We start from the raw sequence: 1,092,886 nt of genomic DNA on the forward strand, positions 1-1,092,886 counted from the left end.
TTAGCACAAACTATGTAAAGTTTTGTTTACGCAATCAAAACCCCATTTTTTCAAATACATGTCTCACACTCCAGATTGTTTTGCATGTCACACAATCCCCCTCTGTCTCCTCCCGCAGCCCACCCCCTCTCACTATTCTTTATGCTGGTCACTTAAGAGGGTTGTCTGAGCACATATAATATTAAAACATGAAGTGAAATGAATAAACTTCATTATTTATTTGCAGTTTAAAGTCAGCTGTGTTGCAAAGCTGTAAAATGTTGTTCTTTGACCTCCATCTTCTAACTTCCTACTACCGACCATTTAAAGCACAAAATACAGAGATTTCCTGTCTGTGCTTTGAAGGAAATGTAGCTAGACACTGTTGCCATGCAGTACGCAGGACTCAGCCAGCAGATCTCAGCAGCTATGAACAATGATGTCATGGGAGGCATGGCCACTAGTCCTCAGCAAGACTTACAAGGAAGAAGGTGGAGCAGTACCAAAACAGGCGGTGCAGACTCCATAAAAAAGAATAGTAAAATTATAAATCAGAGACTTTGGCCAGAAGGGATGGTGCTCAGTCTTCCCTCTAAATTACATTCACATGAATGAATAGATTATATAATGAGTTGCACTGAGAATATTGAACCTATATTGTGCTAGTGCCAGCATCTGTAAGGCTAGGTTCACATTGCGGTAATGGGTTAACACTAACGGACTGCGTTACATGGCGAAATTATCGCAATTAACGCTGTGCAACAGGTCCGTTAACGCACCCATTGACAGCAATGTGATTTGTCCCTGTAGCGCATCGCTAGCGCATGCCATTTTTGGCATGCGCTAGCGATGTGCCGTTCTTTTGTGATGGACCTCGGACACTGCTTGCAGCGTCCGAGGTGCGTCCGAGGTCCGTCCCTCGCTAGCGCAGATCGGGGATCTGTGCTAGCGGGGACGGCAAACGCGACCCAAAATAAACATTGCATTAGCGCAATCCGCTAGCGCTATGCGCTTAACGGATTGCCCTAACGCAATGTGAACCTAGCCTAAGAGGAGGAGCAGTGCTCAAGAAGACGTCATGGCAAGTTGATTGAATTTGATAAAAAGTGTTTGTTTGCATATGTTATTTATATATAAATGTTTTATTTTATCCTTATCGCTGGTTTCTACCTCATCCCAAACCTCACTACAGTCTTCATCCCAAACCTAACCCATCTCTTCAACCTATCACTAACTGGTGTTTTCCCCTTAAGCTTTAAACATGCCTCCATCATACCTGTCCTCAAAAAGCCCTCTCTTGACCCATCCTCTGTATCTAGCTATCGCCCTATATCACTTCTCCCTTATGCCTCCAAACTACTGGAACAACACGTTTACCTTGAACTGTCCTCCCATCTCTCTTCTTGCTCCCTCTTTGACCGCTTACAATCTGGCTTCCGGTCACACCATTCCATTCAAACTGCCCTAACTAATGTCACCAATGACCTCTTAACCGCCAAGACCAAGCAACACTACTCTGTCCTCCTCGACCTGTCAGCTGCCTTTGACACAGTGGACCATTCCCTATTATTACAGACCCTCTCACAGACTTGGCCCTATCCTGGATTTCATCATACCTAACAGACCGGACATTCAGCGTCTCCCACTCACACACCACCTCCTCACCTCACCCCCTATCTGTCAGAGTCCCACAAGGTTCAGTCCTTGGGCCCCTGCTCTTCTCCAGTTACACCATTGGCCTGGGACAGCTCATAGAATCTCATGGCTTTCAGTATCACCTCTATGCTGATGACACACAGATCTACATCTCTGGACCAGATATCACCTCCCTACTAACCAGAATCCCTCAATGTCTGTCCACTATTTCATCCTTCTTCTCTGCTAGATTTCTGAAACTTAACATGGACAAAACAGAATTCATCATCTTTCCCCCATCTCACGCGACCCCCCCAACGAACCTATCCATTGCAGTAAATGGCTGCCCACTCTTCCCAGTCCCACAAGCTCACTGCCTCGGGGTAATCCTTGACACTGATCTCTCCTTCAAACCACATATCCAAGCCCTTCCCACTTCCTGCCGACTTCAACTCAAAAATATTTCACGAATCCGTTCATTCCTCAACCAAGAATCTGCAAAAACCCTAGTCCATGCCCTCATCATCTCTCGCCTTGACTACTGCAACCTCCTGCTCTGTGGCCTCCCCTCTAACACTCTCGCACCCCTCCAATCTATTCTAAACTCTGCTGCCCGACTAATCCACCTGTCCCCCGCTATTCCCCGGCCTCTCCCCTCTGTCAATCCCTTCACTGGCTCCCCATTGCCCAGAGACTCCAGTACAAAACCCTAACCATGACGTAAAAAGCCATCCACAACCTGTCTCCTCCATACATCTGTGACCTCGTCTCCTGGTACTTACCTACACGCAACCTCCGATCCTCACAAGATCTCCTTCTCTACTCCCTTCTTATCTCCTCTTCCCACAATCGTATACAAGATTTCTCTTGCGTATCACCCCTACTCTAGAACCCTCTACCACAACACATCACTCTCACCTACCATCGTAAACCTTCAAAAAGAACCTGAAGACCCACCTCTTCCGACAAGCCTACAACCTGCAGTAACCACCAATCGACCAAACCGCTGCATGACCAGCTCTATCCTCACCTACTGTATTCTCACCCATCCCTTGTAGATTGTGAGCCTTCGCGGGCAGGGTCCTCACTCCTCCTGTACCAGTTATGACTTGTATTGTTTAAGATTATTGTACTTGTTTTTATTATGTATACCCCTCCTCACATGTAAAGCGCCATGGAATAAATGGTGCTATAACAATAAATAATAATAATAATATTTGGTTTCCTGAAGGTTTATGCCCAAGCCAACCTCAGGGATTGGGCAGGGTTGTTCAATAGGGGAACCAGTGGAAGGATGTAGGGATACAATTAGCACACTCTGGATAAGATACAGGTAAATGGTTTGGGAATAGCTGATATACTGGGAGGGCTTATAGCAAGCAAAAAGGGGAAGCACTTCCTAGATAGTATTCTCAGACCGTGTTAGTGCATGGTTCAAGTTCATGTACATGCTGCGATGGACCAAAACAGTACTGAGCTTCCAAAGAGTAGGAGGGTGCACTGGGAGGCTAGTGCAGATCCCTGGACAGGCTGGGGCCATTAGCCCAGAATAGCTTGCGGAGTAGGCATTCTCTCCTAAGAGGAAGCGGCCAGTCGGGGAAAAGCGAGAGAGAACAGTGACGGGCCTAATGAAAGCCATCATCTTTGATGATCTGCCGAATCTGTGAACCATCAAGCACCAACCTTTATTTTTTCAAATGACTGGCTAGGAAATGTAAAAAAAAAGGTATCTGTAAAAGTTTCCTTCAGCTGGCAAAGTTTTAAGAATTGCTTCATGAGACCTACAGTGGGTATGGAAAGTATTCAGACCCCTTTAAATATTTCACTCTGTTTCATTGCAGCCATTTGTTAAATTCAAAAAAGTTCATTTTATTCTTATTAATGTACACTCTGCACCCCATCTTAACTGAAAAAAGAACAGAAATGTAAACATTTGTGCAAATTTATTCAAAAAGAAAAACTGAAATATCATATTGTCATAAGCAGGGCCAGACTGGCCATCTGGCAAATGCCAGCAAGGCATGTCTGGTCATGGACTGCCTTGTCTGCTACCTTGTTAACAGAATTGGTGTTCTCAAGATACCCATACTGTTAAAAGTTGTGATGGATCACAAAGTTGCTTACTCCGTCACTTACCCCAGCAGGCCACGGGTATCATTAGAAATATTGGTCTTGTAGCAAATCTTTCCGTCATCCAGGGTAATATTAGTGATATATCCCATCTGGTTCTTTGTGGAGGGGGACAACATGGGCTTGTGTGATTTCAAATGCCAGGGCTGAATTTCAGCCCCAGTCCATACATGGTCATAAGTATTCAGAGCCTTTGCTCAGTATTGAGTAGAAGCAAACGTTTGAGCTAGCACAGCCATGAGTCTTCTTGGGAATGATGCAACAAGTTTTTCACACCTGGATTTGGAGATCATCTGCCATTCTTCCTTGCAGATCCTCTCCAGTTCCGTCAGGTTGGATCGTGAACATTGGTGGACAGCCATTTTCAGTTCTCTCCAGAGATGCTCAATTGGGTTTAGGTAAGGGCTCTGGCTGGGCCAGTCAAGAATGGTCACAGAGTTGTTCTGAAGCCACTCCTTTGTTATTTTAGCTGTGTGCTTAGGGTCATTGTCTTGTTGGAAGGTGAATCTTCGTCCAAGTCTGAGGTCCAGTGCACTCTGGAAGAGGATTTTATCCAAGATATCTCTGTACTTGGCCGCATTCATGTTTCCTTCAATGGAAACCAGTTGTCCTGTCCCTGCAGCTGAAAAACACCCCTATAGCATGATGCTGCCACCACGTTTCACTGTTGGGATTGTATTGGGCAGGTCATGAACAGTGCCTGGTATTCTCCACACATACCACTTAGACCTTTTTGGTGATAATTCTATCTTTGTCTCATCAGACCAGGGAATCTTATTTCTCAGTCTGGGAGTCCTTCATGTGTTTTTTTTAGCAAAGTCTATGCAGGCTTTCATATATCTTGCACTGAGGAGATCATCTCCCTACTGCATCTCTGGAGATCAACCACAGTGATCTTGGGGTTCTTCTTCACCTCTCTCACCAAGGCTCTTCTCCCACGGTTGCTCAGTTTGGCTGGACGGCCAGGTCTAAGAAGACTTCTCGTGGTCCCAAACTTCTTTCATTTAAGGATTATGGAGGCCATTGTGCTCTTAGGAACCTTTAGTACTGCAGAAATTATTTTAGAACCTTGGCCAGATCTGTGTCTTACCACAATTCTGTCTCTGAGCACCTTGTCCAGTTCCTTTGACCTCATAATTCTCATTTGGTCTGACATGCACTGTGAGCTGTGAGGTCTTATATAGACAGGTGTGTGCCATTTTAAATCAAGTCCTATCAGTGTAATTAAGCACAGCTGGACTCCAATGAAGGAGCAGAACCATCTCAAGGAGGATCATAAACAAAAGGAGAGCATGTGACTTAAAAATGAGTGTCTGAGCAAAAAGTCGGAATACTTATGACTATGTGATAATTCAGTTTTTCTTTAATAAATATGTAAAAATTTCTACATTTCTGTTTTTTTTTAAGTCAAGATGTGGTGCAGAGTGTATATTAATGAGAAAAATACATAAGCTACTTACCAGCATCGGTGTTTTTCAGGAGCCCATGACAGCACCACGAGAGAGGGGATCCGCCCTTCAGGGACAGGAAACCTACAGACATAAAAGGGAGGCACCTTTCTCCCGCATCAGTTGGTTTACAGAGCATGAGAGAACCTCCCTGGTTAGTAGCACATAATCAATTTAAAATATGATACAATTCACCATGTGAATAAACTTAGCACTTAGAAGGAAAAGAAAGTGTTGACCCATACGAGAAAATAGATTTGGTAATATAAGGGTACTGTCATGGGCTCCTGAAAAACGCTACCGGTAAGTAGCTTACGTATTTATTCAGTCGCCATGACAGCACCACAAGAGACATTCAGAGAAGTAAAAGAGACTAGGGAGTGACAACTGCATCAAGCACCCTTCTCCCAAACGTGAGATCGGAGAAGCTACCCAGATCTAGTCTATAGTGTTTAAGGAAAGTAAATGGAGAAGACCATGTGGCCGCCTTACAAATGTCTTCAATCGACACCTCTGATCTCTCTGCCCAGGAAGTAGCCATGGCTTGAGTGGAATGAGCTTTTATACCTTCCGGGATCTGTACGCCACCTGCTGAATAAGCTAAAGAAATTGCCTCCCTGATCCATGTAGCTAATGTGTTTTTGGACACTCTAAGCCCCTTTCTAACTCCCTGAAATGATACAAATAGGGAATTATCTTTCTTCTAGTAGTTACTAGAACTAGTAGCTGAAATATATGTAAGAAGACACCTTTTTACGTCTAGAGAATGGAATTTTCGTTCTTTCTCATTGGTGGGATTAGGAGAGAATGAAGGTAGAAAAACTTCCTGCAGTCTATGAAATTTTGAAGCTACTTTTGGAAGGTAAAGGGGATCAGGTCTCAAAATAATTCTATCTTCTCTAAACTGCATGTATGGAGGCTGTCTAGACAGGGCTTGTAGATCGCTAACCCTTCTTGCGGATGTGAGCGCGACTAAAAGGGCCATTTAAAAGACAGGATTTTAATTGGGAGAGCATCAATAGGTTCAAATGGTGCCTTCATCAGAGTGGAAAGCACAAAATTTAAGTCCCATGGCACCAATTTTTGCTTAATGACTGGTCTGGACCTAGTTGCAGCCTTGAAGAACCTAGTTATCCAGTGATTACCGGCTAACTTACTATTGTACAGCGCTCTCAGAGCCGAAACCTGAACTCTGAGAGTGCTTGTGGCAAAACCCATTTCTAATCCCTTCTGTAGGAATTCCAAAATTTTTTTAATACAGATTTTTGGGTCAATATGTGATCCTGAGACTTCTAAGAACTTTTTCTAAATTCTGACATAAATGTTTGTTTTAGATACCTTTCTACTCTTTAGTAATGTGTTTACTAGGTCTCGAGAAAACCCCTTCGCCCTTAGTAATGACCTCTCAAATTCCACACCGCTAGATGTAAATTGGTGACTCATGGATGGAGAATTGGGCCCTGGGAGAGGAGATCTGGTATTTCTGGGGGAATCGAAGGCTGGGAAATGGACATCTTCCTCAGCCATGGAAACCATGATCTCCTGGGCCAGAACGGGGCTACCATGATTACCCGGGCTCTGTCTTCCCGTATCTTCCTCAGAACTATCGGAATTAAGTTTAGAGGGGAAAAGGTACAAGTGCCATGAAATTAGGAGAGCGTCCAACGCATATGGGTTTTCTCTGGAGTTTAAGGAACAGAATCGATGTAGCTTCCCGTTTTCCTTGTTTACAAAAAGGTCTATGTCTGGGCACCCCCATAACTGTACAATCTGGTTGAAGATGGTTTGATTCAATGTCCAATCTCCCTGTTTGTTGCGGCTTAAGTAGTCGGCTACGACATTGAGCTTTCCTTTCATGTGAAGAGCCGTAAGAGACAGTAGATGATTTTCGGCCATCTGAAAAATACGATCCGCAACATGCATTAATGAATCTGACCGAGTACCTCCTTGATGGTTAATATAGGCTACGGTCACCTGGTTGTCTGAGAAAAATCTGACATGCCTACCCTGTAGGGGTATAAGGAAATTATTTAAAGCGCTTTCCACCGCTAATAATTCTTTTAAGTTGGATGATGAATTCTGCTCAGATTGACACGATAGTCCCTGGACCCAACTATTTTGCATGTGCGCTTACCATTCCCTGGGACTAGCATCTGTAGTTACTATTCGAGACACATCGTTTGTCCAGGGAACACCCCTACGTAAATTTGGTAAGTGCGTCCACCAATGTAAAGATTGTATAGATTCAGTGGATAGTGAAAATATACTGTCAAGATGTCCCGACAAGTGACGGGTGTTACGTAATACGTCCCACTGTAGTGTTCTGGTGTGATATTGAGCCCAGAGAACCGCCGGGATACATGATGTGAGTGATCCTAACAGTGACATTGCTCTTCTTACAGAGACTAATGGGTTTTTAATCACTTTAGTTACCAGCTGTTGGATCCTATTCACTTTTGCATCTGGAAGACGACATTCCTGTCTTCTAGAATCTATACCAAGACCTAAAAACTCCTGTACTTTAGAGCGTTGTAAACGGGATTTTTTAAGATTAATGATCCACCCCAATTTCTGCAATACTGATGTCACCTTTCCTAATTGGTCAGTGCAGTGTGATTCCAAATGTCCCACAATTAATACGTCATCTAAGTAGGGAATTATTTAGATGTTCTGTTCGTGAAGGTGCGCCATTACTTCTACCATTATTTTAGTGAATACACGGGGTGCCAGCGCGACTCCAAAGGGAAGTGCTCGGTATTGGAAGTGCTCTATTGTGCCATTAATTGAAACTGCCACTATAAGAAATTGTTGGTGGTCTGCGTGTATTGGGACATGATAATAGGCGTCTTTCAAATCTAAGACAACCATGAAGCAATTGGCAAACATGAGTTTTATTGCCATCTTTACAGACTCCATTTTGAAGGAAGGAACCAGCAGAAATTTATTTAGGCCCTTTAAATTAATGATGGTACGGTAGGATCCATCAGGTTTTTTAACCAGAAAGAGGGGGGAATAAAACCCCTTACCTCTCTGTACTGTGGGCACTTTAAACAGCTCTCCTTTTTGCTGAAGTTCCTGGACTTCTGACTCCAATGCCAATTGTTCTGCAGAAGAAGAACGGATGGGTGTTAAACAAAATTTGTCTTGAGGAATCCTTTGGAACTCGAACTTCAGACCAGTTGCAATAATACTGAGGACCCACGGGCTATTGGAAATTTTCAACCAGGCAGGGTAGAAGGCTGAAAGTCTGCCCCCCACCTGGTCCAGCAGTCATTGAGGCTTTTTATAGTCCCGAGAGGTGTTAAACATATACACTCTACCTCTTTTCCTGTTACTGTCATATCTGGATCATTCTATATTTGATCTTTTGCGGTTGAACCATCCTCTATTGTATTCCCATCTGTATGAGGGTCTTCCTAGGAAGAGGAATCGTTTTTTATTATCGCCAGCTTTTTCTAAAAGTTCATCGAGTACCAGCCCAAACAAGTGCACTCCCCCACAGGGAATGCCACATAATTTTGATCTGGCCCGCAAATGTCCTGGCCAACACTTTATCCATAAAGCTCTGTGGGCCGCATTAGAAAGGGCTGAAGATCTAGCCGCCAATTTTACAGGATCTGCCGAAAGAAAAGGTGCTGCCTGTTGAATTATAGGAAGGGAGGATAAAATCTCATTTCTAGGGACTTTGTTTTTAAGTTGATCTTCCAGGCGGTCAAGCCACACCATTAGCGACCATGCTGTACAAGTGGCCGCAATTGCTGGTCTCAGAGATCCTGCCTCCGTTTCCCAAGCACCCTTAAGAAAAATGTCAGCCTTTCTGTCTAATGGGTCTTTTAGATTGCCTAAATCTTCAAATGGTTGTGAGGTCTTTTTACACGCTTTGGCTACTATCCCATGAGGATGATGCTTCTTCCTCGAATGGATACCTCCTCTTAAACGCTGGTGGGAGCGATCCTTTCCTCTCAGGTTTCTTCCACTCCCTTGTGATTAAAGTGTTTATTTTATCAATCACCGGGAAAGATCTACGGGATTTTTTATCTAACCCCTTAAACATTATATCCTGCATGGACCACTCTGACTGGGGCTCCTCAATCCCCATTGTATTATTTACCGCTTTGACCAGCCGATTAATTCTATCTAGTGGTAAACAGGAGTGACCCGACTCAGCATCCATGGATGAAGAGGAAGATGGAGAGGAATCTGTACCTAATTCACCCAAGTCTGAACCAAAATCCGAAACTGGGGATCTAATTTTTTTCCCCTTTTTAAAATCTGTCTTTTGGGATATGGACTTAATAGAACCCCTGATTTCTTGTCTAACCATATCCCTTAAGGTAGATGTAAGGTCAGGGGCCTCCTCCTCTATTAAGCGTTGTATGCAAGGTTTGCACAACCTTTTCTCATAGTCCCTGTTTGGCCTTGGCAGAACATTTTCTCCCCTAATAAGGAGAGAGGGAACATAAATAGGGACAGAGGATCACTAAGTGAACTTTCACGTAGATCACTTACCCAGATGCGTAGTGCACGGTACCGTAGCTAGTGGGGGGTACTTTCTAGCCATTGATGATTTATGGCCTGAGGACTTGCTCGACTTCTGAACTGCACTGCGGTGCTTCTTGCTCCAGTGACTCCATTTGAAAATGGGTCAGAGACACCCAGCAACTGCCATATCCTTCTTAAATATGCCAACGGTACCGCCCCCGGATGGGGCTCAGCAGGATCTCTGCATGACCTGCCCAACACTACCTGAAGATTGGCCTCCCCCTCCCAATGACGTGCCCCCGGCTGTCAACAGGGTCCCCCCAGGTACAGTTCGCATGTAATGTGGTCCTTTTTTTTTTTTTTTTTTAGACTCTTTATACATTCAGGAGGCCATAATGGCACAATGTAAATAGAATACGTAGATTAGGACTGCCCCATTATGAGAATGCCGTGAAGTGGCGGGGTAGCTCAAAGAATTGATTAATTGTTTGCTAAATGTCTCACATTTGAAATACAGTTAGAATTTATGTGCAATTGCGCTTCAGTTATTGCGTTCTGACCATAAGCAGTGCTGGCTTCTTCCCTTTTTTGCTTTGCATTGGTATGTGGCTGACCACCACTGTTGCCGCGTACGCTGGGTTATGTGCGCCATTCTTTCTGTGTTCACTGTGATTGATAGGCTGCTGTGCACACACACAGCAGCCCTGCCCTGCCTCAGGCTCCAGTTAATTGTGCACCTGTGTCTCAGCCTGTCTCACCCTTCATCTTTGGTGCGGGTTTGGCAGTGTGGAAGCCAGATCTGAAATGTCCGCACTGGACCTGATCGGCCTTTACCTGTGCTTGCCTTTCCTGGCACCAAGGGAGTGATTCTGAAAATGCTCCAGGTACAGTTCGCATGTAACGTGGTCCTTTTTTTTTTTTTTTTTAGACTCTTTATACATTCAGGAGGCCATAATGGCACAACGTAAATAGAACACGTAGATTAGGACTGCCCCATTATGAGAATGCCGTGAAGTGGCGGGGTAGCTCAAAGAATTGATCAATTGTTTGCTAAATGTCTCATATTTGAAATACAGTTAGAATTTATGTGCAATTGCGCTTCAGTTATTGCGTTCTGACCATAAGCAGTGCTGGCTTCTTCCCTTTATTTTCTCTCTGCTGCCACCTGACACAAGGCAGTCCCCCTGCTGGACTGGACAGTCCGAGGTAGGGGACCTCCGCTACCTGAATCGGACCGCCAGTACTGGGTAGTCTTTTCTTTGACCTTCTTCATAAGGTCTGTCTGAAGAGGTTCGCCTGTCAGGGACAGGAAACCAACTGATGCGGGAGAGAGGTGCCGCCCTTTTATGTCTGTAGGTTTCCTGTCCCTGAAGGGCGGATCCCCTCTCTCGTGGTGCTGTCATGGCAACTGAATAAAAATGAACTTTATTGAATTTACCAAATGGCTGCAATGAAACAGAGTAAAACATTTAAAGTGGTCTGAATACTTTCCATACCCACTGTATGTAGTTATTTGAACGTACACCAATACCAGAATGTTTGTACAGTTATTATGTATGTAAATCAAAGTAAAGTGCTAGTGCATAGTCACATCCTGTAATTTTAAATACACATAATTACAAGAGCACTTGCAGAGCTATGTCCTCCTATATATACAGCTGCTTCTCACAAAATTAGACTATAATCAAAAAGTTAATTTAAGTTCTTTAATACAAAAATTAGAATAAATTAGAATAATTAACAAGAAAAAACACCTGCAAAGGCTTTCTAAGCATTTAGAAAGGTCCCTTAATTTGTTTCAGTAGGCTCCACAATCATGGGGAAGCCTGTTGACTTGACATGCGCAGTCATTGACACACTCCAATAAGAGGTTAAGTCACAAAAGGTCATTGCTAAAGAAGCTGGCTGTTCACACAGTGCTGGATCCAAGCATATTAATGGAAAGTTTAGTGGAAGGAAAAAGTGTGGTAGATAAAGGTGCACAAGAAACGGGGATAACCGCAGCCTTGAAAGGATTATTAAGAAAAGGCCATTCAAAAATTTAGGGGAGATTCACAGGGAGTGGACTGCTGCTGGAATCATTGCTTCAAGAGCCACCACACACAGACGTATCCAGGACATGGGCTACAAGTGTTACATTCCTTGTGTCAAGTCACTTATGATCAATAGACAACGCCAGCAGCATCTTACCTCGGCCGCAGGGAAAAAGAACTGTCGCTAAGTGTTCCAAGGTGTTGTTTTCGAACTGTCCACAGCCCCACCGCTGTCTCTTGGCAAAACTCCACTTCTCACAAATCACACATTAACAGTTCCCATCACCAGATTAAACACATAGCCAGCAGCTTTTGTTTTGGCCAAAAGGTTTTTTTTAATCTGAGACAACAAGGTAGACTCTTTTGGCCGGGCCCTACTCTACTCTAACCTATTAAACATTTGTTAAAATATGCAATACAATTTAGGTGTATTTTTATTTATTTTTCAATTTTTCAAATGACCAATAATACCACATACAAGGGACAAATACCACCACACCATGACCAGACACCATATTATCACCACATAGTAACATATAATACTATCTACAAGGAACAAATACCGCCACACCATGTGCAGACCACATATTACCACCACAGTGACTGAACAATATCACATACAAGGGACAAATACCACCGCAGCATGTCCAGACCACATATTACCATCACATGGTGACCAACTACATACAAGGAACAAATACCAACACAACATGAACAGACCACATATTACCACCACACAGTGACCGAATAATAGCACATAGAAGGAACAAATACCGATACACCATGGCCGGACAACATATTACCACCACATTGTGACTGAATAGTACAATACTGATCATTAATTTAAAAAAAAATACTATCACCATAAGTGCCATTATACACAGGAGATCTGTACTTAGTATGCAGTGTGTGTACAGGTAATACAGTGGTCACCGATGCCATTATACACAGGAGCTCTTTATATAGTGTCAGTGTACAGGTAATACAGGGATCACCAGTGACATTATACTCAGGAGCTCTGCATATAGGGTACAGTGTACATGTAATACATCGATCACTAGTGACATTATACACAGGAGCTCTGTATATAGTGTATAGTGTACAGATAATATAGTGATCACCAGTGACATTATACACAGGAGCTCTGTATACAGTATACAGTGCATGGTGTCAGTGTACAGGTAACATACTCACCAGTGACATCTCTAGCTAAAGTCCTTCATCTTTGCGTTTCTTTTTAATCCAGCGCAGACCGCTATCACTTCTTTCTGCATAAAATAACACAGTTATCTAGAGCACCGCTTCCGGAGCACATTCCCCATTTTTTCCCTTTCTTCTACACTACACATCTGACTACAAACGTTCACCCACCATTAATATATAATTGGTTATTATGCAACCCACCATTCCAAATATAAATTATAATCCACCACTGTGTCCCCACTATCTGTATATAGCCACTTTCCTCATTTAATATATAAATTAATTTGCACCTGTATTCTTTCTCCCAATTTATTACCAGTCACTTTATCCTCAACGACCCCCACTATTTACCTCCCGCTCTAACCCTTACCCCAATTCATTAGTTACATGCCCCTTCTGCCTCAATTCATTGCCATGTCTTCTCTCTCTCCCACCCTCTATTCATTATCAATTGCTCTTCCCCACCCTCACAAGTCATTATTTGCTCTTCCCGCCTTCAATACACCATTTGCTCTTCCCACCCCCACCTTCAATTATTGTCCAGGTCCCTCACACTCACTTCATGTGCAGTCCCCATCACCGCCACTTCATTATTTAGTCCCCTATCATCATTTAGTCCCCTATCCCCCCGTCACTTCATCTGCAGTCCCCCATACTTCATCATTTGCAGCCCCCATCGTTTCATCATGTGTAGAACCCCCTCAATTGCAGCCCCCATCATTTCATCATGTGTAGAACCCCCTCAAACACACTTCATCATCTGCAGTCCCTATCACTCCCACATCATTTCCTGTCCCCATCGTCCCCACATCATCATTTGCAGTCCCCATCACCCCCACATCATTTGCAGTCCCCATCACCCCCACATCATCATTTGCAGTCCCCCCACATCATTTGCAGTCCACATCACCCCCACATCATTTGCAGTCCCCATCACCCCCACATCATCATTTGCAGTCCCCCCACATCATTTGCAGCCCACATCACCCCCACATCATCATTTGCAGTCCCCATCACCCCCACATCATCATTTGCAGTCCCCCACATCATTTGCAGTCCACATCACCCCCACATCATTTGCAGTCCCCATCACCCCATCATTTGCAGTCCCCATCACCCCCACATCATTCGCAGTTCCCATCACCCCCACATCATCATTTGCAGTCCCCTATCCCCCCCTTCACTTCATCTGCAGTCCCCCTTATTTCATCATTTGCAGCCCCAATCATTTCATGTGCAGTACCCCCTCAAATACACTATCATTTGCAGCCCCCTATTATTTCATCATGTGAAGTACTCCCTAAAACAAACTCCATCATCTGCAGTCTCACTCCCCCTCACCTCACCTATTTAAAAAAACAAAAATGTTTTTTATACTTACCTCAGTCGTTCCCGGGGCGTCTAGTGTTTCCAGCAGTGAAGCAGCAGCTAGAATGTATGGGCTGCTGAGAGGACCTGACAGGAGCCCATACATTCTAGCACATTCACTAGTGAGACGGCTAGAATGTATGGGCTGTAGTCAGGACCTGCAGGGAGCCCAAACAATCTAGCTACAGCCGAGCAGGAGCTGCGCAGCCGACCAGGTGAGACGGCCGTGCACAGCTCCAAGAAGGCTCCCGGGCCCCAGCGCCGACGTGTGCGCCGCAGTGCACAGTATTTTAGTGCATGATGGGGCCCGATCAGTAGAAGCACAACAGTGGGGACCTAGATCTGCGGGCCCCTCTGTGTACTGCTGCTGACCGGGCCCCATACAGCAGTAATGGCTGTAATGCCCTGATGGCGGCCCTGATCACTGTGCTTGATTGGCCAGCAAACTTGCCTGACCTTAACTCCATAGAGAATCTATAGGTTATTGTCAGGAGGATGATGCGAAACACCAGACCCAACAATGCAGATGAGCTGCAGGCTGCTATCAAAGCAACCTGGGCTTCCATAATACCTCAGCAGTGCCACAGTCTGATCGCTTCATGCCACACCGCATTGATGCAGTAATTGATGCAAAAAGAGGCCAGACCAAGTATTGAGTGCATTTACTGAACATACATTTCAGTAGGCCAACATTTTGAATTTTGAAATAATTTTTCAAGCTGGTGTTATAACGTATTCTAATTTACTGAGATAAACACTTTTGGGTTTTCATTGGCTGTAAGCCATAATTATCAACATTAATAGAAATAAACACTTGAAATAGATCACTGTGTAATGTAATGTGCATGGCTGAATCTATCATATAACATCATTGTGGTGAAAGTACATAATCACACATGTATATGCAGACATCAAACGTATTCAATACTAATCAAGTATATTTATTGATAGTGAAAACAATTTGCTATCATGTGGGTATAAATGTACAAAACTGAATAGAAGTAACACTATATTACTTACAAATACAGACTCTTTCTCCTCAGCAAATTCCACCCCGACATGCGTTTTGGCGTTTGTCAATGTGTGCTGGGGGGATTCATAAGTCTGCAGTCACACAAAGTTATCATTATCATTTTCGACTGGAAAACCCCTTTAAGCTCTAACTTTGTTATTTCAGATGATCTCTCTGTATCATTACATTATAACAATAATAAACAACACTTCTATATACAATAGTTTGTATTTATGCATTGTGTTTTTAATGGACAAAGCCTACTGTAAGAACAAAAGATAAGGCATATTGACATGAAGCTTGATCCCTCTTTTGTCTGATATCTCCCGTTTGGGTAGAGTCATCATACCAACATTCTCATTAGATAGTTGTCCAGTCTTGTTGACTTTTCCCTAATGAATAAGAGCATATTTGAAAGTTCTTAATCTTCTATTCTACCTTATCCTTATGATTTAAAAATAGAAACCACAGTAGTTTGACAATAAATGGCTTCACCCAACCACTAACCATGAGTGGAGAAAACGTTTTGGTGTCATCATTCATATTCTCTGAAAAAAGGCCAAGAAAGCAAAAATTCTGCCGTGGTATGTAAATTTTGAGCACAACAGTATGTATACACAAAAAAGCAGAGACATTACATAATAAGTAGACATTTAAAAAAAAAAAGCTGAGCTCAGGGAATAAATCATTCAATAGCTTAGATAAGTGATGTGAAGGTGTTATTGTCCCAATACCCATGCAAGATCAAAAAGCTGATGCCCTCACTGTCTGGAGAATCAGCTCCAGAAACAGTGAGGCCATCAGGTTTCAGACAATATGCTAATGACGCTTGGCTGAAACTCGAGCGTGAGCTGAGTTGACAGTGCACTGTGCTCCAATCCTCTCGCTTGGGAAAATTGCAGCACAGTTGCGGAGGAGACAGAGATAATAATTTCTCCATCTACTCCATTGTCGGCATCTGCAGTAATCGCACTGCACTCATAGACTTGAGTGCAATCCGATTCTTGGATGCAATCGTGCTGCTATTGTTTTCTCATGCCGAATTGGCATGAGAAAATAATCTCAGATTTGAGCTGCCCTGTTGTGAATTCTGCTCTTGGGTTCCCTTCAGTGGTTGTTGGTGGGAATGCGGCTGTCTCTGACTCGCAGTCCTGGCCAGGTGTATCGGATAATTACAATTCTGACTGGGATATTTACAGTAGGTGTGCAGGATCCTTTAGCCCTTGCCAGTTGTCAATGTTTCTTTGAAAGTGTTGGATCTCTGCCTGGCCTCTCCTGCTTATCTGCCAGTTCAGCAAAGATAAGTGTCTGTTTCTTTTCCTGTGGCACACATGCAGTGTGTTTATTTTCAGTACTGTTCGTTTTTCTTTTGTCCAGATTAGACTGTGTCTGTGTTTTCTCAGTCTGGTTGGTTTCACTGGAGTTGCAGATATACGCTCCTACATCTTTAGTTAGATGTAGGAAGTTTTTTGTATATTTTGCTGTGGATTTTTTGATGGGTTTTTATACTGACCGCACAGAACTCTGTCCTATTCTGTCCTATCTAGCTAGAGTGGCCTCCTGTGCTAAATCCTGTTTTTTCTGCCTGTGTATGTTTTTTCCTCTCCGACTCACCGCCAATATTTGTGGGGGGCTGTCTATCCTTTGGGGATTTTCTCTGAGGCAAGATAGTATTCCGATTTCCATCTTTAGGGGTATTTAGTCCTCCGGCTGTGACGAGGTGTCTAGGTGTGTTAGGTACACTCCACGGCTACTTCTAGTTGCGGTGTTAAGTTCAGGGTTGCGGTCAGTATAGTGGCCACTTTCTCCAGTGAAAGTTCTCATGCAGCTCCAAGGTCACCGGATCATAACACTGCCCCATAGTATAAGACTGGTCCATGTTATATCTTCTGAGCGGGCCTGTCACGGGGTCCTTCTCCAGTACCACACAATCAACAGGAGCCAGCGAAGAGTGAACAATCCCAAGCCCTTTATTTAGGCAAAAATACGAAAGGTCCATATATGATCCACCACACAAAGGATAAAATAGTCCAGAACACGAATGCAGTTCAGTAACAGGATAAAAGTCCAACAATCCAGCAGACAGAGGATAGCATAGTCCATATACTCTTCTTTCTCTCTGAAATGCTGTGAACACATCCTCATTCCACACAGGACTGATCTGTGTCTCACCTCCCTGATATTTAAAAGTCCCCCTCTTCATTTACAAGTCAGAAGGGGGAAGGTCTCAGAGGCTCATTGTTTTAATAAGCTAGGTCAAAATGTCATTAGCATACAGTACTGTAGGGGCTGATATCAGATGGCAGCAACAGCCACTCATCAATTAGCAAATAAGTCCTTCTACAAGAGAACACCATGAAAATAAGCAAAATAGAAATATACACAAAAATGATACCCACATAGCATATCACACCATCACAGGGCCCAACAGTCAATATCATTTAACTTATCGGAGCCGTAAATTTTATACATTTCCATTGACATAATGATAAAAGGCTCCTGTTTTGAAGACAAAGATTTATGTCTGTATGACGTCTTTCACTTAACCATATAATGTAATAAAAAATGTAGAAAAATATTCTATGTGGAGTGAAATAGCGGAAAAAAGGTGTTCAATGTACTGTATTGATAACTTGGCACCATCATTTTGCAAGTCAGTATGATTACAGTAGATACACACTTACATTTTTTTTTAATTATTCTACTGATTTGAAAAAAAACCCCCTCAAACCTTACCATGAAAACTTAGTTTGTGTCGCCATTTTCTGAGATTTGTAACTTTGTTACCTTTCGGTTGATGGAAGTGTATTAGGATTTCTTTTTGGTGTGGCATCTAGTGGTTTTAGTGGCACCCGCTTCACGTACATAACACTACTTTATTTCATTTCATTAAATATTTCAGGGGAAGTGCAATGACCAAAAATTGAAATTGAAATTTGAAAAAAAAATTTTTTACTGCATTAACTGCATGTGATAATTTTATATTTTGATTAATCAAATCAGATTTATTATATACTAACCTAAATCCAAAAAAGTTTCGATGCTGAGTAAAATGTAATTGATTTAATTTCTTATAGTCATATTTTGTTCACAACAGAACATAGAACACAGATCAGAAGGTGAAAGCTAGACATTTTCTACATTTCATTTGAAAACAATATTAAATAATAATTCATTTAGAAATTGATGACACTAGAACATCTCAAAAATCGTTAGGACAGGGATAACAAAATAATAGAAAAGTAAGGCCGCTGTCACACATCAAGTTTTTGCCATCAGGCTGAATCCGGCGAATTTTGAAAAAAAACGGATCCGGCGAATGATGCGGCCGGATCCGTTTTTTTCTCATAGACTTGTATTAGCGCCGGATGGCCTTATGTTTTGTCCGGAGAAAACTGTTTGTCCGGTGTCTGGAAAAAAAACGTACAAAGTTACGTTTTTTGTCTGCGGCGAAAAACCGGACTTCTGGCTTTTACTAGAATGGAAGCCTATGGGCACCGGATCCGTCAAATGATGGATTCCGGCGCCGGGTTCCATTTTTTTTTTTAACTGAGGATGCTCCAATGCAATTGACCAGCCCCCAATTAGGAAAGGTGTATATAAAGCCTGTTAATAGGGCTTCACTTATCCATTTACCAGCCAGCAAGACACAGACCTGCCACCAGAGCTGAACCTGCCACCAGAGATGAACCCTGCCCCAGGCCAGCCAACCACAGCCTGCCAGCAGCCAGTCACAGCCTGCCAGCATATAGCCGTAGCCAGCAATGCCTTCTTCTGGGTGCCCTCCCCTGTGTCGTCAGTGCTGTGAGGTAAATAATTTTTTTTTTTGGTGATGTTCACCTTTAATATATTAATATATAATTTTTGTATAACAGGAAGCTGCAGCATCAGAGGTGCTTCCAGACGGAGACGGACGGAGTGGAGAAAATACCCGAAGCTGGCTCGCAATTGGTAAGTTTCTTACATGCATCGCAGAACCACATCATCACAGACTTCACAGTACACACAACACAAAAACAGATCATTACAGACATCACAGTACACACAACACGAAAACAGATCATTACAGACATCACAGTACACACAACACATAAGCCTACATCCAAGCACATAACGCTTTTTTTTTTTTTTTTTTTTTAGTCTTCTGATTCTGCGACTCAATCTAAAGGTCCTCAAAGCGTCTCTCAGGGTTGTTGGTGTGAGCATCAGGGCAGTCTTTATCGATTAAGTACCTTTTTTTTCTTTTTTCCACTTTATGTTGTTGTTTTGAGTCTAATGTCTTTGTTTTTTGTCTTTTTTAACAGGCTTCAGAGCGTGCTCCTGACTCGGATGGTGAGGAGGCTGGGCTAGACATCGACCTCCTCATTGATCTAATCCGAGAGCGGGAGCCGCTGTGGAATATGGGGGACCGCCGCCATGCAGATCTTGGTGTTACCCGTTGGCTCTGGGAGGAAGTATGCCAACAACTTGTGGACCACTGGGAGGACCTTGATGTTTGGGCCCAGAATCAAGCGCGTAAGTATTCACAGTTCAGTTATGTTTCTGGATTAATGTGTTGTATACTAATCAATTTGTGCTTTCAATTTACAGGCGAAAGAATTGTCAAGAGGTGGTGGTCAATCAGGGATCGCTTCAAGAAGGAGTTCAACAAAGAGATGCAGGCCCCGAGTGGATCAGTTGGACACAGGAGCAAATACAAATATGCTAGAGCCCTGTCGTTTCTCTGGTCGACGATGGTGAGCAGAAGCTAAATATTACCCACCCCATTTAATAAAAAATGTTTACATGTCTAACACTTTTTTGGGGGTTTCAGCCAGGGCCAAGCAATATTAATTACCTTTTTTTTTTTTCTTTTTTCCACAGCACCGTCTGCAGCACTCGGGAGCCTGCAGAGTTGAACCCTTCTGGAGTGATTCCTCAGGAGCAGGGGTGAACCTAGCCTCTCTGCTGCCTGAGGCGAACAGGAAAAATGGCGTGGGAAGGAGGGAGGGAGGAGGGGGGCGGGCACTTGACCCCAGAGTTTTATTAAAAAAAAAAAAACCTAGCAGCCCAAATCCAGTTACCGTATATACTCGAGTATAAGCCACCCCCCTAATTTTGCCACAAAAAACTGGGAAAACTTAATGACTCGAGTATAAGCCTAGCGTGGAAAATGCAGAAGCTACCAGTAAAATTCAAAAGTAAAAATAGATACCAATAAAAGTAAAATTAATTGAGACATCAGTAGGTTAAGTGTTTTTGAATATCCATATTGAATCAGAAGCCTCATATAATGCTCCATACAGTTTATGATGGGCTCCATAAGATGCTCCATATTAAAATATGCCCCATATAATCCTGCATAAAGGGTAATAAGGGCCCCATAAGATGCTCCATAGAGATATTTGCCCTTTATAGTGCTGCACAAGCGTTATGGCCCCATAAGATGCTCCATACAGCCACTTGCCCTATATAGTGCTGCACAAGTGTTATGGCCCCATAAGATGATCCATACAGTCACTGCCCCATATAGTGCTGCACAAACGTTATGGCCCCATAAGATGCTCCGTATATAGTCACTTGCCCCATATAGTGCTGCACAAGTGTTATGGCCCAATAAGATGCTCCGCACAGCCACTTGCCCCATATAGTGCTGCACAAGTGTTATGGCCCCATAAGATGCTCCGCACAGCCACTTGCCCCTTATAGTGCTGCACAAGTGTTATGGCCCCATAAGATGCTCTGCACAGCCACTTGCCCCTTATAGTGCTGCACAAACGTTATGGCCCCATAAGATGCTCCGTATATAGTCACTTGCCCCATATAGTGCTGCACAAGTGTTACGGCCCAATAAGATGCTCCGCACAGCCACTTGCCCCATATAGTGCTGCACAAGTGTTATGGCCCAATAAGATGCTCCGCACAGCCACTTGCCCCTTATAGTGCTGCACAAGTGTTATGGCCCCATAAGATGCTCCGCACAGCCACTTGCCCCTTATAGTGCTGCACAAGTGTTATGGCCCCATAAGATGCTCCACACAGCAACTTGCCCCTTATAGTGCTGCACAAGTGTTATGGCCCCATAAGATGCTCCGCACAGCCACTTGCCCCTTATAGTGCTGCACAAGTGTTATGGCCCCATAAGATGCTCCGTACAGCCACTTGCCCCTTATAGTGCTGCACAAGTGTTATGGCCCCATAAGATGCTCCGTATAGCCACTTGCCCATTATAGTGCTGCACAAGTGTTATGGCCCCATAAGATTATCCATACAGTCACTGCCCCATATAATGCTGCACAAGAGTTATGGCCCCATAAGATGCTCCGTACAGCCACTTTCCCCATACAGTGCTGCACAAGAGTTATGGCCCCATAAGATGCTCCGTATATAGTCACTTGCCCCATATAGTGCTGCACAAGTGTTATGGCCCTATAAGATGCTCCGCACAGCCACCTGCCCCTTATAGTGCTGCACAAGTGTTATGGCCCCATAAGATGCTCCGCACAGCCACTTGCCCCTTATAGTGCTGCACAAGTGTTATGGCCCCATAAGATGCTCCGCACAGCCACTTGCCCCTTATAGTGCTGCACAAGTGTTATGGCCCCATAAGATGCTCCGCACAGCCACTTGCCCCTTATAGTGCTGCACAAGTGTTATGGCCCCATAAGATGCTCCGCACAGCCACTTGCCCCTTATAGTGCTGCACAAGTGTTATGGCCCCATAAGATGCTCCATACAGTCACTTGCCCCATATAGTGCTGCACAAGTGTTATGGCCCCATAAGATGCTCCATACAGTCACTTGCCCCATATAGTGCTGCACAAGTGTTATGGCCCCATAAGATGCTCCGTATAGTCACTTGCCCCATATAGTGCTGCACAAGTGTTATGGCCCCATAAGATGCTCCGTACAGCCACTTGCCCCATATAGTGCTGCACAAGTGTTATGGCCCCATAAGATGCTCCGTATAGTCACTTGCCCCATATAGTGCTGCACAAGTGTTATGGCCCCATAAGATGCTCCGTACAGCCACTTGCCCCATATAGTGCTGCACAAGTGTTATGGCCCCATAAGATGCTCCGTATAGTCACTTGCCCCATATAGTGCTGCACAAGTGTTATGGCCCCATAAGATGCTCTGTACAGCCACTTGCCCCATATAATGCTGCACAAGTGTTATGGCCCCATAAGATGCTCCGTACAGCCACTTGCCCCATATGCTTTTGCTGCGATAAAAATAAATAAATCACATACTCACCTTTCTTCGCTCAGGACCCCGGCACTGGCAATATTTACCTGCTCCTCATGCGGCTCCGTCTTCGGCACTGACGTTCAGCAGAGGGCGCGCACTGACTACATCACCGCACCCTCTGACCTGAGCGTCACTGCCAGAGGACGCTGAAGATGGAGCCGCACTGGAACGAAGAGAGGTAAATATTGCGCAACGCTGAGCTCCCCCTCCCCATATACTTACCTGCTCCTGGCGCTGCGTCCCTGCTTCTTCCACCGCTGCATCTTCCTGTATTGAGCGGTGACAGTTACCGGTCATTACAGAAATGAATATGCGGCTCCACCTCTATGGGAGGTGGAGCCACATATTCATTTCTGTAATGAGAGGTACCATGTGACCGCTCAGTGCAGTAAGAATCTGCAGCGCTGGAAGAAGCAGGGACGTGCAGGGACCGCACCGGGAGTAGGTGAGTATAATTACACACACCCCCGCCACCCCTCCCCTGCCGACCCCTGCGTATGACTCGAGTATAAGCCGAGAGGGGGACTTTCAGCCCCCAAAAAATGGGCTGAAAATCTCGGCTTATACTCGAGTATATACAGTTACTACAGAATCTGCCGCCCCCTCTCTTCTGCCGCCTGAGCCAAAGAGCTCAAATCGCCTAATGGTAGCAGCATCACTGCTCAGGAGTCCATCACCGTGGGACACTTCGACAGACCCAACTCATCTACACCTTTCCAGCCTTCCCTCACATCTGGTCCCTCTGTCCCATCCACCAGCACTGAAGCATCATGGCAGACTTCGTTACATGAAGCTGCTGGTTAGGATATAGCTTTTCCTTTACCCCACCCCTCTGACACTGCTGCCACCTCTAGAACACCTGTGGGTTCTAGGCGGCAGCGCCAGAGGGATCAGGAAAGGCCTATGCGCCAGAGTTCTTGCATCTGAATGCAGCGTTCCAGAACTGTCTGAAACTGTTGTCTGAGCAAATGACTGCAGGATTTAATTTGCTCAACGACAGCATTCTTGAGTTGCACACACATCTGGATAGGATGCATTCAGACGCAAGTAAATTGACAAATCACTCCTTTTTCCAGGCAGTACTCGAGCGCATAGACAAGCTATCTCCTGACCAGCAGATGCATGTAATGCAAGCCTGCCAGTTTGCCCTAGCGCATATTACCTCCCAAGCCCCTCCACCCACCCCGGTAGTTTCTCTCGCACAGGCCCCCCTCCAGCCACTGGCCCTCCTCCCCCTCCTATACAATACCAGCATCATGCCCCATACCAGCTTCATGCCCCGTACCAGCATCCTGCCCAGTACCAGTTCCCAACCACATCATCTGCGCCTCCATTCCCTGCCCAACCTCTACTCCTTACCCACTACCACCAGTCTTCTTCCACACCCATTATGCCCCAAACACAACCCTCTTCTCCATCCACAACCTCTTCTGCTTCCCAATCCCTCCACTCCACCCCTCAAACCTTCCAAATTCCCAACAATACTCCCAGTTTTATGTCCACACAGTCTTTCTTTCTCCACCCCTTCACCTTCTGTTTTTCCTCCTGATCTGTCACCACCACAATCCTCTCTCCACACTCCCACTGTCGAAGTGTCCCAATCTGACAGACCCTCCAGTATCATCTCCATCCCACACTATGTAAATTTATAAAAATTTTGTAAAACATTTGTAAATAAAACAATTTTTTGGTTTAAAAATTTTGTTATTCATTTATTAAATTATAATGTTAAATACTTTGGTTAAAACAAGGTACAATACTTTGGGTAAAACAGGTACAATACTTTGGATAAAACCCAACCAGGTACAATATTTTGGGTAAAACCCAACCAGGTACGATACTTTGGGTACAACAGGTACAATACTTTTGGTAAAACAGGTACGATACTTTGTATAAAACCAAACCAGGTACGATACTTTGGGTACAACATGGAAAAAAGTTTGGGTAAAACCCAACCAGGTCCAATACTTTGGGTAACAAGGGTCAAGACTAATTTTTCAAACTATCTCATTCTGCCAGTGTACTCTTCCTTGAGGTGAAATAAAGTATTCAGCAAATTTCTCCCTCATTCTGGAAACTGACACAGAACTTCTATAAATAATGTTCTGATAATCATGCAAGGTGGTTTCTTCAAAGTGGTCATCAATGGAAATCTGTTCCTTGCATGTAACAAAATTGTGCAGGACCACACAAGCTTTCCCCACCTTGTCAACAGTGTCAGTCTTCAGGTTGATAGCGGTCAACAGAACTCGCCATTTGGCTCTTAGAATCCCAAAAGAGCACTCCACCATTCTTCGTGCTCATGTTAGGTGGTAATTAAAAACTCTCTTAGATGGCGTCAATCCACTACTTGAGTATGGCTTCAGCAGGTGTTCCGAGAGTTGGAACACTTCATCTCCAACACATACAAATGGCATTGGTGGCCCCGAGGTTTCAGGCAGTGGTCTTGGTGGTGGAAATTGGAAGGTGTTTCCATAGAGATGACGCCCCATTGCAGACACTTTAAAAACTTGCGAATCATTGCAGCGGCCATAGACCCCAATATCGATAGCTATAAATTTGTATTCTGCGTCTGCGATGGCCGTGAGCACAATGGAGAAATATTTTTTGTAATTCAAATATTCAGATCCAGATGCAGCAGGTTTGACGATGCGGATATGTGTCCCGTCCCCTGCACCCAAGCAATTGGGAAACTGACAAATGTTGGATTTTTTCGGCTACTTCCAGCCAACTCTTCGCCATGTAAAGGGTCCCACAATGCATGGCAGGAATGCTTCACAATTCCCAATATGGTGGAAATTCCAAGTCTAAACTGAAAATGTAGTGATGAAAGGGATTCTCCAGTTGCAAGGAATCTGTGAAAAAAGCAAGGCAAAAATTAGTACGAAACACCAGCAATAACATTACAGTTACAAATGTGCTTTAACAGTAGGAGATACAATAAAAATGGCTTACCTAAGAGTCACCATCAGACGCTCTGCCGGTGAAACTGAGAAGTGGCAATATGTATCACTTCTTGCAATGAGGTGTCCAATTCGTTCCACCAACAAGTCGAAGAGCTCCACTTTCATCCGCACGTAGCTGAAAAACTTCTTGGGGTTTCCTTGTAACTCCATGTATAAAGTAGAATAAACCCCACGCGTCATTCTCTGTGCTGTGATTGGGTGGATCCAAAAATGCCATCAGCGCAGACGCATGATGCGCTGTCTCTCTCACTCCTCCTCCAGAACAAATGCTTTCAAACGATTCGCCTCAAAAGTAAAATCCACAGAAATCTTCAGAATGTTTGCCATCACGCATTCCATCTGAGCCACTTGCTCTACAACCTGTCAAAGATGGGCTGTAGGAACACTGTATATATAGGTTCTCAGTAGCCAATCACATTTGGGAGCCCCATGGGCGTTTTTTAAAACCAGATCCGTCGTAAAACGGATTAAAAAACTGGACAAAACGGGTGAAAACTGATGTGATGGATCCGTCGCATCAGTTTTGCACTATTTACGCTGGATCCATCGCTCCGCCGGATTAAGCCTGACAGCAAAAACCTGATGCGTGAAAGCAGCCTTAGTTGAAAATTGACCTGCAGATGTTTTTAATTTGTACCACCAAGTCACATGACTGTATAAAAATAAAATGTTAGAAGGCAGAGTCTCTTAGGAGCAAAAATGTTCAGAGGTTGATCAATCTGTGAACAATTTCAGAAAAATGCTCCTCAATGTAAAATTGCAAAGACTGACTATCTCACTATCTATAGTACATGTCTATATCTATAATATAAGGCTGGGAGCGTCACTTTGTCCGAAGCCTTTATAGACTGCGCAAGCGCCGGCGCAGTCTGGACCCCACAGAGTGACGCAGCCCAGGAGATCGCGGTATGTGTAAGCACTTAACGCACACCGCGATCTCCAACGGAGAAGCAGGGACGTGGCAGGAGGGTGAGTATAAGCTATATTCACCTGGCCCTGATCCAGCGCTGCGCATCGCTCCATCTTTCGGGTCCTCTGCCTGTGATGTTCACAGTTCAGAGGGCGCGATGACGCGCTTAATGCGCGCCGCCCTCTGACTGAACAGTCACAGCCAGAGGACCTGGAACACGGAGCGGCATGCAGCGCTGAATCAGGGCCAGGTGACTATAGCAAGTGTCGGGGGCCTGAGCTAGCGGCGACTCCGGCACCTGACCCCCACAGCGCGCCGGTGTCCCCGCCTGCTCAGGCGCCCAGCGACGATAGGTGAGTATGTTATTTTTTTTATATATATATTGCAGCAGTATACGGGGCATATACTATGGAGCATCTTATGGGGGCCATCAACATTTATGGAGCAGTGTACGGGGCATATACTATGGGGCATATTATAGGGGCCATAAACCTTTATGGAGCAGTGTACGGGGCATATACTATGGAGCATCTTATGGGGGCCATAAACCTTTATGGAGCAGTGTACAGGGCATATACTATGGAGCATCTTATGGGGGCCATAAACCTTTATGGAGCAGCATACGGGGCATATACTATGGAGCATCTCATGGGGACCATAAACCTTTATGGAGCAGCATACGGGGCATATATTATGGAGCATCTAATGGGGGCCATCAACCATAATGCGGCAGCATACGGGGCATATAGTATGGAGCATCTTATGGGGGCCATCAACCATAATGGAGCAGCATATGAGGCATATACTATGGAGCATCTTATGGGGGCCATCAACCATAATGCAGCAGCATACGGGGCATATACTAAAGAGCATCTTTTGGGGGCCATCAACCATAATGGAGCAGCATATGAGGCATATACTATGGAGCATCTTATGGGGGCCATCAACCATAATGGAGCAGCATACGGGGCATATTCTATGGAGCATCTTATGGGAGCCATCAACCATAATGGAGCAGCGTATGGGGCATATGGATGGGAGCAACAAATTACAGAACAGTGGCACAGGATGGGAGCAGCACGACAGAACGGGGGCGCTGGATGGGAGCAGCACATGACAGAATAGGGCAGCACATGACAGAACAGGGGTGCAGGATGGAAGCAGCACATGACAGAACGGGCGTGCAGGATGGGAGCAGCACATGTCAGAATGGAGGCGCAGGATGGATGCAGCACATGTCAGAATGGGGGCGCAGGATGGGAGCAGCACATGTCAGAATGGGGGCGCAGGATGGGAGCAGCACATGACAGAATGATGGCGCAGGATGGGTGCAGCACATGACAGGATGGGGGCGCAGGATGGAGCAGCACATGACAGGATGGGGGCGCAGGATGGAGCAGCTCATGACAGGATGGGGACGCAGGATGGAGCAGCACATGACAGGATGGGGACGCAGGATGGAGCAGCACATACCAGGATGGAGACCATATACCAATATAAATGCTCGCCACCCGGGCGTAGAACGGGTTCAATAGCTAATATATATATATACATAAATACAGATATAGAATGAAAAGAGTTGGAACAGCATCTGATATTACCTCAAGTGTCATGCAAAGCTTTCCCAACCAGTAGTCACATAGTTTCCAGTAGAAGCGCCACTGCAGCGCAAAAAGGCTTATTCTTATTATTGTTTCTAATAATAAGAATAAAAAAAGGAAAACAGCACAATGCCCTAATGTGCTGAGGATCGTATCGATGTTTACATATCACCAAAGGACAAGCTAAGTAGTCCTATATGATACATCTGTTTACGCCTGATGAACCTCATGTTTAGAGGGGAAACGCAGCGAGTTTCTTTTTCTTGATCCAAGAAGTATAATTTCTCCTTGTGGAGTAACATGTTAAGCATGTCGAGGTGAGGAGATTTATAGTCGCAATGCTCCTCTGGGAAATATGCAAATTGTCTCTTCAGAGAGGAAGAGGACTAGTAGCAATTCTAACAGTCAATGTCGACCCTTTAACAAGACTTGTCACATGACTTAGGATAAAAGCCAAACCAGAATCTCAATTTGGGGCAGTACCCCAAAACACAGTGTCTGCAAATTGAGATTCTGGTTTGGCTTTTATCCTAAGTCATGTGACAAGGCTTGTGAAAGGGTCGATATTGACTGTTAGGATTGCTACTTCCAATAGGTGGCACTAGAATTTTAGTCCTCTTCCTCTCTGAAGAGACAATTTGCATTTTTCTTTTTTGGACATACTTGCTGGCTGTTGAGTTTTTTTTTAGGATATACCTATTGGCTGTTCAACAAATAATTCTAAACAAGGGTTATTTTTTATGTCTATATCCTCCTTTTTGAACTGATGAATTTATGTTTATAATGGCTCTAATTAGGGGATAAGGGTCTGAGAAACATTGCATAGATCCACCTGGGGGGTTCTCTCTGATGTATCATGAGCTGTGTATGAATGGACACGTGGGGGACATGTGTAGCTTTATTTTTTCAGAAACTCCAGCGACATCGCATCTATTTTCAACATTGAAGCACTATAGCACCTTATATTATAAAAGTCCTTTGACAATTGACTGACTAGGGACATATTGGGGACAGACGTCGAAGAGCAGGGGTGTTATGACCTGGTGGTTAGGAGCACCCGGAACGACCTGATGGTTAAACTCACACAGGACAAGCTCTGGGAAGTGGGAGCTCTGCCGACCGCAACCCCTAATCCTATCACACAACTAGAAATAGCCGTGGAGCGTACCTAACACGACCTAGACGCCTCTTCACAGCCTAAGAGCTAACTAGCCCTAAAGATAGAAAGTAAAGCCTACCTTGCCTCAGAGAAATTCCCCAAAGGAAAAGGCAGCCCCCCACATACAGTGGGGCAAAAAAGTATTTAGTCAGTCAGCAATAGTGCAAGTTCCACCACTTAAAAAGATGAGAGGCGTCTGTAATTTACATCATAGGTAGACCTCAACTGTGGGAGACAAACTGAGAAAAAAAAATCCAGAAAATCACATTGTCTGTTTTTTTTATCATTTTATTTGCATATTATGGTGGAAAATAAGTATTTGGTCAGAAACAAAATTTCATCTCAATACTTTGTAATATATCCTTTGTTGGCAATGACAGAGGTCAAACGTTTTCTGTAAGTCTTCACAAGGTTGCCACACACTGTTGTTGGTATGTTGGCCCATTCCTCCATGCAGATCTCCTCTAGAGCAGTGATGTTTTTGGCTTTTCGCTTGGCAACACGGACTTTCAACTCCCTCCAAAGGTTTTCTATAGGGTTGAGATCTGAAGACTGGCTAGGCCACTCCAGGACCTTGAAATGCTTCTTACGAAGCCACTCCTTCGTTGCCCTGGCGGTGTGCTTTGGATCATTGTCATGTTAAAAGACCCAGCCACGTTTCATCTTCAATGCCCTTGCTGATGGAAGGAGGTTTGCACTCAAAATCTCACGATACATGGCCCCATTCATTCTTTCATGTACCCGGATCAGTTGTCCTGGCCCCTTTGCAGAGAAACAGCCCCAAAGCATGATGTTTCCACCACCATGCTTTACAGTAGGTATGGTGTTTGATGGATGCAACTCAGTATTCTTTTTCCTCCAAACACGACAAGTTGTGTTTCTACCAAACAGTTCCAGTTTGGTTTCATCAGACCATAGGACATTCTCCCAAAACTCCTCTGGATCATCCAAATGCTCTCTAGCAAACTTCAGACGGGCCCGGACATGTACTGGCTTAAGCAGTGGGACACGTCTGGCACTGCAGGATCTGAGTCCATGGTGGCGTAGTGTGTTACTTATGGTAGGCCTTGTTACATTGGTCCCAGCTCTCTGCAGTTCATTCACTAGGTCCCCCCGCGTGGTTCTGGGATTTTTGCTCACCGTTCTTGTGATCATTCTGACCCCACGGGGTGGGATTTTGCGTGGAGCCCCAGATCGAGGGAGATTATCAGTGGTCTTGTATGTCTTCCATTTTCTAATTATTGCTCCCACTGTTGATTTCTTCACTCCAAGCTGGTTGGCTATTGCAGATTCAGTCTTCCCAGCCTGGTGCAGGGCTACAATTTTGTTTCTGGTGTCCTTTGACAGCTCTTTGGTCTTCACCATAGTGGAGTTTGGAGTCAGACTGTTTGAGGGTGTGCACAGGTGTCTTTTTATACTGATAACAAGTTTAAACAGGTGCCATTACTACAGGTAATGAGTGGAGGAAAGAGGAGACTCTTAAAGAAGAAGTTACAGGTCTGTGAGAGCCAGAAATCGTGATTGTTTGTTTCTGACCAAATACTTATTTTCCACCATAATATGCAAAAAAAATGATAAAAAAACAGACAACGTGATTTTCTGGATTTTTTTTTCAGTTTGACTCCCATAGTTGAGGTCTACCTATGATGTAAATTACAGACGCCTCTCATCTTTTTAAGTGGTGGAACTTGCACTATTGCTGACTGACTAAATACTTTTTTGCCCCACTGTATATTGACTGTGAGATAAGATGAAAGTCACAAACACAGAAATGAAACAGGTTTTAGCAAAGGGAGGCCAGACTTACTAAACAGACTGAGGATAGGAAAGGTATCTTTGCGGTCAGCACAAAACCCTACAAAAAGACCACGCAGAGTGTGCAAAAAGACCTCCGCACCGACTCATGGTGCGGAGGTGCCACTCTGCATCCCAGAGCTTCCAGCTAGCAGGGCAAGATCATGATAGCCAGCTGGACAAGGAAACAATGAACAAATAAATAACTAGCAGGGACTTAGCTTCTGCTGGAGTAGACAGGTCACCAGAAAGATCCAAGAGCGAACTGAACCAGTACAAGAACATTGACAGCTGGCATGGAGTAACGATCTGAGTGGAGTTAAATAGAACAGCCAGCCAACGAATAAACTACGTCACCTGTGGAAGGAACCTCAGAAGCAGCAGCTCCACTCACAGCCACCAGAGGGAGTCCATGGACAGAACTCGCCGAAGTACCATCCATGACCACAGGAGGGAGTTCGATAACAGAATTCACAACACAGGGGCGCCAGTTTCGTCAACTTCACTATTAGGGTGCCAACCTTTGCTGACAGGGAGGGTCAAAGCAGGGATAGCCTACCTGTTTGCAAGAGACAAGACTATCTATACTATTGGATACACCATATGTATGCAACTGATTTTCCTACCCCATCCCACAGGGTTGTATAGGGGTGGAAGAGACAGTCGACGGTGAGCGGCTCGCCATTTGCCCAGGTGTAGGGTGCCAATCTCCGCTGGTAGATAGGGTGCATATAGTGCAGTGTAGGGCCAGGCACCTCCTTGGCCTTTTCTATTGAATGTCTTTTACATTTGGTGATGGTTTTGGTTCTTTGCACCATTAAGACTTTTGAGAAATGCTTGTACAACATGTCCTGGCTTCAACTTTAACCATTTAACCCTCGGAGGTATTTTTTGCTTTTTTGTGTTTTTATTTTTTTTTGGTCAAAATGACCATGTGAGGGCTTGCTTTTTTGAGGGACAAGTTGTACTTTTGAATAACACCATTGGTTTTACCATATTGTGTACTGGAAAATGGGACAAATATTCCAAGTGCGGTGAAATTGCAAAAAAGTGCAATTCCACAATTGTTTTTTTGTTTTGCTTTTTTACTAGGTTCACTAAATGCTAAATCTAAACTGGCCAATATGATTCTCCAGGCCATTACGAGTTAATAGACACCAAATACCGTATATACTTGAGTATAAGCCGAGATTTTCAGCCCAAATTTTTGGGCTGAAAGTGCCCCTCTCGGCTTATACTCGAGTCAATGTGGGTGGCAGGGTCGGCGGGTGAGGGGGTGAGGGCGCTGAGGTATACTTACCTAGTCCCAGCGATCCTCGCGCTGTCCCTGCCTTCCTCCCCGTCTTCTGTGCTGCAGCTTCTTCCTCTCTTCAGCGGTCACGTGGGACCGCTCATTAGAGATATGAATAAGCGGCTCCACCTCCCATAGGGGCGGAGCCGCCTATTCATTCCTCTAATCGGCGGTGCCGGTGACCGCTGACAGGAAGAGCTGCGGCACCGAAGACCAGGCAGAGGGACAGCGCGAGGATCGCCAGGACTAGGTGAGTATGTCATATTCACCTGTCCTCGTTCCAGCCGCCGGGCGTCGCTCTATCTTCCCGGCCGGCGCCTCCATCTTCCCGACGTCTGCGCTCTGACTGTTCAGGCAGAGGGCGCGATGACGCATATAGTGTGCGCGGCGCCCTCTGCCTGATCAGTCAGAGCAGAGACGCCGGGAAGATGGAGGCGCCGGAACGAGACGCCGGGAGCTGCAATCAAGGGAGGTGAGTATGTGTTTTTTTTTTTTTATTGCAGCAGCGGCGGCGGCAGAGATTTCTATGGGGCACAATGAACGGTGCAGGGAGCAGAGCTGTGTATATATGTGGGACATGCAGGGAGCAGAGCTGTGTATATATGTGGGACATGCAGGGAGCAGAGCTGTGTATATATGTGGGACATGCAGGCGGCAGAGCTGTGTATATATGTGGGACATGCAGGGAGCAGAGCTGTGTATATATGTGGGACATGCAGGGAGCAGAGCTGTGTATATATGAGGGACATGCAGGCGGCAGAGCTGTGTATATATGTGAGACATGCAGGCGGCAGAGCTGTGTATATATGTGGGACATGCAGGGAGCATATGGCACCGTATATGGCACAGCAATGGGGCACAATGAACGGTGCAGAGCACCGTATATGGGCACAGCAATGGGGCACAATGAACGGTGCAGAGCACTATATGGGGCACAGCTATGGGGAAATAATGAACGGTGCAGAGCACTATATGGCACAGCTATGGGGAAATAATGATCTATTTTTATTTTTGAAATTCACCGGTAAATGCTGCATTTCCACCCTAGGCTTATACTCGAGTCAATAAGTTTTCCCAGTTTTTTGTGGCAAAATTAGGGGGGTCGGCTTATACTCGGGTCGGCTTATACTCGAGTATATACGGTAGGTTCTTTTTAATCTAATTGGTGAAAAAAGTTCCAAAGTTTGTTTAAAAAAAAAGCGCCATTTTCTCATACTCGTAGCGTCTCCGAGGGTTAAATATGTGTTTTGTATCAATAGAAAACTATTGTTATTAATTTCATTGGGCATTTAACTTCTTCTTCATAGGGTTTTCCTAGCATTTGGAAGTACCCCCTGGACCTGCTTGGTCATCTTTTTGCTTATCTGGTCAATAGAATAGGTACAGTAGGCGAATTCTTCCAATTATCGGTAATACAGTAAAGGAAACCGTTTAAGCTGTGTTTACACTATGCATTTACGATGCTGTGATCTTTTCCCTTGCTTCCGTCTAGACAGTATTTTCTAAGCACTATAAGCACCTTTTGATACTGGTTGAGCTTTGTATGGTTATAGGCTTTGGTCCCTAGTTTTGTGGTAGTATCTCTGTGTGTGTTTTCCCCTCATTTTTATGTTTTTATATATGTGTTTTGTATAAAGAACAATTATTATTAATTTCATTGGGCGTTTAACTTCCCTTCTTCATAAGGTTTACTCTATTGACCAGTGTAAAAATTTGAAATATTTCAACATTGTTTCTGTGTATGTCAAAAAACAAATTTAAATTGATAACTGTTCTTTTGCTTGATTTATTCCTAAAGTTATATAGTAAAGAGAAGGAGAGACACATTTTAATTAAATCACATGACATCCAAAGTAGTGGCATCAGAGGAAACATAAGAAATGTGTTACAAGGGCATATATTTATTTTGTTTTTCTTGATGTCCTAGTCACTTAATTATTCAAGTGATACATGTTGTGCTATGGAACATAATCTCTTGTTCCATACTGAAGCCTTTAATTGTACAGCAGCTGTTCATATTCCACTCCAAATCATCCTGAAGTATACTGCATTGAAAACTAGTCAAATTGCCAGGTCAAATTGTTGGCAAGCAATTTTGTTTTCTTTTTTTTTTTTTTACTAACATTTCAGGGCATTTCTTAGTGTATATTAAACTTTCTACATTCATATTTGTGGTCATAACATGCCATTGCCATGTTGACACATATACATTTCAGAACGTCAATCTCTGTGTACTGATTGTTTAGATTCTGAACCTTCTGTAGTGATGGTTGTTTGCATACAGTCACTCACTTATAACAATGATATTTTGATCTGGCTGCAAAACAACAAAGTGTTTCATAACTGTCTTATTTTCACAATATGTTCTTTACTCCTGATTACCATGAAACAATAATAAAACGTGACAATATAACCCATGACTTAAGCTGGATTGGCATTCATGCTGTGAGTTCTAGTTTTGTCCAATACAGCATAGGAACAGAAAACCAAAAATGGGGATCCCCAGATTTGCAAAATAACAGACACTAACAGAACCCAACAGACCATCTTATAAGTCCGTGTAGTCGGTCGGTTACTATTATGATGTCTGTCATTTTAATAGAAATGCTGCATGCTATGCTCTTCTTCTTACTAGATATGGAGGAGTGTGCAATGGAAAGTCAGAACTGGACCTCTAATACAGGTGTGAACACAGCCTTACTTACCGATCACTTTCCCATTGTCTTTAAACATTTATGGATGACAGGTGTGGATTATAAAGAAGGCAATGTGGTCTATATAATTTGGGACCTGGTGTCAAATTCTCAATGTAGAATTTTTTTGCCATTAGTGATGCACACTGTAGGCTGCTCGCTATAAAAAATAGCAGCCTAGCTGCAGGAAGCCGTTCCCAGCTTCCTTCATGAGTCAAGCAGCAGAATGACGTAATCATGCAGCCTCCATCGTTTAGCAGGTTCCTGCGCAGGGGAGGAAGGAAGCAGTAGCGTGGGGGATTCACTGGAGAGATAAGTTACTCCATTTTCTTTTATTAACACAATGAGGAAGAACATGATGTGGTGATGTGGGTGGGAGAGGACACAGGACAGGGACTTGTAATTAAATGGGAGGAGAGTGCATACTGGAAAGAAACTACTAATAAATTGTGGGGAGACAGTGGTTAATTTATATATTTATTTGACAGTGGAAAAGTGGCCAATTATAGTTCAAAGAAGGCACAGTGCTGGTTAATCAATTCATATTTTGAATGGGTCGTTGCACAGTGGCTAATGGTATATTAATGGCATGGTACATATTTCTATTCAGGGACGCAGTTCAGGGGTGAGGTTATTAGCTTCAGTGATATAAACTTGGAAGTTTTGCTCCAGCATCTTATGTACTGAGAGTGGTTAATTAGCCATGACAGGCCCAGGTCTATTATAAACAGCTGAAGAGTTGGGAAGAACAGCTGAAGAGTTGGGCGGAACAGCTGAAGAGCTGGGCGGAATAGCTGAAGAATTGGACGGAACAGCTGAAGAGTTGGGCGGAACAGCTGAAGAGTTGGGCGGAACAGCTGAAGAGTTGGGTGGAACAGCTGAAGAGTTGGGCAAAACAGCTGAAGACTTGGGCGGAACAGCTGAACAGCTGGGCAGGACATCTGTTTACCATATCTCCACCCTAGGGAAGGATCCAGGAGGTAAAAAGTGACGCCTTTTCCCATATCTTATATATCACTGTCCCCTATTACAAAGCATGCTGTGACGGGTGTGTCAAAGGCTGCAGACGCACAGCATCTGGCTACAGAATGTCTCTGCGGTTGGCTTTGCAGACCCCTTCCTAGTCCTTCTGATCCAGTGGCAACATTCCCCCAGCTCTAAATGACACACCTGGACTGGGTGCTTACAGACTTCCTGTCTGATTCTGGGAATCCCAGATGATATTTCCATTTTCCCCTATTGAGATTTGGAGCTATAGCAGTCGGCTATCTTCCTCTTTGGTGCTGCTGGAAGATGTCTGTGTTACATCTCTGAGTCTACTCAAGTTAAGTGTTCCCCTTGCTTGTCTATCCCAGCTGTCTTTAGTTGTAATGAGGCTTGACTAGTAATTACCCTGTCTTCCTCTAAGCAGGACTTATTGCCTCAGGCAGGGATTACGTTCCTGCTCAGCGATAGGTGCCTGCTAGGCGATAGGTTCAGAATCTATATAGGGATTTTTAGGGCAGACAGGGTGACTTTAGATCTAACTAGGGTCTCCCCCTTCCCTTCGTGTTGCACTTAGTCTTTCCCACACTGTGCCACTCTCTTGCTATGTACAGCATTGTACCATTATTACATAGTGTCCTCCATGTTTATGAATAGCGCTGTCCATAAGGGAAAAATAATTGCCACACTCCTCTGCCAAATGTGCATCAAAGCACCATTGTGTTCATCATGTGACCTATTGGCTTTTGACAACCTGGTGCAGGATATTATGGTCAAACGTCTGCCAATTGGTCTCATCTGTCCAATGGACATTGTTCTAGAAGTCTTGTGGTTTGTTTAGATGCAACTTTACAAACTTTAGCCGTGTTGCCATGTTCTTTTAGAAAAGAGACTTTCTCCTGGCAACCCTGTCAAACAAGCTATACATGTTGAGTCTTTTCCTAATCTAACGGTCATGAAATTGAACATTTAACTTGCTGAAGCCATAATAGTTTGAGTTGCCGTTCTTGTTTCTTCTCTCTAAGTATGGCACGGTTTAACCTTGGGATGAATTAGCTAATATGTCCATACCTAGGAAGATTGTCAACTGTCTTGAATACTTTTTGTCACGATATGGTATGAAATATCATATAAGTTTAGTTGCTCTTCAGCTCATGAGGTGGGCTAAACCCCCCCTTCACTAGCTGACTCTCCTTGTTTCTCTCTGGGCTATGGACTGTATGCTAGAAGGGGGTTTTATTGCCCTGGGATCGTAAATTCCAGGCTCGGACGAAAGTCCCTCACCCCTCCCACCTTCACTAGTTAGAACTGGAAAAGTGGCTCCAAAAATTCATGAAAGATCCTTTGTTTGGTTTTTGTACGATATTATGCACCATGTTTACGTTAGGAACATGAAAATATATATTCGTATTCCCACTCGGTGTATCTACACATCCCTTGAAACTCAGGCTTCTAACTCCATCTGGTAAAGAAGTAGGGATTTCTCTGTAAATATGTATCCCAGATAGGACATATTTGATCTCATTAGAATGCCCACGTTAATCTGAGATGAATGATGAGTTTTTTAGGACTCTGACATGTTTTGTAGTGAAGTTATAGAAATTAGAGAGAATAGTTTAACCCCTTTACCCCCAAGGGTGGTTTGCACGTTAATGACCGGGCCAATTTTTACAATTCTGACCACTGTCCCTTTATGAGGTTATAACTCTGGAACGCTTCAATGGATCCTGGTGATTCTGACATTGTTTTCTCGTGACATATTGTACTTCATGACAATGGTAAAAATTATTTGATAGTACCTGCGTTTATTTGTGAAAAAAATGGAAATTTGGCGAAAATTATGAAAATTTCGCAATTTTCCAACTTTGAATTTTTATGCAATTAAATCACAGAGATATGTCACACAAAATACTTAATAAATAACATTTCCCACATGTCTACTTTACATCAGCACAATTTTGGAAACAAAATTTTTTTTTGTTAGGGAGTTATAAGGGTTAAAAGTTGACCAGCAATTTCTCATTTCTACAACACCATTTTATTTTAGGGACCACATCTCATTTGAAGTCATTTTGAGGGGTCTATATGATAGAAAATACCCAAGTGTGACACCATTCTAAAAACTACACCCCTCAAGGTGCTCAAAACCATATTCAAGAAGTTTATTAACCCTTCTGGTGCTTCACAGGAATTTTTTGAATGTTTAAATAAAAATGAACATTTAACTTTTTTTCACAAAAAATTTAATTCAGCTCCAATTTGTTTTATTTTACCAAGGGTAACAGGAGAAAATGGACCCCAAACATTGTTGTACAATTTGTCCTGAGTATGCCAATACCCCACATGTGGGGGTAAACCACTGTTTGGGCGCATGGCAGAGCTCGGAAGCGAAGGAGTGCCATTTGACTTTCAATGCAAAATTGACTGGAATTGAGATGGGACGCCATGTTTCGTTTGGAGAGCCCCTGATGTGGCTAAACATTGAAACCCCCCACAAGTGACACCATTTTGGAAAGTAGACCCCCTAAGGAACTTATCTAGAGGTGTGGTGAGCACTTTGACCCACCAAGTGCTTCACAGAAGTTTATAATGTAGAACCGTAAAAATAAAAAATCATATTTTTTCACAAAAATTATTTTTTCGCCCCCAATTTTTTATTTTCCCAAGGGTAAGAGAAGAAATTGGACCCCAAAAGTTGTTGTACAATTTGTCCTGAGTACGCTGATACCCCATATGTGGGGGTAAACCACTGTTTGGGTGGATGGGAGAGCTCGGAAGGGAAGGAGCGCCGTTTGACTTTTCAAAGCAAAATTGACAGGAATTGAGATGGGACGCCATGTTGCGTTTGAAGAGCCACTGATGTGCCTAAACATTGAAACCCCCCACAAATGACACCATTTTGGAAAGTAGACCCCCTAAGGAACTTATCTAGAGGTGTGGTGAGGACTTTGACCCACCAAGTGCTTCACAGAAGTTTATAATGCAGAGCCGTAAAAATAAAACAAAATTTTTTTCCCACAAAAATTATTTTTTTAGCCCCCAGTTTTGTATTTTCCTGAGGGTAACAGGAGAAATTGGACCCCAAAATTTGTTGCCCAATTTGTCCTGAGTGCGATGATACACCATATGTGGGGGGAACCACTGTTTGGGCACATGGGAGGGCTCAGAAGGGAAGGAGCTCCATTTGGAATGAGGACTTAGATGGAATGGTCTGCAGGTGTCACATTGCATTTGCAGAGCCCCTAATGTACCTAAACAGTAGAAACCTCCCACAAGTGACACCATTTTGGAAACTAGACCCCCTAAGGAACTCATCTAGATGTGTTGTGATAGCTTTGAACCCCCAAGTGTTTCACTACAGTTTGTAACGCAGAGCCGTGAAAATTAAAAAAAAAAATCTTTCCCCCCAAAATTATTTTTTAGCCCCCAGTTTTGTATTTTCCCGAGGGTAAGAGGAGAAATTCGACCCCAAAAGTTGTTGTCCAATTTGTCCTGAGTACGCTGATACCCCGTATGTTGGGGGAAACCACCGTTTGAGCGCATGGCAGAGCTCGGAAGGGAAGGAGCGCCATTTGGAATGCAGACTTAGATGGAATGGTCTGCAGACGTCACATTGCGTTTGCAGAACCCCTAATGTACCTAAACAGTAGAAACCCCCCACAAGTGACCCCATATTGGAAACTAGACCCCCCAGGGAACTAATCTAGATGTGTTGTGAGAACTTTGAACCCCCAAGTGTTTCACTACAGTTTATAACGCAGAGCCGTGAAAATAAAAAATCTTTTTTTTTCCCACAAAAAATATGTTTTAGCCCCGAGTTTTGTATTTTCCCAAGGGTAACAGGAGAAATTGGACCCCAAAAGTTGTTGTCCTATTTGTCCTGAGTACGCTGATACCCCATATGTTGGGGTAAACCCCTGTTTGGGCACACAGGAGAGCTCGGAAGGGAAGAAGCACTGTTTTACTTTTTCAACGCAGAATTGGCTGGAATTGAGATCGGACGCCATGTCGCGTTTGGAGAGCCCCTGATGTGCCTAAACAGTGGAAACCCCCCAATTATAACTGAAACCCTAATCCAAACACATCCCTAACCCTAATCCCAACAGTAACCCTAACCACACCTCTAACCCTGACACACCCCTAACCCTAATCCCAACCCTATTCCCAACCGTAAATGTAATCTAAACCCTAACTGTAACTTTAGCCCCAACCCAAACTGTAGCCCTAGCCCTAACCCTAGCCCTAACCCTAGCCCTAACCCTAGCCCTAACCCTAGCCCTAACCCTAACCCTAGCCCTAGCCCTAACCCTAGCCCTAACCCTAGCCCTAACCCTAAACCTAACCCTAGCCCTAACCCTAGCCCTAACCCTAGCCCTAACTCTAACCCTAGCCCTAATGGGAAAATGGAAATAAATACATTTTTTAAATTTTTCCCTAACTAAGGGGGTGATGAAGGGGGGTTTGATTTACTTTTATAGCGGGTTTTTTAGCGGATTTTTATGATTGGCAGCCGTCACACACTGAAAGACGCTTTTTATTGCAAAAAATATTTTTTGCGTTACCACATTTTGAGAGCTATAATTTTTCTATATTTTGGTCCACAGAGTCATGTGAGGTCTTGTTTTTTGCAGGACGAGTTGATGTTTTTATTGGTAACATTTTCGGGCACGTGACATTTTTTGATCGCTTTTTATTCCGATTTTTGTGAGGCAGAATGACCAAAAACCAGCTATTCATGAATTTCTTTTGGGGGAGGTGTTTATACCGTTCCGCGTTTGGTAAAATTGATGAAGCAGTTTTATTCTTCGGGTCAGTACGATTACAGCGATACCTCATTTATATCATTTTTTTATGTTTTGGCGCTTTTATACCATAAAAACTATTTTATAGAAAAAATAATTATTTTTGCATCACTTTATTCTCAGGACTATAACTTTTTTATTTTTTTGCTGATGATGCTGTATGGCGGCTCGTTTTTTGCGGAACAAGATGACGCTTTCAGCGGTACGATGGTTAGTTATATCTGTCTTTTTGATCGCGTGTTATTCCACTTTTTGTTCGGCGGTATGATAATAAAGCGTTGTTTTTTGCCTCGTTTTTTTTTTTTTTCTTACGGTGTTTACTGAAGGGGTTAACTAGTGGGCCAGTTTTATAGGTCGGGCCGTTACGGACGCGGCGATACTAAATATGTGTACTTTTATTGTTTTTTTTTTTTTATTTAGATAAAGAAATGTATTTATGGGAATAATATTTTTTTTTTTTTTTCATTATTTTGGAATATTTTTTTTAATTTTTTTTACACATTTGAAATTTTTTTTTTTTACTTTTTTACTTTGTCCCAGGGGGGGACATCACAGATCAGTGATCTGACAGTTTGCACAGCACTCTGTCAGATCACTGATCTGATAGGAGTGCAGGCTGCTTCACAGTGCCTGCTCTGAGCAGGCTCTGTGAAGCCACCTCCCTCCCTGCAGGACCCGGATCCGCGGCCATCTTGGATCCGGGGCTGGAGGGAGCAGGGAGGGAGGTGAGACCCTCGCAGCAACGCGATCACATCGCGTTGCTGCGGGGGGCTCAGGGAAGCCCGCAGGGAGCCCCCTCCCTGCGCGGTGCTTCCCTGTACCGCCGGCACATCGCGATCATCTTTGATCGCGGTGTGCCGGGGGTTAATGTGCCGGGGGTGGTCCGTGACCGCTCCTGGCACATAGTGCCGGATGTCAGCTGCGATAAACAGCTGACACCCGGCCGCGATCGGCGGCGCTCCCCCCGTGAGCGCTGCCGATCGCATATGACGTACTATTGCGTCCTTGGGAAGTAAAGCCCACCCCACATGGACGCAATAGTACGTCTAATGGCAGAAAGGGGTTAAAGTTTAGGCAGAATGTAGAGAGAGGAGGGTCTGGATAAGCCAGCCTTTCTGTGATGTCACAGCCTTAATGTTTTTAGTGTCTGGCAGGCTCTGAGGAGTCTCTTTCTGCTTGATTTCTTGTCATCTCCTGGAAGAGCCCTGCTCACGTCCAAATGAGCTGGGACGTATGGGAAAAACTCCACTAGCCTGGTTGCCTGTCATGCTTTGAACATGTAAGTGTTGCTTTTTCTCATTTATTCCCTTTATGTTATAATTACCCTTGTACATATTTGCAATTGTCTCATTTGTAACATCTTTATAAAATATTTTTGATAAAACACTGCCTAATTTTTTCAATAGGATATACTATTATATGTTAGTTCATTCTCCTGTTCTAAACCGTACCCCAAGTCTCTTGAAGAGAATTACGCTACTGTGTTGGGTTAGCTTCGGACCCGTTTAATCGAAGCTGGTGGCAGCATACGTTTTTTACCGGGTAGTTGGGTGGCGTTATAGCGACTGCGGCATTGATAATTATTGATCCTGCCTAAGTGGGAGTTATCGCATCGCTTCAGCGTGCCCAATAGCCAGTACATAGCAGGCAGCCTTTCTGGCGACTAATTACCTAGGGTGCAGTACCTAATCTGACCTGAGAGTAGAGGGGCGCCAGAGAGCTGCAAGTGTTAAGTGGAACTGTAAGCGGGATATACATAAATCCCTGCAGTTCGTGGTATATAGAAAAGCAGTGGGATACCTAAAATAAGCCCCTGCTGTAAACTAAGAGGTCAATAGCCTTGTGTGTGTTTTCTCATCACATTGTTAGCAGTGCAGGGACAACTAAGATAAGCCCCCCTGCACATGTGATAGTTGTCTGTTGGCCTAAAGTCACCCCGAATCGTGACCAATTGGTGACAGCGGTCAGGGGAATCGTGACACTTTTCACATGTGAATAATCTTTCTTAATGAAGATTGATAGACTCCAAATTGTTTGGAAATGGCCTTATAACTAGTGATGAGCGAATATTCTCGTTACTCGAGATTTCTCAAGCACGCTCGAGTATTTTTCAGTGCTCGGAGATTTAGTTTTTCTTGCTGCAGCTGAATGATTTACATCTGTTAGCCAGCATAAGTACATGTGGGGGTTGCCTGGCTGGTAGGGAATCCCCATATGTACTTATGCTGGCTAACAGATGTAAATCATCCCTACTTATAACCCTTCCCAGAATGTTGGGCAGCATCATTTGCTTCTCTAAAATAAATGTCGATGTCTTTACTTTTTGGTATTGTGTTAACACATGTCCAAATGTTCCAGACCAGTGAACTGACAAAACTTATGCTTATAAGGAGGTTGTCATATCTGCTGTTGGACAATGAATCAAGGATATTTGTTTAGCAGCATCTGGTTGCTACTTACCTTCTTACTACCTATGTAACTAGTAATCTTATGATTTGTCATGTACTGTTGTTCATGAGGTTGTATTTACCTAATTTTAACCCCTTTCTGCCAGCTGATGGAATAGTACATCAGCTGGCAGTATCCCCCGCTTTGAGGTGGGCTCCGACATGTGCCCGCAATGGGCGTGAGTAGAATCGCAGTCCGCCCGCGCCCATTAACTAGTCAAACGCCGCTAGTTTGACAGCAGCTATGCTGTAATTCAGCTATATAGAGATGATCTGTGCATCCCCTCTATGTAGCAGAGGCGATTGAGTAGTGGATGCTTCTAGCCTCCCATGAAGGCTATTGAAGCATGACAAAATAAAAAAAAAATTTGTTTAAAAATATTAAAAAATATAAAAGTTCAAATCACCCCCCTTTCCCCCAATCAAAATAAAACAAAAAAATCAAACCTACACATATTTAGTATCGCCGAGCTCAGATCCGCCCGATCTTTCAATAAAAAAAGGATTTACCTGATCGCTAAATGGCATAGCGAGAAAAAAATCTAAACGCCAAAATTATGTTTTTTTGGTCGCCGTGCCATTGCATTAAAATGCAATAACGAGCGATCAAAAGAATTTATCTGCACAAAAGTGGTATAATTAAAAACGTCAGCTTAGCACGCAAAAAATAAGCTCTCACCCGACCCCAGATCACAAAAAATGGAGAGGCTACTGGTATCGAAATTGTGCAATTTTTTTTTTTTAGCAAACTTTTGAATTTTTTTTTACCACTTCGATAAAAGAGAACCTAGACATGTTTGGTGTCTATGAACTTGTAATGACCTGGAGAATCATAATAACAAGTCAGTTTTAGCATTTAGTGAACCAAACAAAAAAACAAGTGTGGGATTGCACTTTTTTTGCAATTTCATCGCACTTGGAATTTTTTTCCCCTTTTCTCTTACACGACATGGTAAAACCAATGTTAATGTTCAAAAGTACAACTCGTCCAGCAAAAAATAAGCCCTCACATGGCCATCTTGATGGAAAAATAAAAAAGTTATGGCTCTGGAAAAAGGGGAGAGAAAAACAAAAACAAAAAAAGCTCCGGGGGTTAAGACCCAAAAATATTTTTTACATCATGATACATAAAACTAATTCTACTGTACTTAGTTTGATTCATGATGGTATGTTCCCACAACTATAAATAAAATTCCACAGCAAGTTCCCAACTCGGAGAGCAACACATTTGAATATTTGCTGCAGATTTACTGTAGATTGTACCCTCTGTATTGCATTGTTCAATATATGCTGCATATTTTCTTTGCAATATGTGGTTGGGAATTTTGATACGCAAAAAAGCAATTGTGTCTATGCACCTCTGTAATCATACCTTTAGGCAGGGTTCATTCATGTGTATTTAACCCCTTTCTGACCTCGGACGGGATAGTACGTCCGAGGTCAGAAGCCCCGCTTTGATGCGGGTTCCGGCAGTGAGCCCGCATCAAACCGGGACATGTCAGCTGTTTTGAACAGCTGACATGTGCCCGTAATAGGTGCGGGCAGAATCGCATTCTGCCCGCACCTATTAACTAGTTAAATGCCGCTGTCAAACGCAGACAGCGGCATTTAACTACCGCTTCCGGCCGGGCGGCCGGAAATGATGGCATCGCTGACCCCCGTCACATGATCGGAGGTCAGCGATGCTTCAGTATTGTAACCATAGAGGTCCTTGAGACCTCTATGGTTACTGATTGCCGGTAGCTGTGAGCGCCACCCTGTGGTCGGCGCTCACAGCACACCTGATTTTCTGCTACATAGCAGCGAACAGCAGATCGCTGCTATGTAGCAGAGGCGATTGTGCTGTGCCTGCTTCTAGCCTCCCATGGAGGCTATTGAAGCATGGCAAAAGTAAAAAAAAAAAAGTTAAAAAAAATGTGAAAAAAATAAAAAAAATATAAAAGTTTAAATCACCCCCCTTTCGCCCCAATCAAAATAAATCAATAATAAAAAATCAAATCTACACATATTTGGTATCGCCACGTTCAGAATCGCCCGATCTATCAAATAAAAAAAAGCATTAACCTGATCGCTAAACAGCGTAGTGAGAAAAAAATTTGAAAAGCCAGAATTACTTTTTTTGGTCGCCACGATCAAAAGAACGTATCTGCACCAAAATGCTATCATTAAAAACGTCATCTCAGCATGCAAAAAAAAAGCCCTCAACCGACCCCAGATCATGAAAAATGGAGACGCTAAGAGTATCGGAAAATTGAATAATTTTTTTTTTTTTTAGCAAAGTTTGGAATTTTTTTTCACCACTTAGGTAAAAAATAACCTAGTCATGTTTGGTGTCTATGAACTCGTACTGACCTGGAGAATCAAAATGTCAGGTCAGTTTTAGCATTTAGTGAACCTAGCAAAAAAGCCAAACAAAAGACAAGTGTGGGACTGCACTTTTTTTGCAATTTCACCCCACTTGGAATTTTTTTCCTGTTTTTTAGTACACGACATGCTAAAACCAATGATGTCGTTCAAAAGTACAACTCATCCCGCAAAAAATAAGCCCTCATATGGCCAAATTGACGGTAAAATAAAAAAGTTATGGCTCTGAGAAGGAGGGGAGTGAAAAATGAACACGGAAAAACGAAAAATCCCAAGGTCATGAAGGGGTTAATCGTTTATGTGTGGCTAGCAATGCCAAGGCCGAACGCAGGGCTCTTGACCAGAAAGCATGGCTTTATATACATTCATGGCTGAAAGTGTTGGCACCCTTGATGTCGTTTCAAAAAAATGAAGTATTTCTCCCACAAAATTATTTCAATTACATGTTCTGTTATACAAATGTTTATTTCCTTTGTGTGTATTGGGACAACACAAAAAAAAATGAAAAAAAGGGAAATTGAACATAACGGTCACATAAAATCGTAAAAATGGGCCAGATGCTTTCGGCCTCGACTATATATCTATGATACCTCTGAGTTCAGGTCAGAAGACCTATGGTCAGTCTAGCGATTGCAGGTCATATTTTGACAGTGAAATAGGACAATCTAAACCTGTCCTAAAAGTAATCATGGAAGTTAAGAATTAACACATCATTAAATTATTAAGAATTTTCCATATATGAGCATAAAAGAGGACCTGTGTGCTTGTGACGGGGCAGAGCAAGAAGGGACAACAGGCCGAGGGATGATTCAACAGATTTATTATCAAGAACGCTGGAACAACACATGCAAGTAGATCTACAGAGTCCACAATTAGTCCAATGGAACAGGTTCGGGGGCACCTCCCGATAATCCTTGTGCCAGCTAACAAAGCAATAGTCCACAATTAGTCCAAGGGATCCCAAAACAATCTCACAAACGACAAGATATGTCCTCCGCTCAAGTCTCGCCCCGTTCGCTTCCGCAGTCACAGATGGACATGGGGTCTTGCCTCAGCTAAGAATCCCCACTCCTTCTCCTTCAAGGATCAACTCACATCTGATCTCAAAATAAGAATGGATTGTCTGAGCTCCTGGGATCCGCCCATGAAGGGGGTAGGGGTTACACCTTCTATTCAATGGTTGGGTCCACCAGAAGATTCTAGACTGGTGGGCTCCAGGCAGTCTATGTAATATGTACATTTGACTAGCCACCTGCTGTGAGGAAAAATGGCTATTCCTCCACTAGTGATGTTGACAAAGCTTAATTACATTAGAGCTTAGGGCTGCAAGTATTGGGGGAAGGAGACATTGTTACAGGTGAACTCCCAGCCAAGAAAATACATAAATTACAGCTAATAGAAACCAGAGAACAGTTACATACATCAAATGGCATATTATTCAAATACAGGACAGGGCAAAAGTACATATCATGACAATCCCTTCCCCTCCCAATTTGTGTACGTACCAGGGACCTCTACAGGTCGCTGGTTAAGTACACACAGGCAGAGCGTAACTTACATGTGGCTTCATGCAGCCACAAATTGGCATCTTAGCTCTCCCACATCATTGCCCAGGAGAACATCTGCAGGCACACCACCCATCACCCCAACCACACATCGCCTGACCCCAAAACCAAAGTTCAGATCCACAGTGGCTGTGGGAATAGTCCTCCATTGTCCACCAGCCAGTTCAATGACAATCCCAGGTCCTCGATGGATTGCCTCAGGCCGAACCACTCGGGGATCAGCCAGTGTGAGGAAAACCCCTGAGTCACAAAATCCAATAAGTCTCTGTCCATCCAGCACGACCTCCTGTAAGTGCTTACCTCGATGAGCAGAAGTCTTCATAGCTGCGGGTCGCACACCATAAACTCCTAGTGGTGCAACATGGGTGGGTGAGGCACTAGGCCAGTCCTCACGTAGTGGTGACACGTCATCCTCCATGGCACTTGGGTGTACATAATTAATAATACGACTGGGTACAGGATCAATCCTCATTTGAACAGCTGGGCAGGAGGCTTGCAGATGCCCCGGCTGTCCACATCGATAGCATCTCTGCTGGGTCTCACTCCATCCAAGGCGTCCTCTTGGGCGAGGGGTAAGGGAACCTGGAGGCCGGCTTCCACCTGAAGGTGCTGTAGGGGTTTGAGGACGACTTCTCCATGAGCTGGCTGGGCATGAGGCCTGCAGATGCCCCAGATGCCCACAACCATAACACCTGCGCTCTGCTATTTCCTCTCCTCGTCGTATTCCAGAAAACGCAGTAGAAGCAACTGGAGGCACATTTACACGGGTATCAGCATGAGGTGGTGGCTTAGAGGAACGGGGAACAATGGGGACAGAAGAACAGGGGACAACCGGTGTTGTGGAGCTGGTAGGCCTCTCTCCATCCTCCAACAGAACTCTCCACTGAGGCTTGATGGTGAGAGCCTCATCAGCTAGAGCTGCAGCTTCCTCCACAGTGGCTGGTCTCCTCTCACGCACCCATTCCTGGATCTCAGCAGGGCACTTGAAGTAAAACTGATCTTTTAGGATAACCTGGAGGAAGGTCTCCCAGGTTAAGGCCTCATCTGCCTCCAGCCAGCGATGACATATTTGTTTGAGTCTGTGGGCATACATCTTGAAAGACACTTCCTCATCACAGGCTAAAGTACGGAACTGAGTCCTGTAAATGTCTGGGGTAACAGCATAATGTTCTAGAATAGTCCGTTTAATCTCCGCATACTCACAGTTCCCCTGAGGGTCCATAGCTCTATAGGCTGCGGCAGCTCCACCCTCTAAGAGCCCCACCAGATGTCGGACTCGGTCCCTTTCCGGGACTTCCATTAATCGACACTGATGCTCAAAGTCCTGGAAGAAGCCCTCAATGTCGCCTGCAGCCTCATTAAACGGCTTGAAGTCTTTGCGGGACACTCTGGGGAGTTCCCTCATGGTGGGTGCTGGGGTTAGAGTCTGTCTGGAGCTTCTAGCTGCTTCCAAAGCGATCTGCCTCTCCAGCAATGCCATCTCCTGAGCTCTGTCCTCGGCTCTGTGAATGGCCTCCCTCTCCTCGGCTCTGTGAATGGCATCCCTCTCCTCGGCTCTGTGAATGGCCTCCCTCTCCCTCTCCTGAGCTCGGTGAATGGCCTCTTTCTTATAGTCTATGGTGGCCTCTTCTCCCAGCAATGCCAACTCCTCCTCGTACCACACAACCCACTGACTTTTTTGGGTATTTACCTCCGGATGCAGTCTTTCCTCCATTTGCTGTGAGGGTCCTTCCTCAGCGTCATCTTGCAGGCAAACTCCTTCCAAAGCCTCAATAAGCTGCTCCTTGGAGAGTCCCTTAAAACGGACTCCTACTTCACGGGCCTTTGATTGTAGGCTCCCCAAAGTCCAGTTCTTGTACTCTGCGGTGTTGGTTCCCGATGTTGGGCCATTGTCCTCCATTCCTTCTGCTCTGATCCCACTGCTTGCCACCAGTTTGTGACGGGGTGTACGGCAGAGCAAGAAGGGACAACAGGCCGAGGGATGATTCAACAGATTTATTATCAAGAACGCTGGAACAACACATGCAGGTAGATCTACAGAGTCCACAATTAGTCCAATGGAACAGGTTCGGGGGCACCTCCCGATAATCCTTTGCCAGCTAACAAAGCAATAGTCCACAATTAGTCCAAGGGATCCCAAAACAATCTCACAAACGACGAGATATGTCCTCAGCTCAAGTCTCGCCCCGTTCGCTTCCACAGTCACAGATGGACATGGGGTCTTGCCTCAGCTAAGAATCCCCACTCCTTCTCCTTCAAGGATCAACTCACATCTGATCTCAAAATAAGAATGGATTGTCTGAGCTCCTGGGATCCGCCCATGAAGGGGGTAGGGGTTACACCTTCTATTCAATGGTTGGGTTCACCAGAAGATTCTAGACTGGTGGGCTCCAGGCAGTCTATGTAATATGTACATTTGACTAGCCACCTGCTGTGAGGAAGAATGGCTATTCCTCCACTAGTGATGTTGACAAAGCTTAATTACATTAGAGCTTAGGGCTGCAAGTATTGGGGGAAGGAGACATTGTTACAGGTGAACTCCCAGCCAAGAAAATACATAAATTACAGCTAATAGAAACCAGAGAACAGTTACATAAATCAAATGGCATATTATTCAAATACAGGACAGGGCAAAAGTACATATCATGACAGTGCTCTCCTGACGTATTTGATTAAGAAAATACTTATATTTCCAATTTAAAAATAATAAAGACATATTTTTAGAACTCTTCACTATGCTGTCCCTTTGCTGATCCTCCTGGAAATGTATGAATGAACTGATAACGTATTGCACTTGTCCCTATACAATCTGACACTCTAATAATTACTGTAAGAAAACAGGCAAATAACAAAAAGGAATGGTACCACTGAGATTTTAATTTATACATACATCTCCAGGTGGAATAACAGGGACACAGCATAATCCAAAATTCAATGAGTAGATGCTTTAGACTTGAAATCATGGAAAATGCAAATACTTAGCAAAACAGATGTCACAGAATGGATGGTAGCATAATATTATGGCAGAACAATATGGATGGTCGCATAATATTAGCACTATGACTGGCATGGTTGTGTAGAATGACACAATGGCAAAATGAGGCATAAAGTTAAATATGAGCCAAGCATCCATGTTGATGATGTACTGTATATCACTATGTGCAAGTACTGTATATGTTACATATTCAAGAAGATGCAATCAATGACAAAATAGACAATTTCTCTACATATTCAACAGAACAATATGCATTTATTTCTTCATAAATACCAAATATTCACTTCTGATCAGATTTAGCAGATTAATATACTGTAATCATTAGGGCATTCATCCCCTGGCCTCTCCTTGCCCCTAAGGGTGGTAATTTGAATACTGGTGTGTATGTATATACATATGACAGATCAGATTTACATATAGCGATTCCTTATGTATTCTCTATATGTGAACATGTCATCTTTCCCGAGAGGCTGCATGATGCCTCGTCCTGCTTGGATATGAGCATGAAAGATATCCACTGACTTCCTGTCGACCTTGGGTGGCGTCACTTCATATATGTTATCCTGGGAGAATGAAGAGATGCAGCTCCTGCAAAAACACAATGGAGTACACAGGTTCAGGATGAGAAAGTACACGAACATTTCTAGATACTTCTTTCTACAATGCTTTATATGATAGGTTACTCCAACTCTACGACCAGCATGGATAATTAAACATGTAATGAAATATGATAGTTGTCTGTGTTCCGCATGTCTACATTTTGACAGTCACTGCAGTGATAATTAATGACATTCCTGCTGAATGCTGTGGAGAGATTTTCATAGAAGCCAAGTAGCAACAAATGATACATATAGCAAAGAATGCTCACACCGTCCGGGAAGAAGCGCTTGATAGTGTGAAACGGTCTTCGCCTTTTCCCTCTGTAGCTTCTGTCCGGTAATTACCGTGATAAAGGACAGTTTTAGCCATGAGGTGAGCGGCACAGATTATTCTGTGACAAAGCTGACTCAGTCAGTGGAAGAAGCATGTATACCCAACTCCTATATACTTCAAATCTGCTTTAAGTAGGAGTGCCGACTCATTTCTTTTACTTTAAAATTATACCACATTTTATATGACTTATAATTGACATTTCTGGCATAGACAGTGTTAATATTTTAGGCAGGTAAACTGAATGATGGCCAAGAAACCCAAAAGGAAGCATTCACTTCTTAAACTGTCTAAAGATAAATATAATTGTGTCATTTGCTTGAACTACAAGTGCATCAGTAATCTGCACTTCTGCCTAACTTAGGCTAGTTTCACATTTGCGGTTAAGTCCGCAGCTTATGGTCCGCAACCGCATACAAAAACGCATGCAAACGTCTGAAAACGCAGCGTTTTTTATCTGCATCAGCTTACACATGATGGTAAAAAAACGCAGCGTTTGCATGTGTTTTTACATGTGCTTGCGCTTTTTATGCACATGCCTTTAATATTTCCAGGAGGGCGTGTCTTTAATGGGTATGTCTAAATCAGTTCCTGGACATGCGCAGTCCGAAGTACGTAGGCGCATCAAACTCATGCGTACGCAAAGACATGTGTACGCATGCGTTCCCATAGACAGTAACGCGTTTTTTTGCCGCATTCCTTGCGCCAACAACCGCATACGTTTCTAGGTGGCAAATTGACGCCTCTAAAATTACTACATGTAGCGTTTACTGCGCCAAACCGCAGACGACGAAACGACGCATGCGTCGTCAAACGCTGCAAAACGCAACCAATCGCAGAGACCTGCGTCCCTAATTTTAAACATAGGAATACGCATGCGGAAAACTGCGGCACAAACACTGCGGACACAACCGCAAATGTGAAACAAGCCTTAAAGGGCTGTTACCGTCTTGTACTTTTGCGGTATATCCATAATGAAGCATGTTCACAAGATCGATTGCAACCAAACATGCATAAAGGCTTTTACACCAGGAAACTGCCGTAGATGGCAGCATTTTTTGTACAACTCTCAAAAATGTTGTAACTTGGCATTTTCATTACATTTTCAAACAGCTCTGACAAAGTGAACAGAGCTGGAGCGGGCTGATCCCGCTTGTAAAGTTCATGATGAGTGGCCACAAACCTTACTCTATCCACTGACAGAGAGAAAGATTTGTGGCAAAGAGGACAAGGAGGCACACACCGATTCACACCTTGCCTGATTTGCTTAAAATCATGCGCCTCTCAAAGTTAATCTATCAGCAGGTGTTTTTCTATGTAATCTGAGGACAGCATGATGTTGGGGCTGAGATACAGATGTGTCACTTATTAGGCTGTGTGCTGTTATTTCCGTAAACTGAATGTTTTGTCACCAGGAGATTATCACTGCCCAAACTAGATCCCTTTTGCCAAGTGGTCCAACCATGCCCCCTCCTCTGATGAGCAGCTTACTGTAAATAGACAATGGACACAGAAAACTATGGTGTGGGCATGAGTAGCTTTCAGAGCTCTGCTACATGCTATATCTTAAAAATCTGGTTGTGTCACAACTGCTGCACCCAGTAAACTAAGTGATACAGCAGTGGAATTGGTGTCTCTCTTCCTACATTATGCTGCTCTCAGGTACCAAAAACCTTGTGACAATGTCACTTTAATCCCTTCCTGACCTGTGACGCCATGTAGATGTCATGAAAGTCGGTGCCAATCCGACCTGTGACACCTATGTGGCGTCATGGCAGGATCGTGTTCCTGCAGATCGGGTGAAAGGGTTTACTGAAATTTCACCCGACCTGCAGGGACAGGGGGGAGTGGTATTTGAGCCCAGGGGGGGTGGCTTCGCCCTCCCGTGGCAACGATCGCTCTGATTGGCTGCTGAAAGTGAAACAGACAATCAGAGCAATCGTAATATTTCACCAATGAAAATTGGTGATATATTACAATCCAGCCATGCTGCAATATCATCGGCCACGGCTGGAGACTCTGATCTGCCCCCGCATCAACTGATGGTGGCGATCTGCAGCCACCAGTGTTCCCTATCCTCCCTTATGTCCTCCACTGCAATCGTCTCCCCTCCGTCCTGTCTGGTCCCCCCCGCTGTCCGATTCCACCCCCCCGGTGTCCTTCCGGCTTCTAGTATGGGCGCCGCCATCTTCCAAAATGGCAGGGACATTTGCAGTGCGCCCGCTAAATCTGCCGGCCGGCAGATTCGTTCATTCATTTTGATCACTGTGATATGATCTATCACAGTGATCAAAATAAAAAAAATAGTAAATAAACCCCCCTTTATCATCCCCATAGGTAGGGAACATAATAAAATATATTTATTTTTATCTTTCCACTAGGGTTAGGGTTAGAATTAGGGTTGCAATTAGGGTTAGGTTTAGAATTAGGGTTAAGGTTACAATTAGGGTTAGGGTTGCAATTAGGGTTACAGTTAGAATTAAGGTTAGAATTAGGCTATGTGCACACGGTGCGGATTTGGCCGCTGCGGATTTGTAGCAGTTTTCCCATCACGTTTACAGTACCATGTAAATCTGTGGAAAACCAAATCCGCTGTGCCCATGGTGCGGAAAATACCGCTCGGAAGCATGTCAATTCTTTGTGCAGATTCCGCAGCGTTTTACACCTGTTCCTGTATAGGAATCCGCTGTTGAAATTTGTACAAAAAACACTGGAAATCCGCTGTAAATCCGCAGGTAAAACACATTGTGTTTTACCTGCAGATTTTTCAAAAACGGTGCGGAAAAATCCGCACACAGATCCGCAACGTGGGCACATAGCCTTAGAGTTAGAATTAGACTTAGGGTTGGAATAAGGGTTAGGCGTGTGTTGGGGTTAGGGGTAGGCTTGTGGTTAAGGTTATGGTTGGGATTAGGGGTGTGTTGGGGTTAGGGTTGTAGTTAGGGTTGTGATTAGGATTAGGGGTGTGTTGGGGTTAGGGTTGTGATTAGGGTCATGGTTAGAGTTGGGATTAGGGTTAGGGATGTGTTGGGGTTAGTGTTGGAAATAGAATTGAGGGGTTTCCACTGTTTAGGCACATCAGGGGGTCTCTAAACGAGACATGGCGCCACTATTGATTCCAGCAAATTTTGCGTTCAAAAAGTCAAATGGTGCTCCCTCCCTTCCGAACCCCGACGTGTGCCCAAACAGTGGTTTATCCCCACATATGGGGTACCAGCATATTCAGGACAAACTGGACAACAACTTTTGGGTTCAAATTTCTCTTCTCATCCTTGTGAAAAAAATCATTTTTGAGGAAAGAAAAATGAATTTTTATTTTCACGACTGCGTTATAAACTTCTGTGAAACATTTGGGGGTTCAAAGTGCTCACCACACATATACATAAGTTCCTTTAGGGGTCTAGTTTCCAAAATGGGGTCACTTGTGGGGGGTTTCTACTGTTTAGGCACATCATTGGCTCTGCAAACACAATGTGATGCCCGCAGACCATTCCATCAAAGTCGGCATTTCAAAACGTCATTGCTTCCCTTCCAAGCCCTGACGTGTGCCCAAATAGTCGTTTACCTCCACATATGGGGTATCAGCGTACTCGGGACAAACTGGACAACAACTTTTGGGGTCGAATTTCTCCTGTTACCCTTGTGAAAATAAAAAATTGCGGGCTAAAAAATAATTTTTGAGGAAAGAAAGATGATTTTTTTTTTTCACGGCTTTGCATTATAAACTTCTGTGAAGCACTTGGGGGTTCAAAGTGCTCACCTCACATCTAGATAAGTTCCTTGGGGTCACTTGTGGGGGAGCTCCAATGTTTAGGCACACAGCGGCTCTCCAAACCCGACATGGTGTCTGTTATGAACAGGTAATTCAGAACCACAATGGACCTTGAAGTTCAGAGCACACAAAGTGACCTGACAATTACCAAAAACATAGGACGAGCTCTGAGACGTGGGAACTCTGCTGACCGCAATCCCTAATCCTATCCAACCACACTAGAGGTAGCCGTGGAGCGCTCCTGACCAGTCCTATGCGCCTCGAGCACAGCCTGAGAAACTAGCTAGCCCTAAAAAAGAAAAATAAGCCTACCTTGCCTCAGAGAAATACCCCAAAGGAAAAGGCAGCGCCCCACATATAATGACTGTGAGTTGAGATGAAAATACAAACGCAGAGATGAAATAGATTTAGCAAAGTGAGGCCCAACTTACTGAACAGACCGAAGATAGGAAAGATAGCTTTGCGGTCAACACAAAACCCTACAAACAACCACGCAGAGAGGGCAAAAAGACCCTCCGCACCGACTAACGGTACGGAGGTGCTCCCTCTGCGTCCCAGAGCTTCCAGCAAGCAAGAAAAACCAATATAGCAAGCTGGACAGAAAAAATAGCAAACAAAAATAACACAAGCAAAACTTAGCTTATGCAGGATAGACAGGCCACAGGAACGATCCAGGAGAAAGCAAGACCAACACTAGAACATTGACTGGAGGCCAGGATCAAAGCACTAGGTGGAGTTAAATAGAGCAGCACCTAACGACTTAACCTCATCACCTGAGGAAGGAAACTCAGAAGCCGCAGTACCACTCTCATCCACCAAAGGAAGCTCATAGACAGAACCAGCCGAAGTACCACTCACGACCACAGGAGGGAGCTTGGCCACAGAATTCACAACAGTACCCCCCCTTGAGGAGGGGTCACCGAACCCTCACCAGAGCCCCCAGGCCGACCAGGATGAGCCACATGAAAGGCACGAACAAGATCGGCCGCATGGACATCAGAGGCAAAGACCCAGGAATTATCTTCCTGACCATAACCTTTCCACTTAACCAGATACTGGAGTTTCCGTCTCGAAACACGAGAATCCAAAATCTTCTCCACTATATACTCCAACTCCCCTTCAACCAAAACCGGAGCAGGAGGATCAACAGATGGAACCACAGGTGCCACGTATCTCCGCAACAATGACCTATGGAACACGTTATGGATGGAAAAAGAAGCTGGAAGAGTCAAACGAAAAGACACTGGATTAAGAACCTCAGAAATCCTATACGGACCAATGAAACGAGGCTTAAACTTAGGAGAGGTAACCTTCATAGGAATATAACGAGATGACCACCAAACCAAATCCCCAACACGAAGTCGGGGACCCACACAGTGCCTGCGGTTAGCGAAACGTTGAGCCTTCTCCTGGGATAAAGTCAAATTGTCCACTACATGAGTCTAAATCTGCTGCAACCTATCCACCACAGTATCCACACCAGGACAGTCCGAAGACTCAACCTGCCCTGAAGAGAAACAAGGGTGGAACCCAGAATTGCAGAAAAACGGCGAAACCAAAGTAGCCGAGCTGGCCCGATTATTAAGGGCGAACTCAGCCAAAGGCAAAAAGGACACCCAATCATCCTGATCAGCAGAAACAAAACATCTCAGATATGTTTCCAAGGTCTGAATGGTTCGTTCAGTCTGGCCATTTGTCTGAGGATGGAAAGCCGAGGAAAAAGACAAATCAATGCCCATCCTAGCACAAAAGGCTCGCCAAAACCTCGAAACAAACTGGGAACCTCTGTCAGAAACGATGTTCTCTGGAATGCCATGTAAACGAACCACATGCTGGAAAAACAATGGCACCAAATCAGAGGAGGAAGGCAATTTAGACAAGGGCACCAAATGGACCATCTTAGAGAAGCGATCACAAACCACCCAAATGACCGACATTCTTTGAGAGACGGGGAGATCTGAAATAAAATCCATAGAGATATGTGTCCAAGGCCTCTTCGGGACCGGCAAGGGCAAAAGCAACCCACTGGCACGAGAATAGCAGGGCTTAGCCCGAGCACAAATCCCACAGGACTGCACAAAAGAACACACATCCCGCGACAGAGATGGCCACCAAAAGGATCTAGCCACCAAATCTCTGGTACCAAAGATTCCAGGATGACCAGCCAACACCGAACAATGAACCTCAGAGATAACTTTATTCGTCCACCTATCAGGGACAAACAGTTTCTCCGCTGGGCAACGGTCAGGTCTATTAGCCTGAAATTTTTGCAGCACCCGCCGCAAATCAGGGGAGATGGCAGACAAAATTACCCCCTCTTTGAGAATACCCGCCGGCTCAGGCAAACCCGGAGAATCGGGCACAAAACTCCTAGACAGGGCATCCACCTTCACATTTTTAGAGCCCGGAAGGTACGAAACCACAAAGTCAAAACGGGAGAAAAACAGCGACCAACGAGCCTGTCTAGGATTCAACCATTTGGCAGACTCGAGATAAGTCAAGTTCTTGTGATCAGTCAAGACCACCACGCGATGCTTAGCTCCTTCAAGCCAATGACGCCACTCCTCGAATGCCCACTTCATGGCTAGCAACTTTCGATTGCCAACATCATAATTTCGCTCAGCAGGCGAAAATTTCCTGGAAAAGAAGGCGCATGGTTTCATCACCGAGCAATCAGAACTTCTCTGCGACAAAACAGCCCCTGCTCCAATTTCAGAAGCATCAACCTCGACCTGGAACGGAAGCGAAACATCTGGTTGGCACAACACAGGGGCAGAAGAAAAACGACGCTTCAACTCCTGAAAAGCTTCCACAGCAGCAGAAGACCAATTGACCACATCAGCACCCTTCTTGGTTAAATCAGTCAACGGTTTAGCAATACTAGAAAAATTATTGATGAAGCGACGATAAAAATTAGCAAAGCTCAGGAACTTCTGCAGACTCTTCAGAGATGTTGGCTGAGTCCAATCATAAATGGCCTGAACTTTAAAAGGGTCCATCTCGATAGTAGAAGGAGAAAAAATGAACCCCAAAAATGAAACCTTCTGAACACCAAAGAGACACTTTGACCCCTTCACAAACAAAGAATTAGCACGCAGGACCTGGAACACCATTCTGACCTGCTTCACATGAGACTCCCAATCATCCGAGAAGACCAAAATATCATCCAAGTATACAATCAGGAATTTATCCAGGTACTCTCGGAAGATGTCATGCATAAAGGACTGAAACACTGATGGAGCATTAGAAAGCCCGAATGGCATAACCAGGTACTCAAAATGGCCTTCGGGCGTATTAAATGCTGTTTTCCATTCATCGCCCCGTTTAATACGCACAAGATTATATGCACCACGAAGATCTATCTTGGTGAACCAACTAGCCCCCTTAATCCGAGCAAACAAATCAGACAGCAGCGGCAAGGGGTACTGAAATTTGACCGTAATTTTATTTAGAAGGCGGTAATCAATACAAGGTCTCAGCGAACCATCCTTCTTGGCCACAAAAAAAGAACCCTGCTCCCAATGGCGACGATGACGGGCGAATATGACCCTTCTCCAAAGACTCCTTCACGTAACTCCGCATAGCGGCGTGCTCAGGTACAGATAAATTAAACAGTCGACCCTTAGGAAACTTACTACCAGGAATCAAATCGATAGCACAATCACAATCCCTATGCGGAGGTAGGGCATTGGACTTGGGCTCATCGAATACATCCCGGTAATCAGACAAGAACTCTGGGACCTCAGAAGGGGTGGATGATGAGATAGACAGAAATGGAACATCACCATGTACCCACTGACAACCCCAGCTGGACACAGACATTGATTTCCAATCTAATACTGGGTTATGGACTTGTAGCCATGGCAACCCCAACACGACCATATCATGCAGATTATGCAACACCAGAAAGCGAATATCCTCCTGGTGCGCAGGAGCCATGCACATGGTCAGCTGGGTCCAATACTGAGGCTTATTCTTGGCCAAAGGCGTAGCATCAATTCCTCTCAATGGAATAGGACACTGCAAGGGCTCCAAGACAAACCCACAGCGCCTAGCATACTCCAAGTCCATCAAATTCAGGGCAGCGCCTGAATCCACAAATGCCATGACAGAATAGGAAGACAAAGAGCAGATCAAAGTAACGGACAACAGAAATTTCGACTGTACCGTACCAATGGTGGCAGACCTAGCGAACCGCTTAGTGCGCTTAGGACAATCGGAGATAGCATGAGTGGAATCACCAAAGTAGAAACACAGCCCATTCTGACGTCTGTGTTCTTGCCTTTCAGCTCTGGTCAAAGTCCTATCGCACTGCATAGGCTCAGGTTTATGCTCAGATAATACCGCCAAATGGTGCACAGATTTACGCTCACGCAAGCGTCGACCGATCTGAATGGCCAAAGACATAGACTCATTCAGACCAGCAGGCATAGGAAATCCCACCATGACATCCTTAAGGGCTTCAGAGAGACCCTTTCTGAAAATAGCTGCCAGCGCACATTCATTCCATTGAGTGAGCACGGACCACTTTCTAAACTTCTGACAATAAATCTCTATCTCATCCTGACCCTGACACAGAGCCAGCAAATTTTTCTCTGCCTGATCCACTGAATTAGGTTCATCGTACAGCAATCCGAGCGCCAGAAAAAACGCATCAATATTACATAATGCAGGATCTCCTGGCGCAAGGGAAAATGCCCAGTCTTAAGGGTCGCGACGTAATAAAGAAATAATGATCTTAACTTGTTGAACTGGGTCACCAGAGGAGCGGGGTTTCAAAGCCAGAAATAGTTTACAATTATTTTTAAAATTCAAAAACTTAACTCTATCTCCAGAAAATAACTCAGGAATAGGAATTTTAGGTTCTAACATAGGATTCTGAACCACTAAATCTTGAATATTCTGTACATTTATAGCGAGATTATCCATCAAAGAGAACAGACCCTGAATGTCCATGTCCACACCTGTGTTCTGAACCACCTTGATGTAAAGGGGAAAAGAAAGACAGAACACAGTGCAAAGAAAAAAAAATGGTCTCAGAACTTCTCTTTTCCCTCTATTGAGAAGCATTAGTACTTTGGGCCTCCAGTACTGTTATGAACAGGTAATTCAGAACCACAATGGACCTTGAAGTTCAGAGCACAAAAAGTGACCTGACAATTACCAAAAACATAGGACGAGCTCTGAGACGTGGGAACTCTGCTGACCGCAATCCCTAATCCTATCCAACCACACTAGAGGTAGCCGTGGAGCGCTCCTGACCAGTCCTATGCGCCTCGAGCACAGCCTGAGAAACTAGCTAGCCCTAAAAAAGAAAAATAAGCCTACCTTGCCTCAGAGAAATACCCCAAAGGAAAAGGCAGCCCCCCACATATAATGACTGTGAGTTGAGATGAAAATACAAACGCAGAGATGAAATAGATTTAGCAAAGTGAGGCCCAACTTACTGAACAGACCGAAGATAGGAAAGATAGCTTTGCGGTCAACACAAAACCCTACAAACAACCACGCAGAGGGGGCAAAAAGACCCTCCGCACCGACTAACGGTACGGAGGTGCTCCCTCTGCGTCCCAGAGCTTCCAGCAAGCAAGAAAAACCAATATAGCAAGCTGGACAGAAAAAATAGCAAACAAAAATAACACAAGCAAAACTTAGCTTATGCAGGATAGACAGGCCACAGGAACGATCCAGGAGAAAGCAAGACCAACACTAGAACATTGACTGGAGGCCAGGATCAAAGCACTAGGTGGAGTTAAATAGAGCAGCACCTAACGACTTAACCTCATCACCTGAGGAAGGAAACTCAGAAGCCGCAGTACCACTCTCATCCACCAAAGGAAGCTCATAGACAGAACCAGCCGAAGTACCACTCACGACCACAGGAGGGAGCTTGGCCACAGAATTCACAACAGGTGTCCACTATTGATTGGAGCTAATTTTCCATTCAAAAAGTCAAATGGCGCTCCTTCCCTTCCGAGCCCAGCCGTGCACCCAAACAGTGGTTTACCCCCACATATGAGGTATCAGTGTACTCAGGAGACATTGCCCAACAAATTTTATGATCCATTTTATCCTGTTACCCATGTGAAAATGAAAAAATTGAGGCTAAAAGAAAATTTGTGTGAAAAAAAGTACTTTTTCATTTTTATGGATCAATTTGTAAAGCACCTGGGGGTTTAAAGTGCTCACTATGCATCTAGATAAGTTCCTTGGGGGGTCTAGTTTCCAAAATGGGGTCACTCGTGGGGGAGTTCCAATCTTTAGGCACACAGGTGCTCTCCAAACGCGACATGGTGTCCGCTAAAGATTGGAGCCAACTTTTCATTCAAAAAGTCAAATGGCGCTCCTTCCCTTCCGAGCCCTGTCGTGCGCCCAAACAGTGGTTCCCCCCACATATGGGGTATCAACGTACTCAGGACAAATTGGACAACAAGTTTCGGGGTCCAGTTTCTCCTTTTACCCTTGGTAAAATAAAAAAATTGTTGCTAATAGATCATTTTTGTGACTGAAAAGTTAAATGTTCATTTTTTCCTTCCATGTTGCTTCTGCTGCTGTGAAACACCTGAAGGGTTAATAAACTTCTTGAATGTGGTTTTGGGCACCTTGAGAGGTGCAGTTTTTTAGAATGGTATCATTTTTGGGTATTTTCAGCGATATAGACCCCTCAAACTGATTTTGTAAATTTTGCTGGTCAAATTTTAAGCCTTATAACTTCTTAGAAAAATAAAATTTTGTTTCCAAAATTGTGCTGATGTAAAGTAGACATGTGGGAAATGTTATTTATTAACTATTTTGTGTCACATAACTCTCTAGTTTAACAGAATAAAAATTAAAAATTTGAAAATTGCAAAATTTCTGTTTTTTTCACAAATAAACGCAAAAATTATTGACCTAAATTTACCACTAACACGAAGCCCGAAAAAACAATCTCAGAATCGCTACGATCTGTTGAAGCGTTCCTGAGTTATTACCTCATAAAGGGACACTGGTCAGAATTGAAAAAAATGGCCAGGTCATTAAGGTCAAAATAGGCTGGGTCATGAAGGGGTTAATAAATTAGACCCTTGCACGCCACCCTGCTTACTCATCAAGATCGGCATGACAAACACTGGTCTCAGGGTTTATTCTGTGGTTATGCCATAAATATAGAAGATGAGAATAAACATTCTGCCAGTATCCTGCTATATATTAAGTGAACTCAGATTCTAAACCCGCATCATACATTCCCGAGCGCCTTTCAACCTAGATAAATTGCAGATGGTACCAATGGGTTGCAAAAAGTATTTTTATTATCAGAGATTATGTCAAGTTTATGTTAAGTTAAACTTTTTTTTTAAATAAAGAAAATGTTATGCGTCTCAACTGCTTTTCTCACAAAACATTCCATAAAATATTAATAAAAGCAGGTGAAAACAAAATACAGGTGCTGAATTATTAAAATGTACAAGATATAAACCAGTATAAACTGAACAGGAAGATGATATGTATGGAAATGTGGCAGCTTTCTGATATTTTAGTATACTTTAGTATATTAATATCTGAACATTTAGATAGGATGGAGTTTCTGATAAATACCAGTACAAAAGTTTAATCAGCAACCCTCATTTATTCACTACAGCTCTGAAATCACAATCCAAGTCCATTTGGCTGAAAATAAGGAACTCCTCTTTAATATTCATATATAGTATTAATGGTACTGCTCTTTCTAAAATGTAATTTCCGTTGTAATGGCAGGAAGCTTTCATTTACCGTAATATCAGGTGGCCTAATAGCAAAGCTAAGTGACTAAAAGTATAATTTCATACACTGGTGAAAGGAAATTACATAATCCTGTTCAAATTGTGCTTAACACAAAAGAGCATATTGTTTTGTTGTTCCCTTACTTTTACATACATGCTGTACTATATATACAAAATAAAAATGGAGCTTTAGCGATTGCAGATAAAATATAATCTACCAAATAGAAGAGCAAACTTAGACAATAGCTTTCTTCACAATCATTTCCTCCTAAAGTGATTTCAACCATTTCCTGTTCCTACCTTAGCGCAAGTGTATTGAAACACACACACAAACCCTAAAAAGACCATATAAAAGGCACCAAATGTCAACATAGGTCAGACAGTTGCAGTTTTACTTAGTCTTGAATTGAAGTCTATGGGTGGAAAATGCCACAACAGCAAATCTCGTACCATCGCAAAAAAAATACTGTAAATTAAAGAACACACAATCCTAAAGCATGCTGTGTTTTTCAAAAACACAGGGGTCAGAAATGGCAATGCCCAGTCCACATTAAACCTTTTTTGCAGACCCAATCACCAATACTGGAGAAAATCTAGTCTCAATCCCTGCCAGCTCAACCACTGCTTACCACACAAGCCATTGCCCTATATCTTGGTTCTCTACGACCATAATCAACCTAACCAGGATTATTTTCATAATATGATTTACAAACTGGAAATGAAGCACCATCACAGGTTTGATGAGATGTGTACATCAATTAAGCAATGATCGGCAAATAGAACACCTGAAAAACAGAGATTAGGTTTTGAATCTTAGTCCAACTGCATGAGCTGGGTATGGTGACAGACTCTGGTATTGAGTTCTAACAACTTTCTGGCAACTTCCCAGGTTTCATTACAGAAATCGTGGGTCAGTTTACATTTTTTGGTCCTTAACAACTTAAAGGCAATCATTCCTTTCCCACAAACATATATAGGAATCTGTTCAGCTTCTTCACCTCAATAACATACGGTTTGAACATTTTCATTGTAACAGATTTCCGTTAAAGGGTAATTCTCACGTTCATGGTCAGCAGGCAGGAACTATCTGTTGTGAAGGAGTGACAATTCACCTAGCAGCCAGAAAGCTGGTGAGTGATACGTCTCTGAAGAGAAAAACCCTTCAATGACACTCTACTGGTACAAATCTACAACTTCAACAACAATGTGGACCCATATATACAGACCCCCTTTCAATTTTGTATGCCTACAAATGTTACACTTCTAGCGTTGAATTCAGTCAGCATCATAATTTAAGTGAACATGTGCTCCAAAAACACAGGTTTATTTTTAACAATATATTGCCTTGGAATTTCTCCCAAGATCATCAACTAGACAGGTCTCAGGACTTTGAAACTTATTAAAACATCCAATAAGTTTAAAGCAAACCTGTGAGCAGGATTTTGCCAGGTAAACTACAGACACTATCATGTTGATGCCGTTATACTGATTAAAATGATGCCTCCTGTGAAAAAAATTTGTCTTGTGGTTCTTGTGCAATTAGTGTTAGACGTTTTCAGTTAATGATATGCTCGTGCTCAGGGGTGGGACTGTAGGCAGAGTCTTATCTTTCTGTTCTAAACCAGAGAAACCAAGGAGGCCGCCCCAGGGCCATCATTAGATGAAAACCGCTAACACTGATTACACAAGAACCACAAGCCGGATTTCTTCACAGCAGGTATCATTTTAACCAATGTAACAGTGCTAACCTGACAATGCCTGTAATTTACTTAGCCAAATCCTGCCGACGGGTTCAATTTAAATTCCGAAATACACATTAGAGAGCTGTTTGATGAAAGATTGCTCACCCAACAGCTATTTATCCTGTTTTTGTGTCCTCTATGAGGGAGCCACTGCCAGAATATCTGATGACAGCTTATTTTCCTCCTGAACAAAAGGATCAGCCATTGAAATTTAACCAGTTTGATCCCTCTGTCCCCATGCACATTAGATAGTTGGTCATTCTCTCTAAAAATGGCAGGTTAGACTGATTTATCTAAAGTGTATGAGGTCCTTAAGTTGTAAGGTAAAACCCTTCAGGCTCAACATGTACAGTGGCATGTAAAAGTTTTGGCACCCTTTGTTTAAAATTACTGTTATTGTGAACAGTTAAGGAAGTTGAAGATAAAATTATCAAAAGGCTTAAGGTTAAAGATGACATATTTCCTTAGAATCTTAAGCAAAAAAAAACCCTATATTTAAATTTTTTCATTTTAAAAATTACAAAAAGCAAAATTGGCTGATGCAAAAGTTTTGGCACCCTTGGAGATTTGTGTGCTTAAATAACGTTGACTAAGGGTTATAGAGCTCAATTATCCTCTTAGGGTTATGGCTTGTTCACTGTCACCTCTAGGAAAGGCCAGGTGATGCAAATTTCCCAGCTTTGTAAAAATTTAGCCTCCTCTAACCTTGTGCCAAAAAACTTCTAAGCTGCTGTGTAGCACTCTGGAAATGAAAATTGTGGAGGCCCACAAAGCAGGAGAAGGCTATAAAAAGATAGCAAAGCATTTTTAAGTGGCCCTTTCCTTAGTTTGAAATGTAATTAAGAAATGGCAGTTAACAGGAACAGTGGAGGTCAAAATAAAGACTGGAAAACAAAGCAAAATTTTAGCGTGAGCTGCTCATAGGATTGCTAGAGAGGCAAATCAGAACCCTCGCTTGATTGTAAAAAACCCTGCAGAAATATTTAGCAGACTCTGAAGTTATGGTACATTGTTCTACTGTTCAGAGCCATCTGCACAAATATGGCCTTCATGGAAGAGTCATCAAAAGAAAACCTTTCCTGTGTCCTCATCATAAAATTCAGTGTCAAAATTCACAATAAACTACCTCAAAAGGTGCAAGCTGAAGGTTTTACAATGGCACAGTCCCCTGATCTGAAGATCAATGAAAATCTGTTACAATGTAACAGTCCGTTGATCGGATCATTATTGAAAACATGCAGCTACACATCAAAATAGCAGTGCATGCAAGACAACTCAGGACTCTCACAGCACTAGAAACATTTTCCAAGGATCCAAACATGGGTAAATCAATAGCTTTAACTTGTAAAGTGCATGGCCTTATAATAGAAAGCCTTGAAGATACTCATTGCATTGCACTGCTGAAGCAAAAGGAGTCTAAAGGAGTGCAAGGAAGAAAAAAGTCCAGCCCAAATACCGTAGGTTGATATACTCATTTTAATAAAATGAATTAACATTTATTTGTTTTAAAAAATACTTTCCACAATGGATCCTCTTTTCCCTAAACAATGTTATAGTCAGGGCTGTGGTGTTACTGTATTGCTATTTAGAGGAAATTCTTGCCTCAAAAAGTTATTTAAGACTGTGTCTCAAATCTTTAACTTTAAGCCTTTTAGATGTAATTTCTTCTTAAACTTCCTTAACAGGGATGATTGCATAGCTTTGTATAAAAGCTTATCCGCATAGCTATAGCGCTTCCCGAATAGCTGCTTCGATAACCAGGATCGCCCCGGCTGATCAGCTGTTCGGCTCCGTAGCTGTATGTGTCACGGCTGTGTGACAGTCACAACACATGCATGGAGGGCCTGTTTGTTGGCTCTCCATGCATTTGTTATCCCTATTGCTTAACTGTTTACAATAACAGTAATTTTGACCAGGGGTGCCCAAACTTTTACATGCTACCGTATGTCTCCTGTTTACACAGTCTTGGGCGAAAGTGTTGGCACCCTTGAAATTGTTCCAGAAAATGATGCATTTCTCCCAGAAAATTATTGCACTTATGCATGATTTGTTACACACGTTTATTTCATTTGTGTGTATTGGAATAACATACAAAAAAAGAAAAAATTGCAAATTTTTCACAAAACCCCAAGAATGGGAGAGACAAAATTGTTGGCACCCTCAAATTACTACAGTATTTGATTGCACACCCATTGGAATAAATAACTGGACCAGTCTTCTGTTGGAAACTGCTTCAGGTCCCTCATATGTGAAAGATGCCTTTTCCCATTAGCAATTTTAATATCTTTACACTGGTGTTCAAGGGGATTTAGATCCGGACACATAGCTTGCCACTTCAGAATTCTACAGTGCTTTGTTTCCATCCATTTCAGTGCTTCTTGAAGTATGTTTGCGGTCATTGTCCATCTGGAAGACCCATGACCTAGGAACGCAAACCCAGTTTTGACACTGGGTACTACATTGTAACCCAAAATCCTTTGATAATATTTAGATTTCATGATACCTTGCACACACTCAAAGCACTCAGTGCCAAAGACATCAAAATAACTCCAAAACATATTTGAGTCTCCATCATATTTGACTGTAGGTACTGTTTTTTTGTAGGCCTCATTCTGTTTTTGGTAAACAGTGGAATGATGTGCTTTACCAAAAATCTCCGTCTCATCTGTCTGCAAGACGCTTTCCTCAAAGGATTTTGGCTTACTCGTATACATTTTGGCAAACTGCTGGCTAGATTTTTTATATCTATGTGTCAGCAGTGGGGTCCCCCTGGTTTTCTGCCATAGCATTTCATTTCATTCAAATGCGGAAAACAAGAAAAGGCAGTATGTACACAATGATCAAGATCACCCACACATGATACGCACAAAAAAATAATGAATAAATGTATTAATGAAAAACACAAGACAGAACAACATAATGTTAAAAACTATTAAAAAAAGCCACAAAATGGCCATGCAAAAAACACTAAATGTCCGTATAGGGACCAATAACTAACCTCCAATGTGCTAGCTATGGTAAGCCTTATGTTATTATATTACAAAAATGTATAAGAGTGATACAATTGCCAACTGATGACCTTAATCCGTTATACAGAGGGTACGGAAAGTATTCAAACCCCTTTAAATTTTTCAATTTTTTTCATTCCAGCCATTTGTTAAATTCAAAAAAGTTCATCTTTTTCTCATTAATGTACACTTTGCACCCCATCTTGACTAAAAAAAGAGAAATATAGAATTTTTTTCAAATTTATGAAAAAATAAAAACTGAAATATCACATAGTCATAAGTATTCAGACCCTTTGCTAGAAGTACCCTTTTGAGCTAGTACAGCGGAGTCTTCTTGGGAATGATGCAACAAGTTTTCACACCTGGATTTGGGGATGATCCGTCATTCTTCCTTGCAGATCCTCTCCAGTTCCTTCAGATTGGATGGTGAACGTTGGTGGACAGCCATTTTCAGGTCTCTACAGAGATGCTCAATTGGGTTTAAGCCAGGGCTCTTGCTGGGCCAGTCAAGAATGGCCACAGAGTTGTTCTGAAGCCACTCCTTTGTTATTTTAGCCGTGTGCTTAGGGTCATTGTCTTGTTGGAAGGTGAACCTTCGGCCAAGTCTGAGGTCCAGAGCACTCTGGAAGAGGTTTTCATCCAGGATATCTCTGTACTTGGCCGCATTTATGTTTCCTTCAATGGCAACCAGTCATCCTGTCCCTGCAACTGAAAAACACCCCTACAGCATGATGCTGCCAACTCCATGTTTCACTGTTTAGATTGTATTGTGCAGGTGATGAGCAGTGCCTGGTATTCTCCGCACATACTGCTTAGAATTATCACCAAAAAGGTCTATCTTCGTCTCATCATACCAGATAATCTTATTTCTCATAGTCTGGGAGTCCTTCATGTGTTTTTTTAGCAAACTTTACATGGGCTTTCATGTCTTGCACTGAGGCTTCCGTCGGACCACTCTGCCATATTGGCCCGACTTGTGGAGGGCTGTGTTGTGAATTCTGTGGTCAAGCTCCCTCCTGTGGTCATGAGTGGTACTTCGGCTGGTTCTGTCCTTGAGCTTCCTTTGGTGGATGTGAGTGGGGCTGCGGCTTCTGAGTTTCCTTCCTCAGGTGACGAGGTTAAGTCGTTAGGTGCTGCTCTATTTAACTCCACCTAGTTCTTTGTTCCTGGCCTCCAGTCAATGTTCCAGTATTGGTCTTGCTCTCTCCTGGATCGCTCTTGTGGCCTGTCTGCCCTGCATAAGCTAAGTTCTGCTTGTGTTACTTTTGTTTGCTATTTTTTCTGTCCAGCTTGCTATATTGGTTTTCTTGCTTGCTGGAAGCTCTGGGACGCAGAGGAAGCACCTCCGTACTGTTAGTCGGTGCGGAGGGTCTTTTTGCGCCCTCTGCGTGGTTGTTTGTAGGTTTTTGTGCTGACCGCAAAGCTATCTTTCCTATCCTCGATCTATTCAGTAAGTCGGGCCTCACTTTGCTAAAACCTATTTCATCTCTGTGTTTGTATTTTCATCTTTACTCACAGTCATTATATGTGGGGGGCTGCCTTTTCCTTTGGGGAATTTCTCTGAGGCAAGGTAGGCTTATTTTTCTATCTTCAGGGATAGCTAGTTTCTCAGGCTGTGCCCGAGGCGCCTAGGTCTGGTCAGGAGCGCTCCACGGCTACCTCTAGTGTGGTGTGATAGGATTAGGGATTGCGGTCAGCAGAGTTCCCACGTCTCAGAGCTTGTCCTATGTTATTAGTAACTATCAGGTCACTTGTGTGCTCTTAACCACCAGGTCCATTGTGTTTCTGAATCACCAGTTCATAACAGGGCTGCAGTGATAGTTGACTTTGTGGAACTTTCTCCCATCTCCCCACCGCATCTCTGGATCTCAGCCCCAGTGATCTTGGGGTTCTTCTTTACCTCTCTCACCAAGGCTCATCTCCCATGATTGCTCAGTTTGGCTTGACAGACAGGTCTAGGAAGACTTCTGGCTTTCCCAAACTTCTTCCATTTAAGGATTATGGAGGCCACTGTGCTCTTATGAACCTTGAGTACTGCAAAAATTCTGTCCTTGGCAGTTCCTTTGACCTCATGATTCTCATTTGTTCTGACATGCACTGTGAGTTGTGAGGTCTTATATAGACAGGTGTGTGCCTTTCCAAATCAAGTCCTATCAGTTTAATTAAACACAGCTGGACTCCAATGAAGGGGTAGAACCATCTCAAGGAGGATCACAAGGAAATGGAAAGCATGTGACTTAAATATGAGTACAGTAAATAAGCTCAGCCGTATGATGCAACAACATTTCAAACAGAAAGAAAGATCTCTCACTTACAGTTAGGTCCATATATATTTGGACAGAGACAACATTTTTCTAATTTTGGTTCTAGACATTACCACAATGAATTTTAAACAAAACAATTCAGATGCAGTTGAAATTCAGACTTTCAGCTTTCATTTGAGGGTATCCACATTAAAATTGGATGAAGGGTTTAGGAGTTTCAGCTCCCTAACATGTGCCACCATGTTTTTAAAGGGACCAAAAGTAATTGGACAATTGACTCCAAGGCTATTTCATGGACAGGTGTGGGCAATCCCTTCGTTATATCATTCTCAATTAAGCAGATAAAAGGCCTCGAGTTGATTTGAGGTGTGGTGCTTGCATTTGGAAGGTTTTGCTGTGAAGTAAACATGCAGTCAGAGGAGCTCTCCATGCAGGTGAAACAAGCCATCCTTAAGCTGCTAAAAAAGAAAAAAACCATCCGAGAAATTGCTACAATATTAGGAGTGGCAAAATCTACAATTTGGTACATCATGAGAAAGAAAGAAAGCAAATGCAAAAAGGCCTGGGCGCCCACGGAAGATAACAGTGGTGGATGATCGCAGAATAATCTCCATGGTGAAGAGAAATCCCTTCAGAACAGCCAGTCAAGTGAACAACACTTTCCAGGAGGTAGGCATATCAATATGCAAATCTACCATAAAGAGAAGACTGCATAAAAGTAAATACAGAGGGTTCACTGCACGGTGCAAGCCACTCATAAGTATCAAGAATAAAAAGGCTAGACTGGACTATGCTAAAAAAGCATCTAAAAAAGCCAGCACAGTTCTGGAAGAACATTCTTTGGACAGATGAAACCAAGATCAACCTCTACCAGAATGATGGAAAGAGAAAAGTATGGCGAAGGCGTGGTACAGCTCATGATCCAAAGCATACCACATCATCTGTAAAACACGGCGGAGGCAGTGTGATGGCTTGGGCATGCATGGCTGCCAGTGGCACTGGGTCACTAGTGTTTATTGATGATGTGACACAGGACAGAATCAGCCAAATGAATTCAGAGACATACTATGTGCTCAGATCCAGCCAAATGCAGCAAAACTGATTGTCCATCTGTAGTATGAAATGACGACCAATGACCCAAAACATAAGCCTTAGCAACCCAGGAGTTTATTAAAGCAAAGAAGTGGAATATTCTTGAATGGCCAAGTCAGTCACCTGATCTAAACCCAATTGAGCATGCATTTCACTTGTTAAAGACTAAACTTCAGACAGAAAGGCCCACAAACAAACAGCAACTGAAAACCACCGCAGTGAAGGCCTGGCAGAGCATGAAAAAGGAGGAAACGCAGCGTCTGGTGATGTCCATGAGTTCAAGACTTCAGGCAGTCATTGCCAACAAAGGGTTTTCAACCAAGTACTAAAAATAAACATTTCATTTAAAATTATTGAATCTGCCCAATTACTTTTGGTCCCTTTAAAAACAGGGTGGCACATGTTAAGGAGCTGAAACTCCTAAACTCTTCATCCAATTATTATGTGGATACCCTCAAATGAAAGCTGAAAGTCTGAACTTCAACTGCATCTGAATTATTTTGTTTAAAAATCATTGTGGTAATGTCGATAACCAAAATTAGAAAAATGTTGTCTCTGTCCAAATATATATGGACCTAACTGTATCTCTGTGATTTAAGGGCATACAAATTCAAAGTTGGAAAATTGCAAAATTTTCTAAATTTTCGCCAAATTTTCATTTTTTCACAAATAAACGCACGTTATATCGAATAAATTTTACCACTACCATGAAGTAAAATATATCACGAGAAAACAATGTCAGAATCGCCAAGATCCGTTGAAGCGTTCCAGAGTTATAACCTCATAAAGGGACAGTGGTCAGAATTGTAAAAATTGGTCCGGTCATTAACGTGCAAACCACCCTCGGGGCTTAAGGGGTTAATGTTTGCAAATGCACACAGGAACAAACAATTAAAATTTTGGAAACATGTCCTGTGTTCTGATGAAACTAAAATTGAACTTTTTGGGCATAATGACCATCGTTGCATTTGGTGGAAAAAGGGAGAAGCTTGGAAGCCTGAGAACACCATCCCAACTCTGAAACAGGGGTGGCAGCAGTAAGTAAATGTTTGACTTTGCAGTAAGTAATAGAAATGCCTTAAAACATTTTCTTTCTCTCAGTATTCTGGCATTTGGCATATAATAATTATGGTAATCCTAAATGCCCGAAAACCGGAAAGGTTTATTCTGATTTCATGTCAAATATTGAGAAAAAATATGCATATCTGTCTCATTATATAGTGTATGTAAACTTCTGGTTTCAACTGTATATGCTTTTATAGATGTTGTGTGTGTCATTGTGTGTTACTGATGGGATATTTGTCATTTTAAATTAACCAGTGAAAGTTAAGTTTTAGATCAGCATTATATGCTGTATACTCTTGGTTCTGGTAATAGATTATTGTGCTGCTATTGGTTCTGATCCTGCACACATGTAACAATCCATAACTTGTAAGATTACTTGATATATGGCTATGTTAACCCCTTAGTGACGGAGCCAAATTTGTGAAATCTGACCAGTGTCACTTTATGTGGTAATAACTCTGCAATGCTTCAACAAATCCCAGTGATTTTGAGATTGTTTTTTCATGACACATTATACTTTATGATAATGGTAAATTTAGGTCAATATGTTTTGTGTTTATTTATAAAAAAATATCAAAAATTTGAGAAAAATGTTATAAAATTAGCAATTTTCAAAATTTGAATGATTATCCCTTTAATCCAGATGGTCATACCACAGCAATCCATTAATAAATAACATTTACCACATGTTTGCTTTACATCGGCATCATTTGTAAAATGTTATTTTATTTTTTTAGCATTTTAGGAGGTTTAAAAATGTAGCAGCAATTTTTCATTTTTTCAAGGAAATTTACTAAATTTATTTTTTTAGGGACTTATCCATGTTTGAAGTGACTTTAGGGGTCTCATATATTGGGAAACCCCCAAACGTGATACCATTTTAAAAACAGCCCCCTCTGACACATCAAAAACTGCTGTCAGGTAGTTTATTAACCCTTCAGGTGCTTTACAGGAATTAATGCAAAGTGGTATGACAGAAATGAAAATGTGTATTTTTACCACCTAAATGCATCTAACTTCTGAACAGGTTACAACAGCCGGCAGATTGTAAGGCCGCTATTTGGTCATGAATTGCCACCGCAAACATCAGGACCACAAAATCATGATCTGAGGGCACCAATTGGGATAAAGAGGAAGCCCCCACACTCTGTTAACCATTTATAATGATGTAGTCACTATTGACAGCAGCATCTAAGGGGTTGAACAGATTTGGACGGTGCAAACACTGATCGTGGCTGATGCAGAAAGTTGTCAGCTATAGTGCACAACCGACAGATGCTGGATTGTCACCTGTATGGGGAGGCTATTCTCTTATATGTAAGGTCAGTTAAAAGGCGTATTGGCGGTCATTAAGGGGTTAACAAAATGTTGTGCCATCTAACAAAGTTTATGGGTTACTATGTTAGGTGCATTAAATGGATTGTCTAAGTTTGTGATGAGTCTGCAGTCATTCTACGTGACTGCAGACTTCAGAATTCTCACAGCGCACACTGCAAGCTGTCAGCATTCTCTGTTGCCGGTAGTGACAGTGGGAGGTTACGAAACCGCAAGTATAACATGCGTGGCCTCAGTCAACGAAAATTAACAGACCTAGGTCAAACACATCCAGTTGGAATGTGGCCAGAAGTATACAAATTGCATACTTGTGTTCACATGACAATCCACTATTGCCAATGGTAATGGAGAAAAATAAAAGGGTGCAGTGCAAGTTCTGTGAAAATTCAGAAGCCTCGGGTCACATAGAGTGACTGTAGACTTTTGTTAAACCTGGACAAACCGTATAATTATAAAATGATGCCCTGTAGGCAACCAATCCTAATAGTGTGTAATATACTCACTATCGAGATTCAGCACTGTTGCAGGTTCCATCAGTCATCACATGGCCACTTCACTCAGGATTTTCTCAGCTTCTCTCAGTTTTTCAGTGAACATTGAGAGAATTAGGAAGAGCAGCTCGTCAGCACGTGACTTTAACCCCTTTACCCCCAAGGGTGGTTTGCACGTTAATGACCGAGCCAATTTTTACAATTCTGACCACTGTCCCCTTATGAGGTTATAACTCTGGAACGCTTCAACGGATCCCAGTGATTCTGACACTGTTTTCTCGTGACATATTGTACTTTATGATAGTGGTAAAATTTCTTTGATATTACCTGCGTTTATTTGTGAAAAAAAATGGAAATTTGGCAAAAATTTTGAAAATTTCGCAATTTTCCAACTTTGAATTTTTATGCAATTAAATCACAGAGATATGTCACACAAAATACTTAATAAGTAACATTTCCCACATGTCTACTTTACATCAGCACAATTTTGAAACCAAAATTTTTTTTGTTAGGGAGTTATAAGGGTTAAAAGTTGACCAGCAATTTCTGATTTTTACAACACCATTTTTTTTAGGGACCACATCTCATTTGAAGTCATTTTGAGGGGTCTATATGATAGAAAATACCCAAGTGTGACACCATTCTAAAAACTGCACCCCTCAAGGTGCTCAAAACCATATTCAAGAAGTTTATTAACCCTTCTGGTGCTTTACAGGAATTTTTGGAATGTTTAAATAAAAATGAACATTTAACTTTTTTTCACAAAAAATTTACTTCAGCTCCAATTTGTTTTATTTTACCAAGGGTAACAGGAGAAAATGGACAACAAAAGTTGTTGTACAATTTGTCCTGAATACACAGATACCCCATATGTGGGGGTAAACGACTGTTTGGGTGCATGACAGAGCTCGGAAGCGAAGGAGCGCCATTTGACTTTTCAATGCAAAATTCACTGGAATCGAGATGGGACACCATGTTGCGTTTGGAGAGCCCCTGATGTGCCTAAACATTGAAACCCCCCACAAGTCACACCATTTTGGAAAGTAGACCCCCTAAGGAACTTATCTAGAGGTGTCGTGAGCACTTCGACCCACAAAGTGCTTCACAGAAGTTTATAATGCAGAACCATAAAAAGTAAAAAATCATATTTTTTCACAAAAATTATCTTTTCGCCCCAATTTTTCATTTTCCCAAGAGTAAGAGAAGAAATTGGACCCCAAAAGTTGTTGTACAATTTGTCCTGAGTACGCTGATACCCCATATGTGGGGGTAAACTACTGTTTTGGTGCATGGGAGAGCTCGGAAGGGAAGGAGCGCCGTTTGACTTTTAAATGCAAAATTGACAGGAATTGAGATGGGACGTCATGTTGCGTTTGGAGAGCCACTGATGTGCCTAAACAGTGGAAACCCCCCAAATTATAACTGAAACCCTAATCCAAACACACCCCTAACCCTAATCCCAACAGTAACCCTAACCACACCTCTAACCCTGACACACCCCTAACCCTAATCCCAACCGTAAATGTAATCTAAACCCTAACCCTAACTTTAGCCCTAACCCTAACTTTAGCCACAACCCTAACTGTAGCCTTAAACCTAGCCCCAACCCTAACCCTAGCCCTAACCCTAGCCCAAACCCTAGCCCTAACCCTAGCCCTAACCCTAATGGGAAAATGGAAATAAATACATTTTTTTAATTTTTCCCTAACTAAGGGGGTGATGAAGGGGGGTTTGATTTACTTTTATAGCGGGTTTTTTAGCGGATTTTTATGATTGGCAGCTGTCACACACTGAAAGACGCTTTTTATTGCAAAAAATATTTTTTGCGTTACCACATTTTGAAAGCTATAATTTTTCCATATTTTGGTCCACAGAGTCATGTGAGGTCTTGTTTTTTGCGGGACGAGTTGACGTTTTTATTGGTAACATTTTCGGGCACGTGACATTTTTTGATCGCTTTTTATTCCGATTTTTGTGAGGCAGAATGACCAAAAACCAGCGTTTATACTGTTCCGCGTTTGGTAAAATTGATAAAGCAGTTTTATTCTTCAGGTCAGTACGATTACAGCGATACCTCAGTTATATCATTTTTTTATGTTTTGGCGCTTTTATACGATAAAAACTATTTTATAGAAAAAATAATTATTTTTGCATCGCTTTAATCTCAGCACTATAACTTTTTTATTTCTTTGCTGATGATGCTGTATGGTGGCTCGTTTTTTGCGGGACAAGATGACGTTTTCAGCGTTACCATGGTTATTTATATCTGTCTTTTTGATCACGTGTTATTCCACTTTTTGTTCAGCGGTATGATAATAAAACGTCGTTTTTTGCCTAGTTTTTTTTTTCCTTACGGTGTTTACTAAAGGGGTTAACTAGTGGGGCAGTTTTATAGGTTGGGTCGTTACGGACGCGGCGATACTAAATATGTGTACTTTTATTGTTTTTTTACTGAGCTAAAGAAATATATTTATGGAAATAATATTTTTTTTCCATTATTTAGGAATTTTTTTTATTTATTTTTTAACACATTTGGAAAATTTTTTTTTAAACTTTTTTACTTTGTCCCAAGGGGGAAGGGGGGCATCGCAGATCATTGATCTGACAGTTTGCACAGCACTCTGTCAGATCAACGATCTGACTTGCAGTGCTGCACCTCCCTCCCTGCAGGACCCGGATGCCGCGGCCATCTTGGATCCGGGCCTGGAGCAGGGAGGGAGGTAAGGAGACCTTTGCTGCAACGCGATCACATCGCGATGCTGCGGGGGTCTCAGGGAAGCCCGCAGGGAGCCCCCTCCCTGCGCGATGCTTCCCTGTACCGCCGGCACACCGCGATCATGTTTGATCGTGGTGTGCCTGGGGTTAATGTGCCGAGGGCAGTCCGGGAACGCTCCTGGCACATAGTGCCGGATGTCAGCTGGGAAAGGCAGCTGACACCCGGCCGCGCTCCCCCCGTGAGCGCGGCCAATCGCGTATGACGTACTATCCCGTCGGTGGGCATACGGGCCCACCCCACCTCGACGGGATAGTACATCATATGTCAGAAATGGGTTAATTGTGCAAATCGCATATGTGCATAGGATGGGGGAGGGGTGGCGACAAACTTAATTCTTGCCCCGGGTGTCAGAAAACCTAGATACAGCTCTGGATATATGCAAGTATATTTTTATACATATTCATCATTTGTATCAGGTGTCATTGGAGATGATATAAGGCAGATTACAGTTCTATTATGAATTTTTCTTGATAGTCTTATAGCCATTGGACTTTAAGTGTTTTTAATTGTTGCTGTCGCTTGTACTTCAATAAACTTGCTATATATAGATGATCCCTTTTAATTAGCATATTTATTTCCTTGTTTTTTTTTAATCATTTATGATATTCCTTAGGCTGATCTCGGTATAGGATGGTGCCCTTTCTGCTTTTTTGCTTCTCATGAATACCTAAGCTACTGAAATTCCCTGCAAATGAGGTAAGCAACATAGCAAACCAGAAGAACTATACTAGATCTCTAATTGGAGGTATTTGCTGATATTATTATTACACCTTCTACATATTGGGATAGGATCTTAAAGATGAGAATACCCCTTTAAACTTGCTTAAAAAATATAGACTGTTTTTCTCTGTCATTTTAGCCCATAAACTAAATAGAAACAAACCACCTACAAATCTTGAAAGGGAACTTATCAGGAGGTTTAGTGTAAGTAAACAAAATAAACTCTAGAAGATAATAGAAAAACAACTTCATGTATATTTGCCCCAAAATAATGCTCCAAAGCAGAGAAATCCTGGTTAGGTGATTTACCCAAATAAGCCTTGAAGGGCATTGTGGGTGTGCCAATATGTGGATAGTGTATCAACTCACCTCAGTGTTCCCTTAATAGCTCTAACCAGCTCCTGTACATGACATGAGTACCCTGAGCAGCGCTAGGTAACCTGGTAAGATGGATATAACCCTTTAAAAAGAATCTGTAAGGGCATTTGGTGTGATGAAACAAAATACACAGCCATGTACATTCTAATGGCGCATTTCAAATCCTGTGGATATGTAATACTGTATATACTCGAGTATAAGGCAAATTTTTCAGCACATTTTTGTGCTGCAAAAGCCACCTTCGGCTTATACTCAAGTGAGGGTCCCAAAAGGACATGGGGGAGTGGCAGAACAGCGGAATATCGCAGTGAATATTAATTTCTTTTTAATAGTGGGCACAGTAGTCACAGCCACCAGCTTCCTGCAACGGTCAGGTGATCACGTGTGCCCCCTACTTAAGGGAATGAATATCCACTGCCCTCCATGCCCATGGGAGTGGAGGGCAGTGAATATTTATTCCCTTTAGTAGCATGCACACCTGATCGTCCCACCGCTACAGCTGCTGGATTCGGAACAAAATGCTGCGAGGGAGCGCAGGGACTGTAAGTAGTATGTTTTATTTTTTTTTAATGTTTTTCTGCTGGGGGCAATGCATACCAGGGTAGGGAAGAGGAGCCATGCATACCATGATAGGGATGAGGAGCTGTGCATACCAATATAGGGAGCCATGCATACCAGGATAGGAATGAGGAGCCATCCAGACCAGGAAAGGTATGAAGAGCCATGGATACAAGAATAAGGATGAGGAGCCATGCATACCAGGATAGGGATGAGGAACCATCCACACCAGGATAGGGATGAGGAGCTGTGAATACCAGGATAAGGGATTAGGAGTAGTGATGAGCGAGTATACTCATTGCTCAGGTTTTCCCGAGCATGCTCGGGTGGTCTCCGAGTATTTCTAACTGTTTAGAGATTTAGTTTTTGCTGATACAGCTGCATGATTTGCAGCTACTAGCCAGCCTGAGTACATGTGGGGGTTGCCTGGTTGCTAGGGAATCCCCACATGTATTGAAGCTGTCCACAGCTGTAAATCATGCAGCCATGACAACAAAAACTAAATCTCCGAGGACTCACAAATACTCGGAGACCAGCTGAACGTGCTCGGGAAAACCCGAGCAACGAGTACATTCACTCATCACTAATGAAGAGCCATCCATACCAGGATAGGGATGAAGAGCCATGCATACAAGAATAAGGATGAGGAGCCATGCAGACCAGGATAAGGATGACGAGCCATATATACAAGCACAGAGATGAGGAACCCTCAGAGTAGTTCAGAGTGCAGACCAGGATAGGGATGAGGGGGCCATGCATACCAGGATAGGGATGAGGGGGCCGCATACAAAGGTGGGGATGAGGGGGCCATGCATACCAGAATGGGGATGAGGGGATAATGCATACCAGGCTTATACTCAAGTCAATACGTTTTCCCAGTTATATACAATAACTTGCCAAGATGGGAATAATCCCGTAATACACAGCTAAGCCACTATTAAATATGAAGTAATCATGAATTATGAGTGCAACACACACTATAGTAGCAAAGCCATATAATAATAATCTAGCTACATACATAGTAGATGCTAAGAATTTATTCATTTCAGATAAACCAATATGACTCATTTACATAACCTCAAAGCTCATATTTAACTTTGCAAAAATAAACAGCAAGCTGTCAAGGCCATATCAGACATCCTTTGTATCATGCTTCAATATTTCATTTCCTCGTTACCAGGTCATGATTGTTTGTCTGTTTCTAATTTGAAGTAGGTGGCCCTGAGGCAAATTAACCAGAGCACAGTCACTTTTTGCGAGGATTAAGGTCAGAAGGCTCAGGTGACCTGGCCCATTACATTCTTAGCAGAGTTAAATTATCAATTTATTGTTTATTATTGTTACGTCTGGGCATGAGAAATGTTGATCAAACACAAGAATTTAATATTTTAATACATCTCATTTGGGTGTTGCAGGAGGTTAACAACGTTTTTGTGCATATCTGAAAAAGACAAATACTGCTAGGACGGAAGCCAGACAGTGTACACAGTGATTACGATGGCTTCAAGTGAATGGCTCCATTGGGGTTACTGTCGGAATACAGTTTTTCAGAGATTATGACAGAATCTTAGACATAGTGATCGTCAGAGAACATTGTATTCATGTGAATGTAGTCTTAAATTTGCATGTAAAAGTTTGGGCACCCATTGGTGACAATTACTGTTATTGTAAACAGTAAGCAAGTTCAAAATGAAATGATCTTTAAAAGGCCTAAAGTTAAAGATGACACATTTACTTTGTATTTTAGGCACACATAAAATGTAATTTTTTACACTTTAAAAATGGCAAAAAGGAAAATGGTCTGATGCAAATGTTTGGGCACCCTTGGAGATTTGTGTGCACAGATAACTTTGACCAAATTTTCAGACCTTAATTAGCCTGTTAGACTTATGGCTTGTTCACTATCATCATTAGGAAAGGCTAGGTGATGAAAATTTTCCAGCTTTATAAAAACCCAGCCTCTTCTAAGCAGCTGCTTGGCTCTTGAAAAATGGTGGAGGCACACAAGGCAGGAGAAGGCTATAAGAAGATAGCAAAGCGTTTTCAAGTTGTCCTTTCCTCAGTTTGAAATATAATTAAGAAGCAGCAGTTAACATAAACATTAGGAGGTCAAGATAAGGTTTGGCAGACCAAGCAAAATTTCAATGAGAGCTGCTCATAGGATTCCTAGAAAGGCAAATTAGAGCCCAATGCTTGATTGCAAAACACCTTCAGAAAGATTTAGTAGACTCTGGAGTTGTGATACATTGTAATACACTTGCACAAACATGGCCTTTATGGAAGAGTTATCAGAAGAATTGGTATGGTAATTAAATACTTTTCCTATGCAGGGATGGCATTTCTTACTTAATGATTGCTGTGGCATTATGGTCAGTAATTTAAGTGAACAAACATCAGCAGCACTGTGTGTAATTGTTTGCCATGAACAGCCACATATATGATGTGTGCTCTAAGTGTTTACAGCAGATATATATTTGTTTGATATACAATTTTTATATCTCCCTTTCTCTACACCAGTTGTTATGCTTTTAGTAATAAAGTACAATTGATTCAATATTTTTGGACTAGTTTATCATCATTTTCCCTTGTTTGTACATGAATAGCTAAACAGAGCATGACATGAAGACCCCCCCATAGACTGCCCTGGGGCACGAGCATATCATTAACTCAAAACTGAAAATAAAGATTAAACAACCACAAAACGGATTCCATCAACCCAGGTATCATTGTAATCAGTATAACGGTGCCGACCTGACACTGTGTGTAGGATACTGTGCACAATCCTGCTGACAGATTCATTTTAAGAAAAACAAAATTAAGACTGGAGTAGAATGGATTGGCTATTCTAAGTATATTTTTACTGAAACACTGTAGCATTTTAAAGTAAAACATACAGGGCCGCAATAGTACAGCCAGAGGGACTCATGTTACATGTGGTTCAAGATGAAAGGAAAAAATAACAGGTTCTGCACTTTGAAAAAGTGTTTTGTGATTTGCTAACATATGTGCATGGTGAATAATTTCTGAGCAATATTAATTCAGGAGTTAATCTTACTTTCAAAGGATAGCCTAGATAGCCAATTAAGGAAAATGTATTAATATGAAGACCGAGTATTAGTTAGTCTGGGGCAACTAACGCCCCATTGACTAGTCAAAGCCCTCATTACAATAGCAAACGAGGACAATATAAATGATTTTTGTAGACCTCAGATAAATGTTATACAGGGCTGGTTAGGCAAAGAATGTACTCATAAATGAGTGCTGCTGGATTGGAGGGCATGGGGAACCTGACAGGTTCCCTTTAACTATTGACAACCTCCATGCTGGAGGAAGACTGTGCTAAAATATCTATGCATATCTTATTTTAGTAGGCTCGATGATGGGTATTATAATTAAAATGATGAAAACTGCTCTATATACAGGAGCAAAAACTTTTCAGCTTGCATCTTAGAGGGATCTGCTGGCTTTTTTGGTGGTCAAAAAAGTGTTCTATTAATTTGCAGCACAATGATTCAAGATAACTATATAACGTGCAGGAAGCAGACAAAACTCGCACTCTGACTGGAGAAGCTAATTTAACAGCTCAATCGCTGCTGACATAGATGGAGTGAGGAGATACAGTGCACTGCGAAAGTATTCGGCTACCTGGAACTTTGCAACCTTTTCCCACATATCATGCTTCAAATATATATAAGAAACAACAACAAGTGGAACACAATTGTGAAGTTCAATGAAATGTATTGGTTATTTTAAACTTTTGTGGAAATTCAAAAACTGAAAAGTGGGGTGTGCAATATTATTCGGCCCCTTTACTTTCAGTGCAGCAAACTCACTCCAGAAGTTCATTGTGGATCTCTGAATGATCCAATGTTGTCCTAAATGCCTAATGATGATAAATATAATCCACCTGTGTGTAATCAAGTCTTCGTATACATGCACCTGCTCTGTGATAGTCTCAGGGTTCTGTTTGAAGCACAGAGAGCATCATGAAGACCAAGGAACACCACAGGCAGGTCCGTGATACTGTTGTGGAGAAGTTTAAAGCCAGATTTGGATACAAAATGATTTCCAAAACTTTAAGGGTATGTGCACACGTTAAGGTTTTTTTGCGATAAAAACACTATAAAAACGCATTAAAAACGCATATGTATCCTATCATTTAGAATGCATTCTGCAATTTTTGTGCACATGATGCGTTTTTTTTCCGTGAAAAAAACGCATCGCGGTAAAAAAAGCAGCATGTTCATTAATTTTGTGGATTTTTCAAGTTTTTCCCGCTATTCTATGCATTGGGAAAAAACGCAAAAAAAAGTGCAAAAAAATGCATTAAAAAACGCAAGAAAAAAAACAAAAAAAAACGCATGCGGATTTCTGGCAGAAATGTCCAGTTTTTGTCAGGAAATTTCTGCAAGAAATCCTGACGTGTGCACATACCCTAAACATCCCAAGGAGCACTGTGCAAGCGATCATATTGAAATGGAAGGAGTATCATACCACTGCAAATCTACCAAGACTTGACCGTCCCTCTAAACTTTCATCTCAAACAAAGAGAAGACTGATCAGAGATGCGGCCAAGAGGCTCATGATCACTCTGGATGAACTGCAGAGATCTACAGCTGAGGTGGGAACGGTCTGTCCATAGGAAAACAATCAGTCGTACACTGCACAAATCTGGCCTTTATGGAAGAGTGGCAAGAAGAAAGCCATATATCAAAGATATCCATAAAAAGTGTGGTTTACAGTTTGCAACAAGCCACCTGGGAGACACACCAAACATGTGGAAGAAGGTGCTCTGGTCAGATGAAACCAAAATTGAACTTTTTGACAACAATGCCAAACGATATGTTTGGCGTAAAGACAACACAGCTCATCACCCTGAACACACCATCCCCACTATCAAACATGGTGGTGGCAGCATCATTGTTTGGGCCTGCTTTTCTTCAGCAGGGACAGAGAACATGGTTAAAATTGATGGGAGGATGGATGGAGCCAAATACAGAACCATTCTGGAAGAAATCCTGTTGGAGTCTGCAAAAGACCTGAGCCTGGGACGGAGATTTGTCTTCCAACAAGACAATGATCCCAAACATAAAGTAAAATCTACAATGGAATGGTTCACAAATAAACGTATCCAGGTGTTAGAATGGCCAAGTCAAAGTCCAGACCTCAATCCAATCGAGAATCTGTGGAAAGACCTGAAAACTGCTGTTCACAAACGATCTCCATCAAACCTCACTGAGCTCGAGCGGTTTGCCAAGGAAGAATGGGCAATGATTGTTTACTTAGAACATCTCAGAGCTGCAGCAGAATATTCAATGTGTCTTCATTCAGGGTTTTGTTTTTAATTCCTTTAAAAAAAAACAAACAACTCTCTGATGCTGTAATAGATTACTTAGATGGTTTATGGGCGGAGCTTATGTTGCCAGATGGATTGGGCTCTTTCATCTATTGCTTATTTTTATTATGCCTATTTATTAGTTGATTATACATGCACGGAATTTAAGAGATGATATAGTGAATTAATGCTGCTGGCAGTCTCTTCAATTCTTTGCCTTTTTGATATTGTTTGCAGGGCCTTGAAGAAATAATCATGTGGGACTATATTGTGCTGCACATCTGGTGTTTGATGTACTGGTGAGAGCACATTGGGATACCCCTGTGGATCCACAGATATCCGCAACACATATGTGAGTCTATAATATTATGGAGGATAATTAATATTGGGTTAGTATGGGGTCTCTATGTGGAGTTGGGGTCTCCCACTGTGCTCTGGCCATCTGCTGCGATACTGTATTTAAGAAAATGGTATCTCTACTGGAATGATGCCAAGTGTAATATTGTGATATATTTTGCAATATTATGGCAAGGCACTGGGGTTTATTCCATTAATTCGCTCATAGTGGCTTTTGATCACTTTATAGTAGAATGTGAAGGTTTATATGCATAAATGTTGTTATTTTTTGACATTATATTATAGCTATTAAGTATGCTATTAACCATTGTTCGCCCGTATATTGATGCAACTTTGTGTTGCGCTGGGCGCCTTATGTGTGCGGCGAGATATAGCACTTTACTTAACATGTATGCAGTTTTGTTTCTATGTTTCGGTGAAACCCAGGGATGACTTGCGTTGTTGAGATATGCGCAGTAATAATGGGGATGGAATACAATTGGATTGGTTGGATGATCGATGCTATGGATGCCGTGAATTGCGCAACGATGCTATGGAGAGAGTGCACACTTGATTGGATAAGGATCCCTAACCATACTTACAGCTGCGACGAAGCACCGCTCATCATGACCTATGGGATACGGACGCCGGAGCATGCGCAGTACGGGACTTACAGTGATTGGCCCTAGGCATTTGGAGGTGTGGCCTTGCGACACCGAAGAGCTAGCATCCCCATAACAACAGAAATGCCGCACTGTGATTGGTGGAGGGATTGTTTACATCAGGAATGGACGTTGAAGAGTTTTGGCATGTAATAGCATAGATTTTAGGTAGATGAGCGATCAGCGGATGCGTTTTGTGTCACCTAAAGGTACTTTTTCAGCCCATAATCATGTGAAGTATTTTTTAGATCTGATATGTGTTTTTTCTTTTCATAATTGATTGTATATGTTTTTGTATGTATTGATTGGATGTTGTTAATGAGTGGGTGGTGTTTATACTATTTAAGTGGGATTAAGGCAATTTTGTACTGTGCTTGATAAAGATCTTTGGGATCGAAACGTCGCCACAGAAGGCAGAATAAAATGTGATTAATTTCACCAATGTGTGTGGCGCTGTCTATTACAATTTTGGATACTATTCTGGTCCATCTTCCTACACCCTCCCTCCTCTGTGTGATTTGGTTCTAGTAACACTACCCTAGTGGTCCTGTTTCAGCTGTCTAAGTCATGAATAGCACATGCACAGTGCAAACGTTAAAGGGAACCTGTCACCCCCAAAATCGCACATGAGCTAAGCCCACCAGCATCAGGGGCTTATCTACAGCATTCTGGAATGCTGTAGATAAGCCCCAATGTATCCTGAAAGATGAGAAAAAGAGGTTAGATTATACTCACCCAGGGGCGGTCCCGCTGCGGTCCGGTTTGATGGGTGTCGCGGTCCGGTCCGGGGCCTCCCATCTTCTTACGATGACGTCTGTTGTGAATTCTGTGGCAGAGCTCCCTCCTGTGGTCACGAGTGGTACTGCGGCTTCTGAGTTTCCTTCCTCAGGTGATGTGGTGAAGTCGTTAGGTGCTGCTCTATTTAACTCCACCTAGTGCTTTGCTCCTGGCCTCCAGTCAATGTTCTAGTATTGGTCTTGCTTCCTCCTGGATCGTTCCTGTGGCCGTCTGCTCTGCATAAGCTAAGTTTTGCTTGTGTTATTTTTGTTTTGCTATTTTTTCTGTCCAGCTTGCTTAATTGGTTTTTCTTGCTTGCTGGAAGCTCTGGGACGCAGAGGGAGCACCTCCGTACCGTTAGTCGGTGCGGAGGGTCTTTTTGCCCCTCTGCGTGGTTGTTTGTAGGGTTTTGTGTTGACCGCAAAGTTATCTTTCCTATCTTCGGTCTGTTCAGTAAGTTGGGCCTCACTTTGCTAAATCTATTTCATCTCTGCGTTTGTATTTTCATCTCTACTCACAGTCATTATATGTGGGGGGCTGCCTTTTCCTTTGGGGTATTTCTCTGAGGCAAGGTAGGCTTATTTTTCTATCTTAGGCCTAGCTAGTTTCTCAGGCTGTGCCGAGTTGCATAGGGAGCGTTAGGCGCAATCCACGGCTGCCTCTAGTGTGGTTGGATAGGATTAGGGATTGCGGTCAGCAGAGTTCCCACGTCTCAGAGCTTGTCCTATGTCTTTTGGTTATTGTCAGGTCACTTTGTGTGCTCTGAACTTCAAGGTCCATTGTGGTTCTGAATTACCTAATCATAACAGACGTCTTCTTTGTCTTCACGCTGCGGCTCCGGCACAGGCGTACTTTATCTGCCTTGTTGAGGGCAGAGCAAAGTACTGCAATGTGCAGGCGCCGGGAAAGGTCAGAGAGGCCCAGCGCCTGCGCACTGCAGTACTTTGCTCTGCCCTCAACAGGGCAGACAAGTACGCCTGCGCCGGAGCCACAGCGTGAAGACAAGAAGAGGACGTCATCGTAAGAAGATAGGAGGCCCATCGGATCGGACCGCCCACCCAGGAGAGTATAATTTAACCTCTTTTTCTCATCTTTCAGGATACATCGGGGGCTTATCGACAGCATTACAGAATGATGTAGATAAGCCTTGAACTTAATCACAAACTTTTTTTTTCTACTGGACACTATGGATGGCAGAAAATAATAGCCTTTTCTAACAGACTGTTCATAAATTTACGAACAACTGGCAACGGTAACCAGTTTTTGTCAATATAATTTATTGCATTGATCAAATGCTGGGAAACACAATTTTTTATCATTTGGAACATTGTAAGGTATAATATTCAAAACCTACTGTATAACAGGAAGCTTGGTCAAATGTTTTGCCATAAACCTATATAGCAAATTATTTTTTGCTTTAGGCTATGAAGAAAGAAATGAGTCACCAAGTACTCAGATTGTCAACAGCAATTACGAAACCTTCATTTTAGTCTGTGAATATTACCTAGGAAAAACTCTATTTTAATCTGGATTCAAAGAATGCTTCAAAAAGCAAATCATGATTGAGCGGCTGAAAAAGTGTTCTCCAGAATATTTACAGGAAATAATCTCCAATTTTTCCCACAAATTTCATAGTTGTTTGTGGAGATGTATATATTTGTGGCCAGAAATATATAAACACTTTATTTTTTATAACACTTAAAAGGATTATCCAGGATTTGTATACGTTCTTAACCCCATATAAAAAGAGGCAGATAGTTGTCAATTACCTGACTGTTTTGCCCAACAAGGACAGTTCTCCTGCTTTCACTGATGTCATGTCGGCAGAGCAGTGTCAAGAAGTACAGCTCTGTTGAGAAGAGGTGAAATGAAGCAGGAGAGGAACTGCCGGCAGAGATGGTCTCCGTTCAGAACAGTTTGCAGTAACTTGCCTATTCTTAGCATGTGTACCTACCAGTTGAGGTATTCTTTTTTAATATCATTTTTATTTGTTTTTTTTTTTAAATAAGATATAACAAAGAATACAAGAATAAATTATACTTTTTAACAATATACAACAAGGATACTACAGCATTACCAGTTATCAAATAGTCATCATATTCATATTCCGTTTATCAAAAGTAGAAAATGAGTAAATAATAACAAGTATTGTAAACCAATTAAAACAATCATACCTTCCATAAAATGTTGTACCTCTTGCATTATGGCATCCCATAACTAGAGCAGTGTATATCTATACAGAGTTTTACAGAATATTTCCACCAATCTGACCAAATTAACCCCTTCATGACATGCGCCGTAATGTACTGCTCATGTCGTGTCTCTCCCTTTGATGCGGGCTCCGGCGCTGAGCTCACATCTTTTTTTTGAACAGCTGATATGTGCCACTTACAGCCGCATTTAATGTGATTGCGCCAGAAGCACATCACTAATCCCGCCAATTGGCATCCGTGTCACATGACAGCAGGTCGCCGATGGGTTGGCATGACAACCCGGGATCTGCAACAGACCCCAGTGGTTGTCATTGCCGAAATGCTATGAGCGCTGCCCAGCGGTGACATTCAGGAGGGAGGCAGAGGGACGGGAGCACCCTCTGCCCTCAGATCGGCATTCCTGTGACATCATCACGGGGCCCGATCGTTGCCATGGTGACCCGGGGTCATCATGGCAACCCCCGGGTCATCAAGCTACAGAAAACTTCTAAGACCATGCTCACAGCATGGTGTCAGAAGCTTTCAGTATAGGTATAATACAGTGCAACGCTAGTGCATTGCACTGCATTATACCTTCAAAGTGAAAAAAGTGAAAGTCCCATAAAGGAACTAGGTAAAAAAAAAAAAAAAATATATATATATATATATATATATATATATATAGATATAGATATATATAATATAAAAAAATTACAAAATAATAATAAAAATCCGCATTTTTAAGTAAAAAAAAAAGTTAAACAAACAAAATAGTACACACTTGGTATCGCCAAGTCCAGGTACATTCGATCTATAAAAGGGTGACACTAGTTAACCCGTTCAGTTAACACCGTAAAAACCCCCCAAAAAAGTAGCAAACTATGCTTTACCATCATACAGCTTGGAAAAAGTGGAATAAAACGTGATCAAAAAGACAAATGTAAATACAAAATAATATCACTGAAAACACCATCTTGTCCCTCAAAAAACAAGCCACCACATAGCTCCATCAGCGGAAAAATAAAAAGTTACAGCACTCAGAATAAAGCAATGAAAAAAAATAATTATTTTTTCTATAAAAGTTTTTATTGTGTAAAAGCGCCAAAACATAAAAAATATGAATGTGGCATTGCTGTTATCGTACTGACCTGAAGAATATTAATTTTAGCACAGGCAGAATGGAGAAAAAACAACAACAAAAAATCCTGAATTGCTGGTTTTTGTTCATTCTGCCTCCACAAAAATCAGAATAGAAAGCAATCAAAAAATGTCATGTGCCCGAAAATGGAACCAATAAAAACGTCTTGCAAAAAAAAAAAGCATATTTTAGTGTGTGACAGTAACCAAACATAAAACAATGGATATAAAACTTCAAAATAAAATAAAAATAAGAAATATTTAGTATCGCCGCGTTCAGAATTGCCCGATCTATCAATAAAAAAAAGATTAACTTGATCGCTAAACGATGTAGTGAGAAAAAAATTGAAAAGCCAGATTTACATTTTTTGGTCGCCGTGACATTGTATTAAAATGCAATAATGGGCGATCAAAAGATCGTAGCTGCACAAAATTGGTATAATTAAAAACATTAGCTTGGCACGATAAAAATAAGCTCTCACCCAACCCAAGAGCACGAAAAATGGAGATGCTACGGGTTTCGGAATATTCTCCTTTTTTTTTTTAGCAAACTTTGGAATTTTTTTGCACCACTTAGATAAAAGAGAACATAGACATGCTTGGTGTCTATGAACTAGTAATGACCTGGAGAATCATAATGGCAGGTCAGTTTTAGCATTTAGTGAACCTAGCAAAAAAGCCAAACAAAAAAAGTGCCAGTTTGATTAATATAATTTTTTGCCAACAAAAGTATATGTCTAAATAAAATGGAAACGGACATATTATCCACCGTATCATGCTACAGCGTAGGCGCTGTCACCTGCCTGATGAATGTGTATTTTCTTTTTAACCCCTTAGTGACAGAGCCAATTTGGTACTTAATGACCGAGCCAATTTTTACAATTCTGACCACTGTCACTTTATGAGGTTATAACTCTGGAACGCTTCAACGGATCCCGCTGATTCTGAGTTTGTTTTTTCGTTACATAGTGTACTTCATGTTAGTGGTAACATTTCTTCGATATTACTTGCGATTATTTATTAAAAAAACGGAAATATGGCAAAAATTTTAAATTTTTTTTGCTATTTTCAACTTTGTATTTTTATGCCCTTAAATCAGAGAGATATGTCACGAAAAATAGTTAATAAATAACATTTCCCACATGTCTACTTTACATCAGCACAATTTTGGAAACAAAATTTTTTTTTGTTAGGGAGTTATAAGGGTTAAAAGTTGACCAGCAATTTCTCATTTTTACAACACCATTTTTTTTAGGGACCACATCACATTTGAAGTCATTTTGAGGGGTCTATATGATAGAAAATAACGAAGTGTGACACCATTCTAAAAAGTGCACTCCTCGAGGTTCTCAAAACCACATTCAAGAAGTTTATTAACCCTTTACGTGCTTCACAGGAACTGAAACAATGTGGAAGGAAAAAATGAACATTTAACTTTTTTTTGCAAACATCTTAATTCAGAACCATTTTTTTTATTTTCACATGTGTAAAAACAGAAATGTAACCATAAATTTTGTTATGCAATTTCTCCTGAATACGCCAATACCCCATATGTGGGGTAAACCACTTTTTGGGCGCACCACAGAACTTGGAAGTGAAGGAGCGCCGTTTGACTTTTTCAATGCAGAATTGGCTGGAATTGAGATCGGACGCCATGTCACGTTTAGAGAGCTCCTGATGTGCCTAAACAGTGGAAACCCCCCACAAGTGACACCATTTTGGAAACTAGACCCCTTAAGGAACTTATCTAGATGTATGGTGAGCACTTTGAACCTCCATGTGCTTCACAGACGTTTATAAGGTAGAGCCGTGAAAGAAAAAAAAAAAAATCGCATTTTTTCTACAAAAATGATCTTTTTGCCCCCAAATTTTTATTTTCACAAGGGTAACAGGAGAAATTAGACCACAAAAGTTGTTGTGCGATTTCTCCTGAGTACGTCGATACACAATATGTGGGGGTAAACCACTGTTTGGGCGCACCACAGAGCTTGGAAGAGAAGGAGTGCCGTTTTACTTTTTCAATGTAGAATTGTCTGGAATTGAGATCGGACGCCATGTCGCGTTTGGAGAGCCCCTGATGTGCCTAAACAGTAGAAATCCCCCACAAGTGACCCCATTTTGGAAACTAGACCCCCCATGGAACTTATCTAGATGTGTGGTGAGAACTTTGAATGCCCAAGTGCTTCACAGAAGTTTATAATGCAGAGTCGTGAAAAAAAAAAAAAAAAAAATTTTTCCACAAAAAAGATAGTTTAGCCCCCAAGTTTTTATTTTCACAAGGGTAACAAGAGAAATTGGACCCCAAAAGTTGTTGTCCAATTTGTCCTGAGTATGCTGGTACGGCAGAGCTCGGAAGGAAGGAGCGCCGTTTTGGAATGCAGACTTTGATAGAATGGTCTGTGGGCGTTATGTTGCATTTGCAGAGCCCCTGATGTACCTAACCAGTAGAAACCCTCCACAAGCTACCCCATTTTGGAAACTAGACCCCCCAAGGAACTTATCTAGATGTGTGGTGAGAACTTTGAATGCCCAAGTGCTTCACAGAAGTTTAGAATGCAGAGTCGTGAAAATAAAAAAATTTTTTTTTCCACAAAAAAGATTTTGTAGCCCCCAAGTTTTTATTTTCACAAGGGTAACAGGAGAAATTGGACCCCAGAAGTTGTTGTCCAATTTATCCCGAGTACGCTGATGCCCCGTATGTGGGGGTAACCCACTGTTTGGGCGCACGGCAGAGCTCAGAAGGGAGGGAGCACCATTTGACTTTTTGAGCGCAAAATTGGCTGTCGTGTTTGGAGACCCCCTGATGTACCTAAACAGTGGAAACCCCCCAATTCTAGCTCCAACCCTAACCCCAACCTGATCCATAATCCTAATCACTAACCCTAACGATAATCACAACCCTTACCCCAAAACAACCCTAATGTCAATCCTAACCATAACCCTAATCAAAACCCTAAATCCAACATACCCCTAATCCTAATCTCAACCCTAACCTCAAACCTAACCCTAATCCCAATAAACCCCTAATTACAACCCTAACCTTAACCCTAATCCCAAACCTAACCCTAATCCCAACCCTAACCCTAATACCAACCCTAATCCAAACCCTAACCCTAATCCCAACTCTACCCCTAACTTTAGCCCCAACCCTAAGGCTAGTTTCACACTTGCGTTGTTTGGCATCCGTCGCAATCCATCATTTTGGACAAGAAATGGATCCTGCAAATGTGCCCGCAGGATGCGTTTTTTGCCCATAGACTTGTATTGCCGACGGATCGTGACGGATGGCCACACGTCGCGTCCGTCGTGCACTGGATCAGTTGTGTTTTGGCGGACCGTCAGCACAAAAAAAGTTCAATGTAACTTTTTTTGTACGTCGCATCCGCCATTTCTGACCGCGCATGCGTGGCCGTAACTCCGCCCCCTCTTCCCCAGGACATAGATTGGGCAGCGGATGCATTGAAAAACTACATCCGCTGCCCACGTTGTGCACAATTTTCACAACGTGCATCGGTATGTCGAGCCGACGCATTGCGACGGCCCCGTACCGACGTAAGCGTGAAAGAAGCCTAACCCTAAATTTAGCGCCAACCCTAACCCTAAATTTAGCCCCAACCCTAACCCTAAATTTAGCCCCAACCCTAAATTTAGCCCTAACCCTAGCCCTAACCCTAGCCCTAGCCCTAACCCTAATTTTAGCCCCAACTGCTGTTCTCCTGCCGGCCGGCAAATGGAGACAGATGGCGGGCGCACTGCGCATGCGCCCGCCATTTTCTTTTCCCCAGAAAACGCCGGCGGCCAGGAGGAGTAGCAGGAGGACCCAGGGACACCGGTGAGTATGATAGGGTCCCCGAATCCCCCTATTTCTCTGTCCTCTGATGTGCGATCACATGAGAGGACAGAGAATTACACTTTGCTTTTTTTTTTTTTTTTTGCGGTCGCCGGTAATTACCGGCGATCGCAAAACAGGGGTCGGTAAAACCGACCCCGATCATGCTCTTTGGGGTCTCGGCTACCCCCGGCAGCCGACACCCCAAAGATTCTCCCGGGGCCGGCCGGCGGGCGCACTGCGCATGCGCCCGCCATTTTGAAGATGGCGGCGCCCACCGGGAGCCACGAAGAGCACCGGGGGAGACAGGTGAGTATCGGGGGGCTATCTGGGACCCCTTTTCTCTGTCCTCTGATGTGCGATCACATCGGAGGACAGAGAAATTAAAAAGAAATCGCGTTTTTTTTTTTTTGCGATCGCCGGTAAATGATTAATTACCGGCGATCGCAAATGCGGGGTCGGTAAAACCCCCCCCGAATCATGTTCTCTAGAGTATCGGCTACCCCCGGCAGCCGAGACCCCGGAGAAAATCTGACTCTGAGGGGCGCTATTTACTTTTTCCACAGCGCCGTTAATTAACGGCGCTGTGGTCTAAGTACCCTTAGCGGCCACCATTAAAAGGCGTATCGGCGGTCGCTAAGGGGTTAAACCATAATCTATGAAGTATGTAAAATAAGAGGCAGGTCACCCAGGGATCAGTGACCTGTCATAAGCCATACAGATGAATATGTAGCGCCACATAAAGACCCCCACAGGCCACTCAGAAGCACAAGCACATCATTAACTGAAAACTGTAAATAAAGATTAAACAACAACCACAAGATGGATTTCATCAACCAAGGTATCATTGTAATCAGTATTACGGCGCCGACCTGACACTGTCTGTAGGTAACTGTGCACAATCCTGCTGACAGGTTCAATTTTAAGCCCATCACCTCCATCAGGGTAATCCACCAATCCTGACAATATCGACAGATTTTCCTGCACTGATTGTCAATATACCTAGGGATGGATGAGCAGTAGGGTGTATACTGCCAAGATTTTATGTATGTTAGAGACAGCAGCTTTCCGTTTAACAAAGCATACTTTTGCAGAGCAATAAGTAAAGGAAGAACAGTTTCAGGTTAATATCAATTATACTGGCCTATTATTGGAAGCTGACATATGTGGTGCTACTTCTTACCAATTTGTTAATAAAGGTATTTCATTTACATATATCTTCTCGTCCCATATTACTCTGACCACAGATTCCGTTCTTCTTTTTCTCAGTTTTCACTACCTTTCCGAATAGTCGAGCATTCATCTACTAAGCAGATTTATACCACTTATTTTATAAAATAATAGATATATTGATCTATGTAATTCAGTTTATATCAATTGCTGTGTACAGTATTTCCCTATTGGAAGCTGACATAGTAGAGTCCTTCCTGGCCTTATGTTTTACTTTAATATATGCATTGTTATTCATTTCAGGTACTTAAGCTCCCCCAAGATATTTAATATATAGCACGACTTCTAAATGTTGGTTAATCGTTTTTTTTTCTAAATTTTTGAAATTTTTCTGAAAACCTGTCAGAACCTAGAGCTTTAGTACATTTAGTTTCTCTTATCGCCAACTGAGACGCTTCCAAGATCTCATTCAGTGTGAGATATGGAGAGTGCTGACAGCTCTGTGAGATAAGATCTGAAAGTGTTTGTAATGATACATAACTCACTCTGCTGTATCTAGATGTTAGCTGCAGAGATCAATAAGAGGAAGATATATTCTTTTTTCAATGAGAAGAAGGTATGATCTTTTCCCCCCCTGTATGCTGCAGCCTTCTTATGATTGGTCAACCTCTTGTAGTGGAAGAAGTACACGCCCCAAGAAACCAATCTCTGGTGACGACCAGTTGAATTACAGCATAAATTTGAAAAAATTTTACAAGCCAATATCTCCGCGATGGAGAGGAGAAGATAAAAAATAAAAAACTTTGTATTACTGAACTCTGCAGGCACTGTGGCATGATGAGGCCAGCTTAGCATGCCTAAAATAGTAAAATATCCTCTTTAAAGAGTAACCATCATTTTAATTTCTTTCAGAAATCAATAGCACTCATGAAAAGAAGAAACTTTGTAATATGTTATTTGAGAAATCTGTTTATTTCTCCTCCTGAAATGTTTTTTTCCTACAGTGTTATAAATTTAGAGATAGGAGAGGACACTTAGGCTATGTTCACACATTGCGGTTTTTACCGCGGAACCGCGGCAATTTTGCAGCTGCGGGTCCGCAGCAGTTTCCATAGCGTTTACAGTAACATGTAAACCCTATGGAATCACAGGTGATTGATAAATTCACCTTGATCAAAGACCTTTTTCTTTTTTGTAGAAAAATTATTCTACAAGTTTTACACAACCAATCAGGCCCTGCACCAACCTCCGATCAGATTGAACAAAGAGTTCTTCAGGACCTTCTGGATTTGCTACAAGATGAGGAGTCCGCTAGAGGTAGGCCACGATTTCCATATAGGAATAGATCAATGGTATGCCCCCCTCTGTCTACAGTGCCTGCAGTAAAGATCTTCTTTGATATGGTCAAACAGGACATTGAGGCATTGTCCAGTCGGCCTCATATTGGTGTCAATCTTACCAACCAAGAGCGTAAGGCGCTTTATGGCCTGCGAGATAATCAGGACTTTGTGATTAGAGAGGCGGATAAGGGGGGTAACATCATTTTATGGCCCCACCAGATGTATGTGGAGGAGGCTCGTAGACAGCTGGAGAATGTGCGCTTTTATCGTAGGCTGCCTTCGGATCAGACAGGGGTCTATTCCAGTAAACTGAGAGTACTGTTGGATAGAACTTTTGAACTAGGTATCATTAATGTGCATGAGCGGAACTTTATTTGGGTGGAACATTCTATCACGCCGACTTTTTATATGCTACAAAAAGTTCATAAATGCACTAGTAAGCCTCCTGGTCGCCCAATAGTCTCCAGTATTGGGAGTTTATGTGAAAAGGCATGTTCTTACATAGATTTCTTTCTACAGCCTTTGGTTACCACACTCCCTTCATATATCAGGGATTCCTCTCACTTCATCAGTATGCACAAAGGGGTTCGGCTGAATCCTGGGGACCTCCTGGTCACTTGCGACGTTGAGTCGTTATACTCTAATATTAATCATGATGACGGCATGCAAGCGGTTCTATTCTTTTTGGACCTACAGTTAAACTCCGATAGATTACATGATTCTTTTATTATTGATTTACTTGATTTTGCGTTAAGGCACAATTTTTTCTTATTTGACAGGGTATATTATTTACAGACATCGGGTGTGGCGATGGGGGCGCGATGTGCCCCCTCGTTCGCAAATCTTTTTTTAGGGTGGTGGGAGGCTACTATTGTTTTTGCTTCTGATTACTTTAGGAATAGGGTGCGACAGTGGTCACGTTTCATTGATGACGTTTTTTTCATTTGGTCAGGTTCATCTTAGGAACTGTGTCAGTTTATGGACCTTCTCAACAATAATTCTATCAATGTTTTTTTGACTTATCAATTCTCTTCTATTTCAGTCAATTTTCTGGATTTGGAGATAGGGTTTCAGGACGGCACACTCTCAACATGCCTTTACCGTAAGCCCACAGCAGCTAATGGACTTTTGGATTATCGGAGTTTTCACCCCAGGCACACGAAGGATGGAGTGCCGACTGGCCAATTCCTTAGAGCCAGGCGTAATTGCACTCGGGACGTGGATTTTAGGAGAGAGGCTCAGGATCTTACGAGCAGGTTTAAAACCAGGAATTATCCCAAGAAATGCATTTCTCGTGCATTCCAGAGGGCTAATCAACAGTCGCAGGATTCTCTATTGGTTGCGAGGGAAAGGAAATCGGATGGCCTTGTACGTTTTATTACGGGCTATCATACCCATTGGTCTGAGGTGAGTAGGATTCTCAATAATCATTGGAGAATTTTGACCTCTGACACGCAAACATCTCAAATCATTAGTACTCGGCCACTAATCACGGCCAGGAGGGCACCAAATTTTAAGGACATACTCACGCAGAGTCACTATAGAAGGCCAACACAGAGATTGAATCGCGGGGTAATCATGAGGGGGTCTTTTCCATGCGGTGACTGCAGCATTTGCCAGTTTATGCATCCTACGCGTGATGTTTTTTGTGACCCTGTTGATCACACACAGCATAAATTGAGGGCCTACATAAACTGCAAAACGACCAATGTTGTCTATGCCTTGATTTGTCCATGTCCTTGCATCTATGTAGGCCAGACCTCGCAAGAACTACGACGCAGGATTCAAAGTCATCTCTCTACCATCAACACGGCAGCAGTAGACAAACGGAAGGGCAAGACGCTCAGCACGGTTGCCTCTCACTTTCTTCTGCAACATGGGGGCAGCTGCGCTAACATCAAGATAATTGGCTTGGAACATATCAGGAGCTCGGGCAGAGGTGGTTCTCTACATAAAAGACTGTTACAAACTGAGTCACGATGGATTTATTCCCTCCATTCCACAGCACCTCAGGGGATCAATGAGGACCTGCTATTTACGGGTTTCCTGGGTTAAACTGTCCTCTTTGTGGGGTATGCTTTGGTATCTTTGTATATTGGAGATGCTTTCTATTTCCATCTAGGGGTCTGGATACTGGACTATATATCACTGGATGATAGATTATTGGGTCCATGCGTTTATGATTCAGTGGGTTCTCCACTGATATTAGTGGACATGATTAGAGCTGACAAGATATTCATCGTATCAGTCCCGACTCTGAGACAGCCAGCCCTATTTTATTTTATTTTATGTTTTGTATTTGTCAGTTATTGTGTTTTATTACTGTTTGTCAATATTCCATGTTTTTTGAGTTTTTGTTCAATATCTCAGGGTTGGTGTGTTTTTTTTTTTTTTTTTTTTTTTTTTGGGGGGGTTTTTTGGTCCGTTGCTCTATCTGGGTGATATAACATCTATATGTCCCTCCACTATGACCCTAATAGCCCTGTGCCCTTGTTCTGGCTTTGCCTTCCCTGAAGAGGTTAATGCGGACCGCTGGCTCTCTTGCCGGGGTGTGCGCATTCTCCTCTTTGGTTCTGATGCGGACCGCTGGCTTTCCTGCCGGCGCGTGCGCATTTGATCCTTGTGGGCAGAGACGTCTGCCCACTTTGTATATGCTGGGTCCATTGCGCAGCTGCGTTCTGCTCTGATTTCCGGTCTTCTGGCTTCCGGTCCGCGGCGGTGCACACGCCGGCGTCTGGGGACAATTGCTGTCGATTATAAAAGGAGTGCACTTATGGAGGTAAGCATTTCCCCTGACGAAGCGGCTTTTTTCTGCCGCGATACGCGTTGGGCTCAGCTGCCTCCCGGGCCTGTGACACTGCTTGGTTGCCATTTTAACCCTCTCTATTGCAGGTGACTATTGGGTGCCTGGGTTATACTCTGTCTTGTCTGGGATATTTTTCCCTATGGTATTGCTCTGGGCTTTGGCCTCTATACAGAGGTGACCGGGGTGGCTTCATCTTTATTATGTCTTGATCTTGAATATGTGCCCACTTCCTGGTCAAATAGGGTTATGAAGGACCATTAATGTATTATGTCTATTAGACTTTGATGTTCCTTATCTGTGGATGTACCCTTGCCCAGTAGCAGATTTTTGATTCTGTGCATTGTATCCCGATATATGTTTATTGTATATAATAATTCTCTACCATTTTGGCGCTATTTCTGCAGTATTTGCAGTATTGTCCAGGCCTTATATGTGGGTGGAGGTAGCTGTTATTTGTACTGATTTTAATTGTTTTTAATTATGCTTCCAATAAAGTTGTTCCTTTTTGATATGTAGTATTGGTGGTGTGCGAATATGTTCTAGTGGCTTCTTTTTTCTTTTTGCTTTAATACTATTTCAGCCACTTTGGTTCGCACCCCCATTTTGTTTATATTAGTATGTGGCATTAGAGTGCGCCAGCTTTTTTCTTGTTTCATGTTGTAGATTTTGAACATCTCTTTGATGTTCTTTCTTGCTTGGCAGCACCGGGTTTATTAGGACCAATTGTCTATATTAATTCCTTATTCTCATATATTTTGTTTTGTGCAGTGTTGGGCCAGACGGTGTCTGGCGTGTGCATCATGGACTGGGACACCAGAGAGGCCGCATGGAGGGCTTCGGCTTCCACGGCCTTCATGGATAATATACAGAGTGGCCCTGATTCGGACTTTATACGGGTTTCCTCTAAACTTATGGCGGCCCAGAAGCAGGGGATTAAATTATTATGGAACATCAGATGCTTGGAGGAATATCTCAAACTAAAATTGGTGCCCAGGGGCTTGAGGATTCCTATCTTCCCTGCCTGGGAGCCATCTGATAGCTTTCGGGCTACCTGGGAAGGAGGGCTTTTGCAGTGCTCGCAGATTTTGATCAATTTATTGGTGTCACATGATAGGGACCTGTTGGGTCAGGTGAAAATGGAGATCAAGAGTTTGGAAGGTGATCTCAGTAAGTTTGATGAAGTGTCGCAAATCCAGCCTTTTAAGGTTAAAATCAAAGAAGTTCTGGACAAATATGACCGAGAAATCATGGACAAAAAGAGGTCCAAATTCTTGAGAGACAAATCGGACTTTGACCAGAATAGGGCTTATAAGTGGAAACATCAGGGGAATCAAAGACGGGGTCATGTAACCAAAGCCCATGTCGGTGAGCCAGCGGCTCATGGCTCAACTTTTGAAAGACAATCGTCTAGTGATTTTTTATCCTCCACGGAAAGCGAGCCAGAAGGAGGGTCAGGACCAGGCGTGGTCGGAGGAGATACAAATCTCTTCACCCGGATCACCAGGAATGGAGGCTACAGGCCGGTTTATCACAACCAACGGAAGAAGAATCGCAAGTAACTTCTGAGACCACCGATGACGCCCGTGAGTATGATAACTCTACAGTAAATGATCCTTTACAAATTATAAATCTGTCTGAACATCAGCTAAGCCCTATTGAAATATCAGTACTTAGGAGAGGCTTGACTTTTTCACCATCACAGGTGATTGATAAATTCACCTTGATCAAAGACCTTTTTCTTTTTTGTAGAAAAATTATTCTACAAGTTTTACACAACCAATCAGGCCCTGCACCAACCTCCGATCAGATTGAACAAAGAGTTCTTCAGGACCTTCTGGATTTGCTACAAGATGAGGAGTCCGCTAGAGGTAGGCCACGATTTCCATATAGGAATAGATCAATGGTATGCCCCCCTCTGTCTACAGTGCCTGCAGTAAAGATCTTCTTTGATATGGTCAAACAGGACATTGAGGCATTGTCCAGTCGGCCTCATATTGGTGTCAATCTTACCAACCAAGAGCGTAAGGCGCTTTATGGCCTGCGAGATAATCAGGACTTTGTGATTAGAGAGGCGGATAAGGGGGGTAACATCATTTTATGGCCCCACCAGATGTATGTGGAGGAGGCTCGTAGACAGCTGGAGAATGTGCGCTTTTATCGTAGGCTGCCTTCGGATCCGACAGGGGTCTATTCCAGTAAACTGAGAGTACTGTTGGATAGAACTTTTGAACTAGGTATCATTAATGTGCATGAGCGGAACTTTATTTGGGTGGAACATTCTATCACGCCGACTTTTTATATGCTACAAAAAGTTCATAAATGCACTAGTAAGCCTCCTGGTCGCCCAATAGTCTCCAGTATTGGGAGTTTATGTGAAAAGGCATGTTCTTACATAGATTTCTTTCTACAGCCTTTGGTTACCACACTCCCTTCATATATCAGGGATTCCTCTCACTTCATCAGTATGCACAAAGGGGTTCGGCTGAATCCTGGGGACCTCCTGGTCACTTGCGACGTTGAGTCGTTATACTCTAATATTAATCATGATGACGGCATGCAAGCGGTTCTATTCTTTTTGGACCTACAGTTAAACTCCGATAGATTACATGATTCTTTTATTATTGATTTACTTGATTTTGCGTTAAGGCACAATTTTTTCTTATTTGACAGGGTATATTATTTACAGACATCGGGTGTGGCGATGGGGGCGCGATGTGCCCCCTCGTTCGCAAATCTTTTTTTAGGGTGGTGGGAGGCTACTATTGTTTTTGCTTCTGATTACTTTAGGAATAGGGTGCGACAGTGGTCACGTTTCATTGATGACGTTTTTTTCATTTGGTCAGGTTCATCTGAGGAACTGTGTCAGTTTATGGACCTTCTCAACAATAATTCTATCAATGTTTTTTTGACTTATCAATTCTCTTCTATTTCAGTCAATTTTCTGGATTTGGAGATAGGGTTTCAGGACGGCACACTCTCAACATGCCTTTACCGTAAGCCCACAGCAGCTAATGGACTTTTGGATTATCGGAGTTTTCACCCCAGGCACACGAAGGATGGAGTGCCGACTGGCCAATTCCTTAGAGCCAGGCGTAATTGCACTCGGGACGTGGATTTTAGGAGAGAGGCTCAGGATCTTACGAGCAGGTTTAAAACCAGGAATTATCCCAAGAAATGCATTTCTCGTGCATTCCAGAGGGCTAATCAACAGTCGCAGGATTCTCTATTGGTTGCGAGGGAAAGGAAATCGGATGGCCTTGTACGTTTTATTACGGGCTATCATACCCATTGGTCTGAGGTGAGTAGGATTCTCAATAATCATTGGAGAATTTTGACCTCTGACACGCAAACATCTCAAATCATTAGTACTCGGCCACTAATCACGGCCAGGAGGGCACCAAATTTTAAGGACATACTCACGCAGAGTCACTATAGAAGGCCAACACAGAGATTGAATCGCGGGGTAATCATGAGGGGGTCTTTTCCATGCGGTGACTGCAGCATTTGCCAGTTTATGCATCCTACGCGTGATGTTTTTTGTGACCCTGTTGATCACACACAGCATAAATTGAGGGCCTACATAAACTGCAAAACGACCAATGTTGTCTATGCCTTGATTTGTCCATGTCCTTGCATCTATGTAGGCCAGACCTCGCAAGAACTACGACGCAGGATTCAAAGTCATCTCTCTACCATCAACACGGCAGCAGTAGACAAACGGAAGGGCAAGACGCTCAGCACGGTTGCCTCTCACTTTCTTCTGCAACATGGGGGCAGCTGCGCTAACATCAAGATAATTGGCTTGGAACATATCAGGAGCTCGGGCAGAGGTGGTTCTCTACATAAAAGACTGTTACAAACTGAGTCACGATGGATTTATTCCCTCCATTCCACAGCACCTCAGGGGATCAATGAGGACCTGCTATTTACGGGTTTCCTGGGTTAAACTGTCCTCTTTGTGGGGTATGCTTTGGTATCTTTGTATATTGGAGATGCTTTCTATTTCCATCTAGGGGTCTGGATACTGGACTATATATCACTGGATGATAGATTATTGGGTCCATGCGTTTATGATTCAGTGGGTTCTCCACTGATATTAGTGGACATGATTAGAGCTGACAAGATATTCATCGTATCAGTCCCGACTCTGAGACAGCCAGCCCTATTTTATTTTATTTTATGTTTTGTATTTGTCAGTTATTGTGTTTTATTACTGTTTGTCAATATTCCATGTTTTTTGAGTTTTTGTTCAATATCTCAGGGTTGGTGTGTTTTTTTTTTTTTTTTTTTTTTTTTTGGGGGGGTTTTTTGGTCCGTTGCTCTATCTGGGTGATATAACATCTATATGTCCCTCCACTATGACCCTAATAGCCCTGTGCCCTTGTTCTGGCTTTGCCTTCCCTGAAGAGGTTAATGCGGACCGCTGGCTCTCTTGCCGGGGTGTGCGCATTCTCCTCTTTGGTTCTGATGCGGACCGCTGGCTTTCCTGCCGGCGCGTGCGCATTTGATCCTTGTGGGCAGAGACGTCTGCCCACTTTGTATATGCTGGGTCCATTGCGCAGCTGCGTTCTGCTCTGATTTCCGGTCTTCTGGCTTCCGGTCCGCGGCGGTGCACACGCCGGCGTCTGGGGACAATTGCTGTCGATTATAAAAGGAGTGCACTTATGGAGGTAAGCATTTCCCCTGACGAAGCGGCTTTTTTCTGCCGCGATACGCGTTGGGCTCAGCTGCCTCCCGGGCCTGTGACACTGCTTGGTTGCCATTTTAACCCTCTCTATTGCAGGTGACTATTGGGTGCCTGGGTTATACTCTGTCTTGTCTGGGATATTTTTCCCTATGGTATTGCTCTGGGCTTTGGCCTCTATACAGAGGTGACCGGGGTGGCTTCATCTTTATTATGTCTTGATCTTGAATATGTGCCCACTTCCTGGTCAAATAGGGTTATGAAGGACCATTAATGTATTATGTCTATTAGACTTTGATGTTCCTTATCTGTGGATGTACCCTTGCCCAGTAGCAGATTTTTGATTCTGTGCATTGTATCCCGATATATGTTTATTGTATATAATAATTCTCTACCATTTTGGCGCTATTTCTGCAGTATTTGCAGTATTGTCCAGGCCTTATATGTGGGTGGAGGTAGCTGTTATTTGTACTGATTTTAATTGTTTTTAATTATGCTTCCAATAAAGTTGTTCCTTTTTGATATGTAGTATTGGTGGTGTGCGAATATGTTCTAGTGGCTTCTTTTTTCTTTTTGCTTTAATACTATTTCAGCCACTTTGGTTCGCACCCCCATTTTGTTTATATTAGTATGTGGCATTAGAGTGCGCCAGCTTTTTTCTTGTTTCAAGATATGGAGAGTGCTGACAGCTCTGTGAGATAAGATCTGAAAGTGTTTGTAATGATACATAACTCACTCTGCTGTATCTAGATGTTAGCTGCAGAGATCAATAAGAGGAAGATATATTCTTTTTTCAATGAGAAGAAGGTATGATCTTTTCCCCCCCTGTATGCTGCAGCCTTCTTATGATTGGTCAACCTCTTGTAGTGGAAGAAGTACACGCCCCAAGAAACCAATCTCTGGTGACGACCAGTTGAATTACAGCATAAATTTGAAAAAATTTTACAAGCCAATATCTCCGCGATGGAGAGGAGAAGATAAAAAATAAAAAACTTTGTATTACTGAACTCTGCAGGCACTGTGGCATGATGAGGCCAGCTTAGCATGCCTAAAATAGTAAAATATCCTCTTTAAAGAGTAACCATCATTTTAATTTCTTTCAGAAATCAATAGCACTCATGAAAAGAAGAAACTTTGTAATATGTTATTTGAGAAATCTGTTTATTTCTCCTCCTGAAATGTTTTTTTCCAACAGTGTTATAAATTTAGAGATAGGAGAGGACACTTAGGCTATGTTCACACATTGCGGTTTTTACCGCGGAACCGCGGCAAATTTGCAGCTGCGGGTCCGCAGCAGTTTCCATAGCGTTTACAGTAACATGTAAACCCTATGGAAACTGCAAACCGCTGTGCACATGCTGCGGGAAAAAACACACGGGAACGCAGCGGTTTACAACCCGCAGCATGTCACTTCTTTGTGCAGAATCGCAGCGATTTTGCACCCATAGAAATGCATTGATCCGCTTACTTCCCGCATGGGGCTGTGCCCACCATGCGGGAAGTAAGCGGATAATGTGCGGGTGGTACCCGGGGTGGAGGAGAGGAGACTCTCCTCCAGGCCCTGGGAACCATATTTGAGTAAAAAAAAAGAATTAAAATAAAAAATAATGATATACTCACCTCTGAAGTCTCAGCGCTGCACGCGGCCGTCCGGTCTCAGGTTTGCTATGTGACCAGGACTTGCGGTGACGTCGCGGTCACATAACCGTGACGTCACGAAGGTCCTGGTCGCACAGCATCTTTGGAACCGGACCGCCGCCTGCAGCGCCGAGGAGATCGGGACGTCAGAGGGTGAGTATAACATTATTTTATTATTTTTAACATTACTATTGATGCTGCATATTGCTGCATATGCAGCATCAATAGTAGGGGTAAAATCCCGCAGCGGAACCCGCAGGACAAACCGCGATAAATCTGCAGGGATAACCGCAGCAGGTTTGCCCTGCAGATTTATCAAATCCGCTGCGGGAGAGCCCGCAGGGACAGGACGCTATGTATGAACATAGCCTTAGTGCTCATATAGTTCTTTGGAGAGCTTTAACAGTTATTTCAGCACAATAGAATTTTACAAGCACCAACTGTCAACTTCTAGCTCAGCAATTTGAAAAACTGTCGTCACCGAATACAGATTTTACCTGTAAATTTAAATACAAGTGGAAAAAGAAGTAGAGAATATAAACTACAAAATTGTTTATTTTCATCAGTATCACAGATTTACAAAATTAAACTTATAAGTCTGTGTGCACACGTTGCATATTTTTCGCTTTTTTCTTGTTTTTTTTTGCTATAAAAATGCATAAAAAACACATACATTATGCATCCCATCATTTAGAATGCATTCCGCAATTTTTGTGCACATGATGCGTTTTTTTCTGCAAAAAAAAAACCGCATCATGTTCATTAATTTTGCGGGTTTTTTGCGTTTTTCCCGCTATTTAATGCATTGGGAAGCTCCGAAAGAAAACGAGCAAAAAACGCGGAAAAATATGCATGCGGATTTCTTGCAGAAAATGTCCGGTTTTGCTCAGGAAATTTCTGCAAGAAATCCTGAACGTGTGCACATAGCCTCAAAGTTACTCTTTAAAGCCTTCCTTTTTGGTGGTTTCTTCAGGGATAGTTAGCTACCAGGTAGGTAAACTGATGTGCGAAAGTCCCAAGTGAAAAAGGATCTAAGGGTAACTTCATCCATGCCAATATCCTGCCGGCAGTAGGGTACATCTACAAATTTAGCTCCCAACTTCAGGTCGCAATGTAGGTTGCTACTTCAAAACTTCCCTGATTTGGCCAAGAGTGTTCTTAAAATGTTATTGATTGCCTGCTTAGGACAATTATGACCATGGCTTATTTGTGTTCTTCTGAGAAAAAGGATTTAGGTGGATAGATGCGGCATGCAGGAGTTCTGTTTGGAAATGACACTCGCAGTGCCGACGAATAGTAACATAGTAACATAGTAAAATAGTTAATAAGGCCGAAAAAAGACATTTGTCCATCCAGTTCAGCCTATATTCCATCATAATAAATCCCCAGATCTACGTCCTTCTACAGAACCTAATTGTATGATACAATATTGTTCTGCTCCAGGAAGACATCCAGGCCTCTCTTGAACCCCTCGACTGAGTTCGCCATCACCACCTCCTCAGGCAAGCAATTCCAGATTCCCACTGCCCTAACAGTAAAGAATCCTCTTCTATGTTGGTAGAAAAACCTTCTCTCCTCCAGACGCAAAGAATGCCCCCTTGTGCCCGTCACCTTCCTTGGTATAAACAGATCCTCAGCGAGATATTTGTATTGTCCCCTTATATACTTATACATGGTTATTAGATCGCCCCTCAGTCGTCTTTTTTCTAGACTAAATAATCCTAATTTCGCTAATCTATCTGGGTATTGTAGTTCTCCCATCCCCTTTATTAATTTTGTTGCTCTCCTTTGTACTCTCTCTAGTTCCATTATGTCCTTCCTGAGCACCGGTGCCCAAAACTGGACACAGTACTCCATGTGCGGTCTAACTAGGGATTTGTACAGAGGCAGTATAATGCTCTCATCATGTGTATCCAGACCTCTTTTAATGCACCCCATGATCCTGTTTGCCTTGGCAGCTGCTGCCTGGCACTGGCTGCTCCAGGTAAGTTTATCATTAACTAGGATCCCCAAGTCCTTCTCCCTGTCAGATTTACCCAGTGGTTTCCCATTCAGTGTGTAATGGTGACATTGATTCCTTCTTCCCATGTGTATAACCTTACATTTATCATTGTTAAACCTCATCTGCCATCTTCCAGCCCAAGTTTCCAACTTATTCAGATCCATCTGTAGCAGAATACTATCTTCTCTTGTATTAACTGCTTTACATAGTTTTGTATCATCTGCAAATATCGATATTTTACTGTGTAAACCTTCTACCAGATCATTAATGAATATGTTGAAGAGAACAGGTCCCAATACAGACCCCTGCGGTACCCCACTGGTCACAGCGAATACTCACAGTTTTCTTGCTTTAAGACTTTTCCCTTCCTTCTTTTGCAAAAGCAACATTACATATGTAGCAGCCTAATGATCATGCTGGTGAATGGCAGCAATAAAAGAGTTTTGCATCAAATAATAAATGCATAGTAAATATTTCTGTTGTCTTTTAGATTTTGTCTTGACATCGACAAAATCTTCTATAATTCCATATATAACGGACATTGTTTATCATAGAAAATAGAAGCAGATATCACTTAGAGACCTTTTATTGCTTTATTTTCTAAGTCACCTGTTTAATAACTCCCTGGAAGGTGCCCTGAAGTAAGAGGTATAACTACGGTATGTTAAGCACATTTAGTAACCAGTGAAAGTTCTTAGAAGTTGCTAAAGAAATAAAGAATGTGGATCAAATGGAAAGATGCCCCTAAAAATGGTGCAACATTTTAAGACATCGTTTTGCTTCAGTGACAAAAGCAACAGATTGTACAATATGATCAAGGGTGCATACAACTTTATACATACAATCTTAATTATGTTTAGTACATGTAGATAAAATAGAATCCATTGCTGCTTTACTGGAAAGAATGCTGCTCATGTATTGAGATGTGAAAAATCAGATCAAAGAAAAAAAGGGGTTTGGTACCGTGTTAGCCATTTAATAATAATCTCAGTGTGAAAAGCAAGATAATCTTGTAGATAACTATAAATCAGATCAAATCATGGCACAGGGATGTCACGCTGTGATGTCTTCAGTAAGGAAGGGGGGCCTCAAAATCTTTTGGAACTCTAACTTTCTCTGTCCTGGGGGGACTCTTGAAGGTAGAGAGGCCCAAGTCTCCAACCTTACTAACCCTGATGTGTACCCTCTCTCACCTCAGAAGTTATAGGGCATAAAAGGTAAACAAGAAACAAAGACAAAACAAGGATATCAGAAAACCTCTATCATTCAAAAGCACTAACCAACAATAGGGAACAGGGTTAGGGCATGAAGGAATAAACTAAATGGGAACAGGGACCAGGATATAAACACACACGTACTACAGCAAACCACAAATCAGAGAATGGAGAGTGTTGTTCACTTGGTTGGCTGTTGTGAATGGTTTCTCTTCACCATGGAGATTATTCTGCGATCATCCACCACTGTTGTCTTCCGTGGGCGCCCAGGACTTTTGGCATTGATGAGTTCACCAGTGCTTTCTTTCTCAGGATGTACCAAACTGTAGATGTTGCCACTCCTAATATTGTAGCAATTTCTCGGATGGGTTTTTTTCAGTTTTCGCAGCTTAAGGATGGCTTGATTCACCTGCATGGAGAGCTCCTTTGACCGCATGTTTACTTCACAGAAAAACCTCCCAAATGCAAGCACCACACCTCAAATCAACTCCAGGCCTTTTATCTGCTTAATTGAGAATGACACAACGAAGGGATTGCCCACACCTGTCCATGAAATAGCCTTGGAGTCAATTATCCAATTACTTTTGGTCCCTTTAAAAACAGAGTGGCACATGTTAAGGAGCTGAAACTCCTAAACCCTTCAACCAATTTTAATGTGGATACCCTCAAATTAAAGCTGAAAGTCTGAACTTCAACTGCATCTAAATTGTTTTGTTTAAAATTCATTGTGGTAATGTCTATAACCAAAATTAGAAAAATGTCTCTGTCCAAATATATATGGACTTAACTGTACATTGATAAAAAAATATTTGGTAGTCGATGATAACAGACAGGATGGGTCAATTGGCTTTGTGCATAATTTAATTTCTATGCGCACCTAAAGAAAAAAATATATATACTGTGGTCTTTTACTTACAAATTTCTGACTAGATAAATCTACTTTATGTATGTAAATACACACTTATTTACATGCAGTAGAATGACAATAAGATTTTTTTCAAAAAAAGTCATATTACATGGGCACTTATATGGAGTCTTCAGAAAACAGACTAAGCTACCAATGAAAACCACCAGGGGGAGATGTAAAGACTCATTTTAACCCCTTCCCGACCTTTGACGCACCGTATGCGTCATGAAAGCCCGTGCCAATCCGACCTGTGACGCAGCATATGCGTCATGGCCGGATTGGGCTCCTGCAGGTCGGGTGAAAGGGTTAACTGTAATTTCACCCGGCCTGCAGGGACAGGGGGAGTTGTACTTTAGCCCAGGGGGGCTTCACCCCCCCCGTGGCTACGATCGCTCTGATTGGCTGTTGAAAGTGACGTTTCACTTTCACTTTCAATCAGAGCGATAGTAATATTTCACCAATGAAAATTGGTGAAATATTACAATCCAGCCATGGCCGATGCTGCAATAGCATCAACCATGGCTGGAGATCGTGATATGACCCTCCCACCACCAACGATCGCTTCCCCTCCGGTCCTCCGTCCTGTCATATAGTGTCCCCCGCTCCCCTCGTCTCCTGTCCGCTCCCCCCGCTGTTCGATCACCCCCTCATACTTACTGACCTGGGTCCCTCCCGGTGTCCGTCCGTGTGTTCGATGAGCGCCGCCATCCTCCAAAATGGTGGGCGCATGCGCAGTGCGCCTGCCGAATCTGCCGGTCGACACATTTTGATCGCTGTGATAAGTTCTATCACAACGATCAAAATAAAAAAAAATAAATAAATAACCCCCCCCCCCCTTTATCACCCCCATGGATAGGGACAATAATAAAAGAATTTTTTTTTTCTTTGCCCCACTAGGGTTAGGGTTAGTTCACACTGCGTCTAAGCAGTCCATTAGACGGACTACATTACACCGCGGCATAAACGCGGTGTAACGTAGTCCGTTACGGCCGCCATTGACAGCAATGTCGGACGCATCACTAGCGCACGCCCACAATGGGCGTGCGCTAGGGATGTGATGTCATTGAGTGACGGACCCGGAGACGCTGGCTGCAGCGTTTCCGGGTCCGTCACTGCTAGCGCAGATAGAGCTAGCAGACGCTCTATCTGTGCTAGCGCGATGCAAACGTCGGCACTTGCGCTAGCAGCAGCCCGTTAGCGTATGTGCTGAACGGGTTGCTGCTAGCGCAGTGTGAACCTGGCCTCAGGGTTAGGGTTACGGCTAGAATTAGGGTTAGAACTAGGGTTAGGGTTAGAATTAGGCTATGTGCACACGGTGCGGATTTGGCTGCAGATCTGCAGCGGATTTGGCTGCGGATTCGTAGCAGTTTTCCATCAGGTTTACAGTACCATGTAAACCTATGGAAAACCAAATCTCCTGTGCCCATGGTGCGGAAAATACCGCGCGGAAACGCTGTGTTGTATTTTCCGCAGCATGTCAATTCTTTGTGTGGATTCCGCAGCGTTTTACACCTGTTCCTCAATAGGAATCCACAGGTGAAATCCGCACAAAAAACACTGGAAATCCTTGGTAAATCCGCAGGTAAAAGGCACTGCATTTTACCTGTGGATTTTTCAAAAATGGTGCGGAAAAATCTCACACGAATCCGCAACGTGGGCACATAGCCTTAGGGTTAGGGTTGGAATTAGGGCTAGGGTTGGAAATAGCGTTAAGATTAGTCTGGGGTTATGGTTAGGGGTGTGTTGTGGTTAGGGTTGGGATTAGGGTTAGGATTAGGGTTAGGATTAGGGTTGGGATTAGGGTTAGGGGTGTGTGGGGGTTAGGGTTGTGGCTAGGGTTAGGGTTCTGATTAGGGTTATGGCTAGAGTTGGGATTAGGGTTAGGGGTGTGTTGGGGTTAGTGTTGGAGTTAGAATTGAGGGGTTTCCACTGTTACGGCACATCAGGGGTCTCCAAACGCAACATGGCGCCACCATTGATTCCAGTCAATCTTGCATTCAAAAAGTCAAATGGTGCTCCCTCCCTTCCGAGCCCCGACGTGCGCCCAAACAGTGGTTTACCCCCACATATGGGGTACCAGCATACTCAGGACAAACTGGACAACAATTATTGGGGTTCAATTTATCCTGTTACCCTTGTGAAAATTAAAAAATGGCTTGCTAAAACATAATTTTTGAGGAAAGAAAAATTATTTTTTATTTTCACGGCTCTGCGTTGTAAATATCTGTGAAGCACTTGGGGGTTCAAAGTTAAGTGCTCACCACATAGCTAGATAAGTTCCTTGGGGGTCTACCTTCCAAAATATGGTCACTTGTGGGGGGTTTCTACTGTTTAGGCACATCAGGAGCTCTGCAAACGCAACGTGACGCCGCAGACCATTCCATCAAGTCTGCATTTCAAAAGTCACTACTTCCCTTCTGAGCCCCGACATGTGACCAAACAGTGGTTTACCCCCACATATGGGGTATCAGTGTACTCAGGACAAACTCGGCAACAATTATTGTGGTCCAATTTCTCCTGTTACCCTTGTGAAAATAAAAAATTGCTTGCTAAAACATCATTTTTGAGGAAAGAAACATGATTTTTTATTTTCACGGCTCTGCGTTGTAAACTTCTGTGAAGCACTTGGGGGTTCAAAGTGCTCACCACATATCTAGATAAGTTCCTTGGGGGGTCTAGTTTCCAAAGTGGGGTCATTTGTGGGGGGTTTCTACTGTTTAGGCACATCAGGGGCTCTGCAAACGCAACGTGACGCCGCAGACCATTCCATCAAAGTCTGCATTTCAAAAGTCACTACTTCCCTTCTAAACCCCGACGTGCGCCCCCCCACATATGGGGTATCAGCGTACTCAGGACAAACTGGACAACAACTTTTCGGGTCCAATTTCTCCTGTTACTCTTGTGAAAATAAAAAATTGTGGGCTACAAAATAATTTTTGAGGAAAGAAAAATGATTTTTTATTTTCACTGCTCTGCGTTATAAACTTCTGTGAAGCACTTGAGGGTTTAAAGTGGTCACCGCACATCTAGATTAGTTCCTTGGGAGGTCTAGATTCCAAAATGCGGTCACATGTGGGGAAGCTCCAATGTTTAGGCAAACAGGGGCTCTCCAAACGCGACATGGTGTCAGCTAACGATTGGAGCTAATTTTTCATTCAAAAACTCGACGCTCCTTCCATTCTGAGCCCTGCCGTGTGCCCAAACAGTGGTTTACCCCCACATGTGAGGTATCAGTGTACTCAGGAGAAATTGCCCAATACATTTTAGGATCCATTTTATCCTGTTGCCAATGTGAAAATGAACAAATTGAGGCTAATAGAAATTTTTTGTGAAAAAAAAGTACTTTTTCATTTTTACGGATCAATTCGTGAAGCACCTGGGGGTTCAAAGTGCTAACTATGCATCTAGATAAGTTCCTTGGGGGGTCTAGTTTCCAAAATGCGGTTACATGTGGGGAAGCTCCAATGTTTAGGCACACAGGGGCTCTCCAAACGCGACATGGTGTCCGCTAATGATTGGAGCTAATTTTTCATTCAAAAGTCAAATGGCGCTCCTTCCCTTCCGAGCCTTGCCGTGTGCACAAACAGTGGTTTGTGACCACATATGAGGTATCGGTGTACTCAGGAGAAATTGCCCAACACATTTTAGGATCCATTTTATCCTGTTACCCATGTGAAAATGAAAAAATTGAGGCTAAAAGAAATTTTTTGTGAAAAAAAAGTACTTTTTCATTTTTACGGATCAATTTGTGAAGCACCTGGGGGTTCAACGTGCTCACTATGCATCTAGATAAGCTCCTTGGGGGGTCTAGTTTCCAAAATGGGGTCACTTGTGGGGGAGCTCCAATGTACAGGCACACAGGGGCTCTCCAAATGCGACATGGTGTCCGCTAAAGATTGGAGCCAACTTTTCATTGAAAAAGTCAAATGGCGCTCCTTCCCTTCCGCGCCCTGTCGTGCGCCCAAACAGTGGTTCCCCCCCACATATGGGGTATCGGTGTACTCAGGACAAATTGTACAATAACTTTTGGTGTCCAGTTTCTCTTTCTACCCTTGGGAAAATAAAAAAAATGTTGCTAAAACATCATTTTTGTGACTAAAAAGTTAAAAGTTCATTTTTTCCTTCCATGTTGCTTCTGCTGCTGTGAAGCACCTGAAGGGTTAATAAACTTCTTGAATGTGATTTTGAGCACCTTGAGGAGTGCAGTTTTTAGAATGGTGTCACTTTTGGGTGTTTTTAGCCCTATAGACCCCTCAAACTGACTTCAAACGTGAGGTGGTCCCTAAAAAAAATGGTTTTGTAAATTTTGCTGTAAAAATGAGAAATTGCTGGTCAAATTTTAACCCTTATAACTTCCTAGCAAAAAAAATTTGGTTCCAAAAGTGTGCTAATGGAAAGTAGACATGTGGGTAATGTTATTTATTAACTATTTTGTGTCACATAATTCTCTAGTTTAACAGAATAAAAATTCAAAATTTGAAAATTGCAAAATTTTCTAAATTTTAGCCAAATTTCCATTTTTTCACAAATAAACGCAAAAATTATCGACCTAAATTTACCACTAACATGAAGCCCAATATGTCACGAAAAAACAATCTCAGGACCGCTAGGATTCGTAGAAGCGTTCCTGAGTTATTACCTCATAAAGGGACACTGGTCAGAATTACAAAAAACGGCCAGGTCTTTAAGGTCAAAATAGGCTGGGTCATGAAGGGGTTAAATGAGATTTGAGTGTTGTATAGGGAAACACTCCTATAATCATAACCCATATAATGAGACAAACTGCTTCTAAACAAACCCCAAAGAAACAAAAAAACATTTTCTTTATGGCTAAAATAAATAATCTTTATTGATGCAAAGTATATAAAAAATATACATGTACATAAAAATATGCAAAAAGCTCCACGTGATCCATGATCCCTTTACTTCCCACAACCTTTCCTTCCTGACCCTCACTGAGACCTGGCTGACGCCCCCTGACACGGCCTCCCCTGCTGCACTGAGTTACAGAGGACTCTAATTTACCTACACTCCTCGCTCTGGCAACAGACATGGTGGAGGAGTGGGTTTCCATCTTTCTAAAAACTGCTCCTTCAACCCTACTCAACCCTCACCTTCCCTTATACTCCCTGCTTTCGAAGTTCACTTTGTCCATATCTACTCTCCCTCTAATCTCCAAATGGCTGTCATATAACAACCACCGGGCTCAGCCACTGCCTTCATTGACCAATTCTCCACCTGGCGTCTTCACTTTCTCTCTGCTGACAACCCCACCATCAAAATGGGTGACTTTAATATCCCTTCTGACACCCGCCAGCCAGCAGCTTCCAAGTTCCTGGCCCTTACTTCATCCTTTGGACTTACTCAGTGGTCCTCCACAGACACCCACACAGACGGACATACACTAGACCTCATCTTCACCCGCCTCTGTTCCCTATCTAATCTCACAACCTCTCCCTTCCCCCTATCTGACCACCACCTACTCACCTTCTCATCCTTGTCCTCCTCACCCGCCCCCCCATGTCTAGCTACTACCACATCCTCGCAGAAACCTCGCACACCTAGACATTCACAGACTCTCCGACTCTATTCTACCCCTGTCCTCCATAACTTCACTCCTTGACACGGACAGTGCCACCGCTTTCGATAACTTAACCCTCACATCAGCCATAGACTCGGTCGCCCCTCTCATGCATGGCAAAGTGCGACAAATCAATAGACAACCCTGGCACAACAATCTCACCCAAAAACTTTGACAAGCATCCAGGGTCGCCGAGCGGCTTTGGAAGAAAACACGCCTGCCAGATGACTTCACTGCTTTCAAACAAGCTACAATTGCCTTTAAATGAGCCCTCACCTCTGCTAAACCAACCTATTTCACAAACCTTGTATCTTCATTATCCTACAACCCAAAACTGTTCAGCACATTCAACTCTCTCCTCCGCCCACCACTCCCACCTCCCCTCATCTCTTCCGAGGACATTGCCACCTACTTCAATAACAAGATCGACCAAACAAGGCAAACCTTTACTGTTCCACCACCCCAACCACTCTATTTACCAGACCTCTGCCAATCCCTATTAATCTCCCTCTCTAACATCACTGAAGGAGAGCTTACTCACTTCCTTTACAAATCATACTTCACTACCTCTGCACTTGACCCCATCCCTTCCCACCTGCTCCCCAAACTCACTAACATGCTCATTCCAACTCTAACCCATCTCTTCAACCATATCCTATCTTCTGGTACCTTCCCCTCTGCCTGCAAACATGCCACCATCACGCCCATCTTCAAAAAACTAACCTTGACCCAACTGCTATGCCCAGCTATCGCCTCATATCACTGCTCCCGTTTGCTTCAAAACTCCTTGACAGCATGTCCATGATCAACTTTCCTCCCACCTGTCATTTAACTCTCTCCTTGACAACCTCCAATCTGGCTTCCGCCCCCACCACTCCACTAAAACTGCCCTGACCAAAATCACTAATGAATTACTCACAGCCAAAGCTAACAGACAGTTCTCCATCCTCCTCCTTCTCGACCTGCCCTCTGCCTTCAACACAGTCGACCACTGCCTACTGCTACAGATTCTTTCTTCCCTTGGCATCAAAGACCTTGCCCTGTCCTGGATTGCCTTATACCTTTCCGACCACACATTTAGCGCTTCACATTCCCACACTACCTCCTCATCCCGCCCTCTCTCTGTTCGAGTCCCTCAAGGCTCTGTCCTGGGGCCCCTACCTTTTTCCATCTATATCCTTGGCCTAGGACAACTTAAAGTCCCATGGCTTCCAGTACAACCTGTATGCGGATGACACTCAGATCTACTTCTCTGGCCCAGATGTCACCTCTCTGCTGTCCAGAATCCCGGAGTATCTATCAGCCATATCCTCCTCCTTCACCTCTCGCTTCCTAAAACTCAATGTAGACAAATCCAAACTCATCATTTTTCCCCCATCTCACGTATCCCTCGTACCTGATCTAACTATTATGGTAAACAGCATCACGCTCTCTCCCGCACCTGAAGTCCGCTACCTCGGGGTAACTCTCGACTCTGCACTGTCCTTCAAACCGGAAGTCCAAACTCTTGCCACCTCCTGTTGCCTCTAACTCAAAAATATTGCCAGAATCCATTCCTTCCTCAGCCCTCAATCTACTAAAACTCTTGTGCATGTCTTCAGCATCTCCTGCCTCGATTACTGCACCACCCTCCTCTGTGGCCTCCCCGCTAATTCTCTTGCAACACTCCAGTCTGTCGTCAACTCTGCTGCCTGGCTAATCCACCTCTCACCTCTTCCTCTGTTTCTCCCGTCTGCAAATCCCTCCACTGGCTCCCAATTCCCCAACAAATCCAGTTCAAACTACTAACACTGATCTACAAAGCCATCAACAACCTGTCCCCTCCCTATATCTCTGAACTAATCTCCCAATATCTTTCCTCACGTAATCTTCATTCCTCCCAACACCTCCTACTCTCCTCCACACTAGTAATGAGAGTTACTCGAGATTTTGCGAGCTCGGAGATTTAGTTTTCATCGCGGCAGCTGAATGATTTACATCTGTTAGCCAGCTTGATTACATGTGGGGATTCCCTAGCAACCAGGCAACCCCCACATGTACTTAAGCCGGCTAGCAGCTGTAAATCATGCAGCTGCGTCAACAAAAACTAAATCTCCGAGCACTTACAACTACTCGGAGACCTCCAGAGCATGCTCGGGAAATCTCAAACAACGAGTATACTCGCTCATCACTACTCCACACATATTCATTCCTCACACAACCGCCTCCAAGATTTCTTCCGAATATCCCCCATCCTCTGGAATTCCATGCCTCAACACGTCCGATTATCCACCACCCTCAGATAATTCAAACGGAACCTGAAAACCCATCTCTTCAGGAAATCCTACAGCCTGCAATAACCATTCTGCCGTCTCACCACCACCCAAGTTGCCGCCTCACCACCACCCGAGCTGCTGCACCCCTGACCTTCTGTCACTTCCCCATTATCCCGTAGAATTTAAGTCTGCAATGCACAGGGTCCTCTCCCCTCTTTACCAGTCTGTTGTTGTAAATTTGTTTACTGTAAACGATATCTATAACTCTGTACGGAACCCCTTTCTCATGTACAGCACCATGGAATGGTGCTTTAAAAATAAATAATATCTAAAAACTGGACAATATAGAGGAGGTAAATAATGGGTATGCCTGGAAAATTGTGTGATAAAATCCCAATACATCATTACATAAGTGTGCGCTGCTACTTAATACTATATCTAGTAATACTCCAGGGTTGATCAAAACAATATATACAATATATCTTATGAAGATAGTATATAATGAAAAACAGGAAGAAACTCTTAAAAAGACAGTCTGATAAGTATGGCACAAATACAACTAATAATTAAGGCCAATCATATATGTCTCTAAAATACCTAGAGCAATCTCTACACATGCAAAGGTGCCAATCATCAAAACATATTGTAAAAATATTAACCATCAAAACCCCACAATATTCAGACATTCACATATGTATGAATACAGCAGCATTACCTTTGGGAAATGGATCCAGGAATCAACCACATCCGACGCACCTTTTGCAATGAAATGCTTCATCCAGGAGTGCATTTCACTGCGAAATGCACATTGTGGTGGGTTCCTGGACCCATTTCCCAAAGGTAATGCTGCTGTATTCATACATATGTGAATGTCTCAATATTGTGGGGTTTTGATGGTTAATATTTTTAGAATATGTCTTGATGATTGGCACCTTTGCATGTGTAGAGACTGCTCTAGGTATTTTAGAGACATATATGAGTGGCCTTAATTATTAGTTGTATTTGTGCCATACTTCTCAGACTATGTCTGTTTAAGAGTTTCCTCCTTTTTTCATTATATACTATCATCAATAAATACATATATTTTTTTTTTGATCAAGCCCTGAGTTTTATTATACTGTATATACATATATTATTCAATTGCAGCACAACATAAATGGAATTTTATTATACTATTTTCCAGGCATAAACAACTTTTACCTCATCTGTACTGTCCTGTTTTTATATATATTTTATGTACATGTATTCTTTTTAGGCCATGTTCACACTATGCGGTTTTTACTGCGGAACCGCGGCGATTTTGCCGCTGCGGGTCCGCAGCTGTTTTCCATGCAGGGTACAGTACAATGTTACCCTATGGAAAACAGAAACCGCAGTGCACATGATGCGGAAAAACCCCAAAAAAACCGCGCTGAATTGCTGCGGAAAGAAAGTAGGACCATGTCACTTCTTTGTGCAGAATCGCAGCGATTCTGCACCCATAGAAATGCATTGATCCGCTTACTTCCCGCATGGGGCTGTGCCCACCATGCGGGAAGTAATGCGGATAATGTGCGGGTTATACCCGGGGTGGAGGAGAGGAGACTCTCCTCCAGGCCCCGGGAACCATATTTGTATTAAAAAAAAAGAATTAAAATAAAAAATCATGATATACTCACCTCTGAAGTCTCAGCGCTGCACGTGGCCGTCCGGTCTCAGGTTTGCTATGCGACCAGGACCTTCGGTGACGTCACGGTCACATGACCGTGACGTCACCGAAGGTCCTGGTCGCACAGCATTTTTGGAACCGGACCGCCGCCTGCAGCGCCGAGGAGATCGGGACGTCAGAGGGTGAGTATAACATTATTTTATTATTTTTAACATTACTATTGATGCTGCATATTGCTGCATATGCAGCATCAATAGTAGGGGTAAAATCCCGCAGCGGAACCCGCAGGACAAACCGCGATAAATCTGCAGGGATAACCGCAGCGGGTTTGCCCTGCAGATTTATCAAATCCGCTGCGGGAGAACCCGCAGGATAAAAAGGAACGTGTGAATGTGGCCTTAATATACTCTGTATCAATAAAAAAGATTTATTTTAGCCATGAAGAAAAGTTTTTGATTTCTTTGGGGTTTGTTGTATAGGAAAATATACAAAGGTTTTTAAAATTACACATTATATTCCAAGGGAAAAATTGTATCTCCCAGGGAAAATAATTAAATAAAATGCCATATAAATATTATATAAGTAAATAAATAAATCATAAAAGCATTTGCTTATGTTTAAGCACTTGTTCAGTTGACCAATAGCGTTATTTATTTAAGAATGGAAATCTGTCTCCAGGTTTTTTCTACCCCATCTGAGAGCAGCATGATGTAGGGGCAGAGACCCTGGTTCCAGTGATGTATCACTTACTTAGTTGCTGGTGTATTTTTAATAAATTTACTCTTTTATCTGCTGCAGACCTATCAGTTCCCTAAATGCTGGGCTTACTATAATCCTGCCTACACCATTGACTGACTGTTGTGTACACTGTGCATAGGCAGAAAGCTGTCAATCAGTGGTGAGGGTCAAGGTTATACAGGGCTCATGAGTATGGAGGACTACATGGCAGCATGTTTTCTAGACCTTTAGTGATAATCTCCTGCTGATAAAACAGTAATTTTATCAAAACTGCAACAAGCAACTCAGTAAATTAAACATTGCTGAATCAGGGTCTCTACCTCTACATTATGTTGCTCTGAGTTTAGGTGGCAAAAATTACCTGGTGACAGATTTCCTTATACTGGATAGCAGTGTTTCTTTCAATTTACAATGAACTAAGAGATTAATCATGAAAATAACTTAAAAGAACAGAATTTCAGTACAGCAAATGTTAATGTTCATATCAAATTCAATCCAAAAAAAGAAATCTTATTCTAACTGTGCAGTAGTCAAGCTCTCCAGTTAGCCTATTCATACAATAAAGCGTAACATTTAACAGCGTGTACATAGTCACATGAATACTGTACTAAAAGCGGTTGTGCTCTTTTTTCTTTATCAGGGACATATAATATAATGAAGAGCCCACATAGCAACAAGCAAAATGTAGTGCTCCTCATTTCTCTACAAGTAGCAACCATTGCCATTTTTATTTGCTCACTACCTCGAGCAAAGAGAAGGACAGCATTACCAAACAACGATCATTGCTGGTTCGCTGTAGAGCGGGTTTCACCCTGCACATTAAAACTGGAGAATGAGTAACTGTGCTAGTCCCCATCTACATTCTGGCAAAAGTATGGGGGCACAGCTCATAAATTCGTTACCATTGACACAAGTATATAAAATCAAGCACCTAGCCATACCATTTAAGGGTCATTCTAAACAGCTCAAATTTGAGCATGGTATTGTAATACTATGGCATTGTTGTAATAAGTCAGTTCATGAAATTTCCTGCATCCTTTACATTTCACGATCAACTAAATAGTATCATTGGTAAGTGGAAGTTTTTAGGGACCAAAGCAACTCAGTCAAGAAGTGGCAGACCACATAAACTTACAGAGAGAAACTAGAAACTGGAACTAGATGCTAATTGCAAACTGGAACCAAAGCTCAGGCAAGGAGAGGAGGGAAGAGCTGCCTAATATATCCCCTGCTAGCAGAGGATAGGCCAGGGAAGCTAATCTCTGCAGAAAATTCCTGCAGAAACAGGCAGCGCCTCCTTATAGCCAAGTGAAGACAGCAGAAAATGCTGCCGTGCTGGGTGTGCTGTAAGAAGCAGTCTCAGCAAGATGGCCCGACATGAGGAGAAGCAGAGCGGTAACCACAGTGAGGACGACGTGCGAGTTTCGGCTTGACAATGCTTAATTGTCAAAAATGAACAAAACCAATCTCTTGAGCGAAAAAAAAAACATCCCTTGATGAAAGTTTCCATTCTCTCCGTAGCTGAGTTCAGGTAGTGTTGAAATAATAGGAGTTATCCACTACTTGGATACTGATGACTTTGCTTAGTATAAGTCATCGATATCAGATTGGTGGGGTCAATGCTCCCTCACAGATGATCTGCTATAATGCTGGGAGAAAGTCAGTGGAAAAAGATCCATGGAGTAAAAGAGACAACTCTGTACACTGTGTAGTCGATTCTGTTGAGATCTGTAGCTCAGATCTGGTTCAACTGATCTGGTGCTAATGACATATCCTAAAAATAGTTCATCAGTATCAAATTAATGGACCACCCTTTTACTTAAGGGAGGATGAAACTCTTAAACAATCGTGTGCATGCAGCCTCAACCTATACATACATATAGCTATATGGTGCAATCATTACATAATATACAGTAGCTACTACGCATTGGACATGAATATTGGATTGAAGATGATCAAAGAAGAGCAATACCGTATATCAATATTTCAGGGCGTCTCCTTTAGCATTAATCAGACCTAGGCACAAAAAAGTAGAACAGAAGTGTATTGCACAACAGTGCATTTTAACATTGATCTTTTGTAAGTAATGACTTGTGCTGTTGGGTCTTCCATACACACAGCTATATAACGTAGCAATAACTACATTTTCTTAGAACTTTTCCATTTAGATCACTTTGCTGCTCAAAAACCTTTAAATGTCAAGTGGTCTGTGAGTTAGAGCAACCTTTATTTTCTATGTTTCCAACATACTTCACTTTGGAGTAGTAAAAAAGTGCCTGGATTTCTCAAAATATTTTTGAAATGGGTAATGAAATAGAAAGGTTGAGAAGTATTAGGATGGCAGTCACTAATAAAATCCCATTATTTCAGTATTACAATGTTGCTGGTTCTTATTCTTCTTTTATTTATTGATGTGTGCTCTGCAGTGTTATGTTCATTTAGGGGTTAAAGATGCCATGTATAATTACTTTTCAGGTCCAGGCTTCGATATTACCTCTTCCTTTAGTGCTCAGTCACTCCTTTCCATACATAAATAGGCTATATCATCTTATTTTTGTTCTATTATGCACTACTACATGCTCAGTCCATACAAGTGACTCTGTGCAGAGCTCATATCAATAAATAAAACAAGAATAAGAACTAGCAGCATTGACCCGCAATAATGAAATAATGGGATTTAATTAGTGACTGCCATTCTAACACACAAAAATGTATTTCAAACAAATTTGTGGATGGCATGGTCTCAGGGCTTTTTCGATCACTGAATTCAAATCTCAAAAACCTGTGATAATTAGTTTGCCAAGTGAGCACAATTAAAAAAAAGGTACTTAAAAAAGGATATTCCACATTATCAAGCAAACCACAGGTTTCAAACAATATGCGAAAGAAAAAGTTTCTCTTTGCTGCCGAAGAGCGTCAAATAGTGCAATGCCTTAGACAAGGTATGAAAATTTTAAATATTTCACAAAAACTAAAGCGTGATCATTGTACTGTGGAGAGATTTGTCGCTGATACAGCTCACAGACGTGTATGTGCAGATAAAGGCATAATGAGGAAGATTTTTGTCAGATAAAGTCATTGGATTAGGAGAGAAGCAGCTAACATACCAGCAGCCAACTGGTAATTTAAGTTGCTAGTGCCTCTGGAATCCCGTGAACCTCAAGGTGTGGGAACCTCCAGAAGCTTGCAGTTGTGCATGTGAGGCACTTTACCAGTTAAAGGGAACCTGTCACCAGTTTTGTGAAATAGCAGCAAAAAATATTGCAAAAAGAAGAAAAAATGTTCCAGCTTCTGGTTAAAATTTTCAAAGTAATCTTTATTCCCTCAAAAAAAACAAATACAAAATATGCTGGACAGGAACAAGAGCAAGCGACGTGTTTTCGAACATGGTTGTTCTTTATCAAGCTTACTTAAAAATGACCAAATACCAGTCTTAAATACATAGGTGCAATTAAACAACACACATATATACATACATACACTGCTCAAAAAATAAAGGGAACACTAAAATCCCACATCCTAGATATCACTGAATGAAATATTCCAGTTGTAAATCTTTATTCATTACACAGTGGAATGTGTTGAGAACAATAAAACCTAAAAATTATCAACGTAAATCACAACTAATATCCCACGGAGGTCTGGATTTGGAATGATGCTCAAAATCAAAGTGGAAAATGAAGTTACAGGCTCATCCAACTTCAGTGGAAATGCCTCAAGACAAGGAAATGATGCTCAGTAGTGTGTGTGGCCTCCACGTGCCTGTATGACCTCCCTATAATGCCTGGGCATGCTCCTGATGAGGCGGTGGATGGTCTCCTGAGGGATCTTCTCCCAGACCTTGACTAATGCATCCGCCAGCTCCTGGACAGTCTGTGGTGCAATGTTATGTTGGTGGTTGGTGCGAGACATGATGTCCCAGATGTGTTCAATCGGATTCAGGTCAGGGCAACTGTTGACACATTCCAGCCACATGAGGTCTGGCATTGTCCTGCATTAGAAGGAACCCAGGGCCAACCGCAACAGCATATGGTCTCACAAAGGGGTCTCATCTTGGTACCTAATGGCAGTCAGGCTACCTCTGGCATGCACATGTAGGGCTGTGAGGCCCTCCATAGAAATGCCACCCCACACCATTACTGAACCACTGCAAAAGCAGTCATGCTGAAGGATGTTGCAGGCAGCAGATCGCTCTCCACGGCATCTCCAGACTCAGTCATGTCTGTCACATGTGCTCAGTGTGAACCTGCTTTCATCTGTGAAGGGCACCAGTGGCGAATTTGCCAATCCTGGTGTTCTGTGGCAAATGCCAAGCGTCATGCACGGTGTTGGGCTGTGAGCACAACCCCAATCTGTGGACGTTGGGTGCTCAGACCATCCTCATGGAGTCAGTTTCTAACCGTTTGTGCAGACACATGCACATTTGTGGCCTGCTGGAGGTCATTTTGCAGGGCTCTAGCAGTGCTCCTCCTGTTCCTCCTTGCACAAAGGCTGAGGTAGCGGTCCTGCTGCTGGGTTGTTGCCCTCCAAAGGCCCCCTCCACGTCTTCTGGTGTACTGGCCTGTCTTCTGGTAGCGCCTCTACGCTGACAGACAAAGCAAACCACCTTGCCACAGCTCCATTGATGTGCCATCCTGGATGAGCTGCACTACCTGGGCAACTTCTATGGGTTGTAGATTCCGTCTCATGCTACCACGAGTGTGAAAGCACAACTAACATTCAAAAGTGACCAAAACATCAGCCAGAAAGCATTGGTACTAAGATGTAATCTGTGGTCCCCTCCTGCAGAACGACTCCTTTATTGAGTGTGCCTTGATAGTTGCCAATAATTTCCATCTGTTGTCTATTCCATTTGCACAACAGCATGTGAAATTGATTGTCAAACTGTTGCTTCTTAAGTGGACAGTTTGATTTCACAGAAGTTTGATTTACTTGGAGTTATATTCTGTTGTTTAAGTGTTCCCTTTATTTTTTTGAGCAGTATATATATATATATATATATATATATATATATACACATACTAGATGGTGGCCCGATTCTAACGCATCTGGTATTCTAGAATATGCATGTCCACGTAGTTTATTGCACAGCCCACGTAGTATATTGGCCAGCCACGTAGTATATTGCCCAGCCACATAGTATATTGCCAAGCTACGTAGTATATTGCCCAGTCATGTAGTATATTACCCAGTCACGTAGTATATTGCCCAGTCCCCTAGTATATTGCCCAGTGACGTAGTATATTGCCCAGCTACGTAGTATATTGCCCAGTGACGTAGTATATTGCCCAGCCACATAGTATATTGCCCAGCCACGTAGTATATTGCCCAGTCATGTAGCATATTGCCCAGTCCCGTAGTATATTGCCCAGTGACGTAGTATACTGCCCAGCCACGTAGTATATTGCACAGCGAGGTAGTACACAGCCCAGAGCCATGTAGTATACAGCACAGACATGTAGTATACTGCCCAGTTACGTAATATATTGGCCAGTCACATAGTATATTGCCCAGCTACGTAGTATATTGCCCAGCCACGTATGTAACAGGTTAAAAAATAAAAAATAAACATATACTCACCTTCCGAGGGCCCCTTGTAGTGCTGTCGCCTGTGTGCGGTGCATGCGGTAGCTTCCGGTCCCAGGGTTGGTATGAACGCAGGACCTGTGATGATGTCGCGGTCACATGACCGTGACGTCATGGAAGGTCCTTCTCGCATAGCATCTTTGGAACCGGAACTTGCCGAGGACAGCACGCATGTCGGAGGGTGAGAATAACCTTTTTTTTTATTATTATTATTTTTAACATTAGATCGTTTTACTATTGATGCTGCATACGCAGCATCAATAGTAAAAAGTTGGTCACACAGGGTTAATAGCTGCGTAACCGGAGTGCATTATACCGATCTCCAGTAACGCTGGCATTAACCCTGTGTGAGGACTGACTGGATGACTGGAGAGGAGTATGGAGCGAGCACTGACTGCGGGGAGGAAAGAGCGGCCATATTGCCGCCGGACTGTGGCCGTCGCTGATTGGTCGTGGCAATGGTCGTGGGCATTTTGCCACGACCAATCAGCGACTTGGATTCCATGACAGACAGAGACCGCGACCAATGAATATCCGTGACAGACAGACAGAAGGACAGACGGAAGTGACCCTTAGACAATTATATAGTAGATATTGTGATGCAGTGACCCCTGTAACAGGTAGGAAGCGCTGCATGGTCTCCCCAGTATGCATGAAGAGGTATACTGAGGCCATGAGAGTGCTTGGCAGTGGCATGCATGGCTGTGGTCATAAGACAAAGTCCGGCATTGTGATGAATGGACGATATGTGTGTCGCAGAGGAGAAGACTCTGCGCTGCCAGCCTGAAGTGATGTGGTGTTCTGGGACCTACAGTCCCACAAGTATGTTCCATGTTGTGTAATAGTTATGGGAGGCTGGCTGGGCTCATTATGTGAGATGGGCGAGACAAACTAGCCACACACACCCACACTAGTGGTTAAGGATATATAATGTGACCAGGGTGTGGGTCACATGGTCCTGTGTATGTTCCTGTGTGGTTCCTGTGTTGGAAGTAGGCTTCCTGAAAAGCACATGCTGGTGTTGGGAGGTCCTGGGAGTAGGACCGGATCCCTGAGCAGCACTCCGTGAAACTGTGGACCTGGATAATCTGTGTTGGGGAAGCTATCGACCTTCGGTGGGTCTGGACTAATTAATGTGTGCCGCCCAGGCAAGTTGGTGATCCCCGTGGGCAGCTTTCCCAGAGGACTGACAAGGAGTCAGCAGGTGGAGCAGGAGCTCCCGTAAGGTACCTCCATAGACTGTTGGTCCTTATTGTTTCTATGAACTGTGTGGTAACCCATGGCAACTGGTCAAAAGAGGACCAGCGTGTTTAGTTGCTGCAACCATAATGTCGTATGTTGGTGTCTGTTGTGCTCCAAGGACATTAGTGAACTGTATGGCGTCCGGTCAACCACGGTAACTGAACACAGAGGTTTGGCGTGTTTAGTAACCGTGTTTTAACAGTCATGTACTATGATGTAAGAGTGTTTTTTCGTTTGTTCATCTTTCTATGGTTTATGGAGAGAATAAACCAAACAGACTACTTTAAGTGAAAAACCGTGCCCGTGTGCATAAATCCTGTGCCAAGCGAGTGTCCCCCAATACACTCAGTAAGAGCAATCTTACAATATACATATATACATATACCGTATATACTTGAGTATAAGCCGAGATTTTCAGCCCAAATTTTTGGGCTGAAAGTGCCCCTCTCGGCTTATACTCGAGTCACGGTGGTCGACAGGGTCGGCGGGTGAGGGGGAGAGGGCGCTGAGGCATACTTACCTGCTTCCGGGGCTCCTGGCGCTGTCCCACGGTCTCCGGGTGCCGAAGCTCTTCTCCTGTTTAGCGGTCACGTGGGACCGCTTATTAGAGAAATGAATATAGACTCCACTCCCATAGGAGTGGAGCCGCATATTCATTTCTCTAATGAGCGGTAACGGTGACCGCTGATAGAGGAAGAGGCTGCGGCACCCGGAGACCAGCTGTCCGGGAGAAGGAGCGGGACGCCGGGAGCAGGTAAGTATTTCATATTCACCTGTCCACGTTCCACACGCTGGGCGCTGCTCCATCTTCCCGGCGTCTCTCTGCACTGACTGTGCAGGTCAGAGGGCGCGATGACGCATACAGTGTGCGCGCCGCCCTCTGCCTGATCAGTCAGTGCGGAGAGACGCCGGGACGGGACGCTGAGGAGCTGCAAGCAAGAGAGGTGAGCATGTCAATTTTTTTTTTATTGCAGCAGCAGCAGCAATGGCACAGCTTTTTATGGTACATCTATGGGGCAATAATGAACGGTGCAGAGGACTATATGGCACAGCTATGGGGCAATAATGAACGGTGCAGAGCACTATATGGCACAGCTATGGGGCAATAATGTACAGTCCAGAGCACTATATGGCACAGCTATGGGGCAATAATGAACGGTGCAGAGCACTATATGGAACAGCTTTCTATGGTACATCTATGGGGCAACAATGAACGGTGCAGAGCACTATGTGGCACAGCTATGGGGCAATAATGAACGGTGCAGAGCACTATATGGCACAGCTTTCTATGGTACATCTATGGGGCAATAATGAATGATGCAGAGCACTATATGGCACACCTATGGGGCCATAATGAACGGTATGGAGCATCTATTTCTATTTTTGAAATTCACCGGTAGCTGCTGTATTTTCCACCCTAGGCTTATACTCGAGTCAATAATTGTTCCCAGTTTTTTGTGGCAAAATTAGGGGGGTCGGCTTATACTCGGGTCGGCTTATACTCTGTTATGATCTGGTGGCCTTGGAGCAGCATGAGACGTACTCTGGAGAAGGTGGCACCTGTACTGACCGCAAACCCTGAACTTAGCAGCGCAACTAGAAGTAGCCGTGGGGGTACCTAACGCTCCCTAGACCCCTCGACACAGCCTAAGAATTAACTACCCCTAAAGACAGAAACAGGAAACCTATCTTGCCTCAGAGAAAATCCCCAAAGGATAGACAGCCCCCCACAAATATTGACTGTGAGAGGAGAGGGAAATAACATACGCAGACATGAAATCAGGATTTAGCATAGGAGGCCATACTAGCTAAAAAGAAAGGATAGAACAGAATACTATGCGGTCAGTATTAAAACACTAGAAAATATCCACCACAGAAAATACAAAACACCACATCTGACTAAAGACATGGAGGGTATATCTGCATCTCCAGAGACACTGCTAGGCTGCAAAAAATCCTTCACAACCAAGCTGGACAAGACAAAACATGAAAAATGCACAGAACTATAAGGTCCACAGCAGGTGGACAGCAAAAACAAAGCCAGGACTTATCTTTGAAGAAAAGCACAGCGAACAGGAGAGACCAGAAGGGATGTGAATCCTCCAAAAACAATGGACAACTGGCACTGACTAAAGGAACAAGCAAGGCTATATAGCCCAGCCCAAATTGCAACAAATGGATACACCTGATAAATGCTGCGATCCAACTACCGCAGCACTACCACTCAACCACCGGAGGGAGCCCAAGAGCAGAATTCACAACAGTACCCCCCCCTTAAGGAGGGGTCACCGAGCCCTCACCAGAGCCCCCAGGCCGATCAGAACGAGCCAAATGAAAGGCATGAACCAAATCGTCAGTATGAACATCGGAGGCAACAACCCAAGAATTATCCTCCTGGCCATAACCCTTCCATTTGACCAGATACCGAAGCTTCCGCTTCGAAAAACGAGAATCCAAAACCTTCTCAACCACATACTCCAACTCCCCATCAATCAACACCGGGGCCGGAGGATCAACAGAGGGAACAACGGGCACCACATTGTTGTGAATTCCGCTCTTGGGCTCCCTCCGGTGGTTGTAAGTGGCACTTTTGTGAGTTCTGCTCTTGGGCTCCCTCTTGTGGTTTCTAGTGGTATGGCTGCTCCTTGGAGTTAGCTGTCATCAGCTGCCTCCACTTATCGTCTCTTCTGCTCGGCTATTTAAGTCTGGTTCTATCTTCAGCCAGTGCCACTTGTAAATGGTTCCTGGTTGGATTCACATCTCTTTGGAGTTCCCTGTTATCCTGACCAGTTCAGCTAAGCTAAGTTTTTGCTTGCCCTATTCTGTCCATAGATTGTGGACTTATCCATTCTGTGCTTTCTATGTTTGTCCAGCTTATCAGTGTGAATTAATTCTGTCTTGCTGGAAGCTCTGGGAGGCAGATTTGCCCTCCACACCTTTAGTCAGGTGTGGAGATTTTTTGTAAACTCTGCGTGGATTTTTGTAGTGTTTTATACTGACCGCACAGTATTCCATCCTTTCCTATCTATTTAGTTAGACTGGCCTCCTGTGCTCATCCTGGTTCCATTATGTGTATGTCTTTTCCCTCTCCACCCACAGTCATTATTTGTGGGGGGCTAATCTATCCTTTAGGGATTTTCTCTGAGGCAAGATAGCTTACCTGCTTCTATCTTTAGGGGTAGTTAGCTCTTAGGCTGTGATGAGATGCCTAGGGAGAGTTAGGAGCATTCCACGGCTATTTCTAGTGTTGTGTTGAGCTTAGGGACTGCGGTCAGTACAGTTACCACTTCCTTCAGAGCTCGTTCCATGTTGCTCCTAGACCACCATATCATAACAGTACAAGTGGCCAAAAATGAATTAAATGCATCTCAAAAGAAGGAAAAGAAAGTTCTGAACCATTTTTTTTCTGTGCTCTAGTTTGTCTTTTTTTTTCTTTTCCTCTTGATATCTGGGTGGTTCAGGATATATGCTTTGGCATGGATGTTCAGGGTTTGTTTTCTCGTGTGGATCAACTTGCTGCAAGAGTACAGAGTATCCAGGACTATGTTGTCCAGACTCCGGCTTTAGAGACCAGAATTCCTACTCCTGATTTGTTTTTTGGGGAGAGATCCAAGTTTTTGAACTTTAAAAATAACTGCAAATTGTTTTTTGCTTTGAAACCCCGTTCTTCTGGTGATCCCATTCAGCAGGTGAAAATCATCATATCCTTGCTGCGTGGTGACCCTCAAGACTGGGCTTTTTCTCTTGAAACAGGGGATCCGGCATTATTGAATGTAGATGCATTTTTTCAAGCGCTCGGATTATTGTATGACAAACCTAACTCTGTGGATCATGCGGAAAAAACCCTGTTGGCCTTGTGTCAAGGTCAGGAAGCGGCAGAGTTATACTGCCAGAAATTTAGAAAATGTTCTGTGCTCACTAAATGGAATGAAGAGGCTCTGGCTGCTATTTTCAGAAAAGGTCTTTCTGAAACCCTTAAAGATGTTATGGTGGGCTTTCCTACGCCTGCCGGGTTGAGCGAATCTATGTCTCTAGCCATTCAGATTGATCGGCGTCTGCGCGAGCGCAAAACTGTGCACCATATGGCAGTATCCTCTGAGCAAAGTCCTGAACCTATGCAATGTGATAGGATTTTGACTAGAATAGAACGGCAGGAATTCAGACATCAGAAAAGGCTGTGTTTTTACTGTGGTGATTCTGCTCATGTTATTTCTGATTGCCCTAAGCGTAATAAGACAGTCGCTAGGTCTGTTACCATTAGTACTATACAGCCTACATTTCTTTTATCTGTGACCCTGATTTGCTCATTGTCGTCCTTTTCTGTCATGGTATTTGTGGATTCAGGCGCTGCCCTGAACTTAATGGACTTAGAATTCGCCAGGCACTGTGGTTTTTCCTTGCAGCCTTTGCAGAGCCCTATTCCTTTGAGGGGCATTGATGCTACACCCTTGGCCAAGGATAAACCTCAGTACTGGACATAGATGACTATGTACATGGCTCCTGCACATCAGGAAGATTGCCGTTTTCTGGTGTTGCATAACCTGCATGATGTTGTTGTACTGGGATTTCCATAGTTACAGGAACATAATCCGATGCTGGATTGGAAAACTATGTCGGTGACTAGTTGGGGTTGTCGAGGAGTACATAGTGACGTTCCTTTGATGTCAATTTCCTCTTCCCCCTCTTCTGAGGTCCCTCAGTTTTTGTCGGATTTCCAGGATGTATTTGATGAGCCCAAGTCCAGTTCCCTTCCTCCGCACAGGGACTGTGATTGTGCTATTAACTTGATTCCTGGTTGTAAGTTCCCTAAGGGCCGACTTTTCAATCTGTCTGTGCCAGAGCATGCCGCCATGCAGAGCTATGTTAATGAATCTTTGGAGAAAGGGCATATTCGGCCCTCTTCGTCACCATTGGGAGCGGGTTTCTTTTTTGTTGCTAAGAAGGATGGCTCCTTGAGACCCTGTATTGATTTCTTAATAAGATCACGGTCAAATTCCAATACCCCTTGCCTTTGCTTACTGATTTGTTTGCTCAGATTAAGGGGGCTAGTTGGTTTACTAAGATTGACCTCCGAGGGGCATATAATCTTGTTCGTATTAAACAGGGTGACGAATGGAAAACTGCATTTAATATGCCCGAAGGCCATTTTGAATACCTTGCGATGCCATTTGGGCTCTCTAATGCTCCATCTGTGTTCCAGTCTTTCATGCATGATATTTTCCGCAATTATCTTGATAAATTCATGGTCGTATATTTGGATATTTTGATTTTTTCCAATGATTGGGAGTCTCATGTGAAGCAGGTCGGGATGGTGTTCCAGATCCTTCGTGATAATGCTTTATTTGTGAAGGGGTCTAAGTGCCTACTCGGAGTTCAGAAGGTCTCTTTTTTGGGTTTTATTTTTTCTCCCTCGTCTATAGAAATGGATCCTGTTAAGGTCCAAGCTATTCATGACTGGATCCAACCCACATCTGTGAAGGGTCTTCAAACATTTTTGGGGTTTGCTAATTTCTATCGCCGTTTCATTGCCAACTTTTCCAGTGTGGTTAAGCCCCTTAATGATTTGACGAAGAAAGGCGCTGATGTGACGAATTGGTCCTCTGAGGCTGTTGAGGCCTTCCAGGAGCTTAAACGCCGATTTACTTCTTCCCCTGTGTTGCGTCAACCGGATGTTTCTCTTCCTTTTCAGGTTGAGGTCGACGCTTCTGAGATTGGGGCAGGGGCCGTTTTGTCTCAGAGGGAGTCTGATGGTTCTTTGATGAAACCGTGTGCTTTTTTTCCAGAAAGTTTTCGCCTGCGGAACGCAATTATGATGTCGGCAATCGGGAGTTGTTGGCTATGAAGTGGGCGTTTGAGGAGTGGCGACATTGGCTTGAGGGAGCTAAACACCGTGTTGTGATCCTGACCGATCATAAGAATCTGATTTACCTCAAGTCGGCCAAGTGGCTGAATCCTAGACAGGCTCGATGGTCCCTGTTTTTCTCCCGTTTTGATTTTGTGGTCTCGTATCTTCCGGGATCTAAGAATGTTAAGGCTGATGCCCTCTCTAGGAGTTTTTCGCCTGATTCTCCTGGAGTCCTTGAGCCAGTTGGCATTCTTAAGGAGGGGGTGATTCTTTCTGCTATCTCCCGTGATTTGCGGCGGGTGCTTCAGGAATTTCAGGCTGATAGGCCTGACCGCTGTCCAGTGGGGAAGCTGTTTGTTCCTGATAGATGGACAAGTAAGGTAATTTTTGAGGTTCATTGTTCAGTGTTGGCTGGGCATCCTGGGATTTTTGGTACCAGAGATTTGGTTGCTAGGTCCTTTTGGTGGCCTTCCTTGTCGCACGATGTGCGTGCTTTTGTGCAGTCCTGTGGGACCTGCGCCCGGGCCAAGCCTTGCTGTTCCCACGCTAGTGGGTTGCTTTTGCCTTTGCCGGTCCCTGAGAGGCCCTGGACGCATATTTCCAAGGTTTTTATTTCGGATCTTCCTGTTTCCCAGAAGATGTCTGTTATCTGGGTTGTTTGTGACCGGTTCTCTAAAATGGTCCATCTGGTACCTTTGCCTAAGTTGCCTTCCTCCTCAGATCTGGTTCCTTTATTTTTTCAGCATGTGGTTCGTTTGCATGGCATTCCAGAGAATATTGTGTCTGACAGAGGTTCTCAGTTTGTCTCTAGATGTTGGGGGGCCTTTTGTGCTAGGATGGGCATTGATTTGTCTTTTTCTTCGGCGTTTCATCCTCAGACTAATGGCCAAACTGAGCGAACTAATCAGACCTTGGAGACCTATTTGAGATGCTTTGTGTCTGCTGATCAGGATGATTGGGTGTCTTTCTTGCCATTGGCCAAGTTTGCCCTTAATAATCGGGCTAGTTCGGCTACTTTGGTTTCACCTTTCTTTTGTAATTTTGGTTTTCATCCTCGTTTTTCTTCTGGGCAGGTTGAGCCTTCTGATTGTCCTGGTGTTGATTCTGTGGTGGACAGGCTGCAGCAGATTTGGACTCATGTGGTGGACAATTTGACATTGTCCCAGGAAAGGGCTCAACGTTTTGCCAACCGCCGTCGGTGTGTTGGTCCCCGGCTTCGTGTGGGGATTTGGTTTGGTTGTCTTCTCGTCATGTTCCTATGAAGGTTTCTTCTCCTAAGTTTAAGCCTCGGTTTATTGGTCCTTATAAAATTTCTGAAATTATTAATCCGGTGTCTTTTCGTTTGGCTCTTCCTGCCTCTTTTGCCATTCATAATGTTTTCCATAGATCTTTCTGGCGGAGATATGTGGTGCCCGTTCTTCCCTCTGTTGACCCTCCTGCCCCGGTGTTGGTTGAGGGAGAGTTGGAATATGAGGTTGAGAAGATTTTGGATTCTCGTTTTTCGAGGCGGAGGCTTCAGTATCTTGTCAAGTGGAAGGGTTATGGCCAGGAGGATAATTCTTGGATTGTTGCCTCCGATGTCCATGCCACCGATTTGGTTTGTGCTTTTCACTTGGCTCATCCTGATCGGCCTGGGGGCTCTGGTGAGGGTTCGGTAACCCCTCCTCAAGGGGGGGGTACTGTTGTGAATTCCGCTCTTGGGCTCCCTCCGGTGGTTGTAAGTGGCACTTTTGTGAGTTCTGCTCTTGGGCTCCCTCTTGTGGTTTCTAGTGGTATAGCTGCTCCTTGGAGTTAGCTGTCATCAGCTGCCTCCACTTATCGTCTCTTCTGCTCGGATATTTAAGTCTGGTTCTATCTTCAGCCAGTGCCACTTGTAAATGGTTCCTGGTTGGATTCACATCTCTTTGGAGTTCCCTGTTATCCTGACCAGTTCAGCTAAGCTAAGTTTTTGCTTGCCCTATTCTGTCCATAGATTGTGGACTTATCCATTCTGTGCTTTCTATGTTTGTCCAGCTTATCAGTGTGAATTAATTCTGTCTTGCTGGAAGCTCTGGGAGGCAGATTTGCCCTCCACACCTTTAGTCAGGTGTGGAGATTTTTTGTAAACTCTGCGTGGATTTTTGTAGTGTTTTATACTGACCGCACAGTATTCCATCCTGTCCTATCTATTTAGTTAGACTGGCCTCCTGTGCTCATCCTGGTTTCATTCTGTGTATGTCTTTTCCCTCTCCACTCACAGTCATTATTTGTGGGGGGCTAATCTATCCTTTGAGGATTTTCTCTGAGGCAAGATAGCTTTCCTGCTTCTATCTTTAGGGGTAGTTAGCTCTTAGGCTGTGATGAGATGCCTAGGGAGAGTTAGGAGCATTCCACGGCTATTTCTAGTGTTGTGTTGAGCTTAGGGTCTGCGGTCAGTACAGTTACCACTTCCTTCAGAGCTCGTTCCATGTTGCTCCTAGACCACCGTATCATAACACCACATACTTCCGCAACAAAGATCTATGGAACACATTATGGATGGAAAAAGAGGCTGGAAGGGCCAAACGAAAAGACACTGGATTGATAATCTCAGAAATCCTATAGGGACCAATAAACCGAGGCTTGAACTTAGGGGAAGAAACCTTCATAGGAACATGACGGGAAGACAACCAGACCAAATCCCCAACCCGAAGCCGGGAACCAACACACCGACGACGGTTAGCAAAACGCTGAGCCTCCTCCTGAGACAACACCAAATTGTCTACCACATGAGCCCAAATCTGCTGCAACCTGTCAACCACAGAATCCACACCAGGACAGTCAGAAGGCTCAACCTGCCCTGAAGAAAAACGAGGATGAAAACTAAAATTACAAACAAAAGGCGAAACCAAGGTAGCAGAACTAGCCCGATTATTAAGGGCAAACTTGGCCAATGGCAAGAAAGCCACCCAATCATCCTGATCAGCGGACACAAAGCATCTCAAATAAGTTTCCAAAGTCTGATTAGTTCGCTCGGTCTGGCCATTTGTCTGAGGATGAAATGCGGAAGAAAAAGACAAATCAATGCCCAGCCTAGGACAAAAGGCCCGCCAAAACCTAGAAACAAACTGGGAACCTCTATCGGACACAATATTCTCCTGCATGCCATGCAAACGAACCACATGCTGAAAAAACAACGGAACCAAATCAGAAGAGGAAGGCAATTTAGGCAAAGATACCAAATGAACCATCTTAGAAAACCGGTCACAAACCACCCAGATAACCGACATCCTCTGGGAAACCGGAAGATCTGAAATAAAATCCATAGAAATATGCGTCCAAGGTCTCTCAGGGACCGGCAAAGGCAGAAGCAACCCACTAGCGCGGGAACAGCAAGGCTTAGCCCGCGCGCAAATCCCACAGGACTGCACAAAAGAACGCACATCCCACAACAAAGGCGGCCACCAAAAGGACCTACCAACCAAATCTCTGGTACCAAAAATCCCAGGATGGCCAGCCAACACAGAACAATGAACCTCAGAAATCACTTTACTAGTCCATCTATCAGGAACAAACAGTTACCCCACTGGACAGCGGTCAGGTTTATCAGCCTGAAATTCCTGAAGAACCCGTCGTAAATCAGGGGAGATGGCAGAAAGAACCACCCCTTCCTTCAGAATGCCGACCGGCTCAAGAACCCCAGGGGAATCAGGAAAAAAACTCCTAGAGAGGGCATCCGCCTTAACATTCTTAGTACCAGGAATGTACGAGACCACAAAATCAAAACGGGAGAAAAAGAGGGACCATCGAGCCTGTCTAGGATTCAGCCGTTTGGCAGACTCGAGGTAAATCAAATTCTTATGATCGGTAAGGACCACAATACGGTGCTTGGCCCCCTCAAGCCAATGTCGCCACTCCTCAAATGCCCACTTCATAGCCAACAACTCCCGATTGCCGACATCATAATTGCGTTCCGCAGGCGAAAACTTCCGAGAAAAGAAGGCACACGGTTTCATCAAGGAACCATCAGAATTCCTCTGAGACAAAACGGCCCCTGCCCCAATCTCAGACGCGTCAACCTCAACCTGAAATGGAAGAGAAACATCCGGCTGACGCAACACAGGGGCAGAAGTAAATCGGCGTTTAAGCTCCTGAAAGGCAGAAACAGCCGCAGAGGACCAATTCGTCACATCAGCACGTTTCTTCGTCGAATCGGTCAGAGGTTTAACCACACTGGAGAAGTTGGCAATGAAACGACGATAAAAATTAGCAAAGCCCAAGAATTTCTGAAGGCTCTTCACAAATGTGGGCTGAATCCAATCATGAATGGCCTGAACCTTAACCGGATCCATTTCTATAGATGCGGGAGAAAAAATGAAGCCCAAAAAAAGAAACCTTCTGCACTCCAAAGAGGCACTTTGACCCCTTCACAAATAAAGCATTATTACGGAGGATCTGAAATACCATCCTGACCTGTTTCACATGAGACTCCCAATCATCGGAAAAAATCAAAAGATCATCCAAATAAACAACCATGAATTTATCAAGATAACTCCGAAAGATATCATGCATGAAGGATTGGAACACAGATGGGGCATTAGAGAGTCCGAATGGCATCACAAGGTATTCAAAATGGCCTTCGGGCGTGTTAAATGCAGTTTTCCATTCGTCACCCTGCTTAATACGAATAAGATTATATGCCCCTCGAAGGTCAATCTTAGTAAACCAGCTAGCCCCCTTAATCCTAGCAAACAAATCAGTAAGCAAAGGCAAAGGGTATTGAAATTTGACCGTGATCTTATTCAAGAGGCGATAATCAATACAGGGTCTCAAGGAGCCATCCTTCTTGGCAACAAAAAAAAAACCTGCTCCCAATGGTGAAGAAGATGGCCGAATATGCCCCTTCTCCAAAGACTCCTTAATATAGCTCCGCATGGCGGCATGTTCTGGCACAGACAGGTTGAAAAGTCGGCCCTTAGGGAACTTACAACCTGGAATCAAGTCAATAGCACAATCACAGTCCCTATGCGGTGGAAGGGAATTGGATTTGGGCTCATCGAAAACATCCTGGAAGTCTTACAAAAACTCAGGAGGGGGGGAAGAGGAAATTGACATCAAAGGAACGTGACCATGAACTCCCTGACAACCCCAACTAGTCACAGACATAGATCTCCAATCTAACACCGGATTATGTACCTGTAACCATGGAAAACCCAGCACAATATCATCATGCAAATTATGCAACACCAGAAAACGACAATCTTCCTGATGGGCTGGCGCCATGCGCATGGTCAGCTGTGTCCAAAACTGAGGTTTATTTTTCGCCAACGGTGTAGCAAAAATGCCCCTTAAAGGAATAGGGCTCTGCAAAGGCTGCAAGGGGAAACCACAACGTCTGGCAAATTCTAAGTCCATTAAGTTCAGAGCGGCGCCTGAATTCACAAATGCCATGACAAAAAATGAAGATAATGAGCAGATCAAGGTCACAGATAACAGAAATTTAGGTTGTACAGTACTGATAGTAACAGAACTAGCGATTCTCTTTGTACGCTTAGGGCAATCAGAAATAATATGAGCAGAATCGCCGCAGTAAAAACACAACCTATTCTGACGCCTGAATCTTTGACGTTCAGCTTTAGACAAAATCCTATCACACTGCATAGGCTCAGGGCTCTGCTCAGAGGACAACGCCATAGTGTGCACAACTCTACGCTCGCGCAAGTGCCGATCAATGAATGGCCAGAGACATAGAATCACTCAGACCAGCAGGCGTGGGGAACCCCACCATAACATCTTTAACGGATTCAGAAAGACCCTTTCTGAAAATTGCCGCCAAGGCATCCTCATTCCATTTAGTCAGTACAGACCATTTTCTAAATTTCTGGCAATACGATTCTGCCGCTTCTTGACCTTGACACAGGTCCAGCAAGATTTTCTCAGCTTGATCCACAGAATTAGGCTAATCATACAATAACCCCAATGCTTGAAAGAAAGAATCAACATTAAGCAAAGCAGGATTGCCAGTTTCCAGGGAAAATGCCCAATCCTGTGGGTCACCACGCAGCAGGGATATGATGATTTTAACCTGCTGAATGGGATCACCAGAAGACGGGGGTCTCAATGCAAAAAACAGTTTACAGTTATTTTTGAAACTCAAAAATTTGGATCTGTCACCAAAGAATAAATCAGGAGTGGGAATCCTAGGTTCTAAGGCAGGAGTCTGAACAATATAATCTGAAATACCCTGTACCCTAGCAGCAAGCTGATCCACACGAGAAATTAACTCCTGAACACTCATGTTATTACTAGGTTCCGCAGCCACCCAGAGATTAAGAGGGAGGAACAGGCTAAGGAAAAAAAAATGGCTCAAAACCTTTCCTCCCTTCTTTTGAGATGCAATTAACTCATTGTTGGCCAGTTGTACTGTTATGATCTGGTGGACTTGGAGCAGCATGAGACGTACTCTGGAGAAGGTGGCACCTGTACTGACCGCGAACCCTGAACTTAGCAGCGCAACTAGAAATAGCCGTGGGGGGTACCTAACGCTCCCTAGACCCCTCGACACAGCCTAAGAATTAACTACCCCTAAAGACAGAAACAGGAAACCTATCTTGCCTCAGAGAAAATCCCCAAAGGATAGACAGCCCTCCACAAATATTGACTGTGAGAGGAGAGGGAAATAACATACGCAGACATGAAATCAGGATTTAGCATAGGAGGCCATACTAGATAAAAAGAAAGGATAGAACAGAATACTATGCAGTCAGTATTAAAACACTAGAAAATATCCACCACAGAAAATACATAACACCAAATCTGACTAAAGACATGGAGGGTATATCTGCATCTCCAGAGACACAGCTAGGCTGCAAAAAATCCTTCACAACCAAGCTGGACAAGACAAAACATGAAAAATGCACAGAACTATAAGGTCCACAGCAGGTGGACAGCAAAAACAAAGCCAGGACTTATCTTTGAAGAAAAGCACAGCGAACAGGAGAGACCAGAAGGGATGTGAATCCTCCAAAAACAATGGACAACTGGCACTGACTAAAGGAACAAGCAAGGCTATATAGCCCAGCCCAAATTGCAAAAAATAGATACACCTGATAAATGCTGCGATCCAACTACTGCAGCACTACCACTCATAACCACCGGAGGGAGGCCAAGAGCAGAATTCACAACAATACTCGAGTATATACGGTATATATATATATACATATATATATATATATAAAAAAATTTGCCCAAAAAAGATTGCCTTGCGCATGCGTGTACTACGGAGGACAGAGAATGAACTTCAATCCAATATTGCGGCCAGCATGCAGCCAGCGGGTAAGGAAAGGGTGAATCAAACACGTGATAACTCCGCCCATATGACCGAAAACCGGTCCCGCCAAATTCAGGTGACAGGTGTCACGATGGTATTGGGTAGACTACAGCTGATTACCCGGGCCCCTGCGATATCCCTCAAACTAGGGAAAACCCTGTCTGTCCCTCTCCCAGAATTTACACTGATGATGTGCTTGTCTGGGCCGCCAGGCCTGACCCTGACTCCTGTTTCAGCCCTATGCTGAAACCTCCACCCGCCACCCAGTGATAAGCCCACAAACCAACCTACACAGAAAGCACAGACAGGGAAAACTAAAAACGCACCACGCCGCAGACACACAGGAAAACACTATAATGTGCACAGGGCAAAACAAATACAAATATAGAAAGGAGAAATATGACAAAGGATAATACACCACCAGATACGATACTTCTACTCCTAGACCACCACTCCAGACCGAGATCACCAGGCATAAGACAAGCTATAATCGGCGACGCCCAAAGTCCAGAATGACTATTTAAAGGCCACGGACATGACCCAGCCTCCAACCAGATTACCAGCTAGATTAACCCTGGATAACATGGATAAAATCTAGCTGGCGCCACTGAGCGTATAGTGGACAAATGTGGAATTACCGCTGTCTGTCGGACGCCCTAGTGTGAATAGCGTCCGACATGACAGTACCCCACCTTCTACGAGGGACCCCAGGGCCCTCACGACTTATAGGACCCGGCTTGTCTGGATGGCGGCGGTGAAATATACTGACCAGCCGGTCCGCATGTATGGCCGAAGCTGGTACCCAAGACCTCTCCTCCGGCCCATAACCACGCCAATGTGTACCAGGTACTGTAACGTGCGGCGCACTATACGAGAGTCAACCACCTTGGAGACTTCAAGCTCCAAATTGCCATCCACCAAGACTGGAGGTGGCATCGGCGCCGCATCCACGGAACCCACCACCTACTTTAAAAGAGATCTGTGAAACACGTTGTGTATTTTATATACAGTAGGAAGCTCCAATCGGTAGGCTACCGGGTTAATGATGGCGGCGACCCTAAATGGACCAATAAACCTTGGACCCAATTTCAGGGATGGTACTTTGAGTTTTATGTGTTTTGTGGACAACCACACCCAATCACACACACTCAGGTCCGTACCTTGCACATGTCTACTGTCAGCCACTCGTTTGTACCTAGCACCCACGCTCAGCAAGCGCTGTTTCACTCTCCTCCAAACGGATGACAGTTGTGCTCCTAGCTGGTCCTCCTCAGGAACGCCAGCAGAGCAACCCTGACGCAGAGTACAAAATTGAGGATAGTACCCGCAAACACAAAAGAACGGGGACTCCCCAGACGATTCCTGGCAGTGATTATTAATGGCAAACTCAGCCAAAGGAAGGAACGTCGACCACTCCTCCTGGTTGTCAGAAACAAAGCAATGTAAGTACTGCTCCAAATTCTGGTTCATTCGCTCGGTCTGACCATTTGACTGAGGATGAAACGCCGAAGAATGCGACAACTTGATCCCCAGCCGTGAGCAAAATGCTTTCCAAAACTTCGCCACAAACTGAGTAACCCTATCAGACACTATGTCAGACGGGACCCCGTGAAGTCTGACCACCTCCTGCACAAAAACCTGAGCCAGAGTCTTCACGTTAGGCAAGGAAGGCAAGGACACAAAGTGCGACATCTTTGAGAACCGATCAACAACCACCAAGATGACAGTGTTCCCAGCTGAGGAAGGTAGGTCTGTAATAAAATCCATGGGGATCTCCGTCCATGGCCTACTGGGTACCCCTAGAGGATGTAATGAGCCAGCAGGACGGGAGCGAGGCGTCTTAGCCCTAGCACACGTGATACATGCTCATACGTACGAGACCACGTCCTGTCAGATTTTGGGCCACCAAAACCGACGCGACACCAACTCCAAGGTACCCCTAACCCCTGGATGGCCAGCCAGAAAAGCATCATGATGCTCACCCAACACCTTTATGCGAAGATGGAGCGGTACAAATAATTTGTTAACGGGAAGCTCTGGTGGTACTTTTTGCTGAGCCTCGGCAATCTCAGCCTCAACCTCTGTCGTGAGAGCCGAGACCACTACACCCTTTTGGAGGATGGGTACCAGATCTTCCCGAGGTTCTCCCCCTGGAAAACACCTGGATAAAGCATCTGCCTTACTGTTCTTAGACCCCGGACGGTACGTGACAAAAAAGTTGAATTGCATGAAAAACAATGCCCAGCGAGCCTACCTGGGGGACAGACACTTGGCTGACTCTAAATAAAGCAGATTTTTATGGTCGGTGATAACTGTAACCTGGTGGACCGACCCCTCCAAAATGTGTTGCCATTCCTCAAAAGCCAACTTGATAGCCAACAAATCCCTGTTGCCGATATCGTAGTTACGTTCGGCGGACGACAGCTTCTTGGAAAAGTAGGCGCATGGATGCAACTCGCCCAAGGATGAGCCTTATGACAGCACCGCCCCCACTCCAACCTCAGATGCATCGACTTCCACGGTAAATAGTTTTGATACATCCGGTTGCACCAGAATGGGGGCTGAAGCAAAACTGTTCTTCAGAAATTCGAATGCGCGCACAGCAGCCTCAGGCCAGGCGGAGAAATTGGTACCCTTTTTCGTCATGTCAGTAAGCAGTTTAGCAATGGTAGAAAAATCTTTGATAAATTTTCTATAATAATTAGAAAATCCAAGGAACCGCTGGAGTGCTTTTAGGTTATCAGGCCATTCCCAATGCAGCACCGCTTGCACCTTAGCGGCGTCCATTTTAAACCCTGAAGCAGACACAATATAACCCAAGAAAGGCAACTCCTGAACCGAAAAAACACATTTTTCAAGTTTTGCATAGAGCTTATTTTCTCTGACTAGCTGTAACACCTGCCTCACATGCTCCAAAATGAGTATCACGGTCACATGAATAAATGAGAATGTCATCTAGGTACACAATAACGAATTTCCCCAGTACATGCGAGAACACATCATTTATGAAATGTTGGAATACAGCAGGCGCGTTTGTCAACCCAAATAGCATCACCACATTTTCAAAATAACCCTCAGGAGTATTAAAAGCCATCTTCCACTCATCACCTTGACGGACTCTTATGAGGTTGTACACCCCCCTGAGGTCAAGCTTGGAAAACCACTTAGCACCAGCCACCTGGTTGAACAAATCAGGTATCAGCGGCATAGGGTATGGATCACGAACCGTAATCTGGTTTAACTCTCTAAAATCCAGACACGGGCGTAGTCCGCCATCTTTCTTCTTAACGAAGAAGAACCCTGCTGCCACTGGCGAGGACGAAGGCCTGATGTGCCCTTTGCTCAGACTCTCTGCAATGTAGTCCTTTAGGGCTTGCCTCTCAGGACCAGAGCTGTTAAACATCCTAGCTTTCGGCAATTTGGCCCCTGGTTTAAACCTAATAGTACAGTCATAGGGTCGATGTGGTGGCAATTCTGAGCAACCCTTCTCAGAGAACACATCTGCGAAATCCAGCAGTGACTCAGGAATGCTAGGAGTCACAGCGGACACACATGTGGCCAGGCAATTCTCCTGGCAAAATCTGCTCCACTGAATTATATTTTGAGTTTTCCAGTCAATCACCGGGTTGTGCATAGACAACCATGGAAAACCCAGAACCATTTGTGCAGGAAGATTACTGAGCACCCAACATGTAACTTGCTCAGAATGTAGGACCCCAATGTGGAGTTTAACCTCAGCCACAAACTCAGTAATCTCTCCCTGTGGGAGTGGAGTAGCATTGATGGTGACCACCCGGATAGGATGAGGTAGTTTATCGACCGTGAACCCGGCCATGCGCGCAAACTCCTCATCAATGAGATTAGTGGCCGACCCACTATCCACAAAAACAGTGATTGGCAGCTCTCTGCCAGTGACCGTAACTCTGGCATGGAGCATACATTGAGAGACCCCCATGGAGGATATGCATAAGCTTAGATTGGCCTCCTCCACACCCTCTGAGCTTAGAAGTTTTCCACCGTTGCGCTTTTCTTAGAAAACAGAGGACAAGCATTTACATAATGCCATTTTTTACCACAGCAAAAACAGGCTTCCTGCTTCCTGAGTGAGGAGGCTGGATGATGTGATACCCCTGCGATTTGCATAGGCTCCGTGGGCTCACCTGCAGCAACCACACGTGCACCTACGCCCCCCCATAGGTGGCGTCTCTTGCGCCCCCTGACGCAAACGGCGATCAATGCAGACAACAAGACTCATGGCAGACTCTAGAGAAGCAGGAGTCTCATACATAAGGAGGGCTTGTTTAACCCTTCTCGAAACCCCATGTACAAATTGACTCCGCAGAGCAGGGTCATTCCATTGTGTGTCCACCGCCCAGCGGCAAAATTCAGAACAGTAATCCTCCGCCATTCGCTCCCCCTGGCGGAGAGCGCGTATTTTAGACTCTGCTAGAGCCAGTCTGTCAGGATCATCATATATGAGTCCAAGAGCAGAAAAAAAAACTCCACTGAGTTAAATGCAGCTGAATCAGATGGTAATGAAAATGCCCATGCTTGGGGGTCTCCGTTCAGTAATGACAATACCAGGCCCACACGCTGAGCCTCATTACCTGAGGAAACCGGGCGCATACGAAAATATAATTTGCAAGCGTCACGAAAAACAACAAATTTACTGCGTTCCCAAGCAAACCTCTCAGGTAAAGGGATCTTTGGCTTTGCAACTCTACCTGCAGTTTCAGCTTGCACATTAGATACTACAAGACCTTGTTGCTGAACTGCCCCCTTCAACTCAGTGACCTGTAAGGACAGCGCCTCCAACTGGCAGGTTATGGAAGTCATGGGATCCATGGCATCCAAAATTTATTTAGGCCGATTATAATGTCACGGGGGTATTGGGTAGACTACAGCTGATTACCCGGGCCCCTGCGATATCCCTCAAACTAGGGAAAACCCTGTCTGTCCCTCTCCCAGAATTTACACTGATGGTGTGCTTGTCTGGGCCGCCAGGCCTGACCCTGACTCCTGTTTCAGCCCTATGCTGAAACCTCCACCCGCACCCAGTGATAAGCCCACAAACCAACCTACACAGGAAGCACAGACAGGGAAAACTAAAAATGCACCACGCCGCAGACACACAGGAAAACACTATAATGTGCACAGGTCAAAACAAATACAAATATAGGAAGGAGAAATATGACAAAGGATAATGCACCACCAGATACGATACTTCAACTCCTAGACCACCACTCCAGACCGAGATCACCAGGCACAAGACACAAGCTATAATCGGCGACGCCCAAAGTCCAGAATGACTATTTAAAGGCCACAGACGTGACCCAGCCTCCAACCAGATTACCAGCTAGATTAACCCTGGATAACCTGGATAAAATCAAGCCGACGCCACTGAGCGTATAGTGGAGCGTATAGTGGACAAATTACCGCTGTCTGTCGGATGCCCTAGTGTGAATAGCGTCCGACATGACAACAGGTTCCCTTTAAGACTGGTGTTTAGTCATTTTTAAGTAAGCTTGAAAAAAGCTTGATAAATAACAACCATGTTTGAAACGCGCTTGTTCCTGTCCACTTTATTTTTATAATTGTTTTTTGATGGAATAAAGATTACTCTGAAAATTTTACCAGAATCTGGAACATTTTTTTCTCCTTTCTGCAATTGCTACACGAGTGGTCGGCTCGTGGTTCCATGCACTCTGGACGCCTATAAACTTCAATGGTGAGCTGGCACTATCCTTTCTGATTTCTGCAGCTAAAAATATCACCTTATTCAATATCTGCTATGCATTCCCTAAATCCTTATAGAACCCCCTGACTCTCCTTGTGTACTCCCGAAAACCTTTTTTAATTTCCCCATTCTGTATGGTAATCTTTTCAGTCCGGTCCAATGGGCGTGGTTTCGAGCCTCTGCATCCCTCCTCACCAGCTTCTTCTTGTCATCCTCCTGACATGGATAACGATCTGAATCGCCATGCGGCATATCGCGCCTTCTCAGAAACATCGCAATTTGCACCTGCGCAGTATGTTTTGCCCAACTGTGGGCAAAGCCGAAAAACAAACGTGTGCAAGTGCTGGTAAATGTAGTTCCGGTACATGTGCCGGCGCATGACACTTCTGTTTTTTGGATTTGCCCACAGTTGGGCAAAGCATACTGGACCCTTGGCGTGGGTTACGAGCTTGCGTATTTTGGCCAAAATATCAACCAATACCTCACTATTTTTTAATATTTTTTGCACTATATTATTCGAGGTGCAGCCAATCCCAAACACGTTCGGTCTCGCATGAGGGTTGTTCGCACTGGGATGCATTGAGAGTGTACTGGCCAGCCCGCCTAATCGAAAAGTAGGGGCGTGACTAATAGGCTGTGAACCAGACACTATGCAGTACCATTGTGTGAACAACGCCCTATGTGGGCCTTTATTGTGCAATTGCATACTGGGCAGTCACCCCCTCCAGGAGTGGGTATGTGGAGAGTGGCTGTTGATCTGGTATTTTGCACCTGTGTTGCTAACATCTTGCTTTATGGGCTGGCTGCACCCTGCAGTGCATTTGTTCTAAGATCTGGGCAGGTAAGTGTTGCTGCCTTTTTTTTTTCTTTCTGCTGTTGAAAATTGAATTTTTGTAGACTTTGAGTCTCTAGTGGCTTTGCTATTTAGCAAAGCATTCTGTGCAGGTGTGAAACGCAATATTTCTGAACATGCACGAAATGTCACACAGCAATGTGGATGATGCATGAGGCGTCATCCACGAAGTAGGACAACGAGCAACAGCCGATAAACTATATCTACTGCATTTCTCTGATCCATCCAGTCATTGATTCCATCATAGAAGGAAATTAGATTAGACTGGCATGAATTGTCTTAGGAGTCGGTCCATTTTATACTGACTCCACCAAAATGGACAGCGACTTGGTGAATCCGACTCCATAGCACTGCTTAGAAGGGATTTTTTTTAACATGTCAGATGCACTAGCAAAACAAGCAGTAGAACTTAAAATGTATTCTATTTTTCGGATTTTCCTATGATGAAAATTATGACAGGTCCTCTATAAAGTTTACAAAGCAAATTATGAGCAAACTTTCTTCATCTAGTCATAAACCCTGTGTTTCTACCTGTTCTCTTTGAACTATAAATGTAATAAACTCAAAATTGTTATCCAGAAGCTGGTGTTATTTCCAAAGCACTTGCAGCTCAATTTAAAAGTTGTTAGGCAAGTGATTACACACTTTCTTGTAGAAGTGGCTTCTTTCCATTGTGAGTTCAATGAATTATAATACAAGTTATCAACTCAAAAGTCTCATTGCATTATTTATGTAAGAAACTAAATGTAAAATGGTGATTTAAAACATTAGACAAAATAACCTTCAGCTGGCATTATGTTGCTCATCCATGTCACAAAAAGACAGCCCAAGTGGCAGGGGCTGACTGGAACTTTTCAGCCTGGGGGGCAATCACAAGGCAGTGGCCCTCAAATTGCAGTGGCCCTCCTTTTCACTGCTTATCTCTGGCCATTGCATGAAAGCAGCAGAGATAACAGGCTTTATAAACAGGCTGGTACGTAGATATAGAAACATTAAGGAGCTTGCTGCATAGCTATGGGAGCAGAACCAAGCTTACTCAAGAGATATGGGGGCAGAATCAAGCTTACTCCAGAGATATGGGAGCAGAACCAAGCTTACTTCAAAGATATGGGAGCAGAACCGAGCTTACTCCAGAGATATGGGAGCATAACAGAGCTTACTCAGGAGATATGGGAGCAGAACAGAGCTTACTACAGAGATATGGGAGCAGAACAGAGCTAACTCCGGAGATATGGGAGCAGAACAGAGCTTACTCCAGAGATATGGGAGCAGAACCAAGCTTACTACAGAGATATGGGAGCAGAACAGAGCTTACTCCGGAGATATGGGAGCAGAACAGAGCTAACTCCGGAGATATGGGAGCAGAACAGAGCTTACTCCAGAGATATGGGAGCAGAACCAAACTTACTACAGAGATATGGGAGCAGAACCAACCTTACTACAGAGATAAGGGAGCAGAATCAAGCTTACTACAGAGATATGGGAGCAAAACAGAGCTTACTACAGAGATATGGATCAGAACGGAGAATACTCCAGAGATATGGGAGCAGAACGGAGCTTGCTACAGAGATGTGGGAGCAGAACCCGATAAGTAAAAAGATATGGGAGCAAAACAGAGCTTACTACAGAGATATGGATCAGAACGGAGAATACTCCAGAGATATGGGAACAGAACCGAGCTTACTACAGAGATAAGGGAGCAGAACTGAGCTTACTACAGAGAAAAGGGAGCAGAACAGAGCTTACTACAGAGATAAGGGAGCAGAACTGAGCTTACACCAGAAATATGGGAGCAGAACAGAGCTTACCACAGAGATATGAGTGCAGAATTGAGCTTACTATAGAGATATGGGATATATACAGTATATATAGTGCGACAGCCCCAGTTCCCACCATAAATATAGTGCGATGGCGCCAGCTGCCCATATATATAGTATGATGGCCCCAGTTCTCCCCACATATCTATTATGATGGACCAGTTCTCCCCATATATATATATATATATATATATATATATATACACAGTATGACAGTCCCAGTTATCCCCATATACATAGCATATACATTCACAACATTTTCCCTTTCTTCTACACTACACATCTGAATACAGAGGTGCACCCAAATCAATATATCATTGGTTATTATGCAACCCACCATTCCAAATAATAATTATAATACACCACTGTGCACCCACTAACTATAAATAGCCACTTTCCCCATCTAATATATAAAGCTGAATGTGTGTGTGTGTGTATGTGTGTATGTCCGGGATTGGCATCTGCACCGTCGCAGCTACAGCCACAAAATTTTGCAGTCACACGTCTGGACTCTGAGAGCGTCATAGGCTACGTTGTGAGGTGAAATTTTAACCCCGCGCTTTCCAATTCACCAAACAATTTTGCCCCTATCTACATAATGGGGAAAAAAGTGAAAGGAAAAGTGTTGGAGGCGTCGCAGCTACAGCCACAAAATTTTGCACAGTCACACGTCTGGACCCTGAGATCGTCATAGGCTATGTTGTGAGGTGAGATTTTAACTCTGCGCTTTCCAATTCACCAAACTATTTTTCCCCTATCTACATAATGGGGAAAAGTGAAAGGAAAAGTGTTGGAGGCAAATTGACAGCTGCCAGATGTGAACAAGGGGGACTTAAAGAATGAGAGCGATGGCGCAAAAGAGTATATACCATACAGTTGCTAAGGTGGGGCCCCGACATGAGATACTCACCACACATGGGGATATGAACACACACACAAAATGCGCCACACACTACCATGTGCTTGAACACATATACCACCCTCAGCACACATTTCACCACACATACACCAACCTCGCCACATAAAAGTCGAAACACAAAAGTCGCCGCTCCAAACTCGCCACGCGCAGAACTCGCCACATGCAAAAACTAGGCTCACGCAAAACTCGCCACAAGTGCAAAACTCACCTCATGGAAAACTCGCCACACGCAAAACTTGCACACGCGGAAAAATTGCCACATGCACAAAATTTGCAACACATGCAAAAGTTGCCTCACACAAAACTTGCACATACTCAAAAGGCACCAGACATAAAACTCGCCACGCGCAAAACTCGCCATGCGCAAAACTTGCTGCACACAACTTGCTACACTAACCTGTCACATGCAACTCGACACACAAAAAGTTGCTACACGCATGTTGCCACACAAAACTCATCTCACAAAAGTCGCTACATGCATGTCGCCACACACAACTCAACACACACAACTTGACAAACGAAACTCGCCCTAAAACATACACAAGTCTGGTATTAGCCTTCAAAAATAAAAATCTGATTAATAAGCAGACAAACTACAAGAGCAACAAATGTACCATATAGGAAATATAGCAGCTGTCAGTTACATGACCTGTCTATTATGTGTATGTGTGAGCTAATATATACTGCCAGGGGGAGGGCTTCCTGTTGGCTGGGAATTTATCAGGCTACCAATTTATCTTACAAATAACGTGTTAACGAGGTCTAATACAGGAGATCACACAGGTATATACTATATACAGGGGAGATGACACACAGATATATACTATATACAGGAGAGATGACACACAGGTATATACTATATAGAGGAGGAGATGACATACAGGTATATACTATATACAGGAGGAGATGACACACAGATATATACTATATACAGGGGAGATGACACACGTATATACTATATACAGGAGGAGATGACATGCAGGTATATACTATATATAGAAGGAGATGACATACAGGTATATACTATATATAGGAGGAGATGACATGCAGGTATATACTATATATAGGAGGAGATGACATACAGGTATATACTATATATAGGAGGAGATGACATACAGGTATATACTATATACAGGGGAGATGACACACAGGAGGTATATACTATATACAGGGGAGATGACATACAGGTATATACTATATACAGGAGATGACATACAGGTGTATACTATATATAAGGGAGATGACAAACATGTACTGTATATACTGAGGTGAAAATGAGAGGTGTGAGGTGAAAATGAAAAGGTGTGAGTGCAAAATGAGAGGAGTGAGGGAAAATAGTGTAGTGATCGGAAAATGACAGATGTGAGGTCGAAATGACAAGTGTTAGGGGGGAATGAGAGGAGTGAGGGAGAAAATGAGAGGTGTGAGGGAGAAAATGAGAGATGTGATTGGGAAAATGAGAGGCGTGATGGGAAAATAAGAGAAGTGACGTGCTGTAACTAACCACAGATATTTACTATGCCCAGGCAACGCCGGGCTCTTCAGCTAGTCTAATATATAAAGCTTAATGTGTGTGTGTGTATGTATGTGTGTGTGTATGCCCGGGATTGGCATCTGCACGGTCGCAAAATTTTGCACAGTCACACGTCTGGACCCCGAGAGCGTCATAGGCTATGTTGTGAGGCGAAATTTTAACCTTGCGCGTTCCAATTCACCAAACAATTTTGCCCCTATCTACATAATGGGGAAAAAGTGAAAGGAAAAGTGTTGGAGGCACATTGACAGCTGTCAGATGTGAACAAGGGGGACTTAAAGAATGAGAGCGATGGCGCCAAAGAGTACATACCGTACAGTTGCTAAGGTGGGCCCCCGACATGGGATACTCACCACACACGTGGATATGAACACACACACAAAATGCGCCACACACTACCACGTGCTTGAACACATATACCACCCTCAGCACACATTTCACCACACATACATCAACCTCACCACATAAAAGTCGAAACACGAAAGTCACCGCTCAAAACTCGCCATGCGCAAAAGTCGCCACACGTGCAAAACTCACCTTATGGAAAACTCACCACACGCAAAACTTGCACACGCGGAAAAATTGCCACATGCACAAAAGTTGCAACACATGCAAAAGTTGCCTCACACAATACTTGCACATACTCAAAACGCACCACACATAAAACTCGCCACGTGCAAAACTTGCTGCACACAACTTGCTACACTAACCTGTCACATGCAGCTCGACACACAAAAAGTTGCTACCCGCATGTCGCCACACAAAACTCATCTCACAAAAGTCGCTACATGCATGTCGCCACACGCAACTCAACACACACAACTTGACACATGAAACTCGCCCTAAAACACACACAAGTCTGGTAATATCCTTCAAAAATAAAAATCTGATTAATAAGCAGATAAACTACAAGAGCAACAAATGTACCATATAGGAAATACGGCAGCTGTCAGTCACATGACCTGTCTATTATGTGTATGTGTGAGCTAATATATACTGCCAATACTGCTAATAAATGCTGTTGGCTGGGGATTTATCAGGCTGCCAATTTAGCTTTTAAATACTGAGGTAAAAATACTGACCAAATAAAGTGTGAACGAGGTCTAATATAGGAGGAGATGACATACAGGTACATAATATATACAGGGGAGATGACACACAGGTATATACTATATAAAGGAGCAGATGACAAACAGGTGTATACTATATACAGGAGAAGATGACTTACAGGTATATATTATATACAGGAGGAGATGACATACAGGTATATACTATATATAGGTGGAGATTACATACAGGTATATACTATATACAGGAGGAGATGACACATGTATATAATATATACAGGAGGAGATGACATACAGGTATCTACTATATCATTGTCTAAGGGTCACTTCCATCTTTCTGTCCTTCTGTCTGTCACGGATATTCATTGGTCGCGGCCTCTGTCTGTCATGGAATCCAAGTCGCTGATTGGTCTCGCCAGCTGCCTGTCATAGCTGCCATGACCAATCAGCGACGGCCACAGTCCGATTAGTCCCTCCTTACTCCCCTGCAGTCGGCACCTGCTCCATACTCCCCGCAGTCACCGCTCACACAGGGTTAATGCCAGCGGTAACGGACCGCGTTATGCCGCGGGTAACTCACTCCGTTACCGTCGCTATTAACCCTGTGTGACCCAGTTTTTACTATTGATGCTGCCTATGCAGCGTCAATAGTAAAAAGATCTAACGTTAAAAATAATAAAAAAAATAAAAAATCATCATATGCTCACCCTCCGGTGCTAAAGATGGTATGCGACAAGGACCTTCCATGACATCACGGTCATGTGACCGTGACGTCATCACAGGTCCTGCGCGAGAAGGACCTTCCATAACGTCACGGCCATGTGACCGCGACGTCATCACAGGTCCTGCGTGCCTACGTGAGAAGGACCTGCCATGACGTCACGGTCATGTGACCGCGACGTCATCGCACTCTGGGACCGGAAGCTGGCGACACAACTACAAGGGGTCCTCGGATCGGAAGGTGAGTATATGTTTATTTTTTATTTCTTAACCTGTGACATACGTGGCTGGGCAATATACTACGTGGCTCTGTGCTGTATACTACGTCGCTGTGCAATATACTACGTGGCTCTGTGCTGTATACTACGTCACTGGGCAATATACTACGTAACTGGGCAATATACTACGTAACTGGGCAATATACTATGTGACTGGGCAATATGCTCTGTGCTGTATACTACGTTGCTGGGCAATATACTACGTGACTGGGCAATATACTACATAGCTGGGCAATATACTACGTGACTGGGCAATATACTACGTCGCTGGGCAATATACTACGTGACTGGGCAATATACTAAGTGACTGGGCAATATACTACGTGGCTGGGCAATATACTACGTGGCTGGGCAATATACTACGTGGCTGGGCAATATACTACATGGCTGGGCAATATACTACGTGGCTGGGCAATATACTACATGGTTGGGCAATATACTACGTGGGCTGGGCAATATACTACGTGGACATGCATATTCTAGAATACCAGATGCGTTAGAATCGGGCCACCATCTAGTATACTATATAAAAGAGGAGATGACATACAGCAGGTATATACTATATGCAGGGGAGATAACATACAGGTACATACTATAACAGGGGATGACATACAGGTATATACTATATATAGGAGGAGATGACATACAGGTATATACTAAATATAGAAGAGTTGACATACAGGAATATACTATATACAGGAGGAGATGACATACAGCAGGCATATACTATATACAGGAGAAGATGACATACAGCAGGTATATACTATATACAGAAGGTGATGACATACAGGTATATACTATATACAGGAGATGACATACAGGTGTATACTATATATAAGGGAGATGACAAACATGTATATACTGAGGGGAAAATGAAAGGTGTGAGGTGAAAATGAGAGGTGTGAGGTGAAAATGAGAGGTGTGAGGTGAAATAAAAAGGTGTGAGTGCAAAATGAGAGGAGTGAGGGAAAATAGTGGAGTGATCGGAAAATGACAGATGTGAGGTTGAAATGACAAGTGTTAGGGGGGAATGAGAGGAGTGAGGGGGGAATGAGAGGAATGAGGGGGGAATGAGAAGAATGAGGGGGAAAATAAGAGTGTGGGGAAAATGAGAGATGTGAGGGGGAAAATGAGAGGCATGATGGGAAAATAAGAGAAGTGAGGTGCTTTAACTAACCACAGATATTTATTATGCCCAGGCAACACCGAGCTCTTCAGCTAGTTTAATATATAAATTAAATCGCACCTGTACTCTTTCCCTCAATTCATTACCAGTCACTTCATCCTCAATACCCCCCACTATGTACCTCCCGCTCTATCCCTAACCCCGATTCATCATATTGTGACAAAACACTCTGGGATCGCCTTTGCTGGGGTCAAAGGTCACGTGGTTTGTGCATTGAATCTGAGGCGTACAGCAGGTTTCTGAGCAGGCTGACCTCAGGTCAGATTTATTAACGTGAAAGCAACACAAAAAACAAAACATAAAAATAAATCCTAGCCTGTCCGGCACTAACTAAACAAATACGTTGCTATCTCAACAACTGGGGGGGCTTCTCCCACCCAGCTAACATCACACAGATCTTGAGCAGAGCTCTTCACTCACGTTTGTCTCACACAGGCAGGCAATCTGTGTGCCCCAGGCAGACACTGGAAACACCCAGCTGGTCATCTTTTATTCCTGCAACCATTAACCCATTAGCACCCTGAAGATACTGAGTGGCCTAATTCACACAGGACAAACACCTGGGCGAGATATATCTGCCTCCAACTACCACACCAGCATGAATCTTACAATATTTACATGCCCCTCCCGCCCCAATGCATTGTCATGTCTTTCTCTCCCACCTTCTGTTCATTATCAACTGCTCTACCCCACATTCAATACATCTTTTACTTCCCCACCTTCAAAATTCATTATTTGTTCTCCCCCTAGATCATCATTTGCCTTCCTCAGCCCCCACCTTCAATTCATCATTTGCTCTCCCCACCCCCACCTTCAATTAAATTGCTGTGCCCCATCACTCACACTGAATTCATAATTTGCAGTCCCCCGTCTTCTCCCCCACTTCATCATTTCCAGTCCCCACACTTTAATTTGAAGTCCCCTTACTTCATCCATTGCAGTCCCCTATCACCCCTCACTTCATCTGCAGTGCTTCATTTGCAGCCCCTTCATTTCATCATGTGCAGTCCCCCTTACCCCCCACTTTCTTGTGCAGCCCCAATCCCCTTCATCATGTGCAGTCCCCCTTACCCTCAGTCATCATGTGCAGTGCCCCTTACCCCCACTTCATGTGCAGTCCCCCTTACCCCCACTTCATGTGCAGTCCCCCTTACCCCCACTTCATGTGCAGTCCCCCTTACCCCCACTTCATGTGCAGTCCCCCTTACCCCTCACTTCATCATGTGCAGCCCCACTCCCTCCAATTCATCATGTGCAATCCCCCTTACTCCCCCCACTTCATCATGTGCAGTCCCCCTTACCCACTTCATGTGCAGCCCCACTCCCCCTTCATCATGTGCAGTCCCCTTTACCCCACACTTCATGCGCAGCCCCACTCCATCATGTATAGCTCCCCACTCCCCCATTTCATCATGTGCAGCCCCACTCCCCGGCAGTTCATCATGTGCAGCCCCATTCCCCACACTTCATCATGTGTAGCCCCACTTACCCCCCACCCCATCATGTGCAGTCTCCTTTATCCCCCAAACCAAACTCCATCATGTGCAGTCCCCCATACAACCCCCCACTTTATCATTTGCAGTTACCCTCACCCGTTGAATTCATTTTTATAAAGAAAACAAAAAAGTTTTTCCATATTTACCTCACAGTCGCTCCCCAGCAGCACCTCTCTGCTTCCAGACTCCGGTACTTGTTGGCGCGTGCGCGATGATGTCATTGTGCACACCCGACACCTGACCCTGAAGGACTCTCTGTACATGGAGGGAGCAGGAGCTGCGCAACTGTCTAGATGGCCAGGCACAGCTCCTGGCCCCGGCTTGATAGGACTGTGATGCAGGCAGCTGTGTCTGCTGCCGGCCGCGTCACAGACTGTACAGCGGACACGGCAGAACACATTATGCTGTGCGGCTGGCCCTGTACAGCTGCTGGGGGAGCGGCCCGGGGGGCATTTGCCTCTCTGCCACATGGCCCAGCCCACCCCTGCCAAGTGGACTACAAAGGAAGCCCTTTGTTTAGACCTCCCTGTCCTGTTATTGGCTCATTTAAGTATGTCCTGAGTGGCATACCTTGTAGAGAATCTGGAAAGCTAGCACTCAATCAATATAGTTCACGGTGCCAGTGAACGGGACACTAAATCCCACAAGTCATAAAGTCAAAGTAATCACTGCACTCGTATAGTTTCAAGTTGCATATATCAAAAGTTTATTTGGCTTGGGTCAGTAGATAAATGCTTGGCGAATTTAACGTTTCGGCCAGCCCGTGGCCTTGCTCACAAAATCGCCTAATGGAAATCTGTTGTTTAAAGTAAGGCTACCGTATGGCTGATGAGTCAGATAGGAGGACCCAAATGTGTAACCAAACTGATGTGGTATAAACGCTTGCCCGTGCACTACAGCTGTAATTCCAGCCGGAGGGTAAACAATTGCTGTCGTATATATACACTCAGGAGTACAGATCAGGCTGTGTAGATCATGTGCCTTCTGGACTATCCCAGGAAAAGCCGGGGAAGATAGTGCTGTCTCACATATGGAATCAGGGGCACAGATCAGGTGGTATAATCCCTGTATGGTTTGGTATGTCCTAGATGAAGTCAATGGTAATATCAATCTGTTCTCCTCGTTCCTGTGTGCAGAGCAAGCGTTGGTGGCCAGGTGGAGGGTGCCGACACAGACCTGTGTCAAGGCAGTGGGTAGGCCTTGACACAGGTCTGTGTCGGCACCCTCCACCTGGCCACCAACGCTTGCTCTGCACACAGGAACGAGGAGAACAGATTGATGTTACCATTGACTTCATCTGGGACATACCAAACCATACAGGGATTATACCACCTGATCTGTGCCCCTGATTCCATATGTGAGACAGCACTATCTTCCCCGGCTTTTCCTGGGATAGTCCAGAAGGCACATGATCTACACAGCCTGATCTGTACTCCTGAGTGTATATATACGACAGCAATTGTTTACCCTCCGGCTGGAATTACAGCTGTAGTGCACGGGCAAGCGTTTATACCACATCAGTTTGGTTACACATTTGGGTCCTCCTATCTGACTCATCAGCCATACGGTATCCTTACTTTAAACAACAGATTTCCATTAGGCGATTTTGTGAGCAAGGCCATGGGCTGGCCAAAACGTTAAATTCGCCAAGCATTTATCTACTGACCCAAGCCAAATAAACTTTTGATATATGCAACTTGAAACTATACGAGTGCAGTGATTACTTTGACTTTATGACTGAGTGGCATACCAACCTGAGTGATGGTCGTATGTACTGATAAAACATATGGACAATGGTTGTATTTAGAGATAACCCTCTTTAAACTGAAAACTGTACTCACAACCCAGAAAATTCAGACCCCAAAAATGTATTACCAAGCTCTGTAAAAACCAGTCAGCATATATGGAATTATTTCATCAGGTATAAAAACAATTATTGATTAACTTACAATGCTAATGGAGTGACATTTCCTCCTTTTTCATATGTACAATTAGGATAATTGGGTAGCTGTTATGACCTGGTGGTTAGGAGCACCAGGAATGACCTGATAGTTAAACCTCAAACAGGACAAGCTCTGGGATGTGGGAGCTCTGCTGACCGCAATCCCTAATCTTATCACACACACTAGAAATAGCCGTGGAGCGCTCCTGACGCTTCCTAGGCGCCTCGTCACAGCCTAAGAACTAGCTAGCCCTAGAGAAAGAAAGTAAAGCCTACCTTGCCTCAGAGAAATTCCCCAAAGGAAAAGGCAGCCCCCCACATATATTAACTGTGAGTTAAGATGAAAGTCACAAACACAGAAATGAAACAGGTTTTAGCACAGGGAGGCCAGACTAACTAAATAGACAGAGGATAGGAAAGGTATCTTTGCAGTCAGCACAAAAACTACAAAAGACCACGCAGAGTGTGCAAAAAGACCCCCGCACCGACTCACGGTGCGGAGGCGCCACCCTGCATCCCAGAGCTTCCAGCTAGCAAGACAAAATAATGAAAGCAAGCTGGACTAGAAAACCATGAACAGAAAATAACAAACGGGGACTTAGCTTCTTGCAGGAAGAGACAGGTCTCAGAAAGATCCAAGAGCGAACTGAAGCAATGCAGAAACATTGACAGCTGGCATGGAGTAACGATCTAAGTGGAGTTAAATAGAGCAGCAAACCAAAGGATAAACCCCGTCACCTGTGTAAGGAACCTCAGAAGCAGCAGCTCCACTCACAGCCACCAGAGGGAGCCCACGGACAGAACTCACCGAAGTACCATTCACGACCACAGGAGGGAGCTCGACAACAGAATTCACAACAGGTAGCGTTATAGTTATAATAATATACACTGTGTGCAGAATTATTAGGCAAGTTGCATTTTGACCACATGATACTTTTTATACATGTTGTCCTACTCCAAGCTGTTCAGGTTTGAGAACCAACTACCAATTAAGTAAATCAGGTGATCTGCATCTCTGTAATGAGGAGGGGTGTTTTCTAATGACATCAAAACCCTATATAAGGTGTGCTTAATTAGGCAACTTCCTTTCCTTTGGCAAAATGGGTCAGAAGAGAGAATTGACGGGCTCTCAAAAATGTCCAAAATTGTGAGAAGTCTTGCACAAGGATGCAGCAGTCTTGAAATTGCCTACCTTTTGAAGTATGATCACCGAACAATCAAGCGGTTCATGGCAAATAGCCAACAGGGTCGCAAGAAGCATGTTGGGCAAAAAAGGCGCAAAATAACTGCCCATAAATTGAGGAAAATCAAGCGTGAAGCTGCCAAGATGCCATTTGCCACCAGTTTTGCCATATTTTATAGCTGCAACGTTACTGGAGTAGCAAAAAGCACAAGATGTGCGATACTTAGGGACATGGCCAAGGTAAGGAAGGCTGAAAAACGACCACCTTTGAACAAGAAACATAATATAAAACGTCAAGACTGGGCCAAGAAATATCTTAAGACTGACTTTTTCAAAGGTTTTATGGACTGATGAAATGAGAGTGACTCTTGATGGGCCAGATGGATGGGCCAGAGGCTGGATCAGTAAAGGGCAGAGAGCTCCACTCCGACGCCAGCAAGGTGCAGGTGGGATACTGGTATGGGCTGGTATCATCAAAGATGAACTTGTGGGGCCTTTCCGGTTTGAGGATGGAGTGAAGCTCAACTCCCAGACATACTGCCAGTTTCTGGAAGACAACTTGTTCAAGCAGTGGTACAGGGATAAGTCGGTATCGTTCAAGAAAAACATGATTTTCATGCAGGACAATGCTCCATCACATGCCTCCAACTACTCCACAGCGTGGCTGGCCAGTAAAGGTCTCAAAGAAGAAAAAATAATGACATGGCCCCCTTGTTCACCTGATCTGAACCCCATAGAGAACCTGTGGTCCCTCATAAAATGTGAGATCTACAGGGAGTGAAAACAGTACACCTCTCGGAACAGTGTCTGGGAGGCTGTGGTGGCTGCTGCACGCAATGTTGATCGTAAACAGATCAAGCAACTGACAATCTATGGATGGAGGGCTGTTGAGTGTCATAAAGAAAGGTGGCTATATTGGTCACTAATTTTGGGGGGTTTTGTTTTTGCATGTCAGAAATATTTTTTTCTAAATTTTGTGCAGATATTGGTTTAGCTGGTGAAAATAAATAATTGAGATAGGATTATATTTGGTTTTTATTAAGTTGCCTTATAATTTTGCACAGTAATAGTTACCTGCACAAACAGATATCCTCCTAAGATAGCCAAATCTAAAAAAAAACCACTCCAACTTCAAAAAATATTAAGCTTTGATATTTATGAGTCTTTTCGGTTGATTGAGAACATATTCAACATGTACATAGGCTTACATGTAAGAGTTTTGTCTGGATGGGAGCATATGTTGGAGTAAAATCTTCACATAAAGCTTAGCATTGATAGGGTCACTTAAGATGAATACGCTGCCCATGACAGGCACTAATACAACACCATACCATCAGAGATGCAAGCTTTTGAACTTTCGCTGAATCTTTTTTTATTATATACTGTAAATGGTGGTTACTAAAGTCTTTGCAATTTTACATTGAGGAACTTTTTTTTTTGCATTTTTCCACAATTTTTAGATGCAGTTGTTTACAGATTGATGAATCTCTGACCATATTTGCTTCTGAGAAACTCGGCCTCCCTAATATGATGTTTTTAAAGTAATTATTGGGGCTTAGTTGAAAATCGGCCCTTCAGCTGTTTTTCGTTAGAACCACTTACTTTTCCAGCCTTTTGTCAACCCTGTCACAACTTTTTTGAGAGGTGTTACTGCAGCTCATTTCTAAATGAGTTATTTCTTTCACATTAAGATTGAAACAAGTCTAACTTTCAGTTAGCTGTATTAGCTCTATGTTCTGTAATGAATAAAATGTGGCTTTAAGAGATCTCACTCTTTTGGAATTGAGTTTGTATACGACATAGAACAGTGGTGATCAACACAAGCAGAGAAAGTTATAGTGCTGTATACATAAAATGTTGGTGCATTCAATATTAACTTTCTACCAGTTATCAACAGAGGGACAGTCCTAAAAGTAGCAATATTTTATCTTAGTAATAGTGATTTGGAAACTGTTAAACACAAACCTTGGAACGTGGAACATTCTATGGGTAGAAGGAATAATGGATTCAATTAAAATTCAACAAATTCTTGATGCAAACATAACACCATCTGTAAAAAAGCTGAAGTTGACAAGAGGATGGCTTCTACAAATGGATTAAAATCTGTGGCATGACCTCAAAATAGCAGTGCATGCAAGATGAACCATGAATCTCACAGAACTGGAAGAATTTTCCCAGGAATAATGAATGAAAATCCCTCAAACAAGAATTGAAAGACTCTTGGCTGGCAATAAAAAGTGTTTACAAGCTGTGATACTTTCAGAAGGAGGTGCTACTAGGTACTAACCATGAAGGGTGGTCAGTTTCATTTCTGTAATTTTTAAATGTAAAAGATGAAAAAAAAAAATAAAAAAATAAATAAATATATATATATATTTGTTGTGTGGCTAAAATATAAAGGAAATGTGTCATCTTTAACTTTATGCCTTTTAGAGATCACATCATCTTCAACTTGCTTAACTTTACACAACAACAGTAATTTAGACCAGGGGTGCCCAAACTTTAACATGCCATTGTATATATATATATATATACACATAACCTAACAACTGTGCCAATGAAAATGCAACTTGCATAGCCAAACAAGCCTACATATAGCCAAATCAAAGATTATGGCTGTTGGAATGTGAAAAAGTTAAAAAGAACGGCTTGGAGCTACATTTATTGTCTATGGGACTGTGGGACAAAGTGAAGTGTGGTATTTGGCTATTTCCAGCAGTCCCAAAGATAATGAATGGAGAAGAGGTTGATCATGGGCACCTCTGCATCATTCAAAACAAGGCTGTAAAGAATCTGATTCTCCTCATCCAGAGCCAATTAACGAGAAAGCTGGAAGATGGCAAGCAGTTGGTCCCCCAGTGATATGTTATCCCTATCCTATGGAAACTGGGAATAACACTAAGATCCCAAATAAAAGGGTTAATATTATCCCGAATTCTAATCTTTAAATGGCAAGTCACCAAGTCACCTAGGTACCTTATAGATCCTTAGAATGGCAAGCAACAAATAAAGGTTGTATGTTACTGGGTCACATAGGAAAAGTTGCCCAAGCTGTGTGCCCATCTTTTACATCACTTCATGCTCTGCAGCCGCTGCCTGAGACTGCACTGCAGTGAATTCTTTCCCTGCCCACTCATAAATGCACTTTACAAATAAAACTGGCAATTTAGAGAACGCTTTGTTCTCCCTTCAATTGGTTTCATTTCAATTTCTAGTCCAACCACAAACGAAATCAACTAAAAGAATGTAATCATTTTCTGCATTATCCATACGTTACATTTAGGAGAGCAAGCAGAACAGTAGGGCTGGGTGGTGGCGCTTTATTCTATAGCTATAGAGTACTGAATGTTTTAACAAAGAAGTTTTTTTTTTTTTTTACAAATTAAAGTTAACGAGTTTTAAAGAGGTAAACAACAAACAACATAGAATTTCACGTATCTAATTATCTTGACAACAGTGGAATTTTTTAATAAAAAATTTAAAATACTACCAAGTGATTAAAAACAGACAAGTAGGAAGGATATGAAAGGGGAAGGAAGGGGCAGGGTAAGGGACAAAGAAGAAAGAGAGGGAGAGATGGGAAGAACTCTAATTACAGTGGCATATAAAAGTTTGTGCACCCCTTGTCAAAATGACTGTTATAGTGAGCAGTTAATCAAGTTGAACATGAAATGATCTCTAAAAGGCCTAAAGTTAAAGATGTCACATTTCCTTTGTATTTTAGGCAAAAAATATATATTTTCATCTTTTACATTTTAAAAATTACAAAATGGAAAATGGGTCAATGCAAAAGTTTGGGCACCCAGTATAGTTGGTACCTATTACCACCTCCTTGTAACAGTATTAGCGCTTGTAAATAATTTTTGTAGCCAGTCAAGAGTCTTTCAATTCTTTGAGGGATTTTCATCCGTTCTTCCTTGGAAAATTCTTCCAGATCTTTGACATTTTTGGGTTGTATTGCATTCACGGCTATTTGAGGTCTAGCCACAGATTTTCAAAAATCGCCATCGCATATAAATTTCTGGCCCTGTTCAATCATTATCACGCCCCCTGGAAGAAGGCAAAGCATCGAAACGTGCATCAGGGACCCGGTCACACACCTATGCTTGAGTAATTATCTTTTCAAATAACCTTATCTACCTCCATCTGCACCTGTACTTTATTTATCTGCTCGGTACTTATATGGAATAGGAGCTGTATCTTATCCTTCGGCTTGCTGGTGCTATTTACCATTTATTGACCTATATTAATATACTGGCACATCTAAGCGGATTTATCCTTCTCATTGTCCTTTGTGCTGAATGTATTTTTGGAGGTTTTATTGTGATTCATTACATCTCAAGCATACTATTTGTGCTGTGTCCTGAATTGTTTCAGTTGGTCAATTTATACTGTATATTTTTAGTAATTTTGCTATCTAATAAACTTTTGGATTTTATCTTTATTTATGGTCTTGTCTGCACAATTCTTTTGTATATGATCCAGATTTTTAATAATGTTCAGATTAGATCAGAAAGTTCATACACAGCGGTGCAGTAAGTGAGTTCACTGGAGTTCAGCTATGAACTCCAGTGAACTTTCTCACTGTGGGAGCCCAGCAATGAAAGTGACAGGTGTGATTATGGCTGGCAGGGAGAGTGACCTCTCTCCAAATCATCCGAATTGTCATGGGACAGTATGGATCGACCACTTCAGACAGGTGAGGAATGTGGTTGTTTATTATGTTTTGTTTTTTTTTTTTTACAGGGGACGTGGGCATTGGTGGATTAGGTGTAAAGTGAGTATTTTTTATGTTAATTATTTTCATTTTATAAGGTGACATGAGCGTCAATGGAATTAGCGTAAGGCTAGGTTCACATTGCGTTATGGTGGTACGTTTAACGGACTACGTTACACCGCGGCATAACGCAGTGTAACGTAGTCCGTTAACGCCGCTATAGACTGCAATGTCGGGCGTGCGCTAGCGATGTGCCGTCATTGAGTGACGGACCCTGAGACGCCGGCTGCAGCATTTCCGGGTCCGTCACCACTAGCGCAGATAGAGCTAGCAGATGCTCTATCTGCGCTAGCGCGATGTAACGCCGGCACTTGCGCTAGCAGCAGCCCGTTAGCATATGTGCTGAATTGGCTGCTGCTAACGCAGTGTGAACCTAGCCTTAGGCAAGTATAACTGTTTGTTAAAATAAATTTGTAAAACAGGACCTTGGTCCATGCAATCTTTCTAAAGACAGCTGGGCCAGCGGACAAGTGCACCCACTGACTACAAGGGGGATGAGTGGAAAACAGTATTTAATACGCCTGAGGGACACGATGAGAACCTGGTGATGACATTTTGGTTGACAAAAGCACCCGCCATTTTTCAGCACTTTGTAAATGAGAGCTTTAGCTACCTGGTAGGCAAATTTGTGGTTATCTATCTGGATGATATATTAATTTATTCACCTGACCTTGAGTCACATCAGGTACATGATAGGCAGGTCTTGCATATACTCAGAAACAAATTATTTGTCAAACAAGAATAATGTTTGTTCTCGGTTGAGGAGATCCCTTTCCAAGGATGTGTATTGTTATCAACTGGCTTTTTCATGGATCCGGCGAAAATCCGGGTGGTATTGGATTGGGATCATCCTGAAGATTTGAAGGTATTATAATGCTTTTTAGGTTTTGCCAACTACTACCGTAAGATCATCAGAAACTTTTCGGCAGTAGCTAAACCTCTGCTGCATATGATTAGGAAGGGGACGTACTTTTCCAAGTGGTCCAGTCTGGCAGGAAGGCATTCAATACTTTGAAGAGGTGTTTTTCATCTGCGCTGAAACTCATATAGCCTGACGTCTCTCAGCCTTTTATCGTCGAGGTTGATGCATCTGAGGTGGGAGTGTGGGCTGTGTTGTGGCAGGGTGCGTCTCCAGGTAAATGGCGTCCATGTCGAAATTTTTCGAAAAAACTGTAGGCTGCAGAGAAAAATTATGACATCGGTAACAGGGAACTCTTGGCAATCAATTGGGCTTTTGAAGAGTGGTGTAATTTTTTTGAGGGAGCAGTTCATCCAGTTATGGTGATCATGGATCATAAGAATCTGGTATATTTGGAATCGACAAAACGTCCAACACCTCGACAGGCAAGATGGGCATTGTTCTTTACCAGGTTTACTTTTTTGTTACATATAGGCCGGGGAACAAAAACATTAAGGCAGATGACTTATATCATTGTTTTCCTTGGGGAGGAAATAATTGTGAACCGGTGCCTATTCTACAAAAAGGGGTGGTTATAGCATCTATATGCTCTGATCTTGAAAGAGAGGTTTTTGATGCTCAGGGGATGCCAATGCTGCCTGTCCATTATGTAAACTATTTGTTCCTGTTAATCTTCCTCTAAGAGTCCTTAGTGAACATTACAATTCTGTCTTGGCCAGACATCCTGGTAATAAAGCCACCACTGATCTTGTAACTTGGCTTTTTTGGTGGCCAGGGGGTCATCAGGATGTCTGGGAGTATGTAGCCATCTGCCATGTCTGTGAGCATTCTAAGAGCTCCGATACTCGTCCATCAGGGGGCTCTCACACAATTGGAGATTCCCAGTAGACCTTGGACTCACTTGTCGGTTGATTTTATTGCGGATCTCCCCTTGTTGGCAGGGAATATGGTAACTTTGGTAGTCATGGACAAATTCAGTAAGATGTCTCATTTTATTGCATTACAAGCTTTACTGAACGCCAAATCCTTGGTGCAAATTTTCAACAGGGAAATTGTAAAATTACATGGGATCCCAACCTATCTTGTTTCTGACCAGGAGGTAGAGTTTGCTTCCAAGTTTTGGAGGGCACTTTGCACCCATCTTGGGAGCCATCTGTCATTTTCTTCTGCATTTCACCCACAGGCTAATGGGCAGACAAAGGGTTAACCAGAATCTGGAGACTTATCTTAGGTGTTTTATGTCTGAGAATCAGGAGGATTGGGTTATCTACTTACCATTAGCCGAATTCGCAGTAAATAATCATTGTCATGAATCTAATGGTAAGTCCCCATTTTTTGGAGGCGCATGGGTTCATTCTCAGTTCAGCTCATTTAATCATTCTTCTGGATTAACTGAAGAGGAACGGTTTTCATCATCCATTACGTCTGTCAGGCAGGGGGTTACTAATAATTTGAGGAAGATGGGATCCAAATATAAGAGTGTGGCTGATAAGAGACGTTTGCTGGGTCCAGACCTGTGTGCTGGTGACTTGGTGTAGTTGTCCTCTAGAAACATTAAGCATTAAGTTGAAGGTTCCATCTTGGAAACTGGGTCCCAGGTTTATCGGGCCTTAACCCTGCTGTTCTGTTGGTCAAAAATGACCGACTTTGAACTTCAATATTCTTTAAAATATTCAAGATGCGGCTCTGAAACCCGTGGCCGACCGACCCATCCTCATTTAAGTCAATCAGCCACAAGTTTCAGAACCGCATCTTGAACACCCCAAAAAATACCAAAGTTCAAAACAGGTCTCCCCAGACCGAACAGAACAGCAGGGTTAAAAGATCGTAGCCATCATCAATCCTGTAGCAACCAGCCTTGCTTTGCCGCCTACTTTGAGAATCTATAATGTATTTAATCTATCTCACCTCAAAAAATACATTGCATCTTCGGTACCATCACCACTACCACCATCTCCTGTCATTGCCGATGGAAACTAAGAATTTTAGATAGCGAAAATCATGGATTCTCGCTTGGTTAGTGTTATGCCGTTCTGTTTCTGGTTTTCGGCATGACAATGCATATGTTTGCTTTAACCCTTTACTCTTTTCCCCCTAATTTGAGCTGGGATACTGTTGGCTGTTACCTGGATGGAGCCTTCTCAGTTCCCTGCTCTGCTGCGCAGCCGTACATGGTGGTTAGGTCTTATCTGCTGTAGGACCATCCACATGTGCGGTCCCTGGTTGCTGCAGTGAAGCTGTCCACGGGTTGTGAGGTCATTTGCAGCTGGTGCATGACTTTCCACGTGGATCAGTGCATGCAGTTTCAGTCAGGCGCCCTGAGCCTCAGATACTGCACTGATGGTGCTGTAATGGTTTCTGTTTGTGCTCAGGGCGTGCACGGCCACACCTCCCCTGCTTCTATCAGGGTTAGGGTGTGTACTTGAAATGCAGTCCCCAGCCAATTGCTGAGGGGCAGCTCCTATATAAAGTTCCCCTGCCCTATGGGTGGGGTCTGAGCTACTCACAAAGCTCCTGAACTTTGCTATGTGTGTTTGTGTTCTTGCACCTCTTCTGTCTATATTTTGGTACCAAAGTTCTTGCCTTGATTCCTATTTTGTCCTGTTCTGGTGCCTGTCCTGGAGGCGGTATATCCAGGCCCGAATCCTTGATCCTGTACCTGTCCTGTACCTGAACCTGTTTGAACTGTGTCTGCCGTGATTATGTTCCTGGAATCCCTCTGCATCTGGAGCCTCACTCCCAGTGACTTTGAGTCTCTTGAAACCGGTGTTTCTGCTGAGCATCTACTACTCTGTGCTCTGACTACCATGTGGTGTTAACCCTGTCTGGCTCACATCCAGTACAGTGGTGCTTGCACCATCATGCTTGAGTTCCTTCCTAGGTCCAATGCCCGGAGCCTGACGTGTTGTGAATTCTGTGGCTGAATTCACTCCTGTGGTCACAAGTGGTACTGCAGCGTCTGAGCTTCCTCCCTCAGGTGTTCTGGTGAGCTCGTTAACTGCTTCATTACTTAACTCCGCCTGATGCTGCTATCCTTGCTCCTTGTCAATGTTTCAGTGTTGGATCTGAGCTTCTCCTGATTGTTCCTGTGACCTGCTGCTCTGTATAGCTAAGTGCTTTTTGCTTTTTTGTTGCTTTTTTTCTGTCCAGCTTGTCTTTTGTTTTGCTGGAAGCTCTGAGACGCAAAGGGTGTACCGCCGTGCCGTTAGTTCGGCACGGTGGGTTTTTTTTGCCCCCTTTGCGTGGTTTTGCTTTAGGGTTTTTTGTAGACTGCAAAGTTCGCTTTACTATCCTCGCTCTGTCCTAGAATATCGGGCCCCACTTTGCTGAATCTATTTCATCCCTACGTTTTGTCTTTTCATCTTACTCACAGTCATTATATGTGGGGGGCTGCCTTTTCCTTTGGGGAATTTCTCTGGGGCAAGTCAGGCCTATTTTTCTATCTTCAGGCTAGCTAGTTTCTTAGGCTGTGCCGAGTTGCCTAGGTAGTTGTTAGGCGCAATCCACAGCCGCTTTTAGTTGTGTTTAGGATAGGATCAGGTGTGCAGTCTACAGAGTTTCCACGTCTCAGAGCTCGTTCTTGTATTTTTGGGTATTTGTCAGATCACTGTGTGCGCTCTGATCGCTAAGCACACTGTGTTTCTGGATTGCCTTCATAACACCTGTCATTAGCAAACATAACACTGACGACCGCAGTATGGAACCTGATGACCGCTGCCTGGAGCTTGAAGCCTGATGACTGGCGGCGCCTGTAGGTTGTGTCGGATGTCTGGAACTGAACGACTCCTGTCTGATGTCTGCCGGTGACCCTGGGTCCAGATGTCCTGTCTGTACCCTGATGTCCTGCCTGTGTCCTGATGACCTCATGGACCCTGATGTCCTTATGTTCTCGTGTGTCCTGATGTTTTACCTGCAATCTGATGACCTCATGTTCCCTGATGTCCTGAAGTCCTTCCTGTGATGTATGTCCTGATGTAACCTGATTACCTGGGTTGCCACGTTAGTGTCCCAGCTGATGACCTGGGCTGCCACCTCAGTGTCCCAGATGTCTATCCAGTATTTCTGTGTTCTGATGCCCTGCCTGTGTCCTGATGTCCTGGGGTCTTTCCTGAGTCCCGATGTCCTGTCTGTATCCTGACGTCCTGTTTGTACCCTGATGTCCTGGCTAGGTGTGAATCGGTGATCTGTTGGTGCCTTGGGGTCCACTGGGTGATACCCTTCTGGAGGTGTGGAATCAGGAGCCAGACTGTTATGATCCGGTGACCTTGGAGCTGCATGAGAACTTTCACTGGAGAAAGTGGCCACTATACTGACCGCAAACCTGAACTTAACACCGCAACTAGAAGTAGCCTTGGAGTGTACCTAACACATCTAGACACCTCGTCACAGCCGGAGGACAAAATTCCCCTAAAGATGGAAATCGGAATACTATCTTGCCTCAGAGAAAATCCCCAAAGGATAGACAGCCCCCCACAAATATTGGCGGTGAGTCGGAGAGGAAAAAACATACACAGGCAGAAAAAAACAGGATTTAGCACAGGAGGCCACTCTAGCTAGATAGGACAGGATAGGACAGAGTTCTGTGCGGTCAGTATTAAAACCCTTCAAAAAATCCACAGCAGAATATACAAAAAACTTCCTACATCTAACTAAAGATGTAGGAGCGTATATCTGCAACTCCAGTGAATCCTACAAACAGAGCAGGAATAAACTGAAACAAGCAAACAACAGTGTGCCACAGATACAAAAACAAAACACTTATCTTTGCTGAAATTGGCAGCTAAGCAGGTGAGGCCAGGCTGAGATCCAATACTTCCAAAGAAACATTGACAACTGGCAAGGGCTAATGAATCCTGCACACTTAAATATCCCAGTCAGAACAGCAATTAGCAGATACACCTGGCCAGGACTGTGACTCAGAGACAACTGCATTCCCACCTACCACCACTGGAGGGAACCCAAGAGCAGAATTCACAACAGTACCCCCCCTTTGAGGAGGGGTCACCGAACCCTCACCAGGACCTCAAGGACGATCAGGATGAGCCAGATGAAAGGCACGTACCAAATCAGCAGCATGAACATCAGAGGCAAAAACCCAAGAATTATCCTCCTGGCCATAACCCTTCCATTTGACAAGGTACTGAAGCTTCCGCCTCGAAAAACGGGAATTCAAAATCTTCTCAACAACATATTCCAACTCCCCATCAACCAACACAGGGGCCGGAGGATCAACAGAGGGAACAACGGGCTCCACATATTTCCGCAACAAAGATCTATGGAAGACATTATGGATAGCAAAAGAGGCCGGAAGCGCCAGTCGAAAAGACACCGGATTAATAATCTCAGAAATCCTATACGGACCAATAAACCGAGGCTTAAACTTAGGAGAAGAAACCTTCATAGCAACATGACGGGAAGACAATCAGACCAGATCCCCAACCCGAAGCCGGGAAACAAAACACCGACGACGGTTAGCAAAACGCTGAGCCTCCTCCTGAGACAACACCAAATTGTCTACCACATGAGCCCAAATCTGCTGCAACCTGTCAACCACAGAATCCACACCAGGACAGTCAGAAGGCTCAACCTGCCCAAAAGAAAAATGAGGATGAAAACCAAAATTACAAAAGAAAGGCGAAACCAAAGTAGCCGAACTAGCCCGATTATTAAGGGCAAACTCGGCCAATGGCAAAAAAGCCACCCAATCATCCTGATCAGCAGACACAAAGCATCTCAAATAAGTCTCCAAAGTCTGATTAGTTCGCTCGGTCTGGCCATTTGTCTGAGGATGAAATGCAGAAGAAAAAGACAAATCAATGCCCAGCTTGGCACAAAAGGCCCGCCAAAACCTAGAAACAAACTGGGAACCTCTGTCGGACACAATATTCTCCGGAATACCATGCAAACGGACCACATGCTGAAAAAACAACGGAACCAAATCAGAAGAAGAAGGCAATTTAGGCAAAGGCACCAAATGAACCATCTTAGAGAATCGGTCACAAACAACCCAGATAACCGACATCCTCTGGGAAACCGGAAGATCGGAAATAAAATCCATAGAAATATGCGTCCAGGGCCTCTCAGGGACCGGCAATGGCAAAAGCATCCCCCTAGCACTGGAGCAACAAGGCTTGGCCCACGCACAAGTCCCACAGGACTGCACAAAAGAACGCACATCACGCGACAATGAAGGCCACCAAAAGGACCTACCAACCAAATCTCTGGTACCAAAAATGCCAGGATGACCAGCCAACACGGAACAGTGAACCTCAGAAATCACTCTACTAGTCCATCTGTCAGGAACAAACAGTCTCCCCACAGGACAGCGGTCAGGTTTGTCAGCCTGAAATTCCTGAAGAATCCGTCGTAAATCAGGGGAAATGGCAGAAAGGTCCACCCCCTCTTTCAGAATACCGACCGGCTCTAAGACCTCAGGAGAATCAGGCAAAAAACTCCTAGAGAGGGCATCAGCCTTAATATTCTTAGAACCCAGAAGGTACGAGACCACGAAATCAAAACGAGAAAAAAACAAGGGCCATCGAGCCTGTCTAGGATTCAACCGTTTGGCAGACTCGAGGTAAATCAAATTCTTATAATCGGTCAAGACCATAATACGGTGCTTAGCTCCCTCAAGCCAATGTCGCCACTCCTCAAACGCCCACTTCATAGCCAACAACTCCCGATTGCCGACATCATAATTGCGTTCAGCAGGCGAAAACTTACGGGAAAAGAAGGCACACGGTTTCATTAAGGAACCAACAGGATCCCTCTGAGACAAAACAGCCCCTGCCCCAATCTCAGAAGCGTCAACCTCAACCTGAAACGGAAGAGAAACATCCGGTTGACGAAACACTGGAGCAGAAGTAAAACGACGTTTAAGTTCCTGAAGGGCAGAGACAGCCGCAGGGGACCAATTCGCCACATCAGCGCCCTTCTTCGTCAAATCAGTCAAGGGTTTAACCACGCTGGAAAAATTAGCAATGAAACGGCGATAAAAATTAGCAAAACCCAAAAATTTCTGAAGGCTCTTCACGGATGTGGGCTGAATCCAATCATGAATGGCCTGAACCTTAACCGGATCCATCTCTATAGACGAGGGAGAAAAAAATAAAGCCCAAAAAGGAAACCTTCTGTACCCCAAAAAGACACTAAGACCCTTTCACAAACATGGCATTGTCACGAAGGATCTGAAATACCATCCTGACCTGCTGCACATGAGACTCCCAATCATCGGAAAAAATCAAAATATCGTCCAAATATACAATCAAGAATTTATCAAGATAATCCCGGAAGATATCATGCATGAAGGACTGAAAAACAGATGGAGCATTAGAGAGTCCGAATGGCATCACAAGGTATTCAAAATGGCCTTCGGGCGTATTAAACGCAGTTTTCCATTCATCACCCTGTTTAATACAAACAAGATTATAAGCCCCCCGAAGGTCAATCTTAGTAAACCAACTAGTTCCCTTAATCCTAGCAAACAAATCGGAAAGCATAGGTAAAGGATATTGAAACTTGACCGTGATCTTATTCAAGAGGCGATAATCAATATAGGGTCTTAAAGAACCATCTTTTTTAGCAACATAAAAGAACCCCGCACCCAACGGTGAAGAAGATGGCCGAATATGCCCTTTCTCCAAAGACTCCTGATATAGAAGGGTTAATAGTTTGCCTTTAGCTACCTTGCCTTTAAGTGCCTTTTGCCTTTAAGTGTTAGAATTACTAGAATCTGTTGACTCAGTAGTCTGACGGTCTCCTCTTCAAGGAGACTGTACTTCTTATCATGTATGTTCTCAAGAGTCAGTACAACATATTCTGGGTTATGGTAAATAAAGTATGACCCTGGGTGATGGTGGGGGCTACATGAGTTACATTGAAATGCATTATGTGTAAATGGTATAAAATATTGCTTCTTGCTCTATTACTTCAGATAAAAGTGACTTGCTCACAGGATATGTGTGAGGCGTCTTTTTGTCTCCAAGCGCGCTTGTAAAATGACAGGCGTAACTCCACAATTTGGCCCTCACTGGTGATCTGTCAGCTGACATTTGGGTCAGAATGAAAAACAGCTACGACACTCCTTAATATAGCTCCGCATGGCGGCACGTTCAGGTACAGACAGGTTGAAAAGTCGGCCTTTAGGAAACTTACAGCCTGGAATCAAGTCAATAGCACAATCACAATCCCTGTGTGGTGGAAGGAAACTGGACTTGGGCTCATCGAATACATCCTGAAAATCAGACAAAAACTCCGGAATTTCAGAAGAGGAAGAAGGGGCGATAGACATCAGAGGAACATCATTATGAACCCCCTGACAACCCCAACTAGTCACAGACATGGACTTCCAATCCAAAACAGGATTATGTACCTGTAACCAGGGAAAACCCAGCACGATAGCATCATGCAAATTATGCAACACCAGAAATCGACAATCTTCCTGATGGGCTGGCGCCATGCGCATGGTCACTTGTGTTCAAAACAGGGGCTTATTTTTAGCCAAGGGTGTAGCATCAATGCCCCTTAAAGGAATAGGGTTCTGCAAAGGCTGCAAGGGAAAACCACAACGCCTAGCAAAGTCAAAGTCTATTAAGTTCAAGGCAGCGCCTGAATCCACAAACGCCATGACAGAAAATGATGACAATGAACAGATCAAGGACACAGATAACAGAAATTTAGGTTGCACAGTACTGATGGTAAATGAACTGGCGATCCTCTTGGTCCGCTTAGAGCAGACAGAAATGAAATGGAAAGCGTCGCCACAATAATAACACAACCTATTGAGACGTCTGAAACCTTGTCGTTCCATTCTAGACAGAATTCTATCACATTGCATAGGCTCAGAAATTTGCTCTGAGGATAACGCCACAGCGCGCACAGTTCTGCGCTCCCGCAGGCGTCGGTCAATCTGAATGGCAAGAGACATAGAATCACTCAGACCGGAAGGTGTGGGAAACCCCACCATAACATCTTTAACGGATTCAGAAAGCCCCCTTCTGAAAATTGCCGCCAAAGCATCATTATTCCATTTAGTCAACACAGACCATTTTCTGAATTTCTGACAATACAATTCTGCCGTCTCTTGACCCTGAGACAGGGCCAACAAGGTCTTCTCAGCTTGATCCACCGAATTAGGTTCATCATACAGTAATCCTAACGCCTGAAATAAGGAGTCTACATTAAGCAAAGCAGGATCCCCAGATTCCATGGAAAATGCCTAATCCTGTGGATCACCACGCAGCAGGGAAATGATGATTTTAACTTGTTGAATGGAATCACCGGAGGATCAAGGTTTCAATGCAAAAAAACAGTTTGCAGTTGTTTTTAAAACTCAAAAATTTGGACCTGTCACCAAAAAACAAATCAGGAGTAGGTATCTTCGGTTCTAAAGCAGGAGTCTGAACAATGTAATCAGAAATACCCTGTATCCTAGCAGCAAGCTGGTCTATACGAGAAGCTAATTCCTGAACATTCATGCTAGCACAAGGCTCTTCAGCCACCCAGAGATAAAGAGGGAGGTGAAGACAAAACAGACTGAAGAAAAAAAAATGGCTGAAGACCTTTCCTCCCTTCTTCTGAGATGCAATTAACTCATTGTGGGCCAGTTGTACTGTTATGACCCGGTGACCATGGAGCTGCATGAGAACTTTCACTGGAGCAAGTGGCCACTATACTGACCGCAAACCTTAACTTAACACCGCAACTAGAAGTAGCCGTGGAGTGTACCTAACACACCTAGACACCTCGTCACAGCGGGAGGACTAAATTCCCCTAAAGATGGAAATCGGAATACTATCTTGCCTCAGAGAAAATCCCCAAAGGATAGACAGCCCCCCACAAATATTGGCGGTGAGTCGGAGAGGAAAAAACATACACAGGCAGAAAAAAACAGGATTTAGCACAGGAGGCCACTCTAGTATAGGACAGGATAGGACAGAGTTCTGTGCGGTCAGTATTAAAACCCTTCAAAAAATCCACAGCAGAATATACAAGAAACTTCCTACATCTAACTAAAGATGTAGGAGCGTATATCTGCAACTCCAGTGAATCCTAAAAACAGAGCAGGAATAAACTGAAACAAGCAAACAACAGTGTGTCACAGATACAAAAACAAAACACTTATATTTGCTGAAATTGGCAGCTAAGCAGGTGAGGCCAGGCTGAGATCCAATACTTCCAAAGAAACATTGACAACTGGCAAGGGCTAATGAATCCTGCACACTTAAATATCCCAGTCAGAACAGCAATTAGCAGATACACCCGGCCAGGACTGTGACTCAGAGACAACTGCATTCCCACCTACCACCACTGGAGGGAACCCAAGAGCAGAATTCACAACACCTGACATCGTCATGTTTTGTTTATGTACTGTGTGACTTTACTTTAGTAAACTTTACTTTCTCAATACCTGAAGTTGTGCGGTGTAATCAAGTCCTACGTGTCTCTTTCTCTGTCCACATGCTCAGCTGCCACAGAATCCCGGTCTCTGCCCTCCCCTAGTTCGGGTAGGCCTGGGTCCCCCTCTGCGGTTTAAAGGGTCCGTATTTCATCCTCGGGGGATGCACGCCCCACGCCTTCTGAGGTTGATCGACTTGGGGGCGTCTATGGGCTGGGCCGCATCTGCGGCTGCAGCTGACCATGACAGTTAGTCAGTCACTTCAGTATCTGGTACATTGGAGGGGTACAGCCTGAGGAAAGGATGAGGTACCAGCATCTGATGTCCATGCAGCCAGACTGATCTGGTCTTTTCATGTAGGACACCCCGATAAACCCGGTCTTGAGATTCCAGAGGTCCTTCGAAGAAGAGGGGGTTCTGTAATGGGGTTACCACAACAGAGAGGAGCCAAAAGACTGCAGCGTCTGATTGCTCCTACTCCTGGGCAGAAAAGAAGCACTTCACCTTCTTTTTAAATGGTGTTAATTTCTATTTGCAGAACGGGGTTTAATCAGCCATGTTGGGAGCTTTGGGAGTCTCAACTCTCAGCTGAGCTCGGTTAGCCACTCCTATCCCCTTTATAATCTGGGTCCTGACTGAAACATATAATCATAGCTAGCTTATGCTACACGGCTTGGAGGAGATGTATTTGGTGGTTATATGAGGAGTTTGGAGGAGTTATCTGTGACTGTTGCGTGGGTTTGTAAGTGTGATAATTCCCTTCCCTCCACTTATTCCGGTTTTTCCCCATCCTCCACTCCTTGGTGCATTCCTCTGCTATATGTGAGTGAATATTTGTATGCCTGGTACTTTCAGTTACCCTTGCTTGTGTTGCCTTAATCGTCGAGCTGGTATACTGTGGTGCACGGCAGCTCCTCTCTTCCCTGGGTGGGGGAAGAGAACCGACAGAAGGCTGATTCAGGAGATAAGGCAAGGGTGGTTATTCCCGGGGAATAGGGCAAGCTAGGGCGCCCCTAGTGTTAGGAACATGGAAGGAGTCCCTGGTCCAGGGTCACCCGACAGCTGTGATGTGACATTAAGTTAGGGAAAGACAGGGTGGTATGGAGCGCCATTTAATTTTTCACCCCGAGGAAGCTAAAATCAGACATGCATGAGACATCTGCACACTGGAGTGGCCAGTCACAGAGGAAATATCTTCCTCTGATGCCTAGCATCACATGTTGTGATAACTTAACTCCTCCCACAGTTTCTGCTCTCTGGCGTGCTTCATCTATAAGCCAAATCACTCCGAAGATAAACCTTCAGCTTCATCTCCTGCACTATGAAACATTGCGAGGATGGGTTAGGTGCCTGCGTGCGGACATCTTCCCTGAAGAGAGCAGACACTTTCCCAGCCTCCTCACATCATAAATGCAGATCTGCTGAGGGTACAAGTTAGTTCCTATGGCATGACTGTGGTGTGGGGACCAGCTCCTTTTACATGTTGGCACTATCTAAATTTACTACAGTCATGGCCAAAAGTTTTGAGAATAACACCAAAATTATATTTTCACATGATCTGCTGCCCTCTAGTTTTTATTAGTGTTTGTCTGATGTTTATATCACATACAGAAATATAATTGCAATCATATTATGAGTACCAATAGGTTATATTGACAGAATGAGTTAATGCAGCAAGTCAATATTTGCAGTGTTGACACTTCTTCTTCAAGACCTCTGTAATTCTCCCTGGCATGCTCTCAATCAACTTCTGGACCAAATCCTGACTGATAGCAGTCCATTCTTGCATAATCAATGCTTGCATTTTGCCAGAATTTGTTGGTTTTTGTTTGTCCACCCGTCTCTTGATGATTGACCACAAGTTCTCAATGGGATTAAGATCTGGGGAGTTTCCAGGCCATGGACCCAAAATCTCTATGTTTTGTTCCATGAGCCATTTAGTTATCACCTTTGCTTTATGGCAAGGTGCTCCATCATGCTGGAAAAGGCATTGTTGGGCGCCAAACTGCTCTTGGACGGTTGGGAGAAGTTGCTCTTGGAGGACATTCTGGTACCATTCTTTATTCATGGCTGTGTTTTTAGGCAAGGCTGTGAGTGAGCCGATTCCCTTGGCTGAGAAGCAACTCCACACATGAATGGTTTCAGGATGCTTTACAGTTGGCATGAGACAAGACTGGTGGGAGTGCTCATCTCTTCTCCTCCGAATAAGCTGTTTTCCAGATGTCCCAAACAATCGAAAAGGGGATTCATCAGAGAAAATGACTTTGCCCCAGTCCTCAGCAGTCCACTCCCTGTACCTTTTGCAGAATATCAGTCGGTCCCTGATGTTTTTTCTGGAGAGAAGTGGCTTCTTTGCTGCCCTCCTTGAAACCAGGCCTTGCTCAAAGAGTCTGCGCCTCACAGTGCGTGCAGAAGCACTCACACCAGCCTGCTGCCATTCCTGAGCAAGCTCGGCACTGCTGGTAGTCCGATCCCGCAGCTGAAACAGTTTTAAGATACGGTCCTGGCGCTTGCTGGTCTTTCTTGGGCGCCCTGGAGCCTTTTTTGACAACAATGGAAGCTCTCTCCTTGAAGTTCTTGATGATGCGAGATTGTTGACTGAGGTACAATCTTTGTAGCTGCGATACTCTTCCCTGTTAGGCCATTTTTGTGCAGTGCAATGATGGCTGCATGTGTTTCTTTAGAGATAACCATGGTTAACTGAAGAGAAACAATGATACCAAGCACCAGCCTCCTTTTAAAGTGTCCAGTGATGTCATTCTTACTTAATCATGACTGATTGATCGCCAGCCCTGTCCTCATCAACACCCACACCTGTGTTAATGGATCAATCACTAAAACGATGTTAGCTGCTCCTTTTAAGGCAGGACTGCAATGATGTTGAAATGTGTTTTGGGGGTTAAAGTTCATTTTCTGGGCAAATACTGACTTTGCAAGTACAGTAATTGCTGTTACGCTGATCACTCTGACATTCAGGAGTATATGCAAATTGCCATTAGAAAAAATGAAGCAGTAGACTTTGGAAAAATTAATATTTGTCTCATTCTCAAAAATTTTGTCCATGACTGTACACAGTAATAAATCTCCCCTACTTACAGTGACATGATGTGGCGGAGAAACATTTGACTTTACACTGCAGACTGCTATGTAGCTTCAGAGTAGATACATAGATACACTGCATGGCAAAATCAGAAGGAATAACATGCATAATAAAGAATAAACAAATTGATGCAATTAAAGTGTTAATGCCAAAATAGGAAATTATCTCTTATCCAAAGAATAGGGAATAACTTGCTGATTACTGAGGGTCTGACTGTTGGAACCCCAGGCAATACCAAAAACAAAGCTCTGCAGCAACCCCCCCTCCATTCATTTTCTATAGCAGGTGTGGGCAATTAATTTTCCCAAGGGGCCACGAGAGACCGTGACTATTGTGGAGAGCCAAACCAATAGGCTGAAATTAATTCTGTTCAATATTAATATTAACATATGAATTATAATTATTTTATATTAATATAAATTGTATCATGTAATATTGAACAGAATTAAGTATGCCGTCATCCCCGTATATGCCATATGAGCCCCAACACATCCTCCCTGTATAATGCATGAGCCCACACACAGCCACTATATACAGTATGAACCCCCACATAGCCGCTTATATACAGTATGAGCCGCCACATTGCTTTCTATATACAGTATGAGCCCACACATATATACATGCACACATTCCATGCACATATGAGAAACCTAAATAAAGTACAAACGCGTCTCGTTCCCGTTTCCCTTACTTTGCTTAGGTCTCTGATGCACTTACTGTCTGCACAGCAGACATGATGTAATGACATTATCACTTCTACTGTCTCAGCAGCACACACTGATTGCCAGAAGAAGCCTCCACCTTCCACCAATGTATTCCTTCTGTCTGCATCCTGATGGGCAAGGGTATGGGCATGGCATGGGCATTTGTTCTATATTATGTACATGTATATACTGCTCATGACTATAATGATAAATGTGAATTGCATGAAAATGGTACTGCACGAAATCCGTCTCCAGGAATCAAAATCAAACATTAGTTGCCACGTGTACCGCTTGTAAAAAATGTGGAAAAGAGCTGCGTCCCACTGCCCTGATGCACTTTTCTACCAGCTTCTTCTGGGGAGGGGGTGTTAGTATAATTAAGCCTGCAACTGCAATAATACAGGTATATATTTATTCGCTGTCTCAATATCAGAATCTGTGACCCTCATTTTCAGCACTTTTTTTTCTGATTTGTAACTGTTTTTAATTTAATTATTTAATAAAAATGTAGTGTTATTGTAATTTAGGTTTAACTTCTTTTTTAGACCTGGTTAGTTTATGGTTATATTCTATCTTTATTAAAATGTTCATCCCCAGAGTGGGTTTATACCATAGATTTAAGGATTTTCTTTTGTGAGAAATACCCCAGGAAGTGCCGATGGTCAGAGCTTTAATCGTACTCCTGTCTGAAAGTAAAAATTGAATGCGGGGAGTAGGCCTTTTACATGTTCCCTGAGCCAGCTGCCAGTTTAACAACCAGCTCAGAGACCGGCCGAATCTCATTCCCAGGGGACAGCAAAATGCTGACCTAATGCATGAGGTGACCTGAGAGCACCTTCCTACCCTCCTGCTGACTGAGGCCAAGGAAGGGGCAAATGCCCCACCTGCTATCCCCCTCAAGTTCCATCCTTGCATCACCCTATTAGGATGACAACGTCCAGATCTCAAGTTATTTATATGTTTCCTGGAGACATAAAAAAAACTTTTGTCTGCTTAAAAATCTTAAAAACAACTTACATCTAGTGTGTGTAATAATTCCTTCCCGAGAATGTTGACAAAAGGTACAGCAAAATACCACAAGGCTAATTTTGTTGATTTCCTAATAAATCTAAGTTTTAACTTGACAATATGGTTGGCAGAAACATTTATGTTTGCATACCAAATTAATAAAACTCCAAAGTCTGTTTAAAAGGGTTGCCTACTTTTTAAAAACATTTCCTAAAAGGCCATAAATTGTTTGTTGTGCCACTTTTGTAAATGTCAACATACTCTCTACCGCAGAAACAGACTGGAAGTCCGTGAGCTAAAGACATTCAGTGCCTGAAAGCACATATACAATAGAATTATTGTCCGTATCTGCGCATTCACTGAGCACATTCCGGTATTCATGAATGTTCAGAAAAGGTTGCAGGCTGATAAAGCAGTAGCAGTCACCCGCTTTTAGCATGAGACCATCATGCATCCTATGATTGTAAAGATCACAAGCCATCAGCGTCTACACAGCCCATACAAAGGCAACTTAAAGCCTCCTACTGAGCAGCAGGGATAAAGTATGACGACATTTGCATCACACATAGTTTAGAACCTTTAAGAAATATAGTGGCCAACTGTAAAGGGAACTACTTATGGCGGAAAACACTATTTATCTGCAGTTATTAGGTTAGTCTGCAGGTATATGCCGTTACAATGCTGTCTGTCCACCTTACTTAAAGTATGGCTATTAGGAGAAAATTAACATTTCCTCCCAAAAGTCGCCAGATTTCATCCATAGGGTTGGTCATGCAGCGATTACAGTCACCTTTCATTGAGCAGCGGCAGTACGCATGCCCATGTACTTTGTATGGCCACTCGTAGTACACAGATGCTCTGCAAAGTGAGTCATCAATCAAAATGCGAAGCCATGCTTAGAGCTGCCGAAAACTGTGTCCAGGGCGTTGACTGTAGCAGCCTCATGCAAGCCACTATGAATGAAAGCCAGCGGCTCCCGGGAGGAGATAAGTTCATTTTCTCCTGGTAGCTGCACTTTAAGTAGAATCGGACAGGCAGCATTGTAACACTATTTACCTTCAGATTAACCCTTTATCTGCAGATAAACAGGGTTTTATCAAGTCACAGGTTACCTTTAATGCAACATTGTTCTCAGCATATGTTTGCTCAAAGTATAAAGAGTCTTATGTAAAGTCAATAAATAGTCTATAAAAATTATGTTGACTTTAAAGCTGGCAATTTCCGTAAAGAAAAAGAAATTGCGTAATAAGAACAAATAGTGTTATCCCAGTTCGGTATTCCCAACTGCTTTTAAGTTACCGGTATATAACAGACAAGAATGTCTCTGACCAGAGCTCACCTCAAGCCAAATTGAAAACAGGAGATAGAGCAGGTTAAATAAACTTACTGTAGCAGTGACGTAACATGACAGCAGGACACGCCAAATTAATTGCCTCTATAGTACAGTGCATTTAATTCTCATCAGATAGAGCACTCATTAATGCTCACAGTAATATAATCAAAGAACATAGGAATATAGAATATGATGGGCAAAACGTACAAATTGCAAACAAAATGATGCAACCCCTAATGCAAATACGGTTTGTTGCAAACTGCAGAAAGTTTGGAAATTTTGCTCATAAATCTATCAGATAAGAACAAATCAAACAGCTCAACTCAACTCTCATAACAAGTGGTTTCTCCAAATTCAAAGTAAATGCCATTTGTATTTGACTACTGCAATCTCAGAATAAAGGTGAATTCAGACATCCATATATTAGAATCCAATTATACACAAAATCCCAACAACATGACAACGGTCTGGGAGAAGGCACCCAAAAAATAATGGGCCCCCAGACAAGTTAGATCCGCTCCACAAATATCATATAACATATCATCCCCTTGAGAAAGCGGCGTGCAGCGCCGCGAAATGCGCGTCGGGGGTCGCTCTCTGGCTGCGCCCTTCCCTCCTCATCCCTCCTGCGGTAAGCCCACTGGTTGTCCTTACTAATTTGCCCTCATTATTTACTGGGTGCACTTGCTAACCCCTACGTTAGGGATGGACGTTTTTATGGCACATAGTGCATCCCTGTGTACATGGGCTCTGTTATTGAGTATCTCTGTAAGGCATACATCATACCCTGCCTTTTTGGCTACCATGCATGGTCAGTGAGGGGTGGCTGGGGGAGGTGGTTTCCCCTTCATGTGTTTACTGGTAATGTCCTTACTCTGACCTATTACTGTTTATTAACTTTTAATGTTTTGTACCAATAAATAATATCATTTATATCTATTCTATGTTTTGCTCCTTGTTCTCCAGGTGTTATATGATATCAGAATCCAAGTACGTATCAGGACGCAGGACCCCTGAACCAAACTCAATAGCTTCATTGACGTACAGTTCTGGTCCATATTCGGAGTATGATATGAGAATGTCTGAATTCAGTCTTAATCAGCCAAATCAATAGAACTATTTCTTTGAGAACATGTTTGCAACTGAGCTGTTGTCTCAAGCATTGCTTCAAGAGGTTCCTTTGTTGCATTAGATGTGTTTGAGATAAAAAAAATTCAAATACAGTACAGACCAAAAGTTTGGACACACCTACTCATTTAAAGATTTTTCTGTATTTTCATGACTATTGAAAATTGTACATTCACACTGATGGCATCAAAACTATGAATTAACACATGTGGATATATGTATATACTTAAAAAAAGTGTGAAACAACTGAAATTATGTCTTATATTCTAGGTTCTTCAAAGTAGCCACCTTTTGCTTTGATGACTGCTTTGCACACTCTTGGCATTCTCTTGATGAGGTTCAAGAGGTGGTCACCGGGAATGGTTTTCACTTCACAGGTGTGCCCTGTCAGGTTTAATAAGTGGGATTGGGAACATCAGTTGTGTTGTGCAGACGTCTGGTGGATACACAGCCGATAGTCCTACTGAATAGGCTGTTAGAATTTGTATTATGGCAAGAAAAAAGCAGTTAAGTAAAGAAAAAAGAGTGGCCATCATTACTTTAAGAAATGAAGGTCAGTCAGTCTGAAAAATTGGGAAAACTTTGAAAGTGTCCCCAAGTGCAGTGGCAAAAACTATCAAGCGCTACAAAGAAACTGGCTCACATGAGGACCGCTCCAGGAAAGGAAGACCAAGAGTCATCTCTGCTTCTGAGAATAAGTTTATGCGAGTCACCAGCTTCAGAAATTGCAGGTTAACAGCAGCTCAGATTAGAGACCAGGTCAATGCCATACAGAGTTCTAGCAGCAGACACATCAACAACTGTTAAGAGGAGACTTTGTGCAGCAGGCCTTCATGGTAAATTAGCTGCTAGGAAACCACTACTAAGGTCAGGCAACATGCAGAAGAGACTTGTTTGGGCTAAAGAACACAAGGAATGGACATTAGACCAGTGGAAATCTGGGCTTTGGTCTGAGGAGTCGAAATTTGAGATCTTTGGTTCCAACCATTGTGTCTTTGTGCGACGCAGAAAAGGTGAACGGATGGACTCTACATGCCTGGTTCCCACCGTGAAGCATGGAGGAGGAGGTGTGATGGTGTGGGGGTGCTTTGCTGGTGACACTGTTGGGGATTTATTCAAAATTGAAGGCATACTGAACCAGCATGGCTACCACAGCATCTTGAGACATGCTATTCCATCCGGTTTGCGTTTAGTTGGACCATAATTTATTTTTCAACAGGACAATGACCCCAAACACACCTCCAGGCTGTGTAAGGGCTATTTGATCAAGAAGGAGAGTGATGGGGTGCTACGCCAGATGACCTGGCCTCCACAGTCACCAGACCTGAACCCAATCGAGATGGTTTGGCGTGAGCTGGACAGCAGAGTGAAGGCAAAAGGGCCAACAAGTGCTAAGCATCTCTGGGAACTCCTTCAAGATTGTTGGAAGACCATTCCCAGTGACTACCTCTTGAAGCTCATCAAGCGAATGCCAAGAGTGTGCAAAGCAGTCATCAAAGCAAAAGGTGGCTACTTTGAAGAACCTAGAATATAAGACATAATTTCAGTTGTTTCACACTTTTTTGTTAAGTATATAATTCCACATGTGTTAATTCATAGTTTTGATGCCATCAGTGTGAATGTACAATTTTCATAGTCATGAAAATAAAGAAAAATCTTTAAATGAGGTGTGTCCAAACTTTTGGTATGTTGGTATGTACTGTACGTGGACTGGCAAGAGAGTTTCATGGCTGACATATGATTACATATGTTTACAAGTTAAGAGAGTGGTCCATAAAGTAAAAAATGAAATAATTGCCTTGCAAAAACAAGGAAAAGATTTAATGGCTGAAGACACTAACGTTTCAGTTGGCACGGTAGGGTGCATACTAAACACTGAAGATCTCCTTGCTAAAAGTCAAAGACATACACCTCTGCAGACAGAAAAGCACAAGAAAAGTCAGCTCTGATATGCTCAAAACCACAAATAATCCACAGAAATGTGGGTATATTGTTGATCGATTAAACAATACTTGAACATTTTGGACCTATGGATCAGAATGAAGCATAAGCTTCAAAAACACATTGCCCACAGTGAAGCATGGGGGTGGCTCAGTGATACTTTAGGGCTGCTTTGCTTCCTCTAACACTGGGTACCTACAGTGTGTGGAGCACAAGATGGACTCAATCAAGTATCAGAAAACCCAGGAGAAAACATTATGCTTTTTGTGAAAAAGCAGAAGCATCATTGGATGTTCCAACACAGTAATGATCCCAAACATACATTAAATGTGTTGTCCGGTCTAGAATGACAAGTCTGCAGTCATTCTGTATGACTGCAGACTTGTGAATTCTCTCAGAATATGCACTGTGCATTGTGAGCACTCTCCGGTGTTTGCTTCAGGAATGGCGGTAAAGTAAGTATTATGCATACTCCCAGCAAGAACCCATTTGATGGGCAGGGCTTGACTCAATATACTTGACAGAAATTGCCACTAGACAGTGTGCAACTTTCCTCAATACAAGTATATTGAGCGAGTCCACGCTCACTAGATGGGATCTTTCTGAGAGTATGCATATTGCATACTTGACTGCCGTTCCCGACACAGACACCGGAATTTCTTGCAGTACACAGTGCATATGATGGGAGGATTCACAACAAAGTCCACCAAAGCTTGGTTTAGCAGTTTTTACAATGCTCATAAAAGGAAGTAGTGAGAGCCACTCATGTCTGGCCCCGTCATTCACAGAGACACAAGACATGCATAGGTCCCAAATGTGAGACGAACATTTAACAGACATTTATATGTCATAAAAAACTGGGATAGAAATATCCCTTTAATGGGGTTTCCTGGTGTGAAGGAATATACAGTTAGGTCCATATATATTTGGACAGAGACAACATTTTTCTAATTTTGGTTATAGACATTACCACAATGAGTTTTAAACAAAACAATTCAGATGCAGTTGAAGTTCAGGCTTTCAGCTTTCATTTGAGGGTATCCACATTAAAATTGGATGAAGGGTTTAGGAGTTTCAGATCCTTAATATGTGCCACCCTGTTTTTAAAGGGACCAAAAGTTATTGGACAGATTCAATAATTTTAAATAAAATGTTCATTTTTAGTACTTGGGTTGAAAACCCTTTGTTGGCAATGACTGCCTGAAGTATTGAACTCATTGACATCACCAGACGCTGTGTTTCATCCTTTTTGATGCTCAGGCCTTCACTGCAGTGGTTTTCAGTTGCTGTTTGTTCGTGGGCCTTTCTGTCTGAAGTTTAGTCTTTAACAAGTGAAATGCATGCTCAATTGGGTTGGGATCAGGTGACTGACTTGGCCATTCAAGAATATTCCACTTCTTTGCTTTAATAAACTCCTGGGTTGCTTTGGCTTTATGTTTTGGCTCATTGTCCATCTGTAGTATGAAACGATGACCAATCAGTTTGGCTGCATTTGGCTGGATCTGAGCACACAGTATGGCTCTGAATACCTCAGAATTCATTCGGCTGCTTCTGTCCTGTGTCACATCATCAATAAACACAAGTGACCCAGTGCCACTGGCAGCCATGCATGCCCAAGCCATCACACTGCCTCCGCCGTGTTTTACAGATGATGTGGTATGCTTTGGATCATGAGCTGTACCATGCCTTCGCCATACTTTTCTCTTTCCATCATTCTGGTAGAGGTTGATGTTGGTTTCATCTGTCCAAAGAATGTTCTTCCAGAACTATGCTGGCTTTTTTAGATGTTTTTTAGCAAAGTCCAGTCTAGCCTTTTTATTCTTGATGCTTATGAGTGGCTTGCACCGTGCAGTGAACCCTCTGTATTTACTTTCATGCAGTCTTCTCTTTATGGTAGATTTGGATATTGATACGCCGACCTCCTGGAGAGTGTTATTCACTTGTTTGGCTGTTGTGAAGGGGTTTCTCTTCACCATGGAGATTATTCTGCGATCATCCACCACTGTTGTCTTCCGTGGGCGCCCAGGTCTTTTTGCATTGATGAGTTCACCAGTGCTTTCTTTCTTTCTCAGGAAGAACCAAACTGTAGATTTTGCCACTCCTAAAATTGCAGCAATTTCTCGGATGGGTTTTTTTCTGTTTTCGCAGCTTAAGGATGGCTTGTTTCACCTGCATGGGGAGCTCCTTTGACCACATGTTTACTTCACAGCAAAACCTTCCAAATGCAAGCACCACACCTCAAATCAACTCCAGGCCTTTTATCTGCTTAATTGAGAATGACATAACGAAGGGATTGCCTACACCTGTCCATGAAATAGCCTTGGAGTCAATTGTCCAATTACTTTTGGTCCCTTTAAAAACAGGGTGGCACATGTTAAGGAGCTGAAACTCCTAAACCCTTCATCCAATTTTAATGTGGATACCCTCAAATGAAAGCTGAAAGTCTGAACTTCAACTGCATCTGAATTGTTTTGTTTAAAATTCATTTTGGTAATGTCTATAACCAAAATAAGAAAAAATGTTGTCTCTGTCCAAATATATATGGACCTAACTGTATAATCTGAAGGGGAAAAAAAGTATAACAGCAGTAGAGTTATACTTAGTTGACAAAAGGGCAAACTGGATTTACCAGTATTGCAAGCATAATGTGGCTTTTAGTGGCGATGTCAAACATGGCACCTCAGCTCCTGGACCCTGAGCTTCAAAGGAGTTAGTAGATGGTCTGTATCCAAGCAGAATATTTCCCATTTAATGTAAAGAGAGGAGTGGGGAAGACATAGGATATTTAAAATGTGAGATGATTGCCCCTAAATTAGCCTGGTGTGAAGGAAATATATAATTAGTAGGGGAAAAGTATAACCGCAGTAGAGTTACATTTAGTTGACAAAAAGCAAGCTGGATTTACTAGTATTGCAAGCACAAAGGGGCTCTCCCTGGAGGTGTCAAACATGGCACATCATCTCCTAGACCAAGATCTTCAAAAAGGTTAGAGGAGGTTTGTAACTAAGCCAAATATTTCCCATTTACTGTATGGAGAGGCGTAGGGGAGACACAGGATATTTAAAATGTGAAGTGCATTCCTCTAAATTAGCCCATCATCCAATCACAAACAGCAACTTTTAAATAGTTCTATCCACGCTGTCCGAGAACCAGAGTCCAGGGCCAAGCATATAGAAGATTGGTTGCACAAAAGAAAGTTGTTCACATGTGGGGGTGGTTGGTTGTGATTCACAATTCATTTCTCTTTACCCTCAAGGAAACAGAATATAACTGCAGACGAAAACATTTAGGTTTTTGTTATTTCTCCCCTTTTATTTTATAACAGTTTTGCATATTTGTGTGTCATTTTATTTTTACCTTTTTATATCTTTATTGTAAGCACTGTATATTTTTATATTAAAATTTAAAGTCTTTAATAAGTTTGATCCTTGTATGATCTAAAGAATCCATAGTCTCTCAAGAGAGTGGGCGACCTTTTTTTGATTGTCTCACAGCAAAATTTTGGACTCATCACCCCGTGTGTTTGAAGAGTGGTGGCAGCGTGTTACGCAAATGGGATGTGTGGACTGTGTTGGGTGTGAAATATGCTCACTTTATAGCGTAGAACAGAGGTTAAGTGTTGGATTCAGCAACAAGACAAAGCATTTTTCAGATTATAAGACGCACTTTTTTACCCCTAAATTTGGGAGGAAAATGGGGTTACATCTTATAATCCAAAAGGCACCTTACCGGAGGGGCAGCTGCTGTGGAGCAGGGTAACAGGAGGCTGGGTCGCTGCTGCAGGAGGCTGGCGGCGGCAGGAGTGGGGCGATGGTGGGGACCTCAAGCTGGGAGGAGCTGGCATCCCTGCACTGCCAAGCTGCGGTCCCTGGGCTCTCCTTTCTCATTGATTTCCCTTGGGTGGGCTTTGGGAAAATGGACGCCGGAGGTGGCATATGCGCAGATTGAGATCCCGGGAGATGAGGTGTCTCGTCTCCCGAGATCTCAATCAGCGTATGCGCCATCTCTGGGGGGAATATTCACAAAGTCCACCACAGGGAAATCAATGGGAAGGGGCTCAGCACCATCATCTAATTACAGCACAGGGACAGCAGCCTCACAGCACCAGGAAATCCCCTCCTCCCAGCCTGGGACCCACAGCATCCTCCTACTCCTCCTATGCAGCATCAATAGTAAAAACATATAATGTTAAAAAAAATCATTATATACTCACCTTTCGACGGCCCCCAGATCCAGCCCAGGCCTTTCCCGCTCCTCGCGCACTGCTCTGGTCCTCAGAATGCATTGCTGCAATGACCGGAGAAGACGTAGCGGTCTCACGAGACCGCTACATCATCACGTGTTATTGCCGCTTGGGACTGGAGCGGCGCGCAAGGAGCAGGAAAGGCCTGGGCTGGATCCGGGGGCTGTTGGAGGGTGAGTATATAACTATTTTTTATTCTAATTCTTTATTTTAACAGGGATATCTTGCCCACATTGCAATATACTGCGTGGGCTGTGTTATATACTACGTGGGCAGTGTTATATAATAATAATAATATTTATTTTTTATATAGCGCTAACATATTCCGCAGCGCTTTACAGACATTATCATCATATACTGCGCGGGCTGTGTTATATACTACATCAGCTGTGCAATATAATACGTGGCTGTGCTATATACTACGTGGGCTGTGTAATATACTACGTGGCTATGTAATATACTGCGTGGGCTGTGCTATATACTGTGTGGGCTGTGTTATATACTGCGTCGGCTCTGCAATATACTATCTGGCTGTGCAATATACTACGTGGCTGTGCTATATACTACGTGGCTGTGCAATATACTACGTGGCTGTGCTATATACTAAATGGGCTGTGCTATATACTATGTGGACTGTGCAATATACTACATGGCTGTGCTATATACTACGTGGCTGTGCAATATACTAAGTGGCTGTGATATATACTACGTTGGACTACGTGGGCTGTGCAATATACTACGTGGGCTGTATAATATATTACATGGCTGTAATATACTGCCTGGGCTGTGCTATATACTACGTGGCTGTGCAATATACTACGTAGCTGTGCAATATACTATGTGGGCTGTGCAATACACTATGTGGGCTGTGCAATATACAATGTGGGCTGTGCTACATACTACTTGGCTGTGCAATATATTACATGGGCTGTGCAATATACTACATGGCTGTGCAATATACTACGTGGGCTGTGCAATATACTACGTGGGCTGTGCTACATACTACGTGGCTGTGCAATATACTACGTGGCTGTGCAATATACAACGTGGGCTGTGCGATATACTACGTGGGCTGTGCTACATACTACGTGGCTGTGCAATATACTACGTGGCTGTGCTATATACTACTTGGCTGTGCAATATATAACGTGGGCTGTGCAATATACTACGTGGGCTGTGCCACATACTACGTGGGCTGTGCTACATACTACATGGCTGTGCAATATACTATGTGGGCTGTGCAATATACTACGTGGCTGTGCAATATACTACGTGGCTGTGCAATATACTACGTGGCTGTGCAATATACTACGTGGGCTGTGCTACATACTACGTGGCTGTGCAATATACTACGTGGGCTGTTATATACACTATGTGGCTGTGTTATACACTACATGGGCTGTGTTATATACTGCATGAGCTTCTATATACTACGTGGCTGTGCAATATATTACGTGGCCGGCCGTGAACAATCAGCGACAGGCGCACTCCAGCCGCGAATTGGCACGGGATTTGAATCACGCTTCGCTAATTGGTCGTGCCCGGCCAGCCGAATTCTGTGTATTCATTGTATTATTCTAAAATCTTCATAAATAAACTACATATATACTCTAGAATACCCGATGCGTCTATCTATATAATCGTCTAAGGGGTACTCCCGTCTGTCTGTCTGTCACGCAAATCCCGCGTCGCTGATTGGTCGCAGCCGGCATGCTGTGACCAATCAGTGACAGGCTTAGTCCGGCCGCGAACTGGCCCCTCCCTACTCTCTTCCAGTCAGTGCCCCCTCCCTACTCCCCCTCCAGTCAGCGCCAGTGTGTCGCTCCATCCCGGATCAACTTTTTACTATTGATGCTGCCTTTGCAGCATCAATAGTAAAAAGATATAATGTTAAAAATAATAAAAAGAAATTAAAAATTGTGCTATTCTCACCTTCCGACATCCACCGATGCTGCTGCCAGCTTCCGTTTCCAGAGATGCATTGCGAAATTACCCAGATGACTTAGCGGTCTTTCGCAATGCATCACTGGGAACGGAAGCTGGTGGCCGCATCGCGCGCGTCGGGACAGCTTCGGTGGACGACGGAGGGTGAGAATATAACTTTTTATTTTAGTTCTTTTTTTAACAGGGATATGGTGCCCACACTGCTATATACTGCGTGGGCTGTGTTATATACTGCGTGGGCTGGGTTACATACTGCGTGGGCTGTGTTATATACTGCGTTGGCTGTGTTATATACTGCGTGGGCTGTGTTATATATTGTGTGGGCTGTGTTATATATTACGTGGGCTGTGCTATATATTATGTGGGTTGTGTTATATACTGCCTGGCTGCTATAAACTACGTGGGCAGTGTTATATACTGCGTGGCTTATGTTATATACTATGTGGGCTGTGTTATATACTATGTGGGCTGTGCTATATATTATGTGGCCTGTGTTATATACTGCCTGGCTGCTATATACTACGTGGCTGTGCTATATACTACGTGGCTATGCTATATACTACGTGGCTGTGCTATATACTACATGGCTGTCTGTTTTATATACTACGTGGCTGTGTTATATACTATAGGCTGTGCTAAACGCAACGTGCGTACATACATACATACATATTCTAGAACACCCGATGCGTGTTATATACGTGGGCTGTGCTATATATTATGTTGGCTGTGTTACATACTGCCTGGCTGCTATATACTACGTGGCCAGTGCTATATACTGCGTGGGCTGTGTTATATACTACGTGGCCTGCATTATATACTACGTGGCCTGTGTTATATAGTGCGTGGGCTGTGCTATATGTTATGTGGGCTGTGCTATATACTACGTGGATGCTATATACTATGTGGCTGCTATATATTCCGTGGATGTGATATACACTACGTGGCTGTCTGTGTTACGTGGGCTGTGCTATATAGTATGTGGCTGCTATATACTATGTGGCTGCTATATACTACATGGCTGCACTATATAATATGTGGCTGTGCTATATACATTATGTGGCTGTGGTATATACTACATGGCTATCTGTGTTATATACTACGTGACTGTTATATACTACGTGGCTGTGCTAAGCGCGACGTACATACATAATACATATTCTAGAATACCCGATGTGTTAGAATCGGGCCACCATCTAGTCCTAACATAAGAGATTTACATATGGCCATTAAAGGAGATAAAAGTCACCATACAAAACAAAGAAAATATGCCTGTGGAGAAAAAAATCCTGAATGTAAAAATAAAAATGGTCAATTCTCACAATTTCTAATCCTGTTAGGAAGAGCAGAATTGTGTTAAAATACATTAAAAGAACCTATAAAAGCCACAAAACTAGATCCATCTTCTGAGACACAAATAGAGGAAAAGAACACAACCAAATCAAACAAAAGAAAAGGTACTAGCGACAAAGAGGAAAATGGCAACCCAATTACAGATGATTCTGACTCCTTTTCGGATGACTATACACCCAATACTAGCCCTGAGAAACAGAGTCAAAAAGGATTACACATCTCCTGCGGTAGTCTCGTTTTCTCCAGTCAATCTGGACGAACACAGACTCCAACAAACAAATTACAGAAGGTTTTTTGGCGGGGCTATTTAAATCCTTTAACTAATCAATGAGGATGGGGTTTGAGATGCAAACAAAAGCTCTCCAAGAGTCATGTAGTGGCTTCAATCAAAGATTCTATAAAATCAAAAATAAAATCAACCTGTTGGAAAAGGATACCATCAATCTTTCTAAACAAAATTCAAATCTTCAAGCAGAAGTCTTACCGACCTGGAGGACCGCAATAGGATAAAAAAAAATTAAAATAAGAGGTATACCGGTATTAGTTCTCCAAGATGATCTTTCAGGATACACAAAAAACCTCTTCAAAAAATAATTCTCAACCTATCAGAGTTAGAATTAAACATAGACCGGATCCATCGCCTTCCTCGTCCCCATGGAATCCCACAAGATAAACCAAGAGACACTATTCTCAGAGTCCATTTTTTGAGACAAAAGAGAGGGTCCTAAGATGCATCAGGGAAAAAGTATCCTTCCCAGAACCAATTAAAAATATAAAAAAATGTCAGATTTTTGAAAGGCTACCATGGATGCACGCAGGTCCTTCAAAGAGGTAACTACAAAATTGAGAGAGCTCAGGGTCCCATACAGATGGAGCTTTCCTACAGAACTCCTGGTATGGCACAATAACAAAAACTTCGGGTGCGGCTCAGTCATCAGCGTCCTCTGGCTGTGACGCCCAGGTCAGAGGGCGCGATGACGTTGTCAGTGCGCGCCCTCTGCTGAACGTCAGTGTTGAGGACGGAGCCGCACCCGAACGAGGAGCAGGTAAAAGTGCCGGGGTCCTGAGCGACGGAGAGGTAAGTATATAATTTTTTTATCGCAGCCACAGCATATGGGGCAAGTGACTGTATGGAGCATCTGTATGGGGCCATAACCATTGTGCAACATTATATGGGGCAGTGTCTGTATGGAGCATCTGTATGGGGTCATAACGATTGTGCAGCATTATATGGGGCAGTGTCTGTATGGAGCATCTGTATGGGGTCATAACGATTGTGCAGCACTATAAGGGGCAGTGTCTGTATGGAGCATCTGTATGGGGCCATAACATTTGTGCAGTACTATAAGGGGCAGTGACTGTATGGAGCATCTGTATGGGGCCATAACGATTGTGCAGCACTATAAGGGGCAGTGTCTGTATGGAGCATCTGTATGGGGTCATAACGATTGTGCAGCACTATAAGGGGCAGTGTCTGTATGGAGCATCTGTATGGGGCCATATCGATTGTGCAGCACTATAAGGGGCAGTGTCTGTATGGAGCATCTGTATGGGGCCATAACATTTGTGCAGTACTATAAGGGGCAGTGACTGTATGGAGCATCTGTATGGGGCCATAACGATTGTGCAGCACTATAAGGGGCAGTGTCTGTATGGAGCATCTGTATGGGGCCATAACCATTGTGCAGCATTATAAGGGGCAGTGTCTGTATGGAGCATCTGTATGGGGCCATATCGATTGTGCAGCACTATAAGGGGCAGTGTCTGTATGGAGCATCTGTATGGGGCCATAACGTTTTTGCAGTACTATAAGGGGCAGTGTCTGTATGGAGCATCTTATGGGGCCATAACGATTGTGCAGCACTATAAGGGGCAGTGTCTGTATGGAGCATCTTATGGGGCCCTTATTACCCTTTATGCAAGATTATATGGGGCATATTTTAATATGGAGCATTTAATGGGGCCCATCAAACTTTATGGAGCATTATATGGGGCTCCTGATTCAATATGGATATTCAAAAACACTTAACCTACTGATGTCTCAATTAATTCTACTTTTATTGGTATCTATTTTTACTTGACATTTACCGGTAGCTGCTGCATTTCCCACCCTAGGCTTATACTCGAGTCATTAAGTTTTGCCAGTTTTTTGTGGCAAAATTAGGGGGGTCAGCTTATACTCGGGTATATACGGGTATATCATTTTTGAATAAACTACAAAAAAAATAAATCGAGTCCAATCCGGAAACCTAGTAATGTTAGGTGATTTCAACACGGTGCCTGACAGTACCATAGACTCCTCCTCTTCTGCTCGTGGCAGGGCACCAATGTTGAAAAATTGGTTAGTTCAAAATGAACTATACGATACTTTCGTTATTTAAACACTACATCTCGCGAATATTCCCATTATTCAGAGGTACACAAATCGTCTTCCCGCATCGACTTGATCCTTATGAATCTATTTACTATAATCAAATTTAAAAAGATTGAATTCCTGAAAAAAGCAGTTTCTGATCATAAACCGGTGTTAGCAGAGTTTGCTTTGGGCCCTTCTTTTGAACACACTCGCTTATGGAAAAACAACATAACCTTATTCAAAATCCCAGAATATAAATTGGAAGTAGAGAATCACATAAACAATTATTTCAAAGAAAACACATCTGAGGGAATAGGCGCATTCATACAATGGAACGCACATAAAACAGGATTTTTGGTTGCTTACCGTAAAATCTGTTTCTTGGAGCCTCCATTGGGGGACACAGGAACCATGGGGTGTATGCTGCTGCCACTAGGAGGCTGACACTATGCAAATAAAAAAGTTAGCTCCTCCTCTGCAGTGTACACCCCACCGACTGGCATTATACTCTTCAGTTAGTGAGAAAGCAGTAGGAGATAATGAACAAGGTTGAAAACCATAATCACAAACTTGAGAACTGTAAACATGAGAACAGTCATAGAACATATAACAGAAACATTGGGAGGGAGCTGTGTCCCCCAATGGAGGCTCCAAGAAACAGATTTTACGGTAAGCAACCAAAAATCCTGTTTTCTTTATCGCCTCTCATTGGGGGACACAGGAACCATGGGACGTCCCAAAGCAGTCCCTAGGGCGGGAAAACAGACTTCCATCAGGTCATAGGACTCGCCACTGCCGCCTGCAAGATCCTTCTGCCTAGGCTGGCGTCCGCCGAAGCGTAGGTATGGACCTTGTAAAATTTGGCGAACGAGTGGATGGAAGATCAAGTTGCCGCTTTGCAAAGCTGCAGGGCGAAAGCCCTGTGGTGCACCGCTCAGGAGGTGCCGACTGCCCAGGTAGGATGAGCCTTGATCCCAGGAGGGAGCGCTCTGTTCTTGACCCGGTAAGCCTCCAGAATTGCCGTCCTGATTCAGCGAGCAACAGACGCCTTAGAAGCCTGTTGGCCTCTGCGCGTGCCATCAGGAATGACGAAAAAGGAATTCGTCTTCCGGAAAGTGAACGTTCTATCCCGGTAGATCCTCACTGCCCTGACGAGGTCCGGCCTGTTCAACAATCACTCCAGGGGATGAGCCGGAGCTGGACAAAAGGAAGGAAGAACGATGTCCTCGTTGAGGTGGAAACCACCTTAGGAAGGAAGGAAGGCAGAGGCCTGAGGACCGCCTTGTCCTGGTGAATGTCCAAGTACGGAGGTCGGCAGGACAGGGCCGCCAACTCGGAAAAGCGGCAGATAAAGGTGATGGCCACAAGAAAGGCCACCCTCAAAGATAGAACTGACAGGGGCATTTCCTTGAGAGGCTCAAAGGGAAACCATGAGAACGTCCAGTACTAGGTTTAAATCCCATGAATCCACGGGGGCCCTGAACGAAGGGACAGCGTGAGCTACTCTTTGCAGGAAGGTCTTAACCTGTGGCCGAGAAGCTAAAGGATCGCGAGACCTGGAGACGAACTGCGGAACCTTCCTGTTCATTCGAGATGCCGAGAGATCCACGTCCGGAGTCCCCCATTGAAGACAAATCTGATGGAAGACCTCCGGATGCAAGGACCATTCCCCTGCCGCGAGGCCCTCGCGGCTGAGGAAGTCGGCGGCCCAATTGTCCACGGGGATATGAACCGAGGATATCACCGGAGCCGTTGTCTCTGCCCAAAGTAGGATCTTGGGTACCTCGGCAAGGGTCAAGGAGCTCCGAGACCCCCCTGATGGTTGACATATGCCACAGCCGTGGCGTTGTCAGTCTGGATCCGGATTGGCAGGCCCCTGAGAATCCTTTCCCAGTGGCGCAGGGACAAAGGTGGCCCAAATCTCGAGGACATTGATCGGCAGAGACGACTCCTGCGCCGACCAACGGCCCTGAACCGTGAGGTGGCGAAAAACCGCACCCCAGCTGAGGAGGCTGGCATCCGTCGTCACCACGTACCAGTGAACTGGAAAGAATGACCTGCCCTGGGAGATGAGAGGTGACATCAGCCACCAGTTGAGAGACCGTTTGACCCGAAAAGAGACGGATCGGACAAACTAGAGAGAAGACAGACCTGTCCCACTGAGACAGAATGGCTTGCTGAAGGGGTCGCGAATGAAATTGGGTGAAGGAATTACTTCCAATGTTGCTACCATCCTTTCCAGAACCTACATAGCTGATCGGAGGGAGGTAGGCCGAGGACCCTGGAGCAAGCATATGACCCGAAAAAGAGGATCTCTTGTCTTTGGGAAGGAAGACTTTGGTCTGACAAGTGTCGAAGAGCATGCCCAGAAAGATGATGCACTGAGAAGGGAAAAAAGGCAGGACTTCTTCCGGTTGACCAGCCACTCGAAACGGCTAGGGTGTCGAGAACGACGGACAGACCTTCGTGAGCCTGAGGAAAGGACGGAGCCTTGATGAGGATGTCGTCGAGGTATGGAAATAGGACCAGGCCTCTGAATCTCAAGATGGCCAACAGCGCCGCCATGATCTTCGTGAATACCCTTGGAGCGGTTGTGAGACCGAACGGCAGGGCGACGAATTGAAAATATTTCAGGAGCACCGCAAAGCGCAGGAATCGGTGATGTCCGGGGAATATCGGGACATGGAGGTAGGCGTCCTGAATATCTATGGAACACAGAAATTCTTGAGCCTCCATGGAAGCGATTACTGAACGAAGGGATTCCATCCCGAAGTGTCTCAGACGAACTCTCCTGTTCAGTAATTTGAGGTCCAGAATGGGGCGAACCTTGCCGTCTTTTTTCGGTACCACAAAAAGGTTCGAGTAGAAACCTGTGAGCCGTTCTTTTCCTGGGGCGGGAACGATTACCCCGGCTTTGAGAAGAGAAGCGATGGCTGCGAAGAACCCCGGAACTAGATCGGGATCTCTGGGAGGTCGGGATTCGAAGAAACGATCCAGGGGTCGGGAAAACGAACTCTATCTTGTATCCCGAGGATACAACTTCCCTGACCCATGCGTCCTTCTACTGCGGAGAAGCAGACGTCCCTGAAGAAGAGAAGACGGCCACCCAACCTGGGAGGTGGGTTGGGGTCTTGTCAGAGTCATGCTGAGGTGGATCTTCCAGTCCTGGCCTGGAGGATTTACCCGGAGAGTAGCGAGGATGCCAGAACGGAGTGGGCCTAAAGGGCACCGCTTTCTTCTCTTGACGTGCCTGTGGTCTCTGGTGCTGCTGAGAAAAGGAGGTTGGTGCCGTGAGGCGACGAAAAAGGCCGAAAGGACCGAAATTGCCGTCTAGGAGGAGGGCGACAAGGATTAGCCTGGGGGAGAGGAGAACTTGTACCCCCGTTGGCGTCCTTAATGATTTGGTCTGGCTTGGAACCAGAGAGACGTGAGCCCTGAAAGGGGAGACTGGTAAGGGACTTTATGGAAGATAAGTCTGCCTGCCAGGCCTTGAGCCAAACGGTCCGGCGGATGGTAACGGCATTGCTGGATGCCTGAGCAGCACAAGACGCGGCATCCAGAGAGGCGGAAACCAGGTATTCACTCGCGTGGGAAATCTGGTTGGCAAGCTCCGCCAGCTGCACGGGAGGCGCTCTGTCCAGGATATCTCGACGGAGTTCTTTGGCCCATTTGGAAAGGGATTTCGAAATCCAGGAGGAAGCGAAAGCTGGGCATAGAGCAGCAGCAGCCGCTTCAAAGGCTGACTTCGCAAAGGATTCTATAACTATCATTAGAGTCCTTCAGAGATGCTCCGCCGGACAGCGGAAACACCATGTTGGTGGAGAGCCTGGAAACGGGGATCCACCGAGGGGGAGACCGTCCAATTGGCGGTAAGTTCTGGAGAAAAAACTTGGAAGGTGGTTTAGTCCGTCTAAACGAAACCGCCTGATCTGCGGGTTCCGTAGAGGGATCCATAATGCCACAGGTTTGGTTTATAGCTCCAAAGAGATTCTGGACCATATCCCTCATGGTGGCGATTTGGTTAGAATCCAGCTCCGAAATGTCCTCAGAGGGCGCATCAGATAACGCCTCGCCTGATTGAGGGGAGGAGGATCGGGAGGACGCCGACCGCAGAGGAGGACCGTGTGGCGAGATGGAGCGAGAAGAGGACTCAGACCGACGTTCCTGTTGGACATTTGCGGCTTATCAAGGAGGGCACGGGCAGAGGCTCCTGCGACCCGCTGGCCACTGTGGGGGGCTGCAGAGGTAATCGGTCCGGCACGGATACCAGAATTTGAGACACCCGTGTTAGATTGGCCACCGATTGAGACAGAGAAAACACAGCCTGGGATGGGGGTATCACTCTCGCGCGAACCGGCCCGAGAATCCTGGGCGGTGGGAACAATCGGGTTGCTGCAGGCCTGACAGAGCGGAGAGGCAGAAGAGGATGAAGTAGGAGGACAAGAGCGGCCCCATTTAGAGTTAGACATTTTAGAGAGGTCCGAGAAGAAAATGCCAGAGGGTTAGGGGACAGAGGGGAGTGTCAGTCTGCAATTGCAGAGCTACTCACGGCAGACGGATTGCGGAGGGAAGCTGTCCGGCTTGATGTATGGACCTCTGGCAAGAAGTGATCCCTTAGGCAGGAGGGTGGTATGGTCTCCTGGCGCAATTTGTACCGCTCTGCGGCTGTCTTGAATCCTGTGTGGAGGAGAGTGCTCGGGAGTCCCAAGATGGCGCCGGTGGGCATCATGGGAAAAGAGGTGGTGCCTCAGTGCAATTGTCGGGCGGGAGAAAAACCCGCCCGATGAAAGAGGGAAGGGGGCGGAGTCCACCACCGGAAGTAGGCCCGGGCAGAAGCCGGGGCCTAAATTAGTAATAGGAGACCGGCGGAGAAGGGCCGCGGCGTAGGCACAGTGCGCCGCATGGAGGAAGCGATGCGGCAGGTGAGCGACCGCAAACAGCGGCCGCATGCACAAGTGGTGTGGCGACCTGGCAGGCCGCCACGCTGAGGGAGAAGGAACGGCCGCTTACAGAGGCCGGAGCTGCAGTGGTGGAAAGATGCGGCGGCTGCAAAGCCCCCGCATAGATGAAAAAGAATGGCCGCTGTAGGAGCAGGGAAAAGGCAGAGGGCCGAAGCGATGTGGCGGCTGGCTTACAGCGCCGGAGCAGGGGAGCCGCAGGGGCCCGAAGCGATGTGGCAAGGCCACGCTTTTAAGGACGCAGTGACAGATAGGAAGCGGCGCGGTAGTCCGAAAAGGCAGCCGCACCGGAACATGAGAGAGGGCGGCCACAGCCGAATAGGCGCGGCGGCTGGGAGAAGCGACCCACATAATGAACCCCTTAACAGGCACCCCCTTTTCAAGGATCCAGGGAAGCCGCAGAAAAAAATAATAAATAAAAAATACTCACCTTAGACATCCCACGCCGGTACTAACCTGGAAAAAATGAGACGTCCAGGGAGCTGATGGACGTCCTCGTCTCCGCAACCGACAGGCTCTGGTGGGCGAGTGGGTGGGGGACGGAGCCAGGACCGAACTTCTGAGCACGCTTGTGTGCTAGGATCTTGGTCCTGGAGAGGGATCTATGAGGATACGGGGTGGCAGTACACGCCGTACTCATAGTCCGTATTGTGGGACTACAGGTGTGACTGCTCACCCTGTATCCCTTCCGGAAAACCTGAAAAGAAACGACGCACATTGAGGTAGATAAGGGTCTAATGAAAGACCCGTGTCCACCTCCTACTGACACTAAGCTAAACTGAAGAGTATAATGCCAGTCGGTGGGGTGTACACTGCAGAGGAGGAGCTAACTTTTTTATTTGCATAGTGTCAGCCTCCTAGTGGCAGCAGCATACACCCCATGGTTCCTGTGTCCCCCAATGAGAGGTGATAAAGAAAGCAGTTCTTAGAGGTGGCCTCAATCCAAATATCATTAAGATATAATAAAAAGAATAGGGAAAAACATTACAGTATTGCAAGACCAAATTACCAGAAAGGAAGAACAAAAAAATAATTTAACCACCCCCCTCACCTTCTATCCAGGCAGAGATTATGAAGCTTAGACAAGATCTAAAATCAGAAATTACCCAAGCATATGAAAAGATCATTAAAAACTCAAAATTTAAGATTTACTCATCCGTAAATAAACCGACTAAATACATGATGGCAAAATTAAAAAAGGAGAGAGTAAACAGAAGAATAGACAAAGCTACATCCCTTTCGGGGCAGACCAAGTTCCATCCAAGGGATATAGTAAATTCCTTTGGAGAATTTTTCAATAACCTCTACAACTTGAAAGATGACCCCTCGACTCCTACAGTCCATCTAGATTCTATTAACTCCTTTTTGTCAGACATTAATCTTCCATTGATAGACAAAGTAGACCTGAAATATATTAATAATCCATTCTCTGAGAAAGAAATTGTAGATACAATCAACAGGTTGAAGGTGCAAAAAGCACCAGGGCCAGATGGGTTTTCTAATGAGTATTTCAAATCTTTTTTCAAACTTGTAGCGCCGCATCTATCTTCTGTTTTCAACCTAGCATCTTCTGGAAGCGCTTTCCCCAAAGAGATGATAGAAGCGGTAATTATTATGATCCCTAAAGGGGGGGGGGGGGGGGGGGAGAACTAGAGAAGATACATAACTACATGCCTATATCACTTATCAATAATTACATCAAAATTTACTTAAAAATCCTTGCAGACCGCTTAGCGAGAATCCTCCCTAACTTATTGTCAGATGACCAAATCGGCTTTACTTAGGGACGGCAGGCATCTGATGGGAAAAGAAGGGTGGTGAACTTGATCAATATAACTAAAACTTCTAATCTTAAAGCAACCTTTTTGGTGCTCGACTCCGAAAAGGCTTTTGACAGACTGAATTGGTCTTACCTAAAAGCGACGCTTAGCAAATTTGGCTTTGATCATAAATTTATGTCCTCGGTTTTGGCGCTAGAATCCTGGCAAACAACTTTCTGTCAGATCCATTCTGTATATCTAATGGAACAAGACAGGGGTGCCCCTTGTCACCCTTGTTATTTGCTCTCGCCATAGAGCCTTTGGCCAAAAGGATTTGGACAAATAAAGAGATACAAGGAATTAATTTACCATCTCGTAACTTTAAGTTAGGAGTGTTCAATGACGACATTTTCCTTACACTACTCAACCCCATTGGTTCAATCAATACTCACATCTGAATTAGAACTATTCTCTAAAGCATCACATTTTAAAATTACAAAAAATCCAAATTTCTAACATTTAACATGAATGAAGCGGAAATTGAGGATTTAAGGAAACATACTGAGTTCACTTGGGAGGGTGAAGGAATTACCTATTTGGGGATTGTTGTAAGAAATTAAATCCAAACCACTGTTAAAGCTAATTTAACTAATATTCTTAAAACTGTCTCCAAGGACATATCATATTTCAAACAATCAGATCTCTCACTGTTTGGAAGAACAATGACCATTATATCCTTCATCCCACTTAAAGTCCTCTATATTTTTACATCTCTCCCTGTAACCTTTCCGAATAAATTCATCCAAAAGTAACAAAAATATTTAGAATTGAGAGTCCTCAGTGGTTGATACCTTTTAATGGCTAACTGAAAAGATGGTAACAAATTGCAAGCTTTCGAGACTACACAGGTCTCTTCATCAGGCAAAGACTAAAACAAATTCTGAAGAATCACATATTTATGCACAACATAGTATAGGAAAAAAAAAAAAAAACTTTTGTACCTTTTTGTATGGAATGGTAGAAAGGCTAGGGTGTCATCAGATATACTCTATAAACACAAATGTAATGGAGGCGCACTGTTGCCTTATGTATATGCTTACTTTCTGGCCTCGTTGGTCAAACACAGCTGGCACTGTTTAGCAATAACAAAACTCAGCCAGCTTGGTTCTGCCTTGAAGGGGATGTTAGCCTTACTGATTCGGTTCAGGAATTCTTCTTCAGCTTCCAATTCCAGAAATCATCAAAATAGCCATCACACCCTGTCTTTCAAGCCATATTCTCTCAACCCCAGCTTACCCCTGTGCTATTTATGACCTTGTTTACTCAATGCTTGATTGTATGCATCTGGTCCACCCTTAATTCTCTGACCAAGACGAGCAGAGACCACTCCTCTCTGCTTCACACCTGAATGCACTTAGTTGTACATATATTGCATAGCACAAGTCTGCAATGACTTTAGTCTGCTGTGTGATTCCTATAAGTGTGTCCTAGAAGTGTGAAGATTAATTTAGAATTAAAACCAGAATTGAACCAGGAGGGAACTGAAGGTAACTGTATAGTCACTGTAAACAATGTTTGTTTGTTTTCACTTTCACCCCTACAATTCTTCACTTTCTGCAAACTCCCCTAATCTCTACTCCTAGTAAAGAACTGTTCATCTGCTCTTCAATCCTCCCCATCCATCTCACCTCCTCCTCAGAACTGTTCCTTAACATACAATCCTCTGTCTCCAAGCACAGACAGCCACCTCATGCCCTCTCCTGCTCCCACCTGCTAACACTTTCTCTGCTCCTTCTCACTGCTGGTGATATCTCTCCAAATCCTGGTCCTCCTCACCACATCGCCACAGTCACTTCTACCTCCCATCCACGCTCCATCACAAATTTCCATAACCTCTCTAACCTTATACCCATTCGCCCAGCCCCCACTTCCCCAGTCCCACTAACAGGAGCTCTGTGGAATGCTTGTTCTGTCTGCAACAAGCTTTCCTACATGCACGATCTTTGCTACTACCAAACTTTCCTTCCTCGCCATCACTGAAACCTGGCTCATCCCTTCTGACACAGCCTCTCCTGCTGCACTTTCCTATGGTGGTGTCCACCTTTCTCACACACCCCGCCCCAGCAGCAAGCATGGCGGAGGAGTTGGTTTTCTCCTGTCAGGTACCTGCTCCTTCACCCCAATCCCACTGCCACCCTCTGTTACGCTCCCTTCCTTTGAGGTGCACTCTGTGCGCATCTATGCCCCCACTAACCTCCAACTGGCTGTCATTCGCCGCCTCCCAGGGCCAGCCACCACCTTCTTTGACCACTTCACCACATGGCTACTTCATTTCCTTTCTGCGGACATCCCCACTATCATCATGGGCGACTTCAACATACCCATTGACACTTCCCTCACAGCTGCCACTAAACTTCTATCTCTCACTTCCTCCTTCGGCCTCACTCAATGGTCTTCTGCAGCCACTCACAAAGATGGTCACACACTTGACCTCATCTTCACCCACCTCTGCTCCCTATCTAACCTCTCTAACTCACCTCTTCCTCTTTCTAACCACAATCTACTCACATTCTTTTCCCTCTCCACTCTTTGTCTACAATCCCCACCCCACAAACTTGCACACCCTCGCAGAAATCTTAAACACCTTGATCTACATTCACTCTCTGAATCCCTCCTCCCTCTCACAGACATAAGTTCCCTACACAATGCGGATGACGCTGCCGCTCTATATAGCACCGCAATAGCTGCAGCTTTGGAATCTCTTGCCCCTCTCACACATACCAAAGCTCGCAAAATCAACAGACAGCCCTGGCACACCAGCCTGACCAAAGAACTGAGGCAAGCTTCCAGGACTGCAGAGCGGAGATGGAAAAGATCCCACTCCAACGAGCACTTCATCGCATTCAAATAGTCCCTCACTACGTTCAAGACCACACTCGCCACAGCTAAACAAACCTACTTCTCATCTATCATATCCTCCCTGTCTCACAACCCTAAACAGTTATTCAACACCTTCAACTCTCTCCTCCATCCCCCAGCACCTCCTCCCTCCCCACTCATCTCAGCTGAAGACTTTGCCTCATTTTTCAAGCAGAAGATTGAGAACATCAGAGACAGTTTTAGTCGACAACCCCCAGAGCCCTTCCTCCCAACTACCCAGCCCTCCACCTCCAAAACCAACTTTTCCACTATTACAGAAGATCGACTCTCCACTCTACTCTCAAGATCGCATCTCGCCACCTGTGCACTTGACCCGATCCCTTCCCATTTCATCCAAAATCTCGCCACAGTCTTCATCCCAACTCTAACCTATCTCTTCAACCTATCACTAACAACTGGTGTTTTCCCCTCAAGTTTTAAACATGCCTCAATCACACCTATCTTCAAAAAGCCCTCTCTTGACCCATCCTCTGTATCTAGCTATCGTCCTATATCACTTCTCCCCTATGCCTCAAAACTACTGGAACAACACGTCCATCTTGAACTGTCCTCCCATCTATCTTCCTGCTCCCTTTTCGACTGCTTACAATCAGGCTTCTGGTTACACCACTCCACTGAAACTGCCCTAACTAAGGTCACCAATGACCTATTAATCGCCAAGAGCAAGCGACACTACTCTATCCTCCTCCTCCTGGACCTGTCCTCTGCCTTTGACACAGTGGACCATTCCCTATTACTACAGACCCTGTCATCCCTTGGCATCACAGACTTGGCCCTATCCTGGATCTCGTCATACCTAACTGACCGAACATTCAGCGTCTCCCATTCACACACCACCTCCTTACCTCGCCCCCTATCTGTCGGAGTCCCGCAAGGTTCAGTTCTATGGCCCCTGCTCTTCTCCATTTACACTTTTGGCCTGGGACAGCTCATAGAATCTCACGGTTTTCAGTATCATCTCTATGCTCATGACACACAGATCAACATCTCTGGACCAGATATCACCACCCTACTAACCAGAATCCCTCAATGTCTATCCACTATTTCATCCTTCTTCTCCGCTAGATTTCTAAAACGTAACATGGACAAAACAGAATTCATTGTCTTTCCCCCATCTCACGCGACCCCCCCAACGAACCTATCCATTACAGTAAACGGCTTCCCACTCTCCCCAGTCCCACAAGCTCGCTGTCTCCTTGACACTGATCTCTCCTTCAAATCGCATATCCAAGCCTTTTCCACTTCCTGTTGCCTTCAACTCAAAAATATTTCACGGATCCCTACATTCCTAAACGAAGAATCAGCAAAAACCCTAGTCCATCCTAGTCCATCATCTCCCGCCTCGACTACTGTAACCTCCTGCTCTGTGGCCTCCCCTCTAACACTCTTGCACCCCTCCAATCTATTCTAAACTCTGCTGCCCGACTAATCCACCTGTCCCCCCGCTATTCCCTGGCCTCTCCCCTCTGTCAATCCCTTCACTGGCTCCCCATTACCCAGAGACTCCAGTACAAAAGCCTAACCATGACATACAAAGCCATCCACAACCTGTCTCCTCCATACATCTGTGACCTCGTCTCCCGGTACTTTCCTGCACGCAACCTCTGATCCTCACAAGATCTCCTGCTCTACTCCCCTCTTATCTCCTCTTCCCACAATCGCATACGAGATTTCTCTCGCGCATCACCCCTACTCTGGAACTCTCTACCACAACATATCAGACTCTCACCCATCATCGAAACCTTCAAAAAGAACCTGAAGACCTACCTCTTCCGGCAAGCCTACAACCTGCAGTAACCACCGATCGACCAAACCACTGCACGACCAGCTCTATCCTCACCTACTGTATCCTCACCCATCCCTTGTAGATTGTGAGCCCTCGCAGGCAGGGTCCTCTCTCCTCCTGTACCAGTTGTGACTTGTATTGTTCAAGATTATTGTACCTGTTTTTATTATGTATACCCCTCCTCACATGTAAAGCGTCATGGAATAAATGGCGCTATAATAATAAATAATAATAATAATAATAATATTCTGTTCCTAGAAAACACTGCTTAAGCCAAACAAAAATATAATCAAAACAGAACAGATTATGAAATTCCCCCTTCACCTACTCGCCCGAATATTTAAGCTTCCTATGCCTGAAATTTGGAGTAAATCAGGAATAAAAAAAAGTTGGGAACATTTATAATGGAACTAATTTTCTCACATTCAGTGAAATCAAATCTAAATTCAATCTTCCTTCATCTGAATTAATCGTCTTTATTATGCCAAGAGACACCATACAAAAACTTTTATTAGGAAAAACTTTGAATTTTGAAATATTCTTTTCACTACTGTGCAGCCCAAATAATAAAAATATATGGAGTTTAAGAAACTTGTACAACTATCTTACCAAAAATAATATTAACTCCGAAAATTTATATATGAAAAGGTGGGAGGCTGACCTGGGTAAAGAATTTGAAGCTGAGAAATGGGACAGCGCTATAAACCAATACCCATGAATCAAATATTTATATGGCTTTGCATGAGTCCTTTTAAAAAATTATGACCAGATGGTACCTAACCCCTATTCAACTATCTCACATGAATCAAGAATATTCCTCCCTATGTTGGAGGGAATGTGGTCAACCGGGTAGCATATACCACCTTTTCTGGGGATGCCAAAATATAAAAAAAACTCTGGAGTCAGGCCTCAAATCATGCAGCACGGTGGCGCAGTGGTTAGCACGGCAGCCTTGCAGCGCTGGAGTCCTGGGTTCGAACCCCACCCAGGACAACATCTGCAAAGAGTTTGTATGTTCTCTCCGTGTTTGCGTGGGTTTCCTCCGGGCACTCCGGTTTCCTCCCACATTCGAAAGACATACTGATAAGGAATTTAGATTGTGAGCCCCATCAGGGACAGTGATGATAATGTGTGCAAAATGTAAAGCGCTGCGGAATATGTTAGCGCTATATATAAAAATAAAGATTATTATTATATTGCTTCTATTGCTGAAAATTTTGAAATTACACCGCAAAGGGCGCTGTTATCCCTTGACTTGGAACAATATGACCCTTCGGTGAGATTTGTCATTACACATGTCTTCTTAGTGGTCAAGAATGCAATAGCATATTGTTGGAAAAAATCTAATCCCCCCAATTTTTCAGACATCCTTGATCAGATGCATCTACATTGTAATTTGGAATTGAGATTTGCACTAAATAATAACGTCTTCAAATACTTAAAAAAATGGAAGATATGGATTAAAAAATTCTGCAATATATAATTATCAGTTCTATATCTTGATGGGGTTTATGGTTTAACAGTGCCATCAATATCTCTTTCCACAGAATTAAAATACCTGTACTTGGAAAATTTATAATAAATTTAATAAATTTAAATACAGTTAGAATTGATTGTTAAAATTGTGAATTGTGAGTTCTCTAATTTTGAATAACCTTTCCTGTTTCATACCTAACCCTTTCCTCCCTCCCCTACTTTACCTTCCCACTCCAGTTGTAATACAAAATTCAATCAAAACATTTAAAAAACAAAAAAAAACATGAAAAAAGTGTGCAACATTTGATAAAAAAAACAAACAAAAAACAATCTGCTGCCATTGTCGCCTCCACTAACATGGTATTGTGCTGCAATCTTAAAATGCTTTGATTTTAACCCCTTCAGCCTGAAGCCTGTTTTCACCTTCCTGACCATGCCAATTTTTACAATTCTGACCACTGTCATATTATGAGGTCATACCTCTGGAACACTTCAAAAGTGACATGATTCTAAAAACTGCACCCTTCAAGGTACTCAAAACCACATTCAAGAAGTTTATTAACCCTTCAGATGCTTTATATGAATTTTTAAAATGTGGAAGGAAAAATTATACATTTACTTTTCTTTCACAAAAAATTTCTTTAGACCTATTTTTTTTTCTTACTTTGGCAAGGTTAACAGAAGAAAATGGACCATACAATTTGCTGCGCAATTTCTCCTGAGCATGCCGATACCCCAACATGTGTGAGAAATTTACTGTTTGGGCACAAAGCAGGGCTCGGAAGGAAACGAGCGCCATTTGACTTTTTGAATGTAAAATTTGCTGGAATAATTAACCCCTTCCCGACCTTTGACGGTGTGTATGCGTCATGAAAATCTGTGCCATTCCGACCTGTGACGCAGCATATGCGTCATGGCCGGATTGGGCTCCTGCAGGCCGGGTGAAAGGGTTAACTGTAATTTCACACGGCCTGCAGGGACAGGGGGAGTTGTACTTTAGCCCAGGGAGGGCTCAATCAGAGCGATAGTAATATAGTAATAGTAAATATAGTAATAGAAATATTACAATCCAGCCATGGCCGATGCTGCAATAGCATCAGCCATGGCTGGAGATCGTGATCTGACTCCCCCACCGCCACCGATCTCCTCCCCTCCAGTCTCCTGACTGCCCCACCCCCCCCCCCCCCCCGCTGTCCGCTCCCCCCGCTGTCCGATCACCCCCCCTCATACTTACCGACCTGGGTCCCTCCCGGTGTCCGTCCATGTGTTCAATGGGCGCCGCCATCTTCCAAAATGGCGGGCGCATACGCAATGCGCCCGCCGAATCTGCCGACCGGCAGATTCGTTACAGGTACATTTTGGTCGCTGTGATAGGTTCTATCACAGCGATCAAAATAAAAATAATAATAAATAACCCCCGCCTTTATCACCCCCATGGAGAGGGACAATAATAAAATAAAGATTTTTTTTTTCTTTGCCCCACTAGGGTTAGGGTTGGTTCACACTGCATCTAAGCAGTCCGTTAGACGGATTACACTACACCGCAGCATAAACGCGGTGTAACGTAGTCCGTTACGGCGGCCATTGACAGCAATGTCGGACGCATCACTAGCACACGCCCACAATGGGCGTGCGCTAGGGATGTGCCGTCATTGAGTGACGGACCCGGAGACGCGGGCTGCAGCGTCCGTCACTGCTAGCGCAGATAGAGCTAGCAGATGCTCTATCTGCGCTGGCGCAATGCAAACGTCGGAACTTGCTCTAGCAGCAGCCCGTTAGCGTATGTGCTGAACGGGCTGCTGCTAGCGCAGTGTGAACCTGGCCTTAGGGTTACGGCTAGAATTAGGGTTAGAACTAGGGTTAGGGTTAGGGTTAGAATTAGGCTATGTGCACAAGGTGCGGATTTGGCTGCAGATCTGCAGCAGATTTGGCTGCAGATCCGCAGCGGATTGGCCGCTGCGTATTCGTAGCAGTTTTCCATCAGGTTTACAGTACCATGTAAACCTATGGAAAACCAAATCCGCTGTGCCCATGGTGCGGAAAATACCGCGCGGAAACGCTGTGCTGTATTTTCCGCAGCATGTCAATTCTTTGTGCGGATTCCGCAGCGTTTTACACCTGTTCCTCAATAGGAATCCACAGGTGAAATCCGCACAAAAAACACTGGAAATCAGCGGTAAATCCACAGGTAAAATGCAGTGCCTTTTATCTGCGGATTTTTCAAAAATGGTGCGGAAAAAACTCACACGAATCTGTGGGCACATAGCCTTAGGGTTAGGGTTGGAATTAGGGCTAGGGTTGGAAATAGGGTTAAGATTAGGCTGTGATTACGGTTATGGTTTAGGGGTGTGTTGTGGTTAGGATTGGGATTAGGGTTAGGATTAGGGTTCGGGTTGGGATTAGGGTTAGGGGTGTGTTGGGGTTAGGGTTGTGGTTAGGGGTGTGTTGGGGTTAGGGTTGTGATTAGGGTTATGACTAGAGTTGGGATTAGGGGTGTGTTGGGGTTAGTGTTGGAGTTAGAATTGAGGGGTTTCCACTGTTACGGCACATCAGGGGTTTCCAAACGCAACATGGGGCCACCATTGATTCCAGTCAATCTTGCATTCAGAAAGTCAAATGGTGCTCCCAAACAGTGGTTTACCCCCACATATGGGGCACCAGCATACTCAGGACAAACTGGGCAACAATTATTGGGGTCCAATTTCTCCTGTTACCCTTGTGAAAATAAAAAATTGCTTGCTAAAACATAATTTTTGAGGAAAGAAAAATGATTTTTTTATTTTCACGGCTCTGCGTTGTAAACTTCTGTGAAGCACTTGGGGGTTCAAAGTGCCCACCACATATCTAGATAAGTTCCTTGGGGGGTCTAGTTTCCAAAGTGGGGTCACTTGTGGGGGGTTTCTACTGTTTAGGCACATCAGGGGCTCTGCAAACGCAACGTGACGCCCGCAGACCATTCCATCAAAGTCTGCATTTCAAAAGTCACTACTTCCCTTCCGAGCCCCGACATGTGCCCAAACAGTGGTTTACCCCCACACATAGGGTATCAGTGTACTCAGGACAAACTTGGCAACAACTGTTGGGGTCCAATTTCTCCTGTTACATTTGTGAAAATAAAAAATTGCTTGCTAAAACATCATTTTTGAGGAAAGAAAAATGATTTTTTATTTTCACGGCTCTGCGTTGTAAATTTCTGTGAAGCACTTGGGGGTTCAAAGTGCTCACCACATATCTAGATAAGTTCCTTGGGGGGGTCTAGTTTCCAAAGTGGGGTCATTTGTGGGGGATTTCTACTGTTTAGGCACATCAGGGGTTCTGCAAATGCAACGTGACGCCCGCAGACCTTCCACCAAAGTCTGCATTTCAAAAGTCACTACTTCCCTTCTGAGCCCCGACGTTTGCCCAAACAGTGGTTTCCCCCCACATATGGGGTATCAGCGTACTCAGGACAAACTGGACAACAACTTTTCGGGTCCAATTTCTCCTGTTACTCTTGTGAAAATAAAAAATTATGGGCTACAAAATAATTTTTGAGGAAAGAAAAATGATTTTTTATTTTCACGGCTCTGCGTTATAAACTTCTGTGAAGCACTTGAGGGTTTAAAGTGGTCACCACACATCTAGATTAGTTCCTTGGAAGGTCTAGTTTCCAAAATGGGGTCACATGTGGGGAAGCTCCAATGTTTATGCAAACAGGGGCTCTCCAAACGCGACATGGTGTCAGCTAACGATTGGAGCTAATTTTTAATTCAAAAAGTCAAATGGCGCTCCTTCCATTCTGAGCCCTGCCGTGTACCCAAACAGTGGTTTACCCCCACATGTGAGGTATCGTTGTACTCAGGAGAAATTGCCCAATACATTTTAGGATCCATTTTATCCTGTTGCCCATGTGGAAATGAACAAATTGAGGCTAAAAGAAATTTTTTGTGAAAAAAAAGTATTTTTTCATTTTTACGGATCAATTTGTGAAGCACCTGGGGGTTCAAAGTGCTCAATATGCATCTAGATAAGTTCCTTGGGGGGTCTAGTTTCCAAAATGGGGTCACATGTGGGGGAGCTCCAATTTTTAGGCACACAGGGACTCTCCAAACGCAACATGGTGTCCGCTAACGATTGGAGCTAATTTTTCATTCAAAAAGTCAAATGGCGCTCCTTCCCTTCCGAGCCCTGCCGTGTGCCCAAACAGTGGTTCCCCCCCCACATATGGGGTATCGGTGTACTCAGGACAAATTGTACAATAACTTTTGGTGTCCAGTTTCTCTTTTTACCCTTGGGAAAATAAAAAAATTGTTGCTAAAACATCATTTTTGTGACTAAAAAGTTAAATGTTCATTTTTTCCTTCCATGTTGCTTCTGCTGCTGTGAAGCACCTGAAGGGTTAATAAACTTCTTGAATGTGGTTTTGAGCACCTTGAGGGGTGCAGTTTTTAGAATGGTGTCACTTTTGGGTGTTTTCAGCCATATAGACCCTTCAAACTGACTTCAAATGTGAGGTGGTCCCTAAAAAAATTGGTTTTGTAAATTTTGCTGTAAAAATGAGAAATCGCTGGTCAAATTTTAACCTTTATAACTTCCTAGCAAAAAAACTGGTTCCAAAACTGTGCTGATGTAAAGTAGACATGTGGTAATGTTATTTATTAACTATTTTGTGCCACATATCTCTCTCGTTTAACAGAATAAAAATTCAAAATTTGAAAATTGCTAAATTTTCAAAATTTTAGCCAAATTTCCATTTTTTTCACAAATAAAGGCAAAAATTATCGACCTAAATTTACCACTAACATGAAGCCCAATATGTCACGAAAAAACAATCTCAGAATCGCTAGGATTCCTTGAAGCGTTCCTGAGTTATTACCTCATAAAGGGACACTGGTCAGAATTACAAAAAACGGCCAGGTCTTTAAGGTCAAAATAGGCTGGGTCATGAAGGGGTTAACGGACGCCATGTCATGTTTGGAGAGCCCCTGATGTGCCTTATCTGTGGAAACCCCCAACAAGCGACGCCATTTTGGAAACTAGACCCCATAGGGAACTTGTCTAGATGTGTATTGAGCACCTTGAACCCACAGGTGCTTCACAAAAGTTAATAAAAATTCACTTTATTCCCCAAATAAATCTATTTAAGGTCCATATTTTTCATTTTTATAAGGTTAGCAGGAGGAATTGCTACAGCAATTTGTTGTGCAATTTCTCCTGAGTACGCTGATACCCCATATGAGGGGGAATACTACTGTTTGGGCGCACAGCAGAGCTTGGAAAGGAAGGAGCGCCATTTGACTTTTTGAATGCAAAATTTGATGGAATAATTATCGGACGCCGTGTCGCGTTTGGAGAGCCTCTGATGTGCCTAAACAGTGGAAACCCGCCGAAAATGACACAATTTTGGAGACTAGACCCATTTGGGACCTTATCTAGTTATGTATTGAGCACCTTGAACCCCAAGTGCGTCACAGAAGTTTATTATTATTATATTTTATATAGCACCATTAATTCCATGGTGCTGTACATGAGAAAGGGGTTACATACAGGGTTATAGATATCGTTTACAGTAAACAGGTTTACAGTGACGGACTGGTACAGAGGGGAGAGGACCCTGTCCTTGCAGACTTACAGTCTATGGGAGTTTATAACGTTAAACCGTGAAAATAAAAATAAAAAATCAAATTTTTCCCACAAAAATCTTTTTTACCTACAAATTTTTCACATGGGTAAAAGGAGAAAATGGAAGTGAAGTAGCTGTCACGGGGAGCCTAGGTAGGCAAAGCTAATAACCCGGGCCCCTGCGATATCCCTCAGACTAGGGAAACCCTGTCTGTCCCTCTCCCATAGATTACACTGATGGTGTGCTTGTCTGGGCCGCCAGGCCTGACCCTAACTCCTGTTTCAGTACTAATCTGAAACCTCCACCCTCCACCCAGTGATAATTCCTCACACCAACCCCTACAGAAAGCACAGACAGGGAAAACCAAAAACGAACCACGCCACAAACACACTCAGGAAAACACTATAATGTGCACAGGGCAAAACAAAACACAAATAGGAAGGAGAAATATGACAAAGGATCATACACCACCAGATATGATATTTCCACTCCAAGACCACTACTCCGAACCGAGATCACCAGGTACAAGACACAAGCTATAATCAGCGACGCCCAAAGTTCAGAACAACTATTTAAAGGCCGTGGGCGTGACTCAGCCTCCAATCCAAGTACCAGCTAGATTAACCCCGGACAACCTAGATAAAATCTAGCCGGCGCCACTGAGCGCATAGTGGATGAATGAAGAATTACAGCTGTGTGAATAGCGTCCGACATAACAGTAGCGCCATATTACAGATCATATTTTGCTGCACTTGATTGAGGGTGCCATGTTACATTGGCAGAGCCCCTGAAGTGCCGGAACAGGAGAACCCCACATAAGTGAACCAACTTTACCAATTAAACCTCTCAATGAACTCATCTAGAGCGCCGCGATTATATTGATACCAAAGGAGTGTCACAGACTTTATACCATTTGACAGTGAAGAAAAACTAATTTACATTTTTACCACCAAGATTGTGTGTTAGCCCCAAGTTTTACATTTTCATACTGGGAAATGGGTAAAAATGGCACCAAAATATGTCCCACAATTTCTGATGAATGTAGAAATACCCCATATGTGGCTGCACAGTACTACTTTGCCATACAGAGTAACTTGGGAGGAACGGAGTGCAGATTTCCTAGACTAGTTTGCGGATTCCATATAAACAGCCCCTAAGTGCTAGAAAAGCAGAACCCCCCCCCTAAAGTGACCCCATTTTGGAAATTATAACCCTTTGGGAATTTATCTACAGATGTAGTGATAATTTGGACTCCATGGGTGTTTTCCAGAAACAGCCAGCAGTGGATGTTGCTGAGTGAAAATTGCTGTTGTAGTGACAATTGCATTATGCCCAGCTCATGCTTCTGGAGACACGCACCTGTAAATTAGGGAGGCTCCCATAGCTACAGAAATGCCAAACATGTGATTTAGGCACACTGGGGCTCAGAAGGGAGTGGGGCATTTGGATTGGGGCGCGGAGAATTTGTTGAATTTCTTTTGGAGAGCGAGTCATTTTGCTTTTCCAGAGCCCTTGTGCTACCAGTAATGTGGAAGCCCCCTATATTTCCGTTACCAGATGACAGACATGAGTGAAGACTTGCTTTTTTTGTGAATTGAGTTAAAGCTTTTATTGAGAACATTTAACGTTTGGGATCACATTTATCCGGCGCTCTACGCTGAGCACTTACTTTGGGGTTTCCATCTAAATCTCTGAGTGACGTGATTCAGATGAAACCCCCGAGGGATCCATTCCCTATAATGAGGCAGCAGAGTTACTCTGGACTCTGCTCAGCGGTGTCCTTTTCAGAAGTGCACTAAACTGTGGCCGATGGCACTTTTATGCAATCCTAAAAAGAAGGACATCGCCGGATCAAGGGTCCAATGGCATCATTATAGGGAATTTTCCGCGTGGTGTTCTGTCTGAATCACGTTTTTCAGAGATTTACACGAAAACCCCAGTGTAAGCGCTCAACACAGAACAGCATAAATATACGCCAAGCCTTACTGCGATCTTTGGGAAGCAGAATGAAAAAATTAACAGCATGTGAAGAATTGGTTTCATTTATTTTTACGCCGTTCCTTGTGCGGTATAAGGGATTAGGTGACTTTATTTTTCAGGCTGGTACAATTACAGCGATACCAGATTTATATTGGGTTTTTATGTTTGGCTGCTGTCAAACAGTAAAATACACTTTTTATTGTGAAAACTAGTTTTTGCATCACCATATTATGAGAGCTCTAATTGAGGGCTTGTTTTTTGCGGGATTAGCTGACGTTTTTATTGGTATCATTTTCGGGCACATGATATTTTTCATGTCATTTCTTCACTTTCTATTCAGCTTTTTGGGAGACAGCTAGCACCGATAGCGGGCATTGCTTTGGGGTGTCAGATCACACACAGAGCTGACACCTGCACAAGATCACAGCGGTGCACAGCGTGAGGCCGTGCCGTACATATACTACTGTTTGCGGGAAAGCAGCTCCCGCAGAGCAGTATATGTACGGCGCATGCTGGGAAGGGGTTAAAGAAAACTATCAAATATTTTTAGTTGACACCATTAACTTACTCCAGTTAAATTTATTTTTTTTAACTCTTAACTCATGAGCAGCATAATGGCTAAGAGGTCTTATGGCATTGAGACAATCTCTGTACATTATACAGAGAATGTTAGCACTATATAAACAAAATGAAGAAATACCTATACATGTGTCAATCAGTGAGATACATGACCAAATAGTTAAACTAGGTGAAGTCTGTTCGACTTCTATCTTTATAATGTAAGAGTGCATACAGGAGAATAAAAGAAAAAATAAATAAATCTGAAATCTTTGTTACCATGGCAGCTACATTCCTGGGCGACAACTTCTTCCACTGCATGTTTGTTGTTCCTGACATAGACAAGTTAATGACTTATTATGCAAATGCCAACTTAATCACCTCTTTTAAAATTATTTTACCTTTCATGAAAAGATTTACATGCTTTTATGCTATAGAGCAGGGTAGGGAACCTTTTTCCTGTAGTGGACCATTTGGATATTTATACCATCATTCGCGGGCTGCAAAAAATGATCAATTTTAACTTTATTCTGCTATATATGGTCAAACAATTAATTAACCCCTACTGTGATGGCTGAAGCCAGGGCCGGACTGGCCATCTGGCAATTCTGACAAATGCCAGAAGGGCCTGTCTGGTCATGGGCTGCCTTGTCTGCTACGTTGTTAACAGAATCGGTGTTCTCAAGACACCCACACTGTTAAGAGTTGTGAAGGAACCATCAAGCCCAATCTATACATCTAAGAATTTACTGATTCGGTGTAGATCCTAATCAGGATCTGCGGTTTCATACTGAAGAGCACTGTATGTTGTGCTTTAGCCTACACCAGGTTAGGAGAGCACTGATGCCCATATCTCATTAATATCTTGAAGAAGGGCATCTTAATTATTATTATTTATTTATATAGCACCATTAATTCCATGGTGCTGTACATGAGAAGGGGTTACATACAGAGTTATAGATATCGTTTACAGTAAACAAATTTACAATGACAGACTGGAACAAAGGTGAGAGGACACTGTCCTTGCGGACTTATATTCTATGGGATAATTGGGAAGAGACAGAAGGTTGGGGGTGCAGTAGCTCTGGTGGTGGTGAGGCAGGAGCTCGGGTGGTGGTGAGGCAGCAGAATGGTTATTGCAAGCTGTAGGCTTTCCTGAAGAGATGTGTTTTTAGGTTCTGTCTGAAGGATCTGAGGGTGGTGGATAATCAGACGTGTTGAGGCGTGGAATTCCAGAGGATGGGGGATATTCATGAGAAATCTTGGAGGCGGTTGTGTGAGTAACGAATAAGTGTGGAGGAGAGTAGGAGGTCTTGGGAGGATTGAAGATTACGTGAGGGAAGATATTGGGAGATTAGTTCAGAAATATAGGGAGGGGACAGGTTGTGGATGGCTTTGTAGATCAGTGTTAGTAGTTTGAACTGGATTCGTTGGGGAATTGGGAGCCAGTGGAGGTATTTGAAGAGGGGTGAAACAGGGGAGTAGCAAGGAGAGAGGTGGATTAGCCGGGCAGCAGAGTTGAGGACAGACTGGAGTGGTGCAAGAGAGTTAGCGGGGAGGCCACAGAGGAGGGTGTTGCAGTAATCGAGGTGGGAGATGATGAAGGCATGCACAAGAGTTTTAGTAGATTGAGGGCTGAGGAAGGGACGGATTCTGACAATATTTTTGAGCTGAGGCGACAGGAGGTGGCAACTGTTTGGACGTGCGGTTTGAAGGACAGGGCAGAGTTGAGAGTTACTCCGAGGCAGCGGATTTCATGTGCGGGAGAGAGCGTGATGCCATTTACCATAATAGATAGATCAGGTAGGGAAGACACGTGAGATGGAGGAAAGATGATTAGTTCAGTTTTGTCTACATTGGGTTTTAGGAAACGAGAGGTGAAGAAGGAGAATATGGCTGATAGACACTCCAGGATTCTGGACAGCAGAGAGGTGACATCTGGGGCCAGAGAGGTAGATCTGAGTGTCGTTCGCGTACAGGTGGTACTGGAAGCCATGGGACTTTATGAGTTGTCCTAGGCCAAGGGTATAGCTGGAAAAAAGTAGGGGTCCCAGGACAGAGACTTAAGGGACTCCAACAGAGAGGGCGGGATGAGGAGGTAGTGTGGGAGTGGGAAATGCCAAATGTGCGGTCGGAAAGGTACGAGGCAATCCAGGACAGGGCAAAGTCTTTGATGCCAAGGGAAGAAAAAATCTGTAGCAGTAGGCAGTGGTTGACTGTGTCGAAGGCAGAGGACAGGTCGAGGAGGAGGAGAATAGAGAACTGTCTGTTAGCTTTGGCTATGAGTAACTCATTAGTAATTTTGGTCAGGGCAGTTTCGGTGGAGTGGTGTGGGCAGAAGCCAGATTGGAGGTGGTCAAGGAGTTAGATGAGAGGTGGGAGGAAAGTTGACCATGGACATGCTGCTTAAGGAGTTTTGAAGCAAACAGGTGCAGTGATATGGGGCGATAGCTGGGCATAGCAGTTGGGTCAAGGTTTGTTTTTTTTGAGGATGGGTGTGATGGTGGCATGTTTGAAGGCAGAGGGGAAGGCACCAGAAGATAGCGATAGGTTGAAGAGATAGGTTAGGGTGGGAATAAGCATGTTGTTGAGGTTGGGGAGCAGGTGGAAAACCATGGGGTACAGGGCACAGGTGGTGAGGTGTGATTCAGAAAGGAGGCAAGTTCTCCTTCAGTGATGTTGGAGAGGGAGGTTATTAGGGATGGGCAGAGGTCTGGTATATGGAGTGGTTGGGGTGGTGGAACAATAAAGGTTTGCTTTGTTTGGTCGATCTTATTTTTGAAGTAGGTGGCAAAGTCCTTGGAAGAGATGAGGGGAGTTGGAGGTGGCAATGGTGGCCGGAGGAGAGAGTTAAAGGTGCTGAACAGTTTTTTTGGGTTGTAGGATAATGGTCTGTGAAATAGGTCTGTTTAGCAGAGGTGAGGGCTAATTAGAAGTCAAGTGTAGCTTGTTTGAAAGCAGAGAAGTCTTCTGGCAAGCGTATTTTCTTCAAACGCCGCTCCATGACCCTGGATGCTTGTTGAAGTTTTTTGGTGAGATTGTTGTGCCTGGGTTGCCTATTGATTCGTCGCACTTTGCCATGCATGAGGGGCGACTGAGTCTATGGCTGATGTGAGGGTGGTGTTATAGAAAGCAGTGGTGTTGTCCATGTCGTGGAGTGAAGATATGGAGGACACAGGTAGAAGAGAGTCTGAGAATTTCTAGGTGTGTAAGGTTTTTGCGAGGATGTGCTAGTGGCTGGACAAGGGGGGTGGGTGAGGAGGACAAGGATGAGAAGGTGAGTAGATGGTGGTCAGATAGGGGGAAGGGAGAGGTTGTGAGATTAGATAGGGAACAGAGGCCAGTGAAGTTGAGGTCTAGTGTATATCCGTGTGTGTAGGTGTCTTGGAGGACCACTGAGTAAGTCCAAAGGATGAGGTAAGGGACAGGACTTTGGAAGCTGCTGGCTGGCAGGTGTCAGTATGGATATTAAAGTCACCCATGATCATGGTGGGGATGTCAGCAGAGAGAAAGTGAAGAATCCAGGTGGAGAATTGGTCAATGAAGGTAGTGGCTGAGCCCGGTGGTCGGTATATGATAGCCATCTCGAGATTAGAGGGATAGTAGATACAGACTGAGTTTATTAGTCACTAGATGGTGGCCCAATTCTAACGCATCGGGTATTCTAGAATATATATGTTGTTTATTTATGAAGATTTTAGAATAATACAATGAATACACAGAATGTGGCTGGCCGGGCGTGACCAATTAGCGAAGCGTGGTTCAAATCCCGTGTGGTTATATACCACAGCCACGTGGTATATAACACAGCTCACATAGTATATAACAGCCCACATAGAATATAACACAGCAACGTAGTATATAGCACAGCCCACGCAGTATATAACACAGCCCACGTAGTGTACAACACAGCCCACGCAGTACACTGCACAGCCACATAGTATGTAGCACAGCCCACGTAGTATATTGCACAGCCCACGTAGTATATTAAATAACAGCTTATATGGTATTTCGGCATGGTATATTAATGATTTTAATAATCAATACCGATATAAGACAGGACTATTTGACCTATCATCATTGTTATAGGGCAAACACTGAAAAGATGATACTAGGTCGGAAATGGTATAAAAAAATATATAACTTTATTATTAAGAACATCAAACACAGGTGAACAGAGTGACCTGTGTTATGTAGAGTGCTATTTTTGATTTGATTTTTTTAATATTTTTTAGTTTCGTTTAATATGTGATATTGATCTTGGCGGTGTCAGCGCGACCATTGAATCCATCTTGCATGCAATGTCATTATTTGTAAATTTCCACTTGGATCGCCATCATGACAAAGAAGGGACACTAATTTGATCTTCCATGAGGCCTAAGGACTATTATTAGTTTTCAATATGAATTTATGATTTGCATAATTGTAGTAACGCTTCTGTTTAAAAATATAGACATTTTGTGTTAGGAGTATGTCCTAGTGGACTTACAACGTTGTGATTTAGAAATCTTATATGTGTTATGTTATATAACCCTGCCTATTTATTCTTGATGTGTAAATTTTGAGTTATGTGTGGGCCTATTTTCCCCTCCCTTGTCCTTTTCTTCCCTAAACCTTTTTTCTTCCCCCCCTTCCTCCCCTACACCTCTCCCCCCTTTTTTTTCCCCTTGCTTTCCCTTCCCTCTTCCCTTCTTGTCTTTTCTGCGGCGGTCCATATTTTGCAATAACTGATGGCATACTATGTATTTTTTAGGTATTAATATATTTATGATTCTAATACATAGTATTGATTTTGTATCACATTATATGCCAGTTATTCTTGTTCCGCTGTGTACTGTTATGGTAGTTCTTGTACGGTCCCGTATATGCTATAGTGATCATTATACTATGTGAAGATGTATGCTGGTTCTATCCACACTTATATTACAATATTTTGGTCATGATAAGGTATTGTAACATTGATTGTGGTACATATCCATTTGTGTTGGATTGCCTCTGTTATTGTCAGTCTCTGGTGGAGTTTGTTGTGTTTGTTCTTGCCCCGCTGTGCCTGCGGACTTCCTTACCTGGTCGGGTGGTTTGCGATCACGTGGGGCCCCCGTGATCTCCCTCCTTCTGCCGCACGTGTTGGTGAGGTTCTCCGGCGTGGAGGTAGCTATGACAACGCACATACAACTTCCGGGGGTCGTATGCAAGACACTTCCGGGGTCAATCATATTTAATTCACCGCGTCTCACATTTTCAATTTACCCTGACGAAGGTTGTTCACCGAAACGCACGTTGAGGAGGAGGCTCATTCCCAGGATCCAGTGACTATATTTTGACAGGTAAATGATTGTTGTATTCTACTATACTTTATTGCAGGTTTGTGGGTGATTGTTTCAGTAATCATCCACAGGGGCGCTGCCTGTCATGCATTATTGCAGTGAATAGTTCAGTTTCCCATATACCTTTTTACTTCAATAGACCTAGATTGGGTTATTATTGATTGATTATAGAAAGAACAATAGAGATGTCTGCAAATTGGAGATGTGGGATCTGTTATTATTATGAATTTTAGGTTGCACTTGATTCCCTGGGCATGTGCCTCCTGCACAGCATTCTTTTAGACACAGCTCTTTTTGTCACTCTGTTCACCTTTGTTTGATGTTCTCAATAATAAAGTTATATATTTTTTATACCATTTCTGACCTAGTATCATCTTTTCAGTGTTTGCCCACGTAGTATATTGCACAGCCCACGTAGTATATTGCACAGCCACATAGTATATTGCACAGCCACATAGCATATTGCACAGCCACATAGTATATTGCACAGCCCACGTAGTATATTGCACAGCCCACGTAGTATATAGCACAGCCACGTAGTATATAGCACAGCTACGTAGTATATTGCACAGCCCACGCAGTATAATACACAGCAACATAGTATATTACACAGCCCACGTAGTATATAACAGCACACGCATTATATAACACAGCCCACCTAGTGTATAACACAGCCCACGTAGTGTATAACACAGCCACGTAGTATATAACACAGCCCACGCAGTATATTGCACAGCCACGTAGTATGTAGCACCGCCCACGTAGTAAATTGCATAGCCCACGTAGTATATTGCACAACCCACGTAATATATTGCACAGCCCACATAGTATATTGCACAGCCCACGTAATATATTGCACAGCTACGTAGTATATTGAATAGCCACAAGGTATATTGCGTGCAGCAACATACTATATTGCACAGCCCACGTAGTATATTGCACAGCCACATAGTATATATGACAGCCTCATAGTATATTGCACAGGCACGTAGTATAGTGCACAGCCACGTAGTATATAGTACAGCCACATAGTATATTGCACAGCCCACATAGTATATAACACAGCCACGTAGTATATTACACAGCCCACATAGTATATAGCACAACGACGTAGTATATAACACAGCCACGTAGTCCCACATAGTATATAGCACAGCCACGCAGTATACTGCACAACCACGTAGTATATTGCACAGCCACGTAGTATAATGCACAGTCCACATAGTATATTGCACAGTTCACATTGTGTATAGCACAGCCACATAGTATACTGCACAGCCGACGCAGTATATAACACAGCCCATGCAGTATATAGCACAGCCCATGCAGTATATTACAGCCACGTAATATATTACAAAGCCCACGTAGTATATTGCACAGCCGATGCAGTATATAGCACAGCGACGTAGTATATAACACAGCCCACGTAGTCCCACGTAGTATATAGCACAGCCAAGTAGTATATTGCACAGCCAGGAAGTATATTGCAGAGCCACGTAGTATATTGCACAGTCCACGTAGTATATAGCACAGTCCACGTAGTATATAGCATAGCCACGTAGTATATTGCAGAGCCAACGCAGTATATTACAGAGGCAACACAGTATATTACACAGCCCACGTAGTATATTGCACAGCCGATGTAGTATATAGCACAGCGGCGTAGTATATAACACAGCCCACGTAGTCCCACATAGTATATAGCACAGCCAAGTAGTATATTGCACAGCCAGGAAGTATATTGCACAGCCACATAGTATATTGCACAGTCCATGTAGTATATAGCACAGTCCATGTAGTATGTAGCACAGCCACGTAGTAAATTGCAGAGCCGACGCAGTATATTACAGAGGCGACACAGTATATTGCAGAGCCAACGCAGTATATAGCACAGCCCACGCAGTATATTACACAGCCACATAGTATATTACACAGCCCACGTAGTATATAGCACAGCTAAGTATTATAATGCACAGCTGATGTCGTATATTGCACAGCCCATGTACAGTTAGGTCCATATATATTTGGACAGAGACAACATTTTTCTAATTTTGGTTATAGACATTACCACAAAGAATTTAAAACAAAACAATTCAGATGCAGTTGAAGTTCAGACTTTCAGCTTTCATTTGAGGGTATCCACATTAAAATTGGATGAAGGTTTTAGGAGTTTCAGCTCCTTAACATGTGCCATCCTGTTTTTAAAGGGACCAAAAGTAATTGGACAATTGACTCCAAGGCCATTTTATGGACAGGTGTGGGCAATCCCTTCGTTATGTCATTCTCAATTAAGAAGATAAAAGGCCTTTAGTTAATTTGAGGTGTGGTGCTTGCATTTGGAAGGTTTTGCTGTGAAGTAAACATGCGGTCAACGGAGCTCTCCAAGCAGGTGAAACAAGCCATCCTTGAGCTGCGAAAACAGAATAAAACCATCCGAGAAATTGCTGCATTATTAGGAGTGGCAAAATCTACAGTTTGGTACATCCTGAGAAAGAAAGAAAGCACTGGTGAACTCATCAATGCAAAAAGACATGGGCGCCCACGGAAGACAACAGTGGTGGATGATCGCAGAATAATCTCCATGGTGAAGAGAAACCCCTTCACAACAGCCAACCAATGAACAACACTCTCCAGGAGGTAGGCATATCAATATCCAAATCTACTATAAAGAGAAGACTGCATGAAAGTAAATACAGAGGGTTCACTGCACGGTGCAAGCCACTCATAAGCATCAAGAATAAAAAGGCTAGACTGGACTTTGCTAAAAAACATCTAAAAAAGCCAGCACAGTTCTGGAAGAACATTCTTTGGACAGATGAAACCAAGATCAACCTCTACCAGAATGATAGAAAGATAAAAGTATGGCAAAGGCGTGGTACAGCTCATGATCCAAAGCATACCACATCATCTGTAAAACACGGCGGAGGAAGTGTGATGGCTTGGGCATGCATGGCTGCCAGTGGCACTGGGTCACTAGTGTTTATTGATGATGTGACACAGGACAGAAGCAGCCGAATGAATTCTGAGGTATTCAGAGCCATACTGTGTGCTCAGATCCAGCCAAATGCAGCAAAACTGATTGGTCGTTGTTTCATGCTACAGATGGACAATGACCCAAAACATAAAGCCAAAGCAACCCAGGAGTTTATTAAAGCAAAGAAGTGGAATATTCTTGAATGACCAAGTCAGTCACCTGATCTCAACCCAATTGAGCATGCATTTCACTTGTTAAAGACTAGAATTCAGACAGAAAGGCCCACAAACAAACAGCAACTGAAAGCCACCACAGTGAATGCCTGGCAGAGCTTCAAAAAGGAGGAAACACAGCGTCTGGTGATGTCCATGAGTTCAAGACTTCAGGCAGTCATTGCCAACAAAGGGTTTTCAACCAAGTACAAAAACTGAACATTTTATTTAAAACTATTGAATCTGTCCAATTACTTTTGTTCCCTTCAAAAACAGGGTGGCACATGTTAAGGAGCTGAAACTCCTAAACCCTTCATCAAATTTTAATGTGGATACCCTTAAATGAAAGCTGAAAGTCTGAACTTCAACTGCATCTGAATTGTTTTGTTTAAAATTCATTGTGGTAATGTCTATTACCAAAATTAGAAAAATGTTGTGTCTGTCCAAATATATATGGACCTAACTGTAGTATATTGCACAGCCCACGTAGTATATTGCACAGCCACGTAGTATATTGCACAGTCCACATAGTATATTGCACAGTCCACGTAGTAAATAGCACAGCCACGTAGTATATATTGCACAGCCACGTAGTATATTGCACAGCCCACGTAGTATATAGCAAAGCCCATGCAGTATATAACTCTGCCCACGTGGTATATAACACAGCCCACGCAGTATATAGCAATGTGGGCACCATATCCCTGTTAAAAAAAAATAATTAAAATAAAAAATAGTTATATACTCACCCTCCAACGGCCCCCGGATCCAGCCCAGGCCTTTCCCACTCCTCGCGCGCCGCTGCGGTCCCAAGCGGCATTAACACGTGATGATGTAGCGGTCTCGCGAGAACACTACATCATCTCCGGTCATTGCCGCAATGCATTCTGGGGACCGGAGCGGCGTGCGAGGAGCGGGAAAGGCCTGGGCTGGATCCAGGGCCATCAGAAGGTGAGTATATAATGATTTTTTTATTTTTTTAAATTATTTTTAACATTATATGTTTTTACTAATGATGCATCATCAATAGTAAAAAGTTGGTCACACAGAGGGTTAAGGCAGCGTTAACGGACTGCCTTACACGCGTTATGCCATGGTGTAAGGCAGTCCGGTTAACGCTATGTGGACGCTGACTGGGGGGGAGAAGGGAGGGGGCACTGACTGCAGCGGAGGAAGGAGGGGCCAATTCGCGGCCGAACTGTGCCCGTCGCTGATTGGTCGCGGCATAGGGCCGCGACCAATCAGCGACGCAGGATTTCCATGACAGACAGACGGAAGTGACCCTCAGACAATTATATAGTAGATATTAGTTATTAGTCACATGGAAAGCACCAACTAAAATACAGTGTGTTTCTGTCAAAAATTTGTCACTATTTAATGTCTAACGACAAAAGATAATAATTTCATTATAGCAATAGATCATCTTATATACAGCACGGTACAGACAGATATCATCATAATCTTAACGTTCATTGAAAACAATACATAAATAATTAGTGTGGCAGCTCCGTCTAAGACACAGTGGATAGCTGCCAAAAATATACATGGGCCAAAACATGAATGTCAGAACATGAAAAAAAGAGGAGAAACATCTATACAGTATTGCTATAATCAAATTATATAAAAAGGCACAATACCTTATCGTTTATTGCAATCTATCAGATTGTTTTACTTCAGGGCTGAAACTGCAGACCTAAAAAAAGGATGTCACTCTAATATTGTGGTTGATCAGGCACTTTTGTGTGTTTTAGTAATAGTATAAAAGAAAAATATTTGATATAAAATTGGTCATTAAAAGTTACATTTTTAAATGTAACCTTTCTTTACTCCAATTGGATTAGTCAGTGAAAAATTTAAAATTCACCTTATTTTGGAGAAATTACAGACATCAGTTCCCTGTGAAATTATTTCATATTTACCATTGTCTACTATGAAATTCACTGTTTACTATTGACTGCACTTTATTATACAATTATGTTAATGTCCTTTGAATCATTATTTGTAATACTTGATCATACTATTTTATTGTTATGGACGTATATACCCTTTTTCTTTTATGATAATATCCTTGCAGTATACCTGTGCTGTTTGTTATGACTATTTTCATACTGCTACCCTGACAGTCACATTGCAGACTTCTATGTCTGTTCCCATTTCCACTTTTTATACTATCTAATTTTAAAAATTATCAATAAACATTATATATTTTACTCTTGGGCATAGTGCTTCATTATCTTTGTAGTTTTTTTCATATTTTTTCTGAAGTGCCCTATTACCTTCACAGCCTATTTTTTTGGAATTTATGTTTCTATAGAAGTTGTGACTGTCACAACCCCACTTGGTTATCAGATAAGACCCTAGTTGCGCCTTTTTGTCTCTCCAGTTTTACCATTTGATTTACAGTACTTGCTTATATAGCGCCATCAATTCCACAGAGCTTTGCAAATGTTATCATCACTGTCCCCATTGGGGCTCACAATATACATTCCCTATCTGTATGTCTTTGAAGTGTGGGAGGATCCCGGAGAACCCAGAGGAAACCCACGCAAACACGGAGAGAACATACAAACTCCTTTCAGATGTCTTTAGTGGGATTTGAACCCAGGACCCCAACGCACTCCATTTAATTCCCGTGTGAGGGTATGTGCACACGTTGCAGATTCTCTGCGGATCCGCAGAGCTTTTTGCAGTGCAGAAACGCTGTAGATCCGCTATTAATTTACAGTACAATGTAAATCAATGAGAAAAAAAAATGCTGTGCACACTTTGCGGAAAATCCGCTGCGGAAACGTTGCGGTTTAAAAGAAGTAGCATGCCACTTGTTTTTTGTGAATCTGCAGCGTTTTTGTATCCGTTCCATTATAGAAAACCGCGGGGGTAAAAAACGCAGCAAATCCGCAAAAAAACACAGGAAAAACGCACAAAAACCGCTGCGGAACCGCACAAAAAACACGACAAATCCGCAGGTGCGTTTTCTGCCAGGAGAGGCAGAATCCGCACCAGAAATTCCTAAGGCTAATCCGCAATGTGTGCACATAGCCTAAATATGATTCACATTTATGTTACATCTTCATGAAGATGTTAATGAGATAGTGAATTGTACAGACCTAAACATACATGCTTAACTACATATGTGCAAATTGCCTCTTCTGAGAAAAAGAGGACTTTAAGTCCTCTTTTTCTCAGAAGAGGCAATTTGCATATTATATTTCCCAGAGGAGCATTGCACGGCGAATAAGCCTCCTTACCTTGACAAGCCAGAGATGGTATGTCACTCTCCATAAGGAGAGACGATACCCCTTAGACCCCTAACTATATATGTGACACTCTACAGTCATGGCCAAAAGTATTGGCACCTTTGAAATTGTTCCAGAAAATGAAGTATTTTTCAAAGAAAATTAATGCAATTACACATGTTTATTTCCTTTGTGTGTATTAGACCAACACAAAACAAAATGAGGAAAAAAGACAGATTGGGCATAATTTCACGCAAATCCCCAAAAATGGCTGGACAAAATTGTTGGCACCATCAACTTAATATTTTGCTGCACAACCTTTAGAATAAATTACTGCAATCAATCGCTTCCTACAACCATTAACAAGCTACTTAACACCTTTCAACCGTAATTTTGACCCCTCTTCTTTTACAAACTGATCAACAGGAGAGTCTGTATTCCATTTCCCAGAATACAGATTTTTACAGTGAATTGAGAATTTTGAGAATGAAAGCTCCTATTTTCATGTGTACTATTGATTTATGAAAGAAAAAATGATGGTTACACTTTCAGACTTCTTAGCTTTTTTGCTTAATAAAAAACAGAGCAAGGGGGCGCTCCTAGGATTACGCCTGATGGTCAAGAGGAACGTACACCTGATGAAGGCGGCATTCAGCCACCGAAACGCGTTGTGTGTTCAGCATTTTAATAAAGGATTGTACATTTTATAACCTTCTGTCCTTATCCATATGCCCAGCGCTACGCCTGACCGCACATTCTTTCCTTCATAGCTTTTAACTTGACATGATGTAATTGAAAACACAGTCAGCTGCAATACCATACTATTACTTATGTAAGCAGAATGAACTTCATGATATAAGGATGGAAACTAAGGATACAAACAGCAAAAAATAGTACATACAGTTTCACGATTGTGTCCATGGTCCATTGATTGGCTTTTAGGTGTCTTTTCTCTTGCTTGTGTTGGCACAGTCCCAAATGTACAAACCTAATGCAAAAATGAAATGTAAATTATATTATAATTAGTGCATATAATTATATTATTTTAAAAATAAAAAATTGGTCCTTTTTTGAGACACGCGATGAGGGTTTAATAATTACATTTTTTTTGCAACTGATGCTGTTTTTCATACGTGAAAAGTCATATAAAATAAAATATATTGAATTATCTCACAAACAGTAGTTGACACTTCCTGCAGCTCACTTGCCAATCTGCAGCTATTTTAGCACTCGCTGGTCTTCCTTCCTGCATATTATAATAGTCTATGGCATTTCTCTAATAGTGGCTCTAAAGGGAATTCTTCTGATGAATCACCTTTTTCTGATGCATTTTATCAGATGATTGTAGCACCACACACAGGGCCGGCTCCAGGTTTTTGAGGGCCCTGGGCGAAAGAGTCTCAATGGGCCCCCCTTTAACACATACCATGATTCATGATCGCATATAAACACAGCCATGTAGTATATAACACAGCCCACGTAGTATATAGCACAGCCCACGTAGCATATAACACAGCCACGTAGTATATAACACAGCCACGTAGTATATAGCACAGCCCACGTAGCATATAACAGCCCATATAGCATATAGTACAGCCACATAGTATATAACACGGCCCACATAGTATATAGCACAGCCACATAGTATATAACACAGCCCACGTAGTATATAGCACAGCCCACGTAGCATATAACAGCCCATATAGTATATAGCACAGCCACATAGTATATAACACGGCCCACGTAGTTTATAGAACAGCCATGTAGATTATAGCACAGCCCACGTAGCATATAACAGCCCACATAGTATATAACAGGGCCTACGTAGTATATAGCACAGCCATGTAGTGAATAGCACAGCCATGTAGTATATACAGCACAGCTCCCCCTCCCCCCAAGAATGGCCCCATAGTCCAGTACTCACTGTTAGTTACAGAAAAAAAAACACTCCTCACTTCTCAACGTTCCCGCGCCGCGCTGCTCCCTCCCTGCTCCGGTCTCGGCGGCTGCCACTGCACTGCCTTACACACAGCGAGTGCGCGATGATGTCATCGCGCACCCGCTGCGGCAGTGTCAGAGGCAGAGTGGGGAATGATGGGAGAGGGAGCGCAGACGCCGGTAAAGTTCAGAGCATCGGCGGGGGAGTTCGCGCTTGCAACAGGCGGCCCCCCTGCCTCACAGGGGCCCCATAGCAGCTGCGTGATGTGCCGCTAGCTGAGAGCCCCTGGGGGAGCGGGGGCCCTACGCACTGGCAGCAGACTGCCCCTAACGCCGGCCCTGAAAGGGCCCCCCTGTCTCGCCAGGGCCCTGGCACTTTCCCGGGTACGCCGGGTGCTGACGCCGGCCCTGACCACACACTATAGAATATCAATGTCAAGGCAGGTGATAAAAGCCTTGGACATCAAGCACTTATCAATAAAGTTAATCTCTGGTCATTTATTTCCCTTACATGCTGTGGACATGCCACTGCCTCCTGCTTAACTTGCTTGAATCATTTATCTTCAGTCAAGCAGGAGGAGGCAGCACTGGGTGTAGAACAGAGCTGGGGTGACAGAGGCGTCAGATCTTCAGTTTTAATTGCATATCAGTTAAATTGCCGATTTCTCAGTAATGGAGGAATGGACTGACTATGTAAAGGTATTGTTGGACTTGTCTTTGAAACACCTACATGTGCATTTAAATAATTTGCTCAGTGAAATCCTGCTGACAGACTCCCTTTCAAATGACAAAATTGCAGCAGTTCCCTAAACAAAGCCTGGAACTGGAGCAGTAAATGTTTTAACCCTTCACGACACAGCACTTTTTCATTTTTGCATTTGTTTTTCGCTCCCTTTCATCCCAGAGCCATAACTTTTTTATTTTTCCATAAACATGGCAATATCAGGCCTTGATTTTTGCAGGATGAGTTGTACTTTTGAACAAAACCTTTGGTTTTACCATATTGTGTACTCAAAAATGGGAAAAAAATCCAAGTGCAGTGAAATTTCAAAAAAAGTGCAATTCCACAACTGTTTTTTGGATTTTTTTTACCATGTTGACCAAATGCTAAAACTGACCTGCCATTATGATTCTCCAGGTCATTACAAGTTTGTAGACACCAAACATGTATTGGTTGTTTTTTTTATTTAAATAAGGGAATAAAATCCAAAGTTTGTTAAAATAGAAAAAAACATTGCGTCATTTTCCGAAACACATAGTGTCTCCATTTTTCGTGATCTGCGGCTGGGTGAAGGCTTATTTTTTGCATGCTGAGCTGATGGTGCTCATAGCATTTCGGCAATGACAACCACAGGAGTCTTCAGCTGTACAAAACCCATTGTAAAGAACATCATGTATTCTCATGGCGCATGCGCTTTTATGTACGTAGGAGAACCCGGACGCGTGCGCAGAGGGGACAACTGATGTAGGTGTTCCCTAACAGCATCTTATTATGGCACGCAGGCGCAATACTATCGCGGCTCTCGCTTCCTAGACGACCACCGCGATTTCGCACTGGGAATGGATACTTGCCAGTGTAACTTCCGGCGTATCAGTGTATGTGCCGAGGATGCACGTGGCTCCTATGGAGTAATCTCCCACAGCTGTTTGGATTCATCAAATCTTTGTTTCTTGTATATATAGGTATGCGTACACAAGACAAGCATACTTATTGCCCCTGGTGACAACAGGCATTGGGCTGACAGGAGCCGGTCACTGCCTCTGCATCACCATACATTATGTTTGGTTCCATGGGTATAGTTCGAGCTTTCAGCAGCTCATGGTGATACTTTTGTTATTTGTGCGACTGACCAAAAACACTTAGAGCTTGGCAAGCTCGGTGTTTTAATCTGTGGAGATATACATAGGATAAGGATCTGGTTCTGTGAGCATCTCTGTAGCCTTGGTAGCCAATGACAAATTGTTATATTGTCTATTTAGTAGGCTAGGACATATGGAGTTGATGGTTACAATTTGTTTATTATTTTTCTTTGTATTTGGTGCCAATCATTATGTCCTTTGTCTACTTGATGAATGAGATCTAACATAGTTCCCAAACCCACTCTGAACCACAATATTGCTTGTAATGATCACTTTTACGAACCCCTATGTAATACTTCAGAGGTTTGATATTCTGCAGTATTACTGTTATATAAACTACTTACAGGTGTTTGTTGGTACACTGTAGCTCCTGCGCGTTAACAGGCATATAATATGCCATTTTTTAAATGGTTTTAATTTTGATATGTGGTGTTAAGTGTACTAATAAAAATTTGTTATTTATGGAGATCCCTGCTTTGTATGTATGTCTCTCTGTTCTTGGTTTATAAATGATCATCATGTAGTACATATATATTTCTGTCTGATCTATGTTTGACCCATCTTGTGGAATCACTAAAACACCAAACTAGTAACCAGAACTGTAACCCTACTTGTCAATCAATATGCAAGGAATGTAATGGAAAGGAGCAAAATGCCATTAGGCTGTTAAAAATGCAAGGGCATGGTTCTATTTTCTGTTCAACCCACCTGCCTAATTTAGGAGCCAACAATTACATACAGTATATTTAAGAGCAAGGTTCACACAAACTAGTTAAATATATAATTCTGGGATATTCTTTAAGTTTATGGAAAAAAGTTATTTTTTTCCCAAGAGAACAACAAAGCTGCCCTAAATGCAGTAACAAAAATAACTGTTGAATAATAGCTACATTTCCTACACACAGCTTAATGCCCCCAGTAGTCATCGTAATCCCTCCCTATCTTATCTACTAATCATACTAGTCTCAGCAGTCTACACAATAGTCACAGAAAGGACACTTCCATGGTAGTCACCACAGTGCCTTTCCACAGTAGTTCTACAGCCCCCTTCTGCACACAACAGTTACACAGAATGCATTAGTCCAAGGAATCCCCATACCCTACAGTAGTCATCAGCAGCATTCCACTTACAATTACTCTCTCTTCCAAGAGTCAGAGAAGCTGGATTGGTAGGGTACAGAACAGTCCTAGCTTAGTACCAAAGATGGTGCACCTTACAGAGTTTCACCCTTCCGCTGACTCACCGGGATAGTATCAGATGTTACTTCAGATCTTCCAGGGCCAATTGCCCCATCTGTGCCCCGCAAAACAGAGAGGAGGTACCAACAAGCGTAAGACGAGGACTGTCCATTCAGGTACAAGGGCCAGTTGACCAAAGGGTCACAACCTGGCTTCATCTTCCAGGGCCTACTACCCCACCTTTCACAATTACACAGACAGACTGTAACAACAAGTGTAAGAAGATGACAGTCCATTCAGGTACAAGAGTCAGTTGACAGGAGAGTCACAACCTGGCTTCATATTACAGGGCCGACTTCCCCACTTGTGGCAAGCTCACAGAGAGAATGTAACGACAAGCTTAGGAAGATGGCAGTCCATATAGGTACAAGGCCAGTTGAGAGAGTCACAAACTGGCTTCTCCGAACATCTCCATGGAGCCAGGCAATGGGTCTCAATACTGGCTTTCTCCAAACATATCCATAGGTTCCAGGTGACCGGCAAGTCCCAATCTGGTTTTCACAAATGTATCCATGGTTCGGCGATAGTCAATGGAGCAGATCTGAATTCTTCCAGCCAGGGCCAAGGTCCCCTAAGCTGATATCTTGTAGAATGATAAATCTGTGTCCCTTGAGATGGAGCCATGATGTCTTGGCTGCTGTCTTAGCTGCTGTCCTGTCTCTGGTCCTTTGGATGTTTGGATGTCTTAGCTGAATCGCTGTGCCTTTTACAGGTAATGCCGATAAGGTTTACACAAGCAAACTTCTGTTTTCTTGATCAACCAGAAACGCATAAATTCAAAAGTCAACATATAGATAACAGTCTAGTCTTTCTGGCTTGCTAAAAATAGATGTCTGGTTAATTAAGATATAATGCTGTGTCTCCACAAATACATGCTAAATCATCAGTGTAGATATTCATATATTTCACCTTTTGCAATGTATGGGTTAAAATCTGTGGCAAAGCTAAGACAATCCCACTAGTAACTCATGCAGATTGATTTTGCTCAATTTAGATCCAGTATGAGCAAAGCCCAACAATAGTGCCTTCCTCTGTCCACTAAATTAGTAATAGTCTCTTCTCTCAAAAGCAGTAGTCACAGAAGTCCACTCCATTTCATTAGTAGTCACAGCAGTCTACCACAGGAGAACCAAGATGGCAATTACTGCTAAAGTAATCTGTCAATTCTCCGCAATTGAGAGCTATGGCATAATTTACCGGGAAGCATGGTGGCGCAGTGGTTAGCACAGCAGCCTCGCAGCGCTGGAGTCTTGGGTTCAAGCCCCACTAAGGACAACATCTGCAAAGAGTTTGTATGTTCTCTCCGTGTTTGCGTGGGTTTCCTCCGGGTACTCCGGTTTCCTCCCACATTCCAAAGACATACTGATAGGGAATATAGATTGTGAGCCCCAACAGGGACAGCGATGATAATGTGTGCAAAACTGTAAAGCGCTGCGTAATATGTTAGCGCTATATAAAAATAAAGATTATTATTATTATTAATTTAAATGGTTACATTGCAGTGATTGGAGCTAGCTCTAGTCTCTACAGTTGCTGTCTGTGTAACACAGCCAGAACCTTTCCTGGTATGAAGCAAGCTCAGCCACCGATATGATGAAGACCAAATAAAGAAGTAATTCCCCAAACTATCCAGTGCAAGAAGAATGTTCACATACATACACTCGCATACACAGACGGGAGAACAATGCCCACCTACCGCAGTCAGGGCACCTACACGATATTTTCTCGACTATGTGATTGTGACAATTGAAGCAATAAAGTGAACATGCTGCCAATTTGGGTGAGAACTGTGAACATTTTCTTGCACCGGATTATAGTGAAACATCTTTATACACAGTACCACCAGAAGCATATGTGCAGTAGCAAGGTAGATTTAGGCCATATAATTGTGAGTAATGACAATCATAATTCTCTTGTGGTGAATCTCTACCTATAATATGTATTGTATCTAAAATTCACACAAAAACTACCTTAGAGAGAGATTACAGTAAATCTTTACCTTGTATAAATCTGAAGATCAGTCTCAGAAGGTGCATCTGATAAATTAATCCCATATGTATCTTTTGCTGACTGAGAAGTTGTCTAAAAAACAAAAATAAAAGTCAGAGTTGGTTAGACTGATGAGTAAATATAAGTAACAACTGTCAATCAATAATCATTTTGCATCCACCTACGTGATGTGCAAAATAGTACAGGTACTGTGATAGCTGGGGAAATGTGAGGGTAAATACTTCTGTATCATAATAGATTGACACCTTTATTGGATAGCCAGAGAAATTGTAATTGAGAGCTTTCACAGAGGGGTATCCGCTGCGTCCAAAGCGCTGCCAATACGCCCCGTGGACACATACCCTTAGGCTGGTTTCAGATTTGCGTTTTAATCTGCAGCGTTTTAAACGCATCTGCAAGTGGTGGAAAAAAACGCATGTAAACGCGTACAAACGATGGGATGGGATCTCTATATGATGGGATCTCTATATATAGACCCTAGGGCTACTGAAATTTTAACAGTTTGCTACTGTATCCTGTGTCATGATGGATCTTCGCATGGAGAGCTTTTATTTCAACCTGGATTTCAGCTTCAAGCTGTTTCTTGCCTGTGCTTTTGCTTGGGAGCAAGACCGAAATCGCGAAAGATGGAGAAGGAGACAACATAGGCGTTTTTGGAGGCACCCCATTATTGAACTACGTGAGAGCCGTGGAGCCTATCACACACTCTATGCCGAGCTGAATGCCAACCCGGAGAAATTCCATGAGTACACGCGAATGTAGCAAGAATCGTTCCGGGATATGCTTTCTCATGTCCAAGGAGCCATACGGCGACAGGACACCCAGCTCCGTAGAGCGATTCCACCCGAGGAACGTCTGCTGGTGACATTAAGGTACATTCAATATCTAAACCAATGACAGTCCAAATTTAGGTGTTTCTGACATGTATTTTTTGTGTATTTTCCTTTTTTTTTTGGGTAACCACACCATAAAAAGAATAGATTGTAATTTTTTTTTTGTTTGTGTTTTTCTTCCACATTTCTGGCCACAGGAGAGAGTTTATCATCCCTCCACTTCCAATACCGGCTTGGAATATCCACCCTGTCCGGAATAGTTGTGGACACCTGTCGGGCATTGTGGAATGTACTCCGGGATGAGTTTATACCCCTACCCACCGTGGACATGTGGCGTGAAATTGCAGAAAAATCCTGGAATGTGTGTGATTTCCCCAACTATTTAGGAGCGGTGGATGGAAAGCACATCCGCATTATCAAACCTGCCAGAACCGGATCGGAGTTTTTTAACTATAAGAAATATTTTTCTGTAGTGCTCATGGCAATCGCTGATGCGGACTGTCGCTTCATCGCCGTGGACATTGGAGCTTTTGGCCGTGGCAACGATTCCCAGACTTTCAAAAACTCGGATATGGGCCGGCGTGTGTATGGCAACAATTTCAATTTTCCCCCGCCACAGCCTTTCCCCAACACTCAAGGTCCACCAATGCCATTTGTTATGGTTTGGGATAGGGTCTTCCAGATGTGTGAGAATCTACTGAAGCCCTATTCCAGTCGGGACTTGAACCACACTAGAAGGATCTTTAACTACAGACTGACCAGGGCCCGAAGAACAGTAGAGTGTACCTTTGGCATTCTGGTCGCTAAATGGCGCATTATTGCATCAGCCATAAATCTAAAAGTGGAAACAGTTGACGAGGTGGTCAAAGCCTGTGTGGTTCTCCACAATTACATAATGACTAAGGAGCGACCCAACATTGAACTGGATGAACCAGTTGCACACCCACTGCCTGATTTCCAGCATCACCCGCTGCGGTCAACTGCAGCCGTTGGTCTCATGCGGGACCAATTTGCTGCCATTTTTGATTCAGATATTGGCCGGGTGTCATGGCAGGACAATGTAGTGTAAATGTCCTGTTGTAACTTTATCTTTTCCCGTAACTTTCTAGAATGAAAATAATATTTCATATTAATAAACTTTAGTGTTGGTTGTGTTGACCGTGTCTCCCATCTTTTTCCTCTCCAAACCAAGGTTGCCCAAAAACGGGCAGTATTTGATCTGTATTTAATATCATTTTTTGTAATCCAAAACCAGGAGTGGGTGATACAGGCAGAGGTGCTAGTTATTATGTTAATATCATAATTGACCTCTAATTGTTCCACTCCTTGTTTTGGTTTACAAATACTGATATAAAACACTGGCCACATACTGCTAGTAATGGCAGCCATGTTGCTTTATTGGTAAGCTTGTTGACGTCATTGCGTCATTATTCTTTTCTCATGTATCCATTGTACACAAAATGTAGAGACAATCACTGTCACGCTATCTATACTCATCAAGTCAGGTGTCAGAAATAAAGAATTCATGATAAACATATACAGGCTCATGAATTCACTATTTCTGACACCTGGGCAGGTGAGCATAGATATGTAGCGTGTGACAACCATTGTCCCCTCAATTTGTGTGTAATCGATTATGTATAAAGAAGAGAAAATGGTGGTTATACAAGGCAGTTATCTACTCAACAGGTCAGGTGTCATAACTCATGAGTTTTTGGACACCTGACCTGTTCAGTAGAGGACTGCACTGTATTTCCACCATTTTAATTTCTTCATACTGCCACACTAGGCATAGACAAAAAGAAATTATGGAAATGCATGTTATATTTTTGGGCCCACCTCATATCTGTATACTAAAGACACACATATAGCTGCAGTTTTCAGAAGTGAAGGACAGCATCCAATCCAGGTGAAGAAATAAACACTTTATTGTGCCATAGGTGCAACGTTTCAACCCCAAAGGGGTTTTGGGGTTGAAACGTTGCACCTATGGCACAATAAAGTGTTTATTTCTTCACCTGGATTGGATGCTGTCCTTCACTTCTGAAAACTTTGGTATGTACTCCTCCACTTGGATCCTGTGGAGCTAGGACGAGCAACCATTTTATACTACAGAGTGCTGTCTGCCGCCATTTTGCTGTTTGGACACATATAGCTGCAGTCTTATATTTTTAACTACTGGAGATAAGTTGTGACCCAAAAAATAAGTGTGTGGCAAAGTTTCTTGGCACACGGTGTGTGTTGCCGGCGGCGATAGACACAATAAACCAAACATAATTGTGGCAAATCAAACTTGTTTTATTTTGTTAACAAAGTCAAAAACTTATTTTTTTTTACCGCGCCGGCTTGGAGTAGAGTGATGTAAATGGGGCGTGTGAAGAACTGAGGCCTGGCTAACCGTGGACGACGCAGAGGTGGCAGGAGAAGGGGCAATGAAACTAGAAGGGTCTGGAAGTTCGGGGATGGGGCTTGACACATGAGAGGCTTGAGACACACTGGAAGGGTGAGACAAAACTGACAATACAGACACATCGGTAGGTTAAGGGGGATGAATACTAAGAGTTTTTTGTTTCGTTTTTTTCTGACTTTTTTTGGGGTTTGCCTGGTAGGGGGACGTCTTGGTGGGCTCATATGCCGTAGCGTGGTGGCGGGTGACCCATCAGGGTCCGGCTGCACTGTCTCACAGTCTATAGGGCTTGTCGAGCAAACAGCCATGCCAGGGTCCTGCTGCATCGTGGTGGGGCCGGTCTGTAAAGGCATGCCAGGGTCCTGCTGCATTGTGGTGGGGGCGGTCCTGAAAGCCATGCCAGGGTACTGCTGCATTGTGGTGGGGGCGGTCCTGAAAGCCATGCCAGGGTCCTGCAGCATCGTGGTGGGGCCGGTCCTAAAAGCCACGCCAGGGTCCTGCTGCATCGTGGTGTCAGTGGAGGAGGTCCAAGCCGGAGCAGCGGTTGTCACGGTGGTGGCGGTGGGATGTCCAACTGCACTCGTCATGGTGTTGGCGCTGTAGTTTAGTCCGCCTGTGGAAGGAATTAAGGTGGCCGTGCAGTGGTATGCAGCAGAGGTCGGCATTGAGGTTAATCGTGACAGTGACGGCACAGTTGGATATGCCGCCACTGTCTGCTGGAAATACCGAGTCTGCTGCATAGCCTGCACGTAAGCAGCATTGCAGGCCTGCATCACACTGAGCTGGAGATCAGGGGTAAGGTGTTCCGACATGCCCTGCTCAATTTGGTTAAAAAAATGATGAGCTGGCCTCTGGAGGTCGGCTTTCACTTGATCAAGGCTTTTGGTGACCTCCTGGATACGGGCATTCAAGAGGTTATGAGAAACATCCATTCGGTCACCAAAAGCCTTGATTGCTTCGTGTAAAACCGAGCTCAAGTGCAAAAACTCGGGCATGAGTGACCTGTCCGAAGCCCTCTGTCGCTGCCGGGATGAGCCCCAAAAAAATGGGGCAGTGGAAGAGGACTGCGAAAGGGGAAGACCTGATGGGCCAGCTCCCTGGTCTCCAGTTAGTGTGGAAGGCCCACCTGCTGCAGCGCTGCTGGATGGCTGGGACGGGTCCGTGGCTGTCGGATGAAGGACCGCTCCAGAACCTGGGCCGAGAGTCGTGCTGTGTGTGCTGTGAAAAAAGGAAACAGAAAATTAATACCAAAAAATAACCAGACGCTAAATCCTGTGGAATTTTAAAATACAGATTATGTCAATACAATACAACCGAAAGCATGTGACAAAAACTTACGTTGTCTGGACAAGGACTGGTCTTAAAAATGACAGAACCCGATGATACTTGTTCCTGAACCACTGGCAGCACGACTCTCTTGGCGCACGTCCTTGTTGAAGCGGTCCTTCATCGAACGCCAACGTGTTTTTACTTTGTCCACTGTTAAAATAAAACACATTATGGTCAGGAAATGGACTTTTTGCCGTGCACAGACAACTGTGTGTGATGAGAGAAACTCCAGAGAGTTTCTTTCATCACACACAGTCAAGAGAGCACGGCCAAGGTCTCTGCTGCTTCACACTGCAGTGCAATACTTACCAAATGCACTACGGACCCGTGGCGGGGCGTTGTCCCAGCCATCCCACATCGCTTGGGCCACCTCATTCCATAAACGGCGGAGCGTGGTGTTCATCGAATGCAGTGGATCCCGGCTGTCCCACAACGGAACTCGCTCCTGGACCAGTGTGATTAGGAGGTCGTTGTCGATAAGGTCATCGTCCCGTTGTGAAACCTAAAAATTAAAGAAAGTCATTAAAGTTTGCTCAATTACATAAGGAAAAGAAAGAGAACAGATGATGAGAAATGGCATGAATACGAAAGTCAACATACAAAAGGATTCCAGAAGAAAAAATTAAAGAAATACGAGTGGTAAAAAAGGAAGATTCAAGAATATTACAATGAGGACAGTCAGCCTTGTATACGTACCGCTGCCGTCTTCCCACCAGAGCTTGACTCCGCTGCTCCTGCCCGGTCTGTGCCTCAGTAGAAGTGCTCTAAAAAAAAGGAAAAATCAAATTGTCACATGTGTCGATGTGACAGTGAATACTTACCAATCTGAAGAGGCAAATACTCACCTCACTGACATGCTCCACTTCCGGCTGACGTGGCTCAAACTCCTCACCAGATGAAGACTCCGAAGAAGACATTCTGATGCATGTAGAAATAAATAAATGGAAGAAATCAGGACATGTAGAGCCAAAAAATAGAAAATAAAGGCATTGGCTAGGATATACTCACATTGATCAGGGTCTTGTCCTCCAAAATGCGACCTGCCAGTGTCTTGTCTTCTTGAGACTCTGGTGAGAAGTGTCCTGAAACTGTCCCCAACCTCCCTTTTATCACCTTGATGGTAGGGGGTGGCTTATCAGTGTCTAGACATGGTTATCTCAATTGAAACGCATGCGTTCAAAAACGCAACCAAACGCATGTGCGTAAAAACGCATGCGTTTCCATAGACAGCAATGTATTTTTTGGACGCAAATCAAATGCAAATGAACGCATGCGTTTCCATGCGCCAAATAGACGCCTCTGAAAATTACTACATGTTGCATTTCCACGGCAGGACGCATGCATCGTAAAAACGCATGCGTCGTCAAACACGGCCAAACGCGTATAAAAAAAAACGCATGCGTTTTTAGTGTTAAACATAGGAAAACATGACGCATGCGTTTATATGCAGTACAAACGCAGCGTTCCTAAACGCAAGTGTGAAACCAGCCTTAGACACTCTGGAATATTATGCGGTCATAAAAAAAGTACTTAATGTGCAAAGGTAGTAGGCCTCCTACAAGAGCCCAGTTATAAAGATAAGGGAAAGAAGCTGAAAAGAAAATCCAAAGTAACCTTGAATACCTATGCTTGTCAATTAGAGAAGACTTGCATGTGGTTCTCTATGTACTTTGTTCTAGAAATAAATGAAGGACTAATATATTTTTTGAATATGTCAAAAAAATATGTTACGGCTTGGCAGCATTTCTTAATATATACCTCAGAAGTAGGCTCAAATACATGGAACTGTATGGGTCACTGTATAGAAAAGTGCTACTCCAGACATAAAGGCTCAATTTATTATTGCCTTTAAACCTGTTTTTTTGTCTAATTTTGTGTTTTATGCCTTATTTTATTTTTGTTTGCACCCAATTCATTTTTGTAGTTTGCACCATTTTTTAAGTCTATTTTATATGTTGTCTGTTTTTTTTTTTGCCCTCCAACTTGTGGGCTGAGATTAGTGATTTCAGATGTTTCCACCTGGTTCATCAATTGGCACTTTGTAAAAAGTTGCAAAATTTGGAGTAACTACACTTCAGTCCCCCTCTGGTGTATTTTCATGCATTTTTTTCAAAAGTCTCATTTTTGAGGCAAAAACGTGGGTTTTTATTCAAAAAGTCGTAAAAATGGTGGTGGTGACCACTGCAACTGGGCCCAGGGAGTGGGGCCAGCTGACGCCAGCAAATACTTCAGCTGGATGTGCATGCTTGGACAACTCTGTGCACTGCAATACACGCTGCCCGCCAATCAGAGGCTAGCAGCAGACGTTGGTGTGCATGTGACCGGGGGTGCAGGGAAGTGACATCATTCAATCCCGTCGCTTGCCTGCTGAAGTCAGATGCCGGCATCAGAAGAGAACACATCGCGGCGGGAGAGCGAATGGGAGTTTTTTTCTTTTTTGGATGACTATGGGCTGTGCATTATACTACATGGATGAATATGGGGTGTGCATACTACATGGATAACTATGGGCTGTGCATTATACTACATGGATGACTATGGGCTGTGCATTATACTATATGTAGGACTATGGAATGCATTATAATATATGGAGACCTATGGGGTGATTATACCATATGAAGAACTATGGGGGCGCATTATACTATATATACGGTTTTAGACAAAGTGGGGCCCTAGGCAAAAATTTAAAGTGGGGGCCCCAAATGATAACATTGCACTGTGGCCCCCATATATAGGGGCCTTATATCGGCCAACGGGTCTGCCACTATTAGCTGTACGCAGGGGCGTTGCTAGGGTCAGAAAAGATTGGGGGCCCAAGACAAAGAGGTGCCCCCAACCCCCTCTTAATTTTTTTTTAAACTCTTCAGAGAAAACAGTGCTAACTCTCTGAGACCAGATAATGTAGTAGATGTCACCTACAGTCCTATGTAACACAACAGATAGACATAGCGTTTCAGACTAAGACTATGTTCATATGCAGCATTTTTTTCAGTAGCCAAAACCTTTTCTATTAGCAGTAAAAATGTCGCGTTCAAAACACCTGTTTTTCAGCATGTTTTGTGGTGTTCTTCACACTTTTTTCAGCTTTTTTTTGGAGTGAGGATGTTTGTTTTGTCTACAGTATGTTTAAGGCCACGTTCACACATTGAGTGTTTGGTCAGTATTTCACATCAGCATATGTAAGCCAAAACCAGGAGGGTGAGAACTACAGAAGTGGTGACGTGTTTCTCAGGCTATGTGAACACGTTGCGGATTTTGCCCGGGGTTTCTGCAGCAGTTTTCCATGCGTTTACAGTACCATGTAAACGTCTGAAAAACAAAATCCGCAGTACACATGCTGCGGAAAATACAGCGCGGAAACGCTGCGTTGTATTTTCTGCAGCATGTCAATCCTTTGAGCGGATTCCGCAGCGTTTTACACCTGCTCCATAATAGGAATCCGCAGGTGTAAAAACGCTGTTGCAAAACGGCACAAAAACCGAGTTAATTCCACGATAAATCTGCGGTAAATCTGCAGGTAAAGCTGAGGGGATTTAAAAAGTGCTACATTTCTGAAATCCAGTCAGAAAACAAACAAGCGCCTGCAGGAGATTTCGGAAATCTCCTATGTTTTGCTGGCACTTTATAAAGCAGCTTTTCGCCATGTTCATATGCAGAAGTTTTGCAGCTTTTTCTTCTGCAAATAAGAAGTTTACAGCACAAGCAAAAACTGAGATTTTCAGAAATCTCCTGCACACCCTTTTATTTCCCCTGACTGAATTTCACAACTGCAGCCTTTTTTAAATCTGCAGCGTGTCACTTTCAGCAATTTTTTTCACCCGTAGAAAGCAATGAAAAAGTTTAAAACATGCTGCAAATGTTGCAATGTTGTTTTTTGCTGCGTTTTTTGTGAATAACACTAACTTTATTAAACATGTACTGTAGACAAAATGCATACTGTAAAAAACAAACAGCAAAAGCTCTAAGGGTGTGTGCCAGCAATCAGTAAACGCTGCGGGTCGGCTGCTGTGTACTTGTGCAGCGTCCAACCCGCAGCGGCCACATGTTACAGTATAGTGGATGGGATTTCAAGAAATTCCATCTCTACTATGCGTGCACTGACACCCGCACCTCATCCGCAGAGACGGACATGCGGCGTGTCTGTCCAGACCCCAGCATGCCAATTTATATGGCGTAGACGCGAGTCTCCGCAAGAGAAATCTCACGCGTGCAATGTATAGGACGCGGTGATTCCGCACAGATCAATGAACACACGCGGAATCACCTGTGTTCAAAAGATGGCAGCACTTTGGACACCGCACATGTCCGCTGCGTCCAAGGTGCTGCCATTTCCGGATCCTCTGCACATACCCTAAAAAATGGGTATTTTGAAAGCAGTGTTTGTACTGCCAAGAGAGTAGGCTTTGGCTGCAAAAAAAAAAGCACCCAAAACGCTGATTCCTATGCACACCTGTACTATATGTGTATGGTTTACCCTTATTATTTCACATGGGAATTCATTTATTTCTATATAATAAATACCCTGATTCAGCAGACATATTTCCTGCCTTGTGTCATCCAGACTGTAGTGACAGCAGGTCTCACTTTCAGATTACAAGCAAAGACTGTGGTCAGAGCCAATGGCTGCTGTATGTGACTGTGAAACCTGATCCTACAGCAAACAGCACAGAGCTCTGGGAGCACATGAGTAAATCACAGCACTGAGGGGGTCTCAAGGGTAGTTTGGAAGAGACGCCACTGCTGTACACCCTCTGGGCACTTCATACAGGGGCTGCAGAGGTAGGGGGCCCCCTTTCTAGGTGGGGGCCCCAGGCGTCTGCCTGGTCTGCCTGTGCCAAACACCAGCCCTGATACTATGGAGAGTGCATTATGCTTCTGCTATGGGGCTCAATGACTTCTATGCAAGCCTTTAGTGAGTATTCTGTGGTAGATCGGCTCACGCAGCTGCTCATAGAGGTTGACACAGGAACAGTGTTTCTTTAAATTTTCCACTGGTTTATTTAGGTACAGCATAAACCAGGGTAGGGTTTGCAACATAAACACGGAATTTCTGGCCTAGCGGGAAATAAAACAAAAACAATTGGCACAATCCGTGTTGCTGCAGGGATCCACCCGCTCAGGAAACAAACATAGGGGAAAAAAAGTCCAAATTTCCTTTATCACACACAGCTTTGGAGTTAATATTTCTAGGCATACCCAACACTGGAAGACTCAGAAGGCTGACTATTTACCTCCTAAACCACACCTCAGGATCGAGATATAGTGAATAGTCTCCCACCCACTCTACAGATGTTCACTAAACCTAGCTCTTAACATGGTCGATTAACATCTCTCGGCACTTAGCGTCCTGGAGCATTTTTCTAGGTTTATATCACTGGAGATAACAACCTGAGTGATACATATCTCCCTTCCAGTACTTTGCCAGTGACTTTGTAACAATACATTAAAAACAGAGCAAAAACAGGGGCATGACATGCTCACCAGGGCCACTGGGTACTCGGAAACGGGTCGGACAGTTCTTTGGGGAAGTCACGGGGCCGTGACCCGACTCCGTTCCCTGACTGTGCCGTAAAATGGGGAATATGTATATGGGATTTAACGTGACGCCACCTGTGGTGTTCAGCAATGGATGGCCGATGCTGCTAAAGGAGGCGGATAGTGACGCAGCTGGGATGGTTCTGCTCTCCACATGTGGAGCGGGGCCCCAGGGCTACCGATTCCGTTTATGTCAGGCTTTGTGTACCTTGTGGTGCAGGACTCAGGGTGCAAAAGATCACTGAATGACACAAGAGATGTAGTTTTCTTTTCCTTTACTTGATGGTTGATAGTACAGACCGGGGTACTGGTAACAGATCGTAATGGAGAGCCGGGCAGTCTGGAAGCAATTTTTGGATACACCTGGCCAGGTACGTCACAGAGTCCTTCCTTCTGCACTGTCTTCCCTTTTTCCTTGCTGCTCACCCACCTGCTGCTGTCACTCTCTGTTTTTGAAAAACTAACTGCTGCCCAAGTGGCAGGCAGCTCGAGCCTATCACAGGTGCCACTCATTTGTGTCGGCTCCAGGCTCTGGTATGCTGCTGTGTCACCGGGTATTAGATTGGGCCTGGATACCTTCAGTCCTCTGACCTCCGGATTTAACTGCCAGGACTTCAGTACCCACGCAACCACAGACTCCGGTATCCAGTTCTTAGCGCTCAGCTCTGGGGCGAGTTTAATCACAGCTCCACTCCCCCGGTTCTGCTCTACTTCTCTCTTACTGACACCTGGTAAGGGGACCCCTCCTTGCTTCCAGGCATGACAATACTCCCTGTGAGGGAGGCAAGGCCACTGTGGCAACCGGACTTCTGGGGTGCCACATTCCCCCCTAGTAAAATTCAGTACTCCCGGACTGAAGAAACAAATAATAAACAAATTAACAAGTGAACAATCATAACTATTAACAAGATTTCAAAAATAAAAATTACAAAAACCAAAGCTCAGAAATAGTCCTGGTGATGATTAGTTCATGCGTCATTGTCCATTGCTCATTCCTGAGCCAGGTTGTTAACTATATACAAGTATTGTCCTGGTCAAAACAAGTCCAGTGACCCAATCGTCCACTAAATCAAGTAATAGGATTGATCAAGAGTTCTTACAAAGTCTCTGTAGGCTCATATGCTTGACAGTTACGTACTTAAATTACATATTTACATACAGTTAGGTCCCTATATATTTGAACAGAGACAACATTTTTCTCATTTTGGTTATAGACATTACCACAATGAATTTTAAACAAAACAATTCAGATGTAGTTGAAGTTCAGACTTTCAGCTTTCATTTGAGGGTAACCATATTAAAATTGGATGAATGGTTTAGGAGTTTCAGCTCCTTAACATGTGCCACCCTGTTTTTAAATTGACCAAAAGTAATTGGACAATTGACTCCAAGGCTATATCATGGACAGGTGTGGGCAATCCCTTCGTTATGTCATTCTCAATTAAGCTGATAAAAGGCCTGGAGTTGATTTGAGGTGTGGTGCTTGCATTTGGAAGGTTTTGATGTGAAGTAAACATGCGGTCAAAGGAGCTCTCCATGCAGGTGAAACAAACCATCCTTAAGCTGCGAAAACAGAAAAAACCCATCTGAGAAATTGCTACAATATTAGGAGTGGCAAAATCTACAGTTTGGTACATCCTGAGAAAGAAAGAAAGCACTGGTGAACTCATCAATGCAAAAAGACCTGGGCGCCCACGGAAGACAACAGTGGTGGATGATCGCAGAATAATCTCCATGGTGAAGAGAAACCCCTTCACAACAGCCAACCAAGTGAACAACATTCTCCAGGAGGTCGGCATATCAATATCCAAATCTACCATAAAGAGAAGACTGCATGAAAGTAAATACAGAGGGTTCACTGCACGGTGCAAGCCACTCATAAGCATCAAGAATAAAAAGGCTAAAAAAACAGACAGATGAAACCAAGATCAACCTCTACCAGAATGATGGAAAGAGAAAAAAATGGCGAGGGCGTGGTACAGCTCATGATCCAAAGCATACCACATCATCTGTAAAACCCGGCGGAGGCAGTGTGATGGCTTGGGTATGCATGGCTGCCAGTGGCACTGGGTCACTAGTGTTTATTGATGAAGTGACACAGGACAAAAGCAGCCGAATGAAGTTTGAGGTATTCAGAGACATATTTTGTGCTCACATCCAGCCAAATGCAGCAAAACTGATTGGTCGTCGTTTCATACTACAGTTGGACAATGACCCAAAACATAAAGCCAAAGCAACCCAGGAGTTTATTAAAGCAAAGAAGTGGAATATTCTTGAATGGCCAAGTCACCTGATCTCAGCCCAATTGAGCATTAATTTCACTTGTTAAAGACTAAACTTCAGACAGAAAGGCCCACAAACAAACAGCAACTGAAACCACTGCAGTGAAGGCCTGGCAGAACATCACAAAGGAGAAAACATAGCGTCTCGTGATGTCCATGAGTTCAAGACTTCAGGCAGTCATTGCCAACAAAGGGTTTTCAACCAAGTACTAAAAATGAACATTTTATTTAAAATTATTGAATCTGTCCAATTACTATTGGTCCCTTTAAAAAGAGGGTGGCACATGTTAAGGAGCTGAAACTCCTAAACCTTTCATCCAATTTTAATGTGGATACCCTCAAATGAAAGCTGAAAGTCTGAACTTCAACTGCATCTGAATTGTTGTGTTTAAAATTCATTGTGGTAATGTCTATAACCAAAATTAGAAAAATGTTGTCTCTGTCCAAATATATATGGACCTAACTGTATCTTATTTACACAATCTACTTACATGCGGAACCTTACGGGGATTTGACCTAGGGTACTACGGGTAGACCTTCGCAGCACTGGTACTGGTGTAGTGGGCTCTCTATTGGCTGCACTACGGGTGATTCTACGTAGCACGGGTATACCTGATGTTCTACGACCACTGATGCTCACTGTGGGCATGACAGATTCGTCGCTGGCAGGGGGTGGGTTCTCTTGCTCCGCTGCTGGTGTGGCATCTGCTGCTTTAGCCCGCTTCAGGCTGGTCTTGAGTCGCAACTCTTTCTGGGACTGCTAACTGTGGAAATGTCAAAACGGGCATGACTTGGAGGGAACTTGGAGGGAACTCGCCAAGTACTGTGCTGATCTTTTCCTCCAACTCTTCCATTGGCTGAGGAATGTCTTGGTCTTCAATCCTTTCCTTTAGTTGGTCAGGGCATTGTTTTAGATGATCCCCTGACACTGCCGCTGAGATTTCTCCTCCATCTTTACTGATGAGGCACACCTCACCACTGTTCGTCTAGTTGGGAACTCGTATCTTTCTTTTGAATACCTGTTCTCCAGGTGACAAGGGAACTGCAGGAGCATGCTGATTATAATTTCTTTCCTGCCTTTGTCTTGCCTGGGACAAACTTTTCTCTACATATATAAGTCTACCAAATCCGGTAACTTCTCTGGCCACAGGCTACGCTCTTTCAGGGGCAGAGTATTCAACAGGTTAATTACCACCTGGTTCATTTTCTAGCATAACCCATTGGTCTGGGGATGATACGGCGTGGTTCTTATTTTATTGTACCGGACAGGCTACAGAACTCCTGGAACACTTCTGCTTCAAAAGCTGGGCCTTGGTCAGTAAGCACTCGTTTAGGGTAACTGTGCAGGAGACAAAAGTGTTGTTGAAATGCTTTGGCTGCCGTCTTCGCCATCTGATCCTTCACTGGCACTACTTCCAGGAACCGGGAGTAGTGGTCTACTATGGTGAGGGTGCAGACATAGCCTGACCAGCTTGGTGCCAGCTTCACATGGTCCAAGGTTACTAGATCAAGCAGTTTGGTGACTATGGGCTGTAGGGGAGCCCTGTGGCTATCACGGTCTTTCGGTCTCAGGTTACATGGACCACATTCTTGACACCATTTCACGATTGCTTTCCTCATGCCAACCCAGTAGAATCGCTCCCATAGCAGGACTTCCAACTTCTTCCACCTGAAGTGTGTATTCCGCTTCAGGAGTACCACCTGCCAGACCAGTTTGTGGGTTCGGGAGTTGACGCTTCTCTGACACAGCTTCCCCTAATAGATGAACAGCTTCCCTGACGAAGCAACGTGTGAAACGCGCGTTGGAGTGTGGAGCAGCAGCAGCACCACATGGGAAATGAATCCCGGTTAGTATATGGATGTGTTCATTTTGTTCTAGTCATTCTCCTATTAGGGATTACTATAGGTAATTTATTTATGTGCACTTTATAATATATTTGGGGCTATATGTACCCTGCTATTCATGCACATTATATTATACTACTTGGATTTGATATATATTGATAGGCACTTTATTAATTTATTAGGAGATTGATAATATGAAATGTATGCTTCCCTATTTATAATAGTTGGATCTGTATAGCATTATATGCTATTTTGGCAATTTGTTCGAATTACGGGTGGTGCTCTGTTCCCCTTATTTTTTAGATTTGTCATATGTGTTTTTAATCATTTTTGTGTGTTAAATTGGATTGGTGTCTTCAATAAATGTATTTATATTTTGAATATACTTGTTTCCGTGATTATTTTTGGTGTTATATATATTTTTATTTTTCAAGTGGTTTTTCTTTGGTATAGCATGCCATTAACAGCTGGAACATTCCCGGTGCATTGCAGAGCCCGAATGGCATGCAGTTGAAATCTCAGAGGCCCACTGGTGTCATAAATGATGTCTTATCTCTGTCTGCTTCTGCCATGGGACCTGCCAATACCCACTTGTGAGATCTAAAGTGGAGAAATAGTTAGCGGATCTCAGTGCAACTAATGATTCCTCAATTCGTTGTAACGGGTAGGCATCTTTATGTGTAATGCGGTTAATCTGCCTGTAGTCAACACACATCATCATTGTACCATCTTTCTTTCTAATGAGAACTAACGGAGCTGCCCAGGGGCTACAACTGTCTCTGATTACCAGCCTCCATCTTCTGTAACATACCCTTGGCACATTGATAGTGAGCTGGGGGTGCAGGCCAGTACTTCTCTTTAATGGGCAGATGATCTTCGGTGGGGATATAGTGTTGGACCCCTTTTTTCCTGCCCAAAGTCGAGAGGGTGTTTGCTAAAGACCGGCTCATATTCTCGAACCACCCGGTAAACCCCATGCTTTTGGTGCAAAGGGGTGGAGTCAGTACCTATGTGTAGCTTCTGACACCAATCTTCCAGCTGCCCCTCAGAACCATTGTCCTCCGCCTGGTCGGACAGAAGCAAGGTTTCCACGGCCTTTATTGCATTATTACTGACAGTGAACAGCTTAGCAAGGGTGGCATACCGGGGTAAATAGACCTTTTTCTCCCCACAATTCAGGATGCGTATCGGTACCCTCTCCTTACAGACATAGACTACCCCTTTGGCTGTCAGGATGGTGGGTCTACTATCAGAGTACACGGGTTCTACCACAGCCTGGTAATCTTGACCCCTGAGGCCTATTGCTGCCTGACACCAAATCAACATTTCACTCCTAGGGGGTATTGCAATGGGGAATGGATCACTCACTCTGACACTGCCGACTTCTCCACCAGACAGCTTTACCTGTTGTCTCTGCATCAAGGCTCCGATTTCCTTTTGCAGGACATGCTGCTGACTGGAATTGGCGGTCTCGCCTACCTGTTGCAACAAAACAATAATTTCTCCAAGAAAACTCTATATTATATTGGTGCCTAGAGTAATCATAGGATGGCATTCTTGTTTGTCAATATCAACTATAATCAAACCTTGCGACTGCAATTCTACTCGGCCAACCATGATGGTCACCTCCTTATACTTATACCCCACCTGAGGCAAGGGCTGGCAAATATGTTAAAGTGTTGATATGGGCTGCGAGTAATGTCTGAATCAGCCCAATACCATTTAAAAAAATATATGTTATTGTTGTCACCTGGGAGTCGGTTGTGTCTAATAAAACGTTCATTGGGATGCCATCAAGCACGACGGGCAGGACCGGCCATCCTCCCACGTACTTGTCTCGCCAGCTCTGTGGGCCCAGTCATCTTACTCCTGGGGGTTGACCCTCTGACCCAGGGGTTGCTTGCTTAAATTACAGAATCTTGCGATGTGCCCCGCCTTGTTGCAGCGGCGACAGATGGTTCATGCATCCTGGTCGTAGCGGTCATTGTCTCTCCCTCTGGTCGGTGGGATTCTCCTCTGCCATTGTCACGGGATGTCATCTGGACTGGAGGCCAGCTGGATCTTCTCCTTTGGGGACACTTGCATGGACTGCACAGTTTTGGTTAGTGCAGCCACACTTTTGGTCAGCTCCTGGACCTGGAGCTGTAGGCCTGCAGAGGAGTCATTAACTAGGGTCTGCGCATCGTTCGTCACGGATGTCGGGGAAAAGGACGCCGCCTCCTGGTGGTATGTGATGGCTGGGCGCTGGAGCGCTGGAGGGGTGCAGTGCCACTTGGGGTTGGTTCTTGCAGCACCCGGATGGCCTGGTCTTTAAATCATTTGAAGTCCAGATTAGGGTTTTGCAGGGCCATAATGCGCAGCTGCATCTGGTGAGCGGTAGACAGGAGCCCTTCAGTAAACTGCTCGGTTAGCAATCTGACCTCGTCTCGCACACTGTTGGGGTCTACCTGTTTAATGGTCTGCAGTGCCTCTTGCAGGTTTAGGGCATAGTCCTGTACACTGTCAAGCGCCCGTTTTTTGCACACACAGAATTTCAATTTAATCTCCGCTGCTGTGCAGGTGTCAAAAGTATCCTTCAGCCGGGCCAGGATTTGCCTAACAGTTCTTTTGTCGGTGTCCGGCCAGGACTTCACCTCCCTCTGGGCCACACAGGTTAGCTGGCCAATAAGGATGCTGACTTTTTGGCTCTCTGACAGGGGATATACATCGAATAAACTATGCAGTCTCTCAGGGTGTGCGACTCCCCTGAGTACTGAGGTAGCCAGGCCACCCCTGGGATATATGGCATGGATAAAAGCATTACGGTGGCTGTGGCCGCGCCCGCCACTGGTTCCTCTCTTAGATTGGGCATCTCCTTCCCTCCTAGTGAACATCTGGGTATCGTCACCGTAAGCGGTTGCTCCACAGGCAGGATGGATTGAGCTCCCAGGGGTTACCAAGTCGAGGCCTCCTGCTTTCTGCACGCTGTGTAGCATAGTAATCGTGGCTATTATACAGTTCAATAAAGTCTATGGCACACAGTACCCGGTAATACCAGACTACGAAATCCTGTTCGTGACGCCAAAAATGACACGACCACCAGGGCCATGGGGTACTCAGAACCGGATCAGACAGATCTTTGGGGAAGTCACGGTGCCATGACCCGACTCCGTGGCCCTTGCTGTGCCGAAAAATGGGGAATATGTATATGGGATTTAACCCCTTAATGACCCAGCCTATTTTGACCATTTTTTGCAATTCTGACCAGTGTCCCTTTATATTTTAATAACTCAAGAGCGCTTCAACAGATCCTAGGGGTTCTGAGACTGTTTTTCATGACATATTGAGCTTCATGTTAGTGGTAAACTTAAGTCGATCATTTTTGCATTTATTTGTGAAAAAAAAAACGGAAATTTTGCAATTTTCAAATTTTTTATTTTTATTCTGTTAACCCCTTAGCGACCGCCGATACGCCTTTTAATGGCGGCCGCTAAGGGTACTTAAACCACAGCGCCGTTAATTAACGGCGCTATGGAAAAAGTAAATAGCGCCCCCCAGAGGCCGATTTTCTCCGGGGTCTCGGCTGCCGGGGTAGCCGAGACCCCAGAGAACATGATTCGGGGGTTTTTTAACCCACCCCGCATTTGCGATCGCCGGTAATTAACCTTTTACCGGCGATCGCAAAAAAACAAAACAAAACAAAAAAAAAACGCAATCTCTTTTTAATTTCTCTGTCCTCCGATGTGATCGCACATCGGAGGACAGAGAAAAGGGGTCCCAGGTAGCCCCCCAATACTCACCTAGCTCCCCCGATGCTCCTCGTGTCTCCCGGTGGGCGCCGCCATCTTCAAAATGGCGGGCGCATGCGCAGTGCGCCCGCCGGCCGGCACCGGGAGAATCTTTGGGGTCTCGGCTGCCGGGGGTAGCCGAGACCCCAAAGAGCATGATCGGGGTCGGTTTTACCGACCCCTGTTTTGCGATCGCCGGTAATTAACTGTTTACCGGCGACCGCAAAAAAAAAAAAAAAAGTAAAGTGTAATTCTCTGTCCTCTGATGTGATCGCACATCAGAGGACAGAGAAATAGGGGGATTCGGGGACCCTACAATACTCACCTGTGTTCCTGGATCCTCTTGCTGCTCCTCCTGGCCGCCGCCAGAAGAAAATGGCGGGCGCATGCCCAGTGCGCCCGCCATCTGTCTCCATCTGCCGGCCGGCAGGAGAACAGCAGTTGGGGCTAAAATTAGGGTTAGGGGTAGGGTTAGGGGTAGGGTTAAGGGTAGGGTTAGGGGTAGGGTTAGGTTAGGGTTAGGGGTAGAGTTAGGGGTAGGGTTAGGGGTAGGGTTAGGTCTAGGGTTAGGGCTAGGGTTGGGGCTAAATTTAGGGTTAGGGTTGGGGATAAATTTAGGGTTAGGGTTGGGGCTAAATTTAGGGTTAGGCTTCTTTCACACTTACGTCGGTACGGGGCCGTCGCAATGCGTCGGCCCGACATACCGACGCACGTTGTGAAAATTGTGCACAACGTGGGCAGCAGCTGTAGTTTTTCAACGCATCCGCTGCCCAATCTATGTCCTGGGGAGGAGGGGGCGGAGTTACGGCCACGCATGCGCGGTCAGAAATGGCGGATGCGACGTACAAAAAAACGTTTCATTGAACGTTTTTTTGTGCCGACGCTCCGCCAAAACACAACTGATCCAGTGCACGATGGACGCGACGTGTGGCCATCCGTCACGATCCGTCGGCAATACAAGTCTATGGGCAAAAAACACATCCTGCGGGCACATTTGCAGGATCCGTTTCTTGTCCAAAACGACGGATTGCGACGGAATGCCAAACGACGCAAGTGTGAAAGTAGCCTTAGGGCTAGGGTTAGGGTTGGGGCTAAAGTTAGGGCTAGGGTTGGGGCTAAAGTTAGGGTTAGAGCTGGGATTAGGGTTAGGGTTTGGATTAGGGTTGGTATTAGGGTTAGGGTTGGCATTAGGGTTACGCTTGGGATTAGGGTTAGGTTTGGGATTAGGGTTAAGGTTAGGGTTGTGATTAGGGGTGTATTGGGATTAGGGTTAGGCTTGAGGTTAGGGTTGAGATTAGGATTAGGGGTGTGTTGGAATTAGGGTTTTGATTCGGGTTATGGTTAGGGTTGACATTAGGGTTGTTTTGGGGTAAGGGTTGTGATTATGGTTAGGGTTAGTGATTAGGATTATGGATCAGGTTGGGATTAGGGTTAGGGGTGTGTTGGGGTTAGGGTTGGAGCTAGAATTGGGGGGTTTCCACTGTTTAGGTACATCAGGGGGTCTCCAAACACGACAGCCAATTTTGCGCTCAAAAAGTCAAATGGTGCTCCCTCCCTTCTGAGCTCTGCCGTGCGCCCAAACAGTGGGTTACCCCCACATATGGGGCATCAGCGTACTCGGGATAAATTGGACAACAACTTCTGGGGTCCAATTTCTCTTGTTACCCTTGTGAAAATAAAAACTTGGGGGCTACAATATCTTTTTTGTGGAAAAAAAATATTTTTTATTTTCACGACTCTGCATTCTAAACTTCTGTGAAGCACTTGGGCATTCAAAGTTCTCACCACACATCTAGATAAGTTCCTTGGGGGGTCTAGTTTCCAAAATGGGGTCACTTGTGGGGGGTTACTACAGTTTAGGTATATCAGGGGCTCTGCAATCGCAACATAATGCCCACAGACCATTCTATCAAAGTCTGCATTCCAAAAAGGCGCTCCTTCCCTTCCAAGCTCTGCCGTGCGCCCAAACAGTGGTTTACCCCCACATATGGCGCATCAGCGTACTCGGGATAAATTGGACAACAACTATTGCCGCCCAATTTCTCCTGTTACCCTTGTGAAAATAAAAACTTGGGGGCTACAAAATCTTTTTTGTGGAAAAAAAAAATATTTTTTATTTTCACGACTCTGCATTCTAAACTTCTGTGAAGCACTTGGGCATTCAAAGTTCTCACCACACATCTAGATAAGTTCCTTGGGGGGTCTAGTTTCCAAAATGGGGTCACTTGTGGAGGGTTTCTACTGGTTAGGTACATCAGGGGCTCTGCAAACGCAACATAATACCCGGAGACCATTCTATCAAAGTCTGCATTCCAAAACGGCGCTCCTTCCTTCCGAGCTCTGCCGTGTGCCCAAACAGTGGTTTACCCCCACATATGGGGTACCAGCATACTCAGGACAAATTGGACAACAACTTTTGGGGTCCAATTTCTCTTGTTACCCTTGTGAAAATAAAAACTTGGGGGCTAAAAAATCTTTTTTTGTGGAAAAAAAAAATATTTTTTATTTTCACGGCTCTGCATTATAAACTTCTGTGAAGCACTTGGGCATTCAAGGTTCTCACCACACATCTAGATAAGTTCCATGGGGGGTCTAGTTTTCAAAATGGTGTCACTTGTGGGGGGTTTCCACTGTTTAGGCACATCAGGGGCTCTCCAAACGCGACATGGCGTCCAATCTCAATTCCAGCCAATTCTACATTGAAAAAGTAAAACGGCATTCCTTCTCTTCCAAGCTCTGCGGTGCGCCCTACCAGTGGTTTACCCCCACATATTGGGTATCAGCGTACTGAGGAGAAATTGCACAACAACTTTTGTGGTCTAATTTCTCCTGTTACCCTTGTGAAAATAAAAATTTGTGGGCAAAAAGATCATTTTTGTAGAAAAAATGCGATTTTTTTTTCACGGCTCTACATTATAAACTTCTGTGAAGCACATGGGGGTTCAAAGTGCTCACCACACATCTAGATATGTTCCTTAAGGGGTCTAGTTTCCAAAATGGGGTCACTTGTGGGGGGTTTCCACTGTTTAGGCACATCAGAGGCTCTCCAAACGCGACATGGCGTCCAATCTCAATTCCAGCCAATTCTACATTGAAAAAGTAAAACGGCGCTCCTTCACTTCCAAGCTCTGCGGTGCGCCCAAACAGTGGTTTACCCTCACATATGGGGTATCGACGTATTCAGGAGAAATCGCACAACAACTTTTGTGGTCTAATTTCTCCTGTTACCCTTGTGAAAATAAGAATTTGTGGGCGAAAAGATCATTTTTGTGTAAACAAAAGCGATTTTTTATTTTCACGGCTCTACGTTATAAACTTCTGTGAAGCACTTGGGGGTTCAAAGTGGATAAAATGGATCTTAAAATGTGTTGGGCAATTTCTCCTGAGTACACCGAAACCTCACATGTGGGGGTAAACCACTGTTTGGGCACACGGCAAGGCTTTGACTTTTTGAATGAAAAATTAGCTCCAATTGTAAGCGGTCACCATGTCACATTTGGAGAGCCCCTGTTTTGCCTAAACATTTGAACTCCCCCACAAGTGACACCATTTTGGAACCTAGACCATCCAAGGAACTCATCTAGAGTGATAAGCACTTTCAACCCCCAAGTGCTTCACAGACGTTTATAACGCACAGCCGTGAAAATAAAAAAATCATTTTTCTTTCCTCAAAAATTAATTTTTAGCCCATAATTTTTTACTTTTACAAGGGTAACAGGAGAAATTGGACCCCAATAGTTGTTGTCTAGTTTGTCCTGAGTACGCTGATACCCCATATGTGGGGGTAAGCCACTGTTTGGGTGCATGGCAGAGCTCGGAAGGGAAGTAGTGACATTTTGAAATGCAGACTTTGATGGAATGGTCTGCGGGCGTCACGTTGCGTTTGCAGAGCCCCTGATGTATTTAAACAGTAGAAACCCCGCACAAGTGACCCCATTTTGGAAACTAGACCACCCAAGGAACTTATCTCGATGTGTGGTGAGCACTTTGAACCCCCAAGTGCTTCACAAAAGTTTATAACACAGAGCCGTGAAAATAAAAAATCTTTTTTTTTCCTCAAAAATGATTTTTTTTAGCCCGCAATTTTTTATTCTCACAAGGATAACAGGAGAAACTGAATCCCAATAGTTGTTGTCCAGTTTGTTCTGAGTACGCTGATACCCCATAAGTGGGGGTAAACCACTGTTTGGTCACACGTCGGGGCTCGGAAAGAAAGTAGTGACGTTTTGAAATGCAGACTTTGATGGAATGGTCTGCGGGCGTCACGTTGCATTTGCAGAGTCCCTGATGTACCTAAACAGTAGAAACCCCCCACTAGTGACCCCATTTTGGAAACTAGACCCCCCAAGGAACTTATCTAGATGTGTGGTGAGCATTTTGAACCCCCAAGTGCTTCACAGAAGTTTATAACGCACAGCCGTGAAAATAAAAAAATCATTTTTTCCTCGCAAAAATAATTTTTTAGCCCCCATTTTTTTATTTTTCCAAGGGTAACAGGAGAAATTAGACCCCCAACTTGTTGCACAATTTTTCCTGAATACGCTTATGCCCCATATGTTTGAGTAAACCACTGTTTGGGCGCACGTCGGGGCTCAGAAGGGAGGGAGAACTATTTGACTTTTTTAATGCAAGATTGGCTGGAATGAATGGTGGCACCATGTTGTGACTGGAGACCCCCTGATGTGCCTAAACAGTGGAAACCCCTCAATTCTAACTCCAACACTAACCCCAACACACCCTTACCCTAATCCCAACTCTAACCATAACCGTAATCACAACCCTAACCCCAATACACCCCTAACCATAACCCTAACCTCAACACACCCCTAACCCCAACCCTAACCACAACCCTAACCCCAACAACCAACCCTAATCCCAACCCTAACCATGACCCTAACCACAAGCCTAACCCTAACCTCAACACACCCCTAACCCTAATCTTAACCCTAATTCCAACCCTAACCCTAATTCCAACTCTAACTTTAGTTCCAGCCCTAAACCTAAAGATATGTGCCCACGTTGCGGATTCGTGTGTGGATTTTTCTGCACCGTTTTTGAACAATCTGCAGGTAAAATGCACTGCTTTTTACTTGCGGATTTACAGCGGATTTCCAGTGTTTTTTGTGCGGATTTCACATGCGGATTCCTATTGAGGAACAGGTGTAAAAAGCTGCAGATTCCACACAAATTAGAAACACAGCACACCCTAGAATATACACAAACTTCAATATATATCATATACCAATATTGTAGATAATAAACAGACAAACAGGGTGCGCTGTGAAGACCAACAGTGGGAACCACTGCAAAGAGAAGACTAAAACCAAAGCAATATGGAACAAAGGACCACCAGATAGTATATAGGCTCGAGAATAATTAAAATATGCCTTTATTTATAAAAATGGCAATGATTACATAAATAAAAATATACAAAAGTGCGCAAGAGCAGGATTAGATAAGATAATAGATATGATTATTCCCAGCAAAAAAAACAAATACCATAATAAAAGGATTTTTGTTTCAGCTGTGTAAAAAATATATTAATGACAGCAACATAATTTACAAAGATAAAGTGCTAGAGTGCATCAATAACCAAACCAATTATAGTTGGATATATATAAAAAATTAAACACAAGCTGGATAAATAAAGTGCCAAAGTGGAATGACCTAAATTGAGGTCAGACAATGTGCAACACACACAAAAAATTTGAGGATATTTGCAAAGAAATAGGTATAAGACAGCACAGCAATGTATATACCATATACCTGGGGGTAAGCCAAGTCCCGTGCCTGCGCACACCCGACGCACGTTTCGGAAAACTTTCCTTCATCAGGGGGTGGCTATTGCGGGTTCTAGAGGGATTTACATAGTGTGTATATTCCAAGCGCTGTGGCCCGGGTGTAACCGGCGCATGGGCAGTCGGGAGGTCCACATAATAATAGCGCCACAAACTTATACCTGGTTTTTATATATAAACATTTTTTTGGCACTTTTGATATGCACAGCTGAAACAAAAATCCTTTTGTTTATGGTATTCGGGATTTTTTTTGCTGGGAATAATCATATCTATTATCTTATCTAATCCTGCTCTTGCGCACTTTTGTATATTTTTATGTAATCATTGCCACTTTTATAAATAAAGGCATATTTTAATTATTCTCGATCCTATATACTATCTGGTCGTCCTTTGTTCCGTATTGCTTTGGTTTTAGGATTCCACACAAAGAATTGACATGCTGCAGAAAATACAACACAGCGTTTCAACGTGGTATTTTCCGCACCATGGGCACAGCGGATTTGATTTCCATAGGTTTACATGGTACTGTATATGTGATGGAAAACTGCTTCGAATCCACAGCGGCCAATCTGCTGCGGATCCGCAGCCAAATCCGCACCGTGTGCACATATCCTAATTCTAACCCTAACTGCAACCCTAACCCTAATTCTAACCCTAATTGCAATCCTAACCCTAGCCCTGACCCTAGTTCTAACCCTAACCCTAGTGGAAAAATAAATATATTTTATTTATTTCATTATTTTCCCTATCTATGTGGGTGATAAAGGGGGGCTTTATTTACTATTTTTTTATTTTGATCACAATGATATAACCTATCACAGTGATCAACATGTACCTGGAATGAATCTGCCGGCCAGCAGTTTCGGCGATCGCACTGCGTATGTGCCCACCATTTTGGTAGATGGCGGCGCCCATAGCTGAAGACTGACGGACACCGGGAGGGACACCGGGACTTGGTAAGTATGGGGGGTGGGATCGGACAGCGGGGGGGGGGGGGGGGGGAGGGGAGGCCGGGGCAGGCAAAGGGGAGAGGAGGGCAACGGAGCACGGAACGGAGGGGAGGAAAGACTGACAGTGGCGGTAGATTGCCGCTGTCAGTCGGTGGAGGGGGCAGATCGCAGTCTCCAGCCATGGCCAATGATATTACAGCATCAACCATGGCTGGATTGTAATATTTCATCAAGTTTCATAGGTGAAATATTATAAATTGCTCTGATTGGCTGTTTCACTTTCAACAGCCAATCAGAGCGATCGTAGCCACGTGGGGGCAAAGCCACCCCCCCGGGCGGAAGTACTGCTCCGCCTGTCCCTGCAAGTCAGGTGAAATTGGAGTTAACCCTTTCACCCGATCTGCAGGGATGCGATCCCTCCAAGACGCCACACAGGCGCCACAGGTCGGATTGGCACCGACTTTCATGACGCCTACGTGGCGTCACAGGTCAGGAAGGGGTTAATGTGATGCCAACTGTGGTGTTCGGCAACGGATGGCCAATGCTGCCAAAGGAGATCGCTGGGGCTGATGGTGACGCAGCTGGGAAGGTTCTGCTCCCCACAGGTGGCGGGGCCCCAGAGCTACCGGTTCCGTTTATGTCAGGCTTTGTGTACCTTGTAGTGCAGGACTCAGGGCACAAGAGAAAACTGATTGACACAAGGGCTGCAGTATTCTTTTCCGTGATGGTTGATAGTACAGATCGACGTACTGGAAACAGATTGTAATCGTGACTCGGTCAGTCTGGAAGCAATTTTTGGATACACCTGGCCAGGTAGGTACAAAAGCCTTCCTTCTGCGCTGTCCTCCCTTTTCCTTGCTGCCTAACAGCTCACCCTCCTGCTGCAAACTGTCTCTATCTGTTTTTAAAAACTAACAATTGCACACATGGCAGGCAGCTCGAGCCTATCACAGGTGCTGCTCATTTGTGTTGGCTCCAGGCGCTGATATGCTGCTGTGCCGCAGGGTATTAGTTTCAGCCAGGAGACCTGCAGTCCCTTGCCCTCCGGATTTAGCTGCCAGGACTTCAGTATCCACGCAACCACGGACTCCTGTATCCGGTTCCTAGCGCTCAGCTCTGGGGCGAGTTTAATCACAACTCCACTCCCCAGGTTCTACTCTACTTCTCTCTTACTGACACCTGGTAAGGGGACTCCTCCTTGCCTCCAGGCATGACATTACTCCATGTGAGGGAGGCAATGCCACTGTGGCAACTGGACTCCTGGGGTGCCACACACATACCAGGATAGGGAATATATTTATATATAACCAAAATGGCAGCAAAAGCATCAGGAGCTTTCATCAGGCATAACAGATGTAGTTTCAGGTACGGCTCACTATGTACTACTGAGCAATGACTGAAGAAGCACAGGCCCACCACTATGACTTAAAGTCTAAAGCTGCCGGGAGGAATAAATTTAACAATCTACTGACAGCACGGTTCTTAGTACATGTGCAGGGCAGCTTCAGAATACTATTAACATGCCAATTAATCCCATATCTGCAGGTTCCTTTAAAATATAGCCCTTTTCAGTCCAATAAAATCTTATTTTTACTTTTCAAACTAACTCCTTCCTGAAATGTAATAATGTAGCATGACAGTATTTTATGCTGCTTCTGACTGAGGCAGCCTAAAAATGTTGACCGTTTCTGCTTAGCGATGAGAAAAAGCACTGCACTCCCCATTTATTGTTAAATCTCATATTTTTAATCATTTTTCCTTATAGCATAAAAAATATACCATACTTATCTTGAGACTGAAATTAAAGGTAAACCTATTATTTAAAGCATTCAAGAACTGTTCTTGTTATATAGCACCAAAACTGTCAAGCAGTGAAAGACTGTAATGAAAAGTCTCTCGCTAAAAATATAATCCTCTGTTGAGATCACTATAAGAAATACCATTTGTTTGAGACTACTACTAATATATTCAACTTGTTGAAACTGCTGTGCTTTTTGTATAGAAATACAATATCAAGTTTATTTTGAGAATTACACAAAATTCTAAAACAGCAGGACATTTTTAGCCCACTGAACAGTTGCAGGCTTCAAACAAATGAGTTTGCATTGTAGGCCAAATAAATGTATTATTAACCATAATATAAAATTAGACATGTTAGCAGAGCTCTGATTTTTCTCCTAAAAGTTTTGATTCTAAAGACTAAGGCATTATCACGCTTACTTGTGATCAAAACACTAGTGATCAGAAATTTCCAGTGACGACTTTTGTACTGCCCAAAAGAAAGATCCCAACTTTAAAAAACACTCAAGAGAAGAAAAAGATTAAAGGGAATCTGTTACCAAGTTTTTGGTATTTAATCTAAGAGCAGCATAATATAGAGCACAAGAGCCTAATTCCTACTACGAATCACTTATTAGGCTGTGTGCTGTGGTTTTCATATAATCAGCAGGAAATTAACAGTATAGGACTACATATAGAAAGGCGAGATAAAGGAAACTAAGAAAATTGGTTTTATCAGCAATACTAGTTTGTGATGTTTTTAGTGAAACAGTTCTGGTCCTTATGTTTTAGGCCAGTCTCACACGTCCAGACAATTCCGGTACCGGAAAAATCGGTACCGGAATTATCCGTGTCCGTGTGACCGTGCGTTTATGTGACACATCAGTGTGGCACACGTGCGGCATCCGTGTGCCGACTGAGGACCACACGGAGCGTGCAGGAGACAGCGCTAGAAATAAGCGCTGTCCCCTGCATCTGGTGCTGAAGCCGCCATTCATATCTTCTCTCCAGCAGCGTCCTCTACGCGCCGCACCTTCTCCTGTATGAGCGGTCACGTGGGGCCGCCCATAACAGTGATGAATATGCGGCTCCACCCCTATGGGAGGTGGAGCCGCATATTCATGACTGTAATCGGCGGCCCAACGTGACCGCTCATACAGGAGAAGGTGCGGCGCGTAGAGGACGCTGCGAAGGAGCCGGGTGAGTATTTTAATAACAGCGGGCGGGCGCACAGGGGGTGGGAGGGGGGTGGGGACAGGGATCTTTATTTTAAACACGAGAAAATTAAAAAAAAGGATTTATCATATCTTCTCTACAGCAAATGCTGCTGGAGAGAAGATATGAATGGTGGCTTCAGCACCACGTGGCGGGGACAGCGCTTACTGTAGCGCTGTCTTCTGCACGGCACACGGACAACGTCCGTGTACGGTACGTGTTTTACATGGACCCATTGACTTTAATGGGTCCGTGTAATCCGTGCGCTCCCACGAACACTGACATGTCTCCGTGTTTTTCACACGGACACACGGTCCGTGAAAACACGCTGACATGTGCAGAGACACATTGATTTCAATGTGTCTACGTGAGTCAGTGTCTCCGGTACGTGAGGAAACTGTCACCTCACGTACCGGAGCCACTGACGTGTGAAACCGGCCTTACGAGGAGTGGAAGGTAGGTTGTTAGTGGGACCTGTTGCTTCCTCTCTGTGGCATTGGTTTTGGCTAAGTCCTCAATAAGCTTCATGTGAAACTTTCAGGCTCATTAATGGACCAGATGACATCTGGATTTAGTGCATACAGGGTCAGAGACAATGAAGCTACGTATGGCTGGTGTTTTGAACCCACTGAAAGCTGTATCAGAGACTTGTGTATAGATGAGAAAACTTGATGATGTTTAGTTACAGATCGGAAGGTGTTAGTTGCCCCCCACCCATGGTTACCTTCTGTGATTAGGGGCTATATTGGTATGCAAGGTTAAACCTGTGTGTTTGATCACTATTATATGCTCTGTAATACTACCTTAGTTTGGTAATAATAATAATAATTTTTATTTATATAGCGCCAACATATTCCGCAGCGCTTTACAAATTCTAGAGGGGACTTGTACAGACAATAGACATTACAGCATAACAGAAATCACAGTTCAAAATAGATACCAAGAGGAGTGAGGGCCCTGCTCGCAAGCTTACAAACTATGGGGAAAAGGGGAGACACGAGAGGTGGATGGTAACAATTGCTTTAGTTATTCGGACCAGCTATAGTGTAAGGCTCAGGTGTTCATGTAAAGCTGCATGAACCAGTTACCTGCCTAAGTATGTAACAGTACAGACACAGAGGGCTAATACTGCATAAAGTGTATGAGAACATGATGCGAGGAACCTTTTTTTTTTTTTTTTTTTTATTATAAATAGGCCACACAGGGATCGTTAGGTTAATGCGTTGAGGCGGTAGGCCAGTCTGAACAAATGAGTTTTTAGGGCACGCTTAAAACTGTGGGGATTGGGGATTAATCGTATTAACCTAGGTAGTGCATTCCAAAGAATCGGCGCAGCACGTGTAAAGTCTTGGAGACGGGAGTGGGAGGTTCTGATTATTGAGGATGCTAACCTGAGGTTATTAGCGGAGCGGAAGGCACGGGTAGGGTGGTAGACTGATACCAGGGAGGAGATGTAGGGTGGTGCTGAGCCATGGAGTGCTTTGTGGATGAGGGTAGTAGTTTTGTACTGGATTCTGGAGTGGATGGGTAGCCAGTGTAATGACTGGCACAGGGTAGAGGCATCGGTGTAACGGTTGGTGAGGAATATGATCCTGGCTGCAGCATTCAGGACAGATTGGAGAGGGGAGAGTTTTGCAAGAGGGAGGCCGATTAGTAGAGAGTTACAATAGTCCAGACGAGAATGAATAAGTGAAACAGTCAGTTTTTGCAGAGTCGAAAGTAAGAAAAGGGCGAATTCTAGAAATGTTTTTGAGATGCAGGTAAGAAGAGAGAGCCAGTGATCGGATGTAGGGGGTGAATGAAAGGTCAGAATCAAGGATGACCCCAAGGCAGCGGGCATGTTGCTTTGGAGTAATGGTGGAACCGCATACGGAGATGGCAATGTCAGGCAAAGGTAGGTTAGTAGAGGGAGAGAATACGAGGAGTTCAGTTTTTGACAGGTTTAGTTTCAGATAGAGGGAGGACATGATGTTAGAGACAGCGGTAAGACAATCACTGGTGTTTTCTAAAAAGGTCGGTGTGATATCAGGAGAAGAAGTGTATAATTGGGTGTCGTCAGCATAGAGATGGTACTGGAAACCAAATCTACTGATTGTTTGTCCAATAGGGGCAGTATACAACTTTTTGTGAGGTACTAAATATTATAATATTGCTATTATTATTATTAGTGATGAGCGAGTATACTCGTTGCTCGGGTGGTCTCCGAGTATTTGTAACTGCTCGGAGATTTAGTTTTTGTTGACACAGCTGCATGATTTACGGCTGCTAGCCAGCCTAAGTACATGTGGGGGTTGCCTGGTTGCTAGGGAATCCCCACATGTATTCAAGCTCTCTATCAGCTGTAAATCATGCAGCTACGGCAACGAAATCTAAATCTACAAATACTCGGAGACCACCCGAGCAACGAGTATACTCGCTCATCACTAATTATTATTATATACTAGTATATGACTATATACTATTAGTCTTTATATCTATAAAGAAGTACCTAGTCTAGCCATTCTATTATTCAGAGTGCCATCTGTAATAACAATATGCCTCTATCTAACCACACTGTGATTTTTAATGGTTATTAAGGGGCCTTTTTATGGGGTTTTTGTCTGTTTGTATCAATAAAGACTGAATTTAATGTGAGACAATTTTGGTATATACTACTTATTGTTCTACTTGGTGGTAATGGTCAGGATATGACTTATTTGTGGTTCCCCTAAAATTTACTAGTATCTTGATATATATTCAAATGGGTCTATATCTCCTACTAGCTGAAGAGCCCGGCGTTGCCTGGGCATAGTAAATATCTGTGGTTAGTTATAGCACCTCACTTCTCTTATTTTCCCATCACGCCTCTCATTTTCCCCCTCACATCTCTCATTTTCCCCCTCACTCCTCTCATTTTCCCTCTCACACCTCTCATTTTCCCCCTCACTCCTCTCATTCCCCCCTAAGGCTAGGTTCACATTGCGTTAGTGAAATTCGTTTAGCGCATACACTAACGGAATGCGCTAACGCAATGTAAAAAAAGGGATTGCGTTTAGCGATCCCGCTAGCGCAGATGCCTGATTTGCGCTAGCGAGAAATGGACCTCGAACGCTGCAAGCAGCGTTTGAGGTCCGTCAGAAAATATTGGGACATCGCTAACGCATGCCAAAAATGGCATACGTTAGCGATGCGTTTGATACATTGCGGTCAATGGGTGCGCTAACGGATCCGTTACATAGCGTTAATTGCGCCATGTAACGGATTCCGTCAGCGGACACCCACTAACGCAATGTGAACCCAGCCCTTACACTTGTCATTTCGACCTCACATCTGTCATTTTCCGATCACTCCACTATTTTCCCTCCTCTCATTTTGCACTCACACCTTTTCATTTTCACCTTACACCTCTCATTTTCCCCTCAGTATATACATGTTTGTCATCTCCCTTATATATAGTATACACCTGTATGTCATCTCCTGTATATAGTATATACCTGTATGTCATCTCCCCTGTAAATAGTATATACCTGTATGTCATCTCCTCCTGTATATAATATATAGCTGTATGTCATCTCCTCCTGTATATAGTATATACGTGTATGTCATCTCCCCTGTATATAGTATATACCTGTATGTCATCTCCTCCTGTATATAATATATAGCTGTATATCATCTCCCCTGTATATAGTATATACCTGTATGCCATCTCCTCCTGGCTGTCAATTTGCCTCCAACACTTTTCCTTTCACTTTTTTCCCATTATGTAGACAGGGGCAAAATTGTTTGGTGAATTGGAACGCGCGGGGTTAAAATTTAACCTCACAACATAGCCTATGACGCTCTCGGGGTCCAGACGTGTGACTGTGCAAAATTTTGTGGCTGTAGCTGCGACTGTGCAGATGCCAATCCCGGACATACACACACATTCAGCATTATATATTAGATTTTCTGTACTATTACCAAATATACAGTAGCAGCTCTGTAAGTGATACATCGCTAGAATCAAGGTCTCTGGCCTTACAATGGGAAGAGACGCTTCCCAATCACTATATTTCCCCTATGTAAAATAACCACAGCAATGTGAGCAACTGGTCTTCCGGAGCTCGCTTGACATGGTTATGTCATGCAAGCCTTGCAACTAATTAGCTGTCACTTTATTCTCAAAACTGACATTAGAAGGAAGTCAGAGCAGCAGCAGTTCTCACTTCTCCCAGGTATCAGTTTAACTCAAAGGAAAGGAGAACAAAACGGCTTCTGATTGGCTAGAGGGTTAATTTGACATATCAATGTCATGTGACCTCCGGGAGACCAGGCAACAACATATTTGGAATGTGTCGGCGCCATTGGCTAGTATACGCTGTTATTATTTTACATGGAGGAAATGGTAGAGATTGCAAAGAGGTCACTGGTGGACAACTCCTTTACAGTGGGTATGGAAAGTATTCAGACTCCTTTAAATTTTTCGCTCCTTGTTTCATTGCAGCCATTTGGTAAATTCAAAAAAGTTATTTTTTTTTCTCATTAATGTACACTCTGCACCCCATCTTGACCGAAAAAAAAACAGAAATGTAGAAATGTTTGCATATTTATTAAAAAAAAAAACTGAAATATCACATGGTCATAAGTATTCAGACCCTTTGCTCAGACACTCATTTTTAAGTCACATGCTGTCCATTTCCTTGTGATCCTCCTTGAGATGGTTGTACTCCTTCATTGGAGTCCAGCTGTGTTTAATTAAACTGATAGGACTTGATTTGGAAAGGCCCACACCTGTCTATATAAGACCTCACAGCTCACAGTGCATGTCAAACCTAATGAGAATCATGAGATCAAAGGAACTGGCTAAGGAACTAAGGGACAGAATTGTGGCAAGGCACAGATCTGGCCAAGGTTACAACAGAATTTCTGCAGTACTCATGGTTCCTAAGAGCACAGTGGCCTCCATAATCCTTAAATGGAAGAAGTTTGGGACCACTAGAAGTCTTCCTAGACCTGGCCGTCCAGCCAAACTGAGCAATCGTGGGAGAGGAGCCTTGGTGAGAGAGGTAAAGAAGAACCCCAAGATCACTGTGGCTGAGCTCCAGAGATGCAGTAGGGAGATAGGAGAAAGTTCCACAAAGTCAACTATCACTGCAGCCCTCCACCAGTTAAGGTACCGTCACACTAGACGATATCGCTAGCGATCCGTGACGTTGCAGCGTTCTCGCTAGCGATATCGTCCAGTGTGACAGGCAGCAGCGATCAGGCCCCTGCTGTGCTGTCGCTGGTCGGGGAAGAAAGTCCAGAACTTTATTTCGTCGCTGGACTCCCCGCAGACATCGCTGAATCGGCGTGTGTGACACCGATCCAGCGATGTCTTCACTGGTAACCAGGGTAAACATCGGGTAACTAAGCGCAGGGCCGCGCTTAGTAACCCGATGTTTACCCTGGTTACCATCCTAAAAGTAAAAAAAACAAACACTACATACTTACCTACCGCTGTCTGTCCTCCAGCGCTGTGCTCTGCTCTCCTCCTGTACTGGCTGTGAGCGTCGGTCAGCCGGAAAGCAGAGCGGTGACGTCACCGCTCTGCTTTCCGGCCGCTGTGCTCACACAGACAGTACAGGAGGAGTGCAGAGCACAGCGCTGGAGGACAGACGGCTGTAGGTAAGTATGTTCTGTTTGTTTTTTTTACTTTTAGGATGGTAACCAGGGTAAACATCGGGTTACTAAGCGCAGCCCTGCGCTTAGTTACCCGATGTTTACCCTGGTTACCGGCATCGTTGGTCGCTGGAGAGCGGTCTGTGTGACAGCTCTCCAGCGACCAAACAGCGACGCTGCAGCGATCCGGATCGTTGTCGGTATCGCTGCAGCGTCGCTAAGTGTGACGGTACCTTTAGGCCTTTATGGCAGAGTGACGGAAGCCTCTCCTCAGTGCAAGACGTATGAAAGACCGCACAGAGTTTGCTACAAAAAACACATGAAGGACTCCCAGACTATGAGAAATAAGATTCTCTGGTCTGATGAGACAAAGATAGACCTTTTTGCTGATAATTGGAAGCCGTATGTGTAGAGAAAATGAGACACTGCTCATCACCTGCCCAATACAATCCCAACAGTGAAACATGGCGGTGGCAGCATCATGCTATGGGGGTGTTTTTCAGCTGCAGGGACAGGATGACTGATTGTCATTGAAAGAACATAAATGCGGCCAAGTACAGAGATATCCTGGATGAAACCCTCTTCCAGAGTGCTCTGGACCTCAGGGCCGGCCGAAGGTTCACCTTCCAACAAGACAATGACCCTAAGCACACAGCTAAAATAACAAAGGATCAGAACAACTCTGTGACCATTCTTGACTGGCCCTGACCTAAACCCAATTGAGCATCTCTGGAGAGACCTGAAAATGGCTGTCCACCAATGTTCACCATCCAACCTAACATAGTAACATAGTTAGTAAGGCCGAAAAAAGGCATTTGTCCATCCAGTTCAGCCTATATTGCATCATAATAAATCCCCAGATCTACGTCCTTCTACAGAACCTAATAATTGTATGATACAATGTTGTTCTGCTCCAGGAAGACATCCAGGCCTCTCTTGAACCCCTCGACTGAGTTCGCCATCACCACCTCCTCAGGCAAGCAATTCCAGATTCTCACTGCCCTAACAGTAAAGAATCCTCTTCTGTGTTGGTGGAAAAACCTTCTCTCCTCCAGACGCAAAGAATGCCCCCTTGTGCCCGTCACCTTCCTTGGTATAAACAGATCCTCAGTGAGATATTTGTATTGTCCCCTTATATACTTATACATGGTTATTAGATCGCCCCTCAGTCGTCTTTTTTCTAGACTAAATAATCCTAATTTCGCTAATCTATCTGGGTATTGTAGATCTCCCATCCCCTTTATTAATTTTGTTGCCCTCCTTTGTACTCTCTCTAGTTCCATTATATCTTTCCTGAGCACCGGTGCCCAAAACTGGACACAGTACTCCATGTGCGGTCTAACTAGGGATTTGTACAGAGGCAGTATAATGCTCTCATCATGTGTATCCAGACCTCTTTTAATGCACCCCATGATCCTGTTTGCCTTGGCAGCTGCTGCCTGGCACTGGCTGCTCCAGGTAAGTTTATCATTAACTAGGATCCCCAAGTCCTTCTCCCTGTCAGATTTACCGAGTGGTTTCCCGTTCAGTGTGTAATGGTGATATTGATTCCTTCTTCCCATGTGTATAACCTTACATTTATCATTGTTAAACCTCATCTGCCACCTTTCAGCCCAAGTTTCCAACTTATCCAGATCCATCTGTAGCAGAATACTATCTTCTCTTGTATTAACTGCTAACCTGACGGAACTGGAGAGGATCTGCAAGGAAGAACGGCAGAGGATCCCCAAATCCAAGTGTGAAAAACTTGTTGCATCATTCCCAAGAAGACTCATGGCTGTACTAGCTCAAAAGGGTGCTTCTACTCAATACTGAGCAAAGGGTCTGAATACTTATGACCATGTGATATTTCAGTTTTTCTTTTTTATTAAATTTGCTAACATTTCTACATTTCTGCTTTTTTTCAGTCAAGATGGGATGCAGAGTGTACATTAATGAGAAAAAAATTAACTTTTTTGAATTTACCAAATGGCTGCAATGAAAGAGTGAAAAATGTAAAGGAATATGAATACTTTCCATACCCAGTGTACTTCTTAGAGAGGTCTGAAAAAAAGGTAGATACAAATATGTAGAACAGAGAAACCTAAAACAAATTTTAACCTATTTATAACTTAATAAGTTAGTACTCTAATGCATTTTTGCGATTAGAAGGGATACCATTAGAAATCAGGAACCTTGCACAAAAAGGGTTAACATGTAAAAACATCCATACCACCACAACTTTACCTAATAAACAATGTTTTCATAACATCTCATATCCAAATGATGAAAAACAACAATGCTTCACAATGATAGTGCATTATTAAAGGGAAGGAGCCATGATTTTAATTTTTGTATTAATGATTATTGAATATATAATCAATTATTTTTAATACAAAATTAAATTAGCTACTTTAATAGTTTTTTATTTATTAACTTTTACTTTTGCCACTGGGGCTTCCATTTTCATTAGTGGGGGCGTAGGTGTCTGGTCACGACACTTGCACACCTCACTTATGGCAGCCATGGGCATAAGAGACTGCAGACGCTTCTCCTGCATCTTAGCTGTGACCTGGGCATGCCCCCCTGGGCTGTCCATGTCACAGCTGTGGGAGGAAATCAGGCCATTTTGTTGTAGCCCGCAGCGTATGCTGTGGGCTTTGTTTTCCCCTGTCATGGCACACAGTGCTCAGTACGTGCGATGACAGGAGTTGCCGGTGAGAAGATGCCAGCAAGCGGTGATCGCAGCCTGTAATTAGTATTACAGTACAGGCTGCAATCACTGCTCACTGCCGACCTGTTCAGAGCACAGTAGGGAGAGGAGGGAAGGCAAGTACAACTTTTTTTTTCCTATGCATTGCATAGATAGAGGGCCATGTATGCCAGGCTAGCTGGGGGGACATGTATGCCAGGCTGGCAGACGGGGGTGAAGGCCATGTATGCCAGGCTGGCTGAGGAGGGAGGCCATGTATGCCAGGTTGGCTGAGGAGGGAGGCCATGTATGCCAGGTTGGCTGGGGAGAAGGTAGGCCATGTATCTCAGGCTGGCTGGGAAGGAGCCATGTATGTAGGACTGGCTGAGGGGGAAGCCATGTACAGTGGGGCAAAAAAGTATTTAGTCAGTCAGCAATAGTGCAAGTTCCACCACTTAAAAAGATGAGAGGCGTCTGTAATTTACATCATAGGTAGACCTCAACTATGGGAGACAAACTGAGAAAAAAAAATCCAGAAAATCACATTGTCTGTTTTTTAACATTTTATTTGCATATTATGGTGGAAAATAAGTATTTGGTCAGAAACAAACAATCAAGATTTCTGGCTCTCACAGACCTGTAACTTCTTCTTTAAGAGTCTCCTCTTTCCTCCACTCATTACCTGTAGTAATGGCACCTGTTTAAACTTGTTATCAGTATAAAAAGACACCTGTGCACACCCTCAAACAGTCTGACTCCAAACTCCACTATGGTGAAGACCAAAGAGCTGTCAAAGGACACCAGAAACAAAATTGTAGCCCTGCACCAGGCTGGGAAGACTGAATCTGCAATAGCCAACCAGCTTGGAGTGAAGAAATCAACAGTGGGAGCAATAATTAGAAAATGGAAGACATACAAGACCACTGATAATCTCCCTCGATCTGGGGCTCCACGCAAAATCCCACCCCGTGGGGTCAGAATGATCACAAGAACGGTGAGCAAAAATCCCAGAACCACGCAGGGGGACCTATTGAATGAACTGCAGAGAGCTGGGACCAATGTAACAAGGCCTACAATAAGTAACACACTACGCCACCATGGACTCAGATCCTGCAGTGCCAGACGTGTCCCACTGCTTAAGCCAGTACATGTCCGGGCCCGTCTGAAGTTTGCTAGAGAGCATTTGGATGATCCAGAGGAGTTTTGGGAGAATGTCCTATGGTCTGATGAAACCAAACTGGAACTGTTTGGTAGAAACACAACTTGTCGTGTTTGGAGGAAAAAGAATACTGAGTTGCATCCATCAAACACCATACCTAATGTAAAGCATGGTGGTGGAAACATCATGCTTTGGGGCTGTTTCTCTGCAAAGGGGCCAGGACGACTGATCCGGTTACATGAAAGTATGAATGGGGCCATGTATCGTGAGATTTTGAGTGCAAACCTCCTTCCATCAGCAAGGGCATTGAAGATGAAACGTGGCTGGGTCTTTCAACATGACAATGATCCAAAGCACACCGCCAGGGCAATGAAGGAGTGGCTTCATAAGAAGCATTTCAAGGTCCTGGAGTGGCCTAGCCAGTCTCCAGATCTCAACCCTATAGAAAACCTTTGGAGGGAGTTGAAAGTCCGTGTTGCCAAGCGAAAAGCCAAAAACATCACTGCTCTAGAGGAGATCTGCATGGAGGAATGGGCCAACATACCAACAACAGTGTGTGGCAACCTTGTGAAGACTTACAGAAAACGTTTGACCTCTGTCATTGCCAACAAAGGATATATTACAAAGTATGGAGATGAAATTTTGTTTCTGACCAAATACTTATTTTCCACCATAATATGCAAATAAAATGTTAAAAAAACAGACAATGTGATTTTCTGGATTTTTTTTTCTCAGTTTGTCTCCCATAGTTGAGGTCTACCTATGATGTAAATTACAGACGCCTCTCATCTTTTTAAGTGGTGGAACTTGCACTATTGCTGACTGACTAAATACTTTTTTGCCCCACTGTATGTAGGACTGGCTGAGGGGGAAGCCATGTAGCCCAGGCTGGCTGGGAGGGGCATGTATGCCAGGCTAGAGGGGTCATTAAACTTTATTTTCTTTATAGATTTTCCTCTGTTTGTGAGCGTGCATGTGTATTTTCCTGTGTGAGCGTGCATGTATATTTTCCTGTGTGTGAGCATGCATGTATGTGAGCGTGCATGTGTGTTTTCCTGTGTGAGCATGCATGTGTATTTTCCTGTGTGTGAGCCTGCATGTGTGTGAGCGTATATGTATTTTCCTGTGTATGAGCGTGCATGTGTGTGAGCATGCGTGTGTGAGCGCGCATGTGTATTTTCCGGTGTGTGAGCATGCATGTGTATTTTCCTGTGTGTGAGCGGGTATGTGTGTGAGGTTATGTGTATTTTCCCGTGTGTGAGCGTTCATGTGTATGAGCGTGCGTGTTTGTGAGAGTGCATGTGTGCATGTGTGTGAGTGTACGTGAGCATGCATGTGTGAGGATGCATGTGTATTTTCATGTGTGTGAGCATGCATGTGTATTTTCATGTGTGTGAGCGTGCATGTGTATTTTCGTGTGTGAGCGTGCATGTGTATTTTCCTGTGTGAGTGTGCATGTGAACATGCATTTGTGTGGACGTGCATGTGTTTTCCTTAGTGAGCGTGCATGTGAGTGTTCATGTTTTTTTCATGTGTGTGAACGTGCATGTGTGTCAGCGTATGTGTATTTTCTTGTGTGTGAGCATGCGTGTGTGTGAGCATGCATGTGTGTGAGCATGCGTGTGTGTGAGCATGCGTGTGTGTGAGCATGCGTGTGTGAGCATGCGTGTGTGAGCGTGCATGTGTGAGAGTGCATGTGTATTTTCATGTGTGTGAGCATGCAGGTGTGTGTATTTTCCGGTGTGTGAGCGTGCATGTGTATTTTCCTATATGAACATGCATGTGTGCGGGCGTGAATGTATGTCAGCGTGTGCGTGTGAGCGTACTTGTGTATGGGGTAGCACGGTGGCTCAGTGGTTAGAACTGTAGCCTTGCAGCACTGTAGTCCTGGGTTCAAATCACACCTAGGACAACATCTGCAAAGAGTTTGTATGTTCTCTCCGTGTTTGCGTGGGTTTCCTCTGGGTTCTAAGGTTTCCTCCCACACTCCAAAGACATACGGATAGGGTATTTAGATTGTGAGCCCCATCGGGTACAGTAATGATAATGTGTGCAAACTGTAAAGCGCTGCAGAATATGTTGGCGCTGTGTAAATAAAAAGATTATTATTATTTTCCTGTGTGTGAGCATGCATGTGTATTTTCTTGTGTGTGAGCATACATATGTATTTTTGTGTGTGTAAGGCTACGTTCACATTAGCGTTGCGTTGGGCGCAGCCGCGGCGACGCATGCGTCATGTGCCCCTTTATTTAACATGGGGGCGCATGGACATGCGTTGTCTTGCATTTTGTGATGCATGCGGCATTTTTGGCGCAAGCGTCAGGGCGCAGAGGACGCAGCAAGTTGCATTTTTTTGCGTCCAAAAACAAGCCAAAAATGGACGCATGCGTCACAAAACAATGCGTTTTTGCATGCGTGTTGCGTTGCGTCGCCGACGCAACACACAACAACGCAAATGTGAACGTAGCCTAAGCGCGCATGTGCATTTTCTTGTGTGAGCGTTCATGTGTGAACGAGATTGTGAGCGTGCATATTTTCCTGTGTGTGGGTGTGCATGCCTCCATGTGTGTGAGCATATATGTGTATTTTCCTGTGTGTGAGCATGAGTGTGTGAGCGTGCATGTGTATTTTCCTATGTGTGAGCGTGCATGTGTATTTTCCTGTGTGTGAGCATGCATGTGTATTTTCCTGTGAGTGTGCATGTGTATTTTCATGTGTGTGAGTGTGCATGTGTGTGAGGGTGCATGTGTGTGGGTGTGCATGTGTATTTCCCTGTGTGAACATGCATGTGTATTTTCCGGTGTGTGAGCATGCATGTGTATTTTCCTGTGTGTGGGCGTGCATGCATGCGTGTAAGTGCGCATGTGTGTGAGCATGCATGTGTGAGCGTGTGTGTGTGAGCAAGCGTGCGTGAGTCTGCATGTGTATTTTCCTGTGTGTAAGCACGTGTGTGTGTGAGCGTGCATGTGTATTTTCCTGTGTGTGAGCGTGCATGTGTATGAGTGTGTGTGTGTATTTTCCTGTGTGTGAGAATGCATGTGTATTTTCCTGTGTGAGCACGTGTGTGTGAGCATGCATGTGTATTTTTCTGTGTTTGAGCGTACATGTGTATGAGCGTGCATGTGTATTTTCGTGTGTGTGAACGTGCATGTGTATTTTCGTGTGTGTGAACGTGCATGTGTATTTTCGTGTGTGTGAACGTGCATGTGTATTTTCCTGTGTGTGAGCACGTGTGTGTGTGTGTGTAAGCATGCATGTGTATTTTCCTGTGTGTGAGCACGGGTGTGTGTGTGTGTGTGTGTGTGTGTGTGAGTGTGTGTGAGTGAGTGTGTGAGCGTGCATATGTATTTTCCGGTGTTTGAGCGTACATGTATATGAGCGTGCCTGTGTATTTTCCTGTGTGTGAGCGTGCATGTGTATCTTCCTGTGTGTGAGCACGTGTGTGTGTGAGCGTGCATGTGTATTTTCCTGTGTGTGAGCATGCATGTGTGCGAGCATGCGCATTTTCCTATGTGTGAGCGTGCATGTATATTCCCCCAGTTTATGATACAGAGAGCAGCACCAACTTACAAAATCGTTGCTGCCTGCCTTCCTCGGTGACTGTCTACTTGTCAGTATAACTTTGCAGTCACAAACAAAATGGCTCCGCACTGTTTTCGTAAATCTCATCCGCTCTTCTCCCTTAGGCTTCTTTCACAATCTGCACAGGATCTGTCAAAATGTTAAAATGACGGATCCCGTGCAGATTGTAAAAAACGGCTGCACTGGGCCCGTTTTTCTGACAGACCTGTCGAGACTATGTGCACCTGTTCCGCTGCGAAAACGCATACACAACAAAACCCAGGTTAAAAATAATTAAAAAAAAAATAAAAAAATCGCAATATTCTTACTTTCCGGCGTCCCGCGCAGCGTTACCGATGCTCGCAATGCTTCCAGCAGCTCCCGTTCCGAGTAATGCCTTGCGTGCAATGACCTCTGATGACGTAGTGGTCTCGCGAGACTGAGACGTCATCGGGTCATTTTGCAATGCATTACTGGGAACGGGAGCTGCCAGCAGCATGGCGAGCTTCGTTAACGCTGCGCGGGACGCCGGAAGGTGAGATTATTGCTATTTTTTTTATTTTTAATTTTTAACATTACAGTATATCTTGTTACTATTGATGCTGCATAGGCAGCATCAATAGTAAAAAAGAACGAGTGAGCGAGAGAGAATTTCCCTGACTGGAAATTCTTACAGGCATGCTCAGTTTCAAAAGATGGTATCCGTTGCTGGATTCCTGCTTTTGACAGTCAGTGACGGATCCTGCTCCCATAGGCTTCCATTATAGCCAACGACGGGCAGTGCAGGATCCGTCACTGAGCGCTGTTCCGACGTGCAGTAAAAACGTTCCTCTAAACGTTTTTTCTGCCCAACGGACAGCGATTTTCCGACGGATCCAGTGTACGACGGACGAAACAGAAGGCCATCCGTCGCTAATACAAGTCTATGGGGAAAAAAAACAGGATCCAGCAGAAAAATTTGCTGCATCCTGTTTTTTCCAAAATCAACGGATTTCAACGGGAGCTAAAAGCCGGAAGCATGAAAGAGGCCTTAGCAAACACCCAGAAGGGGAGGAGAGGAGTGACATCACACACGTAGCAGATTCAGCCAATATTTACTGCAGTGCAGTAATGTAAGCTTGTTGTACACTAGCTTTTTGTGTCAAATTTCAGTAGCTGCTCCCCCTAGTGTTTAAAAGTTGAAACACCAAACCTTTTTAAATTATTTTTTGTATTTTTCTAAACTATAAACAAATGATATTTTTTAAGAAAATTTAAACATTAATTCTTTACATTTTTTCAATTGCTGAATACATTTTTTTTTTTAGGGAACCTTCACTTTAATATACATCACTGAAGGTCCCAATGTTTTTTGCATACAACATTTTTAGGCAACATTCCTCTATTGAACAATTTATTGAATGCATACAATAAGGACACTGGCATCATTGCTAAAGTTAGCTTGTTCCATCATAATTTCCAAGTTACCTCTGCTGTCTTGGAGTTGTCACCGACATCTGTAATTTTTACAGGTGTAGATCGCTGAGACACAGCTCCTTCATCCTCTTTATCTGTTCCGGAGTCATCATCAGAACTGCTAGACACGGCCTCCTCACTTGGTGGTGGAGGTGCACTAGCTGCAGTTTTCCGCTGTAATACCGCTTCTTCCCGGTTTGCGTTGCTACTGCAAAATAAGAAGCAAATGGAACGGAATTGTCTGGTGCTCATTTGTCAAAATTTAAAGGGAACCTGTCACCTGAATTTGGCGGGACTGGTTTTGGGTCATATGGGCAGAGTTTTCGGGTGTTTGATTCACCCTTTCCTTACCCGCTTAGTGCATGCTGGCTACAATATTGGATTGAATTTCATTCTCTGTCCTCCATAGTACACGCCTGCACAAGGCAAGATTGCTTTGTGCAGGCATGTACTACGGAGGACAGAGAATGAACTTCAATCCAATATTGCAGCCAGCATGCAGCCAGCAGGTAAGGAAAGGGTGAATCAAACACCCGAAAACTCCGCCCATATGACCCAAAACCAGTCCCGCCTAATTCAGGTGACAGAGTCCCTTTAAATGCAATATATCGTTTACTAAAAAGTTATGTATTTATTTAGTATGGGTGCGAGTAAATTTTACAAATAAGATTTTAGGGAATTATTGATGGCATAACTCCATAATGTATAATCGTGGCCAAACATTTCGACACTCAAACATTTTATTTTTCACATTGTTTGCTGCTTCAGTGTTTTTAGACTTTTTAATCACGTTTCTATGGTTACTGAAGTACAATTACAAGCATCTTATAAAATTATAAAACTTTTATTGATGCATACATCAAATTTATGAAAGCCTCAGTATTTACAGTGTTGATCCTTATTTTTCAAAACTTCTGCCATTTGCTTCCGGGCAAAATCCTGACAGATAACAGCCCATTCTTGCTGGAGTTTATCACAGTTTATCTCTTCTAGTTTGTCCATCCGCTTTTTGAGGATTGATCACAGATTTTCAATGTCATCTATACTGGCATGTACAGTGGGGAAAATAAGTATTTGATACACTGCCAATTTTGTAAGTTTTCCAACCTACATAGAATGGAGAGATCTGTAATTTTTATCGTAGGTACACTTAAACTGTGAGAGACAGAATCTTAAAAAAATCACATTGTATGATTTTTACATAATTTGAATTTTATTGCATGAAATATGTATTTGATACAATATAAAAACAGAACTTAATATTTGCTACAGAATTGTTTGCAATTACAGAGGTCAGAAGTTTCCTGTAGTTCTTGACAAGTTTGCACACACTGCAGAAGAGAGTTTGGCCCACCCCACGATACAGATCTCCTCCAGATTTTGGGGCTGCCGTTGGGCAACATTGAGTTTCAGCTCCCTTCAAAGATTTTCTATTGGGTTCAGGTCTGGAGACTGGCTAGGCCACTACAGGACCTTGAAATGCTTCTTACATAGCCACTCCATAGTTGCCCTCTGGCTGTGTGTTTTGGGTCACTGTCATGCTGGAAGACCCAGCAACGGCCCATCATCAATGCTCTTACAGAGTGAAGGAAGTTGGCCAAAATTTTTCGATACACGATCTCATCCATCCTCCCTTTAATACAGTGCTATTGTCCTGTCCACTTTGCATAAAAGCAACCCAAATCTATGATGTTTCCACACCATGCTTCATGTTGGGACAGTGTTCTTGGGGTTGTACTCATCCTTCTTATTCCTCCAAACACAACGAGTGGAGTTGATGCCAAAAATTTCTAACCAAATGACCTCCCATGTCTCCTGTGGATCATCCAGATTGTTATTGGTGAACTTCAAACAGACCTGGACATGAGCTGGCGTGAGCAGGGGGACATTGTATGCCCTGCAGGATTTTAATCCATAACGGCGGCGTAGTGTGTTACTGAAAGTTAAGTTTGAGACTGTGGTCCCAGGTCTCTTGAGGTCATTGATCAGGTCCTCCTGTGTAGTTCTGGATTGATTCCTGATCACTTTACCTTTCTGACGTCAAAGCGAGCGCCGTGGGAAAATTTCCCACAGCGCTTGCACTGATGTCAGAAAAGTGAAGTGAGTTCATTGGCTGTGAGCTCGCAGGACATGTCTAACGGCACCGTGAGCAGGAGAACTTTCTCACAGTCGCAGTGCCCTCAAACAGGGAATAATAGTTCACAGAGAGACACTGAGCACACGGTGCTCAGTGCCTTGCTGGATGACAGGCTGTATGGTCGCATCATGCAACCTGCCATCTAGATGTAGCAGAGCTGGACCTGTCGTGGGACAAATAGATTAGCAGCATCTCTGCGGAAAGGTGAGGAATATAGTTGCTTGTTTCTGTTTTAACTCTTCTGCAGATGACGAGGGCATCAGGGGAATGGGCGAGGTTGTAAGTATGGTTTAATTAAGATATATTAAAGGAGTCTATGTCATTCTTACAATTAAAGGACTTTTTTCTGGGTGTCTGTGTTTTCATACAATGTAATTATTGGGTTTGTAAAGGGGCAGTCTTATTGACGCCTCTCCATTACTAACTTCAGGGCTTGATGTCACCAGACAATACTAAGGTGACATCAATCCCCCAGCTATCACCCCACTTGCCAATTCTACAGGGCAAGTGCGAAGAGCGACGATAAGTGCCAGAATTGGTGCATCTTAGAGATGGGCCTTTTCTGAAGCTCCTGAGAGCTGATGTTTTTAGCCTGGGGGGGCCAGTATCCATGACACCTTCCTAGGCTATTAAAGTCAGCCGGCAGCTGCATAGCCTTTGCTGGTTACTAATTATAGGGGGACCCCATGTCATTTTCTGGGGGGTCTCCCATTTCATTAGCCAGTAAAGGCTAATTTTAAAGCTGTGAGCTGATATTAATAGCCTGGGTAGCTCCATGGGTATTACCCCCTTCCCAGGCTATAAAAACCTTGGCCCCCAGCCTTCGGCTTTCCCTCTGCTGGTTACAAAAAATGCATGGGAGCCCACGCCATTTTTTTCAGAAAAAAAATATTTTATTAATTAAATACATGTACAGTAAGCTGCACATGTGTGGGTTGTAGAGTCCTTCTCATGCTACCACGAGTGTGAAAGCACAACCAACATTCAAAAGTGACCAAAACATCAGCCAGAAAGCATTGATACTAAGATGTGGTCTATGTTTCCCACCTGCAGAACCACTCCTTTATTGAGTGTGTATTGATAATTGCCAATAATTTCCATCTGTTGTCTATTCCATTTGCACAACAGCATGTTGAATTGATTGTCAAACAGTACTGCTTCCTAAGTGGACAGTTTGATTTCACAGAAGATTGATTTACTTGGAGTTAAATTCTGTTTAAGGGTTCCCTTTATTTTTGGAGCAGTGTATATACATACCTACATATAGGGTTTGTCATTTATATGGATACACCTAATTAAAATGGGAATGGTTGGTGATATTTAACTTCCTGTTTGTGGCATTTTAGTATAGTGTGTTCAAAGTGCTGCTCATGTAGGAATGCTCAGACCTGACACCCAAGATGGTGCACCACCACAATATGGGTGTCAGATCTGAGCATTCCTACATGAACAGTTTCCTGCAAAGTGGATTGGTCATTGTGGGCCAGTTGAATGGCCACCAAGGTCTCCCGATCTGACCCCCTTAGACTTTTATCTTTGGGGTCATCTGAAGGCAATTGTCTATGCTGTGAAGACACGAGATGTGCAGCATCTGAAACAATGGATACTGGAAGCCTGTGCTAGCATTTCCTCTGCGGTGTTGCTATCAGTGTGTGAAGAGTGGGAGAAGATGGTTGCACTGACTATCAAACAAAATGGGAAGCATTTTGAGCACACTTTATAAGTGGTCATAAACTTGTAAATAACTCATGATTAAATAAAGTTACGTTAAAACCAAGCACACCATTGTTTTTTTGTGTGAAATTCTCAATAAGTTTGATGTGTCCCATGTCCCTCTTACCATTGAAAAAAATAAAGTTGGATCCAAAATGGCCAACTTCAAAATGGCTGCCATGGTCACACCCATCTTGAAAAGTTTTCCCCCTCCTATATACTAATATGCCACAAACAGGAAGTTGATATTGCCAACCACTCCCATTTTATTTAGGTGTATCAATATAAATGGCCCACCCTGTATGTATGTATGTGTATATATATATATATATATATATATATATATATATATATATATATATATATATATATATACACACACATATATATACACTGCTCAGAGAAATAAAGGGAACACTTAAACAACAGAATATAACTTGTTATAATCTGGTGATTAGGGAGCGACATGCGTCTAGCTCTGAGCAGGTGGCAACTATACTGACCGCAGTCCCTAAGCTCAACACAACACTAGAAGTAGCCGTGGAATGCTCCTAACTCGGCCTAGGCATCTCGTCATAGCCTAAGAGCTAATTACCCCTAAAGATAGAAGCAGGAAAACTATCTTGCCTCAGAGAAAATCCCCAAAGGATAGATTAGCCCCCCACAAATAATGACTGTGAGAGGAGAAGGAAATGACATACGTAGTATGAAACAAGATTTAGCACAGGAGGCCACTTCTACCTAAATAGAAATAGTACAGAACATAACGCTGGGCGGTCAGTAAAAAAAAAACTAGAAAAAGTCCACCGCAGAGAAATGCAAAAATCTCCACACCTGACTAAAGGTGTGGAGGGCAAACTCTGCTGCCCAGAGCTTCCAGCTTAGCTGAATAGATCCATACTGAAAAGCTGGACAAATGAACAAAACAAAGAAAGTGCTGAACAACAAGTCCACAACAAGAGAACCGCAAAAGGACAAGCAAGGACTTAGCTTAGATGAACTGGTCAGAGTGTCAAGAAAGTCCAAAGAGCAATGACTCCAGGCAGGAACAATTGACAACTGGCATTGAATGAGGGATAAGGCCAGACTAATATAGCCGAGCCAGAAAGACGATCAGTGAAAACAGCTGCTGAAGCTAAATCCAAGAAGCAGCCAAACCACTCAAAACCACAGGAGGGAGCCAAAGAGCAGAACTCACAAAAATGCTACTTACAACCACCGGAGGGAGCCCAAGAGCGGAATTCACAACAATAACTCCAAGTTAATCAAACTTCTGTGAAATCAAACTGTCCACTTAGGAAGCAACACTGTTTGACAGTCAATTTCACATGCTGTTGTGCAAATGGAATATAGACAACAGATGGAAATTATTTGCAATTATCAGGACACGCTCAATAAAGGAGTGTTTCTGCAGGTGGGGACCACAAACCACATCTCAGTACCAATGCTTTCTGGCTGATGTTTTGGTCACTTTTGAATGTTGGTTGTGCTTTCACACTCGTGGTAGCATGAGACGGAATCTACAACTCACACAAGTGGCTCAGGTAGTGCAGCTCATCCAAGATGGCACATCAATGCGAGCTGTGGCAAGAAGGCTTGCTGTGTCTGTCAGCGTAGTGTCCAGAGGCTGGAGATGCTACCTGGAAACATACCAGTACACCAGGAGAAGTGGAGGGGGCCATATGTTATGATCTGGTGGCCTAGGAGCAGCATGAGAAGGACTCTGGAGAAGGTGGTCCCTGTACTGACCGCAAACCCTGAACCTAGCAGCGCAACTAGAAGTAGCCGTGGGGGGTACCTAACACTCCCTAGACCCCTCGGCACAGCCTAAGATCTAACTACCCCTAAAGACAGAAACAGGAAACCTATCTTGCCTCAGAGAAAATTCCCAAAGGATAGATAGCCCCCCACAAATATTGACTGAGAGAGGAGAGGGAAATAACATACGCAGATATGAAATCAGATTTTAGCATAGGAGGCCATACTAGCTAAAAAGAAAGAATAGAACAGAGTACTATGCGGTCAGTATAAAAACACTAGAAAATATCCACCGCAGAAAATACGGATCACCACATCTGACTAAAGACATGGGGGTTATATCTGCATCTCCAGAGAAATAGCTAGGCTGCAAAAAATCCTTCACAGACTAAGCTGGACAAGACAAAAACATGAAAATGCACAGAACTATAAGGTCCACAGCAGGTGGACAGCAAAAACAAAGCCAGGACTTATCTTTGTAGAAAAGCACAGCAAACTGGAGAGACCAGCAGGGAAGTGAATCCTTCAAGAACAATGGACAACTGGCACTGACTAAAGGATCCTGCAAAGCTATATACCCCAGTCAGTTTTGCAATTAGTAGATACACCTGTCCACTCCTGCAGTCCAGGCACAACTGCATTACCCTCTACAACCACCGGAGGGAGCCCAAAAGCTGAATTCACAACAGCCATAGGAGAGCAACAACCCAGCAGCAGGAACGCTACCTCAGCCTTTGTGCAAGGAGGAGCACTGCCAGAGCCCTGCAAAATGACCTCCAGAAGGCCACAAATGTGCATGTGTCTGCACAAACGGTTAGAAACCGACTCCATGAGGATGGTCTGAGTGACAGACGTCCACAGATGGGGGTTGTGCTCACAGCCCAACACCTTTCAGGATGCTTGGCCAAAGAACACCAGGCTTGGCAAATTCACCACTGGTGCTCTGTGATCTTGACAGATGAAAACAGGTTCACACTGAACACATGTGACAGATGTGACAGTCTGCAGACGCCATGGAGAACGATCTGCTGCCTGCAACATCCTTCAGCATGACCGCTTTGACAGTGGGTCAGTAATGGTGTAGGGTGGCATTTCTTTGGAGGGCAGCACAGCCCTCCATGTGCTCACCAGAATTAGACTGACTGCCATTAGGTACCGAGATGAGATCCTCAGACCCCTTGTGAGACCATATGCTGGTGCGGTTGGCCTTGGGTTCCTCCTAATGCAGGACAATGCCAGACCTCATGTGGCTGGAGTGTGTCAGCAGTTCCAGCAAGATGAAGGCATTGAAGCTATGGACTGTCCCGCCCGTTCCCCAGACCTGAATCCGATTGAACACATCTGGGTCATCATGTCTCGCACCATCCACCAACATCATGTTGCACCACAGACTGTCCAGGAGTTGGCGGATGCTTTACTCCAGGCCTGGGAAGAGATCCCTTAAGAGACCATCCTCCGCCTCATCAGGGGCATGCCCAGGCGTTGTAGGGAGGTCATACAGGCACGTGGAGGCCACACACACTACTGGGCATCATTTCCTTGTCTTGAGGCATTTCTTCTGAAGTTGGATCAGCCTTTAAATACTTCTCCCCTAAAACTGATGGAAACATTGAATGGAAGTGCTTGTCTCTTATTAATCTAGTTTAGCATATATTCCCTGATTTATCAAAGTGTTTTTGCCAGAATTCTGGTGTAAAAATTTTTTGAAATGTCCCATTTAAAAAAAACAAAAAAACTCGAAGTTGCACAATTTTATTTTTAGTTTTTAACCCCTTTACCCCCAAGGGTGGTTTGCACGTTAATGACCGGGCCAATTTTTACAATTCTGACCACTGTCCCTTTATGAGGTTATAACTCTGGAACGCTTCAATGGATCCTGGTGATTCTGACATTGTTTTCTCGTGACATATTGTACTTCATGACAATGGTAAAAATTATTTGATAGTACCTGCGTTTATTTGTGAAAAAAACGGAAATTTGGCGAAAATTATGAAAATTTCGCAATTTTCCAACTTTGAATTTTTATGCAATTAAATCACAGAGATATGTCACACAAAATACTTAATAAATAACATTTCCCACATGTCTACTTTACATCAGCACAATTTTGGAAACAAAATTTTTTTTTGTTAGGGAGTTATAAGGGTTAAAAGTTGACCAGCAATTTCTCATTTCTACAACACCATTTTATTTTAGGGACCACATCTCATTTGAAGTAATTTTGAGGGGTCTATATGATAGAAAATACCCAAGTGTGACACCATTCTAAAAACTACACCCCTCAAGGTGCTCAAAACCATATTCAAGAAGTTTATTAACCCTTCTGGTGCTTCACAGGAATTTTTTGAATGTTTAAATAAAAATGAACATTTAACTTTTTTTCACAAAAAATTTAATTCAGCTCCAATTTGTTTTATTTTACCAAGGGTAACAGGAGAAAATGGACCCCAAACATTGTTGTACAATTTGTCCTGAGTATGCCAATACCCCACATGTGGGGGTAAACCACTGTTTGGGCGCATGGCAGAGCTCGGAAACGAAGGAGTGCCATTTGACTTTCAATGCAAAATTGACTGGAATTGAGATGGGACGCCATGTTTCGTTTGGAGAGCCCCTGATGTGGCTAAACATTGAAACCCCCCACAAGTGACACCATTTTGGAAAGTAGACCCCCTAAGGAACTTATCTAGAGGTGTGGTGAGCACTTTGACCCAACAAGTGCTTCACAGAAGTTTATAATGTAGAACCGTAAAAATAAAAAATCATATTTTTTCACAAAAATTATCTTTTCGCCCCCAATTTTTTATTTTCCCAAGGGTAAGAGAAGAAATTGGACCCCAAAAGTTGTTGTACAATTTGTCCTGAGTACGCTGATAGCCCATATGTGGGGGTAAACCACTGTTTGGGCGGATGGGAGAGCTCGGAAGGGAAGGAGCGCCGTTTGACTTTTCAATGCAAAATTGACAGGAATTGAGATGGGACCTCATGTTGCGTTTGAAGAGCCACTGATGTGCCTAAACATTGAAACCCCCCACAAGTGACACCATTTTGGAAAGTAGACCCCCTAAGGAACTTATCTAGAGGTGTGGTGAGCACTTTGACCCACCAAGTGCTTCACAGAAGTTTATAATGTAGAACCGTAAAAATAAAAAATCATATTTTTTCACAAAAATTATCTTTTTGCCCCCAATTTTTTATTTTCCCAAGGGTAAGAGAAGAAATTGGACCCCAAAAGTTGTTGTACAATTTGTCCTGAGTACGCTGATACCCCATATGTGGGGGTAAACCACTGTTTGGGTGGATGGGAGAGCTCGGAAGGGAAGGAGCGCCGTTTGACTTTTCAAAGCAAAATTGACAGGAATTGAGATGGGACGCCATGTTGCGTTTGAAGAGCCACTGATGTGCCTAAACATTGAAACCCCCCACAAATGACACCATTTTGGAAAGTAGACCCCCTAAGGAACTTATCTAGAGGTGTGGTGAGCACTTTGACCCACCAAGTGCTTCACAGAAGTTTATAATGCAGAGCCGTAAAAATAAAACAAAATTTTTTTCCCACAAAAATTATTTTTTTAGCCCCCAGTTTTGTATTTTCCTGAGGGTAACAGGAGAAATTGGACCCCAAAATTTGTTGCCCAATTTGTCCTGAGTGCGATGATACACCATATGTGGGGGGAACCACTGTTTGGGCACATGGGAGGGCTCAGAAGGGAAGGAGTGCCATTTGAATGCAGACTTAGATGGAATGGTCTGCAGGTGTCACATTGCGTTTGCAGAGCCCCTAATGTACCTAAACAGTAGAAACCCCCCACAAGTGACACCATTTTGGAAAGTAGACCCCCTTAGGAACTTATCTAGATGTGTGCTGAGCGCTTTGACCCACCAAGGGCTTCACAGAAGTTTATAATGGAGAGCCGTAAAAATAAAACAAAAATTTTTTCCCACAAAAATTATTTTTTAGCCCCCAGTTTTGTATTTTCCCGAGGGTAACAGGAGAAATTCGACCCCACAATTTGTTGTCCAATTTGTCCTGAGTGCGCTGATACCCCATATGTGGGGGGGAACCACTGTTTGGGCGCATGGGAGGGCTCGGAAGGGAAGGAGCTCCATTTGGAATGAGGACTTAGATGGAATGGTCTGCAGGTGTCACATTGCATTTGCAGAGCCCCTAATGTACCTAAACAGTAGAAACCTCCCACAAGTGACACCATTTTGGAAACTAGACCCCCTAAGGAACTCATCTAGATGTGTTGTGATAGCTTTGAACCCCCAAGTGTTTCACTACAGTTTGTAACGCAGAGCCGTGAAAATTAAAAAAAAAAATCTTTCCCCCCAAAATTATTTTTTAGCCCCCAGTTTTGTATTTTCCCGAGGGTAAGAGGAGAAATTCGACCCCAAAAGTTGTTGTCCAATTTGTCCTGAGTACGCTGATACCCCGTATGTTGGGGGAAACCACCGTTTGAGCGCATGGCAGAGCTCGGAAGGGAAGGAGCGCCATTTGGAATGCAGACTTAGATGGAATGGTCTGCAGACGTCACATTGCATTTGCAGAACCCCTAATGTACCTAAACAGTAGAAACCCCCCACAAGTGACCCCATATTGGAAACTAGACCCCCCAGGGAACTAATCTAGATGTGTTGTGAGAACTTTGAACCCCCAAGTGTTTCACTACAGTTTATAACGCAGAGCCGTGAAAATAAAAAATCTTTTTTTTTCCCACAAAAAATATGTTTTAGCCCCGAGTTTTGTATTTTCCCAAGGGTAACAGGAGAAATTGGACCCCAAAAGTTGTTGTCCTATTTGTCCTGAGTACGCTGATACCCCATATGTTGGGGTAAACCCCTGTTTGGGCACACGGGAGAGCTCGGAAGGGAAGAAGCACTGTTTTACTTTTTCAACGCAGAATTGGCTGGAATTGAGATCGGACGCCATGTCGCGTTTGGAGAGCCCCTGATGTGCCTAAACAGTGGAAACCCCCCAATTATAACTGAAACCCTAATCCAAACACATCCCTAACCCTAATCCCAACAGTAACCCTAACCACACCTCTAACCCTGACACACCCCTAACCCTAATCCCAACCCTATTCCCAACCGTAAATGTAATCTAAACCCTAACTGTAACTTTAGCCCCAACCCAAACTGTAGCCCTAGCCCTAACCCTAGCCCTAGCCCTAACCCTAGCCCTAACCCTAGCCCTAACCCTAGCCCTAACCCTAGCCCTAACCCTAACCCTAGCCCTAGCCCTAACCCTAGCCCTAACCCTAGCCCTAACCCTAACCCTAGCCCTAACTCTAACCCTAGCCCTAATGGGAAAATGGAAATAAATACATTTTTTAAATTTTTCCCTAACTAAGGGGGTGATGAAGGGGGGTTTGATTTACTTTTATAGCGGGTTTTTTAGCGGATTTTTATGATTGGCAGCCGTCACACACTGAAAGACGCTTTTTATTGCAAAAAATATTTTTTGCGTTACCACATTTTGAGAGCTATAATTTTTCTATATTTTGGTCCACAGAGTCATGTGAGGTCTTGTTTTTTGCGGGACGAGTTGATGTTTTTATTGGTAACATTTTCGGGCACGTGACATTTTTTAATCGCTTTTTATTCCGATTTTTGTGAGGCAGAATGACCAAAAACCAGCTATTCATGAATTTCTTTTGGGGGAGGCGTTTATACCGTTCCGCGTTTGGTAAAATTGATGAAGCAGTTTTATTCTTCGGGTCAGTACGATTACAGCGATACCTCATTTATATCATTTTTTTATGTTTTGGCGCTTTTATACGATAAAAACTATTTTATAGAAAAAATAATTATTTTTGCATCACTTTATTCTCAGGACTATAACTTTTTTATTTTTTTGCTGATGATGCTGTATGGCGGCTCGTTTTTTGCGGGACAAGATGACGCTTTCAGCGGTACCATGGTTAGTTATATCTGTCTTTTTGATCGCGTGTTATTCCACTTTTTGTTCGGCGGTATGATAATAAAGCGTTGTTTTTTGCCTCGTTTTTTTTTTTTTTTTCTTACGGTGTTTACTGAAGGGGTTAACTAGTGGGCCAGTTTTATAGGTCGGGCCGTTACGGACGCGGCGATACTAAATATGTGTACTTTTATTGTTTTTTTTTTTTATTTAGATAAAGAAATGTATTTATGGGAATAATATTTTTTTTTTTTTTTCATTATTTTGGAATATTTTTTTTTATTTTTTTTACACATTTGAAATTTTTTTTTTTAACTTTTTTACTTTGTCCCAGGGGGGGACATCACAGATCAGTGATCTGACAGTTTGCACAGCACTCTGTCAGATCACTGAATCTGATAGGAGTGCAGGCTGCTTCACAGTGCCTGCTCTGAGCAGGCTCTGTGAAGCCACCTCCCTCCCTGCAGGACCCGGATCCGCGGCCATCTTGGATCCGGGGCTGGAGGGAGCAGGGAGGGAGGTGAGACCCTCGCAGCAACGCGATCACATCGCGTTGCTGCGGGGGGCTCAGGGAAGCCCGCAGGGAGCCCCCTCCCTGCGCGGTGCTTCCCTGTACCGCCGGCACATCGCGATCATCTTTGATCGCGGTGTGCCGGGGGTTAATGTGCCGGGGGCGGTCCGTGACCGCTCCTGGCACATAGTGCCGGATGTCAGCTGCGATAAACAGCTGACACCCGGCCGCGATCGGCGGCGCTCCCCCCGTGAGCGCTGCCGATCGCATATGACGTACTATTGCGTCCTTGGGAAGTAAAGCCCACCCCACATGGACGCAATAGTACGTCTAATGGCAGAAAGGGGTTAACTTTTAGCAGTTTTAACCAATTTTTATGAGACTGGGCACACCTGGGTCAGCAAAACCAACTAATTCATGATAATATATGCCACTAAATTGTAAAAAATTATACTAGAGAATAAATACTTATATATAATATAAATATAAATAATTACACTGTACAGTCCCTAAGTAGCAGACAAGATGGGAGTTGGAAGCCACCCCCCCAAAAAATTCCATAATTATGGCATATACACTGCAGCATCTATTCTTTGAGATCCAAGTAGTAACAATGGCAATTTGCTGGACTACAGAGTAGAGGACAAGATGGGAGTTGGAAGCCATCCCAGAAAAAAATCCCCAAAGTCTGTATAATGGCATACATACTGCAGCGTCTATTCTTTGGCATGAATATACTGTTACAATTATCACTTGGAATAAAAGATCCTTGAACCACAATCGGTTTGGAGAAAATGAGAGGAGTCTAAGAACTTTCCCTATTACCTGACGACCAGAATTTTTCAATCGGATTCTCATGTCAGTTGAACCTAAAGCAATCAATGACTGGCAGCTGCATGCTGCCAAGACTGTCCAGAGAAGAGACAGTGGCAAAGTCAGGGGAAAAAGCCAAGGATTGTCATCAGGTTGTAACAAGAAAACAAAACAGATCAAAACGAAACGAGACAAAACAGATTTAGGGGTCAAGATCAAGACCGAGAGTGTACTACAAGTAGCTGCCCACTACACAAACTGGCGTAGGCAGAATACATAGAAGATCGGGTCAGATACAGAGACAACATCGGGGAAAACCAAAAGCAAACTAACTCAGGAGGATGCCACAATCTATACAGTCTGATATATTCGTGTTCAGTGAGGTCTTTCGTTTTAAAGCAACCACATGCAGACGGCAGGATTGTTGCTATGGAGACTGAATGCGGGTGAGTACAAGGAGCAGGGGAAGAGGAAAGAAAAGACACGTGAGATGATGCACACGTGTACTGCAAATATAAAAATAAGCACATAGCACACAATTCAGTTAAGTGTCTGGCTATCTACCACATAACAAGAGAAATGCAGCAGTTGATTGTTTGCCGATGAGAGGTTTAACATTTATTCAGAGGTTCTTTAACTTTCATAGGAATTGCTAATAAATGTCGTATCCAATCCAAGAACAACAGGCATATGTTATTACACATGCTATTATACCTGGATTTTCACTGCCTCTCACTTCCTACACAAGAAAACATTGGCCTTGCTTATACAGTCATGGTCCAAAGTGTTGGCAGCCTTGAAATTGTTCCAGATAATGAAGTATTTCTCTGAGACATTAATGTAATTACACACTTTTTTATACAGATGTTTATTTAATTTGTGTGTTTTGTAACAACATAAAACAGAGGGAAAAAGCAAATTGGACAAAATTTTACATAAAATCACCAAAATGGATCAGACAAAATTGTTGGCACCTTTCCAAAATTGTGGATAAACAACATTGTTTCAAGCATGTGATGCTCGTTCAAACACCTGTGGCAAGTAACAGGTGTGGGCAAAATGTAAATCACACCTGAAACCAGAAAAAAAGGGTAAAAGTTGTCTCAATCTTTGCATTGTGTGTCTGTGTGTGCCTCAGTACAGACGGAGAACAAAAATAGAAGAGAATTGTCTGAGAACACCAACATTGTTGAACAATATCAACAATCTCAAGGTTACAAGTCCATCTCCAGAGATATTGGTGTTCCTTTATCCACTGTTCACAACATAATCAAATAATTTACTATCCATGGCACTGTAGCTAATCTTTCTAGATGTGGATGTAAGAGAAAAAATGATGAAAAGCTGCCATGGAAGATAGTCCGAATGGTGGATAAGTAGCCCTAATCAAGTTCCAAAGAAACTGAAGATGTTCTGCAGACTCAGAGTGCATCAGTGTCAGCGTAAACCATCTGTCTACATTTGATTGAAATTAAACGCCATGTCAGGAAACCCAGGAGGACCCCACTGCTGACACAGAGACATAAAAAAGCAAGACTGCAGTTTGTCAAAACGCATGCAAGTAACCTAAAATCCTTCTGAGAAGGCGTCTTGTGGACAGATGAGACCAAAATAGAGCTGTTTTGGTAAAGCACATAATTTTGCTGTTTATCAAAAATGGAATGAGGCCTACTAAGAAAAGAACACAGTCAAATATAGTGGAGGTTCAAAGATGTTTTGGGGTTGATTTGCTGCCTCTGGCAGTGGATGCCTTGACTGTGTGCAAGGCATCATGAAATCTGAAGATTACCAAAGGAATTTGGGTCGCAATGTAGGCCCAGTGTCAAAAACCTGGGTTTGCGTCCTAAGTCATGTGTCTTCCAGCACGACAATGATCCCAAACATACTTCAAGAAGCATGCAGAAATTTATAGAAACAAAGCGCTGGAGGTCTGAAGTGGTCAGCAATGAATCTGGATCTAAATCCCACTGCATACCTGTGGAGAGATCTTAAAATTGAATTGCTATTGGAAAAAGGTACCCTCCAAATATTTGAGACCTGGAGCCGTTTGCAAAATAAGAATGGTCCACAATTCCAGTTGAGAGGAGTAAGAAGCTTGTTGATGGTCATAGGAAGCAATTGATTGATTGCAGTTATTTATTCCAAAGAGTTTGCAACTAAATATTAAGTTGAGGGTGCCAACAATTTTTTCCGGCCCATTTTTGGGGGGATTTTGTGTGAAATAATGTCCAATTTTCTTTTTTTCTCTGTTTTTTTTGTGTTTTTCCAATACACACAAAGGAAATAAACTTGTGTATGTCAAAAGATGTGTAATTGCAATAATGTTCTGGGAGAAATATGGTACCCCAGTTTCTGGAACAATTTGAAGGGTGCCAACACTTTCAGCCGTGGCTATATTTATAAATTTGGGTTTTAGTAGGAGAAAGAATATTATAAATTAAATGCACACAGAATAAATGTTTTATGATATGACTGAGGGATTTGAGGACAAATTAAGGAAAAAAGTAGAAAAATGGATATTTTAAAACACAATACTTTAACCCCTTCCTGACATGTGCCGAACTAGTACTGCTCTGCAGGAATTAAGTTCCCGCAAACAGCAGTACTAGTACAGCGCACCGATCGTGCGGCCTCATGCTCAGCGGCGCAGCGATCGGGTGTGGGTGTCAGCTGTGACAGCTGACACCCCGCAGCAACGCCCATGATCGGTGCCAGGACCGATCGCAGGCATTTAACCCCTCTGATGCTGCTGTCAGTAATGACAGGTGCATAGAGGAGCATCCCCCGCCCTGCACACTTTCATCAGAACAACGCGATGAAATCACGTTGTCTTGATGGTCTCTATGGAGACCCCAGGCCCCAAGATGGCGGCGGGGTCCTTCCGGGTCCTGCAGATAAGGTGGCTTCCCAGTGCCTGCAGACAGCAGATCAGCGATCTGACACAATACAGTGATGTGCCATCGTGGGAAAATGTAAAAAAAAAAATTTTTTAAATCCCCAAAGAAAAAATAAAAATATTTTTCCAATAAATATATTTATGTATATATAAAAAAAACCAATAAAAGTACACATATTTAGTATCGCTATATCTGTAATGGCCCGCTCTATAAAACTGTCCCACTAGTTAATCCCTTCAGTCAAAACCTTTAACAAAAAAAACTAGGCAAAAAACAATGCTTCACCATCATAACGCTGAACAAAAAATGCAATAAAACGCAATCAAAAAGACGGATGTAAATAAAAATGGTACCGATGAAAACATCATCTTGTCTTGCAAAAAAGAAGCTGCCATACAGCTCCATCAGCAGAAAAATAAAAAAAATTATAGTTCTCAGAATAAAGCTATGCACAAATAATTATTTTTTCTATAAAATAGTGTTTATTTTGTAAAAGCGCAAAAACATAAAAAAAAATATAAATGAGGTATCGCTGCAATCGTACTAACCTGAAGAATAACGCTGCCTTATCAATGTTACTACATGCAGGATGGTATAAAAAAACAAAAACAAAAAGCAATTCTTAAATGATTCAGGTACTGCCAGAGCATCTCCAGGATACAGGTGCCACTGATGCAGCTTTAGGATACAGGTGCCACCGATGTGGCTTCAGTGCAGGTTCATCCTGAGCACATATGACAGACCTGACAGAGTCTGGAGACGCCGTGGAAAACGTTCTGCTTCCTGCAACATCCTCCAACATGACTGGTTTGGCAGTAGGTCAGTAATGGTGTGAGGAGAAGTGATGAGCGAGAACCGCATTATTCGTAATCGCTATACTCGTAACAAGTACTTTGTAAAAATTGCGTATTTGTTCCGAATAGCGAGTACAATGCAAGTCAAAGGGAAATGCGAGTAATTTTCTGCTGGACCCTACAAAGGGGTCTGGGGGCCTGAGGAAAAGGCTAAAATGGATGGGAAAGTGATGAAACAGAATGGGAAGAGCCTGGAGAATATGCCTGCATGCATTTCTGACTCACATATGGTTTCTAGGAATAAGTTTGTCGCAGTATTATGCCACTTTTACAGATACACAAGAACAAATGCCAAACTTAGATTTCTATTGAATATGTATCCCCTATCTCCGTCACAATGAGGGACAACCTGTCACAAGGGACTCCAATGACAAATATTAGTTTGGTAGGACCACTCTACATTCAAGATTTGTCCACTGCACAATGTGCATAGGGTTTGTAAAAATTAGTCCTATGGGTTGAGTCATGGTTGACGCAGGAAGCCACCATCCCAAGGGACTCCAATCACAAATAGTTATTAGGCTGGAGTAGGAATACTGTCCTGGTTTGTCCACTGCACAATGTGCATAGGGTTTGTGAAAATTAGCCCTATGGTCTGAGTCATGGTTGACGAAGTAAGGAAACGGGTTTTTATGAGAAGGGGTTGACGTTAACAGCAGTAGCATGAATCAGCATTTTAAGTGCATTTAGGTTGGCTTGCTGTCTTCTGGAGAGATTTGCAAACTGTGGAGATATCCAGTCCTTGTTAATCATAGTTAGTCTGCATTTTCCATGGAGAGGAAAGTGCGCCTATCAGTGATGATTGACCAAGCTGAACTTAAAACACGCTCAGACATTACACTTGTAGCCGGGCAGGCCAGTACCTCCAAGGCGTATAAGGAGATGTCAGGCCAAGTGTTCAGCTTGGACACCCAATAATTAAAGGGAACTGAAGCATCAGAAAGGATGCATGTATGGTCACTTAGGTAACCCTTGACCATGTTCTGCAACTTCTCCCTCCTTTGAATTGTTACAGGCACAGATCGTTCTTGCTGCTGTGCTGGTTTATTGAAAATCGCCCAATTTGTACACATTTTCCCACCTCTGTTGGATCTGATGTTCGTGTCTCTCCCCCATTATCCCTTGGTGTTGAAAACAGCTGCTACCTCTGCCACCAGCATTGTCTGAGAGTGATGTTTTCAGCAACTGATCTACAGGGTGGGCCATTTATATGGATACATCTAAATAAAATGGGAATGGTTGGTGATACTTATGACCATGTGATATTTCGTTTTTTCTGTTTTAATTTGCAAAAATGTCTACATTTCTGGTGGGGGGGGGTTCAGTCAAGATGGGGTGTAGAGAGTGCATTAATGTGAAAAAAATGACCTTTTTTGAATTTACCAAATGGCTGCAATGAAACAAAGAGTGAAAAATGTAAAGGGGTCTGAATACTTTCAGCTGCTGTGTGGAATTGTTTTTCTGAAAGTCCTTCAGGGAAAAACATTGTAGTCTGTAGCATCTGCCATACCAAGTTGAGCAGAGGCCAGGTCAAAGGCAACCTGAGCACCACCAGAATGCAAAATCACAAGGCAGCCAAGCACCCCAGTAGGTGGGCGGAACACCATGGTACCAAATCTGTTTATGTGGGTCAAACCACTGCCATGTCGCCTGGGCTATCTCCTTCAGAAAGTGCTATTCAGGAAGGAGGCGATCATACCTCCTGCCCACAAGCTGTGGTTGCTCACACACAAAAAACACCAAGAAACTGTTCATGAAGGAATGCTCAGACACTCATATTTAAGTCAAATGCTATCCATTTCCTTGTGAGCCTCCTTGAGATGGTTCTACTCCTTCATTGGAGTTCAGCTGTGTTTTATTAAACTGATAGGACTTGATTTGGAAAGGCACACACCTGTCTATATAAGACTTCACAGCTCACAGTGCATGTCAGACCAAATGAGAATCATGAGGCCAAAGGAACTGGCCTAGGAGCTCAGAGACAGAATTGTGGCAAGGCACAGATCTGGCCAAGGTTACAAAAGAATTTCTGCAATACCCAAGGTTTCTAAGTGCACAGTGGCCTCCATAATCCTTAAGTAGGACCACCAGAAGTCTTCCTAGACCTGGCCATCCAGCCAAACTGAGCAATCGTGGGAAAAGAGCCTTGGTAAGGGAGGTTATGAAGAACCCCAAGATCACTGTGGCTGAGCTACTGAGATGCAGTAGAGAGATGTGAGAAAGTTCCAAAAAGTCAACTATCACTGCAGTCCTCCACCAGTCGGGCCTTTATGGCAGAGTGGCCCAACGACCTGGTCGTTGCAGTATGACACTCTACCACTAAGGGGAGTGATGGTACGTCTGATGGCACTGAAGGAATTCTCCAGACCAGGTATCACCAGCACACATTACACTTCACACTCCGGCCACTAGGGGGAGCAAAAGGCTTTATTTATTGGGCCCCTCCTCACACTGGTAAAACTAGGGGTTGGATAGAAAGTTAGTCAGAAGCTGACTGGGTTGGATTCAGGCAACATCCTGTGGCAGGGGGTGTTGCAGGGAGAAGGCACAGGGGGGTCCCTGTCAGGCGTGGGAACCTGGCAGGTGCCTAGCGAACAGAATGTTACGGAACCGCGCCTGCACTACCTTGCGGCGGTATCCTAAGAAAGAGACAAGAAGCGAAGCATATTGTGGAACACTGTAAACGAGATCAAGCAAAAAGGAGTACCAGTAGGAGTTGTGCCGTGAGACCGAGGCAACATCCTACTGAGGCGCGTAGCCAGTGGCCGGAACACCGCGGGAGTAACTGACTTTAGGCCTTACTTCAAACTCCGCAGGACAGTTAATTATAGGTTGGCTGTCTACCTTAAATTTCCTAAGAAGACATAGGGGGCAACAGTGGGAGAGGGGCGTCTCTAGGGTCCCGGAAGACCTCCAGGCCTTCCCGTCATACGGGTGCGTCCTAGCCAAAACATACTGGGGGATGAGAAACTAGCAACATCTGGAACTAAAGAGAGAGAGAGCTGTAGAGAACGAATGAACGAGAACAGCAGTTGTGAGGACTATTCCGAATGCTCAGCAGGGTAGGACTACAACACACAGGCGCTAGTGGTGGGCAACGATTTCCATCTGCGAGGGAAACTCTGGAAGTGCCCATCAGGCCGGCCTGTCTCTGATAGCCCTGTTAAACGTGCTCTGGATTGAGGATCCTGAAGTCTTCAGTAAAGAGGTAAAGAGACTGCAACCTTGTGTCCTCGTTATTGACTGCACCTCACACCATCACCATCCACCTTACTGGGAAGCCCTGAGGACATACTTCACCTGTGGGAAGGTATACCATCTATCTGCCATTCCATCACCCCAGCGGACCCCACAGCAGCGTCGGTCACCCTGACCGAACACCACAGGTGGCGTCACGAACCCCCGACAGACTGCATCACCTTTATTGGACGCCCCTTAGCAGGGTCGCGGACCGGGTCTAGCCACCGTGACAGCCTCAGAACCGAACCAGAGAGGCCCGTACCGAGAACGCGTGGCCCTGTGTCTGGGGGCGATCCACAAGACATATGAAAGCCCGCATAGAGTATGCTAAAAAAAAAACACAGGAAGGACGCCTAGACTATGAGAAATAAGATTCTCTGGTCTGATAAGACAAAGATAGAACTTTTTGGTGATTATTCTAAGCGGTATATGTGGAAAAAATCAGGCACTGCTCATCACCTGCCCAATACAATACCAACAATGAAACATGGTGGTGGAAGCATCATGCTATGGGGGTCTTTTCCAGCGGCAGGGACAGAACAAAGGAGTGGCTTCAGAACAACTCTGTGACCATTCTTGACTGGCCCAGCCAGAGCCCTGACCTAAACCCAACTGAGCCTCTCTGGATAGACCTGAAAATGGCTGTCCACCAACGTTCACCATCCAACCTGATGGAACAGGAGAGGATCTACAAGGAAGAATGGCAGAGGATCCCCAAATCCAGGTGTGGAAAACTTGTTGCGTCATTCCCAAGAAGACTCATGGCTGTACTAGGTCAAAGGGGTGCTTCTACTCAATACTGAGCAAAGGGTCTGAATACTTATTACCATGTGATATTAAAATATTTCTTTTCTAATACATTTGCCAAAATTAATACATTTCTGTTTTTTTCAGTCAAGATGGGGTACAGAGTGTACATTAGTGAGAAAAAAAATGAACTTTTGAATTTACCAAATGGCTGCAATGAAACAAGGAGTGAAAATTTTAAAGGGGTCAGAATACTTTCCGTACCCACGGTAGTAATAAGTCAACCGGTAAATCTAATTCTAAAGAAAATAAAGCAAACTCAAGTATTGATCTTTATTTTTCACTTGTTTTTGACCAACCATGTTGACATACAGTTGAATAGTGCAACTGGTATTCAAATAATACGCTTAGAGGAGCTAAATTAACAGACTTTAATATGTCAGGTCATATTGACCCGAACAGTACAAGCGTATAGTCAATATGAATAGAACAGCAGGTTTAAACCACTCGAGTGTTGCTTTAGCAATATATTTTGGGTCATTGTCTTGTTGGAAAGTGAACATCCGTCCAAGTCTCAAATGACTGACAAACAAGTTTTGCTCAAGAATATCCCTGTATTTCACACAAAACATTTTCCCCTGCACTCAGACCATTTTCCCTGTCCCTGCTGCTGTAAAACATCCCCACATCAGCTGCTGCCACCACGATATTTCAATGTGTGGATGGTGCTCTTGGGGTGATGAGTTGTGTGGGTTTGGCGCCAAACATAGCATTTACCTTGGTGGCCAAAAGTTCAATTTTGGTCTCATCTGACCACAGCACCTTCCGCCACACATTTGGGGAGTGTCCCACATGTCTTTTGGCAAACTCAAAACAAAACTTACAATTACTAGAAATAAGTAAAGGCTTTTTCTGCCCACTCTTCAATAAAGGTCACCTCCATGGAGTGTTATGCTTATTGTGACTGTATGGACAGTTACTCCAGTCTCTCCTTGGGAACTCTGCAGCTCCTTCAGGGTTACTTTAGTCTCTGTGCTGCCTCTCTGATTAACCCCTTCAAGACCTTGCCCTTTTTTGGTTTTGCGTTTTTGTTTTTCTCTCGCCTCCTTCCCAGAGTCATAACGTTTTTATTTTTCCGTCAATATGGCCATGTGGGGGCTTATTTTTTTGCAGGACAAGTAGTACTTTTGAACTATACCATTGGTTTTACCATGTTGTGCACCAGAAACCAGGAAAAAGATTCCAAGTGTGGTGAAATTGCAAAAAAAAGTGCAATCCCATACTTGTTTTTTGTTTGGCTTTTTTTCAAGGGTCACTAAACGCTAAAACTTTTCAAAAACCTGACCTGCACATCCAAACATAGACTGAGTGTGAACAGGTGCTGAACCCAGAGTCGCCAACTCGTATATAGTTAAATAAATAGGGCAGCACACTGCAGCGCCAAAACATGTAAACTTGAAAAAACGAAATTTGAACTGCATTACTGCACTAGAAATATGAAAAATGAGAGCTTTTAGCGCACAAAAATGGCCAATTTTATGTGTACCTCGTAGCCACGTTAAGGCATCTCTCTTATACGAGGTCCTAAGTTTGACCTACCTCACTGAGAATAAACGTCTCCATCTGAATGGGTACATGCAAAAACCTCTTCTTGGACTCAAATTCTCTCTCTATGTGGAGGGGTATTGGACCTACTATAATTAAAACACCTGAAGCTAGGAGGCGGGGAGTGCACGATCAGAAGGCTAGAGAATACATTTCAAAAACCTGACCTGCACATCCAAACATAGACTGAGTGTGAACAGGTGCTGAACCCAGAGTCGCCAACTCGTATATAGTTAAATAAATAGGGCAGCACACTGCAGCGCCAAAACATGTAAACTTGAAAAAACGAAATTTGAACTGCATTACTGCACTAGAAATATGAAAAATGAGAGCTTTTAGCGCACAAAAATGGCCAATTTTATGTGTACCTCGTAGCCACGTTAAGGCATCTCTCTTATACGAGGTCCTAAGTTTGACCTACCTCACTGAGAATAAACGTCTCCATCTGAATGGGTACATGCAAAAACCTCTTCTTAGACTCAAATTCTCTCTCTATGTGGAGGGGTATTGGACCTACTATAATTAAAACACCTGAAGCTAGGAGGCGGGGAGTGCACGATCAGAAGGCTAGAGAATACATTTCAAAAACCTGACCTGCACATCCAAACATAGACTGAGTGTGAACAGGTGCTGAACCCAGAGTCGCCAACTCGTATATAGTTAAATAAATAGGGCAGCACACTGCAGCGCCAAAACATGTAAACTTGAAAAAACGAAATTTGAACTGCATTACTGCACTAGAAATATGAAAAATGAGAGCTTTTAGCGCACAAAAATGGCCAATTTTATGTGTACCTCGTAGCCACGTTAAGGCATCTCTCTTATACGAGGTCCTAAGTTTGACCTACCTCACTGAGAATAAACGTGCAGGTCAGGTTTTTGAAATGTATTCTCTAGCCTTCTGATCGTGCACTCCCCGCCTCCTAGCTTCAGGTGTTTTAATTATAGTAGGTCCAATACCCCTCCACATAGAGAGAGAATTTGAGTCCAAGAAGAGGTTTTTGCATGTACCCATTCAGATGGAGACGTTTATTCTCAGTGAGGTAGGTCAAACTTAGGACCTCGTATAAGAGAGATGCCTTAACGTGGCTACGAGGTACACATAAAATTGGCCATTTTTGTGCGCTAAAAGCTCTCATTTTTCATATTTCTAGTGCAGTAATGCAGTTCAAATTTCGTTTTTTCAAGTTTACATGTTTTGGCGCTGCAGTGTGCTGCCCTATTTATTTAACTATATACGAGTTGGCGACTCTGGGTTCAGCACCTGTTCACACTCAGTCTATGTTTGGATGTGCAGGTCAGGTTTTTGAAATGTATTCTCTAGCCTTCTGATCGTGCACTCCCCGCCTCCTAGCTTCAGGTGTTTTAATTATAGTAGGTCCAATACCCCTCCACATAGAGAGAGAATTTGAGTCCAAGAAGAGGTTTTTGCATGTACCCATTCAGATGGAGACGTTTATTCTCAGTGAGGTAGGTCAAACTTAGGACCTCGTATAAGAGAGATGCCTTAACGTGGCTACGAGGTACACATAAAATTGGCCATTTTTGTGCGCTAAAAGCTCTCATTTTTCATATTTCTAGTGCAGTAATGCAGTTCAAATTTCGTTTTTTCAAGTTTACATGTTTTGGCGCTGCAGTGTGCTGCCCTATTTACTTAACTATATACGAGTTGGCGACTCTGGGTTCAGCACCTGTTCACACTCAGTCTATGTTTGGATGTGCAGGTCAGGTTTTTGAAATGTATTCTCTAGCCTTCTGATCGTGCACTCCCCGCCTCCTAGCTTCAGGTGTTTTAATTATAGTAGGTCCAATACCCCTCCACATAGAGAGAGAATTTGAGTCCAAGAAGAGGTTTTTGCATGTACCCATTCAGATGGAGACGTTTATTCTCAGTGAGGTAGGTCAAACTTAGGACCTCGTATAAGAGAGATGCCTTAACGTGGCTACGAGGTACACATAAAATTGGCCATTTTTGTGCGCTAAAAGCTCTCATTTTTCATATTTCTAGTGCAGTAATGCAGTTCAAATTTCGTTTTTTCAAGTTTACATGTTTTGGCGCTGCAGTGTGCTGCCCTATTTATTTAACTATATACGAGTTGGCGACTCTGGGTTCAGCACCTGTTCACACTCAGTCTATGTTTGGATGTGCAGGTCAGGTTTTTGAAATGTATTCTCTAGCCTTCTGATCGTGCACTCCCCGCCTCCTAGCTTCAGGTGTTTTAATTATAGTAGGTCCAATACCCCTCCACATAGAGAGAGAATTTGAGTCCAAGAAGAGGTTTTTGCATGTACCCATTCAGATGGAGACGTTTATTCTCAGTGAGGTAGGTCAAACTTAGGACCTCGTATAAGAGAGATGCCTTAACGTGGCTACGAGGTACACATAAAATTGGCCATTTTTGTGCGCTAAAAGCTCTCATTTTTCATATTTCTAGTGCAGTAATGCAGTTCAAATTTCGTTTTTTCAAGTTTACATGTTTTGGCGCTGCAGTGTGCTGCCCTATTTATTTAACTATATACGAGTTGGCGACTCTGGGTTCAGCACCTGTTCACACTCAGTCTATGTTTGGATGTGCAGGTCAGGTTTTTGAAATGTATTCTCTAGCCTTCTGATCGTGCACTCCCCGCCTCCTAGCTTCAGGTGTTTTAATTATAGTAGGTCCAATACCCCTCCACATAGAGAGAGAATTTGAGTCCAAGAAGAGGTTTTTGCATGTACCCATTCAGATGGAGACGTTTATTCTCAGTGAGGTAGGTCAAACTTAGGACCTCGTATAAGAGAGATGCCTTAACGTGGCTACGAGGTACACATAAAATTGGCCATTTTTGTGCGCTAAAAGCTCTCATTTTTCATATTTCTAGTGCAGTAATGCAGTTCAAATTTCGTTTTTTCAAGTTTACATGTTTTGGCGCTGCAGTGTGCTGCCCTATTTATTTAACTATATACGAGTTGGCGACTCTGGGTTCAGCACCTGTTCACACTCAGTCTATGTTTGGATGTGCAGGTCAGGTTTTTGAAATGTATTCTCTAGCCTTCTGATCGTGCACTCCCCGCCTCCTAGCTTCAGGTGTTTTAATTATAGTAGGTCCAATACCCCTCCACATAGAGAGAGAATTTGAGTCCAAGAAGAGGTTTTTGCATGTACCCATTCAGATGGAGACGTTTATTCTCAGTGAGGTAGGTCAAACTTAGGACCTCGTATAAGAGAGATGCCTTAACGTGGCTACGAGGTACACATAAAATTGGCCATTTTTGTGCGCTAAAAGCTCTCATTTTTCATATTTCTAGTGCAGTAATGCAGTTCAAATTTCGTTTTTTCAAGTTTACATGTTTTGGCGCTGCAGTGTGCTGCCCTATTTATTTAACTAAACGCTAAAACTGACCTGCTATTTTGATTCTCCAGGTCATTGCGAGTTCATAGACACCAAACATTTCTAGGTTATTGTTTATCTAAGTGGTAAAAAAAATTCCAAACTTTGTTAAAAATTGCGCAATTTTCCGATACCCGTAGTGTCTTCATTTTTATTGATCTGGGGTCAGGTGAGGGCTTATTTTTTGCGTGCCGAGCTGATGTTTTTAACGATATCATTTTGGTGCAGATACATTCTTTTGATCGCCCATTATTACATTTTAATGCAATGTCATGGCGACAAAAAAACGTACTTCTGGCGTCTCAAATTTTTTTCTCGCTATGCCGATTAGCGATCAGGTTAATCCTTTTTTTTATTGATAGATCAGGCGATTCTGAACGCGGTGATACCAAATATGTGTAGGTTTGATTTTTTCTTTATTGTTTTATTTTGAATGGGGCAAAAGGGGGGTGATTTAAACTTTTATATTTTTTTTATTTTTCATATTTTTTAAAACATTTTTCTTTTATACTTTTGCTATGCTTCAATAGCCTCCATGGGAGGCTAGAAGCTGGCACAACTCAATCGGCTCTGCTACAAAGGAGCGATCATCAGATCGCTCCTATGTACTAGATTTACTGCATTGCTATGAGCGCCGACCACAGGGTGGCACTCATAGCAATCCAGCATCAACAACCATAGAGGTCTCAAGGAGACCTCAGGTTTTCATGCCAACGCATCGCTGACCCTGGATCATATGATGGGGATCGGCGATGCGCTCATTTCTGGCCTGATGGCCGGAAGCGGTAGTTACAGTAAATGCCGCTGTCAGCATTTGACAGCGACATTTAACTAGTTAATAGCGGCGGGTGAATCGCGATTTCACTCGCCACTATTGCGGGCACATGTCAGCTGTTCAAAACAGCTGACATGTCCAGGGCTTTGATGCAGGCTCACCCCCGAAGCCCGCATCAAAGCAGGGGATCTGACCTCTGCTGTACTAGTACGGCGGAGGTCGTGAAGGGGTTAATGCTAAAATTTCCTGGACTGAGAATTTTAGTGGGAGACCCGCTCTTGGTAGGTTTGTTATGGTACCATGTTCTTTCCATTTGATGATAATGGATTTGATGGTGCTACAAGGGATCATCAGAGATTCAGATATTTTTTTTTTTTTTATAACCCAACCCTGACTTGTACTTCTTGACAACTTTGTCCCTGACTTGTTTGGAAATCTCCTTGGTTTTCATGGTGCTATTTGGTAATTGGTGACTCTTGCTTAATGGTGTTGAAGCCTCTGTGGCCTTTCAGAAATGAGGTGCACAGTATATACTGACAGACCATGTGACACTTAGATTACACACAGGGGGACTTCCTTTCAAGCATGTGATTTATGAAGATAATTGCTTGCAACAGAAATTTTGAGGAGTTTTATCAGAAAAGCGGTGAATACATATGCGCATGACAATTTTTAATTATTTAATCCCATAATTGTAATTTACGTCTATATTTTCTCACTTCGCTTCGCCAACTTAGACTATTTAGTGCTGATGTATCACACACAAATCAGGTTACAAAAATATTTAAACACGGCTTGTAATACAACAAAATACGGCAGGTAAAAAGCCAAGGGGGGGTTAATATTTTGGCAAGCCATTGTAGATGAAACTTGCTGCTTACAACCCAGACTCCGCTTCTGAGGCTAATCTGTCTACAACATTTCTGTATGGCAAAGAGAAAGTAGTAAATAAAAGGAAAATCCAATAAGAATAATCATAATCTACTGATAAGTCCTATTTACATGTAATCTTGGACAACCACTGATTTCCAGAATTAACGGGCTCAATATTGCTTAAACTCCTTTGTCATTCCCTCAGAGATTTCTGTTACTGAAAAACCTGATCTTGTATCAGTAAGAATAGTCTTTCTTACTTATATTATTGGTGTTGTACATCAAAACATGATACACAAGAAGCCATTTAACTCCTTCACGACCAGCAGATACTCCTTTTAATGGCGGCAGTTAAGGGTACTTAAACCACAGCGCTGCTTTTTAACGGCGCTGAGGTTTAAATGTATAGCGACCCCCCAGTGTCGGAATCTCTCTGGGGTTTCGGCTGCCGGAGCTAGCTGAGACCCAAAAGAACATGATTCGGGTCGGTTTTTACTTACCCCGATGTTGCAATCGCTGTTATTAACGATATAACGGCAATCACAAAAAAAGTCTGATTTTTCATTTAATTTTTCTCTCCTCTGATGTGATCACACATCAGAGGAGAGAGAAATAGGGTCCCACAACCACCTCCCCGTTACCTGTGGTGTCCCTGCTTGCTCCTGTGAAGTCCCCCGGCTGCCGGCATCTTCTTCCGGGAGAAAATGGTGGGCGTATGTGCAGTGCACCAGCCAAGATCTGCCGGCCGGCACCAATAGGAAATTTTTCCTATTGGTTAATTTTGAACACTGTGAAAGACTATCACAGTGATCAAAATAAAAAAAATTGACACCCCCCCCCTTTATCACTCCCTTAGTTAGGGAAAATAATAATAATAATAATAATAATAATAATAATAATAATAATAATAAAATAATAATAATAATAATAATAAAATTAAAAAAAATAATTTATTTCCATCTTTCCATTAGGGTTAGAGTTGAGCTAAAGTGCCTTGGGCTAAAGTTAGGGTTAGGGCTAGTGTTATGGCTAGGGCTAGGGTTAGGATTTGGTTTAGGGCTAGGGGTGTGTTAGGGTTAGGGTTGTGGTTAGGCTTGTGGTTAGGGTTGGGATTAAGGGTGTGCTGGGGTTAGGTTTGTGGTTAGGGTTATGGTTAGGGTTGGCATTAGGGTTAGGGGTGATTTGGGGTTAGGGCTGGAGTTAGAATCAATATAAAAAAAGAATTAACCCGATTGCTAAACGGAGTAACGAAAAAAAAAGTTGCAATAATATTCACCCTCCTTGGCTTTTCACCTACTTTGTTAAATAACAACCCTTGTTTAAATATTTTTGTAATCGAATGTGTGCCAGCATTAAATAGTCTTAGTTGGTGAAGTAAAGTGAGAAAAATATAGGCAAAAATTCAATTTATGGGAAAAATAAATAAATATTGTCATGTGCATATGTATTGTAAGTAAAAATTGTACCGCTGAAAACATCATCTTACCCAGCAAAAAAAAAAAGCTGTCATACAGCTCTATCATCAGAAAAATAAAAAAGTTATAGCTGTTAGAATAAAGAGATGCAAAAATAATTATTTTTTCTACAAAATGGTTCTTATTGTGTAAAAGCACCAAAACATAGAAAAATATAAATTGGGTATCGCTGTAATCGTATTGACCCAAAGAATAAAGCTGCCTTACCAATTTTACCGCACGCATAATGGTATAAAAAACAAAATCAAAAAGCAATTCCTGAATTCCTAGTTTTTGTTCATTCTGTCTCCCGAAAATAAGAATAGAAAGTGATTAAACAAATTAATTTCCCGGAAAATAGTACCAATAAAAATGTCAGCTCGTCCCGTGAAAAAACAAGCCATAATATGACTCTGTCGGCTGAAATATGGAAAAATTATAGCTTTCTAAATATGGTGAAGCAAAAACTAAATTTCGCAATAAAAAGTGTTTTTAGTGTGTGACAGCAGCCAAACCTAGAAACCCGATTTAAATCTGGTACCGCTGTAATTGCACTGACCCAAAGAATAAAGTTGCCTAATCACTTATACCACATGAGGAATCGCATAAAAATAGAATTAGACTTACCGGTAATTTGGTTTCTAGGAACCTTCCACGACAGCATAGGTTGTCTCCACACCCTAATCGGGGACAGGAAGCACAAGAGGTTAAAAGCCCCTCCCACCTCCTACTTTCCAGTGACTTATAACGAACACCATAGCACTGGTTACCTTTAAAGAGACTCTGTCACTTGAATTTGGCGGGACTGGTTTTGGGTCATATGGGCGGAGTTTTCGGGTGTTTGATTCACCCTTTCCTTACCCGCTGGCTGCATGTTGGCTGCAATATTGGATTAAAGTTCATTCTCTGTCCTCCATAGTACACACCTGCGCAAAGCAATCTTGCCTTGTGCAGGCGTGTACTATGGAGGACAGAGAATGAACTTCAATCCAATATTGCAGCCAGCATGCAGCCAGCGGGAAAGGAAAGGGTGAATCAAACACCCGAAAACTCCACCCATATGACCTAAAACCAGTCCCGCCAAATTCAGGTGACAGGTTCCCTTTAAGCTCCTCAGAATACTCCAAAGAACACAGGGAGGGAATTAATGCTGTCGTGGAAGGTTCCTAGAAACCGAATTACCAGTAAGTCTAATTCTATTTTCTCTAGTCACCTTCCACGACAGCATAGGGGGAATACCAACTAATACAGCACTAGGGGGGACTACGGCCTGGAGTACTTTCTGGCCAAAGACTAGATACCTATTGGACAATAAGTCCAATCTGTAGTGTTTGTGAAGGTATGCAGTGAAGACCATGTTGCAGCTCTGCAGATCTGCTCGGTGGAAGCGCCTGCTCTTTCTGCCCAGGAGACTGATGTGGATCTTGTAGAGTGTGCCCTGACACCGGTTCGGGGTGTCATGTCCTGGGCTAGGTACATTTCGGATAAGGCTTTTTTGATCCAACTTGAGATGGTGCTTTTGACACCTTTTTCCCTTTATTCCAACCTGATGGATATACAAACAAGTTCTGGTCAATTCTCCAATGACTGATTTGTTCTAGGTACTGTAGAATAGGATGGTATGTCGAACATCGAGGGTATGGAATTCTTCCTCTTTTGGATTGCCTGGATACTGGCAGAAGGAGGGAAGGACGATCTCTTGAGACCGGTGAAAATCGGACACAACCTTAGGGAGGAAGGATGGATCAAGATGAAGGACTACAGAGTCATCACTTACGATTAAATAAGGCTCTCTTACTGACAGAGCCTGTAATTCTCCTACACAACTAGCTGTTGTGATGGCGACAAGAAAGGCAGCTTTATATGCCAGAAATTGAAGAGTGCAGGAAGACAGAGGTTCAAACAGAGATCGTGTAAGCCCCTTGAGGACTATATTTAGGTCACAAGGAGGAATAACAGCCTGCCTTCTGGGATGCGATCTGAGGGCTGAAGATATGAATCTCTTAATCCAACGGTGGTTGGCCAAACCCTGATCAAACATAGAGCTTAGGGCGGAAACCTGAACTTTCAGAGTACTAGGTTTAAGGCCAAGGTCTAGCCCTTTTTGGAAGAAGTCCAATACTTGTGGAATATTTGGATGGAATGGATCAGGTAGATTCGGGAGACAGAAGGATGAAAACTTCTTCCATACCTTATTATAGATAGCATTCGTAATTGGCTTCCTAGATCTCTGTAGAGTAGCAATTACCGTTCCTGAAAGCCCTCTAGCTCTCAGTACCTGGGTCTCAGTAACCATGCGGCTAGAATCAATTTTTGAGGTTCTGGATGAAGAAGGGGTCCTTAATCGAGAAGGTTGGGCTCCTCCAGTAGGTGAACTGGGCCGTTTATATGCAGCTCTACAATGAGATTGAACCAATTTCACTTGGGCCATACTGGAGCCACCAGGATGGTTGGGACCCGATCCTCCCGAATCTTCCGAAGTCTTTGCCAACATCAGGATTGGTGGAAAGGCGTAGGCCAACCGAAATCTCCATTTCTAAGCAAAGGCATCCACTGCCCTGGCGTTGTCCCTGGGATTCAAGGAGAAAAGGCCTCAACCTGAGTGTTTTGACCTGAAGCAAGTAAGTTGGTTTCGGGTAGACCCCACCTGTTTACCAACATCCTGAACACCCTCCTGTTCAGGCTCCATTCCCCTGGTTGTATGTCCTGAAGGCTCAGGAAATCCACCTGACAATCGGAGGATACCTTTAGATGAACCGCTGTCAGGGACAGAAGGTGTTTCTCGGCCCAGCAAAATATTCGACCTGAAATGCCCTTTAAGCTGTTGAACCTTGAGCTCCCCTGATGTTTGAGGTGGGTTACTGTAGTCATGTTGTCCGAATAAATTCTGACATGACATCCGGCACTAGGTTGCTTGCGGCCAGGAGAGACTCCTCCACTGCTTTCAGTTCCCTGAAGTTTGAGGATTTGATGCTTTTTCTCTGATCCCAGAGACCCTGAAAAGGAGCTTGAGACACTATGGCGCCCCAGCCTCGTTTGCTGGCATCGGATGTCACAGTAACTAGGGGGGGATTGTAACCAATTTATCCCTCTGCAAAGGTTTCTGGGGATCAAACACAATGCTGGAGAGGCTCTTACATGTCCTGGAGTGTGTACTCTCTTGTTCCGATAACTGGGACTCCCATTCCACATTTTGTGGATGTGCACTTGGAGAACACTGGAGTGAGCCTGTGCCGAAAACACAGACTGAATGCAGGCTGTCATGGAGCCTAGTACGGACATGGCTTCCCGAACAGTAGGGGATCTTTGTTTTCTGAAATCTGTGACCTTGGTCATTATAGTCAGGTGATGATCTTCAGGAAGAAACAACATCTGCTTCCAAGAATCTAACAGAACCCCCAGAAACTTCCTTATTTTGAGGGGTGAAGCTGGGATTTTTTCAGGTTGGGCAGCCACCCCAGTAATTGCAGAATGTCGAAAATTTTTGACACATGGTTCCTGAGAATCTGAGCAGAGGAACCTACAACTATCAAATTGTCCAGATAAGGACGATTGCTTCCGGATATAAGAAACTGCCTCTGCCATTATTTTGGAAAAAACTCTCGCTCGGTGCCGAAGAGATACCAAAGGGGAGCACGTTGAACTGGAAGTGCTTCACCTGCTGATTTTGCAGTACCGCAAACCTCAGGTAATTCCTGTGTTGTGGATGGACTGGAATATGGAAGTAAGCATCCTTGAGATCTATGGTCGCCATGAAGAAGTGTGGGCCTATCAGGGGAATGGCTGACTTTATTGATTCCATCTTGAATCCGTGATAAAGGATGTGCTGATTGAGATATTTTTAGGTTTATAATTATGCACGCCTCCCCTGAAGGTTTCGTTACTAATAAAAGATGGGAATAGCGGACTGTTCCCCATTGTTCCGGAGGTACTGAGGAGATAGCGCTTGACCTTGGAAGATCCTGAAGGCCTGACATTAGAATTAGTTGGGCTCCTGGAGATGGAAGGGAGATGATCCTCAGACCCCGAGGAGGAGAGGACTCTATCAGCAGGCCCTCCTTGATGATATTGAGGACCCACTGGGAGTTGGAAATGGCCCGCCAATGGGGAAAAAATCTTGCAAGCCTCCCCCGACAGGGTCAGAGTCATTGCCTATCCTGCTGGGGCTGTTACTGAAGAAACAGGATGTTTTACTTTTCCCCTTTGCATAACTCCATCTTCAAGTTTTACCCTTTCCCCTTGTCTGGGGGGTCTGGGACTGTGGGGCATGAAAAAAAAAGCTTTTTAGGAGGTTTTCGCTCTGGAAGGGCTTTTTTCTTGTCTGTGGCCTTTTCTAAGATTTCATCCAGAGCAGGGCCAAAAACGTATTCATCCTTAAAGGGGATTGAGCACAATTTAACTTTTGAGGCGACATCCCCGCTCCACATTTTGAGCCAGAGGGCTCTTCTGGCTGAGTTCGATTGAACTAAGGACCAGGAGGCAATCCTGATTGATTCCATAGATTAATCGGCCAGAAAGCCTGAAGCTCTTTGGAGAATAGGAAGGGAATACAGTAGCTCAGCCCTTGAGGTACCCTGGGATATAAGATGTTCCAATTCGTCAAGCCATCTGTAAAGAGCTCTGGCTACACAAGTGGAGGCTATATTAGATCTTAACGCAGTGGTGGACGTCTCCCAGGATTTCTTCAGCAGACTCTCTATTTTTCTATCCATAGGATCCTTCAATTGTGAAGAATCAGTGCGTTTTTTTAGCCACTCTAGCCACCTAAATGTCCACCTTAGGAATCTCCCAAGCAGGGGAATTATCATCCAGGGGAAATCTATGTTTCAACTCTGAGGGGGTGGAAAGGCGTTCCCATTCCTGCGCTATCAGGTCCAGAATGTTCTTAGGAACTGGAAAGCACCTACATTTTCCTGCTTTCAAGCCCCCAAACATTTCATCCTGAATGGACTGTGGGACTGACTCCTCCTCCAACCCCATAGTAGCACGCACAGCGCTCACCAACTCTTCTACATATTCTGAAGAGAAAAAGTATTTCCTAGCCTCCGAAACTCTGGGGGACAAAGATTCTTCCCATTTTTCAGAGGATGAAGGATAAACGTGCTCGGAGTCAGAGTCCACTGTCTCAATCTTCCGTTTTTTAGATGCAGATGGCCCTGGAAGGAATATTGGTGGTGGAGGAGGGGTAAAGGCAGCTAAGGAGGACTGCACCTACTGCTTGACCAGTGTACGGATCTCCTCGATGAGAGAGGGATGTTCCGCACTGACTACTTTGTCTGTGCATGCCTGACAGAGCTTCTTTTCCCATAACAAAGGAAGCTTCTTATTGCAGATAGCACATTTTAGAGCCTTTTTGGCAGGGGTACTATAGGCATACTTGTCTCCCTATAAAAAGAGGGAGAGTAGTGTAAGTAGAGGGACCTTAAACTAACAAGCCCTCAGCCTAGGCCCCGTCCAAAATATCTGACATAGAGGACCAGGGGCAGCGATGGGTTCTGCAGACGCAGGGCGGAATCACCATGCATACTGGGTATCAGTCTTACCTGGAAGGTGTCTTCGGGCAGATTTAAATAGTTGTAAACCCTGCCCCCAGGGCGTTTGACATTTCCCCTTCCTTCCCCCGAGTTCAGGAGCAGGCTTCGGTGAACCTTCACGTGCTCAGCACGCCTTTCAGCAGTCCGGAGACCTGGAAGTGCATGCGTTCCACCGTGGAACGCAAGGCCCGGAATTGAAGCGCCTCTCATAACTACGTCACTTCTGGGATGCCAAACAGCGTGCAAAGGGGGAAGAAAGACTGGAGAGCTTCGGGAGGCCTCCGGTTGGGGATCACCGGCCGGCTTTACCCCCATGTGGGGGTGCAGGTGGGACAGGAAAGGACCCGAGGCCGGTTGGTGACAGGAGCAGAACGGAGGAGGAGGGTCAAACCCACGACCACCACTGCCTGGTTTGCAATTCTAAGGTACGCTGCAGTTACCGACCCCTACAGCATATGATAACCTCTCCATGCCCCATGGGGGACAGGAAAGACACTGGAGAGTAGGAGGTGGGAGGGGCTTTTAACCTCTTGTGCTTCCTGTCCCCCATTAGGGTGTGGAGACAACCTCCTATGATGTCGTGGAAGGTGTCTAGAGAAAAATAAATCAATGCAATTCTTCACATGCTGTTGTTTTTTTCATTCTGCCTCCCAAAGATTGCAGTAAAGCTTGGCGTATATTTATCTTGCTCTCTGAGCCGAGCGCTTACAGCGGGGGTTTCTGTGTGAATCTCTGAAATACATGAATCAGAAAAAATCCCCAGCTGAAAATTCCCTATAAAGAGGCAGATGGAGGCACTGTGAGCGCCACAGGACCTGTGATCCGGTGGTGTCTGTCTTTTTAAGATTGCATAAAAGTGCCGTCGGCCACAGTTTTGTGCACTTCTGAAAAGGACACCGCTGAACAGAGGCCAAAATTAAAATGTAAAACATGTGGCTAACACACAATCTTAGTGGTAAAAATGTAAATTAATTTATCTTCACTGCTCAATGGTATAAAAGTCTGTGACACACCTGTGGCGTCCATAGAGTATAATCACTGCACTGCTGTGTTGGCACCTCAAGAGCTCTGCCAATGAAACGTGGCACCCTCAAACAAATGCAGCAAAATCTGCACTGTAAAATGGCGTTTCTTCTCTTCTGAGCTTTGCACTGTGCCTCTAAAGTAGTTTTCCACAACATATGGGCTATGGGTGAACGCAGGAGAAATTGTCTATTTTCTCCTGTAACCCTTGTGAAAATACAAATTTTGGAGCAAAAGATTTTTGCAGGAAATACGTAATTTTCCTGTTTTCATGGCTTAACGTTATAGACTTCTGTGAAGCACCTGTGGGTTCAAGGTGATCAATACACATCTAGATAAGTTCCCTAAGGTGTTTAGTTTCTACAATGGTGTCACTTGAGGGGGGTTTCCACTGTTTACGCACATAAGGCTCTTCAAACGCGACATGTCATTCACTAATTATTCCAGTAAATTTTACATTCAAAAAATCAAATGAGGGCAAAGGGGTTAAACAAGAGGCACCACTAGTCAAGCAACACCATGAAGACCAATGAAATGTCCAAACAAGTCAAGGACAAAGTTTTTGATACGTACAAGCCATGGTATGGTTTTAGAAATATATCTCAATATCTGATGATCCCCTGAAACACCATCAAATCCATTATCATCAAATGGAAAGACTATGGTACCACAACAAACCAGCTAAGCCACAGTCGCCCACCAAAATTCTCAGCCCAGGCATTGAGGGAGTTAATCAGAAAAACAGCACAGAGGCCAAAAGTAACCCTGAATGAGCTGCAGAGTTCCCAATCAGAGACTGACATATCTGTCCTTACGACCACAATAAGCTTACATTACATAGCGGCGGCCTTTATGGAAGAATGGGTAGAAAAAAGCCACTACTTACACAAAAATTGTATGGCTCGTTTTGAGTTTGCCAAAAGACATGTGGGAGACTCCCCACCAAAATTATTTTTTTTGGCAACCAAAGTAAGCACTATGTCTGGCGCCAAACAAACATAGTTCATCACCTCAAGAACACAATTCCCACAGTGAAACATGGTGGTGGCTGCATAATGCTGTGGGGTTGTTTTTCAGCAGCAGGGAAAGGTAAAATGGTCCAAGTCGAGGGGAAGATCAATGGTGCTAAACACAGGGATATTCCTGAGCAAAAACCTGTTTCAGTCTGTCAGTGATTTGAGACTGGGATGGAGGTTCACCTTCCAAGAAGACAATGACCTAAAGCATACTGCTAAAGCAACACTTCAGTGGTTTAAGGGAAAATGTGTAAATGTTTTGGAGTGGCCTATTCAAAGCCCAAACCTTAATCCAACTGAGAATATGTGGTCAGACTTGAAGACTGCTGTTCACCAGAGGAAATAAATTAACTTGAAGGAGCTGGAGCAATTTTGCCTTAAGAAATGAGCAAAAATCATAGTGGCAAGATAAGGAAAGCTTATAGAGGCTTTATAAAAGCGACTTGCAGCAGTAATTTCCGCAAATGGAGGCACTACAAAGTACTGACTTTAGGGGGATGAATAGTTATGCACGCCAAAGTTTTCAGTTAATTTGTCCTATTTGTTGTTTGCTTCACAATAAAATGAAAAACAAATTTTCACAGTTGTTGGCACGTTCTGCACATGAACTGATGAAAAGCTTTAAAACAAACCTGTGAAATTCCAAGTTGTGAGGTAGCAAAGCACAAAAAGAGCCAAAGGGCGTGAAAACTTTCACAAGTTACTATAGATGGCTTAGCAGGGTTGATGCAACTGAAAGAATACCTTTCATTAAAATGACATGTTAGAAGAATAAAACAGTAAATTATGGATAATTGTGCACATGTGCCTAAGATCAGGTAATTATTTCAGTAGTAATTGCCAATACAAGAACATAGATTAGGGAAGAAAATGTTGGTCAACCCCTATCCCCAATATACCGTACTATTTTTTCAAGCCATAAAATAAATGTATTACATGTATAATCCACTTCTCTGAATAAGCCAGCTTCAATGAGCCTGAGTGTTTTACGAGCATTGTACAATTTCAACCGGAACTTGCTCTCTTGAAAAATAAGATGTCCTCAAGTTCCCTCTACACCAACCAACTCTTGGCTTTATATTGTAAAATGCAGGCAGGAATGGCACGATCGCTGGTATCAATATATTTGTGCTGCACTATTAATGCTTATAATGATTTCAAGTGTCTTAGGAAACCATTTAGCTGCAGGCTGAACATGTCCTAACTTGCTAAAGTTTCTAAAAACTCCTTCTATTAACTAATTTGTCAAATCAGCGGCTGAGCGCTGTCTTTACTTCTTTCCAGCTATTTGGACAGTGACATTCTCTTTTCGCAATATGCTACCCATGGTCAATCACTGATCTAGAAAACTATTTTCTAATAGTTAAATTAATCTTTTATAGGTTATTTAAAAAAAACAGCTGACCTGAAATGACTGCAAAGTAAATGTGATAATGTAATGTTGTTATGAAGAGCTTAGTCAAGCAAAGTAATGCATTTTTTTCCATTTTTATGGTTTACAAGAAAAGGCTATAGCGAAACAGAATGTACGGTACCTAAATGCAGTCTAGACTGCCAGGTACCAATGGTACAGAATTTGCAATCATTCTGGAAAAAAATTGCAGCAGATTCAGACACTGTGTATTTATTATTATTAAATGTATTTCATTCACCTGAAAAAAAAAGGGTTTTCTGGGATTTTTACAAAATAAGAATAAGAACTAGTATAAAATAAAATAAAAAATATTACGGTACATTTCAGTTAAAACCTATCTGGTACCGACATGCTAGTGGTCCCTGGCATTTTTGCAATGATGACGTCCTATTAGTCACATGATTGCTGTGCCTATTAATGGCTGTACATGCAGAGGTGAGCTTTCCATGTACAGCAGTTAACTTCTGAGGCTAGTGAATGGCTTATGAATGGCTGCAGCAGTCATGTGAATGATGGATGAGATGTCTTCTCTGCGATACTGGTGGAGATCTCTGGAGAAGCCAAGGAACAAATAGAACACCTCAGCTAAGTTGCATAAAGTAAAGACATGACTGTAATGGAGATGTAATACTGATTAAACTGATCGCTTTGGTGAAGAAAGCTGCTTTTTGGTTCTTCGTTATTGCACACAGCGTGGAAAACATCATAGGAAGTCCGTGAAAACACAAGCAAATCCGCAAACATTTTTACATGTTTTTTTGCTGCGGATTTGACTGACTCAATTTAAGTCAATGGTTGAAAAACACTAAAAATCTGCACAAAGAATTGACATGCTGCAGAAAAAAATGCACTGAAAATACTCAAAGGAAAATTACTGATCATGTGCACAGCACTTCAGGATTTTCATTGAATTAGCTGGCATAAGAGTTTATGGCCCAATTCTGTTTGGAAAAAAACGCACCGTGTGCACACAGCCTTTTAGAGCTTGTCCCACAAAAATAATGTAATCTCTCCTATCCATAAGATAATGTGTGATCACTTATTAGGCTCAAACTGCTGGCAGCCCCACTGATTAAAAAACAAACAGGGGTTCCAAAGCCCTGTGTAAACGAAGTGCTAGTGAGCATGTACACTGCACCATTCATTATCTACTCATTTCTGGCACGAAACTGGAGACAGGCTGCCGTTATTTGTTACCCTATGACTTTAAAGATTATTGCTTAGTGTAATGGTCAACTATAAAAAGAAGCTGTGCAGTAATATGTCCAAGTCACTGTACAGACTTTTCTTTTAAATGGTGCATATTTGATGCTACATGAATATTAGAAAATTACATTAAAATATCTTCATTGAATGCTATCACAGTATAGAAATGAATAATTAGAGTAACTAAATATTGGGGATCACCGCTAAGCTCTAATGTGTAAATTAAAAACTAAATTTTATTAAATACGTCTGAAATACAACAATATGTGAAAAAGCACCAACACCAATAAACTAAAATACCGAGACACCCAGGGAAGGGTGCCTGACCCTATATAACCTCTCTCACCCTGCCTGACAGCGGAGGTTGGCACCCTAAAAACCTGCGCCTTGGCGCCCCCACTCGTCGGCGGCTCTCCCTTTCTGCCCTGTTACACCCAAAACTTTGGCAGGGGAGTGAGAAAAGGCACTAAAGGGTGCAAAAGGATAGTATGAGGAAAAGTAAATATGTACTGCTTGTCTTCAAATGATAGAGTTGGTTTTAAGGTACCTTCACACAAAACGATATTGTTAACGATATCGTTGCTATTTGTGACGTAGCAACGATATCGTTAATGAAATCGCTATGTGTGACAGCGACCAACGATCAGGCCCCTGCTGGGAGATCGTTGGTCGCTGAATAAAGTCCAGACGTCACCGCTCTGCTTTCCGGCTCACAGACAGTACAGGAGGAGTGCAGAGAAGCAGAGCGCAGCGCTGGAGGACAGACAGTGGTAGGTAAGTATCTAGTGTTTTTTTTTTTTTACTTTTAGCATGGTAACCAGAGTAAACATCGGGTTACTAAGCGCGGCCCTGCGCTTAGTTACCCGATGTTTACCCTGGTTACCGGCATCGTTGGTCGCTGGAGAGCGGTCTGTGTGACAGCTCTCCAGCGACCAAACAGCGACGCTGCAGCGATCCGGATTGTTGTCGGTATCGCTGCAGCGTCGCTTAATGTGAAGGGGCCTTTAGACTGGAACTAATGTCATAACTAATACTCTAGCTAACTTTAGAATACTGCTGCTAGCACACACTACTACTGCTTCCAAAATGAACAACGGTAGGCTTCTTATATAGATAAACAATATCTGATAAAGGCTATTACTGATGGTACAAGCAGATATTAAAACACTACTGTCTTATTACATATATATCTATGGATAGAGGAAACAGAATGGAAGATAGATAGATCATATATACTCTTAATCTTCTTAATGATACATAGTCCACAAAATACAACCAAAGATGGAAAAAAAAAAAAATGGGGGTAGACTAGACCAGATGTATTTTGTCACAAATGTTATATGTCTAGAAACCTTTTACAGAAAAAGAAAAGTTCTAACCATACCATAGCAGTAATTAGTTGCTGTGTATTATGTCCATACACAGCAAATTGGTCAGACCAAGCACCACATACTAATCCCCATAATGCAGCAAAACTCCGGTATAAATGCACACAGAGTGCCACGATACAAAGGACATCTCAAATAATGCGATCGACTGCATGCCACAGTGGTGTGACACAGAACACACTCTGCCACAATAATGTGACATAGAACACACTCAACGCGTTTCCCCTCTGCTGAGGTTCATCAGGAGTACGAAGATAAATCAGTGCCAAAGATACATGACATGTTTGAATAAGTTAAGCCTGGTGATACTTAGCTTTCGCAGTCATATTGGAACCGGCTTGGTGGCCAGAACATAAGAGTCAATCCTCCCTTAATGATGATGCCTGGTGTTGTATACCCACCCTCCTTTCTTATATACTAAACCTAAATAGCTTATTACCTGCACCTGTTAATGACAGCGTACGTGTAATGTCCCCCCTTAGGCATCGCGATTCAGATCCACCGCGCATGACCGGAAGTCTCAGCCTCACCAAAAACAAAGTAGTGATGAAAGCGAAACTAAAGCAACTGCGCATGTCCAGGAGCCCAAAAATAAAGTACCCCCGGTTCAGATGGTGCACAAATGTAGTTCCGAGGGTGGACGCATCGGCGTCCGATAAAACCCTCCACTAGACAATAAACCAACGGAGATGCGCAGGTGCAAAACCGACCTATGTGCAGCCAGGGTTGGGAGCGCCTGAAAACATACGCCCCCGGAAAAATGTACACACCACAATGGGTCCGGGAGGAAGAGTGCTATATGGCAACGGGGCAGCACGGTGGCGCAGTGGTTAGCACAGCAGCCTTGCAGCGCTGGGGTCCTGGGTTCTAATCCCACCCAGGACAACATCTGCAAAGAGTTTGTATGTTCTCTCCGTGTTTGCGTGGGTTTCCTCCGGGCACTCCGGTTTCCTCCCACATTCCAAAGACATACTGATAGGAATTCTAGATTGTGAGCCCAATCAGGGACAGTGATGATAATGTGTGCAAAACTGTAAAGCGCTGCGGAATATGTTAGCGCTATATAAAAATAAAGATTATTTATTTATTAATGACGCGCATGCTCAGTTAGAACCCCCTGTTATAATATAAATAGTGTCCTGCTGTTAAGATACACCAAGGATATAATAGGGTAACATATAGGTAGAAGATGAGGTTGTTACCTTAAAAGATGACCAAAGAAGTACAACTATAATACTATATATATTGACCAAATGCAACGGAGGGAAGGGGGTATTAACGAAAAGAAGATGTAATAGGATACTCTAGTGCCCACAAGATGCATGGGCACTAAAAAACAAAATGAAAAATCCAATAATGGGATAAAGTACATAATGTCACACTAGCCTATCATGGCCGATAGAAGTGACCAGGTTTTGATAATTTTGCAGGCCAAAGAAGGATACTGTGTTAATGCATATAAAAGGACACTTATATAAGAAAATATTAGAGGAAGCAACCAAACTGTAATTGTTCATTTAACCCATCCGGAGATATGGATTTTAACCTATATATCCACTTCTGTTCCTTCTGTAGGATGGTTTTGTTCCAATCTCCTCCCCTTATGGATGGAGTAATCACCTCGATGACACTGAAAGTAAAGGAGTCCAGGTTTCCCCCATGCACTTCTCTGATGTGTCTTGACACAGGGGTATCTCTCTCATGTCGGATATCCCCGACATGATCCCCGATCCTCCTCCTCAACTCTCTCTTAGTTTTGCCCACATAATTAAGGGGACATGAACATTTAAAAAGGTACACAACACCTGATGTCCTACAACTGGCGAAATGTCTATTCTGATAGACCCTGCCAGTAGAGGCACTGCTGAATTGTCTGCCGACACACACAAATTTACAAAAGGAGCATTTACCACATCTGAAAGTGCCCAATTCTCGTTTTTCCAACCATGTACTCTTTTTAGGTATGGATGTGTACACACTATGGACCAACTGGTCACCAATGGACCTGCCCCTTCTGAAGGTGATGGCTGGAGTATCAGGTAGAAAATCACAAATCTCACTGTCGGCCTTTAAGATATCCCAGTATTTATGGATAATATCCCTTATCTCAGAGGAACATTTATCATAATTGCCTATTATTCGTACAATATCATCCTGACATTTCTCTTTTGGTACAAGGAGACTAGACCTAGTACGTGTTTCTGCCTCCTTGAAGGCTACCTGTAGAACCCTTTTAGGGTATTCCCTTTCCAGGAATCTATCCCTCAGATCTCTTGCCTGGGTATGAAAAGTAGAGGGGTTCGAGCAATTGCGTTTGACTCGAAAGTATTGTCCCTTGGGGATCCCACTACGTAAATTCAATGGGTGATGACTCCTCTAGTCTAAAAGACTGTTAGTAGAGGTAGGTTTTCTATAAATCTTGGTGTCAAGACTACCATCAATATTTTTCTCGATGTTAATGTCCAAAAAATTAATTGATTTAAAATCAATTTCTGAAGTGAACCTAAGACCAATGTTGTTATTATTAAGTTCACATATGAATCTGTCAAAAGACAACGAATCACCTTTCCAAAAAATCAGGACGTCATCAATATATCGTCCCCAGAAAATAATCTGGGGACGCCACCAAGCCGATCTATCATCCCCAAAGACCACGGTGTCCTCCCACCAGCCCAGGAGCAAGTTTGCATTGGTAGGCGCACACGGGCTCCCCATAGCAGTGCCCCTGAGCTGGTGGTAAAAGACACCGTCAAAGAGAAAATAGTTGTGAGTCAGGACGAAATGAAGTAATTCAAGAATAAATTTGTTATGATGGCAAAAATGTGTTCCTCTTGATCTTAAAAAATACTCCGTAGCCTGCAGACCGGCATCATGGGGTATACTGCTGTACAATGCCTCAACATCGATGGAGGCTAGCCAGACATCATCATCCAATACGATGTCCTCAATCTTGACCAATAGATCAGACGAGTCCCTGATGTACGATGGCAGTGCAGTGACAAAATTTCTGAGCACCTTATCTATGTACACCCCACAGTTCTGAGATATAGAGTCATTACCAGAGACTATAGGGCGTCCCTTTAGTGGAGAAGTGCCCTTATGCACTTTTGGAAGTGCGTAGAATACAGGTATAGTGGGATATCTAATTGACATAAAATCTTTTTAATTTTTAGAGATAATCCTTAGGTCAAAGGCCGACACGAGAATGGTTTCTAGCTCCATACCAAAACCCTCCGTAGGATCTCTACGGAGAATACCATAAGTAGATCTATCAGAGAGGATTCTATTACACATAGTCTTATAGCCGTCATGATCCATCAAAACTATGTTGCCGCCCTCGTCAGAAGCCTTAAATATAAGTTCTTTATTAGAAGCCAAGTTGTTTAGAGCATTTCTTTCACCATACGATAGGTTGGATGGACCAAAATGTCTAGAATCACTCAATTTCTTCAAATCAGCAGTGACTAATTTTGTGAAAATATCCACACTATTGGTATCTGACAGGGGGGGCATCCTAGTACTCTTGGGTTTTAACTCAGTGAATGGACCCAAACCAGGTGGTCTCTGACCTTCTCCCAAAAAGCCTGCCAATGTTCTGACATCTGACAGATCCTCAGGATCTATGCCCAAGGATGTACATTGGGCTTGATCACTAAGTTTGAAAAATCTCTTCCATTTCAGTTTTCTTGAAAAAAGGTTAATATCCTTTATCCAAGTGAACTCGTCAAACTTGTTGGTAGGTACAAATGAGAGACCCTTCATAAGGACAGATTTATCACAATCAGTTAGAGAGTATGATGACAGATTAATAATTGTGATTCATTTCTTAGAACCGTCGATAATTGTCCTGTCGTTCCCTCAGGTGATATGGGCCTCCCAAGTTTCTCCTTTCTAAAAAACGATCCGATGAGGAGGGTGGAACAGAGGAGGAGGCAGTATTTGGAGAGTAATAATTTGGACCGCCCTTCCTTGGGCCATGTTTCTTTTTGCTTGGTCTCTCCCATCTTTCTATCCTATGTTTAGCTATTCCAGTCTCTAGATTGGTATCCTGTCCACTCCTCTCCGCATCAGATGTATCTACATTGTTGTGTATCAGGGTTGGTTGACAAATGCAAGAAGACTTTGTTGTTTTTAAAATCCAGACTATCTCTATTAAATTTTTTATATTTTCTTGCCTTAATATCAGCCTGGAAACGCTCTATGTTTGTTTGTAATGTAGACTCCTTCCTGTTAAAGTCTGGGTCGTTCCTATATATACTGATATTCTCAATAAGTTCAGTTAATTTCTTGCCTGTGCGTTCCAAAGTAACCCTTTCCTCTGTCAAAAGAATTGTCATAAATCTAATTGAACTATCAATCAGTTCTTTACGCCAAGCTTGTAATAGTTCAGGGGTCCTACTCCTAACAGCTGGTGCTATGTTAATACGTAGCCCTCTAGGAACTATATTATTCTTAATATAACTCTCTAAGGATTGAACCTCCCATCAGGATTTTATGTTGTCTTTATAGCACCTAGTGAGTTCATAAAATAAATCCCCCAAGTCTGGTGATCTAGAGGAATCACTGGTGGTAGACCGGTCATTGAAAGCATCCCTAGCATCCAACACCCATGTATCCCTGTTAATTGGTCCTGCAAGGAAACCTGCCATATATAATGACTAACTCAAAAGCTATCACAGTATAGAAATGAATAATTAGAGTAACTAAATATTGGGGATCACCGCTAAGCTCTAATGTGTAAATTAAAAACTAAATCTTCATTGAATGCTGTACTTTAAAAGCAAAACTTTTATTTAGACTGAAATTTCAGGCAAATTTTCATCATTAAGAATGTAAAACCTATTAATATAAATTCACATATCAAGATCAATAATTATTTTACTTTGATCACCCAAATGCAAGTTGCTAAGGAGCTCTGTACATTGTATGTCTATTAGACTACAGGCAACAGAAACCAACAAATTACTTGGAAGAAGTGAAGCAACTGCAAAAACAACTCCCTCCTCCGAAAATCAACTTATATCCTTGTCTGAACCTGCTCTGACAACCTCTGTCTATGTTACTGGGTGGTGCTTCAATTACAAGGTGGATGGTGCTGCACAGGCACAGTTCAGTCAAGCATATGGATAGGGATTGCATTTGTGATGCCACCAGGCCAGGTAGTGTGCATGTTTCTGTAGTGCAATTACCGTAATCAGTATGTGTAATTAGCTCCCTGCTGTGCCTTTCAGGGCCACATCCCTTTTTCAACTCCCAACAGTTTGCTGGAGGTTGCCAGGTGAAAGTATTTACTGACCCTGGTCTGGTTACCGAATACCTTAATTCTCCATCTAGCTTTACTTGATCCCTGTTGCTGGCCACAGAGAGTCTTAACACTATGCTTGTCTGACAATTCTGCCTTTATCTCCACTCTTCTGACTCCAAAATTTGCTACCTCTTTCCTGACTTTGTCCTGTGTCTGCCCTCCCTGGTTTTGACCTTGCTTGTCAACTCTCGGTTGCCAGCTGATGCCACCAATTGATAACCACTCTGTAAATGTAACCTAGAAATGTCACCTAGGAAGGACTCTGTTTTAAGTCCAGATACTGGTACGGGGTTAAAGGTTGAAGGCCAATTTTGCACTGCTAAGCAGAGTGGCATGAGAAAAGTCTTTCCATGGAAGTGCTATTTATTTATTATTTTAAAAGCTTTATTTTGTAACACAATAAAAACATTAACAGAAATTATGAGAATCATACAAATGGTGTAATAAGTATGGTCAATGTTCATTGCAGACATGTCAATAAGTAGGTGGGAGAGTATTAAAACAATTCAGGACCTGAGCATAGTAAGATTTCAATAAGAAACTTCTGTCCCAATCATATCGATCCCATGCCGTTCCTCCCCACTGCTTTGATATGTCCTTCAGCAATACTTTATGCAAGACCATGATAGAATTAAATATACAGCTCTTTCGGTAAACCAATTGAGCAGTATCTGCTAGTGATATCCACCTTCCCCATACCAAATTAAATTTATAAACACATCTATTATTTTTATAGAGGACTTTATGTGTCAGCCCTATTAAGAGCTTCCAGGCGGTCATGTATAGTTTACTCTAACAATATAAAAGGCCCCCAAAATAATAGATCGCCTCCAAGACGTGGTGGAATAAAAGCAAGGTTTGGTCCAGATGGATTAGATCCTTGCAGAATGAAAGCAGCAACATGAAGAAGGGGAAGACAGAGCTTAATAAACCTGAGGGCGACTGTGAATACCTTGTGGGCTAAGTAATGTCACATCTGTTTTTCAAAATTTTATTAGTGACTTATTCAGAGCTGTAAGTGATCAAAATGTAGTGGTCTATCCCGATGACATCTTGGTTTATTCACCAGATTATGAGTCACACATACGGCATGTACGTACTGTACTTCAAAGATCGAGAGAGACTTATTTATTTGCTAAGCTTGAAAACTATGTTTTCCTGGTTGATGAGGTTAACTTCCTGGGATATATCTTTGTCCGCTAAAGATTTCTGAATGAATCATTTAAAGGTCCAAGCTATTAAGGATTGGCTGCATTACCAGTGACTAAGAAATTCACAACCCTGTACTCTGTGCCAAGTTACCATTCTCTTCTCCTCGCAGTTGACAATCTTCTAAGTATCGTAAATTACAGGCTACTCCAAGTTAGAAACTACATCCTGCTAATCAGTATACTTTGTTATAAAAAAAAATGTGCTCAGAAGAAACTAAATTCAAAATACATAAACTTGTTTTTATTATAAAAAACAAAGATTGTTCGAAGTCTTCTTGGTATCGAAGAAAATCACCGATCCTACTAGCTTAAATTCTAAGTAGCCAAGTCAATTTTCTAAGTAATAATCTAGAACGCTATAATTACATAAAGGAAAAATAACCATAGCCTTAACTTCTATGTGAACGCTAAAAACTAATTATGAATATGCAAACAAGGATTCAGGAAATAGTGCTTACTGTAATAAAAATTCACAATGTTGATCTGCAGAATCAAACTGCCTTGCAAGTGACAAAGCAAGCCAAAGAAGCTTGGATTAAAGCAAAGCAACATAAAATGATGAGTCGTGTGAAATATACTAAGCCTTGATGTAGGACATCTACTGTACTGCTGAACAATGTAATCACTTTCTTGGGAATACAATAGTATGCTTTGATTAGCAAAATATAATACATAAAAAACAAAAAATTAGCCATGAGACAGATTAAAAAAACAAAAAAAAAATCACACTTTCTAACCTACCCAATATTTACCGTTTTATACTCGAGTATAAGCCGAGATTTTCAGCCCACTTTTTTGGGCTGAAAGTCCCCCTCTCGGCTTATACTCGAGTCATGCCCAGGGGTCGGCAGGGGAGGGGTAGTGGGGGCTGTCTAATTATACTCAACGACTCCTGGCGCGGTCCCTGCAGGTCCCTGGCGCCCCAGCTTCTTCCTGTACTGAGAGGTCACATGGTACCGCTCATTACAGTAATGAATATGCGGCTCCACCTCCTTTAGAGGTGGAGCCGCATATTCATTACTGTAATGAGCGGGACCGGTGACCGCTCAGTACAGGATGAAGTTGCAGTGTCGGGGAAGCAGGGACTGCACAGTGCCAGGAGCAAGGGAGTATAACGGGGAGGGGAGCGCTGCGCGATAATCACCTGCTCCCCGTTCTGGGCACCGCTCTGTCTTCAGCAGTGACGCTCAGGTCAGAGGGCGCGGTGACGTGATTAGTGCGCGCCCTCTGCCTGAACGTCAGTGCCGGTGACGCTGAAGACGGAGTGGCGCCGGAACAAGGAGCAGGTGACTATTGAAAGTGCAGGGGGCCTGAGTGTTATGATTAGGCAACTCAGTACCATAGTGAACATAGAGGTCAGAGCACATACAGTGATCTGACAATAATCCAAAAACATAGAACGAGCTCTGAGACGTGGGAACTCTGTTGACCGCAATCCCTAATCCTATCCAACAACACTAGAGGCAGCCGTGGATTGCGCCTAACGCTACCTATGCAACTCGGCACAGCCTGAGAAACTAGCTAGCCTGAAGATAGAAAATAAGCCTACCTTGCCTCAGAGAAATACCCCAAAGGAAAAGGCAGCCCCCCACATATAATGACTGTGAGTAAGATGAAAAGACAAACGTAGAGATGAAATAGATTTAGCAAAGTGAGGCCCGACTTACTGAACAGAGCGAGGATAGGAAAGGTAACTTTGCGGTTAACACAAAACCCTAAAAACCACGCTAAGGGGGCAAAAAAGACCCTCCGTACCGAACTAACGGCACGGAGGTACACCCTCTGCGTCCCAGAGCTTCCAGCAAACAAATAGATAAGCTGGACAGAAGAAAAGCAAACAAAATAGCAAAGGAAAACTTAGCTATGCAGAGCAGCAGGCCACAGGAACGATCCAGGAGGAAACAGGTCCAATACTGGAACATTGACAGGAAGCCAGGATCAAAGCACTAGGTGGAGTTAAGTAGAGCAGCACCTAACGACCTCACCACATCACCTGAGGGAGGAAACTCAGAAGCCGCAGTACCACTTCTCTCCACCAACGGAAGCTTACAGAGAGAATCAGCCGAAGTACCACTTGTGACCACAGGAGGGAGCTCTGCCACAGAATTCACAACAGTACCCCCCCCCTTGAGGAGGGGTCACCGAACCCTCACCAGAGCCCCCAGGCCGACCAGGATGAGCCACATGAAAGGCACGAACAAGATCGGGAGCATGGGCATCAGAGGCAAAGACCCAGGAATTATCTTCCTGAGCATAACCCTTCCACTTTACCAGATACTGGAGTTTCCGTCTTGAAACACGAGAATCCAAAATCTTCTCCACGATATACTCCAACTCCCCCTTCACCAAAACCGGGGCAGGAGGGTCAACAGAAGGAACCATAGGTGCCACGTATCTCCGCAACAATGACCTATGGAATACGTTATGTATGGAAAAAGAATCTGGAAGGGTCAGACGAAAAGACACAGGATTAAGAACCTCAGAAATCCTATACGGACCAATGAAACGAGGTTTAAACTTAGGAGAGGAAACCTTCATAGGAATATGACGAGAAGATAACCAAACCAGATCCCCAACACGAAGTCGGGGACCCACACAGCGTCTGCGATTAGCAAAACGTTGAGCCTTCTCCTGGGACAAGGTCAAATTGTCCACTACCTGAGTCCAAATCTGCTGCAACCTGTCCACCACAGTATCCACACCAGGACAGTCCGAAGACTCAACCTGTCCTGACGAGAAACGAGGATGGAACCCAGAGTTGCAGAAAAATGGTGAAACCAAGGTAGCCGAGCTAGTCCGATTATTAAGGGCGAACTCAGCCAAAGGCAAAAAGGACACCTAGTCATCCTGATCAGCAGAAACAAAACATCTCAGATATGTTTCCGAGGTCTGATTGGTTCGTTCGGTCTGACCATTAGTCTGAGGATGGAAAGCCGAGGAGAAAGACAAGTCAATGCCCATCCTACCACAAAAAGCTCGCCAAAACCTCGAAACAAACTGGGAACCTCTGTCAGAAACTATATTCTCTGGAATGCCATGTAAACGAACCACATGCTGGAAGAACAATGGCACCAAATCAGAGGAGGAAGGCAATTTAGACAAGGGTACCAAATGGACCATCTTAGAAAAGCGATCACAGACCACCCAAATGACTGACATCTTTTGAGAAACAGGAAGATCTGAAATAAAATCCATAGAGATATGTGTCCAAGGCCTCTTCGGGACTGGCAAGGGCAAAAGCAACCCACTGGCACGAAAACAGCAGGGCTTAGCCCGAGCACAAATCCCACAGGACTGCACAAAAGTACGCACATCCCGCGACAGAGATGGCTACCAAAAGGATCTAGCCACTAACTCTCTGGTACCAAAGATTCCAGGATGACCAGCCAAGACCGAACAATGAACCTCAGAGATAACTTTATTTGTCCACCTATCAGGGACAAACAGTTTCTCCGCTGGACAACGATCAGGTTTATTAGCCTGAAATTTTTGCAGCACTCGCCGCAAATCAGGGGAGATGGCAGACACAATTACTCCCTCTTTGAGGATACCCGCCGGCTCAGATACACCCGGAGAGTCGGGCACAAAACTCCTAGACAGAGCATCCGCCTTCACATTTTTAGAGCCCGGAAGGTATGAAATCACAAAGTCAAAACGGGCAAAAAACAATGACCAACGAGCCTGTCTAGGATTCAAACGCTTGGCAGACTCGAGATAAGTCAAGTTCTTATGATCAGTCAAGACCACCACGCGATGCTTAGCTCCTTCAAGCCAATGACGCCACTCCTCGAATGCCCACTTCATGGCCAGCAACTCTCGGTTGCCCACATCATAATTTCGCTCAGCAGGCGAAAACTTCCTGGAAAAGAAGGCGCACGGTTTCATCACTGAGCAATCAGAACCTCTCTGCGACAAAACAGCCCCTGCACCAATCTCAGAAGCATCAACCTTCGACCTGGAACGGAAGCGAAACATCTGGTTGACACAACACAGGGGCAGAAGAAAAACGACGCTTCAACTCTTGAAAAGCTTCCACAGCAGCAGAAGACCAATTGACCACATCAGCACCCTTCTTGGTCAAATCGGTCAATGGTTTAGCAATACTAGAAAAATTGCAGATGAAGCGACGATAAAAATTAGCAAAGCCCAGGAACTTTTGCAGACTTTTCAGAGATGTCGGCTGAGTCCAATCATGGATGGCTTGGACCTTAACAGGATCCATCTCGATAGTAGAAGGGGAAAAGATGAACCCCAAAAATGAAACCTTCTGCACACCAAAGAGACACTTTGATCCCTTCACAAACAAAGAATTAGCACGCAGGACCTGAAAAACCATTCTGACCTGCTTCACATGAGACTCCCAATCATCCGAGAAGATCAAAATGTCATCCAAGTACACAATCAGGAATTTATCCAGGTACTCTCGGAAGATGTCATGCATAAAGGACTGAAACACTGATGGAGCATTGGCAAGTCCGAATGGCATTACTAGATACTCAAAATGACACTCGGGCGTATTAAATGCAGTTTTCCATTCACCGCCTCGCTTAATTCGCACAAGATTATACGCACCACGAAGATCTATCTTGGTGAACCAACTAGCCCCCTTAATCCGAGCAAACAAATCAGATAACAACGGCAAGGGGTACTGAAATTTAACCGTGATCTTATTTAGAAGGCGGTAATCTATACAAGGTCTCAGCGAACCATCCTTCTTGGCTACAAAAAAGAACCCTGCTCCTAATGGCGACGATGACTGGCGAATATGCCCCTTCTCCAGGGACTCCTTCACATAACTACCCATAGCGGCGTGCTCAGGCACAGACAAATTAAACAATCGGCCTTTTGGGAACTTACTACCAGGAATCAAATTGATAGCACAATCACAATCCCTATGCGGAGGTAGGGCATCGGACTTGGGCTCATCAAATACATCCCGGTAATCAGACAAGAACTCTGGAACCTCAGAAGGGGTGGATGACGAAATTGACAGAAATGGAACATCACCATGTACCCCCTGACAACCCCAGCTGGACACCGACATGGATTTCCAATCTAATACTGGATTATGGACTTGTAGCCATGGCAACCCCAACACAACCACATCATGCAGATTATGGAACACCAGAAAGCGAATATCCTCCTGATGTGCAGGAGCCATGCACATGGTCAGCTGGGTCCAGTACTGAGGCTTATTCTTGGCCAAAGGTGTAGCATCAATTCCTCTCAATGGAATAGGACACTGCAAGGGCTCCAAGAAAAACCCACAATGCTTAGCATACTCCAAGTCCATCAAATTCAGGGCAGCACCTGAATCCACAAATGCCATGACAGAATACGATGACAAAGAGCAGATCAAGGTAACGGACAGAAGAAATTTTGACTGTACTGTACCAATGGTGGCAAACCTAGCGAACCGCTTAGTGCGCTTAGGACAATCAGAGATAGCATGAGTGGAATCACCACAGTAGAAACACAGCCCATTCAGACGTCTGTGTTCTTGCCGTTCAACTCTGGTCAAAGTCCTATCGCACTGCATAGGCTCAGGTTTAAGCTCAGGTAATACCGCCAAATGGTGCACAGATTTACGCTCACGCAAGCGTCGACCAATCTGAATGGCCAAAGACATAGACTCATTCAAACCAGCAGGCATAGGAAATCCCACCATGACATCCTTAAGGGCTTCAGAGAGACCCTTTCTGAACATAGCTGCCAGCGCAGATTCATTCCATTGAGTGAGCACGGACCACTTTCTAAATTTCTGACAATATAACTCTATCTCATCCTGACCCTGACAAAGAGCAAGCAAATTTTTTTCTGCCTGATCCACAGAATTAGGCTCATCGTACAGCAATCCGAGCGCCAGGAAAAACGCATCGATATTACTTAATGCAGGATCTCCTGGCGCAAGAGAAAATGCCCAGTCCTGAGGGTCGCCACGCAAAAAAGAAATAATGATCAAAACCTGTTGAACTGGATCACCAGAGGAGCGAGGTTTCAAGGCCAGTAATAGTTTACAATTATTTTTGAAACTCAGAAACTGAGTTCTATCACCAAAAAACAAATCAGGAATAGGAATTCTTGGTTCTAACATAGATTTCTGATCAATAGCGTCTTGAATCTTTTGTACTCTTGCCGAGAGCTGATCCACACATGAAGACAGACTTCTAATGTCCATTGCTACACCTGTGTCCTGAACCACCCAAATGTCTAGGGGAAAATAAAGACAAAACACAGTGCAGAGAAAAAAAAATGGTCTCAGAACTTCTTATTTCCCTCTATTGAGAATCATTAGTACTTTGGCTTCCTGTACTGTTATGATTAGGCAACTCAGTACCACAGTGAACATAGAGGTCAGAGCACATACAGTGATCTGACAATAATCCAAAAACATAGAACGAGCTCTGAGACGTGGGAACTCTGTTGACCGCAATCCCTAATCCTATCCAACAACACTAGAGGCAGCCGTGGATTGCGCCTAACGCTACCTATGCAACTCGGCACAGCCTGAGAAACTAGCTAGCCTGAAGATAGAAAATAAGCCTACCTTGCCTCAGAGAAATACCCCAAAGGAAAAGGCAGCCCCCCACATATAATGACTGAGTAAGATGAAAAGACAAAGGTAGAGATGAAATAGATTTAGCAAAGTGAGGCCCGACTTACTGAACAGAGCGAGGATAGGAAAGGTAACTTTGCGGTTAACACAAAACCCTAAAAACCACGCAAAGGGGGCAAAAAAGACCCTCCGTACCGAACTAACGGCACGGAGGTACACCCTCTGCGTCCCAGAGCTTCCAGCAAACAAATAGATAAGCTGGACAGAAGAAAAGCAAACAAAATAGCAAAGGAAAACTTAGCTATGCAGAGCAGCAGGCCACAGGAACGATCCAGGAGGAAACAGGTCCAATACTGGAACATTGACAGGAAGCCAGGATCAAAGCACTAGGTGGAGTTAAGTAGAGCAGCACCTAACGACCTCACCACATCACCTGAGGGAGGAAACTCAGAAGCCGCAGTACCACTTCCCTCCACCAACGGAAGCTTACAGAGAGAATCAGCCGAAGTACCACTTGTGACCACAGGAGGGAGCTCTGCCACAGAATTCACAACACCTGAGCGACAGAGAGGTGAGTATGTGATTTTTATTTTTATTGCAGCAACAGCAAATGGGGCAAGTGTCTGTATGGAGCATCTATGGGGCCATAACGTTTGTGCAGCACTATATGGGGCCATAACGTTTGTGCAGCACTATATGGGGCCATAACGTTTGTGCAGCACTATATGGGGCCATAACGTTTGTGCAGCACTATATGGGGCCATAACGTTTGTGCAGCACTATATGGGGCAAGTATTTGTGTGGAGCATCTATGGGGCCATAACGTTTGTGCAGCAGTATATGGGGCAAGTGTTTGTATGGAGCATCTATGGGGCCATAACCTTTGTGCAGCACTATATGGGGCCATAACGTTTGTGCAGCACTATATGGGGCCATAACGTTTGTGCAGCATCATATGGGGCAAGTGTTTGTATGGGGCATCAAACAGGGCCATAATCAAGGTTTGTGCAGCACTATATGGGGCAAATATCTTTATGGAGCATCTTATGGGGCCATAATCAGCATTTGTGCAGCATTATATTGGACAAATGTGTCTATGGAGCATCTTATGGGGCCCATCATAACCTTTATGGAGCATTATATGGGGCTTCTGATTCAATATAGATATTCAAAAACAGTTAACCTACTGATGTCTCAATTAATTTTACTTTTATTGGTATCTATTTTTACTTTTGACATTTACCGGTAGCTGCTGCATTTCCCACCCTAGGCTTATACTCGAGTCATTAAGTTTTCCCAGTTTTTTGTGGCAAAATTAGGGGGGTGGGCTTATACTCAGGTCGGCTTATACTCGAGTATATACAGTAACTTCTTTAAAAAATGATGATAGTCCAACAACGCAGAGTCACAGCTTGAGTCTATAACTGTACTGTTGTGAGCTAGCAATTACATTTAAATGTTACTAAAAGTTAGAACAGCTTCACGCAGTAGTAAAACGTGGACCGTTCTCTCATCAGAAGACCCGCCTCAAGTGCCAGGCTTCTCAACCTGAGCCAACTAGTTTATCAGAGCATGAACCAAAAACAGCTAAACCTTGTTATCGCATAAACCGGTGACTATACAGTGGGTACGGAAAGTATTCATACCCCTTTAAATTTTTCACTCTTTGTTTCATTGCAGCCATTTGGTAAATTTAAAAAAAGTTAATTTTTTTTCTCATTAATGTACACTCTGCACCCCATCTTGACTGACAAAAAAACAAATGTAGAAATTTTAGCAAATTTATTAAAAAAGAAAAACTGAAATATCACACGGTCATAAGTATTCAGACCCTTTGCTTAGTATTAAGTAGAAGCACTCATTTGAGCTAGTACAGCCATGAGTCTTCTTGGGAATGATGCAACAAGTTTTTAACACCTGAAAACACGAAATTTGAACTGCATTACTGCACTAGAAATATGAAAAATGAGAGCTTTTAGCGCATAAAAATGGCCATATTTATGTGTACCTCGTAGCCACTTAACACCGCCACTGCAGCTAGGCGCAGGAGCTCCGCTATACATGCAGACAACATCAGACGCTTAAAAACCTCTGGGCAACTACCCATTAATAACACATGAACAGTGTTGCAATATTAGCCATTTCAGGGCACTGCAGGAAAATCTATCCCTTACTCTGCACTCTACCCCTGACTTTGGAATAAGCGATAAAGTGATTAAGGCTACTTTCACACTTCAGTTGTTTGGCGTCAGTCTGCTCCGACATAGTGAGCGATCGACGGATTCGTCACAATTGTTGAGAAAATGGTTCTAACGGATCTGGTTTTTTGACGGATCCGTTACTTGGGGGTTGGCTGGGAAAAGTATCTACTTTTTGGAGAATGCGCAATTGAAAAATTGGATTGGGGCGACGGATCCGCCAAATGACGGTCGCGACGGATCCGTCGCCCATAGGCGGCCATTTTATGGAATGGCGGACGTGACGGATCCGTCGCGAACCGCCATTTCAACGCAGACAAAAAACGTTATAATGTCTGTCAATGTCTAGATGACGTCCGCCAAATCTCGACGGATCCGTCACATGGCGGATGGAACGGACGACCATCCGCCACAATCCGTCGCTAATGTATGTCTATGGGAAAATAGCGGATCCGCCAAAAAAAAAATGGCGGATCCGCTATTTGAGAAAAATGGCGGTTTCAGACTGACGCCAAAAGACTGAAGTGTGAAAGAGGCCTAAGGCTCTGGTAGAGCCAAAACGTCTGTTTATATTCTACTTTATATTCTTGTCTTGCTCCCAATTTATTCTATGTAATAAATATTTGATTTTTTATTAGCATTATATCACCATGAGTGTGCGGTGAAGTTATATTTATTATTACTGGGACTATTTGGTCCATTACACCAGGACCTCACTATCTTGACCGAGTGCATGCTAACCTTACCTCTTTCATATGTCTTGCACTGAGGAGAGGCTTTCATCGGGCCACTCTGCCATAAAGGCCCAACTGGTGGAGGGCTGCAGTGATAGTTGACTTTGTGGAACTTTCTCCCTACTGCATGTATGGAGCTCAGCCAGTGTTCTTGGGGTTCTTCTTTACCTCTCTCACCAAAGCTCTTCTCCCATGATTGCTCAGTTTGGCTGGACGGACAAGTCTAGGAAGAATTCTGGTGGTTACTAAGCGCGGCGCTGCACTTAGTAACCCGATGTTTACCCTGGTTACCCGGGGACTTCGGGATCGTTGGTCGCTGGAGAGCTGTCTGTGTGACAGCTCTCCAGCGACCAAACAGCGACGCTGCAGCGATCCGGATCGTTGTCGGTATCGCTGCAGCGTCGCTTAATGTGAAGGGGCCTTTACACATGTGCCTTTCCAAATCAAGTCCTATCTGTTTAATTAAACACAGCTGGACTCCAAAGAAGGAGTAGAACCATCATAAGGAGGATCACAAGAAAATGGACAGCATGTGACAAATATGAATGTCTGAGCAAAGGGTCTGAATACTTATGACCATGTAATATTTCGGTTTTTCTTTTTTATTAAATTTGCAAAAAATTGGTGCATCTGGGGGCGTGGCCTGGGACTGCTGTGGAGTGGACGTGCGGTCCTTGAGCTCCTGTGGAACTCTTTACAAAATCTACTAACATCGCTTCTCACAGCAATCCTACCACCAAGTTTCAGGTGGAATTGCATCCAGTGCCTCATGTGGGTCACTGAGAGGCCTAAATCGCCCTATTTAAGAGTATAAATCTCAAAATACAGCCCTTCCTGAGTTGGGGCCTGCAGAGCGCATGGAAGTAAGCGTCCTGCCTTAGGAACTCAGGCCTACATCCCCGGGTGCTTTTACAATCAACACAGGCACTGAAGATCTCCACAAGCGACCTATTTTGAGGACTATTGGCTTTGGTAGCCTAAACCTAAGAAGCGCTCAAGAAGTCTGCCACAGCGGTTTACAGCGCCGGGAGCTCCTTCTGCAAGCAGCGGCGGCGCCGAAGTCGCCATTTTGAGCGGCGCTGCTGCCCGACTCAGCTACAGCACAGGTTGGAGAAGGAGCTGAGAAACAATGCGCATTAAGCCTCACACGTTCCAGCGGTAAGTAAATCCCCCACCGCTGACTGAAGCTTCCTCCCCACACCAGATCAGCTGCTACCTAGACCGCGGCCAGGGACTCCTTCCCTGCACACCGTCGCACGCAGCTGCCGGGACTCTAGACGGGACGAGCATGCTCTGGGATGGCTCCTGCAATCAGGCCACCTGATCCCTGTTTTGGGCGGCTATTAAAAGTGCTCGCATGTACTACGGAGGACAGAGAATGAACTTCAATCCAATATTGCAGCCAGCATGCAGTCAGCAGGTAAGGAAAGGGTGAATCAAACACCCGAAAACCCCGCCCCTATGGCTGAAGATTGTTCCCTCCAAATTCAGGTGACAGAGTCCCTTTAAATCTTTAGTAGCCGATAAAGAGGGTCGTTACTTGATAGTTACAGGCTCCATTTCGGACGAACTGGTAACTATTGTCTCATACTATGCCCCTAACACCCATCAAACCGCCTTTTTCTCCCAATTATGTGAATTAATCACCGAGCATGCCCAAGGAACCACGGTACTCTGCGGTGACTCACTGTATACTCAAACCCCATTTGGATAGGTCAACTATTGCACAATCCCTTACTATTCCATCGCCACCTCCGTCGGCGGACTCGTCCTCCCTTAATAAACTCCCTTCCCAATACCATTGGGTGGACCTATGGAGGGACTTGCACCCTTCAAATAGAGATTACACGTATTTTTCCCCACGACATTTAGTCCACACTAGAATAGATCACATTTTTTTTTGCCCACCCATCCTTCATTCCTAACATCTCTAATATCTCCATCCTTTCCACCCCATGGTCTGATCACTCCCCAATCTTACTTATATGTTCCACGCTGCATCCTAAACCTCACTCATACAATTGGACCTTGAACGACTCTCTGCTCTCCTACCCCGACATCACTCTAAAATTAAAGGGTCACCTCAAAGAGTATTTTTCTTTAAATCTTCAATCAGCTTCTTCTCCAATTTACTTGTGGGAATCTCATAAGGCAGTGTTGAGAGGCCTCTGTATTCAAGTGGCCTCCCACAGGAAAAAAGAGAGATGTGCAAAGGTGGCTGAATTGGAGGATAGGGTATCAGTGCTTGAGACTCACTTGAAGAATTTGCCTTCCCCTGATATATACAAAGACCTCACTCACGCTCGAACTGAACTCACGCTTGACCTCTATCTGAAAATGCTGACCAAGCCATACGCTGGTCCCAACAATGGTTTTATGCCCTGAATAATAAAAACAATTCTAATTTAGCACGACGGTTAAAATGCCTACCCCAACCCCGCCCCCCAGTAAGATTACGTACTTCTTCAGGAATCACGTCCAACCCACTAAAGATTACTCAATTGTTTCAATAGAAATTAAAACAATCATATAGCGCCACTTCAGCTGTTGACTCAAAGGAGCTAGAAGCTTTTTTAGACTCCGTCCCACTCCCAACTCTCGGTCCAAGTTTGATTGAATCGCTGAACCAACCTATTTCCTCTAACGACAGAGTTAGCTATCCAACAATTGAAAGTCAATAAAAAGCCTTACCCGGACGGTTTTACAGCCTTATATTACAAAAAATATGCCCCACTCCTGATACCTCATCTTACCAATTACTTTAACTCCTTGAGAGACGGTAATAAACCTGGAGATGCATCATTGATAGCAGCTGTGTCTATGATACCAAAGCCTAATTCTGATCAGATAGCATGGTCCAATTATAGACCAATATCCCTAACCAACATACACCTTAAAATATTAGCCAAGATTCTATCTCAACGCCTAAACTCGGGTCTGGGAGCCTTAATACATAGAGACCAGGTGGGTTTCGTTCCCAAAAGACAAGCATCAGATAATATAAGAAGGGTCGCTCACCTGATGCACCATTGCAGACAGCGTAATATACCAAGTATGTTATCGTCGCTTGACATAAAAAAAGCCTTTGACTCTATTTCTTGGTCTTATGTGTTTGCGGTCTTGCGGAAATGGGGTTTCCCTACTTATTTTCTCACATTGATTCAGGCCCTCTATAGTTCCCCTTCAGCATATGTACGATACAACGGCTTATCCTCCTCACGCTTCCCTATTCATAGAAGCACTCGCCAAGGCTGTCCCTTATCACCCATATTATTTCTTTTAGCTTTTGAGCCTTTGGCGATACACCTTCGACTCAATCCATCCATCCAGGGAGTTACCATAGCATCAGTTCCCCATAAACTTTTCTTGTTGCTGACGATATGCTGCTCCTCCTAACATCTCCTCGGTCATCCCTCCCAGCCCTGCTTCAAACTCTTAATAACTTTGAACACATTTCAGGTTTACAAATTAATCCTTCTAAATCCTATGCTATGAATATTACTCTCCCTACCTCTACTATCACATTACTAAAACAAGATTTCCCGTTTCAGTGGACCTCCAACCATTTGGACTACTTAGGAGTGAAACTTACTTCAGAGTACAGTTCATTATACGCAGCTAATTATCCTCATATGCTCCGTTAAATTCGATTAATACTCCAGTCATGGGGCAAACTTCATATTTCCTGGCTCGGCAGAGTGCGCGCATTAAAGATGACTATACTCCCTAAACTAATTTACGTATTTCGGGTCCTGCCAGTCTTGGTCCCCACACAATAATTTAACCCTGCTGTTCTGTACGGTCTGGGGAGACCTATTTTGAACTTTGGTATTTTTTGGGGTGTTCAAGATGCGGTTCTGAAACTTGTGGTTGATTGACTTAAATGAGGATGGGTCGGTCGGCCACGGGTTTCAGAGCCGCATCTTGAATATTTTAAAGAATATTGAAGTTCAAAGTCGGTCATTTTTGACCAACAGAACAGCAGGGTTAAAATAGCCCAGCAAGCGATTACTTCCTTTGTTTGGAAGGGCTGTCTCCCTAGGGTTAATAGAGCGACTCTTTACCGCCATTGTCTAAAATATTGGTCTCAATATTATCAAGCAGCCCAACTTGGTCCACTGACTTTATACCATGCTTATTCTGAATCCCCCCTGTGGCTAGCTGTAGAGGCTTCGGAACTCCACTCGAGTACCCTCGATACAATACTCTGGACTCTCCCAACGCACCGTAGAGAAATCACCAACCCTATCATGGTTCATTCTCTTAGAATCTGGGACTCATTAAAATACTCCTCACACTTCATATCACCATTTCTACCCTTGGCCCCCCTGTGGAGTAATACCCAGTTCCCCCTGGGCGTGGATTCTCTTAGGGACTTCCGACTATGGGTGGCAGCGGGAATAACGAGAGTTCATCATCTCTTCAACGTGGATGGGATTATCCCATTCTCTGATTTGAGCGAAAATCACCATCTCCCACCGAGAGAAATATTTCGATACTTGCAACTTAAAAATGTTGTTCAATCTTTACTAAGAAACTTTGCCCCCCCCCCTTACTCCTTCACCCCCTTTGAACAAAGATGCCGCCAAAACCCATATGCTCCAGGTATCATATCTCTTCTCTATTCACACATTAACTCACTAACCCACAGGCGGTGCCTGGGCTACACCTCTCGCTGGGAGTCTGATATTGGTTCAGCCCTGACGGACTCGGAATGGACCCAGATTTGGTCTTCCTCCACTGGGAGTGTGCTAAACACCCTCATGTTGGAAACTAATTACAAAGTGCTAACTAGATGGTACCTGACCCCAGCCAGGGTAGCAAAGGCAGTCGCTAACTATTCCCCAAACTGTTTTCGAGGATGTAACTCTATAGGAGATATGCTTCATATCTGGTGGCTATGCCCAACAGTTCGAAGGTTTTGGACCAGGGTATACTTCTTGATTCTCTCAATAACGAATATCAATCTTAGGAAAAACCCCTGGGAAGCTCTACTAAATAAGCGTATCCCCAACATTTCTAGATATTCCCGAGCCCTTATCGCATTTATATTTTTAGCAGCTAAACAAACTATAGCCTCGGCTTGGAAAAAAACAAACTTGGACCTATCGGGAGTTAAATCTCGTCTATCATGGTACATGGTAAACGAAAAACTATCAGCTCTACTCACCGACAAAGTAGGTAAATTTGAACTTATTTGGCTCCCTTGGGCAGACTATGCAAGCCATATCCCCTTCGCTATACCGGTATCTCAATTATCTAACCTTAGTCCTCAGGCTTCTGATTAAACTACCCAACTGGGAATGGATTTATTATAATCTCTTCTCGGGTGTCCCCTCCTTTCCCCCTCCCCTAACCCTCGTCCCCCATTTTGATTTTGATTTTGTTGCTGTGTTTGTCTTTTGTTTTGAGTCATGTGAAGTTTATTGCTAGTTTATCGGAACATAAATGAAGGACAGTTACCCCTTCTTTATGGTGCAATGTACAATATGATAATATCAATGTTCCTTCTTTTCCTGTACCATATTTGCAAACTTCAATAAAAATTTATTGTTAAAAAAAAAATTTGCAAAAAATTCTACATTCCTGTTTTTTCAGTCTAGATAGGGTGCAAAGAATACATTAATGTGAAAAAAAAACTTTTTGAATTTACCAAATGGCTGCAATGAAACAAAGAGTGGGAAATTTAAAGGGGTCTGAATACTTTCCGTACCCACTGTATGTGCTACAGAGGAGCACTGGATTTTATAAGAGACATTTGATAATGGTGTTATGGTTAAATAAAACGTCATGGACAAACTATCTAAATGATATCTAAAACCATTGGTAGAAAGATTGCCTAATTTGCCAGGGGCATAACAGATGTCCTCAGTAAAAATGATGGTATCTCACTGGACACTACTAATGTCAAGTCATTGTAGACTTCATAGGACAGCTTGGAGGCTCTTAGCTTCTACATGACATTGAGCAACTGAAATTTCAGTTTGCATTTTTGTTTTTTGCTCTCCTTCTTCCCAGAGTCATAACTTTTTTATTTTTCCATAAACATAAGGATGAATGACCTCGGGGAGATTAAAACATCCAACACCCCAGAGACACCATCACATGTTTCTCAACGCAGTGATCCAGAACACTGCTCCCATCCCTTATGGTAAATATGCAAATGCATGTAGAAAAGTCGCGGAGAAACCATCACGTGTTTCTCAACGCAAGCAATAAATAGCCAGGTCTTTCACCAAAAGAACAACCACGGGAAGGGCAGCATCCAAAAAGGAAAACCACCTATGCCAAAACATGGTATCCATCCACAGACAGCTGTTTCGGGGTATTTGCTCATCTTCAGTGTGGAGTAGGAAACTGGCTATTAGGAGCAGTGCCTAGTGAAAGGACTATAAACATAAGGATGAATGACCTCGGGGAGATCAAAACATCCAACACCGTGGAGACACCATCATGTGTTTCTTAACGCAGTGATCCAGAACACTGCTCCCAACCCTTATGGGAAATATGCAAATGCATGCAGAAAAGCCACGAAACAGCTGTGGATGGATACCGTGTTTTGGCATAGGTGGTTTTCCTTTTTGGATGCTGCCCTTCCCGTGGTTGTTCTTACCCGGTGAAAGACCTGGCTATTTATTGCTTGCGTTGAGAAACACGTGATGGTGTCTCCGTGGCTTTTCTACATGCATTTGCATATTTCCATTAAGGGATGGGAGCAGTGTTCTGGATCACTGCGTTGAGAAACACGTGATGGTGTCTCCGCGGTGTTGAATGTTTTGATCTCCCCGAGGTCATTCATCCTTATGTTTATAGTCCTTTCACTAGGCACTGCTCCTAATAGCCAGTTTCCTACTCCACATTAATGAGGGGCAAATACCCAGAAACAGCTGTCTGTGGATGGATACCATGTTTTGGCATAGGTGGTTTTCCTTTCTGGATGCTGCCCTTCCCGTGGTTGTTCCTTCCCAGTGAAAGACCTGGCTATTTATTGCTTGCGTTGAGAAACACGTGGTGGTGTCTCCGCGGCTTTTCTACATGCATTTGCATATTTCCCATAAGGGATGGGAGCAGAGTTCTGGATCACTGCGTTGAGAAACACGTGATGGTGTCTCCGCGGTATTGGATGTTTTGATCTCCCTGAGGTCATTCATCCTTATGTTTATAGTCCTTTCACTTTTTTCGCTACGCAGTTTAGCAACCAGGTTAATCCTTTGTTTTTATTGATAGATTGGGCGATTCTGAACGCGGCGATACCAAATACGTGTAGGTTTAATTTTTTTTATTGTTTTCTTTTCAATGGGGCGAAAGGGGGTGATTTAAACTTTTATATTTTTTTTATTTTTTTCATACTTATAAAAAAAAAAATTTTTTATTTTTTTTCATTTTGGCACACTTCAATAGCCTCCATGGGAGGCTAGAAGCTGCCACAACTCAATCGCTTCTGGTACATAGAGGTGATGCTCAAATCATCTCTATGTAGCAGAATTGCAGCATTGATATGTGCGCCGACCCTTCTGAGCCGTGCCTTGTGCCCAAACAGTAATTTTCCAGCACATATTGGGAATCGGTGTACTCAGGAGAAAATGTACAACAAATTGGAAGTTCTATTTTCTCCTGTTACCTTTGTGAAAATGAAAAATTTAGAGCAAAACCTACAATTTGCAGGAAAACTGTGTTTTTTCATTTTCACAGTTCAACATTATAAAATTCTGTGAAGCACCTGGAGGTTCAGGATGCTCACCACACCTCTTGGTAAGTTCCTTGGGTGATGTAGTTTGCAAAATATGGTCACTTGTGGAGTTTTTTTTTTATTTTTTTAACTGTTTAGGATTATCAGGGGCTCGGCAAATGCGACATGGCTTCGCTGTCAATTCCAGCCAATTTTGCGCCCCAAAAGTCAAATGGTGCTCCTTCCCTTCTGAGCCCTGCCATGTGACCAAAAACAGTTTTCCAACACATGTGGGTTATCTATGTACTCAGGAGAAATTCATGTTACCCTTGTGAAAATACAAAATTTGGGGCTACATCAACATTTTGTGGGGAAAAAGTAAAATTTTAATTTTTCCTTCCACATTTCTTTAATTCATGTGAAGCCCCTAAAGGGTTAATAAAGTTATTAAATGTGGTTTTGAGTACATTGAGGGGTGCTGTTTTTAAAATGGTGTCATGCTTGGGTATTTTCTGTCATAAGCGGTTCTTAAAGTCACTTCAAATGTGATGTCATCCCTAAAAAAAATGGCTTTGTAAATATTGTTGGAAAACTGAGAAATTTCTGATCAGCTTTTAATCTTTTTAGCTTCCTAGAATTAACACAGCTCAACAGTATGCAGCAAACCCGTATAATAAAGATGGCGGTAAATATTGATGAGACAACCAATCACAACCTACCAATTCATGGAGGGGGTGACTGCTTAGCATTAAAACTGCACATAAAAAAGGCTTATATAGGGTTCTGGTCACACATTTAGTGTAGGGATTCACAAGTATGAGGATCCTTGATGCAGCCAATATGTCATATATTATATATATTTTTTGAACATTATTTATATTTAGGTGTCACGCACAGTGTGGGAAGATTAAGTGCAGCACGAAGGAATGAGAGGAAGGAAGCCCAAATGCTAGGGAATAGGGGGTGGAGACCCTAGGCAGATCTAACAGTACCCTGCTTCCCCCACCGTCCCCTATATTGGTTCTATGCCAATCACCGAGCAGGAAACCTAAGCCCTCTATTTCCCTAGAGCTAGGTCCTGAATAGGGAAGAGGGGGAATGAGCACTGGTCAGTCCCCACTGTACACTAAAGACAAGAAGGGAGACAAACAAGGGTGGAGAAACTTAACTTGAGCAGACTCCAGAGACACAACATCAAACGTCCTCCAAGAGCACCAGAGAGGAAGTAAGCCAACTGCTTTAGCTCCAAACTTTCACAAGAGAAAATGTTAATATCAGCGGCAGCTCCCTGAAGCAGACTGAGAGTCTATAAACACCCAGGTCCAGGTGTGTCAATTAGAGCTGGAGGGAGGTTGCCACTGGGTCCAAAAGTCAAAAGAATTAAGAAGGCGTCTGCAATGCCAAACAGAGACCTTCTGCAGCCAGATGCAGAGTGACTGTTTGTTGCATCTGACAAACCCGTGACATCAGGGAACAGCAAAGACCATCAGTGTTGACCTTGTAAACTAGGATGTCTGTCCTCATGAGTTGCACTTAGATGGTACTGGGCAACCCACTTAACCTAAGGCCGGTGTCACACTTGCAAGTCCATGCGAGAAACATGGGCGAGTCTCTCGCATCAATTCCTGGCACTGCCGCCAGCACACGGGACCAGAGTGTGTGGCTGCAAGTATTTCTATGCAGCTGAATGCTCCAGTCTGAAACGCCGGCGGCAGTGCCAGGAATTGATGTAGGAGACTCGCGCAAGTTTCTCCATTGCACTCGCAAGTATGACACCGGCCTAATAGTATGGGCATCAGTAATAGGCTGTAAGCCAGACACTGTGCACTAACTGTGTATGACCAGCGCCCTATACAAGCTTTTTTTATGAGCAATTTTAAGTAATCAACTCCTCCATGAATTGGTAGGTTGTCTAATCAGAATTTTGCACCTGTGTTTCCATCATCTTTATTATATGTATTTGCTGCATTAGCGCTGTGAACTGGGCAGGTAAATACTGTTGCCCCTTTTTCCTGTGTAACTTCTTGAATTTTGGGGGGATTTTAATTTCTCTGTGTGGCTTTACTGTAAACCTTCTAACTTACTAATGAAAATAATATGTTTAAAAAAAATGATGCTGATGTAAAATACACATGTGATAAATATAATTTATTACCTGTAGCTATTTTGTGTAACATAACTATCTGATTTAAGGGCATAAGAATTAAAAGTTTGAAAATTCCAAAATTTTCTAACTTTTCACCCAAAATTTCGATACTTTCACAAATAAAACCAAGAAATATTGGCCTAATTGTACAATGTGTTGCAAAAAACAATCTCACAATCACTGTGATACATTCAAGTAGTCAAGAGTTTATAACCTCTGTGGTAGATTGGCTTACTTGGTGGCACAGAGGTAGACACAGGAATGCTGTCTCTTTAAATCTTCCACTGGTTTATTAAAGATACTGCATAAGCCAGTGAATAGTTGGCAAAATAAACACGGCCTTTCTGGCAAAATGGGAAAACAAAACATAACAAATGGCACAGTCCTTTACTTAGCACAAAAAAACAGCTCTGGAGCTCTCATCTCCAGGCACACCCAACCTTGAATGAGAAGGCTGTGTATTTACCTTCTGGACTCCACCCTGGGGTGGAGATATTGTGAACAGCCTCCCACACACTCTTCACTGTTTACTAAGCCTAGCCGTTAACATGGCCGATTAAGCCCTCTCAGCACTTAGTGCAATAGGTGCATGGGTGGCGCTATTAGGGACTTATAATGAAGTGGGGTGTGTGGGAGGATGCTATCAGGCGCTTGTAATGAATTGGTGGAACTTATGCCCCACCCCCCCAATTCATTATAAGTCCTCATCCTATATTCTTTATAAGTCTCAGATGGAATCCTCCCCCACCACTCAATTCATCATAAGTATTTCTACAGTATCCTCTTCCATTCCCCAATTGATAAGTCTCTTATAGCATCCTCTCCCATCCCCCAATTCAATATGATTTCCTGATAACGTCTTCCTCCACCCTTGAATTCACTATAAGCTCTAATAGTGTCCTGCCCCACCCCTCAATTTATTATAATGCAAAAAAAGGACTTAGAATGAATTGGGGAAGTGTCACAGTGACAATTTATATTTATTGGTTGACGGAAATAATACTTAATGAGGGGCACAGAGTTGGCTTATCAAATTATATTTGAATGGTGCATGGCTAATTGTATATTAATGGTGTGTTACATATTTGTATTTAGGGATGTATTGTGGATTTTGTATTCAGGAGGCAAATGTATTTTTACGAGAAGTTCCAGGTTCTCAATGGGCGAGTTGGATCCTCGAAGCTCAAGGTCCAGATGGCACATGGTCCTAGAGTGTTGGTGCAGCAGGTTGGTGAGTAGAGGGACTGGAAACTGTAGGTAGAGGACATCAGGAAACCACAGGCAAGCAGGTGGAGTGCAGGAAACCACAGGCAGGTGGAGGATGTCAGGAGACCGCGAGCAAGCAGGTGGAGTGCAGGAAATCCTAGGCAGATGGAGCATATCAGGAAACCACAGGCAAGCAGGTGGAGAGCAGGAAACCGCAGTCAGGCGGAGGATACCGCATGCAGGTAGCAGATAACACTCTGGAGTTTAACAGGAAAATTGGCAACCAAGGAAGTTGTACAGAGCCAGGAAGATAATCTAAAAACTGCAGGCAGGTATTTATTCTCTACACAGTATGACTTTAGAAAGATGATGGGAGTAATACAACTTTCCTTAAGCTACATTTACACATTTGGCTGAAATGTCCACGAGCTGACTGACCTCTTTTTTTATTTGACAGCACATAGACCCCTTGAGTTTCACAGAACCATTTACCCATCTGTGAAAATCACAGATCAAAGACTGAGAGCATATCCTTTTCGGCTCTGATTTTGAGGATCAGAATAGGAAACACTAAATGGGTCTGTGTTCTGTATGAAAAAAAAAAATAAATCAGACAGCACATGGATACTCCACATGGACATGTGAATGTAGACTTATTATGTACAGCACCATCCCTTAGTATAGTGTACTCACTTATTACAGTATGTTTTGTGCTGTCCCTTATTATATAGCATACTCTCGTTTAGTATTGCGCCGTTTTTAATTATAGTTTCTGCTTATTATGTATTCACTGTCCTAATTTTAATAATAATAATAATAATTTCATAACTTTTATTTCTATAGTACCAACTTATTCTGAAGCACGTTACAATAGCATCCCCACTTGTTATGTACAGCACCATCCCTTATTACATAGAATCCTCTCCAGCTATGCATGGCGTCATCTCTCATTGTATAGCGTTCTTTCTCGTTCTGTATAGTACCATCCCATATATAGTATCATTTCTTGTTATATATATCATGGTCTGTTAAATAGCGTATTCTTTTGTGTTTTCGTGTTATAAATAGTGCCCCCTCTTCATTAAACATACGGTGCTATACATAATGAGAGAAAACTATGTAATAAACATACACACACAGTATATATATCTGTAGCTTTGTCACAATACAAGGAGACACTTTGTGCACAGGTTCCGCAAGCTGCCAGTGTCCGGCCTGGATCTGGGGCTATGATACCTAGATAAATACTCATTTCAGTTGCTAAAATATAAAAAAAAGCACACAAATCTCTAATAATATGAATGGTAAAAGGGCCCTATGGTTAATAAGTTACATCAATATTATATATATATATATATATATATATATATAATGAATATATAAGAAAATAGAGGGCACTCGCCGATCATCCAGTGCAGGAATCTTTATTCAAACATCGTGCTGTACATCTTCACGACCGGGGGTGCTGTACAGAGAGTGCGGCAAAGCGGGACGACGGCCGTTTCACGCCTGGCTGGCGCTTCAACGCGTCAGTGAAGGTGCCATCAGAGACGCCGGGAGAAATAGGGAAAGGTGAGACAAAAAGCTCCTCCCCCCCACTCACTTCCCCCCGTCGTCCACTGATTACTCCCCACTGCGTGACGAGACTCTAACACACAGTGATAAATATTTAAAAGACATTTAAAAAACATTTTAAAAAACACCAAATCTATGACAGAAGATCAGGGCTATTAAGGAAAAAATGACATTAACATATACATCATCAAACTAACACATACATCATCAAACTAACAATGTGCTGTAATCTGACTAAAATTAGAGTCTAGACGATTATACAGGTGCATGAGATATATTTATTGCACCTCACGGAGGAAGACGGCTAGCAATCTCAAGAGGCCACTAAAGAAAAATGGACATATCCACCCTGTCGTTAAAGCCTAAAGGGCCCATCGCGTCTGTCCGCATAATCCATCTTGCCTCTTTCCTTAGCAATATGTTATGCAAATCACCCCCTCTACCAGGGAGGGTGACTTTTTCTATGCCTGCGAATGTCAACACGCTAGGGTCCCCGCTATGCGTCTCGTGAACATGGTTGATTAAACGCGGTACTCCTTTACCCGTGGCGATTGTATTGCAATGCTCCCGAAAACGCATATATAAACATCGTATGGTTTTGCCGATGTAAAACCGTCCACAAGGACAAAATATTACGTAAACAACGTACTTCGTTTTGCAAGTAATAAGCATGTTTACAACATGTTTAATAGGACCAATACTTAAGCTTCGTCCCGTAGCATGATGTTTACAACAAGGGCAATGTCCACAACGAAAATTACCCTTGGGCGCACTGGAACTCAACCAGTTATTCCTATCGCTGGATAATATGTTACGTACCAAAACGTCCCTCAGATTAGTGCTACGTTTATTGGATATAAGTGGGCCTCTTTTAACTATATCTACGAGATCTCTATCCTTCTCGAGAATGTGCCAATTTCTTCTTATGGCATTCCGTATGACACCATCAACCGGGCTGAACTGAAAACAAAAATTGAATCGTTTTCCTATTGGACTGTTAGTTATCACCTTATTAGTGCTTAACTTTTTTCTGGCCTCATCCAGCAATTTTGTGGGATAACCCCTTCTTTCGAATCTCTGGCATAGTTCACTAGATTGAAGGTCTACGCCTTCTTGAGTACTGTTTGTTCTACCTACGCGCAGAAGTTGGCTGTATGGCAACGACCGTTTAACGTGAGAGGGATGATAGCTTTTATAATGGAGTACGGAATTAGTAGCCACTGGTTTCCGGTAAAGTGTTGTACTTAAAACTCCTTTTTTTATTTCCACGGTCACGTCTAAGAAATTGAGGCATGTCCCCCCATATTCTGATGTAAATGACATGTTCATCGTGTTGTTATTAAGATATTCAACAAAAGAGGAAAACGTCGCCTCATCTCCATCCCAAACGAAGAACATGTCGTCCACGTACCTATAATACTGTTTGATATGCTTGGAATACATGTTTTGATTAGCATAGATGTATTGCTCCTCGAAGAGGCCCAAGAACAAATTAGCGAAAGTGCATGCTGCACTTTAATGTCTTTTTAATGTCTTTTAAATATTTATCACTGTGTGTTAGAGTCTCGTCACGCAGTGGGGAGTAATCAGTGGACGACGGGGGGAAGTGAGTGGGGGGGAGGAGCTTTTTGTCTCACCTTTCCCTATTTCTCCCGGCGTCTCTGATGGCACCTTCACTGACCCGTTGAAGCGCCAGCCAGGCGTGAAACGGCCGTCGTCCCGCTTTGCCGCACTCTGTACAGCACCCCCGGTCGTGAAGATGTACAGCACGATGTTTGAATAAAGATTCCTGCACTGGATGATCGGCGAGTGCGCTCTATTTTCTTATATATTCATTATTTCATATGGACTTTTCTCCAGCGGAGCTACGCACCCAAGATCAGATATCCTGGCTTCACACAGGTGAGCGGTTCCCACTTTGTTCTTCCTGGCAGTGGTGCTGTCTGGCTGTTCCTTTTGTATTGGCTATATATATATATATATATATATATATATATATATACAGTGGGGCAAAAAAGTATTTAGTCAGTCAGCAATAGTGCAAGTTCCACCACTTAAAAAGATGAGAGGCGTCTGTAATTTACATCATAGGTAGACCTCAACTATGGGAGACAAACTGAGAAAAAAAAATCCAGAAAATCACATTGTCTGTTTTTTTAACATTTTATTTGCATATTATGGTGGAAAATAAGTATTTGGTCAGAAACAAAATTTCATCTCAATACTTTGTAATATATCCTTTGTTGGCAATGACAGAGGTCAAACGTTTTCTGTAAGTCTTCACAAGGTTGCCACACACTGTTGTTGGTATGTTGGCCCATTCCTCCATGCAGATCTCCTCTAGAGCAGTGATGTTTTTGGCTTTTCGCTTGGCAACACGGACTTTCAACTCCCTCCAAAGGTTTTCTATAGGGTTGAGATCTGGAGACTGGCTAGGCCACTCCAGGACCTTGAAATGCTTCTTACGAAGCCACTCCTTCGTTGCCCTGGCGGTGTGCTTTGGATCATTGTCATGTTGAAAGACCCAGCCACGTTTCATCTTCAATGCCCTTGCTGATGGAAGGAGGTTTGCATTCAAAATCTCACGATACATGGCCCCATTCATTCTTTCATGTACCCGGATCAGTCGTCCTGGCCCCTTTGCAGAGAAACAGCCCCAAAGCATGATGTTTCCACCACCATGCTTTACAGTAGGTATGGTGTTTGATAGATGCAACTCAGTATTCTTTTTCCTCCAAATACGACAAGTTGTGTTTCTACCAAACAGTTCCAGTTTGGTTTCATCAGACCATAGGACATTCTCCCAAAACTCCTCTGGATCATCCAAATGCTCTCTAGCAAACTTCAGACGGGCCCGGACATGTACTGGCTTAAGCAGTGGGACACGTCTGGCACTGCAGGATCCGAGTCCATGGTGGTGTAGTGTGTTACTTATGGTAGGCCTTGTTACATTGGTCCCAGCTCTCTGCAGTTCATTCACTAGGTCCCCCCGCGTGGTTCTGGGGTTTTTGCTCACCGTTCTTGTGATCATTCTGACCCCACAGGGTGGGATTTTGCGTGGAGCCCCAGATCGAGGGAGATTATCAGTGGTCTTGTATGTCTTCCATTTTCTAATTATTGCTCCCACTGTTGATTTCTTCACTCCAAGCTGGTTGGCTATTGCAGATTCAGTCTTCCCAGCCTGGTGCAGGGCTACAATTTTGTTTCTGGTGTCCTTTGACAGCTCTTTGGTCTTCACCATAGTGGAGTTTGGAGTCAGACTGTTTGAGGGTGTGCACAGGTGTCTTTTTATACTGATAACAAGTTTAAACAGGTGCCATTACTACAGGTAATGAGTGGAAGAAAGAGGAGACTCTTAAAGAAGAAGTTACAGGTCTGTGAGAGCCAGAAATCTTGATTGTTTGTTTCTGACCAAATACTTATTTTCCACCATAATATGCAAAAAAAATGATAAAAAAACAGACAATGTGATTTTCTGGATTTTTTTTTCTCAGTTTGTCTCCCATAGTTGAGGTCTACCTATGATGTAAATTACAGACGCCTCTCATCTTTTTAACCCCTTCCCGACCCATGACGCCACGTAGGCGTCATGAAAGTCGGTGCCATTCCGACCCATGACGCCTATGCGGCGTCATGGAAAGATCGCGTCCCTGCAGGCCGGGTGAAAGGGTTAACTCCCATTTCACCCGATCTGCAGGGACAGGGGGAGTGGTAGTTTAGCCCAGGGGGGGTGGCTTCACCCCCTCGTGGCTACGATCGCTCTGATTGGCTGTTGAAAGTGAAACTGCCAATCAGAGCGATTTGTAATATTTCACCCATTATAACGGGTGAAATATTACAATCCAGCCATGGCCGATGCTGAAATATCATCGGCCATGGCTGGAAATACTAGTGTGCCCCCACCCCACCCCACCGATCGCCCCCCCAGCCCTCCGATCTGGCCGGTACACTGCTCCGGCTCCCCTCCGCCCTGTGCTCCGCTCCCCCCCGTGCTTGTGTCCGCTCCCCCCGTGCTCCAATCACCCCCCCCGTGCTCCAATCACCCCCCCTGCACTCCGATCCACCCCCCCCCCGTGCTCCGTTCCACCCCCCCGTGCTCCATTCCAGCCCCCCCGTGCTCCGTTCCACGCCCCCCGCGCTCCGTTCCACCCCTCCCGCGCTCCGATTCCCCCCCCCGTGCTCCGATCCCCCCCCCGTGGTCCCCCCCCACCCTATCATACTTACCGATCCAGCCGTGGTCCCGTCCGTCTTCTCCCGGGCGCCGCCATCTTCCAAAATGGCGGGCGCATGCGCAGTGCGCCCGCCGAATCTGCCGGCCGGCAGATTCGTTCCAAAGTGCATTTTGATCACTGAGATATAATCTATCTCAGTGATCAAAATAAAAAAAATAATAAATGACCCCCCCCCCCCCCTTTGTCACCCCCATAGGTAGGGACAATAAAAAAATAAAGAATTTTTTTTTTTTCCACTAATGTTAGAATAGGGTTAGGGTTAGGGGTAGGGTTAGGGTTAGGGGTAGGGTTAGGGGTAGGGGTAGGGTTAGGGTTAAGGTTAGGGCTAGGGGTAGGGGTAGGGGTAGGGTTAGGGTTAGGGTTAGGGGTAGGGTTAGGGCTAGGGTTAGGGTTAGGAATGTGCACATGTATTCTGGTCCTCTGCGGATTTTTCCGCTGCGGATTTGATAAATCCGCAGTGCTAAACCGCTGCGGATTTATGGCGGATTTACCGCGCTTTTTTCTGCGCATTTCACTGCGGTTTTACAATTGCGATTTTCTATTGGAGCAGTTGTAAAACCGCTGCGGAATCCGCACAAAGAAGTGACATGCTGCGGAATGTAAACCGCTGCGTTTCCGTGCAGTTTTTCCGCAGCATGTGTACAGCGATTTTTGTTTCCCATAGGTTTACATTGAACTGTACACTCATGGGAAACTGCTGCGGATCCGCAGCGTGTGCACATACCTTTAGAATTAGGCTATGTGCACACGGTGCGGATTGGCCGCTGCGGATTCGCAGCAGTGTTCCATCAGGTTTACAGTACCATGTAAACATATGGAAACCAAATCCGCTGTGCCCATGGTGCGGAAAATACCGCGCGGGAACGCTGCGTTGTATTTTCCGCAGCATGTCAATTCTTTGTGCGGATTCCGCAGCGTTTTACACCTGTTCCTCAATAGGAATCCGCAGGTGAAATCCGCACAAAAAACACTGGAAATCCGCGGAAAATCCGCAGGTAAAACGCAGTGCCTTTTACCCGCGGATTTTTCAAAAATGGTGCGAAAATATCTCACACGAATCCGCAACGTGGGCACATAGCCTTAGGGTTAGGGTTGGAATTAGGGTTGTGGTTATGGTTAGGGGTGTGTTGGGGTTAGGGTTGTGGTTAGGGGTGTGTTGGGGTTACGGGTGTGTTGGGGTTACGGGTGTGTTGCAGTTAGGGTTGTGTTTAGGGTTATGGCTACAGTTGGGATTAGGGTTAGGGGTGTGTTGGGGTTAGTGTTGGAGGTAGAATTGAGGGGTTTCCACTGTTTAGGCACATCAGGGGTCTCCAAACGCAACATGGCGCCACCATTGATTCCAGCCAATCTCGTATTCAAAAAGTCAAATGGTGCTCCCTCACTTCCGAGCCCTGACGTGTGCCCAAACAGTGGTTTACCCCCACATATGGGGTACCAGCATACTCAGGACAAACTGCGCAACAATTACTGGGGTCCAATTTCTCCTGTTACCCTTGTGAATCTAAAAAAATGCTTGCTAAAACATAATTTTTGAGGAAAGAAAAATGATTTTTTATTTTCACGGCTCTGCGTTGTAAACGTCTGTGAAGCACTTGGGGGTTCAAAGTGCTCACCACATATCTAGATAAGTTCCTTGGGGGGTCTAGTTTCTAAAATGGGGTCACTTGTGGGGGGTCTCAACTGTTTAGGCACACCAGGGGCTCTGCAAACGCAACGTGACACCCGCAGACCATTCCATCAAAGTCTGCATTTCAAAAGCCACTACTTCCCTTCTGAGCCCCGACGTGTGCCCAAACAGTGGTTTACCCCCACATATGGGGTATCAGCGTACTCAGGAGAAACTGGACAACAACTTTTGGGGTCCAATTTCTCCTGTAACCCTTGGGAAAATAAAAAATTCTGGGCTAAATAATTATTTTTGAGGAAAGAAAACGTATTAATTATTTTCACGGCTCTGCATTATAAACTTCTATGAAGCACTTGGGGGTTCAAAGTGCTCACCACACATCTAGATAAGTTCCTTTCAGGGTCTAGTTTCCAAAATGGGGTCACTTGTGGGGGGTTTCTACTGTTTAGGCACATCAGGGGCTCTGCAAACGCAACGTGACGCCCGCAGAGCATTCCATCAAAGTCTGCATTTCAAAACGTCACTACTTCAATTCCAAGCCCCGGCATGTGCCCAAACAGTAGTTTACCCCCACATATGGGGTATCACCGTACTCAGGAGAAACTGGACAACAACTTTTGGGGTCAAATTTCTCCTGTTACCCTTGGGAAAATTAAAAAATTCTGGGCTAAATAATTATTTTTGAGGAAAGAAAACGTATTTATTATTTTCACGGCTCTGCATTATAAACTTCTATGAAGCACTTGGGGGTTCAAAGTGCTCACCACACATCTAGATAAGTTCCTTTGGGGGTCTAGTTTCCAAAATGGGGTCACTTGTGGGGGGTTTCTACTGTTAAGCCACATCAGGGGCTCTGCAAACGCAACGTGATGCCCACAGAGCATTCCATCAAAGTCTGCATTTCAAAACGTCACTACTTCACTTCCGAGCCCCGGCATGTGCCCAAACAGTGATTTACCCCCACATATGGGGTATCAGCGTACTCAGGAGAAACTGGACAACAACTTTTGGGGTCAAATTTCTCCTATTACCCTTGGGAAAATAAAAAATTGCAGGCTAAAAGATCATTTTTGAGAAAATATTTTTTTTTTTTATTTTCATGGCTCTGCGTTATAAACTTCTGTGAAGCACTTGGGGGTTCAAAGTCCTCACCACACATCTAGATTAGTTCCTTTGGGGGTCTAGTTTCCAAAATGGTGTCATTTCTGGGGAATCTCCAATGTTTAAGCACACAGGGGCTCTCCAAACGTGACATGGTGTCCGCTAATGATTGGAGCTAATTTTCCATTTAAAAAGCCAAATGGCGTGCCATCCCTTCCGAGCCCTGCCGTGCGCCCAAACAGTGGTTTACCCCCACATATGGGGTATCAGCGTACTCAGGACAAACTGGACAACAATATTTGGGGTCCAATTTCTCCCATTATCCTTGGCAAAATAGGAAATTCCAGGCTAAAAAATCATTTTTGAGGAAAGAAAAATTATTTTTTATTTTCATGGCTCTGCGTTATAAACTTCTGTGAAGCACCTGGGGGTTTAAAGTGCTCAATATGCATCTAGATAAGTTCCTTGGGGGGTCTAGTTTCCAAAATGGGGTCACTTGTGGGGGAGCTCCAATGTTTAGGCACACAGGGGGCTCTCCAAACGCGACATGGTGTCCGCTAACAATTGGAGCTAATTTTCCATTCAAAAAGTCAAATGGCGCGCCTTCCCTTCCGAGCCCTGCCGTGTGCCCAAACAGTGGTTTACCCCCACATATGAGGTATCGGCGTACTCGGGAGAAATTGCCCAACAAATTTTATGATCCATTTTATCCTACTGCCCATGTGAAAATGAAAAAATTGAGGCGAAAATAATTTTTTTGTGAAAAAAAAAGTACTTTTTCATTTTTACAGATCAATTTGTGAAGCACCTGAGGGTTTAAAGTGCTCACTAGGCATCTAAATAAGTTCCTTGGGGGGTCTAGTTTCCAAAATGGGGTCACTTGTGGGGGAGCGCCAATGTTTAGGCACACAGGAGCTATCCAAACGCGACATGGTGTCCGCTAACGATGGAAATAATTTTTCATTCAAAAAGTCAAATGGCGCTCCTTCCCTTCCGAGCCTTACCATGTGCCCAAACAGTGGTTTACCCCCACATGTGAGGTATTGGTGTACTCAGGAGAAATTGCCCAACACATTTTACGATCCATTTTATCCTGTTGCCCATGTGAAAGTGAAAAAATTGAGGCTAAAAGAATTTTTTTGTGAAAAAAAAGTACTTTTTCATTTTTACGGATCAATTTGTGAAGCACCTGGGGGTTCAAAGTGCTCACTATGCATCTAGATAAGTTCCTTGGGGCGTCTAGTTTCCAAAATGGGGTCACTTGTGGGGGAGCTCCAATTTTTAGGCACACGGGGGCTCTCCAAACGTGACATGGTGTCCGCTAAAGAGTGGAGCCAATTTTTGATTCAAAAAGTCAAATGGCGCTCCTTCCCTTCCAAGCCCTGCCGTGCGCCCAAACAGTGGTTTACCCCCACATATGAGGTATCAGCGTACTCAGGACAAATTGGACAACAACTTTCGTGGTTCAGTTTCTCCTTTTACCATTGGGAAAATAAAAAAATTGTTGCTAAAAGATAATTTTTGTGACTAAAAAGTTAAATGTTCATTTTTTCCTTCCATGTTGCTTCTGCTGCTGTGAAGCACCTGAAGGGTTAATAAACTTCTTGAATGTGGTTTTGAGTACCTTGAGGGGTGCAGTTTTTAGAATGGTGTCACTTTTGGGTATTTTCAGCCATATAGACCCCTCAAACTGACTTCAAATGTGAGGTGGTCCCTAAAAAAAATGGTTTTGTAAATTTCGTTGTAAAAATGACAAATCGCTGGTCAAATTTTAACCCTTATAACTTCCTAACAAAAAAAAATTTTGTTTCCAAAATTGTGCTGATGTAAAGTAAACATGTGGGAAATGTTATTTATTAACTATTTTGTGTCACATATCTCTCTGGTTTAACAGAATAAAAATTCAAAATGTGAAAATTGCGAAATTTTCAAAATTTTCGCCAAATTTCCGTGTTTATCACAAATAAATGCAGAATTTATTGACCTAAATTTACCACTAACATGAAGCCCAATATGTCACGAAAAAACAATCTCAGAACCGCTAGGATCCGTTGAAGCGTTCCTGAGTTATTACCTCATAAAGGGACACTGGTCAGAATTGCAAAAAACGGCAAGGTCTTTAAGGTCAAAATAGGCTGGGTCTTGAAGGGGTTAAGTGGTGGAACTTGCACTATTGCTGACTGACTAAATACTTTTTTGCCCCACTGTATATATATATATATGCTAAAAAGCAAAGAACACTGTGGTAGAGATACATAAAGGAGTGTGGGTAAAAGGAAAGGTGGAGGTTTTCTTGAGGTCAGTGGCCCACAGTATGGTGTTGTGTGGGTGGTGTTTCTCTCTCAAGTTAATCATCAATATGGCAATGATACAGTTCTAGTTTATCTGAATATCACATTTGAAAACAAGCTGTGTAATGTCAGATGTCTGTCATTTTATGCACAGAATATTGGTTTGCTTTAATTAAAACTGTGAATAAAATTCTGAACCCAAACTGAACTAAGGGGATACTAATATAAAAAAAAACACTGCACAATGTCTTAGCTGAGGTATAGTATGAGTAGCAAAGATAATAAGGAAACAATTTAGATAATTATCTTAAAGATATATAATTATCTAAAAGACGGCCCTGCCTGAAGGGTAAGTGCCTTTGATCGCTTATTTATAGTTTACATTATACCACTTGTACATTTTTGCCTATAATTAAATATTTTATTCATATCCAACCTAATTCCACAGTTGTAAAGGTCAGTGATTCATAGGGTCACCCATTGCCTAGAGAACAGCTTCATGTCCCCAACATACTTCTCAGACAAGAACTTTTGATTGTAGATTGAAGTAGACAAACAGCCTGGTTTACTCTTGGGGTATGTTCACACAGGGCCTTTTTGTAGCTTTTTTTATGCTAATTTTCAGCTGCTTTTTAAAGGGCCAGCAAAATCTATGAGATTTCAGAAATCTCACACACAGGAGGGGGTGCTGTCATGTGGGGGTCTGTGGGGAAGGAGGGGGTGCTGTCACGTGGGGGTCTGTGGGGAAGGAGGGGGTGCTGTCACACACATGGGGGGGTCTGTGGAGAAGGAGGGGGTGCTGTCACACACATGGGGGGGTCTGTGAGGAAGGAGGGGGTGCTGTCACACACATGGGGGGTCTGAAGGAGGACATAAGCCAGAGCGCCATGCAAGATGGGAGCGGGGGGGGTGGAGAGATAAGCCATGCATACAGGGGGGGATAAGATCCATGCATTCAGGGGGGGGGGAATACGAGCCATGCATTCGGGGGGGAATATGAGCCAAGCATAGAGGGGGAAATATGAGCCATGCATTCGGGGGGGGGGGGTTGGGAATATGAGCCATGCATTCGGAGGTGGGGGGAATATGAGCCATGCATTCGGGGAGGGGGAATATGAGCCATGCATACAGCAGGGGGATATGAGACATGCATACAGGAGGGGGGTCATTATACAGTATTAAACATCATGTGGGATCATTATACAGTATGGAGAACTGTGTGTGGCCATTATACAGTATTGAGCATCATGTGTGGCCATTATACAGTATTGAGCATCATGTGTGGCCATTATACAGTATTGAGCATCATGTGGGGCCATTATACAGTATTGTGCATCATGTGTGGCCGTTATACAGTATGGAGCATCATGTGTGGCCAATGGACATTATACAGTATGGAGCATCATGTGTGGCCGTTATACAGTATGGAGCATCATGTGTGGCCGTTATACAGTATGGAGCATCATTTGTGGCCATTATACAGTATTGAGCATCATGTGTGGCTATTATGTGTGGCCATATTTTTTTTTGTTTATAATTATTGGATATAAAACAGTGTGATCAGCAGTGCTAAATGGCTGTGGTTGGGACGTGGATATGGGTTGTGACTAGTTGTGAAATGGGTGTGGTCAGAGGCGTGGCCTAAAATTTGCCACGGCGCACTATGCGCGCCGCAAACTTTATACCTCCTTCCCTTCTTCAAAAGTTGGGAGGTATGGTACCACATTTGCCAGATCACGGCAAGTGCCGCAAATCCCATAGGGAATGAATGAGGCCGAATGCAGTGTTGCTGTAAGTGATCCGGTACGCAGCAGATGCAGAAAAACTGCCGGATTTACTGCAAAAGGCGACTTTCACATCAGCGATTCTTGCCAAAGTCTATGCCGATAGTGTCATACTCACCAAAGGGGGAGGCAGCACTAAAAGTGCCTAGGGCAGCAGAAACTCTAAATACGGCCCTTGGGGGCTACATTATATTCTGTGGGGGAACTGCATTATACTCAGAGTACTACATTATATTATGGGGGGCTACATCATACCATATGAGGGGTTACAGTATACTCTATGGGGGGCTGCATTATATTCTGTTGTGGGGCTGCATTATTCTCTCGGGACTACATTATATTATGGGGGCTACATCATACTATATGAGGGAGCTACAGTATAGTCTATGGGGGGCTGCATTATATTCTGTGGTGGAACTGCATTCTCTCAGGGGACTACATTATATTCTGTGGTGGGTTGCACTATACTATATGAGGGGGGCTGCGTTATACCCTATGGGGGTGCTACATTATATTCTATGGTGGGGACGGTGTCATACCTGAAGGGGTTGCATTATATTTTGTGGGGTGCTGCATTATATTCTATGAGAGGGGACCGCATTATATTTTATGAGGGGGCTACATTATATTCTGTGAGGGGGCTACCCCAACCCTTGGTACATTATTAAGACGTGAACTACCTTATATTATACCCTGATATTAGCGCTTTTTACCGCACAATTGGTGGTCTTGTATCTATTTCTATGTAGCTACATAGTGGGCCCCAAGAATGATTTCCTCTGGTGGGCCCAAGGTGCTCCAGTCCGACACTGCTCACACACATATTTTTTTTTGTCATCAGGATTTTGTGCTTTGCAGCGTTTTTTGGACATACAGCATGTCACTTCTTTCAGCGTTTTTGCAGCGTTTATACCCATTGACTTGAATGGATGATGACAAAACACTACAAATACGCAGGTTAACTTTTCCTGCAGCGTATTTGCTGTAGAAAAGTCATGGACAGCCGGATGTGACCTCACACTCGACTCTTCTATCTCTAGATGGCAGGCTGCATGGTGCGTCCATACAGCCTGTCATCCAGCAGAGCGGACCCGAACCCCATTCACTTGAATGGGGGACCCGACAATACAGTGTTTGACATGTGGTCATATGCATGACAGCGCGGCAAACACCGCTTCTGATCGGCGGTGAAACCATCCCCGCCGGTCAGAGAGTCGCGGTTCCCACACTGTCAAAAGACAATGGGAGCGCTCAGCTGTGATCGGAGGTATACAGTTTACCACCGGTCACTGTTGTCAGCTGAATTTCACGGCGGTGTACTCGCCTCTGCACCGTGGCAGCAGCAGCTCATTCACCAGTGGTTCTCAGCCTGGACGGTCGCATCTTGACACCATCCAGGTTGAAAAAGAATTATTCCCCGGACATGGATTACAATGTGGGTGTAGGGGTAACGTTTCTCCTTATGGAGAGTGGCATAACATCTCTGGCTTGTCAAGGTAAGGAGGCTTATTCGCCGTGCAATGCTCCTCTGGGAAATATAATATGCAAATTGCCTCTTCTGAGAAAAAGAGGACTTAAACTCTATAGCACCACCTGTTGGAAGTAGCGATCCTACAAGTCACAATCAACCCTTTAACGAGTCGTGCAATATGACTTAGGATAAAAGCCAAATCAGTACCTCAATTTGCAGACACGGTGTTTCGAGCTGTTGGCCCTCGTCAGTGCGAAGCATGAGAACTAATAATAGGTGAGAGGCTCTGGACTGGGATCTAAGGGGTAACGTTTCTCCTTATGGAGAGTGACATACCATCTCTGTCTTGTCAAGGTAAGGAAGAGAGAGGCTAAATGCCAGAATTAGCGGTGTTAGAGATGCGCCTTTTCTGGGACGGCTGAGAGCTGATGTTTTTAGCCTGGGGGGAGCAGTATCTATGGCCCCTTCCTGGGCTGTTAACCCCTTAACCCAGGAGATTTTTTTAGCTTTGCGGTTTAGTTTTTAGATTTTTACAAACTGACCTGCCAGTATGATTCTCCACATCATTACTACTCCAAAGACACCAAACATGTCTTGGTTCTTTTTTCATCTAAGTTGTAAAAATTTTTTCCAAACTGTTTAAAAAAAAAAAGCGCCATTTTCTGATACCCATAGCATCTTCATTTTTCTAATCTCGGGTTGGGTGAAAGCTTATTTTTTGCGTGACGAGCTGACGTTTCTAATGATAAAATTTTGGTACAAATACGATCTTTTGATCGCCCGTTACTGCATTTTAATGCAATGTCGCAGGAACCAAAAAAACGTAATTCTGGCGTTTTTACTTTTTCTCGCTACACCATTTAGCGATCAGGTTAATCCTTTTTTTTATTGATAGATTGGGCAATTCTGAACTTGGCGATACCAAATATGTGCATGTTTGACTTTTATTGTTTTATTTTGAACCTAGGGTCACCAACTCGTATACAGTCAAATAACAGTAGGTTCCCATTCAGATGAAGACGTTTATTCTCAGTAAGGAAAGGAATGTCTAGGTCCTGGTATACGAGAAATGCCTTAATGTGGCTACCACGTACACATGAATTGGCCAATTTATGCGCTAATCGCTCCCATTTTTTCATATTTCTAATGCAGTAATGCAGTTCAATTTTCATGTTTGCATGTTTTAGCGCCGCAGTGTGCTGCCTTATTTATTTGACTGTATACGGAAAGGGGTTAATATCAGACAGCAGCCGTCTGCCTAGCCTTTTCTGGTTATTAATTATAGGAGGACCCTACGTCATTTTTTTAGGATCCCCTATTTAATAACCAGTAAAGGCTAATTATACAGCTGTGAGCTGATATTCATAGCCTTGGAAGCTCCATTGGTATTATACCCTTCCCAGGCTATAAACATCTGCCCCCAGCCATCGGCTTTCTCTCTGCTAGTTAAGAAAATTGTGCGGGAGCCCAAGCCATTTTTTCCCAAAAAATAATCTTTTATTAATTAATTACATGTACAGTAAGCTGCACACACACTGTACTAATTGTATTTGTCACAGACATCTGTACATCTTACATATTCTACATGTATTTACTGTATGTAATCCATCTCTTCTATCCTGTCGGCTCCTGCTGTGATTTTACTCTACCGCGGATGCTGAATTGCTGGCTTTTCTTCTATGTAATATAAATACATATATACAGTGCAGACCAAAAGTTTGGACACACCTTCTCATTTAAAGATTTTTCTGTTTTTTTATGACTATGAAAATTGTACATTCACACTGAAGGCATCACAACTATGAATTAACACATGTGGAAATATATACTTCAAAAAAGTGTGAAACAACTCAAAGTAGCCACCTTTTGCTTTGATGAGTGCTTTGCACACTCTTGGCATTCTCTTGATGAGCTTCAAGAGGTAGTAACCGGGAATGGTTTTCAATTCACAGGTGTGCCTTGTCAGGTTTAATAAGTGGGATTTCTTGCCTTATAAATGGGGTTGGGACCATCAGTTGTGTTGTGCAGAAGTCTGGTGGATACACAGCTGATAGTCCTACTGAATAGACTGTTAGAATTTGTATTATGGTAAGAAAAAAGCAGCTAAGTAAAGAAAAACGAGTGGCCATCATTACTTTAAGAAATGAAGGTCAGTCAGTCCGAAAAATTGGGAAAACTTTTTTGGGCTAAAGAACACAAGGAATGGACATTAGACCAGAGGAAATCTATGCTTTGGTCTGATGAGTGCAAATTTGAGATCTTTGGTTTCAATCACCGTGTCTTTGTGCGACGCAGAAAAGGTGAACGGATGGACTCTACATGCCTGGTTCCCACCGTGGAGGTGTGATGGTGTGGGTGTGCTTTGCTGGTGACACTGTTGGGGATTTATTCAAAATTGAAGGCATACTGAACCAGCATGGCTACCACAGCATCTTGCAGCGGCATGCTATTCCATCCGGTTTGCGTTTAGTTGGACCATCATTTATTTTTCAACAGGACAATGACCCCAAACACACCTCCAGGCTGTGAAAGGGCTATTTGACCAAGAAGAGTGATGGGGTGCTACGCCAGATGACCTGGCCTCCACAGTCACCAGACCTGAACCCAATCGAGATGGTTTGGGGTGAGCTGGACAGCAGAGTGAAGGCAAAAGGGCCAACAAGTGCTAAGCATCTCTGGGAACTCCTTCAAGATTGTTGGAAGACCATTTCCGGTGACTACCTCTTGAAGCTCATCAAGAGAATGCCAAGAGTGTGCAAAGCAGTCATTAAAGCAAAAGGTGGCTATTTTGAAGAACCTAGAATATAAGACATATTTTCAGTTGTTTCACACTTTTTTGTTACGTATATAATTCCACATGTGTTAATTCATAGTTTTGATGCCTTCAGTGTGAATGTACAATTTTCATAGTGATGAAAATACAGAGAAATCTTTAAATGAGGTGTGTCCAAACTTTTGGTCTGTACTGTATACATAAGAAAAGTAATCAATATAAGATTGAAGAAGGTCTGAAACCTGGCACCCCAACTATCAGCTGACATCACCTCCAGTGGGGAGTCAGATGGAATATGTAGAGAGAAGAACAGCACAGCTTTGTCCACTGGCCTTTGCTGGGTACTGCAGATCAGCTGCAAATGTAGAGAATAGGAGCTGATCTGCAGTACCTGGCAATGTGCCATTACACAGAGTAGGGGACATGTATATCCAAACAATGTTTACAAAGGGACACCAACAGAAGCGACGGTTGGGTGTGTCAGGTATCAGGCCCTGACCAATCTGATACTGATGACCTAGTCTTAGTAAAGGTCATCAATATAAAAATAATGAACAAACTCTTAACACATGAAAGGTTATTTTTAAGTCCTATATGTACGCAATAGTATGATCGTCAGTCTTACCCCGAAACAGATTTTCCAGTTTCATCTGGTTTTCGCACTGTAAATGGGCTTGGATCAATGCCAACATTTTTTGGCATGAAGTCTCTGAAAAGTAAAGTGATACATATCAATACATGCTGAATGGTTAATGATTTCATCAGTACCTTTTAATGGTTATATTACAACCTAAAGGCAATGTAACTTACCTTGCAGAATTTGTCATAGACAGACAAAAAGTGTCATCAAAACTGCTCAGTTCATAAGGTCGAAAGAACTCTGTGTATATATTGACCTCCTCATTATTCCTGTTATGCTTCTTTATTGTCATTTTCTTCAAGTTTTCACCACTCATTACTGTTAACAAAAGCATTTGGTTGGAAACAAGGTCATATTACAGTATCAACAATAAAAAACAAAATCCTTTAAAATACAGGCTTTATTTATGGTCTCTGTACTGTGTGTATGGAGAAATACTAACTATGTGCTGATATTACCACAGCCCTTTTTTACATTTATATCTGAAAAATGTCCAGTAACAACATAATTCATAGCCATGTCCAGATATAATGTTCATAGACATTTCATAGTTGAGTCTAACTAATAATATCCAAGTTTCTCAAACGCCACTAATCCAATTCGCAAAGAATGAAAACTATTTGATTCTTTCCATTATGTATTTAGTTTTCACTGACAGGGACTTAAAGGGGTATTTCTGTTACACCCCAGGCTCCTGGTCATCACTGTGGCATTGCTTTCCCCTTGGGGAGAGTGATGTCTCACTTGGAAGCGATGAAGGATATCTTTCACCAGGTAATCACTACATACAACACGTTCACACTCCAGGCCAGAAGGGAGAGCTCTATACCCGGATTTAGGGTGAACTCCCCTTGATACATATTCTGGTTTTGGAGGGAAAGTAGTTAGTTCGTCCCAGACAGCAGACTGTCAGGGGACCAGAGGAGAGCGGACGGGCAGTCATTGCCGGAAAGTCTGAAGGGGCTGTGTAGTCCAAGGTACTGCAGCTCCTGGAGGAAGATGGAAACAGAAAGAAAGAACAGATTGTAGAAAGAGTGAAGGAGGGATAAAGTGCAGGAGAACAACACCAGTGGAGCAGACCTGAGTAGTGACTACCTCACTGGCTAGTGCAGATTCCTGTAGCCGGAAGACCGTGGCCGTGCTGAAGTCTAAAGTGGCATAGCTGGAACTGGCAGGACAGCTGGATTGTACATCACCTGTCCGCATTGATACCCAGGAGACACAGTGATATCTATAGGGCCTGGGTCATGATAGAGACCCTGTAAAAAGGCCCAGTTCACCTGTCATACGGGTTGTATCCTAACCTTTATGGGGGGCAGAGAGGAACTGTGAGGACCTTATTGGAAGCCTTAGGCAGTAAGGCACTACAACACCAAAGCACTTGGAGGAAGGCTTTGATGTCGACCTGGTAAAGGAGACTCCGGATTCGCTTCCAAGCCGGCAGGACCCTGCCTGTACCTGTTGTCTGGTGCCCTGGACTGCGGTTGCCTGAAGCCAACAGTAAACCTGGTAAAGAGATTGCAAACCATCTAGCTGCCATACCATCACCCCCAGAGGACCCCTTTAAGCAGCGTCGGTCCCTACTGACCGAATACCACAGGTGGGGTCACGAACTTTATTAATAAAACCCCTAAAAGACTTTTCCCTTTAATTGGGCACCCAGGGCCACGGACCGGGTTGCAGCCATTGTGACAGCCCCTTTAAGAGCGACCGGACCTGATACCGAGTACCCCACTGCCCAGGCGGGCTACTCATTTCCTTCTCCAAGATCCTATGTAGTAGGTGTCATAATTTTAGTATAGTTTTTTTGCAGGACCTTAGACATCAATGGTTACGACCAATAGCAATTAACTGTTACTTCATCAGTGGAAGTAACCTTGGATACCTAAAGTCCTGCAATGCCTGCACATGAGGAAAGACATAGCGAATCAGAAAAACTATAGTACATTTCTAATTGGAGGTATTTGCTAACATTATTATTATTACACCTACTACTGTACATATTTGAGTTTCTTGGAAGTCTCAGTAGTTCCTTAATGATCTAGATGGGCAGATGCTGCAGCCAATCATTGACCGTAGTGCTGACAATGTGCTCCTGGTGAAAGACTGCAGTGGTCATATGCCCATATGGAAGAAATAGGAAATACAGATAACAGCTGTACATCTTAATGACCTATAGCTATACATAAAGTTTGGGCTGTACCTCACACTGCAGCTCAATCCTATAGAAATGAAGGTGACTAAATTTTAGTACCAGCAGTGAAGGTGTCTACCCATGCATCTTCACTGCTGTACAAGATAGAGGAGATGCCTTTGGATCAGATAGGGTGCCAGAAATCAAATCTCAAAAGTGTAAAGTCAGTTTAAAGCCGCTGTGCAACAAAGGATAAAAATGGTGCACATCTTATCAAATGTAGAACTCCAATGTGGGGTTTTGTTTTTTCAACAATAAAAAGAACTTTATAAGGGGTAATTAGTTCTGTTCTGAAATGTAATGATGACAGACTAGATTAGAACAACTGGCAGGGGGTGTGTGATCCACCCAATATCAGCAACCAGAAACAACTTTAATATGTGTAAAAAGCTCAAGAATGTCTGATGTGGCAGTTTTACCTTTAGTTGGAAAACTAAAGGACAACAAGACACATATTTTATAAGACGATATCTTACCTTCATCAAAGGGTAATGGTAAGTGCTCTAAGATGCCGGATGTCCACCAGAATGTGTAACTGAAACAGAGTTACAAATCATGTCAATATGTATTATTTAATGCTTCTTTCTACAGCTAGATTCTACTCATAAAAGAGGTTTTCCATTTAACATTTTTATACCTACTGTTTAGGTTTGCCAAAGAGAAAAATAGTAAAATCTAGTTACTCACTCTCCGCCACTGTCCCATAGCTTTGTTGACCACTGAGCTAAGTGAGTTGGGTTCAGCATACTTGCTTTCAAAACAACAAAAAACGCAATTGAAACTACAGTGAGCCTGTGTATAAAATATATGTCATAACACCAATATGAACATAGACTAATTTCACCATTATACTGCAGAAGGTCATCTGTCTATATTATGTGGTATATGTGACGTGTCAGGATTACATGTCAGGGTAAGGATGCGGTAAAAGGTATCAACCACTGAGGACTCTCAATTCTAAATATTTTTTTATGTCAGGGTAAGGACACTTATAGGCCAAGCAATGCAATGCTCCTCTGCCCAGCATTAAATGGCCTATACGTCTGCTTACCCTTGCATGTCAATCTCCACAAGGAGATTCACTACCCCTTAGACATCAGTCAGAGACCTCTCATACAGCCAAATCCGATATCATGCTTTACACTGTAGAGGGGTAACACCCCAAAGCACATCACGTCGAGGCTGTCCTGACCGCATTTTCGGAGCAGGATGTCTCAAGGTGTTTTCAGCTTTTTCATAGACCACATAACCAAAAACTTTATAGAAAAATAATTTTCCTATAACTGGGAAAAACATCACATCCCATATTTAGGAACTAGAATTACCAATTCTTTACGTAAGGTACTGGATGAAAATCTGAATCTCCTACAAACACAGACTGAAAAAAATATTCAGAATTTTGATAAAATAAATACCTCATGGCTTGGTAAGATTGTCTTATATAAAATGATAATCCTACCAAAACTTTACTATATCTTTAGAACTGTTCCAATTCAGATTCAAGATACCGTATATGGATTAGGCACTTCCATAAGCAAATGTCAAAATGTATTTGGAATAAAAAAAATCACCAAGAGTAGCCAAATCATTACTATATAAGAACAAATGAAGTGCAGGCATCAGTCTCCCAAATCTGCAGTCCTACTCCGAGGCTAATATTCTACTGCAGAGCAGAAAATGGCTTATAGATGAAGCCAAAACCAGCTGGGCAGAAATGGAAAAGTCTTACAATGGAAATTCTCCCTTAGACGCTCTTATTGTCGTGAATTTAGTAGACCAATCCCTCCCTTTACCAGATAATATATAATAAAATCTACAATCATGACCTTGAGGAAATTATGTAACATTTCTTACAACAGCCAAATTAGTTACAGATTAGAAAAACTATATTTATATTCCGCCCTGCCCCTCCAGACTTCCCTATAGATAAATGGAGAAAGAATGGTATAACAAATTGTTCGGCCTTATTTACCGGACCTAAAAAAGATTCAATCATACATTTTCTATCCTTGACTCTATCGTACTACCTTTCAAAAGAGGAAATATGTAACTTTTTAGAATTAAGGAAATATATTAAGGGGAAATTCTTTCTCCCCATATTTTTCTTCCAAAAGTTATCATATCTCTTCTAGAAAATCCCTTAATAAATACTATTTGGAACACTAAAAATCTGTCTACAATCTTTAATAGTGATGTAATTATTGAAAAATCAAAATACATGGTTAAGTGGGAAGAAGGTATGAGTATATGTTTTTCACCCGAGTCATGGAAAGAAGCAAATGAAATAACATACAATTCAAATGTAAATGCTAATATTCATGGGAATTATTTTAAAATCTTATCTCGTTGGTTCTATACACCTGTCAGATTAAAGAAGATTTCTGAGGATGGATCAGACGTATGCTGGAGGAACTGTACTCAAAAAGCTAACATATTACATATTTTCTGGTCACGTCCTAAAATAATTGACCTGTGGAAAGAAGTAACTAATTTATTGAGCAATAATAACTCTGTAGTTGAATTGTCTCCTCAACTGGTTTTGTTCTTGCTTGATTCAATCGACTTCCCCCCCAAAATTAAAAATCCATCTATTTGCTGTAACAAAAATACTTATAGCATCTAAGTGGAAATCAATATATGTTCCCTCCATTTCAGAAATAATGAAGATAATGTCTACCCATAATTATTTTGAACATTCTTTCACTCTAAGAAATAATACTTTTAAAAAAATACTGTTCCACATGGTCATCTTGGATCTAAGTCGGAATGCCCCTTTTATGTGAAAAGCCTTATTATATGCCTGGAAGTTCAAGTGCAATTACATATTTAGCTAAGCAAATTGAAATTTTTTTTTATTATAAATATTGGTTCAATAAGGATTATCTACCTTTTTTAACTTTTCCTTCTATATTCTTTTCCTCTTGCATTAAACTTTTTTTTTCTCTGTTGATACCATATTTTTCTGACCACAAGACGCACTTTTTTCCCTCCAAATTTAGGAGGAAAGTGTGGGTGCGTCTTATGGTCCGGATGTAACATGTGGGGAGGGGGCAGCGGCGAGTGGGATCGCACTGGGTTCCCACTCGCAGGAGGCAGAAAAATGTCCTCGCCGCCTGGCTGCAGGAATCAGTGCTGGTCTCCCTGATTAAAAGATTAAACCACATGGTCCCGATGATTAAAGTTCAGTGAACATTCATTAGCCGCTTCCCCGCCCACCTGTCAGCTGAGCAGGGATCAGCAAATGAATAGCTCTTCACTGAAGAAGTGGACACAAATGATTTCCCCAGCGCTGGATTTCTGCAGCAGCTGGGGAGATCTGTATGTCCAATGGATGAGGGGGCAGCATAAGGGGCCGAAAGAGAGAGCTGCATACCTGACAGCACAGCTTCTGCCTGCCCGGGCTGTACTAGATGCTGAGTGTATAAGGACCTGTGTGATGTCAGGAAGTGGGCGGGCTGGAGCATCACATGACATCTTCTTGATGTCATCACAGGTCCTTGTGACGCCAATCTGCAAGCTTCCTCTTATGACCTGTACTGTGGAGAGGCAACAAGAGGGAGGGCTCTGTGCAGTCATGGGATGCTCCAGCTTTTTACCTCACCACAGCGTGGCTGGCTGGCAACCACAAATAAAAGGTTAGTCACTACAACACACAATAAAGCACTCTGCCACTCCTGTGGTGAACTATAACTCCCAGCATGCCATAAGATCTGCAGGACATCCTGGGTGTTATAGTTCTCCCATGGTTTCTTAAAGCAGCACTCCAGTGTTATTTTTCAGTGCTGGAGTGGTGCTTTAAATAGAAGCCATGTGCCCTCATTCTTATACTCACCCTCCAGTGTCTTCATATAGAACTTTACAGACACCACACTGGTCCCGCAGCAAAATCTTCTACTCGCAGCTTCCAACATAATAACATACTATTATATATAATAACATCACATATAATAGTATGTTATTAAATATTTTACCACTTTTTTTGCTTCAAATATTTCTTTCCCTATTTTCCACCTCTAAAACCTGGGTGCGTCTTATAGTCCGGTGCATCTTATAGTCCGAAAAATACGGTATTTCTTTGGATATATCTTCTTACTTGTTTAATTGATCAAGTTTTAGATCACACTGTTATGTTTTATTACTCACCTTATTGACTATAACTATAATCCCATTCCCAAAAATTGTTAAAAAATCCCCAAATAAAAATATTGTTGAAGATGTGGGTTATTATTTGAGAAGGCATTTGGTGGAGTAATCTGTGACGATTGCTAGGTTTTTGGTGTGTACTAATTCACCTTCTACTACTATGGTTTTACCCCATCCTCCATTCCCCAGTATATACCTCTGTTTTTTTGCGTGTGTATATTTGTATGACTGTTTTTTCTTTATCCCTGCTTGTATTTCCTTGTTTGTCTGGTTGGTGTATTATGGTTCACTACTTCTCCCCTCTTCCCTGGGTGGTGGAAGGGTACAGACTGATGGTGCATTCAGGAGCTAAGGCAAGGTACGTGGTGTATTCAACATCAGAAGTAATCCGAGGAACAAGGCAAGCTAGTGCGTCTCTAGTGTTAGGGATCCCCTTATCCCGGGACACCTGACAACAGAGTTGTGACATCCCTCACCTGAAATGTGCAGTAAACATAGGATGCATCTCTTCTAGTTGTCCCTATTTGGGAAAAAAATAAAATAATGGATCATATTCATGTGTTCTGTTAAGTGTACACTGCAAGGGAGATGTGAAAGCGACCTGAGAGGCCTACAAGAGAAAATGTTTCAGATCTAACTTATCCTATATTAAAAATCCTCCTCTTCGGAGGAGAAGGAGTTATCCTCAAGATTTAAGTCAATACTAAGGCTGCATTTGTGGCTGACCCCTCTGACCCAAATAAACATAGCCTGGTAGACATTACCAACAACTTTTAAAAGACAAAGGAGGCTGACATCTATACTTTACCAGACAATCCTTTTTTGAACTTAATCAGATTGGGCATCTGCTAGCCCGAATAGTTAACCGTAATACCACCTCTCCTCCGATCCTTGGAAAGAGTGCTGATGTCCTAGAGACTCCAATTACTGAAGAAGAGATAATGGAGGAGGCCAGAAGTATGATGAGAGGAAAGTCTCGGGTCCAAATGGTCTCCCTCTGGAAGTCTACTTAAGATATTTAGACCAACTTGAACCTCATTTTCTTAAAATATATAATTCTTCCTTGGAGTAAGGCTTTCTACCTGAATCTTTAATAATGCCAATATCGTGGTAATACTAAAACCAGATAAACCTACCGAAGATTGTGCATCATATAAATCCATATCTTTTTGAAAGTTCAGATTATAAAATAATGACCAAAATTCCAGTGAATAGACTAAATAAAGTAATTCACAGGTAATTGCACAGTTGGGCTTTAAAGTACAGGAAGATTGGGCCTTAGCACCTCTGGAGGCTGCTACGGCATTTGATTTGGTTGAGTGGGCCTACCTTGAGAAGGCCCTCTGACAATTTGACTTTGGACCAGACTTCAGCAGATGAATTGCAGTGCTGTATTGATCTCCAGAAGCCAAGGTCCTGATTAATGGTTTTATGTCCTTGTTGCTACCCTTGGGGAGAGGAACCAAACAAACAGAGGTGCCCCCTTTTGTTTGCCGTTGTCATGGAACCTCTAGCTATCAAGATATGTCAGACTACAGGGTATCAAGTGTATCAAGGGATTAGTATGGGTTCCCATGCTGACCGCTTGGCATTATATGACGATGATTTTATCCTGTTTTTGGACAGAAAAAGAGTTAAACGGCCTTTGGTAATGGATTTTAATGATGAATTTGGCGGGTTCTCGGGTCTTAAAAAAAATAATCAGAAATCCATGTTGTTACTTCTAAACACTATGGGATGGAAAGTAGGGCATGAATTCTGCAGCCTACGAATAGTATCCAACTTTAGTTATCTAGGTATACACATAGTAAGAAATCATACGCAGGGTTGAGATAGGTGCTGCACTCCCAGACTTCTTTTCATACTACTTAGCTGACCTACTTCACTTTTCACAACACTGGATAGCAGATAATTAGTTCCTTAATTCTGAATACCACCTTGCTAGCTGTTTGAGTCTTCCAAGTCTATGGGGGTCTTAGAGACACTAGAACAATATTCACGGTCCTTCTTGCCAAGCAGGCATTGACTTCCCAATAATAAGTTAGTCCAAATGTGTATAGTCCTTCAATGCTACTTGACACCTAACAGGTTATATAAAATGGGTAGATCTAAGAGCAGATTGCCATAGATGTGGGGGAAGGAGTGACAGATTTTATACACCTGATGTTGCATTGACATCCTATTGCAGTCTTTTGAAAAGAGGTAATCATCATCGAGATCATACAATCCCCCGTACCACTCTTCTCTAAGGAGTGTTTATTAGAAATCCTTGATGATCGGACCTGGCCTCACTACCCTCACACTTTTTTCAGAAAACATGTTTTTGGTTCGTGAGGTTATCGACATGACATGGATGGATAGAGGACCACTGTGGATTTCACACTGGGCCAATGTGGTAAAAAGAATAGCTTCCTATGAGAGGGTGGTAAATAAAAAAACTTCATAAGAAATGGTAGCCTTAGGCCTCTTTCCCATTTCCGTCTTTCTTTTTCCGTCACAATCCGTCGATTTGTGAAAAAAGCGGATCCAGCAAATGGTGCTGCTGGATCTGTTTTTTTTCCAATAGACTTGTATTAGCAACGGATTGTGACGGACGGCCACACGTTTCATCCGTCATGCACTGGATCTGTCATAAAATTGCTGTCCGTAGGGCGGAGACAACGCATAGAGGAACGTTTTTTCTGTACGTCGGGAAATCGATCAGCGACGGATGAGGATGTGAAAAGCAGGAATCTAGCGACGGATGCCGTCTTTTCAAATTGAGCATGCGCAGAAGAATTTCCCGTCAGGGAAATTCTCTCTCGCTCTCTCTTTACTATTGATGCTGCCTATGCAGCATCAATAGTGAAAAGATATAATGTTAAAAATAATAAAAAATCATAATATTCTTACCTTCCGACATCCACCGCAGCCTTCCCGCGGCCCCCCGATGCTCGCGATTCTGTTGGCGGCTCCGGTTCCCAGTGATGCATAGCGAAATGACCCGATGACGTAGCAGTCTCGTCATCAAATAGGTTGAGGTAAAAGTTTGGGCACCCTGCATGGGTAGTACCTAGCAGCAGCCCCTTTTGAAAGTATCACAGCTAGTAAATGCTTTTTGTAGCCAGACAAGAGTCTTTCAGTTCTTGCTTAAGGGATTTTAATCCATTCTTTCTTAGAAAAATTCTTCCAGTTTTGTGAGATCCATGGGTCGTCTTGTATGCACTGCTATTTTGAGGTCAAGCAACAGGTGTTCACCGATGTTCAGATTAGGGAACTGTGAGGGCCATTGTTAAATCTTCATCTTGCGCATTTTGAGGTACTCTTGTGTGCATTTTGATGTGTGTTTACAATCATTACCCATTTGTAGTAGCCGATCTCTTCAACTTCAACTTTTTTACAGATGGTGTTATTTTTGCACCAAGAATTTGTTGAAATTTCATTGAATCCATTCTTCCCTCTACCCGTGAAATGTTCCCCATGCCATTGGCTGCAAACCAACCCCAAGCATGATTGATCCACTAGCATGCTTAATGGTTGGCGAGATGCTGTTTTCCTGAAATTCTATGCCCTTTTTTTGACACACATTTTTGATCATTGAGGCCAAAGAGTTCTATTTTAATCTGATCGATCCACAGGACTTTGTCTACAAAATGCACTAAGCTTGTTTAGATGTTCTTTTGCATACTTATGAGGCTGAATTTTATGGTGAGTAGTATGCAGGAGAGGTTTTCTCTTCTGATGACTCCTCAATGAAGGCCATATCTGTGCAGGTGTCTCTGAACAGTAGAACAATGTACCTGAAATCCAGACTCTACTAAATCTTTCAGAAGATATTTTGCAGTTAAGCAGGGGTTCAAATTTGCCTCCCTAGCAATCTTACCAGTAACTCTCACTGCTATCTAAAGAACATATCCTATTGTAATGAATACATATTAATCAGGTTAGCAAAGTAAAATATCATTACCTATAATAACCCTAGAGAGAGAAACTTATTACAATATTTGTGTTTTAAACTGTCGGATGCAAAGTGTAATGATTCCAGATTATTTCGAACCAGTCAACTTGACTTCATATTTAATTGCTTCCTGCAGAGGAGGTTGAGAAGACCTTGATTCTAATACGTATCCTCTGGAGAAATCCTATTCCATGAAACGTCTACTGTGTGTGTCAAGTAATAAATCATTGCCATTTAATGCAATTTCTATTGTTGCATGGATTAAACATAGCCAATCTGTTCTGTTCATGTTTGCAAACAGGATGTGTGTGATTAGTTAAAAATATATTTTGACAAATTATCTTAACCTAATTTATTTATCTATCCTTTTCTCTTAAAACCTGTTATAATAAAATAAAATAAATCCAATGCTCTCCAACATATTCTATTTAAGAGGTATGCTAGCAAATACATTCAATATTTTTGTCCCAAAAATGGTTTCAAAATATATAGCTTTACTATTTAGGCTAAAAATAAACGTGAAGTTGCTGCTGCTCTGGCACCAGATCTGCGCTGTTCAATCATTGACAGACTGCAGTGGTGACATGACTACAGAACATGAACACTGCAGAAAACAACTCGGCTCAGTAGAGATGATAAGATAGTTGAAAAGAGACTGCGGAGCCTAGTGACTAGCTGCTAGTGGTTTCATGCACTGTACAGTACTTGTGATGGCACTATTGCAGCCTGACAACAAAGTATTGGGTAGTAGCTTGCACTGTGTAATCTTAATCTTCTTAGTGAAAAAAACCCCAAACTTTCTTTTAAAACTTTCTTTTAAAAGTGTCACATGGTTGGTCTGTCATTATATACACAGCTTTTCTGAAAAGCCACAGAGGCTGCAACACTATTAAGCAACAATCTTAGATGTTGATAAGTACAGGTCAGGGTTGGGTTATAAAAAAATATCCCAATCTCTGATGATCTCCCGAAGAACTATCAAATGGAACATGGTATCACAACAAAACTCTCAGCCCGATCAAGGAGCGCATAAACAGAGAGAAAGCACCAAAGGTAACCCTCAAGGACCTGCAGAGTTCCCAAGTAGAGACTGTAGTATCAGTTCACACGGCTACAATAAGCCACACACTCCATATTGGTCACTCTTATGGAAGAGTGGGCAAAAAAAATCCTTGACTTACATAAAAAAAATTGTAAGGCTCATTTGGAGTTTTCTAAAAGACATGTGGGAGACTCCTCTAATGTATGCAAGAAGGTGCTGTGGTCAGATGAGACTAAAATTGAAATTTTTGGCCACTAAGTTTAACACTATGTCTAGCACCAAACCAACATAATTTATCACCCCAAGAACACCATCCCCACAGTAAAACATGGTGGTGGCAGCATCATGCTGTGGAGATGTTTGTCAGCAGTAGAGACAGGGAAAATGGTCCGAATTGAGGGGAAGATGGATCTTGCTAAACACAGGTATACTCTTGAATGAAACCTCTTTCAGGCTGGTTTCACATTTGCGGTTGTGTCCGCAGCATTTCTGACGCATACATCCGCATGCGTCTTGATTTCCTATCTTTAATATTGTAGACGCAGGTGCATGTGGGACAAAATGCACTTTTGAACAACACCATTGATTTTACCATATAGTGTACTGGAAAACTGAAAAAATTCCAAGTACGGTGAAATTGCAAAAAAAAAGTCCAATTCCACAATTTGGTGTTATCGCGTTCACTATATGGTAAAACTAATTTCAAATTTCAAAAAAATGACAGGCACATCCAAACATAGACTAAGTGTGAACAGTTGCTGAACCTAGAGTCACCAACTCATATACAATCAAATAAATAAGGCAGCACACTGTAGCATCAAAACGTGCAAACATGAAATATGAAAACTGAATTGCATTACTGCACTAGAAATATGCTAAACTTTCTCAATTGTTCATATTTCTTTGATTGTATATGAGCAGGTGACTCTAGGTTCCTCACCTGTTCACACTTAGTCTATGTTTGGATGTCACGGTCAGTTTTTTGAAATTTGTATTCATTAGCCTTCTGACTGAGGTAACCACAGGTATTTTTAAAGGGAACCTGTCATGTGAATTTGGCGGGACCCGTTTTTGGTCATGTGGGCGGAGTTTTCAGGTGTTTGATTCACCCTTTCCTTACCCGCTGGCTGCATGCTGGCCGCAATATTGGATTGAAGTTCATTCTCTGTCCTCTCTAGAACACGCCTGCGCAAGGCAAGATTAGAGCCCGTGCGACCTGAAGAGCCACCACGACTTCTGGTCTGAGGCACAGTTGGGGTTGAGGATGCAGTTGTTGATGTGCTTCCAGTACTCAGTCTCTGTCCAGGAAGGCGCACCGTTACCTTGTCGTCAGACTCGTCACTAGCATCCTTGTTATGAACTGGTGATTCAGAAACACAATGGACCTGGTGGTTAACAGCACACAAAGTGACCTGATAGATACTAATAACATAGGACGAGCTCTGAGACGTGGGAACTCTGCTGACCGCAATCCCTAATCCTATCACACCACACTAGAAGTAGCCGTGGAGCGCTCCTGACCAGACCGAGGCGCCTCGAGCACAGCCTGAGAAACTAGCTAGCCCTGAAGATAGAAAAATAAGCCTACCTTGCCTCAGAGAAATTCCCCAAAGGAAAAGGCAGCCCCCCACATATAATGACTGTGAGTAAAGATGAAAATACAAACACAGAGATGAAATAGGTTTTAGCAAAGTGAGGCCCGACTTACTGAATAGACCGAGGATAGTAAAGATAGCTTTGCGGTCAGCACAAAAACCTACAAACAACCACGCAGAGGGCGCAAAAAGACCCTCCGCACCGACTAACGGCACGGAGGTGCTCCCTCTGCGTCCCAGAGCTTCCAGCAAGCAAGAAAAACCAATATAGCAAGCTGGACAGAAAAAATAGCAAACAAAAGTAACACAAGCAGAACTTAGCTTATGCAGGGCAGACAGGCCACAAGACGATCCAGGAGAGAGCAAGACCAATACTGGAACATTGACTGGAAGCAAGGCACAAAGAACTAGGTGGAGTTAAATAGAGCAGCACCTAACGACTTAACCTCGTCACCTGAGGAAGGAAACTCAGAAGCCGCAGCCCCACTCACATCCACCAGAGGAAGCTCATAGACAGAACCAGCCGAAGTACCACTCATGACCACAGAATTCACAACAGTACCCCCCCTTGAGGAGGGGTCACCGAACCCTCACCAGAGCCCCCAGGCCGACCAGGATGAGCCAAATGAAAGGCACGAACCAGATCGGCAGCATGAACATCAGAGGCAAAGACCCAGGAATTATCTTCCTGACAATAACCCTTCCACTTAACCAGGTACTGGAGTTTCCGTCTCGAAATACGAGAATCCAAAATCTTCTCCACTATATACTCCAACTCCCCCTCAACCAAAACCGGGGCAGGAGGATCAACGGATGGAAGCACAGGTGCCACGTATCTCCGCAACAATGACCTATGGAATACATTATGGATGGAAAAAGAAGCTGGAAGGGTCAAACGAAAAGACACAGGATTAAGAAACTCAGAAATCCTATACGGACCAATGAAACGAGGCTTAAACTTAGGAGAGGAAACTTTCATAGGAATATAACGAGACGACAACCAAACCAAATCCCCAACACGAAGTCGGGGACCCAAAGAGCGCCTACGGTTAGCGAAACATTGAGCCTTCTCCTGGGACAATGTCAAATTGTCCACTACATGAGTCCAAATCTGCTGCAACCTATCCACCACAGTATCCACACCAGGACAGTCCGAAGACTCAACCTGCCCTGAAGAGAAACGAGGATGGAAACCAGAATTGCAGAAAAACGGCAAAACCAAAGTAGCCGAGCTGGCCCGATTATTAAGGGCGAACTCAGCCAAAGGCAAAAAGGACACCCAATCATCCTGATCAGCAGAAACAAAACATCTCAGATATGTTTCCAAGGTCTGATTGGTTCGTTCAGTTTGGCCATTTGTCTGAGGATGGAAAGCCGAGGAAAAAGACAAATCAATGCCCATCCTAGCACAAAAGGCTCGCCAAAACCTCGAAACAAACTGGGAACCTCTGTCAGAAACGATGTTCTCCGGAATGCCATGTAAACGAACCACATGCTGGAAAAATAATGGCACCAAATCAGAGGAGGAAGGCAATTTAGACAAGGGTGCCAAATGGACCATCTTAGAGAAGCGATCACAAACCACCCAAATGACCGACATTTTTTGAGAGACGGTGAGATCCGAAATAAAATCCATAGAGATATGTGTCCAGGGCCCCTTCGGGGCAGGCAAGGGCAAAAGCAACCCACTGGCACGAGAACAGCAGGGCTTAGCCCGAGCACAAATCCCACAGGACTGCACAAACGAACGCACATCCCGCGACAGAGACGGCCACCAAAAGGATCTAGCCACCAAATCTCTGATACCAAAGATTCCAGGATGACCAGCCAACACTGAACAATGAACCTCAGAGATAACTCTACTCGTCCATTTATCAGGGACAAACAGTTTCTCCGCTGGGCAACGGTCAGGTCTATTAGACTGAAATTTTTGCAGCACCCGCCGCAAATCAGGGGAGATGGCAGACAAAATTACCCCCTCTTTGAGAATACCCTCCGGCTCAGGCAAACCCGGAGAGTCGGGCACAAAACTCCTAGACAGAGCATCCGCCTTCACATTCTTAGAGCCCGGAAGGTACGAAACCACAAAGTCAAAACGGGAGAAAAACAGCGACCAACGAGCCTGTCTAGGATTCAACCGTTTGGCAGACTCGAGATAAGTCAAGTTCTTGTGATCAGTCAAGACCACCACGCGATGCTTAGCTCCTTCAAGCCAATGACGCCACTCCTCGAATGCCCACTTCATGGCCAACAACTCTCGATTGCCAACATCATAATTACGCTCAGCAGGCGAAAACTTCCTGGAAAAGAAGGCACATGGTTTCATCACCGAGCCATCAGAACTTTTTGCGACAAAACAGCCCCTGCTCCAATCTCAGAAGCATCAACCTCTACCTGGAACGGGAGCGAAACATCTGGCTGGCATAACACAGGGGCAGAAGAAAAACGACGCTTCAACTCCTGAAAAGCTTCTACAGCAACAGAAGACCAATTGACCACATCAGCACCCTTCTTGGTTAAATCAGTCAACGGCTTAGCAATACTAGAAAAATTATTGATGAAGCGACGATAAAAATTAGCAAAGCCCAGGAACTTTTGCAGACTCTTCAGAGTTGTCGGCTGAGTCCAATCATAAATGGCCTGAACTTTAACAGGGTCCATCTCGATAGTAGAAGGGGAAAAAATGAAACCCAAAAATGAAACCTTCTGAACACCAAAAAGACACTTTGATCCCTTCACAAACAAAGAATTCGCACGCAGGACCTAGAACACCATTCTAACCTGCTTCACGTGAGACTCCCAATCATCCGAGAAGACCAAAATATCATCCAAGTATACAATCATGAACCTATCCAGGTACTCTCGGAAGATGTCATGCATAAAGGACTGAAACACAGATGGAGCATTAGAAAACCCGAATGGCATAACCAGGTACTCAAAATGGCCCTCGGGCGTATTAAATGCTGTTTTCCATTCATCGCCCTGTTTAATACGCACAAGATTATACGCACCACGAAGATCTATCTTGGTGAACCAACTAGCCCCCTTAATCCGAGCAAACAAATCAGACAGCAGCGGCAAGGGGTACTGAAATTTGACTGTGATTTTATTTAGAAGGCGGTAATCAATACAAGGTCTCAACGAACCATCCTTCTTGGCCACAAAAAAAAACCCTGCTCCCAATGGCGACGACGACGGGCGAATATGACCCTTCTCCAAGGATTCCTTTACGTAACTCCGCATAGCGGCGTGCTCAGGTACAGACAAATTAAACAGTCGACCCTTAGGGAACTTACTACCAGGAATCAAATCGATAGCACAATCGCAATCCCTATGCGGAGGTAGGGCACTGGACTTGGGCTCATCAAATACATCCCGGTAATCCGACAAGAACTCTGGGACCTCAGAAGGGGTGGATGATGAAATAGACAGCAATGGAACATCACCATCTACCCCCTGACAACCCCAGCTGGACACAGACATAGATTTCCAATCCAATACTGGGTTATGGACTTGTAGCCATGGCAACCCCAACACGACCACATCATGCAGATTATGCAACACCAAAAAGCGAATATCCTCCTGATGCGCAGGAGCCATGCACATGGTCAGTTGGGTCCAGTACTGAGGCTTATTCTTGGCCAAAGGCGTAGCATCAATTCCTCTCAATGGAATAGGATACTGCAAGGGCTCCAAGAAAAACCCACAGCGCCTAGCAAAGTCCAAGTCCACCAAATTCAGGGCAGCGCCTGAATCCACAAATGCCATGACAGAATAGGATGACAAAGAGCACATCAAAGTAACGGACAAAAGAAATTTTGACTGTACCGTACCAATGGTGGCAGACCTAGCGAACCGCTTAGTGCGCTTAGGACAATCGGAGATAGCATGAGTGGAATCACCACAATAAAAACACAGCCCATTCCGTCGTCTGTGTTCTTGCCGTTCAGCTCTGGTCAAAGTCCTATCACATTGCATGGGCTCAGGTTTATGCTCAGATAATACCGCCAAATGGTGCACATTTTTACGCTCACGTAAGCGTCGATCGATCTGAATGGCCAAAGACATAGACTCATTCAGACTAGCAGGCATAGGAAATCCCACCATGACATCCTTAAGGGCTTCAGAGAGACCCTTTCTGAAAATTGCTGCCAGCGCACATTCATTCCACTGAGTGAGCACAGACCACTTCCTAAACTTCTGAAAATATATCTCTACCTCATCCTGACCCTGACACAGAGCCAGCAAATTTTTCTCTGCCTGATCCACTGAATTAGGTTCATCAAAAAGCAATCCGAGCGCCAGAAAAAACGCATCAATATCGCATAATGCAGGATCTCCTGGCGCAAGAGAAAATGCCCAGTCTTGAGGGTCGCCACGCAATAAAGAAATAAGGATCTTAACTTGTTGAACTAGGTCACCAGAGGAGCGGGGTTTCAAAGCCAGAAACAGTTTACAATTATTTTTGAAATTCAGAAACTTAGCTCTATCTCCAGAAAATAAGTCAGGAATAGGAATTCTAGGTTCTAACATAGATTTCTGAACCACAGTGTCTTGAATATTTTGTACTCTTGCAGCGAGATGATCCACACAAGAAAACAGACCTTTAATGTCCATCACTACACCTGTGTCCTGAACCACCCAAATGTCTAGGGGAAAAGAAAGACAAAACACAGTGCAGAGAAAAAAAAATGGTCTCAGAACTTCTCTTTTCCCTCTATTGAGAAGCATTAGTACTTTGGGCCTCCAGTACTGTTATGAACTGGTGATTCAGAAACACAATGGACCTGGTGGTTAACAGCCCGTGCGACCTGAAGAGCCACCACGACTTCTGGTCTGAGGCACAGTTGGGGTTGAGGATGCAGTTGTTGATGTGCTTCCAGTACTCAGTCTCTGTCCAGGAAGGCGCACCGTTACCTTGTCGTCAGACTCGTCACTAGCATCCTTGTTATGAACTGGTGATTCAGAAACACAATGGACCTGGTGGTTAACAGCACACAAAGTGACCTGATAGATACTAATAACATAGGACGAGCTCTGAGACGTGGGAACTCTGCTGACCGCAATCCCTAATCCTATCACACCACACTAGAGGTAGCCGTGGAGCGCTCCTGACCAGACCTAGGCGCCTCGGGCACAGCCTGAGAAACTAGCTAGCCCTGAAGATAGAAAAATAAGCCTACCTTGCCTCAGAGAAATTCCCCAAAGGAAAAGGCAGCCCCCCACATATAATGACTGTGAGTAAAGATGAAAATACAAACACAGAGATGAAATAGGTTTTAGCAAAGTGAGGCCCGACTTACTGAATAGACCGAGGATAGTAAAGATAGCTTTGCGGTCAGCACAAAAACCTACAAACAACCACGCAGAGGGCGCAAAAAGACCCTCCGTACCGACTAACGGCACGGAGGTGCTCCCTATGCGTCCCAGAGCTTCCAGCAAGCAAGAAAAACCAATATAGCAAGCTGGACAGAAAAAATAGCAAACAAAAGTAACACAAGCAGAACTTAGCTTATGCATGGCAGACATGCCACAAGACGATCCAGGAGAGAGCAAGACCAATACTGGAACATTGACTGGAGGCAAGGAACAAAGAACTAGGTGGAGTTAAATAGAGCAGCACCTAACGACTTAACCTCGTCACCTGAGGAAGGAAACTCAGAAGCCGCAGCCCCACTCACATCCACCAGAGGAAGCTCATAGACAGAACCAGCCGAAGTACCACTCATGACCACAGGAGGGAGCTTGACCACAGAATTCACAACACATCCTCCTCCACCTCCTCTGCTGACCTCATGGACTGACGGACTGGGGGTTGACAGTAAGTGGGGTGTACAACCTCGTCATCATCATCCTGTGTGTTCTCACACCCATCGTCCTCAGAGCTAACCTCTTCCTTCTCACACCCATCGTCCTCAGAGCTAACCTCTTCCTGCCCCGACCGAAAAGTCAAGTTTTCGTTCCAATCAGGTATCTCAGTCTCATCATCATCTTCCTCATTGTCTCCACTACCAGGAGTTACAGTTTGGGAACGAGGGTCGACATTATGCTCAGAACCTTCTTCATCTGGGCCTGGATCCGACTCACAAAGATTCTGGGCATCAGTGCAGATCATTTCCTCGTCTGGATTCACAGAAGCTCTGGAGCAGACCTCTGGGTCCCAGGCTATAGTATGCGTAAACAGCTCTACAGACTCAACCATGTGTGTTACCCCATGCTCAGATGGGCAGCTGGAGACTTGGGAGCTGTGAGGAAGCAAGTGCGATTTGGGTGACAACTCTGAGGACTGGAGTAGTTGTGATGTTGAAGTTGACATCGAGGAGAGACCAATTGAACGAGCACTTGATATCCGTTCAAGCACCTGCTGTTTTTGTGCCTCATCTGGAATTTTTGGCGATGCTTGTAGCGATGATCGTAAGAAAGGGATCATATCAGATTGTGCACAGGCGGGCTACTCTGCTGACGTGCAGACACTGCTCCTAGGCCCTAAACTAATAACTGGATTAGATGCAGTGAAAATAGAGATACACAGGCGGTATAGTTTGTTTCACAGGCGGGCTACGCTGCTGATGTGCAGCCACTGCTCCTAGGCCCAAAAGTAATAACTGGATTAGATGCAGTGAAAATAGAGATACACAGGCGGTATAGTTTGTTTCACAGGCGGGCTACTCTGCTGACGTGCAGACACTGTTCCTAGGCCCAAAACTAATAACTGGATTAGATGCAGTGAAAATAGAGATACACAGGCGGTATAGTTTGTTTCATAGGCGGGCTACTCTGCTGACGAGCAGACACTGCTCCTAGGCCCTAAGCTATTAGCTGGATTAGATGCAGTGAAAATAGAGATACACAGGCGGTATAGTTTGTTTCACAGGCGGGCTACTCTGCTGACGTGCAGACACTGTTCCTAGGCCCTAAACTAATAACTGGATTAGATGCAGTGAAAATAGAGATACACAGGCGGTATAGTTTGTTTCACAGGCGGGCTACTCAGATGACTATCAGGCAATGCTACTAGCCCAAAAGGATTGGCTGAGCTAGATTACACCAAATGCTGTGACAAACACTTGCACAGCACTGGCACAGACCTGCCTGGCAATCAGTGCAATGAACGGCTGTAACCTACCCTGAAAAGGGCTGATATTACAACTAGTCCCGACTCCCTAAACCTATCTGACAATTCGCTCCAAAAAAACACTCTTTGTCTGTATAGCGGCCACAGCAGCAGCGGTGCCGTCTAACACTAAGCTGAAGCAGTGAGGAAATGGTGGCGACGAGGCAAATGGCTGTTTCTTATAGGGCAAGGACATGTGACATACACAGCCAATAACACATGTCCTTGCTTGTGTGCATCACATGCACATTGCTGTGTGTGTGCGCACTGCTGATAGGCTGAGAGATTGCACCGCCCCACTGTAAATGCGGGAAAGAAAAAAAAATGGAGATCGGCGTTATTTCAGCACAGATCTATCCCCCGCCCCCCCCCCACCCACTATACACAGAAACAGTCTATTAACAATGATAAAGAGTTTTAATGTGCAAATCAAGCGAGGCTTTTGCTGAACGAACAGTTATCGAACAGAAACTCGAACAGCCCAATTTTAAGCAAATTGTTCGGGTTCGTCGAACGACTCGAACACCGCCCAAAACAGCTCGAATTTGAGATTGGCGAACAGTTCGACTCGAACATCGCTCATCTCTAATTGTCAGGTCCTGGTAAACGAGAAATGCCTTATCGTGGCTACCAGGTACACATAAATTGGCCAATTTATGCAATACACTTTCTCAATTTATCATATTTCTAGTGCAGTAATGTAATTCAATTTTCATATTTTATGTTTGCAAGTTTTGGTGCTACAGTATGCTGACTTATTTATTTCATTGTATATGGTAAAACTGACCCTTTTATTGCAAATATAGCAGCAACTAAAAAACATAATTCTGGCGTTTTGATTTTTTCCTCGTTACGCCATTTACCGATAGGATTAGTTCTTGTTATATTTTGATACTTTGGGCGTTTCTGAACACGTCAATACAAAATGTTTATATATTTTTTTATGGATTATTTTGAATGAGGGTGATTTTAACTATTTTTTAAAATGTTTGAAATATTTTTTTTAAACTTTTTTTTATACTTTTTACTTGCTTCAATAGCCTCCATGACTAGAAGCTGTGTTTATCTGATCGCCTGTGCTACACATAGCAGGACTTCTGCCTTGCTATGTGTAGCAGAAATGCTGATCCACTGGGCGGCGCTCATAGCAGAGCAGCAATAACAACCACAGGGTCTCCTCCAGTCCCCAGGTTGTTAGGACAAATCATCAGCACCCCGTAATCATGTAATAGGGGCACCAATGGATGGTTCTTATGACACACATCCAGCTTGGCCATATTAAATGCCGGTGTGGTAGATTGACAGCAGCAATTAACATGTTAACAGCTGTTAGGGACACGACAGCTGATCAGCTATCTTGTACCTGAAAATATGCGTGCTCAGCATCTAACAGAGGGCGGTGACTTATGACGACCTATACGTCATAGGTCGTAAAAGCGTTAAAAACTACACCCCTCAAAGTGCTCAAAACCAAATTCAATAAGTTTATTACCCTTTAGGTGGTTTACAGGAATTAAAGCAATGTGGAAGGAAAAAAATGAATATTTTATTTTTTCCCACAAAAATATTGATTAGCCCAAAATGTTGCATTTTCACAAGGGTAACAGAAGAAAATGGACCATACAATTTGTTGTGCAATTTCTCCGGAGTACAACAATACCCCATATGTGGTGGAAAACTACTGTTTGGGTGCACGGCAGGGCTCGTAAGGGAAGGAGCGCCATTTGACTTTTGAATGAAAAATTAGCTCCAATCGTTAGCGGACACCATGTCGCATTTGGAGAGCCCCTGTGTGCCTAAACATTGGAGCTCCCCCACAAGTGACCTCTTTTTGGAAACTAGACCTGCCAAGGAACTAATCTAGATGTGCGATGAGCACTTTGTACCCCCAAGTGCTTAACAGAAGTTTATAACGCAGAGCCGTGAATTTTTCTTTCCTCAAAAATTATGTTTTAGCCCGCAATTTTTTATTTTCACAAGAGTAACAGGAGAAATTGGACCCCAAAAGTTGTTGAGTACGCTGATACCCCATATGTGGGGGGGGGGAATCACTGCTTGGGCACACGTCAGGGCTCGGAAGGGAAGTAGTGAAGTTTTGAAATGCAGATTTTGATGGAATGGTCTGCGGGCGTCACACTGCGTTTGCAGAGCCCTTGATGTGCCTAAACAGTAGAAACCCCCCACAAGTGACCCCATTTTGTAAACTATACCCCCCAAGGAACTTATCTAGATGTGTGGTGAGCACTTTGAACCCCCAAGTGCTTCACAGAAATTTATAACGCAGAGCCGTGAAAATAAAATAATCATTTTTTTTCCACAAAAATAAGCAGCCCCCATTTTTTTACTTTCCCAAGGGTAACAGGAGAAATTAGAACCCCAAAACTTGTTGTGCAATTTTTCCTTAGTACGTTTGTGCCCCATATGTTTGGGTAAACCACTGTTTGGGCGCACGTCGGGGCTCGGAAGGGAGGGAGCACTATTTGAATTTTTGAATGCAAGATTGGCTGGCATCAATGGTGGCGCCATGTCGCGTTTGGAGACCCCTGATGTGCCTAAACAGTGGGAAACCCTCAATTCTAACTCCAACACTAACCCCAACACACCCCTACCCTAATCCCAACTCTAACCATAACCGTAATCACAACCCTAACCCCAATACACCCCTAACCACAACCCTAACCCCAACACACCCCTAACTCTAATCCCAACCCTAACCACAACCCTAACCCCAACACACAACCAACCCTAATACCAACCCTAACCATAACCCTAACCACAAGCCTAACCCCTAACCCTAATCTTAACCCTAATTCCAACCCTAACCCTAATTCCAACCCTAACTCTAATTCCAACCCTAAGGCTATGTGCCCACGTTGCGGATTTGTGTGAGGATTTTTCACACAATTTTAATAAGTAACATTTCCCACATGTCTACTTTACATCAGCACAATTTTGGAACCAATTTTTTTTTCTTAGGGAGTTATAAGGGTTAAAAGTTGACCAGCAATTTCTCATTTTTACAATACCATTTTTTTTTAGAGACCACATCTCATTTGAAATCATTTTGAGGGGTCTATATGATAGAAAATAACCAAGTGTGACACCATTCTAAAAACTGCACCCCTCAAGGTACTCAAAACCACATTCAAGAATATTTTTAACCCTTCAGGTATTTCACAGGAATTTTTGGAAGGTTTAAATAAAAATGAACATTTAACTTTTTTTTCACACAAAACTTATTTCAGCTCCAATTTGATTTATTTTACGAAGGGTAAAAGGAGAAAACGGACCACAAAAGTTGTTGTACAATTTGTCCTGAGTATGCCTATACCCCATATGTGGGGGTAAACCACTTTTTGGGCGCATGGCAGAGCTCAGAAGGGAAGGGGCGCTATTTGACTTTTAATGCAAAATTGACTGGAATTGAGATGGGACGCTATGTTGCGTTTGGAGAGCCCCTAATGTGCCTAAACATTGAATTCCCCCACAAGTGACACCATTTTGGAAAGTAGATCCCCTAAGTAACTTATCTAGATGTGTGGTGAGCACTTTGACCCACCAAGTGCTTCACAGAAGTTTATAATGCAGAGCCGTAAAAATAAAAATTATTTTTTCACAAAAATAATCTTTTCGCCCTCAGTTTTGTATTTTCCCAAGGGTAACAGGAGAAATTGGACCCCAAAAGTTTTTGTCCAATTTGTCCTGAGTACGCTGTTACTCCATATGTGGGGGGAACTACCGTTTGGGCGCATGGCAGAGCTCGGAATAGAAGGAGCGCCATTTGGAATGCAGACTTAGATGGATTGGTCTGCAGGCGTCAGATTGCATTTGCAGAGCCCCTAATGCACCTAAACAGTAGAAACCGTCCACAAGTGACCCCATATTGGAAACTAGACCCCCCAAGGAACTTATCTAGATGTGTTGTGAGAACATTGAACCCACAAGTGTTGCACTACAGTTTATAACGCAGAGCCATGAAAATAAAAAATCATTTTTTCCCACAAAAATGTATTTTTTTAGCCCCCCCCCCAAATTTTTATTTTCCCAAGGGTAACAAGAGAAATTGGACCCCAAAAGTTGTTGTCCAATTTGTCCTGAGTACGCTGATACCCCATATGTTGGGGTAAACCCCTGTTTAGGCGCACAGGAGAGCTCAGAGGGGGCACTGTTTTACTTTTTCAACGCTGAATTGGCTGGAATTGAGATGGGACGCCATGTTGCGTTTGGAGAGCCCCTGATGTGCCTAAACAGTGGAATCCCCCAATTCTAACTGAAACCCGAACCCTAGCCCCAACCCTAGCCTTAACCCTACCTCTAACCCTAGCCCTAATGCTACCCCTAACCATAACCCTAGCCCTAATCCTAACCCTAGCCCCAACCCTAACCCTAACCCCAACCCTAATGGGAAAATGGAAATAAATACATTTTTTTAATTTTATTATTTTTCCCTAACTAAGGGTGTGATGAACAGGGGTTTGATTTACTATTTATAGCGGGGGTTTTAGCGGATTTTTATGATTGGCAGCCGTCACAGACTAAAAGACACTTTTTATTGCAAAAAATAGTTTTTGCGTCTCCACATTTTGAGAGCTATAATTTTTCCATATTTTGGTCCACAGAGTCATGTTAGGTCTTGTTTTTTGCGGGACGAGTTGACGTTTTTATTGGTAACATTTTCGGGCACGTGACTTTTTTAATCGCTTTTTATTCCGATTTTTGTGAGGCAGAATGACCAAAAACCAGCTATTCATGAATTTCTTTTTGTGGGACGTTTATACCATTCCACGCTTGGTAAAATTGATAAAGCAGTTTTATTCTTCGGGCCATTTTTTATGTTTTGGCGCTTTTATATGATAAAAACTACTTTAAATAAAAAATAATTATTTTTGCATCGCTTTATTCTGAGGACTAACTTTTTTAATTTTTCAGTGATGATGCTCTATTGCGGCTCATTTTTTTGCGGGACAAGATGACTTTTTCAGCGGTACCATGGTTATTTATATCTGTCTTTTTGATGGCGTGTTATTCCACTTTTTGTTCAGCGGTATGATAATAAAGCGTTGTTTTTTGCCTTTTTTTGTTTTTTTAACCGCGTTCACTGAAGGGGTTAACTAGCGGGACAGTTTTATGGGTGGGGTCGCTACGAATGCGGCGATATTAAATATGTGTACTTTTATTTTTATTTTTTATTATTTAGATAAAGAAATGTATTTATGTGAACAATATATATATTTTTTTCTTTATTTAGGATTTTTTTATTTTTTTATTTTTTTTACACATGTGAAAATTTTTTTTTTTACTTTAAAACATTGCCCCAGGGGGGCATCAAGTTATAGTGACAGATCGCTGATTTGACACTTTGCACAGCACTGTGTCAGATCAGCGATCTGACAAGCAGTGCTCCAGGCTTACCAGCGCCTGCTCTGAGCAGGCGCTGGTAAGCCACCTCCATGCAGGACTTGGATGTAGCCCCACGGCCATTTTGGATCCAGGGCGAAGGAGGTAGGAGACCCTCGGAACAACGCGATCACATCGCGCTGCTCAGAGGGTCTCAGGGAAGCACGCAGGGAGCCCCCTCCCTGCGAAATGCTTCCCTATGCTGCCGGAACACTGCGATCATTGCAATTATGTTTGATCGCAGTGTGCCGGGGGTTAATATGCCACGGGCGGTCTGTGACCACTCCTAGCACAGTGCCGGATGTCAGCTGCAATTGTCAGCTGACAACCGGCCGCTATCGGCCGCACTCCCCCCGTGAGCGCGGCCGATCACATTTGACGTACTATCCCATCACTGGGAATTAAGTCCCAGGTCACCTTGATGGGATAGTACGTCATATGGGACTAAGGGGTTAAAGTCGGCGGTCTTCCTCCTCTTTTAATCCAAAATTTGAGGATAACATGATCCCTGTCTCCTAAATTCCCAGTCACCTTTACTTCCTGAACCACTTCCTCTCTGTTGATAAAAATTAAGTTTAAAATGGCGGATACTCTTGTTGTCTCTTGTACTTTTTGAAAGATAAAGTTGCCAGCAAGAGAAGATAAGAATTTTCTGGACCAATCACTTTTGCTTGAGACAGATTGCCAACAAATATCTGAATACTTAAAATCTCCCATGATCCCTATGTCGTATTTTTTTGAGAACAAAGACATTTGATATAAAAAGAGTTCATCCATATCTTAAGTCTGTCCAGGTGGCCTATAGTAAACACCTACAAAAGTGTCATTTCTGTTCTTCTCTCCATGTATTATTATCCAAACAGTTTCTACAGAGCTAACATTCTCTGAAGCTTGGATCTCTATGGAGACATGCGCTTTCTGAACATACACTACAACACCTCTTCCCCTCTTGTTAAGCTTGTTATTTTTTTAATAAATAAGCTGTAGTCTTCAATGTTTCTATTCCAATCATGTGTATCATCCCACCAAGCTTCAGTGATGCCTAGAACATAATTTCTCTCTTCCTGTGTTTAGCAGCTCCAATTCTCCTTGTTTGTTTCCCGTCTGTGCATTTGTATAGACGCATTTTAGTTTGTAGTTTGTTTCTCTTGCTCCTCTATTATAATTTTATCATTTAGAATTTGTTGTCTTTGTTCTTTATTTCTACATGTAATAGCAGGGTTCTCAACAGAATTCATTAGCTGCATACTTTTTCCTGGCAATATATTTCCCATCCCATATTGCTCTAGTTTAAAGCTCTCCTGAGCAGTGTAGCAATATGTGGCCTGTGGTCGGCGTTTATAGGAGATCTGCAATGACAAGCATGGAGGTCTTCTGCAGACCCCAACAGTCATGAAAACACATCTACTCCCCGTGATCAGGCGATAGGTGCACCAATGGGAGTGTCATGTAACTCACTTTTGCTGGGCTCAAGTTAAATGCTGCTGTCAGAGATTGACAGTGTCATTTAATATGTTAACAGCAGCTGGTGGATCACAAGTCCTCCAGCGGCTTTTAAAGTGCCGAAGCATGCATCAAATACACAGACACGATATATGACGTACCTATGAGTCATAGGTTGTGAAGGGGTTAATTCCATTACGATTTTTTTTTTCATTCTTAGACTTTTTTTTCCTATTTATTAAATATTGTAATAATAAGGTTGTTTAATATTGGGTCACACTAGTCACTTTACATACGTCACATCCGATATGCTGATAAGGTTCTCCTATTTGATTATCTATATATGATTTTGATTTTATTTTGTCCAAAAATGCAGGTCACATTCGGTTGCCGCACTGGGCATTGGCATGTGGAGAGTGCTCAGAATTGATGCCCGTCACCACTTATTTCCTTCACTGTATCTTATGGAACCTTCAGTAGTTCAGAAATTGTTCTGTAACCAATGCCATTAGCATGTTTTTCAACAGTAACTTTGCGAAGGTCTTAAGACAGCTCACTGGTTTTACCCATCATGAGATATTTCTTATGTAGCACCTTGGTAATGAGACACCTTTTTATAGGCCATTAGTGGAACCAGCTGATATTATTTTTCACTTAGTGGCAGAATTGCTTTCTAATTACTTATAAATGTTTTTTTTTGCACCTCTCTTTCTTCATTTATTCAACACTTTTTCTCTGTCTCATTTCTCATTATTACACATAACTTAACTTATGGACATTTATGGTTTGATTTCTTTGCCTGTGTCGATTGGTAGGGTTGTTCCCGACAGTTGGTGAGCATTTCATGCAAATAGCACCTTAAGGCGAAGTTCACACTAGGCGTTTTTGCAGCTTTCCCCCCATTGTTTTATGCAAATTTTCTGCTGCATTTTACAGTACCAACAGAGTCTATGATATCTCAGAAATCTCATACCCGCACCTTGGGGTTTTTTTTCTAATCAGGATTTTGTGCTTTGCATGCATTTTTGCATAATGGAGCATTTCATTCTTTCAGCGTTTATCACCGATTGAAATGAATGGGTGGTGAAAAAAGACACCAAAAACGCAGGTATCAGGTTTTGCTGCGTTTTTTGTGCCAAACCCTGATTCTATTTCAACGCTAAACTTTACCAGCATACATAAGTGACATATATAGCATTACAAAACTGCAGGACAGAAAGCACAAAAAAAAGGCAAGGAAAACATGCTTTTTTTCGGACTCTTCTTTCCTGCCAAGAGGTCAGGATTTGCTGCAGAAAAAAACACTGAAAAAAACACCTAGTGTGAACTTACCCTTAGAAATATATTTACTCAGAAAATTGGTGAAGTGTTCAATACTTATTTCATCAGCTGTAAATATTCGATCACTTGAGGTTTGACACCTACATCCCCTTTAGCTATCAGCTGTTTATTGCGCTGGTAGAGCCCCAATGCAAAAACACTGCTCTGTACACTGTGTTGTAGTCATTCTCAGGCACTGCAGCTCCTCTCCTACTCAATTCAATAGGAGCTTTGCTGCAGCTCCGGAGAACGGCATAATGTGTACAAACCCATGACATTCTAGTTCCGCATACTGTTTACATCCAGATGTTGCTGCAAACAACAGATAGTGAGGTGGCTGGGTGTAAGAACACAACCAATCTAATCTGACCTATATAAGGATAGGCCACCAATATCTAGCCCCTTTAAACTGATGACAGAGCACAATCTGTATTTACTGTCAAGGAGAGATCGGATTCATCATTTACCTTCTTTTGGAATGAAGAAGCTTCATGGTATTTTTATGATGCAAGTAAAAGTCAGTGGGCAGCTCCCATAGATGAGTTTTGCCTTCCAGTGGTTTAAAAACACCCAGGAAAAGATTGATTGAATCTTGTCTGTCTGCATCTGAGAGAGAAGAGAACACATATCATTGTTTCATTAGTTACATTGCTAAAACCTACCTTGTAACATAACGTGTGGTTGTCTAGGAGCTACCGTATCAACAACTCTTAATGTCCCCTAAATTTCTCATCCATTTATATTTTATATGATCACAACAAAGCTGTTCTTAAAAATAAGAAGTAAATCAGGTGCAAACATTAGTTCATTAACCTGAAGCATGGAAACAGGAGTTACCATATTTTTCTGACCATAAGACGCACTTTTTTCCCTCCAAATTTGAGAGGAAAGTGTGGGTGCGTCTTATGGTAGGGATGTAACGTGGGGAGGGGGCAGCAGCGAGTGGGATTGCACTGAGAGGCAGGAGGCAGAAAAATGTCCCTGCTGGGCTTCAGGAATCAGCTGGGGAAACCACATGGTCCTGATCATTAAAGTGCAGTGAATATTCATTAGCCGCTTTCCCGCCCACCTGTCAGCTGAGCTGTGAGTCTGGAACAGCAAATGAATACTCCTTCACAGGGACACACATGGTCTCTCTAGCTGGATTCCTGCAACAGCTGGGGAGATCTGTGTGTCTGGTGGAGGAGGAGGCAGCAGCAGGGGCCAAAGGAGACAAGATGGCTGCATACCTGCCTGCCGGGGCTGTACTGGATGCTGAGTGCTCCAGCACAAGGACCTGTGTGATGTCAGGAGTGGGCAGGCTGGAGCATCACATGGCAGCCCAGAGCCCTCCCTCTTCTGATATCACAGGTCCTGCAGACACCATACTACAATCTGCAAGCTTACTCCTGTGCTGTGGAGAGGCAGCAAGAGGGAGCGCTCTGTGGTGTCATGGGATGGGATGCTCCAGCATTTTACCTCACCACAGTGTGGCTGGCTGCCACAATTAAAAGGTTAGTCACTACAACACACAATAAAGCACTCTGCCACTTCTGTGGTGAACTATAACTCCCAGCATACCATAGGTTCTGCAGGACATGCTGGGAGTTATAGTTCTCCCAAATGGATCTCAAAGCAGCACTCCAGTGTTATTTTTCAGTGCTGGAAATATAAGCCCTGTGCCCCCATTCTTATACTCACCCTCCAGTATCTTCATACAGTACTTTACAGACACCACACTGGTCCCGCAACACCATCTTCTACCCGCAGCTTCCAACATAATAACATACTATTATATATAACAACACCACATATAATAGTATGTTTATGTTATTAACCCCTTTACCCCCAAGGGTGGTTTGCACGTTAATGACCAGGCCAATTTTTACAATTCTGACCACTGTCCCTTTATGAGGTTATAACTCCGAAACGCTTCAACGGATCCTGGTGATTCTGACATTGTTTTCTCGTGACATATTGTACTTCATGATAGTGGTAAAATTTCTTTGATAGTACCTGCGTTTATTTGTGAAAAAAACGGAAATTTGGCGAAAATTTTGAAAATTTCGCAATTTTCAAACTTTGAATTTTTATGCAATTAAATCACAGAGATATGTCACACAAAATACTTAATAAGTAACATTTCCCACATGTCTCCTTTACATCAGCATAATTTTGGAACCAATTTTTTTTTTTGTTAGGGAGTTATAAGGGTTAAAAGTTGACCAGCAATTTCTCATTTTTACAACACCATTTTTTTTTAGGGACCACGTCTCATTTGAAGTCATTTTGAGGGGTCTATATGATAGAAAATGCCCAAGTGTGACACCATTCTAAAAACTGCACCCCTCAAGGTGCTCAAAACCACATTCAAGAAGTTTATTAACCCTTCAGGTGTTTAATAGGAATTTTTGGAATGTTTAAATAAAAATGAACATTTAACTTTTTTACACAAAAAATTTACTTCAGCTCCAATTTGTTTTATTTTACCAAGGGTAACAGGAGAAATTGGACCCAAAAAGTTGTTGTCCAATTTGTCCTGAGTACGCTGATACCCCATATGTGGCAGTAAACCACTGTTTGGGCGCATGGGAGAGCTCGGAAGGGAAGGAGCGCTATTTGACTTTTCAATGCAAAATTTACAGGAATTGAGATGGGACGCCATGTTGCGTTTGGAGAGCCACTGATGTGCCTAAACATTGAAACCCCCCACAAGTGACACCATTTTGGAAAGTAGACCCCCTAAGGAACTTATCTGGATGTGTGGTGAGCACTTTGACCCACCAAGTGCTTCACAGAAGTTTATAATGCAGAACCGTAAAAATAAAAAATCATATTTTTTCACAAAAATTATATTTTTGCCCCCAATTTTTTATTTTTCCAAGGGTAAGAGAAGAAATTGGACCTCAAAAGTTGTTGTCCAATTTGTCCTGAGTACGCTGATACCCCATATGTGGCAGTAAACCACTGTTTGGGCGCATGGGAGAGCTCGGAAGGGAAGGAGCGCAGTTTGACTTTTCAATGCAAAATTGACAGAAATTGAGATGGGACGCCATGTTGCGTTTGGAGAGCCACTGATGTGCCTAAACATTGAAACCCCCCACAAGTGACACCATTTTGGAAAGTAGACCCCCTAAGGAACTTATCTAGAGGTGTGGTGAGCACTTTGACCCACCAAGTGCTTCACAGAAGTTTATAATGCAAAACCGTAAAAATAAAAAATCATATTTTTTCACAAAAATTATATTTTTGCCCCCAATTTTTTATTTTTCCAAGGGTAAGAGAAGAAATTGGACCTCAAAAGTTGTTGTCCAATTTGTCCCGAGTACGCTGATACCCCATATGTGGCAGTAAACCACTGTTTGGGCGCATGGGAGAGCTCGGAAGGGAAGGAGCGCCGTTTGACTTTTCAATGCAAAATTGACAGGAATTGAGATGGGACGCCATGTTGCGTTTGGAGAGCCACTGATGTGCCTAAACATTGAAACCCCCCACAAGTGACACCATTTTGGAAAGTAGACCCCCTAAGGAACTTATCTAGAGGTGTGGTGAGCACTTTGACCCACCAAGTGCTTCACAGAAGTTTATAATGCAGAACCGTAAAAATAAAAAATCATATTTTTTCACAAAAATTATATTTTTTCCCCCAATTTTTTATTTTTCCAAGGGTAAGAGAAGAAATTGGACCTCAAAAGTTGTTGTCCAATTTGTCCCGAGTACGCTGATACCCCATATGTGGCAGTAAACCACTGTTTGGGCGCATGGGAGAGCTCGGAAGGGAAGGAGCGCCGTTTGACTTTTCAATGCAAAATTGACAGGAATTGAGATGGGACGCCATGTTGCGTTTGGAGAGCCACTGATGTGCCTAAACATTGAAACCCCCCACAAGTGACACCATTTTGGAAAGTAGACCCCCTAAGGAACTTATCTGGATGTGTGGTGAGCACTTTGACCCACCAAGGGCTTCACAGAAGTTTATAATGCAGAGCCATAAAAATAAAACAAAATTTTTTTCCCACAAAAATTATTTTTTAGCCCCCAGTTTTGTATTTTCCCTAGGGTAACAGGAGAAATTGGACCCCAAAAGTTGTTGTCCAATTTGTCCTGAGTACGCTGATACCCCATATGTGGGGGGGAACCACCGTTTGGGCGCATGGGAGGGTTCGGAATAGAAGGAGCGCCATTTGGAATGCAGACTTAGATGGAATGGTCTGCAGGCGTCACATTGCGTTTGCAGAGCCCCTAATGTACCTAAACAGTAGAAACCCCCCACAAGTGACACCATTTTGGAAAGTAGACCCCCTAAGGAACTCATCTTGATGTGTTGTGAGAGCTTTGAACCCCCAAGTATTTCACTACAGTTTATAACGCAGAGCCATGCAAATAAAAAATATTATTTTTTCCACAAAAATTATATTTTAGCCCCCAGTTTTGTATTTTTCCAAGGTTAGCAGGAGAAATTGGACCCTAAATGTTGTTGTCCAATTTGTCCTGAGTACGCTGATACCCGATATGTGGGGGGGAACCACCGTTTGGGCGCATGGGAGGGCTCGGAAGGGAAGGAGCATCATTTGGAATGCAGACTTAGATGGATTGGTCTGCAGGCGTCACATTGCGTTTGCAGAGCCCCTAATGTACCTAAACAGTAGAAACCCCCCACAAGTGACCCCATATTGGAAACTAGACCCCTCAATGAACTTATCTAGATGTTTTGTGAGAACTTTGAACCCCCAAGTGTTTCACTACAGTTTATAACGCAGAGCCGTGAAAATAAAAAATCTTTTTGTTTTCCCACAAAAATTATTTTTTAGCCCCCAGTTTTGTATTTTCCCAAGGGTAACAGGAGAAATTGGTCCACAAAAGTTGTTGTCCAATTTGTCCTGAGTACGCTGATACCCCATATGTTGGGGTAAACCCCTGTTTGGGCACACAGGAGAGCTCGGAAGGGAAGGAGCACTGTTTTACTTTTTCAACGCAGAATTGGCTGGAATTGAGATCGGACGCCATGTCGTGTTTGGAGAGCCCCTGATGTGCCAAAACAGTGGAAACCCCCCAATTATAACTGAAACCCTAATCTAAACACACCCCTAACCCTAATTCCAACGGTAACCCTAACCACACCTCTAACCCTGACACACCCCTAACCCTAATCCCAACCCTATTCCCAACTGTAAATGTAATCTAAACCCTAACCCTAACTTTAGCCCCAACCCTAACTGTAGCCCCAACCCTAACCCTAACCCTAGCCCTAACCCTAGCCCTAACCCTAGCCCTAACCCTAGCCCTAACCCTAACCCTAACCCTAGCCCTAACCCTAGCCCTAGCCCTAACCCTAACCCTAGCCCTAACCCTAGCCCTAACCCTAGCCCTAACCCTAACCCTAGCCCTAGCCCTAACCCTAGCCCTAACCCTAGCCCTAACCCTAGCCCTAACCCTAGCCCTAATGGGAAAATGGAAATAAATACATTTTTTTTTATTTTTCCCTAACTAAGGGGGTGATGAAGGGGGGTTTGATTTACTTTTATAGCGAGTTTTTTAGCGGATTTTTATGATTGGCAGCCGTCACACACTGAAAGACCCTTTTTATTGCAAAAAATATTTTTTGCAATACCACATTTTGAGAGCTATAATTTTTCCATATTTTGGTCCACAGAGTCATGTGAGGTCTTGTTTTTTGCGGGACGAGTTGACGTTTTTATTGAAAACATTTTTGGGCACGTGACATTTTTTATCGCTTTTTATTCCGATTTTTGTGAGGAAGAATGACCAAAAGCCAGCTATTCATGAATTTCTATTGGGGGAGGCGTTTATACCGTTCCGCGTTTGGTAAAATTGATAAATCAGTTTTATTCTTCGGGTCAGTACGATTACCGCGATACCTCATTTATATCATTTTTTTATGGTTTGGTGCTTTTATACGATAAAAACTATTTTACAGAAAAAATAATTATTTTTGCATCGCTTTATTCTCAGGACTATAACTTTTTTTATTTTTTTGCTGATGATGCTGTATGGCGGCTCTTTTTTTGCGGGACAATATGACGCTTTCAGCGGTATCATGGTTATTTATATCTGTCCTTTTGATCGCGTGTTATTCCACTTTTTGTTCGGCGGTATGATAATAAAGCGTTGTTTTTTGCCTCGTTTTTTTTTTTTTTCTTACGGTGTTTACTGAAGGGGTTAACTAGTGGGACAGTTTTATAGGTCGGGTCGTTACGGACGCGGCGATACTAAATATGTGTACTTTTATTGGTTTTTTTTTTTATTTAGATGAAGAAATGTATTTATGGGAATAATATATTTTTTTTTTTTTTCATTATTTTGGAATATTTTTTTTTATTTTTTTTACACATTTGGAAAAATTTTTTTTTACTTTTTTACTTTGTCCCAGGGGGGGACATCACAGATCAGTGATTTGACAGTTTGCACAGCACTCTGTCAGATCACTGATCTGACATGCAGCGCTGCAGCCTTCACAGTGCCTGCTCTAAGCAGGCTCTGTGAAGCCACCTCCCTCCCTGCAGGACCCGGATCCGCGGCCATCTTGGATCCGGGGCTCGAGCAGGGAGGGAGGTGAGGAGACCCTCGCAGCAACGCGATCACATCGCGTTGCTGCGGGGGGCTCAGGGAAGCCCGCAGGGAACCCCCTCCCTGCGCGGTGCTTCCCTGCACCGCCGGCACATCGCGATCATCTTTGATCGCGGTGTGCCAGGGGTTAATGTGCCGGGGGCGGTCCATGACCGCTCCTGGCACATAGTGCCGGATGTCAGCTGCGATAAGCAGCTGACACCCGGCCGCGATCGGCCGCGCTCCCCCCGTGAGCGCGGCCGATCGGCTATGACGTACTATCCCGTCCAGGGTCAGATAAGCCCAGGGCACCTCGACGGGATAGTACGTCTAAGGTCACAGAGGGGTTAAATATTTTACCACCTTTTTTGCTTCAAATATTTTTTTCCCTATTTTCCACCTCTAAAACCTGGGTGCGTTTTATAATCCGGTGTGTCTTATAGTCCGAAAAATAAGGGTACCTAATTAAAGGGAACCTGTCACCCCCAAAATCAAAGGTGAGCTAAGCCCACCAGCATCAGGGGCTTATCTACAGCATTCTGGAATGCTGTAGATAAGCCGCCGATGTATCCTGAAAGTTGAGAAAAAGGTTATATTATACTCACCCAGGGGTGGTCCCGCTGCGGTCCGGTCTGATGGGCGTTGCGGTCCGGTGCCTCCCATCTTCTTACGATGACGTCCTCTTCTTGTCTTCACGCTGCGGTCCTGGTGCATGTGTACTTTGTCTGCTCTGTTGAGTGCAGAGCAAAGTACTGCAGTGCGCAGGAGCCGGGAAAGGTCAGAGAGGCCGGCGCACTGCAGTACTTTACACTGCCCTCAACAGGGCAGACAAAGTACGCTTGCGCCGAAGCCGCAGCGTGAAGACAAGAAGAGGACGTCATCGTAAGAAGATGGGAGGCGCTGGACCGGACCGCGACGCCCATCAGATCGGCGGACTACCAGCTCAGGTGAGTATAATCTAACCTCTTTTTCTCATCTTTCAGGTTACATCGGGGGCTTATCTACAGCATTACAGAATGCTGTAGATAAGCCCCTGATGCCAGTGGCCTTAGCTCACCTTTGATGTTGCGCCATTGCGGAAGTTCCAGCAGAGCGCAGCATACAGTTAGGGCCAGAAATATTTGGACAGTGACACAAGTTTTGTTATTTTAGCTGTTTACAAAAACATGTTCAGAAATACAATTATATATATAATATGGGCTGAAAGTGCACACTCCCAGCTGCAATATGATAGTTTCCACATCCAAATCGGAGAAAGGGTTTAGGAATCATAGCTCTGTAATGCATAGCGTCCTCTTTTTCAAGGGACCAAAAGTAATTGGACAATGGACTCTAAGGGCTGCAATTAACTCTGAAGGCGTCTCCCTCGTTAACCTGTAATCAATGAAGTAGTTAAAAGGTCAGGGGTGGATTCCAGGTGTGTGGTTTTGCATTTGGAAGCTGTTGCTGTGAGCAGACAACATGCGGTCAAAGGAACTCTCAATTGAGGTGAAGCAGAACATCCTGAGGCTGAAAAAAAAGAAAAAATCCATCAGAGAGATAGCAGACATGCTTGGAGTAGCAAAATCAACAGTTGGGTACATTCTGAGAAAAAAGGAATTGACTGGTGAGCTTGGGAACTCAAAAAGGCCTGGGCGTCCACGGATGACAACAGTGGTGGATGATCGCCGCATACTTAATTTGGTGAAGAAGAACCTGTTCACAACATCAACTGAAGTCCAGAACACTCTCAGTGAAGTAGGTGTATCTGTCTCTAAGTCAACAGTAAAGAGAAGACTCCATGACAGTAAATACAAAGGGTTCACATCTAGATGCAAACCATTCATCAATAACAAAAATAGACAGGCCAGAGTTAAATTTGCAGAAAAACACCTCAAGAAGCCAGCTCAGTTCTGGAAAAGTATTCTATGGACAGATGAGACAAAGATCAACCTGTACCAGAATGATGGGAAGAAAAAAGTTTGGAGAAGAAAGGGAACGGCACATGATCCAAGGCACACCACATCCTCTGTAAAACATGGTGGAGGCAACGTGATGGCATGGGCATGCATGGCTTTCAATGGCACTGGGTCACTTGTGTTTATTGATGACATAAGAGCAGACAAGAGTAGCCGGATGAATTCTGAAGTGTACCGGGATATACTTTCAGCCCAGAGTCAGCCAAATGCTGCAAAGTTGATTGGACGGCGCTTCATAGTTCAGATGGACAATGACCCCAAGCATACATCCAAAGCTACCCAGGAGTTCATGAGTGCCAAAAAGTGGAACATTCTGCAATGGCCAAGTCAATCTCCAGATCTAAACCCAATTGAGCATGCATTTCACTTGCTCAAATCCAGACTTAAGACGGAAAGACCCACAAACAAGCAAGACCTGAAGGCTGCGGCTGTAAAGGCCTGGCAAAGCATTAAGAAGGAGGAAACCCAGCGTTTGGTGATGTCCATGGGTTCCAGACTTAAGGCAGTGATTGCCTCCAAAGGATTTGCAACAAAATATTGAAAATAAAAATATTTTGTTTGGGTTATGTTTATTTGTCCAATTACTTTTGACCTCCTAAAATGTGGAGTGTTTGTAAAGAAATGTGTACAATTCCTACATTTTCTATCAGATATTTTTGTACAACCCTTCAAATTAAACGTTACAATCTGCACTTGAATTCTGTTGTAGAGGTTTCATTTCAAATCCAATGTGGTGGCATGCAGAGCCCAACTCGCGAAAATTGTGTCACTGTCCAAATATTTCTGGCCCTAACTGTATATACAGTGCCGCTAGTTACGGTCACAGCGCAGTAAACGAGTTAAGGTTGCTGCTGGCTCTGACAGCTGGCCATTCCTGAATATCGCCCCAGGGGGCTGTACTGCCCCACCATGTCAATGATCGCTGTGAATGGTTGATCAATTCTGACCAGCCAATCACAGCAATTTGACTGTAAAGTTGTCAAAAAAACAAAGTCTAAGATAGCACCAATCACAGCAGTCACAATGGGTGGGGTGATCATGACGTCACCTCTCTTAATTAACCGCTATTATTTTGCAAAAAAAAAATAAAAAATTTAGTAAATTTTCAGCTAGTGCATTAGGGAGAGTACACCGCAGTGTTAGTGATGTCTGTCTTTCGTTGCCAAAAAAAGAATAGTGCCAAGTACTTTTACAGGGAAGGCATTAGTGTAGTGAACTGTTTTGTAATTTTTTTATATAAACTTTTTTTGTACATCTACTGATTTTTCTTCTCATTTTTTTCTACGTATTTTACAAAGTGTAAAAATATATATTTTTTTTAAATCCCTAAATAAAGAAAAATAAATATTTTTCCAATAAATACATTTATGTAAATTAAAAAAACAATAAAAGTACACATTTGAAATTGCCACATCCATAACGACCAGCTCTATAAAACTGTCCCACTGGTTAACCCCTTCAGTGAACACCGTATAAAAAAAAAAAAAAAAAAAAGGCAAAAAAACAATGTTTTATCATCATATCGCTGAACAAAAAGTGCAATAAAACGCAATCAAAAAGACAGATGTAAATAAAAATTATACTATTGAAAACATCATCTTGTCCCGCAAAAAGTAAGCCGCATTACAGCTCCATCCGCGAGAAAATAAAAAATTTATAGCTCTCAGAATAAAGAGATGCAAAAGTAATTATTTTTTCTATAAAATAGTTTTTACTGTGTAAAACATAAAAAATATAAATGAGGTATCGCTCTAATCATATTGACCAGAACAATAAAGCGGGCTTACCAATGGCGGAACAGTATAAATAAAAGCCCAAAAAGCAATTCCTGAATTGCTGGTTTTTGTTCACTCTGTCTCCCAAAAATAGAATAGAAAGCGATCAAAAAATGTCATATGTCCAAAAATAGTACCAACAAAAATGTCAAAACAAGCCCTCACATGACTCTGTGGGCCAAAATGTAGAAAAATTATAGCTTTTAAAATGTGGTGATGCAAAAAGTAGTTTTTGCAATAAAAAGCGTCTTTTAGTGTGAGACAGCAGCCAAACATAAAAACCCGATATAAATCTGGTATCGCTGTAATCGCACTGACCTGAAGAATAAAGTCACCTAATCACTTATACCACACAAATAACAGCATAAAAAATAAATAAAACCAATTCTTCACCTGTTGTTGATTTTTTCACTCTGCCTCCAAAGATCGTAGAAAGCCTTGGTGCACATTTATCCTGTGCTTTATGCTGAGTACTAACATCGGGGTTTCCATGTAAATCTCTGAAATATGTGAATCAGACGGAACCCCTTGCAGAAAATTTCCTATAATGAGGCACAGTGGACCCTGTTGAAAAAGCTAACGCGAAACGCACGTCCAGGGGGCGCCAAGTGAGGTGGGGTTACTCTTCCCTGATGATTGCAAATGGGTAAGTATGGATCTTTGAAATTGTGAGATGTTATATATGTGGCCACACATGATTAATATACTCTGACTCACGCTACAGAGGATCTATAGGACCTCTTATAGATTGGTATTGGTCCATGCTTATGGCTGAAGGATGTATTGTAAGGCCCCCTCCCTAACTTGGCTACCGTCATGTCTCCTCCTTGCTACCTTCTGATATCTACATAGTGCATACAGCACTTACATGCAGATTTGTGATATTTTTTGTATTGATGTAATTAATAAAAAGTTATGTATTTTTATATTTAATTATGTTGTTGTGGACGTTTTTACTCTGCTTTTTTGCGCTAATTCAGCAGAAATTGTCTGACAAATTCTGGTGCTATTTTTACCCATTTCCCAGTGTGAAAATGTAAAACTTGGGGCCAACACACAATCTTGGTGGTAAAAATGTAAATAATTTTTTCTTCACTGCCCAATGGTATGTCTGTGACACACCTGTGGTGTCAATATAATCATTGCACCCCAGATGAATTCATTGAGAAGTTTAATTGGTAAAATGAGGTCACTTATGGGGGGGTTCTGCTGTTCTGGCACCTCAGGGGCTCTGCCAATGTAACGTGACACCCTCAAACAAGTGCAGCAAAATCTGCACTGTAATATGGCGCTACTTCCCTTCTGAGCTTTGCACTGTGCCTCAAAAGTCGTTTTTTTCTACCACATCAGCATATTCCACATGTGTTGTAATGGAATGCTCAGGAGAAATTGCACAACAAAATGTATGGTCCATTTACTCCTGTTGCCAGGGGCGGATTATAAGAGGGTCAATCTGGGCGGTAGCCCAGGGCCCAGTGGTGTGGGGGGGCCCTGGGCTACCGCACAGATTGCCCGCCGGCCGCCGCCATCATCAGGGCATTATGCGTATCATATGACAGCACAGTGAGTCAGTGACACAGTGGCACCCCCGGCCGTGACCCACCAGCCGCCTGCCCGCCCGCCCGCGTTCCCTCCTCCTCCTGAGTCCTGATTTATGTGCCGGGCCCGTGCGGCCGGCCGCCGTGCCCCTGCATGCCGTCACTCTCACTGCCATGCCGTGCCGGGGAGCCCCCCCGGACCCGGTGGGCAGAGAGAGGGGGCCCGCATCGGGCCCCGTCTCATCTGCTCACCGGGCCCCTAGCGGCGCTGCCTGCGGCGGTTTCCTATTGCCGTGCGGGCGCCCGGCCCGCACGGCAATAGTTAACAACAGCCGTCGGCCACAGGCGCAGCGCAGCACACACGTCGCCGGCGTCTGACGTCATTGTCAGTCGCTGGCGAGTGCGCGCTGCTGGAGGGAGCTCACCGCCTGGATCGCTGGTAAGGTGAGGACTGGAGATTTTTATTTTTTTTTTTATAACCTGGAGCTATAATTATAACGGTGGAGGCGGAGCGGAGGAGTCGGACACTGGGGATGGGGGGGCCAGGGGCAGACTGCTGGGAGCAGGAGGACACAGACTGGGGCAGTCTGATTTCTGGACACACTGGGTCTGGGGGGGCAATGATGCTGGAGGAGGACACAGTCGGGACTGGGGGCCTCAAATGATTGCATTTGCTATTGCTGGACACACTGGGGGGCAATGCAGGAGACACTGGGGGGGGAATGCAGGAGACACTGGGGGGGGCAATGCAGGAGACACTGGGGGGGCATGCAGGAGACACTGGGGGGCAATGCAGGAGACACTGGGGGGGAATGCAGGAGACACTGGGGGGGGCAATGCAGGAGACACTGGGGGGGAATGCAGGAGACACTGGGGGGCAATGCAGGAGACACTGGGGGGGGCATGCAGGAGACACTGGGGGGGGCAATGCAGGAGACACTGGGGGGGCAATGCAGGAGACACTGGGGGGGAATGCAGGAGACACTGGGGGGGCAATGCAGGAGTCACTGGGGGGGGCAATGCTGGAGGACAGTTTGCATTTGCTGGAGACACTGGGGGGGCAATGCAGGAGACACTGGGGGGGAATGCAGGAGACACTGGGGGGGCAATGCTGGAGGACAGTTTGCATTTGCTGGAGACACTGGGGGGGCAATGCAGGAGACACTGGGGGGGGAATGCAGGAGAAACTGGGGGGGCAATGCAGGAGAAACTGGGGGGGCAATGCAGGAGACACTGGGGGGGCAATGCAGGAGACGCTGGGGGGGAAATGCAGGAGACACTGGGGGGAATGCAGGAGACACTGGGGGGAAATGCTCGAGGACACAGTCTGGGGACTGGCTGGGCAGATGATTGCTGGACACACTGGGGCAATGATGCTGGAGGAGGACACAGTCGGGACTGGGGGCCTCAAATGATTGCATTTGCTATTGCTGGACACACTGGGGGGCAATGCAGGAGACACTGGGGGGGCAATTCAGGAGACACTGGGGGGGCATGCAGGAGACACTGGGGGGCAATGCAGGAGACACTGGGGGGGAATGCAGGAGACACTGGGGGGGCAATGCAGGAGTCACTGGGGGGGGCAATGCTGGAGGACAGTTTGCATTTGCTGGAGACACTGGGGGGGCAATGCAGGAGACACTGGGGGGGAATGCAGGAGACACTGGGGGGACAATGCAAGAGAAACTGGGGGGGCAATGCAGGAGACACTGGGGGGGGCAATGCAGGAGACACTGGGGGGGCAATGCAGGAGACACTGGGGGGCAATGCAGGAGACACTGGGGGGGCAATGCAGGAGACACTGGGGGGGCAATGCAGGAGACACTGCGGGGGCAATGCAGGAGACACTGGGGGGGAAACGCTCGAGGACACAGTCTGGGGACTGGCTGGGCAGATGATTGCTGGACACACTGGGGCAATGATGCTGGAGGAGGACACAGTCGGGACTGGAGGCCTCAAATGATTGCATTTGCTATTGCTGGACACACTGGGGGGCAATGCAGGAGACACTGGGGGGGCAATGCAGGAGACACTGGGGGGGCATGCAGGAGACACTGGGGGGCAATGCAGGATACACTGGGGGGGAATGCAGGAGACACTGGGGGGGCAATGCAGGAGACACTGGGGGGGAATGCAGGAGACACTGGGGGGCAATGCAGGAGACACTGGGGGGAATGCAGGAGACACTGGGGGGGGCAATGCAGGAGACACTGGGGGGAATGCAGGAGACACTGGGGGGCAATGCAGGAGACACTGGGGGGGCATGCAGGAGACACTGGGGGGGGCAATGCAGGAGACACTGGGGGGGCAATGCAGGAGACACTGGGGGGGAATGCAGGAGACACTGGGGGGGCAATGCAGGAGTCACTGGGGGGGGCAATGCTGGAGGACAGTTTGCATTTGCTGGAGACAGTGGGGGGGCAATGCAGGAGACACTGGGGGGGAATGCAGGAGACACTGGGGGGACAATGCAGGAGACACGGGGGGGCAATGCAGGAGACACTGGGGGGGCAATGCAGGAGACACTGGGGGGGCAATGCAGGAGACACTGGGGGGGCAATGCAGGAGACACTGGGGGGGCAATGCAGGAGACACTGGGGGGGAATGCAGGAGACACTGCGGGGGCAATGCAGGAGACACTGGGGGGGCAATGCAGGAGACACTGGGGGGGCAATGCAGGAGACACTGGGGGGGCAATGCAGGAGACACTGGGGGGGCAATGCAGGAGACACTGGCGGGGCAATGCAAGAGACACTGGCGGGGCAATGCAGGAGACACTGGGGGGGCAATGCAGGAGTCACTGGGGGGCAATGCTGGAGGACAGTTTGCATTTGCTGGAGACACTGGGGGGGCAATGCAGGAGACACTGGGGGGGAATGCAGGAGACACTGGGGGGACAATGCAGGAGACACTGGGGGGGCAATGCAGGAGACACTGGGGGGGAAATGCAGGAGACACTGGGGGGGAATGCAGGAGACACTGGGGGGGAAATGCTCGAGGACACAGTCTAGGGACTGGCTGGGCAGATGATTGCTGGACACACTGGGGCAATGATGCTGGAGGAGGACACAGTTGGGACTGGGGGCCTCAAATGATTGCATTTGCTATTGCTGGACACACTGGGGGGCAATGCAGGAGACACTGGGGGGGCAATGCAGGAGACACTGGGGGGGAATTCAGGAGACACTGGGGGGGCAATGCAGGAGACACTGGCGGGGCAATGCAGGAGACACTGGCGGGGCAATGCGGGGGGCAATGCAGGAGACACTGGGGGGGCAATGCGGGGGGCAATGCAGGAGACACTGGGGGGGCAATGCTGGAGGACACAGTTTGCATTTGCTGGACACACTGGGGCAATGCAGGAGACACTGGGGGGGCAATGCAGGAGACACTGGGGCAATGCTGGAGGACACAGTCTGGGGCAGATGATTGCTGGACACACTGCAATGCAGGAGACACTGGGGGGGCAATGCAGGAGACACTGGGGGGGAATGCAGGAGACACTGGGGGGGCAATGCAGGAGTCACTGGGGGGGGCAATGCTGTAGGACAGTTTGCATTTGCTGGAGACACTGGGGGGGCAATGCAGGAGACACTGGGGGGGAATGCAGGAGACACTGGGGGGACAATGCAGGAGACACTGGGGGGGCAATGCAGGAGACACTGGTGGGGCAATGCAGGAGACACTGGGGGGGCAATGCGGAGACACTGGGGGGGCAATGCAGGAGACACTGGGGGGGCAATGCAGGATACACTGGGCGGGAATGCAGGAGACACTGGGGGGGAATGCAGGAGACACTGGGGGGGAATGCAGGAGACACTGGGGGGGCAACGCAGGAGACACTGGGGGGGCAATGCAGGAGACACTGGGGGGGAATGCAGGAGACACTGGGGGGGCAATGCAGGAGACACTGGGGGGGCAATGCAGGAGACACTGGCGGGGCAATGCAAGAGACACTGGCGGGGCAATGCAGGAGACACTGGGGGGGCAATGCAGGAGTCACTGGGGGGGCAATGCTGGAGGACAGTTTGCATTTGCTGGAGACACTGGGGGGCAATGCAGGAGACACTGGGGGAGAATGCAGGAGACACTGGGGGGACAATGCAGGAGACACTGGGGGGGCAATGCAGGAGACACTGGGGGGCAATGCAGGAGACACTGGGGGGGGAATGCAGGAGACACTGGGGGGGAAATGCTCGAGGACACAGTCTGGGGACTGGCTGGGCAGATGATTGCTGGACACACTGGGGCAATGATGCTGGAGGAGGACACAGTCGGGACTGGGGGCCTCGAATGATTGCATTTGCTATTGCTGGACACACTGGGGGGCAATGCAGGAGACACTGGGGGGGAATGCAGGAGACACTGGGGGGGAATGCAGGAGACACTGGGGGGGAATGCAGGAGACACTGGGGGGGCAATGCAGGAGACACTGGCGGGGCAATGCAGGAGACACTGGCGGGGCAATGCGGGGGGCAATGCAGGAGACACTGGGGGGGCAATGCGGGGGGCAATGCAGGAGACACTGGGGGGGCAATGCTGGAGGACACAGTTTGCATTTGTTGGACACACTGGGGTAATGCAGGAGACACTGGGGGGGCAATGCAGGAGACACTGGGGCAATGCTGGAGGACACAGTCTGGGGCAGATGATTGCTGGACACACTGCAATGCAAGAGACACTGGGGCAATGCTGGAGGACACAGTTTGGGGCAGATAATTGCTGGAGACACTGACTGGGGCAATGCTGGAGGACACAGTCTGGGGCAGATGATTGCTGGAGACACTGGCTGGGGCAATGCTGGAGGACACAGTCTGGGGCAGATGATTGCTGGAGACAATGACTGGGGCAATGCTGGAGGACACAGTCTGGGGCAGATGATTGCTGGACACACTGGGGCAGACTGCTGGACATACTGGGGCATATTGCTGGACAGGACACACTGGGGACAATGCTGGACATACTGGGGCAGATTGCTGGATACACTGTGTGGAGGTAATATGCTGGACACACTGGGGGTAATATGCTGGCCACACTGGGGCAGATTGTTGAACACACTGTCATGGGACAGGATGGAGACAGATGGGGCAGGATGTGGAGATCATATGGTGTAGAATGGATACTCAAGAGGGCAGGATGCGCGCACATATTGCAGGAGCCAGGAATGAGATACACGGGGCCAGGGTGGGGAATATTATTTCCGTAGGGGCTAATTAAGGGATATTATTACTGCAGTGATGTATTTATTTTATTTTTTGAGTATACTGTTTTAAATGGGGGGCGGTCCTGTTACTGTGCAGAGTGACACTATATCGCCTTTTTTTCTTCGAGTTGTAATGTAGAAGTTGTGAAAAATTAAGTAATGTGTTCTACAAGCGGAGCTCGAGATAACTGTGTTATTTCCTGCAGAAACGAGTCCTGGCTGGAAGAAATGATGGCGGTCTGTGCTGGATGAAAGATGAAGGACTTCACCTAGAGACGTCACTGGTGAGTCAGTGTTACCTATACACTGACACTATACACTGTATACTATATACAGAGGTCCTGTGTATAATGTCACCAGTGATCACTGTATTACCTATACATTATATACAGAGCTCCTGTGTATAATACCACCAGTGATCTCTGTATTACCTCTACACAGACACTGCATACTAAGTACAGATCTCCTGTGAATACTGGCACTTATGGTGATAGTATTGTGTTTTTTTTATTACTGATCAGTATTGTAGTATTCAGTCACTATTTGGTGGTAATATGTGGTCTGGAAATGTTGTGGTATTTGTCCCTTGTATGTGCTATTTGGTCACCAAGCGGTGGTAATATGTGGTCTTGACATGGTGCGGTGGTATTTGTTCCTTGTACAGTTAGGGCCAGAAATATTTGGACAGTGACACAAGTTTTGTTATTTTAGCTGTTTACAAAAACATGTTCAGAAATACAATTATATATATAATATGGGCTGAAAGTGCACACTCCCAGCTGCAATATGATAGTTTCCACATCCAAATCGGAGAAAGGGTTTAGGAATCATAGCTCTGTAATGCATAGCGTCCTCTTTTTCAAGGGACCAAAAGTAATTGGACAATGGGCTCTAAGGGCTGCAATTAACTCTGAAGGCGTCTCCCTCGTTAACCTGTAATCAATGAAGTAGTTAAAAGGTCAGGGGTGGATTCCAGGTGTGTGGTTTTGCATTTGGAAGCTGTTGCTGTGAGCAGACAACATGCGGTCAAAGGAACTCTCAATTGAGGTGAAGCAGAACATCCTGAGGCTGAAAAAAAAGAAAAAATCCATCAGAGAGATAGCAGACATGCTTGGAGTAGCAAAATCAACAGTTGGGTACATTCTGAGGAAAAAGGAATTGACTGGTGAGCTTGGGAACTCAAAAAGGTCTGGGCGTCCACGGATGACAACAGTGGTGGATGATCGCCGCATACTTAATTTGGTGAAGAAGAACCCGTTCACAACATCAACTGAAGTCCAGAACACTCTCAGTGAAGTAGGTGTATCTGTCTCTAAGTCAACAGTAAAGAGAAGACTCCATGACAGTAAATACAAAGGGTTCACATCTAGATGCAAACCATTCATCAATACCAAAAATAGACAGGCCAGAGTTAAATTTGCAGAAAAACACCTCAAGAAGCCAGCTCAGTTCTGGAAAAGTATTCTATGGACAGATGAGACAAAGATCAACCTGTACCAGAATGATGGGAAGAAAAAAGTTTGGAGAAGAAAGGGAACGGCACATGATCCAAGGCACACCACATCCTCTGTAAAACATGGTGGAGGCAACGTGATGGCATGGGCATGCATGGCTTTCAATGGCACTGGGTCACTTGTGTTTATTGATGACATAAGAGCAGACAAGAGTAGCCGGATGAATTCTGAAGTGTACCGGGATATACTTTCAGCCCAGATTCAGCCAAATGCTGCAAAGTTGATTGGACGGCACTTCATAGTACAGATGGACAATGACCCCAAGCATACAGCCAAAGCTACCCAGGAGTTCATGAGTGCCAAAAAGTGGAAAATTCTGCAATGGCCAAGTCAATCTCCAGATCTAAACCCAATTGAGCATGTATTTCACTTGCTCAAATCCAGACTTAAGATGGAAATACCCACAAACAAGCAAGACCTGAAGGCTGCGGCTGTAAAGGCCTGGCAAAGCATTAAGAAGGAGGAAACCCAGCGTTTGGTGATGTCCATGGGTTCCAAACTTAAGGCAGTGATTGCCTCCAAAGGATTTGCAACAAAATATTGAAAATAAAAATATTTTGTTTGGGTTATGTTTATTTGTCCAATTACTTTTGACTTCCTAAAATGTGGAGTGTTTGTAAAGAAATGTGTACAGTTCCTACATTTTCTATCAGATATTTTTGTTCAACCCTTCAAATTAAACGTTACAATCTGCACTTGAATTCTGTTGTAGAGGTTTCATTTCAAATCCAATGTGGTGGCATGCAGAGCCCAACTCGCGAAAATTGTGTCACTGTCCAAATATTTCTGGCCCTAACTGTATGTGATATTATTCGATCACTGTGGTTGTAATTTGTGGTCTGGTCATGGTACGGTGGTATTTGTTCCTTGTATGTGATATTATTGGTCAAAATATACCTAAATTGTATTGCAGATTTTAACAAATATTTAATAGGTTACAGTAGAGTAGGGCCCGGCCATTTTTCTGGAATAATCTGGTTCGGGTATATCATGACCCCTGTCACATGACCCCCGTCACATGACCCCCGTCACATGACCAGGGGGGCCCACAGTGTCTGAACAGCCCGGGGCCCTGGCTACCCTTAATCCACCCCTGCCTGTTGCCAATGCGAAAGTAAAAACTTTAGGACTAAAGAAAACTTTTTGTGAAAGAAAAGTAAATGTTTATTTTTTCCTTCCACATTCCAAAAATTCATCTAAAGCACCTGAAGGGTTAATAAACTTCTTGAATGTGGTTTTGAGCACCTTGAGGGGTGCAGTTTTTACAATGGTGTCAATTTTAGGTATTTTCTGTTATATAGACCACTCAAAGTCACTTCAAATTTGAGGAGGTCCCTAAAAAACTGGTTTTACACATTTTGTTGTAAAAATGAGAAATTACTAGTCAAATTTTAACCCTTATAACTTCCTAACAAAAAGAATTATGTTTCCAAAATGTGCCGATGTATAGTAGACATGTAGGAAATATTATTAACTATTGTCTGACATAACTCTCTGATTTAAGGCCACAAAAAATTAAAAGTTTGAAAACTGGTAATTTTTGGCAAATTTCCGTTATTTTCATAAATAAACGCAAGTCATACGGAGGAAATTTTACCACTACCATGAAGTACAATATGTCATGAAAAAAATCTTACAATCACTGGGATCCGTTGTAGCGTTTCAGAGTTATTACCACATAAAGTGACAGTGGTCAGAATTGTAAAATTTGGCTTGAACAGAGTTAGAGTTGCTAATGGAGAAAAAAATGTGGCGCTATCTAGGCGTAATAAGATATAATCAATTGAGAAGGTGAGTATCTATAGGAAATTGCTCACTTGATGCAGTTGTGCAAACAGAGGCACAACTCCCACTTGAAGTATGGATGTATTTGCATGAGACTGCTGCCGACCTCAAGAGGAAGGATTGGACCCTGAAACATGAGTATCTCACAAAGTAGATGCCAGACAGGAAGACTATTGAATGATGCTGTCTTTGCCACCGAGAGAAATCAAGGTGCAGAAATTTCAGGTGTATCTGAAGAAGGCTGCAAACAGCCAAAATGTGTTGTGTATATAGTTTTGTATTTGTCTTTTATCAGTTTGAATAACATTTTACATACAAGCAACCTGAAATTTCGGCATCTTGATTTCTCTCGGTGGCAAAGACAGTGCCATTCCCTGGTCCTCCTGTCTGGCAAAATGTGGCTTGGTCATTAAGGTAAAAATTGGCTTGGTCACTTGGGGTTAATATGTATTGCATTATTATGGCTGGCTATGTGAAGGTGGTTTAAGCCAAAACATGTGATATGCAACTGCTGACCCCGGGTGAATTGTCACTATGTGGTCTTATGATCTTCCTTACCCCCCTCTGTTTCATGCACCTTTTTTTAAATGGTTGTGTCTATTTATACCTGCTGTGAAGCATTGACTAGTGTTATTTGTGAGGGTCGCTATGTGTCCCCCAAGATGAGCTCAGAAGCATATTAGATCCCCTGGAGTGCCTTGTGGTCACAGCAGGATGTCTGTGGGTCACAAGACAGAATAAAAGTAAGTATGAACCTGGTCTGATTATATGAAAACCCGGTATGGGCTTTTATTTTTTAAACGGAGTAGAGGAAGGTAGTGAGGCCAGTCCCTTTCCCCCGGGCCGGATCTTGCAAGTGGCCCATGCAGGGCCGGCGTCAGCACCCGGCGCACCCAGGCAAGTGTCGGGGCCCTGGCGAGATAGGGGGGCCCATTCACGGTATGGTACACTGAGGCTCCAGGGGGCCCTTGCAGGCAGGGCCGGCGTTAGTGGCAGGCAGCTGCCTAGGGCCCCCGCTGCCCCAGGGGCCTTCAGCTAGTGGCACATCACGCAGCCGCTTTTGGGCCCCTGTGAGGCAGGGGGGCTTGCCTGCCACCAGCGCCGACTCCGCCACATTGAACTATACCGGCGTCTGCTGGTACAGTTCAAAGCAATGATGGAGGAGAGAACGTCAGCTGATGCTCCCTCTCCCATCATTCTCCGCTCTGCCTCTGACACTGCGGTTGCACGATGACGTCATCGCGCACCCACTGTGTGCCAGGCAGTGTGGCTGCTGAGACAGGAACAGGGAGCAGCGCAGGCACGAGGAGAGGTGAGGAGTGTGTTTTTTTTTTTATTTTACTATAACAGTGACTACTGGACTGTGGGGCCATTCTCGGGGCTGGATATGCGGGCTGCGCTACATGCTACGTGGGCTGTGTTCTACTACGTGGTTTGTGTTATATACTATGGGGCTGTGCTATTTACTACGTGGTTGTGCTATATACTACGTGTTGGGCTTTAGGTAGCTCATATTTGCTCTAGAGCCACAGCGAGCATTTTCAGATGGAACCTTACTACCATCATACTCACTAAGTGAGGGTTGTTGTACTATTAAACTGCAAGCACATATAGCACTAATAGAACCTTTTAGACATCTCAGGGATCATTAGTTGCACTGTTAGCACTTTCTTGTCCATAAATAATAAGTTGTTCAGTTAGTGCCCAACAAAATACGCTGTGTTACTGTCAAAAATTGCTCCTTTAAATTGTTAGGATAGTGCACATAAAATACAACGTGTTGCTGTCAAAATTCCCCTGTTGTTTAGGTAGGAGCATACATATTATAGCACTTACCATGGCTCAATAAGACACAGAGAGCAATTTTTTTTTTTTAATGTACTTAGGAATTAGTATTTTTTTTATTTGAAATACTAAAAGTTATGTTTTAACTCTTTCACTCAAATTGGATTAGTCAGTGAACTAGATTCCAATTGTGAAATTATTACTTTAACAAGCACGCTTGGAAAGCTATTTGATGCTGAAATGTTGAAAACATCTTGGCTGCTACCCCAGAATATCTTGTAGACAGTTGGATGTTGATTAGAAAAATCAATGCGGGATATTTTCACCTTGTCATATTGAGCACTATCTACATCAGCATGACGTTGTCATAGAGAGAATTACAGAGCAAATATAGCAGCAAACACACTTAAGCCTTTTTTTTCTTTTAAAAAAGTCTACCATTGGGTATTAAAGAGAAAACACTATTTACTTTCAGATACAGGGGAAACTGGGTATAGCACGCTAATAAATAGAATTTTTATTTACCATAAAATCAATTTTTCGTATTATTAATGGGGGAGCACAGAACCATGGGATAGTCTGCTGCCACATCTAATATATAATTGCCTAGAATACTACTTCCTGCAATTTGTGCCAACTTCCTGTCCGGAGCTAATGTCCGGAGCTAATGTCCGGAGCTAATGTCCGGAGCTAATGTGCGGAGATAATGTCCGGAGATAATGTCCGGAGATAAGTGACGTCAACAGTGTCCAGTGTCTGATTGGTTGCCGCCTGCTGCGAGCGACCAATCAGAAACGTGCCGTACTGTGACACACTCCGCCCGCCATTTTGGTGTGATTTTTGAATTTTTACCTCACAGCAAGTTTCTACTGCGTGGAGGCGGGCCCAGTGACGTTGCTCTTCAAGCTCCTGCCGAATTTCGTCAAAAAAATGATAATACCATTTACCAAAACTATATATATTTAGTTGTGAAGTGGTTCAGTGACATTTTCACACCAATTTTGAACTTTTGTTTGGTGTTTTCTCCATATACTGCCTATTATTCACTGACTGTTATACTGAGAGACTGCCGTTTATTAACCTCTTCTTTGCCACATTGGGTATATTGCTCTATTATTTGCCACATAAGGACATTGTCCATTATTGCCCAGCAATTTCTTAAATAACAAGAATTGTCAAGAGCTGGTGAGTGCAGCCATTTTTTGTTCTTTCTTACTATTATTTATTAATTGTATTATTCTTACATTTGAATAAATAAAGTATATATGGATTCTAGACTCCCGATTCTTTAGAATCGGGCTGCCATCTAGTTATATATAATTCGCTCTTCCCCAGCAGACTATGCCTTAACTGCTGGAGCGGGCTTCCTATTTTTTTGTGAGAAAGCGGTAGGAGGGGAAAAAAAAAGAATTAAAGTGGTATTCCCATCTCCAAGAATTAATCATAATATGTAGTAGATGTAATAATATTAGCAAATTCCTTCCAATTAGAAATGTAGAATAGTTCTTCTAATTCTCTATGTTGCTTACCCCATATGTAGATCATTGAAGTTGCTTAGGTATCCCTGGTTACGACCACTCATATAGTTACAGTTCGTTATTTGTCTGTTACTAGTCATAACCGTGGATACCCAAGCTCCTGCATTGCCCTAAATTGGGTAAGCGACATAGTGAATTAGAAAAGCTATACTACATTTCTAATTGGTGGTATTTGTTAATATTATAATTATTACACCTACTGTTGGGAAAGGATCCTGTAGATGGGAATACAGCTTTAAGACAAGAAGAAACATGACTGTATGCCCGACTGGCAAATCAAAGCAGGGAGGTATGTCCTCTATAAAGACTACAAGAAAAAAGTTTTATAGTAAGCAAAAAATCTATTTTTCTCGCTCATCTTACTGGGGACACAGAACCGTGGGACATCATAAAGCCGTCACTACAGTAGGATAGTATTAAATCTCATACTGTTACTATCTGGTCTTCTTCCATAAATTAAGCGGAAGTCTGGGGTTCTGCCATATGCAGTATTTTTCTACAGAGTCTTGCATCTGTTGAGGCAAAAGTGTGCACCCTGTAAAACAGGGGTGGGGAATCTCAGGCCCCAGGGCCATTTACGGCCCTTGATGACCTTTTATCAGGTCCCCAAGCAGACTCTCACGAACCGCATTATTGGGCAAGGAGCTGTATTTTGACTGCCACAAGCTCAATAATTTCTTCTTGCTCTGTTAGCACACACACGCAGTGTTCACTGCTGAACATTGAAGGGTATGCAATGAAAGATTACATCCTGAAACCAGTGCCAGAGTCAGGATGTACTTTGTGGAAGGAGATCGAACGGCCCCCGAAGGATGGTATAAATATCCAAATGGCCCTTTGCAGAAAAAAGATTCCCCATCCCTGCTGTAAAAATAGAGAAAGTATGCACCGATGACCAAGTAACTACTTTACAGAGCTACAAAGCCGATACCTGATGACAAACTGCCTGCGTAGAGTACACTCTAAACCTAAATGGGGCCTCCCTAGCCTAAGCCTCATATGCCTGGATAATATCATAGTTGATCCAGTGTGGAACAGTTGCTTTAGAATCAGCCTGACTCTTACGAGGGCCACGTGGTATAACAAACAAGGAATCAAAATGCCTATATGAGGGCGGAGCCAGAGGCAGGAACCCGAAACACAGACAATGCCGTTGATAGACTGCAAGCCTGACCGCATTCATAGGCCGAGAGGAACACAGCCATCGATTGCAAAATGGCCAGGCACTCCCACGTCCATGCCACATGCCAGAACCGCACCCCCGCTAGCTACCACCATCCAGGCGCCACCATTGCGATGGCCAACTCCCACCCTCTGTCAGACTAACCCTGGCCTACTAAGGCTGGGTGACCGGCTGGACGAGTAGGACTGCCAGCAAGAGCACCTGCCTCCTGCATAGCTCTTGGTAATCATCACACTAGGACCAAACAGGAGGGATGGAGGGAAGGATGGAGGAATGTAGGGACAGAAGGAGGGAAGAAGGGAGAAAAGGAAGGAAGGAGAAAAGGAAAGAAGGAGGGAGGGAGGGAGGATGGAAGAAAGGAGGGAGGGAGGATGGAAGAAAGGAGGGAGGGAGGCAAGAAAGTTAGGAAGGAAGGAGGAAGGCAAGGAAAGAGGGAAGGAAGGAGGGAGGGAGCAAAGGAAGGATGAAGGGAGGAAAGGAAGCAGGGAAGGGGAGGGTGGGAAGGAGGGAGTGTTGGTGATATGGAGGACATGTGGATGGGATAGGTGGGAAGGAGGGAGGGTAGGTTGGAATAAGAGAGAGAGGGAGGGAAGGAGGGAGGGAAGGAGGGGGAGAGGGAAGGAGGGAGGGGGAGAGGGAAGGAGGGAGGGGAAGAGAGGAGGGAGGGGAAGAGAGGAGGGAGAGAGAGGGAAGGATGGAGAGAGAGGGAAGGATGGATGGAGAGAGAGAGGGAAGGATGGATGGAGATAGGGAAGGAGGGAGAGAGGGAAGGGGGAAGGGAGAGAGGGAAGGAGGGATGAAGGAGGGATGGAAGGAGGGATTGGAAGGAGGGAGGGGAAACGGGCTTTTGACAGGAAAATATTTACATGTCCTGAAGCTCCGGATCCCCTTATCTTCTGCTCTATGCATGCAGCTATGTGGGGCAGCGGGAGGGAGAGAGGGAATGAGGGAGGTAGCGAAGGAAGGAGGGAGGGAGGGAGGAAAGAAGGAAGGGGAGGGAGGGAAGAAGGATGGGAAGGAGGAAGGGGATGAGGGAAGGAGGAAGGGGATGGAGGGAAGGAGGAAAGGAAGGAGAAAGGAAGGAGGGAAATGGGCTTTCTACAGGAAAATATTTACCTGTCCTGAAGCACCGGATCCCCTTATATTCTGCTCTATGCATGCAGCTATGTGGGGCAGCGTCAATAGCTAGTTGGCTTACAGACCTCCGCCCCAGTACCTGCACAAACTGTCAAGGTACTTGGACCAGCCAAGCCGATGCAAGATGATATGGATTGAGCAATTACAGCCTGTACTCTCCATTGCTACATGGATGAAAAAGAGTGCACAATTACACTGTTACCCGAGACATCCATTTGAAAAACAAAGTGGTTAGGGCTTAACCTAAGACAGGTCTTAGACAGACTTTGCCTCTTGACACTACACTAAACTGAGGAAGCCTGTTCCAGCATGAGAGGTATAGTCTGCCAATTTAATTTAATTGTAATAATAGTGTCAGCTTCTAGGTGACAATTCTCATTGTTCTGTGTCTCCCAATAAGACAAACGAGAAATTGTTAAGCAGCCATCAAAGCACAAGAATGATCGCACACCAGACTAAAGAATTAGATACATGAAACAAATAATACAGAAGATATTCTCCACAATATTTTGTAACAAACTGCAGTCAAGAAGTGTTATCTGTTCAACAATAGATCTTTTTTGTCACTTTTTCAGAGGCTGGGATCAGACAGGTGTATTTTTGGTCTGTATGCTGTCCTTGTACACAGAGGACCATACATGGAGAAAATACTAATGTTTGTGCAACTGTATTGAAATGTTTTTCTACATGGAAAAAACTGAAACGTACTATTCTCATCCATAAAATGAATGAAATGGCATTCAGCTCAAGGCCAGTGCATGTAGCTTCACACAAGACCCATTCATGAAAACAAATTGCGAATTTGACTAATCTAACAATTTAAATATACAACAGAGCCAGTCTATAAGGTTACAATTAAAAGAGTGATGGTCAGAGTCCTGCATTTCAGCCACAGAAACTTGTACAGTGGGGAAAAAAGTATTTATTCAGCTACCAATTGTGCAAATTCTCCCACTTAAAAAGATGAGAGAGGCCTGTAATTGACATCATAGGTAGACGACAACTATGAGAGTCAAAATGAGAAAACAAATCCAGAAAATCACCTTGTCTGTTTTGACAAGAATGAGCAACTGAACAACTGGTGGCTGACAAAATACTTTTTTCCCACTGAAACTTTGTTTGAGATGCTATGTCTCTTGATGGTCTCTCTCATTAGGGCCTTCTTTGCACAGTTGTTTGTTTCTGATAAATGCAACAGACAGCTCCTGCCAACAATTCAGTTGCTTCTCATTAGCTGAGCAACTTTTCCACTTCCGAGCTGCTCTGTCGATTGGGTGTGACTGCCAATGTCATGCTGATTGACAGCTAGCTTCCTGGAGCAGGGAGCCAGGTGTCAATAAGAATGACTTCAGTAGACATGCACAGTCAACAAAGCAGAAGCCATTGCTTTATCCACATGACATCAGCAAAAGCAACAGAAACGTAGGTAGGAGTGGTCTATGACTGCTCTGAGCCGGCACATATTGGAGGAAGGCAGAATAGGAAGGTAGATAGCAACTATCTGCCCGGTTAATTCTTAAACCCAAAGTAAAAAAATAAAATAGTCCTGGATAGCCAATTTAAGTAATTCATTTTTCAATTGGTGTTTAACGGTGGTAGTGATTTTCCGATCACTTCATAAAGAATTGATTTCACAGACATTAAATCTGTCAGAGAATCTGTTTCTGGTTGAATTGAACCATGACCTAAACAGATCTGAAATTTATAATATGCTGCTCTGGTTAAATGAGTTGGTCACTTTCTCTTGTTCATACAGCCTTTCTCACAAACTGGCCATCACTTTTGTCCATAAAATGACTGCTGGTGAAGGAGCAGATGACTAAACATCTCAGTCGACCTCCTCCATTTGTAAAACACCTTACATGACTTCCGGTTCTGGCGCTGCTATGTGAGCATGAGGGTAATGGAGTTCCCGGCTACCGGTACAACCAGCAACAAAGTGAGATAGGAGATGCACAGATGGAGTGCATCGGAGTGAAAAGACAGGGGAGCACAGCAGAAACTGCATGGTGCCAATGTATGGAGAGGTAACTGCTTAGGAGTGTGGGGAAGAGCAATAACTCCTTGAGTATCCGTGACAGCACGTCGCCACTGTCACCAGCAAAGACCGGGCCAGGAAAACCAGCAACAGTCGGTCAGTTAAACCTGACATGTAGTAAGACGATTGACTATAAACAACTGGCTAGTGAAGTATCGGCATACATGATTCTAGTGCTAAGGACGTGCTGACGGCAACAGTGCAATCATCACTTGATAAGCTCACAGGCCGCTAAACTCAGGGCAGTGTATATCAGACACGGAAGACACTGTAATAGCAATGGAGGGACAAATCGCTGAGCTGACCAAAACATTATAAATGATGCTGGACAAAACAGAGGATTTGGAAAAGTATTCCAGAAGGAACAAACAACTTAAGGCTGGTAAGCTTATCAGAATCAGTTGTGGTTGCGCCACTTGAAAGGGTTGTGTGATTTAGATCTACTAGAAGCATTGGGTCTGAAAGGTAGATGCAACATGGAAAGGGCACACAGGGTGCATCCAATAATGGAAAATCCATCAACTCAGAAATCACAGGAGGAAAATTTAACCATAACTATGACCAAAGCAAGCCAAGTGATTATAAACTACCTAGATTACAATGACAAAGAGAATCCCCTTCGAGAGTTTAGAGGAAGACGACAAACTTTGCTGTTATATGGACTCAAAATATTTCTGTTTGGGGATTACGCAATGGAAGTGACAAGTAAAAGACAAGCCTTTAGCAGGGTTTGCACAACCCTATACCATAACAATATTACATTCCAACTGGAAACAAGATGGAACTTTTACAATATTCAGAGATCCTGTGGATGCTGAGGAAGTGTTTATTCCGGATGCAACATCTGTTTCAAAGGCTAAAATGGACCCAACATCATATAGAAGTGAAAGACAGTCTTTAATAAGGCAAGATTATCGGTAGACAACCACTGTAAACCAATATCTGGAACAAAGAACACCGACTCCAAGACAGAAAAAGCATGGAAAGGGAAAAGGCTGTATATGATAACATTTTGCACCTTCTTTTCTACTCTTTTTTCACCTCTTCTCCTTTATAACTTAAGCTTCATCACTCATACACTTTCTCTTACCTCACTAACTAACCTCGCTATGGATAAACTGGTTTTCTATATAAACAAACAGAAACTACATAGAAATAAAAGTGGATTGCAGTTAGGAAGTATAATTAAAGCAATAGAAAACTTAAATATTGAGACGATGGGGAATAGGAATAGTAGTACACAGAATAAATGGAAGTCAAGACATATGGTATAAGTTGTGAATATGGTTGGATACATGGTTCTTTTCACTTATTGTTTTGTGCAATGGTTAGATGTTTATTGATAAGAAGAACTTTTAAGTTGCTCAACTATAAGGCTATGTGCGCACACTGAGTATGTGCTTGCTGAAATTTCTGTAAGGTTTCTGTATATGCTGGCAGCAAAAAACGTACGTTTTGCCACATTTTTGCCGCAATTTTGCATGCGTTTTGTACAGCAATAAAAGCTTTTATTGAGGTAAAGATATTTAAAAAAAATGTTTTGTGATGTAATTTCCTGGTTCAACACCTTTTTCAGCACCTTTTAGATTTATGGCTGATGCAAGAATGCGCCATTTAGAGACAAGAATGCCAAAGGAACACTCTACTGTTCTTCGGGCCCTGGTCAGTCTGTAGTTAAAGATCCTTCTAGTGTGGTTCAAGTCCTGACTAGAATAGGGCTTCAGTAGGTTTTCACACATCTGAAAGGCCTCATCCCCAACCATAACAAATGGCATTGGTGGACCTTGAGTGTTGGGGAGAGGTTGTGGCAGGGAAAAATTGAAATTTTTGCCATACACACGGCGGCCCATATCCGAGTTCTTGAAAGTCTGGGAATCGTTGCCACGGCCAAAAGCTCCAATGTCCACGGCGATAAAGCGACAGTTTGCATCAGCTATTGCAATGAGCACAACAGAAAAATATTTTTTATAGTTGAAATACTCCGATCCTGTTCTGGCAGGTTTGATAATGCGGATGTGCTTTCCATCCACCGCTCCCAAACGGTTTAGGAAATCACACACACTCCAGAATTTTTCCGCAATTTCAAGCCACATGTGCAAGGTGGGTAGAGGTATAAACTCATCCCAGAGTACATTCCATAAAGCCCGGCAGGTGTCCGCAACTATTCCGGACAGGGTGGATATTCCAAGCCGGTATTGGAAGTGGAGGGATGATAAACTCTCTCCGGTTGCCAGAAATCGGTAAGAAAAAAAAACCGAAAGAAAAACAAACTCAAAAAAAATTACAAACTATTCTATTTATGGTGTGGTTATGCTAAAGAAAGAAAGGAAAATACCCAAAACAAACATGTCAGAAAACACTAAATTTGGACTGTCATTGGTTTAGATTTGGAACGTACCTTAATGTAACCAGCAGACGTTCCTATGGTGGAATCGCTCTACAGAGCTGGGTGTCCTGTCTCCGTATGGTTCCTTGGACACGAGCAAGCAAATCCTGGAACAAGTCTTGCGACATCCTTGCATGTTCATGGAATTTCTCCGGGTTGGCATTAAGCTCGCCATACAGCGTGTGATAGGCTCCACGTCTCTCACATAGTTCGATAATGGGGTGTCTCCAAAAACGCCTACGTTGTATCCTTCTCCATCTTTCACGATTTCTGTCTTGCTCCCAAGCAAAAGCACAGGCAAGAAACAGCTTGATGCTTAAATCCAGGTTGAAATAAAAGCTCTCCATGCGAAGATCCATCATGACACAGGATACAGGAGCAAAATCTGAATATTACAGCTGTTCAGGGGTCTATATAAAGAAATCCCATAATACACGCCCTTAGTAGTCCCATTGCCGTTGTCTGGTTATCGAGTTTTTTCTCTTGTGAAATTTCTCATCATGTGCACCAAAAACGCAAACGCAGGAAAAAACGCATATAAACGCGTACAAACGCGGCGTTTTTTAAACCGCATGCGTTCCCGCATGAGTCTAAAAAACGCCGCGTTTGTATGTGTTTATATGCGTTTTTTCCACCACTTGCGGATGCGGATTAAACGCTGCAGATTTAAACGCAAATGTGAAACTAGCCTTATCCAGTCCTGTTGAGCCGAACTCCAATTTTTTTCTATTTTGCTTGATGTGATGCCAGAGCGAGGCAAACGTCTGAGCCCCAGGTGGATGAGCTTAGAGCAACTGGGTGAGCTGGAATCAAGTTTCTATACTTCATGTTTATAGTTGTTAAGATGATTTGTAACTGTTAAAATTATGTGTAATTTTTGTTTTGTAAAAATGTGCATTTATTCTCTTTTCTGTAAAAATTGAAAGCTACTCAATAATGAGGAAAAAAAAACACCTTACACAGGAAAGCTGCTTTTCTACTTAACCCCTTCCCGACCTTTGACGCCACGTAGGCATCATGAAAGTCGGTGCCAATCCGACCCATGACGCCTATGTGGCGTCATGGAAAGATCGCGTCCCTGCAGATCGGGTGAAAGGGTTAACTCCCATTTCACCCGATCTGCAGGGACAGGGGGAGTGGTAGTTTAGCCCAGGGGGGGTGGCTTCACCCCCTCGTGGCTACGATCACTCTGATTGGCTGTTGAAAGTGAAACTGCCAATCAGAGCGATTTGTAATATTTCACCTATTATAACTGGTGAAATATTACAATCCAGCCATGGCCGATGCTGCAATATCATCGGCCATGGCTGGAAACACTAATGTGCCCCCACCCCACCGATCGCCCCCCATCCTTCCGATCTGTCCGGTACACTGCCCCGCTCCCCTCCGTCCTGTGCTATGCTCCCCCCCTGCTCTTGTCCGCTCCCCCCGTGCTTCAATCACCCCCCCGTGCTCCAATCACCCCCCCTGCACTCCGATCCACCCCCCTCCGTGCTCCGTTCCACCCCCCCGTGCTCCGTTCCACCCCCCCGTGCTCTGTTCCACCCCCCCCCGTGCTCCATTCCACCCCTCCCGCACTCCGATTTACCCCCCCATGCTCCGATCCCCCCCCCCGTGCTCTCCCCCACCCAATCATACTTACCGATCCTGCCGGGGTCCGTCCGTCTTCTCCCCGGGCGCCGCCATCTTCCAAAATGGCGGGCGCATGCGCAGTGCGCTCGCCGAATCTGCCGGCCGGCAGATTCGTTCCAAAGTGCATTTTGATCACTGAGATATAATCTATCTCAGTGATCAAAATAAAAAAAATAATAAATGACCCCCCCCTTTGTCACCCCCATAGGTAGGGACAATAAAAAAATAAAGAATTTTTTTTTTCCACTAATGTTAGAATAGGGTTAGGGTTAGGGTTAGGGGTAGGGTTAGGGCTAGGGTTAGGGGTAGGGTTAGGGGTAGGGTTAGGGGTAGGGTTAGGGCTAGGGGTAGGGTTAGGGGTAGGGTTAGGGGTAGGGTTAGGGCTAGGGGTAGGGTTAGGGGTAGGGGTAGGGTTAGGGGTAGGGTTAGGGGTAGGGTTTCGGTATGTGCACACGTATTCTGGTCCTCTGCGGATTTTTCCGCTGCGGATTTCATAAATCCGCAGTGCTAAACTGCTGCGGATTTATGGCGGATTTACCGCGTTTTTTCTGCGCATTTCACTGCGGTTATACAACTGCGATTTTCTATTTGAGCAGTTGTAAAACCGCTGCGGAATCCGCACAAAGAAGTGACATGCTGCGGAATGTAAACCACTGCGTTTCCGTGCAGTTTTTCCGCAGCATGTGTACAGCGATTTTTGTTTCCCATATGTTTACATTGAACTGTAAACTCATGGGAAACTGCTGCGGATCCGCAGCGTTTTCCGCAGCGTGTGGACATACCTTTAGAATTAGGCCATGTGCACACGGTGCGGATTTGGCTGCGGATCCGCAGTGGATTGGCCGCTGCGGATTCGCAGCAGTGTTCCATCAGGTGTACAGTACCATGTAAACATATGGAAACCAAATCCGCTGTGCCCATGGTGCGGAAAATACCGCGCGGAAACGCTGTGTTGTATTTTCCGCAGCATGTCAATTCTTTGTGCGGATTCCGCAGCGTTTTACACCTGTTCCTCAATAGGAATCCGCAGGTGAAATCCGCACAAAAAACACTGGAAATCCGCAGAAAATCCGCAGGTAAAACGCAGTGCCTTTTACCCGCGGATTTTTCAAAAATGATGCTGAAAAATCTCACACGAATCCGCAACGTGGGCACATAGCCTTAGGGTTAGGGTTGGAATTAGGGTTGTGGTTAGGGTTGTGATTAGGGTTATGGCTACAGTTGGGATTAGGGTTAGGGGTGTGGGGGGGTTAGTGTTGGAGGAAGAATTGAGGGGTTACCACTGTTTAGGCACATCAGGGGTCTCCAAACGCAACATGGCGCCACCATTGATTACAGCCAATCTCGTATACAAAAAGTCAAATGGTGCTCCCTCAATTCCGAGCCCTGACGTGTGCCCAAACAGTGGTTTACCCCCACATATGGGGTACCAGCATACTCAGGATAAACTGCGCAACAATTACTGGGGTCCAATTTCTCCTGTTACCCTTGTGAAAATAAAAAAATGCTTGCTAAAACATCATTTTTGAGGAAAGAAAAATGATTTATTATTTTCACTGCTCTACGTTGTAAACGTTTGTGAAGCACTTGGGGGTTCAAAGTGCTCACCACATATCTAGATAAGTTCCTTGGGGGGTCTAGTTTCTAAAATGGGGTCACTTGTGGGGGGTTTCTACTGTTTAGGCACACCAGGGGCTCTGCAAACGCAACGTGACGTCCGCAGACCATTCCATCAAAGTCTGCATTTCAAAAGTCACTTCCCTTCTGAGCCCCGACGTGTGCCCAATCAGTGGTTTACCCCCACACATGAGGTATCAGCGTACTCAGGAGAAACTGGACAACAACTTTTGGGGTCCAATTTCTCCTGTAACCCTTGGGAAAATAAAAAATTCTGGGCTAAATAATTATTTTTGAGGAAAGAAAACGTATTTATTATTTTCACGGCTCTGCATTATATACTTCTATGAAGCACTTGGGGGTTCAAAGTGCTCACCACACATCTAGATAAGTTCCTTTCGGGGTCTAGTTTCCAAAATGGGGTCACTTGTGGGGGGTTTCTACTGTTAAGCCACATCAGGGGCTCTGCAAACGCAACGTGACGCCCACAGAGCATTCCATCAAAGTCTGCATTTCAAAACGTCACTACTTCACTTCCGAGCCCCGGCATGTGCCCAAACAGTGGTTTACCCCCACATATGGGGTATCAGCGTACTCAGGAGAAACTGGACAACAACTTTTGGGGTCAAATTTCTCCTGATACCCTTGGGAAAATAAAAAATTGCAGGCTAAAAGATCATTTTTGAGAAAATAATTTTTTATTTTTATTTTCATGGCTCTGCGTTATAAACTTCTGTGAAGCACTTGGGGGTTCAAAGTCCTCACCACACATCTAGATTAGTTCCTTTGGTGGACTAGTTTCCAAAATGGGGTCATTTCTGGGGGATCTCCAATGTTTAGGCACACAGGGGCTCTCCAAACGTGACATGGTGTCCGCTAATGATTGGAGCTAATTTTCCATTTAAAAAGCCAAATGGTGTGCCTTCCCTTCCGAGCCCTGCCGTGCGCCCAAACAGTGGTTTACCCCCACATATGGGGTATCAGCGTACTCAGGACAAAGTGGACAACAACATTTGGGGTCCAATTTCTCCTATTACCCTTGGCAAAATAGGAAATTCCAGGCTAAAAAATCATTTTTGAGGAAAGAAAAATTATTTTTTATTTTCATGGCTCTGCGTTATAAACTTCTGTGAAGCACCTGGGGGTTTAAAGTGCTCAATATGCATCTAGATAAGTTCCTTGGGGGGTCTAGTTTCCAAAATGGGGTCACTTGTGGGAGAGCTCCAATGTTTAGGCACACAGGGGCTCTCCAAACGCGACATGGTGTCCGCTAACAATTGGAGCTAATTTTCCATTCAAAAAGTCAAATGGCGCGCCTTCCCTTCCGAGCCCTGCCGAGTGCCCAAACAGTGGTTTACCCCCACATATGAGGTATCGGCGTACTCGGGAGAAATTGCCCAACAAATTTTATGATCCATTTTATCCTATTGCCCATGTAATAATGAAAAAATTGAGGCGAAAAAAATTTTTTTGTGAAAAAAAAGTACTTTTTCATTTTTACAGATCAATTTGTGAAGCACCTGAGGGTTTAAAGTGCTCACTAGGCATCTAAATAAGTTCCTTGGGGGGTCTAGTTTCGAAAATGGGGTCACTTGTGGGGGAGCGCCAATGTTTAGGCACACAGGAGCTTTCCAAACGCGACATGGTGTCCGCTAACGATGGAGATAATTTTTCATTCAAAAAGTCAAATGGCGCTCCTTCCCTTCCGAGCCTTACCATGTGCCCAAACAGTGGTTTACCCCCACATATGAGGTATCAGTGTACTCAGGAGAAATTGCCCAACAAATTTTAGGATCCATTTTATCCTGTTGCCCATGTGAAAATGAAAAAATTGAGGCTAAAAGAATTTTTTTGTGAAAAAAAAAAGTACTTTTTCATTTTTACGGATCAATTTGTGAAGCACCTGGGGGTGGAAAGTGCTCACTATGCATCTAGATAAGTTCCCTGGGGGGTCTAGTTTCCAAAATGGGGTCACTTGTGGGGGAGCTCCAATTTTTAGGCACACGGGGGCTCTCCAAACGTGACATGGTGTCCGCTAAAGAGTGGAGCCAATTTTTGATTCAAAAAGTCAAATGGCGCTCCTTCCCTTCCAAGCCCTGCCGTGCGCCCAAACAGTGGTTTACCCCCACATATGAGGTATCAGCGTACTCAGGACAAATTGGACAACAACTTACGTGGTTCAGTTTCTCCTTTTACTATTGGGAAAATAAAAAAATTGTTGCTAAAAGATAATTTTTGTGACTAAAAAGTTAAATGTTCATTTTTTTCTTCCATTTTGCTTCTGCTGCGGTGAAGCACCTGAAGGGTTAATAAACTTCTGGAATGTGGTTTTGAGTACCTTGAGGGGTGCAGTTTTTAGAATGGTGTCACTTTTTGGTATTTTCAGCCATATAGACCCCTCAAACTGACTTCAAATGTGAGGTGGTCCCTAAAAAAATGGTTTTGTAAATTTCGTTGAAAAAATGAGAAATCGCTGGTCAAATTTTAACCCTTATAACTTCCTAGCAAAAAAAAATTTTGTTTCCAAAATTGTGCTGATGTAAAGTAAACATGTGGGAAATGTTATTTATTAACTATTTTGTGTCACATAACTCTCTGGTTTAACAGAATAAAAATTCAAAATGTCAAAATTGCGAAATTTTCAAAATTTTCGCCAAATTTCCGTTTTTATCACAAATAAACGCATAATTTATTGACCTAAATTTACCACTAACATGAAGCCCAATATGTCATGAAAAAACAATCTCAGAACCGCTAGGATCCGTTGAAGCGTTCCTGAGTTATTACCTCATAAAGGGACACTGGTCAGAATTGCAAAAAACGGCAAGGTCTTTAAGGTCAAAATAGGCTGGGTCATAAAGGGGTTAAGGAGGTTGATGGGCTGATCTGGTCACATGCCCCTCTATCACTTGGCATGGTATGGTCAGAAATGCCAGTTTGTAAGGAAAGCTGCAATATTAAACGAAAGTGATCAACCCCTTTAACCCCTTAGTGAAAGAGCCAATTTGCAGCTTAATGAAAAGGCCAATTTTTACAATTCTGACCACTGTCAGTTTATGAGGTTACAACTCTGGAACGCTTTAACGGATCCCTCTGATTCTGAGTTTGTTTTTTCGTGACATATTGTACTTCATGTTAGTGGTAACATTTCTTCGATATTACTTCAGTTTATTTATGAAAAAAATGGAAATATGGTGAAAATTTTTAAAATTTTGCCATTTTCAACCTTTGAATTTTTATACTCTTAAATCAGAGAGAATTGTCACACAAAATAGTTAAAAAATAATATTTCCCACATGTCTACTTTACATGAGCACAATTTTGGAAACAACATTTTTTTGTTAGGAAGTTATACGGGTTAAAAGTTGACCTGCAATTTCTCATTTTTACAACAAAATTTACAAAACCATTTTTTTTAGGGACCATCTCACATTTAAAGTCAGTTTGAGGGGTGTACATGACAGAAAATACCCAAACTTGACACCATTCTAAAAACTATACCCCTCAAGGTGCTCAAAACCACATTCAAGAAGTTTATTAACGCTTTATGTGTTTCACAGAAACTAAAGCAATGTGGAAGGAAAAAATTAACATTTAAATTTTTTTTTTTTTTAAAACAAACATTTTACTTCCGAACCAATTTTTTTTATTTTCACAATTGTGCAATTTCTCCTGAATACGCTGATACCCCATATGTGGGGGTAAACCACTGCTTGGGTGCACGACAGAGCTTGGAAGGGAAGGAGCGCCGTTTGACTTTTTCAATGCAGAATTGGCTGGAATTGAGATCGGACGCCATGTCGCGTTTGGAGAGCCCCTGATGTGCCTAAACAGTGGAAACCCCCCACAAGTGACACCATTTTAGAAACTAGACCCCTTAAGGAACTTATCTAGATGTGTGGTGAGCACTTCGAACCCCCAAGTGCTTCACAGATGTTTATAAAGTAGAGCCGTGAAAATAAAAAATCATATTTTTTCCATGAAAATGATCTTTTCACCACCAGTTCTTATTTTCACAAGGGTAACAGGAGAAAGTGGACCACAAAAGTTGTTGTGCAATTTGTCCTGAGTACGCCGATACCCCCATATGTGGGGGTAAACCACTATTTGGGAGCACGGCAGAGCTTGGAAAAGAAGGAGAGCCGTTTGACTTTTTCAATGCAGAATTGGCTGGAATTGAGATCGGATGCCATGTCGCGTCTGGAGAGCCCCTGATATGCCTAAACAGTGGAAATCCCCCCCCCCCCCCCAAGTGACACCATTTTGGAAACTAGACCCCTTAAGGAACTTATCTAGATGTGTAGTGAGCACTTTGAACCCCCAACTGCTTCACACAAGTTTATGATGCAGAGCCGTGAAAATAAAAACTATTTTTTCCCTCAAAATTATTTTTTAGCCCGCAATTTTTTATTTCACAGGGGTAACAGGAGAAATTGCACCCCAAAAGTTGTTGTACAGTTTATCCTAAGGACTCTGATACTCCATATGTGGGGGGGACCACTGCTTGGGCACACATCAGGGTTCAGAAGGGAAGTAGTGATGTTATAAAATGCAGACTGATGGAATGGTCTGCCGGCACCATGTTACGTTTGCAGAGCCCTGGATGTACCTAAACAGTAAAAAAAAAAAAACACAAACATTTTCTATGTTATAGGTTATTTGAAGAACTCCATGAGGATCATGGTGACACTCATGTTGCGTTTGCAGATGTGCCTAAATAGTAGAAACCCCCACAAGTGACCTCATTTTGGAAATTAGACCCCCAGGAAACTTATCTAGATGTGTGGTGAGCACTTTCATGCCCAAGTGCTTCACAGAAGTTTATACTGCAGAGTCGTGAAAATAAAAAATCATTTTTTTTTCCACAAAAAAGATTTTTCAGCTCCCAATTTTTTTATTTTCCCAAGGGTAGCAGGAGAAATTGGACCCCAAATGATGTTGATGAATTTGTCCTGAGTATGCGGATGCCCCATACGTGGGAGAAAACTACTGTTTGGGCACAAGTCGGGGCTCGGAAGAGAAGTAGTGATGTTTTGGAATGCAGACTTTGATGGAATGGTCTGCGGGCGTCATGTTGTGTTTGCAGAGCCCTTGATGTGCATAAACAGTAGAAACCCCCCATAAGTGACCGAATTTTGGAAACTAGATCCCCCAAGGAGCTTATCTAGATGTGTGGTGAGCAATTTGAATGCCCAAGTGCTTCACAGAAGTTTATGACGCAGAGCTGTGAAAAAAAAAAATCATTTTTTTCCCACAAAAATGATTTTTTAGCCCCCAATATTTTTAATTTCCCAAAGGTCGGAGAAATTAGACCCCAAAAGTTGTTGTTGAATTTGTCCTGAGTACGTTTTTGCCTCGTATGTGGGGGTAAACCACTGTTTGGGCGCACGGCAGAGCTCAGAAGGGAGAGAGCATCATTTGACTTTTTGAAAGCAAAACTGGCTGGAATCAATGGTGGAGCCATGTCGCGTTTGGAGACCCCCTGATGACAGTGGAAACCCCCCCAATTCTAACTCCAACCCTAACCACAACACACCCCTAACCCTAATTCCAACCCTATCCATAATCCTAATCCCAACCGCAACACCCCTAACCCTAATTCCAACCCTAACCATATCCCCATTCACAACCCTAACCCCAACACACCCCTAACCCTAATCCCAACCCTAACCATAATCCTAATCAAAACCATAACCCTAACACTCTCCTAACCCTAATCCAAACCCTAACCATAACCCTAACCACAAACCTAACCCTATTACCAATACACCCCTAACCTTAACCCAACGCTAACCATAACCCTAACCCAAATCCCAAACCTAACCCTATTCCCGACCCTAATCTCAACCCTAACCCAAACCCTAATCCCAATCCTAACCCTAACCCTAACTTTAGTCCAACTCACTTTAGCCCAACTGTAACCCTAATTGGAAAATAGAAATAGATATATTTTCTTTATTTTATTATTTTTTCCTAACTAAGGGGGTGATAAAAGAAGGGTTTATTTACAATTTTTTTTATTTTGGTCAACTGTGATAGGGCCTATCACAGTGACCTAAATGAACCAATAGGAAAAATGTTCCTATTGTTGTCGGGTGCCGGCCGACAGATCTCGGTGGACGCACTGCACATGCGCCCGCCATTTTCTTCCCGGAGAAAGATGGCAGCCCCCATGGGGGGGGGAGGAGGGCCAAGGAGCTCCGGGAGACACTGGTAAGTATCGGGGACCTTATTTCTCTCTCCTCTGATGTGCGATCACATCAGAGAGAGAAATTAAATGGAACATCGGACTTTTTTTTCTTTTTGTGTCTGCCGTTACACAGTTAGTAACGGCGATCGCAAAACATGGCTCGGTATAAAAAGACCCGAATCATGTTCTTTGGGGTCTCGGCTACCCCTGGCATCCAAGACCCCGAGATCTGCAGGCTGGCAGATTTGGCGGGTGCACTGCACATGCGCCAGCCATTTTCATCCCGGGAGAAAATGGCGGCGCCCATGGGGGGATCACGAGGAGCACTGGGAGGTACCAGGAGGGATCGGAAACCCTATTTCTCTGTCTTATGATGTTCAATCACATCGGCGGACAGAGAAATTAAATGGCAAATCGCGCTTTTTTTTCCGGTCGCCGGTATATGGTTAATACCAGCTATCACAACCCGGGGGTCGGTAAAAAACGACCCGAATCATGTTCTCTGGGGTCTCGACTATACATTATACACCCCGAAGAAAATCTGACTCTGGGGGGCGCTATACACTTTAATTAACGGCGATATGGTTTAAGTACCCTTAATTACCGCCGTTAAAAGGCGTATCGGCGGTCGTTAAGGGTACAACATGTTCCTGTGCCAAGTGACACAAATATACGCAATAGTTTTTCTAATATAACAAAATAAGGAAAAGTACAATCTTATGCTACTAGGTATGAAAACGTTTTATATGCTTATTGCAACACCGTCTATGAGGTCAAAAATCAGTCCATACAATAAAGGTGCATGTGCTTACCTGAAAATGCATTACTATAGTATCTGGAAAGGGTCTGCATGATATCCTTGGAATGTTGAGTCCATGGTGCTATTTTTCTGTAGGTTTTGACCCTATGGACAAGTTGAGAACCACCGTACTGTAGAGACAGAGTGTCACCATGATCTTCATAGAGTTCTTCAAATAACCTATAACATAGAAAATCAAGCATAATTTTATAATTTTCATATCTCAGATTTAATACATACATATAAACAGAGTATACATACACATATATAGATATATATACACTATATATATATATATATATATATATATATATATATATATATATATATATATTATATAGATAGATAGACACACACAAAGCCACACTGCTCAAGCATTTTTCCTCAAAGTCAGCAAATTTGGGTCACAGTTCGGAAAATAATTGTATTTCTACTTATGCTTTTGATATGACTTTGGCTAGGAGATGGTGATGCATGATGAGCGGTGGGGGGGCATGGTTTATGAGGGGAAGGGGTGTGTATAGGTCAGAGAAACGGCAAACTATAACTTTAAAAAAAAATAACTTAATGTGTGCACATTCGGGAAGCCAATCAGGGAGCAGAAACCATCCACAACAGAATGACACAAGGGCTTCTGTTATTGGCTGCCCAAGTCACATGACTCTCTCCATATATAAAGTGAAAATGTTATTTTGCTGGAGAAATGTTTTCAGTGTAACAGAGCAGAGAGGCTGCTCCTGCAAGTTAACTTGGCATATAGTTAAACAGGATCCTGTCCTATGTAAAATTGACCTTCCAGCATCTAACTAGTTTGTGCCAATAGTGTTGTGCAGGCAGGAGTCCACATTACCTACTCAAAATCATTTGGAGTAAAACTGTGTTGTAAGCAGGACTCAGGAGGCCCCATTTGCTAATCAAAATCATTACGGCTAATAGTGTTCTGCAGTCCGTGGTCCACATTTCTTACTCAAAAACTTTTGGCCTAATACTGTGCTGCACTGCAGGGGCATTACAACTCACTGACTGGTGGCTGTGACCACTGACCCTGGTGGCTGTGGGCGCAAGCGGGTAAGGGGCTGCTCCACAAGTCTTGGAATCTCCAAAGCTTGCGGGACAAACCTCTGTATTTAACACTTCTTCTAGGGCCTCCACCTGTTCATTCAACCTTTGCCTTAATGAAACGCGATTCAGCAGTACAGAGAGAATCTCCTAAAATGTAAAAAAAGTTTCTTGAGCTCACCCTTGGAAAGGACTTCATGAGTTCCACGAGCGGAGCACGGCATCTGGTCTCTGCCAGACGTGGAGGCAAAGTGCAAAAGTAGAAGCAAAGATCTGACTCCAGCGTGGTTAGGCATGTGACTTTGGTCTAGGACTTTGTGTGTATCTTAATACTGAGTAATGAAATGTAATGTTCTGTGCCATGATTACAGGAATTCATTTGTATCATGACTAGCAAGAGAACTTGACAGCTTGCCCAGGTCTTCCAGACCGCCACCAAGTATTTATTGCTGTGTGAATACCCTCCATAACATGTCCTTTTCATTAGCTACAGCATTACCACTCATTGCAATAAGCTATTTTATAACTTTGTTGGTGATATGCTAATTTGTGGGTTGGAATAAGGAAGAGGCATAACAATAACCGAACGTGCCTAATTGGCCTGTCATAACAATGCCATATTTTTTCATCTTAATTCAAAAGAAGGTTTATTCATTGTACCTGCTGGAGCCGTATCCTTGCTTCCACTTTTGCACAGAGAGAATCCCCCCACTTCTGTACTGCGCAGCCAGGGCTCACTGCAGTCAGATGTGAACGCTGCACTCCATGCAAGATCCCACCTGGTTCAGGTAATACCCCTTTCCATCCCTATCATACTTTATACATCTGCACATGCTCCCATGCTGCTATTACTATAATAAGTAAAGGTTAATTTGATATTATTGTGATATTGCATTCATGTATCTTGCATCAGTGCCCCCCTCCAGAGATTCTTCTTGACTGCTGTCATTGTCTGCAAAGGGTGCATTGTGCAAACACATGCAGGTAATACCTTATTAGCAACTTACCACGGAACTGCTCTCTGCTGCTTCTCAGTGTGGGATTGCAACCCTCTGAGTCCCATAGTGGATTAATGTTAAAGCAGTCAGCGACTGTTTGTGTACCCTTGTCCTTTTACATTTGGGTCTGCACTGGTCTCTATCACGTCTGGGTGATGGTCATTTTTTATCCTCATCATTCAACATCTATCATGTAATTACTCCTAACAGGTTCTGATCTCATATGTGTCTTGTTTATATTATAATAAAGCTGTACCTTTTAGTAGTGGACTGTCTCTCCTCCTTTTTTCTCATTTCCACTGAAGTTGGATCAGCCTGTAATTTGATTTTCCACTTTGATTTTTAGTATCATTCCAAATCCAGACCTCCATGGGATATTCATTTTGATTTACATTGATCATTGTTATGTTTCATCGTTTTCAATGTATTCCATTATGTATTGAATAAAGTTTTGCAACTGGAATATTTCATTCATGGATATATAGGACTAGCTATTGAACCCGTTCTACGCCCGGGTGGCGAGCATTTATATTGGTATATGGTCTCCATCCTGGTATGTGCTGCTCCATCCTGCGCCCCCATCCTGTCATGTGCTGCTCCCATCCTGCGCCCCCGTTCTGTCATGTGCTGCTCCCATCCTGCGCCTCCATTCTGTCATTTGCTGCTCCCATCCTGTCATTTGCTGCTCCCATCCTGCGCCCGTTCTGTCATTTGCTGCTCCCATCCTGCGTCCCCATTCTGTCATTTGCTGCTGCCATCCTGCGCCCGTTCTGTCATGTGCTGCTGCCATCCTGCGCCCGTTCTGTCATGTGCTGCTGCCATCCTGTCATTTGCTGCTCCCATCCTGCGCCCGTTCTGTCATGTGCTGCTGCCATCCTGCGCCCGTTCTGTCATGTGCTGCTGCCATCCTGCGCCCGTTCTGTCATGTGCTGCTGCCATCCTGCGCCCGTTCTGTCATGTGCTGCTGCCATCCTGTCATTTGCAGCTCCCATCCTGCGCCCGTTCTGTCATTTGCTGCTCCCATCCTGCGTCCCCGTTCTGTCATGTGCTGCTGCCATCCTGCGCCCGTTCTGTCATGTGCTGCTGCCATCCTGCGCCCGTTCTGTCATGTGCTGCTGCCATCCTGCGCCCGTTCTGTCATGTGCTGCTGCCATCCTGCGCCCGTTCTGTCATGTGCTGCTGCCATCCTGCGCCTGTTCTGTCATGTGCTGCTGCCATCCTGCGCCCGTTCTGTCATGTGCTGCTGCCATCCTGCGCCCGTTCTGTCATGTGCTGCTCCCATCCTGCGCCCGTTCTGTCATGTGCTGCTGCCATCCTGCGCCCGTTCTGTCATGTGCTGCTGCCATCCTGCGCCCGTTCTGTCATGTGCTGCTGCCATCCTGCGCCCGTTCTGTCATGTGCTGCTGCCATCCTGCGCCCGTTCTGTCATGTGCTGCTGCCATCCTGCGCCCGTTCTGTCATGTGCTGCTGCCATCCTGCGCCCGTTCTGTCATGTGCTGCGGCCATCCTGTGCCCGTTCTGTCATGTGCTGCGGCCATCCTGCGCCCGTTCTGTCATGTGCTGCTCCCATCCTGCGCCACCATTGTATTATATGCCCCCGCTCCAGTGTGTATGCCCCCGAATGCTGCTGCCATATAAAAAAAAAATAAAATACCATACTCACCTATCGTCCGGCTCCACTGCAGGTATGTCTTCAAGAAAATGGCGCCGGAAAGCGGGGACTGCGCAGGCGCCGATTCCGGCAGCAGGAATCGGCGCCTGCGCAGTCCGCGCTTTCCGGCGCCATTTTCTTGAAGACACACCTGCAGTGGAGCCGGAGTGTGTCTTCAAGAAAATGGCGCCGGAAAGCGCGGACTGCGCAGGTGCCGATTCCGGCAGCAGGAATCGGCGCCTGCGCAGTCCGCGCCCTCCGGAGCCGGGAGCAGAGGAGCCGGGAGACGGAGCTGCAAGCAGCGCTGGAACCGGGAAAAGTGAGTATACTTACCCTCCCTCCTGGCGGTCCCTGACTCTCCGGTGGAGATCGCGGTATGCGTTCAGTGCTTACGCATACCGCGATCTCCCGGGAGCGTCGCTCTGTGAGGCCCAGACTGCGCCGGCGCTTGCGCTTGCGCAGTCTATAGAGGCTTCGGACAGAGTGACGCTCCCAGCGTTATATTATAGATGTGATATTTTAGTGTTCCCTTTATTTTTTTGAGCAGTATATATACATATATGTGAACACACATACATATTTATATTATGGCTGCCTGAGTTTATATATGCTACAGAGGAGTCATACCTTGGTTAATGGGATGACTGGCATAGGGAAAACAATGCCCCCTCAACTAGTCACCCACAAATTAGCATATCACCAGCAAAGTTATATAATAGCTTATTGCAATGAACGGTAATGCTGTAGCGAATGAAAAGGACATGTTATGAACAGTATTCACACATCAATAAATACATGGGGGTTGTCTGAAAGACCTGGGCAAGCTGTCAGCTGTCAAGTTCTCTTTAAGATTGCTAGTCATGGTACAAATTAATTCCTGTAATCGTGGCACAGAACATTACATTTCATTACTCAGAATTAAGATACACATAAAGTCCTAGACCAAAGTCACATGTTCCGTATTGCCTTTTGATACACTCTTTTCATCACTATCCTATCTTACTAATGATTTGCAGTTATATCGATACTTCTGGTGTGCTGCTAAATGAAAGCGGTTGGTGGAAAAAGACAAAACTACAGGGAGTCCTGACAGTCATATGAATAAGCACACGCAGCGGCTGCTTCTTCTATCGTGTTACTAAATCATATGGAGGCTGCAATGTGCTTAGGACATGTGACTGTGCTAACAAGTTTACTTTTAACAGAAGTATCTAAAAGTATAGTAAAATTGATATATTGTATAACCAGACCTACTGTACTCATCAGACTAGATGATCAAATTAATGAATTGCATGGTATAACGTATTTTAGGAAGTGTCAGAAGGACAAATGACCATATGCGTTTAACATGAATAAGCATTATATATAAAGAATAAATCCACATAATAACTGAAAATAAAATGCAGTCTTTCACCTTTCACTGCCCCTAAGTTACCGTACATTTGTTATCACAGTTTAATGCTGTTGCTTACAATGTAAAGAAAAAAGTTATGTCACAGATACAGCTTACATTAAAAAAAACCATAGCATAATAATGATTTTACAGGAACATGAGTAAAGGAGTCCTAAAATCTTTTAAGTAGCAGGTAAATTATTAATCGATTTGTGAATTGAGCAGATTAGTTCACTGTGATGTGTCAAAATGCAGATCATACACAAAGAACACATCACGGAATTACAAACGGTGGCAATTCTGTCCGAAAGAGAAAAGGAAAGCAGGATTACATATATTTAATGAAAATAGTTGAAATTAAGATTCTATATCAAGAGGAAATTGCTTATCTTTGCATATCAAATGTATTCCAGATAAAACCTGAGAAAAATTAGTTACATACAAAAATAAAAATAAACATAGCGTACCTAACTGCATCCGTATCAAACTGTAAATTAGGTTTATCAATCAGTCCTAGGGAATACAGCTGGTAGGCCAAAGCACATTTTCCCACCATGAATTGTGCAGTATTGGTCCGGTCTAAGCAGTCAACACAGTTTGTTCTAAGAACTCCTGTCTGAGAAAAGAGGAAGAAAAAACACACATTTAGTCTGAGATATAATTATTATTATTTATTATTATAGCGACATTTATTCCATGGCGCTTTACATGTGAAAAAGGGAATAATATTATTTTTTTTATTCAAATAAATTTTTATTAAGAATAACAAGGCAATTAACATGTTACATTTACATTTTCAATATAGAGTATTTCCCCCCCTCCCCCTTCAAACAGCCCCCTTCGATCCCAAAGCCCCCCACCCCCACCCCACAAAGCAGCTTATCTTGTTAATTACTACCATCATTAAAACAATAGAGTATCTAATCCCTCAACCATTCGTATAAGCCACACTTCACATTACTATCCCATAGCAATCCATGGAGACCACATTTTATTGAACGTTTCAGTTTTCCCTTTCTTCTTATAAATCCCTTTTTCTAGTGTCAGGCCCTGTTTCACGTACTGGAGGAATTCTCCTCTTGACGGCGGCTCTTCCCTAATCCAGTTTCTAGCTATCACCTTCCTAGCCATATACAACAATCTGGCTATAGCTATCTTTAGGTGTTTATCCACTCCAATCTCATCCACGCATCCCAACAAACAGACAACTGGATCCCTTGGCACCGTGCATCCATACGCACCTTCCATACGACTCAAAACTACCACCCAGAAGGCAGCCAACCTCGGACATGTCCACATCATATGGAAAATGTCTGCATCCGTAGACTTACACCTCGGACATTCAGAGTCATTACGCAATCCTGCCTTATATAGCACCATCGGAGACCTATAAACTCTGTGTATCACATAGAGCTGTGACAGTCTATACGGTTCACTCAGCGACAGTCTTGGGATCCATTCCAACATCGACTCCCAAGTCTCGTTATCTATTGGGCCCAAATCCCTTTCCCATTTAGCTCTTGCCATTATTGGAAACCCCAATAGAAAAGTGTGCAACAGATCCCTGTACAGAGTGGATATGACTCCTCCAGTCGTCCCATCATTACACACATACTCCAGTACTATATCCCTTTGAATCCTAATACCTCCGTTCCTACTCTGAGCTCCAAAGGCATGCCTCATCCGCAAATATTGATACTCCCCTGCAGACCCAAGACCAAATTCCGCCTGCAATTGGGAAAATGATTTCAGTTCACCTTGTTCAATTATTTGATACACATACTGAATCCCTTTGCCCAACCACTCTATCAGTACGCCCAATGCCTCAAATTCTTTCAGATTGTTATTATGCCATAGCGGCGAGTATCTAGTCAAGTCCGTGATCCCACGTATGTGCCTCAATCTACTCCACAGCTTGCGTATCAACAGCAAAGTCGGATATAGGTTCCCCAAACTCTCCAAGGATCCATCCTCCAAACATTGCACCACTGGCCTTCTTTTTGTCACCACCTCCATCAACCGCTGTACTGCCCCAGATGACCCCCCATGCGCCCAGCCCCTTAAATGCTGACTCTGGGCTGCAAGAAAGTACAACTCAGGGTTAGGCAATGCCAGACCCCCATCATCCTTGGGTCGCTGAAGTGTCTCCAGTTTGATACGCGGATGCTGCCTCCCCCAAATCAGATTCCTAAACAGAGAGTTGATCTGTCTAAATTTCCCACGTGGTATCCAAACCGGCGCATTGTGAAGAATATACAATATTTCCGGCATCAGAATCATTTTGATAAGATTCACCCTGCCTACCGCAGACAAATGTAGCTTAAGCCATGCATCCGCTTTTGCCTTGAGGGCACCCAAGATTGGAGTCAGATTCTCATGTATATAGTCAGTGACCGGCATAGATACCCATATTCCCAGGTACTTAAATTTACTCGTCACCTCCAGTCGCCCGTCCTCCAATGGCTCCCCATCCACATCGTCCACCTTAAACAAGATAGACTTACTCCAATTTATCCTAAGTCCCGACACTGATCCGAATCGTTCAATAATCCCAATGGCTCCCTCCAAGGATGCAACCGGGTCAGCCAGAAACAACAAAATATCATCCGCATACAACGCCACCCTTTCTTCAATCACCCCATATTTAAACCCCGTCATCTCATCAGACTGTCGAAGTGTAGCGGCCAGTGGTTCCACCGCCAGAGCAAGCAAAAGGGGGGAAAGCGGACACCCCTGTCTCGTCCCTCTAGCCAATTGTATGGTCCATGACAACTCCCCGTTTACCCTAACCCTGGCCATCGGCATCGAGTACATTAATTGAATCCATGATATGAACTGCGGTCCAAACCCCATTCTTCGCAACACCTGCCAGAGATACCCCCACTCCACACTATCGAACGCCTTGTGAGCGTCTAAAGATGCAATAACTCTCTGGCCACAGTTATCGGCTTTGAGTTGCAAGTTCATATACAGCCTTCGTAGATTAATCGCAGTTGACCTATCAGGCATAAAGCCAGACTGGTCTGAGTGTATCAGGCCAGAAATAACACTTGTCAACCTCATCGCCAACACCTTAGCCAGGAGTTTAATGTCGATAGTAAGCAAAGAAATTGGCCGATATGAATCCGGCTGTGTCGGGTCTTTCCCCTCCTTTGGAATCACCACTATTGTGGCCTCCCGCATAGATGCCAGTAGCCTTCCACCATTCGTAGCCTCTTCCAAGATCGCCTTCAATTTAGGGATCAACACTTCCCCCAAGCTTTTATAAATTTCGGCAGGAAATCCGTCTACGCCAGGCGCCTTCCCATTAACCATCGACTGCAATGCCCGTCCCAGTTCCTCCTCCGTAATGGGAGCCTCCAAATCCTCCCTAGCTGTGTCACTCAGCCTCGGGAGCTCCAACTCCTCAAGGAACGCCACCATGTCCTCCATTGACCCATCTACCCGAGAGGAGTATAAGTCTGCGTAAAAATCTGCGGGAATAATATTCTTGAAGAAAACTAGTCACTGACTGATACAAGAGGAGAAAGGACCCTGTCCGCGAGGGCTCACAGTTTACAAGAAATGGGTGAGGATACAGTAGGTGAGGATAGAGCTGGTCGTGCAGCAGTATGGTGGAATAAATACTGCAGATTGTAGTCTTGTCGGAAGAGGTGGATCTTCAGGTGCCTTTTGAAGATTTCCACGGTAGAATAGAGTCTGATATGTTGAGGTAGAGAGCTCAGGTAGAGCTCTGTTATGTTGACGTAGAGGGATGCACAAGAGATAAGAGAAAAGCAGAGTAGGAGATTTTGTGAGGATCAGAGGGTGCGTGCAGGTAAATGGTGGGAGACTAGGTCACAGATGTATGAACAAGACAGGTTGTGGATGGCTTTCTATGCCTTGGTTATGGTTTTGAACTGGAGTCTCTGGGCAATGTGGAGTCAGTGAAGGGATTGACATAGAGGAAAGGTCGAGGTATTAGTGGGGGGGAAGAACTCGGGCAGCACAGTTTAGAATAGAATAGAGGGGTGCAATAATTTTAGAAGGGAGGTCACAGAGCAGGAGGTTGCAGTAGTCAATGCGGGAGATGATGAGGGGATGCACTGGTGTTTTTGCAGATTCTTGATTAAGGATTGTGCGTATTCGGGAAATATCTTTGAGTTGGAGACACTAGTTAGTCAAAAAGGCTTGGATATGTGATTTGAAGGAGAGATCAGGGTGAAGGATTACCCTGAGGCAGCGAGCTTGATAGTCAGCAGTCATTAACTTTGATGGATAGGTCTGTTTGAGGGGATTGAGAGAGATGGGGGAAAGATGACCGATTCTGTTTTGTCTATGTTAAGTTTAAGAAATCTAGCAGCTAGGAAGGATGAGATAGCAGACAGACATAGTAGGATTCTGGTTAGTATGGAGGTGATACCGGGTTCAGAGAGGTAGATCTGTGTGCCCTCAGCATAGAGATGATATTGAAAGCAGTGGAACTCTATGAGCTGTACAAGGCTGTAGGTGTAGATGGAGAAGAGCAGGGGTCCTAGAACTGAACCTTGGGGGCACCGACAGATAGGGGGCAAGATGAGTAGGTGGAGTGTGAGTGGGAGAAGCTGAATGTCCGGTCTGTTAGGTATGAAGAGAAGACGGACAGTGCCAGGTCTGTGTTGCCACGAGATGAGAGAATCTGTATTAAGATTGAATGGTCCACTGTGTTGAAGGCAGAGGAGGTCCAGGGGGAGGACAAAAAACTATTGCTTGGACTTGGCGATTAGTAGGTCATTGGTGACTTTAGTCAGAGCAGTTTCAGTAGAATGCTGCAGTTGGAAACCAGATTGTAAGCAGTCAAGAGGGATCAGGAGTAAGGCTAAGTGCACACGCTGCAGAATTACTGCGGAAATTTCCGTGGCAATTCTGCAACTCATGCTACGGGTATACCGCATGCGGAATTGGCATGCGTATTCCCGCTAAAAGCTAGCGTTTTCTAAGTGATCTGTAGCATCACTTGGAAAACTGATTGACAGTTTGGTCACACTTGTCAAACATATTGTTTGACAAGTGTGACCAACTTTTTACTATTGATGCTGACTATGCAGCATCAATAGTAAAAAGATATAATGTTAAAAATAATAATAATAAAACAATCGTGATATTCTCACCTTCCCGCGGCCCCGGCAGCCTTCCCACTCCTCGCGATGCTCCCGTTCCCAGTAATGCCTCGCGGCAATAACCCCAGATGACGTAGCGGTCTCACGAGACCACTACGATATCACAGGCATTACGGGGAAAGGGAGCATTGCGAGGAGCGAGAAGGCTACTGAGGCCGCCGGAAGGTGAGAATATCATTTTTTTTTAAACAATTATATGTATCCCAGGGCCTGGAGGAGCGTCTCCTCTCCTCCACCCTGGGTACCAACCGTACATGATCCGCTTACTCCCCGCATGGTGGGCATAGATCTATGCAGGAAGTAAAACGCATCAGACCTTCATCAGTTACAGTGTAAGAGTGATTCAATTTCACTGAAAGCGTCAGTGGTACTCAGTAGGATCACTAGATTAGGAGTTTTTTAAGGTGAGATATGGCGGTGTTAGAGGCTGATGGCAGACATAGCGCTGCGTGTGGCAGTGGCGTGTTGTGAATTCCGTTCTTGGGCTCCCTCCGGTGGTTGTAAATGGCACTTTTGTAAATTCTGCCCTTGGGCTCCCTCTGGTGGTTTTGAGTGGAACTGCTGCTCCTTGGGTTTATCTTTAGCAGCTGCTTTCACTAATTGTCTCTCCTGGCTCTGCTATTTAACCTGGCTCTAGTCTTCAGCCTATGCCACTTGTCAATGTTTTCTGGCTGGATTCACATCTCTGCTTGGATTCTCCTGGTTTCCTGACCAGTTCTGCTAAGATAAGTTCTGGCTTTGCTCATTTCAGTCCACATGCTGTGGACTTATTGTTCTGTGCATTCTATTTTTGTCCAGCTTGTCATTATGGATTTTTTCTGTTAGCTGGAAGCTCTGGGAAGCAGATTTACCCTCCACACCTTTAGTCAGGTGTGGAGATTTTGTAAACTCTGTGTGGATTGTTTTGTAGTTTTTATACTGACCGCACAGTACCCTTTCCTGTCCTATCTATCAAGCTAGACTGGCCTCCTATGCTAAAATCTGATTTCATCTCTGCGTATGTTATTTTCCCCTCCTCTCACCGTCAATATTTGTGGGGGGCTATCTTTCCTTTGGGGATTTTCTCTGAGGCAAGATAGGTTTCCTGTTTCCATCTTTAGGGGTAGTTAGATCTTAGGCTGTGCCGAGGGGTCTAGGGAGCGTCAGGTACCCCCCACGGCTATTTCTAGTTGCGCTGCTAGGTTCAGGGTCTGCGGTCAGTACAGATACCACCTCCTTCAGAGCTTGTCTCATGTTGTTCCTAAACCACCAGATCATAACAGTACAAGTGGCCAAAAATGAATTAAATGTATCTCAAAAGAAGGAAAATAAAGTTCTGAACCATTTTTTTTTCTGTGCTCTGGTTTGCCTCTTTTTTCCTCTTGATATCTGGGTGGTGCAGGATATATGCTCTGGCATGGATGTTCAGGGTTTGTTTTCTCGTGTGGATCAACTGGCTGCAAGAGTACAGAGTATCCAGGACTATGTTGTCCAGACTCCGGCTTTGGAGCCCAGAATTCCTACTCCGGATTTGTTCTTTGGGGACAGATCCAAGTTTTTGAACTTTAAAAATAACTGCAAATTGTTTTTTGCTTTGAAACCCCGTTCTTCAGGTGATCCCATTCAGCAGGTGAAAATCATCATATCCTTGCTGCGTGGTGATCCGCAAGACTGGGCTTTACCTCTTGAAACAGGGGATCCGGCATTATTGAAAGTAGACGCATTTTTTCAAGCGCTCGGATTATTATATGACGAACCTAACTCTGTAGAGCATGCTGAGAAAACACTGTTGGCCCTGTGTCAAGGTCAGGAAGCGGCAGAGTTATACTGCCAGAAATTTAGAAAATGGTCTGTGCTCACTAAATGGAATGAAGAGGCTCTGGCTGCTATTTTCAGAAAAGGTCTTTCTGAAACCCTTAAAGATGTTATGGTGGGCTTTCCTACGCCTGCCGGTTTGAACGAATCTATGTCTCTAGCCATTCAGATTGATCGGCGTCTGCGCGAGCGCAAAGCTGTGCACCATATGGCAGTATCCTCTGAGCATAGTCCTGAACCTATGCAATGTGATAGGATTTTGACTAGAATAGAACGGCAGGAATTCAGATGTCAGAATAGGCTGTGTTTTTACTGTGGTGATTCGGCTCATGTTATTTCTGATTGCCCTAAGCGTAATAAGACAGTCGCTAGGTCTGTTACCATTAGTACTATGCAGCCTAAATTTCTCTTATCTGTGACCCTGATTTGCTCATTGTCGTCCTTTTCTGTCATGGCATTTGTGGATTCAGGCGCTGCCCTGAACTTAATGGACTTAGAATTCGCCAGGCGCTGTGGTTTTTCCTTGCAGCCTTTGCAGAGCCCTATTCCTTTGAGGGGCATTGATGCTACAACCTTGGCCAAGGATAAACCTCAGTACTGGACACAGATGATGATGTACATGGCTCCTGCAATCAGGAAGATTGCCGTTTTCTGGTGTTGCATAACCTGCATGATGTTGTTGTGCTGGGATTTCCATGGTTACAGGAACATAATCCGGTGCTGGATTGGAAAACTATGTCTGTGACTAGTTGGGGTTGTCAAGGGGTACATAGTGACGTTCCTTTGATGTCAATTTCCTCTTCCCCCTCTTCTGAGGTCCCTGAGTTTTTGTCGGATTTCCAGGATGTATTTGATGAGCCCAAGTCCAGTTCCCTTCCTCCACATAGGGACTGTGATTGTGCTATTAACTTGATTCCTGGTTGTAAGTTCCCTAAGGGCCAACTTTTCAATCGGTCTGTGCCAGAGCATGCCGCCATGCGGAGCTATGTTAAGGAATCTTTGGAGAAAGGGCATATTCGGCCCTCTTCGTCACCATTGTGAGCGGGTTTCTTTTTTGTTGCTAAGAAAGATGGCTCCTTGAGACACTGTATTGATTATCCTCTTCTTAATAAGATCACGGTCAAATTCCAATACCCCTTGCCTTTGCTTACTGATTTGTTTGCTCAGATTAAGGGGGCTAGTTGGTTTACTAAGATTGACCTCCGAGGGGCATATAATTTTGTTCGTATTAAACAGGGTGACGAATGGGAAAACTGCATTTAATACGCCCGAAGGCCATTTTGAATACCTTGTGATGCCATTTGGGCTCTCTAATGCTCCATCTGTGTTCCAGTCTTTCATGCATGATATTTTCCGCAATTATCTTGATAAATTCATGGTCGTATATTTGGATATTTTGATTTTTTCCAATGATTGGGAGTCTCATGTGAAGCAGGTCAGGATGGTGTTCCAGATCCTTCGTGATAATGCTTTATTTGTGAAGGGGTCCAAGTGCCTATTCGGAGTTCAGAAGGTCTCTTTTTTGGGTTTTGTTTTTTCTCCCTCATCTATAGAAATGGATCCTGTTAAGGTCCAAGCTATTCATTACTGGATCCAACCCACATCTGTGAAGGGTCTTCAAAAATTTTTGGGCTTTGCTAATTTCTATCGCCGTTTCATTGCCAACTTTTCCAGTGTGGTTAAGCCCCTTACTGATTTGACGAAGAAAGGCGCTGATGTGACGAATTGGTCCTCTGAGGCTGTTGAGGCCTTTCAGGAGCTTAAACGCCGATTTACTTCTGCCCCTGTGTTGCGTCAACCGGATGTTTCTCTTCCTTTTCAGGTTGAGGTTGACGCTTCTGAGATTGGGGCAAGGGCCGTCTTGTCTCAGAGGGAGTCTGATGGTTCTTTGATGAAACCGTGTGCTTTTTTTTCCAGAAAGTTTTCACCTGCAGAACACAATTATGATGTCGGCAATCGGGAGTTTTTGGCTATGAAGTGGGCGTTTGAGGAGTGGCGACATTGGCTTGAGGGAGCTAAACACCGTGTTGTGGTCCTGACCGATCATAAGAATCTGATTTACCTCGAGTCGGCCAAGCGGCTGAATCCTAGACAGGCTCGATGGTCCCTGTTTTTCTCCCGTTTTGATTTTGTGGTCTCGTATCTTCCGGGATCTAAGAATGTTAAGGCTGATGCCCTCTCTAGGAGTTTTTCGCCTGATTCTCCTGGAGTCCTTGAGCCGGTTGGCATTCTTAAGGAGGGGGTGATTCTTTCTGCTATCTCCCCTGATTTGCGGCGGGTGCTTCAGGAATTTCAGGCTGATAGGCCTGACAGCTGTCCAGTGGGGAAGCTGTTTATTCCTGATAGATGGACAAGTAAGGTAATTTCTGAGGTTCATTGTTCAGTGTTGGCTGGTTATCCTGGGATTTTTGGTACCAGAGATTTGGTTGCTAGGTCCTTTTGGTGGCCTTCCTTGTCTCGTGATGTGCGTGCTTTTGTGCAGTCCTGTGGGACTTGCGCCCGGGCCAAGCCTTGCTGTTCCCGCGCTAGTGGGTTGCTTTTGCCTTTGCCGGTCCCTGAGAGGCCCTGGACGCATATTTCCATGGATTTTATTTCGGATCTTCCTGTTTCCCAGAAGATGTCTGTTATCTGGGTTGTTTGTGACTGGTTCTCTAAAATGGTCCATTTGGTACCTTTGCCTAAGTTGCCTTCCTCCTCAGATCTGGTTCCATTGTTTTTTCAGCATGCGGTTCGTTTGCATGGCATTCCGGAGAATATTGTGTCTGACAGAGGTTCTCAGATTGTCTCTAGATTTTGGCGGGCCTTTTGTGCTAGGATGGGCATTGATTTGTCTTTTTCTTCGGCGTTTCATCCTCAGACTAATGGCCAAACTGAGCGAACTAATCAGACCTTGGAGACCCATTTGAGATGCTTTGTGTCTGCTGATCAGGATGATTGGGTGTCTTTCTTGCCTTTGGCCGAGTTTGCCCTTAATAATCGGGCTAGTTCGGCTACTTTTGGTTTCGCCTTTCTTTTGTAATTTTGGTTTTCATCCTGGTTTTTCTTCGGGGCAGGTTGAGCCTTCTGATTGTCCTGGTGTTGATTCTGTGGTGGACAGGCTGCAGCAGATTTGGACTCATGTGGTGGAAAATTTGACGTTGTCTCAGGAAAGGGCTCAACGTTTTGCTAACCGGCGTCGGCGTGTTGGTCCCCGGCTTCGTGTGGGGGATTCGGTTTGGTTGTCTTCTCGTCATGTTCCTATGAAGGTTTCTTCTCCTAAGTTTAAGCCTCGGTTTATTGGTCCTTATAAAATTTCTGAAATTATTAATACGGTCTCTTTTCGTTTGGCTCTTCCAGCCTCTTTTGCCATTCATAATGTTTTCCATAGATCTTTGTTGCGGAGATATGTGGTGCCCGTTGTTCCCTCGGTTAACCCTCCTGCCCCAGTGTTGGTTGAGGGAGAGTTGGAATAAGAGGTTGAGAAGATTTTGGATTCTTGTTTTTCGAGGCGGAGGCTCCAGTATCTTGTCAAGTGGAAGGGTTATGGCCAGGAGGATAATTCTTGGGTTGTTGCCTCCAATGTCCATGCTACCGATTTGGTTCGTGCTTTTCACTTGGCTCGTCCTGATTGGACTGGGGGCTCTGGTGAGGGTTCGGTGATCCCTCCTCAAGGGGGAGGTACTGTTGTGAATTCCGTTCTTGGGCTCCCTCCGGTGGTTGTAAATGGCACTTTTGTGAATTCTGCCCTTGGGCTCCCTCTGGTGGTTTTGAGTGGAACTGCTGCTCCTTGGGTTTAGCTTTAGCAGCTGCTTTCACTAATCGTCTCTCCTGGCTCTGCTATTTAGGGGTAGTTAGATCTTAGGCTGTGCCGAGGGGTCTAGGGAGCGTCAGGTACCCCCCACAGCTATTTCTAGTTGCGCTGCTAGGTTCAGGGTCTGCGGTCAATACAGATACCACCTCCTTCAGAGCTTGTCTCATGTTGTTCCTAAACCACCAGATCATAACAGTGGCGCTGATGAACGTGGTGTCCACCACTAGTCTGATGATCGGACTAGCGGTGGACACCGCGTTAGTCAGCGCCACCACCACACGCAGCGCTATGTCTGCCATCAGCCTCTAACACCGCCATATCTCACCTTAAAAAACTCCTAATCTAGTGATCCTACTGAGTACCACTGACGCTTTCAGTGAAATTGAATCACTCTGACACTGTAACTGATAAAGGTCTGAAGCGTTTTACTACAGTAAATCACATTAAAAATCATGTTTGATCACTTAAGTTGAGTGCTGGGTTTACTTAATATAAAAATTTTTACTTTAGACCCCAAATTTTTTTATATTCTCAAGAGTAATAGGAAAAAATGGACCTCACAATTTGTTGCGGAATTTTTTCCTGAGCATGCAGATACCCCATAAGTGGGGGAAAACTACTGCTTGGGCACACGGCAGGGCTCGGAAGGGAAAGAGCGCCATTTGACTTTTTTTTTTAATCACAGTTTTTATTAACCACTTCCCAACCTGTGACACAGCGTATGCGTCATGAAAGTCGGTGCCAATCCAACCTGTGACGCATATGCTGTGTCACAGAATGATCACGTCCCTGCAGATCGGGTGAAAGGGTTAACTCCAATTTCACCCGATCTGCAGGGACAGTGGGAGTGGTACTTCAACCCAGGGGGGTTGATTCCCCCCCCCCCCCCCTCCCCATGGCTACAATTGCTCTGTTGAAAGTGAAACAGCCAATCAGAGCAATTTGTAATATTTCACCTATGAAAAGTGATGAAATATTACAATCCAGCCATGGCCGATGCTGCAATATCATCGGCCATGGCTGGAAGCCCTGATCTGCCCCCGCCACCGATCTCCTCCCCACTCCTCCGTTCTGTCCCGTACTGTGGTCCGCTCCCCCGTCCTCCTGTCCACTCCCCCCATGCTCCGATCCACTCCCTCATACTTACCGAGCCTCCCGGTGTCCGTCCGTCTTCTCCATGGGCGCTGCCATCTTCCAAAATGGCAGACGCCGGTGAAGATCAAAGCGGCGGTGGGAGAGTTGGCATTTGCGACAGGCGGCCCACCTGCCTCACAGGGGCCCCATAGCAGCTGCGTGATGTGCCGCTAGCTGAGGGCCCCTGGGGGAGCGGGGGCCCTAGGAACTGGCAGCTGCCTGCCCCAAACGCCGGCCCTGAATGGGCCCCCGTCTCGCCAGGGCCCCGACACTTGCCCAGGTACGCCGGGTGCTGATACCGGTCCTGCTCAGGAGCAATTGCCCAACACATTTTAGGATCCATTTTATACTGTTGCCCATGTGAAAATGAAAAAATTGAGGATAAAAGAAATTTTTTGTGAAGAAAAAAAGTACTTTTTAATTTTTACGGATCAATTTGTGAAGCACCTGGGGGTTCAAAGTGCTCACTATGCATCTAGATAAGCTCCTTGGGGGGTCTAGTTTCCAAAATGGGGTCACTTGTGGGGGAGCTCCAATGTTAAATGCTAAAAATTTTTGCCAAATTTCCATTTTTTCACAAATAAACGCAAAAATTATCGACCTAAATTTACCACTAACATGAAGCCCAATATGTCACGAAAAAACAATCTCAGAACCGCTAGGATCCGTTAAAGCGTTCCTGAGTTATTACCTCATAAAGGGACATTGGGCAGAAATGCAAAAAACGGCCAGGTCATTAACCCCTTCAGGACCTTGGGATTTTTCGTTTTTCCGTGTTCGTTTTTCACTCCCCTCCTTCCCAGAGCCATAACTTTTTTATTTTTCCGTCAATTTGGCCATGTGAGGGCTTATTTTTTGCGGGACGAGTTGTACTTTTGAATGACATCATTGGTTTTAGCATGTCGTGTACTAGAAAACGGGAAAAAAATTCCAAGTGCGGTGAAATTGCAAAAAAAGTGCAATCCCACACTTGTTTTTTGTTTGGCTTTTTTGCTAGGTTCACTAAATGCTAAAACTGACCTGCCATTATGATTCTCCAGGTCAGAACGAGTTCATAGACACCTAACATGACTAGGTTATTTTTTATCTAAGTGGTGAAAAAAAATTCCAAACTTTGCTAAAAAAAAAAAAAAAAAATTGCGCCATTTTCCGATACTCGTAGCGTCTCCATTTTTCATGATCTGGGGTCGGTTGAGGGCTTATTTTTTGCGTGCCAAGATGACGTTTTTAATGATAGCATTTTGGTGCAGATATGTTCTTTTGATCGCCCGTTACTGCATTTTAATGCAATGTTGCGGCGACCTAAAAAACGTAATTCTGGCGTTTCGAATTTTTTTCTCGCTACGCCATTTAGCGATCAGGTTAATGCTTTTTTTTAATTGATAGATCGGGCGATTCTGAGTGCGGCGATACCAAATATGTGTAGATTTGATTTTTTTTTTTTATTGATTTATTTTGATTGGGGCGAAAGGGGGGTGATTTAAACTTTTATATATTTTTTTATTTTTTTCACATTTTTTTTAACTTTTTTTTTTTTTACTTTTGCCATGCTTCAATAGCCTCCATGGGAGGCTAGAAGCAGGCACAACTCGATCGCCTCTGCTACATAGCAGCGATCTGCTGATCGCTGCTATGTAGCAGAAATGGAGGTGTGCTGTGAGCGCCGACCACAGGGTAGCGCTCATAGCCACCGGTGATCAGTAACCATAGAGGTCTCTAGGACCTCTATGGTTACCATCCTTACGCATCGCCGACCCCCGATCATGTGACGGGGGTTGGCGATGATGTCATTTCCGGCCTCCCGGCCGTAAGCGGTGATTAAATGCCGCTGTCTGCGTTTGACAACGGCATTTAACTAGTTAATAGGTGCGGGCAGATCGCGATTCTGCTCGCGCCTATTACGGGCACATTTCAAAAACCTGACCTGCACATCCAAACATAGACTGAGTATGAACAGGTGCTGAACCCAGAGTCGCCAACTCGTATATAGTTAAGTAAATAGGGCAGCACACTGCAGCGCCAAAACATGCAAACTTGAAAACACGAAATTTGAACTGCATTACTGCACTAGAAATATGAAAAATGAGAGCTTTTAGCGCATAACAATGGCCATATTTATGTGTACCTCGTAGCCACTTTACGGCATCTCTCTTATACGAGGTCCTACGCTTGACCTACCTCGCTGAGAATAAACGTCTCCATCTGAATGGGTACATGTGAAACCTCTTCTTGGACTCAAATTCTCTCTCTCTGTGGAGGGGTATTGGACCTACTATAATTAAAACACCTGTGGCTAGGAGGCGGGGAGTGCACGATCAGAAGGCTAAAGAATACATTTCAAAAACCTGACCTGCACATCCAAACATAGACTGAGTATGAACAGGTGCTGAACCCAGAGTCGCCAACTCGTATATAGTTAAGTAAATAGGGCAGCACACTGCAGCGCCAAAACATGCAAACTTGAAAACACGAAATTTGAACTGCATTACTGCACTAGAAATATGAAAAATGAGAGCCATCTGAATGGGTACATGTAAAGCCTCCTAGCCACAGGTGTTTTAATTATAGTAGGTCCAATACCCCTCCACAGAGAGAGAGAATTTGAGTCCAAGAAGAGGTTTCACATGTACCCATTCAGATGGAGACGTTTATTCTCAGCGAGGTAGGTCAAGCGTAGGACCTCGTATAAGAGAGATGCCGTAAAGTGGCTACGAGGTACACATAAATATGGCCATTTTTATGCGCTAAAAGCTCTCATTTTTCATATTTCTAGTGCAGTAATGCAGTTCAAATTTCGTGTTTTCAAGTTTGCATGTTTTGGCGCTGCAGTGTGCTGCCCTATTTACTTAACTATTACGGGCACATGTCAGCTGTTCAAAACAGCTGACATGTCCCGGCTTCGATGCGGGCTCACCGCAGAGCCCTGCATCAAAGCAGGGGAGCTGTGTTGTGAATTCTGTGGCTGAATTCACTCCTGTGGTCACAAGTGGTACTGCAGCTTCTGAGCTTCCTCCCTCAGGTGTTCTGGTGAGCTCGTTGGCTGCTTTGTTATTTAACTCCGCCTGATTCTGTCTTCCTTGCTCCTTGTCAATGTTCCAGTGTTGGATCTGAGCTTCTGGATCTTTCCTGTGGCCTGCTGCTCTGCTTAGATAAGTGCTTCTTTGCTTTTGTTGCTACTTTTTCTGTCCAGCTTGTCATTTCGTTTTGCTGGAAGCTCTGAGACGCAAAGGGTGTACCGCCGTGCCGTTAGTTCGGCACGGTGGGTCTTTTTGCCCCCTTTGCGTGGTTTTTTGCTTTAGGGTTTTTTGTAGACTGCAAAGTTCTCTTTGCTATCCTCGCTCTATCTAGAATATCGGGCCTCACTTTGCTGAATCTATTTCATACCTACGTTTGTCTTTTCCTCTTGCTAACAGTCATTATATGTGGGGGGCTGCCTTTTCCTTTGGGGTATTTCTCTGAGGTAAGCCAGGCTTGTATTTCTATCTTCAGGCTAGTCAGTTCCTCAGGCTGTGCCGAGTTGCATAGGTAGTGTCAGGCGCAATCCACAGCTGCCTTTAGTTGTGTTTAGGATAGGTTCAGGTATTGCGGTCTACAGAGATTCCACGTCTCAGAGCTCGTTCTATTGTTTTTGGGTTATTGTTAGATCACTGTATGTGCTCTGATTGCTGGCACACTGTGTCACTGGATTGCCTACATAACAGTACAAGGAGCCAACCTAATGATTCTCAATAGAGGGAAAAAAAAAGTTCTGACATCATTTTTTTTTCTCAGCTCTGTGTTCAGTCTTTTTTTTCCCCTAGACATTTGGGTGTTTCAGGACACAGGTGTGGACATGGATATTCAGGGTCTGTGCTCTTCAATGGATAATCTCGTTACAAATGTACAAAGGATTCAAGATACTATTGATCAGAAATCTATGTTAGAACCAAGAATTCCTATTCCTGATTTGTTTTTTGGTGATAGAACTAAGTTTCTTAATTTCAAAAATAATTGTAAGCTATTTCTGGCCTTGCAACCTCATTCTTCTGGTAATCCTATTCAACAGGTTTTGATTATTATTTCTTTTTTGCGCGGAGACCCTCAGGACTGGGCATTTTCTCTTGCGCCAGGAGACCCTGCATTGAGTAATGTCAATGCGTTTTTTCTGGCGCTCGGATTACTTTACGATGAGCCTAATTCAGTGGATCAGGCTGAGAAAAATTTGCTGGCTTTGTGCCAGGGTCAGGATGATATAGAAGTATATTGTCAGAAATTTAGGAAGTGGTCAGTACTCACTCTGTGGAATGAATCTGCGCTGGCAGCTTTGTTCAGAAAGGGTCTCTCTGAGGCTCTTAAGGATGTCATGGTGGGTTTTCCTATGCCTGCTGGTTTGAATGAGTCTATGTCTTTGGCCATTCAGATCGGTCGACGCTTGCGCGAGCGTAAATCTGTGCACCATTTGGCGGTATTGTCTAAGATTAAACATGAGCCTATGCAGTGCGATAGGACTATGACCAGAGTTGAACGGCAAGAACACAGACGTCTGAATGGTCTGTGTTTCTACTGTGGTGATTCCACTCATGCTATTTCTGATTGTCCTAAGCGGTTCGATAGGTCTGCCGTCATTGGTACTGTACAATCCAAATTCCTTCTGTCCATTACCTTGATATGCTCTTTGTCATCGTATTCTGTCATGGCGTTTGTGGATTCAGGCGCTGCCCTGAATCTGATGGATTTGGATTATGCTAAACGTTGTGGGTTTTTCTTGGAGCCTTTGCGGTGTCCTATTCCGTTGAGAGGAATTGATGCTACACCTTTGGCCAAGAATAAACCTCAGTACTGGACCCAGCTGACCATGTGCATGGCTCCTGCACATCAGGAAGTTATTCGCTTTCTGGTGCTACATAATCTGCATGATGTGGTCGTGTTGGGGTTGCCATGGCTGCAAACCCATAATCCAGTATTGGATTGGAACTCTATGTCGGTATCCAGCTGGGGTTGTCAGGGGGTACATGGTGATTCCCTAAAGGTCGATTATTTAATTTATCCGTGCCTGAACACGCCGCTATGCGCAGTTATGTGAAGGAATCCCTGGAGAAGGGACATATTCGCCCATCGTCATCACCACTGGGAGCAGGGTTCTTTTTTGTAGCCAAGAAGGATGGTTCGCTGAGACCGTGTATTGATTACCGCCTTCTTAATAAGATCACTGTTAAATTTCAGTATCCCTTGCCATTGTTATCTGACTTGTTTGCTCGGATTAAGGGGGCTAGTTGGTTCACTAAGATAGATCTTCGTGGTGCGTATAATCTGGTGAGAATCAGGCAAGGAGATGAATGGAAAACTGCATTTAATACGCCCGAGGGTCATTTTGAGTATCTAGTGATGCCGTTCGGACTTGCCAATGCTCCATCTGTGTTTCAGTCTTTTATGCATGACATCTTCCGTGAGTATCTGGATAAATTCCTGATTGTTTACTTGGATGACATTTTGATCTTCTCAGATGATTGGGACTCTCATGTGAAGCAGGTCAGAATGGTTTTCCAGATCCTGCGTGCTAATTCTTTGTTTGTGAAGGGATCAAAGTGTCTCTTCGGTGTGCAGAAAGTTTCATTTTTGGGGTTCATCTTTTCCCCTTCTACTATCGAGATGGATCCGGTTAAGGTCCAAGCCATCCAGGATTGGACTCAGCCGACATCTCTGAAAAGTCTGCAAAAATTCCTGGGCTTTGCTAATTTTTATCGTCTCTTCATCTGTAATTTTTCTAGCATTGCCAAACCATTGACCGATTTGACCAAGAAGGGTGCTGATTTGGTTAATTGGTCTTCTGCTGCTGTGGAAGCTTTTCAGGAGTTGAAGCATCGTTTTTGTTCTGCCCCTGTGTTGTGTCAACCAGATGTTTCTCTTCCGTTCCAGGTCGAGGTTGATGCTTCTGAGATTGGAGCAGGGGCGGTTTTGTCACAGAGAGGTTCTGGTTGCTCAGTGTTGAAACCATGTGCTTTCTTTTCCAGGAAGTTTTCGGCTGCTGAGCGTAATTATGATGTGGGCAACCGAGAGTTGCTGGCCATGAAGTGGGCATTCGAGGAATGGCGTCATTGGCTTGAAGGAGCTAAGCATCGCGTGGTGGTATTGACTGATCATAAGAACCTTACTTATCTCGAGTCTGCCAAGCGCTTGAATCCTAGACAGGCCCGTTAGTCGTTATTTTTTGCCCGCTTCGATTTTGTGATTTCGTACCTTCCGGGCTCTAAAAATGTGAAGGCGGATGCTCTGTCTAGGAGTTTTGTGCCCGACTCTCCGGGTTCATCTGAGCCGGCGAGTATCCTCAAGGAAGGAGTCATTGTGTCTGCCATTTCCCCTGATTTGCGGCGAGTGTTGCAAAAATTTCAGGCGAATAAACCTGATCGTTGTCCGGCGGAGAAACTGTTCGTCCCTGATAGGTGGACTAGTAAAGTTATCTCTGAACTTCATTGTTCGGTGTTGGCTGGTCATCCTGGAATCTTTGGTACCAGAGAGTTAGTGGCTAGATCCTTCTGGTGGCCATCTCTGTCACGGGATGTACGTACTTTTGTGCAGTCCTGTGGGATTTGTGCTAGGGCTAAGCCCTGCTGTTCACGTGCCAGTGGGTTGCTTTTGCCCTTGCCGGTCCCAAAGAGGCCTTGGACACATATTTCGATGGATTTCATTTCTGACCTTCCCGTTTCTCAAAAGATGTCAGTCATTTGGGTGGTCTGTGATCGCTTTTCTAAAATGGTCCATCTGGTGCCCTTGGTTAAATTGTCTTCCTCCTCTGATTTGGTGCCTTTGTTCTTCCAGCATGTGGTTCGTTTGCATGGCATTCCTGAGAATATTGTTTCTGACAGAGGTTCCCAGTTTGTTTCAAGATTTTGGCGAGCCTTTTGTGGTAGGATGGGCATTGACCTATCTTTTTCCTCGGCTTTCCATCCTCAGACTAATGGCCAGACCGAACGAACCAATCAGACCTTGGAAACATATCTGAGATGTTTTGTTTCTGCAGACCAGGATGATTGGGTGTCCTTTTTGCCGTTGGCTGAGTTCGCCCTTAATAATCGGGCCAGCTCGGCTACCTTGGTCTCTCCATTTTTCTGCAATTCTGGGTTCCATCCTCGTTTCTCTTCAGGACAGGTTGAGTCTTCGGACTGTCCTGGTGTGGATTCTGTGGTGGACAGGTTGCAGCAGATCTGGACTCAGGTAGTGGACAATTTGACCTTGTCCCAGGAGAAGGCTCAACTTTTCGCTAATCGCAGACGCCGTGTGGGTCCCCGACTTCGTGTTGGGGATCTGGTTTGGTTATCTTCTCGTCATATTCCTATGAAGGTTTCCTCTCCTAAATTTAAACCTCGTTTTATTGGTCCGTATAGGATTTCTGAGATTCTCAATCCTGTGTCTTTTCGTCTGACCCTCCCAGACTCCTTTTCCATACATAATGTATTCCATAGGTCGTTGTTGCGGAGATACGTGGCACCTATGGTTCCATCTGTTGAGCCTCCTGCCCCGTTTTTGGTGGAGGGGGAATTGGAGTATATTGTGGAGAAAATTTTGGATTCTCGTGTTTCTAGACGGAAACTCCAGTATCTGGTTAAATGGAAGGGTTATGCTCAGGAAGATAATTCCTGGGTTTTTGCCTCTGATGTCCATGCTCCAGATCTTGTTCGTGCCTTTCATGTGGCTCATCCTGGTCGGCCTGGGGGCTCTGGTGAGGGTTCGGTGACCCCTCCTCAAGGGGGGGGTACTGTTGTGAATTCTGTGGCTGAATTCACTCCTGTGGTCACAAGTGGTACTGCAGCTTCTGAGCTTCCTCCCTCAGGTGTTCTGGTGAGCTCGTTGGCTGCTTTGTTATTTAACTCCGCCTGATTCTGTCTTCCTTGCTCCTTGTCAATGTTCCAGTGTTGGATCTGAGCTTCTGGATCTTTCCTGTGGCCTGCTGCTCTGCTTAGATAAGTGCTTCTTTGCTTTTGTTGCTACTTTTTCTGTCCAGCTTGTCATTTCGTTTTGCTGGAAGCTCTGAGACGCAAAGGGTGTACCGCCGTGCCGTTAGTTCGGCACGGTGGGTCTTTTTGCCCCCTTTGCGTGGTTTTTTGCTTTAGGGTTTTTTGTAGACTGCAAAGTTCTCTTTGCTATCCTCGCTCTATCTAGAATATCGGGCCTCACTTTGCTGAATCTATTTCATACCTACGTTTGTCTTTTCCTCTTGCTAACAGTCATTATATGTGGGGGGCTGCCTTTTCCTTTGGGGTATTTCTCTGAGGCAAGCCAGGCTTGTATTTCTATCTTCAGGCTAGTCAGTTCCTCAGGCTGTGCCGAGTTGCATAGGTAGTGTCAGGCGCAATCCACAGCTGCCTTTAGTTGTGTTTAGGATAGGTTCAGGTATTGCGGTCTACAGAGATTCCACGTCTCAGAGCTCGTTCTATTGTTTTTGGGTTATTGTCAGATCACTGTATGTGCTCTGATTGCTGGCACACTGTGTCACTGGATTGCCTACATAACAGAGCTGACCTCGGACGTACTATCCCGTCCGAGGTCAGAAAGGGGTTAAGGTCAAAATAGGCTGGGTCATGAAGGGGTTAAAGCATATGGACACACAAGTAACACAGTCTGATAATAATAATAATCTTTATTTATATAGCACCAACATATTCCGCAGCGCTTTACAGTTTAACAGTTTCAAACACAACAGTCATAAGTAACAACGTTAACAATACAATAATTAAAGCAAAATAAGACGACCCTGCTCGTGAGGGCTTACAATCTACAATGAGGAGGGGGAGATACAAAGTACAGGTGTGTATTTACAATGATGTATTTACAAGGAAGGTCCAGCCATCTTCAGGGAATGGGGGATAGATGGAGATAGTGAATGGGCTACACACACACAAACATAACATGACTTTGATTACTGAATGTGATAGGCCGCTCTGAACAAATGTGTTTTGAGCGAGCGCCTAAAACTATGCAAATTGTGGATGGTCCTAATATCTTGGGGTAGAGCATTCCAGAGGATTTTCCAGACAGGCACAATGAATACAAAACCAATGAATACACTTTCATTTTAAGTAAACGAGGCTCTTACCCCATACCCAACCCCCATCTCCGCTCCCTCCCCCCAATCTTCTGTCCTTTGTCCAATAAAATCATTTGAAAACATCACCTCTTGAAAGTTATACCAAGCTTTACAAAAGTACAATTGTACATGTAGAAGTCCCTCCAGAAGCAACTAAACAACACCCATTCTATTCTGCAATAACTCAGAAGACGCCATGCCTGGGTAATTCATCCATAAGCCCCAAACATTTTCAAAATTTGTATTCTGCCCTCCCTTGATGTATATATTTCTTTCCAGAAGGACAATAACATTTATTTTCTTAAAGGGACACTGTCACCTGAATTTGGAGGGAACAATCTTCAGCCATGGAGGCGGGGTTTTTGGGTGTTTGATTCACCCTTTCCTTACCCGCTGGCTGCATGCTGGCTGCAATATTGGATTGAAGTTCATTCTCTGTCCTCCATAGTACACGGCTGCACAAGGCAAGATTGCTCAGTTTGGCTGGACGGCCAGGTCTAGGAAGACTTCTGGTGGTCCCAAACTTCTTCCATTTAGGGATTATGGAAGCCACTGTGCTCTTAGGAACCTTGAGTACTGCAACAATTCTTTTTTAACCTTGGCCAGATCTGTGCCTTGCCACAATTCTGTCTCTGAACTCCTTGGCGGTTCCTTTCACCTCATGATTCTCATTTGGTCTGACATGCATTGTGAGGTCTTATATAGACAGGTGTGTGCCTTTCCAAATCAAGTCCTATCAAATTAATTAAACACAGGTGGACTCCAATGAAGGAGTAGGACCATCTCAAGGAGGATCACAAGGAAATGGACAGCATGTGATTTAAATGTGAGTGTCTGAGCAAAGGGTCTGAATACTTATCACCATGTGATATTTCGTTTTTCTTTTTTAATAAATTTGGAAAAATGTCTACATTTCTGTTTTTTTTTTCAGTAAAGATGAGGTGCAGAGTGTAAATTAATGAGAAAACAAATGAACTTTTTAGAATTTACCAAATGGCTACAATGAAACGAAGAGTGAAAAATGTAAAGGGGTCTGAATACTTTCAGTATCCACTGCATTCGCTCAACTCTAGTTTTAATCCTTTTTCTGTTTTGCAGTCTTTTCTAAAATTTTGTTTATTTACAGTTTACATTATTGCAAAGTTTATTATTTTCATGTGCACTACTGATTTATGAAATAAAAATTAAAACAATGGTTATCATAAACTTGGCGGTGCTGGGTAGCATCTTTTTATGGTCTGTTTGTCTCTTATTGGGAGATATTGTGGTGTATTTTTTATCCAAGTTGACAATTCAAACCATGATCTTATTACTGGTGTTACTACCCAAACATTTGCCTTAAAAAAATGCATACTGACAATATTTAGGTACAATAACAATGTGACAGTTACAGTACATTTGCAAATTCTCTCTTCAGAAAAGAAGACGACTTGGACTCTAGTGCCATCAATTGGAAGTGGCAATCCCAAAAGTCAATACCGACCCTTTAACAAGCCTTATCATATGAAAGCCAAAACAGAATCTGAATTTGTAGACATGTGTTTTGGGGTGCGTTTTGCATTCATTTTTGCTCTTTTTAGAAGAGATGTGTTTTCACTATAGGTGTTTGTAAATACCTCTAGTGTTCCAGTCATGCAATGTGCTAAAAAAACAAATCCATTAACAAAATGGCGATTCTTATGCTAATTTATGTTTTTCAATATTAAAGAAAAAGGTTTCAGTTGCTTTCCTTTTTTTAGGGCATACTACGTTTTTATTCCAGTTAAAAAATAGCAGCTGAAAAGTAGACAAACCAAAATCATTTTATGGCACATCAGTTCCCTTTGAAATCATTGTGCTCTATTCTATTTCTACTGCAATTTTTGGATCCAAAATTTGAAACAACTATTGGACATCTGAACAGACAGACACTTAGGTGAAATGTGTTGTCCTGTATTTAATAACATATATGCACAAACAGAAACTTTAGTAGTACCTGCAAGCGTCCGGATGGTCCAACGACGCCTCCCAGATCATGCCACCTAGGATAGAGGACATCATGTCTGCTTACTCAATTATATTGTTAATGTTAATAATCGTAAAACTGTGTTCACAGTACTTCCAAAGAATAACCAGCAGTAGATATTGGCATTGTAGACAAGTAGCTTGCAGAATCCTGGAAGGAAGTGAGAGGGTTAAAGGGAATCTGTCACCCCAAAATTCACCTATAAACTAAGGCCACTGGCATCAGGGGTTTATCTACAGCATTACAGAATGCTGTAGATAAGCCCCCGGTGTTACCTGAAAGATAAGAAAAACAAGTTAGATTATACTCACCCAGGGGCGGTCCCGCTGCGGTCTGGTCCGATGGGCGTCACAGTCCGGGTCCGGCGCCTCCTATCTTCATACTATAACGACCTCTTCTTTGTTTCCTGCTGCAGCTCCTGCGCAGGCGTACTTTATCTGTCCTGTTGAGGGCAGAGCAAAGTACTGCAGTGCGCAGGCGCCGGGAAAGGTCAGAGAGGCCCAGCACCTGCGCACTGCAGTACTTTACGCTACCCTCAACAGGGCAGAGAATTACGCCTGCGCAAAAGCCACGGCAGGAAGAAAAGAAGAGGACGTCATCGTATGAAGATGGGAGGCGCTGGACCCGGACAGCGATGCCCATCGGATCGGACCGCACCGGACCTCCCCCCTAGGTGAGCATAATCTAACTTGTTTTTCTTATCTTTCAGGTTACATCGGGGGCTTATCTACAGCATTACAGAATGCTGTAGATAAGCCCCTGATGCCGGTGGCCTTAGCTTATAGATGAATTCTGGGGTTGCAGATTCCCTTTAATAACACTATTATATGCGTCCAGATTTTCTAAAAATTGTTAGATGAGGTGGGCAGAACTAGCAATTATCACACACCAATCCAGGAGGTGCAGCTGGTTTAAAAGGGCAGCTGAGCTGTTCATTCCTTGTCTATGAGTAGAGGTGCCAACACCTTTGGTATTAGGGTCTGTGTATGTAAGGTGGAAGACCTGTGTAAGTTGCTTAGACTCTGCAAGAGGATGAGTATTGGACTTGGAATACTGAGCAGCTGAACCGCTCTGTTTCTCATAATGCTAAATTTTCATTTCTGAACACTAATGTGTTTTAATCAAGTTAATCTATAATAGACAATTAATTAGCCAAAAACGTCTATTACTTATAAATTATTAAGTATTTAAATGAGAAAAATTTATTGAATGTAATAACTAAATTCAAATGAAAAATGCTTACTTTTCATCAGGCCTTAGGACACTGCAATATGCATCCGGTCGATTAACAAAGAATCCCGTTCTCTTCACAACATTTTCAGCAATGACATTGAGTCGATCCAAAACGTTGCAAAGTTTGCTGAAATATAGCAAATATTAGTTTGGGGATAAAGTGTTCAAAAGTAAAATATTAATTGACTGTAAATATGCTGATATTTTTATAAATACAATTCTTAAAATTGTAGACATTGGAACTAACTCCTAGCCAATATTAACCCCTTCACCCCCAGAGCTTTTTCCGCTTTTTCATTTTCGTTTTTCGCTCCCCTCCTTCCCAGAGCCATAACTTTTTTATTTTTCCATCAATATGGCCATGTGAGGGCTTATTTTTTGCAGGACGAGATGTACTTTTGAGCGATACCATTGGTTTTACCATGCCATGTAACAGAAAACGGGAAAAAAATTCCAAGTGTGATGAAATTGCAAAAAATGTGCAATCTCACACTTGTTTTTTGTTTGGCTTTTTTGCTAGGTTCACCAAATGCTAAAACTAACCTGCCATTATGATTCTGCAGGTCATTACGAGTTCATAGACACCTAACATGTCTAGGTTATTTATTATCTAAGTGGTGAAAAAAAATTCCAAATTTTGCTATAAAAAAAAAAAAAAAATTGCGTGATTTTCCGATACCCGTAGCATCTCCGATTTTCGTGATCTGGGGTCAGGTGAGGGCTTATTTTTTGCGTGCCGAGCTGGCGTTTTTAATGATACCATTTTGGTGTAGATATGCTCTTTTGATCGCCCATTATTGCATTTTAATGCAATGTCGCGGCGACCAAAAAAACGTAATTTGGGGGTTTTGATTTTTTTTCTCACTACGCCATTTAGCGGTCAGGTTAATCCTTTATTTTTATTGATAGATCGTCCGATTCTGAACGCGGCGATACCAAATATGTGTATGTTTGATTTTTTTTTTAATTGTTTTATTTTGATTGGGGCGAAAGGGGGGTGATTTGAACTTTTATATATTTTTTTATTTTTTTTTATATTTTTAAACACTTTTTTTTTTTAATTTTGGCATGCTTCAATAGCCTCCATGGGAGGCTAGAAGCATGCACTACACGATTGCCTCTGCTACATAGAGGTGAAGTACAGATCACCTCTATGTAGCAGAAATGCAGGTGTACTTTGAACGCCGACCACAGGGTGGCGCTCAAAGCAATCGGCCATCAACAACCATAGAGGTCTCAAGGAGGCCTCTGGTTGTTATGGCAATGCACTGCTGACCCCCGATCATGTGACGGGAGTTAGTGGTGTGAGCACTTCCAGCCTCGCGGCCAGGAGTGCTAGTTAAATGCCGCTGTCAGCGCTTGGCGGCGGCATTTAACTAGTTAATGGGTGCGGGCGGATCGCGATTCCGCTCGCGCTCATTGCGCGCACATGTCAGCTGTACAAAACAGCTGACATGTCGCAGCTTTGAGGCGGGCTCACCGCCGGAGCCCACCTCAAAGCAGGGGATCTGCCAGCTGACGTACTATTCCGTCAGCTGGCAGAAAGGGGTTAAACTACCATTCATGCTGTGATGGGGCAGAATCTGGGCCTCTAAATGTCTTCACTTAAGTCTTGGCAGTATTGCTGCCCCACAATTGCCAAATGCAGTCATCATGGTCAGCTAAGACAGAAGTTTATTCATGAGATAGGAGATGCAGATGCTACTGATGAGATTCTATACAGAGGGAGGAGAATGAGTTAAAGGCAGAGCTCTCCCCTCTTCCCGCTTCTCACTTCTACATAGAATCTTATGAGGAGCAACTTCTACCATCTCTTATTTCATTAATGGGAAAGTGTCTTCATTGAATACAGATTTTACCCAAGAATTAAGAATTTTGATCATGACTAATCAGTCCTAGAGGAGAAAAAAGCAGATTTATCTGATAAGATATATTACAAAGTGGCCATACAGGTTATAGAATGCTGAAAACAGTCCTTCCTGTATGCCTCATATCAGATGTGTTGTTGCTGAGAAATCATCTTTTATCACTTTACATTACCTCTTCCAAGCTTTGGTGAGGATATTGCCTGGAAGACAACTCTGCCTCCAGAGCTTGTTTTAAATATATGGGGAGTTCCCAGTGTGATATGTAATGGCTGCTCTCTGCTCTCCTGATCTCACTTGCAGAGCTGTGTGTGATTATACCTGGCACATCTGCAGGTTCCTCTCACCTTCCAGCTCACAGGCAAACAGGGTTGCAATATTGTAGCAATACAGCATGAATCAGAGAGAAGCAAAAAATGTATTTGCATGATGACACATTTATATTTCTCCTGTTCGGTGTTAGTTAGTTGTCTCACTAGTGACTCGCCCTTCATGTAAAATAAGCTCTGGAGGCAGAGTTATCTTCCAGACAACATTCTTCCAATAGCCAAAAGAGGTAATTTATATCAAGTGATGAAAGATGATTTCTCAACAACAAAGCTGATAGGAGACATACAAGTAAGACTTTATCATCATTCTATAGTCTGTATGCCAACATTAATAGTTTAGATATGCCAAATATTGTGCCAGACTCCCTTTAATCTGTGATTCAGCCATCTGATGATTTATCAGATAGCACTCGGACCAATGTTACATTATGGGGCATGAGAGAACAATAGCAGCTTGCCATGATTGGCAGTGAGACTCGGCTCACAGTGCATATATCGGACTACACCGGGATGGCATCTGAGTGCAGTCCGATTTTTCACGCGCACCCAAAGACTTGTATGGATGCATGTGAAACATCGGACGGCACTCAGATGCCATCCCATAGTAGTCCGATATATGCAGTGTCAGGCAATGAAGGAGATTGAGAAATTGCTTTCTACGTCTCCTCCACACCTGTACTGCGACTCTCTCATGCAAGAGGATCGCAGCACAGTGAGCTGACAATCATCTCACACTCGCGGAGGAGCTGAAGCTGAAAGTCATTAGCATATCTCTTCCAATGCTCTCGTATCCAATGCCATACGCTACTGGTTTTGCATCCTAATGGTGCTTTATGCATTACTATGCCCTGCAGTGTCCTTTACAGGAGATTGAGCTGGGCCTGTGTGTGACTTTGGGGAGCAATGGGAGGGGTGTAAGTGCAGTTACAGGTCTGTGCTCACTGCTGGCTTGCAGCCCAGGACATAGAATGTTGGGAAATGTTTTAACAAGTGAGCAGAGGAAGTGGTTATTGTAACAGAGCTGGTGTCAGGGTACAGGAAGCGAAGTAGAAAGCCCTAAAACATGAAACGTGGTAGAAATGGTACATGGGGATCTTTAGGGAAATTATCCTTAAGCATTTATGGCAAAACTATTAATTGGTTCAGGGTAGTAGAAAACCTTTTTAAATGCTCTGCTTTTGGGTCATTCGTTCCTTACTCCCCATTATTTGGTTGTCTTTAGTATAAAGATTGTACTATTCTATACAAATTGCTTTTTAAATACTGTAATAAAAAAATAAAATAATTCCATATATATAATAATTGACCCCCTGCATAAGGAACTTGTTTTTGCACTAAATTTAATTTCGAACAATAACTTTTTTTTGCTAAATCAATACTTTTCTGAAAAATGTAATGTCAGATTTACAATGCACCTTTTATATTAGCAATAAACACGATATATTCACATGATTGCTTAAAATGTACCTATCACAAGCATGGGGCTGCCTTTTTTACCATTTTTTTTTAGAAAAGAGAGGCAACTTCAGAATGGTGATTTAAAAAAACAAACAAACATCTATTAGCAAAAGTAGTCACAATAGTCCCTAATCTAATGCCCCCTTCTCCCACTGTAGGACTGAAATTTTTAGCAAAAGTCAGGTCTGAACTTTTAGGTTGTGGGATCCCAGCATGCAGAGTGGTATCCCAAGACACACTGCAATCTATGAAAGATTGAGATTTTGCTCTATGTGCTAACCTAGACCTGCCATATACTTTACTAAGCCGCTGCCAAATTATAACATTATTGGAACAGTTACATTCATCTATTCCACCAATCAGTTCTCACATCCCTCCGTATTCAATGGTTTAAGAAAAATTATATGAGGTTATTTGATAAATCATATTTCCAAAAATGGAGATGAATAGAGAGAAGACTTAAAATGTCATCTCTAAAATGTCCATTGAATGTAAAATGCTTGGCACTTTACATGGGAATAACCCTTTAATAGCCTATTGAGCATAGGGGACCACTGGGACCTCCACAGATACTGGTGATGAGGCTCTGCAAGTCAAGTATGCGCACTAATCGTTCATTATAGAACTGTGGGAGGTAGCCAAGGACCATGCTTGGTCATTTCTGGCAGTCCACAGAGTAGCAATGGAGAAAAGAAGCATATGCTCAATACCCACTTCATCTTGACAGGGCTCTGCAGAGGCTAGTTTTCTGAATTGGTGGGGTTCAATTTTATAGATAGAAAATGCTTATATACTTGGCATAATCCCTTTAAATGATTTCCACCTTGTATACCATGAACCACGATCTGTGAATTAGATCTTTACCTTTTAGTATACTTTGCCATATCCCAGGGAATGTATACAATGCTGCGCTCAGGGGGGATAAACTGGTTCAAATAGGTAACCGCAGCTACCAGTTCATCACTAAGGATCCTCTCATGCCTTCTCTTCTCTCGTTCCTTAGTTAAAAAGAAATACATGTCACACATAAATGTGCATACTTTTTTATATGTATAAACACTTAATAGAACTTCCATTTTTTCTATACATGGTACATCTTAGTAAGAGCTTTTCTTCGGTTTAACAATGATACTTTCCAATTGCATTTGACTTTACATCCCCTGCTTTTCACATCCAACCTTTTTTTCCCCAACATTTGACACTGAAACTTGTAAAACAAACAAAAAAACAACACATTGATTTCGCTGCATGTTCCAGAACAGTTGGACAAAAACCATTTTTGTTTCAGGGAAAAGCTGATCCATACCAATTGCTATTTGGAACAAAGTAAAGCTATAGCCAAATCTTTTACAATGTGGCCATTGTAAAAGCCATGTTAGAGAATCACGAAAAGAAATGTTTTGTGGTGATGGGACACAAAAAGAAAAGTTAAACTATTGTGATTGTAGTGGCCTGATCAATTATAAAAAGGTATTACCTATCCTTAGACAAAATATTTGTACTAAGCTCTGTTCACATTATGTTACAGTTAGCACCTCATAAAGAAGGATACGACAGCATCTCCCAGGAAAATAAACCATATACCAACTATTTGCTTTTGTATTGAAAAGAGCATTTGACTACACTGTAAAGTAGTAAAAAGTATAGCACTGTATAGCACTGCATACCAGCCCAATGTATTCCAAAATTATACAGGGTGGGCCACTTATATGGATACATCTAAATAAAAACCCCAAAGAAAAAAGTCTAAGGGGGTCAGATCAGGAGACCTTGGTGGCCATTCAACTGGCCCATGACTACCAATCTACTTTCCGGGAAACTGTTCATGTAGGAATGCTCGGACCTGACACCCATCATGTGGTGGCGCACCATCTTCAGTGCCAGGTCCAAGCATTCCTACATGAACAGTTTCCTGGAAAGTGGATTGGTCGCCAGTTGAATGGCCACCAAGGTCTCCCAATCTGACCCCCTTGCGACTTTTATCTTTGGGGTCATCTGAAGGCAATTGTCTATGCTGTGAAGACAAGAGATGGGCAACATCTGAAACAACAGATACTGGAAGCCTGTGCTAGCATTTCTTCTACAGTGTTGCTATCAGTCTGTCAAGAGTGGGAGAACAGGGTTGCATTGACAATCCAACACAATGGGCAGCACTTTGAGCACATTTTATAAGTGGTCATAAACTTGTAAATAACTAATGAAAGAATAAAGTTACGTTAAAACCAAGTACACCATTGTTTTTCTTGTGAAATTCTCAGTAAGTTTGATTTGTCACATGACCCTCTTCCCATTGAAAACAATAAAGTTGGGTCTAAAATGGCCACCATCCATCTTGAAAAGTTTCCCCCCTCCCATATACTAATGTGCCAAAAACAGGAAGTTGATATCACCAACCATTCCCATTATATTTAGTTGTATCCATATAAATGGCCCACACTGTACTCTCATGCAATCCATTGAGCAATGGTGTATGCATTGTGCTTTTCTGGACCATATTCCTAACATAGGGCTGAAACATAATCTGAACAGAGTTTTATTTGCTTCCTCAAAATATTACAGATGCAGATTTTGAAAAGATTTTGAAACAGGTATTGTGTAGTACACAAATTGGCAAGTTAACATAGCGTCAAGTGATACATTGCATCGGGTAGGTATAACTACAATAATTATCCCAGAGAACATAGTAACATAGTTATTAAGGTTGAAGGAAGACTAAGTCTATCTAGTTCAACCCATAGCCTAACCTAAAATGCCCTAACGTGTTGATCCAGAATAAGGCAAAAAAAAACATGTGGCAAAGAGTACGCTCTGCATTGGGGAAAAAAATTCCTTCCCGACTCCACATACGGCAATCAGACTAGTTCCCTGGATCAATGCCCCATCAAGGAATCTAATATATATAACCTGTAGCATTATACTTTTCAAGAAAGGTATCCAGTCCCCTCTTAAATTTTAGTAATGAATGACTCATTACAACATCATACGGCAGAGAGTTCCATAGTCTCACTGCTCTTACAGTAAAGAATCCGCATCTGTTATTGTGCTTAAACCTTCTCTCCCTCCAGATGTAGAGGATGCCCCCTTGTCCCGGTCTCAGGTCTATGATTAACCCCTTCCCGACCTTTGACGCCACGTAGGCGTCATGAAAGTCGGTGCCAATCCGACCCATGACGCCTATGTGGCGTCATGGAAAGATCGCGTCCCTGCAGGCCGGGTGAAAGGGTTTAATCCCATTTCACCCGATCTGCAGGGACAGGGGGAGTGGTAGTTTAGCCCAGGGGGGGTGGCTTCACCCCCTCGTGGCTACGATCGCTCTGATTGGCTGTTGAAAGTGAAACTGCCAATCAGAGCGATTTGTAATATTTCACCTATTATAACGGGTGAAATATTACAATCCAGCCATGGCCGATGCTGCAATATCATCGGCCATGGCTGGAAATACTAATGTGCCCCCAGCCCACCCCACCGATCGCCCCCCCAGCCCCCCGATCTGGCCAGTACACTGCTCCGGCTCCCCTCTGTCCTGTGCTCCGCTCCCCCCCGTGCTCTTGTCCGCGCCCCCCGTGCTCCAATCACCCCCCCCCGTGCTCCGATCACCCCCCTGCACTCCGATCACCCCCCCTGCAGTCCGTTCCACCCCCGTGCTCCGTTCCACCACCCCGTGCTCCGTTCCACCCCTCCCGCGCTCCGATTCACCCCCCCATGCTCCGATACCCTCCCCCCCGTGCTCCCCCCAACCCTATCATACTTACCGATCCTGCCGGGGTCCGTCCGTCTTCTCCCCGGGCGCCGCCATCTTCCAAAATGGCGGGCGCATGCGCAGTGCGCCCGCCGTATCTGCCGGCCGGCAGATTCGTTCCAAAGTGCATTTTGATCACTGAGATATAATCTATCTCAGTGATCAAAATAAAAAAAATAATAAATGACCCCCCCCCCCTTTGTCACCCCCATAGGTAGGGACAATAAAAAAAATAAAGAATTTTTTTTTTCCACTAATGTTAGAATAGGGTTAGCGGTAGGGTTAGGGGTAGGGTTAGGGGTAGGGTTAGGGCTAGGGTTAGGGTTAGGGGTAGGGTTAGGGGTAGGGTAAGGGTTTTGGTATGTGCACACGTATTCTGGTCCTCTGCGGATTTTTCCGCTGCGGATTTGATAAATCCGCAGTGCTAAACCGCTGCGGATTTATGGCGGATTTACCGCGTTTTTTCTCCGCATTTCACTGCGGTTTTACAACTGCGATTTTCTATTTGAGCAGTTGTAAAACCGCTGCCGAATCCGCACAAAGAAGTGACATGCTGCGGAATGTAAACCGCTGCGTTTCCGTGCAGTTTTTCCGCAGCATGTGTACAGCGATTTTTGTTTCCCATAGGTTTACATTGAACTGTAAACTCATGGGAAACTGCTGCGGATCCGCAGCGTTTTCCGCAGCGTGCACATACCTTTAGAATTAGGCCATGTGCACACGGTGCGGATTTGGCTGTGGATCCGCAGTGGATTGGCCGCTGCGGATTCGCAGCAGTGTTCCATCAGGTGTACAGTACCATGTAAACATATGGAAACCAAATCCGCTGTGCCCATGGTGTGGAAAATACCGCGCGGAAACGCTGCGTTGTATTTTCCGCAGCATGTCAATTCTTTGTGCGGATTCCGCAGCGTTTTACACCTGTTCCTCAATAGGAATCCGCAGGTGAAATCCGCACAAAAAACACTGGAAATCCGCGGAAAATCCGCAGGTAAAACGCAGTGCCTTTTACCCGCGGATTTTTCAAAAATGATGCTGAAATATCTCACACGAATCCGCAACGTGGGCACATAACCTTAGGGTTAGGGTTGTGGTTAGGGGTGTGTTGTGGTTAGGGTTGTGATTAAGGTTATGGCTACAATTGGGATTAGGGTTAGGGGTGTGTTGGGGTTAGGGCTGTGATTAGGGTTACGGCTACAGTTGGGATTAGGGTTAGGGATGTGTTGGGGTTAGGGTTAGGGCTGTGATTAGGGTTATGGCTACAGTTGGAATTAGGGTTGTGGTTAGGGTTAGGGGTGTGTTGGGGTTAGGGTTGTGGTTAGGGGTGTGTTGGGGTTAGGGTTGTGATTAGGGTTATGGCTACAGTTGGGATTAGGGTTAGGGGTGTGTTGGGGTTAGTGTTGGAGGTAGAATTGAGGGGTTACCACTGTTTAGGCACATCAGGGGTCTCCAAACGCAACATGGCGCCACCATTGATTCCAGCCAATCTCGTATTCAAAAAGTCAAATGGTGCTCCCTCAATTCCGAGCCCTGACGTGTGCCCAAACAGTGGTTTACCCCCACATATGGGGTATCAGTGTACTCAGGACAAACTGCGCAACAATTACTGGGGTCCAATTTCTCCTGATAACCTTGTGAAAATAAAAAAATGCTTGCTAAAACATCATTTTTGAGGAAAGAAAAATGATTTATTATTTTCACGGCTCTACGTTGTAAACGTCTGTGAAGCACTTGGGGGTTCAAAGTGCTCACCACATATCTAGATAAGTTCATTGGGGGGTCTAGTTTCTAAAATGGGGTCACTTGTGGGGGGTTTCTACTGTTTAGGCACACCAGGGGCTCTGCAAACGCAACGTGACGCCCGCAGACCATTCCATCAAAGTCTGCATTTCAAAAGTCACTACTTCCCTTCTGAGCCCCGACGTGTGCCCAAACAGTGGTTTACCTCCACACATGGGGTATCAGCGTACTCAGGAGAAACTGAACAACAACTTTTGGGGTCCAATTTCTCCTGTAACCCTTGGGAAAATAAAAAATTCTGGGCTAAATAATTATTTTTGAGGAAAGAAAATGTATTTATTATTTTCACGGCTCTGCATTATATACTTCTATGAAGCACTTGGGGGTTCAAAGTGCTCACCACACATCTAGATAAGTTCCTTTCGGGGTCTAGTTTCCAAAATGGGGTCACTTGTGGGGGGTTTCTACGGTTTAGAGCATTCCATCAAAGTCTGCATTTCAAAACGTCACTACTTCAATTTCGAGCCCCGGCATGTGCCCAAACAGTGGTTTACCCCCACATATGGGGTATCACCGTACTCAGGAGAAACTGGACAACAAATATTGGGGTCAAATTTCTTCTGATACCCTTGGGAAAATAAAAAATTGCGGGCTAAAAGATCATTTTTGAGAAAATATTTTTTTATTTTTTTTATTTTCATGGCTCTGCGTTATAAACTTCTGTGAAGCACTTGGGGGTTCAAAGTCCTCACCACACATCTAGATTAGTTCCTTTGGTGGACTAGTTTCCAAAATGGGGTCATTTCTGGGGGATCTCCAATGATTAGGCATACAGGGGCTCTCCAAACGTGACATGGTGTCCGCTAATGATTGGAGCTAATTTTCCATTTAAAAAGCCAAATGGCGTGCCTTCCCTTCCGAGCCCTGCCGTGCGCCCAAACAGTGGTTTACCCCAACATATGGGGTATCAGCGTACTCAAGACAAACTGGACAACAACATTTGGGGTCCAATTTCTCCTATTACCCTTGGCAAAATAGGAAATTCCAGGCTAAAAAATCGTTTTTGAGGATAGAAAAATTATTTTTTATTTTCATGGCTCTGCGTTATAAACTTCTGTGAAGCACCTGGGGGTTTAAAGTGCGCAATATGCATCTAGATAAGTTCCTTGGGGGGTCTAGTTTCCAAAATGGGGTTACTTGTGGGGGAGCTCCAATGTTTAGGCACACAGGGGCTCTCCAAACGCGACATGGTGTCCGCTAACAATTGGAGCTAATTTTCCATTCAAAAAGTCAAATGGCGCGCCTTCCCTTCCGAGCCCTGCCGAGTGCCCAAACAGTGGTTTACCCCCACATATGAGGTATCGGCGTACTCGGGAGAAATTGCCCAACAAATTTTATGATCCATTTTATCCTATTGCCCATGTGATAATGAAAAAATTGAGGCGAAAATAATTTTTTTGTGAAAAAAAAGTACTTTTTCATTTTTACAGATCAATTTGTGAAGCACCTGAGGGTTTAAAGTGCTCACTAGGCATCTAAATAAGTTCCTTGGGGGGTCTAGTTTCCAAAATGGGGTCACTTGTGGGGGAGCGCCAATGTTTAGGCACACAGGAGCTTTCCAAACGCGACATGGTGTCCGCTAACGATTGAGATAATTTTTAATTCAAAAAGTCAAATGGCGCTCCTTCCCTTCCGAGCCTTACCATGTGCCCAAACAGTGGTTTAACCCAACATGTGAGGTATCGGTGTACTCAGGAGAAATTGCCCAACAAATTTTAGGATCTATTTTAGCTTGTTGCCCATGTGAAAATGAAAAAATTGAGGCTAAAAGAATTTTTTTGTGAAAAAAAAGTACTTTTTCATTTTTACGGATCAATTTGTGAAGCACCTGGGGGTTCAAAGTGCTCACTATGCATCTAGATAAGTTCCCTGGGGCGTCTAGTTTCCAAAATTGGGTCACTTGTGGGGGAGCTCCAATTTTTAGGCACACGGGGGCTCTCCAAACGTGACATGGTGTCCGCTAGAGAGTGGAGCCAATTTTTGATTCAAAAAGTCAAATGGCGCTCCTTCCCTTCCAAGCCCTGCCGTGCGCAGTGGTTTACCCCCACATATGAGGTATCAGCGTACTCAGGACAAATTGGACAACAACTTACGTGGTTCAGTTTCTCCTTTTACCATTGGGAAAATAAAAAAATTGTTGCTAAAAGATAATTTTTGTGACTAAAAAGTTAAATGTTCATTTTTTCCTTCCATGTTGCTTCTGCTGCTGTGAAGCACCTGAAGGGTTAATAAACTTCTGGAATGTGGTTTTGAGTACCTTGAGGGGTGCAGTTTTTAGAATGGTGTCACTTTTGGGTATTTTCAGCCATATAGACCCCTCAAACTGACTTCAAATGTGAGGTGGTCCCTAAAAAAATGGTTTTGTAAATTTCGTTGTAAAAATGAGAAATCGCTGGTCAAATTTTAACCCTTATAACTTCCTAGCAAAAAAAAATTTTGTTTCCAAAATTGTGCTGATGTAAAGTAAACATGTGGGAAATGTTATTTATTAACTATTTTGTGTCACATAACTCTCTGGTTTAACAGAATAAAAATTCAAAATGTGAAAATTGCGAAATTTTCAAAATTTTCGCCAAATTTCCGTTTTTATCACAAATAAACGCATAATTTATTGACCTAAATTTACCACTAACATGAAGCCCAATATGTCACGAAAAAACAATCTCATAACCGCTAGCATCCGTTGAAGCGTTCCTGAGTTATTACCTCATAAAGGGACACTGGTCAGAATTGCAAAAAACGGCAAGGTCTTTAAGGTCAAAATAGGCTGGGTCATGAATGGGTTAAAAAGATCATCAGAAAGGTCTTTGTACTGTCCCCTCATATATTTATACATTACAATAAGATCACCCTTTAGCCTTCGTTTTTCCAAACTAAATAGCCCCAAGTGTAATAACCTATCTTGGTATTGCAGACCCCCCAGTCCTCTAATAACCTTGGTCGCTCTTCTCTGCACCCGCTCTAGTTCAGCTATGTCTTTCTTATACACTGGAGACCAGAACTGTACACAGTATTCTAAGTGTGGTCGAACTAGTGACTTGTATAGAGGTAAAATTATGTTCACTTCATGAGCATCTATGCCTCTTTTAATGCATCCCATTATTTTATTTGCCTTTGTAGCAGCTGCCTGACACTGGCCACTAAATGTGAGTTTGTCATACACCCATACATCCAGGTCTTTTTCATTGACATTTTTCCCCAGAGTTTTACAATTAAGCACATAGTTATACATCGTATTACTTCTACCCAAGTGCATGACCTTACATTTATCCCCATTAAAGCTCATTTGCCATTTATCAGCCCAAGCTTCTAGTTTACATAATTCATCCTGTAATATAAAATTGTCCTCCTCTGTATTGATTACCCTGTGTCATCTGCAAATATTGAAATTCTGCTCTGTATGTCCCCTACAAGGTCATTAATAAATATGTTAAAAAGAAGAGGGCCCAATACTGACCCCTGTGGTACCCCACTGCTATCCCCATTATTCTCATTTTATGTATCAACCTTTTGTGTGGCACCGTATCAAAGGCTTTTGAAAAGCATATACACTACGTCCACTGTGTTCCCTTGGTCCAGTGTTAAATATAAATTATTAATTGAATTATTCTTATTCTCAATTCTGTACTGAGCACATTGCCTCTCGCTGACATTACAAAAATCTATTTCTGTATATGTAGCTCAGAGTATAAGTCAACACCATATAGAGAGGACATGTGGTCTATGGGACACATTTATAATCACAGCTCTTAGGAGGTGGAGGGGGCTGTCACATGGGAGTCACCTCCTGCCTGCTTCTCCATCACTCTCCACTGACTTCAGACAACAAACAGAAGAAATGAACAACTGGTAGCCATGATGACTTCTATTTCATGACAGACCGACGCCTTTTACCATCTCAGGAAAAGATGAGAAACAAATGGACAATCTGTTCGTAACTATTTCACCTATTTTATGTTGTGCTGCAATGTGTTTTTTTCTGTGGACGATTCAATAAACCGCTACATTTTTTATGAAAATATCATTACATTTTTTCTTTAAGAGTAACACATCTGGTAAAGAGTCCTGATTAAATAAATATGCAAAATAAGCATATTTAACATTGGACAAGCCAGCCAGATTTGATTTTTTGTGCTAGTTTTGCATTTTTGTGAATTCCCTTCTCCTTACACACGGGGGAACAGCAGAGCTTCGCTAAAGGTCAATTGTGCAAGTTTTCAGGAATTCCACTACAACACTTCAAGTCACAAGAATCACACAGAGAACCTATGAGTGAGGACTAACAGGTGCCGGATGGATTGACAAGTAGTAGCATTACAAATGCTAGACGTGCTGAAGACAGACAGACGTGATGAGACCAGAGCCCGGCATTGTTCAACAAAGGAACTACAAGCTGAGATATATCAAGTTAAGAAAAATGGATTTAATTTATTCATATTCTAAATCAAGTCAGCTGGAATTTTTAAGTTTGTACAAATCAAGTCTAGAAATGTTCTGGCTGAGCTTATATGCAGAATGCAAGATAGCAAATCTAAAGATAGATTATATGCTAATATCCAGAGAAAAAGAGAAACTGAAAAATATTTTACATTTGGTTGACGTATTTCATAAGTTTGTTTCAGAGAAATCCAAAAAAGACTATGTAGAAAGAGTATCTAAGGAAATTATTGATGTTCCCAAGATTGACTGTAATGTGGAGAGTGAACAAGATGTAAAACACGTGTCTGTAATGGCTACTCAAGGTGACCTTGTGTCTCATGATGTAAAACAAGATGGAGGAGACGTACAAGGAACAGCTGTACAAAGACCACTAAAAATAGAAGACGACTCAGAGGCCCAACTCCAAACTAACGTTAGGAAAAACTTGTTAAAATTATGCAAAATCATTCCTGCATATGATGACAAAATCCATGTGTACAGAAATTCAGAGATAACATTAAGTATTATAAAAGTCTTTTTTTTACTCTAATGATGGGCAGTACGGTGGCTCAGTGGTTAGCACTGCAGCCTTGCAGCCCTGGAGTCCTGGGTTCAAACCCCACCAAGGACAACATCTGCAAAGAGTTTGTATGTTCTCTCTGTGCTTGTGTGGGTTTCCTCCGGGTACTCCGGTTTCCTCCCACATTCCAAAGACATACTGATACGGAATTTAGATTGTGAGCCCCAACGGGGACAGCGATGATAATGTGTGCAACCTGTAAAGCGCTGCGGAATATGTTAGCGCTGTATAAAAAATAAAGATTATTATTATTATTATATGCAAAGTTGCATAATTTTAATATTTTGGTAATACAAGGTTATGACAAATACAAAAACATCTAGACAATGGAAATATTAAGGGAATGTGTGACAGATATAACCTCTGCATTTATCATCAACATATAAAGGCCTTATTTTTATTTATATTTTTATTTTAATTTTTAATTTTTATTCTTACTTCATTCTTATTCTTAATTTTAATTTTTTATCTCAAGAAGAAAAAAATAAATATTTAATAAAGTCATGTCTAGTACAAGAATATTGCTTCATTAAATATAGTGATCATAAGGTTTCATTTTAAGAGAAATGTTTCAATTTTGAGTTAAATACAACAATTCTTTCATTCATTCTTTCATTCATTCATATATATTCTTATTTTCGTTCATGGCTATATATTCTTACATATAATTGGTATAACAAATATAGTTTAATAATAAAGTTTTAGTAATAAAGATGGAAACATCTGTTACATAAAAGACACACTGACATCTATGGGTTCAAAAAAGAAATTACACCTATGACATAAAAATGTTCTATCACATGAAGAATATGGTTAATAATGTATCATTTATTATTTTATTTTTCCAAAAATGAATTCCATATTAATATTCTGATAATAATTATATGGATATTATTGATTGCTATGGTACGCTTTGATATTATAGGTTAGGAAAATTACCAGATTTGGTATAGAATTAGGGAATGAAGACTTCAATCAAGATACTGAAGTTACGTTAACAAAGACTTTTCATATTTCTTAATTCAATTCATTCTTAAAAGTTGCAAGAAGGAAATGCCGTTATCCAGAAGTTCCACAAGGTAACAATGCTATATGATTTCTAAGTAATAATAGACTGTGTCAATTACAATTCATGTCACCACTGACATCCACGACTGCAGTATCCATCACTGACAACTATGAGTACAGTATCTAAACTGACAACCACATTTGGAGAGGACGATGATCCTATGATGCTAAGATGAACTGTGTTATGTTTTTATCATGTTCCAGTGGTTTCCTATCACCTATAAGACTTCCATGAAAGCTGGTGAACAATAAGGTAATTGTCAGGAAGCTACAACCCTGAGATGTGTCCTGTGCACTAAGGACTGGTTATGGTGCTATATTTAGCAAGGAAGAGTCATTTTATCCCTTCCTGTGCTGACCAAAGACGTCACACCTGTTCCAAGACTAGTGCTGATGATTTGGAAGGTTCCAGATGATTTCCAAGGCGAGCCAATGTAAGTCCAGGTCTTTAAAGGTGACACTGCACAGATATTAAAGCTACATTTCATCTATGGACTTTGTTTTCCTATCAACATTTGAATTTATGGACTTTGATTGACACATAACACACAGTTTCTACAATATCTCAATGTTATCATCTATTTCAAAAGAAATATAATAAAGATTGTTTAAAAGAACCAAGAAGAAGACATCAAGATGAAGACCAGATGACATCAGATGATGATCGGACCTGAGATGCTTCAATTAGGTATAGGGAAGTATAACTATATATTTTATATGAATATTGGTCACGGCTTACCATAACATGAATTTACATATCATTATGTTATTGAGTACGTATAACAATATTATTATTATTATTATTATCTTTAACATTAAATTATTTTGCCAAAGAAGAAGAAAAGAAGAAAGAAAATCTTATTATTATATTTACTTTGAGGGTTCCAATCAATATCTGTCACCCTCAAAAGGGGGAATTGTTAAATATTATTAATTGAATTATTCTTATTCTCAATTCTGTACTGAGCACATTGCCTCTCGCTGACATTACAAAAAGCTATTTCTGTATATGTAGCTCAGAGTATAAGTCAACACCATATAGAGAGGACACGTGGTCTATGGGACACATTTATAATCACAGCTCTTAGGAGGTGGAGGGGGCTGTCACATGGGGGTCACCTCCCGCCTGCTTCTCCATCATTCTCCATGGACTTCAGACAACACACAGAAGAAATGAACAACTGGTAGCCATGATGACTTCTATTTCATGACAGACGCCTTTTACCATCTCAGGAAAAGATGAGAAACAATGGACAATCTGTTCGTAACTATTTCACCTATTTTATGTTTTGCTGCAATGTGTTTTTTTCTGTGGACGATTCAATAAACCACTACATTTTTTATGAAAATATCATGACATTTTTTCTTTAAGAGTAACACATGTGGTAAAGAGTACTGATTAAATAAATGTGCAAAATAAGCATATTTAACATCCATTCCGGAACTTACCTCTTCATAGAAATTGATCAGATTAGTCTGACAGGAACGGTCCCTAGTAAACCCGTGCTGATATTGAGTCATGAGGTTATTCCTCTTCAGATACTGCAGCATAGCATCTGTTAGAATGCCCTACAGGATTTTACCCACAGTAGAGGTTAAGCTTACTGGCCTAAAATTTCCGAGTTCAGTTTTTGTCCCCTTTTTGAGTATTGGCACCACATTTGCTATACGCCAGTCCTGTGGTGCAGACCCTGCTATTATGGAGTCTTTAAAGATTAAAAATAATGGTATATCAATGATTGTACTTAATTCCTGCAGTACTCAGTGGTGTATCCCACGCGGGCCCGGAGATTTATCAATTTTAGTGATTTTTATACGCCGCCGTACTTCCTGCTGGGTTAAGCAGGTGACATTTAATGGGGAATTTTTGTTATCACTGATCATATTGTGTGCCATGGGATTTTCTTGTGTAAATACGGATGAAAAAAAAGTCATTTAGCATATTGGATTTTTCCTCATCCACCATTTCACCCAGACTATTTTTAAGGGGGCATACACTATCAATTTTTAGTTTCTTACGATTTACGTAGTTAAAGAATATTTTGAGATTATTTCTACTCTCTCTGAGTCTTTCTGTCTCAATTTTTGCTGCCTTGATTTGCTTTTTACAGAATTTAATTTTTAGTATTTATTTAATGCCTCATCACCACCTACTTCCTTTAACCCCTTAGCGACCGCCGATACGCCTTTTAACGGCAGCCGCTAAGGGTACTTAAACCACAGCGCCGTTAATTAACGGCGCTGTGGAAAAAGTGAATAGCGCCCCCCTGAGGCTGATTTTCTCCGGGGTCTCGGCTGCCGGGGGTAGCCGAGACCCCAGAGAACATGATTCGGGGGGTTTTTAACCCACCCCGCATTTGCGATCGCCGGTAATTAACCGTTTACCGGCGATCGCAAAAAATAAATAAATAAATAAAACGCGATCTCTTTTTAATTTCTCTGTCCTCCGATGTGATCGCACATCGGAGGATAGAGAAAAGGGGTCCCAGGTGGCCCCCCAATACTCACCTAGCTCCCCCGATGCTCCTCGTGGCTCCCGGTGGGCGCCGCCATCTTAAAAATGGCGGGCACATGCGCAGTGCGCCCGCCGGCCGGTCCCGCGAGAATCTTTGGGGTCTCGGCTGCCGGGAGTAGCCGAGACCCCAAAGAGCATGATCGGGGTCGGTTTTACTGACCCCTGTTTTGCGATCGCCGGTAATTAACTGTTTACCGGCGACCGCAAAAAAAAAAAAAAAAAGTAAAGTGTAATTCTCTGTCCTCTGATGTGATCGCACATCAGAGGACAGAGAAATAGGGGGATTCGGGGACCCTACAATACTCACCTGTGTCCCTGGATCCTCTTGCTGCTCCTCCTGGCCGCCGGCAGAAGAAAATGGCGGGCGCATGCGCAGTGCGCCCGCCATCTGTCTCCATCTGCCGGCCGGCAGGAGAACAGCAGTTGAGGCTAAAATTAGGGTTAGGGGTATGGTTAGGGGTAGGGTTAGGGGTAGGGTTAGGGGTAGGGTTAGGGGTAGGGTTAGGGGTAGGGGTAAGGGTAGGGTTAGGGCTAGGGTTAGGGCTAGGGTTGGGGCTAAATTTAGGGTTAGGGTTGAGGCTACATTTAGGGTTAGGGTTGGGGCTAAATTTAGGGTTAGGCTTCTTTCACACTTACGTCGGTACGGGGCCGTCGCAATGCGTCGGCCCGACATACCGACGCACGTTGTGAAAATTGTGCACAACGTGGGCAGCAGCTGTAGTTTTTCAACACATCCGCTGCCCAATCTATGTCCTGGGGAGGAGGGGGCGGAGTTACGGCCACGCATGCGCAGTCAGAAATGGCGGACGCGACATACAATAAAACGTTACATTGAACGTTTTTTGTGCCGACGGTCCGCCAAAACACAACTGATCCAGTGCACGACGGACGCGACGTGTGGCCATCCGTCACAATCCGTCGGCAATACAAGTCTATGGGCAAAAAAACGCATCCTGCGGGCACATTTGCAGGATCCGTTTCTTGTCCAAAACGACGGATTGCGACGGATGCCAAACGACGCAAGTGTGAAAGTAGCCTTAGGGCTAGGGTTAGGGTTGGGGCTAAAGTTAGGGCTAGGGTTGGGGCTAAAGTTAGGGTTAGAGCTGGGATTAGGGTTAGGGTTTGGATTAGGGTTGGTATTAGGGCTAGGGTTGGCATTAGGGTTACGCTTGGGATTAGGGTTAGGTTTGGGATTAGGGTTAAGGTTAGGGTTGTGATTAGGGGTGTATTGGGATTAGGGTTAGGTTTGAGGTTAGGGTTGAGATTAGGATTAGGGTTGTGTTGGATTTAGAGTTTTGATTAGGGTTATGGTTAGGGTTGACATTAGGGTTGTTTTGGGGTAAAGGTTGGGATTATCGTTAGGGTTAGTGATTAGGATTATGGATCAGGTTGGGATTAGGGTTAGGGGTGTGTTGGGGTTAGGGTTGGAGATAGAATTGGGGGGTTTCCACTGTTTAGGTACATCAGGGGGTCTCCAAACACGACAGCCAATTTTGCGCTCAAAAAGTCAAATGGTGCTCCCTCCCTTCTGAGCTCTGCCGTGCGCCCAAACAGTGGGTTACCTGTTGTGAATTCTGTGGCAGAGCTCCCTCCTGTGGTCACAAGTGGTACTGCGGCTTCTGAGTTTCCTTCCTCAGGTGATGTGGTGAAGTCGTTAGGTGCTGCTCTATTTAACTCCACCTAGTGCTTTGCTCCTAGCCTCCAGTCAATGTTCTAGTATTGGTCTTGCTTCCTCCTGGATCGTTCCTGTGGCCTGTCTGCTCTGCATAAGCTAAGTTTTGCTTGTGTTATTTTTGTTTGCTATTTTTTCTGTCCAGCTTGCTTAATTGGTTTTTCTTGCTTGCTGGAAGCTCTGGGACGCAGAGGGAGCACCTCCGCACCTTTAGTCGGTGCGGAGGGCCTTTTTGCCCCTCTGCGTGGTTGTTTGTAGGGTTTTGTGTTGACCGCAAAGTTATCTTTCCTATCTTCGGTCTGTTCAGTAAGTTGGGCCTCACTTTGCTAAATCTATTTCATCTCTGCGTTTGTATTTTCATCTCTACTCACAGTCATTATATGTGGGGGGCTGCCTTTTCCTTTGGGGTATTTCTCTGAGGCAAGGTAGGCTTATTTTTCTATCTTAGGCCTAGCTAGTTTCTCAGGCTGTGCCGAGTTGCATAGGGAGCGCAATCCACGGCTGCCTCTAGTGTGGTTGGATAGGATTAGGGATTGCGGTCAGCAGAGTTCCCACGTCTCAGAGCTCGTCCTATGTCTTTTGGTTATTGTCAGGTCACTTTGTGTGCTCTGAACTTCAAGGTCCATTGTGGTTCTGAATTACCTAATCATAACAGTACTGGAGGCACAAAGTACTAATGCTTCTCAATAGAGGGAAAAAAGAAGTTCTGAGACCATATTTTTTTTCTTTGCACTGTGTTTTGCCTTTTTTTTCCCCTAGACATTTGGGTGGTTCAGGACACAGGTGTAGTGATGGGCATTAAAGGTCTGTCTTCATGTGTGGATCATCTCACTGCAAGAGTACAAAATATTCAAGACTTTGTGGTTCAGAATTCTATGTTAGAACCAAGAATTCCTATTCCTGATTTGTTTTCTGGAGATAGAGCAAAATTTCTGAGTTTCAAAAACAATTGTAAACTGTTTCTGGCTTTGAAACCTCGCTCCTCTGGCGACCCAGTTCAACAAGTTAGGATCATTATTTCTTTATTACGTGGCGACCCTCAAGACTGGGCATTTTCCCTTGCGCCAGGAGATCCTGCATTATGTAATATTGATGCGTTTTTCCTGGTGCTCGGATTGCTGTACGATGAACATAATTCGGTGGATCAGGCAGAGAAAAATTTGCTGGCTCTGTGTCAGGGTCAGGATGAGATAGAGATTTATTGTCAGAAGTTTAGAAAGTGGTCCGTGCTCACTCAATCGAATGAAGGTGCGCTGGCAGCTATTTTCAGAAAGGGTCTCTCTGAAGCCCTTAAGGATGTCATGGGGGATTTCCCATGCCTGCTGGTCTGAATGAGTCTATGTCTTTGGCCATTCAGATCGGTCGACGCTTGCGTGAGCGTAAATCTGTGCACCATTTGGCGGTATTATCCGAGCATAAACCTGAGCCTATGCAGTGCGATAGGACTTTGACCAGAGTTGAACGGCAGGAACACAGACGTCAGAATGGGCTGTGTTTCTACTGTGGTGATTCCACTCATGCTATCTCCGATTGTCCTAAGCGCACTAAGCGGTTCGCTAGGTCTGCCACCATTGGTACGGTACAGTCAAAATTTCTTTTTTCCGTTACTTTGATCTGCTCTTTGTCATCTTATTCTGTCATGGCATTTGTGGATTCAGGCGCTGCCCTGAATTTGATGGACTTGGAGTATGCTAGGCGTTGTGGGTTTTTCTTGGAGCCCTTGCAGTATCCTATTCCATTGAGAGGAATTGATGCTACGCCTTTGGCCAAGAATAAGCCTCAGTACTGGACCCAGCTGACCATGTGCATGGCTCCTGCACATCAGGAGGATATTCACTTTCTGGTGTTGCATAATCTGCATGATGTGGTCGTGTTGGGGTTGCTATGGCTACAAGTCCATAACCCAGTATTAGATTGGAAATCAATGTCTGTGTCCAGCTGGGGTTGTCAGGGGGTACATGGTGATGTCCCATTTCTGTCTATTTCTTCATCCACCCCTTCTGAGGTCCCAGAGTTCTTGTCTGATTACCGGGATGTATTTGATGAGCCTAAGTCCAATGCCCTACCTCCGCATAGGGATTGTGATTGTGCTATCGATTTGATTCCTGGTAGTAAGTTTCCTAAAGGTCGACTGTTTAATTTATCTGTACCTGAGCACGCCGCTATGCGGAGTTACGTGAAGGAGTCCTTGGAGAAGGGTCATATTCGCCCGTCATCGTCGCCATTGGGAGCGGGGTTCTTTTTTGTGGCCAAGAAGGATGGTTCGCTGAGACCTTGTATAGATTACCGCCTTCTAAATAAAATCACGGTCAAATTTCAGTACCCCTTGCCGCTGCTATCTGATTTGTTTGCTCGGATCAAGGGGGCTAGTTGGTTCACCAAGATAGATCTTCGTGGTGCGTATAATCTTGTGCGTACTAAGCGGGGCGATGAATGGAAAACTGCATTTAATACGCCCGAAGGCCATTTTGAGTACCTAGTTATGCCTTTCGGACTTGCCAATGCTCCATCGGTGTTTCAGTCCTTTATGCATGACATCTTCCGAGAGTACCTGGATAAATTCCTGATTGTATACTTGGATGATATTTTGGTCTTCTCGGATGATTGGGAGTCTCATGTGAAGCAGGTCAGAATGGTGTTCCAGGTCCTGCGTGCTAATTCTTTGTTTGTGAAGGGATCAAAGTGTCTCTTTGGTGTTCAGAAGGTTTCATTTTTGGGGTTCATTTTTTCCCCTTCTACTATCGAGATGGACCCTGTTAAGGTCCAGGCCATCTATGATTGGACTCAGCCGACATCTCTGAAGAGTCTGCAAAAGTTCCTGGGCTTTGCTAATTTTTATCGTCGCTTCATCTGTAATTTTTCTAGTATTGCTAAACCATTGACCGATTTGACCAAGAAGGGTGCTGATGTGGTCAATTGGTCTTCTGCTGCTGTGGAAGCTTTTCAAGAGTTAAAGCGTCGTTTTTCTTCTGCCCCTGTGTTGTGTCAACCAGATGTTTCGCTTCCGTTCCAGGTCGAGGTTGATGCTTCTGAAATTGGAGCGGGGGCTGTTTTGTCGCAGAGAAGTTCTGATTGCTCGGTGATGAAACCATGCGCCTTCTTTTCCAGGAAGTTTTCGCCTGCTGAGTGAAATTATGATGTTGGCAATCGAGAGTTGCTAGCCATGAAGTGGGCATTCGAGGAGTGGCGTCATTGGCTTGAAGGAGCTAAGCATCGCGTGGTGGTCTTGACTGATCACAAGAACTTGACTTATCTCGAGTCTGCCAAACCGTTGAATCCTAGACAGGCTCGTTGGTCGCTGTTTTTCTCCCGTTTTGACCTTGTGGTTTCGTACCTTGCGGGCTCTAAAAATGTGAAGGCGGATGCCCTGTCTAGGAGTTTTGTGCCCGACTCTCCGGGTTTGTCTGAGCCGGCGGGTATTCTCAAAGAGGGAGTAATTTTGTCTGCCATCTCCCCTGATTTGCGGCGGGTGCTGCAAAAATTTCAGGCTAATAAACCTGATCGTTGCCCAGCGGAGAAACTGTTTGTCCCTGATAGGTGGACGAATAAAGTTATCTCTGAGGTTCATTGTTCGGTGTTGGCTGGTCATCCTGGAATCTTTGGTACCAGAGATTTAGTGGCTAGATCCTTTTGGTGGCCGTCTCTGTCGCGGGATGTGCGTTCTTTTGTGCAGTCCTGTGGGATTTGTGCTCGGGCTAACCCCTGCTGTTCTCGTGCCAGTGGGTTGCTTTTGCCCTTGCCGGTCCCGAAGAGGCCTTGGACACATATCTCTATGGATTTTATTTCGGATCTCCCCGTATCTCAAAAAATGTCGGTCATTTGGGTGGTTTGTGATCGCTTCTCTAAGATGATCCATTTGGTACCCTTGTCTAAATTACCTTCCTCCTCTGATTTGGTGCCATTGTTCTTCCAGCATGTGGTTCGTTTACATGGCATTCCAGAGAATATAGTTTCTGACAGAGGTTCCCAGTTTGTTTCGAGGTTTTGGCGAGCTTTTTGTGCTAGGATGGGCATTGATTTGTGTTTTTCCTCGGCTTTCCATCCTCAGACTAATGGCCAGACCGAACGAACCAATCAGACCTTGGAAACATATCTGAGATGCTTTGTTTCTGCTGATCAGGATGATTGGGTGTCCTTCTTGCCTTTGGCTGAGTTCGCCCTTAATAATCGGGCCAGCTCGGCTACCTTGGTTTCGCCGTTTTTCTGCAACTCTGGGTTCCATCCTCGTTTCTCTTCAGGGCAGGTTGAGTCTTCGGACTGTCCTGGTGTGGATACTGTGGTGGACAGGTTACAGCAGATTTGGACTCATGTAGTGGACAATTTGACCTTGTCCCAGGAGAAGGCTCAACGTTTCACTAATCGCAGACGCTGTGTGGGTCCCCGACTTCGTGTTGGGGATTTGGTTTGGTTGTCATCTCGTCATATTCCTATGAAGGTTTCCTCTCCTAAGTTTAAGCTTTGTTTCATTGGTCCGTATAGGATTTCTGAGGTTCTTAATCCTGTCTCTTTTCGTTTGACCCTTCCAGATTCATTTTCCATCCATAACGTATTCCATAGGTCATTGTTGCGGAGATACGTGGCACCTATGGTTCCATCTGTTGATCCTCCTGCCCCGGTTTTGGTGGAGGGGGAGTTGGAGTATATTGTGGAGAAGATTTTGGATTCTCGTGTTTCGAGACGGAAACTCCAGTATCTGGTTAAGTGGAAGGGTTATGGTCAGGAAGATAATTCCTGGGTCTTTGCCTCTGATGTCCATGCTGCCGATCTTGTTCGTGCCTTTCATATGGCTCATCCTGGTCGGCCTGGGGGCTCTGGTGAGGGTTCGGTGACCCCTCCTCAAGGGGGGGTACTGTTGTGAATTCTGTGGCAGAGCTCCCTCCTGTGGTCACAAGTGGTACTGCGGCTTCTGAGTTTCCTTCCTCAGGTGATGTGGTGAAGTCATTAGGTGCTGCTCTATTTAATTCCACCTAGTGCTTTGCTCCTGGCCTCCAGTCAATGTTCTAGTATTGGTCTTGCTTCCTCCTGGATCGTTCCTGTGGCCTGTCTGCTCTGCATAAGCTAAGTTTTGCTTGTGTTATTTTTGTTTGCTATTTTTTCTGTCCAGCTTGCTTAATTTGTTTTTCTTGCTTGCTGGAAGCTCTGGGACGCAGAGGGAGCACCTCCGTACCGTTAGTCGGTGTGGAGGGTCTTTTTGCCCCTCTGCGTGGTTGTTTGTAGGGTTTTGTGTTGACCGCAAAGTTATCTTTTTTATCTTCGGTCTGTTCAGTAAGTTGGGCCTCACTTTGCTAAATCTATTTCATCTCTGCGTTTGTATTTTCATCTCTACTCACAGTCATTATATGTGGGGGGCTGCCTTTTCCTTTGGGGTATTTCTCTGAGGCAAGGTAGGCTTATTTTTCTATCTTAGGCCTAGCTAGTTTCTCAGGCTGTGCCGAGTTGCATAGGGAGCGTTAGGCGCAGTCCACAGCTGCCTCTAGTGTGGCTGGATAGGATTAGGGATTGCGGTCAGCAGAGTTCCCACGTCTCAGAGCTCGTCCTATGTCTTTTGGTTATTGTCAGGTCACTTTGTGTGCTCTGAACTTCAAGGTCCATTGTGGTTCTGAATTACCTAATCATAACAGTTACCCCCACATATGGGGCATCAGCGTACTCGGGATAAATTGGACAACAACTTCTGGGGTCCAATTTCTCTTGTTACCCTTGTGAAAATAAAAACTTGGGGGTTACAATATCTTTTTTGTGGAAAAAAAATATTTTTTTATTTTCACGACTCTGCATTCTAAACTTCTGTGAAGCACTTGGGCATTCAAAGTTCTCACCACACATCTAGATAAGTTCCTTGGGGGGTCTAGTTTCCAAAATGGGGTCACTTGTGGGGGGTTACTACAGTTTAGGTACATCAGGGGCTCTGCAATCGCAACATAATGCCCACAGACCATTCTATCAAAGTCTGCATTCCAAAAAGGCGCTCCTTCCCTTCCGAGCTCTGCCGTGCGCCCAAACAGTGGTTTACCCCCACATATGGCGCATCAGCGTACTCGGGATAAATTGGACAACAACTATTGCAGTCCAATTTCTCCTCTTACCCTTGTGAAAATAAAAACTTGGGGGCTACAATATCTTTTTTGTGGAAAAAAAAATATTTTTTATTTTCACGACTCTGCATTCTAAACTTCTGTGAAGCACTTGGGCATTCAAAGTTCTCACCACACATCTAGATAAGTTCCTTGGGGGGTCTAGTTTCCAAAATAGGGTCACTTGTGGAGGGTTTCTACTGGTTAGGTACATTAGGGGCTCTGCAAACGCAACATAATACCCGCAGACCATTCTATCAAAGTCTGCATTCCAAAACGGCGCTCCTTCCTTCCGAGCTCTGCCGTGCGCCCAAACAGTGGTTTACCCCCACATATGGGGTACCAGCATACTCAGGACAAATTGGACAACAACTTTTGTTTGGGGTCCAATTTCTCTTGTTACCCTTGTGAAAATAAAAACTTGGGGGCTAAAAAATCTTTTTTGTGGAAAAAAAAAATATTTTTTATTTTCACGGCTCTGCATTATAAACTTCTGTGAAGCACTTGGGCATTCAAGGTTCTCACCACACATCTAGATAAGTTCCATGGGGGGTCTAGTTTCCAAAATGGGGTCACTTGTGGGGGATTTCTACTGTTTAGGCACATCAGGGTCTCTCCAAACGCGACATGGCGTCCGATCTCAATTCCAGCCAATTCTACATTGAAAAAGTAAAACGGCACTCTTTCTGTTCCAAGCTCTGCGGTGCGCCCAAACAGTGGTTTACCCCCACATATTGGGTATTGATGTACTCAGGAGAAATTGCACAACAACTTTAGTGGTCTAATTTCTCCTGTTACCCTTGTGAAAATAAAAATTTGTGGGCAAAAAGATCATTTTTGTAGAAAAAAATGCAATTTTTTTTTTCACGGCTCTACGTTATAAACTTCTGGGAAGCACATGGGGGTTCAAAGTGCTCACCACACATCTAGATAAGTTCCTTAAGGGGTCTAGTTTCCAATATGGTGTCACTTGTGGGGAGTTTCCACATGAGGTACAACAGGGGAGAAAGGAGAGTAAAATGGCGGTGGCAGAAGGGGGACCCGAGGAAATGGCGCCAGAAGCTGAGCCTACCCTAAGAGACGTTTTTGCGCTAGTCTCTTCATGTAAACAATCTCTGACCATACAGATACAGGAGGTTAAGGGGGACACAGCCCAGATAAACGCAGCCATGCAGAAGATTGACAAACGTGTGGGGGAGGTAGAGGAGAGAGTGAGCACTGCAGAAGACCATATAGTGCAGCTGCAAAAAGCAGAGAAAAAGTTCACTCAAGCAATAGCTGAATTGGCTGCGAAAAATGAGGACCTTGAGAACAGGTCCAGAAGAAATAATATTCGCATAGTGGGCATCCCTGAAAAAGCTGAAGGGAGGAATCCAACGGAATATATTGAAAAATGGCTGTTAGAGACATTTGGAGATATGGCGCTAACAAAAGTGTTCGCGGTAGAAAGAGCGCATAGGGTCCCGCCGAAACCACCTGTCCCTGGAGCGAATCCCCGTACCATGCTCGCCAAAATTCTAAACTATAGAGACAGAGACATTATCCTGAGGAAGGCCAGAGACATGACGGATCTGACAGTTGAAGGTCAAAAGATTGCTATATACCCAGACTATTCTACTCTGGTGCAGAAACAACGGATGATGTTCACGGGTATCAAGAGACGGCTGAGGGAATTGGGTGTGCAGTATTCCATGATGTTCCCAGCAAGACTGAGGGTGGTGGCGTTTGATAAAATTCATTTTTTCCAGAAGCCGGAGGACGCTACCCAGTGGATCGATATTAATGCTAAAAAGCTTAAAGGAAAAGGAGACTGAAACTGTGGGAAGAGTCTGAAGTTGTTTACTTATCTGTCAGTTGGAAAAGAGTCATGTGATTGACAAGCCAAGGGGTTTGGGGGGGGAAGAAGGGAAAGGGATGGTGTAATGGCTGCTGGGAAAGGGGGAGGAAGGGTTTGCGACATATTTTAAGTTTATGCAGACTTCTTGTGTGTGCAAATAATTCTAAGTTAAAATGTTTTGAGAACGTTATTTTTCAAAATGTCTGAAATCCTGTTATGTACAGTGGTGGGAGGAGGGTTGGGAAGGTAATGCCAAACGGAGTGTTCGCTATGGGCGATGATGCCCCACTCTTGGAAAGAGGTGGAATGGTTAGATGTGAGGGGGGAAGGGTGGGAGGGGGAGTTGGGAGGGGGGGGGGGGAGGGTAGTTAGACAGCCTGAGCTCAAAATTGAGGATACTTATAGTGAAGATGAGCCAAGTGATGGGGACCCGTTTTAAGATTTTGTGCTGGAATGTGAGAGGCCTAGGGGAGAAATCTAGACGTGCTGCGTGTTTGCAATATGCAAGAGACCAAAGGGCCTCAATGATATGCTTGCTGGAGACGCATTTGGTAAGGGAAAAAGTGGATGTTTTGAATAGACGATGGATCCAGAGGGGATATCATTCTACCTTCTCCACGTATGCAAGAGGAGTCTCAATCTTGGTTCCAGCGGGAGTTCAGTATGAGGAGGTGAAGGTATATGTGGACGTGGAGGGACAGTATGTACTATTACGGTGTATACTGTATGGAGTGATGCTGTGTGTTGCCGCGATGTATATTCCGCCTCCCTACTCTAGCAGGAAGATTAGAGAAGTAATGGAGCGAGTGGAAAAATGGGGACCGACACCGTTAATAATTATCGGAGATCTAAATAACATCTGTGATGAATATTGGGATAAAAATAAAAATACTCAGAATAGGTCGGAGGGACACATAACAACATTTGGCACCTATATACAGGAGATAGGTTTGATTGATCTGTGGAGGGTTAGACATGTGGGGGAGAGAGAGTACTCATGTTATTCACCGGCACATGCCACACTCTCTAGGATTGATATGGCTCTGGGTAACAGGATTTTGGACACATTGGTTGGGGAGGTGAGATATCTGCCAAGGGCCTTGTCGGACCATAGTCCAATTGAAGTAGAGGTTAGATTGGAGGGGGCTCGCTCGCTAAGTGGGAGAGAATGGAAGATTCATCCTAATTGGTTACAGAGTATTGAGTTGGAAAGTATAGGACGGGAGGTGGCGGAATTCTTTCTCTTAAATGATGGAAGCGCCGACGCTCTTACAATTTGGGATGCAATGAAGGCGTACCTGAGGGGACTACTGTTTAGGGACATTAGTAGGTGTAAGCGGAGGACGAGAGAGGTAGAAAAAGCGGCAGTTGAGGAGTTGAAGGAAGCAGAGGATGGGATGGCCACACTGGGAACCCCTGAGGCAGAGAGAAGAATGAAAAACGCACAAAATCATTTGGAAAAAATTCTGCTAGGCAAAGCTGAGAGGAAACGAGATTTCCAAAGGGTATTGTTCTATCAGGAGGGAGAAACAGTGGGACATATGCTGTCGGTAGTGGCTGCTGCTCAGAGAGGTTCTTCATATATACACTCTTTGGATTCTGCTAGTGGAGGTAAAATAACGGAAACACCTGAAATTTTGAGAGCCTTTGCGGACTTCTATGCAGATTTGTATTCCTCTCGGGTTGGTGAATCGGTCGAGGATGCACTGACTTTCTTGGAAGGTCTGGATTTGCCGAGACTGAGTGAGGCAGATAGGGAGAGCCTTGAGGCCCCTATCACTGAGGAGGAATTGAGTCGGGCATTGATGTCTATGGCCAATGGGAAGGCGCCTGGGGTCGATGGGTTACCCGCTGAGATCTATAAAGGGTTGGCAGAAGTGTTGATTCCTAGATTAAAAATGGTATTGGAGGAAGCTAGGTCTTGTGGGCGCTTGCCAGCCTCTATGAGAGAGGCCATAATAGTGGTCATTCCAAAGGAGGATAAGGACTTGGGGAAACCGGAGTCGTACCGCCCAATTTCTTTACTAACAATTGATGTCAAGCTTCTGGCCAAGGTGTTGGCTCTCCGCCTCTCTAGTGTTATTGCGAGTCTGGTGCATTCGGACCAATCTGGCTTTATGCCGGATAGATCAACGGCGATCAATTTGCGGAGGTTATATGTAAATTTGCAGGTAGAGTCTGATAACTGTGGTCGAAGAGTGATTGTATCGCTAGATGCACACAAGGCGTTTGACAGCGTCGAATGGGGGTACCTCTGGCAGGTGCTGGAATGTATGGGGTTTGGCCCGCAGTTTGTGGCCTGGATACAGCTGTTGTACTCATTACCATCCGCCAGAATTAGAGTAAATGGGGAGCTATCTCGTCCTATAGGGCTGGCTAGGGGTACTAGGCAGGGATGCCCGCTTTCACCCCTCCTGTTCGCGTTGGCTGTAGAACCTCTTGCTGCTAAGATTCGGCAGTCGGATGGGGTCCCTGGGTTTAGGTATGGCAAAGTAGAGGAAAAAATAGCGTTATATGCGGATGATGTTTTGCTGTTCCTGGAGGATCCAGACAATTCACTAAGAGGGGCCGTTGAAATTGTTGAGAGATTTGGTACTGTGTCGGGACTAACAATTAATTGGGATAAGACGGTTCTTTTTAGAGTGGATGACGTAGGAGAGAATGTGAGTGAGGATGTTGGGGATGAGAGGCTGAAGGTGGTTTCCCAATTTAAATATCTTGGAATATGGATTTCGGTGCCGGTGGCGGAGTTTCTGCAAAGAAATTTGACTCCTGTTATGGGGGTACTCAAGGCAAAGGTAGACGCCTGGAATAAGCTACATCTATCGGTCATCGGTAGGGTAAACCTTATTAAAATGGTCCTTATGCCCAAAATTCTTTATGTTCTGCATAACGCACCAATTTGGATCCCTCGGGGGAAGTTCAGGCAGATTAATGCCCTCTTTAGAAGTTTGATATGGGGTAGACAATATCCACGTATTAGCTTGGAGACGCTTCAACGACCCAAGGAAGATGGTGGTTTGGCTTTGCCCAACCCGGAAATATACTTCCTTGCGGCCCAGAGCCAGCATTTGAAGGGCTGGGCGCGAGGGGCGTCATCCAGTGCAGTACAACAGCTATTGGAAGAGGTGACGGACCGACGACCGATGGCCAGGTGTTTGGAGGATGGCTCATTGGGCGCGCTGGGGAAAATATACCCAACCCTGTTCCTGATTCGTAAATTATGGAATAGATTAAGGCAGATTCGTGGGGTTACAGGGTTGACTAAATTCACACCGATATGGTCTAACCACAACTTAAAGGATTTTGAGGCCCTGGGAGGATTGATGGAATGGCAGAATAAGGGAATTTGCTTTGTTCACCAGATAATCCAGCAGCAGGAGCTGAAGTCCTTTTCCCAATTGCAGGAAGAATTTGGTTTGCGATCCACAGGGGAATATCAGTATGCGCAGATGAGACATGCCTTTAGAGCTCAGAATAAGAAGGCTGATATCAGGGTTCAAGATGATATAGTGTTGGAGTATGTGTGTGGTGAGGGTACTACAAGGGGAGTTATTTCCACTCTGTATAAGGACCTTATGCACACATTTCTGCTAGATTTCCCTATAAAGGCGAGAGCTAAGTGGGAGAGAGAAGTGGGGCCGATGGAAAATGAAACCTGGGAATCGGTGATGGAGTGGGTTCCGCGACTATCCTTGAGTGAACCATATAGGCTCTCGCAGCTATACATTTTGCATAGGGTATATAAATCTCCGGAAGTGTTATACAAAGCGGGATTGCGTGCCAATTCTGGGTGTCCGAGGTGTGCGAGTGAGAAGGCAGGAATATATCACATGATGTGGACGTGTCCGAGACTGGCTGCCTTTTGGGTGGTGGTTTTGAGCCGAGTTGAAGCAGCGTATAAGTGCAGAGTTGTTAGAGACCCGATAGTATGTGTGCTGGGATATGTGGAAGAAATTGGAGTTGACAATACTTGGAAGATTGCAATTGCTAGGCTACTCTACATGGCCAGGAAAGTAATAGCACGAAACTGGATAAACGCGGAACCACCTGTGAGAAGGGAATTTCTCCAATATGTTCAACATGGTCTAAAATTGGAAAAGGGGGTGTACAGTAAAAGGGGGAAAATAGAACTCTTTAATAAAATATGGTCTCCTTGGCTTGATTTGGATTGAGGAGTATAGGCGTCGTGTTTCCTAAGACCTGGAAGAGGATAAATTACAAGAGGCAGATAATGCCTCGGTGGGGTGGAGATTGAGACTGAGCTGTCTTATGGGGGAGGGGGGTAGTTGGGGTAATGTTGGGGTTTATTAAAGTAAGAAAATGTGTATCTGATATAATGCAATGTAAATGGCATTCTGTTGTTCTCCTTTTTTTTTTATATTGTTAATAAAAATCTATTTAAATTAAAAAAAAAAAGGATGATTTAACATACAGACATGCACATCCCACTCGCTTATCCGTTCGGTCATTACTGAACAAACTATAGCCCTGCACGTTAACAGCCCAGTCATGGCTCTCATCCAGCCATGTTTCAGATATTCCCACCATGTCATATTATGCTCCAACAACATTAATTCTAATTCGTCCATTTTGTTGGTGAGGCTTCTGGCATTAGTATACATGCACTTTATGTACTGTATCTCTCTGCACCTCTATTCTTTCTTAAATTATTCATTGTTCTAACCCCACCCCCCATGCCACCGCCACCCCCAACTTCCTTATTAGTGCCCAGGTCTCTATCTGCACTATCTTCCCCTCCTATAAAATGAATACCCTCCACCCAGTCCCTAGTTTAAACACTCCTCCAACCTTCTAGCCATTTTCTCTCCCATTGAGGTGCAGCCCATCCCTAGCGTAGAACCTGTAGCCAACTGAGAAGCATCTGTCTTGAATACATTTTATATCCATTTGTGAGGATGTATCACAGATTGACAACATGACATGAGCAGATAACAAGTGGAGGAAACCTGAGCCATGATTATACTCAGTCCCTTAAAAACCGTATTGTTCAACTACAACAACACACATTATATTATCAGTATAATGACGCCATATAGCAATTACTTATGAGCCGCAACACAGAGATCAGGTGCAGAATAAACAGATGGCCAGACTATGGAAGGCAATTGCAGCTGCTCACGTTTTTTTAATGGTTCTATTTTTTAATATTTGCTTTTACTGCCAAAAACATTAACATTTTACTAATGTTGACATCTAATGAATGCACATTGACCATTGATGCAAATGAACCCATAGATTATGTCTCACAGGAATATAAGAAACAGATTTCTCAGATTGCCCATTGAGGGCTCAAACATTTTTCAACAGATTATTCAAAGAGCTACAAGAGAAAAATAAAGGAAAATAAAAAGGAAAACAAAAAAGCAATCTAAATAGTTTGGCACTCGGACCTCCTCAAAGTTCACACATCAGATACCAAAGTCTCAACTAGGAGTATCTGTTATGTATACCAAGTTTAAAAAATAATCTCAGATCTCTAAAAATTATTTTATTCATTTTTCTTTCCTCAGTGAGGTATCTCCCTTGTTCATTTGCAAGACTTATAAGATAGTTTTTCCTGGAAAAGTTTAAATAGTGGACCTATGGATTGTAATCACACTGAGCTCTTCCAAACTGGTGATTTTTGCATATTGTAACCCTAATGCCGCCCAAAAGGGCATGGCTTTCTAGCAAAGTTGGCCAAATTTTCTGGGTTGTGGGATCCAGGCATGCTCAACGGGATCTAACAACTCACCAAGGCCATTTTCATAGCGAAAGAGCAAGATTTAACAAGTTCTTACTCTTATCTTTCAGTAATTACTTAATAAAGTACGCAACAGACCAAGCTTAATTAGCTTGGTCTGTTGCGTACTTTATTAAGTAATTACTGAAAGATAATTTCATTGGATCAGTTACTATTCAGTAACAGAGTACATGGCACCCTGGATTAGTGGAAAGAGAGAGATCTTGCTCATTCACAGCAAGAGCGGCCGTGAAGGGTTGTGGGATTGTGTTGTGGCACCGCATGCCGGGATACAAACAATTTTGCTAGGCAGTAGGGCTCTTTGGGGGTACATTAGAGCTACTTCTAAGACTTTTTTCTACTGAATTGTTTTCAGAAAATAATCACCAATCTAGGGATGTCCACTGTTTTATTAAATAAAAGGGCAGTCCCAGATTGGTAATAGGTATTCATTAACAACTTCACAACTGTATTCACAACCCTGTACTGCCATCTATAAAAGTCAGCAGGGGAGGACCAATTTTGGCAATGCGGATTTTGAATAATACGAGTGGCTACTTTATCTTGTCAAAGCAACTTTCCTCATAAACTACACAGTATTTCTGTCCATAAAATGGATGATATTTGTGGAGAATGTGTCCAGACCTATCCGTCAGTCTCCTAAAATAATAAAAACATCACATGAGAAAGCGGCTTTTCTATTAGAAGAGGGTGGTCACTCACCTGACAACCATCAGCGACCTTATAGAAAGGAATGCTGGTCAGTTTTTGAGCAAATATGCACTGACAAGATAAATTGGTTAAAATCTTTAAATAGTAACTAACTCTTTATAAATTAAATTCCAAGCATTAGAAAATTATTAATTTTGTAATATACATCATTACATTATTGTGCTTCCTTCTCTCCCAAACACTATGCAGCAGTGCTGCTTCAGTGCCCAGTTTATGCTCCATTTGAAGCTTCTTTCAACTGCTGTTCAGCAAATTGTGCACATTATATTCAATTAAGAGTACAGGAATACCCCTAACTGTATAAGGGGATGGGCAGCAAAGATGCTTAGACAGGGAAAGCACTGAACATAGACTGTTTGAATATGGTGTACTGATCTTGAGGAGCAGCAGTTGAAAGAGGATTGTAAAATAGCATCATCTGGTTATCAAAACATCACTACAGCATAATGTTTGTGATAGAAGAAAACAAAATAAGGTAAAGAAGAATATTACAAAAATTCCTAACTTTGCAATGCCTGGAGAAAAAAAAACACACTAGTTATTCTAGAGGTATAGAAAAAGAGGTGTGAACTCCCAACAAAACTCTCTCTATGCCAAGCTTTCATGTTCACAGGAGAAGGAGGCTCACAAGGAAATGGACAGCATGGGACTTAAATATGAGTGTCTGAGAAATAGGATCTGAATACTTATGACCATGTGTTATTTCAGTTTTTCGTTTTTATTAAATTTGCAAAACCCTTTACACCGTTTACATCTTACTGGGAAATGGCGTTGAAGATTATGCATAAATCCTATATCTCGCCAAGGCGCAACTTTCTTATGGGTAATATACCGAGTCCGATCTGTTCCAGGTGTGGAGAGGCCGAGGCAGACATGTTCCATTGTTTGTGGGCTTGCTCACAAATCCAACAATTTTGGCAACGCATACTTGTATTTACTCATACGCATACACCATATAGAGTGGCTCTCACCCCAGCCTGGGCTCTTTTTGGATACATTACTAATGAAGGGGCTGTGATCTCCACTTCTGGTAGAAAATTCTTGTACATGATTTCGGCCTCGGCCCGGAAAACGATTTTACAAACCTGGCTGGCACCTAGTGTGCCCACATTGAGGATCTTCCTGGACAAACTTTCTTTCCTATTTAGGATGGATTGGGTGGAGGCTTCCCTTCAGAAAGAACTAAAAACCCAAAATTTTTTTGAACTATGGCAGCCACTTATACCCATCCTTCCAACGCATATACAACAGAGGCTCAAACAATGCTTCTGCACAACTACATGGTTCCTGGAACGGACGGTAGCGGACCGAGCACCCTTGTAAGCGGACTTGTCTCCTAAATAACACACTGGGCGTAATGCGGAGTCGTGTGTTCCCCCCCCCCCCGCCCCCCCTCTCCTTGATTTTCCCTAGTCTGTTTGTTGACCCCTCCCCCCTCTTTTTTGTTCTTCATCTTTTCTTTAGCTATTACTTCCCCTCTCTCACCATTTGGGGTTATCTAGTTACAGAGTGGTAGTCCACTCGTACTGTATTTCCATGTTGAATTCTATGTCTTTAGCCTTATGTTTACCTTGATTGAGAGGCACTTTGCCTTTAACTTGCAAACTGGATCGCTAAAATAGTTATCGTCTTTAATAGTGGGCTTCTGTATTACCGGAAAGGGAGAGGTAATTCCGTGTACCTATGTTTGCATGTTGATATGCTAATGTTGAAAATGTTTAATTGAAAATGTTTAATAAATACAGTTTGGAGAAAAAAAAAAATTTGCAAAACTTTGTACATTTCTGTTTTTTTTTTCAGTCACGATGGGGTGCAAAATGTACAGTAACCACTTCATGACCTTGGGATTTTCAGTTTTTCCGTGTTCGTTTTTCGCTCCCCTCCTTCCCAGAACCATAACTTTTTTTTATTTTTCCGTCAATATGGCCATGTGAGGGCTTATTTTTTGTGGGACGAGTTGTACTTATGAACGACATCATTGGTTTTACCATATTGTGTACTAGAAAACAGGAAAAAAATTCCAAGTGCGGTGAAATTGCACAAAAAAAGTGCAATTCCACACTTGTTTTTTGTTTGTTTTTTTTGCTAGGTTCACTAAATGCTAAAACTAACCTGCCTTTTGATTCTCCAGGTCATTACGAGTTCATAGACAGACACCAAAGATGTTTAGGTTCCTTTTTATCTAGGTGGTGAAAAAAATTCCAAACTTCGCTTTAAAAAAAAACAAAAAAAAAAAAAAAACGCCATTTTCCGATACCCGTAGCGTCTCCATTTTTCGTGATCTGGGGTTGGGTGAGGGGTTATTTTTTGTGTGCCGAGCTAACATTTTTAACCCCTTAAGCCCCGAGGGTGGTTTGCACGTTAATGACCGGGCCAATTTTTACAATTCTGACCACTGTCCCTTTATGAGGTTATAACTCTGGAACGCTTCAACGGATCTTGGCGATTCTGACATTGTTTTCTCGTGACATATTGTACTTCATTTTAGTAGTAACATTTATTCGATATAACTTGCGTTTATTTGTGAAAAAAACGGAAATTTGGCGAAAATTTTGAAAATTTCGCAATTTTCCAACTTTAAATTTTTATGCCCTTAAATCACAGAGATATGTCACGCAAAATACTTAATAAGTAACATTTCCCACATGTCTCCTTTACATCAGCACAATTTTGGAACCAAAATTTTTTTTTGTTAGGGAGTTATAAGGGTTCAAAGTTCACCAGCAATTTCTCATTTTTACAACACCATTTTTTTTTAGGGACCACATCTCATTTGATGTCATTTTGAGGGGTCTATATGATAGAAAATACCCAAGTGTGACACCATTCTAAAAACTGCACCCCTCAAGGTGCTCAAAACCACATTCAAGAAGTTTATTAACCCTTCAGGGGTTTCACAGGAATTTTTGGAATGTTTAAATAAAAATGAATATTTAACTTTTTTTCACACAAAATTTATTTCAGCTCCAATTTGTTTTATTTTACCAAGGGTAACAGGATAAAATGGATGCCAAACATTGTTGTACAATCTGTACTGAGTACGCTGATACCCCATATGTGGGGGTAAACCACTGTTTGGGCGCATGGCAGAGCTCGGAAGGGAAGGAGCGCCATTTGACTTTTAAATGCAAAATTGACAGGAATTGAGATGGGACACCATGTTGCGTTTGGAGAGCCACTGATGTGCCTAAACATTGAAACCCCCCACAAGTGACACCATTTTGGAAAGTAGACACCCTAAGGAACTTATCTAGATGTGTGGTGACCACTTTGACCCACCAATTGCTTCACAGAAGTTTATAATGCAGAGCCGTAAAAATAAAAAATCATATTTTTTCACAAAAATGATCTTTTCGCCCCCAATTTTTTATTTTCCCAAGAGTAAGAGAAGAAATTGAACCTCAAAAATTGTTGGCCAATTTGTCCTGAGTACGCTGATACCCCGTATATGGGTGTAAACCATTGTTTGGGCGTATGGCAGAGCTCGGAAGGGAAGGAGCGCCATTTTACTTTTCAATGCAAAATTGACTGGAATTGAGATGGGATGCCATGTTGCGTTTGGAGAGCCCCTGATGTGCCTAAACATTGAAATCCCCACAAGTGACACCATTTTGGAAAGTAGACCCCTTAAGGAACTTATCTAGATGTGTGGTGAGCACTTTGACCCAACAAGTGCTTAACAGAAGTTTATAATGCAGAGCCGTAAAAATAAAAAATCTTATTTTTTCACAAAAATGATCTTTTCGCCCCCAATTTTTTATTTTCCCAAGGGTAAGAGAAGAAATTAGACCACAAAAGTTGTTGTGCAATTTGTCCTGAGTGCGACGATACCCCATATGTGGGGGTAAACCACTTTTTGGGTGCATAGCAGAGCTCGGAAGGGAAGGAGCGCCATTTGACTTTTCAATGCAAAATTGACTGGAATTAAGATGGGACGCCATGTTGGTTTGGAGAGCCCCTGATGTGCCTAAACATTAAAAACCCCCACAAGTGACACCATTTTGGAAACTAGACCCTCTAAGGAACTTATCTAGATGTGTTTTGAGAGCTTTGAACCCCCAAGTGTTTCACTACAGTTTATAACGCAGAGCCGTTAAAATAAATTTATTTTTTTTCGCAAAAATTTTTTAGCCCCCAGTTTTGTATTTTCACAAGGGTAACATAATAAATTGGACCCCAAAAGTTGTTGTCCAATTTGTCCTGAGTACGCTGATACCCCATATGTGGGGGGGAACCACTGTTTGGGCGCATGGCAGAGCTCGGAAGGGAAGGAGCGCCATTTGGAATGCAGACTTAGATGGATTGGTCTGCAGGAGTCACGTTGCATTTGCAGAGCCCCTGATGTACCCAAACAGTACAAACCCCCCACAAGTGACCCCATATTAGAAACTAGACCTCCCATGGAACTTATCTAGATGTGTTGTGAGAACTTTGAACCCCTAAGTGTTTCACTACAGTTTATAACGCAGACCCGTGAAAATAAAAATTCTTTTTTTTTTCACAAAAATGATTTTTTAGCCCCCAGCTTTGTATTTTTACAAGGGTAACAGAATAAATTGGACCCCAAAAGTTGTTGTTCAATTTGTCCTGAGTACGCTGATACCCCATATGTGGGGGGGAACCACTGTTTGGGCTCATGGCAGAGCTCGGAAGGGAAGGAGCGCCATTTGGAATGCAGACTTAGATGGATTGGTCTGCAGGCGTCACGTTGCATTTGCAGAGCCCCTGATGTACCCAAACAGTAGAAACCACCCACAAGTGACCCCATATTGGAAACTAGACCTCCCATGGAACTTATCTAGATGTGTTGTGAAAACTTTGAACCCCCAAGTGTTTCACTACAGTTTACAACGCAGAGCCGTGAAAATAAAAATCCTTTTTTTTCCCACAAAAATGATTTTTAGCCCCCCAAATTTTTATTTTCCCAAGGATAACAAGAGAACTTGGACCCAAAAAGTTGTTGTCCAATTTGTCTCGAGTACGCTGATACCCCATATGTTGGGGTAAACCCCTGTTTGGGCGCACGGGAGAGCTCGGAAGTGAAGGAGCACTGTTTTACTTTTTCAATGCAGAATTGGCTGGAATTGAGATCGGACGCCATGTCGCGTTTGGAGAGCCCCTGATGTGTCTAAACAGTGGAAACCCCCCAATTATAAATGAAACCCTAATCCAAACGCACCACTAACCCTAATCCCAACTGTAACCCTAACCACACACCTAACCCAGACACACCCCTAATTCTAATCCCAACCCTAATCCCAACCGTAAATGTAATCCAAACCCTAACCCTAGCCCCAACCCTAGCCCTAGCCCTAACCCTAACCCTAACCGGAAAATGGAAATAAATACATTTTTTTTAATTTTATTATTTTTCCCTAAGGCTAGGTTCACATTGCGTTAGGGAAATCCGTTTAGCACTAGCGGATTGCGCTAACACAATGTCTTTTTAGGTGTCGTGTTTAGTGGTCGCGTTAACGTCCCCGCTCTGGAAGATCGGGGATCGGACCTCGGGCGCGCCGCGGACGCTGCAAGCAGCGTCTGAGGCGCGCCACAAAAGAATGGCACCTTGCTAGCGCGAGCCGAAAATGGCACGCTCTAGCGATGCGCTACACCTGAAAATCACATTGCTGTCAATGGTTGTGCTAACGGACCCGTTGCACGGCGTTAATTGTGACATTTTCGCCGTGCAACGCTGTCCGTTAGCGTTAACCCATTAACGCAATGTGAACCTAGCCTAACTAAGGGGGTGATGAAGGGGGGTTTGATTTACTTTTATAGCGAGTTTTTTAGCGGATTTTTATGATTGGCAGCCGTCACACACTAAAAGACGCTTTTTATAGCAAAAAAGTTTTTGCGTCTCCACATTTTGAGACCTATAATTTTTCCATATTTTGGTCCACAGAGTCATGTGAGGTCTTGTTTTTTGCGGGACGAGTTGACGTTTTTATCGGTTACATTTTCGGACACGTGACAGTTTTTGATCGCTTTTTATTCCGATTTTTTTGTGAGGCAGAATGACCAAAAACCAGCTATTCATGAATTTCTTTTGGGGGAGGCGTTTATACCGTTCCGCGTTTGGTAAAATTGATGAAGCAGTTTTATTCTTCGGGTCAGTACGATTACAGCGACACCTCATTTATATCATTTTTTTTATGTTTTGGCGCTTTTATACGATAAAAGCTATTTTATAGAAAAAATAATTATTTTGGCATCGCTTTATTCAGAGGACTATAACTTTTTTATTTTTTTGGTTATGATGCTATATGGCGGCTCATTTTTTGCGGGACAAGATGACGTTTTCAGAGGTAACATGGTTATTTATATCCGTCTTTTTGATCGCGTGTTATTCCACTCTTTGTTCAGCGTTATGATAATAAAGCGTTGTTTTTTGGCTCGTTTTTTTTTTTTTTTTTCTTACGGTGTTCACTGAAGGGGTTAACTAGTGGGCCAGTTTTATAGGTCGGGTCGTTACGGACGCGGCGATACTAAATATGTGTACTTTTATTGTTTTTTTGTTTTTTTTTTATGTAAAGAAATGTATTTATGGGAATAATATTTTTTTTTTTCTGCTTTATTTAGGAATTTTTTTTTTATTTTTTTTTTTACAAGTGTGGAAATTTTTTTTTTTACTTTTTCACTTTGTCCCAGGGGGGGACATCACAGATCACCGATCTGACAGTGTGCACAGCACTCTGTTAGATCGGTGATCTTACATACAGCCGGGCAGGATTAGAGCTGCAGCTGCAGCCTGATCCTGACCCGGAAGTGCTCCCTGCAGGACCCGGATGCAGCCCGGCGGCCATTTTGGATCCGGGGACTGCAGGGAGAAGACGCTCGGTACACGGTGAGCACATCACCGTGTACCGATCGTCTCAGGGAAGCCCGCAGGGAGCCCCCTCCCTGCGCGATGCTTCCCTGCACCGCCGGCACACCGCGATCATCTTTGATCGCGGTGTGCCGGGGGTTAATGTGCCGGGAGCGGTCCGTGACCGCTCCTGGCACATAGTGCCGAATGTCAGCTGCGATAGGCAGCTGACACCCGGCCGCGATCGGCCGCGCTCCCCCCGTGAGCGCGGCCGATCGCATATGACGTACTATCCCGTCCATGGGAATTAAGTCCCAGGTCACCTGGACGGGATAGTACGTCATATGGGATTAAGGGGTTAATGATACCATTTTGGTGCAGATACGTTCTTTTGATCGCCCGTTATTGCATTTTAATGCAATGTCGCGGCAACCAAATAAATTTAATTTTGGCGTTTCGATTTTTTTCTTGTTACGCCGTTTAGCGATCAGGTTAGTACTTTTTTTATTGATAGATCGGGCGATTCTGAACGTGGCGATACCAAATATGTGTATATTTGATTTTTTTATTGTTTTATTTTGAATGGGGCGAAAGGGGAGTGATTTAAACTTTCATATTTTTTTTTTTTTTCATATTCTTTTAAACATTTTTATTTTACTTTTACCTTGCTTCAATAGCCTCCATGGGAGACTAGAAGCTGGCAGAACTTGATCGGCTCAACTACATAGGAGCAATCATCAGACCACAGGGTGGCGCTCACAGCAAGCCGGCATCAACAACCATAGAGGTCTCAAGGAGACCTCAGGTTGTCATGCCGATGCATCACTGACCCCCGATCATGTGACAGGGGTCGGCGATGCACTCATTTCCGGCCCAATGGCCGGAAGCGGTAGTTAAGTGTCGCTGTCAGCGTTTGACAGCGGTATTTAACTAGCTAATAGCAGCGGGTGGATCGCGATTCCACCCGTCGCTATTGCGGGCACATGTCAGCTGTACAAAACAGCTGACATGTCCCGGCTTTGATGCGGGCTCACCGCCGGACCCCACATCAAAGCAGGAGATCTGACCTCGGATGTACTATCCCGTCCGAGGTCAGAAAGGGGTTATTGAGAACAAAATTAACTTTTTTGAATTTACCAAATGGCTGCAATGAAACAAAGAGTGAAAAATTTAAAGGGGTCTGAATACTTTCTGTACCCACTGTAACAGCTCAGGTAAGATGACTGCCCATATAAAAAAAAGAATTGAAAAAATAAAATTATGTACAGATTTGACCTTCATAACCCTTCAATACAACAACCACTATTGGTCTACAGAATCTACCTGGTCCCCTTAGGAATAATATCATGATGCCAACATGAACATATTCTTAACTAAACCATACATTACCTCCAAAACACAAATTTCTGAAACAGAAGCTGTAAAACTAAGCATTTTCAGATACATAACTATACCCATTACAATATGTGCAGTTTTCCTACAGAATAGTGGCAATATAGTGCCTTATTAGCACTTTCCTATATTTATTTTTGCCGCTGGGAAGTCTAACGCTAAAATGTAAATGACTGAACATTTCAAAGAATCTCGGTCCCTGGAGAAGATCCCCGCATAGACAGTTGCTATGACAATAGTAGAAGTTGTGCATGAAATTAAGACGACTAATTTCGAGATAATGCAAAATTACAAATGAGTAGGTGAGGAGGTATCCGCATTTGTGGGGTTGAATCTAATAAATCATCTCAGCGTATTTTATTTCATATTAAAGCAATCTCCAGATATTGCTATACAACTTTATGAGCTGTCCCTCGGGATGCTCAATAAAACAGCTATGATTTAGCGGCAATTCTTTCATTTTGCAAGCGTACAGCTCCCATACTGTCATACATTAGACACCGCATTAAATTTAGTGTGAAAACAAACACGGGGAACCAAGAGAGTCAAACGTTAGAAAAGGGAATTTTAACAAGGAACCTGAAAGTTGTACAATTCTGCTGGAACCACGGGGCACCATGTATCAGACACCGACTCCTGGATTCTAAACCTGTGTTACACTGAAACAATGCAGTGTTTCAGAGGAAAACATAGTTAAGAGAGAGGCCGAGGTTGCTAGTCAAGAAGAAGGTCTCCATCTGCTCCTCTAGACTGACACACATAGGGGGAGACAGAGCAGTCTAGCTGAGCATGGGAAGGCTTCTGGGCAGGGGCGTAACTACCACGGTCGCAGCAGTCGCCATTGCGACCGGGCCCGGGGTAGTCAGGGGCCCCAGCAGGTCAGATGCACGCCGACACCAGCAAAAAGTTAAAAACTGTTGCCGTGCAGGTGATTCGTCCCGCACGGCAACAGACAGACCTGCCCTCCACCTGACCTGCCAGGCGCACACATCAGATCAGCAGCCGACGCCTGATCTGAAAGGAAGAGCTGAAGATCCTGTGGTGACGTCATCACTATCACATAGGTCTTTCACCATTTATCAGCTCCGCCTCCTGATCACATGACGATGACGTCACCACAGGTCCTTCAGCTCTCAGCAGCTCAGTCCTGGTTGTGTGCAGCTCGTGTTCTCTGGTATCAACCAGCAGCAGATTTCCGGTTCCTGCTGTTCTGGTGAGATATGGAGACGGGCAGAATGTGGAGATGGATGGGGCACAATGTGGAGATGGATGGGGCAGAATGTGGAGATGGATGGGGCAGAATGCAGAGACGGATGGGGCAGAATGCAGAGACGGATAGGGCAGGAGCATGGGCAGGATGTGGATTTGGGTAGAAAATGTTTTGGTGGGGGGGGGCCCCATTTGAAAGTTCGCACCGGGGCCCATAACTTTGTAGTTACGCCACTGCTTCTGGGACTTGTCACCTTGTCCCCAGCTGCATTTCCAACTATGACTTTTTCTAGGACTCTGCACTATTTCAGAGTAAACCATAAATGTTTTGACAGCATGAAACGGTCTTGAATACATTGTACCTTTAGTTCGGGCAGCTTTAATTAGCTGATAGATTCCCTTTAAGCCTGGGTAACGGTCAGAAAACAATACCTCCAAAGCTGCTACAAATTATACAACCAAGATTGAAAAGGTGCAGGTCAGAAGAATAAAAGATGGAAAAATACCCACACTCTAAAAGGTTTATCTGTAGATTCAGTGGACACCAATTTCCATGACAATGTGATGACGTAACACAATTCCCCTGTTATATTTTACAAAGTGTCAGTCTCATTTTTGGATTCTAGCAACATTTGTATCAAACCACAGACACTGAATATCTATTGCACAAAAAGGACTCAGTTTTCTGTAATAGAGAAAGAAAATAAAAATCATAAAATACAGGACCAAAGCTAGTTATTGCACATTGTACAGTAGGTCAGCATTGCAAAGCTCATTTCCCATCACTGAACTAGCTTATGAACATCAGAATAAAGAATACAGACTGCTTCATGGCCAAACGTGACTTTAAGCTCCATCGCAGCATGGATCATAATGCAAGCACATGTTTGTAAAAGTTCCTGAGCTTTCAAGACAAAAACAAACAAATTTCTGAGCAAAAGCTGTCTAATAGAGCAGGAATGGGCTTAATAGGGATTCACAAATTTCAATTATTCCAGAAATGCATTAATGCTGGAATCCTGGTATTGGCAGTCTATGAAAGAGCACATTTCATCCACACTATAACTGAAGAGTTACACAAAATAAACCACTTAACAAGTCACATGTCATAGCCGGGTGATCCAGAGTCTTGCAGCCGACTCTATAAATAAACCACTTTTTCAGTGTATTGCGTCTTCCTCACTTACATTTATATATTGGTATTTCAGAATGAACTGGACATATTTTTACTATGAGCAAATTTTCTTTAATTCACATGAATTTCTGTTTCTATGACTGAGGATACCAATAAACAACTAGAAGATAATACCCAAAACATTTTAACCCCTTCCAAAACAAGTGAAGTGCAAATACACTGCTCAAAAAAATAAAAGGAACACTTAAGCAACAGAATATAACTCCAAGTAAATCAAATTTCTGTGAAATCAAACTGTCCACTTAGGAAGTAACACTGTTTGACAATCAATTTCACATGCTGTTGTGCAAATGGAATAGACAACAGATGGAAATTATTGGCAATTATCAAGACACACTCAATAAAGGAGTGGTTCTGCAGGTGGGGACCACAGACCACATCTCAGCACCAATGCTTTCTGGCTGATGTTTTGGTCACTTTTGAATGTTGGTTGTTCTTTCATACTCTTGGTAGCAGGAGACGAACTCTATAACCCACACAAGTGGCTCAGGTAGTGCAGCTCATCCAGGATGGCACATCAATGCGAGCTGTGGCAAGAAGATTTGCTGTGTCTGTCAGCGTAGCATCCAGAGGCTGCAGGCGCTACCAGGAGACAGGCCGGTACACCAGGAGATGTGGAGGGGGCTGTAGGAGGGCAACAACCCAGAAGCAGCACCGCTACCTCAGCCTTTGTGCAAGGAGGAACAGGAGGAGCACTGATAGAGACCTGCAAAATGACCTCCAGCAGGCCACAAATGTGCATGTGTCTGCACAAACGGTTAGAAACAGACTCCATGAGGATGGTCTGAGTACCTGAAGTGCACAGATGGGGGTTGTGCTCATAGCCCAACACCATGCAGGACGATTGGCATTTGCCACAGAACACCAGGATTGGCAAATTCGCCACTGGTGCCCTTTGCTCTTCAAAGATGAAAGCAGGTTCACACTGAGCACATGTGACAGACGTGACAGAGTCTGGAGACGCCGGGGAGAGCGATCTGCTGCCTGCAACATCCTTCAGCATGACTGGTTTGGCAATGGGTCAGTAATGATGTGGGGTGGCATTTCTTTGGAGGGCCGCACAGTCCTTCATGTGCTTGCCAGAGGTAGCCTGACTGCCATTAGGTACCGAGACGAGATCCTCAGACCCCTTGTAAAACCAAATGCTTCGTGCAGTTGGCCATGGGTCCCTCCTAATGCAGGACAATGCCAGACATTATGTGGCTGAATTGCGTCAGCAGTTCCTGCAAGATGAAGGCATTGAAGCTATGGACTGGCCCGCCCATTCCTCAGACCTGAATCCGATTGAACACATCTGGGACATCATGTCGCGCACCATCCAACAACGTCGCATTGCACCACAGACTGTCCAGGAGTTGGCGGATGCTTTAGGCCAGGTTTGGGAGGAGATCCCTCAGGAGACCATCTGCCGCCTCATCAGCAGCATGCCCAGGCATTGTAGGGAGGTCATACAGGCACATGGAGGCAACACACACACACAACTGAACATCATTTCCTTGTCTTGAGGCATTTCCACTGAAATTGGATCAGCCTGTAATTTGATTTTCCAGTTTCATTTTGAGTATCATTCCAAATCCAGACATCCATGGGATATTCATTTTGAATTACATTGATCATTTTTATGTTTTATTGTTCTCAACACATTCCACTATGTAATGAATAAAGATTTAGAACTAAAATATTTCATTCAGTGATATCTAGGATGTGGTATTTTAGTGTTCCTTTATTTTTTTGAGCAGTGTATAATACATTTCGGGTCCTTATGTATATAAGTCTGGTGTTGACAGTGTTACACAGCTTTCACCTATTTCTAACTATAGCTAGCACTGATTGATACAGTTTAACTCCTTAAATGCCACGATTACAATAAATTCCAAAAAAACAAGTGGTTAACAGAGGGGGTAGGCCGGCGTCACACTAGAGAGAAATACGGACGAGTGAGAGGCGCAAAAACAACGCATTGCACTCGGACCAATGTTTCTCTATGGGGCAGCTCCCATCAGCCATATATTTCTCCGCCGTATTTTACGGGCTGAGAAAATTGCATCAGGCTGCGATTGTCAGTGTATTCCTCCAAGAATACGACAATGAAAGTCTAAGGGTGCGAGAAAAACTCGCACACCGCACGGACCATCAATGTGACTTGCAAGAAATACGCACCAGCGTCCTATAGAAAAGCCGGTAATTCAGTGCAGTGTACAGTAAAATAACACTGACAGGTTAAAAATAGAATAGATAAGTATAGGATAGTATAGATAAGTATAGATAGTATGGGTATATATATATGTATATATATATATATATATATATGTGTGTAATATATATATATATATATATATATATATATATATTTATTTAACACAGGGCTAGATAGCATTCAATTCAGTTGTCGGCTTTTGCTAAGTCCTTACCGAACCCGACAGGATATGAGACATGGTTTACATACAGTAAACCATTTCATATCCGTTATATTTTTACATATTCCTCACTAGTCACTAATAATGTTAGAAGTGTTTGTGTGTAAATTTTGGGTGTTAGGTGTTAAATTAAAGGGTTAATTAACTGAAAAACTGGCGTTAGCTCCCACGCAATTTTCTCCGCCAAAGTGGGAAAACAAGTGACTGAGGGCAGTTATTAGTAGCCTAGAGAGGGACCGTGGTTATTGGCCTCCCCCAGCTAAAAACATCTGCCCCCAGCCACCCCAGAAAAGGCGCATCTGTAAGATGAGCCTATTCTGGCACTTAGCCTCTCTCTTCCCACTGCCCTGTGGCATTGGCATATGGGGTAATAAAGGGTTAATGTCACCTCGCTATTGTAAGGTGACATTAAGCCTGGCTAACAATGGAGAGGTGTGAATAAGACACCTATCCATTATTAATTCAATAGTAGGAAAGGGTTAAAAATACACACACACATTAAGAATAAAGTCTTTTAATGAAAGAAAGAAACACACAAGTTTTACCATCTTTATTGTACGCTCAATCCAAAGCAAAGCCCTTGTTCTTCTGAAAAAAATGCAAAATAAAAAAACAACAACATCCCATACCTGTCTACTGTACAGTCAAGTCCCACACAGTAATCCATCTGAAGGGGTTAAATACATTTACAATCGGGAACACTGCTAATGCGACCGCTCCCGGCTGTAAACGACTGGGAAATGAATGAAATGCAGTGAAGAGAGCTTCGGTGACTAGCGGTGCAGTACCGAAGCTCCGCCCCATGGCGGCATGAACTCATATGAACTGTACCGTAAGAAAATATTCAGAAACTTTCCCACGCTACAGTTAAAATGAGTTCATGCCGCCAGGAGGCGGAGCTTCGGTGACGGCACCGCTAGTCACCGAAGCTTCCGTTCCCTGCATTCCATTTATTCCCCAGTCTTTTACAGCCAGGAGCAGCCACATTAGCAGCGCTCCTGGTTGCAAATGTATTTAACCCCTTCAGATGGATTTACATAGTGGGACTAGACTGTATATTGGACAGGTATGGGATACTGTTGTTTTTTATTTAGTTTTCTTTTTCAGAAGAACGAGGTCTTCGCTTTGCATTGAGCATACAATAAAGATATTAAAAGCCTGTGTGTTTCATTGTTTCACTTACTGACACTTCATTATTAACCAGGCTTAATGTCACCTTACAATAGCAAGGTGACATTAACTCCTTATTACCCCATATGCCAATGCCACTGGGCACTGTGGCACTGTGCAGGAACTTTTCTGCGTATCTCGGCCGTAAAAAATGGACCGTATTTTTATACGTAAGGTGTGACGCCGGCCTTAGGTTTCCTATCAGCCTCTTGCCCCGGCCCACACCGTCCGCCCATGCCAGTTGTCATGGCAGCTGTGGCCTACCTTAAATGTTCACCATCTTTGAACTTCTACTATCATACAGCAGTCCAGCAATCATAGGTTTAAGTTACCATATATAGTCGAGTATAAGCCGAGATTTTCAGCCCATTTTTTTATGCTGAAAGTGCCCCTCTCGACTTATACTCGAGTCATTGTCCCAGGGGAAGGTCGGCGGGGGAGGGGGAGCGGCAGCTGTGACATACTCACCTCCTCCTGGCGAGGTCAATGCATCTCCGGTCTCTGGGCGCTGACAGCTTCTTCCAGCGTTGAGCGGTCACATGGTACCGCTCATTACAGTAATGAATATGGACCCGACTCCACTCCCATAGGGGTGGAGCAGCATATTCATTACTGTAATGAGCAATAACGGTGACCGCTCAACGCTGGAAGAAGCTGTCAGCACCTTGAGACCGGAGATGCAGAGACCGCACTGGGAGCAGCTGAGTATAATAAGGAGGGGGAGCACTGCGCGATATTCACCTTTCCTCGTTCCGGGGGCCGCTCCGTCTTCCGCGTCCTCTGCAGTGATGCTCAGGTCAGAGGGCTCGATGACGTGGTTAGTCTGCGCCCTCTGCTTGAATGTTAGTGCAGAGGACGCGGAAGACACAGCGGTGTCGGACTGAGGACCGGTGAGTATTGCAAGTGCCGGGGGCATGAGCGACAAGAGGTGAGTATGTAATTTTTATTTTCTAATCGCAGCAACAGCATATGAGGCAAATATCTCTATGGAGCATCTTATGGCGCCATATTCAAGGTTTGTGCAGCACTATACGGGGCAAATATCTTTATGGAGTATCTTATGGGGCCATAATCAACGTTTGTGCAGCATTATATGGGGGCAAATATCTATATGGAGCATCTTATGGGGCCATAATCAACGTTTGTGCAGCATTATATGGGGCAAATTTCTATATGGAGAATCTTATGGGGCCATAATCAACGTTTGTGCAGCACTATATGGGGCAAATATCTCTATGGAGCATCTTATGGGGCAATAATCAACATTTGTGCAGCATTATATGGGGGGCAAATATCTCTGAAGCATCTTATGGGGCCATAATCAACATTTGTGCAGCATTATATAGGGCAACTATCTCTATGGAGCATCTTATGGGGCCCTTATTAACCTTTATGCAGTACTGTATGGGGCAAATGTGTCTATGGAGCATCTTATGGGGCCATTATTAACCTTTGTGCAGCATTATATGGGGCATATTTTAATATGGAGCATCTTATGGGGCCCATCATGAACTGTATGGAGCATTATATGGGGCTCCTGATTCAATATGGATATTCAAAAACACTTAACCTACTGATATCTCAATTAATTTTACTTTTATTGGTATCTATTTTTATTTTTGAAATTTACCGATAGCTGCTACATTTTCCACCCTAGGCTTATACGCGAGTCATTAAGTTTTCCCAGTTTTTTGTGGCAAAATTAGGGGGGCCGGCTTATACTCGGGTCAGCTTATACTCGAGTACATACGGTACATAGGGTTACCAATAAAAAAAAGTAAAACAAAAAATTATATCATTCCACCTTTTCTCTGGTCACATGAAAAACATATTCAGTAGTGATGAGCGAGTGTACTCGTTGCTCGGGTTTTCACGAGCATGCTCGGGTGACCTCCGATTATTTGTTATTGTTCGGAGATTAAGTTTTCATCACCTCAGCTGAATGATTTACAGCTACCAGCCAGGCGGAGTACATGTGGGGGTTTCCTGGTTGCTAGGGAATTCCCACATGTAATCAAGCTGGCTAATAGCTGTAAATCATTCAGCTGCTGGGATGAAAACGTAATCTCTGAACTCTAACAAATACTCGGAGATCAACCGACCGTGCTCGGGAAAACCCAAGCAACGAGTACACTTGTTCATCACTAATATTCAGTTAAAGTCTGAACTTTAAACATTGTCAGTTTCATTGCAGTATTTTCAGCCCCTCAAATAAATAGAATAAAAAGAAGTCAAAACACTACACTAACCCAAAATAGTACCAATAAAAACTAAAGGTTTTTTTAAGACAAAAAAACATTAAAAAAACTAAATACCATCGAAACCTTCAAAAAGAACCTGAAGACCCACCTCTTCCGACAAGCCTACAACCTGCAGTAACCACCGATTTACCAAACCGCTGCATGACCAGCTCTACCCTCACCTACTGTATCCTCACCCATCCCTTGTAGATTGTGAGCCCTCGCGGGCAGGGTCCTCTCTCCTCCTGTACCAGTTGTAACTTGTATTATTCAAGATTATTGTACTTGTTTTATTATGTATACCCCTCCTCACATGTAAAGCGCCATGGAATAATTGGCGCTATAATAATAAATAATAATAATAATAATAAATAAATTTAGATAATCTAAAATGATTTAACTTACAACATAAAGTTACTCTGTCACTTTTAACGTATAGTAAATGCTGTGAAAACTAAAATGGAATTGCATTTTATCATTGCTACAGCCAACACCACCATTCAGTACAATATATGGTAAAGTGAATGCTCTACTTCAAAACTACAATTCGTCTCGCAAAGAAAATGCACTCATATGGATACCTTGATGGAAAAATAAAAAATAGTTATGGCTTTTGGAAAATGGAAGGAAAAAATTAAAACAGAAAAATTTAAATTGGTGGTGGTCGGAAGATGTTAAAACAAATTTGTGAAGACAAGTAGAGACTAGGGATTGGTGGACCGGAGGAAGTTTAGGTTTTGGTACCAGACCCAAACTTTTTAGAAATTTCAGTTAGGGTACCAGAACGTTACCTGAATTTTCACCAGAACCGAACCCCACTGAAAATATGATTACCCAAACTGGTAAGAAAAGAAAAAAATCTCTCTCCTGCGCCACCACGTACTAACGAGTACACTGCACCACACTTCAGGACAAAGTCAGTGTTCGGGATTCAGGGCCGAACAAGTTCTGTCCGATATGAACGCCGAACATTTCTGTTCGGATTCGCCCATCTCTAGTACAGACCTATGGCTCTGACCATACACAACTTGTTAAGGGATTTCACTCTGCGATGAGCAGTAGAAGGGCAAAAGAAATGCAAAACTATCTTCTTGATGAGGTGTAAGGTGGAGAGCACCTTGGGAATTAAAGAAGGAACTGGTCACCTGATTGAAAAAAGGCCCAGCAGGAGCAATGGTATATATGAGATGAGGAGGGCTTCTGTGCTTTGATAATGATTTGGATTACTTGGTAAGAGAGGCTTGAGGCTTTGTAGATGGCAACCTCAACAGCTGACATGGTCTTAAACTTAGCAATTGGACATTTGGGTGGGAAAAGGGACCCTAGTAAAGTAGGTCTGGGCGATCTGAGAGACGCAAGGGTAAGTTTGCAACGAGACTGACCACCTCTACGTACCAGGACCTTCTGGGTTAATCGGCAGCAATGGGATTGACTGGAATACCTTCTGCCTTAATTTCTTTGAGAAGTGTGGAAAGCAGTGGAACAAGACAAAAAATGTAGGGAAGAACAAAGTGCAACCACAGGATCGCCAGTGTGTCAGAGGCGATCACTAGTTGCTTGGTGGTCCTGGATAGAAATTGATGGAACCTACAATCTATCCTGGATGCCATCAATGTGCACCATTGTTGGCAAATTTGGACAAAAACATAAGTGAAGAGACCACTTTTCCTGTAGACAGTTGCTTGTGACTGAGATGAAGTCGGCTGCCCAAAAATCTGTTCTAGTTATGTTGACTTCTCATATCACTAAGACTTTGAGTTCCACCCAAGAGAGAATCCAGAGACCTCTGATATGGCTAATTGGCTGTGCATTCTGCAGTAATGGTTGATGTACAGTATGCCACTATTGTGGCACTATCAGTTTGAAAGTGGATTGGGAGACTTCTAAGTCTGTCCTGTCATAGAGAAGAGACAACCAAAAGACTCTGTGCTCCAAGATGTTGATGGGCAGGAAATTACAGCATCCCTGAACAGTGAATGAGAGAAAATTGACTCCCAAATTAAGAGGCAGATATACTTTGTCACTTCTTGCCAGTGAATGGTGGAGGGAGGACCGTCCCTGTCAAATCAGAGGAAAAAAAAGATACACTAGAGGAGAGAATGTCAGACCTAAAAGGACAAAATGATAAGGCGATCCAGGGAAAGCAGGAGAAAAAAGTGAACTGGATGAGCCAGGTATAGAACTGAGCAAAGATGAGGGTTTTATGTAGACAAACACCTTTACCAGTATTCTCATACGGGCAACTCAGTATCCAGAAACTGGCATGTGGGGGGTCATCGTTTTGTCTTCCGGAAGGAATTCTCTTTGTTGTGCAGTATCAAATAGCATCCCCATTAAAACGAAGCATTGAGAAGGAAGGGCCTTTTGATGCTACAGGACAAACAAAACAGAATGCCCATGATAATCTGCACAAATTCCAGATTCTAGAAGTGAGAGAGGGCATTGATGAGTATGTTGTCCATATAGGGAATGACTATGACACTTTTCCACTGACATTAAAAAGTATGACTATCGTGAGTACCCTGGAGGCAATGGCGAGTCACAAGGGGAAAGCAATAAACTAAAAATGAGGGTGTTTGACTGCAAAGTTAAAAATCACTAGCTTAGTGTCAACATTTGTATGGGAAGCCTACCTCCAGTGATAAAAAGGACTGTTTACAGAGATCACATGAATGATGACCATGACATCATTGCTGTAGTGTAGGGCATGGAGGGACCACCACAGGGGTAGCACTGGAGTGATGGTCGATTGAATAGGTAAGTAATGGGTTATTTTAATATTCTGACAATTCCAACTGTTGGTCAGATTTAAAAACTCCCGGACAATCCTTTTAGCTATGATTCAAATTAGATTACAATCAAATTACAAATTAATTTTGTTTTCTTTTACCTTCACAAGGTTCAGAATTATAATAGGCGATCCAAATCTCTGAAGCATTTGGTCAAAGTGATAAGCAGCCACATGCGCATATGGATCTGCTTGGTCCACTGTGTGAATAAAAACATAAATGCAGTATTATTCTTAAAATGTAAATATATATATTTATATGCCTCATATTTACACATCAGACTGAAAAAAACAAATATCATTATCCATGTCTCATACCTCTGTAGCCAATCAGAAGTATAGTAGCATAGACTGCTATTTATGGAAGTGATCCCAGGTGAAGGCTCAGCGAAACGCATGTTGCGTGTGGTTCTTTGGATTGGTGTATGTATAAAAATATGTAATCATAATTACATAATATTTTGCTTTGTTGACAGTATTTTGCTTCTTTTATGGCTTTTGAGGTATCCATCTTTTTTTTTTACATTGGTTGTATTTATAACACTGACATCTACCATCTTTCCTATTGATTGTGCTTCCATTATGGACTTGTTTTAATATATGTAATTGTTTATTCAGTATGGATACTTAGCCTTTAAATTTGTATATTTTCATTATTTTAGTACACACTATATACCACTCGATTTATAATCCTATTCAGCCAGCCATTTGTATTTCCATATATCCGATGTACCCATGGTTTCTTATTGTACGTATGATTGTAGCTTCAATACAAATAAAATGTAGCTATTATACGTCTGTTTGGCATTTTTTCAATGTTATAATACTGTTAATACCTTGGGACATGCTACAGTACCTTGCTAGCAATTGCATAAACAGATTGGTGTATTTATGCTAGTTTACCAATTAGAAGTTACACTCTAATCATCAATCGAAATCTGTTACCACATCTTGTCATTTTCTCTTGTACATATTTGTAGTTGGATTCTGATTCAGGTCAGCCTTCTGGCATACCATCTTCATCTGCCTAGTAAGTCTATTTTCTCGCTAGACCATACGGCTTATCTAGATTCCCTGGCAACTTAATATGATGGCAGAAATAGCTTATTGGAGACTTATTTTTAAACTAAAAAGATATAATCTGAAATGAAAAATTGTATTAAAAATGTTTAGAGTATATTTTCCTTGCTCTAACATGCTATGTTTCATTCAGCTGTATCGCCATTTAAAGGCATATCAGGGGGTTTACATTATAATTTCAAATCAACATACTGACAAAATAACTGTGATGCATTCAGCATCCCCCATCAGCACCATGTTGTCTGTGGTTTCACCATTCTAAGCTCCATTTCATCTAAAATCATTAACATTTTAGTGTTTCTATCGCCTTTTTATTCCGTAGAGCCTTAACATGTTTTTGTAAAACAACTTTCATTCATTTCTCCCTTAAAGAGGACATATCATTTGCATGAATAAAACTGACTGAAATACCTTCCCTGCGCTCCCGTGATTCATATGCTCATTTCCGTTTTGCACTATGTCACTCCATTGCAGAGATATTCACATTTGTTGTGTGCTTTCACCCCTTTCTCCCAGATGCTATCCGTCACAGCTATGTGTTGTGTCTGAGACTGTTAGATCAGCTACTGAGCTGTGATTGGCAGCATCTGGGAAAAAGAGATGAAAATGTAAATCTCAGAGAAGACTTTGATGAAATGCACAGTTGGTCTGCAATCCGATATTTCACATACTACCCTCCAAAAGCCACAAATGTGAATACCTCTGCAAACGAAGCTTTCACAGTTCTCCCACATTTAAAGAGAACCTGAAAATGGATACATGATGAACAATCAGCATGTATCAGACATGGGCTGTATGATTTCAGCCTGGTATATTTGACCCTGAAATGCTGCAAGGTTTCAGACAAAAACACACTTTAAAATCTACCTGGCAAATAGAAGTACGGCAGACTAGTCAGACAGGCAGTTCGCCAGCGGCTTCTCTCCACTCGCTCTCCTGGAGTGACAGGTCTCTCCTTAAAGAAGTGCACAGAGAGAGCCTTCTCTCAAGTGCAGTAGGCGGGGAGAAACCACCCGGGACTCGCCTGTCTGACTAGTCTCCTGTGTGCAGGGCCACCATCAGGGCATTACTGCCCTTACTGCAGTATGGGGCTTGGTAAGCAAAAGTACTGGGTCTGGGCCCCCCTCTTGTGCTTCTGCTCTCCGTGCCCCAAGGTGTAACAAAGGGCGCTGGGAGATTTCCTGGAGCTCCACGGCTGTCAAACCTGAAAGGCTGCACAGTTTCAGCTCCTTCCTCCTTTGGTCAGGTGATGGCACACATGCGATGATGGCAGCATGTATTGGCAGCCAGAACACCAGAGTTGCAACTGCAGGTAATAGTCAGTGAGGTAAGTATGAAAAAGTTTTACTTTTCTTTATAAAATTAATTAAATGGGTGAGAAGAACCATAAATGATGAAGAGAGAGGGGAGGGGGACCACAAATGATGAAGTGAGTGAGAGGAGGGGCACTGCAAATGATCAAGGGAGGAGCACTGCAAATGATGAAGTGAGTGGGTGAGGTGGCCTGCAAATGATGAAGGGAGGGGCACCGGAAATAATGAATTAAGAAGGGAGGGGGACCGCAAATGATGAAAGGAGTGGAGAGCAGGACAACAAATCATGAAAGGAGGAGTGCTGCAAATGATTAAGGGAGGGGGAGGAGGACTGCAAATGATGAAGGTAGTGGGGGGAGGGGCACTGCAAATGATGAAGGGAGTGGCTGAGGTGGCCTGCAAATGATGAAGGGAGAGGGACTGCAAATGATGGAGTGGGAGGGATGGGTGTTATGGCTGGCAATCAGGCAACACAGCGTGCAGTAATCAGCGCACATACAGAGATCTGGCAATAACCAAAAACAATAGGACGAGCTCTGAGACGTGGAATCTCTGTAGACTGCAGTACCTGATCTATCCTCACACAACTATAAGCAGCAGTGGATTGCGCCTAACAACTACCTATGCAACTCGGCACTGCCTGAGGAGCTGACTAGCCTGAAGATAGAAATACAAGCCTGACTTACCTCAGAGAAATACCCCAAAGGAATAGGCAGCCCCCCACATATAATGACTGTTAGCAAGATGAAAAGACAAACGTAGGAATGAAATAGATTCAGCAAAGTGAGGCCCGATATTCTAGACAGAGCGAGGATAGCAAAGAGAACTATGCAGTCTACAAAAAACCCTAAAACGAAAACCACGCAAAGGGGCAAAAAGACCCACCGTGCCGAACTAACAGCACGGCGGTGCACCCCTCTGCTTCTCAGAGCTTCCAGCAAAAGACAATAGCAAGCTGGACAGAAAAAACAGAAAACAAACTAGAAGCACTTATCTAGCAGAGCAGCAGGCCCAAGGAAAGATGCAGTAGCTCAGATCCAACACTGGAACATTGACAAGGAGCAAGGAAGACAGACTCAGGTGGAGCTAAATAGCAAGGCAGCCAACGAGCTCACCAAAACACCTGAGGGAGGAAGCCCAGAGACTGCAATACCACTTGTGACCACAGAAGTGAACTCAGCCACAGAATTCACAACAGTACCCCCCCCTTGAGGAGGGGTCACCGAACCCTCACCAGAACCCCCAGGCCGACCAGGATGAGCCACATGAAAGGCACGAACAAGATCTGGGGCATGGACATCAGAGGCAAAAACCCAGGAATTATCTTCCTGAGCATAACCCTTCCATTTGACCAGATACTGGAGTTTCCGTCTAGAGACACGAGAATCCAAAATCTTCTCCACAATATACTCCAATTCCCCCTCCACCAAAACAGGGGCAGGAGGCTCCACAGATGGAACCATAGGTGCCACGTATCTCCTCAACAACGACCTATGGAATACATTATGTATGGAAAAGGAGTCTGGGAGGGTCAGACGAAAAGACACCGGATTGAGAATCTCAGAAATCCTATACGGACCAATAAAACGAGGTTTAAATTTAGGAGAGGAAACCTTCATAGGAATATGACGAGAAGATAACCAAACCAAATCCCCAACACGAAGTCGGGGTCCCACACGGCGTCTGCGATTAGCGAAAAGCTGAGCCTTCTCCTGGGACAAGGTCAAATTGTCCACTACCTGAGTCCAGATCTGCTGCAACCTGTCCACCACAGAATCCACACCAGGACAGTCCGAAGACTCAACCTGTCCTGAAGAGAAACGAGGATGGAACCCAGAATTGCAGAAAAATGGAGAGACCAAGGTAGCCGAGCTGGCCCGATTATTAAGGGCGAACTCAGCCAACGGCAAAAATGACACCCAATCATCCTGGTCAGCGGAAACAAAACATCTCAGATATGTTTCCAAGGTCTGATTGGTTCGTTCGGTCTGGCCATTAGTCTGAGGATGGAAGGCCGAGGAGAAAGATAGGTCAATGCCCATCCTACCACAAAAGGCTCGCCAGAACCTCGAGACAAACTGGGAACCTCTGTCAGAAACAATATTCTCAGGAATGCCATGTAAACGAACCACATGCTGGAAGAACAAAGGCACCAAATCAGAGGAGGAAGGCAATTTAACCAAGGGCACCAGATGGACCATTTTAGAAAAGCGATCACAGACCACCCAAATGACCGACATTTTTTGAGAAACGGGAAGGTCAGAAATGAAATCCATCGAAATATGTGTCCAAGGCCTCTTCGGGACCGGCAAGGGCAAAAGCAACCCACTGGCACGTGAACAGCAGGGCTTAGCCCTAGCACAAATTCCACAGGACTGCACAAAAGCACGCACATCCCGTGACAGAGATGGCCACCAGAAGGATCTAGCAACCAACTCCCTGGTACCAAAGATTCCTGGATGACCGGCCAGCACCGAACAATGAAGTTCAGAGATAACTTTACTAGTCCACCTATCAGGGACGAACAGTTTCTCGGCCGGACAACGATCAGGTTTATTAGCCTGAAATTTCTGCAACACTCTCCGCAAATCAGGGGAGATGGCAGACACAATGACTCCTTCCTTGAGGATACTCGCCGGCTCAGATAACCCCGGAGAGTCGGGCACAAAACTCCTAGACAGAGCATCCGCCTTCACATTTTTAGAGCCCGGAAGGTATGAAATCACAAAATCAAAACGAGCAAAAAATAACGACCAACGGGCCTGTCTAGGATTCAAGCGCTTGGCAGACTCGAGATAAGTCAAGTTCTTATGATCAGTCAATACCACCACGCGATGCTTAGCACCCTCAAGCCAATGACGCCACTCCTCGAATGCCCACTTCATGGCCAGCAACTCTCGGTTGCCCACATCATAATTACGCTCAGCAGCAGAAAATTTCCTGGAAAAGAAAGCACATGGTTTGAACACTGAGCAACCAGAACCTCTCTGTGACAAAACCGCCCCTGCACCAATCTCAGAAGCATCAACCTCGACCTGGAACGGAAGAGAAACATCAGGTTGACAGAACACAGGGGCACAGCAAAAACGACGCTTCAACTCCTGAAAAGCTTCCACGGCAGCAGAAGACCAATTAACCAAATCAGCACCCTTCTTGGTCAAATCGGTCAATGGTCTGGCAATGCTAGAAAAATTACAGATGAAGCGACGATAAAAATTAGCAAAGCCCAGGAATTTCTGCAGACTTTTTAGAGATGTCGGCTGAGTCCAATCCTGGATGGCCTGAACCTTAACCGGATCCATCTCGATAGTAGAAGGGGAAAAGATGAACCCCAAAAATGAAACTTTCTGCACACCGAAGAGACACTTTGATCCCTTCACGAACAAGGAATTAGCACGCAGTACCTGGAAAACCATTCTGACTTGCTTCACATGAGACTCCCAATCATCTGAGAAGATCAAAATGTCATCCAAGTAAACAATCAAGAATTTATCCAGATACTCACGGAAAATGTCATGCATAAAAGACTGAAAAACAGATGGAGCATTGGCAAGTCCGAACGGCATCACCAGATACTCAAAATGACCCTCGGGCGTATTAAATGCCGTTTTCCATTCATCTCCCTGCCTGATTCTCACCAGATTATACGCACCACGAAGATCAATCTTAGTAAACCAACTAGCCCCCTTAATCCGAGCAAACAAGTCAGAAATCAATGGCAAGGGATACTGAAACTTAACAGTGATCTTATTAAGAAGGCGGTAATCAATACACGGTCTTAGCGAACCATCCTTCTTGGCTACAAAAAAGAACCCTGCTCCCAATGGTGACGACGATGGGCGAATATGTCCCTTCTCCAGGGACTCCTTCACATAACTGCGCATAGCGGTGTGTTCAGGTACGGACAAATTAAATAAACGACCCTTAGGGAATTTACTACCAGGAATCAAATCGATAGCACAATCACAATTCCTATGCGGAGGTAGGGCATCAGACTTGGACTCTTCAAATACATCCTGAAAGTCCGACAAGAACTCTGGGATGTCAGAAGGAATGGATGACGAAATAGACAAAAATGGAACATCACCATGTACTCCCTGACAACCCCAGCTGGTTACCGACATAGAGTTCCAATCCAATACTGGATTATGGGTTTGTAGCCATGGCAACCCCAACACGACCACATCATGCAAATTATGCAGTACCAGAAAGCGAATAACTTCCTGATGTGCAGGAGCCATGCACATGGTCAGCTGGGCCCAGTACTGAGGCTTATTCTTGGCCAAAGGTGTAGCATCAATTCCTCTCAACGGAATAGGACACCGCAAAGGCTCCAAGAAAAATCCACAACGTTTAGCATAATCCAAATCCATCAGATTCAGGGCAGCGCCTGAATCCACAAACGCCATGACAGAATACGATGACAAAGAGCACATTAAGGTAATGGACAAAAGGAATTTGGACTGTACAGTACCAATAACGGCAGAGCTATCGAACCGCCTAGTGCGTTTAGGACAATTAGAAATAGCATGAGTAGAATCACCACAATAGAAACACAGTCTGTTCAGACGTCTGTGTTCTTGCCGTTCTACTTTAGTCATAGTCCTGTCGCACTGCATAGGCTCAGGTTTACTCTCAGGCAGTACCGCCAGATGGTGCACAGATTTACGCTCGCGCAAGCGACGACCGATCTGAATGGCCAAGGACATAGACTCATTCAAACCAGCAGGCATAGGAAATCCCACCATTACATCCTTAAGAGCTTCAGAGAGACCCTTTCTGAACAAAGCCGCTAGTGCAGATTCATTCCACAGAGTGAGTACTGACCATTTCCTAAATTTCTGACAATATACTTCTATATCATCCTGACCCTGGCATAAAGCCAGCAGATTTTGCTCAGCCTGATCCACTGAATTAGGCTCATCGTAAAGCAATCCGAGCGCCAGGAAAAATGCATCAACATTACTCAATGCAGAATCTCCTGGTGCAAGAGAAAACGCCCAGTCCTGTGGGTCGCCGCGCAAAAAAGAAATAATAATCAAAACCTGTTGAATAGGATTACCAGAAGAATGAGGTTTCAAGGCCAAAAATAGCTTACAATTATTTCTGAAGCTCAGGAACTTAGTTCTGTCACCAAAAAACAAATCAGGAATCGGAATTCTTGGTTCTAGCATCGATTTCTGATCAATAGTATCTTGAATCTTTTGTACATTTACAACGAGATTATCCATTGAGGAGCACAGAGCCTGAATATCCATGTCCACAGCTGTGTCCTGAAGCACTCTAATGTCTAGGGGAAAAAAAAAGACTGAAGACAGAGCTAAGAAAAAAAAATGATGTCAGGATTTCTTTTTTCCCTCTATTGGGAATCATTGGTGTGGCTCCTTGTACTGTTATGGCTGGCAATCAGGCAACACAGCGTGCAGTAATCAGCGCACATACAGAGATCTGGCAATAACCAAAAACAATAGGACGAGCTCTGAGACGTGGAATCTCTGTAGACTGCAGTACCTGATCTATCCTCACACAACTATAAGCAGCAGTGGATTGCGCCTAACAACTACCTATGCAACTCGGCACTGCCTGAGGAGCTGACTAGCCTGAAGATAGAAATACAAGCCTGACTTACCTCAGAGAAATACCCCAAAGGAATAGGCAGCCCCCCACATATAATGACTGTTAGCAAGATGAAAAGACAAACGTAGGAATGAAATAGATTCAGCAAAGTGAGGCCCGATATTCTAGACAGAGCGAGGATAGCAAAGAGAACTATGCAGTCTACAAAAAAACCCTAAAACGAAAACCACGCAAAGGGGCAAAAAGACCCACCGTGCCGAACTAACAGCACGGCGGTGCACCCCTCTGCTTCTCAGAGCTTCCAGCAAAAGACAATAGCAAGCTGGACAGAAAAAACAGAAAACAAACTAGAAGCACTTATCTAGCAGAGCAGCAGGCCCAAGGAAAGATGCAGTAGCTCAGATCCAACACTGGAACATTGACAAGGAGCAAGGAAGACAGACTCAGGTGGAGCTAAATAGCAAGGCAGCCAACGAGCTCACCAAAACACCTGAGGGAGGAAGCCCAGAGACTGCAATACCACTTCTGACCACAGAAGTGAACTCAGCCACAGAATTCACAACAGATGGGGACTACAAATAATGGAGCGAGTGGGGTGAGGGGAACTGCAAATGATGAAGAGAGTGGGGGAAGGGGGACTGCAAATGATGAAGTGAGTGGGTTAGATGGCCAGCAAATTAGGAAGGGAGCGGGACTGCAAATGATGGAGTGGGGGAGGGGAACTGCAAATGATGTACTGAGGGTGGGAGAAAGAAAATTATATACTGAATGTGGTAGAAAGCAGTTGATAATGAATAGAGGGTGTGGGTAGGAGAGAGAGAAGACATGACAATGAATTGTGGCCGAAAAGGCATGTAAATATATTAAATCGGGGGAGCGGGAGGTACAGTGGGAGGCGTTGAGGATGCAGTGACTGGTAATGAATTGGTGGAAAGAGTACAGGTGCTAATTTATTTATATATTTATTGGGTGGAAAAAGTGTCCATTCATAGTTATTGGGGGCACAGTGGTGGATTACAATTTATATTTGGAATGGTGGGTTGCATTACAGCTAAATATATATATTAATGATGGGTGCACATCTGTATTCCCTAGTATGCCCTAAAAGGGACCAAATAAGGAATAAAAAACTCAGTGTTGGAGAACCAGCACAGAGCATCCCTACAATTAGGGTAAATGTAAGAAACCACCAAAAAAGCAATCCAAAAAAGGCAGATGTCTCTGCCAGAGAAAGCGCTTTCTCTGACAGATGTCTGCATTTTTTTGATTGCTTCCATTTGTGGATGCTCAGTTCTGCCCTCACCATGCTGCCTTTCGACTGACACCGGCGGTCCATTAGCTTGATTACTAAGGTATTTATACCCTCCTAGCCACAACTGTGATACTCACCCTGACGAAGCCGTACGGGTTACGGTGATACCGGGGTCCCCCACCAATATCCCTTGCTGTTTGAACGTTCCTGCCTGGCTCATTTTTTCCAGGCTTTCCTGCTGTGAGTGTCCATTCTGGTGCATTTGGCCATTTTTGGCCATTACTCCTTCAGTGGTTTATCAGTCATTGCTGGTCATCATTATCAATCCTATTTTACTGATCTGTTACTCACAGCACTCATAGTATAAACCCAGGTTTTTGGGGGGTTTCTTACATTTACCCTAATTGTAGGGATGCTCTGTGCTGGTTCTCCTACACTGAGCTTTTTTTCCTCCTTATTTGGTCCCTACTAGGGCATACTGGGGATGGTCCAAACTTTGACATGTCCTGATTATTGATATCCCAGGGTGCATTGGATAAATATTAATTAGGAGCTATATTGCCTCAGGGTTATAAGATGGCATTGCATTTATTGTAGCTGTTTATTGCAGTGGGTTTGAGTGGTAGTTCTCACATGTTTTTACTTGTGTTTTATGTTTTTGTAATTGTGGGTCAATAAAATTATTATATTTTATTATTTTGGTGTAGTGTGCGTGCCTTACAGTAGTGCTTTTCTTCTTTATGGCATGACACTACATACAGAGGTCCTGTGTATAATGGCACTGGTGATCACTATTACCTGTACACTGACACTATATACAGAGCTCTGGTGTATAATGTCACCAATAAATAACCACTTGTATGCAAAATATAGGTCATGCACTACTAAACATAAATCATCTCAAACAAAACGTGCAACACAAAGACACTGTATAAAATTAATTTTATTAATGGTAATATAAAGTATAAAGAAATAACATACAAAAATAAAGCTGATAAAATTAGAGCACACTATAATGGTATGATAGGACACCTCAAAAACTAGAATCTATATGGCACTAATATTGCACAAAAAATATATGATAAATATATAATTATACCCAGATAGAAAAATTGGTGAAAAAATATATTATATTAAATGTATAAATAATATAATGAAAGAATAACAAAATTGCACAAGATAAGAAAATATATAAAAATAAAAAATACTAAAAAACAGTGTATGTGAAAAAAATAGTAAGCACAAAAATATATAAAAAAATTATATAAAAAATATAATATATATATTGCACAACCCAACTACTAATATATATATATATATATATATATATATATATATATATATATATATATATGTATATATATATATATATATATATATATATATATATATATATATATATATATATATATATATATATATATATATATATATGTGTGCAAATAGTGCTAAAAAAAATCCAGTGCAGAAAGAGGATATGCAAAAATTCCTGCATATAATATAAAGTGTACCAGTATAAAGTGCAAAAGTGCTAATATTCTAAATCCACCTGGGTCCCTAAGTTGTACAAATACATGCAAATATTGATAGATCCAGACGCTGGAAAGTGCAAAAGAAACGCATATAATATACTATGTACCGCTAATAAAATGCAGATATGCTGAAAGCTAATACTGGGTACCTTATATTGCACAGTGCCACGCTAGAACCCACACTACAGAGTATTGCAGCGATAGTAAGATAATTAGAGTACTAAAATGAAGACAGTGCCTAAATAAAACCGCCGCTATTGTACACTAGCAACGGCATGGATAGCATAAATAAAGACTAAATAGTTAAAAGAGGCTCCACATATCTATAGGTGCTCAGTCCCTACGTACGTTTCGGCTGAATGCCTTCTTCCAGGGGCGTATACAAGGGCTGATTAGGGTCAGTTTATATAGTGTGCTAATTGCCCCTGAGTGAGTGAAGCTGAGCGGTATATTCGGCGCATGCACAGCCACCCGGACCATGGACCCATCCACCTGGCGTCACCCCGGCAACGCGCACACCACCAAACCCCGCCCACGTTGATCACGTGGTAGGGGAAGGCGGGGAACACGTCACCAAGGAGAGAGACGCCGCTCTGAATGAAACCAGGGACAGGGAAGGCCGCGCATGCGCACAGCCACCGAGCTGCAACTCAGGGATACAATGATGCTGCAGAGAATGAATACTTTAGTCCAGATTGCGCTGTGCACATAATATATAAATATATAAATAAAAACCATAATCTTACTCATAACCACACATGAAAACAATATGAACATATACAAAATAATAAACATATACACAATAAGGTATGCATATAATAATATATAATAATATCAAAATCTTCAAGACTGGTACATCTTCCAATGAACTCCAAATCTTCACTCAAGAAGCTGGTACGATTCTCGCATAAAGGAATTTAGTCCAGATATAATATCTTAGAGACCAACATTGTAAAATATGCAAAAATAAAAATTAAATAATAGCACATGACAGTTTGTACAGAGATAATAAATTAATATAAAAACATTTTTTATTAAAAATTAGCTAAAATATGATTACTATTAAAACAATTTTTATTATTAAAAAAGGAAGAATGAGGATGATCAGAGAAATGACGAGTAATTTAAAGCCTCATTGAGACCCAGAGGTTGAAGAGTACGGAGGGTCCATATCCATCTGCTCTCTTTTTGAGCAAGCCTACGGCTAACACTACCTCCGCGTAAATCGGTAATAATCCTATCTATACCGATCACACGGAGACCGGTTGGATCGCATCCATGATGAATCTTAAAATGCCGTGGTAGCGTTTTTAAATGTTCCACAGTTTCTTCCTTTTCTGCTGCTCTAATGCCTCTGACGTGTTCACGCACACGTAATTTCAAAGGTCTGGTAGTAAGCCCAACATAAATCTTTGAACACGGACATGTTGCATGATAAATTACTGCTTTAGTGTTGCACGTGATTGTCTGCGTAATTTTATATGGCTTGCTATCCGAACCAACAAAACTGGTAGCACAATCTATATTGGGACATGCAACACAATTGCCGCAAGGAGCACAACCCCATTTCTCAATAGGTTTAGAGACCACCAGCTGATTGGTGTATTTAATGGCAAACAGGGTATTGGTAATTCTGATGATCAGAGAAATACCTTTGAACTCCAAAATAATATTAAGCAATTATTACATAAGAGAATGAAAATTTATTGGAACAAAGCATTCTTAGAAAGTTATATTAGATTGAAATTGATACCCAGAGGGTTACGGATTAATGTGTTCCCATCTTTCCCTGTTGAGGATTCATCATTTGTATCAGACTGGGAACTGGGTTGAACTTTTAGATTTTATTAAATTTTTAAATACTAATCAGCTTAATATTAAATTGACATGCCACTTTGATACCAATTCTGTTGATTTTTTAGACATAACTATTAAGCGTGACAACTTTGGAATGCTGCAGACTGATCTGTTTCGTAAAAAAACGGCAGTAAATTCAGTCTTGCATGCCTCTTCTTCACACCCGAAACATGTCATTAATGCTATACCTATTGGGCAATTTTTAAGGCTTAGACGGGTGTGCTCATCTTTTGAGGATTTTAAAATGAGAGCAGAGGAAATGAAAAAAAGATTTTTAGATCGCGGGTATAGTCATAGAAGTGTAAAGAAAGCTTATTTTCGTGCCTTGAAAACAGAACCGAATAATTTAATCTTCTCTACAAGCAAGCCTCAGAAAGAAGTTAAAACGAGATTCATTACAGAATATCACTCCCATTGGGAGTTGATGCGGGAGATTTTATCCAAACATTGGTCTATACTCACGAGTGATCCTGTTTTAAAGCAATATGTACCTGAGCGTCCGTGTGTTACGGCACGCCGTGCACGCAATTTGAAAGACCATCTTACCAAAAGTTTCTATCCTGTCAATGATCAGTCACTACTCTTTCCCTCTCTTGTCTCTAAACCTATTGAGAAATGGGGTTGTGCTCCTTGCGGCAATTGTGTTGCATGTCCCAATATAGATTGTGCTACCAGTTTTGTTGGTTCGGATAGCAAGCCATATAAAATTACGCAGACAATCACGTGCAACACTAAAGCAGTAATTTATCATGCAACATGTCCGTGTTCAAAGATTTATGTTGGGCTTACTACCAGACCTTTGAAATTACGTGTGCGTGAACACGTCAGAGACATTAGAGCAGCAGAAAAGAAAGAAACTGTGGAACATTTAAAAACGCTACCACGGCATTTTAAGATTCATCATGGATGCGATCCAACCGGTCTCCGTGTGATCGGTATAGATAGGATTATTACCGATTTACGCGGAGGTAGTGTTAGCCGTAGGCTTGCTCAAAAAGAGAGCAGATGGATACGGACCCTCCGTACTCTTCAACCTCTGGGTCTCAATGAGGCTTTAAATTACTCGTCATTTCTCTGATCATACTCATTCTTCCTTTTTTAATAATAAAAATTGTTTTAATAGTAATCATATTTTAGCTAATTTTTAATAAAAAATGTTTTTATATTAATTTATTGTTATCTCTGTACAAACTGTTGTCATGTGCTATTATTTAATTTTTATTTTTGCATATTTTACAGTGTTGGTCTCTAAGATATTATATCTGGACTAAATTCCTTTATGCGAGAATCGTACCAGCTTCTTGAGTGAAGATTTGGAGTTCATTGGAAGATGTACCAGTCTTGAAAGATTTTGATACCTTTAATATGACGCTGGGAGCGTCACTCTGTCCGAAGCCTTTATAGACTGCGCAGGCGCAAGCGCCGGCGCAGTCTGGCCCCCTCAGAGTGACGCTCCCAGGAGATCGCGGTATGCGTAAGCACTGAACGCACACCGCGATCTCCACCGGAGAGTCAGGGACCGCCAGGAGGGTAAGTATATTCACCTTTCCCCGTTCCACACTGCAGTGTGTCTTCAAGAAAATGGCGCCGGAAAGCGCGGACTGCGTAGGCGCTGATTCCGCCAGCAGGAGGACCAAGAAAATCGCGGCGGAAAGGAATCAGGTGGCTCAAGTAACAAATTGCTGTGGCATGAGGATGTGGCACTTCATGCCACAGCTATTTGTTACTTACGCCACCTGATACGGGGCATATACTATGGAGCATCTTATGGAGCAGCGTATGGGGCATATGGATGGGAGCAGCAAATTAAAGAACGGTGCCGCAAGATGGGAGCAGCACATGACAGAACGGGGGCGCAGGATGGGAGCAGCACATGACAGAACAGGGGCGCAGGATGGGAGCAGCACATGACAGAACGGGGGCGCAGGATGGGAGCAGCACATGACAGAACGGGGGCGCAGGATGGGAGCAGCACATGACAGAACGGGGGCGCAGGATGGGAGCAGCACATGACAGGATGGGAGCAGCAAATGACAGAATGGAGGCGCAGGATGGGAGCAGCACATGACAGAACGGGGGCGCAGGATGGGAGCAGCACATGACAGAATGGGGGCGCAGGATGGGAGCAGCACATGACAGAACGGGGGCGCAGGATGGGAGCAGCACAAGACAGAACGGGGGCGCAGGATGGGAGCAGCACATGACAGGATGGGAGCAGCAAATGACAGAATGGAGGCGCAGGATGGGAGCAGCACATGACAGAACGGGGGCGCAGGATAGGAGCAGCACATGACAGAACGGGGGCGCAGGATGGGAGCAGCACATGACAGAACGGGGGCACAGGATGGGAGCAGCACATGACAGGATGGGAGCAGCAAATGACAGAATGGAGGCGCAGGATGGGAGCAGCACATGACAGAATGGGGGCGCAGGATGGGAGCAGCACATGACAGAACGGGGGCGCAGGATGAGAGCAGCACATGACAGGATGGTGATGCAGGATGGAGCAGCACATGACAGAATGGGGGCGCAGGATGGAGCAGCACATGACAGGATGGGGACGCAGGATGGAGCAGCACATGACAGGATGGGGACGCAGGATGGAGCAGCACATACCAGGATGGAGACCATATACCAATATAAATGCTCGCCACCCGGGCGTAGAACGGGTTCAATAGCTAGTTATTATATATTATTATATGCATACCTTATTATGTATATGTTTATTATTTTGTATATGTTCATATTGTTTTCATGTGTGGTTATGAGTAAGATTATGGTTTTTATTTATATATATATTATGTGCACAGCGCAATCTGGACTAGAGTATTCATTCTCTGCAGCATCATTGTATCCCTGAGTTGCAGCTCGGCGGCTGTGCGCATGCGCGGCTTTCCCTGTCCCTGGTTTCATTCAGAGCGGCGTCTCTCTCCTTGGTGACGTGTTCCCCGCCTCCCCCTACCACGTGATCAACGTGGGCGGGGTTTGGTGGTGTGCGCGTTGCCGGGGTGACGCCGGGTGGATGGGTCCATTGTCCGGGCGGCTGCGCATGCGCCGAATATACCGCTCAGCTTCACTCACTCAGGGGCAATTAGCACACTATATAAACTGACCCTAATCAGCCCTTGTATACGCCCCCGGAAGAAGGCATTCAGCCAAAACGTACGTAGGGACTGAGCACCTATAGGTATGTGGAGCCTCTTTTAACTATTTAGTCTTTATTTATGCTATCCATGCCGTTGCTAGTGTACAACAGCGGCGGTTTTATTTAGGTACTGTCTGCACTTTAGTACTCTAATTATCTTACTATCGCTGCAATACTCTGTAGTGTGGGTTCTAGCGTGGCACTGTGCAATATAAGGTACCCAGTATTAGCTGTCAGCATATCTGCATTTTATTAGCGGTACATAGTATATTATATGCGTTTCTTTTGCACTTTCCAGCGTCTGGATCTATCAATATTTGCATGTATTTGTACAACTTAGGGACCCAGGTGGATTTAGAATATTAGCACTTTTGCACTTTATACTGGTACACTTTATATTATATGCAGGAATTTTTGCATATCCTCTTTCTGCACTGGATTTTTTTAGCACTATTTGCACACATATATATATATATTATTAGTTGGGTTGTGCAATATATATATTATATTTTTTTATATAATTTTTTTATATATTTTTGTGCTTACTATTTTTTTCACATACACTGTTTTTTAGCATTTTTTATTTTTATATATTTTCTTATCTTGTGCAATTTTGTTATTCTTTCATTATATTATTTATACATTTAATATAATATATTTTTTCACCAATTTTTCTATCTGGGTATAATTATATATTTATCATATATTTTTTGTGCAATATTAGTGCCATATAGGTTCTAGTTTTTGAGGTGTCCTATCATACCATTATAGTGTGCTCTAATTTTATCAGCTTTATTTTTGTATGTTATTTCTTTATACTTTATATTACCATTAATAAAATTAATTTTATACAGTGTCTTTGTGTTGCACGTTTTGTTTGGGATGATTTATGTATAATGTCACCGTTGATCACTATATTATCTATACACTAACACTAAATACAGAGCTCCCGTGTATAATAACACTTCGTATTGTGTTTTGTTTTTTATTATTAAGGATCAGTATTGTAGCATTCAGTCACTATGTGGTATTAATATGTGGTCTGGTCAAGGTGTGGCGGTATTTGTCCCTTGTATGTGGCATTATTTGGTCACTACATTGTGGTAATATGTGGTCTGGTCATGGTGTGATGGGACTTGTTCCTTGTATGTAGTATTGGTCATTAAAAAAAATGTATGTGACACATTCCCTTAAAGAAAAATAAATAAAAATATACCTAAAAAGAGTGTTTGTTTAATAGGTTAGAGTAGAGTAGGGACCTGCCAGAGGAGTCTGACTTGTTGTGGTGTGGACTTAAAAAAATCTTTTAGCTAAAACAAAAGCTGCTGGCTATGTATGTGAGTTGCAAGCCAGGGTCGTGGGTACTCGGTGCCGGGTCAGGTACTTAAAGGGATGTGTCACGGCGGCGGCGACCCGATCTGTGGCCCTGCGCACCCATGTTAAAGAGATGGTCTTTAAAGGGATTTGTAAAAATAAGTTAAGTTTGTGAAGCCACCTGTGGTATTCGGTCAGGAGTGACCGACGCTGCTTAAAGGGGTCCTCTGGGGTGATGTTATGGCAGCCGGATGGAATAACTTCCCACAGGTGAAGTAGGTCCAAAGGGCTCCCATGTGCAGATGTAGATGGTGTAATAAGAAACAGAGGACACAAGGTTGCAGTCTCTTTACCTCTTCACTGAAGCAATTCAGGCAGCCATAGTCCAGGGTACCGGATCACAGGTGCTGGTGGTGGTCCGGCCGGCTTGGAAGCAAGTTGGGATTTCCCCCTTACCAGGTGGGGTTAGAAATCTTCCCTCTAGCACTGCGGTGTAGTTCCTTGCTTCCTATAACTGTCCAACAAGGTCCTCACGAGGTTTCTGTCCTTTTGTGTAAGTGGGACACTAAGCTGTATGACAGGTGGCTTGAGCCTTTTTACAGGGTCTCTATCACGACCCGGGCTCTATACACCACTGTGTCTTCAGGTGTTAGGGCGGGCAAGTGACCTGTAGTTCAGTTGTCCTGCTGGTTTCTGCTGTGAGTCTTCCCCTCACAACCTCGGTTTCCCGGCCACCGGTATCTGCGCTCTGTCAAGAGGTAGCTCAATTGCAGCTATTCTCCCCTGGTCTTTACTTCGCCATTGCCTCTTTTCCCTTTCAGTATCTTTATCAGTTGCTCTGCTCTGTCTTTCCATCCCAGGAGCGGCAGAATCACTCGTCTGCACGGCTCCAGCTTTCCTTCCTCACATGTCGCTCTCCTCTCACCAACAACTAACTCTTCCTAACTGCCTAGCAACGGCCTAGCAACTGACTCCTCCTCCTGACCAGAGAGAGCAACTCGGGTATAGAGCTCCCCCTTCTGGCCTGAAGTCAAAATGGTGTTGTATGTGCTGATTACCTGATAAATGGATCATTCCCTGCTTCCAAGCGTGACATCACTCTCCCAGTGAGGAAAACAATGCCACTGTAACAACCGGTTACCTGGGGTGTTACACTTGTGATATGGTGTTCGATGGGAACTGTTAATGTGTGATTGGTAAGGGAGTGGTGCAAAAGTGGAGTTTTTCCAAAAGTGGGCAGTGGGACTGTGGAAGATTCGAGGAGTGAAGGTGGAGCTGGAGTAGAGGCGGAGCTGGGGTGGAGTTTCGGGGGGGCCCAAAAATGTTGCCAGTATGGGGCCTTGAAATTCATGCCGACAGACCTGCCTGTGTGGCTTGGTCCCTTCACAGCTTCTAAAGTATATTTTTCTCAAACATACCTGGTTGAAATCATACAGCCAGGGTCTCATACATGCTGCTTGTGGAACAAGCAGCATGTATGCTGTCAGGTTCCCTTTAATAATTATCACAAACAATTATAACCACTATAACATGCCGCTTTTATTCCCTAAATGCCTTTGATTGATTGTTTAAAGTGCATCACAGTCAATATGGAGATAAGTGGCTGTCTACTTGAGACAATGTCTTACCTGCTACAGTCTAGTAAGCCTGCAATTCAGCCACATGGCTAGACGCAAAAACATACAAGAGCAGCAAATAAAAATCTACTATTACTACAAATCATATCTTTCCTCTTGTCTTCTGTCTGTTAAAGCTCAGGGACCATATCTACACCCTCATCACCTTACAAAAAAACATTCATTCTAATGGTATAACTATTTTCTTACTATAGAAGTCTTCAAAGTGTCTTCTTCAATTCCTTTTTATTCATTATAACTATTCAAATTAATCTTAATTCCAAGGTATTGTATATACAAAATTGTTATGAACAGGGTCCAGCCAAACAATTGGGGTCTAAAATGCCACCATTGTTTCTTTCACACTCTACAGTAGTGCCAGAGAAAGCCGAATACAGCACTTGGCTATCTCTAGCTGTCCAGTAGAGATTAAAGGCCCAAGCCCTGCCCCATTAGTTACGGTAATTATAAACTGAAATGGAATCGGTCAGAGGAAACTAACACCTGTGTTCTCTATATTTTCTAACATTTTTATGAGCCTGCTTGCTTTAGGAATATGCAGACATACATCTTGTGTGGGCAAGTTTACATCCAATTTATTTCTATTATTAAAATGGATTTTCTATAATAAAAATGTGTCCCTACCAGAGGTCTGCTGGGACCCTCACCAATTATAAGTCAAGGGGTCCTTGAGTCTGTTGTGTGACGGAACGATAGACTGGATGTATGACCCTCGCAGCATTCACTATCTGTCGGACTGCTGGAGATGCCGTGCACAGACCTTGGCTATCTTTGTCAGTCACAGACTTACTACTGAGCAGCACTGGCCATGTGCCCTACTGCAATATTCAAGTAGGGGCTTTAGGGACCCCCATTCTCATATATGATGGGGATATTAGCAGTCAGAACACCACTGGTGCTCTTATTTATCCTGAAAAAATGTAATTTGTTTCAAGCATAGGAAAAACCCATTAATTAATTGCTCTGCATTTTTACTGAACACTATCCTTACACAATACATGGACTATAAAAGACAACAAATAACAAAATCTGCTCATGTACCTTATTTCTCTAATCATCTCTGCTTACTCATTGAGCAGCACTACTCACGTGTCTGTTCTCTTCTCTACAACATTACAAATGTTCAAACACATTTTATAGACTCTTTGTAATGAGCTAATAAACTCTCCACAGATCTCCTCCAGCTCCAGTACATGTGCTCATGTTTCCAATTTTTCTTTATCCCCAGTGATTAGGTTTTTCCTTTCCTACTGTATCTATCCTCTATATGTCTGCACTGAACCTCTCATACAATGAATTGTACACTGCATTGTCTTTGAGGGCACTGATTTAAGCATATTACTTATAAATATTAGAGTTCTTATATTACATTGTATTATTGTGCATTATGCCACTTATATGTTGCATTTGATTCCAAGTTTACAGAATGTGATGGTGCAAAAAATAAATATCTAATAATTAAAGTAAAACATTGCATAAACTTTTTCCACTTACAAGTAATTGGTGGCTTTGGCATCATTGTGGAGATATCTTGAGACCAGTATAAGGGAACAGAACCGCGGACCTGTACATATGAGGAGTAGCTGCCAGCATTAAATGACATCACAGAAGCATCGTGAACAATTTGCTCTGTCTCTACTTCATTGGCAACGTCCCCCTAAAAAGCAAAACAGAACTCCGCACCATTTAGCAAAGATTGCACTGACATAGCATAGGTATTGCTTTACACTTTAGTAAACTTACAAACATGCAGACTATATATTGTGACTCAAAGGGAATCTGTGACCCCCAAAATCGCGGGTGAGCTAAGCCCACCGGCATCAGGGGCTTATCTACAGCATTCTGGAATGCTGTAGATAAGCCCCCGATGTATCCTAAACGATGAGAAAAAGACGTTAGATTATACTCACCCAGGGGCGTTCCCCGTTGCGGTCCGGTCCGATGGGTGTCGCGGTCCGGTCCTGCGCCTCCCATCTTCATCAGATGACGTCCTCTTCAGGCCTTCACGCTGCGGCTCCTGCGCAGGCGTACTTTGTCTGCCCTGTTGAGGGCAGAGCAAAGAACTGCAGTGCGCAGGCGTGGACCTCTCTGACCTTTCCCGGCGCCTGCGCACTGCAGTACTTTGCTCTGCCCTCAATAGGGAAGACAAAGTACACCTGCATCAGAGCCGCGGCGTGAAGACCAGAAGAGGAGGTCATCTGATGAAGATGGGAGGTGCCGGACTCTGACCAAGCAGCGGGAAAGCCCCTGGGTGAGTATAATTTAACGTCTTTTTCTCATCTTTCAGGATACATCGGGGGCTTATCAACAGCATTCCAGAGCTGTAGATAAGCCCCTGATGCCGGTGGGATTACCTCACCCGCGATTTTGGGGATGACAGATTCCCTTTAACATGTGCCATGCTTCACCACTGTAATCATATGTTCTGTGTATTGGAAGATACCCCCTCTGCAGAATCCTGAAGGAGGATGTTCTTTTTGCTTTCATCTCATACACAGAGGATTACATTTAGCTAATATTTGCAGAAAAGTGACAAATCAACCAATTATAGAAAAGGGAGGGATCAATCAAATTTAGATAATATTTGTAGAAAAAATAAAGATCAACTAAATGAAGGAAAGGGAGGGATCAATCAAATTTAGATAATGCTTGTAGAGAAGGAAGGGATTTATCAAAATTTAATAATCAATCAGACATATAGAAAGTAAATTTAGGCGTGCTGAGCGTTGAAATGCAGACCATGGTCACTCTCTAATATGTCTAGTCTATAACATAACCAATAAACAAATTGTTACAAAATTAAATTATTCTTCTGTAGTTGTAACATTCCTTTCAAAGTGCAGGGCTATATTTTTAAACAATTTCGGATGTTGATGTGAACTAGGGCATGCTTTATGTCTAAGATTGCTTGGTTGCCAAGAAGTACGTCAAACAAGCAGTTGTGCTAGACTTGCTGACCCTAGCAACCATCCATCATTCATGGTGAGAACTAAGCGATCAAACACTTCTTTGCCAGGATAACCGCACATCCTAAATACAGGGGATCCAGGATAAAATAATTAATGACTCCTATGTTTATTTTATTAACATATATATCGAGCAGAACAATTAAGGAAGCATTATTATAAAAGTATAACAATCCAAGGAATGGTAAATACTGTATAGCATTCCATGAATGGTTGCCAATGCAGTGAACGCTTTGAATACAAAAACACCAGGCAAATGTAAATCCTAGACTATTTTTCATCTCATTTGTTTTATCTGCACATCCAGTCATTAAAGCCGTGTTCATTACCTCACAATTTGCTCCTCTCTTTAAGAAACGAGTCCCAGCAAATTTGCTCGATCTTCTGGCCATGAGAGTTACATAGATTGGGCGACCGTAAATTAATAATTCTTAGAGAATGATTAAGGTAAACATAGAAGAACACGAAATCAATAAATAGGGAAATGACTGAGGATAGGTACACAATGGGCCTGATTCGTTAGCTGTTGTGAATTCTGTGGTCACAAGTGGTATTGCAGTCTCTGGGCGTCCTCCCTCAGGTGTTTTGGTGAGCTCGTTGGCTGCCTTGCTATTTAGCTCCACCTGAGTCTGTCTTCCTTGCTCCTTGTCAATGTTCCAGTGTTGGATCTGAGCTACTGCATCTTTCCTTGGGCCTGCTGCTCTGCTAGATAAGTGCTTCTAGTTTGTTTTCTGTTTTTTCTGTCCAGCTTGTTATTATCTTTTGCTGGAAGCTCTGAGAAGCAAAGGGGTGCACCGCCGTGCTGTTAGTTCGGCACGGTGGGTCTTTTTGCCCCTTTGCGTGGTTTTCGTTTTAGGGTTTTTTGTAGACTGCATAGTTCTCTTTGCTATCCTCGCTCTGTCTAGAATATCGGGCCTCACTTTGCTGAATCTATTTCATTCCTACGTTTGTCTTTTCATCTTGCTAACAGTCATTATATGTGGGGGCTGCCTATTCCTTTGGGGTATTTCTCTGAGGTAAGTCAGGCTTGTATTTCTATCTTCAGGCTAGTCAGCTCCTCAGGCAGTGCCGAGTTGCATAGGTAGTGATAGGCGCAATCCACTGCTGCTTCCAGTTGTGTGAGGACAGTTCAGGTACTGCAGTCTACAGAGATTCCACGTCTCTGAGCTCGTCCTATTGTTTTGGGTTATTGCCAGATCTCTGTATGTGCGCTGATTACTGCACGCTGTGTTGCCTGATTGCCAGCCATAACAGTACAAGGAGCCCATTCAATGATTTCCAATAGAGGGAAAAAAGAAATCCTGACATCATTTTTTTTTCTTAGCTCTGTCTTCAGTCTTTTTTTTCCCCTAGACATTAGAGTGCTTCAGGACACAGCTGTGGACATGGATATTCAGGCTCTGTGCTCCTCAATGGATAATCTCGTTGTAAATGTACAAAAGATTCAAGATACTATTGATCAGAAATCGATGCTAGAACCAAGAATTCCGATTCCTGATTTGTTTTTTGGTGACAGAACTAAGTTCCTGAGCTTCAGAAATAATTGTAAGCTATTTTTGGCCTTGAAACCTCATTCTTCTGGTAATCCTATTCAACAGGTTTTGATTATTATTTCTTTTTTGCGCGGCGACCCACAGGACTGGGCGTTTTCTCTTGCACCAGGAGATTCTGCATTGAGTAATATTGATGCATTTTTCCAGGCGCTGGGATTGCTTTACGATGAGCCTAATTCAGTGGATCAAGCTGAGAAAAATCTGCTGGCTTTATGCCAGGGTCAGGATGATGTAGAAGTATATTGTCAGAAATTTAGAAAATGGTCAGTACTCACTCTGTGGAATGAATCTGCACTAGCGGCTTTGTTCAGAAAGGGTCTCTCTGAAGCTCTTAAGGATGTAATGGTGGGATTTCCTATGCCTGCTGGTTTGAATGAGTCTATGTCCTTGGCCATTCAGATCGGTCGTCGCTTGCGCGAGCGTAAATCTGTGCACCATCTGGCGGTATTGTCTGAGAGTAAGCCTGAGCCTATGCAGTGCAACAGGACTATGACTAAAGTAGAACGGCACGAACACAGACGTCTGAACAGACTGTGTTTCTATTGTGGTGATTCTACTCATGCTATTTCTAATTGTCCTAAACGCACTAGGCGGTTCGATAGCTCTGCCGTTATTGGTACTGTACAGTCCAAATTCCTTTTGTCCATTACCTTAATGTGCTCTTTGTCATCATATTCTGTCATGGCGTTTGTGGATTCAGGCGCTGCCCTGAATCTGATGGATTTGGATTATGCTAAACGTTGTGGATTTTTCTTGGAGCCTTTGCGGTGTCCTATTCCGTTGAGAGGAATTGATGCTACACCTCTGGCCAAGAATAAGCCTCAGTACTGGGCCCAGCTGACCATGTGCATGGCTCCTGCACATCAGGAAGTTATTCGCTTTTTGGTACTGCATAATTTGCATGATGTGGTCGTGTTGGGGTTGCCATGGCTACAAACCCATAATCCAGTATTGGATTGGAACTCTATGTCGGTAACCAGCTGGGGTTGTCAGGGAGTACATGGTGATGTTCCATTTTTGTCTATTTCGTCATCCATTCCTTCTGACATCCCAGAGTTCTTGTCGGACTTTCAGGATGTATTTGAAGAGTCCAAGTCTGATGCCCTTCCTCCGCATAGGAATTGTGATTGTGCTATCGATTTGATTCCTGGTAGTAAATTCCCTAAGGGTCGTTTATTTAATTTGTCCGTACCTGAACACACCGCTATGCGCAGTTATGTGAAGGAGTCCCTGGAGAAGGGACATATTCGCCCATCGTCGTCACCATTGGGAGCAGGGTTCTTTTTTGTAGCCAAGAAGGATGGTTCGCTAAGACCGTGTATTGATTACCGCCTTCTTAATAAGATCACTGTTAAGTTTCAGTATCCCTTGCCATTGATTTCTGACTTGTTTGCTCGGATTAAGGGGGCTAGTTGGTTTACTAAGATTGATCTTCGTGGTGCGTATAATCTGGTGAGAATCAGGCAGGGAGATGAATGGAAAACGGCATTTAATACGCCCGAGGGTCATTTTGAGTATCTGGTGATGCCGTTCGGACTTGCCAATGCTCCATCTGTTTTTCAGTCTTTTATGCATGACATTTTTCGTGAGTATCTGGATAAATTCTTGATTGTTTACTTGGATGACATTTTGATCTTCTCAGATGATTGGGAGTCTCATGTAAAGCAAGTCAGAATGGTTTTCCAGGTACTGCGTGCTAATTCCTTGTTTGTGAAGGGATCAAAGTGTCTCTTCGGTGTGCAGAAAGTTTCATTTTTGGGGTTCATCTTTTCCCCTTCTACTATCGAGATGGATCCGGTTAAGGTTCAGGCCATCCAGGATTGGACTCAGCCGACATCTCTAAAAAGTTTGCAGAAATTCCTGGGCTTTGCTAATTTTTATCGTCGCTTCATCTGTAATTTTTCTAGCATTGCCAGACCATTGACCGATTTGACCAAGAAGGGTGCTGATTTGGTTAATTGGTCTTCTGCTGCCGTGGAAGCTTTTCAGGAGTTGAAGCGTCGTTTTTGCTGTGCCCCTGTGTTGTGTCAACCTGATGTTTCTCTTCCGTTCCAGGTCGAGGTTGATGCTTCTGAGATTGGTGCAGGGGCGGTTTTGTCACAGAGAGGTTCTGGTTGCTCAGTGTTCAAACCATGTGCTTTCTTTTCCAGGAAATTTTCTGCTGCTGAGCGTAATTATGATGTGGGCAACCGAGAGTTGCTGGCCATGAAGTGGGCATTCGAGGAGTGGCGTCATTGGCTTGAGGGTGCTAAGCATCGCGTGGTGGTTTTGACTGATCATAAGAACCTTACTTATCTTGAGTCTGCCAAGCGCTTGAATCCTAGACAGGCCCGTTGGTCGTTATTTTTTGCTCGTTTTGATTTTGTGATTTCATACCTTCCGGGCTCTAAAAATGTGAAGGCGGATGCTCTGTCTAGGAGTTTTGTGCCCGACTCTCCGGGGTTATCTGAGCCGGCGAGTATCCTCAAGGAAGGAGTCATTGTGTCTGCCATCTCCCCTGATTTGCGGAGAGTGTTGCAGAAATTTCAGGCTAATAAACCTGATCGTTGTCCGGCCGAGAAACTGTTCGTCCCTGATAGGTGGACTAGTAAAGTTATCTCTGAACTTCATTGTTCGGTGCTGGCCGGTCATCCAGGAATCTTTGGTACCAGGGAGTTGGTTGCTAGATCCTTTTGGTGGCCGTCTCTGTCGCGGGATGTGCGTGCTTTTGTGCAGTCCTGTGGAATTTGTGCTAGGGCTAAGCCCTGCTGTTCACGTGCCAGTGGGTTGCTTTTGCCCTTGCCGGTCCCGAAGAGGCCTTGGACACATATTTCGATGGATTTCATTTCTGACCTTCCCGTTTCTCAAAAGATGTCTGTCATTTGGGTGGTCTGTGATCGCTTTTCTAAAATGGTCCATCTGGTGCCCTTGGTTAAATTGCCTTCCTCCTCTGATTTGGTGCCTTTGTTCTTCCAGCATGTGGTTCGTTTACATGGCATTCCTGAGAATATTGTTTCTGACAGAGGTTCCCAGTTTGTCTCAAGGTTCTGGCGAGCCTTTTGTGGTAGGATGGGCATTGACCTATCTTTTTCCTCGGCCTTCCATCCTCAGACTAATGGCCAGACCGAACGAACCAATCAGACCTTGGAAACATATCTGAGATGTTTTGTTTCCGCTGACCAGGATGATTGGGTGTCATTTTTGCCGTTGGCTGAGTTCGCCCTTAATAATCGGGCCAGCTCGGCTACCTTGGTCTCTCCATTTTTCTGCAATTCTGGGTTCCATCCTCGTTTCTCTTCAGGACAGGTTGAGTCTTCGGACTGTCCTGGTGTGGATTATGTGGTGGACAGGTTGCAGCAGATCTGGACTCAGGTAGTGGACAATTTGACCTTGTCCCAGGAGAAGGCTCAGCTTTTCGCTAATCGCAGACGCCGTGTGGGACCCCGACTTCGTGTTGGGGATCTGGTTTGGTTATCTTCTCGTCATATACCTATGAAGGTTTCCTCTCCTAAATTTAAACCTCGTTTTATTGGTCCGTATAGGATTTCTGAGATTCTCAATCCGGTGTCTTTTCGTCTGACCCTCCCAGACTCCTTTTCCATACATAATGTATTCCATAGGTCGTTGTTGAGGAGATACGTGGCACCTATGGTTCCATCTGTGGAGCCTCCTGCCCCTGTTTTGGTGGAGGGGGAATTGGAGTATATTGTGGAGAAGATTTTGGATTCTCGTGTCTCTAGACGGAAACTCCAGTATCTGGTCAAATGGAAGGGTTATGCTCAGGAAGATAATTCCTGGGTTTTTGCCTCTGATGTCCATGCCCCAGATCTTGTTCGTGCCTTTCATGTGGCTCATCCTGGTCGGCCTGGGGGTTCTGGTGAGGGTTCGGTGACCCCTCCTCAAGGGGGGGGTACTGTTGTGAATTCTGTGGTCACAAGTGGTATTGCAGTCTCTGGGCGTCCTCCCTCAGGTGTTTTGGTGAGCTCGTTGGCTGCCTTGCTATTTAGCTCCACCTGAGTCTGTCTTCCTTGCTCCTTGTCAATGTTCCAGTGTTGGATCTGAGCTACTGCATCTTTCCTTGGGCCTGCTGCTCTGCTAGATAAGTGCTTCTAGTTTGTTTTCTGTTTTTTCTGTCCAGCTTGTTATTATCTTTTGCTGGAAGCTCTGAGAAGCAAAGGGGTGCACCGCCGTGCTGTTAGTTCGGCACGGTGGGTCTTTTTGCCCCTTTGCGTGGTTTTCGTTTTAGGGTTTTTTGTAGACTGCATAGTTCTCTTTGCTATCCTCGCTCTGTCTAGAATATCGGGCCTCACTTTGCTGAATCTATTTCATTCCTACGTTTGTCTTTTCATCTTGCTAACAGTCATTATATGTGGGGGCTGCCTATTCCTTTGGGGTATTTCTCTGAGGTAAGTCAGGCTTGTATTTCTATCTTCAGGCTAGTCAGCTCCTCAGGCAGTGCCGAGTTGCATAGGTAGTGATAGGCGCAATCCACTGCTGCTTCCAGTTGTGTGAGGACAGTTCAGGTACTGCAGTCTACAGAGATTCCACGTCTCTGAGCTCGTCCTATTGTTTTGGGTTATTGCCAGATCTCTGTATGTGCGCTGATTACTGCACGCTGTGTTGCCTGATTGCCAGCCATAACAGTTAGCACACTTGAGCCTGTTTTTCGTAGAGTTTGTTGCATTTGGCTACTTTTTGGGGTTAACAACAAATTCACCTTTCTACTTGTGCCTTTTTAAAGTCTATTCTATAGGTGTTCACCTGTGGTTTTGTTTTTTTCATTTTGCCACAGTGAGTGTGATGTAGGATTTTTCAGACGATTCTGCAGAGCTCGAAACATCAGTGAATAACACAAAACGGAAAATAAGGACTTAAAAAATCCTCAAATGATAAATCAGTGTCACGAGGTTACTGATTGCTCTTACTCTGGCACTGAGAAGAAGCACTTCGTCATTTTAAATGTGTTTAATTTTTCTGGCAGAACAGGGGTTAATCGGCCACTGTTGGAAATCCCTGTGCTCACAGCTGTGCTCAGTTAGCAACTCCTTTCCCCTTTATAATCTGGGCTCTGCTACAAATCCTCGTCAGAGCAAGCATTTGATGCATGGCTAATGGAGGGAGAGAAATTCATATGAGAAGGAGAGTTGGAGGAGTTATTTGTGACTGTTGTTTGGATTGTATGTTTGGTAATTCCGGGGAAGGAGCCCCTGGTCCTGGGTCACCTGACAGCTGTGTCGTGACAATCATCTCCAAAGTTTTTAGAGATGTAATGTTTTTACACTTTATATATAAAAGTATTTCAAAGTAAACAACTAATAAAAATATCTTTTATTACGCTTCAGAGGGTACACTGTAGACAAAAGTGAGGAAAAGAGTCCCCGCAATACACTACAGAGCTGTAAATGAGTTCTACTTCTGTTATAAAAAGGATACTAGATTGCCCACAAAATCCATGAATAATATAAAGTAACCAATCGTGATGAACAATGTCCTTGATGCACTTCAAGAGCTCCCCATTCCATACATACTTCATGTAGGGCTCGCTGCAAATGCCAAATGTACCTGAAAAGATGAGAAAATGTAACTTCACAATACAATTCAAAAAACAATATAAAGTATATTAAAGGGAACCTGTCAGCAGGATTGTGCACAGTAGCCTACAGACAGTGTCAGATTGGCATACTTCATACTGATGAAAATGATACCTTGGTTGATGATATCTGTCTTGTGGTTGTTGTTTAATCTTTATTTTCAGTTTTGAGTTAATGATATTATCGTGCTTTGGGGTGGCCTGTGGGGGTGTATTTATGTGGTTCTCTGCTTAGCTATTTGTCACTAAGTGACTGTCCTATCGTGACACAACCCGACAAGTAGACGGTCACAAAACGGTGAAACACACAAGGGTACACCGGGGACACAATAACAACGGTGGTCCCTGACAATAGGGAACACGGAAATGGACACCACCTGCACTCACCTGAGGCTGTTTCCTAATCTCCCTAACGTCCCTATATGGTTTCTTTCACCCAGTCACTGAGCAGGATACCTAAACCCTCAGTTGCCCTGCTCCTATCCCTAAGTAGGGAATTGGCAAGTGAAGACACTGGTCCCACCGCTGCACTGAAACAACACAAGGTAAGGCAAACACCACGGGGAAAAGGAAACACAAAACAACACTTAGCTTTTAGCTTTTCTCTGCTAAAATGCACCGCATAGCAGTAAGGCACCAAATTGCAGCATTCAACTGAAGCACCACTGCACCAGCAGCCTCCACTCTTCAGCACGGTTGGTATCCAAAAGGACCTGTATAACCAACAGTCAGCTGATGCATCAGGTGACCTTTTGAAGGATGGTGGGAGGGGTCACCACCTGCATCAGCAAACTCAGCAGCAATGTAATTACACCAGCGACCACCGGGGAGGGGGAAGGGGGGGAGAGGGTGAGGAAAAATTGACATTAACCCCCGATGGCTTGAAAGGAAAAAAGTTTTAATATGAAACGTCAAATCTGCCACAGATCAAAAAGTAGATTGTGACACTATTCATGTGTATGGCTTCTCACAGGTGACTCGGGGCTACCATCAGGAATTTCGGGGCCCCATACTGACAAAATTTCAGGCCACCTTGAGATTAAGCCTAGGCTCCTCCACAGCTCCGCCTCCACCACTCGAACCTTCCACAGTCCCACCACCCACTCATAGAAAAACTTCACATCTGCACCATGTCCTCCCCAATCACACATCAGTTACCATCTAACGCCAGATCACATACATAGCTAACAGGTCACATTGTCGGACAATATCCTTATGTGTTTGTCTCTGACCTGTGACTGGGCTTGGTAAAGCACTTTCCAAATTGCATAAAGTTCTCTGAAATTTGATGATTTGGTTATCATCTCCGGACTCCACTTCCCCTGGTAGTATGTTCTTCCTATATGTCTGCCCCATCCGTACTGACTGGCGTCTGTGGTAACGGTGACACAGGGATAAAGGACCCAAGGAACTCCCAACTTCAGGTTCTTCGGGATGGTCCACAAGGTTAGAGATTTCCTTCTTGAAGGAGAAAGAGTCATCTTCTTTTCCAGAGAACTCTGCTTTCTGTCCCAAATTTTCAGAATGTCCTTCTGTAACCACTGTGAGTGAAATTGACTCCACTTCACATAGGGAATACAGGCCGTCATTAAGCCCAGAATGTTAATTACCTCCCTTATAGAGGCAGGGTTCTCTCTGAACCAGCGTACACTCTCGATTAATGTCACCTGTCTCTCTTCTGGCAGAAAAGAAATTCTGGTGTGGGAATCGAATATGACCCCCAAAAATTTTTATTTTGGAATAAGGGACTAGATTTGATTTTTCCCAATTCACAATCCACCCCAGTTCTTGTAGAATGGAGAGTGTGAAATTGCAATTGATCCTGAGAAGCTTCTCGGATTTCGCCATTATTAAAAAGTAGTCCAGGTATGGTACTATGGAAATACCTTGATTCCTTAAGTAGGCTACTACTTCTGACATCAGTTTGGTAAATATCCTGGGGGCCCAGGCTAGGCCGCAGGGGAGAAATCTGAATTGAAAATGATAAACTACTCCCTTGTTCATCAGAGCGAATCTCAGGAATTTCTGGTAGGAAGCATGGATTGGGACATGGTAGTATGCACTCTTTAGATCTAAGGTGCACATCACCATGTCCTTGTGTATCAGAGGTATTGTGGACTTTATAGACTCCATTCTGAATCTCCTATATTTTATCCACCTGTTCAGGGGTTTGAGATTTATAATAGTCCGGGAGTCTCCCGATGTTTTTTTTATTGAAAAGAGGTTTGAATAATGACCCTTGCCTCTCTCTGGGATGGGTACTGGGACAATTGCCTCTACTTTTAATAACTCCTGGATGTCTGGCCACATAGGGGAGTTTAAGAGGGGATAGGATCTGGTTACTGTGAACCTTTCTGGAGGAAGGCTGGTGAACTCTAACTTGTAACCCTGACAGATTACTTGAAGAATCCATGGATTTTTGGATATATTCTGCCAACCCCCTAGAAATTTTGTAACCGACTTCCCACTCTGATGTCATTTGTTAGGCTTCCCTGAACCAGGACCAGGGAAGATGGAGTCTCTACCTTTTCCACGTTTGGGATAAGACCATCTCCCAGTTTTTCCCTTACCCCTGTAGTCTGTCTTCTGACAGCCCTACGAAAGGGCTGGTATTTTTTTGTCATTTCCTCAGGGAACCCTTTCTTTTTGTCTAAGGCTTTTTCTAATATGTCATCTAGAATTGGCCCAAACACTTTACCCCCTGAGAATGGGATCCCACAAAGTTTATTCTTTGATTGAATATCCCCTGACCAAGTTTTTAGCCAGATAGCTCTTCTGACTGCATTGGATAACGACTCGCTTCTGGCGGCAAATCGCACCGACTCCGCTGAAGCGTCCACCATGAATCCTGTTGCGAGCTTTAGTAATGGCAAGGATTTGAGGATGACATCTCTAGAGGTTTTAGCCTTAAGATGTTCCTCCAAATCGTCCATCCATAGATGCATGGACCGAGCTACAGAGGTTGCTGCTATATTTGCCCATATTATTGCTGCTGAGGATTCCCAAGTTCTCCTAAGCAGTCCATCCGCCTTGCGATCCATTGGTTCCTTCAATGCAGAGGAGTCCTCAAATGGAATCGCCGTCTTCTTCGCCACCTTAGCCAATGGCCCATCAATCTTGGGAACTTCATCCCAAACCTTTATATCCTCCGGATTAAAGGGCAAACGGAGTCTAAAGTCTCTAGGCACCACTAGTCTCTTCTCCGATTCCTGCCATTCTTCCAATATCATGGAGTGGATGTGATTATTCACCGGGAAAACTCTAGTAACATGAGCATATAGGCCGCCAAACATCTCATCCTGGATCGAGGTTTCCTCTGGGGTGTCCTGTAACTGCATGGTGTTGCGAACTGCCTGCAGGAGCTCATCCGTATCTGTAGCCGAGAAAAGATATTTCTTTCCTGTTCTTATAGAGTCCTCTCTTTCTTCTTGATCCGACTCTCCAGAATCTTCTTCATCAGAAGAAGGGCTGGACTTTCTCGGTCTTTTCCGCGATGTCTGCGGTTCTGTCTGGCTGGTCTGGGGAAGATTCAGAATCGAGATGGAAGCCTGAACCTCCTGACGTATCAATGCTCTCATAGTGAAGTCTGCTCCTCACCTACGATTTTAGACGTGCATGACTTGCAAAGCGGCTTCCGCCAGTTCTCTGGTAATCTAGCTGCACAAATGGGACATTTACTCTTCCCAGGCTTATTCTTTTCAGATTCAGGGGTGGGAGGCTCTCCCTATAACCCACATAGATCCCAGTATTACCTCTGAGTAAATAGGGGATCAGGAAGTGGAATTGTGGTATGGTTTTGAGTAGCTTACTCACGTGCCTCTGTGTCTGCTCTGGGCCCTCAGGTCTGCTTGTGTATTCCATCAGGAAGGTACACTAACCGGATGCTCCCTATCAGGATGGCCGGCGGTATATGCAGCCCCATTCCCCCTTTTTATTAGTTTCGTTACCTGGTTGATCCTGCCCTCACAGCGTCCACACGGTGTGACCATGCTGAAAAAGCCTCTCCAGAGGTCGGCGCCGCCGCTGGAATCTGCCCTCCGGCAGATGCTGAGTGCCCCGTCGATCGGAAGTGACGCGGTCGTCGCGGCCGAAAGTGACGCGGTCTTTGCGGCCAGAAGTGACGTGGCCTGGAGGAGATGAGGCTGCCGTGGTTCCTGGAAGCGGCCACTATAACCCCCAGCAGCTGGCGCCGGGACCGAGAGCCCCCGGTGTGGAGGAAGCGGACCCTATACCAGGAGCAGCGCTACACTGGGGAGGCTGAGGGACCCCCATCACAATTATCAGCCGCAAATATCTTGCAGTGGGGAAGGGAAAGGCTGGGCCCCCCGATCACCACCATCTGCACAGCACCATCGGAGGACATGCTTGCCGTTCCTATCCACAGTGGGACAGGAAAAACACTGGTGGGTGGTGAAGGGAGGGAAGCTGGAAAATACTAATTTTACCATATGTGCCATTATACATAGGAGATTTGTATATAATACACAGGGTAGAGTGTCGGGGTACACGTAATACAGTGATCACCAATGACATTATACATAGGAGCTCTGTATATAGTGTATAGTGCACAGGTAATATACAGTGACCACCAGTGACATTATACACAGTAGCTCTGTATAAAGTGTCATGGAACAAAGATCACCAGTAACATTATACACAGGTCCTCTGTATATAGTATACAGTGTATAGTGTCAGTGTACAGGTAACACACTAACTCACAAGTGACGTCTATAGTTGAAGTCCTTCATCTTCATCCAGTGGACACCGCCATCATTTCTTCCAGCAAGGAAGCACAGTCCCCAATTTGTGGCCAAACTTTATAATGCACCAGATAAAGAAAAACAGTGACCAAGTCGCCCTGCACAGTAAAAGGATCTCTATTCTCCCACACTGAAAAGTATCCTCAAAAATCATATCCTTTAATTAGCCCCTACAGTAATAATATCCCACATTCTGGGCTCCATGTGTCCTCCCATTCTGCCTCATGTCTCTCCATACTGCCCACCCTCCCCCCCCCCCCCCCCGTCATTTCATGTTGCCCCATAGTGATCCATAGTGGTATAATTCATCCCATAGTCATATATAGTAGTATAATGCACCCCCATAGCAGTTTAATGCTCCCCCATAGTAATATATAATAGTATAATGCACCGCATTGTCATATATAGTATAATGCACCCCATAGCAGTATAATCCACCCCCATAGGAGTATAATGCACCCTCCATAGGAGTATAATGCAGCCCCAATAAGAGTATAATGCACCCCCATAAGAGTATAATGCAGCCCCATAGCAGTACAATGCAGCCCCATAGCAGTATAATGCACCCCATAATCAGTATAATGCACCCCACAGTCATATATAGTATAATGCACCCCCATAGCAGTATAATGTACCCCCCATAGGAGTATAATGGCCCCCATAGGAGTATAATGCACCCCCAGCAGTATAATGCACCCCCATAATAGTATAATGCACCCCCATTATTCAAACAATCAAAAGCTATTCAGATAGGAATAATTATTTGATTGCTGCCAATGCATTTCTAATGGTATGAGCTTGATCTCATAAGTGGGGACATACTAAGATATATACAAACAATACCCTGGTTGGGATTTATTCTACTGTACCTTTATCCTTATATGTTCATGCTCTCCCTGTTTTTTGGTACTCCTATCTGGCACTTAGCACTTTATTGAACATGCTGTCTACTATATTCCATGGCTAAATTTAGCACAATTGCAGTTTTTTCTATTTTATGCTCTGGATATGTTAAGCATCACCACCAGCGAAACACAGTCGCAAAACACACACACAGACACTCTATACACCGTACGAACCAAACACACACACTCTCACATAGACACACACACATTCACACAGCCTCTTGTGCGGTACCATCAGTGGAACACCGTGGCGAACACGCTTCCTCCAGGATCAGCAGAATGATTCACTGACTGCCTCCATCTTTGTACAGGAGGAGCGCATGCGCAGTTTTAATGTGAACGGCGCTGTCAGCACAAAGATGGCGGCGGTCTGATTTACTGCGCCTGCCCAAATTACGTGCAGGTGCAGTAACGTATTCGGCTGATCTCGGCGGCAGATGCGCGACGTGTCTACAGGCAGAGGAAGCCGGTCACATTAAGGCTGTGTGCACACGTAGCAGATTTTTTGTGTTTTTTTCATAGTTTTTTGCTATAAAACCGCGAAAATAACGCTCACATTAAGCATCCATTTTAATAGAATGCAATCCGCATTTTTTGTGCACATGCTGCGTTGTTTTCCTGAGCGGAATCGCATTCCAGAAAAAAACGCAGCATGTTCACTAAATTTGCAGAATCAAAGGGATTCCGCACACATAGGAATGCAGTGATCTGCTTACTTCCCGCATGGGGCTATGCCCACCATGTGGGAAGTAAGCAGATCATGTGCGGTTGGTACCCAGGGTGGAGGAGAGGAGACTCTCCTCCACGGACTGGGCACCATATAATTGTTAAAAAATAGAAAGAATTAAAATAAAAAAATAGTGATATACTCACCTTATGATGGCCCCCGGAGTCTTCCCGCCTCTCAGCGGTGCACGCGGCTGCTTCCGTTCCCTTGGATGCTTTCTGTGAAGGACCTGCGATGACGTCGCGGTCACGTGTCCGTAACGTCATCGCAGGTCTTGCACACAAAGCATCTATAGGAACGGAAGCCGCCACGTGCATCGCTGAGGAGATCGGCTGACTTCCGAAATGGAGAATAACCATTTTTTTTATTTTTTTTTTATCATTTTTAACATTATATCTTTTTACTATTGATGATGCATAGGCAGCATCAATAGTTAAAAGTTGGTCACACTTGTCAAACACTGTTTGACAAGTGTGACCAACCTGTCAATCAGTTTTCCAAGCGATGCTACAGATCGCTTGAAAAACGCTAGCATTCTGCAAGCTAATTATGCTTGCAAAACGCTAGTTTTTAGCAGGAATACGCATGCCAATTCCGCATGCGATAAACCCACGGCAGGAGTTGCAGAATTGTCGCGGAAATTTCCGCAGCAATTCTGCGACGTGTGCACTTAGCCTAAAGGGGTTTTCTCACGAACGAAAGTTCATTTTAAAAATTGACTGTGTTTGACCGTGTACGGAGCATACCACATCTCATGCGCAGGACAACATAAGGCATATGAGACTCTTGAAGAGCAACAGCATCGCTGGGACAAAAACAATGCGTATAAGCGTAGGTGTCAAGCACATGAGTCCCCTGCTGCAAAAGTCATTAGATTATCACAGGATGCAATTAGGCAACAACAGCGCCGCATGCCTATCCCCATCGTGACATTACCGCCCTCCCGATGCGATAGCATCGGGCCTCCATCTAAATATATATATATATATATATATATATGTGTATGTGTGTGTGTGTGTGTGTTTGTGTGTGTATGTATGTGTATATATATATATATATATATATATATATATATATATATACACACATATATATACACATACACACACACAAACATATGATCAAGTCACCCCCTCCCTGTTTCCCTCACTAAAAATTACCCAAAAAAAGCAAAATAAACATATATGTGATACACATCTGTAATAGTCCGTTCAAAACATACAATTTAAACCGATCTGGTTAAATCATTGTAACAAGAAAAAAAATATCAAACTGACAAAATTGCTTTTCAGCCACTTCAGCAGTGCATAAAAAAGCATAAAAAGCAATCAAAAGTCTGAATCTATCCCAAAATTGTGGAAAAAAAACATCAGCTCAGGGAGCAAGAGACAAGCCTTCATACAGCTCCATAGCTCAAAAATTGAAAGCATTACAGCTCTTGGAAAATGGCCGCACAAGTGAAATGTTTTATTTATTTATTTTTACAAATTATGAATAATTTTTCACTACTTAAATAAAAAAAAATTATGCATGTTTGGTATCACAGTAATCATATTGTCCTGGAAAAGCATATTTCCAGGTCATTTTTACCATATAATTAATGATATAAATAAAAAACAAAATACATTTCGAGAATGAGCTTTTGGAAAAAAAAAAATTTGCTGCACTTAGATTACTTTCCAGTACACCACATGATAAAATGGATGGTGTAATTCAAAGCACAACTTGTCCTTCAAAAATCAAGCCCTCACACAGATATGTAGACGGAGAAATAAAAATGTTTTGGCTCTTTTTAACCCCTTAGTGACAGAGCCAATTTGGTACTTAATGACCGAGCCAATTTTTGCAATTCTGACCACTGTCACTTTATAAGGTTATAACTCTGGAACACGTCAACGGATCCCGCTGATTCTGAGATTGTTTTTTCGTGACATATTGTACTTCATGTTAGTGGTAACATTTCTTCGATATTACTTGCTATTATTTATGAAAAAAATGGAAATATGGCAAAAAATTTTAAAATTTTGCAATTTTCAATCTTTGTATTTTTATGCCCTTAAATCAGAGAAATATGTCACAAAAATAGTTAATAAATAACATTTCCCACATGTCTACTTTACATCAGCACAATTTTGGAAACAAAATTTTTTTTTGTTAGGGAGTTATAAGGGTTAAAAGTTGACCAGCAATTTCTCATTTTTACATCACATTTGAAGTAATTTTGAGGGGTCTATATGATAGAAAATAACGAAGTGTGACACCATTCTAAAAACTACACCCCTCAAGGTTCTCAAAACCACATTCAAGAAGTTTATTAACCCTTTACGTGCTTCACAGGAACTGAAACAATGTGGAAGGAAAAAATGAACATTTAACTTTTTTTTGCAAACATTTTAATTCAGAACCATTTTTTTTATTTTCACAAGTGTAAAAAAAAATGTAACCATAAATTTTGTTATGCAATTTCTCCTGAATACGCCAATACCCCATATGTGGGGGAAAACCACTGTTTGGGCGCACCGCAGAACTTGGAAGTGAAGGAGCGCCGTTTGACTTTTTCAATGCAGAATTGGCTGGAATTGAGATCAGACGCCATGTCACGTTTAGAGAGCCCCTGATGTGCCTAAACAGTGGAAACCCCCCCACAAGTGACACTATTTTGTAAACTAGACCCCTTAAGGAACTTATCTAGATGTGTGGTGAGCACTTTGAACCCCCATGTGCTTCACAGACGTTTATAACGTAGAGCCGTGAAAATAAAAAATCGCATTTGTTTACACAAAAATGATCTTTTTGCCCCCAAATTTTTATTTTCACAAGGGTAACAGGAGAAATTAGACCACAAAAGTTGTAGTGCAATTACTCCTGAGTACGTCGATACCCAATATGTGGGGGTAAACCACTGTTTGGGCGCACCGCACAGCTTGGAAGAGAAGGAGTGCCGTTTTACTTTTTCAATGTAGAATTGTCTGGAATTGAGATCGGACGCCATGTCGTGTTGGGAGAGCCCCTGATGTGCCTAAACAGTGGAAACCCCCAGAAGTGACACCATTTTGGAAACTAGACCCCTTAAGGAACTTATCTAGATGTGTGGTGAGAACTTTGAATGCCCAAGTGCTTCACAGAAGTTTAGAATGCAGTAGTGAAAATAAAAAATATTTTTTTTTCCACAAAAAAGATATTGTAGCCCCCAAGTTTTTATTTTCACAAGGGTAACAGGAGAAATTGGACCCCAAAAGTTGTTGTCCAATTTATCCCGAGTACGCTGATGCCCCATATGTGGGGGTAACCCACTGTTTGGGCGCACGGCAGAGCTCAGAAGGGAGGGAGCACCATTTGACTTTTTAAGCGCAAAATTGGCTGTCGTGTTTGTAGACCCCCTGATGTAACTAAACAGTGGAAACCCCCCAATTCTAGCTCCAACCCTAACCCCAACACACCCCTAACCCATACCCGATCCATAATCCTAATCACTAACCTTAACGATAATCACAACCCTTACCCCAAAACAACCCTAATGTCAACCCTAACCATAACCCTAATCAAAACCCTAAATCCAACACACCCCTAATCCTAATCTCAACCCTAACCTCAAACCTAACCCTAATCCCAATACACCCCTAATCACAACCCTAACCTTAACCCTAGTCCCAAACCTAACCCTAATCCCAAGCGTAACCCTAATGCCAACCCTAACCCTAATACCAACTCTAATCCAAACCCTAACCCCAAATCTGTTGTGAATTCTGTGGCTGAGTTCACTTCTGTGGTCACAAGTGGTATTGCAGTCTCTGGGCTTCCTCCCTCAGGTGTTTTGGTGAGCTCGTTGGCTGCCTTGCTATTTAGCTCCACCTGAGTCTGTCTTCCTTGCTCCTTGTCAATGTTCCAGTGTTGGATCTGAGCTACTGCATCTTTCCTTGGGCCTGCTGCTCTGCTAGATAAGTGCTTCTAGTTTGTTTTCTGTTTTTTCTGTCCAGCTTGTTTTAATCTTTTGCTGGAAGCTCTGAGAAGCAAAGGGGTGCACCGCCGTGCTGTTAGTTCGGCACGGTGGGTCTTTTTGCCCCTTTGCGTGGTTTTCGTTTTAGGGTTTTTTGTAGACTGCATAGTTCTCTTTGCTATCCTCGCTCTGTCTAGAATATCGGGCCTCACTTTGCTGAATCTATTTCATTCCTACGTTTGTCTTTTCATCTTGCTAACAGTCATTATATGTGGGGGCTGCCTATTCCTTTGGGGTATTTCTCTGAGGTAAGTCAGGCTTGTATTTCTATCTTCAGGCTAGTCAGCTCCTCAGGCAGTGCCGAGTTGCATAGGTAGTTGATAGGCGCAATCCACTGCTGCTTCCAGTTGTGTGAGGATAGATCAGGTACTGCAGTCTACAGAGATTCCACGTCTCAGAGCTCGTCCTATTGTTTTGGGTTATTGCCAGATCTCTGTATGTGCGCTGATTACTGCACGCTGTGTTGCCTGATTGCCAGCCATAACAGTACAAGGAGCCATTCAATGATTTCCAATAGAGGGAAAAAAGAAATCCTGACATCATTTTTTTTTCTTAGCTCTGTCTTCAGTCTTTTTTTTCCCCTAGACATTAGAGTGCTTCAGGACACAGCTGTGGACATGGATATTCAGGCTCTGTGCTCCTCAATGGATAATCTCGTTGTAAATGTACAAAAGATTCAAGATACTATTGATCAGAAATCGATGCTAGAACCAAGAATTCCGATTCCTGATTTGTTTTTTGGTGACAGAACTAAGTTCCTGAGCTTCAGAAATAATTGTAAGCTATTTTTGGCCTTGAAACCTCATTCTTCTGGTAATCCTATTCAACAGGTTTTGATTATTATTTCTTTTTTGCGCGGCGACCCACAGGACTGGGCGTTTTCTCTTGCACCAGGAGATTCTGCATTGAGTAATGTTGATGCATTTTTCCAGGCGCTGGGATTGCTTTACGATGAGCCTAATTCAGTGGATCAAGCTGAGAAAAATCTGCCGGCTTTATGCCAGGGTCAGGATGATGTAGAAGTATATTGTCAGAAATTTAGAAAATGGTCAGTACTCACTCTGTGGAATGAATCTGCACTAGCGGCTTTGTTCAGAAAGTGTCTCTCTGAAGCTCTTAAGGATGTAATGGTGGGATTTCCTATGCCTGCTGGTTTGAATGAGTCTATGTCCTTGGCCATTCAGATCGGTCGTCGCTTGCGCGAGCGTAAATCTGTGCACCATCTGGCGGTATTGTCTGAGAGTAAGCCTGAGCCTATGCAGTGCGACAGGACTATGACTAAAGTAGAACGGCACGAACACAGACGTCTGAACAGACTGTGTTTCTATTGTGGTGATTCTACTCATGCTATTTCTAATTGTCCTAAACGCACTAGGCGGTTCGATAGCTCTGCCGTTATTGGTACTGTACAGTCCAAATTCCTTTTGTCCATTACCTTAATGTGCTCTTTGTCATCATATTCTGTCATGGCGTTTGTGGATTCAGGCGCTGCCCTGAATCTGATGGATTTGGATTATGCTAAACGTTGTGGATTTTTCTTGGAGCCTTTGCGGTGTCCTATTCCGTTGAGAGGAATTGATGCTACACCTCTGGCCAAGAATAAGCCTCAGTACTGGGCCCAGCTGACCATGTGCATGGCTCCTGCACATCAGGAAGTTATTCGCTTTTTGGTACTGCATAATTTGCATGATGTGGTCGTGTTGGGGTTGCCATGGCTACAAACCCATAATCCAGTATTGGATTGGAACTCTATGTCGGTAACCAGCTGGGGTTGTCAGGGAGTACATGGTGATGTTCCATTTTTGTCTATTTCGTCATCCATTCCTTCTGACATCCCAGAGTTCTTGTCGGACTTTCAGGATGTATTTGAAGAGTCCAAGTCTGATGCCCTTCCTCCGCATAGGAATTGTGATTGTGCTATCGATTTGATTCCTGGTAGTAAATTCCCTAAGGGTCGTTTATTTAATTTGTCCGTACCTGAACACACCGCTATGCGCAGTTATGTGAAGGAGTCCCTGGAGAAGGGACATATTCGCCCATCGTCGTCACCATTGGGAGCAGGGTTCTTTTTTGTAGCCAAGAAGGATGGTTCGCTAAGACCGTGTATTGATTACCGCCTTCGTAATAAGATCACTGTTAAGTTTCAGTATCCCTTGCCATTGATTTCTGACTTGTTTGCTCGGATTAAGGGGGCTAGTTGGTTTACTAAGATTGATCTTCGTGGTGCGTATAATCTGGTGAGAATCAGGCAGGGAGATGAATGGAAAACGGCATTTAATACGCCCGAGGGTCATTTTGAGTATCTGGTGATGCCGTTCGGACTTGCCAATGCTCCATCTGTTTTTCAGTCTTTTATGCATGACATTTTCCGTGAGTATCTGGATAAATTCTTGATTGTTTACTTGGATGACATTTTGATCTTCTCAGATGATTGGGAGTCTCATGTGAAGCAAGTCAGAATGGTTTTCCAGGTACTGCGTGCTAATTCCTTGTTCGTGAAGGGATCAAAGTGTCTCTTCGGTGTGCAGAAAGTTTCATTTTTGGGGTTCATCTTTTCCCCTTCTACTATCGAGATGGATCCGGTTAAGGTTCAGGCCATCCAGGATTGGACTCAGCCGACATCTCTAAAAAGTTTGCAGAAATTCCTGGGCTTTGCTAATTTTTATCGTCGCTTCATCTGTAATTTTTCTAGCATTGCCAGACCATTGACCGATTTGACCAAGAAGGGTGCTGATTTGGTTAATTGGTCTTCTGCTGCCGTGGAAGCTTTTCAGGAGTTGAAGCGTCATTTTTGCTGTGCCCCTGTGTTGTGTCAACCTGATGTTTCTCTTCCGTTCCAGGTCGAGGTTGATGCTTCTGAGATTGGTGCAGGGGCGGTTTTGTCACAGAGAGGTTCTGGTTGCTCAGTGTTCAAACCATGTGCTTTCTTTTCCAGGAAATTTTCTGCTGCTGAGCGTAATTATGATGTGGGCAACCGAGAGTTGCTGGCCATGAAGTGGGCATTCGAGGAGTGGCGTCATTGGCTTGAGGGTGCTAAGCATCGCGTGGTGGTTTTGACTGATCATAAGAACCTTACTTATCTTGAGTCTGCCAAGCGCTTGAATCCTAGACAGGCCCGTTGGTCGTTATTTTTTGCTCGTTTTGATTTTGTGATTTCATACCTTCCGGGCTCTAAAAATGTGAAGGCGGATGCTCTGTCTAGGAGTTTTGTGCCCGACTCTCCGGGGTTATCTGAGCCGGCGAGTATCCTCAAGGAAGGAGTCATTGTGTCTGCCATCTCCCCTGATTTGCGGAGAGTGTTACAGAAATTTCAGGCTAATAAACCTGATCGTTGTCCGGCCGAGAAACTGTTCGTCCCTGATAGGTGGACTAGTAAAGTTATCTCTGAACTTCATTGTTCGGTGCTGGCCGGTCATCCAGGAATCTTTGGTACCAGGGAGTTGGTTGCTAGATCCTTCTGGTGGCCATCTCTGTCACGGGATGTGCGTGCTTTTGTGCAGTCCTGTGGAATTTGTGCTAGGGCTAAGCCCTGCTGTTCACGTGCCAGTGGGTTGCTTTTGCCCTTGCCGGTCCCGAAGAGGCCTTGGACACATATTTCGATGGATTTCATTTCTGACCTTCCCGTTTCTCAAAAGATGTCTGTCATTTGGGTGGTCTGTGATCGCTTTTCTAAAATGGTCCATCTGGTGCCCTTGGTTAAATTGCCTTCCTCCTCTGATTTGGTGCCTTTGTTCTTCCAGCATGTGGTTCGTTTACATGGCATTCCTGAGAATATTGTTTCTGACAGAGGTTCCCAGTTTGTCTCGAGGTTCTGGCGAGCCTTTTGTGGTAGGATGGGCATTGACCTATCTTTTTCCTCGGCCTTCCATCCTCAGACTAATGGCCAGACCGAACGAACCAATCAGACCTTGGAAACATATCTGAGATGTTTTGTTTCCGCTGACCAGGATGATTGGGTGTCATTTTTGCCGTTGGCTGAGTTCGCCCTTAATAATCGGGCCAGCTCGGCTACCTTGGTCTCTCCATTTTTCTGCAATTCTGGGTTCCATCCTCGTTTCTCTTCAGGACAGGTTGAGTCTTCGGACTGTCCTGGTGTGGATTATGTGGTGGACAGGTTGCAGCAGATCTGGACTCAGGTAGTGGACAATTTGACCTTGTCCCAGGAGAAGGCTCAGCTTTTCGCTAATCGCAGACGCCGTGTGGGACCCCGACTTCGTGTTGGGGATCTGGTTTGGTTATCTTCTCGTCATATACCTATGAAGGTTTCCTCTCCTAAATTTAAACCTCGTTTTATTGGTCCGTATAGGATTTCTGAGATTCTCAATCCGGTGTCTTTTCGTCTGACCCTCCCAGACTCCTTTTCCATACATAATGTATTCCATAGGTCGTTGTTGAGGAGATACGTGGCACCTATGGTTCCATCTGTGGAGCCTCCTGCCCCTGTTTTGGTGGAGGGGGAATTGGAGTATATTGTGGAGAAGATTTTGGATTCTCGTGTCTCTAGACGGAAACTCCAGTATCTGGTCAAATGGAAGGGTTATGCTCAGGAAGATAATTCCTGGGTTTTTGCCTCTGATGTCCATGCCCCAGATCTTGTTCGTGCCTTTCATGTGGCTCATCCTGGTCGGCCTGGGGGTTCTGGTGAGGGTTCGGTGACCCCTCCTCAAGGGGGGGGTACTGTTGTGAATTCTGTGGCTGAGTTCACTTCTGTGGTCACAAGTGGTATTGCAGTCTCTGGGCTTCCTCCCTCAGGTGTTTTGGTGAGCTCGTTGGCTGCCTTGCTATTTAGCTCCACCTGAGTCTGTCTTCCTTGCTCCTTGTCAATGTTCCAGTGTTGGATCTGAGCTACTGCATCTTTCCTTGGGCCTGCTGCTCTGCTAGATAAGTGCTTCTAGTTTGTTTTCTGTTTTTTCTGTCCAGCTTGTTTTAATCTTTTGCTGGAAGCTCTGAGAAGCAAAGGGGTGCACCGCCGTGCTGTTAGTTCGGCACGGTGGGTCTTTTTGCCCCTTTGCGTGGTTTTCGTTTTAGGGTTTTTTGTAGACTGCATAGTTCTCTTTGCTATCCTCGCTCTGTCTAGAATATCGGGCCTCACTTTGCTGAATCTATTTCATTCCTACGTTTGTCTTTTCATCTTGCTAACAGTCATTATATGTGGGGGCTGCCTATTCCTTTGGGGTATTTCTCTGAGGTAAGTCAGGCTTGTATTTCTATCTTCAGGCTAGTCAGCTCCTCAGGCAGTGCCGAGTTGCATAGGTAGTTGATAGGCGCAATCCACTGCTGCTTCCAGTTGTGTGAGGATAGATCAGGTACTGCAGTCTACAGAGATTCCACGTCTCAGAGCTCGTCCTATTGTTTTGGGTTATTGCCAGATCTCTGTATGTGCGCTGATTACTGCACGCTGTGTTGCCTGATTGCCAGCCATAACACAAATCTAACCCTAACTTTAGCCCCAACCCTAGCCCTAACTTTAGCCCCAACCCTAACCCTAAGGCTACTTTCACACTTGCGTCGTTTGGCAGCCGTCGCAATCCATCGTTTTGGACAAAAAACGGATCCTCCAAATGTGCCCGCAGGATGCGTTTTTTTGTCCATAGACTTGTATTGCCGACGGATCGTGACGGATGGCCACACGTCGCGTCCGTCGTGCACTGGATCAGTTGTGTTTTGGCGGACCGTCGGCACAAAAAACGTTCAATGTAACGTTTTATTGTATGTCGCGTCCGCCATTTCTGACTGCGCATGCGTGGCCATAACTCCGCCCCCTCCTCCCCAGGACATAGATTGGGCAGCGGATGTGTTGAAAAACTACATCCGCTGCCCACGTTGTGCACAATTTTCACAACCTGCGTCGGTATGTCGGGCCGACGCATTGCGACGGCCCCGTACCGACGTAAGTGTGAAAGAACCCTAACCCTGAATTTAGCCACAACCCTAACCCTAAATTTAGCCCCAACCCTAACCCTAGTCCTAACCCTAGCCCTAACCCTAGCCCTAACCCTAGCCCTAACCCTAACCCGAGCCCTAACCCTAATTTTAGCCACAACTGCTCTTCTCCTGTCGGCCGGCAGATGGCGAGAGATGGCGGGCGCACTGCGCATGCGCCCGCCATTTTCTTTTCCCCGGCAGCCAGGAGGAGCAGCAGGAGGATCCAGGGACACCGGTGAGTATGATAGGGTCCCCGAATCCCCCTATTTCTCTGTCCTCTGATGTGCGATCACATCAGAGGACAGAGAATTACACTTTGATTTTTTTGATTTTTTTTGCGGTCGCCGGTAAACAGTTAATTACCGGCGATCGCAAAACAGGGGTCGGTAAAACCGACCCCGATCATGTTCTTTGGGGTCTCGGCTACCCCCGGCAGCCAAGACCCCAAAGTTTCTCCCGGTGCCGCCCCCTCCTCCCCAGGACATAGATTGGGCAGCGGATGTGTTGAAAAACTACATCCGCTGCCCACGTTGTGCACAATTTTCACAACGTGTGTCGGTATGTCGGGCCGACGCATTGCGACGGCCCCGTACCGACGTAAGTGTGAAAGAACCCTAACCCTGAAATTAGCCCCAACCCTAACCCTAAATTTAGCCCCAACCCTAACCCTAGCCCTAACCCTAGTCCTAACCCTAGCCCTAACCCTAGCTCTAACCCTAGCCCTAACCCTAGCTCTAACCCTAACCCTAACCCTAGCCCTAACCCTAGCTCTAACCCTAGCCCTAACCCTAACCCTAATTTTAGCTCCTGTCGGCTGGCAGATGGCGATAGATGGCGGGCGCACTGCGCATGCGCCCGCCATTTTCTTTTCCCCGGCAGCCAGGAGGAGCAGCAGGAGGATCCAGGGACACCGGTGAGTATGATAGGGTCCCCGAATCCCCCTATTTCTCTGTCCTCTGATGTGCGATCACATCAGAGGACAGAGAATTACACTTTTATTTTTTTTATTTTTTTTTTGCGGTCGCCGGTAAACAGTTAATTACCGGCGATCGCAAAACAGGGGTAGGTAAAACCGACCCCGATCATGTTCTGCCGGGGGTAGCCGAGACCCCAAAGATTCTCTCGGTGCCGGCCGGTGGGCGCACTGCGTATGCGCCCGCCATTTTGAAGATGGCGGCGCCCAACGGGAGCCACGAGGAGCACCGGGAGAGATAGGTAAGTATCGGGGAGCTACCTGGGACCCCTTTTCTCTGTCCTCTGATGTGCGATCACATCGGAGAACAGAGAAATGAAAAAGAGATCGCGTTTTTATTTTTTTGCGATCGCCGGTAAACGGTTAATTACCGGCGTTCTCAAATGCGGGGTCGGTTAAAAAACCCCCGAATCATGTTCTCTGGGGTCTCGGCTACTCCCGGCAGCCGAGACCCCGGAGAAAATCTGACTCTGGGGGGCTCTATTTACTTTTTCCACAGCGCCGTTAATTAACGGCGCTGTGGTTTAAGTACCCTTAGCGGCCGCCGTTAAAAGGCATATCGGCGGTCGCTAAGGGGATAAAGGAGAAGGAAAAGTAAAACACAGAAAATCGCCTAGCCTAAAACCCTTAAAGGGCCACGGTCACCCCCCTCCAGCCGTTATAAACTAAAAGAGCCACCTTGTGCAGCAGTAATGCTGCATTCTAACAAGGTAGCTCTTTTAGTTTTTGTTTCTGTTATTCCCACAATAAATGTATTTATAGGGGGGGCGTGGCTATGTAACTTTAGAGAGAAGTCGCACCTCGTGGAGCTCCGGCCATCCTGACTCGTATCCTGCCATAAAAAACCCCTAAACCACTGATTGTACCGGCCGGAACGGTACTCTCAGGACCTCAGGAACCCGGTGGTCTCTTTGACTGGCAGTTTTGGAGTCCTGGGGCGACAGACGTGGAGGTGGCCTGGAAGGGCAGCAGAATCCCTGGGCTGCAGCGGCCATTTTTGTGCACACGCTCCAGCGGGCAGGACGCAGCACCAGCCGGGTGTCTCTTCCCCTGAGACACAGCAGATGCCTGTGCTGCAGTGAAGGAGCGCTGGGGAACGCCGGATTACAGGTGCTGGGTCTGGAGTGGTCGGCAGTGCCCGGGGAGGCAGCAGACCTTATCATAGCGCGCACTCCAGCAGCAAGGAGAGCGGTGCTTTACAGTTCATCAGCGGTGCAGCTTGAGGAGTGAGCTGATAACCTGAAATAGTAGGGGGGTGGTGAGGTGTGTGCCCTGGAAGATTGGGCCCTGCATCCCCCTTATCAGATAAACCCCTGCTGGCGCCATAACTCTGGAGGGATTAACCCCCTCCCTGCTGCTCTGCCTGTGGGGGCTGTGAGGCTGCTTCAAGGCACAGTGCCTGGACGAATCCTCAGTTGCTACTTCATTAACCCCTGACAATCTTTCTGCCTGGCCAGTAACCCTTCTAGGATCTGCTTGGATATTTAACTCTGCTGGGACTGTTGCTGTGGAATAGACTAGCCATAACTATAAAGGTGATCCTTTTGTGGGGCCCTTCTGCTGATCACTATGCATCATTCCAAAGGTGCTGGGGCTGCTGACAAATTAAGGAAATATGCCAGAGAAGATGCCCCTGATAATATACGCACTCTCAGAAATAATCCTACACAGAACCAACGGGGGAAAAATCGTCTCTCTGACAGTAATGAGGAGGGAGAGCAAGATGATCTGACTCTTAAACAAGCGTCTGAGCAATTAATGCAGGCCATATCCCTCACTAGATCTTCTCTTACTGAAAAGATAGAAGACGTACACACAGAAGTGGGCCATCTGTGCCACGATATGCAAGCTATGAGAGGACGTATCTCGGAAATTGAAACAAGAGTGTCTCATATAGAAGACACCATTACCCCTATGGAAGCTAAGTTGTCAAAGGCTGCCGGTTCTGTAAATGCCTTGAAACAAAAAGCAGATGACCTGGAAAACAGACTGCGCCGCAATAATATTCGAATCATCGGCCTACCGGAACGTTCGGAGGGTCAGCAACCTGAGCAATTTCTAGAGGATTGGCTTAAAACCTCCCTGGGAGATGGATTCTCCTCAACATTTTCTGTGGAGAGGGCTCATAGGGTCCCAACCAGACCTCTTCCCCCCGGAACTCCGCCCCGGCCTTTTTTGGCGCGTCTCCTCAATTGCAGAGACAGAGATGCGATCCTTCGCTTGGCACGACAGAAGGGCCCTATTAAGTTCAATAATGCTACAATTTCAATCTTCCCTGATTTCTCCATGGAGCTCCAAAAGCAGCGGGTTCGGTTCATGGAAGTTAAGAAGCAGCTCAGGGATAAAAACATTGTCTACGCCATGCTTTATCCGGCTCGGCTCCGCGTTGTCCATGAGGGTTCTTCCCTGTTCTTTACAGATCCGGCGGAGGCAGCCGAATGGTTGCGGTCATACAAGGTGTCTGGTGTACCGGACTCCTGAGCTGTTATAATTGTTCAATGGCAACACAAATTGGAGCTCTCTGTATAGGTGCTGAGCTTATCAAAAAATACCGGACGCTGGTTTCAGTGAGGGTATCCCCTTTTCTATCTGACTGTAGGAGTGTAGGATTATACTCCTCTACTGTTCAAGTTTTGTTTTGTATGGGTTTTTATACCAGTTTTGATTGTTTGATAAGTTTGTTAGTCGCCATTGGTAATTTTGTGCTCTGCGGTATGTCCCTGATTCCTGTTCAGGTTATGGTGTATATTTTTCCTTTTTCTAAGTGTAGATATGGGGTCTGAGATTATATGCATGACGTGGAACATACGGGGTATTAAGACTCCCCGAAAGAAAATAAAGGTCTTTTCGCAGATTAAACGCTATCATCCCCATGTGATAGCTCTTGTAGAAACACATCTGACCAGAGACACCGTTAAATGTACACAAAAGCCCTGGGTGCAATGGTCCCTTCACGCATTCCATACCAGTTATTCAAGAGGGGTCTCACTGCTGATACATAGGAATGTTAGATGGGAAGCTAGAGAGGCACGACGAGATCCAGAGGGTCGCTTTGTTTTTGTACACGCCTTTATTAACACACAGGAATATGTGATATTATGTGTCTATAATCCCCCCCGGCTAATATATCGATTCTTCGCATGGCAATGGGTTTCTCCCTAAATTATCCTGATGCTAGCGTTATTTGTATGGGGGATTTTAATTTAGTCATGGATAATTCCATGGATAGATTGAGGCTTGACGACGTGATATCTGGAGGGCCTTCTCCCCAGTCCCCCTCACAATTGGCACTGTTTATGGATGGTAGTAGATGGTTGGACTTGTGGAGAATACGTCACCCTGAGGTAAAGGAATACACTTGCCATTCATCAACTAAGCGGTCTCTATCTCGTATAGACTACATATTTGGATCTTGCGGCCTGGCATTATGGGTGGATAGTGTTGAACATGGCAATAGGGGGGTATCGGATCATAGTCCAGTGATTCTTAAACTTAAATATGGTAAATTAAATAATAATATACCCTGGAAATTGAACCCCTTTTGGTTGAAATTAATAGATTCTAGTGATAGAACGGTTGATCAGCTGAAATGCTTTATCTACACTCATCCAGACCCTCCAAATCTTGGTTTATTTTGGGATACTCTAAAAGCATACTTAAGGGGATGTCTATCCTCCACGATCTCTTATATCAAACGGATAACGGCGGGGGAAGATGGCGAGATGGAGCGACGGTTGAGAGACTCGGAGGCCGCCTATGTGGCTAACCAAACTAGTGGTAACAGGGCGGAATGGCTTACTTCCCAGAGGTTATATACTCAATATATAGACACTAAATCAAAACGCAAATTATTCTTTACCCGTCAATCCTACTTCGAATTGGGGAACCAGGCCAGTACATTTCTAGCTTTTTTAGTACGCCAACATAACACCTCTAATACAATATTACAAATCCGGGCACTTGACGGTACATTGGAATCCTCTACTGAAGGGATTCTCCGGTGTTTTCATGATTATTATAAATCATTATATAGAGCTAGTAGTGATCTTGGTGTCCCAGAATGTTTAGACTATCTATCGGATATAGCGTTCCCCTCACTGAGTCCAGCCCAGCAAGCCTTCATGGAGGCTGAGTTTACCTTAGAGGAAGTAGAGCAAGCTATCACGGATATGGCCACTGGGAAGGCCCCGGGACCTGACGGATTTCCCGTTGAGTTATATAAGAAATATCGAGGCCACTTGGCACCACTTTTACTGAAGGTACTTCGGAATATATGGGAGGGAGAACTCATGCCCGAAACATTTTACGATGCAAATATTATTGTACTTAAGAAGGAGGGAAAGGATCCTCTGGAGTGTGGATCGTATCGCCCCATATCTCTTGTAAATGTAGATTACAAAATCTTCACCAAAATTTTAGCTACTAGGCTGAACACAATCATACTGGACCTTGTACACCCAGACCAAACCGGCTTTATGCCTGGAAAATGCACTTCCATCAATATCAGGCGGGTCCAATCGGTGATTCAATACAGTTCTCTGGAGTTAGATAATAATTGGGCATTAGCATCGCTAGACACGGCCAAGGCGTTTGACTCTCTTGAGTGGCCTTTCCTATCTGCGTGCCTACGGAAATACGGTTTTGGGGATAAATTTATTAGAGGGATAGACACATTATATAAGAATCCCAAGGCGCGTATAATTGTGAATAACTCCATCTCTGATTCTTTTACCCTGCACAGAGGAACCCGCCAAGGATGTCCTCTGTCCCCGGCCCTTTTTGCCATTGCAATAGAGGCCTTGGCAATACGCATAAGATCCTCTATGGATCTTAACCCCTTAGTGACCGAGCCAAATTTTTGAAATCTGATCAGTGTCACTTTATGTGGTAATAACTCTGCAACGCTTCAACAAATCCCAGTGATTTTGAGACTGTTTTTTTCGTGACACATTATACTTTATGATAATGGCAAATTTAGTTCAATATTTTTTGTTTATTTATAAAAAATATAAAAAATTTGAGAAAAATGTTAAAAAATTAGCAATTTTCTAAATTTGAATGATTATCCCTTTAATACAGATAGTCATACAACAGCAAACCATTAATAAATAACATTTCCCACAAGTCGGCTTTACATCAGCGCCATTTGTAAAATGTTATTTTATTTTGTTAGCATTTTAGGAGGTTTAAAAATGTAGCAGCAATTTTTCATTTTTTCAAAGAAATTTACAACATTTATTTTTTTAGGGACTTATCCATGTTTGAAGTGACTTTAGGGGTCCCATATATTGGGAAACCCCCAAACGTGATACCATTTTAAAAACAGCACCCCTAAACATATTGAAAACTGCTGTCAGGTAGTTTATTAACCCTTCAGGTGCTTTACAGGAATTAATGCAAAGTGGCATGACAGAAATGAAAATGTGTATTTTTACCACCTAAATGTTGCTAACTTCTAAACAGATTACTACAGCTGGCAGACTCTGAGGCCGCTATTTGGTCATGAATTGCCATGGCAAACATCAGGACAACAAAATCATGATCTGAGGGCACCAATTGTGACAAAGAAGAAGCCCCCACACACTGTTAACCATTTATAATGATGTAGTCACTATTGACAGCAGCATCTAAGGGGTTAAACAGATTTAGAAGGTGCAAATACTGATCGTGGCTGGTACAGCAAGTTGTCAGCTATAGTGTACAACCAACAGATGCTGCATTGTCATCTGTATGGGGAGGCTATTCTCTTATATCTCAGGTCAGTTAAAAGGCGTATTGGCGGTCATTAAGGGGTTAAGGGAATAAATATTGCGGACCGTGTGGACAGTATAGGACTCTATGCCGATGATATGATAATATTTATGGATAAAATGGAAGAAACATTGCCACAAGTAATAGCGACCATAGATAAATTCAGTAAATTCTCTGGTCTTTATATAAATTGGGATAAATCTGCCCTGATGCCTCTATCTCACACTTCGATGCCCGATCTCGAGGCTCTATCGCCTCTGCCTATCGTTTCTAATTTCAAATATTTAGGTATCCATATGTCTCAATGTATACGGCTGGACCTTCAATTTAACATCTATCCGTTACTGGATATGGTCAAATCTAAATTCATAACTTGGAGTAAACTCCCTCTCTCTGTTGCAGGCCGCATTAATTTAATCAAAATGATATTGCTTCCCAAGCTTAATTACTGCTTTCAACATAGTGCTATGTCAATACCTAAGTCTTTCTTTACAAAATTAAATTCCTTAATCACATCCTTTATATGGGGGAAGACTAGGCCTAAGCTTAAATTATCTACTCTGCAGAGACCGAAAAAAGGGGGTGGGGTGGCCTTACCAAATTTTAATTTGTACTATCTTGCTGGACAAGCTAAGGCGATAAATAAATGGATGCCCAATCACTGAATCACCCATCTACTGATTTCTGGATCTCATGTGGTGTTCTCTCGGTAGGTGACGTACATGCCCAAGGGGTTTTTGTATCATTTGAACAACTGCAAAAAACTTATAACATCCCGAGATCTCAATTTTTCCGGTATCTACAGCTAAGGTCAGCTTTCCAGTCGCACATGCGAAGTGTTGGTACAAGTCGAGCGATTTCATCTTTACCTCTGATAGGCATTCTCAAATCGCAGGGACCCCAAGGACTCATTTCCTCTTTGTATACATATCTATTATCTGTCGGAGATGGGTCCACCATCAATTCTATCAAAGGGAAATGGGAGGAACTTCTTCCTGATGTACTGGGGGAGGAATGGGAGGAAATTTTGGAATCTTCAACTAAAGTTTCTCCTTCAGTAAACAATAAGATGACCCAGTTATATATTATATACCAGACATATTTGACCCCGACACGACTTTTCAAAATGGGTCGCCTCCTCTCGTCAGATTGTTTACGGTGTCGTACACATGATGCAGATTTTATTCACATGATTTGGAGGTGCCCGGTAGTTCTACATTACTGGAAAGAGGTGACGACACTACTAACATCTTTATTGTCGATTCCTGTCCCACTTGAGCCATTGACCTGTTTATTCGGGGTATGGGATGCGGAAACGTGGGATCACTATACTGGGATCTTCCTTCGTGAGACACTCTTCATGGCACGGAAGGTGTTGGCATTAAGATGGATGGGTGGTTCCCCCCCCGACTCTTAGAGCTTGGATGGATTTGGTGAATTCGATTATCCCGTATGAAAAAACACTATACCAAAATAGAGGATGTCCAGGTAAATTTGAAAAGATCTGGGGTAGATGGAACTCCTCTTATCATACTATATAATCTACACTGGCTAGATGTATGTGCGGGGAGATGGATGGGTGGTTTTGGGGACATCGTTTGCAGAGCAGGATTTGCGTATGATTTTCCTTTTGGCGACTTACTATAGATGGTTAAAGTAGTTAAAGTTAATAATAGGTATTTCATAAGGTACTAGTGATTTAACATGCACAATGTATTACCCCTGTAAATTTTGGATAGGATATATCTCTGTAATTATCTGTATCCTATGGTATAACTGACAATGACAAATGCAATCTGTGTAATGTTTGTTTTATTCTGAAATTAATAAACGAATTAAAAAAATAAATAAATGTATTTATAATTCTGCTGAAATACCTATCTGTGTCCATGGAGGCGGGACTGAAGCCTCCTCTTAGAAGCGCCCAACTGCCGTCAGTCATCTCTTGTGTATATTTTCGCCGCCCCCTCAGCGCTGTTATTGTGTGAATTCCGGCACCTGCGCTCTGCTCTTCTGCCTTGCGCAGGCGCATAGAGCATTTGCCGTCCGAGCGCTGGTGCCGGGTTCCTTTCTGCGCCTGTGCGGTCAGTGCGGCCAGCCTGTTACTGAATCCCCGCCCCGCACTGTGTTATGCAGTACGCACAGTGCGGGGCTGGGATTCCTGGGCATGCGCACTGCGCTTGTCAGACGCTCCATAGGTCCCCCGCCTTCCAGCGTTGTTCTGTGCGGCTGTTACAAACGCCAGCAAGGATACCTGTATATTTCGGCAACGCTGAAAGGCGGAGGACCTGGGGAGCGTCTGAGAAGCGCAGTGCGCATGCCCAGGAATCCCAGCCCCGCACTGTGCATAATGCATAACACAGTGCGGGGCGGGGATTCAGTAACAGAGTGGTCGCACTGCCCGCACAGGCGCAGAACAGAACCCGGCACCAGCGCTAGGACGGCAAATGCTCTATGCGCCTGCGCAGGGCAGAAGAGCAGAGCGCAGGCGCCGGAATTCACACAATAACAGCGCTGAGGGGGCAGCGAAAATCTACACAAGAGATGACTGACGGCAGTTGGGCGCTTCTAAGAGGAGGCTTCAGTCCCGCCTCCATGGACAAAGACAGGTATTTCAGCAGAATTATAAATACATTTATTGTGGGAATAACAGAAACAAAAACTAAAAGAGCCACCTTGTTAGAATGCAGCATTACTGCTGCACAAGGTGGCTCTTTTAGTTTATAACGGCTGGAGGGGGGTGACAGTGGCCCTTTAATATAAATAATAGTAAAAAAAAAATAACTTCAAAAATCTGAATGTAGAAAATAAGCAATATGACACACTCACTGCTTCCTGCATGGTTACTTAATTCTTCATCTTCAAATATATCAAAACCTTCCTGGCGTGTCTGTGTTGTCAGCTCTGACTTCATCATCTCAGTGGGCATCCGAAGAATTGTAAGATTGTATTGAAGTGAGTGGCTCAAATCATAACTGTAACTGTAGATGGTGAAAAAAAAGCAAAGGGAAAGTAAAAAGTCATTACAATTTTTTAACTAAAAATATCTATGCAAAACTCAATAACAGTGTAGTTCTTGAATGCAGACAAAAGGGATACTATTTCCAATTAAAATATAAACTTTATTTTAAATCATTTAAATGTGGGATTAGCCAGCATCATACTGGGGGTATGTGCTTTTCCCCCCTATATAATGCTGACTAATCATAAGCAGCCAACACCATTCAGGAATAAAAATTAACATGCCTCCACCATAGCTTATAGCACATTTCTCAGTGTGTGATATGTATAATGTCATACAGAATGATCTCATGGTATAACCTCCTGCGTGAACCTGAATGGATCAAGGGGCAGTGCAGCCGAGTTTAGCTGTGTCACATTACAAACCCTTCTATAAACTCTCCTCCATGGCATGTTCACCTCTGCTGTACTGCTCCTCTCCTCTCACTGACTGTCCAGAGCTGAAATATCAAAGTATCAGTATCACACTTACAGTCATGGCCAAAAGTATTAACACCCCTGCAATTCTGTCAGATAATACTCAGTTTCTTCCTGAAAATGATTGCAATCACAAATTCTTTAGTATTATCTTCATTTAATTTGTCTTAAATGAAAAAACACAAAAGAGAATGAAGCAAAAAGCAAAACATTGATCATTTCACACAAAACTACAAAAATGGGCCAGACAAAAGTATTGGCACCCTCAGCCTAATACTTGGTTGCACAACCTTCAGCCAAAATAACTGCGACCAACCGCTTCCGGTAACAATGAGTTTCAATGAGTTTCTTACAATGCTCTGCTGGAATTTTAGACCATTCTTCTTTGGCAAACTGCTCCAGGTCCCTGATATTTGAAGGGTGCCTTCTCCAAACTGCCATTTTTAGATTTCTCCACAGGTGTTCCATGGGATTCAGGTCTGAACTCATTGCTGGCCACCTTAAAAGTCTCCAGTGCTTTCTCTCAAACCATTTTCTAGTGCTTTTTAAAGTGGGTTTTGGGTCATTGTCCTGCTGGAAGACCCATGACCTCTGAGGGAGACCCAGCTTTCTCACACTGGGCCCTACATTATGCTGCAAAATTTGTTGGTAGTCTTCAGACTTCATAATGCCATGCACACGGTCAAGCAGTCCAGTGCCAGAGGCAGCAAAGCAACCCCAAAACATCAGGGAACCTCCGCCATGTTTGACTGTAGGGACAGTGTTCTTTTTTTGAATGGCTCTTGTTTTCTCCTGTAAACTCTATGTTGATGCCTTTGCCCAAAAAGCTCTACTTTTGTCTCATCTGACCAGAGAACATTCTTCCAAAACGTTTTAGGCTTTTTCAGGTAAGTTTTGGCAAACTCCAGCCTGGCTTTTTTATGTCTCGGGGTAAGAAGTGGGGTCTTCCTGGGTCTCCTACCATACAGTCCCTTTTCATTCAGACACCAAAAATAGTACGGGTTGACACTGTTGTACCCACGGACTGCAGGGCAGCTTGAACTTGTTTGGATGTTAGTCGAGGTTCTTTATCCAACATCCGCACAATCTTGCGTTGAAATATCTTCTCAATTTTTCTTTTCTATCCACATCTAGTCAGGTTAGCCACAGTGCCATGGGCTTTAAACTTCTTGATGACACTGCGCACGGTAGATTCAGGAACATTCAGGTCTTTGGAGATGGACCTGTAGCCTTGAGATTGCTCATGCTTCCTCACAATTTGGTTTCTCAAGTCCTCAGACAGTTCTTTGCTCTTCTTTCTTTTCTCCATGCTCAATGTGGTACACACAGGGACACAGGACAGAGGTTAAGTCAACTTTAATCCATGTCAACTGGCTGCAAGTGTGATTTAGTTATTGCCAACACCTGTTAGGTGCCACAGGTAAGTTACAGGTGCTGTTAATTACACAAATTAGACAAGCATCACATGATTTTTCGAACAGTGCCAATACTTTTGTCCACCCCCTTTTTATGTTTGGTGTGGAATTATATCCAATTTGGCTTTAAGACAATTCTTTTTTGTGTTTTTTTCATTTAACACAAATTAAATTAATATAATAATACCAAAGAATTTGTGATTTCAATCATTTTCAGGAAGAAACTGAGTATTATCTGATGGAATTGCAGGGGTGTTAATACTTTTGGCCACAACTGTATGTCTGTTGCACTCAGCTTGTACTCATTTTGCATTGAGATCATATTATACTGTCATTATATCTCACATACAGCACAGACCAAAAGTTTGGACACACCTACTCATTTAAAGATTTTTCTGTATTTTCATGACTATGAAAATTGTACATTCACACTCAAGGCATCAAATCTATAAAATAACACATGTAGAATTATATACTTAACAAAAAAGTGTGAAACAACTGAAATTATGTCTTATATTCTAGGTTCTTCAAAGTAGCCACCTTTTGCTTTGGTGACTGCTTTGCACACTCTTGGCATTCTCTTGATGAGCTTCAAGAGGTAGTCACCGGGAATGGTTTTAACTTCACAGGTGTGCCCTGTCAGGTTTAATAAGTGGGATTTCGTGCCTTATAAATGGGGTTGGGACCATCAGTTGTGCTGTGCAGAAGTCTGGTGGATATACAGCTGATAGTCCTACTGAATAGGCTGTTAGAATTTGTATTATGGCAAGAAAAAAGCAGCGAAGTAAAGAAAAACGAATGATCATCATTAATTTAAGAAATGAAGGTCAGTCAGTCCCAAAAATTGGGAAAACTTTGAAAGTGTCCCCAAGTGCAGTGGCAAAAATCATCAAGCGCTACAAAGAAACTGTCTCACATGAGGACCGCCCCTAGGAAAGGAAGACCAAGAGTCACCTCTGCTTCTGAGGATAAGTTTATCCGAGTCAGCAGCCTCAGAAATCGCACGTTAACAGCAGCTCAGATTAGAGACCAGGTCAATGCCACACAGAGTTCTAGCAGCAGACACATCTCTACAACAACTGTAATGAGGAGTCTTTGTGCAGCAGGCCTTCATGGTAAAATAGCTGCTAGGAAACCACTGCTAAGGACAGGCAACAAGCAGAAGAGACTTGTTTGGGCTAAAGAACACAAGGAATGGACATTAGACCAGTGGAAATCTGTGTCTGATGAGTCCAAATTTGAGATCTTTGGTTCCAACCACCGTGTCTTTGTGCGATGCAGAAAAGGTGAACGGTTGGACTCTACATGCCTGGTTCCCACCGTGAAGCATGGAGGAGGAGGTGTGATGTGTGGGGATGCTTTGCTGGTGACACTGTTGGGGATTTATTCCAAATTGAAGGCATACTGAACCAGCATGGCTACCAAAGCATCTTGCAGCAGCATGCTATTCCATCTGGTTTGCGCTTAGTTGGACCATCATTTCTTTTTCAACAGGACAATGACCCCAAACACACCTCCAGGCTGTGTAAGGGCTATTTGACCAAGAGGGAGAGTAATGGGGTGCTATGCCAGATGACCTGGCCTCCAAAGTCACCAGACCTGAACCCAATCGAGATGGTTTGGGGTGAGCTGGACTGCAGAGTGATGGCGAAAGGGCCAACAAGTGCTAACCATCTCTGGAAACTCCTTCAAGATTGTTGGAAGACCATTCCCGGTGACTACCTCTTGAAGCTCATCAAGAGTATGCCAAGAATGTGCAAGGCAGTCATCAAAGTATAAGGTTTCTACTTTGAAGAACCTAGAATATAAGTCATAATTTCAGTTGTTTCACACTTTTTTGTTAAGTATATAATTCCACATGTGTTAATTCATAGTTTTGATGCCTTCAGTGTGAATGTACAATTTTCATAGTCATGAAAATACAGAAAAATCTTTAAATGAGAAGGTGTGTCCAAACTTTTGGTCTGTACTGTAGGTATTGTCCAGAACAGGCAGGCTGTCTCTGTGTTAGGCCGGCGTCACACTTGCGAGTTTTACGGACGTAAGAGCGCAGAAACTATGTCCGTAAACCTCGCACAACATACGGCACAATTATTCTCTATGCCCCTGCTCCTATCTGCCGTATTTTAAGGATCCGTATTATACGGCTTTCTACGGCCGTAGAAAATCGCAGGATGCTGCGTTTGTCACCATAGTGCGCAAGAAATACGCCAATGAAAGTCTATGGAAGCCTGAAAAATACGGATTACACACGGACCAGGAGTGTGACTTGCGAGAAATACACAGCGGTGTTAGCGAGAAAAGCCGGTAATTCATTGCGGTGTACAGTAAAATCACACTGACAGCTTACAGAAGAATAGGCAGAATAAATGTGTACACATAGAATAGGTATATATATATATATATATATATATATATATATATGTCAGTGAGACACATATATATATATGTTATGACCTGGTGGTTAAGAGGCCACACTGATATGACCTGGTGGCTAAAACGCAACATGGAACGAGCTCTGAGAAGGTGGTATTTCTACTGACCGCAGTCCCTAATCCTAACAACACAACTAGAAATAGCCGTGGGATGTTCCTGACACTCCCTAGACACCTCGTCACAGCCTCAGATATAACTACCCCTAAAGAAGGAAATAGAAAGCTATCTTGCCTCAGAGAAACCCCCAAAAGGAAAGATAGCCCCCCACAAATATTGACTGTGAAAGGAGAGGTAAATGACGAACTCAGAAATGAAATTAGAATTCAGCAAAGGAAGGCCAAAACTTAACTAGATAGACAGAGAGCAAAGGATACTGTGCGGTCAGTATTAAAAACTACAAAATCCACGCAGAGTTTACAAAAATGAACTCCACACCGACTCACGGTGTGGAGGGGCAAATCTGCTTTTCCAGAGCTTCCAGCTAGCCTGAATAAGACATAGTGACAAGCTGGACAAAAGAGACAAAATGCAAAGCAATAGAGTCCAAACAAATGGACAAACAAAACTAGCAAAACTTATCTTTTGCAGACAAGGACTGGCCATATGAGAAATCCAAGGGAAGAATCAAATCCAACCAAGAACATTGACAGCAGGCAAGGACTAAAGCCCAGAGCAGGTTTAAATAACAAACCCAGGCAAGGCGATTAGTGAAGGCAGCTGCTACAGCCACCTAACGGAGCAGCAGTTCCACTCGAAACCACCAGAGGGAGCCCAAGGGCAGAACCCGCAAAAATACCATTAGCAACCACAGGAGGGAGCTCCAGAACGGAACTCACAACATACATGTGTATATATATATATATATATATATATATATATATATATATATACACACAGTTAGGGCCAGAAATATTTGGACAGTGGCACAATTTTTGCGAGTTGGGCTCTGCATGCCACCACATTGGATTTGAAATGAAACCTCTACAACAGAATTCAAGTGCAGATTGTAACGTTTAATTTGAAGGGTTGAACAAAAATATCTGATAGAAAATGTAGGAATTGTACACATTTCTTTACAAACACTCCACATTTTAGGAGGTCAAAAGTAATTGGACAAATAAACATAACCCAAACAAAATATTTTTATTTTCAATATTTTGTTGCAAATCCTTTGGAGGCAATCACTGCCTTAAGTCTGGAACTCATGGACATCACCAAACGCTGGGTTTCCTCCTTCTTAATGCTTTGCCAGGCCTTTACAGCCGCAGCCTTCAGGTCTTGCTTGTTTGTGGGTCTTTCCGTCTTAAGTCTGGATTTCAGCAAGTGAAATGCATGCTCAATTGGGTTTAGATCTGGAGATTGACTTGGCCATTGCAGAATGTGCCACTTTTTGGCACTCATGAACTCCTGGGTAGCTTTGGCTGTATGCTTGGGGTCATTGTCCATCTGTACTATGAAGCGCCGTCCAATCAACTTTGCAGCATTTGGCTGAATCTGGGCTGAAAGTATATCCCGGTACACTTCAGAATTCATCCGGCTACTCTTGTCTGCTCTTATGTCATCAATAAACACAAGTGACCCAGTGACATTGAAAGCCATGCATGCCCATGCCATCATGTTGCCTCCACCATGTTTTACAGAGGATGTGGTGTGCCTTGGATCATGTGCCGTTCCCTTTCTTCTCCAAACTTTTTTCTTCCCATCATTCTGGTACAGGTTGATCTTTGTCTCATCTGTCCATAGAATACTTTTCCAGAACTGAGCTGGCTTCTTGAGGTGTTTTTCTGCAAATTTAACTCTGGCCTGTCTATTTTTGGTATTGATGAATGGTTTGCATCTAGATGTGAACCCTTTGTATTTACTGTCATGGAGTCTTCTTTTTACTGTTGACTTAGAGACAGATACACCTACTTCACTGAGAGTGTTCTGGACTTCAGTTGATGTTGTGAACGGGTTCTTCTTCACCAAATTAAGTATGCGGCGATTATCCACCACTGTTGTCATCCGTGGACGCCCAGGCCTTTTTGAGTTCCCAAGCTCACCAGTCAATTCCTTTTTTCTCAGAATGTACCCAACTGTTGATTTTGCTACTCCAAGCATGTCTGCTATCTCTCTGATGGATTTTTTCATTTTTTTCAGCCTCAGGATGTTCTGCTTCACCTCAATTGAGAGTTCCTTTGACCGCATGTTGTCTGCTCACAGCAACAGCTTCCAAATGCAAAACCACACACCTGGAATCCACCCCTGAGCTTTTAACTACTTCATTGATTACAGGTTAACGAGGGAGACGCCTTCAGAGTTAATTGCAGCCCTTAGAGTCCATTGTCCAATTACTTTTGGTCCCTTGAAAAAGAGGACGCTATGCATTACAGAGCTATGATTCCTAAACCCTTTCTCCGATTTGGATGTGGAAACTATCATATTGCAGCTGGGAGTGTGCACTTTCAGCCCATATTATATATATAATTATATTTCTGAACATGTTTTTGTAAACAGCTAAAATAACAAAACTTGTGTCACTGTCCAAATATTTCTGGCCCTAACTGTATATATATATATATATTTTTTTTTTTATTAATATTTCTTCCAGCGCTAGACAGCTTTAAAGCCGGTAATTCAATTACCGGCTTTTGCTCTCTCCTTCCTAAACCCGACATGATTTGAGACATGGTTTACATACAGTAAACCATGTCTTCTCCCCCTTTTTTTTGCATATTCCACACTACTGTTAGTAGTGTGTATATGCAAAATTTGGCCGTTCTATCTACTAAATTAAAGGGTTAAATGGCGGAAAAAATTGGTGTGGGCTCCCGCGCAATTTTCTCCACCAGAGTAGTAAAGCCAGTGACTGTGGGCAGCTATTAATAGCCTGGAGAGGGTCCACGGTTATTGCCCCCCCCCCCCTGGCTAAAAACATCTGCCCCCAGCCACCCCAGAAAAGGCACATCTGGAAGATGCGCCTATTCTGGCACTTGGCCACTCTCTTCCCATTCCCGTGTAGCGGTGGGATATGGGGTAATGAAGGGTTAATGCCACCTTGCTATTGTAAGGTGACATTAAGCCAGATTAATAATGGAGAGGCGTCAATTATGACACCTATCCATTATTAATCCAATACTAGGAAAGGGTTAAAAAAACACAAACACATTATTAAAAATTATTTTAATGAAATAAAAACAAAGGTTGTTGTAATATTTTATTGAACGCCCATTCCAATCACTGAAGACCCTCGTTCTGTAAAAAAAAAAAAAAAAAAAAAACAACAATATCCTTACCTTCTGCAGATCTGTAAAGTCCAACGATGTAAATCCATCTGAAGGGGTTAAAATATATTGCAGCCACGAGCTGTGCTAATGCATTGATGCGCGTGGCTGCAAAACCCCAGAGAATGAAGGTAAAGTAGGTCAATGACCTATATTTACCTGCATTTGCGGTGAGGCGCCCTCTGCTGGTTGTTCCTAGATCGTGGGAACTTTCCTAGAAAGCTCCCAGGCTCGAGTTCATAAGAGGCGCCCTCTGCTGGTTGTCCTCATATGAACTCGAGCCTGGGAGCTTTCTAGGAAAGTTCCCACGATCTAGGAACAACCAGCAGAGGGCGCCTCACCGCAAATGAAGGTAAATATAGGTCATTGACCTACTTTACCTTCATTCTCTGGGGTTTTGAAGCCACGAGCATCAATGCATTAGCACAGCTCGTGGCTGCAAAATATTTTAACCCCTTCAGATGGATTTACATCGTTGGACTTTACAGATCTGCGGAAGGTAAGGATATTGTTGGTTTATTATGTTTTTTTGGTTACAGAACGAGGGTCTTCAGTGATTGGATTGGGCGTTCAATAAAATATTACAACAACCTTTGTTTTTATTTCATTAAAATAATTTTTAATAATGTGTTTGTGTATTTTTTTAACCCTTTACTAGTATTGGATTAATAATGGATAGGTGTCATAATTGACGCCTCTCCATTATTAATCTGGCTTAATGTCACCTTACAATAGCAAGGTGGCATTAACCCTTCATTACCCCATATCCCACCGCTACACGGGAATGGGAAGAGAGTGGCCAAGTGCCAGAATAGGCGCATCTTCCAGATGTGCCTTTTCTGGGGTGGCTGGGGCAGATGTTTTTAGCCAGGGGGGGCCAATAACCGTGGACCCTCTCCAGGCTATTAATATCTGCCCTCAGTCACTGGCTTTACTACTCTGGCGGAGAAAATTGCGCGGGAGCCCACGCCAATTTTTTCCGCCATTTAACCCTTTAATTTAGTAGATAGAACGGCCAAATTTTGCATATACACACTACTAACATTAGTAGTGTGGAATATGCAAAAAAAATGGAGATATGAGATGGTTTACTGTATGTAAACCATGTCTCATATCATGTCGGGTTTAGGAAGGAGAGAGCAAAAGCCGGTAATTGAATTACCGGCTTTAAACCTATCTAGCGCTGTTTGAAGTTAAAATATATATACATATATGTGTCTAATGACATACATAAATATACATACAGTATATAGATATATATTTTTTTTAACACATGGATCCCTTGTATTGCCGTATGTCGGATTTGCAAGCCTGCGAGAAAACCACGCAGTACGGATGCCATACGGATTACATACGGAGGATGCCATGCGCAAAATACGCTGACACACCCTGCCTACGGAGGAGCTACGGACCACTATTTTGGGGACTTTTCAGCGTATTACGGCCGTAATATACGGACCGTATTGTTTTACGCTGTGTGTGACGCCGGCCTTAGACATAATGACAGCACTGATCTTGCTGAAGAGTGATTACAAGTTGCATGAGCACAGCAGACAAAAGTATGATTACTGATACATCCCTTGACAGGCAGTGTGGGCAGAGGGGCTCTACAGCAGAGCTGACAGTACTATGAAAGAAAGAGCTGATAGAAGGGTTTGTAATGTGACACAGCTAAACTCAGCTGCACTGCCCCTCTCCCACGGGAGGTGATCGGGAGATGAAGGCTTTATCATAACATCTCACACACTGAGAAACCTCCTCTATGCTAATGTGGGGGCATGTTTATCTTTCCTTTAAGAGTTGCTGCCTCCTGATGATTGAGTAACATCAGAAAGGGGAAGTAGTACCCATCCTGACTCACATCTATTTTATAACACCCAAACACCACCTGCACTTAAAAAGTAACTCATTAGGGACCAAAAATTTTAATTGCCAATATATCTGCAAAGGAGAAGCAAAATAATTAAAAACACAATGTTATACTGCACAGTGAAGCCTCTATTACAGCATGTGTCCAGTTCAACCTGAAAAATGTGATGAAAAGTCTTCTTTAAAAAAACATCACTCTAACAAAAATATTTGTTTACACTTCTACTTCTCATTGTTATTCTGTGTACATAGGAAATGGATGTTAGGGCAAAGTTCTGGATAAAAATTAATTTATTGTTAAGTACAAGGTATATTATAGCATGGGGAGAAAAAGAAAAATAAGAGCTCACAGCACTAGCATATGAATAGAAGGCTAAGAATCAGAGACCGGTGGGTACTTTACACTAATGACGGTGAGGGACAGCACAACTATGATTAACCGGAGGAAAGGTTCGGCACAACCATCGGATAAAAATGGAATCCTTTATTCAAAAGACCATTAAAATAACTCCATAGTGGGGGGCGTGGCTATGTAGCAGAGGAGAGAGGATGCACCTTGAGAAAGCTCCTGGAATCTTGACCTTATCCTGCCATTAATACCCCTTTTTAGTAAGATTTACTTACCAGCATTGCAACCCTTGGACCTAAGGAGGCCTGTGGCTCTTGCGGAGGGGTGCTGCGGGGATCCGGGACGCCGGGAGCCGAGGAGACCTGGACGGATGACGGTAACACGTGAGGTGGCGGCCATTTTCTATGGTGCGCGCTCCGACGGGACAAAGCGTAGCGTCAGCTTCCATCAGCATCGGGACTCCCCCTTTAGACTCCGGAGTCTCCCGACACCTGCGGGTGAGTGCTGTGGAGCTCCAGCACACCGGGAGCTGGAACACCTGGGTGGGCGGTGGTGCCTGTGTGGGACAGAGGCCATTCTAAAGCGCGCGCTCTGACAGGAAGAGGAGCGGCGCTGTTTACCATCGTTGCAGTACTGCTCAGGAGGTGAGCACATATCCTGAAATATTAAGGGGACATGCGGTGTGCTCTGGAAGATTGGGCTCTGGGCTCTCCTATTAGACGGACACTTAACCTGCCAGTGCTATTACTTTGGAGGGCTTACCCTCCTCCTTGCTGTAGCCCTGCGGGCGCTGTGGGTCCGTTCTGGTACATGGAACCCTGGTGAGGACTCAGGTTGCTACATTTATAATTCTAAGTACCCCATCTGTTCAGAGCCACCTTATGATATATATACTTTACATTTAACCCTGCTCTATCTGTGACTGGAAACGTGGAACTTTCATAAAATATACCTGCAATCACCTTGCTGTGCCTAGCTGCTGTTAGCCATGCATCACTCTAAGGTAACAGGAGCTGCTGACAAATTAAAAAACTATGCCAGGGATGATCCACCTGATGGTCTACGAACTCTTAGAAACACCCCCTCACAGGCTCAACATAAAAACCGCCTTTCTGATATTAATGAGGAGGGTGAACAAGAAGAATTGACTCTTAAACAGGCGTCTGAGCAATTAATGCATGCTATATCCTTAACCAGATCATCTCTCACTGAAAAAATAGATGACGTGCACACTGAGGTGGGACGTCTGCGACAGGATATGCAGGCCATGAGAGGACGCATTACGGAGGTGAAAACAAGAGTGTCCCGTGTAGAGGATACCATCACTCCCATGATAAACTGTCGAAAGTGGCTGTCTCTATAAACACCTGAAAACAAAAGGCAGACGATTTGGAGAACAGATTGCATCGAAATAATATCCGAATTATTTGTCTGCCAGAGCGCTCAGAGGGTCAGCAACCTGAGCATTGTTTAGAAGGTTGGCTCAAGGCCTCTCTGGGGGATGAATTCTCTTCAACATTCTCTGTGGAGAGAGCCCACAGAGTCCCTACAAGACCTCTTCCTCCCGAAACACCACCCAGACCTTTTCTGGCACATCTCCTCAACTGCAGGGATAGAGATGCTATTTTACGTTTGGCACGGCAGAAAGGCCCCATCAAATTTAATAATGCTACAATTTCGATTTTTCCGTACTTTTCAATGGAAAAAACAGCAGGCATGGTTTATGGAAATCAAGAAGCAACTTGTATATATGACAAAAATGTCATACATTCCATGATTTATCCAGCTCGACTCCGAATTGTCCACGAAGGTTCTTCTATTTTCTTTACAGATCCAGCGGTAGCAGCTGAATGGTTACGAACCCATAAGGTGTCTAATGCAAAGGAATCCTAATGTACTCATAATCCAGCTAACTTTCCTAACAACTATGCAAGTGGAGCTCTCTCTGTGGGCGCCCAGTTCATCAACAATACCGTACGCTGAATCCAGTGGGAGTATCCCCTTTTCTATTTGATTATAGGAGCACAAAACTTCACTCCTATGCTGTTTGGTTTTTTCTTATATACTAGTTTTGTTTGTTATTTATGTAAAAGTCGCCTCCAGCAGCATTCTTGTTTTTTGTGTAATGTCTCTGAATTTTGCCCGGGTAATAATGCACATCATATTTTGAAGAATAAATATGGGATCTGACATAATATGTATGACCTGGAATGTGCGGGGCATCAAATCTCCTATGAAGAAAATCAAGGTATTTTCACAGATTAAGCGTCATCATCGTCACGTTGTAGCTTTGGTAGAGACACACTTGACAAGGGATACGGCCCGTTGTGTACAAAAGCCATGGGTACAATGGTTCACCCACGCATTCCATACTAGCTATTCGAGAGGGGTTTAATTGCTAATACATAGAGATGTTAGGTGGGAAGTCAGGGAGGCTCAGAGGGACCCCGAGGGTCGCTTTGTTTTTGTATACGCACTAATTAACTCCTGCGAATATATGATATTATGTGTTTATAACCCTCCCCTGGCTAATACATCGGTTCTTCCAATGGCAATGAGCTTCGCCTTAAACTATCCAGATGCAGATGTTTGTATGGGAGATTTTAACTTAGTCATGGATAATCATCTTGACAGACTGAGATTGGATGATGAGGTATCTGGGGAGCCCCCATCTCAAGTTCCGTCCCAACTAGCCTTATTCATGGGAGGTAGTAGATGGTTGGATCTGTGGAGGATGCGTCACCCTGAGACTAAGAGATATAATTGCCATTCATCCACAAGGTGTTCTCTGTCCCGCATAGACTATATATTCGGATTCGATGGATTGGCAATGTGGGTAGATAGTGTTGAACATGGTAATAGGGAAATCTCAGATCATAGTCCAGTTATACTTAAACTCAAATATGGGCACTTAAATAATGGGACGGTCTGGAAGCTAAACCCGTTCTGGCTGAAACTAATAGATTCTAATGATAGGACGATCAGCTGAATTGTTTCATTTCGGCCCACTCAGAGCTCAAAAACACCAATATATTTTGGGACACCCTTAAGGCATATTTAAGGGGATGCTTGTCTTCTACAATTTCTTATACATGTATTAAAAAAGTGACCTCAAGGGAGTATGATGAAGTGGAGCAACGGCTGAAAGATTCAGAGGCTGCATATATATCTAATCAAACTGATGGCAATAGAATTGAGTGGCTAGCTGCTCAAAGGTCATATACTCAGCATGCAGGCACTAAATCTAAACGTAAATTATTCTTTACTCGTCAATCCTATTTTGAACTGAGAAATCAAGCAAGTAAATTTTTAGCCTTCTTGGTGCGTCAGCATAATATATCCAACACAATACTGCACCGGACAGCTCATTAGAATCCTCGACTGATAAAATATTCTATTGCTTTTATGAATATTATAAGTCGCTATATAAATCTAGAGGCCTTGATGTTTTGGAACGTTTAGATTATTTGTCAGATGTAACATTTCCTACATTGAGTTCAGCCCAGCGAGCCTTTATGGATGCTGAGTTTACCTTGGAGGAGATAGAATACGCTATGGAGGACATGGCCTTTGGGAAGGCCCCGGACCAGATGGGTTTCCCATTGAGTTATATAGGAAATATCGAGATATACTTGTGCCACTCCTATTAAAGGTGTCATGGGGGGTTTGGGAGGGAGGATCTATGCCTGAAACATTTTATGAGGCAAATACTATTGTGCTCAGGAAAGACCCTTTGGAATGTGAATCTTATTGCCCCATATCGTTGGTAAATGTAGATTATAAAATTTTCACTAAAATCTTGGCCACCAGATTAAACTCGATTATATTGGATCTTATACACCCAGACCAAACTAGCTTTATGTCTGGTAAAAGTATTTCTATTAACATTAGGCGAGTTCAATCGGTAATTCAATATAGCTCTCTGGTACCAGATAACAACTGGGCATTGGAATCGCTGGACGCGGCCAAGGCCTTTGACTCTCTTGAGTGGCCCTTTCTGTCTGCATGTTTACAAAAATACAGTTTGGGAATAAATTCTTAAAATGGATTGATATACTGTACATGAAACCTAAGGTCCGTATAATCGTAAATAATTCTATTTCTGAACCCTTTTCATTATACAGGGGAACCCATCAGGGGTGCCCCCTTTCCCCGACTCTTTTTGCTCTAGCGATAGAGGCATTAGCAATACGCATAAGATCTTCCCCTGATATTAGGGGTATAGGTTTAGCAGGTCGTGTAGATACCATAGGTTTATATGCTGATGACATGGTAATATTTATGGATAGGGTGGAGGAAGTGATCACCACTATAGATAAATGTAGTAAATACACGGGCCTATATTTAAACTGGGACAAATCTGCTCTATTACCTCTCTCTCATACCCTAATGCCCCATCTTGAAACTCTCTCCTCGCTTCCCATTGTCTTCCACTTCAAATATCTAGGCATCCACATGTCTCAACACAGTAAATTTGATTTACAACTTAATATTTGTCCATTGCTAGACTTGGTTAAATCTTAATTTGCAATTTGGGCTAAACTCCCACTATCTGTAGGCGGTCATATTAATTTAATTAAAATGATATTGCTCCCTAAACTCAGCTATTGTCTTCAACACAGTGCTGTACGAATACCGAAATCCTTTTTTGCAAATCTGAACTCCCAAATTACGTCCTTTATATGGGGGAAAGCTAAACCCAAACCTAAGCGGTCTGCTCTACAAAGGCCAAAACAGGGGGGTGGAGCGGCATTACCAGATTTTTACCTATACTATCTGGCCGGACAGACTAAGGCAATAAACAAATGGATGCCTAATAATTCTCTCCCTAATTCTGAGAGCCATCTACTTCACTCTGCCAGGATTGATTGACTCTGCTGCTCGCCGGGTGCGCGCACACGCCAGATTCAGCACTGTGCATGCGTACCTCTAAATCCTCCTGCTGGCGCTCCTTCTCGTCCTCTTTATCATCCTGGAGGACTGTTACCCGGAAGTGCTCGTTGCACTGGTATGTAAACCTCTTCCTGCCGCCCCTCTGTGCCTGATGATCATTTGTGCCTTTAAGTGCTCTTGGCCGTACGCCTTTCCGTGTACTCCTAGCTTTCTGACCTCGGTTCTCTATTTGTGTCTCTAGAGCTCACTCGCCATTCCTGTGTCTCTACAGTCCTGTGTCACTGCTGAGCTCCTCGCCATTTCTGTGCCTTTGTTTTCCAGTGTCTATGCAGCCCACTCGCCACTCCCGTGTCCTTGTAGTCCTCTTTGCAGTCCCGTGCCTTTACAGTTCCGAGTCTCCGTAGTCCAGCTTCTCGGTGGTACTCTCGCTTACCCTGTGTCTCTTTCGCTCTTGCCAGTCTTGTACCTCCTTCTCTTCCTCTGGTCCCATGTTTCCTTTGGTCTTTCCTTTTCGTCCTGGTCCTCCAGCCTCCGTGGCGATAGTCCCTCGCAGGCCTGCCCCTAACTCTCCCTGTATAGGGGGCGTACCATCAGGCCAGCTCGTCCGCGAGGGGATCGTCGTCACGGTCCAGTGGGTCCACCTTTTTGTTTTTCCTTGTGAATCATCACAGAGACGTTGTCCTGTCTCAAAAGAAAAGTCTGCAGCCTCTATGTGTGATTGCAAACTGCCAAATCATCACAGCGTGATGTGATGTCCTAAACGATACCCCCCTGGTGCATGGGAGGTCTCGGAACTTTGGCCCAATTTGAGTCTTGGGTGATAGCATGGTAATCCAGGATAGTCCACTTTACAATGTTATAAATGCCGATTCCGCTGTGAGTCAATGGTTCGGTAGCCACCACCATGCTTCCGTTCAGAAGTCTGTCGTGAATTCTGGTTTTGGGCTCCCTCCGGTGGTTGTAGGTGGTAATGCAGTTGTCCCAGGGCTGCAGTCCTGGTCAGGTGTATCTGCTGATTGCAATTCTGACTGGGGTATTTAGGTTTGCAGGATTCATTAGTCCTTGACAGTTGTCAATGGTTCTTGGGAGGTGTTGGACCTCTGTCTGGTTTCTCCTGCTTAGCTGCCAATTCAGCAAAGATAAGTGTCTGGTTTTTTTTCTATGGCACACATGCTGTGTGCTGGATTTTTGATTGTATTTCTGCTCTGTGTGTAGGATTCTCTGGAGTTGCAGATATACGTTCCACGTCTTTAGTTAGATGGAGGAATTTTTTGTATAATCTGCTGTGGATATTTTTGGAAGGGTTTTATACTGACCGCACAGTATTCTGTCCTATCCTTTGCTATTTTAGCTAGAGTGGCCTCTTTTGCTAAATCCTGTTTTCTGCCTACGTGTGTCTTTCCTCTCCTACTCACAGTCAATATTCGTGGGGGGCTGCCTATCCTTTGGGGTTCTGCTCTGAGGCAAGATAGTATTCCTATTTCCATCTATACGGGTATTTAGTCCTCCGGCTGTGACGAGGTGTCTAGGGTTTGTTAGGCACACCCCACGGCTACTTCTAGTTGCGATGTCAGATCAGGATTTGCAGTCAGTACAGTTACCACCTACTCCAGTGAAAGTTATTCATGCGGCTCCAAGGTCACCGGATCATAACAGGAGTCCCACTAGCAAACGCATCCAGCCAGAGTGGGGCACCTCCATCACAGCACAATGCTGCTCAAAGTCCTTGAAGAACCCCTCCACATCTCCGGAAGCCTCATCAAATGGCTTAAACTCTGTCCGGGTGATCCGTACAGGCTCCCGGATCATTGGATTTACACTCCACATTGCATTACTCCCTCTTTCTAACTCCATTGCCTCTTGTCTCCGCTGTGCCCGGTGGGCAGCATCCTGCCAGTTGTCAGGGGTCCTTCTCCGATACCACACAATCAACAGAGCGAGAGAAGTGTGAACAATCCCAAGGCCTTTATTATAGTAAAAACTAAACGGTTAATAAACAATCCACCACACTGAGGCTACAATAGTCCAGAACACGAATGCAGCTCAGTAACAGGATAAAATGTCCAAGGAGAGTCCAATAATCCAGCAGACAGATGATAAAAAAATCCATATGCTTCCCTTTCTCTCTGATGTGCTGTGTTCACACCATCCTCACCACACAGAAACTGACTTTGCAGCTCCTGTCCTTCCCAGCCCCCTCCTTATGTCCAGGGGTAGTCAGACAGGTTGGGGTGGTTTTCAGGCCTCCCAGACCTGACAAAGGTGCCTCGGGGATTAAGGCACTAAAGGGGGTCATCAAGAGTCATAGATACAGTCAAGCTGCAGACAGTAAGTGAGCCAATTCAATTATCAGCCTTTTGGAAGGTAATTGAGACCCTAGACAATATGGGGAATACGCGGAATGATACAGGGCAACAAGAGAACACTATGAGAATCAGTAAAATATAAATACACAATATGATACCCACATAACATATCATACTATCAATACTATCACACTAGGGAAATAGAAGGGAATTGTGACAGTTCCGATTCAGCATTCCACAGTAACAGAGTGACGGCAGATTATTAACCCCTTCATGACCCAGCCTATTTTGACCTTAATGACCTGGCCGTTTTTTGCAATTCTGACCAGTGTCCCTTTATGAGGTAATAACTCAGGAACGCTTCAACGGATCCTAGCGGTTCTGAGATTGTTTTTTCGTGACATATTGGGCTTCATGTTAGTGGTAAATTTAGGTCAATAAATTCTGCGTTTATTTGTGATAAAAACGGAAATTTGGTGAAAATTTTGAAAATTTCGCAATTTTCACATTTTGAATTTTTATTCTGTTAAACCAGAGAGTTATGTGACACAAAATAGTTAATAAATAACATTTCCCACATGTCTACTTTACACCAGCACAATTTTGGAAACAAAATTTTTTTTTGCTAGGAAGTTATAAGAGTTAAAATTTGACCAGCGATTTCTCATTTTTACAACGAAATTTACAAAACCATTTTTTTTAGGGACCACCTCACATTTGAAGTCAGTTTGAGGGGTCTATATGGCTGAAAATACCCAAAAGTGACACCATTCTAAAAAATGCACCCCTCAAGGTGCTCAAAACCACATTCAAGAAGTTTTTTAACCCTTCAGGTGCTTCACAGCAGCAGAAGCAACATGGAAGGAAAAAATGAACATTTAACTTTTTAGTCACAAAAATTATCTTTTAGCAACATTTTTTTTATTTTCCCAATGGTACAAGGAGAAACTGAACCACGAAAGTTGTTGTCCAATTTGTCCTGAGTACGCTGATACCTCATATGTGGGGGTAAACCACTGTTTGGGCGCACGGCAGGGCTTGGAAGGGAAGGAGCGCCATTTGACTTTTTGAATGAAAAATTGGCTCCACTCTTTAGCGGACACCATGTCACGTTTGGAGAGCCCCCGTGTGCCTAAAAATTGGAGCTCCCCCACACGTGACCCCATTTTGGAAACTAGACGCCCGAAGGAACTTATCTAGATGCATAGTGAGAACTTTGAACCCCCGGGGGCTTCACAAATTGATCCGTAAAAATGAAAAAGTACTTTTTTTTCACAAAAAAATTCTTTTAGCCTCAATTTTTTTCATTTTCACATGGGCAACAGGATAAAATGGATCCTAAAATTTGTTGGGCAATTTCTCATGAGTACACCGATACCTCACATGTGGGGGTAAACCACTGTTTGGGCACATGGTAAGGTTCGGAAGGGAAGGAGCGCCATTTGACTTTTTGAATGAAAAATTATCTCCATCGTTAGCGGACACCATGTCGTGTTTGGAGAGCCCCCGTGTGCCTAAACATTGGAGCTCCCCCACAAATGACCCCATTTTGGAAACTAGACCCCCCAAGGAACTTATCTAGATGCATATTGAGCACTTTAAACCCTCAGGTGCTTCACAAATTGATCTGTAAAAATGAAAAAGTACTTTTTTTTTCACAAAAAAATTCTTTTCGCCTCAGTTTTTCATTTTCACATGGGCAATAGGATAAAATGAATCCTAAAATTTGTTGGGCAATTTCTCCCGAGTACGCCGATACCTCATATGTGGGGGTAAACCACTGTTTGGGCACACGGCAGGGCTCGGAAGGGAAGGCGCGCCATTTGACTTTTTGAATGGAAAATTAGCTCCAATTGTTAGCGGACACCATGTCGCGTTTAGAGAGCCCCTGTGTGCCTATGCATTGGAGCTCCCCCCCAAGTGACCCCATTTTGGAAACTAGACCCCCCAAGGAACTTATCTAGATGCATATTGAGCACTTTAAACCCCCAGGTGCTTCACAGAAGTTTATAATGCAGAGCCATGAAAATAAAAAATAATTTTTCTTTCCTCAAAAATGATTTTTAGCCTGGAATTTCCTATTTTGCCAAGGGTAATAGGAGAAATTGGACCGCAAATGTTGTTGTCCAGTTTGTCCTGAGTACGCTGATACCCCATATGTGGGGGTAAACCACTGTTTGGGCGCACGGCAGGGCTCGGAAGGGAAGGCACGCCAATTGGCTTTTTAAATGGAAAATTAGCTCCAATCATTAGCGGACACCATGTCACGTTTGGAGAGCCCCTGTGTGCCTAAACATTGGAGATCCCCCACATATGACCCCATTTTGGAAACTAGACCCCCAAAGGAACTAATCTAGATGTGTGGTGAGGACTTTGAACTTCCAAGTGCTTCACAGAAGTTTATAACCCAGAGCCATGAAAATAAAATAAAAATTTTATTTTCTCTAAAATGATTTTTTAGCCTGCAATTTATTATTTTCCCAAGGGTAACAGGAGAAATTTGACCCCAAAAGTTGTTGTACAGTTTCTCCTGAGTACGCTGATACCCCATATGTGGGGGTAAACCACAGTTTGGGCACATGTCGGGGCTCGGAAGTCAAGTAGTGACATTTTGAAATGCAGACTTTGATGGAATGCTCTGCGGGCGTTACGTTGCGTTTGCAGAGCCCCTGATGTGGCTAAACAGTAGAAACCCCCCACAAGTGACCCCATTTTAGAAACTAGACCCCGAAAGGAACTTATCTAGATGTGAGGTGAGCACTTTGAACCCCCAAGTGCTTCACAGAAGTTTATAACACAGAGCAGTGAAAATAATAAATACGTTTTCTTTCCTCAAAAATAATTTTTTAGCCCAGAATTTTTTATTTTCCCAAGGGTTACAGGAGAAATTGGACCCCAAAAGTTGTTGTCCAGTTTCTCCTGAGTACGCTGATACCCCATATGTGGGGGTAAACCACTGTTTGGGCACACGTCGGGGCTCAGAAGGGAAGTAGTGACTTTTGAAATGCAGACTTTGATGGAATGGTCTGCGGGCGTCACGTTGCGTTTGCAGAGCCCCTGGTGTGCCTAAACAGTAGCAACCCCCCACAAGTGACCCCATTTTGGAAACTAGACCCCCCAAGGAACTTATCTAGATATGTGGTGAGCACTTTGAACCCCCAAGTGCTTCACAGACGTTTACAACGCAGAGCCGTGAAAATAAAAAATCATTTTTCTTTCCTCAAAAATGATGTTTTAGCAAGCAATTTTTTATTTTCTCAAGGGTAACAGGAGAAATTGGACCCCAGTAATTGTTGCCCAGTTTGTTCTGAGTACGCTGATACCCTATATGTGGGGGTAAACCACTGTTTGGGCACATGTCGGGGCTCGGAAGTCAAGTAGTGACGTTTTGAAATGCAGACTTTGATGGAATGGTCTGCGGGCGTCACGTTGCGTTTGCAGAGCCCCTGGTGTGCCTAAACAGTAGAAACCCCCCACAAGTGACCCCATTTTGGAAACTAGACCCCCCAAGGAACTTATCTAGATATGTGGTGAGCACTTTGAACCCCCAAGTGCTTCACAGACGTTTACAACGCAGAGCCGTGAAAATAAAAAATCATTTTTCTTTCCTCAAAAATGATGTTTTAGCAAGCAATTTTTTATTTTCTCAAGGGTAACAGGAGAAATTGGACCCCAGTAATTGTTGCCCAGTTTGTCCTGAGTACGCTGATACCCCATATGTGGGGGTAAACCACTGTTTGGGCACATGTCGGGGCTCGGAAGTCAAGTAGTGACGTTTTGAAATGCAGACTTTGATGGAATGGTCTGCGGGCGTCACGTTGCGTTTGCAGAGCCCCTGGTGTGCCTAAACAGTAGAAACCCCCCACAAGTGACCCCATTTTGGAAACTAGACCCCCCAAGGAACTTATCTAGATATGTGGTGAGCACTTTGAACCCCCAAGTGCTTCACAGACGTTTACAACGCAGAGCCGTGAAAATAAAAAATCATTTTTCTTTCCTCAAAAATGATGTTTTAGCAAGCAATTTTTTATTTTCTCAAGGGTAACAGGAGAAATTGGACCCCAGTAATTGTTGCCCAGTTTGTCCTGAGTACACTGATACCCCATATGTGGGGGTAAACCACTGTTTGGGCACACGTCGGGGCTCGGAAGGGAAGGAGCACCATTTGACTTTTTGAATAAAAGATTGGCTGGAATCAATGGTGGCGCCATGTTGCGTTTGAAGACCCCCTGATGTGCCTAAACAGTGGAAACCCCTCAATTCTAACGCCAACACACCCCTAACCCTTATCCCAACTGTAGCCGTAACCCTAACCACAACCCTAACCCCAACACACCCCTAACCCTAACCACAACCCTAATTCCAACCCAACCCTAACCCTAAGGCTATGTACCCACGTTGCGGATTCGTGTGAGATTTTTCCGCACCATTTTTGAAAAATCCGCGGGTAAAAGGCACTGCGTTTTACCTGCGGATTTACTGCGGATTTCACCTGCGGATTCCTATTGAGGAATAGGTGTAAAACGCTGCGTTTCAGTGCGGTATTTTCCGCACCATGGGCACAGCGGATTTGGTTTTCCATAGGTTTACATGGTACTGTAAACCTGATGGAACACTGCTGCGGATCCGCAGCGGCCAATCCGCTGCGGATCCGCAGCCAAATCCGCACCGTGTGCACATAGCCTAATTCTAAAGGTATGTGCACACGCTTCGGAAAACGCTGCGGATCCGCAGCAGTTTCCCATGAGTTTACATTTCAATGTAAACCTATGGGAAACAAAAATCGCTGTACACATGCTGCGGAAAAACTGCACAGAAACGCAGAGGTTTACATTCCGCAGCATGTCACTTCTTTCTGCGGATTCCACAGCGGTTTTACAACTGCTCCAATAGAAAATCGCAGTTGTAAAACCGCAGTGAAATGCGCAGAAAAACTGCGGTAAATCTGCCATAAATCCGCAGCGGTTTAGCACTGCGGATTTATCAAATCCGCTGCGGAAAAATCCGCAGAGGACCAGAATACGTGTGCACATACCGAAACCCTACCCCTAACCCTACCCCTAACCCTACCCCTAACCCTACCCCTACCCCTACCCCTACCCCTAACCCTACCCCTAGTTCTAACTCCAACCTCAGTGAAAAAAAAAAAAAATTCTTTATTTTATTATTGTCCCTATCTATGGGGGACAAATGGGGGGGGTCATTTACTGTTTTTTTATTTTGACCACTGTGATAGATTATATCACAGTGATCAAAATTCACATTGGAACGAATCTGCCGGCCGGCAGATTCGGCGGGCGCACTGCGCATGCGCCCGCCATTTTGGAACATGGCGGCGCCCGGGGAAGAAGACGGACGGACCCCGCCAGGATCGGTAAGTATAAGGGGGGGAGATCAGGGCACAGGGGGGGGAGATCAGGGCACGGGGGGGCGTCGGAGCACGGGGGGGAGGGATCGGAGCATGGGGGAGAGTGATCGGTGTGCGGGCGGGTGGATCGGTGTGCAAGGGGGGTGGATCGGTGTGCAGGGGGGGTGGATCGGAGCACGGGGGGGGATCGGAGTGCGGGGGGGTTTGATTGGAGCACGGGGGGGTGTGATTGGAGCGCGGGGGGAGCGGACAGGAGGACGGGGGAGCGGAGCACAGGACGGAGGGGAGCGGGCCACAGATCGGGGGGCTGGGGGGGCGATCGGAGGAGTGGGGTGGGGGCACATTAGTATTTCCAGCCATGGCCGATGATATTTCAGCATCGGCCATGGCTGGATTGTAATATTTCACCATTTTTTTAGGTGAAATATTACAAATCGCTCTGATTGGCAGTTTCACTTTCAACAGCCAATCAGAGCGATCGTAGCCACGGGGAGGTGAAGCCACCCCCCCTGGGCTAAACTACCACTCCCCCTGTCCCTGCAGATCGGGTGAAATGGGAGTTAACCCTTTCACCCGATCTGCAGGGACGCGATCTTTCTGTGACACAGCATATGCGTCACAGGTCGGATTGGCACCGACTTTCATGACGCATACGCTGTGTCACAGGTCGGGAAGGGGTTAATTTCAGCCTGGAAATCTCCTATACCAATTTCCATTCTGTTGCATACAGTATATGTGTAGAAATAAAAATACAGCTTGATGTATTGAGATGAAATTTACATTGCAATCGCTTAATACAATTTAATACTATTAAGCATAGGCTAATTACATCCACAGTCATGTCAATTAGTGATAGAACATGAGAGGAAGCTGTTATGTGGCTCTGATGCTTTATTCCCATATTCTTTATCTTTCTGTTAAATGATAGGAGCCTTGAGTGTAAATTATGAATTGCCAGCCATTTAGGGATATAATGGAGATGTCTCGCTGATATATGCACAGTCAGGAGAGTTCACACGATCAATGATTGCACTCACTGCTGAAAAAAAGCAACTTGTGTATTACCTGAAGTAGAAATTGCTGGATAGATCCACATTCTGGAATATTCGTGAATATCTAAAGTAAAACAAAATTAACAATGTATTGTAGATAATACATTTAATAAGTATTATTATAAAAAGAAGTAACAAAAAGAAATCAGAGTAAACAGAAATAGCAGATATTTAGTGACATAACATGACCGAACTTCATACACATAATCAGTGAAACTATATCCACAGTACACATCCAGTTTACCCCCTGTAATGCAGCGGTGTTCACACAGTGCGGTAAAAGAGGCAATGACCCAGGTTAGTCTAACTTAAAAGTCTTTATTTTGGCAACTCACAACAAATAGGCAAACATTATCCTCTGGATTGCAGCTGGATCGTCCATAACAGTCCGCAACACTCCATTGCCATGGGTCACTACAACATCTTATCTCGTGGGTATGCATCACTGGCTTTGTTTTCTCAGGCTTTGGCCTCTGTTAGGCTGCTGTCACACTAGCAGTATTTGGTCAGTATTTTACATCAGTATTTGTAGCCAAAACCAGGAGAGGAACAATTAGAGGAAAAGTATAATAGAAAAATATGCACCACTTGTGCATTTATCACCCACTCCTTGTTTTGGCTTACAAATACTGATGTAAAATACTGACCAAATACTGCTAGTGTGACGGCAGCTTTAACCTCTTAACCCCCGGGGCTTTTTTCGGTTCTGCGTTTTTGTTTTTCGCTCCCCTCCATCCCCGAGCCATAACTTTATTATTTTTCTGCTAATATGGCCATGTGAGGGCTTATTTTTTGCGGGACGAGTTGTAGTTTTGAACTACACCATTTGTTTTACCATGTCGCATATCGGGAAAAAAAATTCCAAGAGCGGAGAAATAGCAAAAAAAAGTGCAATCCCAAACTTAATTTTTGTTTGGCTTTTTTGCTAGGTTCACTAACTGCTAAAACTAACCTGCCGTTATGATTCTGCAGGTTATTACGAGTTTATAGACACCAAACATGTCTAGGTTCTTGTTTATCTAAGTGGTAAAAAAAATTGTAAACTTTGTTTAAGAAAAAAACATTGCACAATTTTCTGAGACCTGTAGCGTCTCCATTTTTCGTGATCTCGGGTTGAGTGAGGGCTTATTTTTTGCATGCCAAGCTGATGTTTTTAATGATTGCATTTCGGTGCAGATACGTTTTTTTGATCGCCCGTTATTGCATTTTAATGCAATGTTGTGGCGACCCAATAAAAAAAAAACGTAATTCTGGCATTTTTAATTTTTTTCTCCCTACGCAGTTTAGTGATCAGGTTAATTTTTTTTTTATTGATGGATCGGGCGATTCTGAATGCGGCAATATGAAATATGTGTAGGTTTGCTATTTTTATTATTATTATTATTATTATTATTATTTTGAATGTTGCGAAAGTATGGTGATTTGAACTTTTATATTTTTTAATTTTTTTTCATATTTTTAAAAACATTTTTTTTCTACTTTTGCCATGCTTCAATAGACTCCATGAGAGGCTAGAAGCTGGCTTAGCTCGCCCCTATGTAGCTGAATTACAGCATTGCTATGAGCGCCGACCACAGGGTGGCGCTCACAGCAATCTGGCATCAACAACGATAGAGGTCAGCAGGAAACCTCTGGTTGTTATGCAGACGCACCGATGACCCCCGATCATGTGACGGGGGTCATGGTGCACGCATTTCCGGCCGGACGGCCGGAAGCACTTGTTAAATGCCGCTGTCAGGAGTTTGACAGCAGCATTTAACTAGTTAATAGGTGCGGCAGGTCGCGATTCCACCTGTGACTATTGCGGGCATATAGTTATAGAAAAGACAGGCTAACGGAGCGCCAGGCTGGCGGTCAGGGGAGATGTTGATTGAGAAAGGTCTGATGCAGCTCCTGCCGGGTGCCTCAGGAGTGGAATAAATAGCGAGTTGCAGAATACTCCGGTCACATGGGAGCGCACAGGACAGAGATGAAAGGATTAAAAGTTTCTTTGTTTATTGAAATCCACAACGCGTTTCATTATTATGCTATATCCTTTTTTTTAATCTTTTTTGATATACCGTATATACTCGAGTATAAGCCGAGATTTTCAGCCCAAATTTTTGGGCTGAAAGTGCCCCTCTCGGCTTATACTCGAGTCAATGTGGGTGGCAGGGTCGGCGGGTGAGGGGGTGAGGGCGCTGAGGTATACTTACCTAGTCCCAGCGATCCTCGCGCTGTCCCTGCCTTCCTCCCCGTCTTCTGTGTTGCAGCTTCTTCCTCTCTTCAGCGGTCACGTGGGACCGCTCATTAGAGATATGAATAAGCGGCTCCACCTCCCATAGGGGCGGAGCCGCCAATTCATTCCTCTAATCGGCGGTGCCGGTGACCGCTGACAGGAAGAGCTGCGGCACCGAAGACCAGGCAGAGGGACAGCGCGAGGATCGCCAGGACTAGGTGAGTATGTCATATTCACCTGTCCTCGTTCCAGCCGCCGGGCGTCGCTCCATCTTCCCGGCCGGCGCCTCCATCTTCCCGGCGTCTGCGCTCTGACTGTTCAGGCAGAGGGCGCGATGACGCATATAGTGTGCGCGGCGCCCTCTGCCTGATCAGTCAGAGCAGAGACGCCGGGAAGATGGAGGCGCCGGAACGAGACGCCGGGAGCTGCAATCAAGGGAGGTGAGTATGTGTTTTTTTTTTTTTATTGCAGCAGCGGCGGCGGCAGAGATTTCTATGGGGCACAATGAACGGTGCAGGGAGCAGAGCTGTGTATATATGTGGGACATGCAGGGAGCAGAGCTGTGTATATATGTGGGACATGCAGGGAGCAGAGCTGTGTATATATGTGGGACATGCAGGCGGCAGAGCTGTGTATATATGTGGGACATGCAGGGAGCAGAGCTGTGTATATATGTGGGACATGCAGGGAGCAGAGCTGTGTATATATGTGAGACATGCAGGCGGCAGAGCTGTGTATATATGTGGGACATGCAGGGAGCATATGGCACCGTATATGGCACAGCAATGGGGCACAATGAACGGTGCAGAGCACCGTATATGGCACAGCAATGGGGCACAATGAACGGTGCAGAGCACCGTATATGGCACAGCAATGGGGCACAATGAACGGTGCAGAGCACCGTATATGGCACAGCAATGGGGCACAATGAACGGTGCAGAGCACCGTATATGGCACAGCAATGGGGCACAATGAACGGTGCAGAGCACTGTATATGGCACAGCAATGGGGCACAATGAACGGTGCAGAGCACCGTATATGGCACAGCAATGGGGCACAATGAACGGTGCAGAGCACCGTATATGGGCACAGCAATGGGGCACAATGAACGGTGCAGAGCACTATATGGGGCACAGCTATGGGGAAATAATAAACGGTGCAGAGCACTATATGGCACAGCTATGGGGAAATAATGATCTATTTTTATTTTTGAAATTCACCGGTAAATGCTGCATTTCCACCCTAGGCTTATACTCGAGTCAATACGTTTTCCCAGTTTTCTGTGGCAAAATTAGGGGGGTCGGCTTATACTCGGGTCGGCTTATACTCGAGTATATACGGTATATGTTTTTAAACTGCGTTTGTGACTTGTATCTTAATTAATCATGTGATCCCATCTAATCATGTGTTCCGAACAATTGCTCCTTAAATCTCATTAGTTGGTGCTCCTTTATATACTCACTCTGGCCCACTCTCTGTATACTGCCACCTGATGAAGACGGAGCTGTTCCGTCGAAACGCGTTGTGGATTTCAATAAACAAAGAAACTTTTAATCCTTTCATCTGTGTCCTGTGCGCTCCCATGTGACTGGAGTATTTTGCAACTCACTATTGCGGGCATATGTCAGCTGCTAAAAACAGCTGACATGTCCCGGCTTTGACGTGAGCTCAGCGCCGGAGCCCGCATCAAAGCAGGGGTTCTGCCATGGGACGTACTATTCCGTCCGATGGCAGAAAGGGGTTAAATCTCACTCAGATCTGTGGTGCAGAGAGTTCCTGCTCTCAAGCTTGACTGTCACATGAGGTAATAACTCTGCAACGCTTCAATGGATCACACCGATTCTGAGATTGTTTTATTTCATGACATATTGTACTTCATAATAATGGTAAAATTAATTTGCTATAACTTTCGCTTCTTTGTGAAAAAAAATTGAAATTTAAAAAAAATTTGGGAAACTGCAATTTTCAAACTTTGAATACTTATGCTCTTATGTCAGAGAGTTATGTCACACAAAATAGTTAATAAATAAAAAAACAAAAAATTGGTTGTGTATCACTTTAAAAAACATTCACATCACTAAGTGCGCCAGATAAAGCTCTTACCCATGGTCTCCACTACGGTAAACTGAGTTGTGCAGCTCCAAGGCGCGTTTCGCGTGGGCTTCCTCTGAGGGCTGCACACAACGGGGGCTGTATACAACGCGAAACATTGGGGCTGCACAACTCAGTTTACCGCAGTGGAGACCATGGGTAAGAGCTTTATCTGGCACTCTCAGTGATGTGAATGGTTTTTAAAGTGATACACTTTGACTGGTTGGATTGTCATTCTGCTCTCCACTTCTTTTTATTTGCAGCATTTACACTTTGATATAATTTTTCTTTATATACTTATTTAGGGCTGCAATGGCTGTTATTTTGAGCAGTATGATTTTCCCTGCCAGTGATAAATCTATCTAGTGTGAATTTACCTTATACTCACTGCACTGGCATTTTCTGATGTGGTGTCTTTTTCTGCCTTCCCATCCACTTTAATATATGCGGTTCCTGGGTGTTAAACCTGTGACATCAGTTATTCCACTTTGTCTATGAATTGTTTGTGGTTACCTTGTTCTGTTTACATGTAATTATGATTCTGATTTTATATAGGACTTTTTGTGCTCTTTCTTTTTCGATTAAATGGCTATTTGAGAGCATCCTATGCTATTATAGCACGCCTACCACTTGAGTTTAGGGGGATATGAAATAAGGAAATGTTTGCTGCTCTGAAGTTTGTGTTTCTGTTTACCAAAAGAGGAATGAAACCTACCAAGAAAGGAATACAGTATGTATCAATACATAATCAAATATGGTGGAGGTTCAAAGATGTTTTGGGGTTGTTTTGCTGCCTCTGGCACTGGGTGCCTTGCTTGCGTTCAAGGCATCATGAAATTTGAAGATTAACAAGGGATTTTGGGTCACAATGTAGAGCCCAGTGTGAGAAATCTGGGTTTGCATCCTAGGAAATGGGTCTTACAGCTGGACAATGACCCCAAACATACTTCAAAAAGCTCTCAGAAATGGATGGAAACAAAGAGCTGGAGAGTTCTGAAGTGGCCGGCAATCTAAATCTCATTGAATACCTGTGGCGAGATGTTAAAATTGCTGTTGGGAGAGGGTGCCCTTCAAAAACAAGAGACCTGGAGAAGTTTCCAGAAGAAGAGAGGTCCAAAGTTGAGAGGTGTAAGTAGCTTGTTGATAGAGATATGAAATGACTGATTTCAGTTCAGTTATTTCTACCAAAGAGGGTGAAACCAAATATAAATTTGAGGGTGCTAAAAATTTTGAATGGCCTTTTTTGGGGGTTTAATGTCAAATTATGTCCAATTTTACTTTTTTCTCATTTTTTTTCTGTGCTGCTCCAATACACACAAAGAAAATAAACACGTGTATAGCAAAACATGTGTAATCTTTATATATACTTACCTTGCAATGTCTTCACATCCTGTTCCGTCCAGATGTGTCCGGATCCCAGAATTCCAAGCGGCGGAAGTTCACCGACTTCCATATTAGGACAACCAAGTGATGGGTGTCTCAATATGGAAACCTAGCAAAGAGATCAATGGCTGCACTCAACTGTACTAAAGCAAGGAAATGTGCGATATATGAAATGTGAATAGCATAATGGCTTGTGAAATATATGAAAAAATACATGAGATGCTTAGCACAAAATTTGGCCAAAAATTGTGAGCCCATCCACCAAACGTCAAGGTAATCTCAGATCGGATGGGTACCTGACCTGACTGCCTAGTGTGAACACTTACCTCTGGCTAATAACATGGTAAAGCCTGCATTTATAGGAAGGTCAGAACCAACTGTGTTTGGATGTAATTAAAATCACAGCATAGTGAAGGGCGGGGCGTTCAAGTCAGAAAAAAATAGTACATAGTAAATATAGGAAAACTGACTGAACAGCAATCTAGTCTGAACTGGTGCACCAGTTCAGACTAGATTGCTGTTCAGTCAGTTTTCTTGTATTCAATATGGAAACCGCTAGTGGTACCAGCCTCTTGCGCGGTACCTCCAGCGGAACACCATCGCAACACACACACAAACACACACTGTATATGCCGTACACACCACACACACTGCATACGTCATACGCACTACACACTGAATACGCCGTATGCAACCTCTTGCACGGTACCACCAGCGGAACACCATCGCGAACACGTCGCCACCGTGATCAGCTGAATGATTCACTGACCACCACCATCTTTGTACAGGAGGAACGTATGTGCAGTTTTAATGTGACCGCCGCTATCTGTCTGCACAAAGATGGTGGCGGTCTGATTAACTGCGCCGGCGCAAATTCCACGCAGGCGCAGTGAATCATTTGGCTGATCCCGGCGGCAGATGCGCGACGTGTCTACAAGCAGAGGAAGCCGGTCATATTAAAGGGGTTTTCCCACGAACGAAAGTGCATTTTAAACATGGTCTATATCTGACTGTTTATGGAGCATACCACATCTCCTGGGCAGGGGAGGAAGCAAAAGACAATACTGACATTACAGCAGGGGATAACAGATAATTTCTTTTGTCAGGTAAAATAATGGTTTTTACACAATATTTTACCTCACAAAATGTATCCTCTGCGATCTCCTGCTGTAATGTCAGTATTGTCTTTTGCTTCCTCCCCTGCCCAGGAGCCATGGTATGTTCGGTACATGGTCAGACACAGAAAATTTTTAAAATGACGTTTCTTTTGTGGGAAAACCCCTTTAAAAAGCAAATATCAACGCCAACAGATAGATGATAGACAGGTCAAAGAAGAGAGCACAGATGGGAGAAGTCAGCACAGGGGGAAAGAGCGTGGATAGGTGGGGGAGCACATGGGGGGAGAAATTCTCAACGCTGGAAAGCCTGCCCCCATCGTGACATTACCGCCCTCCCGATGTGATAGCAAGGGGCCTCCATCTAGTTGCAACAATATTCTGGGAGCAATACTTAATTTTCTGGAACGATGTCAAGGGTGCCAACACTTTTGGCCATGACTGTATAATGCATACTAAAGAACGCAGAAGCTGCCACCTTGCCTGAAAGGTGGCGTAAAAGAATAATGTCCCACACTGACTGCTGTAAAAAGGTGTATAAGTGGCCATTAAGGAGTTAAATATCTCAGCTACACACAACCCTGAGATTACCATACTGCCAGTAAACTCTGGAACAGAGTCTTCTCTAGTATTTACCTGTCCAAGGGATTACTGTAGGTTTGGCCGATGCCTAAAGAATGCTTCCTACAGGAAGGCAAAGTGCCTGCTCTCAGATTTGGCACAGGAGAGAAAATGGTACGGAACTGCTTTTTCTGGACTGTAGTATCAATGAAGTGTAGTGTACACAATATACAAAAGGCATTTTGGACACTTGGATGCTTCCAACTTTGAGAGAATATTTTAGAAAATGCCTTTTCCTGCTGACTGTGCTCTAGTGTACAAAGTGCGGTGCATAAAGACATGACAATCATCCAGACTAAGCAGAAATCGTATGTCACCTTACAGAAAACGTTAATCATTTGGGATTATGTACATTAAAAACACTATTCAAAACTTTTTAAAACATGAATTTGTCTACAAAAAAAATAAGAAAATAGGAACTTATGAAAAAAATGACAACATACCCTATTTACTGTATAATGAATAGGTTGTGATATGGAGTTGTTCAGTTTTTATGTACAGGGGATGTGTATGTTCATTAGAACCATCAGCAACTCTGACATTTGTTTTAGTAAATCCTTGTATTATTTATCAAAAAACAGTTACCGTATGAAGCATCTGTGTCATGCGTTCCTCAGATGTACCTCCTGAATAAATTGGGTGCTACCATTTTGCTTTGATTTCATGATTTTTGATTACTGCAAACAAGGCATTAAAAAGATGTAGGCACGTCATATGTTACCTGGCTTCGTCGGGGTGAGGGATCCGTACAGAATCATGAGGAATGTATAGCATACTCGTATCCTCTATCTTGTAAATTGCATGACCTCCAATGTCAGCCATTTTTCTTCTCTTAGTAATTAGCACAATGTAGTACCCTTCCAAAAACTGGACAAATCCTGTCAGGAAGAGAATATTACGGAATAACTTTGACTTAACAGACAATTATCACTTCAATTTCTGATTTGATTGCTTTATATGCAAATGTGTGCAGCCGTAGTTTTTCCCAATTAAAGTGGAAATGATGCTCCATATTTACTAGCTTCATATCATTGTATATCCTTTGGTGGTCTTATTTACGGAAGGATAAAGAATAGTATGTTCTCTGCCAAATTTCACCACATGGCTTAAGATAATTTATAAAAATGCAAAGTGCAGAGAAATGACAATCACTGGAACCGTGAAACACAATGAAATCCTAACAGTGTATACATTACACACTGTTTAGAATCCCATATTAGACTCCCTGACTAATTTTATACGTTAACGGAACAAAAGGGAGAAAAATGAGAGATGTCACAGTGGTATGCCACCTTCACTGAGGCCTGGTTGAAGTGGGTACAAGAACGGGAGGATAGACCAGAATTTGCAAAGGAAAATAAAAAATAAGGGGTATTGTCAAAACCTCATTTTATAGATCTCAATGTATGACTCAATGTTTGTGCAGAACACCATTTTTTTTCATTATATAGATGACCGTTATGAAACCTGTCAAGACCCAAGAGTATATATGAACCCCGTTCTATGGTGATGACCTAGATACACTACTGGGTTAAATGTGAAAGTATAGGACAAATCTTTAAAATTTAAATTTAAAACTCTGGACTCTTGGGTTTGTATGATAGAAAAACATGTTCCCGACATCCACCTTACATGTTTGCTGCATGCGGCAGGGTGGTGGCTGAGTTATGCCAAAACCTTAATTAAACCATACTTATTGCAATGCCTAACCCAAGCGAAGCCCTCGATCACCTGTAATAAAAGTAAAATTAAAAAAATAATAATATACCCATACCTGTCCGTCGTTGTGTTCCACATAATCCATATCTGGGGCATATGCAGTTTTCAACCTGGACGGTGCTAAGATGCGACCGTCCCAGCTGAAATCCACTGGTGAATGAGCTGTTTGGGAGCGGAGCTTCAGTGACTGGGGGTGACGTCATAGAGGTCACCTCCGGTCACCGAGCGCCGTTCCCAGCCGGGCTGAGGTGAGGTGACTTCTGTGAGATCCCTGCAAGCACCATGAACACTCACTGTGCTAGCTCACAAATATAGGCAAAAATCAAATGTGTGGGATAAAATAAAAATTGTCTTGTGCATATGTATTCATCCCTTTTGCTAGGAAGCCCCTAAAAATTTCTAGTGCAAGCAATTACCTTCATAAGTTACATACTTAGTGAAAGGATGTCCCCCTGTATGAAATCTAAGTGTCACATGGTCTGTCAGTATATACACACCTTTTCTGAATGGCCACAGAATCTGCAATACAATTAAGCAAGAGGCACCACTAACCAAACAAAACCATGAAGACCAACAGGATTTCCAAACAAGTCAGGGACAAAGTTGTTGAGAAGCACAAGTAAGGATTGGGCTATAAAAAATTTCTCAATCTCTGATGATCCCCTGGAGCATCATCAAATACCTTATCATCAAATGGAAATAACATGGTACCACAACCTGCCAAGAGAGGATTGGCCACCAAAACGCTCCACCAGGTCAAGGAGGGCATTAATCAGAGACAGCACAAAGATCAAAGGTAACCTTAAAATAGATTCAGCATTCACAAGCAGAGACACTAGAGTATCTGTCCATACGACTACAACAAGCCGTACATGCCATAGAGGTGGCCTTTATGGAAGAGTGGGCAGAAAGAGGCCTTTACTTACATACATTATTATAATGCTCATTTTGAGCTTGTCAAATGTATGGAGGAAGGTGCTGTGGTCAGATGAGACCCAAATTGAAGAAGTTTCAAGTTATGAAGCATTGACTGCTTGCATAATTGCATGGAATGCTGATTTCTGAGCTTCATTAAGCATAGCTTTCAATTGCTCAGCCTCCTGCTTTATTACAGCATAATTCAGTTGTTCCAGTATTTCATCTGGAACATTTACTGCAGTTGACAATCCGTAGTCAGCACAGGACTTTTTATTGCTTAAGAGCACTTCATTAATATCAAAAAGAGCCAGTTGCTCAGCAATTTCTGGAGCCTGATGTAAGCCTCCGTAAATTTGGTTTTATATTTTTGCCCTAATGGCAATGGTTTAGCAGGTTCCCCATATACACAAATTTTAGCAAATAATTCACGAAGTTGGTAGGGCATTTGGAAACCGATTGCATCCATTATACGATCTTCCCATTGGGAATTGTTTTCCAAAAGATGAAGATCAATGCACGCATTTTTATACGTGTCATGTACGACTCCACTGGCAGTCCTTAAAGGGAACCTGTCACACCCCCAGGTGTTTGTAACTAAAAGAGCCACCTTGTGCAGCACTAATGCTGCATTCTGACAAGGTGGTTTTTAGTTCTTGGTGCTGTAACTGCAGAAATAATTGATTTTGCAATTTGTCCAAAAAACCTTGAAATAGTCCTGGGGGCAGGTCTTTCCCCCCTTAATGCAGACGCAGCACCGCCGTCATTAAGGCCCTCTTGGCGCCTGGCGCCGCCGCCTCAGCGTTGTTTTCAACTGTCCCAGCGCCTGCGCTGTTATCTTATGCCTTGGGCAAGCGCAATTAGCGCTGCCTGTCTTCTGACATCATTTGATGTCGTGCTGACCGCAGTGTCTTCTGATTTATTCACACTGCGGGGCGGGATCTCTGGCAGCGTGGCCGCACAGGCGCAGTTAGCAAGACATAAAATGATGTCAGAAGATGGGCAGCGCTAACTGCCATTTGATCTTTGAAATTTTTAGATTGGCAGAACTTACATCGAAAAGTCAGTTCGCCAGCATAGTGCTCTTCAATACGCGTCTCATCAATTTGATTGAGAAGTCCTCCAGCGGCAAATGTAACTTGCCATCGTCGAGTGGCTCTTGCATTTTGGACAAGTATTCTGTCTTGTTCTCTTTTTTGTGAAATATGTGTATCACTTTGTGCATTGCGTGTTGCTCGTTGTAGTGCAGCATTAGATGCTCTACGTGATTTAGTTACTTCGTTCGTTTCTCTTGCTCTGGCCGCCCTCTGTCGGGCAGCATCAGCAGTTCTTCAACAATTTTGTTAGTCTTCTGTTTCATTAAGACGCAGGTTACACATCCGTATGTGATTCGCTTCTCTACGTGCAGCAGCGTGCTCAATTTGATCCATCTTTGCAATGTTGCCTCACACTGTTGCCTCAGTGTTGCCTGAGTATTGCAAAAAAGGCTTATGCCTTAACTCACCACCAGGGAAAGCTCCTCTCCTTAGGTATCCATGGTTACGACCAGGCAGTTAGCTGCTAGTGGTATTAAGTATGGATACCTAAGTTACTGTTCAGCTGTGGATAACTCATTATGCACAGACACGTCCAAATTAGGTATATTGATTTTGTGATATCATAAATCATGTCTGAAATGTCGCAATGCAAGATTACAATTATGTTAAATGAGAAGGAATAGTGAGTTAGTGACATTTCACAGTTAAACATCCTTAAAATGTACATAAAACTACGTTTTGAAAAGCAACCAAAACAAAAAATAATTGTAGTGTTCCCAATAGCGTTCTTCATAGCAATCAATAGGTCTAAAACATTGTGATGTTACATGAAATGCGTGTTTGTACAATTACAGCACCTATGTATACAACTAAAAGGCAGACTTGTTTTTGCCAGTATGCAATAACTAGAATAAAAATGCATCCTTTCATGTGTTACTCATCGGGGCTGCACTAAGTGCCTGATTCATACCTTGAATAACTATGAGAGGTCTGGTTTACAGCTCACGTGTATGCTTCAAAAGGAAGCACAATGCCACAGAAACAAATGAGTGGAGGAAATATATGAAAACATCTCCCCCTGCTGAAAAATCTCTGGTGCGTGTGTACCAGGTAGTGCTTGCCTTTATTGAAACATGCTACTTATTCACTTTCTCATATCATCATGTCTCTGCAAACAGAACAGTAAGTTGGGTTTCTTCATGCTATTCGCAATATGACGAGTGGCTTGTGAAACATTTTCATCAGATCATAATCTATGGCTTCATCTCAAGTTAAAGGGGTTGTGTTTTGGTGGATTGACAGCAATCTCTCTAAAAAAAATGAACCCAAACTCTGGTATGCAATATCATCCAGAGTAATGAAGAGATCCATTGTAGTAAAATAAAGTTTTTATTACGGTAATTAAATTAAAATCAAATACAAAAGAATAAAAAAATAGAGTATCTCATTGTGGAGACACTACATTATCCTGATTTCCAAAGTAAAAAAAAAAGAGAAACACACGCTTTTGGAGATATATAAAACTCAATAGTGATTAAGATGTTGAAAGGGTTGGACTCACTCAGCTGTGGTTGAGGTAGGCACAGGAAGCGGTTTCATAAAAATGTCCAGTCAGGTTTGTTAGCGTCATAAACCTGCTTAAGCATAAGCAAACAAAAGATTGTCTTCTCCGGCACAAAGTGAAAACAACCAGAAAATAAGCAATCCATATAGCACTGTGGGTTCGCCCGCTCAGGTCAGTATCTTTCAGCAAAGACACTGTTGCGGGTTGTAATATTCACCTGGGCAGGTTAAAAATGTAATTTTTTATTCATTACGTCTACAGTCTTACAGCAATTCCGGGTAGATTGTCACTGGTGACTGAACTGCTGCGAGCGCAACCTCAGTGACTAGCGTTGAAGAAATCAAGGTTACCGCTGGTCACTGAGGCTGCGTTACCAGCCAGACTGAACTGCGGTGACCTCTATGAGATCCCGCTAGCAGCGTGAGAAAGTCTCACGGTGCAGAGGCAAATTACCTGCAGTGAAACTTCCCTGATGAACTTGTCTCTAGTAAGCATACACGCCTGAAAATGATGCACGACAGTACATGTTCGCTCTGCTGGTATCATTAAAGTTTGGACGTCAGCCAGGGGGACCAACAAACGTGTGAAAGAGGACTAAGTGGTCACATACAAGTACTCCACTTCATCTCTCATTCAAGTGAATGTGTCTGTACTTGGCAGCAGCCACGTAGAAATGTACAAGTGTTCTGCCGTTACATTGCTTAAGGCACCTGCTGCAGCACTATCATGTGTTGGGGCAGCAGACTGTATTTAAGGGCAGAGTATTTTTCTATGGGGCAGCAGACTGCAATGCATTTCTATGGGAGCAGGATGGAGTTGCTAACAGACATTTTTCAATACACAGAACACCCAATTAAAATCATAAATGGCATCAATGTCATCAAAAAAGCACAAGATTGCTTGCAAAAAAAAAAATATTTAATGAAAAGTGGGAAACCTTGTATGTTGTCACAGATGTCGGAGATAGAGCCCAGTGTCTGATTTGTTTTCAGTTTATCGCATTGCTTAAGGACTACAATGTGCGTCGAAATTACATGATGCAGCAACAGTTTGAAGCACTGTCTGGCAAACAGAGATGAAAAGCTTCAGCAGCTGAAAGCAAGCAGCGAAACTTTTTCTGAAGTATTAACAGGTCAAGTGGAGCTTCTGTGAAAGCGAGTTTTATACTCCGTAACATGACAGCAAACCATTCATGACATTTACTGAGGGTCAGTTCATTAAAGACTGTTTTATAAAAGCAAGTGAAATTATTTGTCTGGACAAAAATAAACTGTTTGAAAGCATAAGCTTGTTGGCAAATACTGTTGTAAGCAGAATCTGCTATTTTGAAACGGTACAGATATACAGTGGGGCAAAAAAGTATTTAGTCAGTCAGCAATAGTGCAAGTTCCACCACTTAAAAAGATGAGAGGCGTCTGTAATTTACATCATAGGTAGACCTCAACTATGGGAGACAAACTGAGGAAAAAAAATACAGAAAATCACATTGTCTGTTTTTTTAACAATTTATTTGCATATTATGGTGGAAAATAAGTATTTGGTCAGAAACAAACAATCAAGATTTCTGGCTCTCACAGACCTGTAACTTCTTCTTTAAGAGTCTCCTCTTTCCTCCACTCATTACCTGTAGTAATGGCACCTGTTTAAACTTGTTATCAGTATAAAAAGACACCTGTGCACACCCTCAAACAGTCTGACTCCAAACTCCACTATGGTGAAGACCAAAGAGCTGTCAAAGGACACCAGAAACAAAATTGTAGCCCTGCACCAGGCTGGGAAGACTGGATCTGCAATAGCCAACCAGCTTGGAGTGAAGAAATCAACAGTGGGAGCAATAATTAGAAAATGGAAGACATACAAGACCACTGATAATCTCCCTCGATCTGGGGCTCCACGCAAAATTCCACCCCGTGGGGTCAGAATGATCACAAGAACGGTGAGCAAAAATCCCAGAACCACGCGGGGGGACCTAGTGAATGAACTGCAGAGAGCTGGGACCAATGTAACAAGGCCTACCATAAGTAACACACTACGCCACCATGGACTCAGATCCTGCAGTGCCAGACGTGTCCCACTGCTTAAGCCAGTACATGTCCGGGCCCATCTGAAGTTTGCTAGAGAGCATTTGGATGATCCAGAGGAGTTTTGGGAGAATGTCCTATGGTCTGATGAAACCAAACTGGAACTGTTTGGTAGAAACACAACTTGTCGTGTTTGGAGGAAAAAGAATACTGAGTTGCATCCATCAAACACCATACCTACTGGTGGTGGAAACATCATGCTTTGGGGCTGTTTCTCTGGAAAGGGGCCAGGATGACTGATCCGGGTACATGAAAGAATGAATGGGGCCATGTATCATGAGATTTTGAGTGCAAACCTCCTTCCATCAGCAAGGGCATTGAAGATGAAACGTGGCTGGGTCTTTCAACATGACAATGATCCAAAGCACACCGCCAGGGCAACGAAGGAGTGGCTTCGTAAGAAGCATTTCAAGGTCCTGGAGTGGCCTAGCCAGTCTCCAGATCTCAACCCTATAGAAAACCTTTGGAGGGAGTTGAAAGTCTGTGTTGCCAAGCGAAAAGCCAAAAACATCACTGCTCTAGAGGAGATCTGCATGGAGGAATGGGCCAACATAGCAACAACAGTGTGTGGCAACCTTGTGAAGACTTACAGAAAATGTTTGACCTCTGTCATTGCCAACAAAGGATATATTACAAAGTATTGAGATGAAATTTTGTTTCTGACCAAATACTTATTTTCCACCATAATATGCAAATAAATTGTTAAAAAAACAGACAATGTGATTTTCTGGATTTTTTTTTCTCAGTTTGTCTCCCATAGTTGAGGTCTACCTATGATGTAAATTACAGACGCCTCTCATCTTTTTAAGTGGTGGAACTTGCACTATTGCTGACTGACTAAATACTTTTTTGCCCCACTGTATATCTTTGTACCATGTTAGAAATTAGATAGAAAAATATTTAGAATTGAGAGTCTTCAGTGGTTGATACCTTTTAATGGCTAACTGAAAAGATTGTAAATTGCAAGCTTTCAAGACTACTCAGGTCCCTTCATCAGGCATAGACTAACATAAAATCTGAAGAATCACATATTTACCGTATACACAACACAGCAGAGAAATAATGCAATAGATAAGACAAGTGACGTGAAGCAGAACTATCATTATGGGAGAGGGATAAACATAAATATTGGAACAGTTCATTGATAAGGAATGTGAATGCTTTATTGTCCTCTGATTGGGGTCTGGGTCTGGTTCTGTGTTGTGATGCCCCCACAAGGTCTGAGGAGCAAACTCCTTAATTGATTAAGGAATTTGCTCCTCAGACCTGATATGGACAGTGAATATGGAGATTTGCTGTAGCATACCAAGGTCAGATGGTTGAGTCGGGGAAGAGTGTTGAAAATATTTTTGGATTTAAGACAGGAGATAGTGCTGTTAATGGCAATGAAAGATAACTATGCTTTCCAACTTTCTAAGGCTGGGTTCACATTACGTTATAGGCAGTCCGTTAATGCCGCCATTAAGCCCTATGTCGGACGCATCGCTAGTGCACGCCCACAATGGGCGTGGGCTAGAGATGAGCTGTCATTGAGTGACGGACCCTGGGACGTGGGCTGCAGCGTTTCCGGGTCTGTCACCGCTAACACAGATAGAGCATCTGCTAGCTCTATCTGTGCTAGCGTGATCACATTTCGGCACTTGCGTTAACGCAGGCCGTTTAACGCATATGTCGAACGGGCTGCTTTAACGCAATGTGAACTTAGCCTAACCCAGCTTTTTGATCTGATTTAGCGTTTTTAACAGATGTCGCAGAACACCTCAATGCACTCAACTTGAAGTTGCAGGGCCCAAAGCAGAGGACTACAATGGTGTTTGATAGTATAAAATCATTCAGATGTAAGCTGTCTTTGGGGGCCAAACAACTGCAGTAAGGCAATTTCGTTAATTTCTCAGCTATGCAGTCGCTGGTACGAGCTGAATTGAACACTTGAAATAATATTCAGATATAATTTCTCAATTGCTGCAAGAGTTCGAGTGACGTTTTCACGAGTTCCAAGAACTTGAAACTGAATTTGCACTCTTTGCCACTCAGTTTACGGTAGACATTGCTTGCGTTTTAGAAGATCTGCTGATGGAGATTGTGGACTTCCAGTGCAACACTGTTCTTAAATAGAAGTATATGGACATTGGTGTTCCAGATATCTATAAGTTTGTCTTATGAGAAAAGTTTCCAAAACTTCTTAAAGCTGCTGCCAGGATCATGTCCATGTCTGGAAGTACATATGTACTGTAAGTGAACAGTTTTTTCTCCTCAATGAAGGTTAACAAATCAGCGTTACGGTCAAGAATTACAGATGAATATCTTCTTGCAACATTGCAATTGGCCATTGCTCATGATTTCAAGCCCAATCTTGACATTCTTATGTCTGCCAAATACTGCCAGCTTAGCAGCCGACTGAATTCTGCAACACTTGACCTACAAAACTGGATTGGTAAAATAAAAACATTGGGAAGGGCTGAGAAGACGTGAGTCTGAGGAGCTCCTGCCAGGCTTGGCTCTAAAGGAGCTATAAAACACCTGTATTGGCTTTTTTTCATGCTGTTTTGATGGGTCCCAGGAGTGTGAAGACTCCTGCACAGACGGGAGCATTGCCTGCTGCCCACGTGACGGCTCTGGATGCTTTCCTCCTGCAGAATCAGACAAGCGCGGCAGTTCGGGCGCCATCTTGCCGGGAAGAGGAGGAGATCGCAAAGCATAAGGGGGATGCTGAGAGGAACGGGAGGATAAGTTCTCCAGAACTCTCCTGGTGAGAATGTACCTAACAGGGGTGCGAAGCATGGTCAGGCAGGTTGCATATCTAACAGCAGCAGGCTAGAGATGAGCAGATGGAACGGGTCTCTCTTGGGCAATGTGCTCTTCAAGATGGTGGCCTGCCATAGGGAGATGCGGAAGGGTGCCTCTCCCCTCCCCTTCTGCAGTATCATGCAGCTGGGTCCCCTCTGTCCCTAAAAGCTAAGAGGATACCTCTGGGAAAGAGCAGAACAGAAAGAGATGGAGGAGATGTGGTTTCCCTGAAAGGTCTCCCCAACATTTCTCATACTGCTAATAATGCAGGGGTCTGGAGTAATTACACAGGGGAGTCCTCTGAGGAGGAAGAGGGTCAAATGGGTGCTCCTCTTTTGTCATCTTGGAAAACAGTTCTTTCACAATTTCCTTGCAAGGATGATTTCAAATCCCTAATTGCAGAGGTCAAAGAGACCTGCAGGTCTGAAATTGCTTGTGTGAGACTGGACTTCCAGCATTTATCAGGTCTGTGCTGGGTGATCCTCCCTCAACGCCTATTAAATATATATATATATAAATATTTAGGGGCATTGAAAAAAGTTGTGGGGATTAGAAATAGGCTAAAAGATATTTCTATAAGTAAAGCTGATAAATTACTCTTATATACAGTACAAAACAATAATATTATGAAAAGGGTAATAAGGGCCACTCATTATTGGCTAGGCAATTGAAGGAGAGAGTCTCATTCTCTAACCACCAGGCTCGTAGAGATGACGGCACGTTTCATTATAATACAGCTGAAATCTCAAACCTATTCTATGATTTTTATTGCAAATTATATAACCTAAATGATACCCTTCCCCCGATGTGGAAACTAGAGATACCCTTCTGCAACATTATTTTTTAGATCTTCCAGTGCTCCCTCCAGAAGCATAAATATTTCCTAATCAACCAGTACTTAAAGATAAGATTGTAGACATCTTGAAAGATCTTCCCTTGGGTAAATCTCCTGGCCCGGATGGGTTGACCTATTTGTATTATAAGACCTTTATAGAGGAGCTTACTACCCATATGATTGAGATGTTCAATTCCTTTATGGAGGGTTCTCCCATACCGGTTTCTTTTTCACACTCATGTCTGGTTCTTCTTCCTAAGGCTGGACGGGCTCCTCTGGACTGTTCTAACTATCGTCCAATAGCTCTATTAAATTCTGGCCTAAACAATTTCACCCACATGCTAGCCAATAGGCTCAGTTGCTTATTGATAAGGATCAGGTGGGTTTTGTCCCGTTTCTTCAGGGGAAGACAACACCAGACGGGCGATAGATCCGATAGAGGTTTCCAAAAGAAATAATGTACAAACCCTTATTTTGAGCCTAGATGCAGAAAAGGCATTTGATTGACTAAATTGGTATTTTTTGTTTGAGACTATGACAGCGTTTGGTATCTCAGGTGACTTTTTAACGGCTATAAGGGCATAGTACAAATCTCCTTCTGCCTCAATTAAAGAGTATATGCAGGGAAAGGTCAGAGAGGCCCGGCGCCTGCGCACTGCAGTACTTTTCTCTGCCCTCAACAGGGCAGACAAAGTAAGTCTGCGCCGAAGCCGCGGCAGGAAGACAAGAAGAGGACGTCGTTGTATGAAGCTAGGAGGCGCCGGACAGGGACCGCGACGCCTATCGGACCCGGACCGCAGTAGGACCGCCCCTGGGTGAGTATAATATAACCTGTTTTTCTTACCTTACAGGTTACATAGGGAGTTTATCTACAGCATTACAGAATGCTGTAGATAAGCCCCTGATGCCGGCGGCCTTAGCTCATATACGATTTTTGGGGTGACATATTCCCTTTAACCTTCGTCCGGCTGACTAGGTACAATTGTAACTATTCCTTTTTAAAATTACAATAACTTTTTTTCGAAAAGCCGTAGAGGGCTGAAATTTCGTGACATCTCTGCAGTTTTGGTCCAGAATATATTGGCCAAATATCATAGTGGAGGTATATATGAAGGTACAATTGTACCTCTGCAGCCTGTTAACGTTGTAAAATTATGCAGCCTGACAAAGGTTAAACTACCTTTCCACTTCTCTCCCTTTTTTACCATCTTGATAGGATGCCCCCCTATCGCCTTTACTATATGTTGTGTGCATAGAACCACTGGCAGCTATGATACAACAAAACACTAATATTTAAGGAGTAGAGGTCAGAAATAAAGTTTATAAGATATCTCTGTTTGCAGATGATGTTCTCCTTACTAGTGATGGGCGAACCCCCCGATGATCGGCGAGTTAGCACGAGTTTTTTGCAAAGTTCGAGCTCGGGACCGGAGATGATGCAAACTTGCGTCCGAACCCTGAGCTTGGATTTTACAGATATGGGATGGGGCGGGGGGGCTGTAAAACAAAGAATAAAATTAATAATAAACATTATAATTATACTTATCTGTACAGATACGCATCCTCCCATCCCGCTGTCTCCCGGCAGCATCTGCTTACGGGGCCACTCATTAACTTCCGGCAGTATTCACTGCACTGGGAAGTCTTCGGCTTTTTCCGGCAGTGTTCGTGCGGCCTGTTTATTCTTTTACAGGCCCTGGAACCGTGTTCGGGACCTTGAACTTTACAGTTCGGGTTCGCCCATCCCTAGTTGTCATTATAGATTTTTTTTTTTTTATTCTGAACTTTTGTTCCAAATACTAGCCACATCATTGTCTTATCAGTCACAATACACCCAAAACAGTACCAGTCAGAGTTGTGCTAGGAACAATAAAGAGTGCCTCTTTTAACATATCTTTTTCCTTGCTCCAGCACTTCTGCACACTGCTAAAAAGTGACACTTTAGTCTCCCAAAGGTAGCCACTTGCATATTGCTTCCTATTTGTTTCAGTCAATGAACCTCCTGCTAAAACTGAAGATAGTTTCTTTGAGCAAGACTGAGAGAACCAGGCTGGACAGGTAAGTATACTGTATTTTTCCGACCATAAGACGCACTTTTTTTCCTCCAAATTTGGGAGGAAAGCGTGGGTGCGTCTTATGGTACGGATGTAGCATGTGGGGAGGGGGGCAGCAGTGAGTGGGATCGCACTGTTATCCCACTTCAGGATGTCCCCTCTGCCCAGAATCGCTGGAGAAACCATGTGCTCCCGATGATTAAGTGCAGTGAATATTCATTAGCGACTCCCCGCTCACCTATCAGCTGAGCGGTGAGCCGGGAGCAGCAAATGCTTAAGCAGGGACACACATGGCTTCTCCAGCGCTGATTCCTGCAGCAGCTGGGCAGGTCTGTGTGTCTGGGGGAGAGGAGGCAGCAGCAGGGGCCAAGGGAGAGAGGAGATGGCTACATACCTGCCTGCCATGCCTGGGCTGGAAGCTGAGTTCTGTGCAGGAGGACCTGTGATTATGTCAGGAGTGGGCGGGCTGGAGCATCACATGGCAGCTCAGAGCCCTCCCTCTTCTTGACATCATCACAGGTCCTTCAGGCTCTCCAGTCTCCACTAGAATCTGCAGCTTCCTCATAACCTGTACTGTGGAAAGGAAAGAGGGACTGCTCTGTGTACAGTAATGGGATGCTCCAGCTTTAACCTCACCACAGTGTGGCTGGCTGCCACATTTAAGAGGTTAGTCTTTACAAAACACAATAAAGCACTCTGCCACTCCTTTGGTGAACTATAACTCCCAGCATGTCATAGGATCTGCAGGACATGCTGGGAGTTATAGTTCTCCCATGGGATTTTAAAGCAGCACTCCAGTGTTATTTTGCAGTGCTGGAGTGGTGCTTTAAATATAAGCCCTGTGCCCCCATTCTTATACTCACCCTCCAGCATCTTCATATAGTGCTTTACAGACACCACACTGGTCCCGCAGCTTCCAACATAATAACATACTATTATATATAATAACACCACATATAATAGTATGTCATTTATGTTATTAAATATTTTACCACATTTTTTAGCTTCAAATATTTTTTTTCCCTATTTTCCACCTCTAAAACCTGGGTGCGCCTTATAGTCCGGTGCGTCTTATAGTCCGAAAAATACGGCAATTATAATGTTTATTATTAATTTTATTCTTTTAAAGGCCCTGGACCCGAACTATAACACGGGTTTCCCATGGAAACCCGTGTTTGGGACTTTGTAACTGATCACTAAGTATTTGGTACGGGTCCAGAACTTTACAGTTCGGGGTCGCTCATCCCTACTTCTTACCCTTACTAAGCTTCACAGTACGTTACCTAATCTCATGAATGTGTTAAAAATATATGGGGGTTTATTGTGATACGAATTGAATACTACTGAAACAGGAGCCATGCTGTTAAATATTCATTTGGGTGTTCTGGACCACTTAAAATTAAACTTCAAATTTAGATGGAAAACTGAAGCTGTCAAGTACTTGGGGGGGGGGGGGGGGGGGTTTACTTAGCCTCCTCTTACAATACTCTAAATACTTGCAATTTTCCATCACTATTTTGTGAATTGAGGAAATTATTGGATAAATAGATGCCGCTTTCACTTTCCCTGACAGGTTGTACAGCCTCAATTAAAATGTCTATCCTCCCCAAGGTGCTCTACTACTTTGAAACTCTTCCGGTCAAGGTCTCCATGGAGGAACCTAAGTCTCTTCAGGCTTCTACAATGAGGTTCATCTGGAATGGTAAACATCATCGGATCTCCAAGCATGTCCTTGTCTCCCACAAAATGTAAGGGAGTCTTTCTGTTCCTGACATTGTTGGGTACTATTGGGCTGCCCATTTGCGCAGGATCCCCTCCTGGGCCTCACTATGGGCTTTTAACAAATACAAAAACTATGGCTGGCCCCAATTCATCCGAATTCCCCACTGTGGACAAATAAGCCTATCAGGGTTTTAGTTCCGCTATTGTATCCTATGCAGTTTACGAGGAAGGTTTGGCTTGCATGTATGAGGAAGATTAATCGGGCCTCTCATAAGTCGCCAATGATATCATTCATTTATTAGCCTCTGATACCAAATAGCATGGATCCATATAATAATAATAATATTAATAATTTGTATTTATATAGCGCCAACATATTCCGCAGCGCTTTACAGTTTAACAGTTTCAAACACAACAGTCATAGGTAACAATGTTAACAATACAGTAATAAAGCAAAATAAGACAAAATAAGACGACCCTGCTCGTGAGAGCTTACAATCTACAATGAGGTGGGGAGATACAAAGTACAGGTGTGTATTTACAATGATGGTCCAGCCATCTTCAGGGAGTGGGTGGTAGATGGAGATAGTGAATGGGCTACACACACACAAACATAAAATGAGTTTGATTAGGGAATGTGATAGGCCCCTCTGAACAAATGAGTTTTTAGCGAGCGCCTAAAACTATGCAAGTTGTGGATGGTCCTAATATCTTGGGGTAGAGCATTCCAGAGGATTGGCGCAGCACCGGAGAAGTCTTGGAGTCAGGAGTGGGAGGTACAGATTAGTGCAGAGGTTAGTCGAATGTCATTTGCAGAGCGCAGTGGTCGGCTAGGCCGATAGACAGAAATGAGGGAGGAGATGTAAGGGGCAGCTGCACTGTGGAGAGCTTTGTGGGTGAGAATAAGTACTTTGAATTGTATCCTGTAATGAATGGGCAGCCAGTGTAACGACTGGCGAAGAGCGGACACGTCCGAGTAACGATTAGCCAAATGGACAACCCTGGCTGGCATTAAGGATAGACTGGAGAGGAGAAAGTCGCGTGAGGGGGAGGCCAATTGATAGAGCGTTACAGTAGTCCAGACGGGAGTGGATCAGGCCGACAGTGAGTGTTTTAGTTGTCTCCATGGTGAGAAAAGGGCGGATTCTAGAGATGTTCTTTAGGTGTAAGCGGCACGAGCGGGCAAGAGATTGTATGTGGGAGGTGAAGGAGAGATCAGAGTCAAACATAACACCCAGACAGCGCGCCTACTGCCGGGGTGTTATTATGGTGCCACCCACGGAGAGGGAAATTTCAGATTTAGGGAGGTTAGTAGAAGGCGGGAGTAGAAGAAGTTCAGTTTTGGAGAGGTTGAGTTTCAGATAGAGAGCGGATATGATGTCAGAGACTGCGGACAGACAGTCAGTGGCGTTCTGTAGTACAGCAGGAGTAAGGACAGGGGATGACGTGTATAGTTGTGTGTCATCAGCATAAAGATGGTACTGAAATCCAAATCTGCTGATGGTCTGTCCAATTGGGGCCATGTAGAGGGAGAAGAGAAGAGGGCCAAGGACTGAGCCCTGAGGTACCCCAACAGTGAGAGGAAGAGGAGATGAAGTGGAGCCAGAGAACAGACCACTGAAGGAGCGTTCAGAAAGGTAGGAGGAGAACCAGGAGAGAGCAGTGTCCTTAATGCCTAGTGACCGGAGCCTAGAGAGTAGGAGAGGGTGGTCAACAGTGTCGAAAGCTGCAGAAAGGTCGAGAAGAATGAGCAGAGAGTGGTCACCATTACGTTTTGCTGTCAGAAGGTCATTGGTCACTTTGATGAGTGCAGTTTCTGTTGAATGTAGGTGGCGGAAACCGGACTGTGAAGGGTCTAGGAGGGAATGAGTGGAGAGGTACCGGGTAAGGCGGGAGTAGACTAGGCGCTCCAGGAGTTTTGAGATGAAGGGGAGATTGGAGACCGGTCTGTAGTTGTTTGTGCAGAATGGGTCAAGGGTGGGTTTTTTTAGTAATGGAGTAATGATAGAGTGTTTGAAGGAGGAGGGAAAAATGCCAGAGGAAAGGGAGAGATTAAAAATTGTAGTTAGGTGAGTTGTGACGACTGGAGAGAGAGACTGGAGGAGGTGTGAGGGAATGGGGTCGGTGGTGCATGTAGTCGGACGAGAAGAGGAAAGGAGCTTGGAGACTACTTCTTCTGTGATGGGATCGAATGTGGAGAGTGAGCCAGGGGAGATGCAGGGAGGAATGGGAGTCATTGCACTTGGTGTCTGGGAGCGGATTTCCTGACGGATATTGTCTATTTTCTCTATAAAGTGGGAGGCCAGGTCACAAATGTCTGTGATAGGGTCTTGTGCTTTTGGCCTGAGGAGGGAGTGAAAGGTGTTAAAAAGTTTCTTGGGGTTGTTGGATAGTGATGAGATCAGGGTGGTGTAGTAGGACTATTTGGCGAGGTGAAGGGCAGAGTTATAGGTCCTTAACATAAATTTGAAGTGTATGAAGTCTTCTGGTGTGCGAGTTTTCCTCCATAAGCATTCAGCACTCCTAGAGCATCGCTGAAGAAATCTGGTTTGCGATGTGAGCCACGGCTGTTTCACTCTGTGTTTGGAGGTTCTGAGGGTGAGGGGAGCTACTTGGTCTAGGGTGCTTCTAAGAGTGTCACTGTAGTGATGTACAGCCAGATCACGACAGGAAAAAGAAGAGATTGGGGGACAGTGATGAGTGTAAGGAGTCTGAAAGTGTATGAGGGTTAATGGCTTGTAGATTTCTGAAAGTGTGGTAGGTAGGAGAGTGCTGGGGTGGGCGAGGAATTGTGATATATATAATATATATAATTTCGGCAGGATTGTTCAGATTTGCGAACTTGGTGGATGGGGACACACTGGAGGCTCTTTCGTCTGACGATATCAAGTCTAGATTTCCTATGACTAATAAGGAGTTCTTTCAGTATATGGAGATTAAACATCTTGTTTTGTTGTTATACAGAGCATTGAGGGTGTCCTTACCAATTGATTTTGAGAGGATTTGCAAAAGGGGCCCATCAACCAAGGGATTAATCTCTGATATATATATAATAGATATATATATATATATGTATGTGTATGTATGTATATATATATATATATATATATATATATATATATATATATATATATATATATATATATATATATGATTATAAATTATCCCCATGGAGGTCATGATTGGAAACATCCGTACATGAGTATATGGGAGTCTATTTTGGGAAAGGGGCTGTCACCTCAAACCTGGCAACACATTTCTGCTAAATCTTTAATTTGCACGCTCTATAAGGAGAATTAGTATAACATTTTGATGTTCTGGTATCACAATCCGGAGCTCCTCCACAGATTGAACCCCCAGATTTCGAACCTCTGTTAACGTTGCAGCTCAGAGATGGGCTCTCATTACCACATCTTTTGGTCTTGTTCGCAGAAATCTGCCACCTGGTTCTTGGCTCCTTCCAGGTGTATTGCCAAGACAGATTTGACAGTTTTCTGCCCATCTGAAAATCTGGTTTGCCTGATGCTGTAATGTTGGGTGCTTCGGGCCTCCCTGGTGTTTTAGAAATGCCACTGCTGTCACATTGTCGGACAGTATTTTCACATGTTTGCCTCTGGTCTCTGACCGAGCCTGGTAAAGAACTTTCCATATTGCGTATAGTTCTCTGAAATTTGATGACCTGGACTTCATCTCTGGATTCCATTGACCTTGGTAGTATTTTCCTTCTATATGTCCGCCCCATCCGAACTGACTGGCATCTGTGGTAACGTTGATACAGGGACAGACAACCTATGGTACGCCTACTTTCAGGTTTCCTGGGATGGTCAACCAATTTAGTGCTTTTTTCACAGAAAGAGAAAGAGTCATCTTCTTGTCCAATGAACTCTGTCTTCTGTCCCAGGTCTTCAGAACCTCCTTCTGCAACCCTCAAGAGTGAAATTGACTCCACTTCACACAGGGAATACAAGCCATCATTAAACCCAGAATCCTCATTGTTTCTCTTATAGAGGACGGTTTCTTTCTGAACCGGAGGACATTTTCAAATAATTGTGGCTTGTCTTCCTTCTGGCAAAAAAGATGTTCTGATGTGGGAAACTAATATGGCTCCCAAAAATATTATTCTGTATTCTGGGACCAAATTTGATTGCTCCCAATTTATGATCCACCCTATCTCCTGCAGCATGGAGATTGTGAAGCACCAGTCGATCCTGAGTTGTTTCTCGTATCTCGCCACTACCAAAAAGTCATCCAAACATGGTACTATGGTTATACCGTGGCTTCTTAAGTAAGCCATCACTTCTAACATCAGCTTGGTAAAAATTCTGGGGGCTGAAGCAAGGCTGAAGGGGAGGCACAGGAATTTAAAATGATGGATTATCCCCTGGTTTATCAGGGCGAATCTTAAATATTTCTGATTGGAAGTGTGGATTGGGACATGGTAGTATGCACTCTTCAAATCTAAAGTGCACATTACCATGTCCTTGTCTATCAAGGCAGGGTATCGTGGATTTTATGGCCTCCATTTTGAATATCTTGCATTTTATGCACTTGTTCAGGGGTTTGAGATTTATGATAGTTCGGGGGTCTCCTGATGGTTTCTTTATTGAAAAGAGACTCAAGTAATGACCCTTGTTTCTCTCTGGAGCGGGAACTGGAACGACTGCATCAATTTTTATTAGCTCCCGGATGTATGTCCACATAGGGGAGTCTAGTAGAAGATGGGATTTGGTTTCTATGAACCTCTCTGGGGGTAGGCTGGTGAACTCTAGTTTGTAACCCTGGCCAATTGTATGAAGAATCCAAGGATTCTGAGATAATTTCTGCCAACCACCTAGAAACTCCTTTAACCAACCTCCCACTCTGATGACGTCATTTATCGAATTTCCCTGCACCCGGACCCAGGAAGATGGAGTCTCTACTCTTCCCTCCTTTGGGATAGCTCCACCTCCCTGTCTTCTCGTTCCCTCTGTAGTCTGTTTTTTGACCTGGACGGGATCTACGAAAGGGCTGGTACTTTCTCGTATTCTCATCAAGGAACCATTTTTTCTTACCTGAGGCTTTTTCTAGTATGTCATCTAAAATTGGCCCAAACACTTAACCCCCTGAGAATGGGATCGCACAGAGCTTATTTTTGACTGGATATCCCCTGACCAAGTCTTTAGCCAGATTGCTCTTCAGGACGCATTAGATAATGAATCGCTCCTGGCTGCGAATTGCACAGACTCTGCTGATGCATCTGCCACGAATCCTGTCACGAGCTTTAACAAAGGCAGAGACTTAAGTATGACATCTCTGGAAGTTTTTGCTTTGAGATGTTCCTCTAAATCGTGCATCCATAAATGCATGGACCGGGCTACAGAGGTTGCTGCAATGTTGGCCCGAATTATCGCTGCTGAAGACTCCCAGGCTCTCCTTAGTAGTCCATCTGTCTTACGATCCATTGGTTCCTTCAGTCCGGAAGAGTCCTCGAACGGGATCGCCGTCTTTGCCACTTTGGCCAATGGCACGTCTATCTTGGGTACTTCATCCCAAGTTTTTATATCCTCTGAGTTGAAAGACAATCGGAGCCTAAAGTCTCTCAGCACTACTAGCCTCTTTTCCGCCTCCTGCCACACCTCTAGGATCATGGACCAGATGTGGTTATTAACTGGGAAAACTCTAAACTCTAGTAAGCTGGGAATGCAGACCACCAAACATTTCATCCTGCATAGAGGTGTCTGGGGTATCCTGCAACTGCATAGTGTTCCATACTGCGTGCAGGAGCTCATCTGCGTCTGCTGCTGAAAAGAGATATATTTTCCCTCTTCCTATTGAATCTTCCTTTTGTCCTGATCCGAATTTTCTGAAACATCATCTGAGGAGGGGCTGGATTCTCTAAGCCTTTTCCACGATCTCTGCGGTTCCATTTGGATGGTATGAGGGAGATTCAGGCTCGAGATGGAAGCCTGGACCTCCTGTCTTATCATTGACCTCATGTTGGTCATTAGTGATGTCTGCTCTTCCCCGACAATCTTAAATGTACAGAGCGGTTTCCGCCAGTTTTTTGGCAATTTAGCGGTGCAAATGGGACATTTACTCTTCCCGGATTTCTTCTTTTCTGCTGATGGGGTGGAAGGCTCTCCCTAAAAACACACAGTGATTTCAGTATGATCTCTGAGTGTACAGGGGATTAGAATGGAATTGTGGTATGGCTTTGTGTGAGTAGCCTATTCATGTGCCCCTGGCTCTGCTCTGGTCCCTCAGGTCTGGCTGTTTCCTCCATTGAAAATGAGCAAACTGACCGGGTGCTCCTTAATTTCAGGATGGCCGTCGGTACATACAGCGCCCTCCCCCTTATATGCGCTTCTTTACCTGGTTGATCCTGCTCATTCTCGACCGCGCCCCAGGCGGCGTGACCAAGCTGTCAAAGGGCCTCTCCACGAGGCCGGCGCACCGCTGAATTCTGCTGCCCGGCAGACACTGGAGCCCGGAGATATCGCGGCCAGAAGTGACACGGCCGTTGCGGCCGCTGTTACACCAGCCCCGCCAGTAAATGATTTTCAGCAGCATGGCGCCCGGTCCGAGAGCGGAGGAAGAAGCAGATCCGATCCCAGGATCAGCGCTACACTGGGGCTGGCTGAGGGACCCCCCATCGCAGGTATCAGCCACAGATATCTTGCGGTGGCAAGGGAAAGGCTGGGCCCCCCGATCCTCACCATCTGCAAAGCACCGTCCAAGGACACGCTTACCGTTCCTATCCCCCGTGGGGACAGGAAAAACACTGGTGGGTGGTAAGGGGAGGGTCCTTTTAACCGCTCGTTGTTCCTGTCCCACTGAGGGTAAGAAGGACGTCCTCCCCCATGGTGCTGCCAGGTGGTGAACTGGAAAATACCTTTAATATTGGTGTCTGGTCTCAAATTAGGAGCTTGGGGTCTGATTTATTATTACTGGGTTTTAAGTCTGAAGTCTGAATTATTTGAGGTGTTTAAGTCTGTTTGATTTACCGTATATACTAGAGTATAAGCCGAGATTTTCAGCCCATTTTTTTAGACTGAAAGTGCCCCTTTCGGCTTATACTTGAGTCATTGTCCCAGGGGATCGGCAGCTGTCACATCCTACTCAACCTCCCGGGCGGTCTCTGCACATCCCTTATTCTCAGATGGCCTGTGGTGCCTGCAGCTCTTCTTGTGTTCAGCGGTCACGTGGCACAGCTCATTAAAGTAATGAATATGGACGCAATTCCACTCCCATAGGTGTGGCGTGCATATTCATTACTTTACCGAGTGGTACCATGTGACCGATGAACACAGGAACAAGCTGACAGCGCACACCAGAGACCAAGAGAGAAGAAGGGACTTGTAGAGATGTGCCAGGATGGGGTGAGGAGGACGGGGGAGGGTGAGCCATGCGATATTCATCTGTCGCTGTGTCTTCCGCGTCCTCTGACTGTGACGTTCAGGTCAGAGGACGCGATGACGTGTTTAGTGTGTGTCCTCTGCCTGAACAATCACGGCAGAGAGCCGGAAGACACAGCGGCGCGTGGCGGTGGAACGGGGACAGGTGAATATCGCAAGTGCTGGGCGCCTGAGCCAGCGGCAACACCGGCACCTGATCCCATAGCGCGCCAGTGTCCCCGCCTGTTCAGGCACTCGGCGCGCAGCGATGAGAGGTGAGTATGTCATTTTTTATTTATTAATTTATTTTTTTTAATTGCAGCAGCATATGGGGCATATTATGCTATGGAGCATCTTATGGGGCCATCAACCTTTATGGAGCAGCATATGGGGCATATTATGCTATGGAGCATCTTATGGGGGCCATCAACCTTTATGGAGCAGCATATGGGGCATATTATTCTATGGAGCATCTTATAGGGCCATCAACCTTTTGGAGCATTATCAGAGGCAAATTATTCTATGAAGCATCTTATGGGGCCATCGATAACCTTTGTGCAGCATTATATGAGGCATATTTTAATATGGAGCATTTTATTGGGCCATTATTAACCTTTGTGCATCACTATATGGGGCATATTTTTGTATGGAACATCTTATGGGGCCCATCATGAACTGTTTCTGATATTCAGAATCACAACCTACAGATGTCTCAATCAATTATATTTTTATTGGTATCTATGTTTATCTTAGAAATTTACCAGTAGCTGCTGCATTTCCCACCCTAGGCTTATACTCGGGTCAATACGTTTTCCCAGTTTTTTGTTGCAAAATTAGGGGTCACGGCTTATACTCTGGTCGGCTAATACTCGAGTATATACAGTATTTATGAGGTTTGAGTCTGGTGTCTGAATTAATTTTAGATATCGGAGGAGATAGAGTCTAAATTATTTTTGCCCATTTTGTGTATGTGGTCTGAATTAAAATGGCAACCTGAGGGTATGGGATATTAAATAATTTCTAAATAGGTTTGGCACAGTTATATGCTCTTTTAGCTGTGTATATAATATTGTAGAATAAAAAAGGACAACAGAGTTAATGTGTGCCTCTAGTGCTCTGGTATATTTCAATGTGCCATACAAAAACTAAAAATTGTTTAAGAACTGTTTATAAAAGGGATTCATAAATTATTATAGAAAAAAGATTCTAATTTATTAAAACCCAATAAAATTAAATAATAATCTTACCCACGATACCAAATGCGGACACAGCTCGCGATAATCCCGCTGATCCTTTCTGTCCCATTTTAGTACGGTTTCCAAGATCAAGGCGACCAAGAAGCTCTCGTACTTCTTGCTGCGTATATACATGCTGAATCAAAAAAAATTGTTTGAATATTAAGCATTCAGAATAATTCCACGAAGTGAAACACAATATACATTTATATTTCTTTGACAGATTACATGCTAAAGAGTTCAATACAGTGAAAAAGCCTCCTTCATGTCTCCTAGTGTTTCATTGTTAGCATTAATCCCCATGTGACAGTGCCATGAGATGAAGGAGAAAAGAAAACTTATAGAATATGGATAGAGTACTGAATGCAGGACAGTGGCAGGAGATACTGGGAGCAGTCCAGTAAATGAAGGGAAGAATGAAGTCTAGTCATCCATGTTCACAGCAGCAGCGCTTCAGGGCATGCCTTCAAAGAAACTACCAACTCAAACTTCAGTTTGGCCACATGGGAGGCCTTTAGCATCTGTCCTGGATTTGCGTACGTGATATGCTTCTATTCCCCAAAATCTGGTGAGTCTAATAATCAGGTTTTATCCAAGGAAGCAAACTTGTTTTGATAATATGTTAACTTGGAGCAGGGGGGGGGGCGGGACGGGTTTATTGATAAATCCGTTTTCTTTGGGGTTTTTTCACTGCCACCTTTCTGACTGCTTACTTGTGTGTTGATTTTTGTAGCAAGAGTGATCCCAGAAATTCAAAATGTTCTTAAAAATCAATGTATGGAGTGCTCAAACGGTGAAAAGCTTCAATTTCCTTGTGTTAGGACTGGATTTTCAAGGCGATCGTGAGCTGGGCTAATCTATATTATTGCAGATGCAGCACAACAGGAGCTGAAATGGCACCATGCTTTCCATTCACTTTGGTTAGTAAACCAGTAGGGGTCACATCAATGGGATCTTCACTGATCAGGCATTGATGATACAGTATATCCTAATGATATGTTATCAATGTTTTTAAGAACCCGTTAAATAAAATCATCAGATTATTCATTGTTCTTATATGGAATTATCAAGGCTTAGACAATACAAAGTTAAATTGATTTGATGTATTTTTCCATACTGGAAAAAACAATATGTGAAGCCGTAAATATGGGTCCACAATCAGTAAGTGTACAAGGTCTGAAATATAATTGATAGTACACTAAGGCAGCTACAAATCTGACATCTATTAGGATAGTCGAAATTAATATATTTTGTTAACGCTTTACTTTATTTCTAAGGTTCGCTTGTATAAATACAAAGGACAAGGAATATCGGCACATTTATACATTAGTACAACATAATATTAATTTTATTTCTATAACACCAACATATTCCACAGCGTTTTACATTTTAGAGGGGACTTGTACAGACAATAAAAGACATTACAGAATAAGAATAATCAGTTAAAACAACAGACACCAAGAGGAATGACAGTCCTGCTCGTAAGCTTACAATCTATGAAGAAATAGGGGAGACACGAAAGGTGGATGGTAACAATTGCTTTCATTGTACAGTCCTGCAATTAAAATAATAAATATGGTGTTCATGTAATGCGCATGAACTGGTAACAAACCAGTATGCACAAAAGTACAGACACAGAGGGCTATTAAATGCATAAGGCGTGTGAGAACAAGATACAAGCATCCTGGTTATGAAGAAAATTTGAATGGGCAACACAGGGATAGTTAGATACAGTTGTGGCCAAAAGTATTGACACCTGTGCAATTCTGTCAGATAATACTCAGTTTCTTCCTGAAAATGATTGCAATCACAAATTCTTTGGTATTATTATCTTCATTTAATTTGTCTTAAATGAAAAAACACAAAAGAGATTGAAGCAAAAAGCAAAACATTGATCATTTCACACAAAACTGCAAAAATGGGCCAGACAAAAGTATTGGCACCCTCAGCCTAATACTTGGTTGCACAACCTTTAACCAAAATAACTGTGACCAACCGCTTCCGGTAACCATCAATGAGTTTCTTACAATGATCTGCTGGAATTTTAGACCATTCTTCTTTGGCAAACTGCTCCAGGTCCCTGATATTTGAAGGGTGCCTTCTCCGAACTGCCATTTTTAGATCTCTCCACAGGTGTTCTATGGGATTCAGGTCTGGACTCATTGCTGGCCACCTTAGAAGTCTCCAGTGCTTTCTCTCAAACCATTTTCTAGTGCTTTTTGAAGTGTTTTTTTGGTCATTGTCCTGCTGGAAGACCCATGACCTCTGAGGGAGACCCAGCTTTATCACACTGGGCCCTACATTATGCTGCAAAATTTGTTGGTAGTCTTCAGACTTCATAATGTTATGCACACAGTCAAGCAGTCCAGTGCCAGATGCAGCAAAGCAACCCCAAAACATCAGGGAACCTCCGCCATGTTTGACTGTGGGGACCGTGTTCTCTTCTTTGAATGCCTCTTTTTATCTCCTGTAAACTACAGTCATGGCCAAAATTTTTGAGAATGACACCAAAATTATATTTTCACATGATCTGCTGCCCTCCGGTTTTTATTAGTATTTGTCTAATGTTTATATCACATACAGAAATATAATTGCACTCATATTATGAGTACCAATAGGTTATATTGACAGTTAGAATGAGTTAATGCAGCAAGTCAATATTTGCAGTGTTGACCCTTCTTCTTCAAGACCTCTGCAATTCTCCCTGGCATGCTCTCAATCAACTTCTGGACCAAATCCTGACTGATAGCAGTCCATTCTTGCATAATCGGGCAGCATGGTGGCGCAGTGGTTAGCACTGCAGCCTTGCAGTGCTGGAGTCCTGGGTTCTAATCCCACCCTGGACAACATCTGCAAAGAGTTTGTATGTTCTCTCCGTGTTTGCGTGGGTTTCCTCCGGGTACTCCGGTTTCCTCCCACATTCCAAAGACATACTGATTGGGAATTTAGATTGTGAGCCCCATCGGGGACAGCAATGATAATGTGTGCAAACTGTAAAGCGCTGCGGAATATGTTAGCGCTATATAAAAATAAAGATTATTATTATTATAGATTATTAATCAATGCTTGCATTTTGCCAGAATTTGTTGGTTTTTGTTTGTCCACCCGTCTCTTGATGATTGACCACAAGTTCTCAATGGGATTAAGATCTGGTGAGTTTCCAGGTCATGGACCCAAAATCTCTATGTTTTGTTCCGTGAGCCATTTAGTTATCACCTTTGCTTTATGGCAAGGTGCTCCATCATGCTGGAAAAGGCGTTGTTGGGCGCCAAACTGCTCTTGGACGGTTGGGAGAAGTTGGTCTTAGAGGACATTCTGGTACCATGAATAACATGGCTGTGTTTTTAGGCAAGACTGTGAGTGAGCCGATTCCCTTGGCTGAGAAGCAACCCCACACATGAATGGTTTCAGGATGCTCTACAGTTGGCATGAGACAAGACTGGTGGGAGCGCTCACCTCTTCTTCTCCGAATAAGCTGTTTTCCAGATGTCCCAAACAATCGAAAAGGGGATTCATCAGAGAAAATGACTTTGCCCCAGTCCTCAGCAGTCCACTCCCTGTACCTTTTGCAGAATATCAGTCGGTCCCTGATGTTTTTTTCTGGAGAGAAGTGGCTTCTTTGCTGCCCTCCTTGAAACCAGGCCTTGCTCAAAGAGTCTCCGCCTCACAGTGCGTGCAGAAGCACTCACACCAGCCTGCTGCCATTCCTGAGCAAGCTCGGCACTGCTGGTAGTCCGATCCCGCAGCTGAAACAGTTTTAAGATACGGTCCTGGCGCTTGCTGGTCTTTCTTGGGCGCCCTGGAGCCTTTTTGACAACAATGGAAGCTCTCTCCTTGAAGTTCTTGATGATGCGATAGATTGTTGACTGAGGTGCATTCTTCGTAGCTGCGATACTCTTCCTTGTTAGGCCATTTTTGTGCAGTGCAATGATGGCTGCACGTGTTTCTTTAGAGATAACCATGGTTAACTGAAGAGAAACAATGATACCAAGCACAAGCCTCCTTTTAAAGTGTCCAGTGATGTCATTCTTACTTAATCATGACTGATTGATCGCCAGCCCTGTCCTCATCAACACCCACACCTGTGTTAATGGATCAATCACTAAAACGATGTTAGCTGCTCCTTTTAAGGCAGGACTGCAATGATGTTGAAATGTGTTTTGGGGGTTAAAGTTAATTTTCTGGGCAAATATTGACTTTGCAAGTACAGTAATTGCTGTTAAGCTGATTACTCTGACATTCAGGAGTATATGCAAATTGCCATTAGAAAAAATGAAGCAGTAGACTTTGGAAAAATTAATATTTGTCTCATTCTCAAAATTTTTGTCCATGACTGTATATGTTGATGGCTTTGCCCAAAAAGCTCTACTTTTGTCTCATCTGACCAGAGAACATTCTTCCAAAACGTTTTAGGCTTTTTCAGGTAAGTTTTGGCAAACTCCAGCCTGGCTTTTTTATGTCTCGGGGTAAGAAGTGGGGTCTTCCTGGGTCTCCTACCATACAGTCCCTTTTCATTCAGACGCCGACGGATAGTACGGGTTGACACTGTTGTACCCTCGGACTGCAGGGCAGCTTGATCTTGTTTGGATGTTAGTCGAGGTTCTTTATCCAACATCCGCACAATCTTGCGTTTATACCTCTTGTCAATTTTTATTTTCCGTCCACATCAAGGGAGGTTAGCCACAGTGCCATGGGCTTTAAACTTCTTGATGACACTGCGCACGGTAGACCCAGGAACATTCAGGTCTTTGGAAATGGACTTGTAGCCTTGAGATTGCTCATGCTTCCTCACAATTTGGTTTCTCAAGTCCTCAGACAGTTCTTTGCTCTTCTTTCTTTTCTCCATGCTCAATGTGGTACACACAAGGACACAGGACAGAGGTTGAGTCAGCTTTAAAGGGAACCTGTCACCTGAATTTGGCGGGACCAGTTTTGGGTCATATGGGTGGAGTTTTCAGGTGTTTGATTCACCCTTTCCTTACCCGCTGGCTGCATGCTGGACGAAATATTGTATTGAAGTTCATTCTCTGTCCTCCGTAGTACACGCCTGCGCAAGGCAAGATTACCTTGCGCAGGCGTGTACTACGGAGGACAGAGAATGAACTTCAATCCAATATTGCGGCCAGCATGCAACCAGCGGGTAAGGAAAGGGTGAATCAAACACCTGAAAACTCCGCCCATATGACCCAAAACTGGTCCCGCCAAATTCAGGTGACAGGTTCCCTTTAATCCATGTCAACTGGCTGCAAGTGTGATTTAGTTATTGCCAACACCTGTTAGGTACCACAGGTAAGTTACAGGTGCTGTTAATTACACAAATTAGAGAAGCATCACATGATTTTTCGAACAGTGCCAATACTTTTGTCCACCCCCTTTACGTTTGGTATGGAATTATATCCAATTTGGCTTTAGGACAATTCTTTTTGTGTTTTTTTTCATTTAAGACAAATTAAATGAAGATAATACCCAAAAATTTGTGATTGCAATCATTTTCAGGAAGAAACTGAGTATTATCTGACAGAATTGCAGGGGTGTCAATACTTTTGGCGACAACTGTAAATACGTTGAGGCGGTAGGCCAGTCTGAAAAAATGCATTTTTAGGGCACACCTAAAACTGTGGGTATTGGGGATTAATCAAATTATCCTGAGTAGTGCATTCTAAACAATTGGTTGCAGCACGTGAGACGTCTTCAAGATGGAAGTGGGAGGTTCTGATTATGACGATGTTAACCTTAGGTCATTAGCAGAATGGAGGGCACGGGTAGGGTGGCAGACTGAGACCAGGGAGGAGATGTAGAAACATCTACCTCTCAACATCTCAATGCATACTCTACTCAGATGGGCGTGCATGTTTTCTTATTAACAAAAAGATCAGGCAGTTATAGATTGCAGATCCTTACCTCCCCAACACCTGCCAATGAGGAAAAGTCAGGAATAGTGATGAGCGAACGTGCTCGGATAAGGTGTTGTCTGGGCATGCTTGAGTGATAACAGTGTCTTCGGTGTGCTCTAATACCATCTTAGAATCACCGTGGCTGCATGTCTTCGCAGCTATTTGACAGCCACAATACATGCAGGGATTACCTGTTTCTTAGGAGATCATTGCATGTGTTGCGGCTATAAAACAGCCACTTTACACTGGCGGCTCCCCCTCTTTTAAGCTTTCTCTGTGAGTATACCTTTGTGGCTTCTATGCCTTTTTCTGGCTTTAGAAATATGTAGTCCTGGTTTTCTTCTGTATCTCATTAGGCACTATTCGTGTATAAACGTCACATATTGAGCTCCACTACATCTGCTAGGATTAGCACGGTACGTTGAGCATCACTTGTTGTAGTACCCACCATCATATCTGCTGGTTCACCGTACACCTGTACTTAGCGGGGTTGTTTGCGTATATATGTCTCTGCTACATACTGTGTTATGAAGTGAATATGTATATTGACCTGTTCTTTGATTTCACCTTATGTATATACTTTCTTTATTATGTATTCCCTGATATCCAATGTTGGATATATGGTTATTTGTTTTTGTTTTTGTTACTTTATCACTGTAGTGACTGATGAAAGTCCACAAGGACTGAAACGTTTCGAGTGCTACAAATAAATGCACTATTGGATACTTAAGTTGAGTGCTAGACTTTATTTTTGAAATAAAACAGCCACTTGACATGCAGCCATGGTGAATCTAAGGCCTCTTTCACACGTTCAGATAATTCCGGTACCGGAGAAATCGGTACCGGAGTTATCCATGTCCGTGTGCTCACGTAGCACATCAGTGTGGCACACGTGCGCCAGCCGTGTGCCACCCGTGTGCCAACTGAGGACCACACGGACCGTGCAGGAGACAGCGCTACAGTTAAGCACTGTCCCCTGCTTTTGGTGCTGAAGCCAGCATTCATTCCTTCTCCCCAGCAGCGTTCCCTGGAGAGAAGGAATGAAAATTCAAGGTTTTTTTTTTTGTGTTAAAAATAAAGTTTGTGTGTCACCTCCCGCCTCCCATCCCCTGTGTGCCCGCCCGCTTGCCAAGAAATACTCACCCAGCTCCTGCGATGTATGCTCTCAGCGCCGGCAGCAGGTCCTGTGTGAGCGGTACCATGTGACCGCTTATTACAGTGATGAATATGCGCATATTCATCACTGTAATGAGCGGTACCATGTGCTCCACAAACTTTATTTTTAACACAAAAAAAAACCTTGATTTTTCATTTCTTCTCTCCAGCGAACGCTGCTGGGAGAAAAAATGAATGCCGGCTTCAGCACTACACGCAGGGGGGACAGCGCTTACCTTAGCGCTGTCTCTCCTGCGGGCGGTACGTGCACACGGAGGAGAGTGCACACTGTTCTCTGTGTGCACGTGTGCGGGACGGAAAAAAGCGGACATGTATCCGTGTTTTGCACACAGACACATGGTCCGTGAAAACACGGAGACATGTGCATAGACCCATTCATTTGAATGGGTCTACGTGTGTCAGTGTCTCCGGTACGTGAGAAAACAGTCAGTACACGTACCGGAGACACTGACACGTGAAAGAGGCCTAAGATAGAGCATCTTCGGAGTGCTCTAAGGCTACGTTCACATTAGCGTTATGCTAGTTTGCGTCAGGCGACGCAGCGGCGACACATGCGTCATGCGCCCCTATATTTAACATGGGGGACGCATGCGGTTTTGTTTGTTGCGTTGTGCGACGCATGCGTCTTTTTTGCCGCAAGCGTCGGACCAAGAAAACGCAACAAGTTGCATTTTTCTTGCGTCCAAATTTCGGCAAAAAACGATGCATGCGTCGCAAAACGCAGCATTTTTGCGTGCGTTTTGGTGCGTTTTTATTTGCGTTGTGCGTTGCGTCACCGACGCAGCGGCGCACAACGCAAATGTGAACGTAGCCTAATTCTGTTATCACTCGATCATCCTCCAACACCACCTTATCCGAAGCACGCTCACTCATCACCAGGCAAGAATAGAGGTGAGAGGACCTTTTTGCATAACCCTGGTTCACAGTCCAGATCAGGGCTCTATGGTCATAGACAGGAACTGTGCAAATTTCCTTACCTTCCAGAATGCCAGGTGATTTAGAAGGTTAAAGGCCCCTTCACATTAAGCGACGCTGCAGCGATACCGACAACGATCCGGATCGCTGCAGCGTCGCTGTTTGGTCGCTGGAGAGCTGTCACACAGACCGCTCTCCAGTGACCAACAATGCCGGTAACCAGGGTAAACATCGGGTAACTAAGCGCAGGGCCGCGCTTAGTAACCCGATGTTTACCCTGGTTACCATACTAAAAGTAAAAAAAACAAACAGTACATACTTACCTACCGCTGTCTGTCCCCGGCGCTCTGCTTCTCTGCACTCCTCCTGTACTGTCTGTGTGAGCACAGCGGCCGGAAAGCAGAGCGGTGACGTCACCGCTCTGCTTTCCGGCTGACCGACGCTCACAGCCAGTACAGGAGGAGTGCAGAGCACAGCGCTGGAGGACAGACAGCGGTAGGTAAGTATGTACTGTTTGTTTTTTTTACTTTTAGGATGGTAACCAGGGTAAACATCGGGTTACTAAGCGCGGCCCTGCGCTTAGTTACCCGATGTTTACCCTGGTTACCAGTGAAGACATCGCTGGATCGGTGTCACACACGCCGATCCAGCGATGTCCACGGGAGATCCAGCGACGAAATAAAGTTCTGGACTTTCTTCAGCGACCAACGATCTCCCAGCAGGGGCCTGATCGTTGGTCGCTGTCACACATAACGATTTTATTAACGATATCGTTGCTACGTCACAAAAAGCAACGATATCGTTAACAATATCGTTATGTGTGAAGGTACCTTAAGATTTTTCAAGGTTCTAGATCTTCTTATCTCATATGCAATGTTACGACAAACTGTGCTATGGGTAGGACAATGGGAATGGCATGATCACTAAAAATGTTATCAGGATGTACTCCTGAGAAGGTGCGGTTGGTGATACTTTTAACAGGAACTTTGCACGGAGTGTTACTTTGTCTGTATATGGCAAACTGGTCAATAAACAGAACTACATAAGCTCTTGACCTATATGAATTCTCTTCTTTGACTGCTTCTGAATAAGAGGGCCTAGTGCCTATCACGCCTGCAGGTGGTGCACGTGGTTTGTGGACCCATTATGCCATGCCCGGGCTTACCTAAGTGGGGAGTACCTAAGCGACTACCTGGTGTTCACTTGCGCTCCTGATGGTGGAGTCAGCTTTGAGCTGCAGGTAGTCACCAGGTAGCATGCCTAGGTAGTCACCGGTACTGCAGCTCCTGACCCTAAAAGGGTAGGTACACTGCCATGGTCTCGATTCGGAGTCACAGACAAGGCTGGATTCAGAGCCTGTTCAGACAGGTACAGCTTCAGGATTCGGGTACCGCCGGACCGGCTTCAGGGTAATGTACACTCTTTCCAGGAACAGAATCAGGATTACAAACTAACTACAAAGGATTAGGGCAGGGGACCTGGAATCATACAGTTACACACACAAGAGTTGTAGGGAAACTACAGGGGTTGCTCAGACACCACCCCACTGAGGTGTCTTTTATACAAAATGCCTCCCAGCTATTTGCTGGGGGCATTTTTTGAAGAGAGCACGCTGCCCCTTTAAGAAAAGAGAAGCGCACGTGCATTACGTGCACCATCGGGAAGCCTGTGCAGTGTGCACAGGAGGCATGAAGGAGAAAGCAGGAGACGGGAAGCACAAAGCATGTCCTGTGCAAGGGGAACCATGCAGGCGCTCAGGCATCAGTGTTACAGTCCCACAATTAGGCCTCTCTGGTTATCACATATCACATGACTTTGGGTCAGAACAAAACAGGTACTACACAGGCTTGGCTTGTAATTAATCGGCTGGGTAGATGTCACCTGTTATCTGTCATGCCAGGCCGACAAATCAAATGCTGCGCAGAGGAACCAGAAAGTTAAGGAAATTTTCGTTGCCTCTGCCCACAGTCATAAAGCACAAAACTGAACCGCACACCGGGGTTGTGTAAGGCAATCCGATCATCTCTAGTCAGCAAGCCCACCTAGACATCAGTTTATGGGTGATCTAGAAAACATCGGAAAGGCTCAATCAACATGCAACTAACTTGCAAGGAATGCTTAAGCTTGCTACAAGCATTATTCCAAATGTAATGGCAATATCATGGAGTTGGCAAACTATTTTGTGGCTTTTAAGTGTAACTGCTGTTTCAGTTGACTTTTCAGAAGTACTCGTGTACATGAGGCAGGGCCGGCGTCAGCACTCGGCGTACCTGGGCAAGCGCCGGGGCCCTGGCGAGACAAGGGGCTCATTCAGAGCCGGCATTAGGGGCAGGCAGTTCAAAGCAAATGATGGAGGAGAGCGTCACCTGACGCTCCCTCTCCGATCATTCCCCGCTCTGCCTCTGACACTGCGGGTGCACGATGACATCATGGCGCACTCGCTGTGTGTCAGGCAGTGCAGCGGCAGCAGCCCAGACCGGAGCAGGGAGCAGCGCGGGCACGTTGAGATGTGAGATTTTTTTTTTAACTATAACAGTGAGTGCTGGACTATGGGGCCATTCTTGGGGGGAGGGAGGCTGTGCTGTATACTACATGTCTGTGCTATATACTACATGGCTGTTCTATATACTACGTGGGCCGTGTTATATACTATGTGGGCTGTGCTATATACTACGTGGGCTGTGTTATATACGACATGGCTGTTCTATATACTACGTAGGCCGTGTTATATACTATGTGGCTGTGCTATATACTATATGGGCTGTTAAATGCTACGTGGGCTGTACTATATAAGACATGGCTGTTCTATATACTACGTAGGCCGTGTTATATACTATGTGGCTGTGCTATATACTATATGGGTTGTTAAATGCTACGTGGGCTGTGCTATATACTACGTGGCTGTGTTATATGCTACGTGGGCTGTTATATACTACATGGCTGTGTTATATGCTATGTGGCTGTGTTATATGCTATGTGGGCTGTTATATACTACATGGCTGTGTTATATGCTGCATGGCTGTGTTATATGCTACGTGGCTGTGCTATATACTACATGGCTGTGCTATATGCTACGTGGGCTGTGTTATATGCTACGTGGCTGGGTTATATGCTATGTGGCTGTGTTATATGCTATGTGCGCTGTGTTATATGCGATCATGAATCGTGGTATGTGTTAAAGGGGGGGGCACTGAGACTCTTTCGCCCGGGGCCCTCAAAAAACCTGGAGCCGGCCCTGACATGAGGAATAACACTTTCTAGCAATTGATGACGACTATCTGGCTTTATTTACAGATTATCCACTCTGCGCATGCTCTGCTTCTTCTTGTATGCACAGCCTCTTTCTCCCACCAGCTTCTCTTCCCTTACTTCTCGATAAGCTTTTACAGGAAGAAAGTATAATATGAATCCTAAACAGACAGAATAAGCAGTTTTGGAGATTGACTGATCAGTGAGTAGGATAGAATAAATGACTTCTAAGTGGGTAAAAAGGCATTTTTCTGTAATGAGATAAATTCCACTCTTCTGGAAAGGATTTTCACAAGAAAGGTCAGTGTGTCAGGTGGAGTTTCTGAGAATCTAAGAGCATTTGTGGGATTAGCTACTGATGTTGAAGTAGGAAGTCAGCATTGTGCAGCTCCACCACACTAAACCTGTTAAGGCAAGTCTATATCAACCTTGTTTTTTGCACAGGGCACAACCTGATGGAGGAGAGAGCTTTTTCGAAACTCTCCTTACAAAGTTGGAGTCATACATGGGCTTTAAAGGGATTGTCCCCTACTCTGATAACCTCTTCTTAAAGTGAACCTGTCAGCAGGACTGTGCTCAATAAACTACAGACAGTGCCAGGTCGGCGCCGTTATACTGATTACAATGATACCTGGGTTGGTCAAATCCGTCTTGTGGTTGTTTAATCTTTATTGCAGTTAATGAGATTTTCATGCTCCGTGGGCGATCGATAATATCTATTTCTATGATACGACCTATAATGTCTATATTTATCTTTATTTGTTCATATAAATTTCTCGAGAAAAAAAAATTATCTTCATCAAAATGGCGCTGGCAGCAGTGCATGCGTAATAGCATTATTCAGAACGCAATAGATGCTACTACGCAGGCGCCGCTGCCATTTTGCTAGATTAAAAAAAAATTGGGGCTCCATCAAGATAGCATCAGCAGCGCCTGGGTAATAGCATCTATTGGACTGCCGATTTTTTCTCTAGTACAATGGTACTGATGCCTGCACAGCAGCATTTATCGCGTTTCGAATAATGCTACTGCGTTAGCTCGGCCACCAGGGCGATTGTGATTAAGATTTTTTTTTCCCCTCAAGAAATTTATATGTCAAAATCAAATGAAAATATGAATATTATAGAGCGAATCATGCTACAGTGCAGGCGGCACCTGAATGATAAATGTAATTTTTTATTTTCAAATAATAAGATATGCAGTATGTAAAATAGGGGACAGGTCAGTGAGGGTTCAGTGACCTGTCAGAAGCAATACACATGAATACCTAATGTGAGCACCACATGAAGACCCCCACAGGCCGCCGCAGGGCACGAGCATATCATTAACTCAAAACTGAAAATAAAGATTAAACAACAACCACAAGACATATTTCATCAACCCAGGTATCATTGTAATCAGTATAACGGCGCCGACCTGACACTGTCTGTAGGTTACTGTGCACAATCCTGTTGGCAGGTTCCCTTTAAATGAGCGTAAAAAATAAAGCAGATAACTCACCTGATGCACCAGTATTGTTGCAAAGATAGTGGTGAAAGGTCTCCCAGAGATCTCATAAATTAGGTTACTTGCGTTTTTGTTTTTAAATATGCAGCAATAAAAACATACAAAAACTCATCGTGGTAATTTGGCTTAATATTTCCTTTGGAGGAACCTTGGATATCTGAAGGAAGTGTGAGAACTTCAACAAATTAGTGGCTACAGATTGGCTGCAGTGCTTACATGGCACAACAATGTCATGCCATCATTGGGAGACCAGGTGCCGACACAAGGCGAGTATCTTTTATTTTTATTTTAATCTGAAGACCATAGTATTTAAGAAGAGGTTGTCCATGTATAGTGGAAAACCCCATTAAATGTATGTGTGATGTGGTATTAACATATGAAATCACCAGAAAGAAAGGGCGAAAGTCCAAATCTTTAAAATCACCCAATAGCATCATTAGACATCCACCAAAGTTTAAAGTAGGCATTATGTTCTCTGGTAAGTAGTATTCTATGGGCATCCACCAAATTTACATCAGTCAGACTTCCAGACATGATTTAACACCCCACACATAAGACAATGGAAATCCATTAAGTGAAGCACGTGACACCCACTTGTTCTACTTGACCCTACCTAAGTCAGTCTGAAAATCTAAAGTGAGTGATGAAATGCTTGTTTATTGAGATTGATTTTATGTACCTGCCTGCAACAGAGATTAAATAAAAAAATCAGTAAAGTGTCTTATTACTATGTGTGTTTTTCAACATGTACCGTACTCTACTTTAAAAAAAAAACAACTTACCTTGTCATCAATGATAACCAAGTCTCTGGGTTCAGTCCGATCAATTTTCAATACACGATATTTAGTTTCAGCATGATTGCTCCCCACAAGGAAATATCTCTAAATTTTCAAAGAAAAAAGAAAATCCAATAAGCAAGTTCAAACCTGAACATAAAATAGCATAAGTACTATTAATTAGAGAAAATTATAGACCAAAAAGGACCAAACATTTAACAAAAAGTACAGCACAGTAACTTTGTAAGTCACAATATTCAGGTGCACATCATAAGTACGGTACATTAAGTAAAAGTAAGGCTTGACTCTGATCTAGTGGAAGCACGGTGGTAGTGAGAACAGAGATCTGTGTGGCCAAACTGCATGGACTTTACAGCAACTCACAATGAATCCAATGCAAGAACAGAAGAGGCACATGGTTTTTATTAAGTTTACCTGCATTTGCTACAGGGACTAAACATTGTCACATTGTCCGGGTAAAAAAATTCTCTCTCGAATTTTCTGCAGTTAAATTCAGGTCCTACCACAGTCGACGCATCCGTCAAATTACTGGATGTGTTACATCCGTTTCACAATCTTTTCACGACGTCCGTCGATACGTCGCATTGACGCAGTATGACGGCCGTTTCAGACGGAAATGTGAAACAGGCCTAACCGATCATTTACTGAGCGCAGGTGAGGATGTAAACTAGGATTGGGTGCATTATATGACCAGGCGACAAAACTTTTGTCTTGCCAAAATCTGATCATCCTGTGTCCATTAACTGATCAATATTTCTGCATTGATGCCAATTTATTTTCTTAACCTAAACCACATTTCGAAGGGTTTCAGCTTTCAAAAGAATAATTTATACAACCAATGGATAAATAGAACGTCAGGTTATAAGCTTTTATTTCCATAACATGGATAAGCGACATAACCTATAACAGCCATTAACCAGTTAGATGTGGCTGTCAATCTCTAACAACAGCATTTAAATGAAATGTGCAATATGCTCCCATGAACCCCTCGCGACATGATCAAGGGGTACAGATGGGTTACCATAGACGCAGAGGCCTGCTGAAGGTCCCCTGTCACTGCCATCTTGGTATTCCTATGAAGCTCAGTGACAGGATGATCCCATTAGTAACCATAATTTTTAATATATGCAGCAATACAATGGCAATGTAGTATACAGTATCAGCAATTGAACAACGTCAGTTTCAAGTCCCCTTAATGGGATTAAAAATAATGTAAAAGTTAAAAGAAAAGTTAAAAAAAAAAAAAAATCTAATTAAGCTAAAAAAATCAAATTTAACTGTTAGGACTTGATTTGGAAAGGTACACACCTGTGTATGTAAGACCTCACAGCTCCCAGTGTATGTCAGACCAAATGAGAATCATGAGGTCAAAGGAACTGGCCAAGAAGCTCAGAGACAGAACTGTGGTGAGGCACACATCTGGCCAAGGTTCCAAAAAATGTCTGCAGTACTCAAGGTTCTTAAGAGCACAGTGGCCTCCATATTTCTTAAATGGAAGAAGTTTGGGACCACCAGAAGTCTTCCTGGACCTGGCCATCCAGCCAAACTGAGCAATAGTGGGAGAAGAATGAATGTTTACAATAAAAAAGGGTTAAAGGATGGAGGGCATGAGTGTTATCTCAGCTTCCCTCTCTTAAGGTACCGTCACACTAGACGATATCGCTAGCGATCCGTGACGTTGCAGCGTCCTCGCTAGCGATATCGTCCAGTGTGACAGACAGCAGCGATCAGGCCCCTGCTGTGCTGTCGCTGGTCGGGGAAGAAAGTCCAGAACTTTATTTGGTCGCTGGACTCCCCGTAGACATCGCTGAATCGGCGTGTGACACCGATTCAGCGATGTCTTCACTGGTAACCAGGGTAAACATCGGGTAACTAAGCGCAGGGCCGCGCTTAGTAACCCGATGTTTACCCTGGTTACCATCCTAAAAGTAAAAAAAAACAAACACTACTTACCTACAGCCGTCTGTCCTCCAGCGCTGTGCTCTGCACTCCTCCTGTACTGGCTGTGAGCGTCGGTCAGCCGGAAAGCAAAGCGGTGACGTCACCGCTCTGCTTTCCGGCCGCTGTGCTCACACAGACAGTACAGGAGGAGTGCAGAGCACAGCGCTGGAGGACAGACGGCTGTAGGTAAGTATGTAGTGTTTGTTTTTTTTTACTTTTAGGATGGCAACCAGGGTAAACATCGGGTTACTAAGCGCGGCCCTGGTTACCCTGGTTACCCTGGTTACCGGCATTGTTGGTCGCTGGAGAGCGGTCTGTGTGACAGCTCTCCAGCGACCAAACAGCGATGCTGCAGCGATCCGGATCGTTGTCGGTATCGCTGCAGCGTCGCTAAGTGTGACGGTACCTTTAGGGGCCCTTTTGGCTTAGTGATATATGACTGAAAAACACAACTAGATTTACAATGAGGATACATGTTAAGGACATGCTCAAAAGTTTGAAGAGTAGTGAACAGCAGAAGGAAATTCCAGAAAACTAGAGAAGCAATATAGAAGTTCTGGAATTGTCGATGAAAAGGCAAGTCCAAGAAAAGCCTGTACTGCCATGACCAAAAGTTGTGAGACTTACACAAATTTATTTTTTTACAAAGTTTGCATCTTCAGTGTTTTTTCATTTTTTATTCAGATGTTTTTATGGTTGCTAAAGTACAATTCTAAGCATTTTATAAGATTTCAAAAACTTACTGACAAATACAAAAAAGTAATGCAAAGATCCAATATTTACAATAGTGTTGACTAATTTTTAAAGACTTCTGCAGTTCGCCTTGGCATGTTGGATATCAGCTTCTGGATCAAATCCTGACTAATGACAACTGTCTAATCAGTGTCTGCAGTTTATCACAATTTCATTGTTTTTGTTTATCCACCCGCTTTTTGAGAATTGAACAAATATTTTCAGTGGGGAGTCTCATAGCCATGGATGCAAAATTTCAATGATTTGTTCACCAAATCATCTAGTTATCCCTCTTGCCTTGTTACATGGTGACCCACCATGCTTGAAAAAGCACTGTACATGACCAAACTGCTCCTTAACCACTGTTGTAGGACAGTTAGATACCATTCTTTTTTTCTGGTAAAAGGGAGGAAAGGAAATAAGCGCACCAATCTTTTATAAATCTTGTTATCTTGCATATAGGTCACTTGGGACCATTAGGTGTTCAAAGGTGGATTTCTTGTGTGGTCGGTATGCTGCAAATCCCTGGTAGCTAATATGTCACTCAGACCAAGTAACCATAGGAGTGCTATCCAATAAACTTTATACCAGGCTATTTGCGCTCCCGTGGGTGTAGGATCCAAGGCTTCTTATTATCAAAAAAAGGTTTTACCGTAATTATTTTGCAAGAAAAAGCACATACAACGTGTTTCGACAGTATAAAAGTCTTCCTCAGGTATATTGTCTTCTCCAGACAATGATTCTTCTAGATGTCCTAAACAGGGGGCTTTATCAGAGAAAATAACATTACCCCAGCCCACTTCAGTCTAATAACTGTATTGTTTTTCAAGAATCTCCATCTGTACTTGATGTTTTTTCTCAGAGAGAATTGGCTTCTTTGCTGCTCTTCTTGACACCAGTCCAGCACCCAAAAGACTTTCACTCACTTGCCTGCAGATGCACTAACACCTGCCTGCTGCCATTTCTGAGAAACCTCTCCACTTTTGTTAACCCCTTAATGACCGCCAATACGTCTTTTAACTGACCTGAGATATAAGAGAATAGTATCCCCATACAGGTGACAATCCAGCATCTGTCAGTTGTACACTATAGCTGACAACTTGCTGTACCAGCCACGATCAGTATTTGCACCATCTAAATCTGTTTAACCCCTAAGGCTATGTGCACACTTTGCAGATTCCACTGCGGATTTTTCCGCAGCGGAATTGCAAAATCCGCAGTGAAAACCCATCGCGGTTTTTACTGCGGATTTATCGCGGTTTTTACTGCGTTTTTTTCTGCGGATTTTCAACTGCAGTTTTCTATTGGAGCAGCTGAAAATCCGCAGAAAAGAAGTGACATGCTGCGGAATGTAATCCGCAGCGTTTCCGCGCGGATTTTTCTGCAGCATGTGCACAGCGTTTTTTGTTTCCCATAGGTTTACATTGAAATGTAAACTCATGGGAAACTGCTGCGGATCCGCAGCGGTCAAATCCGCTGCGGATCCGCAGCAAAATCCGCAAAGTGTGAATATAGCCTTAAGGTACCGTCACACTTAGCGACGCTGCAGAGATACCGACAACGATCCGGATCGCTGCAGCGTCGCTGTTTGGTCGCTGGAGAGCTGTCACACAGACAGCTCTCCAGCGACCAACGATCCCGAGGTCCCCGGTAACCAGGGTAAACATCGGGTAACTAAGCGCAGGGCCGCGCTTAGTAACCCGATGTTTACCCTGGTTACCAGCGTAAAAAAACAAACAGTACATACTTACATTCAGCTGTCTGTCCCTTGCCGTCTGGTTCCTGCACTGACTGCTGGCCGTAAAGTGAAAGTGAAAGCACAGCACAGCGGTGAGTCACACAGCGGTGACTCACCGCTGTGGCTGTGCTCTGCTTTCACTTTACGGCCAGCAGTCAGTGCAGGAACCAGACGGCAAGGGACAGACAGCTGAATGTAAGTATGTACTGTTTGTTTTTTTACGCTGGTAACCAGGGTAAACATCGGGTTACTAAGCGCGGCCCTGCGCTTAGTTACCCGATGTTTACCCTGGTTACCAGTGAAGACATCGCTGAATCGGTGTCACACACGCCGATTCAGCGATGTCTACGGGGAGTCCAGCGACGAAATAAAGTTCTGGACTTTCTTCCCCGACCAGCGATCTCCCAGCAGGGGCCTGATCGCTGCTGCCTGTCACACTGGACGATATCGCTAGCGAGGACGCTGCAACGTCACGGATCGCTAGCGATATCGTCTAGTGTGACAGTACCTTTAGATGCTGCTGTCAATAGTGACTACATCATTATAAATGGTTAACAGAGTGTGGGGGCTTCTTCTTTATCCCAATTGGTGCCCTCAGATCATGATTTTGTTGTCCTAATGTTTACGATGGCAATTCATGGCCAAATAGTGGCTTTAGAGTCTGACGGCTGTAGTAATCTGTTTAGAAGTTAGAGACATTTAGGTGGTAAAAATACACATTTTCATTTCTGTCATACCACTTTGCATTAATTCCTGTAAAGCACCTGAAGGGTTAATAAACTACCTGACAGCAGTTTTCAGTACGTCAGGGGGTGCTGTTTTTAAAATGGTATCACGTTTGTGGGTTTCCCAATATATGAGACCCCTAAAGTCACTTCAAACATGGATAAGTCCCTAAAAAAATTAATTTTGTAAATTTCTTTGAAAAAATGAAAAACTGATGCTACATTTTTAAACCTCCTAAACTGCTAACAAAATAAAATAATATTTTACAAATGGTCCTGATGTAAAGCAGACATGTGGGAAATGTTATTTATTAATGGTTTGCTGTGGTATGACCATCTGGATTAAAGGGATAATCATTCAAATTTAGAAAATTGCTAATTTTTTTACATTTTTCTCAAATTTTTGATATTTTTTATAAATAAACAAAAAATGTTGAACAAAATTTACCATTATCATAAAGTATAATGTGTCACGAAAAAACAATCTCAAAATCACTGGGATTTGTTGAAGCGTTGCAGAGTTATTACCACATAAAGTGACACTGGTCAGATTTCAAAAATTTGGCTCGGTCACTAAGGGGTTAAACCTATCCAAAGGCTGAATCCTCTTTATGAGACCTGGCAGTTGTGGGATTTGCTAGGGTGCCTTGAAGCATTCTTCACACCAACTAAATATCTCTCTTTGATATTCCTGATGATCTGATAGTCAATTTAGGGACAATGTTACAAGCAACAATGTCCTTGCCTGTAAAACCCTGTGGTACAAGGCAATGATGACTTCAAGCTAACGAGAAGATAACGGAAATTATATAAGCAAGTCATTATGTGTCAGTGCTGATATTCAGTGGAAATAGCATTTTTGTGATTAATTTTTTTTTCTTTTAAAAGAACGACTTTGCAATTTTTGCAGTTCATCTCATTCATGCAAATTAGGCTATGTGCACACCTTGCGTCGGGTCCCTGCGGGTTCTCCCGCAGCGGATTTGATAAATCTGCAGGGCAAAACAACTGCGGTTCTCCCTGCAGATTTATCGCGGTTTGTTCCGCGTTTTCCGCTGCGGGTTTCCGCCTATACTATTGATGCTGCATATGCAGCAATATGCAGCATCAATAGTAATGTTAAAAATAATAAAAATTGGTTATACTCACCCTCTGATGTCCGGATCTCCTGGGCGCTGCACCCGGCGGTCCGGTTCCAAAGATGCTGTGGGAGAAGGACCCTTCGTGACGTCACGGTCATGTGACCGCGACGTCACCGCAGGTCCTGGTCGCACAGCAACTCTGACCGGACGGCCGCGTGCAGCGCCCAGGAGCTCCGGACATCAGAGGGTGAGTATAACCAGATTTTTTATTTTTTAACCCCAAATATGGTTCCCAGGGCCTGGAGGAGAGTCTCCTCTCCTCCACCCCGGGTACCACCCGCACATTATCCGCTTACTTCCCGCAACGTGGGCAAAGCCCCATGCGGGAAGTAAGCGGTTCAATGTATTCCTATGGGTGCAGAATCGCAGCGATTCTGCACAAAGAAGTGACATGCTGCGGGTTGTAAACCGCTGCGTTCCCGCGCGGTTTTTCCCGCAGCATGTACACAGCGGTTTGCGGTTTCCATAGGGTTTACATGTTACTGTAAACGCTATGGAAACTGCTGCGGACCCGCAGCATCAAAATCGCGGCGGTTCCGCGGTAAAAACCGCTAAGTGTGAATATAGCCTTGCAATTATAAAAACTTAAGCAGAAAACTATGTGAAAACTAAAATTTGCATGCACAGATTATATTGCATTTGAGGTGCTACTTAGATATAAATAAAAGATGAACGGGAAAGTAATGAGCAGCAAAAATAAAATAAAATCATAATATATTTCATGTGGTATTCTTCAGTTCTCTCTTCTCCACGCTACAACGAAGTTCAAAAAGAAGAATGTAACTCAAAAACATTGATAAAAGACATAGAGAACTATCAGTAACAGGACAACTTTGTCCTAATCCAATCAGCTCAATACTCCTGCTGTTAAAGCACTGAACAGCATGGGGCTAACAGCTGATGTAAAGTGTTGATTTATTGGAAGTTGCCCTTGTTGCTCTGCTTTTTCAACGAATTTGATTAGTTTGCATCTCGGCTGGTGATACAGACAATAATTATGTTCCAAGACTGAGAAAGCATGGAAATCCATGTGAATGAACTATTGTTTAGGTCACCGAGCTGTTCAATTATATGACTAATTAAACAAACTACTGAAAGACAATCCAAACACGATCCTTTTAACTATAATAAAATACTTCCATTATAATTTGCAAGTATTTTCTGTATTTATCAGAATATATTTAAAGCAGAGAATCTGTCACAGGATGTTACCCTCTTATACATAAACACCTAGCTCTTTCAAAGAAGTCCAACATCACTGCCACATGGCCAGTCCATTCCTCTATTACTGAGAAACTAGATGGAAGCCCGCTGTTATCGCATCGGGAGGGCGGTAATGTCATGATGGGGGCTGGCTTTGCAGCATTAAGAATCTCATCCCCCCATGTGCTTACCCACCTACCACTCTTTCCCCATGTGCTGACTTCTCCCGTCTGTGCTGACCTGTCTACCCCATGTAATATCCCCCTGTCTCTCTCCTTCCTGTGCTGTGTTCTCCCCTCAAAGACAATACTGACATTACAGCAGATCGCAGAGGATACATTTTGTGAGGTAAAATATTTTTTAAAAAGTCAGTGAAATATTTTACCTCACAAAATGAATCCACTGTGATCCCCTGCTGTAATGGCAGTATTGTCTATTGCTTCCTTCCCTGTCCAGGAGATGTGATATGCTCGGTACATGGTCAGGCAATCAATTTTGAAAATGAACTTTCGCTCGTGGGAAAACCCCTTTAGTGTGACCGGCTTCCTCTGCCTGTAGACGCATCTGCCACCGGGATCAGCCGAATGATTCACTGCACTTGTGCGTAATTTGCACAGGAGCAGTAAATCAGACCGCCGCCATTTTTGTGCAGACAGATAGCGGCAGTCACATTAAAACTGCACATGCGCTCCTACTGTACAAAGATGGCGGCAGTCAGTGAATCATTCGGCTGATCCCGGCAGCGGCGTGTTCACAAGTGTTTCGCTAGTGGTACCGCGCAAGAGGCTGTGTGAGTGTGTGTGAGTGTGAATATGTGAGTGTTTGTGAGTGTGAATATGCGAGTGTGTGTGAGTGTGAGTGTGTGAGTGTATGAGTGTGATACGTACGGCGTATAGTGTGTGTGTGGTGCGACGGTGTTCCGCGGGTGGTATCACGCAATAGGTTGGTACGAGCAGCAGTTTTCATATTGAAACACCCATCACTTAGGTGTCCCAATATGGCCGTCGGTGAACTTCCTCCGCTTGGAGTTCTGGGATACGGTGACATCTAAACAGAAGAGGAAATGAAAACATTACAAGGCAATTATATAAACAGATCAGCGTTTGAACTGAGATGCAAATGAAGCTGAGTTATGTTCCCAACCCAGCGCTGTCTCCTCCTGCTTGATTATCAGTTCCTTTTCCTGAAGTCACACATCATAGAGGCTTGTCAGTCAAGCAGGAGGAGGTGGAGGAGGGGCAGGGCAGGGAATAGAGATGGAGTGACTACGGATTCAGATCTACAGCATCATTTGTATATTACACTGATTTCCCAGAAGCAGAGAAAAAGACTGGCCATTTAAAAGGTGTTGCTCTATTTGTCTTTGAAAGAGCTATATGTGCATATAAATAATTTAGGAGTTGAAATCTTGCTGACAAATTCCCTTTAAACCCTGTTTTGAGAAAAACTCTCACAGCTACATTTTACACATGGTGTAAGTATTCAGATTATGTGGACTAGACCAAAAGGGTGGCCCAACCTCTTTATTTTACATATTAATGGGCTGAATGGGTCATAAATGATCGATCAGTGGATGCTCAACTTTCATTGAGGGTTTGGAACAACTGTAAAATGCTTACCACAAGAGAAGGACAAAGGAGTATATAGGTTAAAATAGTACTTTATTTAATTAACAAAGTATCAAAACTGCATATAACATAGAAAAATTCATTAAAGTGCATAAGGACAGTCAAAAGAGTGGACGTCCCCCCCCCCCCCCCGATGTGAATAGCCGCTTCTATCAATACAAGGAATGGCAGAGAGCCAACATTATCACAAAAGCCTGTGAGGTATAAAGGCAGCGCTTACCAGTAGGATAGGCAACAAACACCGGGTTGGATCCGGAAAAAGAGACCCCCAACGCGCGTTTCACTTTTTGTAGTTTGCTCGTGTACGGTGATGCATGACACTGTCTCCTGACGCAGGACCTGGCGTTCTATATGCGCCGAGAGTACTGCTTTCACTGGCTTAGACAAGCACGTGATCGGTCACATGCACAGTAACCAATCATATTTTAAGGTCCTTGTGACTCGGTTATTCACTTCACTTCCCCTTGAGAAAGCAAACTACAAGAAGCGAAACGCGCGTCAGGGGGCTCAAAATACACTGTTCTAATGAACAATGTCTTGAACAACCCATATTTTACAGGCTTTCAAGGAGAAATGTTTGTACAACATGTCCTGGCTTCACCATTAAATAAGGGCCACCTGATTCACACCTGTTTCTTCACAGAATAACTGACCTCACTAATTGAACTCCACACTGCTATTATTTTGAACACACTCCCTTTCACTTAATTATTCTAATGCACAGACTCAAAAACATGCAGATCATGAATGCGGAGTCTGTTGGTTTTCTTAGAATCTTCTGCACAAACTGGTAAATTAACATGTGGTAATATAGTTTATACCAAAAAACAGTGATTAATCTGGTTGGTCATATTGGACTGCTATTATTTTAAACACTACTGTGTACCACAAAAAAAAAAACAAGGAAAAAAAAAATCAATAGACAGTCCAGATGGAGACATTGATTAAGTAATTTGCATCAATCTACAACAAATCGGCTAATTTCATGGGTGTTTACAACTGGAAAATCAAGTTAATTAAAAGTAAGTCATGTCTAGTGTATTTTTGATCAAACAAGGCAACATTTACCATGATTAGGATTAATTGGGCTAATTTCTTGGCTTAAAATCAGTTTGCAGAGTTTTACCTTTTTCCACATTTAGAGACTGAATTTTGGTGTCAGACAACAAAAGAATGCAATAGGGCATTTTGGTATAGAATAAAAGGAGAACTTCTTCTGTAATTGCTCCGGGAGAAACATACAGATCAATAAACAAAAAGGAATAGCTCAATTAATAATGCAATGCTTAAAGAGCTAGTCCACTACAATCTTTATTATGCACATCAATTTAAAGCACTGAAATAAATACAATTGTAATAAAATTATAATTCAAAATATAGATGATACTTTACAGTAAGATAACTATAAAACAAAAATAAATAAATCAGTATACAAGGCAAGGAGATAAACAAGAAAGATTTAAGTTCATTAGTAAGGAGTCAGGACTGATTCACAAGTCCAATTTGTCCACGTACTAGAAAAATTGATCAATTATTCTGATTAAACTTTAATCGTTTGAGCAGACTGGGGTAAGAGTGTGGTTCATTTTTCTCGTATGTGGAAAAGTTAAAAAAATGAATTTCTTTACCTTCTCCATTGCAACAGTCCGAGAACATTGGTTGTCAATCAAGTGCGGTCCAATTTTTTATGGACCCATTGACTTGCATTGCTAATTTTGAGCCAACCCTTGGATCAAAATCGGACATGTCTCCGCAATTTTCACAGGACCTCAGATGTGTGGCCCCATAGACTAGGACAGATACGAAAGCTATCTATGAAAATCATGGGTAGCCCTTGTACGTGCAAAATGGACTTCTAAATGAGCATTCATAGCAGTCTTTCAAAAATTATCACCTTGGTTTTAAAGGGAGTACTGCAGTGCGCAGGCGCCGGAAAGGTCAGAGAGGCCCGACACCTGCACACTGCAGTACTTTGCTCTGCCCTCAACAGGGCAGACAAAGTACGCCAGCACCGGAGCCGTGGCTGAAGATCAGAATAGGACGTCTTGGAATGAAGATGGGAGGCGCCGCAGCGGACCAGAGACACCCATCCGACCGGACCAGCAGCGGGACCGCCCCGAGTGAGTATAATCTAACGTCTTTTTCTCCTCTTTCAGGTAACATCAGGGGCTTATCTACAGCATTACAGAATGCTGTAGATAAGCCCCTAATGCCGGTGGGCTTACCTCACCCGCGATTTTCGGGGTGACAGGTTCCCTTTAAGAGACATGACTAAGTTCACTACTGCATTTGCACCTTCTTTTTGGAAAGTTGTTGTTTTAACCGCTTCATGACCACTGACAGAAAATAAGCATCGGTGCTTGCTGGACATTGTGCAGCACCAACGTTTCTCTATGGTCGGCGGTCTTGCAGAGCTCAGGCAAGCAATGGGATTCCGATGCAGAGCAATAGCTTTGACAGGCATCATCAGGACCTGATTGGCTCAGTTCCCGATGATGATAACTCGGTGTTATTTTCTAGATGCCAATCAACAGAGATCAAAGCATTGCGAGGTGATCATGGCGGAGCTGAGGGTGGTCATGCCACCCGGAGGTCCAATAATTACTTCAGGGTCTGCCAGCTATGGTGGCCTATTATACTTAGCCAGCAGCAGGGTCTAACAAGCGTTGTGACAATGTAAAACTGACAGTTCTCATGAATTGAAATCCATTTGTATTGCAATGCATGAGACCAGGAATCCGAGAAATAAAAGTTAAATCCCATAAAGGGACAAAGTAAAAAAAAAAATGAAAAAAAAAAATTAAAGGGAATCTGTCACCTACGTTTTCGTAAATAAGCTTCGGCCACCGCCATTAGGGGCTTATCTACAGCATTCTATAATGCTGTAGATAAGCCCCCTATGTAACCTGAAAGATAAGAACAAGTTAGATTATACTCACCTGGGGGGTGGTCCGGTGTGGTCCGATGCGATGGGTGTCGTTGTCCGGGTCCGGTGCCTCCCATCTTCATGCAATGACGTCCTCTTCCTTGCTTTCTGTCGCGGCTCCTGCGCAGGCAAACTGATTTGCCCTGTTGAGGGCAGCGTAAAGTGCTGCAATGCTCAGGCGCTGGGCTTCTCGGACCTTTCCCGGGGCCTGCGCACTGCAGTACTGCAGGGCAGATAAAGTACGCCTGCGCAGGAGCCACAACAGGAAGAGGACGTCATTGCATGAAGATAGGAGGCGCCGGACCCGGACCTGCGACGCCCACCGGACCCGAACCGCACCAGACCGCCCCTGGGTGAGTATAATCTATCGTAACTTGTTTTTCTTATCTTTCAGGTTACATCAGGGGGCATATCTACAGCATTACAGAATGAAGCTTATATACGAAAAAGTAGGTGACAGATTCCATTTAACCAAAACAAAACACACACAAAAAAAGACAATATTAAACCAATAAATAGGTATATTTATGTAAAAGCAAAATAAACAAAAAAAAGTACAAATTTGGTATCACCGCATCTGAAATGACTAGATCTATAAAACTGTCCCACTATTTAACCCATTCAGTGAACACTGTAAAAAAATAAAATAAAACATTTTGCAAGAAATGGATCTTTTTCATCATAAACTGAACAAAAAGTAGAATAAAACACGATCAAAATTACAAATGTCAATAAGAATAGTATCTCTGAATACGTCATCTTCTGACGCTAAAACAAGCTGCCACACAGCTCCGTCAGCAGATAAATAAAAAAGGTTATACCTTTCAAAACATAGCGATGCAAAAACAATTCTTTTTTCTTTAATCCCTTAGTGACGGAGCCAAATTTTTGAAATCTGACCAGTGTCACTTTCTGTGGGCGTTGTAAAACTGCATCCGCTGCCCCCGTTGTACTTTTACTTCACAGCATTCGTCGGTACGTCATCCCGACGCACTGCGACGGGCCCGTATCGATGCTAGTGTGAAAGTAGCCTAACATGAAGTACACGAAAAAAAAAAAAAAAAATCAAAATCACTGGGATACATATTTACTTAAGTTAAAAAAAGAAATAGGTCTTTCAAGTGCAACCAATTATACATCATTATTATATCACTAAATTAATTATAACTTACAATGTTATCATTGAAGCATACCAGAGTTATTACCACAAGGGCTGTGGAGTAGGTAAGCCAAACCACTGACTCAGACTCTGTCTCCACGGCACTGGTCACTACTGAGCATGGACATAAAGTGCAGAACAGATTCATCTCAACTAAAAGCCGAGATCCTTACATCAGGAACAGAACAGACATTTATAGGACATCTCGCAACTTTCCCAAATTATTATGAAAACATTTACAGCACATCCTGCATTGTACTACTGTGCCCGATGTATTATATATTTTAGGAGTTGGAGACAGTCCATTTTATACCAAATAAGATTCTATCTCCGATTCTGACTCCACCAAAATGGACATAGATTCCACAGTCCTGATCACCATATAAAATGACACTGGTCAGAAATGAGTAAAATGGTTTGGTCAGGAAGGTGAAAACAGGCTCTGGCGTGAAAAGGCTTAAGCCTTTTTATAATTGCACAAAATTCTTTTCATTTCTGCATCTTTTGACATCTACCGTATTTTCCGGCGTATAAGACGACCCCCCAACTTTTCCAGTTAAAATATAAAATCTTCTTAAAAGTCGGGGGTCTTCTTATATGCCATGTGTCGTCTTATAGGGCCGGTGACTAATGTGCCTTTTGGGGGGGGGGGGTTGTCCCATTGAAGAAGAGGGGGCGTCTCACAAGAAAGTGTGAGTGGAGTATCCCCCTATTACCTCATTGTAGCTGCAGCGTGGGGTCTCTGCGCTGGGAGCGGCGGCGGCTGCTCCTCTTTGTGCCGCGTGGGTGCTGTGTTGTGGGGCGGAGGCTCCTCTTCGTGCAGCGTCAGGGCTCTGTGCTGTGGGGCGTCCTGCTATGTGTGGCTCCTCCGTCCTGTCTTGCTATGTGTGGCTCCCCCATCCTATCCTGCTATGTGTGGCTTCCTCTGTCCTGCTATGTGTGGCTCCACCGTCCTGTCCTGCTATGCGTGGCTCCCCCGTCCTGTCCTGCTATGCGTGGCTCCCCCGTCCTGACCTGCTATGTGTGGCTCCTCTGTCCTGCTATGTGTGGCTCCTCTGTCCTGTCCTGCTATGTGTGGCTCTTCCGTCCTGTCCTGCTATGTGTGGCTCCCCCGTCCTATCCTGCTATGTGTGGCTCCCTCTGTCCTGCTATGTGTGGCTCCACCGTCCTGTCCTGCTATGCGTGGCTCCCCCGTCCTGTCCTGCTATGCGTGGCTCCCCCGTCATGTCCTGCTATGTGTGGCTCCTCTGTCCTGCTATGTGTGGCTCCTCTGTCCTGTCCTGCTATGTGTGGCTCTTCCGTCCTGTCCTGCTATGTGTGGCTCTTCCGTCCTGTCCTGCTATGTGTGGCTCCTCCGTCCTGTTCTGCTATGTGTGGCTCCTCCGTCCTGTCCTGCTATGTGTGGTTACCCCCATCCTGTCCTGCTATGTGTCGCTCCTCCGTCCTGTCCTGCTATGTGTGGCTCCACCGTCCTGTCCTGCTATGTGTGGCTTCCGCCGTCCTGTCCTGAAATGTGTGGCCCTTCCATCCTGTCCTGCTATGTGTGGCTCCCCCCATTCTGTCCTGCTATGTGGCTCCTCCGTCCTGTCCTGCTATGTGTGGCTCCTCTGTCCTGTCCTGAAATGTGTGGCTCCCCCCGTCCTGTCCTGCTATGTGGCTCCTCTGCCCTGTCCTGCTATGTGTGGCTCCTCCGTCCTGTCCTGCTATGTGTGGCTCCTCCGTCCTGTCCTGCTATGTGTGGCTCCTCTGTCCTGTCCTGCTATGTGTGGCTCCCCCATCCTGTCCTGATATGTGTGGCTCCCCCCATCCTGTCCTGCTATGTGTGGCTCCTCCGTCCTGTCCTGCTATGTGTGGCACCCCGTCCTGTACTGCTTTGTGTGGCTCCTCCGTCCTGTCCTGCTATGTGTGGCTTCCCCCGTCATGTCCTGCTATGTGTGGCTCCCCCCGTTATGTCCTGCTATGTGTGGCTCACCCTGTTTTATGCATGGCTCCCCATCCTACTCACCCTCCTCGCGCAGTTGCTGCATCTCCATTGTCCCAGCGCGGCAGCTCTTACAGGGCTCAGTGGTCACGTGGTACCGCTCATTAAGGTAACGAATATGCACTCCACGCCTATGGGAGTTGAGATACATGCATATTCATTACCTTAGTGAGCGGTACCACGTGACCACTGAGCACAGATAGAGCTGCCGACGCTGGGACTGAGATGCAGCAACGGTGCGAGGAGGGCGAGTATGATGTCTTCTGTTAGTCGGCGGCTGCAGCTGTCATTGTGCACAGCTGCCGACTCCTGCCGCTTCCCCTCCCCCACCGGCTTTCTGAACAATGACTTGTGTATAAGCTGAGGGGGTGTTTTCAGCACAAAAAAAATGTGCTGATAATCTCAGCTTATACACAAGTATATACAGTAAAAAAAAATAAAACATACACATATTTGGTATGGCCGTGTTCAGAATCGCGCGATCCATCAAGCTATGAAAAGAATTCATCCAATCAGTAAACTATGTAGCGAAAAGAAAATTGAAAGCCAGAATGACCTTTTTTTGGTCACCGCAACATTGCATTAAAATGCAATAATGAGCAAAAGATCTTATCGGCACCATAATGGTATCATTAAAAACGTCAGCTAAGCACACAAAAAATAAGCCCTCACCAAACCCCAGAGAACGAAAAATGGAAACGCTACGGGTCTCGGAAAATAACACAATTTGTTTTTTTTTAAGAAACTTTAATTTTTTTTCACCATTTAAAAAAAAAAAAATGTATACATCTTTGGTATCTACGAACTTGTAATGACCTGGAGAATCATTATAGCAGGTCAGTTTTAGCATTTGGTGAACATGATAAAAACAAAATCCAAACAATAGTTATGAAATTGAACTTTTTTTTGCAATTGCACCGCACTTGGAATTTTTTTCCAGTTTTTGAGTACACGACATGGTAAAACCAATTGAGTTGATCAAAAGAACAACTCGTCCCGCAAAACACAAACCCTCACTTGGCCATATTGATGGAAAAATAAAAAAGTTTTGGCCCTGGGAAGAAGGGACGCAAAAAAACAAACGCAAAAACGAAAAAGGGCTGTGGCGTGAAGGTGTTAAATTGGTGGGGAAATTATACAACGTAGTGTAGTGGACAACCTCTAACAGATGTGTACAATGTGCATAGGCAGAAAGCTGTCAATCAGTGGTGGGGTGAGCTATACAGAGCTCATAGTATGGAGGACTATACAGCAGCACGTTCACTGGTCACCTAGTAATAAATCCACTGCAGTAGATTATCAAAACTACACCAGGCAGGGCAATAAGTGACACATCCCTGGAATCAGGGTCTATCTCTTTATATCATGCAGCTCTATGATTAGGTGTCATACCTGGTGACACTTAAAACTATGACAATTTTGTCACACAATATTTGCATAGGACACATGCAAATTATATAAATATATTCAGATCCTAAGGGGAAAGGAAAACAGAAAGGTTGCAAAGCATGATTGTAATGAAATGCCACAGCCAGTAATGTCCAGATGATTAAAGAGGATTCCATCTTGTAATACAAGTGAAAACTACCATATATTATGTGGGGAATGACTTAATCAGTAAATTTATAATTATTTTGACCTGGGATAGATGTAGCAAAAAGTGTTATCTGCTGTGAAAAATCTAAGGATCTCTCGGCATAGGAATATTGGTGAATATCTCTAAGTAATAGCCTCAGCTCTTGTTGCTAGGCAACTAATGAAGCTTGCTTGTATATATGTCGTTATCAAATTGGAAAGTGTAATTGCCTTGGGCTTCAAGCTGAGAGTTTACATTTAGGCAACATGTCAGCAGTTTAGAGTGAACGTTAGATATATTCCGCCGCAAACAATGTTGACAAGAAGAAAACGATAAGCTAATTATAATCTCTACTGAAGTGTGACCATTCTGGAAGCGCACACCCTGCCAACAGAGATCTCGGTACAGAATGTCACTCGGAACCACCCACTGTAGAAAAAGAAGCACGCGGAAAGCCACACTACTGGGAGCTCATTCCAGATACACATCTAAAGGCCACCAGCAATGACTTCAAAAGCAAACAAACCATGAAGGCACATGCAAGTCTAAGGGTACCGTCACACAGTGGCATTTTGATCGCTACGACGGCACGATCCGTGACGCTCCAGCATCGTAACAATATCGCTCCAGCGTCGTAGACTGCTGTCACACTTTGCAATGTACTACGCTGGAGCGATAATTTCATGATGTATGTGCGATGTAGAAGCTGTTGGTTACTATGCGCACATCGTATACAATATCGTGCACACCTTTGTTACACCATGCGATCATGCCGCCACAGCGGGACACTAGACAACGAAAGAAAGTTTCAAACGATCTGCTACGACGTACCATTCTCAGCGGGGTCCCTGATCGCAGGAGCGTGTCAGACACAGCGAGATCGTAAGTATATCGCTGGAACGTCACGAATCGTGCCGTCGTAGCGATCAAAATGCCACTGTGTGACGGTACCCTAAGATATGCCAACATTTGGCTAGTGTACATACAGCGGGTACGGAAAGTATTCAGACCCCTTTAAATTTTTTCACTCTGTTTCATAGTAGCCATTTGGTAAATTAAAAAAAGTTCATTTTTTTTACATTAATGTACACTCTGCCCCACATCTTGACTGAAAAAAACAGAAATGTAGACATTTTTGCAACTTTATTAAAAAAGAAAAACTGAAATATCACATGGTCATAAGTATTCAGACCCTTTGCTCAGTATTGAGTAGAAGGACCCTTTTGAGCTTGTACAGCCATGAGTCTTCTTGGGAATGATGCAACAAGTTTTTCACACCTGGATTTGGGGACCCTCTGCCATTCTTCCTCTCCAGTTTCCTGGCAGGTTGGATGGTGAACGTTGGTGGACAGCCATTTTCAGGTCTCTTCAGAGATGCTCAATAGGTTTAGGTCAGGGCTCTGGCTGGGCCAGTCAAGAATGGTCACAGAGTTGTTACAAAGCCACTTCTTTGTTATTTTAACTGTGTGCTTAGGGTCATTGTTGGAAGGTGAACCTTCGGCCAAGTCTGAGGTCCAGACTTCATCCAGGATATCTCTGTTCTTGGCCACCTTCATGTTTCCTTCAATGTCAACCAGTCGTCCTGTTCCTTTAGCTGAAAAAACACCCCCATAGCATGATGCTGCCACCACCATGTTTCACTGTTGGGATTGTATTGGGCAGGTGATGAGCAGTGCCTGGCTTTCTCCACATATACTGCTTAGACCTTTTTGGTGATAATTCTATCTTCGTCTCCTCAGACCAGAAAATCTTATTTCTCATAGTCTGGGAGTCCTTCATGTGTTTTCTAGCAAACTCTATGCGGGCTTTCTTATGTGTTGCACTGAGGAGAGGCTTCCGTCAGGCCTCTCTGCCATAAAGGTCAGACTGGTGGAGGGCTGCAGTGACAGTTGACTTTGTGGAACTTTATCCCATCTCTCTACTGCATCTCTGGAGCTCAGTCACAGTGATCTTGGGGTTCTTTTTTACCTCTCTCACAAAGGCTCTTCTCCCATGATTGCTCAGTTTGGCTGGACGGTCAGGTCTAGGAAGACTTCTGGTGGTCCCAAAATTCTTCCATTTAAGAATTATGGAGGCCACTGTGCTTTTAGGAACCTTGAGTACTGAAGAATTTCTGTTGTAAACTTGTCCAGATCTGAGTGTTACCACAATTCTGTCTCTGAGCTCCTTGGCCAGTTCCTTTGACCTCATGATTTTCATTTGGTCTGACATGCACTGTGAGCTGTGAGGTCTTATATAGACAGGTGTGTGCCTTTCCAAATCAAGTCCTATAAGTTTAATTAAAAACAGCTGGACTCCAATGAAGGAGTAGAACCATCTCAAGGAGGATCACAAGGAAATGGACGGCATGTGACTTAAAGATGAGTGTCTGAGCAAAGGGTCTGAATACTTATGACCATGTGACATTTCAGTTTTTCTTTTTTAATAAATATGCAAACATTTCTACATTTCTTTTTTTTCCAGTCAGAATGCAGTTCAGAGTGTACATTAATGAGAAAAAAATGAACTTTTTTGAATTTGGCAAATGGCTGCAATGAAATAAAGAGTGAAAAATTTAAAGGGGTCTGAATACTTTCCGTACCCACTGTATGTTAACTTTTCTTTATGTCCGCATTAAATTAAAAATAGTGTTTTAAAGCTACAGTCGTCACTTGATCCTTTTAGTATAGGTCCTACAGGCTTTAATTTCTTTACAAACTATTGAGAATTTTTATTTCTTGTATTTTACTAATATTTAATTTTAATTTTTAAATTTAATTTTTTTTATTTTTTAACTGAATAATTATAAATGTCTATTTTGAGCTCACAAACTCCTGAATTACTGGGTTTTTTTTAGATTTTAATCATGCTAGCCACAAAGAGGTCTGATTGGTTTTCAAAAAATAGAGCGAAGGCTATTGTTTTGAGGAAAGGAAGGAGGGCTACAGTTTCAGAGAAATTGTTAGGAAGATGGGTGGTAGAGTCACTGCTTCTGGAGTGCAAAAGAAGTGTTCACGTTTTGATAATAGTTGCAGCATTAAAACGAAGAGTGGAAGGAAAAAGGCAACAACTCCAAAAACAGACAGAAGAATTGTTAGGTTAGCCTTGCAAAACAGAGGAGCATCAGTTCTTGCACAATGGAGGCGTTTCAATGTCGGATAGAACAGTACGTCGACGATTACTTGATGCCGGTCTGAAAGCACGAACACCAAGGAAAAAGCCATTCCTAAATCTTAAACAGAGAAGTAAGAGAATTTCCTGGGCCAAAGAACATATTAGCTGGACAACTTAAGATTGGAAGAAAGCAATCTGGAGTGATGAAACGAGAATATCAGTTTTTGGTAGTGACAGAGTATGATATGTTTGGAGAAGGCCAAAGGTAGACCGTCTTCCAGAGTGTATGACAGCTACAACGAAACATCCTGAGAGTGTTATGATATGGGGCTGCATGTCCTGGCATGGAATTGGGAGAATACAGGTCCTTGAGGGAGCTGTAAACTCTTTTAAATATAAATATATATATATAAATATATATAAAATAGAAAAATTGGAACAGCACAATGCTCACCAGTGGGTGCATGGCCTCATGGGCAGAATGGTCCACTCATCTGCCCACATGTATACAAAAATCAGCAAGAGAAGGCAGCACTCCAAGTCCTTTTGAAGGTGAAAAAATGTGACGTCTATTTAACCCACATCTCTGTGCGACGTTTCCGCTCACACTGAGCCTTTTTCAAGCCTTGAAAAAGGCTCAGTGTGAGCCGAAACGTCGCACAGAGATGTGGGTTAAATAAACGTCACATTTTTTCACCTTCAAAAGGACTTGGAGTGCTGCCTTCTCTTGCTGATTTATATATATATATATATATATATATATATATATATATATATATATATATATATATATATATATATATATAATGTCCTTGGACCAAAGCTCATCCCATGAATTCTTGACCTTGGCAAGGAACAGGACAACATTATTTTTCAACAGGAAGGAGCACCATGTCACACTGCATGGCAATGTCTAAAATGGTTTGAAAGCAAACTTTTGGTGCTTTTAAGGCCAGAAACAGTCGTGATCTGAACCCTATCGAAAATCCGATTAAAGCAACTGGTTTCCAGTAAGCGACCGAACAACAAACAGGCATTGATTGCAGCTGTTATCAGTTCCTTGTACCATGCTATAGCCACAGAGAACCTGAGAAGTCTTGTTGAATCAATGCCAAGTAGATGCAAAGCTGTTATCGATGCTAAAGAATACCCTACACTTTACTAAAGAAAGAACACATAGGGATAGCATGAAATTAACATATTAGGACGTGATATTTTGATTCGGCTGCTGTTCTTATAGAAGTAATGAGATATTTTGTATTATGGTAACCTTTTTTCTATGTAGAGGTGCTCTAATCTAGACAACTTGTGGCATTATTGGTATAAACACTTTGTATGACTGCATGCTAAAAACTTTAACAAATGACAATTTTAGCCACTAGTGTATTTACAGAAAACTAGGTAATATTTCTTTAAAAATTATAGTACTTATATGAAAGTATGATTGCACTGCTTTACCCTAGATTTTATATCAGATTTTTATTGCTAAAAAAAATTACATAATACCAAAGTGTAAATACAGTATATATGATTTTGTTGCAATGTAATTTGTCTAAGGGATTGTCCCACGAACAAAAGTGCTGTTTAATTGATAGATAATGACAAATTAGGCATTTACACAATTTGATGGGTTTAAAAATCCATTGCCGTGAAGTTACAAACTGATAATGGTGCCCTTGCTGTATCCTAGGTAAAGCTTCTGTCCCACTTTGTAGAGGTGGTTTAGCTGCTGGTCACCAGTGCTGTTTGGACTGATCCAAGAGAAGAGGGGAGGACAAGGGAATGCTATCTTTACATACTTATAACGTTACTACTCCAGTCTGTTCCTTTCATCTAAGTAGTAAATGTATGTGTTATAGCCTACCTCAGTAAATCACACTGGCACAGAACAACAAGCTCAGTAGCCAGACATATACGCTGTTTTTTTCAACTTACAGTACATGGTTGGTTACTAAACTTCTTGTACTCCTTGTACTTCCTTTATCTATTGATTAGACTTTTGACTGTGAGACAACCCCTTTAAGAAAAATAGCTGAAGAACAATTTCAAATAAGGACTGCAGCCACCTAAGGCTACTTTCACACTAGCGTCGGATTCGGAAAAAGCGGTCCGTCGGCTGCAAAAAATGTTACATTTAACGTTTTTTGCTCCCGGCGGTCCGCCACAACACGGCGCAACCGTCGCAAGACGGTTGCGACGTGTGTCAATACGTCGGTAATGTAACTCTATGGGGAAAAAACGCATCCTGCAAACAACTTTGCAGGATGCGTTTTTTCCCCTAAACGACGCATTGCGACGTATTAAAAAAAACGCCAGTGTGAAAGTAGCCTAGGTCAGCTCACAATCAGTGATTCCAAGTTGATGGAAGGAGGATAAGGAAGTTTACCAGCCGATTCCATGGACACATCTTTAAAGTTTAAATGCTTGACAAAGACCTAGTGATGGTCGAAACGTCGCTTCACATTATGGCAGAATAAAGTTCTCTCTTCTACTACACCTGGATGGAGCGCTGTTCCTCTACTTGTTTGATTGCTATCCAGGAGGGTTCCTTGGATTCGGAACGGGCGCCCCAATATAGTGAGTGCTGTCAGCCCTCTCTTACTTATTGGACATTTTTAAAGTTGGCCCTAAGGGTCATCTGTTTTTTCTACATGAGTCACACTACAAAAGTTTTACCTTTTTGACCGATTTTTTAGCGTCACTTATAATAATCTTTTAACTTGGAACAAGTTTGTCGATTCTTATCCACAACACTAACTAACCATAAATGGTTACAGATTTTTATAGAAATTGAAAACAAAGGAATTGATGTTATTGATAGCTGTAAATTAAATTAAAGGGGGTCTCCACCACTTTGATATTGATGAACGTGTTGAGGATCATCAATGTCAGACCCATGGGGTTCAGACACCAGTCACCCACACCGATCAGCCATTTGTGAGGCCATATATAAAGAGTGTATAGAGCAGAATATAGTACAGCTCCGTACACCGCTTAGAGGCCATTTATTATCACTGTTTATTACTTGAATAGGAGCTGCAGACACTTTACATCCGGGCTATGTCAGTGGTGAAAACAGCTGAGCAGTGGGGGTGCTGGGTATAGAACACCCACTGATCTGATAATGATAAACTATCTTAAAGATAGGCCATCAATAACAAACTGTAGGAACCCCCCTTTAAGATTCTGCTTTCCATACATGAAAGTTCATCTGTAAAATACAAGCTGTGAAAATATAAACCTCATGTGGGTGTCTGCATTTTGTCACCAGCAAACCTGGGTTTTGTAATGTACTTCTATGAAAGATAAAATCAATCAGAAAAAAAGATGTATTTATGGCTCCATGCCTTGCTGAACAGAAGGCTTTTGACACAATGTGGCATTTACAGTGTATGATTCAATATGTTTTCATTACACATCAAAGAAACTTCAATAAGTTGTAGAACATTTGTATCATCAGGAACACAATTTCTACATAAAATATCAATGTATTCACCAAGTAGAAAACCTTTTTTCATCATTTAACCCTATGCTCTTTCTGGGATTTTTGGTCCGGTGTGTGGTCCTATCAGTGACTGACGGCTTTCCTTGTGCAAGTGTACATACTGAGATAGGAGTCACTGATGGGACCACCCACTGGACCCAAAATCACTATCTCACAATGTATCAGTCTCCTCAGCTCCACCCCTTCTATAACTTGATGCCTGTAGATTTGACTGCATTTTTATGGTGACAGATTCCTTTTAAAGAAAACACGCTAGCTTGAAACATTTGAAGGCAACCTGCTGGCTGATTCATGCTGCCCAAATCAAGGGCAGCAACAATCAAAGCCCGGCTGCACAAATGAAACCATGTATATACTTCTCTGACACACGCCATAGTTTCAGAGAAAATATAGTCAGAAGATCCAGCTGGTGACCACAGACGGAGACAAGACACGCTCGGTGGCGCCCAAGGTTGCATTCTCCCAACATCACTACAGATGATTGAGAAGTCTCACTATGGGAGACACCTGTCAATAATCTGGAACATCTACAGCGTGGGAAAAGCTTTTAATTATTTTACAGTTGCAGTGGACTGCAACCTGCTGACCTCTCCTGAAGGTAAAATAAAGCTTGTGGAGCACGCCTAGATGCTGGGGAGAATAGCCTCCACCACATCTATAATGGCCGATGGCGGAGGGTTACTCCTTTGATCAGCCGAGCTCCCGCAGATCCATCCTTTACACCTCACCATGCCATGCCAACAAATAGCTTTAAAAAGTAAATGCCTGTACTTTCCAAAAATAAAGTTGAGATAATGAAATAACATTTCCAAAAAAGCTCTCTAAGGGTATGTTAACACAATGCATTTTTTTGCTGTGATATTTAAAAATTACAGCATAAACTCTACATTTTTGCAGATTGTTCAAATTGCAGCCGGTTCCTGAAATGGAAAGAAGCGGCCCCTCGATTCAGTTCCGGCAGCCCACCGGTTTTAGCTGAATGTGCGTCCTCACACATTCCAAATCTAAGAATGCACTGAGCATTGGAAACACATTTGGTTAGAGCAGGGGTCCCCAACCTGTAGCTCGGGAGCCACATGTGGCTCGCGGTCCCATGAATTGTGGCTCGCGGATGTCTGTCAGCTTGGTGCTTTAGCTCCAGTTCTAGCAAACAGGTATGAAGAGCACATCTGAAAATGGTGAATTTTGTGAGCAGCCCTGCACAGAAGAGCAGATCTGGATGAACATGTGCTGGTCTTAGGGGTTTTAAGAAAATGTAAGTATGGTATGCTGGAGACAAGATGACACCACTCGTCAGAGGAGATGTTTGAAGCTGGATGTGACAGAGTCTTGGGAGTGCTTTATAGGAGAATACTGAATGGGGGGTATTGTATGAACCCCTTGATCTTAGTATACTGCTTTGGGTGATTGATTTTTGTGGAAAAGCTTTGGTTACCATTATGCCTGTAATGGGGGCTTTGGTTGCCACTATTGTGAGGGGGTGGGAGTTGAATGTGGCTCGCAACCCTCTCTCAAGGTTGGATGTGGCTCGCGGCCCTCTGTCAGAGCTGAATGTGGCTCTCAAGGTCAGAAACGTTGGGGACCTCTGGGTTAGGCTAGGGTCACATTGCGTTAGTGCAATCCGTTTAGCGCTAGCGGATTGCGCTAACGCAATGTTTTTTATGGGGCCGCGTTCGGGGTCGCGGTAACGTCCCCGCTCTCGCAGATCCCCGATCTGCGAGAGCGGGGAACGGACCGCGGGCGTGCCTCGGACGCTGCAAGCAGCGTCCTCGGCGCGCCAGGAATCTCCGGCGCGTGCCGAACATGGCACGCGCTAGTGTAGCGCGTTCCCATTAGCGTGAATGGGCGCGTTAACGGCCGCGTTGCACGGCGTTAATTTCGCCGTGCAACGCTGTCCGTTTAACGCGGGCCCATAACGCAATGGGAACCCAGCCTTAGAGCATTCTGTCTCCCCATGTCCCCCGACACACCCCTCTAAATTGTCACTGTGCGCTGCTCTTCATTTTTAACTCTTGTTTAATGGTCTAAAATAAAAGATTTCTATTTGTAATACGTTACCAGCACTGGAATCTGGATCACTGCTCTCCAGCATTCATCATCGGACGCAATGCAGTGGTGTTGATCACGGGCGCTTCTATGCTGATTGATCTTCCGAAGGGTGAGCTGCCTCAATGTTTTTCTTGTGATGTTATTTGGAACATATTTCATGCTGAGGTCAGAGATTAGGTGCAGCAGACAGTTGAGGTGACACATGGACTGGAGGTCATCCTTTCCTACTTGTATTTTGTGCATGAGAAAGTGTACGAGCTTTTTAAATGGGTGTGGTTTCCTAACACAAACAGGGAACCTGTTAAAGCAAAAATGGAACCCCACCCCTGCTTTAAAGGGTTATTCCTATCTCAGCCTTTTATTGAATAGTCTCTGTTTGCTGAACTGTGCCACATCTGTAATGCCCATAGAAACGACTGGGAGTCGTGGTAACAGCACAGCACAGGAAGCGGTTACTACGTTCTGCAGCATAAAGCTGGCGAGAGACTAGCATCCACAGGTGACCATAAACGTACATTCCATATGGAAGGAAGCAGCACAGATGCATTTTCTATCATGTCTTTATTTTATCACCTTTCTATCCTGTTATATGTTGCCCTCCCTCATATTTGCTATACAGTTTAGATTTGGCCATTGGCTCACACAAGCGATGCGTGTAACAAAGCAGGCACAGTTCTCAGCGCGGCTCCTGGACAGATGTGTCATCATTGAAAACTAGATCACTAAAATTCATGCAAGTGACCGTTGTTGCATCACCAGCCTCCTCCAGAGCTTTAGAACAGACGCCTTCCTCTGCAGCTTGGACAACGCTCCTGGATCAGAACTGTAACCTAGCAACAGCCGAATACAACTGTCAACAAAACCAGCGCTCCAGATGCAGAAAGGAGCTGATCCGGGTTCCAATTAAATCTTCTGTCAATCGTTATTTCACCACCAACGCACTGCATTATTTCACGGAGAGACATACAATATTGCGGTGTTTAACTCATGGTGATTAAAAACAGAACAGACAAAAGCACAAAATAAGAAACTATGTCAAGATCAAAACTACAGGACGCATTCCAAACTACAGTATACTTCTACTTTGTTCTTAATGTCTATAGTTCTATAGCAGAACAATGAAAATGACAGCAATGTCAGACCAGTCTGCAGACTGATGCGAGCAGCTCTGGACAGACCTGAAGGGAGTCGTCATGCTGCTGTCATGGCTTCCGGGCTTAGAGGAAAATATACAGCAGCAGACTGCTCGCTTCTGGCGGTTACATGGAACTGGCAACAAAGGGCCCAATCATCATTTCCGTTTAGAATTCACTTTTCTGCTTTGACTTGTTGTTTTTGCAGACCTTTTTTGCACTAAGCCCAAAATTGTCTTTCGCTCCCCAGCTATATTTGGTTTTGCTACTTTTTAGCAGGAAGAGTCGCATATTTTGCAAAATGTTGTAAAAATACTCAACAATATGTGGCACATATAAAATCACTCCGTGGGAGGACTGGAGTAGCGGCAAATTTTGTGACTTTGCATTTCATGAACTTGTCTGGGCTATGGCCACATGACCTTTTTCTCTCATCTGCGAGAATCAGACAATTAGGCCGGCTTCACACTTGCGAGTTTTACGGACGTAAGAGCGCAGAAACTACGTCCGTAAAACTCGCAAAAAATACGGCACAATTATTCTCTATGCCCCTGCTCCTATCTGCCGTATTTTACTAATCAGTATTATACGGCTTTCTACGGCCGTACAAAATCGCAGCATGCTGCGTTTGTCACCGTACTGCGCAAGAAATACGCCAATGAAAGTCTATGGAAGCGTGAAAAATACGGATTACACACGGACAAGCAGTGTGACTTGCGAGAAATACGCAGCGCTGTTAGAGAGAAAAGCCGGTAATTCAGTGCGGTGTACAGTAAAATCACACTGACAGCTTACAGTAGAATAGGTAGAATAAATGTGTACACATAGAATAGGTATATATATATATATATGTCAGTGAGACACATATATGTATATATATTAATATTTATTCCAGCGCTATACAGCTTGAAAGTCGGTAATTCAATTACCGGCTTTTTCTTTCTCCTTCCTAAAACCCGACATGATTTGAGACATGGTTTACATACAGTAAACCATGTCTTCTCTCCATTTTTTTTTGCAGATTCCACACTACTAATGTCAGTAGAGTGTATCTGCAAAATTTGGCCGTTCTAGCTCTTAAAATAAAGGGTTAAATGGCGGAAAAAATTGGCGTGGGCTCCCGCGCAATTTTCTCCGCCAGAGTAGTAAAGCCAGTGACTGAGGGCAGATATTAATAGCCTGGAGAGGGTCCATGGTTACTGGCCCCCCCTGGCTAAAAACATCTGCCCCCAGCCACCCCAGAAAAGGCACATCTGGAAGATGCGCCTATTCTGGCACTTGGCCACTCTCTTTCCATTCCAGTGTAGCGGTGGGATATGGGGTAATGAAGGGTTAATGACACCTTGCTATTGTAAGGTGACATTAAGCCTAATTAATAATGGAGAGGCGTCAATTATGACACCTATCCATTATTAATCCAATTGTAGTAAAGGGTTAAATAAAACACAAACACATTATTCAAAATTATTTTAATGAAATAAAAACAATGGTTGTTGGAGTATTTTATTCTACGCCCAATCCAGTCACTGAAGACCCTCGTTCTGTGAAAGAAGAAACATAATAAACCAACAATATACTTACCCTCCGCAGATCTGTAACATCCAACGATGTAAATCCTTCTGAAGGGGTTAAAACATTTTGCAGCAAGGAGCTTTGCTAATGCAATGCTACTCCTCGCTGCAAAACCCCATGAGTCTAAATATAGATCAATGAGCTATATTTAGCTTCATTTGCGGTGAGGCGCCCTCTGCTGGATGTTCATAGATCGTGGGAACTTACCTAGAAAGCCTGGGAGCTGCCCTCAGTCACTGGCTTTACTACTCTGGCGGAGAAAATTGCGCGGGAGCCCACGCCAATTTTTTCCGCCATTTAACCCTTTATTTTAAGAGCTAGAACGGCCAAATTTTGCAGATACACTCTACTGACATTAGTAGTGTGGAATCTGCAAAAAAAATGGAGAGAAGACATGGTTTACTGTATGTAAACCATGTCTCAAATCATGTCGGGTTTTAGGAAGGAGAAAGAAAAAGCCGGTAATTGAATTACCGGCTTTCAAGCTGTATAGCGCTGGAAAAAATAAATATATATACATATATGTGTCTAATGACATTATATATATATATATATATATATATATATATATATATATATATATATATATATATATATAGACAGACAGTATATATATTTTTTTTTTTCTTTTTGGGACACATGGATCATTTCTATAGCGGTATGTTGGTTTTGCAAGCCTGCGAGAAAACCACGCAGTACGGATGCCATACGGATTACATACGGAGGGTGCCATGCGCAAAAAACGCTGACACACCCTGCCTACGGAGGAGCTACGGACCACTATTTTCGGGACATTTCAGCGTATTACGGCCGTAATATACGGACCGTATTTTCATACGCTGAGTGTGAAGCCGGCCTTATGCTTTTCTCACTCTAATTAGAGTGTGATCCGATTTTCTCAGACGTGGAGAATAACAAAAAAAGTCACCCGAGTGCATTCCCATTTTTCCACAGACCCATACACCTGAATGGTTGAGTGCGATCTGAATTAGATACTACTTGTGCAATGTTTTTCCTTGGACCACTAGGTTGAAACGACAGAAAGAATCCTTCTGATTTTTAAGGTTGCCTGCACGAGCCCTAAGGTCTGAGTAAGACGTCCGTGTGGCATGCATGTTCCTTCATGGATAGAACTCGTACTAGTTAAGGTACCTTCACACATAACGATATTGTTAACGATATTGTTGCTTTTTGTGACGTAGCAACGATATCGTTAAGGACATCGTTATGTGTGACAGCGACCAACGATCAGGCCCCTGCTGGGAGATCGTTGGTCGCTGAACAAAGTCCAGAACTTTATTTCGTCGCTGGATCTCCCGCTGACATCGCTGGATCGGCGTGTGTGACACCGATCCAGCGATGTCTTCACTGGTAACCAGGGTAAACATCGGGTAACTAAGCGCAGGGCCGCGCTTAGTAACCCGATGTTTACCCTGGTTACCATCGTTAAAGTAATAAAAACAAACACTACATACTTACCTACCGCTGTCTGTCCCCGGCGATCAGCTTCTCTGCACTCCTCCTGTACTGGCTGTGAGCGTCGGTCAGCCGGAAAGCAGAGCGGTGACGTCACCGCTCTGCTTTCCGGCCGCTGTGCTCACACAGACAGTACAGGAGGAGTGCAGAGAAGCTGATCGCCGGGGACAGACAGCGGTAGGTAAGTATGTAGTGTTTGTTTTTATTACTTTAACGATGGTAACCAGGGTAAACATCGGGTTACTAAGCGCGGCCCTGCGCTTAGTAACCCGATGTTTACCCTGGTTACCGACATCGTTGGTCGCTGGAGAGCTGTCTGTGTGACAGCTCTCCAGCGACCAAACAGCGACGCTGCAGCGATCCGGATCGTTGTCGGTATCGCTGCAGCGTCGCTTAATGTGAAGGGACCTTTATAGTCAGTGGTGTGGTTCACACTTGTTCTTTTTTTACACAGCGCTTGTCGTGCATAACACAAGGAAATATGTCCGTTAGTCTGGGGTATCACGGATGACAAGTAGCAATACAAGTCTATGGGTCTGTGTAAAACACGTGCAGCACAACAGATCTCATCTCAACATGTGCGCTGTCCGTGCTTAACATTACAACGTGGAGGCAAAGCTTTGGACTTTATTTATCCGTGAAAATTACTAAAGACACACAGATAGCAAAAACAGACACACAGGACCGTACAATAACGGCACACTGACCCAAAACACTGATGACACGGTACCATTTTTCTCACATACATGTGTACACAGGATCATGTGAATAAGGCCTTAAACATCTATAAAGGCCATGTTATCATAGTCCTAGCAAGAACACAGGCTATAAGTCACTTCAAAAACTCAAATAAATCACATATTCCATCGTGTAGTACCACAACAGAAACAGAAGTGAAGGAAAAGGGAATGATATTTAAAAAAGTAATAATTTTATTGAAACACAATTTGAACAGAAAATAAAACATAAGTCATGGGGAGGGAAAGCAAAGGGAAGGAGGGGGTTTAAACCACCAAACTATAGAAAACGAGACTGCACTGACACAAAGGGGACTAGACAAATGTTTAGACCACTAACAGTAGTGTAGGATGGTAATAAAATAAGAAAGTAGAGCAAACTAGATGACCTTATGCAGAGTAATCTTAATGTAATACAAGGTGCAACCCCCTAAGGCATAGAAAAATCCTATAAATGGGTAAAAATGACCAGGCACCAGGTAAGTATCTATCTATCCCAAATACAAGGCAAGAAAGGACCTGCTAATGTAAAGGCGAATACTACCTTTATAAGGTGCAACAATGAAAACCTGCCACAATAGGATTAAGTAGCCAGGGAGTACATTACCTGTAATCAGATGCAGTGGTATCTAGTGCAAGAGTGAAAGTGCAGCCCCGGTTCCCATGCGCCCGACAAGCGCTGTTTCGCCGTAGCTTCTTCAATAGGGTCCTCGCCCCTATTGAAGAAGCTACGGCGAAACAGCGCTTTCCCTCCCCATGACTTATGTTTTATTTTCTGTTCAAATTGTGTTTCAATAAAATTATTACTTTTTTAAATATCATTCCCTTTTCCTTCACTTCTGTTTCTGTTGTGGTACTTCACGATGGAATATGTGATTTATCTATAAAGGCCATACTGATGTAAAAATCAGAAAACTAACTAAGCCACAAAAGGCAGCGTAAAGAAAAGGTTCAGATCGTTGGGCGAATTTGCTGCAAAGATTCACTAATTGACATTCGATGATGATGAATTGGTGTCAAAGTCTACACTGAACAGAACAGGGTCTATATAAAAGAGAAAGCATAGAAAGAGAAGAGAGCTTGATTAGCTACTGAAATAAGCCAGCCAGCCCGCCCCCCTCCACACACAGCAGGACGCGCTGACACACACAACTCACTTTTGTGTCAAATACAAGCTGGTAGTGGAAGAAGTCACACCATTATTTTAACCATATAAACGCAAACATTCCTCTCTAATTTACCTCAGTTTCCTCACTCTTCTTCTGCTCTGGTCTTCCTGTGGCCTCACAGAAGAATGTGCTATATGACCATGAAGCAGGGTCGGACTGACCATCTGGCAAATGCAAGAAGGGCCTGTCTGGTCTTGGGCCACCTTGTCTGCTACATTGTTATTAGAATCTGCATCCTAAAGACACCCAAACTGTTAACAGTTGTGACAGAGCACAAAGGTGCTGGCACCATCATTTACTCCAGCAGACTCTGGGCATCCCTTCTGTCTGCGACCTAGTGGAGGCGAGCACCAACAGGGGACGTCGGTAGTGGAATGGCGTCACTGCTTTGTGCTGCCAGCATCCACTGCGAGAGTATATAGCAGAGGAATCAGGCACTGCGGAGGATGAGGTGTCTGGATAAGGCGAGTATAGGGATTTTTTTTTTTGGGGGGGGCAATCACACAATATAGGGCACAGTAAGTTGGACCATCACAGTATATAAGGGGCTGTGGGGTGGACCACCATACTATATTGTATACTGTTGGGGGGACCATCATACTACATAGGGGGCTGTTGGGGGACCATCATACTATATGGGGGCTGTGATGTGGACCACCATGCTATATAGGGTGCAGTGGGGGGACTGTCATACAGTATTGTGGCTATGGGAGGGATCTTCATAGTGTATGAGGGATCTATCATATTGTGTGGGGAGGCTGTGGGTGGGATCATCTTACTGAAAGCCGGAGGAGTGACTGCTCCAGTAAGGAGGGAAATAGGAGAGCAGGGCAGGCCAGACAGGTGCTGGTAGTGGGCGACTCAATTATTAGGGGAACAGATAGGGCAATCTGTCACAAAGACAGGGACTGTCGAACGGTGTGCTGCCTACCTGGCGCTCGAGTCCGACACATCGCTGATCGGGTGGACAGATTATTGGGAGGGGCTGGTGAGGACCCAGCGGTCATGGTGCACATTGGCACTAATGACAAAGTTAGAGGTAGGTGGAAGGTCCTTAAAGATGATTTCAGGGAATTAGGCTGCAAGCTGAAAGCAAGGACCTCCAACGTGGTATTTTCCGAAATACTGCCAGTACCACGTGCCACGCCAGAGAGGCAACGGGAGATTAGGGAGGTTAATAAGTGGCTCAAGAATTGGTGTAGGAAAGAGGGGTTTGGGTTCCTGCAGAACTGGGCCGACTTCTCAGTTGGCTACAGGCTCTACGCTAGGGACGGGCTGCACCTCAATGGGGAGGGTGCAGCTGTGCTGGGGGAGAGAATGGCTAGAAGCTTGGAGGAGTGTTTAAACTAGGAATTGGGGGGGAGGGTATTCATTTTATAGGAGGGGAAGATAGTGCAGACAGAGACCTGGGCACAAATAAGGAAGTTGGGGGTGGCGGTGGCATGGGGGGTGGGGTCAGAACAGTTAATAATTTAAGAAATAGAAGTACAGAGAGGAACATAAAGTGCATGTATACTAATGCCAGAAGCCTCGCCAACAAAATGGACGAATTAGAACTAATGTTGTTGGAGCATAATTATGACATGGTGGGGATATCTGAAACGTGGCTGGATGAGAGCCATGACTGGGCTGTTAACTTGCAGGGCTATAGCCTGTTCAGAAATGACCGTACAGATAAGCGAGGGGGAGGGGTGTGTCTATATGTAAAATCATCCTTAAAACCCATCCTGCGCGATAATATAGGTGAATTTAATGAAAATGTAGAATCCCTGTGGGTGGAGATAAGGGGAGGGGGAAAAAATAATAAATTACTGATAGGGGTTTGTTATAAATCTCCAAAAATAATGGAAGCAATGGAGAATATCCTCGTAAAGCAAATAGATGAAGCTGCGACTCAAGGAGAAGTCATTATTATGGGGGACTTCAACTACCCTGAAATAGATTGGGGAACAGAAACCTGCAGTTCCAGCAAAGGTAATCGGTTTTTGACAATTATGAGAGACAATTACCTTTCACAACTGGTTCAGGACCCAACAAGAAGGGGGGCACTGCTAGACCTAATATTAACCAACAGGCCAGACCGCATATCAAATATAAGGGTTGGGGGTCATTTGGGAAATAGCGATCACAAAATAATAAGTTTTCATGTATCCTTTAAAAAGATGTGTAGTAGAGGGGTTACAAGGACACTAAACTTCAGGAGGGCAAATTTCCAACGGATGAGAGAGGATCTTGGTGCAATTAACTGGGACGATATCCTGAGACACAAAAATACACAAAGAAAATGGGAGACGTTTATTAGCATCCTGGATAGGACCTGTGCACAGTAAATACCGTATGGGAATAAACATACTAGAAATAGGAGGAAACCAATATGGCTAAATAGAGTTGTAAGGGGCGCAATAAGTGACAAAAAGAAAGCATTTAGAGAATTAAAGGAAGTAGGTAGTGAGGAGGCATTAAATAAATACAGAAAATTTAATAAATTCTGTAAAAAGCAAATCAAGGCAGCAAAGATTGAGACAGAGAGACTCATTGCCAGAGAGAGTAAAAATAATCCTAAAATATTCTTTAACTACATAAATAGTAAGAAACTAAAAAATGATAGTGTTGGCCCCCTTTAAAATAGTCTGGGTGAGATGGTGGATGAGGATGAGGAAAAAGCCAATATGCTAAATGACTTTTTTTCATCAGTATTTACACAAGAAAATCCCATGGCAGACAAAATGTCTAGTGATAAAAATTCCCAATTAAATGTCACCTGCTTAACCCAGCAGGAAGTGCGGCGGCGTCTAAAAATCACTAAAATTGACAAATCTCCGGGCCCGGATGGGATACACCCTCGAGTACTGCAGGAATTAAGTACAGTCATTGATAGACCATTATTTTTAATCTTTAAAGACTCCATAATAACAGGGTCTGTGCCGCAGGACTGGCGTATAGCAAATGTGGTGCCAATATTCAAAAAGGGAACAAAAACTGAACTCGGAAATTATAGGCCAGTAAGCTTAACCTCTACTGTGGGTAAAATCCTGGAGGGCATTCTAAGGGACGCTATACTGGAGTATCTGAAGAGGAATAACCTCATGACGCAGTATCAGCACGGGTTTACTAGGGACCGTTCATGTCAGACTAATTTGATCAGTTTCTATGAAGAGGTAAGTTCCGGATTGGACCAAGGGAACCCAGTGGATGTAGTGTATATGGACTTTTCAAAAGCTTTTGATACGGTGCCACACAAAAGGTTGATACATAAAATGAGAATAATGGGGATGGGGAAAATATGTGCAAGTGGGTTGAGAGCTGGCTCAGGGATAGGAAACAAAGGGTGGTTATTAATGGAGCACACTCGGACTGGGTAGCGGTTAGCAGTGGGGTACCACAGGGGTCAGTATTGGGCCCTCTACTTTTTAACATATTTATTAATGACCTTGTAGGGGGCATTCAGAGTAGAATTTCAATATTTGCAGATGACACTAAACTCTGCAGGGTAATCAATACAGAAGAGGACAATTTTATATTACAGGATGATTTATGTAAACTAGAAGCTTGGGCTGATAAATGGCAAATGAGCTTTAATGGGGATAAATGTAAGGTCATGCACTTGGGTAGAAGTAATAAGATGTATAATTATGTGATTAATTCTAAAACTCTGGGCAAAACGGTCAATGAAAAAGACCTGGGTGTATGGGTGGATGACAAACTTAAATTCAGTGGCCAGTGTCAGGCAGCGGCTACAAAGGCAAATAAAATAATGGGATGCATTAAAAGAGGCATAGATGCTCATGAGGAGAATAGAATTTTACCTCTATACAAGTCACTAGTTCGACCACACTTAGAATACTGTGCACAGTTCTGGTCTCCGGTGTTTAAGAAAGACATAGCTGAACTGGAGCGGGTGCAGAGAAGAGCGACCAAGGTTATTAGAGGACTGGGGGGTCTGCAATACCAAGATAGGTTATTACACTTGGGGCTATTTAGTTTGGAAAAACGAAGACTAAGGGGTGATCTTATTTTAATGTATAAATATATGAGGGGACAGTACAAAGACCTTTCTGATGATCTTTTTAATCATAGACCTGAAACAGGGACAAGGGGGCATCCTCTGCGGTTGGAGGAAAAAAGGTTTAAGCATAATAGACGCGGATTCTTTACTGTAAGAGCAGTGAGACTATGGAACTCTCTGCCGTATGATGTTGTAATGAGTGATTCATTACTTAAATTTAAGAGGGGACTGGATACCTTTCTGGAAAAGTATAATGTTACAGGGTATATACACTAGATTCCTTGATAGGGCGTTGATCCAGGGAACTAGTCTGATTGCCGTATGTGGAGTCGGGAAGGAATTTTTTCCCCAATGTGGAGCTTACTCTTTGCCACATGGGGTTTTTTTGCCTTCCTCTGGATCAACATGTTAGGGCATGTTAGGTTAGGCTATGGGTTGAACTAGATGGACATATAGTCTTCCTTCAACCTTAATAACTATGTAACTATGTATTACAGTCAGCTTCTCCTACCTCATCTACTGACTGCCTGCCCTGATCTAAAGGGAAAATATGGTAGTCCCTCACACATAGCCACAGTGATCCAACTAAAAACTATTAGTATGCAAATAAGAGGGCTTCAGTACTGCCTTGCGCCCCATTAATTTGAACACTGAGAACTGTAATATCTTGATTGACAGTGCACTCTGCCGCCGAGCTGACATAGCATTACTGCCAGCTCTTATCCCTGGCGCCTCTCTGCTGTACAGTACTGAGTGGCGGGATGAGAGCCCGCAATGACACTACGTGAGCTCGGCTGCTGTGTCCATGCGAAGGTCTAGCGCCACTGATTGTCGGATCTTGATTAAAAGCGCTGATCTTAATCAGCGGTTCTGCACCTCTGTAGACACTGCAGCTGCCCTCTCACTAAATCACTAGAATTTACACTACAGGTAGGATTTTCATAGTGGCCACGTCCTCTGCATACTTGTACAAGTGGCTTAATTAGCATTCTGGGGTGACAAACTCTCTTTATGTTTTGACCAATACTGTTTAACTCCTTTAGGTCTGCTTGGGAAACAGCTATAGTCAGAAGACCTCAAACGTCAGGTTGTGCTTAGTTACACGTTCGGTAACTTACCTTCTGTGATCTGGGAAATTGCATATGTACCGTAGTAAGAAGGCGCTTCTTCTCTGCTGGTAAGTACAGTCAACAGCACACAACATTTTAGTGGTGCAACTTTTCTTCCAAAAATACAAGAAATTTTGGTACAAATCACTTTATATATACGGGTTTGTGCCATGCACCAAGCAGGTGAGCCGATTGACGCAAATGCTTAGTAACAATAAAGGGCAATGCAATAGATGCAATATAGATGAGTCTAGGGCAGGTTAACCCTCCAAGACTCCTAATAGCTCTATGGAGAGTTTTCGAGGTGTTAGGACGTACTGTAGGAATGGATAGGGTTTCAGCAGCAGCACTAATGAAGAAGTCAAGCTTTAATGTATCACGTGTGGCATGTGCTATCCTGGTTTTCCCTAAAGCTGAAGTGCTTTCAAGCCTTCCATTTGGAGATCCACAACCCGCGCTCCTGCTCTTGAAAGAATGCAGTATGGTAAAACCTGAAGCTAAAGGCATCACACAAAAACAGACAGGAGAGGCTGTAATATGATTACTGCTCTTTCTTCAATAAGAGTGGATAGCACTTAAGTATTAGGGATTGCCCAGACAGCACTTTCAGGAGCTGTGCACACAAAACAGAAGTTTAAGGGGTATTCCCATCTCAAAGATCCTATTTCAATATGTACTAGGTGTAATAATAATATTCGTAATTACCTCCAATTAGATATTCTGAATAGTTTTTTTAGTTTAGTTTTGCTATTGCTTATCCCATGAGCAGGGTACCGCAGTCACTCATGTATCCATGATTAAGGTCACTATGGCGTTCCTGGCCGCGCTTGTGCAGTTAGTAAGGAGTTTATTATCATCACTGGCTGGGTTATCCGTAGCGCGCATAGTTAGAGTCTGAGCAATAGCTCCCTGCCCCTGCTCATACAGAGCTTCCAGACAGGACGGCTATGCTGCCAGTGCACATAGAACCCAGACATTGATAATAGGCCGTGCAGGAGTGAAGGGGCCGGGCAGGGAGCTACTGCGCAGGCTCTATGCGAGCTACTGAGAACCGGACCACTGATAATGATAAACCCCTTAAAAACGCACTACAGCAGTCCTATAGTGAGAGTAGGAATGAGGTGGCCGGGCAGGGAGCTATTGCGCAGGCTCTAACTATGCGAGCTGCCGAGAACCCGACCACTGCTGCACTACAGCAGTCCTACATTGAGAGTAGGAGTGAAGTGGCCAGGCAGGGAGCTATTGTGCAGGCTCTAACTATGTGAGCTACCGAGAACCCGACCACTAATCATGATAAACCCCTTATAAATGCTCTACAGCAGTCCTAGAGTGAGAGTAGGAGTGAGGTGGCCGGGCAGGAAGCTACTGCGCAGGCTCTAACTATGCGAGCTACCGACCACTGATCATGATAAACCCCTTACAGATGCACTACAGCAGTCCTATAGTGAGAGTACAAGTGAGGTGGCCGGGAGGGAGATACTGTGCAGGCTCTAACTATGCGAGCTACCAACCACTGATCATGATAAACCCCTTATAAATGCACTACAGCAGTCCTAGAGTGAGAGTAGGAGTGAGGTGGCCGGGCAGGAAACTACTGCGCAGGTTCTAACTATGCGAGCTACCAACCACTGATCATGATAAACCCCTTACAGATGCAATACAGCAGTCCAGTAGTGAGAGTAGGAGTGAGGTGGCCGGGAGGGAGTTACTGCGCAGGCTCTAACTATGCGAGCTACCAACCACTGATCATGATAAACCCCTTATAAATGCACTACAGCAGTCCTAGAGTGAGAGTAGGAGTGAGGTGGCCGGGCAGGGAGCTACTGCGCAGGCTCTAACTATGCGAGCTACCAACCACTGATCATGATAAACCCCTTACAAATGCACTACAGAATTCCTATAGTGAGAGTACAAGTGAGGTGGCTGGGAGGGAGTTACTGCGCAGGCTCTAACTATGCGAGCTACCGATCACTGATCATGATAAACCCCTTATAAATGCACTACAGCAGTCCTATAGTGAGAGTAGGAGTGAGGTGGCCGGGCAGGGAGCTACTGTGCAGGCTCTATGTCAGATCTTTAGGAATTCCTAAAGTAAACCCGCAGAAACACAACAACGAACCTCCCAAGGGTAAACTGGCCTGGTGGACCACCCCCAATACAGGGAGTGTTAGGGGCAGGCCTCAGGGAGACTATTATCGCAGAAGCTGATACCTGGGACAAGAAGTAGGGACGGGAAAGACGCTGAACTGGCTGGATGTAGAAAAGACACAGAGCAGGCAGAGTATGACGGGGACACAGGACGGGCTGAATATGGCAGAGACACAGGACAGGCAGGATATGGCGGAGGCACAGGACAGACAGGATGTGGAGGACACAGGACTGAGAGGATATGGCGGAGAGACAGGATGAGCCGAGTATGGCAGAGACACAGGACAGAGAAATGCAGAGCACAGAGGGACCTGGGTCACATGAAAAAACAAATGACAATCAGGCATGGAGCAGAGGAAAGGGTCACCTTAAATAGGCTGTGTGCTGCAGGACTTCAGGGTCAGGATCTTCCAGAGCCACTGAGTGGAGGAACGAAGCGTCTGCAATCCAGAAAGAGGAAGTGCGCGTGCGCAGAAGGAGTTGGAATGAGAGGTGTGCATGCGCACCCGACGAGACCCGGGGATTGGCGGTGAGTCAGGAAGAGAGGAGACCGGAAGGCGCGCACACACCGCAGGAGCGCGCCGGGACGGGAAAGTATGCCGGCGGGCAGAAGAGTGAGCGGCAGGTGCGGCGGCAGGCAGCAGTGCCATGATACTCTAACTATGCGAGCTACCGAGAACCTGACCACTGATCATGATAAACCCCTTATAAATGCACTACAGCAGTCCTACAGTGAGAGTAGGAGTGAGGTGGCCGGGCAGGAAGCTACTGCGCAGGCTCTAACTATGCGAGCTACCGACCACTGATCATGATAAACCCCTGACAAATGCACTACAGCAGTCCTATAGTGAGAGTAGGAGTGAGGTGGCTGGGCAGGGAGATACTGCGCAGGCTCTAACTATGCGAGTTACCGAGAACCCGTCCAGTGATAATAAACTCCTTACTACCTCTGCAAGCGCGGCCACAAATGCAACAGTGTCCGTAACCATAATACCTGAGTGACTGTGATACCCTGCACATAGAGTAAGCAATACAACTAAAAAAAACCTATACAGAATATCTAATTGGAGGTAGATATTATTTATTAACATTACTCCTAGTACATAATGAAATAGGATCTTTGAGATGGAAATACCCATTAAAGTAATAATCTAAAGTCAGGGACTGGGGTAAGATTTGTGACCATGCACCACTGCATACTACAGTTAAAGGGGTATTCCGGAGAGATAAAAAATTATTCTAATGGCAATGTTTTCAGAAACAAAAAAGTTAACATGAATAGAGCTGTTTTGTAACCCTCATGGTACCTGCAATTCAGTGTGATGCTGGGGCTGCTCCCCCTTCCTTTTGAGATGTTACATCGCAGATCAGGGAGCATGGCTGGCTCTCAGCTGCTAGTAGTATAATTTAATGCCTCCTTGTCTGCAGTCTGAGGTGAGGGGCATGGCCTGCTCCCTGCTAGTAGCCCTGTAGTGAAGGGGACATTATCAGGCTGCTATTGTAAGGCTACTTTCACACTAGCGTCGGAATTCGGCCCGTCGCATTGCGTCGGGCCGAGATTCCGACACTAGCGTTGTTAGCGCCGCACAACGGGTGCAGCGGATGCATTCTCCGGCGCATCCGCTGCCCCATTGTGAGGTGCGGGGAGGTGGGGGCGGAGTTCCGGCCGCGCATGCGCGGTCGGAAAAAGCGGTCCGTCTGGAGCAAAAAAACGTTACATTTAACGTTTTTTGCTCCCGGCGGTCCGCCACAACACGGCGCAACCGTCGCACGACGGTTGCGACGTGGGTCAATACGTCGCAATGCGTCGGTAATGTTACTCTATGGGGCAAAAACGCATCCTGCAAACAACTTTGCAGGATGCGGTTTTTCCCCTAAATGACGCATTGCGACGTATTAAAAAAAACGCAAGTGTGAAAGTACCCTTAGCCAGGAGAAAGTCATACCCCCACCACATGGGACTGCAGTGAAAGAAACATTATCAGGGGACTGGCTGCTACTAAACTGGGAGCAGGCCACACTCCTGCCAATATCCCTAATCTTGAACTGCGGACAAGGAGACATTATCAAGGGGCTGGCTGTTACTAGCAGAGGGGAGCAGGTCAGGCCCCCTGATCTGTGAAGTAACGTCCCAGAAGGATGGGGGAGCAGTGAAGAGCAGATCCAGCGACACACTGAATAGCGGGTACTATGAGAATTACAAACCGCACTATAACTATTCATTTTATCTTTATAGTTAATGAAAGAATGGCCATTAGAATAATTTTTTATCTCGCAGTACACATTGTAAGGCTCTGTACATCATTTACATCAGGCCACCACCAGAGCATATAAAAGATAATTAATGGGTTGCTGGATCCCCAATAATCTGATAGAGAATTTATATTGTGAGCCCCATCGGGGTCAGTGATGATAATGTGTGCAAACTGTAAAGCGCTGCGGAATATGTTAGCACTATATAAAAATAAAGATTATTATTATTATTATAATATATAGAGATATTATATAGATGTACATTTCTTAGTTAAAGAAGTTAAAGACAAGAAAAAGTAGAAAATACCGCATTCATTCAAGGACCAAATAAAAAGATTTTAGAATTAAAATGGAGTCTATTTCATAAATGGTGACGTAAAATCAGAAAAGAATCTAAACAAAATTATGATTTTGTCCAGATTTTTCATCACCATTTATGAAATAAAGACCCCATTTTAATTCTAAAATCTTTTTATTTAGTCCTTAAATGAATGCGGTATTCTCTACTTTTTCTGTTTTTTAACTTAAATACATATTCATACACAAATATACACAATTAGTATACTTTTTAACAAAATAAATATACATGTTTTACCTAAACAAATATAAATGGTCAAAGAATTATTTTTCTTCTACCAGATCACATTAAGTGATGGGCAATATCCAATTAAAAACACATTCTCCATCCGATGTGGTGACCTTTGATAGAGACACCATCCTGACATTCAGCTCTTTTGAAACCCAGATCAAGATGCGTTCTCTCCTGACTTCAGTTTTTACATTTTTTCAATTTTTTCCTCTACTCTACTTTTTTCTTTTTCTCTTCTTAAAACATATATCCTATAATTTGAACAGAGGTTTATACAAGTTATATCATAAACAATATTAATACTACTTGTGGTTTACTCATTTTTATTATAGTACATTACATGTATGTCATGTGCCATTGCAGCGCCCCAGAGACCTGGTCATTGCAGTAATGTCGCTCTGCCGCTAAGGAGGGTGATGTTATGTCTGATTGCACTAAAGGAGTTCACCTGACCAGGTATCACAAGCACACATTACAGTTCACACTCCGGCCACTAAGGGGAGCAAAAGGCACTATGTATTAGGCCATTCCTCACACTGGTAAAACTAGGGGTCGGATAGGAAGTTAGAACAGAACGCAGCCTGGGAGAGTCCAGGGAGGATCTGTCAGGGGTGGGTTCCTGACAAGGGCCTAGCAGAATGAATAGAAAGCAACGGAACCTCGCCTGCACTACCTTGCGGCGGTGTCCTAAGAAAGGACACGAAGAGAAGGATATTGTGGAAAGTGAGAAACGAGATCAAAGCACAAAGGAGAGCCAGTAGGAGTCGTGCCCCAAGACCGGCAACATCCTACCGAGGCGCGTAGCAGGTGACCGGAACACCGAGGAAGTAACTGACTCTATGCCTTACTTCAAATACCGCAGGACACTTAATTATAGGTTGGCTGTCTACCATATATCACCTAAGCAGACATAGGGGGCAAGCGTGGAGAAGGGAGTCTCTAGGGTCCCAGAATAGCTCCGAGCCTTCCCGTCAAACGGGTGCGTCCTATCCAGATAAACTTGGGGGACGGAGAGAGAGAGAAAGAACGAGAACAGAAGTTGTGAGGACTATCCCGAATGCTCAGCAGGGAAGGACTACAACACACAGGCGGTAGTGGTAGGCACTGATTTCCACCTGCAAAGGGAACTCTGGATGTGCCTTCAGACCGGCCGGTCTCAGACAGCCCAGTTAGCAGTGCTCTGGATTGAGGATCCTGAAGTCTTCAGTAAAAGGTAAAGAGACTGCAACCCTGTGTCCTCGTTATTGACTGTACCTCACACCATCGCCACCTACACTACTGGGAAGCCCTGGGGATATACTTCACCTGTGGGAAGATATACCATCTAGCTGCCATCACATCACCCCAGTGCATCCCGAGCAGCGTCGGTCGACCTGACCGAATACCACAGGTGGCGTCACGAAACTTTAGCCGACTTTCATCACCCCTTTTATTGGATGCCCCTTAGCAGGGTCACGGACCAGGTCCAGCCACCGTGACAACCCTAGAACTGAGACAGAGAGGACCGGTACTGAGTACCCCGCAGCCCTGCGTCTGGGGGCGCTCCACCATCCCAGGTGGTAACTAACTTGAACTTTGACACCTGTCATGTGCTTTTTGGCGCTCATTTGAAATATTTAAACTATTTAACCCCTTCATGACGGAGCCCTTTTTCGTTTTTGCGTTGCGGTTTTTCCCTCCCCTTCTTCCTAGAGCCATAACTTTTTTATTTTTCCATCAATTTGGCCATAAGAGGGCTTGTTCTTTTTAACGATAGCATTGGTTTTACCATATTGTGTACTCAAAACCGGGAAAAAAATTCCAAGTGCAGTTCCACAACTGTTTTTTGGATTTTTATTTACCATATTCACTAAATGCTAAAACTGACCAGCCATTATGATTCTCCAGGTCATTACGAGTTCATAGACACCAAATACGTCTAGGTTCTTTATTTAAGTGGCGAAAACCAAATTCCAAAGTTTGTTAAAAAAAAAATGCATAATTTTCCGATATCCATAGCGTCTCTATTTTTCATGATCTTAGGTTGGGTGAGAGCTTATTTTTTGTGTGCCGAGCTGATGTTTTTATTGATACTATTTTGGTGTAGACATGATCTTTTCATCCTTCTTTATTGCATTTTAATGCAATGTTACGGTGACCAAAAAAAGTAATTCTGGCGTTTTAACTTTTTTTTCTAGTTACACCATTTAGCGATCGGATTAATTCATTTTCTATATTGATAGACCGGGCGAATCTGAAAGCGGCGATACCAAATATGTGTATGTTTGATTTTTTTTTTTATTGTTTTATTTTGAACAGGGTGAAAGGGGGGTGATTTGCACGTTTACTTTTTTTTATATTTTCAAAAACATATATACTGTATACATTTTTTTTACTTTTGGCATGCTTTAATAGCCTCCTTGGGAGACTAGAAGTTGCCATAACCCGATCGGCTCTGCTACATACAGGCGATGATCAGATCGCCTGTTTGTAGCAGAATTGCTGACTTGCTATGAACGAAGGGTTAAACATTAGCTTTGCTGCCTTCCTTATAACTGTGGTCTTTCCTAATGAAGAAGTCTTTTGTACTTTGAAACGTGTAAAAACCACGATTTCGTTTGACATTCTGGGATATTTACATCTCATCATTTATCAGCAAGAGCGGAAACCGTCCATAAACCTCTCCCTTCTGTCTTGGACATAACATTTATGGTACATTTTCTGCAGTTTTATCCAGAGTTTATTTTTAGCCATCACCTTCTTCACTTCCTATTTTATGTACTTTTAGAGAAAGTATTTCTTATTCTCGCCCACTATTCTTCCAGCCTTAATACACCATGTGAGGACAAAACACTTAGTGCGGCGTGTGACCGTGTGAAATGATGTGTGTCCTCTGTTGATGTAATAATGATATGCTCTTTTCATCTTACTGCAAGTGCCATTTAATAAACTTAAAAGCTCCATGGGGCTCCATGCAACTGTACTTAATCTTCTAACCACAACCATCCCCGACACGGTTTTCTGGTAAAACTTGACCTAATTTCATGTTATTTCTTTCTGTGCAATATGCTCCTAGTTCCAAGCCAAAAATATTTATTTATAGTAAACCTCATCTGCCCTGTACCCGTCCTTGTTACATCCCATTATTTCTTGTATGTTCTCTTTCATTATAACAGTATTCATCATACACACTCCTCAACATTGCAATTGCAACACCATGAATGAAAAAAAAGTCATAAAATTATGAAAATCACAGGATCGATAGAAATGTTACTGGTATGCAAATAATGAATAAAAGGAAATATTGTCAAAACAGCTTGATTTATTCAGTATTGCATACGAGTGTCACAGGCAGAAATACAAGTACATGCCCCTTGGCAGCTATCAATAAGGTGAATGTTGTGCCATGGGGAATGCACTTGGATGTGGCAAATCATCAAGATCCACTGCTGGCAACTCCCTGTATACTTGCTGACCAACACCATTCCAGATGTGCTTAATGGCTACTGCCATTTCATATGCCTATATAGCCTGCATGTGCTGTGTTGAATGTCAGAGGTCTTTAAGGACATTGAGCAATAAGATAACACCCGCTTAAACTGGCATGCTGTAATAAATCCTAACAATGTGTATATTACACACTAGGGATTCAGCATTGTATATTGCTTACTGAAGATTCACCCAGGCCTAGAAGCCACGTTTATGCTCCAGCCCTGCAAACAGCTCCAAAAGCTATTTTGGAGCATACATACTATTTTAGAGAATACATACTACCTATTCTGAGGACCAATTCATGAATGTGTCCCATATTATTAGGCTTTGCTTATAGCGCTATCATATTCTGCAGAGCTTTCCATACATCATATAAATTGGCAACTATTTGTATAAATATGTACTGTTAGGCTCAGAGACGATTGCCTTGACTGGATACAATCATGCCAAACTCTAAAGAAATAGTTCTTGTATACAGGTTTCCTGCACTAGCATGTAAACAAGAAAAAGGTTTACTGCCATTCCTAAGGAATAAAAGTGGAGAGAAGAATCCACAACACATTTTATTGCTGCTCTTCACATTCAAATGGCATTTTTAAATCATTCTAGAGCAGGGGTGGGCAATTAATTTTTCAGAGGGGCCACATGACAGGCATGACTGTTGTGGAGGGCGGAACCAATAGGCTAAAATGAATTAAGCTCAATATTAATATCAACATATAATTATTAATATTAATTATATCACTTAATAGTGAGCAGAATTAAAAATGCCGACATCACCATATACCATTTGAACCCGATACATCCCCTTTAATATATCGTATGAGTCCCACACAGCCCCCACCCCTGTGTCCAGCATATGAGGCCCACACAGCCTCCCTGTGTACATAAGCCCCCATACACTCCCCATGCCAACAGCAAGACCCCATAGCCTCCCCATGTCCAAGATAAGACCCCCATAGCCTCCCTATGTCCAGTATATAAACCCTATAGCTTCTCCATGTGCAGCCAAACATCCCATATACATATCTAAAAAAAAAACACCACATAGTCACCTCGATACTGTTCCCCAGGCGCTCTGCTTCTGTCCTTGTCTCTGCGTCTCTGGTGCGCTGACTCGCCGCAGTACACTGCTGACACATTAACCCCTTAACGTCCAATGTATGTATCAGAGGCGATCAGACAAGTGCAGCTTCTAGCCTCCTATGTATGAAAAGCTCAAATCACCCCCCTTTTCACCCCATTCAAAATAAAACAAAAAAAATCAAATATCCACATATTTGGTATCACCGCATTAAGAATCGCCCGAGTAATATAAAAAAAAAATCAAAAATCGGTAAACAGCGTAGTGAGGAAAAAAAATTGAAAATGCCAGAATTTCGATTCTTTTGGTTGCAACATTGCAATAAAATGCAATAACGGGCAATCAAAATAAAGTATCTGCACCAAAATGGTATAATTAAAGACATCAGCTCGGCATGCTAAAAATAAGCCCTCACCCAACCCCAGATCACGAAAAATGGAAACGCTACGGGTCTCAGAAAATACTTTTTTTTTTCTTTTTAACAAAGTTTGTAATTTTTTTGACCACTTAGATAAAAAAGAACCTAGACATGTTTGGTGTCTATGAACTCATAATGACCTGGAGAATCATAATGGCAGGTCAGCTTTAGCATTTTGTGAACCTGGCAAAAAAGCCAAACAAAAAAACAGTGAGGGACAGCCCTTTCTTGCAATTTCACCGCACTTGGAATTTTTTTCCCGTTTTCTGTTACACAACACGGTAAAACCAATGGTGTCGTTCAAAAGTTCAACTCGTCCCAAAAAAAACAAGGCCTCACATGGCCATTTTGATCAAAAAAATAAAAATGTTATGGCTCTGGGAAGAAGAGGAACAAAAGATTAAAATGCAAAACCAAAAATACTCCTGGTCATTAAGGGACGTCATTGTCTCAGCTTTTTCACACGCTGATTGGTGTGGATGAAAAGTGTAAACTATTTCTTTGAATTGATTTAGGGTTACACTCTGAGCTCCAAGAGTAGTTGTGAAAATACACAGATGGGTCAAATCCAGGGGTTGGAAACATTTCCCTGGCCAAAAGATGTAGCAATGAAAGCGTGGAGATTCTGCTGGCCAGGTAATAGACAGTACACCTGAGGGAAATAGACTTTGTTCTTCTGCTAGTATCTGCACAGGCAGGGCAAGGTTAAAGTGTAGGCTAATTGCAGCATAATGTGTGTGTCTGCCTCTAGCTCCTGCGCCCACTCTCCATAGAATATTATAAGCACCAACTGTCATCTAGCTCAGTAATGCAAAACTTTGTATTCAGTTAAGACAGATGTTACCCCTGGATGGAGTGAAAAATCAACTGTAGAAGAAAGAAACTGACTTATCTGATGAAATATATCACACAAGTGTACTATTGACTTATGTAATAAATAATAAAATTAATGTTACTGTTGGAGGAAGAGAAACTTAAGAGTAGACAACGCTCTAGTCTCCTACGCCCCCTGCCCATGGCAGTAAAGACTGCCCAGCATAACAGATAATGAATGAATAAGTAATAATTAGTGTTGAGCATTCCGATACTGCAAATATCGGGTATCGGCCGATATTCGCTGTATCAGAATTCTGATACTGAGTTCCGATATTTTTGCGATATCAGATACCGGAATCAGAAGTTTCTATAGTGCAATTATGCACTATAATGGAGTGTGGGCGGTGCGTGGGTGGAGACTGCGTTTCTGTGTGTGCGGACGGGGTCTGAGCATGACCGTGGGGGCTCTGTGCGGCCTGCCGGAGCTCTGTGTGGCCTGCCGGGGCTCTGTGCGGGCTGACGGGGGTCTGTGCAGGCTGACGGGGGTCTGTGCAGGCATCGTCCGATGGGACTAGAAGTCCCATCGGACGATGCCTGCAACAGTGACAGTGATTGACACATTAGCCAATGATGGGACAGTAGTAGTCCCATCATCCGGCTAATGTGTTGAATGTAAAAAAAAAAAAAAAAAACATCACCCGATGTCACTGTTCTATAGGGGAGATCGTCGTGGGACACTCGTTATTAATTGGACTACAGCGGACAGGTAGTATACGGTTTATTATTTTACGTTTTTTGCAGGCGCTGTAGTATGGTAAGTATGGTTAAATGAAGAATATTAAAATACTTTTTTACTAATGTGTGCTTTTTTATTAACCCATTCCTACTAGTGGATTAATAATGGATAGGCGTCTTATTGACGCCTCTCCGTTATTAACCCGGCTTAATGTCACCTTACAATAGCAAGGTGACATTAACCCCTTATTACCCCATATCCCACCGTTACACGGGAGTGGGAAGAGAGGGGCTAAGTGCCGGAATTGGCGCATCTTACAGATGCGCCATTTCTGGGGTGGCTGCGGACTGGTGTTTGTAGCCGGGGGAGGGGCAATATCCATGGCCCCTCTCTAGGCTATGAATATCAGCCCGCAGCTGTCTGCGTAGCCTTTCTGGCTATAAAATATAGGGGCACAAAAAAAGATGGCACAACAGTGGACTGGGAATATAAAATAAGTGATGGTATCATTAGTATACCACCTAGGTATACATGCGCAGTAGACACAGTAAATAACGAAAAGTGGAGGCCAAGTGCCGATGATAAATCTATATTACCTCATTTAGCTGGTGTGTGCTGGACTAAAGGTAATATTACGAGTAATATTTTCTATTCCCAGTCCACTTTTGTGCCATCTTATTAACTGCGCAACATCAGGTATGTTCCCACACATCTCTTCCATACACACTTATGCCAGTAGCAACTTTATTTTATATCACTACAGACGCAGACCATGCTGTACCTTTTTTCTGACATCAGTGTCACCATTTCCAAAAAACTCACGACTAGTGCGCTATGTTCCACCACCTTCCTCTCCCGTTCTTCATTTTGCTTGATATAGCTTTTGGTCTCATTCGGCTGGACATTTTATTGTCCATCCTGTTTTTTCATTATGACCATAGGAATTCCCGTTATGGACTTGTCCTTTTTGTATTTTGTATACACTTTCTTTGTGTTTTTCTTTGTTGCTTTTTGCATTTGTAAATATTTTTTTCACATTTGTAGTAACTGATGAAGGTCCTGACATAGGACCGAAACCTTTTGGTACTATGCTATACTCACGAGCATTAAGTTGAGTGCCAGGTTCTTTCTTTCTAAGCACAGAAGGGGTATACAGTGCCTACAAGTAGTATTCAACCCCCTGCAGATTTAGCAGGTTTACACATTTGGAATTAACTTGGCATTGTGACATTTGGACTGTAGATCAGCCTGGAAGTGTGAAATGCACTGCAGCAAAAAAGAATGTTATTTCTTTGTTTATTTTTTTTTTAAATTGTGAAAAGTCTTTTCAGAGGATCATTTATTATTCAACCCCTCAACCCACCAGAATTCTGTTTGGTTCCCCTAAAGTATTAAGAAGTAGTTCAGGCACAAAGAACAATGAGCTTCACATGTTTGGATTAATTATCTCTTTTTCTAGCCTTTTCTGACTATTTAAGACCCTCCCCAAACTTGTGAACAGCACTCATACATGGTCAACATGGGAAAGACAAAGGAGCATTCCAAGGCCATCAGAGACAAGATCGTGGAGGGTCACAAGGCTGGCAAGGGGTACAAAACCTTTTCCAAGGAGTTGGGCCTACCTGTCTCCACTGTTGGGAGCATCATCCGGAAGTGGAAGGCTTATGGAACTACTGTTAGCCTTCCACGGCCTGGACAGCCTTTGAAAGTTTCCTCCCGTGCCGAGGCCAGGCTTGTCCGAAGAGTCAAGGCTAACCCAAGGACAACAAGGAAGGAGCTCCGGGAAGATCTCATGGCAGTGGGGACATTGGTTTCAGTCAATACCATAAGTAACGTACTCCACCGCAATGGTCTCCGTTCCAGACGAGCCCGTAAGGTACCTTTACTTTCAAAGCGTCATGTCAAGGCTCGTCTACAGTTTGCTCATGATCACTTGGAGGACTCTGAGACTGACTGGTTCAAGGTTCTCTGGTCTGATGAGACCAAGATCGAGATCTTTGGTGCCAACCACACACGTGACGTTTGGAGACTGGATGGCACTGCATACGACCCCAAGAATACCATCCCTACAGTCAAGCATGGTGGTGGCAGCATCATGCTGTGGGGCTGTTTCTCAGCCAAGGGGCCTGGCCATCTGGTCCGCATCCATGGGAAGATGGATAGCACGGCCTACCTGGAGATTTTGGCCAAGAACCTCCGCTCCTCCATCAAGGATCTTAAGATGGGTCGTCATTTCATCTTCCAACAAGACAACGACCCAAAGCACACAGCCAAGAAAACCAAGGCCTGGTTCAAGAGGCAAAAAATCAAGGTGTTGCAGTGGCCTAGTCAGTCTCCTGACCTTAACCCAATTGAAAACTTGTGGAAGGAGCTCAAGATTAAAGTCCACATGAGACACCCAAAGAACCTAGATAACTTGGAGAAGATCTGCATGGAGGAGTGGGCCAAGATAACTCCAGAGACCTGTGCCGGCCTGATCCGGTCTTATAAAAGACGATTATTAGCTGTAATTGCAAACAAAGGTTATTCCACAAAATATTAAACCTAGAGGTTGAATAATAATTGACCCACACTTTTATGTTTAAAATTTATAAAAATTTAACTGAGCAACAAAACTTTTTGGTTTGTAAGATTTATGCATCTGTTAATAAATCCTGCTCTTGTTTGAAGTTTGAAGGCTCTAACTTATTTGCATCTTATTAAACCTGCTAAATCTGCAGGGGGTTGACTACTACTTGTAGGCATTTTAAGGCCCAAAAAGCACACATGAAGAAGGGTTGTTTCTGGGAGGCAACCTAAAGGTACCGTCACACTAAGCGACGCTGCAGCGATACCGACAACGATCCGGATCGCTGCAGCGTCGCTGTTTGGTCGCTGGAGAGCTGTCACACAGACAGCTCTCCAGCGACCAACGATCCCGAAGTCCCCGGGTAACCAGGGTAAACATCGGGTTACTAAGCGCAGGGCCGCACTTAGTAACCCGATGTTTACCCTGGTTACCATCGTTAAAGTAAAAAAAACAACCACTACATACTTACCTACCGCTGTCTGTCCCCGGCGCTCTGCTTCTCTGCACTCCTCCTGCACTGGCTGTGAGCACAGCGGCCGGAAAGCAGAGCGGTGACATCACCGCTCTGCTTTCCGGCTGCCCGACGCTCACAGCCAGTGCAGGAGGAGTGCAGAGAAGCAGAGCGCCGGGGACAGACAGCGGTAGGTAAGTATGTAGTGGTTGTTTTTTTTACTTTAACGATGGTAACCAGGGTAAACATCGGGTTACTAAGCGCGGCCCTGCGCTTAGTAACCCGATGTTTACCCTGGTTACCAGCGAAGACATCGCTGAATCGGCGTCACACACGCCGATTCAGCGATGTCAGCGGGAGAGCCAGCGACGAAATAAAGTCCTGGCCTTTCTGCCCCGACCAACGATATCACAGCAGGGGCCTGATCGCTGCTGCGTGTCATACTGGACGATATTGCTAGCCAGGACGCTGCAACGTCACGGATCGCTAGCGATATCGTCCAGTGTGACGGTACCTTAATTCAATACCAGCCCCCACTAGAGATCAGTACACAGATAACCAGGAGCATGTAAGAACCGAGCAAGAGGAGCCATTCAAATTACATAGAGCTGAAGATCTCTCCAATAATCACATACTTGGATATGAAACCACAAAGCCAAATGCTGATTATAATAAAGTGATGCACGGCAGACGGTCTCATAATTACTCATGCACCCACCGGTCACATCATAGACAATCATCATCACTAATAAAGCAGAGTATAGTAACTCACAACACTGCACAGCCAACTTTGATTTATTACTTCAGCTCCATGGGAATCAATGTACACACAATCATATAATGCAATGAGGAGAAAAGAATGACTCAGAATATATTCAGGATTATAAAGCTTTTACATCAGACAATGACTGGGATAAATACATGAAAGCACTATTCAGCAATGTAGTCATTTCATAAAATGTCACAGACATGTGACACATACCAATTTTCCCCCTTAGCAATGCATATATTTTTCAGAATCATTGCCATGGATTTGTTGCAGATTTGGGAGCATGACGGCTCTTGTTGTTTCTGTTATGCACTTGGTACGTACACACGCACGGACATTTCAGTAAGGGCTGGGACCAGGGAACACTACTCAGGATCCCAGCTGCTTGTGTGTTCTCGGATACAACCCACAGAGCACAGTATACCATAACTCACCGCTCTCGTCTCATAGAGTATCAGCTTCTGAATACCACTTATGATGGGAGCAGCAAGAGGCATGGTGATGGCACGAATGCTCCACGGTTATCTGCACTGCAAAACAAATATTACAAATGAGGATTAGCATGGCGGTAATAGGAAACATTCAGAAATAAGATCAAGACACAATATAATGCTGCAAGTAAAATGAAGACCACCACCAAAGTAGGACGGAGTTTTCAATCTTAGTAACGAGCAATTTATTTTCACCAGAAAACCCCTTAAATTGATGTCCATGCTCCAGGCCACCAGAATGACAGCCGCTGGTATGGGAGACCTAGTACGGTATATGGACCGTGTTCGCCTTTAGGGTATGTGCACACGTTGTGGATTTTGCTGCAGATTTTTCCACAGCGGATTTGGAAAATCCGCAGTGCAAAATCACTGCGGTTTTCACTGCGGATTTTCACGCAGTTTCTTCTGCGGATTCCTCTGCGGGTTTTCAACTGCACTTTCCTATTGGTGCAGGTTGAAAACCGCTGCGGAATCCGCAGAAAGAAGTGACATGCTACTTCTTTTTTTCCGCAGCGTTTCCGCGCGGAATTTTCCGCAGCATGTGCACAGCGGTTTTTGTTTTCCATAGGTTAACATTGTACTGTACACCGCATGGAAAACTGCTGCGGATCCGCAGCGTCAAATCCGCTGCGGATCCGCAGCAAAAACTGCAACGTGTGCACATACCCTTAGGGTATGTGCACACGTTGCAGATTTGCCTGCGGATTTTTCTGCACAAAATCTGCAGCTCTGCCCAGAAAAGGCAGGTGCGTTTTTATGAGTTTTTTTTATGCGTTTTTGAAAGCTAAGTAAAGATGTATTCTTGAGCAAAAAAAAAAAATTGTGATATGTCATTTCTTGTCCATCTTAGGCCGGTTTCACATTAGCGTTTACCTGATCTGCGGCGGGCTGCGGACTTCCTCCGCGAAGCCCCGCCCTCGGCCATACCTCCGCCGCTAGCTCCGCCTACTTCTGCATGCAGCCCGCATGCGGCCTGCATACCTATCTTTAACATTAGGTATGCAGGTCGTGCGGCTGTATGCGGATGCGGTCGCATGCGTAGTTTTGACGATGCAGCGACCAGCGTAGGACGCAGCCTGTAGCATTTTTTTTCCCGCATCGTCAAAACGACGCATGCGGCAGCATCCGCATACAGCAGCACGACCTGCGTACCTAATGTTAAAGATACGTACGCAGGTCACATGTGGGCCACATGCAGAAGTAGGCGGAGCTAGCAGCGGAGGTGCGGCCGAGGGCGGGGCTTCACTGAGGAAGTCAACAGCCCGCCGCAGATCAGGTAAACGCTAGTGTGAAACTAGCCGTACTCTTTCACATTTGTCCAACCCAGACTCCATTACAGATAGATAGATAGATAGATAGATAGATATAAATATATAGAGAGCTATAGATAGAAGGAATGAGATAGATAGATAATAGATATAAAAATAGATAGAAAACAGATAGATAGAAGGAATGAGATAGATAGATGACAGATAGATCTATAGACAATAATATCTATCCATCTATGTAGAGATATATCTATCTATAGATTGTCATCTATCTAGCTCATTCCTTCTATCTATCTATCTATCATCTATCTATCTCATTCCTTCTATCTATTATATCTATCATCGATCTATCCATCTCATTCCTTCTATCTAATCGATAGATAGATGGAAGGAATGGGATAGATATATCTATTCATATATCTTTCTCATTCCTTCTATATATATATATATATATATATATATATATATATATATATATATATATATATATATATATATATATATATATATATATGGATAGATATACAGTGGGGCAAAAAAGTATTTAGTCAGTCAGCAATAGTGCAAGTTCCACCACTTAAAAAGATGAGAGGCGTCTGTAATTTACATCATAGGTAGACCTCAACTATGGGAGACAAACTGAGAAAAAAAAATCCAGAAAATCACATTGTCTGTTTTTTTAACATTTTATTTGCATATTATGGTGGAAAATAAGTATTTGGTCAGAAACAAAATTTCATCTCAATACTTTGTAATATATCCTTTGTTGGCAATGACAGAGGTCAAACGTTTTCTGTAAGTCTTCACAAGGTTGCCACACACTGTTGTTGGTATATTGGCCCATTCCTCCATGCAGATCTCCTCTAGAGCAGTGATGTTTTTGGCTTTTCACTTGGCAACACGGACTTTCAACTCCCTCCAAAAGTTTTCTATAGGGTTGAGATCTGGAGACTGGCTAGGCTACTCCAGGACCTTGAAATGCTTCTTACGAAGCCACTCCTTCGTTGCCCTGGCGGTGTGCTTTGGATCATTGTCATGTTGAAAGACCCAGCCACGTTTCATCTTCAATGTCCTTGCTGATGGAAGGAGGTTTGCACTCAAAATCTCACGATACATGGCCCCATTCATTCTTTCATGTACCCGGATCAGTCGTCCTGGCCCCTTTGCAGAGAAACAGCCCCAAAGCATGATGTTTCCACCACCATGCTTTACAGTAGGTATGGTGTTTGATGGATGCAACTCAGTATTCTTTTTCCTCCAAACACGACAAGTTGTGTTTCTACCAAACAGTTCCAGTTTGGTTTCATCAGACCATAGGACATTCTCCCAAAACTCCTCTGGATCATCCAAATGCTCTCTAGCAAACTTCAGACGGGCCCGGACATGTACTGGCTTAAGCAGTGGGACACGTCTGGCACTGCAGGATCTGAGTCCATGGTGGCGCAGTGTGTTACTTATGGTAGACCTTGTTACATTGGTCCCAGCTCTCTGCAGTTCATTCACTAGGTCCCCCCGCGTGGTTCTGGGATTTTTGCTCACCGTTCTTGTGATCATTCTGACCCCACGGGGTGGGATTTTGCGTGGAGCCCCAGATCGAGGGAGATTATCAGTGGTCTTGTATGTCTTCCATTTTCTAATTATTGCTCCCACTGTTGATTTCTTCACTCCAAGCTGGTTGGCTATTGCAGATTCAGTCTTCCCAGCCTGGTGCAGGGCTACAATTTTGTTTCTGGTGTCCTTTGACAGCTCTTTGGTCTTCACCATAGTGGAGTTTGGAGTCAGACTGTTTGAGGGTGTGCACAGGTGTCTTTTTATACTGATAACAAGTTTAAACAGGTGCCATTACTACAGGTAATGAGTGGAGGAAAGAGGAGACTCTTAAAGAAGAAGTTACAGGTCTGTGAGAGCCAGAAATCTTGATTGTTTGTTTCTGACCAAATACTTATTTTCCACCATAATATGCAAATAAAATGTTAAAAAAACAGACAATGTGATTTTCTGGATTTTTTTTTCTCGGTTTGTCTCCCATAGTTGAGGTCTACCTATGATGTAAATTACAGACGCCTCTCATCTTTTTAAGTGGTGGAACTTGCACTATTGCTGACTGACTAAATACTTTTTTGCCCCACTGTAGATATATCTATCTAACTATCCATATATCTATCTACATCTATCCATAGATATAGCTTTAGATAGATATATGTATCTCATTCCTCCTATCTATCTATCCCATATCCATCTATCTATAGATTGATAGAAGGAATGATATAGATAGATAGATCTATAGATATATGAATAGATAGATCTATGTATCTATCTAAAGATACATGTATGGATAGATAGATAGATCTATCTATGGATAGATATGTCTATGGATAGATATGTCTATGGATTGATATGTCTATGGATTGATATGTCTATGGATTGATATGTCTTTGGATAGATATGTCTATGGATAGATAGATAGATAGATAGATAGGCTACTTTCACACATCTTTTTTTACCGTCAATCAGGATTTTTGAAAAAAAACGGATCCGTTGCAAATAGTGAAAAACTGATGCAACTGATCCGTTTTTTTTGAGAGAGAGAGAGAGCGGAAAATGTGCATGATTTGAATGGAAAAATGTATGAAAAACCGGATTCGGAGGTCAGATTCATCATTTCACATCTCAGTTTCATACATTTTTCGCCGGATTAATCGCTGGGCGTTTTGTCTTGGGGATCAAGGTGATGGTGAGTATGTACTCTGTTGTATGTACCGTATGTCTATATGTATGTACTGTATGCCATATGTTGCATGTACTGTTGTATGTACTGTATGTTATATGTTGTATGTACTGTTGTATGTCATATCTTGTATGTACTGTTGTATGTCATATCTTGTATGTACTGTTGTATGTCATATATTGTATGTACTGTATGCCACATGTTGTATGTACTGTATGTCATATGTTGTATGTACTGTTGCATGTCATATGCTGTATGTACTGTTGTATGCCATATGCTGTATGTACTGTTGTATGCCATATGTTGTATGTACTGTTGTATGTCATATGTTGTATGTACTGTTGTATGTCATATGTTGTATGAACTTTTGTATGTTCTGCATGTACTGTTGTATGTACTGTTGTATGTTCTATATGTACTGCTGTATGTTCTGTATGTACTGCTGTATGTTCTGTATGTACTGTTGTATGTTCTGTATGTACTGTTGTATGTCATATGTTGTATTTTCTGTATGTCACATGTAGTATGTTATGTTGTATGTACTGTATGTTGTATGTACTGTATGTCATATGTTGTATGTACTTGTTATATGTTGTATGTACTGTATGAGTTGTTGTTTTTTGTTTTGTTTGTTTTTTTACATTCAACACATTAGCCGGATGATGGGACTGCTACTGTCCCATCATTGGCTAATGTGTCAATCACTGCCACAATAGCAGGCATAGCCCGATGGAACTTATACTCCCATTGGACGATGCCTGCACGCACACACACACACCCAAAGACCCCCACACACTACCCCGCAGACCCCCAACAGCCCCGCACAGAACCACGCCAGCCCCTGCAGACCCGCACAGACCCCCGGCAGCCCCACTGACAGCTCATAGACTCCGCCCGCACACACATACACGCACACAGTCACTGCCCACACACTCCCTCCTCCCGATCTGCAGCGTTTCATCTGCAGCTAAACCGCAGATCATTTTTACATCTGCGGTTTTGCTGCAGACGTGCCCGACTCAATGCAAGTCAATGGGTGCAGAAACGTTACAGATCCACACAAAGAATTGACATGCTGCGGAAAAAACATACAAATGAATTCAAATTGTATTTTTGATATTTGTATTCATTAGCGTTCTGACTGAGCACTTGTGACTTGCGAGAAATACACACAAATTTTCCTCATTTCAGCACTTTGAGCCATTAAATTCAATGAGGAAAAGCAGTGAGAAATGTAAAGCCATACGCATGTCATACGGATACATAGGTGCGAGAAAATCGCATCATCCCATTGCAAACGCATTACACACGAATGACCATACAGAGAACACTTGTGCGACTCTCGGCAGGGAGTCCAATTTTCCATACGGTAAGTGTGATCTCGGCCTAACAGGCATAATAGCATGCTGCATTATTCAGCTTATTCACATGATGAGAAAAACCCATGGCATCAACAGAACCCATCAGCCTCTCTGTAAAGAAGACCTGCAGTTGTGTGGTTATTAGTATATTGGCATGTTCATATCTTATCATTTGTTCTGATATGAGGAACCTGGAAAAGGAAAGATGCCAATGATGGCTCGCTGCTGCCCTCTGCAGGGAACATATAAGTCTAATTGTATTAGAAAATGAGATTTCAGAGATATTATCATCATCTTAAATGTGCAATTTAATCTGTTTTATCCAATCATAACATATAGCTTAATAAGCTTGATGAATCCCATACATCACTCTAGGCTCTTCCTTGTCTATTAAAATGCCATCTAATAAAAAGATGACTGGCAGGCAGCACATCAGCAGACATACAGACACAAATATCCCGTTCTGTGACTAAGATATGGAGAGATTCATTTCTGTGTATCATCTATACATTCACAGATAGAGCCACTGAACCTTAATAGAGAAAATAAAATGATGTGCTATAATACAAGAGATAGTCTAAGTATACATACAGATGAAACCAGAAGTTTACACACACTATATAAAAAGACACATATGCATGCTTTTCTCAATATCTGACATGAAATCAGAATAAATCTTTCCTGTTTGAGGTCAATTAGTATTACCATAATTATTAATATTTGCCAAATGCCAGTATAGTGAGAGAGAATGTTTAACCCCTTCATGACCCAGGCTATTTTGACCTTAATGACCTGGCCGTTTTTTGCATTTCTGACCAGTGTCCCTTTATGAGGTAATAACTCAGGAACGCTTCAACGGATCCTAGCGGTTCTGAGCTTGTTTTTTTCTTGACATATTCGGCTTCAAGTTAGTGGTAAATTTAGGTCAATAATTTTTGCGTTTATTTGTGAAAAAAAAATGGAAATTTGGCTAAAATTTGGAAAATTTCGCAAATTTCAAATTTTTAATTTTTATTCTGTTAAACGAGAGAGTTATGTGACACAACATAGTTAATAAATAACATTACCCACATGTCTACTTTACATCAGCGCAATTTTGGAAACATTTTTTTTTTGCTAAAAAGTTATAAGGGTTAAAATTTGACCAGCGATTTCTCATTTTTACAAAACCATTTTTTTTTAGTGACCACCTCATATTTGAAGTCAGTTTGAGGGGTCTATATGGCTGAAAATACCCAAAAGTGACACTATTCTAAAAACTGCACCCCTCAAGGTGTAGGCTTTCCTGAAGAGATGGGTTTCAGGTTCCATCTGAAGGATCCGAGGGTGGTGGATAATCGGACGTGTTGAGGCATGGAATTCCAGAGGATGGGGGGATATTCGGGAGAAATCTTGGAGGCGGTTGTGTGAGGAACGAATAAGTGTGGAGGTGAGTAGGAGGTCTTGGGAGGATCGAAGATTCCTTGAGGGAAGATATTGGGAGATTAGTTCAGAGATATAGGGAGGGGACAGGTTGCAGATGGCTTTGTAGATCAGTATTAGTAGTTTGAACTGGATTCATTGGGGAATTGTGAGTCGGCAGCAGGAATGTGGCGGCGCTGCGGCCCAGTGTCCACGGTGAGCAGAGTGCATCACCGATTTCCCAGCGGCCATCTTTCTGAAGCCGTGGGCCGCCAGAGGCTTAACGAAAATGGCCGCTGTAGGCAACGCGTGCGCAGATTGAGATCTCGGTAGCCATTTTCCTGAAGCTGAGTGCCGCAGAGATTTCAATCTGCGCACATGTGGCGTCCGGCGGCCATTTTCGTGAAGCCTCTGGTGGCCCACAGCTTCAGGAAGATAGCAAGGAAACCGGTGATGCACTCTGCTCACCGTGGACACCGGGCCGAAGCGCCGCCACATTTCTGCTGCCGGCATCCTGAAGAAGGGACCCTGCTCAGGTGCACTCCGCACCGCCCACCACTGAAGCATCACCACCCCTCTGCCGCCGCGGAATCCTGAGGATGGGACCCTGCTCAGGTGCACTGAGCATAGCCCACCGCCACACCTCTGCTGCAACCCCCCGGTAAGACTGCGTTCGCACTATAAGATGCACCCTCCATTTTCCTCTCAAATTTTTTTGGGACAAAATTGTGTCTTATAGTCCGAAAAAAATGGTAAATCACACCCCCATGACAGCACCATGTTGAGAATAATGAGAATTGTGTCTTAGGGAGGGACCACAGTCTGTAGAACCCTTCTCCCAAAGGTTAGATCAGAAGAAGAGTCTAGGTCCATCCGATAGTGATTATTAAAGGCAGAAGGTGATCAAGTGGCAGACTTACAGATCTGCTCTATTGATACCTCCAACCTTTCCACCCAGTAGGTTGCCACTGCTCTTGTGGAATGAGCTATCAAACCCTCCGGGTCGACATCTCCATCAGATAAGTAGGCCAACGAGATCACATCTCTCATCCATCTTGCCAAGGTACTTTTAGAGGCCTTGAGTCCCTACCTAGGCCCCTGAAAGCACCCAGAGACCCATCTTTCCTACACCCCTGGGTGGACGCTAGGTACTGAACCAAACACCTTTTTACGTATAATGAATGGAAAGTCTCTTCTCTTTCATTTTTGAGGTTGGAGTAAAAGGAAGGAAGGACTACCTCTTGGGACAGTCAGAGCCACTAGAAGGACAGCTTTGAGGGTCAGAATCTTGAGCGAGGCGGAATTTAAGGGTTCAAAGGGGGGACCCGTTAGGGCTGATAAGACCAAATTTAAATCCCATGGTGGCAATTTCTGGCTGGTAATGGGCATACATCTTGCAGAGGCTCTAACGAATCTTACTATGCCCACTATATCATGATTATACAGGACCCCAAAAGGGCCACCTGAACCTTTAAGGTGCTAGTAGAAAGGCCTCATTCTAACCCCTTTTGTAGACATTCCAGGATGGCTGTAATTCGAACCCCATCTTGGACTTTGACCCCTGAGGTAGATAGCACCAAAGCCTACGGTAAAACCTAATGATTTTCCTACTCTGAAGTAGGGTAGAAACCAATTTTGGGGAAAAACCTGTCCCTCAAAAGCACCCTTTCAAATTTCAAGCTGTTAAGTGTAAATTCGCTGTCTGAGGATGATATACCGGTCCTAGAGGAAGAAGTTCCGGAACTTCCGGTAGAACCCAAGGGTCGGTGATGGACGTCATCCTCAGCCAGGAGAACTTCTTTTTGGCCAGAAAGGGGCTATCAGGATTACTCTTGCAGTGTTCTCCCTGATCTTCCTTAGAACCGGTGGGGTCAGGATGACCAGGGAAAAGGCATAGGCTAGGCTCTCATTCCACGGAATCATAAAGGCATCTAGTTAATTAGGGTTTCCTCTGGGATCTATGAAGCAAAAAGTCTACCTTTGTGTTGTTGATGCTGGTGAAGAGATCTAGGAACGGGAGACCCCACATTTCCACAATCTGGTTGAAAATGGACTCTTTTAGCACCCATTCGTCCTGTTTCAACTGAGTGCAGCTCAGAAAGTCTGACTTGTGGTTTTCTACCCCTCGAATGTGGAGTGCCGTCAGAGAGGAGATTGCTTTCTGCCAACCGTAAAATCTGGGTTGTTATGTCCATCAAGGCCCATGACCTGCCACCCCCCACCCCCTTTGATGGTTCAGATAGGCTACCACTACCTGGTTGTCCAAAAATTCTCGCAAGTGATGACCCAGAAGGGAATCTATGAATTTTATCAGGGCGTGACTGACTGATAATAAACCTTTTGGTTCGAGGACACAGACATCTGCTGACCCGTCCAGACCCCATGAGTAACCCTGTTGATCAGATGAGCTCCCCATCCCACTGAAGCCCCCTTGTGTGTATTTGGGCCCACTGAACGGCTAGCAAACAGGAGGTTATGGAACCTAACAGGGACATGGCCTTTCTCAAAGTCATGGATGGGTATTGTGATGCCCTCAATACCTGAATCTTTTACCTTTTGTACTCCAGAAGATGACACTCTTGCTTCTGGGAGTCTAATGTAAGTCCCAGGAACTCCTGAACCGTCTTTGGCTCGATCTTTGATTTTTTTAGATTCAATAGCCAACCTAGGTTTACTAAAGAGGTCAGTACTCTCTCGAGTTGCACTCTGCAATGTTAAACCAAGTTGCCTATCGCTAAGAAGTCGTCCAAATAAGGGAAATTAAAATGTCCTGTTCCTTCAGGTGCGCTATTGCTTCCCCCACTAGTATGGTAAATACACGAGGGGCAACTGACAAGACGAAGGTAAGGGCCTTGTATTAAAAGAATTGTATTTCTCCCCTTATGGAAACTACGACTCTTAGGAACTTTTGAGAGTGTTTGTGTATGGGGATGTGATAGTAGGTGGTCCTCAGAGCCAGGACTGTCATAAAACAATTGCGAAAGAATATTCAGGTGGCTGATTTTATTGACTCCATCTTGAAAGTTTGAATTATGAGGGGCGTGACTTCGGGCGCTGCAGATGGCAGTCGTGTGAGCGCTCAGCTCCTGTGATACTGCCCATTGAAGCGACCTATGACTCGACAGAGGTTTTTTTCTTCATTTTTTATTAAAAATTTTCTCTTATTAAATGGGATAATTTTGACACCAAGAACGTGAATTTTGGTTCAGTAATATTTGAACTGTATCCCTCTGAAGGGAGCGGTGCCGGAGCCTGAGGTGATTTACAGCCTGTGTCCAAAATGTATGCTGCTGAAGCTTGAAAACTGGAGTGATGGTAGACTTCACAGAAGTCTAAGAATACACCCAGTATTTATCATGTCTCTGTCGATACTGTTGTGCCTGTGAATCTGGGTTTTTCTGTTGTTGTGAGAAAAGACGCTGCTGTGGAGAGGAAGGGTGAGGCGCTGAGGTGGGAGGTGCCATGGTGCGGCATTAGACGTGCCCTGCGTCGGGCTGACGCCATCTTTCCCAGCCTTCCATTCAAAGCCTCAGCAACAGAGAATACAGACAGCTCCTGAGAGACTACAGGTTGGTAACAGTAAATTTGACTTACACAGCGACTATTCAGTAACACTAAATGTGAATGCTGGATCTCTGCAGTATAAGAGCAGGACCCCAGAGGAATAAATGACTCCTGGCTCTATCATTGACTTTCTCTTCCAATTCTTAATTGAAGCTACTAGGATTTTGTTTACCCGTTGTACCTAGAAAGGAACTGGAGTTTTCACAGCGGGGAAGCTACAGAGACTCACCAACTTGTGGAACTCGGATAATTCAGCAGTAGACATTTAACCCCTTTCTGCCATTAGACGTACTATTCCGTCTATGTGGGGTGGGCCCTACTTCCCAAGGACAGAATAGTACGTCATAGGCGATCGGCAGCGCTCACGGGGGGAGCGCGGCCGATCGCGGCCGGGTGTCAGCTGCTTATCGCACCTGACATCCGGCACTATGTGCCAGGAGCGGTCACGGACCGCCCCCGGCACATTAACCCCCGGCACACCGCGATCAAACATGATCGCGATGTGCCGGCGGTACAGGGAAGCATCGCGCAGGGAGGGGGCTCCCTGCGGGCTTCCCTGAGCCCCCCGCAGCAACGCGATGTGATCGCATTGCTCCGGGGGTCTCCTACCTTCCTCCATGCTCCAGGCCCGGATCCAAGATGGCCACGGATCCGGGTCCTGCAGGGAGGGAGGTGGCTTACCAAGTGCCTGCTCAGAGCAGGCACTTGGTAACGCTGCAGCGCTCTTTGACAGATCGGTGATCTGACAGAGTGCTGTGCAAACTGGCAGATCACCGATCTGTACTGTCTCCCCCTGGGACAAAGTAAAAAAGTAAAAAAAAAAAATTTCCAAGTGTGTAAAAAAAATGAAAAAAAAAATCCTAAATAATGAAAAAAATATATATATATTATTCCCATAAATACATTTCTTTATCTAAATAAAAAAAAACAAAATAATAAAAGTACACATATTTAGTATCGCCGCGTCCGTAACGACCCGACCTATAAAACTGGCCCACTAGTTAACCCCTTCAGTAAACACCGTAAGAAAAAAAAAACGAGACAAAAAACAACGCTTTATTATCATACCGCCGAACAAAAAGTGGAATAACACGCGATCAAAAAGACGGATATAAATAACCATGGTACCGCTGAAAGCGTCATCTTGTCCCGCAAAAAACGAGCCGCCATACAGCAACATCAGCAAAAAAATAAAAAAGTTATAGTCCTCAGAATAAAGCGATGCAAAAATAATTATTTTTTCTATAAAATAGTTTTTATCGTATAAAAGCGCCAAAACATAAAAAAAATGATATAAATGAGGTGTCGCTGTAATCGTACTGGCCCGAAGAATAAAACTGCTTTATCAATTTTACCAAACGCGGAACGGTATAAACGCCTCCCCCAAAAGAAATTCATGAATAGCTGGTTTTTGGTCATTCTGCCTCACAAAAATCATTAGGGTTAGGGCTAGGGTTAGGGCTAGGGTTAAGGCTAGGGTTAGGGTTAGGTTTAGGGTTAGGGCTAGGGTTAGGGCTAGGGTTAGGGCTAGGGCAAGGGTTAAGGCTACAGTTATGGTTAAGGCTACAGTTAGGGTTGGGGCTAAAGTTAGGGTTAGGGTTTGGATTACATTTGCGGTTGGGAATAGGGTTGCGATTAGGGTTAGGGGTGTGTCTGGGTTAGAGGTGTGGTTAGGGTTACCGTTGGAATTAGGGTTAGGGGTGTGTTTGGATTAGGGTTTCAGTTATAATTGGGGGGTTTCCACTGTTTAGACACATCAGGGGCTCTCCAAACGCGACATGGCGTCTGATCTCAATTCCAGCCAATTCTGCGTTGAAAAAGTAAAACAGTGCTCCTTCCCTTCCGAGCTCTCCCGTGTGCTTAAACAGGAGTTTACCCCAACATATGGGGTATCAGCGTACTCAGGACAAATTGGACAACAACTTTTGGGGTCCAATTTCTCCTGTTACCCTTGGGAAAATACAAAACTGGGGGCTAAAAAATAAATTTTGTGGGAAAAAAAAAAGATTTTTTATTTTCACGGCTCTGCGTTATAAACTGTAGTGAAACACTTGGGGGCTCAAAGTTCTCACAACACATCTAGATAAGTTCGTGGGGGGGTCTAGTTTCCAATATGGGGTCACTTGTGGGGGGTTTCTACTGTTTAGGTACATTAGGGGCTCTGCTAACGCAATGTGACGCCTGCAGACCATTCCATCTAAGTCTGCATTCCAAATGGCGCTCCTTCCCTTCCGAGCCCTGCCATGCGCCCAAACGGTGGTTCCCCCCACATATGGGGCATCAACGCACTCATGACAAATTGGACAACAACTTTTGGGGTCCAATTTCTCCTGTTACCCTCGAGAAAATACAAAACTGGGGGCTAAAAAATAATTTTGAGGGGAATTTTTTATTTTTATTTTCACGGCTCTGCGTTAGAAACTGTAGTGAAACACTTGGGGGCTCAAAGATCTCACAACACATCTAGATAAGTTCCTTGGGGGTCTAGTTTCCAATATGGGGTCACTTGTGGGGGGTTTCTACTGTTTAGGTACATTAGGGGCTCTGCAAACGCAATGTGATGCCTGCAGACCATTCCTTCTAAGTCTGTATTCCAAATGGCGCTCCTTGCCCTCCCATGCGCCCAAACGGTGGTTCCCCCCCCCCACATATGGGGTATCAGCGCACTCAGGACAAATTGCACAACAACTTTTGGGGTCCAATTTCTCCTGTTACCCTCGGGAAAAAACAAAACTGGGGGCTAAAAAATAATTTTTGTGGGAAAAAAAATTTGTTTTATTTTTACGGCTCTGCATTATAAACTTCTGTGAAGCTCTTGGTGGGTCAAAGTGCTCACCACACATCTAGATAAGTTCCTTAGGGGGTCTACTTTCCAAAATGGTATCACTTGTGGGGGGTTTCAATGTTTAGGCACATCAGTGGCTCTCCAAACACAACATGGCGTCCCATCTCAATTCCAGTCAATTTTGCATTAAAAAGTCAAATGGCGCTCCTTCGCTTCCAAGCTGTGTCATGCGCCCAAACAGTGGTTTACCTCCACTTATGGGGCATCGGCGTACTCAGGACAAATTGTACAACAAGGTTTGGGGTCCATTTTCTCCTGTAACCCTTGGTAAAATAAAACAAATTAGAGCTGAAGTAATTTTTTTGTGAAAAAAAGTTAAATTTTCATTTTTATTTAAACATTCCAAAACTTCCTGTGAAACACCTGAAGGGTTAATAAACTTCTTGAATGTGGTTTTGAGAACCTTGAGGGGTGCAGTTTTTAGAATGGTGTCACACTTGGGTATTTTCTATCATATAGACCCCTCAAAATGACTTCAAATGAGATGTGGTCCATAAAATAAAATGGTGTTGTAAACATGAGAAATTGCTGGTCAACTTTTAACCCTTATAACTCCCTAACAAAAAAAAATTTTGGTTCCAAAATTGTGCTGATGTAAAGTAGACATGTGGGAAATGTTACTTATTAAGTATTTTGTGTGGCATATCTCTGTGATTCAATTGCATAAAAATTCAAAGTTGGAAAATTGCGAAATTTTCAAAATTTTCGCCATGTTTCCGTTTTTTCACAAATAAACGCAGGTAATATCAAAGAAATTTTACCACTATCATGAAGTACAATATGTCACGAGAAAACAATGTCAGAATCACCGGGATCCGTTGAAGCGTTCCAGAGTTATAACCTCATAAAGGGACAGTGGTCAGAATTGTAAAAATTGGCCCGGTCCATAACGTGCAAACCACCCTTGGGGGTAAAGGGGTTAAAGACCCTGGTTGGTTATATTAGAAGAATTACAGGACAATATTGCAATTTAAAATATAGATCAAGCTTGCAGAGCTCCTTGATAACAGAATATTAAGAACTAGATGGTAGCCCGATTCTAACGCATCGGGTATTCTAGAATATGTATGTAGTTTATTTATGAAGATTTTAGAATAATACATTGAATACACAGGAATGGGCAGACCGCGACCAATTAGCGAAGCGTGGTTCGCTGATTGTTCGCGGCCGGTCACATAGTATATAGCACATTCACGTAGTATATAGCACAGCCACATAGTGTATAACAGTCCACGTAATAAACAGCACAGCCACGTAGTATATTGCACAGCCACGTAGTATATAGCACAGCCCACGGAGTATATAGCACAGCCCATGGAGTATATAGCACAGCCCACGGAGTATATAGCACAGCCCACGGAGTATATAACACAGCCCATGGAGTATATAGCACAGCCCACGGAGTATATAGCACAGCCACGTAGTATACAGCACAGCCCACGGAGTGTGTAACAGCCCACATAGTATATAACACAGCCACGTAGTTTATAACAGCCCACGTAGCATATAACACAGCTCACGCAGTATATAACAGCCCACGCACGCAGTATATAACACAGCCCACGCAGTGTATAACACAGGCCACATAGTATATAGCACAGCCACGTAGTATATTGCACAGCCCACGTAGTATATTGCACAGCCTACGTAGTATATTGCACAGCCCACGCAGTATATTGCACAGCCCACGCAGTATATTGCACAGCCCACGCAGTACATTGCACAGCCCACGCAGTACATTGCACAGCCCATGCAGTATATTGCACAGCCCACGTAGTATATTTATATACATAGTATATATCATTCACCAACTCCTGGAAGACTGCGGGTGCGTTGCATAACCCGAAGGGCATAACCAAATATTCGTAATGGCCGCCCCATACGGACCAAATTATAGGCCCCTCGAAGATCCAGCTTGGTGAAGATTTGTGCTCCTCGCAGACGATCAAAAAGTTCGGGAATAAGAGAAAGTGGGTACTTGTTCCTTATCATGATGGCATTGAGACCCCGGTAGTCAATGCATGGATGAAGGGAGCCATCTTTTTTCTTAAGGAAGAAAAAGCCAGCTCCTGCAGGTGAAGAAGACTTCCGAATAAAGCCTCTGGCCAGATTTTCTTGGACGTATTCAGTCATGGCTTGAGTTTCCATAGGAGACAGAGGATAAATACGACCTCTAGTGGGAACCCTGCTGAGAAAGCGAATACGCGAAAAGCGCATCCGGGGGTGCTAAGGATGGTGGGGGTACTTTTCCCTGATGACTGCAATGGGTAAGCCTGGCTTGTTATATGCTGCATTGAATACAGTGAATCTGTGCCATCTATGCTAATGGGATACCTGTGGGACCCTGTGTACAGTTAATACTGGCTTGTGACTGTTGCCAAAAGGATGCAGTATAGTATCCTCCTCACTTAGCTATCGTCATGTCTCCTCCCTATTGTCCTCTTTTATGTGCATAGTGCATACAGCACCTATATGCAGTTTGGATATTTTGTTATACAGTTGTATTTATAAAAATAAAAACGTTATATATTTTTATACATAACTATGTTGTTGTGGATGTTTTTGCTCCGCTGTTCTGGGTTGACCTCTAGGGGGGAGTAGAACCAGCAACCAGATCAATTGGACAGTCATAAGGGCGATGCGGTGGTAGAATCTCCGCCTCCTTCTTATTAAACACGTCCGAAAAAGAGCAATAGGCCGAAGGAAGATTCACAGATTCCGGAGCAGGTCGAGAGGAACCAGAAGGCATGACAGAGAGCAGGCACCTATTCTGACAAGACTATCCCCAACGTAAAATGTCACTCATACGCCACTCCAGAGTGGGCTCGTGAGTTCTTAGCCAGGGAAGCCCCAATAGGAAAGAATGAGACAGAGAGGGCAAAACAAAACAATTTCTCACGGTGTAGGGCTCCAATCTGAAGTTCCACCTCCTCCGTAACCAAGTTCACGGTCTCCCGCAAAAGCTGACTATCGACAGAAGCTAAATGTCTAGGAGTCTCCAAGGGTCTAACAGGTATCCCAAGTCTATTTACTACCTCAAGTTGAACAAAGTTCCCAGCAGCTCCCGAATCAACATAAGCGTCAAGAGAAAAGCGACGGGAACCCAAATGTAAAATAACGGACAGGATCAGGGGGAGAGGAATCATAGCTACCTAGGGAGGCCTCTCTTACCTGTCCTAGGCGGAGGCGTTTCCCGGCTTCAGAGGACAGGAACGTAGAAGATGAGAGGCACTGCCGCAATAAAAACAAAGACCCTGTGTGAGTCTCTCCTTGCGGCGTTGCTCGGCAGACTTGAGGTGATCAACCTGCATGGGTTCAGGAGATGTGGAAGCACCCGGAATGACTTGAGGGAAAGAAGACCCTCGAGTAGGAGTAGACTGACGAAGGGGTCTCCTCTCTCTGACACCCTCGCGAGAGTGCTCCTGAAAGCGCAAATCTATGCGTATAGCCAAGGAAATGAGATCATCCAGGGAGGTGGGAGTATCTCAACCCGCCAACTCATCCTTAATCCGAGAGGACAAACCATGCCAAAACGCACCAACCAGAGCCTCGTTGTTCCAACCTAAGTCTGAGGACAGTGTTCGAAAACGGATGGCGTACTGGGCTACGGAAAGAGTACCTTGGTGAAGGTTGAAGAGAGACTCAGTGGTTGAGACCAGACGACCAGGTTTGTCAAATATTTTGCGAAAGGTATCCAAAAAAGGAGTGAGTTGAGTGACTAATGGATGGTCTCGTTCCCAGAGGGGATTAACCCATGCCAGAGCATCACTCTTCAAATGGGAAACAATAAAAGCTACTTTAGCTCAATCGGTGGGGTAGAGTAGTGGAGATAATTCAAAATGCAGTTGGCACTGATTAAGAAAACGGCGGCATAATATTGGATCACCACCATACCGAGGAGGCCTGGCTAAACGGGGCGAAGGTTGTGGAACAGGAGCCTGGATAGGCACAGAGGTGACATTTTGGAGATAGTGTCCCGTTGTTGGCCAAGCTCCTGCTGAAGAGCGGCCAGCTGAGAAGCATTACCAGGATCAGAGGACTGTAAGGCCGCTAGACGGGATTCCATGTTTTTCAGGAATGACATGATCCTAAGTGGTTTGCAGAGGAAATACATAGGAGACACGGTCAAGATAACAAAACACGTAGTTTATTAACAACAAATATTAGTAAAATTTAAAACATAGCTGGTACAGACCCAAACCCAACAGGACATTTTACACAATATTGTCCTGCCATGCCACACGTCCAATATCAGAATCAAAAAAGGCAGCAAATTGGTCCCGCATGTTGCCAACTTTAACAGTTGACCGCAGCAGGTGATGCTGGTAATCTGGCAATGGGTTTGCAACTGGTTCCTCCAGTTCAATGTTGGGTCGCTCCTTAGGCATAATGTAATTGTGGAGAACCACACAGGCTTTGATCACCTCATCGACTGTCTCCATTTTTAGATTAATGGCTGTTGCAAGAATGCTCCATTTTGAGACTAGAATCCCAAAGGTACACTGTACTGTTCTTCGGGCCCTGGTCAGTCTGTAGTTAAAGATCCTTTTAGTGTGGTTTAAGTCCCGAATATGGCTTCAGTAGGTTTTCACACATCTGAATGTTGGGGAGAGGTCGTGGCTGTGGAAAATTAAAATTTTTGCCATACACACGTCGGGCCATATCCGAGTTCTTGAAAGTCTGGGAATCGTTGCCACGGCCAAAAGCTCCAATGTCCATGGCGATGAAGTGACAGTCCGCATCTGCTATTGCCATGATCACAACAGAAAAATATTTTTTGTAGTTGAAGTACTCCGATCGAGTTCTGGCGGGTTAGATAATGCGTATGTGCTTTCCATCCACCGCACCCAAACAGTTGGGGAAATCACACACTCCACAATTTCTCTGCAAGTCCCATCCACATGTCCTCGGTGGGTATGGGTATAAATTCATCCCGGAGAACGTTCCACAAAGCCCGGCAGGTATCCGCAACTATTCCAGACAGGGTGGAAATTCCAAGCCGGTACAGGAAAAGGAGGGATGATAAGCTCTCTCCGGTTGCCAGAAATCTGTAATAAAATAAATAAAAAATAAATTACAATCAATTCTATTTATGGTGTTGTTCTGCTAAAGACAAAGGAAAATACAAAGAATACATGTCAGACCAACAATAATTATGACTGGCATTTGTTTAGAATTATTACATCCCTTAATGTTTCCAGCAGACGTTCCTCTGCAGGAATCGCTCTACGGAGCTGGGTGTCCTGTCTCCAGATGGCTCCTTGGACACGACCAAGCAAATCTCGAAAAGAGTCTTGCGACATCCGGGTATATTCCGGGAATTTGTCCGGGTTGGCATTAAGCTCGCTATATAGCGTGTGATAGGCTCCACTGCTCTCCCGGAGTTCCATAATGGGGTGTCGCCAAAAACGCCAACGCCGTGTCCTTCTCTGTCTTTCTCGATTTCTTTGTTGCTCCCAAGAAAACGCACAGGCAAGAAACAGCTTGATGCTTAAATCCAGGTTGAAATAAAAACTCTCCATGCGAAGATCCATCATGACACAGGGTACAGTAGCAAACTGTGAAGATTTCAGCAGTCGTATGGTCTATATATAGATATCTCATAATACACGCCCTATGTAGTCCCATTGGCGGTGTCTGGTTATCTAGATTTTTCTCCTGTAAAATTTTCCACCATGCGCACAAAAAAGGCAAATGCATGCAAAAGCATGAAAACGCCGCGTTTTTTAGTAGGACATAAGGATGAGAGCCGCTGTATGAAATCTTGTACAGAATCAGATCCGCGGTGTCCACCCTTGCAGCGGTGGACACCGCGGATCTGATTCTGTACAAGATTTCATACAGCGGCTCTCATCCTTATTGACGCTGCATTCTGGACAAACATTGACAGTGCTTGTTTGCCTATAATATCCACAGACTATTCCTATTCTTGGCTATATATAGCCTTCATTACCTAGTTAACATCCCAAATTCTGTCACTGACGAAGGTCACATGTGTGACCGAAACGTTTGAAGTGTACGTTGGGATATAATAAAGTATCTAATTTTCCTCTTCACAACAAGTTGAGTGCTGGGTTTTGTTACTAGTTATTCTATGGTTTGGGAACCTACCCATGCACCATTCTTGAGTTGTGCACACGTTGATCTCTCACTCACAAATTCTTGTGATCTGTCAAGACCACCACGCGATGCTTGGCTCCTTCCAGCCAATGACGCCACTCCTCGAATGCCCACTTCATGGCCAACAACTCATGATTACCAACATCATAGTTACGCTCAGCACGCGAAAACTTTCTAGAAAAGAAAGCACATGGCTTCATCACCGAGCCATCAGAACTTCTTTGCGACAAAACAGCCCCTGCTCCAATCTCAGAAGCATCAACCTCAACCTGAAACGGGAGCAAAACATCTGGCTGGCACAACACAGGGGCAGAAGAAAAACGACGCTTCAATTCCTGAAAAGCCTCTACAGCAGCAGCAGAAGACCAATTGACCACATCAGCACCCTTCTTGGTCAAATCAGTCAACGGTTTAGCAACAGTAGAAAAATTAGCGATGAAGCGCCGATAAAAATTATCAAAGCCCAGGAACTTCTGCAGGCTCTTCACAGATGTCGGCTGAGTCCAATCGTAAATGGCCTGGACTTTAACAGGGTCCATCTTGATAGTAGAAGGGGAAAAAATGAACCCCAAAAATGAAACCTTCTGAACTCCAAAGAGACACTTTGACCCCTTCACAAACAAGGAATTCGCACGAAGGACCTGGAACACCATTCTGACCTGCTTCACATGAGACTCCCAATCATCCGAAAAGACCAAAATATCATCCAAATACACAATCAGGAATTTATCCAGGTACTCTCGGAAGATGTCATGCATAAAGGACTGAAATACTGATGGAGCATTGGAAAGCCCGAATGGCATAACCAGGTACTCAAAATGGCCCTCAGGCGTATTAAATGCTGTTTTCCATTCATCGCCTTGTTTAATACGCACAAGATTATACGCCCCTCGAAGATCTATCTTGGTGAACCAACTAGCCCCTTTAATACGAGCAAACAAATCAGATAGCAACGGCAAAGGATACTGAAATTTGACTGTAATTTTATTAAGAAGGTGGTAATCAATACAAGGTCTCAAAGAACCATCCTTCTTGGCCACAAAAAAGAACCCTGCTCCTAATGGTGATGACGACGGGCGAATATGGCCTTTCTCCAAGGATTCCTTTATATAACTCCGCATAGCAGCGTGTTCTGGCACAGATAAATTGAACAATCGGCCCTTAGGAAACTTACTACCAGGAATCAAATTAATTGCACAATCGCAATCCCTATGAGGAGGTAGGGCACTGGCTTTGGGCTCATCAAATACATCCCGATAATCCGACAAAAACTCTGGAACTTCAGAAGGGGTGGATGACGAAATAGACAAAAATGGAACATCACCATGTACCCCCTGGCAACCCCAGCTGGACACAGACACAGATTTCCAGTCCAATACTGGATTATGAACCTGTAGCCATGGCAACCCCAAAACGACCACATCATGCAGATTATGCAACACCAGAAAGCGGATATCCTCCTGATGTGCAGGAGCCATGCACATGGTCAATTGGGTCCAGTACTGAGGCTTATTCTTGGCCAAAGGCGTAGCATCAATTGCTCTCAATGGAATAGGATACTGCAAGGGCTCCAAGAAAAAACCACAGCGCCTAGCATACTCCAAGTCCATCAAATTCAGGGCAGCGCCTGAATCCACAAATGCCATAACAGAATAGGATGACAAAGAGCAAATCAGAGTAACAGACAATAGAAATTTAGACTGTACCGTACCAATAGTGGCAGACCTAGCGAACCGCTTAGTGCGCTTAGGAAAATCGGAGATAGCATGAGTGGAATCACCACAGTAAAAACATAGCCCATTCCGACGTCTGTGTTCTTGCCGTTCAGCTTTGGTCAAAGTCCTATCACATTGCATAGGCTCAGGCCCATGCTCAGATAGTACCGCCAAATGGTGCACAGCTTTACGCTCACGCAAGCGTCGATCGATCTGAATGGCCAAGGACATAGACTCATTCAGACCAGCAGGCATGGGAAACCCCACCATGACATCCTTAAGGGCTTCAGAGAGACCCTTTCTGAAGATTGCTGCCAGGGCACATTCATTCCACTGAGTGAGCACAGACCACTTTCTAAACTTCTGACAATATATCTCCGCTTCATCCTGACCCTGACACAGAGCCAGCAAGATTTTCTCTGCCTGATCCACTGAATTAGGTTCGTCATAAAGCAATCCAAGCGCCAGGAAAAACGCATCAACATCACGCAATGCCGGATCTCCTGGCGCAAGGGAAAATGCCCAGTCTTGAGGTCACCACGTAACAAAGAAATAATGATCTTTACTTGTTGAACAGGGTCACCTGAGGAGCGAGGTTTCAAGGCAAGAAATAATTTACAATTATTTTTGAAATTCAAGAACTTAGATCTATCACCAAAAAACAAATCAGGAATTGGAATCCTAGGCTCAGACATCGGATTCTGAACCACAAAATCTTGAATGTTTTGTACCCTTGTAGTGAGATTATCCATCCAAGAGGACAGACCTTGAATGTCCATGTTTACACCAGTGTCCTGAACCACCCAGAGGTAAAGGGGAAAAGAGAGACAAAACACACTGCAAAGAAAAAAAAATGGTCTCAGAACTTCTCTTATCCCTCTATTGAGATGCATTAGTACTTTGGGCCACCTGTACTGTTCTGACCTGGTGGTCAGGACAATAATGGACCTGGTGGTTAAGAGCACACGGAAAAACCTGATAGTTACTGATAAAAAAGGACGAGCTCTGGGAATTGGGAACTCTGCTGACCGCAATCCCTAATCCTATCAAACACACTAGAAATAGCCGTGGATTGCGCCTAATGCTCCCTATGCAACTCGGCACAGCCTAAGAAACTAGCTAGCCCTGAAGATAGAAAAATAAAGCCTACCTTGCCTCAGAGAAATTCCCCAAAGGAAAAGGCAGCCCCCCACATATAATGACTGTAAGATGAAAATACAAACACAGAGATGAAATAGATTTAGCAAAGTGAGGCCCGACTTACTGAACAGACCGAGGATAGGAAAGGTTACTTTGCGATCAGCACAAAAACCTACAAAAAGACCACGCAGAGGGCGCAAAAAGACCCTCCGCACCGACTCACGGTGCGGAGGCGCTCCCTCTGCGTCCCAGAGCTTCCAGCAAGCAAGACAACAATAAAAATTGCAAGCTGGACAGAAAAATAGCAAACCAAAGAAATACAAGCTGGAACTTAGCTTCTGTTGGGAAGACAGGTCACAAGAACGATCCAGGAGTGAACTAAACCAATACTGGAACATTGACAGGTGGCATGGAGCAAAGATCTAAGTGGAGTTAAATAGAGCAGCAGCTAACGAATTAACCTCGTCACCTGTGGAAGGAAACTCAGAAACACCCACCAGAGGAAGTCCATGGACAGAACCAGCCGAAGTACCATTCATGACCACAGGAGGGAGCCCGACAACAGAATTCACAACAGGAGCCATTGGCTGAAAAGCCTTATTCGCTGATGATATCTTTTTAACAATTAAGGACCCTTTAAAATCAATTACAGCCCTTTTATCAGATTTGGACTCCTTTTTGAAAATTTCAAACTTTAAAATCAATCCTTAGAAATCTAAAATCCTACCTTTTTGCCTCAACCATAACTTGACCCAAGAAATTAAACAGCATACTAATTATCTATGGGAAGACAAAGATCGCGTATTTAGGAATCACACAAATAAATTCCACTTGTTAATCCCTATGAATATAGACAACCTGACTAAAACCATATCCAAAGATTTTGCCCGCTTTAAATTCTTAAACTTGTCTCTATTAGGTAAAATCCTGGTGGTGAAATCCATCATTTTGCCAAAAATTCTATACTTATTTCGAACCCATCCTCTGATGATTCATTCCTCCTCTTTAATAAAGATACAAAACCTAATAAAATCCTTTATTTGGGATAACAGAAAGGCGATGGTAGTGATATAGAAGGGTTAATAGTTTGCCTTTAAGTGCCTCTTGCCTTTAATTGTTAGAATTACTAGAATCTGTTGATGCAGTAGTCTTTGTGTCTCCGCTTCAAGGAGACCACACTTCTTATCATGTATGTTCCCAATAGTCAGTCACAACATGCTCCGGGTACGTGAGAGAATAAAGGTCAGTATGACCCTGGGTGATGGTGGGGGCTACATGAATTACATTGAAATGCATAATGTGTAAATGGTATAAAACATTGCTTTGGTTTTTTATAGATCAGATAAAAGTGACTTGCTCACAGGATATGTGTGAGGTGTCTTTTTGTCTCCAAGCGCGCTTGTAAAATGATGGGCGTAACTCCACAATTTGGTCTCACTGGTGATCTGTAAGCTGACATTTGGGTCAGAATGAAAAACAGCTACGACAGTAGCTAACAACGTTCTTTATAAAAAGAAAAGCAGGGGAGGCATTGCCTTGCCAAATATCCTGGCCTATTACCAGGCTTCTATGATTAGGCATAGCCAAAACTGGTTTTGCGACAATTCCCAGGTAGCCTGGCTGGACCTAGAAATAACTCAAAACAATAACATCTATACTAACATCTATACAAGACTCCTTTTTTAGATATTTACTAGGACCAGCTCAAAAGGAGCATCTTCAACCCATTTTTCAAGCGGTTTTGTCAGCATGGAAGTCAATGACTAGGCCGGAGGGGAGGTTCGAGACTAAGTCAAATAAAGAACTGTCCCATGTCTTTAATAGCTTTCTTTTATAAAATTTCGATCCCATCCATTTGGTCAGAAGCTGGAATAAACACTGTAGGCAACATTTACAACGTTGAATCATTCTATTCATACAGCGAAATCAAAACGTATTTATAACCTGCCTTCCTCCCAATTTTTATTTTATTTAATCTTAAAAGAAAATATCCAAAAATTATCATCAAGTAGATCCATAAACGTAGACATAATTTCTTCCCTATTCAAAAACACTAATCATAAAAACAGATGGAGTCTTAAAAACATCTACAGCCACTTCAATAAAGATACTAATGAGACTAAAAATATTTATCTTCAAAGATGGGAATCTGACTTAGAGTTTTTTCGATGTTAACATGGGAAAATGCTATCAAGCACACTTATGCGTCAAATATTTCCATTCCCCTCCATGAGTCCTTTTATAAACTGATCACAAGGTGGTGTTTCACACCGATACGATTTTCACACATCAATGGAGATAACTCCCCTCTTTGTTGGAGAGGATGTGGATCACCTGCTAACATATCATATTTTCTGGACATGCCCAAAAATATAGAAACTCTGGAAAGACGCTATGCTACATATTAATTCTCTTACACATATCAAACTCATAGTTACGCCACAAATGGCGCTCTTCTCGATAGGACTCGAGAGTGTTGACCCTTCAATTAAATATATAATTATTCATATCTTCCTGGTGATTAAAAATCCAATCGCATTGTGGTGAAAAAAATCCCAAACACCAAAATTTTCAGATATTATTAATACAGTTCAACTCCACAGCTTCACTGAAAAAAGGTTCACTTTGAACAACAATTTCCTCCATAAATACCATATAGAATGGGATTTGCGGAACGCTAAATATCTCTGGACTCGTTAGTCGTTTTAGACTTGTAATAAATTTGCAGCTTTATTTATTTTGTAACATTACGCTTGTTATAATTTCTAATGTTCATATATGGTTATTCTTAGGCTAAATCTACTAAATAATTGTCTAAGGGTCACTTCCGTCTTTCTGTCTGTCCTTCTGTCACGGATATTCATTGGTCGCGGGCTCGGTCTGTCACGGAATCCAAGTCGCTGATTGGTCTCGCCAGCTGCCTGTCATGGCTGCCGCGACCAATCAGCGATGGCCACAGTCCGATTAGTCCCTCCCTACTCCCCTACAGTCATGAGACCGCGACGTCATCACGGGTCCTGCACTACCAACCCTGGGACCGGAAGCTGCCGAGTGCACTGCACACAGGCGACATGACTACAAGGGCTCCCCGGGAGGTGAGTATATGTTTATTTTTTAATTTTTTAGCCGGTGACATAGGTGGCTGGGCAATATACTACGTGACTGGCCAATATACTACGTGGCTGGGCAATATAATACGTGGCTCTGTGCTGTATACTACGTGGCTCGGTGCTGCATACTACGTGGCTGGGCAATATACTACGTAGCTGGGCAATATACTACGTGGGCTGTGCAATATACTATGTGGACATGCATATTCTAGAATACCCTATGCGTTAGGACCACCATCTAGTATCTATATAAATAGTTTGAATTCTCTATTTTTTCTTTTAAGACACCCTGCCTTTGTCTTTCCTCTCCTTTCCCCATACTTCCCATCCTTCTATATAACTGTTTGAAAAGTTAATAAAAATGTTTGAAAAGAAAGTTTGAATTATTACATACTTGTTTAGTTTTTTCAAGTTTATAATTGTCAAGAAGGATCCGTCTGGTTTATTCACCAGAAACAATGGAGAGTAGAATCCTTCCGTCCTTTCCAAAGGAGGGACCTCCTGGAGGACAGCTCTGTCCACTAGATCCAACACCTTGTGTTCCAAGGCCCTTTGTTCCTCTGGAGAGGAAATGAAACAAAGTCTATCCCTCGGCCTGACTTGATTAGGCTTAGTATCCAGGGACTGCTGGAAATCTTTTCCCAGACCGTAAGGAAGCAGGATAGTCTGCCCCTCAACTGGAAAGGACCGTAACTTGGAGGACATCCTATCATGAGATGAACACCCAAAGAGAAACCCTTTACCTTTCTTTTTTTTCCCTCTTCCCATCTATTTTCCACTCTCGGGAGCCTCCTACGGAAAAATTTCTTACTCCGAAACGACAGTTTATACACTGCTCAAAAAATAAAGTGAACACTAAAATCCCACATCCTAGATATCACTGAATGAAATATTCCAATTGTAAATCTTTATTCATTACATAGTGGAAACCTAAAAAGTATCAATAACTGAGGTCTGGAGTTGGAATGATGCTCAAAATAAAAGTGGAAAATGAAGTTGCAGGTTGATCCAACTTCAGTGGAAATGCCTCAAGACAAGGAAATGATGCTCAGTAGTGTGTGTGTGGCTTCCACATGCATGTATGACCTCCCTACAACATCTGGGCATGCTCTTGATGAGTCGGCGGATGGTCTTCTGAGGGATCTCCTCCCAGACCTTGACTAAAGCATCCGCCAATTCCTGCACAGTCTGTGGTGCAACGTGACGTTGTTGGATGGTGCGAGACATGATGTCCCAGATGTGTTCAATTGGATTCAGGTCTGGGGAACGGGCGGGCCAGTCCGTAGCTTCAATTCCTTCATATTGCAGGAACTGTGGACACACTCTAGCCACATGAGGTCTGGCATTGTCCTGCATTAGGAGGAACCCAGGGCCAACCGCACCAGCATATGTCTCACAAGGGGCCTGAGGATCTCATCTCTGTACCTAATAGCAGTCAGGCTACCTCTGGTGAGCACATGGAGGGCTGTGTGGCCCTCCAAAGAAATGCCCCCACACCATTACTGACCCACTGCCAAACCGGTCATGCTGAAGGATGTCACATGTGCTCAGTGTGAACCTGCTTTTATCTGTGAAGAGCACAGGGAGCCAGTGGCGAATTTGCCAATCCTGGTGCTCTGTGGAAAATGCCAAGCGTCCTGCATGGTGTTGGGCTGTGAGCACAACTCCCATCTGTGGACATAGAGCACTCAGACCATCCTCGAGTCGGTTTCTAACAGTTTGTGCAGAAACATGCACATTTGTGGCCTGCTGGAGGTCATTTTGCAGGGCTCTGGCCGTGCTCCTCCTGTTCCTCCTTGCACAAAGGCTGAGATATGGTCCTGGTGCTGGGTTGTTACCCTCCTACGGCCCCCTCCACATCTCCTGGTGTACAGGCCTGTCTCCTGGTAGCACCTCCAGCCTCTGGACACTACGCTGACAGACACAGCAAACCTTCTTGCCACAGCTCGCATTGATGTACCATCCTGGATGAGCTGCACTACCTGAGCCACTTGTGTGGGTTGTAGAGTTCGTCTCCTGCTACCATGAGTGTGAAAGCACAACCAAAATTCAAAAGTGACCAAAACATCAGCCAGAAAGCATTGGTACTGTGATGTGGTCTGTGGTCCCCACCTGTAGAACCACTCCTTTATTGAGTGTGTCTTGATAATTGCCAATAATTTCCATCGGTTGTCTATTCCATTTGCACAACAGCATGTGAAATTGATTGTCAAACAGTGTTGCTTCCTAAGTGGACAGTTTGATTTCACAGACGTTTGATTTATTTGAAGTTATATGTTGTTGTTTAAGTGTTCCCTTTATTTTTTTCAGCAGTGTATTTTGCGGGATGAGTTGTACTTTTGAACGACACCATTGGTTTTAACATATCATATACTGGAAAATGGGAAACAAATTCCAAGTTCAGTGGAATCGCCAAAAAAAAGTGCAATCCCACAGTTTTTTTGTTTTTGTTTTTTACCATGTTCACTAAATGCTAAAATTGACCAGTTATTATGATTATCCAGTTTATTATGAGTTCATAGACAACAAACATGTCTAGGTTCTTTTTAATATAAGTGGTGAAAAAAATTTGCAAAGTTAGTTAAAAAAATAAATAAATTGTGCCTTATTCTGATACCCGTAGCATCGCCATTTTTCGAGATCTCGGGTTGGATGAGGGCTTATTTTTGTGTGTACTGAGCTGACATTTTTAATGATAACATTTCGGTAAAGATCCGATTTTTTGATCGCACGTTATTGCATTTTAATTCAATGATGCGGCGAATAAAAAAACGTAATCCTGGCGTTTTGACTATTTTTCCTCGTTATGACGTTTCGAGATCGAGTTAAGGTACCTTCACACTGAGCAACTTTCCAACGAGAACGATAGCGATTCGTGACGTTGCAGCGTCCTGGATAGCGATCTCGTTGTGTTTGACACACAGCAGCGATCAGGATCCTGCTGTGACATCGCTGGTCGTAGGTAGAAGTCCGGTACTTTATTTGGTCGTCAGATCGGCGTGATTCGTCATGTTTGACAGCAAAAGCAACGATGCCTGCAATGTTTTTTCATGGAGTGAACAACCAGCGAGAACGATAATTACGTCACTGGATCGCTCCTGCATCATTCTGCTGTTGCCGTGTTTGACGTCTCCTAGCGACCTAAACAGCGACGCTGCAACGATCGGATCGTTGTCTATATCGCTGCAGCGTCGTTTAATGTGACGGTACCTTTAATTATTTTTTTTCACATTGATAGATTGGGCAATTCTGAATGCGGCGATACCAAATATGTGTATGTTCGATTTTTTTAGTGTTTAATTTTGCATGGGGCGAAAGGCGGATGATTTTATCTTTTATATATTTTTTATTTTATTTTTTTTTTATAATTTTTTTTTTTTTTTGCTTTTTGGCATTCTTCAATAGTATCGATGGGAGACTAGAAGCTGCCATAATCTAATCGTCTCTGCTACATGCAATTGATGATCAGATCGCCTATACATAGCAGAATTGCTCACTTGCAATGAGTGCCGACCACCGGGCAACGCTCATAGCAATCCGGCAGTGACAACCATAGAGGTCTGCTGGAGACGTCTGTTGTCATGCCAATCCAGTGGTGACCCGCGATCACGTGACAGAGTCACTGATAGGCAGGATTTCCGGCGCGCTTGCCAGAAGCGCGCATTAAGTGCCACTGTCAGAGATTGACAGCAGCATTTAAAAGGTTAACAGCTGTGCGTGGATCGCGATTCCACCTGCAGCTGTTAGAGGCACATGTCAGCTGTTCAAAACAGCTGACATGTGCCGTAAAAGATGTGGGCTCAGCACCGGAGTCCGACATCGCCGGATTACCCGATGTCGGAAAGGGGTTAAATCACAGAGATACAGTACAGACCAAAAGTTTGGACACACCTTCTCATTTAAAGATTTTTCTGTATTTTCATGACTATGAAAATTGTACATTCACACTGAAGGCATCAAAACTATGAATTAACACATGTGGAATTATATACTTAACAAAAAAGTGTGAAACAACTGAAATTATGTCTTATATTCTAAGTTCTTCAAAGTAGCCACCTTTTGCTTTGATGACTCTTGGCATTCTCTTGATGAGCTTCAAGAGGTAGTCACCAGGAATGATTTTCACTTCACAGGTGTGCCCTATCAGGTTTAGTAAGTGGGATTTCTTGCCTTATAAATGGGGTTGGGACCATCAGTTGTGTTGTACAGAAGTTTGGTGTATATACAGCTGAATGTCCTACTGAATAGACTATTAGAATATGTATTATGGCAAAAAAAAGCAGCTAAGTAAAGAAAAATGAGTGGCCATCATTACTTTAAGAAATGAAGGTCAGTCAGTCCGAAAAATTGGGAAAACTTTGAAAGTGTCCCCAAGTGCAGTGGCAAAAACCAAGCGCTACAAAGAAACTGGCTCACATGAGGACCGCCCCAGGAAAGGAAGACCAAGAGTCACCCCTGCTTCTGAGGATGTTTATCCGAGTCACAAGCCTCAGAAATCGCAGGTTAACAGCAGCTCAGATTAGAGACCAGGTCAATGCCACACAGAGTTCTAGCAGCAGACATCTCTACAACAACTGTTAAGAGGAGACTTTGTGCAGCAGGCCTTCATGGTAAAATAGCTGCTAGGAAACTACTGCTAAGGACAGGCAACAAGCAGAAGAGACTTGTTTGGGCTAAAGAACACAAGGAATGGACATTAGACCAGTGGAAATCTGTGCTTTGGTCTGATGAGTCAAAATTTGAGATCTTTGGTTCCAACCACCGTGTCTTTGTGCGACGCAGAAAAGGTGAACGGATGGACTCTACATGCCTGGTTCCCACCATGAAGCATGGAGGAGGAGATGTGATGGTGTGAGGGTGCCTTGCTGGTGACACTGTTGGGGATTTATTCAAAATTGAAAGCATACTGAACCAGCATTGTTACCACAGCATCTTGCAGCGGCATGCTATTCCATCCGGTTTCCGATAGTTGGACCATCATTTATTTTTCAGCGGGACAAGGACCCCAAACACACCTCCAGGCTGTGTAAGGGCTATTTGACCAAAGAAGGAGAGTGATGGGGTGCTACGCCAGATGACCTGGCCTCCACAATCACAAGACCTGAACCCAATCGAGATGGTTTGTGGTGAGTGTTGTGAATTCTGTTGTCGAACTCCCTCCTGTGGTCGTGAATGGTACTTCGGCGAGTTCTGTCTATGGGCTCCCTCTGGTGGCTATGAGTGAAGCTGCGGCTTCTGAGGTTCCTTACACAGGTAACGTGGTTTATCCTTTGGTTGGCTGCTCTATTTAACTCCTCTCAGATCGTTACTCCTTGCCAGCTGTCAATGTTTTTGCATTTGTTCAGTTCGCTCCTGGATCTCTCTGGTGACCTGCCTTCTCCTGCAGAAGCTAAGTTCCTGATAGTCATCATTTGTTCACTGTTTTCTTGTCCAGTTGGTTATCATGATTTTGTCTTACTAGCTGGAAGCTCTGGGATGCAGAGTGGTCCCTCCGCACCGTACAGTACAGTACAGCTGGCCCAAAGTATTAATGCATCTCAATAGAGGGATAAGAGAACTTCTGAGACCATATTTTTTTCTTTGCACTGTGTTTTGTTTTTCTTTTCCCCTAGACCTTTGGGTGGTTCAGGACACAGGTGTAGCTATGGACATTCAAGGTCTGACCTCTTGTGTGGATCATCTCACTGCAAGGGTACAAAACATTCAAGATTTTGTGGTTCAGAATCCTTTGTTAGAGCCTAGAATTCCTATTCCTGACTTATTTTCTGGGGATAGATCTAGGTTCTTGAATTTCAAAAATAATTGTAAACTGTTTCTAGCTTTGAAACCCCGCTCCTCTGGTGACCCCGCTCAACAAGTAAAAATCATTATTTCTTTGTTGCGTGGTGACCCTCAAGACTGGGTATTTTCCCTTGCACCAGGAGATCCTGCATTGCGTGATGTTGATGCGTTTTTTTCTGGCGCTTGGATTGCTTTATGATGAACCAAATTCAGTGGATCAGGCAGAGAAAATTTTGCTGGCGGAGCGGAGGTGTACTGTCAGAAGTTTAGAAAGTGGTCTGTGCTTACTCAGTGGAATGAATGTGCCCTGGCAGCAATTTTCAGAAAGGGTCTTTCTGAAGCCCTTAAGGATGTAATGGTGGGATTTCCCACGCCTGCTGGTCTGAATGAGTCTATGTCTTTGGCCATTCAGATCGATCGACGCATGCGTGAGCGCAAAGCTGTGCACCGTCTGGTGGTGTTCTCTGAGCATAGGCCTGAGCCTATGCAGTGTGATAGGACTTTGACCAGAGCTGAAAGGCAAGAACACAGACGTTGGAATGGGCTGTGTTTTTACTGTGGTGAATCCACTCATGCTATCTCCGATTGTCCTAAGCGCACTAAGCGGTTCGCTAGGTCTGCCACCATTGGTACGGTACAGTCTAAATTTCTTTTGTCCGTTACTCTGATTTGCTTTCTGTCGTCCTATTCTGTAATGGCATTTGTGGATTCAGGCGCTGCCCTGAATTTGATGGACCTGGAGTTTGCCAGGCGTTGTGGTTTTTTCTTGGAGCCCTTGCAGCATCCTATTCCATTGAGAGGAATTGATGCTACGCCTTTGGCCAAGAATAAGCCTCAGAACTGGACTCAATTGACCATGTGCATGGCTCCTGCACATCAGGAGGATATCCGCTTTTTGGTGTTGCATAATCTGCATGATGTGGTCGTTTTGGGGTTGCCATGGCTACAGGTCCATAATCCAGTATTGGATTGGAAATCTATGTCTTTGTCTGGCTGGGGTTGTCAGGGGGTACATGGTGATGTTCCATTGCTGTCAATTTCGCCTTCCACTCCTTCTGAAGTCCCTGAGTTTTTATCAGATTACCGGGATGTATTTGAGGAGCCTAAATCCGATGCCCTACCTCCTCATAGGGATTGCGAATGTGCTATTAATTTGATTCCTGGTAGTAAGTTTCCTAAGGGCCGTCTGTTTAATTTATCTGTGCCAGAGCACGCCGCTATGCGGAGTTATATAAAGGAATCCTTGGAGAAGGGTCATATTCACCAGTCGTCATCACCGTTGGGAGAAGGGTTCTTTTTTGTGGCCAAGAAGGATGGTTCTTTGAGACCTTGTATTGATTACCGCCTCCTTAATAAGATCACAGTCAAATTTCAGTATCCTTTGCCGCTGCTGTCTGATTTATTTGCTCGGATTAAGGGGGCTAGTTGGTTCACCAAGATAGATCTGCGTGGTGCGTATAATCTTGTGCGAATTAAACAGGGTGATGAATGGAAAACGGCATTTAATACGCCCGAGGGCCATTTTGAGTACCTGGTTATGCCATTCTGGCTTTCTAATGCTCCATCTGTGTTTCAGTCCTTTATGCATGACATCTTCCGAGAGTACCTGGATAGATTCATGATTGTATATTTGGATGACATTTTGGTCTTTTCGGATGATTGGGAGTCTCATGTGAAGCAGGTCAGAATGGTGTTCCAGGTCCTTCGTGCGAATTCCTTGTTTGTGAAGGGGTCAAAGTGTCTCTTTGGAGTTCAGAAGGTTTCATTTTTGGGTTTCATTTTTTCCCCTTCTACTATCGAGATGGACCCTGTTAAAGTTCAGGCCATTTACGATTGGACTCAGCCGACATCTGTGAAGAGCTTGCAGAAGTTCCTGGGCTTTGCTAATTTTTATCGTCGCTTCATCGCTAATTTTTCCAGTGTTGCTAAGCCGTTGACTGATTTGACCAAGAAAGGTGCTGATGTGGTCAATTGGTCCTCTGCGGCTGTAGAGGCTTTTCAGGAGTTGAAGCGACGTTTTGCTTCTGCCCCTGTGTTGTGCCAGCCAGATGTTTCGCTCCCTCTTCAGGTTGAGGTTGATGCTTCTGAAATTGGAGCAGGGGCTGTTTTGTCGCAAAGAAGTTCTGATGGCTCGGTGATGAAACCCTGTGCCTTCTTTTCTAGAAAATTCTCACCTGCTGAGTGCAATTATGATGTGGGCAATCGGGAGTTGTTGGCCATGAAGTGGGCATTCGAGGAGTGGCGACATTGGCTTGAAAAAGCTAAACATCGCGTGGTGGTCTTGACGGATCACAAGAATTTAACTTATCTCGAGTCTGCCAAACGGTTGAATCCTAGACAGGCTCGATGGTTGCTCTTTTTCTCCCGTTTTGATTTTGTGGTTTCATACCTTCTGGGATCTAAGAATGTGAAGGCTGACGCCCTGTCAAGGAGTTTTGTGTCTGACTCTCCGGGTGTTCCGGAGCCGGCGGGTATTCTTAAAGAAGGGGTAATTTTGTCTGCCATTTCCCCTGATTTGCGGCGTGTGCTGCAAAAGTTTCAGGCTGATAGACCTGACCGTTGTCCTACGGAGAAACGGTTTGTCCCTGATAGATGGACTAGTAGAGTTATCTCTGAGATTCATTGTTCAGTGTTGGCTGGTCATCCTGGAATCTTTGGTACCAGAGATTTGGTGGCTAGATCCTTTTGGTGGCCTTCTTTGTCACGGGATGTGCATTCTTTTGTGCAGTCCTGTGGGGCTTGTGCTCGGGCTAAGCCCTGCTGTTCTCGTGCCAGTGGGTTGCTTTTGCCCTTGCCAATTCCGAAGAGGCCCTGGACGCATATTTCCATGGATTTTATTTCAGATCTCCCTGTTTCTCAAAGGATGTCGGTCATTTGGGTGGTTTGTGATCGCTTCTCTAAGATGGTCCATTTGGTACCCTTATCTAAATTGCCTTCCTCCTCTGATTTGGTGCCATTGTTTTTCCAGCATGTGGTTCGTTTGCATGGCATTCCAGAGAACATCGTCTCGGACAGAGGTTCCCAGTTTGTTTCGAGGTTTTGGCGGTCCTTTTGCGCTAAGATGGGCATTGATTTGTCTTTTTCTTCGGCTTTCCATCCTCAGACTAATGGTTAAACCGAACGAACTAATCAGACTTTGGAGACATATCTGAGATGCTTTGTTTCTGCTGATCAGGATGATTGGGTGTCCTTCTTGCTTTTGGCTGAGTTCGCCCTCAATAATCGGGCCAGCTCGGCTACTTTAGTTTCTCCTTTTTTCTGTAATTCTGGTTTCCGTCCTTGTTTCTCTTCAGGGCAGGTTGAGCCTTCGGACTGTCCTGGTGTGGATGCGGTGGTGGACAGGTTGCAGCAGATTTGGACTCATGTGGTGGACAATTTGACATTGTCCCAGGAGAAGGCTCAATGTTTCGCTAACCGCCGGCGTTGTGTTGGTCCCCGACTTCGTGTTGGGGATTTGGTTTGGTTGTCATCTCGTCACGTTCCTATGAAGGTTTCCTCTCCTAAGTTTAAGCCTTGTTTCATTGGGCCTTATAAGATTTCTGAAGTTCTTAATCCTGTGTCATTTCGTTTGGACCTTCCAGCTTCTTTTGCCATCCATAATGTGTTCCATAGGTCGTTGTTGCGGAGATACGTGGCTCCTGTGGTTCCCTCCGTTGATCCCCCTGCCCCGGTGTTGGTTGGGGGGGAGTTGGAGTATGTGGTGGAGAAGATTTTGGATTCTCGTGTTTCGAGACGGAAACTTCAGTACCTAGTCAAGTGGAAGGGTTATGGTCAGGAAGATAATTCCTGGGTTTTTGCCTCTGATGTTCATGCTGCCGATCTAGTTCGTGCCTTTCATTTGGCTCATCCTGATCGGCCTGGGGGCTCTGGTGAGGGTTCGGTGACCCCTCCTCAAGGGGGGGTACTGTTGTGAATTCTGTTGTCGAGCTCCCTCCTGTGGTCGTGAATGGTACTTCGGCGAGTTCTGTCTATGGGCTCCCTCTGGTGGCTATGAGTGAAGCTGCGGCTTCTGAGTTTCCATACACAGGTGACGTGGTTTATCCTTTGGTTGGCTGCTCTATTTAACTCCTCTCAGATCGTTACTCCATGCCAGCTGTCAATGTTTTTGCATTTGTTCAGTTCGCTCCTGGATCTCTCTGGTGACCTGCCTTCTCCTGCAGAAGCTAAGTTCCTGATAGTCATTATTTGTTCACTGTTTTCTTGTCCAGTTGGTTATCATGATTTTGTCTTACTAGCTGCAAGCTCTGGGATGCAGAGTGGTCCCTCCGCACCGTGAGTCGGTGCGGAGGTCTTTTTTGCACACTCTGCGTGGTCTTTTGTAGGTTTTTGTGCTGATCGCAAAGTTACCTTTCCTATCCTCTGTCTATTTAGTAAGTCTGGCCTCCCTTTGCTGAAACTTGTTTTCATTTCTGCGTTTGTGACTTTCATCTTTTCTCACAGTCAATATATGTGGGGGGCTTCCTTTACCTTTGGGGAATTTCTCTGAGGCAAGGTAGGCTTTATTTTCTATCTCTAGGGCTAGATAGTTCTTAGGCTGTGACGAGGCGCCTAGGTCTGGTCAGGAGCGCTCCACGGCTATTTCTAGTGTGTGTGATAGGATTAGGGCTTGCGGTCAGCAGAGTTCCCACATCCCAGAGCTCGTCCTGTATGAGGTTTAACTATCAGGTCATTCCAGGTGCTCCTAACCACCAGGTCATAACAGGTGAGCTGAACCGCAGAGTGAAAGCAAAAGGGCAAACAAGTGCTAAGCATCTCTGGGAACGCCTTCAAGATTGTTGGAAGACCATTCCCGGTGACTAGCTCTGGAAGCTCATCAAGAGAATGCCAAGAGTGTGCAAAGCAGTCATCAAAGCAAAAGGTGGCTACTTTGAAGAACCTAGACTATAAGACATATTTTCAGATGTTTCACACTTTTTTGTAAAGTATATAATTCCACATGTGTTAATTCATAATTTTGATGCCTTCAGTGTGAATGTACAATTTTCATAGTCATGAAAATACAGAAAAATCTTTAATTGAGGTGCGTCCAAACTTTTGGTCTGTACTGTATGTCACACAAAATAGTTAATAAATAACATTTTCCACATGTCTACTTTACATCAGCACAATTTTGAAGCCAAATGTATTTATTTTTTTATAAGAAGTTATAAAAGGGTTAAATATTGACCAGCGCTTTTTAATTTTTCCAACAAAATTTACAAGACCTTTTTTTTTTTAGGGACTACATCACATTTGAAGTCACTTTAAGGGGTCTATTATTATTATTATAACGCCATTTATTCCATGGTGCTTTACATGTGAGGAGGGGTATACACAATAAAAACAAGTACAGTAATCTGAAACAATACAAGTCACCACTGGTACAGGAGGAGAGAGGACTCTGCCCGCAAGGGCTCACAATTTACAAGGGATGGGTGAGGATACAATAGGTGAGAGCAGGGCTGGTCGTACAGTGGTTTGGTCGATCTGTGGTTACTGCAGGTTATAGGCTTGTCAGAAGAGGTGAGACTTCAGGTTCTTTTTGAAGGTTTCCATGGTAGGTAAGAGTCTGATATATTGTGGTAGAGAGTTCCAGAGTAGGGCTGATGCCTGATAGAAATCTTGTATGCGATTGTGAGAAGAGGCGGTAAGAGGGTAGTAGAGAAGGAGATTTTGTGAGGATCGGAGGTTGCGTGCAGGTAAGTACCGAGAGACAAGGTCACAAATTATGGAGGATACAGGTTGTGGATGGCTTTGTATGTCATGGTTAGGGTTTTGAACTGGAGTCTATGGATAATTTGGAGCCAGTGCAGGGATTGACAGAGGGGAGAGGCCAGTGAATAGCGGGGGGGGGACAGGATTAGACGGGCAGCAGAGTTTAGAATAGATTGGAGGAGTACGACAGTGTTAGAGGTGAGGCCACAAAGCAAGAGGTTGCAGTAGTCAAGGTGGGAGATGATGAGGGCATGGACTAGGGTTTTTGCAGATTCCTGATTAAGGAATGTACAGATCCATGAAATATTTTTGAGTTGAAGGCGGCAGGAAGTGGAAAGGACTTGGATATGTGGTTTGAAAGAAAGATCAGTGTCAAGGATTACCCAGAGGCAACGAGCTTCTGGGACTGGGGAGAGTAAGCAGCCATTTACTTTAATGGATAGGTCTGTTGGGGGAGTCGAGTGAGATGAGGGAAAGAAAATGGACCTCAACATTTGTTGTGTAATTTCTCATGAGCATGTTGATACCCCATATGAGGGAGAAAACCATAGGGTTCACAACAGAGCTCAGAAGGGAAGGAGCGCCATTTGACTTTTTGAAAGTGAAATTTCCTGGAATCATCAGTGGACATCATGTCCCGTTTGGAGAACCCCTGATGTGCCTAAGCAATGGAAACCCCCAACAATTGACCCCATTTTGGAAACTAGACCCCTCAAGGAATGTAATTAAATGTGTGGCCTGCATCTTGAATCCCAGGGTGCTTCACAGTAGTTTATAGCATTAAGCTGGGAAAATAATAAAATCACATTTTCCCCACAAAAATGTTATTTTAGCCCCAAATGTTACATTTTAAAAGGGTAACAGGAGAAATTGCACCATACAATTTGTTGCGCAATTTCTCGTAAGTACACCGATACTCCATATATTGCCATATATTTGGGAATACTACCTCTGAGGCACAGTGCAAAGCTCAGAAAGGAAGAGGAACCATATTGGAGTTCAGATTTTGCTGGAATGGTTTGAGGGTGCCATGACACATTGGCAGAGCCCCTAAGGTGCCAGAACAACAGAGCCCACACACGTGACGTGACCCCATTTTACAAACTAAACCTCTCATATAATTCATTTAGGGCGACAGATCATATTGACACCAAGGGTGTGTCACATTTTGTACGATTGGGAAGTGAAGAAAAAAAATAACTACATTTTTATCACCAAAATTTTGTTTTAGCCCCAGATTTTACATTTTTACACAAGTGGGTAGAAATGGGACCAAAGTTTATCCCACAATTGCTACCGAACGTAGCAATACCCCATATGTAGCTGTACAGTGCTACTTAGTCATACAGAGAGACTCGGGAGGAATGGATAGCCATTTGCCTCCTCAAGCGCTGATTTTCCTAGAACAGCTTGCAGAATCCATATACAGAGACCCTAATTGCTAGAAGAGCAGAATCCCCCCTCAAGTTACCTCATTTTGGAATTTACACCCTTCTGTGAATTTATCTTCAGGTGTAGTGACGATTTCTCCTTCCCCAATGACAGCACAACGGAGAGTGACGATCCTCCCTTCAGGGACACGAAACCTACAGATAAAAAGGGCGGTACCTCTCCCTCACATCAGTTTGGATTCCTGTACATGAAGAAGAAAGACAGGAAGACGGTGTTCAGCCCCAGCCAGGCCAGTGCAGGCAGCGGGGATCCCCTGCCACGGCTGGTGCGGTGTCCTAAAGCCGCCACCGCTGTGACTGAGAGGTCTTTCAGGGTGTGCAGGGGGGAGCGCAGCCCCCGCAAAATACTCTGGTCCTGGACTTCCGGACAAAGTCGCCCCCTGATGACGCGGCCGGCGGGTCACATGAACAAAGGAGGAACTTACGGCATTGGACTGGAAGAAGCACAGGGAATGCAAAATGCTTTTTTTTTTAAAAGGCAGCGGGGTGATATGCTCCCTGCAGCTAAGCGATCCCTTGTAGGATGGAGGCGCAAGACAGCGAACAGCAGCAGCCAAGAATAAGACAGCATGAATCTTCAGCCAAGTTGAGTGGATGTTCCAGCAGTCATTCTACTCAGTAGAGCAGGAGCTCCGGCGCGGTGGACAAGACTCCAGCCTCAAAATGCCCATCAGTGGAACCTATTCCTCCAAAACTAGTACCCGTCGCTGCATCTGATTGGTGAGTGATTTTCTTGAAAGTTCCCCTGGTAATTGGGGTCACCTTTCCCTTTCATTATTCAGGGAGGAAAGTTTGGCTAAAACCAAACACAGAAGCTGCACAAAGTATAAGAAGGATTTACTTATCACCTGGGATAAAAAACTCTGCCATTCATGCATAGAGCAGGTGCTATGTGAGGAGACCCCAAATGTTGCCTCCGAATTAAGATCAGTAATCAATATTGAGGTTGAAAGCACCTTTAGATCCCTCTCACAAGGGGGTGGTGTCAGGAAACAGAAGGCCAGCAAGCCGCTAGTTCCGAGGAGAAAGACTGATTCATCAGACGCTTCCTCATCCTCAGAGGAAGAAATGGGGGGGGGGGGGGCGCATTGTTTACCATTAGAGGAGATAGAAGTTTTGGTTAAAGCCGTAAGATACACTATGGGAGTAATGGACCCTAGCCCGGAAAAAACAGTGCAGGATGTGATGTTTGGGGGATTGGGACAAAAACGGAGGTCATTTCCCCTAAATGAAAATATACAGGCCCTTACTAAAAAGGAGTGGGACAAACTGGATAGGAAAAACTCATGTGTACCATCCCTCAAGAGGAAATATCCCTTTGAGGATTTAGCATCAACATCCTGGGATACAGCCCCATAATTAGATGTAGCGGTAGCAAAGGCTTCCAAGAAATTTACCCTCCCTTTGAGGACATGGGAGTTTTGAAAGACTCACCTGGAAAAAAGGCAGATTCCTTCCTTAAAGGTGCATGGGAAACATCTGGGGGCAGTTTAAGACCTGCTATAGCAGCAACCTGAACCTCTAAATCTCTAATGATATAGCTAGAACAATTGGAAAAATGGCTCCAGGATAGGGTATCCAGAGACAGGATACTAAAGTCCATTCCCTTAATGCAGGAGGCATCAGCCGATTGTTCGACTGGTGGCCAAGTCTTCAGCTCTCTCTAATGCAGCCCGTAGAGCACTTTGGCTTAAATGCTGGCCTGGAGACATACAGACTAAAGGTACTGTCACACTAGACGATATCGCTAGCGATCCGTGACGTTGCAGCGTCCTCGCTAGCGATATCGTCCAGTGTGACAGGCAGCAGCGATCAGGCCCCTGCTGGGAGATCGCTGGTCGGGGAAGAAAGTCCAGAACTTTATTTCGTCGCTGGACTCCCCGTAGACATCGCTGAATCGGCGTGTGTGACACCGATTCAGCGATGTCTTCACTGGTAACCAGGGTAAACATCGGGTAACTAAGCGCAGGGCCGCGCTTAGTAACCCGCTGTTTACCCTGGTTTCCAGCGTAAAAAAACAAACAGTACATACTTACATTCAGCTGTCTGTCCCTTGCTGTCTGGTTCCTGCCTTGACTGCTGGCCGTAGTGAAAGCAGAGCACAGCCACAGCAGTGAGTCACCGCTGTGTGACTCACCGCTGCGCTGTGCTTTCACTTTCACTTTGCGGCCAGCAGTCAGTGCAGGGACCAGACGGCAAGGGACAGACAGCTGAATGTAAGTATGTACTGTTTGTTTTTTTACGCTGGTAACCAGGGTAAACATCGGGTTACTAAGCGCGGCCCTGCGCTTAGTTACCCGATGTTTACCCTGGTTACTGGGGACCTCGGGATCGTTGGTCGCTGGAGAGCGGTCTGTGTGACAGCTCTCCAGCGACCAAACAGCGACGCTGCAGCGATCCGGATCGTTGTCGGTATCGCTGCAGCGTCGCTAAGTGTGACGGTACCTTAAGTCACAATTATGCTCCATTCCCTGTGAGGGCAATTTTCTATTTGGGCAAACATTAGATGACATCCTTCAAAAGGCAGGGGATAAGAAAAAGGGGTTCCCTAATCTGTCCATCCCTACATACACTGCTCAAAAAAAAATTAAAGGGAACACTTAAACAACAACATATAACTTCAAATAAATCAAACGTCTGTGAAATCAAACTGTCCACTTAGGAAGCAACACTGTTTGACAATCAATTTCACATGCTGTTGTGCAAATGGAATAGACAACAGAAGGAAATTATTGGCAATTATCAAGACATACTCAATAAAAGGAGTGGTTCTGCAGGTGGGGACCACAGACCACATCTCAGTACCAATGCTTTATGGCTGATGTTTTGGTCACTTTTGAATGTTGGTTGTGCTTTCACACTCGTGGTAGCAGGAGACTGACTCTACAACCCACACAAGTGGCTCAGGCAGTGCAGCTCATCCAGAATGGCACATCAATGCAAGCTGTGGCAAGAAGGTTTGCTCTGTCTGTCAGCGTAGTGTCCAGAGGCTGGAGCCGCTACCAGGAGACAAGCCTGTACACCAGGAGATGTGGAGGGGGGCCGTAGGAGGGCAACAACAACTCAGCAGCAGGACAGCTACCTCAGCCTTTGTGCAAGGTGGAACAGGAGGAGCATGGCCAGAGCCCTGCAAAATGACCTCCAGCAGGCCACAAATGTGCACGTGTCTGCACAAATGGTTAGAAACCGACTCCATGAGGATGGTCTGAGTGCCCGACGTCCACAGATGGGGTTGTGCTCACAGCCCAACACCGTGCAAGACAACTGGCATTTGCCACAGAACACCAGGATCACAGATGAAAGCAGGTTCACACTGAGCACATGTGACAGACGTGACAGAGTCTGGAGACGTCGTGGAGAGCGATCTGCTGCCTGCAACATCCTTCAGCATGACTGGTTTGGCAGCGAGTCAGTAATTGTGTCGGGGGCATTTCTTTGGAGGGCCGCACAGCCCTCCATGTGCTCACCAGAGGTAGCCTGACTGCCATTAGGTACCGAGATAAAATCCTCAGACCCCTTGTGAGACCATATGCTGGTGCGGTTGGCCCTGGGTTCCTCCTAATGCAGGACAATGCCAGACCTCATGTGGCTGGAGTGTGTCAGCAGTTCCTGCAAGATGAAAGCATTGATGCTATGGACTGGCCTGCCCGTTCCCCAGACCTGAATCTGATTGAACAGATCTGGGACATCATGTCTCGCACCATTCACCAACGTCACGTTGCACCACAGACTGTCCAGGAATTGGCGGATGCTTTAGTCCAGGTCTGGGAGGAGATCCCTCAGGAGACCATCCGCCGCTTCATCAGGAGCATGCCCAGGCCTTATAGGGAGGTCATACAGGCACATGGAAGCCACACACACTACTGAGCATAAATTCCTTGTCCCTGAAGTTGGATCAGCCTGTAACTTCATTTTGCACTTTGATTTTGAGCATCATTCCAACTCCAAACCTCCCTGGGATATTAGTTGTGATTTATGTTGATAATTTTTAGGTTTTATTGTTCTCAACACATTCCTCTATGTAATGAATAAATATTTACAACTGGAATATTTCATTCAGTGATATCTAGGATGTTGGATTTTAGTGTTCCCTTTATTTTTTTGAGCAGTGTATAAGCCCTCACATGGCCATTTTGACCAAAAAATAAAAAAAAGTTATGGCTCTGGGAAGAAGGGGAGCAAAAAATGAAAAAAACAAAAAGATACTGCTGGTCATTAAAGGGTAAGGCTACGTTCACATTAGCGTTTTGCGTGTTTGCGTCGGGCGACGCAGCGGCGACACATGCGTCATGCGCCCCTATATTTAACATGGGGGACGCATGGACATGCGTTGTGCTGCGTTGTGCGACGCATGCGTTTTTTTTGCCGCAACAAGTTTCATTTTTCTTGCGTCCAAATTTCGGCAAAAAACGACGCATGCGTCGCAAAACGCAGCGTTTTTGCGTGCGTTTTGGTGCGTTTTTATTTGCGATGTACGTTGCGTCGCCGACGCAGCGGCGCACAACGCAAATGTGAACGTAGCCTTAAGGACATTAAAATTCAAAGTTTAAAAATTTTCAAAATTTTTGCCAAATTTTAGTTTTTCTTTTCACAAATAAATACAAGCAATATCGAAGAAATGTTACCACTATCATGCAGTACAATATTTCACAAGGAAATCTCAAAATCACAGGGATCAGTAGAAGCATTCCAGTGTCAGGCTATGTGCACTCGTTGTGGATTAGGCTTAGGAATTTCTGCTGCGGATTCTGCCTCTCCTGGCAGAAAACGCACCTGCGGATTTGTTGCATTTTTTGTGCGGTTCCGCAGCGTTTTTTTGTGCGTTTTTGCTGCGGTTTTCTTGCGGATTTGCTGCGTTTTTTACCCCTGCGGTTTTCTGTAATGGAATGGGTATAAAAACGCTGCAGATTCACAAAAAAGAAGTGGCATGCTACTTCTTTTAAACCGCAGCGTTTCCGCAGCGGATTTTCCGCAAAGTGTGCACAGCATTTTCTTTTCTCATTGATTTACATTGTACTGTAAATCAATTGCGGATCTGCAGCATTTCTGCACATACCCTTAAAACCACATGAAGTGTAAAAATTGGCCTGGTCATTAACATGAAAACCACCTTTAGCAGTAAATCGGTTCCAGAGTTATTACAACATAAAGTGACAGTGGTCAGAATTGGAAAATTTGACCTGGATAGGAGGGTGAAAACAGGATTGGGGTGAAGGGGTTAACATGTAACTGATTCAACTTATAACATCTTTGGAAATTCTGTTGTGCATAATAATTTGGAACAATGCATTTTGATTTTTTTTTAGTTTTCAAAAGTTATCGTTGTGAGGTTTGTCCAATAAAATTTGATTTATGCTCTAAAGCAGACCTGAGCAAAGTGCGGCCGGGCGGGCCACATCCGGCCCTTCGACTGCCTCAGTCCGGCCCGTGGACTGAGACAGCTGAGGGGCTGAAAACAGTGGCCCACAGTCCACACCGTGCCCGCTCAGTGTCTATACCTACGCTTACTGCATTGGTGGGGGAGGGGCCTCGGGCCACTTCCTCCACCAATCAACGTGTGAAACAGCTGATGCGATGATGTCATTTCATTGCGACAGCTGTGTACTACGGAGAGTCAACGAACCGGAGACACCAAGACAGGAGCAAAAGCAGAACGCCAGGGAACAGGACTGAGGTATATGTTTTTTTTAGTTATTTATGTATATGGAATATTTGGCTGCACATGGGGAGGCTATGGGTGTCTTACTGGGGACATGGCGAGGCTATGGGTGTCTTGCTGTGAACATGGGGAGGCTATAGGTGTCTTACAGTAAACATGGGAGGCTACGAAGGTCTTACTGTGGGCCTCATATGCTGGAGGATACGGGGAGGCTGCTTGGGCCTCATATGCTGGAGGACACGGGGAGGCTGCGTGGGCCTCATATGCTGGAGGATACGGGGAGGCTGCTTGGGCCTCATATGCTGGAGGACACGGGGAGGCTGCGTGGGCCTCATATACTAGAGGACACGGGGAGGCTGCGTGGGCCTCATATGCTGGAGGACACGGGGAGGCTGCGTGGGCCTCATATGCTGGAGGACACGGGGAGGCTGCGTGGGCCTCATATGCTGGAGGACACGGGGAGGCTGCGTGGGCCTCATATGCTGGAGGACACGGGGAGGCTGCGTGGGCCTCATATGCTGGAGGACACGGGGAGGCTGCGTGGGCCTCATATGCTGGAGGACACGGGGAGGCTGCGTGGGCCTCATATGCTGGAGGACACGGGGAGGCTGCGTGGGCCTCATATGCTGGAGGACACGGGGAGGCTGCGTGGGCCTCATATGCTGGAGGACACGGGGAGGCTGCGTGGGCCTCATATGCTGGAGGACACGGGGAGGCTGCGTGGGCCTCATATGCTGGAGGACACGGGGAGGCTGCGTGGGCCTCATATGCTGGACATCGAGGGGCTGTGTGGGGCTCTTACAATATATAGAAGAGGCTGTATTCAGGTTCAAAAAATATATAAGGTAATGTTGGCATACTAAATTCTTCCCACTATTGAGTGATAATAATAATTACATTTAATTATATGTTGATATCAATATTGGGCTTCATTCATTTGAGCCTATTGGTTCGGACCTCTACAACAGTCACAGTCTCTCATGTGGTCCCTCCGGAAAATTAATTGCCCACCCCTGCTCTAAAGTTTGATGATATGAACATTATACTGACTCATTTGCATCAACCATTTAGGAAAATCAGACAAAAATAGCATTTGCTTAATAATTTGGAACAATATTATGCTGTAAATTTTAAGTCCGGAGACTAACAGTCAGTCCATACATCACGGTCCGTTTACGTACTGGCAAAGTTGGATGTCAAGTTCGGAGTTTATCATTTTTACTACATGGACGCCAATAGGCATTTGAAAAAAAGGTGGAATATCCCTTAGGGTATGTTCACACGTTCCTGATTTCCATCCTTTTTTTTTCAGGACTGTTTTTTAAAAAACTGCAGCTCTTGGCAGAAAACGCAGGTCCTTTTTTTGGTCCTTTTTTTGTCCTTTTTTGATCCTTTTTTTTTATCCTTTTTTTTTATCCTTTTTTTTATGCAGTTTTTAAAATGGCTGAAAATACCCTAACCCTACCCCTAACCTTAACCCTTCCCCTAACCCTACCCCTAACCCTATTCTAACCTTAGTGGAAAAAAAAAAAAATTCTTAATTTTTTTTTATTGTCCCTACCTATGGGGGTGACAAAGGGGGGGGGGTGTCATTTACTATTTTTTTTTATTTTGATCACTGAGATAGGTTATATCTCAGTGATCAAAATGCACTTTGGAACGAATCTGCCGGCCGGCAGATTCGGCGGGCGCACTGCGCATGCGCCCGCCATTTTGCAAGATGGCGGCGCCCAGGGAGAAGACGGCCGGACGGACACCGGGATGCCAGGTAAGTATAAGGGGGGGGAGATTAGGGCACGGGGGGGGCATCGGAGCACTGGGGGGGGGGCATCGGAGCACGGGGCGGTGGGATTGGAGCACGGGGGGGCGGGATCGGAGCACGGGGGGGGCAGCCACACTCCGCCCACGCACTTCCGCCCGCTTCCCCGCACTTCCTGCTGCAGCGGTTCTGCACCACAAACCGCAGTAAAACCCGCAGATATTTTTTTCATCTGCGGGTTTTACTGCGGGTTTGACCTCACAATGGAGGTCAATGGGTGCAGAACCGCTGCGGCTCCGAAAAAAGAAGTGACATGGTACTTCTTTTTTCCCGCAGCTATTCAGCGCGTTTTTTTTTTTTTATTTTCCGTATTGTGGGCACAGCAGTTCCTGTTTTCCATAGGGTACAATGTAATGTACCCTGCATGGAAAACAGCTGCGGACCCGCAGCGGGAAAATCGCGGCAATTCCGCATGAAAAAAAGGATCGTGTGAACATGGCCTTAAGGGTATTTGCACACGTTGCAGATTTCCTGCAGATCTGCAGCTTTTTTTCCTGCGCAGAAACGCTGCAGATCTGCAAGTGATTTACAGTACAATGTAAATCAACGGCAAAAAAAAAACGCTGTGCAGGAAAATCTTCACAGAAAACGCAGCAGATTCAAAAAAGAAGCATGTCAATTCTTTGTGCAGATCTGCTGTGTTTCTGCACCCATTCCATAACAGAAATCTGCAGGGGGAAAAAAAGGAAGAAATCTGCACAAAAATCTGCAACATGTGCACATACCAAAAAAAGGCGCAGATTCTGACCTGTGTTTTCTGCCAAGAAATGCAGAATCTGCACAGAAAATTCCACAGTCAAATATGCAACGTGTGCACATAGCCTAAGTCCTTTTCAGGTCTGGTCATTAAAGGGTTAAAATATTTGGAGAAAAGCACAGATTTCATAAAAAAACAAAGCAAAAACATTTTGATTCAAAGCAAGACAGCAGTAGCAGCTCCCTCCCACCAATAAAGGTCACATGCCTTCTTTCACGTGAGCGCAGAAGCAGGAAGTTGGGTAATTCTGGAGTTTAGAGCCGGCATATGCTGTGTAGGCTGCTTTATCCTAGTGATTGCCATCCACTGAGTCAATGGGTGCACATTTTAATTTCACAATCATGTGGCATTGGCCCATCTTATGGCCACCTGAATGCACAGCATTCCTATTTTAAGTGGGTGATCAAGTAGGATGCCACTCCAAATACGAATTTTATCTGAACTTAGCACTCCAAAAGTCAATGCCAAAAAAGCCATGAATTTATTGTGTTTCACAGGGCAATCCATTGTATAAATCTGACATTTCGGCCAATTATTAGGCCTTCTTGGTGACAGATTCCCTCTGACAGTTGCAGGTGGAGCAATGCTCCATACACGGCTGTATGAGATAGAATGTGGATGTGTGTCATAGCCATTACCTGCTAAGCATGGGAAAGAGTCACCGCGTGATCCTGCTCCAGACTTGCACCGAACATGTACATCGGACGTTGGGAAAAGGTTAAAGGGGTTGTCCAATCTCAGAAAAAAAGTCTGCAGATACTTTATGTGATTGCAGACTGCCGAATCATGACAGTCTGCAATATGCATGCTGTCACAATTCCTGTGTATTCCCTATATAAGTGGGTGGTCATGTCACCACATACATGTGATATGCGTACTTGTGGTCATATGATGCCTACTCAGACCTGGTAAAAGAAAACTGTAGTAAGGCAAGTTCAGGAGTCTTGTCATCACATGACAGCAAGTGTGCAAATCACATATATTGGTCATGTGATCACCCTTACGGGGAAAACATGGAATTGGACAGTGTGCACACTCACGATTTGGCATTCTACTGATGTGAGTGGTGCGTGTGTGAGCTTCATGTGCAGGAGTGAGAGGGGTGTGTATACATGCTGCATGTGTCTGACGTGTGGGCGGGCCGTGCTGCATGTGTCTGACGTGTGGGCGGGCCGTGCTGCATGTGTCTGACGTGTGGGCGGGCTGTGCTGCATGTGTCTGAGGTGTGACAAGGCTGTGCTGCATGTGTCTGACGTGTGAGCGGGCTGTGCTGCATGTGTCTGACGTGTGAGCGGGCTGTGCTGCATGTGTCTGACGTGTGAGCGGGCTGTGCTGCATGTGTCTGACGTGTGAGCGGGCTGTGCTGCATGTGTCTGACGTGTGAGCGGGCTGTGCTGCATGTGTCTGACGTGTGAGCGGGCTGTGCTGCATGTGTCTGACGTGTGAGCGGGCTGTGCTGCATGTGTCTGACGTGTGAGCGGGCTGTGCTGCATGTGTCTGACGTGTGAGCGGGCTGTGCTGCATGTGTCTGACGTGTGAGCGGGCTGTGCTGCATGTGTCTGACGTGTGGGCGGGCTGTGCTGCATGTGTCTGAGGTGTGACAAGGCTGTGCTGCATGTGTCTGACAAGGCTGTGCTGCATGTGTCTGACGTGTGACAAGGCTGTGCTGCATGTGTCTGACAAGGCTGTGCTGCATGTGTCTGACGTGTGACAAGGCTGTGCTGCATGTGTCTGACAAGGCTGTGCTGCATGTGTCTGACGTGTGACAAGGCTGTGCTGCATGTGTCTGACGTGTGACAAGGCTGTGCTGCATGTGTCTGACGTGTGACAAGGCCGTGCTGCACGTGTCAGACGTGTGACAAGGCTGTGCTGCATGTGTGTGAGCATACTGTGCATGCGTGCTGCTTTCGTGAGCAGCGCCAGAGACTGAACCGTGGCTCCGGGAAGGAGAGTGCAGCGTGGGACATTTCCTTATACTAACCTCCAGCTGGGGACGTTAATTGAAAGGGTACAACCCCTTAAGTGTTATTGTGGCACTGCAGCCCCCACACTAAAGTTGTGCTTTATATCACTGGTAGCAGACGCCCCCATAGTCAGGCACAAGAGGGAAAGAACACAGGAGCCCAGGTCGCCAGAGCCGCACAGTGCCCCCACAGCCGGCCGCCTCACTCTTCCCCCATCCCGCGCCCCTCTGAAAGCGACTCAGCTGAGCATTACCTGTACCGCAGAACAAGGAACGTCAGCGCCGCTCACTGACGTGTGACGTCATGGCGCAATGACGTCACACGCTCTGCCGCTGCCGGCTATGAGTCGGGCCAGCCTGAGAACCCCATACTGCGGGTAGTTAGGGCAATCTGTGTCCCTGGAGACTAGCGGCAGGCAGGAGTGCGGGAGCGCCCGGGGGCATGCGGGAGTCCTCGGTAATAACCGTCACTTCACCTCCCGGGTCCGCGCGCCTCACGTGACCGGCACACAGAAGTTGGTTTGGGCTGGGCGGGGCAGTCGCCATGGTGATGGTGGGATGTACACAAATCAGTGCGAAGGCTGAGAGGAGACAGTGAGGGGCGCTGATGTGAGTATATATTACTGAGCCCCGCACTGGGCGAGGGGGCTCCGAGGGGCCGTGCTGTACCTGCTGCGGCATAGTGTGAACAGGGCTGAGCGGCCGTCATTAGGACCCGGAGGACTGCAGCACTTTGTGCTAAGGATCAATTTGTAATTGCTTGTAAGAAGTTGACGTAATAGCTTTGAAGGTGGCAATGAAAGGGTTATTGCCAAGAAACACGTTATCCCTATCCAGCTACAGCCCCTATTAAATGGGGAGAAGGTGCAGGCGCTCCAGTCATTGTCTATGGGACGGTGGGAGCACCGACAGTCCTATTAATGGTGATTGTGTCACCGAGTCTCCGATAATGAGCGGTAGAGCCCCGTTCTCAGCATCGCTGGGCGTCTCTGCGATTGGACCCCAGCAGCAAGTGATCCCCTATACATAGGAGGAGGGGCAGGAGAGATTAGGTTGGGGGGAATAATCCTGCAATCTTCTGTGGTAGAATCGGTATGAGGCTACTAAATTATCCATAAAGGGTTAAAGATTGCCTTGCGCAGGCGTGTACTACGGAGGACATAGAATGAACTTCAATCCAATATGGCGGCCAGCATGCACCCAGTGGGTAAGGAAAGGGTGAATCAAACACCCGAAAACTCCGCCCATATGACCGAAAACCGGTCCCGCCAAATTCAGGTGACAGGTTCCCTTTAAACGTTCCAAAAATTCCTGTGAAGCACCTGAAGGGTTAATAAACTTCTTGAATGTGGTTTTGAGCACCTTGAGGGGTGCAGTTTTTAGAATGGTGTCACACTTGGGTATTTTCAATCATATAGACCCCTCAAAGTGACTTCAAATGAGATGTGGTCCCTAAAAAAAAATGGTGTTGAAAAAATGAGAAATTGCTGGTCAACTTTTAACCCTTATAACTCCCTAACAAAAAAAAAATGTTACTTATTAAGTATTTTGTGTGACATATCGCTGTGATTTAATTGCATAAAAATTCAAATTTGGAAAATTGTGAAATGTTCAAAATTTTCGCCAAATTTTTTTCACAAATAAACGCAGGTAATATCAAAGAATTTTTACCACTATCATGAAGTACAATATGTCACGAGAAAACAATGTCAGAATCACCGGGATCCGTTGAAGCGTTCCAGAGTTATAACCTCATAAAGGGACAGTGGTCAGAATTGTAAAAATTGGCCCGGTCATTAACGTGCAAACCACCCTTGGGGGTAAAGGGGTTAATATCTGCCCCCAGTCACTGGCTTTCCCACTCTGGCAGAGAAAATTGAGCGGGAGCCCGAGCCAGTTTTTTCTGTGATTTAACCCTTTATTTTAACTGAGCCCCCAAATTTTTCACACAGACACTTCTAACATTAGTAGTGAGGACTATGTAAAAAAACAAGGGATAAGAGATGGTTTACTGTATGTAAACCAGGTCTCATATCCTGTCGGGTTTGGGAAGGAGAAAGCAAAAGCCGACAATTGAATTACCGGCTTTTCTGCTATCTAGCGCTATATGAAATATGATATGATATGTACAGGATATATGTGTGTTTCAATAATATATATAGACTGTATATATGATTTTACAAATATTTGAGGCCATGGATCCATTCTATGTCCATTCTGCAAGCCAGCGAGAAAATCTCGTCATACGGATGCCATACGGATGACCCCCAGACAATTTTTGGAGAAAAAAATTGCATCCTTTCATTGAATACGGATCACTGTTCAGGACATTTTCTGCGTATCTAGGCCATCAAAAACGGACCGTATTTTTATACATTGTGTGTGGCTCCGGCCTTAGACACATATAGGCAGGGGTTAATATTGCTATTGCAGTACTTCTATAGGTATACTGCTGCTCCAACCTAAAAAGAAACGTCCTTTTTAGGGCAACATATTTTTTACCTTATTAATACCAGATAGTTTGCAGGCATATAAATATACAGTACAGACCAAAAGTTTGGACACACCTTCTCATTTAACCCCTTTACCCCCAATGGTTTTTTGCACGTTAATGACCGGGCCAATTTTTACAATTCTGACCATTGTCCTTTATAAGATTAGAACTCTGAAACGCTTCAACGGATCCTGATGATTCTGACACTGTTTTCTCGTGACATATTGTACTTCATGGTAGTGGTAAAATTTCTTTGATTTTACCTGCATTTCTTTGTGAAAAAAATTGAAAATTTTGAAAATTTCGCAATTTTCCAACTTTGAATTTTTATGCATTTAAATCACAGAGATATGTCACACAAAATACTTAAAGGGACACTGTCACCTGAATTTGGAGGGAACAATCTTCAGCCATGGAGGCGGGGTTTTGGGGTTTTTGATTCACCCTTTCCTTACCCGCTGGCTGCATGCTGGCTGCAATATTGGATTGAAGTTCATTCTCTGTCCTCCGTAGTACACGCCTGCGCTGTGCAAGATTGCCTTGTGCAGGCGTGTACTACGGAGGACAGAGAATGAACTTCAATCCAATATTGCAGCCAGCATACAGCCAGCGGGTAAGGAAAGGGTGAATCAAAAACCCCGCCTCCATGGCTGAAGATTGTTCCCTCCAAATTCAGGTGACAGTGTCCCTTTAATAAGTAACATTTCCCACATGTCTACTTTACTCTAGCACAATTTTGGAACCAAATTTTTTTTTGTTAGGGAGTAATAAGGGTTAAAAGTTGACCAGCAATTTCTCATTTTTACAACACCATTTTTTTTAGGGACCACATCACAACTGAAGTCACTTTGAGGGGTCTATATTGTGATGTGCTGCTGCAGTGCAGTATGGAGCAATCTCCACCAGGGGGTGCTGGATAAGGAAAGGAGGCTGCACACACAGCACAGCTACACTGAACAACAACACAGGTGTCACAGGTAATGAAAGGGACATGAAACAAGCCAAGGTCATACACGAAGATAGCAGCGCGGTACAGAAGGGGCGAGCAGAGAATCGTTGGGGGCAAGCAAGATGTCAGAACCTACCGGGAACGTGGTAACCAAAACGTGAGGCGTAAGACAGAGTCGGGGTACAGGCCAAAGGTCAGAACAAGTAACAAACGGGTGCAGTCAGTCAGAGGCAAAGAGGAACACTTAGAACAGGGATCCAGGTCAGGAGCTCAAACAGTGCAGGATGAACTTATAGCTGACACTGTTTGAGCTCCTGACCTGGATCCCTGTTCTAAGTGTTCCTCTTTGCCTCTGACTGACTGCACCCGTTTGTTACTTGTTCTGACCTTTGGCCTGTACCCCGACTCTGTCTTACGCCTCACGTTTTGGTTACCACGTTCCCGGTAGGTTCTGACATCTTGCTTGCCCCCGACGATTCTCTGCTCGCCCCTTCTGTACCGCGCTGCTATCTCCGTGTATGACCTTGGCTTGTTTCATGTCCCTTTCATTACCTGTGACACCTGTGTTGTTGTTCAGTGTAGCTGTGCTGTGTGTGCAGCCTCCTTTCCTTATCCAGCACCCCCTGGTGGAGATTGCTCCATACTGCACTGCAGCAGCACATCACATTATAGCTGACCATAATCTCAGAACTGGATCATGACATATATGATAGAAAATAACCAAGTGTGACACCATTCTAAAAACTGCACCTCTCAAGGTACTCAAAACCACATTCAAGAAGTTTATTAACCCTTCAGGTGTTTCACAGGAATTTTTGGAATTTTTAAATAAAAACGAACATTTTTTTTTTTCACAAAAAATTTACTTCAGCTCCAATTTGTTTTATTTTACCAAAGGTAACAGGAGAAATTGGACCCCAAAAGTTGTTGTCCAATTTGTCCTGAGTACGATGATACCCCAAATTTGGGGGTAAACCACTGTTTGGGCGCATGGCAGAGCTCGGAAGGGAGGGAGCGCCATTTGACTTTTCAATGCAAAATTGACTGGAATTGAGATAGGACGCCATGTTGCTTTGGAGAGCCCTGATGTGTCTAAACATTGAAACCTCCCACAAGTGATACCATTTTGGAAAGTAGACCCCCTAAGGAACTTATCTAGATGTGTGGTGAGCACTTTGACCCACCAAGTGCTTCACAGAAGTTTATAATGCAGAGCCGTAAAAATAAAAAATCATATTTTTTCACAAAAATGATCTTTTCGCCCCCAATTTTTTATTTTCCCAAGGGTAAGAGAAGAAACTGGACCCCAACAGTTGTTGTGCAATTTGTCCTGAATGCGCTGACACCCTATATGTGGGCGCATGGGAGGGCTCAGAAGGGAAGGAGCGCCATTTGGAATGCAGACTTAGATGGATTGGTCTGCAGGCGTCACATTGCGTTTGCAGAGTCTCTGATGTACCTAAACAGTAGAAACCCCCCACAAGTGACCCCATATTGGAAACTAGACCCCCCTAGATGTGTTGTGAGAACTTTGAACCCCCAAGTGTTTCACTACAGTTTATAACACAGAGCCATGAAAATAAAAAAATCTTTTTTTTTTCCACAAAAATTATTTTTTAGCCCCCGGTTTTGTATTTTCCCAAGGATAACGGGAGAAATTGGACCCCAAAAGTTGTTGTCCAATTTGTCAGTACGCTGATACCCCATATGTTTTTTTTTTTTTTTAATATTTTGAAAAACCTTTTTACTTTTTGCATGCTTCTATAGTCTCCATGGGATACTAGAAGCTGCAGTTGTCTGATTGCCTCTGATACACACAGGCGATGATCGGATCGCCTGTGTGTAGCAGAAATGCTTACTTGCTATGAGCGCCGACCGCTAGGCGGTGCTCATTGCAATCCGGCAATCCTGCATACCAGCGGGTTGTCATGCCAACCAATCGGTGACCCGTTGTCATGCGTCATGGGCGCCGATGGGCGGAATTAGTGATGCACTTCCAGCGCGATCACGTTAAATGCCATAGTCAGAGATTGACAGCGGCATTTAACGGGTTAACAGCCACAGGTGGATCACTATTCCGCCCACGAATTGCGAGTCCACCCACTGCTGTTAGGGTCACATGTCAAAACAGCTGACATGTGCCGGGAAAGATGTGGGCTCAGCGCCGGAGCCCATATCAAAGGGAGGGACATGACATGTGCAGTACATGTACGACACATATCGTGAAGGGGTAAAGGCATAGTAATCTTAGTGTATGTAAACTTTTCACTTTACAGTAAGTAATAAAAATCCCTTAAAATATTATCTCTCTCATTCTGGCATTTGGCAAATATTAATAATTATGGTAATCCTAATTGACCTAAAACGGGAAAGGTTTATTCTGATTTCATGTCAGATATTGAGAAAAACATGCATATGTGTCTTTTTATATAGTGTAGGTAAACTGCTTTCAACTGTATGCAGGGCTGCCACTAGAAATTTCGGGGCCCCATACTGGCAAAATTTTCGGGGCCCCCTTGAGACTCCGCCCAGGCTCCACCCCAGCCCCGCCTCCAGGCTCCACCCCTCGAACTGTCCACAGTCCCACCGTTCTCTCTTGGAAAAACTCCACTTCTCACCAATCACACATTAACAGTTCCCATCACCAGATCATACATATAGCCGGCAGCTTTTGTTTTGGCCAAAAGATTTTTTAAGCCGCCACCATAACACGGTAGACACTTTTGGCCGGGCCCTACTCTACTGTAACCTATTGAATATTTGTTAAAATATGCAATACAATTTAGGTATATTTTTATTTATTTTTCAATTTTTAAAATGACCAATAATATCACATAGAAGGAACAAATACCACCGCACCATGACCAGACCACATATTACCACCACAGTGATCGAATAATATCACATACAAGGAACAAATACCACAACACCATGTCCAGACCACATATTACCACCACATAGTGACTGAATACTACAATTCTGATCAGTAATTTAAAAAAAAGCACCATACTATCACCATAAGTGCCATTATACACAGGAGATCTGTACTTAGTATGCAGTGTCTGTGTACAGATAATATAGTGATCACTAGTGAAATTGTACACAGGAGCTCTGTATACAGTATACAGTGTATAGTGTCAGTGTATAGGTAACACACTGACTCACCAGTGACGTCTCTAGGTGAAGTCCTTCATCTTTCATCCAGCACAGACCGCCATCATTTCATCCAGCCAGGACTTCTCTCTGCAGGAAATAACACAGTTATCTCGAGCTCCGCTTGCAGAACACATTACTTAATTTTTCACAACTTCTACATTACACCACATGAAGAAGGCGACATAGTATCACTCTATACAGTAACAGGACCGCCCCCCATTTAAAACAGTATACTCAAAAAATAAAATAAATACATCACTGCAGTAATAATATCCCTAAATTAGCCCCTATGGTATTAATAATATCACCCAGCCTGGCCCCGTGTGTCTCATTCCTGGCGTCAGCCAGATATTCTCCCATCCTGCCCTCATGAGTATCCATTCTGCCCCATATGATCTCCTTATCCTGCCCCATATGATCGCCCCATCCTGCCCCATCTGTCTCCATCATATCCATCCTGCCCCATGATCCTGCACGATCTGTCTCCAATTCTGCCCCCAGTGTCTCCAATCATGCCCCGTATCTCCATTCTGCCCCGTGTCTCGCATTCTGCCCCAATGTCCAGCATTCTGCCCCTGGGTCTCACAGTCTGCCCCTGTGTCCAGCATTCTGCCCCTGTCACTGTGTCCAGCATTCTGCCCCTGTCACTGTGTCCAGCATTCTGCCCCTGTCACTGTGTCCAGCATTCTGCCCCTGTCACTGTGTCCAGCATTCTGCCCCTGTCACTGTGTCCAGCATTCTGCCCCTGTCACTGTGTCCAGCATTCTGCCCCTGTCACTGTGTCCAGCATTCTGCCCCTGTCACTGTGTCCAGCATTCTGCCCCTGTCACTGTGTCCAGCATTCTGCCCCTGTCACTGTGTCCAGCATTCTGCCCCTGTCACTGTGTCCAGCATTCTGCCCCTGTCACTGTGTCCAGCATTCTGCCCCTGTCACTGTGTCCAGCATTCTGCCCCTGTCACTGTGTCCAGCATTCTGCCCCTGTCACTGTGTCCAGCATTCTGCCCCTGTCACTGTGTCCAGCATTCTGCCCCTGTCACTGTGTCCAGCATTCTGCCCCTGTCACTGTGTCCAGCATTCTGCCCCTGTCACTGTGTCCAGCATTCTGCCCCTGTCACTGTGTGTCCAGCATTCTGCCCCTGTCACTGTGTGTCCAGCATTCTGCCCCTGTCACTGTGTGTCCAGCATTCTGCCCCTGTCACTGTGTGTCCAGCATTCTGCCCCTGTCACTGTGTGTCCAGCATTCTGCCCCACTGTGTGTCCAGCATTCTGCCCCACTGTGTGTCCAGCATTCTGCCCCACTGTGTGTCCAGCATTCTGTCCCACTGTGTCCAGCATTTCTGCCCCTGTGTGTCCAACATTCTGCCCCACTGTGTCCACCATTCTGTCCCACTGTGTCCAGCATTTCTGCCCCTGTGTGTCCAGCATTCTGCCCCACTGTGTCCAGCATTCTGCCCCTGTGTGTCCAGCATTCTGCCCCACTGTGTCCACCATTCTGCCCCACTGTGTCCAGCATTTCCGCCCCTGTGTGTCCAGCATTCTGCCCCACTGTGTCCAGCATTCTGCCCCACTGTGTCCAGCATTTCTGCCCCTGTGTGTCTACCATTCTGCCCCACTGTGTCCAGCATTTCTGCCCCTGTGTCTACCATTCTGTCACACTGTGTCCAGCATTTCTGCCCCACTGTGTCCACCATTCTGCCCCACTGTGTCCACCATTCTGCCCCACTGTGCCCAGCATTCTGCCCCACTGTGTGTCCACCATTCTCTCCCAAGGTGTCCAGCATTTCTGCCCCTGTGTGTCCACCATTCTGCCCCACTGTGTCCAGCATTCTGCCCCACTGTGTCCAGCATTCTGCCCCACTGTGTCCACCATTCTGCCCCACTGTGTCCAGCATTTTTGCCCCTGTGTGTCCAGCATTCTGCCCCACTGTGTGTCCACCATTCTGTCCCAAGGTGTCCAGCATTTCTGCCCCTGTGTGTCCACCATTCTGCCCCACTGTGTCCAGCATTTCTGCCCCACTGTGTCCACCATTCTGCCCCACTGTGTCCACCATTCTGCCCCTGTGTGTCCAGCATTCTGCCCCACTGTGTGTCCACCATTCTGTCCCAAGGTGTCCAGCATTTCTGCCCCTGTGTGTCCACCATTCTGCCCCACTGTGTCCAGCATTTATGCCCCACTGTGTCCATCATCCTGCCCCCCGGGCCCCCCTGGATCGCAGCTCTCAAAGTAAAAAAAAAAAAACATGACTTCTTACCTGGCCATGCTCCTGCGCCGGGCGAAGATCCCCCCCCAGGCTCCACACAGACGCACTCGCCGGGCCCGGCGGCTGACAATGATGTCAGACACCGGCGACTCCGGCGAGTGCGCACTGCGGCCCTATTCAGCTGCCAGCCTCAGACTGGCTGGCGGCTGTTAACTATTGACGTGCGGGCGCGGGCCCGCACGTCAATAGTGTGCCGCTGCCGCAGCGCCTGCAGGGGGGGCCCGGTGACCAGATGAGACGGGGCCCGATGCGGGCCCCCTCTGCTCACCGGGCCCCATACGCCAGTCACGGCCGTCATGCCCTGATGGCGGCCCTGACTGTATGTTTCCCAGCTCCAGCCTGTATTCCACACTGTCAAGTCTCACTAGCCAAGAGTCTGGACCACATAATCCTCACACTGATCCTCCTTCTTCACATCATGGCGAGTCCGAACACTTGGATACGCCAAGGAACTTTTTACATTTCCATTTATTTGTTCTGGTCTCTTGCCCTGCAAGTTTTAAGAGGGACATGAGGAGACCGTGTGTAGTGATGGCCAAATATTTGAGCAGCCACAGGTGGAAGAAGACAGCTGTGAGAAACGGCAATTAGTACCTCAGCAGGTAGATTATGAGATGCAGTCGCAAACAAGTGCTGTTGTTAAGTCAACAAGCCAGGTGGACCAGAGTGCGGAAGTAAAAGATGAGGTGGTGGCCAATAAACTCACTGATTCAACCTGGGAAGGTGCCATGCAGAGCGAGGCCAGCAGCGCAGAGGGATAGGGATTCGCAACAGGCAGGAAGAGTCAGTGGAGTGGACAAAGGGAGAAGGCAGGCAACTGTTTCCCAGAGCATCCACACTCGGCAGGTTCCCAGGCCAAGGGTTAGGTGTTCCCCAGTCTATTGCTTTTTTAAATAAATGTTGGACTATAAAAGAATGGTCATTTGCAACCTGTGCCGTACCAAGATCAGCAAGGGCCTGACAATTACGAGCCTGGCCATCAACAGCATGCTCGGGTACATGTCATCACTGCAACCGACTAGGTGGGCTGAACACCTGGGTCCACAACCAGTGCCTGCAGGTGACACTGCTGCCTCTTCCCCTGTGCTACGTGCTTGCCAATCCCCTGTACATGACGCAGGCATGGATGCCTCCTGCCCTGCACCTGTCATTGCACATTCACAACCCCCATTAGCAAACACGTCCAAGTCCAAGCACAGCGTTCAGCTGTGCCTACCAAACGGACAGATTTCGAGACTGCTTGTCGTTTAGGCTTGTGGACACTGAAGATTTCCGCAACCTAATGGCGTCATCCATCCGTCGGTGCTCAGTCCCTAGCTGCCACTATTTTTCCAAGTGTGCCGTACCCTCCTTACACCAACACATGTCCCATAACATCACCCATGCCCTGGTGGTGGCTATGATGCTTGGCAAGTTTGCACACGTACCATTCCTGGCCCATGTGCTCAACTTAGTGGTTCAGCGGTTTCTGAAATCTTACCCAGATTTGCTTGGGCTACTTGTGACGGTATGCCGCTTGTGCGCCCATTTCTAAAAGTCAGCAACAGCTGCTGCCGCCGGTCTGGAAATATTGCAGCAGTTCTTGCATGCGCCAGCTCACCAACTTGTGTGCCACATGACCATGTGCTGGAATTCCGCATTACACATGTTGTCAAGGCTTTGAGCAGCAGAACACCGTAGTTGAATACCAGCTACAACATGCCCGTCGGTATTTTGGTAAATCTCTGAATATAACAGCCGATGAGTTGTCATGGATGTCTGACATCTGTGAGTTTCTACAAAGCTTTGAAGACTCAATCAAGATAGTGAGCAACGATGATTCTCTAATCGACATAACCATCCCTCTTCTGAATCTACTGAAACACTTGCTGCTCACAAAGAGGAAGCTTTGCATGTGGACCAGGTGGAGATGGAGGAACAAAGTACACAGGGTGATACTTCCCAGCCTCATCTCATCTTTTCAGCACGGATTGGGTGATATTGAGGAGAAGGAACAGGAGATAGTTACCTGCACTACAAAGAATACTGCCCACACCAGCTTCATCCCATCTGTTCAGCGTGTATGGGCTGAAGAGGAGGAGATGGAGAGTCGTCCTCTTGGTGGGAACAGGAAAGTCTTGCCTGTTGGAAGTCTGGCACACATGGCTGACTTTATGTCCTGCTGCCTTTGCTGTGAGCTTTCGTTATATGCATTTTGGCCAACACTGATTACTGGTTGTTCACACTTTTCGACTCATGCTACAAGGAGAAATTTCCATCTCTCCTGCCTGCGGTACAGAGGGCTAGTAAAATGGTGCAAAACAAAAAGGCCCTAGCAGAACAATTAGTACAAAAATTTCCATCTAACAACTCTGGCGACAGCGGTAATAGATCCTTGGGCAACCAAGGAGGAAAGACGAGGGAGACACCCACCAGGTCCAACAGTGGCAGGGGAACACTATCCAAGATTTGGGACAGTTTCATTAGATCCTCCCAGCTACCAGGCCCTGATGGGTGGAGTTGTCTGATAAGGGAGGGAAACGTTTTTGAAGATGGAGTACCCAGCAGACAGTACCAGTGTCCTCCGTGATTCCTCTGTACCATGCCACTATTGGTTATCCAAGCTGGACATGTGTCATGAACTGTCCCTCTATGCCTTGGAGGTGCTGGCCTGCCCTGCAGCCAGCGTTTTTTCAGAGTGGGTTTTTAGTGCCACCGGGGGCATAATAACTGATAGGCGCATTCACCTGTCACCTGAAAATGCTGACTCTTATCAAAATGCACAAGACCTAGATTAGCCAAGACTTCTCAACCTCACTGTATGACAGCAGCGGAACAAAAAGCCAATTAAAATGTTCCTTTTTTTCTGCCTTATTCTCATGCACACCTTCCCACTCAAAAAAAAGCTATACGATTCATGGTTTCTTGTTTTTCTTATCCTCCTCCACCATATCAACAGGTTAATTGGGCTACCTTTACTCAAAATCTTTAAAGGGTCATCAGCCAGCCCTCACTCAAAATCTTTATAGGGTCATCAGGCAGCCCTCACTCAAAATCTTTAAAGGGTCAACAGGCAGCCCTCACTAAAAATCTTAATACAAATTTTTTCTTGCCCCCCCTCCCCACAGCCCTCCTGTTAGGGTCCTTTGGAAAAATGCTCGAGTTTCCCATTGACTTCCATTATACTCGAGTCGAGCCAGTCCTAGCGTCCGACCTGCTATATTCAACTAGCGAGCATTTGAGCATTTTAGTGTTTGCTCATCACTAATATCTACATTTTTCTATTTTATGTGTTACATTTCTGATTATATAGGCTGAGCCTCCATTTTTAATTGCTAATTTAAAGTTAGGTTTTATTACACTGTGCATATCTTATCCTTGCTGATTTATATCAAGCTCTATTGTAATAACATAAAACCTTCAAAAGACTCAATGTTTTTGTGCAACTTAAATATTTTAACCAGAATTCTGTCATAAACATCTGGATAAATCAGGTCTTTTACATTTACCCCCCCCCCCCCCCCCCCCCCCATGTTTCTGGCTCTCACTTCATCAGTCGCATTCATCACTTCACAGCCTAAATCAGGTGACTATCACGCTTTTTTATTAAGTACTACCCAAGGTGAGGGGCATCATAGATATTAGGCCGGCGTCACACACAGCGTATGAAAATACGGTCCGTATATTACGGCCGTAATACGCTGAAAAGTCCCCAAAATAGTGGTCCGTAGCTCCTCCGTAGGCAGGGTGTGTCACCGTTTTTTGCGCATGGCATCCTCCGTATGTAATCCGTATGGCATCCGTACTGCGTGTTTTTATCGCAGGCTTGCAAAACCAACATACGGCTATACAAGGGATCCATGTGTAAAAAAAAAACAAAACATATATACTGTATATATATATATATATATATATATATATATATAATGTCAGTAGACACATATATGTATATATATTATTACTTCATACAGCCGCGATATAGCAGAAGGCTGGTAATTCAATTACCGGCTTTTGCTTTCTCCTTCCTAAACCCGACATGATATGAGACCTGGTTTACATACAGTAAACCATCTCATATCACCATTTTTTTGCATAATCCACACTACTAATGTTAGTAGTGTGTATATGCAAAATTTGGCCGTTCTAGCTCTTAAAATAAAGGGTTAAATGGCGGAAAAAATTGGCGTGGGCTCCCGCGCAATTTTCTCCGCCAGAGTAGTAAAGCCAGTGACTGAGGGCAGATATTAATAGCCTGGAGAGGGTCCACGGTTATTGCCCCCCCCCCCGGCTAAAAACACCTGCCCCCAGCCACCCCAGAACAGGCACATCTGGAAGATGCGCCTATTCTGGCACTTGGCCACTCTCTTCCCATTCCCGTGTAGCGGTGGGATATGGGGTAATGAAGGGTTAATGTCACCTTGCTATTGTAAGGTGACATTAAGCCTAATTAATAATGGAGAGGCGTCAATTATGACACCTATCCATTATTAATCCAATTGAATGAAAGGGTTAAAAAAAACACACACACATTATTAAAAATTATTTTAATGAAATAAAAACAAAGGTTGTTGTAATATTTTATTTAACGCCCAATCCAATCACTGAAGACCCTCGTTCTGTAACAAAAAAAACATAATAAACCAACAATATACATACCTTCCGCAGATCTGTAAAGTCCAACGATGTAAATCCTTCTGAAGGGGTTAAAACATTTTGCAGCCAGGAGTTCTGCTAATGCAACGCTACTCCTCGCTGCAAAACCCCAGGGAATGAAGGTAAAGTAGGTCAATGACCTATATTTACCTGCATTTGCGGTGAGGCGCCCTCTGCTGGCTGTTCATAGATCGTGGGAACTTTCCTAGAAAGCCTGGGAGCTTGTATACCTATTCTATGTGTAGACATTTATTCTACCTATTCTATTGTAAGCTGTCAGTGTGATTTTACTGTACAGCGCACAGAATTGCCGGCTTTTCTCTGTAACACCGCTGCGTATTTCTCGCAAGTCACACTGCTGGTCCGTGTGTAATCCGTATTTTTGGGGCTTCCATAGACTTTCATTGGCGTTTTATTTGCGCAATACGATGACAAACGCAGCATGCTGCGATTTTCTACGGCCGTAGAAAGCCGTATAATACTGATCAGTAAAATACGGCAGATAGGAGCAGGGGCATAGAGAATAATTGTGCCGTATTTTTTGCGAGTTTTACGGACGTAGTTTCTGCGCTCTTATGTCCGTAAAACTCGCAAGTGTGACGCCGGCCTTAATCTGCGTCAGTCCCTCACCATCCTCAGTACAAAAAGCAAGTTCTTCAACTATGAAGGTTCCGCTATGCACAGTGATCACCTTGGACTGACATTTATTATTAATAATGGAATTGTTCTTTTTACTGTTGGACCCCAAAAATAGTTATGTCTGACAGGGTGACGAGAAAAGATGTTACATCATTTTTATTTCTTTGACAATTGAATATTTACTAAAATTAACATATCAGGAGGTCCCCTTTAAATCAAGGCAATAGTATGTCTTATTGTTTTTTTTCTTGCCCAATGACTTCTGTTCATTATTGTTCACCTCGCTAATCTAACATTTCTTAGTTTCCCTCCCTACATTGTCCCTCAGAAGCTGATTCTTTCTATGATATGTTCCCACACTCTCCATGTACTGAGTAGCATTGTGTATTTGGACAGATCCAGATAATGGCTGGTGACCTTCTCATGCAGCCATACAAGCAGAGGCGTAGCTAGGGGTTCAGCTCAGGGGGGGCGAGACATCTGAGTGGGCCCCTAACCCCTGATTACAACAACGGTGTGGCACTGTAATTGTGTGTATAAGAACCTCAGCCAATGATCCTCCTGTAACTAAAAAAAATCTCCACAAAGACCAACACTGATATTACCACCATATCGTGACATACAGTAATAGATACCAGTCCTACAGAACATAGATCACAGCACAGTTACAGATAATGACTTCCACTGAAGTTCTTTCTGATGGAGTCGTCACTTTTCCCGTCTTTTCCATCTGGCCCAGACCGACGTGACAACTTCTTCCAGCCAGGACTTGTCTGCAGAGAATACAACAAAGACACATTTCACTTCTCACATTCCAGCCCCATCACCATCTATTCCCAACCTGCACAAACTCCTCATCCTGCTGATACCCCAATACTGAGCCGCTGCTGCCGTATGTGTCCTTATTACTGCAACTGATACCCCAATACTGAGCCGCTGCTGCCGTATGTGTCCCTATTACTGCACCTGATACCCCAATACTGAGCCTCTACTGCCGTATGTGTCCCTATTACTGCACCTGATACCCCAATACTGAGCCTCTGCTGCCGTATGTGTCCCTATTACTGCACCCTAATACCCCAATACTGAGCCGCTGCTGCCGTATGTGTCCCTATTACTGCACCTGATACCCCAATACTGAGCCGCTGCTGCCGTATGTGTCCCTATTACTGCACCTGATTCCCCAATACTGAGCCGCTGCTGCCGTATCTGTCCCTATTACTGCACCTGATACCCCAATACTGAGCCGCTGCTGCCGTATGTGTCCCTATTACTGCACCTGATACCCCAATACTGAGCCGCTGCTGCCGTATGTGTCCCTATTACTGCACTTGATACCCCAATACTGAGCCGCTGCTGCCGTATGTGTCCCTATTACTGCCCCTGATACCCCAATACTGAGCCTCTGCTGCCGTATGTGTCCCTATTACTGCACCTGATACCCCAATACTGAGCCTCTGCTGCCGTATGTGTCCCTATTACTGCACCTGATACCCCAATACTGAGCCGCTGCTGCCATATGTGTCCCTATTACTGCACCTGATACCCCAATACTGAGCCGCTGCTGCCGTATGTGTCCCTATTACTGCACCTGATTCCCCAATACTGAGCCGCTGCTGCCGTATGTGTCCCTATTACTGCACCTGATATCCCAATACTGAGCCGCTGCTGCTGTATGTGTCCCTATTACTGCACCTGGTATCCCAATACTGAGCCGCTGCTGCCGTATGTGTCCCTATTACTGCCCCTGATACCCCAATACTGAGCCGCTGCTGCCGTATGTGTCCCTATTACTGCCCCTGATACCCCAATACTGAGCCGCTGCTGCCGTATGTGTCCTTATTACTGCACCTGTTGTGTGGTACAAAAGCATTGTTCCTCATACTGCTTCACATAGTAAGACCACCATTGTGTCCTTACATAGTAAAATATCTATGTGCCTTCACAGTAGCCCCAATCTCTTTACAGCCCCCACAGTGGTCCCAACACTGTATAATGACCCCCACAGTAGCTCCCACACTGTACACCCCTACACTGTATGATGGCCCGCCACAGCCTCCAAACTGTATAACGGCCCTTGCATCATCTCTCACACTGTATAATGACCCCTGCAGTAGCTCCCATGCTGTATAATGGAACTTGCAATAGCGCCCACTCCTTAGAATCTGGTCACTGCCTGTCCCTGTGTGTGGGCTGCTACTTGTACAGCCCTGATATACTTAAAGGGAACCTGTCACCCCGTTTTTTCAGATTGAGATATAAATACTGTTAAATAGGGCCTGCGCTGTGCGTTACTATAGTGTATGTAGTGTACCCCGATTCCCCACCTATGCTGCGCAATACATTACCAAAGTCGCCGTTTTCGCCTGTCAATCAGGCTGGTCTGGTCAGGTGGGCGTGGTGACATCGCTCTTTTCTTCCCCGGCTTTCCGTTGGTGGCGTAGTGGTGTGCGCATGTCGCAGTGACGATTCCACTGCGCGCACGTGAAGAAGCAGCGTGCGATCTGCGCTATTACCCCCTGTCATCGGTGGGGGCGGCCATCTTCCCGGGGCCGCGCGTGCGCAGATGGAGTGCTCTGCTGCACGGGGCTTCAGGAAAATGGCCGCGGGATGCCGCGCGTGCGCAGAAGAGATCGCGGCGGCCATTTTCCCAGATGCAAACTTCTTCACGTGCGCGCAGTGGAATCGTCACTGCGACATGCGCACACCACTACGCCACCAACGGAAAGCTGGGGAAGAAAAGAGCGATGTCACCACGCCCACCTGACCAGACCAGCCTGATTGACAGGCGAAAACGGCGACTTTGGTAATGTATTGCGCAGCATAGGTGGGGAATCGGGGTACACTACATACACTATAGTAACGCACAGCGCAGGCCCTATTTAACAGTATTTATATCTCAATCTGAAAAAACGGGGTGACAGGTTCCCTTTAAAGAGCTAAATAGAAGAAAATAGAAACAGCCAGTGGGTGCGTATAGAGGCCTGTGTATGGGTATAACTCCCTGAATGTATCCAGGTAACCCTAAAAAATACTCTTGTCTGGACAAGACTCCAAAGAGGGAAAGGAAAAGAGGCAACCAGAAGAAAGAGGGGGAGGTAGAATATTACCAATCTAAAAAAGAAAGTACACCCCGTGGCTCGTCTGCTCCTCTCTTTTCCCCTTCTCCCCCTTTGGGGTCTTGTTATCTAGACTGAGTAAATGTTCAGGGGCCCGCAACCATATGTGATTTTATATACACACTTACTTGTGGTGATTTTTTCTTCTGGCTATTTATCATACTGTATAAACTCACCCATAACTTTTTTTTTAATAAAAGGTTTTATAATGGGGGTTTTGTGTTTACAACCTTGGATTTACTGATATGAGTGTTGTGAGTTCTGTTTTTGGGCTCCCTCTGGTGGTTACTGATGGTACTGGGTGATTTGTGTTCTGCTGTCTCTGGTGTCCACCTGTTCGATTAGCATTTGGGAGTTTCCTATTTAACCGGGCTTTCTTGTCATTTCCCCGCCGCCTATCTAGGTTATCAGAGTGTTTTGTTACCTCAGCTTCTGGCTTCAGTAATCTTCAGGACAAGCTAAGTTTTTGATTTTCTTGTTCCACGTTTTGCTTTGTTCTTGTCTTGTCCAGCTTGCATATAATTGTTTCTTTGCTGCTGGTTGCCGTCATTATATGTGGGGGGCTGCTATTTCTGTGGGGTATTTCTCTGGAGGCAAGAGAGGTCTGTGTTTCTTCTAATAGGGGAAGTTAGATCTTCGGCTGGTGCGAGACGTCTAGGATCAACGTAGGCACGTTCCCCGGCTATTGTTATTTGTGTGTTCAGGTTTAGGGTCGCGGTCAGCCCAGGTTCCATCACCCTAGAGCTCGTTGGTGCTTGTCCTTTTGTGATTCCCTGCCATTGGAATCATGACATATGAGATCATACAGACACTGGACTGATAGATCCTGATCCCGGCTATAGGACTGCATTACTTTATATTTACATATATCTCCTATAGCAGGGGTTAGGATCCCACCAGTCCAATGTCTGTATGATCTCAGATAAGTAAATCAAAGGTGTATATACTGACAAGACTGGTCAGTGATGTGCACTGATAGACGTGCCCCGGCTGCAGGGCCCCACAGATGAGGATATGTTTCTTTCCTATATATAAAAAGGAGACGTGTGTGTGTGTGTGTGTATATATATATATATATATATATATATATATATATATATATATATATATATATATATATATATATATATATATATATATATATATATATATATATATAAAAAATAATAATAATAATAATAATAATAATAATAATAATAATAATAATAATAATAATTTTTATTTATATAGCGCCAACATATTCCGCAGCGCTTTACAAATTATAGAGGGGACTTGTACATACAATAGACATTACAGCATAACAGAAATACAGTTCAAAACAGATACCAAGAGGAGTGAGGGCCCTGCTCGTAAGCTTACAAACTATGAGGAAAAGGGGAGACACGAGAGGTGGATGGTAACAATTGCTATAGTTATTCGGACCAGCCATAGTGTAAGGCTTGGGTGTTCATGTAAAGCTGCATGAACCAGTTAATTAATTTTTTTTTTTTTTTTTTAATATAAAAGAGATATATATATATATATATATATATATATATATATAGATATATATATACATAGAGATATATATATATATATATATATATATATATATATATATATATATATACAGTGGGGCAAAAAAGTATTTAGTCAGTCAGCAATAGTGCAAGTTCCACCACTTAAAAAGATGAGAGGCGTCTATAATTTACATCATAGGTAGACCTCAACTATGGGAGACAAACTGAGAAAAAAAAATCCAGAAAATCACATTGTCTGTTTTTTTAACATTTTATTTGCATATTATGGTGGAAAATAAGTATTTGGTCAGAAACAAAATTTCATCTCAATACTTTGTAATATATCCTTTGTTAGCAATGACAGAGGTCAAACGTTTTCTGTAAGTCTTCACAAGGTTGCCACACACTGTTGTTGGTATGTTGGCCCATTCCTCCATGCAGATCTCCTCTAGAGCAGTGATGTTTTTGGCTTTTCGCTTGGCAACACGGACTTTCAACTCCCTCCAAAGGTTTTCTATAGGGTTGAGATCTGGAGACTGGCTAGGCCACTCCAGGACCTTGAAATGCTTCTTACGAAGCCACTCCTTCGTTGCCCTGGCGGTGTGCTTTGGATCATTGTCATGTTGAAAGACCCAGCCACGTTTCATTTTCAATGCCCTTGCTGATGGAAGGAGGTTTGTACTCAACATCTCATGATACATGGCCCCATTCATTCTTTCATGTACCCGGATCAGTCGTCCTGGCCCCTTTGCAGAGAAACAGCCCCAAAGCATGATGTTTCCACCACCATGCTTTACAGTAGGTATGGTGTTTGATGGATGCAACTCAGTATTCTTTTTCCTCCAAACACGTCAAGTTGTGTTTCTACCAAACAGTTCCAGTTTGGTTTCATCAGACCATAGGACATTCTCCCAAAACTCCTCTGGATCATCCAATTGCTCTCTAACAAACTTCAGACGGGCCCGGACATGTACTGGCTTAAGCAGTGGGACACGTCTGGCACTGCAGGATCTGCGTCCATGGTGGCGTAGTGTGTTACTTATGGTAGGCCTTGTTACATTGGTCCCAGCTCTCTGCAGTTCATTCACTAGGTTCTGGGATTTTTGCTCACCGTTCTTGTGATCATTCTGACCCCACGGGGTGGGATTTTGCATGGAGCCCCAGATCGAGGGAGATAATCAGTGGTCTTGTATGTCTTCCATTTTCTAATTATTGCTCCCACTGTTGATTTCTTCACTCCAAGCTGGTTGGCTATTGCAGATTCAGTCTTCCCAGCCTGGTGCAGGGCTACAATTTTGTTTCTGGTGTCCTTTGACAGCTCTTTGGTCTTCACCATAGTGGAGTTTGGAGTCAGACTGTTTGAGGGTGTGCACAGGTGTCTTTTTATACTGATAACAAGTTTAAACAGGTGCCATTACTACAGGTAATGAGTGGAGGAAAGAGGAGACTCTTAAAGAAGAAGTTACAGGTCTGCGAGAGCCAGAAATCTTGATTGTTTGTTTCTGACCAAATACTTATTTTCCACCATAATATGCAAAAAAAATGTTAAAAAAACAGACAATGTGATTTTCTGGATTTTTTTTTCTCAGTTTGTCTCCCATAGTTGAGGTCTACCTATGATGTAAATTACAGGCGCCTCTCATCTTTTTAAGTGGTGGAACTTGCACTATTGCTGACTGACTAAATACTTTTTTGCCCCACTGTATATATATCTCTCATATATATATATATATATATATATATATATATATATATATATATATATATATATATATATATATATATATATATATATATATATATATATATATATATAATATAACGCTGGGAGCATCACTCTGTCCGAAGCCTTTATAGATTGCGCAAGCGCCGACGCAGTCTGGCCCCCACAGAGTGACGCTCCCAGGAGATCGCGGTATGCGTAAGCACTGAACGCATACCGCGATCTCCACCGGAGAGTCAGGGACCGTGAACGCGCCAGGAGGGAAGGTAAGTATATTCACCTGTCCTCCGTTCCAGCGCTGCGTGCGGCTCCGTCTCCCGGCTCCTCTGCTGTGACAGAGTCCAGTCACAGGCAGAGGAGCCGGAGTGTGTGTTCAAGAAAATGGCGCCGGAGAGCGCGGACTGCGCAGGCGCCGATTCCTGCTGCCGGAATCGGCGCCTACGCAGTCCGCGCTTTCCGGCGCCATTTTCTTGAAGACACACCTGCAGTGGAGCCGGACGATAGGTGAGTATGGTATTTATTTTTTTTTATATGGCAGCAGCATACGGGGGCATACACACTGGAGTGTCTTATGGGGGGCATATAATACAATAGTGGCGCAGGATGGGAGCAGCACATGACAGAACGGGCGCAGGATGGCAGCAGCGCATGACAGAACAGGCGCAGGATGGCAGCAGCACATGACAGAACGGGCGCAGGATGGCAGCAGCACATGACAGAACAGGCGCAGGATGGCAGCAGCACATGACAGAACGGGCGCAGGATGGCAGCAGCACATGACATAACGGGCGCAGGATGGGAGCAGCACATGACAGAACGGGCGCAGGATGGCAGCAGCGCATGACAGAACGGGCGCAGGATGGCAGCAGCACATGACAGAACGGGGGCGCAGTGTTATGAACAGGTGATTCAGAACCACAATGGAGCTTGTAGTTCAGAGCACACAAAGTGACCTGACAATTACCAAAAACATAGGACGAGCTCTGAGACGTGGGAACTCTGCTGACCGCAATCCCTAATCCTATCCAACCACACTAAAGGTAGCCGTGGAGCGTTCCTGACCAGTCCTATACGCCTCGAGCACAGCCTGAGAAACTAGCTAGCCCTGAAGATAGAAAAATAAGCCTACCTTGCCTCAGAGAAATACCCCAAAGGAAAAGGCAGCCCCCCACATATAATGACTGTGAGTTGAGATGAAAATACAAACGCAGAGATGAAATAGATTTAGCAAAGTGAGGCCCAACTTACTGAACAGACCGAAGATAGAAAAGATTGCTTTGCGGTCAACACAAAACCCTACAAACAACCACGCAGAGGGGGCAAAAAGACCCAGAGCTTCCAGCAAGCAAGAAAAACCAATATAGCAAGCTGGACAGAAAAAATAGCAAACAAAAATAACACAAGCAAAACTTAGCTTATGCAGGATAGACAGGCCACAGGAACAATCCAGGAGAAAGCAAGACCAATACTGGAACATTGACTGGAGGCCAGGATCAAAGCACTAGGTGGAGTTAAATAGAGCAGCACCTAACGACTTAACCTCATCACCTGAGGAAGGAAACTCAGAAGCCGCAGTACCACTCTCATCCACCAAAGGAAGCTCATAGACAGAACCAGCCGAAGTACCACTCACGACCACAGGAGGGAGCTTGGCCACAGAATTCACAACAGTACTCCCCCCCCCTTGAGGAGGGGTCACCGAACCCTCACCAAAGCCCCCAGGCCGACCAAGATGAGCCACATGAAAGGCACGAACCAGATCGGCAGCATGGACATCAGAGGCAAAGACCCAGGAATTATCTTCCTGACCATAACCTTTCCACTTAACCAGATACTGGAGTTTCCGTCTCGAAGCACGAGAATCCAAAATCTTCTCCACAATATACTCCAACTCCCCTTCAACCAAAACCGGAGCAGGAGGATCAACAGATGGAACCACAGGTGCCACGTATCTCCGCAACAATGACCTATGGAACATGTTATGGATGGAAAAAGAAGCTGGAAGAGTCAAACGAAAAGACACAGGATTAAGAACCTCAGAAATCCTATACGGACCAATGAAACGAGGCTTAAACTTAGGAGAGGAAACCTTCATAGGAATATAACGAGATGACAACCAAACCAAATCCCCAACACGAAGTCGGGGACCCACACAGCGCCTGCGGTTAGCGAAACGTTGAGCCTTCTCCTGGGACAAAGTGAAATTGTCCACTACATGAGTCCAAATCTGCTGTAACCTATCCACCACAGTATCCACACCAGGACAGTCCGAAGACTCAACCTGCCCTGAAGACAAACGAGGGTGGAACCCAGAATTGCAGAAAAACGGTGAAACCAAAGTAGCCGAGTTGGCCCGATTTATTAAGGGCGAACTCAGCCAAAGGCAAAAAGTACACCCAATCATCCTGATCAGCAGAAACAAAACATCTCAGATATGTTTCCAAGGTCTGATTAGTTCGTTCAGTCTGGCCATTTGTCTGAGGATGGAAAGCCGAGGAAAAAGACAAATCAATGCCCATCCTAGCACAAAAGGCTAGCCAAAACCTCGAAACAAACTGGGAACCTCTGTCAGAAACGATGTTCTCTGGAATGCCATGTAAACGAACCACATGCTGGAAAAACAATGGCACCAAATCAGAGGAGGAAGGCAATTTAGACAAGGGCACCAAATGGACCATCTTAGAGAAGCGATCACAAACCACCCAAATGACCGACATTCTTTGAGAGACGGGGAGATCCAAAATAAAATCCATAGAGATATGTGTCCAAGGCCTCTTCGGGACCGGCAAGGGCAAAAGCAACCCACTGGCACGAGAACAGCAGGGCTTAGCCCAAGCACAAATACCACAGGACTGCACAAAAGTACGCACATCCCGCGACAGAGATGGCCACCAAAAGGATCTAGCCACTAACTCTCTGGTACCAAAGATTCCAGGATGACCAGCCAACACCGAACAATGAACCTCAGAGATAACTTTATTCGTCCACCTATCAGGGACAAACAGTTTCTCCGCTGGACAACGATCAGGTTTATTAGCCTGAAATTTTTGCAGCACCCGCCGCAAATCAGGGGAGATGGCAGACACAATTACTCCCTCTTTGAGGATACCCGCCGGCTCAGATACACCCGGAGAGTCGGGCACAAAACTCCTAGACAGAGCATCCGCCTTCACATTTTTAGAGCCCGGAAGGTATGAAATCACAAAGTCAAAACGAGCAAAAAACAACGACCAACGAGCTTGTCTAGGATTCAACCGCTTGGCGGACTCGAGATAAGTCAAGTTCTTATGATCAGTCAAGACCACCACGCGATGCTTAGCCAATGACGCCACTCCTCGAATGCCCACTTCATGGCCAGCAACTCTCGATTGCCCACATCATAATTTCGCTCAGCAGGCGAAAACTTCCTGGAAAAGAAGGCGCATGGTTTCATCACCGAGCAATCATAACTTCTCTGCGACAAAAGAGCCCCTGCTCCAATCTCAGAAGCATCAACCTCAACCTGGAACGGAAGCGAAACATTTGGTTGACACAACACAGGGGCAGAAGAAAAACGACACTTCAACTCTTGAAAAGCTTCCACCGCAGCAGAAGACCAATTGACCAAATCAGCACCTTTCTTGGTCAAATCGGTCAATGGTTTAGCAATACTAGAAAAATTGCAGATGAAGCGACGATAAAAATTAGCAAAGCCCAGGAACTTTTGCAGACTTTTCAGAGATGTCGGCTGAGTCCAATTATGGATGGCTTGGACCTTAACAGGGTCCATCTCGATAGTAGAAGGGAAAAAATGAACCCCAAAAATGAAACCTTCTGAACACCAAAGAGACACTTTGATCCCTTCACAAACAAAGAATTAGCACGCAGGACCTGAAACACCGTTCTGACCTGCTTCACATGAGACTCCCAATCATCCGAGAAGATCAAAATGTCATCTAAGTACACAATCAGGAATTTATCCAGGTACTCTCGGAAGATGTCATGCATAAAGGACTGAAACACTGATGGAGCATTGGCAAGTCCGAATGGCATTACTAAATACTCAAAATGGCCCTCGGGCGTATTAAATGCAGTTTTCCACTCATCGCCTCGCTTAATACGCACAAGATTATACGCACCACGAAGATCTATCTTGGTGAACCAACTAGCCCCCTTAATCCGAGCAAACAAATCAGATAACAATGGCAAGGGGTACTGAAATTTAACCGTGATCTTATTTAGAAGGCGGTAATCTATACAAGGTCTCAGTGAACCATCCTTCTTGGCTACAAAAAAGAACCCTGCTCCTAATGGCGACGATGACGGGCGAATATGCCCCTTCTCCAAAGACTCCTTCACATAACTCCGCATAGCGGCGTGCTCAGGCACAGATAAATTAAACAGTCGACCTTTTGGGAATTTACTACCAGGAATCAAATCGATAGCACAATCACAATCCCTATGCGGAGGTAGGGTATCGGACTTGGGCTCATCAAATAAATCCCGGTAATCAGACAAGAACTCCGGAACCTCAGAAGGGGTGGATGACGAAATAGTCAGAAATGGGACATCACCATGTAACCCCTGACAACCCCAGCTGGACACAGACATGGATTTCCAATCTAATACTGGATTATGGACTTGTAGCCATGGCAACCCCAACACGACCACATCATGCAGATTATGCAACACCAGAAAGCGAATAACCTCCTGATGTGCAGGAGCCATGCACATGGTCAGCTGGGTCCAGTACTGAGGCTTATTCTTGGCCAAAGGCGTAGCATCAATTCCTCTCAATGGAATAGGACACTGCAAGGGCTCCAAGAAAAACCCACAACGCCTAGCATACTCCAAGTCCATCAAATTCAGAGCAGCGCCTGAGTCCACAAATGCCATGACAGAATACGATGACAAAGAGCAGATCAAGGTAACAGACAGAAGAAATTTTGACTGTACCATACCAATGGTGGCAGACCTAGCGAACCGCTTAGTGCGCTTAGGACAATCAGAGATAGCATGAGTGGAATCACCACAGTAGAAACACAGCCCATTCAGACGTCTGTGTTCTTGCCGTTCAACTCTGGTCAAAGTCCTATCGCACTGCATAGGCTCAGGTTTAAGCTCAGGTAATACCGCCAAATGGTGCACAGATTTACGCTCGCGCAAGCGTCGACCGATCTGAATGGCCAAAGACATAGGCATAGGAAATCCCACCATGACATCCTTAAGGGCTTCAGAGAGACCTTTTCTGAAAATAGCTGCGAGCGCAACTTCATTCCACTGAGTGAGTATGGACCACTTTCTAAATTTCTGACAATATACCTCTATTTCATCCTGACCCTGACACAGAGCCAGCAAATTCTTCTCTACCTGATCCACAGAATTAGGCTCATCGTACAGCAATCCGAGCGCCAGGAAAAATGCATCGATATTACTTAATGCAGGATCTCCTGACGCAAGAGAAAATGCCCAGTCCTGAGGGTCGCCACGCAAAAAAGAAATAACGATCCTAACTTGTTGAACTGGGTCACCAGAGGAGCGAGGTTTCAAAGCCAGAAATAGTTTACAATTATTTTTGAAACTCAGAAATTTAGTTCTATCTCCAAAAAACAAATCAGGAATAGGAATTCTCGGTTCTAACATAGAATTCTGAACCACAATGTCTTGAATACTTTGTACTCTTGCCGTGAGCTGATCCACACATGAAGACAGACCTTTAATGTCCATTGCTACACCTGTGTCCTCAACCACCCAATTGTCTAGGGGAAAAAAAAGGCAAAACACAGTGCAGAGGAAAAAAAATGGTCTCAGAACTTCTTTTTTCCTTCTATTGAGAATCATTAGTACTTGAGGCCTCCAGTACTGTTGTGAAAGGTAATTCTGTACCACAATGGACATAGAGGTCAGCGCACATACAGTGACCTGGCAATAACCTAAAAAACAAGAACGAGCTCTGAGACGTGGGAACTCTGTTGACCGCAATCCCTAATCCTCTCCAACCACACTAAAGGCAGCCGTGGATTGCGCCTAACGCTCCCTATGCAACTCGGCACGGCCTGAGAGACTAGCTAGCCTGAAGATAGAAAATAAGCCTACCTTGCCTCAGAGAAATACCCCAAAGGAAAAGGCAGCCCCCACATATAATGACTGTGAGTAAAGATGAAAAGACAAACGTAGAGATGAAATAGATTTAGCAAAGTGAGGCCCAACTTTCTGAATAGAGCGAAGATAGGAAAGGTAACTTTGCGGTCAACACAAAACCCTACAAAAACCACGCAAAGGGGGCAAAAAGACCCTCCGTACCGAACTAACGGCACGGAGGTACACCCTCTGCGTCCCAGAGCTTCCAGCAAGTAGTAAAAAACAAATTGACAAGCTGGACAGAAAAAAACAGCAAACAAATAGCAAAGAGGAACTTAGCTATGCAGAGCAGCAGGCCACAGGAACGATCCAGGAGGAAACAGGTCCAATGCTAGAACATTGACTGGAGGCCAGGATCAAAGCACTAGGTGGAGTTAAATAGAGCAGCACCTAACGACTTCACCACATCACCTGAGGAAGGAAACTCAGAAGCCGCAGTACCACCTTCCTCCACCAACGGAAGCTCACAGAGAGAACCAGCCGAAGTACCACTTGTGACCACAGGAGGGAGCTCTGCCACAGAATTCACAACAGAACAGGTGATTCGGAACCACAATGGAGCTTGTAGTTCAGAGCACACAAAGTGACCTGACAATTACCAAAAACATAGGACGAGCTCTGAGACGTGGGAACTCTGCTGACCGCAATCCCTAATCCTATCCAACCACACTAAAGGTAGCCGTGGAGCGCTCCTGACCAGTCCTATGCGCCTCGAGCACAGCCTGAGAAACTAGCTAGCCCTAAGAAAGAAAAATAAGCCTACATTGCCTCAGAGAAATACCCCAAAGGAAAAGGGAGCCCCCCACATATAATGACTGTGAGTTGAGATGAAAATACAAACGCAGAGATGAAATAGATTTAGCAAAGTGAGGCCCAACTTACTGAACAGACCGAAGATAGGAAAGATTGCTTTGCGGTCAACAAAAAACCCTACAAACAACCACGCAGAGGGGGTAAAAAGACCCTCCGCACCGACTAACGGTACGGAGGTGCTCCCTCTGCGTCCCAGAGCTTCCAGCAAGCAAGAAAAACCAATATAGCAAGCTGGACAGAAAAAATAGCAAACAAAAATAACACAAGCAAAACTTAGCTTATGCAGGATAGACAGGCCCAGGAACGATCCAGGAGAAAGCAAGACCAATACTGGAACATTGACTGGAGGCCAGGATCAAAGCACTAGGTGGAGTTAAATAGAGCAGCACCTAACGACTTAACCTCATCACCTGAGGAAGGAAACTCAGAAGCCGCAGTACCACTCTCATCCACCAAAGGAAGCTCATAGACAGAACCAGCCGAAGTACCACTCACGACCACAGGAGGGAGCTTGGCCACAGAATTCACAACAGCGCAGGATGGGAGCAGCACATGACAGAACGGGCGCAGGATGGGAGCAGCACATGACAGAACGGGCGCAGGATGGCAGCAGCGCATGACAGAACGGGCGCAGGATGGCAGCAGCGCATGACAGAACGGGCGCAGGATGGCAGCAGCGCATGACAGAACGGGCGCAGGATGGCAGCAGCACATGACAGAACGGGTGCAGGATGGCAGCAGCACATGATGGAGACCATATACCAATATAAATGCTCGCCACCCGGGCGTAGAACGGGTTCAATAGCTAGTGTATATATATATATATATATATATACATATATATATATATATATATATACATATAGGAAAGAGACCTATATCCTCATCTGTAGGGTTCTGTAGCTGGGGTCACATTGATCAGTGCACATTACTGACCAGTCTTGTCTATCTGAGGAACCGTTAGATTTATATCAGCTGCTCTGAAGTTTTTTACAGATCGGGTGATGCTTGGGCGATTTGCACTCAAAGTGACCTGATCTGAGTAAAACTTCAGAATGCCGCCATAAATCTACAGTGTCTCAGAGAGTGCAGATACAGCATGTGGAAGGGTCTTATCTGGAGAGGAGCAGCGTCCTGTCACCTCCTCCCTGCACAGTGCAGACACCTCCGGCTGTACAGGCAGAAGTGTGAGCTGTTACTTACAGCACTGTGTCCCCTGTCCGTCTCCTCTCTGGAGGGAACCCTTAGCGCCATGGTCCTGACTTCTGTGCCGCAGACACGTTCACTGAGCGTGCAATGTGGGTGTGTCTGCTGGACACAGGTACAGTGTCAGCACTGGGGGGAGGGGGCAAAGCTTCACTGCCTTTCTCCAGCCCCTGCCCCAGATCTGCTACCACGGAGCTAATTAAGTGTAGTGTAGCTCCAGGTGGGCCCCTTTGAGCTGTGGGCCCGGAGCGGCCGCACCCTCTGCCCCCCTGGTAGCTACGCTACTGCATACAAGTATACCCTCTAACAATCTTAGAAGTGATTGGACCGCACATTAATAGCATTTTGTGTGATCCTTATTACTGTCACAAATCAGTTGTCGGGTGACCCAGAACCAGGGCTCCTTCCCTGGACCTAACACTAGGGGTTGACTTATCTCCTGTATCCACCCTCTATCTGTACCCTTCCTCCACCCAGGGAAGAGGGGAAAAGCTGTGTAATGCAGTACACACAAACAAGTCAACTTGAACAGGGGCAACTGAAAATACCAGGCATACAAATATTCACTAACATATAACAGAGGAATGCGTCTGGGTGTGGAGGATGGGGAAAAACCAAAGTAAGAGGAGGGATGGGAATTATTACACTTACTAACCCAAGCAACAGTCACAGAAAAATCCACCAAACTCCTCATATAACCACCAACTACTATCCTCCCAGCCACGCAGCATAAGCTATCCCTGACAATGTGTTTCAGTCAGGATCCAGATTATATAGGGGATAGGAGGGGCTAACAGTGCTCAGCTGAGAGCTCAGACTCCCAGAGCTCCCAACATGGCCGATTAACCTCTGTACTGCCAAAATAAATTAGCACCATTTAAAAAGAAGGTGAAGTTTCAGTGCAGGAGTAGGAGCAATCAGACTCTGCGGTCTTCTGGCTCCTCTCTGTTGCTTTAACCCCGTGACAATTACCTTATAGGTTGTAAGCCTGTGAGCAAGGCCCTCCTCTTGTTAGAATTACGTGTTACTCAGTAATATCTGATACTACACTAAATCTGGTACATATACCCTGTAAAAGTGCTGCACAATATATTACATATAGTTATTAAGGTTGAAGGAAGACTATATGTCCATCTAGTTCAACCCATAGCCTAACCTAACATGCCCTAACATGTTGATCCAGAGGAAGGCAAAAAAAAACCATGTGGCAAAGAGTAAGCTCCACATTGGGGAAAAAAATTCCTTCCCGACTCCACATACGGCAATCAGACTAGTTCCCTGGATCAACGCCCTATCAAGGAATCTAGTGTATATACCCTGTAACATTATACTTTTCCAGAAAGGTATCCAGTCCCCTCTTAAATTTAAGTAATGAATCACTCATTACAACATCATACGGCAGAGAGTTCCATAGTCTCACTGCTCTTACAGTAAAGAATCCGCGTCTGTTATTATGTTTAAACCTTTTTTCCTCCAAACGCAGAGGATGCCCCCTTGTCCCTGTTTCAGGTCTATGATTAAAAAGATCATCAGAAAGGTCTTTGTACTGTCCCCTCATATATTTATACATTAAAATAAGATCACCCCTTAGTCTTCGTTTTTCCAAACTAAATAGCCCCAAGTGTAATAACCTATCTTGGTATTGCAGACCCCCCAGTCCTCTAATAACCTTGAATATGAGTTTGTCATCCACCCATACACCCAGGTCTTTTTCATTGACGGTTTTGCCCAGAGTTTTAGAATTAAGCACATAATTATACATCTTATTACTTCTACCCAAGTGCATGACCTTACATTTATCCCAATTAAAGCTCATTTGCCATTTATCAGCCCAAGCTTCTAGTTTACATAAATCATCCTGTAATATAAAATTGTCCTCCTCTGTATTGATTACCCTGCAGAGTTTAGTGTCATCTGCAAATATTGAAATTCTACTCTGAATGCCCCCTACAAGGTCATTAATAAATATGTTAAAAAGAAGAGGGCCCAATACTGACCCCTGTACCCAGTCCGACTGTGCTCCATTAATAACCACCCTTTGTTTCCTATCCCTGAGCCAGCTCTCAACCCACTTGCACATATTTTCCCCTATCCCCATTATTCTCATTTTATGTATCAACCTTTTGTGTGGCACCGTATCAAAAGCTTTTGAAAAGTCCATATACACTACATCCACTGGGTTCCCTTGGTCCAATCCGGAACTTACCTCTTCATAGAAACTGATCAAATTAGTCTGACATGAACTGTCCCTAGTAAACCCGTGCTGATACTGGGTCATGAGGTTATTCCTCTTTAGATACTCCAGTATAGCATCCCTTAGAATGCCCTCCAGGATTTTACCCACAGTAGAGGTTAAGCTTACTGGCCTATAATTTCCGAGTTCAGTTTTTGTTCCCTTTTTGAATATTGGCACCACATTTGCTATACGCCAGTCCTGTGGCACAGACCCTGTTATTATGGAGTCTTTAAAGATTAAAAATAATGGTCTATCAATGACTGTACTTAATTCCTGCAGTACTCGAGGGTGTATCCCATCCGGGCCCGGAGATTTGTCAATTTTAGTGATTTTTAGCCGCCGCCGCACTTCCTGCTGGGTTAAGCAGGTGACATTTAATTGGGAATTTTTATCACTAGACATTTTGTCTGCCATGGGATTTTCTTGTGTAAATACTAATGAAAAAAAGTCATTTAGCATATTGGCTTTTTCCTCATCCTCATCCACCATTTCACCCAGACTATTTTTAAGGGGGCCAACACTATCATTTTTTAGTTTCTTACTATTTATGTAGTTAAAGAATATTTTAGGATTATTTTTACTCTCTCTGGCAATGAGTCTCTCTGTCTCAATCTTTGCTGCCTTGATTTGCTTTTTACAGAATTTATTTAATTTTCTGTATTTATTTAATGCCTCCTCACTACCTACTTCCTTTAATTCTCTAAATGCTTTCTTTTTGTCACTTATTGCGCCCCTTACAGCTCTATTTAGCCATATTGGTTTCCTCCTATTTCTAATATGTTTATTCCCATACGGTATATACTGTGCACAGGTCCTATCCAGGATGCTAATAAACGTCTCCCATTTTCTTTGTGTATTTTTGTGTCTCAGGATATTGTCCCAGTTAATTGCACCAAGATTCTCTCTCATCCGTTGGAAATTTGCCCTCCTGAAGTTTAGTGTCCTTGTAACCCCTCTACTACACATCTTTTTAAAGGATACATGAAAACTTATTGGTCCTCAATAAATAAAATACCGTAGATACTCGAGTATAAGCTGAGATTTTCAGCCCATTTTTTAGGCTGAAAGTGCCCCTCTTGGCTTATACTCCAGTCACCCCCACCGGTCTGTCTCCCCTCTCCCCCTGTCCGTCTCTCTGTTTTCAGCGGTCACATGGTACCACTCATTAAAGTAATGAATATGGACGCGACTGCACTCCCATAGGGTTGGAGCGCATATTCATTACTTTAATGAGCGGTACCAGTGACCGCTGAACATAGGAACACGCTGACAGCGCCGGAGAGACCATCGCATCAGAGAAGCAGGGACGTGCAGGCCGCACCAGGAAGTTGAGTATAACGGGGGAGGTTGATCATTGCGGTATTCACCTGTCCCCATTCCACCGCCGGGCTCCATCTCCGCATCCTCTGGCTGTGACATTCAGGTCAGAGGGGGCGACGGAGGGGCGTGCGGCGGAGGAACGGGGACAGGTGAATATCGCAAGTGCCGGTGTCCCCGCCTGCTCAGGACAAGAGGTGAGCATGTCATTTTTTTTTTTAATCGCAGCAGCAGCATATGGGGCAAATGTTTCTATGGAGCATGTTATGGGGCCAGAATCAACCTTTATGGAGCATTGTATGGGGCAAATGTTTCTATGGAGCATCTTATGTGGCCATAATCAACCTTTCTGCTTCATTATATGGGTAAATGTTTCTATGGAGCATCTTATGGGGCCATAATCAACCTTTATGTAACATTATATTGGGCAAATGTTTCTATGGAGCATCTTATGGGGCCATAATCAACCTTTGTGCAGCATTATATGGGGCATGTTTTTCTATGGAGTATCTTATGGGGCCTATCATAAACATTTTGTATGGAGCATTATATGGGGCCCATCATGAACTGTATGGAGCATTATATGGGGTGTATTTTGTATGGAGCACTACATGGGGCGTATTTTGTATGGAGCATCTTAAGGGGCCATTATTAACCTTTGCGCAGCAGTATATGGGGCATATTTTTGTATGGAGCGTCTTATGGGGTCCATCATGAACTTTATGGAGCATTATATTGGGCATATTTTGTATGGAGCATGTTATGAGGCTTCTGATTCAATATCGATATTCAAAAACGCTTAACCTACTGATGTCGCAATTAATTTTACTTTTATTGGTATCTATTCTTATTTTTGAAATTCACCTGTAGCTACTGCATTTCCTACCCTAGGCTTATACTCGAGTCATTAAGCTTTCCCAGTTTTTTTGTGGCAAAATTAGGGGTCTTAGCTTATACTCGGGTCAGCTTATACTTGAGTATCTATATATATAATTGTCTAAGGGTTTTTCAGTCTGTCTGTCTGTCTGTCTGTCCTGGAAATCCCGGCTCTCTGATTGGTCGAGGCCGCCAGGCCTCGACCAATCAGAGACCGGCACAGCATCGACGTAGAAATCCCGCGTCTCTGATTGGTCGAGGCCGCCAGGCCTCGACCAATCAGCGACGGGCACAGCGACGATGATGTCATAAAGGACGTAGACATCCCGCGTCTCTGATTGGTCGAGGCCGCTAGGCCTCGACCAATCAGCAACGGGCACAGCGACGATGATGTCATAATGGTTGCCATGGCGACGATGATGTCATAAAGGTTGCCTCGACCAATCAGCGACAGGCACAGTCTGCCGCGAATTCTGGAATCATCATTGTCCATATACTACTGGGACATGCATATTCTAGAATACCCGATGCTTTAGAATCGGGCCACAATCTAGTAACTATATAATTGTCTAAGGGGTACTTCCATCTGTTTGTCTGTAACTTCTGTAACGTAAATCCCGGGTCGCTGATTGATCACGGCCAGCTGGCCGCGACCAATCAGCGATATTGGGGCAGGAGTTAAACACCGCTTCACTTTTTACTATTGATGCTGCCTATGCAGCATCAATAGTAAAAACAAATAATGTTAAAAATAATAAAACAAAAAAACATTATATTCTCACCTTCCGGCGTCCGCGGCACCCTTTCCTGCTCCTCACGAAGCTCCGGTCCCAAAAATGCATTGCGGCAATGACTCGAGATGACGTAGCGGTCTCGCAAGATGACGTAGCGGTCTCAATAGACCGCTACATGATCACGAGTTATTGCCGAAAGGCATTACTGGGAACGGAGCATCGCGAGGAGCATCGCTAAAGTCCTGGGCTGGATCCGGGGGCCGACGGAAGGTGAGTATATAACTATTTTTTATTTCAATTGTTTTTTTTAACAGGGATATGGTGCCCACATTGCTATATACTAGGTAGGCTGTGTTATATACTACGTGGTGTGTTTTATATACTGTGTGGCCTGTGTTATATACTGCATGCCCTGTGTTATATACTGCGTGGCCTGTGTTATATACTACGTTGCTGTGCAATATACTACGTGGGCTGCGTTATATACTACGTGGGCTGTGTTATATACTGCGTGGACTGTGCTATATACTACGTGGCTGTGCAATATACTACATGGCTGTGCAATATACTGCGTGGGCTGTGCTATATACTACGTGGCTGTGCAATATACTACATGGGCTGTGTTATATACTATGTGGGCTGTGTTATGTACTGCGTCGACTGTGCTATATACCGTACATATTCTAGAATACCCAATGCGTTAGAATCGGGCCACCATCTCGTACGGTAATAATTCTTGTTATTTGGGGTGTTAGAATGAATGAATTGATTCCAAGTGTTTAAGCTCATTTATATATATGAACATGCTTTGCTTACTTTTTAGGAGTATACGATGGCTCAAGAAGAGACCAGACATCTGATTCCACTTGCAGACACATTTGAAGAAAATGAAACGGAAAGAGCATTTCTTTCTTCCAAACCCACCTGTTTTCTTATAGTTGGAAAACCAGTAAGACCTTACTTTATACAGTAATTTACTAGTCCTATGATAACTATTATACTAATATACCTTTTACCAGTAAATTTTATAATTTTATGGTTAAACATTGTTTCCTTTTTTTATTCATACATGGTACTTCTAATACAGTATGTACTCATAGATTTCTACAGGCGCTGTATTACAGATCCATACAATCCATAATCTTAGTCATTGACACCACCTCAGGTCATGCATTACTTACTGTAGGAAGTTTAAGTATCACATCCTGTATTCCTGTTTCCTCATGCTGGGAAGATACCGGGAGAACAAGGTAATCTGGACTATAGAAGTTCATTTTGGACAATGTGGAATCACTTCCTTTTTGGTGTGGGGCAAGATTGACTAGTGGTCATATTGCTATCCAGTGAGAGGAATGAGAATGGATATTTATATCCAGAGCCTGAAAATCCAGAGACTACTACCTTTGTACCCAGTCTAAGCAATCCTCTCTGAGTCAAATAGCATGTATACATGAAGATACATTATATTATGCAGGACAAATGAGAGATTTGTGCTGATGGTGCATTTAGCTCACAGGAGATTTGGTATAAAGCGAACCTGTCATCAGATTCATGCTTCCCAAACCCCAGGCAGCATGAACCAGAGTTTAGCTGTGTAATTTCAGCTTCGAAATACTGCAGAGTTTCAGAGAAAACCTACTTAGAAAAAAACAGCCAGAGACTATATGGGTCTTGGCTGACTAATCCGAGGCAATCAAGACCCCGAATCCCTGGCCGGCTTCTCAAAGTTTTTAAACTCTGCAGCGTTTCAGGGTAAAACATACTTGGCCGCAGCCATGCAGACAGTGTTTGATTCATGATACCTGTGGTTCGGAGAGCATGAAACTGATGACAGATTCCCTTTAGTAACTTGTTTTAAACTGGCCATATACATTAGATAGTTGTTGGTCGACCGATGCTTCGACTGAACATTCGGCCAACATCCAACTCTGACAAAACCTAAGATAAAAGCAAAATGAGCAAATACCCTGCAGTAAATAAATAAATAGCAACAGTGCATAAAAATAACATAGGGTACGCTATTTGTATAAATAAAAACGTAAAAACCATCCCACCGCGTCAAGGTCACCCTATTCGGGGAGACGGTCCTAACAAATGAGTGCAAAAACCTAAAGAGATTAACTGCAATATAAGTCGGACCTTTAGGCTCTTCTTACATTGATATCAAAATTTCTATTTTGATATTGATCCTGTTGTCTGAAATAAATTCGGACAGCACTTCACTCTAGAAACCTGACAGAATGAAAATACAGCAGTGTAAAATTCTCTTCATGGGTTTTCAACCTCTGGATGTAATCGGGATGCTTTTTAATTCACAAACATGTGGTGTTTGATCTATGAAGACCCCCTTCCTAGTGTAAAGCTCTCTTCTAGCTAATGGGTGGCTGTCAGGTCCCTATGTTTCCCAAATCACCACCTAAGTCCATTCCAAGTGCTTTATGTCCTACATCTTCCTCTTGAAGTTCAGCTTGTAATATGCTAATTAGCTAGAGCAAGTCTGTCTTAAAAATGACATGCAATCAATAGACACCATGCCAAAATATTGGTAGAAAAATATTTAGAATTGAGAGTCCTGGTATAAATTTGAGGGAAAAAATTACAGTATTCAGTGTAACTTGTAATTTATCATATATATGCTTTCTAATTCTGGGCTTGCTAGTCAAGGAGGTGGTCCTAATTAATGATTGACATTTATCTCTATCACTGATTTAGACCACCCCCTTGACCACTAATCTCAGAACAAGCAGGGATATAACCCCTTAATGACCGCCGATATGTCTTTTAACTGACCTGAGGTATAACAGAATATCCTCCTCATACAGGTGACAATCCAGCAGCTGTCAGCTGTACACTATAGCTGACAACTTGCTGTATCAGCCACGATCAGTGTTTGCATTGTCCAAATCTGTTTAACTCCTTAGATGCTGCTGTCAATAGTGACTACGTCATATAAATGGTTTACAGAGTGTGGGGGCTTCCTCTTTATCCCCATTGATGCCCTCCGATCATGATTGTGTGCTCCTGATGTTTGCCATGGCAATTCACGGCCAAATAGCGGCCTTAGAGTCTGACGGCTGTAGTAATCTGTTCAGAAGTTAGAGGCATTTAAGTGGTAAAAATACACATTTTCATTTCTGTCATGCCACTTTGCATTAATTCCTGAAAAGCACCTGAAGGGTTAATAAACTACCTGACAGCAGTTTTCAGTATGTCAGGGGGTGCGGTTTTTAAAAGGTTATCACTTTTCGGGGTTTCCCAATATATACTGTAGGACCCCTAAAGGCACTTCAAACATGGATAGGTCCCTAAAAATGTTTTGCAAATTTCATTGAAAATTTTTTAAATTACTGCTACATTTTTAATCCTTCTAAAATGCTAACAAAATAAAAGAACATTTTACAAATGGTGCTGATGTAAAGCTGACATGTGGGAAATGTTATTTATTAATGTTTTGCTGTGGTATGACTATCTGGATTAAAGGGATAATCATTCAAAGTTTAAAAATTGCTAATTTTTTAACATTTTTCTCAAATTTCTGTTATTCTTTATAAATAAACACAAAACATATCGACCTAAATTTACCATTATCATAAAGTATAATGTTTCACAGAATCACTGGGATTTGTTGAAGCGTTCCAGAGTTATTACCACATAAACTGACACTGGTCAGATTAAAAAAATTTGGCTCCATCACTAAGGGGTTAGAATATAAGTTTAGCCATCGTTTCCCTCAAACCTGTATATCAACTTGCTCAGCTCCTCCTGCTTCTTAACAAGATGCCTACAGTTTGGAGTGTAAGTTCAACGTGACATGTTCCCTTTAGGATTTTTTGCATGTACAGTATTGTGCAAAACTTTTGGGCAGGTGTTGAAAAAACCCTGCCAAATAAGAATACTTAAGAAAAAATGGAAATATTAATAGTTTATTTTATCAAATATCAAAGTGCAAAATTAATTAACAAAAGCAAAATCTAAATCAAATCAATATTTGTTGTGGCCAAACTTTGTCTTCAAAGCAGCATCCATTCTTTTAGGCACACTTATGCAAAGTTTTTGAAAAAAGTTGGTAACGAGGTTTTTCCAAACATCTTGGAGAACTAACTCCAGATCTTCTGTAGATGTAGATAGGGTCGGCTCCAGGTTTTCGTGGGCCCTTTTAACACATACCACAATTCATGATGCACAGATACGGCAGAGAAATATAGGTATAGTACAATGCCAAATATTAAACTTACTTCTTACATTACATGAGTGATATCTATTGTAAATTCTCCAATAGCTCAGAAATCAGACAGTATAGTCCTCCATACAGTATTATGGGCACCCCATAGTCCTTCATACAGTACTATGGGCACCACATAGTGCTCCATAAAGAATAATGATCCTCATTGTCACGATACGTATTACGACCCAACGGGTGGTCGGTCAGCAGACGGCGCAACACACACACAACGGGATGGTATTGGGGAGAGGAAAGCCCTACAGATAGGGAAATGGGGATTGTTACCACCTGAGCTCAAACCTGAACCTTCCCCTGCACTCCCCTAACGCCCTAAGTGGGTCCTTCCCCCCAAGCCGCCATCATGAACCTAAGTCCCTCGCTGTCAACTAATACTGCCCTGGCTAGTGCACTGGCCGGCAAGGGGCACTAACCTCACCGCTGAAGATAATAACACACAGGGGATAGTGACAAACACCAAAGGGACAAGGTGAAAAAACAGCACTTAGTTTCCAGACACCGCTGCCAAGCTCCACACCGCCGATAGCACAGCAACAGGACTCCAAACACTAGAAGCGGCTGACACCAGAGAGCTGCTCTTGCTTGGCTGGTCTCCAAAGATAAACTCTATCACCAACAGTCAGCTGATGCAACAGGTGACCATTTAAAGGATGGTGGGAGTTTTCACCACCTCATCAGCTGACCCAGCAACACTGCAGTTACACCAGATTGCCAGCGGGGATGGGACTGACATTAACCCCCGATGGACTGAAAGGAAAAAAGCTACATTTTAACAAAGTGGAACCAGAGCTGCCACAAATCCAAAAATGGATCGTGACACTCATATATTGCTCCATACAGAATAATTGATCCCATTTAATGCTCCATACAGTATAATGAGCCACATATATTGCGCCATACAGCATATAATAGGCCCCATATATTGCTCCATACAGAATAATGAGCATCATATATTGCTCCATATAGTATATAATAGGCCCCATATATTGCTCCATACAGAATGAGCATCATGTATTGCTCCATATAGTACGATAGGCCCCATATATTGCTCCATACAGAATAATGAGCGTCATATATTGCTCCATATAGTAGGCCCCATATATTGCTCCATACAGAATAATGAGCGTCATATATTGCTCCATATCTACTATATAATTGTCTAAGGGTCACTTCCGTCTGCCTTTCTTTCTGTCGTGGATATTCATTGGTCGATGCCTCTGTCTGTCATGGAAATCCAAGTCGCTGATTGGTCGTGGCAAAACGCCCACGACCATTGCCACGACCAATCAGCGACGGGCACAGTCCGCCGGCAAAATGGCCGCTCCTTCTTCCCCACAGTCAGTGCCCTATCCTTACTCCCCTCCAGTCAGCCCTCACACAGGATTAATGCCAGCGTTAATGGACCGCGGTGTAACGCACTCCATTAAAGCAGCTATTAACCCTGTGTGACCAACTTTTTACTATTGATGCTGCGTATGCAGCATCAATAGTAAAAAGATCTAATGTTACAAATAATAATTAAAAAAAAACGTTATTCTCACCCTCCGACATGGCGCTGTCCTCGGCAGTGCAAGCGTCAGGTTCCGGTGCTAAGGATGCTATGCGAGAAGGACCTGCCATGACGTCACAGTCATGTGACCGTGACGTCACCACAGGTCCTGCGCTCATACCAACCCTGGGACCGGAAGCTGCCGCGTGCACCGCATACAGGTGCCAGGACTACAAGAGCCCTTCAGAAGTTGAGTATGTTTATTTTTTATTTTAAGTCTTTTTTAACCTGTTTCATACGTGGCTGGGCAATATACTACTTGGCAGGGCAATATACTACGTGACTGGCCAATATACTACGTGACTGGCCAATATACTATGTGTCTGGGCAGTATGCTACGTGGCTCTGTGCTGTATACTACATGGCTCTGTGCTGTATACTACTTGGCTGGGCAATATACTACGTGGCTGGGCAATATACTACGTGACTGGCCAATATACTACGTGACTGGCCAATATACTACGTGGCTCTTTGCTGTATACTATGTGGCTGTGCTATTTACTACGTGACTGGGAAGTATACAACGTGTCTGTGCTGTATACTACGTGGCTTTGTGCTGTATACTACGTGGCTTTGTGCTGTATACTACGTGGCTGTGCAATATACAGTGGGGCAAAAAAGTATTTAGTCAGTCAGCAATAGTGCAAGTTCCACCACTTAAAAAGATGAGAGGCGTCTGTAATTTACATCATAGGTAGACCTCAACTATGGGAGACAAACTGAGAAAAAAAAATCCAGAAAATCACATTGTCTGTTTTTTTAACATTTTATTTGCATATTATGGTGGAAAATAAGTATTTGGTCACAAACAAACAATCAAGATTTCTGGCTCTCACAGACCTGTAACTTCTTCTTTAAGAGTCTCCTCTTTCCTCCACTCATTACTTGTAGTAATGGCACCTGTTTAAACTTGTTATCAGTATAAAAAGACACCTGTGCACACCCTCAAACAGTCTGACTCCAAACTCCACTATGGTGAAGACCAAAGAGCTGTTAAAAGGACACCAGAAACAAAATTGTAGCCATGCACCAGGCTGGGAAGACTGAATCTGCAATAGCCAACCAGCTTGGAGTGAAGAAATCAACAGTGGGAGCAATAATTAGAAAATGGAAGACATACAAGATCACTGATAATCTCCCTCGATCTGGGGCTCCACGCAAAATCCCACCCCGTGGGGTCAGAATGATCACAAGAACGGTGAGCAAAAATCCCAGAACCACGCGGGGGACCTAGTGAATGAACTGCAGAGAGCTGGGACCAATGTAACAAGGCCTACCATAAGTAACACACTACGCCACCATGGACTCAGATCCTGCAGTGCCAGACGTGTCCCACTGCTTAAGCCAGTACATGTCCGGGCCCATCTGAAGTTTGCTAGAGAGCATTTGGATAATCCAGAGGAGTTTTGGGAGAATATCCTATGGTCTGATGAAACCAAACTGGAACTGTTTGGTAGAAACACAACTTGTCGTGTTTGGAGGAAAAAGAATACTGAGTTGCATCCATCAAACACCATACCTACTGTAAAGCATGGTGGTGGAAACATCATGCTTTGGGGCTGTTTCTCTGCAAAGGGGCCAGGACGACTGATCCGGGTACATGAAAGAATGAATGGGGCCATGTATCGTGAGATTTTTAGTGCAAACCTCCTTCCATCAGCAAGGGCATTGAAGATGAAACGTGGCTGGGTCTTTCAACATGACAATGATTCAAAGCACACCACCAGGGCAACGAAGGAGTGGCTTCGTAAGAAGCATTTCAAGGTCCTGGAGTGGCCTAGCCAGTCTCCAGATCTCAACCCTATAGAAAACCTTTGGAGGGAGTTGAAAGTCCATGTTGCCAAGCGAAAAGCCAAAAACATCACTGCTCTAGAGGAGATCTGCATGGAGGAATGGGCCAACATACCAACAACAGTGTGTGGCAACCTTGTGAAAACTTACAGAAAACGTTTGACCTCTGTCATTGCCAACAAAGGATATATTACAAAGTATTGAGAAGAAATTTTGTTTCTGACCAAATACTTATTTTCCACCATAATATGCAAATAAAATGTTAAAAAAACAGACAATGTGATTTTCTGGATTTTTTTTTCTCAGTTTGTCTCCCATAGTTGAGGTCTACCTATGATGTAAATTACAGACGCCTCTCATCTTTTTAAGTGGTGGAACTTGCACTATTGCTGACTGACTAAATACTTTTTTGCCCCACTGTACTATGTGGCTGTGCAATATACTACATGACTGGGCAATATACTACGTGACTGGGCAATATACTACGTGACTGGGCATTATACTACGTGGCTTCGCAATATACTACGTGGGCTGTGCAATATACTACGTGGACATGCATATTCTAGAATACCCGATGCGTTAGAATCGGGCCACCATCTAGTAGTATATAATAGGCCCCATATATTGTTCCATACAGCATAATAAGCCACATATAATGCTCCATAAAGAATAATGAGCCCCATATAATGCTTCAAACAGTATAATGAGACCCATATAATGCTTCACACAGTATAATGAGTCCCATGTATTGATCCATACATACTGGGCCCCATATAATGTTCCATACAGTATATGATGGGCCCCATATAATCCCCCATACAGAATGGGCTACATATAATTCTCCAGTGTATGATGGACCCCAAATATCGCCCCATATATAATGGGCACATTGTTATGACCTGGTGGTTAGGAGCACCCGGCACGACCTGATAGTTAAACTCACACAGGACAAGCTCTGGGATGTGGGAGCTCTGCTGACCGCAAGCCCTAATCCTATCACAACAACTAGAAATAGCCGTGGAGCGTTCCTGACTCTCCCTAGACGCCTCTTCACAGCCTAAGAGTTAGCTAGCCCTAGAGATAGAAAATAAAGCCTACCTTGCCTCAGAGAAATTCCCCAAAGGAAAAGGCAGACCCCCACATATATTGACTGTGAGTAAAGATGAAGTCACAAACGCAGAAATGAAACAGGTTTCAGCAAAGGGAGGCCAGACTTACTAAACAGACTGAGGATAGGAAAGGTATCTTTGCGGTCAGCACAAAAACTACAAAAGACCACGCAGAGTGTGCAAAAAGACCTCCGCACCGACTCACGGTGCGGAGGTGCCACTCTGCATCCCAGAGCTTCCAGCTAGCAAGACAAAATCATGATAACCAGCTGGACAAGGAAACAATGAACAAATAATATCTATCAGGAACTTAGCTTCTGCTGGAGAAGACAGGTCACCAGAAAGATCCAAGAGCGAACTGAACCAATGCAGGAACATTGACAGCTGGCATGGAGTAACGATCTGAGTGGAGTTAAATAGAGCAGCCAACCAAAGGATAAACCACGTCACCTGTGCAAGGAACCTCAGAAGCAGCAGCTTCACTCACAGCCACCAGAGGGAGTCCATGGACAGAACTCGCTGAAGTACCATTCACGACCACAGGAGGGAGTTCGACAACAGAATTCACAACAGCACATATAATGCTCCATACAGCATAGGATAAGCCCCATACAGTATAATGAACCCCATATGTTGCTCCATACAGTATATGATGGGCCCCAAATATTGCTCCATACAGAATGGGACCCATATAAAGCTCCATACAGAATAGGCCCCATATAGGGCCCCATACAATATATGATAATCCCCATTTAATGATCCAGTATATAATGGGCCTCATATATTGCTCCAAACAGAATGGCTCCCATATAACGCTCCATATATAATGGGCCCATATAATGCTTCATATCTAATGTGCCCCATAAGGTGCTTTCTATATAATGGGCCCCATAAGATGCTCTATATATAATGGGCCCCATATGATGCTAAATATATAATGGGCCGTATATGATGCTCCATACAGAATATGCCCCTTATAATTCTCTAAACAGTACATAATTGACCCCATACCTGATGCTCCACAGCTCCAGTGTATGATGGTCCCCATATATTGATCCAAACATGAAAAAAATGAAATACTCACCTCTCCTCGTTGGCCTCTGCTCTGGACTCGTCAGCATCGGCATCTTCCAGCTGTCTGCACTGTGACTGTTCAGGCAGATGGTGCACAATCATGACATCATCGTGCCCTCTGACCTGAAACGTCACATTCAGAGATCGCGGAAGACGGAAAAGCCCAGGAAGATTAGAGGTAAGTATTGCAAGCCCATAGCAAGCGGCGGGGGGGCCTACTTGCGGGCATCGCCAGTGGCACAGACACCGGGCCCCAAAGCGAGCCAGTGTCCCCGAAGGCGAGTGTCATTATCTCAGTAAATTAGAATACTTTATAACACCAGCTTGAAAATTTTTTTGAAAATCTGAGATATTGGCCTACTGAAATGTATGTTCAGAAAATACACTCAATACTTGGTCGGGGCTCCTTTTGCATCAATTACTGCATCAATGCGGCGTGCATGTAGGCGATCAGCCTGTGGCGATGCTGAGGTGTTATGGAAGCCCAGGTTGCTGTGATAGCAGCCTTCAGCTCGTCTTCATTGTTGGGTCTAGTGTCTCTCATCTTCCTCTTGAAGGTCAGGCAAGTTTGCTGGCCAATCAAGCACTGTGATACTGTTGTTTTTAAACCAGGTATTGGTACTTTTGGCAGTGCATACAGGCGCCAAGTCCTGCTGAAGAATGACATTTCCATCTCCAAAAAGCTTGTAGGCAGAGGGAAGCATGAAGTGTTCTAATATTTCCTGGTAGACAGCTGTGCTGACTTTGTTCTTGCTAAAACACTGGATCTACACCAGCAGATGACATGGCTACCCAAACCATCACTGATTGTGGAAACTTCACAGTAGACCTCAAGCAGCTTGGATTGTGTGCCTCTCCACTCTTCCTCCAGACTCTGGGACTTGATTTCCAAAAGAAATGCAAAATTTCCTTTCATGTGAAAACAACACCTTGGGCCACTGAGCCACAGTCCAGTTCTTTTTCTCCATAACCCAGGTAAGTCGCTTCTGGCATGGTCTATTGGTCATGAGTGGTTTGACACAAGAAATGCGACACTTGTAGTCCATGTCCTGGATACGTCTGTGTGTGGTGACTCTTTGTGGCTTACCCTCGTTGTGGAGTGTGTCAATGACTGCCTTCTGGGCATCTGTCAAGTCAGCAGTCTTCGCCATGATTGTGGAGCCTACTGAAACAGACTAAGGGACCTTTTTAACCCCTTAGTGACTGAGCCAATTTGGTACTAAATGACCGAGCCAATTTTTGCAATTCTGACCACTGTCACTTTATGAGGTTATAACTCTGGAACGCTTCAACAGATCCCGCTGATTCTGAGAATGTTTTTTCGTGACATATTGTACTTCATGTTAGTGGTAACATTTCTTGGATATTACTTGCGATTATTTATGAAAAAATGGAAATATGGCGAAAATTGTTAAAATTTTGCAATTTTCAAACTTTGTATTTTTATGCCCTTAAATCAGAGAGATATGTCACGAAAAATAGTTAATAAATAACATTTCCCACATGTCTACTTTACATCAGCACAATTTTGGAAACAAAACTTTTTTTTGTTAGGGAGTTATAAGGGTTAAAATTTGACCAGCAATTTCTCATTTTTACAACACCTTTTTTTTTTTTTTAGGGACCACATCACATTTGAAGTCATTTTGAGGGGTCTATATGATAGAAAATAATGAAGTGTGACACCATTCTAAAAACTACACCCCTCAAGGTTCTCAAAACCACATTCAAGAAGTTTATTAACCCTTTACGTGCTTCACAGGAACTGAAACAATGTGGAAGGAAAAAATGAACATTTAACTTTTTTTTGCAAACATTTTAATTCAGAACCATTTTTTTTATTTTCACAAGTGTAAAAACAGAAATGTAACCATAAATTTTGTTATGCAATTTCTCCTGAATACGCCAATACCCCATATGTGGGGGTAAACCACTGTTTGGGCGCACCGCAGAACTTGGAGGTGAAGGAGCGCCGTTTGACTTTTTCAATGCAGAATTGGCTGGAATTGAGATCGGATGCCATGTCACGTTTAGAGAGCCCCTGATGTGCCTAAACAGTCGAAATCCCCCACAAGTGACACCATTTTGTAAACTAAACCCCTTAAGAAACTTATCTAGATGTGTGGTGAGCACTTTGAACCCCCATGCGCTTCACAGAAGTTTTTAACGTTGAGCCGTGAAAATAAAAAATCGCATTTTTTCTACAAAAATGATCTTTTTGCCCCCAATTTTTTTTTTTTCACAAGGGTAACAGGAGAAATTAGACCACAAACATTGTAGTGCAATTTCTCCTGAGTACGTCGATACCCAATATGTGGGGGTAAACCACTGTTTGGGCGCACCGCAGAGCTTGGAAGAGAAGGAGTGCCATTTTACTTTTTCAATGTAGAATTGTCTGCAATTGAGATTGGACGCAGGGGTGGATTAAGGGTAGCCAGGGCCCCGGGCTGTTCACACACTGTGGGCCCCCCCGGTCATGTGACGGGGGTCATGTGACGGGGGTCATGATATACCCGAACCAGATTATTCCAGAAAAAGGGCCGGGCCCTACTCTACTGTAACCTAGGAAATATTTGTTAAAATCTGCAATACAATTTAGGTATATCTTGACCAATAATATCACATACAAGGGACAAATACCACCGCACCATGACCAGACCACAAATTACAACCACAGTGATCGAATAATAGCACATACAAGGGACAAATACCACCGCACCATTTCCAGACCACATATTACCATACCTCCCGTTGCGCGCCGCAGCAAATTTTGGGACACACCTCTGACCACACCCATTCACTAGTCACACCCATATCCATGTCTCAACCACACCCATTTAGCACTGCTGATCACACTGTTCATAAAGAATAATTATAAAAAAAAAATATGGCCACACAGTGCTCGATACTGTATAATGGCCACACAGTGCTCCATACTGTATAACGACCCCACATGACCACATGATGCTCAATACTGTATAATGGCCACACATGATGTTGAATACTGTATAATGACCCCACATGATGCTCCATACTGTATAATGGCCACACATGATGCTCCATACTGTATAATGACCCCACGTGATGCTCAATACTGTATAATGGCCCCACATGATGCTCAATACTGTATAATGACCCCACATGATGCTCAATACTGTATAATGGCCACACATGATGCTCAATACTGTATAATGACCCCACATGATGCTCAATACTGTATAATGACCCACATGATGCTCAATACTGTATAATGACCCCACATGATGCTCAATACTGTATAATTGCCACACATGATGCTCAATACTGTATAATGACCCCACATGATGCTCAATACTGTATAATGACCCCACATGATGCTCAATACTGTATAATGGCCCCACATGATGCTCAATACTGTATAATGACCCCACATGATGCTCAATACTGTATAATGGCCCCACATGATGCTCAATACTGTATAATGGCCACACATGATGCTCCATACTGTATAGTGACTGCACATGATGCTCCATACTGTATTATGACCGCACATGATGCTCAATACTGTATAATGGCCACACATGATGCTCCATACTTTATAATGACCGCACATGATGCTCCATACTGTATAATGACCGCACATGATGCTCCATACTGTATAATGGCCACACATGATTCTCCATACTGTATAATGACCGCACATGATGCTCAATAATACTGTATAATGTCCGCACATGATGCTCCATACTGTATAATGGCCACACATGATGCTCCTTACTGTATATTGGCCGCACATGATAATGGCCACACATAGCTACTCCTACACACGCGGCTGCGCTCCGTAAACTTTGCATACACGGCTCCGCTCCGTATACACGGCTCCACTCCATACATCTCATACACACACGGCTCCGCTCCGTACACATTCAGCTCCGCTCCATACACCTCATACACGGCTCTGCTCCATACACCTCATACACGGCTCCGCTCCATACACCTCATACACACACGGCTCCGCTCCATACATCTCGTACACACGGCACTACTCCGTACACCTCATACACACACCGCTCCGCTCCATACACATTGCACACACTGCTCCGCATACCTTGCACACACACAGCTCCGCTGCGTACACCTCATACACATACGGCTCCTCTCCATACATCTCGTACACCTCATACACACGTGGCTGTGCTCCGTACACCTCATACACACGTGGCTGTGCTCCGTACACCTCATACACACGCGGCTGTGCTCCGTACACCTCGTACACACGCGGCAGTGCTCCGTACACCTCGTACACACGGCTCCGCTCCGTACACCTCGTACACACGCGGCTGTGCTCCGTACACCTCTTACACACGACTCCGCTCCGTACACCTTGTACACATGCGGCTGTGCTCCGTACACCTTGTACACATGGCTCCGTACACCTCTTACACACAACTCCGCTCCGTACACCTCGTACACACGCGGCTGCGCTCCGTACACCTCGTACACACGCGGCTGTGCTCCGTACACCTCGTACACACGACTCCACTCCGTACACCTTTCACATGCTGCTCTGCTCCGTACACCTTGTACACACGCGGCTGCGCTCCGTACACCTCGTACACACGCGGCTGTGCTCCGTACACCTCGTACACACGACTCCACTCCGTACACCTTTCACATGCTGCTCCGCTCCATACACCTCATACACACGCGGCTGTTCTCCGTACACCTCGTACACACGACTCCGCTCCGTACACCTTTCACATGCTGCTCCGCTCCGTACACCTCATACACACGCGGCTGTGCTCCGTACACCTCGTACACACGCGGCAGTGCTCCGTACACCTCGTACACACGGTTCCGCTCCGTACACCTCGTACACACGCGGCTGTGCTCCGTACACCTCGTACACATGCGGCTCTACTCTGTACACCTCGTACACATGGCTCCGTACACCTCTTACACACGACTCCGCTCCGTACACCTTGTACACATGCGGCTGTGCTCCGTACACCTCTTACACACTACTCCGCTCCGTACACCTTGTACACAAGCGGCTGTGCTCCGTACACCTTGTACACATGGCTCCGTACACTTCTTACACACAACTCCGCTCCGTACACCTCGTACACACGCGGCTGCACTCCGTACACCTCGTACACACGCGGCTGTGCTCCGTACACCTCTTACACACGACTCCGCTCCGTACACCTTGTACACATGCGGCTGTGCTCCATACACCTTGTACACATGGCTCCGTACACCTCTTACACACGACTCCGCTCCGTACACACGCGGCTGTGCTCCGTACACCTTGTACACACGACTCCGCTCCGTACACCTCGTACACACGCGGCTGTGCTCCGTACACCTTGTACACACGACTCCGCTACGTACACCTCGTACACACGCTGCTCTGCTCCGTACACATCATACACACGCGGCTGTGCTCCGTACACCTCGTACACACGCGGCAGTGCTCCGTACACCTCGTACACACGGCTCCGCTCCGTACACCTCGTACACACGCGGCTGTGCTCCGTACACCTCGTACACATGCGGCTCTGCTCTGTACACCTCGTACACATGGCTCCGTACACCTCTTACACACGACTCCGCTCCGTACACCTTGTACACATGCGGCTGTGCTCCATACACCTCTTACACACGACTCCGCTCCGTACACCTTGTACACAAGCGGCTGTGCTCCGTACACCTTGTACACATGGCTCCGTACACCTCTTACACACAACTCCGCTCCGTACACACGCGGCTGCGCTCCGTACACCTCGTACACACGCGGCTGTGCTCCGTACACCTTTTACACACGACTCCGCTCCGTACACCTCGTACACACGCGGCTGTGCTCCGTACACCTTGTACACACGACTCCGCTCCGTACACCTCGTACACACGCTGCTCTGCTCCGTACACATCGTACACACACGACTCCGCTCCATAGACCTTTCACACGCTGCTCTGATCCATACACCTCGTACACACACGGCTCTGCTACATCCACCCTGTAAACACCTCCTGACCTCACACATATGCTGCCTTACCCTCCTCCGGCGCCATGGCAACCAGCAAAGTCCTGTACACGGAGGTCCTCCTCCCGATCATGTGACCCCTGACTCCTCCCATCCTGTGACCTCATCACAGGTCCTGTGCACAGAGCAGCCATTATGTGGTGTGCTGCTGTGCAGGCCTGGTGCAGGGACTCGGAGCTCTCAGCTGACCGGCTGATACACGCACCTCCCAACCAATGCGGGCCCCCTCTCTCTGCCCACCGGGTCCGGGGGCACACAAATGCCGGCGGGCATTCAGACAATTAGTGGAGGGTCAATCTGTGCGGTAACCCAGGGCCCCCCCAGACCACTGGGCCCTGGGCTACCGCCCATATTGACCCTCTGATAATCCGCCCCTGATTGGACGCCATGTCGCGTTTGGAGAGCCCCTGATGTGCCTAAACAGTGGAAACCCCCCACAAGTGACACCATTTTGGAAACTAGACCCCCCCATGGAACTTATCTAGATGTGTGGTGAGAACTTTGAATGCCCAAGTGCTTCACAGAAGTTTAGAATGCAGAGTCGTGAAAATAAAAAATATATTTTTTTCCACAAAAAAGATTTTTTAGCCCCCAAGTTTTTATTTTCACAAGGGTAACAAAAGACATCGGACCCCAAAAGTTGTTGTCCAATTTGTCCTGAGTATGCTGGTACCCCATATGTGGGGGTAAACCACTGTTTGGGCGCACGGCAGAGCTCGGAAGGAAGGAGCGCCATTTTGGAATGCAGACTTTGATAGAATGGTCTGTGGGCGTTATGGAGGGAGCACCATTTTACTTTTTGAGCGCAAAATTGGCTGTCGTGTTTGGAGACCCCCTGATGTACCTAAACAGTGGAAACCCCCCAATTCTAGCTCCAACCCTAACCCCAACACACTCCTAACCCTAATCCCAACCCGATCCATAATCCTAATCACTAACCCTAACGATAATCACAACCCTTACTCCAAAACAACCCTAATGTCAACCCTAACCATAACCCTAATCAAAACCCTAAATCCAACACACCCCTAATCCTAATCTCAACCATAACCTCAAACCTAACCCTAATCCCAATACACCCCTAATCACAACCCTAACCTTAACCCTAATCCCAAACCTAACCCTAATCCCAAGCGTAACCCTAATGCCAACCCTAATACCAACTCTAATCCAAACCCTAACCCCAAATCTAACCCTAACTTTTGCCCCAACCCTAGCCCTAACTTTAGCCCCAACCCTAACCCTAGCCCTAAGGCTACTTTCACACTTGCGTCGTTTGGCATCCGTCGCAATCCGTCGTTTTGGACAAAAACCGGATCCTCCAAGTGTGCCCGCAGGATGCGTTTTTTTGCCCATAGACTTGTATTTCCGATGGGTCGTGACGGATGGCCACACGTCGCGTCCGTCGTGCACTGGATCAGTTGTGTTTTGGCGGACCGTCGGCACAAAAAAAGTTCAATGTAACGTTTTTTTGTACGTCGCGTCCGCCATTTCTGACCGCGCATGCGTGGCCGTAACTCCGCCCCCTCCTCCCCAGGACATAGATTGGACAGCGGATGCGTTGAAAACTACATTCGCTGCCCACGTTGTGCACAATTTTCACAACGTGCGTCGGTGTGTCGGGCCGACGCATTGCGACGGCCCCGTACCGACGTAAGTGTGAAAGAACCCTAACCCTGAATTTAGCCCCAACCCTAACCCTAAATTTAGCCCCAACCCTAACCCTAGCCCTAACCCTAGCCCTAACCCTAATTTTAGCCCCAACTGCTCTTCTCCTGTCGGCCGGCAGATAGCGATAGATGGCGGGCGCACTGCGCATGCGCCCACCATTTTCTTTACCCCAGCAGCCAGGAGGAGCAGCAGGAGGATCCAGGGACACCGGTAACTATAATAGGGTCCCCCGAATCCCCCTATTTCTCTGCCCTCTGATGTGCGATCACATCAGAGGACAGAGAATTACACTTTGATTTTTTTTTTTTTTTTTGCGGTCGCCGGTAAACAGTTAATTACCGGCGATCGCAAAACAGGGGTCGGTAAAACCGACCCTGATCATGTTCTTTGGGGTCATGTTCTTTGGGCTACCCCTGGCAGCCGAGACCCCAAAGATTCTCCCGGTGCCGGCCGGCGGGCGCACTACGCATGCTCCCGCCATTTTGAAGATGGCGGCGCCCACCGGGAGCCACGAGGAGCACCGGGGGAGATAGGTGAGTATCGGGGGGCTATCTGGGACCCCTTTTCTGTCCTCTGATGTGCGATCACATCGGAGGACAGAGAAATTAAAAAGAGATCGCGTTTTTTTTTTGCGATCGCCGGTAAACGGTTAATTACCGGCGATCGCAAATGCGGAGTCGGTAAAAAAAAACCCGAATTATGTTCTCTGGGGTCTCGGCTACCCCCGGCAGCCGAGACCCCAGAGAAAATCCGACTCTGGGGGGGCGCTATTTACTTTTTCCACAGCGCCGTTAATTAACGGCGCTGTGGTTTAAGTACCCTTAGCGGCCGCCGTTAAAAGGCGTATCGGCGGTCGCTAAGGGGTTAAATGCTTACGAAGCCTTTGCAAGTGTTTCTGCTAATTATTCTAATTTACTGAGATAAATGACTTTTGGGTTTTCTCTGGCTGTAAGCCATGATCATCAACATTAACAGGAATAAATGCCTGAAATAGATCACTCTGTTTGTAATGATTTTTTATAATTTGAGTTTCACTTTTTTTATTGAAGAACTGAAATTCATTCTCGACTTAATCTTTTAATTTCATCTCCACCATGGGTCCTTTCGTCCCCCTCCCCCCTCCCTCCTCCAAGCCCCCCCCCCCCTTCAGCTCCCTCTCCCTCCCCTTTCTTACCTCCTCACCCCCCCCCCCTCTTTCCTGTAACCCTCTCAATCTTTCTATTCCTATCTTAAAACTTTACTCATGTTTCTAATGTTTCCACGGTTTCTCTAATCACCTTTGCTAGTTTCCCTTTCTTCTGAATCTATGTCAAAGTTTGATCCAGAATCCTTTTCCAGTTCTTCAAATTTATCGTATCCCTACATCTTGTTGGACTTTTGTTATTGTCCCATTGGATACCTAATGTTGTTTGAAACCTCCTCTGGCTATTTCTCAATTCCTGTTCAATTGTGATTCCTTTTTCTTCAATAAAAAGAAAATTGAAAGAAAGAAAGAAGAACTGAAATAACTTAACTTTTTAATGATATTCTAATTTTGTGAGAAGCACCTGTCGATAGTATGGTATTGCTCCCTTGGCTGGGTTGTCAGGCACTACTCCCATGCAGATAAAGATACAAGATGCTGCTTCTCTGTATGCTGGAATAAAACAATAGTAGAAAGGGATAGACTGATAATTCTGCTGAGCTGGTGGTCAAGAAGGTATCCAATTGGAGTGATTTTGTTGAACAAAGAGCAGTTTTATTAATCTACCTGTGTCATAGTTGAACAAACTCCTTCATCAGGAAAAATGCAACGAGGGCACAGAAAGGTACTGGGGTTTAAATAACCCACAAACTGGAGCCAACGGGCATAAATACACCCCCTGGCGGAGTGTACAGACAATTTTCATTGTTGATTATATTCAATAAAATAAGAAAAAGAAAAAAAATAAAGAAAGCATTGTCATATGAATAAAAAAAACAAATGAAACTAAAAGATCATAAAATAGGTGTGTTAAAGGAGAATTATTTAAGAAAAATAATTAAATATGGAAAGAAGTGTGAACAAAAACTGGGACACGTGTTTCCATTTATAATTCGTCTTAGGTGTATTAAAAGATAATTCATTAAGACTAATTATCTTACAATTTTAATATCCTTAAGGCTATGTGCACACGTTCAGGAATTCATGCAGAAAATTCCTGTGGAAATCCGGACATTTCTGCCAGATTTCCGCATGAAATCCGCATGCGTTTTTTTGCGCGGTTTTGACGCGGTTTTTGCGCGGTTTTTCCCAGGCAGTTCCCAATGCATTAGACAGTGGGAAATCTGCAAAAAAACCCACAAAATTAAGGAAGAGGTTCATTATTTTTCCGCAATGCGTTTTTCATGCGGAAAAACGCACATCATGTACACAGAAATTGCGGATTCCATTATGAATGATGGGATGCTTAATGTATGCAGATTATTTGCAGTTTTATAGCGTTTTTATAGTGCAAAAATGCTAAAAAAAAGCAAATAATCTGCAACGTGTGCACGTAGCCTCACTGTCATTTGTTTTTTCTTGTTTACATGACAATGCTTTTTCTTTGCGTATGCCCTTACTTTATTAACAAAATGCTGCATGCCAAATTGCTGAAACTAACCGTGCCCCCATCATAAAAAATATATAAATCTGATCTATAAAAATAGTTTTATTAAGGAGAATTAATTTTTAATTTAGTGGTCCTAAAAAAAACCCACTTGAAAAATGTTAAAACAGACATGTATTTCCCATGTATTATGATCAAAAATATAAAAATTATTTGAACAAAAATCTTTGGGAGGCTAAATGACCTGATGTCGAACTGGTTCATCCTGACCAAATTCGCAACTCCATTTGATGTTGTGCAGCCCCAATCTTGTAAGGAACCTTCCCCACACTTCACTGTTCATATGACGTTTGACCCTGTGTTCAGTGGCTTTGTCGGGGCCTACGTAATAATAAATAATCCTATCACACAACTAGAAATAGCCGTGGAGCGTACCTAACACGACCTAGACGCCTCTTCACAGCCTAAGAGCTAACTAGCCCTAAAGATAGAAAATAAAGCCTTCCTTGCCTCAAAGAAATTCCCCAAAGGAAAAGGCAGCCCCCCACATATATTGACTGTGAGTTAAGATGAAAGTCACAAACACAGAAATGAAACAGGTTTCAGCAAAGGGAGGCCAGACTTACTAAACAGACCGAGGATAGGAAAGGTATCTTTGCGGTCAGCACAAAAAACTACAAAAGATCACGCAGAGTGTGCAAAAAGACCTCCGCACCGACTCACGGCGCGGAGGGGCCACTCTGCATCCCAGAGCTTCCAGCTAGCAAGGCAAAATCATGATAGCCAACTGGACAAGGAAACAATGAACAAATAATTAACTAGCAGGGACTTAGCTTCTGCTGGAGTAGACAGGTCACCAGAAAGATCCAAGAGCGAACTGAACCAGTACAAGAACATTGACAGCTGGCATGGAGTAACGATCTGAGTGGAGTTAAATAGAGCAGCCAGCCAAAGCATAAACTACGTCACCTGTGGAAGGAACCTCAGAAGCAGCAGCTCCACTCACAGCCACCAGAGGGAGTCCATGGACCGAACTCGCCGAAGTACCATTCATGACCACAGGAGGGAGTTCGATAACAGAATTCACAACAGTACCCCCCCCCCTTGAGGAGGGGTCACCGAACCCTCACCAGAGCCCCCAGGCCGATCAGGACGAGCCAAATGAAAGGCACGAACTAGATCGGCAGCATGAACATCAGAGGCAAAAACCCAGGAATTATCTTCCTGACCATAACCCTTCCACTTGACCAGGTACTGGAGTTTCCGTCTCGAAATACGAGAATCCAAAATCTTCTCCACCACATACTCCAACTCCCCCTCGACCAACACCGGGGCAGGAGGATCAACTGAGGGAGCCATAGGTGCCACGTATCTCCGCAATAACGACCTATGGAACACATTATGGATGGCAAAAGAAGCTGGAAGGGCCAAACGAAATGACACAGGATTGAGAACTTCAGAAATCTTATACGGACCAATGAAACGAGGCTTAAACTTTGGAGAGGAAACCTTCATAGGAACGTGACGAGATGACAACCAAACCAAATCCCCAACACGAAGTCGGGGACCAACACAGCGCCGACGTTGAGCCTTCTCCTGGGACAATGTCAAATTGTCCACCACATGAGTCCAAATTTGCTGCAACCTGTCCACCACCGTATCCACACCAGGACAGTCCGAAGGCTCAGCCTGCCCTGAAGAGAAACGAGGATGGAAACCAGAATTACAGAAAAAAGGCGAAACCAAAGTAGCCGAGCTGGCCCGATTATTAAGGGCGAACTCAGCCAAAGGCAAGAAGGACACACAATCATCCTGATCAGCAGAAACAAAGCATCTCAGATATGTCTCCAAAGTCTGATTAGTTCATTCGGTTTGGCCATTTGTCTGAGGATGGAAAGCCGAAGAAAAAGACAAATCAATGCCCATCTTAGCACAAAAGGACCGCCAAAACCTCGAAACAAACTGGGAACCTCTGTCCGAGACGATGTTCTCCGGAATGCCATGCAAACGAACCACATGCTGGAAAAACAATGGCACCAAATCAGAGGAGGAAGGCAATTTAGACAAGGGTACCAAATGGACCATCTTAGAGAAGCGATCACAAACCACCCAAATGACCGACATCCTTTGAGAGACAGGGAGATCTGAAATTAAATCCATGGAAATATGCGTCCAGGGCCTCTTCGGGACCGGCAAGGGCAAAAGCAACCCACTGGCACGAGAACAGCAGGGCTTAGCCCGAGCACAAGTCCCACAGGACTGCACAAAAGAACGCACATCCCGTGACAAAGGCCACCAAAAGGATCTAGCCACCAAATCTCTGGTACCAAAGATTCCAGGATGAGCCACCAACACCGAACAATGAACCTCAGAGATAACTCTACTAGTCCATCTATCAGGGACAAACAGGTTCTCCGCTGGACAACGGTCAGGTCTATCAGCCTGAAACTTCTGCAGCACGCGCCGCAAATCAGGGGAGATGGCAGACAAAATTACCCCCTATTTGAGAATACCCGCCGGCTCAGGAACACCCGGAGAATCAGGCACAAAACTCCTTGACAGGGCATCAGCCTTCACATTCTTAGAGCCCGGAAGGTACGAAACCACAAAATCAAAACGGGAGAAAAACAGCGACCATCGAGCCTGTCTAGGATTCAACCGTTTGGCAGACTTGAGCCAAGTCAAATTCTTGTGATCCGTCAAGACCACCACGCGATGCTTGGCTCCTTCAAGCCAATGTCGCCACTCCTCGAATGCCCACTTCATGGCCAACAACTCTCGATTGCCAACATCATAATTGCGCTCAGCAGGCGAGAATTTTCTAGAAAAGAAGGCACATGGTTTCATCACCGAGCCATCAGAACTTCTTTGCGACAAAACAGCCCCTGCTCCAATCTCAGAAGCATCAACCTCAACCTGAAACGGGAGTGAAACATCTGGCTGGCACAACACAGGGGCAGAAGAAAAACGACGCTTCAACTCCTGAAAAGCCTCTACAGCCGCAGAGGACCAATTGACCACATCAGCACCTTTCTTGGTCAAATCATTCAACGGTTTAGCAACACTAGAAAAATTAGCGATGAAGCGACGGTAAAAATTAGCAAAGCCCAGGAACTTCTGCAGGCTCTTCACAGATGTCGGCTGAGTCCAATCATAAATGGCCTGAACTTTAACAGGGTCCATCTCGATAGTAGAAGGGGAAAAAATGAAACCCAAAAATGAAACCTTCTGAACCCCAAAGAGACATTTCGACCCCTTCACAAACAAGGAATTCGCACGAAGGACCTGGAACACCATTCTGACCTGCTTTACATGAGACTCCCAATCATCCGAAAAGACCAAAATATCATCCAAATATACAATCATGAATCTATCCAGGTACTCTCGGAAGATGTCATGCATAAAGGACTGAAACACAGATGGAGCATTAGAAAGCCCGAATGGCATAACCAGGTACTCAAAATGGCCCTCGGGCGTATTAAATGCTGTTTTCCATTCATCGCCCTGTTTAATTCGCACAAGATTATACGCCCCTCGAAGATCTATCTTGGTGAACCAACTAGCCCCCTTAATCCGAGCAAACAAATCAGACAGCAGCGGCAAAGGGTACTGAAATTTGACTGTAATCTTATTAAGGAGGCGGTAATCAATACAAGGTCTCAAAGAGCCATCCTTCTTGGCCACAAAAAAGAACCCTGCTCCCAACGGTGATGACGACTGGTGAATATGACCCTTCTCCAAGGATTCCTTTATATAACTCCGCATAGCAGCGTGCTCTGGCACAGATAAATTAAACAGTCGGTCCTTAGGAAACTTACTACCAGGAATCAAATTAGTAGCACAATCGCAATCCCTATGAGGAGGTAAGGCACCGGATTTGGGCTCCTCAAATACATCTCGGTAATCTGACAAAAACTCAGGGACTTCAGAAGGAGAGGAAGGCGAAATTGACAGCAATGGAACATCACCATGTACCCCCTGACAACCCCAGCTGGACACAGACATAGATTTCCAATCCAATACTGGATTATGGACCTGTAGCCATGGCAACCCCAAAACGACCACATCATGCAGATTATGCAACACCAAAAAGCGAATATCCTCCTGATGTGCAGGAGCCATGCACATGGTCAATTGAGTCCAGTACTGAGGCTTATTCTTGGCCAAAGGCGTAGCATCAATTCCTCTCAATGGAATAGGATACTGCAAGGGCTCCAAGAAAAAACCACAGCGCCTGGCAAACTCCAAGTCCATCAAATTCAGGGCAGCGCCTGAATCCACAAATGCCATAACAGAATAGGACGACAGAGAGCAAATCAGAGTAACGGACAAAAGAAATTTAGACTGTACCGTACCAATGGTGGCAGACCTAGCGAACCGCTTAGTGCGCTTAGGACAATCGGAGATAGCATGAGTGGAATCACCACAGTAAAAACACAGCCCATTCCGACGTCTGTGTTCTTGCCGTTCAACTCTGGTCAAAGTCCTATCACATTGCATAGACTCAGGCCGATCGATCTGAATGGCCAAGGACATAGACTCATTCAGACCAGCAAGCGTGGGAAATCCCACCATGACATCCTTAAGGACTTCAGAAAGACCCTTTTTGAAAATTGCCGCCAGGGCACACTCATTCCACTGAGTAAGCACAGACCACTTTCTAAACTTCTGACAGTACACCTCCGCTTCATCCTGACCCTGACACAAAGCCAGCAAGATTTTCTCTGCCTGATCCACTGAATTTGGTTCATCATAAAGCAATCCAAGCGCCAGAAAAAACGCATCTACATCACGCAATGCAGGATCTCCTGGCGCAAGGGAAAATGCCCAGTCTTGAGGGTCACCACGCAACAAAGAAATAATGATTTTTACTTGTTGAACGGGGTCACCAGAGGAGCGGGGTTTCAAAGCTAGAAACAGTTTACAATTACCGTATATACTCGAGTATAAGCCGAGATTTTCAGCCCAAAATTTTGGGCTGAAAGTGCCCCTCTCGGCTTATACTCGAGTCAAGGTGGGTGGCAGGGTCGGCGGGTGAGGGGGTGAGGGCGCTGAGGTATACTTACCTAGTCCCAGCGATCCTGGCGCTGTCCCTGCCGTCCCACGGTCTTCTGTGCTGCAGCTTCTTCCCCTCTTCAGCGGTCACGTGGGACCGCTCATTACAGAAATGAATAAGCGGCTCCACCTCCCATAGGGGTGGAGCCGCCTATTCATTCCTCTAATCAGCGGTGCCGGTGACCGCTGATAGAGAAAGAAGCTGCGGCACCGAATACCAGGCAGAGGGACAGCGCGAGGATCGCCAGGACTAGGTAAGTATAGCATATTCACCTGTCCTCGTTCCAGCCGCCGAGCGTCGCTCCATCTTCCCGGCCGGCGCCTCCATCTTCCCGGCGTCTGTGCTCTGACTGTTCAGGTCAGAGGGCGCGATGACGCATATAGTGTGCGCGGCGCCCTCTGCCTGATCAGTCAGAGCAGAGACGCCGGGAAGATGGAGGCGCCGGAACGAGACGCCGGGAGCTGCAATCAAGGGAGGTGAGTATGTGTTTTTATTTTTTTATTGCAGCAGCGGCGGCGGCAGAGATTTATGTGGAGCATCTATGGGGCACAGTGAACGGTGCAGAGCACCGTATATGGCACATCTATGGGGCACAGTGAACGGTGCAGAGCACCGTATATGGCACATCTATGGGGCACAGTGAACGGTGCAGAGCACCGTATATGGCACATCTATGGGGCACAGTGAACGGTGCAGGGCACCGTATATGGCACATCTATGGGGCACAGTGAACGGTGCAGGACACCGTATATGGCACATCTATGGGGCACAGTGAACGGTGCAGAGCACCGTATATGGCACATCTATGGGGCACAGTGAACGGTGCAGGGCACCGTATATGGCACATCTATGGGGCACAGTGAACGGTGCAGGGCACCGTATATGGCACATCTATGGGGCACAGTGAACGGTGCAGAGCACCGTATATGGCACATCTATGGGGCACAGTGAACGGTGCAGGGCACCGTATATGGCACATCTATGGGGCACAGTGAACGGTGCAGAGCACCGTATATGGCACATCTATGGGGCACAGTGAACGGTGCAGAGCACCGTATATGGCACATCTATGGGGCACAGTGAACGGTGCAGAGCACCGTATATGGCACATCTATGGGGCACAATGAACGGTGCAGAGCACCGTATATGGCACAGCTATGGGGAAATATGAACGGTGCAGAGCACTGTATGGCACAGCTATGGGGAAATAATGATCTATTTTTATTTTTGAAATTCACCGGTAAATGCTGCATTTCCACCCTAGGCTTATACTCGAGTCAATAAGTTTTCCCAGTTTTTTGTGGCAAAATTAGGGGGGTCGGCTTATACTCGAGTATATACGGTATTTTTGAAAATTCAGGAACTTAGATCTATCCCTAGAAAACAAATCAGGAATTGGAATTCTAGGCTCTAACATCGGATTCTGAACCACAAAATCTTGAATGTTTTGTACCCTTGCAGTGAGATGATCCACACAAGAGGACAGACCTTGAATGTCCATATCTACACCTGTGTCCTGAACCACCCAGAGGTTAAGGGGAAAAGAAAGACAAAAAACACTGCAGAGAAAAAAAAATGGAAGCCGGACTGTGAAGGGTCTAGGAGGGCGTGAATGGAGAGGTAACGCATAAGGCGGGAGTAGACTAGGCGCTCCAAGAATTTTGAGATGAAGGAGAGATTGGAGACCGGTCTGTAGTTGTTTGTGCAGGATGGGTCGAGGGTGGGTTTCTTTAGTAAAGGAGTAATTATAGTGTTTGAAGGAGGACAGGAAAATGCCTGAGGAGAGTGAGAGATTAAAGATTGTAGTTAGATGAGTAGTGACGACTGGAGAGAGAGACTGGAGGAGATGAGAGGGAATGGGGTCGGTAGAGCATGTAGTCGGACGAGAAGAAGAGAGGAGCCTGGAGACTTCTTCTTCTGTGATGGGATCAAATGCGGAGAGTGAGCGAGGGGAGATGTAGGGAGGGATGGGAGTCACTGAACTTGGTGATTGGGAGCAGATTTCCTGACGGATATTGTCTATTTTCTCTATAAAGTGGGAGGCCAGGTCATCAGCACCAATGTCTGTTATAGGGGATTGAGCTTTTGGCCTGAGGAGGGAGTGAAAGGTGTCAAAAAGTTTCTTGGGGTTGTTGGATAGTGAGGAGATCAGAGTGGTGAAGTAGGTCTGTTTGGCGATGTGAAGGGCAGAGTTATAGGTTTTTAACATAAATTTGGAGTGTATGAAGTCTTCTGGTGTGCGAGTTTTCCTCCATAAGCGTTCAGCACTCCTAGAGCATCGCTGGAGAAATCGGGTTTGTGATGTGAGCCAGGGCTGTTTTACTCTGTGTTTGGAGGTTCTGAGGGTGAGGGGAGCTACTTGGTCTAGGGTGCTTCTAAGAGTGTCATTGTAGTGATGTACCGCCAGATCAGGACAGGAAAAAGAGGAGATTGGGGACAGTGATGAGTGTAAGGAGTCAGAAAGTGTATGAGGGTTAATGGCTTGTAGATTTCTGATTGAATGGTAGGTAGGAGGGTGCTGGGGTGAGCGAGGATTTGTGAGCATGAAGGAGAGAATGTTGTGGTAAGAGAGGGGAAGCAGTGAGTTATTTAGGTAGGAGATTGAACACAGCCGGACAAAGACCAGGTCAAGGGTGTTACCGTCCTTGTGTGTCTCAGAGCTTGAGAACTGTGAGAGGCCAAGCGAAGTGGTTAGTGATAGAAGCTGGGATGCAGATGTAGAAGTGGGGCTGTTTATGGGGATGTTGAAGTCTCCCAGGATAAGGGTTGGGAGTTCTGAGGACATGAAGTGCGGCAGCCAGGCAGAGAAATGGTCCAGGAAGTGGGTGGGTGAGCCTGGGGGCCGGTATATGACCGCTACTCTGAGGGAGAGGGGACGGAAGAGCCTGATGGTGTGGACCTCAAAAGAAGGGAATGAAAGTGAATGAGTTGGTGGGATGACCTGGAAGGTGCATTGTGGAGAGAGGAGTATGCCGACTCCACCACCAGGTCTGTTTGTAGGTCTCGGGGAATGGGAGAATTGTAGGCCACCATGGGAAATGGCAGCAGGGGAGACAGTGTCAGAATCCTGGATCCAGGTTTCAGTGAGGGCCAATAGATTTAGAGAGTTGTTCAGAAAGTAGTTGTGCAGGAAAGGAAGATTGTTACATACAGACCATGGATTCCATAGGGCACATTTAAAAGAAGGAGATGAGGGAGTGCAAGTAATATTAATAAGGTTAGAATGGTTTTGATGTGAGGGTAGGGGTTGAGGTTGGTGGATGGTGGACCGGGGTTGGGGGAGATGTCCCCTGAAATCACTAGGAGTAGGAAGATAAAAAGCAAGAAGTTTTTTGAATTGTAAGAAGTTTTTTTGTGCAGTGTGTTTTGGCAAGATGGACTGAGTTTTTTCAGGAGGGTGAGAAGTGCATGGGAGCTGTACATGGGAGAGGGAAGTATAGAGGGGCTGATGTATATGAGTTGTGATGGAGGGGGGATTGGGTGGTGGATGTGGATTGCAAGGGAACATAGGAGGATAGGAATATAGCACATGGATAGAAGGGAGAGCAGAGTGTGGGTTACCTGACTCATGCCTTGACTAACTGCCATTGAATAACTGCTATAACTTGATGCTTAGCTAATGCGATGCTTTGCTGAATGAGTGTGACCCCACACATGCGTGCACCCCTAAGAATGAATCTAAATTTATGGGCCCCAGTGCAGGGAGAGGACAGCGGGATTATGGGAGCTGGTTAGTTATAAATTAGGGACAGCTGCTCAACACATCCTGGTGTGGATAGATGATCAAAGATGCAGTCCTGATAACATCTCTATACTAACACCTCTTCTGTGATAAGCATCTACAGAGACTCCCCCTGGAGCTACAACAGTGAGTACTGAAAACCATGTAACTGATGATGAATTCTAGCACAGGACTTGAATGACATGAAATTACCATTCAGGGTGCTTGCTGACACACAGAAAATCATTGCAAAATACAGAGACATTCAGGATCCAGGGAGAGCTTGGGATATTCATTGCATACCATTCAGGGTGTTTGCTGACACACAGAAAATCATTTCAAAATACAGAGACATTCAGGATCCAAGGAGAGCTGGGGATATTCACTGCATACCATTCAGGGTGCTTGCTGACACACAGAAAATCATTGCAAAATACAGAGACATTCAGGATCCAGAGAGAGCTGGGGATATTCACTGCATACCATTTTCGAGCCAGGGAGCTTTCTAGGAAAGTTCCCACGATCTAGGAACAGCCAGCAGAGGGCGCCTCACCGCAAATGCAGGTAAATATAGGTCAATGACCTACTTTACCTACATTCTCCGGGGTTTTGCAGACATGAGCAGCTGCATTAGCAAAGTTCGTGGCTGCAAAATATTTTAACCCCTTCAGATGGATTTACATCGTTGGACTTTACAGATCTGCGGAAGGTAAGGATATTGTTGGTTTATTATGTTTTTTTTTTGTTACAGAACGAGGGTCTTCAGTGATTGGATTGGGTGTTCAATAAAATATTAAAACAACCTTTGCTTTTATTTCATTAAAATAATTTTTAATATTGTGTTTGTGTATTTTTTTAACCCTTTACTAGTATTGGATTAATAATGGATAGGTGTCATAATTGACGCCTCTCCATTATTAATCTGGCTTAATGTCACCTTACAATAGCATGGTGTCATTAACCCTTCATTACCCCATATCCCACCGCTACACTGGAATGGGAAGAGAGTGGCCAAGTGCCAGAATAGGCGCATCTTCCAGATGTGCCTTTTCTGGGGTGGCTGGGGGCAGATGTTTTTAGCCGGGGGGGGGGGGGGCAATAACCATGGACCCTCTCCAGGCTATTAATATCTGCCCTCAGTCACTGGCTTTACCACTCTGGCGGAGAAAATTGTGCGGGAGCCCACGCCAGTTTTTTCCGCCATTTAAACCCTTAATTTACTAGCTAGAACGGCCAAATTTTGCATAGACACACTACTAACATTAGTAGTGTGGAATATGCAAAAAAAAAATGGTGATATGAGATGGTTTACTGTATGTAAACCAGGTCTCATATCATGTCGGGTTTTAGGAAGGAGAAAGCAAAAGCCGGTAATTGAATTACCGGCTTTAAAGCTGTCTAGCGCTGGAAGAAATATTAATAAATATATATATATATATATATATATATATATATATATATATTATGTGTCTCACTGATATATATATATATATATATATATATATATATATATATATATGTATATATATACCTATTCTATGTGTACACATTCTACCTATTCTACTGGAAGCTGTCAGTGTGATTTTACTGTACACCGCACTGAATTGCCGGCTTTTCTCTCTAACAGCGCTGCGTATTTCTCGCAAGTCACACTGCTGGTCCGTGTGTGATCCGTATTTTTGGGGCTTCCATAGACTTTCATTGACGTTTTATTTGCGCAATACTGTGACAAACGCAGCATGCTGCGATTTTCTACGGCCGTAGAAAGCCGTATAATACTGATCAGTTTAATACGGCAGATAGGAGCAGGGGCATAGAGAATAATTGTGCCGTATGTTTTGCGAGTTTTACGGACGTAGTTTCTGCGCTCTTACGTCCGTAAAACTCGCAAGTGTGAAGCCGGCCTCACAGGCTGAGTGATGTGATCCCACTGACCTCCAGCTTTTTATCAATACTTTGATCAGTTGGTTTTTCTAATCAAGCAGTATTTTATGTATTTTTATGAAAGACATTTATTTTTCTCTTCTAGGGTACGGGAAAGGCAACTCTTGGGAAGAAGCTGTCACAGTCATGGAACTGCATTTTCATTGAAGGTAATGGTCTTTCTATATCTGAAGACATACTGGTAGGGAATTTAGAAATGTCATTTTACCTCTAAAAAAGCAGCATTTGCATTAAAGCAAAAATAAACTAATATTCTGGAAAAGCGAAACGGCTCCCACCATCCCAAATAAAATCCAGTGATGTATGTACCCCCAAATCCAAATTCCCCCTTCTTCTTAGCCCCACTGTGCCTAAAACCCAGTAATTGGCCACATGTTTGGCATTTTTGTAACGGGTAGAGTGTACTTAGCAATTTACAGGGTACATGTCTCCAGAAGCACAAGCTGGCCACAATGTATAGGGGCGCTACAATATATGGTGGCTCTACACGGTGTGGTGACACAATGTGTGGGTACTAGACTGGTATATTTCCAATTCTTCGGAAAAAATGCCTGTCTTGGACGTTACAAAATAGTCACTGCAACTGTAGATGAATTCTTTGAAAGATACAATTTCTATAATGGGGTCACTTTTGGGAGTTTTCTACTGTTCTGGCAACTTAGGGCTCCACAAATGTCACTTGCAAACTATTCTAAGGCTCCAAAAGACAAATGGCGCTTCTTCCTGCTCAGCCCTGATGTGAAGTCAAACAGTAGTTTCTGATGACATATGGGGCATCACTGCATTCGAGAGAAATTAGGCAATAAATTGCGGGGTCTAGTTTCACCTATTAACACTCGTGTAAGTGACAAATTTGCAACATATAAAAAAAATGCATTTTTACCACTAAATGTTATATTTCCACATCCCAATGTTATAAAATTCTGTGAGGCACCTATGGGTTGAAAATACTCAATACTCCCCTAGATGAATTCCTTAAGCAGTGGGGTTTTCAATATGGGGTCACCTAGTGGGGGGTTTCTGTTGATCTGGCACTTCAGTGACTCGACTAATGGAGCCCACGATCTATTGAAATGGAACCTGCATTCTAAAAGCCAAGTAGAGCTCCTTCCCATCCGTTCCCTGCCATGTGCTCAATCAGTAGTGTACAACCACATATTGGGTACCGCCACATTCACTAAAAATTGTATAACAAATTATGGGGTTAATTTTCTCCTATTACCCCTCATGGAAATTATACATTTTGTGCTAAAACAGTATTTTAATTTAAAAAAAAATGTATTTTTTTGTTGTCACATCTAAATGTTATAAAGTTTTGTGAATCAACTGTAGGTTGCTCAGTACACTCCTAGTGGAATTCCTTGAGATGTCTAGTTTCCAAAATGAGGTCACTTTTGGGGGTTTTCTGCTTTTCTGGCATGTCAGGGGCTCTCCATAGCTCGACATGCCTTTGACCATCAATTCGAGACGCATTTACACTCTAAAAATCAAATAGCAGTCTTTCATTTCCGAGCCCTGCCATGTGCCCATTTTTTAACACATATGGGGTATCTTCATATTCAGCAGAATTAGCGTAACAAATTATGGGGTCCGTTTTTTCCTATTAGCCATTGTGAAAATTACGTAGTTGGGGCTAAAACAACATTTTACGCGAAAAAACATGTTTGTTTTTACATCCATATTTTAAAAACTTCCGTGAAGCAACTACAGGTTCAACAAGTTCAACAAACCCTTAGGCCACATTCACACGTTGTGTCCTGTCCTGCGGGTTCTCCCGCAGCGGATTTGATAAATCTGCAGGGCAAACCCGCTGCGGTTTGTCCTGCGGGTTCCGTTGCGGGATTTTACCCCTACTATTGATGCTGCATATGCAGCAATATGCAGCATCAATAGTAATGTTAAAAATAATAAAATAATTATATACTGTACTTACCCTCCGACGTCCCGATCTCCTCGTCCCTGCAGGCGGCGGTCCAGTTCCAAAGATGCTGTTCGACCAGGATCTTCGTGACGTCACGGTCATGTGACCGCGACGTCACCACAGGTCCTGGTCGCATAGCAAACCTGAGACCGTACGGCTGCGTGCAGCGCTGAGACTTCAGAGGGTGAGTATATCATGATTTTTTTATTTTAATTCTTTTTTTTTTTTACACAAATATGGTTCCCGGGGCCTGGAGGAGAGTCTCTCCTCTCCTCCACCCCGGGTATAACCCGCACATTATCCGCTTACTTCCCGCATGGTGTGCACAGTTCCATGCGGGAAGTAAGCAGATCAATGCATTTCTATGGGTGCAGAATCGCTGCGATTCTGCACAAAGAAGTGACATGGTCCTTCTTTTTTTCCGCAGCAATTCAGCGCGGTTTTTTTCGGGATTTTCCGCAATGTGGGCACAGCGGTTCTTGTTTTCCATAGGGTAACATTGTACTGTACCCTGCATGGAAAACAGCTGCGGACCCGCAAAATCGCGGCGGTTCCGCAGTTAAAAACGCATATTGTGAACATGGCCTTAGGTGAATTCCTTCCAAAATGTGGTCAATTTTGGGGGTTTCTGCTGTTTTGTTACCTCACAGACTCTGCAAATCAGACATGGTGGAAACCACCAAAAGGAGTACCAGTAACACCAAAAAATAAATAAATGAAACATAACCTCTATTAACCCCTTTCTGACATTAGACGTACTATCCCGTCGAGGTGGGGTGGGCCCGTATGGGTGGGCCCGTATGCCCACCGACGGAATAGTACGTCATAGCGATTGGCCGCGCTCACGGGGGAGCGCGGCTGATCGCGGCCGGGTGTCAGCTGACTATCGCAGCTGACATCCGGCACTATGTGCCAGGAGCGGTCACGGACCGCCCCCGGCACATTAACCCCCGGCACACTGCGATCAAACATGATCGCAGTGTTCCGGCGGTATAGGGAAGCATCGCGCAGGGAGGGGGCTCTCTACGTGCTTCCCTGAGACCCCCGAAGCAACGCGATGTGATCGCGATGCTGCAAGGGTCTCTTACCTCCTCCTCCCTGCAGCAGGCCCGGTTCCAAAATGGCCGCGGGGCTGCATCCGTGCATTAGTGTAATAAAATATATATTCACATGTCGGGATCTCAATTCCAACCAATTCTGCGTTGAAAAAGTAAAACAGTGCTCCTTCCCTTCCGAGCTCTCCTGTGCGCCCAAACGGGTTTACCCCAACATATGGGGTATCAGCGTACTCAGGACAAATTGGACAACAACTTTTGGGTCCAATTTCTCCTGTTACCCTTGGGAAAATACAAAACTGGGGGCTAAAAAATAATTTTTGTGGGAAAGATTTTTTTTTTTTTATTTTCACGGCTCTGCGTTATAAACTGTAGTGAAACACTTGGGGGTTCAAAGCTCTTACAACACATCTAGATGAGTTCCTTAGGGGGTCTACTTTCCAAAATGGTGTCACTTGTTGGGGGTTTCAATGTTTAGGCACATCCGTGGCACTCCAAACGCAACATGACGTCCCATCTCAATTCCAGTCAATTTTGCATTGAAAAGTCAAATGGCGCTCCTTCCCTTCCGAGCTCTGCCATGCACCCAGACAGTGGTTTACCCCCACATATGGGGTATCGGCATACTCAGGACAAATTGTACAACAACTTTTGGGGTCCATTTCTCCTGTTACCCTTGGTAAAATAAAACAAATTGGAGCTGAAGTAAATTTTTTGTGAAAAAAAAGTTAAATGTTCATTTATATTTAAACATTCCAAAAATTCCTGTGAAACACCTGAAGGGTTAATAAACTTCTTGAATGTGGTTTTGAGCACCTTGAGGGATGCAGTTTTTAGAATGGTGTCACACTTGGTTATTTTCTATCATATAGACCCCTCAAAAAGACTTCAAATGAGATGTGGTCCCTAAAAAAAAATGGTGTTGTAATAATGAGAAATTGCTGGTCAACTTTTAACCCTTATAACTCCCTAACAAAAAAAAATGTTGGTTTCAAAATTGTGCTGATGTAAAGTAGACATGTGGGAAATGTTACTTATTAAGTATTTTGTGTGACATATCTCTATGATTTAATTGCATAAAAATTCAAATTTGGAAAATTGCGAAATTTTGAAAATTTTCGCCAAATTTCCATTGTTTTCACAAATAAACCCAGGTAGTATCAAGGAAATGTTACCACTATCATGAAGTACAATATGTCATGAGAAAACAATGTTAGAATCACCGGAATCCGTTGAAGCGTTCCAGAGTTATAACCTCATAAAGGGACAGTGGTCAGAATTGTAAAAATTTGCCCGGTCATTAACGTGCAAGCCACCCTTGGGATAAAGGGGTTAAATGATCACACATACAATCAAGGTCACATGAAATATAATAGAAAATTCAAAATAGAAAAAGGAGGGAGGAGACAAAACTGGTACACTAAGGGTAAGTCACAAGTCCACTGTATGACAAGTGTAGGGATTTCACTCACTCAGCTGCGACGGCTGACACTCAGGAGACGTGTTCCTTTAAAGTTCACTGGGTTTATTGCTTCATAAACCATGTGGCAAACAACAGAAAACAAATAGCCTTTGGTTCAGGTAAAGAAAAATAAGTGTCCAGTTCATCCGGCTCAGTCCTGAAGCCGTAACACACTCAGGAGGGTTTCACCTCCACACATACCTACCTGTGTTAAGCATTAGGCTTTCTTTTATATGTCTAACCACACCCAGAACCCATCACATGACCAGACATGTGGTTGTGACATCACCACAGGTCCTGAAACACATATAGGTAGCCATGGTTACTTCACAGCAACAAGCCATCTATAAGACACATATCTCCCATCGATTAGACATCCTTTAGCCACGCTACATACCTCCCCCCTCTGCCTAAAGCCGTGGGGCTTGGCACTTTCTCCCACTAGACAAGGGATTCTTGACAGGGCATCAGCATTACCGTGCAGCTTTCCGGCCCTATGTTCCACATGGAAACAGAAGTCCTGCAGGGCTAAGAACCAACGGGTGACCCTAGCATTTCTACCCTTCGTTTCCCTCATCCACCTAAGTGGGGCATGGTCGGATATCAGTCTAAATTTACGTCCCAGCAAATAGTACCGTAATGTGTCGACTGCCCATTTTATGGCCAAGCACTCCTTTTCAACGACTGAGTAGTTCTTTTCAGACGAGGACAGCTTCCTACTCAGATAGGAATGCTCCCACCCCAACATCTGAGGCATCTGTCTGAAGAATAAACTCTTTCTTGAAGTTTGGGGCCATCAGGACGGGTTGCTTACATAAAGCCTCTTTCATTTCTTGGAAGGCTGAATCTGTTTCTTCGGACCACTTAACCATTACTGATTTTGTCCCTTTTAGCAGGTCAGTCAGAGGCGCCGCCATTGTGGCGAAGTTTGGGATGAACCTCCTGTAATATCCCACGATTCCCAGGAAGGCTTTAACTTGCTTCTTGGAAACTGGTTTTGGCCATGTTTGAATTGCCTCCACTTTACTGATTTGGGGTTTTATTTCTCCATGACCCACTATGTATCCAAGGTACTTAGCTTCTTCTTTACCCAATGCACACTTCTTCGGGTTTATTGTAAATCCGGCCTCTCTTATAGCATCAAACACCGCTTGGACTTTCTCCAGATGACTCTCCCAGTCCGGGCTAAAGATGACGATATCATCTAGGTACGCAGCAGCGTATGCCTTGTGGGGTGCAAGGACTCTATCCATAGCCCTTTGGAAGGTGACCGGAGCTCCCTGTAGGCCAAATGGCATCCGGACATACTGGAAGCATCCATCTGGTGTAGAAAACGCCGTCTTCTCCTTGGCTTCCTGTGCCATGGGGATCTGCCAATACCCCTTCGTCAAATCCAAGGTGGTTTTGTACCTGGCGGGCCCAAGCCTTTCGATGAGCTCATCAACTCGGGGCATGGGATATGCGTCGAACTTGGAGACCTCATTCAACTTCCTATAGTCATTGCAAAATCTCCACTCCCCATCAGGTTTTGGGACCAGGACAATTGGGCTTGACCAACCGCTCTTGGATTCCTCAATGACTCCAAGCTTCAACATACGCTCCACTTCCTTGGAGACTATTTCTCGACGGGCCTCAGGAATTCTATAGGGCTTCACGTTCACGCGCACATGGGGCTCTGTCAGGACCTCATGCTCTATGACCTTCGTGTACCCAGGCAACTCGGAAAACAGGTCCCTGTTTTTCTGGAGTAACTCCCGGCATTGCTGTTTCTGGGACTCCGATAGCGTCTCCGCTATAGTAACCGCTCCAACCTCATCTTCTGGGTTGCTTAACAACGATGGAGTTACTGTCGGCTCTCTATCTTGCCACGGCTTGATAAGGTTGACATGGTATACTTGGAATGGTTTCCGTCTTCCTGGTTGGTGAATTTTATAGTTTACTTCACCAAGTTTCTCGACAACCTCATATGGCCCTTGCCATTTGGCCAAGAACTTGCTTTCCACTGTCGGAACTAACACAAGAACTCGGTCTCCCGGATTGAATTGCCTCACTCTTGCAGACCGGTTGTAGACCCTGGCCTGAGCTTCTTGTGCTTGGAGAAGGTGTTCTTTCACGATAGGCATCACCTTTGCAATCCTCTGCTGCATCAGGGCCACATGCTCAATGACGCTTCTGTGGGGCGTGACTTCGGCTTCCCAGGTTTCCTTGGCTATATCCAGGAGTCCTCGTGGATGTCTGCCATACAGAAGCTCAAACGGTGAGAAACCTGTGGAGGCCTGTGGAACTTCACGAATGGAAAACATCAAATAGGGTAAGAGACAATCCCAGTCTCTACCGTCTTTCTCTATAGCTTTTCTCAGCATGCTCTTCAGTGTCTTGTTAAATCTCTCAACAAGGCCATCTGACTGGGGATGGTACACCGAGGTCCTCAACTGGGAGATTTTCAGGGCTTTGCATAGTTCCCTCATCACCTTGCTCATGAAAGGTGTCCCCTGGTCAGTCAGGATCTCCTTCGGCAGACCTGTCCGGGAAAAGACATGGACCAACTCGCGAGCTATACTCTTTGAAGAAGAATTTCTCAAGGGAATTGCCTCAGGATAGCGTGTGGCATAGTCCAGGATGACTAATATATACTGATGGCCCCGGGCTGATTTAACTAAGGGACCGACCAAGTCCATGGCAATTCTCTCGAATGGCACCTCAATAATGGGCAGTGGCACAAGGGGGTTCCGGAAATGAGGAGTGGGAGCAGTTAGCTGACATGTAGGGCAGGACCTGCAATAGTTTACTATTTCCCGGTGGCACCCAGGCCAATAGAACCTCTGCACAACCCGTTCCTGCATTTTTTCCACCCCTAGGTGTCCACCCAAGATGTGTGAATGGGCCATGTCCAACACCTTCCGTCTATATGGACCTGGCACTACCAACTGCTCTACCAACTCCTCCCTTATTTTCGTGACCCGGTACAACAACTCCCTGCTCATTAGAAAATGGGGAAATCTTGTGTCTGCCCCCGGCTCCTGTACCACCCCGTCAATAACTGTGACATTATTAAAGGCTTCCCTCAGAGTGGGGTCCCTATGTTGGGCAGTCCCAAAATTTTCACCGGATACCTCTAACTCCAGAATGTCAGATGCAGGGGACACTTCCTCCTCATCTCCAGCCAGGACACAAAAAGGAAATCTGTCTGACTCTGGGTGTGGCACCACCCTTCCCGGGTTCACTGGTTCCCTACTCTTGCTAGGGAGCTCAGAACCTTTCCCCCACAAATCCCAAAACAAACAGAAATCCCGGCCAATAATTATAGGGTGCAACAAGTCCTGAACGACGCCGACTATGTGGGACTCCGTGCCACATGTCGTTTCAATGTTCACACTGGCCACAGGGTAGTCCTTTGCATCACCATGTATGCACCGCACTCCGACCTTCTTTCCCGGGAGCAGGTGGAGAGGAAAAGTGGCCCTCACCAGGGTCACTAGGCTCCCCGAGTCTAACAGTGCCGTTACTGCTTGACCGTTCACCTTCACGGGACATGCTTGAGGTCCCTCGTTGGGCGGAGAGTTCACACTGCAAGCTGGATACGCATAGTATGAACAACGGCGTCCCATGCTGCAGTCCATCTGCTCAGTGGTTTGGGAACAACGGGCAGCTATATGTCCTGGCTTGTGGCACCTCCAACAAATAATATCACCCGTGGGGACCTTGGGCACCACCTCCCCCGCCCTTTGTGACCTTGGATGCACCACCCCTTTTTGGGACTCAGCTGCCTTCTGGGATTCCCAGTACGGCATGGGCTGCCTCCCGAAGGAGCCTTCCAACCCTTGGTACCTCTCAACCAGTCCGATCAGCTTGTCGGCATTCTGGGGATCACCCTGGGCAACCCAAGACTGTATAGGCCTCGGGAGGGAATGGACAAACCGATCCATCATCACCCGTTCTACCATCTGTGCAGGCGCAGAGGACTCTGGCTGCAGCCATTTCTGGACCAGGTGCAACAGATCAAACATTTGGGAACGAGGTGGTTTGTCCCGGTGATAGCCCCAGGAGTGAACTCGCTGTGCCCTGACAGTCAGTGTCACCCCCAAACGTGCGAGAATCTCGGCTTTCAATTTGTGATACTCTTTGGCATCTTGCAAGGTCAAATCATAGTACGCCTTCTGGGGTTCTCCCGTCAGGTATGGCGCAAGTACCTCTGCCCACTGCTCTGGCGGAAGTTTTTCCCTCTCAGCGACCCTCTCAAACACCGTCAGGAAGGCCTCAACATCATCCCCGGGAGTCATTTTCTGCAATGCGCGTCTTACCGTTTTCCGGACGTGGGTGTCATCAGCCAAACCTGGGGTTGGGGCGCTCGCCTTGCCCTGGATGGCGGTTGCCAGAAGCTGCATCTGCTGCTGATGCTCCTGCTGGCTCTGCTGCATCTGCTGCCGTTGCTCCTGCTGGCAGAGGCGTATCTAGGGTTTCTGGCACCCGGGGCAAGAATTCATTTTGGCGCCCCCCCCCCTCCCCTTCCCCCCCCAGCACATATGCAATTTGCGCACTTAGTCATGTACCCACAAGCTCCTCTCCCTAATGCTCTCAATGTTCAGTGAAAAACTGAGAAGCAGAAGAAAAGCTCGTTGTCACCAGACCATAAGTGTGAAAGTCACATATGAGTGACGTGTCCATGTGACGACTACTGGAACCTGCTGACCTGAATCCTGACATCGCAGACTTCTGAATTCTCACAACGAATGCACTGGACACTTTTAGGATTCTCCCTTGCCGGTGGACGGTCATGTCAGTACAAGCATGTGATTTGTATAATTCTGAACACATTCCGACTAGACGTGCCCGGCCTCGCTCAGTTCATTTTCATTGACGGAGGCCACACATGTCTAGTCAGCACGTGACCACATGTATGTAAATTGCCAGCACGAGAGAATCCTGACAGTGTGCAATGAGCACTGTGAGAACTCAGAAGTTTGCAGTCACGAAGAATGACTGCAGACACATTACAAACCTGGACATCCCCTTTAATGCTCCTAACATAAATAAAAACATGAGAGTTAGTCAGTATCACAATTAACATTTACATCCAGGTACCTTATAGATGATGTCGTCTCTGGAGTCGTTCTTCTTTTCTTCATCTTCACGATGCCCTTAAAGATACAAGTGTCATTATAATGCTCCTGAATGAAAAATTGCCCCTCACTATATTGTCTTCACAAAATATGACCCCCACACTGTTCCTCTTATGGTACATGCTCTTCACACTGACCTCTCCTTTCCATACCGGTCCCCTCTTCACACTGTCCTCTCACACTGTGTCCCCCATATAGGGCCCAGTATTTATACTGTACTCTCTCATCACACTCCCCCTCCTTGGTATACTGTCCCCTCCTGGCTGTGCCCTTACACTGCCCCCATGCTACGAACCCACTACTCAGTTTCTATTCTGTGCCCCATCACCCCCTTTGCTGTTCATTTTGTGTCCTCAAATCTCCCATCTCCACTCCAATTCAACCCCACACAATAAATCCCCCCATTACCCACACAGCCCCTCATCACCCCATCTCCTGATCCCCCACACAGCCCCTCATCAACCCCATCTCCCCCTCATCACCCTCCCATTCCCCACAGGCCCTCATCATTCCCCAAAAAGGCCCTCATCACCCCGCTTCTCCACAGAGCCCCTCATCATCCCCCCATTCCCCACAGGCCCTCATTATCACCCACACAGCCTCTCATCCCCCATTCCCCACACAGCCCATCACCCCCATACAGCCCCTCATCACCCCCCTTCTCCCCCAAAGCCCCTCATCACCCCCCTTCTCCCACACAGCCCCTCATCATTCCTTCTTTTTCCACACTGCCCCTCATCATGCTCCATTCCCCACACAGCCCCTCATCATCCACTACACAGCCCATCATCATTCCCCACACAGCTTCTCATCATCCACTACACAGCCCCTCATCATTATCCCTCCATTCCCCACAGCCTCTCATCATCCACTACACAGCCCCTCATCATTATCCCTCCATTCCCCACAGCGTCTCATCATCCACTACACAGCCCCTCATCATTATCCCTCCATTCCCCACAGCGTCTCATCATCCACTACACAGCCCCTCATCATTATCCCTCCATTCCCCAGACAGCTTCTCATCATCCACTACACAGCCCCTCATCATTATCCCTCCATTCCCCACAGCCTCTCATCATCCACTACACAGCCCCTCATCATTATCCCTCCATTCCCCACAGCGTTTCATCATCCACTACACAGCCCCTCATCATTATCCCTCCATTCCCCACAGCTTCTCATCATCCACTACACAGTCCCTCATCATTATCCCTCCATTTCCCACAGCGTCTCATCATCCACTACACAGCCCCTCATCATTATCCCTCCATTCCCCACAGCCTCTCATCATCCACTACACAGCCCCTCATCATTATCCCTCCATTCCCCAGACAGCTTCTCATCATCCACTACACAGCCCCTCATCATTATCCCTCCATTCCCCACAGCCTCTCATCATCCACTACACAGCCCCTCATCATTATCCCTCCATTCCCCACAGCCTCTCATCATCCACTAGACAGCCCCTCATCATTATCCCTCCATTCCCCACAGCTTCTCATCATCCACTACACAGCCCCTCATCATTATCCCTCCATTCCCCACAGCATCTCATCATCCACTACACAGCCCCTCATCATTATCCCTCCAATCCCCACAGCGTCTCATCATCCACTACACAGCCCCTCATCATTATCCCTCCATTCCCCACAGCGTCTCATCATCCACTACACAGCCCCTCATCATTATCCCTCCATTCCCCAGACAGCTTCTCATCATCCACTACACAGCCCCTCATCATTATCCCTCCATTCCCCACAGCCTCTCATCATCCACTACACAGCCCCTCATCATTATCCCTCCATTCCCCACAGCGTTTCATCATCCACTACACAGCCCCTCATCATTATCCCTCCATTCCCCACAGCTTCTCATCATCCACTACACAGTCCTTCATCATTATCCCTCCATTTCCCACAGCGTCTCATCATCCACTACACAGCCCCTCATCATTATCCCTCCATTCCCCACAGCCTCTCATCATCCACTACACAGCCCCTCATCATTATCCCTCCATTCCCCACAGCCTCTCATCATCCACTACACAGCCCCTCATCATTATCCCTCCATTCCCCACAGCCTCTCATCATCCACTAGACAGCCCCTCATCATTATCCCTCCATTCCCCACAGCTTCTCATCATCCACTACACAGCCCCTCATCATTATCCCTCCATTCCCCACAGCTTCTCATTATCCACTACACAGCCCCTCATCATTATCCCTCCATTCCCCACAGCTTCTCATTATCCACTACACAGCCCCTCATCATTATCCCTCCAATCCCCACAGCGTCTCATCATCCACTACACAGCCCCTCATCATTATCCCTCCATTCCCCACAGCGTCTCATCATCCACTACACAGCCCCTCATCATTATCCCTCCAATCCCCACAGCGTCTCATCATCCACTACACAGCCCCTCATCATTATCCCTCCAATCCCCACACACCTCGGTAATCTCCTCACATGGCTGCATGCTGCAGACCCTCAGTCCTCCTCACACGACTCCAGCAGCTTCCTGGTTCCTTCACTGGACTGAAGGAGGCCCCGCCCCTTCCGGTGACATCTTACCTCAGCTCCATTCTAGACAGGCACTGCAGTCAGATGTTCAATTGTACTCATGTCCGTAAGATACGAGTACAATTGAACACTGGGAGCCGCGCGCTGCAGCGTCTCTGTGCCGGATGTCAGCTTGACAGTCCGACACAGAGAACAGCTGACTCCGAGTGCAGGGGCGGCAGAATGCAGCTGCCAGGGGAGACATTTGGCGGCCCAACTGCGCCCCCCTGCCAGCTGCGCCCGGGGCACATGCCCCGGCTGCCCCCCCCTAGATACGCCACTGCCTGCTGGCTCTGCTGCATCTGCTGCTGGCTCTGTTGTAACTGCTGCCGTTGCTCCTGCTGGCTTTGTTGCATCTGCTGCCGTTGCTCCTGCTGGCTCTGTTGTATCTGCTGCATCAACAGCCTGTTGGTCTCTTGCTGCCTTTTCTCCTGCTGTGACTGCATCTGGACCAATTGTTTCAGCAGGTCCTCCATTTTCTCCGGCAATGCTTGCTGGCTTGCAACAGCCTTGACCCAGGACATTCAAAATAAACTCACGTCTCCGCTGGGAACGCTGCTCGCACGTCTACCACCAATTGTAGGGATTTCACTCACTCAGCTGCGACGGCTGACACTCAGGAGACGTGTTCCTTTAAAGTTCACTGGGTTTATTGCTTCATAAACCATGTGGCAAACAACAGAAAACAAATAGCCTTTGGTTCAGGTAAAGAAAAACAAGTGTCCAGTTCATCCGGCTCAGTCCTGAAGCCGTAACACACTCAGGAGGGTTTCACCTCCACACATACCTACCTGTGTTAAGCATTAGGCTTTCTTTTATATGTCTAACCACACCCAGAACCCATCACATGACCAGACATGTGGTTGTGACATCACCACAGGTCCTGAAACACATATAGGTAGCCATGGTTACTTCACAGCAACAAGCCATCTATAAGACACATATCTCCCATCGATTAGACATCCTTTAGCCACGCTACACAAGGGAGAGCAAAAAAATATTTAAATGTAAATAATCATGCCCGGGTGAAAAACATCATTTACATAGTATCACCATATGGTATCACCTCATACAAAACACCTAGTGAACAATTCAATACATGCTATTAAGGAACAGTAAATGCTCCCAGAGGAGCATTGAACGGCGAATAAACCTTCTTACCTTGACAAGCCAGAGCTGGTATGTCACTCTCCACAAGGAGAAACCTTTCCCCTTAGACCTCAGTCCAGAGCCTCTCACCTAGCCAAATTAGTTCTCATGCTTCGCACTGACAAGGGCCAAGAGCCCGAAACACCGTGTCTGCGAATTGAGATACTGATTTGGCTTTTATCCTAAGTCCTATTGCACGACTCGTTAAAAGGTTGATTGTGACTTGTAGATTCGCTACTTCCAACAGGTGGCGCTATAGAGTTTAAGTCCTTTTTTTCTCTGAAGAGGCAATTTGCACCCATAGTTAGTCAGGACTGGAGAGTGACCTTCCCACAACACCTGACGCACATTTCGCATGATCGCTTTCTCAAAGGGGAAGTGATAGAGAAGTCCTGTCACTACCACACTATTTATTGGAAGCCAGCACACCAATGTAATTGTCAGATGCGCCCGTGACACCCCACACATGAAATCGCGCACTTTGCCGGCGTCATCACACAGTGCGCATATGGGTGACGTAGCACCTAATGACGTCAATAACCATGCGCTCTGCGTGTTTAATAGATGCCGGCCAGAGATGTGCAGTTTCAGGTCAGTCACAGTGCGCATGTGCACCATTAGCAAACATGTTTCCAAAGACCAGCAGCACACAGTAAACATCAAACCAGGTGTGATGAATCATATATGATCCAACAGAACAAACGCTTATGGTAAGATAATGCAGACCCGGTGTACAAACAATGTATATTTGGCATGTAGAAAAATATGAAAGACAGTAATATTGTGTATGGGCTCAGAAGAACACTCAATAAAAAGAAGAAAAAGAAAAATGAAACCAAACATAAAAGAAGATGATTAAAAAAAATCAGCAAGTGAATATATATGTGCAGTATCTGTGTAGGTCCAACAACAATAAGTGGATAAATAATTTAAAAAAATTGATGTGGACAAATAAATAAAAACGGTATAGTCTACGTAGTCAACAATATAGATAGAGTGATAACAAAAGAAAAGTGACAGGGATCAAATGTGCATTTTATAACTACACAGTACACTAGATAAATATCACTGGATAACAACAATGTCCAGGAATGTGATGTAAAAACTTTTTCCTAAATTCAGAATAAATATACAATGTGAAAACTAAGTGAATCATTAATACAACATATAAAAAAATCTGAGAAACTGAGTCCAAGTAGCTGGTGAAAATTTTTTCTTGTCCTCCAACAACAAGGATGGCCGGGGCGATTGAGATCCCGAATAGGAAGGATGAATCGATCAAAGAATCACATATAGAGCGTTCAGAAATGTAAAAACTAATTATAAAAGACAGAAACAATCACAACTAAAAATCAAGAAGACAGGGAATCATAAATAGGTCCAGTATTAATCTACACTTAAATAAATAACAGTAGAAGTTGTGGGGCATAGCATCCAAACCTAAGAAGGGAAAAACAAAAAATAAATAATTAAAAACCGGGCACATCACAAGAAGGGTACAAAAGTCAATTTTTCATTCAAACCTTTAGGGGAGATGGTGTCAAGGGTGATAATCCACCTACACTCCTGTTGAGCGAGGACCTGTTTAAGATTGCCACCCCTGACACCACTATGAACACAATCGATTACCCTCACCCTCAAGCCGCCGGGGTCGGATCCATGACATTCTCTGAAGTGCCTTGGTAAGGTCTTAAGCATGGAAATATCAGATGCCTTTTTTGCCGTCTAAATATCACGAACGTGCTCACAAGTTCTAATTTTTAATTCTCTAGATGTGAGACCGACATATATCAGGGAGCAGGGATAGGTTGCATAATAAACCACATGTGACATATTACATGAGATGAAATCACGAATGCTAAATTCCCTGCTCCCATCAGATGAGTCAGATGTGTCATGTGCAGAGACTGTGGCAGATGGGCAGCCAAGACAGCATCAGTACGTAGCACTGGTCAATGTTTCTTCAAAACCTCACGGATTCGCTCCCAGCGGCAATTGGATGAGGAGATATAGCTCAGCCTATATTCCCCCACCCCCATTCCTTTTTTAGTTGGTTTCAATAAATTACCCCTTCCTGTTGACTTAGCCCATCTATGACCTGCTTTGATGCAACGGGCACTGTACCCCCTGGCTCTAAACCTATCCGTGAGAAGAGCGGACTGTCTCTCAAATTGGGTCTCCGTAGAGCAGACCCTCCTGTTCCTGAGATACTGCCCAACTGGGATGGCCTTAATAACTGAATAGTTGTGTGCCGAGGAGGCATGCAAAAGGGAGTTTACAGATGTTTCTTTTCTGTATAAATCGGTCTCAATCCGTCCATCCTCCCCAACACACAAACTGACGAAGCTGCTCTTTTAGCAGTGATACGCGTGGGGCTCTCTCCTCACCCCCTTTTTCTTCCATCAGGATATCGCATCCATGTGGTTTCAATCATGGCCCCTTCTTGTGCCTGAGCAGAGCTGGTTACATGGTGATTATGTGGTGACTATTTGGGACCTTATGGCTATTTAAGCTTTTATAGTGCTCTTCTGTTACAGGACCCTGTTCCAGACACCTGGCTTCATATTTGGAATTTCTTTTCCCTTTTTTTTCCTGGGTTCCACTGGGAGAATAAGATAAATAGGTCTCTGATTTACCATCACATTTTGCTCACTTTTGGTTTTGTCACAGGGAATACATATCCCCTTTGGTAGATATTGGTCATCCTATGGATCCATACAGGTCTGGCTCTGTTTAGGGATATACATGTGTATGCATATATTTTTGTTTTCTGTCTCCCCATATCATTCTGCTTTATTAATATTCTATGATTGACATGGTATAATTTATGAAGGTTATGGTGTATATTATATTTGTCATGGGCATGGCTTATTATAGTTGTGTTTTCCTTGCATGTATGGGCCTCATTTACAGGTCCTTTTAATCCGCCTTCATGGGGGTGATGGTTATTGGGTTGCTGGTTGCAGTTTAAATGTTTTAAATTTATTGTGTTCAAGGTGAAAAGGGTTTTTCAAATTTTATCATGAGGATGTGCATACAATTATTAGTTTAGTCTTTTTCCTTCTTTTTTGGATCACTTTTGTACAGACTAGGTATTGCACTCTAAATATTTCTGACAGTAGTGCACTCTTTCCTCATCATTACACAAACTAATATCCACAAAAATCAATATACTTCTTATAGCAATGAAAAGTGAACTTTAAATTATAAGGATTGTCATTAAGTTGTTGCATGTATAGGCTGGTCTCGCTACCCTTCCAAATCATGAAGACGTCAGCCTATAGCTGGGTCCGAGGCATGTGCTGCCTCTCCCAAAAACCAACAAACAGGTTTGCATACGACAGAGCACAGGCCGTGCCCATCGCGGTACCTTGTGTCTGCAAAAAAAAATGGTCTTTAAAAACAAAAATAATGTGTGTCAGAACAAATTCCAACAGATCCAAAATGAAGTCCTAAAAATGGCCATCCCAGATGGCCGTCTCAAGTAAAATAAGGCTGCTCTGAGACCATCTGAATGTCTAATCTATGTGTAGAGTGACTCAATGTCTATAGTGACAAGCATCTTGCCCTCATCAATTGAGACACCATCAATTTTATTTTTTTCCCATTCGACTTTGTATTAATTGCTATGTAGCACCTGAAGCGTTAAAAAATTCCTGACAGCAGTTTTAAAGTATTTGAGGGGCGTAATTTTATTAAAATGGTATCACTTTTGGGATGTTTCCAATATATAGGCCCCGCAAAGTCTATTTAACTCTGTGTAGGTCCCTAAAGAAACAAGATGTAAATTTCTAAAAAAATTAAAAATAGAAATTGCTACTAGACTTTTAATCCTTGTAACAACCTAACAAAGTAAAATGGCATTAGAAAAATGTTGCAGATATAAAACAGACATATAGAAAATTTTATTTCTTAATTATTTTGTACAGCATGACTCACTGGTTTAAAGATATAAAGATTAAACGTTTTAAAATTGTTATTTTTTTTTTTCCAAATTTTTGTCAAAATTCCGATATGTTTTGAGTTTATTTGTGAAAATATTGATTTAAATTTCCCACTAACATAAAGTACAATGTGTAACGAAAAAAACAGTCTCAGAATCACTGGGATATGTTGAAGCATTCCAGAGTTATTACCACATGAAGTGACAATGGTCAGATTAAAAAACAAATGTCCTGGTCATTGAGGTTAAAATTGGCTCAGTCACTAAGGGGTTAATAAGACTATAAAGCTTAGCACAAGATCCACGGTAACACTTTCAGTTATTAGTGGTTCTGTCCTGGAGTGTACACTTCTCTCATTGTATTTACAGTGGCATGTAAAACTTTGGGCACCCCTGATCAAAATCACTGTTTTTGTGAACAGTTAAGCAAATTAAGTATTAAATGATCTCCAAAAGGTCTAAAGTTAAAGATGACGCATTTCCCTAATAAATATATATATATATAAATATATATATATATATATATATATATATATATATATATATTTATATATATATATATTTATATATATATATATATATATATATATATTTATATATATATATATATATATATACAGTACAGACCAACAGTTTGGACACACCTCATTTAAAGATTTTTCTGTATTTTCATGACTATTAAAATTGTACATTCACACTGAAGGCATCAAAACTGTGTATTTACACATGTGGAATTATATACTCAACAAAAAAGTGAAACAACTGAAAATATGTCTTATATTCTAGGTTCTTCAAAGTAGCCTTTTGCTTTGATGACTGCTTTGCACACTCTTGGCATACTCTTGATGAGCTTCAGAAGGTAGTCACCGGGAATGGTCTTCCAACAATCTTGAAGGAGTTCCAAGAGATGCTTACCACTTGTTGGCCCTTTTGCCCTCACTCTGTGGTCCAGCTCACACCAAACCATCTCAATTGGGTTTAGGTCTGGTGACTGTGGAGGCCAGGTCATCTGGAGTAGCACCCCATCACTCTCCTTCTTGGTCAAATAGCCCTTACACAGCCTGGAGGTTTATTGGGCTATTTATTGCTTGCGTTAAGAAACACGTGATGGTGTCTCCGCTGCTTTTCTACATGCATTTGCATATTTCCCATAAGGGATGGGGGCAGTGTTCTGGATCACTGCGTTGAGAAACACGTGATGGTGTCTCCGTGGTGTTGGATGTTTTGATCTCCCCGAGGTCATTCATCCTTATGTTTATAGTACTTTTACTAGGCACTGCTCCTAATAGCCAGTTTCTTTCTCCACACTGATGAGGGGCAAATACCCCAAAACAGCTGTCTGTGGATGGATACCATGTTTTGGCATAGGTGGTTTTCCTTTTTGGATGCTGCCCTTCCCGTGGTTGTTCCTTCCCAGTGAAAGACCTGGCTATTTATTGCTTGCTTTGAGAAACATGTGATGGTGTCTCCGTGGCTTTTCTACATGTTTGGGGTCATTGTCCTGTTGAAAAATAAACGATGGTCCAACTAAACGCAAACCGGATGGAATAGCATGCCACTGCAAGATGCTGTGGTAGCTATGCTGGTTCAGTATGCCTTCAATTTTGAATAAATCCCCATCAGTGTCACCAGCAAAGCACCCCCACACCATCACACCTCCTCCTCCATGCTTCACGGTGGGAACCAGGCATGTAGAGTCCATCCGTTCACCTTTTCTGCGTCACACAAAGACACGATGGTTGGAACCAAAGATCTCAAATTTGGACTCAACAGACCAAAGCACCTATTTCCACTGGTCTAATGTCCATTCCTTGTGTTCTTTAGCCCAAACAAGTCTCTTCTGCTTGTTGCCTGTCCTTAGCAGTGGTTTCCTAGCAGCTATTTTACCATGAGGGCCTGCTGCACAAAGTCTCCTCTTAACAGTTGTTGTAGAGATGTGTCTGCTGCTAGAACTCTGTGTGGCATTGACCTGGTGTCTAATCTGAGCAAGAAATCCCACTTATTAAACCTGACAGGGCACACCTGTGAAGTAAAACCATTCCCGGTGACTACCTCTTGAAGCTCACAAAGAGAATGCTAAGAGTGTGCAAAGCAGTCATCAAAGCAAAAGGTGGCTACTTTGAAGAACCTAGAATATAAGGCCATGTTCACACGTTCCTGATTTCCCTGCTGTTTTTTCTGCACTAAAAACCGCAGCTCTTGGCAGAAAACGCAGGTCCTTTTTTTTATGCTTTTTTGGTGCGTTTTTTGATGCGTTTTTTTATGCGTTTTTTAGTGCGTTTTTTAATGCAGTTTTCTATGCAGAGTCTGTGTGTTTTCTAGGAAGTTTTTTAGGGTTAAAATGGCTGAAAATACCCTAACCCTACCCCTAACCCTAACCCTACCCCTAACCCTACCCCTATTCTAACCTTAGTGGAAAAAAAAAAATTCTTTATTTTTTTATTGTCCCTACCTATGGGGGTGACAAAGGGGGGGGGTCATTTACTATTTTTTTTATTTTGATCACTGAGATAGATTATATCTCAGTGATCAAAATGCACTTTGGAACGAATCTGCCGGCCGGCAGATTCGGCGGGCGCACTGCGCATGCGCCCGCCATTTTGGAAGATGGCGGCGCCCAGGGAGAAGACGGACGGACGGACACCGGGAGGCCGGGAAAGTATAAGGGGGGAGATGAGGGCACGGGGGGGGCGTCGGAGCACGGGGGGTGGCATCGGAGCATGGGGGGGTGGGATTGGGGCACGGGGGGGGGCAGCCACACTGCAGCGGTTCTGCACCACAAACCGCAGAAAACCCGCAGATATTTTTTTCATCTGCGGGTTTTACTGCGGGTTTGACCTCACAATGGAGGTCTATGGGTGCAGAACCGCTGCAGTTCCGCAAAAAGAAGTGACATGGTATTTCTTTTTTACCGCAGCTATTCAGCGCGGCTTTTTTAGTTAATTCCCGCATCATGTGCACAGTGGTTCCTGTTTTCCATAGGGTACAGTGTACTGTACCCTGCATGGAAAACAGCTGCGGACCCGCAGCGGCAAAATCGCGGCGGTTCCGCAGTAAAAAACGCACTGTGTGAACATGGCCTAAGACATATTTTCAGTTGTTTACACTTTTTTGTTAAGTATATAATTCCACATGTGTTAATTCATAGTTTTGATGCCTTCAGTGTGAATGTACAATTTTCATAGTCATGAAAATACAGAAAAATCTATAAATGAGAAGGTGTGTCCAAACGTTTGGTCTGTATTGTGTGTGTGTATATATATTTCACGTTTGGGCACCCCTGGAGATTTATGTGCTCAGAAGATAACTTTGACTAAAGGTACCATTACACTAAACGATTTACCAACGATCACGACCAGCGATACGACCTGGCCGTGATCGTTGGTAAGTCGTTGTGTGGTCGCTGGGAAGCTGTCACACAGACAGCTCTCTCTCCAGCGACCAACGATCAGGGGAAAGACTTCGGCATCGTTGAAAGTGTCTTCAACGATGCCGAAGTCCCCCTGCAGCACCCGGTTAACCAGGGTAAACATTGGGTTACTAAGTGCAGGGCCGCGCTTAGTAACCCGATATTTACCCTGGTTACCATTGTAAAAGTAAAAAAAAAAACACTACATACTCACATTCTGATGTCCGTCACATCCCCCGCCGGCGTCCACAGGGTTAAAACTGCTTTCGGCAGGAGCGCTGCTAATGCACGCACTGCTGCCGAGAAGCTTCCCTGCACTGTGTCAGTGCCGGCAGTAACAGCGGTGACGTCACCGCTGTGCTCTGCTTTACGGCCGGCACTGACAGTCAGTGCAGGGAAGCTCCCGGCCAGAGCGCGTGCATTAGCAGCACTCCTGCCGAAAGCAGTTTTAACCCTGTGGACGCCGGGGGACGTGACAGACATCGGAATGTGAGTATGTAGTGGTTTTTTTTTTTACTTTTACAATGGTAACCAGGGTAAATATTGGGTTACTAAGCGCGGCCCTGCACTTAGTAACCCGATGTTTACCCTGGTTATAGGTGAACACATCACTAGATCGGCGTCACACACGCCGATCTAGCGATGACAGCGGGGTGATCAGCGACCAAATCATTCCCCACGACCAACGATCTCCCAGCGGGGCCTGATCGTTGGTCGCTGTCACACCTAATGAGATCGTTAGCGGGATCGTTGCTACGTCACAAAAAGCATGACGTTGCAACGACATCCTTAACGATATCGTTATGTGTGAAGGTACTTTAACATTTCAGACTGTTAGGGTTAGACTGTTAGGGTTATGGCTTGGTCACTATCTTTGTTAGGAAAGGCCAGGTGATGCAAATTTCCCAGCTCAAAATGAAAAAAGTGTAGGCCCACAAAGTAGGAGAAGGCTGTAAGAAGATAGCAAAGCGTTTTCAAATTGCCCTTTCCTCATTTCGAAATGTAATTAAGAATTGGCAGTTAACAGAAACAGTTGAGGTCAAGATAAGGTCTGGGAGACCAACTACATTTCAGTGAGGGCTGCTTATAGGAATGCTAGAGAGGCAAATCAGAACCCCCGATTGACTGCAAAAACCCTTCAAAAAAGTTTAGCAGAACACGGTGTTGTGGTGCATTGTTCTACTGTTCAGAGACACCTGCACAAATATTGCCTTCATGTAAGAGTCATCAGAAGAAAACCACTCCTCCATTGTCAACATAAGTCAGCTTCAGAAGTATACAAAAGAACATCTAATGCCTAATGCATTTTGGAAACAAGTCCTGTAGACTGATGAGGTTAAAATAGAACTATGTGACCACAATAGTCAAAGGTATGTGTGGAGACATAAGGGCACAGAATTCCAGGAAAACAACATCTCGCCAACCATGAAGCATGGTGGTGGATCACTCATGTTTTGCAGTTGTGTTGCAGCCAGTGGCTCGGGGAACATTTCACGGGTAGAGGGAAAAATGCAGTCAATGAAATTTCAACACATTCTTGATGCAAACATAACACCATCCGTAAAAAAAGCAGATGTTAAAAAGTGGATGGCTTCTACAAATGGATAATGATCGTAAACATATGCAAAAATTCACAATAGACTACCTCAAAAGGCACAGGCTGAAGGTTTTAGAATGGTGCTCACAGCCCCCTGATCTGAACATCATTAAAAATCTGTGGCTAGATCTCGAAATAGCAGAGCATGCAAGACGAACCACGAACTGGAAGCATTTTCCAAGGGAGAATAGATGAAAATCCCTCAAACAAGAATTAACCCCTTCCTGACCTTTGACGCCACGTAGGCGTCATGAAAGTCGGTGCCAATCCGACCCATGACGCCTATGTGGCGTCATGGAAAGATCGCGTCCCTGCAGATCGGGTGAAAGGGTTAACTCCAATTTCACCCGATCTGCAGGGACAGGGGGAGTGGTAGTACAGCCCCCCGTGGCTACGATCGCTCTGATTGGCTGTTGAAAGTGAAACTGCCAATCAGAGCGATTTTGTAATATTTCACCTATTAAAACTGGTGAAATATTACATTCCAGCCATGGCCGATGCTGCAATATCATCGGCCATGGCTGGAAACACTGGTCTGCCCCACCGCCACCGATTCCCCCCCCCAGTCCTCCGATCAGTCCTGTACACTGCTCCGCTCCCCTCCGTCCTCCTGTCCGCTCCCCCCGTGCTCTTGTCCGCTCCCCCCCGTGCTCCAGTCACACCCCCCGTGCTCCAATCCAACCCCCCTGCACTCCGATCCACCCCCCGTGCTCCAATCCAACCCCCCCATGCTCCAATCCAACCCCCCCGTGCTCCGATCCACTCCCCCATGCTCCGATCCACCCCCCTGTGCTCCCCCCACCCCATCATACTTACCAAGCCTCCCGGGGTCCGTCCGTCTTCTCCATGGGCACCGCCATCTTCCAAAATGGCGGGAGGATGCGCAGTGCGCCCGCCGAATCTGCAGGCAGGCAGATTCGTTCCAATGTGCATTTTGATCACTGTGATAAAACCTATCACAGTGATCAAAATTAAAAAAATAGTAAATGACCCCCCCCCCCCCTTTGTCACCCCCATAGGTAGGGACAATAATCAAATAAATATTTTTTTTGTTTTACACTAAGGTTGGGGTTAGAACTCGGGTTAGGGTTAGGGTTAGGGTTTCGGTATGTGCACACGTATTCTGGTCCTCTGCAAATTTTTCCGCAGCGGATTTAATAAATCCACAGTGCTAAGCCGCTGCGGATTTATGGCGGATTTACCGTGGTTTTTCTGCGCATTTCACTGCGGTTTTACAACTGTGATTTTTTATTGGAGCAGTTGTAAAACCGCTGCGGAATCCGCAGAAAGAAGTGACATGCTGCGGAATGTACACCGCTGCGTTTCCGTGCCATTTTTCTGCAGCATGTATACAGCGATTTTTGTTTCCCATAGGTTTACATTGAACTGTAAACTCATGGGAAACTGCTGCGGATCCGCAGCGTTTTCCGCAGAGTGTGCACATACCTTTAGAATTAGGCTATGTGCACACGGTTTGAATTTGGCTGCGGATCCGCAGCAGATTGGCCGCTGCGGATTCGCAGCAGTGTTCCATCAGGTTTACAGTACCATGTAAACCTATGGAAAACCAAATCCGCTGTGCCCATGGTGCGGAAAATACCGCGCGGAAACGCTGCATTGTATTTTCCGCAGCATGTCAATTCTTTGTGCGGATTCCGCAGCGTTTTACACCTGTTCCTCAATAGGAATCCGCAGGTGAAATCCGGACAGAAAACACTGGAAATCCGCGGTAAATCCGCAGGTGAAACGCAGTGCCTTTTACCCGTGGATTTTTCAAAAATGGTGCTGAAAAATCTCACACGAATCCGCAATGTGGGCAAATAGCCTTAGGGTTAGGATTGGAATTAGGGTTGTGGTTAGGGTTGTGATTAGGGTTATGGCTACAGTTGGGATTAGGGTTAGGGGTGTGTTGGGGTTAGTGTTGGATGTAGAATTGAGGGGTTTCCAGTGTTTAGGCACATCAGGGGTCTCCAAACGCAACATGGCGCCACCATTGATTCCAGCCAATCTTGTATTCAAAAAGTTAAATGGTGCTCCCTCAATTCCGAGCCCCGACGGACGTGTGCCCAAACAGTGGTTTACCCCCACATATGCGGTACCAGCATACTCAGGACAAACTGCGCAACAATTACTAGGGTCCAATTTCTCCTGTTACCCTTTTGAAAATAAAAAATTGCTTGCTAAAACATAATTTTTGAGGAAAGAAAAATGATTTTTTATTTTCACGGCTCTGCGTTATAAACTTCTATGAAGCACTTGGGGGTTCAAAGTTCTCACCACACATCTAGATAAGTTCCTTTCGGGGTCTAGTTTCCAAAATGGGGTCACTTGTGGGGGGTTTCTACTGTTTAGCCACATCAGGGGCTCTGCAAACGCAACGTGACGCCCGCAGAGCATTCCATCAAAGTCTGCATTTCAAAATGTCACTACTTCACTTCCGAGCCCCGACATGTGCCCAAACAGTGGTTTACCCCCACATATGGGGTAGGTATCAGCGTACTCAGGAGAAACTGGACAACAACTTTTGGGGTCAAGTTTCTCCTGTTACCCTTGGGAAAATAAAAAATTGCGGGCTAAATAATCATTTTTGAGAAAAGAAATTTTTTATTTTTTTATTTTCATGGCTCTGCGTTATAAACTTCTGTGAAGCACTTGAGGGTTCAAAATGCTCACCACACATCTAGATTAGTTCCTTTGGGGGTCTAGTTTCCAAAATGGGGTCATTTGTGGGGGATCTACAATGTTTAGGCACACAGGGGCTCTCCAAACGTGACATGGTGTCCGCTAATGATTGAAGCTAATTTTCCATTTAAAAAGCCAAATGGCGTGCCTTCCCTTCCGAGCCCTGCCGTGCACCCAAACAGTGGTTTACCCCCATAAATGGGGTATCAGCGTACTCAGGACAAACTTGACAACAACATTTGGGGTCCAGTTTCTCCTAATGCCCTTGGGAAAATAGGAAATTCCAGGCTAAAAAATCATTTTTGAGGAAAGAAAAATTGTTTTTTATTTTCATGGCTCTGTGTTATAAACTTCTGTGAAGCACCTGGGGGTTTAAAGTGCTCAATATGCATCTAGATAAGTTCCTTGGGGGGTCTAGTTTCCAAAATGGGGTCACTTGTGGGGGAGCTCCAATGTTTAGGCACACAGGGGCTCTCCAAACGCGACATGGTGTCCGCTAACAATTGGAGCTAATTTTTCATTCAAAAAGTCAAATGGCGCTCCTTCCCTTCCGAACCTTACCATGTGCCCAAACAGTGGTTTACCCCCACATGTGAGGTATCGGTGTACTCAGGAGAAATTGCCCAACAAATTTTAGGGTTCATTTTATCCTGTTGCCCATGTGAAAATGAAAAAAAATTGAGGCTAAAAGAATTTTTTGGTGAAAAAAAAGTACTTTTTCATTTTTACGGATCAATTTGTGAAGCACCTGGGGGTTGAAAGTGCTCACTATGCATCTAGATAAGTTCCTTGGGGCGTCTAGTTTCCAAAATGGGGTCACTTGTGGGGGAGCTCCAATTTTTAGGCACGCGGGGGCTCTCCAAACGTAACATGGTGTCCGCCAAAGAGTGGAGCCAATTTTTCATTCAAAAAGTCAAATGGCACTCCTTCCCTTCCAAGCCCTGCCGTGCGCCCAAACAGTGGTTTACCCCCACATATGAGATATCAGCATACTCAGGACAAATTGGACAACATCTTTCGTGGTTCAGTTTCTCCTTTTACCATTGGGAAAATAAAAAAATTGTTGCTAAAAGATCATTTTTGTGACTAAAAAGTTAAATGTTCATTTTTTCCTTCCATGTTGCTTCTGCTGCTGTCAAGCACCTGAAGGGTTAATAAACTTCTTGAATGTGGTTTTGTGCACCTTGAGGGGTGTAGTTTTTAGAATGGTGTCACTTTTGGGTATTTTCAGCCATATAGACCCCTCAAACTGACTTCAAATGTGAGGTGGTCCCTAAAAAAAATGGTTTTGTAAGTTTCGTTGTAAAAATCTGGTCAAATTTTAACCCTTATAACTTCCTAGCAAAAAAAAAAATTGTTGTTTACAAAATTGTGCTGATGTAAAGTAGACATGTGGGAAATGTTATTTATTAACTATTTTGTGTCACATAACTCTCTGGTTTAACAGAATAAAAATTCAAAATGTGAAAATTGAAAAATTTTCTAAATTTTCGCCAAATTTCCATTTTTTTCACGAATAAACGCAGAATTTATTGACCTAAATTTACCACTAACATGAAGCCCAAAATGTCACGAAAAAACATTCTCAGAACCGCTAGGATCCGTTGAAGCGTTCCTCAGTTATTACGTCATAAAGGGACACTGGTCAGAATTGCAAAAAAACGGCCAGATCATTAAGGTCAAAATAGGCTGGGTCATGAAGGGGTTAAAAGACTCTTGACTGGCTACAAAATGTGTTTGCAGCTGTGATACTTGCAAAAGGGATGGTACTAGGTACTAACCATGCATGGTGCCCAAACTTTTGCATCTGCCCATTTTCCCTTCTGTAATTTTTAAAATGTAAAAGATTAAAACATACATATATTGCATAAAATACAAAGGAAATTTGTAATCTTTAACTTTAGTCCTTTTAGAGATCATTTCATCTTCAACTTGCGTAACTGTTCACACTGTTCACAATGACAAGGGGTGCCTGAGCACCAATTTTCACCTGGGAACTGGGATCATTTCTGGTAAGTTGCTGACAGTACAATTTAAAAAGGGGCCCAGGCATGCTGTAACGCACGCAGCGTTCCATTATGATGCATGCAGTCTGGATGGTAGCAGAATTACGATAAAACTGCTTCTTTACCCAAAAACTATCCCCTGATGAACCCCTTCTGGACATATAAGGGGGATAGACGCCCGGATGGGATACTCTACCTTAACATAACTTCATCCTTCATACTACTACCTCAGAATATGGGTGTATTTCACTTGTAAGTTGTAACCTTTATATATCAATCCTATTATGGATATGCTATGTCTTATCTTTGGCTAATGAAATTGACAATACTGCTTGCCTCCATATACTATGAATCTTACAATGAATACAATGTTGCAATATTAATATTAAAGGGAACCTGTCACCCCGAAAATCGCGGGTGAGGTAAGCCCACCGGCATCAGGGGCTTATCTACAGCATTCTGTAATGCTGTAGATAAGCCCCCGATGTTACCTGAAAAAGGAGAAAAAGACGTTATATTATACTCACCCAGGGGCGGTCCCGCTGCTGGTCAGGTCGGATGGGCGTCTCTGGTCCGCTGCGGCGCCTCCCAACTTCATTACAAGGCGTCCTCTTCTGATCTTCAGTCACGGCTCCGGCGCAGGCGTACTTTGCTCTGCCCTCTTGAGGGCAGAGGATAGTACTGCAGTGCGCAGGCGCCGGAAAGGTCAGAGGCCCGGCGCCTGCGCACTGCAGTACTTTGTCTGCCCTCAACAGGGCAGAGCAAAGTACGCCTGCGCCGGAGCCGTGGCTGAAGATCAGAAGAGGACGCCTTGTAATGAAGATGGGAGGCGCCGCAGCGGACCAGAGACGCCCATCCGACCTGACCAGCAGCGGGACCGCCCCTGGGTGAGTATAATATAACGTCTTTTTCTCCTTTTTCAGGTAACATCGGGGGCTTATCTACAGCATTACAGAATGCTGCAGATAAGCCCCTGATGCCGGTGGGCTTACCTCACCCGCGATTTTCGGGGTGACAGGTTCCCTTTAATATCTGGTATATGTAGATTGGCAAGTTTTATGGCCTGATATACAGTGCTAGCAAAAACTAAGACTACTGCACAGTTTTATAAAAATCAGCTTCTCTACATGTCTGACAGCCATTCCATTCCAGTGTCAGTTGAATTCCAACCAGAGTACTCCTCGTTTTACTTAATGTGCTTCTGATTAGGTGATCACCTGAACCAAATCTTATTTAACGAAGGAAAGTATAAAAGACACTGCTGTGGTGTTCAGTCCTCTTGTAATGAGACAAGCTGGATGGCAAAACAAGTGCTAGTAATATCCCGAAAGTAATAGGAATAAAAAAATAACTGTTAAACATGCCAAAGGAGATGAAAAGAAAAGTCAGAGTGAGGAGAAGGGCTCAATTCTGGCTTTACTAGCAGAGGGATACAGTGAGCGTCATATTGCCTCCATCCTTAAAATTTCTAAGACGGCAGTCCATTACAACAAGATCAAGCAGCAGACATTGGGGACAATAAAGCTACAGACCGGCAGAGGGCGAAAACGAGTCTCCACAGACCGGAATGATCGTCATCTTATTTGAATGTCACTCAGCAACCGCAGGATGACATCAAGTGACCTACAAAAGGAATGGCAAATGGCAGCTGGGGTGAATTGCACAGCAAGAACAGTTCGTAACAGGGTCTTAGAGGCAGGACTCAAGTCATGTAAAGCTAGAAAAAAGCCTTTCATCAATGAGAAGCAAAGGAGAGCCAGGCTGAAGTTTACCAAAGACCATAAGGATTGGACCATAGAGGACTGGAGTACGGTAATCTGTGATGAGTTTAATTTTCAGCTTTGCCCAACACCTTGTCGTCTAATGGTTAGACGGAGACCTGGAGAGGTGTACAAGCCACAGTGTCTTGCACCCACTGTGAAATTTGGTGGAGGATCGGTGATAATCTGGGGATGCTTCAGCAAGGCTGGAATTGGGCAGGTTAATCTTTGCGAAGGACGTATGAATCAAGCCGCATACAAGGTTATCCTGGAAAAACAGTTGATTCCTTCTGCTCAGGCAATGTTCCCCAACTCTGAGGACTGTTTTTCCAGCAGGACAATGTGCCATGCCATACAGCTAGGTCAATCAAGGTGTGAATGAAGGAGAACCACATCAAATCCCTGTCATGGCCAGCCCAATCTCCAAACCTGAAGCCCATTGAAAACCTCTGGAATGTAATCAAGAGGAAGATGGATAGTCACAAGCCATCAAACAAAGAAGAACTGCTTAAATTTTTGTACCAGGAGTGGCATCCAAAAGCAGTGTGAAAGACTGGTGGAAAGCATGCCAAGATGTATGAAAGCTGTGATTAAAAATCATGGTTATTCCACAAAATATTGATTTCTGAACTCTTCCTGAGTTAAAACATTAGTATTGTTGTTCTAAATGATTATGAATTTGTTTTTTGTGCATTATTTGAGGTCTGCAAGCAATGCATTTTTTTTTGTTATTTTGACCATGTCTCATTTTCAGAAAATAAATATAAAATTTATTGCTTGGAACTTCAGAGACGTTGTCAGTAGTTTGTAGAATAAAAGAACAATTTACATTTTACTCAAAAATATACCTATAAAGAGAAAAATCAGACAAACTGAACATTTTGCAGTGGTCTCTTAATTTTTGCCAGAGCAGTATATTACTGATTTTTCTTAGCAGTGATGATTTCCACTATTTGCAGGTATGAATCCCATTGTGGATATGCCTTCCTGATACTGGTAATGCATGATATATGCAACTGTTGCTATAAATATTTGCATATTTTCATCTGGGTGCAGAGTAAAATACCTGTTTAACGTGAACCTGTCACCAGGTTTGGCCGATAAGAGATATGGCCATCACCTTTCAGGGCTGATATACAGTATTCTATAATGCTGTATTTCTGCCCCTAACCTGACCTGTGAGAGAAGAAAAATTACTTTTATTATACTCACCTGTGGGGCGATCCGGTCTGATGGGACTTGCTGGTCTTGGTCTAGCGCCTCCCATCTTCTTACGATCCCCGTCCTTCTGCTTTCTTCATGTGGATAATGCGTCCCTTCGTCATCCAGACAGTCTTCTCGGCACTGTGCTCCTGTGCATGCATAGTTTTCTGCTCTGTCGAAGGAGTCAAGGGCAGAACAAAGTACTGCAGTGCCCAAGTGCCGGGGCTCTTTGACCTTTTCTGGTGCCTGTGCACTGCACTACTTTGCTCTGCCCTCCACAGGACAGAGAAGTTCACCTACGCAGGAGCACGGTGCCGAGGAGATGTGTCATCCACACGAACCAAGCAGGAGGGCGGCATCACAAGAAGAAGGGAGACTCTGGACCAAGAAGAGCAACACCCATCGAACCGCTCCTCAGGTGATTATAATAAAAGTTTTTTTTCTTCTCTTCCAGGTCAGGTTGGGGGCAGATATACAGCATTATAGAATACTGTATATCAGCCCTGAAAGGTGATGGCCATATCTCTTATCAGCCAAACCTGGTGACAGGTTTCCATAAAAACTACCTACAATATTTCAGATATATCAGATCTCTTGTACATCCAAACACAAACCTCAGACCTATGAACATGAGATAAAATTTCCTAAATGGAACCTTATATTCACTCACTGAATCAACTAACACATTATTTACAATTTTAACCCCTTAGCGACCGCCGATACGCCTTTTAACGGCGGCTGCTAAGGGTACTTAAACCACAGCGCCGTTAATTAACGGCGCTGTGGAAAAAGTGAATAGCGCCCCCCAGAGTCGGATTTTCTCCGGGGTCTCGGCTGCCGGGGGTAGCCGAGACCCCAGAGAACATGATTCGGGGGTTTTTTAACCCACCCCGCATTTGCGATCGCTGGTAATTAACCGTTTACCGGCGATCGCAAACAAAAAAAAAAAAACGCGATCTTTTTAATTTCTCTGTCCTCCGATGTGATCGCACATCGGAGGACAGAGAAATGGGGTCCCAGGTAGCCCCCCAATACTCACCTATCTCCCCCGATGCTCCTCGTGTCTCCCAGTGGGTGCCGCCATCTTCAAAATGGCGGGCGCATGCGCAGTGCGCCCGCCGGCCCCGCGAGAATCTTTGGGGTCTCGGCTGCCGGGGGTAGCCGAGACCCCAAAGAGCATGATCGGGGTCGGTTTTACCGACCCCTGTTTTGCGATCGCCGGTAATTAACTGTTTACCGGCGACCGCAACAAAAAAAAAATAAAGTAAAGTGTAATTCTCTGTCCTCTGATGTGATCGCACATCAGAGGACAGAGAAATAGGGGGATTCGGGGACCCTACAATACTCACCTGTGTCCCTGGATCCTCTTGCTGCTCCATCTGCCGGCCGGCAGGAGAACAGCAGTTGGGGCTAAAATTAGGGCTAGGGGTAGGGTTAGGGGTAGGGTTAGGGCTAGGGTTAGGGTTAAATTTAGGGTTAGGGTTGAGGCTAAATTTAGGGTTAGGGTTGGGGCTAAATTTAGGGTTAGGCTTCTTTCACACTTACGTCGGTACGGGGCCGTCGCAATGTGTCGGCCCGACATACCGACGCACGTTGTGAAAATTGTGCACAACGTGGGCAGCAGCTGTAGTTTTTCAACGCATCCGCTGCCCAATCTATGTCCTGGGGAGGAGGGGGCGGAGTTACGGCCACGCATGCGCGGTCAGAAATGGCGGATGCGACGTACAAAAAAACGTTTCATTGAACTTTTTTTGTGCCGACGGTCCGCCAAAACACAACTGATCCAGTGCACGACGGACGCGACGTGTGGCCATCCATCACGATCCGTCGGCAATACAAGTCTATGGGCAAAAAACGCATCCTGCGGGCACATTTGCAGGATCCGTTTCTTGTCCAAAACGACGGATTGCGACGGAATTCCAAACGACACAAGTGTGAAAGTAGCCTTAGGGCTAGGGTTAGGGTTGGGGCTAAAGTTAGGGCTAGGGTTTAGGCTAAAGTTAGGGTTAGAGCTGGGATTAGGGTTAGGGTTTGGATTAGGGTTGGTATTAGGGTTAGGGTTGGCATTAGGGTTACGCTTGGGATTAGGGTTAGGTTTGGGATTAGGGTTAATGTTAGGGTTGTGATTAGGGGTGTATTGGGATTAGGGTTAGGTTTGAGGTTAGGGTTGAGATTAGGATTAGGGGTGTGTTGGATTTAGGGTTTTGATTAGGGTTATGGTTAGGGTTGACATTAGGGTTGTTTTGGGGTAAGGGTTGTGATTATGGTTAGGGTTAGTGATTAGGATTATGGATCAGGTTGGGATTAGGGTTAGGGGTGTGTTGGGGTTAGGGTTGGAGCTAGAATTGGGGGGTTTCCACTGTTTAGGTACATCAGGGGGTCTCCAAACACGACAGCCAATTTTGCACTCAAAAAGTCAAATGGTGCTCCCTCCTTTCTGAGCTCTGCCATGCGCCCAAACAGTGGGTTACCCCCACATATGGGGCATCAGCGTACTCGGGATAAATTGGACAACAACTTCTGGGGTCCAATTTCTCTTGTTACCCTTGTGAAAATAAAAACTTGGGGGCTACAATATCTTTTTTGTGAAAAAAAAAATTTTTTTTTATTTTCACGACTCTGCATTCTAAACTTCTGTGAAGCACTTGGGCATTCAAAGTTCTCACCACACATCTATATAAGTTCCTTGGGGGATCTAGTTTCCAAAATGGGGTCACTTGTGGGGGGTTACTACAGTTTAGGTACATCAGGGGCTCTGCAATCGCAACATAATGCCCACAGACCATTCTATCAAAGTCTGCATTCCAAAAAGGCGCTCCTTCCCTTCCGAGCTCTGCCGTGCGCCCAAACAGTGGTTTACCCCCACATATGGGGTACCAGCATACTCAGGACAAATTGGACAACAACTTTTGGGGTCCAATTTCTCTTGTTACCCTTGTAAAAATAAAAACTTGGGGGCTAAAAAATCTTTTTTGTGGAAAAAAAAATATTTTTATTTTCACGGCTCTGCATTATAAACTTCTGTGAAGCACTTGGGCATTCAAGGTTCTCACCACACATCTAGATAAGTTCCATGGGGGGTCTAGTTTCCAAAATGGGGTCACTTGTGGGGGATTTCTACTGTTTAGGCACATCAGGGGCTCTCCAAACGCGACATTCTTTCTCTTCCAAGCTCTGCAGTGCGCCCAAACAGTGGTTTACCCCCACATATTGGGTATCGACGTACTCAGGAGAAATTGCACAACAACTTTAGTGGTCTAATTTCTCCTGTTACCCTTGTGAAAATAAAAATTTGTGGGCAAAAAGATCATTTTTGTAGAAAAAATGCAAAAAATGCAATTTTTTTTTTTTCACGGCTCTACGTTATAAACTTCTGTGAAGCACATGGGGGTTCAAAGTGCTCGCTACACATCTAGATAAGTTCCTTAAGGGGTCTAGTTTCCAAAATGGTGTCACTTGTGGGGGGTTTCCACTGTTTAGGCACATCAGGGGCTCTCTAAATGTGACATGGCGTCCAATCTCAATTCCAGCCAATTCTACATTGAAAAAGTAAAACGGCACTCCTTCTCTTCCAAGCTCTGCGGTGCGCCCTAACAGTGGTTTACCCCCACATATTGGGTATCCGTGTACTCAGGAGAAATTGTACAACAACTTTTGTGGTCTAATTTCTCCTGTTACCCTTGTGAAAATAAGAATTTGTGGGCGAAAAGATCATTTTTGTGTAAACAAAAGCGATTTTTTTATTTTCACGGCTCTACGTTATAAACTTCTGTGAAGCACTTGGGGGTTTAAAGTGCTCACCACACATCTAGATAAGTTCCTTAAGGGGTCTAGTTTACAAAATGGTGTCACTTGTGGGGAGTTTCCACTGTTTAGGCACATCAGGGGCTCTCTAAACGTGACATGGCGTCCGATCTCAATTCCAGCCAATTCTGCATTGAAAAAGTCAAACGGCGCTCCTTCACTTCTAAGTTCTGTGGTGCGCCCAAAAAGTGGTTTACCCCCACGTATGGGGTATTGACGTATTCAGGAGAAATTGCATAACAAAATTTATGGTTACATTTCTGTTTTTACACTTGTGAAAATAAAAAAAATGGTTCTGAATTAAGATGTTTGCAAAAAAAAGTTAAATGTTAATTTTTTCCTTCCACATTGTTTCAGTTCCTGTGAAGCACGTAAAGGGTTAATAAACTTCTTGAATGTGGTTTTGAGAACCTTGAGGGGTGTAGTTTTTAGAATGGTGTCACACTTCATTATTTTCTATCATATAGACCCCTCAAAATGACTTCAAATGTGATGTGGTCCCTAAAAAAAATGGTGTTGTAAAAATGAGAAATTGCTGGTCAACTTTTAACCCTTATAACTCCCTAACAAAAATAAATTTTGTTTCCAAAATTGTGCTGATGTAAAGTAGACATGTGGGAAATGTTATTTATTAACTATTTTTCATGACATATCTCTCTGATTTAAGGGCATAAAAATACAAAGTTTGAAAATTGCAAAATTTTAAAAATTTTCGCCATATTTCTGTTTTTTTCATAAATAATCGCAAGTAATATCGAAGAAATGTTACCACTAACATGAAGTACAATATGTCACGAAAAAACAATCTCAGAATCAGCGGGATCCGTTGAAGCGTTCCAGAGTTATAACCTCATAAAGTGATAGTGGTCAGAATTGCAAAAATTGGCCTGGTCATTAAGTACCAAATTGGCTCTGTCACTAAGGGGTTAAAGCACTTAAGCACTTTATTTCGGTGTTAATCGAGGCTTGTGTAGGGAGGTCAGCTAAGGGTCAGTTAGGGACAGCCAACTGCACAGGGTGCCTTCTCGAATCCCTAGGGAGCCAACCTCCACTCTCAAGGGTAACATAAGGGTAAGACACTTTATATTCCCTTAGAACATTTCTTATAATAATAACTTCATGATACTTATAAATGACTTCATATTTTCGAAAGACCATCAGATGTCCTGATTTATTAGTATTGGATACTTATTGGTATTTTAATAATACTAATTAAAAGTTATTTTTTAAGGTTTCTTTCTAAAATATCAAAGATAAAAGCTCTCATTGCAGGAGACCGACAGCAGATAGAAGATGCAAGTCAGTTGAATAATTGCTGATTTTCATGTTGTAATTAATTTAAGAAATTTGATAACTTGAGAATATCCCTTTAAGTTCCATTTACATGCAAGATTATAATGAACAAAAGTTCCTAGGACTGTTCGTTTCACGATTTTCATACAGTATAAACAAGTTGCCATTCAGCCATTTTGGTTTCCTGAAAAGATCCTCATTCTCATCAACACATCTTCTTGTGTAAACAGGGTATCCGCTGCGAAGAACCAAAGCAGCCTATGGGAAGTGAATGACGTATTACAGATTGTTGTGTGCTCTACTGAGGTGTGGTCCGCCAGCGTAAAGAGGCTATTAAATGACCATTATCCAGTAGACATGTTGCCTTTGCCAGTTGTCAGCTATTTATGGCTGCTTAGTGTTATTGTGCCTTTTGATCACCATTGAACCCTACTATGATGTAAACTCAGTGATAATCGCATGGCACACAGATGTGAAGTAGGAATTCAGATACTAAATTCTGGATAGATTAAAGTCTTTTGAAAACTAATTTATTATGCTTTCTAGAGCAGTAAGCCATTTTTAGAAAATTCTGCACTGTTTTCTGGTGTATATTCTTATATGAAAAGTATGCATGATATATGGCTTTAATGAACTTATTACCTCGAATGCCTTATATTTTTGTCTTTGTTCTTTTCCAGCCAAGGAACTGATTCATGAGCACATTAAGCGGGAAACAGAGCAAGGCAACATGGTTGGTGCTGTGTGTCTGTTGAATGAAATAATACATTATTGAGTCTCATTTTATATGGAAAACATATACCGTAAGAATTTTTCACACAAAGAAAGACATGTAGGCTAGTATAGCCCTGCTTTGCTACTATCATAACACATGATTACTGTATATGCTAATGTTCAGTCTGCCTAGATGAGCAATGCTTTATAGCTAGCATTATTCACAAGAAAGTATGGATAAATAAATGTCCCTTGTCTCTGGTGTAGGGCAGGTTTTCTTAGGACTCACGTTTTTTTTCTTCTTTACACCAGACTATAAAAACTTATTAAATAAAGTGCACCAAAGCCACCCCCTACAGAAAGTATGATGTCCCCATAATGTCCCCCCACAGTTCCCTCACACACTATGAGGCCCCCAGTTACCCCATCACAGTATGATGGCCCTCACACTACTAACATACAATATGATGGCCCCTGCAGTTTCACTACATCGTATGATGGACCCCACAGACTCATAATACAGTATTATTGCCTCCTCATTCCAAAAATAGATTATTATGGTTTCCACAGTTCTAAAATGCACTATGATGGCCTCCACAGTCCCACAAAACAATATGACGTCCCTTACAGTCCCTCGTCAAAGTATGATGGCCTCTACACTGCCATCCGCATAGTATAATGGCTCCCACACAGTTTAATGTTCTCTCAGCACCACCTCACACAGTATGATCATCGTCACAGTCCCAATGTATAGTGAGGAAAAAAAGTATTTAGTCAGCCACCAATTGTGCAAGTTCTCCCACTTACAAAGATGAGAGAGGACTGTAATTGACATCATAGGTAGACTACAACTATGAGAGTCAAAATGAGAAAATAAATCCAGAAAATCACCTTGGGAGATTTCGCAAGATATATTTTGCAAATTATGGTACAAAATAAGTATTTGGTCACCTAAAAACATGGAAGATTTCTGGCTTTCACAGACCTGTAACTTCTTCAACAGGCTTCTCTGTCCTCCACTTATTTCCCTATTCCTAACACTAGGGGGCGCCCTAGCTCGCTATGTTCTCCGGGTTACTTCTGAAGGTGAAGATGCTTGGGCCACGTACCTTGCCTTATCTCCTGAATCCGTCCTCCATCTGTACCCTTCCCCTACACAGGGAAGTGGGAAGTAGTAGTGCACCGTAGTACACCAACCAGACGAGCAAGATAACACGAACAGATGAAATGGAAAATATCAAGCATACAAATATACACTCAAATATAACAGAAGTATGCACCGGGAAGTGCAGGATGGGGTAAAATCAAAGTAGGAGAAGAAAAGGGATTATCACACTCACAAAACCAAGCAATAGTCACAGATAAATCCACCAAATGCCTCCTCCAATAACCACCAACTACTATCCTCCCAGCCATGCAGCATAAGCTAGCTCTGACAATGTATTTCAGTCAGGACCCAGATTATATAGGGGATAGGAGTGGCTAACAGTGCTTAGCTGAGATACGAGATCTCCCAGCAGAGCAAATTAACCCCTGCACTGCCAAAAATATTTTACACCTTTTTTAATAACTAGGCAAAGTCACTGCGGTCTTCTGTCTCCTCTGTCGTGGTAACCCCGTTACAGGTGCCCTGTATATAGCAATGCCTTAGGCTCCAGCAGTATTTTATGCATAGTATGATGCACCACACATTTACATAGTTCCACTGGAACTGTATAGAAAATTGTATAATATGTAGAGTCCTGTCATAGTGCCATGCTTATGATAATATACACTTTTATACAGTTCCAGTGGAGCTACTGTATGTAACATTGTGGTGCACTATGCAGTTTTTTCCTGAAAAAGAACAAGGATAGATCAGGCGATACTTCTGTATAGTGGTTTTCTTGTATATACGGTAGATTAGCGATCCACATATCTTTTTCAATACCAGTGCTCTAGTCTGTCTAAAATAAAACATTATGTTTAAGATAATTCCTGAACTGTATAATGCATCAATAGGATGACTGAATAGGACTAAATGATGTCCATAAAGAATACAAATTTGGATTTGTAGCCTGGCAAGCATATGCCAGTTCGTCAGGGCTCACAGACGGATTTACAGGGAAATGTAAATGTACGCTAAAATCCAAGCTAATAATGGTCAATAGTTGTGTGCCATTCCTTATAGCAGCTTTTGCTCTGCTTTTTCTCCGTAGATTCAAGAACTCCTTTACAAGGGTCAGAGTGTGCAAGACGAGCTGATACTACAGCTTATGGTGGACAAGATAAATTCTGCAGAGGTCGCGCACCGAGGTAATGTGGTGCACTAAGGATTAGAATTTTTTCAGTTTTTCCATGTTTCATTTTTCTTTCCTCTGCTTAACATGACTAGTAACACACACAAGCAGCAATACGTACTACCTGTATAGCAGCATTTAGTTCTTTTTTTGCTCCTATGTTCTTCCAAAAAAATTTGGAATTATTGTAAAAATGCACTTTTTTTACCGGAAATATGCAGAATGAAAAAGTGAGGGTAACGACCGTCAACAAGGCGTAATACATGGTCCAAGAGGTCTGCAGCTGCACAGCACTAAAAACAGAAAACTGGGGGCAACTTGTATTCTGACTAGTGATTAGCGAACCTGAACTAGTGTCCAGTGCTGAACTCCGAACATGGACTTCTCCTGGAAGTCCGTTTTTAAATTCAAGAGTTCAGGGAGGAGAGAGAGAGAGACGATTTTCCAGCTTTAAAGTTCGGGTCCCCATTGATTTCTATGTGGCTTGGGTTCAGGTTCAAGTTCTGGTACCCAAGTCGAACTTTGGACTAAAGTTCGGACCAACCCGAACTTCCACTGGTTCATTCATCCCCAGTTCTGACACCTTCCTATACTAGTCAGCATCACTTTTTTGAACCCTTTTTGCTACAGTAGCTGGGATCAGATCAGGTGGCTGCCTATAATAATCAGCTTTTAGTATCCATGACCATGTCACTGGTTCACCTTTGGTAGATACCAGGTAGGACTACTGTGGGTAGATACCACTGCATACCAGTAACACCCCATAAGGCATGCCATTTTAAAGATGGTTTGCCCCAGTTGTTTTGCCTTAACAATTTTTCTTTTGTCAAAAATGCAAATCGTTATGCTTGCTTTTTTTTTTTTTGCTTTTAACTTAAAGGAATTGACTGCTCACTTGGTGCTTAGTATATCCCACCCCTTGATACAAAGCATTGTAATAAAGTGATCAGTGTTCTTCTTCCTTTGCCAGTAGTTTTCCATAGTAGCTGATCAGAGTACATGGCTACTCAGCACTCAAATGTTCATCAAACACTTTCTATAAGCTTTTTAATAGTAAACTAATTTGGAAAGTACCTGTAAATGCAAAAAATGTATGCACCTAGCATGCAAAGAAAAATTATCTTAATTTTGTAGTCCAAGGCAACTTGCTTAATAGGAATATGTCAGTAAGATCAAACCTCCAAAGTCAGCTATAGTGTTGTGAATTCTGTGGCTGAATTCACTCCTGTGGTCACAAGTGGTACTGCAGCTTCTGAGCTTCCTCCCTCAGGTGTTCTGGTGAGCTCGTTAACTGCTTCATTACTTAACTCCGCCTGATGCTGCTATCCTTGCTCCTTGTCAATGTTTCAGTGTTGGATCTGAGCTTCTCCTGATTGTTCCTGTGACCTGCTGCTCTGTATAGCTAAGTGCTTTTTGCTTTTTTGTTGCTTTTTTTCTGTCCAGCTTGTCTTTTGTTTTGCTGGAAGCTTTGAGACGCAAAGGGTGTACCGCCGTGCCGTTAGTTCGGCACGGTGGGTTTTTTTTTTGCCCCCTTTGCGTGGTTTTGCTTTAGGGTTTTTTGTAGACTGCAAAGTTCGCTTTACTGTCCTCGCTCTGTCCTAGAATATCGGGCCCCACTTTGCTGAATCTATTTCATCCCTACGTTTTGTCTTTTCATCTTACTCACAGTCATTATATGTGGGGGGCTGCCTTTTCCTTTGGGGAATTTCTCTGGGGCAAGTCAGGCCTATTTTTCTATCTTCAGGCTAGCTTGTTTCTTAGGCTGTGCCGAGTTGCCTAGGTAGTTGTTAGGCGCAATCCACAGCCGCTTTTAGTTGTGTTTAGGATAGGATCAGGTGTGCAGTCTACAGAGTTTCCACGTCTCAGAGCTCGTTCTTGTATTTTTGGGTATTTGTCAGATCACTGTGTGCGCTCTGATCGCTTAGCACACTGTGTTTCTGGATTGCCTTCATAACACCTGTCATTAGCAAACATAACAGTACAAGGAGCCAAACTAATGATTCTCAATAGAGGGAAAGAAAAAGTTCTGACATCATTTTTTTTTTTTTCTGCTCTGTGTTCACTTTTTTTTTTCCCCTAGACATTTGGGTGATTCTGGACACAGGTGTGGACATGGATATTCAGGGTCTGTGCTCTTCAATGGATAATCTCGTTATAAATGTACAAAAAATTCAAGATACTATTGATCAGAAATCTATGTTAGAACCAAGAATTCCTATTCCTGATTTGTTTTTTTGGAGATAGAACTAAGTTTCTAAGTTTCAAAAATAATTGTAAGCTATTTCTGGCCTTGAAACCTCATTCTTCTGGTAATCCTATTCAACAGGTTTTGATTATTATTTCTTTTTTGCGTGGCGACCCTCAAGACTGGGCATTTTCTCTTGCGCCAGGAGACCCTGCATTGAGTAGTGTCGATGCGTTTTTCCTGGCGCTCGGATTGCTGTACGATGAGCCTAATTCAGTGGATCAGGCTGAGAAAAATTTGCTGGCTTTGTGCCAGGGTCAGGATGATATAGAAGTATATTGTCAGAAATTTAGGAAATGGTCAGTACTCACTCAGTGGAATGAATCTGCGCTGGCAGCTTTGTTCAGAAAGGGTCTCTCTGAGGCTCTTAAGGATGTCATGGTGGGATTTCCTATGCCTGCTGGTTTGAATGAGTCTTTGTCTTTGGCCATTCAGATCGGTCGACGCTTGCGCGAGCGTAAATCTGTGCACCATTTGGCGGTACTGCCTGAGGTTAAACCTGAGCCTATGCAGTGCGATAGGACTATGACTAGAGTTGAACGGCAGGAATACAGACGTCTGAATGGTCTGTGTTTCTACTGTGGTGATTCCACTCATGCTATTTCTGATTGTCCTAAGCGCACTAAGCGGTCCGCTAGGTCTGCCGTCATTGGTACTGTACAGTCCAAATTCCTTCTGTCCTTTACCTTGATATGCTCTTCGTCGTCGTTTTCTGTCATGGCGTTTGTGGATTCGGGCGCTGCCCTGAATCTGATGGATTTGGATTATGCTAAACGTTGTGGGTTTTTCTTGGAGCCTTTGCGGTGTCCTATTCCATTGAGAGGAATTGATGCTACACCTTTGGCCAAGAATAAACCTCAATACTGGTCCAGCTGACCATGTGCATGGCTCCTGCACATCAGGAAGTTATTCGCTTTCTGGTGTTGCATAATCTGCATGATGTGGTCGTGTTGGGGTTGCCATGGCTACAAACCCATAATCCAGTATTGGATTGGAATTCCATGTCGGTATCCAGCTGGGGTTGTCAGGGGGTACATGGTGATGTTCCATTTTTGTCGATTTCGTCATCCACCCCTTCTGAGGTCCCAGAGTTCTTGTCTGATTATCAGGATGTATTTGAAGAGCCCAAGTCCGATGCTCTACCTCCGCATAGGGATTGTGATTGTGCTATCAATTTGATTCCTGGTAGTAAATTCCCTAAAGGTCGATTATTTAATTTATCCGTGCCCGAACACGCCGCTATGCGCAGTTATGTGAAGGAATCCCTGGAGAAGGGACATATTCGCCCATCGTCATCACCACTGGGAGCAGGGTTCTTCTTTGTAGCCAAGAAGGATGGTTCGCTGAGACCGTGTATTGATTACCGCCTTCTTAATAAGATCACTGTTAAATTTCAGTATCCCTTGCCATTGTTATCTGACTTGTTTGCTCGGATTAAGGGGGCTAGTTGGTTCACTAAGATAGATCTTCGTGGTGCGTATAATCTGGTGAGAATCAGGCAAGGAGATGAATGGAAAACTGCATTCAATACGCCCGAGGGTCATTTTGAGTATCTAGTGATGCCGTTCGGACTTGCCAATGCTCCATCTGTGTTTCAGTCTTTTATGCATGACATCTTCCGTGAGTATCTGGATAAATTCCTGATTGTTTACTTGGATGACATTTTGATCTTCTCAGATGATTGGGAGTCTCATGTGAAGCAGGTCAGAATGGTTTTTCAGGTCCTGCGTGCTAACTCTTTGTTTGTGAAGGGATCAAAGTGTCTCTTCGGTGTGCAGAAAGTTTCATTTTTGGGGTTCATCTTTACCCCTTCTACTATCGAGATGGATCCAGTTAAGGTCCAAGCCATCCAGGATTGGATTCAGCCGACATCTCTGAAAAGTCTGCAAAAGTTCCTGGGCTTTGCTAATTTTTATCGTCGCTTCATCTGTAATTTTTCTAGCATTGCCAAACCATTGACCGATTTGACCAAGAAGGGTGCTGATTTGGTTAATTGGTCTTCTGCTGCTGTGGAAGCTTTTCAGGAGTTGAAGCGTCGTTTTTGTTCTGCCCCTGTGTTGTGTCAGCCAGATGTTTCTCTTCCGTTCCAGGTCGAGGTTGATGCTTCTGAGATTGGAGCAGGGGCGGTTTTGTCACAGAGAGGTTCTGATTGCTCAGTGATGAAACCATGTGCTTTCTTTTCCAGGAAGTTTTCACCCGCTGAGCGTAATTATGATGTGGGCAATCGAGAGTTGCTGGCCATGAAGTGGGCATTCGAGGAGTGGCGTCATTGGCTTGAAGGAGCTAAGCATCGCGTGGTGGTATTGACTGATCATAAGAACTTGACTTATCTCGAGTCTGCCAAGCGCTTGAATCCTAGACAGGCCCGTTGGTCGTTATTTTTTGCCCGCTTCGACTTTGTGATTTCGTACCTTCCGGGCTCTAAAAATGTGAAGGCGGATGCTCTGTCTAGGAGTTTTGTGCCCGACTCTCCGGGTTTATCTGAGCCAGCGGGTATCCTCAAGGAAGGAGTCATTGTGTCTGCCATCTCCCCTGATTTGCGGCGGGTGCTGCAAAAATTTCAGGCGAATAAACCTGATCGTTGTCCAGCAGAGAAACTGTTCGTCCCTGATAGGTGGACTAATAAACTTATCTCTGAACTTCATTGTTCGGTGTTGGCTGGTCATCCTGGAATCTTTGGTACCAGAGAGTTAGTGGCTAGATCCTTCTGGTGGCCATCTCTGTCACGGGATGTACGTACTTTTGTGCAGTCCTGTGGGATTTGTGCTAGGGCTAAGCCCTGCTGTTCTCGTGCCAGTGGGTTGCTTTTGCCCTTGCCGGTCCCAAAGAGGCCTTGGACACATATTTCGATGGATTTCATTTCTGACCTTCCCGTTTCTCAAAAGATGTCAGTCATTTGGGTGGTCTGTGATTGCTTTTCTAAAATGGTCCATCTGGTGCCCTTGGCTAAATTGCCTTCCTCCTCTGATTTGGTACCTTTGTTCTTTCAGCATGTGGTTCGGTTGCATGGCATTCCTGAGAATATTGTTTCTGACAGAGGTTCCCAGTTTGTTTCAAGGTTTTGGCGGGCCTTTTGTGGTAGGATGGGCATTGACCTGTCCTTTTCCTCGGCTTTCCATCCTCAGACTAATGGCCAGACCGAACGAACCAATCAGACCTTGGAAACATATCTGAGATGTTTTGTTTCTGCAGACCAGGATGATTGGGTGTCCTTTTTGCCGTTGGCTGAGTTCGCCCTTAATAATCGGGCCAGCTCGGCTACCTTGGTTTCTCCATTTTTTTGCAATTCTGGGTTCCATCCTCGTTTCTCTTCAGGACAGGTTGAGTCTTCGGACTGTCCTGGTGTGGATTCTGTGGTGGATAGGTTGCAGCAGATCTGGACTCAGGTAGTGGACAATTTGATCTTGTCCCAGGAGAAAGCTCAACTTTTCGCTAATTGCAGACGCCGTGTGGGTCCCCGACTTCGTGTTGGGGATCTGGTTTGGTTATCTTCTCGTCATATTCCTATGAAGGTTTCCTCTCCTAAATTTAAACCTCGTTTTATTGGTCCGTATAGGATTTCTGAGGTTCTCAATCCTGTGTCTTTTCGTTTGACCCTCCCAGACTCCTTTTCCATACATAATGTATTCCATAGGTCGTTGTTGCGGAGATACGTGGCACCTATGGTTCCATCTGTTGAGCCTCCTGCCCCGGTTTTGGTGGAGGGGGAATTGGAGTATATTGTGGAGAAGATTTTGGATTCTCGTGTTTCTAGACAGAAACTCCAGTATCTGGTTAAATGGAAGGGTTATGCTCAGGAAGATAATTCCTGGGTTTTTGCCTCTGATGTTCATGCTTCCGATCTTGTTCGTGCCTTTCATGCGGCTCATCCTGGTCGGCCTGGGGGCTCTGGTGAGGGTTCGGTGACCCCTCCTCAAGGGGGGGGTACTGTTGTGAATTCTGTGGCTGAATTCACTCCTGTGGTCACAAGTGGTACTGCAGCTTCTGAGCTTCCTCCCTCAGGTGTTCTGGTGAGCTCGTTAACTGCTTCATTACTTAACTCCGCCTGATGCTGCTATCCTTGCTCCTTGTCAATGTTTCAGTGTTGGATCTGAGCTTCTCCTGATTGTTCCTGTGACCTGCTGCTCTGTATAGCTAAGTGCTTTTTGCTTTTTTGTTGCTTTTTTTCTGTCCAGCTTGTCTTTTGTTTTGCTGGAAGCTCTGAGACGCAAAGGGTGTACCGCCGTGCCGTTAGTTCGGCACGGTGGGTTTTTTTTTTGCCCCCTTTGCGTGGTTTTGCTTTAGGGTTTTTTGTAGACTGCAAAGTTCGCTTTACTGTCCTCGCTCTGTCCTAGAATATCGGGCCCCACTTTGCTGAATCTATTTCATCCCTACGTTTTGTCTTTTCATCTTACTCACAGTCATTATATGTGGGGGGCTGCCTTTTCCTTTGGGGAATTTCTCTGGGGCAAGTCAGGCCTATTTTTCTATCTTCAGGCTAGCTAGTTTCTTAGGCTGTGCCGAGTTGCCTAGGTAGTTGTTAGGCGCAATCCACAGCCGCTTTTAGTTGTGTTTAGGATAGGATCAGGTGTGCAGTCTACAGAGTTTCCACGTCTCAGAGCTCGTTCTTGTATTTTTGGGTATTTGTCAGATCACTGTGTGCGCTCTGATCGCTTAGCACACTGTGTTTCTGGATTGCCTTCATAACACCTGTCATTAGCAAACATAACACTATAGTGGCATGTAGATCATAGGAAGCTGATTACATTGATACCCTTATATCTGCCATCAGAAGTCCTATTACAAGTTTTTCTTAAATGTAAATGAGATGTTCAGAACTATGGGCCAGACACTGATCTCCATGACATTGTGCCTCCACAGCTTATTTTAAAGAAAAGGAGGCGTTACAAGTGTGAAACGTAACTAACACAGAACAGGAGAACTGAACTTTGTCTCATAATAAACATGTTAGCAGCTGCAGCTCTCACAGCTTTGCTGTATTGTAACAATATTGCAGCCCTGTCTGCCTGTGAGATGGAAGCTGAAACACTGACCTGCAGATGTGTCAGTCATAGTCACACACAGCTCTGCAGGGAGCAGCCATCACACATCATACTAGTAACTCCCCCTTCATGTAAATAAGCTCTGGAGGCAGATTCTCATACAGATCTGCGTCTGTCCCATAGCCCTGAACAGGTCATTTACATATAAGAAAAACATGGATGACACAGTTTCATAACTGACCGTGGCCTAGGAACGCTGTGAGTGACAGCTCATCCGCCCTGTGGAATCTGGAGTGTGCTGGTCTGTTGGTGGTGTAAGTGACAGTCCAGTTATACAGTCTGATCCTGGTGCATGCTGGGCTGTCAGCATTTTAATTGACAGCCCTGCTCCGCTATCTGGTTTAGTCTGCGAGCGTTTCCTCAGGTGCCTCCCATCTTTAATCATTTGCAAGGTGTTTAGGTGGCTTGCTGTCACAATTCAGTTTAGTTGTAGCTTTGCCTTAACTGCATGTATTTGCTTACATCTATGTCTCTTTCCTCTGACCCTGTTGCCTGACTTTGGATTTGTTGTGACTTTTCTTATGGATTCCCCATTCTGCTTTTGACGCTCTCTGACTTTAGGTTTCTGAAAATTGTCCTCTGACTATCCGTTTGTTGTACTCCCTGGTTTTGACATACCCTTCTGGCATTTGACCCTGGACTGTTTCCTGACCATGCCTTTGACTTACCGCTATGTACTTTGAGCCCTGGTATGTGACCTCAGACCTCCTGACTACTCAGTCTCACAGCTTGCCCATGAGTAGTGACTTAGTGTCATAATGAACTTCTCTGGAATAAAACATCGGATTGCAGATATCAAAGTATCATTTTATTCAGTTTCCTATGACCTTCATGTTCATATAGACGGTTTAGGAGGGTTGATCCTTCTGACAGATTTCCTTTAACCCTCTTCACAACATTGATGTACATTTGCATCATATGTTGTGTCCTTGACTTTGATGCAGGCTCGTACACCAAGCCTACATCTTTCCCGGCAGATATCAGCTGATTTATTTCTGGGGACCAATGCGTCTAGGATGACTACTCCACTCCGCTCCCCTGGTCCTTATAGCGGTATGTGCACAGGTACAGAATATTGCTGCACTTACACATTGGTTAGGATAGCCCTTTGCAGCCAAAAATGGGGGTCCAGTGATTTATCAGTGCCCTGACCTCTTAGTAATCAGTATGGTTTTCGCAGTGTATTAGTGAGACAGTAACTCATTTGGACGAGAAAGCCATTTTAATGCTGTTTTAATGCAGATGTGGAGTATCCACATTATTATTTTTAAAGAGATTTAATAATTTACCGTTTAATTAATTAGTTTAGAATCGCTCCAATTTTTATCCACATTTCAGGCTACGTGCTTTGCGGACTACCAACTCTCTCTGAAGAATTCATAAAGATTCCACAACAGATTGAATTAATAAAGAATTTTAAATTAAAACCTGATGTCATCATCAATATTAAGGTAAAAGACTGGAGAATACTTACATGCAGTTCTGTAATGTTGATTTGCTTTTCACTGACCAGACTTTTTTTATGATTGTGGTTTGTATAAATGGGATTAGTGTTTATTAGTTCTGAATATTAAAGGGAATCTGTCACCTACTTTTTCATATATAAGCTTCGGCCACTGCCGTTAGAAGCTTATCTACAGCATCCTGTAATGCTGTAGATAGGACCCGATATAACCTGAAAGATAAGAAAAACAGGTTAGATTATACTCACCAAGGGGCGGTCCTGGTTCGGGCCCAATGGGTGTCACGGTCCGGCGCCTCCCATCTTCATGTGATGACGTCTTCTTCCTTGCCACTGTTGTGGCTCCGGATCAGGCGTACTTTATCTTCCCTGTTGAGGGCAGAGCAAAGTACTGCAGTGTGCAGGCATCGGGAAAGGTCAGAGAGGCCCGGCACCTGCGCACTGCAGTACTTTACGCTGCCCTCAACAGGGCAAATCAAGTTTTTTTCATTTATGGTTATTTTATTTAAAGCAGATCTGTCACTAAATTTCACAATACAGACTGTATACAGTATTAAAGGGAATCTGTCTGTTTTTGGTATGTAAGCTGAGAGCAGCATAATTCCAATGTATCACTTACTGGGCTGCTTGGTGTATTTTTGAATCCTTGTTTGTCTGATGTAGATGTCACAGAGCCAAGACCCCACTCCACACCCCTGACTGGCAGCTTCTTGTGTACACTGTGAATTGTCAGCAAGCTGCTAATCAGTGATGGGTGCGGGGATGGTGGGGTTTACACTTAGGCTACGTTCACATTAGCGTTGCGCCGCCGTGCGTCGGCGACGCAACGCGCGACGCACGCTAAAACGCGCGCAAACGCGCGCAAAAACGCGCGCGTTTTGCGACGCGTGCGTCGTTTTCCGACGAAAATCGGACGCACAGAAAATGCTACATGTAGCGTTTTCTTGCGTCCGACGCTAGCGTCGGAAACGACGCACGTGGCGAAAAACGCCACCAAAACGACGCACGCGTCCCCTATGTTAAACATAGGGGCGCGTCGCCGCTGCGTCGCCGGCGCAACAGCTACGCACATTGGCGGAACGCCAATGTGAACGTAGCCTTAGTAGCTTGACTGTCTGGCACTTGAGATGTAGGAAACTCGTTTATCAATTTAAGAAAAGGTCTCAAATCATGAAAAACAGGTAAATACCCTCCTACTATTTACAACAATTTTAAGTAAATACTTATAAAAAAGGGAGTATTATCACATTGGAGAGCTAATGAGGGAACAGCAGGTAATCTACCCCTAATAAGGCCTATATCTTCCCCTTCCTTGCTGCAGAGGATGGCACTTGTAGCACCGGCGTCCCTGCGTGTTTTCCATCCTCCTCTTCCCCGGTAGGGACGCCTACTCACTCACCCCCTTGCCCCACGCTTCCTTCTGCTCCTGCTGTCTTCCAGGGTCTGCGCACATCTGGCAGATCCCTGGCACTGCGTTTAGGGCACATGCGCACCCTCAGTCTCTTAAAGAGACAGCCTGCACTTTCCTAAAGTGTCTGCAGCCAATGGCTGGGAGACACTTACTATTTAAGGAGCCTGCACCTGTTGGGAGGTGCCTGAGTAATGTGTTCTGTCAGTTATCTGCATGCATGCTAGTTGTCAGGTCCCCTGTTTTTGTGTTCCTGCCTGTACATACTTGTTCCTACCTTTTCCTGCCAGTACCTGCGTATACCCAACAGTACCGGCCAGTTCCCACCAGCATCTGCCGTGCCTTCCTGTATATCTGCAGTACCTACGAGCCTCTGCCGTGCCTCCAGCACCTCCTGGCGTGCCTTCTTGAATACCAGCCGTACCTGCCTGCACCTGCCATGCTTTCCTGTATACCAGCCATTCTCGCTAGCACCTGCCGTGCCTTCCTGTATACCAGCCATCCCACCCATCCCTGACCATTTTAGCTTCCTGTCTCTTTGGGGGTCAGCTGCCATGTGTCCGAAGTCTGTCATGTAGTAGTGCAGCGCCCCAGAGTCCTGGTCGTTGCAGTAATGTCGCTCTGCCACTAAGGGGAGTGATGTTATGTCTGATTGCACTAAAGGAGTTCACCTGACCAGGTATCACAGTCACACATTACACTTCACACTCCGGCCACCAGAGGAGCAAAAGGCACTATGTATTAGGCCACTCCTCACACTGGTAAAACTGGGGGTCGGATAGGAAGTTAGAACGGAACGCAGCCTGGGAGAGTTCCAGGGAGGACCTGTCAGGGGTGGGTTCCTTGCAGGTACCTAGCAGAAAGAGTAGAAACTGACGGAGCCGCACCTGCACTACCTTGCGGTGGCATCCTAAGAAAGGACACAAAGAGAAGGATGTTGTGGAGAATTGAGAAACGAGATCAAAGCACAAAGGAGAGCCAGTAGGAGTCGTGCCCCGAGAACGGCAACATCCTACTGAGGCGCGTAGCCGGTGGCCGGAACACCGAGGAAGTAACAGACTTCAAGCATTACTTCAAACAGCGGCAGGACAGTTGATTATAGGTTGGCTGTCTACCATACATCACCTAAGAAGACATAGGGGGCAAGCATGGAGAGGGGCGTCTCTAGGGTCCCAGAATAGCTCTGAGCCTTCCCGTCAAACGGGTGCGTCCTCTCCAGATAAACTTGGGGGACGGAGAGAGAGTGAGAAAGAATGAATACGAAAGTTGTGAGGACTATCCCGAATGCTCAGCAGGGAAGAACTACAACACACAGGCGCTAGTGGTAGGCACTGATTTCCACCTGCAAAGGGAACTCTGGATGTGCCTTCGGACCGGCCGGTCTCAGCCAGCCCTGTTAACAGTGCTCTGGATTGCGGATCCCGATGTGGTCCTGTAGTGTTACTCTTCTGCTGATAAAATATTGATTGTATTGAAACTAAAAAACACAGCTTAGTAAGTGATACATCCGTGTAATCAGGCTCTTGTTAAATACCAAAAATCTGCTAACAGGTTCCCTTTAAACAACTTTTAGACTTGTTTAGGCTGGTGTACTTACTTTGAAAACCAAAGTCAGATTGTATAATCCTAAAGTAAAAATGATTTTTTAAATATTAGTCAGGGAAACTTTAAAAAAGAGTTAAGTCGCCCCCTGCCATACAAGCACTCCTCCTGCCAGCGCCATAACTTTAGAGGGGTTAACCCTCCCCCCCCTCGCTCTGCTGTTCCCCCTGTGGAGCCTGTGGATCTGCTCTAACATACAGAGCCTGGGTGCATATTAAAACTGCTGCATATAACACTCTCAATATCCCAGCTGCCCATCTAGTGGTCTCTCTGGAATACAATCCTACATTTAACTCTGCTGTGACTGGATCTGGAGAGTGCCCTGTATACACATATAACTGTAATTAACCAGTGGAGCCCCTCTAGCTGCCTGCCATGCATCACTCTAAGGGAACAGGGGCTGCTGATAAACTAAGGAAGTACGCCAGGGAGGATCCTTCTGATAGTACACGCACTCTCAGAAATAACCCTGCACAGACCCAACGTAAAAATCGTCTTTCTGATAGTAATGAGGAGGGAGAACAAGATGAACTGACTCTTAAACAGGCGTCAGAGCAGCTAATGCAAGCTATATCCCTCACTAGATCATCTCTCACAGAAAAAATTGAGGATGTGCATACTGAGGTGGGTCGCCTGCGGCATGATATGCAAGCTATGAGAGGGCGTATTTCGGAGGTTGAAACAAGAGTGTCTCATATAGAGGATACCATCACCCCTATGGAGGCTAAGTTGACAAAAGCCGCTGGCTCAGTAAACGTCTGGAAACAAAAGGCAGATGACTTGGAAAACAGACTGCGTCGTAATAATATCCGAACTATCGGTCTGCCGGAGCGTTCGGAGGGTCAGCAACCCGAACAATTTCTGGAGGACTAGCTTAAGGCCTCCCTGGGGGAAGAATTTTCTTCAACTTTTGCAGTGGAGAGGGCCCATAGGGTCCCAACAAGACCTCTTCCCCCTGGAACTCCACCCCGACCCTTCCTGGCACGTCTTCTCAACTGTAGAGACAGAGATGCTATTCTTCGTCTGGCGCGACAGAAGGGCCCTATTAAATTCAACAATGCTACCATATCGATTTTTCCGGATTTTTCCATGGAACTCCAAAAACAGCGAGCGCGGTTCATGGACATCAAGAAACAACTTAGAGATAAGAGTATCATTTATTCCATGCTTTATCCGGCTCGACTGCGCATTGTTCATGATGGTTCCACCTTATTCTTCACGGATCCAGCGGAGGCGGCCGAATGGTTGCGGTCTCACAGGGTGTCTAATGTGAAAGACTCCTAATTTATGCTCCTTGTCCAATGGTAACATAAACGGAGCTCTCTAAGTGGGTGCTAAGGTTGTTAACAATACCGGACGCTGGATTCAGTGAGGGTATCCCCTTTTATATTTGACTGTAGGAGTACAGGATCTTACTCCTCTACTGTTCAGTTTTTGTTAAATTGTTTTTTTCTTCTGTTAGATTTAATTAGTTTTAGTAGGTGTTTGGGTAAGAACCGCCTCCAAAGCCATTATGACTTCCCATGCGTAATCAGCGGACTTTTCTCACCATCAATGCATACCATGTTTTTAATGGCTAGATATGGGGTCTGAGTTGATATGTATGACATGGAACATTCGGGGTATTAAATCACCCCGGAAGAAAATCAAGGTGTTCTCCCAAATTAGACGATATCATCCTCATATTGTGGCCCTGGTAGAGACACATCTAACTAGAGATACAGCCAGAGGTGTACAGAAACCATGGGTACAGTGGTATGCTCACGCGTTTCACACTAGTTACTCGAGAGGGGTGTCACTATTAATACACAAAGACGTCCAATGGGAGGCCCAGACGACTCGGCGAGATCTAGAGGGACGTTTTGTTTTTGTCCATGCATTAATTAATTCCCGCGAATACGTCATACTATGCATATATAACCCCCCCCCAGCTAATACTTCAGTACTTAAGATGGCAATGAGCTTTGTGTTAAGCTACCCGGACGCACATGTTATTTGTATGGGTGACTTCAACTTAGTTATGGACAGTAATTTAGATAGAATGCGATTGGGAGATGGGTCGCCTGGGGAATCTTTGTCCTCTTCCTCTTCTTCGACCCCGACTCAGTTAACATTGTTCATGGAAGGTAGCGGCTGGATAGATCTATGGAGGATTCATCTCCCCGGGGAGAGGGGATATACCTGCCACTCATCCACTAGAAGTTCCCTTTCTCGCATAGATTATATCTTCGGATCTGGTGACCTGGTGCGGTGGGTGGATAGTGTGGAACACGGTAATAGAGGGGCCTCGGATCATAGTCCGATTATTCTTAAACTTGTGTTTGGGACGTTAAATAATGGTAGAGTATGGAAATTGAATCCCTTTTGGCTTAAACTAATAGATTCGGACAATAGGACAGTTGACCAGCTGAACTGCTTCATTCAGTCCCACTCAGAACTTCAGAATATTAACTTATTTTGGGATACACTTAAGGCATATCTGAGGGGTTGTCTGTCTTCTACGATCTCATACATTAAAAGGGTAACATCGAGGGAGGACGATGAGATTGAACAACGTTTGAGAGATGCTGAGGCAACATATACAGCTGACCAGACTAATGATAATAGGGTTGAGTGGTTGACTCTGCAAAGATTATACACCCAACACATAGACACCAAGTCTAAGGCCGGCGTCACACACAGCGTAAAACAATACGGTCCGTATATTACGGCCGTAATACGCTGAAAAGTCCCGAAAAAAGTGGTCCGTAGCTCCTCCGTAGGCAGGGTGTGTCGGCGTTTTTTGCGCATGGCATCCTCCGTATGTAATCCGTATGGCATCCGTACTGCGTGGTTTTCTCGCAGGCTAGCAAAACCAACATACCGCTATAGAAGTGATCCATGTGTCCCAAAAAGAAAAGAAAATATATATATACTGTCTATATATATATATATGTGTGTGTGTGTGTCAGTAGACACATATATTAGAGAGAAAAGCCGGTAATTCAGTGCGGTGTACAGTAAAATCACACTGACAGCTTACAGTAGAATAGGTAGAATAAATGTGTACACATAGAATAGGTATATATATATATATATATGTCAGTAAGACACATATATGTATATATATTAATATTTATTCCAGCGCTATACAGCTTGAAAGCCGGTAATTCCAATACCGGCTTTTTCTTTCTCCTTCCTAAAACCCGACATGATTTGAGACATGGTTTACATACAGTAAACCATGTCTTCTCTCCATTTTTTTTGCAGATTCCACACTACTAATGTCAGTAGTGTGTATCTGCAAAATTTGGCCGTTCTAGCTCTTAAAATAAAGGGTTAAATGGCGGAAAAAATTGGCGTGGGCTCCCGCGCAATTTTCTCCGCCAGAGTAGTAAAGCCAGTGACTGAGGGCAGATATTAATAGCCTGGAGAGGGTCCACGGTTATTGGCCCCCCCCTGGCTAAAAATATCTGCCCCCAGCCACCCCAGAAAAGGCACATCTGGAAGATGCGCCTATTCTGGCACTTGGCCACTCTCTTCCCATTCCCGTGTAGCGGTGGGATATGGGGTAATGAAGGGTTAATGCCACCTTGCTATTGTAAGGTGACATTAAGCCTAATTAATAATGGAGAGGCGTCAATTATGACACCTATCCATTATTAATCCAATTGTAGTGAAGGGTTAAATAAAACACAAACACATTATTTAAAATTATTTTAATGAAATAAAAACAATGGTTGTTGCAGTATTTTATTCAACGCCCAATCCAGTCACTGAAGACCCTCGTTCTGTGAGTAAAAAAACATAATAAACCAACAATATACTTACCCTCCGCAGATCTGTAACGTCCAACGATGTAAATCCTTCTGAAGGGGTTAAAACATTTTGCAGCAAGGAGCTGTGCTAATGCAGGCTGCTCCTCGCTGCAAAACCCCAGGGAATGAAGCTAAAAATAGATCAAGGATCTATATTTAGCTTTATTTGCGGTGAGGCGCCCTCTGCTGGCTGTTCATAGATCGTGGGAAATTACCTAGAAAGCTCCCTGGCTTTCTAGGTAATTTCCCACGATCTATGAACAGCCAGCAGAGGGCGCCTCACCGCAAATAAAGCTAAATATAGATCCTTGATCTATTTTTAGCCTCATTCCCTGGGGTTTTGCAGCGAGGAGCAGCCTGCATTAGCACAGCTCCTTGCTGCAAAATGTTTTAACCCCTTCAGAAGGATTTACATCGTTGGACGTTACAGATCTGCGGAGGGTAAGTATATTGTTGGTTTATTATGTTTTTTTACTCACAGAACGAGGGTCTTCAGTGACTGGATTGGGCGTTGAATAAAATACTGCAACAACCATTGTTTTTATTTCATTAAAATAATTTTAAATAATGTGTTTGTGTTTTATTTAACCCTTCACTACAATTGGATTAATAATGGATAGGTGTCATAATTGACGCCTCTCCATTATTAATTAGGCTTAATGTCACCTTACAATAGCAAGGTGGCATTAACCCTTCATTACCCCATATCCCACCGCTACACGGGAATGGGAAGAGAGTGGCCAAGTGCCAGAATAGGCGCATCTTCCAGATGTGCCTTTTCTGGGGTGGCTGGGGGCAGATATTTTTAGCCAGGGGGGGGCCAATAACCGTGGACCTTCTCCAGGCTATTAATATCTGCCCTCAGTCACTGGCTTTACTACTCTGGCGGAGAAAATTGCGCGGGAGCCCACGCCAATTTTTTCCGCCATTTAACCCTTTATTTTAAGAGCTAGAACGGCCAAATTTTGCAGATACACACTACTGACATTAGTAGTGTGGAATCTGCAAAAAAAATGGAGAGAAGACATGGTTTACTGTATGTAAACCATGTCTCAAATCATGTCGGGTTTTAGGAAGGAGAAAGAAAAAGCCGGTATTGGAATTACCGGCTTTCAAGCTGTATAGCGCTGGAATAAATATTAATATATATACATATATGTGTCTCACTGACATATATATATACCTATTCTATGTGTACACATTTATTCTACCTATTGGACTGTAAGCTGTCAGTGTGATTTTACTGTACACCGCACTGAATTGCCGGCTTTTCTCTCTAACAGCGCTGCGTATTTCTCGCAAGTCACACTGCTTGTCCGTGTGTAATCCGTATTTTTCACGCTTCCATAGACTTTCATTGGCGTATTTCTTGCGCAGTACGGTGACAAACGCAGCATGCTGCGATTTTGTACGGCCGTAGAAAGCCGTATAATACTGATCAGTAAAATACGGCAAATAGGAGCAGGGGCATAGAGAATAATTGTGCCGTATTTTTTGCGAGTTTTACGGACGTAGATTCTGCGCTCTTACGTCCGTAAAACTCGCAAGTGTGACGCCGGCCTAAACGTAAGTTATTTTTTACGCGACAATCGTACTTTGAAATGGGGAATCAAGCGGGGAAATTTCTGGCCTACTTGGTGCGTCAACATAATACATCTAACATGATATTGCAAATTCGCTCACCGGACGGCTCATTGAATTCCACTACTGAGGGAATACTACAATGTTTTTATAACTATTATAAGGGGCTGTATGAATCTAAGAGCGGTTTTGATGTTTCCGATTGTCTGGGATATTTGTCCGATATAACACTCCCTGTGCTGAGTTCCGCCCAGCAGACCTTTATGGACGCTGAATTTACCCTGGAGGAAGTGGAGCAAGCTATAACAGACATGGCCTCTGGAAGGGCTCCTGGGCCAGATGGCTTCCCTGTAGAGTTGTATAGGAAATACCGGGGGATACTGGCTCCGCTTCTACTGAAAGTATTTAAAGAGATATGGAAGGGAGGGTGTCTACCAGATACTTTTTACGAGGCACATATCATTGTACTTAAGAAGGAGGGGAAAGATCCTTTGGAATGCGGATCCTATCGTCCTATATCCTTGGTAAATGTGGATTATAAGATCCTAACCAAGATACTGGCTACCAGGCTGAACTCCATTATATTAGATATTATACATCCAGATCAAACGGGCTTTATGCCCGGTAAGAACACCTCTATAAACATTAGACGGGTCCAGTCGGTGATTCAGTACAGTTCTTTGTTACCAGACAATGCCTGGGCATTGGCATCACTGAACGCAGCCAAGGCATTCGACTCACTTGAATGGCCCTTTTTGTCCGCTTGTCTGCAGAAATATGGCTTTGGGGAGAAATTTTTGAAATGGGTTGGTGTGTTATATCTGAAACCCAAAGCCCGTATAGTTATTAACGGCTCTATGTCTGAACCTTTTTCACTATATAGGGGAACTCGTCAAGGGTGCCCCCTCTCTCCGGCCCTATTTGCTTTAGCAATAGAGGCATTAGCTGTGCGCTTGCGTTCAACTTCTGGTATTGATGGTGTTAAGATAGCGGACCGCACTGACATCATTGGTTTGTATGCTGATGATATGATAATATTTATGGATAGGGCAGAAGAAACGTTGCCAAAAATAATTGCTACCATAGATAAATTTAGTGGGTTCTCGGGCCTATATATTAATTGGGATAAATCTGCCCTATTACCTTTATCTCAACACCCAGCACCCAGTCTTAGTACTCTTTCTTTACTGCCCATAGTGTCCAAATTTAAGTACCTGGGCATCTACATGTCCCAATGCAGTGGGTTGGACCTACAGCTCAATGTTCTACCCCTGTTGGAATACACTAAACTGAAATTTGCATCTTGGAGTAAGCTTCCATTGTCCGTAGCAGGCCGCATTAATCTTATAAAAATGATTTTGCTCCCTAAATTCAACTATTGTCTTCAACATAGTGCAGTAACCATACCAAAATTCTTCTTTACCAGTTTAAATTCTCACGTTACTTCATTTGTGTGGGGGAAAGGCAGGCCCAAGCTCAAACTGACTACTCTGCAAAGACCTAAACAGGAGGGAGGAGCGGCACTGCCAGATTTCTTTTTATATTATTTGGCGGGACAGGCTAAAGCATTATGTAAATGGATGCCTCATAACTATCTCCCTAATTCTGAAAATCACTTAGTTAGTTCTGTTGGTGCTAAGTGTCCGCTGGGTCTTTTGGAATCGGGAAAAATAAGTGCTCCTGGTTTGCTGCCCATGATTCGATTGGCGAGATCCACTTGGAAGAAAATTAGGAAAGTTACTGGATTTGGGGACATTGTAGCCGAGATGCCTTTGTGGGATAACAGTTATTTTCCGATGTTAGTGAATCACCCATCTACAAAATTTTGGGTTTCCTACGGGGTTCTTTTGATGGGAGATTTATATGACCAGGGGGTTTTTATGTCCTTTGAACAACTACAAGATAAATATGACCTTCTAAGATCTCAATTTTTTCAATACCTGCAACTCAGATCTGCCGTTCAGTCATTTGTCAGGAATGAGGGGATGAACCGTAACATCTCCTCTTTGCCTCTGATAGGTATTCTTAAGTCCCAGGGCCCTCAAGGTCTTATCTCGTCCCTATATACATATCTGCTATCAGCGGGAACGAACTCTGTTGTGGATTCGGTGAGAGGCAAATGGGAGGGGCTTTTTCCTGATATGCAAAGTGAGGAATGGGAGGATATTTTGGAATCACCCCTCAGAGTCTCCCCATCAGCCAATAATAAGATGACCCAATTATATATAATCCACCAGTCATATTTGACTCCATTGAGACTTTGTCGGATGGGTCGATACTCGACGTCGGAATGTTTGCGTTGCCACTCACCTGACGCTGATTTTGCACACATGATATGGCAGTGCCCCATAGTCTCTCATTACTGGAAGGAGGTGACGTCATTATTAGCTTCAATACTATCAATTCCAATTCCTCTTGAACCCTTAATTTGCCTGTTTGGAGTGTGGGACGAGGAGGCCTGGGAACACTATACGGGGATTTTTCTACGAGAAACACTTTTCTTGGCAAGGAAGTTGCTAGCTATGCGGTGGATGGGGAATTCACCCCCCTCCGTTAGGTCCTGGATTGAACTGGTGAATACAGTCGTCCCCTATGAGCGTACTCTTTACCAAAATAGGGGCTGCCCGCATAAGTTCAGCAAAATTTGGGATAGATGGAATGCCTCTCATCTCACTCTGTGACCTGATTAAATGGGAGAAATGTGGTTTACCTGGTCCTTTGATCTGCAAATATTGCACAATGGGAAAAGAACAAGATAAATAATGTATTTGGCTTTGGTCAAGTGGCGGTGTAGAAGCTTTGGAGGTTTAGTTGGGTTGTAGTTTAAGAACCCTATGTTCTGACTGTTTTTCTAAAAGTAAAATGATTGACATATGTATGTTCTGTCCTTTTCAATCCCTGTAATGTAACCACGCAGATTAATGACAAGGACAAATATGTATGCTGTAATTTTATTCTATGTTTAATAAATAAACGAATTTAAAAAAAAAAAAAGAGTTAAGTCAGTCTGACATAGATTTCCAAAGTAAGTATACCTGCCTCATTAAGTTGAAGTCATCTATGTAGTTATGTATGCAGTTTGTGTTGTGAAATCTAGATACAGATCAACTATAAATTCAGCTCTGAGGCCTCTAGAAACACTAAGGATCTTTTTTATTAAACATTTCCCTTGTTTTCACATTAAAAAAACGAGAAACAAACACCTATCCGCTTTTCACTGTGTTGTTTTTTTTAACACCCTACCCCAATGTCAAGGCGCACTGTCTCATATTTCAGTACAAAATATTCAATATTTAGGTTTTTTTATTGTTCAATTAGTGTCCAGATAAAGATTTAAGTAAAAGACTAAGCGGACTTAAGCAAGATCCAAAGACAGGCAGAGTTTACAAGTGTGAAGAATGGGATCCTGCTCTAAAAGAGAAAAAGAAAGCTCTGGAAGGAGAAGAAGATGGGGAGGAAGAAGAGGAAGAAGAGCTGGAAGAGGTAACAGCATTCCAGTACAACAAATTACATTAGATAATCGTATTTTCTACTGATAACACCTGATTTTATCTATAAAATGTGAAAGCAAATGGACCGGCCTCAGGGTTGCACATATTGTTTTTGACCTTTCATATTTCAATCATCTAAGTTTTAATGAATCGTGTGGAAGTGTAATTGGCTTGCTTCGTGCAATCTAACATATACTGCCTGCTTAAAAAATATGTAGTTTTGGCTTTTTTAAGCATAGAAATCTAATTTTTTTTAAGATGCTGCACATGTTTTGTAAGCTAACATTTCCCATATTGTTTGTGAATCATCATGTATCTCACCTGAGACTTAACTTTTTTTTTCTTAATCCATGCATGGTAATTGTAGCAATCTCACATGATTGTGGCCTTCTCAGTGGTCCTTCAACAATTTGGGGGAAATTAATTTGTGCAGATTTGCTTTTATCCCATCCAAAACATTTTTCCACTAAGGCCTCGATCACACGTTCAGTATTTGGTCAGTATTTTACATCAGTATTTGTTCGCCAAAACCAGGAGTGGTTGATAAATACAAAAGTGGTGACGTGTGTTTAGTTTTCCTTTAATTGTTCCACTCCTGGTTTGGGCCTACAAATACTGATGTGAAATACTGACCATCAATATTTAACGTGTGCACGTAGCCTTAAAGGAGATGTCTCGAAATATTAAATAGTTAAAGTCACACTGTTCTTTGAAAATCAAGCAACTTTGCAATTTACCTCTTATTAAAAATCCTCTCCATTCTCAAGAACGGAGACATTTTTCATTTGATTGGGTACTGCTCATTGCCTTGGTTACTGGCCACTTCTGCAGTCTTTCAGTGGTTCCAAGGCAAGGAGTGAAGCGCTTTCAAGCTCTTCTGCATGCAGCATCACAAAGCGCACAGTTGAGATCCGCAGCACGACCATGCTACTAGTCTGAACTGTATACACAAAATAAGCAAATACCCTGTAGTAAGTGTGAGATTGCACTCACTAACGAGTAGGGGATTACTCGCTTGGCGCGGGATTCAAGCACACGGGCACGGTTTTTGAACACAAAAACAGTCCATATGGTTTATTATATACAGCATAAACCGCATCGTAAGCCAAGTTGCATATAACTGACTTACATGTAGTCCATTCTCTAACACAGCAAGATATGGTTAACTCATTATCTTCACATTAACAGGTTGCAGCAACTAATCATGCTGGTCCTCCTCTGACCAGTTGCCGTGGGTTACCACACAGTTCATATCACAACACAAGCACCAACAGTCTATGGTACCTTACGGGAGTTCCTGCTCCACCTGCTGACTCCTTGTCAGTCCTCTGGGAAAGCTGCCTCACAGGAATCACCAACTTGCCTGTGCGGCATATCTTAGTCAGTCCAGACCCATCGAAGGACGGTAGCTTCCCCAACAGTTTCACTGTGCGCTTTTCAGGGATCCGGTCCTACTCCCAGGACCTCCCAACACACAAGCGTGTGGCCTGTCCAGGTGCTATTCAGGACTCCGTCCAACACCCCAGGCATGTGACCTGTCCGGGTGCTATTCAGGACGGTAGTCCAAAACCCCAGGCCACCAGGTCTTAAACCCCACCATGTGCTCTTCAGGAAGCCTCCTCCCAGGTCTTCCAACACAGGCTTCAAACAGGAAACTCACAGACACCTGTGACCCACACCCTGGTCACATTATATACCTCTCACCACTCCCCTGGGTGGGAGTGTGAATGTGTGGCTAGTTTGCCCCGCCCATCTCACATAACTAGCCTAGTAAGTCTCCCTTATAACTACACAAACACTTGTGGGACTACAGGTCCCAAAACAACATTACATCAGACTTACCACGCAGACTCCCTCTGCAACACATATCGGCCATTCACAATTCTGCCAATCACTGTTTCACCACCATTATCACAACAAATATGCCTTAATGCATATCCCGAGGAGCACACACAGCACCCCCTAGCTGCCACAGGGGTCACTGCATCACATAAGTAAATGAATAAGTAGTAACAGTACATTGTAAAATGGACACCAGACAGGTCCTCAAGGAGAGATATGTATCATTGAGGCTGGTAGCCTCGGTGATGTAAGCCCAGAAAAGCAGGCTCCAGCACACATAATACTGAGAGAGTTAATTGGGAGTGTCAAGGGCTGGGTTTACGAGCAGTCAGCGAGATGGGTGGGACTGGTTGCTCACATATTCCCACCCTGGGGCATGTCATGGCAGATATAATGAAGTTCAGCTGTACCATTAGTGTTGGTGTATGCAAGGTGAAAAGACCTTGGATGTGTGGCTCAGGCTGTGCTAGAGGCTGAGTGAAGGTCTCAGGTTTGATTCCGTGCTATACATGTACTGTTTAGTTTCCGTTTTGGTTCTGTTATACCCTTTATACACAGAAGAGGCTGTTTTGTTACACTGGATGGTTTATTTACATTTAATTGACCGCACTTTTGTTTTGAACCAACGACCTTGATACTTGTGTGTGTACCAGCGTCTACCTGAGAGCCGATCCCTTACAATATATAAATAACATAGGGTCCTTGGTTAACACTGGCAGGTGTGTGACCAGTGTAGACCCCTTCCTGCTCTGCCATTATTATTATTATTTATTGTTATAGCGCCATTTATTCCATGACGCTTTACATGTAAGGAGGGGTATACATAATAATCAAGTACAATAATCTTAAACAATACAAGTCATAACTGGTACAGGAGGAGAGAGGACCCTGCCCGCGAAGGCTCACAATCTACAAGGGATGGGTGAGGATACAGTAGGTGAGGATAGAGCTGGTCATGCAGCGGTTTGGTCGATCGGTGGTTACTGCAGATTATCCATTCTTACCAAGTGAGGTGAACTACAAGAATTAGATTCCATCCCGATTGGGTGCCCCTTGTGGCTGTGGGATGGCTCTGACACTGTTTTGATCAAAATAGTTTTAACTAAGTACGGTACCTTATATTTTTACATGTACTATTACTATTTATTTACTGATTACAGGGAATTTGCTTATTTTTTTATCTTAGATTCTGTCTGTTAAATGGCCACAGTGTGAATGCGCACCTATTTATTCACTCATATGCTCCAGCTCAATTATTTGGGTTTTGTTTTAGTCTGACTTGTCAGTCATGATTGCACTGCCTTCCCTTGAAAGCAGGAAGATAAGAGGCAGTGTGCTCCTAGAAATAAATCGTGAGACAACCCTTTTAAGTTAAACAGTTAATCCACAGTGCCTATTAGTGGTATTCACATTGGTCAGGCAGAATCCTTTGTCATCAGCTGTTTAACATTGCCCACAGGGAAAGCATTAGTGAAAGTTATTAGGTGTCCTGTTCTGTTTAGGAAGAAGAATTTGACAGTTTAAAAGAAGTCTTAAACCAGCTTGTGTGCAGACCTGAAGACTTCCCAGAAAATGCCGACGAGCGCATATGGTTATACAAAGACACCCTTTTGCGGCCCGTAGAGGTGAGACACTCAGTGTTTATGTATTACTAATAACCCCTATGTATTTGAAGTGACTTTATCACCTCGATTTTTTTTCTTCAGAATAGATGCTAAAACAAATCCTATAGTTCTTTTTTTCTGATTGTATTTTCTTTATTCTGTTTTCTATACATAACACATGGGCCATAGGAAATATTAGACTAGAGATATTCATTGACTTCTATGGGAGAGTTGTCCATGTGTGCTTTGGGACCTGTGCAGAAGTTATGATGCATGGGGAGAGGTGAATGGTGAATCCAGGTTTTAATGTAACTGGTCTATGATGATAATGAGATGACATCTAAAGGGGCATTTACACCGCGAGGATTGTTAAAAACACATGTTTAGCAATTATTTAGCAGTGTAAACAGGCTGCTGGTCACCTGATGAATGAGCAAAACCCTCATTCATCAGGTAAAGCGATCTTTTATGCAATGTTAAATATCATCATTCTCGGTAGTGCATCGTCCTATGTGAACAGGACTCGCACTGCCGATACGAATGGCTGTCTGTGCTTACTAAACAATCTAGTATAGCCTGCTCAGTGTACTTCTTTTACTTTGTTCTGCCTGTGTAAACAGGCATTTTAACAACTGCCGCTTAGTAAAAGTTTACAGATCGGAGGTTGTAGTGTGTGCCGCCATTTGGTCTATTTTAAATGTACCGTTAGAAGTGATCTCTATACATCAGAGATTATGGGTATCAGCTGACTGTAAAAACTGCAAGGTTTCAGGATCTTAATGTATATATTGATGTGAAAAATTAGAGAAATCACCAGAAGTAAAAAAAAAAGTTAAATAAAAGCAATTGGTCGTTCAATTTAAAGAGGACCTGTCACTTGCCGTATATTTGTAATTTTGTTGTACCTGGTGTAGATTCCACTATTTTCCTGAATCTTGCAGTGTTTTCATTTCGTTCCTACTCCCCTTTCCAGAGATATTGTTCTCTCTTCCCTGTACCTAAATCTAGTATTGTTAGACAAGTGGAGGTGGTCCTCAACCATTCTGTATTGGTTCATTCTTGATGACTGCACCCAGATGGGTTTCTATACAGGGAAGAGGTGGCACATCTCAGGAATGGAGTGGAGCAGGAACAAGGCTGGGGTGAGAATAGCAGTCACACGAACGCTAGTCACAGGGGTAATGTAATGTTACGTGATTGTAATTATATGTAAATGTCTCATTGTTTGATGTTATATTTCCAACTTGAGATACTTGCTGAATATGAGAGTCAATTATTTCTTGGATTGTCTCATTGTTTTAAAATGGACCTGATATTCACAGTAAGCGAAAGAAAATGGATGTGCGTACAAATGTGAACTACGTGATCTTCCCTGTTAGATGTAGAGACTTGAATTATAGATCCTTTAAATTAAAAGAAATTCATTGTTGGGTAGACTAAACGATTGCTGATACAATTCTGTCCTTTCCACATTTTCTTTGCTGGTTAAACCAGGATCTCATGATCGATCACGACCCCCAGTACCTCATAGAACTTGATGGAAATAAGAAATCCGATGAACTCATTCTGGTAAGTTTCTACCATTATATGTTAAATTATACTGTTTGTAAAATTGCAGAAAAAGGGATTTTTCCTTGATTTGTGAACTCTGTACAAGTAAATAGAGTCATGGCTCTCTGTGGCAGTCAACCTCTTCCACAACAACTCGCCCAACCAAACTTTTATGGACATACGTATGTACTGGGGCACAGACATTCTTGAAGAGAAATAGGTCTTCCCAAAACTGTTCCCACAAAGATGAAAGCATATACTTGGCCAAAATGTCTTGATATACTGAATAATTAAAACTTGTTCCCACTGTAACTAAAAAGCCTAGGCCAATGCTTGAAAAACAACCCCATAGCATTACCCTTCCTCCACCGAACTTTACAGTTGGGATAAAGCAGTCAGGCAAGTAATGTTTTCCTGGTAGTCAACAAACTCAGACTTGTCCATCAGTCTGCCAGATATAGATGCATAGTTTGCCACATAATATGTTTCCAATGCTTGACTCCAGTGGCGGCGTGCCTTACATCACGTTTTACTTGGTGGTCTATCCAGCTGCTTGGCTATGGAAGCCCATGCTATGAAGCTCCCTGCTCACCGTTTAGTTCTGGTATTAAAGCCATAGGAGGTTTGGAGCTCGGCGGTTCTTGACTCCACAGAGTTTTGGTGACTACTACGCACCTCAGCACTCGGTGACCTCGCTATGGAACTTTCTGTGGTCTGTCACTTCATGGCAGAGTTTCTTTTTCCTAAACACTGAATAGGCTCCGCGCCCTGCTGCTCTTGTCTCTCTTGTATGTGCGACAGCGGAACAGCACGGCCGATGAGAGTCCATTGTGCGTATGGAGTGCCCTGCCTGCTGAGCCTTGGGGTTCACTAAGTTCATTTCTCCTGTGATCAGATTCGGGTCATAGACATGACAGAGTGAGGAGTTCATGGCTGAGCAGCAGTGTATAATAGACAACTGGGGCCTGCTTCATGCTGAATCAGATGGGATTTTTAACAACCAGCTTGGTAGAACCATTGAGAACCAGCTGAATCCAACCCCGCTGTGACTGCAGGAGGGCCTGGTGGAAAAATGGTGGGGTGCGGCAGAGCAGGAGGGCCCATCAGTGATTAATGGTGGTGTTCTGATAAATCTAAGCTACTGTATGATTTTATAAGTGTACTAATAGAGGTAAAATAATTGTGCTTACTCTCATCAGTCTGTTTTATCTCGGCTGGAGTCTCTGGGACTTCGTCATGGGGCTGTTGTAATGAAACTTTCCAGCTATGAGGAGGAGGAGTCCATGGAAGGCCTGGAAGGTGTAAGTAGCTGAATGTATTTCTGGATGCTACAAAATAAAAATAAAACACTTTGAACACAGAAAAATGGCAAACAGATCACAACTACTTGGAACAAAGTATAACCAACATACTGGGTCGAAAGCATGATGTAAGGAGACAGGAAATCTAAAAACTCAAATGTATGAAATGTGGAGGCCGGAAGCAGAGTGATTATAACAGATTCTTTGAGTTTTGCATTAATATTACTGAAAAGAAATGCATTTTACCCATTTGTAATAATTATGTTTCAATGGAAATAACTTCCAACCGTTGACACTATATGTCTTGGCATTCAGAGTGCCGCTGTGCTTTTTTACACATATTTTCCAGTCACTACAGCTTGCACCTATTCACACTTGAGAGGTGCTGGTCAGGTTTTTCTGTATATATACACTTATATGTATGTGTGTCCTCTTGGGAAACCTTGGTGGTCCTACAATTCATTGTTGTAAGTAGTGATGTGACCATTTGGAAAACTGACACATAAAGCCATAAATAATTGAATAAAGTTGAGATTTTCTAGACGCCATAACGTCCTTATAAAACAGCACTTGCTATCATCAGAATGGACCGGCTGTAATCTGATTTTCCCTATTACCTGTTGAGACAGGTTTTGATAAAAGGCTGAACCTGACTGATGGGATATGACATTTATCTGCGTTATTCTAAAGTTGATCTGTGATGTAATAGATCTTGTAGTCAAGCAAAGTGATCTATGGAAGCTGCGTCACTGTACTTGAGCACATGTGGAAGGTAGATTAGTAAGTTCATTCAGCTATAAATGTACCGTAATATTCTTTATGATTTTATAGAGAACCACGTGAGGAGGTATTTGTTTTCTGATTTAATGCTCTAGTAAACAAAATATATTTTTATTTACCAGGATGAATTAATGAGGACACTTTCATCCCACCATATGATTGCGCCAAGATACAGGTGGCGCAGAAGCAGGTGGGGTACTCTGTGTCCTGTGGCTTTGAAAGAGGGATATATTAAAAAAGGATTGGCAGAATTTGCTGTTAGGTATGTTTTCTGTAGAATTGACACCCAATGATTATATTATTGTACTATTCCAGTATAATTTATTTTATGCATTTGTTTTTAGCTTTCTGGATAAAATGTACATCCTTTCTTCTGAAGAATCTTTGATAAAGTTTATGCAGAATCCTCGGCCATACCTTCTTCCTCCGATGCCACTACCTCCCTGCAAGGTGGCAGTTTTGGGGCCAAAATCCTCAGGAAAGACAACAGTCTGTAACCTAGTAGCCAACAAATACTCAGGAAAGGTAACTGAATGCCATCATTGTTACAGAACAGTACTATTGGGAGCAAATATCTCCTTCTTTAAAGTGTACCTGCAGCTTCGCGCAAAAACAATAGTAGTGCAGGGCTCTGCACTTTTATCATTTCTCAATATTATTTTATTACACATTTTTGCTGATAATAGCACATTGAAATCTGTGCTGCGGTTGCACTAAACTAGGTGGCGTCCTGCTAATCGCTCTTAGCTACCATCCTCAGTACGAGCACTGTAAATCTCTATGATGCTCGCTCCCTCATTGAAGACAGTAGCCTAGCAGCAGGAGAAAAATGTTGCTTGGTTTATGCAGTTATCATCAAAAATCATTAATAGGGTGAAAGGGTAAGCTATAGTTTAATTCAAAGTGACACTCAAGACTCCTCCTCATTAAGGTTCATTAAGCACAGTATATTTTCTATCTGATGCTTTATTAGTCTGTACTTTATAGTCATTGTGCTGACCTCATGGTCTGACTTCCCAGATATATTGGGATAGGCTTGTGTTTATATACAGCAGCCAATCTGAGGGGGCTGAGCTGAAGGAAGGAGGGAGAGAGCCAATGATGAATCAGGAGGTGTGTCTTAGACAACCACCTTAGACTCCCTTTAGACACCGTGGAAACTGTAGTCACAGGTTTCAGCTCTGCCGTAACGAAGCTGATCTATAAAGTAGCAACAACAAGCAAAATGGATAGCAAGTAATCCTTAACATGTCCATTTATATATCACTTTTTTAAGGGAATCTGTCAGCACATTTGGCCTATATAAACTATTAATATGGGCATACAGGTTATAGATGTCAGATCTTTTGGATCTCCTAAAAGTGAACCCACAGAACCACGACAACGAACCTCCCAAGGGTGAGCTGGCCTGGTGGACCACCCCCAATACAAGGAGCGTTAGGGGCAGGCCCAAGGGAGGCTATTGCCGCAGAAGCTGATACCGGGGAACAGGAAGTAGGAGAGGAAAGACACGGAAGTGGCTAAGGCGGAGACAAAAGACAGAGTGGCAGTGACTGAAAAACAGAGTGGACTGGATATGGCGGATGCCCAGGACAGACAGGGTATGGCGGAGACACAGGACTGGCAGGATATGGCAGACAGACTGGATATGGCGGAAACACAGGACAAGCAGGATATGGCAGATGCCCCGGACATACAAGTTATGGCGAAGACACAGGACGGACAGGGTATCGCACTGGAGAGAACAAAGCACAGAGGGACCTGGGTCACGTTAGGACAAATGACAATCTGGCAAGGAGCAGAGGAAGGAGATAACTTAAATAGACTGAGTGCTGCAGAACTTCCGGGTCGAGATCCTCCAGAGTCATAGAGAGAAGGAACGGAGCGTCTGCAGAGGAAGGAAGGGCGCGTGCGCAGAAGGAGTTGGAGAGAGGAGTGCGCACGCGCACCCGACGGGAGCCAGAGACCGGCGGCGAGACTGGAGGAGTAGAGACCGGAAGGCGCGCGCACACCGCAGGAGGAGGACGCCGGGTCTGGTAAGTATGTCGGCGAACAGAAAGGTGAGTGGCAGGTGCGGCCGCAGTAGCGGCGGCAGATGCAGCGCGTAGAGGCGCCGTGACGATAGACTGCTGAAAAACGTCTTCCCTGTATGCCTAATATCAGCTGTCTTGTTGTTGGGAATCATCTTTTTTATGTAATGTCCTCTTCCAGGCTAAGGGAAGAATGTTGCCTGAAAGATAACTCTGCTTCCAGAGCTTGTTTTACATAAAAAGGGTGTTACCAGTGTGAGACAAGTACTGTAGCTGACACAGAGCAGGAGAACTGAAATTTGTGTTTTTATAAACACATTAGCAGCTGCAGCTCTCACAGCTCTGCAACAATATTGCATACTGGCTGCCTGTGAGATGGTAGCTGAAGCTGAGGGGAACCTGAGAGGTGTCAGGTATAAGTACACACAGTTCTGTGGTGAGAGCAGAGAGCGGCCATCACACTGGTAACTCCTCTCTCTATTTTAAAACAAGCTCTGGTGGCAGAGTTCTCTTCCAGGCAACATCCACCCAAGAGCCTGGAATAGGTCATTTATATAAAGTGATAAAAGATGAATTCTCAGCAACAACACATCTGATATGAAACACACAGGGAGGACTGTTTTCAGCAGTCTATAATCGGTATGGCCACATTAATAGTTTAGGTAGGTCAAATATAGTGACAGAATCCCTTTAAGTCCTGACCTGACAGTCTCTTTAGTCACTAAATAATAGGAATTATTCTTTTCAAAACTAAATACAGTTAGGTCCATATATATTTGGACAGAGACAACATTTTTCTAATTTTGGTTATAGACATTACCACAATGAATTTTAAACAAAACAATTCAGATGCAGTTGAAGATCAGACTTTCAGCTTTCATTTGAGGGTATCCACATTAAAATTGGATGAAGGGTTTAGGAATTTCAGCTCCTTAACATGTGCCACCCTGTTTTTAAAGGGACCAAAAGTAATTGGACAATTGACTCCAAGGCTATTTCATGGACAGGTGTGGGCAATCCCTTCGCTATGTCATTCTCAATTAAGCAGATAAAAGGCCTGAAGTTGATTTGAGGTGTGGTGCTTGCATTTGGAAGGTTTTGCTGTGAAGTAAACATGTGGTCAAAGGAGCTCTCCATGCAGGTGAAACAAGCCATCCTTACGCTGCGAAAACAGAAAAAACCCTTCTGAGAAATTGCTACAATATTAGGAGTGGCAAAATCTACAGTTTGGTACAACCTGAGAAAGAAAGAAAGCACTGGTGAACTCATCAATGCAAAAAGACCTGGACGCCCACGGGAGACAACAGTGATGGATGATCGCAGAATAATCCCCATGATGAAGAGAAACCCCTTCACAACAGCCAACCAAGTGAACAACACTCTCCAGGAGGTAGGCGTATCAATATCCAAATCTACCATAAAGAGAAGACTGCATGAAAGTAAATACAGAGGGTTCACTGCACGGTGAAAGCCACTCATAAGCATCAAGTATAAAAAGGCTAGACTGGACTTTGCTGAAAAGCATCTAAAAAAGCCAGCACAGTTCTGGAAGAACATTCTTTGGACAGATGAAACCAAGATCAACTTCTACCAGAATGATGGAAAGAGAAAAGTATGGAGAAGGCATGGTACAGCTCATGATCCAACGCATACCACATCATCTGTAAGACACGGCGGAGGCAGTGTGATGGCTTGGGCATGCATGGCTGCCAGTGGCACTGGGTCACTAGTGTTTATTGATGATGTGACACAGGACAGAAGCAGCCGAATGAATTCTGAGGAATTCAGAGCCATACTGTGTGCTCAGATCCAGCCAAATGCAGCCAAACTGATTGGTCGTCGTTTCATACTACAGATGGACAATGACCCAAAACATAAAGCCAAAGCAACCCAGGAGTTTATTAAAGCAAAGAAGTGGAATATTTTTGAATGGCCAAGTCAGTCACCTGATCTCAACCCAATTGAGCATGCATTTCACTTGTTAAAGACTAAACTTCAGACAGAAAGGCCCACAAACAAACAGCAACTGAAAACCACTGCAGTGAAGGCCTGGCAGAGCATCAAAAAGGAGGAAACACAGCGTCTGGTGATGTCCATGAGTTCAAGACTTCAGGCAGTCATTGCCAACAAAGGGTTTTCAACCAAGTACTAAAAATTAACATTTTATTTAAAAATTATTGAATCTGTCCAATTACTTTTGGTCCTGTTAAAAACAGGGTGGCACATGTTAAGGAGCTGAAACTTCTAAACCCTTCATCCAATTTTAATGTGGATACCCTCAAATGAAAGCTGAAAGTCTGAACTTCAACTGCACCGGAATTGTTTTGTTTAAAATTCATTGTGGTAATGTCTATAACCAAAATTAGAAAAATGTTGTCTCTGTCCAAATATATATGGACCTAACTGTAAGTCTAGCTCGTCAGGTTAGCGAAATTAGGATTATTTAGTCGAGAAAAAAGACGACTGAGGGGCGATCTAATAACCATGTATAAGTATATAAGGGGACAATACAAATATCTCGCTGAGGATCTGTTTATACCAAGGAAGGTGACGGGCACAAGGGGGCATTCTTTGCGTCTGGAAGAGAGAAGGTTTTTCCACCAACATAGAAGAGGATTCTTTACTGTTAGGGCAGTGAGAATCTGGAATTGCTTGCATGAGGAGGTGGTGATGGCGAACTCAGTCGAGGGGTTCAAGAGAGGCCTGGATGTCTTCCTGGAGCAGAACAATATTGTATCATACAATTAGGTTCTGTAGAAGGACGTAGATCTGGGGATTTATTATGATGGAATATAGGCTGAACTGGATGGACAAATGTCTTTTTTCGGCCTTACTAACTATGTTACTATGTTACTATGTAGGTATTATTGAAGTGTGTAGCTAATGTCAGAGTATGGGAAATAGAATTTGTACACAAAACTCTGGTAAATGTCCACTGATGTACATGATGTAGAAATTCACTGCATGCTATTTGTAATTATATATTTCCTCTCTGTTCTACACATTACCACCTAGCTGCATCCAGCAGGACACAGAGTGTGACATTGTCATCTTTCCAAAGCAAATTGCCTCCAGTTTATTGAATGTACTTACAGAATCGAATTACTAATAATTCATATAATGTGTACGTTGTGCACAGAATGCACTTTTATGGTACTAGATGGAGGTCCGATGCTGTCGCATCGGAAGGGCGGTAATATCATGATGGGGGCAGGCTTTGCCACGTTGAGAATCTCTCCTCCCCATGTGCTCACCCACCTACCACTCTCTCTTTCCCCCTGTGCTGACTTCTCCCCTCTGTGCTCTCTTCTTTGACCTGTCTACCTCATGTGCTATCCCCTTGTCTGCTGTCTTTCTATTTCCTGTGCTGTGTTCTCCCCTAATATGCTGTCCCATTTGAGCTGTCTCCCCCCTGTGATGTCTCTCTCACCCCTGTGCGTTTTCTCTCTCCCCCATCTGCTGTCTTCTCCTCTCATGTCATATCTTCTTTGACTTGTATACCCCATGTGCTCTCCCCCTTGTGTGCGCCCTTTTTCTCCACCACTGTGCTGTCTTCTTCCCTCATGTAAGCAAAAGACAATACTGACATTATAGTAGGAGATCGCAGAGGATACATTTTGTGAGGTAAAATATTGTTTAAGAACAGTCAGTGAAATATTTTACCTGATAAAATGAATCCTCTGTGATCCCCTGCTGTAAGGGCAGTATTGTCTTTTAGGTTCCTCCCCTGCCCAGGAGATGTGGTATGCTCCGTACACAGTCAGACACAATTTTTAAAATGAACTTTCGTTTGTGGGAAAACCCCTTTAATGTGACCGGCTTCCTCTACCTGTAGACACGTCGCGCATCTGCTGCCGGGATCAGCCGAATGATTCACTGCGCCTGCGCGGAATTCGCGCAGGCTCAGTAAATCAGACCGCCACCATCTTTGTGCAGGCAGATAGCGGTGGTCACATTAAAACCACGCATGCGCTCTTCCTGTATAAAGATGGCAGCAGTCAGTGAATCATTCGGCTTATCCCTTCGGCGGCGTGTTGACGATGGTGTTCCTCTGGTTGTTCCGTGCAAGAGTCTGCATACGGCGTGTACAGTGTGTGTGTTGCATACAGCGTATGCAGTGTGTGTGTGTGGTGCGTACAGCACACACTTTGTGTGTGGTGTGTACGGCTTATACAGTGCGTATGTGGTGCGACGGTGTTCCATTCATGGTACCACGCAAGAGGCTGGTACCACCAGCAGTTTCCATATTGAGACACCAATCACTTGGGTGTCCCAATATGGCGGTTGGTGAACTTCCGCTGCATGGAATTCTGGGATCCGGACACATCTGGACGGAACAGAATGGGAAGACATTGCAAAGTAAGTATATATTAAGATATCCATGAACGATATATATGGTTTATCCATGAATACCAGTGGAAAATCTGAAAATTATTACTTTTTGACAAATAATATAAAATAAAATGTATAGCATTGATCCTGAATGTACTTGCTAAATATCAAGGTTTTGATTATTTTGCTTGCATTATTTTTTTTAAATTTTACTCACTCACTGGTATAGAACGCCATTAATTCCACACCCCCACATCTACTCACAGCTGAGTCCTCTTAGTAGCAGATATATTCAGATCCAGGAGTCTGATCCAGACTCTAGTCTGATCCACGTATCTTTCAAATTCCATCTTTCAAATGACATATTTCTAATTACTTTGAATTAGACTGAATTGGCCTGGAATTGACTGAAAGGTAACAGAATATCAAACCACTACAATGTTTCTGTTTCTTTACTCTTTCACCCCCATACTACTTTCTTTCTTACAATCTCCTGCAATCCCTCCACCAAGTAAATAACAACTCATATCTCCCTCCATAATCCCCAGCCATCTCACCTTCTCCTCAGAACTGTTCTTCTACATACATTCCTTTTTCTCCAGACACACACGGCCGCATCATGTTCTAACCTGCTCCCACCTTCTAACACTCTGTCTGCTACTCATCGCTGGTGATGTATCTCCAAATCCTGTCCCTCCTCAACACATCCCCACACTCATTTCTAACCCCCTGCCACGATCCTACACGTTTTCCCAACCATGATAACCTCATACCCATTCATCCAGAACCAATTCCCCGGTCCCCCTTCCTGGAGCACTGTGGAACGCACGCTCTGTCTGCAACAAACTGTCATTTATCCATGACCTCTTCATCACCAACAAACTCTCCTTCCTTGGCATCACTGAAACCTGGCTCACCCCCTTTGACTCAGCCTCTCCAGCTGCGCTTTCCTATGGCAGATTCCACCTCTCTCACACCCCTAGCCCCAGCAACAAAGGTGGTGAAGGAGTTGGCTTGCTCCTGTCCGACACCTGCTCCTTTACTCCAATCCCGCTACCACCCTCCGCTACTCTTCCCTTGTTTGAGGTGCACTCCGTCCGCATCTATTCCCCTGCCAACCTCCAGCTGGCTGTCATCTACCGCCCCCCAGAACTAGCCATCTCTACCTTTCTCAACCACTTCACCACCTGGCTACTTCATTTCCTCTCTGCTGACATCCCCACTATCATCATGGGTGACTTCAATATCCCCATTGACGCTTCCACCTCAGCTGCCCCTAAACTTTTATCGCTCACTGCCTCCTTCGGCCTCACTCAATGGTCCTCTGAGGCCACTCACAAAGATGGCCACACACTGGACCTCATCTTCACCCGCCTTTGCTCCCTTATTAATCTCACTAACTCACCCCTCCCCCTGTCTGACTACAACCTACTGACATTCTCTTCCCTCTCCTAGTGTGCAACCCCCACTCCACAAACTCACTCACCCTCGCAGAAATCTCAAACACCTCCTTTTACTATCACTCTCTGAGTCCCGTCTCCCTCTTACAGACATAGCCTCCCTTCATGACACAGATGCTGCTGCCACTTTTTATAACACCACAATAACAGCAACACTCGATTCGGCTGCCCCGCTCATGCATAGCAAAACTCGTACAATCAACAGGCAGCCCTGGCTGACCAGCCTGACCAAAAAACTGAGACGGCTTCCAGGGTCTCTGAGCGGAGATGAAAGAGATCCCACTCTACCAAGCACTTCATCGCATACAAGCAGTCCCTCGCCAGCTTCAAGTCCACGCTCACTGCCGCAAAACAAACTTCTCATCTCTCATATCCTCCCTGTTTCACAGCCCTAAACAGCTGTTCAACACTTTCAATTCTCTACTCCATCCCCCTGCACCTCCTCCCTCCCCTCTCATCTCTGCTGAAAACTTTGCCTCTTTCTTTAAACAGAAGATCGATACGATCAGAGAAGGCTTTGGCCCACAGCGCCCAATGCCTCTCTTAGCTGCTCAACCCTGTTCCTCCAAAACCAGCTTCTCCACCATGACAGAAGATCACACCTCACCACATGCACGTTTGACCCTCTCCCGTCTCACCTCATCCCTAACCTTGCCACGGTCTTCATCCCAACCCTAACACACCTCTTCAACCTCTCACTCACAACAGGTGTCTTCCCCTCATCCTTCAAGCATGCCATGATCACTCCCATCCTCAAAAAGCCCTCCCTCGACCCATTGTCTGTGTCTAGCTATCTCACGATATCTCTTCTCCCTTATGCCTTAAAACTACTGGAACAACATGTCCATCTTGAATTGTCCTCCCACCTCTCCTCCTGCTCCCTCTTTGACCGGTTACAATCTAGCTTCCAACCCCATCACTCAACTGAAACTGCTCTAACTAATGTCACCAATGACCTACTAACTGCCAAGAGCAAGGGACACTACTCTGTCCTCCTTCTCCTGGACCTGTCTTCTGCCTTTGACATTGTGGACCACTTCCTCCTGCTACAGATCCTCTCATCTCTTGACATCACAGACTTGGCCCTATCCTGGATCTCATGATATCTAACAGATCAAACATTCAGTGTCTCCCTCTCCCACACCACCTCCTCACTTCGCCCCTTGTCTGTCAGTCAGTGTTCCTCAAGGCTCTGTTCTAGGACCCCTACTCTTCTCCATCTACACCTTCGGCCTGGGACATCTCATAGAATCCCATGGTATGCAGTATCATCTCTACGCCGATGACACGCAGATCTACCTATCCGGACCTGACCTCACCTCCTTACTCACCAAATTCCCACACTGTCTGCTATCTTGGCCTTCTTTTCTGCTCGCTTTCTAAAACTGAACATGGAGAAAACAGAATTCATCATCTTTCCCCCATCTCACTCTACCCCTCCACGAGACCTATCCATCAATGTCAATGGCTGCACACTTTCCCCATGCTCGGTGCCTCAGGGTGATTCTCGACTCTGCCCTCTCTTTCAAGCCACATATCCAAGCCCTTGCCTCCTCCTGCCATCTCAAACTCAAAAATATTTCCCGGATCCGCACATTCCTTGATCACGAAACCACGAAAACACTAGTGCACACCCTTATCATCTTCCGCCTTTACTACTGCAACCTCCTACTCTCTGGCCTCCTCTCTAGCACTCTGGCACCACTCCAATCCACCCTACGCTCTGCTGCCCGACTAATCTACCTGCCTCCCCGTTATTTCCCAGCCTCTCCCCTATGCCAAGCCCTTCACTAGCTTCCTATTGTCCAGAGACTCCAGTTCAAAACCCTTACTATGACATACAAAGCCATCCACAACCTGTCTTCACCATACATCTGTGACATGGTCTCCCGGTACTTACCTACACGCAACCTTCGATCCTCTCAAGATCTCCTTCTCTACTCCCCTCTTATCTCCTCTTTCCACAACCGCGTCCAAGACTTCTCCCATGCTTCCCCCATACTCTGGAACTCTCTATCCCAACACATCAGACTCTCGCCTACCATAGAAACCTTCAAAAAGAACCTGAAGACTCACCTCTTCCGACAAGCCTACAGCCTGCAGTGATCCTCAACCTACTGAACCACCGCACAACCAGTTCTACCCTCTCCTAGTGTATCCTCACCCATCCCCTGCAGACTGTGAGCCCTCGCGGGCAGGGTCCTCCCTCCTTCTGTACCTGTTAGTGCCTTGTTTTTTGCTCATGTTTAATGTATTTGTCTATATTTGACCCTTTTCACATGTAAAGCGCCATGGAATAAATGGCGCTATAAAAAATGTATAATAATAAAAATGTATTATAATAATAATTCTGCAATGCTATGCATACATGCTTTGTAGTAATGCATGTAATATTCATTTTGCCTTCCTGACTTTAAGGCTATGTGCACACGTAGGAAGGGTCCCTGCGGGTTCTCCCGCAGCGGATTTGATAAGTCTGCAGGGAAAACTGCTGCAGTTATCCCTGCAGATTTATCACGGTTTGTCTTGCGGTTTCCGCTGCGGGTTACTCCTGCACTTGTTTTACTATTGATGCTGCATATGCAGCATCAATAGTAATGTTAAAAATAAAAAAAAAAGGTTATACTCACCCTCTGACGTCCCAATCTCCTCGAGGCTGCACGCGGCGGTCCAGTTCCAAAGATGCTATGCGATAAGGACCTTCGTGACGTCACGGTTATGTGACCGCGACGTCACCGCAGGTCCTGCTCGCATAGCAACCCTGAGACCGGACGGCCGCGTCCAGCGCTGAGAGGTGAGTATATAATTATTTTTTATTTTAATTCTTTTTTTTACCACAAATATGGTTCCCAGAACCTGGAGGAGAGTCTCCTCTCCTCCACCCCGGGTAGCAACCGCACATTATCCGCTTACTTCCCGCATGGTGGGTATAGCTCCATGCGGGAAGTAAGCGGATCAATGCATTTCTATGTGTGCAGAATCGCTGCGATTCTGCACAAAGAAGTGACATGCTGCGGATTGTAAACCGCTGCGTTTCTGCGCGTTTTTTTCCGCATCACGTGCACAGCGGTTTGCGGTTTCCCATTGGTTTACATGTTTACTGTAAACGCAATGGAAACTGCTGCGGACCCGCAGCATCAAAATCGCCGCGGTTCCGCGGTAAAAACCGCAACGTGTGCACATAGCCTAAAGGGTTGTTCTTGTTTTCTCAAGTTGGCGAGCACTGCCGTCCAGCCTTGCAACTTTCTGAGTGCCAGGATTAGGAGATGAACGTCTTCTATGTAATTTAAAATCATCTCATTGATATGTTCTGTATATGTATTTTTAGGTATTTGATATGTCTGTCCTTATTTTACCACATATTGAAGAAGCTAAACAAAATGCCATTGAGAAAGCTTGTGAAGAAGCCACTGAAAAAGCTATAGAAGCTGTGAGACAAAAGTTACAGCAAGAGAAATTATTGAAAGCAGAAGGTATAAGAAAATGTGCCTCACTCCCATCTTATCCTCTTTCCTTGCCTCCAGTTTTTGTTGCTTTTGGTCTGTTTTTGGACACTTGGATACACTATTGTCCAGTTGGTAATTTTTTTGTATAGTTATTTAATTAGTAACCGTTGTTTTAATTTTATTTCATACATCAATAGTACACATTATCACGCTGGTGACTCACGCACCCTCTCAGTTCCATTCTACCTATTGCAGTCACCACTCTGATTCCACTTGTGTCAGGCCGTCTTCCTGAATTTTGCCTCTTGCAGCACTTGCCAGCACTGCTGCATCTTCCTGCTGTCTCCATCTAGATATAGGGAGACATGGCCAGTCTCTGCAGGAATTTAACCCTGCTGTGTCCTGCAGATATTAGCTTCCTTGGCCTTTCTGCTGCCAGCAGGGGGTATATTATGCAGCTCCTCCCTCCACTCCTTGCCTGAGCTATGGTTCTAGGTTCTAGTCAAGGTGTGTTCCTGTTTTGTCTCCTGTTACTAACCCTGCTTGTCCACCCGTTCCATCTGATCTCTCCACTCCTGACCTAGGCTTTGTATCCTGAACCTGTGATGCCTGCCCCAATCTCAAACTGTCTGACCACGTCTGTCTGTGCCCTCTGTACCGCTTTTACCTGCCTTGACTCCCTTGATCAGCTACTGTAGGTCTGGGCACTGCCCTACAGTGGCACTTGGTGGCTACCCTGGGGCCCAACACTATCCATCAGAGGCTTTACTGGAGACCGGGTAGCCACTTAGTCACGGTACTCCAGGGTAAGCCTGGCCAATTGTGCAATGGGTCCACACCCACCGGCATCACACACATTCATTCTCAAACTTCACTATTCACAGGTGAAATCTGTATTCTGTGAAGACAAATGTTCCCATTACTGAGATAGCAGATGATAGGCGCTACTGACAAGATTCTATGTAGGCAGGAGAAGGGAGAAGCTCTGCTTTTAGATCCTAACTCCTGCTTCCACCAGCATAGAATCTCATCAGTACCAACTACCATCTTATATCTAGATAATGTAAAAATGTCTTCAGTGAATAGAGAAGTTTGAGAATGAATGATCAGTCCTGGAGGAGAAAGAAGTAGATTTGATTTATCTTGTTATATGGAGCGCCCCCAGACGCAGGGCCGCTGGGTACTCGATACCGGTCCTCTCGGTCTTGGTGCTGGGGTTGTCACGGTGGCTGGACCCGGTCCGTGACCCTGCTAAGGGGCGTCCAATGAAAGGGTAAATGAAAGTTTGTCAAGGGTTCGTGACGCCACCTATGGTATTCGGTCAGGGTGACCGACACTGCTTAGGGGTCCGCTGTGGTGATGGAATGGCAGCTAGATGGTATACCTTCCCACAGGTGAAGTATATCCCCAGGGCTTCCCAGTAGTGTAGGTGGCGATGATGTGAGGTGCAGGTTATAACGAGGACACAGGGTTGCAGTCTCTTTACCTTTTTACTGAAGACTTCGGGATCCGCAATCCAGAGCACTGCTAACAGGGCTGGCTGAGTCCGGCCGGTCCGAAGGCACATCCAGAGTTCCCTTTGCAGGTGGAAATCAGTGCCTACAAACTAGCACCTGTGTGTTGTAGTCCTTCCCTGCTGAGCATTCGGGATAGTCCTCACAACTTTCGTATTCGTTCTTTCTCTTCTCCGTCCCCCAAGTTTATCTGGCTAGGATGCACCCGTTTGATGGGAAGGCTCGGAGCTATTCTGGGACCCTAGAGACGCCCCTCTCCACGTTTGCCCCCTATGTCTGCTTAGGTGATGTAAGGTAGACAGCCAACCTATAATCAACTGTCCTGCCGCTGTTTGAAGTAATGCTTGAAGTCTGTTACTTCCTCGGCGTTCCGGCCACCGGCTACGCACCTCAGTAGGATGTTGCCGATCTCGGGGCACAACTCCTACTGGTTTATCTCCTTGTGCTGCGATTTCGTTTCTCACTTCTCCACAATATCCTTCGCTTCGTGTCCTTCCTTAGGATGCCGCCGCAAGGTAGTGCAGGCGCGGCTCCGTAACGATCTGTCCTTTCTGCTAGGTACCTGCCAGGAACCTACCCCTGACAGGTCCTCCCTGGAGCTCTCCCAGGCTGCGTTCTGTCCTAACTTCCTATCCAACCCCCAGTTTTACCAGTGTGAGGAGTGGCCTAATACATAGTGCCTTTTGCTCCCCCTGGTGGCCGGAGTGTGAAGTGTAATGTGTGACTGTGATACCTGGTCAGGTGAACTCCTTTAGTGCAATCAGACATAACATCACTCCCCTTAGTGGCAGAGCGACATTACTGCAACAACCAGGACTCTGGGGCGCTGCATATATATATATTACAATGATGCTTATTTTCATGTGTACTATTGATTTTTTAAATAAAAAAATAGAACATGGTTACTCTTTAGGTTTTCTTAAAAAAACACCTTTGACTTAAGAAAAAAACAAACAAACAAACAACAACAAAAAAACAGTACATTGCTTTTATTACTATGTTTTAATTCAATGGACATGTTCAATCTTAATAATGGCACTGTCTGTATGTACTGAGCGAGCAAGCTGAATGTGAATTTCCCACCATAACTTTTCAGTGGATGTGTAATAAAGAAACTATGGTAATTTCTAAAGTGTCCTTTAGGGTATGTGCACACGGTGTGGATTCTCTGCGGATCTGCAGTGTTTCTGCACTGCAATTGATTTACAGTACAATGTAAATCAATGAGAAAAAAAAATGCTGTGCACACTTTGCGGAAATTCCGCTGCGGAAACGCTGCGGTTTAAAAGAAGTAGCATGTCACTTCTTTTTTGTAAATCTGCATCGTTTTTGTACCCATTCCATTATAGAAAACCGCAGGGGTAAAAAACGCAGCAAAAACGCACAAAAACGCTGCAGAACCGCACAAAAAAACGCGACAAATCCGCAGGTGCGTTTTCTGTCAGGAGAGGCAAAATCCGCACCAGAAATTCCTAAGCCTAATCCGCAACGTGTGCACATAGCCTTAATATGTCAGAATAGTTATGAAATCCTAATGCACTATCTGCACTGGTCTCTTAATCCCAAAATAAGGCGTACTTTCCATCCATGAAGTAACTGGACAGTGTGAAAATGATAGTTTTTGGATTGGTGTGTTTCTATACAACATGGAACTTGAAATTCTTCTTTCTGAAATGTTTTTTTAAGGATTTGGGAGCTATGTTGAAAAATGTCAGGGAGAGGGCACTGATAGCTTCTTAGATTTGTCAGATCTCAACTAGTGATGAGCGAGCGAGCACAGATCAGGTATTATCCATGCATGCTCTGGTACGAATCGAGCGTCTCGGAGTGATCGGATACTATGGCCGAGTCGCTGCGGTGCATGTCTCACAGATGTTCGTCCAGCCGCGACACATGCAAGGATTCCCTAACAAACAGGCCACCACTGCATGTGTTGCGGCTGTCGAACAACCACGAGACATGCACCGCAGCGACTCGACCATAGTATTCGATCACACCGAGATGCTCGATTAGCACCCAAGCATGCTTGGCTAACACCTGATCCGAGCACGCTCGCTCATCACTAATTTCAACTCAATAAATAGAGTTCAGTAATGGAAAAAATTGAAAAACTAAATGGATATAATCTTTTCATTAATAAAAGTGTAATGTAATGACTATTATTGTCACTCTAATGAAAGAATTTCAGAAAGAAACTGAAAAGGAAGAAGAACTCAAGGAAATATCAAGTGTGGTGGATGAAGACCATAATGAGAAAGGTAAGTGAATTATACAGAATAAATGGGTGTATATTCTTCACGTGACATCATGTAGTTATTTAATTTCATAGTACTAAAACAGCAGTTAATCGAAGTAATGTGTTAAAGGGAATCTGTCACCCCAAAAATCGTATATGAGCTAAGGCCACCGGCATCAGGGGCTTATTTACAGCATTCTGTAATGCTGTAGATAAGTCCCCGATGTATCCTGAAAGGTAAGAAAAACAAGTTATATTATACTTACCCAGGGGTGGTCCGCTGCGGTCCGGTCCGATGGGTGTCGCGGTCCGAGTCCGGCGCCTCCTATCTTCATACGATGTCGTCCTCTTCTTGTCTTCCTGCCGCGGCTCCGGTGTACTTTATCTGCCCTGTTGAGGGCAAAGCAAAGTACTGCAGTGCGCAGGCGCCGGTCCTTTCTGACCTTTCCCAGCGCCTGCGCACTGTAGTACTTTGCTCTGCCCTCAACAGGGCAGATAAAGTACGCCTTCGTCGGAGCCGCGGCAGGAAGACAAGAGGACATCATCGTATGAAGATAGGAGGTGCCGGACCCAGACCGCAACGCCCATCAGACCTGGACCGCAGCGGGACCTCCCTGGGTGAGTATAATATAACCTGTTTTTCTTACCTTTTCAGGTTACATCAGGGGCTTATCTACAGCATTACAGAATGCTGTAGATAAGCCCCTGGTGCCAGTGGCCTTAGCTCATATACGGTTTTTGGGGTGACAGATTCCCTTTAATATAGTAATTTTTTGTCATCAAACCACCACAACCCCTTTGTATACCAGACCAATGCCCAAACCCCATAACTTCCCTCTCCAAAATCACTGAAGAGGAGCTTGCTCATCTTCTCTCCAAATCACACCTTACCACTTGTGCACTTGATCCCATCCCATCCCACCTCCTCCCCAACCACACTAATCCCATCCCTAACCCATCTCTTCAACCTATCACTACCTTCTGGTACCTTCCCCACTGCTTTCAGACATGCCACAATCACACCTATCCTCAAAAAGCCATCCCTTGACCCAAGCGGTATGTCCAGCTATCGCCCCATATCTTTGCTCCCATTTGCATCCAAACTCCTTGAGCAGCACGTCCATGCTGAACTTTCCTCTCACTGTGCATCTGACTCTCTCTTTGAAAACCTACAATCTGGCTTCCGTCCCCACCATTCCACTGAGACTGCCCTGACCAAAATTACTAATGAATTACTTACAGCCAAAGATAACAGACAATTCTCTATACTCCTCCTTCTAGACCTGTCCTCTGCCTTCGACATAGTTAGCCACTGCCTCCTACTACAGATCCTCTCTTCCTTTGGGGTCAAAGACCTCGCCCTATCTTGGATATCATCATACCTTACCAACGGCACATTTAGTGTTTCCTACTCCCATACTACCTCTTCATCTCGCCCCCTCTCTGTTGGTGTCCCTCAAGGCTCTGTCCTTGGGCCCTTACGCTTCCCAATCTATACACTTGGCCTGGGACAACTCATAAGATCCTATGGCTTCCAGTACCATCTATATGCTGATGACAATCTACCTCTCTGGCCCAGATGTCACCTCTCTGCTGTCCAGAATCCCAGAGTGTCTATCAGCCATATCCTCCTCCTTCTCCTCTCGCTTCCTCAAGGTCAATGTGGACAAATCTGAACTAATTATTTTTCCTTCATCTCACATATCTTCCCTACCTGATCTATCTATCAAAATAAATGAAATCACACTTTCCCCTGTCCCCAAAATCCGCTGCCTCGAAGTAACCCTGGACTCTGCCCTGTCCTTCAAACCGCACATCCAAGCTCTTGCCACCTCCTGTCGCCTCCAGCTCAAAAATATTTCCAGAATCCGTCCTTTCCTCAACCCTCACTCTACCAAAATGCTTGTGCATGCCCTAATCATCTCCCGCCTCGACTACTGCAACATCCTCCTCTGTGGCCTACCTTCTAACACTCTCACACCCCTCCAGTCCGTCCTTAACTGGACTAACTAATCTCTCTCCTCGCTACACTCCTGCTTCCCCTCTTTGCAAATCCCTTCACTGGCTCACAATTTCCCAGCGTATCCAGTTTAAACTACTAACACTGACCTACAAAGCCATCCATAACCTTTCTCCTCCGTATATTTCCAAACTAATCTCTCAATATCTTCCCTCACGTAATCTCTGGTCCTCCCAAGACCTCCTTCTCTCCTCCACGCTTAAGGTACCTTCACACATAACGATATCGTTAACGATATCATTGCTTTTTGTGACGTAGCAACGATATCGTTAAGGAAATCGTTATGTGTGACAGCGACCAACGATCAGGCCCCTGCTGGGAGATCGTTGGTCGCTGAGGAAAGTCCAGAACTTTATTTCGTCGCTGGACTTCCCGCTGACATCGCTGGATCGGCGTGTGTGACGCCGATTCAGCGATGTCTTCACTGGTAACCAGTGTAAACGTTAAAAAACCAAACACTACATACTTACCTTCAGCTGTCTGTCCCCGGCGCTGTGCTTCTGTGCACTCCTCCTGCATCCTGTGTCAGCGCCGGCCAGCCGGAAAGCACAGCGGTGACGTCACCGCTCTGCTTTCCGGCTGACCGGCGCTGACAGTGCAGAGGAAAGCAGAGCGCCGGAGGACAGACAGCTGAAGGTAAGTATGTAGTGTTTGGTTTTTTAACGTTTACGCTGGTAACCATGGTAAACATCGGGTTACTAAGCGCGGCCCTGCGCTTAGTAACCAGATGTTTACCCTGGTTACCGGGGACCTCGGAATCGTTGGTCGCTGGAGAGCTGTCTGTGTGACAGCTCTCCAGTGACCAAACAGCGACGCTGCAGCGATCGACATCGTTGTCGGTATCGCTGCAGCGTCGCTGAGTTTGAAGGTACCTTTATTCGCTCCTCACCCAATTGCCTCCAAGACTTCTCTATCACTCCAGCTCTATTTTGCCTCTATCACTCCAGGACTATTCTGTGCCTCTATCACTCCAGGACTATTCTGTGCCTCTATCACTCCAGGACTATTCTCTGCCTCTATCACTCGAGGGCTATTCTCTGCCTCTATCACTCCAGGACTAATATCTGCCTCCTCCTGCTTTGCTGACAGCCTTTATGCCGTGTAACTTCAGCAAAGGAGCTATCGGTAAAGCAGAAGGAGGCAGCACTTGACGGGGAGTAGGGCTGGCATTATATATCATGTTAACATTTGCACATCAATTCAAAATGCTGATGTCTCAGTAATGGGGGAACAGATTGGCCATTTGAAGTTATAGTTGGACTTTTCTTTAAAACTACATGTGCATATAAATAGTTTCATTTGTGAAATCCTGCTAACAGATCCCCCTTAGGGAAAACCTCTAAGGGTACCGTCACACTATACTATTTACCTACGATCACGACCAGCGATATGACCTGGCCGTGATCGTAGGTAAATCGTAGTGTGGTCGCTGGGGAGCTGTCACACAGACAGCTCTCCAGCGACCAACGATGCCGAGGTCCCTGGGTAACCAGGGTAAACATCGGGTAACTAAGCGCAGGACCGCGCTTAGTTACCCGATGTTTACCCTGGTTACAAGCGTTAAACTAAAAAAAAAAAACAGCACATACTTACATTCTGGTGTCCGTCAGGTCCCTTGCAGTCTGCTTCCCGCACTCAGTGACTGCCGGCCGTAAAGTGAAAGTGAAAGCACAGCCGCTGTGCTCTGCTTTCACTTTACGGCCGGCAGTCACAGTGCGGGAAGCAGAGACGGCAAGGGACCTGACGGACACCAGAATGTAAGTATGTGCTGTTTGTTTTTTTTTAGTTTAACGCTTGTAACCAGGGTAAACATCGGGTAACTAAGCGCGGTCCTGCGCTTAGTTACCCGATGTTTACCCTGGTTACAAGCGAACGCATCGCTGGATCGCATCGCTAGATCGCTAGATCGGTGTCACACACACCGATCTAGCGATGACAGCGGGAGATCCAGCGATGAAAGAAAGTTCCATACGATCTGCTACGACGTACGATTCTCAGCAGGATCCCTGATCGCTGCTGCGTGTCAGACACAGCGATATCGTAACGATATCGCTGGAACGTCACGAATCGTACCGTCGTAGCGATCGAAATGTTATAGTGTGACGGTACCCTTACATTGTACATGCAATCTAATCTGTGGACAGTGTGGTATCGAGAAGGAGAAGCTGAACAGAATGATGTATAGGTTTGTTGGAAAAGATTCAGTAAAACCTGTATTTTATTCATTGAAATCTCTTGTGTTTTATGCATAAGAGTCCTGGCTCGTCCTACTCAGTGACTGACAGCTATCTCTGCATACACAGTCATTCAGTGCTAGTTACTGAATAGGACCGCCCACTGGACTCATATGTATAAAAACACCAGACATTTCAATTGATTAAATGAAAATTTTCCTGAAACTTATCTCACAAACATGTACATCAATCTGGTTTGCTTCTCTTCTACAACATCTAGTCTGCAGATCAGATACTATTCTCAACATGACAGGTTCCTTTTAAAACATTAACGTCTAACACTAGAATCTAATTTGTGTAATAACTAGACAGTTTTTAATGTCTCTAAGGCCACGTTCACACTATCAGTATTTGGTCAGTATTTTACATCAGTATTTGTAGCCAAAACCAGGAGTGGGTGATAAATCCAGAAGTGGTGACGTGTTCCTATTATACTTTTCCTCTGATTGTTCCACTCCTGATTTTGACTTACAAATACTGATGTAAAATGCTGACCGGATACTGATAATGTGAACATGGCTTAACTAAGACAATTACGGTACAAAAAAAGTATAATGCACATCTAATGCAATGTATTATGTCATTTAAAAAGAAAATTCAGAATTGGATACAACTGAAAAAACCCTAGTGGAAAAGGAAGTACCTACAGAGAAGATAGAGGAACAAAGTGTCGTTGAAGAAACAGGTAAAACAGCAATGAACCCTTTCACTGCCATGGGTTTCTTAACATTTTCCCATTTTACGTCTCTGGTAACTAGGACAATGTTTGCACTTTTGACGTGTACGAATATAAACTAAATTACTAAACATTAATAAATTGATTTTCACCACCAAAGCTTATATATTTTCTGATAGTAGACTCCTGGCACATTGTCGGATTGCCACTAAGCACTTTAGAGATCGTTCTCATCTGCATCTAAATCGGACAAGTGAAATCCGATTAAAAAAAAAAAAAATCGGATTCCGCTCTGACTAATGTTATTCACTGATTTAGTGCTTATCTGAGATTTTTTTTCTTCTCTTCTCATCGGATCAGACTGAGACAAAAATCACAACATGCTGCGAGTGGCCTGGTGAATCGGACGAGACTTGCCAATGCAAGTCAATGGGTGCAAGAAAAAAAAAAAATAGCAAAGCACACAACCATGCGTGTGTCATCCGATTTTCACACACATCTCAAAGGAAAACCAGTGTGTCATCAGCCAAGTACTGTAAATTCAGAGCCCGAATAGTATAGCTAGAAACATGTCAGTGAGATATATAATAAGTGCTTTGCATGTGTAGTTTTCTGGTCTTGTATTTAGCGAATACATACAATGGCTTGGGGTCTTCTTTATTTTTAATAACCAGCTGAGGGAAAGCAAACACCTGGGGGCTGGTGTTATTATTTTGGGAAGGGGCAAATATCCATGGATCTTCCCAGCCTATTAATAACAGCTCACAGCTGCCTGCGTAGCCTTTACTGGTTATTAAAAATGGGGACCCCCCCAAAAAAAAAAATTGGTGTGGCATCCTCCCTATTTTTGATAACCAGCAAATGCTCAGCAGACAGCTGTGGGCTGATATTAATAGACTGGGAATGGGCCATGGTTATTGGCCCCTTCCCAGACTAATAACACCAGCCCATAGCCACCCCAGAACTGGCACAGCCATTAGATGTGTATGGACTTAACACATGTTGAATTTTTATTTTAAGCAGATGCGAGAATCTCCGTATTTTGCGGACTATAAGATGCTCCCCAAATAGGGAGGAAATTGGGGAGGAAAATAGGAAAAAAATGTTTTAAGAAAATGGTGGTGGTTTATCTTATAGCCTGCTTTTGCGGCGGTAGCTTATCAGAGGGGGACAGCTGTGGTGGAGCGGGGTCTCAGGAGGCACAGTTGCTGCTGCAGGAAGCAGGTCAGTGGTGGTGCTGTGGGCCCTGGGCTGGGAGGAGAGGGTATTTGGTGGTGCAAGGCTGCAGTGTGCTCCGGGCTCTCTGAAAATGTCAGCGAAATCCCCGCACTTCCCAGTTCTAGCTGCCAGGTTCACTTTAATAGTTTAATTTATGCTTTCCTATGTTTGCACAATAAAAATACTTTGTAAAAAAAACAAAATGTTTGTGTCGCCATATCTTCGGAACTTTGACATCCATCAGAATTCTGAATTATGCTTTTTGCCATTTTCTATTGAATGGGACAAAAAGAGACTAACATTTATGTAAAAAATTGACCTAACCCCTTCACGCCACAGCCCTTTTTCGTTTCTGCGTTTCTGTTTTTTGCTCCCCTTCTTCCCAGAGCCATAACTTTTTATTTTTCAATATGGCCATTTGAGGGCTTGTTTTTTTGCGGGATGAGTTGTACTTTTGAACTACATTAGTTTTACCATATTGTGTACTGGCTAATGGGGAAAAAATAGAAGTGCTTGCTGTGAAATTCAAAAAAAGTTCAATTCCACAACTATTTTTTGGATTTTGTTTTTCCCATATTCACCAAATGCTAAAACTGACCTGCCATTATGATTATCCAGGTCATTATGACTTCGTAGATACCAAACATGTCTAGGTTCTTTTTTATTCAAGTGTTGAAAAAAAATCCAAAGTTTGTTAATAAATAAATAAATACACAATGTTCCAAATTATTATGCAAATGACATTTTTCTCGGATTTTCCTATATGGTCGGTGCAAATGACAGTCAGTCTAATAAAAGTCATCACCCGTTAGAGTATACATCGAATTTCATTGAAGAAACCTCTTAATGATAACAGTATAATCTCCAAAATGAATAAAAACTCAAAATGCACTGTTCCAAATTATTAGGCACAGTAGAATTTCTAAACATTTGATGTTTTAAAGAACTGAAAATGCTCGTTTGTGGAATTTGCAGCACAAAACGCAATAATTAACGGAATCATAGAAAAACACACTTGTCATTTTTATCATTGAATCCTGTCGCACCTTGTGGTTTAGCGTGCAGAATCTACCGAGAGTAACATCTTGTCCAAATCTCCTCCTGTAGAGGTAACTTAACCTTTTCTATCCCTGCAAAGCGTAATGTTTCTGGATCGTCTGAATGTCTCTCTCTTATATGATTAATTAATCTAGGAACACCTTTACCAGACATAATTGACTTAAAATGTTCTCTAAAGTGCACAAAAAGAGGGCGAATAGTTTTGGCTATGTAGAACAAACCGCACAGACAAAATAAGACATGTACAACAAAACGTGTGCGGCAAGAAATAAAATCCCGCACTTAATGCTCTATCCGTCCTGTATTCAAAAATCTAGTGGTCAAATGAAATTAACTGAAGGAACAATGACCGCCCAGTGCTGGAGCCCAGGTCAAAGGAAGAGATATGTGAAGGGGATAAAGTGTCCTGGTTGTCTTTAAGTCAATGAAACGTATCTAAAATTGGAGGTTCAGTTTACCTATTTTTGCAAATTTATTGTAGACCAAAAAGAAGAAGTCACTTCTGACCATCCTGAAGTCCAACAAATGGTAGCGGAAGCTATGAGACAAGTACAGGAGACCCCAGTAACACTAAATCCAAATGTTTATATCGGCGCACTGGATAAAGCTATTACAGAGGTAAAGGTTCTAGAAACTCGATTGAAATTCTCTCTCTCTCTAGACCTTTCATTATCTTTTAACTAAACTGCTCGCTGTAAGTCTTCGTCTTCATATGTTATTGTTGTGGAAAACTTTCCTCTACTATTAGGCCATGCTGCGTGCCTTCCTTTTTTAACTGAGCCCCATTTCTCAGATTAATCATATGAATTGGCTTAAAAACCAGATGTGTATATACGGTAGGAGGCCAATTGGGTAAAGGGCTACGATCAGATGACAAGAACTGTTATGTGAATTGGGGCCTGACAGTGGCAAGCCATGATGTTTTGGAATACTGACAATTATTAATATTAATAGGTAATAATATTAGAAATACTCTTTACACAGGCTGATGACTAACCAAATGGACATACATGTGATGGTTGATTAGCAGCCATTTACTGTATAAGCTTGCCAGTACTCAGTCCACAAGAGAACTCATGATTGCTGTCAACTGTCTGCGTCTTTAATGCAAGCCTCCAAGCTATCCCTGGTTGAGAGCACATCCCTTCCTGTATACAAGAATTTGCTGCCAAACATATGCAAATTGTATGGAGAGGAACCGCCACAGACAGTGTGCCCATCATTGCTACATATACAGTGAAAGGTACCAAGCACTGATTGACATGCTGGGTTGACATGGGCTGTAAAATGACCCCCACAGGTCCCTTACTTAATAAATAGCTGTCCAGCCAAACAATTGTGACCGCTTTCTCTCTCAGCTCCCTCATACACAGGAGCGATCAATTTACCAAGCAGTAATGTGTTCTTTACAAAAGAACCCCTGCCAGACTGATCTCAGGGAGAACAAAAGGGGTCTTCACTCTGAGGTCAGACATACTGGATCCTTATTTTCCCCCTACATCTTCTGTCAATGAAGACTCCGGAGGCACTTCTATACATTAGACTGTCAGTCAAGCCTGCAGATATTGGTGCATAATGTGTATGGGGGCCTGAAATAATACCACTGCTAAATTATATTAGCTCCTAGTCCCAAAGAGGGACAAAAAAGATAGAGATAAAAAATGTCATATTTGCATAATGTGTGGATGTTATGAATGTGCTCTGCATATATTTTACCAAATTTATCATTACACAGTTCAATGAAGAAAATAAAGAACGATTTCCGGATAACCCCACTGTTGGAGGATGGGTATTGGATAACTTCCCTAATTCACCAAATTTTTGGATACCTTTGGCAGAAAAGGGACTTTTACCAGACACTGTCATTTGTTTAAACAATCCAGCAGAAAATGGTAATTATTACCCAAAATGTTTTTTATGGAGATCTAGAAACAGAACTGTTCTAAATGTGACATGAAATACACAGTGTCTGTTTTACTATATCTTAGATTATTATTATTATAAACAGTAATTTTTACATGTATATATTAATAAATATTTACCGTATGTATGATTTTACTTCATATTTCTAAGCAGAATAAACATATGAGGGCTGCTTTAATCACTGCAGAAGTTTATCATGGCGACTCAATGGTTAGCACTGCAGCCTTGCAGCGCTGGGGTCCTGGGTTCAAATCCCACCAAGGAGAACATCTGCAAGGAGTTTGTATGTTCTGTTGTGAATTCTGTGGTCAAGCTCCCTCCTGTGGTCATGAGTGGTACTTTGGCTGGTTCTGTCTATGAGCTTCCTCTGGTGGATGTGAGTGGGGCTGCGGCTTCTGAGTTTCCTTCCTCAGGTGACGAGGTTAAGTCGTTAGGTGCTGCTCTATTTAACTCCACCTAGTTCTTTGTTCCTGGCCTCCAGTCAATGTTCCAGTATTGGTCTTGCTCTCTCCTGGATCGTTCTTGTGGCCTGTCTTCACTTCATAAGCTAAGTTCTGCTGGTGTTACTTTTGTTTGCTATTTTTTCTGTCCAGCTTGCTATATTGGTTTTTCTTGCTTGCTGGAAGCTCTGGGACGCAGAGGGAGCACCTCCGTACCATTAGTCGGTGCGGAGGGTCTTTTTGCGCCCTCTGCGTGGTTGTTTGTAGGTTTTTGTGCTGACCGCAAAGCTATCTTTCCTATCCTCGGTCTATTCAGTAAGTCGGGTCTCACTTTGCTAAAATCTATTTAATCTCTGTGTTTGTATTTTCATCTTTACTCACAGTCATTATATGTGGGGACTGCCTTTTCCTTTGGGGAATTTCTCTGAGGCAAGGTAGGCTTATTTTTCTATCTTCAGGGCTAGCTAGTTTCTCAGGCTGTGCCCGAGGCGCCTAGGTCTGGTCAGGAGCGCTCCACGGCTACCTCTAGTGTGGTGTGATAGGATTAGGGATTGCGGTCAGCAGAGTTCCCACGTCTCAGAGCTCGTCCTATGTTATTAGTAGCTATCAGGTCACTTTGTGTGCTCTTAACCACCAGGTCCATTGTGGTTCTGAATCACCAGTTCATAACAATGTTCTCCCCGTGTTTGTGTGGGTTTCCTCCAGGTTTTCCAGTTTAATAATAAATCATCAGCAATTCCTCAGGAGAGTAGGGTAAAGAAATGTTTTGTTCCTCTTGTTCTCACCAGGAACTGTTCGACAGAATATGAAACTGGCTTTAGAGCTCATACTCAAGGCAATGTGGTTTGTATAGACTCCAGTTATGTCCCAGCTTTATGTGCCTTTCACAGGGGCCCATTAGAAACAAAAAAGCCTCCACAAATAGCATAGTTAAAGGATCTTATGGCATGATGCATAATTAACTTCACATGTTGCGTTCGGTGGGCACATCAAATGGACGCACGGGGACGCATCCGCATGCAATGCATGTCCCTGCGTACACAATGTTAACCCCTTCATGACCTTGGGATTTTCTGTTTTTCCGTGTTCTTTTTTCGCTTCCCTCATTCCCAGAGCCATAACTTTTTTATTTTTCCGTCAATATCGCCATGTGAGGGCTTATTTTTTGCGAAACGAGTTGTACTTTTGAACGACATCATTGGTTTTAGCATGTCGTGCACTAGAAAATGGGAAAAAAGTTCCAAGTGCGGTGAAATTGCAAAAAAAAGTGGAATCCCACACTTGTTTTTTGTTTGGCTTTTTTGCTAGGTTTACTAAATGCTAACACTAACCTGCCATTATGATTCTCCAGGTCATTACGAGTTCATAGACACCAAACATGTCTAGGTTCTCTTTGATCTATGTGGTGAAAAAAAATTCCAAACTTTGCTAACAAAAACAAATTGCGCCATTTTCCGATACCCGTAGCATTTCCATTTTTCATGATCTGGGGTCGTGTGAGCGGTTATTTTTTGCGTGCCAAGCTGACGTTTTTAATGATACCATTTTGGTGCAGATACGTTCTTTTGATCGCCCGTTATTGCATTTTAATGCAATGTCGCGGCGACCAAAAAAACGTAATTCTGGCGTTTCAAGTTTTTTTCTCACTACGCCATTCAGTGATCAGGTTAATCCTTTTTTTGTTGAAAGATCGGGCGATTCTGAACGCGGCGATACCAAATATGTGTAGGTTTGATTTTTTTTTTTTTATTGATTTATTTTGAATGGGGCGAAAGGGGGGTTGATTTAAACTTTTTATATTTTTTTTTTATTTTTTTCACATTTTATTTTTACTTTTTTTTCTTTTTTTTACTTTTGACATGCTTCAATAGCCTCCATGGGAGGCTAGAAGCTGGCACCACTTGATCGGCTCTGCTACATAGCAGCAATCATCACATCGCTGCTATGCAGCGGAAACGCAGGCTTGCTTTGAGTGCCGACCACAGGGGGGCGCTCACAGCTAGCCGGAATCAGTAACCATAGAGGTCTCAAGGACCTCTATGGTTACCCTTTTGATGCATTTCTGACCACCGATCATGTGACGGGGGTCAGCGATGCGCTCATTTCCAGCCGCCTGGCCGGAAGCACCGGGTAAATGCCGCTGTCAGCGTTTGACAGCGGCATTTAACTAGTTAATAGCGGCGTGTGAATCGCGATTTCACCCACCGCTATTGCAGGCACATGTCAGCTGTTCAAAATGGCTGACATGTCCCGGCTTTGATGCGGGCTCACCGCCGGAGCCCTGCATCAAAGCGGGGGTTCTGACTTCGGACGTACTATCCCGTCTGAGGTCAGAAAGGGGTTAAATATGGGTATGCAGGATGGATGCGGATTTGAGGGAAAGAGGTACTCAGCCCTACCTTGCGGACACAAACGCTAGTGTGAAACCGGCCTTAACTGGCTAGTTATTGTAGGAGCTAGTTAGCGTGGGAGCTACCTGATGTAAGAGAAGTATTGGACATATGTTGTATATCCGTTGTCTCTCATTGATTTCTCAGCGATCTGATAATTCTGATTATGTTAGGGAATTGCTAAATATGCAGTTCTCTATATGGTTTTTATAATAGCTTGTTGGAACCGTCTACTGAGGATCTCCCCGAAATGCCGTCCATATTTTGTATTAATAAATAATAATGATATTTAGCCTTGTTTCATTTTCGGCCCTTGTTCTGCACCATGTGGACACTAAGGATTGTGACATTATTTGTCATTCAGCCTTCTGACACTTTTGTATATTTCAGGAAAGTATTTGCTCAATAGACTCTACCACCTAAACGAGCAGGATGTTAACAGTGCTATATTACAAAGGCTTCAGAAGGAAAGAGCAAGAAGAATGCAGGAAGAGGAGGAAGCAAGGTATTTGTCACAATTCGGCTTCCGTTTTGGCAGTTTCCACCTTTTTGAGACAGGGATAATAAACGTGTGGCAAGCATGCTTTTGTGTCCACCTCGGAAACGTCTGACACTACTGCACCCTAGGCCGCACACAGCACAAAGTTATTCCGTCTGTGAATGGCCTTATCAGGAATTCCATCCAAACCCCGTTTCTGAGAGCTTCAGATGATAGCCCCAATAAAGCCTCTGACACGTGGCCGAAACACAGTTTAAACCATTCTTGTGAAATCTGCAGTATTTCCACATTGGAAGTACAGCAAAATCCAAGTAGTGCAATTTTTTATTCACTAAGAATTTGATGTGGACTTTGAATTTTTGAAAATTTTTGAAAATCTGCAGGATATTTAACCTGTATGGATGTAACCTAAGGGCCTGATTCATTTTCATTTTTTTTAAAGTCCTATTTATTGTCTTATGGTATTAAGTGACATGTTTTTTTTACCAAACTCTTCAAAATGGCGCATGTGTTTCATGAATTTTGTATGGTATCCAAAAAGTATAGTTTCTCCTTGTGGAGTGACATGTTAAGCATGTCGAGATGAGGAGACTTAAAGCCGCAATGCTCCTCTGGGAAATATGCAGATTGTCTCTTCAGAGAGGAAGAGGACTAGAACTCTCGTGCCACCTATTGGACGTAGCAATCCTAACAGTCAATGTCGACCCTTTCACGAGCCTTGTCCCATGAGGATAAGAGCCGTATGAAATATACTAAAAAAATGTACAAATTAAAAGAGGAATTTGTCTCAAACCAAAACAAGTTTAAAACACCAAAAACGAGGCAAAAGCAGGCACGAGCGCAATAATGAATCCGACCTTTGTGTTTTAGAGCAGCGCATTAGTCACTAAGCTAGTAATGTTATATCAATAATGCCAACTCTTTTCTCTTGTGATTTAATGTAAACAGCTTTTATATTTTGGCACAATTATATTTTACATTATAACATTGTATCTTAGCGTTTATAATTAGCTCACCCCCCGGACCGATAGGATGTGTGCACACGTTCCGTTTTTGCTCCCTGTTTTCAGTGCAAATTTGCCAAAAAAACACCCAGTGCCAGCAAAGTGAATGAGAATCCTGAAGAGTCATGCACACGTTGCTTATTTGTGACTTGCAGATTTAAATCTGCAGCGTGTCAATTATTTCAGAATTTTTGCTGCAGATTTCATCCATACTAATGAATGAGGGAAAATCTGCACCAAAAACGCATGTAAAAAAACATGGCAAAAAAGCTCCATCAAGCATGGCTGCCCCTTTTCTGATTGAGGAGTGGGCATAGGAGAAGCCATCGCTGTAATAATCTGTAAAAACCCTTGTTGAAGGAAAACTATTCACACTTTTTACTTTGTCAATGATTAACAATGCCTGCGTGTCTAATTAAAAAAAAAAACAATGATTATTTGTAAATTTCTACATTTATTGTAAGAATGAAGCATTGAAGGGAATCCGTCCCCCTGGTTATGCTGCTCGTAAATTAGGAACCTAAACCCCTATTCTAGCTCTTGGGAACTTACCTGGCTTTTTGCTGTACTTTTGATAATCTCACCATTATATCTGCTAGTTGTCTCAGTAATGAGCTGTCTTACCTCCCCCACCCATCCCACATTATTGATTGCCGGCAATCTGATCCATATTATTGATTGACGGAAAGCTGCCAATTATTTGTGAGTGCAGGGATAGACCTAGTTAATGAATCTTTACGACTACATAGTAGAGACTCATCACTGAGATGACTAGATAATACAGTGTTTTATCAGAACTACAGCAAGAAGCCCAGTAAGTGAAATAACACTGGAATCAGGGTCTCTATCACTATCATAATCTTTTTTAAGAAACAATATATGAAACTTTGCCATTTTCCCACTGGATCAATATGAGGCTTTTTACTTCAAAATGAGCTTTGCACACGCTCATTAGATGGGTAAATACAAAAGATAGGGTCTGAGTCAGGAGTCAGTGTATTGCTGCTAATAAATATGTGGATTTCCTGAAAGAACAAGAAGCATGGCCAGTGTCACAATTACGAGATTCGTTATTTTTAATACAAAGATAAAAACATTGTCAAAAATAAACAAAATTCAGATCGATTTGTTTAAATGTCATTATGCACAAAACTGTAATTTATTTTCAGAAAAGAACAGCAGGAGGCCATAAGGTTACAAGAAGAAAAGAAAAAGCTAGAAGAGCTGCAAAAACAATCAGATGATGCAGAAGAAATGCAGAAAGGTATGTGGTACCTCTAGCACAGTAAGGATGCCGAGTTCACATTTAGTTTTAAGCATTACCATAATGATATAATATGCGTTATGTACTGTAATACTGTGATGCTTTTTATATTTGTAGTTATACATATTTTGGTGAATCCTATAAGGTGAAGAATTAGGGCTCATGCAGACATCATTGGTTTTCTGTTCTGGAAAAAATTGTTCAAAGTTGGTAGAGGAAAGGTTTATTAAAATTGGAGAACTCACAAATTCTAACAGTCAATTCTGGTTACTAATTAAAGAGATTAATATAAGTTTATCGAATCCAAACATTTTAATTACTATGGAAAGAGATACAAATGGCAATGATAAACCATAAACCCTGAGATGGTAGAAACATAAAGGATTATGTGTTACAAAATTTGCTAACCCAGGTCTTCCATTTTTTTTTTTTTTTTACAGTATTTGGAGACGCAGCTATTATTTAACACAAATCTCCATTCAAGGGTACAGTGCTGATGAATTTGGTCCGGAATATCTGAGAATTTGGGGGGATTGGATTTTTTCCAACAGTATGCTATTGCATTTTTAACCACTAGAAGGACATTTATGATGGCATATCTCACTGAGGGGTCATATTGCTCCAGGTCGAGGGACAAAAGCGCCCCTTGCGGGGTAATCACAAAGTAATCAACAAAGGAGGCTATATGGCACGAGGCCTGAGGCCAAAGGTTTTTTATTTTTGGGCAGCCCCAGAACAAGTGGTATAGGCTACCCTGTTGTCCGCATTCTCTCCAACATAGTGAGGAATATTCTTGGTTCATGTGAGATAGTCTAATAGGTGTCAGGTACCATCTTGTCATTATTTTGAAAAGGGACTCATGTAGAGCCATTGAAATATTTGATTTGTAAGTATCGGCTATAGCGCTGTCCCATTGCTCAGTTTCAAACTCTGTACCAAGGTCAGACTCCCACCTCCTCATATATACATTTTTGGAGTTAATATTATTTTTAGTGAAGTAGCTGTACAAGTTACTTAAGCTCCATACGTTTTTATTATTTAGGCTGCACAGTAGTGAAGAGGATTTCAAGATTTAAGGTTTTCCCAGACAAAAGTTTTTGTATAGTGTCCTTGGCTCCTTTAACATAATAAAAAGGATTATCTCGGATGAAGGAAGATTGTATTTGGATTTAATCTCACTGAATGTGAGAAAATTAGTTCCATTGTGAATGTTTCCAACTCTTTCTATTCCTGATTTACCCCAAATTTCGGGCAAAGGAAGCTTGAATATTAAAGCTAGTAGATGAAGGGGAAATTTCATAATCTGTTTGATTTGATTTATTTTTTTACTTGGCTTAAGCAGAGTTCTCCAGGCAGAGAATATTGATTGAAAGATGGGGTGTGATGGCTCTTTTGATGGTTTATGGAATAGGAAATTGAAGAAAAGTTCCTGGACCGAATCATTATGGCTGACATCCCTTTGTAGACAAAACCAAGCAGGCTGAGTCTTGTTGTTACTAAACCAGTGCCAGCTATGTTTGGCCAAAGAGGCCAAATAGTACGCATGTACATTTGGCAATCCCGCACCTCCATTACGTTTCTGTCTATAAAGTATGTCTGATGACACACCCTAGCCCTCCTACCGTTCCAAATAAAAAAGTGTAACATACTTTGGATCTTGTGGATACATTTATATGGGAAAGTTACAGGGAGAGTCCTAAAAAAGTAAAGGACTTTGGGTAGGATGAAAGATTTAACAGTCATTACTCTACCAAACAAGGAGAGGTCTGACTGCTTCAAGTATGAAGTGTCATCGGAAACTGTCCCGTGCCAAAAAAGCCCCTTTAAAGTTGGAAATTTTGGTTATGTTAATTAGATTTAACACCCTTCTTGTCCCATCAGATGCCTGACATCCTTTAGTGAAGCCAATTTGGTCATCCAACAGTAGGTAGGGGAGAATGTTCATTAAACAGTCAGCAAGAATTTTGGAGTAGATTTTGATATCATTATTAATAAGTGATATTGGTCTATAATTCTGTATCCTCCCAGAGTCTCCCCTGGCCTTCGGGATCATAATAATTACAGCTTCCAACATCGCTTTGGGGAAAGCACTCTTTGCCAAATCAAAAACAGAAGCTAGGTGTAGAACAAGAATTTTTGAAAAAGATTTGAAATATTCATTAGAAAAGCCATTTGGCACAGGTGCTTTTTGCACCTTTAGTTTGTTGATTATGTCTACAATTTCTTTTTCTGAAAATGGACTGGTAATATACTCTAGGTCTATCTGGTTTATTTTTAGGAGGTTAATGCCTGCCAAGAAGGTGTTGATGGAATTTGGATAGACGGTAGGAGTTGAGGGGTCATCTTTTAAGTTGTAAAGGTTACTAAAAAATTCTTCAAAAGATTTTACTATGTCCTTTGGATGAGTCTTGGTTTCGCCCAAGAGGGAGGTGATTTTGTATATTCTTCTGTTTACTCTCTTTTTCAGTTTTGCCATCATGTATTTAGTCAGTTTATTTAAGGAGGAGTAGGCTTTAAACTTAGAAGTTTTGATAATCTTTTTGTATTCTTGGGTAATTTCTGATCTCAAATCTGGTCTGAGCTTCATAATCTCTGCCTGGATAGTGGAAGACGGGGTACTTGGATTAATTTGTTGGTCTTCTTTTTCACTGATTTGGGCCTGTAAGGTAGTAATTCTTTCTCTATTCTTTTTTTTTGTATCTTGAAGATAACTGTATAAGGTCACCTCTAAGAACTGCTTTATGCACATTCCACAGTGTGAATACGTCTATTCCAACAGATGAGTTTTCTTTAAAATTGTTGTTTATAAGATTCTTTATTTCCAATTTACAGTTAGGTCCATATATATTTGGACAGAGATAACCTTTTCTAATTTTGGTTATAGACATTACCACAATGAATTTTAAACAAAACAATTCAGATGCAGTTGGAGTTCAGACTTTCAGCTTTCATTTGAGGGTATCCACATTAAAATTGGATGAAGGGTTTAGGAGCTTCAGCTCCTTAACATGTGCCACCCTGTTTTTAAAGGGACCAAAAGTAATTGGACAGATGAAATAATTTTAAATAAAATGTTCATTTTTAGTACTTCGTTAAAACCCTTTGTTGGCAATGACTGCTTGAAGTCTTGAACTCCTGTTTCCTCCTTTTTGATGCTCTGCCAGGCCTTCACTGCGGTGGTTTTCAGTTGCTGTTTGTTTGTGGGCCTTTCTGTCTGAAGTTTAGTCTTAACAAGTGAAATGCATGCTCAATTGGGTTGAGATCAGGTGGCTGACTTGGCCATTCAAGAATATTCCACTTCTTTGCTTTAATAAACTACTGGGTTGCTTTGGCTTTATGTTTTGGGTCATTGTCCATCTGTAGTATGAAACGACGACCAATCAGTTTGGCTGCATTTGGCTGGATCTGAGCACACAGTATTGCTCTGACCCAGTGCCACTGGCAGCCATGAATGCCCAAGCCATCACACTGCCTCCTCCGTGTTTTACAGATGATGTGGTATGCTTTGGATCATGAGCTGTACCATGCCTTCGCCATACTTTTCTCTTTCCATCATTCTGGTAGAGGTTGATCTTGGTTTCATCTGTCCAAAGAATGTTCTTCCAGAACTGTGCTGGCTTTTTTTAGATTTTTTTTTTTTAGCAAAGTCCAGTCTAGCCTTTTTATTCTTGATGCTTATGAGTGGCTTGCACCGTGCAGTGAACCCTCTGTATTTACTTTCATGCAGTCTTCTCTTTATGGTAGATTTGCATATTGATACGCCGACCTCCTGGAGAGTGTTGTTCACTTGGTTGGCTGTTGTAAATGGGTTTCTCGTCACCATGGAGATTATTCTGCGATCATCCACCACTGTTGTCTTCCGTGGGCGCCCAGGTTTTTTTGCATTGATGAGTTCACTAGTAGGTTTTTGCCACTCCTAATATTGTAGCAATTTCTTGGATGGGTTTTTTCTGTTTTCGCAGCTTAAGGATGGCTTTTTTCACCTGCATGGAGAGCTCTTTTTACCGCATGTTTACTTCACAGCAAAACCTTCCAAATGCAAGCGCCACACCTCAAATCAACTCCAGGCCTTTTATCTGCTTAATTGAGAATGACATAACGAAGGGATTGCCCACACCTGTCCATGAAATAGCCTTGGAGTCAATTGTCCAATTACTTTTGGTCCATTTAAAAACAGGGTGGCACATGTTAAGGAGCTGAAACTCCTAAACCCTTGATCCAATTTTAATGTGGATACCCTCAAATGAAAGCTGAAAGTCTGAACTCCAACTGCATCTGAAATGTTTTGTTTAAAATTCATTGTGGTAATGTCTATAACAAATTAGAAAAATGTTGTCTCTCTCCAAATATATATGGACCTAACTGTATATTCTGGGATTTTAAATAATGTTGGGTTATTTTTCCATAAACGTGTATGTACTGGGGAAAGGCCCAAGTGAAACTCTGCTAACACGGGTGTGTGGTCAGAGACTGTTTTTTTTCAGGAATTCTATGCTTTTAAATTTGGTTATGGTAAATATATTTGTAAGAACAAGTCAGTATGAGAGGACGTTTTATGTACATCCGAGTAATGGGAGTAGTCAGGGGATGAAGCATTTAAGCAACGGAAGGTATCGTATAGTTCGTTCTGAACTAACCAATTTTTCAACGCTGGTGCCTTGCAGCGAACTGAAGAGGAGGAATATAAGGTACTGTCAGGCACCATGTTGAAATCCCCTAATATTACAAGATCGCCAGACTTGAGTTGTTGTTTTTTTTTTATTTATTCAGGAATGAAATGTGTCTCGTATTTGGGACATAAACATTCACTACTGTGCAAACCATGTTATTTAGTGAGCATATGAGAATGTGGTATCTTCCCATAGGGTCTGTTATCTCTTTGATCAACTGGAATGGGACAGTGTTGCTTACCATTGTAATGACTCCCGCTCTTTTTGTGGCGCTCAACGATTTAAACACGTGAGGGAACTTCTTGTGTTGGAAGACTGGTTGGTGGTCCATTGCCATCTTTACCACCTGCAAACATACAAGATCAGCATGGGTGTGGTTAATCTCTTTCCATATAAAAAAATCTCTTATTGGGGCTGTTAATACCCCTAACGTATGATAAAATTTTCATTAGCAAATGACTAACAGTGAATTAACAATCAACAAAAAAAAAACAGAGAAAGTAGAAAATAGTAAGGTTCAATAGGCCTTTGAGTTTATGCCTAAACACACAACAGGAGTTCTCCTGGAAGAATCTAAATTAATTGGTGTCTCACCTGTTTGTGGGGAAAAAAAGCAAGACAATTGTGGCTAAGATCCCACCAAGACATCAATAATCAGAGTTCTTTTGAGATTATAACAGCTCAAAATTTGGACCTCTTGCTGGCTTTATATGTCGCTTGTAAGATATCTCGGTGGGAGCTCAAAGCACTTGCCTCCTACATAACAAGTGCCTCAAGCCACGCCGCCCGAGTTTCGTCAGTTTCAACAGTTTTCCTCAACTGAAAAAAAATAGTTTTTTCCAATTTCAAACAGATGGGATCTAAGTGCTTTCTGATTTTTTATTTTACAGACCCAGAGATTTGCATTGGCTAGTTTGCTGCAACACTCGGATCAATATCAGAAAAGTCTCTGTGTTTTGTTCAGATTCCTCAAGTGTGAACTATCCCATAGACTATCATAAAAACTAGTGCTATTCTTAAAAATCATGGACAGCATTCACTTGAGAAAAACTGGCATCTGAATCAACACAGAGTCAACAGTCACACGTTCAGTATTTGGTCAGTATTTTCCATCAGTATTTTTTCGCCAAAACCAGAAGTGGGTGATAAATCCAGAAGTGGTGCATATGTTTCTATTACACATTTCCTGATTGTTCTGCTCCAGGTTTTGGATTACACATCCTGACCCAATATTGAATGTGTGAATGTGGCCTTAATCTGAGTATAGTGTACACTCAAGACTCTTTTAAAATACCATTTTGCAGTGATCTGATTAATGGAAAGTGGCAGCGGTTCAGGACCCCGCTGTGCAATCAGCAGCAATAGCATTGGGGGTGGTCTTGCAGACCAAAAACTAAAAGTTCACAAAGTGGATAACATTTGGCTGCATGCACTTGTACCACTATTATTAGACAATCGAACCACATTAATATCATTTTTCCAGCTTCTCCACTTAAGTTGTTGTTGAAATTTTCACTGAATACCAAGGTTATGTGCAAGATCTTTCCGTTTTATCACCTGCACGGTTTTATTTGTGGCCACTTTTGTACCCTAGCACAGTATTTGTGTGCCTTCATTTTCACATTTCTACCCCTTTATGGCATGTGTGTCTACAGTAGCATGGCTCTTTTTAGTATTGTTTATTAAAAGTTATGTTTTATTGGTACTCTCATTGCTTGACATGTAGTAAATATACCATGAGAGGGTTTTGTGGTCATTAGCACTGGCGATCACATCTAGCTGACACTACATTTTCACTGAACTAAACGAATATTTTGACCATTAGTCACTGGTCTAAAGTCTGTATGCTCCACTTTTTTGCAGTTGTATGCATTTACTTTTTTAGCTCTTTAGCGTACTGTGTGTACTACCACTGCACATCTGATTGCGCTATACACCTCCTAATGATGTTAACCCAACGGCCTCAACAACGCATGCTCATTCAGATGGGTCTCCACTCCACTTTACATCATTACAAGAGAGTTACATTCAGTATTTGGTCAGTATTTTCCATCAGTATCTGTAAGCCAAAACCAGGAGTGGGTGATAAATCCAGAAGTGGTGACGTGTTTTTATTATACTTTTTCTCTGACTGTTCCACTCCTGGTTTTGGCGTACACATCCTGATGTAAAATACTGGCTAAATACTGGATGTGGCCTAAAGGTCCATGTACACCTTAGTTGTCAGCCTAATGCACATTTATGCTTCCAATTTAGCTATGCACTTGCCCGCTCAGCCATGTTTATTGAGGAGAGAGGAGTAAGGAGGTTCCGGACACCTCGGATGACGGTTTACCTTCCCAGCGAAGTAATGTAATATTATCCGCTTCTTCTCCTTCGTGATCCATCATGGGAGAATCGGAAGGCCATTATACACAATGGATGGCCTGCAGGTTCGGCCAGCATTAGTGTAATATGTGTCGTCAGCCTTAGATTATGGAATAAGCAGTATCCTCCAGACTGATTGGATTTTTATGTCCATCCCGTTGCCTTCTATTGGGTAATATTTTTTTCATTCTTTACTATATGCTGCACTCATTGTAGTTGTACTCAAAACAGTATATAACATCATTTATTATGTCTTCCGGACTGTAATGTGACCGGAATGGGTCTACATTGAGTTTCCATATCAATGCTATACTTACATGTCTTTACCTTACAGATACAGAGGAGGAAGGCGCAGTGGATGTTGACCAAACTCTTCCTCTAGAAACAGCTTCACCAGAGCAAATATTGACAGCCAGTATACCGGAGTCAGAAATACAGTCGCACATTGAGCAGCCGGAGCCACAACAAGGTTACTTCATATATTATTCACATTAAAATCATCAATAATTATCTTATTAGTAATGTCTTATGCAGGATTCTAGATTAATTATTTTTCTTTCTGAACCCATCATGATATGAACACAGCCTATCAACCCTATAAAAAAGGCTTGTCCTTTTTTACATGTGCTGCCGTTCTTACGCATTTGCACCCACATTCTGGCTGTATTTTCTTTTATTTAGAATTTTCTTCTAAAAGGAAAAAAACTCTCTAGTGCCACTTATAGATAACTAATGCCATTGTAAATCTCTGCAACCAACATTAGGACTTTCCAAGAGCTTTATTTCTAGTCAGAGGGATTTTCCATCACTTTGACCGTAGGCTAGGCCATAAATAGCAGATCTCTAAAGGTCCAATACTAGCACCACTGCTTTGTCTCACTGTTTATTGGAAAAATCTGTGATGTTTCACCTTGTACACTGTTTTCATATAGCCAATGCTTCGGCAAACAACTGATCAACCACTGTGCTGGTATTGGACCCCCACTGATCTGATTTTAATGACCTGTCTGATGCACAGGTCATCAATACCAAAGTGGTGGAAAAATTCTATTGGTTAATCTTAAAGGTGTTTTGTAGGACTTAAACATTGATGGCCTCTCCTTGTAATAGCACATCAATGATGATCAGATCAGTGAGCGTCCAACAATGAGATGATGAAAGCGACCATGTGCTTCTTTACCAGGTGCAGGTCCTCCAAACATTTGCTAATGTTCATGAGACTTCAGGAATCTCAATCACTTTGCTTGGACAGTAAAATACTGTGTTTTTTTTATAAGGGGAGATGTCATCACTAAATTCCTCAGAATTCTGGCTCGATTCATACCATTCATTCATCTATACTGATTAATGTAATAGTGTCCAGAATATATAGAAAATGGCACTTCAAGCAAATCACTCAACCCAATTTCGGACTAATATGAAATCACTTACCGAACGAAGAGGACCATTAATAACACAAATCTTTATTTACTACGAGACAAAAACAACATTCAAAAATAAAATAAATGAAGAGTGAATATGGTAGCAGAGTGCCCAATAGGGTGGCATGACCAATTTGTCCTGTGGAAATAATGTAATATACAGTATATATTCAATAAAATTTAAATATTGTATATGACCAAGGATGTAAAGTAAATGAATTGTACTTAATAAATCAGTGATAACTACACATGAGAAGGATGTTGCCAAGGAACAGGGATTTAATCCTGACGGACTTTGAACAGACAAAGTTCAATGTATCAAATAGAGGTATGAAGTGTTACTGCTGTTCAAAAGCTGCCATGATGAAAGCAGACACGTGTAGAGCTATGCAGTAAAAAAAGGCTATAGGCCAAATGGTGTTTTATTAAACAAGTTAAGTAACTGATAGCAAATAACCATTAAACCTGTTACCTTAGTGAAAAGCCAGGTATTACATACAGGAGGGACCAGACGTACCTCCCTTTATACCGACGCACGTTTCGCAATTTCGCCCCCGGAAAAAGCTGAATTGCAAAACGTGCTCTTTGTGTGGTTATCACTGATGTATATAGTACAATTCATTTACTTCACATCCTTGGTCATTATATATTGAATATATACAGTTAGGGCCAGAAATATTTGGACAGTGACACAAGTTTTGTTATTTTAGCTGTTTACAAAAACATGTTCAGAAATAAAATTATATATGTAATATGGGCTGAAAGTGCACACTCCCAGCTGCAATATGATAGTTTCCACATCCAAATCGGAGAAAGGGTTTAGGAATCATAGCTCTGTAATGCATAGCGTCCTCTTTTTCAAGGGACCAAAAGTAATTGGACAATGGACTCTAAGGGCTGCAATTAACTCTGAAGGCGTCTCCCTCATTAACCTGTAATCAATGAAGTAGTTAAAAGGTCAGGGGTGGATTCCAGGTGTGTGGTTTTGCATTTGGAAGCTGTTGCTGTGAGCAGACAACATGCGGTCAAAGGAACTCTCAATTGAGGTGAAGCAGAACATCCTGAGGCTGAAAAAAAAGAAAAAATCCATCAGAGAGATAGCAGACATGCTTGGAGTAGCAAAATCAACAGTTGGGTACATTCTGAGAAAAAAGGAATTGACTGGTGAGCTTGGGAACTCAAAAAGGCCTGGGCGTCCACGGATGACAACAGTGGTGGATGATCGCCGCATACTTAATTTGGTGAAGAAGAAACCGTTCACAACATCAACTGAAGTCCAGAACACTCTCAGTGAAGTAGGTGTATCTGTCTCTAAGTCAACAGTAAAGAGAAAACTCCATGACAGTAAATACAAAGGGTTCACATCTAGATGCAAACCATTTATCAATAACAAAAATAGACAGGCCAGAGTTAAATTTGCAGAAAAACACCTCAAGAAGCCAGCTCAGTTCTGGAAAAGTATTCTATGGACAGATGAGACAAAGATCAACCTGTACCAGAATGATGGGAAGAAAAAATTTTGGAGAAGAAAGGGAACGGCACATGATCCAAGGCACACCACATTCTCTGTAAAACATGGTGGAGGCAACGTGATGGCATGGGCATGCATGGCTTTCAATGGCACTGGGTCACTTGTGTTTATTGCTGACATAAGAGCAGAAAAGAGTAGCCGGATGAATTCTAAAGTGTACCGGGATATACTTTCAGCCCAGATTCAGCCAAATGCTGCAAAGTTGATTGGACGGCGCTTCATAGTACAGATGGACAATGACCCCAAGCATACAGCCAAAGCTACCCAGGAGTTCATGAGTGCCAAAAAGTGGAACATTCTGCAATGGCCAAGTCAATCTCCAGATCTAAACCCAATTGAGCATGCATTTCACTTGCTCAAAGCCAGACTTAAGACGGAAAGACCCACAAACAAGCAAGACCTGAAGGCTGCGGCTGTAAAGGCCTGGCAAAGCATTAAGAAGGAGGAAACCCAGCGTTTGGTGATGTCCATGGGTTCCAGACTTAAGGCAGTGATTGCCTCCAAAGGATTTGCAGCAAAATATTGAAAATAAAAATATTTTTTTTGGGTTATGTTTATTTGTCCAATTACTTTTGACCTCCTAAAATGTGGAGTGTTTGTAAAGAAATGTGTACAATTCCTACATTTTCTATCAGATATTTTTGTTCAACCCTTCAAATTAAACGTTACAATCTGCACTTGAATTCTGTTGTAGAGGTTTCATTTCAAATCCAATGTGGTGGCATGCAGAGCCCAACTCGCAAAAATTGTGTCACTGTCCAAATATTTCTGGCCCTAACTGTATATAAGACATAATTTCCAAAGGACGAATTGATCACACCTCCTAGTAGACACTCTGCTACCATATTCACTCTGCATTTATTTTACTTTTTAATGTTGTTTTTATCCTTGTATTTAATAAAGATTTGTGTTATTAATGGTCCTCTTCGTTTGGCTGTGATTTTATGTTTGTCTGAAATTGGGTTGAGTCATGCATTTATATTGGTTGCTGCATGTAAATGACAATATATGATTTATTTTTCCTCCCAGAAATTGTTTTACCTGCAGTTCCTGATGGAGGATATCCAGATGTGCCAGAGATAGAACCATTGAAGCAGCTGATAAACACATTTAGTGAAGAGTGGCAATTGTTGGAGCCAGTGTTCGCTGACACAACCGCAGTCACTGTCGCTTTCCTGGAGGTAGCTGATAAATCACCCGAAATGCTTCTACAAGAGGCCGTGACATCTATGGAAAGTGAGTTTGTCAACTAAGAAAGATAAACCTGAATACTTAGACATATACGTCATTCCAAACATAGAAAGTGGGATGGACAGTTCCAAAAAGTGATGTCTAGGTGAAAGAGTCAGAGCATCACAAAAAGGGCCAGCTTGTAGAGTGTTTCATGTTTGCAGTGGCTAGTACATAACAAAAGTGGTCAACAGACGGACACTCTGGGAACTGACGACAGGGTCATGGATGCCAACTCATTGCTTGTGGGGACCAAAGGCTAGCTATTTAGCCCAGTCCCACAGAACATAGAAAGGTTTAGAACACAATCACACAGTGCATGGCAGCTCACAGTGTCCATGCTGACTCCTGCCCACCACGTAGAGTGCCGACATCGTGAATAGAGCAGAGGTATACATGCCTGACTGCTACACCATTCAGACAGGGCTCTGCAGAGATTTGGAGTTGATGGGGTCTCAGCGGTGTGATCCCCAGTGATATATTTATCTATTAAAATAATTATGGTGTTACCACAGGACCATTTCAATATCAGGGATGGGAAATAACATCCCAGGACATAGATGATGAAGCAGAAGACATACAGGCAGAGCTGGATGCTGAAGAGGAAGAAGAGGAACATGAAGAAGATGAAGGGGAGGAGGTAGAAGAAGTAAATGTCCTTTGAATAAATAGTCTATGTTGCATAGTTGCAGTTTGTTGTTCAGGCTGAAAGCTGGAATTATTTCAATATCCAGCGGTGTAAGCTGGATTTATTCTATAAAAGAAATCAGTCATCTGGCTTCTTTCAATCAAACGTCCATTATTAGCGATATGCCTAGTCTTTTGCTGTTGGATTTCTTCTCCTTGTAATGGGATCAGTACAAAATGACAGCCTAACATTGTAAAATATTTAGAATTGAGAGTCCTCAGTGTTTGATGCCTTTTAATGGCTAACTGAAAAGATGGTAACAAATTGCAAGTTTTCGAGACTACACAGGCCTCTTCATCAGGCACAAACTAATAGAAATTCTGAAGAATCACATATTTATGCACAACACAGCACAGAAATAATGGCATAGATGAGACAGGTGACGTGAATCAGAACTACCAGTATGTGAGTGATAAACAGTTATGTCCATAAATATTGGAACAGTTCATAGATAAGGAGTGTGAATGTTTTATTGTCCTCTGATTGAGGTCTGGTTCTGTGTTGTGATGCCCCCACACGGTCTGAGGGGCAAATTCCTTAATTGATGTAAAAAGACATAAATCCTCATCTATGAACTGTTCCAATATTTATGGACATAACTGTTTATCACTCTCACATAATGGTAGTTCAGCTTCACGTCACCTATCTTATCTATGGCATTATTTCTGGGCTGTATTGTGCATAAACATGTGATTCTTCAGAATTAGCTTTAGTCTTTGCCTGATGAAGGGACCTGAGCAGTCTCGAAAACTTGCAATTTGTTACCATCTTTTCAGTTAGCCATTAGAAGGTATCAACCACTAAGGACCCATAATTCTAAATATTTTTCTATCCCCTGGCTAACACGGTACCAGGATATATACGGTATCTTTCCTGTAGCCTAGCTTTGTGAATTTTATACCCTCTCTGTCCGTCCTTCATTTTAATATAGGTCAATTTACATAAGCAAATAATCTATCAGATTTAAATTGTAATGACAGGGTGAATGTAAATGGTTGTCATTGATCATGCAATTATTTATGCCAGTGTAAAAATTATTTTTTTTGAATGAAAGCTGAACTTTTTACCCAACATGACAGTTAGATTCTACTCCTACCCTACCATCAACCCTCTACTAATATTACATAGCGATCTAGAACTTGGTCAAAGAAAGCCAGTATATTGCTATGACTTTTAACCCTGATGTTCATTTTTTTCCTGGGTCCTGATGCATTTTTTTTCAGCAAGTTGAACAATTTGGCTAATGATATGTTAGATAATGAATGTTGTAGGTTGCTATTGTTTCATTGTTCCCTTTTGATGGTACATGTATTATCTACTTTCTATCCAGAAATATTGATAGATTACAATCCCTACAAATAGTCAATAACAGGAGTATAGGAGTATTTCTTATGTACCGTATATATTTTATTGCTTTTATCACTATAAAAGCAGGCCATTTTCTTTTTTTAGGATGAGGATGTTACAAATGAAAAAAAGAAACATTACGGAGACTCTAAGCACTTCTGCCCAGTCGCTTTAAAAGATAACCGTATACTTCACCCAGGACAAGTGGATTATGCAGCAATATACAGAGAGAAGACTTACTACTGCTCCAGTCCTGAAGCAAGAAAGAAGTTTCTAGCGAATCCGCAGTGTTATGTTGCTGATGAAGAACCATTACAAGTAGTGTTTTTATAGCTGTTTAAAACTTGGGAAGGGAAATTATTGCAAATGATGTAAAAAACTCCAACTACAGTAATGTAACTGCGTCTTCAGAATCTGTGACAGCTGCTTCAGTAGTTAGGGACAACACAACTTTTTGTTACATTAGACTTTTTGATAGCTGACACAATAAGAGGAAACATGGTGGTCTCTTTCCCGATGAAGCATGCTATACATTTATCAACATGGTTCATGCAAGTTCAGCCCATGAAAACAGAAAAGTGGCAAAAACTTTAATTAAAAGAGTAACAAAGGTTACAGCTATCAAGATTTACCTTTCAGAAAAGCAGAGGAAGGACTTCCTAAATACGTCTTGATAGAGTTTTTTTTTTCATAAATGTGGTTTCTAAACCAGACAAGCCGTTTAATGTATTGCAACACTAGTCTGATCTGCATAGTTCCCAAGATCTGACATAGCAGGATATTGCAATGTTGATGCATTGTGGAGCTGCACAGTGGCTCCAAGTCTGCCACGTAGCCAAGCCTGTTAAAGAAAAGCTGGTAGCAATAAACCTGGCACTCGGGATAGTTTGAATGTATAACAGAATTATTTGGCAATCCACAAATTAACGTTTCGGTCTGTTTAGATCTTCATCAGAACTGATTGCCGTGTGGGAACTGTCAGAGAACAGTGCAGACAAGGGTGATCCGAATTCGCCCGCTAAATAAATCTGTTATACTTTCAAACGATCCTGAGTGCCAGGTTTATTGCTACTATTGGATTACAGGTTGGAACCCTAACTAGGCACCAGGGTTGCTCAACCAGGTGTGCCGTATACCTCTTTTGTACATGTTAAAGAAAAGCTGTCACTTGCTTACAAAATTTAAGTTAAATACCTTTTAAAAATCCCTGAGCACCTCTTACTTTGCTGAACTTTTGTGTCCTGCCCTGTGTCACTCCATTGCAGAGATATTAACTTTTGTGGCTTTTGGAGCGCACTATGTGAATTCTCTGATTTGCAGTCCAACTGGTCTTTTCTTCTAAACCTTTTCGGTAGGCAGGCGTTTTCACCCTTCCCTCTGAGATGCTTCCAATCACAGCTCAGCAGCTGATCTAGTAGTCTAACAGACTTAAGCTGTGATTGCCAGCATATGGGGAGAGGGGTGAAAGCAATTGCCCCCAGAGAAGAAACACCTTGAAGAAACACCTAGTTAATAAACAGTAATTTATTTCTATAGCGCCAACATATTCCGCAGCACTTTACATTTTAGAGGGGACTTGTACAGACAATAAAAGACATTGTAGAATAACAATAATCACATAAATCAACAGACACCAAAAGGAGAGAGGGCCATGCTCACAATCTTACAATCTAGGAAGAAATAAGGGAGACACAAAAGGTGGATGGTAAAAGTTGCTTTCATTGTATGTTCCAGCCGCCAATGTATGAAATCTGGTGTTCATGTAAAGCTGCATGAACCAGAAACCAACTAATATGTGTAAAAGTACAGACACAGAGGGCTATTAAATGCATAAAGGGTGTGAGAACAGATGATACAAGGGTCCTGGTTTTGAAGAAAAATTTGAATGGGCAACACAGGGATAGCTAGATAAATATGTTGAGGTGGTAGGCCAGTTTGAAGAAATACCTTTTTAGGGCACACCTAAAACTGTGGGTATTGGGGATTAATCGGATTGTCCTAGGTAGTGCATTCCAAAGAATTGGCATGCGAGTCTTGGAGACGAGAGTGGGAAGTTCGGATTATTGTGGCTGTTAATTGTAGGTCATTAGCAGAACAGAGGGCACTGGTAGGGTGGTAGACAGACGAGGGAGGAGATGTAGGGTGGTGCTGAGCCGTGGAGTGCTTTGTGGGTGACATAGATAAGTTTATATTGAACTCTGGAGTGGATGGGTAACTAGTGCAATGACTGGCACAGGGTAGAGGCATCGGTGTAACGGTTGGTGAGGAATATGATCCAGTTGGACTGCAATCAGAGAATTCACATATTCCGCTCCAAAAGCAACAACTGTGAATATCTCTGCAATGGAGTGACGCAGTGCATAATCGAAAAAAAAGAGGCAGAGTTAGGGAATTTCATGGATTTATACAATGTATATAACTACCTTTTGGGAATGAGTGACAAGTTCTCTTTAAACCCTGCTTATTAGACTGCTGGTCGGTCTAATACTGAGTAGTCACCTCTTAGAATTTCTGTTGGATACAATGTTGAATGATAATGGATGCAGCTTTCAAATTGCAGGCTCCACCTTTGAGGATACTTTTGATTGGTACCAGTGGTTCTGGGAAGACAGTTAATTCAAGATGGCTAGCAGACAAACTGGGCATGTTCCATATTCAGTTCAAAGAGCGCCTTCAGGAAATCATGTTGTCTAAGCTGGAGAAAAAGATTGGACCTCAGTTTGAAGAAGAAGAAGATGAAGATGAGGGCAATTCAGAAGAGGAAGCCATGCTGCTTGGATTGGAAAATAGGGACACAGATGAAAACAGAAAAGAAAAGAGCATTGAGCCAAAGGTGAATATGTGTGATTGCCATTTTCTGACTGTGTACTGAAGGTGAAATTGTATATATTTTTGTATTGAAGAACTGAAATAAATTAACTTTTTGGTGATATTCTAATTTTGTGAGAAACACCAGTACATTGATGTTTTTTTCTTATAGGAAGAAGTGGTATTAAGTGTAGAAGAAGAAGCAGTCAAGTCATATTTAGCAGACAATGAGCCTCTACCTACAGAAGTTCTGGACCAGCATGTGTTGGAATGGTGGACCAAGGAACCTTTTCAGTAATTATACATTTATGAAAATCTCAGGGGTAAACTTGCTGGCTGTTTGGGTGCCATGTAACCTAAACAGTAATGTGGAACATTCTCTCTTTCTTTGTACTTGCTTATTCTGAGAAAAATGTGGTTTTGACTTTGTGTGATTTATTATTCCAGTGCACAATAAATTTGGCACAATTTTTGTATGCTATTCCAGTACACCTTCCACCTTATCTATCTCAGACTAGACTATGATCTGATTCATCATTGCTGTTTTTCCACTTTTCTGGAGTAATTTTCTCTGTTTCATTGACTTTAGTATGTGTGCCTTATAATCTATAACGTTTGTGCCACTTTTTAAGTTTTCATCAGTAAATTTTCTTATTTAGATGTTTTAGAAAGATTCATAAACTTTTATGTCACATTTTATTTACGATTCTCACTCCATTCCTTGCTGCAGTTGTTTTCAATATTTGGTGCACTTTCTGTGACTTTTTAAGGTATTTGCAACTTTTGCTGCTAAAAAGTCACACAAACTGGTTAAAGACAATAATAAGGATTTTTTTTTTGTGTAAATATATTTTTATTAAAGAGAAGAGAATTTTACAAGAAAAACAGTAGTTAAAAACTACGACAATGAGCAAAGTACTTTTTCTTATAATATACAATTCGAGAAGAGTAACACAAAAAACACTCGTTCACAAACCTTGCATAAATCTTACATAAAAGAGAGAAAAGAAAAAAAAAGAAAAAAGAAAAATTAGAGGGAGTAAACCCTCTAGAATGACTACGGTAACTTTAACTTATAAGCAACAACTCCTTGCCCCCGCAACAGGCGAGGACTTTCAAAACCGTAAATAAAAGAAAGCATACCTAAAATCAGTTCGCCCATGTCCCCAAGAGCAAGACATGCACGCAAATAGTATCATTATAATTATAAAAGTAACTGGTAAATCATGGTACAGACCTATCACACCGAACTGGTGGAAGGAGAACAGCTCACCCAGGGGGGAGATAGAAAGAGGAGGAAATAGAGGGGGGAGCCCAAGTAGGTGGTGCTCAAGAAAAGAAATATAAAATGAGAATACGAAAAGAAAAATAGCTTAGTAATCAACTGTAGAATAGACAGGCATATCAGGTAAACAGGTCAGGGAAACGAGCAGAATCTTTAAATAAAATCCATTCAGTCCAGATGCCTAAAAAGGAGACCCTTGTCTGTGAAAGGTCTGCATCAATTTCCTCCAACCTAAAGATGGTTTCAAATTCTGAAAACCACTCCACAACATCGGGGGGAACCGGGTCTCGCCATCGGCGGGGGATTACCGTCCTAGCAGCCGCTAGGCAAAACTTAAGGATGTCCTTTTTTTGGGATCCCACCGAACCGGGAATCATGGAGAGCAATGCTATCTCCGGAGTACCGGTGATGTGCTTGCCTGTGATCAAACCATAATTTCGGAACACTTGGTCCCAGAATGTTCTAATCAAGGGGCAGCCCCACCAGATATGCAAAAGGGAGCCAATGCCATTTCCACACCTCCAGCAGCAGTTTGAAATTGAGGGAGAAAATTTGTGTAACCTGTCAGGAGTGAGGTACCACCTATATTGCAGTTTATACCCCTTCTCCGAGGCCTCACTGGAACTCGGGAGTTTATGGTTCATCAGGAAGCAACGCTCCCATTCCTCATCTGACAACGTCCGCCCCAAATCCTTCTCCCAAGCAGACTGGAAATAGAGCCTTGTGTCAGAGTCAGGTGTTGAAAGAATTGAGTAGAGGGAAGAGATTCCCCTGCTCTGGGCGTCTCCACCGGCAAACAACAGTTCCAAGGGAGAGAGTCTACAGTGCGAACCCCTTGGCAAATTCAAAGAGGCCAGGAAGGACCGGACCTGCAAGTACTCCCACCAAAGAAGTTTAGTGGAGGGAGATTGGGTTTGGAGGGAACAGAGGGTGGGAATCTCGCCATGCTGTAAGATATCACCAACCCGTATGTCATCCTCGTATTTCCAACCCATGAAGGTTTTCCTGTGAATGCCCGGAGGAAATGCCGGGTTGCAAAAAATAGGTGTAAGAAGGCTGGCCCCAGAAGGAGCAGACCCCTTCACACCACTGCAGTGCCATGCCCTCATAGCCTCTGAGGTTAGGAAACAAAATCTCCCCCGTTGAAGAGCATATTGCTTTGGGATCCACTGAAGGTAATGAAGAGGCAAATCTGACCATTCTTGTTCCAACTCTACCCATTTTTTAAATTTAATTTTATATTTCCAGTCCAAGAGGCGAACTAATATGGCCGCCCTGCAATAGCTTCGGAGGTTGGGTAGGCCCACCCCACCAAACTGGCGTGGCCTAGATAAAACCTTGTAACTCACCCTTGGTGTTTTCCCCTTCCAGATAAAACGGGAAATCAAGGACTGTATTTTAATAAAAAACGATTTATGTGGCCAAATGGGAATCGCCTGAAAGATATATAGAAATCTCGGCAGGATATCCATCTTAACAACCTGAATTCTACCGAGCCACGACAGCCTCAATGGGCCGTAAGACTCCAGAAGGGATCCCACCTTGTTCAAAATGACCTGATGGTTCAAAGAAAATAATTGAAGAGGATCCGAGGTGAGGTTCACCCTGAGATATGAAATCTGATCCTGTTGCCATCTGACGGAGAAGGTCCGCTTCAAGGAAGCCACCACGGAAGAAGATAGAGAAATTTTAGGACCTCAGATTTGGAGTAATTAATCTTGAAGTTACTTAAATTCCCGAAGAATTCAAACTCCTTCATAAGCACTGGAAAAGAGACGACTGGGTTAGAGACGAAGAGGAGGATGTCGTCGGCAAATAGGGCCGTTTTATGGTTAGAGTTTCCAACCTGAATCCCTGAGATACTGTCATTAACTCGGATAGCTTTAGCCAAATGCTCAATAACTAAAACATATAATAGGGGCGACAACGGGCAGCCTTGTCTAGTAACGATCGGACAAAGATCCATTGACTCTAACACGAGCTGAGAGTTTTGAATGAATATAATGACATAATTTTCCCCAGGAAATTGGATTGTAAGCCAATGTGGGTCAGGGTTTCCCGTAGAAAGTCCCAATGGACTCTATCAAAGGCCTTTTCCGCGTCAATCGACAGAAGACAAAGAGGGGACTTTTGCATCTTGGTCCTCTCAATAAGGAGAAGAGACCTGATAATGCTGTCCCGCGCCTTCCGGCCCTTGACAAAGCCCACCTGATCAAGGTCGATAATAGATGGGAGAAGTCCCGACAATCTGTCAGCCAATACCTTAGCAAATAATTTTACAACGACGTTGATCAGGGAGATTGGCCTATAACTCCTGGCCAGCAGAGGATCTTTATTAGGCTTTGGCAGAACAGAAATATGAGCCTCTAGAGACTGGGGGGTAAAACTATTCTCCTCAGAAATCGCATTAAAGGTGAGGACCATTTGGGGAAGCAAGTCAGATAGAAGGGATTTATAGAATAAGGGAGTGAACCCATCCGGCCCAGGACATTTAGAGGTGGACGTGGATTTAACAGCTTCTGCCAGCTCCTCAGGGGTTACGTCCTTTTCCAGGACCGCCAAATCCGCCTCAGGGACGGGACCTTGATCCTATTCATATAAGATTTAATTTTATTTTTCAACGTGGTGGGATCCAAATCAGCGAACCTGCCCTTAATGTTGTACAGGGATTTATAGAACTTTTGAAAGACCTCCAGGATCTCCTCATTACTATGGACCAGTTGGCCCTTATCATTTTTGAGTGATGAGATAAGGGTGGGACCCAATCTGGAATGAAGCAGTCGTGCTAGAGGGCGACCACAAACATTAGCTCTTTTGTAGAAAAACCCTTTAGTTCTTTCCTTGTCACCCATAAACTGTCTATCCAGCAGGCCTTAAAGTTCAAGCCTTTTTGTAGTGAGCTCGACCAAAGTCTCAGAGGACCTCAAATTCTTATGCCTGCTTTCCAGGGTCTGAATTTGTGACAGCAAAGCGTCTATTTCCTCAGTCTGAAGTTTTTTGATTCTAGCCCCATGTTTGATTAAGGTGCCTCTCATGATGCACTTCAGTGCTTCCCATTTAATTGCCTGAGGTGTGGGATCTGACGCATGAGTATGGGCAAACGCTGCAATGTCAGATTTCAAATCCCTAAAACAGGTGGTGTCTGGTAAAAGGTTGCCATTCAATTTCCATTAGAATTTTTTCATAGCCAGCCCGGGTATCTCCAAGGATAGAAAAATAGGGCAATGATCCGACTAAACCATATTACCAATCTTGGCATCAGGTCTCCAAGATAAGACCCCCCTGCTGACCAGAAAAAGGTCCATTCTGCTGTAGGAGTTATGTGGAGAAGAAAAGAAAGTATAATCCTTACCTCTAGGATTGAGGATTCTCCAAACATCTATCAGATGTAGTTTAAGTAGAAATTTTTGTAGGGCTCTCACCTTTCTCAATGGGACCGCCCCCCGACCAGAGGAGGTATCTAGTTTGGGATCAAAGACAAAGTTAAAATCACCACCTATCACAAGCTGGCCCTCCGCAAATGAAGACCGTTTCAACAATAGGGACTTGCAGACCTTAGGCTGTTCCCGGTTCGGGAGATACCAGTTAACTAGGGTCAGGATCCGATCAGCAACTTTAACTTTCATAAAAATATAGCATAATAAGCATTTTTGATTTTGCACCAAATTCATGAACTTTATGCACCATTTTGAAGAACTTGGCCTAAAAAACATCAACGAATACACCAAGAGAAAAAAGAAAAGTGACCCATAACATTGCGGGTTATACACATAACATTGTGGGTTATAGTTAATTGAGTGACAAAATGTATAATTTGTGGAGAAAAGTTGAACTTGATGGACCCATGTAACTATATAACTATTGTGGTAGATCGTCTCACTCGACTGTACACTGAGGTAGACATGGGAACACTGCCACTTTAAGAACTTCCTTTGGTTTATTATGGGCAGCATAAACCAAGGTGTAGTAAAACAAATACAGCCTTCTGGGCAAGACAGAAAGACAAAACAAAACTGTAGCAGAAAGCACAGTCCTTCTGAGTGCAGGGTTCCTCCCTCTCTACTAGCAGAGCACACACAAACCACTTCTCTGCAGTGTTCTTGTCCAGACACTGAACCCTACTGCCTTTGGAGGCCAGCTACTTAAGCACCAGACCACACCCTGGGAAGGAGACAAGGTGAACATCCTCCCACCCACTCTATTGATGTCCACATAAAAGCCAGCCCAATATGCAAATAACGTAACCCCTCACAACACTTAGTGTGCTGGGTTTTATTTTATCCCTGACGCTATTAGGCATAGTGAAACATATCCACCCTCCAGCACTTTACCAGTGAATTTGTCACACTATATAACTATGACTTCAATAAATCGCAAGTTATGAATTGGGCTTACATGTATTTATTAAAATATTTTGGGCCACAAAATGTGCACCATGAGCTTTTTCATTAAATCAATAGATATGTACAGTTAGGGCCAGAAATATTTGGACAGTGACACAATTTTCGCGAGTTGGGCTCTGCATGCCACCACATTGGATTTGAAATTAAACCTCTACAACAGAATTCAAGTGCAGATTGTAACGTTTAATTTGAAGGGTTGAACAAAAATATCTGATAGAAAATGTAGGAATTGTACACATTTCTTTACAAACACTCCACATTTTAGGAGGTCAAAAGTAATTGGACAAATAAACATAACCCAAACAAAATATTTTTATTTTCAATATTTTGTTGCAAATCCTTTGGAGGCAATCACTGCCTTAAGTCTGGAACCCATGGACATCACCAAACGCTGGGTTTCCTCCTTCTTAATGCTTTGCCAGGCCTTTACAGCCGCAGCCTTCAGGTCTTGCTTGTTTGTGGGTCTTAAGTCTGGATTTGAGCAAGTGAAATGCATGCTCAATTGGGTTTAGATCTGGAGATTGACTTGGCCATTGCAGAATGTTCCACTTTTTGGCACTCATGAACTCCTGGGTAGCTTTGGATGTATGCTTGGGGTCATTGTCCATCTGTACTATGAAGCGCCGTCCAATCAACTTTGCAGCATTTGGCTGAATTTGGGCTGAAAGTATATCCCGGTACACTTCAGAATTCATCCGGCTACTCTTGTCTGCTCTTATGTCATCAATAAACACAAGTGACCCAGTGCCATTGAAAGCCATGCATGCCCATGCCATCACGTTGCCTCCACCATGTTTTACAGAGGATGTGGTGTGCCTTGGATCATGTGCCGTTCCCTTTCTTCTCCAAACTTTTTTCTTCCCATCATTCTGGTACAGGTTGATCTTTGTCTCATCTGTCCATAGAATACTTTTCCAGAACTGAGCTGGCTTCTTGAGGTGTTTTTCTGCAAATTTAACTCTGGCCTGTCTATTTTTGTTATTGATGAATGGTTTGCATCTAGATGTGAACCCTTTGTATTTACTGTCATGGAGTCTTCTCTTTACTGTTGACTTAGAGACAGATACACCTACTTCACTGAGAGTGTTCTGGACTTCAGTTGATGTTGTGAACGGGTTCTTCTTCACCAAATTAAGTATGCGGCGATCATCCACCACTGTTGTCATCCGTGGACGCCCAGGCCTTTTTGAGTTCCCAAGCTCACCAGTCAATTCCTTTTTTCTCAGAATGTACCCAACTGTTGATTTTGCTACTCCAAGCATGTCTGCTATCTCTCTGATGGATTTTTTCTTTTTTTTCAGCCTCAGGATGTTCTGCTTCACCTCAATTGAGAGTTCCTTTGACCGCATGTTGTCTCCTCACAGCAACAGCTTCCAAATGCAAAACCACACACCTGGAGTCCACCCCTGACCTTTTAACTACTTCATTAATTACAGGTTAACGAGGGAGATGCCTTCAGAGTTAATTGCAGCCCTTAGAGTCCATTGTCCAATTACTTTTGGTCCCTTGAAAAAGAGGACGCTATGCATTACAGAGCTATGATTCTTAAACCCTTTCTCCGATTTGAATGTGGAAACTATCATATTGCAGCTGGGAGTGTGCACTTTCAGCCCATATTACATATATAATTGTATTTCTGAACATGTTTTTGTAAACAGCTAAAATAACAAAACTTGTGTCACTGTCCAAATATTTCTGGCCCTAACTGTATATGAACTATAGTGTTAGTGTGCTAACATACTCTTCTATCACCGTCTTCTCCTGTATCCAGCGCCATTCCACTCCTCTTTTGAGTAATATCACCGCTCTTCAGACTATCTGGCTCACTATGCTCAATGTGTGAGACAGAAGTATCTTTTACAATGTAAACCTAAGAAACCTTAATGTTCTTTTACATGCCTGGCTTCTAAGTTTAGATATCATAGTTTTAAGCATGGTACAAACATGTGTTCTTTTTGGTGCGAAGTAATAATAAACATCAGGATCAAAAATGCACCAAAAAAGAGACGCATCTCAAGCTTGAAACCAGGTACAAGAAGAAGAATAAATCTGCCCTATGGTGTCTACTATGTTTTCAGTAAATTGCGCAAAGATTAAAGGAGCACTCACATTAAAAGTTTTATCCTTATTTTGAAGTCATCATATAGCAGTTGTTCCAATTGCTCATTTTGCCCTTTTTTTACTCAGCTAATTCTTCCCTTTTCCATTAGGTCTGACATCACATGATTGAAAACTGAGTAGCTGGCTCCTTCTAAGCTCTGTGTAGAAACAGGAGGTCAGTTTTCCCTGTATGAGTCATCAGTCAATGCAAAAGTCTCTGGAGTTGAGGACGATAAATGCAGGGAAAAGAGACTTCATGTTTCTACAAAAAGCAGAGAAAATAGAAGAATTAACTGGGTAGAAGGGCAAAATGAGCAATTGTAAGTACACGTGCTGTATAATTTGATTGAAATATATTAAGAGGATAAAAACTTTGATAGGAGTGCTTCTTTAAATATGCATATTGCAATTTGTTATTACAGTAAAACTCTTAACTTGGTTTACCCAAAATGATAAAGTCTGAAATTCCGGCACTGGCTGCTGCAATAATATCTGGTATTTTACAAAAGCATAAGAAGCCATATTCTAGTCCTGTCTGTTTCTTTTACAGTTCAGCTGGCTTTGTCCTGGATGGCTTCCCTAGCACAGTTGAGGAAGTCCAATATATGGGTGATCGGGGCTTGTTCCCAGATATCGCTGTCTTTCTAGAAGCAGATGAAAGTGACATTTGTGACCGGCTACTGCCCTCTCGTTTAGCTAAGTGGCAAGAACGACGAAGGAAAAAGGAAGAGCGAAAACAGAGACTTAGAGATATTAAGATGAAGATGAGGGTATGTAAATATATTTTTATAAGACAAAATTGACTGTATTTTAGTTTATCAATATAGACAAGGAGGGGTTTATATAGCCATGAATTTGGATCCCGCTGACTTCTATAGTGAACGACAGTGCTATAACTTTGATACTGTGTGACTTTATATATAGCATTCTCAATAAATTGCATCTTGCTGTTATGTAAATTGGTTGTAGTAAAAAATGTAGCTTATCTGTGACCTATTACTCTGATGCTAACATGATGTTCACAGCTAAAAATAGATTAACAAAGCTATTATAACTGAATTATTGCAGGATGAACAGATTGCCAAAAGACGAGCTGAACTTTTAGCTGAGCAAAAAATAAACGAGGAGAAAACGGTGAGATCTTTAATACCATCACTATATCAATGTTTATTGTTAGAACCTACGTATTTGTATTCTGCAAGGATCAATTCACTTGACTTCCCAAAGTTTATTTCAAAGAGTAGTTCTAAGGACTACATCTCGTTTCCATTGGGCCTTGTAAGGGAGAAGTACAATAACTTGTGTCCTTGAGTAGGGCCACAAAGACGCTGGAGGGAGCGATGATGAGGAGGAGGTGGAAGAAGAGGACGAAGTTGACAACATTGAACTGATCCTTGCCGAAGAGTTTCCAGAGGAAGATGAGGAGGCACAGGAAGAGGAAGAACAAGAAGAGGATGTAATTGAAAGAATGAAAACTGATATTGGAGAAAAGTGTGAGACGGATTCTGAATCTCTTCAGTCAGTAAAGGTAGAGACTTTTATTAATGGTTAATGTTATTTCTTGGGCTCTCTGATGTACATTCAGCATATAGTTTAGTGTAAGTGCTCTTATAGGAGTGCAGAAATGGATCAATCAGCAGAATTCAGAATCCAAGTCTGATTCTCAAAACAGATGAGAATAGGATGAGCTCTGAGTGTCATGGATCCATTTTTAAAACTGATGTGTGCGTGTGTGGCTCATGAAACTGTATAGGTCTGTGAGATGTCCAAGAAAAAAACTGATGTGCATAACAGATGTTTGAATGAGACAAGATGGAGACTTGTTCTTGAAACATTAACAAAAACCCATAATGACCTCGTATGTTTAACACTGTACCATTAATTGATAGTGTTTTAAGGACCCAATAGAGCAAATAGTTGACCAAGGCAGAAAGTATTTGGACTGAATCAAAGAGTTCAATTTTCCCTGCTACAAAGCTTATCAGGAAAAGAGGCTCCTAATAAGCTCCCACAACTCTGTTTGCCTTCCAGTTTTCGTCCCACAGATTCCCAATAACAGTTGTGGGCATGCTAAATATACCCTCCTTTTATTGCATTTTACATGTTCCCCCATACAGTGCCTGACACTGATGCTACCTTCCATTTTACGTGATCATGGCCACGCATCCATGTGCCATCACTTGAGAGAATAAGTGACATCTGGACAAGTAGAACTAAAAATCCTCCAGTTTTCTGATTTTAAACTCTCTTTTGTAAAAAACAAAAATGCCAGGAAATGTAATCAGTAAAGGCCAAATACAGTTGTGCTTTTTTCAGAGAATATGAATAATGACACCAAACCTTTTTCTCCACTCCTGGTTAGTGGTTGGATGAAGCCATTTATTGTCAAACTATTGTGTTTTCTCTTTTTAAATCATAATAACAACCCAAAACATCCAAATGACCCTAATCAAATGTTCACATACCCTGGTGATTTTGGCCTGATAACATGCACAGAAGTTACAAATGGTTTTGACTGGCTACTAACGGTAAAATCCTCACCTCTGAACTGTGGCAAATGCCAGGAAAATTGTTCAGGATGCAAAGAAAAACCCACAAATAAGATCAGCTGAAATACAGGACTCTCTGAAAACTAGCGGTTTGGCTGTTTCAAGATGCTCAATAAGGAGGCACTTGAAGAAAAATGGGCTGCATGGTCAAGTCGCCAGAAGAAAGCCAAATGACCCTGATCAAAATTCCACATGCCCCATTTCTTAATACCGTGTATTGTCCCCTCTAACATCAATGACAGGCTCACGGAGGATTGCTGGAGTGAACTCTCTTGTGTCATCTCAAGCTAGGTGTATTCCCTCATTTGTCTTCCAGCTTTGTCTTTAGTTGTAGTGGGGGCTGATAAGTGTGACCCTGTCCCCTCACTATCCAGGGCCTATCGCTAGGGCCAATCAGGGATTAGGTTCCTGCTTGGCGATAGGTGTGGAATCTATTTAGGGACCTAAGGGCAGACAGGGTGTTGTCAGATCTGCCTAGGGTCCTCCACTTCCCACTTTACTAGTGTTTGGGCTCCCTCTCCCTATTCCCATTGTTGTGCACCTAGCTTCTCACTCACCCTGCGTGACAATTGAGTCCCAATATAAAATCTCCAACTAGGGCCCTAATTACCATGGGTCTTCTGATATCGGACAAAAGGGACCGTTTGTGCCCCTTAGGCTCCATGGCCTGCGTACGACTGCAACCCTTCAACCTACTATAGTTACACAATGTAACACAATATGAAGTTCATTACCGTAATTGTTATTCTTATCTGTATGAGCAGAGAAAATACCGGATCGCTGTACAAAGAAAACATTTATAATTATCCATATGGTTGCTTAAAATAATCATGTTCACATGTTATTTTGGTAAAATAATGGAGGTTTTTTAATATTTTAGATGTACGTGACTCATTAATAATGTGTTACAGTAACATTTAATACATTTTCATTTTTAGGAAGAACTTCAAAGCCTAATACCTTGTATATCAATTAATGCAAATCGAAAACCACATATTGTACGTTTCCAGTTGTTTGAGAAGCTGAAGCATATTGTGGAAAATCGGGCTAGCCTCTTTGAAAAATGTTACCCAGTGAGCCTATCCCTTGCCAACAAAATGCTTCATGTATCATATAAACATCCCAGTATCTTTGGACGATGGGACCCAGTAAAGGTATTGTATGCTAAATCTATGCATATATTACAGTGAAAACTCTCCAAAACCAACTGTGACTACCTGTGACAAGCTTTCAGGATCAAGATATATTATGTATAGCCCCCTTAGCGCAGAATGGCTTTCCTGTACATTAGTGGGCGATCAGGAGCTGAGCTCCCTGCACATGACATAAAAGCCAGCTATATTACATAGCCGATGTCTCCTCTAACAACAGCGTCCAGAGCTGTATTTCCATTGCTGCTGTTAACCATTTACATTCAGCTGTTAATCGCTGATTGCGTACACAGTCTCCCATCAGCCCCCTGCGCTGCGATAGAGGAGCACCAATGAGTTGCCAGGGACCTGCTGAAGACCCCATCACTGCCATTTTAGTAATCCTGTCAAGCTCAACTACCAGCTAAGCTTAATAGGAGACCTGCATTTTGACTGTAATAATGGAACTAAAATTAAAGTAAAAGATTTAAAAAACATAAAAATTTAAATCATGCCCCTTTTACTCCATTAAAAATAAAGAAATTAGAAAACTAAAAAAGTGGTATATATTTGGTATTGCAATATCTAAAGGTTTGTAACATATAGAATTAACCGACACAGTAAACGCAGTAAATAGAAATAAAATCAAAATGCATGAATTGTGTTTTTTTTAGTCACTGTACCCCCCCTAAAAAGGCAATAACCAAAAATAGTGTATAAAAAAACCTACTGTATCTGCTTGCTTGCCACATAAAAAACAGCCCCCACGCAGCTCTACTGATAGAATAAACCATCATCATCATCAACCATCACCATTCATGTTTGTAGGTCATTTGTGCCATGCAATGAATACTGTAAAAAACAAAACCCCAAAAAACAATATCAGAGTTGCATTTTTTTCCTCCTTTTCAAAAACTAGGATAATTCATACACAATAAAAAAGCCCATATTAAACAAGCAAAAAAACAGAAATGCCTAAACCACAGTGATGTAAAAAGATGTGACAGATGCCGTCACATATTAATTTATTTAGACGGATATATACTAACAGTAGTCAACCAACCATAAACAGTCCATATGTTAAAAAGGACCCAAAGTTTGTGTATAGTATACCATAAGTGACCTTTTGTCACACTGATATTATGTGCCTTATTTGAGTTAGTACACGAGTATATACACATTGACATAAAGGTTATTCTTTATTATTGGTGTATATTATAAGTCCCACATTACATGAGCAGGTGTAGAACCGGTCATTGATCCTCTGGTTACACTCCTTTTTGTGTGTAATCAATATGGGCGAGGGGATATGCGTTTATACTTGATTGCAGTGTCTACAGACCAACATCAAGTTGATTAGTGGGAGTGATACCGATACGTGGAATACGACTGTACAGGGCAGGTAAGCACATACCCACTGACTCAATCATGTGGTGTCCAATGGATATTTGATGGAAGGTCACTGGGGCCTGCATCACATGATGTCACATGGTGATGCGCTCCACACCCTTGTTGGGTGTTACACACCCACTTTCTACAAGCGAATGAACGGTCTCTATGTGCCTGCATTGGGCGGCATTAAGCTACGTCACCATGGGTAACATGAGTGCTGCATGAAAGGGGGCATGACTGTACACGTCACAAAGATGATGAGTCTTGATGGCCGGGTCTCCACACCGAAAGTAGGGCTCTGCATTCCACACACTCTGGTCCTCATACGCAGCGTGTTTGTGGTCGCATGTGGTTGTGTCTAGGTCCATGGCATCGTGTGAGAAAATAGCACTGTAGAGATACAATTGGTTAAGCTCATCATGACAGTATCTCCGGAAGCTTCCTGATTGGCGTAGACTTCCCAACAACATTTATTTAACACTCTGCTAACATTGATTAACTATTCTGTTGAAAGTTAGGTCCGCTGATGTGATGCTGGTATCAGAGCCCTTTTACTGTATATTCTCATATTCTGATACATGCACTGCCATCCCCTGATGATCCTGAATGGAAAAAAGCATTGAGTGTAGGGCAATGTCTTCTTAGGGAAAGCTGTGGACTGCCTTTGTCAGAGCTGTAGTCTTTGGGCGTTATTCGACTATATTCAGTGTTGTGAGGGCTCAATAGGGGTTTCCTCTAAGTCCCGCTCTTCTGGACAGACTAGTATTTGCAATGGTGACTGACATAAAAGGACTCCTTCCCTCTGGAATCGACAGTTCCATTTATCTGTCTACACCCTCTTCCCCTTTAGGTCACTTATGGTATACTGGACAGCAAACTTTGGGTCCTATGGTTTTAGGACCCATGGGTTTATGGTTAGCTGACCACTGTCAGTGTACGGTATATCTGTGAGATATTATATATTTGTGGGTTTTTTTGCCTGGGTAATATGGGTAATTTTATTGTGCGTGAGTTATCATTATTTTAACATTGTCTATTAAAAGTTACATCTTGGAACTCACAATTTGCTTATCCTACTATTCAATAGAGAGCGTAATTGGAGACAACACTGCATGTCCCTCTCCGTATACACTTAAAATACTACATCATCATTCAAAGCTACAACTTTTCCCGTAGACAGCCATCTCAAAGTGGTGTCTTTATACACATTTGCTGTTTTCTGTACTTGTTAGCCTTTGATGCAGCAAATGTTAGCTAGCAGAAAAAAGAGAGAAAATAACATCAAGCTTATTAGGTCATTTCTATTTGTCTTCCTGTTCTAGTTCTTTACTTTAAAGGGGTTGTTCGGCGTTGATCACATTTTGTCCTAGGGCATGGATCTTTTCTCGATAACAAAGGCATTTTGACTTCTGTAGGCCTGCACAGGCACCAGAAGCAATGACAGGGCCATCTAGATATCGCTGGATGACGTAGGTCGTATCATCACAAACATCCCAGAACGCACTGTCCTATTCACCTGACCGCTGCAGCCAGTCACACGATTCATCGAGCATTGTGACATCCGGACAGTGCAGTCATCGCTTCTGGAGCCAGTCCAGGTTTCTGTAGAGGTCTGCGCTGGTTCCGTGGGGTTGAGAATTCCTCTGTATGTTATTTTGAACCATAAAACTATAAAACATTTTTTCATTGTCATACACAGGTATATATGAGTGCAGCCACTATAAATGTAGGCTGAATCTGACTCTTGTCACCAGCCCTGCCTGATCCCGGGATGCAGACAGATTGCAGACTACTGACCCCATCACTGGCATAAGATAATTGAAGTTGGACATAATATCTATTTGATATATAGTTTAACATTTCTACCATTTTCTTCCTTAAACTGTTTAGCTGAGCCAAGGAGATGTAATTAAACCATTTAGAAACCAAGAAAATCCTGGCTATCCGTTGATCTACCGGCAATACATTTATTTCTTCTCAACAAAGGAAAACAGAGATATTTTCATGAAGAATCCCATTACGTTTATACGTCAGCCAAAACCACAACCATCAGTGCCAGTAAGAATTGCAGTTCTAGGTCCGCCAAAATCCGGAAAAACGACAGGTAAGATTATTTCTAAAATTATCCGAAAAAATTAACAGATTGCCTAGTGCAGGGCCTAAGGGTGATTCTCTCTTGTTTGTAAAAGTGTTGTATAACGTAAGAAAACCAACTTTTAAGAAATGTTTTGTGGGAGATTTTTTGTTGTCATTCTAGATTTTTTTTAAATTCTGAACTTTTGTTATAAATACTAGCCACATCATTGTCTTAACAGTCACAATACACCCAAAACAGTACCAGCCAGAGTTGTGCAAGGAACAATAAAGAGTGCCTCATTAACACATTCTCTTTTTCCTTGCTCCAGCACTTCTGCACACTGCTAAAAAGTGACAATTTAGTTGCCCAAAGATAGCCACTTGCATATCGCTTCCTATTTGTTCCATATTAACTGCCAATGTCCCTCCTGCTGAAAGTGAAGACAGTTTCTTTGAACAAGACTGAGAGAACCAGGCTTTTACTAGTGCACATACATTTTAAGGCAAAATATGGCACATTTACTACATTATGTAGTCTATCTATCTATTATCTATCTATCTATCTATCTATCTATCTATCTATCTATCTATCTATCTATCTATCTATCTATCCCATATTTATATATTACATATCTATTACATATCTAGTACATATCTATCTATTACATATCTGTCACTTATCTATCCCATATTTATCTATCTAGTACATATCTGTCACCTATCTATCTATCTATCTATCTATCTATCTATCTATCTATCTATCTATCTATCTATCTATCTCATATCTATCACATATTTATATATTACATATCTAGTACGTATCTATCTATTACATATCTATTACATATTGTGAGGCAGTGACTGGTGTTACATGTGAGGGCCACTGTGTGTTCCCCCCAGGATGCACACGGAGGCGTATTGAGGCCATCTCACAGAGTGTCATCTCACAGACACTAAACATGCCGGACTTCTCACTTTGTTCAGTTATCATGGGTGACCTTATTCCGAACAGTTCGTTATATCCTCTGCAGAAGCTCCCTTACCGGGAACACTAACTTGCCTGACAGACATATACCAGTCGGTTTAGTGACGTGACAGTAGCTGTCACTGGCTCTGCAGATCCATGGCCTCACCTCGTGCTCTTCAGGGATCCGCTCCACACACAGGACCTCCCAACACAGAGGCCTCTCAGGATCATGGCCTCACCAGGTGCTCTTCAGGGATCCAGTCCCCATTCTGGACCTCCCTTACACCATGTGACCCACACCCTGGTCACATTACATACTTGTAACCACTCTCATGTGGGAGGTGTGTGTGGTTAGCCAGACCCGCCCAGCTCTCCGACTAACCCTGCAAGCCTCCCTTTAAAGCTGCACAAATACTTGTGGGACTACAGGTTCCAGAACAACCTTACTTCAGGCTTACAGCGCAGAGTATCTTCCTCTGCGACACATACCGGCCTTGTACAATAATGCCGGATGTTGTCTCATCACCACAGTTACGCCTGTGACTGCCATACATTCCTATGGCCTCAATACGCCTCCGTGCGTATTCTGAGGAGACCATGCAGCGCCCCCTACCTGTAACAGGGGCCACTGCATCACACGATCTATTACATATCTATCATGCTATCTATCTATTACATATCTATCTACAGTGGGTACGGAAAATATTCACACGCCTTTAAATTTTTCACTCTTTGTTTCATTGCAGCTTTTGGTTAATTCAAAAAAGTTCAATTTTTTTCTCATTAATGTACACTCTGCACCCCATCTTGACTGAAAAAAAAACAGAAATGTAGTAATTTTTGCAAATTTATTAAAAAAGAAAAACTTAAATATCACATGGTCATAAATATTCAGACCCTTTGCTCAGTATTGAGTAGAAGCAAGAATGATGCAACATAGTAACATAGTAACATAGTTAGTAAGGCCGAAAAAAGACATTTGTCCATCCAGTTCAGCCTATATTCCATCATAATAAATCCCCAGATCTACGTCCTTCTACAGAACCTAATAATTGTATGATACAATATTGTTCTGCTCCAGGAAGACATCCAGGCCTCTCTTGAACCCCTCGACTGAGTTCGCCATCACCACCTCCTCAGGCAAGCAATTCCAGATTCTCACTGCCCTAACAGTAAAGAATCCTCTTCTATGTTGGTGGAAAAACCTTCTCTCCTCCAGACGCAAAGAATGCCCCCTTGTGCCCGTCACCTTCCTTGGTATAAACAGATCCTCGGCGAGATATTTGTATTGTCCCCTTATATACTTATACATGGTTATTAGATCGCCCCTCAGTCGTCTTTTTTCTAGACTAAATAATCCTAATTTCGCTAATCTATCTGGGTATTGTAGTTCTCCCATCCCCTTTATTAATTTTGTTGCCCTCCTTTGTACTCTCTCTAGTTCCATTATATCCTTCCTGAGCACCGGTGCCCAAAACTGGACACAGTACTCCATGTGCGGTCTAACTAGGGATTTGTACAGAGGCAGTATAATGCTCTCATCATGTGTATCCAGACCTCTTTTAATGCACCCCATGATCCTGTTTGCCTTGGCAGCTGCTGCCTGGCACTGGCTGCTCCAGGTAAGTTTATCATTAACTAGGATCCCCAAGTCCTTCTCCCTGTCAGATTTACCCAGTGGTTTCCCGTTCAGTGTGTAATGGTGATATTGATTCCCTCTTCCCATGTGTATAACCTTACATTTATCATTGTTAAACCTCATCTGCCACCTTTCAGCCCAAGTTTCCAACTTATCCAGATCCATCTGTAGCAGAATACTATCTTCTCTTGTATTAACTGCTTTACATAGTTTTGTATCATCTGCAAATATCGATATTTTACTGTGTAAACCTTCTACCAGATCATTAATGAATATGTTGAAGAGAACAGGTCCCAATACTGACCCCTGCGGTACCCCACTGGTCACAGCGACCCAGTTAGAGACTATACCATTTATAACCACCCTCTGCTTTCTATCACTAAGCCAGTTACTAACCCATTTACACACATTTTCCCCCAGACCAAGCATTCTCATTTTGTGTACCAACCTCTTGTGCGGCACGGTATCAAACGCTTTGGAAAAATCGAGATATACCACGTCCAATGACTCACCGTGGTCCAGTCTATAGCTTACCTCTTCATAAAAACTGATTAGATTGGTTTGACAGGAGCGATTTCTCATAAACCCATGCTGATATGGAGTTAAACAGTTATTCTCATTGAGATAATCCAGAATAACATCCCTCAGAAACCCTTCAAATATTTTACCAACAATAGAGGTTAGACTTACTGGCCTATAATTTCCAGGTTCACTTTTAGAGCCCTTTTTGAATATTGGCACCACATTTGCTATGCGCCAGTCCTGCGGAACAGACCCTGTCGCTATAGAGTCACTAAAAATAAGAAATAATGGTTTATCTATTACATTACTTAGTTCTCTTAGTACTCGTGGGTGTATGCCATCCGGACCCGGAGATTTATCTATTTTTATCTTATTTAGCCGGTTTCGCACCTCTTCTTGGGTTAGATTGGTGACCCTTAATATAGGGTTTTCATTGTTTCTTGGGATTTCACCTAGCATTTCATTTTCCACCGTGAATACCGTGGAGAAGAAGGTGTTTAATATGTTAGCTTTTTCCTCGTCATCTACAACCATTCTTTCCTCACTATTTTTTAAGGGGCCTACATTTTCAGTTTTTATTCTTTTACTATTGATATAGTTGAAGAACAGTTTGGGATTAGTTTTACTCTCCTTAGCAATGTGCTTCTCTGTTTCCTTTTTGGCAGCTTTAATTAGTTTTTTAGATAAAGTATTTTTCTCCCTATAGTTTTTTAGAGCTTCAATGGTGCCATCCTGCTTTAGTAGTGCAAATGCTTTCTTTTTACTGTTAATTGCCTGTCTTACTTCTTTGTTTAGCCACATTGGGTTTTTCCTATTTCTAGTCCTTTTATTCCCACAAGGTATAAACCGCTTACACTGCCTATTTAGGATGTTCTTAAACATTTCCCATTTATTATCTGTATTCTCATTTCTGAGGATATTGTCCCAGTCTACCAGATTAAGGGCATCTCTAAGCTGTTCAAACTTTGCCTTCCTAAAGTTCAATGTTTTTGTGACTCCCTGACAAGTCCCCCTAGTGAAAGACAGGTGAAACTGCACAATATTGTGGTCGCTATTTCCTAAATGCCCAACCACCTGCAGATTTGTTATTCTGTCAGGTCTATTAGATAGTATTAGGTCTAAAAGTGCTGCTCCTCTGGTTGGATTCTGCACCAATTGTGAAAGATAATTTTTCTTGGTTATTAGCAGAAACCTGTTGCCTTTATGGGTTTCACAGGTTTCTGTTTCCCAGTTAATATCCGGGTAGTTAAAGTCCCCCATAACCAGGACCTCATTATGGGTTGCAGCTTCATCTATCTGCTTTAGAAGTAGACTTTCCATGCTTTCTGTTATATTTGGGGGTTTGTAACAGACCCCAATGAGAATTTTGTTACCATTTTTCCCTCCATGAATTTCAACCCATATGGACTCGACATCCTCATTCCCTTCGCTAATATCCTCCCTTAAAGTGGACTTTAGACAAGACTTTACATAGAGACAAACCCCTCCTCCTCTCCGATTTTTACGATCCTTTCTAAACAGACTGTAACCCTGTAAGTTAACTGCCCAGTCATAGCTTTCATCTAACCATGTCTCGGTTATTCCCACTATGTCAAAGTTACCTGTAGATATTTCTGCTTCTAGTTCTTCCATCTTGTTTGTCAGGCTTCTGGCGTTTGCGAGCATGCAGTTTAGAGGATTTTGTTTTGTTCCAATCTCCTCACTGTGGATTGTTTTAGAAATGTTCTTACCTCCCTTCTGAGTATGTTTTCCTGGGTCGTCTTTGTTCGAGTCTAATGTTTTTCTTCCCGTCTCTTCAAGTTTTTCTTCCCGTTTCTTCAAGTTTTTCACACCTGGATATGGGGATCATCTGCCATTCTTCCTTGCAGATCCTCTCCAGTTCTGTCAGGTTGGATGGTGAACATTGGTGGACAGCCATTTTCAGCTCTCTCCAAAGATGCTCAATTGGGTTTAGCTCAGGGCTCTGGTTGGGCCAGTCAAGAATGGTCACAGAGTTGTACCAAAGCTACTCCTTTGTTATTTTAGCCGTGTGCTTAGGGTCATAGTCTTGTTGGAAGGTGAACCTTCGGCCAAGTCTGAGGTCCAGAGCACTCTGGAAGAGGTTTTCATCCAGGATATCTCTGTACTTGGTCGCATTCATGTTTCCTTCAATAACAACCAGTTGTCATGTCCCTGCGGCTGAAAAACCCCCACATAGCATGATGCTGCCACCACCATGTTTCACTGTTGGGATTGTATTGGCAGGTGAGGAGCAGTGCCTGGTTTTCTCCACACAATACCGCTTAGAATTATCACCAAAAAGGACTATCTTCGTCTCATCAGACCAGAGAATCTTATTTCTCATAGTCTGGGAGTTCTTCATGTGTTTGTTTTTTGTTTTTGTTTTTTCTTCAAAGGCAAATATTTTTTATTATGAGAAAATATTTTAAAATCATCTATACCGTATTTTTCGGATTATAAGACGCACTTTTGTTCTCCCAAATTTTGGGGGAAAGTGGGGGGTGCGTCTTATAATCCGAATCTGTGTGCTGTGCTGTAGAGGAGGGGGAGCAGCTCTGGAGTAGTGTCAGGGGGCTGGGGTGGGCTGGCTGCAGCTGCAGAGACAGCAGGAGGTTCTGTGCTCCCGCTCATTAGCCTCATGTAATATTCACTGTACCTGCTGTCCATCACCTCGGTCTTGAAACTGCAGGAGTTGATTCACAGGAGAGCAGCGAATATTACATGTGCCTGCATCCCCCCCCCACTCCCATCATGGATATGGACCCCGTCACTCTTATGTGCCCCCCCGTGCTGCTGGCAGGCACATGCCCCCGCCTGTGCTGCTGGCAGACACATGCCCCCCCATGCTACTGGCAGACACATGCCCCCCCTGTGCTGCAGACACACACATGATAAAATAAAAAACACTCAACTCACCTTCTGATGCTCACAGCTCCTTTGTTGCACTTCCTGTGTCTGTGCTGACATCCGATCATGTGATGACATCACTGTATGCCCAGGTCAGATGACCTGATGCCTGGGAAACAGGAAGCACAACCGAGGAGCTGGGAGCACGGAGCCATCATCAGAAAGTGAGTTAAGTGTTTGTTATTTTCTCATGTGTCTGCCAGCAGCACGAGGGGGGGGCATGTGTCTGCCAGCAGCACGGGGGGGGGGGGGGGGGGCACGTGTCTGCCAGCAGTACAAGGGGGCATGTGTCTGCCAGCACCACAGGGGGGGGGGGGCGTGTGTCTGCCAGCAGCACAGGGGGGGGCATGTGTCTGCCAGCAGTACAGGGGGGCATCTGTCTGCCAGCAGCACAGGGGGATGTGTCTGCCAGCAGCACGGGGGGGCATGTGTCTGCCAGCAGCACGGAGGGGGGCATGTGTCTGCCAGCAGCACGGGGGGGGGCATGTGTCTGCCAGCAACATGGGGGGCATGTGTCTGCCAGCAACATGGGGGGCATGTGTCTGCCAGCAGCATGGGGGGGCATGTGTCTGCCAGCAGTACAGAGAGGCATGTGTCTGCCAGCAGTACAGAGGGCATGTGTCTGCCAGCAGCACAGGGGGCATGTGTCTGCCAGCAGCACGGGGGGGGGGGGAGCATGTGTCTGCCAGCAGCATGGGGGGGCATGTGTCTGCCAGCAGTACAGAGGGGCTGTGTCTGCCAGCAGCACGGGGGGGCATGTGTCTGCCAGCAGTACAGGGGGGCATGTGTCTGCCAGCAGCACAGGGGGACATGTGTCTGCTAGCAGCACAGGGGGGCATGTGTCTGCCAGCAGCACGGGGGGGGGGCATGTGTCTGCCAGCAGCATGGGGGGGCATGTGTCTGCCAGCAGTACAGAGCGGCATGTGTCTGCCAGCAGCACGGGGGGGCATGTGTCTGCCAGCAGCACAGGGGGGGCATGTGTCTGCCAGCAGCACAGGGGGGGGCATGTGTCTGCCAGCAGCACAGGGGGGGGGCATGTGTCTGCCAGCAGCATGGGGGGGCATGTGTCTGCCAGCAGTACAGAGGGGCATGTGTCTGCCAGCAGTACAGGGGGGCATGTGTCTGCCAGCAGCACGGGGGAGGCATGTGTCTGCCAGCAGCATGGGGGGGCATGTGTCTGCCAGCAGTACAGAGGGGCATGTGTCTGCCAGCAGTACAGGGGGGCATGTGTCTGCCAGCAACACGGGGGGGGGGCATGTGTCTGCCAGCAGTACAGGGTGGCATGTGTCTGCCAGCAGCATAGGGGGATGTGTCTGCCAGCAGCACGGGGGGCATGTGTCTGCCAGCAGCACGGAGGGGGGCATGTGTCTGCCACCATCTCAGGGGGCATATAGTGACCGGGATGGCTGTACCTGTCAGCAGTACAGGGGGGCATATTGTGACCGGTGGGGCATGTGCCTGCCAGCAGCACAGGGTGGATATAGTGACCCAAGTGGGCATATTGTGACCGGTGGGGGCATGTACTTGCCAGCACAGGGGGGCATGTGTCTGCCAGCAGCACAGGGGGGCATGTGTCTGCCAGCAGCACGGGGGGGGAAGCATGTGTCTGCCAGCAGCATGGGGGGGCATGTGTCTGCCAGCAGGACGGGGGGCATGTGTCTGCCAGCAGTACAGAGGGACATGTGTCTGCCAGCAGCACAGGGGAGCATGTGTCTGCCAGCAGCACAGGGGGGCATGTGTCTGCCAGCAGCACAGGGGGGCATGTGTCTGCCAGCAGCACGGGGGGGGCATGTGTCTGCCAGCAGCATGGGGGGGGCATGTGTCTGCCAGCAGTACAGGGGGGCATGTGTCTGCCAGCAGCACGGGGGGGGCATGTATCTGCCAGCAGCATGGAGGGGGGCATGTGTCTGCCAGCAGCATGGGGGGCATGTGTCTGCCAGTAGTATAGAGGGGCATGTGTCTGCCAGAAGTACAGGGAACATGTGTCTGCCAGCAGCACGGGGGGGGGGCATGTGTCTGCCAGTAGTACAGGGGGGCATGTGTCTGCCGGCAGCACAGGGGGCATATAGTGACCGGGATGGCTGTACCTGTCAGCAGTACAGGGGGGCATATTGTGACCGGGGGAGCATGTGCCTGCCAGCAGCACAGGGTGGATATAGTGACCCAAGTGGGCATATTGTGACCGGGGGGGCATGTACTTGCCAGCACAGGGGGGCATATAGTGACCCAGGGGGGCATGTGCCTGCAAGCACAGAGGGGCATATAGTGACCCAGGGGGGCATGTGTCTGCCAGCACAGGGGGGCATATAGTGACCCAGGGAGGCATGTGTCTGCCAGCACAGGGGGCATATAGTGACCCAGGGGGGCATGTGTCTGCCTGCAGCACAGGGGGGCATATAATGAGCCAGGGGGGCATGTGCCTGACAGCAGCACAGGGGGGCATGTCCCTGCCAGCAGCACAAGGGGACATATAGTGACCAAGGGGGCATGTGCCTGCCCGCCGCACAGGGGGACATATAGCGACCCAGGGGGGCATGTGCCTGCCAGCAGCACAGGGGGCATATAGTGACCAGGGGGGCATGTGTCTGCCAGTAGCACAGGGGGGCATATAGTGACCAGGGGGGCATGTGCCTGACAGCAGCACAGGGGGGGGCATATAGTGACCAGGGGGGCATGTGCCTGACAGCAGCACAGGGGGGCATGTGCCAGCACAAGGATGGGGTTTATATAGATACCAGGATGAGGAACATATGATTTGTAAGATGGACACTGGCATTATAAGACAGACCCCCATTTAACATCAAAAAAATTTTTTCTCTTTTTCTTCACCAAATTTGGGGGTGCGTCTTATAATCAGGTGCGTCTTATAAAGCGAAAAATACGATATTCATCTGAAAAAGCAAAAAAAATGCAAACATGCAAGGTTCAATCATGTGGTTTTTTTTTTTTAGCAAACTCTATGTGGTCTTTCATATGTTTTACACTAAGGAGAGGCTTCCGTCGGGCCACTCTGCCATAAAGGACAGACTGGTGGAGGGCTGCAGTGATAGATGACTTTATGGAACTTTCTCCCATCTCCCTACTGCATCTCTTGAACTCAGCCACAATGATATTGGGGTTCTTCTTTACCTCTCTCACCAAGGCTCTTCTCCCACGATTGTTCAGTTTGGCTGGACGACCAGGTCTAGGAAGACATCAGGTGGTCCCAAACTTCTTTCATTTAAGGATTATGGAGGCCACTGTGCTCTTAGGAACCTTGAGTACTGCAGAAATTCTGTTGTAACCTTGGTCAGATGTGTGCCTTGCCACAGTTCTGTCTCTGAGCTCCTTGGCCAGTTCCTTTGACCTCATGATTCTCATTTGGTCTGACATGCACTGTGAGCTGTGAGGTCTTATATAGACAGGTGTGTGCCTTTCCAAATCAAGTCCTATCAGTTTAAGTAAACACAGCTGGACTCCAATGAAGGAGTAGAACCATCTCAAGGAGGATCACTAGGAAATGGACAACATGTGACTTAAATATGAGTGTCTGAGCAAAGGATCTGAATGCTTATGACCATGTGATATTTCAGTTTCTCTTTTTTATTAAATTTGCAAAAATTACTAAATTTTTTTTTCAGTCAAGATGGGGTGCAGAGTGTACATTAATGAGAAAAAAAAGTTTTTTTTTTTATTTACCAAATGGTAATGAAACAAAGTGTGACAAATTTAAAGGGGTCTGAATACTTTCCGTACCCACTGTATCTATCTATCTATCTATCTATCTATCTATCTATCTATCTATCTATCTATCTATCATGGCCATGACTGTTTCTTGAACACCTCCGACACAGAGAGCACTTTACTTCGCATTATTTAAAGATTTTGTCCACTACATTGACAACTACCTTTTTAAATCAAGTGATCTTCCTTGTAAAATAAAAATGACATATACTCATCTCTCACACTGGTGACCTTCCATTGATGTTAGGGCTGGGTATACCAGGGTTTGTATGAAATTGTTATGCCATGTGAGCCCTGCAGCCAATCGGTGACCACTATGCTGTCACTCCCATCAGACAAACCTTAGTGGATGAAGTGAGTGCACAGCAGCCCAAATGTGGCCCGCTAATTGGCTGCAGTGCTCTCGTAGCATAACAATGGAGCACAAACCCTGGCAGATCCAGCACCGATATGGCTGGAAAAGCACCGCTGCAGGAGGTGAGTATGTGTTATTGTTATTTTACAGGGCGAACTACTTCATTTAATAAGGGGTTGTCCAGGTATTAGACAATCCCCTTTAATGATTCAATAAAACATATTACCATTAACGCACAACTACACAGTGTCCATTTAAATCTGATATTTTCCTCAATGTTCTAGTTGCCAAGATGTTTACCAAAATATATGGATTACAGCGCCTGTCCATGGGAGATGCCATACGCTCTGTGCTGGAAAACCAACCTAATACAGAACTTGCATTAGATATAAAGAGTCATCTAGAGAAGGGACAGGTGGTACCTGATGACATGGCCATACGATGTTTAGAAATAGCCATGATGGATCTAACATGTAATACAACAGGGTAAGTAAAAGTTTGATCCTAGAAGAAAGAGGCCCAGGATAAAAAAAATTAACTCTTTTCAATGCATATTTTTTTTATAATAGTATTATGCATAGTGTAGTGTTTGTTCCTTTAACTCAAAGACTTAAATCTGCTTATCATATTTGGTATGTAACATTGTTTTCTCAGTAACTGTCTGTTTTTATGTATCATATATTTATTACACAATTTATATTAGTCTATGGGATCTATGGGATATCCCTTCTTGTATATCATTTATTGTGTTGATTTTGTATATGTATGCCTTATTGAACCATAAATCTATTACATATATAAACAAATTGCTAATAGCCCCCTAACGGTAACCAGTGAGCAGTTTTATTCCCCCTAAACTGCTACAATCACAATGTAGGTGATGAAGATATTCTTCTAACAAACCCATAAGCGGTACTAATAGTACAGATGGTGAATCGGATCAAACTATGCTGGCACTCTACACGGCACTCTGATCAGAGTTTGATCGGAGTGTCATTTGCATAAAAGGCTCCATTCTCCCAGATGAGAGAATCTACGGTTGTGTGACAGTAGTATTAATGAGAAAGTGATTCTGTATAAGCGGAAGAGGTAAGAAAAAACTTTGTCATAAAAACATAAGTACCAAATAAAAGAATATAATAAAAATGTTTTATTTACAGAGTTGTTTTTGATGGATATCCTGTAACAAAACGACAAGTTGATCTTTTAGAAGCGTGCAGCATAATACCAATAAAAATGTTTGAGTTAGAACTACCAGTGAAAGAAGTTTTAAAAAGAGGACTACAAGACAAGAAGGACGCAAAAAGGTACCCAAGCAAAAAAATGCCTCTTCTGTTTCATTTTTACAGGACAATTCAGAAACATGACGAGAGTGTGAGTAGTTAGGCTGTTAGGAGGCACCAGTTTAGTGTCTGTGCACCTTATTTGTTTTAATTATTTCCACTTACACATTGTCAGTATTTAGTTTGATAAATGTACAACACCATACAATAACATTTTATTCAGGGCTGTCCTTATGTTATGTACAAGTTACTTCTCAATCACAAGCTGTACGGTCATGTAGGAGCTGGTAGATAACTGGCCTTGACTCTTGGAAAGGTATGTGTCCATCTGGTGAGACAGACTGCGGTCCAGTTCACACTACCTTTTAGTATATTTTACGGACACATTGGAATCATAAATCATAAGGGTTATAAGTGATACAGGTCTACAGCCCAGAATTCTGATATGAAGACATCAGCTGCGTTTACTCTAAACTGTAAAATAATGATCATTACAGTCCTAATTATCTGTATACTGTAAGTTTCTTCAGTTTAAAAAAAAATCATTGATGCCTTAAATTTCTTTTTGCGGACCGTGCAAATACGTTCCCTATTTTTATAGACAGTCCTAGAATTTCTGCACAGTTAGGAACCCTGGCATCCACCAACCATAAGGACCCATTGTACAGAAACATATTGAATGCCGCATTGTGTACAGTTAAACAAAGGATATGCAGCCACATAACGGCCAGACAGAGGCTGAAAGAACATACTTTTGGCCTCCAACTGACCTGCTGAATATTGTTTTTATATATACCACTCGACCATGTAAAGAAAATAAATAGCTTTTTTTGTCATGCTACGTGTTGAGTGGCAATTCAATGTTTTAGTGTCATACATATCACTTCATCTGGTTACAGAACTGATCAGACCCTCATGCTTTACTAAATAGGAAATGCAAATCCAGAATTATACACATATTGCAAGAAAAACAACATAAATGTGAATAGAACATTTAAAAAAACATTAAAAAATCATATTATATAAGTATTCAATATTCAAGGTAGCCACCTTGTGTAATCTCATGTCTCTTCACACCAGAGTTGACCCAAGTCCAACAAATTCCAGCAAGTCTAAACAATTGGACCAAAAATATGATTTGCATGTTGTGTAAGTCTTGATGGAACAGAAATTCTGTTTCTTTGTCTCTTTCCTCAAATTTTGCATACTTTGGTTAAAAAGGATTTTTCAATAATACTAAAATATTTGTTTTAGAAAGCACTTGTATACCCAATGAAATGGCATTTCTGGAACATGTTTGTTTTGTTTTTTTGTTATTCAAAACGTGCATTACTATTTTCCTTTTTTTGAAAATGACAAAATGAATTCATACTTAAAGGGATGTCACATTTGGAACTCCCCATGTGATCAGATCAGATGTTAAACCCAGCTGAAATGATATATACAGTTGTGCTCAAAAGTTTACATACCCCAGCAGAATTTTTTGCTTTCTTGGCCTTTTTTCAGAGAATATAAGTGATAACACCAAAACATTTTCTCCTCTCATGGTTAGTGGTTGGGTGAAGGATGGAACCCATATGCCCTGAAAAACAGGGACTTACCGGTCGATTCCTGACAACAATTATTTACAGCAAATTCGGCTAAGAGTAAGTGACCCAGTCATCCTGATTTTCAGATATAAACACCTGAGATATGTCTGCAGAGTCTGGTTAACCCGTTCAGTCTGCCCATTAGACTGCGGGTAAAACGCAAAGGAAAATGACAGACGGATATTCAGACGGGTGAAAAATGCCCTTCAAAATTTGGAAACAAACTGTTCTTCCCGTCAGAAACAATATCGGTCGGGATCCCATGTAATCTAACTATTTCCTTGACGAAAATTCCCTGCTGACACAAGAAGATCCGTGATAAAATCAACCGTGAGTCCAAGGTCTACTGGGAATCGCCAATAGTTGGAGAGCCCCCGATGGACGAGTATGAGAGGTCTTAGAACGCACAAAATCACTGCAGGCGGCTACATACTTCCAGACATCCTGATGAGCACCTGACCACCAAAAACACAGAGTTTGTAGATCAGTGGTGGCTTTATAACTAAGATATCCGGCCAAGACCGAATCGTGATGTTCACTAAGGAATCTACAGAAGAAAAACACCACTCAGCGTAGCAAATGCTTCCCTTGTGGGACTGGACCACTTTGAGAAGCCCGTCCTCTTCCTAGTCATATCCGTAAGAGGTTTGGCTACTAACAAAAAGTTTTTTATGAGCTTACGGTAGTTGTTGGCAAAACCTAAAACCTTTGTAATGCCTTAAAATTCTCAGGACGATCCCAATCCAATACCACCCGGATATTCGCGGGGTCCGTGCGAAAACCATTGCAGGACAACACATATCCAAGGAAAGGGATCTCCTTCACGGAGAACATACACTTCTCGGGTTTGAAATATAATTTATTGTATATAAATATATGTAAGACCTGCCTGACATGTACCTGATGTGACTCAAGATCAGGTGAATAAATTAATGTCATCCAGATAGATAACCACAAATCTGCCTATCAGGTGACTAAAGATGTCATTTATAAAGTATTGAAAGACAGCGGGCATGTTTGTCAACCCAAAAGGAATCACCAGGTTCTCATAGTGTCCCTCAGGCGTATTGAACGCTGTTTTCCACTCATCCCCCTCTTTAAAGGGAACCTGTCACCTGAATTTGGCGGGACAGGTTTGCGGTCATATGGATGGGGTTTTCGGGTATTTGATTCACTCTTTCCTTACCCGCTGGCTGCATGCTGGCCACAATATTGGGTTGAAGTTCATGCTGTGTCCTCCGAAGTACACGCCTGCACAAGGCAATCTTGCGCCTTGCGCAGCTGTGTACTTCGGAGGACACAGCATGAACTTCAACCCAATATTGCGGCCAGCATGCAGCCAGCGGGTAAGAAAAGGGTGAATCAAACACCCGAAAACCCCGCCCATATGACCGCAAACCTGTCCTGCCAAATCCAGGTGACAGGTTCCCTTTAATGCGATTATATACCCCCATGAGGTCAATTTTTGAGAACCATTTTGCTCCTACAATCTGGTTAAAGAGGTCCAGGATGAGAGGGAGCGGATAAGAATCACAGACAGTGATCGTACTGCATCTGCGGAAATCTAAGCCTGGCCGTAACCCCCATCTTTTTTCTTTACAAAAAAAAAGACCCCCGCGGCAATGGGGGATGAGGATGGTCTGATATGACCTTTAGCCAGGCTTTCCATGATGCAGTCCTTCATGGCTTGCCTTTCTGGACCAGAGATATTATATAGTGACCAGAGATATTATATAGTTTGCTTTTAGGCAGCTTGGCACCAGGAACTCGATTAATAGCGCAATCATAAGGACGATGGGGAGGAAGTTCTTGGCACCCTGCTCCGAGAACAAGTCTCCAAAATCCAACAAGTATTTCGGCACAGACTGGGTATCCACCCCGACAAGCCAGGTACCCAAACAGTGTCCTTGACAATACACACTCCACTTTTCCACTTCCTGAGTCTGCCAATGAATTACAGGATTGTGCACAGTGAGCCAAGGAAGTCCAAGAACCACAGGTGAGGGCAGACCCTCTAGCACATAAGTCTATTTCTTCAGAGTGCATGGCCCCCACCTGTAGATGTAAACCTCGGACGACTTGTGTAAAATACCCCTGTCTCAAGGGGGCCAAGTCATTGGAAATTATAAATATGGTCTGGACAGAGTGTTTGGAATAAGACCTTGGGCCTGGACGAACCTGGCACTGATCAAATTAGACCCTGCCCCACTGTCCAGAAACAAAGACACGTCCACTTTAATCTTACCCATGTGGATTTCAGCTGGAAGAATAAATTGTGCCCTACCCACAGAGGTAATAAGTACACTTGGGTTGTTAACCTCCCTGCAACCCTGGCCACCTAGTTTTCCTGCGGCTGTTTTACTATGTGGTCGAGAAGGACACATGCCCACGAAATGGCCCTTTTTTCCACAGTAGAAATTCACTCCCTTTTTTGCCAAACAGACTGGTTACCAGAGTGAGATGCCGCACCCACCTGCATGGGTTCACCAGTTGGCTTAGTACTGAACTCCCTTGACCCGGACCTCCCATACCCAGAAGTGTCTCCCTATGTCTCTGGCGAAGACGGCGATCAACCCAGATGACCAGGGACATGGCTACCTCAAGGGAGCCTGGAGTCTCATACACAGCCAACGCGTCCTTCACCTTTACTGAAAGTCCCTCACAGAACAGGCTATGGAATGCAGGGTCAGTCCACCGAGTATCCGTGGCGCACCTCCGAAACTCAGAGCAATACTTCTTCACTGGCCTGTCTTCTTGCTGAATTTGGCAAAGTGTGGACTCAGCTAAGGAGACACAATTGGGGTCATCATATATAAAGCCCAGTGCCAAAAAAAATTCCTCCACTGTCTGGGGTCCCTCTGCTTGGGTCCTCCACTGTCTGGGGTCCCTCTGCTTGGGGTCCCTCTGAAGGAGCGAGATTACTATCCTCACGCGTTGCTACTCTGAATCTGAGGAAACAGGACATAGCCTGAAGTATAGTTTACAGGCCTCCTTGAATACAGTAAACTTGTGACGCCCCTCAGAGAACCTGTCAGGCAAAGCGATCTTGGGCTCTACTATGGTTTGCCTGAGAAACGTGAATCCCACACGTCCAAGAGATGTATTACGGTGTTTCAAAGCAACCGTGTGTAAATCCCCCACCTCCAGACTGAGCTGCTGCAGTTGCCCTGTGAGAGCAATGATTGCATCCAAAATGGATCAGAAAAAATGGTTACGTTCAGAGCTAATGGCACAACACAGCTGTCGGGTGACCCAGGACCAGGGCCTCCTTCCCTGACCCAACCACAAGGGGGTGCCCTAGCTCACCTTATTCCCTGGGACACTTGTGAAAGTGAAGTTCGTGGGGCCCCCACTTTTGCCTTAGCTCCATCTGTTCTCTCCCCCCACCTAGGGAAGAGGGACACTATTGTGCACCGCAGTACACCAACCCGACAAATAAGGCTACAGAAACAAAGGGTTAACAGAAAACTCCAGGCATACAAAATATTCACTCACATATAACAGAGGAATGCTTCGAGGAGTGGAAGATGGGGAATAAACAAAAGTAGAGAAGGGAATGGAAGTGCCACACTTACAAACCACACCACAGTCACCGACTCCTCCTCCAACACTCCTTCTCATATGAACACCTCTTCCTCCTGAAGCCATGCAGCAAATGCTAGCTTTGACATGGATTTGCATCAGAGACCAGATTATAAAGGGAAACTGAGCTTAGCTGTGGGCACAGAGTTTTCCAACATGGCCGATTAACCCCTGTTCTGCCAAAAGGAAGAAGAAGTGCTTCTTCTCAATGCCGTAGTAGGAGTAATCAGACGCTGCGGTCTTCTGGTTCCACATTGTCGCGGTAACCCTGTGACACCCAGGATCTTGGGGGACCTCAATGTTTTTTTGGATTCTCTTTAGTCTGCTCCTTTTGGGCTGATCAAAGATATCTTTCTGTTCTGGCAGGGTAATTTTTTTCCTCTTAGCGATCTTTCATCATGTGATGCTCCGAATGGTGTCTCTTGCCTGTCTTTCTTTACCACAATAGAGTGCTCTTGTGTTCGACACCCTCCTTTCTCCCTAACATGTTCTCTACCTTCCACGGTAACGAGGAGATTGTGCTAGTTTATTTATCCATTTTGCATCTTATCTCCCAGAGAGGTTCTTGCACGATCTGACATAGCGAGAACTCTGCAGCTCTATCACAGCTCCATTCACATGCCTTGATGGACATCCCTGTATGTTACTTCATAGTTGGGACCGCCTCAGGGGCTACCATTGCTCACTGGCTTCGATCTGCCAATGCGGAAGATCTGGCTCAGCTAGGTTGGACCTGCCAAGGTACAACTCAATCCTCCCATTTGGTAGAAGCCTCCTGGCTTATACAACACCAGGCGTTTGTTCTCTTGTTCCATAGGGCCGCCACTCTGTCTTCAGTCCACATCTTTGCAGAGCTCTTACCTTTGCGTCGATATATGCAAGCCTTAGCAGAAGGGTATTGAAAGCTGCAGTTGCTCACTTTGTAATTTGAGTGATTGCTACTCTTCCTTTAGCATTTAATTTATTAGTTTTCCCACCCAATGACTGCTTTAGGACATCCCGTGCTTTCTGTGTCCTTCAAGTAAGCTCCCCAGAAAAAAAGGATTTTTGGTACCCATTGCTTTGGTACTTTCTGCTGACTAGCTGGGTGTCAGCCAGCTAGGTTTTGGCTGTTGGGGAAGAGTCGTCTTTTTGTTCTAAGATGTGTTTCATATCTTAGTCCAGGTGGCAGCATATTACCTGTGGGTGGGTGGGTGTCTATCTATCTGTGTGTGAATAGATAAATAATTTAACAAATATGGAACAATATGCAAATAGGCCATACACTCTTTATTTGATAGGACCAAACAGAGGTCAAATAAAAACACCAAATGGTAAACAAATCAGCTACATAAATAATACATAAATAATAATGTAATTCAGCACAAGTGCAATTGTATATTAAAAAGATCCCTAAACAATGTTTTATAAACACCTTAGCTTACTATTGGCAAAATTACCTCCCATACACATGACTGCTAGGCTGAGAGTCCATTTGTACTCTTTGGGGATAGCAGAAAGAGTCAACACCACACTCCTCTGTCAGATATTTATTTGCCTGCAGACCAAAAGTGTAGGACCAAAAAATTCAAGCAACAGATTCTTTTTTATCTGTGGTGGGAGAGTTAGGAGGCCCCCATATACATTAGATGGTGGTCTGGCCCCACTAAATTTGGAGAGTTTTGCCAAATCCTATCTAGTTAGTGTGGAGGTATTATTTACACTCATCTGCCCTACCTGGCTATCTGACTTTATTGGTTTCACTAGACACACCAGCAAAGCAATGTTCCTCCAAACTACAGCCCTGGTGTCAGCTTAAGGGATATGATGATGACACAAACCTGCATTACCTCCTTGTTCTCACTTGATATCAAAGGGTTTTTATGTAAAGCTTCTGATGTGATCTCATAGCAATTGTGATGTTGTCATATAGTTGTCTGTTAAGCTTCTGATACTAGAAATCCATGTCATGATATTAATGGGGATTTTTGAGATATCATACATAAATCTACAGGGCTGTTTAACATTCATAAATACTACACCAGATGAATAGATTCTAATTATTCTACGTAAAGCAATACTAATAAAGGGAACATTGGGAAAATCATAAAATTGATATAAACTAAGACCTAAATACATATACACGGTAATTGATGTAAAAAGTAAAAGCCTCTGTAAATGTAATAAATGGTTGTACGACAGCAGAAAAAAATCATTTAACAAATTCCCATACGTAATATGTCCATGTGTCTTACACTATTCCAGTACATGTGCCATTTCTATATTTGACGCACAATTTTGTTGCCGTTAACAAGCATACAGTCACTCCACTTAGAAGGTTCCTGGAGCTCCCTCCTGGTGTTAAACTTGTAAAAGTATATATGTGCTTTTTGCATTCGTCAATAGTGTCAATGGGAGACTAGAAGCTGCAGTACTTTGATCGTCTCTGCTACATACAGGCGATGATCAGATCGCCTGTATATAGCAGAAATGCTCACTTGCTATGAGCGCCAACCACCGGGCGGCACTCATAGCAATCCAGCTATGACAACCATAGAGGTCTCCAGTTGACCTCTGGTTGTCATGCCAACCCATCTGTGACCCGCGATCACGTGATGGGGTCACTGATGGGCGGGATTTCCGGCGCGCTTCCAGAAAGCGCGAATTAAAAGCCGCTGTCAGAGATTGACAGCTGCATTTAACTAGTTAACAGCCGTAGGTGGATCGCGATTCCTCCCGCGGGTGTTAGAGGCACATAAAATAAAGTCATCAGAAGTGGTGCACTCTATATAAGAGAAGGGTGCCTGAAGGAAAAAAGTAAACAATATAGAACGATGACCTTCGGCATCAATAAGTCACAGAGAGATTTAAGTTTCAAATGGTTTCCAATTTAATAAACAGCCGACATAGTAGGATATACAGACATCAATCCATCTAACGTTTCGGCGTAAATGCCTTTATCAAGGGTGTCTGCACAGGATATATGTCAAACGTGCTCCAGCGTTTCAGATTGAAGTGGGGGGGAACCGTGCCAAGTAGCAAAATGCAGGAGCAGTCCGTATGCTGTAGGTGAATGCCGGCATACTTCCTGACACCGTAAATAAAGGCATTTACGCCAAAATGTTGGATGGATTGATGTCTGTATATCCTACTATGTCGGCTATTTATTAAATTGAAAACAATTTGAAACTTAAATCTCTCTGTGACTTATTGAGTGCCAAAGTTTAACGTTCTATATTGTTAGAGGCACATGTCAACTGTTCAAAACTGCTGACGTGTGCTGGGAAAAATGTGGGCTCAGCGCCGGAGCCCACATCAAAGGGAGGGATTCCGACGTGGGTGTACTATTACACCCAACTTCGCAAAGGGGTTAAGCCACCCATGTACAATGGTAAATCTATAAACAATGGATGCTAGGTCACACTGGCGCTCACCACTTAGTCACTAGGTAAGAAAAGATTGTCCCCCATCTGCTGGAATCTAAACCAGAATGTGTGCCGATTCTGTGTAAATATAAGTGCAACAATAGAAACCCTTACATGGCTAACACAGCACCCTAGCTGGAAGAATCCTATGGCCGCATGAACATAAACATGGATGGTACGGCACTTACCCTAGTGGTGCTGTGTCCACGACTGGATGGTGGATTTACCGACCGCTACGTCTGGCTATGCAGCTTGTAGTTTGGGGAGCAGAGGTAGGATAGCGGAGAACACAAACAGCTGCAGCGCACCAGAGGAGCCCCGGCCGTGGCGTCCCTGGATACAGCTAAAAAATGGCCGCCAGCACCTGCTCGCGTGTGACGTCACAGAGCTACGGAGCAGCATTAGGAACTAAAAGGGTAACCAACGCGTTTCGAAGGGATGTGCCCTTCTTCATAAGGGTTTCTATTGTTGCACTTTTCAGCCACATCGTACCCCTACTTGTTTGTGTATGTATCTGGCATTTTGTGGAATTGTTTTTATTTGCCGATCACCTTTATGTTTGGCATCTCTGGCCATACCCCCTAAGCGCGGCATCAGATTCTCAGGCTATTGTTTACAATGGGAATCTGTTGGTTGAACGATAGTTTGGCCGATGGCTTTCTTTCTCATGGCACTCTCACTCAACGGCTTGGCCCAGGGCACCTGATTCTTCTGGGCAGTGGCTCATCTCATGTAAAACAAATGTAAATCCAATATGCTATGTTGGATGGATTCAGCTGATATCAGTTTAATGTGTATGGGGACTTAATAGTTCAATAATTATAGTATTTAGCTGGGATCTGTATTGGAGTTTGATGAGTTTCTCATCAATATCTTTTAGATTTGTAAAATAGATCTCATTTAGAGGACACTTGCTAGCTTAGTCATGCTGCCCGAACCACAGACATTGGCTGTGTGTCTATTGTGAGAGTCCTGTCAGTCTTGGGGAGCGAGGCAGGGAGGAGCTGGCAAAGACCTGCCTTGGACGTGTCATCCTGGCCAATTTTATGCTGGTCGTGCATGGTTCAGGTATCATGAACCAGAAGACAAGGTCCCTTTCAGTGTTAGAGGTTTATATTCTAAAGTCAAAATTCAAACGCTCATTATTACTCCTCTCTATAACTTCTTTCCACAGCAGACCATACCCTTTGCATGACAGCACCCAGATATTAATGCTGCGTAACTCCAATTATAAGCAAGAAATTAACCATTTTAAAGAGTATTATGTAACTGAACATCAAAACTGGTGTGGAGTAGATGCAATGTGCAGCAAGTGGTCGGTGTCCAACAGAATTATTCAAGAGGTCCACACAAGTATTAATAAAATACAAACCTACCTGGGAAAAATAAAAGAAGGTATGTGTTTTCTGTTGGGACATTGATGTTGTCTGTGAAACTAAGTTTGCGCATTCCTTCATCCCAACATAGAAGGTTTAGCAGCTTTGCACATATGTTAATTTGCATATTGTACATTGGCCAGTTTTGCTGGTTGTTACTGGGAAAGATGTACACACACAATTTTTATGATTTATTTTGTCATTTTTAGACCTCACGATTTCTGACAATATATTATATAAAATTTAAATGGTTTCCCTCTTGCTTTACTCGTGGATTGAGCAGGTAACGCTGCTGCTATCGCTGATTTCTGCATCACTCCTCACGAGCTGCTGTCTCGGCTGGGAGAATTTGGACAATACTGTCCTGTGAGTCTGGCACAAAGGGGGGAGCTCGTCGACTGTTCTGTAACATCATCCCTGCAGTTTGCAGCCGAGTTCCGTGGGCACTACTACAAGATGGCTTCACAAGAGGAGCTTGATGTAAGTCTCAATCCTTTTCATACATCTATTGTGGTTACATTAGTGAGATGTAATCCGAAAATTATAATCATATAACTAGTTTCTCATTAAATAGATTCAGTCAGCCCAAGCACTAAGCCGGTAATTCAGTTGTTTAGAAGAAAGAGCTGCTAGTATTATTCATGCATGCTGGAGACAAGTGAGAAAGAGTAGTGATAATGGGGCAGTAGTGTCTCAGAAGAACAATATCTCTCTAGCCATAAATGGTTGCTTAGGTTGCTTACATACATATGAAAGATAATATAATCTTAAGATGGATTCCAAGAACCAAGAATGGGACAACCTCCCTGTGCCCAAGGCACAAGTGTCAGAATGTCCCCTTGTATACTGTCCTGGTCCTTGAATTAATGGAAGCCCAGTAACATGCTGGTTTCACTATGTAGAACATGATTGTTATGTCTGTGTGTACAACATTTTTGCATGTAATGTCCACATATGTATTAGTAATAGTGATCAGCGAATATACTCGTTACTTGAGATTTCTCGAGCACGCTCGGGGGTCCTCCGAGTATTTTTTAGTGCCCGGAGATTTAGTTTCTCTTGCTGCAGCTGAATGATTTACATCTGTTAGCCAGCATAAGTACATGTGGGGGTTGCCTGGTTGCTAGTGAATCTCCACATGTTCTTATGCTGGCTAACAGATGTAAATCATTCAGCTGTGGCAAGAAAAACTAAATCTCCGGGCACTAAAAAATACTCGGAGGACCCCCGAGCGTGCTCGGGAAATCTCGAGTAACGAGTATATTCGCTCATCACTACTTAGTAACATGCAGACACGCTGTACAGTTGGTTTTAGAAGAAATTTGTAGGCAGATTATTTTTTTTTTTTTTTCATTTTTCATGGAATTATTAGTCTTGTTAATTTAATAAATTGCAACCAGCATCCAAGTAACCATTTGATCTGGTACTAGTGAGTACACAAATATATTCTTGTAAACCATTAAGCAGAAAAGAGAAAAAAAACATTAATAGCTAACAGCAGGATGTTTGCTGAAATAAAAATAACCTGTTTTCACCTGTTCAAGCCCCGTGGCTCCAGCACCAACTCTCTAGTGGTCCCCTTCGGTCTTTGTTTACTCTCTGTAGCCATGAAGTGCCCTATGCCACCAAGCCAGTGACTGGTGGTGCCATGAATGAATAGAACATCTTTTCTTTAGGGAAGTTAACAAAGACTGCTGATAGCGCTGGAGCAGTGACACTGGACAATAAAGTATTAATTATTTCATTATTTTAACAACTTTCCTGCAGCTACATATTAAGTTCTCGACAGTCTTTTTATTGTTTGCTTTTGTCTTTTTTTTTATTGTTTGAACCATATTAAATTGGTATTCTCAAGGTCTTCTTTAGGAATGCCTCACGTGTGTGTGTGTGTGTGTGTGTGTGTGTGTGTGTGTGTGTGTGTGTGTGTGTGTGTGAATCTTTGCTTTTGCAGCATTAGTGGAAGGATGGAGGACAGAAGCCAGTTGAATCCAGCAGGCTTCACACCAGTACTTGCAAGCTCTAAAGCAAAGGGCTTGTAAGCATGTGATCCTTGCCTAAGAAACAAGCCATCTTTGTCACACTGCAGGGCTGACCAGTAAGTTAGACAATGAGAACTTAACTAAACAATTAAAAATCCCTCCGTTTTTGAAACCGGGGAAGATTTTTAATTAGAAGTAAATTGAAATGTTGCTTGTTCTTAAAAGCTCTTTCCACTTTTACTCTTTTAATAACACGAGGCAACCCGTTTCACTCACCCAATCTTCTGCCCTTTAAGTTTTCAGTTTCTCTCACTTAAAGAAAAGTTGTCAAATGTAAAAAAAAATAATTGTTACCTTACCAATGTCATCGTGGGCCCCTGAATCTGCCACTATTTTTCAGTTTTCATTTTGCCTTTCCTTTGTGAAGATATACAGTACATTTTTCCTTTTGGCACCTAATATGCTATTTCCTGGTTAAGATATTTCTCCCTAGTTATAGGATAGGGAATATTGATAACTGGGGATCAACTACTGGGACCCCAATCAATGCAAAAAATGGGGCTCTAAAGATCTGACTTTGAGTGAAGCTGAGGTCAAGCGTTCCAGAGATAGCCGAGCGCTGTGCTTGGGTTTTTTCCTGCACTTCCACCATTAAGAATGAATCAAGCAGAGGTGTGCATGCTTGGCCTCCGCTCCATTCATATGGCGTTCTTCAGTGCTTCGTTCTTGGGATTGGTGGGGGTCCCAGCAGTCATTAAAATTTCCCCAATTCTATGGATAGGGGGATCATTTCTAATTGTGTTACATACCCTTGAAGTCATTTAGCATATTTTTAATCTCTGTATTGATAACAAACCTATTCTGGTGACTGGTGAGTATTTTAATACATTAACAACAACAGTATTCTTGTATGGTTCCCAGGCTTTCTTACAGTCTCCAGAGTTATATGTGCCTCCATTTGCACCATGTCCACTGCCTCCTTCTGAAATGTTACCCAGGAAGTTAACAGTGGCTGATGTGAAATCAAAGTTCCCGAAAAGTGCAGAGATGAAGGGATACTGTCCAGTTACCTATGTGGATGGGAAAAAGAGGTCAGTACTATTAACATTTTGTATTAGTAAAATATACATCAACAGAAATGACAATATTTTCAAGTAATACCAGTTATATAAATCACATACTGTATATAGCACCAGCAAAAAGTATTTCCGGAAGTGATGACATTGTGATTGACAGAGGGATATCATTTCATGGTAAATGAAAGACAATAACAGTACCAGTTATGTTACATCATATGGTGTGATCTGCTGATCTGTATTTTATAGGTATGAAGCTCTTGTCTCTGGACACATTGAAAATGCTGTGGAGTACAGAGATAAAATATATATTTTTGAAAGTGAAGAAAAGTTACAAAGATTTATGAGGTAAGTGCCAAGCTCACATATGCATTTTTTATGAAGGCAATGACACTGTAAGTGAATTCACTTGGTTTCCGTTGAAAGACAAATTTAATCTTAATAGTTAAAGAATGAATGAATAGGAGCTGAGCTGCCACTACACAATAAATGGAGCTGTGCTGTACTTTATACAGCTGAACAGTGAGGTGTCACGTGTTTGACTCCAACCATTGTAATACTGATAGCTTCTCATAAGGGTGCTTTCACACTGTGTGTTTGGCAACCATTCATTGGTTCCATACGGGATTACATCCGAACCCCTCCCCCCCGCAAAACGGGATTCGGATGTAATCACTGACGGGGCCATAGACTGTAATGGTGCCAACAGAGCGAACGTGTGATCTGAAGTTCATCATTTTCGGGCTTATACGTCTATTGGAGGAGGAGATTCAGACACAGTCTACTTAATCTGAGTGTCCGCCTCCAATAGGCGGACATGCCGAATATGATGCACAACAGAGCACACGTTCACCCTCTCAGCACCATTATAGTCTATGGCCACATCAGCGCATACGCCTGAATCACATTTTGCGGGAGGTTTGGACGTAAGCCCCAAAAAGACCAATATATAGGTGCCAAAACGCAGTGTGAAAGCACCCTTAGGAGAAGTGATCAGTATTACAATGGTGGGGGTCCAACATCTGACTTATCACTGTTCATAATACTGCTAAATTGCTTGTTGCTTTCCATTTTCCTGGCTCATACTTTAAGGCAGGGGTGGGGAACCTCCGACCCCATGGCCATTTACGGCCCTCGATGACCTTTTATCAGACAGATTCTCAGGGTCTGCATTCTTGGTGAGGGAGGTGTATTTTGATTACAACCAGCTCATTAATTTCTTCTTGTTCTGTTAGCACTGACACACAGTGTTCACTACTGAACACTAAAGGGCATGCAATGAAAAATTACGTCCTGACACCAGTACCAGACTCAGGATGTACTTTGTGGGCGGAGTTTGTACGGCCCTCGAAGGATGGTATAAATATCAAAATAGCCCTTGGAAGAAAAAAAGATTCTTCATCCCTGCTTTAAGGGAATCTGTCACCAGTTTTTGCCACCTAGTTTGAAGGCAGCATAATGTACAGATAGGGCTCTTGATCCCAGCGATGTGGGTTGCTTGTTATTTTTTATAAAATCATAAGTTTATCAGCAGGAGATTATCACTAGAAGACTAGTAAATCTGTGCCATGTAGTCCACCATATTCTTGAGCTCCTTTTAACCCCACCCCCTCCACTGATTGGCAGCTTTCTGCCATGCACATTGTACACAGAAAGCTGCCAATCAGTAGTGTGGACAGGGTTATACAGAGCTCAACGTTAAGAGAACTGGTAGATCTGCAGCTGATAAATCCGTGCAGCAAGTGGCCCAGTAAGTGATACATGGCTGGATTCAGGGTCTCTGTCACTACATTATTCTGCTTTCAGATGGTGTAGCAAAATCAAGGTGACAGATTCTTTTTAAGGCACATATATTTTCTATTTGGAAAAATGTTTATAACTAAGTAGTAATGTCATGTTTCAGTAATTCATGCCTCAAATGCAATACCTATGGTTTTTATAGACTCCCAGAAAAATATTGGAATCATAAGCTTCCTTCCAAAGTCCCTCCAAAGATGGAGCCAATAATGCTGACATCTCTTCCCTTAACTGGATACCTAGAACAGGTAAATAGCTTCTATAATGCAACTTAATATGTGTAATTGTTAGAGAGTTGCGATTATTAAAACATATTTTATATACAGCATCACCTTAAAGTGAGTGTTCGATTTAAAACCACTTTTATATAGCAAATTATCCCCTTCCCATTCTTGACAATTTTCGATTTTGAGCTTTCGTTTTTTTCCTCCCCTTTTTCCAAAATCCATAACCTTTTTATTTTTCATCAATATATCCTTAAGAGAGTTTCGTTTTGCAGAGCAAGTTATAAGTGTAAATTATAGCATTCATGCATACCATATAATGTACTGTCAAATGGAGAAAAAAATCCTAGTGTAATGAAATGGTGAAAAAAAATTGGTAAAATTTCTTTGCTATGACTTGCGTTTATTTGTGGAAAAAATGGAAAATTTTGAAAATTTCACAATTTTTAATTTTATGCCCTTAAATCAGAAAATCATATCACACAATATAGTTAACAAATAACATTTCCCACATGTCTACTTTACCGCAGCACAATTTTTGAAACACAATTTTTTTTGTTAGGAAGTTATAAGGGTTAAAAGTTAACCAGCGATTTCTCATAGGGACCACCTCACATTTGAAGTGACTTTGAGGGGGCCTACATGAAAGAAAATACCCAAAAATGACACCAACCTACAGTAAAAACTGCCCCCCTAAAGGTGCTCAAAACCACATTCAAGAAGTTTATTAACCCTTCAGGTGCTTCACAGGCATTTTTGGAATGTGGAAAGAAAAAATAAATATTTACTTTTCTTTCACAAACATTTTCCTTTAGACCTAATTTTTTTTACTTTCACAAGTGTAACAGGAGAAAATGGACAATGCATTTTGTTGTGCAATTTCTCCTGAGCATGCCGATACCCCATATGTGTGGAGGAAAACAACTGTTTGGGCACACGGCAGGGCTTGGAAGGGAAGGGGCGCCATTTGACTTTTTGAATGTAAAATATGCTGGAATAGTTAGCAGTTGCCATGTCACGTTTGGAGAGCCATTGATGTGCCTAAACAGTGGAAACCCCCCACTAGTGACACCATTTTGGAAAGTAGACCCCTTAGGGAACTTATCTAGATGTGTGGTGAGCACATTGAACCCACAGGTGCTTCACAGAAGTTTATAACTTAGAGCTGTGAAAATAAAAAAAAAAATCACATTTTTCCCAGATAAATCTTTTTTAGCTACAAATTTTGTATTTTAACAAGGGCAAAAGGAGAAAATTGACCCCAAAGTTTGTTGTGCAATTTTTCCTAAGTTCACCCATACCCCAAAGGAAGTTGAAAACTACTTTTGAGGCGCAGTGCAAAGCTCAGAAGGGAAGTAGCACCATATTACAGCGCAGATTTTGCTGCAATTGTTTGAGGGTGCCATGTTAAATTGGCAGAGCCCCTGAGGTGCCAGAACAGCAGAACCCCACATAAGTGCCCCTATTTTACAAACTAAACCTCTCAATGAATTCATCTAGGGGTGCAGTATTTATATTGACACCACAGGTGTGTCACAGACTTTTATATAATTGGGCAGTGAAGAAAAAATAAATTTACATTTTTACCACGAGAAACATTCCTTACGCTAAAAAAAAAAATTGTAAGGGGAATAAAGCTTTGAAATAGTACGAAAAAAATGAAATGAGAACTGGAAATGTACTGCTTGCCGGCTGCCATGGGTTTGCTCAAGGAATTTTACACAAAAAGTAAAAACAGAACAAAAGTTGCCATTAAAAAAAAAAAAGGAATTGGCGCAGGCCGAGCATGCTATCTGCGCAGAGATAGCCCCAAGTTTTATATTTTCACACTGGGAAATGGGTAAAAATGGCACCAGAATTTGTTACACAATTTCTGCTGAATGTAGAAATACCCCATATGTGGCTATACAGTACTACTTTGCCATACAGAGAGACTTGGGAGGGATGGAGCACTATTTGCCTCCTGGAGTGCAGATTTTCCTAGACCAGTTTGCAAATTTCATATGAAGAGTCCCTAAGTGCTAGAAAAGCAGAATCCCCCCTCAAGTGACCATATCTTGTAAATTAAAACCCTTTGGGAATTTATCTACAGATGTATTGACGATTTTGACTCCATGGGTGTTTTCCAGAAACAAGCAGTAGTGGATGTAGCTGAGGGAAAATGGCAAACTGCCGTTGTAGTGACCAATACGCTGTAGTGACCAGTACATTGCAGTCACCAGTACACAGTTAGGCAGGCTCTCATCACTACAGAAATGCCAAAATGTGGGCGCTAAATGTTGTTTAAGAACATTGGTGCTCGGAACAGAGGGAGGCATTTGGATTTGGGAGCTGAGAATTTGCTGGATTTCTTTTGGCGGGTGAGGAGCCATTTCGCTTTTCCAGAGCCTTTGTGGTACCAGTAACCTGGAAGCCCCCTATATTTCCATTAACAGATCTGAGTGGGGACTTGCGTTTTTTGTGGATTGAGTTGAAGCTTTTAATCGGGAACATTTTACACAACGTTTGGGATCACGTTTATCCGGCACTCTACCACTGAGCACTTACTTTGAGGTTTGCATCTAAATCTCTGAGTGACATGATTCAGATGAAACCCCCGAGGGATCCATTCACTATAATGAGGCAGCAGATTTACTCTGGACTCCGTCTGGCATCTGTTCAGCGGTCGGTGTCCTTTTCAGAAGTGCACAACACTGTGGCTGATGGCACTTTTATGCAATCCTAAAAAGACGGACACCGCCGGATCACAGTTCCAGTTCCTATGGCATCTACAGTGCCTCCATCTGCCTCATTATAGGAAATCTTCCATCAGAGGTTCCGTCTGAATCATGTATTTCTGAGGTTTACATGTCAATTCCGGTGTAAGCACTCAGCGCAGAGCGCAGGATAAATGTGCACCAAGCCTTACTGCAATCTTTGAGAGGCAGAATGAAAAAATCAACAGAATGTGAAGAATTGGTTTTATTTATTTTTTATGCCGTTCCTCGTGCGGTATAAGTGATTAGGTGACTTTATTCTTCGAGTCGGTGTGATTACAGCGATGCCAGATTTATATGGGGTTTTTATGTTTGGCTGCTGTCACACACTAAAAGACGCTTTTTATTGCGAAAACTAGTTTTTGCAACACAATATTTTGAGAGCTATAATTTTTCCATATTTTGGCTTACAAAGGCATGTGTGGACTTGTTCCTTCCAGGACGAGGCTGTCGTTTTTATTGGTACCATTTTTGGTCAAGGCCATCTTGGGGCCGGGGTCTCCATGGAGACCATCAGGACAACGCGATCACATTGTGTTGTCCTGATGAAAGCATGCAGGGAGCCCCCTCCCTGCGCGATGCCCCTCTATGTCACTGTCACTACTGACAGTGACATCAGAGAGGCTAAATGCCCGCGATCGGTGCTAGCACCGATCATGGGCGTTGCTGCGGGGTGTCAGATGTCATATACAGTTTACACCCGCACCAGATCTCAGCGTGAGACAGTGCGATCAATGCCCAGTGCTAGTGCAGCTGTTTGCAGGAATGCAGTTCCCACAGAGCAGTACCAGTACGGCACATGTCGGAAAGGGGTTAATCAGATAACAGTAGTGAAGAGAGCAAGCTCTGGTCATTGCTGTTACAGTCTAATGAGGGCTGTGTAAAACAGGCTGGATCTGTCAGAAATGGTGCGAGCTCAACTTCTGAGCACAATCCATACATGGGGGGGCCAGATGAAGGATGTACAGCTCATTGTCAAGGGATTCATCCAACAAGTAAGGATTGTCCATAGCAGAAAACTCCTTTTAAGGCTTCTTTCACTCATCCATATTCTACTCTGTATCTGAAGTGCCACATAACACTGAATACAATGAGTATAGCATGAGCGTGCTTTGCTGCATTGTGAGATGAAGTATCAAGTGACCAGCGAACGTGCTTGGATAAGGTGTTACCCGAGCATGCTCGTGTGCTAACAGAGTGTCGTCGGCGTGCTCGACAAATATGTCCCTGAGGCTGCATTTCTCGTGGCTGTTCAATCGCCGCAACACATGCAGGGATTTCCTGTTTGTAATCCCTGAATGCGTTGTGGCTGTGAAACAGCCACGAAACATGCAGGCACCGGGACTCAAACGTATTTTTCGAGCGCGCCGACGACACTCTGTTAGCACACGAGTATGCTCTTATAACACCATATCTGAGCATGTTTGCTCATCACTAGAAGTATCTTCTTAAAAATCATTAATAGGGGTGGTAATATTACTGATTATCTCAGGCCAATGAAAATACTTAGGTTTAAAATTAAGAAAAAAAATCACCATCATGTTTCTTTAACCCCTTAAAGGGAATCTGTCACCACTTTTTTGGGATATCAGATAAAAATATCATTCAGTTCAGTGTCACCTATGCATTATACAAGTACTTTTGATACCCCCTTGACGCCCCACCTATGATTCATAAATACCGTTTTTATTCCTCCCGCGGTGTATGTAAATATTCTTGGTCCAGTCCGGTCTGGGCTTATTGTCCGTTTCTCCCCCCATCCTGGCTTGATCTATGCATTCTTTCAGGGGAATTTCTGCGTTTGCGTATAGTTTTGGCGCATGCACATTAAAATGGCCTCTCGCGCGTGCACAGTAGCCTTTGCCCAACTGTGGGCAAACCTGAAAAACAGTATTGCGCATGCGCCGGCATACGCGATTGTGTTCTGTGGCCTGGAAGTATACTTGTGCCCATTGGACCGGACCAAGGATATTTACATACACAGCGGGAGGAATAAAAGCGGTATTTATGGATCATAGGTGGGGAGTCAAGGGGTATCAAAAGTACTTGTATAATGCATAGGTGATACTGAATTGAATGATATTTTTACCTGATATCCCAAAAAAGTGGTGACAGATTCCCTTTAATGCAAACTCCTGTACATGAGTCCTGATGTGCATTAAACGAGCCGCATCAGGACGTGCATGTTCATGATTAGGATGGAATTGACACAGGAGTTGTGCCTATGCCATCTGCACTGAGAGTTGGCTAGTGTCCTCTCACAGTGCTGTCAGCTCTACTCTACTGCCTCTCTCCCCCTCCCACTGGTTGCCTATGAGATGAAAGCTGACAACTTGGTGAGAAGACAACTGCAAATATGTTTGCAATGAGACAAGGTTCAACTCTGCTGCACTATGTTGGTTATAATCATGCACAGCTCTGCAGCGGAGCTGAGAGCACTACGAGAGGACAACTGAAAGTGTTTTTAATGAGACAAAGTTCACTTCTGCTGTACTGTGTTAGTTCTGATCTCACTGCAAAGTATCAGTCATTATATATCTTACACTGGTAACGCCCCCTTTAATTTAAAATAAGCTTTAGAGGCAGATTCTCATGCAGATCTGTGTCTGGCCCAAAGATTTATACAACTCTTTTACAGAAAAATATGGATTTCTCTGTAATAAAACATCTGATCACAGATATCAAGGTATCCTTTTAATTAACTTTCTATGACCTGCATGCCCATGTAGCGGCTTAGGAGGGTTGATCCTATGTACAGGTTACCTTTAACTCCTTCTCGACCTTTGACATACCAATACATCATGATCGTGAATCAGTTGCTGATCAATGGCCTACAGTTATGACATGGTGATCATAAGGGGCACAGAAGCTGTGCCCGCACGATCGCTGCCAGGAGCTTGGCTTAACTGATAGCTGAGCTCTAGCTGTCACAGCCAGGGGTAGTGCCCACACCGCCCCCCGGCTGTTTAACACCCTAAATGCCACAATCAATATCGATCGCAGCACTTAGGAGAGAGATGGGGCTTCCTCTCCTATGCAATCGGCACCCTTATAAATTAATCCTGGGCTGCCGTTGGTAGTCATGGCAACCGGAGGTCAAATGATGACCTCTGGGCCTGCCAGCTACAGTGGCCTGTTAGACAATGCCAGGAGCATGGTCTAAAAGGTGTTCTGTCAATGAAACACTGACAGCTATAATGCATTACAGTGCTTGTGCAACAGAGTAATAAACATCTAAGTCCCATAATGGAACTAAGTAAAAAACCTTTAAAAAATTGTAACATTTTTTAAAAATATAAAATAAATAAATAATATGAAATAAATATTATACCGATAAATATGTTATATGTTATGATCTGGTGGCCTAGGAGCAGCATGAGACGTACTCTGGAGAAGGTGGTACCTGTACTGAACGCAGACCCTGAACTTAACAACACAACTAGATGTAGCCGTGGGATGTACCTAACGCTCCCTAGACACCTCGACACAGCCTGAGAACTAAATACCCCTAAAGATAGAAACGGAAAACTATCTTGCCTCAGATAAAATCCCCAAAGGAAAGACAGCCCCCCACAAATATTGACTGTGAGAGGAGAGGGAAATGACATACGCAGACTGAAATCAGAATTTAGCAGAGGAGGCCATTCTAGCTAAATAAAAAGTCTAATACAGAGAACTATGCGTTCAGTATTAAAACACTAGAAAATATCCACCACAGAAAATACAAAACTCCACATCTGACTAAAGACATGGAGGGTATATCTGCATCTCCAGAGATACCGCTTGGCTGCAAAAAATCCTTTCACAGACAAGCTGGACAAGACAATACATGAAAATGCACAGAACTATAAGGCCCACAGCATGTGGACAGCAAAAACAAAGCCAGGACTTATCTTTGAAGAAAAGCACAGCAAACAGGAGAGACCAGAAAGGGATGTGAATCCTCCAAAAACAATGGACAACTGGCACTGACTAAAGGATCAAGCAGGACTAAATAGCTGAGTTCAAATTGCAAAAAGTGAACACACCTGATAGATGCTGCGATCCACAGACAGCAGCACTACCACTCATAACCACCGGAGGGAGCCCAAGAGCAGAATTCACAACAGTACCCCCCCTTGAGGGGTCACCGAACCCTCACCAGAGCCCCCAGGCCGATCAGGACAAGCCAAATGAAAGGCACAAACCAAATCGTCAGCATGAACATCGGAGGCAACAACCCAAGAATTATCCTCCTGGCCATAACCCTTCCATTTGACCAGATACTGAAGCTTCCGCCTCGAAAAACGAGCATCCAAAATCTTCTCAACCACATACTCCAACTCCCCATCAATCAACACCGGAGCCGGAGGATCAAGAGAGGGAACAACGGGCACCACATACTTCCGCAACAAAGATCTATGGAAAACATTATGGATGGAAAAAGAGGCTGGAAGAGCCAAACGAAAAGACACTGGATTGATAATCTCAGAAATCTTATAAGGACCAATAAGCCGAGGCTTGAACTTAGGGGAAGAAACCTTCATAGGAACATGACGGGAAGACAACCAGACCAAATCCCCAACCCGAAGCCGGGAACCAACACACCGACGACGGTTATCAAAACGCTGAGCCTCCTCCTGAGACAACACCAAATTGTCCACCACATGAGCCCAAATCTGCTGCAGCCTGTCAACCACAGAATCCACACCAGGACAATCAGAAGGCTCAACCTGCCCTGAAGAAAAACGAGGATGAAAACCAAAATTACAAAAAAAAGGCAAAACCAAGGTAGCAGAACTAGCCCGATTATTAAGGACAAACTCGGCCAATGGTAAGAAAGCCACCCAATCATCCTGATCAGCAGACACAAAGCATCTCAAATAGGTTTCCAAAGTCTGATTAGTTCGCTCGGTTTGGCCATTTGTCTGAGGATGAAATGCGGAAGAAAAAGACAAATCAATGCCCAGCTTAGCACAAAAGGCCCGCCAAAACCTAGAAACAAACTGGGAACCTCTATGAGACACAATATTCTCCGGAATGCCATGCAAAGGAACCACATGCTGAAAAAACAACGGAACCAAATCAGAAGAGGAAGGCAATTTAGGCAAAGGTACCAAATGAACCAACTTAGAAAACCGGTCACAAACCACCCAGATAACAGACATCCTCTGGGAAACCGGACGCTCTGAAATAAAATCCATAGAAATATGCGTCCAAGGTCTCTCAGGAATCGGCAAAGGCAGAAGCAACCCACTAGCGCGGGAACAGCAAGGCTTAGCCCGCGCACAAATCCCACAGGACTGCACAAAAGAACGCACATCCCGCGACAAAGAAGGCCACCAAAAGGACCTATCAACCAAATCTCCTGGTACCAAAAATCCCAGGATGGCCAGCCAACACAGAACAATGAACCTCAGAAATCACTTTACTAGTCCATCTATCAGGAACAAACAGTTTCCCCACTGGACAGCGGTCAGATTTATTAGCCTGAAATTCCTGAAAAACCCGTCGTAAATCAGGGGAGATGGCAGAAACAATAACCCCTTCCTTCAAAATGCCGACCGGCTCAAGAACCCCAGGGGAATCAGGAAAAAAACTCCTAGAGAGGGCATCCGCCTTAACATTCTTAGTACCAGGAATGTATGAGACTACAAAATCAAAACGGGAGAAAAACAGGGACCATCGAGCCTGTCTAAGATTCAGCCATTTGGCAGACTCGAGGTAAATCAGATTCTTATGATCGGTCAGGACCACAATACGGTGCTTGGCCCCCTCAAGCCAATGTCGCCACTCCTCAAATGCCCACTTCATAGCCAACAACTCCCGATTGCCGACATCATAATTGCATTCCGCAGGCGAAAACTTCCGAGAAATGAAGGCACACGGTTTCATCAAGGAACCATCAGAATTCCTCTGAGACAAAACGGCCCCTGCCCCAATCTCAGACGCGTCAACCTCAACCTGAAATGGAAGAGAAACATCTGGCTGACGCAACACAGGGGCAGAAGTAAATTGGCGTTTAAGCTCCTGAAAGGCAGAAACAGCCGCGGAGGACCAAATCGTCACATCAGCGCCTTTCTTCGTCAAATCGGTCAGAGGCTTAACCACACTGGAGAAGTTGGCAATGAAACGACGATAAAAATGAGCAAAGCCCAAGAATTTCTGAAGGCTTTTCACAGATGTGGGTTGAATCCAATCATTAATGGCCTGAACCTTAACCGGATCCATTTCTACAGATGAGGGAGAAAAAATGAAGCTCAAAAAAGAAACCTTCTGCACTCCAAAGAGGCACTTCGACCCCTTCACAAATAAAGCATGATCATGGAGGATCTGAAATACCATCCTGACCTGCTTCACATGAGACTCCCAATCATCGGAAAAAATCAAAATATCATCCAAATATACAACCATGAATTTATCAAGATACCTCCGAAAGATATCATGCATGAAGGACTGGAACACAGATGGGGCATTAGAGAGTCCGAATGGCATCACAAGGTATTCAAAATGGCCTTCGGGCGTATTAAATGCAGTTTTCCATTCGTCACCCTGCTTAATACGAATAAGATTATATGCCCCTCGAAGGTCAATCTTAGTAAACCAGCTAGCCCCCTTAATCCTAGCAAACAAATCAGTAAGCAAAGGCAAAGGGTATTGAAATTTGACCGTGATCTTATTCAAGAGGCGATAATCAATACAGGGTCTCAAGGAGCCATCCTTCTTGGCAACAAAAAAAACCTGCTCCCAATGGTGAAGAAGATGGCCGAATATGCCCCTTCTACAAAGACTCCTTAATATAGCTCCGCATAGCGGCATGTTCTGGCACAGACAGGTTGAAAAGTCGGCCCTTAGGGAACTTAGAACCTTGAATCTAGTCAATAGCACAATCGCAGTCCCTATGCGGTGGAAGGGAACTGGATTTGGGCTCATCGAATACATCCTGGAAATCTGACAAAAACTCAGGAATTTCAGAAGAGGGGGAAGAGGAAATTGACATCAAAGGAATGTGACCATGATCCCCCTGACAACCCCAACTAGTCACAGACATACTGTAGATCTCCAATCCAACACCGGATTATGTACCTGTAACCATGGAAAACCCAGCACAATATCATCATGCAAATTATGCAACACCAGAAAACGACAATCTTCCTGATGGGCTGGCGCCATGCGCATGGTCAGCTGTGTCCACAACTGAGGTTTATTTATAGCCAACGGTGTAGCATCAATGCCCCTTAAAGGAATAGTGTTCTGCAAAGGTTGCAAGGGGAAATCACAACGTCTGGCAAATTCTAAGTCCATTAAGTTCAGAGCGGCACCTGAATCCACAAATGCCATGACAGAAAATGATGATAGTGAGCAGATCAAGGTCACAGATAACAGAAATTTAGGTTGTACAGTACTGATGGTAACAGAACTAGCGATTCTCTTAGTACGCTTAGGGCAGTCAGAAATAACATGAGCAGAATCGCCGCAGTAAAAACACAACCCATTCTGACGCCTGAATCCTTGACGTTCAGCTCTAGACAAAATCCTATCACACTGCATAGGCTCAGGACTCCGCTCAGAGGACAACGCCACAGTGTGCACAACTCTGCGCTCGCGCAAGCGCCGATCATTCTGAATGGCCAGAGACATAGAATCACTCAGACCAGCAGGCGTGGGGAATCCCACCATAACATCTTTAACAGATTCAGAAAGACCCTTTCTGAAAATTGCCGCCAAGGCATCCTCATTCCATTTAGTCAGTACAGACCATTTTCTAAATTTCTGGCAATACGATTCTGCCGCTTCTTGACCCTGACACAGAGCCAACAAGATCTTCTCAGCTTGATCCACAGAATTAGGCTCATCATACAATAACCCCAATGCTTGAAAGAAAGAGTCAACATTAAGCAAAGCAGGATTGCCAGTTTCCAGGGAAAATGCCCAATCCTGTTGGTCACCACGCAGCAGGGATATGGTGATCTTAACCTGTTGAATGGGATCACCAGAGGACCGGGGTCTCAATGCAAATAACAGTTTACAGTTATTTTTGAAACTCAAAAATTTGGATCTGTCACCAAAGAATAAATCAGGAGTGGGAATCTTAGGTTCTAAGGCAGGAGTCTGAACAATATAATCTGAAATACCCTGTACCTTAGCAGCAAGCTGATCCACACGAGAAACTAACTCCTGAACACTCATGTTATTACTAGGTTCCGCAGCCACCCAGAGATTAAGAGGGAGGAAAAGAAAAAACAGGCTAAGGAAAAAAAATGGCTCAAAACCTGTCCTCCCTTCTTCTGAGATGCAATTAACTCATTGTTGGCCAGTTCTACTGTTATGATCTGGTGGCTGAGGAGCAGCATGAGGCGTACTCTGGAGAAGGTGGTACCTGTACTGAACGCAGACCCTGAACTTAACAACACAACTAGATGTAGCCGTGGGATGTACCTAACGCTCCCTAGACACCTCGACACAGCCTGAGGACTAAATACACCTAAAGATAGAAACAGAAAACTATCTTGCCTCAGATAAAATCCCCAAAGGAAAGACAGCCCCCCACAAATATTGACTGTGAGAGGAGAGGGAAATGACATACGCAGACTGAAATCAGAATTTAGCAGAGGAGGCCATTCTAGCTAAATAAAAAGTCTAATACAGAGAACTATGCGTTCAGTATTAAAACACTAGAAAATATCCACCACAGAAAATACAAAACTCCACATCTGACTAAAGACATGGAGGGTATATCTGCATCTCCAGAGATACCGCTTGGCTGCAAAAAATCCTTTCACAGACAAGCTGGACAAGACAATACATGAAAATGCACAGAACTATAAGGCCCACAGCATGTGGACAGCAAAAACAAAGCCAGGACTTATCTTTGAAGAAAAGCACAGCAAACAGGAGAGACCAGAAAGGGATGTGAATCCTCCAAAAACAATGGACAACTGGCACTGACTAAAGGATCAAGCAGGACTAAATAGCTGAGTTCAAATTGCAAAAAGTGAACACACCTGATAGATGCTGTGATCCACAGACAGCAGCACTACCACTCATAACCACCGGAGGGAGCCCAAGAGCAGAATTCACAACAGTTATAGTTATGTAAAAAATGTGCCCTACATATCACTGATGGAATTAAGCGAAGTGACACATATATGTCCCCTCCAGTACTTTACCACTGACTCCGTCACATATCACTTCCTCTGCCAAAAGCCATGGGTTTTGGCACCTTCTCTGGCTTAAGAAGGGAACACTGGAAAGGGCATCTGCGTTCCCATGCAACTTCCCTGACCTGTGCTCCACATGAAAAGTCCTGGAGCGCCTGAAACCACCTAGTTACCGAGGCATTCTTCCCCTTCGTTTCCCTCATCCATCTCAGGAGAGCATGATCTCACACTAGCCTGAACTTTCTGCCTAACCGTTAATATCTCAGGGTTTCGATTGCCCACCTGATGGCCAAGCACTCTTTCTCCATGATGGCATAGATCTTCTCACAGGAGAGTTTCCTACTCAGATATAGGACTGGATGTTCATCACCATCTATTTCCTGGGACAGCACAGCTACTAAACCGACCTCATAGGTGTCCGTCTGGAGCACGATCTCTTTAGTGAAGTCTGGTGCGACCAAGATTGGCTGTCTGCACTGGATGAGCTTCAACTCCTGGAATGCCATTTCCACGTCAGTGGACCATTTGACCATCGTCAACTTTTTGCCCTTGAGAAGATCAGTCAGGGGGGTGGCTATCGTGGCAAAATTCGGGATAATATCCCACAATTCCCAGAAATGCACTAACCTGCTTCTTAGGGCTGAGGCCACTTCTGGATTGCCTCCAGCTTGTCTATTTGTGGCTTAATCTCGCCCCTTCCAATGATGTAGCCCAAATACTTTGCCTCTTCTTTGGGTTTATGGTAAACGCTGCCTTCCTTAGCGCATCTAGTACCACCTTGACCTTCTGCCCAATCCGGGCAGAAGATCACGCTGTCGTCCAAGCGTCAGCGTACTTTTTGCAAGGGACCAGTATCCAGTCCATAGCCCTCTGGAAGGTAGCTGTGGCTCCTTGTAGTCCGAACGGCATCCGGGTATACTGGAAGCAGTCATCAGGTGTAGAGAAAGCCGTCTTCTCCTTGGCACTTGGAGACAGGAGAATTTGCCAGTACCCTTTCGTTAGGTCCAGGGTGGTGATATATCTGGCTGACCTTACCTCTCAATGAGCTCATCAACCCGGGGCATTGCATATGCATCACACTTGGACACCACATTAAGCTTTCTGTAATTATTGCAGAAGTGCCACTCCATTTGGCTTCGACACTAGGACAATAGGGCTGGACCAAATGCTCTTCGACTCCTCAATGACGCCCAGGCTCAACATTCTCCTCACCTCCTTTAAGATCACCTCACGATGGGCCTATAGATATCTGTTCGCTTTGTAGTGAGGAATATGAAGTCATCATGACTGTCATTTATTTTTAGGTGTGTTAGATTTGGTTAGTGCATACAAAGCACAGATCCACAAATATATGTTAATTTTGTAATAAAGCTTATGATGACTTGATCATTATGTGTTTCATGTGGGTTAGTGCTTTTCTGACCGTTGCTTGATATCCTGGCAGCAGACAACTCGCCATTGTTCTCATTGCTGTTGTCATTTTACATATCTTTCTAAAGCATGTTGTTATTCACAATGTTTTGTATTAATAAAATGTTTTGTATTTTCGAGGTATCCCAAAGACTCAATTTTTCTCTTTTTTCTAATATGTTTGGCATTTATGTAGTGATGAGAGCCCGCCTAATTTATGGTTGTATGTCTGTAGAAGCATGAACTGGCCATAGTGTACAGGCACTACAATGTAAGGGCACTACAATGGCGGATTTGCAATTTTCACTCAGAAACATCCACTGCTCCTTCCCTCCCAAGTCTCGTTGCGTGACTAAGCTGTACTGTACATATGAAGTATTGCCACATTTAGTAAAATTGTGTCAAATTTTGGTGCAATTTTTACCTATCTCCCCTGTCAAGCACAGTGTAGGAAAGACTAAGTGCATCACGAAGGGTTGAGGGGAAGGGAGCCCAACACTAGGGAAGGGGAAGGGGAGACCCCTAGGCAGAACTAAAGTCACCCTGTCTGCCTTAAACATCCCTATATAGGTTCTGCACCTATTGCCGAGCAGGAGCCTAATCCCTGCCTGACCCTGGCAATCAGCCCTACTTAAAGAATGAACAGACTATATGGGCAAGCAAAGTACACGCTCCACCATAATATATATACAGAAAACCAAGAAAAAAATGGACACTTGAGCTAAAAATTATAGAATTTTATTGAAAATATTCTAAAAGATATCGAACAACAATAATGAGTAAATAATGAAAGACACAATAAGGCTTCTTTCACACTAGCGTTGGAATCTCCCCGTCGCAATGCGTTGGGATTAGGGTTGGTTGTGTGTTGGGGTTAGGGTTGTGGTTAGGGGTGTGTTGGGGTTAGGGTTGTGATTACGGTTATGGTTAGAGTTGGGATTAGGGTTAGGGGTGTGTTGGGGTTCGTGCTGGAGTTAGAATTGAGGGGTTTCCACTGTTTAGGCACATCAGGGGGACTCCAATCACTACATGGCGCCACCATTGATTCCAGCCAATCTTGTATTCAAAAAGTCAAATGGTGCTCCCTCCCTTCCGAGCCCCGACGTGCGCCCAAACAGTGGTTTACCCAAGCATATGGGGCATAAGCGTACTCAGGAAAAATTGTACCACAATTTTGGGGGTCTAATTTCTCCTGTTACCCTTGGAAAATTTAAAAAATGGGGGCTAAAAAATTATTTTTGTGGGAAAAAAATGATTTTTTATTTTCACGGCTCTGCGTAAAATTCTGTGAAGCACTTGGGGGTTCAAAGTGCTCACCACACATCTAGGTAAGTTCCTTAGGGGGACTAGATTCCAAAATGGGGTCACTTGTCGTGGGTTTCTACTGTTTAGGTACATCAGGGGCTCTGCAAATGCAACGTGACGCCCGTAGACCATTCCTTCAAAGTCTGCATTTCAAAACGTCACTACTTCCTTTCCGAGCCCTGACGTGTGCCCAAACAGTGGTTTACCCCCAAATATGCGATATCAGCGTACTCAGGACAAATTGGACAACAACTATTGGGATTCAGTTTCTCCTGTTACCCTTGTGAAAATAAAAAATTGCGGGCTAAAATATAATTTTTGAGGAAAAAAAATGATTTTTTTTATTTTCACGGTTCTGCGTTATAAACTTCTGTGAAGCACTTGGGGGTTCAAAGTGCTCAACACACATCTAGATAAGTTCCTTGGGGGTTCTAGTTTCCAAAATGGGGTCACTTGTGGTGGAGCTCCAATGTTTAGGCACACAGGGGCTCTCCAGACATGACATGGTGTCCGCAAAAGATTGCAGCCAATTTTTCATTCAAAAAGTCAAATGGCGCTCCTTTCCTTCCGAGTCCTGTCGTGCGCCCAAACAGTGATTACCCCCCACTTATCAGTATCAGCGTACTCAGGAAAAATTGTACAACAACTTTCGGGGTCCAGTTTCTCCTTTTACCCTTGGGAAAATAAAAAAATTGTTGCTAAAAATTCATTTTTGCGACTAAAAAGTTAAATGTTCATTTTTTCCTTCCATGTTGCTTCTGCTTCTGTGAAACACCTGAAGAGTTAATAAACTTCTCGAATGTGGTTTTGAGCACCTTGAGGGGTGCAGATTTTAGAATGGTGTCACTTTTGGGTATTTTCAGCCATATAGACCCCTCGAACTGACTTCAAATGTGAGGTGGTCCCTAAAACAAATAGTTTTGTAAATTTTGTTGTAAAAATGAGAAATCGCTGGTCAAATTTTAACCCTTATAGCTTCCTAGCAAAAATAAATGTTGTTTCCAAAATTATGCTGATGTAAAGTAGACATGAGGGAAATGTTATTAACTATTTTGTGTCACATAACTCTCTGGTTTAACAGAATAAAAATTCAAAATTTGAAAATTGCAAAATTTACGCCAAATTTCCGTTTTTTTCACAAATAAACGCAAAAGTTATCGACCTAAATTTACCACTAACATGAAGCTCAATATGTCATGGAAAAACAGTCTCAGAATCGCTAGGATCCGTTGAAGCGTTCTTGAGTTATTACCTCATAAAGGGACACTGGTCAGAATTGCAAAAAACGGCCAGGTCATTAAGGTCAAAATAGGCTGGGTCATGAAGGGGTTAATAAAGTAATGCTGGTCAGAATTGTAAAATTTGGCATGGTAAAGGAGGTGAAAAGGTGGTGAAGGGTTAAGCAAATCTCGCAAATATTCTGGAGTAGTTTGCTCAAAATTATTGCAAAGGAAGAGTGGATCATTTGCTGGTAGCAGCCATTCTGAGTACACTTCTAGTGTTTTTCAAATTTCAGTAAAATGTCTGTTCTCACTTTTTATTGTTTAGGGGGCAGCCAGTGCTATAATAAAAGCATTAAATGATGTTGGATGTTTAAAGCCAAAGTATCCATTTTTAAGTGTAAAACGGTCAGCCCTGTTGTATATTGCATATCACCTTAAAGGTAAGAGAGCACAAAAATATACGGTAGTTAGATATTGTTACATGGTTCTTAGAGCAGATCTTTTGGCTCTTCTGACTTGCCATTGTAGTATATACTTGTATATCCTACAAAGCATTTTTCCTGAAGGATTGTGCTGCACTGTTTCTATGTTATTCCTTCTTTAAAATATAAGAATGAACTGACAACTAAGTGTTACCATTCAACTTGTCAGTAGAAACTGGAATGTCATGGGCCCACCAATAACTAACTCCAGGGTCCCACTTTTCAGCTCAATGCAAATTTGACATTACCCTCAATCACAAATTCATATAACAATGAACTGAGTACATTGTTAAATGAATATGATGCTGCCTTTGTCTGTACATAGCAATTGAAGTATATAGTGCCAAGTATTGCTCATATAAGAAGGTGCTTGCCCACTCTTGGACAGAGGCCCACCGGAAGATTCTCCTGGGGGCCAGTCCAAGCCTGGTAGGGCCTCTCCCTTCAGTCTCACATCGGTAGCAGTTGTTCATCAATATCAATGTAGGAACAAGCTCTATTGAAAATGAGATTTGTATCACCCAGCTGAATTTATTCTTCCATTTCTAGCAGAAATAACAGAAGAATGCCACAATGTATAATTGCTTTTTGATGCTTCAGAATTATAATGTATTTAGTTGCCATTAAATAGACTTTAGTATCTGTTCCTTGTATGTATTCTTCAAGGATTCTTGTTAACTCAACCTGTACTTTTCTAGCATATAATCCACGGAACTCAGATTATATACGGAAGAAATACAAGAAAAAAATTGAGCAATTTACGGAGTGCTGTGAACTGATTACTTACCTTGGAAACAAGATGACTCTCAAATACAAGGAGCCTCAGAGAAGGCCTATTGATTTTGACTACAAAATGCAGTCATTTCTCTCACTCAGAAATGTGGATCAATATGTATCTAACTGATACCAACAGAAAGAGCTGAAACGTATCTGTATATGGTGTTTCATGTATATGTTAAAGATATAACTAATAAAATATGTTTCAACATATGATAATATTGCTAAATTCTCATATTTATAAAATATTATACACAGAGTTCTGGAGCTTTATTTTCTCTAAATGATATATCACTATGAAAGCGTAGTTGACCTAAAGTTGGATTTTAATATTTCACCTGAGCAGTGGACCCAGAGATCCCAGCTTACAGCTGCCTTATCAATTTTACCTCACACGGAACTGCATAACCCGCCCCCTCCCCCCCAAAAAAAATCTTGAATTGCTCATTTTGTTTATTCTGCCTCCAAAAAATCAGAATAGAAAATGATCAAAAAAAGTCACGTGCCTGAAAATGGTACCAATAAAAACGTCCTGCAAAAAACAAGCCCTCACATGACACAACAGAAATATGTAAAAAGTGTAGCTCACAAAATATGGTAATGCAATTTTTTTTTGCAACAAAAAGTGCCTTTTCGTGTGTGACAGCAGCTAAACATAAAACATCTATATACATCTGGTATCACTGTAATAGCACTGGCCTGAAGTCGTCTAATCTTATACCCCATGAAGAATGGGGTAAAAAATAAATAAAACCAATTTTTCACCTGCTGTTGACTTGTTCATTCTGCCTCCTAAAGATCGCAATAAGGCTCTGCTCACATTTATCCAGCCTTCTGCACTGAGCACTTTCAATGGGGTTTCTGTGTAAATCTCTGACATACGTGATTCACATGGAACCTCCGGCAGAAGATTCCCTATAATGAGGCAAATGGAGTCCCTCAGGACGCCGTCTGGCCTATGATCAGCTGGTGTCCGTCATTTTAGGCATGCATAAAAGCGTGGTCTGCCATAGTTGTATGCACCTCTGAAAAGAAGGACAGAGGTGAACAGAGGCCAGACAGAGTCCAGAGTAACGTGCTGCCTTACTAAAGTGAATGGTTCTAAATCTCTCATTTGGAGATTTAGTCAGAGAAAAGAGGGAGACACAAAAGCGCAAATAGGGTCTTACACAGAGTTGCCCACCAAGAGAACTACTCACCTTGTGAGAGTGAAGGAAGGACATATATTAATGGCGGCTGCTGCAGATCCACAGGTCAGTGCAAGACCTGATTGAAACATACACTTAGGTAGGAAAAAAGGATCATCCCCGCGCTGCCGCAAGAAGAATTCCAAAAATTGTAGAGGTTTCAACATGGTTTATTCTACGATTTTCAGGGTTCAGGTGACCCCTTCATCAGGACATACCACACAAAAATATATATATATATCTTTTTTTTGTGTGGCATATACAGATAACACGTAGAATAAACCACGTTGAAACCTCTACAATTTTTGGAATTCTTCTTGCGGCAGTGCGGGGATGATCCTTTTTTCCTGCCTAAGTGTATATTTGGAGATTTAGATGAAACTCCAATATAAGGGCACAGCGTACAGCGCTGGATAAATGTGATCCCAAACATTATGTAAAATGTTCCTAATAAAAGCTTTACTCAATCCACAAGAAAAGCAAGTCCCCATTCAGGTCCGTCATCTCTTAACGGAACTAAAGGGGGCTTCCATGTTACTGGTAGCACAAAGGCATTGGAAAAGCGGTATGGCTCCTCAATCCCCAAAATAAATCCCGCAAATTCTGCACTCCCCAATACACATGCCCCCCTCCCTTCTGAACCCCACAGTGTACTTAAACCACATTTAGAGTTTGGCATTTCAGTAGCAATGAGAGCATGTTTAATTTATGGGTGCATGTCACCAGAAGCACGAGCTGGACATAAGGTACTGAGCACTAAAGTGTACATGCACTACAATGATAGTTTACAATTTTCACTCAGCAACATCCACTGCTGCTTGTTTCTGGAGTCAAAATAATCACTACAGTTGTAGATATAATTTAAAAAATGGGGTCACTTGAGGTAGGTTTTCTGCCCTTCTAGCTCTTAGGGGCTCTGCATATGGAGTCTTCATATTATTCTAGGAAAATATGTGCTCCAGGAGGCAAATAGAGCTCCATCCCTCCCGAGTCTTGACGTCTGGCTAAGCCATACTGTACAGCCACATATGGGGTATTTCCACGTCTAGCAGAAATTGTGTGACAAATTTTGGTGCCATTTTTACTCATTTCCCTTTGTGAAAAATATAAAATCTGGAACTAAAACTAAATTCTTGTGGTAAAATTGCAATTATTTTTTCTGCACTAGCCAATGGCATAAAAGTCTGTGACACAGTTGTGGTGTCAATATGATCACTGCACCCTTAGATGAATAGGGTATTGGTTCACTGAGGAGAAATTTCACAACAAACTGAGAGGTCCATTTTGTCCAATTAGCCCTTCTAAAAGTTAAAAATTTGGGGCTAAAACAACATTTTAGCTGTAAAAATGTAATAATTCTCAACAAAATCAATAATTCCTACTCACCTAACTGCTGGAGATTCAATTTGATATCTGGAACACCCATATTTGGTTTAATTGTTCTAAAATCGCATTTTTGGGGGAAACTATACATAAACATAGAGAAAGCTCTGAAAATATCATTCTCTTTAACACCCCAACTAATCCTTCTTAATATTCATTCTCAACATCAACATATTAGTACCTATATTATAATATCCCATGTCCTTAATGCAGCTAAAAGTCTCATAGCAAGACACTGACCCTCCCTCCCTTTCAGAATCGATCAACGAATCTAATAGGATATATTCATTTGACAAAATTTGCTTGACTCACACTAAATAGGACAAGCTCTGTGAAATTTGGCACCAATGGCATGAATATCAAAATAAGATTATACTATAAATCTTGGAATTAAGTAACCAACTATGTTTATGCTACTTATAATTATACTTGTTTTTAGTCGCTCCACTATAAAGGAGAATATTTGCTAGTTCTCAACAGGACTTGCCCCCCACCCCTTACTTTCCCTTTTTGTTACCCCCTTTTCCTTTCTCTTCCTCTCCCAGACTCCATAAGTTGGTACCCCATATATAAAACGAACGTTGATGTACAGTAAGTACAGAAAGTATTCAGACCCCTTTACATTTTTCACTCTTCGTTTCATTGCAGCCACTTGGTAAATTAAAAAAAGTTTATTTTTTTTCTCATTAACCCCTTCATGACCCAGCCTATTTTGACCTTAAAGACCTTGCCATTTTTTGCAATTCTGACCAGTGTCCCTTTATGAGGTAATAACTCAGGAACGCTTCAACGGATCCTAGCGGTTCTGAGATTGTTTTTTCGTGACATATTGGGCTTCATGTTAGTGGTAAATTTAGGTCAATAAATTCTGCGTTTATTTGTGATAAAAACGGAAATTTGGCGAAAATTTTGAAAATTTCGCAATTTTCACATTTTGAATTTTTATTCTGTTAAACCAGAGAGATATGTGACACAAAATAGTTAATAAATAACATTTCCCACATGTTTACTTTACATCAGCACAATTTTGGAAACAAAATTTTTTTTTGTTAGGAAGTTATAATGGTTAAAATTTGACCAGCGATTTGTCATTTTTACAACGAAATTTACAAAACCATTTTTTTTAGGGACCACCTCACATTTGAAGTCAGTTTGAGGGGTCTATATGGCTGAAAATACCCAAAAGTGACACCATTCTAAAAACTGCACCCCTCAAGGTACTCAAAATCACATTCAAGAAGTTTATTAACCCTTCAGGTGCTTCACAGCAGCAGAAGCAACATGGAAGGAAAAAATGAACATTTAACTTTTTAGTCAAAAAAATTATCTTTTAGCAACAATTTTTTTATTTTCCCAATGGTAAAAGGAGAAACTGAACCACGAAAGTTGTTGTCCAATTTGTCCTGAGTACGCTGATACCTCATATGTGGGGGTAAACCACTGTTTGGGCGCACGGCAGGGCTTGGAAGGGAAGGAGCGCCATTTGACTTTTTGAATCAAAAATTGGCTCCACTCTTTAGCGGACACCATGTCACGTTTGGAGAGCACCCGTGTGCCTAAAAATTGGAGCTCCCCCACAAGTGACCCCATTTTGGAAACTAGACGCCCCAAGGAACTTATCTAGATGCATAGTGAGCACTTTGAACCCCCAGGTGCTTCACAAATTGATCCGTAAAAATGAAAAAGTACTTTTTTTCACAAAAAAATTCTTTTAGCCTCAATTTTTTCATTTTCACATGGGCAACTGGATAAAATGGATCCTAAAATGTGTTGGGCAATTTCTCCTGAGTACACCAATACCTCACATGTGGGGGTAAACCACTGTTTGGGCACATGGTAAGGCTCGGAAGGGAAGGAGCGCCATTTGACTTTTTGAATGAAAAATTATTTCCATCGTTAGCGGACACCATGTCGCGTTTGGATAGCTCCTGTGTGCCTAAACATTGGCGCTCCCCCACAAGTGACCCCATTTTGGAAACTAGACCCCCCAAGGAACTTATCTAGATGCCTAGTGAGCACTTTAAACCCTCAGGTGCTTCACAAATTGATCTGTAAAAATGAAAAAGTACTTTTTTTTCACAAAAAAATTTTTTCGCCTCAATTTTTTCATTTTCACATGGGCAGTAGGATAAAATGGATCATAAAATTTGTTGGGCAATTTCTCCCGAGTACGCCGATACCTCATATGTGGGGGTAAACCACTGTTTGGGCACTCGGCAGGGCTCGGAAGGGAAGGCGCGCAATTTGACTTTTTGAATGGAAAATTAGCTCCAATTGTTAGCGGACACCATGTCGCGTTTGGAGAGCCCCTGTGTGCATAAACATTGGAGCTCCCCCACAAGTGACCCCATTTTGGAAACTAGACCCCCCAAGGAACTTATCTAGATGCATATTGAGCACTTTAAACCCCCAGGTGCTTCACAGAAGTTTATAAGGCAGAGCCATGAAAATAAAAAATAATTTTTCTTTCCTCAAAAATGATTTTTTAGCCTCGAATTTCCTATTTTGCCAAGGATAATAGGAGAAATTGGACCCCAAATATTGTTGTCCAGTTTGTCCTGAGTACGCTGATACCCCATATGTGGGGGTAAACCACTGTTTGGGCGCACGGCAGGGCTCGGAAGGGATGGCACGCCATTTGGTTTTTTAAATGGAAAATTAGCTCCAATCATTAGCGGACACCATGTCACGTTTGGAGAGCCCCTGTGTGCCTAAACATTGGAGATCCCCCAGAAATGACCCCATTTTGGAAACTAGACCCCCAAAGGAACTAATCTAGATGTGTGGTGAGGACTTTGAACCCCCAAGTGCTTCACAGAAGTTTATAACGCAGAGCCATGAAAATAAAAAAAAAAAAATATTTTCTCAAAAATGATCTTTTAGCCTGCAATTTTTTATTTTCCCAAGGGTAACAGGAGAAATTTGACCCCAATATTTGTTGTCCAGTTTCTCCTGAGTATGGTGATGCCCCATATGTGGGGGTAAACCACTGTTTGGGCACACGTTGGGGCTCGGAAGTGAAGTAGTGACGTTTTGAAATGCAGACTTTGATGGAATGCTCTGCGGGCGTCACGTTGCGTTTGCAGAGCCCCTGATGTGCCTAAACAGTAGAAACCCCCCACGAGTGACCCCATTTTGGAAACTAGACCCCGAAAGGAACTTGTCTAGATGTGTGGTGAGCACTTTGAACCCCCAAGTGCTTCATAGAAGTTTATAATGCAGAGCCGTGAAAATAATAAATACGTTTTCTTTCCTCAAAAATAATTATTTAGCCCAGAATTTTTTATTTTCCCAAGGGTTACAGGAGAAATTGGACCCCAAAGTTGTTGTCCAGTTTCTCCTGAGTACGCTGATACCCCATGTGTGGGGGTAAACCACTGTTTGGGCACACGTCGGGGCTCAGAAAGGAAGTAGTAACTTTTGAAATGCAGACTTTGATGGAATGGTCTGCGGGCATCACGTTGCGTTTGCAGAGCCCCTGGTGTGCCTAAACAGTAGAAACCCCCCACAAGTGACCCCATTTTAGAAACTAGACCCCCCAAGGAACTTATCTAGATATGTGGTGAGCACTTTGATCCCCCAAGTGCTTCACAGACGTTTACAACGCAGAGTCGTGAAAATAAAAAATCATTTTTCTTTCCTCAAAAATGATGTTTTAGCAAGCATTTTTTTAGATTCACAAGGGTAACAGGAGAAATTGGACCCCAGTAATTGTTGCGCAGTTTATCCTGAGTACACTGATACCCCATATGTGGGGGTAAACCACTGTTTGGGCACACGTCAGGGCTCGGAAGTGAGGGAGCACCATTTGACTTTTTGAATACGAGATTGGCTGGAATCAATGGTGGCGCCATGTTGCGTTTGGAGACCCCTGATGTGCCTAAACAGTGGAAACCCCTCAATTCTACCTCCAACACTAACCCCAACACACCCCTAACCCTAATCCCAACTGTAGCCATAACCCTAATCACAACCCTAACCACAACCCTAATTCCAACCCTAACCCTAAGGCTATGCCCACGTTGCAGATTCGTGTGAGATATTTCCGCACCATTTTTGAAAAATCCGCGGGTAAAAGGCACTGCGTTTTACCTGCGGATTTTCCGTGGATTTCCAGTGTTTTTTGTGCGGATTTCACCTGCGGATTCCTATTGAGGAACAGGTGTAAAACGCCGCGGAATCCGCACAAAGAATTGACATGCTGCGGAAAATACAACGCAGCGTTTCCGCGCGGTATTTTCTGCACCATGGGCACAGCGGATTTGGTTTTTCATATGTTTACATGGTACTGTAAACCTGATGGAATACTGCTGCGAATCCGCAGTGGCCAATCCGCAGCCAAATCCGCACCGTGTGCACATAGCCTAATTCTAAAGGTATGTGCACACTGCGGAAAACGCTGCAGATCCGCAGCAGTTTCCCATGAGTTTACAGTTCAATGTAGACCTATGGGAAACAAAAATCGCTGTACACATGCTGCGGAAAAACTGCACGGAAACGCAGCGGTTTACATTCCGCAGCATGTCACTTCTTTGTGCGGATTCCGCAGCGGTTTTACAACTGCTCAAATAGAAAATCGCAATTGTAAAACCGCAGTGAAACGCGCAGAAAAAAACGCGGTAAATCCGCCATAAATCCGCAGCGGTTTAGCACTGCGGATTTATCAAATCCGCAGCGGAAAAGTCCGCAGAGGACCAGAATACGTGTGCACATACCGAAACCCTAACCCTAGCCCTACCCCTAGCCCTAACCCTAGCCCTAACCCTACCCCTAACCCTAGCCCTAACCCTAGCCCTAACCCTAACCCTACCCCTAACCCTACCCCTACCCCTAACCCTAACCCTATTCTAACATTAGTGGGGAAAAAAAAAATTTCTTTTTTTTTTTATTGTCCCTACCTATGGGGGTGACAAAGGGGGGGGGGTCATTTATTATTTTTTTTATTTTGATCACTGAGATATAATCTATCTCAGTGATCAAAATGCACTTTGGAACGAATCTGCCGGCCGGCAGATTCGGCGGGCGCACTGCGTATGCGCCCGCCATTTTGGAAGATGGCGGCGCCCGGGGAGAAGACGGACGGGACCCCGGCAGGATCGGTAAGTATGATGGGGTGGGGGGGACCACGGGGGGGGGATCGGAGGACGGGGGGGGAATCGGAGCGCGGCAGGCGTGGAACGGAGCACGGGGGCGTGGAACGGAGCACGGGGGGGGCTGGAACGGAGCACGGGGGGTGTAACGGAGCACGGGGGGTGGATCGGAATGCACGGGGGGGTGAATGGAGCACGGGGGAGCGGACAAGAGCACGGGGGGGAGCGGAGCACTGGATGGAGGGGAGCCGGAGCAGTGTACCGGCCAGATCGGGGGGCTGGGGGGAGCGATCGGTGGGGTGGGGGCACATTAGTATTTCCAGCCATGGCCGATGATATTGCAGCATCGGCCATGGCTGGATTGTAATATTTCACCCGTTATAATAGGTGAAATATTACAAATCGCTCTGATTGGCAGTTTCACTTTCAACAGCCAATCAGAGCGATCGTAGCCACGAGGGGGTGAAGCCACCCCCCCCTGGCCTAAACTACCACTCCCCCTGTCCCTGCAGAGCGGGTGAAATGGGAGTTAACCCTTTCACCGGATCTGCAGGGACGCGATCTTTCCATGACGCCACATAGGCGTCATGGGTCGGATTGGCACCGACTTTCATGACGCCTACGTGGCGTCATGGGTCGGGAAGGGGTTAATGTACACTCTGCACCCCATCTTGACTAAAAATAAAACATGTAGAAATTTTTGCATATTTAGTAAAAAAGAAAAACTGAAATATCACATGGTCATAAGTATTCGGACCCTTTGCTCAGACACTCATATTTAAGTCACATGCTGTCCATTTCCTTGTGATCCTCCTTGAGATGGTCCTACTCCTTCATTGGAGTCCAACTGTGTTTAATTAAACTGATAGGGCTTGATTTGCAAAGGCACACACCTGTCTATACAAGAGCTCACAGCTCACAGTGCATGTCAGACCAAATGAGAATCATGAGGTCAATGGAACTGGCCAAGGAGCTCAGAGACAGAATTGTGGCGAGGCACAGATCTGGCCAAGGTTACAACAGAATTTCTGCAGTACTCAAGGTTCCTAAGAGCCCAGTAGCCTCCATAATCCTTAATTGGAAGAAGTTCGGGACCACCAGAAATCTACCTAGACCTGACCATCCAGCCAAACTGAGCAATCGTGGGAGAAGAGCCTAAATGCTTGTGACCATGTGATTTTTCAGTTTTTATTTTTTATTAAATTTGCAAAAATGTCTACATTTCTGTTTTTTTTCAGTCAAGATGGGGTGCAGAGTGTACATTAATGAGAAAAAATGAACTTTTTTTTTTATTTACCAAATGGCTGCAATGAAACAAAGTGAAATATTTAAATGAGTCTGAATACTTTCCGTACCCACTGTACTCAATGTACACACCTGCTTTTTCTCTTTTTGTGTAAGATTATGCTGTCATTCATTCCAACATTCTTAAATAAAGACTTTACAAAAAAATATAATAATTAATTCTTCACCACCCAATGGTATAAATTTCTGTGAGTCACATATGATGTCAACATGCTCCTAGAACCCCTAGAAAAATTCATTGAGAGGTGTAGTTTGCAAAATGATGTCCCTTTACAGCTCTGGCAAAAATTAAGAGACCCCTGCAAAAACTTCAGTTTGTCTGATTTTTCTTTTTATACAATAGGTATATTTTTGAGTAAAATGAAAAATGTTCTTTTGTTCTATAAACTTCTGACACCATTTCTCAGAATTTCCAAGCAAGAAATTTTATATTTTTTTCAAATAATGCAAAAAAAACAAGTTCATAATCATTTAGAAACAACAATACTAATGTTTTAACTATAGACTGTTTTGTGAATAAGTTTACAAAATCAGCAAGGGATCAAATACTTATTTCCCATACTGTATATAAGGCACATCTGGATTATAAGATGCACCCCTCACCAATTTCCTCATAAAAAGGAAAAAGGTGTGTCTTAGTCTGAAAAATACAGTAAGTATTTGATACACTGCCGATTTTGCACATTTCCCACCTAGAAAGAAAGAAGTCTGTAATTTTTATCGTAGGTGTTGAGTTCCCGCCTCTGCACAGGGGGAATCTCGAACCATCTCCGCTGCTGTCTCCCATTCTTCTCCAGCCGCCGCAGTGGAGCCTGCTCAGCAGAGACGTCAGTCCCAGTGTCTGACTCAGGCTGATACTGGGCGACTGGTGACTACTGTTCTTCCAGGTTCTGCTTTTGTAGCCAGCATTGATCAGCAGCGAGCAGATCTAAGTCCTGCTTTTCCCCTACTGGGCATGCCTACGGGATGACCTCCCATTGGAGGTCGGGGGTCACATGCGCAGGTCCTGAAGCGGCTCCTGTTGGACCACAAGGAAGGTCCTTGAGTGCTAAAACTATAAAAGGTTCGCATGGCCATGCGCTAGTATCAAACCAATGTTAAAGAGCTCATCGCCAGTGTGGTCATTGCTTGTATGTGGTCAGGGTTTGGCTGAAATAAGCCCCTAGAATACCGGCACCTCCGGTAAGGAGTTTGCATGTTTGGATTCTGGGCCTTGGCTGAAATAAGCCCCTAGAATACCGGCACCTCCAGTGAGGAGTTGTTTGTCTGCTATGCTAACTGCATGACCACAGTTTTACTCTGTTTGGTAGCTGTGTTCCTCTGTGAGGTTAACAGGGCACAGCATCTTGTTATTCTAGCGAATCTGTGAAGTAACAGAGTTCGCTAATACCTCCATATAGTACCGCCTATTACTAGCAGCAGGTTTCTCTCCTGCACGATGGACCCCGAGTTGCGAATGAACCAACTGTCTCATATATACAGTGGGGCAAAAAAGTATTTAGTCAGTCAGCAATAGTGCAAGTTCCACCACTTAAAAAGATGAGAGGCGTCTGTAATTTACATCATAGGTAGACCTCAACTATGGGAGACAAACTGAGAAAAAAAAATCCAGAAAATCACATTGTCTGTTTTTTTAACATTTTATTTGCATTTTATGGTGGAAAATAAGTATTTGGTCGGAAACAAAATTTCATCTCAATACTTTGTAATATATCCTTTGTTGGCAATGACAGAGGTCAAACGTTTTCTGTAAGTCTTCACAAGGTTGCCACACACTGTTGTTGGTATGTTGGCCCATTCCTCCATGCAGATCTCCTCTAGAGCAGTGATGTTTTTGGCTTTTCGCTTGGCAACACGGACTTTCAACTCCCTCCAAAGGTTTTCTATAGGGTTGAGATCTGGAGACTGGCTAGGCCACTCCAGGACCTTGAAATGCTTCTTACGAAGCCACTCCTTCGTTGCCCTGGCGGTGTGCTTTGGATCATTGTCATGTTGAAAGACCCAGCCACGTTTCATCTTCAATGCCCTTGCTGATGGAAGGAGGTTTGCACTCAAAATCTCACGATACATGGCCCCATTCATTCTTTCATGTACCCGGATCAGTCGTCCTGGCCCCTTTGCAGAGAAACAGCCCCAAAGCATGATGTTTCCACCACCATGCTTTACAGTAGGTATGGTGTTTGATGGATGCAACTCAGTATTCTTTTTCCTCCAAACACGACAAGTTGTGTTTCTACCAAACAGTTCAAGTTCCAGTTTGGTTTCATCAGACCATAGGACAGTCTCCCAAAACTCCTCTGGATCATCCAAATGCTCTCTAGCAAACTTCAGACGGGCCCGGACACGGGCCCGGGTTAAGCAGTGGGACACGTCTGGCACTGCAGGATCTGAGTCCATGGTGGCGTAGTGTGTTACTTATGGTAGGCCTTGTTACATTGGTCCCAGCTCTCTGCAGTTCATTCACTAGGTCCCCCCGCATGGTTCTGGGATTTTTGCTCACCGTTCTTGTGATCATTCTGACCCCACGGGGTGGGATTTTGCGTGGAGCCCCAGATCGAGGGAGATTATCAGTGGTCTTGTATGTCTTCCATTTTCTAATTATTGCTCCCACTGTTGATTTCTTCACTCCAAGCTGGTTGGCTATTGCAGATTCAGTCTTCCCAGCCTGGTGCAGGGCTACAATTTTGTTTCTGGTGTCCTTTGACAGCTCTTTGGTCTTCACCATAGTGGAGTTTGGAGTCAGACTGTTTGAGGGTGTGCACAGGTGTCTTTTTATACTGATAACAAGTTTAAACAGGTGCAATTACTACAGGTAATGAGTGGAGGAAAGAGGAGACTCTTAAAGAAGAAGTTACAGGTCTGTGAGAGCCAGAAATCTTGATTGTTTGTTTCTGACCAAATACTTATTTCCCACCATAATATGACAAAAATATGATTAAAAAAACAGACAATGTGATTTTCTGGATTTTTTTTTCTGAGTTTGTCTCCCATAGTTGAGGTCTACCTATGATGTAAATTACAGACGCCTCATCTTTTTAAGTGGTGGAACTTGCACTATTGCTGACTGACTAAATACTTTTTTGCCCCACTGTATATATTTGGTGTGCTCCGCCAACCCTAACAATAGGTCCACCTCTACTGTGAGAGACAAATTCTAAAAAAAAATCTGAAAATCTCATTGTATGATTTTTACACAATTAATTTGCATTTTATTGCATGAACCTTTGTTTGCAATTACAGAGATCAAACGTTTCCTGTAGTTTTTGACCAAGTTTGCACACACTGCAGCAGGGATTTTGACCACTCCTCCATACAAATATTCTCCAGATCTTTCAGGTTTCTGGGCTGTCACTGGGCAACATTGAGGTTCAGCTCCCTCCATAGATATTCTATTAGGTTCACGTCTGGAGACTGGCTAGGGCTCTTCAGGACCTTGAAATGCTTGTTATGTGACCACTCCTCAGTTGCCCTTGCTGTGTGTTTCGGGTCATTGTTATGCTTGAAGACCCAACCACGACCTATCTTCAATGCTCTTACTGAGTGACGGAGGTTGTTGGCCAAAATTTTGCAATATATAACCCCATCCATCCTCCCTTAAATACGGTGCAGTCATCCTGTCCCCTTTGCAGAAAAGCACCCCCTAAGTATGATGTTTCTCCCTCCATACTTCACCGTTAGGACTGTGTTCTTGGGCTTGTACTCATCCTTCTTCTTTGTCCAAACACAGCGAGTGGAGTTGATACCAAAAAGTTCTATTTTAGTCTCATCTGACCACATGACCTTCTCCTGTGCTTCCTCTTGATCATCCAGATGGTCACTGGCGAACTTCAAAAAGATACGTGCTGGCATGAGCAGGGGAACCTTGTGTGCCCTGCAGGATTTTGATCCATGACCGTGTAGCGTGTTACTAACGGTAATGTTTGAGACTGTGATCCCAGCTCTCATCAGCTCATTGACCAGGTCCTCCTATCTTGTACTGGCCTGATTCCTGACCTTTCTCAGAATCATCCTTATCCCACAAGTCGTGATCATGCATGGAGCCCCAGACTGAGGAAGATTGACAGTCATCTTGTGCTTATTCCATTTGCTAAAAATTGTGCCATCAGTTGTTGCCTTCTCACCAAGCTGCTTGCCTATTGTCCTGTAGCCCTTCCCAGCCTTGTGCAGGTCTACAATTTTGTTCCCGATGTCCTTAGACAGCTCTTTGATCTTGACCATGATGGAGAGGTTGGAGTGTGATAGAGTGTGTGGGCAGGTGTCTTTTCTACAGGTAACAAGTTCAAACCGATGCAATTAATACAGGTCATGAGTATAGAGTAGGAGGGCTTAAAGAAAAACTAACAGGTGTGTGAAAGCCAGAATTCTTGCTGGTTGGTAGGTGATCAAATACTTATTTCATGCAATAAAATGCTATTTCATTATTTAAAAATCATACAATGTGATTTTCTAATTTTATTTTTTTTAGATTTTGTCTCACAGGTGAAGTGTATCTATGATAAAGATTACACACCTCTCCATTCTTTGTAGGTGAGAAAACGTGCAAAATCGGCAGCGTATAAAATACTTATTTTCCCCACTGTAGACCCCTCAAAGTCACTTCAAATGTGAGGTAGTCCCTTAAAAAATGGTGTTGTAAATTTTGTTGGAAAAATGAGAAATCAACTGGTCAACTTTTAAGCCTTCTAACTTCCTAATAAAAAAATGTTTCAAAAATTGTGCTGATGTAAAGTAGACATGTGGAAAATGTTATTTATTAAAGGGAACCTGTCACCCCGTTTTTTAAAGATTAGATAAAAATAGTGTGAAATAGGGGCAGAGCTAGGCTTTACATTAGTGCCTTTTTGGTGCCTTTATTCCCCCGTTAGGCTGCCGAAATACCTTTGTGAACTGGCCGTTTTGTTCTGTCACTCAAGTTGGTCAGGTCGGATGGGCGTGGTCAAATAGCGGTTCCTCCCCCCTGCTTCTCGGCGTGTGTGTCGTAAACGCGATCTGTGAATCGCACAGATCGCGCTCTTTCTTAGGAGTTGCGCAGTGAATTCGCCTCTGGCGCCTGCGCATTATGCTTTGCCCAACTGTGGGCATAGCATAATTTACATCACTGCGCAAGCGCGGGTCGTAATTTTAGCCTGGGTGCCCCGGAAGTGATCATATGGGCATAGTGTTTATCTGGATGCCGGTAAAATTTTCTCAGCCCGAACTGTGAGCGTAAGTTTGGTGCCAAAATTACGCTCGCAGTTCGGGCTGAGAAAATTTTACCGGCATCCAGATAAACACTATGCCCATATGATTACTTCCGGGGCACCCAGTCCATATTAACCCCTTCACGCCACGCGCCGTACTAGTACTGCGCTGCCGGCACTGCATTTGTGCCAGCAGCAGTACTAGTACGGCGCACCGATCACCGCGGTCTCGCGCTGAGCGCTGCGGTGATCGGGTGCGGGTGTCAGCTGTATATGACAACTGACACCCCGCAGCAATGCCCACGATCGGCGCTATCGCCGATCGCGGGCATTTAACCCCTCTGATGCCGCTGTCAGTAGTGACAGCGGCATAGAGGGGGATCGCGCAGGGACGGGGGCTCCCTGCGCTCTCCCACCGGAGCAATGCAATGAGATCGCGTTGCTCCGGTGACCCGGAAGGAGTCCCCGGATCCAAGATGGCTGCCGGACTCCTTCCGGGTCATGAAATGACCTGGCTAGCCGGCGCCTGCTGAGAGCAGGCGCTGGAAAGCCAGCTAAACTGCCTGTCAGATCGTTGATCTGACAGTGTGCTATGCACAGTGTCAGATCAACGATCTGATCTAATACAGAGATGACCCACCCTGGGACAATGGTAGAAAGTTAAAAAAAATAGAATGCGTAAAAAAAAAAAAAAAAATCCCCCCCTTCCAAAAAAAAAAACATTTCCCAATAAATCCATATATTTATGTAAATTTTAAAAAAACAATAAATGTACACATATTTGGTATCGCCGCGTCCGTAATGACCCGCTCTATAAAACTATCCCACTAGTTAACCCCTTCAGTGAACACCGCAAAAAAAATAAAATAAAAAACAAGGCAAAAAACATTGCTTTATTATCATACAGGCGAACAAAAAGTGGAATAACACGCGATCAAAACGACGGATATAAATAACCATGGTACCGCTGAAAACATCATCTTGTCCCGCAAAAAAAAAGCTGCCATACAGCATCATCAGCAGAAAAATAAAAAAGTTATAGCTCTCAGAATAATGGGATGCAAAAACAATTATTTTTTTATATAAAATAGTTTTTATTGTGTAAAAGCGCCAAAACATTAAAAAAATTACATAAATGAGGTATCGCTGTAATTGTACTGACCTGAAGAATAAAACTGCTTTATCCATTTTACCACACGTGGAACGGTATAAACGCCCCCCTAAAAGAAATTCAGGAATTGCTGGTTTTTGTTCATTCCGCCTCCCAAAAATCAGAATAAAAAGCGATCAAAAAATGTCATCTGCCCGAAAATGTTACCAATAAAAACGTCAACTCGTCCCGCAAAAAACAAGATCTCACATGACTCTGTGGGCCAAAATATGGATAAATTATAGCTCTCAAAATGTGGTAATGCAAAAACTATTTTTTGCAATAAAAAGCGTCTTTTAGTGTGTGACAGCTGCCAACCCTAAAAATCCGCCAAAAAAACGCTATAAAAGTAAATCAAACCCCCCTTCATCACCCCCTTAGTTAGGGAAAAATAATAAAATGTAAAAAAATGTATTTATTTCCATTTTCCCATTAGGGCTAGGGTTAGGGTTAGGGTTAGGGCTAGGGTTAGGGTTGGGGTTAGGGTTTCAGTTATAATTGGGGGTTTCCACTGTTTAGGCACATCAGGGGCTCTCCAAACGCGACATGGCGTCCGATCTCAATTCCAGCCAATTCTGCTTTGAAAAAGTAAAACAGTGCTCCTTCCCTTCCGAGTTCTCCTGTGTGCCCAAACAGTGGTTCCCCCCAACATATGGGGTATCAGCGTTCTCAGGACAAGTTGGACAACAACTTTTGGGGTCCAATTTGTCCTGTTACCCTTGGGAAAATAAAAACATAGGGGATAAAATATCATTTTCGTGGAAAAAAAAAAATTTTTTATTTTCACGGCTCTGCGTTATAAACTGTAGTGAAACACTTGTTGGTTCAAAGCTCTCACAACACATCTAGATGAGTTCCCTGGGGGGTCTAGTTTCCAATATGGGGTCACTTGTGGGGGGTTTCTACTGTTTAGGTACATCAGGGGCTCTACAAATGCAACATGATGCCTGCAGACCAATCCATCTAAGTCTGCATTTCAAATGGCGCTCCTTCCCTTCCGAGCTCTGCCGTGCACCCAAACAGTGGTTCCCCCCAACATATGGGGTATCAGCGTTCTCAGGACAAGTTGGACAACAACTTTTGGGGTCTAATTTGTCCTGTTACCCTTGGGAAAATAAAAACGTGGGGGCTAAAATATCATTTTTGTGTAAAAAAAATATTTTTTATTTTCACGGCTCTGCGTTATAAACTGTAGTGAAACACTTGTTGGTTCAAAGCTCTCACAACAAATCTAGATAAGTTCCTTGGGGGGTCTAGTTTCCAATATGGGGTCACTTGTGGTGGGTTTCTACTTGGGAAAAAAAATTGCGGGCTAAAACATCATTTTGTGGAAAGAAAAAATTATTTTTTAATTTTCACAATGCTACATTCTAACCCTGGACATCACCGCTGGTAACCGGCAGCCTTCTTTGCTTAAAATGAGTGCGTTTAGGGCCTTCCATGACGTCACGGCTTCTGATTGGTCGCGTGCCGCTCATGTGACCGCCACGCGACCAATCACAAGCCGCGACGTCATTCTCAGGTCCTAAATTCCTAGAATGAGGAGTTTAGGACCTGAGAATGACGTCGCGGCTTGTGATTGGTCGCGTGGCGGTCACATGAGCGGCGCGCGACCAATCAGAAGCCGTGACGTCATGGAAGGCTCTAAACGCGCTCATTTTAAGCAAAGAAGGCTGCCGGTTACCAGCGGTGATGTCCAGGGGCCTCCGGAGAGGTGAGCATATCAATATTTTTTATTTTAATTCTTTATTTTACACATTAATATGGATCCGATACCGATACCACAAAAGTATCGGAACTCGGTATCGGAATTCCGATACCGCAAGTATCGGCTGATACCCGATACTTGCGGTATCGGAATGCTCAACACTAGTTACGACCCGCGCATGCGCAGTGATGTAAATTATGCTATGCCCACAGTTGGGCAAAGCATAATACGCAGGCGCCAAATTAGACGTTACTGCGCAGGCGCTAAACACAACGCCAACGGCGGGACTAAATTGCGCAGGGAAACGCAAGAGGTGGGGGAGGAACCGCTATTTGACCACGCCCTTCCGACCTGACCAACTTGAGTGACAGGACAAAACGGCCAGTTCACAAAGGTATTTCGGCAGCCTAACGGGGGAATAAAGGCACCAAAAAGGCACTAATGTAAAGCCCAGCTCTGCCCCTATTTCACACTATTTTTATCTAATCTTTAAAAAACGGGGTGACAGGTTCCCTTTAACTATTTTGTGTGACATCAAAATTAAAAGTTTGAAAATTAAAAATTTTTTAAAGTTTATGCTATATTGCCATTTTTTCACAAATAACCGTAAGTTATATCGAACAAATTTTACCACTATCATTAAGTACAATATGTCACGAAAACAATCTCAGAATCAGTGGGATCCGTTGAAGTGTTTGGCCGGCTTCACACTCAGCGTATGACAATACGGTCCGTATATTACGGCCGTAATACGCTGAAAAGTCCCCAAAATAGTGGTCCGTAGCTCCTCCGTAGGCAGGGTGTTTCAGCGTATTTTGCGCATGGCATCCTCCGTATGTAATCCGTATGGCATCCGTACTGCGTGTTTTTCTCGCAAGCTTGCAAAACCGACATACGGCTATACAAGGGATCCATGTGTAAAAAAAAACAGATATATATATATATATATATATACATACAGTATATGTCAGTAGACACATACAATGCCTACAAGTAGTATTCAACCCCCTGCAGATTTAGCAGGTTTAATAAGATGCAAATAAGTTAGAGCCTTCAAACAAGAGCAGGATTTATTAACAGATGCATAAATCTTACAAACCAAAAAGTTTTGTTGCTCAGTTAAATTTTTATAAAATTTTAAACATAAAAGTGTGGGTCAATTATTATTCAACCCCTAGGTTTAATATTTTGTGGAATAACCTTTGTTTGCAATTACAGCTAATAATCGTCTTTTATAAGACCTGATCAGGCCGGCACAGGTCTCTGGAGTTATCTTGGCCCACTCCTCCATGCAGATCTTCTCCAAGTTATCTAGGTTCTTTGGGTGTCTCATGTGGACTTTAATCTTGAGCTCCTTCCACAAGTTTTCAATTGGGTTAAGGTCAGGAGACTGACTAGGCCATTGCAACACCTTGATTTTTTGCCTCTTGAACCAGGCCTTGGTTTTCTTGGCTGTGTGCTTTGGGTCGTTGTCTTGTTGGAAGATGAAATGACGACCCATCTTAAGATCCTTGATGGAGGGGCGGAGGTTCTTGGCCAAAATCTCCAGGTAGGCCGTGCTATCCATCTTCCCATGGATGCGGACCAGATGGTCAGGCCCCTTGGCTGAGAAACAGCCCCACAGCATGATGCTGCCACCACCATGCTTGACTGTAGGGATGGTATTCTTGGGGTCGTATGCAGTGCCATCCAGTCTCCAAACGTCACGTGTGTGGTTGGCACCAAAGATCTCGATCTTGGTCTCATCAGACCAGAGAACCTTGAACCAGTCAGTCTCAGAGTCCTCCAAGTGATCATGAGCAAACTGTAGACGAGCCTTGACATGACGCTTTGAAAGTAAAGGTACCTTACGGGCTCATCTGGAACGGAGACCATTGCGGTGGAGTACGTTACGTATGGTATTGACTGAAACCAATGTCCCCACTGCCATGAGATCTTCCCGGAGCTCCTTCCTTGTTGCCCTTGGGTTAGCCTTGACTCGGCACGGGAGGAAACTTTCAAAGGCTGTCCAGGCCATGGAAGGCTAACAGTAGTTCCATAAGCCTTCCACTTCCGGATGATGCTCCCAACAGTGGAGACAGGTAGGCCCAACTCCTGGGAAAGGGTTTTGTACCCCTTGCCAGCCTTGTGACCCTCCACGATCTTGTCTCTGATGGCCTTTGAATGCTCCTTTGTCTTTCCCATGTTGACCATGTATGAGTGCTGTTCACAAGTTTGGGGAGGGTCTTAAATAGTCAGAAAAGGCAGGAAAAAGGGATAATTAATCCAAACGTGTGAAGCTCATTGTTCTTTGTGCCTGAACTACTTCTTAATACTTTAGGGGAAACAAACAGAATTCTGGTGGGTTGAGGGGTTGAATAATAAATGACCATCTGAAAAGACTTTTCACAATTTAAAAAAAAATAAACAAAGAAATAACATTCTTTTTTGCTGCAGTGCATTTCACACTTCCAGGATGATCTACAGTCCAAATGTCACAATGCCAAGTTAATTCCAAATGTGTAAACCTGCTAAATCTGCAGGGGGTTGAATACTACTTGTAGGCACTGTATATGTATATATATTATTACTTCATACAGCGCTAGATAGCTTTAAAGCCGGTAATTCAATTACCGGCTTTTGCTATCTCCTTCCTAAACCCGACATGATATGAGACATGGTTACACACAGTAAACCATCTCATATCACCATTTTTTTTGCATATTCCACACTACTAATGTTAGCAGTGTGTATATGCAAAATTTGGCCGTTCTAGCTATTAAATTAAAGGGTTAAATGGCAGAAAAAATTGGCGTGGGCTCCCGCGCAATTTTCTCCGCCAGAGTAGTAAAGCCAGTGACTGAGGGCAGATATTAATAGCCTGGAGAGGGTCCACGGTTATTGGCCCCCCCTGGCTAAAAACACCTGCCCGCAGCCACCCCAGAAAAGGCACATCTGGAAGATACGCCTATTCTGGCACTTGGCCACTCTCTTCCCATTCCCGTGTAGCGGTGGGATGTGGGGTAATGAAGGGTTAATGCCACCTTGCTATTGTAAGGTGACATTAAGCCAAATTAATAATGGAGAGGCGTCAATTATGACACCTATCCATTATTAATCCAATACTAGTAAAGGGTTAAAAAAAAACAGACACATTATTAAAAATTATTTTAATGAAATAAAAACAAAGGTTGTTGTAATAATTTCTTCTATGCTCAATCCTTCTGAAGACCCTCGCTTCTATTCTACATCCAAGTGTAGGCAAAACTAGTTGCTCAAATTCCTAAAAACGTGTAGAAATGCACCAGATACCGGTTGTAAAGTGCGCGCCATTAACAAGCTTCTTCTTTGACAGGAAAGGCTTCATGCCGAGTGCTAAATAACGGCATTCCCTGATGTGTCCACGAGAGGGCGCGGTAGGAACGTCACTCGCATTCCGCCTCCACAGCGGCCCGCCTAGACAGCGCTTCACCCTCCTCGTGACGCGCAGCCCACACTTCCGGCTTTTCGGGGAGGCAGGGCGCATCGTGATGTCATCACCAAGTGGCGGTCACATGAAAGTGATGTCATCAGCTGCTCTGTAGACGCTTCGCCTGTGTATCCGGGTGAGTGAGCGGTTACGGTGTAAGTCGTGTCGGTCGCTGCGGCTCCTCCCGTTGTGTGTGGGTTGTGCTGCTATTATTTGCAGTTTTCTGCCGGTTACTCGGCGCAGACAGTAGTGGCACAGTGGGGTCAGTGAGCTCCGTGGTTGTGAGCCCGGGCTGCCATGTACCGTTAGCAGTGTGTATGGGGGCTGCCCTGCTGGCCGCCTTACCCATAGCTGTGTATTCTGCTCACAGACATCATCGTCACTGGCCCCATTGGGGGTCACACTCTAGGGCATAGGGATCAGTCTTTGGGGTGTGGGAGGAAACCCACCCAGACATGCAAGTGGCGGGCACCACGCTGCCAGCCTCCCTGCTGTCAGTGATTGACAGTGCCCTACCTAGTGCCAGCACCATCATTCTCCATGACAGGAAGCTGCTGAAGAGAGATTGCGCCAGACCCTGGCTGTGTATAATAGAAATAGTTCTTTTGTTTTTTTCGTCGTCAGAAGTTTCATGAATAATACAAATGTGCTACCCTGATAACAATCACCAACAGAGAAGTAGATCAGTAAAGACGGCTGTACAAAAGCACCAAGAACAGCTTAAAGTTTTAAAAATATCACTCCATCTATAACCGTGAAACCCAATGTGGATTGCAGTGCGGCAGAAACCATTTTCTAATAACACAATAAGTAGAGAAAAAGACAGTAATAAAAACAACCAGGAAGAGGAGGTAAGCCTAGGGAAGGTAGTCGGACAAGGGGTCTTGGATTCAAAGGCTGAGTTCTCCGTGATCGGGGCCCGATAATCATCAGAGGGACTAAATTCCATCCAGTAAAACCAACTTTTGTAGAAGCACTCATAAATGGTGAGTTCACTCTTAGCATTGCCTCATTCATTTTAGAGCCTGCTGTATTCTTCACTAGGATGACTGGAGCGAGCGCACAGGCTACGGCTACTTTCACACTAGCGTTTTTTGCAATACGTCGTTTAGGGCAAAAAACGCATCCTGCAAAGTTGTCTGCAGGATGCGTTTTTGCCCCATAGACTAACATTAGCGACGCATTGACACACGTCGCAACCGTCATGCGATGGTTGCGCCGTGTTGTGGCAGACCGCCGGGAGCAAAAAACATTACATGTAACGTTTTTTTGCTGCCGACGGACCGCTTTTTCCGACCGCGCATGCGTGGCCGGAACCCCGCCCCCACCTCCCCGCACCTCACAATGGGGAAGCAGATGCGCCGGAAAAATGCATCCGCTGCCCCCGTTGTGCGGCGCATTCACTGCTAGCGTCCGACGCTGGTGTGAAAGTAGCCTACTCCGTTCCACGCCAGCTGTTCTAGTGAATAAGGCAGTCGGTATGATAAGCAGATCACACTAGTCATTTATTTCATCAGAATCTTTCTGTGCATGCACCGTCATGGGGAATGTAGCCCTTGCACTAGATTGTGGACAGGTCACTAAAAGCAAAGAGACCTGTTGGGCACGGAGGATAGGGAAGAGAGGGAGCAGAGCTGTAAGTGCACCACCTCCCCACTGCACTTGTGGCTTATGTACATATCTCTGAAACCAGATTTTGAAAGTAAAGCTCAGCATTTCAGGCCCTTACACAGATGCCACTGTATGGGGTAGAAAAGCTAATGACAGGTTTTTGTAACATCATGCTATTAAAGCACCACTTTGGCATTCCGTTTTGTTTTTTTTTCCACCCGTGGAGTGGCGCTGTAAATGCAAGTCCCCTGTCTTATACTCACACACTGGCATCATCACCGTTTTTCAACGCTGCTCCGATCCCGCAGTGCCATCTTGTAAGCGCAGCTTCTGACTACATTACAAGCTCTCAATGCATGTCTATGAGAGCAAGAACTAGGCTCTCATAGACTTACATTGATTAGTAACCTCCGGCTCTCTCCATGAAACACTGGAGCCGCTGGCAGGTCACAAACTACAGGAGACGGACCAGAACGACATTGAAAATGGATGAAATGCTGTAAGGTGAGTATCAGGCGGGCAGTGGACTTGGAAATAAAAAAAAACCTGCTGGAGTGGTGCCTTGACTTGTCTTAAGCGTCCATCCTTTTCCCCGCATTCCTCCTGTTCCTCCCATGAACTTTGTCCAAATACCTACCACGATTGAATAAAGGACCTCGCTTTCACCGCTCAGGGGTGAGTGCTGCATCTCTTCTGTGTACGCTTCAGTTGGATGTGTTCCCTTCATGTCGTGCACCGTTAAGAGCTTCCATACCGCTGTTCAGAAAGAGCCGTTCATCTCGAGCGACCAATGTTAACTGCTTGACCTTAGTGCCATTGTCTTATACTGACAGTCATGTGACATTTTCTTCTCCTTTTATCTGTAAAGATACATTCAGCACGTTCTCTGTTGAGGGATTTGAGATTACAGCTGTCAATACAGTGCCAAAGGCTGCCACAATAATATAGTCTGTGTCATCTATGCTGTGGGCATATCAGAACAGTTTATTATAAGGAATCCATTTGAAGGAGTTGTCCACACTGGAGACAATTTTTTTTGTTAAGTGTTATGGGGCTAAAAATTGTTTGATTTCATTAAAATGTTACATTGTTTTACATTGTTTAACTTTTTACCAGGTTTGTTTCTGTGCACATTCATCTTTGATGTGGTGTAAGGTGGTAAACCTGGTGAGAGGAGCTCAGAAAAAGGCTGTAACCCCTTCCCGACCTTTGACGCACCGTATGCGTCATGAAAACCTGTGCCATTCCGACCTGTGACGCAGCATATGCGTCATGGCCGGATTGGGCTCCTGCAGGCCGGGTGAAAGGGTTAACTATAATTTCACCCGGCCTGCAGGGACAGGAGGAGTTGTACTTTAGCCCAGGGGGGGTGGCTTCACCTCCCCCCCCCCCCCCCCCGTGGCTACGATCGCTCTGATTGGCTGTTGAAAGTGAAACTGCCAATCAAAGCGATTTGTAATATTTCACCTAAAAAACTGGTGAAATATTACAATCCAGCCATGGCCGATGCTGCAATATCATCGGCCATGGCTGGAAACACTAATGTGCCCCCACCCCACCGATCGCCCCCCCACCCCTCCGTCCTGTGCTCCGCTCCCCCTGTGCTACAATCCCAACCCACCGTGCTCCAATCCCACCCCCCGTGCTCCAATCCCACCCCCCTGCACTCTGATCCACCCCCCCACAATCCGATCCACCCCTGTGCTCCAATCCACCCCACCCCCCGCACTGCAATCCACCCCCCCGTGTTCCGATCCACCCCCCCGTGCTTTATCCCCCCCCCCACGCCATCATACTCACCGAGCCTCCCGGGGTCCGTCCGTCTTCTTTCCTGGGCGCCGCCATCTTCCAAAATGGCGGGCGCATACACAGTGCGCCCGCCGAATCTGCCAGTCGGCAGATTCGTTCCAATGTGAATTTTGATCACTGTGATAAAACCTCACAGTGATCAAAATAAAAAAAAAACAGTAAATGACCCCCCCCCCCTTTGTCACCCCCATAGGTAGGGACAATAATAAAAATAAAGAAATTTTTTTTTTCCACTAAGGTTGGAGTTAGAATAGGGTTAGTGTTTCGGTATGTGCACACGTATTCTGGTTCTCTGCGGATTTTTCCGCAGCGGATTTGATAAATCCGCAGTGCTAAACCGCTGCGGATTTACTGCGGTTTTTCTGCGCATTTCACTGCGGTTTTACAACTGCGATTTTCTATTGGAGCAGTTGTAAAACCGCTGCGGAATCCGCAGAAAGAAGTGACATGCTGCAGAATGTAAACCGCTGCGTTTCCGTGCAGTTTTTCTGCAGCATGTGTACAGCAGTTTTTGTTTCCCATAGGTTTACATTGAACTGTACACTCATGGGAAACTGCTGCGGATCCGCAGCGTTTTCCACAGTGTGTGCACATACCTTTAGAATTAGTCTATGTGCACACGGTGCGGATTTGGCTGCGGATCCGCAGCGGATTGGCCGCTGCGGATTCGCAGCAGTGTTCCATCAGGTTTACAGCACCAAGTAAACCTATGGAAAACCAAATCCGCTGTGCCCATGGTGCGGAAAATACCACGCGGAAACGCTGCTTTGTATTTTCCGCAGCATGTCAATTCTTTGTGCGGATTCCGCAGCGTTTTACACCTGTTCCTCAATAGGAATCCGCAGGTGAAATCTGCACAAAAAATCACTGGAAATCCACGGTAAATCCGCAGGTAAAACGCAGTACCTTTTACCCGCGGATTTTTCAAAAATGGTGCTGAAAAATCTCACACGAATCCGCAACGTGGGCACATAGCGTTAGGGTTGGAATTAGGGTTGTGGTTAGGGTTGTGATTAGGGTTATGGCTACAGTTGGGATTAGGGTTAGGGGTGTGTTGGGGTTAGTATTGGAGTTAGAATTGAGGGGTTTCCACTGTTTAGGCACATCAGGGGGTCTCCAAACGCAACAGAGGGTGGTTATAAATGGTATAGTCTCGAACTGGGTCGCTGTGACCAGTGGGGTACCGCAGGGGTCGGTATTGGGACCTGTTCTCTTCAACATATTCATTAATGATCTGGTAGAATGTTTACACAGTAAAATATCGATATTTGCAGATGATACAAAACTATGTAAAGCAGTTAATACAAGAGAAGATAGTATTCTGCTACAGATGGATCTGGATAAGTTGGAAACTTGGGCTGAAAGGTGGGAGATGAGGTTTAACAATGATAAATGTAAGGTTATACACATGGGAAGAGGGAATCAATATCACCATTACACACTGAACGGGAAACCACTGGGTAAATCTGACAGGGAGAAGGACTTGGGGATCCTAGTTAATGATAAACTTACCGGGAGCAGCCAGTGCCAGGCAGCAGCTGCCAAGGCAAACAGGATCATGGGGTGCATTAAAAGAGGTCTGGATACACATGATGAGAGCATTATACTGCCTCTGTACAAATCCCTAGTTAGACCGCACATGGAGTACTGTGTCCAGTTTTGGGCACCGGTGCTCAGGAAGGATATAATGGAACTAGAGAGAGTACAAAGGAGGGCAACAAAATTAATAAAGTGGATGGGAGAACTACAATACCCAGATAGATTAGCGAAATTAGGATTATTTAGTCTAGAAAAAAGACGACTGAGAGGCGATCTAATAACCATGTATAAGTATATAAGGGGACAATACAAATATCTCGCTGAGGATTTGTTTATACCAAGGAAGGTGACGGGCACAAGGGGGCATTCTTTGCGTCTGAAGGAGAGCAGGTTTTTCCACCAACATAGAAGAGGATTCTTTACTGTTAGGGCGGTGAGAATCTGGAATTGCTTGCCTGAGGAGGTGGTGATGGCGAACTCAGTCGAGGGGTTTAAGAGAGGCCTGGATGTCTTCCTGGAGCAGAACAATATTGTATCATACAATTATTAGATTCTGTAGAAGGACGTAGATCTGGGGATTTATTATGATGGAATATAGGCTGAACTGGATGGACAAATGTCTTTTTTCGGCCTTACTAACTATGTTACTATGTTACATGGCGCCACCATTGATTCCAGGCAATCTTGTATTCAAAAAGTCAAATGGTGCTCCCTCACTTCCGAGCCCCGACGTGTGCCCAAACAGTGGTTTACTCCCACATATGGGGTATCAGTGTACTCAGGACAAACTGTGCAACAATTATTGGGGTCCAATTTCTCCTGTTACCCTTGAGAAAATAAAAAAATGCTTGCTAAAACATCATTTTTGAGGAAAGAAAAATTATTTTTTATTTTCACGGCTCTGTGTTGTAAACGTCTGTGAAGCACTTGGGGGTTCAAAGTGCTCACCACATATCTAGATAAGTTCCTTGGGGGGTCTAGTTTACAAAATGGGGTCATTTGTGGGGGGTTTCTACTGTTTAGGCACACCAGGGGCTCTGCAAACGCAACGTGACGTCTGCAGACCATTCAATCAAAGTCTGCATTTCAAAAGTCACTACTTCCCTTCTGAGCCCCGACGTGTGCCCAAACAGTGGTTTACCCCCACACATGGGGTATCAGCATACTCAGGAGAAACTGGACAACAACTTTTGGGGTCCAATTTCTCCTGTAACCCTTGGGAAAATAAAAAATTCCATGGCGCTTTACATGTGAGGAGGGGTATACATAATGAAAACAAGTACAATAATCTTAAACAATACAAGTCATAACTGGTACAGGAGGAATGAGGACCCTGCCCGCGAGGGCTCACAATCAATGTGTCGTTTTGCAGAAAAAACGCATCCTGCAAAAGTGCTTGCAGGATGCGTTTTTTCCCCATAGACTTGTATTGACGACGCATTTGCGACGGATTGCCACACGTCGCATCCGTCGAGCGACAGATGCGTCGTGCTTCTGCGGACCGTCGGGAGCAAAAAACGCTACATGTAACGTTTTTTGCTCCTGACGGACCGCTTTTTCCGACCGCGCATGTGCGGCCGGAACTCCGCCCCCACCTCCCCGCACCTTACAATGGGGCAGCAGATGCGCCGGAGCAATGCATCTGCTGCCTCCATTGTGCAATACGTTAAACGCTAGCGTCGGAATCTCTCCCCGATGCATTGCTACGGGGAGATTCCGACGCTAGTGTGAAAGTAGCCTTAGTTCCTTTGGGGGTCTAGTTTCCAAAAATGGGGTCATTTGTGGGGGATCTCCAATGTTTATGCACACAGGGGCTCTCCAAACGCGACATGGTGTCCGCTAATGATTGGAGCTAATTTTCCATTTAAAAAGCCAAATGGCGTGCCTTCCCTTCCGAGCCCTGCCGTGCGCCCAAACAGTGGTTTACCCCCACATATGGCGTATCTGCGTACTCAGGACAAACTGGACAACAACATTTGGGGTCCAATTTCTCCTATTACCCTTGGCAAAATAGGAAATTCCAGGCTAAAAAATCATTTTTGAGGAAAGAAAAATTATTTTTTATTTTCATGGCTCTGCGTTTTAAACTTCTGTGAAGCACCTGGGGGTTTAAAGTGCTCAGTATGCATCTTGATAAATTCCTTGGGGCGTCTAGTTTCCAAAATGGGGTCACTTGTGGGGGAGCTCCAATGCTTAGACACACAGGGGCTCTCCAAACGCGACATGGTGTCTGCTAACAATTGGAGCTAATTTTCCATTCAAAAAGTCAAAAGGCGCGCCTTCCCTTCCGAGCCCTGCCGTGTGCCCAAACAGTGGTTTACCCCCACATATGAGGTATCGGCGTACTTGGGAGAAATTGCCCAACACATTTTAGGATCCATTTTATCCTGTTACCCATGTGAAAATGAAATGAGGCTAAAAGAATTTTTTTGTGAAAAAAAAAAAGTACTTTTTCATTTTTACGGATCAATTTGTGAAGCACCTGGGGGTTCAAAGTGCTCACGATGCATCTAGATAAGTTCCTTGGGGGGTCCAGTTTCCAAAATGGGGTCACTTGTGGGGGAGCTCCAATTTTTAGGCACACGGGGGCTCTCCAAACGTGACATGGTGTCCACTAAAGAGTGCAGCCAATTTTTCATTCAAAAAGTCAAATGGCGCTCCTTCCCTTCCAAGCCCTGCCGTGCGCCCAAACAGTGGTTTACCCCCACATATGAGGTATCAGCGTACTCAGGACAAATTGGACAACAACTTTCGTGGTTCAGTTTCTCCTTTTACCATTGGGAAAATAAAAAAAATTGTTGCTAAAAGATCATTTTTGTGACTAAAAAGTTAAATGTTCATTTTTTCCTTCCATGTTGCTTCTGCTGCTATGAAGCACCTGAAGGGTTAATAAACTTCTTGAATGTGGTTTTGTGCACCTTGAGGGGTGCAGTTTTTAGAATGGTGTCACTTTTGGGTATTTTCAGCCATATAGACCCCTCAAACTGACTTCAAATGTGAGGTGTTCCCTAAAAAAAATGGTTTTGTAAATTTCGTTGTAAAAGTGATAAATCGCTGGTCAAATTTTAACCCTTATAACTTCCTAGCAAAAAAAAAATTTGTTTCCAAAATTGTGCTGATGTAAAGTAGACGTGTGGGAAATGTTATTTATTAACTATTTTGTGTCACATAACTCTCTGCTTTAACAGAATAAAAATTCAAAATGTCAAAATTGCGAAATTTTCAAAATTTTCGCCAAATTTCCGTTTTTATCACAAATAAACACTGAATTTATTGACCTAAATTTACCACTAACATGAAGCCCAATATGTCACGAAAAAACAATCTCAGAACAGCTAGGATCCATTGAAGCGTTCCTGAGTTATTACCTCATAAAGGGACACTGGTCAGAATTGCAAAAAACGGCCAGGTCTTTAAGGTCAAAATAGGCTGGGTCATGAAGGGGTTAAAACTCTCCCATTGGATCATCAGTATGACTGATCATCAATTATCTAATTCTGCAGCCAGCAATAGTGCAACATTCAAAGGGTTCGTCTCAAGCTGTCATTTTAGCAGCTGGAGCTATGCAGTCTTCTAACTTCTTGATCTCTGGTAGGGTGGCTCTCCTCCTGGTGAGCAGCAAGAACTGTACTGTAGTATTAGAACTATAAAGCTCAGCACACGCTCTGCTGTAACACGGTCAGCTCTCAGTGGCTTGTTCTGGAGTCTACACTATCGCTGTCATTGCACATAGAGATAATAGGGAATTTGAACAAGCACATGGGTCCGGATATTGAGAATGGAGACCTGATCTAGGAGAATCTGATGATGTGTGCTTGTGATTTTTGCAAGATCTATCACAGCATGTTGTCAGGAGTTGAGAGGGAGGTTAGCGCCTAACTGCTGTATGCTTATTTATATATATATATATATATATATATATATTTTTTTTTTATATGTATGCTTATCATGTCACTCTCCGCAAGGAGAAACGATACTTCTTGGATCCCGGTCAGACGCCTCTCAATCAGCCAAACCAGATCTCCGCTTTCCACTGACGAGGGGCAGTGTCCCGAAACAGTGTCTGCAAATTGAGATTCTGGTTTAACTATTATCCTAAGTCATGTGACAAGGCTCGTTAAAGAGTCGACATTGACTGTTAGGATTGCAACTTCCAATAGGTGACACTAGAGTTCTAGTCCTCTTCCTCTCCGAAGAGACAATTTGCATAACTGCTGTATAGAAATCAATGAGCTGGAGAGAGGTGGCTGGTATGTTAGAAGATAACTCCTTTCCTGGAATGTAACTCTGTGCAGGCACTATTGTCTGAGCTAAATGTAAACCAGCTGAACACTATAAAAGATAAGTTCTCATTCAGTGACATGCATAACTAGAGTCCTGTAGGCGCAAGTGCAAAATTTGGACTGGGACCCCCACATGTTTGTAGGTGAGATGTTTGGGTCCCTTTAATAATGTTCCCCATCCTGTAATAATGCTCCACCTCCTGGCGCTTTTCTCCAACACATTTAAACATAAAAAAAATGAACGATTCTTATAGATTTTCCTTGCTCCCACTGCACGCACCGCCCTCTTCCATGGCCAAGTGGATGGGGTTTATAGGAATCTCGAGCCCACAGTTCTTTTTTACTCAGTGTAAACTCGCCTGCGTTGCGGGTTTCAATTCCGCAACATGTTAATTTCTCTTGCGGGTACGCTGAGTTTTCTGTGCAGATTTTCTCTGTAGTCTTACATCAGATGTAGAAAATCACAGGTAAAAAAAAGGTACGTGTTTTTCATGCTTTTCCACAGTGGAAAAGCACAAGGAACATATGTAATGTGATATCACTGTATGTATAAAGTTTTTTTCAAAGCCAAATACTAGGAAGTATAAAAACAAAGCAGCTTTATTTAAAGCATGACACACCAACAAGACAAAAAGTGCAGAGTCAAAAACCCCATAAAATATATGTAACAAAAACACAATGAAAAAAAAAATGCAAGTAGCCTAATTTAAATAAGAGGTGTAGAAAATCTGCACCATCAAAAACACTAAGGCTGTGTGCACACGTTGCATTTTTTTTTTTTGCGTTTTTTTTTCGCTATAAAAACGCATACATTATGCATCCCATCATTTAGAATGCATTTTGCAATTTTTGTGCACATGATGTGTTTTTTGCTGCGAAAAAAAGCATCACGTTAAAAAACGCAGCATGTTCATTAATTTAGCGGATTTTTCATGTTTTTCCCGCTATTTAATGCATTGGGAAGCTCTGGAAAAAAATGCATGCGGATTTCTTGCTGAAAATGTCCGGTTTTGCTCAGGAAATTTCTGCAAGAAATCCTGAACGTGTGCACATAGCCTAAAAGCTCAACATGGGAATGTGCCTAAAAGTGTCTGCCGGGCTGCTCCCTTCTGGCTTTTCCATGCTCGATTGTCATTGTCAGTAGGTCAACTAGGTTCAATACGGAGTTCTAAAAGCAGAAATTAGATAAGAACATTGAGTGACTTTCTGTTTTTTCTTTTTAGGCTCCTGCAGACAATGGAAGACGCGGGCCATCATGTGGAATCAGAAGCAGAAGAGAAGATTAATTTCCACTCTCATGGGCATGTTGGCACGGTTCTTTCCAGTTTAGAGGAGCAGAGGAAAAAGGACTTCCTATGTGACATCACTCTGATGGTTGAGGATGTGCAGTTTCGAGCACATAAAGCTTTGCTGGCTGCTAGCAGTGAATATTTCTCCATGATGTTTGCTGATGAGGGAAACATTGGCCAGTCAGTATATGTCATAGAAGGGATCGTTTCTGAGGTTTTTGAATCCTTGCTGCAGTTTATGTACACTGGAAATGTACGTATAAGTGAAAAAAGCCTTAAGCAAATAGTTTCAACAGCACATGTTCTGAAAATCGATAATTTGGTGAAAGCATATATAGATTATCAACAGGAGCTGCTCAAACCTCCGGTCGAAGTATCCGATAACAAAACAGTAGATGAAGCCGATGAACATGCATCAAAGCGAAAACGAGGAAGACCAAAGAAACACTCTGATCAGTCTAGCACACAGACAGATACCGAACAGACGGAGAGAGAACCAGAAAATGCCTACACCCCAGAACCTGTGGAAGAGACCTGTTACTCCAATGGAAACCTGTTAGATGAGCATGAAGTTGCCGATTTTGCTGCAGAGGTGACATGTGACTTAAATCCCAAGCCTCCGGAAGAGCAAATTATACTGAATAAGCAAAGCAAGCGGAGATCTCGGAGGAACACTAAGCCGAAAGATTATAAAAGTGGTGAAGACAATGAGGATCGTGAACCAGCAAAGCCTACTGCTCGCAGGAAAAAGGTGTCTGCTTCTGAATATTCCTGCAAAGACTGTGGAAAAGTATTCAAGTACAAGCACTTCTTAGTCATGCACCGGAGAATTCATACAGGTAAACTAGAGTTTGGGTTCAACAAGAATACTATGATGGACTCATTGAAAAAGAAAAGCACAGTTATCTGCTACTGTCCTCCATTGCTGAATAATTCCAAATTGCCACCAAAAAGGTCATACCCCGTAGTATTTACCCATCTTCTATGTCCCAAACTCCTGTGTGTGGTCAGACCTCACTTCACCAAAGATCTTGTGCAGTTGTATTGCTGTTCTAGGTCCCCCAGCGATCAGCTACTTGAGGCACCCCCTATTTTACTACCATATTCCATTAAAGATAATATAAAAAAATACTAAACCTATAAAAATATGTGGATAGTTTGTGAGAATATCCAGGCCAGTGATTTTCACTCCAGTTTTGATGATGGGGTGGAGTGGAGCCAAAGGCACCTTATTCTTGCCTCTTAATGAACCAGGAGTGTCTGATCGGTGGCGTACACCTCGCCACAAATCTTAATCCAGTTAGAGACTGGAGCAAGATTTCTGGAGTATCATTAATTAGACAAGATGTGGTGTCACGCTCCCATCTCCACCCATTTTGGCAGAGCTGGGCAAAACTGTTGTGGAAAGAGTTGCCGGAAAATGTAGCAGCTTTTGAAAGCATTTTATGGCAGATATCTGGCATAACAGCTTTGATGAATCGTGGGCTTTATATTTATAGTGTGAGCTACTTTCACATCCAGAATGGTGTGCATTCTCCCATAGTACCTGAAAGCATACTTGATTTGTGAGCACGGATAGTGGATTCTGAAGTGGCGGTGAACATTTAAGTCTCATAATTGTCAAGTGAGTCCTCTTCAATGTATGTTTGGTGTTAAAACTTTTTGTTATATTTCAGGAGAGTGTCCGTTTACATGTGCTGAGTGTGGAAAAGGTTTTTCCCAGAAGCATTCTCTGCGAGTCCATGAACGCATACACACTGGAGAGAGACCATATAGCTGTACGATCTGCAGTAAATCACTTTCAACCAAGAATTCGCTAATGGAACATATGCGTATACATGCAGGTAGGCTTCTATCGTTCAAATTTTAGAGTTATATTACAGGCTTCTTGATCAGTCTTGAAAGGGCTCTTCCAAAAGTAACAAGTTGATGACCTATTTGTAGGATAGATCATAATTTTGCCATACCATGTGATCCGACACCCGGCACTTCCATCGATTACCGTAGCTGAAATATGCCCCGGCAGCAGCTTGATATATGTGGGAGATTTGATTTGTAATGATTTCTAGGAGAGAATACAGCCAGACAGTGGCAGCTCCGGTGGAAATCTAATATTGTTCCAAATCTTACAGATCGCCTCTCTTGCTGCTTTTGCTGACTATATACTTTCTTTACTTGGCAGAAAAAAAATCATTTACTTGTGACAAGTGTGGAAAAGTCTTCAGTCAAAAGAAACAACTGAAAAGTCATTACCGTATCCATATAGGTAAATACAATCGTTATTGTGACCTATTTTACTACTTATATGAGGTAGGATTAACCATTTGGAGTGTAGAATAATCTTTTGCTGTGTAGTCACTAAATATTATGAAATATGTGGTTTGTTTTTTTTTAGTTAAATTTTGTGCATGATTTTTAAAATTTCTTTGACTTGACCCATCCCATTCAAGATACCAAATATTGTGGACTTTATAGAGCCGCAAGGTGGGCAGGCATTGTGAATTACAAGTAATATCGAGAGCTTGGAATAAGGACAATTGTTTAATAGTGGCGATAGATGTCTAAAAATATTGAAGAAGCATGCACTTACTGTGTATATATTATTTATCTTCACCTGCCATAATCTCAGGGTGAACAAAGGTATAAGGTCAGCCTAGAACATATCTTGGTTTTTGTTTTTTCTAAATTTAAATTGGATAGTAAAATATCTCTAATCTGTTGGTTAAAAAAGAAAATAAACTGGCCTACCACCGGTCATAACCTTTCTGAATTTTACATCTTGTGGGTTGTTGTTCTACAGTAAGAGGGAATATGTCTGTAGGATCAGCCCTCCTAAGCCGTCTATATGGGCATGCAGGTGAATAAAGTGATACCTTAATATTTGTGATCTAATATCTTATTCCAGAGAAATCCATTTTACCCTTCGCCACGACAGCACCCCACATGAGAGAGAGGGATCCGCCCATAGGAACAGGAAACCTACAGAATAAAAGGAGGCGGTCCCCTCTCCTCCTCAGTTTAGGTTTCCTGTTCCTACAGGGACCCGGCTTACCTACAGATGAAGAGGATCCCTGGGCCATGCACCCGCCTGCGTCGGTTTCTGTGGGAACGGCAGGGGCTGCGGTACCAGAAGCAGCGGCGGGGGAGCCCCTGCTTGCAGCCTCCCCCCTCGTCTGGCCAAACATCCACGGTCCGGGTCCGGTCACCGTAGGTCCGGCCGGCACTGTGAGGACGCGCGCGCTGCAGCGGCCGGCTTAATAGCCTCTGGCGGCCGCATGGTGAGTGAGAGCGGCGCGTCTAACCCGGAAGTCGCGGGAGCACTTCCGGGTTGGTCCGGGGAGGCAGGAGAATGGGCGGCAAGTTTAAAAATGCAGCGCTAGCGTCGGGCCGGTGTGTGTGAAATGGCTTCACCGGCCGACGAAGCGCACCTGCCCGCAGTGCAACAGCGCTCTCCCAGCAGGGAGAGAAGCACGAGGAGCAGCACAAAGAGTGGTGGCCGACCTCCAGAGAAGAGTTCTACCACCAAACGAATTCCGCCTCCAGAACCGGTACCTGTCAGCTTCACTGGGTGAGTTTTTGAAAGAGTCTCTTCCTATATGCTGATATATGTTCCTCCTGTATCCTTCCTCTAGACTAAGAAAAGGACACACAAATCTAAGCATAAAGAGTGTGCTTTATGTACGCAGCCCCTCCCGGATGATTATGCCAAAAAACTGTGTGCAGAGTGTATCATGCAAACTCTACGGCAGGAAAATATCATGACTCCCTCAGATGTCAGAGCTATTATCCGAGAAGAGATGCAGGGTTTGGCGCAGACAAGTAGCGCCAGTACCCGTCAGCCTAGCAGGTCCCGGTCTCCGGTTAGTTCGGAGTCAGAGGGTGTATGTATTTCTTCAGACGAAGAGGGATCTCAGCCGAGCTCATCCGAGACTGAAGGGGGACTTTGTCTTCCCAACAGTAATGTGGACAATTTAATAAAATCTGTCAGGAGCACGATGGGGTGCCCAGATGGGAAAGAAAAGAAATCAGCACAGGACATAATGTTTGCGGGGTTAGGACAGAAGAAACGTAGGTCCTTCCCCGTCATACAAACCATCAAAGATATTGTCAAAAAGGAGTGGGACAAGCAGAATAGAGGGTTTTTACCATCATCCTCTAAAAGGCGCTATCCCTTCAGCGATGAAGACCTAAACACCTGGTCAAAGGTGCCAAAAGTTGATGCTGCGGTAGCCTCCACAACCAAACAGTCGGTCCTACCAGTGGAGGATTCAGGGGTCCTGACAGACCCGCTGGACCGTAAAGCAGAAGCTTTACTAAAGAGGTCATGGGAAGTCAATACGGGGGCGTTCAGGCCCGCCATATCTAGTACCTGTACTGCAAGATCTCTACTAGTATGGACGGAGCAATTGGAGGAACAGATTAGAGGCAAAACTTCGAGGGAATCTATCCTGCTGAAATTGCCTCAAATTAAAGAAGCAGTAGCATTCCTAGCTGATGCCTCAGTGGACTCGCTACGTCTTGCAGCCAGGTCAGCCGGCCTAGTCAACACAGCCCGGCGTGCACTCTGGCTAAAGAATTGGAAGGGGGACGCACAAGCTAAAGCAAAACTTTGTGCGATTCCCTGTCAGGGTGAGTTCCTTTTTGGGAAGACGCTGGATGAACTCCTGAATAAAGCAGGTGAAAGGAAGAAAGGCTTCCCTAACCAGTATCTTCCATCCTACAGGAGAGCCTTCAGGAGACGCCCCTTTACTAGGAACAAGCCGCTTGAACAAAGAGAGCGATGGGAGTCGAAGGACCCAAAGCAAAAAGGTGCCTTTTTTAGCGGGTCCCATAATCCGAGACGTAAATACCGCTAACCAGGAAGTAGGCGGCAGATTAAAATTTTTTCTTCCCCAATGGGAACAGATAACATCCAGCCAGTGGATTCTGGACATTGTGCAATACGGCCTTAAATTAGAATTTGATCGAATCCCTTGGGATTCCTTCATAATAACATCTCCAAAAGGTCAGGACCAACAGAGGGCTCTAGAAATAGAGATCCTATCTCTTCTATCTAAGAAAGTCCTGATTGAAGTTCCCCAGGATCAAAAAGGGAAAGGGTTCTACTCCCCTTTATTCCTGATTAATAAACCAGATGGTTCATTTAGAACCATCATAAATCTTAAAAAATTAAATTCTTTCCTGCGTAATCATACCTTCAAAATGGAATCCATTAGTTCTACCATAAAACTCTTATTCCCTAGGTGTGTCATGGCCGGAATAGACTTAAAGGACGCCTATTACCATCTTCCCATACATGCCGAACATCAGCAGTACCTAAGGGTAGCAGTCACCCTGGAGGGAAAGGTTCGTCACTTTCAATATGTTGCAATGCCATTTGGGCTTTCTATGGCTCCCCGCGTCTTCACTAAGGTGATACTAGAAGTGATGGCTCATCTACGCCAACGAGATACCTTGATAATACCCTACCTAGATGACTTTCTAGTGGTAGGAAGCTCTGCACTTCAATGTAAAACTCGTTTATCTAATACGATCTCGTCCCTACAGGAGTTAGGTTGGATCGTCAACTTCGAAAAATCTCGGCTGAATCCAGAAACCGTTCAGACATTTCTAGGAATCCAGCTAGACTCCGTAAGTCAGAAATGCTTTCTTCCTCAGTCAAAGAGGTTGACTATACAATCAAAGGTATCAGACGCAATACGCAAACCCTACATGACACTAAGGAAGGCCATGTCCTTACTGGGGTCATTATCATCATGTATCCCTGCTGTACCTTGGGCACAATTCCATACCCGTCAATTGCAGTACGAAGTATTGTCGGCTCAGGGGAAAGACGGTTATCTAGAAAGTAGAATAACTCTTTCCAGTAATGTCTTAGAATCGCTATCCTGGTGGCTAGACATGGACCACCTATCACGAGGTGTGCCATGGATAATAGACCCGTCTAAAATAATTACCACCGACGCCAGCCCTATTGGGTGGGGAGCACATATGGAAGACAATCTGGCCCAAAATACTTGGGATCAGACAGAATTAATATGTTCCTCCAACTGGAAGGAGTTAAAAGCAATAGAATGTGCCTTATATCATTTTCTTCCGCAGATTCATGGAACAAATGTAAGAATTTACTCAGACAATTCCACCGCAGTGGCATACTTGAACCGTCAGGGTGGTACAAAGTCAGGAAGTCTGATGACCATAGCTGCAAACATCTTTCAGCTGGCAGAGGCTCATCTAACATCCTTAACAGCCCTGCACATCAAAGGTGTAGAGAACATCAGGGCAGACTACCTCAGCAGAAACGAGTTGCGTCAAGGAGAATGGACCTTAAACAAATCCATATTCAGAAGGATAACAGAAGCATGGGGGATACCACAAATCGACCTATTTGCCACAAGAGACAACCGGCAAGTACAAAGGTTCGCTTCCCTGAACACCAGGGATCACCCAGATATGTTGGACTCTCTCCACCATCCTTGGCGGTTCAGACTGGCATATGCCTTTCCTCCAATGTCTCTGATTCCTCTAGTGATCAGAAAGATCAGGAGGGAACAGGCAAGAGTAATCCTCATTGCACCATTCTGGCCGAAAAGACCATGGTTCTCTTGTCTCCAGACCATGTGCCTATGCGATCCTTGGATCCTCCCATCAGACAAGGAGCTGCTGTACCAAGGCCCCTTTTTCCACCCGCAAGTGAAAGGTCTTCACTTGACGGCGTGGAATTTGAGAGGCAACTATTAAGTTCCAGAGGGTTCTCAACAGAACTAGTAAACACCCTCTTATTGAGCAGGAAAAGATCTACCACCCTAATATATAGTAGGGTATGGAATAAATTTTTAGACTTCTACACGGTACCGTTCACTAAGCAAGTTCCACTCACACCTATCCTAGAGTTCTTGCAAAAAGGCCGAGAGTTAGGACTATCTGTAAATACCTTAAGAGTTCAGGTCTCGGCATTAGGAGCCCTATATGGATGCAATATAGCAGCTAATAGGTGGATCTCCAGATTCATAAAATCTTGTGAACGTAGTAAACCGGTCCATATTCCCCGTCTACCTCCGTGGGATTTAAATCTAGTATTAGAGGCCTTAACAAGCTCTCCATTTGAACCATTAAATTCAATACCTTTAAAAATCCTAACATATAAAGTAGCCTTACTAGTAGCCCTAACCTCAGCTAGACGGGTTAGTGACATCCAGGCCCTATCAGTAGACCCACCTTTCTTACTGATATTTCATGATCGGATAGTCCTGAAACCAGACCCCTCATACCTCCCTAAGGTAGCGTCCACCTACCACAGGTCACAAGAAATATTTCTCCCTTCCTTTTTTGATTCACCTGTAACTCCAGAACATCATAAGTTCCACACCTTAGATGTCAGAAGAGCCATCCTGACTTATATAGAAAGGTGTCAGACATGGAGGGAGAGTAGGGCTCTGTTTATCTCCTTTCAGGGCCACAAGAAAGGACATGGGGTCACGAGAGCTACCATATCTCGGTGGATCAGAGAGGCTATCTGCTTGGCCTATACGTCAAAAGGCGAGATTCCTCCAGTGGGTATAAAAGCGCACTCAACACGAGCCATGGCTTCCTCCTGGGCGGAACAAGCAGATGTACCGATCCATTTAATATGTAAGGCTGCAACTTGGTCTACACCTTCTACCTTCTACAACCATTATAGACTTGATCTGTCCACGTCTTCTGATCTGACCTTTGGTAGAGCTGTTCTTAATACAGTAATCCCACCCAAATAATGACTCTCTGAAAATCTCTCATGTGGGGTGCTGTCGTGGCGAAGGGTAAAAAGCCGGATTACGTACCGGTAATGCTCTTTTAATGAGTCCACGACAGCACCCATGTATTACCCTCCCTAAATTATGCACAGCTCTTTCCTTTAAGGTCACAAATAATGGTTGTATAGAGTTAAGAAATTTATGTGACTGAATAAGAATGAATACTAACACTTTTGCGGTTCCCCTTTTTATACTCTGTAACTAAACTGAGGAGGAGAGGGGACCGCCTCCTTTTATTCTGTAGGTTTCCTGTTCCTATGGGCGGATCCCTCTCTCTCATGTGGGGTGCTGTCGTGGACTCATTAAAAGAGCATTACCGGTACGTAATCCGGCTTTTTTTTTTATATGAAAATGAGCTGTCAAGATCTATGGATCGGACTTAGATCTCCTCGAGAATCTGCCCCCAGAGGTTATTATAAATGAAAGAGGGAGTTACCTGTCTAAGATGTGTAGATCAGGAGAAAAGACTGTCAGTGATTACCAGTGATGGGTTAACCCGAACAGTAAAGTTCAGGGGCTGTACCAAACACCTACTGTTTGGGCTTGGACACTGAACACGGACTTCATCGGGAAGTCTGTGTTACTGTTTGGGTTCGGCCCCACAAACACCAGGTGTTTGTTGTGCTGTCATATGCATGACAGAGTGGCAAACACAGCTTCTGGTCGGTGGTGAAATCATCACCACCGGTAAGACAGCTGTGGTGCCCACGCTGTTAAAAGACAGCGTGAGCGTGCAACTGTGATCGCAGGTATAAGTTTACCTCTGGTCACTGGTGTCAGCTGATAGGACTACTGCTCCCATCAGCCGACGCCTGCTGCCGCTAATAATTGTGAGAGCAGGAGCGGCTGCTGGGAGTATTAATCAACTGGCTCCTGCGCTGTAAATAATTCATTAAAAAAAAAAAAAAACCTGGCTTGGGGTTCCCCTCTATTTTTGATAACCAGCCAGGCAAAACTCACAACTGGGGAATGCAGCTGTCAGCTTCTGCAAGGCTGGTTATCAAGAATATAGGGGTCCCTACGTCGTATTTTTCAATTATTTAAATAAATATTTTAAAAAACTGTGTGGGGTCCCTCACATTTTTAACAACCAGCCTTGCTAAAGCAGACAGCTGCGGGCTGGCATTCTCCGACTGGTAAGAGGCCATGATTTAATCGCCATTCAGAAGCTGTGTTTGCCGCGCTTTCATGCACATGGCAGCTCGGCAAACACTGGATGTTCGGGCCCCTCATTCAAGTGAATTTATTCTGAGTTTGGGTCCGGATACTGTTCTGGTAACCAAACTTTTTTTTAACTATTTGTCCGGACCTGAACATCTAGATGTCTGCCCATCTCTAGTCATTACATGTCTCACACTGGTAATGCCACTTTTATTTAAAATGATCTTTGGGAGCAGATTCTCATGCAGTTCAGAGTACGGCTCATAGATCTAAACAACTCATTTACATAAAAGAAAAATGTGGATTTCTCTGCAATAAGACATAGAATTAATCTTTTTATTCAGCTTCCTGTGATCTACTTGCACATATAGATGACTTGGGAGGGTGGATCCTACTGACAGTTTTCATTTAAATTGTGGCTTATTAACACTCAATACACATTCTAGAAAAAAAAAAACATTGTGTTCTAATACATACTTGTGTTTTTTATCCATCAATAATAAGGCGATGGGTTACGAGATTGTAAAATCTGCCAGCGAACGTTCATGGACTCTGCTCAGTTAAAAAAACATCTAAGATCTCATACAGGTACAGCTGTTTTCCTATATGAATATATGTGCTAAACTTGATAGAGCTTTCAGACCAAAATTAGCGGTCTATGTAAGATTTTTTAAGGGTACAAAAGGTAGTTTGAATGATGGCTGGCGAGTTCTCATTTGACCCTTGCAGCAATAATGTAAGAGTAACGTAATACACAATGTCCATTGGGTTTCAGTAGCAGCTTTGTGGTCTGGAGACATGTAAACTCCAAATATCCCAGCTGTAATAAACACCTAAAACAGTCAAGGAGCTCTCATAGTTTCCACACCTCACATGCTTTCCCCCTGACGTCACTGCTCCTTATCAATCTTACATCAACAATGTACATTTTTTTTTTCTGTAAGAATGTAACTAGGCAGCCACAATATCTACTTGCACCATTCATTACATTTGTCATAGCAAGGACGTACATGTGCAAAAGGCCAGACCTGTCTTTATTAGGCTAGGTTCACATTGCGTTAGTGCAATCCGTTTAGCGTATACGCTAACTGACTGCGCTAACGCAATGTACAAAAAGGGATTGCGTTCAGCGATCCCGCTAGCGCAGATGCCCGATCAGTGCTAGCGAGAACGGACCCAAAAACGCTGCAAGCAGCGTTCGAGGTCCGTCAGAAAATAACGGGACATCACTAACGCATGCCAAAAATGGCATACGTTAGCGATGCGTTAGATACATTGCGGACAATGGGTGCGCTAACGGATACGTTACATTGCGTTAGTGGCGCTATGTAACGGATTCCGTTAGCGGACTGCCGCTAACGCAATGTGAACCTAGCCTTAGGATGCGTCAAATGTCTTTAGTGTGCCACAATTAGTCTGTGGATATTATGGACTGTCATGTTTGCTCATAAAGCATAGAAATAATATATATTGTGTATTATTGGATGTTATTATGAGCTGAATAATATATTTTTGTGTTCTTATTCAGGTGAAAAGCCATACACATGTGAAGTCTGCGGAAAATCGTTCACTGCTAGAAGCTCATTACTCACACATATGAGAATACACAGGTAATATATTTATATAATATGCTGTGTATAAAGCCTATGATAATATACACTATCTTAATATGTGGTTCATGATCAAATACAGTTTCCTATGCTCATAATGGCAGTGTATCTATAAAAATCAGATGCTATACAGGTGTTCCATGAGGGATGTTTGTTTTTTTAATTTTGCGTACCCATAGTCTTAATTAAAGACATTTCATCTGATTAGAGATTAGTGCCGCTGCAGTTTTGTATCACACAGACACTCGGGCTGTGTGGGGAAAGTGAAAACTTGTCATCTGAACAGTCCTATTAAGTTACACTCGTCCAAGTGCTGTCCGATTTTGAACTCTGTCATCACTATAATAATACTATCCTAGCCAAAATGTAATGGTTCTGTTATGTGCCTAGTGTGTGGCGCTAATGTGAGCCAAGCTTCAATAAGCCTTTTCCTACCTATGTCGACCATAAAAATAAATTGGAAGCAGGTTTATTGCTTTGCTGACATAGAAGCAGAGACCTCCCCGTGTCTACATTCAGAGTATTTGTAAACCAAAACTAGTGGATCTAAATTAAGAGGTGCAAGTCTTTATTTCATTTGTTCATTCCTGGGTTAGTTTGGAAATATTTTGTCGGTGCTGCACACCATTCATAACATGTAGGAAGACATTGTGTAATATTAAATATTGAATACTGGAGCTCCTCTCAGAAGGCTCATTTGTCGCCCTATTCATGGCTATAGAGTAGAAAGAACAAACTTAGAGGTGTGGCAGCCAATGGATCAAGTATTGGATGTAGGCCTCTGTGAAGTGGGCAGTAAGGAATCTGGCTCTGGTTATTATGCTCCAATGACACAATAAAGAGATTTTTGGACTTGCTCCTGGTATTGGTGCACATGTTAGATATTAACTGTTTGAACCAAGCTATCTCCTGTTAGATAGATATGAGTTTATGAAAAGTTTCTTTGAGCAAGTACGTTAAATTCGGTAGCATCTTACATTCTTTTTTTTTCTCAGGGGTGAAAAGCCGTATACTTGCAACATTTGTGAGAAAGCCTTTTCAGATTCCAGTGCCAAGAGGAGACACATGACTTTGCATACTGGAGAAAAGCCATACGCCTGCTCAGACTGCAATTTACAATTTAGTCGACAGGACAACCTGAAGGCACACATAAAATCCCACAGCAGAGTAAGAAAGCCCAGAGCACCACTTCCTGTTACCAGACTTAGTTTGGAAGCAAAACGCATAATCCAAATGCAGAAGGAGTACCAGTTAGCGAAACGGAATGGACAAGAGCTACAGTACCTGGTCACAGAACATGTACGCAACCTAAACTTCATGTCAGGTCAGGGCATTGTCACTGCTGAAGCCGCTCCAGCCAATGTGGATCAAGCTGCAAATCTGACAGTGATAACGCATCAACCTCCTGTCTTGCATGGCTTACAAGTGGCACCCAACCAGCAACACGTGCCACCCAGCCACAATATTAACTTGGTGAAGAGCAGGATACATACTATGCTACAAGAGCAAATGCATGTTGTGACTCTGCCAAAAGAAGTGTTTGAGCAGCTTCAGGGACGGACCCATGAAATTCACTTGGCACAAAAACATCAGCCAGTAACTCAGGTGGTATCTCACCCAGTTCCTAGTGTCTCAAACCAGGGTGTCCGGGTCCCTCAGCACGCTCCGCAAACTGTAGCTGTTGCCGCTGTAACACAGCCTGTGCCCAGTAACCCAAATCCATCTCATTCATTCCAGGTACAATCCGGAGCGGTTACCCCCATCCATACAACAACGGCCACGCCAAATTCAACCTCAGTATAAATATTTTATGGAAAAAAAAACAAAACAAACTTGTACAGATTTTTTTTTTTTTTTTTTTAATATTATGTTTGAAAAACGTCTTTTTCTTTTCAGGGCCCAGCAAGTTTTGATCCGTAGTTTTGCGTTTATATCTGTTTGCTTTTCCTGCAGACTTTGTTCCATAGCTTAGACGTATGCTTCATCTAACGTTACATTTTTATGTGCCTTTCATTGAAAGTATATTTTTTTCATTTAGTTCTCGTGTTGTGTAGGAGGCATTCACATGAATATATGCAGACATGTATTGCAGGAAAATTACTTTTAACAATTAGTATAAATGGAAATGAGCTTCAGAGTATTGTGTAATTTAAAAAGTAAAAAACCTACCAGATTAAGGATATAAAATGTGCTTGGTGTACACAAAAATGTGAATTCTTATTTTAAAATCATCTTGGTTAAAGTAATAAAGTCTGTACACTCGTCTCCCGTGGCGGCGCCGTTCCCACGGCACTCGCTCTCCCCGGGCCTGTGATGCGGTGTTGACACCGGCGCCCAATCAGAGCTGGCGTCACTGTTTTCACCTTTGAACAAACTGAACATAATGAGGAAGCCAGGGAGTAAGCTGCAGCCCGGACTTCTCTTCATGTTCAGTTTGTCTGAAGGTGAGGACAGTGACACCAGTGCTGATTAGGTGCCAGGCATCATATGTCACAACACCGCATCACAGTCCTGGGACCACCAGTGCCAACACTGCTGGAACGGAGTGGACATGTCGCTATGTCTCTTTCCTCATGTGCAGGCATTTCAGGACCTTAGTTATCCATGGATACGACCACTGTCACTATATCAGTGGTCGTAACCATGGATACCAAAGGTCCTGCAATGCCTGCACATGAAGAGAGACATAGACAATCAGAAAAACTATAAAAAAAACTATACTACATTTATAATTGGAGGTATTTGCTAATATTACATCTACTATATATTGGGATAGAGTCTTGGCAATGGAAATACCCTTTTAAACTTTTAGACTTGTAAATCCAAGTTGTTCTTAAGTATGAAAACCTGTCTTTTGCATATTTGTAATACACCAAGATGCCATTTATATGTTTTTCTGAAAGGAATTCTTTAAATACCAGTAGGGTATGGCCAGACGGGGTGGCCAAATCCCATCCATCGTGCAGCCATCCAGGGCTGGCAGACTTTGCTGGTTTCAAATTGCTCATTAAACAGTTACATTTTTTGTGAGGTAGCAACCATCTCCCCACAAATTCAATGAAATGTTTAATAAGCAATTTAAACGCCCTGACCAGGAGAGCATCCTACAGAGCAAATAGCCAAACATGCCACATTTCAGCGGTTTGTACAGTTCTTTTATGAGCAAATATATTGCACTTGAGCATTTAAATAAACCTATTTTCTGGTCTCAGAACTTAGTTATCTCTAGAGAAGTTCGGTATTTAATTCCTCAGTTATGTCTAGATTTATCGTTTTTATTTAGTCATAATTGCTGCCTTTCACGTCACCATATTTTATATACTTTCCTAGTCCTGTGCTCTAAACGTTTACCCCAACATCAATCTCTGAACGCTACATGCTCATGAACAATGGGTTGATTTATTAACCCCTTAAGCCCCGAGGGTGGTTTGCACGTTAATGACCGGCACAATTTTTACATTTCTGACCACTGTCCCTCTGGAACGCTTCAATGGATCCTGGTGATTTTGACATTGTTTTATCGTGACATATTGTACTTCATGATAGTGGTAAAATTTCTTTGATATTACCTGCGTTTATTTGTGAAAAAAATGGAAATTTGGCGAAAATTTTGAAAATTTAGCAATTTTCCAACTTTGAATTTTGATGCCCTTAAATCACAGAGATATGTCACTCAAAATAGTTAATAAGTAACATTTCCCACATGTCTACATCAGCACAATTTTGGAAGCAAAATTTTTTTTTGTTAGGAAGTTATAAGGGTTAAAAGTTGACCAGTAGTGTTGAGCGTTCCAATACTGCAAGTATCTGGTATCGGCCGATATTCGCTGTATCGGAATTCTGATACCGAGTTCCGATATTTTTGCGATATCGGAAGTTCCTATAGTGCAATTATGCAGTATAATGAAGTGTGGGCGATGCTTGGGCGGAGACTGCGTGTGTGTGTGTGTGTGCGGGCGGTGTCTGTGCGTGACCGTGGGGCTCTCTGCGTGTGTGCCGTGGCTCTGTGCGGCGGGATGTCTCTGTGCAGCGGTGGGGTGTCTCTGTGCGGGGTCTCTGCGGCGTGCGGGGTGTCTCTGTGCGGAGTCTCTGCAGCATGCGGGGTGTCTGTGCGGGGTCTCTGCGGCGTGTGGGGTGTCTCTGTGCGGGGTGTCTCAGTGCAGGCATCGTCCGATACAAGTCCCATCGGATGATGCCTGCTACACTGACAGTGATTGACACATTAGCCAATGATGGGACAGTAGTAGTCCCATCATCCGGCTAATGTGTTGAATGAAAAAAAAAAAAAATACTCCATACATACTCCATACAGGACATTCATATATTACATACAGTACATTAAACATAGAGTTCATACTCACCATTGTCATTTTGATACTCCTGCAGTGCATCACTGAGGTTACTAAAGTTCAAAGTCTCACTTTACGGCAATTGCTGCATGGGAAAATTTCTCACCCAGCAATGCCATAAGTGAGGCTAGGGACTATTTTTTTACAGCGGCGGAGGAATACCTTCCTCCCATCATTGTGTTTCTGGGGCCCCTGGAGAGTGGTTGCAACAGTTGTTGCTGCCGTTCTCCACGGGAGATCGTCGTGGGACACTCGTGGATTTCTGCCGACAGGGAGTATATTGGTTGTTTGTTTTTTTTCATCTTTTTTACAGATGACACTGGCTTCGGGGATCAAAATGACAAGTAATGGTGAGTATGTAATCTATGTTTAATGTACTGTATGGAGTATGTATGGGGTATGTATGGAGTATTTTTTTTTTTCATTCAACACATAAGCCGGATGATGGGACTACTACTGTCCCATTGGCTAATGTGTCAATCACGGTCAGTGTAGCAGGCATCGTCCAATGGGACTTGTAGTCCCATCGGACAATGCCCACACTGAGACCCCGCACGCCGCAGTGACCCTGCAGAGACGCCGCACAGAGACCCCGCACGCCGCAGAGACACACCGCACAGACACACTCCGCCCGCCGCACAGACACACTCTGCCCGCCGCACAGACCCCAGAGAGCCCCAGTAGGCCCGCACAGAGCCCCGGCAGGCAGGTGCACATCCCTGGCAGCCCCGCACACACACACTCACATTGTCCGCCCACGCACCGCCCACTCTCTCCCCCCCCCCCCCCCTCCGGAACAGGATGTTTAAGGACAGAAAGGGCTTATTTACATTCGATATTTGTTTCCCATTGACTTTCATTGGTATCGGTATCGGCGATATCCGATATTTTTTGGATATCGGCCGATCCAATTCGATACCGATACTTCTGGGTATCGGAAAGTATCGCTCAACACTATTGACCAGCAATTTCTCGTTTTTACAACACCCATTTTTTTTTTTAGGGACCACATCACATTTGAAGTCATTTTGAAGGGTCTATATGATAGAAAATAACTAAGTGTGACACCATTCTAAAAACTGCACCCCTCACGGTGCTCAAAACCACATTCAACAAGTTTATTAACCCTTCTGGTGCTTCACAGGAATTTTTGGAATGTTTAAAAAATATGAACATTTTTTTTTTTTCACAAAAAAATTAACTTTAGCTCCAATTTGTTTTATTTTACCAAGGGTAACAGGAGAAAATGGACCCCAAAAGTTGTTGTACAATTTGTCCTGAGAACCCCAATACCCCATATGTGGGGGTAAACCACTGTTTGGGTGCATGGCAGAGCTCGGAAGAGAAGGAGCGCCATCTGACTTTTCAATGCAAAATTGGCTGGAATTGAGATGGGACGCCATGTTGCTTTTGGAGAGCCACTAATGTGCCTAAATATTGAACCCCCCACCCCCCCCACAAGTGACAGTTTTGGAAAGTAGACCCCCTAAGGATCTTATCTAGATGTGTTGAGAGCTTTGAACCACCTTGATGATGGTTGATGGGCTCACACTATTTGGCCAAATTCTGTGCAAAGCGTCTCAAATATTTTTCCTAATGTTCAAAAGCCATTTTGCTATTCATATTTCATGTATTTCACATTAGACAATGCTTTGGCACGATAGAGTGCAACCTTTTTTTGTATATGGAGGTAGCTGCTCCTGGTATGCACCTAGTCACACTAGTTTGGATGTGCCAGTTGTTTTTTTCTGTCATTCCTAAACTCTGCAGGGTAATCAATACAGAGGAGGACAATTTTATATTACAGGAGGATTTATGTAAACTAGAAGCTTGGGCTGATAAATGGCAAATGAGCTTTAAGGCTACTTTCACACTAGCTTTAACTGCAAACCGTCACAAAAACGTCTTTTTTCCGAAAAAACGGATGCGTCAAAAAAGTGGAAAACGTATGCAACGCATACAGCATTTCGACGGATCCGTCGCAAATCCGATAAACGGTTGTGTTGAAATGCTGGATGCGTTGCATACGTTGCATCCGTTTTTACCATCCGTTGCATCCGTTTTTATGACGGATCCGTTGTTAAAATGGGAGGCACCAAAATTTGATTGGCTACTGGAAAATAAGGAAATCTATATACTGACTGTATTTACAGCACATCTTTGAGGGTTTTAGTTTAGTGGCAAGGATGGATGGTGTAATTGGGAGGATTTCGAGTTTGGTTACTGACGTTATATTTGAGACGAATCGCCTGGATATCATAGTGCGGGAGATGGAGGCGGCAGCAGAAAGACGGAGGATGCAACGGAGAGTGAGACGATTCTGGATACATCCAATCAATGAGCTGCGGATGACCAGGGGTGTCCAGTCCACTCTCTATCTGGAGTTGCGGTGCAACCCACAGAAATTCTACAATTACGTACGGATGAGGATGGAACATTTTGATTTTTTGTTTGGAAAACTAGGGGATGTCATCCAAAGGCAGGACACAAGGATGAGGCTTGTCATCACACCGGCGGAGCGGCTCCTGGTGACACTGCGGTAAGCATCTTTTTTTTTATGTCATTGCTCATATTGAATGTTATTACATGCTGCAGACAATACTGCGCTGACACATTGCGCACCATTTTCTGCAGCATGTAATTTTTTGGTTTGTTTGAGGCCATTCCACTGGTTTTTTTTAATGTGATTGCTCATATTGATTGTTATTACATGCTGCAGACATAACTGCGCTGGCACATTGCGCAGCATTTTCTGCAGCATGTAATTTTTTGGTTTCTTTGAGGCCATTCCACTGGTTTTTTTTTTTCTTGTGTCATTGGTCATATTGAATGATATTACATGCTGTAGACAAAACTGCGCTGACACATTGCGCAGCATTTTCTGTAGCATGTAATTTTTTGGGTTGTTTGAGGCCATTCCACTGGGTTTTTTATGTGATTGCTCATATTGAATGTTATTACATGCTGTAGACAAAACTGCGCTGACACATTGCGCAGCATTTTCTGCAGCATGTAATTTTTTGGGTTGTTTGAGGCCATTCCACTGTTTTGTTTTTTTTATGTCATTGCTCATATTGAATGTTATTACATGCTGTAGACAAAACTGCGCTGACACATTGCGCAGCATTTTCTGCAGCATGTAATTTTTTGGGTTGTTTGAGGCCATTCCACTGGTTTTTTTTGTTGATGGTCTGTGCAATTTTTAAATTTTTTTTTTTTTTTTTCTGCAGCTTCCTAGCTACGGGTGAGTCTCTGACTTCACTCCATTTCCAATTCCGGCTGGGGATTTCCACTATTGGCGGAATAGTGAAGGACACATGTCGGGCGATTTGGGACACTTTACAGCCGGAGTATATCCCACAACCATCAATGGAAATCTGGTTGAGAAGTTCCGAACAATTTGAGAGAATTTGCAATTTCCCAAATTGTGTTGGTGCCGTGGACGGCAAACACATAAGGATTGCTAAACCGGCAGGAACAGGCTCCAAGTACTACAACTATAAAAAATATTTCTCCATTGTACTCATGGCTATTGCAGACGCCAACTGCCGATTCCTTGCTGTGGACATAGGAGCGTATGGCCGGTCCAACGATTCACAAGTTTTTAAAAACTCTCCAATGGGTCATTGCCTGTATGGAGATACATACGATTTTCCGCCAGCCAGACCGCTCCCAGGAACAAGTGAACCAGCCATGCCATATGTTTGTGTAGGTGATGAAGCCTTTCAACTGTCGCCGCACCTACTGAAACCATACAGCAGCCGTGAATTACACCGTACCAAGCGGGTATTTAATTACCGTCTTACCAGAGCAAGAAGAGTAGTAGAGTGCTCTTTTGGTATATTGATGGCAAAGTGGAGAGTTCTGCTGACGACAATAAAACTGGAAACCAAAACTGTAGACAAAGTTGTCAAGGCATGTGTGGTGCTCCATAATTTTGTCATTTCAAAGGAGCCCGTTACCTTGGATGACGAAGAATTGGAGACAACCTTGTGGGATTACCACAGTGCCTCTGTTCGCTCCACCGGTTCTGTTAGTAGGATGAGGGACCAGTTTGCGGATTATTTTTTGACACCTGTTGGGCGGATTCCATGGCAAGACATCATTGTGTGACATTTTTTTCATGGCTTTAGTTGTTTATGTAAAAATTGTGTTTCTGGCAAAAACAAACAAAAAAAATTCCCAAAGTGTGCTTTGTTTGGTAATAAAACCATTGTTATACCTTTCAAACATCTGGTGTTTATTGTCATTTAACCTTTAATAGTTACCATATTACCTTAATGAATCCACACACACACAGAGTAGGTTTTAAATCAGAAAGATTTTTATTTAAAACCTTTTTTTTTTGTCATTTTCAAAACTTTTTTTTTCTTTTCAAAATATAATTTTGTTATAACATGTTTATAAATTTCCAAAACAAAAGTTTACAGGTCTTGGTAGTGTCGGGTGGAGTAACTATGGGAGGAGGGGCTGGAATGTCGGACCACGTCGGTAGGTGGGATTGGGGAAACCCTACTTGTTTGGTCTGCAGTGGAAGGGGGGTGAAAAGCAGGAGGCTGACCAGAGGGGGGTTGTGTTGGGGTAGTTGTATAACTGAATGGGGAAGGAAAGCTGGGCAAGGAAGAAGAAAACACTGGGGAATACATTTGGGTTGGGGGCCTGGTTTGGTATTGGGACTGACGTTGATATTGGGGGGCATGGTGTTGAAATGGTGACTGGGATGTGTGGGGAGGTGTGGGGGTAGATTGGGGTTCGTGGAGGACCTTGAGTAGAGCATTATGGCAGCTATTCATTACCCGCATCTGCTGATCAAAAGAAAGCTTCTCCATGCTCCTAAGCATGGATTGAAAAAAAAGATTTGCCGGAGCTTGACTTACATCTAAATGCAGCCTATCCAAGCGACTGCTGGTTTCCTGGTGGGTTTCACTGATGCGTGATTGCACCATGTTGAAACCAGCAGTCACTTGTTCTCCCAAAATTTTAAAAGAACTTTGGAAGGATGCATTTAGATGTAAGAACTCAGGAGCATAGCTCCTTTCCTGACCCCTCTGACACTGCCGCCACGAACCTAACGGTGGTGTAGAGGTGGCAGGGTCAGAGGGGTGGGGTAAAGGGAACGCTATCTGTTGACCATCAGATGCGAGTAAGGAAGGCTGCGCTCCAGTGGTTGAGGTGGATGAAGTGGAGGGGTCAGAGGTGTGGGGCCTACCGACGTGGTCCCCGGTGGCGGACTCAGGAGGTATCGCTCCAGAGGGCGCAGAGGAAGATGCAGGCGCACAGTGGCTGGAGAAGGTGCTGTGAAAGAAGAAAAAAAAAATTAATATATTGATATGAAAAAGCCCGGACTGAAACAAAAGTTTTGTGATTAGACAGGTTCTTACTGGGATGTTGAATACTTACACTCTACTCAGCATGGTTTGCCTCAGGAAGGAGAGGGCAGGGGCGTATCTGTAGCTCCTCTTCTTCCTTCCTGCTGAGCCACTCGGGGCCTGCATCTCCTCGTTAAATTTCCTCTTAAAGCGATCCCTCAGTGACCGCCACCGCTTCCTAACCTTGCCACCTGTGAAGACAGGAATGAAGAAAAAAAAAAGGTAAATGCAAGATATTACATTCAGCGCTAAACATCACTGAAAAGTGAATACTTACATAGTTTGCTCTGCTGCTGTGGAAGAAGGTCCTCCCACCTTCGAAAGATGTTATGGCATACTTCCAACCAGAGCCGACGGGTGACACTGGTATCAGCATGCCTGCGGTCAGCCATGTTCCACAGCGGCTCCCGCTCGCGAACCTCCTCGATTAGTGCTTCGATTTCGATATCAGAATCTTCTGCGGGAGCACACTGTGAAGCCTGTGAGAAAAAAAAATAAAAATTAGTAGACTGAAACAAAAAAATTACCAATCGAAGCCCCCAAAAAAACCAACTCACTGATGGCCGACCGCGGCGTCGATTCCGCCGACTCTGGGAGCGCCTGGGAGAACCTTCATGCTGTGCTGGAAGTTCAGCAGCAGCAGGAGACTGAAATAAAGGATAAAAAAAATTAGCTTTAATGTATGTATATGTTTTCTGTGTTACGTTATATATGAAATTATGTTTTGTGTATGGTGCAGTGTGATGTGTGAAGCAAGTGTTTCACCACTACTTACACTTGGTTCCTCCTCCACTTGATGTCTCCACCCGTCTCGGTCCCTTCTGACAGCTCCTCATCGGATTCTGATTCCTGTTTAAACATAATAAATGCATGTAGTGAATAAAAATGATGTAAATTTAAAAAAAAAAAAAAATTTGTTTACTTACCGATACGCGCTGTTGCTGTGGAGGAGGGCTGTCAGAAGAGGACATTTTGTTCCTGTTGGCTACGGCCGGTGCCTGTGGTCCTGGTGGCTACGGCCGGTGGCTTTGGTCCTGGTGGCTACGGCCAGTGGCTGTGGTCCTGGTGGGACTGTAAGTTAAAAGACACTTTCAATCTGCTCTACACATTGAAGTAGCAGATTTGGGGTCTTCAAAACTTACTTTTAAAAATTTGAGGATGTGGTCCTGTTGGCTACGGCAGGTGGCTATGGTCCTGGTGGCTACGGCTGGTGGCTGTGGTCCTGGTGGCTATGGCCGGTGGCTGTGGTCCTGGTGGCTACGGCCGGTGGCTGTGGTCCTGGTGGGTCTGTAAGTTAAGACACTTGCAATCTGCTCTACACATTGAAGTAGCAGATTTGGGGTCTTCAAAACTTACTTTTAAAAATTTGAGGATGTGGTCCTGGTGGCTACGGCCGGTGGCTGTGGTCCCTAGTGTATCTGTAATATAATAAGTATAATGGATTTATAGTTAGACCACCCCAGAACTAGATAATGTTTAACAATAAACACCGTTAAAATGTGAGAAATAGGTGAACACCAAAACCCAAAGACAGGTGCACGTTATACCATTCATTTCCATGTCCCAAAAAAAAAAAAATGTTTAAATGTGAGACACCTTGAAAAATATTTTTAAGTTATTTTTTTTTTTAAAAAAAGAACCTCCCCCAAAAAACCTTTCAAAGGATAACCTTTAGTAAAAAATGAGCCCTCAACCAACTCTGTATTGCATGTGTAACCATTGGTACATACACCTGTTTTAAATTTACCTTTATGAAATTATACTACGGACAATTTTTTAATAAACATTTTATTAATTTTTTTTTTTTCTTTTTTAAATCGCAATGGAGCAGAAATGCTCTTTATTTTAAATACAAGTACATCAACTGGGAATGGTTTCAACAGTAAATTAAAAAAATCAACACTTTTTTTTTTTTTTAAAAAGCACTCACATTCTAACCACAAGCTGCAGACCACTAGACTTTGCAATAATACATCCGATTAAAAGAAAAAAAAATCACACATGCTGCACAAACCACTATACTAAAGGTACCGTCACACTGAACGATATCACTAGCGATCCGTGACGTTGCAGCGTCCTGGCTAGCGATATCGTTCAGTTTGACACACAGCAGCGATCAGAATCCTGCTGTGATGTCGTTGGTCGCTGCAGAAAGTCCAGCACTTTATTTCGTCGCTGGACTTCCTGCAGACATCGCTGAATCGCCGTGTGACGCCGATTCAGCGATGTGTTCGCTGGTAACTATGGTAAACATCGGGCTACTAAGCGCAGGGCCACGCTTAGTAACCCGATGTTTACCCTGGTTACCAGCGTAAAAGTAAAAAAAAAAACATACTTACCTTCCGCTGTCTGTCCCTCGGCGTTCTGCTTCTCTGCCCTGTGTAAGCACAGCGGCCGGAAAGCAGAGCGGTGACGTCACCGCTGTTCTCTGCTTTACGGCTGGCCGGCGCTCACAATTCAGAGAAGCACAGCAGGGGACAGACAGCGGAAGTTAAGTATTTTTTTTTTTACTTTTATGCTGGTAACCAGGGTAAACATCGGGTTACTAAGCGCAGCCCTGCGCTTAGTAACCCGATGTTTACCCTGGTTACCGGCATCATTGGTCGCTGGGGAGCTGTCTGTGTGACAGCTCTCCAGCGACCAAACAGCGACGCTGCAGCGATCCGGATCGTTGTCGGTATCGCTGCAGCGTCGCTCAGTGTGACGGTACCTTTAGTAAATACATCAAAAATAAACATTAACAATATGGCATTGACAAAATGCACATGCAACCAACAAGACGCAACACAAACATACCTGCAAGCAGAGTCATAACACAAGCATAATAACACATGAACAGGCATAATATTGGCGAAGGCATAATAAGGTGCAGGCACGTGAAGACATACATACAAAAGCACACAGCAGTACAAAAATACACACACATGGCCATCAGTCCTCCGGCTGAAGCTGGATGTCTTCACAGTGGCAGGCCTCAGGGTGGATCTGGACTGTAGCAGGGCACTGGCTGTTGCAGGACGACGGCAGGCCTCAGGTTGTCTTCAGGTTTTAAGCTCTTGCTGTAGTCAGTACATCATACACAAATGCACACACACACACACACAAATGCACACACACACACACGCACCCAAAAATGGCAATACTCAAACTGTTGGAGTGTGGCTGGAAGGCCTTGATGTCAGGCTGGGGTCTTGATGTCAGGCTGGGGTCTTGATGGCAGGCTGGGGTCTTGCTGCCAGGCTGGGGTCTTGATGTCCGGCTGGGGTCTTGATATCAGGCTGGGGTCTTGCTGGCAGTCTTGCAGGCTTCAAATCTTCTCTGTGTCTTGCTGGCATATGTGGGGTTGAAGGCCCAGGCCAGGTTTATATAGATTTGGGGATGTCTGGCCAATTAACTACAAAATCCTGATTCTGAGCATGCTCAGTAGAAAAAAACGTATTGCAGCGCTGCATTGCGTCGTACGACGTGTCTCGACGCATCCGTCGCTCATAGACTTTCATTGTAGCCAAAGACGCATGCCGCAGGATGCGCCGCAACACGTTTTTTTGTCGGAGCCAAAAAAAGTTACAATCTACGCTTTTCCAGATGACGTGTCGCCTAATTTCGATGCATCCGTCGAAAGACGTATACCGACGTATGCAAATCCGTCGCAATGCGTCGCCAATACAAGTCTATGGGGAAAAAACGCATCCAGCAAAATATTTTGCTGGATGCGTTTTTTCGGCAAAACAACGCATTTTAACGTATTGCAGTTAACGCTAGTGTGAAAGTAGCCTAATGGGGATAAATGTAAGGTCATGCACTTGGGTAGAAGTAATAAGATGTATAACTATGTGCTTAATTGAAAAACAATGGGCAAAACAATGAAAAAGACCTGGGTGTATGGGTGGATGACAAACTCACATTTAGCGGCCAGTGTCAGGCAGCTGCTACAAAGGCAAATAAAATGGGATGCATTAATAAATCCCTGCTGTTCTGTTCGGTCTGGGGAGACCTATTTTGAACTTTGGTATTTTTTGGGGTGTTCAAGATGCGGTTCTGAAACTTGTGGTTGATTGACTTAAATGAGGATGGGTCGGTCGGCCACGGGTTTCAGAGCCGCATCTTGAATATTTTAAAGAATATTGAAGTTCAAAGTCGGTCATTTTTGACCAACAGAACAGCAGGGTTTTAAAAGAGGCATAGATGGTCATGAGAACATAATTTTACCTCTATAGAAGTCACTAGTTCGACCACACTTAGAATACTGTGCACAGTTCTGGTCTCTTGTGTATAAGAAAGACATAGCTGAACTAGAGCGGGTGCAGAGAAGAGCGACCAAGGTTATTAGAGGACTGGGGGGTCTGCAATACCAAGATAGGTTATTACACTTGGGGCTATTTAGTTTGGAAAAACGAAGGCTAAGGGGTGATCTTATTTTAATGTATAAATATGAGGAGACAGTACAAAGACCTTTCTGATGATCTTTTTAATCATAGACCTGAGACTGGGACAAGGGGGCATCATCTACGTCTGGAGGAAAGAAGGTTTAAGCATAATAACAGACGCAGATTCTTTACTGAAAGAGCAGTGAGACTATGGAACTCCCTGCCGTATAATGTTGTAATGAGTAATTCCCTACTAAAATTTAAGAGGGGACTGGATGCCTTTCTTGAAAAGTATAATATTGCCGGTTATATATATTGATTCCTTGATAGGGCGTTGATCCAGGGAACTAGTCTGATTGCCGTATGTGAAGTCTGGAAGGAAGTTTTTTCCCCAATGTGGAGTTTACTCTTTGCCACATGGCTTTTTTTTTTGCCTTCCTCTGGATCAACATGTTAGGGCATGTTAGGTTAGGCTATGGGTTGAATTAGATGGACCTAAAGTCTTCCTTCAACCTTAATAACTGTTACTATGTAGATAAGCCCCCGATGTAACCTGAAAGATGAGAAATAAAGGTTATATTATACTCACCCGGGGTGGCCCGCTGCGGACCGGTCCGATGGGCGTCGTGATCCGGGTCCAGAGCCTCCTATTTTCATTCAATGACGTCTTCTTGCCGCGGCTCCGGCTCCGGCGTACTGTGCCCTGTGGAGGGCAGAGCAAAGTACTGCAGTGCGCAGGCGCCAGGGCTCTGACCCTTCCCGGCGCCTGCACACTGCAGTACTTTGCCCTCAACAGGGCAGACAAAGTACGCCTGTGTCAGAGCCGCTGCAAGAAGAGGATGTCATTGAACGAAGATAAGAGGCGCTGGACCCGGATTGCGACGCCCATTGGACCGGACCGCACCGGGACCGCCCCTGGGTGAGTATAATGTAACCTTTATTTCTCATTTTTCAGGTTACATCGGGGGCTTAGTTCCTCATTAGATAAAAGCCAGTCTGTTACCAAGCCAATAGTGGGTCAGACACCAACCCCAGGTAGCGTGAATTTGCGCGGAGTACGCGTCGGATCGATCATAGAGCTAGAAGAATGAAGCTAGCAAATTTACAAGTTTGCTCCATAAAAATCGGTAGTGTTTACAAAAGGTACAAAATATATTACAAAGAGACAAAATACAAGTATGTACAAACAGTTATGAAATAAAAGGGATAAAACTACGAAACTTACTAAATCTCAGTTACAGGGATAACGTGTCTCTAAAGTGGAGAGAGTTCCCGAAGAATTGATTCGGTACCCCAGCATGGTGTTCTCCGCTGTCTCTCCGGCTCTAAATAATGGCCACAAATTAACATTTCTGTTTTATGCTACTGCCATAAACTTGGGGACTCCCACTTTGCTGACCTCACATGTGGGCGGTTTTCTGGGAGGAACCCAAAGCTTGGAAAGTTATCAATAACTTCTTTTCTCCATATCTTTGGCCTGGAAGCTCCCAGGCCAACGATATTGGCATTATTTTTTCCCCTGCGATTTTACCATTCTTAAGTCCAAACACAGTATGTCTGTGATTTGCTGATGGGCAGAAATTCATTTCCCAGGTTTCTGATAGCCCAAAATGCTGCCATGCGTAGCCCCTAGTGCCACTGTCCCAAAAATCTAATTTTCTTGTTTCTAGAATTGTGTGCTATTGAATTTGACTTTGAGTATTGTGCCTAGCAGACAAAGGGATTTTCGGTGACAAAACACCTTCAGCTCTTGCTAGCTGGCAAGCCATAACTGACAATTTGCTGGAAAGGGAGGGGGAGTTGAAATTCACAGTGAGGGAGAGTGAGGGGGCTGCAGCAGCGAGAGGGGGCTGCATGCCGGACTTGGTCCCATCGAATAAATGGAAAAATAAGTCATATCTTCCTGACACCTCCCCCTTTTGACTGCACTACGGAGGCAGGACTTCTCAGTACTCCTCCATGCGCACCTCTGTGAGCTCTCCCCACCTGGATAACCCATCTACAGTGCCATGTTCGCTGCCCTTTCTGTGCTGAACAGAAAAGTACTGCTGGAGGGTGAGGCTTCAGCGTAGCAACCTTCCGTTGGTACCGGACACGGTGTGCAGCCAACTCAGGGGGTTGTGGTCAGTCACAAGGGTGACTGTGCACCCATACAAGTAGTGCTGCAAGTGTTGTGCCCAAACCATGGCCAGGCACTCGTTCTCTATAGTGGAATAGGTCACTTACCTCGGCAGGAGCTTCCAGCTTAGGTACATCACGGGGTGCTCTTTGTTTCCCGAGTCGACCTGGCTGAGCACAGCACCGAGGCCAAACTCGATGGCATCTGTCTGTACTTAGAACTGCCGTTTGCAGTTGAACGCCCTTGGCGTAGGGGAGCTGCTCAGGGATGTCTTCAATGCCCGAAAGGCTGCCTCAGTCATTTGTCCAATCAACTGTATGGGGTAGGTTCCTCTTGGTGAGGTCCGTCAAGGGCTTCGCAAGGCTACTATAGTTTTGTACAAAGCGCCTATGGTGCCCTGCAATGCCCAAGAAGGACATCACCTGCTTCTTGCCCCTGGAGTTGGGCCAGAACACGATAGCATCCACTTTCCCAGGCTCTGGCTTCAGAGTTCCCCTGCCTACCTGGTGCCCCAGGTAGTGGACCTCAGTCACGCCCATATGGCACTTTCCTGGCTTGATGGTCAAGCCTGCTTGGTGAATGTGCCTGAGCACCTGCTGCAGATGCGTGAGGTGATCCAGGTGGGTCTGAAGATGGCGATGTCATCCAGTCACTGGAGCAGGTGGCTGACCATCCGCTGTCAGGTGTCAGAAGCATTCTTCATCCCAAAAGGCATGACCGTGGACTCCTACAGTCCAAAGGGGGTGATAAAGGCGGATTTCTCCTGAGCCTCGGGGCTCAGGGGAATCTGCCAATATCTCCAGCTCAAATCCATAATGGATAGTTAGCTCACACTAGCTAACTGCTCAAGCAGCTCCTCGATGTGTGACATTGGGTGAGCATTGGAGGCTGTTACGGCGTTGACCCGCCTGTAGTCCACACAGAACCGGGTGGTTCGATCCTTCTTTGGCACCAGGACTACAGGTGAGGCCTCCGCGCTCTTAGACCACTTAATCACCCCCAACTTTAGCAGCTCATCGATCTCCTGGCGCATGGTGTGCTGCAGCTCATCCGAGATTCAATAGGATGTCTGCCAGATTGGGATATGATTCCCGGTTTTCACTTCATGGACTGCTACCTCAGTCCTTCCAGGCACGTTGTTAAACATTGCCTGGAAGGATTTTAGAGTTGCTCGCAGCTGGGACCGCTGGCGTGCGGATAGCAAGGCGCTTATCTCCACATCCTTGATGGACCCGTCGGGCTTTGCTTGGGCCAGCATGTCCAGGAGGGGGTCTTCCTCCCGTAGGATCCAGGCTCCACGTTCTTGATGAGTCTTCATCATATAAATGTGGAAGGCCTTTCTCCTACCCCGAGCATGGTCAAGAGTGACCGGGTTGAGCTATTGGTGTATGACGTACGGGCTTTCCCAGGCTGCTTGAAGCTTGTCTTTTGGTACGGGGACCAGCACCCACACCTTCTGACCCACCTGGTAGGTCCCCTCTCGGGCGTTCTGGTCGTACCAATGCTTCTGGTCAGCCTGGGCCTGCACCATGTTGTCATGCACCAACTGCGTCAAGGTCTGCATCTTGTTACGGAAGCGCATGACATACTCCGCGATGGAAACTCCTGGAGAGCTCGGCTCTTCCCAGGATTCCCTTACCAAACTAAGGGGTCTCCGGACTCGCCTGCTGTACAGGAGCTCGAAGGGAGAGAGCCCTGTCGAGGCCTGTGGAACCTCTCGGTAAGCAAATAGGTGTAGGAGGTACCGCTCTCCATCGCGTCCCTGGGTCTCCACCAGCATTTTTAGCATCTGAGGATACTGTTGAAGCGCTCACACAAACCATTGGTTTGGAGATGATACGCACTGAATACCAGACGCCATGCCTGCATTTTTTTACAGAAAGCCTGCATTAGGTGAGACATGAATTGAGTCCCTTGATCGGTAAGCATCTCCCTGGGAAATCCTACTCGAGAAAAGATGGCCAACAGGGCATCCGCCACCTTATCTGCTGTAATTGAGGATAGAGCCACTGCCTCGGGATACCGGTGTAGCACAGTCTACCACAGTAAGAATGAAACACTTTCCAGAGCTGCTGGGTATGGCCAGTGATCCCACAATGTCCACAGCAATCCTCTGGAAAGGCTCCTCTATCACTGGCAAAGAGATCAGGGGTGCTTTGGGAGCAGGCCCTGACTTTCCCACTCTTTGACATGTGATACAGGAGCAGCAGTAGTTGGTCACGTCTGTCCCCATTTTAGGAAAATAGAAGTGGATCGACAGCCGGGTCTTATTTTTATTGACCCCCAAGTGTCCAGCAAGTGGAATCTCATGGGCAATCCGTAACAACTCATCCCTAAATTGGTAGGGTACAACCAGCTGTCTCTCCCTCAACCACTCCTGTTGGGGTTTACAGGGAACCGTCTCCCGGTTCAATCTCCCTTGCTCCCAGAATACCCTCTCCTTTTCAGTCTCGGAGGTGGGTTTCTTGGCGAGGTTCCTCAGCGTCTCCAGGCTAGATCTGATTGCAGACCTGCCTGGAACTCCTGGCTGGAGGCAGCCAGAAGTGACGTTAAGGTCCCGTCCTCATGGAGACCCTCTGGGACCTGCTCTGGGTCCATCACTGGTTCAGTTATTTCTCTGGCTGAGGAGTGTCCAGAAGGCAGGGCGTTACTTGCGTTCTGGGCACTCTCTACGGGTGACAGCGGCTATATAAGCCGTCTCCCCGGGGAATAACGCAGTCCCATCAGCCTGCCCAGCTATGGGTTGTACCTACCCATCCTCCCCTTTTACCTCAGGAGCAGTGCTAATTATGGGCCAGCTACCATCAGCAGCTCAACTTCCTTTGTGACAATCATCAGTTGCACGGCATCACCTGCTTCATGGTTCCCGTGCCTCTCCCTATCCCCCTTAGCACTGATGCCTGCTCCTGTTAGGGGGTCCTCAGCAATAGCACCCCGCAGCGTGCCATGGCTGAGTTCTCCTGTACCTCCAGATACATCATTATCAGGTAAAGCATTCACGTCATTAGCATTAACATTACCATCAGCATCAGATCAGGTAGGGATGTCGGGGACATAATAAACAAACATCCTCCCCAAATCAGTCCCCAGCAAAACGTTTGTGGGTAGGTTTTTGGACACCCCCACTTCACCCCACTCCTGGCACCCCAATCTATAAAAACCCGGGCCATTGGCAAGAGACGGATGCACCCAATCCCGGTGACAGTTATTCCCCGGAATAATCTCTTCAGGGGTCACTAGTTCGGGTCGGATTAGGGTTTGTTCGGCCCCGGTGTCCTTGAGGCCTACAGTGACAGTGTCACCCACGGTGACAAGTCTGCCAATTTTCACAGGCCCTCCCAACCGCCCCACCCTCAAGAAGAACTGCTGCATTAGGCCTTGGAAGGGGCGCTCCACTTCTGCTTCTCCTGACAAGTGGCTCTGAGTTGTCCAGTCCGGCCGCAGAAATACTGTAACACTTGTGCAGATCAGATGTGGGCCTTGCATTGGCAAAGGGGACAAGGCCTCCGGAGGGTTGGCTGGCAGGGGCAGGGATGGTGATCGATGGCTTACACCTTTCCAGCTGGCGGTGACCGGCTTCCATATCTCAGGTTTACAATTGGCCTCGAAGGTGTTGGCAATCCTTGCTGCTTTATCTGCCTCTTTTGGCTCCCTGTCCATCACGAACTGTCGCACCTCAGCCAGACAAAGATGTAGGAATTGGTCTTTCGCCATCAGGTCCTTTAGCTGCTCAAAGGTGGTCACTGACAGTCCTTAGACCCACTGCTCAAAGTAGGTTCTGAGCCCATGCACCATATCGCTGTAGCTGTCGTGTGGTCCACGTTGGAGGTTCTGGAAATATTTACGGTAGACCTTGAGTCAGCTGGTACTTTTTTTTTATCAGTGCCTGCTTGATGGCCTCATTGTCTCCATCTTGGTCTTGGGGGAGAAAAACAAATGCCTCCAGAGCTTTTCCTTTAGACTCAATGCTGTACTGGGAAGATCTCAGCCCCTGGATTCGGGCTAACCCCAGCTGGTAATGTCGCTCTTCCTGCCCGGCCTCTCGCTGGCTTGGGCCTGTCGCTCGGGCCTCTTGATGTTGCTGAATTAGCCTCAGCTGTCCTTGATAATCCTCTGCAGGGCATTGTTGCAGAGCCTTTTGCAGATAGGGGTGCACGCTGCCCTGGTCGCTGATGTGGCATGCATCTACGGGTGGGAACCCTGGAGTAGTACTGTCCATACTTTGACTGACCCCTGTATCAGCTGAGCTCTGGAGACGGGCTTGCTCTGTGGCACATTGCAACCGTTCCGCAATCATTTGGTGCCTGGTTTTGCCCGTGGAGTCAATCTGTCTTCGCATACAGAGGGCAATAAGAACATCCTTATTGCCTTATAAACGTAGAGTAGGACTGCCGCATTGCGAGAAAGCCTTGGCATGGCAGGATGGCTCAAAGAATTAATCAATTGTTTGCTAAATGTCTCATTTTGAAATATAGTTAGAAATCAATATGTGCATATGCACTTTATGTATTGCGTTCTGACCATAAGCAGCGCTGGCTTCTCTTCTTTTTTATTTAGCTATTAATTTCCCAGGTTTCTGATGGCCCTAAATGCTGCCAAACGCTGCAATGCGTAGCCCCAAATGCCCCAATCCCGGAAATCTAATTTTCATGTTTCTAGGATTAATATGTGTTTTTGAATTTGACTTTGAGTGTTATGCCTAGCAGACAAAGTGGTTTTCGGCAGGAAAACACCTTCAGCGTTGCTAGCTGGCAGGCCATAACTGACCATTTTTTTTCTTATAGGTCTGCTTTATGGCATATAGCGCCTTTACATTCAGCTTCTATTATATGGCGTTTTATTATGTATATGCTTCGTTAATGGTCAAAAATACTATTGGTTTTTAGATTTATTATGTGGCCTATTATATATAAGCAGTGTTTTACCATCTACTTATTTTTAAAGGGACTCTCCGTTAGTCACTGTGAATACTGTGACGTGTCCCCCTTAATTCTCAATTATCTTCTTTATTGCTTTCTAGGCCCCTATAACAACACTCTTTTGTTATGTACTATCTTTGTTAGCTTACGATTTAAGCACTCAGTCCGGTCATGATGGGGAGGAGCTCCTGAGGCAGGCTTTACTCCTCGCTATGGTGATTTATTTGTCTTCTTGCCTCCGGTGCAGACGTGCCCCACGCATGCGCTGTGTCGCCTCGGCGGTGTCGCTGGCTGGGAGCTTTGCTGTGGAGATGGGGAGGGATGACTTACGTCCTCACGCCCATGATCCATAGCGTGCGGCAGCACGCCTCGCTGTCGGCCTGTACACATCATGATGGGCTAGCGCACCGATTCACTAGAGGCCCCCTGCACTTCCACATAAATATTCCGGCCCATTTTTAATCACCACGCCTCCTGACGAAGCCAAGGCGGTGAAACGCGCGTCGAGGCTCTTTGTATCTTGCTTGAATGCCTGCACTCTAGTTACATAGTTATTAAGTTGAAGGAAGACTGTAAGTCCATCTAGTTCAACCCATAGCCTAAACTAACATGCCCTAACATGTTGATCCAGAGGAAGGCAAAAAAAACATGTGGCAAAGAGTTGCACCTTTGGGGAAAAAAATTCCTTCCCGACTCCACATACGGCAATCAGACTAGTTCCCTGGATCAACGCCCTATCAAGGAATCTAGTGTATATACCCTGTAACATTATACTTTTCCAGAAATGTATCCAGTCCCCTCTTAAATTTAAGTAATGAATCACTCATTACAACATCATACGGCAGAGAGTTCCATAGTCTCACTGCTCTTACAATAAAGAACCCGCGTCTGTTATTGTGCTTAAACCTTTTTTCCTCCAAACATAGAGGATGCCCCCTTGTCCCTGTTTCAGGTCTATGATTAAAAAGATCATCAGAAAGGTCTTTGTACTGTCCCCTCATACTGTATATTTATACATTAAAATAAGATCACCCCTTAGTCTTCGTTTTTCCAAACTAAATAGCCCCAAGTGTAATAACCTATCTTGGTATTGCAGACCCCCCAGTCCTCTAATAACCTTGGTCGCTCTTCTCTGCACCCGCTCCAGTTCAGCTATGTCTATCTTGTACACCGGAGACCAGAACTGTGCACAGTATTCTAAGTGTGGTCGAACTAGTGACTTGTATAGAGGTAAAATTATGTTCTCCTCATGAGCATCTATGCCTCTTTCAATGCATCCCATTATTTTATTTGCATTTGTAGCAGCTGCCTGACACTGGCTGCTAAATGTGATTTTGTCATCTACCCATACACCCAGGTCTTTTTCATTGACGGTTTTGACCAGAGTTTTAGAATTAAGCACATAATTATACACCTTATTACTTCTACCCATGTGCATGACCTTACATTTATCCCCATTAAAGCTAATTTGCCATTTATCAGCCCAAGCTTCTAGTTTACATAAATCATCCTGTAATATAAAATTGTCCTCCCCTGTATTGATTACCCTGCAGAGTTTAGTGTCATCTGCAAATATTGAAATTCTGCTCTGAATGCCCCCGACAAGGTCATTAATAAATATGTTAAAAAGATGGCCCAATACTGACCCATGTGGTACCCCACTGCACCGCTACCCAGTCCGAGTGTGCTCCATTAATAACCACCCTTTGTTTCCTATCCCTGAGCCAGCTCTCAACCCACTTCCACATATTTTCCCCTATCCCCATTATTCTCATTTTATGTATTAACCTTTTGTGTGGCACCGTATCAAAAGCTTTTGAAAAGTCCATATACACTACATCCACTGGGTTCTCTTGGTCCAGTCCGGAACTTACCTCTTCATAGAAACTGATCAAATTAGTCTGACATGAACGGTCCCTAGTAAACCCGTGCTGATACTGGGTCATGAGGTTATTCCTCTTCAGATACTTCAGTATAGCATCCCTTAGAATGCCCTCCAGGATTTTACCCACAGTAGAGGTTAAGCTTACTGGCCTATAATTTCCGTGTTCAGTTTTTGTCCCCTTTTTGAATATTGGCACCACATTTGCTATACGCCAGTCCTGTGGTACAGACCCTGTTATTATGGAGTCTTTAAAGATTAAAAATAATGGTCTATCAATGACTGTACTTAATTCCTGCAGTACTTGAGGGTGTATCCCATCCGGGCCCGGAGATTTGTCAATTTTAGTGATTTTTAGATGCCGCCGCGCTTCTGCTGGGTTAAGCAGGTGACATTTAATTTTTTGTTGTGAATTCTACTCTTGGGTTCCCTCCGGTGGTTGTAGGTGGGAATGCAGTTCTCTCTGAGTCACAGTCCCGGCCAGGTGTATCTGATGATTACAATTCGGACTGGGATATTTAGATGTGCTGGATCCTTTAGCCCTTGCCAGTTGTCAATGTTCCTTGTGAAGTGATGGATCACTTTCTGGCTTCTCCTGCCTGCTGCCAAATTCAGCAAAGATAAGTGTTTGGTTCTTTGTATCTGTGGCACACTGCTGTGTGCTTGTTTCAGTTTTATTCCTGCTCTGATTGTAGGATTCACTGGAGTTGCAGATTTACGCTCCTACATCTATTAGTTAGATGTAGGAAGTTTTTGTAATTTCTGCTGTGGATGTTTTTGAAGGGTTTTATACTGACCGCACAGAACTCTGTCCTATCCTGTCCTATCTAGCTAGTGTGGCCTCCTGTGCTAAATTCTGTTTTCTGCCTGTGTATGTTTTTTCCTCTCCGACTCACCGCCAATATTTGTGGGGGGCTGTCTTTCCTTTGGGGATTTTCTCTGAGGCAAGATAGTATTCCTCTTTCCATCTTTAGGGGTAATTAGTCCTCCGGCTGTGACGAGGTGTCTAGGTGTGTTAGGTACACTCCACGGCTACTTCTAGTTGCGGTGTTAAGTTCAGGATTGCGGTCAGTACAGTGGCCACCATCTCCAGTGAAAGTCTCATGCAGCTCCAAAGTCACCAAATCATAACAGTACAACTGGCCAACAATGAGTTAAATGCATCTCAGAAGAAGGGAAGGAAGCTCTTGAGCCATTTTCTTTCTCCAGTCTGTTTTGTGTTCTCCCTCTTAATATCTGGGTGGCTGAAGAGCCTGGTGCAAGCATGAATGTTCAGGATTTAGCTTCTCGTGTAGACCAGCTTGCTGCTAGGGTACAGGGTATTTCTGATTATATTATTCGGACTCCTGCTTTAGAACCAAAGATTCCTACTCCTGATTTGTTTTCTGGTGACAGGTCTAAATTTTTGAGTTTCAAAAACAACTGTAAACTTTTTTTTGCCATGAGACCTCGATCCTCTGGTGATTCCAGACAGCAGGTAAAAATCGTTATTTCACTGCTGCGTGGCGACCCGCAGGAGTGGGCGTTTTCCCTGGAATCTGGGAATCCGGCTTTGCTAAATATTGACTCCTTTTTTCAGGCTTTGGGATTATTATATGATGAACCTAATTCTGTGGATCAAGCTGAGAAGACCTTGTTGGCCCTGTCTCAGGGTCAATAGGCGGCAGAATTGTATTGTCAGAAATTCAGAAAATGGTCTGTGTTGACTAAATGGAATAATGATGCTTTAGCGGCAATTTTCAGAAGGGGGCTTTCTGAATCCGTTAAAGATGTTATGGTGGGGTTTCCCACGCCTTCCGGTCTGAGTGAATCTATGTCTCTGGCCATTCAGATTGACCGACGCCTGTGGGAGCGCAGAATTGTGCGCGCTGTGGCATTATCTTCAGAGCAAATTCCTGAGCCTATGCAAGGTGATAGATTTCTGTCTAAAACGGAACGACAAGGTTTCAGACGTCAGAATAGGTTGTGTTATTATTGTGGCGACGCTTCTCATGTCATTTCTGTCTGTCCTAAGCAGACAAAGAGGATCGCCAGTTCAATTACCATCAGTACTGTACAACCTAAATTTTTGTTATCCGTGTCCTTGATCTGCTCATTGTCATCATTTTCTGTCATGGCGTTTTTGGATTCAGGCGCCGCCTTGATCTTAATGGACTTTGAGTTTGCCAGGCGATGTGGTTTTCCCTTGCAGCCTTTGCAGAACCCTATTCCTTTAAGGGGTATTGATGCTACACCCTTGGCTAAAAATAGGCCCCAGTTTTGGACACAGGTAACCATGCGAATGGCGCCAGCCCATCAGGAAGATTGTCGATTTCTGGTGTTGCATAACTTGCATGATGTTGTCGTGCTGGGTTTTCCGTGGTTGCAGGTACATAATCCTGTGTTGGACTGGAAGTCCATGTCTGTGACTAGTTGGGGTTGTCAGGGGGTTCATAATGATGTTCCTTTGATCTCAATCTCCTCTTCTTCACCTTCTGAGATTCCAGAGTTTTTGTCTGATTTTCAGGATGTATTCGATGAGCCCAAGTCCAGTTTCCTTCCACCGCACAGGGACTGTGATTGTGCTATTGACTTGATTCCAAGCTGTAAGTTTCCTAAGGGTCGACTTTTCAACCTGTCTGTGCCTGAACATACCGCCATGCGGAGCTATATTAAGGAGTCTTTGGAGAAAGGGCATATTCGACCATCTTCTTCACCGTTGGGAGCAGGGTTCTTTTTTGTTGCTAAAAAAGATGGTTCCTTGAGACCCTGTATAGATTATCGCCTCTTGAATAAAATCACGGTCAAGTTTCAATACCCTTTACCTTTGCTTTCCGATTTGTTTGCTAGGATTTAGGGAGCTAGTTGGTTTACGAAGATTGACCTTCGGGGGGCATATAATCTTGTTCGTATTAATCAGGGTGATGAATGGAAAACTGCGTTTAACACGCCCGAAGGCCATTTTAAATACCTTGTGATGCCATTCGGACTCTCTAATGCTCCATCTGTTTTTCAGTCCTTTATGCTTGATATTTTTCGGACTTATCTTGATAAATTCTTGATTGTATATTTGGACGATATTTTGATTTTTTCCGATGACTGGGAGTCTCATGTGCAACAGGTCAGGATGGTTTTTCAGATCCTTCGTGACAATGCCCTGTTTGTGAAGGGGTCTAAGTGTCTCTTTGGGGTGCAGAAAGTCTCTTTTTTGGGCTTCATTTTTTCTCCCTCGTCTATAGAGATGGATCCGGTTAAGGTTCAGGCCATTCATGATTGGATTCAGCCCACATCCGTGAAGAGCCTTCAGAAATTTTTGGGTTTTGCAAATTTTTATCGCCGTTTCATTGCTAATTTTTCTAGCGTGGTTAAACCCTTGACAGATTTGACGAAGAAAGGCGCTGATGTGGTGAATTGGTCCTCTGCGGCTGTCTCTGCCTTTCATGAGCTTAAACGTCGATTTACTTCTGCTCCTGTGTTGCGCCAACCGGATGTTTCTCTTCCGTTTCAGGTTGAGGTTGAGGCTTCTGAGATTGGGGCAGGGGCCGTTTTGTCTCAGGGGGGAACCTGTTGGTTCCTTAATGAAACCGTGTGCCTTCTTTTCCCGTAAATTTTCGCCTGCTGAACGCAATTATGATGTCGGCAATCGGGAGTTGTTGGCTATGAAGTGGGCGTTTGAGGAGTGGCGACATTGGCTTGAGGGAGCTAAGCACCGTATTGTGGTCTTGACTGATCATAAGAATTTGATTTTCCTCGAGTCTTCTAGACGGCTGAATCCTAGACAGGCTCGATGGTCCTTGTTTTTTTCCCATTTTGATTTCGTGGTCTCGTACCTTCCGGGTTCTAAGAATATTAAGGCTGATACCCTCTCTAGGAGTTTTTTGCCTGATTTTCCTGAGATCTTGGAGCCGGTCGGTATTCTGAAAGAAGGGGTGGTCCTTTCTGCCATTTCCCCTGATTTACGATGGGTTCTTCAGGAATTTCAAGCTGATAAACCTGACCGTTGTCCTGTGGGGAAATTGTTTGTTCCTGACAGGTGGACTAGTAGAGTGATTTCTGAGGTTCACTGTTCCGTGTTGGCTGGTCATCCTGGCATTTTTGGTACCAGAGATTTGGTTGGTAGGTTCTTTTTGGTGGCCTTCATTGTCACGTGATGTGCGTTCTTTTGTGCAGTCCTGTGGGACTTGTGCGCGGGCTAAGCCTTGTTGTTCCCGTGCTAGTGGGTTGCTTTTGCCATTGCCAATCCCTGAGAGGCCCTGGACGCATATTTCGATGGATTTTATTTCTGATCTTCCGGTTTCCCAGAGGATGTCGGTTATCTGGGTTGTTTGTGACCGGTTCTCTAAGATGGTTCATTTGGTGCCTTTGCCTAAATTGCCTTCCTCTTCAGATTTGGTTCTGTTGTTTTTTCAGCATGTGGTTCGTTTGCATGGTATTCTGGAGAATATTTTCTTCTGCATTTTATCCTCAGACAAATGGCCAGACCGAGCACACTAATCAGACCTTGGAGACTTATTTGAGATGCTTTGTGTCTGCTGATCAGGATGATTGGGTGGCTTTCTTGCCATTGGCCGAGTTTGCCCTTAATAATCGGGCTAGTTCTGCTACCTTGGTTTCACCTTTCTTTTGTAATTTTGGTTTTCATCCTCGTTTTTCTTCTGAGCAGGTTGAGCCTTCTGACTGTCCTGGTGTGGATTCTGTGGTGGACAGGTTGCAGCAGATTTGGGCTCATGTGGTGGACAAGTTGGTGTTGTCTCAAGAGGAGGCTCAACATTTTGCTAATCGTCATCGGTATGTTGGTTCCCGGCTTCGGGTTGGGGATCTGGTCTGGTTGTCCTCCCGTCATGTTCCTATGACGGTTTCGTCTCCTAAGTTTAAGCCTCGGTTTATTGGTCCTTACAAGATTTTTGAGATTATTAATCCGGTGTTTTTTCGACTGGCGCTTCTGGCCTCTTTTGCTATCCATAATGTCTTCCATAGATCTTTGCTGCGGAAATATGTGGAGCCCGTTGCTCCCTCTGTTGATCCTCCGGCCCCTGTGTTGGTTGATGGGGAGTTGGAATATGTTGTTGAGAAGATATTGGATTCCCGTTTTTCAAGGCAGAAGCTTCAGTACCTGGTCAAATGGAAGGGTTATGGCCAGGAGGATAATTCTAGGGTTTTTGCCTCTGATGTCCATGCTGTTGATTTGGTCCGTGCCTTTCATCTAGCTCATCCTGATCGCCCTGGGGGCCCTGGTGAGGGTTCGGTGACCCCTCCTCAAGGGGGGGGTACTGTTGTGAATTCTGCTCTTGGGTTCCCTCCGGTGGTTGTAGGTGGGAGTGCAGTTGTCTCTGAGTCACAGACCTGGCCAGATGTATCTGATGATTACAATTCGGACTACATTCCGTGTCTGTCCCCCGGCGCTGTGCTTTCCTGCACTGACTGTGAGCGCCAGCCGGAAAGCACAGCGGTGATGTCACCGCTGTGCTTTCCGGCTGTCCGGCGCTCACACAGTGCAGAGAAGCACAGCGCCGGGGGACAGACACGGAATGTAAGTATGTAGTGTTTGTTTGTTTTTTACGTTTACGCTGGTAACCAGGGTAAACATCGGGTTACTAAGTGCGGCCCTGCGCTTAGTAACCCGATGTTTACCCTGGTTACCAGGGGACTTCGAGATCTTTGGTCGCTGGAGAGCTGTCTGTGTGAGAGCTCTCCAGCGACCAAACAGCGACGCTGCACCGATCGACATCGTTGTCGGCATCGCTGCAGCGTCGCTTAGTGTGACGGTACCTTAACTCTTATTAGGTTTACCTTGTGCTATATCTTATGTTGTAGTAATCCAGGATTTTGGATATTCAGTGTGATTAACTATTAATACTAATAATAATAATCTTTATATAGCGCCAACATATTCCGCAGAGCTTTACAGTTTAACAGTTTCAAACACAACAGTCATAGGTAACAACGTTAACAATACAATAAAGCAAAATAAGACGACCCTGCTTGTGAGAGCTTACAATCTACAATTGAGGTGGGGGAGATACAAAGTACAGGTGTGTATTTACAATGATGTATTTACAATGATGGTCCAGCCATCTTCAGGGGGTGGGGGGTAGATGGAGATAGTGAATGGGCTACACACACAAACATGAGATGACTTTGATTAGTTAACATGGTAGGCCGCTCTGAACAAATGTGTTTTGAGTGAGCGCCTAAAACTGCAAGTTGTGGATGGTCCTAATATCTTGGGGTAGAGCATTCCAGAGGACTGGCGCAGCGCGGTGGAAGTCTTGGAGTTGGGAGTGGGAGGTACAGATTAGTGCAGAGGTTAGCTGAAAGTCATTTGCAGAGCGCAGCGGTCGGCTAGGCTGATAGACCGAAATGAGGGAGGAGACGTGTGGGGGTGCCGCACTGTGGAGAGCTTTGTGGGTGAGAACAAGTACCTTGAATTGTATCCTGTAATGAATGGGCAGCCAGTGTAATGACTGGCGAAGAGCGGATGCATCTGAGTAACGATTAGCCAGATGGACAACCCTGGCTGCCGCATTAAGGATAGACCGGAGAGGGGAAAGTTGAGTGAGGGGGAGGCCAATTAATAGAGCGTTGCAGTAGTCCAGGCGGGAGTGGATCAGGGCAACAGTGAGGGTTTTTGTTGTCTCCATGGTGAGAGAAGGACGGATTCTATGTGGGAGGTGAAGGAGAGATTGGAGTCAAACATAACACCCAGACAGCGTGCCTGCTGCCCGGGTGTTATTATGGTGCCACCCACGGAGAGGGAAATGTCAGATTTAGGGAGGTTAGTAGAAGGCGGAGCAGACGAAGTTCAGTTTTGGAGAGGTTGAGTTTCAGATAGAGAGCGGAGACTGCAGACAGTCCGTGGCGTTCTGTAGTACAGCGGGGGTAAGGTCAGGGGATGACGTGTATAGTTGTGTGTCATCAGCATAAAGATGGTACTGAAAGCCAAATCTGCTGATGGTCTGTCCAATTGGGGCTGTGTAGAGGGAGAAGAGAAGGGGGCCAAGGACTGAGCCCTGAGGTACCCCAACAGTGAGAGGAAGAGGAGATGAAGTGGAGCCAGAGAACAGAACACAGAAGGAGCGGTCAGAAAGGTAGGAGGAGAACCAGGAGAGAGCAGTGTCCTTAATGCCTAGTGACTGGAGCCTAGAGAGTAGGAGAGGGTGGTCAACAGTGTCGAAAGCTGCAGAAAGGTCGAGGAGAATGAGCAGAGAGTGGTCACCGTTACATTTTGCTGTCAGAAGGTCATTGGTCACCTTGATGAGTGCAGTTTCTGTCAAATGTAGGGGGCAGAAACCGGACTGTGAAGGGTCTAGGAGGGAATGAGTGGAGAGGTAACGGTAAGGCGGGAGTAGATCAGGCGCTCCAAGAGTTTTGAGATGAAGGGGAGATTGGAGACCAGTCTGTAAAGTTCCCAGGCTCAAGTTCATATGAGGACATCCAGCAGAGGGCGCATCACCGCAACTGAAGGCAACTACAGGTCATTGACCTACATTCCATTCATTTTCTGGGGTTTTACTGGCAGGAGCACAGCTGCATTAGCAGGCTCCTGCTTGTAAAATTAGTTAACCCCTTCAGATGGATTTACATAGTTGGACGTGACAGAACGACGGAAGGTATGGGATATTGTTGTTTTTTTATTTTACCTTTTTTACAGAACAAAGGTCTTCAGGTGGATTACCAATGTAATAAAATATTACAACAACCTGTGTATTTATTTCATTAAGACTTTGTAATAGTGTGTGTGTGTGTGTGTGTGTGTGTGTGTGTGTGTGTGTGTGTGTGTGTGTGTGTGTTTTTAACCATTTCATGCTATTGGATAAATAATGGATAGGTGTCATAATTGACGCCTCTCTATTATTAATCTGGCTTAATGTCACCTTACAATAGCAAGGTGACATTAACCCTTCATTACCCCATATCCCACTGCTACACGGGAATGGGAAGAGTGGCCAAGTGCCAGAATAGGCGCATCTACCAGACTGGCTGGGGGCAGATGTTTTTAGCCAGGGGGGGCCAATAACCATGGGCCCTCTCCAGGCTATTAATATCTGCCCTCAGTCACTGGCTTTACCATTCTGGCGGAGAAAATTGCGTGGGAGCCCACGCCAATTTTTTCCGCGATTTAACCCTTTAAATTAATAGCTAGAGTGCCCAAATTTTGCACATACACACTACTAACATTAGTAGTGTGGAATATGCAAAAAAAAGGGATATGAGATGGTTTACTGTATGTAAACCCTGTCTCATATCATGTCGGGTTTGAGCAGGAGATAGCAAAAGCCGGCAATTGAATTACCGGCTTTCAAGCTATCTAGCGCTGTATGGTATATATATATATATATCTACGATCAAGAAGAGAGAAAATATGCGGCACTCACCCCAAATTGGCAGTTGAAATCGTGAACTTTATTGGAGAAAGTATATGAAGTACAACCGTCAGGACATCAGGTATACAGGAGGGTTGTTGTGAACTCTGCTCTTGGGTTCCCTCCGGTGGTTGTAGGTGGGAATGCAGTTGTCTCTGAGTCACAGTCCTGGCCAGGTGTATCTGATGATTACAATTCGGACTGGAATATTTAGATGTGCTGGATCCTTTAGCCCTTGCCAGTTGTCAATGTTCCTTGTGAAGTGATGGATCACTTTCTGGCTTCTCCTGCCTGCTGCCAAATTCAGCAAAGATAAGTGTTTGGTTCTTTGTATCTGTGGCACACTGCTGTGTGCTTGTTTCAGTTTTATTCCTGCTCTGATTGTAGGATTCACTGGAGTTGCAGATTTACGCTCCTACATCTATTAGTTAGATGTAGGAAGTTTTTGTAATTTCTGCTGTGGATGTTTTTGAAGGGTTTTATACTGACCGCACAGAACTCTGTCCTATCCTGTCCTATCTAGCTAGTGTGGCCTCCTGTGCTAAATTCTGTTTTCTGCCTGTGTATGTTTTTTCCTCTCTGACTCACCGCCAATATTTGTGGGGGGCTGTTTTTCCTTTGGGGATTTTCTCTGAGGTAAGATAGTATTCCTCTTTCCATCTTTAGGGGTAATTAGTCCTCCGGCTGTGACGAGGTGTCTAGGTGTGTTAGGTACACTCCACAGCTACTTCTAGTTGCCGTGTTATGTTCAGGATTGCGGTCAGTACAGTGGCCACCATCTCCAGTGAAAGTCTCATGCAGCTCCAAAGTCACCGGATCATAACAGTACTACTGGCCAACAATGAGTTAAATGCATCTCAGAAGAAGGGAAGGAAGCTCTTGAGCCATTTTTTTTCTCCAGTCTGTTTTGTGTTCTCCTCCCTCTTAATATCTGGGTGGCTGAGGAGCCTGGTGCAAGCATGAATGTTCAGGATTTAGCTTCTCGTGTAGACCAGATTGCTGCTAAGGTGCAAGGTATTTCTGATTATATCATTCAGACTCCTGCTTTAGAACCAAATATTCCTACTCCTGATTTATTTTCTGGTGACAGGTCTAAATTTTTGAGTTTCAAAAACAACTGTAAACTTTTTTTTGCCCTGAGACCTAGATCCTCTGGTGATTCCAGACAGCAGGTAAAAATCGTTAGTTCACTGCTGCGTGACGACCCGCAGGAGTGGGCGTTTTCCCTGGAATCTGGAAATCCGGCTTTGCTTGATATTGACTCCTTTTTTTCAGGCTTTAGGATTATTGTATGATGAGCCTAATTCTGTGGATCAAGCTGAGAAGATCTTGTTGGCCCTGTCTCAGGGTCAAGAGGCGGCAGAATTGTATTGTCAGAAATTCAGAAAATGGTCTGTGTTGACTAAATGGAATAATGATGCTTTAGCGGCAATTTTCAGAAGGGGGCTTTCTGAATCCGTTAAAGATGTTATGGTGGGGTTTCCCACGCCTTCCGGTCTGAGTGAATCTATGTCTCTGGCCATTCAGATTGACCGACGCCTGCGGGAGCGCAGAACTGTGCGCGCTGTGGCATTATCCTCAGAGCAAATTCCTGAGCCTATGCAATGTGATAGAATTCTGTCTAGAACGGAACGACAAGGTTTCAGACGTCAAAATAGGTTGTGTTATTATTGTGGCGATGCTTCTCATGTCATTTCTGTCTGCCCTAAGCGGACAAAGAGGATCGCCAGTTCAATTACCATCAGTACTGTACAACCTAAATTTTTGTTATCCGTGTCCTTGATCTGCTCATTGTCATCATTTTCTGTCATGGCGTTTGTGGATTCAGGCACCACCTTGAATTTAATGGATTTTGAGTTTGCCAAGCGTTGTGGTTTTCCCTTGCAGCCTTTGCAGAACCCAGGGGCGGATTATCAGAGGGTCAATATGGGCGGTAGCCCAGGGCCCAGTGGTCTGGGGGGGCCCTGGGCTACCGCACTGTTGACCCTCTGATCATCTGTTATTCGAATGCCGCTGCCGGCGGCCGCCGCCGGCATTTATGTGCCCGCCCCCGGCCCCCTGCCGTAGCCGGTGGGCAGAGAGAGGGGGCCCGCATCGGGCCCCTTCTCATCTGCTCACCGGGCCCCTTCCGGCGCTGCCTGCGGCGGTTTCCTATTGACGTGCGGGCACGCGCCCGCACGTCAATAGTTAACACCAGCCGCCAGCCAATTGGAGGCTGGCGGCTGATGTCGGCCGCAGGCGCACACGTCGCCGGCGTCTGACGTCATTGTCAGTCGCCGGCGAGTGTGCTCTGTTGGAGGGAGCTCACCGCGGCGCTGGAGCGAGGACAGGTGAGGAGACTTTGTTTTTTTTTTTTACAACGGTGGACTGGACACACTGAGGGCAATGCTGGAGGACACTGGGGCAGATGGCTGGAGGACACTGGGGCAGATGGCTGGAGGACACTGGGGCAGATGGCAGGAGGACACTGGGGCAATGCTGGAGGACACTGGGGCAGATGGCTGGAGGACACTGGGGCAGATGGCTGGAGGACACTGGGGCAGATGGCAGGAGGACACTGGGGCAATGCTGGAGGACACTGGGGCAAATGGCTGGAGGACACTGGGGCAATGCTGGAGGACACTGGGGCAATGCTGGAGGACACTGGGGCAATGCTGGAGGACACTGGGGCAGATGGCTGGAGGACACTGGGGCAATGCTGGAGGACACTGGGGCAATGCTGGAGGACACTGGGGCAGATGGCTGGAGGACACTGGGGCAATGCTGGAGGACACTGGGGCAATGCTGGAGGACACTGGGGCAGATGGCTGGAGGACACTGGGGCAATGCTGGAGGACACTGGGGCAATGCTGGAGGACACTGGGGCAGATGGCTGAAGGACACTGGGGCAGATGGCTGGAAGACACTGGGGCAGATTGTTGGAGGACACTGGGGCAATGCTGGAAGACACTGGGGCAATGCTGGAGGACACGGGCAGATGGCTGGGGGCAATATGCTGGAGACACTGGGGCAGATTGCTGGACACTGGGGCAATATGCTGGACATGCTGGGGCAGATTGCTGGACACAATGGGGGCAGGACTGGAGGCATGGGCAGAATGTAGACACGGGGCATGATTGGAGACACGGGGCAGAATTAAAGACATGGGGCAGGATTGGATCATGTGGCAGGATGGATACGATGGAGACATATGGGGCAGGATGTGGAGATCATATGGGGTAGAATGGATACTAATGAGGGCAGGATGCGAGAACATATGGCTGGAGCCAGGAATGAGACACACGGGGCCAGGATGTGGAATATTATTACCATAGGGGCTAATTTAGGGATATTATTACTGCAGTGATGTATTTATTTTATTTTTTGAGTATACTGTTTTAAATGGGGGGCGGTCCTGTTACTGTGCAGAGTGACACTATATCACCTTTTTTTCTTCATGTGGTGTAATGTAGAAGTTGTGAAAATTAAGTAATGTGTTCTGCAAGCGGAGCTCGAGATAACTGTGTTATTTCCTGCAGAAACGAGTCCTGGCTGGAAGAAATGATGGCGGTCTGTGCTGGCTGAAAGATGAAGGACTTCACCTAGAGACGTCACTGGTGAGTCAGTGTTACCTATACACTGACACTATACAATGTATACTATATTGAGCTCCTGTGTATAATACCACCAGTGATCTCTGTATTACCTCTACACAGACACTGCATACTAAGTACAGATCTCCTGTGAATACTGGCACTTATGGTGATAGTATTGTGTTGTTGTTTTTTACTGATCAGTATTGTAGTATTCAGTCACTATGTGGTGGTAATATGTGGTCTGGAAATGGTGTTGTGGTATTTGTCCCTTGTATGTGATATTATTCGATCACTGTGGTTGTAATTTGTGGTCTGGTCACGGTGCGGTGGTATTTGTTCCTTGTATGTGATATTATTGGTCAAAATATACCTAAATTGTATTGCAGATTCTAACAAATATTTAATAGGTTACAGTAGAGTAGGGCCCGGCCATTTTTCTGGAATAATCTGGTTCGGGTATATCATGACCCCCGTCACATGACCCCCGTCACATGACCCCCGTCACATGACCCCCGTCACATGACCCCCGTCACATGACCCCCGTCACATGACCGGGGGGGCCCACAGTGTCTGAACAGCCCGGGGCCCTGGCTACCCTTAATCCACCCCTGGCAGAACCTGTTATGACCTGGTGGTAAGGACAATAATGGACCTGGTGGTTAAGAGCACACGGAATGACCTGATAGTTACTAATAATATAGGACGAGCTCTGAGACGTGGGAACTCTGCTGACCGCAATCCCTAATCCTATCACACACACTAGAAATAGCCGTGGATTGCTCCTAATGCTCCCTATGCAACTCGACACAGCCTAAGAAACTAGCTAGCCCTAGAGATAGAAAAATAAGCCTACCTTGCCTCAGAGAAATTCCCCAAAGGAAAAGGCAGCCCCCCACATATAATGGCTGTGAGTAAAGATGAAAATTACAAACACAGAGATGAAATAGATTTAGCAAAGTGAGGCCCGACTTACTGAACAGACAGAGGATAGGAAAGGTAACTTTGCGGTCAGCACAAAAAACTACAAAAAGACCACGCAGAGAGCGCAAATAGACCCTCCGCACCGACTCACGGTGCGGAGGCGCTTCCTCTGCGTCCCAGAGCTTCCAGCAAGCAAGACAAAAAATCAAAATAGCAAGCTGGACAGAAAAATAGCAAACCAGAGAAACCAGGAACTTAGCTTCAGCTGGGAAGACAGGTCACAAGAACGATCCAGGAGAGAACTAGACCAATACTGGAACATTGACAGGTGGCATGGAGCAATGATCTAAGTGGAGTTAAATAGAGCAGCCAGCTAATGAATTAACCTCGTCACCTGTGGAAGGAAACTCAGAAGCCGCAGCTCCACTCACAACCACCAGAGGAAGCCCATGGACAGAACCAGCCGAAGTACCATTCATGACCACAGGAGGGAGCTTGACAACAGAATTCACAACAAGAACCCTATTACTTTAAGGGGTATTGATGCTACACCCTTGGCTAAAAATAAGCCCCAGTTTTGGACACAGGTAACCATGCGCATGGCGCCAGCCCATCAGGAAGATTGTCGATTTCTGGTGTTGCATAACTTGCATGATGTTGTCGTGCTGGGTTTTCCGTGGTTGCAGGTACATAATCCTGTGTTGGACTGGAAGTCCATGTCTGTGACTAGTTGGGGTTGTCAGGGGGTTCATAATGATGTTCCTTTGATCTCAATCTCCTCTTCTTCACCTTCTGAGATTCCAGAGTTTTTGTCTGATTTTCAGGATGTATTCGATGAGCCCAAGTCCAGTTTCCTTCCACCGCACAGGGACTGTGATTGTGCTATGGACTTGATTCCAGGCTGTAAGTTTCCTAAGGGTCGACTTTTCAACCTATCTGTGCCTGAACATACCGCCATGCGGAGCTATATTAAGGACTCTTTGGAGAAAGGGCATATTCGACCATCTTCTTCACCGTTGGGAGCGAGGTTCTTTTTTGTTGCTAAAAAAGATGGTTCCTTGAGACCCTGTATAGATTATCGCCTCTTGAATAAAATCACGGTCAAGTTTCAATACCCTCTACCTTTGCTTTCCGATTTGTTTGCTAGGATTAAGGGAGCTATTTGGTTTACGAAGATTGACCTTCGAGGGGCATATAATCTTGTTCATATTAAGCAGGGTGATGAATGGAAAACTGCGTTTAACACGCCCGAAGGCCATTTTGAATACCTTGTGATGCCATTCGGACTCTCTAATGCTCCATCTGTTTTTTCAGTCCTTTATGCATGATATTTTTCGGACTTATCTTGATAAATTCTTGATTGTATATTTGGACGATATTTTGATTTTTTCCGATGATTGGGAGTCTCATGTGCAACAGGTCAGGATGGTATTTCAGATCCTTCGTGACAATGCCCTGTTTGTGAAAGGGTCTAAGTGTCTCTTTGGGGTGCAGAAAGTCTCTTTTTTGGGCTTCATTTTTTCTCCCTCGTCTATAGAGATGGATCCGGTTAAGGTTCAGGCCATTCATGATTGGATTCAGCCCACATCCGTGAAGAGCCTTCAGAAATTTTTGGGTTTTGCAAATTTTTATCGCCGTTTCATTGCTAATTTTTCTAGCGTGGTTAAACCCTTGACCGATTTGACGAAGAAGGGCGCTGATGTGGCGAATTGGTCCTCTGCGGCTGTCTCTGCCTTTCATGAGCTTAAACGTCGATTTACTTCTGCTCCTGTGTTGCGCCAACCGGATGTTTCTCTTCCGTCCCAGGTTGAGGTTGACGCTTCTGAGATTGGGGCAGGGGCCGTTTTGTCTCAGAGGGATCCTGTTGGTTCCTTAATGAAACCGTGTGCCTTCTTTTCCCGTAAATTTTCGCCTGCTGAACGCAATTATGATGTCGGCAATCGGGAGTTGTTGGCTATGAAGTGGGTCTTTGAGGAGTGGCGACATTGGCTTGAGGGAGCTAAGCACCGTATTGTGGTCTTGACTGATCATAAGAATTTGATTTACCTCGAGTCTGCTAGACGGCTGAATCCAAGACAGGCTCGATGGTCCTTGTTTTTTTCACATTTTGATTTCGTGGTCTCGTACCTTCCGGGTTTTAAGAATATTAAGGCTGATACCCTCTCTAGGAGTTTTTTGCCTGATTCTCCTGAGATCTTGGAGCCGGTCGGTATTCTGAAAGAAGGGGTGGTCCTTTCTGCCATTTCCCCTGATTTACGACGGGCTCTTCAGGAATTTCAGGCTGACCGACCTGACCGCTGTCCTGTGGGGAAATTGTTTGTTCCTGACAGATGGACTAGTAGAGTGATTTCTGAGGTTCACTGTTCCATGTTGGCTGGTCATCCTGGCATTTTTGGTACCAGAGATTTGGTTGGTAGGTCCTTTTGGTGGCCTTAATTGTCACGTGATATGCGTTCTTTTGTGCAGTCCTGTGGGACTTGTGCGCGGGCTAAGCCTTGTTGTTCCCGTGCTAGTGGGTTGCTTTTGCCATTGCCAATCCCTGACAGGCCCTGGACGCATATTTCGATGGATTTTATTTCTGATCTTCCTGACTCCCAGAAGATGTCTGTTATCTGGGTTGTTTGTGACCAGTTCTCTAAGATGGTTCATTTGGTGCCCTTGCCTAAATTGCCTTCCTCTTCAGACTAGGTTCCGTTGTTTTATCAGCATGTGGTTCGTTTGCATGGTATTCCGGAGAATATTGTGTCCGACAGAGGTTCCCAGTTTGTTTCTAGGTTTTGGCGGGCCTTTTGTGCTAGGCTGGGCATTGATTTGTCTTTTTCTTCTGCATTTCATCCTCAGACAAATGGCCATACCGAGAGCACTAATCAGACCTTGGAGACTTATTTGAGATGCTTTGTGTCTGCTGATCAGGATGATTGGGTGGCTTTCTTGCCATTGGCCGAGTTTGCCCTTAATAATCGGGCTAGTTCTGCTACCTTGGTTTCGCCTTTCTTTTGTAATTTTGGTTTTCATCCTCGTTTTTCTTCTGGGCAGGTTGAGCCTTCTGACTGTCCTGGTGTGGATTCTGTGGTGGACAGGTTGCAGCAGATTTGGGCTCAGATTATTGTCTCAAGAGGAGGCTCAACGTTTTGCTAATCGTCGTCGGTGTGTTGGTTCCCGGCTTCGGGTTGGGGATCTAGTTTGGTTGTCCTCCCGTCATGTTCATATGAAGGTTTCGTCTCCTAAGTTTAAGCCTCGGTTTATTGGTCCTTATAGGATTTCTGAGATTATTAATCCGGTGTCTTTTCGACTGGCGCTTCCGGCCTCTCTTGCTATCCATAATGTCTTCCATAGATCTTTGCTGCGGAAATATGTGGAGCCTGTTGTTCCCTCTGTTGACCCTCCGGCCCCTGTGTTGGTTGATGGGGAGTTGGAATATGTTGTTGAGAAGATTTTGGATTCCTGTTTTTCGAGGCGCAAGCTTCAGTACCTGGTCAAATGGAAGGGTTATGGCCAGGAGGATAATTCTTGGGTTTTTGCCTCCTGTCCATGCTGCTGATTTGGTCCGTGCCTTTCATCTGGCTTGTCCTGTTCGCCCTGGGGGCCCTGGTGAGGGTTCGGTGACCCCTCCTCAAGGGGGGGTACTGTTGTGAATTCTGCTCTTGGGTTCCCTCCGGTGGTTGTAGTTGGGAATGCAGTTGTCTCTGAGTCACAATCCTGGCCAGGTGTATCTGATGATTACAATTCGGACTGGGATATTTAGATGTGCTGGATCCTTTAGCCCTTGCCAGTTGTCAATGTTCCTTGTGAAGTGATGGATCACTTTCTGGCTTCTCCTGCCTGCTGCCAAATTCAGCAAAGATAAGTGTTTGGTTCTTGGTATTTGTGGCACACTGCTGTGTGCTTGTTTCAGTTTTATTCCTGCACTGATTGTAGGATTCACTGGAGTTGCAGATTTACGCTCCTACATCTATTAGTTAGATGTAGGAAGTTTTTGTAATTTCTGCTGTGGATGTTTTTGAAGGGTTTTATACTGACCGCACAGAACTCTGTCCTATCCTGTCCTATCTAGCTAGTGTGGCCTCCTGTGCTAAATTCTGTTTTCTGCCTGTGTATGTTTTTTGCTCTCCGACTCACCGCCAATATTTGTGGGGGGCTTTCTATCCTTTGGGGATTTTCTCTGAGGCAAGATAGTATTCCTCTTTCCATCTTTAGGGGTAATTAGTCCCCCGGCTGTGATGAGGTGTCTAGGTGTGTTAGGTACACTCCACGGCTACTTCTAGTTGCGGTGTTATGTTCAGGATTGCGGTCAGTACAGTGGCCACCATCTCTAGTGAAAGTCTCATGCAGCTCCAAAGTCACCGAATCATAACAGAGGGTGCGGTATTGGAGCATGGACGATGGCCGTTTCGCACACTAAGTGCTTCGACGGGACCAGATATCATCTGGACCCGTCGAAGCACTTAGTGTGCGAAACGGCCGTCGTCCATGCTCCAATACCGCACCCTCCTGTATACCTGATGTCCTGACGGATGTACTTCATATACTTTCTCCAATAAAGTTCACGATTTCCACTGCTAATTTGGGGTGAGTGCCGCATATTTTCTCTCTTCTTGATCGCATATGGACTTCTGTTACACATTTTGTATGCAGAGCACCACAACCCCTAGCATTCGTGACGCCTGACTCATTTGTCCGTCATCAGTCCTGTTTACTGGGAATCGTATTGCTCTAGTGCCGTTCTTTTCTTTATACTCGCTGTGGCTAATATATATATATATATATATATATATATATATATATATATATACAGTATACAGTCATGGCCAAAAGTATTGACACCCCTGCAATTCTGTCAGATAATACTCATTTTCTTCCTGAAAATGATTGCAAACACAAATTATTTGATATTATTATCTTTATTTAATTTGTCTTAAATGAAAAAAAAACACAAAAGAGAATGAAGCAAAAAGCAAAACATTGATCATTTCACACTCCAAAAATGGGCCAGACAAAAGTATTGGCACCCTCAGCCTAATACTTGGTTGCACAACCTTTAGCCAAAATAACTGCGACCAACCGCTTCCGGTAACCATCAATGAGTTTCTTACAATGCTCTGCTGGAATTTTAGACCATTCTTCTTTGGCAAACTGCTACAGGTCCCTGATATTTGAATGGTGCCTTCTCCAAACTGCCATTTTTAGATCTCTCCACAGGTGTTCTATGGGATTCAGGTATGGACTCATTGCTGGCCACCTTAGAAGTCTCCAGTGCTTTCTCTCAAACCATTTTCTAGCGCTTTTTGAAGTGTGTTTTGGGTCATTGTCCTCAGGGCTGCCACTAGAAATTTCGGGGCCCCATACTGGCAAAATTTTCGGGGCCCCCTTAGGACTCCGCCCAGGCTCCACCCCAGCCCCGCCTCTATGCTCCACCCCTCGAACTGTCCACAGTCCCACCGCTCTCTCTTGGAAAAACTCCACTTCTCACCTATCACACATTGACAGTTCCCATCACCAGATAACACATATAGCCGGCAGCTTTTGTTTTGGCCAAAAGATTTTTTAAGCCGCCACCATAACACGGTAGACACTTTTGGCCGGGCCTTACTCTACTGTAACCTATTAAATATTTGTTAAAATATGCAATACAATTTAGGTATATTTTTATTTATTTTTCAATTTTTAAAATGACCAATAATATCATATACAAGGAACAAATACCGCTACACCATGACCAGATGACATATTACCACCACAGTGATCGAATAATATCACATACAAAGAACAAATACCACAACACCATGTCCAGACCACATATTACCACCACATAGTGACTGAATACTACAATTCTGATCAGTAATTAAAAAAAAGCACCATACTATCACCATAAGTGCCATTATACACAGGAAATCTGTACTTAGTATGCAGTGTCTGTGTACAGATAATACAGTGATCACTAGTGAAATTATACACAGGAGCTCTGTATACAGTGTATAGTGTCAGTGTATAGGTAACACACTGACTCACCAGTGACGTCTCTAGGTGAAGTCCTTCATTTTTCATCCAGCCCAGACCGCCATCACTTCATCCAGCCAGGGCTCGTCTCTGCAGGAAATAACACAGTTATCTCGAGCTCTGCTTGTAGAATACATTACTTAATTTTTCCCAACTTCTACATTACACCACATGAAGAAAAAGAGGCGACAGTGTCACTCTACACAGTAACAGGACCACCCCCCCCCCATTTAAAACCGTGTCTTTAAAAAATAAAATAAATACATCACTGCAGTAATAATATCCCTAAATTAGCCCCTATGGTAATAATATTCCCCATCCTGGCCACCGTGTGTCTCATTCCTGGCGTCAGCCATATGTTCTCCCATCCTGCCCTCATGAGTATCCATTCTGTCCCATATGATCTCCCCATCCTGCCCCATATGATCGCCCCATGTGATCTCTCCATCCTGCCCCATCTGTCTCCATCGTATCCATCCTGCCCCATGATCCTGCACGATCTGTCTCCAATTCTGCCCCCAGTGTCTCCAATCATGCCCCATGTCTCCATTCTGCCCCCATGTCTGAAATCCTGCCACTTGTCTCCAATCATGCCCCATGTCTCCATTCTGCCCTCTATGTCTCCAACCATGCCCCAATGTCCAGCATTCTGCCCCCGGGTCTCACAGTCTGCCCCTGTGTCCAGCATTCTGCCCCCACTGTGTCCAGCATTCTGCCCCCACTGTGTCCAGCATTCTGCCCCCACTGTGTCCAGCTTTCTGCCCCCACTGTGTCCAGCTTTCTGCCCCCACTGTGTCCAACATTCTGCCCCCACTGTGTCCAGCTTTACTGCCCCCACTCTGTCCAGCATTCTGCCCCCACTCTGTCCAGCATTCTGCCCCCACTGTGTCCAGCTTTCTGCCCCCACTGTGTCCAGCTTTCTGCCCCCACTGTGTCCAGCTTTCTGCCCCCACTGTGTCCAGCTTTCTGCCCCCACTGTGTCCAGCTTTCTGCCCCCACTGTGTCCAGCTTTCTGCCCCCCCTGTGTCCAGCTTTCTGCCCCCCCTGTGTCCAGCATTCTGCCCCCACTGTGTCCAGCTTTCTGCCCCCACTGTGTCCAGCTTTCTGCCCCCACTGTGTCCAGCTTTCTGCCCCCACTGTGTCCAGCTTTCTGCCCCCACTGTGTCCAGCATTCTGCCCCCACTGTGTCCAGCATTCTGCCCCCACTGGGTCCAGCTTTCTGCCCCCACTGCGTCCAGCATTCTGCCCCCACTGTGTCCAACAGGACTGGAGTGACAGTTCTCTATGACTAAGAGCACAGAGCTGCACAACTGCCAGACAGGGGGGAGGAGGAGAGACCTGAATTACCGCCAGCAGATGCAGCCACCCGAAGCCTCTTCTCACTGGATGTGCAGTCTCCTCACTCCTCCTGCTCTCGGCCTCAGCCCAGCCGACAACAACACAGCCACACTCCTCCAGAATGAGGAAGTGCTCAGTGTGTAACGTGACGTCGGGACCATGATGCACCAGGACCCGCAAATTAAAGGTTATAGTGCCCATTTCTCTCTGCCGGATACATTAACAACGCTGTAGGTGTAACTTTAAATCACCACAGTGTTGTTATGTATCTGGTCTGCGGCAGCTTTAAACAAAATATCCCAGGGGCCCGATGAGCATTAGCAAAGAGAGGGGGGCCCGACCAGACCGGGCTGCCAGCGTGTGCGGGCCCCCCTTTTTGCTTCAGCTCATCGGGCCCCATACTGTAGTGATGGCTGTAATGCCCTGATGGTGGCCCTGATTGTCCTGCTGGAAGACCCATGACCTCTGAGGGAGACCCAGCTTTCTCACACTGGGCCCTACATTATGCTGCAAAATTTGTTGGTAGTCTTCAGACTTCATTATGCCATGCACACGGTCAAGCAGTCCAGTGCCAGAGGCAGCAAAGCAACCCCAAAACATCAGGGAACCTCTGCCATGTTTGACTGTAGGGACCGTGTTATTTTCTTTGAATGCCTCTTTTTTTTCTCCTGTAAACTCTATGTTGATGCCTTTGCCCAAAAAGCTCTACTTTTGTCTCATCTGACCAAAGAACATTCTTCCAAAACGTTTTAGGCTTTTTCAGGTAAGTTTTGGCAAACTCCAGCCTGGCTTCCTTATGTCTCGGGGTAAGAAGTGGAGTCTTCCTGGGTCTCCTACCATACAGTCCCTTTTCATTCAGACGCCGACGGATAGTACGGGTTGACACTGTTGTACCCTCGGACTGCAGGGCAGCTTGAACTTGTTTGGATGTTAGTCGAGATTCTTTATCCAACATCCGCACAATCTTGCGTTGAAATCTCTTGTCAATTTTTCTTTTCCGTCCACATCTAGGGAGGTTAGCCACAGTGCCATGGGCTTTAAACTTCTTGATGACACTGCGCACGGTAGACACAGAAACATTTAGGTCTTTGGAGATGGGCTTGTAGCCTTGAGATTGCTCATGCTTCCTCACAATTTGGTTTCTCAAGTCCTCAGAGAGTTCTTTGGTCTTCTTTCTTTTCTCCATGCTCAATGTGGTACACACAAGGACACAGGACAGAGGTTGAGTCAACTTTAATCCATGTCAACTGGCTGCAAGTGTGATTTAGTTATTGCAAACACCTGTTAGGTGCCACAGATAAGTTACAGGTGCTGTTAATTACACAAATTAGAGAAGCATCACATGATTTTTCGAACAGTGCCAATACTTTTGTCCACCCCCTTTTTTATGTTTGGTGTGGAATTATATCCAATTTGGCTTTAGGACAATTCTTTTCGTGTTTTTTCATTTAAGACAAATTAAATGAAGATAATAATACCAAATAATTTGTGTTTGCAATTATTTTCAGGAAGAAAATGAGTATTATCTGACAGAATTGCAGGGGTGTCAATACTTTTGGCCATGACTGTATATGTTTTTACGATTTTTTGAGCACATGGATCCATTGTATGTCTGTATGTCGGTTTTGCAAGCCTGTGAGAAAATCTCGCAGTAGGGATGCCATATGGATTACATACGGAGGATGCCATGCGCAAAATATGCTGACACACCCTGCCTATGGATGAGATACAGACCACTATTTTGGGGACTTTTCTGCGTATTACGGCCGTAAATTACGGACTGTATTTTTATACACTGAGTGTGAGGCCGGCCTAAGAGGTTCCACTGATACTATGCTTGTCATATTTATGTCACTGGTGCATTAGGTGTTGCGGGCTTTGCAGCAGCGATATGTGTGCTATCTTGCAGCGCATTTTATACCATCTGATGCGCTGATCTTTTTAGCTGTTATTGCTCACTTTTCACTGTTGCCTTTTCTGAATGATTTATTTAAAAAAATCTTTTTTCAATAAACTTTGTATTTAATGCTCACCCCTGTTTGGTATGGATGTTGTGTATTATCACACTGATATATTATGATCTTTAGTTGTAATATTGATCAATTACCGCATGTTTTTTCGGTTTATATGTATTGCCTCTGGGGGGGATGTCCTCTGGTTGCTCTAAGGACTATTTTGTAGGTTTCATAACTGACCATTTGCTGGAAAGGTCCCACAGAATAAATGGAAAAATAAGTCATGTCTTCCTGACAATACAAACCTGTGCTTGGTCAGTGTGTGGTCAGTGTGTCAGTTTTAAGGCTTGTTCAGGCAACCGTAGTTTCAGTCTGAGAGCGATCCGTCAAATCATTGGATCGCACTAGGAGAAAATGATGCAGTGCACATGTCCAATTTTCTTTTTTTCCCCCGGCCTGAATTGTCCCAGGAAAACAATTGCGTCATGCACAATTTGCCACTGATAATCAGATGGCACTCGCCCATTCATGTCTGTGGGTAAGTGGAAAACATTGAACCACACTTGGATGACATCCGAATGCGGATTGATTTTCACGGACAGGCTGAATCAGGGACCCTCCATAGAGGCGTTTATCCTTTCGTTTGAAATGCTTGTGTTATTTTAACTTCCTGGCAAATAGATGGAGAATGGAGATTAATGATGAGAGCGCACTAAAATGCTCGGGTGCTTGTTGCTCGGGTCAAACAATTTGTAATACTCGGGTACTCGGACAGAACGAGTCCAATGTAAGTCTATGGGAGACCCGAGCATTTTTACTGCGATTTCCCCCGGGGGTTCTTTTAAGGTCTATAAACGTCTGACAATGATGAAAACACTGCTCAAATGACACGGAAACATCATGGCAAATGTCCCTGGAAGCATTTCTGACTCCAAGGTCACAGCTGTAAACAATGTCAGAGTTTCACGCCATTTCTACAGGTGCACCAAAAACATAAAACCGAAATCCAAATGGATTTTGCTGGGAAATATGTTAAGGTACATCCTTTCCAGGATAATGACTTGTATATAAGGCAAAATAATTAACCCCAAACAAAAATGTTCCTCCACCACTTGGGCTTTGTTCACACGCAGCGTTTTTGATGCGTTTTTCAAATTTAACATTGCTTTCAACCACTACAAATGCCTTCACTGGGAAATGTCATTGTAACATTTAACAACCCTAGCTGGCCATGTGTTGTGTGACACATAAGGAGACCCATCTTGTTTCATTTATGAAGGAGGGACTCTTAAAGTCACAGAGCCTATTTTTCGAGGGGAATCAGATGGCATTAATGTTCTTAAAGGGCAATTAAACAGTGGGTCTCCTATGCTGTTATTGCCTATGCAGTGGGTGACTGGGCTGCCAAAAATTAGGACGCACGAGGTGTACAGGAGGGTCTCCTGAAAAAAATGTTGCATTGAATGCAATGCCTGTTCTGCCCCAAAGTTACATGCACCCCAATAACTGTTTCAGCAGACGTACTTGAGGGCCTAAGGACAAAATTGCTCCCATTAGAAAGAAGTGTGTCTCCAATACTGTTTGCTTATGCATTGAATGCACGGCCTGCCCTGCACCAATGTTACATGCACCCCAATAACGGTTTCAGCAGACGTACTTTATGGCCTCATGACAAACTAGTTCCCATTAGAACAAAGTGGGTCTCCCATACTGTTTGCTTATGCATTGAATGCACGGCCTGCCCTGCACCAATGTTACATGCACTCCAATAACCCTTTGAAACCATGTACTGGATGGCCTCATGAATCAAACGTTCACATTATTATTATTTTTTTATTACCATAAATTTTGTCCATGAAGTGAATGCAAGGCCTGGCTGTAATTTGCACGCACCAAAATCCCCCTTGGAAGAAACGTGGAGGAGGGTCTCAAAAAAAATTGTCACATTAAAAAAGAGCGCTTCACCTATACTTGGAATGCCCATACGCTAAGTGTATGGGCTGACAAACATTTCCCCCTGGGGGGTACACATCAATATAGTGTATAAAAAACATTTTTTAGGGGCATCATAAACACCTTGGAAAACAGTAACGTGGTTTCCTACACAGTTGCTGCTAGGAAGGTGCATGTTTTTAGTAAAAATATGGCGGACGAATCGTTGGGTGGAGTGATCAGGAAAAGGGGCATGGTGACAGCAGGAATGGGAACATACAGGAGTAATAACAGCAGTGGCTATGGGACGTATGAGATCCAAGATACAGCCTACAATGATTTAGTAGTTTAGCCACCCCACCACCAATTACCAGAATGTGTTTCATGTCCTTCAGAAGATCGGTGTGACAGATGCGCATGTGAAGCTCGGCATAAAAAATGCTCGGAAAAAATATGTTGCCAAAGACGCACGTGTCCGTATAAAGGGCAAAGTTCAACATGTTCGTGAGATGCGGAATTAGAGAAAGCAGATCAGTGTTGGAGGAAAACCAAACAAACTGATGGATGCTTGTGAAAAACTAAGTTTAAAGAGGAGTGCACCGTCCATAACTATCAACACACCCATGGCACAAGGTTCTTCATCTTCACCCTTACATATTACCAATAATATCAAAATGTCACAGCCGAAAATTATTTGTTTTAGTGTAACGAACACTGTTAAAGGAATGCCACTAAATGTAGATAACTACTACCCTGGGAAACACCAGATTTCCTCTTTATAAGATATGATGGTATTGATGATGACTTGGAACTTTACCACATCCCCACCAAGAAGATGAAGATCACAGCTGCAAACAATGTGCTAAAAAGGCCATGAATGTCTGGAAACTCATTTTCTCTTGGCAAACTTTACTTCTTGGTAAGTGGTACCGAATGATGCATACACAGCTCCCATTTCTACTCAGCACAACACTTAGCCACCTTTATTGCACACAAAGACTCTAGCCAACGTGTCATGGACACTTGCCACAAAGGAGGCCAGTTCATCAGTAGGGCCCACTCATAAAGAGTCTGTCTTTAGGTCTTTTGAAGGCCCACAAATTACCATTAATAATTTGCATCCAAGCGTCACAGAGTAAGATATTGTGGAGCTTTTCTGTGTACGCGTTGCCTTGAAGAGCACCTGCTTGTTGAGTTCAGGAATTGCAGAGGTTGTGTTTGTAAGAAAGGAAGATGCAGTTGGTGCCTACAAAAAATACAACAGATACGTAGATCAGAGGTGACAAACTGCATTCCTCGAGGGCCGCAAACAGGTCATGTTTTCAGGATTTCCTTGTATTGCACAGGTGATAATTTAATCACCTGCACAGAATGATTCCAGCACCTTGTGCAATGCTAAGGAAATCCTGAAAACATGACCTGTTTGCGGCCCTCGAGGAATGCAGTTTGACACCTCTGACATAGATGGACAACCAATGAAATGCAATCTTCTTTTGAATGGTAGTCTCCTCTCTGTATCCTCCTGCTTCCGAGCCATGCAGTGTGCAGCGCTGCCTGCGCCTTGAGACTCCGCAGTAACCGGAGAGCTGGATCCTCCGATGCGGACCCTTATCCAGTGTTTATCTTGGCCGTCTGGTGCATCTGCGCCGGTGATGGGATCGAATTATACCTCGGCGGCCTGGGAGCTCCTCTACAATGCGGCCATTACTAGGCTCCGCCTCCCGGAAGTCAAAGGATATTATTACAGCAGTGATGCATTTATTTTATTTTTTGGAGGATACTGTTTTAAAAGGGGGGGGGAGGCGGTCCTGTTACTGTGGAGAGCGATATGTGATATATTATGTCATTTTCAAAATTGAAAAATAAATAAAAATACACCTAAATTGTATTGCATATTTTAACAAATGTTTAATGAGTTAGAGTAGAGTAGGGCACGCCCAAAAGAGTCCACCTTGTCGTGGTGGCAGATTAAAAAAATCTTTTTGGCAAAAACAAGAGCTGCTGGCTATATGTGTGATCTGATGATGGGAACAATTGAGTCTTAACGCAGCGGGGGACAATGATGTCACTATTTCATGCCCGCTATGCCAAGCAGTGAAGGGCTGCAGAGCACTCTCTGCTGAGACCGGATCAGTGTAGTATCTAGGGAAGGAGCGTATGTTTTTTAACCCCTTTACCCCCAAGGGTGGTTTGCATGTTATGGACCGGGCCAATTTTTACAATTCTGACCACTGTCCCTTTATGAGGTTATAACTCTGGAACGCTTCAACGGATCCCGGTGATTCTGACATTTTTTCTCGTGACATATTGTACTTCATGATAGTTATAAAATTTCTTTGATATTACCTGCGTTTATTTGTGAAAAAAACGGAAATATGGCGAAAATTTTGAAAATGTCGCAATTTTCCAACTTTGAATTTTTATGCAATTAAATCACAGAGATATGTCACACAAAATACTTAATAAGTAACATTTCCCACATGTCTACTTTACATCAGCACAATTTTGGAACCAAAATTTTTTTTTGTTAGGGAGTTATAAGGGTTAAAAGTTGACCAGCAATTTCTCATTTTTACAACACCATTTTATTTTAGGGACCACATCTCATTTGAAGTCATTTTGAGGGGTCTATATGATAGAAAATACCCAAGTGTGACACCATTCTAAAAACTGCACACCTCAAGGTTCTCAAAACCACATTCAGGAAGTTTATTAACCTTCAGGTGTTTCACAGGAATTTTTGGAATGTTTAAATAAAAATTAACATTTAACTTTTTTTCACAAAAAATTTACTTCAGCTCCAATTTGTTTTATTTTACCAAGGGTTACAGGAGAAAATGGACCCCAAACCTTGTTGTACAATTTGTCCTGAGTACGCCAATACCCCATAAGTGGAGGTAAACCACTGTTTGGGCGCATGACAGATCTTGGAAGCGAAGGAGCGCCACTTGACTTTTTAATGCAAAATTGACTGGAATTGAGATGGGACGCCATGTTGCGTTTGGAGAGCCACTGATGTGCCTAAACATTGAAACCCCCCACAAGTGACACCATTTTGGAAAGTAGACTTATCTAGAGGTGTGGTGAGCACTTTGACCCACCAAGTGCTTCACAGAAGTTTATAATGCAGAACCGTAAAAATAAAAAATCATTTTTTTTCACAAAAATTATCTTTTCGCCCCCAATTTTTTATTTTCCCAATGGTAAGAGAAGAAATTGGAACCAAAAAGTTGTTGCACAATTTGTCCTGAGTACTCTGATACCCCATATGTGGGGGTAAACCACTGTTTGGGCGCATGGGAGAGCTCGGAAGGGAAGGAGCGCCGTTTGACCTTTCAATGCAAAATTGACAGGAATTGAGATGGGACGCCATGTTGCGTTTGAAGAGCCACTGATGTGCCTAAACATTGAAACCCCCCACAAGTGACACCATTTTGGAAAGTAGACCCCCTAAGGAACTTATCTAGAGGTGTGGTGAGCACTTTGACCCACCAAGAGCTTCACAGAAGTTTATAATGCAGAGCCGTAAAAATAAAACAAAAATTTTTTCCCACAAAAATTATTTTTTAGTCCCCAGTTTTGTATTTTACCAAGGGTAACAGGAGAAATTGGACCCCAAAAGTTGTTGTGCAATTTGTCCTGACTGCGCTGATACCCCATATGTGGGGGGGAACCACCGTTTGGGCGCATGGGAGGGCTCGGAAGGGAAGGAGCGCCATTTGGAATACAGACTTAGATGGAATGGTCTGCAGGCGTCACATTGCGTTTACAGAGCCCCTAATGTACATAAACAGTAGAAACCCCCCACAAGTGACCCCATATTGGAAACTAGACCCCCCAAGGAACTTATCTAGATGTGTTGTGAGAACTTTGAGCCCCAAGTGTTTCACTACAGTTTCTAACGCAGACCCGTGAAAATAAAAATAAAAAATTTCCCCAAAATTATTTTTTAGCCCCCAGTTTTGTATTTTCTCGAGGGTAACAGGAGAAATTGGACCCCAAAAGTTGTTGTCCAATTTGTCCTGAGTGCGCTGATGCCCCATATGTGGGGGAAATCCACCGTTTGGGCGCATGGGAGGGCTCGGAAGGGAAGGAGCGCCATTTGGAATGCAGACTTAGATGGAATGGTCTGCAGGCGTCACATTGCGTTTGCAGAGCCCCTAATGTACCTAAACAGTAGAAACCCCCCCAAGTGACCCCATATTGGAAACTAGACCCCCCCACGAACTTATCTAGATGTGTTGTGAGAACTTTGAGCCCCCAAGTGTTTCACTACAGTTTATAACGCAGAGCCGTGAAAATAAATCTTTTTTTTTCCCACAAAAAATATTTTTTAGCCCCCAGTTTTGTATTTTCCCAAGGGTAACAGGAGAAATTGGATCCCAAAAGTTGTTGTCCAATTTGTCCTGAGTACGCTGATACCCCATATGTTGGGGTAAACTCCTGTTTGGACACACGGGAGAGCTCGGAAGGGAAGGAGCACTGTTTTACTTTTTCAACGCAGAATTGGCTGGAATTGAGATCGGACGCCATGTCGCGTTTGGAGAGCCCCTGATGTGTCTAAACAGTGGAAACCCCCCAATTATAACTGAAACCCTAATCTAAACACACCCCTAACCCTCATTCCAACGGTAACCCTAACCACACCTCTAACCCTGACACACCCCTAACCCTAAACCCAACCCTATTCCCAACCGCAAATGTAATCCAAACCCTAACCCTAACTTTAGCCCCAACCCTAACTGTAGCCTTAACCCTAACTGTAGCCTTAACCCTAGCCATAACCGTAGCCTTAACCCTAGCCCTAACCCTAGCCCTAACCCTAACCCTAGCCCTAGCCCTAACCCTAGCCCTAGCCCTAACCCTAACCCTAGCCCTAACCCTAGCCCTAACCCTAGCCCTAACCCTAGCCCTAACCCTAGCCCTAACCCTAACCCTAACCCTAGCCCTAACCCTAGCCCTAATGGAAAAATGGAAATAAATACATTTTTTTAATTTTTTTTATTTTTCCCTAACTAAGGGGGTGATGAAGGGGGGTTTGATTTACTTTTATAGCGGGTTTTTTAGCGGATTTTTATGATTGGCAGCCGTCACACACTGAAAGACCCTTTTTATTGCAAAAAATATTTTTTGCGTTACCACATTTTGAGAGCTATAATTTTTCCATATTTGAGTCCACAGAATCATGTGAGGTCTTGTTTTTTGCGGGACGAGTTGACGTTTTTATTGGTAACATTTTCGGGCACGTGACATTTTTTGATCGCTTTTTATTCCGATTTTTGTGAGGCAGAATTACCAAAAAGCAGCTATTCATGAATTTCTTTTGGGGGAGGCGTTTATACCGTTCCGCGTTTGGTAAAATTGATCAAGCAGTTTTATTCTTCGGGTCAGTATGATTACAGCAACACCTCATTTATATCATTTTTTTTATGTTTTGGCGCTTTTATACGATAAAAACTATTTTATAGAAAAAATAATTATTTTTGCATCGCTTTATTCTGAGGACTATAACTTTTTTATTTTTTTGCTGATGTTGCTGTATGGCGGCTCGTTTTTTGCGGGACAAGATGACGCTTTCAGCGGTACCATGGTTATTTATATCTGTCTTTTTGATCGCGTGTTATTCCACTTTTTGTTCGGCAGTATGATAATAAAGCATTGTTTTTTGTCTCTTTTTTTTTTTCTTACGGTGTTTACTGAAGGGGTTAACTAGTGGGACAGTTTTATAGGTCGGGTCGTTAGGGACGCGGCGATACTAAATATGTGTACTTTTATTGTTTGTTTTTTTTATTTAGATAAAGAAATGTATTTATGGGAATAATATATATTTTTTTTTTTTTCATTATTTAGGATTTTTTTTTTTTTTTTTACACACTTTTACACACCGATCTGTCTGAGAGCAGTGCAGCGTTACCAAGTCCCTGCTCTGAGCAGGCACTTGGTAAGCCACCTCCCTCCCTGCAGGACCCGGATCCGCGGCCATCTTGGATCCGGGACTTTCTGCAGGGAGGAAGGTAGGAGACCCCCGGAGCAACGCGATTACATCGCGTTGCTGCGGGGGTCTCAGGGAAGCCCGCAGGGAGCCCCCTCCCTGCGCGATGCTTCCCTGCACCGCCGGCACATCGCGATCATGTTTGATCGCGGTGTGCCGGGGGTTAATGTGCCGGGAGCGGTCCGTGACCGCTCCTGGCACATAGTGCCGGATGTCAGCTGCGATAAGCAGCTGACACCCGGCCGCGCTCGGCCGCGCTCCCCCCGTTAGCACGGCCGATCGCCTATGACGTACTATTCCTTCCTTGGGAAGTAAAGCCCACCCCACATGGACGGAATAGTACGTCTAATGGCAGAAAGGGGTTAAATATGGGGTCCATTAAATTGTATGCAGGACTTTGTGGGCCCACTATACTATATGGAGGACTATTTGAGGCCATTATTCTGTATGACGGACTATGTGCTGCAATTATACTGTATGTAGGACTATGTGGAGGCCATTCTGTATGGAAGACTTTGTGGGGTTATTATTTTGTATGGAGGACTATGTAGGGTTATTATACTGTTTGGAGGACTATGTGGGGCCATTATACTGTATGGAGGACTATGTGGACGTATTTTACTATATGGAGGACTGTGAGGCCTATTATATTGTGTGGAGGGCTCTGTGGGGATCACAGGTGGGGCATCATACTGTGTTGAGGTCACCATACTATGCTGAGGAGGTACAGTAGGGTCATCAGACTGTGCATGTTGAGGAATTCACTGAGGGGGTATCTTACTGTATTTGGAGGGCACTTTTGTTTGCATCATACTTTATAATCTGTATTATTTATTAATTCAAGGGTTTTTATCCTTTATTATATTTATTGGGCCATGTGATTTTTACTTCTCTTATCTATCAATAAAGTATTGGAATAATATATGTTAAGATCTATTAATTAAAATGTACTTTGTTTATGGGACAGCCCCTCTAAGTTTGTTTCCACAATTGTAGACTTTTTTTTTAATAAATAGCAAGGTTAGCTTGCAATTTTGTTCAAGTTTTTAATTTTGATTTGTTGTGCTGTACGTGTATTTCACGGAACCATAGACTTCTATTGGCACCTTTCTTTATTGATACTGGGAAAAAAGGACACATCTCCATGAGTTTTGCTCGGACACAGAGTGCATGAAAGAACACGGGTACATGAATAGTTCCATAGATTATAGTGGTAAGTGCGTATCCGTGAAAAAACGGATTCAACACAGATATCTGAATGAGGCCTTACTGTGACTTCTCAGACTTGAAGACTCCATCACTGATATTAGGGATCGTTCAGACAAGCATATGGAATGTGCATGCGTGTGTGTGCGCGTGTACATACAGATGGGTGTGTGTGTGTGTGTGTGTATATACAGATGGCAGTGTCTGTGTGTACAATACGTACATACAGATGGGTGTGTGTGTACAATACGTACATACAGATGGGTGTGTGTGTACAATACATACAGATGGGTGTGTATGTACAATACGTACATACAGATGGCAGTGTGTGTGTACAATACGTACATACAGGTGGGTGCATGTGTGTACAATACGTACATACAAATGTTAGTGTGTGTGTGTACAATATGTACATACAGATGGGTGTGTGTGTACAAAACATACATACAGATGGGTGTGTGTGTACAATACGTACATACAGATGGGTGTGTGTGTGTGTGTGTACAATATGTACATACAGATGGGTGTGTGTGTACAATACGTACATACAGATGGGTGTGTGTGTGTACAATACGTACATACAGATGACAGTGTGTGTGTGTGCAATACGTACATACAGATGGGTGTGTATGTGTGTGTACAATACGTACATACAGATGGCAGTGTGTGTGTGTGTGTGTGTGTACAATGCGTACATACAGATGGGTGCATGAGTGTGTGTACAATACGTATATACAGATGGCAATGTGTGTGTGTGTACAATACATACATACCGACGTGTGTGTGTGTGTGTAAAATACTTACATACAGATGGCAGTGTGTGTGTGTGTGTGTGTGTGTGTGTGTGTACAATACCTACATACAGGTTGGTGCGTGTGTGTGTGTGTGCATAATACGCATATACAGGTGGGTGCATGTGTGTGTGTGTGTACAATACGTACACACAGATGGCAGTGTGTGTGTGTGTGTGTACAATACATACATACAAATGGGTGTCAGGTTATTTATGGTTTTGCACCCGATATCTTTTTCGCCATGGCTGTTGCTGACATGATATAGCTTTTCAGTACCGGCTTTCCTGAAGATTATGGATTTAGTTGGGGCAGTGCCGTCCATATGCTATTTTTTCTCTTTTATTCATACAAATGGGTGTGTGTGTACAATACGTACATACAGATGTGTGTGTGTGTGTGTGTGTGAACAATACGTACATAAAGATGGCAGTGTGTGTGTACAATACGTACATACAGGTGGCAGTGTGTGTGTACAATACGTACATATAGATGGGTGTGTGTGTGTACAATACATACATACAGATGGGTGTGTGTGTGTACAATACGTACATACAGATGGCAGTGTGTGTACAATACGTACATTCAGGTGGGTGCGTGTGTGTACAATACATACTGTAAGATTGCTCTCACTAAGTGTATTGGGGGACACTCGCTTTGCATGGGATTGACGTAGTCAGGCACGATTTTTGAACACAAAACAGTCCATACGGTTTATTACAGGGTCATAAACCGGGTTATGCACAGTCCATATTATACATTCATCAAACACAATAGGCACCAACTGGTGATATTAACTTGCAGCTTTGACTTAAACACTTCTTTTACGGCTTTGTTTCACGGACACTAAACATGCTGGGCCTCTCACTTCGCCCAGTTACCATGGGTGTCCGTATGCCGTACAGTTCACCAATGTCCCAAGTCACATACAGCGCATATGACACTGGGTCACGGTCTCTAAACACGCCGAACCTCACTCCGTTCAGTCACCGTGGGAGACCACACAGTTCATAGAACATTACAAGCACCAACAGTCTGTAAAGGTACCTGAAGGGAGCTCCTGCTCCACCTGCTGACTCCTTGTCAGTCCACTCCTCCGGGAAAGCTGCCTCACAGGAATCACCAACTTGCCTGGGTGGCATATCTTAGTCAGTCCAGACCCACCGAAGGACGGTAGCTTCCCCACATGAACCGCACATGTGACCTGTCCAGGTGCTATTCAGGATCTCGTCCAACACCCCAGTCCACCCGCAAGTCCAAAGCCCCACCATGTGCTCTTCAGAACTCCTACTCCCAGGAAATTCAACACAGGTGATTCAGTGTGCTATTCAGGACTCCTACTCCCAGGAAAATCCAATACACCAGGCTCACCAGGTCCAAAGCCCCACCATGTGCTATTCAGGACTCCTACTCCCAGGAAATCCAACACAGGAGATTCAGTGTGCTATTTAGGGATCCGGTCTGTCACGATATGGTATGAAATATCATATAAGTAGTTTCTCTTGCTAGCAGGCTGTGGGCTAAAAAGCCCCCCCTTCCCTTTCACTCAGCCAAGAGCTGCCTTGCCAATGTACTGGGGGGAGTTTTATTGCCGAAAGGTATTTACGACTAGGCTCAAATCTTCCTCTAGCAGAGAACTGTTTAGAAGTGTCTAGAAGTTTCCAGAAATCCATGAGAGTCTTTGTTCTGTTATTGTAAGGTATTAGGCAAACGCTTTAAGCTAGAAATACGAAAATATATATTCTTAATCTCCTTCGGTGGATCTACCCATCACTCTAAACACGGGCTTCTAACTCCATCTGGTAAAGAAGTAGTGATTTCTCTGTAAATATGTATCACAGATAGGACATATTTGATCTCATTAGAATGCCCACGTTAATCCGAGATGAATGCTGGGTTTGTTATGACTATGACATGTTTTGTAGCGAAGTTATAGGAAGTAGACAAATGTAAGGTTAAAATACTCAGAATGTAGAGAGAGGAGGGTCTGGATAAGCCAGCCTTTCTGTGATGTCACAGGATGCAGGTTTTTAAATCTCTGGCAGGCTCCCAGCAGGTCTTCTTGCCTTTTTTCCTGGAGAGACCTGAGCACGTCCCATGAACTGGGACGTATGGAAACTCCACTAGCCTGGGTGCCTGCAATGCTCTGAGAACATGTGAGTGTTATCTTTTCTCCTGTAATCCCTTTATGTTATAATTACCTTGTACATATTTGCAATTGTCTCTTTTGTAACATCCTTGTAAAATATTTTGATAAAACACTGCCTAAACTTTATGGAGTATAATAATTAATATACTAGATTCTTTCTCCATGCTCTAAACGTACCCTGTCTTCTGAAGGGAATTACGCTACTGTGTTGCGTTAGCTTCGGACCCGTCTAATCGAAGCTGGTGGCAGTGATAGTGTGCAGGCTTTTGGGGTGATGTTGTAGCGACTGCAGCGTTGATAATTATTGTTCCTGCCTGAGTGGGAGTAGTTTATCGCGTCGCTGCAGCGTGCCCAATAGCCAGTACATAGCATGCAGCCTTTCTGGCGACTAATTACCCCAGGTGCAGTACCTCACCTGACCTGAGAGTAAGGGGGGCGCCAGAGAGCTGCAAGTGTTAAGTGGAACTGTAAGCGGGATATACATAAATCCCTGCAGTTCGTGGTATATTGCAGAGCAGTGGGATACCTAGAATAAGCCCCTGCTGTAAACTAAGAGGTCAATAGCCTTGTGCGTGTTTTTCCATCACATTGTGGAGTGGAGGGATAACTAAGATAAGCCCCCCTGCACATGTGATAGCCGTCTGTTGGCCTAAAGTCACCCCGACCCGTGACGGGGTGATGGTCACGGTGTGAATCGTGATAAATTGGTGGCAAGCCGGTGGGATATTAGAGCATTAGTGATTTGGTTTGAGCAATCATTCCCCTCACTAAAAACTTGCAGAAAGTTCATGCGAGGACTCTGCGCAAATAAGTTTGGAGAACGAACTCAGTGTTTATTAGTCTTGAGACAATTGTGTACTGGTAATTATCCCCTACCCTTCTCTTTGTTTTTCTGTCCTATCTTTTATTTGGCAACCATGGTTGTGCTGGGAGAAACCTTCTATGAGCAACAGACCAGAGACACCCTTGTTGCCTTATGCAAGTCACAGCACATTGACTTTGCAAGCAAAAACAAAGCCCAACTGGTCGCAGATCTGGTGCAATGGGAAGCCGCTCTAGACCACTCTCAGAGCTCAGAGGCCGCAGAAGCCAGCACCAGCGAATATGGTGCTGCAGCAGAGGTCCAACCACTGAATGCCAGCCTTGGTAGCAATCCGGGCGAATTGGACCCCCACCTGCAGGCGGCCTTGAAAGAATTCCCCACTGACGACCATGAGGGACGTCGGCAGCTGATTCAGCAATACCGGCAGGAGGCCCAGCAAGCCGAGCGAGAGGCCCGAGCCGAGCGCCAAGCCCAGCGAGAACACGAACTGGAGATGTTCCGGCAGAGGGGGATGCCCTCTACCGCCCAGAGCCGTGAGCCCAGCAGCGCTCAGATACCTAAGCCCCGGCCCGATCACTTTCCTGTTATGGAGAAGGACGGAGACTTGGACACGTTTCTGCGGGCCTTTGAGAAAGCCTGCAGACAGTAGCGGCTGCCTACAGATGAATGGGCATGATACCTGACACCAGGGCTGAGAGGCAAAGCTCTGGAGGCGTTTGCTGCCCTCCCTCCAGAACAAGATGGAGACTATGAGGCCATCAAGCAGGCCCTGATAGCAAAGTACCAGCTTACACCCGAGGTGTACCGTAGAAAGTTCCGGACCCTCCAACATGGCCCACACGACAGTTACGGTGATGTGGTGCATGGACTCAGGACCCACTTTCACCAGTGGATCCAAGGACTGTCAGTGACCACCTTTGAGCAGCTGGAAGATCAAGGACCAGTTCTTACATCTTTGCCCAGCTGAGGTGCGACAGTTCGTGATGGACAGAGAACCCAAAGACGTGACAAAAGCAGCGCAGATTGCCGATGCCTATGAGGCCAACCGTAGATCGGAAGCGCGGAAGCCAGTCACCACCAGCTGGAGAGGGGGTAAGCCTGCATCCAACGCCAGTATCCCTGCCAGCCAACACACCAGAGGTCCTGGCCCTGTGGCCAACTACACCAGACCTACCACCGAACCCCGCAAGTGTTACTTCTGCAATCGGCCTGGTCATATCAGTACCCACTGTCCAGATAAGCAGAAGAACCTCCCAGCCAAGGCCCCAGGGACTAATGCAGCAGTTCTTTTGGTGGGTGGTGTGGTTGGGAGGGTGTGTGACAACGTACAGCACATCACTGTGGGAGGCCATGTTGCTACAGGCCTCAAGGACACCGGGGCTGAACAAACCCCCATCCGACCCGAACTGGCGGCCCCTGAAGAAATCATTCCGGGGAAAACCCTAACTGTCACTGGGATTGGGGGCATCAGCTGTCCCTTACCAATGGCCAGGGTTTATATTGATTGGGGTGCCGGGAGCGGGGTGAAGGAAGTGGGGCTGTCTGAAAATTTGCCCACTGATGTTTTGTTGGGGACTGATTTGGGGAGGATGGTTGCATACTACGTCCCTGACACCCCTCCCCAATCTACTAATGAGGGTAAAGTTAACCCTGATGATGATGATGATGATGATGATGGGAAATGACATGTGTTACCTGACCATGCTTTACCTTGTAATGATGCATCTAATAACGATTTTTTCCCTAGGATTGATGGTGAAAATGTTGTACCTGTGCCAGCTGAACCTGATGATTTTTCTGTGAAGGTTAATGTGTCCATAGGTACAAGCGTGCCCAGCGACGTCGCTCTGCAGAGCAAGACGGCTGAGGAACCCCTAACAGGGGCAAGTGTCGGTGCTACAGGAAATGGGGAGATGCATGGGAACAACGAGAAAGGTGATGCCATGAAAGTGACCAGTGCCACTGAGGAAGGTAACTGGCCCATAAGTAGCACTGCCCCTGGAGTGTTGGGGGTGGATGGGGAGGTAGAGCCCATAGCAGCGCCGGCTGATGGGTCTGTAGAAACCTCCGGGGAGACAGCCTACGTAGCTGCTGTCACCCGCAGTCAGAGTGCCTGGAACGCGGATAACTGTCGGCCTTTCGGACCCTCCTCAGTCATCAGTGTGACTGAACCAGAGGTGGACCCAGAACAGGTCCAAGAGGGTTCCCGTGGGGAAGGGACCCTGACATCGCTTCTGGCTTCCCCTAGCTAGGAGTTTCAGGCCGCTCTGCGCACAGATGCGAGCCTAGAGAGTTTGAGACAACTCGCCGAGATGCCCACCTCCGTGACTGATAAGGAGAGGGTGTTCTGGGGACGAGGAAGGTAGTACCGGGAGACAGTACCCAGAGAATCGCAAAAGGAGTGGTTGAGGGAAAGACAGCTGGTGACGTAGGGGTGACGGTTACGGTGTGAATCGTGACACGGTCCTACTCCCAGGACCTCCCAACACACAGGCTCTCCAGGACCTTCCACTGGAACCACACAGGAACATGTGACCCACACCCTGGTCACATTATATATCCTTCACCACTCCCCTGGGTGGGAGTGTGGATGTGTGGCTAGTTTGTCCCGCCCATCTCACACAACTAGCCTAGTAAGTCTCCCTTACAGCTACACCATACATATACACTCTTGAGGGACTACAGGTCCCAGAACAACAACATTGCATCAGACTTACTACGCAGACTCCCTCTGCGACACATATCGCCCATTCACAACACAGCCAGTCACTGTTTCACCACGATAATCACAATAGATATGCCTCCATGCACATCCCAAGGAGCATTCACAACGCCCCCTAGCTGTCACAGGGGTCACTGCATCACAATACATACAGATGGGTGTGTGTGTGTACAGTACGTACATACAGATGGGTGTGTGTGTGTACAATATGTACATACAGATGCGTGTGTGTGTGTACAAAACATACATACAGATGGCAGTGTGTGTATGTGTGTACAATACGTACATACTGTGATGTAGCGATGTCCTTGCTGTGCAGTGAATAGGCAGTGACCCATATAAAGTTCAAATAAAGTCTTGTTTATTTCACAGCATACTCACAAACCGGAAAAGAAAGCAAACAAGTCCTTCGGTATGCAGCCGGGAAGAAAACAACAGTCCACAATCGTTGCCGTGAACGTACTACACCACTGTGTACACTGGGGTGTCAGGCTTTTCAGGCTCTGCCTGGCCCGTGTTGCTCCACACGGAAGGAGCTCCTCATAAGCCTCCTGCTAGGTCTGACTCCCAGACCAGACTGACACACCCAAACTCTCTTGCAGGGTTTTTTTTTTCTTTCCTCCAGATTCTATGGCCATGGGCCACTATAAGATCTGGGCTGGAGGAAACGGACCGGCCCCACTACCTTCCTGCAGTCCGTTTCAAAATAAAAGCCCATATCGGGTTTTCCTGAATAATTTCTGGGACAAATAACTTGACCCAGCTCACACTCACTTTTATTCTTCCCTGTGTCTCACAGGCAACTTGCTGTGAGCACAGGGCACTCCAGCGGATCTAATATGCTTCTAAGCACATCCTGGGGGATACATAGCGACCCTCGCATATGAGACCGGTCACTGCCTCACATACCCCCCCCTCTGTTCAGACTTGTGGGGTTGAACATTTGTCAGCATACATGGTGCCCGTGACAGGGCATCTGCATTTCCCTGTGATTTCCCAGCCCGATGTTCCACAGAGAAGCTGAAATTTTGTAGGGACAAGAACCATCTGGTGACTCGAGCATTCCTTTCCTTTGCATTTCTCATCCAGACGAGGGGTGAATGGTCCGTTACCAACCGAAACTGACGCCCGAGCAAATAGTAGCGTAGGGACTCCAAGGCCCATTTGATCGCCAAGCACTCCTTCTCCACTACACTATAATTTTTCTCTGCCGGGGTCAGTTTCCTGCTTAAATAGGTGACTGGATGCTCAACCCTGTTCACCTCTTGCGACAGCACCGCTCCCAAGCCTACCTCTGAGGCATCGGTTTGCACAATAAAGGTTTTCTTGAAGTCGGGGCTGATGAGGATCGGCTGTCCACACAATGCCGACTTCAGAGACTGGAACGCTTCCTCTGCTTGAGGATTCCACTTGACCATCACTGTTTTCTTCCCCTTTAACAGGTCTGTTAGGGAAGCCGATTTACCAGCAAAATTGGGTATAAATCGACGGTAATACCCAATGATGCCAAGGAATGCCCTCACTTGTTTGGTATTTAAGGGCTTGGGCCAGTTTTGAATGGCCTCAATTTTGTTCACTTGAGGTTTGATAACCCCCCGGCCGATCACATATCCTAAGTACCGGGCTTCCGTGAGACCTATTGCGCATTTCTTTGGGTTTGCTGTTAACCCTGCAGCTCTAAGAGACTCCAGCACTGCTTGTACCTGGGACAGATGGGTATCCCAGTCGGTACTAAAGATGACCATGTCATCCAAATAGGCTGACGCATAGTCTATGTGGCGCTAACACAATGTCCATCAGCCTCTGAAATGTGGCCGGAGCTCCATGTAACCCAAAAGGTAAGACAACGTATTGAAAGAGACCCTCTGGGGTTATAAAAGCAGTCTTTTCCTTCGCTGACTCTGTTAAGGGAACCTGCCAGTAACCTTTTGTGAGATCCAGCGTGGTGAAGTACTGGGCCTTCCCCAGTCTCTCAATTAGCTCGTCCACCCGTGGCATGGGATAGAGGTCAAATTTTGACACTTCATTTAACTTCCTAAAGTCATTACAGAAGCGTAATGACCCATCTGGTTTTGGTATTAGAACAAGAGGGCTAGCCCACAATGACTCCCAACTGAAGCATTTGCTTTACCTCGGCCGCGATGGCTTGCCTTCGGGCCTCTGGCACTCGGTACGGCTTCATCCGCACCTTTACCTGGGGCTCAGTGACAATATCATGCTGAATCACCGAGGTTCGCCCCGGCAGCTCTGAGAACACATCCATATTCTGCTGTACCAAAGCTCGAGCCTCCCGCCGCTGCTGTTTTGTGAGGGCATCATTGACTTTTACCTCACAGCCGGCTGTGTCCTTGGCCAGTGCCAGAGGAACCTCCGATTGTATGACCGTAGTTTCTTCTGTGACCAAACATTCTCGGTCCTTCCAGGCCTTTAGCAAGTTGACATGGTACAACTGCTCGGGTTTTAATTTCCCGGGTTGGTACACTTTGTAATTCACTTCCCCCACCTTCCCCCGTATCTCATAAGGCCCTTGCCACTTGGCCATGAGTTTACTCTCTGGGGTGGGTACCAGTACCAACACCCGGTCTCCTTCTTTAAAGGACCTGACCGTGGCCCTTTTATTATAGGTACGGCTCTGAGCGGCCTGGGCTTCCAACAGATGCTCTTTTACTATGGGTTGCACAACAGCAATCCGATCCTGCATACTTGCCACATACTCGATAACTCTCTTATGTGGAGTGGGCTCCTGTTCCCACGTCTCTTTGGCTACATCCAGCAGTCCCCTCGGGTGCCTGCCATACAACAGCTCAAATGGGGAGAATCCCGTGGACGCCTGCAGTACCTCGCGTATGGCGAACATTAAATATGGCAATAACATATCCCAATTCTTCCCATCCTTGGCGACCACCTTTTTAAGCATGGCCTTGAGGGTCTTGTTAAACCTCTCGACCAACCCGTCGGTTTGTGGATGGTACACTGACGTACGCAACTGTTTAATTTGGAGCAATTTACATAGCTCCCTCGTCCCTTTAGACATAAAAGGGGTACCCTGATCTGTAAGGATCTCCTTGGGAAGCCCAAGGCGACAAAACATGGCAAACAGTTCACGGGCTATTAGTTTAGCCGAAGTGTGCCGGAGCGGTATCGCCTCTGGATACCGAGTAGCGTAGTCTACGACTACTAATATGTGCTGGTGGCCCCGGGCGGATTTTATTATCGGTCCCACCAGATCCATCGCTATCCGCTCAAACGGTACTTCTATTATGGGCAGAGGCACTAATGGACTCCGGTAGTTCGTGGTGGGTGAGGTTAGTTGACACTCAGGACATGTGTCACAGTACTTTGTAACCTCAGCGTAGACACCAGGCCAAAAAAACCTCTGTAATATGCGCTCTAACGTCTTTTTGGCCCCCAAGTGCCCCCCCAACATGTGAGTGTGAGCCATGTCGAGCACCACCCGACGATAGGGTTGGGGCACTACCAGTTGTTCCACCACCTCATCCCGGATTTTATCAACCCTGTACAGTAACTCCTGGTTGACCGTCATCCGGGGAAACTCCTTTTCTGCACCAGGTTGTTGTGCCACCCCATTCACCTCGATCAATCTTTCCCTTGCCCGGGTCAGAGAGGGATCCTGGAGCTGGGCAGTCCCAAACTTACCAGGTGACACCTCCAGCTCAGGAATTGGTGGATTCTCTTCCACTTCTCCTGCCAACACCTCTAGGGGAAACGTATCGGGATTACACACTGTCCCTATCGTGGCGACCCCTACGGCAGGTGTCCCTGACTCGGGATCTTCGGGTTCTGCACCCGGAATGCTTTTTACCCTGAGAGGGTTAACTCTGGTCTCCCAGAGGGACCAGAATAACGGCAAGTCTCTACCTATCACAGTCCCATACGGAAGAGTCTTTACCACTCCCACCACATGTTTTATATCTCCACATGGGGTGGAGAATGTGACCTCCGCAGTCGGGTACTCTCGGAGGTCCCCATGTATGCACACTACCCCCACCTTTCGTCCATTAGGACTGTCCCCAGCAACCAGGGACCTGTGTACCAGGGTCACCAAGCTCACCGAGTCCAAGAGAGCATCTGTCTGGTACCCGTTAACGAGCACTCTGCACAGCTGAGGTTCGGTACCGGCAGGGTCTGTAGTGGCAATGCAGACTGACTGGGCATACATAGACACGCGGCGGGTATACCCGCAGTCCATGGGTTCCGTTGTTAGGGGGCAATTAGCAACCACATGTCCAGGTTCTTGGCACCGCCAACACGTAATGACTGTGGCACGAGGTAACCTTGGAGCCAGTTTAGGGGACACAGGTATGTGGTCACTCTCTTTCCGAGACAACCCCTCAGCACGGACTCGGTCTGGTTTTGTCCCAGTGGAGGGTCGTGGACTTTTCTCAGACTCCTGAGCTGGCGGAGCCTTACGTGACAGCCGAAGTGGAGCAGTGTCCCGTATAAAGTCCTGGGTGGCCTTATATCGCTCTATCAGACCTACAACCTGGTCTAGGGTACCCAGGTCCCCTTGACCCACCCAACGCTGTATGGCTGCTGGCAGAGCCCTCACCAGTCGGTCGACCACCACCCTCTCCACTATCTGACTTGTGGTTAAAGTCTCAGGTTGGAGCCACCGTTTCACAAGCTGCAATAAGTCAAAAATCTGAGACCGGGCAGGCTGGGCTTCCACAAAAGTCCAAGAAAACACCCGTTGAGCTCTCACATAAGTATTAACCCCCCAGTCGGGCAAGGATCTCACCTTTTAGCTTGGAATAGTCCTGGGCATCCTCCCGACTGAGGTCAAAGTTGGCCTTTAGTGCATCACCCCTCAAGAACGGAGCCACAACTTCAGCCCACTGTGCTGCTGGCAGATTCTCCCGTTCTGCTGTGCGCTCATAGACGGTGAGGAAAGCTTCCACATCATCTTCCGGACTCAATTTCCTCAAAGCGGAGCGGACCTTGTCTCGGGCATCGCGACGTTCCGGGGTCGGTGCTGGAGGTGCCTCACGCAGGGCTGTAATTTGCTGCAGCAACAGGTTATTAGTTTGTTGCTGTTGTTGCTGTGTGAGGACCAGCTGCCTCAGGATCTCCTCCATTTTGTCTGTAGGCCTGAGTTGCAATGTAGCAGGCTTAATAACAGACATGCAAATGGCGTTGGGGTATGCCTTAATTCACACTGTCCGCATTCTCCACCATATGTGATGTAGCGATGTCCTTGCTGTGCAGTGAATAGGCAGTGACCCATATAAAGTTCAAATAAAGTCTTGTTTATTTCACAGCATACTCACAAACCAGAAAAGAAAGCAAACAAGTCCTTCGGTATGCAGCCGGAAAGAAAACAACAGTCCACAATCGTTGCCGTGAACGTACTACACCACTGTGTACACTGGGGTGTCAGGCTTTTCAGGCTCTGCCTGGCCCGTGTTGCTCCACACGGAAGGAGCTCCTCATAAGCCTCCTGCTAGGTCTGACTCCCAGACCAGACTGACACACCCAAACTCTCTTGCAGGGTTTTTTTTTTCTTTCCTCCAGATTCTATGGCCATGGGCCACTATAAGATCTGGGCTGGAGGAAACGGACCGGCCCCACTACCTTCCTGCAGTCCGTTTCAAAATAAAAGCCCATACCGGGTTTTCCTGAATAATTTCTGGGACAAATAACTTGACCCAGTTCACACTCACTTTTATTCTTCCCTGTGTCTCACAGGCAACCTGCTGTGAGCACAGGGCACTCCAGCGGATCTAATATGCTTCTAAGCACATCCTGGGGGATACATAGCGACCCTCGCATATGACACCGGTCACTGCCTCACAATACAGATGGGTGTGTGTACAATACGTACATACAAATGGGTGTGTGTGTGTGTACAATACGTACATACAGATGGCAGTGTGTGTACAATACGTACATACAGGTGGGTGCGTGTGTGTACAATACATACATACATACAGATGGGTGTGTGTGTACAATATGTACATACAGATGGGTGTGTGTGTGTACAATACGTACATACAGATGGGTGTGTGTATGTACAATACGTAAATACAGATGGCAGTGTGTGTACAATACATACATACAGATGGGTGTGTGTGTACAATACGTACATACAGATAATAATAATAATAATCTTTATTTTTATATAGCGCTAACATATTCCGCAGCGCTTTACAGTTTGCACACATTATCATCACTGTCCCCGATGGGGCTCACAATCTTGAATTCCTATCAGTATGTCTTTGGAATGTGGGAGGAAACCGGAGTGCCCGGAGGAAACCCACGCAAACACGGAGAGAACATACAAACTCTTTGCAGATGTTGTCCTGGGTGGGATTAGAACCCAGGACCCCAGCGCTGCAAGGCTGTAGTGCTAACCACTGCACCACCGTGCTGCCCCAGATGGGTGTGTGTGTACAATACGTACATACAGATGGGTGTGTGTGTACAATACGTACATACAGATGGGTGGGTGAATGTACAATATGCAGTGCCCCAGAGTCCTGGTTCATTGCAGTAATGTTGTTCTTCCACCAGGGGGAGTGATGTTACGTCTGAAGGCAATGAAGGAGATCTTCTGTCCAGGTATCACAACCACTACACACACTTCACACTCCAGTCCACCAGGGGGAGCCATGCTTTTATCTATGAGGGCACTCCTCACACTTGGGTAAAACTGGTGCGTTGGGGAGGAAGTCAGAGAGAAAGGGACAGAAGCTGAATGGAGGGAGAAGGAGATAGTAAGTGGATCCTGACCGAGTTTGGCAGAGGCTGGCTGGGTTGGGTTCCAGCCAGCTCCAGACTGCGGCCTACGGAAGGAAGGTACACGGAGCTGCGCCTGCCCCACGTGCGGCAGCATCCTAAGAAAGGACAGGAAAGGAATTGTGTTGCAGTGAGTGAGCAACAAAGTCATAGCAACAGGAGTGAAACATCAGAGGGAGACCAGCTTGAAGCATGCTGCCTCTTTCTGAAGCGCAGTACCGGTAGCCAGAACACCGAGGGAGTAAAGAGCTCTATGCCGTTACTTCAGAGACTGGCAGGACAGTTAATTCCATGTTAGCTGCCCGACCATTTACCCAGGAGGCAGGGTGGCAACTTGTGGGGGCCGGGGCGTCACTAGGGTCCCTATAAAAAGCCTCAGGCTACCCGTCATATGGGTTTGTCCTATCTGTCAGGGGGACAGAGAGAGAAGAGACTTAACATCTACAATAGTTGTGAGGACCTTACCAAGTTGCTCAACAGGGAGGTACTACAACGCCCAGGCGCTAGAGGAAGGCTACTGATTTCCACCTGGATAAGGGGACTCTGGATTTGCCTTCAGACCGGCAAGACTCTGCCTACCCTGTGGTCCCTACCCTGGGCTGTGGATGCTGAAGCCTTCAGTAAAGGTAAAGAGACTGCACCCTTGTGTCCTCGTTATTCACTGTGCCTCACAACATCCACCATTCATCATCTACACTCTGGGAAGCCCTGGGGACATACTTCACCTGTGGGAAGGTATACCATCTAGCTGCCATAACATCACCTCAGCGGACCCCTAAGCAGCGTCGGTCACCCTGACCGAATACCACAGGTGGCATCACGAACATTATCCCTTTAAAGACCTTTCCACCACATCAACGGACGTTCCCCTAGGGCCACGGACCGGGTCAGCCACCGTGACATCCCCACTGAGTACAGAAGAAGGGCCCGGATCCAAGTACCTCATGGCCCTTGGGGGCACTCCAAATATGTACATTCAGATGGGTGTGTGTGTGTGAACAATACGTACATACAGATGGGTGTGTGTGTAGAATACGTACATACAGATGGGTGTGTGTACAATACGTACATACAGGTGGATGCGTGTGTACAATACGTACATACAGGTGGATGCGTGTGTGTGTGTGTGTACAATACGTACATACAGATGGCAGTGTGTGTTCAATACGTACATACAGATGGGTGTGTGTGTGTGTGTGTGTGTGAACAATACGTACATACAGATGGGTGTGTGTACAATACGTACACACAGATGGGTGTATGTACAATATGTACATGGTTGTATGTGTACAATACGTGCATACAGATGGGTGTGTGTGTGTGTGTGTGTGTGTGTGTGTGTGTGTGTGTGTGTACACAATACGTACATACAGATGGCAGTGTGTGTACAATACGTACATACAGGTGGGTGCGTGTGTGTACAATACGTACATACAGATGGCAGTCTGTGTGTGGGTGTACAATACTTACATACAGATGGCAGTGTGTGTGTACAATACGTTCATACAGGTGTGTGTGTGTGTGTGTAATACGTACATACAGATGGTTGTGTGTGTACAATACGTACATACAGATGGCAATGTGTGTATGCAATACGTACATACAGATGGGTGTGTGTGTGTGTGTGTGTGTACACAATACGTACATACAGATGGCAGTGTGTGTTCAATACGTACATACAGATGGGTGTGTGTGTGTGTGTGTGTGTGTGTGTGTGAACAATACGTACATACAGATGGGTGTGTGTACAATACGTACACACAGATGGGTGTATGTACAATATGTACATGGTTGTATGTGTACAATACGTGCATACAGATGGGTGTGTGTGTGTGTGTGTGTGTGTGTGTACACAATACGTACATACAGATGGCAGTGTGTGTACAATACGTACATACAGGTGGGTGCGTGTGTGTACAATACGTACATACAGATGGCAGTCTGTGTGTGGGTGTACAATACATACATACAGATGGCAGTGTGTGTGTACAATACGTTCATACAGGTGTGTGTGTGTGTGTGTAATACGTACATACAGATGGTTGTGTGTGTACAATACGTACATACAGATGGCAATGTGTGTATGCAATACGTACATACAGATGGGTGTGTGTGTGTGTGTGTGTACACAATACGTACATACAGATGGCAGTGTGTGTGTGTGTGTACAATACGTACATACAGGTGGGACATCATCAACGGACGTTCCCCTAGGGCCACGGACCGGGTCAGCCACCGTGACATCCCCACTGAGTACAGAAGAAGGGAACGGATCCAAGTACCCCATGGCCCTTGGGGGCGCTCCAAATATGTACATTCAGATGGGTGTGTGTGTAGACTACGTACATACAGATGGGTGTGTGTGTAGAATACGTACATACAGATGGGTGTGTGTGTACAATACATACATACAGGTGGATGCGTGTGTGTGTACAATACGTACATACAGATGGCAGTGTGTGTACAATACGTACATACAGATGGGGGTGTGTGTGTGTGAACAATACGTACATACAGATGGGTGTGTGTACAATACATACATACAGATGGGTGTATGTACAATACGTACATGGGTGTGTGTGTACAATACGTACATACAGATGGGTGTGTGTGTGTACAATACGTACATACAGATGGCAGTGTGTGTGTGTACAATATGTTCATACAGGTGTGTGTGTGTGTGTGTGTACTACGTACATACAGATGGGTGTGTGTGTACAATACGTACATACAGATGGCAGTGTGTGTGTACAATATGTACATACAGGTGGATGCGTGTGTGTGTGTGTACAATACGTACATACAGGTGGATGCGTGTGTGTGTACAATACGTACATACAGATGGCAGTGTGTGTATGCAATACGTACATACAGATGGGTGTGTGTGTGTACAATACGTACATACAGATGGCAGTGTGTGTGTGTACAATACGTACATACAGGTGGGTGCGTGTGTGTACAGTACGTACATACAGATGGCAGTGGGTGTGTGTACAATACGTTCATACAGGTGTGTGTGTGTGTGTGTGTGTGTGTGTGTGTGTGTGTGTGTGTGTGTAGAATACGTACATACAGATGGCAGTGTGTGTGTACAATACATACATACAGGTGGATGCGTGTGTGTGTGTACACAATACGTTCATACAGATGGCAGTGTGTGTGTGTGTACAATACGTACATACAGATGGGTGTGTGTGCGTACAATACGTACATACAGATGGGTGTGTGTACAATACGTCCATGGGCGTGTGTACAATACGTACATACAGATGGCAGTGTGTGTGTACAATACGTACATACAGGTGGGTGCGTGTTTGTACAATACGTACATACAGATGGCAGTGTGTGTGTACAATACGTACATACAGGTGGGTGCGTGTTTGTACAATACGTACATACAGATGGCAGTGCGTGTGTGTACAATACGTTCATACAGGTGTGTGTGTGTGTGTGTGTGTGTAGAATACGTACACACAGATGGGTATGTATGTACAATACGTACATACAGTACAGATGGCAGTGTGTGTACAATACATACAGGTGGATGCGTGTGTGTGTGTATACAATACGTACATACTGATGGCAGTGTGTGTGTGTGTACAATACGTACATACAGATGGGTGTGTGTGTGTGTACAATACGTACATACAGATGGCAGTGTGTGTGTGTACAATACGTACATACAGATGGCAGTGTGTGTGTGTACAATACGTTCATACAGGTGTGTGTGTGTGTGTGTAATACGTACATACAGATGGCAGTGTAAAGAAATGGACATACGGACGTAAAAACAGCAGTTTTTTTTCTGACTGAAAACTGGATGATTTTGCATACGCTCGTCTGAACCCGGCCTTACGGAGATTTAACAAAACAACTACAAAGAAAGGCTGAGCTCAGACGAGCGGATATAAAAGTGGTCACTTTTCATCCAGAAAAAAAAAAAAGTTTGTCTTCTGTGTGTAATCCGTGTGGCCGGTTTGTACATCGTTACACGATCCGTCCATTTTGTAGACCGTTTTTACATGAGCAATCTACTATATAATTGTTTAAGGGTCACTTCCGTCTTTCTGTCCTGTCTGTCTTTCTGTCTGTCACGGATATTCATTGGTCGCGGCCTCTGTCTGTCATGGAATCCAAGTCGCTGATTGGTCGCAGCAAAACAGCCACGACCAATCAGCGACGGGCACAGTCCGGAAGAAAATGGCCGTTCCTTCCCGCAGTCACTGCCCGGCGCCCGCATACTCCCCTCCAGTCACCGCTCACATAGGGTTAATTCCGGCGGTAACGGACCGCGTTATGCCGCGGGTAACGCACTCCGTAACCACTGCTATTAACTCTGTGTATCCCCAACTTTTTACTATTGATGCTATACTACGTGGTTAGTACTATATACTACATGGCTGCTATATACTACGTGGGCAGTACTATATGCTACATGGCTGCTATATAAAACCTATAAGAGAAAAAAGTAAATGAAAACCCTGATGTAACTAAGTAAAAAAGCAAAAGTGCATTTAAATAACACAGCGTTTTTAGTAATACTGTTTTTTGATCAAAAAATAGCACAAAAGCCATCCCACCTCGTCACGGTAACTCTGATCGGGACAGTCCTAAACTATCTAATATTAAAACCTTACCATGTGTCAATGTTGACCTCAGTGTGAATAAGGGCAGACTATATACTACATAGCTGCTATATACTACGTGGGCAGTACTATATACTACATGGCTGCTAGATACTACGTGGGCAGTACTATATACTACATGGCTGCTATATACTCCGTGGGCAGTACTATATACACTATATACTACATGGCTGCTATATACTACGTGGACAGTACTATATACTATATGGCTGCTATATACTATGTGGACAGTACTATATACTACATGTCTGCTATATACTACGCGGGCAGTACTATATACTACATGGCCGTAGTATGTATGACCGTAGTTTCTTCTGTGACCAAACATTCTCGGTCCTTCCAGGCCTTTAGCAAGTTGACATGGTACAACTGCTCGGGTTTTAATTTCCCGGGTTGGTACACTTTGTAATTCACTTCCCCCACCTTCCCCCGTATCTCATAAGGCCCTTGCCACTTGGCCATGAGTTTACTCTCTGGGGTGGGTACCAGTACCAACACCCGGTCTCCTTCTTTAAAGGACCTGACCGTGGCCCTTTTATTATAGGTACGGCTCTGAGCGGCCTGGGCTTCCAACAGATGCTCTTTTACTATGGGTTGCACAACAGCAATCCGATCCTGCATACTTGCCACATACTCGATAACTCTCTTATGTGGAGTGGGCTCCTGTTCCCACGTCTCTTTGGCTACATCCAGCAGTCCCCTCGGGTGCCTGCCATACAACAGCTCAAATGGGGAGAATCCCGTGGACGCCTGCGGTACCTCGCGTATGGCGAACATTAAATATGGCAATAACATATCCCAATTCTTCCCATCCTTGGCGACCACCTTTTTAAGCATGGCCTTGAGGGTCTTGTTAAACCTCTCGACCAACCCGTCGGTTTGTGGATGGTACACTGACGTACGCAACTGTTTAATTTGGAGCAATTTACATAGCTCCCTCGTCCCTTTAGACATAAAAGGGGTACCCTGATCTGTAAGGATCTCCTTGGGAAGCCCAAGGCGACAAAACATGGCAAACAGTTCACGGGCTATTAGTTTAGCCGAAGTGTGCCGGAGCGGTATCGCCTCTGGATACCGGGTAGCGTAGTCTACGACTACTAATATGTGCTGGTGGCCCCGGGCGGATTTTATTATCGGTCCCACCAGATCCATCGCTATCCGCTCAAACGGTACTTCTATTATGGGCAGAGGCACTAATGGACTCCGGTAGTTCGTGGTGGGTGAGGTTAGTTGACACTCAGGACATGTGTCACAGTACTTTGTAACCTCAGCGTAGACACCAGGCCAAAAAAACCTCTGTAATATGCGCTCTAACGTCTTTTTGGCCCCCAAGTGCCCCCCCCAACATGTGAGTGTGAGCCATGTCGAGCACCACCCGACGATAGGGTTGGGGCACTACCAGTTGTTCCACCACCTCATCCCGGATTTTATCAACCCTGTACAGTAACTCCTGGTTGACCGTCATCCGGGGAAACTCCTTTTCTGCACCAGGTTGTTGTGCCACCCCATTCACCTCGATCAATCTTTCCCTTGCCCGGGTCAGAGAGGGATCCTGGAGCTGGGCAGTCCCAAACTTACCAGGTGACACCTCCAGCTCAGGAATTGGTGGATTCTCTTCCACTTCTCCTGCCAACACCTCTAGGGGAAACCTATCGGGATTACACACTGTCCCTATCGTGGCGACCCCTACGGCAGGTGTCCCTGACTCGGGATCTTCGGGTTCTGCACCCGGAATGCTTTTTACCCTGAGAGGGTTAACTCTGGTCTCCCAGAGGGACCAGAATAACGGCAAGTCTCTACCTATCACAGTCCCATACGGAAGAGTCTTTACCACTCCCACCACATGTTTTATATCTCCACATGGGGTGGAGAATGTGACCTCCGCAGTCGGGTACTCTCGGAGGTCCCCACGTATGCACACTACCCCCACCTTTCGTCCATTAGGACTGTCCCCAGCAACCAGGGACCTGTGTACCAGGGTCACCAAGCTCACCGAGTCCAAGAGAGCATCTGTCTGGTACCCGTTAACGAGCACTCTGCACAGCTGAGGTTCGGTACCGGCAGGGTCTGTAGTGGCAATGCAGACTGACTGGGCATACATAGACACGCGGCGGGTATACCCGCAGTCCATGGGTTCCGTTGTTAGGGGGCAATTAGCAACCACATGTCCAGGTTCTTGGCACCGCCAACACATAATGACTGTGGCACGAGGTAACCTTGGAGCCAGTTTAGGGGACACAGGTATGTGGTCACTCTCTTTCCGAGACAACCCCTCAGCACGGACTCGGTCTGGTTTTGTCCCAGTGGAGGGTCGTGGACTTTTCTCAGACTCCTGAGCTGGCGGAGCCTTACGTGACAGCCGAAGTGGAGCAGTGTCCCGTATAAAGTCCTGGGTGGCCTTATATCGCTCTATCAGACCTACAACCTGGTCTAGGGTACCCAGGTCCCCTTGACCCACCCAACGCTGTATGGCTGCTGGCAGAGCCCTCACCAGTCGGTCGACCACCACCCTCTCCACTATCTGACTTGTGGTTAAAGTCTCAGGTTGGAGCCACCGTTTCACAAGCTGCAATAAGTCAAAAATCTGAGACCGGGCAGGCTGGGCTTCCACAAAAGTCCAAGAAAACACCCGTTGAGCTCTCACATAAGTATTAACCCCCCAGTCGGGCAAGGATCTCACCTTTTAGCTTGGAATAGTCCTGGGCATCCTCCCGACTGAGGTCAAAGTAGGCCTTTAGTGCATCACCCCTCAAGAACGGAGCCACAACTTCAGCCCACTGTGCTGCTGGCAGATTCTCCCGTTCTGCTGTGCGCTCATAGACGGTGAGGAAAGCTTCCACATCATCTTCCGGACTCAATTTCCTCAAAGCGGAGCGGACCTTGTCTCGGGCATCGCGACGTTCCGGGGTCGGTGCTGGAGGTGCCTCACGCAGGGCTGTAATTTGCTGCAGCAACAGGTTATTAGTTTGTTGCTGTTGTTGCTGTGTGAGGACCAGCTGCCTCAGGATCTCCTCCATTTTGTCTGTAGGCCTGAGTTGCAATGTAGCAGGCTTAATAACAGACATGCAAATGGCGTTGGGGTATGCCTTAATTCACACTGTCCGCATTCTCCACCATATGTGATGTAGCGATGTCCTTGCTGTGCAGTGAATAGGCAGTGACCCATATAAAGTTCAAATAAAGTCTTGTTTATTTCACAGCATACTCACAAACCAGAAAAGAAAGCAAACAAGTCCTTCGGTATGCAGCCGGAAAGAAAACAACAGTCCACAATCGTTGCCGTGAACGTACTACACCACTGTGTACACTGGGGTGTCAGGCTTTTCAGGCTCTGCCTGGCCCGTGTTGCTCCACACGGAAGGAGCTCCTCATAAGCCTCCTGCTAGGTCTGACTCCCAGACCAGACTGACACACCCAAACTCTCTTGCAGGGTTTTTTTTTTCTTTCCTCCAGATTCTATGGCCATGGGCCACTATAAGATCTGGGCTGGAGGAAACGGACCGGCCCCACTACCTTCCTGCAGTCCGTTTCAAAATAAAAGCCCATACCGGGTTTTCCTGAATAATTTCTGGGACAAATAACTTGACCCAGTTCACACTCACTTTTATTCTTCCCTGTGTCTCACAGGCAACCTGCTGTGAGCACAGGGCACTCCAGCGGATCTAATATGCTTCTAAGCACATCCTGGGGGATACATAGCGACCCTCGCATATGACACCGGTCACTGCCTCACAATACAGATGGGTGTGTGTACAATACGTACATACAGATGGGTGGGTGTGTGTGTACAATACGTACATACAGATGGCAGTGTGTGTACAATACGTACATACAGGTGGGTGCGTGTGTGTACAATACATACATACATACAGATGGGTGTGTGTGTACAATATGTACATACAGATGGGTGTGTGTGTGTACAATACGTACATACAGATGGGTGTGTGTATGTACAATACGTAAATACAGATGGCAGTGTGTGTACAATACATACATACAGATGGGTGTGTGTGTACAATACGTACATACAGATAATAATAATAATAATCTTTATTTTTATATAGCGCTAACATATTCCGCAGCGCTTTACAGTTTGCACACATTATCATCACTGTCCCCGATGGGGCTCACAATCTTGAATTCCTATCAGTATGTCTTTGGAATGTGGGAGGAAACCGGAGTGCCCGGAGGAAACCCACGCAAACACGGAGAGAACATACAAACTCTTTGCAGATGTTGTCCTGGGTGGGATTAGAACCCAGGACCCCAGCGCTGCAAGGCTGTAGTGCTAACCACTGCACCACCGTGCTGCCCCAGATGGGTGTGTGTGTACAATACGTACATACAGATGGGTGTGTGTGTACAATACGTACATACAGATGGGTGGGTGAATGTACAATATGCAGTGCCCCAGAGTCCTGGTTCATTGCAGTAATGTTGTTCTTCCACCAGGGGGAGTGATGTTACGTCTGAAGGCAATGAAGGAGATCTTCTGTCCAGGTATCACAACCACTAAACACACCACACTCCAGTCCACCAGGGGGAGCCATGCTTTTATCTATGAGGGCACTCCTCACACTTGGGTAAAACTGGTGCGTTGGGGAGGAAGTCAGAGAGAAAGGGACAGAAGCTGAATGGAGGGAGAAGGAGATAGTAAGTGGATCCTGACCGAGTTTGGCAGAGGCTGGCTGGGTTGGGTTCCAGCCAGCTCCAGACTGCGGCCTACGGAAGGAAGGTACACGGAGCTGCGCCTGCCCCACGTGCGGCAGCATCCTAAGAAAGGACAGGAAAGGAATTGTGTTGCAGTGAGTGAGCAACAAAGTCATAGCAACAGGAGTGAAACATCAGAGGGAGACCAGCTTGAAGCATGCTGCCTCTTTCTGAAGCGCAGTACCGGTAGCCAGAACACCGAGGGAGTAAAGAGCTCTATGCCGTTACTTCAGAGACTGGCAGGACAGTTAATTCCATGTTAGCTGCCCGACCATTTACCCAGGAGGCAGGGTGGCAACTTGTGGGGGCCGGGGCGTCACTAGGGTCCCTATAAAAAGCCTCAGGCTACCCGTCATACGGGTTTGTCCTATCCGTCAGGGGGACAGAGAGAGAAGAGACTTAACATCTACAATAGTTGTGAGGACCTTACCAAGTTGCTCAACAGGGAGGTACTACAACGCCCAGGCGCTAGAGGAAGGCTACTGATTTCCACCTGGATAAGGGGACTCTGGATTTGCCTTCAGACCGGCAAGACTCTGCCTACCCTGTGGTCCCTACCCTGGGCTGTGGATGCTGAAGCCTTCAGTAAAGGTAAAGAGACTGCACCCTTGTGTCCTCGTTATTCACTGTGCCTCACAACATCCACCATTCATCATCTACACTCTGGGAAGCCCTGGGGACATACTTCACCTGTGGGAAGGTATACCATCTAGCTGCCATAACATCACCTCAGCGGACCCCTAAGCAGCGTCGGTCACCCTGACCGAATACCACAGGTGGCATCACGAACATTATCCCTTTAAAGACCTTTCCACCACATCAACAGACGTTCCCCTAGGGCCACGGACCGGGTCAGCCACCGTGACATCCCCACTGAGTACAGAAGAAGGGCCCGGATCCAAGTACCTCATGGCCCTTGGGGGCACTCCAAATATGTACATTCAGATGGGTGTGTGTGTGTGTGTGTGTGTGAACAATACATACATACAGATGGGTGTGTGTACAATACGTACATACAGGTGGATGCGTGTGTGTACAATACGTACATACAGATGGCAGTCTGTGTGTGTACAATACATACATACAGATAGCAGTGTGTGTGTGTACAATATGTACATACAGGTGGATGCGTGTGTGTGTGTGTACAATACGTACATACAGGTGGATGCGTGTGTGTGTGTACAATACGTACATACAGATGGCAGTGTGTGTATGCAATACGTACATACAGATGGGTGTGTGTACAATACGTCCATGGGCGTGTGTACAATACGTACATACAGATGGCAGTGTGTGTGTACAATACGTACATACAGGTGGGTGCGTGTTTGTACAATACGTACATACAGATGGCAGTGTGTGTGTACAATACGTACATACAGGTGGGTGCGTGTTTGTACAATACGTACATACAGATGGCAGTGCGTGTGTGTACAATACATTCATACAGGTGTGTGTGTGTGTGTGTAGAATACGTACACACAGATGGGTATGTGTGTACAATACGTACATACAGTACAGATGGCAGTGTGTGTGTACAATACATACAGGTGGATGCGTGTGTGTGTGTATACAATACGTACATACTGATGGCAGTGTGTGTGTGTGTACAATACGTACATACAGATGGGTGTGTGTGTGTACAATACGTACATACAGATGGCAGTGTGTGTGTGTACAATACGTACATACAGATGGGTGTGTGTGTGTACAATACGTACATACAGATGGCAGTGGGTGTGTGTACAATACGTTCATGTAGGTGTGTGTGTGTGTGTGTGTGTAGAATACGTACACACAGATGGGTATGTGTTTACAATACGTACATACAGATGGCAGTGTGTGTGTACAATACGTACATACAGGTGGGTGCGTGTTTGTACAATACGTACATACAGATGGCAGTGCGTGTGTGTACAATACATTCATACAGGTGTGTGTGTGTGTGTGTGTAGAATACGTACACACAGATGGGTATGTGTGTACAATACGTACATACAGTACAGATGGCAGTGTGTGTACAATACATACAGGTGGATGCGTGTGTGTGTGTATACAATACGTACATACTGATGGCAGTGTGTGTGTGTGTACAATACGTACATACAGATGGGTGTGTGTGTGTACAATACGTACATACAGATGGCAGTGTGTGTGTGTACAATACGTACATACAGATGGGTGTGTGTGTGTACAATACGTACATACAGATGGCAGTGTGTGTGTACAATACGTACATACAGATGGCAGTGTGTGTGTGTACAATACGTTCATACAGGTGTGTGTGTGTGTGTGTAATACGTACATACAGATGGCAGTGTAAAGAAATGGACATACGGACGTAAAAACAGCAGTTTTTTTTCTGACTGAAAACTGGATGATTTTGCATACGCTCGTCTGAACCCGGCCTTACGGAGATTTAACAAAACTACAAAGAAAGGCTGAGCTCAGACGAGCGGATATAAAAGTGGTCACTTTTCATCCAGAAAAAAAAAAAAAGTTTGTCTTCTGTGTGTAATCCGTGTGGCCGGTTTGTACATCGTTACACGATCCGTCCATTTTGTAGACCGTTTTTACATGAGCAATCTACTATATAATTGTTTAAGGGTCACTTCCGTCTTTCTGTCCTGTCTGTCTTTCTGTCTGTCACGGATATTCATTGGTCGCGGCCTCTGTCTGTCATGGAATCCAAGTTGCTGATTGGTCGCAGCAAAACAGCCACGACCAATCAGCGACGGGCACAGTCCGGAAGAAAATGGCCGTTCCTTCCTCCCCGCAGTCACTGCCCGGCGCCCGCATACTCCCCTCCAGTCACCGCTCACATAGGGTTAATGCCGGCGGTAACGGACCGCGTTATGCCGCGGGTAACGCACTCCGTAACCACTGCTATTAACTCTGTGTATCCCCAACTTTTTACTATTGATGCTATACTACGTGGTTAGTACTATATACTACATGGCTGCTATATACTACGTGGGCAGTACTATATGCTACATGGCTGCTATATAAAACCTATAAGAGAAAAAAGTAAATGAAAACCCTGATGTAACTAAGTAAAAAAGCAAAAGTGCATTTAAATAACACAGCGTTTTTAGTAATACTGTTTTTTGATCAAAAAATAGCACAAAAGCCATCCCACCTCGTCACGGTAACTCTGATCGGGACAGTCCTAAACTATCTAATATTAAAACCTTACCATGTGTCAATGTTGACCTCAGTGTGAATAAGGGCAGACGAAAGGACTGAGCCCAAACAGTGAAACACTAGACTGGGGAAGCCTTATATAGTTTCTAGCTCAGAAACAGGGAGGCCACACCCCGGGTTGCACAGAATGCAACAATACAGAGAAAAAAAAACCAACACAAAATTGAGCTTAACTTAAGTTGGTATACATGCAGAGGTTAAACGCATGTTCAAAATGGCCACAAAACATTAAAACCTACAAGAGAAAAAAGTAAATGAAAACCCTGATGTAACTAAGTAAAAAGCAAAAGTGCATTTAAATAACAGAGTTTTTAGTAATACTGTTTTTTGATCAAAAAATAGCACAAAAGCCATCCCACCTCGTCACGGTAAATCTGATCGGGACAGTCCTAAACTATCTGGCTGGTATATACTACGTGGACAGTACTATATACTACATGGCTGCTATATACTACGTGGGCAGTACTATATACTACATAGCTGCTATATACTACGTGGGCAGTACTATATACTACATGGCTGCTATATACTACGTGGGCAGTACTATATACTACATGGCTGCTATATACTCCGTGGGCAGTACTATATACACTATATACTACATGGCTGCTATATACTACGTGGACAGTACTATATACTATATGGCTGCTATATACTATGTGGACAGTACTATATACTACATGGCTGCTGTATACTACGCGGACAGTACTATATACTACATGGCTGCTATATACTACGTGGGCAGTGTTATATACTACATGGCTGCTGTATACTACGTGGCCTGTGTTAGAGGCTGCCGTCACACTAGCAGTATTTGGTCAGTATTTTACATCAGTATTTGTAAGCCAAAACCAGGAGTGGGTAATAAATGCAGAAGTGGTGCATATATTTCTATTATACCTTTCCTCTAATTGTTCCACTCCTGGTTTTGACTTACAAATACTGATGTAAAATACTGACCAAATACTGCTAGTGTGACGGCAGCCAGATACTGCGTGGGCTGCGTTATATACAACCCATCGGGTATTCTACAATATGTATGTATGTATATAGCAGCCACATACTATATAGCACAGGCCACGTACTATTTGTGTGCTATATACTACATGGCTCCTATATACTACGTGACCTGTGCCATATAGTATGTGGCTGCTATAGACATACATATTCTAGAATACCCGATGCGTTAGAATCGGGCCACCATCTAGTCTATACATATACTACATGGCTGCTATATACTACATGGGCAGTACTATATACTACATGGCTGCTATATACTATGTGGACAGTACTATATACTATATGGCTGCTATATACTACGTGGACAGTACTATATACTACATGGCTGCTATATACTACGTGGGCAGTACTATATACTACATGGCTGCTATATACTACATGGGCAGTACTATATACTACATGGCTGCTATATACTACGTGGGCAGTACTATATACTACATGGCTGCTATATACTACGTGGGCTGTACTATATACTACATGGCTGCTATATACTACGTGGGTAGTACTATATACTACATGGCTGCTATATACTACGTGGGCAGTACTATATACTACATTTAAACATTTTAGTCCAACACATCAAGAACACATTCCTATATACAGATATATCAAAAAAGACCTATAGATTATAAAAATCAGGTCCCAGAATGCTAAGGTTCACAAAAGTAGAAATTTATTAACAACATACAGAATAAAATATTACTTTCATCATTTATAAAGACGTGCCTCCAATCCAATAACCGACTTTACATGACGTGCGGATATATCACAGTCAGAGGTATAATATTTATACAGAGTAGCACTTTTTATAGTTACTTTCCCTCAGTCTTGCTACTGATGGTACCGTGTATATACCATAAAGGGCCACTAGTGTATACAGGGGATCAATTTGTGCCACAATGAATCACATGTACATAAATCAGCTGAGTAGTGGCCATTAACCTATAGTATTAATCCAGGTAAAGTTCCCCCATGTAACACCAAAGTGACGTATTATCCCAATGATCCACAGGCAGGCAACTAGGGCTAACCCCCTAGGACATATCAGATGGTAATACAGCCTAAAACAAACATAGGCATGTCTCTCACTGCGTGACTACATGCCCCAATCTATGTGGCGTCCGGAGGGTTAAATACCATAAGTCTGCACAGCCATGGGCAAAAAATCATCAGTAACCTTGCTCACGAATCATAATTACCTCCGCACATGTGTCACAGAAAGCCGGTGTGTAACCCCACTGATCGGGACAGTCCTAAACTATCTGGCTGGTATATACTACGTGGACAGTACTATATACTACATGGCTGCTATATACTACGTGGACAGTACTGTATACTACATGGCTGCTATATACTACGTGGGCAGTACTATATACTACATGGCTGCTATATACTACGTGGCCTGTGCTATATAGTATGTGGCTGCTATATACTATGTGGACAATACTATATACTACATGGCTGCTATATACTACGTGGCCTGTGCTATATAGTATGTGGCTGCTATATACTACGTGGGCAGTACTATATACTACATGGCTGCTATATACTACGTGGACAGTACTATATACTACATGGCTGCTATATACTACGTGGACAGTACTATATACTACATGGCTGCTATATACTACGTGGGCAGTACTATATACTACATGGCTGCTATATACTACAAGGACAGTACTATATACTACATGGCTGCTATATACTACGTGGACAGTACTATATACTACATGGCTGCTATATACTACGTGGACAGTACTATATACTACATGGCTGCTATATACTACGTGGCCTGTGCTATATAGTATGTGGGTGCTATATACTACGTGGGCAGTACTATATACTACATGGCTGCTATATACTACGTGGGCAGTACTATATACTACATGGCTGCTATATACTACGTGGCCTGTGCTATATAGTATGTGGCTGCTATATACTACGTGGGCAGTACTATATACTACATGGCTGCTATATACTACGTGGCCTGTGCTATATAGTATGTGGCTGCTATATACTACGTGGGCAGTACTATATACTACATGGCTGCTGCTATATACTACGTGGACAGTACTATATACTACATGGCTGCTATATACTACGTGGGCAGTACTATATACTACATGGCTGCTATATACTACGTGGCCTGTGCTATATAGTATGTGGCTGCTATATAAATACATATTCTAGAATACCCGATACGTTAGAATCGGACCACCATCTAGTTGACTAATAAAAGTGGAATACAGTTTCCCATAACTGCGATGTTTTCATTACCAATTGAACCTATTCATTGCTGAACATTGGTTTTACGGCTACTTTCACACTAGCGACGGAATCTCCCCGTCGCAATGCGTCGGGCAGAGATTCCGATGCTAGCGTTTAACGTACTGCACAACGGAGGCAGCGGATGCATTTCTCCAGCGCATCCGCTGCCCCGTTGTAAGGTACGGGGAGGTGGGGGCGGAGTTC

The 1,092,886-nt window shown here is 44.0% G+C and overlaps 4 protein-coding genes and 1 pseudogene across 8 annotated transcripts; 4 read left to right on the forward strand and 1 right to left on the reverse strand.

Annotated features, from left to right (window-relative positions):
* Positions 1–49,953: 49,953 nt before the first annotated feature.
* Positions 49,954–733,821, reverse strand: FIG4 (FIG4 phosphoinositide 5-phosphatase). The gene is made up of 24 exons (XM_069726226.1): positions 733,587–733,821; positions 684,900–684,995; positions 632,547–632,645; positions 619,037–619,160; positions 596,424–596,580; positions 588,288–588,338; positions 564,715–564,866; positions 538,691–538,819; positions 532,055–532,155; positions 530,254–530,416; positions 510,155–510,252; positions 461,519–461,652; positions 457,013–457,129; positions 455,740–455,785; positions 433,315–433,463; positions 427,760–427,926; positions 387,590–387,728; positions 361,608–361,666; positions 359,108–359,255; positions 358,923–359,006; positions 274,178–274,373; positions 231,950–232,032; positions 225,815–225,901; positions 49,954–50,679 (listed from the first exon to the last, which is right to left on the reverse strand). The coding sequence occupies exons 2-24, from the start codon at positions 684,960–684,962 to the stop codon at positions 50,502–50,504; spliced, it is 2,724 nt and encodes a 907-aa protein (XP_069582327.1). The 5' UTR covers positions 684,963–684,995; positions 733,587–733,821; the 3' UTR covers positions 49,954–50,501.
* A 60-nt stretch (positions 733,822–733,881) lies between these two features.
* On the forward strand, positions 733,882–968,003 carry AK9 (adenylate kinase 9). 3 transcript variants are annotated; one of them, XM_069726227.1, is made up of 39 exons: positions 733,882–733,941; positions 767,931–768,056; positions 797,944–798,007; positions 833,508–833,560; positions 835,740–835,836; positions 844,446–844,558; positions 856,276–856,440; positions 859,793–859,915; positions 861,389–861,463; positions 862,645–862,746; positions 863,649–863,788; positions 863,871–864,051; positions 874,677–874,821; positions 878,489–878,566; positions 883,391–883,483; positions 886,233–886,369; positions 887,487–887,643; positions 890,895–891,009; positions 893,177–893,271; positions 900,643–900,777; positions 904,290–904,496; positions 905,006–905,139; positions 906,631–906,843; positions 909,086–909,358; positions 909,506–909,627; positions 917,672–917,891; positions 918,190–918,255; positions 918,437–918,649; positions 920,609–920,824; positions 924,083–924,296; positions 934,666–934,867; positions 935,542–935,688; positions 945,414–945,634; positions 945,899–946,095; positions 948,516–948,685; positions 948,920–949,018; positions 950,613–950,715; positions 966,851–966,965; positions 967,706–968,003. In XM_069726227.1, exons 2-39 carry the CDS (start codon positions 767,940–767,942, stop codon positions 967,909–967,911), a joined length of 5,523 nt encoding a protein of 1,840 aa, XP_069582328.1. In that variant the 5' UTR covers positions 733,882–733,941; positions 767,931–767,939; the 3' UTR covers positions 967,912–968,003. The 3 variants fall into 3 exon arrangements, with proteins under 3 accessions (XP_069582328.1, XP_069582329.1, XP_069582330.1); XM_069726228.1 differs by having other exon boundaries at positions 905,006–905,130; XM_069726229.1 differs by lacking the exons at positions 733,882–733,941; positions 797,944–798,007 and having other exon boundaries at positions 767,982–768,056.
* Positions 968,004–988,261: 20,258 nt separating this feature from the next.
* On the forward strand, positions 988,262–1,012,548 carry ZBTB24 (zinc finger and BTB domain containing 24). Of its 3 annotated transcripts, none has more exons than XM_069726231.1 (7): positions 988,262–988,371; positions 998,701–999,605; positions 1,000,443–1,000,610; positions 1,000,949–1,001,032; positions 1,008,225–1,008,308; positions 1,009,249–1,009,330; positions 1,010,326–1,012,548. In XM_069726231.1, the coding sequence occupies exons 2-7, from the start codon at positions 998,714–998,716 to the stop codon at positions 1,011,131–1,011,133; spliced, it is 2,118 nt and encodes a 705-aa protein (XP_069582332.1). In that variant the 5' UTR covers positions 988,262–988,371; positions 998,701–998,713; the 3' UTR covers positions 1,011,134–1,012,548. The 3 variants fall into 3 exon arrangements, with proteins under 3 accessions (XP_069582332.1, XP_069582334.1, XP_069582333.1); XM_069726232.1 differs by having other exon boundaries at positions 988,370–988,390; XM_069726233.1 differs by lacking the exon at positions 1,008,225–1,008,308 and having other exon boundaries at positions 988,302–988,371.
* A 1,163-nt stretch (positions 1,012,549–1,013,711) lies between these two features.
* LOC138637496 (uncharacterized) lies at positions 1,013,712–1,017,909 on the forward strand. The gene is made up of 2 exons (XM_069726234.1): positions 1,013,712–1,016,218; positions 1,016,910–1,017,909. Exons 1-2 carry the CDS (start codon positions 1,015,866–1,015,868, stop codon positions 1,017,790–1,017,792), a joined length of 1,236 nt encoding a protein of 411 aa, XP_069582335.1. The 5' UTR covers positions 1,013,712–1,015,865; the 3' UTR covers positions 1,017,793–1,017,909.
* A 37,065-nt stretch (positions 1,017,910–1,054,974) lies between these two features.
* LOC138637736 (polymerase delta-interacting protein 3-like) lies at positions 1,054,975–1,057,272 on the forward strand (annotated as a pseudogene).
* Positions 1,057,273–1,092,886: the final 35,614 nt, after the last annotated feature.

The sequence above is a fragment of the Ranitomeya imitator genome, chromosome 5 (assembly GCF_032444005.1).
Source record: "Ranitomeya imitator isolate aRanImi1 chromosome 5, aRanImi1.pri, whole genome shotgun sequence".
Lineage (NCBI taxonomy): Eukaryota > Metazoa > Chordata > Amphibia > Anura > Dendrobatidae > Ranitomeya > Ranitomeya imitator.

Excerpts from the sequence above, each read along its gene's own strand:
- FIG4 (XM_069726226.1), bottom strand. The coding sequence starts at position 684,962 with ATGCCTCTTGCTGCTCCCATCATAAGTGGTATTCAGAAGCTGATACTC. Across the intron at positions 510,253-530,253 it reads GCCAAAGCCACCAATTACTT|TGGACCAAGCAGATCCATAT; the intron begins GTAAGTGGAAAA and ends TTATTCACACAG. Across the intron at positions 361,667-387,589 it reads CTTCTTCATTCCAAAAGAAG|TTACACATTCTGGTGGACAT; the intron begins GTAAATGATGAA and ends ACTCTGTTTCAG.
- LOC138637496 (XM_069726234.1), top strand. The coding sequence starts at position 1,015,866 with ATGGATGGTGTAATTGGGAGGATTTCGAGTTTGGTTACTGACGTTATA. Across the intron at positions 1,016,219-1,016,909 it reads CGGCTCCTGGTGACACTGCG|CTTCCTAGCTACGGGTGAGT; the intron begins GTAAGCATCTTT and ends TTTTTTCTGCAG.
- AK9 (XM_069726227.1), top strand. The coding sequence starts at position 767,940 with ATGGCTCAAGAAGAGACCAGACATCTGATTCCACTTGCAGACACATTT. Across the intron at positions 861,464-862,644 it reads AATCCGATGAACTCATTCTG|TCTGTTTTATCTCGGCTGGA; the intron begins GTAAGTTTCTAC and ends TACTCTCATCAG. Across the intron at positions 948,686-948,919 it reads TATGTGGATGGGAAAAAGAG|GTATGAAGCTCTTGTCTCTG; the intron begins GTCAGTACTATT and ends TGTATTTTATAG.
- ZBTB24 (XM_069726231.1), top strand. The coding sequence starts at position 998,714 with ATGGAAGACGCGGGCCATCATGTGGAATCAGAAGCAGAAGAGAAGATT. Across the intron at positions 1,000,611-1,000,948 it reads ACATATGCGTATACATGCAG|AAAAAAAATCATTTACTTGT; the intron begins GTAGGCTTCTAT and ends TTTACTTGGCAG. Across the intron at positions 1,001,033-1,008,224 it reads TCATTACCGTATCCATATAG|GCGATGGGTTACGAGATTGT; the intron begins GTAAATACAATC and ends ATCAATAATAAG.